The sequence below is a fragment of the Pleurodeles waltl genome, chromosome 4_2, assembly GCF_031143425.1.
Source record: "Pleurodeles waltl isolate 20211129_DDA chromosome 4_2, aPleWal1.hap1.20221129, whole genome shotgun sequence".
Taxonomy (NCBI): domain Eukaryota; kingdom Metazoa; phylum Chordata; class Amphibia; order Caudata; family Salamandridae; genus Pleurodeles; species Pleurodeles waltl.
This window is the reverse complement of record NC_090443.1, coordinates 25,840,221-26,993,653: the sequence shown is the minus strand read 5'-3', so window position 1 is coordinate 26,993,653 and position 1,153,433 is coordinate 25,840,221. Positions and strand designations below refer to the sequence as shown.

Genomic DNA, 1,153,433 nt, shown 5'->3' with positions numbered 1-1,153,433 from the left:
GATTACGCTCCAGTACATCATCAGTTCACCTCCAGGAAGGATTCTAGATCATTTCTGCTATGGGATCTCTGAGCGCACGGCCGTGCTTTATCTTTGCCAAGCCCAAGAGTTAGGGTGGCTTGTCCTTTCCAGAAGCTGAGCTTCAACTGCGGCACCTGCTACGATTATAATTGCAAGTGCTTCCTTTGAGGTTTAGTTTCTGTAAAATGAGCAACGTGGCCTACCCAACCGGAGTATTTTCTACGAGTATGTTAGTAAGCGTAACCTAGCATGTTTTATACGCCCCGTTTATATTGTACACTAAGGGTACGTGATGGGCCACGGGGAAAAACGTCTCCAGCAACCTTGTGTTCCTTTGGCAATGTGATTGTTACTAGTGCGTCTTTGTGGAGATGTCCTCGTGCTTCTGAGCATTAACAACGCACCACCGGAATCGGCGGTAAACGCATTGGGGTCGTTTTGGAAAGCTGTCCATCATCCTGGTAAAAGGCGGGAATTCCTTTACCTACTTCGAGGGTGGACGGGCGTGGCTCAGCGGGCGGAGCTTACAGGTGCTTTATAAAGGGAGAACCTTCTACTCTGTGTCTCCAGGAGAGGGAGATAGAAACCGCGCGTCACAGTCAGATACAGGTTACGCTCCAGTACATCATCAGTTCATCTCCAGGAAGGATTCTAGATCTTTTCTACTATGGGATCTCTGAGCGCACAGCCTTGCTTTAGTTTCCAAAGAAACTATAAATAAATAGAAATATACATATAATCTGAAAAAAAAAAAAAAAAAATTATCCACATAGGCATATGCAGATTCATAGTTGTTTGAAAAAGGTGGTTATGAAGGAAAGAGCCAACTCTTGAGTAGTTTCCTGAAAACAAGAAAGTTATCTGTGGCTCTTATAGTTGGGGGTAATGAATTCCATAGTTTGGCTGCTTGGACGGAGAAGGATGTACCACCTACAGTCTTTTTCTTGTATGGTGGTGTTCTAAGGCGGGGTGCCAGTCTTGAGCGGAGGGTTCTTTGTTGGATGTATTTGGTAATTTTCTTTCTGATGAAAAGCGGTCCTGTTCCATGTATAGCTTTGTGGGTGATACAAAGCAGCTTGAAAGTGCATCTTCTGGCAACGGCTATGGTCGACATCTGCACACATAGATGACACAGGGGCATGTATACCTGTACTTGGCACTCTACAGAGGTGGGGTGGGGTGCCACATGGCCTGCATTACCGAGGGGCCTAGCCTACGGAACTCGCCCTGGCCTAGGGAAACCCCCAGCCCTCCTCCCCCACCCAGACACCTTTACTGCGCGCAAAGTCCGCTGAATGATGTTGTACTCACCCCCTTGTGTCTGCTGTGATGCCCTCAAGCGCCCATCCAACTCAGGGTAGGCCACCGCCAGGATCCGGAACATCAGGGGGGTCATGGTTCGACGGGCACCCCTCCCACGTTGGGAGGCCATCCCCAGCTGAGCCTCCGCCGTCTTCTTGCTCCAGCGGCGAATGTCCCCCCATCTTTTACGGCAGTGGGTGCTCTGTCAGTGGTGGACCCCCAGGGTCCGGACGTCCTTGGCGATGGCACGCCAAATATCCTTCTTCTGGTGGGCGCTGACCTACATGACATGTACAGGGGAAGAAGAGAAGTCATTACCAACTGCACCGTCGAAGTGAGTGGCCCACATCCCTACCCTTGCCATGTGGCACATGCATTCACAGCCCTTCATGCACGCAGAACTGTGCCCCCTTCATTCTTACAACCAGCCCTCTCCACACAGGCATAGCCCATACAACGTGCTCCCTGTATACTTACCTGTTGGTCTGGGGGACCGTAGAGTAGCGTGTACTGGGGGAGGACCCCGTTCACGAGCTTCTCCAACTCCTCTGCAGTGAAGGCAGGGGCCCTTTCCCCAGACGCACGAGCCATTGTCTCTTCCAGACCGAGGTCACAGCAGCACTTGCAGTGTAGGTCCTCAACTGTCGAAGATCAGGTATCGAGTGATTCAACAGATAGAAAATGGCAGTCACGTCCGCCGGCATACCATCACCGCCGGCGTACATCGTCATTGGCTCCTGGGACCCATAGGGTCCAATGTTAACCAATGCAGCATTGTGCCGCGGTCTTCGACCGCCTACCGCGACGGTGTACAACGCCAGCGCAGTTACCTCACATCCCATTGTCCCACTTTAGAGGTCAGGCAGCTGCCATTTCAGGGGCCCACATGGCCTAATTACCAACTGCGTCACACAGACCTAGGCCTTGTCGTGCAACACAAATACAGGCCAGATTTTGTGTATGAATGGTGTTCTGTGTAGACTTTGGGTACATATCTCTGAGTTGTTTGACTCTGTGGTCGCTGTTGTCATTCCTAGGCACCGTCCGCTGGGACATGTGAGGAGATGGCGGAATCCTCCGGTGTACCGACCGCTGGTGGACCTGTCGACAATGGTGGAAAGACATTTGATCATCAACTACAGGTTTGACCGTGCCACAATCCAGGAAGTGTGTGCCCAGTTGGAGCCAGACCTGATGTCAGCAATCCGCCATCCCACAGGGCTCCCCCCTCAAGTGCAGGTGCTCCATTTCCTTGTAAGTGGCTCATTTCAAACAACAGTGGCCATAGCATCAGGGATGTCCCAGCCTATGTTTTCCAACGTGTTGTCCAGAGTGTTGTCTGCCCTGCTGAAACACATGCAGAGCTACATCGTTTTCCCTCAGGTGGAGGATTTGCCTACAGTTAAAGGTGACTTCTATGCCCTTGGACATATCCCCAACATCATAGGTGCCATTGATGGGACCCATGTTGCTCTGCCCCCTCCCCCCCCCCACAGGAGTGAACAGGTGTACAGGAACCGGAAGAGTTATCATTCGATGAATGTACAGATGGTATGTTTGGCAGACCAGTACATCTCCCAGGTAAATGCTATGTTCCCTGGCTCTGTGCATGACGCCTACATCCTGCGGAATAGCAGCATCCCTTATGTGATAGGTCAACTCCAGAGGCACCGGGTGTGGCTATTAGGGGACTCTGGTTACCCCCAACCTGTCATGGCTACTGACCCCAGTGAGGAATCCCAGGACCAGGGCAGAGGAACCATACAATGAGGCTCATGGGCGGACTAGGAGGGTGATCGAACGCACCTTCGGCCTCCTGAAGGCTAGGTTCAGGTGCCTCCATATGACAGGTGGTTCCCTATTCTACTCACCAAGGAAGGTGTGCCAGATCATCGTGGCCTGCTGTATGCTTCACAACTTGGCTTTGCGACGACAGGTGCCTTTTCTGCAGAAGGATGGTCCACATGACGGTGTTGTAGCAGCTGTGGAGCCTGTGGACAGTGATGAGGAGGAAGCAGAGGAAGAAGACATTGACAACAGGGACTCAGTTATCCAGCAATATTTCCAGTGACACAGAGGTGAGAACACATTCCTGCCTACTACAAGTACTTTCACACTTCTACCTCTATCCTGTCTGTCGATTTCACCCAGTATATGGTAACTGAGTTGTACATTTCCCTTACGGTTTCACAGGTGTGGTTTACAACGTGTATCATCTGCTTAGATTCCTCATGGACTTGAGATGTGTGACATAGGTATGTTGACATTACATTTGAAAACGCATTTTGTCACTGTCATTGCTAATACACATTTTCGAAATCACAGACTGACTCCAGATTGTTTTGTGGTTCAAGGGTGTTTATTGAAGTGCTCAATATTGGAGGGGGGTTGTAAAATGGTGAGGGGTGATGGTGGAGGAATGTCCATGGCAGAGTCCAGTCTATTAGTCTCACAGGTGCATTGCCCATATGGGCATAGGAAGTGGAGCTGGGGCAGTTCCAAGATGGACAGGGTTACAAAGTGGGACAGTAGGATGACAATCAGGGTGGTCTAATTTCTTGGCAGGGGTCTTGGCATTGTGCTCTGTCTTGTTCCTGGATCTCAGGGACCGTTTGTGGGGTGGTTCTCCGTCTGCAGGGGGTGGGGTGCTGGTGTGGTGGTCCTGTGGCGGGGCGTCCTGTCCACTAGCGCCGGTGGAGCTGGTGGGCAGTTCATCGTCCATGCTAGTGTCAGGAGCCCCTTGCAGTGCCACAGTGTCCCTCCTGGTGTTAAGTATCTCCTTCAGCACCCCTACGATGGTGCCCAGGGCAGAGCTGATGGTTCTGAGTTCCTCCCTGAAGCCCAAATACTGTTCCTCCTGCAGCCGCTGGGTCTCCTGAAACTTGGACAGGACCTTTGCCATCGTCTCCTGGGAGTGGTGGTATGCTCCCATGATGGAGGAGAGGGCCTCGTGGAGAGTGGGTTCCCTAGGCTTGCCCGCCCCATGTCGCACAGCAGCCCTCCCAGTTCCCCTGTGTCCCTGTGCCTCCGTCCCATGGACCGTGTGCCTACTACCACTGCCCCCAGGTCCCTTTTGTTGTTGGGGTGATGGGTTATCCTGGGTTCCCTGTTGTGGTGGACACACAGCTGATTGACGTGTCCTGGGGACGGAGGTATGGGCCCGCTGGGTGGGTGCTGTGCTGGTGTTACCAGAGGGTGGAAGGTCTGTGGTGGCCTGTGACTGGGTGTGGGGAACCGACTGTCCCAAGGCCCACGATGGTCCGGGCTGGTCATCTGGATCCAGTTGGACAGAGCTGCTGTCATCACTGTGGGCCTCTTCTGTGGGTGGGGTGGAGATGTCTGGACCCTCCTGTCTGGTGACGTTGGGTAGTGGTCCTGCAGGGGTATAAAAGCATGATTATTGCATCTGTGTGTGTCATGGTGGGCAACGGGTGGGTGAGCGTGTACCCCAGTGCTAGCATTCCAGTGTGTGGGCTTGTGTGATGATGGTTGAGGGGGCTGTTATGGGTATGTGCAGTGGACATGCTTTAGTGGTGGGTGTCCATGCATAGTTGTGTCATGCAGGGCTTGGTGTTGGGATGGGTGGTTTGTGTTATTAGTACATTTGTGAGGAGTTGGAGTAATAGGGGAGGGGGCGAGGGTGGGGGTCTGTGATAGCATGCAGGTAGGGTGGGGGATATGATAGTTAAGATTTGGCTTACCAGAGTTCATTCCTCCACCGACTCCTGCGAGGCCCTCAGGATGCAGAATAGTCAAGGCCTGCTCCTCCCATGTTGTTAGTTGTGGGGGAGGTGGTGGGGGTCCGCCGCCAGTCCACTGTACTGCGATGTTGTGTCTTGAGACCATGGAACGCACCTTCCCCCGTAGGTCATTCCACCTCTTCCTGATGTCGTCCCGATTTCTTGGGTGCTGTCCAACTGCGTTGACCCTGTCGACTATTCTTCGCCATAGCTCCATCTTCCTACCTATGGAGGTGTGCTGCACCTGTGCTCCAAATAGCTGTGGTTCTACCCGTACGATTTCCTCCACCATGACCCTGAGCTCCTCCTCAGAGAACCTGGGGTGTCTTTGCCGTGCCATGGGGTGGTGTAGGTGATGTGTGGGGTAGTGTATGTGGTGATAAGTATGGTGATATGTAGTGGTGTTTTGTGCGTGGAAGTAGTGTGGTTGATGGTGTTGTGTGCCTGTGGATGCTAGTGTTCTTGCTGGTGCTGTCTCTCTCTGGCTTTCGTTCGTGATTTGTTGTCGTAAGGGTTTGTGGGTGATGTGGGTGTGTGTTTTATATTGTATTGGGAGTGTGGGAGTGGTGTGTGTATGTGTATCAGGTGTGTGTATTTCGAATTGTCCAATGTGGCGGTGTTTTGTAGAAGTGTGTGTATTTTGAGCGCGGCGGTGTGTACCGCCAATGGAATACCGCAGTTGAAGAACCGTCGCTTGGATTCGTGTGTCGTGATAGCATGGGCGTATTTCTGTTGGCGTGACGGTGGAGGTTTTGTTATCGCCAGTTTATCACTGACCTTTGGTGTGGCGGACTTGTGTGGGTGTCTGAATTTTGTCGGATTTCGAGATGTGGGTCGTAATAGCTGTGGTGGAATTCCGCGGCCGCGGCTGTGTGTTGGCGGTCTTCTGCACGGTGGTAAGCAGCTTTTACCGCCAATATTGTAATGACCCCCAATATTTTTTCACCAGAGAGAAGCACTCCACAACCCTCAGTCCCTGCCTGGAAAAAAGGACATACAACTACTGTGCAAAAATGAATCAATTTTATTTCAGATTGTATAACACTTCATTTAAGGCTCAGAATGGTATTGTAGAAAATTGTAAGGATGGAAAAAAGTGTAACCGTGAATCAAGTTACAGATGTGAGACCCTTTGTGTACACCTAGCAGTAAAGCTCTTAGGTGAATCTTGATCACTGTGTGCTCGAATAACAGCATGGGATTCAGGAGACTTATCCTTGCTGCACACAACTCTACCCTTCTAAGCTTAAGTGAAGGTATAATAGGAAGGGGCAGATTTATTAAACTGTCAGACATCACAGCGCAGCAGCCAAAAATACTGCTCTAACTGTACCCTTACAGTGCAAAATACTGTACCTAGACCACTTCTAAAACTTTTCCTACTTTGTATGTGTGCTGCACAGTGTGGATATAACAAGAAATTGTCTCACAAACCCAATATTATTATTCTTTATAGTAAGGCAATCTGCACTTCCGTGAATTAATGATACATCTAATGTCCTTTTAACTTTTAAGAGCGAGGTTATCTCCATTATAAGATGGCAGCCATAATCGAATTGCATTGAGATATCGTATATTTCCGGCTCATGTGGCACATCTAACCGGAAGGGGCGGGTATTACACTATCGCTCTAGTTTAAACGCGACCCTTGCCGCAAAGAGAGGATGCCAAAAGTCAGATGGAATTACTTTGCGGGAGAGCATTAACAGGTAAGCAACCTGATCAGGATGGATTATTGCCTGTAAAGTGTAGACTTCCTATAATGTGGATAGTATGAGGGAAATGGTCTATCCCCATTGGGATTAGCCCGGTATGTTGTTTTAACATATGCTCATGAACCTCGTGTGAGAGGGAGTCCCGGGTTGATGTGTAAGAATAAATCTTTCACTCATTTAATCTTTTTCTCTCTTTTTTTCCTTCTACATTCCGCAGAATTTTGGTACTAGTTGTGGCGTATCATATCATATTTTGAGGGGCCGTGTGCATGTATATGAGGACCTAGATCAGGATTCTCACATACTGGAGGTAGCTATATTTAATGTGTAGTGAACTGCATGTGAGGCAGTAAGTATAGCTAACTGCACTATATTTACAATGTATTATCATTTTGTCGATCTTCTATTGTATCATAGCTTCCGGATAATCTGGTCTACCTTTCTGATCCCAGAGAAAGCTTAGAGGCTCTGATCTAAGTTCCATACATGAGCTTGGAAACTTGCATGAATAAGAGAGTGTCTAAGAAATTGACCTATACAGTAAACCTATTAAATTAGCAATCATTAGGTATCTTGGTGGATGGATTGAACTGCCCACAAATTGCTTGGGTAGTTAGGTTGGCACCCACTAAAGGTTTGGCGCAATTTGGCATATCACCATCTTCAATTTAATCCACATGGTGATGGATTCAATCTAGACACTTGCCCCACTTCCGGGTGGTTTTAATTAGTCTTTTAATTTATTTTTGTTTATTTTGGTTGAATAATTGTCTTGCAAATCCTAAAGACATTGGTATTTTTTTATTTTTTTTAAATAATTACAGATGGTGCCTTGTTCATATAGAATGGTGGTTTTAAGAAACTGACCAACAGGAGGTGACTTTATCTATACAGAATTGCGTTTTGTACATTGTACTCTCACATAATCAACTGTGAAATTGGAACCGCCCTGATGAAGGTGGCTTCCTAATGAGAGTAACACCGAAACACGTGTAGCCACTGTGTTCCATTAATTGGTCTGATTGGCACTGTGTTTTGACAATTGGTCTGATTTTTCTTGTTATGTTTCTCATATAAAAAATGTGTTTTTCCATACTAATATTGAATAAGAAGAATTTATCAATTATTGTCTGGTACATTTGACTTCGTACACCTCATGTATAAGACTTATATGGTATTTTTGGAGTACACTGGAATAGATTGTTTAGTACTTGCATTGTAGAGTAGTTTGGTTGCATCTGGGTATGAGAGGGTGTGAATGAGATATTAATGAGATCAGCAACAGTAATTTTATTATTTATGTCATATGTGGGGGTGGGAACATTGTCCATTCCTATATTGAGGTCATGTCAAGTAGTGTAATTGCAGTTGCATGTAACGCCCCCTTGACGCTAAGTAACGCAAAGCAGTGCGCTGCTTTGCGTTACTTTTGGTTAATTTTCAGTGTGAAACAAGTATTACACTGCAAAGTAAATGATAATAAAAATCATTTCGTTCTGTTTTGATTCACTTTTATGAGCAAAGTCAGTGCAAACTTTTAGTAAATCGCCCACTTAATGTACAAAGGAAGGGATTTCATAAATCCGTGCAAAAGTAAGGATTTCATAAATCCATTCTGTATTCAGGGACCTCTGGACATTAGGGCTCCTGCCTGCCAAGAAACCAGAGCCACAACTGCTTACTTCCCAAGAAAACCAATAGGCCAGTTGCCCAAATGAAACTTTCCAAGTCTTGAATATACGTCAATGTGAGGTGACTGATGCCTCCTTTACTGGTGGAGATTCCAGGCAGACAGGTTTAAGGTTTTTCTGTTCACAAGTGCTCAACTGTTTTGACAGATTGCAGTGTTTTTTTTGTAATGCTTTTCATTGGTTTTCATATTTAGAACAATGGGCACACCCCCTCCGCGTTACCTCCTGTACAAATTAATGTTGCATTTGGTATACTGCACCAAGAAGTCAGACAGTTTTGAGTGTCATGGTTAGCGTCTTCTGGCCAGCCCTCCTTCTCTTTGTCTCACACCACCCAAGGAGCCACAGGCCTACTTCACTTCCATGCTCACAATTGATTACAGTGGGTTTTTTTCAAGCGTTTTAAGAGATTTTCCAAACAGTATTTATCTGCGACTGTAAAACATTCTACCACAAATATATACACAATAATGTGTGTTTAGAGTGTTTACGACATGCTATTTATGTACTACATACATATGTCATTTAATGCATGAATGTTGCAGATTATGGATAGATAGTTACATGTTGTGCAGTGTCCTGCCATCTATTGTTGGGTTTGGAATATCAAAAGTTGTCTACATCATGAACTGAATTATCATTTTCGAGAAGGACTCGCATTCGCGAAGCTAAAACCTGGAATGCATCAGCATGCAAACTTCACCTTAGATCATTGCACTTTTCTCCCATCAGAATAGATGTCTGCTTGCGTGTGCTAAGTAAATATGAAAGCTTGGTGAAACCTCTGCCAGCCCTCCCCACTTTCTATCTGCAAGGGAAGTGGGTGGTCCATGTGAATTTACAATTTGACAAGCACAAATCACTTGGTTACAAGTAACATTATCCGTGTGCAGCACCTATTACTGCAGATCACAAGCTGTGCACCGACTTAAAAGCACTGCTTCCCTTCCCCTAAGGCAGAGGTTGACAGGACATAGAAGTATGTCTAATAAATATGTTTTTAAAACTTTTTTCCCCCTCTGGCTTAATGTTTTGCAAGACTGTCAATACAGTAATGTTTTGTGACTGTTTGATCAAATGACCAGGTTGCTGCCTTACATGTATTCGTAACAGGAATGCTGCCAAGAAAACCCACGGTTGCCCGTTTTTGTTTGGTAAATGTGTGTGGTGATTTCCTGTGAGCTATCCCCAAATACATAAACTTGAGTGCATTGCATAATCCATCTGGCTGGCACCTTTTTTAACAAATAGGTTTCCCAAGCTATGTGCCCAAAGGAAACACATAACTGTTTTGTCTTGCAGAAAAGAGTGGGGCGGTTCAAGTAATACAGCAATACTTCTTTGCAATGAATAAAGAGAGCTCTCTTTCTGCCCTGGTTTAGGATTTAGAAAGAATGCTGGAAGTTCAATGGCTTGACTTGTGAAAAAAGTATACAACCTTTGGAAGGAATCGCAGATGTGTTTTTAAGACTACTTTGTCTTGAGGATCACAGTTAAAAGTTTCTTCACTGATATCACTTGGGAATTCAGTTAGTGTGCTAGTAAGTGGAGGCTGCTACCACAAGCTCAGCTTTCCATGCCAGTCCTAAAGCGAGTGCAGGTGTGATGGCTCCACAGGCGGGCCTGTCAGTCTTTTGAACATTGCATAGGTTGGGGGCAGACAGGGAGCATCTGATCTGGGGTTCTCAGAAACCAGCACAAGTCGCAGATGAGCAATAGTTAGTGCTACAGTCAATCCCCACCGCATGAGCAGGAGGCAATTCTACAGTTATTTCAAAGGCACAGATGTGCAAGCAGATAGTGGGGTACAGACAATACGATGGTACAGGTAAGCAGCAGGCAGTGCTACAGTCATCTCAAAGGCACAGGTGAGTAACTGGTAGTGCTGCAATCAGCTCCAAAGCCCCAGTGAGCAGCAGGCAGTGGTACAGTCAGTGCAGACGTACAGGTGAGAAGCAGCCTCCGCTGAATTCAGATCCAGGCCCTTGTAAGGGCTGGAGGGGAGGACCCCCAGAGCTACGGCAGAGTGAGCTACTAATATAGCTCAGGAGCGCTCAGTGCTACAGTCAGCACACCAGAGGTCTGAGGGAACAGAAGCTTGTGCTGCATTCAATCCAAGGATTCAGGCGAGCAGCAATCAGTGCTACAGTCAATTCTATATACAGGTCAGCAGGAGGCAGTGGTACAGTCATCCAAAGTTACAGGTGAGCAGCAGACACAGGTGTAGTCGGCTATAAAACACCAGGGAGCAACACGCAGTGCCTGAGTCAGCTCCAGGAACCAGTGAGCTGCAGCAGCTCAACAGTCAGAGTGAAGGCACTTGCAATCAGCAGCCTGTGCTACATTTAGCCCCACATGCAGATGAAGAATTGTGGGAGCAGCACTTAGTGCTACAGTCCATTCCAGGCACACGTCGGCAGCAGGCAGTGATTCAGTCAGCTCAAAGGTACAGATAAGCAGTAATCAGAGCTACGGTCAAACCAGACACATGTCATCAACAGACAGTGATACAGTTAGCTCAAAAGTACAGATCAGTAGCAGCCTGTGCTATATTCAGCTCCAGGCACTGGTTAGTGGGACGAAGTACCACAAGCAGATCCAAGACACATGTCCAATTTGTTCTCTTTCCACCTACTTCAACAAAGTCAAATGTAAACCCTCCGGGCCAGATACAAGGCAGACCTTGGAGTAAAGCACTCATGGAACAATTAATACAGAAGGTAGCTAGCTTGTAAGACCCCAAACTGAGGCTCCAGAGTTAGCTTTTTATAAATTTTAACACGATCTTAGAGAAAACCGTTGAGGTCATGGCACCATTAAAAGCAGTCTCTCTTACACTGAAGAGTCAATCCTCGCCTTGATCCATAAACGACCCTGATCTTCAGAAAAAATACTCTTAGGACGGCAGAATGCATCTGGAGGCTTATTTATGTGCCTTTTAAAGGTTGAACGGAATAAATTATATCTCCACTATAATTTATCCATTAAGGAAGCTATGTCCAAGTATCACAATAAAAAACTTCCTTTCAGGGTCCAACATTTCAAAGGTCCTGTATACGACAATTGAAGAGTTGAGGGGTTCTCCCTTGCCCCCACGGAATTCCCTCCGGCCATTAAGTGTAATGAGATATTCTGATTATGTTGTGTCTTAGTAATCAATATTGCCAAATCTTTTGAGTTGCACCAGCCCTTCTTACCATCCTGAATGCTTCTCGTTCCACAGGTTTCATCACCCAGGCAGTTGTCAGGCCAATCTCTAAGAAGTTATGAATGCTGACCAATGGTTACTTTCCACCGGGATTTTATTGGATCTGTCTGCATGATTCCACACAATTAGCCACAAGATACTACAAATTAGGCTACAGGAAATCGGTGTTGCAGGCACCGCCTTGACATGGCTTCTATTTTATGAGAGGTTGGTCCTTCCAAGTAGCCGTGAATGACTATTATTCATCAACAAGAAGAAGAAGATTGGCTTATGGAGTTTCCCAGGGCTCTATTCTCTCTCCCTTTTTTAATACTTATATGTTCCTGCTGCCCCATCTTATTCAGTCATGTGGTGGCAAAGCTATATTTTAGTCAGATGACTGCCAATTCATTATCGAATTTAAAGGTGATGTGAATCAAGTGGAGGACTGCATCCATCATATATTTTATGGACAGCTACATAGATGGAACAAGAGCTAAAACTAAATGGAGAGACAACAGAAACCCCTCTCTTTTCCGGGAGCTCCCCCCCTTTTTTTTTTTTGTTAGGACCCAATCCCAAGATTGCTTACTGCATAAAAAAATTTAGGATTCAAAATTGATCCTGATCTTTCCATAAAAAACAGGTAAATGCAAAAGTACAAAGCTGTTGTTAACAATTACATTCAATAAGAAGAATCATTAAGCCGTTTCATTTTCGAAGCGAATGTGAAACCTCAGTTGTTATGCTTCCTCACATCAATCTAAAGATACCAGTGTATCTTATCAACAAGCTGCAAAAGTTTCAAAACACAGCAGATAGGAAGATATGCAAGTTAAACAGTGGGATCCTACTCCCAGGCCCTGAGATCCTTACACTAACATTCAGTTAGGCAGTACATCACTTTTAAAGTTGTGTGCATACTCCACAAAGCACTTTACTCCCCTCTCACTTCCTGACTGGCGATACATATCCTGTCACACACCTTGCGATCAGCCAATAAACAGCTTCTAGCAGTTTCAAGAAGTCACCTGGCTGCATTGGATGACCACACCTTTATAAGAGCAGCTGCCAAAAGATGGAAAGCCCTGCCCTTCCATCTAAGACATAAAGCTGACCTTGGCAGCGTTAGGAAACAGTTCAAACATGTCTCTTCTCTCTCATTTAATAAAAATACATGCCTTTGAATGCTCCAGTATCTCCCACGTTTTAGCACCAAGGCGCCAGTTAGTTTAGGTCACATATGAACATCAGGTAAGTATTGCAGACACCTCCAAATAGCGCTACATTCAGCTTACAGCACAGAAGACTAGCAGGAAGAAATAAAACTATAGGCAAAGTGGTGCAAATTTAAGCCAGAATTCAAACATAGTGAATGTCACTGGATTGGCTGAGCTGGCAGCCTTTAATGTATGCATGTATGTATGTATCTATATGGTAATGCAATAGAGCGAACCTAGCCAAAAGGCAGAGGAGTGCTTTACAAGTCACAGACAGCGATCAGAGGCACAGATCTGTGGTTTCTCCTGAATGACTAGATCAATACACCGCTCAATACACATCCAAAAGCCACCAGGCTCCCTAGGTGTTTTATCTAATTGGCTGAAAAGATGGCACTGAACATTTCCTAGAGAAACAGGATTGCATTCTGTTTTTCTCTTTGGTTAAGTGGATAACTCTAAGAATCTCCTGAAGGCACACGATTCGGTTTTCTTTTCACAAATGGTTGAGAAGGTGGTTCCCTTCACAGCCCAGAGTCACAGGCTTCCCTATAGGTTTCTCCCAGCTGGCTGAATAGGTACCTGGTTGCAACCACATAAGACACAGAGTTCTTTCAAAATTCTTCGACTGCATGAAAAGATGGCACAGTGCACCACTCAGACGCTATGTTGCCAGCACACTTTTAGCATTTGCAGAGTCTTTTGTCGGTTTCAGAATCTGGACACCCTCTCCACATGGTTGTTTGACTTCTCATGGCTCTGCGAACCACACAGAGATAGGTTTTTCTCCCACTGAGTTGATGGCTCTTCGAGTGCTCCAAAGTCACGGGATTCTGTTTCCTCCACAGGGCAGGTCAGTAGTTATTTTTTACTCTTAGATTACTCCTGTGAACTGTTCTAAGTCCTCGGCTGTCGGCATGAAGTGCTTCTCGTAGCCCGACATGATGGGCTGGCGCCACTCCGCCTGTGCCATTCCAGCTGCATCAGTCCTCATGCTGTCCGGCTGTCTAGCACTATCGCTAGAGGAACCCAACAATTGACCCTCATTCTCCTCTCCTGAATGCTCACCTTCCACAGCTATGAGCCTCGGGGGTGGCTCCTCCAACTCTTCCACCTCAGTGATGTGTGGCTCCTCTGGTCCCCGATGTAGGTCTGGGCTCTGGCTTTGCAAATTCATCCAGTCACCCATGTCCTGTGGAGAAATGAGTCAGAACAGGAATCATTTCTAAGCATATATTTTCTCTCAACTCATCCAGAGTTCCCACACTGGCACACCACTAAACTTTAGAGGCCAGATCTTCCCTAAAGAAGCTAACCCCCATCAAACTCTTGCATAAATGAACAAGTTACTCACCTTTAGTAACACTCTTCATATCTAACTGCAAGTTCCCAACTTTTAGATTACCTCCATCCACTAGTTCCAAAAGATTTACACAGCTTTGCTCTCAGATGTCAGTGGGTGGCACTGCGCAGATTCATGTTGAGTTTGTTCAGCACAAGAAGTGACACTGGAACTTCATACAGGTGCTACCCCGGGCATCGATGTCAGTCCTCGTCTTGACTGTCTGCTCCTTGGACACAGAGCCAACAATAATCAGAGGCACAAGCATGCAGATCGCTAGTTTGGAACCTTTTTAAAGTGTAAAACAGGTCTTTCCCCAGAATGGGGAGATGGGAGGGAAGTGAGGAATCTGTTGTTAGAGTATCCATCAGAAAGAGTGTTACCAAAGGTAAATAACTTGTTCTTCTGATGGATACTTCTAACCGCAGATTCCTCACCTGTAGGACAGATACCAAAGCAATACCTTGCCAGGTGGTGGGTCTGTGGAATGGCTCAGACCAAAAAGTCCTGCAAGAATGAACAGCTAAAAAGCCTTTCATGTTGTACCTGGCTTTCAAGGCAGTAGTGCTTCATTAAAGTGTGAACTGATGCCCATGCTGCAGCCTGACAGACATCAAGAACAGGCACACCGCAAGCCAGCACAGTGGCAGCAGCATTGGACATGGTGGAATGGGCCTCCAGTCGCTCCAGAGACTGCTTCTTGGCCAGTGCATAGCACATCTTAATGCAGAGGACTATCCATCATGACAGGATTCTTTTCTGCACTGCCATACCTTTCTGTGCCCCCTGAGAGCCCCCACCCTATGGTCTTGGTACGACTGATGTAGAAACTCAAGGCACTTCTGGGATCCAATCGATGGAGTCTCTCTTTCTTCTTCGAGGGGTGAGGTGGCGCAAAGAACATTGGGAGTGATGAAGAGCAGTCATGACCTTTAGTAAAAATGCCACCCTGGTCTTCATCACCACTTTATCTGGTAAAAAGGTGGTACAAGGCAACTGCACTGACAGTGCATGGAGTTCCCTCTCATGATAAGTCGATGTTACCACGACCAAGAACAAAGTCTTCAGAGTCAGAAGACTCAGTAAACAGCTGTGCATTGGTTCGAAGGGAGAGCACATGAGGGAAGTGAGGACCAAATTAAGGTCACACTATGTCATCACAAAATGTTTGGGGGAAAACGTGTCAAACCTTTAAGAAACCTCACCACAACATGTGACTTGAACAAGGACATCCAACAGTTTTGACTGTAAATGGTCTGTATTGCAGGCACCACACCAGACCACAAACTTGTAGAGGAATACCTAGCAGCAAGGATGACATTCCCAACTTTGGGAGGACTGGCAATCAATCTCCATGCATGGAGGCACAAGTTTGGAGGCAGTATCCTGCTTTGCTGCTGCCAAAGGAGGTCCTCCAGAAGCTGCAGCCTGAGTGGAGAACAGATGCTCATTCCCAGAAGATGCAGGCACCACACTCTCCTTTCCCAATCTGGAGTCACTAGGATAACTTGGTTCAGGTCATTTCTGATCTTCTTCAGACCTCTTGGCAGGAAAGGCAGTGGCAGAAAAGCATACAGGAATTCCATTCTCCACTCTATCTAGAATGAGTCTTCGAGAGACAGACTTCTTGGAAACTCCAGTTAGCATATATTTTAACATTGCAGGTTCTCGACGGTGGCATAAAGATTTAGACTGGGTTCTCCCCATTACTGGAAGATTCCCTGTGCCACCTTGGAATGTAATTGCTGCTCATGATCCTCAAAGCGCTTGTAGCTGAGCTCATCCACCCTGGTGTTTTAAAGATCCTACCAGGTGATTTACAACCAGGGAAATGTCCTGTCACTCCAGCGAACTCCAGAGGTTAAGAGCCTCCTTGTACAGGACCCAGGACCCTACCACAACCTGCTTGTCGCAGTACTACTTAGCATTGGTGTTGTCTGAAAATGTGAACCACACCCACCTTGATGGATGGCAGGAAGGCTTCCAGTGCAGGAGAATGGTCTATAACTTCAAAAGGTTAACATGGAGTCAGGTCTCTGGTAGACCATTGGTGAGGCCAAAGAGGCACAGCAACATGAAAATGCTTCTTACCCACCTTAGACCACATGTAACATCTATGGAATTGAAGAATGGGCATGAAAGTAAGTGCCCTACAGGTCCAAAGCTACCATACAGCCATCTGTCCCCAGTGAACACAGAACATGGGTCAGCATGAGCATCTTGAATTTGTCCCTCCGTAAAAAGACATTCAGAGGGTGGAGATCAAAAATTGCATGAAGACCTCTGTCCTTCTTCACCACAAGGAAATCACAGAAGTAGCAACCATTTCCTATTTCTGAGGCTGGGACCCTCTCTATGACACCTTTGGCCAAAACAGTCTACATTTCTTGGAGCAAGATGGACAGGTGCACATCTAAAACACGCTCGGATGTAGATGGAAGAGCTAGCAGGTCAAAAAGGATTGGCATGGGACAGTCTTGTTGAATAATTTGAAGGACCCACCCGTTGGAAGTTACATTTTGCCACCTTTGGAGAAAACACCGAGTACGGCTGCCCACCTGGCAGTCGTGTGCCACTAAGGCCAAACTAAAGAAGCTTGGAGGCTGATGCCAAAGGTACTGGGGTCTGGGAAGTTTGCTGTCCCTGGTGGCCTGAACATTGTTGGTTTGATCCTGGACCCTGAAAATAGAGAAATGCCTTCGGTGGAGAGATGGGCCTTTGCGGTGCCAGTACATCAAACATTTGGAGTAGCTCTGAAATGGGCAAAATTATTGGGGGTACTGTCTCGCAGAGGTCAAAAGGCTAAAAAAACTTGCCACTATTCAGCCTTCTTTGAAGTCTTCCAACACTGAATCTGTTTTCTCACCAAACGGGTGAGATCCATCAAATGGCATATCTCTCAAAGAGGCCTGCACCTCCACACAGAAGCCTGAGGACCTCCTCCAAGCATGACGTTGAAGCACCATGCTGCTACCAATTGTCCTGCCTAAGCAATCAGTGTTGTCCAGTCCTGAACAAGGGATGTACTTTGCAACATCCTGGCCATCCTGAATGGTCTGGGCTAGGCTGGCCTGAAATCTTTGGGCACTGCCTGCAAGATCGCCCCAATTATATCTCATAAAGTATGGGAATCATTTTCCAGCAAGCAGCTGGCATTGATTGACAGAGGGGCTAGAATGGTTGCGAAAAACATCAATTAACCAAATGTTTTAGTCCCTTTTGACTCTCTCTTGGAGAGTAATGGGAAATTAATTCTGGGAAAAGCCTGAACTATTAAACTTTCTAGTGTAGGGTGCTAAGTTAAGAAGTCAAGGTCGCCTGGTGATGGACTGTTGCAGCTAGCAATCTGCCTTTCATCGGTGGGCCACGTACCCATTAATGTGTCCCTTAGGGCTTCAATGAATGGAAACATACCCTGGTTGCAAAACCTCTATCAAGACATTAGTTTTGACTTCCACAGTTGGCAGGTATGTGTCCAATACCTCAGCTGCCCTTCTCATCACCACAGCAAAGGAGGCACTCTCTTCCATTGATGGCCCAGGAGAAGAACACAACCCAGTGTCTCTGGAAGTGTGCAATCTACTGGCCTTCTGCAACTCCACATATAGGTTGTTATCATCACAGTGCTGGATGAAGTCATTCCCATAATTTCCATTGTAACCTCCTAAAGCTGAATGACTCCGATGAAAGTCAGAACTGAAAAGTTTATTGGGCACTGTAGTGCAACTCCATGGCAAAGGCATGGTTCTGTCTGAGTCAGATTGAAATAGAGGAGGTGTGTCAATAAGGCTTTGAGACCTAACCTCAGTCTGGCTGAGATTGATTTGGCTCGGCGTCAGATAGGAAAATGGGAACGCAGCCATCCTTCGGCCCCGGAGGAGTCAATATCACACAGAGCTATGTCAATTTTGGTGCTGGATGGGAAGATGACTCTGGTGTTGGAGCAGACCTCTAGGTGGGTTCAGGAGGCACAGATGGTGCCGAAGGTGGACCTGTTGCCAGCAACCCAACTGGAGGCCTGTGCCAATCCATGGGGCCCAAAGGCACACCAGAGGGAGCGGAAAGGATGTCGAAGATTTGCAACCTGGCCTCTCTACAGGCCTCAATATGTTGCAATATTGCTGATGGACCCGAAAACTTGGGGTGCTTCAGGATCATTTGCAGTATAGTCACCTTGATGAGGGACCAAGTGCGAGACCACAAGGCACCTCAACGTCCTCAATGAAAATGGTGGAACTGGGGTGAATCCTATTTGGCTTTCTTGTGCTTCAACTTTGAATTACCAGAATATCTTTGCCATTGCCTTGAGCAGGAGCAGGACTCCAAGACTTCTTTCGCTATTCATCGACATACAGCTCCGCTTTCTGTTCCCGGATCACCTTGGATTCATAAGGGCGCACTTCTCACAAGACTTGGAATCATACCCCAACCCAGTCACAAGAGGTGCACCCTATGGTGATCTGTCTCAGGCATTCATTTGTGACAGTCCCTACAAATCTTACATCTTAAGGTTTAGAAAGAAATGTTCCCCTTGCATAATGGAAAAATCTATATTTTATAAGATGAAACCCATCAACTGACAAGAATGAACCTGGGAGTGAGGTGCGATCAACGCACAAAGGCAAAGAAATGAACTGATATTGAAGCGAAGGGGTGATGCTTACATGCAACTCCATTGCCACTTTCAGGGTGGAACGAAGTCACCATGAAGTCACATGACATTACCAACCAGCATGTTATAGCAATGCTGTTTAAAGCTTCCAGATTCATTCTGGCATCTGGAGATATTGTAGAGGAATCTGTGGTTAGAAGTATCTATCAGAAATGCCACACTGTAAGTAAGGCTGTAGAGCCCTGCAGTATCCCTGCAGTATCATGAGCGATCAGTTGTAAACTGCTCTAAAACCTAGACACCAGCACTTCACAAGAAGTCTTTATCAAGGTCGCAGAACTTTCAGTACAGTACAAAAACAGAGATCAAGCATAGTTAGAGAGTGATTATATATATATATATATATATATGTGTGTTTGTGTGAGTGTGTGTATATATATATATATATATATATATATATATATATAGGAGTCCCTCGATCTTGTGACTCAAAAAGACTTCTTCGAAGAAAAACAACTTGTAACACTCCGAGCCCAACACTAGATGGCGGGATGTGCACAGCATGTGTATCTGCAGCTACACATGCCATCGAACATATATATATATATATTGTTTTTTTAAATTACAAATACTAGTCAACAATTAATGTGATTTCTAGAAATAAGTTCAACATTTACATTCAATAATGTACACAGTGAACGCTGAAGACCAAAGTGTGTTACCTGTAATCTCAAAGACATGCCCCAGCCGCACAATGCAAAACAAGGTTTGAGACCTGCTAACACAAGTTTCCAAGCTCAATTATCCTGCAGCCCCTTCTTCCTGTGTTTGAACTCTTCTTTCAACTGGAAAACCTTTTTCTGGGCATCAACCCCACCACAACTGCCTTTATAGCTAAACCTTGAGGTCAACTGAGAGGAGGTGGACCAAAGGACAGATTGTCACCATGTGAAATCACTTTGCCAGATCCTCATCCAGGTTACCGACACCCCTTTTCCTAACTTCTATGCATGAGCTGTATAGTGGTGTACGACCAAGGGGCATATCCAATGACACCATCTTCTGCCTGTACAGATTCCATGAATCCCAGAAGACAGCACTGGTGATCCAAGATGGAAATTGCTTCCCAACACAAAAGGAGGCTATTAGATGGAACCAGAGGGGACAGGTGCTGAGGTTACAATGAGGCAAAGACGGGCTACTGACTAAGCCATAAACTTCCTGCATTGAGAGGTGGGTATTGTGCGCAAGTTCTCCCTTAAGGCACACAACTGGAATGGTGTAAATACTGTCTCCCCAGTGGTATACCCACATTTCAGAGCCCTAACAAGCGACCTCATGCAATCACAAGTAACACAGAGTTCAAGCCAACCTCCATTGAGGAGATACCTCAAAGTCACTTAACGCACACTTTGGGGGTCATTTTGACCTTGGCGGACGGCGGAGGCCGTCCGCCAAGGTACCGCCGCTGAATGACCGCACCGCGGTCAAAAGACCGCGGCGGCCATTCAGACATTTCCTCTGGGCCGGCGGGCGCTCTCCAAAAGAGCGCCCGCCGGCCCAGAGGAAATGCCCCTGCAACAAGGACGCCGGCTCAGAATTGAGCCGGCGTAGTTGCAGGGGTGCGACGGGTGCAGTTGCACCCGTCGCGTATTTCAGTGTCTGCTTAGCAGACACTGAAATACTTTGCGGGCCCTCTTACGGGGGCCCCTGCAGTGCCCATGCCATGGGCATGGGCACTGCAGGGGCCCCCAGGGGCCCCGCGGCACCCCCTACTGCCATCCTGTTCCTGGCGGGAGACCCGCCAGGAACAGGATGGCGGTAGGGGGTGTCAGAATCCCCATGGCTGCGGAGACCGCCGGTTTACCCTTTCTGGCCGCGGCTGAACCGCCGCGGTCAGAATGCCCTCGGGAGCACCGCCAGCCTGTTGGCGGTGCTCCCATGGTCGGTGACCCTGGCGGTCACCGGCCGCCAGGGTCAGAATGACCCCCTTTGTCATTAAAACCTAGGTCATCTAACCACAGCAGATTTGAATTCCAGTACCAGGAATGCCTTTGCAAGTATATTGGCAGTCACGGAAAAAGGGCAGGCAACTTTCAGCCTGAACTGAAAGAGGCCCATTCAGAGATTAGTTCAGATGTATGCACACATGGATCTGGACTCCCAGTGCTTAGAATTAGGGATATACGTATTTTTTATTATGCAAGAACGATAGCATGTAGACCTTGCCTGTTGGTTATCCTTTGTATGTGTGTTTTCCTGATTTCCCCCTTCTTGTTTTGGAGAAGAAATGTCTCACAAGAACTCTCAATATGTGTCCACTTCTTTTTCTCTCACTGAAAATCTGTTTAGGTAATTCACTAGTGAGTATATAACTTGCATACAATTTTTCTTGCAACTGGCAGTGGTGACCTTGTGTATCAAGTGTAATTATCTAAAGAAACACTTAGGATTTCTACTTAGGTAGACTGCTGTGAACTGGGACGAGCCAACCTTTTCTATCTGACTGGCATGGGCTAATAGGCGATGCCCTAACCAATAGGGTAAAGGTTCCCAGTTCTAACCCTACCCACTTTTCATTTTTCGGCCACACTTAACTTGGGCTCTTAGGGCTTGGGGAATGCTTGGGGAGTGTACCATAGCAATCCTAGTGTCCTCCCTCATGAAACACCAAAATCCAGTTTTAAACAGTCCCTGCAACAGCAACAATCTCATAGACAGAAGGCTGGCAGGACAAAGCTAATTTTTAAGTAATCAGATAGTTGATATGCATTAATTGTTTTGGCATTCCATTGCCCTCCTTTGAAGTGTGCCCCAAATGTTATATGTAAACCTAGCAGACCTGTCAATCAGGCTTTGACACTGTACTGTCAAAAAGAAGCCTGCTGTGAGTCAGGCCTGTGTGGCTTGAGGGTGGGAGGGCAAAAGAAGGCCCCTACCCAAGTGTCAGCTAACATTTGCCTGTGACAGGGGAAGGCTCTTTAAAGTGCTCCCCAAGTGTCATTTGAAAAACTCCAGCTGACCTTCAAAGCAGGTCTTGACACTCCAACAGGATCTGACACTGTGATGTCAACAAGAGGCCAAGTGTGTTGGAGACTGGTCTGGCTCTGGGAACAAAAAAAGGGTGCAGTCCTGAGTGTTATCTGTTTGTGACAAGAGAGGCCTCTTTGAAGTGAATCAAGTCCTAGGGCCCCGTCCACAGACCATTCTGTCAAGCACACAACATCTCCCCACACCTAAGGTCTTTTGTCCGTTATGGGAGCAAGTTCACATCTCATGCAGTAAAATGCTAATTACTGGCTAACCGAAGTGAAAGAGCAAAATGCAAATCTAGCTTCAGGCAGGGAAAAAAAGTCTTACTACAAGTCCCCGTTCCAAAATATGTATCACAAATCCATCTTCACCAGTGAGTTGGGAGCGCAATAAATATTTGAAAACATCTAGCCGTGTACTAGTTGGGGATAGGATTTATACTGTACTCCAACGCTTCCCTATGGAACCGCCAACCCTGCTACAGTGAAAATAGCATTTAGGGCATTTGCAACATAAGGACATGTTTAACATTAAACGTTTACATGTTGTACTTTTAAATACCATGCACCCTGCTTTATGGGAAATAAGGCCTACGTAGGGATGACTTATAAATACTTAAGGGTTTAGGCTGTCAAAAGGAGTTATTTTGACAGGTTTAATTGGCAGTTAAAATCTGCACAGCTAGGCTACAGGTGGCAAGCCTGTAGCCATGTTTACATTGTCACTGTAGTGGATGGCACAATGGGTGCTGCAGTGCACTTTTGACATTTAACTTACAGCCCCCCAGGTACACCTTGGTACCATATACTAGGGACTTACATGAAAGTAAGTTAAATCAATCAGGTGTACATCAATTTTAACATGTTGAAAGGAGAAGCACAATCACTTTACGACTGTTTAGCAGAGATAAAGTGCAGAGATCCTTAAGCCGGAAAAAACAGAGATCAGCAAAAAGGCAAAAACAATTTAGGGTGACCTTGCAGAACGGGCAACTTTCCAGCAAAGGTGCTCGTGTGGAATGTTCCCATAAGGAACCAACTGATGAATGGCCCTGATGCTATAAAATGGCCAGTGGACTTGGGAAATCTACTTCTAAAAGACTAAGGGCCAGATGTAGGAACCGTTTTGCATGGCGCAAACTGCGAAAATCACAGTTTGCGCCATGCAAAACGGCCATTGCGATGGACAGTCACATTTTGCGAGTCGGTACCGACTCCCAAAATGTGAATGCGACTCGCAAACAGGAAAGGGTGTTCCCTTCCTATTTGCGACTCGCACCGCGATGCAGAATTGCTTTGTGACCGCGAAAGCGGTCGCAAAGCAATTCGCAGTTAACACCCACTTGAAGTGGGTGGTAACTCATTCGCAAAAGGGAAGGGGTCCCCATGGGACCCCTTCCCCTTTGTGAATGTCGCTAAAAATATTTTTTCAGAGCAGGCAGTGGTCCAATGGACCACTGCCTACTCTGAAAAAATGAAACCAAATGGTTTCATTATTTTTTTGTATTGCAACTCGTTTTCCTTTAAGGAAAACGGGCTGCAATACAACAAAAAAAACTGCTTTATTAAAAAAGCAGTCACAGACATGGAGGTCTGCTGTCTCCAGCAGGCCACCATCCCTGTGAGTGCAGGGACTCGCTATGGGGTCGCAAAATGCGACCCACCTTATGAATATTGATGAGGTAGGTCTTTGCGACCCCATAGCGAGTCTCAGACGGTGTCTGAGACACCGTTCTGCATCCGAGATTGCGACTCGGAAATTGCGAGTCGCACCGACTCGCAATTTCCGAGTCGCAATCTCGGACCTTGCTACATCTGGCCCTAAATCATCAGCATGCAAAAATGTGAATCCTCAAACTGCTGAGACCTCTCTTTTTTATTTAGCTGCTAACCACCTATTTGTTCTGATGTCTACAATCTGAAAACAAATGAATTACAAATGAAAGCTCAGGGGCACAGTAAAACTCACAAATATCCAACAAATGCCATTAACTGTCTTTTGCTAAAACTGGTACAAGAAAGGGAAATTCATTTTGGCACGCTCATTGTGTCAAGAGGTGGAAGGGCTAAGTGAAGAAAATGTGAGAACGATGCTGATGTATGGTCAACCTTTGTAGAAGCTTGTCTGCTAGTGCATCAAAATTGGAGTCCTTTGCTGAACATAAATTCCCACAAAGACAGCTTTGGGTTCTCCTATAAAAAGAAAGCTTGCTACTTCACTGAAATAAACGGTACAATTGTTTTTCTATTTGTTCTGATTTTATACACTATAGGGTGTGTTTTGTTAAAATTATTATGTGATCCATTGTCAGTGTGATTTTGGTATGGTGCTAATATTTAGTAGTGGGGTTTTCTCTTGTTACCTGTAGGAAAGCCTCTGTGCTAAAATGCTTCAAACAAGCATTGGCAATTCCATTGGGCATGACGTTAAAACCCTGAATTCTTAGACACAAGTCTATACTCCAACAAAGAGTGCTCCTATGCACTCACAGGCACACCACTCAAGCTGCACATTCAATACCCTGTGAAACCATTTGCTCAGTCTGAATGCTCTCCAAACACTTACATACATACTCCTCACTGTGTACTCACACAGGCTCACCTCTCACTGGCACTCGCGCAGGCACAAAAAACTCTTTAGTCTATGATCATACAGACTCCTCCCCCTGCACTCAGACACTCCACTCACCCTGCCCTAAAAACAATGATATCCTACATTCACACATACATCACACCCTGCACTCTCACTGACACTCGAGTCACACAGGCATTCCCACTTATCCTGCACTCAGAAACACTGTGCTTATCGTGCACCCATATAGACAATTAGGAACTCTGAGACAGAGTGATGCCCACTCCCCCCAGAGAAAGAGGTCCTCTAGGGGGTGTAGTGATCCCAAGGGTAAGGAGCCCATTGCCTACTACCCTTCACTTCCCTAATGCCCTTAAATTGAGTATTTGGGAGTCCCCCTGACACCACGAAAGCAAGACTCAACTACTGGGAACCGAGGAAGAAGACCGAAGAGAGAAAGGGCTGAAGACCTGCACCCAAGATTGGTGCAAAACCCTGCAAGGTTGCTTGTGCTTCAACAATCGCTGGACCAACTTCACAAAGAGCTAGACACCCTTGCTAGAACCTTTGGAGAACTGCTCAGCACCTCAACAACTCGAAAAGATCTCCTGTGGAGGAGAGGAGCTGCTTCCCTGCATATTCAGGCACTGCTGCAAAAACCAGTATTCTGTCATGTTGGCCATTTGGCCCACCAAGGAAACAAGGAGCCAGGAGAAGACTGTTTGGAGTTCAGGAGCCCAGCCCTGCTACTTCATCAAAGTCCCAAGACGCTGACCCCTCCCAGAGTCTCCCTACACCTATACCTGTGGTACTGGACCCCTGCAGCAACCAAGGCTTGTTGGTGGTCCCATCTGAATTCCAACAGCACTAAAGCAGAACTACTGTCAAGGGTCATCAAGGTCCACAAGGCCAGTCAGGAGAGTGTCCCCACTGCCCTGTTTCCCCTTCATCAGGTCACTAAGACCCTGAGTCAGTCTCTGACCACTGCGACCCGATGGCTCAAAGCACCCCTGCACCCTAGCACCACAGCTCAAGTCCGAGGGAGATGGCGGTCCCGAGACCCTCAGAAGCTGAGCCCACCCTTGGGTTTGGCAAGACGGATTCCCCAGTCGCCTCTTGGAGCCTCTTTCTGCAGGAACCAAGAACTGCAAGAGTCTTCAGCAGCAACACTCCATGCCTCACTGCACACAAACCCCACAGCCCGAGTTTGAGTTGGCCAACGGTGTCTCTGCGTGCCCAAGACCCTCAAGACGTGAGCCCCTCTTTATGTTCAGCCGGACTGGTCACCTGGTACCAACTTGTAGCCTCTTTTCACAAGGACAGTTTCCCATTAAAGTGAATGAGACACCAATTGCTGTAACTCACCTCTGTATATAGACGCCCCAGTGCCCCAGAAGTGAACTCTTGGTGCTGCCTCTTACCGCACCCCATACTCACCTTAACTCCCAAAGACTGGTCCTGTAAGTAATTGTTGCATGCCCGAATGCAATATATGTTTATTCTCAATAGGATAACATTAGCGATTGAAGCCACAGTTTGTGTATTTTACTGTGACTTAAAAATGTCTAACTCAAAATGTACTTACCTGATTACAATGATCCTGGTGCCTAAATTAATATAAACATCTGTGTTATTTTTATATACTGGTGTCAGATCTCTTTAATGAGTGTGTCTCGCTTACTGGCTGTGAGCGCAATAAGTGCTTAACACTATCCTCCGATAAGCCTAACTGCTCGCCCACACTACCACAAATGAGAGCTTTTAGGGTTAATATTTTAACCACCATCAGCCAGTAAGGGTCGCCCTGGACTATCTGCATAGTGTCTCCATACACTGGTACACTACATAAAACGCCAGCTTCCTACAGATCCCACTCACCTGGCATTCAGACACCTCCCACAAGCTACAATCCTAAAGACACTCTTCTCACTCTGCACCCATGCAGCCACTACCCCTCACATTGCAATCCATCAGGCACCGCACTCACAATTCAATTATAGCTACTCCACTCTGCTTGCACTCACACAGGCAGGAAAAGTCCCAACAAAGTTCAAAATCAATGGATTGATAAAGGTTTATCCCCAATGAAAAATGAAAACAGCCACAAGACCCCCTTAATATCCATCAAGAATGAATCATGTCTCCAAAATAGTCAAGTTGCCTACTTATTGTGCCAGAACAAGGAGGAACTCCAGCCTACTCTGATCTGCCTCACCTGCAATTTGCTTAGTTCCCATAGAATGCTGGCAGTGCAAGCCATAGGAAGTACCTTCCTGCATCCTTGTCCTTCGATGTACTCTCCTCATCTCCACAGGAAAAGTCTGGACCACAAGAGAGCATCAGTCATCAGTGAGGAAACCAGTCAGTAGTAGCCCAACCGTGTTGCTATCGATGGTGGAGCAGGTGCAGTGGCATCAGGGCCAGTGGTCTGAGGGACCCACTGCACCATGATTATTGATGTATTTTAACACTCAACCTGTGTTCAAGGGGGCCATTTTGCTTGCTTGCCACTTCAAATGGCTGACTGATGCACATGTTACACAGGCATCTGGACAACCCCTCGGGCCACCTACAAATGCCCACCCTCAGTGATGCACCTCGCTCCATCCTCACCACTTTCAAAGGTTTTTGCAAGCCACTTCTCAAAGCACTCTTTAGTCAGCCCTATTATGATTCTTCCCTGTGCACATCTGATGCATGAATGCCATGCACCCAGGCACTGGGACGTACTGGGACACGCAGCCTGAAATCGTGCAGGACAAAGGACATGTGATTGTGGAGGCACTCGCAAAGCTGGTGTGATATTGTGAGCCTCTGCCAGTAGTTGAGGGAGGCAGCACAGGCCTTTGTCATCTGTGGAGAATGACGAAAGGCTCATACAGCATGTGTGGTGCAGAATAGTGTTCCGATAGAGGAACACAGGACAGCGGGAGGAGAAAGGATAGATAGTGCAGTACAACAAGAATCTGTGAAGAGCTCCAAGGTGGAGAAGGATGACCCTGGGGAGGAGCAGGGGACAGTGGGAGAGCAAGCAACAATGTGGTGAGCATGCAGGAGTGTCCTTTGGTTCCTCAGATGTTGGATGGGTGGTCCATCAACAACAGCGGGACTGCATTAGATGATGAAACTAAAGGGGGTTCCCAGAGGGAAGGAGCAAATGGCAAGCCTTGTTCCCTTCAACCCGCAGAAACACCTTCTACCATCCTATCCTGGAAGGTAAATGGGCCATGAACAAAAATAAAAACAAAAAAAAGAGGCTACGTTAATTTTAACAGGTGTTGCAAAGACATACATGACAGAAGACCGCCAGTCCTTCTGATGCACTGCCAATTTATTGAAAGTTTCCCCTTGTGAGCACTGTCACTTCATTACATTTGAACATGGTGGCCATTCTAAGGAACGGAGAAACCCTTCCAGAGCCAAAAAAGCAAGCACTCCTTTTCCGTGGCAGTACACATCTATTTCCCTATCAAATGCATACTCAAGGTAATCAACACGAGGGCGGAGTTAAACCCCCTTTCTCAGTAGTACTTTTCTATTTATCACATAAGGTCAGGCAACAGCTGCATAGACAAACCAGATTTAAAACTTTTTATATAATTTTCTGTGTGAGTACCATCAGTATACATGGTCATCTTTCATCTTTTTGTTGCAAACAACACAACAGTACCCTGCTCAACCAGTCAAATTAATTAAAAAAAAATTAACCACCACTGCAGACCTTTCATTTCCTTTCTTGACCGTAGCCCAGTCTGTGTTGCTACAACACCCTTGCGCCACACCACCACATGTCCAGAGCTTCCCCTTCCACTCAAAGAAGTCTTGGAAACTACCAGCTGGTGTTTCCAATGTACGCATGCTAAGTTCTGGACTGGTTCTGGAGAGGCTGTGTTGCCATGAGTACTGTAACTCACATGTGGTGGACATTCCCAAACATTCAAAGACACTGGGCAATGATTTGACAAATTATAAAACACATAATTGGAATTTCTCTAGAACTTGGTTCCTTGGTGGTCTTGTGTGGACAAACCCAGGAAGATACTTCTTATCCACTGATGTCCACAATGACCAAGCACATTTTGTGCCTGTTCAAATTCAGAAACAAGTAGCTCCTCCCTCATTGAATCTTTGGTGGGCTAACACATGAACAGTATATCCCATGGAAAGGCTTGCAGTTATAATTCACGATAGAACATATTTATGTGATTAAGTATGGACTCTATTGCAATAATCAAAGTTGTGCAATACTTCACCAACAAAAGGTGAATAAACAGATTTGTTGTTTTTGAAGTATCCTTCCTGTTATACTGTCAACTGTAAAATGTATACATTATTTTTATGTTTGGGCTAATGCTAATGATCGATAATTTACAGATCTTAGAATCCTAAATATCCCCTTGAACAATTTTATTTGTTCGCCTATACCATTTGTGTTGCATTTTTAGTCCTGAGATTTGAAATCCTGTGCCAAACTAATATCAATAAAGTTGTCAAAAAACATAAGTTGGAGGACCCTATAAGCGTTAAATTTTATCTGACACGTGAACTGTAAGACTTACAATATCCCTCAGTTGTACAGATATACCTTTATTTAAGATAATCCTGACCTCCCAGGATTTTTAGTCCGGCAAGGATGAAGTTACATCACCATTAACAACAGTCAGTGCTTTTTGGGTCCCGACTCCTCTATGCTGGATCCCTTAAATTGTAGACACCTTACAGGTGCTGATCTCCTTTTACACATAAAGTCAGCTTTCCTTTTTGTTGATAAATTGTTATGGCAGATAGATTACAAAGACCTACTCACTTTCTTTAACTCAGTATTTTTTCAAAAGAGTTAAACAACCACTATGAACCACAAATGCAAAGATTATGGCCTCTGCAGAGATTTTTGGGCAAAAACCTATGGTATATGGGTGGTCTAGTGGGGGAGTCCTAGTGGAATGTGTTTTGGAGCAATGAATAGAAATATTAAAAGGAGGAGCTTTAAGGCAACAAAGTTCAGGCATCAATATTTAAATAAACTCTGAATAAATGAAAACGTTCACTGGGGTGGAATCGGGAGGCAGGATGCTGATCACTATCATGTGTTTTAACATTGTCTTCTATTGTTGCTGTTGTTCCAAACAATATTTTACATACTATGCATGGCCTGTGGCTCTGAAATTCGGGGTGCTCTGGGTTTGATCCAAGATGTACATGTTTTTAGAACCACTCTGACAGGACTCCGTAATGCTTATGACTGTGGCACTAAATATTGCACAACTGAATGTCACATGGCGGCTGTGGGATCTGTCCACTCTTAAATGCGTTAATTAGTTGATATTGTGGTTCATTAGTTCATTCATTGAGTTAACTGGGATGGAGCTTGATTTTAATAAGGGTGAGACATGTGGCTTGAGGTGAAAGTGGATGTATATCCCTTTATCTTTCCTCTACTGACTTTCCATAAGTGGGGCCTCCTTTTCCCTAATTTGCTATGGGGGGACTGGTTCAGGTGTGAGAGCTGAGACAAACCACCTAGGGTAAATACCTAGGGCTATAGGTTTCTGCTTCTGGCTTCACAAGAGACATGGAAAGACACCTACAAATGAGAAATATTGATAATGGTTATGTTTTTTTCTTTTTGGATTAACCCAGCAGGGTTACTAGGCTAAGGAGGTGGCATTTGTTTTCTTTGGACACTATCCTGAACATGGCTGTAGTCGAACTGTTTCAGTTTATTGTTTCAGCTACAAGCCTTCCAATGAATAAAAAGCAGTATAGATACAACAATAAAATAAAAAGATAATTAGGGAATGTACAAAAACAGGTAATCATTAGGATAAAAAGAGCGACAAACAGCAGTACAACTCCACACAAGGCAATTCACTAATTCATAATGCCACACCTTGCACATGCATATACAAATACAGTACTATTATCTAGACACAACGTCAGGACATTAAATGCAGCTACTGAGGCTGATCCCCCCGTTTGTGCAAAAGGTACTTTGGAAAGGGGAGACGGGGAGAAAGTGTTTGTGGATATAACAGTTAGCTACAGCAAGACATTAAATGCAGCTACTGAGGCCAACCTCCATTTATGCAAAAGGAAGTGACCAGTTCCATTGCACACAGACAAAAGCTGGTGACTTAAAATGATCTTAGAATTCAATTAACCCATGCATAAATGGTAGCTCCCTCAAACAAGGCCATGTAGCCCACATATATGAAGCTACCGAATTATGTGTACTAATGTTGCCCGGCCGAACACAAAGTGCTAGTGCAGCCTTGGCACAATTTGTCCCACTTGACTTAAAAAGGGGATGAAGCCACCATCGCCAAGCCACGTCACATTTTTTGCTGGAAAGGGTGAAGTGGGCTACATTGTCTACCTGTCCAAGGCTACAACGCCAGTACTCTAGCCCAGCAACTAGCCTACGGGTATGAACTAAATATTCTCTTAATGGCAGTATACCCATCCTATATTTTATATACAAAGAGAGATTCAGTTCAGGGTGTAGCAGATCCAGGTAATCTGTAGAAGCGGGACCGTAGGTATTATTAAAATAATAACTTGTAATTAATTCAGGCCTAAGCTCCTGGTATACCTTCATGTTATTTAGTACCAGTCCTTGACCTGACCTGCAGTTTTCTGCCTGACTCTACTGGGTTCCACCCACAAAGCCTCTAGTTGGAGGTCTCCTAAAACCTTTTCTGCATTGGCCCATCATGAATGCCCCCTGAGTCTGCCACTGGAAGTGGCCTTTTTTAGGGTTTTCAAATAAACTACTGCTTTAGGGTTGCGTACTAACCTTTCCCAGTAAAGTACTGGCCTTAGGGCTGCTAATTCTAATGCTGGCACCAGTCTGAGCTCTGAGAAGAGAGCCTTCACGAGGGTTCCCATTCCCAACCTCAATAAAGATCTTAAAAAGTTATTCTCAGCTACTTGCAGCACACTCGTGTTCGCATAACCCTAACACTCTGCCCCGTAGAGCGCTGCAGCCACCACCTTTTGGGCGTATATTTGCAAGATGGTACTAATGCTTCTGGTGCCAGCCTTGTGCCTAAGCTTCAGTATGGCCCCAGATGCTATACTATAACCACCTTCCGTACATGGTTATTCCAATTTAAATTACCCAAAAACTGTACACCCAGGTAGTCAAAGTGCTTGGTAGTATCAATAGGTTTGCCATAAATCACTCATTTTCACCTGAGGCTAGGAGATGGTCGCAGAGCTATACTCATTGTCGTGCTACAGTTAATATTCACCGATTTTTCCTCGCAATACTTTGCAAAACAACCAAGTAGCCTATGGATTGCATTTTCTGTATGCGCCATAAGCACCGCATCATCTGCAAATAATAATATTGGGACCCTCCTACCGGCTATAGAAGTAACATCTAGCTGCTCTTCTAGGAAGTAGTAAACCACACCATTCAGGAAAAGACTAAAAAGTAGTGACGCCAGCACCCAATCTTGCCAGACAGCCTTCTGAACCTGGAAGGGGTCTGTGCAATCTCCACCTGACCCATATCTCACTCTGGCCATACTGCCCTAGTGCAATGCCGCTACAGCTTTGACTAGAGCAGCGTCAACCCCTGAGCCCAGCAGTGACCTCCAATATTTGCCCCTCTCAAGTAAATGAAAGGCTGCTTTCGGTCTATAAAGGTCAATAAAGACCAAGCACAGCAAGGATTTCCTAATTATTGTCAATTTGTGTGAGATCATATAAAGTCTAATAACCTGGTCAATAGTTCCTACTGGAAGCCAGCTTGCACTGCAAGCGGTTAAGCAAGACTTTCCCTAGGAACTTCCTAGCTCCATCAAGAAGGAAGATCGGCCAATAGTTGACAGGACAGCCTCAATCACCTTTCTTATAAATTAGGACAATAATGCCAGAATGCCAGGACCAAGACACAGCATTCCCCCCAAAGGGCTGCGTTAAACACTTTAATGGGAAGAATAGCCCAATAATAGGGCATCTCGCAATAAAGGTCCACCTGCACAAAGTCAGAGCCAGGTGCCTTATGCTTCTTCATAGCACCCAATGCTCTGACCACTTCCGGAATTAGTATTTTGATTACATCAGGGGGGCAGAGCGTCTCCCATCAACATGGGATCCAAAGGCCCAGCCGAAGCAGTACTATATAAGGTACTAAAATGGTAAACCCAAGCAGGCTGACCTATACAAGTTTCTACAACATTTACTGTCCCATTCACCGTCCCAGCTACCAATTCCCAGAATTTCTTGGAATTATTCTCAGCTGCGGCCTTCCTCCATTCTGCCCATAAAGCCTTCAGGTACAATAATTTCTTGAAAGCTAGGAAACGCTTATAGTCTCTTATGCACTCTCTGAATTTCTCTTCGCTAGCTCGGCTACCAGGACGTCGCACTAAGGCATAGGAAACAACTTTTTTCATCTTCGCACACTCATCATACCAGCCTTTCCATCCCAGCCACTTCCCTTTGTTAATACCAACTACTTTAGACACTGTGGGCTTTGACCACAAGGAGATTAGCTCACTTACCATCTTGTCATACGTGGCTAGGATCAAGGGACTATCACTGGTCTAAATGTCTATAATGGGTGCTCCATAATTGGTTACTATATATTCAAGCTGCGGAAATTCTTGTGAATACTTCTCACTATCTCATCTTATTCTCCTTCTACAATTAGACAGGACAATCTCACACCCATAATCCCCCCCAGCCCGCTTTGTCATGCATTCTTCCCTCATGACACACATCCTCATACTAAGGGCAAGAGGATTATGGTCACTCTCCACTCTATTGATCACCACCATGTCAAGGAAAGACTCCCAGGTTTCTACTTTAACAATTGCATAATCAATAGCTTAAGAACTTCTGCTGTTATTAAACGCTGCCTTAGTAGCACCATCAGACTTGTTGCGACCATTAACAAAGTGGAGTAGTCCAACTGTTGCAGTGACTATTTATATGACAACGAACAAAGAGGAAACTCTATAAATGTAAACACTCGCAGCCTCTCTGGTAACAGGCTATTTGTCCCCATATTACCATTTTCACACTTATGTGGGTTTGGCTCACATTTTAAATTTAAATAATATGTAGCTGGTCCCTGCTTTCACAATGCAATGTGACAAATGGCTCGCCTAATGTATTAACATAAAAAAAACAAGAAAGTACCATCTAACATTTTAGGTTCAGATATGTTTTCACTAAAATTTTCTGTGTCTGCCTTGCCATCAATCTTTGGGGTCTTTCTCACTGGACCACCATGCTATACATCATGACTTAAGCGGCATAACAGAAAAAAAATAACAAAAACCTTCCCCCCCTACTCATGGCACCCCCAGAACATCCCCTGTCTCACCACCATCTCCCAGCATCCATTGTTTGCAGGCCTCTTGTACACAACGGGAAGTCGCTCCCCCCCAACCACGTCCAGAAGTATGAGGTCAAGCCTTCGACATCGAGCTGTGGGTTGAGTGTATCGCAGTGTAAAGGGTGTCCAATTTGGAGTCATCCAGAATGTTCAGAACTCTAAGCTCCTTGGGACATGAGAGTCCCTTGTAGTCTGTGCTAAATTAAGTAAGCAATGGTTCCATTGTTTAACAAACGTCAGTTTCCTACCATGTGCTTGATCTGCTAATTTCTCAATGACAAATAACCACCACAGCTTCCTTAGCCTTTTCTGTTCAGAGGTCAGGCTGTCTTGCCCCCACAAGCCTAAAATAATCTGTTTCGCTGCCAGTAGCAAAATAGGAGATTAGGCGTCCCCTCGGGCCATATAATGGAAAGATATTTGAGTCTTGGCGGTCTAATAATATTACCTCCAGACACGGGGCCAAAGCAGAACCTGCAATGGTTTCCACCTCTGTCAAAACCATCGTTCAAAAGGACCTCAATTTGGGGCACTGCCACAGAGTGTGTGTCAATGTTCCCTCATCATCACATTCCCCACAACACAGTGGTTTTCTTAACCCTCCCACTTTTGTCAGATGTTGTGGAGTATAATGCCATCAATACAAAATGTCCAAGATGGCCCCTGCATGAGCAGAAAAGTTATTTGCTTGTTCCAAGGCTTCTCTCCACAATTCTTAATCAAGAGCTCTGCCCAGCTCCTTCTCGCAGGCTCAATGGACAGGTAGCTTCTGGTCCCTCTCACCCCCTCCTGTTCAGTATCTTGTAGATGAGAGATATGGCATGGTATGATATGTAACAAGCATTTTTAAATGTAAAAATGTAAATTTTAAATGTAGGAGTCTAATAGTTCCTTGTTTCATTTTTTGGGGTCAACAGCCAATGCCAGACCTGTAGGTAGTGGAAATGCTCAGAATCAAGGAGTGCAAATTCAGTTTGCACTGGGGCGAAGGTAGATGGAGGGAGGATGAAAGACACTCGGAGAACATATCTCTGAGTGCCTTGCCTCCTCCCTTCACCCACGTCTAGAAGGAGATTCTGTCTACGCAGGATGAAAACTCAGATTTGCCCCACAAGGGGATGAACAGGGACGGGAAAGATGTGAGTCCTCTCTTCGTTGTCACCTTGTCCCATACCTCTACTGTTGTTCTTGTGACCGGGGGTCGGTAAAGCATGGGGAACTCCCATAGCGGCCCCACTGCCTTTGTGTGTGCTCAATCATGCACCAACCCTTGCTCAATTCCATGTGTGTCCATTGGATTAGGTAATGTAGGGATGCTGCATAGTAAGTGGCAAGGTCTAGGAACCCCAACCTCCCCCACCCTGGTTGTGAGTGCAAGGAGCAGTGTTTTCTGGCCAAGTGCTCTTTCTTTCGCTCCCATGCAAACATATTACATATCGGCTGCATTTCAGTAAGATAATGTTTGCGTATGTGCAGAGGCAGAGCCTGAAAGATGTAACAAATCTTGAGCAAAGTCGGCAATTTGTATGCCACTATATGACTCCGTAGAGATGAGGTATTGTACTTCCAGCTCTTTAGCTCATTCTTTACACCCCACCACAACCACTGTAAATTAATGTCTTATGTTTTGGAGAGTGTGGAGACAACTGGAGGCCAATGCCAATCCAGTTAGCTTATGTGGTCAAACGCCCACAGGAAGAGAGTTAGGTTGGTTCGAGGGGTGGAGATGTTCAGTACCCCAGATTTGGACATTTTAATCTTAAACCCTGAGACCTTCTGGTTGGCATTCAGTTCATCCAACACAGCTAGGAGGGAAAAATGGGGACACATATTGGAGAGCAGGATGTTGTCTGCAAGCATTGCCCCAAGTGCCAAACCATATGCCCAAGATGTGAGAGCTAGTCCTATATGTAGTGCCAGAGGTTCCAATGTATAGGGCGACGAGGAGTGATTGTTTGGTCCCTGTGGCTCTAACATCCAAGTGATAATGTACTTTGTTAGTATTGTCCCCTGCTTGCCTCTCTGAAATGAACCCTGATTGGTATGGGCAGACCAACTCCTCCATAACAGCTGCAGCTGTAGTGCCATGATCTTAGTGAATATTTTTGCATCAATGTGAAGTAAAGCCATAGGCCGTAGGAGTTACACTCCAAGGGGTCTTCGGCCGGTTTGGGAAAAGGGAGATAGTGGATTCAGTCATGATGGGCGTCATCCAACCCTTATCTATCATACCCTGGAAGACTTTGTGCAACAGCGGAAGGAGGGAGGGTGTGAAGCAGCAGTAGAACGCAGCAATGAACCCGTCCGGGCCCGGGGCTCAGGAGAGATGTAGTTTAAATATGGCTTGGAGTGTCTCTTCCTTAGCTGTAGTCTTTTCTAGTTGTTCCCTACCAGATCGTGACAGATGAGGTAGCCCAGTCGTGGCTAGCTATTCAGTTCATGAATGGGCATCAACTGGTTCCCAAGTATACAGGTGTGTCTAATATGTGTGGAAGTATTGAGCCTTCTCCACCTCCCAGGCATGTACCTGTCTGTCCAGGGAGCAGATTCTCCCTATGAGAGTGTTAGATCTACATGCACGCAAAAGATAGGCTAGGAGCTTGCTCGGTTTACTACCCTGTGCGTAATATTTATTGTCTAGCTGGGCAAGCAAGTATGTTTCTCTATTGTATTCTAGGATCCTAATCTGACCCGGTACCATTAGGATTTTTCTTCAGAGTTTTATGGAGCTAGTACATTTGTGGTCTTGTTCTAGTGTATGGAGTTCAGCTGTTAGCTTCAACTTCAAGGCAGTTCTCATCATTTGACATTTTAAAACCTGTGCATTGCAAACGCCAAGTTGCGACCCATAAGGGGTATTTGCATTTTATGCTACACAGTTTGTGCACACTTTCAGAGGATGTAGACAAAACAAAAATACTGAAAATGGTGAGGAAGGTTAAAAGGTAAAGAAGAACGTGCAGCAGGAGCCGTTCAGCTGTATCTCACTACCATAGATCCAAAATGGCATCAATTGAGTCTATAAACATAAGCAAACAGGAACAGGCGAAACAGTGAACTTTGTAGAGTGACTCTGTACATCCTAGAGTTACTATTTTTAACAACAGTGCTTCTACAAGGAGCGAGGAAGCATCTCTTCATATATACCTTGCCCCTAATTTTCGGTCAGCACTCAAAGTCCATTTTTTTATTGCTCTGCAAGCAAACACCTCTATTTTAAAATATGCACTAAAAACGAGTTTTGAAGCTTAATAATCCTAAAAACCTACAAGAAGCAAGCAGGCAATACATTATAATGTTTGGACAAAAAATCGTCAAATGTATAATTATTACACTTGGCAACACATTGCACTACCTGGGTCACTACTTTGAATACAGCAGTCGGATGCAGAAGCATATACGTCACATTGAATCTGAAGAGACAAATCTGTGTTCAATTTATCCAAAGCAGTCATATAACTAATCACCACCAGCATATATATAAAAGCACATATTCCCTCACTTTGAAGACTATCAATTGGTTTTAGACAGGAGCACAGAACTCCTTCCTATCAAAGATTACGAAATGGGGCTGCATAGGAAGATAACCTGCCCTCATGTTGCAAAAAGATCCCATTGGAGAGGATTTGTGATCAACTTTCCCAGTCCTTCATACCACGTGTTACCTTGTAATTTGCCACCTTTAGAATCATTCTGCTGTGCACCGGATCCGGAATCTTCTGCCAGCAGAATTTGGGCAGCAGCTCACGACCCAGGTCACGAATTCTGCAACACAAAAAGAAACACATAAGAACAACCTCTAAATTCTGTTGAAAAAGAGCTATGTGAATGGCTCTCAATGTTCTGCAGAGCACACAACATATATGGAGAACCTACATTGGTCAGAAGAAAAAGACATATGTAAAGAATCTTCTTTACACTACCACTATGCATGGTTAGAAATTAAAGACTGGACTTAATGTGGCAGAGAATAAGACATTGTCAATGGGAAATGCTACTTACACTGTAAGCGTCTGTTGATAGAGTGTGTTGCTGTAAATTTATATGTTTAGCATACTCATGTCATCTAGTGTTGTGGTTGGACATCTGCAAGTTGCTTTTCCTCAAATACGTCTGTCGGGTCTTGTGATATGGTGTTGACTACTCATGGTGTATATTGCCCACAGACACACACTCCATGTTAGATTGTTTTCACACCGCAGGTGAGAATGTGTATAGAGAGTGAACTTTAGTACGGTGCAACAAGTGCAATGTGCAGTGAAATACAGTAAACAAGAGATCTGCAAAAGGCACAAGATTCTGGGCAGGAGGGCAAGTTCATGGGAATCTACAGCACTACTCGCTACAAACACATGCTTACAGGTAAGTAGATATGCATGCTTAGCATAAACTGTAAAGTAGTGCCCCTTGGAAGCAGAGGCAAGTATGTGGATGGTGCATATGTCTGAAATAAGGTTCTTAAAACCATCAGGCCATCCATGGTGTTGGTATATTAAGATGTCCATGTAGTAGAGCCTGGGTATGGTGTTGACCAAGAGGCTGCCTTACAAATATCCACTAGTGGGATGTTTCCTATTAGGTTTACAATCAACTGTTCTTGCAGGTTGAATACATCCTTAATGGAGTAGGTAGAACCCTATTTGCTCTATGACAGCAGTTTTTAAAACTTCCAACTATTCACATTGCTATGAATACCTTGGAGATGGGATGCCCACTCTGAGGAGACAAAGATCTGATCCGATTTATGGAATGACATGTGTGTGGTGCCCTTTCTGCAACAGGATCTGGCCATAGGAAAAAAACTGGGTTTGGTTCAGGTAGCAGGGTAATACCAACCTATGGATAAATAGGATTGATTCTAAGACAAACCTTGAGCTAGTTGACCTGGATAAAGGCCTCCTGCAGAGTGAGTTCGCTAAAGTGTCTAAGAGAGGTAATAACCACCAGAAAGGCCGCCTTTCGAGCACAGGAACTGCAAGGGACATGTTTGTAAAGATTCAAATGGTGAATCTGGTGTTGGGATTTCAGGCAGGAGCAGAGGCTATCTCGGTGGTATCACTCTCTTGAGACCCTTTATGAAGGCCCTACTCACCGGAATTCTAAAGAGGCATGAGTGCTCCCTATTTGGCATGTAGGTTGCAACAGCAGCTAAGGGTAAACAGATGGAGGTGTGGGAAAGGCCTGCTTTTTGCAAACTGAAAATGTATGCAATAACATCCTGGACAGTATGCTTTAAAAGGTCCAGGTTCTTGGAAAAGCAGTGGTGAACAACCCTTTTCTACTTTGCCGCATTAAAAGTCCTTGCTGTGTGTCAATTGGCTTCTTTACAGATGGACATACATTCATGGGGAAGGCTGAAGTACTAGAATACTAGGACTTCAGGTGTCAAACTGTACAGATGAGTGGTCTCATATCCAGATGCCTCACTTGAACTTGCCTCTTTGACAACTCAGACAGTGAACTGACAACTGAAAAAGAGGAAGAAGCTGCTGAAAGGGTTTATCTCCCCTGGCTGGAGTGAGTGCATCCAATACTGCAAGGGTTGGAGCTGTAGAAGTTGTAGGTAGGACTTGGTGTTATATATGGTGAATCCCACGTTGTGAAGCAGGGACACTGCTGGTTGTGGGTACTAGACACTGAAGCTTACTGCTGCTATTGAGAAGACAATCCTCAAGGTAATGAAGGACATCCATACCTCCCCCCTTCACAAATGCGCAGTCATCGCTGCTAGACACTTCGTAAACACTCTGGGAGCTGGGATGATCCCAAAGGGAAACACTTCAAATTGGTAGTGTTGTCCACTTACCAAAAAGTGAAGGTAACATCAAAGAGCAAGGCAAACAGGCAGGAAGAAACAGGCGTCCCCCGAGATCAAATGCCATCACAAAATCCTTTTGTTAATGGAGGGGGATGACATCCTGAAGAGTTGTCACTGATAGAATGTAGCAGTTGCATGGTCTTAGGTCGAGAATTGTCATGAAAGAGCCATCCCTCTTGAAGATGAGAAAATAGAGAAAGTAGATGCCGCATCACAGTGTTGCCGGGCGGGGCACCATCTCTATGAAGCCCATCTCTAGGAGGGATGTACCGCTTCCTAAAGGAGGGAGAAGTGTACTTTGCTGAGTGTGTGTGTGTGTGTGTGTGTGTGTGTACGGGGTGTGATGTTGGGAGGGGTTGTCTGTAGTTCGAGACAACAGCCATCCTGGATCACCATTAGGACCCACTTGTCAGATGTGATTTCTTCCCAGCTACACAGGAAATCATACATCGTCCACCCAGCAGGTGACGTGATCTGGGGACAGAGCAGAGGAATTCACTGTTTTGAGGTGGCAGCTCCTTTGCTGGAGCTACCTTTGCCCTACCCCTTGCTGTTTCTTCACTCTGAGCCTCTACTGTACCCTCTCCCAGGTTGATGGTGGAAAGATGGCTGCTGCCTCTGGTAGGAGTGCAGTTTCTCAGGCAAGGTTGACGATCCTACCCCTCTAGTCTTCTGTTTTCAAAAGAAGTCCCTGCACAGAGTGCTCTGGAGTGGCCCCATGGACTTTGCTGTATCCGTACCTTTCTTGATTTGTTCCAGCATCTCGTCAACCTGAGGCTCAAAAAGGTGCTCCCCGTCAAACAGGAGGTTGCAAAGATGCTTTTGGACTTCAGGAGAAGTGTGGCTCAATGGTTAGAGCGGCAGACCCTGAGGCAGAGATCTGGCTCAAGACCAGGGTTCAAGTCCCGCTTCGGCAGGTCTTGGGCTCAATTCCCCTTGACCAGATAATTCTTGCCTCGGTGCCTAATCTAATTCATGGGTCCCACTCTGCAACTCTGGGCAATAGCTTGCTTAATCTCCACAACGGCCCCAACAGCGCTTGGATGCCTGGCTTCACCCTGCTCAGGAGTGGGCGCCTCACAGGGAAAAGCCAGGAGGGGTTCCATAGCGGTATGAGTACAGCGCCTTGAGACCCTAACGGGTGAGTAGTGCGCTATACAAGTGCTAATTTACATTTTACATTAACCCAGAGATACAGATGAAGGCGCAGCATCCAAAGATAAACTGGCCCCAGAGGCTGTGCCTGAGGCATCTAAAGCACAGAGAATGCTAGGATTAGAGATGATTTTGCTCTCTGACACACAGTCTGTCATCCTCACATTTACTGTTCTGGGAGATGCTTGAGAGGTTCCTGCATCTCCTCCCAATGTGCCCTGCCATATCATGACAGGAGTGCCATGAACTGGCTATGCCTTAATAGGTTGCTGCTCTGACTGCCACCCTCTTGCCCGCTGCATCAATCTTTGCTGTGCTTGCCTGAAAAAGCAGAATCGCTGATGACCTGGGAAGAGGCACACTTGTAGGTGGTGTGGAAAACTGCAGCAGAGGCGGTTTCACAGTGATTTGATCTGTAAAGAGGTGAAAAACAGGTGCTTCTTTAAGGAGATAGTTCTTGCTTTAGTCTCTCAAGAATCAGAGTCTGGACTTCATCAATGATGTTTTGACAAAATCTGCAATGAGGAAGGTTTCAGAGTCGATTGGGTCTTGTGTACCAATGAATGTAGCCTTCAGAGCTTGCTTCGGGTGGGACAGATGGTGCTTGAAGCCCATGGAGCAACTTGGACTCGACAGCAAATGGGGTAAACACTCTTGGCTGGAGGCTTGTGTGGCTCTGAAACTTTTTGGAGATCAGAGGTGGAGTGGGCCCTTGGGTTGCTCTTTCTCCATCATCATACCGACTCGCTACAGAGTGTTGTTCTACCTTGTCAGAGACTTATTTTGGGGGCATGGATTAGTGATATAGTCCTCAGGGGCCAAAGACATACTCATGACCCTGGGCGTGGTCTTGGTACGAGAGACAGTCTTCTGTGCTGGGTTGACATTGCAGCCGAGAGACCATACTGTCAGTGTCTTCCTATTGTTCAGCGCAGAGTAAACCTTCTTCTATGAAAATGTTCAGGGTTGACGGGGTGTTCAAGGGACAGAAGGCGTCGTCATGGTAGACGGACAGGCACAAGTTACACACTTCATGGTGGTCTGACCACCGACATTTCTTTTTTCTGAACATCTGCCCTATCTGCTTCCAAGCCACTTTTTCAAGGGACAAGTACTTCTTTCCAGCCTATACAAAGCATATGAGCTACAGATACACATGCTACAAACAGAAAAAATGTACTTACCTTGTAACTGTCTGTTTGTAGCTTGCAGTACTGTACAGCCACATGCACCATCCTACCTTCCTAGATATGCTTCAGATGCTTTATGTTACAAACATCATGCCTTCTTTTACAAGACACCTGTACATATTTACTGTCATGCTTTGTTTCACTCCATTTACATTCAATCACCCGTTGGGGGAAAACAAAATATAAAGGTGAAGTCTTTGTCCTGGTTCATTGTGGGTTTCAAGGAGGGATCACGAGTCACCTTGAAACAAAAATTTACACTTCAAAGAAAAATAACTTACAACATCTGCACCCAACACAAGATGGCAGGACTGAGCAGAGCATGTGTTCTATAGCTATATAACGTGCTTGCGGAGTGGTTATGCTGCTTTCATCTGCAGTGCACCGAAAAAAGTGGGAAGTTTAACTTGAAAATCACAGCATGGTCACATGGTTTCAGTCATTTACACACAGCAAGATGCATCTGATTTGCATGCTGCCCGGAAACACACGTCTAACTTAGTTGTGGGGCACCTGGCGTGGTTAGGGGGTGCCAGCTCACTTCATGCAAATATGGAAATAATACTTTAAGTCCTGGACCTTTCCATTACAAATCATTGTTATTGCATGTGCAAGTCAATTTAGCTGAATGAAAGCAACTCCAGGGTGCAACTTCCAGAAAGCAACAAACTGCCAAATCAAAGGCCAGGCCTAAAACAAATTGTGCTCTGGTGACATGGAACAGGTGGTACCTTAAATGTGCTTCTAAATGCACTATGTTTGTCAGTGAGGATGCCAGGGGTAAATGATTGTGAATGGTTGTACACGTGTGCATGTACTTACCTCCCACGGAACACGATTCCCAGGACACACGCAGCAAGCAGGAGCACAGTCACCAATATGGCTGCATACACAGCTCCTACAGAGGCTCCTACAGTAACAGAGAGTGACAGGTGAAAGAAGAGTGAGAAGAAACCCGCCATCAAGAAGAAAGAACCAGACAAAAACCCAGTTGGACCTAACTTGGATAAAGCTAAAATTGAACCAATACCTAGACTCAGGAACACAGAACGTTTTACCACAGTGGAACATTTGTCCAGACGTAGCAAAGCAACAACTCACAACAAATTGGAAAACATCAAGAAGATATAGAGTAAAATGCGAACATGTTTTAGAAATATACAAGTCAATAACCAGCCAAAGCCACGCAATCAAACTGAAACAATATGAAGTAGACACATGAAAGAGAACTCTTCCATAAAAGAATGCACAAAAGAAGACCTCTGAACTGATTGCGCCTCAACACCAAGACTCAGACCCTCCCCTAGTGGAAAGCACAAAACAAGACCTAGCTCAAATCTAACTAAACCCATTGTGAGGGAGGCCAAGAACCTACACCTGGAGGTAAATTCCACCAGCAACTTGAGGGACCAGAGCTCCCAGTAGCCAAGACCATCCAGACAGATTCTTGGAGAAGATGGAGTTAAAGAGGTCACTTAAAGTACCCTGAGACAGCCCCTAAGCAAGCCCCTATGAGCAGTGACTGCTTTGTGCCCAGATGCCCAGAGACATGCACTATGGGCCTGGCTGCCCCTGCCTTTTAGACTCAGCGACAGAAAACAAACATGAAACATGAAACATGACTACAGCTGCCTGCCCCCTTCTGCATCCCTTGTGCCCCACAAGTATGAAGCATTACCTGAAGTCACAAAAGGATAGACAAATTTACTGCTTTCCCCGGCAGAGGTGGAGGCAGAGACGTGCAGCAGGTACTCTGTCGATGGCTCGAGATTTGAGATGGTGATGTTCTGAGCTGTAGAAACTGGAAGAGAGGAACACTTAATAAGAGAGGTAAATATCTGTGCCGAGGAGCATTATCACCTCCCTAAGACACTTAGGTTAACAATACCCAACACAACAGCCCCAGAGCTACCCTCTACATATCAAAAAATGTCTCATATACCTTCACCTCCTATGCCACCCGGGTCCCCTCCACCAACTATACCACCTCCTACAGTTACCTCTTCCAAAGAGCCCTATGCCATCTATAATTCTGCATCACCTATGTCTAATCAGTTATTGTAGCTTCACCAAATACACCCTCAACACCTTCACCACCTCCTAAAGCAAATAGTAGCTCCTCCTACACCTTACTGCATCGTGTACCCTCACCTCTACTTCAGTGCCGCATAATCCCCCTGGTAAGACTCACCCTCTTTCTTTTTGGATTTGTTGGGGTAGCCATACTCATCCTTAATTTGTAATTGTTCTTTGGTAGGTTTCAATTTTCCTTCTACGTATGCGCACAGTATTCATAGTAACAAGCAAAGCAAATGTATTCTTTATGTGGCCATTCTGCTAACTTGCTTGTCTAACTGCATTGTGGCATGGGTTTTAGAATTATATGAGGCAAAGGTCCACGCATCAGTGGGAAGCATAATGTGGTTAATGGAGATGGTGAATGCTTGCTGGGTGTAATTATTTCCTCCACAGGTCATTGCATTTTCGCTATCATAATGGGTGTGCAGGGTGGACATTCCCAGGATGGGCCTATGTCTAACCCTTCACAAGTTTTTATAAAGAGCTGGAAAGGTAAAATTACTTGAGAATGTGCTGCCAGTGGATGCCATTTTGCTAGAAAAATAGCTTTAGAATTTGTCACTTTCCTACGCAGCAGACTCAACTTACTGAAGAAATTGGGTTTCATTGGTGTTGTTACCAGATGCACAGGAAAGGCAGGACTAGACACACCTTGTGCAGCATTCCTTAGGTTAGTCCTAAGTATTTCAAGTGTTTTTCAGTTTGTTTAATGTTTAACTGTGGAATGCATTACGTTGTCATAGTGTTTTTATTATAAAACATTGTTATATTGATAGGGTACTAACACTGAAAAGGTGCTGTTTCAAAAATAAAGAGGCTGTTTCAGAAGATCATTATTGCCTCTTTACTAAATGTCTCCCCCTTGGTGTGAACGTTTTACTAAATGTGAACATTTGATAATGTTATCAAATCAAAGCCAACACAGAACATATTGGATCATCATTATGAGAATGCACTTGTACCCAGTTATCTACGGTGAAGTCCTGGCTTTGTTTGTACGGACGTAGGAAATACCTTTAACACAAAACATTTCTATCCCCGTATTTATCAAAGAGAGAATGATTGATAAAAAAAGAAAAACAATCTATTTTTGAGAAGGGTAGAACGATGAGAAGGGTTAACTGCCAGCCTGTCATCAATACATGTATTAATAGTCTCAAACTATTTACCAGCAGAGGCACTTAATTTTAAGCAGGCTATAAATAAGCGCTCAGGGCTTATAAAATTTGTCTGGCATCATATGACAGCGTTTCCACCCTACGGCTTACAACCACCCTGGGGGTAAGCATTATTGCATAGCGGTGCAGAGAATTAAAGGGCTATGATCAGTTTCTGGAGAATTTGAAAACCATAAACTAGACCATAAATATTATTATTATATTATATATATATATATATATATATATATATTGTGTCTGGACAAAGCTATACCCCTCTGAAGAGCTCTAATGAGAGCGAAACACGTGTCAGGGGTTGCTTTACTCATTCCAGGTTGGCTTGGACGGTATTTGACCAGTCCAAAGCTGTAATACTGTGCCTGGAGTGGTAAATGGCTTTTGTCATTTTACAGCTCGGCAAGGATGACACTATGTCAATCCTATGCTTAAAGATTTTGCTGTACAAATGGCAAAAGACTTTTCACTATCTAGCTCGGCGAGGATAGCACTGTGCTAATCCTATGCTTAAAGACTTTGCTAGATAAGCAGACATTTGAGGTGAGCAAATCTAGAGTGTCGCTGGTGTTGCAGGGTGCTCCTTACTAGAGCAGCTCTCCACCTAAAATTGGGAACTTCCCAGAGTTCTCCTTTGTTTTTTGCATTATATATATATATATATATATATATATATATATATATATATATATATATATATATATATATATATATATACACATACACACACACATTTACCTATAAATGTGAAGTGAGCTGACCTCTCAAACTCAAATTATTACAAGCTGTGAATTTGTGAATCTATTAAAATTAAATTCTACTGGATTATGCTTTGCTAGTTTCTTAGAGTAGTTATCGTGATCAGCGATAACTTGGGCTAAACTTGCACTGCAGAATAGCAACAGACATGAATTTTTGTTTGCCAGCGAATGCGTGTCCTTGAACTGAACTCATGAAAGTTAGTGGTGTCAAGGTTGCGGTTCCCACAATATTTGTGTGTTTGTATGAGGTCTTTTGTGTTTTAAATGCTATTTTGTATGCTGTATTTCATGTGTTTTATGTCCTAAGGTCAAAATTAAGTAATTGAATGGTAGGCTGTATATGCATTTTAAACTATTTGACTCCACAAGTGAATAGAAGACTGCTGCGATTTAAAGTCACTGTTTTATCGTAGGTCAAATCTTGATACTTAGATGTGAGTAAAAATTGAAAAGCTACGTGGAAGTAAAATATGTCTAACAATACACTTTAAAAAAACGCATGACCAAAGTATGTTTTTATCTATCTAGCTCACGCAGTCTGGTCTACAGAAATGCCACTGCTCTTATTTGAGCAGCTTGGAATCCTTGGTTACCTCCTTTATGTGTTATCATCAAAACATAAGGTTGGCACTCAAGTTCTTTATCAGGGTTCTGGCTCCTTCCCTTTGTGGTCAGATGCCTCTGGGCTAAATAAGCTGTCTCTGTGTAGTAACTAACTACATCGCAACTCCTTCTGCTTGCTACTCCAAACTGTTGGGTTCTTCATTCCTGGTGGTACTGCTTTCCAGGGGAAGGTTAGCACATAGCAAAGATAAAATAAGCATGAAACATATAAGCCCAAACTCAAAGGAGACCTGGAGCTATTCTTCGATCTAGCAATACAGAATTACCAAGTATTCATGAATCCAGCAATCAAGGGTCTGCAGAATTTCTTGTACCTAGCCACAAAGAATGCTTATAGCTAGGAAGTCTGAGCGTCAGAGATCCTTTAAGCTAGCTCCCTAGGGTACAAAACGTTTCCATATAGTTAGCAAAGTTTCTTCGTAGACAGCAAGCCATTCATCATGTGCAGTTCAAAATTTCACAGTCCACCTCTAAAACCTATGCTTTCCCTAAAATGTGCCCAGATTTGTCCTACAATTTGCTCACTTCCAAAAACACCCAGTATAAGGTTACCACATGCTGCAGCCTCAGAAACAACCTCTCCCATTTCTGTCTTCTGATTGTGCCACTGATGTTTGGCAGTTACCGTTTATTCCCTGCAGCACTTTACCGGACGCCACCTGGACGACAAAGATGGAGTAATGAGTGATGATGCCTCTGCGCTCATGCAGAGGGAGCTCGCCCAAGGTGACAAGTGCGCTGGATGATGAAAGTGCATGGACAGCCACTGGTGGTCCTCTGGAGGGAACTAAGAGGACAAATGGGGACAAGCATTCAAACTATGTAACTGTACATGCAGAAACCAACCACCACTACCACACCAGGGTGAGTCAATCTCTGAACACTACCATCTGTGAGCCACCCACCATATGGTCCACCACCCTCAAAACAGGAAGTGTATTGAATTGCCTGCACAGCACCACTGAGAGGGCAACAACTTGTTATCCACAAAGGGTAGAGCAAGCCACTGCCTTTCCAAATGCAATGCCGGTACATTAACACAACAACCCATGCACACAGAAAATTCACCCACTGACTGCATGTAGAAAGTTAATGTATAATCACCCAAAGACTGCAACCACTCATCACACAATGCACGACCAAAGCCCATGTAGTATACAACCACTGCTCACAAAGAGCCCACACAAACACTCAGGGGTCCTAACCACTGCCCAGAAACACCCACTTGCTCAACCATTACCCACAATCCAGATAATGCAAGCCATTGCTCTTGTGACTCAGACACTGAAAACCACTACTCTTCCGGTGACAGTGTACACAGCGAGGAAAGTTTTCGTCTCACACAAGACACAAAAAACTCCTGCCTGCAGAGCCAAACTCGAAGCACCCAGAGCTCATCCACCTCTCATACACTAGGCAGTGTCATCCAATATGTGTGTGCAGCCCACACAAAACCACATAGACAAACAACACCCTGCCCACCACAGACAAATTAAGAAACTATTTTCACAAATTCCATCAAATGCTTAGTCTAACCATTCACCTCCTAGAGTTCAAGGAGAACCTCTACCAGAATTCACTGAACTACTGTTCGAACAGAAACTGCCCAACCACTTGCCACACATTACTGACAACGTCCATCTTTCTACCCACACATTAGACAGCGTCCACCTCCTAGCCTTACAACAGCAGCTGTTCACGTAGTGCACAATCACTGCTAAGGCAGCATAAGAAACTGTCCAACTACCAGACACCATTCAATCACTGCATACATAGTTCAAGTGACTCCACAGACCCAACTACTTACAGATACTTTAATCAGCCATCATACCCACGTCTCACCTCCTTCCTGGATGTAGCAAATGCTGGAGTTGAGTTCACCATAGCCATGCAGGTAAAGACCATAAAGTGAAATTTTATATGGCCTACTTGGCTGGAAAAAGTTATCTGCAGAGAGGAGAGGAAAATGAGTACCTAGGCATTGCCAGAAGGGGAAATATAAGTGCCAATCTCCGTAGAGTCAGCACCAAGCATGGAAATCACACTTACAAAAGAGATACTATGTGCATGGTAAAAGTATCAGCTGGAAGCACCCAGAGGGGAAATGCCAGATGGGAAAGGAAAAGCGAGATCTGAGCAGAAGGTTGCTTTTAGGGAAGTGCCAAAAGCATAGTGCTGAAAAAGCAGAGGGCGCAACAGGTCCAGAATGAGGTGCACTGAATGAGCTTTGTGAGCTGAATCTATGTTGGAACCTCAAGCTCAAAATCAAATGTCATTTAATCACTGGCATGCAATACTGTGTCGTTTATCAAGATTTTGTTTAATTAGGAGGCCATTTTTCTTGAGTCTCTTTTTAGTGTGAACGTCCTTGCCCTTTTTTCACGCTTTTCTGTTGCCCTTGAATGAGAAGAATCCACCTCAACAACCCATGTGTGCCCGTTTCCTTATCCACCCGTCCGTACACCCTCCCAGTCTTCTCCCAGTTTTAAATCTCATTTTTATCCCTCTTGTCTTCATTCGCCACTACTCGCTCCTGTTTCCCTTTCTAAAGCATGGTTCTTCACCCACTCCAACCCCTAGAACTACCTCCCAAATACACCCTCTATTTTCCGGCTTCCTGTGTCTATCGTATTTCTTAATATGTCAGTGACATCTCACCCCTTTAATACCAGTGGGTTGTTTCCCACATCAACCCACCAGCAAGGACATAACGGATGGCTCGATAATCATTATTATGGTACATGATTCTTCTAACTCTATGTGCAGTTTCTCATTATGGTACATCAAGAGCTTTTCTTCTAAGTCTTCCATTTAGTGTTATTTCTGTTTTCCTCCACTGCTGTATCAATAAAAGAACTTGTAACTTAAATGATTTAGCCTGGTTGTCTTTCTGTTACCCCTCAGGGATTTTAATTTACTCCTTATTTATATCAGTAAGTGTAAAAACAATTTCTTCTGACACATAAAAAAGTGAGGTTTAACCTGTGGAAAATGTACTCCAGATTGTCATTTCCTCAAGCTTATAAACTAGTTCTTGGAACTCAAAATGAATGTATTCAATGTTGGAACCGGTTGCCGTATAGTCCGCAGGATGGAGTAGCAGAGGGTCCTGTAGTATATAAGACAACTAAGGGACAACTCCCCTTGTTACCCTTTTTCCCCATATAAGTAACATACTTACTAACATGCCTTATTTTGGTAGGAAACTTCTGTGTTTTCCTTATTTAGTCGAATGTTAGTTTTAACATTATTCCACTTCATCTGATCTAATGCAACAAAACCCGAAAATAATTTTTCTTCATTTCAGTCTCCAATTCTTCTACCCCAGTGTTTCAAATGTTAACTTGTATGATTTAGGTGGAGAGTGAGATGCACAGCAGAGTCATGTACAAGTACAATCAGTACTGGAACAGGAGGACATGTACAGGCCATGATTAAGGGGTATTGGCAGGAATGAGCGTGTGTGGAAGCACGCTTCACATATCAGGGCCTGTCTAGATTCCAGGCTTTCACCTGTCCCTCCTTAGATATGCCTCACCTGACAGGAGAACACTGTGGAGCCCAGTTGATGCTGTAAACCTTCTCCACTGAATCCCACTGGAATCACCCTGCACCGCCGACCTCCACTCCAAGAGATATTCCTGCAACTTTTTCTGCTGCTTATCATTCGGTATCCATGAGATATTGAAGGCTGGGCCACTGGTCCTTTGAATCCAGAACTGAGTCGTCGCTGCGAGACCTACAGGGAGCCCAGAAGACATGGTGATGAGGATGTGGTGCAGAGCACAATACAACAAATGTCTGTGGGGGGGTTATCAAAGTGCGTTCATTTTAAGGGTTCGTTATGAGAGGAGGCATAAGTGGGATCCAACATAAGGGGGTATGCTGTAAGAAATCAAATGTACTTAAAGCACCGATTACTTCCTCTGCTTACACTGTAGTACTTATGTGAAAATATAATGTTTGAGTGAAGACTGAAAGATTTTTTTTTTTCTAGAAGGCTTTGGGTAGAGGAATGAGGGTATGTGGTGAAGGTATCACTGAGAAGTCCCTGGCGATCCAGATTTGAAGAAGCATCTAAACACTGCCAAAGTACTGACATCTCAGGTAAGACACAATTTTGGAAAAGAGGTCGGAGACGACGAGTTCCTTAAATCCAGCTTCTCCTGCAAACTGGGAAGCCAGCACTCCATCCGTAATGCAACTTGACCAAGGGAGAACTCATACTTTCTTCCATGACATACCTTAGACAATCAATCATCTGGTAGCTTGTAATATGACCCTCACACACTTATGTAACACAACTCTGCTTCCACATCTGGACTGGCAGTGAGGCAACACGTGCTGGGGCTATACAAAACCTCTAAATATTTTTTTAAAGATTAATAGGGTTTGTTCTGGGTAGCTAGGTAGGCCACCTGGGATTAATTTCCAAATTACTTGATGATGATGTGGTGGAGATGGTCGTTGGGGTGGTGGCGACTAGAGTGGAGGTGTGGTACCAATTGAGGCTCTTTTCAAATTTAAATACAACCTACCAGAACCTAGTTTCCCAGTATTGGCATGAGTACTTATCCTCTACTATACTCGAGGGGGGCAATGTCCCATTAGTCATCCAATGAAAGTCCATGCTCTGCCACTAAAATGGGTCTGTTAGGCTGCAGCTCGTGTTGTAAGAGCCAAAGGAAAATCTAATTACGTCCACTCCATGCTCATTTACCTCCCATGCTCCAGTTCGAAGTGAACATCACCTAGAACGTTGGCTGCATCACCTACTACATCTGAAGTCTTAAAATGGTACCTAGCTGAGAAACTCATCTTGAGGGTGTGGGGAGCATATAACTCGTAGACAAATTCATGAAAGAAAAACCCACAAAACAACTGTCTCCACCACAGCTCCAAGTCTTTGTAACTCACTTCTAACATCCCCTTTCCACTTTGCCTTTCTCCCTGACCTTGCCTCTATCCCTACAAGCCTCAGTAAGGAATTTAATGTTTCAGATTTAAAACAGCATCTCCACATTTGATCCAAATAAGTGGGGGTACTGTGCCCTCCATTTACTGTAATCAGAAGTCAGTGTCCATTTCCAAATGAGATCACCAACTGTTATGATAGTGGACTCATTGAAGGGGATGTGTTTTTCAAAAATAAAACCGATTGCTCCACATTATTAATGTGTTCATTTTTGCTGCTTTTCTCTAATCAAAAACTCTTTTAATCTTCCTTACTTTTAATGTTTTCTAAGCACTTGTCTTACTTGGTATGTTGCATATTTTGTCACCTGACTCTTAAGCAGGAAGTGCCCCATAATAAGTCAGGAAACATAGTCAGAGGCTGACCACAGCAGACAAAGTGCAAAGGAACCAACCACAACATTTTCTGATTTAAATAAAGTAAAAGACAGTGTGCTGGGACTAGAATGTCCCCTGTATTTCTATACAGTTGTGTATCCTTGCCCCGAATGCACAACTGCTTGTGAAACTGGTATGCTGACTTATTTTGGCCCTCTGGTGTAATGTTCCGCTGCTGTGTAAAAACAAGTACCCTCGCGCAGACATTTTGTGTGCAAGTTGAGTACTTGTGTCTACACTGAGCCTGTGACAAAGTTGGTAGAAGGACTGTGTGTGTGCATTAGTCATTGTGGACCCCCAAGGTAGCAGCACGACAAGATGGAGGCTAATCCAGAAAGTGCGTGTGTATTGTCTACATTGAGTGAAAGTGCATCACCAACACTGCTGTGAGGAGGATGAAGAAATTGACTGCTGATTAGTTCTTCCTGAGCCCTATCATTTGGTAGTAACAGAGGCAGAGGACTGATGTTTCAGTTGTTCAAAGTGAGTCTGTTTCTAGGAGAGGTGTGTTCTTTTGTCTGTCTCTGATTACTGCTTCAGGGAAGCTGAAAACAACCACGTGCAGGAAATTCTCATTGTATCCATGTTGTGGGTGCTCCTTTTTGGAGCCAGCCCCAGTGCTCCCCACATTACAGGTCAAGTTATAAAAAGTAAAAATGTGTCTGGAGATCTCTCTCAGTGGCCCTGCATACCTCAACTTCCCCGGACACTCCCTAAATTGAAAGAAATGTTTAAATTATAACATGATTCAGAAAGTGCACAATTAGGGGAGAGCAATAAGACAATCAATCTTTGTAAACACACACTTTTTACATTATTACACAGGCAAATACACCTAGAACAGAGCGACAGTAGTATCACATTTCAATCATGTGTATCTGAAAAGGATGTTCACAAGTGTATTGAAATACAGGGGGTGGAGTCCCAAGTTTCCAAATTCTATTAATCCGGGACTTATATTGTTCCTTTCACGTGTGCTGATAATTTCCTTCCTGGTTAACCAAAGTTTATTTTTTTTAAATCAACACAAAAGTATTGTGAACTCCATAAAAGCTGTCCATTAGAAAACAGTCCTGGATCTGAATCCGTCAGATTAAGTTGTACATCTCTCTTGTTTTTACAAGTTCAGCCAGCCAAAATGTGTTCAACTGGGCTGAAACACTGTTCCTCTTCCACATTGGTAAAATGAGTCATACAGTCCCAATTTTTATACAGATATAATCTCAATAATTAGAGTACTCCCATTTAATGTGGAGAAACAGAAGATCAACTGCAAAAGTTCCAGCAAGCAACACTGATCAAATCATTCATACACTATGGTAAGTGACTTGTAAGTATGATCTCTGGTGCAAAGCAAGACTTCTTGCAGAAGCCTCAGTGCTAATAGTTGTGAGGAGTATCACGTTCCACAAAGGTGGTGTCTGGAGAGCAGCTTGAAAAGAACACCTGAAAGACAACTAACCATAGCCGTTTCTGAAGGTTAAGACAGTGAACCCACATCCCGTCAGGAAACTGTATAAACGTGAGGTCCAAACCACCTCATTTCTTTCCAGTCTTAGTTCATCTTGATCTAGAAGAGCGGGCACAGCAGAATATTTGAAGAGCTGATGTGTCACCGTGGCTGGTGTCTGCCTGACAGCCAGCCTTCCAGAGGTGAGGGAAGATCACATGAAGTCAATACTTTCTGTTGGAGGAACTGAGGTTCTGCCTGAAGAGCCAGATGCAAGCCTACCTGGCTACTGAGAGGGAAGGACTGAGCCTGACCCAGCAGGAGAACAGATTGTCCAAGATGAGAGGCCTGCGTGTGTTCCAGTGAGGGTAACCCTAGTGAGAGCGGATGACCACAGAGAGTGTGCCCAGATAGATCCCATGCTGTGAAAGTATCATCCAGCCTCTCTGTGCAGTTCCTGGGGTAAGCCATGTCAGGTTTATTCCAGGACTGTATCACCTGGCAGCAGGTTTGATCATCTGGTGTTGCCGTTGCGGATAAAGAATACGGAACTGAGTCACCGCTGAGAGGAGAGCATGATCTGCTCCAGAGCTGTCCAGATCCAAGAGAACAACGTCAGGAAATTCGACACGGATGCCTCAAATATATCCACCAAGCACCTACCTATAGCCAACTTCGACAGCTGCTGCTGATAAGCTAAGTACTGCCATAGAAGATTCGCTTCCCCAGGTCCACCTTAGGACACTGTTCAGAACAGCTGTCACACCAGACCTGCATCTAAGAGTCAAAGCCGTATAATAGGGTTGCTGCAGCTGCATCTGTCACTTACCCAGACTGTCAAGAGCATTCTAGCAGGTGAACTGCAGGGTCTAGCCTGCTAGGGTTCATGAGAACAAAGGCACAAATGCCAATTCACCTCACCAACCAGACACTTTTAATCTGGCAATGAACATATGATAAACTTTTGAACTGAGCTGTCTATTGAAACCAGTGAGGGCATTTAAGCTAATTGCACATGCGCCTAACCCTGCCTAGCCTGACAGAACACTGTAGAAGTTGATATCTGGAACCTGGCCCTAACAGGGAAAGGGAATGATTACCAGGAAGGGGGTGAAGCACCCCACGACAGAATGCAGCATTTTGCACCTGTTTGTTGTATTAATTGAGATGTACAGTACTGAATTATGCTGTAAGAATAAAAGTACTTTATTTTCCCACAGCCAAGCACTAAGCTGGAAATACCTTATTATGCCTGTTGGGTGACTGCAGAACTCTGAACACTTGCCTCTAATATTACCTCCCTGAGAAGCATGTGAATACTCACCCTCATTACCCTGAGAGTCAACTGCAGAAAGGCTTGTACTTGGCCCAGTATGCAAAGTCATAATAGGACGGGTCCCAGGACACCAGTGGCAAACAATCTCAACCATCATGGTTGGCGCCCAGTAGTCCCCTTTGGCCCTGTGGTCCCACAAACCCGGGTCTTATGCAGTGCACCTTTGCTGCTCTAAAGAATTACAGCTTGCACTTCCGATGCTCTTCGCTGATGTTGGCTTTATTTTCACAGTTTTAAAGCAATTAATAAAATGGAAGACGGCTGCAGTAAAAAGGACTTTGTACCAAATTATCAAAAAAAGATGATTTTCATCTGGTAAATCTGGTTTAATTAAAAATGTTAAATGATAATTCTCAAGACAGTATTTATTTTCAAAAAGGTGGCTCTCCTGTAATGGTTCCAATCCTCTTCATATAACATTTAGCAATGCTACACACCAAGCAAAGTCCATGCTCCAAAAATACAAAAACTTAAATGAAACCAAATAAAGATCGGAAGGTCTGCCTTAGTCCCGGGTACCCAGGTCAATTTGAGTGCTGTCAAATAAAATGCTTTGGGCCATCGGGAGCCTTTGGTGGGATACTGTGTGGCTAAAGGCATCTACAGAAAATGGATACCAGAGCCAATAAAAGTATTATTTTTCATGCAGAGTAATGCCCTCAAGGTGTCCAACTATGGGGACAGACACCAAAGTCATCTGCCTTTCTTCTCCTCGACTGCTGCATTACAAGATGCAATAGTTTAAGGGTGTTGAGGCCAGATATGTAAATGTTACATGTTGGCCTAGACGGGCACAATGTTTCAATTATACTACCTATGGCTTACCAGTATTGTTTTAACTTCTTTCTGTCAAAAAGGATGTCTTTCTATAGTATTTTCATGTAGTTTAAAAAAAATGTATACAGTCAGCAACTATTAACACATTCTTACTGAAAATGAAGGGCACATTTCCCTACTGCAAGCACTTTAGTGCAACAGTAAAAGGGGCCATGTCTGTGTAGCATTCTAACAGCATGAGCAGCAGTTTAGTATTTACATTAAGGTGAGATGCAATTTTGTATATCCTCGTTTTTCTGGAAATCTGGTAGAGTGGCAGGATTACAATTCTGTATTAATTAATGTTTACTTGTATGCAAGCTGCATTTATATACATTTATAAACACATTCAGTATATTGATTTTTTACCTCCATGACTTGAATTCCTAAGTTTTATTTCATAGTCTTAATGAATATTCAAAAGATTCTCATTAACCATCTACTACCTTCAAATATTCATACACCATCCCCATAATGCAAAATACAATTGAAGCAAAATATAACAAATACACATCAGTGTTTGTTTGTTTTCTATCTTAAACCTGCATTTACCTTTCATGTACTGAAAACTGCTGTCAAGCAAGGATCTCCCAAGAATGGTTCAGAAAATGCCCAACAAAAGGCCTCTGTAGTCAGCAAACTAGCAACCAAAAACATATTTCAGCCTGATAAGTGCACCGTTGCAGCAACATCACATGATGTTGATGCAACATCTTTAAACAGTTGTCTTTTATAGGTTCTTCTCTATTTTGTGAACTGCTTTCAACCCATGAAACAGGAAGTAAGATCAGAAGAAGGAAGTGTTGTTGTTTAAAGATCAAAATGTCAAGCAAATGGTAGCATTATATTTCACTCTTGTTTCCTATAAGGACATACAAGGTTTTACTTGAAGCCTTTTGTCCTTTAATAGATTAATAGACTTCACTTCCTGTCCCCCTTTGATGTTGCTTCCTGTTTCAGGGGGTGACCTCAGTTCACAAGATGAGGGACATTCAAGTAATACAAAAGCTTGCACAAAAGTCAAAAGCAGAGAATATTTCACTATGTTAGACACCTTATTGTTGAAGTAGTAATATATAGTTTGCGCCTATTGGCTCAGATAAGGGAATACTGCTCTCTGCTCTCCCCAAGTACAATATTACCTGCCCTGATCCCCTGCGCCTTTAAATCCACACTTCATAAGCCTTGACCAACAAGAGGTATTGTTTTTTTCACCTTACAATATGCTAGAGGTAACTCTATAATATGCTTTAAAAAACAGTCAAGGCGAATAGAAAGAAGGTGGGGGCTGAATAGAATATCTAGCATGAGGTTTGACCTAGAAAAATTCAGCTTCAAAGGAAAATCTCTTCTCAGTGCAGTCAATGCCTTCTCCCAAGGAGTATCAGCTCAGCAATGTTTTTCCAGATCACATCATATGCTGATGTATAAACACTCTTCTACATTACCAGACTGAAACCTCCATCTCCATCCTTACCTTTCCCAGCATTTAATCTAATGTACCTTTTGTCAGCACCACAATTCCCTCCCAGGTGATAGTGTGCTCTACAAATCTGCATAACATAACATATAGTCATGAGGAAAGGGGCTGTACTCACTTTCTCCCTGGACACAGTCCAATACCTTCAGTATGTGAAGATCTCAGGCACGGTGCATGAGGTGTGGCCGTCCTTTCCTGCGGAGCCAGGCAAGTCCTGTACATTGCCTACGCTCCTCGAAACGGCTCAGGGACATAGACCGATCTACCATCTATATCAGGCCCTGCACGATGATCTCCCGTGTGGGTGCTTCCTGTACAGGTCAAGTGGGAGACCATATTTGAGGAACCCTTACCGCCTAAAGACTGGGTTTAAGTTCAAGAGGAAGTACGCACGGTTAGCTCCAATGGTTGCTCTAAACTATTGCAATATAATTTTATCCAGCCGACCTACCTCACCCTACACACACTACATGCTATATAGGATGCTAGACCAGCGGGCTGACTGCACTGTGGGTCTCAAATGGAGGACTTTCTGCATATGGTGTGGACATGTTCCTCCTAATCCTCCTACCTGCTGGACATATTGACCAGCCTAAATAGGGCATCAGGATGGGATGTGCAGATGGAGGTCCGACAGGTGCTATTGAGACTACATCCTTCTCCTGAGAGGAAAAGATTAAGCAGGAAGCTGGTACTCCATGGGTTGTACTAGTGAAAAGACGCAGAGTCATCACATGGCTCAGTTCAATAACCCCTACATATCTGGCGCAGGCCTCGAAAAATCATATAAATGTTTCTAGACCTGCAGGTCGACTAGCTTGAATAATCTACTTGACCTAACTGTAAAGTACTTGGCCCTTGACGGAAATGGGTCTAAAATTGTGTGATCCAAGGCAAATATTGTATTTTACAGTTGCCTTTTTCTTCATTCTCACATATGAGTGCACCTTCAAATATGTGAGTTCGGCATTTCTGCTGTAAAAAAAAAATCCTCTTTTGTTTGATTAAATATGCTAAGCGTTTGCTCCATGTATAAAGAATCTAGCCCACGTATAGGGTAAAAATAATCCATGCATGACTTGCCTCTTAGATTACTAATAGCTTTGCTATCAGGGCAGGAGAGTTTCTCAGTTTAAATTTAAACACTCACTTTTAATAAATATATTACTATAGCATGATGAGGTAGCCCACTGTCATTTACAGACAGTAAATTTGCAAGAAATGTCCAAAAAACTTCCCACTAACTGGCAGCTTACTGATAAAACTATATAATGTATTAACAATAATCTGTGAAAATTGAGTTTCAGAAAACATTTATCATTTCCACATCACCAAGTAAAGTGTTCTGACTTTTTTTTCATTACAAGTAAAGTGTTCTGACTTTTTTTTCATTCTATTAAAATATTTATTATGGCTATTGTGAATGTAAAGGTATTCAAGATACTTGGACACAGGCATACGGAAAGTGTGAATTGCAAAATTACATGATGATTGATGTAGAATTCTGAGTAATGTACTGTCTGTGATATCCACATAAACGAATAAACTTTTATTTAAAAAACCATAACATATAGTCATGTGTAAAGCACTATGTAGCTCATGTGACTAAGTTAGCGTTAAAGAAATACCACACATATAGAAGTGAATAAACCCACCGCCCACCTTTTCATCCTCTGTGAGGTAGTCCTAAACCCTCCACTCCCAGGAAGTCGGTTTCCTCTGGGATGTGTCCCCCGCCCCAGTCCTCCCTGACCCACCCGGGCGTCTATAAGTACATGGAATATTCTGTACCTGCAGGTTCCAGATATAGATCGGTCGGCTCAGTCTGGCCAAGAGAACTGTTTGCGGCGATACTGGCATTATACATGGTGCCGGGTAGGGTGATGTTACAGCATGGCACTGATCTTACTACATGCCTAGCTTGACTGCTTTCCCAATAGGACAGAATGTAGGAGATGCTGTGGCTCCTTGCAGCACTGGGGTCCAGGGCCTGCAGAAAAGACACAGAATTTAACCACAGTACCCAGAGGTCCAACGACCAGTGTCTCCGGCTTATTCACAAAGGGCACCCCAAATCACTACAGAGTGGGGCAGTTGGCGAAGCTTTGCTACCCTACACCGCAGGGTCTGTTGGGCGAGTTCCCAACTCACAGAAAAGGTACAGCACATAAACAGCAGTGCAGTCTTACCCATCACATGCAACAGCTAGAGTAAACAAGGCAGCACGTGCTTCCCTGTCACACAGAACAAGTAGAGAACCGTCAGTACAGGTTTTTCACACAGACACAAATAGGTGTTGTACCTGGATTACAGTGAAAACCTCACTTACAAACCGCACGGGCATAGAAAGTGCAAGTTTCCACTACATATGGAACAATTAAAGTGCATTCAATTGCTTTGTACACCCATCACAAAGACATCCTTTTAATTATTATTTTAGTATTTGATATTAGATACAAGTATCACTTTACAAACAACATTTTTATTGGAGCCGCAGCGGCTACCATTAAGAGCTGCAGAAGCCATCAGGTGTTATTGAGACCGGATTACAGAGACCTGAATATCGGGAGGCGGGAGTAAGAACAGGTAAATCCGATAGGACACAGTTGGAATTTACTTACTGTCATTATACATTTATTAACAATTTATTTAATTTCACATTTTCATATAGCGCAACTCTACCTAAGTCAGGTGTCAATGTGCATTAAAGACAGAATAACAAGTACAGATGCGGATCACATTACATGAAAAGCAGAGATTTGGACTTTCTTACATTATTGTGAATTATGAACTACACTAGGGGGGAATAGGGAGAGTTTGCAGAATCCAGGAGCGCAACCTGGAGTGTATGTAGGGAAAAAAGATGCAGGATAAGCCAATTTAATTGTCAATCCCATTTCTCTTGCAAAGGAAAGACTTGTATAGTCTGCATCAATTTCATAGACTATTCAGACCTTCCAGACACTATCCCTCAGTTTTCTCTAGAGGTATTGCATCATTCTTTATTTCTTTTTGATTCCTCTTTTATTTGTTATTCCTTTTGATCCAACTAGGACACTTGGCCTTCGTTTCTTAACTTAGGTGCACTAAGGAAAATTGCATTGCCTGATTTATAGCCCCTGCTAACAAGGATGTTGTGTGCAGTGTAGATTACAAACATACACACAGAACATTTTTTGAACAGAAGAGCAGCACATTATTTAGAACATACCAAGATGATTCTGAATTTGATAGACTTCATACTGAATAATAATTATTTTTTATTCAAGAAAGAATGGTTTAAACAAAAACGGGGCGTAGCAATGGGATCAAAATTTTCCCCCTCGTATGCTAACCTATTTATGGGGTGGTTAGAAGAAACATGGTTATGGGGCCCGGGTGCAGCAAGCTGGCATACACATATATTGTACTGGGGACGGTACATTGATGATTGTTTTATGTTATGGACAGGAGATGAATCATCATTACAAGAGTTCTGCAATTATTTGAACACAAATGAGGCGAACATCGAGTTTACATGTAAATACAGTGCGACCCATTTGGAATTTCTCGATGTCGAATTATTTATAGAGGGAGATAAAATTGAAAGTAGATTATATCGTAAACCAACTGCTTGCAATACCTTGCTGCACGCCACTAGTGCCCACCCTCGACATCAGATCGAAGCAATACCATTGGGAGAGATGATAAGAGCGAGGAGGAATTGTAGCAAGACTGAAGAGTTTGGTGAACAAATTAGGGATATGGGACAAAGATTTATAGCTAGAGGCTATTCTGAGACACTCATACATAAATCTTTACAGAAGGTGTGGAAAATACCCCGTAGGCAGACACTGGATCTAGGTAGAAGTCGAAAGAAAGATAATGTAAGGGATCACAAAATTAGAATCATCTTGGACTATATGGAAAATTCTCAAAGATTAGTACAAATCATGAATAAGCATTGGTTCTTATTGAGTCGGGATGAAACATTAAAGAAATTCATAGGCAAAAGACCAGAGGTGATTTATAGAAGAGGAAACACCCTCAATAATATTCTCTGTCCGAGTTATCTGACAGAGGAAACTACAAAGGATTGGCTTACGAAGCGAAATTTGGGCTTCTTTAAGTGTGGATCATGCGCAGTATGTAAATGGGCATGGCAACCAAAAAAGGATTTGGAGGGCATTAGAGGAGAAAAAATACCCATAAGATCACATATTGATTGCAATACAAAATTTGTTATATATATACTCATATGTGCTTGCGACAAAATATATATAGGCAGTACGATACGGCCTTTGAAAGTTAGAATATCGGAACACTGTAGGGCAATTAAACAAGGGGATGAACGGTATCCCATAGCATCTCATATGAAAACATGTACAGCACAGGATGTTCATAAAATGTTTAAATTCATAGGTTTTGATTATTGTGAAATAAACCCACGGGGGTAATAGGGAGTTAGAATTACGGAGAAGAGAATCGAAATGGATCATGAGACTGGGAGCAGTAGAATGTGGTTTGAACACAGATTATGAGTTGGAATATTTTTTAGGTGATAGATAGTTTAATTGAGAGCAGGGTCTAGGTTTCATTTCAAAAAATTGTGTAGATATATATGAGATTTGTCCTCTAGAATATAATACATTAATTTAATTATACTACATTTGCTCTATAATAATCTAGTCCGTTTTAAAAGAGTAGTATATATTTATCTAGACATAATGTATTTATAGTATAAGAGTGGAACATAGTGAAATACATGAGACACAAGGTATATATTAGCTCTTATTATATGGAGTAAGATACATGCAATTAAATTTATAGGGAAGTTTGATAATATACTATTTCTGCATTTTACTTATTAGTTTTTTCAAAAAAATGGTGAAAGCGGCATATATATTACTGCTGGAGTAGATTGGAACATTATAGCTGCAGTTGACAACATCGGGGAAATGTTATTGTGATAACAGAAATATTGAAAAGAAGTCCGTCATTAGTTTCTACCATCCCGGAAACGGTGATGGGAATGTTTGAAGTCCGTCCTCCATTTCCATCTTAAGGAAAGACGTATAAATGGCTGGAGGTTACGGAGCCTCGGTTTCTAACACTGGAGCCGAACAGGACGGCAAAACAATAGCGTACTCGCTTACGTTAATATATTTATCAGGTAAGAATAGAATACTAGGACTATGAATATAACTTTTAGGTTATATTATGGGTGATTTTGGATTTAAGGACAAGGATTTATCAAATATTGCATTCTTCATATAATTTTATAGGGATACAAAGAAGATTATAATTAACGACTGGAGCTACTAAAAAGAAAATAAAGAAAATGTAGGCATACTGGGTGAGTGGTATATATATATACATTGCAGTAATGTATATTTTTTAGATTATACTTAAAAAGAAATGTTTGCTGAAGAGTTATAATATTTTACATGTGTTTAAAATAGGATATAAGAAACAAACAAATAAGCTATAAAGGATACTATGGTGTATAGATAACAATCAAGGTTACTCTGAAGGTATGATTACTTTAAATATAGCTTGAGAAACTTGGCTAAGTTTGGGGAGCATCCTCTATGAACACACTACAAAATAGGGTGACCTGTGCATGAGATGTACACTTCTGTCTGTCTTGTGATGTAAAGGATATGCATGCACACTTTGGATAACTAGTCACAGTTTTTCACACATGGTAGTTGGATTTGTAAATGTGGAGTAGTAATGCTAAACCTGTTACAATCAAGTAATAGATATATACATATATTTCCACTGCCAAGCATGTAATTTTGCCACAATGCAACTAATCGAATAGTTTATGGAATATACAATATATGTAATGTATAACATTATGTGCACAATGTTATTATAGGAGGTCCTGACGAAATCCAGGGGTACTCCCCGGATGAAACACGTGTTGACAAAGGGACAAAGGAGGAAGTTGCTGGACTGAATGGTAACTTTGGAACAAATTACATAAGACAACACAATTTGACTAAGGGATAAAGGAGGAAGTTGCTGGACTAAATTGATAACTCCGAAATTAATCATATAGGAAACTCAATTTGGACTTGTAGATACTATTTTTGGACTGTGGAGATAATACAAATATTTTGGACTGATTTGTGTGGAACCTATATTGGAAGAAGATTTGATTGGAGATTGGACTGCAAAACAATTTGATTTTTGTTTCTGTATATATTAGATGTGCAATATGATCTGAATACATCATTGAAACTTGAATGGTTTTTGTGTTACTGTTACGTGTGCAAATATATCTATTTTCATTGTTGACAACATGATGTTGTCTTTTTGGGGGATGTAGAGGGTTTGACCCCAATCATTTGCACCGTATGATATTGTGAATTATAAATATCACAGAGTTGGAGTGGGACGCGCTTATCACTCACTACTTACCCTCTCTTTTGATGTATACCTGTGGAGTGGGCTGCTCCTTACTCTAGAAATAGAATAAATAATTTTTGGGTATCTCTAATTTCAAAATGGAGGAGAGATTAAAAGAAGCAGAAGAATTATTTAAGAATTTAGATAAAGGGGCCACGGTACGACAAGCTGTGGGCAGTGGGAATCAGAGGATGAAAGAAGGACTTAGAGACAAATTTATTAGGTTGGAAAAACTAAAAAGAAATGAAATGTCTAGATGGTGGGATGCAATAACATTGAAGCAATATAGAAAGTTGGACAGAATACCAAGGGGTTTACGCTCACATTTATTTCCTACATATGACGATCTAGAGATTGATTTACTGAAAAGATGGGAAGAAGAATTAAAGATGAATTCAATGAAGTTGATGGACATTCTGATAGAGAATGCAGAAAGAAAGGTTGGGAAACTACAATTAGAGATAGATGTACTAGAAAAGGACATAAGAGAAATGGGGCTGAAAGAAGCTACGGATAAGAATTATACTATCTTGAATGATGTGATTATGAAATTTCAAGACGAGATTAAACAGAGGAAAGCTAGGAAACTGAGGAGAGATGAATTGGATTATGTAAACGGGAGAGTTTTTACGTTCTCGCGGAAATATGATCATTTGATCAAAAGTGGGACAGCCATAGGGGAATCCAATATTTCTACGGAATCTCCATCTACATCTAGGAGTAGCTCAGCTACAAATATTAGTGATACAGGATCAAGTGACCCACAGGTGGAAATAAGTTCACAAGGAGTAGGTTTTTTACAAGAATTAAAGAGAATAAAACAGGGGAATTGGGAATTAAATCAAAGAAGGAATCGAGCAGGAAGACCAGAAGAGGCAAAAGAGGAGGAAAAAAGCGAAATATACTCATGAATGAAAACAAGGTCACGGGACAAAAAGATCTTGAATCATGTACAATGGTTGAGAATAATGTAGTGAATTTGTCAAATAAAGAGTTATCTTCAGATATGATATCGTTGCTAAATAAGGGTCTTGGTTTCTGTCCATCATCTAAGGGTGATATTTGCAATTCTAAAATAGACCTGTATAAATTTATAAGGAAACTAAAACTTAAGAAATATTTTCATTTAAGAAGGAGAGATGAGGATGCAACCCAACAAGTTGAATCGGTATTGGGTGGTTTATCCATCCAGGACATTTATGATACGGTGACATTAATGTCAATTACAGATTATGAGGAATATCCAATTACTGTTGCTAGTGTTTTACAAGATTTAGACCTAGCATCAAATAGACATATCACAAGTGGTCTTAAACAAAGATCCACTTGGGTACCTAGATCCCTGATAGATGGGAATTTAGAAACCTTTTTCAAAATGGTATGGACTGATCTCAATAAAGAGGCGAGGAGGAAAACGATCTTGAGAAAACCAAACCTTACCAGTCGAGAATATATTGCATTAAAAGCTCTTAGAACAGATAAAGATATAGTTATAAAAAGAGGGGATAAAGGTGGAAATATAGTGGTGATGAACCGCAAGGAATATGAGCAAGAAATGTATACGCAACTAAATGATACAAATTGTTATGAGAAGGTGGTACAAAATCCTACTATGACTTTAACTAGGGAAATCAATGACATGTTAAAAAATTATAGGGATAAAGAGCTATTGGATGAAGATGAGTTTCTATATCTAAGGGTACATCGTCCAAAGTATCCATGTCTATATACCCTACCGAAGATACATAAACAGTCACTCTTCCCGCCTGGAAGACCGATTGTTTCTGGTATGGGGGGTCCTACGGAGAGACTCTCAGAGTTCGTGGACATATTTTTACAACCATATGTTTGTAATTTACCATCTTTTATTAAAGATACCAGACACATACTCAGTATATTATCGGACATACAGTGGGAACCGGGTATGTTTATGGTCACTCTTGATGTAGTAGCACTATACACCTCCATACAGCATGATTTTGGAGTGAAGGCAGTAGAACATTTTTTGAACAGAAGAGCAGCACATTATTTAGAACATACCAAGATGATTCTGAATTTGATAGACTTCATACTGAATAATAATTATTTTTTATTCAAGAAAGAATGGTTTAAACAAAAACGGGGCGTAGCAATGAGATCTAAATTTTCCCCCTCGTATGCTAACCTATTTATGGGGTGGTTAGAAGAAACATGGTTATGGGGCCCGGGTGCAGCAAGCTGGCATACACATATATTGTACTGGGGACGGTACATTGATGATTGTTTTATGTTATGGACAGGAGATGAATCATCATTACAAGAGTTCTGCAATTATTTGAACACAAATGAGGCGAACATCGAGTTTACATGTAAATACAGTGCGACCCATTTGGAATTTCTCGATGTCGAATTATTTATAGAGGGAGATAAAATTGAAAGTAGATTATATCGTAAACCAACTGCTTGCAATACCTTGCTGCACGCCACTAGTGCCCACCCTCGACATCAGATCGAAGCAATACCATTGGGAGAGATGATAAGAGCGAGGAGGAATTGTAGCAAGACTGAAGAGTTTGGTGAACAAATTAGGGATATGGGACAAAGATTTATAGCTAGAGGCTATTCTGAGACACTCATACATAAATCTTTACAGAAGGTGTGGAAAATACCCCTTAGGCAGACACTGGATCTAGGTAGAAGTCGAAAGAAAGATAATGTAAGGGATCACAAAATTAGAATCATCTTGGACTATACGGAAAATTCTCAAAGATTAGTACAAATCATGAATAAGCATTGGTTCTTATTGAGTCGGGATGAAACATTAAAGAAATTCATAGGCAAAAGACCAGAGGTGATTTATAGAAGAGGAAACACCCTCAATAATATTCTCTGTCCGAGTTATCTGACAGAGGAAACTACAAAGGATTGGCTTACGAAGCGAAATTTGGGCTTCTTTAAGTGTGGATCATGCGCAGTATGTAAATGGGCATGGCAACCAAAAAAGGATTTGGAGGGCATTAGAGGAGAAAAAATACCCATAAGATCACATATTGATTGCAATACAAAATTTGTTATATATATGCTCATATGTGCTTGCGACAAAATATATATAGGCAGTACGATACGGCCTTTGAAAGTTAGAATATCGGAACACTGTAGGGCAATTAAACAAGGGGATTAACGGTATCCCATAGCATCTCATATGAAAACATGTACAGCACAGGATGTTCATAAAATGTTTAACTTCATAGGTTTTGATTATTGTGAAATAAACCCACGGGGGTAATAGGGAGTTAGAATTACGGAGAAGAGAATCGAAATGGATCATGAGACTGGGAGCAGTAGAATGTGGTTTGAACACAGATTATGAGTTGGAATATTTTTTAGGTGATAGATAGTTTAATTGAGAGCAGGGTCTAGGTTTCATTTAAAAAAATTGTGTAGATATATATGAGATTTGTCCTCTAGAATATAATACATTAATTTAATTATACTACATTTGCTCTATAATAATCTAGTCCGTTTTAAAAGAGTAGTATATATTTATCTAGACATAATGTATTTATAGTATAAGAGTGGAACATAGTGAAATACATGAGACACAAGGTATATATTAGCTCTTATTATATGGAGTAAGATACATGCAATTAAATTTATAGGGAAGTTTGATAATATACTATTTCTGCATTTTACTTATTAGTTTTTTCAAAAAAATGGTGAAAGCGGCATATATATTACTGCTGGAGTAGATTGGAACATTATAGCTGCAGTTGACAACATCGGGGAAATGTTATTGTGATAACAGAAATATTGAAAAGAAGTCCGTCATTAGTTTCTACCATCCCGGAAACGGTGATGGGAATGTTTGAAGTCCGTCCTCCATTTCCATCTTAAGGAAAGACGTATAAATGGCTGGAGGTTACGGAGCCTCGGTTTCTAACACTGGAGCCGAACAGGACGGCAAAACAATAGCGTACTCGCTTACGTTAATATATTTATCAGGTAAGAATAGAATACTAGGACTATGAATATAACTTTTAGGTTATATTATGGGTGATTTTGGATTCAAGGACAAGGATTTATCAAATATTGCATTCTTCATATAATTTTATAGGGATACAAAGAAGATTATAATTAACGATTGGAGCTACTAAAAAGAAAATAAAGAAAATGTAGGCATACTGGGTGAGTGGTATATATATATACATTGCAGTAATGTATATTTTTTAGATTATACTTAAAAAGAAATGTTTGCTGAAGAGTTATAATATTTTACATGTGTTTAAAATAGGATATAAGAAACAAACAAATAAGCTATAAAGGATACTATGGTGTATAGATAACAATCAAGGTTACTCTGAAGGTATGATTACTTTAAATATAGCTTGAGAAACTTGGCTAAGTTTGGGGAGCATCCTCTATGAACACACTACAAAATAGGGTGACCTGTGCATGAGATGTACACTTCTGTCTGTCTTGTGATGTAAAGGATATGCATGCACACTTTGGATAACTAGTCACAGTTTTTCACACATGGTAGTTGGATTTGTAAATGTGGAGTAGTAATGCTAAACCTGTTACAATCAAGTAATAGATATATACATATATTTCCACTGCCAAGCATGTAATTTTGCCACAATGCAACTAATCGAATAGTTTATGGAATATACAATATATGTAATGTATAACATTATGTGCACAATGTTATTATAGGAGGTCCTGACGAAATCCAGGGGTACTCCCCGGATGAAACACGTGTTGACAAAGGGACAAAGGAGGAAGTTGCTGGACTGAATGGTAACTTTGGAACAAATTACATAAGACAACACAATTTGACTAAGGGATAAAGGAGGAAGTTGCTGGACTAAATTGATAACTCCGAAATTAATCATATAGGAAACTCAATTTGGACTTGTAGATACTATTTTTGGACTGTGGAGATAATACAAATATTTTGGACTGATTTGTGTGGAACCTATATTGGAAGAAGATTTGATTGGAGATTGGACTGCAAAACAATTTGATTTTTGTTTCTGTATATATTAGATGTGCAATATGATCTGAATACATCATTGAAACTTGAATGGTTTTTGTGTTACTGTTACGTGTGCAAATATATCTATTTTCATTGTTGACAACATGATGTTGTCTTTTTGGGGGATGTAGAGGGTTTGACCCCAATCATTTGCACCGTATGATATTGTGAATTATAAATATCACAGAGTTGGAGTGGGACGCGCTTATCACTCACTACTTACCCTCTCTTTTGATGTATACAAACATACACACGAGCTTGCTACTGAAAGGCTGGCCAAGGATCCTAGAGCCGGACAATATAGTCACTGTTTCTGCCCTCCTGAGGCATAAAGCATTCATGTTAATCTCGGTCCCCTACTGCTGAATTCCTTCAGGTCACTTCTGTTTCCTACCCTAAAATTCAAACTGCAGTGAAAAAAAAGTGATTTGAATCGTTTTCTTTCAGGTGATTAGAACCCCAGTATCCAGGTTCAAGTGTCAGCAACCTAGCCATTAAAGCACTGATCCTTACTTCCGACCTGGACCTCAACACTCACCTTCCATGTCACCAGGAGGCCGCCATTCTCCAAAGACCTCCATGCATCTACCTTCCCCAGAGGAGCTGCAGTGAACACATAAAAAAATTAAAATTAGGGTGTGATTTTAGTCCAATACGTCTCTTTTCCATACTACACCAACATTATACAATGCATGCTGGAGAGAACGAGAAAAGCAGGTGTATATAACCTTCACCAGCACGTGCAAATCAATGCACTGTGCCATTCATTATTAACTAGAGCCAGGATGTCCAAAACTGGCCCACGAAGGCTGGAACCGAGACAGATTTTCAGGATCTTCTCATGGCATAAGTACTGTACATGCAGCTAATATAAATCATATACACAGTCATGGTCATCCTGGAAAAATAAGGTATCAATCTGGTGCTCGCAGATGAACATAGGACATTTATGAGTTCATCCCCAGTGATGTGCAGCCTGCTCCTGAACTCCATCAGTTTACCAATTTTCAGGACCTCCTTAGGACCCTGCTGCCCCGGTACCACCAAAGCAAATTATGAAATTATCATAATGCAACTTCTTAAGAAATAAGGCATCTGATCATTCCAAGGGAAAATGAATAAGGGATATCAAGCTTTTCTAAAAAAAAAAAAAAAAAAAAATACAATAGCACAAAGACATTTTCATGTGGCTTTACTGTGGCAAAGGGGGTGAAAAGTGGATTATTTTACTAAGCTGTCCGCTTGCACCAAATTTTCCAGAGGAATTTAAAATTACACTTAAAACAGGTCGTGTGATCGATGAGTAACTTTTAAAAGTTTGAAATGGCTTTCATTTAAAAAAGGACAGAAAAATAAACATGGGTGATCGTTTTTCTTCCCACTGGGACCCTAGGTAGGCAATAGAAAGATGACAGCAACGTTCATTCCATAATTACAACCACTGACTACGGGAAATAATGGTAATTGATCCAAACGTGCCCACAAAGTAAATTAGGATTTGAAATTGCCACAAAATAGACAAACAATCTCAATTCGAAATCCAATGTTGGTAATATCAGCCAGAATTTTCCTTCAATGAATCCCAATTAGGAATTATTGTCTTATGCACTTTCTTTTAATGAACATTGGAATTCATGTTTAACGCTGGGTTTAGTGTTAACAAGTCTTGCACGCAAACGTGATAAAAGGAATGATTCCAACCCAAAAATTCAAGATACAGCAGTCAGGGGGAATCAGGCTCTAAAATAATAGTCAGCTACTCCTGGACTTCTTGGTGTACCTAGATACTATGGATCACCTAGCATGGAATGCAACAGGTGCTGCTGCTTGGGACACATATGGAAAGCTCGGACATCTAGTCTCAAGATACCAGACGAGGGCCCGGGACCAGTCTACACTACATGAAAACGTACCAGGCCCAAAGATCTCCTCTAACATGCGGCGCTGCAATTAAATGTGCGATCACAGAATAGCAAGGCAGCGAAATCCTGAAGCCATTTCAGGCCTCTTCAATCCATTTAAATCCACTCCCTGCCCCTTCAGCTCACTCTTGCAGCTTTCTTCTTTCTCCGATTGTGACGCTTTTTCATTTTTCTCTTCCTCCGTCTTTCCCAGATGTGTATTTTGCTGGTAGTAAATGCTTGAGGCAGAAAAATAAGTGCTGGTGCCCCCCACCGGAAATAACAAGCACAAATTAAGCACTGGGTCTGGGGAGATGAGTATAATTAATGTAATTATGGAATGATTATTTGGAATCCGTTGTTGTCCTATTTTCATTTGAAAGGGAAATATAGGCAGAGTGTGAACAACACAGAAACGAAGACGGAGAATTTACGGTGGCTGTATTTCGAACACAGGGATCTGCACATCTTAAAAATGAAGTTAATTGTTTATTTCTTATATTTCAGCACTCGATCTGTAACTTACATTTTCACAAAATATAAGTAAAAAATGGCAAACTGGATGCCGACTTTGAAGGAAACAGTGAACTTCCTCAGGAAGCTGTGGACTGCTTTTGTACCAGGAGTGCAGTTAAAAAAAACACAGTCACATAGTGATGGAAACGAGTGGAAAGTAGCAACCCTCCGCACCCCCTGGGTGTACTGTGTTTCAACAGAGCTAGCCTGTGTTGTCAAATATTTTTCGTTGAAACCTTGAGCACGTTCAATGAAATGCAGAGTGTCTCTCTGCCAAAACCCACCTGTGGTACACCCAACCAAAACAAAATGCATTGCTATTGGTAACAAAAGTCACATCCAAGCATAGCTTTCATATATGACTGGAAACTATTCCAGGGTAGTACCTGGTCAAATCTTTGTATTCTACAATGATGGAAGTCTGTCTTTGGAAAACCTGAATTCAATGAGAACCCTCGAGCATCGCCTGTCCCTGCGATACAAAGTAGAATCTCCCTAATGCATTTCTGGACCAGCATGTAGGCCAGTACTTCTCTGGGGGGGGGGGGCCAAGGAGCCAAAGAAGACGGACGAGGAGCAAACGGACTCCGGAGCCCACCCTGCTCAATCGCCAGTAATCCTGCCACTATGAGCATCTGAGAGGCTCCCCTGCGCCCTCCCCGCAGCGGGTGCCCGAGAACAGACCGTCACCCTACTCGAGCGACTTGTCCACAGAGAGCGGAGCCCATCGATAGTCGGCGCTGCCGAAGCCGGGCCTCCCGTGGGATCATCTGAGCCGCTCCTCTCATCGTGGCGTGGGTGCCCTGCTAAAGCGACTAGACCGAGGGGACTACCCAGGTGGCCAGACAGGGAAAACGGAACCGGGCGCGGAGGTCAACAACCATCCGGAGCCTCTTTGCCGCACCGGGAGAAAGAAGAAACACAGCGGCAGCCTGTGCGGCCCTCCAGCCTCGCCCACTGGGGCAGGCCTGCAGAGCTCCGGGCAGCGGTCTCAGGTTTCCTGGGCCGGGAAGTATGGCCTGCCTCGGCCATGAACCAACACGCAGCCCCACAAGAGATGCCCTCCCCGCTTCCTTGTCTTCCTATGGTACCGGTGCAATGGGAGGGCTCCGGGTCGGAGGGAGAGGCCTGACCTGCATCGGCCTGCAGGCTGCCCATTTGGGTGAGTTCACGCCACTATGACGGCCCTGCTGACCACTGAGGCCCACAGCACCACTTGGGCGCTTCTGCGCATCACCAGTAGAGCGACCACTATCTAGAGCTTCCTAGCCGCACCAGAAGAACAAGCATTTACAATGCAACGGGTCACGCGATTGCTCGTGTTAGAGCTGAATGTAAACTCCTAACCCGACTTTTCACCTATCGGGCAAAAGTGCATTTGTGTACACAACCCGAAAAAGTGAAATTAACTATGTAAAACACTCGACTTCCGCCAAGCGAGATCGCGCTCGTAAATAAGAGAAAAAGAAGTCCACGAGCCCGATGGAAAACAGCGAGCCTCGCATGTTTTCTGTACTTGGTCGCTGCGCTCGAGGAGGGCTAGCCACCGGAAAAGGCATGACCTATGCTTGCCTTCGACTAATGAAAGCAAGCAGATTTTATTAGGCAAGCCCAGGAACCAATAAAAAACACTGACGTGAAGTTGACAGGGCTCCGAGCCCTTTTCTAAATACAAAAGCGTCTCGCTGCGATACGCATGCGCGAGCGCATGCATCGCAGGCTCGACCCTAAAAAGGGAACCTAGGGGTGAACCCCCCCCCACCCCTGAGGCCTCCTCCATGTGGAGCGGCGGGGTGGGGCGGACATGCTACATCGCGGGCTACTTTGTCAGAGCCCCCGGGCAGGCCGGCGCGACCTGCCTCGGCCTCAACACAACACACAGCCCTGCAATAGTCACCATAATGGGGAGCCCTCCTCCCTTGCATTTTCCCCGAGGTACTGATGAGACGGAAGAACTCCGGATCGGGATGAGAGGCTTGACTTTCATTGGCCTACGGGCCACTGTTCGGGCGTTTCGACGCTGCGCTGGGGCCCTGTTGACTACCACAGCACACAGCACCTGAGAGGGACCACAACAACTGTACCCACAACATCTCTCCACCAGGGCCCTGACGCGGCAGAGAACAGTCAGATCTCATAGCAGGGCCCAGATTGCTCCCGTACTGTAAGATGAGGAATCACAGCACTTTGGTGGGGCGCAGGGGCACGGATGAAGGGAGGTTGGTAAACTACTCCCCCCGCATTCACACACAGCACCCATTACCAGTGACATAACAAGCGGCCCCTGGCACACCCCTGTGATGACAATGGAGAATACACCCTGCTCTACAGGACTGAGCAGCTGACCTTACCTGAGAGTGCTGGCAGTTATCCTTAGCAAGGGGGAGTCTCCTGGGTGGGCTGCGGTGACGGGGAGCAACTGCTGCAAAAGTACTTTTAAAAAGTCAGGCTGCCTTTTGACAGTTTGTGCCACTCTAAACTCTTTTGCTTACTGGCAGTGTTTGACTGGCAAGACCTAATCACGCTGCACGTACTCAACTACCCCGGCGGCACCACCTGCAACTGCCAACTGGTAAGCGCCACTCCCCAAGGGCTTTGTGAAGTAAAGTGAAGCACATCACCCAGGAAAGGAGACTTTGCCCACAGGGCACGTAATTAGCCTCCACGAGTTTCCCCCATCTATGCTGCCACCGAAGGGGATCCTTCCGCACACCGCGGTGTGACAGCGTACAAGCCAACCACACCAGGACTACGCCATGGGCAGACAAAAGTCAGCAAGTGCACAGTCCCGCCCTCCCTCATCCGTGCCCCATCAAGGGGAAGACATTTACCACAGGGCAGGTGCTACCAGGCCCTTGCAGGTCACAGCCAACAAGTTGGACGCCATATTCCTAGCCATCAAATCCTCCTGATCTTCAGTGGAGGCACGCATAGACAAGATATGTGTGGAGTTCGGCCTCCTTCATGAAGACCAATGCAAACTGGCCGCCTGCGTCACTGACACCGAATGCGATCTCTCGGAATTGACCCCACAACTCAAAACTCAAGAGTAGACCACCCAGGGTCTCCTTGACAGAGTGCAACACCTGGAATTGCAAGCTGAAGACGCAGATGGCATGGTCCGGTGTAACACAATCCGCATTGTAGGCCTTCATGCAGGAGCATAAGGTACCCATCCAATGACAGATTTCTTGGAGAACTGGGTGAAGTAATTCACTCCAGCTGATGCCCTGATCCCTCACTTCACCATGGAGAGGACACACCAGGTGCCAACCCACAGGCCCCTGCGAGGATCGTCCTTGCGCCCTGTGATAGCCCGACTGCTCCATTATAAAGACAGAGATGTCCTCCTTCAGGTTGCCAGGCTTGCAACTCCCCTTTTTTTATGAAAACAGTCGGATATCCATTTTCCCAGACTATACAGCCCAAACACAATGCAACTGCGCATCATTCATAGGGGTGAAACGCAGACTTCGAGAACTGTCAGTCTAATATTCGCTGTTTTTCTTGGCAAAGCTAAAAATCCTACATGACAATCGCACACACTTCTTCGAAGACCCACCTCAGCCTGGGACTGGGTAGAAACTCAGTTTGAAGGGACGCAGAGATCCACACCTTCTCAGTCGACTGGACCCCGACTCTGAACCCGTGGGAGACGCGGAGGGCAGTCGCGTCGGCATTCATGGGCTGCGCCAAGAGCCCCATCCCCCAATTCTTCTTGTCACAGTCAACAATCAGCACTAGATGCAGCTTTTGCAATTCACCAGACCTCTCACCCCCCCAAGGAGGAAGGGCCATCAAGCGAAAACATGCTGCTGGAACTCTTGATGGGCCTGGTGGTGACCCCACAGTCAGCAGCCGATCTAGGGAACCCAACGCTATAGACAATTGGACCACGCCACCATCCCTGTGTCTCGTTGTGAATAGCAATATCCTGGACACCTGTTCCCCCCTCCCCCCCCCCCCCCCCAACACGGATCCTCAAAGGAGCCGCACCACCACTACTTATCGATTGCCAGCTGACAAGGCTGCAAACTTTTCCTCATTAGCAACATACCAGAACTATCCTGTCACACCTACATTCTGTGTGGCACTTTTACAGTTTGGGAGTGAGACCCGTGGTGTCAGGCTCCAGTTATTATTGCTCAGTACTTTTTATTTCTATGCTTTGTTCCGTTTTTTTTTTTTCAGGGCAACAACTCCAATACCACCAGCGCTCTGCGCCTACCATCAAGGTTTCTTGACACTAAACAACCCCCACCCGTCCATCCTCCCTACATTTAAATGTACCCCAAAGTACCAACAGCACAAGGTACGCTTCCTAACACAAAATGTGAGGGGGATGCATTCAGCCAGACAGCGCTACTCCACATATGCCCATCTTAGGCACCAAGATGCACATATATATTTTCTGCAGGAGACCCACCTCATTGAGGGGAACTCCAGCGCCTTCAACGCCGCTGAAGGGGCACTGTGATTGGCACCTCTTACTCTGCATTCGCAAGAGGGGCTTTCATCTGGCTCCGCCCGGGCACAGCATTCCACCTACCCACCACTGTCATTGATCAAGAGGCTAGATACATGCTTGCCAAGGGCCACCTCGACTGAGAACATGAGCTCCTAGGCAGCATTTATGCACCCAATACAGACCAAGCATCAATTGCGGCTTCCCTCTTCGGAGATGCTGGGGCACAGTGGGTGGGAATCCCATGGCTACTGGGTGGAGACTAAAACAATGTTTTAGACATCACATTTGACCGCTCCCACACCCCCACCATCCGCCACAACTCATCAACACTCCCAACTATTTTCCACCTGGTTCGCCCAGTGGGGACTGCATGATGCGTGGAGGGGTCATAATCCACAAACTCACCTCTATTCCCACTATTCCTCCCCCCCTCCCCCCCACCCATAACCCTTATGTTCATCTGGACTGTTTTCTTTGCTCCCCAGACCTACTTCCTCAAATGGCGGCCACCTTGCTTGGGTCTGGTCCTCTCCGATCATGCTGCACATTTCATTGACATAGACTGGGGTGCTCCTCAACCCCAGGTCCAACTCTGAAAAGTACTCAAAGAAGTCTTAGATGACCCAGCTTTCACTGACTCCCGCCCCACCCCACATCACAGGATACTTTACAGACAACCACGAAACTGCCCGACTAGGTGGATGGAGTGGGACGCTTTCAAAGTGATTGCACGCGGGCATTGCATCCAAGACATAGTGGGGGTCCAACATGAGCTGCTGGGAACTCCCAAGGAGGCTGACAGAGGTCACAGAACGAGATAACCCCCCGCCCCGTAACGCGACAGCCCAAGACACCCTGCTAGATGCCAAAAGGCATCAGGCAGCTCTGGTGGAGCGCCGCTGCTGTCATACCCTCAAGAAATACTCGAACCACGTCCATTCACAAGGAGACAAACCCAGTTAATTGCTGCTGTGGCTGGCTCGGCAAGAATGGCAAGCTCCATCAATAACGGCAATTACCTCACCCACGAGACAGATGTAGGCATTCACATCCTACAAGCCCTCAGCACAGACTACTCTAATCTCTATAAACAGCCACCCACCCCCACATCAGCCGCAATTAGGCACTTCCTCAATCCCCTTTCCCTCCCAACCATAAATGTGATTCAACAGGACAAATTTGATGGCTTGAGTACCATCGAGGAGGTGAAACAGGCGATTCATGACCTCACCCGTAGGTCTTGATTGGCTCCCAATTGAATAGTTTGCACACTACGCCACCATTCTGGCCCCTGTCTTGTGGCGGTTTAGAATGAGGCCCTTAGAACTGGCTCTATCTCCAACTCCCTGCAGGAATCTCTGCTAGTTTCCCTTTTGAAACCGGACAGAGACCCCAACAACTTCTCTTTCTACTGCCCAATAGCCCCAAAAGGGAGAGATTACAAGATCCTGGGCAGGGTTTTATAAGGCCGGTACTTAAAGGTGCTCCCTGAACTGATCCACCTCGATCGTAAGCTTTGGGTCAGGCCGCAACACCTCCTACAATATCTGTCATCTATTCTACGTGCTGGATCAGGCATCCCTACAGAATCCCAGAGGAGCGTGTCTGATATTAGAGACTGAGAAAGGCTTCAACTCCCTCTCATGGGAGTATCTGTTTGCGACCCTCCGAGTGATGGGACTGGGCCCCCGTCTCCTGGCTTACACAAAGCTACTATACACAAATCCCTCTTCCTGGGCTTGCATTGGCTGCCTAATATTCTCCCCCTTCCCAGTCAGTCATGGGCTGTCCTCTATCCCCAATATTGTGTTCTATAGCCATGAAACCCATGGCACACCATCTTAGAATGGAGAGTCCTGCCTAGGAGATACAGGTGCACGGCGATATGCACACTGTATTCTTATATGCAGATGATGTTGTACTTTACGTTTGGCACAAGCTGACAGACACTTCTTCCCTGGCGGCCTCCTTTCAGGACTTTGAAGCAGCAGCCGGACTCCGAGTCAACTGGGGGAAGTCATATACTTTTCCGTTCCCCACCACACCCAGTCGCCATTGGCCCCACACCTCTAACCTGGCCAGGGCTCCTCTATACCTAGGAGTTAGACTATACCATTCCCAGAAAGATCTGTTTGAAAGCAATCTGAAAACCTAACCTGCGCGCCCAAGTGCGCTTTTGGCAACATCTCTCATTAGCACTTACTGGCAAGATTGCATAATCAAAAATGATCATTCTTCTTCGGTTGCCGTACTACTTGTTAATGTCTCCGTCTTTTCTCCATGTCACTTTTTTTGTGACCTTGACCATTTGATGGGAGATTTAATCTGGAACAAGTGCAGTCGACGGGTTGCTCTACACAAATTACAGCTACCAGTGATTCAGGGAGGCCTAGTAGCCTCCAATGGGTGGCTTGCTGCCTGGCACGTAGGAACACATTTGAAACTACCACTGAGGCCAGCCTGCTCCCCACATGCATACTGCGGCAGCTCCTCCATCCCACCATCAAGCTACATCGTACCTGGTTGTTGCTTGGCATGGAGGTGTTTCAGTAGAATCATTCCTCTAACGAACAAGATTGTATGCTATGCCCGCAACATTCCGCTACCTGAACTCCCCAGCATGAAAGACCGTTTTACCACAGATCGCCTAAACATGTGGTGTAGGAAAGTGCCATCTTTCTAGCATAGTTACCCCCACTTTTTGCTGGATGTCAAATCAGGATCCCAGTGTCTGTGCTCTCTCCTTTAAACTTGGTTGCTGGTAACCTTTTTACACCCACAATAATGGGCATACTGGTGCACCTATGTAAGTCCCTAGTATATGGTACTTAGGTACCCAGGGCATTGGTACACCAGGCCCCCCCCCCCCCCCAAGGACTGCAGCATGTATTGTGCCACGCATGGGAGCCCATGAAAACTGTGTCCGCAGGCCAGCCACTGCAGCCTGCGTGAAATGGTGCAGGCACCATTTCACCACAGTTATGACTTGCCTTATATCATGGTCACTGCACTTAGACACTGCAAGTCACCCCTCTGGCAGGCCCTTCAGCCCAAGGGCAGGGTGCATGTCCCTAAGTGTGAGAGTACCCTTGCATGAGCAGGGCACCCCTACCAACCCCAGACTCCAACCCTTGGGATTTGTACGTGTGGGGAAGTCATCTTAAGGTGTGTAGGGGACACTGGTCAACGTGAGTGATCCAACTACATAATGGCTTCACCAAACCTAGGCATTTTTGGTATCAAACAAATTGGAATCATGCAACTACATCGATTCCAGTGCTAGCTGTATGATACCATGTACTCTGGGGGTTCCTTAGAGGATCCCCAGTTCTGCTTGTGCAGCCTTGCGGGGTCTAGCTGCCAGCCCACGCTGCTGCTGACCCCAGAGCTATTCTGCCCTCCTGCTGGCAAGCCTGGCTCAGACCGGAGAGGCAGAACAAAGGGTTTCCTGCAAGGGAGAGGTGTGACCACCTCCCCCTTTGTATTAGGTGTCTAAGGGCTAGGGTGGGTGGCCTCTGAGCACCACCAGACTGCTTTGAAGGGCACATTTGGTGCCCCTCCTTGCATAATCATGTTTGCACCAGTTCAAGCACCTCTGGTTCTCGCTCTGGTGTGAAACTGCACAAAGGTCAGGGAAGTGACCATTCCCCCCCCCCCCCAGTCCACCTCCTCCCTTAGGGAGGTGCACATAGTTCTGCCAAGGTGCCACTTGATTCTGCCATCTTGAAAACCAAATGAGCACAGGCCCCTGGGAGCATCTGTCTGGTTAGGCCAGGTAGATGACGTCCATGACCCCCAGTGATAGGTGGGTCACTTTAGAAAGTGACCAACCCCCTTTTGGGGTTACTAAAGGGCTCCCCCATGGGTGAGTCCTTAGATTTGCCAATCAAGACTCTACAAGGAACTCTATGAAAGACATCTTGTGCTCCTGGCCTTTGGAACCGCTGGTGGTCTGCTTTGTAACCGAAACAAGTCTGCTTTGGGTGGGAAGGCTTCCACTTCAACATTGTTACTCCAGATCCTGCAAGAATTCTGCAACATCCAGGGCTGTGCATCCTCCAAGCTCCCAAGGGCTCTGCTTGTACATGTAAGCACAAAGGAATCTCCCTTGGTGTGAAGGAGTCACTCCCCTGCATCTGCAGGCACCCCAAGACAATGTCGACCTGCTGTACCATGGACATCGAAAGGCTATGCATCAGAGGTGGTGGGTCTGTGGCTTACTCTAGGTCCTGCTTGTTTTCTGACCAACTTGGGAGACTGTGGGCCCCTGCTTCTGCTTCTGCCACTGGACTGCAACTTATGTGAATAGAGACTGTTGCTCTTGCCAAGGCTTGTTGACTCTTCCTTCAGAAGATCTTCAGGCGGAAAGAAGCCCCAGCTTCCAGCACTTTGCAACGCAAAGATCAGCCCCTGTCATGCAACTCCTGCGACATGAGACGTCTGTTTTGTTGTGCTGCTGAGACCTCCTTGTGACTCCCTGTGTCAATCCAAATGCATGTGGGTCCCTTGTGGGGGCTCAAATGACTTCTGTTGGCCTTCTTGCATGCTGAGGGCCAGCCCTGACAAGTGTAGAGTGTCCTGGACCTTGATGATCCCCAGAACTCTGCAAATACATCTTCAGATCCTGCTTGCATTTGCCAGTGCTTGTTAGTGACCTGGCCGGTCACTGACCCTCCTGCAATCTGGTGATCATTGAGGGACAGCTCATAGGCGACTCCTAGGATCTTCTGCAGCTGGACTTCTTCCTCCGCCGAATTGCAGGAATGAACAAGTCACCTTCGGTAATACTTTTTCTGGTGGATACAGTAGCTACCTGTGGATTCCCCACCTTATGAATTCTCCCAGTGCGCCAGCATTCAACGGAAACTTTCTTCCCAGCTCTTAACGTCAACGAGGACGTCACAATTGCACGGCTCCGCACGCGACTCTGTCTGATGTCATCGTGGCAATAAGAGGTCCTCGCCAGCCTGCTGACGTCAGTTTTACCATTTTTTATGTGCCTTTGAGGCGAACAGGTGAAAACCGACCTCACAAAAACATATATATACCAATCCAAATACAATATAAACACAATATTTATTTATTCATATAAAAATACCCAAAAACGTATATACAAACTAATAAAAGAAGTCTTGGTATGACCAGACAGGCAACGGGGAGGCGGTGGGACTGTGAGGAATCTACAAGTAGCTACTGTATCCACCAGAAAAAGCGTTACCAAAGGTAAGTAACTTGTTCTTCTGATGGATACAAATACCTGTGGATTCCTCACCTTATGAATAGAGTCCCAAAGCAGTACCGCACTCGGAGGTGTGTGCCTGGCCTGTCACACCAAGAAATCCTGCAACATAGAACATGCAAAATGGCTGTCCCTCCTAACTTCCGAATCTAAGCAATAATGCTTTGCGAAAGTGTGGCGGGAAGCCCAAGTTGCTGCCTTGCAAATGTCCACCACTGGTACACCTCTAGCCAAGGATGAAGTGGCAGACTTAGCCCTGGTGGAATGGGCTCTAATACCCTCAGGAGGAACCTTCTTTGCCAGAGAATAACAGATCTTTATGCAAAGAATGACCCAACTGGATATGGTTCTCTTATGGACAGCTTTGCCTTTCATCTTGCCCACATATCCAACGAAGATTAGGTCATCCACACAAAGGTCTTTTGTTCTTTCGATATAAAAACTTAGAGTTCTTCTCGGGTCTAGGCGATGAAGTCTTTCTTCCTCCTTTGAAGGGTGAGGTGGAGGGTAGAAGGATTAAAGAGTAATAGCCTGCCCCATATGGGTGTCAGCATAAAAGATGTAAAGGGAGGTTGGACACTATGAGCCTGGAGCTCACTCACATGCCTAGCAGAGGTGACAGCTATAAGGAAGACTGTTTTTAAGACTAACAGTCTCAATGAACAAGAATGCATAGGCTCAAACGATGAACCCATTAAAAAAGTTAAAACCAAATTCAAATCCCACTGAGGCATGAGAAACGGAGTGGGAGGAAACTTATTAGTCAGACCTCTCAAGAACCTAACAACTATAGAAGATTTAAACAAGGAAGGTTGATCAGGAAGTCACAGAAAGGCCGACAGCGCTGGTAAATAGCCTTTCACAGTCGTAACTGCACAACCCTTCTGTGCTAAAGAAAGGGCAAACAGAAGAACATCAGATGAATGGGCCTTTAAGGGATCAATTTGCCTCTCTCCACACCAAGTAACAAATTTTGCCCATCTGTTGGCATAGACAGTCTTTGTGGAGTGACGCCTGGCCGATAAAATAACATCCACCACTTCTGGAGGGAGAGAAAAAGAACTCAGATTGCTCCGTTCAATCTGAAGGCTAGTAGGTGCAGGCTCTGGAGGTGGGGGTGTAGAACCTTCCCCTGCGACTGCGAGAGAAGGTCTACCCTGTGAGGGAGACGGAGCAGAGGGCACAATGAGAGACGGAGAACGTCTGAGTACCACACCCTTCTTGGCCAATCCGGAGCTATTAAAATGACTTTGGCCCAGTCTTGGTGAATCTTCCTCAGAACCCGAGGAATCAAGGGTATGGGGGGAAATGCGTAAAGTAACTGGCCGCACCAGGACATCTGAAACGCGTCCCCCAGTGCTCCTTGCACCAGATACTGGAGGCTGCAGAATGACGGGCAGTGCGCGTTCTCTCGAGTGGCAAACAGGACTATCTGTGGAAAACCCCACATCCGGAAGATGTGAAGAACCAGGTCTAGATGGAGACGCCACTTGTGATCGGCCGAGAAATGCCGACTGAGACTGTCCGCATGTATGCTGAGAACTCCAGCCAGATGTATGTATGTGTGTATATGGGCATTTATATAGTGCGTTCCGGCCTTAGCATCGAAGCGCTCAAGGACATAAATAATGAGAGGACGACCGAAGCCCGTAGCCCTACCGTGGAAACAACCAAGTTTTCATCCTCTTCCTAAATATCGAGAAGTTATGTTCTTTCCTGATGTATAGCGGTAGACCATTCCAATATCTGGCAGCCGCCACTGTGAACGCTTTGTCTCCCCACCTGACTCTACGCGTTCTATAGACCTGGATCAGGTAAGACTGGACGATGCCACCTGAGTCTATCAACCAGGTATTCAGCACCGTCCCCAAATAGTGCTTTAAAGGTCAGGCAGAGAGATTTAAAAATAATCCTCTTGCCCACTGGGAGCCAGTGAAGACACTTTAGGCTATGGGAAGCCAACGCTAAATGTGGAAGTGCCAAAATCATACGAGCTGCATTATTCTGAATTAGTTGCAATTTCCTCAAAGTGCTCTCATCAATATCCAACAACAGCGAGTTGCAGTAATCCAATCTGGACATGATCAATGCTAACATAACCATGACTCTTTCCTCCTGCTTCAGGAACGGTAAGATTTTTCTCAGGATTTTCAGGGTCCAATAGCTAGACTTGACTAAGGCACTAACCTGAGGTTCAAAACTTAATAAGTCATCAAAGATCACTCCTAAATTTCTAGTAGCCCCGCATGGGACCGGTAGTTGCCCACATTCACCCGGCCACCATCGCGGACTCCACAGTCCTTACTGCAACCATATAAGACAATCTCCGTTTTGTTAGTATTAAGCTTAAGCCAATTCTGTCTCATCCACCGATTAATATCCTGCATGCAACTATTAAACTGCTCTGCTACTTCCTCCCAGTTGCTCCTAGCCACTGGAATGATAAGCTGAGTGTCATCTGCATAAGAGGATGGGATAAAACCATATGATCGGATAAGTCCTACCAGGGGGGCCACATAGACATTAAAAAGCGTTGGACTCAACGCCGAGCCCTGGGGTACACCACATGGCAGATGAAAAGCCGGTGCTTTAAAGCCCTCCTAGCTTACGATAATAGATCTATCACTTAAGAAGGACACCAGGATTTTAAGAGCTGAATGTCTTATTCCAGCATGATGAAGGCGAGAGACCAAGATCGCAGGCGAAATGGTATCAAATGCCGCAGACAGATCTAATAGTACAAGAACAGCGCCTTGCCCCTCGTCCAGTAGTTTCCGGATGGAGTCCGATGTCGTAAGTAGTGCTGACACCGTGCTATGAGCCCTTCTAAACCCATGGGGAGACTGATTAAAGCCTCCAGCCTTGTTAAGAAACAAGGACAGTTCATAATTAATGTGTTTTTCAAATATCTTAGCCAATGTCGGTAGCAAGGAAATAGGTCGCAGGTTGCTTAAATCAAAGGCAGTTTGATTGGATTTCTTTTTAAGGGGATAACAGTGGCCTGCTTCCATGTAGAAGGGTAGACCCCTGAGGATAGAACATCCTGAAAAATGGTAGCTAATTTCGGAGCAACAGAGTCTGAAATCATCTGCAAAATGCCGGGTGGACAGGGATCCATAGGTGAACTCGATTTAATCCCCATAAGGAATTCTTTAATCCTTTCCGGCAACAATGGAGGGAAGCATGTAAGCAGGGGGGTATCCTGATTAGGAGAGTCCAGAGGGGTTATCCAAGGATCCGTCGAGGGGAAATCTGCATGTATTTGCCGAATTTTGGTTTAAAAAAACTCTGCAATTTGATTACAAGTTGCCTGAGAATTCAGTGAGGTGGTAGGTGGAACAGGAGGCGTGATTAGCGAGCAAACTACCTTAAATAGTTATTTAGGCGCATTAGATGCATTCTTAATTTTAGTAGAAAAAAAGGCTGATTTCGCCTCAAAACAAACTGCCTTGTACTTTTTTTAAACGACTCTTAATTTCTCCTTCTCTGTCTCATTAGGATATAACTTCCATCGTCTTTCTTGTTGATGGTACTTCCTCTGAAGCCTTCAAATCACTTTTAAACCAGGGCCAACTAGTTTTCTTAGGCCTGCCCTCCTGCTTTAATATCTCCGGGGCCAATTTATCCATGGCAAGGGCCAAACCTAAATTAAAAACCTCCAGAGCAGGCAATTGAGGATTCCCCGCTGCCTCCCAGCCTTCCTTTACTGCCGGGCCCAGCTGAATCTTGGTAATTTTATTCCATAACCGCAATGATTTGTTGCCTGATTTTATCTGTTGGTTAGGGAACCCCTTAGTACTTTTAAACAGGAGAAGGTGGTGATCCGTCCAGGCCAAGGGAGTTTTGTACAGTCACCAAATCCTCTGGGAGGGCAAAAATCCCATCTAGAATATGCCCTGCCTGATATGTTACCAAGGTGACTGAAAGAATCCAGTCAAACGAGGCCATAAGATTCACTAACTCTCTGACATAGGGAAGCTGAACATTATCAAAGTGTAAATTAAAATCCCCTAGAATTATACAATTGGATGCCGCAATCACTGGTTCAATAAGAGAGGGCCAATCTACCATGAACAAAGCAGCTGAGCCTGGAGGTCTATAAATCAATAGGCCCTCAAGCCGAATGCAATTATTCTGACGAATTTTAAAATACAAACCCTCACAAGACTTGTGTGGAGAGCTGGCTGGTTCCCACTGTCAGGACAGAGTAGACCTACAAATAATGGCAAGCCACCCTCCCATGCCTGCTAGCCTATCCAGTCTGAAAAAGGAATTACAACTAGGAGAGGCTTCGATAAAATCCGGGTTGGAGTCTGCCCTGGCCCATGATTCAGTTATAAAAAGACAGTCCACTTTATGTGAGATAATCATTAATGGTTTGCTACTATGCAAATCCGATGGTCCTGTGCTCAGGACCAGAGCCACAGAGCCTCTCTGCAGAGAAGGTACGACCCTACTCTTCCCTGCTTGTTGATGTACCACATCGCGGTAGTGTTGTCCGTCAAAACCTGAACTGACTGACCACGAAGGGATGGGAGGAAGGCCTTGAGAGACAGACGTAACGCTCGCAATTGTAACAGATTGATGTGAAACATCTGTTCCACAGGAGACCAGTGACCCTTGATCTCCAGGTCCCCCAGATGAGCTCCCCACCCTAGAGTGGAAGCATCCGTTATGACCGTGGCAGCTAGAGGTGGTAAACAAAATGGCCTTCCTTGGGAAAGGTTGCCGTCCACAGCCCACATCGTAGATCCGTTGCAGCATCTCTGGTGATCGTTATCGACTCCTTGAGATCCCCTTTGTGTTGAAACCACTGCTTGCGGAGGCACCATTGGAAAGCCCTCATGTGCCAACGTGCATGAGGGACCAACAGAATGCAAGAAGCAAACAGACCGAGCAGACGTAGGACCTTCAGGACTGGAACAACCGCTCCATTTTGAAACATTGGAATCAATGCCTGAATGTCCTGAATCCGCTGAGGCAGAGGATAGGCCCGATTCAATGTACTGCCCCTATGAACAGGAGGCCCCGAGAGGGCTCCAGGTGAGACTTGGGCACGTTCACCGTAAAGCCCAGATTGAACAACAACTGTATTGTCATTTGCAGGTGATGCAGCACAAGCTCTGGGGACTTGGCTTTTATCAGGCGATCCTCCAGGTAAGGTAATACAGATACTCCCTTCCTTCTGAGGTCTGCTGCAACCACTGCCATCACCTTCATGAACACTCGAGGTGCGGAAGTAAGACCAAAAGGAAGAAATGCAAACTGGTAGTGTTGCAACCCCACCACAAACCAGAGATACTTCCTGTGTGATTTGAGACTGGGGATATGAAAATAAGCATACTGCAAGTCGACAGACACCATCCAATCCTCCTTATTCAACGCCAGCAGCACGTGTGCTAGAGTCAGCATTTAGAATTTCTCCTGTTTGGGGAACCAATTCAAAATTCTCAGATCCAGGATAGGCCTCAATCGACCATCCTTCTTGGAAATCAGAAAATATTTTGAACAGCAACCCTGACCCCTTTCCTGCGCTCTGGAACCAACTGCACTGCACCTTTAGATAAAGGACTTGAACCTCCTGCTGCAGCAACAGGAGATGATCTTCTGAACAAAATGAAGGATGGGGAGGGAAGGGATGGGAGGGGGAAACTCCCAAAAAGGAAGGGCATAACCTTTCCCCACAAGATTTAGTATCCAAGAGTCCGATGTGACTAACTCCCACTCGTGGAGAAAATGAAATATCCTGCCCCCTACGGGAGAAGCATGACTTAAGATGGATGGAAAACTAGGGCTGCTTTCCCTGTTGTGCTCCCCCAGAAGAAGAGGATGAGGCAGGGTGCTTTTGGGTGGCTCCCCATGTCCTAACCCTCCCCCGCTCTCTAAAAGATCTATAGGGAGAGTTGGCAGGCTGTTGAGTGCTGGGCTGAGGCCTCCCACGATAAGTGGATCCATGACCAAATCCCCTAAATCTGCTAAAGGACTTGAAGAGAGTAGATGCAGAAGCCTGTAGCCCCAGAGATCTTGCTGTGGCCCTGCTGTTCTTGAAACATTCTAAAGCAGAGTCCGCCTTGGCCCCGAACACCTTTTCGCCATCGAACAGGAGGTCCAATAAAGTTGCCTGGACATCAGTCGAAAATCCAGAAGACCCTAGCCACGCATGTCTCCTGATGGCAACCAAAGTACCCATTACATGGCCACAAGTCTGCTGTATCCAGACCAGACTGGATGATCTGTTTGGCCGCCGCTTGGGTGCCCAAAAGGAGCTCGTCAAACTGGCCCCGCATATCCTGGGGCAAGTTAGGTACCACAGCTCTAGCCGTGTCCATCAGGGCATGAACATATCTACACAGCACACAGGTAGCATTGTCTGATTTTAGGGCCATACTTAAAGAAGAAAAAGTATTTTTAGCTGCTTGCTCCATCCTCTTGGATCCCCTGTCTGATGGAGTAGCAGGGAAGGAACCAGGTGCAGAACAAGAAGCCTGGACCACCAAGCTCTCAGGTGTTGGATGTTGGGATAAAAATCCTGTATCCCCAGGAGCAACCCTGTACCTCCTTGCTACAGTTCTGGACACAGCTGGCAACATAACAGGCTTTCTCCAAACTTCCAAAACAGGCTCAGTAAGAGCATCATTGAAAGGGAGCAGGGGGGGCCACCGAAGTAAAGGAAGGATGTAATACCTCAGTTAAAATGTTTGTTTTAACTTCCTAAGGTGGCAAAAATCTGCAGCCTTCCTTTTGACAGAGTGATAGGAAGCTGCCTCCTCCATAAATTCACCCAGGGATGAAAGATCCCACTCAGGGGAGGTAACCAGTCCACTAGCTTAGTCTAGACCCTGAAACTCTCCCAAGGGCTCAGAAATCTCTCCTTCCTCCAATAATTGTCACTGGTATTCTTGTTCTTTCAAGAGCCTTAATGTTCTCCTCCTCGACCTCAGCCTAGCCTCCAACCTCAGCATTGACAGAGAATTAGTCCACGATGTCGGCTTCAAGACAGATGTACGTGATAAAGGAGAAGAAGGAGATGCACTCCGTCCCGACTGGGACCCATCCGGCGCCAGAGTTAACTCCATCAGCATTTTATGAGGCGACGTCATCGGCGCCGAACCAGCACCCTCATCCTGATAGAAGGCACAAACGGAGCCGACTTGTATGAAGCCGGCGAGCCCAAGGAGAACGCTAATGGACCTGTGGGACCAGCTGGTGCACCAGTTGGGCCATAGCTTTATTAAAAAATGCTAAACAGAGCATTCAGAAAAGCCGCCAGATCCACTCCCGGAGTTGGAAAGGCAGGAAACCTCTGTTCTTCATGCAGCGCTTGGGTCGGATCCGAAACCTGTGCACCCGACTCCTGAACCAACACAGGTGAAAAATGAGTGGGAGGACTCGCCGGGGACTCGACCAACTCGATGAGTGATGGCACCGGAGAAGCCTGAGGACTCTGAGGTTGGGGAGTAACAGAAGAACTGACCTCCCACCCCGTACAACGTCGTCTAGAGGAGACCGATCCCTAGAAGAACGGCATCAAGAATCGTGCCGGCGCCGCTTCTTTTGTGACCTTAACGACTTATGGAATGAAGAGTCCCTTGTCTTGGACCTCCGGTGACTCCTGTGTCCTTTCTTCGCTTTTGAGAAGAAGAACTTAGCTTCTCTTTCTTTTAACGCCTTTGGATTCATCCTCTGGCAAGAAACGCACCCTTCCACGTCGTGGTCCGAACTAAGATCCCATTAACAGTCTTTATGAGGGTCTGTGACTGACTTACGACCCCCGCACTCACGACAAGGCTTAAAACCTGACTTCTTAGGCAGAGACATTGTAACAGGTACAATAAAACACATTTGAAACATTAGCTGTTCGAGAGCTAGGACAAAAACGTTAGCGTCAAAGGCACGGAAAAAAAGGAACTGACGTCGGCGAGGACTTCTTATTGCCACAATGACGTCAGAGGGAGTCGCGTGTGGAGCCGTGCAATTGTGACGTCCTCGTCGACGTGAAGAGTTGGAAAGAAAGTTTCTGTTGAAGGCTGGCGCATTGGGAGAATTCATAAGGTGAGGAATCCACAGGTAGTTGTATCCATCAGAATTCACCTCTAGAAGTGTGGACATTGCCACTTGCACCTCTGGACACCTCCAAGCGTGCTGGACTCTGTCCCCTTTCTTTTCAGGTCCTCCACATCCGGAATCCATCCCTGGGTTCCACCGGCTGGTCCACAGGTCGTGACAACAGTTGGACAATCCGAGGCTTCCACTGACTTCAAAGAGAGTCCCTTCTACCCTCTGCATCCGTTGTAAGTACTCCTGTCTTCTGGGTATCCTTGGGTAAGGGCACTCTCCAACGTTCCTCTTGTCTGTTTCTGGGAAGGGCCTTGAAATACACAAACTCCAACCACTACATCCCTGTGTTAGTCTGTGGGACAACTGGATCGGTAACCACCTTTCACCTGGTCGCTGGGGACACTTACTGTACTTGCGCCTCTGGTGTTTTCATCTACCCCTAGCTAACTACCACATTTACCTTGATTGGGTTCACTACTTCACATTCCACTTACTTAGTACATGGTTTGGCCCTCCCATAGGGCCCAGTGTATTTTTATGCTATTTCTGCTGGCTGTTTTGTGTATATATTGTGGGTAGATATCTTCAAAGGGAGATATACCAATGCTAGTCTAGTAGTTACTGCAGTAATAAAGAATCCTTTATTTTTTAAACACTTGTGTGGTTCTTTCTTATGAGTGAGTTACTGTCTGACTACTGTGATAATGCAAGTGCTTTACATTCCTCCTGGATAAGCTTTAGCTGTTTGCCTTAGCTACTCCTAGAGAGCTTTTACTATCTAGACACCTATTCACTATTAAATCTTCCCAACCACCTGCTCTCTGACCTCAATTAACATCTCTTTTACTCTAGGGGCCACAACTCCAGTTCATGCAGCACAGGCACTGAAAAACGAGAAGGGCTGCCTTCTGCAGCACAGTGGATCATGTGTAGACTCCTGCTGTGGCTTTGCTGTTACTGTACAATTACACCTCTTTGCTGGCTCGTGAATTTTTGGAGTTCAATTCTAATTTTAGTCGCGTAGCCATACAGATTACCAGAGCACTGGTATCAAAGCTACACTTTGAGATAGAAATATGCCTATCCTCATGTATCTACCACTGAGCTGCTTACCTGAAACTCCCATATCACTGTTCTCCAGACTGTAGACATTGAAGTACTTGCATCTTTTTTCAGAAAACATTTTATGTGCACTTAGCACCAGCTTGGGACCCTCCTATAGATTGCGATCTTTAGAACTATAAAATAACTCAGGTTTGTGACATCCAGTGGTCCATAGAACTGAACACAATACTGCTGTCACAGCACCTTTACTGACGTAAAGACCCAAAGGTCCAACTCCATTTTAGTTAATGGAGACTGCCATCTTCCTTAACTTAGACAATGGAAGTTACTATATTCCCTGGTTTATGCAGGATTTTTGTCATGTCTGCCTTTCAACGCAGATATCGCCAGACCTTATCTTTCCTGTGACAGTGGCAAGTTCTTTGATTAACGACAGATACAACATCATATGCGAAATTCGTCTGGTTCAAATGTCTACTCCGCACCATGTCAAGGTCAAATAAGAACACATATAGATATAACCAAGATAATGTTGTCTAAATTGAGATTCTTTTGCCTTATTTGTTCATAATGAAACATCTGGGACGCATAATGTGATGCACATATTCTGTGTCAGACATTCCTAAAGTTCTGTCAGAAATTCCAATTTCTGATAAGATTTAGTATCTACGGACTGTCACTTGACAGGAGAGGTTCTTTGCCCAAATCAGCAGCTGAGATTCTGACAGAGATGGTCTCAACCGTTGCCAGCACATTTCACAGATGAATCATCTCACCTGAAGACTGAGGCTGATAAAATCAAGTCCTGGAAGAAGATCGACTGACTGCCACCACAGTGGGTGTTATTCCTTCACAAGGAACATTGACTTCAAGCCTTTGCTGATAAAGACAGCCTATACTGTCAACAAGGTTGACAGTGCATCTCTTCTCCCTAAGAAACTCTAGACTGCAAGTTGTTCTGCCTTTCATGATCTCATAGTATAGCAAATACAAGGGTGAGTTAGGTTCTAGATGACATTTTAAAATGACATATTAGCAATACTGGAAATGCTATTTCTGTTCTTGTTATTTATATTATGTCTTGTTGCTGTTTTTATAATGTTCTGTGTAGTTTCAGATGTACTGAGAAGCAGATTGTTCCTGTAGTAATAAATACTTTAACTAAAAAGTGTTTATTCTTCTTTTTACAGTGTGTGTGATACTGTGAAAAATGAAAGCAAGGTTTGTTACTGTTTTTACTGTGCCCCTGATGCCTTTCTGGGATTGCTAATAGCCCAAAAGCAATACTTCTGTGTCAATTACTCATTGAATAGTGTTTTGCTGAGCTACAATAAGTTGTCATTCACATTCATTCTGGTGCACTGAACCAAGGTCGTCTGTGAGGGGGAGAGCACAACTTATAGAGTTAGCCCAAGTTATAATTGTCGTGACATTACGTTAACACAATCCTTCAGATGTAACCTCTATAATAAGGCACAATACTTCAGATACACCCCGAGAAGAAGACACAGTATTCCCCAGAAAAGAAAATAACCAACATTGCCTACAGAACTAGACACCATACAGGGGCTGTGGTCTTCAGATTAGGACCCCCAAAACACCCTGAGGAGCTAGACACAATGCTTCTGATTTGAGCTCTAGAATTACACACAACGCTTCAGATGATATTTCTACAACTAGGCACAATACCCCAGATGCAGCCCACTGAACCAGACACAATACTCTGTATACAGACCCTAGAACTGGAAAATACCCAAACATTGCATTAAGAATTAGACACAGTACTTCTGAAATGCTTTCACAACTGTATCCGATACTGCAGATTTACCCCACGCAAGTAGACACAATATCTCATTAACAGCCACCAAAAGTGAAAAATACTAACAATACTGCATACAGAACCAGACACAATAAACCTGAAATGGACTTCAGAATGGGATGCAATACTGCAGATGATGCCTTCAGAATTGGACAACAACCCAGGTGAAACCTCTTCTATTATTTTTCAAAGTAGTTCCAAAACTTCAGTTTTGTGCAGAATATACCTCCCTGAATACCATAGCACTCAACTTGATCTCCCAACAGCCACCTCACACAGCTTGGACACTTTGAGATTATGCGATAGGAGAACCTGGAGTTCTCCTTCCTCTGTTACCCCGCCTCCCCAACTACTCCCACCACTCGGGTTACCAATTTTCAGAGTTTCTCTGCTCCAGTGGTGAGATGTCATACGTGGATGTGACTGTATATCAATCATCACATCTCTCTTCACTCCCTCATTTTCCCTTCTCCATTTAGGATATTAACTCTATGTCAACTCTTGGCTCCCTATTAAAGAGGCTTGTCTCACTATCCAGTCCTTCTGGAATTTTGCCAAGAAAGGCAGTGAAGGGGGGAGGGGGGCTGATTTGCAGACATGTCTTGACAAAAGTTAGGTGCACATACCCGCCTCCGGGCTCCTGAAGGTAATAGGTTCACTCCAGACGCTCCTGATGATGTTCCCTGAGGTACGGATGTATCGCGCCTGCACCTCGTACAGCGTGAAAGCTTTCAGGTTCAGCAATTCCTGATGAGAGGGGTAGTCACATTCTGAGATCACCTGTCAAGAAACCAGATTTGAAGCACTATTGATCTTTCTTTCAAAGAGAGAAAGCAGAAAACGGCTGAGGTAGAATGATAGAGTTTGACATGGGTCCCAGAAATGGATAAACATAGATCTTTTGAAAGAATTAAGATGCATCAGTTAAATTATGTGCTGGTGCCAGGACTAGAATGTGCACATTTCTCACCTTGCTCCAATTGTGGTTCCCTTGTTCTCGGTACTGGAGCTCACATTTCAGGCTACCACTGTAATAATCAAAAGAAGAGAGCTCCAAGTTCACCAGCATATTTTCTGAGCTCATGCCAGATATTTCCTCCACTGACAGCAACGGTGGGCTCAGGACCACTGGAACAGAAGGTAATAGCAGTGTAACACTTGATATTTGAAATGATATTAACATGCAGTTCAAACAGGAGGTGTGGCATGGCTTGAAAAGCTATACTGCCCTGTCTCAAGTGGAGTCCGCATTTTCAAAGTTCTCTAGAGGAGATACATGATTTTGCTAATTTTCCACAGTAGATCCGAGGGTTTCTGGGGAAGAGGAGGTGCCCAAAGAATTCACCAGCCAAAAGTTAAGTCTATTTACTGCTCCCGCTCATCAGCGCATGGGGTGACTGGCAATTTCCAACATACTTTGGGGTACAGCCATTTTACCTGCACACCTATTACAGAGGAATTTTGCTGGCTCTCCCCTAGAGACATGCAACCAATCTGCTCAATAAACGAGGTTCTCAGTTTCCTCAGTATGTGCATGTGTGGTGTATAGTGTGCTGTCCCACGTGTCTGACGTATGTTGGACCAGAGAACAACATGCAAATCAAAGAGTGTCAAAAGAAGACATTGTGTCCAAGCCAGCATAACATATTGGTTTCCCTGCAGACTGCCCTCATATCCTCTGTGGATGTGACAGCCTACCTGTCATTTGTTCCCACTAATGCATGCCTTAAAACTTAAGGTGTCTGATGATTTTGGGGTGAATCTATTCCTTGGTCGAACAAGTTTCACTCCACTGTACCTGAAATACACTTTACCTTTCTTGTGGTGTGCTGGGCAAATCATATCAACCGGAGAGGTTTGAGAGAGTCTGTTTGAAGATAATCCACACATCACCTTGACCAATTCGAGCTAGCCCTACTTCTGCATGAAGCCTAGAAAGGACTAGAAAAAGTCTGGGAAAGACATTCTCATATCCACTGCAGTTCAGCTTAACCCAAGGTCACCCACAGCAAAAAAAGCTTGCCAAGATAAACACTGCTACGCGCATCCCTGGGAGCACACCTGTGTGTACAAACACCAAATGTCAGCGTATGTGCATAAAAGCACACCTATGTACATGCACACCTTTTGACATATATTACCAGAGCAGCACATAATGGAGAACGAACATCCACAGTAGCACAACTGTGCTCTTACTTAATCTTGGTAGCCCTTCAGCATAGACATTACATGTAGCCCACATCTAAACACCTTTGCAGAGGTATACACACTGCAGCTCTCTTTCAAGCAGAAAGCATGCATACCCGCCTACACATGCACAGAAAACCACAGACATCAGTTTCATGTGAGCAGTAACAAGGTGGGTCTAGACCGGAGGTTAGGAAAATATGCTCACCAATTGCTTGCAGGTCGAACGTCCGGTGTTGTGAAGTTACTCTCCCACTGACGCCAACACCTTCAATCCACACCTCACACGTGTCATGGGATGTCATGTCTTCTCGTGCAACCATAACCCAGCTCTGCCCTCGCGGAACTGAGAAGATGGCTGGAGTGAACTGATCTGTGTGACTTAGACACAAAATGGAAGAACATATTACACTGCCCAGCACTCTGCAGAAACCAAGATGAGTCACACAGCAGGTCTCGCCACATGGCTATATAGCGAACTATCAACAAATATGTTCCTTCCTAAAGATATCACAGTGAGAAGCAGAGAGAAGTACAGGAGAGAAATGGGGCAGGAAGGAGATAGGGTAGGTGGAAAACCATTAATGGTGGAGGGATTCCAGGGAAGAGAACCAGGAAAGCCATATGCAGTTCACTGAGAAAGGTGGAGGAATCCCTACGGAGATGAGATGGAAAACTTGGAAATGCAGCAGTGGTAAAGGAGAAGAAAGAGTATCACAATGACTGGGTGTACAGGAAGTGGCAGGGTGACAACAGGAGTGATAAGCACACACACAGGATCACCAAAGGGTCAGGTGAGCAGGGTACATGAGGGATAAGACAAAGTTGCGGCAGAGCAATGGCAGAGTCTACAAGCCTTATACATACAACTTTAGGCTGCGATAGTATAGTGTGAGGACTGTGTCTTCGCCATGCTCTCCCTCGTAGGCCCAGGTGCAGTTCATGTCACTGTTCAGACCCAGTCGGAAGCACTGCAGACCACGGAGATCATTACAGCATCCTGTGCCACGAGATTAGGTAATATTACACACTGACATGCAGATTACATGCAACATTGGCATGTGCATTCACACTTGACAATTGAGCAGTGAGACTCTAAGCAATGACCAGCACCATGATACATGTGACAATCACTACAGTCACTACAACAAAATTAACAAAACATAATCCTAAGACCTACCTTGAGTTAAGGAACACTGAAAAAATGAAGTGCTAAGGGAGAGACCAACACTTTAGGATCTTGCATTGCACATCTATGGAGAGTAAACACAGACTATTGCTCGTATTTGTGACTAAGATCCCCCAAGCTCACCTAAGGAAAACTGTAAATTCCCCATATATTTGCAGTACATGGTTTCTGCACTGTATCCATACTGAGACCTTTAGGCCCTTTCAGGCCAACCAGTTAAATCGTCAACCCTAAACTGTTATTGTCAACACAATAATTCTTTAATACAGGCGCCTCACATACAGATATCATCCACGCACATTAAGATACACAGTAACATATGCCAATTTGCACAATGATTTCTGGACCAGACATTCAGCTACCACATATCCCTAGTTTCAAGTTAAAAAACATTTGTCCAAGTATAAAATGTTATGTAAATATAAAAACACCAAACAATACTTGAATCCCCAGAAGAACTTACATCATGCTCACAGTTTTATATGTGCACCCAGAGAGGCTGATACCTGAACTGCTTTAAGCGAATGCTGGGGCTCAGAACAGGAAGGTCACCTTCACACAAGGGACTTCCTGTCACTCAGAGGTGAGCGCAAGAGTGCAATAGTGGGCAAGGAGAGAAACAGAAAAGGGACAAGAAAGAGATAATGCATATATTAGAGAGAGAGAAATACACAGAAAGAGAGAAGCAAAGATAAATGAGCAGAAAAAGGGAGGCAGGGAGAGGAATGACAGAAAGTTATTTGGAGAAGGAATGGGGGGCCCTAGGCAGAGAGAGTAAATAAAAACGAGAGAGAAAAGGGTGAGGCCCTCATTAAGTTAGACTAAGGTAAAAAAGGGAGAAGGGAAGAAGGAAAGAAGGTTGAAAGGAAGAAGGTTAAGAGAGAAGCAAGCATAAGGAAAAGAGATGAAGAAGGAAAAGGGGAGCGAAAGGTAAAAGCAGAGGGGAAGAGTGGGAAAGCAGAGTGGGAGAGTGGGAAAGCAGAGGGGGAAAAGAGGAGGAAAGCAAAGAAGCAAGAGGAGAGACACAGGGAAGGTTAGAGACAAAAACAGAACAAGACTATTTAGAGGAGGGGAGAAGGAGCCTGCCTGTGAGTGAGAGAGAAAGGAGGGGACATTTTATTTAAACATTTTACAAACAGTTAAAATAAATACACAGAAAACAATCTCACAAATACAGAGAATGCCTAATGTGAGAAAGTTGGGGATAACCTACAGCTTATTGCACTTTTGTTTTGTGTACTTACCTCTCGGAGAGGATAGTGATAGGAAGAGCAACAGGAAGCAGTGAAGACCATCCAGCCCCACATCAGTGACATCCATCCCACTACGAAGCCTCTTCACAACAGCCTGTAAGAGAAAAAGACTGACCATGAGTAAGGGCCACATTTGCAGGACCACATCAGAAATAAGGCAACACCATGCCCGTAACTGTACTCCATTCCCAGTTGAGTTCAGTAAATCAACCCTTTCAGAACTCAGAGCCACAGCAAAAACTCTCAGCACGAACCCCAACAGCAACAATCGAGCCTCCAATATCTAAACAGCAAACAGTTCCTTCCCTCTGAAAACCTCCCAGAACAGAACCAGATACCACCAACCCATTCACAATGCATCACTTTCTGCACCGAACCTAAAACCTCACTTCCTCAAAGAATCTGAGGAAACTATTCCAAAACTCGCAACACCAAACCTAAAATCACTAGCACGTCAAGACCCAGGCTTCTCAAACACACTCTGGGCTAAATGAAAAAGGTGAAGTACCCTGAGACCAACTGCTAAGTTCACGGCCTCTCAAAACCATGCACAAAAGAAACACCTCTCTAGCAGCGAAACCCAATCATCAACGCTGACAGAAGAAGTCTAACCTTCTCAAAGCCAAATTCAATAATTCAAACTGTATCTAAACGCATAATAAAACCTTCAACCTTAAAAGACAGGAAAACAACAATTTGAACCGAATCCAAACGTTCATTGTTCTCTGTAGCAAACAAAACTACTCAAACTCAGCAATGTCAACAATGCAGAACCGAAACAGTGCTAACCTTATGTGAAGCAACCAGAACAACTTCAAACTCCCTCTGAGTCCAACCTTAAGCCTGGAAGAACTAAACTCAACAGCACCAACTCTGCAAGAAACTAACCGAGCCACTCCAGTGTGCTCAGAACCACACCTAGTAGTGGCCGTCCTATCAGAATGGAGTCCTGCACTACTCCAACCCTATTAGAAATGGGCGAGGGAGAGGAAGTCAGAGCTTCGACCCTCCATTGTACTTCATGCTTCAACTCGAAAAGCATTGCCATTTAGATTTTTTTTAAAGTACAACGCAGTATCTCAGACGACAGCTTATCTGACTCATTATTTCCTGCTTCTAAGGCACTAGCACACTGGTTCCAGAGGTGTTGCTACGGTACTCAGGGTCAATGTACACTGTAAGCTGCGGTAATAGTTGTTTTGCTAGCTGTGGGTTGGACACAGAACATCTCCAGTGTGCTGGACGGAAACTGTGACCCGACCGCAACCAGCACTCTGTTAATCTGCCACCACACCAAGCCCACAGGATGCAGCCACAAGTGTAAGCAAGAAATCATTCAACACACATGAGCAAGACACTGCAGGCATAAGCTAGACCATGACTCCTTAACACCCCTATTTTAGTGACTTTTATTTCCAAGATCAAATACGATATAAAATATCACTCTATTTAATCAAAGAAATCTGACACAGACACTGCACAAGAATATCAAAGTAAATTTCGAAATCATTTTACTGCACCACATACAAAGCAATTTGACCAAAATTAAGTAAAATCTTCTTCTTCTTAAGTAAAAAAGAATGGGGCAGAAAGGCTGTGAGTGGGATTTACACATCTCACAACACTCCAGTCTACTGAAAAAGTCATGATTGAGTGTCGAAGGTTGGGTAGGTAATTTGTTTATGAGGCTAGAGTGGGTGTTTCGGTCCTACAGAATGTACTCCTGTCCAATTGTCTGTGTACCTAAAACATATGGACTTGGCAGTTACTGTTGTGTTCTTATTCTTGCAGCTCCTGTTCATTTACAGTGACTGTCCAGCGCTACGTGCTATTTTGTGGCATATACCAGTGGATGTCCCTTTAGAAAGGCCAGTCTGTGGTCTCATACAATGTTGGTGCCATTGTTCTTGACATCCTGCAGCCAGCTAGTTTTTTAATTTCTTCTAGTTTCCACATTATTTCAGAGGCAGACAGAGCAGGATCAAGTGGAGATGAGCAGAAGATGCACAACCTCATGGCACAGATAATGGTGCATTCTGTCGTTTGGAGACAGGGAGGATATGTAGGCCATGCAAGGACAAACAAGCCTCCAGGTTGTACCATAACTGCCTGGCTGTCAGATGCTTTTTGTCTGGCTGCTGCAGCCAGGTTACTTCACTGAAGTAAAAGATGGAAAACGATGGGGGTAATTGCACGGAGCTTGGGATTGTCCAACCAAAGATCTTGATTGAATACTTGTCTGCAAGAAGAGGCAAGTTCAGCTCTATCATGAATTAGAGAAACTTTGATTGACAGCCAACAAGTTGGACCATGTTGAACCAGAGCTGCCCCCATTGTACATTCTGTATTTAGCCCTCTTCCTCTCACCCCCTACCACACTCCACCTCTTTCAACCCATGCTCAGTCAGTGGATTCAAGAGGTACATTTTGATCTCAGATTGCTACCAGTGACAACACTCGAAGATATCTATGGCCTTTTTTAGGAGAAGACTTTATGCATGGCAGGGAGGACTTTAAATGTAATTATTTCTAATTATTTCTCAACACAGCTAGATTGTTATACGGCTTTCTAAGCACAATTATACCCTTGGTGTTCAGTATGATTCCTAACACCACCTATTATTATGCTGTGCGGTTGAGGGAGATTAAATAACTTTTTGAGTGACACATTCATCAGTCACTCAGTGACTTTTCTTCTTTCTCTCACCCCACTGCTTGTATAGTGAGGGAGGGGGAGGTGATGTGTGTTAGGGGCCTGTTTTACTTCTTCATTTGTCCACATCCAAATTAGGCAGTCAAAAGGATGGTATCTGTCTATTAATCCAATTGGTATAATGAGTCTCTTTATTCCACTTGATAATTCATATGATTCCACATTCAGCCTGGCCAACACGTGTTTTGTCCGGGACAATACCCCACTAACTTTTTTAAGGCTTGTTACGGCTGAAAAATGATCATAAATATCAATAATCTCATGATATCATTATTTATAATGTAAAAAAAGTCACATCATCGCAATTTAGTGCTCTTCAATTCAAATGTGGAAACCTCTGATAATATGTTCCCATTATATATCCATGTTGATCAGTCAAACATATTATATCAGCAAACTTCGTGAACAAGTCACCATAATCGTGAGCCATGAATATATAATAATATTGTGAATACACCCAATTATTATTTTTAATTTCTAATAGAACGTATATATAGCGTGAGTATGATAACATGCATGCACACACATGTGAAAGATTTAATGTTTACCTTATAACCCTATAGCCAATTTAAGAAAATATTGTCCTGTACCTTGTGTGTAAACCTCCTTTATTTCAGAGGTATTCACCTCTCATAAATTGTAATTTTGCCTACTAATGAGGCTTCTATAGTCAAAAAAGGAAAAATGTGAGTTTTCAAATATAAAGAAAGTTGTCCCAGAAAACCCGTGCGGTAAACAGAATTGTAACCACTTACCTAATTGTATTTCCCTTTGTCAGGATAATCCAAATAAGAGTGGCCTATACGTTAGTCTAGTAATCGTCCTGAAAGCACGAATACAATGCAAATTATAGGTTTAAACTTTTCTTTAAACACAAGAGTGAACTATCGATTCAGGACATACACGATACAGTTACCCTTTTGTCAATAACTAATTATGAGGATTCACCAGTTACAGTGTCCAATGTACGATTATGGTGACTTGTTCACGAAGTATGCTGATACATGTTTGACTGATCAACATGGATATATAATGGGAATATATTATCAGAGGTTTCCACATTTGAATTGAAGAGCCCTAAATTGAGATGGTGTGACTTTTTTGACTTTATAAATAATGTTATCATGAGATTATTGATATTTATGATAATGTTTCAGCCGTAACAAGCCTTTAAAAAGTTGTTGGGTGATTGTCCCGGACGAAACACATATTAGCCAGGCTGAATGTGGAATCATATGAATTACCAAGTGCAATAAAGAGACTCATTATACCAACTGGATAAATAGGCAGACCTGTGCCTGATTTTTCTACAAAATTGTAACAACCTTAGGCTGTTATTACAGGGTTTTGGGTGGTTCCCTTTCAGGGCACCGTCTAACACTTGGAAGTTAAGTTTGATATATGTGAACATCCATTACTACTGGTACAAGATTGTGAGCGCCATTACCCCACTTAACCACCTTTTCTTTATGCCGCTGCATATGTAGTTCAGTAGCCTTAAATAGGCACAAGTGATGGATGGGAACATGATGAAGGTGGGATGTCGTCGTTAGTGATAACATCATACTGACAGCTGTTCTCTGAATTGTCTACTGTCTTAGAGGGAGGTGGCGACTTCTGTTGCCAGTATATCAACTATATGTTTTTTCTGCCTGGTGTTCAGGGGTAAATAGGGGGAAACATCCTTTATCATGACGTTTTTTGTACGAAAGTCGTGGTTAACGAAAGCGCAACAACGCTTTTTTTAACCACTACTCCGTTATTTTGTGCCTTAACTACGTATGTTCTGAACAACGAACATGCGTGGTTAAGGTACAAAGAAGGGAGTTGGCGAAGGAGGACGACGCAGGTGACAAGGGGTCAACTAAGATAAGTGGGGGGTTTTAGGTTTTGGGGAGGGGGTTTTGGGGTGGGGCTGGGGGGTGGGGCGTTTTTGGTTTTGGGGAGAGGGAGGGGGGTCAGGGGGTTTTAGGTTTTGGGGTGGGGTTGGGGGGTGGGCGTTTTTGGTTTTGGGGAGGGGGTGGGGGTTAGGGGGTTTTAGGTTTTGGGGCGGGGTAGGGCGTTTTTGGTTTTGGGTAGGGGGTCAGGGGGTTTAAGGTTTTGGTGTGGGGTTGGGGGGGTCGGGTGTTTTTTGTTTTTGGGAGGGGGTGGGGGGGGTCAGGGGTTTTTAGGGCGGGATTGGGGGGTGGGGCGGTTTTGGGGAGGGGGTGGGAGGTCAGGGGGTTTTAAGTTTTGGGGCGGGGTTGGGGGGCTGGGGCGTTTTTGGTTCCGGGGAGGGGGCGGGGGGTCAGGGGGTTTTAGGTTGTGGGGTTGGGGTTGGGGGGGTGAGGCGTTTTTGGTTTTGGGGAGGGGGTGGGGGGTTAGGCGGTTTTAGGTTTTGGGGCGGGGTTGGGCGGTGGGGCGTTTTTGGTTTTGGGGAGGTGGTGGGGAGGTCAGGGGGTTTTAGGTTTTGGGTTGGGGGATGGGGCGTTTTGGGGAGGGGGTGGGGGTCAGGGGGTTTTAGGTTTTGGGGTGGGGCATTTTTGGTTTTGGGGAGGGGGTGGGGGCTCAGGGGGTTTTAGGATTTGGGGCGGGGTTGGGGGGTTGGGGCGTTTATGGTTTTGGGGAGGGGGAGGGGGGGTCAGGGGGTTTTAGGGCGGGGTTGGGGGGCTGGGGCATTTATGGTTTTGGGGGGTGGGGGTCAGGGGGTTTTAGGTTTTGGGGCGGGGTTGGGGGGCTGGGGCGTTTTTGGTTTTGGGGAGGGGTGGGGGTGGGGTTGGGGTGTTTTTGGTTTTGGGGAGGGGGTAGGGGGTTAGGGGGTTTTAGGTTTTGGGGCGGGGTTGGGGGGGTGGGATGTTTTTGGTTTTGGGGTGGGGTTGGGGGGTGGGGCGTTTTTGGGGATGGGGTGGGAGGTTCGAGGTTTTAGGTTGGGGTTGGGGGGGTGGGGCGTTTTTGGTTTTGGCGAGGGGGTGGGGGGTCAGGGGGTTTTAGGTTTTAGGGTGGGGTGGTGGGGGTGGGGCGTTTTTGGTTTTGGGGAGGGGGTCAGGGGGTTTTGGGGTGGGGTTGGGGGGTGGGGTAAGGGATGTAGGGTGAATGGTGCCTATTAGTAATGCTTTTATCAGGAATGCCTTTACAACGAAATATCGTTGTTAAGGCATTCGTGGTAAAATCATTAGTAGTAAGAACGAGGTCGGTGTTCCGACCTCGTTGTTAAGGCACTAGTTGTTTTGAAAGTCAGTGTTCCGTCGTACAACCGTAAATAGGTGCCTTGTCACTGGTGTCCAGATGAAGAAATGCAGTCATTGTCTCTAAATTCCTAATGTCCAGGAACTACTGGGCTATGAATGGTAACAGTGACTGGCTAGGATACAAGTTCCCTCTGTGTCCTTAAATGGTGAGTGGTGGTGAGGGGCCTGTCTCAAAACCCACTAGTCCTGGTAGAGATTTTCAGATGGTGGGTGGCTTTCATGGGTATGGGTGCATCTATAAATTAACCACAAAGTCTAGTCACCAGGGGCCTACAAGACTGAATAAAGGGCCTTCACCAAGGCTCTGAAGTGTGATTTCAGTTAGGCAGAATCCAACAGTTACAGAACTAAAGTGAAATCACCAAACCAAGAGCATGGAACCCCCAAGCCAGGGATCGAAATCAAGATTCCTCAAGTCTCCTAAGGGATCCATGGAAGTTCAAATCAAACTGTTGGTACTCTATTAACGTAAAGCTGTGAGCAACTCACAGTCATGGAGTCCCGCAAATACATGCAGCAATCAGAAGATTTCATTGTTTTTATTCTGTTTCCTTCAGTTAGTTCAGGTGCTTTGTTGCTCCAACTCTGTATTATTTATATAGTTTATTTTGGATAAATCGATTCCATAAAACATGATTGTGCATAAAATATACAAATATTTCATTTTTGATCAATTATAAATCTCTATTTACAATACTCCATTAAAACACCTACAATCACAGTATAAAAAAGTCTGAAAACAATTGTACATTTAACTGGCGACTAGAAGCAAAAGTAATTCTCTTTTCTATCTGCTCTATTGCCTACTAACACACTATAAAATAAATCAAGGATTTGTAAAGAGTGGCAAATCACCCTTGAGGGTCTGAATGCACTAATTTGTAGGCAACGGGGAGATTAAGTGATGTGCCCAGAGTCACACGATGTTCGTACGACACCGAGACTTGAACTCGATTCCCTCAGCTCCAAAGTTTGCTGCTCAGACTGTTAGGCCATATTCTCTCTATACAATAATAATACCTATAACATAGGATTCCACACTTGCGTTCTTCATGAATAACCTACGAAGAGAAGATCTTAGACAGTTATGTTCTTAAAGTGAAAGGTGTCTCTGGTATGAGCACGATGTTCTAGCCTAAAATCTTAAACCCGTTCCTTTCCTGATTAGCCACACTGCAGAGAGATTGTTACTTATAGTAAAAACCGTATGAGTAGCTGTGTCAACCTTCATTACCTTAAGGCCTCCAAGTGCCTCTGAATACCAAAGGATTTACACATTAGGCGCATCCATTTCTGTCTGGACTTTTTATAATCTGGGCAGAAGAAGAGCACGAGAAGCAGGCTTTCAAAAGCTAGCAGGGAGCATAAGGTACAGGTAAGCGAGGGAGCATCATTCCCCCTAGCTTTCCAAGATGTTAGAAATGCCCCAATTTCAAGTGTGTCATAACAGAATTGTAGATGTAGAGGTTTTGCTAACTGCTGTAAGGGAATGTCTAAAAATGATTCATAAAAAGGGGCTATTCTTGATCAGCAGAAATTGATTTTTAAGTCTGCCAAGGGAAGGGTCCTAATGAAGGCTGGACTGGGTATACTCCCAGTAACCCATTTTTAGCTGAGTTTTTGAGGACACAATCAACTCTTCGGGATCCGTCCAAAAGAAACCAAGGCTCAGCTTGTCAAACCAACACTAGACATATTTGAACCATGGGAAGGTACAGTAACTATCAAGGGTTAAGAGTTCCTTTAGTGCACTCCGATATGGCCTGAACCCTTCTGTGGTCCAGATCCACATTAAGTATAATAGGGACCTCTACCAAGTTCCCCCACTCTTGTTAGGGCAATACAAGGAACATAGGTATTAATGGAGTGCTCTTAGGGAGGTGGAGAAGTGAACAAAAAAACTATTTTGCTTAGAATGAGTGGCTCTAAATTGAAATAGCCCCACATTTCAGCACTGTATGGGGAGCAGACTGGACCTTTAGTTTGTATATTTTAAGAGCTGGAAGATGTGCTCTGAAGGATGTGCCCTTAAATTTCTTATAAATCGCTGAGGCTTGATACTGGGCCACAACCCTTCTCTTCTGTATATGGGGGAGATCATGATAGCCTGCTGTCAACCATTATACCCAGATACCCGAGCTTATATATGCGCTCAAAACTATCATTTCTCGGGTACAAAGTTTGCTTAAATGATTTATAAGGTCTAACTGCCATAGACTTTGTTTTCGAAATTTTAATCTCAAGGCCCTTGGTAGCACAAAAGGTACTAAAATTAACAGAAGTTGCTGCGATCCCGTGGGGATCTGTGAGATCAGGAGGGTGTCAATAGCAAATAATAGAGCGGGCACTCTATGCCCATTCAATTTTAGTACATCTGTATTTCCCTGCAAAACAGTCTCCACTATATCATTAACATATAGGGTGAATCGGGTAGGGGTTAATACACACACCTGCCGTACCCCTCTACATATTGGAATTTTATCAGTTAGTTGCCCCTGGGGACCCCATCGAACTTGGGCATAGTTGTTAAGGTGGAGTGTCATGGGCTGTGAGAATCCGGGTCGACATGGAGGTACCCCATGGGTACCTCTCAACAGGCCGGCACAGAGGTTAAACCTCTATGTCTAGCCGACTACAGAAAGGAGGGGGCAGGGTCCCAACAGGAATAAAAACGCCGGCAGGAAGACGAAAAAGGAGAGCCTGAAGACGACAGAGGTGTGCAGCGGGAGGAGCAGACGAAAAACAGAATTGAGCAGTGGGACGAGCCAGGAGTCAAGGGACTGGAGGAACGCGGAGACACACAGCAGGAGGGACGCAGCAAAGCACAGAGGAAGGAAAGCCGTGATGTGGACGAGGAGGTCGGACACACAGAGGAAACTGGAGTCGGGCAGCCAGGAACAGCGAATTGGAGCCCACACCCAGGAGGCTGAGGGAGAGAAGAAGAGGAGGAGCCGGCCACGTTCCAGGAGGAACGTGGCCACACCAGGTACGGGGCATACGCTGGGAAAAGGGAGGGTAGATCATAAAAAGGTGCACCAATGAGGGGAGCACTTTGTTTTCTTTCTAGTTTTCACGTGAAAGCATATAAGGAAAATTTTAAAAAGCATGATAACAGACTAGAACCAAACGCATAACAGAAAGAAGGGCACTGGGTGACAGGTCACGGTACTAATTAACGGAAAAAAGAGGAAATTAACAGAACGTAATTTTAGAAGACAGTAAGTTAGAACGAAAGAGCATCAGATAAAAGAAATAGCGGAAACCCATTAGTAGAGACTTTCATGAACACGGAGAAAAGGGACAAGAGAAACGAAAGAAGACAGAAAGAGAGGAAAAATAAAAGCCAGATAGGAAGAGAGAAAATAACTACTATATAGGCCAACATACCATCTAAAACAGGGCTTCTTGCTTTTCTCTCCCCCTTCTGGTGGATGATCCGGGGGACTCCTGAGATGCCAACCTGCAATAAGAAAAGAAAGGAAAATAAAGAAACCTGAAAGAACGGAACGAAGAATCCTCAACAGAATTAATAATCAGTAGAGAGAAAACTAAATAGAGTAAATTTCATTCACCCTACCTGTGTATTCACGTATTCATTTGTACTTACCGGTCACATGAAGGCTTATGAGTTGAGCAATAACCCCCGCACTTGGCCCACTCCAATTACTATAATTCCCCGTAAACATTTATGAAAAAATTCACAACAGCTGAGTGTGTTTATATTCTTTTGTGGGAATACTGGGCTACAGTTTTATTAAATGCATAGACTCTTGCGACACAACCTTTGACCTCATCACTCTCTTGTTCAGTCATAAATCAAAATGACAAGGCCATAAATTATTACAATGTCATAAATCATTTTGAGTGCCACACATTGCTTTCGTTATGATTGTAAATCCTAATTTGGAGACAGGTCATAAATCACAGTTGATAGGTCAGAAATAAATCATTTCACCAGGATCATAACTTTTGCTGCATGACATCATCTCTGCTATAAATCAATCAAGTCCTTGTCATTTGCTTGTCATAATTCTGACACCTTATTGTTGTTGAGGCCATCCTCCATGCTGTTTTGGGGTCATCCATTTTTGTTGGTTCTTTACTCTGGTTGTGAGGGGGGTAGCCTCTTGGTGCTGTTAGGCTCAACTCACTACCTTGTCTGTCCATTTTGTGCCCTGCCAACCGGCAGGTCTGGGCCGCGAGTGCCGTGCTCCGCTTACTCCCCCATCGGCCTCCTTACCCTGCCGTAAGGCATCCCCAGGTAAGTAGCCTTTCTCTGGCACACCGCCCACCGGTGTGCCTCCTTTACCAACCAACGTGCCCCTTTTACCGCCACGCCGCCTGAGGGGCTTACGTCACCAGGCGGCTCCCCTCTTCCGTTCTATGGGGTTTGTTCATTTTCATCTTTTTCCCCTTTCGTTCTATGGGGTTTGTTCATTTTCATCTTTTCAGTGCCGCCCTTGCTTCTCTTTCCGATCTTCACCAGGGCACCTCATTGTCCCAGCAGTCAGGCCTCCCCAAGCTCCTCTTCGACCCTTTAGTATGTCATCTCCCCTTGAAGGAACAACAAAGAGGGGGGACACAGATACTCATTATTTAACATGTACGACTCAGTGCATGCCAGGTTCTGTTACTTACATCTTATAATAAACTTGCATTGCTATTTTCATTCATTGTGTGTGATAGTTATTAAATGTCGTGCAAGGTCAAATAGTAAACCTGCTGCCTGTTTTGCTTGCTATTTGTGATTGATATTCTGCTCTTTTTTTTAAATTTTTTTATTTTAACTTCCCACCTAATGTTACCGACTCATTGACTGGACGTGCACCTGCACCTGGAATGCTACTGCAAAGTACTGTGACGCCGCTTTTGTAGAGGTGTCATGAGCCCTAATGCGTATTGTAGTAGTGGGGGCTGCCGCATTACTAATGTTATACATAACAATGTTATAATTGGATATTGAACATATTGCCCCATTGGGTTTCCTTGCACAATAAGCATTGTGCGTTAACTTCCCCTTGGCCTGTTAAGGTTGCTGTTTCAATTATTTTATTATACTTATTGCAGTTTACCGCATAGCCCCAACACGTCCTGCAGGTGATGGAGCAGTTACTTGAGGACCTTTGTTAAATTCTACAAGGACCCATTCCTTCTCCCTAGGTCTGGGGAGACAAATTGCCCGTCACCAGATCACGGGGTGTTGCGCCAGGGCCGAGGCTTGGACCTGGTTACCCCACACCAAAGGCGGTGTCACTGGCTGATACGCCTTGTATATGCTACGTGTTTTTCGATGTGTGAGTTTTATCTGCCTTTCGTGACCCATGACGTTACCCCTTTTTTAGTTATTCTTTTTGCAGGTCAATGTGACATTTGAATAACCCCATCTTTGAGTGCTACAGAAGCTGCAGAGGCATGAACCGACAGCGGATAGCTCTCCTCTGTGCTAACAGCGTCCAGGGCACTTCGTGACCACCCCAGGAACTGAGAAGAGCCCCCTGACCTGCCGTCAGCGACTGGACTGAGAGACGAGAAGGCAGTAGTCGCTGCAAGGAGGCCCACAGCGCTCTGGGAGCTTAGTGGAGGGAAGGACAGATATCCTCTGTGTGCGCAGAGCCTGAGACATGGTGACGAGCACCTGCGACGACGAAGAGGTGAGGAGACGGGTGGATTGCGGCAGAATCTGCAAGACAGAGGGGAGGAAGATCCAGCGAGGCCTAAACGGCCTGAGATTTGCCCCAGACCGGCGGCTCCCCCACAGCTGCGCATGCTGCAGTCCCTGCATTGCGGCTGCACGCGTCATCAAAATAGAGCAGACCCATCCCATGGGAGCTATAGCATAGAAAGTACAGCCAGCAACATACGGGGTGGCGAAGCTGTGGGGAGAGCCGCAGGAGCGGAGCTGCCAGACCAGCAGGCTGCATGAAATAACAGAGGCGCAGCCACAGAAGATGCGGAGGCATGAGATGGGCAGCGGATAGCTCTTCTCTTCACCGGCAGGATCCAAGACCCTCAGTGGCCCATCTGGGGCTGAGAAGAACCCCCCTCAACCCACCTCCAGTAACAGGAGAGAAGCAGGCAGTAGACACCGTAAGGAGGCCCGTGGCACCCCAGGAACTTGATGGAGGAGAGGACGGAACACCTCTGTGTATGCAGAGCCTGATGCACAGTGACAAGCACCTGTGACAACGTTGAGTTGAGGAGAGAGGCGGATTGCGGCGCAGCCTTCAAGGTGGTCGGGGGTAAACGGCCTGACATTCGCCTAGTTCCAGAGGCTTCCCCCCACCCATGCGCACTGCAGCCCCAGCATTGAGGTTGAATACCCCGTCACAATAGAGTTGACACATCACATGGGGACTACAGCATAGAAAGCGCAGCCAGTGGCCCGCAAGATATGGGGTGGCAAGGCAGCGGGGAGAGAAGTGGAGGTAAGAGCGGTTTGGGATGAGGCCCCCTTATGACCTCCCCATTAACTCCCCAACATGAAGCAGGGCGGAGAGGTACATTGGCCAGCCTACTACACTTGAGGACCCGGAACTCCCTCCCAGGATAGCACCAAGGCCAAACAGAACCACAAAGGGGATCTCTACTGGCAAACAGAAAGCAGGCCACCGAGGGACGCTCCAGATGGCCCTTACTGCAGGGCCTGTGCTATAGCGAGGTTCTGCAGGCGTTCTCTACACCATCAATGGAGGAACCAGGAGGAGAATCCCGCAGCAACAAATGGTTTGACACTGAGGACCTTGCTGCCCCCTGACATCTTCCATTCAGACCTCACTACCACTCCCAGCCAACAGAACTTACCTGTGCGCTGGTCAGCGAGAAGCCCCACAACAACCCATTTGCGAATTAATAGCTGTTCCACACTGGCAATGGGGAAAGTGGCAAGAAAACAAGACCTGGTTCAGACACCCCGGTACAGGGGAGAACCACTTTGGAAACATGCATGATGCCACCGAGCTAGACTGCCGGGACCCACTCTTCAAGAAATCCTCCAAGCCATAACGGCCATCAGAGAAGCTCTTTAAACCAAGATAAATACGCTGGGGGTGGACCTCTGCATCTTAAAAGATTAGCACAGGTGACTTGCTGAGAGTCCCACCACAGTGGAGCGCACCCTGACAGAGCTCCACCCAGATGTCACTGCAGCTCGAGAATGACTAACATTAATGGAGGCCAAAGTGTGGAACCTGGAGCTCCGGGCGAAGGAAAGTGAAAACAGACCACGGAGGAACAATATCTGTATAGTGGGCCTCCTAGAGCATGCAGAGAGGAGGGGTGCATTGGCGTTTCTGGAGAGATGGCTTCGAGAGGAGATAGCTCCAGAGGGCCTTACCCCCTTTTATGCACTGGAACAAGCTCACAGAGTCCCTGCCCGCGCACCACCGCCAGGATCCCCACCACACCCTGTACTAGGACAAAAGGAGACATTCACCAGGACAACCATAAAATAATGATTTAAGAAACAGCTCCGTCAGTTGGGACTGCAATATGCCGTGTTATTCCCTGCTAGACTGCAAGTGATGACTACAGAAGGTGCGCTATTCTGCCAGTTGCCCTAAGACCTATGGGATTGGTTGGACATGCAGAGCCGAGCTGGCACCAAGCTGGGAAACCTCCAGGGAGAGTCGGCCGTAAGAGCAAAAAAAGAAGCGATGGAGACGAACTCTTAGGGGCCGCACACCTTCAGATGCAGAAGCCCACAGAGATCAGCGATTGGCAGTGGTGACAGTCACAGCCCTGAGCGGTGGAGGAGAGGACACACCTATATCAATGGAGGCAGAGGAGGGCCAGGACTATGTCTGCTCCTGCACTACCTGTGATTACATCGCATACAGCAGACAAAGTGTTTTTAAGAACAAACACTGAGCTATGTTATTGGACCAGCTGTCCTGCACCTATAAGAGTAACCATAACTCTCTCTGACCTTACCTGCTGTACTTCCTAGCAGTGAAGCACCTGTTGCCAGCCTGGAACCTATTTTTTTTTCTGCTGTACAGTTTCACTTTCAATATTGCCAGACCCCTTCATTTGAACACTTAGTGGGTACACCAGCTATCTTCTGTTTGAGTTGCGTAAGTTTGGATGAGGAGGGCAGTCCTACTTGTCCTGGGGTAGAGGAGTGGGATGCATTTAAGATAGTACTGAGAGGAAAGTGCATCTCAGAGGCCATGGGGATCCGGGGAACATTGATACAGGAGACCCTGGACGATATGCTAAGGTGGCGCTGAGGGCATGCGAGAAGTTCCGTCCAGATAAGCCAGAGCTGCAGCCTGAGTTGCCCGAAGGAGAAAGTAGCTGAAAAGGTCGAAAGACTACAATGCTTTGACTGCCGAAACTATCTGGTGCGGGCCCACGCAGAGAGGGATCGCACTCGCCCCCTGCTTGTATGGCTAGCAAATCCAGCAAAGTGAGGGTCAATGGTTGTGGAGCTTATGGCAGATCACGGCTCCAGAAAATTTAGCCAACAAAATATTAATGGCAAATGCTATACCTACTATGCCTAGCTGTATAGTAGCACCGCCAAACTCCCAGTGAGCGCATAGACACCTTCCTGGCCTCCTTGCAAGTTCCAGAGGTTTCCTGAAAAACCGCAGAGGCCTTCAGTGGGGAAACTACCATCCAAGAGGCCCAAACAGCCATTAAGACCATAGCTCAAAATAAGACACCTGGAATTGACGGGCTTCCCATAGAGTTTTATGCAATATACGCCGATGCCTTAAGTCCTAAATTAGTTGATGTGTTCAACATTGCCAAGGCCACGGGGCTTCTACCGCAGTCTATCTGCAAAGCATTAATAGTCCTCCTGCTAAAACCTGGGAAAGAGTCAAGTGATTAACAGGCACATAGACCATTATCTATGTTAAACAATGATTATAAAATTTTGAGTAGGATTCTGGCTACACGCCTTCTACCCTATATGCTCACCCTTATACATAAAGACCAAGCAGGCTTCATACCAGGGCACAATACAGCTCATAACATTCATTGCCTGTGCATGATACTTGGTGACGACACGTATGACAAAACTAGGGCAGTTATATTGTCGGTGGACATAGAAAAAGCATTTGATAGCCTAGAATGTCCCTCCCTCTATAGGGTCATAGCATGGCTGGGGTTAGGTTGGGAATTAATCGCAAGGACTCGATTGCTTTACACAAACTCGTCAGCTAGGGTCCGCACCGTCGGATGATATCAGAAACCTATAACGTGGAGAGAGGCACCAGGCAGGGATGTCCCCTCTCTCCCCTGCGATTTACCCTCGCCATGGAGCCTCTGGCATGTTGCACCTGTATGGGAACAGTATACCAGGGCCTTAAGACGAGAGACCACATACATTACATGGCACTGCATGCAGATGTCCTACTCCTTTTTCTTTGCGATGACCAAGACAGCCTGAGAGATGCCCGTGCACTGTTAGAACACTTCGACTCTCTCCGGCCTCTGCGTCAACTGGCACAAGTCCTGTTTGTTCCTTAGTAGATGCCCAGACACCGCCCAAGGGAGTTTGGGGCCCTGCAGTGGATGCCTAGATCCCTTCATTACCTGGGGGTCCATATATTTTGTGACTCAGCTGAGCGGTTCGAAGGAAATGTGGGAAAAATAATCAGGACCCTTCGAGCCAGTGCTGGCTTTTGTGGGACACTGTCACGCTCTGCAGCAGGCAGGCTGGCATTGCTGAAGATGGTGGAACTTCCCCAGCTATTATATTTCCCGGTCGTACTTTCGAGATCTTGATCAGCTTGTCACAGGTTTCCTTTGGGGCCCGGGTCACAGGAGAGTGGCTTTAACCACCCATCACCGACTGACGACTGGGGGGTGGGGGTGGGGTTGGCAGTCCCCGATTTTGAGACCTATTACTTGGCAGCTCCATTGCAATGGCTCACTCAATGGGAGGCCAGCAGACTACAGCCAGGCAGAGAGATACGCCTAACAACCCTTGAGCCTGCTGTACTGGCTGGGGTTCTCCTTAGACTCCAGGGAGCCAGAGTCAAAGACACTGCTGAATTCCGATTTATGCAGCGCTGCTGGACGAGAAGTCTCTGAAAGGTGCAAATTTGCTAGAGGAGTTACGCCACGGAGGGGATTGGAGTAGGCTAGAGACTTACTGAGAGGCAGGAGCAACAACACTGGGGACACTCTTTGAGGAGGGGGTTCTGCTATCTTGCGAATAATTCAGCCTTCGCTATGGTCTCACCAGGGGCCACTTCCTTCTCCATTTGGCCCTTACAGAAGCTATCTGTAAAACGCTGGAACTCCGGGCTAGCAGAACCATGACAGACAGCATGCTTTCAACACGGGTTAACTGCCTAAGGGACATATAAAGCAGTTGATTGCTTCTGCAAGAGACTGAAGGAAGACATCACTGTCCCACTAACAGCACTGAAGGCTAAATGGGAGGTGGATTTGGGGGTCAACTGATGGCCACCAGGATGGCCCATGAGTTCAGCCCATCATCTTAATGGCTATACTTATGAGGGAACACCCTATACACAACACTGCTTATTCTATAGGGATGAAACATTGAATTTCTACACATGGGAGATCACACTTCATCACACACTGCTGCATGATCTCCCTTTCGGACCCACAATTACAGCAGTAAACATACCGATTAAAGGATAAGAGCAAGCTTACACTAGGACACACCCAACGGGGCAGTTTCCAGAGACTGTTAACTTACACCACTTTTAATGCGTTGAACTGATCCTTTTGCATGTTGTGCTACCATATTCTACCCTATGTTAATACTGCTATCGAAGTCCATACTCTGATGTTTTACGTGCAATCAACGTCAATATACAAATTAGACGGAGACCTCTTCGGGCATGTACCTTGTATGTGAAATTGAAAAGCAATAACATCTGTTTATAAAAAATAAATTTCAAGGATTCTACCAGCTCAGTATGTTTATCTATTATAGAGACCGCAATATTAGCTGGAGTAGGTACTTCTTCTAGAACCTTCACAAAAGCATTATATATATCAGTTACAATCTCAAGGTTCCCCAAGACTAAGGGCCATTTAATGGACCTGAGATTCTTTTCTATTACTGGAATGACAGTTGAAGGCAATGGGAGATAGGAGACAGTGGTCCAGCTCTTCGCAACTTTGGCATGGAGAAGAGAGTGATTGCTCTCCTTCTTATGATCAATCTTAAAGCCTACTGGCATATCCCACCTTGAGGCTTTAATCAAAATATAGCACGATTTGGATGCTGGCAGGCCTTTTCTGAAAGTAGGTACTCCATGCCTGTCAGATACAGATCTACCATTCCAAGCTCTCAGCCCAGTGGATGGCGTAAGGTGGAGAACCTGCATGGCCGCTACTGAGCTCGGGACAAAACGTTTGAAAATGAGAGGGTATGCCCGAGCATTAATCCTCCTCCTAGAGAATCATATCATAGCCACATTTGGGTTCAAAATTTATTTTATTTTCAAATATTTAGGACTAATTGTACTTAAAGAGCGTAGCAAGACTTAGGGTATTTGATTTTGTACTACTACTTCTGGGTCTACAGTAGATATTATACAAATACGTACAAGACCTTCCTGGAAAGCAAATGTTGAGGCCCAGGATATCTAATGAATCAAAATCTAGAGTCACAATGGCAAATTAAAATCTATTCTTGCCCAAATCAAAACGCCCCCGATGGTCTACTACGAATGGATGGTTGAGCATGGATATAGTATGTAGCATAACCCAATATGTACAAAGGTTCTGTGGCCCATGTTGCTTGGAACAAACAAAGATCAAATTGATCAATATACTCCATCCAGTCCATTGCTTGCAGGTTAGGCTTGAGACCTGAGATGTTCCAAGTAAGGATGTTGTTTGCTGCAGTGGCAACAACTTTTTGCCGCTATGGGAATAGTCTACTATCAAGGCCTCCTGGGTTTGGGGTATAGTTGGTAATGAAGACACAACAGGTAAAAGGGCGCGTGACCCTTCTATTTTAGCTGAAGACGATGGGGTTGTTACAAAGGGGCCCAAACCACCTGATCATTCGTCTGGCCTTGAAAATAGACCAATACCTCTTGATAATGTATTTACCAAGGAGGGGTTGGGTGGGAAATAGCCACCGTCTCCCTCCCTTAACACTGACTGAGTTTGCATTCGGTGTGGAAGACGGGATTGCCACCTCCTTAGGACACCGCTTTTGATGTGAACAACCTCAGCAGATGCATTATGCAGCCACCATCAGTCTTGGGCGTCCAAGCATGTTAGTGGCCTAAAATGATTAGTAGTTGGCACGTCAAAAATTGGTTGACCAGTGATATCCATGATTGTGCCTTGGGAATTTACTAATCCACTAAGTGGTGTGAGGGAAGACAAATGTCTATTAAAATAGCCCAAAGAGATGGCCTTTATTTTCCCTGCTGTCATGGGCAGGTTCTTCAAACATCTTAGAAGCTAGCCTACTAGCATGGGTGTTTTAAAATTCACCAGTACGCTGTCTCCTTCACAATCTTTGGGATGGATGCCAAGCCATGGGGTTCTTCTTATTGAGATGACATATTCGGCTATATCATGAGGCCATCTCAAATTCTTTCTTATCCAGATCACAGACTTATTTTTCATGGACAAATGGCTTTTAATTGCACCAGGAAGAATTTCTGGGACGTCCTTGAGGACAATTAAATAAGGAGTGCACTCCAAGGGAAGATGATTTTCACCTTTTGTTAATTTCTGTGAGTAAGTAATTGCTGAGACAGATGCGGATTTTAATCTTCCCCGAGTTTGGTGCACAGGGGAAGAAGACGGAGCAGGAGATGATGGATAACTATTGTTCCTCGCTAGAGATGGCAGATGCATCAGGGCATTCATTTTTAAATACAAATCATTAAGTCGGGCCATTAGCGGTGCCAGTTCCATTCTTAAGGCATCTTTAAATTAGGTTACACATGCCTCTATGATCTTACCCGTTAAGCAAGTAGTCAGCCCCATAGAAGTCTCGCTCAGCAAGTGGGCGGAATCACTGCACCATGAGGCTTTGTCTCTGAAGAGAGCTGGTGAGGTTTAGGGGGATAAGTTCTCTTGGTTCTCTTTCTTGGTTGTTTCCTATAAAATACGTTTCTAGGTGAGCAAGGGATAGTGGATTAATGACATCTAAAGAAGACTTCTTTAAACATAAGCAAGAAGGTGGTTTTAAAGGGGAACTACATTTGTGAGAAAGATCTTGAGGGGGCATCAGTTCTGAGTCTAGAGGGGCTTCAACTAGAGAAGAGGGGGCTGGTGCAGGTGAGACTGGATTTAAGGATAGTTTCCTTTCAGACAGCACAATATTAGTAGCTACTACTCTGATTGCCCCCTCTAGCATGCAGTCAATGGAAGTGAATTTCTTTGTCGGCGTGATAGCTGGAGCCCCTCCTTTTAAGACTTTTTCCCCATTCTTTAAAGGGAGGCCTCAAGGTAAACCAAACTAGCATTCTCCCTTATGGCACATATATAAGTGAGCAAGGAACTTAAGAAGGACGTACAACTCGAAGTAAAATGGAATCAAGAGGAATAGCCCAGCCTGTCTCTTTCAGGCTATGACAGCCTAAGATGGGCCCGTCTAGGCCCGGTCTTCACCTGGGCGAGTTCCGCGCTGCGGCCAAGTGATGCTCTGTAAGAGCATTTGCAAGAGTCCCATTGTACCCCCTGGTCTAGGTGTTTACTGGGGGACGTAGTGTCACACCCGCTGTCAGGAGGAAGATGCAGCAAGTTGCGAGCAAAAGGGACCACCTCTGAGTGTCCTGCACTGCAGGCAGGTTAAGCTCATTAAGAGCACTTGCAAGAGTCCCAAGGTCCGCCCTGGTCCAGGTGTTAGCTGGGGGACGTAATCCCACTGCAGCTGTCAGGAGCAAGCTGCAGCAACTGGCAGGCAAAAAGAAACCACCTCCTACTGTCCTGCGCAGCGGGCAGGTGAAGCTCTTCAAGAGCACTTGCAAGAATCCCAGGGTCTGCCCTGGTCCAGGTGTTAGCTGGGGGACACTGTCCCACCCCACCTGTCATAAGCAAGCTACAGCAAGTTGCGGGCAAAGGGAAGCCGCCTCTGAGTGTCCTGCGCGGCAGGCAGGTGAAGTACTTTAAGAGCACTTGCAAGATTCCCAGGGTCCGCCCTCGTCCACGTGTTAGCTGGGGGGCGTAGTCCCACCCTGCTGTCAGGAGCGAGCTGTGCCAAGTCGCAGGCAAAAGTAAACCGCTTCTGAGTTTCCCCATCTCTGTAAGTACATAAACAAGGCAATTCTTAATAGTGCAAACAAATGCAGCAAATATCTCGTAATACAAGATATTGGTTGGGGCCCTTTTTCCCTATTGCCCAGTACCTGCAGATACAGCACAATTCCAAGAGAAGCCTGGCAGCGACCACAGCAGAAGGAGAGGGTTCCCACAGGAGGGCCCATCACTGTAGCACACAGGCCTATAAACAAACTTCTCAGCTCAAGCATGCAAACACCAGAAGGTGCAAGACCAGGTTCTCCAAAAGAAATCACTTTCTCTCATGCACCAAAATATTCATGCCCCGAGTCAGGTTCTCATCCACAAAGAGCAGCACAGTTCCACCTGTGACCACACCAAAACACTAGAATTTACAAAGAAACATCTATGTAACAGAAGGCATGTACCACTGCAGGAAAGGGTGAGATGGGGAAATACTATAGCACTTTTGATAGTCAAGAAGGGGTCCTTTTATCGACCCTAAGTGGTTATTGTGTGGCTAACACAGGAATTTTTCGACTCTGTTCTCACACAAATTAACTAAACAGCTGTCGTCACTCAAGACAGAAACAATGGAGATCTGTGGCAACTCGTGCCCCCGCTAGTAGGTTCACACAAATGCCCTGGAAAAATTAGAACAATGCTCATTATGACGTCAGGTGGCATATTGTGGGTGGCACTCAGAGCAGCTGCACCTGGCAGCAGGAGAAGATGCTGAAAGGATCTTTTGCCTCGTTATGGTAACATACTCTGTGGCTGTTATTCACCATTTGTGTATCCCACATCATTTCAAGAATCATTTGGGAAGGATGGCTACCAAGCAGGCCTTTGTGTCTCACTCGAGAACTGTGGCCTACTGTCCCCACTTAAAACAGACATTAAACTTTTCTAACCTAGGATGACAGGTAGGGAGAGTCACTTAAATTAAAGTAGTTTGTCAAGTTACAGCTAGATGTGGGAGGATGGGGTGGGGGAAATAAAATATTCCCTTACAATGACAGCGACGGCTCTACTTTGACTGCAGTTTTATTAAGTCTAGCACCTCCAACAACAGGTGCCGGAATACTTCAAAACCCCACGACAGGGAGCGGATGAAGTAGAAGGGGGGTGAAAGGGGCAACAGCGCAAGGACTGAGCCACTCGTGCCCCGCAGCTCAGATGGCAGTAGGCGCACAGCACCTCAATGACTAACAGGTAATGGCAACAACTGCAGCAGCTGCCATATGAGTACCAGAAATAGGGTCTACTTATATTCAGAAAGGATCATAACTGTGGTAATCTGAAGATTTACTAAAGAAATTTATCTGCATAACAGTGCCAGCCATGCCTGTGACATGTCCCCGCCCATTATCTAAGGAACCCTTGGTATGTCCCCATCACGTCTGACATGCGGGTAACAACACACGTCTGCCACGTGCCATATGCACAATAACACAGCATCATTAAAATATAACTGCTATAAAACATGCGACTGCAACGTCACCCATATATAACACACCTCCCTCCTTTACAAAAAAGCAATGGAGAACAATAAAACTAACCAACAGACATAAAACATAATAGTGGCTAAACATTGCATAAACTCAAAATAGCACAGTCATTTGAAGAATTAGGTTTCTTAGTAACTCTAGAAGATTTCCTTAGTGGAGATGACATCTCACAAATAGCAACCTGTTCCATAAAGCTACCAATCTCCATAAACACAGAGGATACAACTTCAGCTGCACGAGAGCCATGTGATATATGAGGCAATAAACAGTGCTCACCCTTACTAATAATTACTGTACTGCCATTAGGACCCATGCCACACGTTCTGTTGAATACCAATTCCTGAGTTGGGAATTTCCACAGGAAATGAAAAGTAGGAAACAATGTGATGGTATCTATCACCCACTCCATTTTCACAATCGTCTGCCTTTTCCACGTTTGTGTTCCACTAACAACCATCAAGCACTTTTATTGAACAGTTGCTCACATTCAACACACATGTAGGAGAATTAAACTTAGATTTGCTCTTAAGAACAACACAAGGATGTGGAATTCTTACCCAATCCCCAAAACCAACTCAGTTTGCTTTAACATATCTTTCATTATTATACATTTTTCTTCTGCACATGTTCTATGCTTCCTCACAGCAAACAAATCTGTTACCTCATCCTTATTGTGATAAAGTGTGAAACTAAACTTGTGACTGGATCCTAAAGCCTCAAAAGTTTGAATGGGTTGATTCTTGTGGTGGAATCAGATGTGAAGTTATAGCTCTATGTCCTATGTCAGACTGTCTTATGCAAATTTAATTTAGAAGAGAGTGCCAATTGGTTCAACATCCTGTTCCCTCTTTCAATCAATCCATTACTGTGGGGGACTATACAGGGACACAGTGAAGCTGATCTGATAACATTTTGATTCCCTTCAGTTGTGGCAATGGATGCATCTTTAGAATCAGACAGCAGGCACTGTTTTGAACATCATGCATGGAACAAAATCAAGCCATGGGAGTTTGCAGAAGCGATTGCTGCCTCTCTGCCTCAACTGATAGGGAATATGGACTAAGATCTGGAAGCCGCAGAGTCTTGCATTAATGTGGCCACTAACTGTTTGACACCCATCAAAGTTCTCTCAGCTAAAAAAAGAGTCACAGGGGTGTAGAATAGTGGAAGAGGAAAAAACGATGGACTCTTCACACGCAGAAAGTAGGTGAAACAGGTAAGAGGTTTATTGTAAGTCCACGGCAGGCATACACATCTGATCTGGGTGGAAGTCAGTCTCGCACTGCCCGTCAGGAATCCAGAACCCAATCACAAAGATTCTGTTTCCCCAACGACATGGAATTACAGACTTGAATATAAACAATGAGTAAGGGAAAGGAAATATGAAACAACAAGCACAGGTACATACAATCATGAGAACAAGGTACTATATAAACATACTACATCATCTTCCCCCTCCACAAAGCAAAAATAAAAACAACCATGAATATATATGCTTTTACTTTAAAAGATAATCATTGTATTTCGAAGGAAGTTTAACCAGTCTATGGCTGCGTGTACGCAGTATTTCAGAAGCTGGGCACAACAAAGAAGAAGAAGAAACAGCAGGATCATCCTCTCTCTGCAGACTATGACAGGAAGTACGTGCTTGGCAGTTAGAATCATTCAGTGCATGGTTGGACATCTTGTCGTTAGTAGAACTGTCAATGAACGCAGCACTAGAACTGGCATCCTCTTCATCTTCACGTCCAGCATATACTTGTTTGAAAATATCAGCTTGCGAAGAGGAAATAGGAATAATGGAATTTTTGTTCCACCACCCCTTTCCTTCCAGCTACACAGCGGATTTAGTAACTCTTACAACTTTAACAGGTAACGAATATCTAGACGCTCCCTTGGATACTCTACACGGTTTCTTGATTAATACCCAATCATTCACATTAACCATTACCTCACTCACATTCTTCCGAGAATCATAGTTACGCTTCTGAATAAATTGTTTTTCAGAAACTTTCTGTTTCAGTACTTCAACATCCACATTCATACCCTTATGAAAAGAGGTCATCCATGAAGGTGTTAATTTGGATCTAGATTCCCTCCCTCTGAGCAAAACAAAAGGCGAAACACCTGTGGTGGAATGCGGAGTATTCAAGTATGCCCATAATTTCTCATTTAAGAATTCTTTCACGTTGCAATTGGTAGCAATCGCTGTTTAAAGGCCCTCTTTAAGAATCCGATTAGCCCTTTCCACGAGTCCGTTAGAAATCGGACTGTATAAAGCCACACATGAATGTTTTATGTTAAATTTGAGCAAAAAGTTTTCTATTTTACTGGAAATGAATTGAACTCCATTATCCGTGACAATGTTAGACGGTGGGCCTTCTAAATAGAACAGAGAAGATAAAAATGAAATAACAGATTCTGTGTCAGCATGTTCCACAAACGTGTAGTATAGCCATTTAGAAAAATAATCAATAGCAACAATCATATGTCTCATATCTCTAGGCAAGAGGTTGAAGGGACCTGAAAAATCTATGGCAATGCTTTCCCAGGCACCATTAGGAAAAGGAATATTGTGCAAAGGTTCATTGTGGCATTTCCAATGCTTACCAGACACCACACAAAAAGTGCACTGGTCCACAAAATTCGATACTTGTTTGTCTAAGCATGGCCACCAATACCTTTCTTTTAACCTTTTACAAGTAGCTGAAATACCTAGATGCCCCTCATGAGCTGCTTTTATAAGCGAAAGCCTCAAACCGTAAGGGGGAATGCAAACAGGGCCTCTCATACACACACCATTCTCACACGATAATTCAGCAGCAAGTTGGTGATAAGTGTTAAGATCCCCACTTAACTTCTGATTTTTGGGCCAACCATGAGAAATATAAAACAACACCTCTGACAAGACAGAGGGGGTTATTCCAACTTTGGAGGAGGTGTTAATCTGTCCCAAAAGTGACGGTAAAGTGACGGATATACCACCAGCCGTATTACGAGTCCATTATATCCTATGGAACTCGTAATACGGCTGGTGGTATATCCGTCACTTTACCGTCACTTTTGGGACGGATTAACACCTCCTCCAAAGTTGTAATAACCCCCAGAGTCTCTTGACATGTCAGAATTCCAATCCTGCTCAGAAAATAGACCTCCGGAAGCCGAAACTATGTCTACAGTACCAATTACACACTCCGTGTCTTCATGTTCCGTAACATTCAGAGGTAAAGGCAAAGGCAACCTGGAGAGACAATCCGCCCTAATATTTTTCCCTCCAGGAAGGTATTTTACCTCTAAGTTGAATTCTTGCAACTTAGATAACAGTCTTACTAACCTTGAGGAAGCTTTACCTAAGCCATTCCCATCCATTAGAAATACAAGTGGCTTGTGATCAGTGAATAGAGTACAGGCCATACCCCAAATATAGGTTTTAAACTTGTATACTGCCCAGACGCAGGCAAGAGCTTCTCTCTCAATAGTGCTGTAATTGATCTCAGCTTCTGAAAGAGATCTAGACTCGAAAGCGATAGTGCCTTCTTGCCCTCCCACCCATTGACCAAAGACCGCCCCTAAGCCTTTCATACTAGCATCCACCGCTAGAAAAGATTTGGCTGAGGGTATAAACGGCTTCAAAGCAGGAGCGGATAATATTAGTTTTTTAATGGCATTAAACGCTGCCATAACTTGCTCATCCCATTGAAACTTACTGCCTTTCTTCAATAGATTTCTAAGGGGTTGAACTAACATTGCGTACCCATCAACAAACCTTGAATAGTATTCACAAAGGCCTAAAAATGAACGTAACTCATCTTTATTCGATGGGCAAGGTGCATATGAGATAGCTTCCACATTTCCCTGTTTGGGCTTGATGCCATCAGAAGAAATAGAGTGTCCTAAATATTCTACATTCTGGACCAAGAATTTACATTTCTCACTCTTGATCGTGATACCACAATCTTTGAGTATAGAGAATACTTTGTTCAAGACAACAACATGTTCTTCCATGTCTTTAGTGTGAATCAAAATGTCATCCTGAAAAGCACATACGTTCTCAAAATCGCCAAACAAAGAATCCATTAACTTCTGAAAAACGGTCGCTGCAGAAGCTAGTCCAAAAGGGAGTCTAAGATATTCATATCCCCCAAAAGGAGTCACAAAAGTAGTGAGTTCCTGAGAATCAAGACTAAGAGCAATCTGATGATACGCAGAGTGTAGATCAATAGTTGAGAAAATTTTAGAGGTGCCCAAGCTGGCAATCATCTCTTGTATACGAGGAAGGGGATGACAGTCAATAATAATGTTTTTATTCAAAGATCTTAGCTCCACACACAACCTCAAATCCCCATTTTTCTTTTTAGTAAGAACAATGGGCGAAACCCACTCAGAGGAGTCTGTGGGAGTTATGATGCCATCTTTGACCAGCTTCTCTAAAAGATCTTTGAGCTGCCCTTTCACAGAGATGGGAATAGGTCTTACCTTATGTGAAACAGGAACAGCTCCATCTTTAAGCCTGATACAATGTTCAAAACCTTTAACAACTCCGATAACATCAGCAAATACCTCAGGATATTTCTTGGTAAAAGACTCTGATATGTTGGTAACCGGTACACTGATTTCCGACACTACTATAGGCATTTCTCCTAAACGAATGGGATTATCAAAACCGGGACGTAATACTATGCCCAACTTCGCAAGGTCTTTTCATCCTATGATGTCCCTGCCATCCACTGCTACATAAATTTTGGTCATGACGCTTCTACCTAAAATAGATAAAGAGGACAAAAAATACCCTAAGAGCTCAATGTCATGATCTCCAAATGCCTTGGGGCTAATGTCGGCATTGTTCAATATTTTCGTAGTTGGCCAATATCTCCGGTAAGTAACATCTGCAATAATGGTGACCGGTGAGCCAGAATCGGCCATAACGGAAAGTTCAATTGAATCAATAACTGCTTGGCAGATGGGTCCCTTGATATTTCTAACGGCGGTAATGTCCACTGTTAGGACAACATTGGATAGACTATTAGCACAGTCATCTACATCATCTGACTGTACCCCTTTGGAATACACATTGTTAACTTTTACTTTCATGCTACTGCCACTAGGTTTGTAAGAACAGTAAGACTGCTTGCAAACAATTTGGAAATGGCCAATTTTGTGACATTTAAAAAAAAAAAATCCTAAAGCTGGACACAACTGGTTGTTGCTTAGATGATTGCGTTACCCACAACGGAAACAAAGTAGTGTGCTCTTATTGAATTTTGTCGTTCTTTCCTTAATATAGTTAACTTCAGAGTTTTCTATTACTTGACCAACTGCTACATTCTCTAAGTGTCCAGATACTACTTTAGAGGTAACAATAGATCTTTCAACAGCTTTAGCTATATCTAATGTTTCCTCCAAGATAGGATTTCGGCACGCTAATAACCGTTCTTGAATTTTTTAGAATAACAGTGGAACACAAACTGGTCTCTAATATGCATGTCTACATGAGCACCAAAATCACATCTTGCAGCCAACACACGCAAATTAGCCACAAATTCATCCACTGACTCATCCATAGATTGTTTGCAAATTGCAAAGTTAAACCTTTCTAGTAAAACATTGTACTCATCTGAAAATTGCTTTCCAATTCTTTCTTTCGCTTCATTATAAACATTCCAGATTGCAGTGTCACCACTACTTTCACTTGGTGGGGAAATAATCGGTAAATTGTCAAAAACACGTTGCCCGGCCACCCCAAGATGATTAAATAAAAGAGCCAACTTCCTGGTGGGAGTAAAATCATTAGCATCAATAGCAACCAAGCCACAAATTCATCCACTGACTCATCCATAGATTGTTTGCAAATTGCAAAGTTAAACCTTTCTAGTAAAACATTGTACTCATCTGAAAATTGCTTTCCAATTCTTTCTTTCGCTTCATTATAAACATTCCAGATTGCAGTGTCACCACTACTTTCACTTGGTGGGGAAATAATCGGTAAATTGTCAAAAACACGTTGCCCGGCCACCCCAAGATGATTAAATAAAAGAGCCAACTTCCTGGTGGGAGTAAAATCATTAGCATCAATAGCAACCAAGTAGTTCTCAAAAATTCTTATCCATTCTCTCCACTTAATGTCCGGTTTTCCACTTTTAGATAAGAAGGGTGGAGGTTGAACAACTAAATTGCTGGTCGCCATAAATTATGATGAAAATAACATCAAAAATGAAACTTGAGATGTTTTGTAAACAATTTTAGTTTCTAAATACTTAAGGCCAAGACACTTTCCCCAGAAAATTTGTTGTACTTATTCGTGGAAATCATTCACCTTAAGATAAAATTTGTCCAGTTTAATTATATTATTTACTTCTTTAGAATGTCTGGATTCTCAATAATCAAATCTCTGCATAATATAGTAAAATGAGTGTGTTAAACAGGCATTTTATCGCCGGGAAACTGTTACTAAGATCCTTCGCGCGTTGCCATCTGCGCGTCTCGTCTCCTTGGTGACGAGTTTCCAGAATTCGGAAGCGTGGCGTAGAACGTAAGCGTCTTCGTTTCCAAGGTAACTTGACACGGAAACTTGGCGCGTAGACACGTTGGTGCTGAAGTACGCGCGACGTGTGACGACAGACAGAAGAACAAGACACTGTTGAAACAACAAATGGCTCACACGCAGGTAGCTCACGCGCGGAGAGTTGAAACCAAACAATCCTTGCGCCTTCAGCAGGTAAGATTCAACGCCAAATTTAAAAGCAGGATATGTTGAAATTAAACGCTGCACAAATCTTACGTACTGACGATCACGACAAGGCAAAATACTCTACCATAACGTATATGCTGGTCGGTGGACTTGTTCTCCGAGTAAACTCCAAACAGCTCCAAAGTATTTTCCCAACGAAAACTTCACCCCACTCCTGGTACCAAAAATGTAGAATAGTGGAAGAGGAAAAAATGATGGACTCTCCACAGGCAGAAAGTAGGTGAAACAGGTAAGAGGCTTATTGTAAGTCCACGGCAGGCATACACATCTGATCTGGGTGGAAGTCAGTCTCGCACTGCCCGTCAGGAATCCAGAACCCAATCACAAAGATTCTGTTTCCCCAATGACATGGAATTACAGACTTGAATATAAACAATGAGTAAGGGAAAGGAAATATGAAACAACAAGCACAGGTACATACAATCATGAGAACAAGGTACTATATAAACATACTACAAGGGGGCATAGCCAACATGGCAGCTGTGTAGGAGTGTGTAGTACCCTCATAAGCAAAGTAGCATCCTCATGAGCAATCTACTGGTTCCTCATAAGCAAACCCTTAGCTTCTATGAATGCCTGTGCAGTATCCCCTGGCAAAAGAATGTGATAACATCATAGTGCTAATGAAACGTGCTCTTGGTTTCCATGGAGTGAAAGTGTGATTTGAAGAGAAAATGGGTTAGCAAGCAGAAGCAATTGTGGAGGCTTAGGTATTAGACTTTTACTTAAATAAACATTAGATTTAACCATTTCTGGGCCTTTCATCATTATTACATTGGCGACGACTTGGAGAGGTCATCCATCATCACCTAAACTCACACTTTGGGTACAGAAAGAATACCGTTTAATTTCATGCCTCATTTTCAGGTTTGCCTTGTGAAGAAACTAGGTGAGTAGCAACCTGTGGTACAGCCTACTGTGATTTCTTTTGCTAAGCATAGACGCTTTCCTAATTGAGCTACTTCTTAAAGTAATGGTGATTGAGAGTCTCAAAGAACTGCTAATGTGCTATGACTTTGCTAATTCGCCTGAAAGTCATCATGATTTTAGGTCTTGAAGCTTCTGGGGTAAACATGGCAGTTGCCCTTACAGTTAATTTATTAGCTCAACAGTACTTACGTGAGCCAGGGTCACGTGGACAGTGTCTGTCTGCTTGAGCATTTCTTTGCGAAAGTGCACAGTCCTAAGTTTCGGTGTGTTACCATGGAGCGTTCAAAAGAAGCTCCATTTCCTGGCAAAATCATACAATCCACGCGTCCACGAAAAAAGCTTCACATCCTATAGAAATCTACGTGCTTATGTTACGGGCACCATTTTGGTCAGTTGGGCTGCTGCCTATTCAAGTCCATTAACATTGCGGAGGATGGATCGGTGACGCTGCTGTCGATTCAAGTTCAATTACATTGCTGAGAACAGAGTGCTAGGTGACGTGCACACCTCTCATCTCCACAGCAAGTCATTTCAAAGCAACCAGTTTCGAGTGCTTGGTGATGGGCACACCTTTGCCCCCCACCAAACTGTACATAATTGGAGAGTGCCTCACCAGAAACATACTCTTCCTTCATTACGTGTGTGTTCAGTGACGAGGACACTCATCAATTAACACAACAGGAGCTTGGTGATGGGCACACCATCAAGAGGACAAATGTTGTAGGTATTTTCTAGAGTTTGCTACAGTTAACATAATTTTGAAGAACTGTTTGGCAATGGACACACCCATAAACACAAAGTACTGAAGTATTACATACTAAACAGAACATCTAAGGAAGTCGGAATTGCATTTCTGTACATTGAAACTCTGTCCTTTCACTCTTCATGCAGAATGTAACATGTCCTCCATTTTTCTCTGATGAGTCCTGGTGAACCACTGATTCCTTGGAAAAAATGGAAATCTGTGTTCACCCATTATGCAAGGGTGTGTGGTACTTCCTTGAGCACAGAGCATAAAATATCCCTATTGATGCATTTTTGGGGTTCTAAGGGCCAGGAGGTATTTGAAAATGTACCAGAACTCTCACCCGATTACGCTAATGATTTAAATGACTACGAAATATACATAAAGAAATTAGATTTACACTATCTACCCAAAGTATCTACAGTCTTAGAGAGCTATCAATTCAGCAAAAGGTTACAAAAATCTGGAGAGTCAGAAAAAAAAAATACATGAGGGTGTTGCGAAAGTTAGCTTCAACATACAGATTTGGGGGAAATAAGGAAGAAAGACTGAGAGATCACTTCCTGCTAGGGTGTAATGTAGAGAAAGCAAAAGAATCATTTTGGCAAAAAGATAATCCCTTACTCAGTGAGGTTGTTACTATTGCAAAAACCTGTGAACATAGCTTGGCATGTGTTGACACGACAAAAAGGGAAGAACGAGCAACAAATAGAGTACTATACAATCTGTTAATCAATGCAAAAAACAAATGAACAGGTTACAAGCCAGAAATTCAAAAAAGATGGGAAAGAACTGAAGAAAAATCAGGGACGTTGCTTCAGATGAGGATAATTTGGTCATTTTGCAAATGACAAAGATTGTGTGGGATGGAAGCCACTTGTTTGAATTGTGGCAGAAAGGGACATGTGACCAGGTGTTGCAGGCGTTCCAGCCTAAAGAAAAAGAAAATTCATGAATCATGTGACAGGAAGATGATTCTTTGTGCAAAGAAATAATTTTACATGTCAAGGACGGCAACAATGGTCCTGTAGAAACTGTTTAATATGAAGGTGAGTCTGCCTCTATGTTGTTTGATTCTGGAGCAAAGATAACACTGATTCCCAGAGAGATGTTTGAGAAAAATCTTAAGGGCAAAGTCAAATTATTCAAGCCAAACATATGTCCAAAGGGTTATGGTAGGGGATGTGTTAGGTTATTTCAATGGATTAATACAGTTCAAGGACAGATTAATGGTAGGGAAAATGTGTATTTTCATGGTGACTCTTTCATTAGTTGGTTCCACCAGAGGGATTTGATGGCATTTCTTGACCCCAATGAGAATCCTTCAGTTAAACTCAAACACATAGAACAAGTGGAGACAGTAAACAATGGTAGGCCACAGTACGAACAGGAATTTCCTAAAGTGTTTCGAGGAAAACTAGGCTGTATGAAGGATTACATACACAAAAATCAAAGTAAAGAAGGCAGCAACATCAGTGGTGAACAAAGTGAGGAGTGTACCTATGATTGTTAAAGGTCAAATGAAAGCTGAGTTGGAGAAATTGATAGAGAATGGTATAATTGCGGAGGTGGAGGCCACGGAATGGGTTAATCCGGTAGTTATGGCAAAAGAACCAATGGCGAGGTCCAGCTCTGTGTGGACTTGGCAGAGCTGAATAAATGTGATAGTTGACCATCATTCTTTGCCGAATATAAAAGAGATGCTGACTATGCTGAAGGGGGCAAGTTGTTTCTCATCTATTGACTTAACATCGGCGTACCATCAAGTGAGGTTACACAAAGATTTACAAGAGTTGACAGGGTTTGTCACCCCTTTTGGTACCTATAAGTTTATTTGTATGCCATTTGCCTAATTTCAGCTGCAGCTGTGTTTCAACATGCAATAGAAAGTACTGAAAGGAGTACATGGTATCAAGGTGTATGGAGTAAACGAAGATGAGTATAATGAACGGGTGCGTGAAGTACTTCAGGGACGCGCTAACCATTCCTAGAGGGGCTATATATCCCGGACTTCTTTGTGGCCCCAGGAGGCTGCCATTTTCTTCAGCACCTACTCCCATTTGACCAGACAAGCCAGTGTTATAAAGCGTGAAGGGGCACTCTGCAGCGCAGGACGCAGTAACCAATTCTAGAGGGACTACATATCCCAGACTGCTTTGTGGCCCCAGGAGGCGCCCATTTTCTTCAGCCACTGCTCCCACTTGACCAGACCAATAAGCGCAATAAAGCGCAAGGTGGCTGCCTGCAGCATGGGACGCAAGTGGGGCGCGTCCGGGCCAAGGGTGGGCCCGTCCACACCCGTCGGAGCCCGAAGGAGGCTGGGCCACCCCCCTAACATCTACTATTTATCAGACTTTGCCAGAGTGACTGTCTTGTCACAGTCTTTGGGGAAGGCTCTATTGACTTACTTTATCTTTAAGGTTTCACCTTCTGGTGAAAGCAGTTGTGATGGGTAAAAGGAAAGTGATCGAGGGCGGGCTGGGGTGGCACACAGCAAAAAACACAAACAGCAAAAGCATGCAGCAAGTAACTGTGTAATGGATAGGATAGACAATCTTCTAGTTGATTGTGAGGACACCTTGACTTCTACTCTTGATAGAGCTTCTAAAGGCATTTGGAGTAAGTGTTCCCCAGTAAGGACAAGGGACGGCCACAGGAAAATCCCAGATATGTTAAAAAGTTGTGGGTCACGGGTTCTAGCACCCACAGGGCAGGAAGTAGTCAGAAAAGCTAATATTCACATTCCATCAGCACCAGCGAATGAGCGATTACCTGCTGGTAGCGATCACCTTCATTGCACCAATCGCTTCTGCCCCCTAAACGATATATCACATGATGATCCTGACCTAAGTGTATTGATGGGTGGGACAGCAAACACAGGAGCAATAAACATAAGCCCAGACCTGCCTAATGTTCAGTAGATCTCTTGCATAAATGTTTTAAAGAACGAGGTGCCTGAGCTCAAATCCATGGTTAATTCTTTAATTACAATGGTCAAACAGTTAACATCTGTAGATGTGTCAGCAGGGACCGCAATGGTAGTTCCACACCTAATCCCCCAGGTCTCTCAACACTGCCGACCAAATTGCCCTTGAACATCAGTAACAAGACCTGCAACTGTGCTTCTTCCCCTGCTGCTGCCAGTCTGGTGCCCTGTGCTGGCTATCCATCAGCAAGCGGTGGGATTGAGAACTTCTGTCAGGCTCCCACACGCAGCAGCCTAAACACGGGCAACAAACCAAGACTTTACCACCAATTTGCCAGACCAATGAAAGATAATGTTCCAAATCGCGCTGGTCAGTCTGATGCTAATCAATCCAATTCCAACAACACTGCCCTAATGGCCAACGTCCCTAAATTACACCTGCCAACCAAAAGGGAAGGGTGGGAATCTGTTAGAAACAAGGCGATCCATTGGATCCACCACATTAGGGGCTGCTATTCCATAATACGTGAGAACTTAATCGACGCAGTTAGAAGGCCAGATCTGACACGATTGAGCTGAAACATAGGGACAGGAGCTTGGTTGATAATTTGGCCGCCTTAGAAGCAAGGACAAGCGCACCAGAGTACTCCTGCATTCAGTTTAAGTATCCCAGGTTCCCCCAGTGCCAGGGGCCCAGGTTCACCAATCATCCAGCATGCAACTCTTCTACCCTAGATGAGAACGACTGACTCTGAGTACCATCTGCAATCCTTGCTGATTTACCATCTCTTTCAAACGTTATAACTATCCCTGGCTTGACTGCTTCTTCTACCACTGACCTTAAAAACACCCTCCCTCTCCTTATGGACAGGCCCCACCTACCTACTCAGGACCATTTGGTCAATTGTGAAAACTCTGTTCCTGAGGGGAAGACAAGGGGTAGCATTCTGGAACGTGGCAGGCTTACTGTCCAAGGTGGTAATAGTAGATTGGTGTGATTTTGTTAATAGATTAACTGTAGTCTGTGTACAAGAAACATGGGCAGTAAACTCAATCCATTTAAATGGTTTTAGACCCTATCATACCCCGGAGGAACCATTCAACTCAGGGAGAGCAAAGGGGGGAATCTGTACCTTGAGGGCATCTAGTATATCTTTGCTGCCACCGCAACCCTACCACCAGATCGGTGTTGTCGAAACTTCAGCTACATTCGCGCTGGCATTAATCAACTTTTATAATAACATCCCGGAACCTGAGGTAAAAACAGCCTTGACTCTACTAAAAAGGGATGTCGAAGCCCTCAGGAATAGGAAATTCCAGGATTTGGTATTCCTATTGTGGGGGAAGACTTTAATACTGAAGTTTGTACTAGGGGCTCGGAGAAGATTTGTGGTCTAAGTGAAAGGGTACTCATGCTTTACACACTCCATGCTGGGAGGGCAACTGAATGAACTTATATTTAGTACTAACCTTACATTATGTAACGAGATCTGGTGCCCTCCAATTCCATTTAAAATACATTAAATGGCCGAGGAAAAAACTCAGTGATAGATATTGGTCACAAATAGACACTGTTTTGCTTTTAACTAATTACCAAGCTGAACTACTCATACACTGAAAAAAAAATCTCTGGAATGCACTTCTTAGTCCAAAGAAGGACATTAGCATGTTGAAGGCACACGTTTAAAAATAGTCACAAAAATGAGATGAAAACATACCAAAATTATTCTCGCCTGCAATGCAGGGCCTGTCAGGTGCTTCATCTTTCTCATGCCAGCAAGTCGATGACCCCGTTCGACTAAGAGAAAGAGATCTCCGCCCTCACGGGAAATCTATTTCAGGCATCCGACGTCTGAATCCTGACTGAGGCCACGTCATCTCTCACTGTCACACGGGGTCTTTTTATATCTTAAAAAAACAAAAGAGCTTTCTGGAAAACCCCCTCCTTTTGCGATTCAATCATGCTGGCTAGTTTAGGTATGCTTTGAAAATAACACGTTGGGGTTTGCCCACAATCCCAAGATGTCAGGTCAAAACAAGGCTGTTCCCTTCCGTCTGAGAACATCCTTATCAACCAAAGCCCTTGGTGAGAAAAAGCACAAAAACAAGACGGGCAGCCTTTAACATGGCATGTCTAATGCTACGATAAAGTCAATAGGCAGAATTCATCTAAGGCTAAACTGAATAGCCTGTACCTGGTGAACACTGATATGACGGTGGGCAGCTAAGCCAAGTGCAAAGTGGTGCAACACGATGTCAGTGGTCATAACACATTTCACTACAGACACACCGCAAGGGTTGGAAATTTGATCACCCACACAATTGAATGCAGCGATCACTATCCTCTGAGTAAAGATCTGGATGTGGCATCAATGGATGTTTTTATCCCAAGCACCACTCCCCAACTATTGCACGGTGGGTGTTCTGGACATTAACAGGCTTAATGGGTATACCCTGCGCTGGTCATAGATTGAGCCCCAAAAATGTTTTAAAAAGTTGATTTGTGGATGTACGCAGGCTTTTGAAAGTTGTCTAGATCTGGGTTTTGACCCCGAGGATATCACTGAAAATTTTCAAAAGATTACCGGGGATATCAAGGAGGGAGGGACATGTGATTACAGGTAGGGACAGTAGCAACAACAGGATGAGAGGGTGGTTTGATGAACCTTGTACCAAAGCCCAAGGTATGCTGAAACTAGCCCTGCACAAACGACCACGCTGTCTAAATGAAGTCAATGCTACCAGAAAAAACTATAAGTACATTTTAATGCAGAGGAAAACAGTATCAAAGAAGGAATTATGGGGTAAATTGCATGAAGCGAGAGTTAGTAAGGACCCTGCAGCTTTTTGGTGGGTAATTAATTCGCCCTATTTTCAGTCTGACACCAGACCACGCCTTGAAATGGCTTTTAGCGAGGGAGACTGGATTACCCACTTCTCAACCATTTATTCTAATCCTACTGACAGGTTAAGGCTGACAGTAGACAACGACTCTTTTTCTCCCGTCATTTTCCCAATCAAACTTGCATTTACCTTGGATGAGATCATTACTGCCCTAAACGTAAGTAAATCCAGCAAAGTGCAAGGTCCAAATTTCATCCCTGTAGAAAAAGGGAGGCAGACACAGCTCCACCTGTTATCATCCTATCTCTCTCCTAGATTTGGTGCTGAAAGTGGCAGGTCGTGTTATTTTGAACAGACTACAAGAATGGGCCCAAGAGAAGAACGTCTTATCGGACTTACAGTATGGGTTCTGGGAGGGTGTAGGAACCGTGGAACAGGGTCTGAACCTAAGCATGCTGATCGAGAAATACTCCACTATCAAACAAGAGCGATTGTACTTGGTCTAAGTTGATTTAACTGCTGCTTTCGACTGCGTAATCCTTAGTAAATTGTGGGCAATCATGGGGAACATGGGGGTGGACCAACCAATCACACAATTTCACAGGGAAACATATCATGGGTGCAGCGCCAGAGTACGATATGGTCTAATGGGCAATGTACCCAGCCTTTTAGCATAGAGATGGGTGTAAGGCAGGGTTGTGTTTTGGCACCCTTCCTCTTCTCCTTATACATTAATAGTCTGGGTAAGGTATTAGCTGCTAAATGTGACAACCTGCCCCAGATAGGGTCCCGGACTGTTTCCATCCGATTTTATGCTGATGATGCTGCTCTTATGGTGCGAACTCCCCTTGCACTGCAACAGTTACTAACATGCTTTGTATCCTATATGGAGGAACTGGGGCTATTAGTTAATAAAAGCAATACATTTGCTATGATGTGTGGGAAAGTGGTACCGAAAACCCCCAGCCTTATGATAAACAACACCAGAATAGATTACTTTACATCCTTTTCCTATCTGGGGATCATGTTTGAGGTAAAAGGGACATGGCGGATGACAAGTAGAACCAGAGGGCTACACTTTCAGGAATCTGTTGCAGCCTTGCGCAACTTTGCGTGCAAGGTTGTAAAGAACCCACCAGGGAGATATTAACAGTGTACAAGGCCAATTGTATGTCAACACCTATGTATGGGGCAGGCCTTCGGGGGCACGTAAATCATGATTCACTGTAGCTGATAGAGAATGCCTTCCTGAAGTACCTTCTCTTTCTCCCACAGAGTAGTCCATAATATGTATGCCACTCTGAACTAGGGGTCCTGCTCATTTCAAACCTAGTTAAAATTCAACCGAATCTGCTTTGGCATAAGCTATGGACTTCTGAGTATACCAAGCTGAACCAGGAGATTATAAGGAATTGTCTTAGGTCCTCTTATGTTTGGGATACGTAAAAAACTTTGTGTGATTTGGCACACCCAGATTATTGTTATAAACCAGAAATACTACAAGCTGTTACAAGAAAAAACCTGTAAAAAGACTGTATGTCACATTTAGAAGAAATAAGGGGGTTATTACAACTTTGGAGGAGCTGTTAATCCGTCCCAAAAGTGACGGTAAAGTGACGGATATACCACCAGCTGTATTACGAGCCCATTATATCCTATGGAACTCGTAATACGGCTGGTGGTATATCCGTCACTTTACCGTCACTTTTGGGACGGATTAACACCTCCTCCAAAGTTGTAATAACCCCCTAAGTCTATCTGCTGAACTGCTTAAACCAAATGTCCTTAAAAACCAGTTGATCTTAACCTTGCTTGGCAGGAGGTGAGCAATGAACAGCACAGATTTAGGCTAGATTTTTTTTCACCACTTGGTGAGTTTTCAAACCACAAATGACTGGTCGAGGCCTAAGGCTAAATGCCCGTGCGACATGGCCACTGAGCAAAGTACTTTCCATACAATTTTATTTTGTACATTGTACTATTCGCCAAGAAAGACATTTCTGCTGCCATTACTGAGATCCATGGACTTGACACAATGTCGAACAGCTTATGTGTTTTTACAGTCTTTGCCAACCATATACATTTGCAACATCATGTTTAAATTTTTATGGGCCATTTTTAGATACAGGAAATGAATGCATTTTATCAATGACTGAGAGGCTGATTCTATATCTATAGCAGTATGAGACCTGTTGGGTGATCCTAAATAAGTTATTTTTGTGCTTTTATAATTTTATTTTGAACAGAACATATCCTCACAGCTTTCACTCCTCTTTTCTTTCATCTTTCTGACATTTAACTACATAATATTGTATTTTCCTGTCTCGTATGGTCCTATCATCATGTATTCCACCAGAGTCTTAAATTCTTTTTTATTTCTTTTAATGTTTAATTTATGTTTAATGTATTGCTTTTGTTTTATATATGTATGCTTTTATGACATCTGTCGAATAAAGCTTATTTGAACTGAATTGACTGAAAGAGAGTAGCCTGATGTTAAAAGCAGAAATATGTCAGTTCAATTTAAACAACATTGATTACTTAGGGCATAAAATAACGTCATAAGGTATTGAACCTAAAAAAGAGTTGGCAGATACCATTGACAATTTATTTAGTCCAACATCCAAGGAGGAGGTTGTAACCGGACGTCTCCCGACGCCGGTTCGCAGGAAGATACGGCAACTGCGGAGGGATACCCCCGGGGCACCCGAGAAGCTCTGGGAGTCACGACGTCGGACGCCGTTTGCGTCGGAAAGAAAATTGAAAAGAAAGACGGACCCAGGGACGAAGAGACGGAGAGAGAGAGAGACGCTCGGGGAGTGCGAAGTAAAGAGGACGAACGGCGAACCCTACGGACCGGTAACAAGGGTTCCCCAGCCGAGGAGGAGCGACTCCAGAAAGGAGAAAAACTCAGGGAACCTCCCGCCCCTGCCCCATAGAAGTCGGGAGATCGTCAGAAAGCCGTCCGCGTCCCTGGAGGGGCGTGGCCACCACAGGTACGATCGTACCGTAAATGGGAGTTTGACTCAGGGTGGTTACTTAGATTAAGGGGGATTAAAGGGAAAGGGGGGAGGTCCTGTAAGGAAGGGGAGACGGTATAAAGGAAAACGTTAGAACCCTCTAACCTCACGAAAACCCAACAAGTAGAAATAACTACTCCAAAAGGAAGGGAGATTTCGACGAAAACACAGGGTAGAAACACAAACCAAAAGTAATCCCTCACCTACCTGCACTCCTACCTATCCTCCCACCGCCCTACTAACCCAAATAATTATAGATATTTACATATTCCCCACTTACCTGTTTCTTTTCCTTCTTTATTTTGGGAGAACCTGGGCCGCTGATATAGGGGAAGACCAAACTCTTCTCAAAGTTGGACCAGACCACACCCGGAGCATCACCCGAGCCCTTAAAGAAAAGAGAAAAGGGATTTTATTATTATTTCTTTGATGGACTAAAACAACCCTGACCTTGTGAGAAGATGATAACTCCATCTTAAAAACGAACAGAAATAAATTAGTTAACCCCTTAAGTCCGCGTCTGTCGCCTTCTTCCAATATCTCGTCAACCAGGGATAAAGAACCCGTCACAGTGGTGTCAGAAGTGGGATATTGGACCAGGCGACAGGTAATCCAAGACCATGGAGGATAAACCCACGATATCCGATATGATGCAGCAGTTAGCCGTGGGACAAAGGCACCTGCAAATAGTGTGGGAAGAGCAACAGAAGGAGGCTAAAGTGGAAAGGGAGGCCCTAGAAAGCGCTCTTAAAAGTCAGGCCACTATCATGGCCAACAATCAATTGGTTCATGAGACTGCCATCAAAAATCTCACGGATACAATTGCAGCCACCCGGGTGATTCCGAATCTGCCCAGTTCGGTCCTACAGCGGTATCAGGAAGGCGAAGATCCAGATGCCTTTTTCACCAATTTTGAGCGAGTTGCCACTTCCGCTACCTGGCCCCCAGAGCGATGGGGCTAATATATCGCTCCATTATTAACAGGAACCCTCCAAGCGGCTTATCAAGCGGTAAACCCAGGCGGAACAACTCCCTATCAGGACATTAAAAAGAGCATCCTGGAACGGGTGGGTTTTGATTCAGAACATTACCGAGTCCGGTTTAGAAAAGCCAAGTGGGGACCCTCTGAGAATCCCCGGGCCCTATACTTCCGGATTAAAGATTTGGGTCTCAAATGGTTAGGCCCCATTGGGACTAATAGGGAAGATATCATTGAGATCGTCCTCCTAGAACAATATCTAGACGCCCTACCTCCCAACACGCGTAACTGGATCAAACAACACCCAAACCCAGATACTAACACCACCATCGAGTTAGCCTGTGCTTTTCACCGCTCCCTCGAGTTCAAGGTCCCCCCCCTTCGGTCAACACCTAGCCCCATTCGACAAAGCCCCGGATCATCTTCATCAGTGGGGCGAAGAAACACCGAGGACACGGGAAAAACGCGAGGACTTGAAAGACCGTATATACAACAGCCACAGTGTTTTAGCTGTGGAGAATGGGGACATATCGCCCGGGTTTGCCCCCTAAAAACAGAAAAACCAGAACCAATGGAAATAGGAGTTACTAGGGGGAGAGTCTTTTATACCGGGGGAAAAGAAACCCCATATAAGAAGAGACTTGTTATCAATGGGAGAACCACAGTGGCCCTCATCGACTCAGGGTGCAGTCAGTCCGTAATCCGGGCTGATTTACTCGATAACCCTACCTTTACTTCAGGACTTACTGTATACATCTGTTGTATTCATGGGGAAACAAGAGAGTATTCCCTGATCTGGACAACCTTATCATGGGAAGGAAAAGAAACCCCCATAAGGATGGGGGTAGTGGAACGACTAGTTGAAGAAGCTATTATAGGAACGGACTTTACCGAATTCTCGGAGCTCCTGGATAGTACGAGACATTCTGAAGATATGAATACCTGGTGGAAAAATGCTCCCTTCTCTAACACACCTATACCTCCTCCGACAGTCCGATATAAACCCTCCCGAAATGAAAAAAGAGAAACCAGAAAAGCTTACGCACAAGAAAACTTGAGTCCCGAGAGGGTAATTACACAGGTCCTTACCCTTACTACCCTTCCCCCCTTCCGGAGCTGTCAAAGAGAAGATCCAAGTTTGGTTCATGCCTGGAAAAGTGCACGACCCCGGACCCTCCAAGATAAGGGTCCATCGTTCACCATAGTTAAAAATTTGTTATATCGAGTCACTAGCAATGATAGAGAAGAAAAGAAGCAGTTGATAGTCCCCGAACCTTATAGACAACAAGTCCTACACGTAGCCCACAGCCAGCCAGGGGGTGGCCACTATGGAAGGGAAAAAACGGAAGAGTATCTGTTGAGGAAGTTCTATTGGCCGGGTGTCTTTTCACAGATTAGGAAATTCTGTCAGCAGTGTCCTAAATGCCAAATGATTGATCCTGGTTCAAGGAGAAGAGCCCCTTTACAACCTCTTCCCATCATAGATATTCCTTTTTCAAGAATAGGAATGGACATGGTTGGTCCTCTCCTACCCTCTTCCAGAGGCTACCGGTATATATTAGTGTTAGTGGATTACGCCACAAGATACCCCGAGGCCATCCCACTCACTAGTATTAACACCAAGAGTGTTGCCCATGCCATGATAGGGTTCTTCTCCCGAATCGGCTTTCCCCAAGAAATCTTAACAGACCAAGGTACCCAATTCATGTCCAACTTGATGACACAAATATGTCAACTTCTGGGGATCAAACAATTGCGGAAGTCAGTTTATCATCCACAGACAGATGGCTTGGTGGAACGATATAACCGTACTCTGAAAAATCTTCTAAAGAAATCTATTTCCGAGACAGGTAAAGACTGGGATAGGAAACTCCCCTTAGTATTATACGCTATCAGGACCCATGAACAAGTTTCTACGGGCCATAGTCCGTTTGAATTGTTGTTCGGACGACAGCCCAGGACCTTATTAGACATGGCAGCGGAGTTATGGGAGGAGGAGGATGGGGAAAAGACCATTCTGAAATATACCCAGGAATTAAAAACCCACCTACACACAGTGTGGGAAAATGTAAGGGAACACATGGAGAAGGCTCAAGATAAACAGAAAAGGAATTATGATAGGAATACCCAATTAAGGTCCTTTTCAGTAGGAGATAAGGTGTTAGTGCTTCTCCCCAGTTCAGACAACAAACTGTTAGCAAAGTGGCAGGGACCATATAATGTGACAGGAATAGTAACACCAGTGACCTATAAGATTCAGCTCACCGATAGTCCCAATAGGTCACAGATCTTTCACGTTAATTTGCTAAAAAAATGGGAAGAACCTCTGACCGGCCAGAACCGAGGATGTCTAGTTAACACCGTTAAGGAATTGGAGATAGGGTGGTGCCCCACTGATTGCCCTAGCGGAAGCGAGGTACCTATCATAAATACAAACATCTCGATTAAACAGAGTAAGCAGTTAAACAACCTCTTCAATGATCATATCCAGGTGTTCTCCTTGATGCCCGGTAGAACCAAGTTGGTCCATCATCAAATCATAACCCCACCTGGCAAGATAGTACGGTTACGGCCTTATCGTATCCCTGAAGCTAGGAAGGTTCTGGTAGAAAGTGAAATAGAGAAAATGTTAGACCTAGACATTATAGAACCTTCCCAAAGACCCTGGTGCTCGCCTGTGGTATTGGTGCCCAAACCAGATGGGTCTATACGTTTTTGTATTGACTTTAGACGAGTCAATTCTATATCTCAGTTTGACACGTATCCCCTTCCAAGGGTAGACAAACTCTTAGAAAAATTGGGAAAAGCTAAGTACATGTCTACCCTCGACTTGACCAAAGGGTACTGGCAGATCCCGTTGGCCCCAGAAGATAAAGAAAAAACGGCTTTCTCCACTCCCTCAGGACTATATCATTTTAATGTTCTCCCTTTCGGGTTGCATGGGGCACCCGCCACCTTCCACCGTCTCATTGACACCATTCTACAACCTCATACCAGATACGCTGCCGCGTATCTGGACGATATCGTTATTTTTAGTGAGACTTGGGAAGACCATTTAACGCATATAGACAAAATCTTTACTGCATTACGAAGGGCGGGACTGACAGCCAACCCCTCCAAGAGCCGACTGGCCTTTAATGATATCTCTTACCTGGGCTATCACATCGGAAAAGGTATACTTAGACCCCAAATGAATAAAATTGAAGCCATCCTACGCATCAATGCTCCCACAACGAAAAAGGAGGTCCGTTCCTTTTTAGGCCTAGTGGGGTACTATCGAAGGTTTATACCACATTATTCCACCTTGGCCGCCCCCCTGACCGACCTTCTGAGGAAAGGACAACCCAAAAATATTACGAAACTAAACCCGGCTCAACACCATAGTTACCGTACCTTACAAAGATGCCTCACTACTCAACCGATTTTAAAATGCCCTGAGTTTGATACCCCCTTCCATCTTCAAACTGATGCCTCTGACGTAGGATTGGGAGCCGTGCTTTTCCAGAAAGATGAAAACGAAATAAGCCATCCCGTGGTCTTTATTAGTCGTAAACTGTTTCCCAGGGAACAGAAATATCCCATTATAGAGCGGGAATGTCTTGCCATTAAGTGGGCAATCGAAAGCCTCCAATATTACCTTTTGGGAAGATCTTTCCTATTATATACAGATCACGCTCCCCTTACCTGGCTCTCGAGATATAAAGATACCAACAATCGTATTCTGAGGTGGTTTATAGAGCTTCAACCTTTTTCCTTCAAGGTTTGCCACCTCCCTGGTGACCTTATGGGTCAGGCTGACTATTTATCCCGGTTTCCGGGTCCTGTGGGGCTCGACCAGCCCCATTCGAGTGAGGGGACGTGTAACCGGACGTCTCCCGATGCCGGTTCGCAGGAAGATACGGCAACTGCGGAGGGATACCCCCGGGGCACCCGAGAAGCTCTGGGCGTCACGACGTCGGACGCCGTTTGCGTCAGAAAGAAAATTTAAAAGAAAGACGGACCCAGGGACGAAGAGACGGAGAGAGAGAGAGAGACGCTCGGGGAGCGCGAAGTAAAGAGGACGAACGGCCAACCCTACGGACCGGTAACGAGGGTTCCCCAGCCGAGGAGGAGCGACTCCAGAGAGGAGAAAAACTCAGGGAACCTCCTGCCCCTGCCCCACAGAAGTCGGGAGATCGTCAGAAAGCCGGCCGCGTCCCTGGAGGGGCGTGGCCACCACAGGTACGATCGTACCGTAAATGGGAGTTTGACTCAGGGTGGTTACTTAGATTAAGGGGGATTAAAGGGAAAGGGGGGAGGTCCTGTAAGGAAGGGGAGACGGTATAAAGGAAAACGTTAGAACCCTCTAACCTCACGAAAACCCAACAAGTAGAAATAACTACTCCAAAAGGAAGGGAGATTTCGACGAAAACACAGGGTAGAAACACAAACCAAAAGTAATCCCTCACCTACCTGCACTCCTACCTATCCTCCCACCACCCTACTAACCCAAATAATTATCGATATTTACATATTCCCCACTTACCTGTTTCTTTTCCTTCTTTATTTTGGGAGAACCTGGGCCGCTGATATAGGGGAAGACCAAACTCTTCTCAAAGTTGGACCAGACCACACCCGGAGCATCACCCGAGCCCTGAAAGAAAAGAGAAAAGGGATTTTATTATTATTTCTTTGATGGACTAAAACAACCCTGACCTTGTGAGAAGATGATAACTCCATATTAAAAACGAACAGAAATAAATTAGTTAACCCCTTAAGTCCGCGTCTGTCACCTTCTTCCAATATCTCGTCAACCAGGGATAAAGAACCCGTCACAGAGGTGATTAAGTTTCTTAGTATGATGGAGTATTACAATACATTTGTGAGTAATTGTGCAGAAAAGACTAAGAACATAAGATTGTTAGTAAAAAAAAAAAAGGGTATCACTTTCAGGTGAAGTATGTGAGACAGAACTCAAAGAATTGAAACAGAACCTAAAGAAAGCTTCTAGTTTACAAAGTTTTGATCCTGGTCAGGAAACTGTCATAATGTCAACTGCCAGCACGAAAGGACAACAGGACAAATCTTATTTCAAAAGGTCCGAAAGGAGTGGCGTTAAATTACTCTATTACAGAGAAAGAGGTGTTAGCGGTGTTTTGGGCAGTATAGAAGATATGGAAGTTTGTCTGGAGCAGCAAGTTTCAGATAAAAACTAATCACAAGAGTTTAAAAGAGATTTTTGAAAAAAAAGGGATTGGATGGTGTGTCTGGGAGGATTAGAAAGTGGGTTATTGCCTTACAAGAACTCCAATTTGATGTGTGGTATGTACCTGGAGTGAACAATAGTGTTGCTGATTGCTTATTGAGGTTGGTGGATAAGATTGGTGATGCTTTGCAAGAAAACATTGAGTTGGAGGAAGAGGACTTTGAAGTGTGTGATCAGAGAAGGTATTATCAAATAAGAAGAATTGGTGGAACAACTAAGAAAAGATGAAGCGATGCAGCAAGTGATAAAATAAAAAGGGAGTGGAATGGGCAAGAGAAGAATCATGCTCTATTGTGTGGATATTGGAGGTTTAAAGATGAGCTATCTTTACAGGGAAAACTGGTTCTGAGAGGGACTAAGTTAGTTCCCCTGATACTTTTAATGGAAGAACCAGTATCTTTAGCACATATGAGTCACCCAGTAATTTCTAAAACAAAAGAGAGGCTCAGACTAATGTATTGGCGGCCACGAATGGACGTTCAAATGGAAAGACATATAAGAGAATGCATGGAGTGTGCCAATGCTGATAGGAAGCTCAAATATAGAGTTCAGCCCATTAAAGTGAGAGAAATTCCAAAGGAACCTTGGCTGGAAGTAGCTATGGATATTTTGGACCCAATAAAGCAATATGATACAGACAAATACATGATAGTTTCAATTGATATGTAACCAACGTAGCCTGAGGTGGGAATTACTAACTCCGTGTTAACACGAAATGTGATAAATTTCCAGGAACAAGTGTTTGAAAGAGAGGAGTTTCCCACTTCCATTCTAAAAAAACAATAGGGTACAATTTGTGTCTCATGAGTTGAAAACGTTTCTTGGTGATAGAGGTATCAAGCACAAAAAGTCAGTGCTGTATTATCCTGAAACGAATGGCACGATAAAGAGGCTGACAGGGTTTTGAAGGAAACCATTCCATTGGCTATAGCAAGTAATAGGTGTTTGAAGAGAGAAATGTCATGTAAGATAAAGAATTATAGGTTAACGCTTCACACCACTACATGTATCGCACCATTTGAATTGTCTAAGAGAAGAAAACTGAACATAGTGATTTGTCCTGTTTGGGTAAATGAAAAGGTGGGTGGGAATTGAATGTAAATCACAATGAGAAAATGAAAAATGAGAGGGAACATAGGAGAATATCTGAAAGACATATTAAGTATGATATTCACAAAGCAGTGAAGAAAACTGTGATTAAGGTTCAGGATTAGGAATCCCTGGTTGGGACTCTCAAAATCTCAGTCTAAGTATTCTGCCCCTCTCAAAGTGATAAAGGTGTTTGGTAATGCTGTGAAAACTGAGGAACACAAAATGTGAAATGTGGGGAGAGTGGTGAATGTCAAGAGTGAGTTGGACGTTGACAAGGATAATAAAACAGTCGGAAACAATGAAAAGTAAAAAACAAAAATGGTAATGGAAATAAGCAAAAGTTAAGGAGAAGCTCAAAGGCTACTAAGAGGCCAACATTTCTTGAAGGATTTGTATGAAACATACTTGCCTTGGTGGTCAAAAGTATGTCCTCCTTATTGGTAGAGTTCATTATTCAGTCTTGTGTTTCATTATATATATATATATATATATATATATATATATATATATATATATATATATATACACACACACACACACAAGTTATTACTTTCTTCTGTTTTATTGTGTTAAGGAGAGGGAGGTGTATAGAATCCTCATAAGCAATGTAGTTTCCTCATAAACAATCTATTGGTTCCTGATAAGCAATCCCTTAGCTTCTGTGAATGCCTGTGTAGTATCCCCTGGCAATAGAATGTGATAACATCATAGTGCTAATGAAACATACTCTTGGTTTCCATGGAGTGAAAGCTCGATTTGAAGAGAAAAACAGTTGGCAAGCAGAAGCTAGTGTGGAAGCTGAGGTGTTAGACTTATATTAAATAAACAAAGTTAGATTTAATCATTTATGGATCTTTCATCCTTATTACAGAGTGTCACACAGCTCCACCGCTCGTTCCAGAGTAATTCTAGCCAGCCAGCACCCCTGGGCCTACATCAGCAACTTTTGTGCCTAATGGCCAAAGCTGGAGATGGAAGCCATGAACATAGAGCCCTGGCATATGCCGCCTGTGCCAGCAGTTGCTGCAGGCAAGACCAGAGCCAGCTCCAGGACATGCAGCAATTCCTCAAAGTGGTGACCGCTGCGGAGGCTACATTATGAATCAGCCGTGCTCCACCCTCATCAGAGGAGCAGGCCGAGGGCCCATCAATGAGCCATAGCTGACGGCGGCTGCTTGCAACTCGCTCCTGGGCCCCCTTTCACTGGGGGGGGGGGCCCATAACACAGACCTGGAAGCCGAAGAGCCTGAGACACTGGGACCAGTGGTGAGTCCTAAGCACCCCTCCCCTTGAGCGTTCTCCCACACTGTTGTTGGCCACCAGCACTCACCTTATCTGTCTTGATCTGGTGACAGCAGGGGCTGAAGGGGTGTGAGACCGTGGGGGAGGCGCACAACAAAATCTTAGGCACCCTGAGAGTAGAACATTCAACTGCAGCCCAGAGAGACCCAACCTGTCTTCTGCCCAGGTTGTGGCCCCCAACACAGCCCAGGGACACAACAGCTTGAACCTGGCTTGCTCTGAAGGGTCAGCCCTAGAGCCATGATGAATAGATGCCCTAGCTCCATAAACTTGCTGGGGCTACCTCACCACACAGAATTCTGGTCTAGATGACAGAGAAGGATAGGCACTACCTATTAGGAGACATCGGGCCTGCCACCATTTCAAACTGCCCGCCAGGGAACCTCCTCTGCCAGGGGGAGTAGGGGGTACCAAGGATTCTCACCTATCTGATAACCTCTGTATGGTGTAATCCTGAGGCAACAATGACGACACAAAGAACCAGAAAATTCTGCCCTTGAAGACAAGTTCACCAAGGCCTCCTCCAAAAAAAATAAAACAGATCCAGTTGGTGACAGCATGCCCCGATACACAGCTCCGGGGGTCAGATCACACAGCCACAAAAGCACCCATCACCTGTGCATTTATGGAGATGCTGTTTGGCATACTCTGGGATGACAATGATCTCTGTGGCGATGACATCTCAGAAGGCTGCAAACATGTTCAAAAGGCATAATGGAGATTAGGTAACGGATGGCATCCTTGGAAAATTCCAATGACACCAAGGAGTAAGAGTTTGACTACCACAGGCACAAATTATTAGAGCTCTGAGACCACAACATGGAATTACAAATCCGCCTAGAAGATTTTGAAAACCAATCATGCCACTCTAATATTAGACGCAAAGATGCCCCTCTTCTGGCGGACTCGGGCAACTTAGAGGGCTATGTAATCCACGTCTTATGACACATACTCCCAGACCTGGAGGGGAAAGATACTGTCCTCAACCGCACACGTAGTGAGGGGCAGACGTCCAGTGCTTCTGGCTCCACACCAGATATCCTCACACAAGTCCATCACTACCAGCAGAAGGAAACCAATATGGCAGCAGTATGTAATCAAGGCCCCATTCTATTGAATAGAGTAAAATATGGCTCTACCAAGATCTGCCCCCAAACAAGCTTGACCAAGGTTCCTTACTTAAACTTGCCACTAAATTCCTCCATTAGCAAGGTGTAAAATATAAATGGGGAGACACATTTCACCAGATCTCCATGTGGAAGAGCAAAATCCATTTTTGGACGAAGCCTGAGCCATCCGTAGGCCTAGAAGAACCCCAAAGCCAAGATCTCTCAACAGTAACGACCTTGAGAGTTGGGATGATGACACCCAGGAGTTAAACGGGAGTGGCACTTACCTCAGAATCCTCGCCACAAAATACAAAGAGCCAGGGACAAGGGTAAACTTCCACTTGTCATATCAATCAGTTGGCAGAACTACCCACATGAACCTCAGTCCCAGGCACCTATTATGCCCTTTGAGCTGGATACCACACTGCTACTGAGTATGGCTCCCATGGTGGGAGCGACTGGGTTCTATGTTCCTATCCCAGTTGGCTCCTACTCTCCAACTGCAAGCACATTCCTTGATGCATATCACGCTGCCCAAACCAACAGAGTGACAGCACGTGGCAGACCTCTGGCCTTTTTCCCTCTGCTTCTTAGAGCACCCTCCCCTTGTTGCCCACACACTTTTAAAATACTAAGGCTCAATGTGCATGGCCTGAAAGCTCTAGTGAAACGTCTGAGCACTCTTAACACTGCTCAGGGACTTTGATTCTTGCAGGAGACACACACATAGTAAAGAAGGACTGGGGCGGATGAAATCCTACAGGGCTTGATAGACAATATTTCTCCTCAGGGCTACGCAAAAGACGAAGTAGCAGTTTTGCTGGCTACTAAATTCAAGGGGCGAATTTCACAGACTCAAGCAAAGGTACCTGGGAGATGCTTACTGCTACATATCTCCCTACACACCTACACTTTCAGGCTTGCCACACTATACGCACCCAATGACTGGCAAGAACAATTCATATTGAAAGCCCGTGGCCTTGTCACCTCATCGACTGATGCCAATCTAATAGTGGGTGTGGATTTCAACCTAGTATCTCATAAAGAACTGGCCAGATCAACCCACTGAACAGGGCAAACTAGGGCCTTGACAATGGAGAGGCAGCACTGGCTGACAGAGGCGGGACTGGCTGACGCCTGGAGATTCCAACACCCCAATGACAGAGACTTCGTCACCTTCTCCTCCTCCCACCAAACATATGACCAGTTCAATTACTTCCTGACCTCACACTGCATTTTAACAGCCAAAATCCATACTGAGGAGGGTGTGGTGGCACTTACAGATCACACCCACCATCACAATTTCCTTCTAGATCCCAGGACCGTCCACTCCACATTTGGCATGGTGCCTTGACAATAACCTCCTATTTTAGGACTATATCATGAAGGAAATTAAGGAGATGATCCAGAACTTTCTTCAAACGAACGACACCCCTGATTCCCACATCTGTCTATTGTGGGACTCCCTGAATGACTCGATAGTAGCACTCAAATAGCCACCTCAGCTCGCCTCAATAAATTAAAGAGGGATAAACACGCCACCCTAGAGGAACTATGAAGGACCTCGAGAAGGGCCATAAGCAGTGCAGGGTGAGGAGACAATTGACCTTAGCTAGAAAGCAGTTTAGGGCGCTAGACTTAGATAGGGCCAAATACGCCCTCCTAAGTACAAAACAGAAATACTATGCAGGAGGCAACAAGGCGGAGTGAATCTTGGCACACAGACTGGAGGCCCAGAATGACAAGATATGGATTACAGAGATCCAAATGCAGGAAGGGCACAGTAATCACTCCGATAAAGGAAATTGAGCACCACTTTGAGCATTTCTACACCTACCTGTATAAGGCGAAAGACACAGCACCCCTAGAAAATGCTACTTAGCTTTCTGACTGCCGCACCACTCCACTGCCACCACAAGAAGCTCTACCTTTAAAAGCAGGCATTAGCTTATTTGAAGTCCTGTCTACTATAGCTTGAACCTATAACTGAGACAAGATGCACTGTTCCAAAAGAACGGACTCCATTCCCCCAATTAGGGTATGTTTTTTTTTTCAGTCACCACATGCATTAGTCTTACAGGAACAGTAGCCCTCACTCACCATTGGGTGACATGCTTAATCATCAGATCATGTTCCCCGTCAGGCCGGCACTGCAATGCCTGACGGGTTCTATTAGAGGGCTCTTTGCCAGAGATCTTTTTAAGAAAGAATGCCAGTAGTGAGTGGATTTAAGAGGGGCTAGGAAAACTGCTAAAATTGGCTAAAGATGCCCACAAAAATGTCATTAATACAACCTGGCACCCCTGCTAAGGTTAAAAACAATAAAGGGGGAAGTACAGAAAACAATGATCTGATTCTCTAGCAACAACTAAATGTATGTCTACCACTCTAATTAGAGATTTTGATATTATGGAACTGTGTGTGGGTAGTCCCTACACTACAGAACTGCTAGCCATGGTCAATATGCTTCTCACCTAATACAGTCACACGGATCAGGTGGCGATTCTTCAGGACCTGTTGTTGTGCCTAACCCTCACTAAGAGAGTAACACAAACTCTACTCTTATTGCCTGTGTATGAAATCACTGAAATCTTATGTTGGAATCATAACTTCTGAATGTGGAAACCTAATCAAACCACATAAGACGAGATAAGTTAAAAACAACACTCAATGAGCACATAGTAGTGACCACATTTTCCACCCTCAAAAAACACGTGTTTCAGGTGTATAAGAAAATGACAAGCCACACTCATACATGACTTTTCGTATATGACTTGTCTGCTGGGGTTTTTCATATTGTATGTATCCACTGTCAAGTTGCTTAAAGCTCAGCTTTGTCCAATCAGACTACTGTCTCTGAGTTTGGGGCTTACAGGAACTACCTAAAACTGGATTTTAGTGTTAGATGTCAGAAGACTCTACTATTATCATAGTACACTCCCTGCAGGGCCGCACACACACAGCCCACGTTTAGTGTGGCAGAAGACTTAGGCCATTTTGAAATTGCCCAAAGTGAGTAGGCACAGGCCTGAGAACCTTTACACCATTGGTAATGGTGTACCCAGAGATCAGTCTCACACACTAGCTCATACCATGGATAACCATAGCATTTCCAGGCACCCACTTCCGAACACTCCTGAACCTGAGGAAGGTCGGAAGAGGACTGAACATGCTATCTGCAACCTGAGAAGAGCCTTGGAGGGCTGGACCTACTTTCTTGGTTGCACACAGGGCAAAGAAGTGGCCCCCAAGGGCCATAAGGCTGACCTGTTAAAGCTACAGAGACCAAATGATCTACACGAGGCCTTCTCCTGCAACTGCCCAGCTGAGAAGTCAGTAGGAATTGGACCTGCACTGGACCCTCTTGTTACCTTCTCCTTGCCACCCTGTGAGTGTCTAAATGCCTAGCCTGGTGTCATGTGAGGCTTTAGAATTGTACTCCTGTGGTGGATTCAGACTTAAAGGACTAAGGTGAGAAAATCTTTAATTAGGACGAACACGGTTAGTGTATCCAACCCACGCTCCATCACTGTCAGTGTTATATTGTACTTAGGTCCTGTGCAACCATGATCATTGATTATCACAGGCATGTTGTGCTTGATGCAATTTCTATCTAAAAGTTTAAATGTTTTGGATTTTTGTCATTTCTGTGTCCTTTGATTTATTAAATGTTACTCTATTTCTTATTTTATTGTTTTTGGACTTTACTACAGTTTTTTTACTACATTTATGATTTACACATTACCTCTAAATTAAACCTGTCTGCTCTGTGCCATAGCTACCAGGATGTTGAGATCAGGGTTATTTGGGGACTCTAGTGCTTCACCCTAACAAGGGTTATAATTATTACATGAGGTGAATACTTAGTCCGCTCAACTAATAGCCTTTTTTAAGGGATTGTGGGGGTTGATGTAAAGGAAGGGTTTGTTAGTGTTCGTTATTTTCAGCAGGAGAGTCATCTTCTCTGCATCAATCCTGCTTAACAATGAAAGCCCCGCCCCAACACCAGATTTGTTAGACTAAGTGGACTGTATCAAGAGGGGTCAGCGTAATTACGCTCCTCTGAAACTGGTGTTCCATGTGGAGTCTTTTATTTGGGGGGGGCTTGTGATTTCTGGATATTTACTTTGAAGCCTGACATTGCGCCAGAAGCCTTGAGCTCATCCAGCAGGGTCAGCAGGTGGAGAGGGGTTTTGTGTGTGCCACCATAACGTCATCTGTGTCTAAGGGTATTTTGTGCTATTGACGGCTGATAGTTATGCCTTCAATATGTCCGTTTGCTCGGATTCGTTCAGCTAGCGGTTCCATATAGAGGGCAAACAGGAATGGGGAGCGGGCAGCCATGTTATGTACTCCTGGCTATAGTGAAGGCCTAGAAGGTTATGCCATGGACTCCCACACTGGCTTTAGGGCTAATGTAGCTGCACCTCACCCCTTTTGTAAATCATGCCCCAGTCCCACCCCATCAAGTATGTTCCAGAGAAAAGGCCAATGCACTCAAACAGCTTTTCAGAGTCAATAGATATGAGAAGTGCAGGGGTGGCGGGATCTGGCTGCTTTATCTATTATAAGTTTAGTGTTATTGTGTCAGCCTCTCTGTGGTATAAAACAGGTTTGATCCGGGTCTATGAGGCTTTGCAAGTAAGGGTTGAGGCGGGAGCCTAATATGCCACTGAAGAGTTTAGCATCAGTACACAATGAGATGGGGCAATATGAGGAGCTCTTTGTGGATTCTTTTCCGGGTTTAGGTATTACTGTAATCACTGCCTCCTGCATGGATACTGTGAGGGTCCCTGTGTCTCAAAAGGAGTTGTCGAGGTGGGTGAGGATGGGGGCCAGTTGGGCACTAATAGTTTTATAGAAACTGGGCATGAACTCGTCTAGTCCAGGGCCTTGCAAGGTTGTATTCAAGCTATACTTGCATATGGTATCAAAAAAACAGTTTGAGAAGGAACAGAGGTGGGTCATTAGGTTAGGGACCTGTATCCATGGGTTAAATGATGAGATACCGTGATCAGAATTCTAGAACAGGGAGTAGGTACGATGACCTCCTTCCCTGAAGTTTAGCACAGTATAGAGGACAAACTGAATTACCTTAAGTAGGTACTATGACGATAATTGCATCCTACAAATTGATCAGAAAGCATGTGATTGAATTCACTGTACCCCGGTTATAATTAGTTATAATTTTAGTTTTGTTTTCCTGGTCTGTGTTAAGGCACGATTTACAACATTGTATCACAAAATTTGTAGATGTATTCCCTTATCCTAGATACAGATTTTGCCATACCAATAGGCTGAGGGCAGATATATTCTGAGATATATTCTAAGATGGCTGACACTTTTCTCTTGAAAATATACCTATTCCGAGTCCTTTTTCAGTCTCCCACCTCCATGGGAACACACTCTAAGACGGCTGCTACCTTTTAGTTCACCTTTCTTTTTGGTTCTTTTTTTGTGTCTATCAATTTCTTATTCCCCACCTACATGGGGGATAAATGCCAGCACTTTACAGCTCAAAATCATTCCGGGAGCTTAGACGATGGAGTAGGTGAGACTGACCATGGCATTCTGCAGCTAAAGGAGTACCATAGTTTGGTTTTCTTGCAAAAGGTCAGTTTCTGGATGATGGGAGTATAGCGCTTCCCAGGGTAACAACCAACCAATATGATTTACACTTAGGTACTCTGTTATGAATTTTCACTTTAGAATTTCATGCAATGTATCCATCTTTAGATGTTATAAATTCAGTACAACTTAGGCATACCTTTCCGAGGGCACCTGAATAATTATTTCTCATGTATTTCACAACCATGTTTATCAGATTGTCTTGATAGAAGAGCAGCCAGCATCCATGCGATCCCGAAGGGGCCCATATACCTGATCTAGGAGGGTATGAATAATTTGTGGAGTGTTTACTCATGTTTACTTGACACTTAAATAGGATCCGACACTGTGATAGCAGCAATAGACTCACTGTGATGGAGGTTGGTTTGGCTGGAAGGACAAAAGAAGGGTGCAGACATGGGTGTTAGTTTCATCTGACAGGATAGGTCTCTTTGAAGTTAATCAGGTACTTGGGACCAGCCCAAAGACCATCCTGTCAAGAGCACAACACCACCTTCTCACACCCAAGGCCTTTTGTCCGTGTTCTATGAGCGAAATCACATATCATTCATGCCCAATGAAATGCTAATTAATGGCTGGTAGAAAGGAAGACCAAAAATGCAAATGTAGCCTCCACGGACCCCAGGCAGGGCAAAGCTGACTATTTCAATGTCATATTTCCAAAATATGCTTTACCAACCTGACTTCACCAATTAATTGGTCTTGCAATGAATATTTTAAAAGTCCAAAAATTAAATTTGTAGTGGTTTTCCTAGGTAAAGAGAGTGTTTAGTAAGCCTATTATTGTATTCCAATGCTTTCCAGAGGAACAGCCAAACCTGCTACAATGACACCAGCTTTGAGGTGCTAGTCGCTGTAAGGACATGTTTAACAATAACCTTTACATGTTCTACGTTTAAAGATCATGCACCTTGCTTTAATAGTTAGTGAGGCTTACTTCAGGGTGATTTATAACTATTTAAAAAAAGAGTGTTTTAAGTATGTCAAAAAGGGTTATTTGACAGGTCTAATTTGTTGTGTTATCTTAAGGTAATTTGTAAAGTGCACAATTACCCCAAGGGCATCCTGGTGCTGAGCAGCTGAGTGTGCCTACCCATGCAAATGATAGGTTGGTAAATTGAAAAGCCAACCAAACTTCTACAGAATCCAATAAGAGAGGATGAGAAGTCTTTGGTATGTGGATTACATTTTTTGTTAAGTTATATTTAGAGTGTTATCAATGTTTGACGAGATTTAATTTTGATCGGTGGTCTTATTGATTATAGATTATGTATTTATTATATGCTTTTATGATTTTAACAAATCAAATAAAGTATTATTGACTGACTGAGTGGAAAGTCATTCCATGCTTTAGGAGCGCTGTAAGAGAATGCCCGTTCTCCTGATCTGATTCTGTCAATGCATGGGATGTGTGCAAGTAGGAGTCCTATGGAGTGGAGATATTTGGGTGTTTGTTGAAAGAGAGGCAACTGTTCAGGTAGGTGTGGCCTGAGTCACTTGGTCACTGTTTAAACCTGCACAGTCAGGCTACTTGCGGCAGGCCTGTAGTCAATTTTGCATTGTCACTGTCTTTGCAGTGGGTGGCAAATAAGTGCTGCCCACTGGTGATATTTACCTTACCGACCCTGCATACTCTGTGGGTACCATATACTAGGGACCAAAAGAGAAGGTAAATATGCCAACTGGGATAATTCCAATTTTGTTGAAAGGAGGAACACAAGTATTTTACCACTAGTTAGCAGGGGTAAAGTGCACAGAGTTCTATAGCAAGCAAAAATTTACAATTTTCCAACACAATTAACTGCCCAAAGGCAAACAATTTAACAGGCTGAAAAAATCTATTACCATTGGGTAACTGAACAGAAGCCAATCATTGCATGTGAGCATGCAAACCTGTGTATGCATTAGCATATGAAACAGATGTTCTCATGTAACATTCAAAAATCACAAAGATCTACAACAACTTCAAACCCCAGAGCAACCCAGAAGACATCCTCAACCAACTACCCATCATCCCAAGTGATGACAATAATTAACACACTTGAAACGACTCATCAACGAAGATACTACCAGAATCATCAAATTCATCCTCTCAGGAGCCCCCACAGACCCATGCCCCACCACATTTACAACTTAAGAGGATCTACGATCAGCTCCTTGCTCACATATATCAACAAATCCTTCAAATGAGCAACCTTCCCAGTCAATTGCAAGTACGCAGATATCAATGCCCTCCTGAAGAAACCATTGGCCAACCAGAGCAAACTTAGCAATCCATCTCACTACTACCTTTTCCAGCCAAAGTCATGGAGAAGGTAAACAACTTACCAGTCACCTAGACATCACCAAGTAGTGGACAGTATGCACTCAGGTTACCACAGAAACCATAGCACAGAAACCATAGCACAGACACCACCCTCACTGCGGCCACCAATGACATTCAGACAATCCTCAACCACAGAGACACCGCAGCTTTCATTTTGCTCGATTCCTCCACAGCTTTCAACACCATCTCTCACAGCACCCTGGTCGCAAGGCTACACTGGAATACGAGGACCAGCTCTAAAGTGGACAGTCTCCTTCCTTAAAGGCAGAATACACAGTGTCAGGCTCCCAAAATACACCAGTGAACCTAAGAAACTAATCTGTGGAGTTCCACAAGGATCATCTCTCAGCCAAACATCAGAGCCCAGGGATTCAACACCATAACCTATGCCAACGACACACAGCTCATCCTATCCCTGAAAGACAACGTGAACACCATCAGAAACAACTTCATATACTGCTTGACCCATATGGCAGACAGAAATAAATAGAACTACCTAAAACTCAACACAATGCGGAGGTCATCTTGCACTTTCGCATGCAATTGTAACTCACCCAGGAGGCAACACACTTTGGGCCATCCTCTTACAACATGTTTCTTCACCTCTTTATGCTTGCTATCGGCACATAAAGCAGACAACAACTCAACTTAGATGACAGCATATGTAGTGTCAGGTCTGTCACACAATAACCCAGTTATGCTCTCAGTTTCATCAATCGTTGTAACATCATCAATACACGTCCACAAGAAATCTAGGCAGGAAATCTGCCCAAGCTGTATTTTTTTCCTGGAACAAAATGAATCTCAAAGTTAAATTCATACATACAAGACAACAGCCTAATCAGTCTTGGGAATACCTTTTTCATACTATTTACACCCAGCAGACAAACTAGAGGTTTATGGTCAGTACACAGAATTAATTTTTGTCCCCAGGCATAAATGCAGAAATGTTCAGAGGTCAAAATACATTCTGAGGCGTCCTTCTAAATCATACTGTTATGTTATTCCGGATTCTCTAGTGACCAAGAGGAAAATACCATTGTGTACTCTTTGCCTTCTACTATCAGTGTGAGCACAGCACCAAAACCTATAGAGCTAGCATCAATAGTTATGATACACATAGTCCCCTCTGCAAATGGCTGTACTAAAGGTCAATCAACTATCGTTTTTTTTTTTTCTTTCCTCAAATGTGTGTTTTCTACATCTGTTCAAACAAATTATTTCCCCTTGCAGAGTAATTTCTTTAATGGCTCTGATGACTGCGAACCCCTTTCAATAACGTAAATAATATTTGCAGAGACCTAAGAAAGACATTTTCTTGGTCAACACCTTCAGGCTGAGCAGGATCCATGATGGCCTTGATCAAATATTACTTAGGCCTGATACCCTGAGCAGATAATAGGTGACTCACATATTTTACACTGTTAAACGTATCCACTTTGCCACCTTTATTGCCATGCCCTTATTTTCTAGGATGCATAAAACATGATCAAGAGTACAACTGTGCTCTTCAACAGAGCTAGCAAAAATCAGGATATCATGTAGAAATGCAGGTACTCCACTCACACTTCTAAACAAATTGTACATCAACGTCTGCAAATCTGAAGCTGCTGTGGCTAACCCAAAAGGCATCGGCAAATAAAGGAGTGCCTCGAATGGAGTAATGAATGTGACATGTGATTTTGACTCCTCTGATAAAGTCTGCATGGCACCAAGTTTCGTTAAGTTGTTGGTCGAAAAATACTGTGCACCACCAATTTGTGCCAAATTCTCAAGAATCCATTGCAGGCCACTAAACTAGTTTTGTTTGACCTTATGGCCAATGAGAACAGCTGAGATCCCTTAACACAGCCTAGAGCATATTTGAAAACCTCCCGTTGGCTGTCCAAACTCTCATTTAGATTTCTTTCTTCTAAAGCTACTAGTATAATAGGCAGTACCTGTTCGGTGCCCCCTTGGACCCCTGCCGACACTTCATCTTCAACAAAGCCGACGACATCATCGCCCCGCATCTCCAGACCATCATCAACAGCTCGTTTGCTTCTGCCACCTTCCCCGAGAGCTGGAAACACGCAGAAGTCAATGCCCTACTGAAGAAACCTACAGCGGACCCCAGCGACCTGAAGAACTTCCGCCCCATCTCGCTCCTCCCCTTCCCTGCTAAAGTCATAGAGAAGACTGTCAACAAGCAACTTACCAACTTCCTTGAAGACAACAACCTACTCGACCCCTCTCAGTCCGGATACCAAGCCAATCACAGCACAGAAACCGCCCTCATCTCAGTCACAGACGGCATCAGAACTCTGATGGACAACAGAGAAACAGTCGCCCTCATCCTCCTCGACCTTTCGGCTGCCTTCGACACCGTCTGCCACCGAACCCTAATATCCCGCCTCAGCTCCACCGGTATCCAAGGACAGGCCCTGGACTGGATCACCTCCTTCCTCTCCAACCGCTCCCAAAGAGTGTACCTCCCACCGTTCCGCTCAGACCCCACCGAGATCATCTGCGGCGTCCCACAAGGCTCCTCGCTCAGCCCGACTCTCTTCAATGTCTACATGAGCCCCCTCGCCGACATCGTACGCAAACACAACAGCAACATCACCTCCTACGCCGATGACACTCAGCTGATACTTTCCCTCACCAAGGACCCCACCAGCGCCAAGACCAACCTGCAAGATGGAATGAAAGACGTCGCAGAATGGATGAAACTCAGCCGTCTGAAACTGAACTCAGACAAAACGGAAGTCCTCATCCTCGGAAACACAGCCCTTGGCACTGCACCAACCCCCTCAGACCACGCATGCAACCTCGGATTCATCCTGGACCCACTTCTCACCATGACCAAACAAGTCAACGCTGTATCATCTTCCTGCTTCCTCACCCTCCGCATGCTCCGAAAGATCTTCCGCTGGATCCCCGCCAACTCCAGAAAGACTGTGACCCACGCCCTCGTCACGAGCTGCCTGGACTACGGTAACACCCTATACGCAGGAACCACCGCTAAACTCCAGAAGCGCCTGCAGCGAATACAAAACGCCTCCTCCCGCCTCGTCCTCAACATACCCTGCAACAGCCACATCTCCGCCCACCTGAGTCACCTGCACTGGCTTCCCGTCAACAAAAGGATCACCTTCCGGCTCCTCACCCACGCACACAAAGCCCTCCACAACAAGGGACCCAAATACCTCAACCGTCGCCTGTTTCTACACGCCCACCCGTCAACTTCGCTCCGCCAACCTCGCACTCGCCTCCGTCCCTCGCATCCGCCACACCACGGTAGGTGGGAAATCCTTCTCCTACCTGGCGGCCAAGACATGGAATTTCCTTCCCACCAACCTCAGGACCACCCAGGACCACCTCGCATTCTGGAGGCAACTCAAGACCTGGCTCTTCGAGCAGCAGTAACCCCCTCCCCCCCTTGAGACCCTCACGGGTGAGTAGCGCGCTTTATAAATGTTTTTGATTGATTGGTTGCAAAATACATCCTGATCACTCCAACTTAAGACACTGTAACCCTTCTTAGCTACATATATCTTCGTGTATGTTTGCCTGTCCTTATATTTAAAGGTTTCCCAGAAATACCTCAACATATCGATCTTGTTACCTCAGAATGCATCTGTATTAATATCGGAAGAATGCAGCACGCATGGAAAGAGGAAAAAACAAAGAGAAATAAGGAGATTTCTCCTTGATACGCCTCCTCTGGGAAGGTGTATCTTTTTAGCACTTTCACAGGTTCTTGTAAACCTGGGAATGCGTCAAAATCCATGGATGTTGTGTTGCTTCATAAATCTCCCGTAAGGTCTGTGTCGCTCTTGCACTATGTTGTGTGGTGCAACAAGAAGGCAAACCATGTCATAAATATGGCCCTCAGTACCATTAGCTATCTGCACTGTTTCGGATAAAGTGAATTTTTTGTAACATAGCAAGAGCTCTTGAGTTTTCTTATCAAAGCACTTTACTACTATTTCGTCTCTCAAAAAGTACTCCAAAGTGCCATCAATATCACACATTGATACCAGTTTTCTTAATTCAACTAAATGGTCGTCAATGAAGTCCTCTATTTGCTTTCTTCTATTGAATCTGTGTCTTTTAGTAATTATGCTTGAATCATCACTAAAATGCAGATTAAACCTTTCAGCAGCTTCAGTATGATCATCCCACTTCTCCATATTGCGAGTTTTCCAGCATAACCTCAAGCAGGTGATCAAACATCTTTTCACTCTGAGCCAAGACAAATAAAGAATATTATCACCTTTACGACAGCATCTAATTTCTTAGCGTCCATTGCAACCAAATAGCGTTCAAACAGTCTATGCCCTCGTTTCCATTCCGTTGTCAGGAAACGCAGCTGGCATAATGGCACTTTGCAGGATTAAAACTAAGCTGGAATTAAATAACTGTATTGTACTTGACTTATTCCTGACTTTTGTTTCAAAACTTCCGCCTCGAAATCAGCACCCATTTACACTGCTATCATTTATTGCAATATATTTAAATGTGAATGCAGAAAATAACTGCACGTCGTCCTTTGTTACCTCAAGTGCTCTGCTCCTGGTCCGTTACTGAGACAACAAAAGCAAATCAAAATGTTCGACACATGATGACGCAAACATAGTCTTATTTTTTGTGAGACATGGGCTTGTATTTCGAGGTCATCTTAAAAATGATAATGCAGAAAAAGGAAGGAAAGTGAGACTAAACAATTTCCTAGGATCACACAATTTGGAAAAGTGAGTAAGCCGGGATTAGTTCCAGGTTTTCTGTTTTCCCATTGTTTATTTCAGCCACTAGATGTATATAATTTGCTTCTCCTACACCTACCTTGCCACCAATCCCCGCAGCCACCCTACCGACCGCTACTGCCCTGGCATCAGTGCAGCCCCCAGGCACGTCACAGACCAAACTTTTTGGCCCCAGAGATAATGTTTGCGAGTACCCATGGTCTATTTTAACCCTATAAATAGCATATTTGCCAGAATTTGCTGGATGGTGGGATCGTCAATTCTTTCTGCAACAGTAGTATAGCACCAAGATAGTAAGTGCATGTCACAGTCGTTATTGATAGCATTTTTGTTGTTAAGATTTACCCCAGTGATAGTTTGGGCTTTAAATTTGACTGAATTTTCATGTCAGATACTAAGTTGTAACTTGCACTACTATTATTACTAGCCATTTTTCTATTCAAACTGCTGACATACAGTTCACTGACAGCAGCTGCTGTCAATAGGTTTTACCATTCTAAAAGGCATATTTATTTATTGTAAGTTCCGGTATGAAACATTCATTGACAAATACAAATTCAAGACAAAGTATACAGTCTAAAAACTATTAAAATTACAAATTAAAATCAAGACATAAAACATTAAAATTATTACAAAATTATCTATCAAATATATAGATCAGACGAACTAGTTTGTAACCCTAGTTTTAGTGTTTTAATCCAGAAATACTATGCTGATTATATAACAATAGAAACTCAAACACAATTCAGGTAATGGTATCAGATTTCAATATTTTATTTGCAAACTCACACTGCCTGATTAATTCCCAGTAGCAGGCACAGTGGTTTCACACATGTTGTCCTCAGATTCTTATAGGCTGAACAAAAACAAAAAAAGAGTAAACGTTCCTCCGTTTCATCAATCTACTTGCAAACTGGACATAGCTTACATGCAGGCTGAGGTCTCGACCATGTCCTTGTAAAGGTTGCAAATGGTATAAGTGCCCATCATGAACTTAATATACAGAGGTCTGGCTGTGGCAGTACTATATAGTCCTTAAGTTTTTCAAACATACATTTCCCATTCGAACGATAAAAACCTACTGTAACTCGACCCACTGGTGATAAGCACAGATTCTTCTCTAGAGCACAGTGTCAGAATCTTTCTTATGGGATGAGTACTTAATGTAATAAGTGAAGTATTGTGCTAATACTCTCGTAGTCGTAGACCTGGTAATGTCTATTTTATACGTCGAAACAAGGGGTATCTCAGATGCCTGGGGACTTCCAAAAAAAGCATTCGCTTGGCCAATATATGCAACAAGAAACACCAATAAATCACCAGAGTCAGTGGCTCCATGTACACTGGATATAGCTTGTTACATACATACGGCAAAGAGCCGACAGTAATTATTGGGGGAGATTTTAACACCTCTTTCGAACTCTCTGGACTTTAGAAAGAGATAGCAAGGATGAGGATGCCTATTTGGAACGTCCTGGAATTAATGGCGTCCCAACTGACGACACACTTTTCTAAACCTAGATTTTAAAACAAGGAAATCAGAACTCTAATGGCTATCAAATCGGGTTATAAGGACCAGACAAATTGTCAATGGCTATCTATAAGAAGACAATAAAATGAGCCAGTTTGGAGTGGGAACAGGGCATGTGGGAAGTACTACATGCTGCTGAAAAATAAGGTACAAAGGTTTCGTATGTGGTTAACACGGAGGTCGAAGCAGGTCGATGGACCCGAGACTCGTGTACAGGTCGTGCATTTGCAGACTCTGTATGCCGCTCAGCCTGCAATAGTTGTTCTAACTACCATTAAGAGACATGTTTGGATTCCGTTGATGGAAAGATCACAGTCAATTAAAAAGGTATTTATGAGGATGTACCTTGACTGCCTCGAGCAGCCCCGCCTTTAAGCGCTAAAGATGAACGCCTCACTCCTGTAACCTGCTTTTGCAAAGTATTGTGTACGCTTGATAGCAAGAGGCAGTTTTCCTTCGTTTTTGTTACTCATAAAACGATACAAACAAAATCATAAGAGTAAACGTGGAATGTCCTTTGCACCATCTTTATGCCTGGCCGGTAATCTGCAAGGATCCTACCGGTGTGTTGCAACCACATGGTTCTATGTTTCAGGGCACATCTTTTCCATCCATGCACTTTCCTTTTATCATTCATTATTTTCATGTGTTTTAGCACAGTTGGCTCAGCTGAACTAGACCAAGACTGCATCTCCTATAATACACTGCTTTATTAAACAAATGCTGAGAGCCAGAAACCATGTGTTCCAGTAGCACAAGCTCATATGGTAGCCATAATTGAAAAATCTGTGTTTTTCCCTATATTTCGGAACACTATTTTAAGCCAACGTGAACGAGAAGAGGAATCAGCTGATCCCCGAGTAAAAGGTACATGGGAGCCAGGCAGGGTGAGAGTTTAAGGCCAGGTGTGTATAAATGGCAACTGCTGAAACAAAACATTTTTGAGAACCTACATGATAAATATTTTACTATCAAAATAATTTACTGAAAAGTTTCCGAAAAATTCACAGCCAAAAGGCTACAATTCCTTTCACTCTCTTTCAACCGAATACGCTATTTTTTGTATTAATTTTTAGGTCTTACTGAAATGTTGTGTATAAAATATACTTACTTACAGCAGTCTTGGGCCAACGCTTTTCATTCACAGATCTGTAGTTCTGTCACTGATCTGTTGTGTCACTGACATTTTCCGAACACTACTACAGCAACATTATGGAGCAATGGGCTAGCCCACTTCAGCTGTTGGCTCCTTTCACTGCGAGTAGTGGCATTCTTCCCTTTCACAAGGAGCACGGGTGCACCTCACCTAATCCCTTCAGTGCCAGGTGCTCCTATGGCAATTTGTGATTTTCGAGACTAAAGAAACATTTTTGCCTGCCGATGCTTTTATTGTATATTGGCGAGGGCCCGGCAGCTCCCTAACAAAGGGTTACAAAAACCACCACAAAACACAATTTAGCACTAATAAAGACAAAAAGCTCACACCCTATGGCAGACATAGGTTTTGCCAAGGCTTGATACATTTTGGCATACTCGGCACTTCAGTGTCACTAAGGTAAAGCATAATGATAACATTATCAGGGAGAATAATATGTCTTAAAGTAAACCTCCTACCGCCATAATTTAAAACATCTGCATTCAGTTTCAAGAACAATGGGCGAGCTCTGAACTTGCAGTAAGTATTTATTCTTGACTACACATTTTTCAGTAAAAAAGCATAAGACGCAGTGCATTACATACTGATAAAATATAAATGGCAAAAGGTCCTAACAGAGGAGAGGTTGATACAACAATCAAAGTGCCACACTCCTCCGCTTTACTCAATAAGCAACACATATAAACACGCTAGTGAGAGCCATGGACTGAGTAGAAAGCATGGGTTTATCTTCCTTATTTTTATTGGGTCTTTCTTCTATGAATCCCTACTAAAAGAATAGGGGCCTCTGTTTTGTAAGCTCAGTTAATGGTGGTAGGGCAGGGGGGTGCAAAGGAGACTAAAGCAGTGGCGGCTGGTGTTCAAGGGCTAAGGGGCTGCGCCCCTAGCCTTTTCTGGCCTCTCTAGTGAAGCATACATTTAATTACATGATGAAAATAAAACATTTTCTGCACAACATTTTCGGAGTGAAAGTTGTGCACTTTGAAAAGCCCCACTCCGCCTGCGTCAGTATGTGGCTGAAAGCTGCACAGTAGGGCTGACAGGGCTTGCCCAAGTAAAGCCCTTACGTTTCGCAGTGACGTCCCTCGCTTATCTCCTCCTCCACCAGAAGCCCTGATTGTAAACAGCCTGGAGCTTTTTTTGTTCAGCCCGGGTTTCTGAAAACTTCATGTCACTCCAATATTATTCTCAACCCTTTCCTATTTACTCAAATGGTGGGGTGTGATCAGAAGGGTCTACGTACCAGAGGTCACATTTTATTAAAAGAATGTGGCATTGCGCAAAGAAAATCCTCAGTCTGTGGCAGAGAAATGGAATAAAAACAATAAATAACTCCATCCAGGGCTCTCTGGGAGACAGGAGTGTGACCTGAAGACCTCACGTCATAAATATGCCAAAGACAACCCTGCACACAAGTAAGTTGGAGCTCTATCTTTTTTACAGACAATAAAAAAAGAATCTGTTCTCTCAGCTCTCCTCTCCTTTCACTGCCTATGTAGGTGATTTCATCTCTCAAAGTCAGTAATGGTGCCAGTCATTTATCATGGCTAGTTATTGTTTTATTTCTTCTGCAGACTAATGACATGATATATCATATTAAACATGTAATCTGCAGCTCAAATAAACGTGTACCTTTTATCACTGAAACTGCTGGATACTGGATGGGTGAGGCAATGTGTGTTTGTTTGAATGTGTTTGCAGGGCTTGACTGAGTGGCTGAGAAAATGTGGGTGTCTGTGTATAAGAGCTGTTTGAATGGCAGTGGATGACAATGTGGATGAGTAAATGGGTAGGTGACAAAAGGCAGTGGGTGAGTAGGTGAATGGAAATACGTGGGTAGTGAGGCTCTCTCACAAGGTGCAATTTCGTCTTGTATTTGTGCCCCACCACTGCTTTCAGTCACCAGCCACCACTGGACTTAAGAACGTCCAAGTAGGGGGATTTATAAACGTTAAATATGGGCTTCGGATGTCACCTTCTCTGTCACTTACCCACCCACTCAATCTCATCCATCCATCCATCCATTTATAAATTACACACTACCCATCAACAAACACAAATGTCATAACAATAAACATGCTGGCAAAACACTTGAACTATCCAATACAATCCCTGGCCTAGCCAACTCTTGTTGCACCTAGTCATCCACTAACTGACTCACCCATCCACCAATTTACCCATGCAATGTCCTCCATTCGCTCACCAACCTACACACTGATGTCCCCATCTGCATAACTATACACAGAAACTGACACACCAATAAATAAGCAAACATGTTTTCACAACATTTCTACTCTCACGTTCAGAACTGGATAAATGAGCAAGAAGTGTCCTCCAGAACTGGACACCATGTTTGTGGGGTGAGCCAAGAGCTGATTATCTAGCTGTGGCCGCTAAAAGGAGGAACTGGGTGTGACATGTATACCTGTACATAGTACTCCAAAAGAGAGGAGGGAGAGACTTTCCTTGCTGCCGCCCTTGAGTGCTGTGTGTTACAGAAGCTTTGCAAAATTTACTAATGGGTTTGTCAACGCGTATTTTCAATTATGAAAAACATCATCTTCCACTAAACGTTTTTTAGGGTTGAGCCTGCGTCGCATGCGCTTGCGCATGTGTTTCGCTTGCTAGACGCTTTAGGAGTTAGAAAAGGGCTCGGAGCTCCGTCCATGTCACGTCAGTGTCTTTCATTGGTTTGTGGGCTTACCTGTTAAAATCTGCTTGCTTTCATTAGTGGAAGGCACGCATCCATCATGCCTTTTCCGGTGGTTAGCCCTCCTCAAGCGCAGCGACCAAGTACTGAAGACATGCAAGGCTTGCTGTTTCCCATCAGGTTTGTGGACTACTTTTTATCTTTTGTTCGCAGCGCGATCTCGCTTAGCAGAAGTCGAGTGCATTTTTGGCGGTTAAGTAGATAATTGCACTTTTGCCGATAGGGTTCACTACGAGTGAACTGTAGCAGTGCGATCACGCTCTTTTTTTTCCTTTCAATGTGGTAAGAAAAATCCATTTGGGAGTTTACAACTGCTAATAGCTGTAACTCGGAGAAATTCGAGACTATATTGCATTGCAAATGCTTGTCTAACTTGCTTTCACAACGTGTAGACATGGCATACAGCAAAAAATGGTGCCCATCATCAACACTGCACCTGTGGTGGGTTGGCGTGAGAGGAACAGTGCCACACACCGAAAACCGACTGCATCTCCTCTAGTGTTAGCCTAACATGAATTCTGATGGCCCGCAGCCAGGCAAAATGTTAAAGGTCAAAGATACTAAAAAACACAAGAAAATGTGTACTAAAAGCAGAAAGGTTACTCCTAACTCCCTTGTGCAGGAATACATCCTGGCTTATGAAAGAGGATCATGCCCATCATTGCATGGTATAACGAAACCAAAATTAGAGAGAATGGCACGAGCCTCCATATCTTGCAAGAGAGCAAAGTACAACTTTCTTAAGCAAACACTTTCTCCTGACCCCTGTGACTGCCCCCTCCCCCGTCCTACTCGCTTTTCTATCTTTGCTTTCTACCTTGTTTTTATTTAACCTCAATTTTTCTTTTCACCGACATTTACATCCATTTAAAAGTAGTGTGAATTATTTTCAGGAGTAACTTTTTATATCCTGCAACTTCCGTTTAAAAGAAAAGGCCACTTCTACATTGTTTCTGTAAATGAACCACTAGCGGTCACATGGGCACCTGCTCTTCTGATAACTGCTCCAATTTATGCTTCACCTCTTATATGAGCATTCTCTAAGAGCTGCTGATTCTGTTTATATGTTGCATAAAATATTTCTAATTGCGATGATTAAACTGTAATTACAAACAATGTTTGTTCAAGCAAAAGCTTTCGAATAACAGATCCAGTACATGTTAGAAAGAGCCACCCCTCCGCCGATTCCCCATTTTCTCAATGTCTGCCAAAGTTTCCAACGCCTCCTTGCTCCTACTACTCCATGCCTCACCAGCTTCCGTCCTTGTGAACAGTTTAGGCACCTCCTGGTGACCCTGCTTCTTCATGTCTCTGCTTGAATGCCAACATCATCTTGGTCATGCTCCTTCTACATTTCTCAAAAACTCACCTCTTGTACCCTGACTCCTGTCGCATGACCCTTTTCTGTGACTTCTCTGGTTGTTTCAGATCCACAAATCCAGCAAATTAGAGGAATCCAGCAGAATCACAGCTCCATCAGCTACTACTGAGTGGGAACCAGGCCAGCCACGGTGATGCATGGTGACTTTGTCAAGATGTAAATCCCCCAAACCTGGACTCATTCAGCGGTACCCACACTTTCTCTGCTTTGCGTTCACCAATAATGTGTAGCAGGTGAGATTTCTTATTTTCGCTTCCAGCAGAGTCCAACACAAATACCCCACTTAGAAGGACCTCAGCACCCCTTTTGTGTCTCATCCTGGTTGGGTGCTAACTGGAGCCTAATAACTTCATGTCTCTGCCACAGACAGATTCAGACACTCAGTTTGTCGTTACTTCACAAGTGCCTTAGACACAAACTTTGATTTGGACACTGTTTTTAGGGTCGAGCGCACAAGCACTTTCACCTGTTGTAAGTATTTTGGGCTTTTAACTACGCCCATCTCACACCCATCACTTTCATTCGTTTCTGGGCTTGACTTTCAAAAATCACTTGATGCCATTGGTAAATGCTTTACGTTTGTCCCGCCTTGAGGCTGTTATTGTCATGCCTTGTAAACTGCCCCTGTTACTAGGATTATTGCACAATTGCCGATGTACTTCAGCGTGAGCAAACTATTTTTTTTCTTTTGTCTCTCCTCTTCGTGCTGCATGGTAGCCATGATGCTGACAGCGCAAACAGGCACAACAGCATGAACTCGATCAACGGTATTGGAGCACTGGTCATATTGTTCACAGTTACCTAATCAGATTCATTTCTTGTGGCTCTCCCTTTAAAACACTTGAAATTGGTAAATGCTTTACGTAAAAGAAAAATCCTCAAAGCAAACATGGCTATCCCTGCACAGCGGGAGAGCTGATACTACAATATTCATGGGAAAACTAAACCCATAATGCCATGCAAGAATTCTTTTTCACAACACTGTTACCCATAACTCAGGCCGTGATGGTTCTAGGACAGTAGGAGGACCACCAAAATGTTCAGCATGACACACTGTTTCTGTTTAGGTCATCTTTCGGCCCCCACACTACGTTAGCAAGGACCCCAAAATAATAACCCCTCCCACTATTCAGTCCCCATTTCAGCTCTCTTACATTTGGAACTTTTGTTTTACAGCTGGGAGCAGTTTGTTTCATAAGGGACTTATTGTTGTAGTAGGCCTTCTAGTCCTGAATATTTGTAATCCATCATGCCTTCCAGGGGCTAAATATATTGTTGATTGCATTCATTTTTGCCATTCTGTTTTCATGTGGTTATGCTCTCTAGGTGCTAACTATATGGTTACATGACCTTATTTCTTACAATTTTTTTTTTTATTGTGGTGTCCTCCAGGGGCTGTTCTAAGCATTACAGTCAACATACTATAATATTCGCCCCATAATGCTTTGCAGGGCATTCTTTTAAAAAACATTTTTGTCTATGATGGTCCTAGGACAACGGACCACCTTGTCTAGATCATCGCTGGGTCCCTACACTAGGTTAGTGGATCCCAAAATAATAACCCCTACCACAAGTGTCTTTTTAACCTCTATCATGGCTGTAACATTTGTTTTAGCAGAGAGTAATTTTTGTTTTAAGAGTCTTGTTTGTAATATCATTGCAGTAGGTCTGCTAGTCTTGAAAATGTGTAATGCATTATGCCCCTAGGAGCAAAATATATGGCTACACTGCATTAATTTTGGTCATTTTCTTTTCATGTGGGTATGTTCCCTAGGGGCTAACTATAAGGTTGCCTGACCATGTTTCTTACAAGTGCTATTTTCATTGTGGTGTACTCTAGGGGCTGTTCTGAGCATTACAGTCTAATGCTAAAAGTTTACATCTGATAAAAGGCTTTTATTGGGTTTATATGATAATTGTATGTGTTTTATTAATTTCTCCTTATTGCAATTATGACCCTGATTGAGGCCAACTTACCATCCGTAATACACTATAACTTTTTGAACACACTTGATATATTTGGGTGATCCTTCTTGTTTATTTCTTGTATTGCTCCGTGGTTGTCTTATGTCTTTTTGGGGGGGTATTGTGCTAGCCAGCCAGCAACTGTGATGGTGGGGTGGTGAAAGTGGTATTCTATTGGAATTATCATGGCAGATTTAAATTAGGATGATAAATGGGAATATATTCATTTTTGGCTGCAAATAAAGGGAGAAGGTAAATGGAAGTGCTTTAGTTATATGCAGGGCCACTGGAATTATGTGGCAGAAAAAGACCAAATTATGAGGCAGGGTTGACCAATTTATGTGACAAGAAAAGTCCAGTTATGAATTTACAGTGCCAATAGCTCTAATGAGACCCACTGCATTGTACATGCTTGTTTAACTTACGTCTGTCAGATATATTTCCCTATATTATCAATTACACTAGTAACTATTTACATAGACCTTACTATTTTTATTATTCTTTATTTAATTGCTTTTGTAGTGCTACTTATCCTGTACAGAAGCCACTTATCTTGTAAAGAGTGTTCAAGCCCTTTGCATCATACACTTATTTTACAGAGGTAATGAATCAAACAAGAATGTATGTCAATATACAGGAAATGGAATGAGGGTCACAGGGTATAGGAGGCCCATATCGTCCTTAATGGTAAGCATTACATGTTATGAGTGCCTGGTCAGGAGAAACAGTCAGGATTTAAAACGTGTGGCATCTACATCCTTTGAACACAGTGGTTGGGTTTGCCTGTACTATTAATTCTTTACTACTACCCAAAAGATTTTTTTAAGAAAAAACAATAACGGTATAATCTTAAGCTTTGCAGTTTACTTGCAGCTGTCTGGTGCCGGCTTACATGACTCACTCTGCTACATTACATGAATGTGGCTTATGGCCTGCAGGGTTTTTGTGACAAAGGCAGTAACTCACAGAGGTACCTACATTAAGTACAAATCTGTCACCTGAATGTTAAATGTTGTGCTTGTCAGCAGGCATATTAACCCTCTGCACTATTTTCTGAGTCTAAACTGTGATTAGACTCTACAAAGCTTTCTCCAGCAATTGCAAGAATTCCATCAGGGTTATTTTACAAATATTAAACCCTAGAAATTGCGGAGTACACAGACGTCCTCCGCAGCATATGTATTACCCCTTAAGAAATTTTGAAATGCAGCCTATTTGTGAACAATTAGGTGAGCCAGAATATAGTCACATGCTCATTTGTTCTTGATGCCAACGTCTGGGCACATGGATTTTTAAAAGTAAATGTACAAGCTGGCTTTCAGATTTAATTCCTAGGGACTCTGTCACCCTTCCTGCTATTCTTATTGGTCAGCTGCTATAGGTTTCCTTCCTCTTTGTGTGTTTGTCCCTCCCCTGGAGCATGGACGCATTACTTTGTGCTTAAGCAGTCTACACGATTGTGTCTTTTTTAGCTCTCTACCTCACACAATCCTTCTGTTTTGTGTCATTGTTTATCCCTAGCCACACTCCCTCCTTCCTTTGTCTAGATGGTTAATTGCCCCCACCAGCTCTCCTTCCTTCTATGTTCTGTTATTGCTTGCACCACCTGCATTCCCGCCTTGCTGTGTCTGTGTAGCTGCTTGCCACTGTACACTCCATAACAAAAAAAAAACGATTTGATGCAAACACCGTTGGCATCATAGCACTTTTTCCTCACACCCTCTGTTGTCTGTGTTTAACCAGGTTGCCTGTCACCATCTCTGTTACCCCGCACCCGCCCTCAAGACAGCAATAAAAAAAGTGCTATGACCCAGCCAGCGCTACATCACAGCATGTTTTTCTTTTTTAACTTTCAGTCATGCTGCACAGCAGCTGCCCTACTCTACAACATGGCTAAAACAATCATAAAGCCAATATTCTCCCCACCCTCCATACTGCTTGACCTCTGTGTTAATTATCCCCCCTGCAAGTCCTCCTTGTTGCTTCACCCCTCCCTCTGTTCATGTTTGTGATGTTGTTTACCGCTACCCCCTCCCTCCAACTCTCCGTTGTCCATGGGCTTGCTCCCAACCCCTATCTCCCACCCTTCCTTGTCCGTGTTGCCTCCCTCCATGTTGCCTCTCACCTCCCACCCCACAATGGACAAAAAAAGGGCTAGGGCATGTTTTTTTCACATCCCCTCCCTTATCCGTGTTGCACTCCCACAAGCCATCCCATAACTCCTTCGCCCTCCCTACTGCACCTCCAGCAATTAAAAAAAAGCGAAAAGCGCTATAACGGTGCAAAGACTGGCTGTGTCATAGTCGGAAAGCTATTGGCTTTGACAATGATTCTTAGCTCTCACACCCAGCTGCTCATTTGCTCCCCCTGCCCCCTCCAATTCATCCAGGGGATTCCATAAAGAGGTTCTGTTTGCAACTTCTTGTCATGGAACTTTTTTGTGGCATTTGCTCTTTACAGCAGCGGCTGGTAAAGTTTGAAAGTGGTGTAGCGTAAAAGGGTATGACTTTTATGCAGCGAGTGAAGCGAGTAAGCTTAATGGATAACGCGGGGTCCGAGGTTGGTCTTCCTCCCACAAAAAAATATTGACAAATGGTGCATTTGAAGGCAAATTAATTTAGTGCGAAAGCAAGGTTTATAAAGCAGTGAGAACGTATAGTCTTGAAATATTAAAAAGTGCCCTGTATCTTCCTGCATTAATATGTTCAACAGTTACTTTAATGTGCAAATTGTACAGCGCAACAGGTTCAGGCCCTTTAAAGTGTGTGCTTGCCCTAAGTCTTGCACTGCATGCGGCATCAACTTTGGAAGAAAATGCTCTCACCAGGCATCAGGAAGCACCCACAGCTGCTGGCTGCAACCAATCATACAGAAATATGTGCAGACAGGTCTTTAGGTGGGATGAGAAAAGTGGGGGTTCTCTAAAAGGGAACATGTAAAATAAATTTCAGTGATTCCTATAGTGCGATCCCCGGCTTGTATTTTAGTTTCTCTCTGAGATGTTACTGCATCCAGAAATATAACACAACAGCTGACGTAAACCTAAAACCGGTCAGTACTATTGGCTATGTTTAACTGTTTATGAATAATGAGTAACAACAATGATTAGTTATAAATAATTAAAAAAACTTTTCAATTCTGAAATTGTGAGCCTGTGAATTAAATACTATTGTGGCCTATGGAAGGAGAATGGCCTTCAGTTAGTTGTGCTTTACATTAGATATGTATGCTCTTTTTCTCTTCACGTCTCATCCATTTACACATTTTCAACCTCTTCTCTTTCCTCTTCAGCACCCTCTTTTCACTCTCTCCTAATGTACTCCCTTGCATCTCCCTCAAATTTACCACCCCAAATACATACAGCACTCATTCACATGTAAGCACTTCATTTCATTTTGCTTTCTAAATATTTTGACCCCTGCGCACCTCTTCACACACATTTACACTGAATTTCATTTGCAACTGGAACACATGATCATTGTTCTTTCTGCTCTGTAGAAAGACCGACCCACTGATAGGCACTATGCTTTGCCTTCAACCTCAGCACTAGCACTCTCAATCAAAGCATCACAGTGTAGAAAGTTGATTTACTGCCTGGCTTCCGTCTTGTGTTTCAAAGTGTGTGGGCCAGGCAGCCTGGGGCAGACAGCTCACAATCTCAGTTTACCGCCTACTTCAAGTAGGTGGTAAGTCAGTCGCAAACGGGAAGGGGTCACTAGGGGACCCCTTACCTTTTGTGAATGGTAGAGAAAATGTTTTTATGAGCAGGTAGTGTTTAAAAAAAGGAAACGGAAACTTTTAATTTTTCTTTTGAAAAACATCCAGTTTTCCTTGAAGGAAAACGGCCTGCATTAAAAAAAAAAAAAGTTGCTTTATTTAAAGGCAAACACAGACATGGTGGTCTGCTGTCTCTAGCAGCCCACCATCCCTGTGCTATTGCCCATTCCCAATGAGTCACAAATTGCGACCTACCTCAGAATATTGGTGAAGCAGGTCAATTGCAACCCCATTGGGATTCGCTAAATGTGTCTGTGGCACATTAGTACATTTCCTTTTGCGACTCACAAATTACAAGTCGGAAAAGGAAATGGTCATACATGTGGCCCTTTATGTTTCAGAGCCTAATGTAAACATTACGTCAAAGCTGAGCATATGTGAGTGTGTCACAGAATTACTTCAGCACTAAGTCAAATCAGTTTGTCATCATAACTAAATGTTAAAAAGCTAAATGTCAGGCCCTTTGCATTCCACTGGCAGATTCATTGCAGGGCTGACAATCGTCGCATGCACCAAGTAAACATGTGTAAACGTTTGCAAATATTTCAACATCAGGTGAGAATATTACCTCAAAGCGCCCATGAGCATGTGGACGGTGAAGCGAAAACCTAAAATCACTGCAAGTGTTTAGGCCCACGGTCACAGCATTAGTGAAGAGTTGAGGCAGATCATGAAATCCTTTAGAAATCTTTACCTGTATTGTATTGTAATTGTATTTATATAGCGCTCACTACCCCTGACAAGGTGAAGTGCTTCTTGGCAAGTAGCACACTAACCTGGAACCAAAAATGAGTAGGGATGGATTGGTATAACGAAATATGAGTACAGTATTAGTATAAGTTGATTTGAGCAGAGGATATGTGACTTTTTAGTAGGTTTGAATCGAATAATGGTGAGATAGAGGCGGGAAGAATCCAGAAGTGTTAATTGGGAGTTTATAGTAATAGGATGAGGCTTGAGATGAGTAAAGGAGAGATGGAGGAGGAAGGAGACTGGAGAAAAGGGTTAGGGGGATCATAGCAGTAGAAGGGGTTCTGGATGAATCAAAGGTGAGATAAGTGAGGGAGAATTTAGTAGGGTTGTTTGGGCGATCATAGTAGTAAACTGAAGTTTGGGGTGAGCCAGGAGCGGTAGAGGAGGGAAAAGGTTAGGAAGGGTGATTTTGGAGATCATAGTAGTAGGGGGGGTTTGGGATGAGTCAGAGAGTGGGGATGAAGGATAGATTGATAGAGGTATAGGGTGATGGGGAGACAGAGTAAAGCTTATGAGGGAGAATTGTTTTCTTCGTGTACAGTAGGACTAATGCAATAAATAAACAGATACATAAATACATAGTAAGAGAACATATATATATATATATATATATATATATATATATATATATATATATATATATAATGGATATAATATTTTGAGAATTAAAGTTGTGTTGTATAAACCCAGACTTTAAAGATTAGCAATATTTGAGGTTAATTTATTTGTGTACTTTTCTAACAATATTTTTATCTTTCCTCAATTTTCAGTAGCAAAAGGCTTGCTTATAAAATAGTTAAATAACATTTGCTCATTGTGATAGCTAAAATGAAAGCAGGGACTCATAGGTATCTAATCTAACAACTTATCTAGGAACTATGCAATGGCCTATGAACATGTTAAGCATAGGATAGCATACACATATGTGTACATACACATACATTATATACACTCCTGCCTATACATATATGTACACACACACACCCATATATACATTTAACCATGAGTAAATATACATTTGATAAAGAGGCTTAAAGAGTATGTACATATTTTATTATTATAAAATAGTAATTACACATATTTCTTGATATGGGTCCCTCCATTGAATCCAATACAAAACCTGACGCCTGCTTTACACACTGCACCCGGCCGCCCCTGTGCCGCTGAGGGTGTGTTTTGTGTGCCTACTTGTACCCCCCCCCAGTGCTCTACAAAACCCCCCTGGTCTGCCCCCGAGGACGTGGGTACTTACCTGCTGGCAGACTGGAACCAGAGCACCCCTGTTCTCCATAGGCGCCTATGTGTTTTGGCTGCTGGTGTGGTAACTTTGGGGTTGCCTTGAACCCCCAATGGTGGGCTGCATATGCCGAGGAACTGAGACTTGTGTCTTACTTACCTCACAACCTAACCAATACTTACCTCCCCCAGGAACTGTGATTTTTGCACTGTGTCTACTTTTAAAATAGCTTATTGCCATTTAAAAAAAACTGTATATGTTATTGCTCTAATTCAAAGTTTCCAACTTACCTGTGTGGAGTACCTTGCAACTTATGTATTTACTTCAAATCTTAAACTTGTGGTTCTAAAAATAAACTAAGAAAATATAATTTTCCATATAAAAACTATTGGCCTGGAGTAAAGTTTTTGAGTGTGCGTTCCTCATGTATTGCCTGTGTGTGTACAACAAATGCTTAACACTACCCTCTGATAGGCCTACTGCTCGACCACACTACCACAAAATAGAGCATTAGAATTATCTAATTTTGCCACTATCTTACCTCTAAAGGGAACCCTTGGACTCTGTACATACTATATCTTACTTTGAGACAGTATATACAGAGCCAACTTCCTACAGAGGGTTTAAGGTAGTTGCTCAAAAATGGAAAACTGGGCAGCGTTTCTGGCCTTAGGCCTGACCCGGGCTGAACAGGCCCAAACAGGCAACTGCCCTTGTCCTCTACACCCTTAGCCTTGACGCCTGAGCTGAGACACCCTGAGCCCTAGGCTTATATAGCCCTATTGGCCAATGGAACCCTAGCCAATCGGAATCCTAACTCTAAACCCAAGAGCCAATAGGAGACCTGACCCTATTAGCCAATCACATCCCTAGCCCTGACAGCCAATCACAACAGGAACCCTGAAAACCTTTAAACCAAAAAGAGCCCTGGCCCTAAAAGCTTCATACCAATAGGAGCCCTAGCCCTAGTACCAAGCACAGCCCTAGTCCAGACAGCCAATCACAAAAAGAACCCTAAATCATTTGTTAAATAGGAACCATAGCCCTAGTACCAAGCACAGTCCTACCCCAGACAGCCATACCCCAGACAGCCATACCCCAGACAGCCAATCACAACAGGAACCCTAAAAAACGTTAAACCAATAGAAACCCTAGCCATAGTACCAAGAACAGCCCTAACCCCAACAGCTAATCAAAACAGGAACCCTACAAACCTTCATACCAATAGAAACCCTAGCACCAAGCACGGCCCTACCCCTGTCAGGCAATCACAACAGGAACCCTAAAACCTTTGTCCAATAGGAACTCTAGCCCTAGTGCCAAGTGCAATCCTAGCCCAGACAACCAATCACAACAAGAACTATAAAAACCTTTAAACCAATAGGAACCATACCTTAGCACCAATCAGAACACAAATTGTATCCCAACAGAACCAATAGAACTATAAACCCCAGCAACCAATCACAATAACATATGAAACAATCGATAGAAACTTATATAAGACCAAATTACCTTAAGACCAAGCCCCTGTGGAAGAGTGGAGGGAGGTGCTCCTCTATTCAGAATGCCCTTGGATACAGATAGGCAGAATCCACACTTCCAAGCTAGCAGAGTCTACTTTCCAGGTAAGAAACAGATCAGAAAGCACTGAAATACTGCTTGTCACGCACTCAAATATATGGCTTTGTCAAGACAAAAACAAGTGGGGCACACACTTTCCAAACACAGTTTAAATCACAGAGCAGATTAAGCAAGCTCCTAAACACACTATTTAGCCACTGAAGTGTATGTAGCTTTGTGAGAAACAAATGGGGGGTGCTTGAGCCAGTCTTTGTAAAAAACTAAGAGAGAAATTTCAAACAGTCATGGGTAAAAACAAAACAAAAAAGGAACAGTTTAAAACCACCAAGTTTGCTGAAACACAGGGAGCCTAACACAAACGCGCCACGGGTAGGAGAAATACAATTCTTAACAAATAACAAGAATACACAGATTAAGCAAACTCTTACCGGTCTCCTATGACTCTCGCTTACTAGGCTGTATTACGGCGCAGATAAAGCTGGGCTCACAATATGGAGGTGGTTGTCTTGGGGTTCCCTCCACAAACGTAAAGGCCCACTGCAGGTGTGAGGGGAGGGTCCAAGTTGTCTGGGAGCTAGGGAGCCAATCACCAGGCCCAGGTCCCTGTGGAAGGGAGGAGGGAGATGCTTCTCTATTCAGAATCTCCTTGGATACAGACAGGCAGAATCCACACTTTCAAACAGCAGAGTCTACTATCCAGGTAAAGGACAGATCAGAAGGAACTGAAATACTGATTGTCACGCACTCAAATATATGGCTTTGTCAAGGCAAAAACAAGTAGTGTGGTATTGGCATATGTTAAACATAGATTTGGAAAACACTAATGAGTTGTGTGCTCCCTAATTCCTCATGCTACTGGATCAGATAGGCTATATTTAACAAACGAAGTACTTCCAAGTACAGCTGTATGTTTATGACATCTTTACTTATGTAGAATTAAGGTCCAAATGTAGTTGACACGTGTTAAAAGTAGCACGTTTTTTAGTTAACACCACAAAATACTCACTGAAAAACAGGACATCAAAGAAGAGATATCACGTATGAAGAAGTCAAGTCATCCTACCACTATAGATTGGATCAAGATGGTCCCAGATCTAAGTTGTCTAGGAATAACACGCCTGCCCACCGAGTGTAACAGCTATTTAGTGAATTCTTTACCCCCAGATTGTGTTCGTAGGCCAAAATTTAGAGTCTTCGGATCAGCCTTTGCCCATGATCAATGGCATTCTGATGTCAAATTTTCCTATAGGGTTATATTTTTATGGAAAGGTATTGATGGTAGTCAGGATGCAATAGGGAAGTGTACACATATCTGGTATGAAAACATTTCATGTTACCCTTAGATAGATAGCACAGTAAGTCCTCAGAATGTCTTGAGACTAACTTCTGTTTCTTTGTTTCAGAGGAAATGGCACTGTTGATGTGGGCAAAAATATTGGTTGTAAGACTACAACAGATAACGTTGACATGCAGGGGGGCACTTCCAGCCTCATGGACTGTTCTAGGCAGAGTGGAGAACTACTTGATGCCCAGTTGCCACCAAACTGAGGTGGAATCTGCTCCTTTATGATTTTGCACACTCCAGTTTTGATAATTCCTGGAATTAATCTGACAGCTTTACATGAACACCCTATGACCTGTCCAACGACATTGCTGCATCATACTCAAAGAAAGAGAACTGCAGAATATTATGGTACAAGTACTTGGGGTGACATTCCTCAGGAGTATTGTTTGTTCAATGATGCACGTCTATTTTTTGGGAGTATTCTGCCATTTGTTCAAGCCACAGCAACAGCTCGGTGGTTGCCAATAACCCAATGGGAACTTCTTAAGACTATCAACACTACCAACAATGGGTTCAACGTGGTTAACGAAGAGCTGCGTGCAATAAGGATAGTAATGCAGCAAAGATATGTACTGGACCTTCTGAGGGCTATGCAAGAAGGGGTGTGAAGAGGACTGGAACAGTGTGCTGTAATTTCATCCCAGCGAATGATGTGGTTAATGGAACTTTATCAGAGGCCAGACAGACACTGCATAATCTACAAAAGAAAATGGTATATGAAGGAGGTGCCACAGATAATTGGTTTAGTGGGTGGTTGACATTACTGCCATACTGGACATCAGGATTGTTGGGAGATTTAATTCCATCTATTGTAGCCTTATTATTATTATCTCATTTCATACAGTTGATTCTAGCATGTTGTAGAAGAGTAGGTGCTAAGGCAGGAGGATGTTTCCAGTTGGGATGCTAACATATGTAGTAAATTATCAGGGTAATGTGTATCATTTAGTGCTAAATGTAGATTAGGGTTCACGTCCAATAGTTGAAATATCAACCAGTGGGGAGGATGTTAAGGAAAATGTAGAATATGAATATATAATGCAACAACAGACAATGACAGAAAGCACCACGCATCTGTACATAGTAAAAGAACATTGCAGGCCCAAAACTATGACTGACTGGAATAAAGTGAAGAGTTAACTTGAGGACTTAGACATAATGAAATAAGTAACTTGAAAGGGTTGTAGTTAAAAGCCAACTTGTGTTTAGCAAGCACGTAGGTATTTATGATTCTTAGCACACAGGCTCACTGGCAAGTACTTAGTGTTTCCAAATAGATTGTGACCCGATTAAACAACGAGTGCAGGAAATCTAATCTGTCAAGACTACATGGAGGTCTTACTTAGGGTTACAATGATAAATCACACATTGTATTAAAGTTGTATTTACCACAAATATGTATGTGTTCAAGAACAAAGAATCGTTAGTTTGCCAAGCATTGAGAAAGTCACACATGAAGAATATGTGGAAGATAGTTTAGAGTTTCAGGCAGTGGTTCCCAACATTTTGGTTTCTGTGGACCCCCACTTTATCATTACTGGAAACCAGAGACCCAATGAATCATTATTGGAATCCAGGGGTCCTCTCTCCACTCAGTCATTATGGGAAGCCAGGACCCAGGTCTAAACATCGTCAATGATTTAAACGTCAAAACAATACACAAAAAATACAGGAATAAGCATTCCATCAAACATACAAATGATAACACATTTTTTAAAATTTGCAAAGAAACCCCCCCAAAAAAATGTAAATGTTAATAATAAGGTTGGAACCTTTCTAAATTAGACTGAAGCTGCACATCTTCCATACTATATTCTGTTTAATGCACCTGGACTGCTCTCATATAGCAATCTGAGGGTACTAATTTATTTTTAGCCTCCAATTTCAAATTCCTGAACAGTTACAGTGCAATTTAAAACTTTCAATTGTACACTTCATTTATATGCACTTTATTATTTTTTTTTTAATGTTAGTTAATTTCTAACCAGTCACGGACCTCCTGAGGAGGCTTTTCCGACCCTCAAAGGGCCTCGGACCACAGGTTCAAAACTACTGGTTTGAGGGTTACGGGTTCACAGGTGTTCAAATGTTTTTCCTGTTTCAATTTATAACTGGCCAGTCAATTATTATTTACTGTTTTGTCATAAAGCATTGTGTGATTCTGTATATAAGAAGCTGTCTATACTACAGCAAATTGAGACCTGCTGCCTGCCTGTGTGAAGATGATCGATCTCCTGTCGCAACAGTAAAGGGCTGTCTCTACACTGCCAAAAAGGAGTTTGTCGTACTTTCCATTTTTTAAGTTTTGAATTACCCCGCAACAGTTTCTGTTTGAAATCAGAGCAAATAGAGCTCTTCTCTGTAGAGGTAGAATGATTCCAAATGACTTCAACTTCCGAGGAACTTCTATCCATTAAACATTTAATTTGGCTATTTCACCTGGGGCGGAAGCTCACTTCATGTCATAATCTTCCCACTTATCTACCATTGGATTCTCAACTCTGACCAAACCTTGCCCTGCAGGGTTTTCTCCACCCAGATCCCCTTTATCATCATCTGTATGCTAATTTCTAGAACGTCCCAAGAACATCTTCCTCTACCACATGATATCTCGGAAGTGCAGAAGGTGGTGTACCCGAACAACCCTTTGGAAAAAAGTGTGCCTGTAGCATAGTGTGTTGGTACAGATTTGCAGGACATCGCTTTGCACAATGTACAGAGAATCAATATTAATAATCATCAAGCAAGCCTTTTTTTGAAGTCAATAAATCAGTTTTTTATGCTACTTTGGGAGTGACTTGGTATGGCATTCCTGGGGTCTGGTCTAGCTGGATGTTCTAGTCTAGTAGGCATAAAGTGGTGAAGATGACACAGAAGAGGGGTTAATACCCTGCCTGTAACGCCGCGCTCAGACGCGGCGTCTCTTTCTGTCCTCGCGGGTGGAACACGCTACCGATATTCGGAGCGCCGTGCCCTGAGTTTTTTTACTATGCTTTCTGGGAAGCATATATTTCGCTCCCGGTCGCGCTACACTTACTTGTAGCCTTTTTACTTCTTTTGTTGTTGGTGGTGGGTTTTTTGTTGGTCCTTTTGCCTGTCTCTAGCCATGTTGTGTCCATCTTGTCTTTTTCGTGTTTTTGCCCCAGCATGCTCTGTTTTTCTTATATACTACTTCCTTTTTCCTATACTAGTCTATGGGCTTCTCCCAATCCAAGATGGTGTTACTTCCCTTTCCTGTGATGTCACTTCCCTTTTCTCAGTATATAAGTCAGTCAGTCTTGTTCCTCCTTGCGTTGCAAACACTTCCTTCTGGTTGTGCTGTTCGCTCCTGTTCTTTGTTCCTGCTTTTTTGCCTTGGGAGATTTTTGCCTGTTCTTGGTTCCTGCTTTTGCCTTGGGAGATTTTTGCCTGTTCTTTGTTCCTGCTTTTGCCTTGGGAGATTTTTGTCTGTTCCTTTTTTCCTGCCTTGTACCCTGGATATTGCCTATTTTTGTTTCCTGTTGTCAAGTCCTGTTTTTTCTTGTTTTCCTTCAGGAGTTCCTGTTAGAGGTTTTTTCCCCAGTGTTGGGGTTTTTTCCCTCTGGGACTCCTTCTGGAGGGTACGGTCTGCTTTGGCGTAGCCTGGCAAGCGGCACCGTGGCTACTAGAAGGGGTCGCCCTTATCTGGGAGTATCCAGGACCTGTAGAAGACTTGGTGTATTCGACAATCCGAAATCCAGAGGTGAGAAGTCCAGCGAAGTACGTGACACTGCCTTGGAGCGTTCCATTCCATCTTCTATATATCAGAAGTGTGCTTGTTTAAGAAAATAGCAAGAAGACTGTCTACCTTTCCTTCAGTGGTTCTTCTACCTCTTCTCAGTATTTCCATTCTACTCCATTTTCTGTCCAATCTACACCTTCTTTGTGTGTTTGTTTTTTTCCACATCTCTACTCAAAGATGTAGCGCATGCCAGGCTTTCTTTCATACAATGTTTCTTCCATCTATATTTATCCTCGTTGTTCCTTCTCCTGCATCTCATCTCCTATCTACAATTCTTATATGTTCCCTTCTCCATCACATCTCTTTTCAAGTTTGCAGGGCATGACATGCTGTGTTTCATACAATACTTCTCATCTCCTTCAACAGACTTCTCATTGATGAGGAAGGTGGGAAGAACTTGCAGAGTTTCAAGCTGTGGAATTCCATGGAGTTACATAAAAACTCCATGAAATTCCGCAAGAGGGCACAAATTGGCAAGTCACAATGGCTGCGATGAGTTTCAGCACAGGGAGCTTGTTCCGTGCTGAGAAAACAGCACGAATGGCACCAACTGGCACACCAGGGAGCACTGCTGCTCAGGGTGGTTTTGCCACCTCACAAGTAGGGTTTCTACTCGAGCATCAGCTTTCCCAACGCGAATGGTCGCGACCTCCCCCACTGGTAATATCTCGCTGGGTGCCCTCCTAGCGCCCTTACATCGAGTTAGGGGATGCCAATTCTCGTTCACCAACTTACCATTGCGAGCCGCATGCAAAAAAAAAAACCTTCACCATTTGCGGTCAAAAGAATTTGGCTGAAACTCCACATTATATTCTTAATGCGGAGTGGCCCAAACTCTGCGAACTCTGCCAGCAGAGCGGAATCTATTGCCAACCCCTAGTCATCAGTAAGACTAATGATTAAATGCCATGTACTCATTCTGTGCATGAACAGGATAAAAATAAGGAAGTGGCCCTTGCTGACAACAGGACAATGAATGCTGACAATGAAAGTCACAGTCAGAATGATGATCAAGAGCTTCCACAGTGAGTGTGCTGTTGAGTACGTCATCACCACAATACGTGGTGAAGTGGACGCCTTCATCATGATGAGGGAAATGTTCTGTTTTTTTTGCAGCAACCATCCTTTAAATGCTCTAACCTCCACGGAAACGAACATTGGGATGAAATAATAATTCCTCAGAGCAGGCAACGGTCAGCTCATTTGCTTCATAATTTTTTTTAGCTCTGTGAGCAGAAGCCAAAAGTTTTTCTCTATTGTCATTTTTTTAAAGCAACAGAGAGTGGCTTTGATTTATTTTTCACCTGAGAAACTGACTATTTCAATTTAGAAAAAACGGTTCTAGTGTTTACTTGCGGACTATTAATTACTTTGGAATTCATATTTTGTTGATCTACTTTCTCTCTTTAAGCATGAACCTCGGATTATTAATATTGTTTCAATTAAATGTTAATTTAGGTTTAGCATGTGGATGGCAGCGTTGCATCATTAACAAGCATTTCAATGCTCAATTTACATACTGCCTATGGTCCCGCTAAACAGAACAAGAAACTTCTAACAAGGTACACAAATATACAAACCAATGTCAAAAGTATATACAACACAGTCCTACATGTACATTTGCAATTTGCACTTACTAACATTTTAAAACTTTAATTATATTAAAATTAACAAATATGACTCCTCACTTGTCTTTTTACACAACTTATGTATCAAGGTTTAACATTAGTTTTAACTGAATTTCTAAATATATATTTTACAAAAATACAATGCTCTATTTACCAATGCTACATAGCACTAGTAAATAGATCCAAAATACGAGACCTATTGGATTTGCCAATGCTTGTTTTATATTGTTACCACTGAGGCCCTGATTTATACTTTTTTTGCGCCGCATCTGCTCATTTTTTGACGCAAATGCGGCGCAAACTTACAAAATACAATAGTATTTTGTAAGTTTTCGCCGATTTTGCGTATAAAAAGTATATATCCGGGCCAGAGGTTCATATTTCAAAATTAAATCTCATACATAAGCTGTCCGCTACTTACACGGGACGTCCGTGACTCCACCCTATGTCAGAGCTGATCCCTGCTCTTCTTAATCACAAGGACGTCAATTTTGACTGCAATTTCAGCCCGTCCGAGTCGCATACCAGCCTCACCCACTGATAAATATAGTCTGGAGTTCGTCTGGGTGAAGTGATTGTTAACGTTCTAAGGTGACTTAGGATTGGTGCATTGGTGGAACATGGACCAATCCGAGTGCGCCGAGCTCAATTCCGGAGTGCTGATTGGCTGCGGGGTTCGCACATGCCTCTGGGCCAGCTATCCTCCTACACTACAGGAAGGGGCTCTAGGCTGGGCTGGTTCGGTTTTGCAGTGGCTAGCATTTTTGGAGCGAGCCACGTGCGCCCATCTCGGATCTGATTTAGCGCAGTTCTGCATTAGAAAAGGGAGGAAGTAGGAGTAGGGCTGGTCACGGCTGTGCTTGTACCGAGTCATCGGAACCGATCTCACCCTGTTGGGTGACGGTCTGATCTTTTCGCGGCTGGCGGTCGGCCAAGTAAACCCTGTGTGGTGGTGCCCAGTGGTTGAGGTCGGTGCGCAGACACTCAGAACACCGGCACTGTAGGAGCCCGAGCATTTGCTGTCTGGTGGCTTATTGGAGGCAGCCACACCGCAGGCTTCCCGGAGGAGGGGCCCTGGGAGGTTTTCCTGTAACAGACTGCTGTGAGCGAGAAGCGGCCCTCTAGTAGCTTCTCCGGGCCAAAGAAGGCTGTGGGGATCTGGATTATTGCACAAGGGACCCAGCGAAGTCTCCCTGCTCGACCAGACAGTGTGTGTGTGTGTGTGCCCTCTGCGATTTGTGGCATACTTTTCGGAGGCAATCGTAACTCGGCTATAACAGGACGGGAAGGGCACCCTCGACGGAGGCCCCGTTCCTGTTGGGCCATCTTAGTACTGCATTTCTGATAATAGGAGCACACGAGCTCCTGTGTTAGTCGTAGGGTATTTCCACACACTGGATGACTCATCCAAAGATGTGCAGATGCGCCACAACCGTCAAGTAGAGGGTTGGTATGGGTGATGCTTGGCGAGGCTGGATTTCCCTACAGCGCTCTTGCCCTCATTATGTTGCTGCATTTCTTTCTAAGAGCTTATTTATACTAAATGTTGTGCTTGCCATGTTGGGTGGGGACATGCCTGTCCCCAGGGCCTAGTTGGTATGCAGTGGGAGGGTAGGGTTGGTGAATGATGCATACAATATGGGAATGTCCTTCTGACTTTTGCATACATAATAATGATGATCTGACAACTGCTTGCTTAGCAGAGTTTTACTGATTCATGTCATTTTTGGTCTAATGATGTTTCATGCAATACAGTTTATTTTTATATAACTTGTAGATTCTCTTTTGTAGTGTATTTATTTTGTCACTGGTGTGAATGTGTTGTGCAGATGTTTTACACATTGTCTCTAGGGATAAACCTGACTGCTCTGCGTCAAGCTAACAGGGGTGAGCACAGGTTATCTTTGGTGTGTAATTTACTCGCCCTGAGTGCCTACCTTAGCCAACCCAAAAATCCATTTATAACAACCACTAACTTCTTTGCAAATGAATGCCCAGTTACTAGTATGAGTACTGGTCTTCCTTAAACAGTCACCCATGAGTGAACACTTATGTGCACAGAAATATTGCCAAGCAAACAAAACACATATAGTTTCCAATCCTTCAAAAATGGCCGATCCCTTATGTTAGACCTCATTTGCATAAATGGGAAGTCTGCTTGCTTAACTTCCTGTAGTTGTAAAGCTAAACCAAATTTGAAGCTGAAACTTTACAGGAAGGGAGGGATGGGAAACTATGACTGTGAAAAGGAAGACCTGGCCTTGGAGTAATAAAGATTGCCTGTAAGTTCCTGGGGCATTATCTCCGTGCCCATCTTCCTTGTCTCAATCATTACCCGTGAACTGATACCCAAGCAGTCATTGGCTTCATAAACAAACATTGCCAACATCATATTGCTACATGCTAAGCATTAATGATATAAGCAACTTCAAAAATGGAAACATATTATTATTGATAAAGATCCAGTTATTCACAACTGAGCTGAAACAAGATTCTCCAAACGCAGAAGACATGTTTCCCCAACTGCAGTCTATGATGCTTCATAAACATGTGGGGAGCAGACCAACCAGGTGCTTCACAAACGTCTGACATAGATGCACCCTTGATTGATGCCTAGGAGGCAACATCCATCTTAGGACCTCCCTTCTGCCTGGACTGACAAGGCCCACTAGAGCAGAGGAGGGCCAGACCTTTGGAGCCAACGCAGTAAGATCTTGCCTTTGACGTTTTGGTGAGAATGGATCAGGTAGTGATGTTAGTTAGGGGCAGAGCTGAGGTCCTCAGAGGACCACTTTCCAAAGAAACCTTGACGTCTCCACTTTGGATTGTCCCAGAATGTTGTGCAGCAGGTAACTGGGAGGAGGGTTGACATGGCACCAAAGGATTGTCCAGGAGTTCCTGGCTCCTAAAACATTCCACCCCACTTACAACCCCTGAGAGACAGTTGAGAAGACCCTGGACCTGGGAGTTGACAACAGCTGAGAGGATGCGCAGCTGGAAGGAGAAGCTGCCTGAAGCCTGCAAAGTATGGACTAACGACTTTGACTCCAGCTGACCCCGGGACTAGTTTTTGTCTCACCAGGCCCAGTGGCACTGGCCCCTTATGCCCCCTCAGGACCAGTTGGGGGAAAGGTCCAGGTAGACACTGCTGCTCCCCGGGTGCTCTTCAAGAGTCCATGGGGCATGGTGAATGCAGGCAGGAGGACGTTTTCCAGGCTGGGTTTAGATGAGCTGCACAGGATGTTCGTATCAGAAGGAGTGGAGCACCAGGAGCCAGGCAGAGGAGAAGACTGGTGCAGGGAGCTAGAAACTCCAGCTCCCTGCAAAATGCTCCCTTTAGACACCAGAAGGCCTGGTGAGAATACTCCTGTTGACTAGCCTGGCCACCGGGTGCAAAATGAACTCAAGATTAAGAATATTGGCAAAAAGGGGCCCAATGTATGCTTCTTCAAAGATTTGCCTTTTTATAAAAAGAAATACCCCATAAGAAAAGGAGCATATGTGAGTCTCCTGCAGCTTCTACAAATCCCCAGAGTGGGTCTGGGCCCAAACTCGGTTCATTGTTTTTATTGCATCCTTGGGGAGGGGCCAGGCATGGGGCCCCACCCCCTTATCATCTGCTCCCCAGGGAGCCCCTATCACCTTGAGGGCCGGCTCATTGGGGTTTGTAACCTGATCCCTGACATGGGAGGGGAAGCACTGCTATGCCCCCTAGTGGCAGTGTGCGGCCCCTACCCCCATGTTGCAGCGAGGCAGTGCGCACACTGTAGTGTCCACACCCTGTCTGCATGAATGGGGCAGAGAATGAAGGTCCCAGCTCCAGTGCCAGCAGTCAGCAGTGACAGCTGAATGGAGAGCTGGCTTTGGCAACTGGGAGTGGGCTCGCAGATCTGCCTCCAGTGCACCGCCAAGTCTGCGGGTGACCCAGGTGGGCCTGGGGAACCCAAATAAGAAAAACAAAAACGAAAAGCCAAAAACACATAACAGTATGCACCATGAGGCAGTGAAAGTATAAAGAGCACAGTAGCAAGGTTGCTCATCTATTCATAAATCCAGGGTGGTGCCCTCAATAATGCCCTATGAGGGCTTATTTGTATATGTTGTTTTGCTTATGTGGTGCATTGACGCCACCAATGTGCGGTACAAATATTTTGAGGGCTTCAGGAGGTGCAGCAGCTCAGAAGTCAGAAGTAAACCTACCTCTCCAAGGTGAGAGGTTTTTCATTGGTTTAAACACCCCTAGAGTTAGAGCACTGGGTGCGGGGACTTCTATTGATTGGGCCTATAGGTACCTTATGTAGCCTGTAACTAATGGAAAAAGACTCAGACACACATTTAGTTTTAAATGCCAATACTTTATTGATGATTTGAATATTGAACAATGCTCCTGTACTATTATTATAAATAATGGTTATGACTGGTAGTACTATTTTCTTTGATTCTAATGGGGATATCACAGAGAATCATAACGTGGATGTTGTATTAATTTGGTGACACCTTGACAAAGCCAGTAGAGCACCCTTATATAAACTCACACCCCTTATGATGGGTAAATTTACAAAGTAAATCCTGTGCTTATTTATATCAATGCAGTGACACTTTGATAAATATGTGCGTTACTTACACCCCCTTGCATTGTGATGTTGCATCTGGTGTAGGTTGGTGATATTGTCATTATGGGGTTCAAGAGCCACTAGGGTTGAAATGTGATATGAGGGTGTCACCAAAGGTATTTCCATGTACCTGGCTATATATATTTGTAATATAATGCATAATATTTAGTAATGTGGATGTAACAAAAGTATTTGTCATTTTTAAAAGAAAAAGCACTGACTGGACAATAGTTTGAGTGTTGTTGTTGTTGCATGCCAGTGAATTTTGGATTGGTAGCCCACACCACCTCCCCTGATTAGGCCTTGGACTGTTCTGCTTTGCTACTCTGAGAGAGGCTAGCGCTACAGTGGAGTACCTGGTTCCCAGTAAAAATTGAATTGTGGTCCTTTTACTTGTAAAGGACTCACATCCTTCACAACTAATAACCCACTTTCTTACAGAGCTGAGATCCCTTCAGGGGGTAAGGCTGAATTGATATCAACCGGTGAGGCTGGATTGATAATTGCAATGCCAGAGGATACTATGCCATCCGTGTTCAACCTGGTACTACCAGAAGAACCAAGGTTTTGTCTTCCCTGATCTTCTGCAATACTCTGAATCATAGGAATCAATGCATAAACCAGAACTTTGGGACATTGAATGACAATGTGCTTATCTTCCAAGCATCTGAATAGAACTTAATTGTTCAGAAATAATGGAGCTGAGAGTTTTTCTCAGAAGTAAAGGGGTCTATCTTCGACATGCCAAACTCTTCACTAACTGCTGGTCTACACAGCATCGATGATGATCTCATTGAGGAAAAAACTGCTAAAATAATCTGCTGCCCATTTCTCTTTGTCCTGGAAGATAAATAATCTTAAAAGACCTCACATTGACTTCTGGCCGTAGACAGAGCCCCTGTGCCAAAATATTAAGAGTTTGCACCTGGCAACCAACCTGTTGATTTACATAATGCATTACAACTATATTGTGTGATTTGAACATGTAGATCGATTATCTGAGGAGACAAATTTAATAGAACTAGGTGAACTGCCTTGAGCTCCCTCCAGTTTGATGACATGTCTGTCTGCCAACTCACCCATGCCCCCTGCATTGCAGAATTTTCAAGAGTAGCAGCCTACCCCAACTACAGGCTACTGTTGTCACTATCCTGGTTGAACCACCCGTAACAGTAATCCCAATTCCTTTGAAAAGTTCTCAGCCACCATTGTAATGCTTCATGGGCCTGGTGGTCATTTGAATCTTCTGTTTGAACTGCTGCGAACTCAGATCACAGTGGCTCAGTAAATGATTTGCAGGGCATACAAGTGAAGTGTAGACCAGCGTAATATCATCAGAGTAGATGCCATAGGTCCCTGAATTTTTAACAACTCCCTTATTGGTGGAGCTGCGCATGCTAGTAGGGATAGGAGTACTCTAGTCAATATCTGCCTCCTTCCCTGAAGTAGAAATACTTGTCCCAAGTCTGTTGAACGGAACTCCCATAAACATAGGATTTTGGGTTGGAAAGAGATGAGTTATGCCGCGATTTAACAAAATGCCATGCAGTTGGACAAGCTTGCACACCTCTTCTACAGCCTTTTGTGCCTTAGGTAAAGAAGAAGAACAAATATGCCGGTCATTCAGGTAAGGAAAGTATCTACAATGGAAAATTCTGTAGCTGGACACAAAACAAAGATACTTTTGTGAAGCTGGATGCACTTGAGCATGAGCAGATGCATTGAGTAAGGAATATATGAGTTCACTATTGAAAGAGATTGGGTTTTAGTTGAGTTAGGTAAGTGCTCACCTCAAATAATGGTCACACACCTTGTCAGCGTGAACACTCAGTTCACTACAAGTCTGAGCTCAATCCCCTGGTAGCTGTGGCACAGACCAGACATGCTTAACATGGAGGCAAAGTGTAAAGTATTTATGCAGTACTAATACAGTAATAAAGTCAAAATGTAGAACAATAAAAACCCCAAATCGAATTAGAAAACTAAAGTAAAATTTAATAAACAAAACAACACAAAAAATAGAAAAGTACACAAAGGCAAACCAAAAATATGAATTTTCAAAGTTACTTTTCCTTAATATTTATTAAAAGTCCGACTTCACCATTGAATCAGATGTTTAATAACTATTAAAAATAGTTGTTAATTCTTTTTCTAGGTGGTCCGACTCCCAGATACAGAACTAGTATTTTAATCTGTACTCTATTTTTCTATATAGGTCAGCCAGGTCTGCCACAGTGAAAACTGTTTTTTGGGCCTGGTCACTGTAGAGACATGATAATATTAATTTTCTACATGTCCCACTTTTATATTCCATGCACCCTACCTTGTGGGCTACAAGGCTAGTATAGAGGTGACTTTTGAATATTTAAAAGGGAGGTTTTTACTGCTCAAAAAGGGTTATTTAACAGCTTACACTGCAGGTTTTACACTGCAATAGTCCAGCTACATGGGGTACGCCTCTAGCCATGTTTACGCTGCCACTGTAGTAGATGGCACAGTAAGTGCTGCAGTCCACAAGTAGCATTTAAGTTCCAGGCATGTGTGCACTTTTTATGCCATCTGCTAGGGATTTACCAGCAAATTAAATGTGCCTATCAGGAATAGGCCAATTTAAACATGGTTAGAAGAGGAGCACATGCACGTTATAACTGGTTAGCAGGGGTAAAGGCACAGAGATCTAAAGCCAGCAAAAATATAGGGTCCAGCAAAATGTGAAATATCCCGGGTGAGAACACAAAAAAGGCAGCCTTCCTAAAATATCTCTTTGACAAAAATTGAGGGAAAGAATGTCTGTATCCTTCCATTCTGTGTCCATGGCCACCTTAATGGCACTATGAAAGGTAAGCATTTCTGATTCCTTCTTCTGATATTAACAGAAAAGGTCCTCACTTTTTTCCACAATGGAAAACTCAGGAAATGCCATATTCTCTCTTATGTGTTGGAGAATGTCCTTTAACTTAGATCCCTGAATAAACCTCTCCTTTATATTATCTTCCTTATTGTCTTGCCCATCTGCATCCATTAGATCTGGGTGCATTTTCTTTGGCGAGGGAGTATTGTCACTGGATTTGAATGCTGCTGCCACAGCCATCTCAATTATGCGCTGAATATTAGCCATTGATGAAACCCCTTCTAAACTTTCCTCTGCATTTAGGGTAAAATTATTGTCCTCTGCATTGTGCCTTTTCTCACCACATTTCTGGAACGGCTCTACACTGGTACCAAAAAGCAGTATTACAAATGAGGACACGCTTGCCGACATTGGAAGTGGGGGGGTTACGTGTCCCAGTGATCCTTGGGTTCCTAGAGGTGGCCCTTTGCTATTTAGCGTGGCTGGACTTCCTGTAGCACGGGACTCGCTTACTGACACTAGACGGGGGACTACATATCCCAGTGATCTTTGGGCTCCTGGAGGCAGCTCTTTGCTCTGCAGCACCTGGTGCTATTTAGCACAGTTGGACTTCCTGCAGTGCAGGCCGCGCACGGACCGCACCCGGGTCACGTGTAGGCCTGTCCTGCACCTGTCAGCATCCGGAGGAGGCTGGGCTGAGCCACCCTTCTAACATCCTTCGTGAAAGTGCAGTGAAGACTGAAGTCAGGGTGTCCCTTCCCTATTCTGTGCTCCTGCTATGAGTAATTTTAGCTCCCAATTACTTGGTAGAGGAGACTGTGCCATGGCATTTTACTATACAAAAGTATACAATTCTGCACTGGCTCAATTATCTAAATTTGTTTGGACATCTGTTGATGTACTGTGTACTGCAATGGGGAAACATAGGCCAGCTACCAGTGTGCAGCAGCACCCACTAATCCCTCTCTCGACGGCTTTCTACATTGTGCCATGGGGGTGGTTAGCAAAGAAATTGAGTTAGCTGAACTACGATTATCTCTATCTTCACCACCCAGTGAGTCATGCCTCCTCTCACCGAGGGGGAATCATGAAGTGGGTTATGTGTCAAGCAGTACACTCATGGATTCTAACCCCATTGTGACCTCTCCAGCTATTTCTACTCTGGCACCTACTGCACCTTTGGAGCCTTGTGTTGTTATTGTTCCTCCAGATTGCAATGGCTCTAAAGGGAAAAGGAAAATAACAAAAGAGTGCAACAAACCCAAACGTCTGCGGACAGCACCCAAAAATTCAGAGGGGGACATAGAGGATTGAATTAAGGATATGATTGAGGCTATGGTGGGGATCATCTGAGTGCAGTTTGTAAGTGAACTGGAGGCAAATTTGGAGGCAAAGTTGACTTCCATTAACCAGTGACTAATAGCTATTGAAGTTGCTCTTGAAAAACTAAAGTCACAAGTGATGCCCTCTACCATGCATATGCTTACTAATATACCTGCTGTGCCTGTTACAGTGTGTAATCCCCCTGTGTCCACCCTGCCAACAAGTAGGCTTGGTGATTGTATGGAGAACTGTTCTTCACATAGGAGTAGTGCTCTCCCTTTACCCACCAGAGGTGGGGAGCGGGAGGATTCCCAGCAGTGTCGGGAGGAGAGTGGGAACAGAGTAGGGCAAGGGGGCAAAGAACCTAGAGAGGATGGAAAATCTGTCCCAAACCAATCATCAAACCCTGCAGTACTCAATCTTTCTCCTGAGGCACGCCCATATGCGGTAGTGCTACCTACCGTGCCCCCTCTTCCAGGAATAGCCATTGAGTTGGTCCCTCAATTAATGAACAAAGTACTTTATTGGTTGCACAAACATGCTAAGTTTCCATTCCTAATGACCCCAAGTATAATAATTGTTCGAAGGATAGGGTGGGTTTGTCCACTGCCAAAGTGTTGCACTGGCGATTGTGTGATTGTTAACTTTAACTCCCCTGCCAGTTTCCGCAATGTTTTTTCTAATTCCTTTACAGGTGATAGCATTCAGGAGGGCATGTCACTCCACCCACTGGACTTCTTTTATTCATCCCAGTGTCATGCAACTGACCCAGCACGCCACCAAAAACAGAGGTGGGCCAATATTGGCGGATCTTAGGCAACCCTGCAGGCAACAACAGCTAGCAATTATTGCATGTCAAAATCTGATATATCTGGCATTGGTCGAGGTTTGGGACCGATCAAGCTCCATACATCTGCCGGTATAGACCTGGCCTTGTGGCAGTGCCTGCTGGATTGTTGGAAATTTCTGGTACTGAGAGCTCGGATAGATCTTTATCGATTTCACTGTATGGGGGGCTGTTTTCCCCCCAATGTTACAACTGGGGGTTCCCTTGTAGTACTCATATTAACTGGGGATGAGGATCAAGCGAATGTGCCATAACCTGGAATATCGCAGGGATTAGGTCCAAAATGGAAAATCCATCATGTGGGCAATTTATTCCAGGAATCCTGGGCCGTAGATGCAATGTGCAAGTGTGGCTACAAGAGCTTCTGGATTCCAGCGAGCGGATTGGCACCAGGATGACCATCTGGAGGGATGCTCGCGTGGGTGAGTGCATCTCTATGTTGTTCTGTAGCTGAACTTAAAGTGGATTCAAAGGATATCCCAGGATTGATTTTCACTCCACCTAAAGGTGCACCTATTGCACCAATAAGCATTTATAACAGAAGCATAGGGAAAATAGTGTGTCTCCTACATTGCATGTTTTGGATAAGATCTTCGTGGGCCTCTCTGGTACCTTTTATGTAATTGTTTTGGCCTAACCTATTAACAAAATTACTCGCCCTTGCTTGCTGGGCAAAAACATTCCAGACCTCTTACACGCAGACAACACTCTCCTTTTAGCTAAAACTAGGACAAGCATTCATAATTTGGTTGGTAGTTGTTACACATTTTGTAAAAGTTATGGTTTAGAGGGGAATGTTGACAAAACGAAGTTGATGAGCTACACTAAGAGGAAGCAGGTACACGGCACTGTGGTACTGTAAAATTAGGCAGTGAGGTATTGGAGAAGATATTGGAATTTGATTATTTAGGGGTCAGAGTGGCTGACTCTGGATCCTGGACTCCGCAAATTGTGAAAAGTTCTCAAGTTATAAGCCATAGAGTGGGAGCCATCATCAGGATGGCAAGGGGGGCTCAATGGTTTCCCATTGGCCCTGCAATAGAAATCTATAAAATACAGGTATGGGGGGCAGCACTTTATGGGGCAGAATTTTGAGGGTGCAGCGATTTCTCCTCCCTGATTATTAAAGAAAACAACTTTTTAAGACCCATTACTGGGTTGGGAAAGGGAACTCCCCTGATGCCCCTAACACTTGATGTAGGGATAAATTATTTTGCACAGTTGGTGGTCCTAAGGATGCTCTTATGCTACGTCCGCATTTGGACCACCAGCGGTCTACAGGATTATAGATCTGGCCTTAGTGATATTCTTAGCCTTGAATCACAGACTTCAAAGATCAAGTGGTTAGGATGGGGCTCAGGGAGTTCTAGGAGGATCCTTTGTCCATCCAGGTCAATGCAACTAATAGGGTTAAAACATACTGGGAGAGGATAGCTGCCCAAAATGAGCAAGCATGCCACAGAGCTAGCCTCACAATGCACACATCTGTGCTAAAAGCTGAGGAATTCCTTAACTACATACGCCCAGCATGAGCCCCCACCTTGTTTTTGATGTTCCAATATGGAAGCTTGCACTTAGCTGCTTTTACCATGCAATGGTATTCTTCCAGCGAAGATTTGAGTAGCTAAACTTTTTTCCTGCTACTGAGGAAACTGAGGAACATTTGCTCTTTTATGCCCCAAATACGCATTATTATTTCAAGACAGGAGGCTAGCATTAAGCATAAATCCTGTATTCACTCCTGTGCAGCCATTAAAAGCTTCCAAAATAGAACATTGAAAAACATCACTATAACTTAGAATAGAATGTGCAGTCCATAAAAGCAGCTTATCCTCCGTTTCTCCCTCTTGCTGCTTCTGAGCAGATAAGTACACATATATTTTGGTTGTAATGGATTGTTTAATTTGAATGTTGGTTTTATAGCTTCTTTATGTAGATATTGTATATCTATAGTATAATACCTAAACCTAATATATGGGTTGCAATATAATGATATCTAGTGGTATTTATTAGCGTGTAGATATATTTTGTAAGGTTTGTTTTGTCAATTTTGTGCAGGATTATGTATTTTATTTACCCTTTATCTGAACGATCCTATTTTTTTTAATTTTCAAACCTAGAATAGTATTGTGGTGTATTTGCTCTTCAGACACTTTCTGATGTTTTTATCATTTACGTTGAACCGTACCACTTGCATTACAGGCTCTGTTAATGCAGTGCCGAAGCTGAAGTTCGATTTGTCTTTCTTTGAGTGCGGCACCGCATCCACTCGGTCAAGCACGTTGGTGCTGGAGTCAACGGTGGTTTCATGGCGTTGACATTTTTCGGCTCAGACGAGCTTGCGTGGAGAATTTTTAGGCAGTGTTTTTGTTTAGCAATGAGGTTTGTTCATTTTCCCATTGCTTGCAGGGAATTGGGCTGGTTTTAATGCACCAGTTGTTGTTTCTAGGGGGAAATAGATCTGCGAGTCCTGTTGCTTAGCAACGCATTATCGAGCCAGCATTTCTCATCAGAAAGGATTGTGTGGCGTTTAACGATCACTCTACATTTTGCAATAGTTACAGTAGAATTTTGTGCATAATTACTATTTTAACATTGATATTGATTTTTATGCTTGTGAGTAATATTTTAAAGAAGCCTGTGTGGTAGCATGGAAGGTGAGAGTTTTAAGGTAAGATCTCAGGAATCCTCAATAAGGAAAATGATTTGTGAGGCTTTAAGTGTAGTAGTACAAAATTCCGTGAAGAAAATTTGGGATAAAAAGGAAAAGAGACCTCTAAATGAGGAAGAATACTTTTCCTTATCAGAGACTGAAGAAGGGCTTAGGGGCCCAGAAGGAAAATGTGTGAAAAAGAAGAAAGCACATTGAGGTGACTTCTAAAAAGAAAGATGTTCTAAGCAGCTTAAAAAGGAATGGTGTACAAAGCGACATGGAGGAAAGGCATCTACACGCTTCAGTTGATTTATCAGCAAATGAGATGGAGATAAAAGAACAGACATCCAATTTGGATGAATATATTCTGGAATTATCTTATAATGATAATGTTGATGAGTAATTTAGAAACCTCAAGGAGGAAAGTTCTGAGGAATTAAAAAAGATTAGAGATCCGATTGGAGAATTTTTTTTGATCCACATGATATAAGGCATCCTAGAGGTAAGGATTGGTGACCATTGGACCATGTTGCAGAAAATATTAGTCACTGGATGAGAAGGCTTTTGGAGAAGGCTGAATCCAATATTATGAGAGCAGAATGCGCAAGGCCAAATATAGACATAGAAGTCACTATGACTCCCAATCTGGATCCAGAATGAATTACTTACATTTTTTAAATAGGAAGAGATCCCAGGAAAGGTTTAGAAAGATCTCTCAAGCAATGCCAAGATAGGCTATTGGATATTTTGGGACTGCTAGCAAGGATGTTTGATCTCATTGAAGAGGCTTACATGAAAGACACTGATATGAATATACATTTACTTAGAGGTTAGTGCCAAAGCTCAATTTGTTTTTTAGGTAATGCCAATAGGGGATTATTGGCAGAAAGGAGAAAATCACTTTTAATGCGTATTAACCCAAAGTTGGGTGTTTTGGCTAAAAAAGAACAGAGTGAGAATCCAAAGTGCCTTTTGTTTGGTGAAGGCATGATGAAGTCTTTGGGTAAATTTGTGCAGACTTTCACAAGCCTAGCTAAAGCCCAATTTAATATGGGCAGAGTTTTTAACAGGAATCATAATTTTTCTAGACAGGCTGGAAGGAGAGGACAACCTTCCAGCTGGGCAAATTATAAGTCCCAGTATTAGGGAAATAATTCATGTGGATACCAAGAGAGTAACAGAGAAAGCCTAGGAGATTTCTATCCCCAAAGGGGAAGATCAGGGAGATATCGGTCCAACAAAGGATGTGGACAGACTGTCAGTGTTTCACAAGGTGAGTATGAGGACAATTTTTGGTTTTACCCCAAAATGAGTGGGAGGAAGATTAAGATAATTTTAGAATTGTTGGTGAGACATCATGAGGGTTGCATGGGTGTTAGAGGCAGTTTGAGGTTATCAAACATAGTTTATAAAAATACCTCATCAGGAAAAGGAACTAAAGCAATTGGTGTTCCACTCGGAATTAGAGGGCATTGTCATGGAGGAGATAAAACAAATGTTAGAGAAGGGTGTGATATTAAAAGTGGCATTTTCAGAAGAAAAAGGCTTTGTACATACTATTTACTTAGTAGAAAAGAAGGACAAAGGGTGGAGACCGGTAATAAATTTGCGAGATTTAAATCAATTCATAATTTACAGACATTTCAAAATGATTCCCATGGGGGAAGAGAGTCAAATATTTCAAAGGTTCAGATAGAAAGAAATCATCTATCAGTTTTTGCGTCTTCCATTTGGCTTATCTGCGGCCCCTTGGTGTTTTATAAAAGTTTTGAAACCAGTCGTAGAATATCTGAGAGAGAAGGACATTTGATTGTTGATCTATTTGGATGACATTCTGTTAATGGGGCAGAGTGTGAATGATTCAAAACAACAGATGATGATTTGTGCAGAAATTGTTGGAATATCCAGGTTTCATAGTAAATCTAGAAAAGTCAGTTTTGATACAAACCAAGCGACTGGAGTTTTGGGGTTTATATGGTGGACACACAGATGTGTCAATTAGTTACCAGAGAAGAAAATAAAAAAGATAAAACAAGAGGTATCTTCAGTATTGAGGAGGAACAATGTTCAGTTGAGAGAACTAGCTTGAGTCATTAGTTTGTAATCTTCTTTGATACAGGCGATTTTGTCAGGTCTGTTACATTATCGAGCACTTCAAAGGTTAAAGACAAAAAGTTGATCCAGAGTTCTTTGGTAAGGAGACAAAATAGAATTGGATCAGGAAGTGAGACAAGAATTAGAGTGGTGTGAGCAACTTAGGGTGGGGAGCCTGTTGCTTAGGACAAGAAACAGGAAGTTTATGGAAAGCAGAGCAAAGGGAGAGTTACATAAATTGTTCAGAGTTGAGAGTAGGTTTGATTGTCATTCAGAGTTTCAAGAATCATTTGGAAGGTCAAGTTGTACTTTTGAAAATGGACAATATTTTGGCGGTAACTTCTATCAACAAGTTAGAAGGATTGAGGTCGAAGAAACTGTCAGACTTGGTACAAGAATTGTGGGAATATTGTTTGGAGCACAATATAAGAGTATTTTTCAGAAATTTCTAATGTGATGGCAGGTTGGAATTCCAGTAATCTGAGAGATTACAGCGATTGGAAGTTAAGGGTGGATTTCTTTCAGAAGATTCAAATAGCATGGGGTTCTTTTTACATCAAGACTAACTTATTAGTTAGACAGTTACTTGAGTTGGAGACGAAATCCAGGTGCAGTAGTGATAGATGCATTTACTCAGGATTGGAGAGGCCTAATGGGTTATGCTTTTCCACCTTTTTTAATGATTCAGAGAGTGTTGATTGAAGTGAGAAGACAGGAATGTCAGATTGATCTAGTGACTGCATTTTGGAAAACACAACCTTGGTTTCCCCAGCTGTTGGAAATGTCAATTGAGATTCCGTATTTAAATAATGTAATGCAAAGGACTTTTGATGGGATTAGACCAAGAGGAACATCCGTTGATTCAAGAGGGTTTACTCAACCTTCCAGAATGGAAAATATCAGGTGTTCAGGGAGATTGTAAGGCCTTTCCAGGACAGCTTCTGATTTACCCAATAAATCATGGGCAGCAGGTACCAGAAAAAGATATAGAGGAGCATGGTCAGTGTGGGTATGTTGGTGCTTGGAAAGGGAATTGGATCAGATACAGGCTGATGAAGTAGAGGTGGCTAAATTTTTAGCCAATCTCTTCCAAATGTTTTTGTCATATAGAACAGTTAATTTTTATAGATCAGCAATAGCGACAGGACATTGTTTAATTCAAGTAATATCCATTGGTAGGAGTCCTTTGATTTCTAGAGTAATGAAAGGAATTAGTCTTAAAAGACCTCCTAAATCAAGATATCCTACTTTGTCAGATGTGAATGTAGTTTTGAAATTGTTTCAGAGATTAGCCAAGCAATAAGTATTTAGGAATACAGGAACTGTCCTGGAAATGAGCAACGTTGTTATGTCTAATTTCGATTAGACAGGTATCTGGTGTAGGGGCGTTAGAAGTTTAAAAGAGATTTTATCAACCATATAGTGTACTTTTTGAAATTGGAAAGAGAACAAAAACTACGGCCCTCATTACAACCCTGGCGGTAAATCCCACTTTCCGCCGTGCTGAAAACTGCCAACATACCGTTGCGATGGCAGAATTCCGCTACAGGTATTACGACCCACATCTTGGAATCTGCCACAATACAGACACCCACACAAGTCTGCCACACCAAAGATCAGTGATAAACTGGCGATGCCAAAACCTACACCGTCACACCAACAATAATACACCCACACTATCACGACCCCCGAATCAATGCAGCGGTCTTACAACCGCGGTAATCCATTGGCGGTACACACCGCTGCGCTCAAAATACACACACACTTACAAAACACAACAACATTGGACAAATCAAAATACACACACCTGATACACATATACACACCACACCCACAACACTATAAAACACACACCCACCTTACCCACAAACCCTTACAACAAAAATTTTGGAAGAAGACCAGAGAGACAGATTAGCAAACACAACACAGGCATCCACAGACACACAACACCATCACCTATACAACATCCACACGCCTCTAACAACACACACCAACACATCCCCCCACACATCAGAACAGACAGCACCTCACACATCACCCACACCACATTATGGCACCTCAAAGACACCCCAGGGTTTCTGAGGAGGAGCTAAGGGTCATGGTGGAGGAAATCATCCGGGTAGAGCCCCAGCTTTTCGGATCACAGGTGCAGCACACCTCCATTGCGAGGAAGATGGAGCTATGGCAGAGAATCTTCGACAGGGTCAACGCAGTTGGACAGCATCCAAGAACACGGGATGACATCAGGAAGAGATGGAACGACCTACGGGGGAAGGTGTGTTCCGTGGTTTCAAGACATCAGATTGCTGTACAGAGGACTGGTGGTGGAGCCCCACAACTAACAACATGGGAGGAGCAAGTCTTGGCAATACTGCATCCTGAGGGCCTCTCAGGAGTAGCAGGAGGATTGGACTCCGGTAAGTCATATCTTTACTACCATATCTCCCACACCCTACTTGCATGCCATCACATACCACCACCCTTACCCTCACTCCCATCACTCCACCATTTCACTGTGTACATCTATTGTATGTATTTTTTGCGTATTTTTTGCAGATTAAGAACACATACAATTATTATACCGAAAAAATTGGTTTGGCTTGTATTGCTGTGCTCTATTTGAATGGTATGTCTTTAAAGTCGTTCCTTTAGTTTAGTTTTAGTTTAGTTTTAAATTTTCAGTCTGCACATTAAATTTTCAGTCTGCACATTTAGTTCACCTTTCCGCATTAGGCAGGCACAATCTTTTGCTTCTTAATCATAATAGTACCTAATTGGAGTCCACTGTCAATACGCCTTTAAATACCTGTTATTTTACATTTTTGAATATCCTTACCTCCTCATGTACTTACTGATGGTGTTCACGATAATAGGGGGTTTCTCTTTCCATGTTCTCTTTTTGAATTTATCAGCTCACTATGACTTACATATTTACACTATTAGTTAGCTAATTATTAACAAGCAATTTGTGCTTTGGATTCTTTTTTCTGGTTTCATCCTCTTGGTCTTTTTCTTTCTTTTGGCAATAATGACGCTTAGTACTCTCTCTTTTCTGGGATCACTTGCGCTTGAGAATACTAATCATTAGCATGCACACTGGAACTCTTCACCTCTCGGTGTTGTTTTAGTTTGAGACCTTCTTTATCACTATTGAATTATTCTTAGCTGGATTCTGTTTCGCTTTTCTTTTAGCCTTGAGAAAGCCCTGGCTTACGTGCCTATTTGGGACGAAACACGTGTTGGCTGATCCTTCTGTGCCGTTGCTACGGACTTATCTGATGTTACCTATTTTGGAACTAATTTGCTCGCAATAAACAAGGAATCTAGTGGATCAACTATGACATAATCTTGTTCACCTTATTTCTCATCTAACTATTAATATTTGGATTTTTACGGCAAAGATATTGTTCCAGAGGGACTTTTCCACAATTCTAGTCTATATACTTGTACCCCAGGAGGACCTGGGTCCATGTCCTCCGGTAAAGTCCCCATATGCCACTTAACTATACCAATTAGGCAATCTATACAGGAAGCTAGTGCCTTGGACCCTCTCCTTCCATTGGAGTTTCGCCTTGTCTCACTGGAAGTATTGCATGATGATGTTGTTTCGGTTGTCTACATCTTCTTCTGCCTCCTCTTCTTCACTGTCCAAAGGCTCCACAGCTGCTACAAGACCAGCATCAGGCCCATCCTCCTGCAGAAATGGCACCTGGCGTCCCAAAGCCAGGTTGTGCAACATACAGCAGGCCACAATGATCTGGCACACCTTCTTCGGTGAGTAGTATAGGGATCCACCTGTCAGATGGAGGCACCGGAATCTGGCCTTCAGGAGGCCGAAGGTGCACTCTATTATCCTCCTAGTTCGCCCATGTGCCTCATTGTAGCGTTCCTCTGCCCTTGTCCTGGGATTCCTCACTGGGGTCAGTAGCCATGACAGGTTGGGGTGACCAGAGTCACCTGCAAATATCGAGGGACAACTGTTAGACATCCCCCAAACATTAGGGAATCTCCCATACCCAGACAGCAAATGAAACTGTGTGGGGACTTTAGGCTCACCTATTAGCCACACACGGTGCCTCTGGAGTTGCCCCATCACATAAGGGATGCTGCTATTCCTCAAAATGTAAGCATCATGCACTGAGCCAGGATACTTGGCATTCACATGCGAGATGTACTGGTCTGCCAAACACACCTTTTGCACATTCATAGAATGGTAGCCATCAATGGCACCAATGATGTTGGGGATATGTCCCAGGGCATAAAAGTCACCTTTCACTGTGGGCAAATCCTCCACCTGAGGGAAAACGATGTAGCTGCGCATGTGTTTCAGCAGGGCAGATAACACTCTGGACAAATGTTACAGAACATTGGCTGGGACATCCCTGATGCCATGGCTACTGTTGTTTGAAAAGACCCACTGGCCAGGAAATGGAGTACAGACAGGACCTGCACTAGAGGGGGTATTCCTGTGGGATGGCGGATTGCTGTCATCAGGTCAGGCTCCATCTGGGCACACAGTTCCTGGATTGTTGCACGATCAAGTCTGTAAGTGATAATTATGTGTCTGTCTTCCATTGTCGACAGGTCCACCAGGGGTCTGTACACCGGAGGATTCCACCATCTCATCACCTGCACAGCAGACGTGCCCTATGGAGGAGAACGGCGAGCAGAGGGTCATACAACACTTAGGTTTCACAAGGCTGGTTAGCACAAACGTTAAATTTTCTCTATGTGCCTTTCTCTGTCCGTATTCCTGGTCTAAATAGGTGTGATGCAGTTATTTGGCCTGCCATGTGGCCCCCTGAAATGGCGGCTGCCTGACCTGTAAGGTGGGACAAGGGGAAATGAGGTAACTGCGCTGGCGTTGTACACCGTTGCAGTAGGCGGTCGGGAACCGCAGCGCAATTTCACTTTTGTTATCATTGGGCCCTATGGGTTCCAGGAGCCAATGACGATGTACGTCGGCGGTGATGGTATGCACCACCGCGTATGTGACCACCATTTTCTATCAGTTCCCTCACTTGATACCTGACCTTCTACAGGAGAGGACCTACACTGCAAGTGCTGCTGTGCCCTGTGTCTGGAAGCTACAATGGCTAGAGTGTCTGGGGAAAGGGCCCCCTCCTTCACTGCGGAGGAGTTGGAGAAACTGGTGGATGGGGTCCTCCTTCAGTACACGCACCTGTACAGTCCTCCAGACAAACAGGTGAGTCAACTGTGTGCATGGTGGATGGCACATGATTGTATTGAGTGTCGTGGATGGAAGGGGGGGGACAGGCCAGCATGTGAGGATGGTGTGTGTATGTATGTCTGGGCCAGGATGGGAGGTTTGTGGGCAATGTGTGAGAAGAACTGTACGGGAGAGTAACATCTATTATAACTTCACTTTTCCTCTAGGTCAGCGCCCACCAGAAGAAGGGTATTTGGCGTGTGCCATCGCCAAGGGAGTGCGGACCCTGGGGGTCTACCATAGACGGAGCACCCACTGCCGGAAAAGATGGGACGACCTGCGCCACTGGAGCAAGAAGACGGCAGAGGTCCAGCTGGGGATGGCATCCCAACGTGGAAGGGGTGCCCGTCGCACCATGACCCCCCTGATGTACCCGATCCTGGCGGTGGCATATCCTGAGTTGGATGGGCGCTTGAGGGCATCACAGAAGCCACAAGGGGGTGAGTACACTCTCATTCAGCTGACTCTGCGTGCTTCACGAGGTGTCTGGGTGGGGGAGGTGGGCTTTGGGTTCCCCTAGGCCAGGGCAGACGCGAAAAGGTAGATCCATTGATATGCAGCCTCATTCCCACTCCAACCCCAAAGGTGGTATTTGCCCTCTACACCCAGTCAGGCTCCCATGGGTTCCAGCTGTGCATGAAATGGGTCTAGACAGAGTCCCCCTTGGGCATGTGCTTTTCCCCTGTACCGTTAGTGCATGGCTTAGTGCATAGGCTGCTCCCTGTTTGTAGTGTCCGCCAACGGTAGTGGTGTTGCAGGCATTGACCATGTGTCTCCTCTGTCTCCCCCCCCCCTTTTGTTTTGTCACCCTGTCTTTGAGTGCATTAACATCATCTGGCGGAGGAGCAGTGGCACTGGAGCAGGAGGGAGCTGCATCCCACATGGCCCTGGAGGGTGCAGTAACAGAGTCAGAAGGCACCAGTGGGACGGAGGGCGAGGGGAGCTCCACGACAGGGACAGGAGCAGACACCAGCGACAGCGGCGACTCCTCTGATGGGAGCTCCATTGCGGTGGCGGGCACCTCTGTGCCCACCGCATCAATAGGTACAGCCGCCACCCCCCTTCCAGCACCGCCCTCCCAGCAGCCCCTCAGCGTGTTTCCCGTGCCCGCTCACCCAGGAGGGTGGGCATCTCCTTAGCCCCTGGCACCTCAGCCCCTGCCCCAGTCAGCCCTGCTGCCCTCAGTGAGGAGGCTATTGACCTCCTGAGATCCCTCACTGTTGGGCAAGCTACCATTTTGAATGCCATCCAGAGTGTTGCGAGACAGTTGTAGCAAACAAATGCATACCTGGAGTGCATTCATTCTGGCCAGGCGGCCCAACAGAGAGCATTTCAGGCTCTGGCCTCAGCACTGATGGCAGCCATTGTCCCTGTGTCCAGCCTCACCCCTCCAACTTCCTCCACCCAGACCCAATCCCCTGTACCTCAGCCTATCCCAAGTACATCATCTGACCAGCATGCACACTCATTAACACACAAGAGTGGACATGGCAAACATAAGCACCACACATCCCACCGGCACTCACACAAGCACCATCCCCATGCAGATGCACCAACATCCACTGCCTCCACTGTGTCCCCTCCTCCACGTCCTCCCCCCGTCTCATCTCCACTCACACCTGCATGCACTACATCCTCAGCCACTACCTCCATCACCAGCATGCCCATCACCACACACTGTTCACGTTCACTCACCACCCCCACTACCATTCATACATCCCCTGTGTCCTCTCCCAGTGTGTCTGTGAGCCCTCCTCCCAAAGTACACAAACGCAGGCACACACCCACTCAACAGCCATCCACCTCACAACAGCCTCCTGCCCATGCACCTTTACCCAAATTCAGCAAGCGTACACCTCCTACAACCACTACCTCTTCCTCCACTCCCAAACCCCCTCCATCTTCCCGTCCCAGTGGAGACGTCCTGGACCCTGCCCAGCGTACTTAAAGCATGACTCCCAGCACTGTTTGTACCAGCAGGTGGCAGGCGAAGTCGCAGCAGGGTGGAATGTGTCTCTGCCTCCATGAAGTATTATGCTACCTGTTCCCAGGCAATCTCGTGGCACACACACCCAGGTGAGGGAATGGGACCTGCCACACTGCATGTGAAGCACTCTGGGCACCAAGCCCCCTCCAGAACCAGTGGAGATTCACATCCACTACCTCAGTCCTTGGCAGGATGAAACACTCTGGGCACAAAGCCCCCTCCAGAACCAGCAGAAGAAGGCATCCACTCACCCCCCCCCTTGCCAGGATGAAGCACACTGGGCACAAAGCCCCCTCCAGAACCAGAGGAAGAAGGCATCCACTCACCCCCTCCTTGCCAGGATGAAGCACACCGGGCACAAAGCCCCCTCCAGAACCAGCGGAAGAAGGCATCCACTCACCCCCCCTTGCCAGGATGAAGCACACTGGGCACAAAGCCCCCTCCAGAACCAGCGGAAGAAGGCATCCACTCACCCCCTCCTTGCCAGGATGAAGCACACTGAGCACAAACCCCCCCTCCAGAACCATTGGAGATTCACATCCACTACCTCAGTCCTTGGCAGGATGAAGCACTCTGGGCACATAGCCCCCTCCAGAACCAGTGGAGATTCACATCCACTACCTCAGTCCTTGGCAGGATGAAGCAACCTGGGCACAATGCCTCCTCCAGAACCAGTGGAGACTGTTATCCACTTGAGAGACTGTGGCTTTGCACTCCCCAGGATAAAGCAGTGGGCAAACCACCCACTTGTGTTACTTGAGAGACTGTGGCTTTGCACTCCCCAGGACCAATCAGTGGGCATGGAGCCCTCTCGTGGAGCAGTGGCGTCATCCGTTCATCCGGCTGAGGTGCCCCCTCTCCCCCTCCCCCTGAGGTGGCTGTTTATTTTCCATCTGATGCCCCTGCAGTGTTTTCTCCATTTCGAGTCAGGTATCTTGTGTGGGCTTCGCCCATGCATTTTGAGACACTGATCCACGGACTTGTGTAGTTGGTGTACATATTTGTATATACTGATTTTTTAATTTGGCCTATCTGATATTTAATTGATTACACTCGTTACAATCATTTCCTTTTGTCCTTGCATTCTTCCAGGGGGTGACGGGGTGTATATGTAATGTTGCTGCATATATTTGTGTGTATGGTGTTGTGGGTGAGGGTGGGGGGTGGAGGTGTTGCGTGTGTGTCTCAATCTCTTTTCCCTCCCCCCCCCCCCCCCTGTGTGCTAGGTGCAATACTCACTGTGGTCGTCGCCAGCGTCTTTGCTGCTCCTGATACAAGAGGAGGTAGAGCAGCATGGGCAGGACCTGTAGTTTGGGCTCCATGGCGTCCTGGTTCCTCATTGGGTGTCGAGAGGTGAGTGGTTTCCGTTCCAAGTCCTGTTTCCGCCATGCTTTTGATGTCGTTGGTACCACCCCTGAAAAGGTGGCGGATAGGCGTGTTGTAATACAGTGGGCAGAACCTTGTGTTCCGCCTGTCTGTTGGCGGTTAACGCCGCAGTGTTTTTTTCTACCGCCATGGTGGTCAGGGTGTTAAAGTGGCTGTCTATGTTTGCCATTCATTATATATCAACACGTATTGACAAAGCCAATTGGATTCGCCTATGCAAGACCTATTGGTGGTGTTTCTTGTGTTTTTTAAAGATGTTGCACTGTAGTGCAGACTGCTGTGCACCATGGCTTACGTAATGGCCAGCAGTGACCAAGTCATAGCGCTTTTTGGTTTACTGTAAGCCATGTTGTTCATTTTTAAAAAGACTGACACCACCAATAGTTATCACAAAGGCAAAACCTATACCCTCTTTTGACCCTTCCCCGAATGTACCTCCTTGAATCTCCCTCACTTCATCACTTCCAAACATACACTGCACTCACTCACATTTAAGCAATTTATTTCCTTTTGCTTTTGCCTTGTAAATATTTTGACATCTGTGTACCCCCTTCACACACATTTGCACAGAATTTCAACTGGAACTGGAATACAAGACAATAGTTCTGTGTGCTCTGCAGACAGGTCAATCCACTGGCAGACACTTTGCTTTGGCTTCAGCCACAGCGTCAGAGCTCTCAATCAAAACCCCTGATATACACATGCCATGGATCAAAGTATGCAGTATGCAACAGTAATAAAGTGCACAGAAAAAAATACAGAACCACAACATGATAAAAGAGCGAAAGCTCTTGGGGAAAGCAATCCATGTTTTTAGCATTAATGTTAACGGCATGAAGATAGGGCCAGGCAGTTTTATCGCCATACATGAGATAACTGTCTTTATATAAGCACATATTTCTCCCTTTGCACTTGACTTTAGTATTTGGATCAACTTTGCAAGGTAACAAAACACTACTCGTTTTTTGGTTCAATTCCATGGCAGAACAAATACAGCAGTTCAACTTCTAATGGGGCCAACAACATTCAGCCAGGGCTTGGGGTTTCACAGTGGGGGAGGTGAGTGTGACCTGGGGTCTCAGCACAATATATATAATACAAGATGAGCATTATAACACTTACTATTACCAAGGTCAAGGCACCAAGTTACACATGCTTGCATCCACTCCTACGTGTGACGAATGGGAAAAGGTGGGATCTATGCCTATGAATGATGGAGGACTGCCCTCACGCAGGGATGGAGACTTCGACGCCTGAAACCGTGACGCTCAAAGTGTCACTGGCCTATAGTGCATACCACCCTAGATTACAATGGCAATGAAGGGCTTTAGAACCCTAAGCACTACGTTGTGCTTCACATTGCAGAAAGTTGATTTACTGCCTGGCTTCTGTCTCCTGCGTTAGCGCGAGGTGGGGCAGGCAGGCAGCCTAGGAAAGACAGCCCAGACCTAAATACATCGATTCGTTTAGAGATATGATGTTATCTCTAAATAAATTGATCTAATTATTATTTGTGCAGGAATATGTAGGAATTTCAGCGGGGTGCAGCCCCTGAGCCCTAATGGAGAAACCGCCCTGGAAGGGAGGCAGTGAATTAAACAGAAACAGGTGAAGCACATAGCACATTCAAGATACTTAGTTCATCTTCAGTGAAATGTGTGTACCTGACCAGTGGCTGTTAGTCAATAAAAAAAAAATAACTGTTGAGGTTTCTGAGTCATCCGTTAAAGTGCAGGGTAAACAAGCCATGTAAAATAAAAGAGGTTGAACAATAAATGTGTTAAAAGTTTGTTTTTCCAGAAAAGAACCACATTAAAGTAGCGCACATTGGGTGCCTTGTTGCAGGGTTACAGAGCTTAAAAACGTACACATTGCCACCAAGAGATGGGAATCTGTGCCACGCCACAGCTGACATGTAACATAACATGTAATTGTAAAGCAAACATTTGCCTCAAAATGTTTCTTCACGTTCTAAAAAGAAATGTTTCTTTGAACTGACTAAATTGCCATCAGGAGGAAGAAAGGCGAGGTACTCAAATCTGGGATTAGAGTGTGAAACATAGATGCCTTCTGCCAAAGCACTGGTTCATTGAGCCATTAGGCAAGGGTTCTGTCTACTGTCTGATAATGCACTGGTCGAGCAAAGAACAAGTTACTTACCTTTGGTAACAAATTATCTGGTAGAGACATATTATAGTTGCAGATTCCTTACCTTAGAATTTCCCCTAGGTGGCAGTCTGGATCTGGAGCTTTTTCTCCAGCAGTACCCCTGCGTGCCTTCAGGTGGTGTCGATTGACTTTGCGTCTATCCTTGCGTCAGGTTCGCCAAATATGATGTTGCAGTGCCTATATAGGCGCCACCTCAGCGCGCTGATGTCAGGTTTTTTTCACAACTTTCCACACCAGAAGTGCGGAGCCATGAAGAACACTGACCCTTGTGGGTCAGAACTAGGACCCTGAAAAGGAGTCCCTGTCCCTTGAAATCTGTTCGTAGAATGGGGAGTATAGGTGAGTCGGTAAGGAATCTGCAACTAGAATATGTCTATACCAGATAATTTGTTACCGTGTTGCGTAGGCTCTCATTAACCTAATGAGACTACTGGATTTTGAGCAGTGAGATCATCCACAGTTTGGGGGACTGAGTCTGACCCACGGTGGATGATGCTTGTCACGCCAAATCTGGGTTTTGCTCCGCTAACTACCAGTGCCTCATCCCTCCCGAATGGTAGAGACAATTGGGCAGCCGAGCGCATGACATATCAGTACTTCTCAGGGAAGTTGTGTTCACTCAGGTCACAACCGGTTCTCTCATTCACAGTGCGGTCTCATATATAAATGACAATAGAAGCAGTATAAGTTTTAAAGATTGGTTTAATAAAACAACTGCATTTTGGATAGCAAAGCGTGAGCTGCAATAACCAGAACTACACAACACAGTAATATTAAAATAATGACGATGAGAGTGAAACACAAGAATAAGGCTATCATGGTGCCACTATAGTCGATGGATTATTCCCTCTCTAAATTATATTTTGAGCACAGCATGTTAAGCTCTAAGCCTGCCTTTCATGTTCATCCAGGAGGACATCAACCCTCATACCTGAGCAAAGGCCTGTAATCTGCGTCAGCATCTGCAACGGGGCATTCAGCATACAGTTGTGGTTCCCTGGCTGGAATCTCCCTCTTGACGTGTACTAGGACTAAGAAGTGTTTTTATAACTAACACAGCAAATGTTCTAAGAAAATGTCCCTTCTTAAGGATGTGTATTTTCTACGAATGTTGGAGACTAAACTTCTACCACGTGTACCGGCAATGTACCAGACTGTAGCCTTGACTGAAGCACAGGGCGATCAAGAATGCATTGTTTGAGAACACAGTGCTGAACTAAGCTAAACAGTTTGAAAGAAGAAATTAAAACAAGACCGTAAAACTGGTTATTTTAAAATAACAGTGCGAAGCTGAATAAAATATATCTAGGTCAAAGTGCACAGCGGCCTAGTATATTAAACTAACATGCATCGAGCTATTCTTAAAATGGCTACACAACACCCTCCCCTTGTCGGTAGAAAGTGGTTCAAGCCAAAGCTAAAATATCTTAACCTAAAATATACTTAAAACCCTACTTAATTTTGACAAGTTAAGGGGACACATAAGCATACTACTTGACAATTAAAAAAAACTAAACAAAAAAAATGAGCATGCGACTTAACGTCAAATTCAGTGAAAAAAGTCAATATAGAGTATGTCCGAATTAGGCTTGAGTCAGGAAATGCAAGAGATCTTCCACTTCAGCAGATGACAAAACTGGAAATTCCACGCCAATAACGACCACGGAGCAGGTGTGTTCCATAGCCCCAGTATCAACCAAGGCGGCATCCCGTGCAGTGCCCATTGACGAGTCAATGGCAACTTCCTCCAGGAAGGGTAACTCGTAATCAGCTTCACGTAGCAAACGAAACCGTAGTGCGCATGTCTGGTAATAAACCCTCAACGAGAACATCAACAGATCAGCATCAATCACTGAGGGGCGTTGCTATGAAAGACAAACTTCAAGTGCATGTTTAAAACAGCACCAACGGCACCGAAACAGGGGCTGCACACAATCCAAAACCGGTCTGAATGACAAAGACCAGTCACACCCCAAATGCTCCAAATTGCTGCATCATACGTTCACGACACAGCTGCGCTGATGGGAGCGCCTTCATTTGTTCTTGTTGCGGCGGGACAGCCTTTGCGGAAAAACAACAGCAACAGCAAAAGGCCGGCTAATAAAGCCAAAGTTATCGGAAATCCCCCAAAAATACTTCTGAAAATTGAGTGGATAGCTGAAGGTATCAAAATGAATATAGAGGAGAAGGTGTGAACAAAACCAATACCAACAGCTTTAAAAAAATGTGCTAATCTAGCCGTGCTGGACGCATTAAATATACGTCCCACGAGTTCACCAAAGTGTCTCGGAAAGTTTGTATTTAACAGGGACTGCATTTCTGCCAACGACCTTGCCACTTGAAGTGCGTAGGTCTTGCGTGCAGATGTAAGGGCCACATGCTTCTGAAACAAAAAAGCCTTGAGTCTACTCAACTTGTCAAAATTCACCTTTGAAGTCGCAATATGAGGCCAGATATCAGCTACCTCCCTTAATTTAGTGGTGGGAAACAGCACGTTCCCGCAGCAAGTAACGACCTTAGAGACCGAGACAACGTAAACTATTCTGGCCCGCATGCCACAACAGTCTTCACTATTGAGAAGGACGTAGCTGCCGTTTGAAAGCACCTGGAACGTGCGTTTAATCAAGGGGACTGGAACTCCCTTCAAATAGCAAGCCAAGTTTGCAGCTGAGGCGTTACACGCCCCATGCAAGGACAGCTGCTTACAAATCATCGAATGGTTGACTGAAGTCTCGCAATCACTACCGCTAAGAAAGACTTTTTTCATGCCATTGAAGCATTTGTATGAGAAGGGAAGCTCCCACACCTCATGGATGTAACTATCTCCCAGCTTTTCATATCTGCCTACCGGAACATGTTTCAAACAAGAATTGAATTGTAATGTTGAAATAGGCAGATTAATAACCCCGTGTATTAACCACTCTGCCGAAGGGATCTCGGCCACGGTAAAAGGCAGTCTTTCTATTTTTCAATGTTAAGCATGACATAAGTCGCTTCTTTTTTAGCCATTAGTTGTTGTTGCCGTGTTAAATGAAAGGAAAAAAAGATTTCCCTGGCACTGATGTGCTGCCACGGAACGCAATCCGCCTTCAATATTTGAAGTGTCCAACCCAACTGCATAATGGACCTGGTCTGACTCTGTCCATGGTATAAAGAAGACATATCAGATCATATCATGTCTATAGCAGAAGAGACAATGTTGTTAATTGTATATATCTGGTCGGACAAGGTGTGAATTCCATTATCCACAACAGCTAATGCCTTTTTCAAATTTTCCTGGTCTATTTGCCTTAACCTGGCTGCAGCCTCTTGTTGGGAAAGTTTCCATATTTCATTGTATACTTCATACAAGAAACGCTTCCTACGTGGTATCTTGGGGCCTGACAAGAAATCTTGTAAGTCAGTGTTGTTAGACAAGAGATTGAGGAGTGCTTCAACTGCATCTAGTAAGGATGATTTTAGCCACTGTTGGCACAATTTCCCTACAATATATGTTGTAATTATGTCAGCATGTTCTGGTGATATATAGCGAGGGTCTGGCCTACTCGGCCTGAAACCCCCAGAGGAGGTGACAAAACGTTGATGACACCCATTGGTATCAATGGGCCACAATAACCACCCACCTGGATGTGTCAGTGGAGCATTAAACATGCCATTCTGGACCCACTCATTAAGCTCATCTATCGTTGCATTTGTGTACTTTTGCCAGTTGTCAAATTTTGCAGGGGGAGGTATACTGGGCTTGTTTAATTCTCTGATTGTTGCTAAGCCTAAACAACTTGTTTGTTGCACTGTTTCATTTAAAAAGATCATTTGAACAGGGATGAGACATGCTCTAAACAATGTTTCTGTTCCCTTGGTCTGCCAATTTTTTGTTCCCCAAACGCTTTTCAAATCAATATATTTGGACCAATATTCATAACCTTCTATTGATAACCGGGAAACAAAGGATTCCAAATATATAAATTTCGTGTTGGTCAATAGCATATGTATATCCTTAGTAGGAGTTACTTTAAAATAATATGACTCAGCATTTTTTTGACGATGCCCAGAAAAATACGCAAACTTTTCAGTATAAGTTTTTGAACTCCCTTGCGGTGGAGTTGGACAATATTCCCATTGCGTGTAATTAAATATAATTTTGGGACTACTCACTCTATGTATGAAGTTGTGACCATAATAATTATAGCAAAACATATCACCATAATTTTCTTTAAATTGGTAAACATCTTTGTTTTCAAAGACAGTATAATATTGCAATTCTGTCATCATAGAATCAACTGTTTTCACATCCCAATCATCAGACACAATGCCTGGTATAACTATATCATTCATAGATAATTTTAACACATACAGTATTTGAATAATTTCCATGGGACCATATATATCAAACATTACTTTGTCCCAAACAATCCCATCAGGAATTGGTACTGCAGAGAAATTCACAAATGATAAGTCTCTTCGGACCTTATGTGATGAAAAATGTGGTTTCAAAACCTCCTCCACCTGTTCAACCGCTGATCTGTCGGGGAGAAAATGACCATGTATTAACAAGAAAAAGGTAATAACAAAACCAATCCAAAGCAGAAAGGCTAGGATAGTCAAGGAAAACCATGCATAGTTCCATGAAAAAATTAAATATGTTTCTTTAAGCCAATGTATTAGCTTACGTGCACCTGACAGGTCAGCTGTCGAAGAGGCTAACGAGTCCGATAGACCGTCATTAAAGTCGGCAAAGTAACCAGAGGCAGTTCTTGCAGATGGCGTAGCCGTGGTCAATGGTGGAGTTGGTGTTTCCTGTGGTGGCACACTGTAGACAGCACCATCCGTCTGACTAGTAGTCGAGTTGACTTGATCAAATGTTTCTAAATTGCTTGTTGTTAGTGGAACTAATGCAAGATCATCATCATCCACTCTCCCCAAGCTCGGAGAGGTATCCGTGTTAGTATAAACAACTTGTAGCGGAACTTCTTCTCCAGTAGTGAGAGGGATTTGGGAACTACAGGATGTTCCTCTTGGTCGGCTGTGCAGAATCGGCCACATGCTGTAGTTTGAGATTGTCAATTGAAAGAAAATGATTTTCTTTGGCACCTGGCAACGGTGGTAAAATAACAGTTCTGGTACCGTGTATCCCCAGTACAGGGACTGGTGCCCGATAAGAAGGGCCTAATTCTTTTTTCACTGCAACCTTTTCACGTACAAGATCCCCAATCCTGGGAATCCAGCCGGTAGATGTTACAGGCACATCCTTAATTCCTGTGGAGGCAGCACTTTTAGAAGAATCTTCACAGAACTGTTGTAATTCCTGTAAAACAGTGACACAGTCATTTATGTCAAAAGGTGTTTCTGCTGCCTCCACGCCAGGACCATCAAGATCCAGAACAAACATTTGAGTTCCGAACAGGCACTCATATGAAGTACGACCCCCCCAGGGACCTTCTAGTCAGGTTATGTAGTGCTCTCTGAACTCCATACAGGTGGGTAAGCCAACTACGACCCGTACCTAAGACTCTGGCTGTTAAGGATTGCTTTAAATCGTGGTTTAATCGCTCCACAACACTATTTCCCTCGGGATGAAATTAAGACGAGTACTGTAGTTGGACCCCCAATGAAGCCATGGTGTCCCTGAATGCCCTTGAGGTGAAAGCAGGGCCCTTGTCCGAATGGAACGCTGCAACTGCATATGTACCGACAAAGACTTGCAAATCTTTAATAACAGTCCGAGCGTCAGCCAAGCGTTGTGGCCACACCCATACAAATCTGGAGCATGAATCAACAGCGACTAATATGTATTTGTATGCACTATCAGGTGTTAGTGGACCGCAGTGGTCCAAGTACACACACTGTAACGGTCTGTTAGAAATTAAGAGGGGTGTCTGCGGCAGGCGCTTGGCCGTGGAAACTTTAATTCGTTGACAGATGTCACAACAAAGGACAACCTGCTTAGTCTCTTTGTAGAGACCGGGCCACCAATAACGGGCCTGTAAGAGTGAAATTGTAGCCGGCACACCAGCCTGTGCAGATGCCACCCCCTCATGCGCTGCTTTGATCAATTGTGGTCTTATATCTTTGTTGGGGATGTCACGTATACCTACGCCCGGGATTTTAACTTCAGCGTTCAGCATACTTCCCATATAGTATTGATATTTGTTAGGGAATCCTTTAGGATGGGGCATACCATCAACCGTAGCTTTTATGGCAGCCAAAGTGTCTGGTTTGGAACTCGAACAAGTCACTGCAGCTACAGTGGCTACTGCCACTGCTGACTTTGCAGCTTCATCAGCCGAAGTGTTTCCAGCAATGTGTATTCCAACGCGCTGGTGTCCAAGTGTGTGCACAACATGGACTTTCGGTAGCGTCTCTTTCAGGTCTGCTACCTTCCCCCACAGTAGTCTGTGTTTTATGGTGTTGCCTTTGGAATCTCTGAACCTTTTCTGGCGCCAATAATGCAGATATTCATCAAAGGACTGGACACAGTAATATTAATCACAAACAATCAGCGTAGGCTGCGCCGGATCTGTATGTTCTAGTGCCATCAGCAGAGCTTTTAGCTCAGCCAACTGTGTCGTACAATCCCCTACAGTCTGTGTATAGGTATGTAGGGGACAGAATTTCTCCCCCTCCATATAGCCACTTATGACTGCGCAAGCAGCAGAGTATTGATGTTTAGTTCCAATCGCTGGTTGCGCAGAGCCATCAGTGTACATGACTCTATGATATTGGTCAATAGGCAAAGTATTTGCTGGAACCGGATATTTTACTTCATATTGTAGAAATTCTCGAGTTTGTAGTTTTGGATCAAAAATGTAGTCTACATCAGTGGCTGTTAAAGACGTAGCCCATTGTATCCAACGTGGATGTAGTGCTTTTGCGTTCGGAACGCTAGCTTTTGTAACAGCCTCTAGGGCTGGAATTGGAGAAACAACAATAATGCGTTTCCCCTGGGCAAGTGGTCTTTCTTTAATAACAGCCATCTGTACAGCAGTGAGAATTTTCTCTGTGGGTGCAAAGCATTGTTCAGCTACTGAATACAAATGTGATTTGTATGCAATCAGGACTGTCTCACCTTCATTAAATGTCACATGGGTGAAACCGATGGCCCCAGTTATTACCCTGATGACCAAATGTGTTTTGTTGTCCCTTGTGTGTAAATGTTTTGCTGCTAGCATGTCTGTCTGCAATTCTCGAAGAGTGCGTGTATGTTCAACTGTCCAGAATTTACTTGAAAAATTGGGACGTATTAAGTCATATAAAGGTTTTATGCGCGTTGCATAATCAGGAATGTAGGTTCTGCCAAAGTTTAGAAAACCCAACTATGATTGGAGTTTTTTAATCGTATTCGGTGGTTGTAATTGTGCAAATTTTTCTAAAAATTGTGGCGCTAGGCTCTTCCCTTCACTCAACAGCTCATATCCCAGGAACAGGACGCTGAGGAAGGCAGTTTTTGTTTTTTTAAAGTTAAATTTGTAGCCAAGTTCGGCAAACCCTACAACAATGCGGGCTACCCGTCTTAAATGTTGTAGTAACTCATCATCCGTGAGATATATATCATCTACGTATGACAATGCTTCAGGGTCAATCTGGTGTAAAATGGGGGTCACACGAGCCGCAAACAGTCCTGGGCTGTTCTTATACCCCTGAGGCAAACAACTGAATTTTTCTGAGAGCCTAATGCGCTAAAGCTTGATAAGTCCCTGCTTTCAGGTGCTATATTCTGGCAGAAGAACCCATTCGAAATGTCTAAAGTTGTTTTGTATTTTTTCTGCACTATGTTGCTCATTAGTGCAGTGGTATGTGAATTTTGTATAGCATATGTACGTGTATGTCCGGTTAAATGCCTGTAGTCTAAGACTATTCTGTATGAATGGTCTGGCTTAGCTTCAGGAAATAAAGGGTTATTCATTGGTGAAACACAGGGTTCAACCACACCTTGGTATTCTAATTGCGTGAGTATCTCTCTCACCGGTGCCTTTGCTTCATGTTTTATGGGATACTGCGGTTGTGGCTGAGGTTCACTTTTAATGGGAATGACATGGTAGGGAGAGTCCCTATCCCACCCCACATGATTTCTGTATAACGCGGGTGCCTGTGCTAGAGCCCATTCTATAGAATAGGACTCAGCGGGTTCCTCCAGAACAAGGGGCGAGAAAGAAGGTTTAATGACATCTTCTCCATATGGGCAGGTGCGGACAAAGTCAGGCGGCCAATCTTGTTCGGCCAACAAGATGTCATACACTTTGACTATGCGATCCCAAAAGATTGTGTGTATCGTGCGTTCAATGTCTCCTTCTAATTGTAGTGTTACTTTGTATACCCTATCAGGTTCAGAGACACGCATGTCCGCTGTTTCTACTTGTATAAAGTCATCAGTTGCTTTCACCTCCAAATGCTCTAGAAGATTCCGGCGAACTATTGTGACCTCTGCCGCGCTGTCTAGCAATGCTAAAGCCCAGTTCTTGTTCTTCAAGAGGACCCTCTTCCTGTGTGGCATGTCGAACTGAGACTGCTGCCACCTTTTTCTTTTTAAATTGTTGTTTTTGTTGTACAGGTTTCTCTTCCTTTTTAACAGAAACCTCCGAAGAGCGTTGTGATTCCTGTCTCGGTTTCACATACTCTGTTCTTCGCTCTGATCGCCCACTTCTCTCATTTCTTTTTCCCGATGAGTCCTGAAAGGAACAAGATTGGTGTATATCAGTATATTGATATCTATCAGGCGCTTTTATATTATCTCTATTCCTGAGATTATACCTATACAGTGGGGTCTCCGTAAGTGGAGATTCTCCCATTTCTCTTTTAGGCGTTTGTTGCTTTTTATCCCAGCATTTCTTCTTACCCTCAGGTTGTTGTTTAGCATTATTATTAATTTTACCCTGAAATTGAGTTTTTTGTGGTCTAGCCCCTAGGCTATCTCGACCGATACTCAAATATGTTTCCGCTATTATTTTAGGCAGCTCTCGTTCCTGATCTTGTTGCGGAACGTCAAGGAGCCACATTCACACTGCGAGTGCAACTGCTTCCCCTTTAAGATTACTTAAGATAATTGAAGAAACTGTGGCAAAATTGCCCATCAGTTGCTTTCTCAAATCTAGGGCCGGGGCAGCCCCGTATTCACCTTGAATTTGTTTAGGCACTTCCGGTAGGTTGGCAAGTGTCGGTGTACCGTGTGCACGTGTATAGAGCGCGGCAAATACCGTGCCCCATTTATTACAGTTTTCAACTGTAGGGACCATCCCAAAGGGCAAGCACATAGTTAATATTCTATGTTTATCCTGAGGTCCCGTATGGGGAAATACTGCCTCCAGCATATACATTTTTTGTGCTAGCCAAAACGGAGTCTCCTCTTGTTTTGCCGGTACCTTACCCATAATTGAATGTACAGTCACCGGATTTATACCTGGTGTTATTGCATGTTGTTGTGCTGGAGCAGCACGCGCAGGGTTTGTATTTAAAGTTTGCATCACAAATTGCACTAATCGTCTGTATATTGCTATTAATTCAATGTCGAAACTCAGCTACTGGTATATTCGCAACCACAGGATGTGGTGTATATGTGGCCAATAAAGGCGAGGTAGGACCATCATTACTTAGTGGACCTAATCTAACTGGTATTATTGTATGGGGTAGGGTGCCATCAAGCCAATTATTATGTTCTTGATAAGATAGAGGAATCCCTAAATATACGTATGCCCTGTATTGTCCAGGCACGTTCGCAGTTGTATATGTGTGAAATGTATTTGTGTTCCCATCAACTGCTGGAAATGTGACCCAAGAGTAAAAAAGCTCTGTTCTATAAGCTGCGTGGGCGTCCACCACAAACGTGACTGGACCTCCCTGGGCAGTGAGGCCATTTGCTAGTAAGTGTGCTGTGAGAGGTTGTCTTATGTTAACAGCTATTTGTACAACCTGGAGATTAGCCATCATAGAAGCACTAAGAGTTCATAGAAGGCACACCAAGATGGGGTTTTTCCTTTTAAAGTTTAAGCTTGAACAACCGCCAGCTGAAATAGGATTTCCTATACGGCTGTGGTAGAAATCCTTAGTACCACGGACGTCTCCGTATATGGAACTCAGGTGTCATTATATAAAATGAGACTGAGATATTCCGGTGGACCCGAAAATTAGAGTCTGACCAAAAGTTGGCGGCGCCATGTCGCGTAGGCTCTCATTACCCTAATGAGACTACTGGATTTTGAGCAGCGAGATCGTCCACAGTGTGGGGGACTGAGTCTGACCCACTGTGGATGACGCTTATTGCTCCAAATCCGGGTTTTGCTCCGGCTAACTAGCAGTGCCTCATCTCTCCCGAATCGTAGAGACAATTGGGCAGCCGAGCCCATGACATATCAATACTTCTCAGGGAAGTCGTGGTCACTCAGGTCACAACCGGTTCTCTCATTCACAGTGCGGTCTCATATATAAATGACAATAGAAGCAGTATAAGTTTTAAAGATTGGTTTAATAAAACTACTGCATTTTGCAAAGCGTGAGCTGCAATAACCAGAACTACACAACACAGTAACATTAAAATAGTGACAATGAGAGTGGAACACAAGAATAAGGCTATCATGGTGCCACTATAGTTGATGGATTATTCCCTCTCTAAATTATATTTTGAGCACAGCATGTTAAGCTCTAAGCCTGCCTTTCAGGTCCCCCCGGGAGGACGTCAACCCTCATACCTGAGCAAAGGCCTGTAATCTGCGTCAGCATCTGCAACGGGGCATTCAGCATACAGTTGTGGCTCCCTGACTGGAATCTCCCTCTTGACGTGTACTAGGACTAAGAAGTGTTTTTATAACTAACACAGCAAATGTTCTAAGAGAATGTCCCTACGTATGGATGTGTATTTTCTATGAATGTTGGAGACTAAACTTCTACCACGTTTACTGGCAATGTACCAGACTGTAGCCTTGACTGAAGCACAGGGCGATCAAGAATGCATTGTTTGAGCAGACAGTGCTGAACTAAGCTAAACAATTTGATAGAAGAAATGAAAACAAGACCGTAAAACTGGTTATTGTAAAATAACAGTGCGAAGCTGAATAAAATATAACTAGGTCAAAGTGCACAGTGGCCTAGTATATTAAACTAACGTGCATGGAGCTATTCTTAAAATGGCTACACAACAACCAAAGGTAAGTAACTTGTTCATCTGATAGAGATTTCTAGTTTCAGATTCCTTACCTTAGAATAGATACCCAAGCAATACCATTCCTGGAGATGGGTCTGCAAACCAAGATTATATTAGAAAGTCCTGGAGGGCGAACAGGCAAAGTACTCATCCCTCCAGACCTGACTATCCAGGCAGTAGTGTTTGGTGAACATGTGCAAAGATGCACACGTTGCTGTCTGGCAGATATCCAGGACTGGAACACCATGTGCTAACACAGTGGTTGCAGCTGTTGCTCTGCAAGATCAACCCATTTGGAGATGGTTCCATTCTGCACTGCCCGACCTTACTTCGCACCCACATAACCCACAAAGAGTTGATCATCCACCCAGAACTCTTTGGTATGATCAAGGTAGAATGCCAACGCTCTTTTTGGGTCCAGGCGGTGGAGTCTCTCCTCTTCCTTAGAAGGGTGTAGGGGTGCGTAAAAAGTAGGCTTCCCCAGCAGAACATCAGTAAGGGGCTCATTAAAGGGCAAAACAGGTTCTGAAGAGGAAGTCCCAGGCTGATGCACCTCAGTCAGGAGGTTAGTCCTGACAGCCACTGAAGGCAGCTCGAGGCCCAGGACCTCGGCCACCCTGCTCACCACCATTAAATAAGAAGTTCCCTCCTCCATAGCCACAGTAGGGGGAGAAAGCATGCTAGCATCAGGAGAGGTGTCCGGACCACTGGCTTCACCTTGATCCTGAGCCTAATCCATGGGGTCATCAAGCTGGTATTCTAAAGGGTTCAGCGACCCCCTTCATACTCTTACCCATACCCATAAGAATAAGGGTCAGGATCCAACCTAGGGAGCAAGGTCCCTGTGGAAGGCGGAATCGGCATCCAGTGACATTGGTCCAGCTCCTTGTCGGAGTCATCAATGAGTATGGGATCACCACTGATCGCGGGCCTGGGCATCGTCGGGAGCATCAACGTTGGAACCGACATCAGGAAGGTCGGGGTGATATGACCGATTGCCATTTCGGATCCGGAAACGGATCCCTGGGTACCCTCTGGAACCAAGGCTAAAGCCGCTGGTGTGCAACACCAGGGGGAGCCTGCTGACCCCACAGGGCCCAAAGGAGCTCGGGCAGGGATGGACTACCCAAAGATGAGGCGCGTGGCCTCGTAAAATTCACTCAATTGGGCAGGGGTGGCTCCCGGAAACTTGAAGTTAAAGAATGCTTGTCCTTCTTCGACTTCTTCTTGTGCTTACCTAAACGTCCTGAGGATTTAGAGTGGGATGATGAAGAGTGTGGGCTCTGCAAGGGGCCTTGGGACCTTCCTCTCCACCAGGAGCGTCACGGAGCCGAGCACCGGACCTTGATTGGATTTAGGGACTGCTCCCTTAAAGCCTTCGGGTTCATGGCCCAGCCCTCAGAGCACGACTTCAGGATATGGCCATGCTCCAAACACCAGAGACACACGAGATGCAGATCCATTACAGACCTTATCCATTGGCAAGGCTTGAATCCGGTTTTCCGTGATGACATCTCAGCGCACCAGAATGTCAAAAAAGCTTTGACAAAAGTAAAAAAGTCCAGTCAAAAAGTGGCTGTAGGGGTAGCTCTTCTTCGGATCTGCGCGTAGACTGGCACAGAAAGAAAAAAACTGACTTCAGTGCGCTGGGGTGGCACCTATATAGGACCTGCAACATCATATCTGGTGAACTCGACGACAAACATAGAGTCAACCACCTGACAGCAGGCAAGGTTACTGCTCGAGAAAAATCTCTGGATCCAGACTGACGCCTGGGGGAAATTCTAAGGTAAGGCATCTGCAACTAGAATTCTCTATCAGATTGAAAGTTTACTACAAAATGGAACAGTTAACTAACTGTAAAGGTGAACTAAAAAGGACAAAACACAGGACAATACCACAAACATGCTTCCCTATTATCACTACGACGACTCCAACTGAATTCTCACTGAAGTGACTCTTCCTCACACAGTCATTCATACATAGGTGAGAGAGGGAGAGGATGTGACGTAAGGTCAGAGCTGCCAAATATGGACCTGGGGAACCAGGTTCATGGTCTTGGCATCGATTCAACATCCTGTAATTCTGGGCCAATCATTCAATCTCCCCCTGCCTACAAAAAATGAATGTTCTTATGTAATGTAACTGGTGCTCATGTAAAACTCTCTAATACTTTTGGGCCACGTTTGCGCTATATGCATTGAAAGAAATATATTACATAGCCAACAGCAAAGAGGGATGGGTAGAGAGGGCATGCAAACACATGCTCTCTTAAGGAGTGCTAGATTAAAAATAAAAACAAGCACTGGCAAAGCAAATAGGCCTCACCTACACAAGAGCTATTGGCTTGGCAATGTGTTTTTGCCATGTTGTACACCAGTGTGACTGCTGTTCAGCATAGCTAGAAGTTAGTGCTGTGGAGTGTCATAGAGTGAAGCTGGTGAGTAGTGGATTTGTTGGAGTAGAGTAGAGTGGAGCAAGGGGAGTAGAGTGTCGCAGAGTTGACTAAAGGAGAGTAGAGTTCAGTGGTTCAGTGGCAGACAGTGTCGTAGTGTGGAGTGAGGTGAAATAGGTGGAGCGGGTTGGAGTGGATTGAAGTAGTCTGGTGGATTGGACTGGATTGGAGTAGAGTGGGATGGATTAGAATGAGGTAAATTGAGATAGATCAGGTGGAGTGGGGTGAATTGGAGTGGATAGATTAGATCGGATTGGGATGGGTGGATTGAATTGGAGTGAAAGGACTGGGGTTTGGTGAATTGGAATGCAGTGGTTTGGAGTGGGGTGGATTGGAGTGGTGTGGCTGGATGGATTAGATTGGAGAGTGGTGGAGGGGATTGGAATTGGTTAGAGTGGGGTGGATTAGAGTAGACTGGATTGGGGTGGGGTGGGGTGGATTGGATTGTGGTGGACGGGAGTGGAGTGGATTGAAATGAATTGAGTGGGGTGGATTAGATGAAGTGGGGTGGATTGGAGTGGGGTGGAGTGGATTGAATTGCAGTGGAGTGGATTGGAGTGAGGTGGCTTGGAATGAAGTGGATTGGATGGTTTGGGGTGCACTGGATTGAGGAGGTATTTTGTAGTGGGGTGGATTGGGGCGGATTGGAGTGGGTGGATATTTGGAGTGAGGTGGACAAAAGTGGGGTGGATTAGAGTGGGTTGAAGTGGATTTAGGTGGAGTTGACTAAATGTGAGTGCGGTGGATTGGATTGGAGTAGGGTGGATTGGACTGAAGTGGGGTGGATTGAAGTGGGGTGGACATTTTGGAGTGGGGTGGATATTTGGAGTAGGATGGATTGGAGGGGTGGGTAGTGATTGGGGTGGTTTGAAATAGATTAAGTGGGGTGGATTAGTGAATGGAATGGGGTGGACTGGGGTGAGGTGGGCTGGAGTAGACTGGAGTGGGGTGAGGTGGCTTGGAGTAGACTGGAGTGGGGTGAGGTGGGCTGGAGTAGAGAGGAGTGGGGTGGAGTGGATTGCATTGCAGTGGGTGGATTGGATTGGAGTGAGGTGGATTGGATTGGAGTGAAGGGGACTGGATGGATTGGGGTTGACTGGATTGAGGTGTACTGGATTGAGGTGGATTGGAGTGGGATGGATTGGGGTGGGTTGGAGGGGATGGATTTTTGGAATGAGGTGAATTAGAGTGGGGGATTGGATTGGAGTGGGGTGGAATGAATTTGAGTGGGTGGATTAGGTTGGACTGGATTTGAGCGGGTTGGATTGGTGTAAGGTGGTTTGGACTCGAGTGGGGTGGATTGGACTGGAGTTGGGTGAATTGGAGTGGGTGGATTTGTGGTGGAATAGAGTGGATTGGGGTTGGGTGGATTTGATTGATGTGAGGTGGATTTGATTAGAGTGGGGTAGATTGGATTGGGCCTTATTGGATTGGTGTGGGGTGGACTGTGGTGGATTGGAGTGGGGTGAAATGGGTTGGAGTGGGGTGGATTGGTTTGAAGTGGGACGGACTGGAGTGGGGCAGATTGTTTTGGATTGGAGTGGGGCAGATTGTTTTGAGTTAGAGTAGGTCAGATTGTAATAGGATAGATTGTTTTGGATGGCAGTGGGCCAGATTGTTTTGAATTGGAGCGGGGTGATTGAAGTGAGGCAGATTGTTTTGGATTGCAGTGGGGAAGATTGTTTTGAATTGGAGTATGGCTGATTGTTTTGGATTGGAGTGGGGTGGTTTGGATTGAGGTGAGGTGGAATTAATTGGATTGGTGTAGGTTAGAGTGGATTACAGTGGGGCAGACTATTTTGGACTGGAATTACGGAGACTGAAGTGAATTTGAGTGGGACAGATTGCAGTGGTGCATATTGGAGTTGGGCAGATTGTTTTGGATTAAAGTGGGGTGGATTGGAATGGGGCAGGTTCATTTGGATTGGAGTGGGGGACATTGGAGTCTGGCAGATTGGGATGGTGTGGATTGAAGTGGGGCAGATTGTTTCGAATTGGAGTAGGGCAGATTGGAGTGCGACAGATTGTTTTGTATTGGAGTGGGATAAATTGGAGTGGGGCAGATTATTTTGGATTGGGGTGGATTGGGGTGGAGTGTGCCGAATTGGAGTGGGGCAGATCATTTTGAATTGGAGTGAGGCAGATTGTTTTGGATTGGAGTGGGGGAGATTGGAGTCTGGCAGATTGGAGTGGTGCGGATTAGAGTGGGGCAGATTATTTAGGATTGGAGTGGGCCAGATTGGAGTGAGGCAGATTGGACTGGTTCAAATTGTTTTGGTTTGGATTGGGGCAGATTGTTTTGGATTGGAGTATGGCAGATTGGATTGGGTGGGGCAGATTGTTTTGGACTGGAGTGGGGCAAATTGGAGTGCAGCAGATTGTTTTGGATTGGAGTGGGGTACATTGGAGTGGGGCTTGTTGATTCACATTAAGTGGGGTGGAGTGTGGTGAAATGGACTGGGGCAGATAATTTTGAATTGGAGTGAGGCAGATAATTTTGAATTGGAGTGGGGCAGATTGTTTTAGATTAGAGTGGGGAAGATTGTTTTTGATAGTAGTGGGGCAGATTGTTTGGGATTGGAGTGGGATGGATTGGGGTGAGGCAGATCATTTTGAATTGGAGTGCAGAAGATTCTTTTAGATTGTAGTGGGGCACATTCTTTGGGTTTGGAGTGGGGCAGATTGTTTGGGATTGGAGTGGGGCAGATTGTTCGGGATTATAGTGTGGCAGATTTGTCGGGATTATAGTGGGGCAGATTGGAGTGGGGAACACTGTTTTGGCGAGGAGTGGGACAGACTGGTGTGGGGTAGATTGGAGTGGGGGACATTGGAGTCTGGCAGATTGGGATGGTGTGGATTGAAGTGGGGCAGATTGTTTCGAAATTGGAGTAGGGCAGATTGGATTGGGACAGATTGTTTTGTATTGGAGTGGGACAAATTGGAGTGTGGTAGATTGTTTCGGATTGGAGTGGGGCAGATTGTTTTGGATTGGGGTGGATTGGGGTGGAGTGTGCCGAATTGGAGTGGGGCAAATCATTTTGAATTGGAGTGAGGCAGATTGTTTTGGATTGGAGTCTGGCAGATTGGAGTGGTGCGGATTGGTGTGGGGCAGATTATTTAGGATTGGAGTGAGGCAGATTGGACTGGTTCAAATTGTTTTGGTTTGGATTGGGGCAGATTGTTTTGGATTGGAGTATGGCAGATTGGATTGGGTGGGGCAGATTGTTTTGGACTGGAGTGGGGCAAATTGGAGTGCAGCAGATTGTTTTGGATTGGAGTGGGGTACATTGGAGTGGGGCTTGTTGATTCAGATTAAGTGGGGTAGAGTGTGGTGAAATGGAGTGGGGCAGATAATTTTGAATTGGAGTGAGGCAGATAATTTTGAATTGGAGTGGGGCAGATTGTTTTAGAGTAGAGTGGGACAGATTGTTTTTGATAGTAGTGGGGCAGATTGTTTGGGATTGGATTGAGGTAGATTTGAGTGGGGCAGATTGTTTTGGATTAAGTGGGATGGATTGGGGTGGAGTGTGGTGAATTGGAGTGAGGCAGATCATTTTGAATTGGAGTGCGGAAGATTCTTTTAGATTGTAGTGGGGCACATTTTTTGGGTTTGGAGTGGGGCAGATTGTTTGGGATTGGAGTGGGGCAGATTGTTTGGGATTATAGTGTGGCAGATTGGTCGGGATTATAGTGGGGCAGATTGGAGTGGGGAACACTGTTTTGGAGTGGAGTGGGACAGACTGGAGTGGGGCAGTTTGTTTTGGATTGGAGTGTGCTGATTGGAATGGGGCAGATTGCTTTGGATTGGAGTGGGGCACATTACAGTGGGGCAGATTGTTTTGGATTATAGTGGGGCAGATTGGAGCGGGGCACACTGTTTTGGAGTGGAGTGGGACAGACTGGAGTGTGGCAGATTGTTTTGGATTGGAGTGTGCTGATTGGAATGCGACAGATTGTTTTGGATTGGAGCAGGGTAGAACGTTTTGGATTGGAGCGGGCGGATCGTTTTAGATTGGAGTGGGGCGGATTATTTTACAGTGTTTTCATTGCCTTTTAAAAGGAACAGGTGTTTAACAATTAATGTGTGACCCCAGACATTTGTTCTGAATAATTAGAGTTGAAAATGTTTCCATTTCTGTAAATATGAAACTGAATTAAGCATTACTAAAGTCTGAGGAATTGTTTTTCTCAGTTTCTCAGTCAGAACTTCCTTTCTTCTGCAGCCTCTCTCTCTGTTAGCCACCTGCCTATCTTACACGTTTCCATATTTACAATTGACACATATGCGAACATTGTGTGCTATGCAGGTAGGCGAAGGATTCAATTTGCATGTAATCTGCACTGCTTTATGACTCGTTGACAGGCATGGGGAAAAGCTCCCACTGCCTTTTGCCTCAACATCAATGCTTTCAATTGTTCTCCTCTATAAACACCCACCCGCCATCTCAACTCACCCAGACACCTGAAGAGGACTCGGTTCAAAGTATGCCATATAAAAGAGTCATATGTCGCATGAAAGAGACTCAAAGAAACACAATAGCTAGGAAAAAAACAAATATTATTAGGAACAAGTATCGTTAGGAAATGCAAGATTAAGTAAATTATGAAATGTAAACCAGGATTACATCGTTCATATGGAACACCATTAGGGTTTTTACAGTCACTGTCAAAAAATCAGTCAGTGTTTGTGAGATAAGTAAGGACACGAGTAGGGAGTATGATAGAGCCCCGCCCAATTTAAAGCGCTGCATATGTCTAGCATTAACTGACACTGGATATTCCATCTGTCACATGGCACTGATTCGATTTGCACACAGCTGCTATATTGATTGCCCCGTGGAATATTAGTCAGTGTGTCAATCTTCTGGGCCAGGAGTGATTGGGTAGGACAAATTCTTTATGGCGCCTATAAGCAGGTTGCATAATGCACGACACCCATGCATGGGTCCCATGCTCCATGGCATCTATATACAGGTCTACGCAGGTCACGTTCGGCAGAGCACATATATCCACACTGTATTCTACATAGCACTAGTACAGAAATCACGTTGGCCATGGTACCTGCATATAGGTCGTGTCCTGTATGGCATCCACGTACAACTTGTGGCCTGAGCAGCACCCATTCACTGGTCACGTTTTGTAGGACATCCATACATAGGTCTACAGAGGTTGTGTTCTGCACAGCACCTATTCACAGGTAGTGGCCTGCAAGGCATCCATACACAGATCGAGTCCTGCATGGCAGCCATACATACATGGGCTACATTCTGCATGACACCCTTACCCCTGAGGAGGCTTCAGTGGTCAACATTCAGACACAGGAGTAGGCCTGCACTGATCAATAGTGAAAACTGTATCTGTTTCCTTTGCAATCATTTTAATAGTTAATTCTTATTTGAGTGAAATAGAATAATTACAGAGCCTGTTCCAGGCTGTTTATTTCGTTGTCAGTCATTATTTACATGTAGAATAGTAAATTAGGTATGAATCGCAGTTGAATGATATTTTGATATCCGAAAAAAAAGTATTTGTTCTTAAAATTTTGACTAGCGCACATCATTAAGTAGATTTAGGAGTTCTACTCAAAACATATGACAGACCTGTGTGCATTTAAGTAGACGGTGTCAGAATTCCAGGGCTTCGCGGATGTTCAACTAGCCTTGACATAATATATTATATATTTGTCATTATGCGTTGGGTATAACATCCGCTACAAATTTATATGGTTCAGCCTTCATGGAGCACATGTATAACTGTCTTTGATTTCACCTAGTAATAACTCGACTATTCACTCGTGTTGTAGACAACGTTCCTATTGTTGCTGAATATAGGCAGCTAATGCTCTATTCTATTCAATAGAAGACATTACTGCTCTAAAGATATTTTGTTTTTGTGACCTAGAATATCGCCTACAAAGGCACAGGTTTTCCAGAGACCTTCAAAATCTGCAGGATATTCATGCGTGATTAGGTTAAATGGTTTGATGCCATCTGTGCCATAATCACAAGGGGATTTCAATTAGGTTAATTTAGTGACTTTGAGGGTTTGCACTGACAAGGTTTGTGATTATTCCTTCAGGTGGATAGTCACCCACCTCAAATAATCATCCAATTTCTTACATTGCTGTTCAGTGGTCGAGCCATGAACTTGTGTTTTGCAGTGGCAGGCAGCCATTTCAGTTGAAAATAAAAAATCCTTTGTAAATTGGCAGCAAAAAATTGACTTTTGGATTTTTAATTGGCTTTCGATTTGCAAATGGTCATTTTTGATTTTTCCTAAGTATATTCCTGTACTTAATGTTTGCACTTGTGATTTCTTTAAAGCATGGAGGTAAATCAGAGCAACATGGAGAGCCTCAGCATGGCAGAGCAGAGGAAGATGTGCAAGGACAGTGGGCGAAGGCTGGGCAGGGAGTCCAAGAAGGAATTCTACCATATTGCCCTCAGAGCGCGAGTGGAAGTCACATGCTACAATACACCTCCCAGGATGATGAGGAGGAGATGCAGGAGGAAAATGAAGATGACGGGAGACCATTAACAAGGACGCATGGAGTTTGAATACCGAGCTCCGGCATGTGAATCCCATGGAGACAGATATCCTCTCCCAGGGCCCACAGTCAATTGCCCCAGTGCCCGCAGGCCTCGGGGAAAAAAGTAGCACTGTGGCACTCCAAAAGCGGGAGAAGCCACTGTGCACCAAGGAGAAGCCAAGCCAGGAAAACAAGATGGCGGCCCCAGTGAAGAAAGCAGCCTAAGCGGCCCAACCCAGGTCGCAGGGACAAGCTGCCAGACCAGAGAGTGGTCAGGGAGGTGTCAGCCCCTAGACAAGGGGCAGTGGAGGCTGCACAGCGGAGGAGACGCTACATAAGGTGAGCCGCCATGCCAGTGGCGCCAGAAGAAGCAGTCTTGGCAGTATTGAGGGGACCTAGCAGGGAGACCGCATAAGCCCACAACAGCCATCTGGGTAATAGCGGCCCATCCCAGACCACAGTGACAAGCTGCTGGGCCGAGTTGTGATTGGGGAGGTGAGGTCCCAGACTGTAGGCAATGTAGGTTGGTCAGTGGAGAAGCCATGAACACTGGCGATGCAAACATATGGTGAGCTGCTACACCTCTGGCGACACAGAGAGCAGTATTGACGTATCAAGGAGACCTAGTCAGGAAACGAAGCAAGCTCACAATAGCCATCAGAGGAGCTACAAAGTGGACCAAGCGCTCCAGGTAACGAAAGGAGATGGCGAAGAGCACCAGGAGCCTGAAACCTCCCCACAGCTCCTCCCATACTCAACAGTCTGCCACTGGCCCAATGATTACTCAAGCACTGAGCTGGACCACTTGAGGCGACAAGCATACATCGTTTCAGGCATTACTAGTGAGAGCTGGACCCGAGTCCCATGAGACCACTTGTTCTGGCTGCTGAGGTGCTCATGCCGGAGGTGTGTTTCTGGCTTAACCCCAGAGATAAATGCCCTAGCCTGATTAAGACCCTCACCCACAGGACGATGGGGCAGTTTGTGAGTGAGCAGTCGGGCCAGAGATTGGATGATCCTCGGTGTGCCAGCGGCGCTGGTCGGTGGCAGCCTCAAAGAGACACATGTCTGTGTGCAGACTGGAGAAGTCTCTGATCGAAGGCCCATCTTCTGAGATCAGTAAACCTTGGAGGTATTCAAGGCACAAGAGGCCTCCTGCCCGGGGACCTAGGAATAGTATGCCCAAAATCCATCAGGAGACACTCGCTGGAACTCGCAGCCCAGAAAGGGGGTCCAGGACCACAGTCTCATTCCTGTCAAGTGCTACCATCTTGTGTTAGAATAACTAATTTTGGGTCTTTTTCCTGCATTACCGCAGTGACTGAGATTGTCACACAAAGGGTTTACGTTTGGCAAAGTTTGCACAGCTGATCAGATTAAGCTGTGCGTTGAAAGTGTTCTGAAGTGCAATAAAACCATGTAAGATGCATAAAACCTGAGCTCTAAGTACTGTTTATCAAAGGCCACAAGATGGCACTGGTATAGAATGGGAGGTATAGAATTCTCTATATATTACTATGTGGAAATTTTCCACTATCACAGAAACTTATATCCAAGCCAAGCGAAATACAGAGATTTCAATACCAAAACACAGAACTACATATCTGCCTAATTAATGTACGAAAGCACCCCATGTTCAAAACATGGTATCAAACAGATGTGGATGTCCAACCACAAAACGAAGCTCCTAAATGTATGCCAAAAACTGTGTCAGTCTAAACTGCAGTAAAAGAGTGGCCTATTTGAAGAAATGTACAGGGAGAAGTAAGAGGCGGCATGAGATGTGACCTAGCGAACTGTCCACTTTAGAACCGTTGTGGAGGACTCAAATCCCAGTCTCAGCTTGACATTCTGTGATTCTGAGGAAACCATCTAACTTACTTGCGCTAAATAAAGACGTATCTGATTCTCATTGTAAAAAGCACCTGGGTCTATTCACGCATTGAGGACTATCACATATTAGAAAAGGGTGTCATTCTAAAAATTATCTCTTGACGTGGATGCAGCTTTCTTATTTCACTCACAGTAAAGTGTCACTCAAAGTGACACATGTAAGGCTTGAATTGTCACACATAAACACTGCACACATGGGAATGTCACACATAAGCAACCTGAAAATTTGGCAGCTATGATATCTTTGGTGGCTGATAAAGGCCTAGAGACCCACAGGGGGGCAATACTGGCAGCTATTAGGGACACTAAAATGCCCTGGAACTGAAGGTTGTTGCAGAGACCCAAGACTCAAACCTCCTTAAGGCAGACCACAGTAAGCTGGCAGACAGGGTGACGGAATCGTAATCCACCCTTGCCCAGATAGAACTGATGACATTAGAATACACTGCCAGGATGCAGAACCTGGAAGGGGTGGTGACTTCTTTGGTGGAGAGAATGAACTAAGCAGAAGGAAGATAGCATCGCAACAATATACAACTGGTGGGCATCCTGGAGAAGGCCGAAGGGCCCATCATGGAGCTGTTCCTAGAGGAATGGCTGTCCTCGGTTGTGGTGGGAGGCAAAACCTCATAGTGGTTCACTGATTAATGTACTGGAGTCCCCAGAAAGCTACCCCCACCAAGGGCCGCTATTAGGGCAGTGGTGGCCAGACTGCTTAACTTCGGAGACATAGATGCCATCCTGCAAGAAGCCAGGATTCATGGCCCTAGAAGCTGCGAGGGGGGTAAGGTAAACATCTATCTCGACTATACAGCAGCAGTGTAGCATCAGCTGGAGACCTTTCTTGGGTTAAAACAACACCTAAGGCAACTAAACCTCCACTATGCCATGTTTTTCCTGGCAAAGCTCTGGATAATAGACCAAGGAAAATCAAATTTTTTGCCTCAGCTGGGGATGTATGTGAATGGCTGGAGGCACAAGGGCACTTGAGGCTTGAGGACCGTGACAAAACATGGGCATCAGGAGGATGGGAATGTAGACCGGAGAGAAATAACTGCAAGCGACTCCCACCAGAGACCAAGCCGAATCAGAGGCCAAAAGTGGTGGTAGATATCTACCAAAGACAGTTGATTGCTGAAACCAATATAAAAGAGAGACTCTGAATGGGACTCTGAACGGGAGGAGGACCCAGGGGAACCCTCCCACTGAAGATCAGTTTGAATGGACGCCCCACCCAGGAGGGGCACACAAGAAGACATGACCAACGGGGCAGCTTTGTTGTCCCTGAGTGGAGCGATCAATCCCAGCTTCAAGAATTTCTCTGTGGGACACAACCCACCACAGCCACTGATCGCAGTTCTCAGTGTTCACATTATGATGTGAAGGGGCTACAGATACCTCTGGCATTGGGGAGGAAGGGAGTTTTAAACCTGTAGAGCAAGGATGTGGAGAGAGGGGAGCTGGGGGGAAATGGAGGCAGTTGATGTCTGCAAGCCAAGACATATTCAAACACTTGTGCCATTTAAGAAACACACGACCACACAGAGAAAAGAGTCAATGACACTCAACCTAACAGTGGGGCTAGCTCTTAAGTTGCTTTCCTGGAACGTTAACGACCTGGGCAAAAAGTTAAAGAGAGGAATAGTGGCAAAATACTCGAATAGACATGACCCTGACTACGTTCTGTTGCAGGAGACGGACCAGGTGAGGAACAAGTGTGGGTTTCTGGGACGGTGGCTCTACCACCTGCTGGCTTACAGGCTTCATGGCAGGGTCTTGGGGGAATGGAAATTTAGCCTGTAGATCTCTGCCGCAACAGATCATGAAAGCTGGGTCGAAACCCTGGGATGTTATGCTGCAGTTATCGGATGGTAGCCTCCTGATAGTTCCCCCTGGTCTTGCAGACAACTGTTCTACACAGACTGGGGATGTGGATCACAGAGGTACACAAAATAGTCGCGGTGGTGGGTGGAGACTTAAACCTCACCCTACATGGGGACTTAGAGAGAATTATCATGTCTGGCAAGCCGCCGACGGAGAATCACTCCAATAAGTGTCAATGCTCCTATGCTTCTAACTCTATGCACTCCCTGTCCCGACTGGACTGTCTGATGGTACCCAAGCAAAGACAGAGGAGTTTGGGGACATGCAACACCTGCTGGGGGGGATATCTGACCACTCTCCCATCAGGGCCGCCTTACACTCGCTACTCACCCAAACATGAGGTGGGGAGACTCGACCCTTGAGAGCTGACTGACTGGAATACCCAGAAATCCATAATCAAAGAAATGAAACACTACTTTCAGGAAAACACTGGGTCAGTGGGCTCCAGCATAACACTAGAGGGAGCATCCAAAGCAGTAATGTGAGGACACTTGATAGCCCATGAGGCCGGGAAAAGAAAGGAGACTAAGGAATTACACAGGGAACTAGGAGAACAACTAGTACAGTAGGAGGCCGCTTATATAGCTCTCCCCACTGAAGACCGGGTGCAGCAGTTGAAACCGCTACGGGAGAAGTATAGCTCACTCAAGAAGCAAGATCGCTCTTTTGAAGTAAGCAGGCCTGACTCTATGAAGGATCAACAAAACAGGGAAAGTCCTAGCCTGGCTTGGTCGCAGAGAGGAAGGGCAGCGATAGATACACAGAGTGAACAGTGGCGATGTGGCCAGTTTCTGTGGTGAACTCCTGGTTCTGCAGTTGAGACCAGAAGCAAGAAATACCCTGGAGGCAGAGACAATGGAGATCGACATCTCCAAAGTTGTGACCTAGTTAAAAAGTAGGAAAGCCTGTGGCCCGAACAAGCTCCCTGTCTAATACTACAAGTGCCTGAAGTCTAAAATAATGGGGCCAAAGTTAAGGCTACACTAGATGCAGCAAAAGATGAAGAGTCACTGCCCAGGGACATGCCAGAAACTACTATGTGCTCCTCCACAAAAAGGGTAAAACGCCAGGCGAGTACACCTCCTACAGGCCAATCTCCTTACACAATGTTGAAACTAAGGTCCTGGCTAAGATACTGGGGAACCGCCTGATACAGGTAGTGAATGCATATATTATGCCAGACTGATCTGGCTTTGTGCTATACAGGGCAACGAGGCACAGCTTAACGAGGGTCTTCAGATGTCTGGCACACAGGGACTACATACAGGAGCCGACTGTACTCCTGGCCCTAGATGCCGAAAAGGCCTTCAGTTCTATGGAATGGTCATACCAGCTGGTCGTCCTGCGCAAAATAGGTTTTGGCCCATCACTCATGGCATGGATAGAGCTACTATATAGTTACTCACTGGCAAGAATCCGGGTCAGTGGGGCTGTCTTGAGCAAATTCAAAGAGAGCAGATGCTTCTGATAGGGTTGACCACTATACCTTTCCTCTCTGCAGTGGCAGTTGAACCACTGGTCATGTCGATACGGAGACATACGCTGCTGGGGGGGGGACTGAGGTGGGACCCAAACGCAGACAGCATAATCCTATACCTGGTAGGCCCGAGAGCTCATCCCAAAGGTCCTCAAAAACATGTAGATGTTTGGGACAAGTGCTGGAATCTGCATTAACTGGAATAAATCAGTGGCATATTCCGTGACGTACTGGGTACCAAGAAGGGCTAGGCAAAACCGCTTTCCCAGAGATAATCTGGGAGTTGGGTGGTGGGGGGGAGTAATAGAGAACAACATCAATAATGTAAGGCACTGGCGAGGATTGCTACTGTTGTTTTAGGGCCCAGCAGCCCTATATTAGATTATCTACCCAAACTCCTGTACATCCTACAGAATATTCCATTTGAAATTCCACCCAGATTTTTCTGGGATGTGGACACAGTGACATCAGAGCTGCTAGGGGACAGGAGACCCGCAGGGTAGCCATTTCAGCCCTGACTAGGAAGCCCCACGAAGGTGAAGTTATTCTTCCAAATCAAAGCCTATATCACTGGGCATCCCAGATACTGGTAGTCAAGGAGTGGATGTATGTGACACAGCAGGACGTCTCCCTACTGAGACACAGACGGGCTATGGGCTCCAGTGGCTATCTTAGTAGCCTATATGGTGGGGATTGGCCAGTCTCATTCCAGATGGCGACGGTAGTGTGGATATGAAGAATGGCAACATCAGGTACCACCTGAGAAGGAAGCTACGCTGGAGACACTACTCTGAGAAACTGAGACACTGAAATACTTACGAAAGATACATTACAGGAAGTGGGACCTTTAAGCCATAATCAAAAATGAGGATGTCTGGAGAGGCGAGGGAAATAACATTCCCAGAACTACATAAATTTCGCAGCCTGGCAGGAGGACAACTTGTCGGCTTCATGCAGTTGAAACACATTATGGGGAGCCAAGTAGATAGACTGTGCGACACTGTGAAGGAAACACACTGGGAGATAAGAGTCTTCAGTACTCTCTTCACAAACACGCGGTGTTTCCAGATCTATGCCACATTATTTTATAATAACCTCCCTCCACTTACCGCACTCAGGGACAAATGGGAAAGGGACCTGGGGAGACTTGAGGATGATGCCTGGGATAAGCATGTAACTGCCCTCAGGGGGTGACCCTGAGGGAAGTTACAGGCATTAAAAGTGCTGGAAAATAATTATGCAAAGAAATCTGATAGATCTCTTTGTGTCATTTTTTTGGACCTCCTAACGGGCGATGCCCCCTTTGCATACATTATGGTTGGCGCAGGAATAATGTAGCACAAAGGGTTACAAAGTGGCACAATGCATGCATTGCGCCTCTTTGTAAATATGGCACAGCATTTTTGGCCTTCTAACACCACATTAGTGTAAAAAAATGAAACTAATGTGGTGTTAGAATGGCACACGGGGCTCTTAAATATGCCCCTATGGCAGTGCTAAATTTGTGCTTGTTGTTTCCGGTGCGGAGCACCAGCAGTTATTTTTGAGGGCCGGAGCTTATTTTTCTGCCTCAAGCATTTACTGCAGGAAAAATACACATCTTTCCCAGATGGAGGAAGAGAAAAGCGAAAAAGCGTCACAATGGGAAAAAGCAGAAATCTGCAAGAGTGAGCTGAAGGGCCAGGAAGAGCCTGTAAATGGATTGAAGAGGCCCGAGATGGCTTCAGGATTACGCTGCCTCTGTATTCCGTGTTCACACATTTAATTGCAGCAGCCGCATGTTTAAGAGGAGGGCTGTGGGCACCAGCACTTTTTTATTTACAAATTAAGCACTGCCCTGTGGGGCATATTCGAAAAAAAGTGGCACTGCACACAGTGCTGCACCACTTTTCTTGTGCCCCTTAGTGCTCCCCTAGTGCCACCATGTGTGCGCTGTATTTAAAATACGGTGCAACATGGCGGTAGCTTTGGGACTAGTGTCAGAATTTTTGATGCTAGTCCGGTGCTTTGCAGGATTAAAGTAAAATATTTTGATGCTAATCCTGAAAAGCACCCAGAGGCCCATTGGAACCAACAGAAGCCCCCTTTTAACACCTGCCCTGAGCAGGCGTCTAAAGTGCCGAAACAAATGACGCAAAGAAATCTGTCAGATTTCTTGCGCCATTTTTTTGGGCCCCCCCAACAGGGTAATGCCACATTTGCATACATTATGCCTGGCGCAGGCATAATGTAGCACAAAGGGATACAAAGTGGCGCAATGTATGCATTGCGCCACTTTGTATATGTGGCACAGCGTTTTTGGGCTTCTAACGCCACATTAGCATAAACAAAATGATGCTAATGTGGCGTTAGATTGGGACTAGGGGCTCTTAAATATGCCCCTATATTTTATGTGGCTAGCTGAGTGGATTAGTAAAGCCAGCCTTTACAAGTGCTGTAAAACACATGAATGTATGTGAAAGGGGAGCGATGGAGAGATGAGAGGCACATTTGCCGTGCCGGGTTGCAGTGAGTGAAACAGAGGAGGTCATGGGATCTGGGCACCACAATAAATTGTGCACAGGGCGCCACCAGTCCTAAAACCAGCCGTGCCTACATGACAGAGAGTTTGTAACCCTTGAAGGAAACTGTGGGCCTGAATACAATCTTGGCTGAGGAGATTACTGCGTCCCAAAAGTGCCGGATATCCTGTCCACTGTTTTACAAGTTCCATGGAATATAATGGAACTTCCAATATGGTGGGCGGGACATCTGTCACGTTTGGGACGGAGTAATCCTCTTCACCAAGGTCATAATGAGGCCCTGTGTGTCTGCCAAGAAAGTCTTGGACTGCCAAGCACCTGTTCAATCTCAGGGTACAAACTCACCCTAGCTGAAAGCCCATCTGCAGGGTGTCATCCCTGAGATGGCAGAAGAAAGAATGGAAAGAGAGTGCAGAGCACCTTAGTGGCCCCCCTCAGAAACTTAAGAGGCTTGAGAGATCTCAGGAGCGAGTGAGGGATGTAAGGCCTGCTCAGGGTCCCAGTTTGAAGCCCCCAACTTAAAATGGATGGCCCGAGGCCTGGTACATAACACTAACAGATTTCAGTGGCCTCTGGTGGCTGTTTGCATTATGGGCAGAGCTGTTCCTCGCCTGGAGACAAAGGTCTCACAGAGGAGGAAGGCTGGGCCACATCACCTTGTAGGCCATGGTGGTACTATTCATGTGCTGGGACACATCAGTGGGAAAGCCAGGGCTAGTCCTATTCCAGGTGGGGTCTGCAGGTGAGCAGAAGGGTTGCCAATTGTAAATATGGCACAGCATTTTTGGCCTTCTAACGCCACATTAGTGTAAAAAAATGAAACTAATGTGGTGTTAGAATGGCACTCGGGGCTCTTAAATATGCCCCTATGGCAGTGCTAAATTTGTGCTTGTTGTTTCCGGTGCGGAGCACCAGCAGTTATTTTTGAGGGCCGGAGCTTATTTTTCTGCCTCAAGCATTTACTGCAGGAAAAATACACATATGGGAAAGATGGAGGAAGAGAAAAGCGAAAAAGCGTCACAATGGGAAAAAGCTGAAATCTGCAAGAGAGAGCTGAAGGGCCAGGGAGTGCCTGTAAATGGATTGAAGAGGCCCGAGATGGCTTCAGGATTACGCCGCCTCTGTATTCCGTGTTCACACATTTAATTGCAGCAGCCGCATGTTTAAGAGGAGGGCTGTGGGCACCAGCACTTTTTTATTTACAAATTAAGCACTGCCCTGTGTGGCATATTTGAAAGAAAGTGGTACTGCACACAGTGCTGCACCACTTTTCTTGCGCCCCTTAGTTCTCCCCTAGAGCCACCATGTGTGCGCTGTATTTAAAATACGGTGCAACATGGCAGTAGCTTTGGGACTAGTGTCAGAATTTTTGACGCTAGTCCGGCGCTTTGCAGGATTAACGGAAAATATTTTGATGCTAATCCTGAAAAGCACCCAGAGGCCCATTGGAACCAACAGAAGCCCCCTTTTAACACCTGCCCTGAGCAGGCGTCTAAAGTGCCAAAACAAATGACGCAAAGAAATCTGTCAGATTTCTTGCACCATTTTTTTTGGCCCCCCCAACAGGGTAATGCCACATTTGCATACATTATGCCTGGCGCAGGCATAATGTACCACAAAGGGATACAAAGTGGCGCAATGTATGCATTGCGCCACTTTGTATATGTGGCACAGCGTTTTTGGGCTTCTAACGCCACATTAGCATAAACAAAATGATGCTAATGTGGCGTTAGATTGGGACTAGGGGCTCTTAAATATGCCCCTATATTTTATGTGGCTAGCTGAGTGGATTAGTAAAGCCAGCCTTTACAAGTGCTGTAAAACACATGAATGTATGTGAAAGGGGAGCGATGGAGAGATGAGAGGCACATTTGCCGTGCCGGGTTGCAGTGAGTGAAACAGAGGAGGTCATGGGATCTGGGCACCACAATAAATTGTGCACAGGGCGCCACCAGTCCTAAAACCAGCCGTGCCTACATGACACAGAGTTTGTAACCCTTGAAGGAAACTGTGGGCCTGAATACGATCTTGGCTGAGGAGATTACTCCGTCCCAAAAGTGCCGGATATCCTGTCCACTGTTTTACAAGTTCCATGGAATATAATGGAACTTCCAATATGGTGGGCGGGACATCTGTCACGTTTGGGACGGAGTAATCCTCTCCACCAAGGTCATAATGAGGCCCTGTGTGTCTGCCAAGAAAGTCTTGGACTGCCAAGCACCTGTTCAATCTCAGGGTACAAACTCACCCTAGCTGAAAGCCCATCTGCAGGGTGTCATCCCTGAGATGGCAGAAGAAAGAATGGAAAGAGAGTGCAGAGCACCTTAGTGGCCCCCCTCAGAAACTTAAGAGGCTTGAGAGATCTCAGGAGCGAGTGAGGGATGTAAGGCCTGCTCAGGGTCCCAGTTTGAAGCCCCCAACTTAAAATGGATGGCCCGAGGCCTGGTGCATAACACTGACAAATTTCAGTGGCCTCTGGTGGCTGTTTGCATTATGGGCAGAGCTGTTCCTCGCCTGGAGACAAAGGTCTCACAGAGGAGGAAGGCTGGGCCACATCACCTTGTAGGCCATGGTGGTACTATTCATGTGCTGGGACACATCAGTGGGAAAGCCAGGGCTAGTCCTATTCCAGGTGGGGTCTGCAGGTGAGCAGAAGGGTTGCCAATTGTAAATATGGCACAGCATTGTTGGCCTTCTAACGCCACATTAGTGTAAAAAAATGAAACTAATGTGGTGTTAGAATGGCACTCGGGGCTCTTAAATATGCCCCTATGGCAGTGCTAAATTTGTGCTTGTTGTTTCCGGTGCGGAGCACCAGCAGTTATTTTTGAGGGCCGGAGCTTATTTTTCTGCCTCAAGCATTTACTGCAGGAAAAATACACATATGGGAAAGATGGAGGAAGAGAAAAGCGAAAAAGCGTCACAATGGGAAAAAGCTGAAATCTGCAAGAGAGAGCTGAAGGGCCAGGGAGTGCCTGTAAATGGATTGAAGAGGCCCGAGATGGCTTCAGGATTACGCCGCCTCTGTATTCCGTGTTCACACATTTAATTGCAGCAGCCGCATGTTTAAGAGGAGGGCTGTGGGCACCAGCACTTTTTTATTTACAAATTAAGCACTGCCCTGTGTGGCATATTTGAAAGAAAGTGGCACTGCACACAGTGCTGCACCACTTTTCTTGCGCCCCTTAGTTCTCCCCTAGAGCCACCATGTGTGCGCTGTATTTAAAATACGGTGCAACATGGCAGTAGCTTTAGGACTAGTGTCAGAATTTTTGACGCTAGTCCGGCGCTTTGCAGGATTAACGGAAAATATTTTGATGCTAATCCTGAAAAGCACCCAGAGGCCCATTGGAACCAACAGAAGCCCCCTTTTAACACCTGCCCTGAGCAGGCGTCTAAAGTGCCAAAACAAATGACGCAGATTTCTTGCACCATTTTTTTTGGCCCCCCCAACAGGGTAATGCCACATTTGCATACATTATGCCTGGCGCAGGCATAATGTACCACAAAGGGATACAAAGTGGCGCAATGTATGCATTGCGCCACTTTGTAAATGTGGCACAGAGTTTTTGGGCTTCTAACGCCACATCAGCATAAACAAAATTATGCTAATGTGGCGTTAGATTGGGACTAGGGGCTCTTAAATATGCCCCTATATTTTATGTGGCTAGCTGAGTGGATTAGTAAAGCCAGCCTTTACAAGTGCTGTAAAACACATAAATGTATGTGAAAGGGGAGTGATGGAGAGATGAGAGGCACATTTGCCGTGCCGGGTTGCAGTGAGTGAAACAGAGGAGGTCATGGGATCTGGGCACCACAATAAATTGTGCACAGGGCGCCACCAGTCCTAAAACCAGCCGTGCCTACATGACACAGAGTTTGTCACCCTTGAAGGAAACTGTGGGCCTGAATACGATCTTGGCTGAGGAGATTACTCCGTCCCAAAAGTGCCGGATATCCTGTCCACTATTTTACAAGTTCCATGGAATATAATGGAACTTCCAATATGGTGGGCGGGACATCTGTCACGTTTGGGACGGAGTAATCCTCTCCACCAAGGTCATAATGAGGCCCTGTGTGTCTGCCAAGAAAGTCTTGGACTGCCAAGCACCTGTTCAATCTCAGGGTACAAACTCACCCTAGCTGAAAGCCCATCTGCAGGGTGTCATCCCTGAGATGGCAGAAGAAAGAATGGAAAGAGAGTGCAGAGCACCTTAGTGGCCCCCCTCAGAAACTTAAGAGGCTTGAGAGATCTCAGGAGCGAGTGAGGGATGTAAGGCCTGCTCAGGGTCCCAGTTTGAAGCCCCCAACTTAAAATGGATGGCCCGAGGCCTGGTGCATAACACTGACAGATTTCAGTGGCCTCTGGTGGCTGTTTGCATTATGGGCAGAGCTGTTCCTCGCCTGGAGACAAAGGTCTCACAGAGGAGGAAGGCTGGGCCACATCACCTTGTAGGCCATGGTGGTACTATTCATGTGCTGGGACACATCAGTGGGAAAGCCAGGGCTAGTCCTATTCCAGGTGGGGTCTGCAGGTGAGCAGAAGGGTTGCCAATTGTAAATATGGCACAGCATTTTTGGCCTTCTAACGCCACATTAGTGTAAAAAAATGAAACTAATGTGGTGTTAGAATGGCACTCGGGGCTCTTAAATATGCCCCTATGGCAGTGCTAAATTTGTGCTTGTTGTTTCCGGTGCGGAGCACCAGCAGTTATTTTTGAGGGCCGGAGCTTATTTTTCTGCCTCAAGCATTTACTGCAGGAAAAATACACATATGGGAAAGATGGAGGAAGAGAAAAGCGAAAAAGCGTCACAATGGGAAAAAGCTGAAATCTGCAAGAGAGAGCTGAAGGGCCAGGGAGTGCCTGTAAATGGATTGAAGAGGCCCGAGATGGCTTCAGGATTACGCCGCCTCTGTATTCCGTGTTCACACATTTAATTGCAGCAGCCGCATGTTTAAGAGGAGGGCTGTGGGCACCAGCACTTTTTTATTTACAAATTAAGCACTGCCCTGTGTGGCATATTTGAAAGAAAGTGGCACTGCACACAGTGCTGCACCACTTTTCTTGCGCCCCTTAGTTCTCCCCTAGAGCCACCATGTGTGCGCTGTATTTAAAATACGGTGCAACATGGCGGTAGCTTTGGGACTAGTGTCAGAATTTTTGACGCTAGTCCGGTGCTTTGCAGGATTAACGGAAAATATTTTGATGCTAATCCTGAAAAGCACCCAGAGGCCCATTGGAACCAACAGAAGCCCCCTTTTAACACCTGCCCTGAGCAGGCGTCTAAAGTGCCAAAACAAATGACGCAAAGAAATCTGTCAGATTTCTTGCACCATTTTTTTTGGCCCCCCCAACAGGGTAATGCCACATTTGCATACATTATGCCTGGCGCAGGCATAATGTAGCACAAAGGGATACAAAGTGGCGCAATGTATGCATTGTGCCACTTTGTAAATGTGGCACAGAGTTTTTGGGCTTCTAACGCCACATCAGCATAAACAAAATGATGCTAATGTGGCGTTAGATTGGGACTAGGGGCTCTTAAATATGCCCCTATATTTTATGTGGCTAGCTGAGTGGATTAGTAAATCCAGCCTTTACAAGTGCTGTAAAACACATGAATGTATGTGAAAGGGGAGTGATGGAGAGATGAGAGGCACATTTGCCGTGCCGGGTTGCAGTGAGTGAAACAGAGGAGGTCATGGGATCTGGGCACCACAATAAATTGTGCACAGGGCGCCACCAGTCCTAAAACCAGCCGTGCCTACATGACACAGAGTTTGTCACCCTTGAAGGAAACTGTGGGCCTGAATACGATCTTGGCTGAGGAGATTACTCCGTCCCAAAAGTGCCGGATATCCTGTCCACTGTTTTACAAGTTCCATAGAATATAATGGAACTTTCAATATGGTGGGCGGGACATCTGTCACGTTTGGGACGGAGTAATCCTCTCCGCCAAGGTCATAATAAGGCCCTGTGTGTCTGCCAAGAAAGTCTTGGACTGCCAAGCACCTGTTCAATCTCAGGGTACAAACCCACCAAGCTGAAAGCCCATCTGCAGGGTGTCATCCCTGAGATGGCAGAAGAAAGAATGGAAAGAGAGTGCAGAGCACCTTAGTGGCCCCCCTCAGAAACTTAAGAGGCTTGAGAGATCTCAGGAGCGAGTGAGGGATGTAAGGCCTGCTCAGGGTCCAAGTTTGAAGCCCCCAACTTAAAATGGATGGCCCGAGGCCTGGTGCATAACACTGACAGCTTTCAGTGGCCTCTGGTGGCTGTTTGCATTATGGGCAGAGCTGTTCCTCGGCTGGAGACAAAGGTCTCACAGAGGAGGAAGGCTGGGCCACATCACCTTGTAGGCCATGGTGGTACTATTCATGTGCTGGGACACATCAGTGGGAAAGCCAGGGCTAGTCCTATTCCAGGTGGGGTCTGCAGGTGAGCAGAAGGGTTGCCGATTGACAGGATTAGTGGCTAGGTAGGATGCTGACAAGGTGGTGCAGGTAGGCTCAGAGAGACTTAGATCAGACAAGGGCCACTTCAGAAATGGTGAACTGTCCATGTTCTATTGACAGAGCTTGGACCCCTTGCAAGGGATTAATTAGTCTACCTTAGCTCTTAGCTGGGGCAGCTTGTAAAGGAAATCCACCTTTTCTGCAGGATCACCATGGATTTTTCACTTTTTGCTGGCCCCTATCTTTTTGCTAACTTTAGAACTCTGTGAATGTTACCCCTGCTAACCAGTAGTAAAGTTCCTGTGCTTCCCCTTTTGTTATGGTTTAAATCGGCATACTCCTAATTGGTATTTTTAACTCGCCTATCAGTCTCTGGAAGGGAGCCACCAGATCTCAAAAAGTGTAGTTCAAAGCAGCCCTGGCAAATTTTGTCAGAACAGCCCCCATAAGGTTCATAGCAAGCGAGCCTGACCACTACAGTGGGCCATGAGGGTCCCCCCACTCCAAAAAGAAAATTTGGGGAAAATGGCACAAATGGGGCATTCTACAACACATTTTTCATCATATCTTCTATTGCATTTGTTTGTAAAAAAAAAAAATAGTATATGCTGAACTTACAGTGCACCAGGTTACGGCAATCTTTATTGGGGTTCTTCAATGAATCCATTACTAGCATCCTCTAACAGTGCCTCTCATCTCACAATAACCCCTCTCTCACATGTATTTCATTTATTTTATAGAGCCGGTTACCAGCGTCGGGTGATGGAGCACTTTACATCACACACATACACAGTCAATGAATCTTATGTGTTTATATCAATGTACAGAAAATGTTGACAAAGAGGACTACAAGGTGTAGGATTCACATGCCATCCATACTGGTAAGCATTTTTTTTAAGTATTTGGTCCGGGGAAGGATAAACTCAGGATTCAGAACGTAATACAGTTGTTAGGGTTGACTTTACTAATAATAATTTATTTCTACCCAAATAAACCCTTTTAGCACTCTAAGGGAAATCAAAGATTGGGAAAAAACATAACTTTCTGATCTGTATGATGCAGTTTGCATGCAGCTCTTTGATGCCAGTTCATAGCTCACTGTGCTAGATTATGTTTGTAACTTAGGAGCTGCAAAGTAACAAAAGGATCTCTGTGACAAAAGCAATATCTCACTGAGCTATGCACATAAAATACTATTCTGTGATATGCATAATACACATTCTTTGCAGCAGGCATATTAACCCTCTGTGCTACCTTAAATGAGTCAAAACTGCTACTAAACAAAATACCGATCTGATCCAGCAGGTACATAAATCACCAGAGTTATCATGGCACTTTTATTGTTACCTGAAAACTTTTGGATATACAAGGAATATCTGCAGTGCTTTTAAAACTGTTGCACTGCTACAAACCTGACCCCCCTCCCCAGTAACAAACGTGACCCCCCCCCCCACTCTTCCAGTCTCCCTGGGAAACGCCGGATGCTCGGTCCGGCATTGTCGGGGATTACAAGGGACAAGCCATGAGTCGCAGCTGGGACCCCTGGCGAAGGTCAATTTGTCACACATTAGGAAGGGCAGAAGCATGCTGTCTGATTAACAGAGATGAGGGAGGTGTCCTAACATTACCCATTCTCTTTTCAGCTGTTAAACTTGTATACGATGGGATCGAGCCCTGTGGGATGTAACAAAGCTTCAGTTTTTATTCTATTTGATTTGATGAATACAATTTCAAGCTTACATCCAAGATACACACTCTCAGTAAGAGCGCTGGACGACCCCACATGGCACCAGCTGGTGCTGGTGACAGAGCGCCCTTATCATAAAGCATACCACATACTGTGGGTGAGGGGTTTCACACAGTGCTTAATTTGTAAATAAAAAGGTGCTGGTGCTATGAGCTCTCCTCCTAAACACGCGTCTGCTGCAATTAAAAGTGCGAGTACATAATACTGAGGCAGAGTAATCCTGAAGCCACCTCGGGACTATTCAATCCATTAACAGACACCCCCCGCCCCTTCAGCTCACTCTTGCAGCTTCCTGCTTTTACCCTTTCTGACTCTTCTTTTTTCTCTTCCTCGTCTTTCCCACGTGTATTTTGCTCGGAGTAAATGCTTGAGACACACAACTAAGCGCCGGCCCTCGAAAATAAGTGCCGGTGCTCCCCACCGGAAACAACAAGCACAAATTAAGCACTGGCTTCACCCTTTTTACAGAATGTATTAGTCAAAGGATTATTATAAACAACTTTAAGAGTATTTGTTTACAAAAATAGCTTCCCTAGGCTTCACAACGAGTCCCTTTCCCCAAGGGAAGAATGATTCAAGTCTGGACGACAGGACACTCGCTCACATTATGGGCAGCCAAACTGGCATAAACAAGGCCATTCAGAAAACAACTCGGCCTGAAGGGAAGGTGGATATCTGTGCATTGGTTGAGTGACTGGGGTGCGAGGTTGGGACAGGCGTTGCTAAGGGTAACGAAAATATTCAGTGGGCACGGTTGCCCAGATTCAATGGTAGCTCATCTATTGGAAAATGACCTGCCACAACCCATGGGCATCATGTTGCTCAAAGCTATGAAAAGGGACCTAGGAGATTAAGAGGTACTTATGGACGAACATGCATACAACTTGGACAGAGTTAGTGCACAAGAGGATTCAGAGGGGGTTTACCAAGCCAGAGCCAATTGAGAAATCTCTCACTATATTTAGCAGAGAAATGAGAGGTGTTTGTGCGGATGCGGGTATACCACAAGAGGCAACACACACATTACAGCGTGTGATTACAGCCTGTTTCGAGACAGCATACATTTGTTCTTCCTAGAAAATAAGCATTACTCAGTGGAAATGAGTGATGTGATGTCACCAGCTTTAGGGGACAGTATCAGGGGTAACTAATATAGGTTTAGGTAATAGACTAAAGACGCTATGGGACGGGGGTCAGGAAAGCAGCACGGAGGGAAAAAGGGACATGGTTAAAGGGGGGTAAGAAAACATAAATACAGGTGAAATTTAGGATGAGAGTTGCATATAGGGGGACGTGGCAGGCTGAGAGGGATTAGGTTATGGCAGGATTAATGGCAGGAGGTGCAAGGTGGGATGGTGATATGCGTGCCCTTTGTATTAGTAGTGTATTATATGCTGTATTCCATGTATTGCTGTTTAGCAAATAACTGACAATAAAACAGCATTTCACACTCATCCAAGCAACCGTGCTGATTGATACACGCCATCTTATCTAAAACCTCATAAGAAAACAGTGGCGAACACGGGCAAGCTTTTGAAACATTTAAAGACCGGGATGATGTAAAAAAAAAAACTGGCAAGGCCGACAAATCTGATCTGACCGACAGCTTCGGTTATAAGCTAGATTGAATGGCTTTGCCAATGCTTGTTTTTCTCGACTGCTAATAAAGACAGACATTGACGCAAGCTGTTTTGTAGCTGTGTTTATCTACTGAAAGGTAAAGTGGTAAACAATGGCTCCTTTAAGGAGGGAGAGACAGAGACACGCACACTTCGTTTATTGAAGTAGCCTTTTAATTCAGCGTTGTAAAGTGTTCAGCATCAGACAGCTTCAGTTTCACAGACTGAGATATGAGTCCACGGGATCTACAGGCGGAAACCTGCATTTGCTTCCAGTGTAGGCAGGGGTCCGCTCCAGGTCCAAACTCCACGGTATCAACAGAGGGAGCTGATATCACTCTTGCTGCAACCCCACTTGCAGCAGGTGTTGGACAAGCCCACAACAACATCACGTCCCCGACGCTCGGAGGGTCGCAGAGACCCCAGCCCCTCGCCTGATACCCCGCCAGGCCCTTGACTCTGTCGCACCGAGCCAGTCAGCAGCCTTCCATAGTCACTCAGCTCTTTGTTAGAGAAGCCGGCCATGTTCCAGTCCATCGACAGGCCTTCCTCGGACTCTGCGGTATCGTGGCCAGTGAGTCCATCCAGCAGATCTGCTAAAAAGCGAAAGAGAGAAAGAAAAGCACATTTTGGGGTTCAGTACCACGTTGTCTTCCACATTTAGCCCTAACAGGTAATACGTATAGTTTATTAGTGATCAATATCATTCTGTGTCTTATACTGAGCGACCTCTAGTACTCAAATATTTGAGACCAAAACGTGTTCCTCTCCAATACTGATATCCAACAAGAGATAAATAGCGTTTGATGGGTAATTCCGCTCCTATCGTCATCCCATCCATGAAGTAAATATTTGATTTCAAAGACTAGAACATGGTGTATCCTTTACAGAAGCACTAAGAGATTGAAAGTGAGAAAGGGAGAGAGAGAGAAAAAGAGGTAGATCCTAAACATACCCTCTCCTGTCAAGGGAACTGAATGAGAGAAGAGAGCATTGGAAAAAAGAGGTGTAGAGCGAACAAAAACCGAGTATCAGTTATGGAGAATAAATAACATGCCATTACTTACTCTCAGAGCGCTGGGGAATAAATATGAGTCATTGGGGATCAATAACGTGCAGTCTCCCCAAACTGAGAGCCGCCAGAGAATAATTATCAGTTATTGGGTACCAAAAACAGATCTTCCCCTACACTGAGCTGCTAAAGAACAAAATTATAAAACATTGTGGACCAAAAACATTTTGTATACGTATCTCCCCTAGAACACAGATGTCTCTGATCAAGAAGCTATCGTGTCCTGTCCTGAAGCGATGGCACTATGTGAGACAGACAGACTGACAAATGGGTTCAAAAACATTTCCTCCCTATCGTATATTGAGAGCTACCAGAAGATATGAGGAAGAGAGACAATGTTACATATTGGGGATCAATAGAGTGACAGCTTCAATACTTAAGGCCACTGCAGGCCACAAGAAACATATTAAGAGGCTTGAACACCAGAGAGGAGAGAACTAAGAGAAAGGAGAAAAGAGAAAGAGTGACCAGTGACGGCTTCTACAGAAGCTCAGCATATAATACATATATCCTGTTAAGGATCAACAAGATGCCGACTCCAAGAGAGACAGAGAGACAGGGAGGTGAGGACCAAAAGAGAAAGGGAACATTGGAAAGGGAGAGAGAACAGGAGAAAGGAAGACTGTGTGAGGGGGAGAGAAAAGGGCAAATATCAGATATTCGTGATCAGTAGCTTGTCATTCACCGTTTTCTACTAATTCAAGCCTGCATTATTCAAAAAAATATTCAATTATACATTCATCTTTCAAAAATGGGGTCACGCAAAAACAAATGAAACGAAAATCCTTCACAAGACACTGAATAAAAGAAGAAAAGGTCATCAGAAGAGGTGGGGATAGAGAGGAAAAGGAGATGAGATACAGAAATAGACATAATTGAGATATATATCAAAAGAAAATATTCACTTCTCAGGGGCCATTTTGGAAGAGGCGCCCTGGACAGCTGTGCACTTTACTCATGCCTTAAAATATCTCTGTTCAAAGAGGCACCAAAGAATAACATTCTGTCTCCTATGCTGAGGGTCGCTTTGAGGAGAGGGCCGGGGTGGGGAGGGGGGCTACGAAAAACAGAAATATGGAAAAAAGAAAGGGGCGAAGAGGAAATGGAATATCAGATATTGGGGAAGAGTAACATTCGACTTCTTTCATTAGGAACAAACAGGACACAAATATCAGCTATTGGGATACGTATTGTGCCAGCTCCTATGATGAGAACACAAAGCATCTTTATCAAAACAGTGCAACCATTTCAAAATGAGCAGCCTAACATAGCACTTTCAAATAGAAAACACAAATGCAAACACTTTTGAATCAATCGCTGCAGTTCCAGCCATTTCAAATCTCCCTCAATTCTGGAGCGGTACCACGCAAAAAAACACACTATCTCAGAGACAAACCTATGTCCATGCTCAGCATAAATCACCATTTTTCAAATGTGGTATCTGACAAAGGTGCAAATAAATAATAGTACGTTCAGTGCCAATGGCAATTCCAATAAAGGTTATTGGAATTGTTTTTAAATATATATTTTAAATTTAACAATAGACAAATCCTATTTATTACATATATTGTATGAGCACGTATGGTCAGTAAATGCAACACAGTGATTGATGCCAGCGTGGCTGTGAAAGGCAAAATGATGAACCTGGCTCTTGAAAGGAAACAATAGGGCATATTCACAAGCCCCTTGCGCCGCCATAGCTTTTTTTTTACACTAAAGCGCCACTAAGGTGGCTTTTCCACCACACCGTATTTACAAAGAAGTGTAATGCTTGCATTGTGCCACTTTGCAACCCTTTGTGCCACATTATGCCTGTGTCAGGTATAATGTATGCAAAGGGGGGGAGGGTCCGAAGCGGGGGGGGGGCGGAAAAATGGTGCAGTGAAATTTTCAACATTTCACTGCACCATTTTTTTCGTCATTTTTAATGCCTGGTCAGAGCAGGCGTTAAAATGACGCACAAATTTGAATCAATGGGCCTTCCTGTGCTTTGCTGCTCTAGTGTCAAAATTGTTGCTGCTAGTGCATCAAAGCGTCACAATGGCATCAAAAATGTTGACACTATTGTCCTAAGGACTGCCGTGGTACGCTGTATTGTAAATTCGGCACAACCATGGTGTTGTTAGGTGGGGCAGGGGTAATGGAAGAAAAGTGGCACATCAGGACCGATGCGCCACTTCCTTGTAAATATGCCCCTAAGTTCCTTAAAATCCCCAAGAGAGGGCCCCAAATCTCACTAAAATTAACCACAGATTTCTGTAACATGGACTGAAAAGTTGAGAATGGAAGACGGTACCCTCAGTTTTCTATTTGACCCACAACCCTCCACGCACAAATTAACTTTGTGAAGTTTCATTTACATATACGAAGTGACAGAGACGGCTACTCGGATAAATGTGAATGCACATGCACTGGAGGGAGGGCGTTGAACTTTTGAGGGAGATGTGGGAGTTGACCAGGTTGATATCAGTGCCTTAAATGGACAGGTGCTGTCCGGTACTGAGTACCTGCACTTGTTTAAATTTAAGGGGAGAGTACCTGCACTTCTCAGCATTATTCCGAATGCATTACTATGGATGAGTACCAGCACTTGTCAGGAGCAAGCAGGTACTCTAAACAGAGAGTACCTGCACTTCCATATTTCAATTTAAAGCACTGGTTGATTTGAAACTTGCATTCACAAGAGGCAGTGGTTGTGAGGAAAACGTAGAATGAAAGAAACAAGAAGGTACTTACTGTAAGTGCAAATAAAAAAATAAAATATTAAAAGCATTACATAAATCCACAGAGCATTCAGCATTCTCTCGTCTCAACACACAGATACACAATTCCTCACACACATGCCTACATATGCTACGCAGGCACACACTGCCATACAGAAACACTCAAATAACTTTAGTGCACTACACAAAAAGAGACCAGCCACACACAAACACAATTGACAGATGCAGAGAAATATACACTGGCACTATATACAGACACACTTCCACACAACCTCTCACACACCCACCATGCAGAGAATTCTATAAATATATGCACTGAACTGCACACAAACTGAGACAAACATAACCCAGGAAAACATCACATACACACATCACCAATCAACTTTAAATAACACATAATTATAACAGACTGACGTAGTTACATGCACCTTACATTTTACTCCCGCTTCTGCGTACCATAAGGTCCCTGGTAGCAGCCTCTTCTGTCGCTTGCCTGCCTCACTCTCTACTGTATTTCTTCTAACTGTCCACAACTCTCAACACAAATCACAAACGTTCCTTATGTGTAACCATTCCTTGCAATCAAACAATATCTAACGCCCTCCAGTCTGCCTACTCCTCAACAGTGCTTAATTTGAGCCAGTGGTTGGCGATGGGGCCCACAAGCACTCCCTTGTGGGGACTGCCACATATTCGTCCTCATCAGATATTGACTGTGATCAAGAGAGGGAAAAATACACAAAGTGAAAAAACAGAGGAAGAGAAAGACAGAAGAACGATACAAAGGGAGAAAGCAGGGACCGGTAAGAGTAAGATAATGGGTAGCAGTGTCTGGTGGTCGATTGAAGAGACCGGAGCTGAGTTCAAGACTAAAAAGCATTGGTAATTGGTGCACCAAATTTTAATAGCACCACCAGAGCAGAACTTTGGGCATCAGCGCTCATTCTTTTATAAATTAAGCTCTGCTCATCACACCTTCTGTTCGCATGAACGTACACTAATGATCACCTCTACCTCCAGAAAGTAAATTGAGAAAAAAGCATGGAGCAGTTTGCGAGAGCACAAGACTAATTCCAATAACAAACAATAAGCACAAAAAAACAAATAACTACAAACCTTGATTTCTGGAGTAGCGTGCTACCTGCCAATGGCTTGGCAGGGGTAGTAAGCATATATAACTGCAATTAAAATACATTACCTGTCATCATGCCCCCAGATCTCCTCCATCGGGACCCTCCACAGGTGAAGATGACAGCACGGATAAATTCCCGCCCACAAAGCTTCACACCATAAGGGGGGTTCCGGACTTCGGCTTCTACACCCCGCTCTCCAGCCAGCAACCAGAGGGCTGCCACCAGCAGGAGCTTGTGCATGGTGTATGTCTGAGGTTGGTTTGTGCAGCTGTTCGCGTGTCTATGTGCCTTCTGCACTGAACTTTAGTTCTGCGCTTAGTGGTACCTAACTGCGTCTCCATTTACTAGAGCTTTTATAGAGCCTGCAACTTTTCAAAGGTGCACTCTCTTCCCTAGGTCTACATCTCCTGGGGGGCATTCGTCACTTGTGCGTCAAAGGAACAGTAGATGACAGGCGACACACGACCTTTCAGGTACCACCACGTAACCTTTTAGGATCTTCTGACCTTTTAGGCCTAGCGGTGATAATTGCTGCTATCAAGAAACGATACATTGTCTGTTTCACCGTTCCCTCTAAAGAGAACATTTCACAAAATTGGACTCTCCCCCCCCCCCACCAGCCCAGTGCTCATGCAGGTGACTAGCCTCCACTCCTTATCCTGGCCCTGCACATCCACGGCAAGGAAGATAAAGGGCGGACATGACCTTTAATATTTAAGATTGCTAATTTATTCCTGTTGAGAATTGAGACAATATCCGATGCCACGTCCTTAAAACTCGCGCTTCCCACAAAAGTTCGTCTCCCTCAAAAGTGACTTTCCCCTCGATGGCACCCGTAGCCTGACGCATTAAAGGAACTGGAGATAACGTGATCTTTCGGGCCTAGACCTGCTAATTTATTCCTGTGGATAACGAAACAATGGCCGCGTGCCTTTCAATCGCGCCGTCGTGACATGTTGATATTTCTGACCGCCGGCGTGGCTGCTCTGGTCGGCCATAGGCGAGGCTGGCAATTATCGGAGACTGGAGATAACCTTTCCGTGCGCTACACAGGCGCTGACCTTCCTCCGCTGTAAGCACCGCAGAGTCTCAAAGGGACTTTACCGGGTAGTCCAGGAAATGACGTCTAGCATGGTTTGAGAAAGAGGCACAGTGTAGACGTGCCAAGGGCTGAGGTAGAGACGTGGGTGGGTGTGCACACCTCAGTTTCCCAGAGAAGGACTCGCACATAGGCCCTAAGAGGAAGCGGGCCCATCAGACACGTACATCCACCCACTGGACAACAGCATCCACTGCAGTACAAAACAACTGTAACGGTATGTCTTTGCCGGTCACTATCCAATATGACTCCAAATAGTGTGTAACCCAACAAAATGCAGTCAGCTAACATAACATTTTCTCTGTTGTACAACTACCACAGAATAGCAAGGGCTGCAGAGATTCAGCAGGACACCAGTGGGGCTTAAGAGGCAGTTGAAAGAAAAAGGAGTGCGGATTGCTAGGAGTACATTAAACAATACTTTTCAAACTAACTCAAGTTTAAGGCAGAGGCGAGAGTGTGTGTGTGTGCATATGTGTGTGTTTTCGTCTATGTGCAGGTAAAATTCCAGGGTGAAATCCAACAGACATCTCACCATACCCGAATGAAAGCACCTGTACCCAACTATTAACTTCAGAATCCATTTTTTAGGGCGGTGTCACACCCAAAACACCTCCCTGAAACTACACCCCTGAGTAATGCCAATCCAAGACTCTTTCAGCGAAACTGGATTCAGATATGAACTCCCTTGTGTACCCTTCCCTTGGGACTAGGCCAGATCAAACCGATTGATCATATGTGCCATATACAAAGTAGTAGGAGATGCCCACATTTGGATGTAGATAGTGAGCTCGAAGGACAAAGCCATTTTCGCACCAGAGCTCAACTCAGTTGCATAAATATGAAGCATTTATATTTGTTATAAGTTTCTAATTTAAAAAAAAAAAACTTGGTTGCACAAATGACATGATTTGCAAGTATACAATTTACCGTGAGGATTCAAAAAGTCAGAATTCATGCTTGTATAAGTTGATGTAGACATGCACACAATTACAGTATTATAATAAAATATTATGATGTAATATTACACAAGTACATCTGCTCCGTGGGCAGGCAGTAGGTGTTCTAGGCAGAGATTGCTGTGGAAAGCTGGTGTACGCCTACATACCTATCAATATTAAAAATGAGGCCCCCTCACACCAAGGGGACAGGGTTCCACAGACCAGAAAATATTTAATCCCTCTTTGCCTCAATAAAAAAAAAAAAAAAAAAATATATATATATATATATATATAAATATATATATGTATATATATATATATATATATATATATATATATATAAATATTCACTTAAAAAAACAAAGGTTACAGAGACGTTATAGCTAGGCTCACATTTTAAACGTACAAAACCATAGAAACCATAGAAATTCACCTGTTATATGGGTTCACCTGTTATGTGAGTTCTGTCAGCAATGGATGATCTAGCCTGGTAAGATCTAAGAAAGGGGGAAAGGGAAAAAGCTTGGTCCCATGGTTCTTGGAGGATCTAAAAAAGCTACAAAGACAGTGCCAGACGCACAAACGAAGGTGGAGAATGGCGTAAAATTTAAAAGAAAAAAACAAGCATAAAGAGTTAATTAGAAACTACAAAAGCGCCATTAACAAGGCTGACATCTTTTTTCTCTCAGAAGATTAGATGTGCCATTAATAACCCCAAAGAATTATTAAAGATGGTAAACCATCTTACATCTCCTCCAACACAATAGGCACTGGAAAATTCTCAGAAATTCTGTGACAAAGTGGCCCTGTAATTTAGGGACAAAGGGGGTCATTATGATCCCCGGCGGTTCAGCCCGCCATGTCCGCAGCGGGTAAAAAGACCGCAAATGTCATGGCGGGCTGAACCGCCATATAATGTACACATGGAGGGCCGCCATAGGCGGCCCTCATCCACCTCCAGGCTGCCTCCGACAGGCAGCCTGGCGGTGGAAGAAATCATCGTCCGACAGGGCAGCACTGCTGCCCCTCGGATAATGATCGAAGGGGTGCTCCGGGGCCCCCCTGGGGGCCCCATCGCAAAGGTCGGGCAGTGATCTGCGCGACGGGTGCAGCTGCACCCGCTGCACAGAGGCATTGACGGCAGCTCCATGTGGAGCCGCCAGCAATGTCCCGGCCAGGCATTCTGCTGGGCCGGCGGGAGGAAACAATGTTTCCACCCACCGGCCCAGCAAAATGTTCATTATGCAGCCAGCAGGGTCCCAGGGGGGCTGGTGGTCAGTTAAATGACCGCCAGCCTGAACACGGCGGTTAACACCGCCGTGTTCATAATGAGGGCCTAAATCTTAAATATCTTCTTAGAATTTCCAGATCTTGGGGACGAGTTAACTGCCTGGTCTGGGGAAGGGAGCGCTTATAAGCAGTGGCTATTTAGCTAAGTTTGGATATGCCAGATTTTTCTTGGAAATACTTGAATCTATTTGGTCTATAATGTTGGCCTTGTTTGTTTTTTCCCTTCATCGTTATTAGGAAACATGCCCATTTGGGCTGGACTTGGAGTGGAAGACACCATATGAGTGCAGGAGGAAGGTGCATGTTACACCGTGAAGCCACAATCATTTTTCACCCACTTGGGCTGTATTCTTCATGATGTTCCCTTATTTGGGCATATTGACATGCTAGTGGCATTTAGGCAGTGAAGAACTCAGAGACTCCAACTTCATTACATGTCACAGACATGTTGTGGGATATATTATAGACATTGAGTTACAGTAAATGCTAAATTGTCAATTGGGAGTCAGACCAGGTGTTGTTTAATCACATTTATTATGTTTTTGATTACTTTTATAAGTATTTCACACTAGTCCATCATGGCGGCCGTTGTACAACATATTGAAAGTGATCAAATCATTACAGTCGGTCATTTGTGTTTATGACACCTTCACTTAAGAATGATTGTTGTTGGCGTCTACTGAAACTTGACCCGTGAGCAAGGGGAGCAGTCCCCGAAACGCGTTGGATGTTATGCAATTGCCACAATAAACTTCACGATGCAATCAGCGCTGGATGGCTTGCACTTGGTGTAGCTTGTTTGGACACCGCTTGTTTTCTCTATATTATATATATATATATATATATATTTTTTGTGTGTTTGTTTTATGGTTAGAGTTATGTTAAGTAACTATAAATCGTGCCCTAAGGTAAGTATAATTCACGCCCTCGCCATGCACATTTTTCTCATCAATAATTTTCCTGCAAATGTTACAGTGATGTTATCAATGATGTCATAGAAGATGTCATCAATGATGTAATATCTGGGGTAATTACCAGTGCATTGTGAGTTATAGTTGCCTTAGGGCACGAGTTATGGTTACTTGAAATAACTCTAACTATAGAAGCTGTATTGCTATGGTTTTGTGCGTGTAAAATCTGAACGTAACTATAATGTTCCTATAACCTTTGTGTTTTTTTCAGTGATTTTCTATGGTTTTTTTAATTGTAAGTAATACGCCCATCATAATGCACAGTGGGTGGAGAGGGATTTGGATACAGGGCCTGACCTGGCATTGTCTAGCGCCCCCACCCCAGCTTGCTGCTCCTGCCTCCCCTTTTCTTGCCATTCATTTTCCAAGTCCATGCCCCTGCTCCCTCATTACAGACCGGTATGGCAGTTGTTCTGCCAGTGCCCTTCCCGCCTGCCCTGAACAGTTAGCTTGCTGCCCCATCCACCTCCTCCCTACCCTTGGTTGTTTGAGTCCATGTACCAGCACCTTCACTCCTGCGCTGCATGGTCCGATGTGCTGTCAATGGCCTCCATTTAGCTTAATGTCCCTGCCAACTCCCCCTGCCCTCCATTGCCTAATTCAATATCCCATCATTGCCCTCAACCTTAGCCTCTGTGCTTGCTGTCCCTACCCCACTTCCTCCTGCCCTCCAATGTCTATGTCCATGCCCCTGCTCTTTCCTTTTTGCCCGCTATGTTCTATCGACCTGCTGCTGCCCATCCTATTTACTCCAGTGTTCTGTTAAACTGCCACTACCCCTGCCTGCCTAGCATGGTCATATGGCTGTCACCTGTCCCTGCCACCTCCACCCTGCCTGTCTGAGTTCCATGTCCTTATCCCTTCCCTCCTGTCCTCCATAGTACATTTTGCTGCCACCCCCTTCTGCCCTCCATGCTCTGTTTGTGCTGCAACTGCTCCTCCTGTCTGCCCTGCGTGGTCTGTTGTGAAGCCCCTTCCCCTGCCTTCCCTTGTTTATGTCCAGCCCCTACCCCTCCCTTCTGTCCTCCATGGCCCTCTGTGCATGCCCCTGCCCCCTCCCTCTTGCACACCATGGCCGTTGTGCTGCCACTAACCCTCCCACTTGCCATGCATGGTTTTGTGTGCTGCCACAGCCCCTCCCACCTGCCAAGTGTGGTCAGCTTGCTGGTCCTGACCCCCTCCACCTTCCCTCTGTTGTTTTTGTGTATGCCATTATAGTCTCACTGTTGCTCTCCATGGTGTGTTGTGCTTCCTGTGCCCATTCCACCTGCCCTCAATGGTCAGCTTGCTGCTCCTGCCCTGCTATCTTGCTCCCTGCCCTCCATTTTCCATGTGCAGGATCCTAGCTCCTCCATCCTGCCTTTTCTAGTCTGCTGTTGTGCCCCTGCCCCCTCCTTCCTGCCCTTCATGGTCCGTTATGTTGCAACTGCCCCTCCTGTCTGTCCAGTATGGTCAGCCTGCTGCCCTTGCCTATTTCCATTCAGTTCCCTGTTGTTCATGTGCATGGCCCTGTCCCTTCCCTATCACTTTCCAAGGTCCGTTGTGCTGTACTGCCATCCTGCTAGCCCTCTGTGGTGTTTTGGGCTGCAGTAACCCCTCACGCCTCCCTGTAAGGGCAGTTTGGTGCACCTGCCCTCTGTTATCTGAGTCCATGCCCCTACCCCATTCCTCCTGCCCTCCATGATTTAATGTACCATACTTGCCAACATTTTGTACTTAGGAAGAAGGAGATTTTGAAAACAAAAACCCCGGCAATTGATTTTCCCCATTGACATACATTGAAAAAGAGGAGATTTTAGGCAGGAGACAGATAAAATAAAGCTCTTTTAGGCTTAAAATCATCTGTAGTCCCCTGCCTGAATCGGATCTGTTAGCATGTGTGGTTGTACTGCCACTGCCTCTTCCTTCTGCCCTTAATGGTCTGTTATATTGCCACAGATTCTCCTGCCTGTCCTGCTTGGTTGGTTTGTTGCCCCCGCCCCCTTTGCCCTGCCCTCTATGGTCTGCTGCCACTGCCCCTCCCGTCTGGCGAGCATGGTCAACTTCTCTCCTCTGCACCCTTCTTCCTGCCCTCAGTTATCAGAGTCTGTGCTCCTGACATCAGCCTCCCCATACTATTCTAATGAACAACCAGATTGCTACCATTCTATATTAATTACAAAAGTGTGGCACACCTGATGTAATCTTGATTTTTTCAAAACTAACACCTAAAGCATTTCCTTTTGAAATTATAAAAATGAGAGGCTCTTGTTCCCAGAGACATTGTGGTTAAAAGACTAAAATGAGGACATCTTTTTTGAGTTCTCATATAGCAAGAAAGCACTTTTAAATTATTTGGTATTTTTATGTTTTTTTTTATCCAGTTAATCACTTGATCCTATGTTACACTTAGGGGAGAGGAAGTGGTGTTACGGTCAGAGCTGCAGACTTTGCAACTGGGAAACCAGGTTTGAGTTTCGGCACCAGCTCGACATCTTGTGATTCTGGGCAAATCACTTAATCTCTCCATGCCTAAAACCAAAATGAATGTGTCCCTGTTTAGTTTAACTGATGCTCATGTAAAGGACTCCAATACTTTTGAGTCAAGTCTGTGTTATATAAAACTGCAAAAAACAAAAACAAAAAAACAATTAAGTGTTTTGCACACTTGTGTAATTTGGGCTATACCTAGGCTACATTTGGGTGATATTTGCGATCGTTTTTCACTGATGGCCATCTTGGGATACTTATTTGTCATGATGCTCCCTAATTTCCTCATTTACTGCAGTATCTTCAGTACAAAATGCTTTCAATTTTCTACTTAGATTCCATCAAGATGGCCTTTGGATGTGCCACACTTTTGACATAAATTCAGAATGTTAGCACTCTAGTTACTCATTAGAACATTATAGTAAAGCTGCCGATTACCAGGGAGATAGCTGTCAGTCTTCTGTTGGTGTTGAAAGTGCATGTTTCAACACCAAGTCAGAATATTTTAATGAAATATAAAAGAAAATATCTGAGAACTCACTTAAAATGTGTGAGGACCTCATTTTTCTTTCTACAGCATTAACCCTACTTCCTATGAGAAAATGAAACCCCTCATTTTGTTCCTTGCTAAATTAAATGTTTTAAGTTTGATTTAATCAAGATTGTTTCAGGTGTACCACACTTTTGTCATAAGTAAGACTGTTATCACTTTAGTTGTTCTTTAGAACACTCTGGGAGGCTGCAGTAGAACAAAAGGGAATCAACTGACAGGCTGCTCCTGTTGGACTTCATTCTCATATGGCTGAGAAAGATAGTGTGAATTTACAGAAAATATGCTCTCATTTTAGCTTCTGGAGCACCTTCTATAACCTCTATTGGAAAATCATGAGAAAACAGTTTGCTCTCAAACATGATTCATGAAATTCCAGCAGAAGACTTTTCACACCACAATTCCATTCCTGAAATTAGTACTGTACCATAAAAAAATATTTTATATTGTAACTAAAATCTGTTATCACCCTTTATATGTCCTCCTTTTTCTGACCCTCAAAACCTACCATTCACTACAATGCATTTCAATGGGGACCAGGCCTCAGTCCTGTAAGTGCTGCCACAGCATGTGGTCCATGTTGTGGCCAGACATTAAAGGGGGGATCCATTTGAGACCCCCATATATGCCCTTTGAGGTCTGCGTGTGCTCACCCTGCCCACTTTTAATTAATCATCTAAATCAGACCTCTAGTTTCCATAGGAAAAACGTTTTTTGTTTTGCCAATAACTTTGGCTCAGTTCCACGCATCTTCATGAAATGTTCAAAACCAGTTTGCCACTCACTTCAGCTGCTGTCTGAAAAGTTTTGGGATGTTCTGTCAAGCGGGGTCCAAGAAAAAGGAAGGGGTGGGTCCCAAAACGTGTTTTCCCCATTCATTTTTCCATAGGGATTTTTAACATCGATAGTGCCAAAACTACTGGATGGAATTACACCAAGTTTGGCAGAAAGGTAGCTGTTGGTCCAGAAAGAGTCCTTTTTGTTATTAGGTGTAAATTGGCTCAGTAGTTTTTGAGAAACTAAAGAAAATCTAATTTTGTATACATAGGGACGCAAAGGATTCGCGCCCCCTCCTGATCTCGTGCTGCAATCTGATTGGCTGACAACCACAAGAAAGTGTTGGCAGCCATGTTGAGGCTTGGCTTGAGCCGAGTCCCAGACAAACATGTGAAACAAAAGAAAAGGGGCCAGGATACAGACACCCTGACCCCTTAGCTCTGGTGGTGGGACCCCAGGTGAGTCAAGTCCCGGGGGCATTGTTTATTTGTAAATGGAGGGCTGCTTGGTTCCCCGTTGCCCCAGGACTGCCACCTCCCCAAGGCGATGCAGAAAATATGTGTGGGTGACCGCGTGACCCCGGGGACTACTACCTTCCTGGGGCTATATGTTTTATTTGTGTGGGGGAAGCCCGTCGGCCTCCCCCACAGCCCCGGGGACCGCCACCTCCATGGGGCTTTAAGCAACATTAATGTGGGGGGCCGCACAGGCCCCTGTAGCACTGGGGACCAGCACCTCCAGAGGGCTATATTTAAATTGTGTGGGGGATTCTTGTCAGCCTCCCCTACAGCCCCAGGGACTGCCGCCTCCCCAAGGCTTTAAGCAACATTATTGTGGGGCAGGGGTCGTGCGGCCACCCCGCAGCACCGGGGACCACCACCTCCCAAAGGCTTTAAACAATTAAAATGTGGGGGGCACCTGCCCCCCCGCAGCCCCGGAGGCGACCCCTCGGGGAGCCACTGATAGCCCTGTGGACCGCCACCCCCAGGGCCGACTCCTTCTATGTCCTGGGGTGCCCAAACCTGGGACTTACCTGTTAGCTGCAGCCAAGTCACAGCAAACATAACTCCGTTTTCTGACAGCAGGACCTGTCAAACAGGTCCAGCTGTCAGAAAGCAGAGTTTTCATCTGTCTGTGTGCATATCTGTGTGCAGGGAAGACAGATGAAAACATTGCTCCAGGAAGCATGGAGTTGCTATTAAAAGCAGCTCCTTGCTTGCTGGAGCAATGCCGGCTCACGCAGGAGGAGGGGGCTGGCTGGGACCATGGGGGAGGTATTGAGGCTCCCCACACGGTCCTAAATAGCCCATAAAGGGCAAAAATAAATAAAATAAAAAACAATCATCAGGGACTGCGGAGGAGGCCTTGAGGCTACCCTCACGGTCCCGGATAGTCCGTAAGGGGCACCAAATGAAAAAAAATAGTTCAATAAAACATTGGCCTAATGGTTAAAGCCTCAGACCCTCATGTGGAGAGTTGAAGGTTCTAGTCCAGGTGTGTCTGTGGTTATTTCCCTAATTTGTTTTTACTTTAAATGTTTAAGATTTATAATGAAAGGTGCTCTCACTCTTCTTAATTGACAAAAACGTTGTTCATTTCAGTTTGTCAGAAATATCTAATTCTAAGTGTATCAGTCATCAAAACCTAAAAGAGTTCTCCCAATCACACACCCACTTAGGCACATACTCACCCACTCACATATGCACTCAGACTCTCACACACCCACTCACAAATCCACTGAAACCCTCATGCACCCACTCACAAACCTGCACAGACACTGACGCACCCACAAATAAACTGATGCACGCACTCTCACACCCAGACATCGACTCTCACAGCCACTCTCACCCCCACATACACCCTATTGCACCTATTCTCACACCCAGAGAGAGAGGCTTCAACCAACTCCCAACGCGGATGGCCAAAGGGCCATGTGCAGAGTAGGATTGGGTGGGTAGGAGAGTTGGCAGCAGGGACTGGCTGCTGGCCAGGCCTTGCAGGCAACACCTGCTGTGCATGGGTGAAGGCCATGCATGGTGCAAGGTTGGGTGCTTATAGGGCGTTACCTCCGGCCAAGCTCTGCGGCCAACCAGGTGGTGGTTGGATTAACGTATAGTAATGAAAATGAGTATGCATTTAAAAAAACATAGAAGTTTACTGAAAAAAGACAAAATGCACTGCTAATCACCTCTTAAATTACAGCACTCATTACATCTTTGATAATATCTATGTAATACTTGCAGTAAAAAAAATTGACAAAAAAGCTGTGCAGGACAGGGGCGCGAGTTATAGTTACCTTAGGGCACGAGTTATAGTTACTTGAGATAACTCTAACTATAACAGGTGAATTTCTTTGGATTTGTAGGTTTCCAATGTGAGCCTAACTATAACGTACCAGTAACCTTTGTTTTTTTTAGTGAATTTCTATGGTTTTTTAACTTCTATTTCCTAACTATAACGTCCCTGTAACCTTTGTTTTTTTCAGTGAATATATATATATATATAAATATATATATATATTCATATATAAATATATATATATATATATATATATATATATATATATATATATATATATATATATATATATATTTACTTTTTTTCTTTTAAACACAATAAAACATTTAAATCGTTTAATATATATCAGACAGGGGAAATCATCTCAGGCAATACAATTAGTCTTACAGGTAGAAACATCAACTTATTGTGTCATCAAGTTTCCATGAATTCATTAAAAAAAGACGGACACGTTGCAGATCATGTCTTCAAGGCAAGGAACAAACCCATATATACAACAGTATGGAGAGCAACACCCCCAGAGTATAATGAGAAGAGTTCTTCTCAGGACAATATATTTTCCTTGTGGAGACAATAAATTTGGAAATCCACTTTTGCTAGGCGTTTATCCATGTGTAAAGTGTCCACCATGCATTTTTTTACTGATGTGTGTGAGCGATTGAGAGTACTCTTGGAAAGATGTGTCCCAGGGATGCTCCTGAAAAAATTTACATTTCCAAATCAGAATAAATGTATTTCTTGTAAACTACACACAGTATTCTCTTCACAGCTTCGTGAAACACTAGCTATATACCACGGAGCAGTAGCACTTGAGCTTATAAAACAAAATGGGGTCGGTCGGAGAGAGCGTTGCGTTTCCAATATGCCACCCATTAGAAGTTTCTTCCATTGCACAACATGACGAGTCAAAGAGAACAAGTTTGGCACAGAGTGAACTAAGAACATTCAAAAAAGGAACACCGTAATATAGAGAATATCTGTCAAGCTTCTAAACCGAATGCTTAATAAAGACAATTACAAAATGGAGCAGATTCATTGTGATATTACAATATTGGTCAGGGGCACCGTGATCCCTCCTCCCCCTTTAGCAGCTGCAACGGGGGTTCTTTATGAGTCTCTTTTGTTTGCAACTGGGCGTCAAACTCTCATAATGATATAAAGGAACACAGAGTCAAAACAGAGCAGGCAAGAGCAAGGAAAAACGATAGATGGCAAATAAAAAAGGGAAAGACCAAAGCAATACTGAATAGAAGGAAGGATTGATAATGAGTAGATAAATTAATAGATAGCTGGAGGAGTGGGTGAAAGGATGAGTCAACGGATAGGTGGATAGACGTTTGGAAGGATGGTTGGATGGATGGGTGGATGGATACGTGAATGAGTGATTGGATAGGTGGAAATGAAAGGATGTCAAAGTAAATGGATGGATATGTGGATGGACAGGTGAAAGAATGGCAGAGTAAAGGGATGGATTGATGAGTGGGTGAAAAGATGAGTGAATGGATGGCAGAAAGGATGGATGACTGAATGGATGTCATAGTGGATGGATGGACTGGTGGATGGCAAAGTGAATGATGGATGGATAGCAGAGGAGATGGATGAATGGATGAATAGATGTCAGAACGGATGGAAGGATGATGTTTGGATGAATGAAAGAGTAGATGGATGGAAGGATGGATAGAAGAGTGGTTAGATGACTGGATGAATGGCAGGGTGGAAGGATGGATAGATGGGGATGGCAGAATGGATTGATGGCAGAAGGGATGGATGGATGGCAGAGTTGATGGATGGAATGAGGAAAGATTGAATGATGAATTAAAGAATGAATGGATAACAGAATGTAAAGGTGAAATTGTGGATATCAGCACATGGATGGAAGGGTGAAAAGATGAATGGATAGATTCTTGGATGGAAGAGACAAAGGAGCTTCTCTGCTGAGGGCTGGACTCACATTCTTCACTTGCTTGGCACTATCATGGATTTTGTTCAAAGAGGGGGGAACTTTAATATTCTGGCTACTTCCTTGATACTGGCAGTTCAGGTGTCATACTTATAAATCTGGGAAGGTGTAACAAGGGTGCTGTGTAAGGCGTGTAACTATGTAAGGTGATTGATATTAGGGGTGCTTCGTTTTTTGCATGTAAGGACCAATCTTCTTCCATAAGGGTTTGAGGGTATGCATGGACTGTAGGATACATATAAGAATATTGTCTAAGAATTGGAGTGAACAAAAAGGACATTTTTAGACTATAATTAGCCCTCAATGTGGTATCAAGCAGCCTTACCTCATGGATGATAAAATGAAAAGACAAAAAAGGTTTGAGGTCATATAATTCATGTTCACACGATTAGTTGATGAGAAAAAAAGAAATCAATTTTTTTGGCAGTATTGCAATAATATATTTTTCAACAACTAAAAAGTTTTCTCATTAGCGTATCAAGTGAAATTGATTGATATAACCTAAAACCTTTTTTGTATTTTCAGGTATTTTGTCTGCACTGAGCAAAAAGTTGAGACATGCCCACCAGGTATTTACAGCTCTAGTGGACTTCCATAAATATTGCTGCTGTCATTAAAGTAAGACCAGGCAGTAAGAGATATGGCATCAGCAATTTTAGGGTACCGTTGGCTACTAGGTTTGTGATGACAGAATCTGTGTTAAACTGTGTATTAAATGTTTCCTCTATCTATGAACCAATCTCTTTCCACGTTGTAAAACAAATTTACAGTATGATGAATGTGTATTTGTTAGTTGTAATTGACTTATAAACCTTAGATGCAAAGTGACCAGAAAGCCACAGCCTTTTCAACTTTATTTGCACGTTTGGGGCGCATTATTGCCTAATGTGGATATGAGTGGCTGAAGTTTGTATAGAAGTCTGTTAGGAGCGCAAAATAGTTAATTACGTCAGGGATAGTCAAAGGAAGGTTCTCAGTTTCCAGATCACAGATCACAGATATATACGGTTTGTTATCCAGTCATCCCAAAAAGAGGGTATTTCCTTCATTTTTCATTCTTTTATTGTGCTAGAGCAACATCTAACACACAAGCATACACCGTGTCTTGTAGGATATTTATTGGATATTCAACGTTAGTAGGGCGACTCAAAAGGGCATAGAGCATGTAATGTAGGAGCACTGACTTTTTTTTTACAATAGTTAACCACATTTTATTGCACACCAAAATTGTTCTTTTTGACTGATCACGATGTGCAATACATGCAACTCTTGTCAACCAATCTCTGTTGAAAATAGTCTTCATATCATGACAGTTGTGTTTTATACACAAGAGTTACAATTGTCAGTGAAAAAACATCTGCAATGTATTTTATCACTGTTGTGCACTTTCTTTAAATTTAATAAATGTAATAAAATATTTCAAATGAAAAAAATAAGTCTCAATGTCTGTTGCCTTGAGACTGAGAAGATGCTAACAACAAGTCTATGAGCTAGACCAGGTGTGTCCACCCAGGTCCAGAACTTCTACATAACTTTTAAACACTTGATAGAGTCACCTGGTGTCAGGCTTTCTGTAGCTTTACCTCTGCGCTCCTTATATTTATACTGTCACCTCAAGGAACTGATGCTGTCACCTTCTGCCAGATATACTACAGCTTTGTCTATGGCCAATGGATGTCAGTTAGTGTCACCTGCTGAAATTCTTTCGGCAGCTTGAACTTTTGGTGTCTTACACGGCCTTTTTTTGCCAGATACCCCTACTCTTTTGAGTATCGTACCCAGAAGAGCTCTAGACCCACCGTCATCCTTGGTTCAACATGGAGAAACCTTGGACAAGAGTGGTGTGCCACAAACATAAGTTTGTATCATGGTGTAACCTACTACTAGATATTCTGCAGTTCGAGTTTCTCCTGTGTCTTCCTGTAGGACATCTGTCATTTAATCCATGGAGGGATGAACCATCCATCTGGACAGAAATCCACAGCAATTTCCAGACCATGGAGACTGCTGAACTATTATAATTATATTTACCCAGAGTATTAGTTGGTGGGTCTCCCACTCAAAGATTGTTTTTGCTCATTTATACTTTTTTGCTTGGGTCTTGCCTGCCACAGGGGCCAAGCTTGTCATCGTTTCCCTCCAACTTGTGATTGTGAACTAGCTTCAATCTTGTTCCATCTCCAGCTCTCTAGGCTATCATCTCTCACCGTCCAGAAAGCCCAAGTAGCAACACTATGCCCAGCAGCCACCGTGCAGCCGTTTCTTACATGTTTGCCAAAGCAGGGATCTCAATTTCCATAATGTTGAAAAGCCTCCAAGGGTACAACCCTCCTCCAAGGCCTCCCTGTGTGCCAAAAGATCTAGACTACTGAGCTGAAGTGCACTTCCAGGTAGGACCATGGTTATTAGGCCCACTACAAGTAAAGCGCTGTAGCAATAATAATGGACAGGGACAAGAAACGTTTGTTAGAGTGTTTAAGGGCATGCAAATAACTTGTCATTATAAAAAATGGAATAGTGAGAATTAAAAAAGTGTGTGCAAAATATTAGGGCAAAAACATTATTGAATAATTCCAAAGTGCATGCAATAATTAAAATGGGTACAAATAAATAGACGAGATTCCGGTAGAAATAAAAGGACAAGCATAATAAAAAGGGACAAACAGAAATAAAAAATGACATCTGCAAAAAAGCTCATGGCTAATTAAAAAAAAAGAGGACCAAAGAAGAATGATACTAAGGGCCTCATTACGTCATTGTCGGTCAACTGCTCTGCGACTCCACCACCCTATTACAATGTTCCCACCAGGCTGACCGGTGGGAACATTGCAATAGAATGTTCCCGTCATTCAGTCTGGCTGGAACAGTGCTACAGTATAGGACTCAGCTCCCTTAAGGGAGCCAAGTCCTATACCGTATCACAGAGCGGGTCGACCAGCACATTCGGAATGCGCACTGTCTGCAAGGCAGACAGTGTGCATTCATATGGTGAGGCAGGTAGGACCCCCGGCACAAGCTTTCTGCCAGCCTTTTCATGGTGAGGTCCCTGCCATGAAAAGGCTGGCGGAAAGTGGGGTTGTAATCAGCTAGCTGGCGCTGAGTTCAGTGCCGTCATGGCTGGTTACAAGCCCAGCCGTCGTCATCCTGTTGGGATCTGTGATTCTGGCAGGGAAGGCGGTCTTTATTCGGGTCTGCCCACCTAAGTCGAAATTTGGGTGGTCGGACTGCCCAGAGTGCAGCAGTCCGACCATCAATGCAAGTATGGCGGTCCTTGGACCGCCAAACTAATAATAAGGCCCTAAGTAATGAAACAAGCATTGGCAAAGCCAATAGGTCTTCCCTATTCAAGAGCTATTGGCTTTGGCAATGTGTTTTGCCATGTTGTACACCATTGTGGCTGCTGTCCAGCATGACTAAACGTTAGTGGTGTGGTGTGTCAGAGTGGAGTGGAGGAGTAGAGTGTTCAGTGGCAGAGGGCTTTGTAGAGTGGCGTCAGGTGGAATAGGGTGGAGTGGGTTGGAGTAGATTGAGGTAGTGGGGTGGACTGGACTGGAGTATAGTGGGCTGGATTAGATTGGGGTAAACTAAGGTAAATTGAGTGAAGTGGGGTGGATTGGATTGGAGTGGGGTGGATTGAAATGGGGAGGGGTGGATTAGATTGGGATGGATTTGAGTGGGGTGGATTAGGTTTGATTGGGTGGATGGTTTGGATTGGAGTGATAGGGCTGGGTTGCGGTTGGTGGATTGGAATGGAGTGGAGTGGGGTGGATTGGATTGAAGTGGGGGATTAGAGTGGACTGTAGTTGGGTGTAATTGATTAGAGTGGGGTGGATTGGATTCACTGGATTGGAGTGGGGTGGATTAGAATGGGTTGGAGTGGGGTTGTTTGGAGTGGATTGGAGTGGGGTTGATTGTATTGGAGTAGAGTGGTCTGGATTGGAGTGGGGTGGGCTGTATAGACTGGACTGGAGTGGGATGCTGGGATGGGGTGGATTGATTAGGATACAGTGGGGTGGATTGGAGTAGAGTGTGGTGGACTGGAGTGAGTGGGGTGGATTGAAGTGTGGTTGAGTGGGGCGGATTGGATTGGGGTGGGGTGGGTTGAAGTGGGATAGATTGGATTGGAGTGGGGTGTGCTGGATTGGAAGCTGGATTGGGTGTATTGGAGCAGGGTAGATTTAAGTGGGGTAGATTTGAGTGGGGTGGATTGCTCTGAGGTGGGGTGGATTGGAGTGGGGTACGTGGTGGATTGGGGTGGGGTGAATTTGAGTGGAGTGGACTGGGGTGAACTGGAGTGGGGTGGACTCGATTGGAGTGGTTTGGATTGGATTAGAGTGGGGTCTATTGGATTGGCATGGGGTGAATTAATTGGAGAGGGGTGGACTGCAGTGGGGTTTATTAAGGTGGTTTGGAGCGGGTGGATTTATGCAGACTGGATTGAACTGGAGTGGGGTGGATTAAAGCTGATTGTATTGGAGTGGGATGGATTGGGGTGGTGTGCATGGACTGGACTGGGTAGCAGTGAGGTGGATTGGGTAGCAGTGGACTTGATTTCTGAGTGGGCGGGTTGGTTGTATTGAAGTGGTGTTGGTTGTAATGGAGTACAGTTGTTGTATTGGAGTGGGATGAGATGGACTGCAGTGGAGTGGAGTGGGTTGGATTGGAGTGGGGTGGTTTGAACGAGACGGGTGGATTGGACTGGAGTGGATTGGGGTGAGGTGGGTTGGAATGGGGTGTGGTGTATTGTACTGGAGTGGGGTAGATTGGACTGCGCTGGATTGTGGTGGATTGTATTGGTGTGGGGTGGACTATATTGCAGTGGGGGTAGATTGTAGTGAATTGGAGTGGGGTGAATTGGGATGGTCTGGACTGGATCAGATTTGACTGTTTTGGATTAAAGTGGGGCAGATTGCAGTGGTGCAGGCTGAAATGATTTGGAGTGGGGCAGTTTGGAATAAGTAGGACAGATTGTTTTGGATTGGAATGGGGCAAGCTAGAGTGGGGCAGATTGTATTGGAGTGGGTAAGATTGGAGTAGGGTAGATTGGAGTGGGGCAGATTGTATTAGTGTGGATTGGAATGGGGTGGATTGGGTTGGTGTGGAATGGATGGGGTGGGAGTGGGGTGGATTGGCAAAGGGGGTGAGGTGGATTGGATTGGAGTGGGGGGTATTGTTTTGGATTGGAGTGGAGCAGATTGAAGCGGGGTGAATCGGAGTGGGACAAACTCTTTTGGATTGGAGTGGGGCTGTTGGGCCTGCAAACCTGAATATGGTCCAGAACCCATATCTGGCGTTTAGTAAAGAGTGCCCCTAAGCAAATCACCTGCCCTTTGCATGGGCCAATGATTGTTGTTGCCTTTGAGAAATGTTTACTTGAGCCAATGCTTGTTTTAGAACTTGTGTAGGAATCTGTGGCACATGTCAACTTGTTGCCTGAGCTTGTGGTATCCTCATGACTCCAACTAGGTGTGGCCAGGTGCAGCAGGTATTTAAAGCCATACCAGTCTTGAGGGGATTGCTTGCTGTCAAAGGTCTTCCGATGCAGAGTGGGATTCCCTGCTTCTGCGCGCTTGTTCCTGGATCATCTGTTCCACAGACCAGCGTCGCAGATGCTGATCCTAGAAAAGAAGAGCTCAAGAAGATTAGCATCATAAAAGGTGGTAACGCGCTGCACGCACTTGAAAGACTTCTTACCGCTTACCTTTGATAGTTGATTGCCAGATGTTCAGACGGGCAGCGCGCAGTAGAAGGGCATGTTATTAATGTCCTTGGTTACATGAATACTTGCTGTCTGCCGAATAATAACGCTCAATGTTGTTAGCTTGCAATACAGCACAGATCTGAGCACGTTTTGGACAATTGTTATTTAAACGATGTATTATGAACATGTTTGTTATAGTTTCGTTTTATGTAGCATTTTTGTGATACCAATCATTGCCTATGATAACAAACACGCAGTGCTTGGCACACGCTAGTTTCAAAACATGAATCAAAGGTCTGTTATTTCCATGTTCAATTGACACTGTGATGTAACAGTGATGACACCAATTACATACAAAAGTGACTATGCTGTCAGTGTGGTTAAAACACTGAACTGTGTTCTTTCCAATACTAACATGCTGTGCTGATTAATCCCTGGATATTTGAGAAATATCAATACTTAAGAATTGATTTTCATTCTTTATCGCCTGTTATATGTCTATCATTGTGAATGTGACTGTGTTTTAGAAGGTCTCATCAAGACCCAACGAGCAAGACGTACACTGAATTTCTGGAACACTTTAGGTAGGTCTTCCAGTGGGGCCACATTGACTTGGGAACAAGGTGGGAATACATGTAGATAGTATAGATGGCTAAACATTGTATCTGGATGCAGGTTCCATACTGTTTCTTGGAGGTCTCTAGAGAGAGGGCAGAGCCAGCGAAAGTGGGAAAGGGGACTGTGACAGGTACACATAGTTTGTGGGCATTGGCAAAGAGCAGTTTTACTATATCAGTTTCATGAAAAGTGTTATTTGACTAAATGCTATAATTCATCATACGCAATATCTGCTCTTCGTAGACCACCGCTAGCCATCCTGATCCTGTCAGGCAATGGCAGTGTTTCTCTCTCTCTCTCATCCATCCATCCCCTTCCCCCAGAATTTTCCTGTGACGATCAAGTACAAGTAAATGGGAGGTACGCAACTTCTAGGTGGAGTTGGGAACAAGCAACTTGGGTCAGCATTATGTCTCCATGAGAGAAACAGGTTAGTGCTTGACAGGGGCGGATCGGAGTGGAGCAGATTGTTTTGGATTTGAGTGGGGCAGATTGGAGTTGGGGGGATTCGAGTAGGACAGGTTGTTTTGGATTGGAGTGGGGCGGATTGGAGTGGGACAGATTGTTTTGGAAAAAAGTGGGGGCAGACTTGAGTGAGGCAGATTGGAGTAGGACAGATGGTTTTGAACTGGAGTGGGGCAGACTGTTTTGGATTGGAGTGGGGCATATTGTTTTGGATTAGAGTGGGGCAGACTGGAGTGGGGCAGATTGGAGTGGGTTAGATGGGAGTGGAGCACATTGTTTTGGATTGGAGTGGGGCATATCGTTTGGAGTGTAGTGGGGCAGACTGTTTTGGATTGGAGTGAGGCAGATTGTTTTGGAGTGGTGTAGTTTGTTTTGGATTGGAGTGGGGCGAGCTGGAGTGGGGCAGATTAGATTGGGGCGGGTTGGGAAGATTGGAGTAGGGTGGGCTGGAGTGGATTGGATTGGGGCGCTGTGGGGTGGATTGGTGTGGGGTGAGGTGGGGTGGATTGGCGTGGACTGTAGTGGGGCAGATTGGAGTGGGGTGGATTGGGGTGTGCTGCATGATTATGTGTTACAGCATCATTTGAGAAATTACACATAATAAAAAAGCAATGTCGCTTTGCAATATTTAGAACAAGATATTTGTCATCTTTTGAGAACAGTGCTCATGAGCAAAAGAAAACATGAGTGCAAAATAAAAGAAAGTAATCCATAAAAAAATAACATTTTGCAATTTTGTTTGTCCTCCTGGGCATTTTTGACAGTCACATTCCTTCTATTTGCAGAGCAATAGAAGTTAAAAGGAACAAAATAGTACCTCAATCACATAGAGAGCAGCAGATGGCCACTGATTAATCAGTGCTTGGTCCCTGCACCAGACACAGGAAAGTAAATGATACTGCACCTGCAGTGACAAAGTAAGAGGCTGTAAAAGCAGAGTGTCACGCAAGCCAACAAATGGTAAGCGACAGGCAGGCTCCAAGCCCTTTACTGTACACCACAGTGTATTGCGAGTGAGACACATGCGCTAGCGCATACACTCGCAGGATGACCCTAATGAAAAGGATGCAAGTTGATAAAAGAGTTCACAAGGTAATAAGACAAGGCAGCACAATAAAAGGAAAAGCTGTAATAAAAAGAGTTGTGTTGGGGAGAGAATGGTATAAAGTAATAACAAAGAGTTAGGACAATAAAAAGGAGGGTAGAATAAGAGATAAATTAAAGGGAAGAGGGTGTCACAAAGGCAGGGAGACAAATACATGAGAATCCTGGAGAAAGATAAACGGATGAGGAGAAACAGACACATATGTTGGCCCCTGTGAAAGAAACTGCGGAATAGGGCAAAACTGAACAAGGAGACACAATGCACACACGCATGCAGTCTCTCTCTCTCTCTTTCTCTCTGCTCTTACACATATAAACACATATGAATGTTGTGGTGTTGGTAGTAGTTATATTGTGGAACTGTAGGTAGGTTTAACAGAAGTAGTAGTGGCATTTGTGTTGATTGTGCTGGTAAAAGTGGCAATGGTAAAAGTGATGAGCATGAAGGTAGTATGGATGGTGGTGCGAGTGGTATCGATAGTCACGCTCGTGGTGGTGGTAATAGCAGTGTCATGGTGATGAGGTAGTGGTGACAGTGGTGATTGTGATGTTGATGGTGGTAATGGTAGCTTGACATTAGTAATGGCTATTACAGCGGAGGTAATGGTAGCGGTGGTAGTGATTCTGGAAATGGTTGTGGTAGTGGAGTTGGTGAGGGTGTTGTGATCATTGTAGTAATGTGTTGGTAGCAATGTATTGTATTATACCTGCATTAGTATATCGCTTACTACTTCTGAAGAGGCATTGGGATTTAAAGATACACTTTGTGTCATGGTCCTGACAACAGTGTTAAAGTGGTTGGTTGAAGTGAAAGTGGTGGTGATGATGGTGGTGATAATCTCAGTGATGTTAGTGGTTTTGATAGTGGTGAAGTGGGAGTGGTGGTGGTAATCGTTAATGGAACCAGATCCTTATAGCACGTTATAAAAATAGTAAAAGACTTCCTTGGTTGCATTTTTCACCTGTGGTAGATACAGAAAAATTTACTATTTCAAAACTTTTTTCTGCTAGCTGCTTCAGGGCAGGGTGACTGGGTGTGCTTTCAGACCTCAGTTACTGCAGCTCTGCCCGCTCTGTGTAGTTTGTCGGGCGTGAGATATGCGGTATGAAGAAAGTAGGTTTGTATTAATCGGAGGCGAGTGGCCATTGTAAGAGAGCGTGGGGCCATCAGTGCTTCTGTCCAGTCCATTTCCTCCATGGGACCCACCCAGTCTTCCCACCTTTGGCGAAGTCCTCCCTGGGGGCCCGCCGCGACAGTAGTTAGGGTGCGATATATCCGGGAAACTCCTCCTCTACCCAGGTTTCCCATCAGAGCCTTGGCTTCCATGGGGCTATGCTCGGGTATGGTGTCCCCTGCCTGTATGTGGACTAGGAGGGCATGACGCAACTGAAGATACTGGTGGAACTGTGTCGTGTTCAAAGCGTATTGTTTCTGGAGGTCCTGAAAGGACCGCGTATGTGACCCTCCCCAGATATCACCCAGAGTAGAGATACCTATGTTGTCCCAGTTCTGAAAGCCCTCCAGGCCTGCCACATGTACCAGCTGCCTCCCGTGCCATAGCGGGGTCTGTTGGGTAAGACGTCTCCACCACCCCGTCACTTTCTGAGCCGTCCGCCATCCCTGTAGTACCACTTTGGTCACGTCTGGGACATCTCTGGGGATCGGATTCCCGAATAGGGCGCTTAAGATCCGTGGGTAGCCCATTGTCTGTAGTTCTAGTTGATATGCGGGGTCTGTCCACCCACCTCCCACCCAGTCATTAATTATGAGTGTATGCATCGCTAGGTATTGGATATTGGACATGCCCAAGCCCCCGTCGTATATGTCCCTCTGACATGTTTTAAGCGACAATTGTGCGCGAGTGCCTCCCCCTTATGAATTGGCGCACTAAGGAGTCCATCTCCCTGAACCATCTCGTGGGGACGGGTAGTGGAAAGTTCTGCAGGAGGTATAGGAGCCTGGGGAGGATCATCATCTTGTACAGCGCTATTCTGCCAAGTAGATTCAGGAGGTGGGTCTCCTGCAGGAGGACCACGGAGGGGGAGTATCTGCAGAAAGTGTGGAATACTGCTGACCTCTTGATCTTGTCTAATAGGCCATTTACATTCCAGGAAAGGACTTGGGTCATTGAGGGCCAAGCGTGAGATGTGTAGGTGCTATACAAGGTTTAGTGTGCGGGTGCGAACCTAGGGACGACCATTTCAAACAATTCGGTGGAATCTTAAAATTACAAACCGGGCTAACTAACTCGTAGCCCTTTAAACCTAAATCAAACTCCCCCCCCCCCAAACCCCCCCCCCTCCCCATACTCCCACCCCGGAAGCATCTGTCGCCCAAATACCCAACCAGAACCAGACAGCCAGTAGAGCTGTCATTGGGGTGGAGTGGTGGACCCCTCCTTTCCTTCGGATCAGCTGCAATTAACGGTCACAAATCGAGCATCCGACACCATACATTAGGAATTCTCCGGTGTCGTCAATGGCAGTCCCACCGGGGCCCGCTCGAGCACACCAAGCGCGGCCAGTCTCCCCCCACGTCCAGCGAAGGGGTCGCACATATCCTTTCAGCCGAGCATCGGAGATTGACTTAGGCGACCGTCTTCCGCCGCCTGGGCTGGTGTCTGAGGCCCCGGGAGAGCGTCAGAGGTATTCTCAGTCTGTGGGTCCGAGTCTTGGGCCGCCTCATTGTCTGCAGGAGTGTTCAGGTCTTTCCGCCTACCTCTCCGGGATCTGGTGCGCCGCCAGCTCCTCCGGGGCCCCTCTGAAGAGGAGGGTTCGATACATGGGGTTTTCCTAGTAGTTCTTGGGGGACCTTTTCGGGCTCCAATGCCCTCCTCCGTCAGCCAGTCCCATGCCTCCTCTGGTGATTCGAAGAAGTATGTTTTCCCAGCCATGAGAACTTTGAGGCGTGCGGGGAAGAGGAGCATGTACGAGAGTTGCATTGCCCTGAGTTTTTGTTTAACAAGCTCATATGACCTGCGGCGGGTTTGGACCTCTCTTGTGTAGTCCGGAAAAATTAGGATTTTGTGATTTTCCCATTGAAGATCTTCCAACCTTCTCGCTTCTTTAAGGATATTGTCTCTGTCTTTAAAGTTAAGAAATTGTGCGATCATTGGGCGCTTCGGGCCGCCCGGAGGGGGGCGAGGTGCGAGCGCCCTGTGAGCTCGTTCAACTGCGAAAGGGATTGGTCTGGCATCCACGATTTGATCCATCTCTCTAGGAACTCGGAGGCCTTGTCATCCTCTATGCCCTCGGGGAAACCGATGAAGTGTAAGTTGTTGCGTCTTGCCCGGTTTTCAGCATCCTCTGCACGGCGGTGAAGCTCGTTGGTTCGGGTCTGCAGCTGGGCCACTTTGGTTTTGAGGTCAGACAAATCCCTTTCATTCTGAGAAACTCGGGATTCCACCTCAGTGATTCGGTTTACTGCATTTCTAAGGTCTTGTCTGATGAGGCCCATGTCTACGCGTACTTCTCCGATTTTGGTTTCCACAGCCGTCTGCGATGATTGGATAGCTAGGAGAATGGCGCTCACTCCGTCCGGGGCCGGGCCCCCGCTGTCTGTGTCTCCCCCTCCCCGTTGGCCCGTCGTTGTCGTGAACTGATCGATTTTTTGCTGGGAGGGTGGAGGTTGTTTGTTCGCCTTGTCCTTTCCCATCGTGGCGCCTGGGGTGAGGGTCAAGTGTGTCGCACTCTCCGTATTATTTTTGTAAGCCCAAGATTTCAGTTTGTTTTCAAGTGTCTTGGACCAGGGAAGGTTTCGCCGCGTTGCTCCGCGCGGGGACGGTGGGATGTCACTGTCTCAAGGGCGTCCTCCAGTCTCTTTTACTCTCTCTTGGGCCCTGTGGAGGCATCTCTTGCCGGCGCCGTTGGAGGGCCGGGTTGTTGGTTCCCATCCGGTAGCTCCCCTCCTCGCTCCCCCTGCTTAGTTGGGAGGGACTCGCTATAGATCAGGGCCCAAGTCCCCCCATACCCGGGATCTGGTATTTCAGTGGAAGGTCTTGTCTCAACACACGTTGGCCTCTGATTTCCAGATCTGTTTCGACAAGGATCAATTATCTATGATTTGAGGCCTTAAATTTCAGACTGTTCTGGGATGTGTTCCTCCACATCTCGGATCCTGGTCTGCTCCTAACTCTTGTTATGGGCCTTGGCGAACCCCCTCTGGGTGAAGGCCTGAGGGGGAGCAGGAGGTGGGCCACCGCGTGTCCCCTTCGTTGTGACAGAGACAGGAGAGGGGGGTATCACAAATCGCCGACCCCCTCTCTTTCCTCCTCCTCTCCTGGGCCTTTGAGTTGTGCCTTCGTCCTCTCGGGGGCTCCCGCCCGACCCCCGGCAGGGTCTTGATCCCCGCGCAGCCCCAGCCCTTATTTCGTGTCAGAAGGGGGCTGTGGGGAGAAGGGCGTCAGCTGCGGCGGCGGTCCTCTTGTCCTCGCCTGGCCGCTTCACTTCCGTCTCGCGGGCATGGCAGGACAAATGGGGGGTCTCGGCTTCCCGGCCTGCACCCGCGGGGCAGTGCACAGGGGCAGGGCCGCTCACCTGGTGCTTTCTTTCTCGGCCGGGGTTTTAGCGGCCTCCCGGCCACAGGGATCCGCCGTCGGGGGCCGGTCCAGGCTCCGCAGGGGCTCTCGCCGCTCCTTCAATTCGCCGCATACGCCATCAGCGAGGCCATGGGCCCGACCTCAGCCCAGCCGGGTGCATCGCTTAGCTGCCGCCATCTTCTTTTCCCTTCCCGGGATCGGCTGGATCTCCGCGCGAGCGTGGGATGTAGGATCCTCGTTCGTTTGCCGTATACGACCCCCTATGAGACCCAGGGTCACAGGGGTGCCCGAAACGGCGTCTTTCTGCTCCTTCGGACCGCGTTAACTATGGGCGGATGACGGAGGGGTCCAGAGCACTCTCAGAGTGCGACCGCCATCTTGACGCCCGAAGCCACGCCCCCTCAACACAATTTTTGCATTTTACTGGGACATACCCCATCCTGGGTCCCAGGCAGCTAAAAATTTCTGAAAAGTAGACAACATTCTGAATTCAGCAAGGTCATTTGTGTAGATCCTAAAAGGTTTTCCTAAAGAAAATAACAACTGAAATAAAAAAAATATTGAAATTGAGGTGAAATGAACAGCCATTTTTCTCCATGTTTTACTCTGTAACTTTTTCCCGCAATGTCATATTTTCAAAAATAATATACTGTTGCGTCTGCTGGACTCTTCTGGTTGCGGGGATATATAGGGCTTGTAGGTTCCTCAAGAACCCTAGGTACCGATAGCCAATAAAGGAGCTGCACCTTGCAATGGGTTTTCATTGTATACCGGGTGTACAGTAATTCATTTGGTGAAATATAAAGAGGGAAAAATAGGTATCAAGGAAACCTTTGTATTTCCAAAATAGGCACAAGATAAGGTGTTGAGAAACAGTGGTTATTTGCACATCTCTGAATTCCGGGGCGCATGTGAATTACAGGGCATTTTTCAAATAGACGTCTTTTTTATACACTGTCTTACATTTGGAAGGAAACAATTTAGAGAAAGACAAGGGGCAATAACACTTGTTCTGCTATTCTGTGTTTCCCCAAGTCTCCCGATAAAAATGGTACCTCACTTGCGTGGGTAGGCCTAATGCACACCACCCGAAACGCAACATGGACACATCACATTTTTACATTGAAATCTTACGTGTTTTTTGGAAAGTGCCTAGCTGTGAATTTTGGCGTCTAGCTCAGCTGGCACCTAGGCAAACCTACCAAACTTGTGCATGTTTGAAAACTAGACACCTATGGGAATCCAGAATGGGGTGACTTATGGGGCTCTCACCAGGTTCTGTTACACAGAATCATTTGCAAACCTCAACATTTGGCAAAAAAACATTTTTCCCTCGGATTTCGGTGCTGCAAAGTTCTGGAATCTGAGAGAAGGCACAAACTTCCTTCCACCCAGCATTCCCCCAAGTCTCCCGATAAAAATGGTACCTCACTTGTGTGGGTAAGCCTAGTGCCCGCAGCAGGAAATGCCCCAAAACACGACATGGACACATCACATTTTCCCAATGAAAACTGATGTGGTTTTTGCAAAGTGCCTAGATGTGGATTTTGGCTTCTAGCTCAGCCGGTGCCTAGGGACACCTAGCAAACCTATATATTTTTGGAAACTAGACACCTATGGGAATTCAGAATGGTGTGACTTGTGGGGCTCTCACCAGGTTCTGTTACCCAGAATTCTTTGCAGACCTTAAAAAAACACTTTTCCCTCAGATTTCGTTGCTGCAAAGTTCTGAAATCTGAGAGGATCCACAAATTTCCTTCCACCCAGCATTCTCCCAAGTCTCCCGATAAAAATGGTACCTCACTTGTGTTGGTAGGCCTAATGCCCGCGACAGGAAATGCCCCAAAATACAACATGGACACAACACATTTTCCCAAGGAAAACTAACCTGTTTTTTTAAAAGTGCCTAGCTGTGGTCTTTGGCCTCTAGCTCAGCTGGCACCTAGTGAAACCTAGCAAACCTATACATTTTTGAAAACTAGACATCTGTGGAAATTAAGAATGGGGTGACTTGTGGGGCTCTCACCGGGTTCTGTTACCCAGAATCCTTTGCACGCCTCGGAATTTGGCAAAAAAACACTTTTATCCTCACATTTCGGTGATGGAAAGTTCTGGAATCTGAGAGGAGCCAAAAATTTCCTTCCACCCAGCATTTCCCCAAGTCTCCTGATAAAACGATACCTCACTTGTGTGAGTAGGCCTAGTGCCCGCTACAGGAAACGCCCCAAAACGTAATATGGACACATCAAATTTTTATATTGAAAACTGACGTGTTTTTGGTAAAGTGCCTAGCTGTGAATTTTGGCGTCTAGCTCAGCTGGCACCTAGGCAAACCTACCAAACTTGTGCATGTTTGAAAACTAGACACCTAGGGGAACCCAGGATGGGATAACTTGTGGTGCTCTCACCAGGTTCCGTTACCCAGAATCCTTAGCAAACGTCAATATTTGGCAAAATAAACACTTTTTCCTCACATTTCAGTGACAGAAAGTTCTGGAATCTGAGAGGAGCCACAAATTTCCTTCCAGCATTCCCCCAAGTCTCCTGATAAAAATGGTACCTCACTTGTGTGGGTAGGCCCGCAACAGCAATAGATCACACAACGGTCAATGTTGGTCCTTTCATGAGGGCAACAGTTGACCCTGGGATGATCCATTCCTGATGCAGGGACTAGGTACAGGCACTGAAGTGGGGTAGCGTTTTTATCAGGACAGGTGGTGAAACACTAGGTGGTAGGAATTTTGTGGATCCCAGCATATTCCTGTAGTTTATGTGACAGAAATGCAAGAAAAAATTGAGTTTTTATTCAACATTTCACTTTTGCAGGGTATTCTGGGTAAGAACACTCCTCTGTGGACTCCCCCGGATGTTTAGTTTCCAGGAATGTCTGGGTTTGGTAGGTTTCCCTATATGGCCGCCAAGGCCAGGACCAAAAACGCAGGTGTCTGCCTTACAAAACCAGGTTGCTTTGCAATAGATAATTTTGATGTCTCCACAATCCGATTTGGGTGGTGGAATTTGGGGCTCAACTAAATTGGGGAGCTCCCAAGAGAGCACTCTCTCTGTGCTTGCCGCCACATGCACCTGCTCTCTGGGTTGGGCTAACCCACTATTGTCCCACTGCACAGACTGTGCTTGCGAGGGGACAGCAGGACTGTCCTCATCACCTCCCTCATAATCAATGGAAGAGGAGTTATTGAATGGGACTCCAACGACTGAAAAATCACTCCCAGAGTCTGCGCCATTGTCCTATCCCTCAGATGCTGTCTCAATATCTGCTGTCTCAGTCTCTAATCCAACATCAGAGCTGTCCTCTATAACCCGAGTGAGGGCTTGAGCAGCTGTCATCCAACGAGATGCCATCTCTGCTACTGGCTAAACTGTCGCTCTAAAACACTAGCCTACGTAGACAGTCACAAAATTGCTGGTGGGTGTGTGATACGTGCAACAGTAGAGCTCACCTTACTTTCGCTTCTTCCCTCAATCAGCACGTTCTTTCAAGACACACCCAAAAAAGACACACCATTATTTCACATACCAAACGTCACAGTCTTTGGCACCTCTAGCGCCCAGTCCACCAATCATTATTGGTGCTCCCACTCCCATGACCTCCTCCTCACATTCCCTGACTACCACCCAGCAAAAGTCCCCTTCATCTCTCCATAGCCCCCCCAGCACATACATTTCATTTGTATTATAGCGCAGGTACTGGCTGACTTTACTAATCTACTCAACTATTTACATAAAATACAGATTTGATCTTTGCTTTAGGCATATAAACCTTTTGCGCTACTTTATGGCATCAAAACTGCCACTAGACAAAAGTCAGATCGTTGTGTAGCAGAAACATAATCACAAGACTTACTTGACTTTTTTATTGCTGCCTAAAATCTACAGTTGAAATGTGTCAGTTGAAGTATGTGAATTGCTTTGAAGACACAAGCTGCAACTGCAAGAGAACTGGTGGCGAAAATATATATATATATATATATATATTGAGAGAGAGATCACTGTGATCGGGCAGCCACGATCACGGCGCATGAAGAAACAACCTGCGACGTGTCGGGGAACCCCGACACGTCAGATCCGCGTTTAGCCGTTCCCAGAGGAACAGCCGCGGCGTCCTGGGGGCGTTTCCCTGTTGCTGGGGAAATGCACAACGCCTTCCAGGCCGTCAAGGGTGAAAAGGAGGACATGACCATTGAGCGAGACGAGCGGGAAGAAAAAAGGACGGAGACGAGTGGAAGCAGAAAGGAGGAGATCGCGACGAGACCAAGGACCGGTTACCCCGACGACGAAGTGGAGAAGGAGAGTATCTCTCACGAGGCACCGGAGACGGGGAGCCCCAGAGCCAGCCACGACCCCGGAGGGTCGTGGCTTACAAAGGTACGATTCCTATTTGGTAGAACCGACGGGAAAAGGGAAACCACACAGGGGAAGGGAGCTGGGAGGAGCGAGAGGGAGGAGGAGGGAGGAGGAAAGAAGGGAAGGCTCCCTACCTAACGAAAGAGCCTGACTATCCCCTCAAGCCTGGGAGCACAGTGTGTTTAAACCCTAGACACATCGCCACAGTTGTTTCCATAGTGCACGGGTGTCTCTGCACTCCTTCTCTATACCCCACTTGCCCTCCCTTCTTCCTACTTGAAAGATAAACCCCAGAAAATAACCAATTACTTACCCTGGGTTTTTCCATGTGTTTTTTTTGCCGGTCTTCTCCCGGGAGCAGCTCGCCTTTCCAGAGGACAGTAACCTGAAGAAAGAAAGGAAGAAAACGACAAGACTAAGGAAGAGAAGCACTAAATAATAGACTATACCAATACTTACCAAGTGGGACTTTAAAAAGAAAGGAAATAAGAGATAAGAAAAGACACTAATACAATAAAATTCTATTTACTCACCTCCTTATGCCGTTTCCAGTCTGGTTTATACCGCATAGCCTGTCACAGTGGTGTCAGAAGTGGGATAATTATTCCCCTAAAAACAGGCTAAGAAACGGTATAGACGATGAGTGAAGCTCCTACTTTAGAGGACATGATCAAACAACTGGCCGAAGGCCAACGCCATTTACAGTTGGTGTGGGAAGCGCACCAACGTGAAGCCAAAGAGGATAGGGAAGCCCTGCAGTCTGCCTTGAAAAGTCAAACCACTATCCTGGCGAACAATCAACTTGTACATGAAACCGCGATGAAAAAGTTAACAGAGACAATAGCCTCTAGTAAAGTACACCCGAATGTCCCCAGTTCGGTCCTACAAAAATATCAGGAGGGGGAAGACCCGGACTCATTCTTCACTAATTTTGAACGGGTAGCATCTTCTGCTCAATGGCCGGAAGAAAGATGGGGACAATATATTGCTCCTCTACTCACGGGATTTATGCAAACAGCTTAACAGGCGGCCAATCCCGGTGGTACCACCTCCTACCAGGACATCAAAAGGAGCATTTTGGAACGGGTGGGCCACGATACAGAGTACTACAGAGTAAAATTCCGGAAAGTAAAATGGGGACACAATGAGGACCCCCGCACCTTCTACTTCAGGGTCCAGGATTTGGCACTGAAGTGGCTGGGGCCGATAGGAACTAGTAGAGAAGATATAATAAAAACGATCATCCTCGAACAATACTTGGAGTCCCTCCCTTCCAGTACTAAAAACTGGATAAGGCAGCATCCTAAGGTAGATACAGACCTAGCCATAGACTTGGCGCATGCCTATCACAGGTCCACCGATGTGAGAACACTACCATCACGACCCAACGTAAAGACACTCCCTACTCCATCAAAACCCATTCCACGATTTCCTTTAGAGGAGTCCTTCCAACGTAGACATGGGGAAGTCCCTCCCATTCAAGGACCTCAATGTTTTAACTGTGGGGAGTGGGGTCATATAGCCCGGGCCTGCCCCAGGAAAACCTAGGGAGTTGAGCCTATGGAGATAGGGGTAACCCGACGCCGAGTCTTGTGTACAGGAGGGGGAGATACCAAATTTAAGCAGATCGTAAAAATCAATGGCCGCCCTCTCTCTGCCCTTATAGATTCAGGCTGTAGTCAATCAGTCATACGACAAGATTTGGTAGAGCCGGTTGACAAGAACGCCAACAGATGGGTAACTATCTTCTGTATACACGGCGACAAGGAACACTACCCTCTTAGCACTGTAGAGATAGAACGGGATAAGCACCGAGACTTGCTTCCCATGGGTATCATGGACCAACTGATCGAAGATTGTATTATAGGTACTGACTACATATATTTTCAACAACTCTTAAATGAGGTCCAGACCCAGAGGGAAAAACATCAGTGGCTGAACGAGACTCCCTTCTGTGATAGTATCACTGAGTGTCCCCCATACCGCAGGAAACTTTCTCGACGAGAAAAAAGAGACGAGAGATTTAAGTTTAGGTCAGGTAAAGACAATAATCTACCCATAAGAGTTATAGCAGAAACTTGTAGCGCTCCTATCAGTTTCCGTCAACATCAGAGAGAAGACCCTTGTAAGGAAATGCCTCCTTGGCATGGTTGCCCCCTGACTTTTTGCCTTTGATGATGCTATGTTTACAATTGAAAGTGTGCTGAGGCCTGCTAACCAGGCCCCAGCACCAGTGTTCTTTCCCTAACCTGTACTTTTGTATCCACAATTGGCAGACCATGGCATCCAGATAAGTCCCTTGTAGCTGGTACTTCTGGTACCAAGGGCCCTGATGCCAAGGAAGGTCTCTAAGGGCTGCAGCATGTCTTATGCCACCCTAGAGACCTCTCACTCAGCACAGACACACTGCTTGCCAGCTTGTGTGTGCTAGTGAGAACAAAACGAGTAAGTCGACATGGCACTCCCCTCAGGGTGCCATGCCAGCCTCTCACTGCCTATGCAGTATAGGTAAGACACCCCTCTAGCAGGCCTTACAGCCCTAAGGCAGGGTGCACTATACCATAGGTGAGGGTACCAGTGCATGAGCATGGTACCCCTACAGTGTCTAAACAAAACCTTAGACATTGTAAGTGCAGGGTAGCCATAAGAGTATATGGTCTGGGAGTCTGTCAAACACGAACTCCACAGCACCATAATGGCTACACTGAAAACTGGGAAGTTTGGTATCAAACTTCTCAGCACAATAAATGCACACTGATGCCACTGTACATTTTATTGCAAAATACACCCCAGAGGGCACCTTAGAGGTGCCCCCTGAAACTTAACCGACTGTCTGTGTAGGCTGACTAGTTCCAGCAGCCTGCCACACCAGAGACATGTTGCTGGCCCCATGGGGAGAGTGCCTTTGTCACTCTGAGGCCAGTAACAAAGCCTGCACTGGGTGGAGATGCTAACACCTCCCCCAGGCAGGAGCTGTGACACCTGGCGGTGAGCCTCAAAGGCTCACCCCTTTGTCACAGCCCAGCAGGGCACTCCAGCTTAGTGGAGTTGCGCGCCCCCTCCGGCCACGGCCCCCACTTTTGGCGGCGAGGCTGGAGGGAACAAAGAAAGCAACAAGGAGGAGTCACTGACCAGTCAGGACAGCCCCTAAGGTGTCCTGAACTGAGGTGACTCTAACTTTTAGAAATCCTCCATCTTGCAGATGGAGGATTCCCCCAATAGGGTTAGGATTGTGACCCCCTCCCCTTGGGAGGAGGCACAAAGAGGGTGTACCCACCCTCAGGGCTAGTAGCCATTGGCTACTAACCCCCCAGACCTAAACACGCCCTTAAATTTAGTATTTAAGGGCTACCCTGAACCCTAGAAAATTAGATTCCTGCAACTACAAGAAGAAGGATTGCCTAGCTGAAAACCCCTGCAGAGGAAGACCAGAAGACGACAACTGCCTTGGCTCCAGAAACTCACCGGCCTGTCTCCTGCCTTCCAAAGATCCTGCTCCAGCGACGCCTTCCAAAGGGACCAGCGACCTCGACATCCTCTGAGGACTGCCCCTGCTTCGAAAAGACAAGAAACTCCCGAGGACAGCGGACCTGCTCCAAGAAAGGTTGCAACTTTGTTTCCAGCAGCCTTGAAAGAACCCTGCAAGCTCCCCGCAAGAAGCGTGAGACTTGCAACACTGCACCCGGCGACCCCGACTCGGCTGGTGGAGATCCAACACCTCAGGAGGGACCCCAGGACTACTCTGATACTGTGAGTACAAAAACCTGTCCCCCCTGAGCACCCACAGCGCCGCCTGCAGAGGGAATCCCGAGGCTTCCCCTGACCGCGACTCCTTGAATCCAAAACCCGACGCCTGGGAGAGACCCTGCACCCGCAGCCCCCAGGACCTGAAGGACCGGACTTTCACTGGAGAAGTGACCCCCAGGAGTCCCTCTCCCTTGCCCAAGTGGAGGTTTCCCCGAGGAACCCCCCCTTGCCTGCCTGCAGCGCTGAAGAGATCCCTAGATCTCCCATAGACTAACACTACAAACCCGACGCTTGTTCTAACACTGCACCCGGCTGCCCCCGCGCCGCTGAGGGTGAAATTCCTGTGTGGGCTTGTGTCCCCCCCGGTGCCCTACAAAACCCCCCTGGTCTGCCCTCCGAAGACGCGGGTACTTACCTGCTGGCAGACTGGAACCGGGGCACCCCCTTCTCCATTGAAGCCTATGTGTTTTGGGCACCACTTTGAACTCTGCACCTGACTGGCCCTGAGCTGCTGGTGTGGTAACTTTGGGGTTGCTCTGAACCCCCAACGGTGGGCTACTTTGGACCAAGAACTAAGCCCTGTAAGTGTCCTACTTACCTGGTTAACCTAACAAATACTTACCTCCCCTAGGAACTGTGAAAATTGCACTAAGTGTCCACTTTTAAAACAGCTATTTGTCAATAACTTGAAAAGTATACATGCAATTTTTATGATTTAAAGTTCCTAAAGTACTTACCTGCAATACCTTTCGAATGAGATATTACATGTAGAATTTGAACCTGTGGTTCTTAAAATAAACTAAGAAAAGATATTTTTCTATACAAAAACCTATTGGCTGGATTTGTCTCTGAGTGTGTGTACCTCATTTATTGTCTATGTGTATGTACAACAAATGCTTAACACTACTCCTTGGATAAGCCTACTGCTCGACCACACTACCACAAAATAGAGCATTAGTATTATCTCTTTTTACCACTATTTTACCTCTAAGGGGAACCCTTGGACTCTGTGCATGCTATTCCTTACTTTGAAATAGCACATACAGAGACAACTTCCTACATTGGTGGATCAGCGGTGGGGTACAAGACTTTGCATTTGCTGGACTACTCAGCCAATACCTGATCACACGACAAATTCCAAAATTGTCATTAGAAATTGATTTTTGCAATTTGAAAAGTTTTCTAAATTCTTAAAAGACCTGCTAGGGCCTTGTGTTAGATCCTGTTTAGCATTTCTTTTAGAGTTTAAAAGTTTGTAAAAGTTTGAATTAGATTCTAGAACCAGTTGTAGATTCTTAAAAAGTATTCCAACTTTTAGAAGCAAAATGTCTAGCACAGATGTGACTGTGGTGGAACTCGACACCACACCTTACCTCCATCTTAAGATGAGGGAGCTAAGGTCACTCTGTAAAATAAAGAAAATAACAATGGGCCCCAAACCTACCAAAATACAGCTCCAGGAGCTTTTGGCAGAGTTTGAAAAGGCCAACCCCTCTGAGGGTGGCAACTCAGAGGAAGAGGATAGTGACTTGGAGGAAAATTCCCCCCTACCAGTCCTATCTAGGGAGAACAGGGTCCCTCAAACCCTGACTCCAAAAATAATAGTCAGAGATGCTGGTTCCCTCACAGGAGAGACCAACACCTCTGAAATCACTGAGGATAACTCCAGTGAAGAGGACATCCAGTTAGCCAGGATGGCCAAAAGATTGGCTTTGGAAAGACAGATCCTAGCCATAGAGAGGGAAAGACAAGAGATGGGCCTAGGACCCATCAATGGTGGCAGCAACATAAATAGGGTCAGAGATTCTCCTGACATGTTGAAAATCCCTAAAGGGATTGTAACTAAATATGAAGATGGTGATGACATCACCAAATGGTTCACAGCTTTTGAGAGGGCTTGTGTAACCAGAAAAGTGAACAGATCTCACTGGGGTGCTCTCCTTTGGGAAATGTTCACAGGAAAGTGTAGGGATAGACTCCTCACACTCTCTGGAAAAGATGCAGAATCTTATGACCTCATGAAGGGTACCCTGATTGAGGGCTTTGGATTCTCCACTGAGGAGTATAGGATTAGATTCAGGGGGGCTCAAAAATCCTCGAGCCAGACCTGGGTTGACTTTGTAGACTACTCAGTAAAAACACTAGATGGTTGGATTCAAGGCAGTGGTGTAAGTGATTATGATGGGCTGTACAATTTATTTGTAAAAGAACACCTGTTAAGTAATTGTTTCAATGATAAACTGCATCAGCATCTGGTAGACCTAGGACCAATTTCTCCCCAAGAATTGGGAAAGAAGGCGGACCATTGGGTCAAGACTAGGGTGTCCAAAACTTCCACAGGGGGTGACCAAAAGAAAGGGGTCACAAAACCTCCCCAGGGGAAAGGTGGTGAGACAGCCAAAAATAAAAATAGTCAAGAGTCTTCTAAAGGCCCCCAAAAACCTGCACAGGAGGGTGGGCCCAGAGCCTCTTCACAAAACAATCCTGGGTACAAGGGTAAAAACTTTGATCCCAAAAAGGCCTGGTGTCGAAACTGTAGTCAGTCTGGACACCAAACTGGAGACAAGGCCTGTCCCAAGAAAAGTTCCACTCCAAACTCCAATCCAGGTAACACTGGAATGGCTAGTCTCCAAGTGGGATCAACAGTGTGCCCAGAGCAAATCAGGGTCCACACTGAAGCTACTCTAGTCTCTGAGGGTGGGGTGGATTTAGCCACACTAGCTGCCTGGCCCCCTAACATGCAAAAATACAGGCAGCAGCTCTTTATTAATGGGACAAGTGTAGAGGGCCTGAGGGATACAGGTGCCAGTGTCACCATGGTGACAGAGAAACTGGTTTCCCCTGGCCAATACCTGACTGGAAAAACTTATACAGTCACCAATGCTGACAATCAAACTAAAGCACATCCCATGGCAATGGTAACTTTAGAATGGGGAGGGGTCAATGGCCTGAAACTGGTGGTGGTCTCCTCAAACATCCCAGTAGACTGTCTGCTTGGAAATGACCTGGAGTCCTCAGCATGGGCTGAGGTAGAGCTAAAAACCCATGCAGCCATGCTGGGTATCCCTGAACTGGTGTGTGTAAAAACAAGAGCACAATGCAAGGCACAGGGTGAAAAAGTAGAGCTGGAGTCTGGAAAAATGGCCCAGCCTACCAAGAGAAAAGGAAAGTCAGTTGGGAAACCAACTGCAACACAGTCAGAAAAAGGGAACCTCTCTTCTCAGGAAGAAGTTCTGCCCTCTGAGGGAACTGAGCCTTTGGAACTTGAACCTTATCAGGTTGAGCTCTTAGGCCCAGGGGGACCCTCAAGGGAGGAGCTGTGTAAGGGACAAGAAACCTGTCCCTCTCTTGAAGGCCTTAGGCAGCAAGCTGCTGAAGAGTCCAAGGGCAAGAAAAATGGAACACATAGGGTCTATTGGGAAGATGGACTCCTGTACACTGAGGCCAGAGACCCCAAACCTGGTGCCACTAGGAGAGTGGTAGTGCCTCAGTCGTTCAGAGAGTTTATTCTGACCTTAGCCCATGATATTCCCCTTGCTGGGCATTTGGGACAAACCAAGACGTGGGAGAGGTTAGTCAACCACTTCTACTGGCCCAATATGTCCCAGAAGGTTAAGGAGTTTTGCCTCTCCTGCCCCACCTGTCAATCCAGTGGTAAGACAGGTGGGCACCCAAAGGCCCCCCTCATTCCACTTCCAGTGGTGGGGGTCCCCTTTGAAAGAGTGGGTGTGGACATAGTTGGTCCACTGGAACCTCCCACAGCCTCAGGAAATATGTATATCCTAGTAGTAGTGGATCATGCTACTAGGTATCCTGAAGCTATTCCCCTTAGGTCGACTACTGCCCCTGCCGTAGCCAAGGCCCTCATTGGTATCTTTACCAGAGTGGGTTTCCCTAAGGAAGTGGTGTCTGACAGAGGTACCAACTTCATGTCAGCATACCTAAAACACATGTGGAATGAGTGTGGAGTGACTTACAAATTCACTACACCATACCATCCACAAACTAATGGCTTAGTTGAGAGATTCAACAAGACATTAAAAGGCATGATCATGGGGCTCCCAGAAAAACTCAAAAGGAGATGGGATGTCCTCTTGCCATGTCTGCTTTTCGCTTACAGAGAGGTGCCACAGAAGGGAGTAGGATTCTCACCCTTTGAACTTCTGTTTGGCCACCCTGTAAGGGGACCACTTGCTCTTGTTAAAGAAGGCTGGGAGAGACCTCTTCATGAGCCTAAACAAGACATAGTGGACTATGTACTTGGCCTTCGCTCTAGAATGGCAGAGTACATGGAAAAGGCAACCAAAAACCTTGAGGCCAGCCAACAGCTCCAGAAGTTTTGGTATGACCAAAAGGCTGCACTGGTTGAGTTCCAACCAGGGCAGAAAGTCTGGGTTCTGGAGCCTGTGGCTCCCAGGGCACTCCAGGACAAATGGAGTGGCCCTTACCCAGTGCTAGAAAGGAAGAGTCAGGTCACCTACCTGGTGGACCTGGGCACAAGCAGGAGCCCCAAGAGGGTGATCCATGTGAACCGCCTTAAGCTCTTCCATGACAGGGCTGATGTGAATCTGTTGATGGTAACAGATGAGGATCAGGAGGCAGAGAGTGAACCTCTCCCTGATCTTCTATCATCAGACCCAAAAGATGGCTCAGTAGATGGAGTGATCTACTCAGACACCCTCTCTGGCCGACAGCAAGCTGATTGTAGGAGAGTCCTACAACAGTTTCCTGAACTCTTCTCCTTAACCCCTGGTCAAACACACCTGTGTACCCATGATGTGGACACAGGAGACACCATGCCTGTCAAAAACAAAATCTTTAGACAGTCTGACCATGTTAAGGAAAGCATCAAGGTGGAAGTCCACAAGATGCTGGAATTGGGAGTAATTGAGCGCTCTGACAGCCCCTGGGCTAGCCCAGTGGTCTTAGTCCCCAAACCTCACACCAAAGATGGAAAGAAAGAGATGAGGTTTTGTGTGGACTACAGAGGGCTCAATTCTGTCACCAAGACAGATGCTCATCCAATTCCTAGAGCTGATGAGCTCATAGATAAATTAGGTGCTGCCAAATTCTTAAGTACCTTTGACTTGACAGCAGGGTACTGGCAAATAAAAATGGCACCTGGAGCAAAAGAGAAAACAGCATTCTCCACACCTGATGGGCATTATCAGTTTACTGTTATGCCCTTTGGTTTAAAGAATGCCCCTGCCACCTTCCAAAGGTTGGTGAATCAAGTCCTTGCTGGCTTGGAGTCCTTTAGCACAGCTTATCTTGATGATATTGCTGTCTTTAGCTCCACCTGGCAGGATCACCTGGTCCACCTGAAGAAGGTTTTGAAGGCTCTGCAATCTGCAGGCCTCTCTATCAAGGCATCCAAATGCCAGATAGGGCAGGGAACTGTGGTTTACTTGGGCCACCTTGTAGGTGGAGGCCAAGTTCAGCCACTCCAACCCAAGATCCAGACTATTCTGGACTGGGTAGCTCCAAAAACCCAGACTCAAGTCAGGGCATTCCTTGGCTTGACTGGGTATTACAGGAGGTTTGTGAAGGGATATGGATCCATTGTGACAGCCCTCACTGAACTCACCTCCAAGAAAATGCCCAAGAAAGTGAACTGGACTGTGGAATGCCAACAGGCCTTTGACACCCTGAAACAGGCAATGTGCTCAGCACCAGTTCTAAAAGCTCCAGATTATTCTAAGCAGTTCATTGTGCAGACAGATGCCTCTGAACATGGGATAGGGGCAGTTTTGTCCCAAACAAATGATGATGGCCTTGACCAGCCTGTTGCTTTCATTAGCAGGAGGTTACTCCCCAGGGAGCAGCGTTGGAGTGCCATTGAGAGGGAGGCCTTTGCTGTGGTTTGGTCCCTGAAGAAGCTGAGACCATACCTCTTTGGGACTCACTTCCTAGTTCAAACTGACCACAGACCTCTCAAATGGCTGATGCAAATGAAAGGTGAAAATCCTAAACTGTTGAGGTGGTCCATCTCCCTACAGGGAATGGACTTTATAGTGGAACACAGACCTGGGACTGCCCATGCCAATGCAGATGGCCTTTCCAGGTTCTTCCACTTAGAAAATGAAGACTCTCTTGGGAAAGGTTAGTCTCATCCTCTTTCGTTTGGGGGGGGGGTGTGTAAGGAAATGCCTCCTTGGCATGGTTGCCCCCTGACTTTTTGCCTTTGCTGATGCTATGTTTACAATTGAAAGTGTGCTGAGGCCTGCTAACCAGGCCCCAGCACCAGTGTTCTTTCCCTAACCTGTACTTTTGTATCCACAATTGGCAGACCCTGGCATCCAGATAAGTCCCTTGTAGCTGGTACTTCTGGTACCAAGGGCCCTGATGCCAAGGAAGGTCTCTAAGGGCTGCAGCATGTCTTATGCCACCCTAGAGACCTCTCACTCAGCACAGACACACTGCTTGCCAGCTTGTGTGTGCTAGTGAGAACAAAACGAGTAAGTCGACATGGCACTCCCCTCAGGGTGCCATGCCAGCCTCTCACTGCCTATGCAGTATAGGTAAGACACCCCTCTAGCAGGCCTTACAGCCCTAAGGCAGGGTGCACTATACCATAGGTGAGGGTACCAGTGCATGAGCATGGTACCCCTACAGTGTCTAAACAAAACCTTAGACATTGTAAGTGCAGGGTAGCCATAAGAGTATATGGTCTGGGAGTCTGTCAAACACGAACTCCACAGCACCATAATGGCTACACTGAAAACTGGGAAGTTTGGTATCAAACTTCTCAGCACAATAAATGCACACTGATGCCAGTGTACATTTTATTGCAAAATACACCACAGAGGGCACCTTAGAGGTGCCCCCTGAAACTTAACCGACTGTCTGTGTAGGCTGACTAGTTCCAGCAGCCTGCCACACCAGAGACATGTTGCTGGCCCCATGGGGAGAGTGCCTTTGTCACTCTGAGGGCAGTAACAAAGCCTGCACTGGGTGGAGATGCTAACACCTCCCCCAGGCAGGAGCTGTGACACCTGGCGGTGAGCCTCAAAGGCTCACCCCTTTGTCACAGCCCAGCAGGGCACTCCAGCTTAGTGGAGTTGCCCGCCCCCTCCGGCCACGGCCCCCACTTTTGGCGGCGAGGCTGGAGGGAACAAAGAAAGCAACAAGGAGGAGTCACTGACCAGTCAGGACAGCCCCTAAGGTGTCCTGAACTGAGGTGACTCTAACTTTTAGAAATCCTCCATCTTGCAGATGGAGGATTCCCCCAATAGGGTTAGGATTGTGACCCCCTCCCCTTGGGAGGAGGCACAAAGAGGGTGTACCCACCCTCAGGGCTAGTAGCCATTGGCTACTAACCCCCCAGACCTAAACACGCCCTTAAATTTAGTATTTAAGGGCTACCCTGAACCCTAGAAAATTAGATTCCTGCAACTACAAGAAGAAGGATTGCCTAGCTGAAAACCCCTGCAGAGGAAGACCAGAAGACGACAACTGCCTTGGCTCCAGAAACTCACCGGCCTGTCTCCTGCCTTCCAAAGATCCTGCTCCAGCGACGCCTTCCAAAGGGACCAGCGACCTCGACATCCTCTGAGGACTGCCCCTGCTTCGAAAAGACAAGAAACTCCCGAGGACAGCGGACCTGCTCCAAGAAAGGCTGCAACTTTGTTTCCAGCAGCCTTGAAAGAACCCTGCAAGCTCCCCGCAAGAAGCGTGAGACTTGCAACACTGCACCCGGCGACCCCGACTCGGCTGGTGGAGATCCAACACCTCAGGAGGGACCCCAGGACTACTCTGATACTGTGAGTACAAAAACCTGTCCCCCCTGAGCACCCACAGCGCCGCCTGCAGAGGGAATCCCGAGGCTTCCCCTGACTGCGACTCCTTGAATCCAAAACCCGACGCCTGGGAGAGACCCTGCACCCGCAGCCCCCAGGACCTGAAGGACCGGACTTTCACTGGAGAAGTGACCCCCAGGAGTCCCTCTCCCTTGCCCAAGTGGAGGTTTCCCCGAGGAACCCCCCCCTTGCCTGCCTGCAGCGCTGAAGAGATCCCTAGATCTCCCATAGACTAACACTACAAACCCGACGCTTGTTCTAACACTGCACCCGGCTGCCCCCGCGCCGCTGAGGGTGAAATTCCTGTGTGGGCTTGTGTCCCCCCCGGTGCCCTACAAAACCCCCCTGGTCTGCCCTCCGAAGACGCGGGTACTTACCTGCTGGCAGACTGGAACCGGGGCACCCCCTTCTCCATTGAAGCCTATGTGTTTTGGGCACCCACTTTGAACTCTGCACCTGACCGGCCCTGAGCTGCTGGTGTGGTAACTTTGGGGTTGCTCTGAACCCCCAACGGTGGGCTACTTTGGACCAAGAACTAAGCCCTGTAAGTGTCCTACTTACCTGGTTAACCTAACAAATACTTACCTCCCCTAGGAACTGTGAAAATTGCACTAAGTGTCCACTTTTAAAACAGCTATTTGTCAATAACTTGAAAAGTATACATGCAATTTTTATGATTTAAAGTTCCTAAAGTACTTACCTGCAATACCTTTCGAATGAGATATTACATGTAGAATTTGAACCTGTGGTTCTTAAAATAAACTAAGAAAAGATATTTTTCTATACAAAAACCTATTGGCTGGATTTGTCTCTGAGTGTGTGTACCTCATTTATTGTCTATGTGTATGTACAACAAATGCTTAACACTACTCCTTGGATAAGCCTACTGCTCGACCACACTACCACAAAATAGAGCATTAGTATTATCTCTTTTTACCACTATTTTACCTCTAAGGGGAACCCTTGGACTCTGTGCATGCTATTCCTTACTTTGAAATAGCACATACAGAGACAACTTCCTACAACCCTACTCTCACTCATGCCTGGAGAGATGCAAAAACTGAGGAAACCAATGAGGTGGGTCCCTATTTTCTGGTACAAAGAAACCTTCTTTATAGAATAAGCACTACACAGGCAGGAGAACGCAAGCGCCAACTAGTAGTCCCAGAATCCTATAGAGACCAAGTACTCTTCCTGGCACATAATCAGCCAGGTGGGGGTCATTTCAGCAGAGAGAAAACAGAGGAATATCTCCTCAGGAAATTCTACTGGCCCGGTGTTTTTGCCCACATTAGAAAATATTGCTTGCAATGTCCCCGATGTCAACTCACCGACCCAAATCGACCCCGGAAAGCACCTCTCCTACCCCTGCCCATCATTGATATTCCGTTTAGCAGGGTGGGGATGGATTTGATCGGGCCCCTACTTCCCTCCTCTAAAGGCCATACCTATATCTTGGTTATCGTAGACTATGCTACCCGTTACCCCGAGGCCCTTCCTCTGTCAAGCATAACCACTAAAACAGTAGCACAGGCCATGATAACGGTATTCACTCGGACCGGGTTTCCCCGTGAGATACTTACTGACCAGGGTACGCCATTCATGTCCAACCTCATGAAACAAATATGTAAGGTATTAGGAATTGTACAAATCAAGACTGCAGTTTATCATCCACAGACAGACGGACTAGTAGAGCGCTATAACAGAACCATTAAATCACTGTTAAAAAAAATTGTAGACGAAACAGGGAGGGACTGGGAACTGAAATTGCCCTTAGCCCTTTATGCCATTAGAACCCACGAACAGGCTTCAACGGGCCACAGTCCATTCGAACTGGTGTTTGGCAGACAACCCCGTTCTCTGTTGGATATGGCCGTTGAGACCTGGGAAGAAGATGAGGAAGAAGAGGGACGACCACTGTTAGAATATGTCCAAAAACTGAAAGCACACTTACAGAATCTGTGGGAAGATGTACGACAACATCTTGAAAAGGCACAAGAGACTCAAAAGCATTATTATGATAAAGGAAGTAAGTTGCGTACATTCCTCCCGAACGATCAAGTTCTGATCATGCGGCCCACGTCTGAACAAAAATTATTGGCTAGATGGCAAGGGCCATATAAAGTGATTAGAGCCGTCTCCCCTGTCACTTATCTCATAGAACTCAGTGTCAACCCGAGGAAGACCCAAATCTATCACGTAAATCTCCTAAAAAAATGGGAACCCGTAGATGAGGGTCCAGACCCCGTTGAGATGGGTCGTTTTGTATCCCCCTACAAAGAATTAGACATCAAATTATTTCCCGTTAAAACACCACAACAAGAGACAAGACCCTGTATCAACGCTTCCCTAACAGCGTCAGAGAAGCAGCAATTGTATGCCCTGTTACGCCAATATCCACAGGTCTTCTCCGACATACCGGGAAGAACATCCTTGATTTATCACCAAATAAGAACGCCTCCAGGACAAACTGTCCGACTACGACCTTATCGTGTCCCTGAGGCACGAAAACACCTCATAGAGGAGGAAATAAGCAAAATGTTAAACTTAGGGGTAATTGAACCCTCCGTTAGTCCCTGGTGTTCTCCCGTGGTCCTGGTTCCAAAACCCGACGGATCAGTCCGGTTTTGTATAGACTTCCGAAAACTCAACTCGATATCCTTGTTTGACACTTACCCTATTCCCCGGGTGGATGATGTCCTGGAGAAGATAGGTAAAGCTAACTATATGTCTACACTGGACCTCACAAAAGGGTATTGGCAGATTCCCCTCCTCCCCGAAGACAAAGAGAAAACAGCCTTTTCTACTCAACCTGGCCTTTATCAATTCACGGTGCTACCCTTTGGGCTCCACAGAGCCCCGGCCACATTTCAGAGATTAATGGATCGACTATTGAAACCCTTCCATACCTTCTCCGCTGCTTATCTAGACGATGTCGTTATTTTTAGCGACACCTGGGTAGAGCATCTAGACCACCTACGTCAAATCTTGGCCACTCTGGCAGAGGCAAGATTGACCGTTAATCCAAAGAAGTGTATATTAGGAAAAACTGACATATCATATTTAGGCTATACAATAGGCAACGGCAGGCTACAACCCCAAATTACAAAGGTCGAAGCCATTAGTAACGCCCCCACCCCAAAAACAAAAAAAGATCTACGTTCCTTCCTGGGTTTAGTGGGCTACTACCGTAGATTCATACCTGCCTACTCCACTACCGCAGCCCCTCTTACAGATCTGTTAGCTAAGCGTCATCCTAACAAGTTGGCACCTTTTACCGGGATTCAGAGGGCTAGTTTTGACCATCTGCGATCCATTCATACAACGGAACCTGTTTTACAATGCCCTGATTTCTCTAAGCCCTTCCATCTGTATACTGATGCTTCCAATGTGGGCCTGGGGGGAGTACTTGCCCAACCTGATTTGGAGGGTAGGGATCACCCGATTGTTTTTATTAGTAGGAAACTGCTTCCCCGGGAGTGTCATTACCCCATCATTGAAAAAGAGTGTTTGGCCATTAAATGGGCGATTGAAAATCTGCAGTATTACCTTTTAGGCAGACCTTTCGTTCTATATACAGATCACGCTCCTCTTACTTGGCTAGCCTCTCACAAGGACTCCAATTCTATGATCTTACGCTGGTTCCTTGAACTACAGCCTTTTTCCTTCCAGGTCTGCCACATTCCAGGGTCTTGCCAAGGCCCTGCGGATTACTTATCGCGCTTTCCCACCTCGTCCTCGATCCTCGAGCAGGATCGCTCTTGGGATGTGGTGTGTGATCGGGCAGCCACGATCACGGCGCATGAAGAAACAACCTACGACGTGTCGGGGAACCCCGACACGTCAGATCCGCGTTTAGCCGTTCCCATAGGAACAGCCGCGGCGTCCTGGGGGCGTTTCCCTGTTGCTGGGGAAACGCACAACGCCTTCCGGGCCGTCGAGGGTGAAAAGGAGGACATGACCATTGAGCGAGACGAGCGGGAAGAAAAAAGGACGGAGACGAGTGGAAGCAGAGAGGAGGAGATCGCGACGAGACCAAGGACCGGTTACCCCGACGACGAAGTGGAGAAGGAGAGTATCTCTCACGCGGCACCGGAGACGGGGAGCCCCAGAGCCAGCCACGACCCCGGAGGGTCGTAGCTTACAAAGGTACGATTCCTATTTGGTAGAACCGACGGGAAAAGGGAAACCACACAGGGGAAGGGAGCTGGGAGGAGCGAGAGGGAGGAGGAGGGAGGAGGAAAGAAGGGAAGGCTCCCTACCTAACGAAAGAGCCTGACTATCCCCTCAAGCCTGGGAGCACAGTGTGTTTAAACCCTAGACACATCGCCACGGTTGTTTCCATAGTGCACGGGTGTCTCTGCACTCCTTCTCTATACCCCACTTGCCCTCCCTTCTTCCTACTTGAAAGATAAACCCCAGGAAATAACCAATTACTTACCCTGGGTTTTTCCATGTGTTTTTTTTGCCGGTCTTCTCCTGGGAGCCGCTCGCCTTTCCAGAGGACAGTAACCTGAAGAAAGAAAGGAAGAAAACGACAAGACTAAGGAAGAGAAGCACTAAATAATAGACTATACCAATACTTCCCAAGTGGGACTTTAAATAGAAAGGAAATAAGAGATAAGAAAATACACTAATACAATAAAATTCTATTTACTCACCTCCTTACGCCGTTTCCAGTCTGGTTTATACCGCATAGCCTGTCACAATCACTTTTATATGTGGGTGTGATTTTCCAGGGGGCCGATCGCAGCCTCTAGAGAAACCACACATACATTGACAAAAGTGATCGCAATGTGTATATATAAATATATAGATCTATATATAGACATCTCTCTCTCTCTCTCTATGTATATATATATCTATATATATACACATATCTATATATAGATATATATTTACATAGATATGTCTATATATAGCTCTATTTATATGTATAGATCTATATTTTTTTAATAGCTGTATGGTTTCCTTGGGGGCCATAGTGGCCTCCAGGGAAACCATACCAGTATTAAAAAAAAAAAATTGCCCCCACAAGGGGTCACCCTGCTCATGGACGACCCCCTGTCGATGTCATTTAAAAAAAAATGTATTTATTTATTTTTTAATTTTTAAATTGCATTCCCCCTCCCCGGGTAAAGCTAACTTAAAAAAAAAATATATATATGACGAGGGTGTAGCCCGTTTTCAGAGGGGGCCTATCTCCCCCAAGGGAAATCCCTGGTGTCTAGCGGGGTTTTCTGGCCCTTGATCGCACCTTTCAAACGAGGCCTTCCCGAATGTCAGGGAAGCCCGTTTGGGGCTGTTTTCCCCAGTGGAGCAGGAAGTGGCCACAAGGCCGCTTCCTGCTCTGGTGGAGAAAACAAACAGTAACGTCTGCGCGCCACGCGGTGCGTTGACGTCACAAAGGGGTGGGTGGGGGGCAGCTGAAGACACAGAAGATCTTCCGTGTTTCCCGGGGTTTTGTAACCCCTTCCCTGGTGTCGGCCACTGGTTGTGACCCGCACCACCTGGCCAGTGGCCGATGTCCGCACTGAAGCAGTTGAACCACAATTACAGGGTGGATCCAATAAAGACTCTGCCAAGCAAGCGCCTGGGGGTTCTAAAAAGCGCTGGGATAAAAAACAACAAATACCTAAAAAAGAAAGGGGAGAATCTCCGTATTCGAAGATCCCTCGAAACAGCTATAATCTTAGAAATAGAGATAACATAAAACGCCTGACAGATATCAATATACTGATACACGCCAATCTCGTTCCTTTCAGGACTCACAGTAAGAATGCAGTGAGAGAGGTGGGTGGTCAGAGCAGTGAACAAAATATGTGGAAATGAGAAAGGACTTATAGCGCTCGTCTGAAGTTTCTGTTAAGAAAGAAGAGAAACTTCACCAACAAAAACCCCAGTTTAAAAAGAAATAAGTGGCAGCAGTTGCAATACGACATGCCACTCAGGAAGAGGGCTTTACCGAAGAACAGGAAGTGGGCACTAGCACTGCTAGACAGTGCAGCAGGGGTCACAATAGTTCACCGGGATCTTCAAGAGCATCTGGAGGTGAAAGCAACTGATGACTTCTTACAAGTTGAGACTGCGGACATGTGTGTCTCCACGCCCGACACGGTGTATAAAGGAACTATACAGTTAGAGGGAGACATTGAACGCACAATCAACGCTATCTTCTGGGACCGCGTCGTCACAATTTATGATATGTTACCATCACCATTTATGATATTTTACTGTCCGAAAAGTATTGGCCACCAGAATTCATCCGTGATCTCCCCTACGGAGAAGAGATTATTGAAAAATCTTTCTTGCCCCTTGTCCCCAGAAAGCTCGTAGAAATTCATTCCATTGATTGGGCAGTGGTGCAGGCACCTGCATTATATCGCATCCACAGAGGGTGGGATATAGGTTCCCCCTATCATGTAATACCAATTAAATCCCAACCTCAACCACAATATCCAACAAAGCATGAATCTAAAGCACCTGTGAGGGAAATCCTCACACAGTTAGAATGCCAGGGGCGTAATTGAACCCTGTGCCTCACCAATGAACAATCCATTGTTCCCCGTAGCTAAACCCGACCATTCCTACAGAATAGTGGTAGACTACAGACATTTGAACAGTCACACGCACATTTGCTATACAAAATGCACCCATCACAGCACTAGAGCGTAAAAAAAACAAGACGACCTTGGATATATCCAACTGGGTTTTCTGCCAAAATATAGCGCCTGAAAGTAGAGACTTATCAAGTTTCAGCACTTTAGGCTTTCATGAAAAATTCTGCAGACTTCCACAAGGGTACAAGAACAGTCCAGGACGTATCACATCTATTTTACACGACATTGACCCTGAGGCTTTGTCCTATGTGGATGATATCTACCTTAAGGATGACGACCTCATGCAACATATGACTGGTAGCCCGCATTGTTGTGGGATTTGCCGTATTCGGCTACAAATTCAATTAAAAAAAAAAAGAAAATAGCTTCCCTTAGTGTCATGTTCTTGGGATACGAATTATCAGATGAAGGCAAGAGCCTTGGGGCCCAATTTGTAGAAAAATATGCACCATTACAACCTCCAAACACCATAAAAAATCACCAGTCTTTGTTGGGCTCTTTAAACTTTTAAACTGGCAGAACATACATTCCAGATTCTGCTCAACGCATTCAACCTTTATATGACTTGATTCGTCCTGGCATTTTCCAGTAAATACTGGACAATCAAACACACACGCATTATCAGAGCATTATTAGAGTAATTTCCGGTGCACTTGGTGTCACCTACATAATGTTTAATGAGGGTGAGACCATCTTGATAGCATACAAAACACATTTTGTACTCTACAGCATAACAAAGCTTTGCTCCCACTGAAAAAATTCTCACTGCTGTTCAGATGGCCATCATCAAAGAGAGACCTCTGGCCCAGGGGAAACGTACCAATGTCGTATCACACATCCCGGCCCTTGAGGCTGTTACCAAAGCTAGCGTTCCTAACGCTAAAGCATTACATCCACGTTGGATCTGAGGGGCAACGTCTCTGACGGCCACTGATGTTGACTATATTTTTTACTCAAAATTACAAACTCAAGAATTTTTGCAATACGAACTTGAATACCCAGTTCCAGCAAACACTTTGCCTATTGAAAAATATGAAACAATTATGTACTCTGATGGTCCAGCCCAAACCAGCAATAGGCACAAAACATCAAAAATCTGGCGCTTGCGCAGTCGTGAGTGGCCACATGAAGGATGGTGAGTTTCATCCACACCATACTTACACGCAGACCTAAGGGGACTGCACTGCACAATTAGCAGAGCTCAAGGCTCTGGTGATGGCACTGGAACACGTGGATCCTGAACAGCTGATGCTGATTGTCTGTGATTCATATGATTGTGTCCAGTCCTTCAATGAATATCTGCATTGCTGGCACCAGAATGGGTTTAGAGATTTAAAAGGAAACACCATTAAACACAGACTTTTGTGGGGGAAAGTATCGGATCTGAAGGAAATGCTACCTAATGTCCATGTTGTACATACTCTGGGACACCATTGTGTTGGAATACACATTGCTGGCAATACCTTGGCTGATGAAGCAGCCAAATCAGCAGTGGCTACGGCTTCTGTTGCTGCAGTAACTCATTCTAGAACTAAATTGGATGAGGAAACACTGGCAGCTGTGAAAGTCTCGGCTGACAGCAAGCCATTACCAAAAGCATATCCTGCTAAATATTCCTACCGCATATCATGCCTCAATACAGCCCTAGCAGTTAAACCAGGGGTAAGTAATCATGTGATTCCCAACAAAGATCAAAGACCAGAATTGATCAAAGCAGCGCATGAGGGAGTTGCTTCTGCCCATGCTGGTGTGGCGGCTACAATATCACTGCTACAAGCATGTTGCTGGTGGTCAAGTCTCTATAAACAGACCAAGCAGTATGTCCTTTGTTGTGACAACTGCCAGCAACCAAAAGGATCCACCGTCAAACGCCCACCGCAGACACTCCTCCTAATTTCCCACAAAACATTACAATGTGTGTTCTTAGACCATTGGGGTCCCCGGAAACATTATAGTGCATACAAATACATTTTAGTCGCTGTTGACTCATGCTCCAGATTTCCATGGGTTTGGCCACAATGCTCGGCTGACGCTCAGACTGTTACTAAAGATTTGCAAGTCTTTATCGGCACATATGCTGTTGCGGCTTTCCACTCGGACTAGGGCCCTGCTTTTACCTCAAGGGCTTTCAGTGATGCCATGGCTTCGTTAGGGGACCAACTGCATTATTTGTCTCCATTTCATCCCAAGGAAAATAGTGTTGTGGAGTGAATAAACCGGGATTTAAAGCAATCCTTAAAAGCCAGAGTATTAGGCATGGATCATAGTTGGTTACATACCTGTATGGAGCCCAGAGAACACTTAATAATGTGCCCAGAGGTCCCTGGGGGGGGTATACCTCATACAAATGCCTGTTCAGAACACAGATGTAAGTTCCAGATCTTGATGGCTCTGGCACGGAGGCGGCAGACACACCTTTTGACATAAACAAACGTCACTGTCTTGCAGGACTTACAACAGTTCCGTGATGACAACACATCTGCGAGTGCTGCCTCCTTGGGAATAAGGGATGTACCAATGACATCCACTGGCTGGATTTCTAAAGTTGGAGATCTAGTGCATGAAAAGTTTGTTGTGATTAAGGAGGTTGGTCCTTCTTATCGTGCACCGGTTCCAGTCCTGGGAATATACTGTAGCAGAACTGTCATTCTACCACCGCTGCCTGGTTCTAAAGAAAATATATTTGTCAATTGAGACAATGTCAAGCTACACCATATGGCCAATACTGCACAGCAGACCTAGGGGATTGCTGGGTAGTACCCGAATCCCTCTCACTACAGACCAGGATATTCTTCTACAGGGTTTAAGCAGCAATGCTGACACCTCTACGAGTTTGGGAAGGGTGGTAAGTGATCTTTCATTGGTTCCACTAACTTCTACTGCTACAAGTAACACCAACAATATTGAGTGATTCTATTCAAACTCTACGCAAATGGATGGCATAATCTAATATGAACCACTGAGGGAGACTTCTGCTGATTCTCCTCTTCCAAACATAGCTCCAGTTTTTGCACAAACTGCTTCTGGATATTTTGCCGACATCAAAGACACCTTCACCGATTCATCTGCCTCTCCTGTAACAGAACTGTCAAGAGCACGTAAGCTGATAACTTTGCTTAAAATTAACTATTTCATTCTTCCATAGAACTATCTATGGCTTTTATTAACTGTACTTGCCTTTCTCCTTTGGCTTGGGTTTGTCATCGTTTTCTTCATACTGATACATGGTTATTACCTTCCTGAACACCCTACAGTTGAAGTCGGCAGGGACTTGTCCCTAGTGAACCTTTTCGCTATACCAATTCCTGATGGGACAGTTTCGGATAAAGTATTATTTGATATATACGGCCCGACAGAAGTCATTCAAATTTCGTATGTATTCAAACTTTCCATGAAAAATGTAATTACACCCGGAGTAGTTTCTGATGATTGGGATGTGAAATCAGTTGATTCTATGATATCTGAGCTGCAGTATTTCACTGTGTTTGAATGTGAGGATGTTTATCAATCCAAAGAAAATTATGGAGATATGTTCTGTTATAGTTATTGCATACATCAATTCATTCACAGAGCAAATACCCCAAAGACTACTTTAAATTTTACCCAGTGGGAACACTGTCCAACTCCACCAGTAGGGAGTTCCAAAACATACACTCAAACGTTTGCATGTTTCACTGGCCACAATGTTAAAAATGCTAAGTCGTATTATTTTAGGTTGCCAGTAATGGAAAGTCAACACATTTTATTAACTGGTACAAAATTAATTTATTTTGATTCCTTTGTTCCTCGATGAGCTATAGAAGGCTATGAATATTGGTTGAAGTTGAAGTTGACAGACTTGAAAAGTGTGTGGGGAACTAAAAATTGTCAAATAAGGGAAAAGGAAGCCTCATTTAGAGCATGCCTGAAACCTGTTCAAATGATATTCTTAAACAAAACTGTACAACAAACCAGTTGTTTAGGCTTGGCTAAAATCAAGGAATTTAATGCGCCCAGTATTTCTGCCCCTGCAAACTTTTATAAATGACAAAAGTATATAAGTGCATCTGAAAATCAGATCGATGAATGGGTCCAGAATGGAACATTACACATCACTTTCACACTCTGGTAGGTGGTTATTGTGGTTAGCGGACACCACTGGGTGCCACACACGTTTTGTAAACTCCACAGGGGTTTTAGAACAAGTAGGCCATACCCTCGCTATGTATCATCGGAACACTCGGGTATAGTGACAACATATAGTGTAGGGAGATTATGCCAGTAAATGTTGCAACGTTCCTCACTATGGTGCCAGATGTAGCAAAGGTTTGCGAGTCGCAAATGGGCCGATTCGCTATTTGCGACAGTGCAAAATCGGAAATGGGATGCAAAAAGCCCATTTCCGACTTGCAAAAAGCGATGGGACCCGTTTGCGAGTCGCATCAGTTGCGACCCCATTTTGCGACCCGCAAATAGCAAGTCGCAATTTGCGAGTCGCAAACCTTATGCAATTGCAACTCGCAAATTGCGACTAGTCGCAAAAAGCCCAGTTTGCATGTCCCATTTACCACTAACTCAGAGCAGGTGGTAACCATTACCAAAGTATAAAAGGAGCCCCAGAAGGCATCTGGGTTCACCAAGATGGCGGAGATATACCTGATAGCAGTGAGAAGGAGAGTCCACGCAGCCCAGCAGAGGAGGAGGAGGGGCCACAGACAGAAGATATATAGAACAAGGCAGACTCTTTTTCAGCAAACTGAGGATGAGATATACGATAAATACCGCCTTAGCAGCGCAGCCATCCTAGAATTAATTGATTTACTCAAACCACAGCTAGAACACCAGACCCTGCGTGGCTGCGCCATCCCTACGCATGTGCAAGTGCTATGCTCACTGCACCTCTTGGCCTCAGGGAGCTATCAGGGGGTCATTGCTGTGGCAGGTGGGGTATCCCAAAGTGCAGTGTCAAGGTTCCTCAGGGCCTTCCTAGATGCCTTGCTCACACACGTCTCACTTCATATACCTACCAAGGAATGAGGCAGAAATGAACAGCACCAAGCTGGACTTTTACCGCATTGCCCACTTTCCCCATGTCCTAGGGTGTGTAGATGGGGGACACATTCAAATATGCCCCCCTGCAAATCTGGAACACCTTTTCCGCAACAGAAAGTGTACCCACTCACTCAATATTCAGGTTGTTTGTGACGCCCATTATGTCATCACGGACATTGTAGCTAAGTTTCCAGGCAGTACCCATGACTCATATATGTTTAGGCATAGTGGGATACATCAACGCCTGGAACGTGGGGAATTCGGAGACGGTTACCTCCTAGGTAGAGCTACAGACACTTGCAGACATACACACAGGTCACTGTGCACGACAATCAGGACTTCCTAACAGTGTTCTTTTTGTGCCCAACAGGTGACAGTGCATATGCTCTTAGGCCTTGGATCATGACTCAGTTTTTATCACCCAGCAATGATTCAGAGAGGCAATACAACAATGCACATAAGAGGACCAGGAACCTCATAGAGCGCACCTTCGGACTCCTGAAAGCAAGATTCAGGTGCCTCCACCGCAGTGGAGGTGCCCTCCAATATACCCCCATTACCGCATTCAAAATTGTGGTCGCAAGCGCCATCCTCCACAACATAGCCACCCGACGTGGGCTACCTCTCACCCCCGCAGACCCAGATCCTGATGATGAAGAGCAAGAACAACCACATCGCCATCATGGGGATAGGAGTATAGCTAATCAAGGCAGACTGAGACGGGAACACATCGCAACACAATATTTTGGAAGGTACGTGCCAACTCCAACCATACTCACCTATTGACCAAAAACTCCATTTGTTAAGTGGAACAAAAATAACTGTTTTATTAGTGCATTAATGAAACTATTTACAAGTACTGAATGTCCATGGGCATGAAAATGCAAACCAGGCATGTGGCACATTGACGTCATGTGCCACTTCTTATGGTCCAGGGTGATCTCTAAGACCTTCTGCCCCTCCTGCCAGCCTGGCTGCTCCCTGGTGCTTCCGTGGTGCTCTGCCTGCTACTCCTGAGCACCCTGCTGTCAGTGACAGAGACACTGCTCACTGTCGAGCCCTCCTCACTGTCCTGGGGTGTTTCCCCTGTGCCCCTCGACATATTCCGTGTCTCCATCATGTCTATGATGTGGGTCAGACGTCCCAGGCCCCTTGCCACATCCCCAGCAAAATGGCCCATTTCCACCTGCAGCCCAACTGTCCTCCTCGACAGGCCTGTGGTGTTCATGGCGAGCCTGCCGATGGATGTGGCCATCCTGTCCAGTCTGTGCAGGAGCTGACGGTCCCTGCGCCGCCCACCCTCGGCCTGGGCCAGTAGTCCTCCCGCCAGTTCCCTCATGGCAAGGGCAAGGTCCCCAGTGTTATTGCAGATCATGTCCATCCTTGAGTTCAGGTGCTGCATGCTGGCATGGTTATTGCGCACGAAGCGGTGCAGCACACCACTAATCCTCCCTAAAATTCGATTTTGTAGGCGCTGACCATGCAGCAGATGTGCCTCACTGGTGCTGGGAGGAAGTAGCCCGGATACAGACTGCAGCCCTGATGTAATGGACCTGCGAAGCCTGCGCAGCGGTGGCTGCCCTGTGCTTTCACCTGTCTCATCCCTGCCTGTTGCTGGGGCAGCCTCTTGTGATATTGTTGCAGCAGGTGTGGCTACTGCAGGGATGCTGTTGACCGTGCAGGCGGGGGTGCTGGCGGGTCCTGAGGTGTCCTCATGGGGCTGGCTGCTTGGAGTAGTGGTGGTGTCTTTTTGGAGACCTGTGGGACATGGGGAACAGACTGTCAGTGTCTACTATCTATTGCACACTTCATAATAAACATTTGCCTATGAACTGCCTACTTGACTACATTTCCCATAATGCATCATTCTGGCATTTGCTACCCTGAAATGGAGCTATCTTGGTTGTGCATGCCCCTGTGTACATGGTGGGTGGGGGTATGGCATTGATAGGGGTACAGGCATATCACATGGTTGTGCTGGGCTCTGAGGTGTCCAGGTCCCCAAATCCAGACACTGCCTCCTGCTCCAAGGTTTCCTCCACCCTTTCTTCCAGGGGTGTGGGTGGTGGCACAGACGATGGTCCCCCTCCTGTGCCTCTCATCTCCCGGAGCCTTTCAGCCACCCTCTCCTTGGTCCGGGAGCGGAGGTCATACCACCTTTTCTTTATGTCGTCTATGGTCCTATGGCTCACCCCCAGGGAATTTATCTTGTCCTGTATGTCCTGCCACAGCTGTTTCTTGGTGGCTTCAGGAACATTGAGGGCTGATTTACCAAACAAGTCATCATAGTGCTGACAGCATTCGTCTGTCAGCACCTCCAGCTCCCTCTCAGAGAATTTCATCTTCCTCTTCCTTGGTGTTCCCTCCATGGCAGCTGCTGTTTGACCTGTGTGTAGTTCGGCAGTTATAAAAGGGTGTGGTCCTCCCTCCTCCCAGGTGTATTAGTAAACTTCCTGGCTGTGATGTCATCATCATGTGCCAGGAAGTGTTTCCAGAGTGTTCTGGAGTGGTTTCTGGAGTGTTCTGCTGCACCTGTAATCTATTTACAAGTTAATCGCAATTTGCGACATCTACTCGCTAGTTGCGAGTTTGTTTTTTGCACACTCGCAAAAAGCGACCTCGCAATCGGCGGACTCGCACACTGCGTTGCGAGTCCGGGTGCGAGTCGCTATTTCGGCACGTTTTTTTTGCCTGCATTCCAATTTGCGACTCGCATTTTGCGAGTCGCATCAACTCGCAAAATGCGAGTCGCAAATTTTTTGTTTGCTACATCTGGCCCAATATGCTTTTAAAGAACACCTCAGTCGCATGTCTAATGATACAGGTTTACAGGACTTCCTGTTAGGCCCTAGAAGACAACGCAGAAAGTGCTTCATATACGCAATATATAATGAGATTTGGAAACATTCTCAACAAGAAAAAGCTGCCCGGTTAAGGCAAATAGATCAGGAAAATTTACAGAAAGCATTAGCCATTGTAGATAATGGGATTAACACCTTGTCAAACCAAATATATACTTTAAGCAACATTGTGTCTTCTGCAATAGACATAGTGCAGACTGACATGTCATCTTTTCACCATGGACAGAGTCAGCTAAGGTCCATTATGCGGTTAGGTTGGACACTACAAACACTAAAAGCAGGTCGCGTTCCCTGGTAACATGTCAGCACAAGGGACATATTTTCAATATTTAATTTAATGCGACAACAACAAATGATGGCTAACAAAGAAGCGACCTATATCATGCTAAACAGCGAGAAATGAGAAAAGTTGCCTTTTTCTGTGGCTGAAATGCCATCTGCAGGATGGTTGATACACAGGTTTATTAATCTGCCTATTTCAACACTTTCATTCACATCGTGCTTGAAACACATTCCAGTAGGCAAATATGAAAGGCTGGGAGATATTTACATACAGGAGGTGTGGGAGCTTCCCTTTTTGTACAACTGTTTCAATGGGATGAAAGAGGTCTTTCTTAGCGGTAGTGACTGCAAGACTTCTGTGAGCCATTTAGTGGTTTGTAAGCAGCTGTCCTTGCGCGGGGCATGTAATACCTCAGCAGCGAACTTGGCTTGCTATCTGAAGGGAGTTCCAGTCCCTTTGATTAGACCTGCGTTCCAGGTGCTCTCAAATGGTAGCTATGTGCTCTTTAACCGTGAGAGTTGTTGTGGAATGCGAGCCTGAATAGCTATGTCGTTTCAGTCTCCCAAATTGTCACCTGTTGCGGGAATGTCATTTTTCCCCCCAACACAAAAAAGGGAAGTAGCAGAGATTTGGCCTCATATTGCTACTTCAGATGTGAATTTTGATAAGTTGATCAGACTCAAAGCTTTATTGTTTCAAAAATATGTGGCACATCTGCGCGCAAGACCTATGCAGTTCATGTTGTGAGGTCATCTGTAGATTTTCAGTCCCTTTTAATTATAAACATTCCAAGACACTTTGGTGAACTCGTGGGACAAATATTTAACGCATCCAGTACTACTGGAATTGCGCATTTCTGAAAGGGTGTTGGTTCTGGTTTCGTTCACACCTTTTTCTCAATATTTTTGGAGTATTTTCGGGGGATTTCAGATTACTTTGACTATAATAGGTGGCATCTTGCTGTTGCTACTTTTTCTGCGCAATGGGTGTCCCTTCACAACAAGGAGGAAGAAAGCGATTCCACCAGCACAACTGTGTCGTTAACGCATGATGCAGTATTTCGGAGTACTTCTCCTGAAAGAACTTCAGTGCGACTGGTCTCTTTCATTTCGACCGGTTTTGGATTGTGTGCAGCCCGTGTTTCGATGACTTTGGTGCCTTTTATAATGTGCACTGAAAGTCTGTTTTTCTACGCGGCGCTTACTTGGATTATATGCTGATCTGTTGATGTTCTCGCTGAGGGCTCATTACCAGACGTGCGCATTGAGGGTGCGTTTGCTACGGTAAGCTGTCTATGAGCTGTGCTTTGTGGATAATGCAACTCTTAACTCAACATTGGGCATGACATGGAATGCTACTGCCTCAGCTGGCGCTCAGGCTTTGGAACACCAGTGCGCTATGGTTTTCCTTGGCAACGATTTGGATATTTTACCACCTGCTGAAGTGGAACATTTCCTGGCTTAATCTGTCCCGCATATAATTGGCAACTTTAAAAATAAAATACACTTTTGAATTTGGTTTTATTAGCACCACTAGTGAAGTTTTTAATTCTCCTTTTTACTGCATGCTCAAGTGTCTTTGAACTTGTCACTATTGACATTCATGTTTATATGCATTTATAAATGGATTTTATTAGCTTTAATTCATTTTAGGCTGTTGAACCACCTTTGAACTAGCAAGGAGAGGGTGTTGCTATTTTAGCCATATTTTAGGCACGTTGTTTTAGCAAACTAGGCCTGCCGTTGTGCACTTTAGCCCAGTTACACTTTATTCAGCATTGCTTTATTTTTCTAGCATTAGCCACATTTACGGTGTTGTTTTATTTTTTTTCTATCTAGTTGTTCTTTCACCTAGGAAAGCATCAAGTTCTTAGCACTGCATTCATTTCATTTTGTGCTTTCCTCAAGGCTGCAACGCTGTGTCTCCACCATTCACAGAAACATACACATCCTTACGTGGGGACATTTTTCCTAGAACATCCATTGTTTTATTATAAAACACTTCTCTGTCCCACACATGTTAGAGGGAGATTCCAGCCAGATAACCAGGACTGCATGCTGACTGCTGATCGTCTTTGCTACAGGTGCATGCTTAGACTACCGAATTCCTGGCCTACATGGGGATGGTGGCTCTTTAGACAACAGGCTTCCTTGTTCAGGTATGAGGATGATGTCTTCCCAGGGGGGAAACCTGAAGGGGGCTATTAGGGCTTATCACACTGTGCTCTAACACAGCTTAGGTAGGAAAGATATATATCACTCCTAGTGACAGTATGGTGGGACTATTTTTGTGTTTCATACTCCTTGTCGCACTTTTGCTTTTAGTGTGTTTTATCAACCTAGTTATTGCAATACATGCCATTTTATCTAACATGCAGTTACTTCAATAAACCCTTATTGAACTATATTCTGCCTCTGTTTGTAAGACTAATGTAAACAAGAGAAAGTGGTGAGATCGGATCGACCACGATTCCCCTGAGGAGTCTTTCTTGTTATGTGCCCGGTTGCCACAATCATCCCTGCTCTTGGGCAGAGATGAGGTGCTGCTAGTTATCCAGAAAAAACAGATTATGCCGACATGCATCACATGATGTGGAGTTGTACTCAGTGCCCCACAATTTAGGTGATTCTACCACCCAAATCTAGTAGACTCATTAGGATAATGAGAACCTGTGCAACAGTGGAATGTGCACTGAAGCCCTGTCACCTGACTACCTACTGTGGCCTGCTGGGCCACCACAAGCCCCATCACAGCAGAACCTAGTGGTGCTTGGGCTATTCTGGATTGTCATAGCGTTGCCTTGGTGGGTACACCAATATCCCCCACCCCTGCCTGCCTAGGAGTGCAGCTCTCTGCTCCTGCCTTCGTTGGGTGTCTTTACTCCGTCTCGCGGCGCATAGCCTGTTAACCTCCTTCCAACACCTGTGCTGGGAGTACTGCACCGGTTAACATGGGGAAAACAGATCATGGCAAACCTCACCTCACGTTTGAGGCAAAATGCTCTACAAAACCTGCAAGTGATGATCCTGCAGACCAGGAACAGGAGATTGCATTACCAAATGAGACTACTTGCAACTAGGCTGGAGGCAATGTTGCAGAGACTAGCTTTAATTGATGGAAAAATAGACACTGTTAATCTGCGCATTGAGCATATAGCAGCAAAACTGGATAAGCAAACTGCCCGAATCACATCAGTGTAGCAACTTATATCTGAAGAAGGTGATTTGCAAACAGTGTCAAGCAAATGCTTGAATAGGGAAAAAGTGCTGGTAGTGTTCGAAGGGAAAATTAAGACCTGGAAGCACTGTCCCATCGTAATAACTTGCCAATCGTGGGATCTCTGAACCTACTAATACTGGCAGGATAGAACAATATGTGAAGCCTATGCTAACATCTCTATTCGGTACAGACAACCTCTCTAACCTGCCGGTGGTGGAGGGGGCTCCCTGCTCTCTCATGGCACTTCTGCCTCCAGGAACTCCTCCACGCCCCAATATAGGAAAGATTCTAAATTATAGAGATCAGGATACAGTTCTCAGACTAGCCTGAGAAAAGAAAGACCTCACCTACCAAGTAACAATGTTGCTTTGTTCCTGGATTTTACAGTAGCAGTGCAGGCAGCTCACAGAGAAACGTTAACCACAACATGCAAGAATAGTTATGCCATCCTCTATCCGGCATACCTTCGCACTGGACACTGCAGACACCAGAAAATATTCATGACCCCAAAAGCGGCATTTGAGTACCTGAGAACACTCTCTAAACGACAAGGGGATACACCAGACTCTATACAGTCAATAGGAGCGACAGGGAGTCAATGAAGGTCTGGCACCTATGCTCCCAAATAGCCTCAGTAAACAACTGAAGGTGCTGTTCCTCTAGAAAAGAAAGAAAAGGAAAGAAACAAGGTTGGGTTGCCTTGTGAGGGAGTCCTTATACTCAAGAAACTGTGCCCTCACACACCCAAATGAGTGCCATACTACATCATAGGGCAAGCTCCTTGTCCGGCTGACACTGCAATGCCCGACGGGCCCCACAAGAGGGCACTTTAGAGGAAACCTTTTTAATAATGCCTCTATGATGGTCTGATTTAGCGTGTGAAGCTGTATTCTGTGTAGGTTGGTGAGAAAGTGAGAGACACAAAGGCATGTTAAAACTGTCTGTGGGGGTATCAAAATTACCTTGAATGTTGTGGTCCCCCTGGCAATGTTAAAAACAGGATACTACCCGGGGGCTCAAGGTGCCCAGGTAGCGTTTAGAGTAATTTAAGTAGAATCGACATGTTTTGTGCCCATGATCCAGCCGGATCCTTGGTGCTTCTTCAGGACAAAATTACCCTACCCTGCACCAAAAAGGATATGTAGTGATTAGTGTTCCCTAACAGATAAAATACCTATATTTGTTATGGTCCAACCAAGAAAGAGAAAATAAAAAGCAGAGAACAAGAATTGTGACCTCAAAAGTATGTAGGCTCAGTAAATCAGGCGAAATTCACACTACATGCAAAAAGGTGGCGAAGGTCACAAAATTGTGAATGGTACTATTAAACACAGCAGGCCAGTAAAACCTGTGGAATCACAGTACAAACTGACAGTCAACATAAAACATATAAGGGACTTGAGGCTCATTATATTCCTTTTTGCACAGGTGGGGGGGGGGTCTTACCGTGTGGAATACATCTGTTGGGCCCCTTAGGTCATGAGCAGAGAAATGCACACAGCTGCAAAAGAACTGTAAATGTGGAAAATTGAAATGCATGAGAATAAATAACACAGGACCCATGGTATCGGGGGAACTGTTTTAGTCAAAAATCAATGAAGTACTCACATGGTCCTGCCCACTGCGTGCCAACGACCTACTCCGTCTCTGCTAAGCTTTTAAATAACAGGCAGACTTGGGGTCTTGTATAAATATGACCTGAAATCATTACAATGACATGCAGGTGCAGGCGTGAATGTTCATCAGATACGGGCTGCCATTTTGTGATCAGCTGAGTAGTCAGGTGACCATGAATCTGGGGTGATGTCAAGACTGCAGCCAAGTGATTGCTCTGTAAGACCGCCCACAAGTGTCTCCATGGATGCCCTTTCCCAGCCAAAGGTTGGTTGAGGCTGTGCACCTGCAGGCGCTCATGTAGCGGTGTGGACAATGTAAACAAAGGACGAAAAATGAGGCGTGGTGGGGAAATCCCAGTCACCATCTTAAAGCATGTAGAGGGTTTGTTTTGGTCTAAAAGGGGTTTCTAATGCTGCAAGTAATAGCCACATATCTCTCATGTCTACAATGCTGGGGATGAAATATAAGTCAGATAATTAACAAAATGAGAGTCCATCACTTCAAACACTCTGATGGGTGAAATTACTATCAAGAACCAATTATCTGGGGGATACAACTTGCGAGTGGCATTCTTAGAATGTGTACTCCCTCACTTCAAACCCTCTGTAGGGTAAAGCTCCCATCAAAAAAAGGTCATATTGGGGGTAAGATGTGCGAGTGGCCATCTTCAAACGTGTAATGGATACTGTACTATTAGACGTTTCTGATTCAGCAAGTGAAATATTCACATAATGGAAATGTTCATAATGTGGGAGATAGAATATTCATATGATAGTCATGTGAAATGCCAGATTTCTGATGCGAGTTAGATATAAACATGATGGTCATGCTTATGATGCAGAAGATAGAATATTCAAATGATGGTCATGTAACATGTGAGATAACTGCCCTTGGCTTCAGACCTCTAATGGTTAAAGTTTCCACTGAAAAATGGATCATGGCGCACCAGAGCAAAATACGGTGTAAACGCATCACTACCAAGATGTACACACACTTCTCCACTTCAAACCATACATGCCATGACCTCAGATGGACTGACTTGGAAGCTAATGAACTTTGGGGGAAACAGGCACTTTATCGCAAAGAACAACAATGGGTGTTCTGCCTGGTGACTCACCATTGGCCTCAATGATGACATCCCATTGTTTGAGATATGACCATACCTCATATTCTTGCCACGCGAAGAGCACACTCACACCAAGATGCAATCATCATTGTCTGGTTACCTGTGCTTTATCCAGCCAATATGGGGGTTCCATACTTAGTGAATATGATATGGGGTGTGGCCAAGACAGCCAAGATGGCGGATACGTCTTTCTAACGCTCAGTCTCCTTGCCCAACAACTGTCAACCATCAGGGCCTCAAGCCACCGAAGGCATACAAACACCTTCACCCCCTCGCTCATGCACCCCTGACATATGTGAGGCGTCTTCTAGCACCGGGGGCCCAATCGGACGCACCACTGGCACCTGGGCCTCCAGGCCCCACATCGACACTTGCAGAGGGGATGGCCCACGCTTGTACTCTTTCTTGCTGGGTACCAGACGCTGTGGTTTGAAGCGCCTGGACAACCTTGCTTGTCCTCGTGGCCACCGGGGGTGGCAGATGTTTCCCTGAACCACCCGGCAGCTGGCTGACATCTGCTGTCCTGGCAGCGTCCCCTGCCTCGGTGCCCAGGTTGGGCTGCGTGGGGGATGGCGATCATCGAGTGCGCACTTGGTGTGTGGTGGGGTCCCGCACAGCAACTGCCCCCAGCGGAGTGCCTGAGACCTTGACCACACAAATTTGAAGGCCTCTGTTGGATCCCACTCACCCCGGATGGCCTGAGCTACATGCAGTTGGGCCGGAGCGCGATCCTGTTGGCCAAGGCGGGAACTGTGAGGGTCCCCTACGAAGCAAGCAACAGGGAGCCTCCCGTCTGCTTCCTCAGTCCAGGGGCAGCAGCGGGGACTCCCCGGGTGCCACAGTGCACCTATGCCCTGAGGCCTTCCTCTCTCTGACCTCCTCCCAGATATCTTCCCAGAGAGAGACACCCATGTGCGCCCCACATCGGCGCTTAGAGCACACACTGAGGAGGGAGGGACCTGATGGGGCATCGCAGGACATCATCAGCAACAGCAGGTGAAGCGTCTGGGACCCAATGGAACACTGGTGCTTCAGTTCTCCCCTGAGAGCAGCAGGTGAGAGCCATTAACTTCAACAGGCGCCCCCTTATAGGGCCCTTCCTCTCCCTCTATCCTTCTCTGTTGGACCCTTTGCCCTGGCCAAACCCCAGAGCGTGCTGAGTGAGGTGCTCGGGTGTGTGGATGCGGAACCCCGCCCGACCTGCGCTGCCGGGTGGGGCTGCATCATCACCACAAGCGAGGCGCACAGTAGCGGTCAGCACAGCTGCACCCTGTGAATCGCGACTGGATCATCAGACAATGCTGCTCCTTCTACTACCCTGTCAGGCTAAGCCAACTAGTCCAGTCGTTCCAGCTGGACTGTGTCAGATTGAAGAGAACGCACAAACAACTGCTCTGACCTAAAACACTTGGGCGCCTCTTCCAGCAAAGCCCAATCATTGCCCAACAGTTGCAAAACACCTGAGGGCCTCCCCCGACACTCTGCTTAACTTCTCTTCAACAACTACTCCTCACCCGATCAGATGACATGCAGTCAACAATGGAAAGGTTATGCTCTGATACGACTTCCCAGGCCCCACCAATGACAGGACAGGTGCTTAAGGCCCCAAATAATCTCCCCCTTTAGATAGCACCTCCCCCCTGTCCACCTCTGATAAACTAGATATGGTGCTATTGGCCAATGAACAGTCCCGAGCCTCTACGGAGGCCAGTTTTGGCTCATTGATGACGGAGCTAGGTTTCCTGTGGGATGACCACTACAAACTAGCGGACAATGTAATGGACAGCGAAAATACCCTTGCCTCTTTACAGCCCCTGACAGCAGACCACCCGTTGGCAATGTGTGATCTAAAAGACTAAGAGTCAAGTACCTGGAAGACAGGGCAGATGATCTGGAAGGTCGGTCCCGTAGGAGCAACATACGCGTCCTGGAGCTCACGTAGGGGACAGGGGGAGCAGACCTGCTTGTATCCTTGGAAGCCTGGTTCAAATCTTTTACCCCAACCATGGACCTGTTCCCCTTTTACTCTCTGGAACGGGTGTACAAAATGCTGACTTGCCCCCCATCCCAGAATGCCACCGGAATGTAATGCCGCACAAGCCTTCCCAGCCCCCCTCTGCCCCATTCATCGGCGATGCCGGGGAAAAGCCAAGCCAAAGCCTTCATCCCGCTCCTCATTGGCCTCGTCACCCAATCTCAATTATTGCTGACTGCAGAAGAGCCCTAGAGGCAACGGTGGAGCTGGGGCCCACACCGGACGCTACAGACAAGGAAAGAGGGTCACACATTTTCTCTTTGGATGAACGCACCGTTCAGTCTCAGGAGTCCCTCGGCGCCTCGTACTCCCCTCCCCTGGTGACACCGCAACATGAGATACCATAGTCTTGCTCTGTCAACTTAACAGCCATACATACCTGTTTGAAGAGTTACATATTGCAAGGCAGTCATTCCCTCAATTCAGGGCACACCAGCCATGCATCACACACATTAACCACACCATATGGCACAGCTCATTGCATGCATCGCTAGGGGCCTTTTCCTCCTCACTCTCTTCTTCCCTTTCCTCTTTCCCCCCACCCTTTGGGTGTTGTTCCCCCCCATCCTTCTGCAGAATCCAGGGGAAGGACACTAGGGACCCCACCACCTCCTCTCCAGAGGCTTCACCCAACCAACAATATAGGAGACATGGGCAACACAACAAAAGCCAGAGCCCGTTCTTGGACACCCCCCACAGAACACTAAGGTAAACACACATTTTCAGTTTCGACGTGCCACACGTTGTGGCAGTCCCCCAAGTTGACTTAATTACACCCCACCGTCCGATTGTTACTCCTCACTCCTTTCACAAATGCAGTCACTACTTCAACCTAACACTTCCGCAGAGCAGCTTAGTCAGCAGCAACCTGGTGAACCCCAATTGTCGCACTTAGATTATACCAGTCAGCAGCCACCACCTTACTTCCATGCTGTAGCGTGCCCTCTCGTGCGTGTGCCACATCTATCAGACACCTGATTCCTCATGTTAAACATCCAAGAGATGCACACCGCCTGGAAACTAAATTCAGTCTATTTCTATATCAAACGACAGCAGGCTTAAATAGTTCTACTGCAGGAAACACACATAACACCCTTACAGCTGGGGCACCTGCGAAAGCGAAAGCGATGGCGGAGGCAAATCTTAGCCACGACTCACTCTGCATATGCCAGGGGCGCCATGATATGAGTCTGTCTTGTTTCAAGAATGAAGCTCTACCATTGATAAAGAAGGCAGCTACGTCCTGTTGGAGGGCTGCCTAGACGGCCAACCCCTGCTGATTGGCAGCATGTACGCTTTCGATACCGACTAGGGCGCTTTCTGGGACTTACTCTCTACTGAACTTGCCCACAAAACCCATCTGCTGTGGGTGCTGGGTGGTGACTAAAATTGCGTGCTTGACCTCACCTTAGACAGATCATACCCCCCACTACCTCGATCCCCCTGCTGGCACAGACACACCACTTCAGTGCATGGACATAGCACTGTACCCTGAAAGATGCATGGTTCATGCTGAACCCGTAGTTCGCCTTTATTCTTTCCACTCAGCGATGCACAATCTCTATGTGTGACTGGACCAATTTCTCTGCTCCCCAGCACTCTTGCCCTACCTCCAACGCTCTGATATCATTGAAATTCGCTGGATTGCTCTGCCCCCACTGGTCCCCACAATGAAACTCCCCAAAGACTGGCTAGAAGACCCGGTCTTTCAGCAAGAGTGCATTCAACATTACTTTACAGAAAACACTGGCACTGCCTGTTCCAGGGTGTTCGAATGGGACGCCTTCAAAGCAGTAACCAGAGGGGTCTGTGTCCAGAAGATAGCGGGAGTCCAGTGCATTTTGGAGAAAGACATATAAAAAGCAGAGTGAAAACTGGTTGACCTTAGAAAAGAGGCAGGTGCACATTCAGAGCTTGTCCCCAATTCACACAGGCAAAGACTGCCTATGCAGCGCTCATGAAAGGTCTACGCCGCTATAACTTCTAGAGTGTACAGGGAAGGTGACAAAGCTGGCAGACTGCTAGCTTGGCTTGTTCGGCAGGAGTCAGTAGCCCTCGATCACTGAGATAGTGAACCCTAGTGGAGTTATGGTACCCACCCAAACAGACATCCAACAGGCTTTCACAGACTATTACACTACACTATATAAACCATCACCCACTGCCCAAGTTATAACAACGGAGGCCTTTCTCACACATGTCAATATCTCAACTATTCAGGCCTCCACCAGATACACCCTCGATGGGACTATTGCAGCTACAGATGTCACACAGGCAATTCCGGACCTTCCCCATAATAAGACACCGGGTTGGGATGGAATACCAATAGAATACTAAAGAGCCTTCTCGTCTATACTTGCGCCTCGCCTTGTGAACCTACACGAGGAGACACAAAGTAGGGAGCTCCCCCACTCACAGCGGGAATCTCTGTTGGTTTCCATCCAGAAACCAGGTAGAAGTCTCACCAGTTTGGCCTCATACAGGCCTATAGCTATTGTGGGCGCAGATTATAAAATGCTAGGCAAACTCCTAGTGGATAGGTACTCATGAATCCTCCCAGGTCTTGTCCATGCAGACCAAAATGGATTTGTACTGGGGCGTAATACATCACACAACATTTGCCACCTATTCCATAAACAGGACCAGGTCCGGGACCGCTACCCTAACTCTGCCTGCTTTTTACTAGACCTGGAAAAGGATTTTGACACCCTGACCTGGCCATACCTATTCGAGGTGTTACACCATCTAGGAGTCGGACACAAACTCTTAGCATACACAAGACTCCTATATGTCAATCCAACTGCCCGAGTTTCCTAGGCCGTCTCATCTTAGCACCATTCCCTATTGGCTGGGGCACAGGACAAGGGTGCCCACTCTCCCCTGTAATTCATGCTCCCTCTGGAACCTCCAGCTCTACGGCTCCATACAGGAAGAGAGCAGTAGGGCATACCACTGGCAGACAGAGTCCACGTGGTGTCCCTCTATGCAGATGATCTGCTCTTATATATCTGAGACATCACAACGGACCTCACCCTGATCAGACGCATCCTGGAGGACTTTAGCCCCACCGCTGGACTTTGAGTCAACTGGGCGAAGTCAGTGGTCTATCCATTGTGCCCAGGGCAGTCGCCACGTGATCTAGCTCTCAGTGACACCCACCTTCACTGGTGCCCGCAGGTAGTGCAATACCTTGGGATCCACCTGTATCACTCTCCCGCTAACCTCTTTGATTGTAACTACTGCCAAGTTTTGAAGCTTACTTTGTAGCAGCACAACTCCAATGGCTCTCTCTTTGGACAGTGGGCTGCAATCTGGGGGAAACCAGTGGCACTTAGGGACCTATCCCGATACCAGTGTTGAGGGGACTCCTGAAAAAGCTGCAGCCTCCGCATACCTGGCCATTGCAGACGGTGCTGGCTCAGTGGTGCATAGCTCGGGTACACCAGCTGTCCTGCATCACCCCATTATTCCCCCTTGTCGGGTTGCCCCACCAACATGGATATACTGCCAGGGAATTAGAAGCATGGTCAGACAACTTAGTTCACACAGTAGATAATCTCTTCTAAGGAGGTAATCTCCTCCCCCTTTGCACAGTTGGCAGAGGGAAGTGGCCTTCCAGCTGAGCAATTCCTTCTCCATGATCGACTAGTCTGAACGTGTCGATAGCACTGGGACATAACAGAGGGGGAGCCTCCTATACAACCGGTGTTGCACTTATCTTGTTGATGGGACCTGGCCTTCACCTGATCACATGGCTATGTAGAGCAATACACAAACTCATGCACATCCCACTGACCGCACTCTATCAACAATGGGAGTATGATTTTGGAAAGGCTCTTCGGGACAAAGAATGGGACTTAGCGCTGGGGTTCCCCAAGCTTGAATCGTGCAACTCACAATTTAAATTATACAGCTCTTTATCCTACACAGGGCACATCTCACCCCAGCACCCCTACACCATCTATTTCCGGATGCACCATCAGGCAGCCCCGTCACCTGACTCAAAAGACAGATTTCATCCACATGTCCTGCCCATCCCTCTGCAGCTACTGGCACTGTTCACTCCACAGTTCGAACAGTCATACAGCCTACACACCTCGACTCATGGGAGTCCAGCTCCCTAGGCATGCACTCCTTCTCGCAAAGCGTACCCTGACAATGCACTGGCACTCCTCTGCAGCCTCTCTGATGTCCACTGGGCACGGCGCTGTGCACAAGTGGGGGGGAATAGAGAAAGACACCCCCCAATATGAGGAGGCACGTTGTCTGTGTAAACGCCCAATCTCCCCCCACTGGGCCACAATGCTTGCGCATTTCCATCAAGTGAAAACACATGCTGCTTCTCCCTCTCACGCTCAGGAACAAATTCACCAACCCAGCTTGCCCCGCTCACAGCACTGCTAAGATGCTTGCCCTGCGATTCTTCACCATGGGCTTACACAACCTCCTCATTCTTTGGTCACCGAACAAGTTGCTCCTTCCAGCTGCCCCACTATACGTGGCTGCTCCCCCCTTACCACCCAGAGTTTAACCTCAACTCTTCCTATTTTGTTTGTTGTTGATCTCACTGAGGAACACAGTACCACTATTCAATGTCAGACACTACAAGGAACTTGTTCAACCATTCCATGAACTATTGTAATCCTTATCCGCTGTACTCAGAACTCTCTTCAGACCCCATTCTGGCCCTCAAGCAGCATCAAACACTATTTCTGTGTCCTCACTTGTCTTGTTTGTATTTATGAATTGAAAATTCAATAAAAGTTTGGTCACTAAATAGTGGATATGATACCACATGCCTGCTCTCAGCTTACTATGTTGATCATTATTCACATTGGGAGGCTGACATTGGTCTATGACCACAGTTGAGGAGTTCACATGAGAGAACTCAGAAGGGCTTCCCCCATCCCCTTAAGGTCCTTTTTTCAGTGGAAACATTAGAGGGTTTGAAGCAAAGGGCATCTATCTCACATGTGACATTGACCAATATTTGAATATTCTATCTTTTGCATCTTTAGGGTGACCATCATGTTTATATCTAACTCTTGCAACAAAATCTCCTATGTCACATGACTATTATATGAATATTCTACCTCCCACATTATGAACATTTCCATTATGTGAATATTTCACTCGATGCATCAGAAACTTCTAATAGTACAGCATCTAATCTACATTTCAAGATGGCCACTCTCACATGGTACCCCCAACATGACCATTTTTTTCTTGATGGGAGCTTTACCTAACAGAGGGTTTGAAGGGAGGTCTTACACATTCCAAAATGGCCACTTGCAAGTGGTATCCCCCTAATGATTAGTTCTTGATTGTAATTTCAGCCATCAGAGTGTCCGGAGTGAGGGACTCTTATTTTGTTAATTATATGATCTATATTTTATTCCCCACTCTGTAGACATGAGCGATATGTGGTTGTTACTTGCAGCATTAGAAACCGCTATCAGCCCAAAACTAAGCCTCTACACACTTCAAGATGGCGACCAGGATTTCCCTGCGGCCACCTCTTTTTCCGTTATCTGTTTACATTGCTTGCACTGCTACACGAGCCGCTTCATGTGCGGGGCCTCAACCAACCGTTGGCTGGGAAGGCCCCCTGGGGATATGCTCATGAGCGGTTTCAAAAAACACTCACTTGGCTGCGGTAATGACATCACACCAGATGCCTGGTCACCTGACTACTCAGCTGATCAGAAAATTGCAGCCCACGTCTGATGAATGTTCACGCCCACACCTGCATGTCATTGTAATGGTTTCAGGCCATATTTATAAGAGACCCCGAGTCTGCCTTTCATTTTCAGGCTTAGCAGAGACGGGTTAGGGCGCTGGCATGCAATGCGCAGGACCACTTGAGTACTTTATGCATTTTTGACTAAAGTGGTACCCCTGAAACCATGGGTCCCATGTTATTTATTCTCATGCAGTTCTATTCTCCACATTTACAGTTCTTTTCCAGCTGTGTGCATTTCTCTGCTCATGACCTAAGTGGCCCACCATATCTATTCCACATGGTAAGACCTTCTACCCTTGCAAGAAGGAACAGGATGACCCTTGCGTCCCTTATATGTTTTATGTTGTTTGTTAGTATGTACTGTGATTCCACAGGTTTTACACGTGTTGTCACTTGCCTGGCCTGTTGTGTTTAATAGCACCATTGAGAATCTGGTGACCTTTGATGCCTTGCATGTAGTGTGAATTTCACCTGCATTTACTGAACCTACATACCTTTGAGGTGACGATTCTTGATTTCTGCTTTTTATTTTCCATTTCTAGGTTGGACCACACCGAAAACAGGTATTTTTATATGTTAGGGAACACTAACCACTACATATCCTTTTTGGTGTAGGGTAGGGTAATCTTGTCCTGGAGAAGTACCAAGGATCCAACTGGACCACAGGGCACGAAACATGTTGACCCTACTTAAATTGTTCTAAAGGATACCTTGGCACCTCGAGCCCCCTGGATAACATCCTGTTTTTAACCCTACCAGGGGGACCACAACATTAAAGGTAATTTGGGTACCGACAACAGTTTTAACATACCTTTGTGTCTCTCACTTTCTCACCACCCAACACAGAGCACACCTCACACACTAAACCATTATTATGGCATTATTACAAAGATCCCTGCTAAAGTGCCCTCTTGCGGGTCCCGTCGAGCACTGCAGCGACGGCCAGATGAGGAGCTTCTCCTATGATGAAGCATGACACCCATTTGGGTGTGTGAGGGCACTCTTTCTTGAGTATAAGGACTCCCTCACAGGGCAACCCAACCTCGTTTCTTTCTTTTTCTTTCTCTTCTAGAGGAACACAATCATTAGTAGTTTACTGAAACAACAGACTCTTCCATGTATGATGAAGAACACTAACCAAAATGTCCCATGAAACGTCCCCTGTGTGTGAATGAGCAGCTGGATGGAACACAAAGTGAAGAATAAGAAATTTAGGAACAACCCCACTATTCCTGGTTTGTTTATTGCACCCCAGGTCACGGTTTACTCTCAGGCACCATGGCCGGATTTCTGCCCTCCTACCCTGGCCACATCCGGAACTTAGAAGGTTGAAACTGGGTCTCTGGTGGCCTCCCATGGGGGCACCCCGAGAGTTGGTGATGGTTAGATTTTTCAAAGCTGTTTCGAAGCATGACTCACTGTATCCTTCTTGTGTGCTGTGTTTGGGATCAGGAATTGTCGTTGGCATGATTGGGATGCCAGTGTGGGTGGTGGAAGGTAAAGGGACAAGTTGTTTGTTATTCCACAGTAATACTGTAGGCCCTTATGTCACACTCGTAGACAGACCACCACAAATGTCCTGGCTATTCCAGTGGAGTAATGATAACACAAGATAACAGCACCACCCCAGGGTAAAATATCACTCTTGACTTGGAATGTACGGGTCTAAACAACCCACACAAAACACAGCAGCTGGTGGCCGATCTAAATCACCATAACATCCATATTGCAGTACTTCAGGAAACTCATTTGACACGACATGCTGAAAATAAGATGGGCACAAGTTGGGCCGTGCAGAGAACAGCTTCCTCTTATTCCTTCTATTCGAGGGGCATAGTGACCCTTATGAAGGAGGGGTCTCCTTCCACCATACACACAGTCAAACAGGTGAACAGGGGAGCTGTGTGATAGTGCAGGGTGTACTATGTGGCACCCTTGTCACTTTGGTTAACACATATGGGCCAAACACGGACAACCGTGATTTTTACCATGCGCTTTGGAACCACTTTCTCAAACGGACGACGACTACCACAATATGGGGCATAGACCTTAATACCTATTTACCTACCATACTAGATAGATAGGCCACAACAGACTGGCACTGCAAGCAATCTACAGAAATCTGAAGATTGGGACGGAGGAACATGGCATGGTGGATCTTTGGAGACTCAGCCACCCAACCCAGCAAGAGGGCATGTTCACCTCTTCTGTACATGAGTCTTCTTCCCACCTGGATTACTGCTGGCAACCCCATTTGCCTAACACTATGTCAGATCATGCACCAGTGTGCCTCATGCTGAGTATCCCCACTTATACCCCTATACAATTTATGTGGCGATTTTAGGGCAACAGCTCTCTTAGATCCAGTATTCCGAGAGGAACTACAATCTGCTAGTAATACGTATTTCACAGATCATGTAGGCCCCACTGATAGCGTAAGCACACTCTGGGAAGCCTTTAACGTTACTATTAGGGGGGTCTGTATCAGTACAGAAGCTGGTATACATAAGACACTGAGAGTGCAACTATGGACTATAGAGCAAATGTTGCATACACTGGAACATAACTATGAATACAATGTTGTCAGGTCACTAATTTTAATGACACAGCTAACCAAGATATATGTCACATTTCCAGACGATATGTGGCAAGAGCATATGAGGGAGGACGCCCAGGGTGCAATTTGGCTGGTAAACTGAGGGAACACAGTGCCCATGCTCAAATTGTTAAAAGAACATCTCCTGATGGTACTGATCACTATTACATATCCTCTATCTTTTCATTTTTTTTACATGTTTTTATTGTATTTTGCAGTGAAATAACAGTGAAGTAACAACCTGCATCATCAACCAAACCAATCCTGTGCATCCTCTTAAGTGTGCGGTATAGCCTGTGCAGGTATTAGAAATGAATTATGCACAAGCTATAATTTGGGGAAAGGACTCTGAATTGAGTGCAGCAGTACTGCTGAGTGACGTCCATGGCCCATGCTTGTCGGGCGTTAGGCACCAGTTGCCTGCATGCCTGCATACAGCCTTGTAACCATCCTGAGCATGGATGGGCTTGTAAGAATCGCCTCCAGCACTTGGAAACGTTGGAGGGGCCTGGTGAAAGGTCTCATGGACTGCCCAGATGGCAGCACGCAACGGATAATAGGTGCTTGTCTCTGATATTGAAACTGCATGTCCCTGGAAAACCTGTTACCGGGTGGCAAAGATACCATCTGGGTAAACTACCCCATAGGACGCCAGCTGTAGCCGATGTTGCTGACGCCCAGTGCCAGCATCCAGAGTTATGGGAGATGAAGGGTAACCAATAACCAACACAGACTGAGCAAATAAGTGGTCCAGGCGTGCCCCCTCCTTAATTAATTCCATGCCAACACTGGGAGGCAGGAATAAAGCCACCTGCAATAGACCTGGAGCCACGTGGTCATGTTCAGATCCAGTGTGCGGTTGGAATTGTGTAAGGAGGACCCAATAATGAGCTAATTGCGCTTGTAAACTAAAATAATGCAAATCCATATCTGGTGTTCCCAGCTGACCCTGCTCGAAGGGAAGTGTCATTATTTCTATCACTAATCGGGCTGGTGACACACCCACACCATTGTCACGAGGTGAGACCTGAGCTGCTTGCAAAAGTGCACCGGCAGGAGAAGTGGCAGAAAACTGAACAGGTAAATAAATTAGGCAGGACTACCATTTTAGCAATGGCCAGTCTCCCTGATAACATTAGTGGGAGCTTCATCCATCCCTCTATCCACTCCGCCAGCCAGGATATAGGTCTGCCATAATTAGCCCATCAGAGATCATCTGGGTCCAGACTAAACCAGATCCCCAAATATCAGACTGGATGCCGCGCCCACAGCAAGGGGAACTCAGTGTAAAATTCCCTGGTTGTGGCAGTCAGGGAGAATATGATAGATTTTGCCCTGTTAAAAACACCTGTGTTGCCACCAAATCTGGTGACACGGACGTACATGGATACTAGGACTCTACAGAGGGTAAACACCAGCCTGTGGTGGGAGTGGTGCTTCTGCAGTTGAGGTGCCAATGGTTCCATTGCAATCTCGAATAATATGGGTGATAGAGGACATTCCTGCCGGGTGCCCCCTAGATATCTTAAACAGGCGCGTTATCGTCCCATTAACCCACAGTCTAGCATGGGCATATAAAAGACCAATGAGACGGATAAACTTGTGTCCCATCCAAGGTGCAACAGTAGTTTGAAAAGATAGGGCCATTTGTGTGGATCAAACGCCTTTGTGTCCATCTGCGGTGCTGAGGGCGGTGTCGATGATATGCAAGAGGGCAAAAAAGGGGGTGCAAGTTGTGGGCAGTTAAACTGCCAGGTACAAACCCAGACTGGTCAGGGTGTGTTATGCTCAGTAGGAGCAGGAGGAGCTGTGAGGCTATCAGCTTTGAAATTTGTTTATTATTCATGTTTATCATGTTTATCATGTTTATCATGGCTAGGGGGCTATATGATTTGCAGCGCCGGGGGTCTGAATCTGGTTTGAATATGGTAACAATAAATGCCTCCCAGAGGGAAGGGTGAATATTTCTTTCGACAGTGGCTCTTCACACATCGTGAGGAGGTGTGAATAAAGATTGGGATCCATAGTTACCCCCCACCCCCAAAGAACTGACTTTGAACCCCCAAAGAAGATGCCCAAAAAGGTAAACTGGACTCTTGACTTTCAAAAAATCTTTCACACTCTGAAGGAGGCAATGTGCTCAGCACCAGTTCTCAAAGCTCCAGACTACTCTTAGCAGTTCGTTGTGCAGACAGATCCCTCTAAACATGGGATAGGAGCAGTCCTGTCTAAGACCAATGATGATGGCTGTGACCATCCTGTTGCTTTCATTAGCAGGGGGTTATTCCCCAGGGAGCAGTGTTGGAGTGCCATTGAGAGGGAGGCCTTTGCTGTGGTATGGTCCCTGAAAAAGTTGCGACCATACTTATTTGGTTCTCACGTTATTGTTAAAACTGACGACAGACCTCTCAGATGGCCAAAGCAAATGAAAGGTGAGAATTCTTAACTTTTAAGGTGGTCCATCTTCCTACAGGGAATGGACTTTGCAATGGAACACAGACTAAGATTGCCCATGCCAATGCAGATGGCCTTCCAACGTTTTTCACTTAGACAATGAAGACTCTCTTGGGAAAGGTTAGTCTCATCCTCTTTAGTTTGGGAGGGGGTTGTGTAGGAAGGTGGCCCTTTTTGGCATAGTTACCCCCCCCACCACACACACACACGGTTTTTGCCTGATATTGATGCTGACTTGACTGAGAGTGTGCTGTGATCCTGCTAACCAGCCCTTAGCACCAGTTTTCTTTCCCTAAACCTGTACCATTGTAGCCACAATTGGCACACCCCTGGCACACAAATAAGAAACGTGGAAAAAGTACCAGTGGTACCAAGAGCCCTGTGACCAGGGAGGATCCCTACGTGCTGCAGCATGTTTTGTGCCAACCTAAGGGACCCCTCACCAAAGACATGCAACCTGCCATCATAGCTTGTGTGTGCTGGTGGGGAGAAACATGTAAAGTCGACATGGCATCCCTCCCAGGGTGCCATGCCCACCAATGACTGCCTGTGGCACAGGTAAGTCACCCCACTAGCAGGCCTTGCAGCCCTAAGGCAGGGTGCACTATACCACAGGTGAGAGCATATCTGGGTGAGCAATATGCCCCTACAATGTCTAAGTCCATTTTTAGACATTGTAAGTGCAGTGTGGCCATATTAAGTACATGGGCTGGACATTTGTCACCACAAACTTCACAGCTCCATGATGGCTTCACCAAATGCTAGGAAGTTTGGTATCAAACTTCTCAGCACAATAAACCCATGCTGATGCCAGTGGTGGATTTATTATACAATGCAGGCAGAGGGCACCTTAGAGATGCCCTCTGTAATTTAACCAACCCTTTAGTGTAAGGCTGACCAGTCTGTGCCAGCCTGCCACTAAAAGACAGATTTTTTACTTCATGGGGTGAGAGCCTACGTGCTCTCTGAGGCCAGAAACAAAGTCTGCTCTGGGTGGAGGTGCTTCATACCTCTCCCCTGCAGGAACTGTAACACTTGGAGGGGAGCCTCAAAGGCTCAGGCCTCCTGTTACAGTGCCCCAGGGCACTCTGACTAGAGGAGATGCCCGCCCCCCCCCCGGCAAAGCCCCACTTTTGCCTGCAAGTCCGGTAGGAAAATTAGGTAAAACAGTGACCACTTCAGCTAGGACCACCCCTAAGGTGTCCAGAGCTGAAGTGATCCCCTCCCTGCAGAATCCTCCATTTGGTTTGGGGTGATCCCCTCTCTGCAGAATCCTCCATCTTGGTTTGGGGAGAGGGACCAATAGGGTTAGGAGTGTGCCCCTCTCCCCAAAGGGAGTGGGCACAGGAAGGGTGTAGCCACTCTCAGGAACAGTAGCCATTGGCTACTGCCCTCTGACCTCTGTAACGCCCCTACATCTAGGATTTAAGGGCTCTCCTGAAACTAGCTCACCAGATTCCTGGTGACATCAACAAGAAGAAAGACTGCTAAGCCGACCCCAGCATTGAAGACTCCAGATGACAACTGACTTGGCCTCAGCCCCGTTGGCCTGTCTGCAGCTTCAAATACCCATGCTCCAAGAAGGCCACACATCCTGTAGGACCAGTGACCTCTCCAAACCCCCAGAGGCATGTCCACGAGAGAACCAAGAACTCTCGAGGACAGCAGTCCTGTCCACAAGAAACTCCAAGAAGGACTCCAGAATCGCCCAGGATCTGCGAGTCCTGCCCACTCTGCACCCGACGTTCACAGCCAGAGTCCAGGTGGCCCATCGGTCCAAGGAAGGTCCTCAGGCAATTCTGACTTTGTGTCCACCCTGGGTTGACCCCTCCTGGCCAACACGTTGATGCCTGCAGCCTAAATCCAGAGGACCCTCCTAACTGTGAGGGAACCCGACACACATATCCGACGCCTCAAGGTACCCCTGCACCCGCAGCCCCCTGGCCTTAGGGAATTCTGCCACCAGTCTAGCAACGTTCAGGAGGTGGGCCTCCTCCTTGTCCAGCCTGTGGTTTTCCGGAACCGACCCCCTGGACCCAGCCTGCAACATCTTTGTGACCCTCAGGGCCAACCTAATGAAATGCATTGGGAGCCTGACGCTGTGTTTGCACCCTGCACCCGTCTGCCCCAAGTGCCGCTGAGGGTATGTGTTCGGTGATAACCTGTGGCCCCCTAGTGCTCACCTAAACCCCCCAGTACTGCTTTCCAAATTCTTGGGTACTTACCTGCCAGCAAATCTGTTTCCGAGTACCCCCAGTCTCCAGTGGATCCATTCTAAATTCAGCACCTCTGCACCAGACCGGCCCGGTATAGCTAGTGGTGTATGTTTGCAGTCATCTTGAACCCCAACCAAAGGTCACCCTAACCCCTGGAGACTGGAACTGTAAGTCCAGTACTTTCCACAAAACTGCACTAATACTTCCACCCCACTATGACTGTTCTGAAAATTGCACTGTCAACTTTTAAAAGTGAAAAGTGTTACTTGCCTGTAAACTGTATTATTTGCGAAATCTAAACAAAGTGCCTTTGATACGTATGCTTGACACTTACTTGCAAATGTACTTACCTGCAACAAGATCCTTTTGGTTCTAGAAATAAAGGAACAAATTATATTTTTCCTATATAAATGTATTGGCCTGGAGCTAGTCATTGATTGTGTGCCTTTTTTCTTGACTGCGTGTGTAAAACAAATGCTTTGCACTACCCTCTGATAAGCCTAACTGTTCATCCACACTATCACAAAAGAGAGGATTAGTATTATCTACTTTAGCCTCTGTTAAGACTTTAGGGAACCTCTGGACTCTGTGCACACTATGGACCTCATTACAACCCTGGCGGTCGGTGTTAAAGCGGCGGTAAGACCGCCAACAGGTTGGCGGTAAAAAAAATGGAATCACGACCATGGCGGAAACCGCCAACATAGACAGTCACTTTAACACTCCGACTGCCACAGCGGTACAAACAAACAGCCCGGCGGACACTGCCAACAGACAGGCGGAAGACAATGTACCGCCCACACTATTATGACAGGCCAATCTGCCACTTTTCCAGGGCGGATTCAACGCAAACAAAAACACAGCGGAAACAGGACTTGAAAGGGAAAGAACTCACCTCTACACAACCCACGAGGAACCAGGACGCCATGGAGCCAGAACTCCAAATACTCCCTGCGATAGTATTCCTGCTCCTCTACCAGGAGCACGAAAGACGGCGGCGACGACCACAGTGAGTGCTGCACCTACAACACAGGGGAGGGAAAATAGAGTGACACACACACGCAACACCCCCACCCTCACCCTCACCAACATACACACAAATACATGCTGCAACATTACATTTACACCCCCCAACCCCCCATCGAAGAACGCAATGACAAAAGGAAATGATTGTAATCAATAAAAATCCATTAGTCAAAACTTTAAATAAAGTATAAACAAATATGTACACCAACTATTCAAGTCCAGGTAGTGCACCATTCATAGTCCATGGACCACTGGGCCCAAAATGCATGGGCGAGGCCCACACTCGATACCAGACTCAAAACGGAGAGGACACTGCTGGGGCATCAGATCGAAATGAAACACGCACCTCAGGGGGAAGGGAAGGGGGGCACCTCAGCCGGATGAGTGCACGACGCCAGCTCCACGAGGGGGCTCCACATTGATGTATCCTGGGGAGTGCAAAGCCACAGTCTCTCAAGTCTCTCCAGTGGGTGGTTTGCCCACTGCTGCATCCTGGGGAGTGCAAAGCCACAGTCTCTCAAGTCTCTCCAGTGGGTGGTTTGCCCACTGCTTTATCCTGGGGAGTGCAAAGCCACAGTCTCTCAAGTCTCTCCAGTGGGTGGTTTGCCCACTGCTGCATCCTGGGGAGTGCAAACCACAGTCTCTCAAGTCTCTCCAGTGGGTGGTTTGCCCACTGCTTTATCCTGGGGAGTGCAAAGCCACAGTCTCTCAAGTCTCTCCAGTGGGTGGGTTGCCCACTGCTTTATCCTGGGGAGTGCAAAGCTACAGTCTCCAAAGTGGATAACAGTCTCCACTGGTTCTGGAGGGGGCTTTGTGCCCAGAGTGCTTCATCCTGCCAAGGACTGAGGTAGTGGATGTGATACTCCACTGGTTCTGGAGGGGACTTTGTGCCCAGAGTGCTTCATCCTGCCAAGGAACGAGGTAGTGGATGTGACACTCCACTAACGGTGGTGCAACATGCAAGCTGCCCAGGCTCCTGGAACTGACCACCAGCCTTGTACGACTGAACACTGGGGATGGCAGCCATGTCTGCGGTGGTGCCACTGGCTCAGGATGTTGCGGGGCCGGCAGCGGTGTCAGTAGCGGCGGTGCTGGTGGCGGGCTCACTGACTGCGGTGCTGGTGAAGGGCACAGTGTCTGCGGTGCTGGTGAAGAGCTCAGTGTCTGGGGTGCTGGCGGCGGTGTCTGTGGCGGCGGTGCAGGTGGCGGTGCCTGAGGCGGTCTTGTCCGCCGTGCAGGTTGGCGTGGACGTGGACCTGCCTTTGATTTTCAGGCCCTTCCCCACCTTGGATGGTGGCACAGCTGTCTTGCCACTTTCAACTTTTGTCTTGCCTGAGCCCTTGGTGGCAGGTGTTTTCGCCTTCTCCCTCTGGGATGTGGCAACTTTTTCTGTTTTGGAGGTGGGGGAATGTCCTTGCCCTCGCTCCTTGGGACACTGGCAGCCCTGTTGCTTGGCGCACTCCAGAATCCCGCTATTGCTGGCACCACTGTGCCCGGTGATATGGTGGCTGAGGTGCTGGGTTGGGACCTGGAAAGCCGGGAGCCGGGACCTAGGCCACGGACGGGGGGGGGAGGTGTAGGGAAGAGGTCAACATTTGATAGGAAAAGCTTTTTAGACACACTGGGACAGGTAGATGGAGGGGGTTTGGGAGTGGAGGAAGAGGTAGTGTATGTAGGAGGTGTACGTTTGCTTGGGTGAAGGTGCATGGGCTGGAGGCTGTTGTGAGGTGGATGGCTGTTGGGTGGGTGTGTGACTGCGTTTGTGTACTTTGGGAGAAGGGCTCACAGACACACTGGGAGAGGACACAGGGGATGTGTGAATGGTAGTGGGGTGATGAGTGCATGTGAGCGGTGTGTGGTGATGGGCGTGTTGGTGATGGAGGTAGTGGCTGAGGATGTAGTGCATGCAGGTGTGTGTGGAGACGAGAATGGGAGGGAGGAGGGAGACGTAGAGGAGGGGGACACAGTGGAGGCAGTGATTGTTGGTATGTGTGCATGGGTATGATGCTTGTGTGAGTGCATGTGGGATGCGTGGTGCTTATGTTTGCCTGAGCCACCCTTGTGTGTTGATGTGTGTGCATGCTGGTCTGATGGTGTGCTTGGGATAGGCTGAGGTACAGGGGATTGGGTCTGGGAGGAGGAAGATAGTTGGAGGGGGGAGGCTGGATACAGGGACAATGCTGATGCCAGAGCCTGAAATGCTCTCTGTTGGGCTGCCTGGCCAGAATGAATGCCCTCCAGGTATGCATTTGTTTGTTGCAACTGCCTCTCTACACCCTGGATGGCATTCAGAATGGTAGACTGCCCAACAGTGAGGGATCTCAGGAGGTCAATGGGCTCCTCACTGAGGGCAGCAGGGCTGACTGGGGCAGGGCCTGAAGTGCCTGGGGCGAAGGCGATGCCCACCCTCCTGGGTGAGCGGCCACGGGACACATGATGAGGGGCTGCTGGGAGGGCGATGCTGGTGGGGGGGTGGCGGCTGTACCTGTAGATGCGGTGGGCACAGAGTGGCCCGCCACCACAAGGGAGCTCCCATCAGAGGAGTCGGTATCGCTGCTCTCTGCTCCTATCCCCGCTGTGGAACTCCCCTCGCCCTCCGTCCCACTGGTGACTTCAGACTCCGTTGTCTCGCCCTCCAGGGCCATGTGGGATGCAGCTCCCTCCTGCTCCGGTGGCACTGCTCCTCCGCCTGATGATGCTAATGCACACAAGAACAGGGAGACCACAAAAAGGGGGGGGGGAGAAGAAAGACATGTTCAGTGCAGGCAATACCGCTACCGTTGGCGGACACTAGACACAGCAGCCCTCTGCACTACGCCATGCACTTAGAGTTCCCTAATTAATCACAGGGACATGGGGTACAAGGCCTATGCCCGATTGCTGCACACATGGAAGTCACAGGAGCCTGACTAGGTGTAGATGGCTCTTACTGCTGGTGTGGTGCCACATAGCCTGCCTCACAAAAGGTCCTTGCCTACAAAACTCGCCCTGGCCTAGGGTAACCCACTGCCCACCTCCCACAACCAGACACCTCCTAATGCGCGCAGAGTCAGATGGATGTGACGGTACTCACCCCCTTGTGGCTGCTGCGATGCCCTCAAGCGCCCATCCAACTCCGGATACGCCACCGCCAGGATCCGGAACATCAGGGGGGTCATGGTGCGACGGGCACCCCTCCTACGTTGGGAGGCCATCCCCAGCTGGGCCGCCGCCTTCTTCTTGCTCCAGCGGTGAATGTCCTCCCATCTTTTCCGGCAGTGGGGGCTCCATCTATGGTGGACCCCCAGGGTCCGGACGACCTTGGCGATGGCATGCCAAATATCCTTCTTCTGGTGGGCGCTGACCTAGAGGAATAGTACAGGGGAAAATGAAAAAAACTTTAACCTTCCGGACCGTCACAGTCATTGTCCCGCATTCCCACCCTTGCCCTGACGCACATACACTCATCGCCCGCCCTTCAGGCCTCAGCCCCCCCCGTATCTTCCATCCACACCACTCCAAACAGGCATTGCCCATTCAGCATGCTCACAGTGCACTCACCTGTTTGTCTGGAGGACCGTAGAGTAGCGTGTACTGGGGAAGGACCCCATCCACTAACTTCTCCAACTCCTCCGATGTGAAGGTAGGAGTCCTTTCCCCATACACATGAGCCATCGTCGCTTCCAGACACAGGTCACAGCAGCACTTGCAGTTTAGGTCCTCTCCTGTCGAAGGTCAGGTATCAAGTGAGTGAACAGACAGAAAATGGCGGTCACATCTGCGGCGGTGTGTACCGTCACCGCCGGCGTACATCGTCATTGGCTCCTGGGACCCATAGGGCCCAATGTTAACCAATGCAGGATTGCGCCACGGTCTTCGACCGCCTACTGCGACGGTGTACAACGCTAGCGAAGTTACCTCATATTCTCTTGTCCCACATTACAGGTCAGGCAGCCGCCATTTCAGGGGGCCACATGGCATTATTTTTTAAATGTGTCACACATATCTAGGCCTTGCATACACACAGAGACAGGCACATTGTGTATTTACAAATGTTTGCTAATGACATGTAGTAATACCTCAGTGTTGGCTGACTCTGGGCTCGTTGTTCTCGTCCATAGGGCACGTCCGCTGGGGCAGGTGAGGAGATGGCGGCATCCTCCGGTGTACAGACCGCTGGTGGACCTGTTGACAATGGAAGAGAGACATGTAATAGTCACCTACAGACTTGATCGTGCCACAATCCAGGAACTGTGTGCCTAGTTGGAGCCAGACCTGATGTCAGCTATCCGCCATCCCACAGGAATCCCCCCCTCTAGTGCATGTCCTGCCAGTACTCCATTTCCTGGCAAGTGGGTCTTTTCAAACAACAGTGGGCATTGCATCAGGGATGTCCCAGCCTATGTTCTCAAACGTGTTGTCCAGAGTGTTGTCTGCCCTGCTGAAACACATGTGCAGCTACATCGTTTTCCCTCAGGTGGAGGATTTGCCCACAGTGAAAGGTGACTTTTATGCCCTGGGACATATCCCCAACATCATAGGTGCCACTGATAGGACAAATGTGGCCTTGGTACCCCTCGGCAGGAGTGAACAGGTGTACAGAAACAGGAAGAGCTACCATTCAATGAATGTGCAGATGGTGTGTTTGGCCGACCAGTATATCTCCCATGTGAATGCCAAATTTCCTGGCTCAGTGCATGACGCTTACATTCTGAGGAATAGCAGCATCCCTTATGTGATGGGGCAACTCCAGAGGCACCGTCTGTGACTAATAGGTGAGGACAAGGACCCTATACAGTGTGAATAGTTGTCTGGGGTTGTCCCTACGGGTTAGTGTGTGTCTAACAGTTGTCCCTCGACATTTGCAGGTGACTCTGGGTACCCCAACCTGTCATAGCTACTGACCCCAGTGATAAATCCCAGGACAAGGGCAGAGGAACGCTACAATGAGGCACATGGGCGAACTAGGAGGATTATAGAAAGAACCTTCGGCCTCCTGAAGGCCAGGTTCCGGTGCCTCCATATGACAGGTGGTTCTCTGTACTACTCACCAAAGAAGGTGTGCCAGATCATCGTGGCCTGCTGTATGCTGCACAACTTGGCTTTGCGACGACAGGTGCCTTTTCTGCAGGAGGATGGTCCAGAAGGAGGTCTTGTGGCAGCTGTGGAGCCTGTGGGCAGTGAAGAAGAGGAGGCAGAAGAAGAGGATATAGACAACAGAAACAACGTGATCCAGCAATATTTCCAGTGAGACACAGGTAAGAAGACATCACTGCCTCCTACATCTCATACAACTGTTAGACCTATCATATGTCTGTCACTTTCACCCAGTGTATGGACCCTGACCTGTCACTTTGCCTTCCCATTTCACAGATGTGGGTCCCACTGTGTGACCTCTGCTATGTTACCTCATGGACTAGAGCTGTGTGACATAGGTATGTTGACAATACAATGGACATTGCTATTTTCCTCAGTTATTGCAAACACACATTTGTGAAAGCACAGACTGACTCCAGATGGTTTTGTGATTCAAGGGTGTTTATTTAAGTGCAAATTAGTGGAGGGGGCTGTAAAATGGTCAGGGGTGATGGTGGAGGAATGTCCATGGCAGAGTCCAGTTATTTGTCTCACAGGTGCATTGTCCAAAGGGGCATAGGAAGTGGAGCTAGGTCACTTTAAGGATGGACAGGGTGACGAAGTGGGACAGAAGGATGACATTCAGGGTGGTCTCATTTTTGGCGGGGGTCTTGGCATTGTTCTCTGTCTTTGTCCTGGATCTCAGGGACCGTTTGCGGGGTGGTTCTCCATCTGCAGGGGTTGGGGTGCTGGTGTTGTGGTCCTGTGGCGGTGCCTCCTGTCCACTAGCGACGGTGGAGGTGGTGGGCAGTTCATCATCGAGGCTACTGTCAGGGGCCCCTTGTTGTGCCACAGTGTCCCTCCTGGTGTTCACAAGGTCCTTCGGCACCCCTACAATGGTGCTAATGGACTTCAAGTCCTCCCTGATCCCCAAATACTGTTCCTCCTGCAGGCGCTGGGTCTCCTGAAACTTGGCCAGTACTGTTGCCATCGTCTCCTGGGAATGATGGTATGCTCCCATGATGTTGGAGAGGGCCTCGTGGAGAGTGGGTTCCCTGGGCCTGTACTCCCCCTGTCTCACAGCAGTCCTCTCAGTTCCCCTGTTTTTCTGTTCCTCTGTCCCCTGAACCGTGTGCCCACTGCCATTGCCCCCAGGTCCCTGATGTTCTTGGGTTGGTGGGTTTGCCTGGGTTCCCTGTAGTGGTGGACACCCTACTGCTTGACGTGTCTTGGGGACAGAGCTATGGGCCCGCTGGGTGGATGCTGTGCTGGTGTTTCCTGAGGGGGGAGGCTCTGTGGTGGCATGTGCCTGTGTGTGGGGAACCGACTGTCCCGAGGTCCCAGATGGGCCGGGCTGGTCATCTAGATCTAGTTGGACGGAGCTGCTGTCATCACTGTGGGCCTCTTCTGTGGGGGGGGGTGGAGATGTCTGGAACCTCCTGTCTGGTGACGTTGGGTAGGGGTCCTGCAGGGGTGTAAAGGAATGATTATTGCATCTGTGTGTGCCATTGTGTGCAATGGGTGGGTGACCCTGTACCCCAGTGCTTACATTCTTGTCTAGGACCTTGTGTGATATTTGGTTTGGGGATCTGTGTGGTTATGTGTAGTGGACATGCTTTGGTGATGGGTGCCCATGCTTTGGTGTTGCATGCAGGGCTTGGTGTTGGGATGGGTGGTTTGTGATAGTGGGGCATATGTAAGGTGTTGGAGTGATGGGGGTGAGGGTGGGGGTATGTGATAGCATGCAGGTAGGGTGGGGAATGTAATAGTTAAGATTTGACTTACCAGAGTCCATTCCTCCAGCTACTCCTGCAAGGCTCTCAGGATGCAGTATAGCCAAGACCTGCTCCTCCCACGTTGTTAGTTGTGGGGGAGGAGGTGGGGGTCCACCACAAGCCCTCTGAACTGCAATCTGGTGTCTTGAGACCACGGAATGCACCTTCCCCCGTAGGTCGTTCCACCTCTTCCTGATGTCATCCCGTGTTCTTGGATGCTGTCCCACTGCGTTGACCCTATCGACGATTCTGCGCCATAGCTCCATCTTCCTTGCAAAGGAGGTGTGCTGCACCTGTGATCCGAATAGCTGTGGCTCTACCCGAATGATTTCCTCCACCATGACCCTGAACTCCTCCTCAGAGAACCTGGGGTGTCTTTGCGGTGCATGGGGTGATGTGTGAGGTAGTGTGTTATTGTGATGTGTGAGGGGATGTGTTTGTGTGTGTTGTGTGAGGTGCGTGGATGTTGTGTGAGTGATGGTGTTGTGTGCCTGTGGATGCTAATTTATTGATGGTGGTGTCTCTCACCGTGCTTTGTTCTAAATTTTTGTCTTAGGGGTTTGTGGGTGATGTGGGTGTGTGTTTTATATTGTATTGGGTGTGTGGGAGTGGTGTGTGTATGTGTATCAGGTGTGTGTATTTTGAATTGTCCAATGTGGTTGTGTTTTGTAAATGTGTGTGTATTATTAGCGCGGCGGTGTGTACCGTCAATGGAATACCGCGGTTGAAAGACCGCCGCGTGGATTCGTGGGTCGTGATAGTGTGGGCGTATTCCTGTTGGTGTGTCGGTGGAGGTTTTGTTATCGCCAGTTTATCACTGACCTTTGGTGTGGCGGACTTGTGTGGGTGTCTAGATTTTGTCGGATTCCGAGCTGTGTGTCGTAATACCTGTAGCGGAAGTCCACCGCCGCAGCAGTGTGTTGGCGGTCTTCTGCACAGCGGTAAGCGGGATTTACCGCCAATGTTGTAATGAGGGCCTTCATTTTGATATAGTATATACAGAGCCAGCTACCTACATGGGGCAGCTGTAGATTTGTTTTGTTTTCTTTCAGAAAAGAGGTATGGTTTTAGTATTTATATAGCGCTTCAGCTACCTATCCCTGACATGTAACGCCAGACTACTTTTGGCGGGCGTATAGCACGCCACTCCATTGGCGCCAGTGGTTGGAATGCAAAAAGAAAAGTACATGAATTGTGTTCCTGAGTACAGTAGGGGCAGGTTCAGCCGGTGTGGGCTGTGATCAGAGACATGTCTGAAAACAAAATATTCCTTCTTTTTTGTTGACATTTCACCTACAGTTAACTACATATTGAATATAATCTCCACAACTAAAATGAAAATTAAATGCAACTTAAATGTATCTGTGGGAAATGCCTTTTTCTGGCAGGACAACTCAGTTGATTAATGCAATCACTTTGGTTGTCCGTGGGTGTAACTAAACAGTCACTGATTTAAAGTGCTGATCAGTGCACTGGGGAAAGAGACGTGCATTTATAATGCTGCAAGGTTCAATCCTACAAAAATGTCAATATGTTAGAGGAGGAAAGTGGGAGATTTAAAAAAAAATAATCAGGAGAATGTATTTCTCCCATTGGCTTCTAATGAAGGAAAGGCAATTTCAGACGCAAGACTGCCAAAATAAAGCCATTTTCAGGTTAAAATAATTGAGTCTCACGCCTGAATCGGGTCTACTGGCATGTATGAGCCTGTGATAAAAAAAAAAAACTGCGATTATGTTCCAGGTTAAAAAATATATTTCATTATAATGTTGCACACAGTATAAATAAGCTGTCGCAAAATGTGCTAAAAGAATTGTGAGCGCGTCTGGCCTTATTTGGTCTTTGATAATTTATTTATAACGGGACGCGTTAGAGGTTCGATGGACCTTTTGACTCCGTTAAGAGTGTTCCACCATGGACACAAATTTTACTCATGACCAAATGTTTTGCTTTCACTGATGACCAAGCTGACAAAAATCTCTGGAATGCACTTCTCAGTTTAAAGAAGACATTTATTATTATATCACCACGAGGTTCCTAAAATGGAGATTAGCATGTTGAAAGCACACGTTTAAAAATAGTCACAACAATGAAAGGAAAATATACCAAAATGATTCTCCACTGCAATGTACACAGCAAATATATGTATTTTTATTATACTATAATGCAAAGCAAAAAATGAAGTAAAAATTAATCACCGTAGGGCCTGCCAAGCTCTTCATCTTTCTCATGCCAGCAAGATGATGACCCAGTTCGACTGCGAGAAAGATCTCCACCCTCACGGGACAGATATCTGGCATCCGACATCAAGAATCCTGATTGAGGCCACTGAAAAATAGAAGGAGCCTTCTTGAAAAAAAAAACTAATTTCGTAGTTCAAACATGCTGGATAGTTTAGGTCTGCTTTGTAAATAACATGTAGGGATTTGGCCACAATCCCAAGGTGTCAAATCAAAACAAGGCCAATCCCCGCCGTCTGAGTACATCCTTATCAACCAAAGCCCTTGGTAAGAAAAAGCACGAAAACAAGCACAGTTTACAATGTGGAAAAATACGAGCAGATTTAACATGACAGTGTCTAAGGCTACGATAAAGTCAATAGGCCAAAGTCAGTGGTCAAAAACACATATTTCACTACATTCCAAACTCTGATCAATGACTTTCTCTTAAAAAAAACATTACAAGCCATTGTACACAGCAACATAATGAAATGATAAAAGCAATCACTATAAAGCAATGGAAGTGGATTAACGTATTGATCTTATAAACAGTTAAACCAGACACACCTACAATGAGAAAACGGAAGCTTATATATTCTGATTGGGATAATAACTGATTGAATAGTGTCTTTAGGATAACAAGTTGGTATAGAATTAGATGGAAACATCATGAGTTCTAATCATGTAAAGGCACACGGTCCACCTGTAAGGTGTGCTGGAATATAAGTGTTCCCATACGAGAATAGTTAGTCAAATGGCAACTTAAACATACTTAATGAGACTGACAGCGGTCATCAGATGATAACAAGCCATGTGTTAGTTCCAGTGGAAATGTAATCAAACAGGTTGACAGAATATCCATGGTACTCTGCATTGTTTCCATGCAGAACTTTGATCTTTGAAGCACAATTAGCGCTAAATGGATCCATAGGTTTTGTACTTTAAAAGCAGCAGGAGTGTTGCACAATGGTGATCACTTAGGTTCAAGTTGGGCGTGTGGTCCCTCCCCCGAACCCACATGCAAATACCCGAAGGAAGACCACACAACACACTCATGGTCAATGGCAAGTCGTAATAAGATTTATAAAAGAAACAAGTATGATTTTTCTTGCAAATAACATTTGTCATCTGAAATGTGCTCCCCTTTTTCTTTTCCTTGTTGTATAATCAGCAGAACATTATTAGGGCTCTTTGCTATAATTTCTGCAGGTTCTGGGGGGCCATTTGGGGATTTGACCCACACCTTAGCACTGACATTTTTATCTGCTGAACTTCCCTTTCCTTGCACTGTCAGAAGGGCTGGGGCAGTCCCCTTCCTCACCAATCCTCCATACACTGCACTTATGACAAGTTGGGCAATTCTGTCTCCAATCTGTATGAATAAATCAGCTTTTCCACTATTTAACAGAATAGCTTTGATTTCTATCTGTACTGGAAACTTTGCTCTCCCCAATTGACCTTTGACTGTGGGACAGATCTCTGTTGTGTGTGCTGACAAATAGGACATTGCAAAATCACAGTTTTTATCAAATGTAGGGGAATGTGCATCCCTCTAATCTCTGCCCACCTGTAAGTGGCTTTTTCTCCCAGGTGTCCACATTTCTGGTGTGCCCACTTAGACATACCCACCAAGTCAGAATTCTGGGTTGACACTTCTGCCTCTGAAATTTTGGCTTTGTCATCTGCAAGGGAATTGAACCGGTATTCTAGTGAGTCAATGGGACAATGAGCATCTATGACTTTACTCTGTTCTAATATTTCCCAAATCTCCTGCCACAACTCTTTGCTCCACACCTCCTTTGAGTGAATGAACCAGTTATGTGCATGCCATGTGGGAAGCCAAATGGCTAATCCATTGGCAGTGGACCAAAAATCAGTATAAAAATGACAAGTCCCAAGCAGCTCTTGCTTTACAGTTTGATACCCAGCGTTCAACTCTGCATATTGGCTACTTTTTCCTTCTCCTGTGGTGGTCAACAACTTTTCAGTAACTGGAATGTATGACACTGCTTTCCAATGTCTTTTGGTATCCACAAATTTGAATGAATCATTAGTGAACCACACATGCTTCCTAACCTCAAGGGACAAGAAATCAAATGGCACACTCCATTTCACTGCTAACTCTTTTACCTGCTGTACCTCCTGCACCCTCTCCTCATCCTGTACAGGGGCTTGTGACATCTGTTCATGTAGGGCTGCAGTGCCTGCTGGTCCTGCTTGAGCCCTGTCTTGTATGTACCGTTTCCAGCATATGATGCTAGCCTCTTGTGCACGTCCTATACGATGAGATTTAGGTGAACTCATCACCTACTGCATGATTGGTATTTCAGGTCTCAGAATTACATCATGACCTAGTGTTATTTGCTCAGTATCCACTAGAGCCCAATAACAGGCCAAAAGCTGTTTTTCAAAAGGATGATAGCGCTCCCCAAAGTCAGATAGTTTTCTAGTCCAAAACCCCAGGGCACCCTTGTCCTTCCCTGTTTTTGCCACATACTCCAGTTTGCATATTGTCCCTTAATGGTTACATGCAACTCAATGTCTCCCTCTTGCACTGGCCACAAGTCTAAAGCCTGTTGAATTATTTCATTTATCAAATCAAAAGCACACTGCTGTTCCTTACCCCATTAAAACTCATGTTTTTTCCTGGTTACTTTGTACCAAAGGGTTAAGATTTTACTCAGAAGGGGGTTATATTGTTTCCAAAAATCAAACAATGTCATGCAACTCTGTGTCTTCTGCTTAGTGCCAAGAGTAGAAAACTTCGAAATCTTTTGTTTCACCCGTAACAACATGTCTCTATGTTCTGAATTCCACTGAATTCCTATAAACTGCACATTTTGCAACAGTCCCTGTGTCTTGTCTGAATTAATTGTACACATCGTACCCTGAAAAAGTTGTCTGAATGTACCAGTAACATCAACTTCTTGCTGAGTGTAATCTTTTAAAGAATGCATTTTAACTCCTTCCAAAAACTGTGGGCTACTCTGTATTTTTCGTCCAACACGAACTACGTTCGGCTCATGCATCTCACACTGGCCCCCACCTTTTTTAACCTCCACATTACTGGTATGTGAAAATTCAGATTCTCCTGTAACAACTTTGTAGATTTCAGCTTTATCTTGTATTAACTTGTTCTGGCTAACTTGCTCTATTGATTTCTTATTTTCATATTCTAACTGTTTACATCTCTCATGCATTTTTCTACAAGCAGACAAAAGTATCCAAACCCTCCAGTGAAGAACAAAAGGGATATCATTCCGTTCAAAAAGCACCTTTTCTAAACATGAAAAAACATTCAGTACTTTTGTTTTATCCAAGCACCCATCCCAAAATTTAGAAAGTCCTGATAAACAAGAAAACACATTTGCCAAAACATCATAAGGCATTTTAATTTCACATGCATTTTTGAACATGGTTTGCGGTGCTTCCTTTAACTCTCTGAATAAAAACATATTTACACTTTTAAATCATGCACTCTCAACCTCCAACCTCTCTTTTTTATACTGTCCGATCTACCCCAAAATGTTTTGCTTTCACTAATGACTGAGCTGACAAAAATCTCTGGAATGCACTTCTCAGTTTAAAGAAGACATTTATTATTATTTCACCACAAGGTTCTTAAAAAGGAGCTTAGTATTTTGAAAGCACACGGTTACAAATAGTCGCAGCAATGAAAGGAAAATATCCCAAAATGATTCTCCACTGCAATATACACAGCAAATATACGTATTTATATTATACTATAATGCAAAGCAAATAATGAAGTAAAAAATCATCACCGTAGGGCCTGCCAAGCTCTTCATCTTTCTCATGCCAGCAAGACGATGACCCCGTTCAACTGCGAGAAAGAGATCTCCAACATCACGGGACAGATATCAGACATCAGACATCAAGAATCCTGATTGAGGCCACTAACTCTCTCACTGTCTCATTGGGTCTTTTTATATCTTAAAAAACCAGAAGGAGCTTTCTCGAAAACCCCCCTCATTTCATAGTTCAAACATGCTGGATAGTTTAGGTCTGCTTTGAAAATAACACGTTGGGGTTTGGCCACTATCCCAAGGTGTCAAATCAAAACAAGGCCGTTCCATGCCTTCTGAGTACATCCTTATCAACCAAAGCCCTTGGTAAGAAAAAGCACGAAAACAAGCACAGTTTACAATGTGGAAAAATACGAGCAGATTTAACATGGCAGTGTCTAATGCTACGATAAAGTCAATAGGCCGCTAAACTGAATACAAAATGTAGTCTGCAACTGGTGAACACTAGACAACTAATCCAGATGCAAAGTGGTGCAACGCAAAGTCAGTGGTCAAAAACACATATTTCACTACACCCAACGAGCAACAATACAACGTGGTTTAACAAATCAATTATCAGAAATTTTGAGTCAGTAATCTTTACACACAATGCCCTAAGTGACCATGAATAACGACACCCTTTGGTAACGTTAAAAAGTTTATTTCCCTAGATTAACAATGTTAATATCATGTAAAGTAATCTTAAAATCAAATAATATATGAACAGCACATGCTGACCAAAAGCAGTGGAAAAAATGTAATCTAAATAAAGCATTTATCATTAAACATTCAAGAGTTACAGTATAAATTAATAACAACAATAACTGAACAATAGAAACAGCATACATCTAAATTTGACAGTTGAATAAAATCAACCATTTGTTATTAACATTTGCTTGAACATGGACACACTAACTAACCCTCTAATTTGAACGGCATGTTTGGCTTTCATGCAATAGAAAATAAGGCAAAGATTAATTTCGAAAACATCTAGCTATGGCTCTAAAAATAGCAGTTGGTACCTAAAAGAAAAAAAAATGTATAACAGAGATAAATTCATGTTGTTATACCTCTTCTGAATGGATCAGCAAGCTTAGATTTCTTTGTCAGCTGGGCATCCGTCTGGCCAGTGTCAGCAGGGGAAAGTGAAGGGGATTAGCTCAGCCACAACTGGGTTCTCAAGTTAACTGAACCAACTTCGAAAGGGCATCAAACTAGATCAATAGCATCAATAGCATTGCCAATCAATATTAGCAATAACTATGCAAAGAGGCTAAAGGCTACGAAAAAAGGGTGTCTGGAACTGTGCTGTTCCTAGTAAGAGAAGTTGGGATAAGTCAAATCCACAAAGTAATTTCTGACGCCGTTATTGGTCAGAACATCAGGTGTTCACAGTAGAACCAATAAACATTCATCTTAAATCTGCAATATAGTTAGACAGTCTTTCACACGTCGATGATTGGTTCCTCTTCGTCTGTTCACATCACCAGTTTTGTCAGGTAACCTTTTAGTTGCGATCATAACTCCAGTCAGTGAAACCATTATCATGCCTGGGAACTTCAGCTTCTCAAGCACCAAAGATACAAATGCATCGGAGGCTAGTACATTGCATTACAGCAGACAGTTCTCACAAGAAAGTTTAAGACATCAACTAGTTTAACATTGCAACATTGCAAATCTATTTGGTCAGCTCTGTGTGAACAAAGAACAAGTGCAAATACTGCTTGAGACAGAAAACATTTACAGACATGTATTTATGCCATGAAGCTTAACATGAGGCCTTGTCGACTAGGCCCACAATTTCTTAATTACTCTATGCCTAGTAAATTAAGCAAATACATTTCATTTACACTGTAGTATGGTCCACTAATACATTTAGGGGTATATTTATACTTATTTTGCGCCAAATTTGTCTTTTATTTTTTACGCAAATTAGGTGCACAACTAACTCCATATTTATACTTTGGTGCTAGACCCATCTAGCGCCAAAGTTATGGAGTTAAAGTCATTTTTTGGATGTCGAAACCTACCTTGCGTTAATGAGATGCAAGGTAGGCGTTCCCGTGCAAAAAAATGACTATGGCCTTAGCGCCATATTTATCTCCCCTTGTTAAAATCACGCAAAGGGGAGGAAAGGTCAGATAATGGTGCAAATTTAACACCTGGGTCAGGGCAGGCGTTAGGGGACCTGTAGGCCTATTTCCATGGTGGAACACCATGGAATAAGCCCACAGATGGCCTCCCCAGGGACACCCCCAGCCACACCAGAGGGTCAGCGGAGGATGGGGTACCTCAACCCAGGTAAGTACAGGTACTTCTTTTTTGTTTGTTTAAAGTGCCATTGGGGGCCCTGAAATGCCCCCCCCCCCTACATGGCACTGGGTGCAATGGCCATCCCCAGTTGGCCCTGGTCCCCTGCGCTGGTTATTGGGGTGGTGGGGATGACTCCTGTCTTTTCTAAGACAGGAGTCATGTGGTATGGATGGTTCGGCATCAGAAAATGACGCTAGGCTAGTTAGAGTCATTTTTTTTTACTCTAACCTGCCTAAGGTCATTTTTTGGTGCAAAACCCCCTTCTCCCATACCGCCACCCCTACCTGGCTAACTTAATTTTTTTTATGCTAGCCTACCCTTCGCGCCGGCTTCCAACATTCCATAAATATGGTGCCCGGCTGGCGCTCAAGAATGGTGCAAGCCGGTGCAATACTTTTTGATGCAAAACTGCGTTAGTGCAGTTTTGCACCAAAAAGTATAAATATGCCACTTAATTCTATATGTTCATATTACTTCTAAACAATTAATATTACTTCTTTATTAACATCATACACAGTATGATTGCCACCTAGGTGGGCACATTTTCCAAAACACTTGATTTCTTCATATTAGTATAATTCATGTCAATTCTTAGTTACTAATTAATGCAGATTTATTATTAATTCGGCTTTTACAGAATGTAACTGTTTGTAGCATTTATAAAATGTATGTTTTTAATAAAACGCTAACTGTACCTAGTGTAGACCTTTTTCATACTTTTCCATTAAAACGGCAAATTCACGATTGTACACCTTTTTTATAGATTACTAATAAAATGGCAAATTCCACATTCAGTCAAATTAAAGCCTGTACTGGCTCCTGAGCAGCCGTTAGACTTTCTGATTAACCAGTTGCACACATTTGCAGGCACTCTAAAGAAGGCTAGCTTTTCTTTGGCTGTCTCTGACTTCACAGTAGACAGACACACTTCTTCTCTCCCTTCAACTCGCAACAACTCACCCGTTCAGGAATGGTTTTATTTTTCAATCAAAAGTATGAGAACGGTTTTGATCAAATTAATAAAGCTGGGGAACGTAGTTCCCCATTACCCACCCCACCCCACTTAAACTACTGGTTGGAGCCCAGTGTCAGATTAGTCGTATATGAGGGTTACATTTTGTCATACTATACTAAGGATCTTGTGATATTGTACGCACCAAAATATACCGTGATGGTGAATATACATTCTATAACATTTAACAAACTCATCATGCAATCCATGTAAAGAATCAATTTGCCAAGAGATGCCCCAATTTTCCGTCAGTTTACAGACAACTTCCTAGGAAACAGGTTCGGGAGGCGCGGAGTAGACTGTTTTCTAATGCCCTCCAAGTGGCTGAAGAAGATTGAGCGCAGTCTGTTTTTTATGTCTTTTCAACCACTCCTCCCTTAACGGCACTTGTTGTCTTCTCAGTCACTATAGCCCGTGTAACTACATACCCCAAAATGCCCGATATCCAACTGCGTCACGAAGCAGCAGGCGGTACCTGTCAGAGAGTTTCCATGGTCCCCAGGCCTGCCTCTGTAGCTAATGACAGCCGACAAGTTAAATCAGAGTGGCGGGTAAAGGAATGGCACATTGAACAGCCAATCTAAATGTGCAGAAAAGGAAACAACATCCCGGTATCTGCCATGGGCTAACGTAGCATGAGCGACGTTAAAGCAAACGAATGAGAATTGGAGGGTATTGACTGACAGATATATGAACCAATAATTGTTAAGGAAAAAACGGGTACATGCGTAACAACGGCCAATCGACACCGGCGCGGCTCCTGTGACGCGAAAGGCGGGTAGCAACAGTTGCCGGGGTGAGGACGGAGCGCCATAGCCACGGTAGCCCTGGCGACCAGAGCCCGGCAACGGGAGACAACAACAACAAGCCGGGGAGCGGCGACCCGGCCCTAGCCGAGCCCACCCCCATCGAAGAGGCGGAGCTTGGCTCTATCCAGACCCGCCCTTGTGAGACCCACCCTCCGAAACTCTGTCTGGGGGGTCGCCTAGAGAGTCCGTTCGGGGAGAGGTGAGATGGAGCAGGAAGTGAAGGGACTATGAGTCGAGCCCCCGGGGGGGGGGGGGAGGGGGGGCCGAGGTGGTGGTAGGCGCTGTTGTTATGGCGATACAAAATGGCGGCGAAGTACAAAATGTCGGCCAGGGGACGGTAACCATGGAAGCCAGAGGGCTAGTCACCATGGAGATGGTTGAAGGGGGCATTATAAACACCTAGGGGAAGGTTTACTATAAAACATAGGAAGGTGAACTCTATGAAAGTGGTCCATATAGAAATGAGGTACAGTGATTATTCTGAAAAGCTGTTTTGTTGCCCTATTTGTCAAGTGTAATCAGCCAGACATAGTTTTATCTCCTAGTTTTTTGTCATGAAACACTTGACATCCCGCCTAAGTCCTGTGCTTCAGTTTCTCAACACGATGCATTCTGATATTTGTCGTCTTTATGCATGTCAAGGACGCAAATTATACATAATTATTACACTAACATGGTATGAAACATCAATGCTTCGTACTGCAGCATTGCTACCTTGCAGGGGCTTCTGTGCAATACATGAAAAAGGTAAGAATTACCCGATGCAGATGACCATAGAGAGCAAGTTTAGTGACCGAGAGGTCACTGTAAGAGTTTACGGACACCAGCGAGCAATGCTCACTGCACCCCACCCACCTGTGCTGTAGCCGGGCTGCAGCTTCATTGGGTGCTTGCCTCCGGCAAATCCTGGGCAGAGCATCCCAGGGAAGCGGGCGTTGGAGAAAACATTTTCTTTTCTAAAAGAGACATGCTCACCTTCTCATGCTGTTGGAAAGTCTCTTTTAGGGAGGGGTCGAGATCACCAGTAATTTATAATATGCTAGTTCAGGGACCACATGCGGGGACTCTGGCTGTGAAGGGCCCCTTACTTCAGTATACCTGATTCTTTTAAAGGAGAGACAATGATGGCTCATTAACATTGCTATAACCGATGCATCTTCTGCATTTGAAGCAATCTCTGCCCGGCTCCCAGCCTTGCTGGTAACCTCAGAACTACCTATCAAAGAAAGCAGAAATGACAGATTATATTCAGGGCCTCTGGAATTATGTGTCAGGAGAGATGCAAACTATGCAGCAGGACTGACCAAATTATGTGGCAAGAAAATGTAACTAGGCCGCACATTTTCTGATACTATTTTTTTTATTTTTACAGACTGGGCACAGGTACCAGTTTAACATTCAAACAAAGCCATAAGCAACAGAAACGTGACCAGTCAACTTTTACAAAGGGCCTTCCATTGCACAGTCACAAGTTTTGCTGTTTATTTAGTAACTTTTGATTCGTTAGAGCTGGAAACATTTTTTGGGTAAAATTTGCAGATTATGCAGCAGATGAATTATGTGACAAGTGCAGGAGATCCATAATTATGCAAAAATGCTGCATCACATAATTCCAAGGGCCCTGATTATATTGTATTACATTGCATTTCTGTAGCGTTTGTTACTCATGACTAACTATATAAATCAAAAAAATTGTAGAACTTTTTTATTTTTTTTAGGTGTTTCAATAATACCGTGTCCATTAGTCACTCCAGCATTTTTCATCAACATCATCTTGCATTCTATAGGCCAGCACTTATAGTTTTGCGTCTAAAAATTCCAAATACTGGCTAAAAATAAAGAAGGTGCACAGTGATATTGAAAAACAGGGGCTCTCAACAGTTAGTTTGTTTCAGTGGTTGATGGTGGGTGACACCACCAGTTAATAGTTTAGGTGGGAAGTTTTCAATGGTCCAGCAGGTAGCCTCAGAGGAAGTTTTCCTCTCTACCTGTTATGCCACACAGTTACTCTAACAGTCTGTAAACAGGCACCAGAGGAGAGCAGCCAACCACTGTGCTCCTCTACCACTTGTTTGCTATGTAGCTTAGTTTGGGTAGGGTGGGACTCATGCACCACAGTAGGGATGTACATGGCATGCAGTATTTCACAGCACCTTGTCTAGGGCTGCTGGGTGCTGACCTCTCACAGAACATTGTGTGTGCCTTTTGCCCTGGGTGAACATTTAGTGGATTGGCAAAGTGGACAACATGGCAATGTGCATAAACAGCAGCCGGCAATGTGCACACCTAAGCTTTGTGCTGCATCAGCATGGTGTACCCCAGACTACTCTGCCCTTGTGTGGCTTAACATTTGTACCTTCTTACCATCTCTGCGAGTGGCAGTTGGAAAACGTGGAGAGAAAGGGTAACCAGTTCCACCTTAAAGACAGACACATTTTAAAGGTACGTTTGAAATGCATCTTGGCTGCGCAACCTTTGGACCTTTTTGGCCCTCAACCTGATCCACTGTGTCAATCAGCAGATGCCCACCCTGTCTTCTACTCCCCTATGCCAACTTCAAACGGCAATTGCAGTCCTATGCGTTAATGGACCTTATGTTAAGACACAGCCCACATTCCTCTTTTAAATGGCTACCTTAAGAGTGCATTTTAAAGCTCAAGCTTGATGCCAGAGACAATAGTTCACATTTTACATAGGTGAAGGACCCACCGAGGTTGAGTGGTGATGACATCTGTGTAAATACAGTCCCATTCCACACCCGGCCATCAAAGCAGTGAAGTAGCTTAAGCCTACCAAACTTGTTTTTGAGAATTAAACATTCTCAGGCTGTATTTATTTTCCAAATGACACAGAAGTATAATTTCTTGATTTTGACACGCCTCAAAATATTTATATCATGTACATTTAAGATCCATATCAATACAATGCTAGATAAAAAAAATTCTGTCTGAAACATCTCAGAATCATGGTTGCCCACCAGGCTGGCCCATCAAGCACCATCCCAATGAAAATGTGATTGGGTCTCAACAGATTTCTACTAGGGACCCTACTTAGTACTTAGCAAGGTGAACGCAGCTACTCCCTCATACCAAGGAATCCCACTTTGGCCAACCTGTGACGTAGGCCCTAAACAATACCAAGACAACCCAAAATTGGGCACTCCTGGCTCTCTTTGGAAGATGGGCCTGTGTTAGACAGCCATATCCTGGTCCTCTGGCGCTAGCAGCATCTCCTGAATAACTCTCCCAAACCCCCGGGCATGTTAAAGAAGCACCTGTGGATAGCCAAAATATATTTGCTGTAGCAACCAAACCCATGCCTCCTGCAGACAGCTGCTTCACTACCCCTGCATCAGTGCATTAGTCCTAAAAAAAAGAAGTTGGGAGATTGACCAAGTTAGGCAAGGTAAAAGTGCCATCACAGCACATGACATCACAACCCAGGACCTCACAGGAATTGACATCAAATCTTAACACTTCACGCATATGTTTAGCAGGTCTATCATGAGTACATTTGAGCCCATTAGAAAATTTAACAAATTAGATTTTGCGTTGGGGTTGTGCAAAAAAAGTGATGCAACCCTAACGCAAAATCTGGACCTCAACCTATTCATTTAAAAAAAAAAAAACTATGCCACAAAGAAATTGGTGACAAAGAGAAATATGGCAGTAAATCTGTTCTGCTTAATTGGTTGCAAAGTTTGCATTTTGAAATATCCTATGTGATTAAGGCACCTGCTGCAGAGATCTTTGTGTTAGAGGTAAGCGAGCCACTGAAAGCTCAAGCCTGAAGCTTGGCTTTGGCTCAGCTCAAAGCCCTGTTGGAACTTCGAGTTCAAAAGAGCCAAACTTCCATGTGGCTTCTGCTTGCCACCCTCCCTTAAACCAGGATGTGGCATTGCGGCAAGAGCTGCTGACTTTGGAGCTGAGAAACCAGGTTTGAGTCTTTGTGTTGCTTTACATCCTTTGAGTCTAGGCAAATCAGTTAATCTCCCCCTGCTTATAAATATTGAATATGACCTTGTGTTATGTAATTGGTCATCGCAAAAAGTGCTTCAATACCACGGGGTTGAGTTTGCACAATATAGAAAAACTACAGAAAAATGCACAAAGAGGTAAAAACTAACCATGAACATAAGGAAAATTAAAAATATACCCATCTACTGGCTGATTTGTACAGAGTCAAACCAGAAAACCTGAATAAATCGCATCATATTCGCTTAAATTGTGTGATCTTAGGCAATTGTTTTATTTCACCAAAATGCCTTTTTCTTCATTATCTGGTAACTAGTCCTTTCAAATAAGCGACTTCGGATTACTAGTTGTACAAAAACCTGTTGTGTTTGATTGAATAGACTATAATGTTGATGTATAATAATTGGGGCCACGTATGGGTTTTGCATTAACTTTTAGGAAGTACTACTAGTGCAGTACCAAAATGTGCCGCAATAATGTCAAGTCTACCACATGTTAAAGAATTTTATTTTTTTTAAAATTTTGATCAGACAGTATCATATTTTAAGTTGTTTGTTGTGTGATTTACATAGTATAAATTTTCAGGGCTCGGCTAATGCGCGGGTTCTACTAGCTGAACCAGAGTCTTGGCTCAGCTCTGCTCTTCCTGTTAATTTGTGAGCTCACCCACCTCTACTTTATGTACTCCGTAAATCTCAGGGAATAATAACAGTAAAATAACTCTCGAGGTTAATGCATTTCCTTGAGAAATATGTGTTTTGTCCAGTTCCAGTTTTAAATTAAAGTAGCATAGAAGGTTAATGTGTCTCCTGTAAAGCAGGTCATGTAATATGCAGATGGCAGATTTTTATTTTACATAGATAGGTAAGTGGGATTCTTCTTTTAACACAGAGATCTTTTGTTACTTGCAGTTCATGAATTGTAATCCTTTTAATATAGCACAGTGAGCTATGAAGGACATGTGTTTCCTACACATTGTAACCATCACTGTTTTATGTAGCATATCCTGTACATTGATTTACACACTTGCATGATTTATTGTCAATGTATGCAGGTGCCGCTGAATGTGCCCCAGTGTCTGAAAATTACACCGGGACCAGTTCAGCATATTTAATCAGGGCCCATCTTCTTGGCAGGGTGGACGGTGTCCACCCTGTGAAAATAGTGGATGGACTCCATCTACATGTGTGTACCCCTGACTTGTGCCCTGCCCTCAGAGGCATAATAATGAAAGTCAAATCTAGAATTCTCCTGACTTTGTAGGGGTCCTGTTTTTTCAGGCTTCAGCGCCTGTTCTTGGGCTCATGTCAAAAGTTTGATTTTTTTTTTGCACATAATGACAAGAACTCCCATTGGGCACCACCACCCCTCCTCTCTGGTCCCTTCCTAAATGCCAGTGGCGCCTACATGGAGACCCCTTTATTAATATTAGTTATTTGTCTTTTGCTTTTCTGCTCATTGGTAAATTGGTGAAAGTGGGAGTGCTGCCGCCACTCTTATTTCAGTGGCGCATTCTGATAGTATGTGTACAGTCACACTTGCTTACTGAAGATGCTGTTTGAGATGCCTATGACATAACCTGAAACCTCTGAAACTGCCAGCCTTACTGTTACCACAACTCCTACATTTGTCATATCTTTGGCCTTGCTGCTGTTAGACTTGCTTTCAGTGCCTGCAGGTTTTAATGCTGTCATACCCTGCAACCCATGCTCTTGTGACTGCAAGTGAGTGCTTCTGCTATCATATACTGTCCGTTCCTGCTGCTGTCACCTTGAGTACTGCTGTCAATACAGTGCCCTGCTTCTTTGGGCCATCCTGCACAATGCTGTCATACACTGGTGATCTTGCTGTCAGTTCTTCTGCTATCACCTCTACAGGCTTGGTTGCAGCAGACAAACTCCAAATTGGGTGAATGGATGTATGAAGCACAGATTCTGTGACAGCAGGTCAACTTCAATGGTACATATGGAGGTATTCCTTTATCAGCCACAAACTCGTCATAGTTCCATCAGCAGACAAAAGGTCAAAGGTGTAAACACTCCCCTAGACTGCTAGCTATTACTTCCATCTTCCTGCAAGAAATCATCAGGCATCTGTTCAGCTGGAGGACATGAGCTCCGCACTCGCTGGTGGTGCAGACGTTGTCCACTAGCTGAAGCTACAGCATCCCACTGTGAAGGGGTAGCAGGTCCATGGACATGTTTACACCTTCCCACATAGGTAGGTCTGTGCCCAGGTCTCCTTCTATCCTCATATCTCCCATGATATGTGTTGATGCTCACTGTAATAAGATGTATTCTAATTTTTTCACAGCTTCAGTTTCTTCATAAATATGGTTGACAACATTATATACTGTAATGAATTTTTGTTGCAGCATGTGCACGTTTGAATTTTGGTATCTTTAGCTAACCCATTTTCGTTCAGAGAAAAATAAAATTTGACTGAGTGCAAGTTTGGCATAGGCATGTGTTTGCATTTTTGAAAGGTATTTAACCTGTAGTTCAAAACAGTAACTGGCTTTACAGTTGTAATTTGCAATCTTGGTGCTTATGTATCATAGCAGCACATAGCCATTTCAAGAAAGGAATGCAGGACCAAAAGCTGAAAAAATATTCATCAAGCCCATTTGTTGGACCTGGCCCTTTTTACAAGGTCACCACCAAACTTTTTGCTTTCCTCCTCCTATTTTTCACACCCCTTTTTGTTGACGTTAGGACTCTGAGCACGTTACCACTAATGATCAGTGCTAAAGTGCTCGTGCTCTCCCTTCTAAATTTGGTATGATTGGCTTACACCTAAATGACACATTTAATTTACCTGTAAGTGCCTTGTACAGTGGTATCCCTGTACCCAGGACATGTAAATTAAATGCTACTAGTAGGCCTGCATCGCAGCTTGGGCCAACCACAGAAGTAGCCTTTCAAACCTGGCTCAGGCCTTCCACTGCAGTGCCTGCATGTGCAGTTTACGGCTGCAGGGAGCTGGCATCTAAATTTACTTACTAAGCCTGGAACTCCCCTATTACTACATATGTCACCCCTAAAGTAGGCCCTAGCTAGCCCTATGGGCAGGGTGCTGTTTATGTAAAAGGTAAGACATAGGTCTTTATGCACTATGGGGGTTATTCCAACTTTGGAGGATGTGGTAATCCGTCCCAAATGTGACGGATTTACCACCAGACGTATTACGAGTTCCATAGGATATAATGGACTCGTAATACGGCTGGTGGTATATCCGTCACTTTACTGTCACTTTTGGGACGGATTACCACTTCCTCCAAAGTTGGAATAACCCCCTATGTGTCCTAATAGCGACAAACAGCCTATTTAGGTTCTCACTACTGTGAGTGCTGCCCCATCATAGGATTGTATTGGAAAGGCCCTAACATAAGTCTAAGTGATGTTGTCTGATCTATGAGGGGTAGTGTAGGCATGTTTGGTATGGTTGGAATGGTAGTGAGAAATGCTGCTTACTGGAGCAGGTGGATTTTTTATTTCCATTGTAGGAATGTCACTTTTAGAAAGTGAGCATTTCTCTGTGTTTTTGACTCTGGTGTTTTGTAGATTGACTACAATCCATGTTTGGGGAGGGGAATGGCAGCTGGGATTGGTGCAAACTTTTCAAACAACTTTCCCATTTAAAGTAATAGTAACCCCCCCTTCCCCCCGTTTGTATGTAATGTAATGTATGTAAGTCATGCATTTGGCAAGCCTAACAAGCCCTAATGTAGGGTGCTGTATGTTAAAAAGTTGACCTGTACTTTTACATGTCCCAGAGGTAAAATCCCTAAATTGTCGTTTTTACTGTGCAAAGGCTAATAGCCCCTTTGGCAAGCACAGAGTTACATGGCCGACACTCCAGTCCTGCTAACTTCTGAATGGGACTGTTTGGTATCAAAAGAATCCATGCATTAAATCGGATTTAATGGTTTAATCCAATTTAGTGCCACTGGTAGGCAAAGTGCAACTCTAGAAGTTGCCACTTTAGTTGCCCAGGGTTTCCAGTGCCGGTTAACTGATATGCACGGGGCTTGTCCTGCAGACAGCTTTTTGCCCTCCTAGGGAGACGTGCTCACAACTCCCAGGAAAATACACAATAGGGACCTGCATGAAAGAGGAGTGCTACCTCCCCCTGCAGGAAGCCATAAGGGGGTTGACCCAAAAGGCGAGCTTTAATGTAGAATGCACCTTTGAAGAGCAAATGGGTAACACTTAGGAGAGGGGCCTGTATTGTTTAGGCAAGACAAGCTGTCACTGGGGACAGGAGAGGAAAAAACAGTTGTCAAACCGTTTTTCCAGGGGACATGTAGCTACTTGGTAGCTACAATTCTGCGGGTGGGCTAAGGAGCTCTGAGTGTTGAGAGAGGAGTCTCGCTGTGTTGGGATTCGGCAGAATGGGTATCCTGAGATAGCCAAATGCCACACTTCCCAGGAAGTAGTCATCAAGAGGGAGGGAACCTGGAAGCCCATTGGCTACCAACCACACCCTACCATGAGGCCATCTTCTGTAGATAAACAGGGCTCCTCTGGCACCCAGAATTCAGCCGACATGGAAAAAGGACCAAAAGGAGGTCTCTCATGCTGCACCTGGTGGCTAGCGAAGAGAGGGACTGTGCCTTCTGTGTCCTGCTCCAGGACAAGCTGTCTCCAGAGGCCAGTCTCGCCGAAAGAAACATTTGATTTTTGTCATGGATGCGTAAATGCAATATAAAGAACCACATTTCATTCACAATTACTAGGCTTTTGCTGTTATAGATTCTGACATTCAGGGCATGGTGTTGCATGCTGTCAAAAATATTTTACAGGTAGCAGTCTATATTAATTTATAAGGGATAAACTGTATGAAAACATTTGATACTGTATGAAAGAGATTCTATTTAAAAGAGACGTAGAGGAAATGGGATGAATTAAGATACTTACCAGAAAAATATAAGAAAAAAACATAAATGTTAACTGGCATAATGTTAAGAGCTTAACTACAAAGTTATACATTTGGTAAGCTCTAGGTTGGTACTCCCTTAATTCCTTCTCAACAGTTAGCTTGTCTAAAAATAATGTATTGTATTGATATGTTAGTTTTGCATTGTATTTGCATTTGTAGTTCAGGTTCTAAAATATGAAGGGAGATAGATCCTATTATTATCAATGTTTATATAATAGTTTCGGTATGTGGGTCAGCAAAGGCACTGGGCAAGACAGGTGACAATATAGAGTGTGGTGTTCTAGCAGTCAGTAATTGGGTTTCTTGAGGACTTTGGTTTTTGGTCCCAAGGTCACCTTCTGAATTTTTATCAGATGACACATGAGGGCAGGCACAGTGGGGACTATTGTGGGAGACATAAGATATTGTCTACACTTAGGAGGTGCTTGAGAGACCATGCCTGCTTCTTGACATAAGGTGGACGTTAGAATTAAATTAATTATCTGCCTCAGAATTAAGTCATGTAAATAACTGCTCTACAGATGATGGAAGAGCAGTTAAAATGCATCTGCTACTGGCCAATGCTAACATTTCTTTTAAATAGGTAAGAAAGTATATGGCAATAACGCAGACCTATTGCAAAGTTAATTGCTACTTTTTCTGTCACACTTGACAGTTCATTTGTGATAACACATGTAAGCAACTGAAAAAGAGGTTTAAAAATACTACTGAGAGATGGGCTTTGGCTCTTTCCAAATGTTGGATCCCTCGGGTACAGCATTTGATTGGGCAGGAGTTGTGTGGGTCCGCTGAAAAAGAATGATGTTTCTCACTTTTTGTTTTGTGAGAAAGTTTTTGGTCAGTTTAGCAGTATTGAGTTGACTATGGCTGACATGCCAATAATAAAGGCAGTAGGCTTTACTAATTCATTAAGGAAAGATACTGTAGGTCTGAACTCTTGATTCTGAAAAGATGCAACAAAAGCAGCTGGCACAAAAATCTTCGTTCCATTATACTATTCATGACTTGATGTGTTCTGAGTTGCACAATGACATAGGAAATCTCTCTATTTAATAAATTAAAAGCTGTGGTAGTGGCACCTTTCATACTTAATCTAAGTTACATACCTTTTAATTAGTTTACGTTACAAATGAACAGCTGGTTAAAATATTTTGTAAAAGCAGAGTTTACTATATGATTATAATTGTAGCAAGATTGCCCTAATCCTATTTGTAATGCTGGTATCTGCAGTTAAATGCAGTTTTCCCTTACTGCTAATTTAAAACTAGAAGTTAAGTTTAAAAAAAAAAATTGTAGTCTGGGAGTATCCAAAATGTAAGTAGATGATGGTCTAGAACAACAGTTCTTAACTTTTTTACTTCTGTGGACCCCCCACTGAATCATTGCTGGAATCCAGGACCACCACGGAGTCATAATTGGAAGAAGGGAACCCCCGGCCCAATCAATTTTTACAATTTGAACCTCAAAACAATACATAAAAAATAAAAAAAATAGTAAACACCATACAAATGCTCAAATATTGAAATATATAGAAAGTTTTCCCAATTCCAATTGTGGTTCTTTATTTGTACATTCTTTATTAATTTTGATATTATTATGTTTCATAAAACAGTCGCGGACCACCTAAGTAGGCCTCGCGGAACCGCAGAGGTCCTCGGACCCCAGGTTTAGAACTACTGGTCTAGAATATCAGAAATACCAGGCTGTAAGTTCTTTGAATATCTGTTAATGGGCTTGAATCACAGCTTTTTTTCTGCCAAGACTTGAAGTCCTAAAACTTTGATTTTGAATTCTGATGTTTAACAAGTTTAAGAAACACACGTTTAGAGCTTCTGTCCTCTTTGTATGACGCAAAGTCTGAGAACATTTGTTATAGATAGTATAATTTGTTAAAACATTTAGACCATGCTGATGTACTTTTATTGGATAGTATTGTAAGTATCCATGCACTACTCTGTGTTAAAGCTCATAGACAAGTATTTTGTTATATGTAATGTTAGAGGTTGCTGTACTAGGAAAAAGGGGTTTAGTGTTGGTTACCCCTCTAACAAACCCTGGTATAGAAGAATTGCACAGTGAGAACTCTTGACCTGTGTATTATGAACAGTTACAATCTAGCTAAGTAGGCATGATGTATATATTAGGAAATCAGATTATTAAAAACAATGTATATTTAAGGGTGTCTTGTTATTAGACATTGTTAAGGCCTTTTGAGGAGTATGTTTTTACATTATCTTTTAGATTACCACAGTAGGCAGGGGTTTGGGGCTGTTACTCCCTCTGGCAAACCCTTGGGGTAGATGGTTTGCACTCTGATCATCATTATCTGACCTTTTAAGGTGGGGTTGTATATTGTTTTTCCAACTGCAATGTTATCTATATTTTAAATTCTATGACTACACATCTGATGGTTGCCTTGTGAGAAAACTACTGCTCAACAGAGTAGGCCTTAGTTACTTATGGTGACAAGCCAAGGATAAAGAATGTAGGGTTGATTGATTCATTGAGAAGAATTGTGTCAGATGCCATAGGCCTGTTCTATTTACTATGGAAAGTTACAACACAGGTAGAAGACATTTATGTATGTTGAACCCAATTGGCCTTTAAGGGTGGATTATTATTAAACAGTGTTAGAGATCATAGGCAGATATTTTGTTACAAGGAATCTCACAGGTTACCACAGTAGGCAAGGGTTGTAGTTGTGGCTAACCTCTCTGACAAACCCTGGGGGTAAAAGATTTGCACTGTGAAAATCCCTGCTTGGCCCTCTAAATAGGATTTATGCTTTATTTTGCCAACTGTAATTTTGTTCAGACTTACCATTTTATAACTGTATGCCTTATGATTGCATTTTTGGAAAACCTATGTTCAGTATAACTAGGCTTTGGTTGGTTATGGTGACAAGCTGGTGATAATGGCTGTAGGTCCGATTGGACTTTGGGCCTCATTACGACCTTGGCGGAGGGGATTACTCTGTCTCAAACGTGACGGATATCCCGCCCATCCTATTATAAGTTCCATTATAGCCTATTGAACTTGTAAAACAGCAGACGGGATATCCATCTTTTTTGGGTCGGAGTAATCCCCTCCGCCAAGGTTGTATTCAGGCCTTTATGTTTAAAGCCATAGGTCTAATCTGTTTATTGTGAAAAGTGATAAAATCAATATAGCTGATTTATTTATTATAAATGTATTATTATAAAACATCCATTAAAGCCAATAGCCAGCTAAGGATGGATTGTTATTGTTCTGTATTAAATCCTGTAAGCATATATTTTGTTTCATGGAGTCCCACAGATTATTTTATGAGGCATGGGTTTTAATGGTGTTTACTAAACTCTAGGGCTAGAAGGTTTGCACTGTGATAGTCCTTGCTAGACACTTTTGGGAGGGCTTGAGAGGTTTGTGTTCGCCTGGCTAGTAACAGAAATAACTTAGAGCTATACATATAGCTGGGGGCGGAGGGAGCTCTGATCAGACCTTTTCTGCCACTAGTCTGTTTAGGTGTCCTCCAAATTCTGCTTGGGCTATTAGTCAGCCCACTTCATCCATGGTACTACTGCCCTGTGAATGACAGCATTTTGCCTGGTCCCATGTGCTTATCCCCATGAAAATGAATGTGGTTGAGTGCCATGGCTGGGAGGCCAGTTCTTTTAGTTTTCTTGCAGTTTTTCATTTTTTCTTTTTTTATAGGTCCAATTTAATGTATTTTCTTCCCTCTTTTTTTTTTTTAGGTCTCACCTGAAGCAGGGCATGCACTGCCTTTTGTGAGGCATTTTGTTTACCTACTGCAGCACATACTTGCAGCACTTCATAAGAATATATGTCTTTTTATGTTGTCTTGCTCCTGACTTTGCTTTACGCTGTTGCTTTCACTACTCGTTTCCCCTGTTCGTTCCCTTATACTTTTCCCCTTCTACTCTTTGATGCAGCATCACACTACCAGTAGGCCACAGGTTGTTAGGGTCGCTTTTAACAATGATTTTGAAATACATTAACAGCTTTGCGCTATTTCTGTTAAGTAATCATTTGTTTAGTTTGTATCAGAGTGCTTTTTTTTGGTACACATTTAATGATTTATATGATGTTTTGAGCATGATTAAAATGTTTATGCAAAAAATAGGGTGTTTTGAATGGGTTTATGTTTGCAAGGTTAGAACATTCAGCATTGACATGTAAAATGCTTTTTTTCCTTGTTTGGCTGCTCCTACTGTATTTCCTCCTGTAGCCTAATGTGTAACAGAGATTACTAAACCATACCATACTTTACAATGGCAGGCCATACCATACATACCATACCATGCAATAACATACCGTATTACATCATACAATCATAAGCCATACTATGCCATGAGAGGCCATACCATGATTATCAATGGGAAAGGGGAGGGGAATCTCTAGCTCAGACATTTAAATACAACATTACTGTTTCAGTGTTCCCGCCATCAGATTGATGGGAAAATGAAACCATACTTAAATTGTATTTATCTTTGGGTGGTGATGGTGTGTGCATGCTTAGGTTCTCATTGCGAGCAGTGGTATTGTAACACATGCGAATAATGTTTCCTTCTACAGTTCTGCATGCTCTCTCATAAACCTACATGAAAACTGCTTGTCGACTCACCTTTCTTTCAAACAGATCTCTCATTTCTTTCCACCCTCTGCATACCTTCTGCCTCTGAGTTTGCCTACTCTAAGCTATGGGTATGTTTTGCCTTAATCCCTATTATTGGATCTGTGCAGATTACACACACCTGATTTTAAAGATCAAAAACCCCTGCTTTAAAAGTGGCACCCCTGCATTCTAACAATATCTCATTTTCTGTAACTCATCTATTAAACCTGCTAACAAATGCTTGAATTCACATAACCCTCCCTCTCACTAAAGAACATACCTAGCCTCTAATAATTTAATATACTACATGGATACTGGAGTAAAAGCATGGCATGCTTTCTTTAAGAGTGCAAGGCTAATCCCTCTAACTCAAATTAACCAAAGAATTTACTAACTCTGGGATCTAGAGCAGTATGCTGTCCAACATAAAGCTACAACACCTCGTATGGGGTTGTAAGCACTTTATAAATGCAGTTACAATAAAATATAATATACAACTCATACTAATAGAAATTTCTTAACATTCAGCAGTTGGTCAGTATATTGTATTTTACTACAGGCTGCATAGTAATTTCCTTTTACTGCTTGACACTCTTACATTCACAGAAGACCAAACTGCTAAGGGGCGTGTTCATCACCCAATACTGTACCCATCCACAGACAATAAACCATCCATCTCCAACTCAACAGGCATTGAATAACTGAAGAGAACTGCCACATGCCGCTGGCCAACAGAGGACTTTAATTTAGTCCACTTTTGCAGGACCCAACTAGCTACATACTACAACAGCTTCTTGACATCTCACAATGATAATCAAATATGGGATTATATTAAATAAGTCAATTCCAACAGATCCCTCCACCATCTCTGCCTTTAACACATGCCTGCTCAGGACCATAAACTTTAAACATAATATCTCAGAATGGACAACCCAGTGCATTACCCAGTTAAGTGAACAGTTAACATAGGAAATACCATAAAGGGAATTCAAGAGCTGCTAAAAGCTGCCAGCTTGCTGAAAACCACAAACTGCACACCTATCTCTCACACTTCTTCATCCATCATTCTGCTAAGAGTTGTGCTTCATTTCACAAAAACTGCACCCCAGTAGTGATCACACATAACATGAAAAAACTTTACTCACAGGATCAGAATTGAACTGTCAAACTTTACTGTGCAAAGATTGTGAAATTAAAGGTTTTAAGGTGTCATATTTTTCCTAACACACAACATTGAAATAGCTAAAAAGTCAACTCTACAAATATTTCAAAATATATTTCAGTAGTTGTTAAAGCCCATTTTTTGTACTTCTGTGTGATGAAAAAAAAATTTGAGCATGAAAACAAATCAGAACACTTTACTTATTGATGTGCAAATTATAAATATGTTTTCTGAAACCCATGTTTCATAAATAATTGTTAAAACATTATATAGTTTTATCAGTAAAGCCACAGGATTTTGGGAAATGTATTGTCTGTAAATGACAGTGCACTACCACATCATGCTTTAGTAATATATTTATTATAAGTGGTGTTTAAACATGAACTGAGAAACACTTTCGCCCCTGATGGCAATGCTATTAGCAAACTAGGAGACAAGTCAGGGATCATGTATACCTTATATGTGTGCTAGATTCTTATTATACATGGAACAAATGTCAATTCTATTTTAACAAACAAAAGAGTTTTTTTGTACATCAGAAATGCTGTATTTACATATTAGAAGGTGCACTTATATGTGAGAATGAAGAAAACTGTGGCTCTGTTTAAATAAAATATTTGCCTAGGATCACACAATTTGAGACCAATTTACAGGTCAAGTACATTTCAGTTAGGTCGAGTAGATTATTCAAGTTACTTGACCTGCAGGTCTGGTAACATTTTTATGATTTTTGAGAGGCCTGATACAATGACAAGACATACTATACAATATTGTGACAGCCATACTATACATGTTTGACATGTTAACACTGTCTAGACAAAGGGTTCACTTTATTAGTACTAGTTTAATGCCCAAATACAGCAATATGCAACTGAAAGGTGAAGAGTCAAGCTTATTAGTACTAGATTAACGCCCAAATACAGCACTATGCAACTGAAAGGTGAACAGTCAACCTTTGCGAAGTGCTTCTACTGGACAGGAGCATATGTTGTTGAATTTTTAATGACGTGTGTTCTGTTTAAGCTAGCAACACATTTTTGGGGGATTAAAATCTGGAAATTCTGCAGTAGATGATGGATTACGTGGCAAATCCATAATTATGTGCAAAATGCAGTGACCGCAGAGTCGCATAATTTCAATGGCCCTGACCATACCATGCCATACTGTACAATTACAGACCATACCATACTATAAAATGAAAGGCCATACCAAATACACAATGACAGGCCATACCAGGCAACGACGAGCCATACCATACAATACAATGACAGGCCACACCATACCATACAGCGACAGGCTACACAATACGATATAGTTACAGGCCATACCACAGTGATGTATACATTGACAGGCCACCACAGTATTAAAGGGTACAGTGGTTCATTCTGGGGGGTACCCTTACCTATAGTTAAAGGGTAGTTGTCCTGTCATGGGATTGTTTCATGCACTGCAGTGAATACTATCAGCATATAGTACAATAGACACTTAAGTTGAGACACCACTATATGTTTAAGTACAGATATATTGTTATTTCAAGGATACAATACACATTTATCACGCTTAAATATTGCTCCTTATAATAATGTTTTATGAAAATCATTACAAAACAAAGAAGCATTGATTGGCAGCCATTATCAGACCTATTGGCTTTGCCACAGCTTCTTTATTTATTTTGTAGAGCATCCTGCTGTTCTTCAGGCAGTCCCGGGTCACTTGTTTGCCCCCGCTTTATCTGCAGTACTCTGCATCTTGCACAGCCGCTGCTTCTAAAGTGGGCAGATATTATGGAATAGTATACCTTTTTTTTCCCATTACAAAATGCAGTGTGTATAAAACCGTTGACAAACACGATTTCAATGCTATGTTGAATTTGATTTTTTTATTTGTAAGGGAGTGTCTGCCACATTTAGGGGGTGGTATGTTTTGTTTATATGCTTGTATTCGATCAGTTTACCTCACATATACTTGTTGAGCATGCATGTTATTTTGAATGGTAATTGGTTTCATGCAAGAATGAGTCAGTGGATAAATGATTAGATTAATAGGTGTGCGAATGCAAGAATGAGTGACCAAGTGCATGAATGATAACATATTGAGTGCCTATAATTCACCAGTGGTTGAAGATGCCCTTTCAGTTATAAGCCGGACATGTTGTCATTGTTAGTCATTGTTATAATATGACAATGCCCTCTAACACCAGACCAGCCGATTCTTGCCACTAAAGACAGCTTTTCTTTCAGAAGAGCAAAAAATAAATATGAACTTTTGAAGAGACATGCCCTTTAATAGACTAACTCGTATTTAAGTATCGGGTGCATGTTGTGGGGCCAGTTTTGCAGGATGCTATTAAAAAGTTTACTTGTAAGTTGTTTTCTGTGTCAGCATATCTGTCCAATATTATGCCACTTCTTGTTCTGTGGTTGCCATCACCTGCTCCAAGTTTATTTTCTCAGTTGGCATGCCTGGAACTGAGAAAGACTCCTGATTGAACAACTCATCGGTGAGCAGATGACTGCAGTAGGGTGCAGGAGCAATACTCGTGATGGCAGGCCTGGTTATGGAGGTTATTTTTGACCCAGAACTTAGGTCTTTGGCTGTATGCAGGGTCCTGATTTAGGAAGTATAGGCCGGGCTATTGCATATATTGGGAGTAGCAAAGTGCATGTATGGTGCACATAGTTCCTGATCAGAGAGGCTGATTATTATCATTCTGCTGCAGAACAGATATAGGGGCTGATTCTGACTGTGGCGGGCGGCGGAGGCCGCCCGCCACAGTCCCGCCGACAAATGACCGCACCGCGGTCAAAAGACCGCGGCGGCCATTCTCACATTTCCGCTGGGCCGGCGGGCGCTCTCCAAAAGAGCGCCTGCCGGCCCAGCGGAAATGCCCCTGCAACGAGGATGCCGGCTCCGAATGGAGCCGGCGGAGTTGCAGGGGTGCGACGGGTGCAGCTGCACCCGTCGCGTATTTTAGTGTCTGCTTTGCAGACACTGAAATACTATGCGGGGCCCTCTTACGGGGGCCCCTGCAGTGCCCATGCCATTGGCATGGGCACTGCAGGGGCCCCCAGGGGCCCCGCGGCACCCCCTACCGCCATCCTGTTCCTGGCGGGAGACCCGCCAGGAACAGGATGGCGGTAGGGGGTGTCAGAATCCCCATCCGCCGCCATGGAGGATTCCCCCGAGCAGCGGAAAGTCGGCGGGAGACCGCCGACTTTCCGCTTCTGACCGCGGCTGAACCGCCGCGGTCAGAATGCTCGAGGGAGCACCGCCAGCCTGTTGGCGGTGCTCCTGTGGTCGGTGACCCTGGCGGTCACCGGCCGCCAGGGTCAGAATGACCCCCATAATCTTGATGAGCTTCTAGGGAGCCTTTAACAGAATTATTTCGAAAAAGGTTTTCAGTGTGGGAAAACAAACAGCAGTTGACTCCTGGCTTCTCGAATTAGTCCCTACTACAGCCAGTGTGGGCATCTGCCCAGAACAATCAGTGTTCATCTTGCACCATAAAAGTTGCGCTGCCAACATGTCTTCTTTATTCCCCTTCATCCCCACCCCCCAGAACTACGGGGGGATAAAGTATTGATTTCTTCACTGTATCACCCCATCGAAGCACCTCTCCTCTTCATCAAACTCTATTCTTCAGCAGACATCATAAATCTGTGGACCTGACTTGAAACCCCTCGTCAAACAGGAGAGGAGCTGATGTTGAAGTTTCCTACTGTGATGAGATGTTCACACATAAAATAACTTTTCAAGATGTTCTCAACTGATATATCTTCAACCTTTCTGCTTGCAAAGTGCAATTAATTATAAAATATGTTATCTACACACAACATTAGGACTTCATTTCCGCTCTGCAAACCTGTTTTGTGTAAAGCAGGCAGAAAACTGTTTGAAATCGTTAGTGGCTATTATATTTGTCTGGGGAAAAGGTGACAGTGAGAAAGATCATTACTAGTTTAAAGTGTGTGTATATATATGTGTGTGCATACACACATATATATGTATATATATGGGAGCATCTTTACTGCATCCAAAACATAACGCGTTTCGTCTGACGTACAGGCTTGATTACATAATTTCCACCATGTTTCAATCCCTTTTAAAAACGTGAAAAAAACATGTAAACATCAAACATAGACAAAAGACTCTCCCCCACAACCACACAGTGGCGGCCATCTTAGAATGTACAAGTTTCCATATCCTTGAACAGTAAAGACAAATTTTCACATTTGTCTGTAATGTATTGTATTGCATTGTAATCGTATTTATATAGCGCTTACTACCCCTGACGAGGCGTCAAAGCGCTTTGCGGGGAGTAGCACGCTACTCTGGAACCCAACAAGAATTAGTGATGGATTAGTATTGGGAAATAATGAGTACAGTTTTAGTATTATTATGAGTTGATTTGAGCCGTGGATATGAGAGTTTGTTAGTTAGATGGACTGGAGTAATGGTGGGGTGGAGGAGGAAAGAAATCCAGAAGTGTTAATTGGGAGTATATCCTTAATTTACTCCACCCAAAGGCTTGGGATGAGTAAAGGGGGATGGAGGAGGGAAGAGTATGTGGAAGGGTTAGGGAGAGCATAGTAGCAGGGTGAGATAAATGCGGGAGAATTTAGTAGGGTTGTGTGGGAGGTCACAGTAGTAGAGTGAGGTTTGGGGAGTTAGATGAGGAAGCGGAGGGAAGAGCTTAGGCAGAGTTATTTAGGAGATGAAAGTAGTACAAAGGATTTGGGATGAGTCAGAGTGAGAATGGAGGATAGTTTGATAGAGACATGACATATGATGTTGGGTAGATAAGTGTGATAAGATGAGAGCAGGAATTCATAGATATCTAGTATAACAACCCGCCCAAGAGCCTTGCAATGACCCCCGAACATGCCAAGCACAGAAACAACATATACATATATCATCATCAACACATAGCTTTATTCGGTTACTTTCAACCATAAAAGCAAAAACAACCAACAATTGAATGAAAAGAAAATAGGATTTAAGTTAAAAAGGGATAAGAAAAGTAAAGAAACATATGTTTCAGCCTTAAAACACATAAAATTACTTTCCTTAAAAATGCACCTAACCCCCTAATACCTATCATTTAAATTAAACATGGGGTTTTATTTCAGTCTAGGTGTATAGTTAAAATTTAGCAGCTAAAACATTTCTTTTAAAAAAAAATTTGTTCCTCATCAACATTTTTCCCCAGAAATTTAATACGTATATGCCAAGCAGCTACAATATACTTGCTAACCGCACAGGATAGGGGGAGAGAAGTTTCCCTCATCATGATCCTTAAGGCAACAATAGTGTCTTGCCCCCATATTCCTGCACACAGGTCGTAACCACTTCCGTCGCGCAGTCAAATAAGCAGGGCATATAAACATAAAATGTACAATAGATTCTGAAATGTGATTACAACTCGGACAAAGATCAGGTCTTGGAGTCGCACTCCGCGTACTGCCATAGGATTTAAGAGGCAGACAACCATATCTGAACTGAATATATAGACTCTTACTTAATGGGTCAAGAATTGTATCCATAAATGGTTCCAGATACGGGTACCATTTAAAATCAAAAAATTGTGAAGTCAATCTGCCGTGTGTTGAGCACAGCAGGTAGTTTTCGAAGACATATATCCTGTAAACAGTTTTCAAATGATTCTTCTGATCCTTCCTTATACTTTCTGGATGACTCCAAAACTCACTAAGACCCAATCTATGAAACCATTTTGAGATGTGGTTAAACCAGGAAATGGTAAGTACATTTGGTCTATCTAGAATGTCTTGAATAGACTCCTTGTATGTGGATAGCTCAGGGGTGGTCCATACACGGACCCAGAAAAGCAATGGTCGTAGGGCAATTACATCTGAGATGCGTGAAAGGCCAAGGTCCCAGAACATTGGCAGCAGTGGGGTACTGCGAGGACAGGCCAAAGTTGAACTTACAAAGTTGTTTTCCCCCACTGCAAGCTTGCCAGTGTTCGAGGGCCCCCAAATTTCTGCCCCATAGACGCAGCGCTCTGTGCCTTTGCTCGGTAAATTTTAATAGTTGGAGTAATCACTCTCTCAGAGGTAGACTTGTGGAAGCGTAAAATGGCCCCAGATCTCTGTGCCAGAAGAGCTAAGCTTTTATCGATTTGGGCCCCCCCAATGCAGATTGTTGCTAATTCTCACCCCCAAATAATCTATGGAGCTTACCATACCTAGGGGGGTTCCATTATAGAAAATTGAGTATCTCTTAGTGGGGCCACAGCCCAGGGTCATAAGTTTAGTTTTGCTATGGTTGAGTTCAAGTCCATAGTCACCACAAAACGAACTAAACTTATCCACAAGTACCTGGAGACCCATAGGAGTTCTGGAGATCAGGAGGGAATCATCAGCAAATAGCAAAATTTGAATTTTATGGTTATTCAAGGATGGAGCATCATTTTGGCAGTTGGTAACAACTTGCACCACCTCATTGATAAACAATGTAAATAGCGTTGGGGCAAGAACACAGCCCTGGCGCACTCCTCTCCTAATATCTATTTTGTCGGTGAGTTCCCCCTGATTACCCCATCTGACTTGTGCAAATGTTTTTTCATGTAATCTTTGAATTAAATGCACTAAGTTTCCTGGGATACCGATTTTGTTTAATACTCCCCATAGTTTCTCTCTTGGGACAAAATCGAATGCAGATCTTAGATCTACAAAAGCAACATAAAGTTTTTGCTTGGATAGGGTGACATACTTCCAAAATAGTAATGACAGCCTGAAGACTTGGTCCATGGTGTTAGTTTTAGGCCGAAAACCGGCCTGTAAGGGGGATAAAATTTGGTTGTCTTGGATCCAATCGGTAAGCCTATCCAAGATTTGCTTAGCAAACGTCTTCTGAAGGATATCGATAAGGCTGATTGGTCGATAATTTACAGGTGAACCTGCATCACCCTTTTTGTGAATCAGTATTATTTCTGCGCCACGCCAAGAATCTGGAATAGGGCTACCAGCTGCTATGGCATTAGACAATAAATTGATGTACCATGCCCATATCTTTGGTTCTGATTTAAACAGGTCCCCTGGGATCTTATCTGGACCAGGGGCTTTGGCTGGCCTCAGAGAATTGATTGCAGCTGTTGTTTCGGCTAAGGTAAAAACAATGCTCTCAGTTGAAGTCTTGTTAACAGCCCCACACTCATCATAACCTGGGTCCTATATATATATATTCACACACACACACACTCATGAATACACACACATATGCACATACAATACATAATTAGAACCTTGGGTAAAATATACTTAGTCAAACAGGTTTAAAGAGTGTGTGTGTATTTTATTGTTATGACATAGTAGCGATACATATTTTCTAAAGAAACTATACATAATTAGAAATATACACATAATCTGAAAAAAATATTTATCAGCATAGGCATATGCAGTTCATAGTTGTTTGAATATGGTGGTTATGAAGGAAAGAGCCAACTCTTGAGTAGTTTTCTGAAGACAAGAAAGTTATCTGTGTCTCTTATAGTTAGGGGTAATGAATTCCATAGTTTGGCTGCTTGAACGGAGAAGGATGTACCACCTATAGTCTTTTTCTTGTATGGTGGTGTTCTAAGGCGGGGTGCCAATCTTGAGCGGAGGTTTCTTTGTTGGATCTATTTGGTTATTTTGTTTCTGATAAAAAGCGGTCCTGTTCCATGTATAGCTTTGTGGGTGATACAAAGCAGCTTGAAAGTGCATCTTCTGGCAACGGGTAACCAGTGTAGTGCTCTCAAGGCAGGGGAAATGTGGGCTTGCGGCTTTACATGTAATAGTAGCCTGGCTGCGGAATTCTGGATACATTGTTTTTTCATAACCGATAAAGATGATCCATGGTAGAGGCCATTGGCATAATCCAGTTTGGATAGTACAAGCGAGATAGTAGCTTGCACCTTGTGTGGAAATCCGAGGTGGGGGAAGATGCGTCGTAAAGTCTTAAAGGTGATGAAGCTTGTTCGTGCTAATTTGTCCACTTGGGCATTCATAGGTAACTTGGAATCCATGGTGATTCCTAGGTTTTTAACTTCCTTGGATAATTGAGGAGGTGGTCCGAGATCGTCAGGCCAGACGCACAGAGGGTCATAACTTTTCCAGTCACCACATATGAGTATTTCTGTTTTGGAGGTTTTTAGTTTGAGATGGCTCCAGGTCATCCACTGATCAACGGCACTGAGGCAACTGAAAATTTGTGAGTTTTCAATGTTTTTGGGGCGTTCTAATTTAAGTTGTATTTGTGTGTCATCTGCATAGTTGTAGCATGTGAGATGGAAATCATTGATCAGTTCTGGTAAAGATATCATGTAGATGTTGAAAAGCAAAGGTGAGATGATTGACCCTTGGGGGACCCCTGCTTTTGTGAGGTAGGGTTCGGACGAGAAGGGGGGCGAGTGGATTATATTAGATCTTTTTTGAAGATAGGAAGTAATCCAGTTGAGAGCAATCCCTTGTATGCCAACTTCGTAGAGTCTTTGAATTAGGGTGTCATGGTCAACCGTATCTAAGGCAGCTGAGAGGTCCAAGAGAAGTAGTGCACCAACTCCATTTCGGTCGACTGTGTTTTTAAGATCATCCCAGATTGCTATGAGTGCCGATTCAGTGCTTCTTCCTGGGTGGAAACCAGTTTGGAAAGCTGAAAGTATAGAATTGTCTTCAATGAATTGTGACATCTGGGCGAATGCTGCTCTTTCTATCAATTTGCCCAGGAAAGGTCCATTTGTGATTGGTCTGTAGTTGTTGGGGTCTTGCGGGTCTAGGTTTGTTTTCTTTAATAAAGGTCGTATGTATGCCTTTTCAGGTCTACAGGAAAAGTTCCTGTATTTAAAGAGTTGTTGATGATTCTTCTTATAGGTGTTGCAGCAGAAGTAGATAGAAGAATATTCTTGAAGATTTGTGGTGGGCAAGGGTCAGAAGGGCAACCAGAAGGTCTGCTTGCTTTGACCAAATCCATAAATTCATCCTGAGATATTTTTTAGAAGGACTGTAGAGGTTGGGTTGGTTTATTCTTAGAGGGTATTTTAGGAAAGGGGTTGGTGCTGATGTTTTTCTTCTGTTTTAAATAGGAGTCCAATGTGTCTGCCTTGGTTGTGTAGTGAGTTGCCAATTTGTTTGTGAAATCTTGAGTAGTGGGATGACTTCCTTCCATGCATGTAGGTTTTCGAAATTCATTGAGAATTTTATAAAATTCCTTGGTTGTAGATTGAGCATTTTGAATTCTGTCTGAGTAGTACCTTTTTTTAGCTTTTTTGATTGATGATTTGTATATCCTGTTAAGTTTGTGTAGCTGCAGTTTGTCTTGACTGTTTGTTTTGAGCCAGATCCGCTGCAACTTTCTGATTTGTTGCTTTATCTTTTTAAGTTCTGTGTTTCTCCAAGGTGTTGGTTTTCTTTTGTTGTGTTTAGTTTTTCTGAGTGGTATTAGGATATCAAAAGCTTCCTGTAGCCACTCAAAGTTTTGGCACAGAATTAATTGTAGCTAGATCTGTGTTGGCTGTTAGTTGTGTTTCTAAGTCATCCAAATTGAGTTTGCTCCATGGTTGATAGGTGTATGTATGTAAGTAGTTGTGGGGGGTGTTGATTTGTGGAGTTGTATGTCGGAAAGTTATCAAATGGTGGTCTGACCAAGTGATTGGCGTGATGCTATGAACAGTAACTAGTTCAGGAATAGCAAAAATGACATCTAGGATGTGACCAGCGATGTGTGTGGGATTGTGTACAATCTGATGTAGGTTCAATGCGACTAGGCCAGTGGTGATAGCTTCTGGATGGGGCAAATTGGGTTTGTCAAACCAAATGTTTAGATCCCCAAGAATGCATAGGTTGGAGTATAGTGTAATAAGGTTTGAGTCTGTGTCTAGAAAAGCATCTGGGAATGTGGAGTTGTTAGGTGGAGGTCTATAAAGGAGGAGAAAGTTACAGGAGGAAGTTGGAGTCGGGTGGCATCTGGTAAGGAGAGCTTCACAACCTTGTATGGAAATGTTGTCTGTTTTATTGAGGTTCAATACCTGTTTGAATATAATAGCTAGTCCACCTCCTCTCTTGCCTATACGGTTTTGTGTGATGGTTTGATAGCCTGGAGGAACGGCTTCGTGCAACACTGGGGCCATGTCATCTCCCAACCAGGATTCAGTTATGAATAGTAAGTCAGGTTGTGTGACTGTGAGCAGGTCGTAGATGTGGTGCTTGTTTTTTTGAGAGTGATCGAGCATTTATGAGCTGGCAGTTTAGAAAAGGTGTGTTAGTGGTAGTGTTGTTTTGTTTAGGAGAAGGGTAAGTAGTATAATGTGAGCTTGAAGCAGGAGTGTTGCTAGTTGTGATAACTGTTTGAGGCTCACAATAGTCTTGCTTTTCAATATAGTGTTCCTCTTCCAGCAGGTTAAGGAGGCATTTTGTTGGGTCTGTGTGTGTGGGTGGTGGACTTGGTGGCTAAGAGAGCCATGAGGAGTGTACTATTTTTTGTAGGGTAGTTTTATTAAGTAATAGACAAGGGGATGCGAGGTTGCTATGAGTGGCATGTTTGTTATTTTGTTTGCGTTTGTTTAGTGTGGATGGAGTATGGGTTAGGGGTGGTGGAGGAGCATGTGGATCATGATGTAAGGCTCTAAATTGTGCAATGGAGGAGAGGCGAGTGAATGAAAGTTGCTGGGTTGGGGTGCTTGTGGTAGGTGTTTGTGAAGAGTGAGAAAGTAGGGGTGGAGATAGGATGGAATTTGTATTCTTTGTGTAGTCCTGAGGATGGGAGTGGGTATGACGATAAGTGTAATGTAAGTTTGTGTTGCTTTGATGTGCTGATGTTTGTGGTCGGTATTGTTTTTGTGGAATAGTGAGAGGGGATATTGGTGTAGTTTTCGGTCAGGTATTTGTATCTGAGTTAGTGCTGGTGAGTGGATATTGAGTGTTAGATGGTGTGTTGATGTGTTTTGGAGATGAATGTACGAGGTGTGTAAGAGGCAATGGATGTGTGTCAGGGGAGTTAGTGTTAGTTGCGATGACTGGAAGAGGTAATAAGTGAGGTGGAGTGAAATGTGGGGATTGTATGGTTGTGTATAATTGGTGAAGAGAGGGGAAGAGTGTTTGTAGATGGTGTGTTTGAAGGCAGGGTTTGGGCATTGTTATGATGACAGGTGGTCTGTGTGGAGCAAACAGTGGATAGTGTTGGTTAGTATGAGCAGAGAATGTGTATCTGGAAGGCTGAGACTGAGAGAAATGTATACTGTAGTTTTGTGTTGTGTGGGTGATGGCAGGTTGTGTTAGTGGGAGTGGACAGGGAAGTGTTTGCTGTGAGAAGGCAGGTGTTTGACTGTAGTAGTTGTGGGGGATATGTGTATATGTATTGTATAAAGGGTATTGTGTTGGGTGATGGGGCAATGCAATCTGTCTGTGGTCAGTTTGTGATGCATGAGTTGGATGCCTTTGTAGAATATGTGTTAGCATGTTGAGGGATGTGTAGGGGCTGGAACCATTCCTGGTCCACTGAGAATTGGGCAGCATTTCTGGCCCTAGGCCCTAGTCCCTGCCTGTCCTGAACAGGCCCAAACAGGCAGCTGCCCTTATCCTCGACGCCTGGGCTGAGACGCCCTGAGTCCTAGCCTTTTATAGCCCTACTGGCCAATAAGAAGCAGGTCCTAACCCTAGCCAATTCAATTTCTAGCCCTGATTCAAACAACTAATGGGAGACCCAGCCCTAATCACCAATCATAGCCCTATTCCTGACCACCAATCACATCCCCAGCCCTAAAAACCAGCAACCAATCAGAATCCCAGCCCTATCCACCAATCACAGCCCTAGAACCAACAGCCAATCAGAATCTCAGCCCTATCTACCAATCACAGCCCTAGAACCAACAGCCATATCCACCAATCACGGTCCTAGAACCAACAGCCAATCAGAATCTCAGCCCTATCCACCAATCACAGCCCTAGAACCAACACCCAATCAGATTCTCAGCCCTATCCACCAATCACATCCCGAGAACCAACAGCCAATCAGATTCTCAGCCCTAGAACCTACAGCCAATCAGATTCCCAGCCCTATCCACCAATCATAACTGCAGCCCTGGAGCCAGCAACCAATGAAAGACCATCTCCCAACAACCTATCACAACAACATATGCAACTACCAATAGGAACTTATATAAGGAGCAAGTTAACTGAAGTCCAGTCTCCGTGGTCAGGGGGAAAGGCAACTGCTGCTCTATTCAGAATCTCCTTGGATACAGACAGGCTGAATCCACACTTCCAAGCTAGCAGAGTCTACTTTCCAGGTAAGGGAGAGATTGTTTAAGAAACAAACACTGGAATACTGCTGGGCGCGCACTCTGATATCAGACTTTTTTAAAGGCAAAAAGACGGGGGGCAGACAGTATTTAAGCACAATTTAAATCACAGAAACAGATTAAAACAGTCTCCTAAAAACACACTCTGCAAGATTTATGTATCCTTTTTACTTAGAAGAGAAAAAGGGGGAGGGGGATGCCACAAACTAGAAAGGCAATTCACACAGTCACAGCAAAAACAAATAAAAAAAACACCACTTTAAAAGAGGCCAGGCTGCCTGAAACACAGAGAGTCCACAGTAAAACAGACACAGGTAGCTGAAATAAACACTTTTGAACAAATAATACTATTTACCCAGACAGATCTCGGGGCTTCTTACCTAGGTCTTTTTGCAATTCTTGAACACTGGGCTGTATCAGGACACAGGGGAGATGCTCAGAGGCTCACAAAATGGAGGTGGCTGTCTTGGGCTTCCCTCCACAAACTTAAGGGGCCAGAGCAGGTGTCGGGCGGGTCTCAAGTGCAGCAGGGACTCAGGGAGCCAATCAGCTAAGTCCAGTCCCTGTGGTCAGGGGAAAAGGCAACTGCTGCTCTATTCAGAATCTCCTTGGATACAGACAGGCTGAATCCACACTTCCAAGCTAGCACAGTCTACTTTGCAGGTAACGGAGAGATTGTTTAAGAAACAAACACTGGAATACTGCTGGGCGCGCACTCTGATATTGGACTTTTTTAAAGGCAAAAAGACAGGGGGGCAGACAGTTTTTAAGCACAATTTAAATCACAGAAACAGATTAAAACAGTATCTTAAAAACACACTCTGCAAGATGTATGTAGCCTTTTTACTTAGAAGAGAAAAGGGGGGGGGGGGATGCCACAAACTAGCAAGGCAATTCACACAGTCACGGCAAAAACAAATAAAAAAAAAACACCACTTTAAAAGAGGCCAGGCTGCCTGAAACACAGAGAGTCCACTGTAAAACAGACACAGGTAGCTGAAATAAACACTTTTGAACAAATAATACTATTTACCCAGACAAATCTCAGGGCTCCTTACCTAGGTCTTTTTGCAATCCTTGAACACTGGGCTGTATCAGGACACAGGGGAGATGCTCAGAGGCTCACAAAATGGAGGTCATGATTGTCCCAATACAATGTTAATCCTGTATCTGCACAGAGACAAAGACAACAGTATGTAGATATAGTATTCATAACTGCTGCTCGCCAAATCCCCAATACGTCATGTTGGGAAAGAGATGTTAGAAAATATATTTGTGACCCATTCTGGGTATATATAAAAGGTGCAAAATGGGCAAGTGATGCAGGTCTCAACTTGAATTCCACTGAAGAGGTATGTCCTCTTAATTGATGTATATACAACTAAACAGGGCACCTGGATAAACGCCATATCACAAGTCTGTAGGTTCCTATACATCCCACTCCAGCATACAGATGTAAGAGTGCCTGCATAGTGCAAGAATACTCCGGGGAGGGGGGGGGTGACCACAAATGAGGAAAAATGGAGGAAAAATAAAAGCTTATCTAACACTGCATAACAAAGTGCTATTAGAAGTGGAGTATGGGCAAGATAAGGTTAACCCTGCATGTGAATTCCATGCATTCTTGCTGGCCCTTCCTTATACCTGGGAAATACAACATTTGAAAACCATTTATCAGTGAATCCTAGATACCGGTACATAAAAATAAAAGTACTTCTATACATATAAAAACAAACATCATCCTGTTGCATCATGGTTACCTAAAGAATATTTTTAGTGTTCTCGAACAAAGAAAGCAACTTCGTACAAGGGTATTCCCAGTTCCTCACCAGAATTCAGACCTGTCAGGGTCTTAGTCTCAAATTCCAAAATGTACTTTGATTCCTGTTTCCTCAACCGTAAAGTTCTATTACCTCCTCTTGGACTCTGTGATATATACTCAATAGCGTAAAAAGACACAAAGGAACTATTCTCACCATGTCTCTCATTAAAATGTCTGGTTACTGGATAGTGGGGAGCTACACGAGTGATAACCTTCTTGTGTTCCTTTACCCTCTTTTTGGCCATCTGTGTAGTGTTCCCTATGCCTCTCAGTTGGCTTGGGCATTGAATTACATATGCAGTACTACAAGTAAGGAATTGTGTGTTAACCCATTCCCTACTCCAATAGGTCTTCTTTTTTTGTACCATCTTGCTGTTCCTACATACCCTACAATGTCCACAGGGAAAGAAACCCTGTAAAGTATCATCTTACATTCTTTTTATTATGGTGGAGTCACTGTGCATAACCATATCCTTAAAGTTGTGGCCTTTCTTATAAGTTATTTTAGGGCATTCCTCTACTTTTCTGCCAATGCGAGGGTCCTTTTTGACTATATCCCAGTGTTTGCAGAAAATGCCCTGAATCTCTTTGGCCCCATTACTAAAGGTCATTATGGCTTGTGTATTGTCCTGTTTCTCATCTATAGTGGTGTTCTCCTTATCTGCTAGGGTCTCATTTCTTTCAATTTTCCGCACTTTCTTGCAGGCTTTGTCTAAAACCCACATTGGATATTTTCAGTTTGAATCTATTGATCATGATACCTTCCTCCCACTTCACTGCTAAAACTTCTTTTCACTCTCAGTAGTTCCCCGAAGGGAATACTCCACGTCAAATTTGTAGGATCACCCCTGAGAGCAAGTAGGAGACTGTTGCCAGCTGTAGATTTTCTGTGTAGCCTAGTCTCAAATATGTTGTTCACTACTTCTACCTCAACATCCAGGTACATCACACTTTTCTTACTGATACTTTGGGTAAATATCAGATTTTGAGGATTGTTGTTCAATTTCTTCACAAACATTTCAGCCTCTTCTTCAGCCCCTTTCCATACTACAAACAGATTGTCAATGTAGTGTAGCCATAGTACCACCTGTTGGAGTGCAGGAAGATTCTCCATATCCTGGAACAGTGACTCCTCCCACCACCCCAGGAACAAGTTTGCTAGACTGGGGACAAAGCAAGTGCCCGTCGCTACTCTAATTTTCTGCTGTAAAGTCTGCCATTAACATGAAGATGTTGGTTTTTTTAAGCAGTATTCCATCATTTCCGATAACATATCGGTATGGGCCAGACATCTTATTGGTCCGGCTTTAAGAAAATGTTTGCACGCCTGTAAGCCTGTCTGATGTTCAATGATGGGATCTAGAGAACCCACATCCAGGGTCATACGGAGATAGTCTTCATGCAAATGCAGATGATTTATCTTCCCTAGGACATTTTCAGCATCTCTCACATATGAAGGAAGATTCACCACATATTGTCTTAGGAAAACATTTTTAAGGGCACTGCCCCTTAATGACACAATGGGTCTTCCAGGGGGATTTATGATGTCCTTATGTAGTTTTGGTAACATGTACAACACTGGTAGCTTCAGATACTCTCTTTTCAGAAAACAATATTCCTCCCACTCCAGTATGCCTTTGTCCCTACATTCTGTCAATTTGTCCCATATGTCAGTGACACTCTTGGTGTAAACCTCCCTGTTTATAACCTCATAGTGTCTGGTATTATTGAGTTGTCGCATAGCTTCATTCACATATAGATCTCTCGACATGAGTTCAATGTGTCCCCCTTGTCTGAGGGTCTAATGATCACCTCAGTACCTTGTGCAATCCGTTCAATGGCTTGTTTCTGATCTATACTTATGTTGAACTGTCTATTGTGTTTTTTGTATCTGTTATGTCTCAGTGCCTTTAGGTCCTTAATTACAATGTCATGATATGTATCAATGTTATTGTGTGGCATTGCATGACAAAAAAATAGATTTGGGTTTAAAACCACTGCTGCTGGCCTGATCATTATAATTAAAATAAAATTAAAATCTGTGTTTTGCCAATTGTACATATCTTACAATATAATCTTACACCAATTGGAATAAAAAATCTGTGCAAGGTACTACGGACATCTTTAGCTTAAAACCAATGAATTCCACACTATGCTAAAAATACCTGGCTAGTTGATGACGAATGAGTGAGATAATTGTTTGAATCATTTTATATCAGAGATCTGATATAGGATGGCAGACATTTCCTTGCATGTTCCGAGTTCTGTGCAAGATAATACTAAAGTGCTTCAGTTTTAACTAATTCATTTGACACAGTCTGTGTAAAACTACAATTTTGTTCTTGAATCATTACAGTCAATGTAATAAGACAAATGCTAAAAATGATCATTTAAACCACTACACATATATTTTGCCAGTGGTAATCATGTGCAAGGTAGTGCTAAAATGCTTAATTTTCAACCAGTACATTCAGAGAAGGACATTTGAAGAATGAGAACAAATAAAAAGAAGTCACATTAAAATTACTAGTCATTTAGGATAAGGATGTAAGCATTCTTTCTGCCTTGGTCAGAAACTTAATAAACTGGCAAATCAAGGGGATTGACGTGTTCGATAAACGTAGCATAAAGGCTTGGCGACATGTTCTCATTCCTGCTTTTAAAAACAGTGGTTATAAAAGTTTGACACACATAAAGCAGGTTGAGACAGACATATACTGTGTGCAATAAAGTTTCTTGGGTTTACCCGCACAGTCTACAGCAGCTGGTTGCCCATTGTTGCAGCCATTTTGGAGTGCCATCCTTAGATGTATATCTGCTAAATCTTAACTGCAGAAATGCATTCTTCATACGTGACAGGAAGTATGTAGACATATAAGGCTGTATTTCCAATTTCTCATAGAAGTTTATAAGTATCCAAGAATGCGTCTTGCTGCTAATGCATCCTTATCAGCAATAAACAAGATTTTTTATCTTTCGATTCAAAGATGTTTGAAGAAACTCATCATTTCTCGAGGCCCAGATATCTGTAAATGAGAACTGTGATAGCACACTGATAAGTAGGATCTCCAAGCACCAGCATACATGGAGATGTTAATTTTTTGCCAGCACGTTTGCTAGAGAACCAGGCTCAGTGAAATACAAGGAGTGTAAGCACTTTAGGAAAACTGCCTATCTCACCAGAGGTGGACTTTAGAGACCAAACTCCAATCGTATTTCCTCATGACCAGTGTTCTTTGGGATCTGACATACAGATTTAAAAGCCTTGATTTTCAACAAGTCCAGTAATTTGGTACCTTTCCCCTTTGAAAATGACTGAGCTAGCGCTGGGGTAGATTTAACATCCATGATTTTCACCAAATGTTTATAAGATTGGCACCTTATTTGTCTCGTAGCAATTGAAAAGCAAATATATGTTGTCAAATCAATTTGGTTACTTGAATTCTTGAGAAGTTGTACATTTCCATCAACCTCATTTTCCCTTTGTTCCCTACAGAATTCTGGGGTAAAGTACTAGCTTACAGCAAAAGTTAAGTTACTTGAGAGCAGCTTTATCCAAAACACTAAATACATGACTGTACTTCCCTTTTTTTTTTTTATCTTTGAAGGCCATAGAGCCTTCTCCTAAAGACCTAAGAACACCTTATACAAACTGCAATGTCCGTACACCTAGGCTCACTAATTTTCACATGGTTGAGATCTGTAACACTCCTCTGTGGAAGACGGTAAATACTCTTACAACACACCACCATGAAGCTCGATACATGTACATAACCTCTACAAAGCATTTTCTGTCAGTGTCTGAAGTTTCCCACAGGACAGGCTGTCATAACCTCAGTACTAAGCTTACATATTGTTACTCTGTTTAATCCATACGCGAAGAAATGATTGTCGCCTCTTACAGTGTACCCACATTTTTTGATTTGGTCACACCACCACTCTATATGTTTGCTTTTCCTTAGCCATTTTCAGTTGTCTTTCTTCTCCAAGAATGTGTTATTCTAATTTGATGAGAGCTGCGTGACTAACTGGAAGCAGTTACAGTGACTTAAGTTTTGAATAAGGAAAGGAACAAAGTGGGGCTGGATAGCGATTGTGCTTCTAATGCTTTATACAGTTTGACTGGTCTGAACGTTAGTCACTTACCTTATATAATGTTAGTTCACCTGTAGACATTTGAAGTCCATGTTACAGAGGGGTAACGTCCTCCTTACTGCAGACTGAACTAAGCATAAACCGTATTAGTGTGATGTTACTTCAGTCAAGGGACACTGTTCTTGTTAGCTACAAAGTTTGGTACTTCTGTTGCCTATAAAATAAGCCGATTTTGGTGCTAATTGCATGTCCTGCTTTTGGAGTGTAAAAAGTTGGCTAAAGTAGGTATGGACAAAGTGGGCTGTTTAGTGCCTGCAAAGGTCTTTACCCTCGAGCACCAGCATGTGCACTGACATGCAAGGTATGTTGATCTGGTGATTCTCTCTGGACACCATCGTAATGCACACAGTATGAATTGTAACTACTGTAAACACAAAAGGAATGGTAGCTGCAATGTTTTCTAAAACTCAGATCACTAGAAAAACTCTGAAATATTTACTGTTTGATTTTATAGCAAACCTACCATCATTCCTACACCTCTATTAACTAAACTCATTTTAACATAGAAGAGAAAAGACATTCTAATTTGGCTTTCGGGGATGTTCATACCTGCACATCTGTTTGAAAAGTAGGGGTTATGTTTAATATAATCGCAAACCCTGCTGTTATCATTGTGCGAAGCCAACTGGGCTGATACCTCAGCAAGCGAAGGCTGAATGCTTTACCTGGTAGCCTTCACTTAAAGTGGGTGTTTTAGTTTTGCATGGCCTATCTTGTCGCCTGGCGAGAAGGTTCCTATCGCCCCCTTAGCACTATGTGCTTAGCTTTTATAACATTGTCATTGTTGAATGTTCTAGAATAAACGGTTAATAGAAAATGGCTTGATGCCCTTTTACTTATTCTTACTCTCTGTTTTTCAAATAATGACAACAAACCAGACCCAAGGTTATCAGCTTTCCATGAAAAAAAGTGAACAGCACAGTCAGCACAGATTAAATGCTATGCATATAAACGAGCAATCTGGATTATCATTTTGCAAGGAACAGATTTCATAAGCTAAATGTACATTGTAGATTAACCTGAAACATTCACTTCTGTTTGATTATCACACTTAACTCAGATAGGGGAATACCTAAAAGACAAAAGTCATAATAATCATGACAGTACATCTAGTAGACAGGTGACACCATCAAAAAGTGTGGGACCTGGCATTGAGCCACCACTCACCTGTGTCATCAAGAGTACCCTACACTCAGCATGCCACCTAAACTTCTACAACGCAAACATATTTTCTGAGTTAATGGAACACCCTGCGCCATAGCTTATACGATAAGGTAAATATGTTTTGCAAGAACAGTATTTGCAGTTTTGAAAAGGCAACACAGTGCAATTTCTGAAAAAATGCAATGTTAGCCTACTGAGAGAAAAAAACAAGTACCTCATTCAGGTATAATACATCGACTTATGGGACCAATCTCCTGGACTTCAGCTAATTATTGGGCAAGGGTCCGGTCTACACCAACTGGTCACATGGGCGGCAATGGGGTGGCCGGGTGCAGAGATGTAGTACGGTGTTGGGTGCCCAATGTTAGTCAACGGGGTTCGGTCCAGTTGAAAAGAGGTTGCAGATCTGGTCAGAGAGTTCATTTGGTAAGAACCAACAGGTGTGTTCAAGTCTTGAGATGTGTGGGGATGAGGGACACCTTTGGTCGTCTTCTCCATTGGCGACGGGTGCAGAGGTGTCTTGAGGTGTCAGGTTTCTCTACCAGGAGCACTCTCGTTGAGGGTGCTTGAAGACAGAGGCCGCAGGTGGCCTCAGTGAGTCCACAGTGGGCAAGTCCAATGTGGGCTTTGTCTCTGGAGGGCTGGGTGACTGTATTGGCACACTTCAACTTGGTCTGGGCGGCACAGGTGCAGGGGTGCTTTCTAGTGTCCGTTTTTCTGTGGTCCGGAGTCCTTGCAGTTGTCTTGGGGTGCCTGTAAGATGCAGGGAATTCCTGGGACTTTGCTGAAGGCAGGCACGCCTCCCAGACTTTTGGAGGCACAGCAGCTTGCAGGACGAGTCGACTTTGGTGCAAATCAGCTGGAACAGCAAACAGGCCCGCAGGGCTGGGGTCAAGTTGGGTGCTTCTTTCTCGGGCTTTGCTTTTGCGGCTCTTGGGTGTTCTCCTTCGTAGGTCAGCAGGAATCTCATTTCCTGATGCCAGGGGCTCCCCTAAATCCTACATTTAGGGGTGTTTCAGAGAGTATTGGGTCATAGCCAATGGACTACGTACCCCGGGGGTCACCACCCCCCCATATGACCACTTCCTGTGGGAAGTGGGCATAACCCTGTCTCAGAGTTCTTAAATCTGCCAGCACCAATTAGGCATATTTCTAAATGTGGTGTCCACATCAGGCAGCTCACCTTAGGGGTGGTACTGACCTAAGGGGTGGGCGCACCTCTCTCAATACTACATTTCCCACCTATTGGGGTGCCAATTGGGCCGTGGGGCAGGGGAGGCAGCATCTCTCCTTTGATTGAAGCCAGATCTGCATACCAAAGGTGGTTGGCTTCTTTGAAGCCCCCTGCCTTGGAAAGCAGATTTGCAGGTCATCCTGTGTGGTGGAGTGTGGAAACACCTTGCCTAGAACAGGCTTTGTCTCTGACTGCCCGAGAGCAAAGGCTGTCACCCTATGGGGGCAGAATCTTGTCTGGTAGTGGCAGGCTGGCTTAAACGAGTCAATCCACACATGGGTAGTTGGTAGGTCTTCAGAGGGCACCTCTAACGTGCACTTTGGGCGCATGCATTAATAAATCCATCAATGGCATTAGTGAGGGTTTATTAATTCAAGATCTTTGATACCAAACATCCCTATTTTCAGTGAAACCATCATGTAGCAGGAGAACTCATACTGACCAGTGTCCAACGCTTGTACTTAAAATGGTTGCACTGTTCACTCACTCTGTCAAACAGTCGACAAAGACATAGCAGGGGCATATCTGTCCTTGCAGATATGCCCTCACATGTAATATAATGTGCCCTGCCCTAGTGCTGTAAGACCTGCTTTAGGGGTGACTTACATATATTCCACACATATTGGGAGACAGGGCACACAGGCTGCGTGCCATGTTGTGTTTTCACTTTTAGCTGCACCAAGACAAGCGGCCCATTCTGCATGTGCCAGGTGAGGGGTCCCTGTGGGTGGCACAATACATGCTGCAGCCCTTGGGGACCCTATTTCGTACGCATGTCCTAGGTATCAGGGTTGCTATTCACTAGGGACTGACAGGAGGGGCAAAGGTATTGGCAAATGGAGAACAACGGCACAGTTTTAGGGAAATAGATCAGGTGCTGGGGACCTGGTTAGCAGGAACCCAGTGCACTTTTAGTCAAAATTGCATTGAATACCAGGCAGAAAGTGGAGGTGGCCATGTCAAAAGGGGCGCTTTCCTACACATGGAAAATTCCACCCACGTACACCAGGTACAGTTTTGGCACTAACACGTATTGGTTGTGTCTCATTTAACTCAGATATGAGTGGAAGATTGCCAAATGAACACATGCGTTGTGTATACCTGAAAACTTCTTTTCACTTCTCACTGACATGTTACCTGCTTTCCCTCTTCTTTGATCCTACAAGTCTAGTTCGTGAGACACTGAAGTATGCCAGTCAGAGAGAATGTTAGCCCAGCAGGGGGGACAAGTGGGACTGCTGAAAACACCTGCAACTGAAGGGGAATCTTCACTCTCTGAAACAAGTCTTTCCTATAAACCGACAACATCAACACCCTTATCTCCTGCATCAGTTTTGTCAACTAAACCCTCTCTGCCACAGAATCATCTGTGTGACCTGGACAATACCAGCAACCAATATTCAGTAGTCATGCAAGGAACCATATCAACGCATGGTAGGCTCCAGGGTGTGGAAGTTGTTTGAACTAGCAAATTGCATCAAGTGATAAGCCTCGTGTGGGCAGAGTAAGAAGAAGGCCTAAAGCAATGTTGACAAGCGGTATTATATGTTTTTGTTTCATGGTCACAGGATATCTCTTATGTTTGTAATTATTCGCAGGCACAATGCACATTGAGTAGCGTTTGTGCATACCCTCTAGTATTCGGCTGCAAAATATCTTGTTGCTGTCAACCGACAACTGTAGAGTATATCGATACAATATTACATGGATCGCTTGTCATGCTTTACGACATTCTCAACGTGTACAAATCAGCTCAAATTTTCAAAATAGCTTCGGGTTTTACTGCATCTGTTTGAGGTTCCAAAACCCAGCAATTCAATTCCCAAAGGAACATATTGCGGTACTTGTATTATGATGATGCTTCATTTTTCTTTTAGTTACAGTTCAGAATGTAAAAGCTTACGCAAATCAGTAAGGCAATATCATTTTGCTCCGTACATTTGAACTTCATCAAGACTAAGGTGCATTGTCTGACGTTAGGTTCAGTAATGTCCTCCGTTTGTCAGCAGACTGTGGCAATTGTTCAAATCACCTGTTTTGATTCTCCTTCACACACAGTGGTTGTCTCAAAAATGTTGTAAGCCCTTTCTTCTCATTGAGTTTACATGTACGTGGTATAAGACAAACAGAGTGTATGCCATCTTCAACAATGTGTGAAGGAAAAAAATAAAAAAATGTGATTTTGATGGAATTTGGAAATAATTTGCTTCTTACCTATCGGAGTTCTCTTTCTCAGTTGCCTTTAGTGGTAGCGTTTAGTAGGGTCGTTTTGGGTGGTGTCTTCTCACCTGTGAACCACACCACCTTTGCCCACGCAGCTCTTTTTTTTTTTTTTTACTGTTCATGAAATCGTTTGTGTTTTCATGGACACGGCAAGTGTGCGTTCTTCCTCCTTCAGCCTTTTGATGACCGAGGGGAGGACGAAGGGGTGGAAGGACATAAGACACGATGCATTTGCACAGTGTTGTTAAAGAACACAACACTCAGGAAATAGATCCTGGGATCGCCGATCTGTGAAGACACACCAGATATATCCCCTCACACAGCCATTCCCTTTCATTTAGTAGACACACTGTGAATGCCTCTGGCAGAATGGTGTAACTGCTTAATTATGAGGCTCATCAGCGCATCCCTGTACCCACTGAGAATCCACACTGAGCAAAAAGTGTTGTCTCAAGCCTTTTCCCAGCTTCTCAGACGTCTATTACAGTCCTGTCAGCTTCTAGTTAGCATCCTGAGAATCATGCCTTGCAGGTTCCTATAGCCAGCGCCGGATTCATGTCCTGCTACTTCACTGGAGAAATCGCCAGCAAAGAAATCAGTGTGAGTAAAACATTCCATTGTTGTTGCTCTGTGGGTGTCTGAGAGTGAATGTGTTTCTGAGTGAGTTTGTTTGAGAGTACGTTTGCTTTTTTACGCGAGTGTGTTTTAGTTAGGGTGTTTTTGGGTGTGATAGTGTGTGAGTGAGAGTAAATGTGTGTGTGTGTCTTGTAGCTAGTGAAAGTGAACATGAGTGAAAAAGAAGGGAGTGAGTGACATAGAGGGAATTATTACTGAGGCAGTGTAATTTATAATGAGTGAGGAATTGTGAAAGAGTGAGAGGAAATATTGGCTGATGAAGTCAAATTTTCATTAGCTCCAGCTATATGCTTAGTTTAACCTTTATTTTTTAGGTAGAGTTTTTTTTTTTTTTTTTAAACTGCTTTGGTGATTCATGTTGTGCATGGAAAGTTTTGGCGTGATCCTTCAAGTGGTGGCAGAGAAAAAGAGGGGGGGGGTCAAAAAAGTTGAGTTTTCCATGTTAATTCCCATAGGACCTTTAGACACAACTACAGCCCGAACCACAGGACAGAATTACACTAAATTTGGCAGAAAGTCAGGTTTCGGTACGCAGATTGTGCTTTTGCATGTTTGGTGTAAATCCGTTTAGTACTTTTTGAGAAATTAAAGTGAAAATAAATGTAGATATCTCGAGCTGCAGCACCTTTGCGATTATTTTGTGAAAATTTGCACATTTTCACGAATGTGCATGCACAAAGAAGTTCTGTAATTGGCTAACCGCAGCCTGACTAGAAAGTTGTGGCTGCCATTCTATTTCACGGGACACGGTCCCCAGGGTTGAAAATCCTAATTGAAAGTGGCATAAGGGGTCTGGGTGAAGGTACCCTGACCCCAGGGGTGTGATCTAGGTGTGCTTTAGGAGAAAAGTATGGGCTTAAAGTAATTTTGCGTTACCAGGCACAATATTCACGAATTTTCACAAGTTATTTGCAAAATAATCGTGGATGTGAAAAAGTCTGGAAAAAAAAACTCAGACTCTGGAAAAAAAACAAAGGTTACAGGGACTTTATAGTTAGCTTCTGAATTTACTTGTACAAAACCATAGAAATTCAGCAGTTATAGTTAGAGTTCCTTTAAGTAACTATAACTTGTGCACTAAGGTAAATATAACTCACGCCCTTGCCGTGCACAGTTTTCTTATCAATAATTTTATTGCAAATGTTGTAGTGATAATATCAAAGAATGCCATACACGATCACATCAAAGGGGCGTTGAGGGAGAGTTTCCAGGATTCAGCAATAAAACCTTTGTTGTAAATTGAAACTGAAACATCGTCTACTTTATTTAGTGGGGCTAATAATACAAAGGGGCAAATAGTCCAGTCAATTCTACCATCCAAGGAAATAGTTATTTTTGCGTAAGACTTTACTCTCCCGGATATTGAAATAGCCTCAGGTCCCAATTTGCACAGATTACTTAATGCCTCTTCAGCTTCCTATTCATCGCAGGTTGCTGTGGAAAATAAGAAGGGTTCCCCTCCCAAGATGCAGCTATTTGCAGCACCTCCAGTGGAAGCTACTCAGCCAACTTGGGCATGTCTGATACTCCGGAACGAGGTCTGTCCCTGAATACCTCCCGCAATCCTTTGGAGGATAGGGACCTGTTGTCAGATCCACATAAGTGCCCAGAGAGAATTTTGTCCTTGATTTTGGCTTTGATAGAGAAATCCGTAAATAATTCAGATTACATTTTGGATGCGATTCGGGCTTTAACAAAAAACTTGGTCTTGGACAAAAGGACCGTTTCTGAAAAGGCTACATCTCAATTGGTTAAAGGATGTGACTTTATTATTGTTGAAGGTCCGCTTGAGCGGTCACAGCCTATTTGCGCTCCTAATACGACTCATGGAGGAATGGAGGTCTACCAGTCTTCTTGTAAGGACTCCGGCACCCAAGTTGGCCCGAATCAATGCAGGCCACAGGAGAAATGGCGTCAATTTGTTTTTGAGCTTGTTCCATCTTACTCCCTGAAGACGTTTTTTTATGATCGGTGAGGAAACGTTACAATCTACAATTATGATCCACGCAAATAAGGCAAAGCCGAAAAAGCTTTTTCCTATTTTCCGAAGTACGGAGACCCCCACTAATCGGGAAAAGAGGGATAAAGAACAAGTGCGAGAATGTGCAAAAGTCTTCAAAGAGGAGGAAACTCTCCTTCTAATGCTGGACTGACTCAAAATATCGAAGATGCAGAAGGAGTCTTGAAAGTAGAAAGGATAAGCCCCCATCCATCGGTATTGCCTCCCGGGGCTTCGTAGGTGTTATAGCCAAATGCGAAAGGGGGAGATAGTTGGCTTACAATAGCCACTGGTCAGACAGTAGTGTCCTCCTCTCACATTTTGAATCCTCAAGCTGACTTGTTTGTTTATAAAGTAAGAGACCATGTCATTTGTGGTGCAAACGAGAAAGGGAATGTAAGGGATATCTCCTCTAATAATCATTTATCAATTCTCAGGTCTCTAGAATATTTTTAAACATTTTTGATCAGGAAATTCTGAATAGGTCCTTTTTATTAGGTTTTTCTGAAATCTCTGGCTTCAGAATGATAAAGAGTAGTGACCTCTCCCTGGTGCAAATTATTAATCATAGCCAGTAAGGAGGGGCAACAGTTATTTTCAATTCAAAATCAACATCTAATTTAGTGCTTCTGAATGGTGACAGGTTACCGTGCCGTGGTATTGATGTTCTCCCTTACCAGGAGGAAAAGACATTTGACATTTTCTCATATGACCCTCACAGACAGGTTACTAAGCCTGTTGTCTGTCACTTTCCGGTTTGTTCCCCAGTTAGTTTGCTACCTGAAAGGAGAGCAAATTGTAGATCTCCTTAGGTAAAGAAGGCAGGAAAGTCTCCTTGCTCTCTGGGAGATGGATGGAGAAAGATTTGTTCTCGCATTGGGAGGAAGACTTTGAGAGTTGGTAAGGGGTGGCAGATGTGCTTAATTCGAGGCATCCGATAGGGATAAAGGGGAATAGTTATTCCTAGTAATGGCCTCAAATTGATTTCTTGGAACGCAGCTGGTTTACTGTCTGATAATAAGAAACTGCCATTTCTGAAAGGCTTCAATGCTGATATCTTATGATGTATTATGTTTATAAGAAACATGGTGTGTAAATAATTGGCCAACAAAAGGTTATTGTGTGTTAAGCTCTCCAGCATGTCAAGTTAGGAGGGGTCATGCAAAGGGGGGTATAACATTGTTGCTCAGTACGAATATCAGCTGGGATTATAAATATTTCTCGCATACCTCTAATCTAATTCAAGCAGTGAAAATAGGTTTAGTTTGGGGCCCGAAAGGTTTGGACTCCCTCTTGGTTGTAAATGCGTACAATCCTGCTGATTCTCATTATAATACCTCTCCCCCTCCCCAATTGAAGGATATGCTTGACTTTATTTCTTCAATTATGGTCGGGGAAGATTGTGCTAATATTGTGTTGGTAGGCGATCTGAATGGCAAAGTCTCCAATCATACTTTGCGGACTTATGCAAATGAGCCCAAAGAAGAGGCTTTTCAAATTCTCCCTGCTGTGTTTCCTGTTAGCGGTAGAGTAGGTAAAAGAGGTTTAACTTTGCTAGAAGGCGTAAGGTCAGACAAATTCCTGGTTGTAAATGGGAGAAATGAAAATGACACTCCTGCAAAGTTCACACAAGTCTTGATCTGGGGATTCTATTATTGTTTATGTAATTACCTCATTTTCTATCTTTTAATAGGCTGTCTAATATGGAAGTGCTAGAAAATATTTTCAGTGATCATATGTCAATCTCTTGTAAGATAGAAGTGGGCTTATTGGAGGTAGGTTCCTGGAATTAAAAAAATTAATCAGTTGAATTTAATAAATCTAATTGCAGAATGTATTGGAATGCCGCAGCATGCATAAAATTAAAGAAACACTGACAGCATAATCAGCAGCTACCATCTGATTCTCTGATAAGGAATTTGTGTAAAAACTGTGATTTCAGCTTGTAAAACAAAAAATAATAATTTACCCTCCTGGCGTGGGCCATGTTTATACCTGGTGAGAAGTTTAAATAGAGACATAAATTAGTAAGGGCACAATTTTTACACGAATCTTTAGAACAAAGAAAAGTAATTTCCCGCCTTAAGTGGAGATGATACAAGGTTAAATGTGCCTTAAGAAAAGAGAAGGAAGATTATAAATGGGTCCAGTTAAAGGAGGCAGTCTCCAATAGAGATGCAAACAAATTGTAGGAAAATAATGCAGTTAGTTTTGGCACCAGAACTAGGTCTTTGCCAGTCCCAATAAAGGAAAAGGTTTGGAGAGCATATCTTGAAGATTTGTTTTCTGCACCAACACCAGTTTGTTTTGGGTACTGCCCCTGTTATTGGCTGTTACCGATCCTCCCACTTCTAGTTATGTCCCTTCTAAGAGTGAGATCGTAGGGTTCATTAAGAGAATGAGATCCTCAGGGGTTATGGGCCCAGATTAAATCCCGATGACTCCTTAAAAAGGAGCCTTTGTATTGGGCCACCTATCTGTCACCTCTTTTTTCTTATTGTTACCAGCATAGGGTTACTCCCCCTTCCTAGACTGGCTGTATATTAATCCTGCTTCATAACAAGCATTTGAGATGCAATGGGTTTCACATTTGCTTGAGTTAGAGCTATTAGCTTTGTAAATTCCTAACTGGACTTTTCTTGCCACTTAAATTGAAAATGAAAATAAAACAGTTGCCTTAAGTGAGCCAGTTCAAAGCGCCACAGCTGTCATGAGCATGAGCGCGAAGGAGAGACACAAAAGAAAAATTGCTTGCTTGCAGTCAAACGTATTGGCAAAAGTGCAATCATCCATGTAACTGGGTCAATGGCCAAGGCGGTAGCAAAACTGCCCCAAGGAGGGACAAACGTAAAGCATTTACCAATGATAACAAAGGTTTTTTGAAAGTCAAGTCCATGAACAAGTGATAGTGATGGGCGTGCGGTGAGCATGGTTAAAAGTCCACAGATAAATTACAACAGGCTAGAGCGCTTGCATGCTCAACCTAAAATGGGTCCCAGACATCTTCCTGGTAACTACTGAGAAATTACTTTAGTAGATGCGATGTGGAAAGTTTTTGCCAGTAGCTTATTGGAGCAGCTTCAGAGTGGGTGGCGGAAGGAAAAATCCTCCCTATGCAAGCCAGCTTTAGGGAAAAACACTGCACCTTGGATAATATCTGAATGTTGAAACTTATTGCTGGAAAATATACGGTGATTAGCGTGGCCAATATCTGCAGCATTCTTTGATTTCTCTACCACCTTTGATAGGGTCAACCGGCCAGTGCTTTGGAAATTTTTTAAAAGCTGGGTATTCCTGACACCCTTCTTTCATTAGAAATTGCATTGTATTCTGCTACCTGGTGCCAGGTGCTGTTAGAAGTTGACCGTGGTTTATGTGAGGTGGTTCCAACGCAAAACATGCTGAAACAAGGCTGCCTGTTGGCCCCATTACTTTTTTCCTTATATGTTTCAGATCTTCCCAGTTGTCTGTCAGCCAGCAGTGGAGATGCTCCAAATATTGGAGGTCGTCCTTTTCCTTGTCTGATGTATGCTGATGATTTTGTAATTCTGGATTTAACACCTAGGAGGTTGAAGAACAGATTGTTGTTCCTCCAACAGTATACAACATCACATTTTCTAGAAATTAATGTTTCTAAAAGTAAGATCTTAATAATTAAAAGAAGAACGTTTGTGAAGCTCTACAATCTCGTCGGGAGCATGGGCAAGAAAAAACTGGAAATTGTCAAATCATATCCCTATTTTAGGGCAAGTGGTTTGAGGTAGCATATTGGATAAGGCCCATATTGATAATTGCTCACACAAGGCTTTCTCACATGCAAATGGTCTATGTGCTTTTTTATAAAGCAATGGGCCAAAGGCATTTCATGCACCTGGTCTCTGTCTTCTTGGTGAAAGTCCCTCAGATGCTATTCTATGCTATGCTATAGAATCTGTTAATGTGGCTAAATGGGGCCTTTTAGAGCAAATGGAGGGGCAAATACTATGCAAGGTTTGTAGTTTTAATTCAGTTGCTCCGGTGCCAGTAATTAGGCTTGAATTTGGATTTATGGGCTCCTATCTACAAGGCCTGGCCAGGGTGATTTTGTGGGGCTACCAACTGAAGAACAGTGAAAAGGAGTCTATGAGAAGCCTCATTAACTGAGAGATTTTTGGTACTGAGATAAGAAAATATTTGTTTTGTTGAGATTTTGCCTTGGCCTTGAGTTATTTAGGCCTGCAAGAAGAGGCTATGGCCTCCCTTTCTTCTCTAATATTGAAGTCTTTATTAAAACAAATTAAAAGTTCATGCCAGTCAGCAGAGAGATCTTACTTGCTTTATGAGTAAGAAAAGGTTACCTGTGATAACCAAGGTTAGTGGGCCAATGATGGTCCAGAAGTATCTGTTTTGGAACTTGCATCATGACCTCCGGAGCTTTATGGTCTTATTCCGACTGAATTTGCTTCCATTAAATGATTTAATTACAAACTGGTCCTCGTCTGGAGAAATGGAGAAAGAAAGTAATTTTAGTGATTTAGGATGTCAAGATCTTAATTATGTCCTCTTTGTCTGCCCTACACTGTTCCCACTACGTCGTTACTTACATCCAGTATTCTTACAGAATAGGGTAACACCTGTTGAACTGGCACAAGAGTTTCTCTTTTCTCCCAAGAATGCTGTATTTGTATGAAAACTTTTACATTTTTTTTTTAAGGATTTATGAATTTATATTACTGGATTTCTGATTGCTGCTGGGGAGCGGGGTTTCCATGTTTACATCCTAGGTTTGTTGACATGTCAAGGGGGAGAATATTCCTGGAAAGAGTAGTGGAGAGTACATAGTATATATATATATATATATGTTATCCTTTAGATTGCACTTTGATTGTTTTAAGCTCTATGTACCTATTTTATCTAGGATTTGGATTGGTCCTATTTTTTTGTTAGGAATTTTAAATGGCCGTTATTTATGGGATTTTTGGTAGTTGATGAGTGAGTGTTCTTTATTAATTATTTATTATGATGTTTGTTTTATAGTTGGCATTGGTGAATTTTACTGTTGCATATTTCTCTTTTTATGATGTATGATTATGATATTGAGAATTGTATGGTTTTGATCATGTGGACCTCTTTGAGTTCCAAATCATGAATAAAGATCGAATTGAAATCATGACAGTGAATGTATGCGTCTTTGTGAGTCAGAGCGAGTGTGTCAGTATGTTTGTGTCTACGAGTGAGTATGAATGTGAGTGAGTTACACAGAATGCTTTTGAGTCTGCACTTTGCTATGGCATACTATAAGCAATCTTAGGTCTAAGAACGTACCAAGGGAAACCTGCCAGCTTTGGCCCATTAGAGGGGCATTTTAACAAAATCTAGGCCTAGGGTAGTAAGGGTAATTCTTTTAATATAGGGTCACTCATGACAAAATACTGCTGCTGGCATATGGAATGTAATTGTTGTTCTAAGGGAGAGCAACTGTGTCATATGGGGGAGGGGAGGCAACCAAGAGAAAATCAGACCATAACATTCTGAAGGCGTTTTTGGCATATGGAGCAGCCATGGCATGTTGGTAGCATCAATTATTAAAATACTGGTACTCCATCTAGGCAAGTGTACATTTCTCCAGCCTTGAGCAGAACACATTCAGTATCTATTTAACAAAGGGCTGTGTTTAAATCTCTGTTTCTGATGGATACACCTACCTGTGGATTCCTCACCAAAAGAATTCTCCCCTCGCGCCAGCCTCTACGGAAATTTCTTCTAGCTCTGCACGTCGACGATGACGTCACAATCGCCCGACTCCACGTGACGCCGTATGACGTTATCCAGGCAATAAGAAGCCCTCTCCGACGTGCAGACGTCAGTTCCCTTTTTTCCGTGCCCGAATAACGGTTAATTCTTCGAGGCTCACAGGGAGCTACTGTTTCCAACGGACGGTTACGATGTCGCAGCCTAGAAAATCCGGCTTTAATCCTTGTAGCCAGTGCAGGGGTCGAATGTCTGTTACCGACCCCCACGAAAACTGCCTCTGGTGCCTTAGTTCTGACCATGAGGTCGAGGCATGCGGTTCGTGTCAACGCATGAACCCTAAGGCATTAAAAGAAAGGGAGGCAAAATTGTTCTTGGCCCGGTCCAAGAAGAAGAAGGAGAGGCGTTATAGGAGGGAGTCTTCGTCGAGATCCTCCAGGTCTCGCCACCATCATAGTGGCTCTCGGCGCCGTCATGGATCTCAGCGCCGATCGAGCAAGGGACGGTCCAGATCTAGATCGGCTTCTCAGTCGGCTCGGCGTCGTCCGACGTGGGAGATAAGCCTGACCGTCACCCCTCCGCCTCTGACGACCCCGACGTCACCCAGGTCGGTCTTTGAGGTCGAGCCTTCCCAGAGGCCTGAAGGTTCTCCTGGCCAAGAGTTACCTGGACCCTCTTCGGCAGATTTGCCGGTGCCGGTGCAGCAGCAACAGTACCCGGCTTTCCCGACTCCGGGGTCGGATCCTGCAGCGTTTTTGAACGCTATGTATAACATGTTTGCTTCCATGATGCCGGGTGGAAGTCATGCAGGTCCGTCTGGCCCTTTGGCCTATGATTTGGGTGTTCTGGCGTCTTACAGGTCGGCGCCGTTCACCCCGTTTATGTCTGCTGCATCTGAAGCGGCGCCGATGCCTACGATGTCGCTCAGGATGGCTACACCTGTTACGGCGCCGTCGGATTCGCCTCAGATTTGATCGACGTCCAAAAACACTTTGGAGCCGGAGCCTCCGGCTTCGGACGAATCCGAGGTTTGGCACTGACGAAGATCTTCGGCGTCGGCCGACGTCTTGAAGACTCCAGGCTTGGAGTCAAGACTTAGGTCAAGACGTCTGGCCCTTCGTCTCTTGGAGGAGGAGGAGTACGCGAGGCAACACCTGGAGGAAGGAGAAGTTGTAGAGCCCTCAGGTGACTTCCAGGGACTGGACTCAGCTAGTGGCCTTGACACTACCCCGGAATGGGATCTGGCTTCCCCTGGAGAGGTCACGGAGGAAGCAGCTTCTTTCCATAAAGTCATCCGTAAGGCTGCAGACTTTTTGGATATTCCCCTTCCTACCGCGGAGGTCAAGAGAAATTTATTGACAGAAGTCCTCCATCCGACGTCTGCTTCTGCTGAACCTCTTCTACCATTCAATGAGGCTCTGCTGGACCCTATTAAGGACATCTGGCTGAAACCTGTATCCACTGCTGCAGTCAACAGAGCGGTGGCTCGGCGGTACAGGACGGCGCCTGGGGATCCGGCGTTTCTTTCCAGGCAACCAACTCCGGAGAGCCTAGTGGTCCAAGCTTCATGTTCCTCCAGATCCTCTCCTGGCTCGTTTCCTGGGGCCCCTGCGGACAGAGAGTCAAAAAAGATGGACCATACTGCTAAAAAGACATTTTCATCTTGCAGTATGGCCCTAAAATCATCCAATGCCACATGCATACTGGGGCGTTACATCCATGCCCTTATGGAAGAGGCGAAGGGCCATCCTAATTTGTCCCAGGAGATGCTGCAACTATTAGCGGATGCTCAGGCGGCTGCGACGCAATTGATCCAGTCTGGATTGGACACTTTGGACTCGGTGGCTAGGGCTATGGGCACAACCATAGTCTCTAGGAGGCAGTCTTGGCATCGATCATCAGGCTTCTCGACGGACGTGCAGGCCACACTCCTTGATCTTCCGTTTGATGGGGAAAAGCTCTTCGGCTCTAAGGCTGACTCAGCCTTGGAACGTTTTAAAGAGAGCAGAGCTACAGCTAGGTCTTTGGGACTCCAGTTGTCGGCCTCATCCACCTTTAGAGGCTTTCTGAGATTTAAGGGATTTGGACGTGGTTCCTTTCGAGGAAGATTGCAAGGACCACAACAATCTGCTTCTACCCTGCCTTACAGATCCTTCAGGGGCAGGGGCAGAGTCCGTACGAGAGGAGCCATCTTGCAGCACTCTGCCTCTTCCTTGGGAGGGGTGCAGCAAGGAAAGCAGCCGTAGTCCTCCACCACTCCCTGTCCATTCGTCTCCGGTAGGGGGGAGACTTGCCTTTTTTCTTCCAATGTGAGAGGTCATAACATCGGACTCCTGGGTCATCGACATTGTGAAGAGGGGGTACGCTCTTCCCTTTCGGGAATTCCCTCCGACCTTCACTCCCCGCCCTTCCTTCTGTTCGGAAGACCATCTTCTCCTGTTACAGCAGGAGGTATTATCCCTATTACAAAAAGGTGCAATAGAGTTGGTTCCCGAGCAAGAGAGGGGTCACGGGTGCTATTCAAGATACTTTCTGATTCCCAAAAAGGATGGTCAGCTGAGACCGATTTTGGACTTGAGGATTTTGAATTGGTTCCTCAAACAGGAAAAGTTCAAAATGCTGACCCTCTCACAGGTTCTTTTGGCGTTGAACGAAGGAGACTGGATGGTGTCGGTCGATTTGCAGGACGCGTATTTTCATATTCCGATCCTCAAATCGCACAGGAAATATCTCCGGTTTGTAGTGGGATCGCAGCATTATCAGTTTGTGGTCCTTCCCTTTGGTCTTACTTCAGCACCTCGAGCCTTCACAAAGGTGATGGCGGTGGTAGCAGCAGAGCTCAGAAGGAGGGGGATAGCTGTGTTTCCCTATCTGGACGATTGGTTAATCAAGGCCAAAACTCCAGAGCTCGTGCGGTGCCATCTCCAGTTGACGACTCAATTGTTGTACGACCTGGGTTTTTCAGTCAATGTACCCAAATCTCACCTGGAGCCCTCTCAACGCCTCCTGTTCATAGGGGCAGTATTGGACACAACATTGAATCGGGCCTTTCCTCCGCCCCAGCGGGTTCAGGACATACAGGCTTTGATTCCAATGTTTCGAAATGGAGCGGTAGTTCCAATCCTCAAGGTCCTTCGTCTGCTCGGTCTGTTTGCTTCTTGCATACTGTTGGTCACTCATGCACGCTGGCACATGAGGGCTCTCCAGTGGTGCGTCCGAAGGCAGTGGTTTCAACACAAAGGGGATCTCGAAGATTCGATAAAGATCTCCAGAGACACTGCAGAGGATCTTTGATGGTGGGCAGCGGTCGACAACCTGTCTCAAGGAAGGCCGTTCTCGCTGCCTCCTCCAGTGGCCACGGTGGTAATGGATGCTTCCACTCTAGGGTGGGGAGCTCATCTGGGGGACCTGGAGATCAAAGGCCTTTGGTCTCCAGGGGAACAGAAGTTGCATATCAATCTGTTAGAGTTGCGGGCAGTACGTCTGGCACTCAAGGCCTTCCTCTCTTCCATTTGCGGTCAATCAGTCCAAGTTCTAACGGACAACACGACCGCGATGTGGTATATAAACAAACAGGGAGGAGTGGGGTCGTATCTTCTCTGCAGAGAAGCCCTTCGTCTCTGGTCTTGGCTTCAAGACCACAAGATCTGCTTGATTGCACATCACTTGGCCGGAGTCCTGAATGTGCGTGCAGACATTCTCAGTCGACGCAGCTCGGTCGATCACGAGTGGCGTCTTCATCCAGATCTAGTTCTGGGTATCTTCAGGATGTGGGGATATCCGCAAATAGATCTGTTTGCCACTCAAGAGAATGCGCAGTGCCCGCTATTTTGCAGCCTCTAGTATCCGGTGCAAGGAGCTTTGGGGGATGCGTTTCAGATGACCTGGAAGGGTCAGTTGCTTTACGCTTTTCCCCCCATACCCTTGATTCCTCGAGTTCTCAGGAAGATCCGCCAAGACTGAGCCCAAGTCATCCTAATAGCTCCGGATTGGCCAAGAAGGGTGTGGTATTCGGACCTACTCCAACTCTCTCAGTGCCCTCCGCTCCGTCTCCCTTGCAGGGTGGACCTCCTCTCGCAGTCGCAGGGGCAGATTCTACACCCCCACCTCCAGAGCCTGCATCTCCATGCCTGGAGATTGAACGGGGCAATCTGAGTTCCTTTTCTCTCCCACCAGATGTGGTGGAAGTTATTTTATCGGCCAGGCGACACTCCACCAAGTCAATCTATGCTAATCGTTGGGCGAAATTTACAAACTGGTGTGGAGAGAATAGTTTAGATCCTTTAAAAGCTGGTTTATCTGACATTTTGTCATTTGCGCTCTATCTAGCACAGAAAGGTTTTTCAATTGCCACTGTTAAGGGTTATCTGTCTGCATCAACCATCCTTCTTTAAATCACCAATTGTTTTAAAGTTTCTAAAAGGACTCACTAATAATTATCCGCCCACGCCATTCGTTATGCCTCAGTGGGACCTTAACTTAGTCTTAACTTTTCTTATGGGGGCCCCGTTTGAACCTATGCACTCTTGTTCTTTACGGTTCCTAGTATTTAAAACTGTTTTCCTGGTGGCCATAACATCTGCCAGAAGGGTTAGCGAGCTTCAGGCTCTTACTGTGGAAACCCCATACCTTTCTTTCTTTAAGGACAAAGTGGCGTTGTGGACCAAGGAGGCTTTCCTACCGAAGGTTGTTACACCCTTTCACCTGGGGCAGTCGATTACTCTCTCTTCCTTTTACCCTCCACCTCACCCATTCAAGGAGGAAGAGAGGCTCCACCGGCTGGATCCGCGAAGAGCACAGAGCTTCTACGTCGCCAGGACGAAGGAGTTCAGACGGGATGAACAGCTCTTCGTTGGATACGTGGGGAAGAGGAAAGGTAGAGCGTTCCACAAGAGAACGCTATCCAGGTGGGTCATTCTATGTATTAAGATCTGCTATTCTTTGGCGAAGAGAGATCCACCTGTGGGGCTTCGTGCCCATTCCACCAGGGCCAAAGCAGCTTCATCGGCTTTGGCTAGAGGTGTTCCTGTGGCTGACATCTGCAGGGCAGCGACCTGGGCATCCCTCCATACTTTTGCCAAACATTACTGTTTGGACTGTGAGGTCAGGAGGGATGGCCATTTTGCTCGCTCGGTGCTGCAAGATTTCTTGGCTTGACCATTTGGGCACCCGCCACCGGAGGTTATACGGCTTGGGGACTCTATTCTTTTGGTGAGGAATCCACAGGTAGGTGTATCCATCAGAAGAATAAGTTACTTACCTTCGGTAACGCTTTTTCTGGTGGATACAGTAACTACCTGTGGATTCCTCACGGTCCCACCCACCTCCCCGTTGCCTGACTGGTCAAACCAGGATTTCTTTGGGTGCGCATCCTTGGACTTGTGTATAAATGTATATAGCTGTTTCATGCATATAGTTGTGTTCATGGTTTATCCTTTTCCTTTACAAATTAAGGTAGTGAAAAGGATATTTCGAACTGGAATTGTACATATATATATATATATATATATATTCATTTATTTTTGTATCAAATTGAAAGTTCGTAATTGTGATTTATATTGAGTTTTATATTAAATGTTTTGTTTTCACCTATTCTGGATGAGTGTGTACACTTTAGGTTTAACCTGTTCGCCTCTATGGCACGTAAAAAATGGTGATAACTGACGTCTGCACGTCGGCGAGGGCTTCTTATTGCCTGGATGACGTCATACGGCGTCGCGTGGAGTCGGCCGATTGTGACCTCATCGTCGACGTGCAGAGCTAGAAGAAATTTCCGTTGAGGCTGGCGCGAGGGGAGAATTCTTTTGGTGAGGAATCCACAGGTAGTTACTGTATCAACCAGAAAAAGCGTTACCGAAGGTAAGTAACTTAGGGCCTGATTACAACTTTGGAGGACGGTGTTAAACCGTCCCAAAAGTGGCGGATATACCACCTACCGTATTACGAGTCCATTATATCCTATGGAACTCGTAATACAGTAGGTGGTATATCCGTCACTTTTGGGACGGTTTAACACCGTCCTCCAAAGTTGTAATCAGGCCCTTATTCTTTATTGACAAAACTATGTATATCAACCGCATAAGTCCTCCCTCTTCCTGCTTTTGCTGGCATCAGCTTATTCAAGCCTTGGGAACCACTGATCATTGCCTGTTAATAGATTGCTAAATTCAACAAACTTTATCGTTGTGGCTTTGGCGTCCTACTGGAATCAAATGTCTGCATCTATTAGATTAGGAAGCACATTGCTAAATTTCCATAAAGTCTCTGAAACATGGCTTTTCGTGATGCAAGAATTCACCAAATTCACCTTTTTTGCATGCAGTCACCTTGGAGTTCTTTCTCTTCATCCTGCTCATGAAATTGGAATCTTAAATCCCCAGAAAAGCAACTACAGAGTGACACCATATACTGAACATGTCTCCGATTTACCCTCACATTGCTTTCTACTCCACAGAATCACTTGTGTAACTAGTACTAACCAAGCTTGACTTTGACAATATTTTACTATTGGGCCTAGCCTAATACTTCACCATTTGACAAGCTCGTAAAGCCTGGCACCAGACCTCTGTTCAGTCATTTTAGGCCTACTCACATTATACTGTCACCAGGCTGTCTGGCTCTGTGCCCAACACTGTCCCTGTGTTTTTGAGCTGCTATACTTGTACGCCAGACAATAACTTCCATGGCTTGTGTAGGAAGCTGGCATGACGTATGGTGGGTACTTGAGGTACTTAAACCTTATTCCAGGTATCCCTTATTAGTGTAGTGTAGGCAGTGTCTAGAAGCCAGGCTCTCTAGAGGTAGCTGTGGATGAGCAGCCAAGGCTTATCTAGGAGACATGCAAAGTTCAAGCATACCACTGTAGTCACACAGCACTTAACACATGAAAGAAAACACTAACTGTTCCAAAAATAAAGGTACTTTATTTTAGTGACACAATGCCAAAAAGTACTAGAGAGGCAAACCTCCAATAGGAGGTAAGTAACCCACTAAATACGTCCAGTAGTAATCGGCAATAGGCAGAGAAAGTGATAGAAAACAGTGCAAATGCAAATAGACAATAGTGACCCTAGGGGGAGCCCAAGCCATATACTAAAATAATGGAATGCGAGCACAAGACCCCCACCTAGGTTAGTGGAATGTGTAGAGGGGAGCTGGGGGTACTAGGAAACCCCAAAGGTCAGTACCATAGTTCCTCCTAGCGACCAAGAAAAAAGGAGTAAGTTACTGGATTTTCCCCAAACCACCCAAAAGCAAGGAAAAAAGGAAAATGTAACACCCAGACAAGACCACAAAAAACCAGCGGTGGATTCCTGAAGAGGAAGACCTGTGGAAGAAGGAGACCAAGTCCAGAAGTCACAGAAGAGTCCAGAAGGAGTAGGAGCTACTACCAAACCAGCTGTGAATGCAGTAGTGGGCAGACAGTAGGACGAAGATGGTCAGAAATGCAGCCCTGGAGCAGGTGAAGAGTTCCTGGAAGATGCAGTCGATGTCCCACGCCGGATGGATGATTGTAGTCAGTTAGTGGTGTGGAAAAGCCACCAACAAGCCCTGGCAAAGGCAGAAGTTGCGGTGAAGCAAAAAAGGAGCTGCCGGGGACTAGCAAGATCCAGGAGGACTCAACCCACATGAGGAGTCCTAGAGGGACCCTCAGCAAGGCAGAGAATCCACAGAAGAAGAAGCACCCCCCCACTGGAGATCCATTGGACGAGCAACCAGGAGTCACAGAGGAGCCCACGCATCCCAACTGGAGAGGGGTTCCGTGCCGCAGGAGAAGAACGCAGGCGGCTGTGCGTCACAGGAAGGAGCCCTGGGGGCTGAGGCTACACGGAGCCTGAAGATCCCTTAGAGGAGATGTAAACAGGCATTGGTAGCTGCAAGAGACGCAGTGCACAGGGGTACTGTCCTGCGTGGGAAGGCAAGAGCTTACCTCCACTAAAGCTGGATAGTTGGCAGAGAGGGCCAAGAGGACTACATCGTACCACCACAGGTGACGCAGGATCCATGCAGCTCAGGATGAGAGGAAATCCATGCAGCTGGTTGTCGTTGCAGTTGGTGCCTGCGGATGCAGGGGAGTGACTCTTTCACTCCAAGCAAGATTCCTTTTTCCTTCTCATGCAGACTGAAGACTTGCCACCCTCAGAGCATGCCCAGCCGGGGAAATGTTGCAGAAGCTGGAAGGAACCATGGACACAATGTTGCAAGCAGAGTCTTTGTTGTGGATGCAGATTGTCGGTTCCTGGAGGGTCCAGTCACGGTTCCAGTGGCAAGAAGGCGAAGTAGAGGTTGCAGAGGAGTCCTGCTGGAATCTTGCAAGCCAAATCTGAGGACCCACCCAAGAGAGAGACCCTAAATAGCCCTGAAAGGTAGATAGCTCACCTAGCCAGGTGAGCACCTATCAGGAAGGGGCTCTGACGTCACCTGCCTGACTTAGCCACTCAGATGCTCCCAGAGGCCTCTGCCCACCTTGGATTCAAAATGACAGAACCCAGGGACCCTCTGGAGGAGCTCTGGGCACCACCCCTTGGGTGGTGATGGACAGGGGAGTGGTCACTCCCCTTTCTATTGTCCACTTTTGCGCCTAGGCAGGGACTGGAGGTCTCTGAACAGGTGTAGACTGGTTTATGCACAGAGGGCACCAAATATGCCCTTTAAAGCATACCAGTGGCTTGGGGAGGCTACCCCTCTCAAGTCATGTAACACCTATTTCCAAAGGGAGAGGGTGTTATCCCCCTCTCCCAAAGGAAATCCTTTGTTCTGCCTTCCTGGACTTTAGCTGTTCAAGCAGCAGGAGGGCAGAAACCTGTTGAGGGGTGGCAGCAGCTTGGGCTGCCTGGAAAACCCAAGAAGGCTAATAGGAGCAATGCTGGTGGTCCTCTATGGAGCCCCCAGAGTGCACGGAATCCTACTTCCAATACTGCCAACAGTATTGGGGTATGATTCCGACATGTTTGATACCAAACATGCCTAGGTTCGGAGATACCTTTATGTGGCTGGACATAGGTAGTGACCTATGTCCAGTACATGCATAAAAATGGCATCCCGCACTCACGAAGTCCAGGAAAATGGAACTGGAGTTTGTGGGGGCACCTGTGCTAGTGCAGGGGTTCCCTAACACACAGGTACTTTCACCCTGCCCTCTGGGCTAGGAGAGCCTGCCATAGGGGTGACTTACAGTGACCTGGAGCTGTGACCTGTTGTGAAAGGGGTGCATGCACCCTTTCACACAGGCTGCAATGGCAGGCCTGCAGATACATTTTGCAGGGGCTCCCCTTGGGGGGCATTATACATGCTGCAGCCCATGGGGATCCCCTGGTACCGCAATGCCCTGGGTACCATATACTAGCGACTTACATGGGGGCACTAGTACGCCAAATGTGGGGTGAAATGGTACAAGTAACCAAGTTGGAAGAGAAGGGTCCTGGTTAGCAAGATCCCTCTGAACACAGTCAAACACAGGCAGAAAATGGGGTTACCATGCCAAGAAAGAGGGTACTTTCCTACAGCTTGTACCTACTTCTCCTGCTTTATCTTTAACTGTATACCTATTTGGGACCTATAGATCAACTCGCCAAATTCTTCTAGTCACTCTAAAAAAAAGTATTCTGCAGTGCCTCCAAGTCCTTCAACTTCCTACTCCCGTTCCACTAGAACTCTGTACCACCAAGCATGTATGCAATCTTCTTTGCACGAAAGTTCAAAATTGCATCAAAAGGGTCATTTTTGTGGTTTGTCTGTATGCTTAAGTTATTGTAGAAATGTAGTGATCTGAGCTGTCTTCTCCAGCACTCTATACAGTCGCACATTTTATCCATACACAGCTGCTGCCCATAATATTTTATTTTAACCTCTTAACCCTCACAGTTCTGTGTATCGTCGTTTAACTTGTGTGGAATTCTTATAGTCGAAATGTTATTGATATTGAGTAACTGAAGAACACACTTGCATGCACTGCCGATTGTTATTTGGTGCTTGCATACAGCACTGGTCTCTGGTGTGTGCAATTTATGCTGTGCTAATGGATTTCTAAAGTCCTCTGTTCTCTGACTGTATGGTTTACTGTAGTCTTGAGTCTGTTAGGTAAGCTACTGTACGTGCTTGCGGTTTGCTGACTTCGGGTCCAGCTCCTTGATACTTCCGTAGCGTACTGCTCTTGATGTCTGCAAAATCTGCAGTTCTCCGAACAGCCCCTAAATGTGTATTACATTGAATAGAACTTCCTTGACAAACATGTTATCTCTTTTCTTCCTCTCTTTTGGCAGGAAGTTTAGAACTGCATATGACACCTTGTTCCTTCTGCTGGCATGGCAACCCCATCCTATGTGACAGAACTGCAAGCAGAACAGCAGCCGCAAGCAACTTCACAGGTACCACAGCAGCCACAGCAGCAGTATGTTGCCGAGCTGCAGACAATACAATCGCAGGCACAGAAGCAGTTTGTGACCGAGATCCAGTCTCCACAGCCCCAGTCTGGGCCACAGACACCGTCGCCAGTGCCCCAGCAGTACATCGTGGTGACTGTATCTGGTAAGGATGGAATTCTGGCCTCCTTAATCCTTCTTTCAGTTCAGGTTGGATCTCAGTTGAAAGGAAACCGCACTCTGAAAGCAACTAGAGTTAGACTACAGCAACGTGAGACAATGGGTTAAATTACAGTAACAGGAAAACCACAGTGATGGAGTTCACAATGATAGAAACTTTGGAAGAACGGTTTATAATGACAGGAAAATAAGGATTACACAGACAGGAAAGAGTAGCAGTTGCTTTTCAGTGACCAGGAACTGCAAGGATTTGGTTGTTGTGACAAAAAACTCTTATGTTGGATCACAGTGATAGAAAACAACAATAATTGAATTTCAGAAACAATAGGAACTGAGTTACTGTTACAGGAAATGGAAGCCTTTTGTTACACATGAAGGACTTACAGGGATTGGTTGTACAGTGAAAGGAAACTGCAAGAATTAGGTTATTTCATCAGGATACCTTTTAGATTGGATTACTCAATAAGAGGGAATTGGAGGGCTTGGGTGACAGTGAAAGGAAATAGTCTAGATTTCCTGACAGTGGCAGGAAGAGACCGGAAGTGAATTAGAGTGTTAGGAAACTTTCTGGTTGGAGTTATTCTGGGAAAAGAAACAGCCAGGATTGGCAGCATAGAGAGGAACAGACTTGGGGATTAAGAGAAAGGAGACAAGGTGAACTCTTAGGGTGTCGCCAGCAAGAACAGTACGACTTGGGGAGTGAAGTGTGGAGATCAGCATTTTCCAGGGTGATAACAGAGAGGAGCAGCACCCGGGTGTGGGAGCAAGGAAAGGAATGGGGCTAGGGCATAAGAGAAGTATGGCCAAGGAATTGCAGCACATATTGGTACCGTGCAGCAAGTATTGAACAATTCCTGTTTATGGTCTAACTGCTGTGTCATTTGTGACTTGTGCTAGCTTCAGTGCTCAATTCACATTATACCATGTCCTCAAGAATGGCAGTGCTGACAGTAAACTGGTGTCTGATACAATTTCTGCTAAGTAGCTCTCAGACATGCACAGTTTTTAGCTTCTCTCCACGACATACCTCCAGAGGTAATCCTCGCTCTAAGGTGTAAGCCTCCATCATACATGTACAAGATCCTTGGACACGGACTGTGTAAGTCTGTGTCATAAAACCTAAGCCCCATGGGATGCCTCCTCTGAACCGAGATATGCTGATGCATCCAGGTAGTGGTTACATGTTGAAAGGTGGGTCCTGTTTAAAGGATTACCTCAGCCAACGTCCAAGGTTATAAAAGCTTCTTGTTTTCAGCTCATGTGTCAGGAGCAGGAGACGTTTCTTGTGTGTAATGTTATACAGCTGCTTCTATAAGGCATTTCATTATTGTAAGTACCTAGACAAATGTACTTATCAAATAGATTGAAACCCTTGGTTTGTGTATAGTATATTCACTATGGGGCTGTGTGCTCAGATGATATTGATAGTGTTTAAATATTGGTCATCGTCGGTTAAGAAACTCTCTCTCACATGCTTTATGCGTCTGCAATGTCTGTTCAAAATCAGACACAAACAGGTTTTTTACGTCCTCTAGGGAGAAATATTATAGTATTATTATAGATTACATTATTTGGGAGGTTGAATTATGGCATAATTTTGTTGATTTTGAGGTTATACCTAGAACTGACAACTATCATAATGCGCTTCACCTAACAAGTGGAAAAATGCTTTCCAACTCCTCATTTGTCCCCAAATTATATAATTCTTGTTTAGCACTCCGGAATAAACTCCAGAATAACAGTCAGTCAAATGACACAGACTAACATTTAACACTAACACTCTTACTCAAATTACCAATTTGTTTTATACTTGTGTATCCCCTTACACAGATTATCATATGTACAGTAACCCTGTCATTGCGTTCCATTATTCTATGTTGAAAGGATTGAAAATCGTCTGTACGATGGTAGTAAAACACTTAGGGGGTTATTCTAACTTTGGAGGAGGTGTTAATCCGTCCCAAAAGTGACGGAAAAGTGACGGATTTACCACCAGACTTATTACGACTCCATTATATCCTATGGAACTCGTAATACGGCTGGTGGTATATCCGTCACTTTTGGGACGGATTAACACTCCTCCAAAGTTAGAATAACCCCCTTAGTTCACTAATAGGTAAATCTACTCCATGGTACAGGTGTGAGTGCTGGAAGGGAAACTCCTCTCTCATTACAACCAGTAAAACAAGCAATGCGCAAAAAATCGGAGAAGCAACATCTAATTACAAACTTATCATGGATACATGCAGGGAGAATTCAAAGGATGCCAATTGGATGGACTTGCTAGACGCATCTAAAAGAAGGGACAATATATTGCTTGGGCAAACTATAGCACATGTCAGTCTTACAAGTAATACCACAATTAAGCATTTCATCCAACCCCATATTTGGGTTAAACATTCTGGGAATTTATATTCCAATGATAACCTGGTTACCAATACACCAATACACCAACTGAACCTCAGCTCTAATCATCTATTAGACCTGCTGCCCTGATGTCTCCTTGTTTTCCATAATAGACACAACTAAAGCAATCGAGCCCCTGCAACCTGGGAATGCGTCAGGACCCGTTAAAATTCCAGGGGACTTATATACCTCTGAAGTTAATGTAAGGAGTCACTGTATAAAACTTGTTTCTAGTCAGGTTATGTCAGGTAATAGATAGCATGCCAATTTGCGACATGGGGCAGAAATAATTCTTCTTTAAGAAGAGAGACAGGAGTCTTCCAGGGAACTACAGGATAATCAGTCTGATAACTTGCAAAAGGTGTTTTGCAGACACATCTTAGACAGACAGTTGGGATGTATGGATCAGACTCTGGTACTCTCTCCTTTGCAAGCAGGTGTCAGAGCAAAAACCAGTACAGTAGAGCAAATATTTAGGTTTGCTCTAATAATGTGGCAATACCTAAAGTTGAAGAAGGAGCATCTGTCTGTAGCATTCGTTGGCTCGAAGGCTGCCTTGGCTTTTGTCTCTAGACATGGTCTGTGGGATACCCTCAGGTCAATTGATGTACTGCCTTTTATATTGAACATCCTGATAAGGCTACATCAGCATCACTATGTCCAAGTGCTCTGGGGCAAAGTGTGAGAGCACACAGATTGAATACCAATAGATAGAGGGGGTCAAACAATAGAGAGAAGAATCAGTCACGTTATTCTACCTGTATCAATCAATAGAGAGAAGAATCAGACACGTTGTTCTACCTGTATATTAATAATGATGTAATCAATTTCCTAGGTGAGTGTTCATGACTCCTCTAAATTAGAGGAAATGCCTCCCCAGCTGTCTTTTTTTTTGCTGAAGATACTCTCCTCATCTCACAAAACCCAGTGGTTTTAGAAAATGTAATTGAATAATTTAGATGAATTTTGTGATTACCAAAGTTTGAAGGTCAATACTACAAAAACTAAATCCATAAGTCTGTTAGAGGAGTCTTTACGAATAGGGCAATAAAGCTGATACATTCAATGTTTTTGGAAATCTCCTATTCAGAAAAGTGGTGAAAGGGCTTTTTACTCTGAACTAATGTAATAGAGTTATCTGCATAATTTATTTTCTTGACTGATTTTGCATATAATTGCTCAGAGCATATTGTATAAATTTTCATAATTTTTATTTGCCTCCTGATTGATTTCATTTACAGCCTGGAAGGACGCAGTAGGGTTCTTTTATTATGAATGTATGGCATACCTTTCTTGCCCTAATCTGTATATATTTGTACATTAATTATTGTACGTTACTTATTGTGTTGTACGTGTGTGTTGTATGAATGCCCCTGTTAGAAAAGGGGTCTGTAGTTGGCACTGGTTTGCACCCTGTCCAAGTAGGGACCCTCACTCAATTCAGGGTAAGGGAGACACACAGCTAAGATAACCGTTGGTAGCTTGGCTCAAGCAGTTAGGCCTATCTCAGAGGCAATGTGTAAAGTTTTTTTACACACACACACACACACACACACACAGAAAAAGTGAAAACATCACAAATGACTCCCCACCTGTTTAGAAAAACAACCAATATTAATCTGTACACAATAGCTCTAACTGGGGCTATCACGTCATTTTGATGGAGTCATCTCCAACAGTCCGATGCTACTCGTGGGGGAGTGCGGGACAGTCATGGAGTCGCACGGACACCAGTTACAGTACCTTGGAAAACGATGAGGAAACAAAGGCATTGCACGGAGTTGGGGAGGTGAGGCATCGCTGGAGCAGGTGCAATATCTGTTCCTTACTGCCACTGGGGAGGTGAAGTGTCGGTTCCGTACTGGTAGGCAAGGGAGGTGGGGCGTCAGTTTCTTACTTTTGCAGGGAAGGTGATGTGCATTGGCGGCAAGGCGGCGGTTCGTCACAACAAGGCAGAGTCGATGAATCCAGCAGGTCAGGTTGCGGGTGTTGCGATCACACCAAAGGTGCTGCGGCACAGTCGGAGTCACGTGCCCCGGACGTTGGTGACGCAGCGCTCTGAACTCATGCTGTGGAAGCACTTCAGAGGCACTGCGGCGGTGTCGGCCCTTCGCCGTCAGTCGGGGTCATTGTACTCAGAGGGGACCAGGGCTCCGGTGCAGGCAGAGACGCTGAGTCAGACAATGGGACCAGTTCAGAAGTTGCTCTGGAGTTGATGTGCTTGGTTTCTTCTTGGTTGCACCAGAACTCACTCCCAAGGGCCCAGGAACTGGATTTGCCACTGTTTGGCAAGTCTAGACTCTCAGAAAGAGAGCCCAGGGGACGGTAGATGAAATCTTTGATGTCCCTGAGACTTCTTAACAGGAGGCAAGCTCAGTCCAAGCCCTTGGAGAACCTTTGGAAACATGATGTAGAAAGCAAACCCCAATCCTTTCACTCCCATGCCAGAAGCAGCCAACCAACAGCAGGCCGGCACAACAAAGCAACAGGCAGAGTGGCAATATCTCCTACAACATACAGATCTTCTTCCTGGCAGAATGTCCTCTGTCCACAAGGATTCTAACATTGTGGTGTCGGAAGTCTAGTACTTATACCCATTTCTGTCTTTGAAGGAGTCAAACTTCCAAGAGAAATCTTTGTAGTGTACAGGAATCTGCCCTTTTCTGCCCTAACCCTAGACACACTCCAGGGGGTTGGAGACTGCTTTGTGTGAGGACAAGCACAGCCCTATTCAGGAGTAAGTGTCAGCTCCTCCCACCACTCTAGCTCAGTAAAACCCAGCAGCCTGGTGATGGATCATGAGGATATGCAGGGCACACCTCAGCTCTTTGTATGACTGTCTAGAGTGAATGCACACACAGCCCAGTTGTCATCCTGAACCAGACCTGTATTCAGCAGACATGCAGGGGCACAGAATGGTTAAGCAAGGAAATGCCCACTTTCTAAAAGTGGCATTTTCAAACTCACAATTTAAAAACCAACTTCACTAAAAGATTAATTTTTAAATTGTGAGTTCAGAGACCTCAAACTCCATATCGCGATCTTCCCCAATGGGAAATTACACTTCAAAGATATTTCAAGACAATTCCCTTGTTACCCTAGGGGAGAGATGGGCCTTGCATAGTGAAAACCAAATTTAGCAGTTGGTGCACCAGGCCCTTTTTGCAGGGTCATCCCCAATCTTTTTGCCTCTTTCCTCCTAATTTTTCTGACCAGTTTTTGTTGGCTTTAGGGCTCTGGGCACGTAGCTATAGTGCATATGCTCTCTGTGTAAATTGTATTATTCATTGCTTTATTCCTTATTGGCATATTTGATTTACTAGTAAGTCCCTAGTAAAGTGCACTAGAGGTGCCTAGGGCCTATAAATCAAATGCTACTAGTGGGCCTGCAGCACTGGTTGTGCCACACACATTAGTAGCCCTGTAAACATGGCTCAGATCTGCCACTGCAGTGTCTGTGTGTGCAGTTTTAAACTGCCAGTTTGACCTGGCAAGTGTACCCACTTGCCAGGCCCAAACCTTCCCTTTTGGTACATATAAGGCACCCCTAGGGTAGGCCCTAGGTAGCCCCACGGGCAGGGTGCAGTGTATTTAAAAGGTAGAACATGTACTGGTGTGTTTTACATGCCCTAACTGTGAAATAGTGCAGTATTTAGCTTTCACTGTTGCAAGGCCTAGCCCCCTCATAAGTTAACATGGAGGATACCTTTAAATATCCTTAAAGTGCAGATTCCCTTTGAGGGCAGATAGGTATTTGGAGTTTGAGGTCCCGGATCTCACAGTTTAAAAATTCCCCTTTTAGTGACGTTGGTTTTTAGATTGTGAGTTTGAAAATGCCACTTTTAGAAAGTAGGCATTTCCTTGCTTAAACCATTCTGTGACTCTGCCTGTTTGTGGATTCCCCATCTGGGTCAGTTTGACAGTTGGGCTGTTTACACCTCTTCTCTAGACAGTGACACAAAGGGAGCTGGGGTGTAGCTTGCATATCCTGATGAGCCATCTGAGCTAGAATGGAGGGAGGAGTGGTCACTTACACCTGAAATGACTGTGCCTGCCCTCACAGAATGCAGTTTCCAACCCCTGGTGTGTGTCTGGGGCCTGGCCTGGACAAGGAAGGATCTTGCAAACACATGAGACTTTGCTTTGAAGTTTGCCAACTTCAAGGGCAGAAAGGGGTATGAGTAGTAGACCCAAAACCCCAGACTTTTAGAATCTTTCAGGAATCAAGAGGAACCTCTGCCAAGGAGAAGAGCTGAAGAGCTGGAGGAGGAGTACTGTCCCTTTGCTGTGTTGCTTTGCTGGCCTGGCCTGCAGTTGTTGCTTGTGACTGAAAAGAATGCAAAGGGTGATTTTTGCTGTGTGTCCTGCTTGAGAGAGTTCTCCAAGGGCTTGGAGTAGAGCTTGCCTCCCTTTGGAAGTCTCAGGCAAATCAAAGACGTCAGTTTCCTCTTCCTACAGCACTGAGAACTGCATGTTTTGTGCTGTTTAAGGATAAAAACCACTGCAATGCTGTCAATGACGCAGCTGGCCTGCACCGTGACCTGCTGACGCCGCACAGAGCCGCACTGCCCCGCTTTGCACCACAACCCTGGTCTCACTGACACTGTCATCGTACAACTTCACCGAGCCGCTGCACGCACCGCGACCTGTGGGCCCTGTACTCTGGCATTGGTTGCTCACACTGCAGCCTGGGCTTCCTCAACGCCGCCGCTCTTGCTGACACTGGCACTGCTGCCTGCACCGTGGCCTGTGGACACCGCTCGTGGGGTACACAAAGCACCGTCCCATCCCACACCGCAGCCCCAGTCCACCAACGCCAGTACCGTCGACTCCAGTATTGTCACCAGGCATCCCTGCCTGCACCATGGCCTGTGGGCACCGCTCATGAGTTTCACGTAGCACCGTTCCGACCCGCACCGCCGGCTTGGGCCTACTGACGACAGTGCTTTAGCAACAACTACGCACTGCCTGCACCGTGACCTGGTGACACTGCACATCACACCGCCCGCTTCACACCTCAGCCCTGTTCTCACCGACGCTTCTGGATGCCGTCACCGAGCCGCTGCTTGCACCGTGACCTATTTGCACCGCACGTCTCATCAGCCCGCTTCGCACCGCAGTTCCAACGCCATCCATGCTAGTGCTCCTGACTTCATCAGCCTGGAGTTCGCTCTGCAATGTGTGTGACTTCAAGGACTTAGTGACCCCTGCACTGGCTCCATGAACGACAACGCAACGCCAGCGACGCCACTCTCCGTAGCTCACTGCGAGGATTACGGCACCTTGCAATTCCAAAGGTACTGTTTGCGGGTCTCCCTGACAATGTAGCTGGCCTGCGACGCGGCGGCCAGCCTGAACTGTTGGTTTTGTTGATCACAACGCTGTGATAGCCCCAGTTGGAGCTATTGATTTTAAGGAACTTTATTTTTGAGTAAATCTTGCAAAATTCATATCTTTAACACTGTATGTTGGATTTATATTGTTTTGGTCTTGTTTTACACAGATAAATATTGGCTATTTTTCTAAAACTGGTGTGGTGTCCTTTTCTAGTGTTTTCACTTATTACTGTGTGTTGTGTGCAGATGCTTTACACATTGCTTCTGAGATAAGCCTGACTGCTCATGCCAAGCTACCGAGGGGCTGAGCAGGGGTTATCTGAGCAGGTATCTCCTTTATCCTGACTAGAGTGAGGGTCCCTACTTGGACAGGGTGCAACTAGAGACCCCATTTCTAACAGCACTATTTCACTATCAGGACATGTAAAACACATCAGTACGTGTACTACCTTTTAAACACACTGCACCCTGCACATGGGGCTGCATTGGGCCTAATGTAGGGGTGACTTACATGTAGTAAAAGGAACGGTTTAGGCCTGGAAAGTGGGTGTACTTGCCAGGTCGAAATTGCAGTTTAAAACTATCCACACAGACACTGCAGTGGCAGGTCTGAGACATGTTTACAGTGCTACTCCTTTGGGTGGCACAATCCGTGCTACAGGCCCACTAGTAGCATTTGGTTTACAGGCCCTGGGCACCCATGGTGCACTATTCTAGGGACTTACAAGTAAAGCAAATATGCCAGTCATGGATAAACCAATCACCAATACAGTTTAGACAGGGAGTACTTGCACTTTAGCACTGGTCAGCAGTGGTGAAGTGCCTAGAGCCCTGAAACCAGCAACAATGAAATGAAATACATAGTCAAAAACAGGAGGTCATAGGCGAAACGTTTGGGGATAACCCTGCAAAAAGGGCCATTTCCGACCCCCCCCAAAAAGAATCAATAAGGAAAAAAAGATATTGATAGAGTGGGCACTTTAGTTGGTGCAGTAGGTCTGAACACCGGGTATCAGAACTAAGCACATAGGTGCTCTTTGTTGATGCTGTGGTAAGGATTGTCATTATCGGTGCATGTTGTTGGTACTCAACGTGGGCATTAGGTGTGGGCGGTTAACAGTACTGGAGTGAGTTCTTTGTTATGTTGGAGACTTTGGTGTGATAGGTGTGAGTGTGATAGTACGAGTCCTAGGTCTTGATGGTCTGGTTGGTGTGAGCACTGAGCATGGTAGTGTGGTATGCATGATAACTGAGTTATTGGTTTGAGCACCAGATGTTCATGTATGTGTGTGTACTAATCTTTCTATGGTCTGGACATTTTGAAAGTTTGATGGACACAGGGATCGAAGGTTGTACTTGGTGAGGGCCCTGTGGGCCGTGTGTTATTTATTAGCTGTAACTCCTTTTGAAAATGTTAACTCCTAAGATGGATGCCATGCTTTAAACTAGGTAGCTGTTTTTGTTGATAATGGCCACCTGGTATAGACATTGGATGTACTTGGTGAATGTGGGGCATGTGCACTGTGGGCAGTGGTAGCATGGTAGATAGTGTGACTGTGGCTTTGTTATAGTTAGGCAGTATGAAGAAAGTGAGTACTGTTTTGTGTGTGTAAAAACTGGGTGTGGGTTGTGAGGGTCGGAAGATAAACAGTACCAGCCCATGCAGCCTTGTGTGATTTCAGTGCATATACTTGGAGGTGAATTCTACCCCATACTTCTATCTACGAAACCAAAAAAGCATGACACCAAAAACAATCATAGAGAAGGCCTGAATCGAAGTAATAGTTACCTCTAAAGGTATAGAATCAGAAAATGCTTTGGCCTGACTGAAGGAACAACACAGAAATTAGAACGCCACAAATCTGAATACTTATACCTTAGAAATCTCTAGAATCCTTCTACATATCAGATCCTCACCAATCAGAAACTGATGTGTTGTGGCATCTGCCCTTTCTGTTTTGCTGATTTATGTCAGTATTGTGTATGGGCAAAGCCTCATTTCAAAGATGAGCATTCAGAAACTGGGCAACGTGTCTCAGTTATACTTGAGAACATGTAGTCCTCGTCAACCCCCTTTCCCACCGTCCTGACTACTCTACACTTTAGTGCCAACACTAAATGCTGCTGTCCCAAATGTGTCCTGAAGGGACACTGAAATGCAGATATAAACAACTATTATTTGGCGGGTGCATTGCCAATGGCAATAACCCACCACTATAAGGCGTTGACCCTATATCTGTAATATCTGGCTACAGCTGCTTTCCACTACTCTTCTATATTGATTGATTAATCTGTCCATTGTTACAACATCCAGAAAAATCATTAGATTAAAACACTTTTTTCAAGTGTCAGACATCATTTTTTTAAAGGCACTGGAAATATTTCTATCCGTAAGGACCTCAACTTTGTTGTTTGATATTATTGCAGCTTAACCTAAGAAAGCACATTTTGAGCGTGTGCACTAGTGCGTACTTTGGTATTTTCCATAGGAAGTAACTTCTTAATTGCGATAACATCATCTAAGAGAAGTAGTGAAATTCGGGCCACTCAGTAAATTAAAAATTTTCATAGCTGTTCATTATGAAAAGGTGGTACTGAGCAAGTACTCTTCCACCATGAATATTGTTGGATTTTAATGACAATAAGTACATTAATATGCCTGTTTTCTTCCAAAATCCTTGTGAAGTTGTCACACACATGTGAAAATGACTCTTTTTCTATGTTCTTGAAAGGACATTAGAACCTTGAGTCAACCGCTATTCTGCTGCAGTAGTGTCCGTTAAGAAATACTTTTTTTCAAATTGACTGTGCCCATCTGGGTTGTTTAGTGTATGAAATCACACTTTCAAAAGCAAATGGAGCACTTTGAGAAAGTCGAAGAGAACATTCAACCAGAGATAAAATTACAAGTTGCAGCTGTGATGCAATATATTTGTTGACTAATAACTGTAGAGAGCAAATTGTTTGTGTAGTAATACCTTCTTTAGCTATTATTTGTTGGATTTTCACCCTAAATCTGTCACTAAAGTATTTCAGGTGTCACTTAAGAATGTACTACGAGGGAAACCTTCAATTCTGTGGTTGAATTTTTCAGCACCTGATTTTATAGGAAAAAGAATTGCATACTATTTTGTTAGACAAGAATAGTTTCTCAGGGAAGCGTGGCCAAGATGGCTTCAGCATAGGAATATTTTTGAGAGGCTCCTTTGCCCAACCTGCCATTCTGCCATCTTGACCCCTAGACTGCCTCCCTGCCTAACTGATTGAGGTGGGGGCCTGTGGTGTGGTGGATCCTCACAGCAGTTGTGGAGGCTATGAGGGAGGTTGGTTAGTGTTCTACACAGCGGCCAAACCGGGCCTGAAGCTGCGCCATACCTCCCAAGATAGCGTCTGGGCCCGCCATCCTCTAAGGGGCCCGCACAGTGCACGCCCCGCCAACTCCCCCCAGCAGCAGCTGGGTGTCGCCCTTGTAGACCATCTCACTCTGGGTCCTGGAACTGCTGGAGTGGATAACAGACCCCCTGGATCTTCAATGCATCATAGCTGGAGCCGAGGTGCCCTTTCTCCGATGATGAATGGACCTGCATCTCAGCCCTGAATTTCCTCCTGTGGGAACCCACAGGGTCAAGGACTCTACCAGCTTTTCCCTCAGAGTGGGGCACGGGGAGGCAGATCTGTGGCGGGCACAATGGCCACCCTGTGCTGTCAAAATGAACTCTTGGGTCCCAGGCCCTATATAGATTTTGCACCACTGTCCTTTGCTGGGTTCTGGTGCTTCTGCCGGCGGAGTGGGAACCTGCCCAGCCATCTTCATCAAACTCCTGTGGATCCATTCACAGCTCCTGAGTGGCCTAGGGCTGTGGAGGGGCGGTGGGAGCAGATTCCCCCAGCCCCTTCTCCTGAGTGGCAGATGCTATCTGAGGGCTTCCCTCTTGTGACTTCATGCTCTCTCCCTGTGCTACGTGCTTAACCCAGACTCAGTGAGGGGGGCGGCTCCCCTGGGGCCTTGCAGATCTGTCACACAGATCCTGTTGGCCTGTGCCCTAGACCTGGACTTGTTGTGACACCTTCCCTCTTTGACTCTGAACTATCAGACAGAGGTGTGCATGTTGGACACTCCCTCACTACATCCAGGTGAAAACTTTACCTTAAAATTTGGTGATCAGGCAATCGTTATTCAAGCAAAATCGTTGTTTAGACAGTAGTTGTTCAGTACTTCGTTGTAGAGACTTTTTTGTTGTTTAGCAGTAGTGGTTTAGGCAAGTAGTTGTTTAGGACCTAGTTGTTCTATCACATATTCCCTCACAGCCCACTGGGGTATGGACTAAGTACCACAACACACTGACTGGGTTTACAAGCAGTGGGACACTCTGTGTATGAAACTGATCTCCTCCACCAACAACCACCAGCAGCGACAATTTGAGAAGCAGTGGGGACCCTGCATTAACTTTCTTGCCAATTAATTCTGAGAACTCTCTTGCCTGTAATTTCTACGAGTACTGCACCTCACAGACCTGGATTAGCACACAGTGGTGTGCACGAACACGCTCCTATGGGACCATATGTGACTTTCTTGGCTTCTGGTTCTTTACCATGCGTATGAGCAAACAGGATGTTTTTTCTTGTTAACTTTTCCTAATTTCATCTCCCCACACACAATTCCATCACTCCCCCACCTGCTTCCCACGTCTACCTTAGCCAGCTTTGATAGCTCCACCGGCCAGCAAATGTAGGTGGGAGTATGTGTTACCCTTGTGTAAATACTCATTGAGACAGATTTGAACTACAATAATAGTCTGTCTCACACACTATTCCAGTCATATCAGAGATCACCAATATGAAATGACATGAATAAAACAGGATTTGGCTAAGTATCTATAGTGACTTCCCATGGTGCTGACACAGAGTGGCGTTTTCCTGCATACATACACGGGCATTTTTCGGACCTTAAAAGCATGCAATCAATCAATATATAGTCTATCAATAACAAAAATAGATATTTCTGTTATTATTTTCTGTTTCTGCATTATGTATCCTGACTTTTATCTGAATTGTTAAAAAGTCCTTTCAACTGTTAACGTCAGCTCCCTTTCTAATTTTTGGTTTCATATGATGTGCCAACAATTTCTATTTTAATTTGCATTGTCATCATAAAGTGTTCCTCTGTGTCATTTTGGTTTTATTTCCATATGAAATGTTCTGATTTCACGGTGCATTTCCATACTGTAAACCTATGTTAATCTATTTAAACTGGATCAAGAATCCATGTAGGTTCTCCAATCCTTAATGTGTGTAATAGGATTCCCGTGTTTTGTTAGTTCCTCTCTCTTTTTCTCACTATTTTTATTTATAAAAAGCTGTCTGTTTTTTTTTCCCTTAAACTATTTTGCATATATCCCTGACGTGGTCACCAGTGTCGTAAAATCAGTTTTTATTGCTCCCATTATGGTCCACAAATGTCCGAGGCCCACTTCTCAAGTTAGGTTTCCACAGAACTACTTATGGTTTAACTTTAATTTCCAGGCCAGCACTTTTTTGTGCCTGAGAGAATATGATCCCAATAGTTATCATCTTAAAATAACGCTTAATGTCTTGCCACATGGTCAAAACACAGAAAAATCTTTACGAAATGTTTCAATCACGAGAACATTTCCCCTTCAACGTAAAATATGCGAAACACAGTTTAAAAGCAGAGCATGCGGCAAAAATGTTGCTTGGCTCTTGAAATTTCTTTTAACAGTCCTCTGGAGTTATACTGACTCAGGTTGCCCTCAAAAGAATCGTATGTCAGTTCCTTATTGTTTGATTTATCAAATTAACCAGCAAATCTCTAGTGAGAAAACAAGGCTTGATTATGAGTCTGGAAAACCCCGTTGGAGAGTTTCTATTAAAAAGAAATCACCTTTCCGTCCTTTTCCACCTGTTAAGATTTCCTATTTATTTAAGTATCTGATTATGTTTGTCTAGTACTTATGCCCTAATAAATCATTTCAAAGCATTGAATTTCTGAGCACATGCAAAAGTATGTTTCAAATCGTGTGTTTGAAGTTATTATTATACTGCCCACCTCTCGTTGAATTCCTTGCGATAAGAATGTAAGGGTGGTGTGTGTGTGACTGAAAGTGGAAAGGTAACCCACAAATGTTACTGGTATTTGTTGGGAGTAACAGTAGCGTTGTGTATTGTGCAGTGGGGTTGGGGTGCCACATCTATGCCGTTCCACCTTAAAGCCTCCTTTTTCTCTTGTGTTTTTTTTCATTACATGCAGATGGCGCCTTGAGGCCCAGTGATGTCGTGTCAGAACCCAGCCCTGGGACACCTCCTGCCCAGGCAGGAGTGCCAACACAGGTGGTACAGCATGTCCAAGCAGCTCAGCAGGTATAGAAAGAGGATGGCACTTTTGACAGAATCACAAAGTTCGCTGCATTGGATAATGTTGGTGCCCAATGTTGCCTAAGTATCAGATGTCCCTTGTTAAATTGCCTACTCTTTCTTTTGGGGAGGGGGCACTGTTATTTCAACAGGTTAGTCTAATTGATTGTTGTTTTTAACATTTACCATGTTTTCAGTGTGCCATCCATTTTAAGGTAATTAAGAGTCAATTTATTTTTACAGAATTGCTCTGGGTGTGCACGCATTGATTTGTTTGATATTTTACTGCTGTTATCTATACCTCCCTCCAACTCACAACCTTGAATAGCTTTGGCCTTGTGGTTCAGCTTCACCACTGAAGATGCACGGAGGTTGCTGAAGAGTCCTAAATTGCCTTGACCGACATAGTAACTGGACTGCTTGGTCCCAGGAAAGCGTGAGTAGATCCACACTTGGGACCAGCTACGTTTGGCTTGACCAATGAAAGGCTGACAGCCAGTACCAGCCTCTGTATATTTAGCTACCTCACTGAAGACAGTTCAGTGAAAACATATGTGTATAATGTTGTAGCTGGCTTCCTTAGCTTCATCCTATTATTTCCCTGATTATCTAACTGCCGGTTTTAATGTTTTGGTGCACAGAGACTGCTTGTCCAAGCTGGAGTCCAGCCAAAGGCCACTGCCCTCCCCTCTCTGCAGCTGGCTGGAGTGCAGGTATCCCTTCAAGTCTGTGTCCCCTTTGGGTCGTGAAGCAGAGGGGGGGGTCTCATCACATCAGCCTTTCTGTACAGTGAAACTGCTCTGTGCTTTCACCTTTTGTTCTCCATGTTGACGGCAGACAGTGTCACTTTACAACTCTCTGATCTGTAGTCTCATTGTGTTATTGGTGTGGTATCTGCATGTATGCTTCTTCATGCATGATTTCTGTCTAGTATTATACACCACCATATGCACAACTTGTCATGGACTGCTAGTAAAATCATGATCTCAGACATGTTCATGCTGGACCTGCTCAAAGCTATGAAACTAGAAGCAGCTAAGATCCTTGAGCTGTCATCTTCTAAATGTTTAATAGACCACAAGGATGGAAGGGCTCTTGAATATTACATAGATTTTAGTGAGCGCAAGGAACCATCATTGTCACAACTTTGGTGGAAAGTGGAGGGATTCCTGAATGTTAAATACCCATCGGAAGAGAAGGAAGTGCCTGTGAAAATGTTATGTCCTGTGCTTGGCAGCAGGCTTCTTCACTTTGCATATTCTATAGAAATGAATGTTAGAAATATTCTGGAGGCTGTGTTTAACGCCTTATCTGGAGCAGAGTTTTACTTAGGTCAAGGAGTACAAGGAGCACAACCCTTTGGGCTGGCAGTCTTTTATTGGCCAATAGCAAATGTGACATATTTTCTTGTGTTTACAGAAATGGCTGTGTGCAGGAGTGACGGTAATAGTGAGCATCTAGCGGAGTCGCAGTTTTCTTTCTCCATTTCTAGATCTCAATTAGTCTTGGAATATTGCTAAATCTAGGTAATTCAGTCTTAGAAATGGTTGGGTGTGAGTTCAGTCATATTCCCTTTGTTATGTGTGTGGGCGAGCAAGTCTTCTTACAGATTTGGTTACTTTTAGGAAAGCTATTGCCCAAGGCTAAGATGTTGCTGGGTTTAGGGCTGGGTGGCTTACTTATTCACTCAAGGATGCGGTTGGATGTTGAAGCATCAGACAGGTTCCTTTAGTCACAGCTGTAGGAGAGACAGTTTTATTCTTGCAGATGTTGTTGCGTGTAATAGTTGTTGTCCAGTTCCCTTAGCAACACAATGATTAGGTATGAGAGTTGACTGCCATCTCCCCTCCTTGATATGTATAGATGGTGTAGTCGTGGATGCCTTTTTTCCCAGCCACAAGTATAGTTGTGTAAAAGACCAACAAATATAATAGCTCAATCAAAGCCTTCCTGTATCTTCTCATTTTCAGCGACTCGTGGTACAGAGCACCTCGCAGGCCGGAAAGGGGCCACAGGTCGCACTGGCTGTGCACACCATCCAGCAGCAGGTCCATTCACCTCCTGAGGTGGGTCAGAACAGTTTCTGTGGTTCTTCTGTGATCATCTATTTGATCTTCCTATTTCTGAACTCTACCAGTTAAGGTGGGCTGCCTTATACGGCTACTACTCCAGGTCATGAGAAGGCATTATAGAAGATTTCCAGTGGTTTACATGCACTAGTCATTTCATTGCAGTCAAAAAATGCAGTTCAAAAACACAGATTGGAGACTGGGCTACAACTCTACTTTACATGTTTTCAGTCCTTCTTCCTGTCTGCCACTTGCACTCTGCCCACTCCTCACTGTTTCAACTACCCTGCTCTCTGTATTACATGTCATTATAGAGGAACAATACCATGTTTCCCCTGGCTGTCCGTCATGCTTATCTTCTCTGCAACTCTTCTCTTGTTCTTGCAAAAAAACCACAGTTGACTTTCACTACTTCCCACCTCCACAAAATACCTCAATGGCAAATCTTCTACCACCACCTATCTCATCTTCGATGCATGTGATGACGCTTCTGGCATCTGCTCCCAATCAGAGTGGTACTTTGGTGGCGAAAAGAACCTTCGGTCAGCAGGTCCAACAATAAAATAAAACATAGAGAAATGAGGCAGGGTAAGTGTGGCATGGGAATAGGAGAATGGATAAAGCATGGATCTTTAGGGGCATTTCTCTTCCATCTGAATAAAGAGCGCATAATACCACAAAACTGCTGACAAATGCGTGCTCCGGGCAGATGTTAAATCCACCACGAATCTGTATATAAATTGAATTGTATATATAAATCTACCACTTATTGACGTCGATACTTTGCAGCCCTGACGACTTTTGGGATATTACCTTTTGTAAGCTGTAACTCTTATGGTGGGATGCCATATTTTAAGCTACCCAGCTCATGGCAAGATGTTAGAATAGAACAGTTCGAGGGCGCTGAGGCCTGGATCAGAGTAATCTATGAAAGGTCACTTTGTGCCCTTACAGCTTTCCAGGGCCATGTTAGGTCTTCTTCCTGGTATCCCAGTTTCCAGTTCTCTGCCATTTGGAAAGAAGGGGCTTGTTTTAAAGTAAATCTACTTCAAAATGCAAGAAGAAAGTTGCAACCTAAAACTACATATGTAAGGAAATGCCTCTTTTTCTATGGTCACCCCAAGTTTCTTGTCTGATGCTGCTGTTTTTTTGACCATGAGAGTGCACTGAGACCTGCTAGCTAGACCTCAGTGCCCTGACCCTAAAGTTTAAGTCGAATTGGCTATACCCAATTGGAGATGGCTAACTTATCTGTAAGTCCCTAGTAAATGGTACCGCGGTACCCAGAGCATGTAAGTTAAAAGGGTACCCCGGGGCTTGCAGCACTGATTGTGCCACTCTGGAGGTCCCTCAAGTAAATGAAGTCCCCCAGCCCGCCACTGCAGACTGGTAGAGTTGTGGTGCACCGCTAGCCCAACTTTGCCATTTAAAACAATGGCAAAGCCACCACTACCCCTGGACATGTAGGTAAGTCACCCCTCTGGCTGCCCTACCGTGCCTTAAAGGTAGGGTTCAACATGTGACGCAGGCAGGCCATGTACTTTACAAGTCCTGACATTAAACCACTTGAAACAACTGTTTTTACTTTACTGTGGAAAGATTTGATCGCCTGATTGGCAAGTATAGGGTTACACGCTGACTCCTCAGCTTTGCTAACTTCCGGAAGCGAGCAAAATTGTCACTCCTAGGTATCAAACAACTGGTTACATTGAGCCCAACTTGTATCTCAAGTCAAAATTGTTTTTAACTTGTTGCAGCGGACAGCTTTAGCAAACCTGCCACTTGGTTGCCTTTAAAAATCCTCTGCCTTCACAGGTACATATGGAGCCTACTCCATGAGACAGCTTTCTGCCCTCCTGGAGAGACATGCTAACGACTCCCATGAAGGGGAACAATGAAGAATTGTAGGCCAGGGAGGTGTTGCCTCTCTCCTGCAGGAACCCCATTAAATGTTAACCCCAAAAAGCAGTCTTCAAAGCTGGAGCTGCCTTTGAAGAACAGATGTGGGACACTGGGGTGGGGGTTGGTGGGGGCGTGGTGTAGCTGCCCCGTTACTGAGGTAGACAGGCAGGGTATCAGAGTGTTGAAACCAGTTGCCAAACCGGTTTCCCCAGGGGTTGTGTAGCCCTGAGGTAGCCACACCCCGGGGTGGGTAAGGGAGGTCTGTACACCAGAAAAGTGGTCTCACCATCTTGGGAGAAGGCAGGATGGTGCATCCAGGGATAGCTAGATGCCACATTCCACAGGAAGTGGTCACTGGGTGAGAGGGAACCTGAGAGCCTATTGGCTACCAACCGCATCCTGCCCTGAGGGCACTTTCCGAGCATAAAGGGGGCACCCCTGGCACCCAGACCTCATATTTTGACCTACTCGGAGAAAGGACTGAAGAAGGACTGCTCTACTGCACAGGGGGACTACGGAAGACAGGCTGCACCTTTGACGATTGCACCTGGTGACCGATGGAGGACGGGACTGTGCATGATGTATCCTGCTCACGGATAAGCTGTCTCCAGAGTCCAGTTAAACCAAGAGAACTCCAAGGGCAAGCTGATTGGTCTCCTGTTGCAGCCTGGGGACACAACAGCTGAAGAAGCCTGCTGGGGCAACTTGGTAGTTTAAAGTCTTCAAACTACTGCCATTGCTGCCATGATGCACCGAGGACCAAGACCCGAAGCACAGAGTTGCACCCGACTTTTCTGAGCTCGGAAGTGATGTTGAAGAATTGCTGGGATCCTCAGAAAGAAAGTTATCGACCCAAAAAGGATTAGCCTGTCACTGTGTGTAGAAAAGTACCATCTTTTTAGCATGGTTACCCCCACTTTTTGCCTGCTGTCAGTGTGTTTTGACTGTGTTCATTGGGATCCTGCTAACCCCAACCCCAGTGAATGTGCTCTCTCCCTCTAAATTTGGTTGATTAGGATTTAGCACTCCCCACAATTGGCATACTGGTGCCTCCATATAATTCCCTAGTATATGGTACGTAGGTACCCAGGGCATTGGGGCAGAAGGGACTCCCCATGGGCTGCAGCATGTATTGTGCCACCCATGGGACCCATGCAAAATGTGTCTGCAGGCCTAGCATTGCAGCCAGTGTGAAAAGGTGCATGCACCCTTTCACTACAGGTGACTGCACCAGGTCACTGTAAGTCTCCCCTATGGCAGGCCCACCTAGCCCAGAGGACAGGTTGAGGGCACCCCTGCATGATAAAAGGTTCCCCTATGAACTCCAGCTCCATTACTGTGGACTTCGAAAGTGCGAGGAAGGCATTTTACCTGTGTACTTGACACTGTGTCCAGCTACATAATAGTAAATCTGAACCTGGCCATGTTTGGCATCAAACATGTCGGAATCATAACCCAATACTGTTGCCAGTATTGGTTGTATCATTCCGTGTACACTAGGAGCTCCTTGGAGGACCCCCAGCATTGCTCCTACTAGTCTTCTGGAGATTTCTGTGCAGCCTGCGCTGTTGCCACCCCTCAGGCAGGTGTCTGCCCTCCTGCTGCTTGACCAGCTCAAGCAGAAGGCAGAACAAAGGATTGCCTTTGGGAGAGGGAGGCAACACTCTTTCCCTTTGGAAATAGGTGTTACAAGGCTTGGGAGGGGTAGCTTCCCAAGCCACCGGTATTCTTGCCCTCAGTGCATAAACCGGTTTGCACCAGTCTAGAGACCCCTGGTCCCTGCTCTGGCGCGAAACTGGACAATGGAAAGGGGAGTGACCACTCCCCTGTCCATCACCACCCAAGGGGTGATGCCCAGACTCCTCCAGGTGGCCACTTGATTCTGCCATCTTGAATCCAAGGTAAGCAGAGGCCCCTAGGAGCATGTGAGTGGCTAGGTCAGCCAGGTGACATCACAGCCCCCTCCTGACTGTGGGCACCCTGCTATGTGACCATTTCCCCTTACTGGGCTATTTAGAGTCTCCCTCCCAGGTCCTCTGCATCGTGTACTTCATCTTCAGGCCACCGGGACTGCAACTGGACCCTCCAGGAACCGACAATCTACAACTTCAGCAACGACTCTGCTCTGCAACATTGTTTCTCCGGCTTCTTCCAGCAACTGCAACATATCCCTGGCTGTGCATCCTCTGAGGACACCGAGGCTTCAGCCTGCACAAGAAGCAAGAAGAAATCTCCCTTGGAGTGAAGGAATCACTCCCCTGCATTCTCAGGCACCAACTGCAATGATGACTGGCTGCGTAGATCTTCTCTTCTCCAGAGCTGCGTGGATCCTGCGTCACAGTGGTGGTCTGTAGTGGCCCCCTTGATCCTCTCTACCAGCTGTTCAACTTGGGAGACGGTAAGCCCTTGCCTTTCCTTGCAGGACAGTACCCCTGTGCACCGGGACTCTTGCAGCTACCAAGGCTTATTTGTTCCTCTTCCAAGGGATCTTCTGGCTTCGTGTTTCCCCGGCCTCCAGCACTCTTCCTTGCAAAGCACAGCCTTCTGCCTGCAGCTCCACCGACGTGGGACTCCTCCCGCGTATAGGTATAAGTCCCTTGTATATGGTACTTAGGTACCCGGGGCATTGGGCTTCCAGGGGTCCCCCATGGTCTGCAGCTTGTATTATGCCACCCTTGGGGATCCCATGCAAAGTGTATCTGCAGGCCTGCCATTGCAACCTGCGTGAAAGGGTACATGCACCCTTTTCATTGCAGGTCACTGCACCACGTCCCTGTAAGTCACCCCTATGGTAGGTCCTCCTAGCCCAGAGGGCAGGGTGCCAGTACCTGTGTGTGAGGGCACCCCTGCATGAGCAGAGGTGCCCCCACGAATTCCTGCTCCATTTTCATGGACTTTGTGAGTGCAGGGATGTCATTACCTATGTCCAGCTACATAATGGTAACTCCGAAACTAGGCATGCTTGGTATCAAAAATGTTGGAATCATACCCCAATACTGTTGCCAGTATTGGAAGTATGATTCCATGCACTCTGGGGGCTTCTTAAAGGAGCCCCAGCATTGCTCCTACCAACTTTCTGGAGTTTTCCGGGCAGTCCGAGCTGCTGCCACCCCTCAGGCATGGTTCTGCACTCCTGCTGGTTGATCAGCTCAAGCTCAGGAAGGCAGAACAAAGGATTTCCTCTGGGAGAGGGAGGTAAAACCCTCTCCCTTTGGAAGTATGTATTACATGGCTTGGGAGGGGGTAGTCTCCCCAAGCAACTGGTATGATTTGAAGGGGACATTTGGTGCCCTCCTTGCATAACCCAGTCTGCACCGGTTCAGGAACCCCCAGTCCCTGCTCTGGCACGAAACTGGGCAATGAAAAGGGAGTGACCACTAGCTTGTCCATTACCACCCCAGGGGTGGTGCCCAGAGCTCCTCCAGAGGGTCCCTTGATTCTGCCATCTTGAATCCAAGGTGGGCAGAGGCCTCTGGGAGCATCTGAGTGACCAGGTCAGGCAGGTGACATCAGAGCCCCCTCCTGATAGGTGGTCACCTGGCTAGGTGACCAATCGGCCTACCAAGGCTATTTAGGGTTTCCTCTTGGGTGAGTCCTCAGATTTGACTTACAAGATTCCAGCAGGACTCCTCTGCAATCTCTTCTTCGAATTCTGGCCACTGGAACTGCGACTCAACCCTTGAGGAATCGACAGTCTGCATTCATGACGAAGACTCTGCTTCCAACAATGTTTCCACTGCTCCTTCCAGCTTCTGCAACATTTCCCTAGCTGTGCATCCTCTGAGGGCGGCAAGTCTTCAGTCAGCACAAGAAGCAATCTCCCTTGGAGTGAAGGAGTCACTCCCCTGCATCCGCAGGCACCAACCACAACGACGACAGGCTGCGTGGATCTCCTCTCCTTCTGAGCTGCGCAGATCCTCCATCATGGGTGGTGGTCTGGAGTGGTCTCATTGGTCCTCTCTGCCAGCTTTCTAACTTTGGTGGAGGTAAGCCTTTGCCTTCCCGCGCAGGACAGTACCCCTGTGCACTGCATCTCTTGCAGCTACCAAGGCTTCTTGGCATCTCCTCCAAGGGATCTTCAGGCTCAATGTAGCTCTAGCCCATAGCACTCTTCCCTGCGACCACAGCCCTCTGCGTACTTCTCCTGTGGCGTGGGACCATTCTTCAGTTATGCTGAGTGTGCTCCTCTGTGACTTCTGGCTCCTCTTCCAGTGGTTCTCCTGTGAGGCTTGCCTTTTCTTCTGTAGACTCTCTGCATCGCTGAGGGTCCTCTGAGACTCCCCTCGTGGGTTGAGTCCTCCAGGATCATGTTGATCCCCGGCAGCTCCACTTTTCTTGTACCGTGACTCTTGCCTTTGTCAAGTCTTGTTGGTGGGTTTTCCACGCCACAGACAGACTGCAATCGTTCATCCGGCATGGGACATCGACTGCATTCTCCAGGAACTCTTCACTGACTCCAGGGCTGCATTGCTGACCGTCTTCGTCCTACCATCAACCAACTCCTGCAACCACAGACAGGTGGGTAGTGGCTCCTGTCACCACCAGACACTCCTGTGATTTCTGGACTTGTTCCCCTTCTTTTTCAGGTTTTCCTCCTCAGGAATCCACAGCTGGTTTCTTGTAGTCTTGTTTGGGTGTTGCATTATCTTCTTTTTAGTCCTTTTGGATGGTTTGGGAAAAATCCATTAACTTCCTCCTTTCTTCCTGGTCACTGGGGGACACTGTGGTACTTACCTTCCAGGGTTTCCTAGTTTCCCCAGCTCCCCTCTACACATTCCACTTACATAGGTGGGGGTCCTGCATTTGCTTTCCATTTTTTTTAGTATGTGGTTTGGGCTCTCCCTAGGTTCACTATTACTTATTGCTATTTGCACTGTTTTCTACTGCTTTTGATGCCTATTTCTGTTTACTAGTGTGCATATCTAGTGTGTTACCTCCTATTGGAGGGTTGCCTTTCTAGTACTTTTTTGGTAATTTGGTCACTAAAATGAATTATCTTTATTTTTGTAATACTGAGTGTTTTCTTCTGTGTGTGTAAGTGCTGTGTGACTACAGTGATATTGCATGAGCTTTGCATTCCTCTTAGATAAGCCTTGGCTGCTTATCCACAGCTACCTCTAGAGAGCCTAGCATCTAGACACTGCCTACGCTACACTAATAGGGGATACCTGGTCCTGGTATAACGTGAAAGGACCTTAGGTACCCACAACACACCAGGCCAGCTTCCTACATCTACAATTCTAAAACAAAAATTAATGTCCCATTTGTGTTATCAGTAAGGTAAGACGTAATGAAAGGTGATCTAAAATAAATTCACAACACTGAATGTTTCTTACTCTCTTTGATGGAGGTATTCTCTTAACAGGAATTGTCACAAATACCCACATCACCAGACTAATCCAGATGAATGTCTATGGAAAATAAAAACTGAAGCAAGTACAGGCCAAAGAGTTGTCGTGGAAACAAGGATTTTTTTAAGGCTTTAGTTATTGCCTTAGGACTCATTTACCATACTGGAAGAGGCAAGAGAGCTACCTAAACCATCATAAAAGCAAAATCTACTTTAAAGAAGATGGAGGTCAACCTGTAGCCCTCAGCAGCTTTGGAGAAGCTCCCCTTTAGGCCACCAATGTCTTCCGTTTGCCCTTTGAATCTGATGGGTGGGCAGAAGTTTAACATCACATCTTGTGGCATTGGAAAATATAACGAAAGATATATGAGTGCTAGATGTTCTACAGAATGGATCCAAGTTTAGATTCCGATTCCAGAGTTACTGGCAGACATTCTACGTAATGTGCCAAGAATTATTCCAGATCTTCTGCTTCAGGACATAGTTATTTCTTCAAAAGAATGCAATAGAAAATGTTACAGTGACCTAGACAAATATATTCTTACGACTTCCTTTGTGCTGTAAAAATGATCAAGGAATAAATACCATCCCATTCTAAGCTTAATAGGGTTGGATGGTCCTCTGCCTACACGATTCATAATTTCATGTTCCAGTAGTAAGGAAGCAGAAAGCATCTCTGTTCAGAATAGGAAACAGATGCTATCAATACAAGGAGCTGCCTTCTGCCTGAAATTCGCTGTGTAGGCCTTTCCAAGTTGGTGGCAATAGTGAAGGAATGTCTAAGCATTTGATTTTATACAAAACTAGAACAAGGCTTCATCTCATCGAAAGTACTGTAATATGTCCTCTAGGAGGCAGTGGTTCAGTACACACTTGTGCTGCCGATGAATTACAACACTAACTTCAATACTTTCAATCCTATACCTGGGAGCTCTTCTGGAAGCAAAATCAAGAAACATGTTAATTCCAAGGGATGTCTGTTAGCCATAATCCTCACATGTAGACTACTTTAGATTACGCCTGCTGGTGCAGGCAAGTCTGCTAATGTCCATTGAGATTGAGTCTTCAGTATGCCATGCTTTAGAGTTCATGTGAAAAAGTTGGAGAAGTGGTTGGAGGACCAGTGATGTGTAAGACTGGAGACTAGACAACAGACTGACTCATTCCCAAACAGCAGTCCAACCTTTTAACTAGTGGTGCCACGGAAAGATGTTGGAAGGAGTGCCATTTTAAGACTCACCCCCCAACATCCCCCCCAAATCCGTCCCCTCCAGTACAGCAAACTGAAAGGGGCAGTGGGTTAACTCGCTTTAGCCATTTGCCAGCTTCAGTGTGAATGAAGGCATTACGCTCTTTCTCAAGGAGCTTATACACACTTGTAGTTCCCTTCAGTGCCAGGTAGTACTAGATTACATTTTTTTGCTTTTACACAAGACTTTTTTTATATTGACGAGGGGTTGGTGGCTCCAAAACAATAATGTTTTACAAAAACCATGACAAAACAAGCATTGAGAAATCCAAAAGGCTAGCAACCAACGCCAGACTTTTTGGCTTTTCCAGTGATGTAGTTTATCCAAGTTTTGAATATGACTTTGCATTTTTAGATTACTCCAAAACCTCTTTCTGAACACCTTTGTTTGAGAGAAGGATAAACCTTACTATATTTCTGAAAGATTATGGGCCTGATTACAACTTTGGCGGAGGGGGTTAATCCGTCCCAAATGTGACAGATATCCCGCCCGCCATATTACGAGTTCATTATATCCTATGGAACTCGTAATACGGTGGGTGGGATATCCGTCACATTTGAGATGGATTAACCGCCTCTGCCAAAGTTTTAATCAGGCCCTTTGTATTTTTAAGAGCGTGTGTAAGCAAGCTCTAGATGCCACACATTATCAGTGTTCGTCCCAGATTACAATTTGATGGAGAATTTCCCAAGTCAACTTTGCTCTATTAATGTCAAAGTAATAGAATATCACCCTGGCTTCTACTGAGTTTTAAATGATGACTTCATTAAATTAAAGCTTCATTACTAATGGAGGTTATAAGTTCTGAGATAAAAAATATTCCCTAACTTGTTTGCATGCATTCTGTCTCTAAGAGCCTCTTTTGTTTACCATAGTGTACTAAGGCACGCATCTCATTACTGAGTCAATGTTTGCATTAAGCACTTTTAAAACCAGGAAGGTTGTAGTTGTCTACAGAACACATGAAACATCCTTATTCCATCCGCAGCATGTGTGCATTTTAGCTTGACTGCTTTATTTTGAGACCTTTAAATTGGCTGTGCCAAAGTTAGTACAACAGCGGGTACTATATTATCTTCTTTGTTTGGTTAAATCCTTCTCTAATGGTCCATTAGGTGGGGATCATTCCTTATTGTGAAAGTCCTTCCTATTGATCCTTCTGTGGCTTCATTGGTCAGTAAATTTCCAGAGGATTTAAGAAACCTTTACAGTCAGTTTGTTCCACCCTTTCTTTGAAATTGGATAACAGTCTGGTCAGAACCAATGGGGTTACTACTGGAGCCCAGGATGTAGACTGATGCAAGGGGCCTTCCCAGTGACCATAACGTCAGGTGGGCTTCCTGCTTCCATTAGCCAAGCACTGTTCTAAAGTTAAATGTTTTCAGTTAGAACCTATCTATCATAACTTCAGATTTCTAAATGATTCAGTCTTATTGCATTCATTCTTTCCAAATCCTACCACATCACCTGATAAGTCCCTCTATATTGTGGATCTTAGAAGAGTCCTGTACTGTTGGTATTAGATAAAGAGAAGCAGACATCTATGCAACTTTTATTTTTTATTTTATTTTGCAAAACTATTTTATATTTTATAAGCTGACAATGCTTGTATTTCTTTGTTTACCCATGAACAGTACCCAGAACAATATCAATCAGTCAAAAACAGAAATAAAAAAAGAAACCCCTTCTGGCAACACAATATTTAAGCATATCATAGCCACTGAAGGTATAATCAAGTGTCTGTTTTGGTCATATATTGTGTTGATTCCCCACACCCTCTCAGTCTTTCCAAATCCATTGGTGATGTCTCCTTCCCTTGTATTGTCTCCATGTAGGACAGCACTGGTTGTCATTTTTGCAGAAAGCTATCATTGTCCTTGGCGACATAGTTTATAAGTAGCTCTGCTGCCATCATTTCCCAGATTATTCAGCACCGTATGTGTCGTGTCAGGCCAGCTTTTTGTTTTTAAATCGGGCAGTTGTCATTCCTGCTTTAAGTAGTACTAGTAGTAGTAGTTGATTTGTTGTCAACACCCAGGCTTTGAGATCTCGTCAGGGATTTTCATGAGCAGTTATAAGCACCGAATAGTCCTGCCCATGTGGGGGGACCCTTGAGCACTTCTTCAAAATATCTTCTTAAATGAAAGTTTTCACCTTTCTTTGAAAAGGCCTGTAAAGTCACTTAAGAAGCAGACATATAATGCAGGCTATGTAGATAGGCTATGCTGGCTGAACTCTCAATTTTAAAATAAAGACAAAAGCCAGCACATTGTATGGTGAGGATAGTTCGTTAACAGAATGAATCTCACTCACAAACCCCTTTTGAATGATAGAGACAAAGGAGAGGACAGAGTAGCCCCTTAGGCTGTCATTATATGGCTAAAAAGGAGACTGTGCCTTTAAGAACTCAACAGACCACCAGTATCCCATCATGCAAAGCTGGTGGCAGTTGCTCCAGTTCTTTTTTCCGGCTCCTGCTGACAGGATCCTTGAGCATTGAGCTCGACCGATATTTCTTTTTTTCCGTAGAAATATTAATCTGAATTTTAGTGACAACTTTTTCACTTGACAGTTTGGAGTTCCCCAACTTTTTCTGCCATTTCTGACAGAAAGATGATAAAAAATGCTATCTCTTTTTGAAAAGTGTCCAGACTGTGGGAGGAAAAAAAGCCAAAATTGATCCTCACAGAATATGTATCCTTTGTCTTCCAGATACTCACATTTCTGACATCTGCAAGATTTGTAAAAACCTTTTCCTGGTGCATCCTACGTGACAGGGAGAAGATTCGCTTTCAAGGCATGGAGGAGAGGAGAAAACAGAAGGCCCAATCTACATGTGGACCTCATGGTGAGGAGAGGCACAGTCCTCTACCAGGGCTCTGTCATCGGCTTCTGGAGGGTGCTCCAGTCAAAAAACACCTAAAAAAGTCATAGAACGCGTCAAGAATGTCAACATGGAAAAGAGGTGTAGCACCAACCTGAGACGGCACATATAGACATCAGATCGAAGAAGGACATTGGTGACAGTGACACACAGAAAACCATTGACATCAAGGAGCCCTTTAATGTCGACACCCACCAGTTGCCGTCAAAATCCTTATTGATGTCGACTCATCGCGGTTTGTCGCTGTCAAAATCAAGGTTGACGTCAGCAAGACACACCAACGGCGAGACAGTGACATCTTAGGACATTGAGAAGTAGGTCGAGGAGAAGAGGAAGATCAAAGTCCATCACAATCTCAGACTCCTCACCTCAAGGAGGGCGCAGAAGGCAGAGGCAAATCTATTGCTCTCCAGACTCCGATTACTCCTGCATCTATTCTCCATCAAGAGAGGCGCAAGGGGTTACTGTGCCAATACTCGCTACACCTCCTTCTCCACAGCCAACACCTCCTCCATCACCAACAATGGAACTACCACCTGCAACCTCTCCTGTGAGAATCCGATCCCATTCTCCATCAAGACATCATTCCAGACATCAATCTAGACATCGTCAAAGGGCTTGTCACACACCAAGTCGCTCACATCATCAACGCCGTTATACCAGATCTCAGTCTAGACAGACTTCCTCATCTGGTACAGAGAGATATTCTCCAACTTTCTCAGGTTTTCCTGCACCACGTATCCCTCGAGTAGATGATGTGTCAATTTTTTTTTAGGAAGTACTAGTTAGAGGAGCAAACAATTTAAATATTTCTCTATCTGCACCGACACTGACGACATCTATAATATTTGAAACTTTGCAACAAAGGTCGACCTCAAGTCCGCTATTACCTCTTGTTCCAGGTTGATTTGAACCTTTAATGGACCTGCTCTTGAAACCGTCATCTATCAAAGCTGCGCCTTTCAGGCCTCAAATAAAATACAGACCTCCCGAACAAGATCCGGCTTTCCTGCGATCTGACCCAACACCAGATTCAGTGGTGGTACTAGCTGCTAGAAAACAGCATGCCACAGCTCCCACTTCTACAGTGCCACCTGATAAAGAGAGCTTTAAGCTGTACTCTGTAGGAAGAAAAGTTTGTAACTCAGTGACAACATCAATGAAGGCAGCAAGTGCCACAGCCTTGTTGGGCCGTTATGATAGGGCCCTATGGGAGTCTCTACAACAATTTATCGAACATCTCCCCAGAGAGAAAAGAGAGTACTTTAAAGAAATCCTAAATGAAGGCCTAATGGTTTCAAATCAAATCATTAGTGCAGCAGACTCCTCTCTATCAGCAGCACATGAGTACTCCCACAGAGTTCCCCTTTGAAAACATTCATGGCTTTACCTTACTTCTTTGAAACCGGAATCTCAACAGAGGATTCTCAGTTTACCTTTTTCTGGCAATACCCTTTTCGGATCTCATACAGATGACAAAATGGCAAAATTGAAAGCAGAATTAGAGACATTAAAAGCTGTTGGTTTAGAAAAACCTAAAGATTCAAAGAGACCTTTTAGGCCTTTCCAGTGCTGCATCTCGGCACAGAAGGTTCAAGCCCCTCGCTGGTACCAAAGTCGCCAGCAGATTGGTGCTCCGTCCTAACAATATCAGAGGTCCTACCAGCCTTACGAAAGGAAGAAGGCTTGAGGAAGGTCGAGTCATCGCCCTCTTCAGGGAGGCAAACAGCCATCTGGAGCAAAACACTAAATCATCTCTTTCCCCCTCTTCCCTTACCCACTCCAGTAGGGGGAAACATTTGTCACTACTTTGTAGAGTGGCAAAACATCTTGCAGGACGTATGGGTTCTGAATATTGTTTGCAGTGGTTACTGTCTCAGATTTTCCGCTCCCCACCATCCATTCCACCGAAACCTTCCAACTTCCACATTCTTCAATTACAAGCAGAAGTGGATGTTTTATTACAGAAGCAGGCAGTGGAGCCCATCCCTCATCATCAACAAGGAACCAGGATTTATACCAGATATTTTCTAATCAAGAAGAAAGACAAGAACGAATTCAGGCTCATTCTCAACCTCAAATTGACCAACAAGTGGGTCAGTCGAGAAAAATTCCAGATGCTGCCTTTACACCAGATCTACTCTCAACTATGCAAAGGAGACTGGCTTTGCTCCATCGACTTTCAAGATGCACGTTTTCATATTCCAGTGGTCAGGAAACATAGAAAATTCTTGTGGTTTGTAGTGGGGCACAATCACTATCAGTACCAAGTGCCTCAGTTTGGTCTAAAGTCATCACATAGAACTTTTTCCAAATGTATGGCTGTACTGGCAGCCCACCTACAAAACCACAAAGTATTTGTCTAGCCCTACTTAGATGATTGGCTAATCAAGGTGTCCAAGAAGCACAACTCCATTACAATTGGACTCGCGATCTACTACATTGATTTGGATTTCAAATAAACCATGCTAAACCAATCTCTGTCCCAGTGCAGACAATTCACTATCTGGGAACATTAATCGATACCCTCAGAGCAAATGTATATCCTTCTGAGGAGAGACGCTTATCAATCCTTCGGAAGTCTCAAGCTCTCATGAAAATATCTTATCCAACTGTGAGAAAGGTATCCTCTCTCCTTGGCGCCCTGCACATTCCTCACACCAAATGCCCGTCTTCATATGAGACTCTTACAGGAGTGCCTCGATGACCAATGTAACCAATTGATAGGCAACTGGGATGACAGGATTTAACTGTCCCAATATATGAAACGGTGACTGAAATGGTGGTGGTCTCCAGCCAACATTCTCTTGGGAGCACCATTTCATCAGGAGATTCTGCGCGAACAATTGTCACAGATGCCTCCCTTCTGGAATGGGGAGTCCACATGGACCGTCTACAAATTCAGGGTGAGTGGTCCCACAGAGAGTCTACATAGCATATAAACCTCCTGGCACTGCGTGCAGTTCATCTAACGCTGAAGGCATTCCATCCATCTTTCAGCTCCATCTCTCTGCTTGTACAGACGGACAATACAACAACCATGTACTATCTCAACAAGCAGAGAGAAACGAGGTTGAAACCCTTGTCCCACAAAGCCCAGACAATCTGGAGATGGCTTCTGGCCAGGAACTTGTAAATAACTGCCACTCACCTTCCAGGAGTACAAAACACCCAAGCCGATTATCTCAGCAGACTCCTTCAGGAAAACCACAAATGGGTCCTAAATGAAGAGGTCATTCCAAATGTATTCCAGTGGTGGGGAACTCCAGACATCGACTTATTCGCAAACAAAGAAAACGCCAAAACTTTGCATCTAGGTACTTCCAACGACGGACTCTGAGAATGCCCTAGGATCAACTGGTCCAGCAGATTTCTCTACGTTTTCCCTCCAATTCCCCTTATTCCAGCAGTCCGCAACAATCTTTTCCAAGGTAAGTGTTGGAGAGATGCCTTATGTATGGGTTAAAAAGGATCTTGCATAAGTTGTGAGAGGACTACATTTAACTCCCAGGGAGGAGAAGGACAATTAATGGGAGGAAAGACCTTTTTTAAACCCTTTAAGAAATCCTTGATGACCGAGATTTTGAAAAAAGAGGTTTGTGAAGGACATTTTCTGTATACAGCAAGAGCAGCCAGGTGGACTTTTATAGAAGAGAACTGCAAGCTTGATTGTGCCAAATGGAGTAGATATGATAAAATTACATCTTGGCAGGTGGTAGGATCTTTGTTTTTAGATGCACACCATATGAAGATTCTCTTCCATTTGAAGGCATATGCAGCTCTTGTAGAAGGACGCTTTGCCCTTTTAAGAATGTCCATGCAGTCTTGTGAAATATTTAGGTGTCCATACTACACTAGCTCAGGAGGCATGCTGCCAAATTTAAAGAAGGGAGATTGGGATGCACCATCTAGCCTCCGAATTTCGTAAATAGATCTGGTCTGCATGGTAGTTTGAGATTAAGTTGGATGGACTGATAAAGGAGGTCCATGAACCACCACTGATGTGGCCACTCCGGAGCTATGAGTATCGTCTTGGATCTCAATTGGGATAGTGTGGTGCCAATAACATCTGCCCGCAGAGGTAGTGAAATCCATGCACTCTGTTCACACGAACCACACACCATGTTTCATTCAAACAAAGCAGTCATGAGAACTCATCCGAAATTCCTCCCAAAGGTGATTTTGGACTTTCATGTCAACCAAACTATTTCCTTGCCTACATTTTTTCAGAATCCTTTCACTCCAGCGTAAAGATCTCTCCATTCCCTGGGTGTGAAACGAGTTCTGAAATTCTTTCTTGACAAAACATTTGCAAATCAGACCAGTTGTTTATCAACTATGTTCCTCTTCGCACTGGGTTAGCCACCTCTAAGCAGTCCATTTTGCGATCAGTAGTATTGTGCATTTTATTATGCTACCAAAAAACTACCTAATAGACCAAAAGCACACTCTACTAGAGGGAAAACAGCTTCTGCTGCTTTGCAATATTTCTATACCAGAGATTTGCAAAGCGGCAACATGGAAGTCAGTTCACACATTTACTAAACACTACTGCATAGATTCTGATGCTAGAGCAGATGCTCAAGTAGGGCAGGTGTCCCTCAGAAATATATTTGCATGAAATTTTCCAGTTCATCCTCTGTCTCTTCCCCCACTCTCCATAGCTTGCTATACTATTCAGTGCTTTTGACTTTACAGGGAAATCTCCTATGAGAGAAGGAACGGTTTCATACCTGCAACTCTAGTTCTTTCATAGGGGAATTTCCATGATAAGTCATAAGCAACCCTCCCTCCTCCCGGGAGGAAAAGACAGATGTTTTGAAACACACTTTACAAGCCTAGCGTCGCCTTCAAAAGAACTGAAGCAACTGCCACCAGCTGTGCATGATGGGATACTGGTGGTCTTTGAGTTCTTAAAGCTACAGTCTCCTTTTTAGTCATATAATGGCAACCTTTGGGGCTTCTCTGTCCTACTCTCCTTTGTCGTTATCATGCAAAAGGGGTTTGTGAGGGAGATTCATTCTGTTAACAAATTATTCTTAAATTACAATGTGCTGAATTCTGTCTTTATTTTAAAATGCAGAGTTCAGCCAGTGTGGCCTATGTACATAGGCTGCATTATCTGTCTGCTTCTTAAGTGACTTTACAGGCCTTCCAGAAGAAAGGCGAAACCTTCTACTTAAGATATTTTGAAGAAGTGCTCCAGCGTCCCGGCATGGGGGTGGGCTATTCAGTGCTTATGACTTATGGAACTTCCCCTGCGAGAGAACTGGTGTCACAGGTATGAAACCGTTCCTTACCATTTGTATGAATGTGCTTCCCACCCCAAATCAGCTCATCACTTGAACCGCAATTCGACCTTGCCTGATACCTTTTCACCGTCAAGTCCCAAAAGAGCATCTTTCAATTGTTTACAAGGTGGACTATATGTAGTATGTTATCAGAGGTCTGTCTGCTAGTCACAAATGTGGCTTTGTCTTCACAAATCAATCAAGCAAGCAGGAATATGGGCCATCTCATCGGCGATATTTTCATTTCATTTCCATATCCAGATTCAGGATTTGTGATTAGTCTGTTGGCTGAGCACTATGAATGATCTTTCCCCGGTTTGGGAATCACCACAATTGTGGTATCCTCCATTGATGGTGTGGCTCTACCGGTATCCTTGAAAGATCGGTGCAAGTTTAGCCGCACATAATTTGTAAAATTCCCCATTGAAACCATCTGAGCCAGGGGCTTTATTCATTTTATTTTTTTATCTTTATGACTGCTCTAGGCTGAGGCTCTTCAGCAAGTGCCTTTAGCTCTTGTAGCTGCTCCTGTGGAACTTTAGGGAATGAGAGGTCATAGAGTAGTACATTTATTGCTCTTGATTGATTTTGCGTGTATAGCTTGGTGAAATAAATTCCAAAAGTATCTTCCTTTTTCCTGTATGTCTTATGTAAGTAGACCATGAGGGTTTGTCTATCCAATCATACTATCTCTTAGTCCTAGCTTTAAATCTGTTGGCTAACATGCAATGGGGCTTGTCACCAGTCTCCTACACTTTAATTTTTCAAGGGCAAGAGGGTTCTCTCTGTTCTGCCTGGCTACCAGCTTGCATGTTACGGTAATGAGGGATTTTAAATCCGGTTTAGAAGCTGTTCTCTTCTGCTTCTTTTAGTTTGTTTTCAAGTCTGGCCTGCGCTAGTGTTAGGTCTCTGTTAAAGTTAGCAATTTACCCCTAAGTAGCACATTTATGGTGTGACAATACATACTTCAAGAGGTATCTGTTATTTTGTTTGTGGTAGTATATTCTTCTCTAGAGGATGAAATCGCTGCTCTGCTTACTACATTTTGCAGCACGTTCTTCTCTGGTTTCATATCATGTCCCTATGTTTTTGTGCCCAAGAGCCTAATGTTAACCGTATATGTTTTGCTAAGAGATCGCGATAAGGCTTATCCCAATTTCAGAATGTATTGTTCTTCTGGTGATGGGGATCATGTTGATTCTGGAATAGGACTAGTGGACAAGCAAGTAGAATGTGTAGTCTGTGTCTAGTGGGTGCATTTCCTTCCAGACATTAATAAGCCCCCTATAACAGATTTGTTCCTGTACATCCCCGGATATCTCCCTGTTCATGGACCAAGTAAATGTGGATCTATCTAGTGTGGTTTGTGAAGCTGTGTTGAAATCTTCAGTAAATATCAGTCCCTCCCTGAAGCCAGAGAGTTTTCCCCGTATTCTTTCCAGGAATCTGACTTCTCGTAGTCTGGTGCATATAGGGTCGCTTTTTAGTTATTTCCACTCCGTATGTGGCTTTTAAAATCACCTTTACTCATCTGTGAGGGCCTCCAGCACTATCATGTCAAAGTTCTTTGCTAGGAGAATGCAGATCCTTCCCGTTTTGGTGGGTGCATTAGAGAGGTATTAGCATGTGCAAGGTTTAGAGTGAAAACAAGCAGAATCACCCTTTTTTAGATGTGTATCCTTCAGTGTCACGGTTCATGCCCTGTCATTGTTTGGCAATTGTGGATTCTGTTCCTCTTGGAAGGGGAGTTAATTCCCTTTACATTTGGTGATAAGACTCTAAGGGCTCTGTGTGCCTCAAAACATTTCTGCCTGTGTGCCCTCTTGTTTTTTTTCACACAGCCACCTCTAGCCCCCCCACCCGTGTGCCCTGAAAAGCTTTACAAAATATTTTAAACTTGGTTCACCCAATCCACAAGAAAAAGGAAAAAACAACAACCTTTGTTGAGTACCTTTGCCACTCGTAACTGTAGTGTTCTTATGAGCCTCTCAAACGGGGTTACAATCAAAGGGGGTCATTATGACCCTGGCGGTCGGTGATAATGTGGAGATAGTACCACCAACAGGCTGGCGGTACATACCGCCACATTATGACATTGGCGGATTGGCTGAAGCCAACCCGCCAATGTACCACTCCGACTGCCATGGCAGTAGCAGCCGCCGGGCTGGAGATAAGAATCTCCAGCCCGCCGGCTGCTATTGTACTGCCTCAGGCATTTTGACCCTGCCTACTGCCATCGTTTTCGTGGCGTTCGTAACGCCACAAAAACCATGGCGGAGGCCCTATCAGTGACAGGGAATTAATTCCCTGTCACTGATAAGAGGCCCCCTACCCCCCAACAACTCCTCAGACGTCCCCCACCAACCCCTCCATCCACGCCCCCCTTCTAACCCCAGCCCCTACACACACACACACACAGACACGCACCACACATACACACACCAAGTCACACAGGCATACGCGCATTCATACACACATGCATCCATTCATTCATGCACACATCCGCACCACATTCACACTGACATGCAGACACACATTCACATATCCATAATTACGTGCATTCTCCCACATTCATACATGCACGCAAACAGCACTACACATACATTCGCATTCATGCACACACTCACGCATATTCCCCCCCCCCCCCCACACACACACAACACTTCCTACTCCTCCCTCCTGTTGGAAACCCAATTTACCTGAATCCAGGGGGTCTTCCAGCAGGGAAAGGAACGCTGCTACCGCCAGCAGCACCGGCCAGCAGAACACCGCCAGGCCATATTATATTTCATAATACGGCTGGTGGCGGTTTACTGGTGTGGCGCTGCTGGTGGTAGCAGTGCCACCTTAACGCCATCTGCCTTTTTGGCCACAGCCGGATTTCCGCCCTTCTTGTCGCGGAAATCTGGCTGTGGTCATAATTTGGTGGACGGCTGTTAGCCACGGTGACGGTCTTTTGGCAGCAGTCACCGGAGCAGTAGGCGGTTCTTACCGCCAATGTCATAATGTCCTAAGGAATAAGGAAGTTGTCCTATGTTGAGTACTCGGAGCTCCCACTACCAATTCAGCAGCGTTAGCACCCTGTTAAAATGCAATACAGGATTTTTCTCTGAGTGATCACTTGTGGGAAGTCAGTCTCTGTAGCAGTCTCATTTCTTCCTCCCGGCCCGTCGTGGATGGTCCTTTGTGGATCCTCACATTAGAGGGTTGACTTCCCCCTAATTCTTTCTTAGTTCCCCCTTCTCGTCAGTGATAGCTTGTTGTAATGTTTTTCTGGTGGGGTTTAAGACCCTGCTCTGTCGTTCGGATATGGTGAGTCTCTCCATCGGCCTGAAAGACTGTTCAACACAGACATGTCATCGGTATCTGATTTTCTGTATATTCAGCACGCCTATGAGGGCTTATAGTGTTTCTCAAGGGTAAGGTGAGAGAAGTCCTATAGAAGTAGAAACCTTTCCCCACAAATGTCAAGGGGCAAGGATTTACACACCTATAAGAGCTGTCTCTTTTAGTTGGAATGAGGAGAGCTCTACCAGTGTATCCCTTAGTCTGGTATTGGTATTACTATAGATAATACATGTGTACCTTTCTCTTCTTCAGTTACATTTCTGACCCTGATGTTATCTCTTTGTGCCCTGTTTTCCAAGTCCTCACATTTCAGTTGCAGGACAGCCACCTGCATCTCTAATTATTGAATTCTGTGGGGGGTGTTCTATTTATTTTCACTTGTGAGAACTCCTGCACGCCATCTCTCTGATCCTCCACTCTTGGGCTAGTTTGGTCAATATCTTTAGTAAGTGACAAAATTATTTTAATGCATTTTGTGGTGGTATTTACCTCTTGTTTCAGATCCGCTTTCCATTCCCCTCATCTCTTGGAGGCAGGTCCTCAGGTCAAATAAAATACAAGAGAGTAGCACTCCAAAAAAATGTGCTTAGTACAATCTACAGCCCCACTGTAATTTCAATTGCTTCAGGCTTCTAGAGTCCAATTGCAGCTCCTTCCCCATTCAGTCTATTATATTCAGTATATTTGAGGAGACAAGTTCACTGCTTGTTCCATGTTATTCTTCAAAATAATTGAAGAATAAAATGCCTTGCACATTGTTGTTTCCAGGTCCTCAGTTCATGCTTCATGAGGGAAGATTCATTTTTCTTCAAAGCCATTTTTAATGTTCCCTGCAGACTTCCCCACAGGGTGTTCTCCACTTCTTTCTGTGTGGTACCCCAAAAGGACTCTTGCTTTGCTTGTTGCAGTTGAAGGCTTCTGAGAAGTTGAGGTTGTCTGTGCAATCTCTTAACAAGGAGAGTTTGCTGTAAAGCAAGGCAGTCTGTGATGTCCCACTCTATTTGCAAGTTGTGTCCTATATGATTTGTCTTATGTAAACTACTCACTCTATGGAATATTGTCCAGTCTTGAAATAATTTTATTTGTGTGTGAAACATTGATGGCCTATGGGGTGGATTTGTGTAGGTCTTTGAGGGTCCGTCCCTCATATCTCATCGGAAAGTCTTTTCATGAATGTATAGATGGGTGGAGGGAAGGAGTTCCCTGTAAGGAGATGCCTCCGTGGCATGGTTACCCCCTGACTTTTTGCCTTTTTCTGATGCCAGTTATGATTGAAAGTGTGCTGGGACCCTGCTAACCAGGCCATAGCACCAGTGTTCTTGCCCTAAACTGTACCTTTGCTTCCACAATTGACACAGCCCTGGCACCCAGAAAAGTCCCTTGTAAATGGTAACCCTGGTACCAAGGGTCCTGATGCCAGGGAAGGTCTCTAAGGGCTGCAGCATGTCTTACGCCACCCTGGGGACCCCTCACTCAGCACATGCACACTGCCTCACAGCTTGTGTGTTCTGGTGGGGAATAAATGACTAAGCCAACATGGCACTTCCCTCATAGTTCCATAATGGCTACACTGAAATCTGGGAAATTTGGTATCAAACTTCTCAGCACAATAAATGCACACTGATGCCAGTGTGGAATTTATTGTAAAATACACCCAGAGGGCATCTTAGAGATGCCCCCTGAATACCAGTCCGGCTCCTAGTGCTAGGCTGACCAGTTTCTGCCAGCCTGCCACAACCAGACGAGTTGCTGACCACCAGGGAGAGTGCCTATGTCACTCTGTGGCCAGGAACAAAGCCTGTACTGGTTGGAGGTGCTTCTCACCTTCCCCTGCAGGAACTGTAACACCTGGCGGTGAGCCTCAAAGGCCGCTGGTACTTAACTACTGGCAGACTAGAACCGGAGCACCCCTGTTCTTCATAGGCGCCTATGTGTTTTGGGCACCTCTTTGACCTCTGCACCCGACCGGCCCTGTGCTGCTGGTGTGGTAACTTTAGGGTTGCCTTGAACCCCCAACGGTGGCCTGCATATGCCCAGGAACTTAGACTTGTAAGTGTCTTACTTACCTGACAAACTAACCATTACTTTCCTCCCCCAGGAACTGTTGATTTTGGCACTGTGTCCACTTTTAAAATAGCTTATTGCCATTTTAACCAAATCTGTATGCTATTGCTCTAATTCAAAGTTCCTAACTTACCTGTGTGGAGTACCTTGCATTTTACGTATTTACTTCAAATCTTGAACTTGTGGTTCTAAAAATAAATTAAGAAAATACATTTTTCTATACAAAAACTATTGGCCTGGAGTTAAGTCTTTGAGTGTGTGTTCCTCATTTATTGCCTGTGTGTGTACAACAAATGCTTAACACTACCCTCTGATAAGCCTACTGCTCGACCACACTAACACAAAATAGAGCATTAGAATTATCAAATTTTGCCACTATCTTACCTCTAAGGGTAACCCTTGGACTCTGTGCACACTATCTCTTACTTTGAGATAGTATATACAGGGCCAACTTCCTACATTCCCCCTCCAGGTTATTGACGTTGGGAAATATGTTGCAGCATTGACCCTGAGGGGAGTGCTCACTCTAGCTTAATCATGTCTGGTCCTGGAAGGTTGCCCTGGGACATCCAGGCTTTGAAGCCAGGCCTGCAGACCACCTGTCTCCCCTTCCTCCTGCCTTGGTGACATCTCTCCTCCTTCAGTAGACCTCCAGCGACCCAGGGGGCATGATTTCACCCAAGCAGCTCCAGGCCTCTGATCTGGGGCGTCTGTGGATAAGTCCCCATGCTACTGTGTGGGCACCACCCTCTTGGATCTGCTTGGCAGCTCTTTGTCTTGCGATCCGTTTCTCTGGTGGTTGCCATCACTGTCCATCTCCTGCTGGTTGTCAGTTACACTTGTACTAGGGAAGCATAGCCACCCTCTGATGCCTCATTGTTATGATCAAGCACCTTTGTTCATCTTTATCCTGATGAGTGGTGATGGACCCTAGAAGTTTGCTTCCACCATGTGGGCTTGCATGCTGTGCCCCCACATTTTTTTTTTAAGTTTGGTTCCTTTCTTTCCACTGTGGCATCCATTGAACGATCTATTGCAAGCTGGGTTGCAGCCTACATTACTATATGCACATGAAAGACTAAAAAGCCTCTTGCAGAAAGGCCTGGAACTAACTCCAGTAGAGGGGACAGGCAGCTAGAGCTGCTCCCATAAAGAATGTCAGCAACTCAGAGAGCTGTATGTATCCAGCTTTGCTATAAGAGCACACCTTTTGCTGCTCATTAGTTTTTTATTCAGACAACAGAGCAGTTGTCATAGCAGCTGTTTATACACAATCTTTTTGCACAAGTTCTCATGTATGTCTTTTTTTCTTCAAGATTAACTTGCTACTTCATTCTACTGTTCATGAATATTAAAGATAATCCCATGATAGGAAGGAAACGTTACCTATTAATTATTCTGGTTCTCCATTATAGGTATCTAATTTAAATACATCACCATTCTTCTTCCCTTCCCAAAAAACTAATGACTAGGTAAAAGGAGTGTTCCTTGTCCAGTCTTTCACCTAACAATGATCTGGCAGTGGGGCAGCTAAACATGTTTATCTCCCTGCAAAATGTAATCCCTATTCCTACTTGTTATATTTTTTTAAAGAGCTGACCTTATATCAGCCAAATGTATTTAATAGTAATAATTGACAACTTACAGTGGGTTAAAAAAGCGACATGTTTCCTTTAAAAAAAAACTTGATTTCTTCACAAAAATGTCTTTGAAAATGTTACAATTAAAAAATGTGTCCTGGGATACTGTACATCGACCTAGACATTTTTCTGTTTAAAAATTCAAAGAAAATTCCCAGATGGAGAGAGAAATGCATTGGAAAACAGATTTTTGAACTCATGAGACTTACATGGCTGGTCACCAATGGCAGAATTTATTTTCAGATTAATGGCCACTTGAATAGCATATGCTTGCTTTTCTGAACACGTGTAGTGAGCATTGTTGGATATGTGATTAGATTTCATCATACAATTTATTGATGATCTTGAATTACATGATGCCTGCTGGACTAACTGGCTGTACAACCTCTGTGTGGCCAGGCACCCCTAATATCATCCTACTATCTGTGCTACAAAATGGGCAGCAGACTACAGCATATTCGCTAGGCTTTTCTTTAATGGTTCTACAAACACTTTACACTGTGAATTGTCTCCCTGTGAATTAGGTTGCCTACCTTGAGTCAGTTAGGTCACAATCTATAAACACGTAGGACATTTAGTAGAGGAGAGGCTGGTGTGTTAAAGGGTGCACTTATATGGAATGCTTTCAATGAGGGAATATTGGTTGACACTTGTAGCACCATTGTTTGATGTCTGGCTGATGAACCAGGCATTGGTGCTGCAAAGCAGACTTTGTGGAATATGTAAGAAATTAGATAGTAGGCACTTGATGCCTAGCCACATTGTTGCTATTAGAAGATGATCGGGAGAGAATTTGATGTTCTACAACTCTGACAATCTTTCTTGTGATTTAGAGATCCACGGTGCAAAGCCACATAGCCGCCCCCAAACCAGGACCTCTGGAGCAGATGCAGGTGCATGGAGTCCAGCCAGTACTTGTCGCTCAGGAGGTATGGAGACTTTGTGGACCTGGTTGTGTGTTACCTGATTATCCCAAGCTATGTGCTGTTACAGAACCTTCTTTGAGGATCCTCTCCAATCAGAATTCGAACACTATGAAGACAGTACTGTGCCCAGCCCCCACCTCACAAATCAGAACATGCGTTCTGAGCAGAAAATTCTTCTCTCCTAGGCAACCCTTCAATCATGGCACCAGCAACTCTTAGAAGATGACACTATTGTACGAGATTACATTTATGCATTGTATTTCCATCTGTATAACCAGCTCATTTATTTAGAGTGCAGACTTTCCCTGTGAGTTTTACTCTACGCTGACCCATCCAGTCAGCACATAGTCATTTTCTATAACCTTCCATTTTCTGGATAACTCTTTCAATTTCTGCTCTTCCAACTACATTGCAGGTATCCCCCTACTTCACACCCCTCTCTGTCACCGCACAGACATATTCCACAGACTAACTCAAACAGAGCAGATGCTCCAGTCAGAGTGCCAGCATCCTGTAGAGACCACCATCTCTGAGGAACTTCTCAATACCATGTAAATATTTCCTGAAGATTCTTCCCTTCTGAGGATCTCCATCAGATTGCATGCTATGTCTTATGACATTCTGTCTTCCTGAGGAGGCCTTCAATAAAGGCCACTCGGGTACTCCCAGAAGATCTTCCCTCTCTGAACAGGTTCTCCAACCAGAATGTAGGCCATTGTAGTCTTCACTTCCTCCCTACCACACCTGTACACTGGGTAGCTGTGCTGCATTAGCCCTAAGGCAAGCAAGGTAAGTGGACCTCACTGTGCCTTGTTAGGTAGTGCAAGCCATATAATTAAAGCTGGACCTCACTCCGATCTTAAAAGGCAGAAACTGGGCACTGCCTGCTTCTACTTCTATTCTGGGAGAAAGTTGCTTTTTGCGGCAAACCTAGACTGATTGCATGTGGTTGGTTCTTGTTAGGAGCTGTACCTTAAGGGAAAACAATGGGTTGGAATGTGGCTGAGAGTGGTTACCAGTGGTTGAAAGGGTGTCTCTAGTCACTACGCACCAACTTTGTCCACAGCACTTCCAGTTAGGGCTCACCCACCTTCCACTCTCCTTTGACTTCATTTGGGGGGATCTGTGTTCAATATATTCCATTTCTATTTGTCTTCATTGAACTGTTTTATGCATGTGATGTCTTTGTTCTCATGAGTCCTGTTGTCTTGTTTGCTTCCTCAGAGGTCGGTTGTGCAGTCCACAACTCAGGTTCCTAAATCCAGCCCGGTACAACAGCTGGCAGTACAAGGCCTGCAGCCGGTGCATACTACACAGGAGGTAGGGCACCTTTCATGGGGATATGGTGCCTCAATGAAGGTAGTGTGCCTCACAGGATGTCAGCCTTCTCTTTGGAGGGGGCTGTAGGTATGTCTCAAGCAGTGGGCTTCATTGCAAGGGGAAGGCTTCCTACTAGGTGACGGAGTGCATTACAGATGGCAGGTTGCTTTGTAAAGCGCAGGGAATCCCCCAAGCGGCAAACTGTTTTGAAAGAGGTGGCTAACACCACTATATATATTTTTTTACTTTTTTTTTTTTTTGAAACACATAAACAAACTTAGGTGCACAAGTTAGTCAGTGTACAGATATATACATGGTTTCCTGTCATGCAAATCCCTATATGACGCCACTAAAGTTACTCCAGTATTGGAACTTTCATAGATTCACATGCTTGAATCATTCCCCGTCGTCGAGATGGGAGTCCCGGTATAAATTTTCATAAGTAATGTTAAAACATATTGAAGAGAAAAAGGCCCAAGGCCTCTTCAATTTGATAGTCTATCAGAGTCATTTTGTGAAAAGGACCAAACTTGATCCTCCACCAATCAGGCGACAGCACCCTTCAAAACCTCCTGAGAGAAGCTCTAGCACCTCAGATTTTCTACCGCACGTCATGCTAGGGAGTCTCCTCAGAGCTCTGCTCTGTTTTCACACCTTTATTCAGCTCTTTTTCTCTCAGAGAAACTCAATTATTTTGATTTGTCAGCTATTTTTCAACTATGTCTGACAAGGAAAAGAAAAGTCTCTTTAGAGACTGCAAGACTTGTGGGAAGAAAAGACTTAATTCTGAAGATCCTCATCAAGACTGCATTTACTGCCGCTATCCAGATCATTCAGCCAAGGACTGTAAGATTTTCCGTACTTTTTCTTCTAAAACCTTAAAGGATAGAGAAGGCAGATTACTAATATAGCTGCAGAAACTGAAGCATAGGAAGGATCCAGTTTCTGATTCTGAGAGTGAGGAATCATCCACTTCCAAGAGATCAACTAAAAGAGCAAGATCACGCTCTAGATCTCCCTCACAAACTTCAAGGAAAGCCCTCAAAAAGACTGCTTCAGGGTCTTATAAGGGTCGCAGCCCATCTTCTTCCCCAACTAGACTCTCAAGTAAAGAGGGGAAAAAACATTCTTCCAGTTCTGAGAGGCACAGGAAATCCTCATCTGTTCCACCATCTGTGCCTTTCAAAAAGCCATCTTCTGTGACTGGAAAAAAGGCCTCGTCGACGGATTCCCCGTCAACGGCACCGTCGGTGGGCGCATTGCCGACGACTCCAACTACTTTAGGTGTTCCGTCGTCCATGGCTCCGTCGGCGACATCGTCGATGAGTACACCACCGTCGACGAGAACTACAACGACGACTTCAGCGTCGACGACCGTCTACACCTCGTCATCGTCGACGGCGCTGATGTCAGTATCAGCTTTACCGTCGACGAGGACTTCGTCGACGGTAGACTCGTCGGCGAAGCTTGCGGCTATTAAAATAACAGTGCGTCCAGCATCGACGGCACCGTCTACGACAAAGTCAGTTTACACGTCGTCGACGAGATCGTCGACAACACCGTCGACGAGGGAAAAATACCAAAAAAGAACAGAAACATTAACTCCAACCCACACTTCACCTAGTAAGGTATCCTCCCTGGTACCAGTACATCTTTTGGAGGGAGATGATGATTCAGACGAAGATGGGCCTTTTGGTAAGGCCCACAGCCCCTCTGAATTGAATGTAAAATATCAGGAAGAGGAGGAATATGAGGAAGCTTATGATCCCCAGGCTTCCTTGGAGCATCAGCAGTATCAACAGGGAACGTATATCCCTTCCGACCTGCTTACTGGCCTTAGAGCCATGTTGGTGGATTATAACAGAAGGTTTCCTCCACAAGGAGAACAGCCTCATCCATCGCCCATTTCTGGTCCTTCTACTCCACATCAAAGACCGACGACTTTACATCTCACAGATGTGGCTACCCCAGACATGACAATTCCCCAGGACACTGACATTTCAGATGGAGATCAAGAAGAAGGAGAGCTCATAGATGCTCACTCAGAGTGGGACGAGTATATTATTCCTGCTCCATCTTCTCCTTCTCATTCGAAGGTGGAGTCCCCACCTGAAGACATTGGAAGTTTTCACAATCTCTTAGAGAGGGCAGCCAAGCGCTTTGCATTACCGCTACCTACGAAGCAAACAGATTGTTTCCTTTATGATTTTAAAGAGCCCTTCCAGAAGTCTGTGCGTTCCATCCCGATGGTGAACTACTTGTGGGAAGAAGGCCTTAAAGTCATGACTAATCCAGCAACAGTCACAGCAGTTTTACCACGTCTGGATAAGAAATACAAAGCTCCTGATGATGCCCCAACATGCTTGACAGGCCATCTTCCTCCAGATTCGGTAGTAGCTCAAGCGGCTCAAAGAAGATCAAAGAATCCTTCTGCTCCAATTTCTGCGCCCCCAGATAAGGAGGGTAGAAGGCTAGACAACATAGGAAAAAGATTTTCTTCTATGGCCAGCTTAGTGCTTAGAGCTGCCAACTCCTTAGCTATTTTGTCTCGATACGACAGACAGCTTTGGGCAGATAGTGCACCTTTCATTAGTCAACTGCCAGAAGACGTAAAATAGGAGGCAAATAAGACTGTGCAAGAGGGTCAACGCGCGTCTGCAGAGCTTATAGACTGCGCAATGGACATAGCGACCACTGCTTTCAGACAGCTTGCAGGCGCTGCTGTATTAAGAAGACAGGGCTGGCTCAAAGCCACCTCATTTCGTCCAGAAGTCCAGAATAAGATCCTAGACTTACCCTTTGATGGCCAAGCGTTATTTGGGAAACATGTGGACGAAGCCCTACAGTCAATTAAAACGGACACGGACACTGCAAGGTCACTAGGGACCCTGCAATATCGGAAATTGTCCTTTCGCCCTAGGGGGCGCGGCCAGCCCTCTTACAGAGGAGGGTATCAACAACAGAGATACTCTTCCTATCCGTCATCTTCACAACAATTTTGGCCATACTATTCCCAAAGACAACCGACTCAACCAGCCTATAATAGACCGGCAAGCCGTGGACGCTCAACCCGCCCTGCTAAGGATGCAGCTCGTAGAACCTGATGTCTTCGAAACGCCGGCTACGCCCAGTCTTCCTCCTATCACCCTGGGCGGAAGAATTTCCTTATTTCTCAGTCAATGGCAAACCATTACGTCAGACAAGTGGGTCCTACAATTAGTGGAACGGGGCCATACTTTAGAATTTGTCCAGAAACCTCCCCCCAACCCTCCCCGGTGGACTCCTTCAAGATACCCTCAACAACTCAAAGAAGAGGTCTACAAGCTCCTTCTCAAGGGAGCTATAGAGAAGGTGCCGCGGGTTCAAAGAGGAACAGGATTTTATTCCAGGTTCTTCATAATTCGAAAAAAGTGGAAGGATTGGAGACCGATCCTCGATTTAAGGCAACTAAATGTATACCTAAAGAAGCAATCGTTTCGAATGATCAGCCTGCAAGACGTCCTTCTGCGTCTCAATCAAAGAGATTTTATGTCATCGCTAGACCTCAAGGACGCATACTTCCACATACCAATTCACCCTGCCCACAGAAAGTATCTGAGATTTATCGTAGTCGGGAGTCATTTTCAATATCGCGTCCTTCCCTTCGGGCTCAAATCAGCCCCAAGAATATTTACCAAATGCCTAGCACCAGTGGCAGCCTTTCTCAGGAGAAGAAAGCACCAGGTCTTTCCATACTTAGACGACTGGTTAATAAAGGCAAAGACTTACACAGGAGCACACAAGTCAACAAGAAAGTGCGTTTCCTTGCTGACCAATCTCGGATTCACGATCAACTGGGAGAAGTCCAACCCTCTACCAGGCCGCAGTATTACTTTTCTGGGAGCAAAACTGAACACGGAATCCGGCATCGCATGTCCCACGTTAGAGAGACAACAAAGGTTACTAACCCTAGGGAGTTTCATACAAAGAAGACGAAAGGTTACAGTCCGTCTCTTCAAATCACTATTGGGCATGATGTCTTCATGCATACCTCTGATCCCTCTGTGTCGGCTAAAGATGCGCCCCTTACAGGAGCAGCTAAACCGTCAATGGCTTCAAGTATCAGGAACTTTCGAAGACCAGATACAAATTACTCCGATAATGATCAAAACTCTCAAGTGGTGGTCTCAAAAGCATCATCTCTCAATCGGTCTCTCGTTTCTTCAACAGCCAGCCCCGTGGACCATAACAACAGATGCCTCACTGGAAGGCTGGGGCGCAGTATTACAGGACCTGAAAATAAGTGGCAGATGGTCAACTCATCTGGCATCAAGGCATATCAATTGGCTAGAACTCAGGGCAGTGCACCTTGCTTTACAAGCGTTTCTCCCAAGAATCCATGGATCGCGAGTGGTGATAAGAACGGACAACACCACTACGATGCACTATCTCAACAAACAAGGAGGTACAAGATCTCTCACCCTCTCCAGGGAAGCCCAAGCGATCTGGAACTGGGCCTCGCAGCAAGGCGTCACACTGTCGGCAGTGCACTTGCCGGGAATAAACAACAAAGCAGCAGATGCACTCAGCAGACAGAAATCGGAATGCCACGAGTGTGAATTAGACCAGACGGTACTCACCCAGATTTTTTCCCAGTGGGGAACACCAACAGTGGATCTGTTTGCGAAGAAGGACAGCGCCAAATGCCAGTTCTTCGCAAGTTGGCATCACCAAAAGGGATCTTGAGGGAATGCGTTTTCGATAGTCTGGTCAGACATCTTTGCTTACGCCTTTCCTCCCATTCCGTTGATCCCAAGGGTCCTCACGAAGATGAAAACAGAACCATGCACTCTCATACTGATAGCCCCGTATTGGCCGCGCCAACATTGGTTCACAGAGCTCCTCATTCTCTCAGTCAAACCTCATATTCCGCTGGAGCCGTTACCTCATTTACTAACAATGAACAACGGCCAAGTTCGACACCCCGATCCACACTCAATGCGGTTAGCGGCATGGCTCCTCACCACAGAGAATTTGCGCATTTAAATATCCAGCAGGACTGCAGAGATATTTTGTCACAGGCCAGAGCGGATAGCACTAACAAGGCGTATCAGTGTAAATGGAGGAGATTCTGTGCCTGGTGTCATCAACGTCAAATTGACCCTTTTCTTTCACTGCCAGAAGAGATTTTGCCGTATCTCTTAGAGTTAGCTCGATTTGGCCTAGCACACTCGTCCATTAAAGTTCATGTAGCAGCCATAGCTGCATACAGACGTTCAGAGGACACACCCTTGCTCTTCTCTTCTCGGCTGATTAAGAGATTTCTAAAGGGGGTGTTCAGGGTTTACCCTCCTTTCAGACCTCCACCTCCTTCGTGGAACCTGAACATTGTTTTGGCACAACTGATGAAGCATCCTTTTGAACCGATCCACCGTGCTTCCCTCAAACATTTATCGTGGAAGGTTGCCTTATTGATAGCTCTTACATCAGCTAGGCGGGTCAGTGAGGTACAAGCGCTCTCCATCCAAGAGCCATTCCTACAGTTTAAACAAGATAGACTACTAATGCGCACTAACCCGCATTTTATTCCAAAGGTTCCGTCAGACTTTCACATTAACGAACCTTTGGTCTTCAAGTCTTTTTCCCCTCATCCATCTACTCCAGCAGAGAGTGCATTACACTCTCTAGACGTGAAAAGATGCGTTCAATTTTATTTGGACAGGACAAAAGCTTTTCGACGCTCTAATCAGCTATTTGTGGCGTACAGTGCCCCTAGGAAGGGGTACCCGCTATCCAAGCAGAGTATTTCAAGATGGATCGCCTCTGCTATTCGCTTCTGCCATCAGGCAGCGGGCAAACCTTTGCAGTCATCTGTGCATGCTCACTCGACGAGAAAAGTCTCATCGTCAGCGGCACTGTTTGCCGGAGTGCCACTACAAGACATATGTAGGGCAGCAACATGGAAGAGCTGTCATACCTTTACTAAGCACTATTGCTTGGAGTCCCTCTCGCACGGAGAGGTAGCAGTGGGCCAAGCAGTTCTCAGGAATCTCTTCAGGTGAAGGTGAGCCATTTCTCCTACATCCCTCCATCCTAGAAAAGGTATGCACATCAAAAAAAAAAAAAAAAAAAGAAATGTATCTAAAGATAATAGAACACTATCATAATCCCATAGTAAGCGGGTTATCAGATATTGATCAGCTTACATTACTGTCTTATGTTTTAATACTGGTTTGTTATTTAAATTTCAGCATGTATCTTCACAGGAATATACCTATTTATATTAGAGATAAAAACATACTGTTATTTATGTATATATACGTGTGTATAGATAGATGTGTATATATGTATATCTATATATAGATATATATGTAGGGACATATGTCAGTACACTCATATACTTCATCACTTTATACATGATGATGATAAGGTTTTGTGGTCTAAGATAACCTGTTTATTAAAAGGGTTGTCATTTTACAATGTGCATACTTATTGCTTTCTACTCTGATTCAAGCATGTGAATCTATGAAAGTTCCAATACTGGAGTAAGAAAATAAGTTACTTACCTGTAACTGTAGTTCTCCAGTATTGGAATCTTTCATAGATTCACATGCGACCCACCCACCTCCCCGGAGAAGCTCACTTCACCTCTTTCTTTCTAGTAGTACATATACTCATTGTAATATACGCACTTGTGCGTGGAAAATCGGAGGTGCTAGAGCTTCTCTCAGGAGGTTCTGAAAGGTGCTGTCGCCTGATTGGTGGAGGATCAAGTTTGGTCCTTTTCACAAAATGACTCTGATAGACTATCAAATTGAAGAGGCCTAGGGCCTTTTTCTCTTCAATATGTTTTAACATTACTTATGAAAATTTATACCGGGACTCCCATCTCGACGACGGGGAATGATTCAAGCATGTGAATCTATGAAAGATTCCAATACTGGAGAACTACAGTTACAGGTAAGTAACTTATTTTCTTCATGTGTATTGCAAGATACGCCTGGTATGTGAGGAATAATGGAAGTGCAACAAAAGACATTTGTGTATAGAATAAAAGTAAGGAAAGACAGTGAAAAGCATATCCCAAAAATTGAAAAAGAGGGCTTCTACAGCACACCAAAGTCTTTAGACTCAAATTCACTCCCTGGGAAAGGATTTTAAGGAAATGCCACTTGGGACCTTCCATTGTTATTTTAGCATGTAAGAAATTATAATTTTTTCTTAAGTGTTCCAGGGATCCTGCGCATAGGCAGAACTATTCATTGTTCGTAAAGTCAGGGAAGATTTGCTGGATTGGAAAACTCAATTTACAAGTAAATATCCTCCTAGTTGCTGTGCTGCTGTTGGATATTCATCATAAAGGCTTTAGCTGGAACAATTAATTTAGTCCAGGTTCATAATTATACATAAGGGTTATCGAATATATCATTAAAACTTCTCAGTATGTACTTTATTTGCTATGAAAGTTGAAAATGCTAGATCAACTTAAACAACATCAGTAAAAAAAGTTTATTCGATATGTTTAGCAGAGATGCAGTAGTTAGATAAGTGAAGTGTATTTCACTCTTGAACCCAAATCTTCCTGTTTCCCTTCTGTCTTGCTATGATAGAACAAAATACAGCAAGTGTACAATGCAAGGAGTGTAATTTTAATTGTATTATTATTACTGAATGTCAGATTGTTCTATTCACAACTTTCCATACAGCAGTAAACTTCAGTCCCTTCAGTCTGCCATGCATGGATTGCATATAACACACATTACATCCTAGTCATCCTACTTTGAATATCTAAATTTACCAGGAATCTAAATATGGAATTCTTTTGTTTGCTGATGCACCCTGGCAATTTATAATGCAGGCTAAAAGGAGAGTTACATTAGAGACCGAAAGACTCATTCCTTCAATTGCAAAATGTGAGAATCGTTTGACGTGGCAGAGTTGACTCTTCTTTGATAGTGAAATTAGACTTTTTTCTTCAGTTGTTTGAAAAATGAAAATGAAGGAAAAGATTTGCTATGGTTTCTAATTTCATTCATAGCGATTGCATGGGCCAGCATGCTGAATATTAGTAAACCAAGGTTTTATATACTTGTCCTTTGGATATTCTCTAATGGTTTAGAGAGTGGCTGGATAGAACTAGAACTGTACAGGTGATCTCAGTTATCCAGTATTGGATCTTTCATAAATTCACATGCTTGAATCATCCCCGTCGTCGAAGTGGGAGTCCCACGGTACATAAAATAGCAATAAATAATAAAAAAAATGTTTTTGCCATAGGCTATAATGGAGCCAGAGCTTGCTCATATAGCCTATCCATGTCCTTTTGTGAAAGGACCCAAACCTGCCTGCTGTCCAATCAGGCACCAGCACCCTCTAGAACCTTCTCCAGAGAAGCTCCCTTCCTCAGATTTTCTACCGCACGTCGTATGAAGGGAGTCTCCCTGAGCTCTGCTCAGTTTTTTCTTCTACTTCAGAGATTTTCTCTCAAGAAAGCTTCAAATATGTCAGATTCTTCTAGAAAAGGCCTTTTCCGCCCTTGCAAGAGCTGTGGGAAGAAAAGGCTCCATGTGGATGACCCACATAAAGACTGTTTGTACTGTCTCTACCCACAACATCAGGTTAAGGACTGCAAAATATGTCGCACCTTCTCCACAAAGAGCCTCAGAGACCGGGAGGGCAGTCTCCTGACATGGTTACAGGCCAAATCCTGTACTTCAGGTGAGGAGAGTGGGTCAGAGAGGCCACATAAAAGGTCCAGATCTGAGGACCTAGGCCACATAGAGAAATCCAGGAAGAGGCAGAAATCTCATCATGGGAAGGGCTTACAGACTTCAGTCTCCTCTGAGCCTTCCTCTCCTCTTCAAAAGAAGGAGTCCTACCATCTATCTCCTTCTTCAGAGCCTTCCACTTCTGGAAAAATGACTCTAAAAATTAGATCAACGACGACAACACCGTCGGCGACCGTGACGACGACGACGGTACCTACATCTACCGTCTCCACTTCATCGTCGACGGGACCGTCGTCAGCGTCGACGACCTTAACATCGACGGTAAGGGATCCGATCCCCTCTCTCCAGACTCCATCGGCACCGTCGACGACTGCCCCGTCGACTATAACTTCAGCGACGCCATTCTCATCGGCGCTATCGCCATCGGCGGGGTCAAAGAAACTACAGTCGACGACACTACCGTCGACGATACTACCATCGACGAAACCATCGTCGACGAAACCATCGTCGGCGAAACCATCGTCGGCGACGCCACCGTCGACGAAGCCACCGTCGACGAGACCACCGTCGACGGAAAAATCTGTACCATCCACGGCTGCATCAACTTTCACGCCATCGACAGCAGTGATGCCTAGTAGACAGGTTGAGGCCACTCCTACCTCTTCCAGGTCTCCAGATCTCCGATCCATGGTCAGCATCAGAAATCTACCTGCACAGGACATTTATCCAACCAACACATCTCCAAACAAGGTGTCGGCTTTACTACCTAGTCATCTTCTTGACTGGGAGGAATCGAACGAAGGTCCTTTCGGAGATGCACATAGCCCTTCGCAGCTCCATGTCAAATACCAAGATGACGATGAAGAGGATGAGTATGAACAGTATCAACCATACTACTCTCATCAGGACCAATACTATGAAACATGAGAGCCTCAACACAGAGACACCGTACAAATGCCTTCCTCCTTAATCCAGGATTTACAATCCATGCTTCAGGATTATAGGAGAAGGTTTCCAGCGGAAGGTCAACCACCGGCACCGGTCTCTACGGTGACGCCAGTTAATGCTCCTCCTCCTCCAGCTACTCCAAGATCAACATCACATTCGGTGTTAGCTGCACCCCCCAGAGATGAAGGTTCCACTTCAGGGGAAGAAGAACAAGAAGAAGGAGAAATTTCCACTCCACAACATCCTACCGAGGAATGGGATGATTACTTGGCCCCCACTCCTTCTCCACCACCTCCTCGCCCCTCTGATTCTCCGCCCGAGGACATAGGTGGTTTCCATAATCTTATGGACAGAGCCGCAGTACGTTTTCACCTACCAACATCTGTCTCCCAATCGGAATGTTTCCTGCATGATTTCAAAGAACAATCACGGAAGTCGGTACGGTCCATTCCGATTATTGATTACATATGGAGCGAGGGCACAAAAATTATGCGGAATCCGGCTACGGTTCCTCCAGTTCCACAAAAACTGGATAAAAAATATAAGGCAACCCAAGATTCTCCGGCATGCCTTACTGGCCATCCAAAGCCTGATTCGGTCATCTCACAGGCTGCTCAAAGACGCTCCAAAAATTCATCAACGCCTATCTCCACTCCTCCAGACAAGGAAGGTCGCAGACTGGATAATATAGGCAAGAGATTCTCCTCCATGTCTGCGATCACTGTCAGAGCAGCAAATTCATTAGCAATTTTAGGCCGATATGATCGTCAAATGTGGTCCGACATGCAACCTTTCCTGGACCTCATCCCAGAAAATAAGCAAGAAGAGGCACGAAAGATCCTACAGGAAGGTGAGCGTGCGTCTGAAGAGATTATTGACTGCGCTCTGGACATAGCCTCTACTGGTTTCCGCCAACTAGCGGGTGCCGCTGTCTTACGACGACAAGGTTGGCTCAAGGCCACATCTTTCAGACCAGAAGTGCAGTCCCGAATTCTAGACATGCCTTACGATGGGGAATCTTTGTTTGGCAAACATGTGGATGACGCACTTCAAACCATTAAGACGGACACAGACACGGCCAAGTCCCTGGGTACCCTGCAGTACAGGAAGCAGCCCTTTCGAGGGGCGAGAGGGAGAGGTTTCACCTCATTTCGAGGTTCCTTTCATAGACAATACCAGCAATCCCAGTACAGGCCTTCATACCACCAGCAGTACAGGCAATCATCGACTGCCTCCTATACCAGACAAGGAGGGAAACAAAGGCAGGGTTCACAATCCAGAGATCAACCCAGAAAGCAATGATCTTCCACAGGCACCGGCTATGCTCCCTCAATGCCCGCAACATCAACAAATAGGAGCAAACATTTCCAACTTCATCCAAGAGTGGAAGAAGATAACATCAGACAAGTGGGTGCTGGATATTGTGACAAGAGGTCATACCCTGGAGTTCACACAAAAGCCACCGCTTCACCCACCAACATCAGGCAGCTCTCTCCACCTTCGTCTGCTTAAAGCGGAAGTCTTCAGCCTTCTGGCCAAAGGGGCTATAGAGACAGTTCCTCTGCAGCAACGGGGTCTCGGATTCTACTCCAGTTTTTTCCTCATAAGGAAGAAGTCAGGAGAGTGGCGTCCTATATTAGACCTCAGGAAACTCAACAAGTTCCTTCGGAAACAATCCTTCAGGATGATCACACTGTCAGATATCTTGCACCTCTTGAATCCTGGAGATTTTATGACAACTTTAGATCTCCAGGACGCCTACTTCCACGTTCCAATACACCAAAAACATCGCAAATATCTCCGTTTTACAGTAGCCGGTGCCCGTTATCAATTCAGAGTCCTGCCATTTGGCCTCAGATCAGCTCCGAGAATCTTCACGAAATGCCTTGCCCCAGTCGCAGCCTCCCTCCGAAGCAAGGGTTTCCAGGTGTTCCCTTACCTGGACGACTGGCTCATAAAAGCTCTGTCATCTCTACTAGCCTCAAAAGCCACAGATGCCTGCCTAAGACTATTCAACAGTTTGGGTCTAACAGTGAACCTACAAAAGTCAGTCGTGTTTCCCCGCACGCAGGAGAGTTTTCCTGGGAGCAGAATTGGACACTATCCAAAACAAGGCATATCTTACCCTAGCAAGGCAGCAGAAGCTGACCCAATTGGCTTTCACAATCTCCGCAAGAAAGTTCGTTTCAGTACGACTATTCAAATCGCTTCTGGGCATGATTTCCTCAGCCATAGTCCTAGTACCGCTGGCAAGACTCAAAATGAGAGCTCTACAAGAAGAACTACAACTTCAATGGATCCAATCACAAGGATCCTTCGACAACTTAATAACCATCACACCAAGGATTCGGCAAACGTTAGAATAGTGGTCTCACATCGACCACCTCTCCCACGGTCTAACCTTTCTGGCACTAATAGCAGATTTCGTTATCACCACAGACGCCTCCTTGGAAGGATGGGGAGGCCACTTACAGGACATGCGCATTCAAGGCAGATGGTCCAAGCTCCAAAAAGAGATGCACATAAATCTGTTAGAACTGAAGGCGATTCATCTTACGCTCAAAGCTTTTCTGCCATGCATCGCAGGATTATCAGTGTTAGTCAGAACAGACAACACAACAAGCATGTTCTACATCAACAAGCAGGGAGGAACAAGATCCCTCTCCCTCTCAAGGGAAGCTCAGTCTCTCTGGAACTGGCTCACACAGAACAACGTCCGCCTCAGGGCAGAGCACCTGGCGGGGGTCAACAATGCTCTAGCGGACTCTCTCAGCAGGACAGATGACAACTGTCACGAGTGTGAACTCAACCAGACCATACTCGAGAGCATTTTCCAACGATGGGGTCGGACAATCCTACACCTGTTCGCCACCAATCTGAACGCCAAATGCCAGTTTTACGCCAGTCGATACCCACTCCCGGGGTCGTGGGGAAATGCTCTTTTGATAAGATGGTCCGGGATCTTTGCATATGCTTTTCCCCCCATTCCACTGATTCCCAGACTCCTCAGGAAAATGAAGACCGAATGCTGCAAGATCATTCTCATAGCCCCCAAGTGGCCGAGGCAGTACTGGTACACGGAGCTCCTCCTCCGGTCAATAGCCAATCCAGTCCGTCTCCCTTGCAACCACAATCTTCTATCGAAGAATCAGGGTCTCATCTTACATCCCGACCCAACTTCACTGCACTTGCATGCTTGGCTCCTGAGTTCAGAGAGTTCCAAGATATGAACATCGACCAAGAATGTAGGCTCATTTTATCTAAAGCACGAGCAGAGAGCACGAACAAGACATATATACTAAAATGGAAGAGGTTCTGTGTTTGGTGTTCTCAGAACAATTTTCACCCATCTCAAATCAATCCTGAGCAAATTCTTCCTTACCTGCTCTCCCTTTCCAAAGCTGGTCTTTCCTATGCATCAGTCAAGATTCACCTAGCAGCTATAGCCTCTTACAGACGATCGGCTAACATGCCGTCTATTGGTTCAACCAGAGTCATCAAACAGTTTATGAAAGGGTTGTTCCGCACCTTTCCTCCGGTACGCTTACCTCCGCCAGAGTGGCACCTTAATATTGTTCTCTCCCAACTCATGAAAGCCCCTTTTGAACCCATCCATAGAGCTGAACTCAAGTACATCACCTGGAAAGTGTCAACCTTGCTCGCTCTCACCTCTACCAGAAGAGTCAGTGATATACAGGCGTTCACTACTAAAGAACCCTTTTTAGTTTTTTCTGAGGATTTTGTTATGCTCCGAATCTATCCCAAATATATTCCCAAAGTTCCATCTTCGTTCCACCTCAATGAACCCGTTATTCTACGAACTTTTTTTCCAAACCCTACTACGATAGCAGAGAGAACTCTCCATTCTTTGGACATTAAACGATGCCTAAAATTTTACCTGCAAAGTACCAAGCACATCAGGAAATCAGACCAACTCCTAGTATCTTATTCTCTGGGACGTCAGGGAACAGGAGTAACCAAGGCCACTATAGCCCGATGGATTTCTTCAACAATCCAATTTTGTCACACCAAGGCAGGAAAACCCTTGACTAGGCGCCCGAGAGCCCACTCCACAAGAGCAGTCTCCACATTGGCTGCTTTGTTTCAAGGTATTGCCCTTGAAAAAATTTGCCAGGCTGCGACATGGAAAACTACGCACTCCTTTACGCAGCACTATTGTTTGGAGTCATCACAAAGAACAGACTCTCTAGTAGGACAAGCTGTGCTACGCCATCTCTTTCATTAAGGTGAGACTTTTCCTTAGTCATAGTCATATATGGTTTGAGATACAAATAACCATTTTTCTATTATGCTTCCATGTGAATATGTAAAGTGTATGTATGTACTTATGAATGTGTATGCATATACATGAATTATATATATATATATATATATATATATATATATATACACACGTACTTAAAGTATCTGTATTCCTTCGTAACTCACGGTCAAAAATGTATGAGTTTTCTATGATTGTTATTATTATTATGATTATTATTATTTATATTTGAGATGGAGGGTCTTCATGCTCGCACCCTCCACCCACGCTGGATACAATGTTTATCAACCATACTGCTGTCTATTCAGATTCAAGCATGTGAATTTATGAAAGATCCAATACTGGATAAGAAAACAAGTTACTTACCTGTAACTACAGTTATCCATTATTGGTATCTTTCATAAATTTACATGCGACCCACCCGCCTCCCCTTTGATGCTCGCATTTCCTCTCAGGTTTTAGTTTTTCACTCTTGTGCTGGAAAATCTGAGGAAGGGAGCTTCTCTGGAGAAGGTTCTAGAGGGTGCTGGTGCCTGACAGCAGGCAGGTTTGGGTCCTTTCACAAAAGGACATGGATAGGCTATATGAGCAAGCTATGGCTCCATTATAGCCTATGGCAATTTTTATTTATTTATTATTTATTGCTATTTTATGTACCGTGGGACTCCCACTTCGACGACGGGGATGATTCAAGCATGTGAATTTATGAAAGATACCAATACTGGATAACTGTAGTTACAGGTAAGTAACTTGTTTTCTTATCGCTACTTCTAAATATTCACTATTTTGTTCTCCAGTGTAAATCTTGGAATCTATAAACTATCCTGTGCGGGTAAACCTACATTTTTTGCTGCTCTCCTCCAACTGAATGTTCACTCGTTTGTTCGCCAATAAGTGTGTACATTTAGAGACAATTCTGTGAAGATCATTTCTTATTCCTCTCTGCCTTCATCCTGTGTGATTTTCACATATATGTTTTCTAGAATGTGTTTGAATTGATGTGCGATTTTGTGCTCTGAAAATGAAAGCTGTTTATCTGTAATTAGTAAGATCATAAACCTCTGTGTCCTGGGTATCACTCATATCCTAAATTCCCCAAACTACACACAGCTTGCTTCTAAAAAAAAGCAACTTCTGCAGTCATTGTGAACATGATCAAATTAAACTATTTGCACAACAGCTTAAAAGGTCAAAACATTGCATGTGGTACATGATGCATAATAAACCCCGGTTCCCAACATGTTTCCCACAAACACGACAACCAGGATTTAGGTTCACGATTTCCATTGAAGCTTTCTTTGTTCGTTTTAAAACAACTAGGATGGAAACAGTAGTGCAGAACTGATATTCACGATGAAATAGAGTGCAGCCCTACAGTAACCATAAGGATTTTAATGCCTGTATTTAAAATGCAGGTGCCGGCAACCCATTTAGGGATGGCAGATGCTTTCCTCTTCATAGAGATGTGTAAAGCAGGACAGAATGTTCATTAGCTAACAATGTCTTCCTCGAGTTAAGAGTGCTTCTTACTGTCCCCTGCCTCTAACCCCAGATGATATTTTCTTGGACTTTGTGGACTTCATCTTTCTCTCTTTTTATCATGCAGAACTCAGTCAGTCAGGTGTGCTTTATGGGTGTGAAAAGGAAGGAAGAGCAGAAGCCAGAGAACAAGGAGGAGGAACTGCTGCAGCCACCAGCCTCAGAGCAGTCAAGCAAGTTAGAGAGCAGTGTAGCAACACAACAGCTAGCCTGCCGCAATCTGAGAGGCACTGAGCACCGTTCGCACTACCTACAGTCACTCCAGACTGGCTCAGAGCAGTGGGTGGAGCTGGTCAGAGTTCTACCCCAGCAGAAAGTAGTGATGGAACAGATGCTGGTACCCAATCCTGAAAGGCCAGATCAAAGAGTTGAGGTGCAGAGGGTGCCTCAGGTGCTAGTGTTCGGGACAGCAGCTACTGCTCTTAAAGTAGGTCAAAGCCCGGTCAACCAGTAGTTAAAAGCATGCTACATCTTGGGGTGAAGGGAACTTCAATCCATGCCAGGACGAAGTCACATGTGGATTACTTCTCTTCCACTACAACAATCAACAAACATTCAAATAAATTGCTCAGTATTTTTGATGTCTAGACATGAGAGGGATAAAGTGTAGAGTCCACATAATGTGGAAACATATACATCATCATTATTAACCATATTAACAAATATGAAATAAGCCAATATTAAAATGAAGATGTGTTTTTTGAGGGGTAGTGATAAGATGAAGAACATTAAAGTGATGCACTTTCTTGATTTTAAAAAATGTGTAAGGTTTATATATAAAGATACATGATTTATCCTGACAGGTGAACCATTAGATTTAGTGCAGGGGCAGGTGCAAGGGCAGAGGTAAGTGTGGGGTTACATCTAAAAGTGAGTAGAGCTAGATTTAATGTACAGTAATTGTATCTAGTTGTGAGGTAGGGATATTGATGACTGCATTTTGTTGTCATTATGGGGTTCTTTATTATGGGATCTTCATTACTGTCAATTTAATATAAAATGAAAAATTCAGCAACCTGAATTCTTCATTTTGTATTCCCTGTTACTGTAATCCTTCATTCTGATGGATACATCTACCTGTGAATTCCTCACCTTTTGAATACCCCAGTGCAACATCATTAGACGGATTTGTTTTCTCTCTAGCTCTCCACTTTGACGAGGGAATCGAGGTTTTGTTGGCTCAATAGGCGACAAGGTGTCCACCCAAGAAGTCAGGGTTGAAACCTTGTCGGTAATGCGGAGGGCGGATGTCAATTACGGATCCGCATGAAGATTGTCTCTGATCATGATGTTGGGGCTGTGCTTTGTGTCAGAGTATGAATCCTAAGGCTCTGAAGGAGAGAGAAGTGAAATTATTCTTGGCCAGGGTGAAGAAGGACAAGAGAGGCTGTCGCAGATCCCTACCTTGGGTGGAGCCGCCTGTAGGAAACTGGTCTGTTATGTGGTGGACAACTATAGTGTTTGCACCTTTATACCAGGTCGAAGCATCCCCTATTAATTAGTGGGACAGACTATAGGAAGCTAGGACTCTCTAGTGGTAGCTGTGGTGAGGAGCCAAGACTCATCTAGGAGGAGTGTAAAGCACTTGCAGTTACTCCGGAATTGGAACTTTAATAGATTCACATGCTTGAATACTTCCGCGTTGTCGAGATGGGAGTCCCCGGTGGAATATACAACCTAGGCCTGTAAAAGTACATATAAAATACATGGCTCAGGCCTTAACTGAATAACCTATCACAGTAATTTTGTCAAATAGATCCAAACTCAAATTTGAACCAATCAGATTGACTCACCCCATAGAACCTCCTGTGAGAAGCTGCCTTCCCTCAGATTTTCCACTGCACGTCGTGCTGAGGAGTCTCCTTTGTGCTCTTCTCAAAACTTTTCTCTCAGAAGACTACTACCTGAATTTTGGACATTTCTTTTCTTCTCTGGTGCTTCAAACTGGCTACCATGTCAAAGACACCAAGAAAAGGCCATTTTAGATCCTGTGCCTCTTGTTTGAAGAAAAGATTATTGGCCTGATTACAACTTCGGAGGAGGTGTTAATCCGTCCCAAAAGTGACGGATATACCACCAGCTGTATTACGAGTCCATTATATCCTATGGAACTTGTAATACGGCTGGTGGTATATCCGTAACTTTACCGTCACTTTTGGGACGGATTAACACCTCCTCCAAAGTTGTAATCAAGCCCTCTATGTGGATGATCCACATGAGGAATGCATTTACTGCTTATATCCAAGCCATAAAACAAAGGACTGCAAGATACGTAGAAAATTCTCTACAAAGACTTTGAAGGACAGAGAGGGTCGTCTGCTTTTGTGGCTTCAAAAAGGTAAGGCTGGCCAGCCTCTGATGAGAATAGTGCCTCTTCCTCTATCACTGCTCCTAAAACACCTGTTAAAAGAAAGCAGGAAGGCTCAGATGTTCAAGAGCCACCCAAGAAAATGGCACAGAAATCAGCTGGGACCTCTTCAAAAAGTCACAGCTATCCGCAGAAAAAGAGAACAGGCGCTCATAAGAGGTCAGAATACCTTGGAAAATCCTCCAGAAAAGACTGTTTCTTAACCGGCTACTCCACCATTAAAGGTTCTACCCAAGTTCAAGAAACCAAGTTCTGCACCGTCGACAGCGTCATCTTCGACGGTACTCTCGTTGACGACTGTTTCGTCAGTGACGCCTGTGATAGTCACTCTATCAATGTCAACGGGAGCAGCCACAGAATCCTCGTCGACGACACGATCATCCTCGTCGACGGGACGCCCCATCTCGTCAACGCTATACTTGTCAACGACCCTCCCGTTGACGATTGATCTCATGTCGACGCGCCCGTCGGCGGTGCCTCCGTCGACGATGCCCTCATCGACGACGCCTCTGTGGACGAAACTCGCGTCAACGGTACTCTTGTCGTCGATCACACTGTCGACGACGTTTCCAGTGACTACGATATCGTCGACGACACCAGGTTTTTTCTCGACAGTCAAAATGATTCAGGCAAAATGGCAAAGACCATCGTCGTTACCTCTGTACCACTCTGCAGAGCATACTCCTCTCAAGAGACTTTCAAAGACTCATTTGACACCGTCTGTCACATCACCAAGTAAGGTGTCAAGACTTTTGCCATTTCGCTTTTTGGATGGCGATGATGATAACGAATCAGAAGAAGACGGAGTATTTGGAGTAGCCAGGAGTCTGTCTCAGTTACATGTAAAATGTCAGTAGTACTCTCATGACGACTCCTATTATGATCAGCAGTATTATGATCCAGTCCCGCAGCAGCAACAACGAGGGATGGTGTGCTTACCTTCTGGTCTGGTTTCTGACCTACAGTCCATGCTGGTGGATTATAAGGAGCGCTTCCATCCACAGTCTGCAACAGATCCTATTCCAGTGGTTACGGCACCATGTACTCCGGTACCTCTACCAGTTCTCCCTGCTACTCCACAGATTCCTCCTCAAGTTCCACAGGGTCCACAAGCCCAGGTTTCGTCAGATGAAGCGGCTGAAGAAGGCGAAGTGCTTTTGGAGGAGGATGAGTGGGATGACTATGTACTCCCAGCACCCCCTTCACTGGAGACAACTTCTGTTAAGTCCCCTCCGGAGGATCTTGGATCTTTTCATAATTTATTAGAGAAAGTGGCTGCACAATTTGAGTTTCAATTGCCATCCACACAGCAGGATTGCTTCTTATACGACTTTAAAGAGCCGCTTAGGTAGGTGGTCAGAGCAATCCCTATTATAGACCACGTGCGGAATCGGGGATTAAAAATTATGCTTAACCCTGCTACGGTGCGAGTGCTATTGCCAAAGTTAGATAAGAAATATAAAGCGACAGATGACACGCCTGCTTGCCTGGTGGGACATCCGAAACCAGACTCAGTGGTTTCTCAGGCTGCCAAGCGGCGTTCTAGAAACCCTTCGGCACCTCTATCTGCAACCCAGACAAGGATGGTAAGCACATTGACAACATTGGAAAAAGATATTCTTCCATGTCTGCCATTGTGGTCCACGCTGCAAACTGCCTGGCACTCCTGGTAAGAAATGATAGGCAGCTATGGTCAGACATTTCTCACTCTGTAGATGATTTTCCTGATTCTAGCAAGACCGAGGTGAGGAAGATTCTCATTGAAGGTCAGCGCACAGCTGCAGAGGTTATTGATTGTGCATTAGACATTGCCGCTACAGGGTTTCGGCTCCTGGCTGGATGAGCTGTCTTAAGGCGCAGAGGGTGGCTTAAAGCCACAAATTTTCGACGGATGTCCAAACCAAGATTCTTAACCCTCCCTATGATGGACAAGACCTTTTTGGCAAGCATGTGAATGACGCTCTCCCAGCAATCAAAGCAGACACTGATACTGCCAGGTCTTTAGGATCACTGCAGTATAAACACACGCCCTTTCGAGGAGCCAGGGGTAGAGGAGAGTCTTCCTTTCGGGGTGGTTACCAATCATTCAGGTACCCAGCTTATTCCTCACATTTCCAATTTTCCAGACCCCAATATCATCAGAGACAGCCTCCAGTGGTGGCATACAGCAGACGTCCTCCCAGAGGAAAGTCAGGGAGACAACCTAAAGGCATCGCCCGCAGACGTTGACAACCTCCAAGGGCCGGCTGCCTCTCCTTCCTTGAGACATCAAGTACAACGTTGCCGTCAGATTACAAACGACAAGTGGGTTCTGGACATAAGGTATGATCATCTGCTAGAGTTCACTTGCATGCCCCTGAGACTATGCCTTCCCGGGTACGTCAACAGCATCTACATCTTCTCCTCTTGGAAATAGATGTTATGTTGTCCAAAGGAGCAATAGAAGCTGTACCTTATTCTCAAAAAGGGAGAAGCTTCTATTCCTGCTTCTTCCTAATCAGGAAGAAATCTAGTCTGTGGAGACCCATCCTGGATCTGAGGGAGCTCAACAAATATCTGAAGTAGCAGTCCTTCCACATGGTAACATTGAAGGATGTTTTGCAACTTCTCAACCGAGGAGATTTTATATCAGGATGCCTACTTCCACATACCCATCCACCCAAAGCAAAGAAAATTCTTAAGATTTATGGTAGCCGGCCGGCCGGCACTTTCAATTCAAAGTGCTACCTTTCAGACTCAAATCCGCTCCCCGGATTTTTACAAAGTGCCTAGCCCCAGTTGCAGCATATCTCCTCGAGCTCAGAGCTGTGTACCTGGCACTGCAGGCTTTCATGCCAAGAATCCAAGGATCATTGGTGCTGGTCTGAACAGACTATACGACCACCATGCACTACATCAACAAGCAAGGAAGGACTCGGTCTCATCTGCTGTGCAGGGAAGCGCAGGCCATTTAGACCTGGTGCATTCAACCCTCAGTGCACATAAGAGCAGAACACCTTACAGGAGTGAGCAACACCACAGCATACTCGCTAAGCAGGCTCAGCACATCTTCCCACAAATGGGAGCTGAATCAGCGGACACTGGACGCAATATTCCTCAGATGGGAAAAACAAATCTGGACCTGTTTGTGATGTCCCAGAACGTGAAATGCCAGTTTTATGCAAGCTGGCATCACCAACCAGGGTTGTGGGGAAATGCCCTTTCAATAGCATGGTCAGGGATTTATGCTTACGCTTTTCCTCTGATACCTATACTTCCACGGGTCATCAGCAAGGTCAAATCGGAGCCATGTAAGATACTCCTAATTGCTCCAGCCTGGCCACGTCAGCCGTGGTACACAGAACTTCTGTTGCTGTCCTTGTGTCCTCCCATCGGGTTAACACCGGTTCTGGAGCTATTAACCATCAATCAGGGCCAAGTGAGGAATCCAGATCCCAAGTCTCTCAGATTATGTGCATGGCTCCTGAATTAAATAAATTTGGCCATTTAAATATTCCTAGCGACTGCAAGACCGTTCTAGCTAAAGCATGTGCTGATAGCTCTAGTAAAACATACAAATTAAAATGGAAACAATTCTGTTTATGGTTTATTTCTAATGGCATTCACCTGCTTACATCTGCTCCAGAGCAGGTTTTACCTTATCTTCTTCATCTGGTGCATCGCCTCCAGCTTGGCAGCTAAATACAGTCTTGGGTCAGCTAATGAAGCAACCATTTGAACCCATTCATAAGTCAGACATCAAATACCTCACCTGGAAGGTAGTGCTTCTCTTGGCCTTAACATCTGCTCGTCGAGTCAGCGTAATTCAAGCATTTACTCTCCAAGAACCCTTTCTGAAATTTGCTGGCGATTAAGTCATCCTGTGAACCAATCCTAACTTTATCCCCAAGGTTCCATCAGACTTTCATAGTAATGAGTCAATAGTGCTGAAGGCTTTCTTTCCACAGCCTCAGATTGGAGCAGGAAGATCGCCTTATTCTCTCAATGTCAAAAGATGCCTTAAGTTTTATCTACCGTGAAAGTCTTCGATCCGGAAATCAAATCCACTCTTTGTTGCATTTAGTGCGCCCAGAAGAGGGCATCCTGTCACTATAGGCTATTTCTATATGGATTTTAAGCGCAATAGCCTTTTGCCATCAAAGGGCTGGTGGACCCCTGGACGCAAGGGTATGTGCGCCTTCTACTAGGGCAGTCTCTACATCCTGTGCGCTCTTCTCTGGGGTGTCCCTGGCAGATATCTGCCGAGCAGCGGCGTGGAGAACGACACACGCCTTCACGAAGCATTACTGTTTGGATGCTGAGATGCTCCGAGATGCAGTGGTGGATCAAGCAGTCCTTAGGCATTTGTTCCAATAAGGTGAGCTGTTTGTTTCCCAGGATCCGCTCCTGCTATAATATCACATTTTCTGTTCAATGCTAATGTACATCTTATGCATATAGATTTATGTTTGGGTTTGTTAGCTCTTTTTGCTTTGCATTTACTTGTTCTAATGTAGATGAAATTTTATTATATGGTAAACATTGTTTTATGAATACAGAAAATGGGCTGGTTACTGCTTGCTAGTCTTATTCAAGCATGTGAATCTATGAAAGGTCCAGTACTGGAGTAAGAAATAAGGGCCAGATGTAGCAAACACTTTGAGACTCGCAAACGGCGAGTCGCAAATGCGTGTTTGCTATGTAGAAATGCAAAATGCATTTCTGAGTCGCAGATAGGAAGGGGTGTTCTCTCGTAGGGGATTTCCATGTATAGTCATAAGCACTGAATAGTTCCGCGTGCCTGCGGGGACCCCGGAGCACTGGTGTGAAGTATATTCTTAAGTGCAAATACCAACCCTTTGAAAAAAGGTTTGTCAAAAAACACTTAAGAATAACACTGTGCAGCCTATGTGAACAGCTACACAGGCCAAATTGTTAAAAGAAAAAACAGTTATAGTGTAAATTCACGTTTAAACATCTATTTATTTTATAAATATATTAACAAATACATTCTCATATTTTATTTACACCTCTCATGAGAATAAAACAATGCAGGGCAGTGTAGCCCATAGGCTGCCATTATACAGAATGAAAATAGAGCTGTGCCTTTAAGAAAGTAAAGTCTTCCTGTTTCCCATCATGCACAGCAAAAGGCAGTTGCCTCAGTTCTTTTTTCTGGCTCCTTCTGACAGGACCCTGAAACATTGAGCTCTACCTCACAAAGTTTTTTGTGACAGAAATTCATTTAAAATCTTTTTGAATTTCAATTTCACTCGACGTTTTTAACATTGAGGACGATCAACGTCGAGAGAGAGTACTCGCCGTCAGAGACGTTCGCCGTCACCACAACGACGTCGAGGGTCGTCGTCGAGGGGTTCTCCACAGCGAGAGGAATCGACGTCCAGAGGTCGCCGTCACCGCTCTTCAACGTCGAGGAGTGTGTCGATGTCGAGACGACAATCAAAGAGGCCTAGAAGGGTTTATACAACATCGGAATCCTCGGCCTCACTTATCCTGCTTCCAGCGTCTCCATAGCTCTCGCCTCGGCAGTCGCCGTTGCCGCAGACACCGGTAACACCTACGGCTCCTCTTCCGGCTCCTCCTTCAGAGTCTGTTCCGAGGACTCCAACGCGATCTGTAAGGCGTTCTGGACATTCTTCTAGACGTTTTTCTTCCTCTCGGCACCATCGTCATGAATCACGACAGAGATCTCAGCATTCACATCATAGACATTCTTCTTTGTCTACACGGGACTACTCTCCGACCCTATCGGACTCACCGTCCCCGAGAGTGTCCCCCATAGATGATGTGAATACATTCCAGGAGGTCTTGGTGCGAGGGGCAACCAAACTGAATATCCCGCTGGCGGTGCCGGCTCCATCAACGTCAGTAATCTTCGAGACCTTGCATCACAGGACATCTTCAAGACCTTTACTTCCACTGGTTCCGGGTCTTATTGAACCGGCAATGGACATTTTTCTTACACCGGCTGCAACAAAGTCTGCTCCTTCCAGACTTATTAAAAAATACCGTCCACCAGAACAAGATCCTCTATTCTTGAGGTCGGACCCAGTACCGGACTCGGTGGTTATAGTGGTAGCAAAGAAATTGCATTCTACGTCACCGTCTTCCTCTTCACCTCCAGATAGAGAGCAGAAAGATCGATGCTGCAGGAAGAAAAGTATGCTCTACTGCATCCATCACCATGAAAGCAGCCAGTGCCACTGCTCTATTAGGGAGATATGATCGATCCCTCTGGGACTCTGTACTGCAGTTTGCGGAGCATCTTCCTAAGGACAAAAGGGAAGATTTCCTGGAGGTCGTGGGCCAGGGAGCTATGGTTTCTAACCAAGTTATAAGTGCTGCGGCGGATTCTTCGATACTATCTGCACATAACTATGCTCACGGAATAGCGCTCAAGAGACATGAATGGCTGCGACTTACATCGCTTAAACCTGAAGCACAGCAGAGAATACAAAATTTACCTTTCTCAGGCTCCACTTTGTTCGGCTCTCATGCCGATGACGAGATGGCCAGAATGAAGTCTGAGCTGGATACCCTGAAAGCAGTAGACATGGAACGACCGAAAGAACAGCGAAAGGTATTCCGCCCATATCAACGAAGACTGTTCACCCACAGGTATCAGACTCCACATTGGATGTCTTCACGTCCCCAGCAACAGCAACAGCAGCAGCATCATAGGGGTTTCTCCACACAACGAAGGTCGACAAGGGGTCGTTCAACACCTCAAACTCAGGCAACTCGACAGGCTCCCGTGTCGAAGCCCTGAATCTTCGCTTCCCCCTCCTCCGTTATCCACTCCGGTAGGGGGAAGTATCTCAAATCATCTGGACGAGTGGCTACGCATCACAACAGACGCCTGGGTATTGAATATTGTGAGACATGGTTACGTTCTCAGATTCACCAGTCCTCCACCATCTGTTCCACCCAAAACAACCAGCCGACACCTCGAAGCTCTTCAGTTAGAAGTCACCATTCTATTACAAAAAAGAGCCATAGAACCCGTCCCGATCAGCCAACAAGGGAAGGGGATTTATTCGAGGTATTTCCTTGTTCCCAAAAAAGACAAGCAAGAGTTTCGTCCCATTTTAGATCTAAGGACAGCAAACAAGTGGATTCGCAAAGAGAAATTCACGATGCTATCCTTGCACCAAATTTACCCACATCTTCGTCAGGGCGACTGGCTCTGTGCAATAGACCTTTGCGATGCTTACTTTCATATTCCGGTGACCAAGAAACATCGAAAATTCCTAAGGTTCACCGTCGGAAAACGTCATTACCAATTTGCGGTTCTGCCCTTCGGCCTCAAATCAGTGCCGAGGACTTTTTCCAAATGCATGGCGGTGGTAGCCGCCCACTTGAGGAAACATCGAATATTTGTCTACCCCTATCTAGACGATTGGCTCATAAAGTCCTCCAGTTATCTAGAGGCACAACAACATTTCAAATGGACTCTACAGCTGTTGCAGAAGCTAGGTCTTCAAGTAAATCTGAAATCCACAGCAACACCTGTTCAGAGGTTGCATTACTTAGGGACCATTATAGATACCAATCTAGGAAAGGTGTTTCCTTCGGAGGAACGACGATTATCGATTCTCCAAAAGTGCAAACAACTGCAAGAGACTCCACAGACCACTGCAAGAGTAATAGCTTCTCTACTGGGCTCGATGGCGTCTTGTATCCATCTCGTTCCCAATGCTCGCCTCCATATGAGACCATTACAGGAAAACCTGGAGGATCAATGGAGTCAACTAATGAACGAATGGGAGAGCAAAGTCCTCCTTTCTCCCCACGCCCTACAGTCCCTCAAGTGGTGGTGTCTACCCGACAATCTTTTGGTGGGGATTCCGTTCCAACATCGGCCTCCAGCTCAAACCATCGTAACAGATGCGTCACTGCTCGGATGGGGAGCGCACATGGAACATCTTCGAGTCCAAGGCAAGTGGTCACAGAAAGAGAGTCTCTATCATATCAACCTGCTGGAGCTTCGCGCAGTCCACCTTGCGCTCAAAGCTTTCCTTCCCTCTCTGAGAGCGGAAACTCTCCTTCTCCAGACGGACAACGTGGCCACTATGTACTACGTAAACAAACAAGGAGGCACCAGGTCCAGGATTTTATCCAGAGAGGCTCAGACAATCTGGCATTGGCTTCTAGCCAGGAACATGTCGCTAGTAGCAACTCACCTGCCGGGCATCCAGAATGTTCAAGCGGATGCTCTCAGCCGCGTAATGGACGAGAACCACGAGTGGGTTCTACACGACAACGTCGTTCATTCCATTTTCGCACTATGGGGTACCCCCTCTATAGATCTATTCCCAACCCCAGAAAACAAAAAATGCCAAAACTTCGCCTCCAGATATTACCATCCAGGGACACTGGGGAATGCCCTGTGGATAAGCTGGTCAGGAGCATTTCTTTACGCCTTTCCGCCGCTTCCCCTGATTCCGGTGGTCCTCCAGAAGTTATCCAATGCTCAGTCCAAAATGATCCTGATTGCTCCGGAATGGCCACGCCAATGGTGGTTCCCAGACCTTCTTCACCGGTCACTCAAACCACACATCAGGCTCCCTTATCGTCCGGACCTGCTCACGAAGTTCAGAGGGCAGATGTCCCATCCCAACCTCTCATCGTTGAGTTTGGCAGCATGGCTCCTAAGCTAGTGCAATATGGACACTTGAACTTACCTCAGGATTGTATGGAAATCCTGAAAGAAGCAAAGCGCCCTTCCACACGATCCACTTATGCAAGCAAGTGGAAGAGATTCTGCGTGTGGTGCTTAGGCAACAACATTGGCCCGATATCCTGCGGAGAGGAGTCTATTCTGCCATACTTGTTAAGTTTGGCAAAATCGGGCTTACAATTGTCATCAATAAAGGTACATTTGGCGGTTCTAACAGCATACAGAAAGAGCCCCTCACAAACTTCCTTTTTTCGAATCCCAGTTATTAAGGACTTCCTGGAGGGTTTAAAAAAGGTTTTTCCTCCCATTAGAAGACCATCTCCTCCATGGGAACTGAATGTTGTGCTATCGCGTCTGATGCTACCTCCATTCGAGCCAATACATAAGGCATCACTTCAGCATCTCACATGGAAAACTGCTTTTCTAGTGGCAATCACTTCAGCGCGTAGGGTCAGCGAAATCCAGGCCCTTTGCGCTCAAGAACCCTACACGGTTTTTCATTCTGCGAAAGTGGTAATGAGAACTCATCCAAAATTTTTACCTAAGGTAGACTCCGACTTCCATGTGAACCAAACAATTTAATTACCGACTTTCTTTCAAAATCCAACTACTCCTGCTGAGAGAACTCTGCACTCTCTGGATGTAAAGAGAGTCTTGAAATTTTACTTGGACAGGACAAAAAGCTTACGGAAATCACAACAGCTTTTTATTAACTATGGCCCAGTTAGAACAGGGTTGGGCACGTCTAAACAATCTTTATCCAGGTGGATTGTTTCATGTATAATGTTATGTTATCGGTTAGCAAACAAATCCCTTGGTGGTAGGCCAAAAGCCCACTCTACTAGAGGGAAGGCAGCTACTGCAGCCTTGATGAGAAATGTCCCTTTGGCAGAAATATGCAAGGCTGCCACTTGGAAGTCGGTCCATACCTTTACTAAGCATTACTGCCTTGACACAGACGCTAGGGCAGATGCGCAGGTTGGACAGGCCTTGCTCAAGAATTTATTTGCATGATTCATGTTTTCTCAGTATTCTTCTGTCTACTCCACCGCGGTTATGGGGATGCGCTTGCTACTCTATTCAGTGCTTATGACTATACATGGAAATCCCCTACGAGAGAAGGAATGGTTTCTTACCTGTAACTCCAGTTCTCTCGTAGGGGTATTTCCATGATAGTCATAAGCAACCCTCCCTCCTCCCCGGTGGAGTTGACATAGAACATGAATATTATCGAGGTTGGTACTCCAACAAATGTTTTGTTTCTTCATGTCAGGTTACAAGCCTCCAAAAAAGAACTGAGGCAACTGCCTTTTGCTGTGCATGATGGGAAACAGGAAGACTTTACTTTCTTAAAGGCACAGCTCTATTTTCATTCTGTATAATGGCAGCCTATGGGCTACACTGCCCTGCATTGTTTTATTCTCATGAGAGGTGTAAATAAAATATGAGAATGTATTTGTTAATATATTTATAAAATAAATAGATGTTTAAACGTGAATTTACACTATAACTGTTTTTTCTTTTAACAATTTGGCCTGTGTAGCTGTTCACATAGGCTGCACAGTGTTATTCTTAAGTGTTTTTTGACAAACCTTTTTTCAAAGGGTTGGTATTTGCACTTAAGAATATACTTCACACCAGTGCTCCGGGGTCCCCGCAGGCGCGCGGAACTATTCAGTGCTTATGACTATCATGGAAATACCCCTACGAGAGAACTGGAGTTACAGGTAAGAAACCATTCCTTCCCTTCCGATTTACGAGTCACAGTGGTATGCAATTCCATTTGCGACCGCGTACGCGGTTGCAAATGGATTCGCAGTTACCATCCACTTGAGGTGGATGGTAACCCACTCGCAAACGGGAAGGGGTCCCCATGGGACCCCTTCCCCTTTGTGACTGGACCCAAAATTATGTTTTTCAGAGCAGGCAGTGGTCGAAGGGACCACTACCTGCCCTGAAAAAATCAGAAACAAAAGGTTTCGTTTTTTTTTTCTAATTGCAGCTCGTTTTCCTTTAAGGAAAACGGGCTACACTTGAAAAAAAAAAAACAGCAGTTTTCCCAGCAGGCCTCCATCCCCGTGAGTGCCCTGAATCGCCATGGGATCGCAAATTGCGACCCACCTCATTAATATTAATGAGGTGGGTCTTTGTGACCCCATAGCGACTCGCATAAGGTGTCTGAGACACCTTTCTGCATAGCAAATTGCGACTTGCAATTTGCGAGTCGCACGGACTCGCAAATTGCAAGTCGCAATTTGCTTCTTTCCTACATCTGGCCCTAAGTTACTTACCTGTAACTGTAGTTCTCCAGTATTGGAAGCTTTCATAGATTCACATGCGACCCACCCACCTCCCCAGGGAGCTCACCTTTTCTCTTTTCTCAGTGTTCTTCATTATTACAGCACTTATGTTCGGAAAATCTGAGGGAAGGCAGCTCCTCACAGGAGGTTCTATGGATGAGGCAATCTGATTGGTTCAAATTTGAATTTGGGTCTATTTTACAAAATTACTGTTATAGGTTATTCAATTGAGGCCTAGGCCATGCATTGTATATGTACATTTTCAGGCCTAGGTTGTATATTCCATCGGGACTCCCATCTCGACGACGGGGAAGTATTCAAGCATGTGAATCTATGAAAGCTTCCAATACTGGAGAACTACAGTTACAGGTAAGTAACTTATTTCTTCCACAGCAGTCACACAGTAACTTATCCCACATGAAAGGAACCACAAAGTGTTGCAAAAATAAAGGTACTTGATTATAGTAACACTGAACTAGATTGCTCATAGGCAGCTCTCCTGCTGGAGGTAAGTATTAGGAATTGGCATAGAAAAACAACAAGCATTGGCAAGAAATAGCAGACAATAGCTAGGGCCCTATTTGGGGGAGTGGCATATACTAAAACAGTGGAATGCGAAGTTGGGTCCCCCACCCAAGCATGTGAAATAGTTAGAAGGGAGCTGGGAGAACTCGAGACCCCAAGAGGTGAGTACCTAGGTGACCCCCAGCGACCAGGAGAGTAGAGATAAGCTACCTGGTCTTCCCAAAGACTAACAAGGGTACTTGGAAAAGGAAGCTTCCAAGACCAGGACCAGTCAAGTGGAACCCTATGGTGGATTTCAGAAGAACAGGACCTGCAAGAGAAAGGGACAGAGTCCAGTCCAAGCAGGAGTGACCAGGTGGGGCAGGAGCCACTACCCACCCTTCTGTGGATGAAGATCTGGGTCGTCAATGGAAGATGAAGATCAGCCGTGGATCCCAGGAGCTGCAGGGAGGTCCTTGGAGTTGTGCAGATGATGTCCCATGCCGCTTGCCGGGTCGCTGATGGTCAGTGGTCAGGAGGACCATCAACAAGCCTTGGCAAATGCAAATCTGGGCAGAAGAGGATTTGCAGTGAAGAAGAGGACCTGCAGGCGACTCAACTCTTGGAGGGGAGTCCGGGCTGACCCTCAGCAGTTGGAAGAGCCAGCGGAAGCAGTTGTAACTCCCAAAGGCAACCCACTGGCAGCAGGCACAGAAAGTTGCAGTGAGACCCAGTCAGTACACCTGGAGAGGAGTCCCAGATCTATGGAGCAGCAGAGGAGAGACTGTCCTTGCAAGGATGAAGTGCTGGAGGCTGGGGTTACTTGGAGCCTTGGAGCAGGAGTCAACAAGCCTTGGTTGCTGCAAGAGTCGTAGTGCACAGGGGTACTGTCCAGAAAGGAGAGGCAAGGGCTCATCGTCTCCCAAGTTGGACAGAGGGCAGAGAAAACCAAGAGGACCACTCATGACCACCACCTGTGTTGGAGGATCCACGCAGTTCCCGTGGAGAGCAGATTGCAGCAGCTGGACCTCGTTGCCTTGGGTGCCTGCAGATGCAGGGGAGTGACTCCTTCACTCCAAAGGGGATTTCTTCCTGCTTCTTTGGTGCAGCTAAAGTCTTGCTGACTCCAGAGGATGCACAACCATGGAAATGTTGCAATTACTGAAAGGAGCTCAGGAAACAATGTTACTAGGCGAGGTTGCCTCAGGAGTTGCAGACTTGTTTGGTTCTTGTGAAGTCCAGCAGTGGTTCCGGTGGCAGGGGCAGAAAAGGTCGATGGAGAGGAGTCCTGTTGGAGTCTTGATGCCAAATCTGGGGACCCATCTGCAAGGGAGCCCCCTAAATAGCCCTATCAGGTGGCATGGTCACTCTGCAGGGTGAGCAACTATCGGAGGGAGTCCCTGACGCCAGTAACCTGTCCTGACCAACCAGATGCTCCCAGGGGCCCCCGCACATCTTGTTTCCAAGATGACCGAATCAAGTGGCCACCTGGAGGAGCTCTGGGCACTACCCCTGTTGATTGACAGGGGAATGGCCACTCCCCTTTCCATTGTGTGGTTTCGCACCAGAGTAGGGAAGTGGGTCCCTGGACTGGTGCAAACTGGATTATGCAAGGAGGGCACCAAATGTGTCCCAATCAAGTCAGTGGCGTGGGGAGGATATCCCTCCCCAGCCATGTAACACCTATTTCAGGTGGAGAGGGTATTGCCCCCCTCTCCCACAGGAAATCCTTTGTTCTGCCTTCCCCTGTTTGAGCTGATCAAATGGCAGGAGGGCAGAAACCTGTCTGAGAGACTGCAGCAGCGTGGGCTGTGCGCAAACGCTGGAAGACTGGCAGGAGCAATACTGAGGGTCCTCTAAGCAGCCCTCAGAGTGCATGGAATCATGCATTATGCCACCAATACTGATATTAGTATTGGGGTATAATTCCGACATGTGTGATATCAAACATGCCTAGGTTCGGAGTTACTATTATGTAGCTGGATCACAGGTAGTCCTGTGGCCAGCACATGGGTAAAATGTTTTCCCCGCACTTACGAAGTCCAGTGCATTGGAACTGAAGTTTGTAGGGGAACCCATGCTCATTCAGGAGTGCCCTCACACACAGGGACCTGCACCCTGCCCTCTGGGCTAAGAGGGCCTATCATAAGGGTGACTTACAGTGACCTGGTGCAGTGACCAGCAGTGAAAGTGTGCATGCACCTTTTCACGCGGGCTGCAATGGCAGGCCTGCAGACACATTTTGCATGGGCTACCATTTGTGGTATAATGCAAGCTGCAGCCCACGGGGGACCCCTGGTGTACCAATGCTCGGGATACCTAACTACCATATACTAGGGACTTACAGAGGTACACCAGTATGCCAATTGTGGGGTGTAAAAGGTACCGAAGCAACCAAATTTAGAGGAGAGAGTCCAATCACTGGGGTCTTGATTTGCAGGATCCCAGTGAAAACAGTCTAAACACACTGATAAATAGGCAAAAAGTGGGGTTAACCATGCCAAAAAGAGTGACTTTCTTACATCGCCGTCTCATCAGTCTTTGAGGTCGCATAAGAAGAGACGCTGTCATGGTTCCTGGCTTTGGTCTTCTCGAGAATTGAGTCCACGGCCTCTATCTCCTACTTCGAAGTCCCAGTGCCAGACATCTAGGGAAGTGGGTCTACGGTCTCTAAGTCCTCCTCCAAAGTCACCTGAAGGTTCCCTGGCACCTTCCTTAGTGGAGATCCCAGCATCACCTGTAACTTCGGTGGCACAGTTTTCTCCGGTGACTCTGCCGGGTCAGGAGACTGACGTGGTCACACCGACATCAGGAACTACTTGACCTCCTCAACTGGGCTTGGCCTGCTTCTCCGAGGGAAAGTTGCTTTTTGTGGCAAACCAAGACTGATTGCATGTAGTTGGTTCTTGTCTGTAGCAGTACAGTAAGGGAAAACAATGGATCGGATTGAGTCTGAGAGTGATTACCAGTGGTTGAAATTAATTCAAGGATTCCACCAATAACTTCTGTGATTTTCTTGGGTAGTAAATGACTTCACTAATTAGGGTGCAGTGGGTCCCCGTAAGCTGCTTGGTCCCTATGCCGCTGCTGCTTTATTGATAGCTGTGCCTCAGACTTTTTGCATAGCTTCATCATTCAGAGTGCAGGTATTCCCAGGAGAACCCTTCTGTCTGAAAAGTATCTCCAGCCACTACGCACCAACTTTGTCCCCAGCACTTCCAGTTGAGGCTCACCCACCTTCCACTCTCCTTTGACTTCAACTTTCCCAGCTCCTGGGACAGACCTGATGAATTTCCTTAATGCTATGTATCACATTTTCAACAGGGCAATGACTCCCTCTGGTGCGCCAGCTGGCCCAAATAGTCCATTGCCCTTCTCCTTTGGAGGTTTCTAGGCGCCTTCTATGCAGGCTTCGTTCCTACCCTTTATGCCAATGCCCCAATACCCTTGGCCTTCAGTGGCACTGAAGAAGGTGACTCCTTCACCTACTGACTCTGGGCAGGTACCAGCAGCGCTGGTACCAAGGTCGGAGAGGTCACACCCAATGTTGCGTCACTCAACTCCACCTCAAATGGGTTCTACGTCTAGGTTACTGGTTCAGACACCAGCTTCACCGGCGCTGCAACCAGCTTCACAAATACCTGTATATTCTCTTCCGATTCCACTGCTGGAGTCGAGGTTGAGGTCTCGTAGGGAGTCTGAGGCTTTTAGAAGAGCAACAATATTTGGATGCACATCAGGATCCTGAACTGGAAGAAGGTGAAATTCCTATCCCATCCCAGGAATCTGAAGGTATAGACGTGGCACTTCCCCAGAGTGGGAGTTATTATCTCAAGGTGGCATACTTCTGCCTGAAGTTACATTTACCATGGGGCAATAAGAAAGGCGGCTGAAATGTTGGGCTTGCCTCTTCCGACAACAGAGTTGAACTAAAATTCCACTTCAGAGCTTTTATTACAAATCACTGAGGCCCTGACTCAGCCAGTGTTGGAGTTGTGGCAGAAGCCTGTGTCGGCTCCAGTGGTTTCGAGATCTAGTGCCTGGATATATAAAACAGCTCGAGGCGATCCTGGGTTTTTAACTCAACATCCAACACCGGAGAGCTTGGTGGTCCAGGCTTCTTGTTCTTGTAGATCAGCCCCTGGTTGCTTTCTAAAGACTCTTGGGATAGAGAATCAAAAAGAATGAAACAATCTTCAAAGCAAATGTTTTCTTCTTGTAGCCTGGTCTTGAAATCAGTGAATGCCACATGTCGTTTAGGCAGATACGTCCATGCTGTGTTGGATTCAGCCAGGGACGTGATTCCGAAGTTACAGCAGGATGTTCAAGGCCATTTTGTCGAACTTTTAAACGAAAGTCATGCTTCAGCAAAGCAGGTGATACAATCAGGCCTTGATAGGCGGATTTGGTGGCCAGGGCTATGGGAACTTCAATTTCCACTAGGCGACACGCCTGGTTGAGGGGCTCAAGTCTTCCCTGGATATACAGTCCACCCTTATGGATTTGCCCATTGATGGGTCCAAACTGTTTGGAGCCAAAGCAGATTCAGCCTTAGAAAGATGTAAAGAAAGTAAGGCAACAGCAAAATTGTTGGGTCTTCAGTCCCTCTCCACGAGCTGCAGACCTCTGCGTAGATTCAGGGCGTTTGGCCAGAGCTCCTCCTTTTGAGGAAGGCAGCATTTACAGCAACAGCAATCAGCCAATCCCCTCTTCAGATCCTATAAAGGACGTGGCTGAGCTAAACAACAAGGGGCATCCATCAGCCTTCTTTTTCTACCTCCTCTGCTAGTCTTTCAGGGAAGAAGCCATAGTTCTGCCTTCTTAAGCAAGCATGTTTTACCTGTGGGAGGGGGGTTGATTAATTTTTTTACAAGAATGGAAGAATGGAAGTCCATAACAACAGACAGTTGGGTATTGAGCGTGCCGTTCCCTTCCAAGAGTTTCCCCTTCCTTTTCCTCCCCCAATAAAAGTTTTGTTCTTCTGCTGCTACTTTTAAAGGGTGCAGTAGGGTTGGTTCTGGAGCAGGAAAAGGGTCAAGGTGTTATTCAAGATATTTCCTTCTCACCAAGAAAGACAGTTGTTTACAGTCGATCTAAACCTGAGCGTTTTAAATTTCTTCCTCAAACAGGACACATTCAAAATGCTGACCTTAGCACAGGTGCTTCTTGCGCCAGACAAAGAAGACTGGATGGTTTCCATAGACCCTACAGGATGAGTATTTTTCCATTCCCATTCTGCAGTTGCACATGAAGGATTTCTGGTTCACGATAGGGTCGCAACACTACCAGTTTGTGGTACATCCGTTTGGTCTTACTTCCACACCTCAAGTCTTCACGCAGGTGATGTCAGTGGTTGCGACACATTTCAGACAGGGGAATACCAGTGTTCCCTTACCTGGACGATTGGTTGCTCAAAGCCAAGTCTCCGGAGTTGGTGCTGCATCACTTGCATTTGACAACTGAACTGTTGTTCGTTCTGGGTTTTTCCATCAATGTACCAAAATCTCACCTAGAGCCTTCTCAGTGCACCCTGTCCACAAGGCCAATATTGGATACCACAGTGAATCCTGCCTGCCCTCCTCAGAGTGTTCAAGACATTCAGGCTTTTTTCCAATGTTTCAGAATGGAGTGCTTGTTCCAGCCCTGAAGGTCCTACGCCTGCTTGGTCTGTTCGCTTCCTGCATTCTGTTGCCCACTCATGCATGTTGGCACATGAGGGACCTACAGTGGTGCCTTCACAGCAGTGGTTTCAACACAACGGGGATCTTAGAGAGTCAGTCAAGATCTCCAGAGACACTGTAGCGGATCTCCAATGGTGGGGTGTAGATGGCAATCTATCACAAGGGAATCTGTTTTGTCCTCCACCTCCGGTGGCCACAGTGGTCACTTATGCCTTCACTCTAGGATGGAGAGGACACCTTGGGGATCTGGATATCAAAGGACTTTGGTCTCCAGAAAAACAGTTGTTTCACATTAATCTGTTGGAGTTACGGTTGATACATCGGGCTCTCAAGGCCTTCCTCCCTTCCACTTGTGGTCAGTCATGCAGTTCTTGACGCACTATGCTACCGCAATGTGATAGATCAACAAACAGGGAGGAGTACGGTTGTATCTTCTTTGCAAAGAAGCTCTGCGACTCTGGTCCTGGGCTCAGGACCATTGAATTTACATAATGGCAAACCACTTGGCCGGAGTTCTGAGCGTACGTGCAGACCGTCTCAGCCCGCACTTCTCAGCTGACCATGAGTGGTGTCTCCATCCGGAGGTGGTACTAAATATCTTTGGGTTATGGGGACACCTCAGATAGACCTGTTTGCCACTCACAAGAATGTGCATTGCCTGTTGTTCTGCAGCCTCCGGTTCCGATGCAGAGAGCATTGGGGGACGTGTTTCAGTTGAGCTGGAGCGCCAAGCTCCTTTACACATTTCCCAGCATAACATTGATTCCTCGATTTCTAAGGCTGATTCGCCAAGACCGGTCCCAAGTCCTATTAATAGCCCGGATTTGGCTGCGAAGGGTGTGGTACACAGACCTTCTTCAACTTTCACAGTGTCCTCTGCTCCATCTCCCTCATAAGGAAGACATCCTCTCAGTCGTGATCTAAGGATCAATGATCAGCTGTTAATTGGCTATGTGGGCGCAATGAAGGGCAAGGCTGTCCACAAGAGGACATTATCCAAATGGATCATCCTCTGCATAAAGATATGCTATGCCATGGTGAAGAAAGAGCCAACTGAAGGTTTTTTAGCTCATTCTACCAGAGCTAAGTCTTCTACTTCCGCCTTGGCTAGAGGTGTTCCTGTTGTTGATATATGTAAAGTGGCAACGTGGGCTTCCCTCCACAGTTTCACAAAGCACTATTGCTTGTATTCCGAAGTGAGGAGAGACCGTTATTTTGCCCATTCTGTTTTGCAGGATTTCTTGGTATAGGCAGACAGGCAACCACGTCCAAGTGCGGAACTGCCTGGGGCGTCTATTCAAAAGGTGAGGAATCCATAGGTAGATGTATCCATCAGAGGAACAAGTTACATACATTCAGTAATGCTTTTTCTGGTGGATACAGCATCTACTTGTGGATTCTTCACTGACCCACCCGCCTCCCCGTTGCCAGTCTGAATATACTAAGAAGTAGAAGAAATCTGTTTGTAGATAATGTTTGTATTTGATATGTCATATACATGAAGTGTACATATATAAATCTTTGATTGGAGAATGTACATGTTGTTGTATTTGTGATGTTGGTTTCACCGGTTAACCGAAAAGGCTCAGAAAAAGTGGGTAAAATTGATGTTAGCACACCGGTGAGGACTTCTTATGGCTCCAGTGACGTCAGACAGAGTCACATGCAGAGCCGTGCTATCGTGACGTCCTTGTCAGCGTGGAGAGCTAGAGAGAAAAAATGTCCGTAGAATGCTGGTACATTGGGGCATTTAAAAGGTGAGGAGTCCACAGTTATTGTATCCACCAGAAAAAGCTTTACCGAAGGTAAGTAACTTGTTCTTTTAGCATTCTTATTCACATACATCCAGTAAATAATTAATAAGAGATTGTGTGGCTGATTGTGCAAATGAACATGGTGGAAGTACACTATGATGAAGAAGGGAATGTATGATCAGCGCAGGAGTGCAAGAAGGAATTGGTGTAATGTAAGTGAGCATGTTCAGGGGAGTGAGCAAGTGGGCCCCTAAATTTACCTGTTAGAAGCTGCCAATTCTGCATTGGATGCACCAATGTTGTGGCATCTATTTATCAGCTTTTCAAGTGCTGTTTTACCTACTTATCATTTTCTAACCCCAAGCATTGTATTTCTCTATCACGAGGCATTCTTTGATATGCATAAACATTAGAATATTTTTGCCTTTGTGGGGATTAAGACATTCAATATTACAAGTTAACACTTTAAAACATATTTGTTTGAATGACATACTCACTTCAGTTCTTTCCCCAAAAAAGAAAAGAAAACAGTGAATGGTCCATGGAGACATCTCCTTTTATAAATACAAATGTTACTATTGCTCCTTTAAAGAATCCAGTAGTTCTTTTTTCCAAGAGTTGATAGCAATGTGAGACAATTAATTATTCTGGGTCTGTGATGCAAGGGTTATCCAACAGAGCTAGGCCTGGTTTGACCTTTTGTTCAGTTAAAGTGCCCTAGAAAGTAATTTATTTACCCTCACTCAACATCTTTTGATGTCAGCTACCCAGGTTCCTCCTTCTTACAGAAGTAGGGAATTTATTTTCCCCTTTAACCAAGGAAACTGCCTCCTTATCCTTTCAGTCACTGTATGGACACTTTTGGTAAGTGTCATTTCGTTGGTGGTAGGGAATCTTGAAAGGGCAAATACACAGTTTGGGTGACCTGTCTTTCAGAGTTTACTAACATTTAAGAGTCTGACAGATGTCCGAAGGTGCAATTAAGGAGGCTAAAGGGCAGACATGTAGCTCATCTGTGGGCTAGGTTTGAGCTTCTGGGAAGACAAAACATAATGTCTGGCCCAGGTTTCCTTCTCAGCTCAACGGCCGGAGGGGGAATTCCTTCACATTGTAACTTGGCAGCATCCTCTCTGAAGCTGTTGTACCTCATGTTTTACTTTAAGGCATTGTATGTCAAGGCATGGGAGCTCCACAACACAGACCCAGGTTTCTCTCATAGGGCGTTTCCATTGATAGCCATAAGCACTGAATAGTCCCGCCCACGTGCGGGGACCCAGGAGCACTTCTTCATGATATATCTTCTTAAGTGTAGATGTTCGCCTTTCTTCAGGAAGGCCTCCACAGCCACTTAAGAGAGAAACGTATTATGTTTTATGTAGCGTAATGGAGTAAGCTAGAATGACCCAATTCTTCATCTTGTACTTAAAAAAAAGAAAAAGGGTGGCCCAGGAGAATCATATATACATATAATGTCATGATGTTTTGGTAAAACAATAGAAATGCTTTTCACAAACCCTTTTTCTAAAGAGTATAGAGATGAAGTAAAGCAGGACATTGTAGCCCCATAGGCTATCATTAGATGAGTTAAAAATAGATTAACTGACCCCAAGGACCACCAATATATCATGATGCTTAACAGGTGGCAGTTGCTTCAGTTCTTTTTTCCGTCTCCTGTTGACAGGATCCTGGAGCACTGAGTTCGGCCTTTTAGTCTTTTTCTCATCAAAATTTACCAGTTGAATTTGGTGACAACACTGTTATTCAAAAGTTTACATCTTTCCCTGACTTTTTCTATGTTATTTCTGACAGAAAAGTAAGGTGTTTTGTCAAATAAAATGCCTTCTTCGTTTGACAAGTGCCCAGCCTGTGGGAGGAAGAAGGCCAAAACGGACCCTCATGAAGTCTGCATCATCTACCTTCCAGCCTCCCATGTTTCTGACTCATGTCAACACTGCAGGAACTTTTCACGATGCACCTTACAAGAAAGGAAGATGATTTGCCTTCATGGGACTGAGGAGAGATGGAGACAACAAGCACAGGCTGGAGGTGGGACCTCAGAGTGAAGGGAAAGGTCAGACTTCCACCAGGGCTCTCCCATCAACCTCGGAAGGACTTCGGAGGTCCTAAAAGAGGGTTCTAGCTCAAAAACTACATCTGTCACGGTCGATGTCGAAGCAGGGTATACGACTCCTACCTGTTCGCCATCAAGAGCTAAGATGACGTTGAGAAAATGACCTCTGTGAGGCAACACTAGTCGATGTTGAAGGCCCATACACTATCGACACACAGTCTGCGGTTTACGTTGAGGAGTGTTTCATCGTCGGGAAGGAGTGGATCGATGTCGAGGAGCAGATGAGTGTCGTTTTAGAACGCCAACTTCGAGGATTTTTCGACGTTGTGAAGACATCAGAAGTCAAGGAAGAAGAGGAGAAGAATCTATTCATCTCTAGATTCTCAATATTCAAGAACGTATTTGCCTTCTCCCATTGTGGTACTATCTTCATCTCCATCTCCTCCATCTCTGCACCTCCTCTTCCATCACCGCTACCACCACTGACGTCCCCTCTTGCACCATAACTGTCCTCACCCGTCCACCTTCACCGCCAGCGCCCCTTCCAGTGGTGCCAATAACACCTATGGAGACCCCAAGGCATAGGTCACGCTCCCGAATAAGCCACCGCTCTCGCCATCACTGATGCCACATTTCCAGATGCCATATTTCCAGACGCTCATCAACATCTTACCCATCATAGATATAGAGATACTTCTTTCATGTCTACATTGTCTGAGTTTGCACTGCCTTGTGGTTGTGCCTCATCAGTGGATGAAATCACAACCTTTCAAGAGGTTCTGGTATGAGGGGCAGCCAAACCTAACATATAGATGTCAATACCATCAACCTCCACATCTGGAATATTTGAAACCCTACACCAGTGGACAGTCGCAAGACCACTCCAACCCCTGGCTTCCTAGAGCCAGCCGTGGAGCTGTTTTGGCACCGGCCACAGTTAAGGCTGCTCTGTCAAGGCTCCAAAAGAAATCCTGGCCTCCGCACATGAATACTGTCACGGAGTGGCCTTAAGGAGGCATACTTGTCTCTCCTTAAGCCGGAGTCTCAACAACAGATACAGAACTTGCCATTTTCAGGTTCCACACTCTTCTGAAGTCACACTGATGTTGAGATGGCGCAAATGAAAAGTGAAATGGAAATCCTTAAAGTGGTGGATCTAGAGAGACCAAAAGGACCGAGAAAACCTTTCAGACCCTAACAATGCTGTTTTTGCCCTCAGAGGGCTCAAGCCCCTCACTGGTACCCAGGTTGATCTCAGCAAAATCACCAAAGATCGTACCAAAACCAGAGAAAGCAGACAAGAGGATGCTCTACACAACAGCCTACTCAAGGGGGGTAAACAAGCAACAGCATCCAAGCCACAAGTCCTTCCTTCCCCCTCTTCCGTTACCACTCCAGTAGGGGGGAAGCATTTCTCATTATCTGGCAGAGTGGCAAAACATCACACAAGACTCTTGGGTTTTGAATATTGTGCAAAATGGATATTGTCTTAGGTTCACCAGCCCACCACCTTCCACATCTCCAAAACTGTCCAATTTTCATCTCACGTTGCTATGGTCGGAAGTCGACATTCTCTTCAAAAGAAGGTGGTGGAAGCAGTTCCTCACAGACAACGTGGGGGCAGGCAACTACTCCAGGTACTTCCTGGTGAAAAAGAAAGACAAGAATTAATTCAAACCCATTCTCGAACTCAAGGTAGCCAACAAGTGGATTCGACGAGAAAAGTTCCAGATGCTGACATTACATCAAATCCATACCCAATCACACCAGGAATATTCGATTTGCTCCATCCATCTTCAAGATGCATACTTTCATATTCCATTCGCCAGAAAGCATCGAAAGTTCTTAAGGTTCATTTTGGGGCTGGACCATTACCAGTACACAGTACTTCTATTTGGCCTAAAGTCAGCACCCAGAACAGTCTCAAAGTGCATAGCAGTAGTGGCGGGCCATCTCAGGAAGCACAGAATCTTCGTCTACCCATACCTAGACGATTGGCTTATAAAGGTGTCAACTTCTCAGGAGGCCTAACTTTCTTTCAACTTGACCTGCGATCTCCTTCAACAATTGGGGCTTCATGTCAACCACAACAAGCCCACACCTACTCCGGTTCAGACTTTGCATTACTTGGGAACCTCCATCGACACCATTCAGGCAAAAGTTTGTCCTTCCGAAGAGAGACGCATACCGATCATTCAGAAGTGTCACACTCTCAGGAAGGTATCTCATACAACAGTGAGGGCAGTATTGTCTTTTCTCGGCTCAATGGTCTCCTGCATCTTCCTTACTCCAAATGCTCATCTTCCCACGTAGTATCTCAAAGAATGTCTTGAGGACCAGTGTGACCAACTAACTGGCAACTGGGAGGACAAGTTCAAGCTGTTCCTTCATGCAAAACAGTCCCTGAAGTGGTGGTTGTAGAAGGCTGGTAGTTCACTTCTTGTGCTGTTTGAAAATTCTACAGTCTTTTCAAAGTCTGTTGCTAGTGATTTTCAGCCTGTTAGCCAGACTATAGGAGTCTGGCTCCGTTTATAGTGTACACCTATGGTGTGACACCCTTTACTGAGTCCAGGCAACCCTTAGTTATAGTGTTTAGGTGTCCAGATAGGAAAATCTCTCTAGGGTAGCTGTGGTGAGCAGCTAAAGCTTCTCTAGGAGGAGTGTAAAGCACTTGCAATAGCACAATAGACAGTAACCAATCACAGGAAAGAGCCACACTAGGTGTTGCAAAAATAAAGGTTTCTTTATTACAACACTAAAGTTACTCTAACATTGGTATATCTCCACTTGGAGATATCAACACACAAAAATAGGCACTCCGCAATAAACAGGAAAATCATAAAAATACTTGGGGCCCTATGGGGGTGGCAAACCATAAACTAAGAAAGTGGTATCAGAATAGAGTTGCCCAACCAAGGTAAGTATGTTAGGATCCCAGGAGGTGGGGGAGTGGGAAATTACCAGAAGTGAGTACTAGAAATCCCACAGGCGCCTGGGAGTTATCAAGCCAGGTGTCCCATAGGCTAACACAGGACCGTCCTGGTTGGATTTTTATGGATTCAGGACCCTTCCCAGTGGACCCAGGGAAAACCAGTTGGCACAAGGAAGGTTGGAGAGTGCCCCCACCCATGGATACCCAAAAGACCGGAGTACCTACACCAGGGACCCCAAGTGCATAGGGGTGCATTGGCGTCAGGAACCCTCATTGGAGTCAATGGAAACCTCAGTTGTCCAGCTGCTGTTGTGACCCATCGGTCAGGTCGGTGGACCCCAAAGGTGGATTCTGGATGAGAGGAACCTAAAAAAGAAGGGGAGGGTGTCCAGACCACTAAGAGATTTCCAGACAGTGCAGGTAGGCAATACCCAACCTCTTGGGGGTGAGGTTCCTGCATAGTGGTGGAAGAAGGCCAGCTGCAGAGTCCACTGGGATGCAGGAGATCCTTGGAGTCACCCATGAGCTGTCCCTTGTCGGTTGCTGGGTTGCAGGAGGGTCATTGTCCAGAAGGACCTCCAACAAGACTTGGCAAATACAAATCGCGGTTGTAAATAATTTTGTGGATTTTGGAGGACCAGCAAGGTCCTAGTGACTTGACCCTTGGTGGGGAGTCGGGGCAGGCCTTCAGCAGGAAGGAATGCCAACCAAAGTTGGAGGAGCCCCCATGAGTGAACCACTGGCAGCATGCATAGGGAACCATAAGGAGGCCTCAGCAGCACAAAAAAAGGAGTCCTATGTCGCAGGAGCTGCAGAGGGGGAGCGGAATATGGAGTTGCAGAGAGCTGGAGGCCGGGGCTTCTTGGAGCTTGAAGAGCTTCTTGGAGGAAGAGCCACCAAGCCTTGGCAAGAGCAACGGTCGCGGTGCACAGGGTTTCCGTTCCAGTTGCTGCAGCAAGGGTCCACCATCTCCCAAGATGGTCAGAAGACAGGTTGGACCTGGCGAGAACCACAGAACCACCACCTGTAAGCAGAGCCTTTACGTTGTCCGTGGGACAGGATCCACCAGCTGGTCATTGTTGCCTTGAGGTGTCTGCAGATGCAAGCTCAGTCCTAGTGACCCTGGAGGATGCACAGCCATGGATGTTGCAGGAGCTGGAGAAACAGTGTTGCAGTGGGAACCCTCCCAAGTGAATAGATCCTTGTTTCAGTTCCAGAAGCAGACCAGCAGTAGTTCCGGAGGCCAGGAGCAGAAGATGTCTTGCAGAGAGTTCCTTGAAGAGTCTTGCTTGACGAATCTGAGGACCCACCCACGGGGGAGCCCTTAAGTAACCCTAAAAGGCTGTTGGCCACTCTCTGAAGTGATACCCTGAATCTGGTCACAGGATGCTTGTTTCTGGTCCAGGGAAGACCTGGCCTGGCAGTCCGGGCTGGACTGTTCCCATGGGAAACAGGGTCAAGACTGATTTGCATATGGCTGGGTCTGAGCTGGAATGGCTTGGCAAGCAAAAAAACTGATGGATTAAACCTAGATCTGTGACTAGGGGTGAATGTTTGATTTGTTCTGCATTCCGCCCATCTTCTGTAGTTTTTGCACTCTCTGAAGTGATCCATCTATCAGAGGGGGCCGGGGATGTCATCTACCTGGCCTAACCGGTCAGAGGCTTCCAGGGCTCTCAGCACATCTTATTTTCAAAATGGAAGAAGCAAGTGGCCACCTGGCAGAGCTCTGTGCACTCCTTAGGAGTGGAGCTGGAAAGGGGAGTGGTCACTCCCCTGTCCTTTGTGTGCTTTTGCATCCAAGCAGCACCAGGGGTTCTTGAATTGGTGAAAACTGGATTATGCAAGGAGGGCACCAAATGTGCCCTTCAAAGCAGCCTGGTGGCGCTCAGAGGCTACCCCAGCCACCCCAGCCCAGATACACCTATTTCAAAGGGAGAGGTGGTCACACCTCTCCCTTGCAGGGAATCCTTTGTTCTGCCTTCCTCTGCTTGATCTAAGTTCATCAGCAGGAGGGCAACACAGTATGAGGGGTCGGCAACAATGAGGGCTGGCAGCCAGACCCCTTAAGCTGCACAGGCAGAACTGCAGGATCCTTTAAGGTATCCTGAGAGTACAGTGGTTCATGCAGCTAGCACAGGAGTCAGTGTTGTTGCATGATTCCAACAGTTTTGACACCAAACATGCCTAGGTTTGGAGAAGCCATTATGTAGTATGACCACTCGTTTTGGCAAGTATCCACTACATACCTTAAGATGGCTTTCCTGCACTTACAAAGCCCAAAGAATGGATTTGGGGTTTATAAGGGTACGCTGCTCATGCAGGAGTACCCTCACACTTAGGGACATGCACCCTTCCCTTGGGCTGAGGGGCCTACCAGAGGGGTGATTTACCGTACTTAAGTGCAGTGACGGCAATAAAAGGTAGGCCTTATATCAGTGGTGAAAGGGTGCATGCACCATTTCACGCAGGCTGCAATGGCAGGCCTGCAAACACAGTTTGCATGGACTCCCATGAATGGCACAATACATGCTGCAGCTCATGGGAGATCCCTGGTATACCAATGCCCTGGCTACCTAATTGCCATATACTAGAGACTTACATGGGTACACCAGTATGCCAATGGGTACCCCTGATGTTCCAATGCCCTGGGTACCTATGTACCATATACTAGGGGCTTCCATGAGTGCACCAGTATGCCAATTGTGGGGTGTAAAAGTACAATTTCACCAAATTTAGGGGAGAGAGCACTGGCACTAGGGTCCTGGTTATCATGATCCCAGTGCACTACTGTCCAAAACATACTGACACCAGGCAGAAAAGTGGGGGGTACTACAACCAGAACCACGCTTACTACAGTGGTGCTTTCCAGCCAATCTTCTGCTAAGGATACAGTTTCAACAAAAGGTCCTCTCAGACCATACTGAAGGATGCTTCACTATTAGGATGGGGAGCCCACATGGATCACCTCCAAATTCAGGGCACATGGTCTGAGAGAAATGTCCTATAATTGCAATCTCCTCGAGCTCTGCACATTTCACCTAGGGCTCAAAGCCTTTCGCCCATCATTCACGACCAACACTCTGTTCAGACAGACAATACAACCACCATGTACTACCTCAACAAGCAGGGGAGAACGAGGTACAGGGTCTTGTCACTCGAGGTCCAGGTGATTTGGAAGTGACTTTTGGCGAAGATGTCCAAAATGCTGAGGCAGTTGCTCTCAGCAGAGTTCTGGACAAAAAACACAAATGGGTCTTGCACAATGAAATCATACAAAGTATCTTCCAAATGTGTGCCACTCAACCATCGGCAAACAAAAAATGCAGCGCTTTTGACTCAAGGTACTTCCATCCAGGAACACTGGAGAATGTCTAGTGGATCTGGCAAATTTCTTTACAGTTGACTGCCTATTCCTCTGATCCTGGCACTCTTTATCAAGCTGTCCCACTCGACAGTGAAGGTGATACTCATAGTTCTGGAGTGGCAATGTCAATGGTGGTTCATGGACCTTCTTCACCAGTCACGGCGACCACATCTCAAGCTCACATGCAGACCAGACCTGCTAGCGAAATTAAGAGGCCAGATGGTTCACCCCAATCTCTCTTAGTTGAATTTGGCTGCATGACTCCTGAGCTTCCACAAGACTGCATGGAGATCCTCAAGGAGGCTAAGCAGCTTTCCACCAATTCGCATATGCCTTCAAGTAGAAGAGATTTTGCATTTGGTGTTCCTCCAAGAATGTGGACCCTACTACTTGCCAAGAAGATGTTGTTCTTCCATACCTGCTAAACTTGGCAAAATCTGAATTGCAGTTCTCTTCTATAAAGGTTCTTTAAAGGTTCACCTGGCAGCTCTTCCTGCCTACAGAAAATATCCTTCACAAACACCTTTTTTTCAAAATCCCTGTAATGAAGGATTTTTTAGAAGGGTTGAAAAAGGCTTTTCCTCCCATTAGACGTACTTCACCTCTCTGGGAACTTAACATAGTCCTTTCATGCCTTATGGAGGAACGTTTTGAGACAATTCACAAGGCTTCCCTGCAGATCTTTCTGGGAAACAGCGTTCCTTGTAGCTGTAACATCAGCCCAGCAGGGTTAGTCAGATTCCAAGCGCAGTACTCTCACAAACCATACACAGTTTTCCACTCTAATAAAGTGGTCATGAGGACTCACCCAAAATTTCTTCCTAAAGTTATTTTCAATTTCCATGTCAACCAAACCATCTCATTACCAATATTCTTTCAGAATGCCTCTACTCCTGCTGAGAGAACACTTCATTCCCTAGATGTGAGTAGAGTTTTGAAATTTTATCTCAATAAGACTAGTGACATCTGCAGTTCGAACCAATTGTTTATCAACTATGGTCCAGTCCGTACAGGGTTAGGTACATCTAAACAGTTCATCTCTCAATGGATAGTTTCCTGTATCTTGTTGTGCTATTAGAAAGTTAACAAAACACTAAGAGGTAAACCGAAAAGCTCACTCCATTAGGGGTAAAGCAGCTACTGCAGCTTTAATGAGGAATATCCCTATAGCAGATATTTGCAAGGCAGCCAGGGGGAGATCTAGTCACACATTCACCAAGCCCTGCTGCCTAGACTCAGATGCTAGAGCAAATGCTCAAGTAGGATATCTCAGAAATATGTGTGCTTAATTTGCCTTTCTTACTCATTCCTCTGTCTTGTCCACCGCTCTTAGTAGGGATGGGCTTGCTACTCTATTCAGGGCTTATGACTATCAGTGGAGATCCCCTACGACAGAAGGAACAGTTTTTATCTGTAACTCCAGTTCTCTCGTAGGCGAATCTCCTTTGAAGTCATAAGCAACCCTCCCTGGTGAACTGGGCTCAGGTAAATATGAGCAATACATACAATCTGATAGAGACATCTAGTTGCAGATTCCTTACCTTAGAATTTCTCCCAGGTGTCAGTCTGGATCTAGAGATTTTTCTCAAGCAGTACCCCTGTGCACCATTAGGTGGTGTCGATCAGCTCCACTTCCATTGTCTGTGCCGGTTATGATGTTGCGGGTCCTATATAGGCACCACCCTGGCTCGCTGACGTCAGTTATTTTCTTTCTGTGCCAGCTTGTGCTGATCTGAAGAAAGAGCAACCCCTCAGCCACTTTTAACTGGTCTTTTTTTTTTTTTTTTACTTTTGTTCAAGTTTTTTTGAGTGTTTACACTCCTGGTGCATCGAGGGTGTCTTCATATAAGACTGGGTTCAACCCCTGCAGATCCTGCCATCAGGCGATGTCCATAATGGAGCTGCACCTCATGTGCCTTTGGTGTCTGGAGCACGACCATGACCCAAAGCCATGCTCCGAGTGGGAGGCCATAAATCCAAAGGCTTTGAGGGAGCAGTCCCTAAAGCTGATGGCAGCCAGGCACTCGGCTCCCCATAAGTCCCAATCTTGGTCGAGAGGAATGTCTCGGAATTGGTGGCGGAGGCCCCCATAGTCTTCCTCCCACTCCAAGTCTTCAGGACGTTTGGGTAAGTCAAGGCATAAGAAGAAGTTGAAGAAAGCTAAACATTCTGTGAGTTCATCCGTCGGCAGACAAGATGAGGGAGCATCGTTTATCAAGGCCTTAATCTGTGGTACCTCTGACTGAGCCGGTTAATTGTTTCCTTTAGTTTCTGGGAGGCGGAGCAAACCCTGCCCAGCTGAAAGAGTTTTATGAGCCCATGCACCTCATCTTTGGGCAGTCCAGCTCTGCTGGTGCATCTTCCAGCCTGGGGGAGTCAGAAGGGTCTCCATTGGGTTCCACGCCAGCAGCTTCAGCTCTGAGGGGCACACAGGGATCCATTCACAGATCTGAATCTGTGCCGGTCGTACAACTTCGACCTTCCCCAGCACCACTTCTGACATCGATGCTCCAGGCGCTGCCCTATCCTCATTGCCGACTCTGACACAGAGCCAGATGGGCGTCGTACAATGCCAACTCCAATGTCAGCAGATCTCTCGCCCGCTATGTCATATCCTAAGCCTTATTATTATGGGCCAAGTTATGGTGAGGCAGGGGAGGGAGTCACTGGACCCTTTAGGATACCAGAACCAAGACCCCATGGACTGCCGTATGGACCTAGATGTAGCCAGTGGACTGGACACCTCCCCAGATACTGGTATGCTCTCTCTCCCTACCATGGCTATGGAGGAAGGAGCTTCATATTCAGTGGTGGTGCGGAGAGCAGACAAGATCCTGGACTTTGAGCTGCCTTCAGTGGCATTCAGGACTAACCTACTGACAGAGGTGCTTCAGCCTGGGGCTTCATCCTGGTTACCTTTAATGAAGCCTTACGGAAGCACTTCTGGGTACCTGGTCCAAACCAGCACAGGGGCTCCTGCCAACAGGACTATTGCCCGCCGCCATCGCCCTGCACCGGGTGACCAAGGTTTCCTGATCCAATACCCCACCCCTGAGAGCTTGGTTATCTAAGCCTCCACTTCAAAGGGTGCGTTTCACTTCCGCACCCCTAGATGGGGAATCCAAAAGGTTGGACACACTTGAGAAGAAGATGTTTTCTTCCCCCAGTCTGGCATTGTGCTCCTTGAACACCTCATGCCTTTTGGGCCATTATTCCCACACGCTATGGGATACAGTTGCGCAAGTTCTGCCACAGGTATCAGAGGAAGCCTTGGCTGTACTTTCCCAAGCAGTTGCTGATGGGAGAGATGCAGCAAAGTTCATGATCCGATGTAGACTGGACACGACTGACTCACTGAGCAAAGCGGTTGCTTCGACCTTGAGGTGCCAGACCTTGTTGAGGATGTTTGGCTTTTCATGGGATGTCCAAGCCACCTTATGGACATGCCCTTTGATGGCACCCATCTCTTCGGAGAAAAAGCAGACTTTGCACTTGAGTGCTTTAAGGATTCTTGTGCTACGGCCAGGTCCTTAGGCCTCGCGGCAGCCCCTCATTCCCCTCAGTCTACTTTTTGCGCCTTTCGTGGTAACAGAAGAGCACCCAGCCCAGCCTCTTTGTGGCCGAGGACATGGGATACTCCATCATGGATGAAGGCGCCAGCGGTCTGGCCAGTCTGCTCCCTGCCCCCACATCTGTAGCTGCTTCGAAACCTTCCTAGTCTGACACTTCCCCACCAGAGACCAGCTGGAGGCAGGATCCACCATCACCTGCTCCACTGGCAGTCTATCAAGTCAGACAGGTGGGTTTTGCAGATAGTGCGAAGAAGCTACTCCCTCCCCTTCAAGACTACCCCTGCATCCATGCCACTGTCGTGCGATTGAATGACGGAGGATCATTTGGCACTTCTCTAATAGGAAGTTACAGCTCTCTTGGCCAAGGGAGCCATAAATGGGCCCCTGTGCCAGAACTAGGTTATGGTTGCTATTCCTGCTACTTTCTTGTGCCCAAAAATAGCAAGGGCCTCTGCCCTATCCTAGACCTTTGGTCCTTCAATCTCTTTCTCAAGTAGGTCAAAAGGATTACCCTGGCTTAGGTTTTATCTGAACTGTACCCAAGACATTGGATAGTAGTATTGGACTTGCAGGATGCTTATTTACATATTTGCGTCCTCCTGCCCACAAACGTTAATTGCAGTTCACGGTGGGCCACAAGAACATTCAGTTCACTGTGTTCTCCTTCGGCCTTACCACCACCCCTCGGTTGTTCATCAAGGTGATAGTGGTGGTCCCAGCTCATCTGCTCAGGTCAGGGGTCTTCCCCTACCTCAATGACTGACTGTTGAAGGCGGGCTCACCCAAGCTGTCAACTCCCACCTCCAGACTATAGTGGACCTCCTGCATTCACTGGGGTTCACTATAAACATGCCAAAGTCACACCTGACTCTCTCTCAGATGCTCCCTTTCGTTGGAGCTGTTCTGGACACAGTGCAGTTTTAGGCTTATCTTCCCGAATGGCGAGTCCAGGATATTCAGGCTATGATACCGTTCTTTCAGCCTCTATCCTGGATTTCGGTGAGAATGACTCTGAGGCTGCTGGGCCTCATGGCCTCCTGCATCCTGTTGGTGACATATGCCAGATGGCATATGCAGGCCCTGCAGTGGAACCTGAGGTTCCAGTGGGCGCAGGATCAGGGGAATCTCTCCGATATGGTCCAGATCTCGGAGAGAACTGCGAAGCTTCTGCAGTGGTGGTTACCGAGCCATGATTGGGTCAGAGGGTCCCTTCCACAACAAGATGTGACAGAAGTGACAGATGTGTCACTCCTGGGATGGGGCAGCCATCTGGGAGAGATGGCGATCAGTGGACTCCGGTCTCCAGCGTAATCCAGAATCCACATCAACCTACTTGAGCTCCGTGCTGGCATTGGAAGCCTTTCTACCCTCCATCAAGAAAAGGCTCACACTGGTGTTTGCGGACAACACCACCGCCATGTGGTACTGCCAAAAACATGGCAGGGTGGGATCATGGACCCTTTGTCAGGAGGCTCTGTGTCTCTGGACATGGCTGGAGCAGCAGGCCATATCCTTCATGGTTCAGCACCTGGTGGGCTCACTCAATGCCAGAGCAGACAAACTCAGAAGATGCCTAGCAGATTACGAATGGCATCTCCACCTGTAGGTGGCGCAAGGTCTCTTTCAGCAGTGAGGAGAGCCTTGGTTAGATCTGTTCGCCTCCATCGAGTACAGGCAATGCAGCAGTTTGGTGCGCTGGAGTTTCGAAGGGGACTCTCACTCAGAGATGCTTTTTGTCTCAAGTGGAACTCAGGCCTCCTGTACTCCTTTCCGCTCATACCACTCCTGCCCAGAGTTCTCAAGAAGATCTGGAATGACCAAGCCCATCTCATCCTTGTGACTCCTGACTAGACACGGAGAGCCTAGTATCCCAAGCTGCTGAGCATGGCCATCGATTTTCCGATCAGGCTCCCCCTTCGCGAAGAACTTCTGTCGCAGCAGCAGGAAATGGTTCTTCACCCAGCACTGTCCACTCTCCACCTTCTTCGTGGAGATTGAGCTGCCGCGGGTGACAGCTTTTGACCTTCCTCCCGATGTTTGTAACGTCATCTAGGCAGCCAGGTGTACCTCCACAAAAACAGTATACGCCTGAGATTGCACAGAAAAGTCTGTTGATCCCCTTTCTGCCCTTCTATCTCAGGTCCAATTGTTTATCCTTTCTCTAGTTCAGCAGGGCTCCTCTTTGGGCACTCTCAAAGGGTATTTATCTGTTATCCCTGCCTTTTTGATTTTGCCTTTTTTTAAGTCTCCTATTGTTTCTAGGTTGCTAAAAGGCCTTGCTGATATGTTTCCTCCATCCCCATTCATTATGCCCCAATGGCATTTGAATTTGGTTCTGCCATTCCTGATATGTGCTCTTTCAAGCCTCTTCACAATTGTCCTCTCAGGCTTCTGACATTAAAAACAGCCATCCTTGTAACCATTACCTCTGCCCGCAGGGTGAGTGAACTGCAGGCTTTGTCATTTAGACCACCCTACCTCCTTTCAAGTCTCTTCACAACTGTCCTCTCATGCTTCTGACATTAAAAAAAGCCTTCCTTGTAGCCGTAACCACTTCCCGCAGGGTGAGTGAGCAGCAGGGATTGTCAGCTAAGCTGCCCTATCTTTCCATCTATCCTGACAAAGAGAAAGAGGAGAGACTCCACTGCCTGGACCCAAAAAGAGTGTTTGTGTTCTACTTTGATCAGACAAAAGAGTTCTGGGTGGATGATCAACTATTTGTCATTGATGTGGATGCGAAGAAAGGTTGGGCAGTGCAGAAGCAGACCATCTTACAATGGGTCATACTGTGCATTAAAATGTGCTACACATTGGCTACAAAGCAACCGCCTGAGGGTTTTCGTGCTCATTCTACCAGAGCTAAAGCTGTGACCAGTGCATTAGCAAGTTCCAGTCCTCTACATCTGTCAGGCTGCAATGTGGGCATCTCTGTAAACGTTTACCTAACACCACTGCCTGGACAGTCGGGTCCGTAGGGAAAGGCATTATGCCCATTCAGTCCTGCAGGACTTTATAGTATGATCTTGGTTTGCAGGCCCGTCTCTGGGGATGGTATTACTTGGGTATCTATTTTACAGTAAGGAACCTACAACTAGATGTCTCTATCAGATGGAGAAGTTACTTACCTTTGGGAACGCCTTATCTGGTAGAAAAAATATTTAGTTCCAGATTCCTTACCGACCCACCCATCCTCCGCGCTCTGCAAACTGATTTCTAGGGACAGGGACTCCCTTTCAGGGCCCCAGTTTTGAATCACCAGTGGTTAGTGTTTTTCATGGCTCTCCGCTTCTAGCATTGAAAGTCGTGAAAAGAAACTGACGTCAATTTGCCAGATGCCTATATAGGACCCATGATGTCATGTCCAGCGCCGACGACGGACGTGGAGCCGATCAACACCACCTAACGGCGTGCAGGGGGACATCTAGAAAAAGATCTTCAGATCTAGACTGACCCCTGGAGGAAATTCTAAGGTAAGGAATCTGCAACTAGAAATTATCTCTACCGGATAAGGCGTTACTGAAGGCTAGGAACGTGTCCTACAAGCATCGCTTCAAAAAACTGATGCCACGCATCATGGGATTCTGGTGGTCTCTGGGTTCTTAAAGGCTCAGTTTCTATTTTTAACTCATGTAATGACAGCCTATGGTGCTACACTGTCCTGTTTTACTTCATCTCTTTACTCTTTATATGAAAGACATTTATGCCGTTTTACCAAAACATCATGAAATATATATATATATAATTCTCCTGGCCCCTTTTTTAGGTATAAGATTGAGAATTTGGCCATTGTAGCCTAATCCTTTAGAGACGGAGTGCGGAGTCCGCCTGGCCCGCATGTCCTGGTGATGGCGGGCACCGCATGATCTGTTCTGGGCCCCAGAAGACGCCAGGCCCGGGTGCACGAGGGGGAGCCCGAGAGGAGAGGAGGGCTGGAGAAGGCCTGAGCAGCGGTAGTGATGTAGAGGTGAGGTGGAGGGTGGCTAACGGCGAAGCGCAGGAGGGGCCACCATGACTACAATGGAGGTAGAGAAGACGGTGGACAGAGCCTGATACTTTGTGGGAGTCCCCCACCATCCCCCTGGAGCAGTGCAGGAACGCACAGGGGGAGACCTCGAGGACTCTGTGGACTGAGGGCTTCGGCTGTGGGACGACCGGACCTGGCAGATGGAGTTGGAGGCAGTGAAGTGCTTGGGGATAGGTGAGGGGGAAACAGGGGAAGGGCTGCAGGATCAAGCCCAGTGTGAGGAGCGACCCCGTCTTCTGCCTCCCTCCTCCCCGGTTCGTGGCCCGTGGGCCTGGACCCCCGGGTGCCCCTTCTGCAAACGAAGTGACGCGGGCCACATAGACCTGCTATAGACCTACGGAGGCAACAAAGTGGAGTGAGAGATTGACAGCGCCCCATGGGGTTGAGGCCTCTGCCAGCAGACAGCGGGGGTCGCCGCTGTGCCCACGGCTCTCCATACCAGTGGCCCCATGGGGGCTCAGACGGAAGGGCCATGGGCCGGCACAGGTCGGCGCCGCCCACCCAGGCCCAGACTACGATGGATCAGTACACAGTCCCCACTCCTACGTAGGATAGTGCGAATGAAGCGGCTGGTCCTTCCATGGAGCCCACAGCATTGCAACCAGACCTTGACGCCTTCCTTAAGGCAATCCAGGACTCCCGAGAAGCTGCAGAGAACAAGGTCGACAAACTCCATGTGGACCTGTCCCTCATCCAGCAAGACCTGCAGGGGGTCACGGAGAGAGTCTCCAAAGCGGACAAACGTATTTCCACAACGGAAGATGAGGTGGCCATCCTCCAACACCAGGTTTCGAAACTTACATCCTCAGTGGCGGTGCTGCATGAGCGGTTAGAGGACGCCGAAAACCGGGCCCGGAGCAATAACCTGCACTTAGTGGGCCTGGCGGAGGCTTTGGACGTTCCAGATCTGGCTGCGGCGTTTGAGGCCTAGTTTCGTACCTGGATGAGCGCCGCCCCAACCGATAATTCTGAGGATCCTGAACTTCAGAGACTGCAACGCAATTCTGCACGAAGCCAGGAGTCAGTCAGATCTCCATTATCAGAACACAAAAATCCTAGTTTTCCCGGACTACTCCAGGGCGGTCCCATAGAAGCGCAGGACCTTTGAAGCAGTCAAACAGTAACAGTGTGTGCTGAACTTGCCTTATAAGCTGCTTTTTCTCACCCTCCTGAAAGTAATTTTTCATTCCAACACCTTCTTTGACTCACTGGGACAGGCCTGGGAGTTGGCTGCCAAGAGACATGTCCTGAGGCCCCTGGCGCAAACCAGGGGAAGGAAATGGAACCCTGGTGGAGCCCCCCTCACGACCCACATTCAGAGAAAACGCTCCTGCTCCTGGAGGTCACGAGTGGTGGTGGGGGAGCGGAAGAGCGGACTGGGCGCCTCGCCATTGCCCGACCAGCTGGCGGACTGGCTACTAGACGCTGCCCTCACTCCCTGTTTGCGACGGCGAAGGATGTGCTAACTCCCTCGTGGTGATCGGGGCTGGAGGGGAAGAGGCCTGGAATCTGAGACTCAGCTTGGAACGCTTGGCGGCAGCTGGCCCCCGGGCCAGGGATTGGCAATAGCCTGAGAGACTGGAAAGGTCTTATTTTGTCTTCACAGTGATGGTCAGGTTGCACATCCATGATCATGGCACTTTTACATCTTGAGGACCCACCCTCCCCCCCCCCCCCCCAAAAATGTCTTTGTTGTAATTTGCTAGGTTGCAAAAGTGTTGAGTAGGGGCGATAGATGCTTCTGGGGTAGAAGTATGAGGTTGGGGGGGGCTTATGGGGAATGTAGTGTGTTGTTGCTGTTGTACTAACTCCGTTCTTTTCAAGTTAGACCCTTGCACAGTGAGTCCCATGAAGACTGACCCATTATCCCGGATTGTCCACAGTAGCCCTGGATCTTGGCAGCTCGGGCCCGATGGAGGACAGGAGTTGCCTTCAATGCCATTACCCCTACCTGTACTATTTCCACGGTACTCTCCTGGATCGTGAACGGTCTGTTAGACCGTATTAAGAGAGCCACGATCCTAGGTTACGTTAGGAGATAACGCATGGGGTGGTCCTGTTACAGGAGATCTTTGGGCTCCAGGGGAGTGGTCCTCATGCTTCATAAGACATTACCCATGCAAGTGGACAAGGTCCACACCAAACCCCAGGAGAGATATGTTGGAGTGGTGGGCCACCTAGCTGGCCGACAGGTCAATTTCATCTCATGCTATCTTCCTCTACAGCTTCTTCGGCCCAACCTGGTGGGACTGCGTGCTTTGCTCCTTTCCCTACTGCAGGGAACCACTATTCTGGGAGGGGACTTTAATGTGGTTTTAGACCCGATCCGAGACACTTCCCCTGCCCCAAGTATGGGGCGACGTATGGACCGTACGTGCCTATTGAGCTGAGTGGACTCCTTTGGCTTCTCTGGTGCATGGCGGGCTTGGCACCCGCAGACTATGGCGTTCACCCATTGTCTCTCCCGGATCCTAGCCCGCTTGAGGTGAAACTGCTCTTGGGGCGCTTGGGGTGGGGGGGCATTACCCAGATCTTTCGATCCTTGCTTACTAACATGCCTGACGGCCTCACCCGGTTGCAGTATAGGTGGGCGTCGTCGGTGGGAGAGCTGGGCGAGGATGATTGAAGGGAGGCCTACCTAGCACCAAGGGAATTGGCCATTTTTACCAGGTTCAGAATGATCCAGATAAACTACTTTCATATGTCATACTTGTCCCCACAGACTCCGACTTATTCACCCGGGGACTACCCCTGCTTGTATGAGATGTGGTCAACCAGGGGTGCACCTGTTGCATGTGGCATGGGAGTGTCCGGGGATACAACCTTTTTGGGGAGGGGAGGGTGGAGCGGGACATCTTGGCAGGCCTTGGTTGTCCAATTGAATTGAACGCAAGGGTGGCGTTGCTGGGCCTTTTGGAGGAGCTGGGAGGGCTGAGGGCTGATTGAATTTTCCTAGGGTTTGCCTGTCTGGTGGCTAAGAGAGACATTGCACAGCTCTGGAGAGGCCCGACGGTACCGTCACTCTCGAAGTGGCGATCCTGAGTGGACTGGTGCTCTCAATTGGAAAAGCCAATCAATGAGGCATGGGGTTGTCTCCACAAATATGAGAAAATCTGGGGAAAGTGGCGGGCTTACAGGGGATTGCCTGTGTGAACTAAGGTGATCATGTTCTGTTGGAGAGGGGGGGAGGGTTGTCATCTGCGGAAGATATTGCCTTGATTTATTTAGCAGGACTGTCATGTACTCACTGATATGTAAGTGTTTTCTTTTGTTTCTCTGTTGTGTCTACACACATTTAAAAAATAACATTGTTTTTTATAAAAAACATACAGAACTTGCTTAACTTCTATAGACAGGTTTTTAATATGAGATAAGTTGCAAGAACTATAATTTGATCTATTGGAATATGTTGCAGTATCCTGCACATTGGCTTAGATATTTTAATCATCAAAGAAAATACCCACAATATGGAACTATGAATACAAATAACATTGCCATTCATTACCTGTTAGTCAAGTACTCAACATATGTTGATTGTATTTTGTTTGGTAGTGTGAGTATCTTATATTTCCATTTGACTGACCTATTGACTATCCCTTACCATCTGCCTTTCCCCTTTTTAAAACTAAATTACTACTCTTTAACAACTGTGATTCGTTTCAAAGATTTACACATGGCTAAAATGGTGAATCGGATGCAAATAATTGGCCTGTGTGATTATTTTAATCTATGTGACATGTTTGTTAAATTGTTTGTGTCTTTATGTAAATGAACTTGAATATTTATTTTGCTGAAATCAGCAGATTGTGTGACAGAAGATGATGTCTTTGGAGCATTTATTTATGTGGTATGCTGTGCAAGTTGAATTGCATAATTTCAGAATCTGAAACAATAATTGTACACATAAGCTTAGAAGCTTGTAATATTGGCACACACAGCAGAGGCACAGGATCTGATGAGCACTCTTTAGTTAGTGGAGTGTGTGATTGAGGCTTTCATAGCAGGATAATTTTGATGTGATTAGTACCAGTGCAGGGGAGTTTAGCATGTGCAGGATGGCATTGGGACACACAGCACATGCTCTGTGAGTGTACTTAGTCGGCTTCTATTGTAACGAGAAGGGTTGCATTATGTCTTCACAAGGGAAGGGTAGTGGCATAAAGAAAACTCAGAAGAATTGTCTTCAATGGAGAGGTTCAAGCTCTGATTTTCCAGCACTGAAGTGCAGTCTTTATTGTCCTTTCAGGTTCAACAGCTCCAGCAGGTGCCTGTGCAGCATGTGTATCATAACCAAGTGCAGTATGTGGAAGGAGGTGATGCCAGTTACACTACAAGTACCATGTGAGTATTGTGCACCAAAATATGTGGTACTCAGTGTATGCCACACAGCGAGGAGGTGTGACCCCATGATATTCACTATGATTACAAGACACTAGCAGTGATAAGGTTATTGCTGTAGTGTAAAGGTGTGTATGTCTGTAGGACCACATGTGAATAGACTGTGAATTCTTCAGCATTGGCTTTCTCAGCTTAGTCTGTTAGATTTGTTGAGCCTGACCGCTCCACGGTCTTGAAGGAGACTTCACACTTTGTTCAGACCCATTGCTACAGCTACCAGCTGTGAATCCAGTAAGCGTCTTTAATAGTTCCCATTGGATGTGTATCCCAAGTGAAAATGAACTGCAAGACCCCTGATAGCCCTGTTAAACTGGACACCAAGCGAAGACCTCAGACAAACTAAATTCACCATTTTGTATTCTGTCAAACTCTTCTTTTATTTGTGTTGGGAGATTTTGATTAAAAGGATTTGTGGACAAATGTAAGCTGTTAACCGAGTCACCCAATGTCAAACCCACTGAGGTGTTCAGGCACAGTGAAACAAAATGCACCGTGTGAGATACACAATCTATATATTGCATTCCTTTGTCCAGCACTTCTGTCCCATTGACTGGAACTATTTTCAGATACTGTAGTAAAACCCAAGTCCCGAAGATTATGAAGAGTCCTTGAACACTCCTTATTTGAATAATATTTATTTAGAATTATTTTTAATTTATTACACTATATATTTAGAAAAAACAGCCCATCAACCCAACAAATATGTTTGAAGTTGAACCCCTGACATGGATGGTCTTTATCTTAATTTTAACTGCCCTTTTTCACATGCTCATTCATATGCATGAATGTTCCCCGTCATTTAAGTGGGAGCCCCACGGTATTACTATAAGAGCAGTGCAATATACACTAATGTGGTACAATGCAGTGGCTAGCCACTGCAATAGCCTATCCATATCCTTTTGTAAAAAGGAACCAAACCTAGGTAACAACCAATCAGACGACAGCACCCTGTAGAACCTTCCCAAGACAGGCTGAGTTCCTCAGATTTTCGAGCACAGATAAAGGTGTAAACGATTAAATAAGGTAAACCTCTGTGGGGAGGAGGGTGGATCGCATGTGAATCTATGAAAGATGCCAATACTGGAAAACTATAGTTACAGATAAGCAACTTATTTTCTTCTCCAGTATTGGATCTTTCATTTATTCACATGCTTGAATCAGAATAGTGAGCAACAATAACAGTTCACTTTTGTGAAAAACACAAATACCCTTAGTGGATGGCGGGTAACAATATGATAGAACTCTGTACTGTTCACCATTTAAGAAATTGTAGTATATAAAATTAAGCATGAGTAATATAATTACACTATGAGAGATAAAATGAGAAATAAAGATAAATTCACCTCCGTGAGAAGAGGCTTACTTTATTGCAAAAAAATGACCTAAGACCGCTTGTCCTACAGCTGCAGATCCACATACGAAATGTTTATACTGTTTGCACCCTTAACATAAACCAGCAGATTGACATATTTGCGAAATGTTTTCCACTTAGACTTTAAAGGATCAAGAGAAGCATTTGGTCTTGACCACTACGAAGAAAGAAATGGAAAAAGGAAAAACATCTGGTAAGCAGGAAACAGGACCCTCCGACTCTGCTGTTAAGACTCAGACAGCTGGTCAAAAACATTCTGATAAAGGACAAAAGAAACATAAGGTAAAGAGTGGTCATCCTGCAGTAGAGATACCTTGTTAAAAAGCTAAATTGGCCTCAAACGCATCATTTAGGAAAGTTGATGAGAAAAAGTCGACAAAGCAAAAAAGCATCAATGATGATCAAAGATCACAGGTCGTAGATGAGAACATCGATGACGGCTGCTATCAGTGCTAATGCGAAATAATGTTGGAAGGGACCAGGTTAGGATCCCCACCCATGAGAGAAACGTCAACGGGGGTATTACTGTCGACAAGCAAATGTCTTTGATGAGAGAGACTTTGTCAACGGTTGAGAGGCCACAATGAAGGATGTACTGTTGATGGGGGAGCTGACATCAATGACAGAGGTACCATCACAGAAGGAAGTACTGTCAACGAGGTGCTGGCAGAAGACTGGAGGGATGCTGTTGCCGATGGGAGTTCCGTCAACGAAGCGATTGCTGTCAACAGTGAATTTGTCGTTGATGATGAAATTACCGTTGATGAGCAAGAAAAAGACATTGGTGACACCCACGGCTTTTAAGAGTCTAATGAAAGGGAGAGTTGAGAAAGTACAACTAATATTGGAGATAATGCTGGTATCACCAGCACCTCTACAACCACTAAATCGTTTACTACAAGACGCTTCCCCTGAAGGTCAAGGTCCATCACTATTGTATCACGAATGCTCAGAACTGGATCTAGATCAGATGGAAGCATTTGTTAGTGAAGTTAGCTCAGCTCTGAAGATGAGGTTAGAGTTAATTATCCAAGAGCCGTAAAATATTGATGATGAGGAGGATGAAATGGATCATTTAGAAACAGACGGGAAATTATAGGGGAAACTTGCATCAGAAAAGTTGATACAGGCACCAATATGCATGATAACATTTCAAGACATGTTTTCAGATTTACAGAAGACTACCACCTCAGACAGCACAGAAAAAACAGGAATCTGAACAAACAAAAAACCCTCAACTGCCAATTCTGCAAACAACAGATACACAAGAAGTCCATGAGAAACAAACAATATCAGACAATGTATTTAATATGCAAGTGGCTTCAGATGAAGGAAAGTATAATGGTGGAGTGGAATCACCATTTAGTGACAAAGATGACAATAGTGATGACGCAGACAGTGACAGAGAATATACAGTCAACCTGATTTAGAATAGAAGCACTTTATAATGCAAAAGGATGCTAGTCCAGAACCAGCACAGAGTTGGGCCTCCAGATGACATTGGGAGATTTCATTCTCTAATACAGCATCAGAACACATCAGAAAAAGCTTGTTTTCTGTATAATTTTAAGGAGAAAACACACAAGGACACACAATCAATTCCCGTATTGCAACATTTATGGGGGAAGGTTTGGTGTTGATGCAAAATCCAGCAAGTGCATCAGTAAATCTAACCAGAATTGAAAAGCAATACAAGGCAATGGATGATGCAGCAGGACGAACTTTGAATCGTGTATACAGATTTTGTAATAGCAGCTGAACAACGGAGATCAAGAAATCCACCATCTCCCTGCACAGCACCTACAGATAGGGAAGGCAAGAAATGAAATTCAGTGGGGATGATAATTAATGTGTTAACTGCTGATGCAATAACAATTGCTATTTCATCTGCAGACCTAGCTTCATATGACAGGAAATCATGGAGGAACATAACTTCATTCCTAGAGAAGTTGCAGGAGAAAGATAAAGAGAAAGCTAAGCTAATATTAAGAGATGACAAACAAGCATCAGTTTCATTGACAGATGGACCCATGGATGCTTCAACTTGTGCATTTAGGCAGGTTGGGAATCCAACACTCTGGCGTAGATATGGCTTATTAAAGAGCACATTTTTTAGATTTACTTGATTTAATGTGTTTGGAAGGAAAGTTAAAGAGGCCCTTCAAGCGATTAAAGTGGACACAGGAGACATGGTCACTCGGTATGCTGCAGAGCAGGCAGTAATACAGAGGATTTAAAATACAGTACTTTCAGCAAGTCCAAGGACTGCAAGACATGTCCTATGGCCAGTAAGGATCGTGGATGGCAGGCAAGGCAAAGGGAGAGAGAAAATAGCTTCTGACAGAGTCTAGGAAGAGTCAGAAAAGGAATTCAGTTGAGGCCAGAGGAGAAAGGTCCTTACTTCCCGGAGAAGAGTGCCTCCAATATTCAGCTTCCAGTCGGTGGAAGGATACAGTTTTAGTTTAAAGGTTAGCAGCACATAACAGACAAATGGATATTGAATATAGCAGAGCGTGGCCATGTTCTGAAGTTTTTGAAGGAACCACCACCAGTCCCACCAATGAAAGAAAAGCACAGACCTTTTAGAGAGTTGAGAACAGAAATACCAAATTGTTGAAAAAGAAAGCTATCAAAAGGGTGCCAATAAAGGAAGTATAAAGAAGAGTTCATGATTCTTTCTCATTTAAAAAAAAAATCTGAAGAATGGCACCCAATACTAGATTTAAGAGAATTGAACAAGTTTACAAAAAGACAAAGTTTCTGCATGGTCACATTACAGGAAATTCTTTTGTTTATGAAAATAGGAAGATTTCCTAAGTTCAACAGATTTGGAGGAAGCATATTTCAATAAACCTATTCACAACACAAGAAACACAGGAAATATCTACGTTTTATGGTTGCAGGTCAAAACCATCAGTTCAAATCACTGCCTGAGGCCTGCACCTCAAGTTTTCACCAAATGTATGACTCCAATAGCAGCGTTTGTGAGGAGAAATAGGATATGGTGTATCCATAATCTGGACGAATGGTTGTTGAACACAAGCACATTGCAAAGAAGCAGAGAGATAACAAAGCTGACAAAGAAGGTGCTTTTGCATTTAGTACTTGCAATAAATACAGAAGTCAAATATGGTCACGAAACAAACTTTGGTGTTACTAGGAGCAAGGTTACAAACAATACAAGGGATGGTATTCTCTTTAAAAGAAAGAGACGAGAGTCTGGTAAAACAGGTCACAGTTGTGACTGGGAAAGAGAGAATTACTGTAAGGATGATCAAGGCAGTGCTAGGGACTATGCCCTTATGCATTCTTCTGATTCCTCGTTGCTAACTTTAGCTGAGCAGACAATGGCATCAGAAAAATGGAAATTGGGACGACTTAATGATTGTAACTCAAAGAATTAGGGAAGCCTTCCACAGTGGATGCAGATAGAGAATATTTTCAAGGATCAAAACGTCCGCGAGCCAGCACCTCAGAAGTATCTGAATAAGGATGCCTCCATGGCTGAATGAAGAGCACGTCTGGGAAACATGAATGTACATGCAGTATGGTCAGAGGAGGAAAGGAAATTACATATAAATGTTTTGGAACTAAGAGCTGTGGGACTGGCGTTAAAGGCCTTTCAACAACTAGTAAAGAACTATCAAGTAATGATAAGGACAAATAATTTAACCACAGTGTATTACATACGAAAGCAAGGAAGAACAAGGTTGTTGATTCTTCAGAGGTAGGCTCAGAAAATGTGGCGATGGGTCATTGTCAACGTAGTAACAATGACAGAGCACATTCCAGGAGAGGATAACAGAAAGGCAGATTATTTGAGCAGGCGATTTGTTGATAGCCACGAGTGGGAAATAGATTCAAGGCAATTAGACAAGATATTCGAGAAGTGGGGAAAGCTCAAATGGAATATGTTTCCTAAAGATCAGAACTGCAAAGCAGATGGTTTCACTGGGTGATGCTTTTGCAACAGACTGGAAAGTAAAGTTTCTATAGGCATTCCCTTTGATTCCGTTTATTGCATTAGTAATTTGCAAGACGAGGAAGGATATTTTGCAGGGCAATTTTAGTAGTACCAGGATGGCCACATCTACGTTGGTATGCAGAACCTGATAGAGATTTGTGTGGCGAGGCCAGTGTCATTCAGGCCAGATGTACATTTACTTTCAAGTGACAAGTGTTTGACCACTTACTGCAGTTGTTTCACCTGATGGCATGGCTCATCAGGACCAAGAGTTTGGCCATTTGAACATAATGGAGGATTTTAGAGGAGTTTTATAGAAAGCGATGGCCCAATCAACAGTCATAATGTATGGTATGAACTGGTGGTGGTTTCTGCAATGAACACATCAGAAAAGATTGGATCCAGTGTGTATGGAGTTACATGAATTCTTACCATATCTGTTGCATTTAGCAAAGTCTGGTTTGTCTTTTGGTTCAGTAAAAGTACATCTCGCAGCAATTTCATGGTCTCTTAGAAGGCCTAACAGGATGCTGTTATACTCGCAAAGAGTAATTAAAGAATTTATGAAAGGATTATTTAGAACATTTCCACCAGTATAGAAGGTGGCGCCTAAATGGGGATTAAATACTGTATTGGCAGTCTTGATGAGGAGGCCGTTTGCGCCAATTCATAATGCAACGTTACAGCATTTGACGTGGAAGACAGCTTTTTCTTGTTGGTCATTACATCAGCAAGAAGAGTTGGAGAGCTATAAGTGTTAAATTGCAATGAAGTATACCTAGTTTTTGCAAAGGGAAAGGTGACTATGATGACAAATCTAGAATCCATATCGAAAGTACCAACTACTTTCACTTAAAGAAAATAGTGTTGCTAACGTTTTGTACAATGCCAGAAACAGCAGCAGAAAGGGCTCTGCGTTTGTTAGACATTAAGGGCCTGTTTTAGATCTTGGTGGTATTACCGCCAATCCACTGCTGACGCAGTCCCAAAAACACCTTCAAGTTAGCATTGTTTTGCCCGTCGTATTGAGATGTGTTGCGGCTGAGCCACAGACCGTCACAACGGAGTGCTTTTCCTAGCCGTCAGTCTGGTGGGCTCCTGCTGACCCTATTTAGATGTTAAAGTCCTGCAGGCGGTGTACTGGTGGCTGACTGCTAATGGAGGGAGGCCGTCGCTGAACCATTGGACATCGTACATATACTGTCCCTTAGCCACACGTGTCCCCCTGCACAATACACTACACACCATATACACGCTATAATCTATTGCTGTTCCTTCACAACACAAGTTCATGTCGAAAACACACATTGCTATTGTAAGAAAGTGCCCTCTTTCTTGGCATGGTTAACCCCATTTTCTGCCTTTTGTCAGTGTGTTTGACTGTGTTCACTGGGATCCTACTAACCAGGACCCCAGTGATTATGCTCTCTCCTCTAAATATGGTTGCTACTATCCTTTTCTTTCCACAGTTGACATACTTGTCCCCCCATGTAAGTCCCTAATATATGGTACCTAGGTACCCAGGGTATTGGGGTTCCAGGGGATCCCTATGGGCTGCAGCAGTTATTCTGCCACCCATAGGGAGCCCATGCAAAGGGCTCTACAGGTCTGCCATTGCAGACTGCGTGAAATGGGTTCATGCACCCGTTTTGACTACAGATCACTACACCAGGTCACTATGTCACCCCTATGGTAGACCCTCTCAGCCTGGAGGGCAGGGTGCAGGTACCTGTGTGTAAGGGCACCCCTGCATTAGCAGAGGTGCCCCCACAAACTCCATATCCATTTTCCTGGACCTTGTGAGTGTGGGAACGCCATCTTATGTGTGTACTGGTCATAGGTCACTACCTATGTCCAGCTATATAATGGTAATGCCGAACCTGGGCATGTTAGTATCAAACATGTCGGAATCATACCCCAATACTGTTGAAAGCATTAGAAGTATGATTCTCTCGTAGGGGATTTCCATGATAGTCATAAGCACTGAATAGTTCCGCGCGCCTGCGGGGACCCCAGAGCACTTATGTGAAGTATATTCTTAAGTGCAAATACCAACCCTTTGAAAAAAGGTTTGTCAAAAAACACTTAAGAATAACACTGTGCAGCCTATGTGAACAGCTACACAGGCCAAATTGTTAAAAGAAAAAACAGTTATAGTGTAAATTCACGTTTAAACATCTATTTATTTTATAAATATATTAACAAATACATTCACATATTTTATTTACACCTCTCATGAGAATAAAACAATGCAGGGCAGTGTAGCCCATAGGCTGCCATTATACAGAATGAAAATAGAGCTGTGCCTTTAAGAAAGTAAAGTCTTCCTGTTTCCCATCATGCACAGCAAAAGGCAGTTGCCTCAGTTCTTTTTTCCCGCTCCTTCTGACAGGACCCTGAAGCATTGAGCTCTACCCCACAAAGTTTTTTGTGACAGAAATTCATTTAAAATCTTTTTGAATTTCAATTTCACTCGACGTTTTTAACATTGAGTGATCATTTCCTACTAGTTTCTGTTAAATTCTGACAGAATTTTGAGGTTTTTCTAGTTTAGAAATGCCTTCACGTTTTGACAAATGTCCTTCTTGTGGCAGAAAAAAGGCTAAAACAGATTCACATAGGGTCTGCATAATTTGTCTTCCATCCAGCCACAAACCAGAGTCGTGTGACATCTGTAAAACCTTCTCCAGAAGAACTCTTCGTGATAGGGAGAAAATCCGACTTCAGGCGAGAGAGGACAGAAGAAAAAGTGGCCATTCCACCACAGAGCGATTAGAAGGTCAGGCTTCTACCAGGGCTCAACCTGTTTCCTCTCTAACTCCTACCAGACCTGCTGAAAAACGGGGCACAGGTCTCCGACGACGTCGAGGGCGTCGGCGTCGAAACAGGTAACGGCGCCAACATGTTCGCCGTCGAGGAGTGGTTCGCCGGCGAGGAAAAGACATCGTTCGCCGTCGACAACCATTTCGCCGTCGAGACGACGTGGACACACGACGTCGAAAGGATCTGGGTCGCCGTCGACACGGCGAGGACGTTCCACGTCGAGGAGATCCGAGTCAGGCTCGCCGTCGACACGGCGAGGACGATCGACGTCGAGAGAGAGTACTCGCCGTCGGAGACGTTCGCCGTCACCACAACGACGTCAAGGGTCGTCGTCGAGGGGTTCTCCACGGCGAGAGGAATCGACGTCCAGAGGTCGCCGTCACCGCTCTTCGACGTCGAGGAGTGTGTCGACGTCGAGACGACAATCAAAGAGGCCTAGAAGGGTTTATACAACATCGGAATCCTCGGCCTCACTTATCCTGCTTCCAGCGTCTCCACAGCTCTCGCCTCGGCAGTCGCCGTTGCCGCAGACACCGGTAACACCTACGGCTCCTCTTCCGGCTCCTCTTCAGAGTCTGTTCCGAGGACTCCAACGCGTTCTGTAAGGCGTTCTGGACGTTCTTCTTCCTCTCGGCACCATCGTCATGAACCACGACAGAGATCTCAGCATTCACATCATAGACATTCTTCTTCGTCTACACGGGACTACTCTCCAACCCTATCGGACTCACCGTCCCCGAGAGTGTCCCCCATAGATGATATGAATACATTCCAGGAGGTCTTGGTGCGAGGGGCAACCAAACTGAATATCCCGCTGGCGGTGCCGGCTCCATCGACGTCAGTAATCTTCGAGACCTTGCATCACAGGACATCTTCAAGACCTTTGCTTCCACTGGTTCCGGGTCTTATTGAACCGTCAATGGACATTTTTCTTACACCGGCTGCAACAAAGTCTGCTCCTTCCAGACTTATTAAAAAATACCGTCCACCAGAACAAGATCCTCTATTCTTGAGGTCGGACCCAGTACCGGACTCGGTGGTTATAGTGGCAGCAAAGAAATTGCATTCTACGTCACCGTCTTCCTCTTCACCTCCAGATAAAGAGAGCAGAAAGATCGATGCTGCAGGAAGAAAAGTATGCTCTACTGCATCCATCACCATGAAAGCAGCCAGTGCCACTGCTCTATTAGGGAGATATGATCGAGCCCTCTGGGACTCTGTACTGCAGTTTGCGGAGCATCTTCCTAAGGACAAAAGGGAAGATTTCCTGGAGGTCGTGGGCCAGGAAGCTATGGTTTCTAACCAAGTTATAAGTGCTGCGGCGGATTCTTCGATATTATCCGCACATAACTATGCTCACGGAATAGCGCTCAGGAGACATGCATGGCTGCGACTTACATCGCTTAAACCTGAAGCACAGCAGAGAATACAAAATTTACCTTTCTCAGGCTCCACTTTGTTCGGCTCTCATGCCGATGACGAGATGGCCAGAATGAAGTCTGAGCTGGATACCCTGAAAGCAGTAGGCATGGAACGACCGAAAGAACAGCGAAAGGTATTCCGCCCATATCAACGAAGACTGTTCACCCACAGGTATCAGACTCCACATTGGATGTCTTCATGTCCCCAGCAACAGCAACAGCAGCAGCATCATAGGGGTTTCTCCACACAACGAAGGTCGACAAGGGGTCGTTCAACACCTCAAACTCAGGCAACTCGACAGGCTCCCGTGTCGAAGCCCTGAATCTTCGCTTCCCCCTCCTCCGTTATCCACTCCGGTAGGGGGAAGTATCTCAAATCATCTGGACGAGTGGCTACGCATCACAACAGACGCCTGGGTATTGAATATTGTGAGACATGGTTACGTTCTCAGATTCACCAGTCCTCCACCATCTGTTCCACCCAAAACAACCAGCCGACACCTCGAAGCTCTTCAGTTAGAAGTCACCATTCTATTACAAAAAAGAGCCATAGAACCCGTCCCGATCAGCCAACAAGGGAAGGGGACTTATTCGAGGTATTTCCTTGTGCCCAAAAAAGACAAGCAAGAGTTTCGTCCCATTTTAGATCTAAGGACAGCAAACAAGTGGATTCGCAAAGAAAAATTCAGGATGCTATCCTTGCACCAAATGTACCCACATCTTCGTCAGGGCGACTGGCTCTGTGCAATAGACCTTTGCGACGCTTACTTTCATATTCCGGTGACCAAGAAACATCGAAAATTCCTAAGGTTCACCGTCGGAAAACGTCATTACCAATTTGTGGTTCTGCCCTTCGGCCTCAAATCAGCGCCGAGGACTTTTTCTAAATGCATGGCGGTGGTAGCCGCCCACTTGAGGAAACATCGAATATTTGTCTACCCCTATCTAGACGATTGGCCCATAAAGGCCTCCAGTTATCTAGAGGCACAACAACATTTCAAATGGACTCTACAGCTGTTGCAGAAGCTAGGTCTTCAAGTAAATCTCCTGAAATCCACAGCAACACCTGTTCAGAGGTTGCATTACTTAGGGGCCATTATAGATACCAATCTAGGAAAGGTGTTTCCTTCGGAGGAACGACGATTATCGATTCTCCAAAAGTGCCAACAACTGCAAGAGACTCCACAGACCACTGCAAGAGTAATAGCTTCTCTACTGGGCTCGATGGCGTCTTGTATCCATCTCGTTCCCAATGCTCGCCTCCATATGAGACCATTACAGGAAAACCTGGAGGATCAATGGAGTCAACTAATGAACGAATGGGAGAGCAAAGTCCTCCTTTCTCCCCACGCCCTACAGTCCCTCAAGTGGTGGTGTCTACCTGACAATCTCTTGGTGGGGATTCCGTTCCAACATCGGCCTCCAGCTCAAACCATCGCAACAGATGCGTCACTGCTCGGATGGGGAGCGCACATGGAACATCTTCGAGTCCAAGGCAAGTGGTCACAGAAAGAGAGTCTCTATCATATCAACCTGCTGGAGCTTCGCGCAGTCCACCTTGCGCTCAAAGCTTTCCTTCCCTCTCTGAGAGCGGAAACTCTCCTTCTCCAGACGGACAACGTGGCCACTATGTACTACGTAAACAAACAAGGAGGCACCAGGTCCAGGATTTTATCCAGAGAGGCTCAGACAATCTGGCATTGGCTTCTAGCCAGGAACATGTCGCTAGTAGCAACTCACCTGCTGGGCATCCAGAATGTTCAAGCGGATGCTCTCAGCCGCGTAATGGACGAGAACCACGAGTGGGTTCTACACGACGTTCATTCCATTTTCGCACTATGGGGTACCCCCTCTATAGATCTATTCGCAACCCCAGAAAACAAAAAATGCCAAAACTTCACCTCCAGATATTACCATCCAGGGACACTGGGGAATGCCGTGTGGATAAGCTGGTCAGGAGCATTTCTTTACGCCTTTCCGCCGCTTCCCCTGATTTCGGCGGTCCTCCAGAAGTTATCCAATGCTCAGTCCAAAATGATCCTGATTGCTCTGGAATGGCCACGCCAATGGTGGTTCCCAGACCTTCTTCACCGGTCACTCAAACCACACATCAGGCTCCCTTATCGTCCGGACCTGCTCACGAAGTTCAGAGGGCAGATGTCCCATCCCAACCTCTCATCGTTGAGTTTGGCAGCATGGCTCCTGAGCTAGTGCAATATGGACACTTGAACTTACCTCAGGATTGTATGGAAATCCTGAAAGAAGCAAAGCGCCCTTCCACACGATCCACTTATGCAAGCAAGTGGAAGAGATTCTGCGTGTGGTGCTTAGGCAACAACATTGACCCGATATCCTGCGGAGAGGAGTCTATTCTGCCATACTTGTTAAGTTTGGCAAAATCGGGCTTACAATTGTCATCAATAAAGGTACATTTGGCGGCTCTAACAGCATACAGAAAGAGCCCCTCACAAACTTCCTTTTTTCAAATCCCAGTTATTAAGGACTTCCTGGAGGGTTTAAAATTTTTTTTTCCTCCCATTAGAAGACCATCTCCTCCATGGGAACTGAATGTTGTCCTATCGCGTCTGATGCTACCTCCATTCGAGCCAATACATAAGGCATCACTTCAGCATCTCACATGGAAAACTGCTTTTCTAGTGGCAATCACTTCAGCGCGTAGGGTCAGCGAAATCCAGGCCCTTTGCGCTCAAGAACCCTACACGGTTTTTCATTCTGCGAAAGTGGTAATGAGAACTCATCCAAAATTTTTACCTAAGGTAGTCTCCGACTTCCATGTGAACCAAACAATTTCATTACCGACTTTTTTTCAAAATCCAACTACTCCTACTGAGAGAACTCTGCACTCTCTGGATGTAAAGAGAGTCTTGAAATTTTACTTGGACAGGACAAAAAGCTTACGGAAATCACAACAGCTTTTTATTAACTATGGCCCAGTTAGAACAGGGTTGGGCACGTCTAAACAATCTTTATCCAGGTGGATTGTTTCATGTATAATGTTATGTTATCAGTTAGAAAATAAATCCCTTGGTGGTAGGCCAAAAGCCCACTCTACTAGAGGGAAGGCAGCTACTGCAGCCTTGATGAGAAATGTCCCTTTGGCAGAAATATGCAAGGCTGCCACTTGGAAGTCGGTCCATACCTTTACTAAGCATTACTGCCTTGACACAGACGCTAGGGCAGATGCGCAGGTTGGACAGGCCTTGCTCAAGAATTTATTTGCATGATTCATGTATTCTCAGTATTCTTCTGTCTACTCCACCGCGGTTATGGGGATGGGCTTGCTACTCTATTCAGTGCTTATGACTATACATGGAAATGCCCTACGAGAGAAGGAATGGTTTCTTACCTGTAACTCCAGTTCTCTCGTAGGGGTATTTCCATGATAGTCATAAGCAACCCTCCCTCCTCCCCGGTGGAGTTGACATAGAACATGAATATTATCGAGGTTGGTACTCCAACAAATGTTTTGTTTCTTCAGGTCAGGTTACAAGCCTCCAAAAAAGAACTGAGGCAACTGCCTTTTGCTGTGCATGATGGGAAACAGGAAGACTTTACTTTCTTAAAGGCACAGCTCTATTTTCATTCTGTATAATGGCAGCCTATGGGCTACACTGCCCTGCATTGTTTTATTCTCATGAGAGGTGTAAATAAAATATGAGAATGTATTTGTTAATATATTTAGAAAATAAATAAATGTTTAAACGTGAATTTACACTATAACTGTTTTTTCTTTTAACAATTTGGCCTGTGTAGCTGTTCACATAGGCTGCACAGTGTTATTCTTAAGTGTTTTTTGACAAACCTTTTTTCAAAGGGTTGGTATTTGCACTTAAGAATATACTTCACACCAGTGCTCCGGGGTCCCCGCAGGTGCGCAGAACTATTCAGTGCTTATGACTATCATGGAAATACCCCTACGAGAGAACTGGAGTTACAGGTAAGAAACCATTCCTTCCATGCACTCTGGGGGCTCCTTAGAGGACCCCCAGCATTGCTACCACCAGTCTTACAGGGTTTTCCAGGCAGCCCAACTGCTGCCACCCCTCAGACAGGTTTCTGCCCTCCTGCTGCTTGATCTGATCAAGCCCGAGAAGGCAGAACAAAGGATTTCCTTTTGGAGAGGGAGGTAACAACCTCTCCCTTTGGAAATAGATGTGACTGGCGTGTAGAGGGGTAGCCTCCCCAAGCCACTGGTTTGCTTTGAAGGGCACATTTGGTGCCCTCCGTGCATAAACAAGTCCACTCCAGTTCTGGGACCCCCAGTCCCTGCTCTGGCATGAAACTGGACAATGGAAAGGGGAGTGACCACTCCCCTGTCCATATCCACCCAGGGGTGGTATTCAGAGCTCCTCCAGAGGGTCCCTGGGTTCTGCTATGTTGTTTCCGAGGTTGTCAGGGAACTCTGGGAGCATCGGAGTGGCCAGGCCAAGCCATGCCAGGCAGGTGACATCAGAGTCCCCTCCTGATAGGTGCTTACCTGGTTATGTGACCACTCCCCCTTTCAGGGATATTTAGGGTCTCTGTCTTGGGTGGGTCCTCCGATTCAGCTTGCAAGATTCCAGCAGGACTCCTCTGCAACTTCACTTCGACTTCTGGCCTACAGAAATGCAACTGGATTCTCCAGGACCCAACAAGCTACTTCCAAGAAGAAAGGACTCTTCAGCAACATTGTTTCCAGGGCTTCTGCCAGCTTTGCAACAATTTCTTCACCGTGCATCCTCAGAAGACTGCAACTCTTCAGCCTGCACAAAAAGAAGGAGGAATTTCCCTTGGAGTGAAGGAGTCACTCCCCTGCAACCGCAGGCACCTACGACAAGCAACGACTGGCTGCGTGGATCCCCTCTCCTGCTGAGCTGCGTGGATCCTGCATTACGGGTGGTGGTCCGGAATAGTCCTCTTGGTCCTCTCTGTCAGCTGTCCAACTTTAGTGGAGGTGAGCCTGTGCCTTCTCATGCAGGACTGTACCCCCATGCACCGCGTCTCTTACAGCTGCCAAGGCTTGTTTGCATCTCCTCCAAGCAATCTTTAGGCAACGTGTATCTTCAACCCCGAACACGCCATCCTGCAAAGCACAGCCTCCTGCGTGGTTCTCCTGCGGCATTGGATACTCTTTTGTAGTGCTGCATGGGCTTCTTCTGCGACTCCTGTGTCCTGTGGGACTCCTGTGGGTGCTGCCTCTGCTCCTGTGAAATCTCTTCAACCCTGAGTGTCCCCTGTGACTCCCCCTCCTGGGTTGAGTCCTCCTGGGCCGTGCTGGTCCCCAGCAGCAACTCTTTTCCACTAACTGTGAGTTTGCCTTTACCAAGGCTTGTTGGTGAAATTCTTACACCGACACCCATCTGCAATCTCCCTTTCAGCGTGGGCCTTCATCTGCATCTATCAGGAACTCGTCTCCGGCTCCAGGGCTACAGTGCTGACCTGTTCTTCAGTACCGTCGACCAACTCCTGCATCCACAGCTGGGTGGGTAGTAACTACTACTCCTCCTGGACTCCACTGTGACCCTTGGGCTTGGTCCCCTCTCTCCACAGGTCTTCTTTCTTCAGGAATCCACCGCTGGTTTTCTTGCAGTTTTCTCTGGGTGTCTTCTTTTTCTTCTTTTCCTCCTTCTGGGTGGTCTGAGGAAAATCCAGTGTTTTACTCCTGCATTCCTGATCGCTGGGGGTGGGGGGGGCACTGTGTTACTTACCTCTGTGGTTTTGTAGTACTCCCAGCTCCCCTCTTCACATTTTACTTACCTAGGTGGGGGTACCTTGTTCACATTCTGTTTTTTAGTATGTTTTTTGCTTCCCCTAGGGTCACTATTGGTTATAACCATTTGCACTGTTTTCTAACCTTTTCTATGCCTGTTTCTGATTACTAGTGCATACATTTAGTGCATTACCTACCTCCTAAGGGTGGGTTACCTGCCTAGTATTTTGTGGAGATTTGTTCCAAAAATTAAGTACCTTTATTTTTGTACAACTGAGTGTTTTCTTTCATGTGTGTAAGTGCTATGTGACTACAGTGGTATTGCATGAACTTTGCATGTCTCCTAGCTAAGCCTTAGCTGCTCATCCACAGCTACCTCTTGAGATCCCAGCGTCTGCGCACTGCCTAAACTTCACTAAGAGGGGATACTTGGACCTGGTGTAAGGTGTGAGTACCATAGGTACCCAGCACACACCAGGCCAGCTTCCAACAGCTATGCATCCATGACAGCACACACACGTTATTGACACTGCACCCACCCATGACACAACCACAGCAACCGACACAACTACACACTCAGCTACACAAGCACAGCTACACACATCACAACCAAACAACACTCACCCAAATGTTGCACACAGCAACACAACCAGGCATTCACAACATCGAACCCACATGCAAGTGGCACACATAAAAACACAACCACATCACTCACTCCAGCTCCCTCTGCCTGAACCAGCCCAATCGAAGTTCACATGCACACATTGATGTACTGTAGTGCTTTCCTCTTATTTAGTCTCTAAGCACTAACATAACACAACAGAAATGCACTTCTGAGGTCAAAGAAGACTTTTATTGTTATTTTATTCTTCCCCAACCACAATGTTTATGAATGAATGACGAATTAGTAGCTTTCAAGTCCGCGTTAATCAAACAAAATATATCAGTTTGCAATATACACAGCAGGTTATATTTATAAGATATTGAATGCAAAGCAAAACAAATACTTCACCGTGTAGGAACTATTTACAGCTACATCTTTCTAAGGTCTGCAAGCTGATGACCCCTGTCAGCCGCGAGAAAGAGTGTCATCTACCCACACGGGATGCTGGCAGCTGGCGCCAAGCTCCAGCACGAGGTCCGGCAGATTCGAATCTCACTCTCTGCAGCCTGTTACATTCGTTACAAAGGTGTGCCCCCTCCTCTCAGACCTGGGAAACTGAGCAAGCCTTTTGGAGACTGGCCAGGTCTCCAAGACTACTCCTGTTCCCAAGCTCAAGGGAAGAGAAACAACGCCCATGTACTCTCTCTTATCAGGTCTAGTCTACTGTGAGAGCAAAACATCTTGGTTCTCTGGTGCAAAAACACAGCTTGGAAAAATACAGCTTAGATTCTCAACTGCCATGTCTAACTCCACGTTAAAGGCAATGGGCAGCTAACCTAAATATCAAATGCAATGTCATGTTAAAGGCAATAGGCAGCTAACCTAAATATCAAATGCAATGTCTAGTGTCATGTCAAAGCCAATAGGCATCTAAGCTGAATACAAAATGCAATGTCTTATATCATGTCAAAGCCCATAGGCAGCTGAGCTGAATACAAAATGCAATGTATAATATCATGTCAAAGCCAATAGGCAGCTGAGCTGAATACAAAATGCAATGTATAATATCATGTCAAAGCCAATAGGCAGTTAAGCTGAATATCATGTCAAAGCCAATAGGCAGAATATCTAATAGCATGTCAAAGTCAATAGGCAGCTAAATTGAATACATCATGTCAAAGTCAATAGGCATGCAATGTCAAAGCCAATAGGCGGCTAGACTGGATACAGCATGTCAAAGCCAATAGGCAGAATACAGAATGTAATGGCTAATGCAATGTCAAAGCCCATAGACGGCTAAACTGAATAAAACCTACCATGTGCTACTGGTGAACATTGAGCAACTAATATGCGCAGTGGTGAAACACAAAGTCATTGGTCAAAACAAACTTTATCAAATGGCAGGACATTCCGCCCTTTGACCAATGAATTTTTGTTTCACATATCTCATATTTCAAAAAAAAAACAAAACATCAGCACACAAAAAAACATTATGATCAAAGCAATCCCTGTAAAGCAATAGAAGTGAATTAACACATTGATTTCATAACCTTTCACATCAGATACATCTACATAGAAAAGACTGGGCAATTTTTTTTTTTTTTTCTCTGAATGAGTCTCTAATTCAACAGTGTTAGCAATTTGATGTGGCATGAGTTCTGCTCATGTAAAGAGGCACGGTCCACCTGAAAGGTTTTCTGGAAGGTAAGCAAAAGTCAGAGTTCCATACGAGAGGGGAAAAAAAAAAAAACCACAGCAAACAAGTTGAACTTGAACTGAAGGCGCAGTTTGCGCAAAATGGATCCATGGTGCTGGCACTTTACTCAGCCAGGTTCAGGTTGGGGATTCGGTCCCTTCCCCGACCCCACACGCACACACCGGAAGGGGGACCACGCAGCACACTCAGGGACAGTGGCGAAACGTGGTAGGATCTGCAAAAGAAACAAGTATGACTTTTCTTGCAAATAACATTTTTCATTTAAACTGCACCCTTCCTCTTTCTTTCCCTGTTTTATAATCAGAAGGACGTTTTTGAGGCCCTTTGTTATATTTTCTGCAGGTTCTGGAGGGTCACTTGGGGCTTCAGCCCACACATCAGCACTGAGGTTTTTATCTGCTGCGCCACAGCTTCCTTTTTCTTGCACTGTCAGAAGGGCTGGGGCAGACTCCTTCTTTACCAAACCTCCATTCACTGCATTTTTGCCAAATTGGGCCATTCTGTCTCCAATTTGTATGAATGAATCAGATTCTTTTCTAGGTATCAGCATAATTTCGATTTTTCCTTGGTAATTTGCAGCAATCACTCTCCCTAAAACCTGATCAATTTGCCATTTCTGTTCTGGCAACTTTCCTCTCCCCAACTGCTCTGTGACTGCTTGCATGACAGATTGCTTTTGTGCGTGCTGCACAGTTTTTATCAAATCTAGGGGAATGTGCATCTCTCTCATCTCTGCCCACCTGTAAGTGGCCTTTTCACATTTCTGGGGCACCCACATAGCCATCCCCACTAAGGCAGAATTCTGGGTGAACACTTCTCTCTCTGCATTTTTCTCATTAACATCTGCAAGGTAATTGAACCAGTTAGGTACAAGCCATGTGGCTAAAACATTATCAAAGAACCAAAAATCAGCATAAAAATGACACATCTCATGTAGCTCTTGCTTTAAAATCTGACACACATTATACAACGCTGTTCCTTCTACTGTGCCAGAAAACAACATTTCAGTCAATGAATCATTAGTAAAACAAACACACAATTTCATTGATAATTCTTTTATCTGTGGTACTCTAGCCCTGTCTTGCAAGTACCAGATCCATTGTATGATTCTAGCTAGGGGCACTATTTTCTTTCCTTGTTCTTGATTTACATGTACATCAGTATTTCCTTCTTGCACTGCGCAGAAACCTAAAGTCTGCATTATTTCAATTGCCAAATCACAAGCGCGCAGCTGCATATTATTTTTCACAGTGACCATATACAAAAGTGTTAGGATTTCTCTCAAATGAGGGCTATTCTTTTTCCAAAAATCAAACAAGCTAATGAAACTCGGGGTGTCTTGCTCTAAAATCCTTCGTTTTACTTGTGCATTTTGCAACGGTAACTCGTAAATCACATTCTGAGCTCTCTCGTCCGTGTTATCAGTTAAGGAATGCATTTTGGCTGCCAAAAACCCTGGCTCACACGGAAACTCAGTGCAGCTCGGAGCTGTCTTAACCCCCTCATTACTGGAATGGGACAAGAAAGATTCTTCATTTTTATAACTTTCAGCATTATTTTGAATTATTGTATCCTGGCTAATTTGCTCACGTAAATTCCTATTTTCATGTTCCAACTTCCTACATTTCTCCTGCATTTCTCTGTAAGCAGATAAAGGTATCCAGACCTTTCTGTCATCATTACTTCCAAAACACACGTTTTCTACATATATACAACGGGAATTATTTCTCAAAACATTATCAGGCCTTTTAGCTACACATGCATTTTCTTCTGTAATTCCCCAAACAGAAAACAATTCACAGTTTTTCTTAGCACCATCAGGCAGTTCATCAACACATGTATTCTCAGACATGGTCTGCCGTGCTACTGTGATTCTCCAAACAGAAAACAATTTCTGTAATTCTCCAAACAACAAAAAACAATTACACTTTTAAAGTGTGCACTTAGAAATCTACTAACTCGTCAAACCCCTTTAATCACCTCTTAATGACCGACCCCACTTCTGGTACCAATTGTAGTGCTTTCCTCTTATTTAGTCTCTAAGCACTAACATAACACAACAGAAATGCACTTCTGAGGTCAAAGAAGACTTTTATTGTTATTTTATTCTTCCCCAACCACAATGTTTATGAATGAATGACGAATTAGTAGCTTTCAAGTCCGCGTTAATCAAACAAAATATATCAGTTTGCAATATACACAGCAGGTTATATTTATAAGATATTGAATGCAAAGCAAAACAAATACTTCACCGTGTAGGAACTATTTACAGCTACATCTTTCTAAGGTCTGCAAGCTGATGACCCCTGTCAGCCGCGAGAAAGAGTGTCATCTACCCACACGGGATGCTGGCAGCTGGCGCCAAGCTCCAGCACGAGGTCCGGCAGATTCGAATCTCACTCTCTGCAGCCTGTTACATTCGTTACAAAGGTGTGCCCCCTCCTCTCAGACCTGGGAAACTGAGCAAGCCTTTTGGAGACTGGCCAGGTCTCCAAGACTACTCCTGTTCCCAAGCTCAAGGGAAGAGAAACAACGCCCATGTACTCTCTCTTATCAGGTCTAGTCTACTGTGAGAGCAAAACATCTTGGTTCTCTGGTGCAAAAACACAGCTTGGAAAAATACAGCTTAGATTCTCAACTGCCATGTCTAACTCCACGTTAAAGGCAATGGGCAGCTAACCTAAATATCAAATGCAATGTCATGTTAAAGGCAATAGGCAGCTAACCTAAATATCAAATGCAATGTCTAGTGTCATGTCAAAGCCAATAGGCATCTAAGCTGAATACAAAATGCAATGTCTTATATCATGTCAAAGCCCATAGGCAGCTGAGCTGAATACAAAATGCAATGTATAATATCATGTCAAAGCCAATAGGCAGCTGAGCTGAATACAAAATGCAATGTATAATATCATGTCAAAGCCAATAGGCAGTTAAGCTGAATATCATGTCAAAGCCAATAGGCAGAATATCTAATAGCATGTCAAAGTCAATAGGCAGCTAAATTGAATACATCATGTCAAAGTCAATAGGCATGCAATGTCAAAGCCAATAGGCGGCTAGACTGGATACAGCATGTCAAAGCCAATAGGCAGAATACAGAATGTAATGGCTAATGCAATGTCAAAGCCCATAGACGGCTAAACTGAATAAAACATACCATGTGCTACTGGTGAACATTGAGCAACTAATATGCGCAGTGGTGAAACACAAAGTCATTGGTCAAAACAAACTTTATCAAATGGCAGGACATGTACTGACTCACATACACAACTGGAAGCACAACCTCAGAGGTACAGGTCTCCTTGCAATGTGCACGCATGGACATAGTCAACAGGTGTGAATGTAACATCACTGTGGTGTCAGCATTCATTTTGCAATGAATACTGACACCAAAATGACAGTTGTTTACATGTGCAATATGTGTCATATACCAGTTTGTCTCAATCCATGCCCCACACAAATGTGTTCCCGACATATGCATGGCACAGTAATTCAAAAAATGACTGTGACATGTGTATGACTGAAGTGGTCCCGAACTTGTATGCAGTGACCACACAACATACACGGCCAATGCGGGTTCCTTACCTTTAGGTCCAGCGATTGGGGGAATTAGGTTTCCAATGTGGTCCAGTGGCAGCAGTAACAGAATGTGTTCTTCAGTCGTGTCCAGTTGAAAACGGAAGTAGAACGGGGGAAGAAAGTAGGTTTGTACTCCCTTTCCCCTTCAATCCACCAACTCAGTTGTGGAGGTCTAACCGCCACAGTTAACTTGGCAGTAAGGCACATCCAAATCTGCTCGGTGGTAAAGGTGGCTAGAGTCCCGCCATCAGTCCCTATTCCCAGTGCTGTCGTTGAGGTGGCCGGTGATTCTTGGCGGATTCGGCGGGACTCAAGCAGTCTTTCGTCTATAGTCCCATTTGGGCGGGGAGACTGCCAAGGTGGCGGCAGGGTTTTCTGATGGAGAATGAGCAGCATGACCGTTACCTCCAAAATGTAAATGAGACTCTACGTTTTATTTGCAAGTGACTAGGGAGATTCACTGAACTGATCAATTATTTGTTGGCTATGGCTTGGGAAGTAGAGGAAATTCAGTATCTAAACAGACAATTGCACAGTGAAATGGGGCATGCATTGTTAAAGCACGTACTGTGATGCGAAGGCCGCTAACACAGTCAGGGTGCATTCCACAAGGCCAGTGAGAACCACAGCAGCTTATTTTGCAGGAGTATCGTTGGTGGATATTTGCAAAGCAGCAACATGGAAAATGATACATAGTTTTGTAAAGCGTTACTGTGTGGACTTCCAAGTGAGCTCGGAAGCTGCAATGGGTTAAGCGATTCTTAGGAAATTTTGCGTAAAATAAGCCTCATTTCTACATTCCACAATTTAATGTTTAAAATTATACTGCTATGTTAGTCTGGATTCAAGCATGTGAATCTATGAAAGATCCAATGCTGGAGAGCGAAATAAGTTACTTACCTGTAACTCCGGTTCTCCAGCATTGGCATCTTTTATAGATTCATATGCAGCCCACCCACCTTCCCTTTTATGAGGGTTCTAAATAATAATAAAAAGAAGGAACTTAGGGTTCCGAAAATCCGATAGTTGTTAGCATCAGTAAGGGAACAGCTGGGTGAGGTAGATTCTGATTGGCTGGAGTTTGGATCATTATAATGATGTGGATAGGTTGAATTACAATTACGTTGAGTTTCACAGTAGGGTAATAATTATATGTGTACTGCTATTTATGATGTTACCGGGGGTCCCAGTTTGACGACAGGAAAGGATTCAAGCATTTCCTTCTAACCCCTGCAACCTCCTAAAGTCTTTACTGTTCACGTCCATTAAACTCTGACACCACGCTTGGGCTGTAATGGATGCATTAACATTTATTTTCCGATTAAACAGATTGTTCCCCCATCCTCCTCTGGATTTCCATATAGTCCATCTGCCTCTGCCTAAAATAGTGATTTCCTTTTAAACACTTCTGTGCTGCTGTATTGTGCTTACTTTTGTTTGTAGCGTTTGCAATTTGTATAGTGCAAGGACCACCACGCTTTCTGTATAATACAAATACATCATGAACAGCATAAGCAATGTACCTGCTCCAACTGTGCATTTCAGTTGTCTTTATCCGCAGTGGCTATGTGTGATTGTGGCTGTGTGTTACTCAGGTAGAGGGTTCCCTCCATGATCCTGAGACCCTGTAGACACATGAAAAAAAATGTTTCTCATTGTCATTGGACGATCTCCAAAAGTTGGACCTAATGCCTGCTCCAAATTTTAATCAAAAACATACTGCATTTTAATAATGCTGGTATTTTTCCGCATATGTGTGCTTATTTAATTATATCTAAGTATTCTAACCCTTGCTGCCTTCTTCAGTGAGGCTTACACACACACATATGGATCCATGCAGTACACCAGTGCTGGAGAAATTAAGCAAAAAATATATAAACATCGCAGGAGGCTGTCACTGACAGTGCACATTCTGTTTATGAGCAAAGATTGGAGGTTCAGGTGAGGAAGAGAGGAAGCTGTTTTTCCTGCAGAAAGGAGTAGTTTGTATTGCTTCCAACTTTCAGACATTTTCTAATCTCTCCTTTACAGCAGATCAAGCGCCTATCCTTACACCGAGACTCAGCTTTACAGCCAGAACCCGCCAGCCACCTACTATGAGTCCCAGGATGCCCCTGCACAGGACAGCACCCCAACCACTTCGCAAGCAGTGACCAGCAGTGGATCAGTTCCCATGTATGTCAGTGGAGGGCAAATTGTGTCTAACCAGAGTGGAGGCAGCGGAAGCGGAGCAGCAGCGGGCACTTATGTAATTCCAGGAGGATACCTACTGGGGACTTCCAGCCAGACCTACTCGCATACCACACGTGCCTCCCCGGCCACTGTAAGTCTCTACAGTCATTGTTCATGTAACATGCGCTTTGACTGACCACTGTATACTGGTCCAGACAGTCATGCGTGCATCTTATACAACTCTACCGATAAAATCTGTTAACCAGACCTCTGCAAGCACATTAACTTCATTCAGTGCTATGCAACCACTTCTGTTCAAGGACGTGCTCCTCCTTAATCACTGTGAGTCACGTTGCCATTTTATTTCAGAATATTGGAATTTTCATCAGTGAGTAGATGTCATGCTTAATGCTCTTACCCAGCAAACATTTTTTCGTTCAGAAAAAACAACCTCTCAAAGGAGTAGTTTTGTCTTCTCTGAACAAACAATTAACATTTTCCAGCGTGTGGGGGCCATTTGATATTTTTCCTACCCATCTCAGACGGTCACTGTGAGAGGGATGGCAGGCACTGTCACCCAGCAGTCCGGCAAGATCCGCTGATGATAGCCCATTGGTTTTCCTGACTTTAAAGTGGTGGAACTGGGGGTTTGGTGTGCTGGGGTAACTACCAGGTTATGACCTTCCTCCTGCTCCACCAAACCGATAATAATTCCGTGAATATCTTTAGCTATGTATGCGGCTTCGGGCACGTTCCAAAATCTATTCATTTTTAAAGATGTAGTCTTTCCTCCTAAAGATAAATAGACTCTAAAAATGATGTTTGTCCCTCATTAAATGTTCACTGCTCTTCATGAATGCTGTGCAGCTGCAAAATCTATATGTGCAAGTGACCATTTTACACCCAGGAGGAAGATATTCAGCATAGCTAAAGTCACGTTTTATTTCTTTATTGTTTAAAATGGTAGTCAATTCAATGTGTAAAATTAGGAAGCAACAACGACTAAACACTCTTCATGCTGCTTTTAAATATGAAAACATGAAAGGAAAGTGGTCAACTGAGCAGCACAATTTTAAAACAAAAAATATACCGTCTCCAATTCCTTGACCATCCTCGCAGTACTTTGGCTTTATTCTGGCATTTTTGTGATAGTTCACTTCGTCTGCTCTTTGAAGGTAGGATCCCTGAAGATAGGACTGTGCCCTTTTTTGCATACAATTGGCTGTTTGTGTTCAGATAATTCATAAAACTTGACACTATTTGAGACTTTTGGTGTTATATTTCAATCAGAGGCATTTTTACAAGATACTTTTATTTCTGTCTTTTTTCCACAGAAATCAATATGCATTTATTATTTGTGAAGGGAAATCCCGGTGGCAAGAAAAATGTGGAAGAGTATCAGTTACCTTTTGTATTCTGTACCTTCCTGACAGTCATACTGTTCAGGAATTCCCATACAATACAAAACGTTTAGAAGGGCACTTACATAGAGGTGGTGAAAATTCTGAAGTCTAGTCACAGTGTGTTGCTAGTGATTTTCAGCCTGTTAGCCATACTGTAGGAGGCTGGCTGAGTTTATAGTGTACACCTATGGTGTGGCAACCTATATTAAGTCCAGTCAACCCTTAGTGATAGTGTTTAGGTGTCCAGATAGCAAAATCTTTCTAGGGGTAGCTGTAGTGAGCAGCTAAAGCTTATCCAGGAGGAGTGTAAAGCACTTGCAATACCACAATAGTCAGTGATTGTCACACAAGAAAGAACCCCACCAGGTGTTGCAAAAATAAAGTGTTCTTTACTACAAAACTACTACTATACTAACGTCGGTATATATCCACTTTAAGATACCTACACACAAAATATACACTTAGCAACAAGCAGGAAAACCAAATAAATGCATGGGACCCTATTGTGGGGGCAAACCATGTACTAAGAAAGTGGTGTAAGAGCAGAGGTACCCAACCAGGGGCTGGGGGAGTAAGGAATTACCAGAGGTAAGTATCAAAAATCCCACGGGCACCCAAGTGCAGAGTTGTTATCAAGTTGGGTTTCCCTTAAGCTAACATAGGACCGTCGCAGTTAGAATTTCTAGAATTCAGGACCCTTCCCAGAGGACCCTGAGGAAACCATTTGCCACAAAGAAGGTTAAATAGTATTGTTACTCCTGGATACCCAGAATATTGGAGTACCTATACCAGGGAGCCCAGGTGCATAGGAGTAAAGTGACGTCGGAAACCCTTGTTGGAGTCAATGGGAGCCTCAGTTGTACAGCTGCTGTCTCGACCCGTGGAACCCAATGGTGGATTTTGGATGTGAAGAACCTGAAAAGGAAGAGGACAGTGTCCAGACCATTTAGAAATGTCAAGGCAATGCAGGTAGGCAATGCCCACCCTCCTAGAGGTGAAGTTCCTGCAGGTCGACAAAGGATGAAGTCCAGCTGCGGAGTCCAGGGGATGCAGGAAGATCCTTGGAGTCATTCACGAGCTGTCCCACGTTGGTAGCCGGATTGCAGGAGGGTCAATGGTCATCGGGAGCACCAACAAGCATTGGAAAGTGCAAAAGTCATCACAGAGAAGATTGAAGATTTTGGGGGACCAGCGAAGTCCACACGACTCAACCCTTTGAGGGGAGTCAGGGCTGGCCCTCAGCAGGAAGGAAAATCAGCAGGAATCCTTGAAGCCCCCAGACTGACCCACTGACAGCAGACACAGAGTCGCAGAGAGGCCTCAGCAGCACAACAGAACAGGAGTTCGATGCCTCAGGCGCTGCAGAGTGGAAACTGAACTTGGAGTTGCAGAGTGCTGGAGGCTGAGGCTTCATGGAACTCGAAGGTCTTCTCAGAGGAAGAGCCAACAAGTCTTGGTAAAAGCAACAGTTGCGGTGCACAGTGATTCTGTTCCAGTGACTGCAGCAAGGACCGTCAGTCTCCCAAGTAGGTCAGAAGACAAGTTGGGCCAGGAGAGGACCACAGAACCACCCCCTGTGTTGCAGAGCCTTTCAGTGTCAGTGGGACAGCAGGATCCACCAGCCGGTCGTTGTCATCTTAAGGTGTCTGCAGTTGCAGGGAAATGACTCCTTCACTCCAAGGGAGATTCCTTCTTGCTTCTTGGATGCAGGCACGGATGTTGCAGAAATCTTGCAGGACCTGCTGAAACAATGTTGTAGTGGAAGCCCTCTCAACTGGATACAGTCTTGTTTCAGTTCCAAAAGCAGACCAGCAGCGGTTCCAGAGGCCAGGAGCAGAAGATGTCTTGCAGAGAGTTCCTTGTAGCGTCTTGCTCGACGAATTTGAGGACCTACCATCGGGAGAGACCTCAAGTAACCTTAAAAGGTGGTCAGTTACTATCTGCAATAACCCACCTATCAGAGAGGATCAGGGACGTCATCTTCCTGGCCTAATCAGTCAGATGCTCCTAGGTGCCTCTGCACATCTTATTTCTAAGATGGCAGAATCAACTGGCTACCTGGCAGAGCTCTGTGCACCTCCCTATGCAGGGGGGGGGGTATGGTCATTCCTCTGTCCCTTGTGTGGTTTCGCCCCAGAGCAGGAACTGGGGGTTCCTGGACGGGTGCAAACTGGTCTGTGGAAGGAGGGCACCAAATGTACCCTTCAAATCAGTCTGTTGGTGGTGGGAAGCCACCCCACCCCATCCCCGAGACACCTAGTTCTAAAGGAGAGGTCACATCACCTTCCTACAGGAAACCTTTTGTTCTGCCTTCCCCTGCTCGAGTTAGGCTCAGCAGCAGGAAAGCAGAACAGTGTCCGGGGGGGGGGTGGGTCTGCAGATGCGCGGAATGGCAGGCAGACCCTGCAAATCTGCCAGTCTGCAGATCCTCGAAGGAACCCCCAGAGTACATGGTAGCGTGTAACTAACACTGGAATTGGTGTAGTTGCTCAATTCCAACATATTTGATACCTAACATGCCTAGGTTCAGAGAAGCCATTATGTAGTTGGACTACTCGTGTTGACCAGTGTCCACTACATACCTTAAAATGGCTTCCTCGCACATACAAAGCCCAGTAAATGGAGTCTGGCGTTTGAAGAGACACCTCCGCTCTTGCAAAGGTGCCCTCACACACAGGACCATGCACCCCACCCCTTGGATCAAGGGTCTACCATAAGGGTGACGTACAGTCTCCAAGTGAGGTGACCACAATATAAGGCAAGCCTTATATCTAGAGTGAAAGATGCATGCACCATTTCACACAGGCTGCAATGTCAGGCCTGCAGACACCATTTGCATGGGCTTCCATGAGTGAAATATTAGATGCTGCCACCCATGGGAGACCCGCTGTGTGTCAATCCCCTGGGTACCTGAGTACCATAGACTTGGAACTTAAATGGGTGCACCAGTATGCCAATTATGGGGTGTAAAAGCTACCAAACACACATTTAGAGGAGAGAGTACAGACATTGGGTCCTAGTGAGCAGGATCCCAGTGTACTACAGTCTAAACATACTGACACCCGGCAGAAAGTGGGGGTAACTATGTCAGAAAGATGCTACGTTTCTACACAGACCCTCCAGGATATTGCAGCATAGACAAGGACATTTTGTGGCACAATATGTGAAATGTTGTAGCACACTAATGTGCCTTTAGCTGCATTTTTGCTGTACCTTATTTTGTTGTGTCCTGTGGGTTCAGATTACCTGTATCCTGGCCTCTTATATGTTTTACACTGCCCCAGTCTCCATGCAAATACACATGCTATGCATAGCTCTTATGACATCGAGTTTTGGGCTTGGAGTGTTACAAGTTGTTTTTCTTCGAAGAAGTCTTTTTGGAGTCACGGGATCGAGTGACTCCTCCTCTCGGTTACAGTGCGCATGGGCATCTACTCCATTGTCAGTTTGTTTTCTTTCCGCTGTCTGGTTTGGACGAGTTTCCTCTCGCCCCGAGATTTTGAATCGAAAAACCTTAGAAAACGTATTTAATCGTCAATATTGTTTCAATTGCATTTTCCATCTAGCCTCGAACCAATAGTACTGTCAGAATCTAGATTTTGCCCTTCTGGACGCGTGCGCCAGACTCAGGCCTGTTCGGGCTTACCGCGTGGCAGCCTGATGGATCGGACTCGATGTTGATTCTGCCCTCGGTGCCACGTGAAGTTTCCCTATACAGACCAACATCTGGTTTGTAATTTGTGCCTTTCTCCGGGCCACCGAGAAGAGTACTGCGAGGTCTGTTGATCGTTTTGGTCAAAGAAGACCCTGAGAGATCTGAGAGATCGAAGATTAGAAATGGCGTCAAAAAGTACAGAGCATCTCGACGTCATGGAAGAACAGGCGCAGACAGCAGTCTCCATCCAAGATACCGACTCCGAGCAGGAATCGGAAGAAGATAGGTCTATCATTGCTGGCCAGCACGTGAGTACGTCTGCCCCTACATATAAAAAGTACTGAAGACCTTGGGTACACCACTGCCGTAAGGCCATGGTTCGGCCCGAAAAAAGACTGTCGTCGATCGACCTTTGGGTTCGGTGCCGAAAAAGGCCACTCCTGCATCCACTTCGGAGTCGAGTAAGTCAGTTAAAAGTTCTGCCTCGGACTCCTGTGAGAGTCCTCACTCTTCGGAGTCGAAGATTCGACGCCCTTCTTCGGAGCCGAAACAGCCGACTACATTTTTGGGCCCAAAAAAGATTCGGACTTTGGAACCGAAAAAAGCCTCTCACAAGGACTTTCGAGCTGACTTAAACAACCCTCGAAGCTAATGCAAGAATCTTACAGGCCTTCTGATGAGGACAATGAGATTCAGCCTATATTGGACGTTATGGATGAAAGACAATCCAGGATCCATGTACAAAAAGAGACTGGCAGATTTATTACTGCACCTCCTTCGAAAACTAAAAGAAAGCTTGCTTTTCAAGAGGAATTAGACTCTGTTCAACCACCAGTAAAAGTCCAAAAGCAAAAGGAGAAACCAGCACCTGTCCCTACTTCTCCTTCTCATTCTCCACAGCTTTCTTTTTCACCTTCACACAATAGTCCACCACCATTGCCTTCTCCAACACACTCACAATACTCTCATGGAGATACAGTGGATCCTTGGGATCTATATGACCCAGATCCTATTCCAGATAATGATCATGATCTATACCCCTCCAAACCTTCTCCACCAGAGGACACTACTGCCTATACTCAGGTCGTTTCTGGGGAAGCTGCTTATCATGGGGTGCTTATGCATACTGAGCCCCTAGAGGAGGATTTTTTGTTCAACACTCTGTCTTCCACTCACTCTAGATACCAGTGCCTTCCCATGTTGCCTGGAATGGTCAAACATGTGGATCAAATTTTTAGTGAGCCAATCAAAGCTAGAGTAATTACTCCCGGAATTGACAAAAAATAGAAACCTTCCCCTGCCAGACCCAGACTACATCACACACCAAGTTCCTCCAGACTCAGTAGTGGTGAGTGCGGCTAGGAAAAGAGCAAACAGAAAATCCTCAGGGGATGCTCCTCCACCTGATAAGGAGAGTAATAAGTTTGATGCTGTTGGCAAGAGAGTAACCACACAAGCCGCCAACCAATGGCGAATTTGCAGGCACTCCTTGCCAGATATGATAGAGCACACTGGGATGAGATGCAAGACATCATATAGCACCTACCAACAGAGTATCAAGAAGAGGGACAGGCCATAAGTAACAACCAGATAAGGTCTGCCCTCAATGCTGCCGATACAGCCGCAAGGAGTGTAAATACTGCCATTACAATAAGAAGGCATGCATGGTTACGCTCTTCTGGGGTTTTAAACCAGAAATTCAACAGGCAGTACTTAACATGCCTTTTGATAAAAAACACTTATTTGGGCCTGAGGCCGAGACGACCATAGAAAAGCTGAGGAAAGACTCAGATACTGCCGAAGCAATGAGAGCATTATACAAGACACCGTATAGAGGCTCCTTTCGCAGGTCACAGTTTAGGGGAGGCTTCAAACCACAATCCTCTGAAGCTTCTGCCTCCCAGGCAAAGCAGGGACAACAGCAGCAACAATATCATAGAGGTGTGTTTAGAGGGTCCTATAGAGAACAATATTTTAGAAACAGAGGCAAGTTCCAAGCACTGCACCATTCAAACAGTAACTTCTCTCCTACCCCTCCACCACACACATCTCATGTTGGGGGAAGACTACAGCATTTCCATTCTCATTGGTAAATATCACCACAAACAATTGGGTGTTATCAATTATCCGCAATGGCTGTTGCCTAGAATTAATCTCCACCCCTCCAAACATTCCACCATGTTACCACAAATTGTCCCCAGAACACAGCGTTCTGTTGCAACAGAAGGTACAATCTCTACTACTAAAACAAGCAATAGAATTGGTCCAACATTCTCAGCAAGGAACAGGAGTATACGCACTATACTTCCTCATTCCCCAAAAAGATGGCACTCTAAGGCCTATCCTAGACCTCAGGCCTCTCAATCTATACATCCTGTCTGAGCATTTTCACATGGTAACTCTGCAGGATGTCATTCCACTACTACAGAAACAAGATTATATGACTGCTTTAGACCTCAAAGATGCATATTTCCATAGACCCATCCATCCAGCTCACAGAAAATACCTCAGGTTCGGCATAGCAGGAAAACATTACCAGTTCAAAGTTTTGCCATTCGGCATAACAACAGCTCCAAAAGTGTTCACAAAATGTCTAGCAGTAGTAGCAGCCTAGTTAAGAAAGCAACACATTCATGTCTTTCCATATCTAGACGATTGGCTAATAAAATCAAGCAATTTTACCCAATGCCAACAACACACTCAGTATGTAATAGAAACCCTCCATACACTAGGGTTCACTCTAAATTACCAGAAATCTCACCTTCAACCAGCACAGGTACAACCTTACCTAGGTGCTATTGTAAATACTCAAAAAGCCCTAGCATATCCAAACACAAAGGATACAGGCTGTCCAAAATCTCATACCACACCTACAGCCAAATCAACAATACACTGTAAGATTTATCATGAAAAATTCTAGGGATGATGGCATCTTGCATAGCCATAGTTCCACATTCAAGATTAAACATGAGGCCTTTACAACAATGCCTCTGACAACAATGGTCTCAGGCACACAGTCAGCTTCAAGATCTAGTGTTGATGGCCCACCAAACGCACACGTCCCTTCAATGGTGGAATCTCAGCAATCTAATGAAGCGGGGGTCCTTTCAAGACCCTGTGCCTCAGACCATAATAACAGACGCTTCAATGATAGGTTGGGGAGCTCATCTCAACAATCATACCATTCAAGGGGAATGGGATCTCAAACAGAAACAATTTCACATATACCACCTAGAATTATTGGCTGTATTTCTTGCCCTAAAAGCGTTTCAACCCCTTCTCAATCACAAGACTGCTATGATAAAAACAGACAACATGACAACCATGTATTACCTGAAGAAACAAGGCAGGACACATTCATCTCAACTGTCCCTGCTAGCCCAGACAATATGGAAATGGGCAATTCGCAATCACATTAATCTGTTAGCAGAATACATTCCAGGAATACACAGTCAGCTGGCGGATCTCCTAAGCACCAACAAACTCACGAATGGGAGATTCACTCCCAAGTACTTCATAAGTACTTTCAAAAGTGGGGAACACCAGAAATAGACCTATTCGCAACAAGCAAAAACTCAAAATGCCAAAACTTGGCATCCAGACACCCACATCCCCTATCCAAGGGCAATGCTCTATTGATCAATTGGTCAGGGATAATTGCTTATGCTTTTCCCCCTCTCCCACTCTTTCCCTTTCTGGTCAGCAAACTACATCAGACATCTCTGACCATGATACTCATAGCCCCAACATGGGCACGTCAACATTGGTACACAACACTCCTAGACCTGTCTGTAGTACCTCATTCCAAAATCCCAAGCAGACCAGATTTTTTAATACAGAACAAAGGTCAAATCAGGCACCCAAACCCCAGTACTCTCAATTTAGCGATTTGGCTCCTGAAGTCATAGAATTTGGTTACCTAAAACCTTCATCGGAATGTATGGAAGTGCTTAAGCAGGCACGTAAACCTACTACAAGACAATGTTATGCTAACAAATGGAAAAGATTTGTTTACTACTGTCAATCTAAAAACACTGATCCACTTACAGCACCTATACAAGATATTGTATACTACCTACTTCATTTGCGAAAATCAAATTTAGCTTTCTCATCCATCAAAATCCACCTTACTGCAATATCTGCATACTTACAAACTATTCAACACGCTTCTCTATTCAGAGTTCCTGTTATGAGACCTTTCATGGAAGGATTAAGACGCATTATTCCACATAGAACACCACCTGTTCCTTCTTGGAATCTAAATATAGTACTTACCAGACTCGTGGGCCCACCTTTAGAACCCATGCACTCTTGTCAAATTGAATTTTTAACATGGAAGGTTGCCTTCCTTGTAGCTATTACTTCGTTATGAAGAGTTAGTGAAATACAAGCGTTTTACTCTTGAGGAAATGTTTTTCCAAGTACACAAACAAAAAGTTGTACTTAGGACAAATCTAAAATTTCTACCAAAAGTAGTATCTCCTTTTCACATCAACCAAACAGTGGAATTGCCAGTCTTCTTTCCACAGCCAAACTCAGTTACAGAAATAGCTCTTCATACTCTAGATCTCAAAAGAGCTCTTATGTACTATATAGATAGAACTAAAGATTTTAGGAAAACAAAACAACTTTTTGTTGCTTTTCAACAACCACATAAAGGCAATCCTATATCTAAACAAGGCTTAGCAAGATGGATTGTTAGATGCATACAAACATGCTACATCAAAGCAAAAAGAAATTTTTTGATCACTCCTAGAGCACATTCTACAAGGAAGAAAGGTGTGTTAATGGCATTTTTAGGAAACACGCCAATTGCTGATATACGTAAAGCTGCCACATGGTCTACTCCTCATACATTTACAAAACACTATTGTGTTGATGTTTTCTCACAGCAACAGGCCACTGTAGGCCAGGCTGTCTTAAGAACACTATTTCAAACAACTTCAACTCCTACAGGCTAGCCACCGCTATTTTTTGGGAGGACTAACAGCTTTGTAGTCTATGCATAGCATGTGTATCTTTAGCTACACATGCTGTCGAACAGAAAATGCCACTTACCCAGTGTACATCTGTTCGTGGCATGTAGTGCTGCAGATTCACATGCACCCGCCCTCCTCCCCGGAAGCACGTAGTTGCTTAAGTTTATAATTTGTACATATGTAGATACATTTACATTTGCATGGACTTCTCTTTATATTCTTATACTCTATCACTCCTTCCTTCACCCTTTGTGGTAAAACAATCTAACAATGGAGTTGATGCCCATGTGCACTTTAACCAAGTGGAGGAGTCACTCGATCCCGTGACTCCAAAAGACTTCTTTGAAGAAAAACAGCTTGTAACACTCCGAGCCCAACACTAGATGTCGTTAGAGCTATGCCTAATGTGAATCTGCAGCACTACATGCTACGAACAGATGTACACTGGGTAAGTGACATTTTATATATATATATATATATATATATATATATATATATATATATATATATACATGTGTGTGTAGCCACTCTGTCGTTATATTGTAGTTAGAGTGACAAGAGATCAGGATTTTTCTGCCTTTTTGTCCCTTCAAAACTTTGCACCTGTTTGACAAATGCCTCTGTTTAATTTTGGGAGAACTGAAAGTTTGGCAGCGTTTGGTCAATGGGGGCAAAGAAAAAAAGGAGGTTCCCAAAATGGTCTTCAAATCCAAAGCACTTTCCATAGACTTTTGTATTTTGCATAGCGCAAAAACCATCAGTTGGATATTTATGAACTTTGTCAATGTTACATATTAGGGGACACAGATGATTCTGTGGGAGTACTGCAGGTAAATAGAGTAAGGAAATGTTAATTTATAAAGTTTTTAACGTAGTGATATCTTGTAGCACAATACTAGTAAAAGTAGCAAGCAGACCAAAAGTAAACTAGACTGCATATGTAAAGTTTCAGATTTACTACATGAACAGCTGAAAGATCCATTTATGGTCACATGCTATTGGAAACCTATTAACAAATACATGACAAATAGAATACATCTTAAGCTACATAAGTTTTCTTTGCATGTTCTCTGGCTCACAAAATAAAACTGTGACCAACAAGCCAAACAAAATCCATCTTCCTTATGTACTCCTGTGCAACAAAATGGAAAAGTGACCTAGCCATGAGCTACACAAATTAATACATGGAGGACATGATAACTGGCCATTATGTAAAAACCAAAAAATCTTTATTTTTATAATAACGATTGGCTTTCATTCACCTTAGGCTTCCTATGTAGCACAATTCCTACTAAACGTAACAAGGAAACTGAAAAAATAAACTAGACTGCATATATAAAGTTTCTTAATTACTAGATGAACAACTGAAAGACACATTTAGGGTTACATGATTACGTAAACCAATAAATAAATACATAACAAAAGCAATAGATAAAGAGAAAAAAATCACAATTAATCGGACTGCCACTTTGTAGTCTTAGTTAGTATTCCCAAAGATAGGGGTTCCTCAGATATTACTTCCCTAGTAACGTTCCACCCATTGGACAAATCACCGCAAAACTTTCCAGACCTATAGCGTTTTCTTCATTTTGAGATGATGTAAATTGTTGTGTTAAATCGTTAAGGGGGTGGAAAGATGAAGAGGGGTCCCAAAACGCATTTTCCCACCAATGCATTTTCCATAGACTATTTTATTTGACATAGCTTGAAAAAGGCTGAATGAATTTTCATGAAATTTTGCAGAATTATACATTATGGTGCAGAGATTGTTTTTTGGGTACTGCAGTTAAATACGGTAAGTATTTTTAAAGTGAAAAGGCATTTATACTTAGTTATATCTGTCACTGCTGCACTTTTGCGGAATTTCACAAAAAAATTGTGAAACTACCACGGTACTGAACTGTAAACCTATTTAAAGATATATTTAAAAAATATAAATACATTTCCTGACGTATCACCATTTTAATGAAGTAGAAATAGATAGGGGCCTACTACTTACTTATGTCCAAGGCCCTAACACTGCACACAACCGAAGTGTAGTACAAAAATAAGGATGCCTTTTTATTCTTAAAAAAACAGCCACTACCCAGTTAAATACTGGCTTGTCGTTGCCAGTATACTGCAAAGGTATTAAGGTATACCATAGCCTAAAATATAACTAATGCCTGGCTAAATTATTGGATTGCTGTACCCTTGCATCACTCATGGTGTTGCATGGGCAATGCAGTACTTAATTCATATTTACAAATGAACGCAAGGCCACCTTGCATGGCCCTGTGTTGATTGGTAAATCTGAAGAAATGCAAGGCAGCACAATTTGTTGTTTTACGTTACTCTGTACACCATAATCCACTTTGTTTCTATATTTCACATACATCCATATGCCAGCCACTCTACTATGTGCTAGTCCACTCTTCCACTCCACACCTCTCCACTGTACGAGACTCCACTCTGCGCTAGTACACTGTATGCAGCACCACTGTTCGCCACTCCAACCCTCGTCACTCCAATGTATGCCACTCCACTGGACGCTACTCCACTATACGCTATTCCACATTACACCATTCTACTGTACGCCACCCCACTCTACTTTATACCACTGTATGCCACTCCACTATACAACACTCCACTATATTCCACTGTATGCTACTTCACTGTACACTACTCCACTTTACACCACTCCAGTGTATGGCACTCCACTACGCTATTCAGTTGCACCTCACTCCAATGTACAGCACTCCACTGTCTGCCACTCCATTCTACACCACTCCATTGTACGCCACTCCACTGTACACTACTCCACTATTACGCTCCTTGCCACTCCACTGTACAACACTCCGCTCTACGCCACTCCACTGTACACTAATACACTGTTCACAACTTCACTCTATGCCATTCCACTCTATGCTATTACACTGTATGCAACTCCACTCTACGACTCTTCAGTGTGCGCTTCTTCACTGTATGCCACTCTGCTATATGCTATTCCAAAGTATGCCACTCTTCTGTATGCTATGCCATTTTACGCCACTCCAGTGTATGCCACGCCTCTCTACCCCACTTCTTTCTACACTAATCCATTGGGCACAACTCCACTGTACTCCACTCAACTGTACGCTATTACACTCTACCCCATTCCAGTGTATGCCACTGTAGTATACAGTGCTTCATTGTACTTTACTGCACAGTATGCTACTGCGCTATATTCTCTTCCAGTCTACGCCACTCTACTGTACACCACTCACCTGTAAGCTATTTCACAATATGCCACTCCACTTTAGGCTACTCCACTCCAGTGACCACCAGTCAACTCTACGCCATTCCATTCTACACTAGTCCATTAAACGCCACACCACTCTACACTGTTTCACTAAATGCTAACTCACTCTACCCCACTCCACTGGACACTACTCCAATCTACACCACTCCACTCTACACTACTCGGCTCTACACTATTCCACTCTATGGTGTTCTATTGTACTCCACTCCATTCTATGTTATTACAATGTGCACAAAGTCAATCTTTGACCCTCTGCTTTAAGGTATTCCACTCTAATCACTCCACTGTACGGCACTCCACCCCACAATACACCATTCCAGTCTAAGTCAATTCACTGTACGCTATTATACTTTACACCACTCCACGCTACTCGTCTACTCTACTCTATGCATTTCCACTTTATGCTACTCCACTGCACGCTGCTACACTCTGCACCATTCCTGTGTACTCTCCCCATTCTATGTAACTCCACTCTACAAAACTCCACTACACTCTATGCCCCTCTACTAGATTCCACTCCACTTTCCATATTTGTACTCAACTGTATGCCCATACACTCTTGTCCAACACTCTAATAAATTGTATGATAGTCTCCAACACTGTACGACATAGCACTCCTCTACTGTACGAGATGCCACTCCAATTTATAAGTTTCCTGGACTCTACGCTATGCCACTTCAATGTATGCCACCCATTGTACCCTAATCCACTCTACCGTACTCTACTCCTCGCCACTCCACTCTGCATTATTACACTTTATGACACTCCACTGTACAGTATTCCACTGTATGCTATTCCACTGTATGCTACTCAACTCTATATCAATCCACTCTACGCCACTAAAGTGTATGTTACTCCACTCAACACGGCTCGATAGTATGAAACTCCTCGAACTTTATATAACTCCAGTCTATAAAAGTCTACCACACTTCATGGCACTCTACAACATTCTAATCCACTCTATCCCCATGTACTCCACTGTTCAACTCCATACTCAAATTTATGCCCATACACTTGAATGTACAACACTGTATTCTATTCTACAACCCCTTATTATATGACACAGCACTCCACTCTACTGTACGAGACCCCACTCCAATTTATAGGAGTTTATTTCCTATGCTACACCAGCACACTCCATGCCATTATACTCTACAACACACAAGTACACTCTATTCTACTTTATTCCACACTACATTACATCAATCCAGTCCACACCAGTGTGAGACTTTACCTCACCCTACACTACTATACAACAATCCACTCTATGCAGCTCCACTGTTTCACACATTACTGTACTCTATGCAACTTCACTTTACAACACTCTACTACGCTGTATGCCACTCTGACACTTTACTCTTGTTTATACCCCTTCACTCCACAACACTGTACAGTGTATGCCACTGTACAATACTGAACGACACTCTAGTCCACAATACAACACTGTATGCAACGCTTTGTATGCCACTGTACCCCACATTTTACTCCACTCTTCTTCACAGTAAGCCAATTGTACTCTTTAACATTGTATGCCAACCCACCGTACCACATTCTATAATACTGTACTGTACACCACTCCACTATGCAAAAATCAACTAGACTATGCGCCACTCTACTCTACTGTAGTCTTCATCACTTTCCACAACTGTACAAAAACCCACTGCACTCTACTGTACAACACAGTACTCCAATTTATGACGCTTTACTCAACTGTATGCTATGCCACTCTAATCTGCTGCACTCCACTCCACAATGGTCTAAGACACGCCACTTCGCTCTATTATACTTTACTCCACGCTGCACAACCTCACTCTAGTGTACTCCACTCCACTTTATCCCATTCTATGGCACTCTACTGTACTCCGCTCTACACCGCTCCACTGTCCGACACTCTACTGTATGCATTTCCACTCTACAATACTGTACTACACTCTATAACATTCTACTCCACTCTTTGCCCATCCACTCAACACCACTGTACTTCATTGTATGACACTCAATGACACGCCACTCAGCTTCTCTCTATGAAATGCCACTCGACTATGACACAGCACTCCTCTCTATGACTCTCCTCCACTGTAATCTACGACACTTCAATTGACGATACTCCACTGTGACAGTCTACTTCACGCTACTCCACTCTAAAACACCCTACTCCACTCTAGAAGATGGTACTTCACTGTTTGACAGTCTAAAAAACTTTGACACTACTTTCCACTGTACAACTCGCTGCTCCAATCAACAATACTTGACCCCCCTACATGAGACACCATGCCACTATATTATAAACACTTTACTACATTGTATGATATGCTAATATAATCTACTGTACTCAAACTTGATTCCAACATGCAAAACTCCAGTCTATGACAATAAAATTTACAACCCTGTTTTCCACTGTAGTGTACAACGCTCCACGTAACTCAGACACGGTTTTTTGGGCATTTAGGAAATTCTGAACTGGGAGTTTGTAGTATGAATGAAGTGTAGTCTGAATGGGATGATAGGTGTGAGTGTAAAATGGATTGACAAGTGGGGTGTTAGGTTTCAACTGACTTCTTATATATTTTGTTTGTAAACAACAGTGCTTTCAAGAAGACGTATGAACAAGTAGCTCTAGAAATTAAGGCAATTATTGTCAATAAATTGTATATGGATTAATGTGTGAGATCAAATGGACAAAAGTAAAACAGTATAAAAATATAAGAAAATCTGGTGAAATATTGAATTAGAAATAACATAATTTTTCTTTATGTCTCTTGGTAAAGTGTTGCAGTTTTGGAGATGGGTCTGTCCATTGTAATCATTTCCTTGAAAGGAAGAGACAGGTTAAGCAGGATCTTTGATATTTTGATTTTGTAGTGTAGGGGTATAGATTGGAAGAAAGTGTTGGAGAGTGGAATACAGTGTAATGGAGTGTTGTTGAGTGGAGATGCATAGAGTACAGTAGTGTGTCACACAGTGGAGCTGCATAGAGTGGATTGTTCCACAGTAGCGCAGAGTGAAGTAAAGTCTCGTATAGTGGGGTAGAGTTGAGTGGAGTAGTGTAACACAGTGTGGTGTAAAGTACAATAGAGGGTATTGGCATGTGATAGAGTAGAGTGGCATGGAGTGTATTGTAGTGGTGTAGCATAGGTAGTAAACTGTTATAAATTGCAATGGGTTCTTGTACAGTACAGTATAGTACAATACTGTGTTGTAAAGTACAGAAAAGTGTCATATCGTGGAATAAAGTGTTGTACAATGGAATGTGCTAGCATAGAGTGAAGTATAGATTTGGACAGTGGCATGTATCGGGAAAGAGTTGTGCTACTCTCTTGGGTATGGATTAGGGTGTTGTCGAGTGCAATTAAGTGCAGTAGACTTTTATAGAGTGGAATTATATAGAGTGGAGGGGAATCATACAGTGGTGTGATGTATGGTGGAGTGGCCTACACTGTAGTGGTGTAGAATGGATTACAGTACAGTGGAGTAGCATACAGTGAAATACCATACAGTGGAGTTTAGAAGAGTAGGCTGGCATACAGTAGAATAACGTGGAGTGGCATGGTTTACAATAGAGTGGGGGTAGAATATAGTGGATTAGCGTAGAGTGGCATACATTGAAGTAGGGTAGAGTGGAGGAAACTGCTATAAATTGGAGTGGTGTCTGTAGTGCTTTCCTCTTATCTAGTTTCTAAGCACTAACATAACACAACAGAAATGCACTTCTGAGGTCAAAGAAGACTTTTATTGTTGTTAATTCTTCCCCAACCACAATATTTATGAATGACGAATTAGTAGCTTTCAAGTCTGCGTTAATCAAACAAAATATATCAGTTTGCAATATACACAGCAGGTTATATTTATAAGATATTGAATGCAAAGCAAAACAAATACTTCACCGTGTGGGAACTATCTACAGCTTCATCTTTCTAAGGTCTGCAAGCTGATGACCCCTGTCAGCCGCGAGAAAGAGAGATTCATCTACCCACACGGGATTGCTGGCAGCCTGCGCCAAGCTCCAGCACGAGGTCCGGCAGATTCAAATCTGACTCTCTGCAGCCTGTTACATTCGTTACAAAGGTGTGCCCCCTCCTCTCAGACCTGGGAAACTGAGCAAGCCTTTTGGAGACTGGCCAGGTCTCCAAGACTACTCCTGTTCCCAAGCTCAAGCGAAGAAAAAACAACACCCATGTACTCTCTCTTATCATGTCTAGTCTACTGTGAGAAAAACATCTTGGTTCTCTGGTGCAAAAACACAGCTTGGAAAAATACAGCTTGGATTCTCAACTGCAATGTCTAACTCCACGTTAAAGGCAATGGGCAGCTAACCTAGATATCAAATGCAATGTCATGTTAAAGGCAATAGGCAGCTAACCTAAATATCAAATGCAATGTCTAGTGTCATGTCAAAGCCAATAGGCAGCTGAGCTGAATACAAAATGCAATGTATAATATCATGTCAAAGCCCATAGGCAGCTGAGCTGAATACAAAATGCAATGTATAATATCATGTCAAAGCCAATAGGCAGCTGAGCTGAATATAAAATGCAATGTATAATATCATGTCAAAGCCAATAGGCAGCGGAGCTGAATACAAAGTGTAATGTATAATATCATGTCAAAGCCAATAGGCAGTTAAGCTGAATACAAAATGCAATGTCTAATATCATGTCAAAGCCAATAGGCAGCGGAGCTGAATACAAAATGTAATATATGATATCATGTCAAAGCCAATAGGCAGAATATCTAATAGCATGTCAAAGTCAATAGGCAGCTAAACTGAATACATCATGTCAAAGTCAATAGGCATGCAATGTCAAAGCCAATAGGCGGCTAGACTGGATACAGCATGTCAAAGCCAATAGGCAGAATACAGAATGTAATGGCTAATGCGATGTCAAAGCCCATAGGCGGCTCAACTGAATACAGAAAGTAATGGCTAATGCCATGTCAAAGCCAATAGGCAGAATACAGAATGTAATGACTAATGCAATGTCAAAGCCCATAGGCGGCTCAACTGAATACAGAAAGTAATGGCTAATGCCATGTCAAAGCCCATAGGCGGCTAAACTGAACAAAACATACCATGTGCTACTGGTGAACATTGAGCAACTAATATGCGCAGTGGTGAAACACAAAGTCATTGGTCAAAACAAAATTTAACAAATGGCAGTACATTCCGCCCTTTGACCAATGAATTTCTGTTTCACATATCTCTTGTTTCAAACAAAAAAAAATTGAATGATCAAAGCAATCCCTGTAAAGCAATAGAATTGAATTAACACATTGATTTCATAACCTTTCACATCAGATACATCTACATAGAGAAGACTGGGCAATTTTTATACTCTGAATGAGTCTCTAATTCAACAGTGTTAGCAATTTGATGTGGCATGAGTTCTACTCATGTAAAGATGCACGGTCCACCTGAAAGGTTTGCTGGAAGGTAAGCAAAAGTCAGAGTTCCATACGAGAAGGGAAAAAAAAAAAAATCACAGCTTAGTTCCAGTGGAAGAATGCAATCAAACAAGTTGAACTTGAACTGAAGGCGCAGTTTGCGCAAAATGGATCCATGGTGCTGGAACTTTACTCAGCCAGGTTCAGGTTGGGGATTCGGTCCCTTCCCCGACCCCACACGCACACACCGGAAGGGGGACCACACAGCACACTCAGGGACAGTGGCGAAACGTGGTAGGATCTGCAAAAGAAACAAGTATGACTTTTCTTGCAAATAACATTTTTCATTTAAACTGCACCCTTCCTCTTTCTTTCCCTGTTTTATAATCAGCAGGACGTTTTTGGGGCCCTTTGTTATATTCACTGCAGGTTCTGGAGGGTCACTTAGGGCTTCAACCCACACATCAGCACTGAGGTTTTTATCTGCTGCGCCACAGCTTCCCTTTTCTTGCACTGTCAGAAGGGCTGGGGCAGACTCCTTCTTTAACAAACCTCCATTCACTGCACTTTTGCCAATTTGGGCCATTCTGTCTCCAATTTGTATGAATGAATCAGATTCTTTTCTAGGTATCAGCATAATTTAGATTTTTCCTTGGTAATTTGCAGCAATCACTCTCCCTAAAACCTGATCACTTTCCCATTCCTGTCCTGGTAACTTTCCTCTCCCCAACTGCTCTGTGACTGCTTGCATGACAGATTGCTTTTGTGCGTGCTGCACAGTTTTGATCAAATCTAGGGGAATGTGCATCTCTCTCATCTCTGCCCACCTGTAAGTGGCTTTTTCTCTCAGCTGTTCACATTTCTGGGGCACCCACTTAGCCATCCCCACTAAGGCAGAATTCTGGGTGAACACTTCTCTCTCTGAATTTTTCTCATTAACATCTGTAAGGTAATTGAACCAGTTAGGTGCTAAAACATTAGCAATGAACCAAAAATCAGCGTAAAAATGACACATCTCACGTAGCTCTTGCTTTAAAATCTGACACACATTATACAACGCTGTTCCTTCTACGGTGCCAGAAAGCAACATTTCAGTCAATGAATCATTAGTAAAACAAACATGCTTTTTATCTTCAGTAGACACGAATTCAAATGGTGCACACAATTTCACCGGTAATTCTTTTATCTGTGGTACTCTAGCCCTGTCTTGCAAGTACCAGATCCATTGTATGATTCTAGCTAGGGGCACTATTTTCTTTCCTTGTTCATGATTTAAATGTACATCAGTTTTTTCTTCTTGCACTGCGCAGAAACCTAAAGTCTGCATTATTTCATTTGCCAAATCACAAGCGCGCAGCTGCATATTATTTTTCACAGTGACCATATACAAAAGTGTTAGGATTTCTCTCAAATGAGGGCTATTCTTTTTCCAAAAATCAAACAAGCTAATGAAAGTCGGCTCTTGCTCTAAAATCTTTCGTTTTACTTGTGCATTTTGCAACGGTAACTCGTAAATCACATTCTGGTCTCTCTCGTCCGTGTTATCAGTTAAGGAATGCATTTTGTCTGCCAAAAACCCTGGCTCACACGAAAACTCAGTGCAGCTCGGAGCTGTCTTAACCCCCTCATTACTGGAATGGGACAAGAAAGATTCTTCAAAAACAGCCTTTTTATAACTTTCAGTCGGGCTAATTTGCTCACGTAAATTCCTATTTTCATGTTCCAACTGCCTACATTTCTCCTGCATTTCTCTGTAAGCAGATAAAGGTATCCAAACCTTTCTGTCATCATTACTTCCAAAAGACACGTTTTCTACATATGTACAACAGGAATTATTTCTCAAAACACCATCAGCAATTTTAGCTACACATGCATTTTCGTCTGTAATTCCCCAAACAGAAAACAATTCACAGTTTTTCGTAGCACCATCAGGCAGTTTATCAACACATGTATTCTCAGACATGGTCTGCCGTGCTACTGTGATTCTCCAAAAAAAAACAATTTCTGTAATTCTCCAAACAACAAAAACAATTACACTTTTAAAGTGTGCACTTAGAAATCTACCAACTCGTCAACACCCTCTTAATCACCTCTTAATGACCGACCCCACGACTCCTGGTACCAATTGTAGTGCTTTCCTCTTATCTAGTTTCTAAGCACTAACATAACACAACAGAAATGCACTTCTGAGGTCAAAGAAGACTTTTATTGTTGTTAATTCTTCCCCAACCACAATATTTATGAATGACGAATTAGTAGCTTTCAAGTCCGCTTTAATCAAACAAAATATATCAGTTTGCAATATACACAGCAGGTTATATTTATAAGATATTGAATGCAAAGCAAAACAAATACTTCACCGTGTGGGAACTATCTACAGCTTCATCTTTCTAAGGTCTGCAAGCTGATGACCCCTGTCAGCCGCGAGAAAGAGAGATTCATCTACCCACACGGGATTGCTGGCAGCCTGCGCCAAGCTCCAGCACGAGGTCCGGCAGATTCAAATCTGACTCTCTGCAGCCTGTTACATTCGTTACAAAGGTGTGCCCCCTCCTCTCAGACCTGGGAAACTGAGCAAGCCTTTTGGAGACTGGCCAGGTCTCCAAGACTACTCCTGTTCCCAAGCTCAAGCGAAGAAAAAACAACACCCATGTACTCTCTCTTATCATGTCTAGTCTACTGTGAGAAAAACATCTTGGTTCTCTGGTGCAAAAACACAGCTTGGAAAAATACAGCTTGGATTCTCAACTGCAATGTCTAACTCCACGTTAAAGGCAATGGGCAGCTAACCTAGATATCAAATGCAATGTCATGTTAAAGGCAATAGGCAGCTAACCTAAATATCAAATGCAATGTCTAGTGTCATGTCAAAGCCAATAGGCAGCTGAGCTGAATACAAAATGCAATGTATAATATCATGTCAAAGCCCATAGGCAGCTGAGCTGAATACAAAATGCAATGTATAATATCATGTCAAAGCCAATAGGCAGCTGAGCTGAATATAAAATGCAATGTATAATATCATGTCAAAGCCAATAGGCAGCGGAGCTGAATACAAAGTGTAATGTATAATATCATGTCAAAGCCAATAGGCAGTTAAGCTGAATACAAAATGCAATGTCTAATATCATGTCAAAGCCAATAGGCAGCGGAGCTGAATACAAAATGTAATATATGATATCATGTCAAAGCCAATAGGCAGAACATCTAATAGCATGTCAAAGTCAATAGGCAGCTAAACTGAATACATCATGTCAAAGTCAATAGGCATGCAATGTCAAAGCCAATAGGCGGCTAGACTGGATACAGCATGTCAAAGCCAATAGGCAGAATACAGAATGTAATGGCTAATGCGATGTCAAAGCCCATAGGCGGCTCAACTGAATACAGAAAGTAATGGCTAATGCCATGTCAAAGCCAATAGGCAGAATACAGAATGTAATGACTAATGCAATGTCAAAGCCCATAGGCGGCTCAACTGAATACAGAAAGTAATGGCTAATGCCATGTCAAAGCCCATAGGCGGCTAAACTGAACAAAACATACCATGTGCTACTGGTGAACATTGAGCAACTAATATGCGCAGTGGTGAAACACAAAGCCATTGGTCAAAACAAAATTTAACAAATGGCAGTACAGTGTCCCATGCAGTAAAGTGGGGTGCTGTGCCAGACAGTGAAACTGTTGTAGAGTGTTGTACAATATAGTGCACGGGCATAGGCTCGAGTAGAAATTTGGATAGTGGAGTGTACTGGGATAGAGTGGAGTACAGTTTGAGCCGTATTGAATATAGTAGAGTTTTGTAGAGTGGAGGAGAGTACACTGGAATGTCGTGGAGTAGCATACAGTAGAATAGCATACACCGTAGTTTCGTGGAGTGGCATAGAGTGATGTCCAAAGGAATAGCCTAGAATGGAGCACCATACAGTGGATGTGGAATAGAAGTGAATACAGTACAGTAGAGTGCCGAAGATTGAAGTTGCGTACAGTGTAATCTCGTAGAGTGGAGTGGCGTACAGTAGAATAGCGTAAAGTAAAGTACAATGGGCTGGTGTAGAGTGGAATACAGTACAGTGGAGTGGCGTAGACTGGAGTGGCATAAAGTGGAATAGCCTAGAGTGGAGCAGTGTGCAGTGGAGTGGCATGGAATGGTATAGACTAGAATGGCATACACTGGAGTGGGGTAGAGTGTAATAGCATACAGTGGAGTAGCGTCCAATGGAATAGCATAGTGCAGTAGAGCAGTGTACAGTGTAGTGGCATACAGTGAAAACACTGAGTGGAGTGTTGTACAGTGGAGTGGCATAGCATAGAGTGGAGTGACGTACAGTGGAATGGCGTAAAGTGGATTGGCGTTGAGTGGATTTGCTTACAGTGTTTTAGCGTATAGTTGAGTAGCGTAGAGTGTAGTAGCATAGAGTGGAGTGGCGTAGTGTCATTGTGTATAGTGGAGTAGCATAGAATGAAGTGGGGGTACATAAAGTGGAGTAGTGTACACTGGAGTGTCACACAGTGGAATGGCATTGACTGGAGTGGCGTAGAGAGGAGGTGCGTACAGTGAAGAGGCGTAGAGTGGAGTGGCATAGAGTGGATAGAGCATATAGTGGAGTGGTGTTGAGTTGAGTGGCCTTATGTAAAAATAAGGTAAAGTTTTTGTCAAGATTCAAAAAGTTTATTTCTTTTAACACATGGAAACCTTTCACCTTAGCACATCAGATCATAAAATGCTGTAGGAAGCTGTCTCTGTATATACTATACCAAAGTAAGGTGTAGTGTGCACAGAGTCCAGTGGATCTCCAGAGGCTTTACAGAAGCTAAAGCAGCTAATATTAATGCTCTTTTGTGGTAGTGTGGTTGAGCAGTTAGGCTTATCAGAGGGTAGTGCTAACTATTTGTTGTACACCCGCAGTCAAGAAATGAGGCACACTTTCAATGACTAACTCCAGGCCAATGTTTTATGTATCAAGATTATAATTTGCTACTTTATTTCTAGAACCAAAGGGATCTTTGTTGCAGATAAGTACAGTTTCAAGAGTGTATCACTTTCAAGTATCAAATACACTTTGTTTAGAATTCACAGTTAAAACAGCTTACAGTTAAGTAATACTTTTCAATTTCAAAAGTAGACAGTGCAGTTTCTTATAGAAAGCAATCTAGTCCTAGGGGAGGAAAAGAAACAACAAAATGTACAGGTAAATACTCCACTCACAATCCCAGTCTTTGGGGGTTAAGGTGTCCACAGGGCAAAGTTAAGGAAGACACCAAGGGTGCAGCACCAGCAACATGCGGCCGGGTTCAGAGGTCAAATTTGGTGTCTGGCGCTCAATGGAATCCTATGGAGACAGGGGATACTTAGAAAGAAACAGTTTGCAGGTAAGTACTCATGACTTCAGGGCACAGAGCTGGTATTCAGATCGGTACCAGGACGGCACAGGGGCGACAAGGAGCGGGGTACAAACACCGCATCGGGTCGCCCTATGCTTTTCAATTGGGGAGCCCTGGGGTCACAAAGATGCTGCAGGGTTAGTCCAGGGATTCGACTGAAGAAAACCAACTGCTGGACAGGTAAGTAGAGAGCCTGCTGGATCTTGCTGGACCGACGGTTGAATTTCCCAAGGCCAGGGGGCTGCAGGTGTAGGGCTACTTTTAGACATTGAGAAATCTTCAACGGATCTGGTCGCAGTCAGGGGGTCCTCTAGATTTAGGCTGCAGGCGTCATTGTATTGGTCAGGGGAGGGTCATCCCAGGGTGGACTCAAGGTTAGAATTACCTGGGGACCTTCTCTGGACCGGTGGGCCACCTGGACACAAGCCTTGGGCTTCTGGTGCAGAGTGGACAGGACTCGCTGATCTGGGTCGGTTCTGGAGTCCTTCTTGGAGGTTTCTTTGTGTTCAGGGCCGCTGTCCTCTGGAGATCTTCATCCTTGGGTAGGAAGGCAGTTCTCTGGGGGTTTGTAGAGGTTGCTGATCCTGCAGGACGAATCGTCTTCTTGTAGCAGGAGTCTTGAAGCTGCAGATAGGTCGGTAGGGCTGGGGCAAAGTCAGTTGTCATCTGGACTTTTCTCTGCTGGTGCGGCTCTTCAGTCCTTTTTTTTCAGGTTTCCAGTAATCTGAAGAGCAAGGTTCAGGGGTGCTTCTAAAGTCTAGATTTAGGAGTGTTACAGGGGTCAGAGGGCAGTAGCCAATGGCTACTGTCCCTGAGGGTGGATGCACTGTTCCTGTGCCCACTCCCTTTGGTGGGGCACATTCCTAACCCTATGGCTAACACCTTCCAAAGCAAGATGGAGGATTCTGCCAGGAGGGGTTCATCTCAGCTCTGGGCAGCCTAAGGGTGAACACTCCTCTTGATGTTTACTAATTATCCCGCCTGGCCTGCCACCAAAAGTGGGGCCTGGTCGAGAGGTGGACATCTCCACTAGCTGGAGTGCCCCAGGCAGTGTAACAGGTGGCAGGAGTCTTTGTGGCTCACCATCAAGTGTTCCAGTTCCTGCAGGGGGAGGTGTGAAGCACCTCCACCCAGAACAGGCTTTGTTCCTGACCCCAGAGAGCACCTAGCTCTCACCCCATGGGGTTAGAAACTTGTTTGTTAGTGTCAGGCTAGCACAGACCGGTCAGCCTTACACTAGAGGATTTGGTGAAATACAGGGGGCATCTCTAAGGAGCCCTCTGTGTGCATTTCTCACTAAATCCAACACTGGCATCAGTGTGGGTTTATTGAGCTGAGACGTTTGATACCAAACTTCCCAGTCCTAAGTGAAGCCATCATGGAGCTGTGGAGTTTGTAATGAAAAACTCCCAGCCCATGTACTCCATATGGCCACACTGCACTTACAATGTCTAAGATTGGACTTAGACACTGTAGGCGCACATTGCTCATGAAGCTGTGCTCTCACCTGTGGTATAGTGCACCCTGCCATAGGGCTGCTAGAGGGGTGACTTACCTGTGTCACAGGCATTGGTTTGTGAGCTCGGCACCCAAAGAGGGATGCCATGCTGACTTTACCTTTTTCTCCCCACCAGCACACACAAGCTGCAATGGTAGTGTACATGTGTTTGGTGAGGGGTGCCTTAGGGTGGTACATTACATGCTGCAGCCCTTAGGGGCCGTTAGAGACCCTCCCTGGCCACAGGGCCCTTTGTACCACTGGTACCTTTTTACAAGGGACTTAGCTGTGTGCCAGGGGTATGCAAATTGTGGAAGCAATGGTACAGTTTAGAGAAAGAACACAGATGCTGGGCCGTGGTTAGCAGGATCCCAGCACACAGTAAGTAAAGTTAGCATCAGATAGCAGGCAAAAAGTGGGGGGTAACAATGCCTAAAGGGTCACTTTCCTACAACTTCATTAAGAGTTTTTATAAAGGGGTCATTTTTAAACATGAACGTGAAAACATTCCTGCCCTCACTCTCCCACTGTGACAACAGTGTCTTTGTGATCTAAAAGGGGAGTTACTTGGGACTGGCGTAGAGTGGAGTTTTGTACACGGGAATACTGTGGAGTGGAGTAGTGTATAGTGTAGTGACGTACAGTTGCTTGGCATACGGATGTTTTAGAAATTTAGCAGCAGTGTAGATTATGGTGTGCAAAGTAACGCAAAACAGCAAATTGCTATACCTTGCTTTTCTCCAGATTTACTAATCAATGAAGGCCACACATGGTGGCTGTGCTTTTCTTTGTAAATCTGACCTAAGTATTGGGTTGCCCATGCAACACCATGTGTGACGCAAGGGTACAACACTACAGTAATACAGCTAGGCCTTAGTTATATTTTGGACCAAGGTATATTGCAGTAAGTTTGCGGTATACCATGGTACATGGCAATGACAACCCAATACATAATTGGGTAAAGGCTGTTTTTAGAAAATGAAAAGGCAGCCATATTGCTTTTGCTACACTTTGGATGTATTCTGTGTCTTAGATGTGGGCAAGTAGGCAGTTTTATTGTAGTTCCCTAAGCAGAAAAATGTATGTTTGATGGCATGTGAGGCTGTAGATACACATGCTTTGCATAAGTCTGCTATCTAGTGTTGGGCGCAGAGTGTTGCAAGTTGTTTTTGTTCAAAGAATCTTCGAGTCACAAGATCGCATGACTCCTCCTATCTGTGATATTGCGCATGGGCATTGAGTCCTTTGTTAGATTGTTTTCTTTCTGCTGTTGGGTACGGACGTGTTCCCTCTCGCTCAGGTAGATCTTGGTTTGGTACTATCTGAACTTCTCTATCTTTTCTCTAAACGTCGGTATCATTTTTCGAACGCGTTTTTCTGATTATACTCAATCCAGTTGTATCGTCGGATTGATTAAACGCCCTTTTGGGCGACCACACCCTTCTCGGGTCTACTTCGACACAGGCTGACGGATCAGATTCTGTTTTGCTTTTGCCCTCAGTGCCATGCCAAGTTCCCCTACACCGACCAACACTTGATGTGCAACCTCTACCTCTTTCCCGATCACAAGGAGGAAACTTGTGAGGCATATCGATCCTTCCAATTCCAAGAAAACTCTGCGGGATTGAAGAGCGAGGCGGTTAGAGATGGCATCCAAGTCGATGGAACAAGCACCCAACATTTTCAGTGAGGAACAAGCTCAGACTGCAGTTTCCATCGCAGATTCTGATTCCGACCGTGCCTTCGATGGGGGCAGCCAAGTGATTCCAGCGGCGCAGTACGTGAGTACACCAGCCCTTCCCATCACTAAAAACCATCCAAAAAGTCATCACAACTGGTCTTGGGTCCACCATTGCTCGGACCTGAAAGGTACAGCTTAATGACCAACCCTCGGGTTCGGCATTAAAAAAAAAGACTGAATGCATTCGACGTCGACCGAACAGCGTTCCACACCTGTTTCGGGATTGTCTCGAAGAGTGGAGGCTTCCACCTTGGAGCCGACGCCGAAACACCCAACATCCATTTCGGAGCCGAAAAAGCTTCCATCCGTTTTGGAGTCGACATTCTCGGCCCGATTAAAACATTCGGTCTCCAAGCTTTCGGTGCTCAAACCTGTGGGGAAGAAATATGCTCCAACTGCAGAAGACTCGTCAGATATTAGGTCCATACTTGAAGTGATGGATGATAAACAGCGCAAAATCAAAATCCATAAGGATACTGGAAGGGTTATTGTTTCTCCTCCTTCTACAATTACACATGAAACTATCTTTCCAAGAGACTTTTGAAAGCTGGTCCTTCGTCTGCCAAGATTTTCAAACAGAAGGAGAAACCAAAGGCAGTACATCAGCCTTCACCACATTCACCTCTGCTTCTGACTTTTTCACCACCTGATACTCCACCACCTTCACCTACACAGTTTTCTCCGCAATCCCTTGTTTCCTCACATGGGATTGACTTGGGTGACATTCCTTATAATGTAGACCCATGGGACTTTTATGGCCCAGACTCTATTCCATCTAATGATCCTGATGTATACCCCACTAGGCCATCTCCACCACGGCCTATAACCATGTCATTGCAAGGGCAGCTACATATCACAGTGTGCAGTTGCACTCAGATCCCATTGAGGATGATTTTTTATTTAACACACTATCCTCTACACAAGGAGTACCAATGCCTACAAATGCTTCCAGGCATGCTTAAACATGCAGATGACTTTCTTAAAGAGCCAGTAAAGGCTAGGGTACTTACACGAAGGGTGGACTAGAAATACAAAGCTGTACCATCAGATACACTCTTTATCACACAACAATTGCCACCTGATTCTATTGTTGTTAGTGCAGCAAGAAAGAGGGCAAATAGTCAGTCCACAGGGAATGCTTCTCCCCCGATAAGAAAAGCCATAAATTTGATGGAGCAGGGAAGAGAGTGTCAACTCAAGCTGCAAATCATTGGGGAATCGGCAACTACTAGGCTCTTTTAGCCAGATACGATAGGGCCCATGGAATGAGATAGAGGAGTTCCTACAATATCTCCTACCGGAACAACAAAAAAGGGCACAGCAGGTAGTTGCAGAGGGACAGGCTATCTCCAACAACCAAATTAGATCTGCCCTAGATGCAGCAGACACCGCAGCTAGGGATATTAATACTAGTGTAATCATTAGGAGTCATGCTTGGCTGCGATCTTCAGGGTTCAAACCTAAGATGCAACAAACAGTACTTAATATGCCTTTTAACAAACAGCAGTTATTTGGACCAGAAGTGGATACCTCCATAGAAAAATTAAAAAAGGACCCTAACACAACTAAGGCCATGGGTGCCCTTTATACAACACTTGTTCGGGTTACTTTAAGGCCCCACTTCAGAGGTGGTTTTAAACCATCAAAACCAGCTCCCTCTACATCCCAACAAAATCAGGGACAATAGTATTACTCCAGAGGGTCTTTCAGAGGATCCTACAGGGGAAAAAACTGTAGAAGTAAAGGGAAATCCACTGCCACAAGAGGTGCCTCCGCCTCATCAAAACAGTGACTTTTTCCACATCCTCAAACAGTATAGATCTCCTGTGGGAGGAAGACTGGAACATTTCTACCATCAATGGCACAACATTACATCAGATCAATGGGTGCTGTCAATTATCCACAATGGTTATTGCCTAGAACTTGTCTCTACGCCACCAAAAATCCCCCCTCACTCGCTCAGGCTTTCTCTAGAAGACCTCATTTTGTTAAAACAAGAAGTACATTCACTTCTACTCAAAGGTGCAATAGAGACCGTACCTGTACCTCAACAAGAGACGGGAGTATATTCTCTATATTTCCTCATACCAAAAAAGGATGGTACTCTCAGACCAATCCTGGATCTTAGACCCCTCAATCAGTACAATCTCACAAAGCATTTCCACATAGTCACTTTTCAGGATGTAATTCCCTTACTACAAAAACAGGACTACATGACAGCATTAGATCTAAAAGAAGCTTACTTCCATATTCCTATTCATCCAGCACATCGCAAATACTTAAGATTTGGGATAGCAGGCAAACACTACCAATTCAAAGTGCTACCCTTTGGGGTAACAACAGCACCAAGGGTATTCACCAACTGCTTAGCAGTGGTTGCAGCATACCTCAGAAGGCAACATATACATGTCTTTTCATATCTTGACTACTGGCTCATAAAAGCCATCACCATTCAAACCTGTCAATAGCACACACAATACACAATTGATACCCTACACAGTCTAGGATTCACAATCAATTACCAAAAATCTAATCTGCAACCAGCGCAAATACAACCATATCTGGGAGCAAATCTGAACACTCAGCCAGCATTAGCTTACCCACACCCACAGAGAATTCCAGCTTTTCACAATCTCATATGTGAGCTACAATTAAATCAAACTTACACAGTAATGTTTATTATGAAACTGGTGGGGATGATGGCATTGTGCACAGCAGTGGTACCCAATGCACGTCTAAACCTGAGACCCCTACAACAGTGTCTCTCACAACAATGGTTTCAGGCACAGGATCAACTTCACGAGCTAGTGTTGTTGGACTGCAAAACTTACAACTCTCTGCAATGGTGGAATCACAAAAACTTATCAAGAGGGTGGCCATGTCAGGACCCTAATCACCACCGATGCATCAATGACAGGTTGGGGAGCCCATCTCAACAATCTTGCTATACAGGGAGAATGGGACTCAATCCAACAAACTTACCACATAAACCATTTGGAATTGCTAGCAGTGCTCTGAGCACTCAAAACATTCCAGCCACAAATCACACACAAAACAGTGTTAATAAGGGCAGACAAAATGACAACAATGTATTATCTACAAAAACGGGGGGGGAGGGGTGTGCGGGGCGCACAATTGCATCTCGATTGTCCCTTTTAGCACAGACTATTTGGAAATGTACAATTCTCAATTGCATTCAACTACTAGCAGAGTATATCCCAGGGATACACAACCAACTAGCTGACCTCTTAAGCAGGACACAGCATCAAATACACAAATGGGAAATTCACCCACAAGTGATTCCACAGTACTGTTGCATGTGGGGAACACCACATATAGACCTTTTTGAAACAAGCGAAAACGCAAAATGTCCAAACTTCGCATGCAGGTACCCACACCCTCAATCTAAGGGCAATGCTGTATGGATCATTTGGTCAGGGATATTTGCTTACGCTTTTCCCCCCTCCCACTAATTCAATTTCTGGTCAACAAAATCCGTCACACCTCCCCCACTATGATACTCATAGCTCCCACGTGGGCACGTCAACATTGGTACACAACACTGTTGGATCTATTTGTAGTACCACATCACAAGCTCCCAAACAGACCAGACCTATTGACTCAAAACAAAGGTCAGATCAGGCATCCCAATTCCAGTATGTTAAACCTAGCGATTTGGCTCCTGAGGTCATACAGTTTGGATATCTACAGCTTCCATCAGAATGTATGGACTAAAAGAAGTGCGTAAACCTACAACTAGACAGTGCTATGCAGCTAAATGGAAACATTTTGTATATTACTGTCAACCCAAACACATTGATCCACTTAAAACATCAGTACAGGATATTGACTGTTATTTGCTTTACTTAAAAAAAGCAAATCTTGCATACTCTTCTATTAAGATTCATTTAACAGCAATATCAGCCTACCTCCAAAAGAGACAGCATACTTCTCTATTTAGAATTCCTGTGATAAAAGCTTTTATGGAAGGCCTTAAGAGTTATTCCACCTAGAGCTCCACCAGCTCCTGCCTAGAATCTTAACATTGCTCTCACAAGGCTTATTGGTTCACCATTTGAACCCATGCATTGTTGCACTCTTCAATTTCTCTAATGGAAAGTTGCTTTCCTAGTAGCAATTACTTCCTGAAGGAGAGTTAGTGAAATTCAAGCATCCACTTTTGAATAACCTTTCTTCCAAATTCACAAACACAAAATAGTACTTAGGACAAATCCAAAATTCCTACCTAAAGTGGTTTTACCATTTCACATCAGTCGGTCAGTGGAATTGCCAGTCTTCTTTTCCACAGCCAGATTCGGTTGCTGAAAGAGCTCTTCACGCTCTTGATGTGAAAAGAGCTCTCATGTATTAAATAGACAGAACAAACAATTTCAGAAAAACTAAACCCATTTTTGTGGCTTTTCAGGAGCCTCATAAAGGTGATCTTGCTTCAAAACAGGGCTTAGCCAGATGGATAGTAAAGTGTATTCAAACTTGCTATCTTAAAGCTAAAAGGCAACTATTAGTAACTCCTAAAGCACATTCTACTAGAAAGAAAGCAGCTTTAATGGTATTCTTAGGACATATATCAATGGCAGACATATACAAAGCAGCCAAATGGTCCACACCACACACATTTACTAAACACTACTGTGTAGATGTGCTATCTTGCCAACAAGCAAATGTTGGTCAAGTATTGCTTAAGACACTTTTCTAAACTACTCCAACTCCTACAGGCTAGCCACCACTTATTTTAGGAGGGGACTGCTTTTCAGTCTGTGCAAAACATGTGTATCTGCAGCTACACATGCCATCCGACGGAAAATGTCACTTACCCAGTGTACATCTGTTTGTGCCATTTAGTGCTGCAGATTCACATGCAACCTCCCTCCTCCACGAAAGCCTATAGTACCTTCTTTATGTAAATAAGTATATACATTGCATGAACATCTTCTTTTCTTACTATATATATGTACATATACTTTTCTTCACTCCTTCCTTCACCCTCCTGCAGTAAAACAATCTAACAAAGGACTCGATGCCCATACGCACTATCACTGTCAGGATGAGTCACTCAATCTTGTAACTCGAAAAAGCTTCTCCGATGAAAAACAGCTTGTAACACTCCGAGCCTAACACTAGATGGCGGACTTATGAAAAGCATGTGAATCTTCAGCACTACATGCCACGAACAGATGTCTACTGGGTAAGTGACATTATATATATATATATATATATATATATATATATATATATATATATATATATATATATATATATATATATATATAAATATATATATATATATATATATATATATATATATATATATATATATATATATATATATATAAATTATATATGTCAGATGGCATGTGTAGCTGCAGATACACATGCTATGCATGATTCCGCCATCTAGTGTTGGGCTTGGAGTGTTACGAGTTGTTTTTCTTCGAAGAAGTCTTTTCAGAGTCACAGGATCGAGTGACTCCTCCTACTGAGCATGGGCATCGACTCCATTGTTAGATTGTTTTCTTTCCGCTGTCGGGTTCGGACGTGTTTCCTCTCGCTCTGAGATTTTGAATCAGAAACTTTAGAAAACTCCTTTAACCATCGGTATTGATTCAATCGCGTTTCCATCTAGCCTTGAACTGATAGTACAGTCAAACAAAAGTTTGCCCTTATGGGTGCATGCGCCCGACTCGGGCCTGTTCAGGCCTACCGCATCAAAGCCTGATGGATCGTACTCCATTTTGATTTTGTCCCCGATGCCACGCAAAATTTCCATACACAGACCAACACCTTGTATGTAATCTGTGTCTTTCTTCCGATCACAAAGAAGAGGATTGCGAGGCCTGTCGATTGTTTTGATCCAAGAAGACCCTGTGTGATCGGAGGGCTAGAAGATTGGAAATGGTGTCGAAGAGTACGGAACATCTCAACACCATGGGGGAAGAACAGGCGCAGACGGCGTTTCCATCAGAGACACAGACTCCGAAGAAGATAGGCCTATCACTGCTGGTCAGCATGTGAGTACATCTGCCCCTATGCCCACTTATAAAGAGTTCTCGAAGGGCTTGGGTACACCACTGCCAGAGAGCCATGGTTCTGCCCGAAAAAAGACTCTTGTCGACCGACCTTCGGGTTCGACATCGAAAAAGGCCATTCCTCTGTCGGTATCGGAGCGAGTAAGTCCATCAAAAGTTCAACTTACAACTCGAGCAAGCATCCTCCATTCTCGTAGTCGAAGCCTCGACGCCCTGCTTCAGAGCCGAAACAAGGGGTGTATTTTCGGGCCCGAAAAAACTACCATCTTCGGAGCCAAAAAAGTCTTCTTATTTAGAAGAGCAAGGACATTCGAGCCATCTTAAACAGAGCTCAAAATCACTGGATGAACAGTCTTCTAGACCTTCTGATCATGTTTCTGAGGACACTAAGATCCAACCTATCCTTGAGATCCTGGATGAAAGACAATCAAGAATTCACATCAATAAAGAGACTGGCAGAATAATTACTGCACCTCCTCTACAGACTGAGAGAAAGTTGGCCTTTCAGGAACATTTAGACATTGCTTCACCACCAGCAAAGATTTATAAACAGAAGGAGAAGCCATCACCTATGCATACTTCTCCCCCTCATTCACCACATCTTTCTTTTTTGCCACCACCCACTAGCCCGCCACCTTTGCCTTCACCAACTCATTCACAATTTTCCCATGGAGATACGGTTGATCCTTGTGATCGCTACGATCCAGATCCCATTCCTGACAATGACCCAGACTTATACCCTTCTAAGCCTTCTCCACCAGAAGACACTACTGCATACACGCAGGTTATTTTGAGGGCAGCAGCGAACTATAGGGGTGCTTATGCACACTGAACCCGTAGAAGAGGATTTTCTCTTTAACACATTATCCTCCACGCACTCAGAATATCAGTGCCTTCCAATGCTACCTGGCATGATTAAACATGCAGATCAAATATTTAGTAAGCCAGTCAAAGCTAGGGTTATTACACCATGCATTGATGAAAAATATAAACCTGCTCCTACACACCCTGATTGTATTACCCACCAAGTTCCCTCTGACTCAGTGGTAGTGAGTGCTGCTAGAAAGAGGGCTGATAGCCAGTCGCCAGGGGATGCTTCTCCCCCTGACATGGAGAGTAGAAAATACGATGCTGCTGGCAAGAGGGTAGTAACACAGGCTGCCAACCAATGGCGAATTGCAAACTCGCAAGCCTTGCTAGCAAGGTATGATAGAGGCCACTGGGACGAGATGCAGGAACTCCTACAACACCTCCCAAAGGAACACCAAAAAAGGGCACAACAGCTTGTGGAAGAGGGTCAGGCCATAAGCAACAATCAAATACGGTCTGGCCTTGATGCTGCAGCGTGAATACTGCCATCACTATACGCAGACACGCATGGCTACGTTCCTCTGGTTTCAAACCAGAAATACAGCAGGCAGTGCTGAATATGCCTTTTAACAAAAATCACCTGTTTGGCCCTGAAGTTGACACGGCCATAGAAAAACGGAGAAAAGACTCAAACCTTGCCAAAGAAATGGGAGCCTTGTACACAACACCCTATAGAGGCTCCTTTCGCAGACAACAATTCAGAGGATTCAAGCCACAGTCCACAGAGGCTTCTACCTCCCAAGCAAAACAAGGGCAACAGCAACAGCAGTACCAAAGAGAGGGATTTAGAGGGTCTTATAGAGGCCAATACTTTAGAAATAGAGGCAAGTTCCAGGCTTCAAAACAAGCCTCTACCCCATCTAAACAGTGACTTATTTACCATCCCTCAACCCCACACATCTCCTGTGGGGGAGCAGACTGCAGCAATTCCACTCCCATTGGCAAAATATCACCACAGACCGTTGGGTATTGTCAATTATCCGCAATGGCTATTGCCTAGAATTGATTTCTACCCCTCCAAACATTCCTCCACGTTACCACAAGCTGTCCCCAGAACACAATGTTCTATTACAGCAAGAAGTACAATCGCTACTACTAAAACAGGCAATAGTATTGGTCCCACATTCTCAACAAGGAACAGGAGTAAACTCACTATACTTCCTCATTCCCAAAAAGGATGGCACTCTCAGGCCCATCCTAGACCTCAGATCCCTAAATTTATACAGGGAGTGCAGAATTATTAGGCAAATGAGTATTTTGACCACATCATCCTCTTTATGCATGTTGTCTTACTCCAAGCTGTATAGGCTCGAAAGCCTACTACCAATTAAGCATATTAGGTGATGTGCATCTCTGTAATGAGAAGGGGTGTGGTCTAATGACATCAACACCCTATATCAGGTGTGCATAATTATTAGGCAACTTCCTTTCCTTTGGCAAAATGGGTCAAAAGAAGGACTTGACAGGCTCAGAAAAGTCAAAAATAGTGAGATATCTTGCAGAGGGATGCAGCACTCTTAAAATTGCAAAGCTTCTGAAGCGTGATCATCGAACAATCAAGCGTTTCATTCAAAATAGTCAACAGGGTCGCAAGAAGCGTGTGGAAAAACCAAGGCGCAAAATAACTGCCCATGAACTGAGAAAAGTCAAGCGTGCAGCTGCCACGATGCCACTTGCCACCAGTTTGGCCATATTTCAGAGCTGCAACATCACTGGAGTGCCCAAAAGCACAAGGTGTGCAATACTCAGAGACATGGCCAAGGTAAGAAAGGCTGAAAGACGACCACCACTGAACAAGACACACAAGCTGAAACGTCAAGACTGGGCCAAGAAATATCTCAAGACTGATTTTTCTAAGGTTTTATGGACTGATGAAATGAGAGTGAGTCTTGATGGGCCAGATGGATGGGCCCGTGGCTGGATTGGTAAAGGGCAGAGAGCTCCAGTCCGACTCAGACGCCAGCAAGGTGGAGGTGGAGTACTGGTTTGGGCTGGTATCATCAAAGATGAGCTTGTGGGGCCTTTTCGGGTTGAGGATGGAGTCAAGCTCAACTCCCAGTCCTACTGCCAGTTCCTGGAAGACACCTTCTTCAAGCAGTGGTACAGGAAGAAGTCTGCATCCTTCAAGAAAAACATGATTTTCATGCAGGACAATGCTCCATCACACGCGTCCAAGTACTCCACAGCGTGGCTGGCAAGAAAGGGTATAAAAGAAGGAAATCTAATGACATGGCCTCCTTGTTCACCTGATCTGAACCCCATTGAGAACCTGTGGTCCATCATCAAATGTGAGATTTACAAGGAGGGAAAACAGTACACCTCTCTGAACAGTGTCTGGGAGGCTGTGGTTGCTGCTGCACGCAATGTTGATGGTGAACAGATCAAAACACTGACAGAATCCATGGATGGCAGGCTTTTGAGTGTCCTTGCAAAGAAAGGTGGCTATATTGGTCACAGATTTTTTCTTGTTTTGTTTTTGAATGTCAGAAATGTATATTTGTGAATGTTGAGATGTTATATTGGTTTCACTGGTAATAATAAATAATTGAAATGGGTATATATATTTTTTTGTTAAGTTGCCTAATAATTATGCACAGTAATAGTCACCTGCACACACAGATATCCCCCTAACATAGCTAAAACTAAAAACAAACTAAAAACGACTTCCAAAAATATTCAGCTTTGATATTAATGAGTTTTTTGGGTTCATTGAGAACATGGTTGTTATTCAATAATAAAATTAATCCTCAAAAATACAACTTGCCTAATAATTCTGCACTCCCTGTATATCCTGTCTGAACACTTTCACATGGTAACTCTGCAGGACGTCATCCCACTACTATAAAAACAAGATTACATGACTGCATTAGACCTCAAAGATGCATATTTCCATAAACCCATCCATCCAGCTCGCAGAAAATACCTAAGGTTTGTGATAGCAGGAAAACATTATCAATTCAAAGTTCTACCATTCGAAATAACAACTGCTCCAAGGGTGTTCACATAATGTCTAGCAGTTGTAGCAGCCTACCTAAGAAGGCAACACATACATGTCTTTCCATGTCTAGACGATTGGCTAATAAAATCAAGCAATTTTATACAATGCCAAAAACACACTCAATACGTAATAGAGACCCTACATACACTAGGGTTCACTCTCAACTACCAAAAACCCATCTTCAGCCGGCACAGGTGCAACTTTACCTAGGTACTATTTTAAATACGCAAACAGCCTTAGCCTATCCACATACACAAAGGATACAAGCTTTACAAAATCTCATACCACAAATGCAACCAAATCAGCCATACACTGTAAGATTTATCATGAAAGTATTAGGAATGATGGCATCCTACATAGCAATAGTACCGCATGCAAGACTAAACATAAGGGCACTACAGCAGTGCCTCTCACAGCAATGGTCTCAAGCACAGGGCCAATTGCAAGATCTAGTGCTGTTGGACCGCCAAACGCACAAGTCCCTTCAGTGGTGGAATCTCAGCAAATTAATGAAGGGGCGGTCATTTCAAGACCCTGTGCCTCAGACCATAATAACAATAGATGCATCAATGATAGGTTCGGGAGCTTATCTCAACAACCTTACCATTCAAGTTGAATGGGATTCAAATCAGCAAAATTTTCACATAAACCATTTAGATTATTAGCTGTGTTCTTTGCCCTAAAAGCTTTTCAACCCCTTCTCAAACACAAGATTGTTCTGATAAAAACAGACAATATGACGACCATGTACTACCTGAAGAAACAAGGCTGGACACATTCATCTCAACTGTCCTTTCTAGCCCAAACAATATGGAAATGGGCAATTCACAATCACATTAGTCTATTAGCTGAATACATTCCAGGAATACAAAATTAGCTAGTGGATCTCTTAAGCAGGACACACCAACAGACACATGAATGGGTGATTCACTTTCAGGTACTTGAACTTTACTTTCTGAAGTGAGGAACACCAGAAATAGACCTATTCACAACAAGTGAAAATGCAAAATGCCAAAACTTTACATCCAGACACTCACATCCTCTATCCAAGGGCAATGCTCCATGGATCAACTGGTCAGGGATATTTGCTTACACTTTTCCCCCTCTCCCACTACTTCCCTTTCTGGTCAACAAACTACATCAGACCTCTCTCATCATGATACTCATAGCCCCAACGTGGGCACGACAACATTGGTACACAACACTCCTATACCTGTTAGTAGTACCTCACTTCATACTTCGAAACAGACCGGATTTGTTAACACAAAACAAAGGACAAATCAGACATCCAAATCCCAGTGCTCTCAACTTAGCGATTTGGCTCCAGAAGTCATAGCATTTGGATACTTAAACCTTCCATTAGAATGCATGGAAGTTCTCAAACAAGCATGTAAGCCTACAACTAGGCAATGCTATGCTAACAAATTGAAAAGATCTATTTACTACTGTCAATCTAAAAATACTGATCCACTTACAGCAACAATACAAAATATTATATGCTATCTACTTCATTTGCAGAAGTCAAATCTAGCTTTCTCATCCATTAAAATCCATCTTACTGCAATATCAGCATACTTGCAAACTATTCAACATACCTCACTCTTTGAAGTCCCAGTTATAAAAGCCTTCATGAAAGGACTAAAATGTTTTATTTCCCCTCGAACACCATCTGTTCGTACTTGGAACCTAAATATTGTACTCACAGACTGATGGGCCCACCTTTTGAAACCATGCATTCTTGTGAGATTCATTTCTTAACATGGAAAGTTGCATTCCTAGTGGCCATTACTTCATTGCGAAGAGTTAATGAGATACAAGCATTCACTCTTGAAGTACCTTTTTTCCAGGTACACAAACATAAAGTTGTACTTCGAACAAATCCCAACTTTCTGCCAAACGTGGTGTCACCTTTTCACATAACCAGTGGAATTGCCAGTCTTCTTTCCACAGCCAGATTCATTTGCAGAAAGAGCCCTTCATACTCTTGACCTTTAAAGAGCTCTAATGTACTATGTAGATAGAACCAAAGAATTCAGAAAAACAAAACAGCTTTTCGTTGCCTTTCAACAACCACATAAAGGGAATCCTATCTCTGAGCAAGGGTTGTCAAGATGGATTGTTAAATGCACACAAACATGTTACATTAAGGCAAAAAGACAACTTTTAATAACACCTAAAGCACATTCCACTAGGAAGAAAGGTGCATCTATGGCACTCTCAGGAAACATACCAATGGCAGATATATGTAAAGCTGCCACATGGTCTACTCCACATACATTTACAAAACATTATTGTGTAGATGTATTTTCAAAGCAACAGGCCAATGTTGGTCAAGCTGTCTTAAGAACATTATTTCAAACAACTCCAAATCCTACAGGCTAGCCACCGCAATTTTTTTGGGAGAATAACTGATTTGTAGTCTATGCATAGCATGTGTATCTGCAGCTACACATGCCATTGAACTGAAAATGTCAGTTACCTAGTGTACATCTGTTCTTGGCATGTAGTGCTGCAGATTCACATGCACCGTCCCTCCTCTCCGGAAGCCTGTAGTCGTTGCAGTTTTTTCTCTTTTGTACATATGTAGATACATTTACATTTGCGTGGACATCTATTCTTACTTGCTATTTCTATACAACATTTATATTATTACACTCTATCACTCCTTCCTACACCCTTTTGCGGGAAAACAATCTAACAGCAAAGTCGATGCCCATGCGCAGTATGATCGAGAGGAGGAGCCACTCGATCCTGTGACTCCAAAAAGACTTCTTCGAAGAAAAACAACTTGTAACACTCCAAGCTCAACCCTAGATGGCGAAATAATGCATAGCATGTGAATCTGCAGCACTACATGCCACAAACAGATGTACACTGGGTAAGTGACATTTTCCATATTCACTTCACCTGTCTGCGGGATAACAATCTAACAAAGGATTCGATGCTCATGCACAATATCACCGAGAGGAGGAGTCACTCGATCTTGTAATTCGAAAAGATTCTTCGAACAAAAACAACTTGCGACACTCTGAGCCCAACACTAGATGGCAGACTTATGACAAGCATGTGAATCTACAGTGCTACATGCCAACAACAGATGTCTATTTGGTAAGTAACATTATCTTTATATTTTGTTACATATTCAAAAATAAGTAAATGGCGTACTGTACTAGTACCTAGTAAATACAGTCTTTTTTAGGATTTTTTTTTTTTTTTTTTTTTTTACATTTTGTTGTACGTTGCACAGTATTTTTAGGTATCTCTACTGTTCGCTTTTTATTGTATTACCGAATTTAGGACCAGATGTAGGTAGATATGATTTTGCGACTCGCAATTTGCGAGTCGCAAAATCTTATGCAGAATGGTGTCCATGAGACCATCTGCGAATCGCAAGGGGGCCGCAAAGACCCACCTCATTAATATTAATGAGGTGGGTCGCAATTTGTGACCCCCTTGCGATTCCCTGCACTCACAGGAATGGTGGCCTGCTGGAGACCTCCATGTCTGTGACTGCTTTTTTAATAAAGCAGTTTTTTTTTTTTTGTATTGCAGCCCGTTTTCCTTAAAGGAAAACGAGTTGCAATACAAAAGAAAAAATGAAACCATTTGGTTTCATTTTTTCAGAGTAGGCAGTGGTCCATTGGACCACTGCCTGCTCTGAAAAAATATTTTAGGCGACATTCACAAAGGGGAAGGGGTCCCATGCGAATGAGTTAGCACCCACTTCACATGAGGGCTAACTGAGAATTGCCTTGCGACCGCGTTCACAAAGCAATTCTGCATCGTGGTGCGAATCGCAAATAGGAAGGGAACACCCCTTCCTATTTGCGAGTCGCATTCAATGTGCATCGCGATGCCAGTTTTGCATGGTGTAAACTGCGAATTTCGCAGTTTGCGCCATGTAAAACGGTTGCTACATCTGGCCCTAAGTATGTTAAAAATTGTAAACACACTGTGCTACACTATATTTGTGAAATATAATGTATTACAGTATTTTTTCAATTTTTAAAGATATTTTTGTAAGTACCTCAGCACTTCCTAGTAGTACTGCGGTACTCGGTAACATTTAAAAAAAATATATAGAAACTTATAATTATTTTTTCCTACCTATGACCACTTTACTAAAGTGGTAGTAGGTAGGGAAAAATATAAAACCTAACACTTACCTATGTCTAAGGCCCTAAGCCAGAACTCTGGCAAAGAGGCCTTAAAACAACATGACTGCCTTAAACGTTTCTAAAGACAGTCATTATCCAGTCAGATAATGACTTGTCATTGCCATGTACTACAATAGTTTCACAAAATTATTAAAAATTCTGTGAAATGATGTCTCTCATTGATTTTGCTAAATTTAAATTCCTTACAACTTAAAAAATACTCACCTTACGTAACCTGCAGTACCCAAAAAGGAGCATATGCCCACCATAATGTATAATCTTGCCAAATTTCATGTAAACCCTCTCAGCTATTTTCACTTTGTCGAATACTATCGCCTATGGAAAATGTTTTGGTTAAAAAAAAAAAAAAAACATTTTTGGACCCCCCTCCCCTTTTTATCTTTGCACTTCCTTATTGATCACCACACATATATACATCACCAGAAAAAGTAGAAAATGCTATAGGCCTGGAAAGTTTTGTAGTGATTCATCAAACAGTGGAAAATTATTAGGGAGCAAACATCTGGGGAATTCCTATCTCTGGAATCCTATCTATAGTTCCGGAGTGGCAATCAGATTTAGGGGGTCATTATGATCCCCGACGGTTCAGCCTGCCATCCCGGTGGCGGGTAAAAAGACCGGCATGGCGGGCTGAACCGCCATACAATGTACACATCCACCCACAGGCTGCCTCCGACAGGCAGGTGGAAGGAATCATCATCCGACAGGGCAGCGCTGCTGCCCCTCAGATAATGATCCCTATAGCCACCAGCCTTTCCCTGGGTGGTTCCCCCGCAAGGGAAAGGTTGGCGGAAGGGATGCTCTGGGGACCCCTGCACTGCCCATGCACTTGGCATGGGCAGTGCAGGGGCCCCATCGCGCAGGTCACTGCCCGATTTACGGACAGTGATCTGCACGACGGGTGCAGCTGCACCCGCCGCACAGAGGCATTGACGGCGGCTCCATGCCGAGCTGCCCGCAATTTCCCGGCCAGGCATTCTGCTGGGCCGGCGGGTGGAAACAATGTTTCCTCCCGCCGGCCCAGCAAAATGTTCATTATGCGGCCGGCAGGGTCCCAGGGGGGGCTGGCAGTCAGTTAAATGACCGCCAGCCTGAACACAGCGGTTACCACCGCCGTGTTCATAATGAGGGCCTTAGTGTGTCTTATCTTTTTATAAATTTTATTTGTTCTGTATTTGTCTATTGGTTTACATAATCGTGTGACCACAGATTTGTCTTTTAGTTGTTCATGTAGTAATTACAAAACTTTACATATGCAGTCCAATGTATGTTTTGGGCATCCTTTCTTCTTTTAGTGGTAGTATGCTGCATATGAAGCCTAACTTGAATGGAAGCCAATTACTGTTGTTGAAATTAATTTAGAGATTTGTTTTTTCCTACTGACCAATTATCATTTTCTCTTTTTGAGTAGCTCACTGCTGGGTCACCTTTCCATTTTTGTTGCACAGGAGGGCATAAGAAAGATAGTTTTTGCTTGGCTTGTTGGACACCGTTTTATTTTGTGAGCCTGACAGCATGCAAAGAAAACATATGTATACTAAGGTGTTATGTATTTGGTTTGTATTTGTTTATTGGTTTCCATTAGCATGTGACCATAAATGGGTTTATTTATGGGCTTCCTTGCTACTTTTAGTAGTATTGTGTATATAGATAGCACAAGGGTTTTGGCCCTTATAACGTTATACCTAATTCATAATATCACTTGCAATAGCAAAAACAATCATATACATAGTCTAATGTACATTGCTGTGAAAGTTCATTGTAATCTGTTCAGCAGTTTTGTGCTACGTCCAGTACAAGAAGTCTATGTAAAATTAATTGGGGTTCAAACCCTGTTTTGGCACTTCTCCTTTTTCTTTGCACCCTCTTGGCTAATTATTCATTGAGCCTATAAAATCAAACTCAAATTGATTTTACAGCGCTCATACCGCATTTAAAGGCGCTGTCACATGCAATAATGGAAAAAAGGTGACTTGCTGAAATAAAGCACACACCTATTATTGCATAATTTTGTTAGGTGGGGAAGCCAGGCTTAATCCCAGGTTTTCTGGTTTATTTGCAGTATTCAGCCACTAGATGCATGTCCATTTCCTAATCTGCAAGTTAATGTTTTGCCCATCTAAACATCAAGTATGAGATGTGTGGAGTCCCATGGTGTCTCTAAGACTCACACTGTAGTTCGTACTCTCGCTCCCATTTACTGCAGCAGTGAAAAGGAGTAGGGGGAAATCTGTTTCTCTGTGTTTTGTCTGCCACTCAACCTTGTAGCGAAAAGACGCCGATTTAACCTTTTTATACCATTGCAGTGTAAATCTAACAGGAGTGTTCAGTGTGATGTTCTATGGGAGGATATTGATTCTGAAGGCATCCATGTAAACAGCCTTTGGTGTCACAATCCCAGCGGCTGACATTTCTGGAAGCAAAGCTCTGTGCCGTTATCAGTGAGGGAAGATAGAACCATGAAAGTGCTCCTTGCCCTAGACAGAGACACTACTCCGAGTTCACCTGAGAACCTGGTGGCCACTGTGCACCAACATGCACAAAACAGTAAGCTGAAACGAGAGGATGTAATCAATCCTCCCAAAAAGGGAGTGGAAGTAGGTCTAGGAGTGTTGAGACCTTTCAGGTGTCCACAAGAGGATATTAAGTAGCGTAGCATGGCCCAAGCAGGTCATAGTGGAGGGCATCCATCGTCAGTGAAGAAGGCACAGTCGATGGTGACATCTGCAATAAATTCCCCTAAGAAGGTGCCGTTGATAAAGACACAGATGTCGATGACCCCATTGTCAAAGACACCAATTTCCATGACATCATCGCCAAGAACCCCAACTTTGACAAAAACACAGTGAGAATACTGTTTGTAGGAAAGTCACTCTTGTTGGCATGATTACTCTCACTTTGTTCCTGTTATCAGAGTGCTTAGACTGTTTTCACTGGGATCCTGCAAACCAGGACCCCAGTGATTGCGCTCTCACTTTTAAATGTGGTTGCCAAGGTACCCCTTAAACCCCACAATTGGCATACTGGTGTAACCCTGTAAGTCCCTAGTATATGGTACTTAGGTACCCAGGCCATTGGTACACCAGGAGTCCCCCATGGGCTGCAGCAAGTATTATGCCACCCATGGGAGCCCATGCAAACTGTATCTGCAGACCTGCATTCACCCTTTCGCTGCAGGTCACTGCACCAGGTCACTGTAAAACACGCCTATGATAAGCCCTTCCAGCCCTAAGGGCAGGGTGCAGGTCCTTATGTGTGACGGCACCCCTGAATGAGCAGAGGTGCCTCTATGAACTCCAGTTCCAATGCAATGGACTTCATAAACGCAGGGAAGCCATTTTACCCGTGCACTGGCCACAAGGTCACTTACCTGTGGTCCAGCTACATAATGGGAACTCCAAACCTAGGTATGTTTGGTATCAAAAATTTCGAAATCATACCCCAATACTAATGCCAGTATTGGTGGCCTAATTCCATGCACTGTGGGGCCTCCTTAGAGGACCCCCAAGTATTGCTCCTAACAGTCTTCCTGGGTTTGCGAGCAGCCCACGGTACTGCAGTCCGTCAGACAGGTTTCTGCTCTCCTGCTGCTTGACCAACTGAAGCACGGGAAGGCAGAACAAAGAATTTCCCGGGGGAGAGGGGCTGCAACACCATCTCCCTTGGAAATGGGTGTTATTGGGCTGGGGAGGGGTAGCCTTCTCGCGCCACCGGATTGCTTTGAAGGGCACATTTCGTCCCCTCCTTGCATAATCCAGTTTGCACCAGTGCAGAGACCCCTGGTCCCTGCTCTGATGCAAAACTGCACAAAGGAGAGGAGAGTGACCACTCCCCTCTCCATCACCACCCCAGGGGTGGTGCCCAGAGCTCCTCCAGGTGGCCACTCGACTGCCATCTTAGAAACAAGTTGTGCAGAGGCCCCTGGGAGCATCTGGTTGGTCAGGACATGTATCTGACATCAGTGACCTCCTCTGATAGGTGGTTGTCCTGCAGAGTGACCAAGCCCCCTGTTAGGCCTATGTAGGGACTCTCTTGTGCGGGTCCTCAGATTTGGTGTGCAAGACTCCATCAGGACTCCTCTGCAACAACCTCTTCTGCTCCTGGCCATCAGAACTGCTGCTGTACTTCACAGGAACCAAACAAGCCTGCAACTCCAGAGGCGGCCTTCCCTTGCTACATTGTTTCTCCAGCTCCTTCCAGCAATTGCAAGATTTCCTCGGCTGTGCATCCTTTGCGGTCAGCAAGACTTCAGCTGAACCAAAGAAGCAAGAAGGAATCTGCCTTGGAGTGAAGGAGTCACTCCCCTGCATTCGCAGGCATCTAAGGCAACAATGTCAGGCTGCTGAGATCTGCTCTCTGCTGGAACTGCACAGATTCCCCACACAGGGGGTGGTTCTGAGTGTTCCTCTTGGTCCTCTCTGCCTTCTTTTCAGCTTGGGAGACGGTGAGCCCTTGCTTGTCCCTGCAGGACAGAATCCTTGTGTACCACAACTCTTGTAGCAACCAAGGCTTGTTGACTCCTTCCCCAAGGGATCTTCAGGCTTCAAGTAGCCCCGGCCTCCAGCACTTCATTCTTGCAAGGACAGTCTACTCTGCTGTTCCAAAGACGTGGGACTCCTCTCCAGATGTGTTGATTGGGCCTCACTGCAGCTCACTGTGCCTGCTGCCAGTGGGTTGACTGTGGAGGTTATAATTGCTTCTGCTGGCTCTCCTGACTGCTGAGGGTCTGCCCGGACTTCCCTCCAAGGGTCGAACCCCCGGACCTTGCTGGTCCTCTTCAGTTCTCCAAATCCTCTTCTGTCCAGATTTGCACTTACCAAGGCTTGTTGGTGGTCCTCCTGACCACTGACCCGTCTGAGACCTGGCAACCAGCGTGGGACAGCTTCTGCACGACTTCCGGGACTCCTCTGCAGCTCCTGGGCTCCGAAGCTGGCCTTTATCTTACACCGCTGACCCTGATCTTCTTCCACTGAATGTAGGGTAGTGGCTCCTACCCTACCTGAACACTCCTGCATGGAATGGACTCTGTGCCCTTTCTTTTGCGGGTCCTCTTCATCCAGAATCCACTGTTGGGTTCCACTAGACTGGTCCGGTTCTTGCAAACTTCGGTTTCGAAGTCCCCTTGTTAGTCTATGGAAGACCAGGTAACTTACCTCTGCTCTCCTGGTCGCTGGAGATCATCTAGGTGCTCACCTCCGGGGGTTCCAAGTTCTCCCAGCTCCCTTCTAACTACTCCACATCCTGGGGTGGGGGACCGGACTTCGCATTTCACTATTTTAGTATATGGTTTGGCCTCCCAATAGAACCCTAGCTATTTCCTGCTATTACTTCCTGCTATTTTCTTATTGTTTTTCTATGCTAATTCCTACTACTTACCGTGTATGTATAGTGTATACTTACCTCCAGTTGGGGATCTGCCTATAGGTAATCTAGTTCAGTTACTGTAATAGACACTGTTTACTAACTAATAGGGGTTGCCTGGACCTGGTATAAGGTGGAAACACCATAGGTGTCCAACACACACCAGGCCAACTTCCTACATAGGTGGTGCAGCGGTGGGATAAGACATTTGCAATTGCCTTACCACTTTTGTCACTAATCACTTTCCACATGAAAGACCATTACTAGTTGTTAGGTACACACTCCACCTAGTGATCAGGATCTCTAGTCTCCTAGTTTGGGTAAGTTGGGGGTCTAGCATAGCCCTTCCTTCAATCTTTTCTAGGGAGCCTAGTTGTTGGAGTAGTCAGGTGCACCCACACCGCTCTAGCAAGATGTCTTCCGTGGATCACACAGCTAAGGTCTACTGGAACTGCACTTTCCGTGAGTTGAGGGACATGTGTGCTTCCAGAAAGCTGAAGACAAGGAGAAATCCCAACAGAAGTCTACTTCTGGGGTTACTACTCCAGGTTGACCAGGAAGACTCAGGCAGCCAGAGGGAGGATGAAGTAGAGACTGACCCTTCAGTCTTAGATAGGGTAGATTAAGCCTACACTGAGTAAGGTTAGGAGGTACCTGGGGAACACCACAGTGCTGTTAGGAGCACTGAAGGTAGGGAAAAGAAGGGTCACTCCAGCAGGCCCACTTTAGAACGTTGGTTCAGAGAGTCCCAAAGAGGAGTGGTAGGTCCTCCTCTGTCGACGCCCTTGTCTCCTCAGTACCTGAGGGGGGCCACTGCTCCAACTCAGGGGATGATTCCTTAGATATGGAACTTAGGAAGCTGAGATTGGAAGAGGCCGATCTGAGGTTGCAGCAGCTAGCTGTAGATAGGGAGGCCTTAGCAGTGAAGAGAGAGAGACAGGATTTGGGGTTAGCTCCCAATGGTAGCAGCAATCTTAGCTCTAGGGACACCAGGGTCAGGGAGGAACCTGAGCAAGATAGTTCCACCTTACAAGGTGGGAGATGATAATCATATATGGTTCATTGCTTTGGCGAGGTCCTGTAAAGTACAGAGGGTCCCCCAAAGACAGTGGGCAGCAATCTTGTGTCTCTCCTTCTCTGACCAAGGTAGAGATAAACTCCTCACTTTGAAGAAGAAGATGCAGATGATTATACAGCACTCAAAAATGCACTATTAGATGGATTTGGGCTAACCACTCAACAATATAGGTTTAAGTTCATGGAGACCAAAAAGGAGTCCTCCCAGGAATGGATAGATTTTATGGACTGCTCAGTTAAAGCTCTGGAAGGCTGTTTGCCTGGGAGCAAAGTAAGTGACTACCAGGGCTTGTATAATCTGATTCTGGGAGAGCACATTTGAATAACTGCATTTCTGATCAGCTGCATTAATACCTGGTAGACTCTGATCTGACCTCTCCCCAAGAATTGGGAAAGAAGGCAGACAATTGGGTCCACGCCAGGGTGAGTAGAAAATCACACACTGGGTGTGACCACAAGAAAAAGGAAGCAGGTAAGCATCAGGACAAGGGTGGGGACAAACCAAATGAAAGAGTCTTGATCAGGCCCACAAAACTCTTCTGGTGGTAGGTCGAAGTCCTCTTCCTTTAAGAAACCTTGGTGCTACATCTGTAGAAAACAAGGTCATAGGGCAGGTAACAGTACCTGTCCTAAAAAGAGCACCATACCCCCTGCCACTACTACTACCACTCCTACCCCTGGTTCCCCTAGTAATAACAACAGTAGTGGTAGTAATAGTAGTCAGTCCAAAAGTGTAGCTGGTATCACCTTGGGGACTATAGTGGGCTCTGGGCTAGTAATGGAGACCACCAAGACTGTGTTGGTCTCTGATGGTGGCATTGACCTTGCCACCCTAGCTGCCTGTCCCCTTAAGATGGGTAAGTACAGACAGCATCCCTTAATAAATGGTGTTGAGGCTGAGGCTTACAGGGATGCAGGTCCAGTGACACTATGGTGACTGAGAAACTGGTGTCACCTGAACAACACCTTCTTGGTCCCACATACCAAGTGACTGATGCTCACAATAACACTTTGTGCCACCCCATGGCAGTTATTGACTTTAGCTGGGGGTGTTTACTGGCCCTAAAAAGGTTGTAGTGTTCTCTGATATACCTGTAGAGTGTCTGCTAGGTAATGACATGGAGACTTGAGCTTGGCCTGAAGTGGAGTTGGAGGCCCATGCAGCAACGATGGGCATCCCTGGGCATATTTCTGCACTGATCAGAGCACAGGCTAAAAACAAAAGGAACAGGAAGCCCTAGAGCCTGGAACAATGGCCCAAGAAGCCCCTAATAAGAAAAGCAGGCAGGGTAAAAAGTTACACCCTGCTCAAGCCTCTAGTGAAGAGTCCTCTCCTGAAGGAGAGGAATCACCTCCTTGGGTGGAACCTACACCTGAGTAGCTCAAAGCTGACACAGCTGAGCTCTTGGGTGTAGGGGGCCACCATGGAGGAACTCATTCTGAAACAGCAAACCTGTCCCGCACTGGAGCTCCTAAGGCAGCAAGCTGCAGCACAAGAGGCAGGGGATGTCAGTGGTATCCATAGGGTATACTGGGACAACAGCCTCCTTTATGCACAACAAGGGGACCCTAAAGACTGGTCATCCATTTGAAGTTTAGGGAGTTCCTGTTAACTCTAGCACATGACATTTCTCTTGCAGGCCACCTGGGGTAAAAGCAAGACTTGGGACATGCTTGTCCCTCACTTTCACTGGCCCCATATGTCTAAAGACACCAAGGAGTTTTGTCACTCCTGTGTCACATGTAAGCCAATGGTAAAACAGGTGGCACACCAAAGGCCCTCTTAATTCCACTACTAGTGCTTAGGATACCCTTTGAGAGGGTTGAGGTAGATATGGTAGCCCCCCTGGATGCTCTAATAGCCTCTGGAAACAGATTCATACTGGTAGTGGTGGACCATCCCACCAGGTATCCAGAGGCCATTCCTCTTAGGACCACTACAGCCCTGCAGTGGCCAAGGCCCTCCTGGGAATTGTCTTAAACAAATGGGTTAGTTGAAAGGTTCAACAAAACTCTCAAAGGCATGATAACGGGACTCTCATAAAAACTCAAAAGGAGACGGGACGTCCTGTTACCTTGCCTCCTCTTAGCCTACTGGGAGGTTCCTCAAAGGCAACAGGTTACAGCAAGCATTGGCAAAAGTATTAGAAAATAGTGTAGACTCTAGGGGATGGCAAAACCATATACTAAATGATTAGAAAAATAGTGTAGGCTTTAGGGGAGGGCCAAACCATATACTAAATAAGTGAAATGCGAAATACAGTTCCTCACTGAAGCATGTGGAATCATTAGGGGGGAGCTGGAGGAACAAGGGACCCCAAGAGGTGAGTACCAGAGTGACCCCCAGCGACCAGGAGAGCAGGAGAGCAGAGACAAGTACCTGGTTTTCCCCAAAACCAACAGGAGGACTTAGGAAAAGGATTGTGCAAGACTCAAGCAAGACTGGAAGAACCCAAAGGTGGATTCTGGCAGAAGAGGACCTGCAAAGGAATGGGACCAAGTCCAGTTTGTGATGAAGCCACTACCCACCCTTCTGTGGATGCAGGACCAGGTCAACTGGGGACGAAGAAGACAGCTGTGCAGTGCTGAAGATGAAGAGGAGTTCCTGAAGCGGTGCAGTTAATGTCCCATGTCGGCTTTAGGGTTGCAGTGGGTCAGTGGTGTTGAAGAACCACCAACAAGCCTTGGCCCAGGGGACTGAACCCAAGGAAGGTAGTCCGGGGTGACCCTTCGCAGTCAGGAGAGTCACCAGAAGAGAAGGCAGCCGCCACAGACAACCCACTGACAGCAAGTTGCAGTGAGGCCCACTCAGCACAGCTGAAGAGGAGTCCCATGTCGCTGGAGCAGCAGAGAGGAGACTGTGCTTGGCAGGAAGAAGTGCTAGGGACCGGCGCTACATGAGCCTGAAGATCCCTTGGAGCAGGAGCAAACAAGCCTTAGTAGCTGCAAGAGTATCTGTGCACAGGGTTACTGCAAGAAGAGGCAAGGACTTACTGTCTCCCACTACAGACCATCACCTGTGATGCAAGATCCATGTGGTTTGGGAGGAGAATAGGTCCACTCAGCCGGTCGTCGTTGCAGTTGGTGCCTGAAGATGCAGGGGAGTGACTCCTTCACTCCAAGGGAGATTCCTTCTTACTTCTTGGTGCAGGCTGGAGACTTGTCGACCTCCGAGGATGCGTAGCCAGGGAAATGTTGCAATTGCCGGATAAACAAAGTTGCAAAGCGGAGTCATCGCTGAAGTTGCAAATTGTCGGTTCCTGAAGAGTCCAGTTGCCATTCCAGTGGCCAGAAGATGAAATAAAGGATGCAGAGGAGTCCTGCCGGAATCTTGCACATCGAATCTCAGGACCAACTCAAGAGGGAGACCCTAAATATCCCTGGAAGGGGGATTGGTCACCTAGCAAGGTGACCACCTATCGGGAGAGGGCTGTGATGTCACCTGTCTGACCTTACGAACCAGATGCTCCCAGGGGCCTCCGCCGATCTTGTTTTCAAGATGGCAGAAAAAATCGGCCACTTGGAGGAGCTCTGAGCACCACCCCCTGGGGTGGTGATCGACAGGGGAGTGGTTGCTCCACTTTTCCTTGTGTGCTTTCGCACCACAGCAGGGACCGGGGGTCCCTGGACTGGTGCAAACTGGTTTATGCAAGGAGGGCACCAAATGTGCCCTTCAAAACAAGCCGGTGGCGTGAGGATGCTACCCTTCCCCAGCCTTGCAACACCTATTTCCAAGGGAGAGGGTGGTGCATCCCCTCTCCCACAGGAAATCCTTTTTTCTGCCTTCCCTTGCTTGAGCTGGTCAAGCAGCAGAAGGGCATAAACCTCTCTAAGGGTCTGCAGCAGCATGGGCTGCCCACAAAACCGTGGAAGTCTGGTAGGAGCAATACTGGTAGGTCTTCTAAAGAGCCCCCAGAGTGCATGGAATCATGCCACCAATACTGGCATTAGTATTGGGGTATTATTCCGACATGTTTGATACCAAACAGGTCTAGGTTCGGAGTTACCATTATAGAGCTGGACCACAGGTAGTGAGTGACCTTGTGGCCAGTACACGGGTAAAATGGCAACTGGTGTTTGTAGGGGCACCTCTGCTCATGCAGCGTTGCCTTTGCACACAGCAACCTGCACCCTGCCTTTTGGGCTGAAAGCACCTTTCATAGGGGTGACTTACAGTGACCTGGTGTAGTGACCAGCAGGGAACGGGTGCCTGCACCTTTTTATGCAGGCTGCAATGGGAGGCCTGCAGACACAGTTTGCATGGGCTCCCATGGGTGACATAATACATGCTGCAGCACAAGGGGGGCCCTTGGTGTACCAATGCCCTGGGTACATAAGTACCATATACTAGGTATTTACAGGGGTACAACATTATGCCAGTTGTGGGGTGCAAAGGGTACCAAAGCAACCAAAGTTAGAGCGGAGAGCAATAACACTGGGGTCCTGGTTAGCAGGATCCTAGTGAAAAAAGTCTAAGCACAATGATACACAGGCAAAAAGTGGGGGTAACCATGCCAAAAAGAGTGACTTTCCTACACAGAATGCTCGTACAGGCTCTCTCAGCTGGGTTCTGCAAGAAAAGCAGAAGTGGATTTTGTACAACTATGTCATTCATGACTTATTTCATCTGTGGGGCACACCTTCCTTCAACCTGTTCGCCACTGCAGAAAGCAAAAAATGCCAAATCTCTGCCTCGAGGTATTACCAACCAGGGACACTGGGGAAAAGCCCATGAATCAACTAGTCCAGCAAATTTCTTTACCCTTTTCCATCGATTTCCCCTAATACCAGCAGTTCTCATCAAGCTGTCTTACTCGAGAGCCAAGATGATTCTAATAGCTCCAGAGTGGCCACGTCAATGGTGGTTCACGGACTTCCTTCACCGGTCCATCTGTCCACATCTTAGGCTGCTATGCAGGACAGACATCCTGGCGAAGTTCCAAGGACATATACTACACCCCAGTCTCTCCTCCTTGAATTTGATGGTCTGGCTCCTGAGATAATACAGTATGGACACTTGAATTCGCCGAAGGAATGCATGGACATCCTCAAAGAGGCTAAGCGACCTTCCACCCGTTCCACATATGCCTTCAAGTGGAAAAGAGTCTGCCTTTGGTGTTAGTCCAAGAACGTGGACACCACATCTTGCCAGGAGGATGTCATACTGCCATACTTGCTCCATCTGGCAAAATCTGTCTTCCAGTATTCCTCTATAAAGGTTCACCTGGCAGCCCTTACTCTCTACAGAAAATGACCTTCACAAATCGGTTTGTTTCAAAATCCCAGTTATCAAGGATTTTCTAGAAGGTTTGAAAAAAGTTTTTCCACCTATTAGGCGTGCCTCACCTCCCTGGGAGCTTAATATTGTACTTTCTTGTGTCATGTATGATCCTTTTGAACCTTTTCACAAAGCATCCCTGCAACACCTCTCCTGGAAAACAGCTTTCCTTGTAGCAATAGCATCAGCTAGCAGGGTCAGCAAAGTCCATGCGCTCTGTTCTCACGAACCATATACAAACTTCCACTCCAACAAAGTGGTTATGAGAACTCATCCGAAATTTCTTCCCAAGATTATTTCCGATGTTCATGTTAATCAGACGAAATCTCTTCATTCCCTGGATGTACCTAAACAAGGCACGAGATTCATAGATCAAACCAGCTGTTTATCAAATATGGTCCGGTCCGTACAGGTCTGGCCTCTTCTAAATAGTCCATCTCCTATTGGATTCTTCCTTTCATCCTCTTATATTATCAAAAGGCTAATAAAACACTATCAGCTAAGCCTAAAGCACACTCCACCAGGGGTAAAACAGCTACAGCTGCTTTATTAAAAAATATCCCTATCCCAGAGATTTGCAAAGCAGCCATCTGGAGATCTGTCCACACATTCACCAAGCACTACTGCTTGGACTCAGATGCCATAGCAGATGCGCAAGTAGGACAGGCCTCCCTTAGGAATCTCTTTGCTTGAAAGGGCATTGTTTCATGTCCTCTCGACCGCCTCAGGCAAGGATGGGCTTGCTACTCTATTCAGTGCTTATGACTATAAATGGAAATCCCCTACGAGAGTAGGAATGCTTTCTTACCAGTAACTCCAGTTGTTTTGTAGGGAAATTTCCATTATAGTAATAAGCAACCCTCCTTCCTCCCAGGTGGACCAGACAAAGTTCATCAATACTCTAAAAGTGTCATCACACACATATCACCTTAAAAAAGAACTGAAGCAACTGTCACCTGCTCAGCATGATGGGATACTGGTGGTCTCTGGGTTCTTAAAGACACAAGGCTCTATTTTCACCCACATAATGGCAGCCTTTGTCCTAGGTTGCTTCATCTCTGTTACTCCAAAAAAGGTTTGTGAAAGCCAATTATGCTGTTTTTACTAAAACAACATCAAATTCTATATAGATGTAATCTCTTGGCTCATTTCTGAACTAATGATGAAGACATGAGGCCATTGTAGCCTATCCCTATAGGCTGCTGTAGGAAATTGGCTCTGTATATACTATCTCAAAGTGAGAGATAGTGTGCACAGAGTCCAAGGGTTCCTCTTAGAGGTTGATAGTGGCAACATTAGATAATACTAATGCTCTATTTTGTGGTAGTGTGGTCGAGCAGTAGGCTTATCAGAGAGTAGTGTTAAGCATTTGTTGTACATACACAGGCAATAAATGAGAACACACACTCAGAGATTTAACTCCAGGCCAATAGGTTTTTATCTAGAACAATATTCTTTTCTTAATTTATTTTAGAACCACAAAATTCACATTTTAGGTAAGTACATAAATTATAAGGTACTTCACACAGGTAAGTATAGAACTTTGATTTAAAACAGTAATATACAGTTTTGGCAAAAATGGCAGTAAGCTATTTTCAAAGTGGACAATGCAAAAATCAACAGTTCCTGGGGGAGGTAAGTATTGGTTAGTTTCTCAGGTAAGTAAAGCACTTACAAGTTCAGTCTCCTGGGCATAGGACGCCCACCATTGGGGGTTCAAGGCAACCCCAAAGCCACTGCACCAGCAACACAGGGCCGGTTAGGTGCAGAGGTCAAAGGAGGGCCCAAATAACATAGGTGCCTATGGAGAACAGGGGTGCTCCGGTTCCAGTCTGCAAGCAGGTAAGTAGACTGCGTCCTCTGGGAGGTGTCTGGACTGGTGGGTGATTCCTCCTTGTTTTTCTCATTATCTCCTCTGGACTTGCCTCCAAACGTGGGGGCTGTGTCCGGAGGGGCGGGCATCTCCACTAGCTGGGATGCCCTGGGGAGCTGTAAGAACGGGCACAAGCCTTTGTGGCTCACCGCCAGGTGTTACAGTTCCTGCAGGGGGACGTGAGAAGCACCTCCACCCAGTGCAGGCTTTGTAACTGGCCACAGAGTGACCCCCATGTGGCCAGAAACCCATCTGGTTGTGGCAGGCTGGCAGGAACTGATCAGCCTAACACTGGTGTTTGGACTAGTATACATGGGGCATCTCTAAGATGCCCTCTGTGTGCATTTTTCAGTAAATCCCACACTGGCATCAGTGTGAATTTATTGTGCTGAGAAGTTTGATACCAGACTTTCCAGATTTCAGTGTAGCCATTATGGAACTGTGGAGTTCGTGTTTGACAAACTCCCAGACCATATATTCTTTATGGATACCCTGCACTTACAATGTCTAAGATTTGGCTTAGACACTTTAGGGGCATAGTGCTCATGCAACTATGCCCTCATCTGTAGTATAGTGCACCCTGCCTTAGGGCTGTAAGGCCTGCTAGAGGGGTGATTTACGTATGCCACAGGCAGTGGGTTGAGGGCATGACAATCTGAGGGGAGTGCCATGTCGACTTAGTCATTTTCTCCCTACCAGCACACACAAGCTGTGAAGCAGTGTGCATGTGCTGAGTGAGGGTTCCACAGGGTGGCATAATACATGCTGCAGCCCTTAGAGACCTTTCCTGGATACAGGTCCCTTGGTACCAGGGGTACCAGTTACAAGGGACTTACCTCTGTGCCAATTGTGGGAACCAAGGTACAGTTTAGGGAAAGAACACTGGTGCTGGGGCCTGGTTAGCAGGATCCCAGCACACTTTCAATCAAAACTAGCATCAACAAAAAGGCAAAATGTTAGGGGGTAACCATGCCATGAGAGGCATTTTCCTACAGCTGCATAATAATATTCTCTCTTAAGTGAATCTGCAGGCCTTCCTGAAGAAAGGCAAACATCTCCACTTAGGAGGATATATTATGAATAAGTGCTCTGGGTTCCCCGCATGGGAGGCACTATTAAGTGCTTATGACTGTCATGGAAATTCCCCTACGAGAGAACTGGAGTTACATGTAAGAAACTATTCCTTCTATTGGGATAAGAACTTAAGAGGCAGCCTTTAAATCTGTTCTACAGTTCATGAAGGTATTTCCCTTGGAACACATTCACCCTTGTGGCCATAAACTTATAAACTGCATTCTAGAAATTGGCAAAACCTTGCTATGCTGGCAGGTAGCCAAACATAAGCGAAGGACAAAGGCTGCAGCAACAGCTTCTTACAAAAAAGGTTCCACTCATCCATTGTGTAGTGATACGTGCTGCACCTATCATCTTCTGTAAGGGCATTGAGGTGCATGGAAGCTTCATAGCAGTGTTCCAGTTCATCCAAGCTGTGCTCAAAATGAGTTTTGGTTTGCCATCATATGGACTTTGTGCTTTTGTATTGGATAACCATAATTAGTGCTTTGTTTTTTTCTCACAGTAGGGAACGGAGGGGTTTATGGATCATAAGACCCACATACTAAACTCAATTCAGATGTGCCCACAATACACTTTTACTTGTAGCAAGGGAAAAGGAAGACTGTGAAGCCAGCATCTCGATAGAATGATGAGTTTGGTTGAATCCTGCCACTCACTGCCTTCTAGAAATTAGCTTCTTGCATTATAAGGTGACTGACACATGTTACTGTGCTGAGTGATGCAGACAGCACTACATAAAATCTACTGACCAAACTGAGGAACTATACGAGTTTGTAGAAAGTAACTTTTGTTCAATCTTCTATGACAATTTTTTTCACAGTTCACCACTACCACCTTATAACAAATTACCAGTGCTTTTGCAGTGAGACCTTTCCCCAGTGGGAATTCTCTCTTCTATCCTTAATATTTGCCCTGTCTTGTTAGCCTTTTGTAGGCAGCTGGCTCTCTATCTGGTATACCAAAATGAGGTATACTCTGCAGAGAGTCCAGGTATTTCTAATCAGTGAACAGGAGCTTGCTTTAACAATCCCAAGGGGCTCTTTTTGTGGTAATGTGGTCAAGCAGCCTTAGGCTTATCAATGGGGAGTATTAGGCACTTGATGCACACACAGAGTCATTAAGTGAGACAACACCCAATAAAGACATCCAAGACCAATTTAGAAAAATAATACAATAGTTTATATATATTTTAGACAGCAGATCCTCAGGATCAAGTAAGTACTTTAGACGCTTTTAGATTTGTACAGTTACAGATTTGAGGCATGAACCTCGAACACAGTAATGTTATCCTATGGGACAACCATTCATTGCATAGGGATACTTGCAAACGGTTGTAGTAGGTCTCCTTTGGGGTTTAAGGTGCTTAGGTTCAAGGTTCCAAGAAACCACCAGCAGTTCAGGGCACCTGCTCCTTGGGAGCCCAGGTGCAGAGGTGCTGTTCGCATAGGTAGCTTCAAGCGTTATACGGTTGATCTGTCAAAAGTTTAAAGGGACCTGTCAAGCAACAGGTTCTATAAGGGTGGGGACTTGAAGACAAGTTCGAGGGAACCCAATGTAGGGCTCAACTCGTGGTGAGCCCTAAACCAAGGAGACACCGGCAGAATACATGTACCTGGGCTGTGGGGCTTGGGTGTAGAGATGCTGACTGGTGGCTGCCTGGTGATGGAGGCTCTCACGGTTCTCGGTGGTACCGGAAGAAGAGGGGGGAAAAAACCGCAAGATGACTTCTGGCATAGAGCTGGCCTCTGTTGAAGTCCCTCGATGTGCAGATAAATGTTGGCAACAGTGATGTTCAGACTGAACACAAACAAGCCATGGTGCTTGCAACTGGCGGTGGTACCCCAGGTATTGGTGCAGGGAGGCTTTGGGTAGCACCTTTAAGACTGGATGGGTCGATAGAGCTGCACTCCTGGACACTTGGGATCCTCTTCCTAGCGAGTTGCTTCCTCAGTGTGCCCAATGGTCTGCAAAACAGGGTACCGGACAGTCTATGTTGGTGCCTGTAGGCTGCTGTGGGAAGTGGCTTCTCCACCCCAAAGGAGATGCTGACCTTGGCGAAGTGCTGGTGGCCCTCCGAGGCTTTTGGAGGATGCATTGCTGCAGGACGAATTGGGTCTTTGCGATTGTCAGGACAGAAGTAGGTAGGCAAGGTTTGGCGCCAAAGTCCACAGCCAGTCCACAGATCTCGCTTTGGTTGGCTCCTCTTTGTCCTTCTTCCTCTTTGGTCAGTCGAATCTGAGTTCCTGGTGTCAGGGGGCACCCTAAGTACTGAATTTAGGGGCATTAAGGGAAGTGTAGGGTAGTGGCTAATGGGCTACTTACCCCTAGGGTGACTACTCCCCCATATGACCACTTCCTGTGTGGAGTGAGCATAACCCTGTCCCAGGGTTTCCAATTCCACCAAAAACAAGATGGTGGAACCCTTCTTTCATGGAGCACATCAGGTAGCTCACCTTAAGGGTGTGACTAGCCTGGTAGTACAACATGCCTACTTGCATAGCTACTTTCCCACCTGACCTGGTGCCAAATAGACCTCAAGGCAGGGGTGCATTTCCAAGTTCTGGAGGAAAGAGGGGTCGCTTATCAAAGGTGGCACGGGCTTTGAAACTCCTGATATTGGTATGCAGATTCACTAGTCATCCGGCTGGAGGAGGTGATAACTCCTTCCTCCGAAGCAGGCATTGTTTCTGCCCTCGGAAAGCATGGCTTTCACCTCCAAGGGGTCAGAAACTCATCTGCGGTGGCAGGCTGGTTGACAAAAGTCAGCTAGCACACTAGAGGACTAGTAGGTTTTCGGGGGGGGTACCTCTAAGATGCCCTCTGGGTGTATCACATTAAATCTGATACTGCATCCGTGTAGACTTTCTGAGATGAAGCGTTGATTATGAGATACCCAGCTTGTCACGACTTACGCGCTGCTTGAACCTGGAGTTCGCTGAACGAGGGGCGAGGTTCTTGTTTCTAAATGTTCGGCCTTGGCCCAGGTAGGGGCGACTCTTTCTTGTAGCCACGGTGCTGCAGGCGATAGGAACGCCAAGGGCAGGCCATGTCCTTCCGAAGTAGTGCCCGAGGGAAAAAAACACTAAAAAGGGGAAAAAACCTCCAAAAGGAAATGTCCTGAAACAGGAGCAAAAATCAAATAGTAAATATGAGGTCAAAAAAGAACAGGAAAAACACTGGAACAGACTTGAACCAGAATCTGACACAAGGAAGAAGGAGCGAAGACACCATCCAAACAGTAAGTGTTGCAGCGCAAGGAGGGAAAGAATCACAGCCCTTAAATACCCAAAAACAGGAAGTGCAAGGACACCCTATTAGATAGGGAAAAACACATAGAAAGTAATGGACAAGGAGCCATAGAGAGTAGGGAACCAGGGCATGCTGGGAAGGGAGGGGAATAATGGGAAAGAAGGAAAAACATAAAGGGAGGCACAAATGAGGGCGATAGTAAAGAAGGAACAACAATAGCAGGTGAGTGGGGAGGTTAGACACGCCCGAATGCGTGCCGTGCTATAAAGAAACTAGGCCCCATGCCCAATTTGGGGCCTCGTATGCTGCACAATAGACTCTGGGCGCGGCGTGTCTCCGTGCCGCGGCCCGAGCCGAATGGTCGGCTCGCGCCGCGACGCAACACAGCTACATAATAGCTTCACTGAAATCTATGGTATTTGGTATCAGCCAGTGCCCGGTACATACTTTAAAATGTCTTCCCTGTTCACTTGTAATATCTAGTAATGGAACTACAAATCACAGGGGCATATCTGCTCCTACAGATGTCTCCTCACATAAAAAATGTTGCACCCTGCCTTAGGGCTTCCAGGTTTGCTGTAGGGGTGACTCATATATTCTATGTAGTAATTTGGCATGGCACTCAGTGAGTGTGCCATATCATGCTTTCACTCCTGGTTTGCACCATGGCACGCAGTCTGCAATGGCAGGTTGCATGCAGTTTGTATGGGGGTCTCTTAGGGTGGTAAAATACATGCTGCAGCCCTCATGGATCTTCTTTGATACCCATGTCCTAGGTTCCAGGGGTACCACCTACTAGGAACTTACAGGGGTGCCAAAGTGCATGCCAAGTGTGTGACAATTAGACCATTTTACTGTGTTTTTAGGGAAAGAGCACTATGGCCAGGTTAGCAGGGTCCCAGTGCACATCAGATGAAAAACATCAGTACTAGTGGCAACAAGTCGGTGTGGCCATGATCAAAAAGGGGCACTCTCCTACACCTCTACAGTATTGATGTTTCTTTCTTAGCTCATCTACTCCAGCATAGGAAATGTGTGTACATTTGTGTAAATGCACCTGGATAGGACAGCCCTACTCATGATTTAATGTTCTGTGTGTTGCATTAGAGGTACTTGTTTTACAATGGTTAGTGGTTAAAGGCTGCCCAGAACTACTGTCTGCTTGATGACCCATCTTCTTCTTTCTTAGGTGCAGTGGCTGCTGGATAACTACGAGACGGCTGAGGGTGTGAGCTTGCCCCGGAGTACCCTGTACTGCCATTACCTGTTACATTGCCAAGAGCAGAAGATAGAGCCCGTCAATGCTGCATCTTTTGGCAAGCTGATCCGCTCTGTCTTTATGGGCTTGCGCACTCGCCGATTGGGCACCAGGTAAGGCTTCTTCAGAATTCTTGTAAGAATGGGGGTGGGATATTGAATTCAAAGTTGCAGAAAGGAGACTGAATACCCTTCTATATGTTGAATAATGAAATTCATTAATTCCTTCTGTCTCTGTGTAACGTCTATAACACTCACATATTTCATTCCATCACAACAGTCATGCACCCTTTCCTCATATTCTGAAACTGACTGTGCTCACAAATGATACCCATAGGGCTTCAACCAGCATGTCGAAAACTTATGAATATGTTGCCACTTCCAGAGCCCTGTACTAATTATTCATTCATAATGATCCTTATTTAAATGCTTCCTTTGTGTCACCTAAAGAATATTCCCCAAATGTCACACAGGCTGGGAGAATCTTTTCCTCATAATCAGCTTTTCAGTTCTGTGAAATGGCATGTGGCTTCAGCCATGACACAAACCACCTTGTATTATGTCACTGGCTTACAGGTGGAGCCAGTCTGCTGCTATTGTTAGTTTTTGTTTTTGCGCACCCCACTGGCACAGCTGAGAGCACTCTTGGTGCTTCACCAATGAAACTTTCCCGAGCTTCCATAGTTACTAGGTAAAATGTCTACTCAGAAAGATTGTGGGTTCAAACGCTTTCCTGTGTGCTGCAAGCAGATGTCTTTGTGATGTGTTGGGTCTACCTGATGCCATGAGCTGCAATTTATGTCCCTTGATGTATCCAAATGCCATCAGGGAGCGGGAGGTCAGAATATTTTTGACAAAGGCCCACAGGAAGATGCCAAACCATACTCCTTCTCCTACAGCTCTCCTGAGAGGGAACTATCCACATAAGAAACATAAGTTCAATAGGATGCTGCAATCCTTTTCTTGCTCAAGGAAGTGATCCCACTCAATGAATTCTCAGAGTCACAACACCACTCCACAACACCCGTTTCGTCTTCATCCTCAGAGCTGATCTCTAAGCTGCATCCACAATTTCCTCCTCCATCTGCTGACCTCAAGTAAAAGTCTCAAGTCATGCCATGTTGGGTACCTTTAGGGCACCTCTGGTAACCTCTGTGTCATATACCAAGGGTGGACGAGCTTCTTCAACTTAGACAACTCATGCAGCTCTGACCCCAAGTCCTCCTTGCTCTCTTCCTTCACAGGCTTCAGCCCTCATTCCTGGAAATAAGTCAACAATGACTCCATCCCCAGTCTGTCATCTATCTAGAGTCCTTACTGGTGCTGCCCGCAAAGACGGCTGAACTTATTTGGGTGGCACAAGATGAGGTCAGAACTTGCCTTGAGGAACAATCTCTTACAAAGTCCAGAGCAATTCCCAAGATGGAAGAGTTTTAACTCGGACACCATGTCCATGATTGGTAAGGGTTATGGGCACATGGATTGTGATGATACAGGGACTGATAATCTGCTCCCTGCTGCTTATACTGATACTGTCCTTTTTCTTGACTTAAAATTCCAGTGAAGAAGGGGGACATGCCTTAACAGTTTTGGGTCCTGACAGAGGAAACATCATCATCATCATATCACAGTAATAAAAAATGCAGAAACTCTGGAACAGATCTTTCCCTAAGAGGAACCAAATTCCAACACTTAGCTGGAAATTTTGCAAACTACTTGATTGGTCATGGAGTCCTTGCTACAATGTAATGAGGCACTACTGGAACCAGTCTTGGCCACCTGGGAAAAGCCCTCTTTGGATGCACCTGTTCAAAGACAAATTGCCATGCACCTAGTTCAGCTACCGGTGACTCAAAATGTTTAGCCTCAAATCCATCAGCAGAGAGATTGGTAAGTTCAGGCTTCCTCTTCCAAACTGAATCCCAGTCCCTTTCAGATAACTGCGCTGGACAATGAATGTAAGGAATTCAAAGCAGAGGGCCGGAAGGTTTGTGCATCTGGCAGTCTTAACTTTGTTCAGTGAATGCCACGTTTTCAAGGCTGGTAAGTGTACGTCTTTTTGGAAATTGGACAAACTGGTGATAGCTTGCTGTGCCACACGAAAAAAACATTTTCTAATTTGGGTAGTGATGATTTGGATGCTTCAAAGAACATTCTGAAGTGCAGCTTTGATTCGGTGGATACTGTAGCCTGGCCCATTGGCACTGCCATCACACAATGTTGTGATGCCAGGACGTAGTCAACTGGCTTTTCATTAGAGGTCCAGGTCACTCTGATGACATGTCCTTTGATGGTGAGTGACCTTTCAGCTAGAAAGTGTAGAAAGCTGGCTGCCTATGTAGCGCACCAATGTAGGAGTACACCAGGCAGATAGGCCAGTCAACCCTTAATGGTTTACAGGGTTTAAATTGATAATCCCAAATGCCCTCTTTGTGGTAGTGTGGGCGAGCAGTTCAGGCTTATCAGAGGGTAGTGTTAAGCATTTGTTGAACACAGAGACAATAAATGAGACACACACTCAAGAAGAAACTCGGGACCAGTCAGTCAGTCAAAGTTCTTTATTTGGCAATATGCCATAAAAGTACAGATACATTTATATCTGAAAAATTTAAATAATTAAAATGCAATACAAATAGATTAAAACAATAATGACGAAACATTTTCACTAAACAAGATTACAGAACTGTTTACAGTACCTTTATCAATATTTCCATCAGCCCAAATATGTGAAATGCAGTAATTTACATATAATAAATATCTCAGCATCATAATAAAATCATATACTTCAAGTTTGTATTAACATACAGCTACTTCCACCAGTTCGTATCGATTCTTAATGGCAATAGCAGATCTACTAAAATTTAGAACAGAATGACACATTTGTATTGATGAAAGTCTTTGGACGCTTATCAGTGCTTCCTCCGGACCAACTTAAGTAACAGATTTTTATATTAGTTTAGACACCAATATCAGCGAGATTAGGTAACTACTTTTCAAGATAGCTATTTTCAGAAACACAGAAAATACAGCTGTTAGATCTGAGGCATGAGCCTTGAACGTGGTATTGGTATCCTATGGTAGAAACATACACTGCACAGGGGCACCTGCAAGCAACTTACAGGGCTATTCTTCTGGACTTCAGTTAAGTAGGCGTCAAGGTCCTAAGAAGCACCAGCAATTTTTGTTTACCTGCCCTGGTGTGTCCTGGTGCAGAGGTGCTGGTCTCAAGGGTAGCCTGGAATGCTACCGCTGAAGGCTATAGAGAAACCTGTAAACAGAAAAATGCTGCAAGTGGGGACTTTAAGACAAGTCTGTTGGAACCCAAAGGGGGGCTTAGTTCTTGAGGGTCTCTGGAGCAAGGGTACACCAACTGTGGGCTCAGACGTGGACTGTGGAGCTCGGGTGCAGAGGTGTTTTGTCTGGAGGGTCGATAGCGTTGGAGGCTCTCACTTTTTGGGGTAGACCTGGAGATGGGAGCAAAACAGGACAGCAGGGTCACTCTAGATGATGGCCTCTTTGGTGCTGACGTACCATGTCAGTCAGTCGGTCTTGATGGTGTTAGTGTCTGGGCTGAACAAGCCTTGGTTGCTGCAAGGGGTCTGGTGCCCCGACTATTGGTGCAAGGCAGTTCCTGGGGTTCCTGGCATCTTCAAACCTGTTGGGGAGATGGATCTGACCACCTGGAGCACAGTGACCTCCTCCTGGGCGGCTGCTGCATCGGTGGACTCGGTGGTCAGAAGTTAGGTGGACTGGATGTTGCAGTTGGTGCCTGCAGATTGCAGGAAAGTGGCTCCTCCACTTCAAGGGAGATGCTGACTGGTTGGTGAAGTAGTGGCAGCCCTCTGAGGCGTTTGGAGGATGCACAGCTGCAGGATGAGCCAGGTCTTCGCAATTATCAGAACAGGTGCAGATAGTCAGGGTTTGGCGTCAAAATCCACAGTTAGTCCACAGTTTCTTCTGGTTGACTCTTCTTTGTCCTTCTTTTTTTGTAGTCAGACAAATCTAAGTTCCTGGTGTCAGGGGGCCACCTAAATACTGAGTTTAGGGGCATTAATGGGAGTGTAGGGGAGTAGCTAATGGGCTAATTACTCCTGGGGTGACTTCACCCTAGATTACCACTTCCTTTGGGGAGTGGGAATAACCCTGTCCCAGAGTTCCTTATTCCACCAAAAACAAGATGGTTTAACCCTTCTTTCGTTTAGCACATCAGATAGCCCACCTTAGGTGTGTGGCTATTCTGAAGGTGCAACACGCCTACTGTATAGGTACTTTCCTGCCTGCCCTGGTGCCAAATGGGCCTTAGGGCAGGAGGTAATATTCCCCAGGTCTGGGGGAAGCCAGGGTCTCATATCAAAGGGCGGCAGAGGCTTTAAAGCCTCCAGCCCAGGTATGTTGATTTACTAGTCATCCTGCTGGAGGAGGTGATAACACCTTCGCCTAGAGCAGGCATTGTTTCTGGCCTCAGAGAGCGGGCTTTCACCTCCAGGGGGTCAGAAACTTGACTGTGGTGGAAGGCTGGTCGATACTAGTCAGCCAGCACACTAGAAGACGAGTAGGCTTAAGGTGCCCGCAGGGTGAATGTCATAATAAATCAAATATTGGCATCAGTATGGGTTTATTAAGACAAAGGCCCTCATTCCAACCCTGGCGGTCTCTGACCACCAGGGCGGAGGGCAGCGGAAGCACCGCCAACAGGCTGGCGGTGCTTCCAGGGCTATTCAGAAAAGGGGAACCAGCGGTTTCCCGCCGGTTTTCCCCTGGCCCAGGGAATCCTCCATGGCGGCGCTGCTTGCAGCGCCGCCATGGGGATTCAGACCCCCTTCCCGCCAGCCTGTTTCTGGCGGTTTTCACCGCCAGAACCAGGATGGTGGGAATGGGTGTCGTGGGGCCCCTGGGGGCCCCTGCACTGCCCATGCCACTGGCATGGGCAGTGCAGGGGCCCCCTAACAGGGCCCCATACAGATTTTCACTGTCTGCTTTGCAGACAGTGAAAATCGCGACGGGTGCCACTGCACCCGTCGCACCTCTGCAACTCCGCCGGCTCCATTCGGAGCCGGCTTCCTCATTGCAGGGGCTTTCCCGCTGGGCCGGCGAGCGGCCTTTTGGCGGACCCTCGCCGGCCCAGCGGGAAAGCCAGAATGGCCGCCACGGTCTCCTGACCGCGGAGCGGGCATTCGGCGGTAACCGCATGGCGGGCGGCGGTCGGTCAAAATGACCGCCAAAGTGTTTGATACCAAACACCATAGGTTTCAGTGAAGTCTTTATGTAGCTGGGTAACTCGCAATGACCAGTGCCCAGTACATACCTTAAGATGGCTTCCCTGTTCACCTGTTAAATCTATTAATGAAACTAGACATCACAGACATCTCAGCTCATGAAGATATGTCCTCACATAAAATATAACCCACAATGCCCTAGGGCTGTTAAGGCCTTCTGTAGGGGTGACTTACATATACTATATGCAGTGGTATGGGCATTGCACACAGAGTGTGTGCAATGTTGTGTTTTCAAAATGGTTTGCACCTTCTCACGTATTCTGAAGTGGCAGTTTGCATGTAAATTGTAAGGGGGTCCCTTCCGGTGGCATAATACATGCTGCAACCCTTAAGGATCCTCTATAGTACTCATGCCCTAGGTATGAGTACTAGGTACCATGGACCTACAGGGGTGCTTAAGTCCCGGCCAATTGCGTTACCCTTGTCATTTACCTTTTTAGGTAAAAGAACACTGGCACTGGGGCCTGGTTAGCAGGGACATAGTGCACTGGCAGAGTCGAAAACCAGCATCTAGTAGCCCAAATGCGGGCAAAAAGTGGAGGAACATCTGCAAAGAGAAGTCCAGTTTCTCTCCTATGGGATTTCTATGTATAGCCATAAGCACTGAATAGTCCCGCCCACGTGCGGAGACTCTAAAGTAGTTCTTTAATATATCTTCTTAAGTGGAGATTTTTCGCCTTTCTTCAGGAAGGCCTGTAAAGACATTTAAGAAAGTCAAAAAAAAAGGCCAATACATAAAATGTATATAATTTAAAATGTTTTGCAAACAGTATAAATCTCCTTCACAGACCCCTTTTTTATGACAGAGATGAGGGAGAACTGGGCAAAGGGGCTTTATAGGCTGTCATTATATGGCTAAAATAGAAGCTGTGCCTTTAAGAACCTAGAGGCCACTAGTATCCCATCATTGCTAGCTGGTGGCAGTTGCTTCTGTTCTTTTTGCCAGCTCCTGCTGACAGGACCCTGAAGCATTGAGCTCGACCTTTTATAGTTTTTTTTTTTTTACAAAAAGTTTGTCAGAAATTGGTGACAACACATTTACTCAACATCTTTTACTTTTCCTGCCTTTTTATGTTACTTTTTTTTTTTTTTTTTTTTTTTACAGAAAACTGAGGCATTTTCTCAAAATGCCTTCATTATTTGATGTTTCCTCTTTGTGGCAGGAAAAAGGCCAAAACAGATCCTCATGAGGTCTGTATCACCTGTCTGCCTCCTCATCTTCCTGACACCTGTGACATCTGCAGGAAGTTTTCCAGGCGCACTCTGCGTGACAGAGAGAAGATTCTCCTCCAAGGAAGAGAAGAGAGACATCACCAACAAACAGCTTACGAGTGAGGCTTCAGAGCGAGGGGAAGGTCAATCTTCCACCAGGGTTCTTTCTGCAGCTTCCAGTGAAGGTGGAAGATCTGAGAAGTGTGTTGCAAGCCAGAGAAGACATCTGTTCCAGGTGACGTCCAGAGGATCGGCGTTGAGGCAAGATACGGCACCGACTTGTTCTCTGTCAAGGGATGGTTCGACCTAATGGAAGCAACAGCGCTTGCCGTCGAGACAACTTCAGTCGAGGGAATATATGCTGTCGGTCCATTGCCGCCGTACAACGTCAAGAAGTGCCTCATCGTTGAGGAATGCCGGTTCGCTGTTGAGACGGCGTCAACAGTCGAGGGCTAACTGTTGACGCCAGAGATCAACGTGGAGGAGTCTGTCTAGGTCAAGGAGGGAGAGGAGGAATAGGAAAATAATTTATTTTTCATCTGAGTCATCACCTTCTTTGGTTGTGTTACCTTCTCCATCTCCTCCTCCATCTTCACCTCCTCCACGTGCTTTACCTCCTCTGACACCCCCAGCTTCTACCACAGGTGCTTCCTCTTCCATCAGCACCTCCTACTGTACCCCCTCTAGGACCTAGAAGCACTCCAGCTTCCAGGCCTCAACGCACTCCTGATCGTGCCACCACTCTCCTCATGGACATCACACACCGGGACGCTCTTCTACTTTGTCAAGGCATACCCATCGCCATCATGGATCTTACCATAGGTCAAGGTCACACTCCCATCTATGGCATACCGATCATTCTTCTCCTTCTACAAGAGACTATTCACTAACTTTATCAGACTCTCCACTGCCTCGTACCTCTCTGGTAGATGACATTACTACCTTTCAAGAGGTGTTAGTCTGAGGGGCTGCAAAACTCAATATACCAATATCGGTAACCACACTGCCCACATCAGTAATCTTCGAAACGCTACATCAGTGTACAGTTTCAAGGCCGTTGCTTCCACTGGTCCCAGGTTTCCTCAAACCGGCCATGGATTTGTTCCTAACTCCAGCCATGGCTATGCCTGCTCCATCTAGGCTTCAAAAGAAATACCGGCCACCGGATCAAGAACCATTATTTATTCGTACTGATCCTCCACCCGACTTTGTCGTTATTTTGGCTGGCAATAAAAGTCCATTTCACCTCTCTATCACCCTATTTACCTCCAAATAAGGAGAGTAAAAAATTGGACTCAGCAGTCCGCAAAGTCTGCAGTACAGCAGCCACGTCAATGAAGGCAGCCAGTGCTTCGGCCCTCTTGGGCAGGTATGACTGAGCCCTTTGGGATTCAGTCCAATATTTCACTGACCACCTGTCAAAGGACGAAAGGGAAGACTTCCTGGAGATCGGCACAAGAGAGCAATGGTCTCCAATCAAATTATAGTGCAGCTGCGGATTCTTCCCTCTTTGCCACACATGCTACTGTCATGGTGTAACCTTGCGAAGGCATGCTTGGCTCCGACTGACATCTCTAATACCAGAAGCGCAACACAGCATTCAAAATTTGCCATTCTCAGGTTTCATACTATGTGGCAGCCATGCTGATACCTGGATGGCAAGAATGAAAACTGAAATGGACACATTAAAAGCTGTGGGTGTGGAGACACCAATGGAACAGCACAAATCCCAACCAGCATCGGTTTTACTCAGAGAGTTCAAACCCCTCATTGGCTTCTGAGTAGATCTCAACAACATCAGGAATCTTACCAACCACAGCGCATGCAGACAAGATGACACTCTGCCCAACAGCCTACCCAAGGTGGTAAACAAAAATCAACCACAAAACCATGAGTCCTCCCTCGTCCCTCTTCTGTTATCCACGCCAGTAGTGGGAAGAATTCGACATTACCTGGAAGAGTTGCAATGCATCACAACAGATGCCTGGGTTTATTGTAAAGAATGGGTACTCTCTCAGGTTTACCACCCCACCACTGTCTATTCCACCAACACTGTCCACTTCTGATCTCAACTTACTCATCACAGAAGTCAGCATCCTGTTGCAAAAGAAGGCAGTGGAAGCCACCCCCCACAGTCAACGGGGGGCAGGTATTTACTCCAGGTATTTCCTTGTACCAAAGAAAGACAAACACAAATTCAGACCCATTCTCGATCTCAAAGTCGTCAACAAGTGGATTCGGAAAGAGAAGTTCTGGATGCTAGCTTTACATTAAATATATCCCCAACTTCACAGGGAGATTGGCTTTGCTCCATCAACCTTCCCAATGCATACTTCCACTTTTCCATTGCCAGGAAGCATCAGAAATTTCTCAGGTTCCTTATGGGGCACAACCATTACAGTACACAGTACTACCATTTGGCCATCCACGTCAGCACCCAGAACATTTTCTAAGTGCATGGTTGTGGTTGCGGTCCATCTAAGTAAGCACTGAATCTTCGTCTACCCCTATTCTAGACAACTAGCTCATAAAAGCATCCACTTCTCACGAAGCCCAACTGCATTTTAATTCAATATCAAAACTTGCAAGCTTCTTCATCGGTTGGGACTTTACATCTACAGGTCCACGTAAACACCAATCCAGACGTTGTATTACTTAGTGGCCTCCATCGACACGATTTATGCAGAGGTGTGTCCTTCGGAGGAGCAACGCTTATCGATTCTTCAGACTCTTAAGGGGGTGTCTCATCCAACTTTAAGAGCAGTCTCTTCTTAGCTCGATGGCCTCCTGTATCTTTCTCACTCCCAACGCTTGCCTGCCCATGCGGCCTCACCAGGAGTGTCTAGAGGACCAGTGGGACCAGTTGACGTGCAACTGGGAGGACAGGATAACACTCTCCTTCCATGCAATGCGACCCTCAAGTGGTGGTGTTCTCCAAGCAATCTTCTCACCAACAGGTCCCTTTGAAACCATTGTGCCAGATGCATCATTGCTTGGATGGGGAGTCCATATGGATCATCTCCAGATTCAAGACTCAAGGTCTCAGAGAGAGATGACATATCACATCAGTCTCCTTCAACTCCATGCAGTTCATCTGGCGCTCAAGGCCTTTCACCCATCATTCACCACCAACACCCTACTTGTTCAGACAGACAATACAACCGCCATGTACTACCTGAACAAGGAAGGGGGTACCACATCCCGTGCCATGTCTCTACAGGCCAGACCATTTGGAAATGGCTTTTGAAAAGAAGAACCTAAGGGTAACGGCAGGTCATCTCCAGCGCATCAAGATTGTTCAAGCAGATGTTCTCAGCCGAGCTCTCAATGAAAATCATGAGTGAATCTTGCACAAAGAAACCGTTCTAAGTATCTTGTGTGGGGCAACGCATCTATCGACCTCCTCGCCACAGCGGAAAACAGAAAATGCCCTAACTTCGTCTCCAGGTATTACCATCACAGGCAAATTTCTTTACGTCTTTCCACCAATTCACCTAATCCTAGCAGTCCTGATCAAGTTTTTCCACTAGAAAGCCAAGATGATCCTAATTGCTCTAGAGTGGGCACAGCAATGGTGGTTCCCAGACCTTCTCCACCAGTCACAGCGTCCACATCTCAAATTGCCATGCAGGCCAGACCTACTAACACAATTCGGAGGACAGATGGTACACCCCAATCTCTCCTTGAATTTGGCAGCATGGCTCCTCAGCTAGTGCAGTATGGACACTTGAACTTGCCACAAGACTGCATGGAGATCGTCTAGGAGGCTAAGCGACCTTCTACTCTGATCCGCCTAAAGCCTTCAATTGGAAGAGATTTTGCATCTGGTGTTCCCCTTAGAACGTGGACCCGACTACTTGCCAAGAAGATGTGATTTACTATACCTTCTACACTTGGCTAAATCTGGCTTGCAATTCTCTTCCGTAAAGTTTCATCTAGCAGCTCTTACTGCCTAGAGGAAATGTCTGTCAGAAACCTTTTTTTTTCCATATTCCTGTCATAAAGGATTTCGTAGAGGGGTTGAAGAAGGTTTTCCCTCTCAATAGGCGCCCCTTGCCTCCCTGGGACCTCAATATAGTGCTTACTCGCCTTATGTGGGATCCCGCTGAACCTATCCACAAAGCTTCCCTACAACACCTCAGGTGGAAAACAACTTTCCTGGTAGCAATAACATCAGGTCTGCAGGTTAGCAAGATACAAGCACTATGTTCTCATGAACCATACACTGGGGGTCATTCTGACCCTGGCGGTAAATACCGCCATGGCGGAGGTTGGCGGTAGCACCGCCAACAGGCTGGCGGTGCTCCGCCGGGCATTCTGACTGCGGCGGTACAGCCGCGGCCAGAAGCGGAAAGCCGCTGGTGTACCGCCGACTTTCCGCTGCCCATGGGAATCCGCCATGGCGGCGCAGCTTGCTGCGCCGCCATGGGGATTCTGACACCCCATACCGCCATCCTGTTCCTGGCGGTTCGCCCGCCAGGAACAGGATGGCGGTATGGGGTGTCGTGGGGCCCCTGGGGGCCCCACAAAGAATTTCAGTGTCTGCTTTGCAGACACTGAAATTCGCGACGGGTGCAACTGCACCCGTCGCACCTTCCCACTCCGCCGGCTCAATTCTGAGCCGGCTTCCTCGTGGGAAGGGTGTTTCCCGCTGGGCTGGCGGGCGGACTTTCGGCGGTCGCCCGCCAGCCCAGTGGGAAACCCAGAATGACAGCTGCGGTCTTTTGACCGCGGTACGGTCTTCTGGCGGTTCCCGCTTGCGGGCGGCTACCGCCGCCCGCCAAGCTTAGAATCAGGGCCACTGTCTTTCATTCTAGCACAGTGGGTATGAGAACTCCTAAAATTCCTTCCTAAGGTTGTGTTGACCTCCATGTAAACCAGACTATCTCTTTGCCCACATTCTTTCAGAATCCCTCCACTCCAGCAGAAAGATCTCTCCATTTACTGGATTTTAGGATGCTTCTGAAGTTTTATCTCAAGAAGGCAGGAGATATCCACCGAACGGACCAGTTGTTTATTAGCTATGGTTTGCTACGCACTAGGTTAGCCACCTCCAAACAATCCATCTCCAGATGGATAGTTTCATGTATTTTGCTGTGCTACTAAAAAGCTAAAAAATCACTAGCAGCTAAACTTAAGGCACTCTACTAGGGAGAAACCTACTGCTGCTTTACTACGCATTATCCAGATTACAGAAATTTGCAAAGCAGCTACCAGGAAATTAGTACATACTTTCACTCAACACTACTGCATAAACTCCGATGCTAGAGCAGATGCTTAAGTAGGGCAGGCTTCCCTCAGAAATCTGTTTGCTTAAACTTATAAGTGACCCTCTGTCTTATCAACTGCAATATGTGGGGATGGGCTTGCTACTCTATTCATTGCTTATGACTATACATGGAAATCCACAATGAGAGAACGAATAGCTTCTTACCTGTAACTCCTGTTCTCCCGTAGGGGAATTTCCATGGTAAGTCATAAGCAACCCTCCCTGATGGAGTGGACAAAGGTATCCTTGCAACCTTTATATCGCACATCACCTTCAAAAAGAACTGAAGCAACTGCCACCGGCTGGACGTGATGGGATACTGGTGGTCTTTAGGTTCTTAAAGCCAGAGCCTGTGTTTTAGCCATATAATGTCAGCTTATGAGGCTATTCTGACCTGTTCTCCCTCTTCTCTTTTATAAAAAGGGGTTTGTAAAGGAGATTTATACTGTTTGCAAAATATTGTAAATTATACTCATTTTATTTACTGGCCCTTTTTTGACTTCATGATGAAGAATTTGGCCATTGTAGCCAGGTTATATAGGCTGCATTATCTGTCTCTTTCTTAAGTGTCTGTACAGACCTTCCTGAAGAAAGGCAAAAAATCTCCACTTAAGAAGATATATTAAAGAAATGCCTGGGGGTCCCCACACCTGGGCGGCACTATTCAGTGCTTATGACTTATCATGGAAATTCCCCTATGAGAGACTAGGAGTCACCTGTAAAAAACTATTGCTGCTTGACCCCCCTCCCCCCACCTACAGCCAATATGCTCAGGAGACTCAACCCAAACCTGGGAGAGTTTTCCTTGTGTGTCAGGCAACGAAGAAGTAAGGAAACTGGCTATACTGTTGCAGATCCTACTCTGCCTCACATCCTCCTCTTGAGGTCACTTCCTCTGGGAAGCTGACCCATCTCAGCGATAAGACCCATTCTCATTTGAACATTCACTAGAGCTGTATCTTTTTCTTCCTCCCCTTTTACCTTTGGTTATGAGGTCCCAATCTATTCTGTCCCTAACTCTGCTGGGGCAACACCTAGCTTGCCCAAAGAGGTTAACCTACACTTGAGTACCCCACCATGACCAGCAGGGTCAGGGGGCCTAACATGCTTTTGGCTGTGTGGTCTGCCACCCATGCCAAGTACAGTGCAGCCATGAAGACCAGTACCCAGTAGAGGCGACTGACAACTCTCAGAATCCAAAACCAAACTCTAAGCTCCCCACTGAGAGGTGGACAAGCTTTTTTAGGGGCAACTTTGAGTTCTTGGAGCTTCTCTGGCTGTTTGCCATAGGATGTAGTAGCCCTCCACTTTAGACACCCTTCTTCCACTCTCCCTTCTGTCAGTGCCGGGACAATACCATTTTTCTGCCCAACTGCCTGACTGCACTGGATGTTTTTGCCAACAGGAGAAGCCTTCCCAGTGCCAACTCTGGGCTTCACTCTTACTGGGTTAGTAGGCCCTTGGCTCACTGGATCTCTTTTTAAGAGTGGCTTCCCTTTCCCCCTTCTTTTCCCCCTTGTTTTTCAACCCTAGTCTTCTAACTATAGGGACTGGGCAGGGGTCTGCGTTTAGGGGAGTGCCCTAGGCAAACACTCCTTCTGGGATCAGACAAATCTCTGGGAGGTCACTGCCAAGGATACAATCTTGGGGGAGGCCAGAACTGATCATCACCTTATGCCAGCTAAGGGTACCATCCTATTCTAGGGGCACTAAAGCTACAGGCCTAACTGTGATCTCCTCAGGGCCTACCATTATCTTTCTTGTCTCACCTAGCACATATTGATCTGGGGCCACTAACCTGCTCACCACTATCCTGTGACTAGGGCATGTCTCCTTCAGGCCAGTGGCAGGGACCCCATTCACCTGAATGGAGTGGAAGTGCCTAATTCCACTTTCAGGAATCACCAGTGTACCATCTGGTCCTCCTTCCCAGTAAAATGCAATGAGAACCTTGTAGAGGGTTGGATCAGCTGACAGTGTACACCTGTTGTGTGGCACTTTATACTGAGTCCAGGCAACCCTTAGTGATAGTGAGTAGGTGTCCAGATAGCAAAAGCTCTCTAGGGGTAGCTGTGGTGAGCAGCTAAAGCTTATTTAGGAGGAGTGTAAAGCACTGGCAGCACGACAATAGGCAGTCAGTAACTCTCACACAAGAAAGAACCACACCAGGTTTTGCAAACATAAAGTATTATTTATTACAGCACTACTGCTATACTGTCATTGGTATATGTCAACTTGTAGATATCTACACAAAATATACATTTTGAAATAAACAGAAATAGCATAGAAATACATGGGGCCCTATGGGGTGGACCAAACCATATACTATAAAAGTCATATAAGAATGGACGTGCCAAACCCAGGTACGTGTGTTAGAATTTATGGGGCAGCTGGACCAGAGGTAAGTACCAGAAATCTCACAGGTGCCCTGGTGCAGAACTGGTATCAAGCTGGGTGTCCCATAGGCTAACACAGGACTATCGCGGTTAGATTTTTATGGATTCAGGACCCTTCCCAGTGGACCTCGAGGAAACCAGCTGACGCAAAGAAGGTTGGATAGTGCCTCCACCCGTGGATACCCAGAAGACCTGGGTGAAGTGGCTTCGGAAATCCTCGTTGGAGTCCATGTAAGCCTCATTTACTCCAGTATTGGAACTTGCATAGATTCACATGCTTGAATCATTTCCCGTCGTCGAGATGGGAGTCCCTGGTACATTACAATAGCTATGCAATGATCACTATAGTGAAAGAAGGCCTAAAACCTCCCACTTTAGTAATGTATCCTTTTCAATTTGAGAAAAGAGACCAAACTTAGGTTTCAACCAATCAGGCTGCCTCTTCCTCTAGAACACTCCTGTGAGAAGCTCCAGTGCCTCAGATTTTCTACTGCACATTGTGCTGTTGCGTAGGCTCTCATTATTCTAATAAGACCACTGGATTTTGAGCGTCAGAATCGCCTGCAGTGTGGGAGACTAAGTCTTACCCACTGCAGGTGATGCCTGTCGCCCTTATCCGGGTTTAGCTCTGGCTAACTAGCATCTCTACCCAAGGGCAGGGATGATTGGGCAGCCGAGGGCATGACATAGTTGATTTCTCAGGGAAATCGTGGTCACTAGATCTCATCCGTTTCTCTCAGTTACATTAGTCTCACATACACAATGACAAACAGAGGCAGTATATGTTTCAATAAGGTTTTAATTAAGCAACTGCACCTTATATAGCAAAGCATGTACTGCAATAACCAGGACGATACAGCATGACAAGATTAGAATTGTGACAAGGAGAGTGAAGCATAGAAATAATGCTACCATATTGTCACTAGAGTCAATAGACTAATTCCTACCTACACTATATTAGAGCACAGCATTTTAAGCTCTAGTTCTGCCCTTCAGGTTCCCCTGGGAAGACATCATCCCACATACCTGACCAAAGGCCTGAAGTCTGCATAAGCAGCTGTAGCGAAGCATTCAGCAATCAGCATACAGTTGCGGTTCTCTGGCTGGAATCTCCCTTTAACCTGTAAGGGACAAGGAAGTGTTTTTATAATGGGACAAGGAAGTGTTTTTATAATAAAACAGCTGACGTTATAAGAAAATGGCCCTACACAAGGATGTGTGTTTTTCTGTGAATGTCCGAGACAAAACTTTTACCACGTTCACCGGCAACCTATCTTACTGCAGCCTTGAAAGAAGTACAGAGTGAACAAGAATGTCTTGTTTAAGATCATAGTGCTGGCCTAAGCAAAAACAGCTGGGTAGAAATAAATAAAACAAGACCGCAAAAGTGGCTATTGTAAGAATAATAAACAAAGCTGAATAAAATATATCTAGGTTAAAGTGCACAGCGGCAGGCCTAGAATGCTAAAATAACATGCATGGAGCTATAACTAAAACGGCTACACAACACCCTCCCCTTGTCGGTTGAAGGTGGTTCAAAGCCTAAATATATATAAAAGCTACTAAGACTTAACCTAAGATATATATTTAAAAAATGTCAATAATGACAAGCTAAAAGGACGCATGAGCATATATAAAAGGACAATTTAAAATGGTGACATGTGACGTAAAAAGAGGCCTAATCAAGAGTCAAAGTCATTTTGAAAATTGCCAATTAGATCCGGGAAAATGGACGACAGGAAATCTTCCACTTAGGCGGGTGCTAAGGTTGGAAAGGCATCGCCGAGAAGGAGCAAGGAGAAGTCGTGTTCCATAGCTAGAGCCTCAGCCAAGGCAACAACTTTCCGTGGTGTGCCCAGTAATGAGTTCAGAGCCACATCCTCCAGGAAGAGCAACTCATAAGCAGCTTTGCATAGCAAGCGCACCCTCAACGTGCATGTCTGATAATAAACCCTCAGCGAGAACATCAACAGATCAGCGTCCAATGAAAGCAAGTGCTGCGTAGAAAGGCAAACTTTCAGTGCATGTTTGAACGAGCACCAAAGGCACCGAAACAGGAGTGTTGCTCCAAAGTACTTCATCATGCGTTTATGACACAGCTGCGCTGGTGGGAGCACTTTTATTCCTCCTTGTTGCGGCGGGACAGCCATTGCGCAGAAAAAGTAGCAACAGCAAAATCGAACTATTATAGCCAAAGTTATTGGAAATTTCCAGAAAATACTGGAAAATATTGAGCGAATGGCTGATGGTATTAAACCGAAAATGGAGGAGAAGGTGTGAATGAAACCAGAACCAAGAGCTTTAAAGAAATTTGCGATTCCAGTAGTACTGGACGCATTCAATATTCATCCCACAAGTTCACTAAAGTGTCTCGGAAAATAGGTACTTAAAAGGGACTGTATCTCTGCTGATGACCTTACCACCTGAAGTGCGTAGGTCTTGCGTGCAGATGTTAGGGCCACATGTTTTTGGAACAGTAAAGCTTTGAGTCTTCTCAACTTATCAAAATTCTTTCAAATTAGAAGTAGCAATATGGGGCCAGATGTCAGCTACCTCTCTTAATCTAATGGGAGGAAAAAGTAGGTTCCTGCAGCATGTAATCTTAGAGACCGAAACAACAAACTTTTCTGGGTCACATCCCACAACAGTCTTCACCATTGAGGAGAACATAGCTGCCATTTGAAAGCACCTGGAACATAGGTCTAATCAAGGGGACTGGAACTCCCTTCAGATAACAAGCCAAGTTCACTGCTGACGCGTTACACGCCCCATGCAAGGACAGCTGTTTACAAACTATCAAATGGCTGACAGAAGTCTCGCATTCACTGCCGCCAAGAAAGACTTCTTTCATGCCACTGAGACATTTGTACGAGAAGGGTAGCTCCCACACGTCATGGATGTAACTATCTCCCAGCCTTTCATATCTGCCTACCAGAATGTGCTTTAAGCAGGACGTGAATTGAAGTGTGGAAACAGGCAGATTAATGACCCCGTGTATTAACCACTCAGCAGATGGTATTTCAGCCACAGTAAAAGGCAACTTTTCTAACTTTTCGATGTTTAGCATGACATAAGTCGCTTCTTTCTTAGCCATTAGTAGTTGATATCACATTAAATGTCGAAAATATGTCCCTTGTGCTAACGTGTTGCCAGGGAACGCGACCTGCCTTCATTGTTTGAAGTGTCCAACCCATCTGCATTAAGGACCTTAGTTGATTGACTCTGTCCATGGTGTAAGGAAGACATATCTGTTTGTATAATGTCCATAGCAGAAGAGACAATGTTATTTAAGGTGTATACCCAGGCAGACAGGGTATTAATCCCATTATCTACACCAGCTAATGCCTTCTGTACATTTTCTTGGTCTATTTGCCTTAACCAGGCAGCGGTTTCTTGTTGGGAAAGCTTCCAAATTTCATTATATACTTCATATAAGAAACAGTTTCTGCTTTGTTTTATGGGCCTAATAGAAAGTCCTGTAAATCAGTGTTACTAGACAGGAGACAGGTGTTCTCTAACCGCATCTAGTGAAGAACTCTTTAACCATTGCTGGCATAGTTTCCCTACACTGTATGTTGTTACTAAACCCGCATTTTCGGATGATATATAGCAAGGGTCTGGCCTACTAGTTCTAAAGCCCCCGTGGAATTATAAAACATTTATGACGCCAATTGGTATTTATTGGCCACAATAACCACCTGCCATGACGTGACAGTGAAGCATTAAACATGCCTCTCTGGACCCATTCATATATATTTATGAAATTTTGCAGGGGCGGGAATACTGTGCGAATTCAATTCATTAATCTTTGCTAAGTCTAAACAACTTGTTTGTTGTACAGTTTCCTTTAAAGCTATCATTTGAACAGGTATCAGGCATGCTCTCAACAAATCTTCCTTCCCCTGTATTTGCCAATGTCTAGTCCCCCCACACACTTTTTATGTCAATCGGCTTCAGCCAATATTAATAACCTTCTATAGTCAACCTGGAAACAAAGGAATCCAAATAAAAAAAAATTGTATTTGATAATAATATCCGTACATTTTCTATCAGTGGCAATTTAACCCGTTCTGTGCTTTGGACGAGGTGACCTCGTCCAAGGCTACAGTTCCCCTGTGCCTTGGACGAGGTCACCTCGTCCAAGGCACACGGGAACTTGGGGGAGCGCTAGTGCCCCCCCCGCTGTGCATCCCCCTCCCCCCCAAGGCGGGGATGGAAGGGGAAGACCTTCCCCTTCCACCCCCCCACACCCCCCGTGACGTCAGCGCGCGAGCACGTGCTGATTTGTCACAGGGGCCTCCCCCATCGCGCTGGAAGCTCTGCTTCCAGCACGATTGAAAGAGAAATGCAAAGCATTTCTCTTTCAATCACGTGGGGGAGGCCCGGAGGGGCTTCAAAGGGAAGGAAATGTATTTCCTTCCCTTTGAAGTCTATCCCAGGGTTTCAAAAGCCGGATTGCTTGCAATCCGGCTTTTGAAACCCCACTAGACACCAGGGATTTTTTTTTTCTTCCAGATATTGACATAAGGGAGCGACCCCTTGGGCAAGGGTCGCTCCCAGGGGGGGGGGGGGCATTTTTCGGGAAGGCCTTTTCTGCCCCCAGGGGGGGCAGAAACCTCTAGGCACCAGGGATCATTTTTATTTTTATTTTTTTAGGTGGGCAGCGTCCCCTTAGGCAAGGTTCGCTCCCCTAGGGGGCAAATTATATTTAGGCCATTTCTGCCCCCAAGGGGGGCAGATTGGCCTACTTTGATGAGGCCAATCTGCCCCCAAGGGGGGCAGAAACCACTAGACATCAGGGAGTTTTTTCTTTGCGTGAATTTCACGCAAGGGGAGCGACCCCTTAGTCAAGTGTCGCTCCCTGGGGGGGGGGGGAGGGAGGGGAGAATTATTTTAGGCCATTTATGCCCCCCCCGGGGGCAGATACCTCAGGCGGCAGGGCAATTTTTTTTGTGTGTTTTTTTTTTTTGTTTGTTTTTTTAGAGGTGGGGAGCGACCCATTAGGCAAGGGTCGCTCCCCTGGGGGGCAAATTGTATTTAGACCATTTCTGCCGCCCTTGGGGGCAGATTGGCCGATTTTAGGTAAATCTGCCCCCAAGGGGGCAGAAACCACTAGGCACCGGGGAGTTGTTTTTTGGCGCCAATGTCACGCAGGGGGAGCGACCCCGTAGGCAAGGGTCGCTCCCGGGGGGGAGGGTGGGGGTTGGAGGGGGCAAATTTATTTTAGGCCATTTCTGCCCTCCCCGGGGGCAGATCGGCCTATTATTAGGCTGATCTGCCCCCGGGGTGGCAGAAACCTCTAGGCGCCAGGGCAAATTTTTTTTTTGTGTGTTTTTTTTTTTGTTTGTTTGTTTTTTTGGAGATGGGGAGTGACCCATCAGGCAAGGGTCGCTGCCCTGGGGGGCAAATTGTATTTAGACCATTTCTGCCCCCCTTGGGGGCAGATTGGCCGATTTTAGGTCAATCTGCCCCCAAGGGGGCAGAAACCACTAGGCACCAGGGATTTGTTTTTTGGCGCCAATGTCACGCAGGGGGAGCGACCCCGTAGGCAAGGGTCGCTCCGGGGGGGGGGGTCAAATTTATTTTAGGGCATTTCTGTCCCCCCCTGGGGCCGGCTGAGCTAGAGGCCAAAATCCACAGGTAGACACTTTAAAAAAACACCTCTGTTTTCTGTGAAAAAACTATGTTGTGTCCACGTTGTGTTTTGGGCCATTTCCTTTCGTGGGCGCTAGGCCTACCCACAGAAGTGAGGTACCATTTTTATCGAGAGACTTAGGGGAACGCTGGGTGGAAGGAAATTTGTGGCTCCTCTCAAATTCCAGAACTTTCTGTCACCAAAATGTGAGGAAAAGGTGTTTTTTGTGCAAAATTTTGAGGTTTTCAAATGATTCTGGGTAACAAAACCTGGTCAGAGCCCCACAAGTCACCCCATCTTGGATTCCCCTGGGTTTCTAGTTTTAAAAAATGCGCTGGTTTGCTAGGTTTCCCCAGGTGCCGGCTGAGCTACAGGCCAAAATCCACAGGTAGGCACTGTTTTCTATGAAAAAATGTGATGTGTCCACGTTGTGTTTTGGGCCATTTCCTATCGTGGGCGCTAGGCCTACCCATACAAGTGAGATATCATTTTTATCGGGAGACTTGGGGGAACGCTGGGTGGAAGGAAATTTGTGCCTCCTCTCAGATTCCAGAACTTTCTGCCACAGAAATGTGAGGAACATGTGTTTTTTTAGCCATATTTTGAGGTTTGCAAAGGATTCTGGGTAACAGAACCTGGTCAGAGCCCCACAAGTCACCCCATCTTGGATTCCCCTAGGTCTCTAGTTTTCAGAAATGCACAGGTTTGGTAGGTTTCCCTAGGTGCCGGCTGAGCTAGAGGCCAAAATCTACAGGTAGGCACTTTGCAAAAAACACCTCTGTTTTCTTTAAAAAAATTGGATGTGTCCACTTTGCGCTTTGGGGCATTTCCTGTCGCGGGTGCTAGGCCTACCCACACAAGTGAGGTATCATTTTTATCGGGAGACTTGGGGGAACGCTGGGTGGAAGGACATTTGTGGCTCCTCTCAGATTCCAGAACTTTCTCCAATATAAATGTGAGGAACGTGTTTTTTTAGCCAAATTTTGAGGTTTGCAAAGGATTCTGGGTAACAGAACCTGGTCAGAGCCCCACAAGTCACCCCATCTTGGATTCCCCTAGGTCTCTAGTTTTTAAAAATGCACAGGTTTGGTAGGTTTCCCTAGGTGCCGGCTGAGCTAGAGGCCAAAATCTACAGGTAGGCACTTTGCAAAAAACACCTCTGTTTTCTTTCAAAAAAATGGGATGTGTCCACGTTGCGTTTTGGGGCGTTTCCTGTCACGGGCGCTAGGCCTACCCACACAAGTGAGGTATCATTTTTATTGGGAGACTTGGGGTAACATAGATTAGCAAAACAAGTGTTATTGCCCCTTGTCTTTCTCTACATTTGTTCCTTCCAAATATAGGAGAGTGTGTAAAAAAGACATCTATTTGAGAAATGCCCTGAAATTAACATGCTAGTATGGTCACCCCGGAATTCAGAGATGTGCAAATAACCACTGCTCCTCAACACCTTATCTTGTGCCCTTTTTGGAAATACAAAGTTTTTCTTGATAGCTATTTTTTACTCTTTATATTTCAGCAAATGAATTGCTGCGTACCCGGTATAGAATGAAAACGCACTGCAGGGTGCAGCTCATTTATTGGCTCTGGGTACCTAGGGTTCTTGATGAACCTACAAGCCCTATATATCCCCGCAACCAGAGGAGTCCAGCAGACGTAACGGTATATTGCTTTCGATAATCTGACATTGCAGGGAAAAGTTACAGAGTAAAACGTAGAGAGAAATTGATGTTTTTTTCACCTCAATTTCAATATTTTTCTTTTTCAGTTGTTATTTTCTGTAGGAAACCCTTGTAGGATCTACACAAATGACCCCTTGCTGAATTCCGAATTTTGTCTACTTTTCAGGTTTAGGTTTCTGGGATCCAGCATTGTTTTCATGCCCATTTCTGTCACTGACTGGAAGGAGGCTGAAAGCACAAAAAATTGCAAAAATGGGGTATGTCCCAGTAAAATGCCAAAATTGTGTTGAAAAATTGGGTTTTCTGATTCAAGTCTGCCTGTTCCTGAAAGCTGGGAAGCTGCTGAGTTTAGCACCGCAAACCCTTTGTTGATGCCATTTTCAGGGGAAAAACCACAAGCCTTCTTCTGCAGCCACTTTTTCCCATTTGTTTAAAAAAAACGAAATTTTCACTGTATTTTGGCTAATTTCTTGGCCTCCTTCAGGGGAACCCACAAAGTCTGGGTACCTCTAGAATACCTAGGATGTTGGAAAAAAAGGACGCAAATTTGGCTTGGTTAGCTTATGTGGACAAAAAGTTATGAGGGCCTAAGCGCGAACTGCCCCAAATATGCTAAAAAAGGCCTGGCACAGTAAGGGGAAAAGGCCTGGCAGCGAAGGGGTTAAAATCATATGACTCAGCGTTTTTAATATCATGCCCAGAAAAATATGTAAACTTTTCAGAGTATGTTATAGAGCTCCCTTGTGGTGGAGTTGGACAATGTTCCCATTGTGTGTAATTAAAAACAGTCTTTGGGTACTTGCAATGTGGATGACATGGTGCCCATAATAATTATACCAAAACAGATCACCATAATTCTCTTTAGATTGGTAAACATCTTTGTTTTCAAATACAGTGTAATACTGCAATTCGTTCATCATAGAATCAACTGTTTTCACATCCCAACCATCAGAAACAACTCTGGGTATTATTATATAGTTCATTGAAAGTTAAAACACATATGGTATTTGAATGACGTCTGTCGGGCCGTATATATCAAATGTTACTTTATCCCGAACAGTCCCATCAGGAATTGGTATAGCGGAAATGTTCACAAAAGACAAGTCTCTACGGACCTTGTGAGAAGAAAAATTTGGTTTTAGGACCTCATCCACCAGTTCAACGGTCGATTTGTAAGGATGAAAATGACCATGTATTAGTAAAAAGAATGTTATAACAAACCCAGTCCAAAGCAGGAAAGCCAGTACAGCCAAAGAAAGCCACAGATAGTTCCATGGAAGAATAAAGTAAGTTGCTTTAAGCCAAGTTATCAGCTTATGTGTTTTTGACAGTTCAGGTGTCGAAGAGGTGAATGAGTCCAAAACGTTGTCTTTGATGTCGGCAAAGAATCCTGAAGCAGTTCGTGCAAAAGCTGGAGCCGTGTTTGTAGGTGGAGAACCAGTGGGTGTTTCCCGTGGTGGTTCAGAATAAATGACGCCATCCGTCTGTGTTGAAGTTGTGTCAAATCGATCAGTTATTTCTGTATTGTTTGTCAGTGGAACCAATGCAAGATCATTTTCCACTCTCCCCAAGCTTGGAGAGGTGTCCGTGTTGCTGCTTACAACTTGTAGAGAAACTTCCTGACCAGTAGTGAGAGGGATTCGGGAACTACTGGCTGTCCCTTTTGGTCGGCTGTGCAGGATTGGCCACATGGTGTAACTTGACATTGTCGATAGATACAAAGTGGTTTTCTTTAGCACCAGATAATGGTGGTAGAATGACAGTTCTGGGACCAGTGCCTGATAGGAAGGACCAAACTCCTTTTTCACAGCAATCTTTTCATATACTAGATCCCCAAATTTAGGAATCCAACCTGTAGGCGTTACAGGTACATCCTTAATTCCTGTGGCGGCAGCACTGGCAGAAGCGTTGTCATGACGGAACTGTTGCAATTCATGTAAGACAGTGAGACGTTCATTTATGGCAAAGGGTGTTTTTGCCGCCTCCATGCCAGGACCATCAAGGTCTCTAACATACATGTGAGTTCCGAACAGGCACTCACATGAAGTATGACCCCCCACCCCCCCTTGGACCTTCTAGGCAGATTGCTTAGTGCCCTCTGGACTCCATGCAGGTGATTAAGCCAACTATGACCCATATGTAAGACTCTGGCTGTTAAGGGCTGCTTTAAATCATGGTTTAGTCGCTCCACAACACTATTTCCCTTGGGATGAAATGAAGACGAGTACTGGAGTTGGACCCCCAACGAATCTATGACGTTCCTAAATGCCATTGAGGGGAAAGCAGGGCCACGGTCCAAGTGGAAAGCCGCAACTGCATATGTACCGATAAAGACTCGCAAAACTTTAATAACAGTCCGGGCGTCAGCCGAGCGTTGTGACCACACCCATAGAAATCTGGAGCAGGAGTCAACAGCGACTAAGATGTATTTGCATGCACTGTCCGTTGTTAGGGGACCACAATGGTCCAAGTGCACACATTGTAAGGGTTTGTTTGAAATAAGGAGGGGTGTCTGCGGTGGGCGTTTAGCAATGGAAACTTTAATTTGTTGGCAGATGTCACAACAAAGGACATACTGCTTGGCCTCTTTATACAGACCTGGCCACCAAAAACGAGCTAGTAACAATGATATTGTAGCTGTCACACCAGCATGGGCAGATGCTGCCCCCTCATGTGCTGCTTTAATCATCTCTGGTCTTATGTCTTCGTTGGGAATTTCTTGTACCCCTACGTCTGGTATCTTAACCTCAGCATTTAGGCAGCCTCCCATTCGGTAGGAATATTTGGCAGGAAATACTTTTGGGTAAGACGTACCTTCAGCCGTAGCTTTCACTGCAGCCCAAATGTCATCGTCCGGTTTCGCACCTAAGAGGGTTACTGCAGCAATAATGGCTGTAGCCACTGCTGACTTTGCGGCTTCATCAGTCAATGTGTTTCCAGCAACCTGTATTCCAACGCACTTTGCATAAATGTATGCTGGGGACAAAATGTATTATCCTCCATGTAGCCACTTACGACTGCACAAGCAGCGAGTATTGATGCTTTGTGCCAATTGCAGGTTCTGCTGAGCCATCAGTGTATGACTCTTTGATACTGATCAATAGGCAGTGTATTTGCAGGAACTGTGTATTCTAGTTCATATTGCAAAAATTCTTGAGTTTGTAGTTTTGGGTCAAAAATGTAGTCTACATCAGTAGCTGTCAAAGACGTGGCCCATTTTATCCAACGTGGATGTAATGCTTTAGGGTATGGAACGCTGGCTTTGGTGGCAGCCTCAAGGGCTGCAATTGGAGAGACGACAATAATGCGTATGCCCTGGGCTAGAGGTCTTTCTTTAATGACAGCCATCTGTACAGCAATGAGAATTTTCTCAGTGGGAGCAAAGCGTTGTTCTGCTGCTGAGTACAAATGTGATTTGTATGCAGTCGGGACAGTCTTATCCTCATTGAAAGTTACACAGGTGAAACCAATGGCACCAGCAATTACTCTGATGACCAAGTATGTTTTGTTGTCCTTTGTGTGTAAATGTTGTGCTGCGAGCAAGTCTGCATGTAGGTCTCTGAGAATGCATGTGTGTTCGACTGCCCAGAATTTACTTGAAAAGTCCTGACGTATTAAGTCATATAAAGGTTTTATGCTTGATGCATTATCAGGAATGTAAGTTCTGCCAAAATTTAGAAAACCCAATAAAGATTGGAGTTTTTCAATGGTATTTTGAGGTTGTAACTATGCAAATTTTTCCAAGAATTGTGCGCTAGGCTCTTTCCTTCACTCAATAGCTCATATACCAGAATCAGGAAGATAAGGAAGGCTGTAGGAAAATGTCTCTCATGGCATGGTTACCCCCTAACATTTTGCCTTTAGTTGATGCTAGTTATGATTGAAAGTGTGCATGGGACCCTGCTAACCAGACCCCAGCACCAGTGTTCTTTCCCTAAACTGTACCTTTGTCTCCACAATTGGCACAACCCTGGCACACAGATAAGTCCCTTGTAAGTGGTACCCCTGGTACCAAGGGCCCCGTGGCCAGGGAAGGTCTCTAAGGGCTGCAGCATGTATTATACCACCATGGGGGCCTCTCACTCAGCACAAGCACACTGCCTCACAGCTTGTGTGTGCTGGTGGGGAGAAAATGACTAAGTCGACATGGCACTCCCCTCAGAGTGCCATGCCCTCAAACCACTGCCTGTGGCATAGGTAAGTCACCCCTCTAGCAGGCCTTACAGCCCTAAGGCAGAGTGCACTGTACCACAGGTGAGGGCATAGTGCATGAACACTATGCCCCTATAGTGTCTAAGCCAAATCTTAGACATTGTATGTGCAGGGTAGCCATAAAGAGTACATGGTCTGGGAGTTTGTCAGACACAAACTCCACAGTACCATAATGGCTACACTGAATACTGGGAAGTTTGGTATCAAACCTGTCAGCACAATAAATCTACACTGATGCCTGTGTGGGATTTATTGAAAAATACACACAGAGGGCATCTTAGAGATGCCCCCTGTATACCAGTCCAAATGCTAGTGTTAGGCTGACCGGTTCCTGCCAGCCTGCCACATCCAGGTGGGATTCTGGCCACATGGGGTGAGTGCCTTTGTCACTTTGTGGCCAGGAACAAAGCCTGCACTGGGGGAAGGTGCTTCTCATCTCACCCTGCTGGAACTGTAACACCTTGCCTTGATCCTCAGGAGGCTCAACACTGGTGTTACAGCGCCCCAGGGCACTCCAGCTAGTGGAGATGCCCGCCCATACGGACACAACCCCCACTTTTGGTGGCAAGTCCGGAGGAGATAATGGGAAAAACAAGGAGGAGTCACCCACCAGTCAGGACAGCCCCTAAGGTGTCCTGAGCTGAGGAGACCCCTGCCTTAAGAAATCCTCCATCTTGTTTTGGAGGATTCACCCAGTAGGATTATGGATGTGCCCACCCCTCCCCCCCCCCTTCAGGGAGGAGGCACAAAGAGGGTATAGCCACCCTCTAGGACAGTAGCCATTGGCTACTACCCCCAGACCTAAACACCCCCCTAAATTGAGTATTTAGGGGCAACCCTGAGCCCTGGAAATGGGATTCCTGCAACCTGAAGAAAGAAGAAGGACTGCTGACCTGAAAGCCCTGCAGAGGCGACGGAGACAACAACTGACTTGGCCCTAGCCCTACTGGCCTGTCTCGAGACTCAACCTGCACAGCGACACATCCAGCTTGACCAGGGACCTCTGAGGACAGCCCTGCACCTAAAGGACCAAGAACCTCCTGAGAACAGTGGCTCTGTTCAAAAACAGCAACAAGAAACCAACTTTAAAGAGACTCTCGCCTCACTCCGGAAGCGTGAGTCTTCACACTCTGCACCCGACGCCCCCAGCTCGAGTTCAGGAGAACCAACACCGCAGAGAGGACTCCCAGGCGACACCAACGAGGTGGGCACCTTGTGTCGACCTCCCTGCACCCCTACAGCGGCACCTGCAGAGAGGATCCAGAGGCACCCCCTGACCGCAACTGCCTGGTAACAAAGGAACCAGACGCCTGGACCAAGCACTGCACCCGCAGGACTGAGAGAATCCACCTACCAGTGCAGGAGTGACCAGCAGGCGGCACTCATCCTAGCCCAGTCAGTGGCTGGCCCGAGAAGCCCCCCTGTGCCCTGCCTGCATCGCCAGAGTGACCCCGGGTCCCTCCATTGTTTTCAACACAAAACCCGACACCTATTTTGCACACTGCACCCAGCAGCCCCTGTGCCACTGAGGGTGTATTTTATGTGCCTATGTGTGTCCCCCACAGTCCTCTACAAAAGTCCCCTGGTCTGCTCGCCGAGGATGCATGTACTTACCTGCTAGCAGACTGGAACCGGAGCACCCCTGTTCTCCATAGGCGCCTATGTTATTTGGGCCCTCCTTTGACCTCTGCACCTGACCTGCCCTTTGTTGCTGGTGCTGAGCATTTGGGGTTGCCTTGAACCCCCTACAGTGGGCTGCCTTTGCCCAGGAGACTGAACTTGTAAGTGCATTACTTACCTGAGAAACTAACTATTACTTACCACCCCCAGGAACTGTTGATTTTTGCACTGTGTCCACGTTGAAAATAGCTTATTGCCATTTTTGCCAAAACTGTGTATACTACTGTTTTAATTCAAAGTTCCATACTTCCCTGTGTGAAGTACCTTACAATTTATGTACTTACCTAAATTCTGAATCTTGTGGTTCTAAAATAAATTAAGAAGAAATATTTTTCTATATAAAAAGCCATTGGCCTGGAGTTAAGTCTTTTAGTTTGTGTTCTCATTTATTGCCTGTGTTTGTACAACAAATGCTTAACAATACCCTCTGATAAGCCTACTGCTCGACCACACTACCACAAAATAGAGCATTGGTATTATCTCATTTTGCCACTATCAACCTCTAAGGGCAATCCTTGGACTCTGTGCACACTATCTCTCACTTTGAAATAGTATGTACAGAGCCAACTTCCTACAAAGGCTATTTTATTGAATTTGTAGCCAAACTCGGCAAATCCTACAACAATGCGGGCTACCCGTCTTAAAGGTTGTAGTAATTCATCATCCATGAAATAGATATCATCTACATAGGACAATGCTTCAGGGTCAGTGTTGTGCAAGATTGAAGTCACACGAGCCGCGAACAATTCTTGTACCCCTGGGGTAAACTACAGAGTTTTTCTGGGAGCCTAGTGCACTGAAACTAGTTAAGTCTCTACTCTTAGGCGCTATATTTTGGCAGAAGAAACCATTGGGAATGTTCTGTGTAGTTTTATATTTTTTGCGCACTATGTTGTTCATAAGTGCTGTGCTATGTGAGTTTTGTATAGCATATGTCCGTGTATAACTGTTTAAATGTCTGTAGTCTAAGACTATTCTGTATGAATGGTCCGGTTTAGCTACTGGGAATAAGGGATTGTTCATTGGCGAGACACAGGGTTCGATTAGGCCCTGGTACTCAAGTTGTGTGAGAATTTCTCTCACGGGTGCTTTAGCATCATGTTACATGGTGGGGGGAATCCTTGTCCCATCCTACGTGGTTGCGATGTAACGTGGGTGCCCGCGCCACTGCCCAATCGATGTTGTAGCACTCTGTGAGCTCTTCGGGAACAAGAGGCGAGAAAGAAGGTTTTATTAACATCTTCCCCATAAGGGCATGTATGGACAAATTCAGGTGGCCAATCTTGTTTGTCAACAAAATATCATATATGTTTACTACACGATCCCAAAAGATTGCGTCTATTGTGCGTTCAATGTCTTCTAACTGTAACGTTACTTTGTACACCCTGTCAGGCGTGGAGACATGCATGTCCGCAGTTTCTACTTGTAGGAAGTCATCAGTTGCTTTCACCTCCAGATGCTCTAGAAGACTCCGGCCAACTATTGTGATCTCTGCCGCACTCTCCACCAGCGCTAGTGCCCACTTCCTGCTCTTCAAAGGAACCCTCTTTTTGAGTGGCATGTCGAACCGCAACTGCTGCCACTTTTTTCTTTTAAAATTGGGGTTTTTGTTGGGTAAGTTTCTCTTCTTTTTTAACAGAAACTTCTGTTGAGCGTTGTGATTCCTGTCTTGGTTTCACGTATTCTGTTCTTCGCTCTGCCCGCCCACCTCTCTCACTGACGTTTTCCGATGAGTCCTGAAAGGAACAAGATTGGCGAGTATCAGTATATTGATATCTGTCAGGCGTTTTTATATTACCTCTATTTCTGAGATTATATCTATTCTGCGGGGTCTCCTTTCTTTTTTAGGAGTTGTTTGTTTTTTATCCCAGCGTTTGTTATTACCCTCAGAAGCTTGCTTGGTAAAGTCTTTATTAGATTTACCCTGAAATTGTGGTTTTGTTGGTCTGACCCTCAGACTATCTCTACCAATACTAGAGTAGGTCTCCGTGATAATCTTTGGCAGCCCGCATTCTTGATCCTGTTGAGGAACATCCCGGAGCCGCATGTGCGCCGCTAATGCAACCACTTCCCCTTTAAGGTTACCTAAAATAATTGAGGACACTGTGGCAAAGTTGCCATTTAATTGCATCCCCAAATCCAGGGCTGGGCCAGCCCCGTATTCATCTTGAATTATTTTAACACTTCTGGTAAATTGGCAAGTGTCGGTGTACCATGTGTGGTAGTATAGAGCGTGGCAAATACCGTGCCCCAAGTATTACAGTTGTCTATTGTTGGAACCATCCCAAATGGCAAGCACATTGTTAATATTCTGTGTTTATCCTGAGGTCCCATATGGGGAAATACTGCTTCCAGTGCATTTATTTTTTGAGCTAACCAAAACTGAATTTCTTCTTGTTTGGCGGGTGCCTTACCCATGATCGAATGTACAGTTGCAGGGTTAATGCCTGGCGTCACTGCATGTAGTTGCGCTGGAGCAGCACATGCTTGGTTTGTATTTATTGTTTGCATTACCTATCATCTATATATTGGCGTCAGCTCAGTATATAAGCGACAGACTTCGGCTACCGCTAGATTCGCTGCAGTTGGGTGAAGTTTATAAATGGCCAATAAAGGCCAGGTAGGACCATCATTACTCAGAGGACCTAACCTAACAGGTAAAATTGTGTGGGGTAGGGCACCATCAAGCCAATTATTATGTTCTAGATAAGATAGCGGTATTTCAAAATATGCATATGCTCTGTATTGGCCAGGTGCGTTTGAAAGTGTGTAGTGATGAAATGTGTTTGTGTTCCCATCAACTGCTGGAAATGTGACCCAAGAATAGAAGAATTCTGTTCTATAAGCTGCATGTGCGTCCACCACAATTATGACTGGACCCCCCTGGGCCGTTAGGCCATATGCCAATAAATGTACAGTAAGGGGTTGTCTCATATTGACTGCAATTTCTACCTGTTGTGGATTCGCCATATTAAATGGGAAATTTGTTCAGAGATAAGCACACCAAATGGGGATTATCCTTTTAGAGTTCACACTTGAACAACCTCCAACGTCAGAGAGGTGTTCCCTACTTAGCTGAGGAGGAAATCCTCAATACCACGGAAGTCTCCGTATATAGTACTGAGGTGTATTTGTATGTAGTGAGACAGAGATACTCAGGAGGACCCGAAAAGTAGAGTCTGACCAAACATTGGCGGTGCCATGTCGCGTAGGCTCTCATTATTCTAATGAGACTACTGGATTTTGAGCGGCCGAATCACCTGCAGTGTGGGAGACTAAGGCCCTCATTAAGACATTAGTGGTAATGACCGCCGCGGCGACGGCCGCCAAAACACCTTTGCCGCGGCTACCTACTGTCCGCCATATTATGACCGTAGCTGGAATTCTGTCAGAAGGCTGGCGGAATTCCGGGTACGGTTATGGCGGCGGACGGAAGTAAGGTGGCGCTGCGCCACACCAGTAGTCCGCCGCAGACCGTATCATGATGCATGATACGGCTTGCCGGTGTTCTGCTGGCTGACACTGCTTTTGGCAGCAGCGCTGTGTCCCGTCTTCTGCCGGAGTACCCCCTGGAAGCAGGTAAGTCAGGTGCTCCGACAGGGGGGTGGGATGGGGGGTGTTGTGTGGGTGTGTATGTATGTGATTGTGTGCATGCAGGTGTTTGGCGTGTGGAATGCGTGTGTGCATGAATGGGTGTGAGTGTGTGTGTATGTTGTGCTGTGAATGCGTGTGTGCTAAAATATATGTCAGTGTATGTTGATGTGTGTGTGAATGAATGTATGCATGTGTGGGTGAATGTGGGTATGAGTGTGTGTATGCGTATGTATGTTGGTGCGTGAATGTCCATGTATGTTGGGTGGGGTTTGGGATTGGGAGGGTGGGGGAGGACTTTGAGGAGGGGAAGGGTGCGGGGGAGACCCTTATCAGTGTCAGGGAAGGAATTCCCTGGTACTGATAGTGCCTTCCGCCATGGTTTTCGTGGCAGTAAGATTGCCATGAAAACCATGGCGGTAGGTGGGGTCATTATCCCGTGGGTGGGACAGTGACGGCCACCTGGCTGGAGACTGAAGTCTCCAGCTCGGCAGCTGTTACCGCCCTGGCGGACGGAGAGGTACATTGGCGGTTTGGCGTGAGCCAAACCGCCAATGTAATATTTTGGGGAAAGGTACCGCCAGCCTGTTGGCAGTACCTTTCTCCAAAATACCGCCGTCTGCCAGAGACATAATGAGGGCCTAAGTCTTACCCATTGCAGGTTACGCCTGTTGCCCTAATCCGGGTTCGGCTCCGGCTAACTAGCAGTGCCTCATCTCTACCAAAGGGCAGGGATGATTGGGCAGCTAAGCGCATGACATAGTTGATTTCTCAGGGAAATCGTGGTCACTCAGGTCTCATCCGTTTCTCTCAGTTACATTAGTCTCACATACAGAGTGACAAACAGAGGCAGTATATGTTTCAATAAGGTTTTAGTGAAGCAACTGCATCTCCAGCCCCTGCTCTAGCGCACAACTGGACAATGGAAAGGGGAGTTACCACTCCCCTGTTCATCACCACCCCAGGGGTGGTGCTCAGTGCTGCTCTAGGTGGCCACTTTATCCTGCCATCTAGAATCCGAGGTGGGCAGAGGCCTCTGGGAGCATCTTGAGTGGCCAGGTCAGGCAAGTGACCTCCCAGCCCCTTACTGATAAGTGGTTACCTTGCTAGGTTACCAATCCTCTTTCCAGGGCTATTTAGGATCTCCCTCTTTGGTGGGTCCTCAGATTCGATGTGCAAGACTGTAGTAGGACTCCTCTGCAATGTTTTCTTCGACTTCTGGCCACTGGAACCGCAACTGGAGTTCACAGGAACCTACAGTCTGCAGCTCCAGCGACGACTTCGCTCTACAACATTGTTTCTCTGGCTCCTTCCAGCAACTGCAACATTTCCCTGGCTGTGCATCCTCTGAGGGCAGCAAGTCTTCAGTCTGCACCAAGAAGTAAGAAGGAATCTCCCTCGGAGTGAAGGAGTCATTCCCCTGCATCCACAGGCACCAACTGCAACGACGATCAGCGGCGTGGGTTCCCTCTCCTGCAGTTTTACGTGGATCCTACAACAAAGGTGGTGACCTTGAGTGGTCCCCTTGGTCCCCTCTACCAGCTGTGCAACTTTGGCGGTGGTGAGTCTTTGCCTCTCCTTGCAGGACATAACCCCTGTGCACTGCGACTCTTGCAGCTACCAAGTACCCCTGTGCACCGCGACTCTTGCAGCTACCAAGGCTTGTTGGCTGTTCTTCCAGGGGATCTTCAGGCTCTGTGTAGCCCCTGCCTCCAGCACTCTTCCTCAGCAATGTATGGTCTCCTGCCTACTGCTCCAGTTATGTGAGATTCCTTTCCAGCTGTGCTGAATGGTCCTCACTGCGACTCCTGTGCCTGCTGCCTGTGAGTTGCCTGTGGGGGCTGCATCCACAACTTCGTGTTCTCCTGACTGCTGGGGGACGCCTGGGACTCCTTGGGTTGAGTCCTCTCGAAACCTTCCTGGTTCCCAGCAGCTCTGTAACTTTTCTTCTGCAACTCTTGCCTTGTGCCAAGGCTTGTTGGTGGTTTTTCCACACCACTGACAGACAGACTGCAACTCTTCTTCCGATGTGGGACATTGACTGCATCGCTTCTGGACCTCTTCTTCTGCTCTTGTGGTGAACAACCTACTCCTGGTCTTCACCGTTGACCTGGTCCTGCATCTCCAGAAGGGAGGGTAGTGGCTCCTGCCCCAACCAGACACTCGAACTGGAACTGGACTTGGTCCCCTCCATTTCCAGGTCCTCTTCTGTCTGGATCCATCTTCTGTTTCAGTCTTGCTTGGGTCTTGCACAGTCCTTTCACAAAGTTTGTCTGTGGGTTTGGAACTTACCTCTTCTCTCCTGGTCGCTGGGCGTCACTCTGGTACTTGCCTTTTGGGGATCTTAGTTCCTCCAGCTCCCATCTACAGATTCCACTTACCTCGGTGGGGGTCTGTCATTCACATTCGTATTTTCTTTTTTTTTGTATGTGATTTGGGCTCCACCTAGGGTCATTATTGTATATTGTTATTGCACTGTTTTCTATTAGTTTCTATGCTCATTCCTGACAGCTAAAGTGTATATAATAGTGTTCTTACTCACCTGCTAGTAGAGTATTGCCTCTATAGTATTTTAATATTTGTGTCACTAAAATAAAGCACCTTTATTTTTTTAACACTGTGTGGTTCTTTCATGTGTATAAGTGCTATGTGACTGTGAGTGGTATTGCATGAGCTTTGCATGTCTCCAGATAAGCCTTGGTTGCTCATCCACAGCTACCTCTAGAGAGCCTGGCTTCCTGGACACTGACTACACCTCACTAATAAGGAATACCTGGACCTGGTATAGGGTAATAACACTATAGGTGCTCACCACACATCATGCCAGCCTCCTACACCACCATCTTGAGAAGGGCAATGTACCCCGCTACTGACAGAGACACCTTGCACCAGAAGGTCATTTGTGACCCAATAGATGTAGTGACCAGAATAAGGTTGCCTCCGAAAAGGTCCAGGGGTGAATGGTATTTCTGGATCCCTAAATATTTGGACATGGTAGGTGGCAAGTGGGATCCAATGCCATAGGGCCTGATTTAAGTTTGGCAGACGGGTTACTCCGCCACAACAGAGACTGATATCCCATCCGCCGAAATCTAAATCCCATGGGCTATAATGGGATTTATATTTCCACGCAGGGGTTACTCCGTCACTGTTGTGATGCTGTAACATCAAACTCTATATCAGGCCCATAGTGTGGAAGCATTGTGAACAGGAAGGGCCACTCTAAAGAGCTGAAGGCCTTTTCTAGGTCTAATATCAAGCATGCCACGTTAGGTCAGTGGCATGGGCATACTTCATGATGCAAAAAAATTGTCTAAGATTGAGTGAGGTGTTGTGGGCTGGAGTTAACCCGTTCTGGTCTGAGTGGATAAAGGAGGAAATTAAGGGTGCGAGGCAATCGACCAGGATCTTGGCCAGTATTTTATAGTTGGTGTTCAGCAGTGCCAAAGGTCTGCATGATCCCAATTCCATCAGGTCATCTGCCCGGCTTTGGAAGAGAGATAAGTAGTGCTTCACAAAGGGAGACAACAACGAAGCTGCTTGTAGAGCCTCATCCTATAATAGCTGAGGTGCCAGAATGGGAGCATATGTTTTATAAAATTCAGCGGGTAAACCGTCTGGGCCAGGTGTTTTTTGGGGTGCTAGGGCCCTGATGACTTCTTGTATTTCAAATAGAGTTATGGGGTCTTCAAGTTCTGTGTGTTGATCAGGTGTGACATGGGGCAGTTCTATGTCTGAGAGAGAGAAGGTGATTTCTTCTGAAGTGGCGTGAGTAGTAGACTGATATAGTGCTTCATAGTGTTTTCAGTTCATCATGTATCTCATGTTGAGTGTATAGTGTCCCATCAACAGCGGACCGCAATTTTATGATAGGTTGTCTTGTGTGGCCTTGGCATATCAGCCATGCCAGAAGAGAACCTGAGCGGTCTGCAGAACTGTGAGTTGTAGTGGAGTGTGCAGCTTAATTAAGGAAGCATAGCCGTTATAGCAAGGATGCATGTTCGTGACGAGCTTCCGAGAGGAGACGGGCATGGGACGAATTATGTGTCGCCCGGGTCTCATGCTCCAAGACATTACATTTAAAATGCAATATGCCCTTGTCAAGTTACTTATGCATGCACTAGTAGACCCCTAGACTGTGTCTTCTAATGTCACTTTAAAGGCAACCCACTCCATCATTTTGGTGATGGCTGTGTCAGTGTAGTACTTGAAATAGTCTCCCATGGCATTACTGAGGGCCAGGCAAAATGGAGGATCTTCTAATGCCGCTATTTGTAAGTGCCTAGTAGGTATTGAGGGGTTGACCCGCCTCCCATTTAATCTGCAATTATTGAGGATTGTGGTCTGAGCGGGAGTGGCCTATGTAATCTATAAGAGTAATTGAAGGTCAGAGGTCAGATGTGGCAACTAAGTGGTCAATTTGTACATGGGGATGGTGTGGTGGAGAGAAAAAGGAGTACACCTTGGTGCTTACATTACGTTGCCGCCATATGTCAATTAAGTGCTAATGTGCAGCCAGTCGTGTAGCGTATGGGCATTTGTGGTAGCAACTGTGCAGGGCAGTGGGGGGGAAGAATGATCTAGGGTTCTGTCCAGTACACAAAATCATCCCCTATAAGCCATGGTAGGCCATTTCAGTGGGACAGAATCCCAGATAGTATATGGCTGAACGTGACCTGCTCTGAATTAGGAGCATACATTTTTCCTAATCTAATGGCCATCCAGGTGGCCCCTCAGGAACACATATCTTCCATCAGGATCCACCACCATTACTTCTTCTTCTGCTGCAAAGGGAACCGCAGGTCTTATGCACATTAGTGTGCTCCTGGCATAAACCTGATCGGCCAGCAACATTGCAGTTTGGTCGCTTCTATGAGGTGGGGAAGGTCTGTGGTAATCTGGACGTGTTTTACCCCATGCTGTGTAAACGTGTATGAGCACCGGCTCTAAATGGACGACCAAGGTATTCGTGAAAAGAGGTTAACCCTGGTGGGGGGGGGGGGGGGGGCACATCAAACAAGGTGCTTAGATAACAGGTTGCAGAGTACACATATCAAAGTACTTTGCATTAAGGCAGAGCATTATTCAAACAGACTGCCTGTTGTAGAAACTGTGTCCACAACAAAAAATTTACAATGTGAGAATAGTAAAGAGGTGATGATGAGATAGCCGCAGACAACAAGTCACATGCTGTCTGCCGTTTGAGGCGTGACATCAGGAGGTGTGATTGTGTCACCCTCTGGGGGAGCACATAGCATTAGATCCATCATCACTAAAAGATTTGGTAGAGTTGTCGTCCAGGTCAGAACTGTGAGGGGACATCTGTATGGCAGCCGCCTTCTGCAAGGCAAGGTGTCTTTCTAATATTATTTGTTCCAGGTCAGGAGTGCACTGGTTTTGGGTATGTGTTTCTGCTGGAGTTGACATTTCCATCAGCGATGACCAGTGGTCTTTTGTGATTGTGTTGTTCCTACCAGAGGCTGACCCGTGGACACCAATCCAGCTGATTCCAGCCAGTCCTAAGTATCCTCCGGAGACTCGAAAAAATAGGCCAAATCATTCACCACTACTCTGAGTGAGGCCGGAAATAGAAGTGAATATCGAAGATCTAGGTCACAAAGGCGTTGCTTAACAACTAGAAATTAGTTTCTCTGATGCCTTCAGTATCTTCTGCACGAGCCTCCAAAGTGGATACTCTCTCCGCAAGTGTCTTCAGAGAGGTCCATCGCCACATGATCAATCTTGTATTCTAGCGAGCTGCGGAGTTTCTCTATTGCCTCCAACATTATTATTATGTCCTCAACAGTGGGTGGACGACTGGCTGGCTCAGTGGGGATGAAGAGCTTGGTGGCACCGTCGGCGGGGGACGAGGAGTGCGGGGGAGCATCTTGGGCGCCTGACCGTAGGTGCCCTATGGTCCTGCAGGTGGAAGAAAGGTGCATAAAAAGGGAGGGTGACCCCTGTAGTGCTAATGGGCCCGCTTACTGACGCCAACAGGTCTGCAAAGGCGCTGCGGCACGAGCAGCCCTGTGGCGTGATAGACAGTGGATGTTGCCCTAGTAGCTTGCAAACGACAAGTTTTGTCCCCTAAAGCACTGCAGCATGAGCAGCAAATGATGGCATGTGTGCATTATGTCACAACTGTGACAGAAGGTTGGTATATAGCACCTAGACAAAGAGGTTCCTCAGGTAAAGGGCCAGTATGGGTCCTATTGCTCTGGGATGACCATGAGCGAATCAGGGCACACAGAAGGGAGAGCGTCCTTGAGACTGTAGGCAAGTTGGGCCCAGTGGCTTTTTATGATAGTAGCAGACAAACAGTGAGCAGGCCCATGGGGGTGGCCACCCCGATGAGGAGAAGCACAGGGGTTTAATGATGGCCCTGCCCTGCAGCATGTTGCACCCGTTGCTAAAGGTTTTCAGTGCTACTTCAAGTCCCTGCAGCCTCACCCAACAGAGTATAGCACAGGAAAGGAGCACAATAAACAGACATGAAGCGCTCAGGCTGCGCAGTGAGACTTACAGCTCACAGGAGGATCGCAACTGTCGTTTACTGCAGGCAAAGACACAATTTGGGGCAGGTAGCGCCATGCATTTTCTGAGCTTTCAGTATGAAGGGGGCTCCAGACAGGTCATCCCTGGTGACAAGTTGAGCCCACAAGCCCAATAGTGGTGGCCGCAGCCCTACACGTGTGCCCTCACAGCAATAGGCCTCACCGCTAGCCCGATTCATGGTCTCTGTACCCTGCACCCAGCAGTAGTCGGGCCCACGTTGTCCTCGAGTGGGCCTCGAGCCAGTCAACTGTGGCAGGAGTCTGTTCAGGAGAGGGGGCCTCTGGCAATCTGCGCTCACACCGCATGTCAGCGGTCTAGTGCTCTGGAGCACTCTGATCGTTCGGCGAGGCGACTCCCTTCAGTCCTCCAATGCAAGCGGTCATGAGGTCAGGCCGACGGAGTTCCAGTCCGCTAGTGATTCCCGTTAGGTAGCAGCAACAATCTGCGCAGCCTCACACCAGGCGGAGGGAAAGGGAGAAGTGAGGGAAAGTGTAGCAGTCGGCAATTGCCAGCGCAGGGCGGAGAAGTGGACGGATTACTGGGATATGGTATCGGAGCTCTACTAAGTTGCAACCGCCATGTTGGTTGCCTAAGCCACACCCCGCAGTTAGCGCCTGGTATACGCTGGTGCTGTAATTCCACCATCTAGCCACCTTCACCGGGGCAGGGAAGACTTCAACCATGCAGATTGATATATCCCATTTGAAAATTAGGAGAAAATTCAATAATGTTTATTATTTAAAAACATAAACAATTATAAATAGTTTAATATATATAATATAAATGTAAATAAAATTCATATATTTAGAATTGATCTAGAATTGATAAAATTAACTTTTACAGCACATTAACTCCTCATTACCACCTTAAATTCAATGTGTATTAAATACTAAAATAAATTTAAACTAATTACTTTTAGAAATATTACTTTTCAAACTATAAGTTAAACATAAAATCCTCACCCTTACTATCATTTTCCAAAATATTTGTTAAAAGTTATGTAGTTGAATAATTTACTTTTTTTAAGTATTTTTTATTATAATTTATAATAATTGCTATATATATAGAATATGTAATCACTTAAAGTATATATATAGGGGGTCATTATGTCACTACCGCCGTGGTGACGGCCGCCAAAACACCGTCGCCATGCCTAACTACTGTCCATCATATTATGACCGTAGCCAGAATTCTGTCAGAAGGCTGGCGGAATTCCAGCTACAGTCATGGCAGCGAACGGCGGTAAGGTGGCGCTGCTGCCAGCAACAGCGCCACACCAGTAGAACGTCGCAGACCGTATCATGATCCATGATACGGCGTGGCGTTGGTCTGCTGGCGGACGCTGCTACTGGCTACTGGCAGCAGCGCCACGTCCTGTCTCCTGCTGGAGGACCCCCTGCAAACAGGTAAGTCGGGTAGGGGAGGAGGGGTTGGGGGTGTTGTGTGTGTGGGGGTGCGAGTGTATGTTTGTGTGTGCGTGCATGCCGGTGTGTGGCGTGTGGAATACGTGTGTGCATGAATGGATGTGAGTGTGTGTGTATGTTGTGTTGTATGAATGCGTGTGTGCTTGTACGTATGTCAGTGTGTGTGAATGTATGTATGCATGCATGGGTGAATGTGGGATGAGTGTGTGTATGCGTGTGTATGTTGGTGCGGAAATGTGCGTGTATGTCGTGGGGGGGCTTGAGCCAAACCGCCAATGTCATATTTTGGGGAGAGGTACCGCCAGCCATTTGGCAGTACCTTTTTCCAAATTACCGCCGTCAACTAGGGTTGTAATGAGGGCCATAGTGTTAAACTAATTTAATTAATTTAACAGTAGTTGCCATGGATTGTTATTTTTAATCCCCTGCCTCTGTTTATTTCTATCGGAGTGTGTTGCAGCACCAGTGGTGCAAGGCCAAGCTCGAGTACATTTACACATGTTTCGACCCTCTTTAGGGGTCGAAAGTACTTTTGTGGTGTATTCTGTGACCTGCAACTGTCTTGCTCTCTTGTGGATATGTGTTTTGTATGAGTATGTCCCTCGCAAACCCCTCTTTAAACTTCTCGAAACCCTTCCCTTTAACTAGTTATTATGCCACATTTTTCATGCACTCCCCATTGTCCCACCCACATTTAATAATAAAATGTGTACCTACGCACATTTCTGGGAATAAACCTTCGCCCAGAAAAGATAAGAGGCAGAGGTGTCTAGCTTTAGTTTTATGAAATGCATTTTGTAATGTGGGTGTAGTACTTTATGTGCTACAAGATGCAGTTGGTAATCGGGCCAAGGTGTTTAGAGGGGACTTGGTTTTGTGTAAATCTTTTCATCAGACTGCTGTGGTCTAAACCAGTCGTTCTTAACCTTTTGACTTGTGTATTCCAATGAATCATTATTGGAATCCGTTGACTCCGGCCTAAACTATTTTGATTATTTGAGCTGTAAAACAAAACACAAACATATGGAAACAAGCATTCTTCAACCAAATACACAAATGAGGAAATATTTCATTTCATTCACAAACAAATATGAAAAAAATAAGTTAAATAAAATGTTATTTCAATAGGAAGGTGGGAGGCCACCCATCATTCATACTACATTATTAGTCAGTTAATATTGTTTAATTTTCTAATCAGATGCGTACCCTTTGACTAGACATTGCAAACCCCAGGGGTCCCCAGACCACAGACTAAGAACCAGGGGTCTAAGCAACCCCTAACCCACTAGTCGTTTTCTTCTCGCTAATTGTTCAACACAGTGGGAATGGAGGGAGCCAGTTTAAGACTACAGAAACGTTCCCCATTTATAGTAACGCCTGGGCTTGATTCTACGATTTGAGTGACACATTTTCCTGTCATGCAGCTACTGCTCAGTGACTCACATTAGAGGACGAAAATTGTACAGGAACAGTGGGTGAGGCTCATAGAGGAGAGCCACGGGGCAGGGTTCTTTGTACTACATGCCCTTCTGGAACATTCTGTTGTGCTTTTCCCCTACATTAATAAAGGAAATAGTTTAGTTTGACAAATTCATGACCAACTAACCAGTATGCAAGGTAGGGGTAATCACAGTAGGGAATGCACCGATTGCGGTTTTAATGCAATGTAACAAATCTAATTTTTAGGGGGAATTCCAAGTACCATTACTACGGGCTACGCATCAAAGCCAACTCTGCCCTTCTCCGCCTAATGGAAGACCAACAACACCTGGCCATGAGACAGCAGCCTTTCTCACAGAAACAGAGGTAGGTGGCACTATGGATTTTTTGTGCAATGGTCCAGTAGCTGGTATCAAAGTACTTGTACAATAGTAACTGGTCTCAGCATGGTGTCTGTGCAATGGTGCCTGACCTGGCTTGGAATCCATGCAATATCACATTGTCATAACATAAAATCAGTGCAGTTTCTAAAGGACTCATCACAGTGCTCCTGTAGCATCACATGGTTCTGCCCCATGACTCTTGAGACCAGGTGGTATTCGCATTCACCGCCCAACCCTTCTGTTGGTGTTTTTTGCAGGTTACACTCCTTTTAGAGGGCTGACCATTGTCACTTCTTCGCCCCGTGACCCTCCCTCCTGAATTAATGCCTGCTGAACCTATTAAGCCTCTGTCCCATCAAATCCACAATGGGAATTCAGGTAAAGGGCAGAAGAGTGAGGGTGTTCTTTGTGAAGTGTTTCCCTGTTTGGGCTTGAAATAGCCTGGAAAGAGAATAGAGCCAGAACTCTCTTCTAAGGAAGCTCAAGATCAGTAAAAGGGCAAGGAAAAACCCGCACTACCACCACCTAGAAAGAGTACAGGGTACAAATGCTTGACAGTGAATCAAAAGAAAAGACACTGATTGTCCAAATTCAACCAAAAGGCAACTCAAAACCAAAACTGAGGTTTTATTGCAAAAGAAAAAATTATCAGACATTCAATTCCTTTAAGATTAGAACAAAAACAAAGCACAGTAGACCTAGAGAGGAGAGGAAAGGGAAGATCTTCCATCCCTCCAACATAAATAGCAAGGTCAGGAAGAAAAAGGAAGATTCTACATATGTCAGTGAATGGAAGGACATTACACATATCAACATGAGGACATAGTAGAAAAAATAGAAGCAGACCCTACGGAAGAAGAGGTAGATATATTGCTATCATAGCCATCACCTCTGGATGACTTGTCTATGTAAATCTCTAATTAAAAATGCAGGAGACACATGCGGTGTACAGTTAGAGGAGGAGCAGTAATAATTAGATTCCCTATTAGAAACACTTGCTCTCTACAAAGTGCCTCCAGTGCTACCAAGCACCTTGCAGTAAGGCAGAGAACCCTATAAAGAACCAGCTTCACTAAAGACAGTAACATCTAGGGTTGGGAAAAAATGCAAAGCCTTTACTCGGGATCCAATATATAGATTGTAATGTTCTAGAAGATTTTCTGCTAGTGAGTGTAGGTCTCAACATAGCTAATGCACCAGAACGTATGGGTCTAATGCAGGATAAGGACAGTAAAAGATAGGCTACAGTAGGAAAAACATGAATAAAGACTACAGCCATGCAAGGATGAATAGCAAATAACTAATTATTATGATGATATGGCCATCAGCTGTGAGAGGAGCTTGAGGAACTAATACAACACAGTTTTTGAGCTAGATGATGGTGTGACCATGTATTATAAGCAATATTATACTCTTGGCGTACCTTAAAAGGATTTTATCAGTCACCTCCATGTTCCGTGACCATGAGTGACAATACTCCTTGATGACTTGCAAGAGGAGAGAGCCCACGCTATTAGAGGCCAGAAACACTGCCTAGCCCGGAGAAAGGTGTTATCACCTCTTCCGGCAGGATGGCTAGGAAATCTGCATATCTGGGCTGGAGGCTTCAAAGCCTATGCTGCCCTTTGATATGCGACCCTAGCTTTCCTCAGAACTGGGGAATTTCACCCCCTGCCCTGAGGCCCATTTGGCACCAGAATAGTGGGGAAATTAGCTACTTAGTAGGCGTGTGGCACCTCCAGGCAAGTCACACCTCTAAGGTGGGCTGCCTGATTTGCTCCAAGAAGGAAGGGTTCCATCATTTTATGTAGCTGTGCATCTACCCAGTGCCTTGATGGACTGCTAGCACTTTGCTCGCCGTCAGCATCTCCCTGGGAGTGGAGGAGCCACTTCCCTGCACTAGCAGGCACCAACCACGACTGTTCAGTTCTCTGTTTTGCTGATCATCATGTCCCCTGATGGAGCAGCTTGCCAGGAAGAGGATCCTGATTGTCCAGGAGTGCAGCCCTGTCAACCTAGCTTGTCAACGAGACGCTGAGCCTGCCCAGAGCCTCCCTGCACCAATACCCCAGCCAGTTGCAAGTGCCAAGTCTTGTTTAGTGTCCAGTCGTGAACACTTCCACCACCAAGACTGACCTACCAAAGAGCGATGCCAGCATCATTAAGGCCAGTACTGAGAGTGGCCCTGCTGTCTTGTTTTCCATTCATCTTCAGGTTGACCACAAGAAGTGAGAGCCTCTAATGCCCGTGACCTGCCGGGAAAAAAAAAACCTTTGTACCTGTGCTTCCCAGCCTGGGCTCAAGAGAATCAACAGTGTCTCTGTGGTTCTGAGACCCCCATGAGTCGAGCCCCCCACTGAGTTCTGCCAGATTGGTCCCCACTTGCAGCATCTTTCCAACAGATATTCTTCCCCATTGACTTCTGCGGTGGTATTCAACGCTACCATTGCAACCAGCACCTCTTCACCCAGACACACGAGGGCAGGTAATCTGAAACTGCTGGTGATTCTAAAGACCTTGGCCCCCTACTTACCTTAAGTCCAGAAGATCACACCAGTACAACAGTACTCATGTGAAAATCTTTCTTTCCAATACCTCAGGAGCAGAGGAAAACAATATGACCCTGAGTTAGACCAGACCCCTCCAGTCCTTCAGAAGTACTAGGAGATTCAAACCTAGAGTTGGAGAGACTAACTAAAAGATTAATTCCTGAGGCCAGACTACTGGCCATAGAATGAGAAAGGACTGAGGTGGGTCTTGCACCCATGAATGGTGGCAACAACAAAGTAAATAGGGAGCATCAGGAATCATTTGACCTTACAATCCCTAAAGAAATTGTCCCCAAACATGTTGAGGGTGATGACATTACATAATAGTTTACATTTGAATGCATATCTACCTTGCATCCCCTTTTTCCAATCAAACATGATGAAGAATTTTGACCTCTGTAGCCTCTCCTTTAGGCTGCATAATTACATTCTTAAGTGACTTTGCAGGCCTTCCTGAAGAAAGGCGAACATCAACACTTAAGAAGGCATTTTGCGAAAAATGTTCTGGGGTCCCCGCAAGCGGGCGGAACTATTCAGCGCTTATGACTATCATAAAAATACCTCTATGAGAGAACTGGAATTACAGGTAAGCAACTATTCCTTTGTTTGTTTTACCCCTATGTCTGTATATATATTAGGGATATCTTACACATATTTTTAGCATCTCTAATTACTTTCCTGGGAAAAAGTCTATTGCTTTGCCAAATGTTTGCTATTGTTGTCTTCGACTTCTTTATAAAGAGTGAAATATTATGTTTTCTTCACAAACATTCTGTGATTCTTTACATAGCTCTTTTAGTAAAGAGTATGTGATTACTCATAGGTATTCTTATGAATGCATGGTCTGTTACTCTAGAACGTTTTCCCCATGGTTTGAGACTCTCAATATTCTTCGGTCGCTTCTGACACACACCTGTCATACTAACATGGCTGAGCTCATTCCCATGTTTTTTAACGTCTTTTTGTTTTATTTACCTTTGGTTCCTTTCACAGGTTTTTATTTGAAGCATATTTATTTACTCTAAATTATTATGATTGTCCATTCTTTTTCTCTTGATCTAGACTGGTTTTGTTACACTTAGAGACCTTTTTTTTTAAAGGTCTCAGTTTGCAGCCTCAATATGACTCAGTATTACTTTGGTATCTGATTCTAAGGTAAGGAGTTTGCGGTTAAATGTCTCTTCTAGATGAACAAGTTACTTCCCTTTGGTAATGCATTATCTGGTAGAGATAGAACCTAGCCACAGATTCCTTAACAATCTCCCCCATTCTGCGATCTGAGTCCTTCTTTGTCTCAAAGTTTTTGTTATGGAAATTGAATTGATAATTCAGTATCTATTTGACACAAGGGTGTCTCTTATTTTATCACACTATTTCCATAGGCACTGTCTATATGTTGTACCACGTTTTGAGTGCAGAAAATAGTCAATAAAGAAAATTATATCAGTGAGAGGTTTATATAGACTCCGTTGACATCACATCGGGTGGACAACGTTGATACGGAGTTGTGTGACTCTCTCTTCCAGCACACAGGTGTGCTATGGGTAAAACATTTTTGGATCCAATCTCGTGCCTGGGGAAGATTCTAAAGTAAGGAATCTGCGGCTAGATCCTGTCGCTACCAGATATTGCGTTACTGAAGGTGGGTAACTTTGCTATCAAACATCTTGCATTAATAAACTCTCAGTGATGCAAGTGATGGATTTATTAATACATTGGCTACTACACTCTCCCAAACACCCCTAAATTCTGTATTTGGAGAGCCCCGGCACCTGGAAAGCAGATTCTAGCTGATCCACTGTAGGAAGCTGCCCTGTTGTGTGGTGGATACCTATGGCGTTGGCACCCTGTATCAGGTCAGGCAACCCTTATTAGTAAGTGTTACAGTGTTTAGGAAGCCAGGGCTCTCTAGTGGTAGCTGTGGTGAGCAGCCAAGACTTATCTAGGAGGAGTGTAAAGCACTTGCAATACCACAGTAGTCACACAGTAACTTATCACACATGAAAGGAACCTCACAGTGTTGCAAAAATAAAGGTGCTTTATTATAATAACACTAGACTAGAATACTATAGGCAGTCCCCCCTCTCTGGAAGTAAGTACACAAAACGTATACACAGGTAAGTACTAGGAATTGGAACAAAATATTAGAAAATAGCAAGGGCCCTATAGGGAGGCCAAACCATATACTAAAATAGTCGAATGCGAGAATGGGTCTCCCACCAGAGGATATGGAGTAGTTAGCCAAGGGCTGGGAGAGTATGAAACCCCAAGAGGGGAGTATCTTGAAGACCCCCCAGCGACCAGGGGAGCAGAGGTAAGTTACCTGGTTGTTCCATAGGCTAACAACGGGACTTCGAATTGAAACAGTGCAAGAACAGGACCAGACCGGTGAGCCCAATGGTGGATTCCCGGAGAAGAGGACCTGTGGAAGAAGGGAACAGAGTCCAGTCCACGCATGAGCTGCAGATGATTCCCGGAAGTCATCTAGGAGCTGTCCCTCGACAGTCGCCAGATTGCAGACGGGTCAGGAGGACCACCGACAAGCACAGTCTGAGCTGAAGATTTGCGGGGCTGGAGAGGACCAGCAAGGTCCTGGGGACTCGACCCTGTGAGGGTAATCCGGGTTGACCCTAGTAAGACAGGAGAGCCATCAGAAGCAGTCAGAGCCCCCACGAGGAACCCACTGGCAGGCACAGTAAGTCGCAGGGAGGTCCAGGTAGCACGCCTGAAGAGGAGTCCCATATTGCTGGAGCAACAGAGATGGGGACTGTCCTTGCAGAGGTAGAGTGCTGGTAGCCGGGGCAACTTGGAGCCTGAAGATACCTCGGAACAGAAGTTGCGTTGCACAAAATTCTGTCCTGGAGGAAGAGGCTAGAACTCACTGTCTCCCAAGTTAGACAGAACGCAAAGAGGACCCAGGGGACCCCTCAGAGCCACAACCTGTGTTGGAGAATCTTTGCAGGTCCAGAAGACAGAAGATCTCAGCAGCCGGACGTCACTGTTTAAGGTGTCTGCGGATGCAGGGGAATGACTTCTTCACTCCAAAAGAGTTTCTTTGGTACATCTGAAGTCTTGCCGACCCCAGAGGATGCACAGCCATAGAAATGTTGCAAAGCTGACTTGAGCAGAGAAACAATGTTGCAGGGCGAGAGGTCATCCCGATGTTGCAGTCTTGCTCAGTTCTTTTGGAGTCCAGCAGCAGTTCCGGTGGCCAGGAGCAGAAGAGGTTGTTGCAGAGGAGTTCTGGTGGAGACTTGCTTGCCAGATTTGGGGACCCACCCGTAAGCGAGTCCCTAAATAGCCCAAAAAGGGTCCTGGTCACTTTGCAAGGTGACCACCTATCAGAGGTGGTCACTGACATCTTCTGACTAAACTGACCTCTTAGATGCTCCCAGGGCCCTCTGCCCATCTTGGTTTCAAGATGGAAGAATAAAGTGGCCACCTGGAGGAGCCCTGGGCACCATCCCTGGGGTGGTGATGGACAGGGGAGTAGTCACTCCCATTTCTTTTGTGTAGTTTCGCATCAGTGCATACACCCGGGCATTCCTGGACTCGTGCAAACTGGATTATGCAGGGAGGGCACTAAATGTGCCCTTCAAATCAACACAGTGGCATTAGTAGGCTACCCCTCCCCAGCCTTGTAACACCTATTTCCAAGGGAGAAGAGGTTGCACCCCTCTCCCACAAGAAATCCTTTGTTCTGCCTTCCCCTGCTTGAGCTGGTGAAGTAGCAGGAGGGCAGAACCCTGTCTGGGAGGCTGCAGCAGCATGGGCTGTTCGCAGACTCTGGATGAATGGTAGGAGCACTCTGGGTACTTAAGTAACATATACTAGGGACTTACAAGGGTACACCATTATGCCAATTGTGAGGTGTAAAGGGTACCAAGGCAACTAAATTTAGAGGAGAGAGCACAATTACTGGGGTCCTGGTTAGCAGGATCCCAGTGAAAATAGTTTAAGCACACTGAGAGCAGGCACAAAGTGGGGGTAACCATGCCAAAAAGAGGGTACTTTTCTACACCCCATACTTACCCTAAGTCCAGAAGATTGTTCCTGTAAGTTGCTGTACTATACCTGCTTGCAGTACTTGTTTTTCCTCTGTACAGTAACATTGGCGCTTCTGAAAAAATGCACTGTCGACTTTTGAGACTTGAAAGTATTTCTCTTCCCTAACGTACTTACCTGATCGTATTAATTCTGGTGCCTAAATATATCTAAGGCTACTTGTAATTTTTGCAAATTAGTGTGGATCTCCTTATTGAGTTGTGTGCATCAACTATTGACTGTGTGTATTTGCAAATGTGTAACACTCTTCTCTGATAAGCCTAAGGATGCTCAACCACTCTAACCCCTAAGAGAGCACCATGGGATTGCTAGATCAAGCCCCTATCCACCAGTAAGGGAACCCCTTGGCTCATTTTGGTATAGTATATAAAGAGCCAGCTTCCTACCATCGGCTACATCAAGACTCCTAAAGAAATGGAAACCACTACAACAAGACCCGGATTTCCTAAAACCTGATCTGAAACTGGATTTAATCATTGCAACATCACTGATGTGAAGGCATGCTTCAGTTCCTAAGTCCACGGCCCCTCTGGATCGGGAGAGCAAATGGGTAAATGCCATTGGCAAAAAAAAGTGTGTGACACAGCATCCACTCATTTGAGAAATGCTAATGCAGCTGATTTGTTGGGTAGATACCACCGAGAAATATGGGCGGGAATGAAATCCTTCATGTCTGATTTACCATCCAACTGACCGCAAGATTACCTTGAAATGGTATATTAGGGGTCCTTGATATCTAATCAATCTATTAGTGCTGCAGTAGACTCAGTCAAACTTTCTGCAACTTCCTTTTCTTATGGCATCTCACTGAGGTGAAAATCTTGGCTATAATTAACTGCGTTGAAACTGGATGCCCAGTTAAAGATTGCAAATTCAGCATTTTCTGGTGTCTCCCTATTTGGTTAGCACACCAAAGGGGAAATGCTTAGAATTAAAAATGAGGTGGAAACCCTAAAGTTTGTTAGCATTGAGGAACAAAAGAACATTCAAATAGCACTTCAAGCCTAGAGAAAGACAGTTCTTTCACCGTACGGTTCAAACCACTAGGTGGCCGTACCATTACTCGCAGCAGCACCCGCAAAGACAGTATCAAGGCTATCAGAAAAGGAGATCCCCTGCATCCAAGCACTCTCAATCTAAGGCAAGAGCTCCTGACATGGCAAGCAATAAGGATCAAAGACCCCCCCTCACAGTTTCCCACTCCGGTGGGGGGAGGGGTGTGATCCTTTTTTTTCTGAAAGAGTAGAAAACAATAACTTCAGGCAGATGGGTATTGGATATCATTTAGAACACTTATGCACTTTGTTTAAAAAACGATACACTGCCAGTCCCTCCACTCCAGGTCACGACGCCTCATCTAAGCACCCTAGTCTAAGAGACATCTGTTCTTCTACAGAAAAGAGCAATAAAAGGAGTACCCTTGTATCATGCCAACAAGTGTGTGTACTCAAGATATTTTCTGGTACAAAAGAAAAGTAAATCCCCAAACAATTTCGACCTATCTGGACCTCCGACTCCTCAACAAATACATCAAAAAAGGAAAAATCTGGATGATCTCTCCATCTAATATTCCCACACAGAAGGAAAAAACGATCGGCGTTGTGCAGTCGACTAACAAGGCACATATTTCCATATCCGGATAACTCATCATCACAGACGTTTTCTAAAATTTATAGTGGGTGCAGATCATTTTCAGTACACTACTTCCTTTTGCCTTAAATCAGCCCCCCCGAACCTTCTCCAAATGCATGGCAGTGGTAGCGGCTCACATAAGAAAGAAATAAATAAATCTTTCTTTATCCATACTTAGACAACTGGCTGATGAGGGGAAGTTATTCCAGATTTGGAACTTTCATAGATTCACATGCTTGAATCATTCCCCATTGTCGAGATGGGAGACCCGGGTACATTATAATAGCAATGTAATGATAACTACACGGTATGAAGCCTAAGGCCTCCCACTTTATTAATTTATCCTTGTCGATTTGAGAAAAGAGACCAAACTTAGGTTTCAGCCAATCAGGCTGCCCTTCCCTCTAGAACACTCCTGTGAGAAGCTCCAGTGCCTCAGATTTTCTACCCCACGTCGTGCTAGGGAGTCTCCACTGAGCTCTAATCGGTCACACCTTTCAAAAAGTAATTTCGAGTACCTTTTTCCTCATAATATTGTTTCTACCGGTTAAAAGCTTTGAAACCTCTTTTCTAGTTTAGAGGAAATCTATTTTCTCAGTCAATCACCATGTCTGACAAGGAGAAGAAAAGTCTCTTCAGAGCCTGCAAGACCTATGGTAAGAAGAGGCTTGATTTCGAGGATCCACACAAGGTGTTCATATATTGCCTTTACCCAGACCATTCTGCAAAGGATTGTAAGGTATGCAGGACATTTTCTAACAAAACCCTTAAGAAAGGGAGGGCAGACTGCTTATTAGGCTCCAGAAGTTAAAATCCAGGACAAACCCCGTTTCTGGTCCTGAAAGTAAGCAGTCGTCTACATCCTCAAGGAAAACTCATGAAAGGGACAGATCACCTTAAGCTCAATGTTCTGAGGATCAGCCTAAGAAAGCTTTAAAAAAGACTAAACAAGGGTCCTATAAAGCTCACAGCCATTCTAGTTCTCTTCACAGGAGGTCTGCATCCTCCCATAGAGAGAGAAAAGAGTGATCTGCCTCGTCAGAACGTCGTAAAAAAAGCTTCTTCTGAGCCTCCTACACCACCTCCTACAGTTCGGCATTCATTCAAGAAGCTATCTGGTAAAATAACAGCGATGACATAGTTGACGACAGTGTCAAGAAAAATGTGTACAGCATCGTCGACCACCTCTACAACAACGACAATTTACACGGCAAGCAGTACTTTCAATGTGCTCACGATGATGACACCATTGTCGACGGCTCTTTCTGTCACATCAGTGCTTAAAATATCCATCGTCGAATGCGACGACGAAACCATCGTCGACGGCTACATCTCTACCGCCGACGGCCTCATCGATGAGGGTCACACCGTCGTTACAGCTGACACCACCGACGACATCATCGTTGGTGGAAAAGATCAAAAGACATACAAAATCTAAATTACTGTCACCATTACACACGTCTCCAAGTAAGGTATCTCCACTAATCCCTACGCACCTTTTGGAAGAGGATGACTCGGAATAGGAGTTTGGAGTCGCTCACAGCCCTTCAGAGTTGCCTGTAAAGTGCCAGGACTTGGACAATGATAATCAGTATGATCCTCAATCCTACTATTCACCTAGGGAACAGTATTCCTACCATGAGCAAATATTACCTATGCCTGGATCTATTATTTCAGACGCAATTAATGCTAGAGGACTACAGAAAGAGATTTCCACCAGTCAGCACTGGGGCACAGCATGCAACTCTACCTTCATCAGCACCACCTCCTTCCACACCTGTGAGGTCGCGGGTATTGCCGTTAGACCTACCTCCGTATACACCTATATCAGTTCCAGCACAAGATCTGTCAACATCTGATGACAACAGAGAAGAGGGGGGGTTGCCAGACGCAGTGACTGAGTGGGATGATTATCAAATACCTACTCCATCATGGCCTTCCCCTGTCCCAGTAGACTCCCCTCCAGGTGACATCAGGCGATTTCAGTTTATTAGAACAGGCGACAAAGAGGTTTGCACTATCTATGCCAACAAAGCAGATAGACTGCTTTCTTTATGATTTTAAGGAACCCTACCAAAAAAGTGTGAAATCAATGCCTGTAGTGGACTACATATGGGATGAGGAGCTCAAAGTAATGAAAAATCCTGCTACTGTTACTGCGGTCTTGCCTCGCTCAGATAAGAAGTATAAGGCTCCCAGCGATTCCCCAGCCTGCCTAACTGGGCACCCCAAACCCAGACTCGGGTATTACTTAGACAGTGCAGCACAGATCTAGGAATCCTTTGGCACCAATTTCTGCTCCGCCTGACAAAGAGCGGAGAAGACCTGATAACATAGTAAAACTCTTCTCCTTGATTTCTTCTCTTATGGCAAGAGCATCTAATTAATTGGCGAAAATAGGCAGGTACGACAGGCAGCTATGGGCAGACATTGCTCCCTACCTGGACCAACTGCCGGAAGAGTCAAAGACCGAAGCAAGTAAAATTTAGCAAGAAGGGGAAAGTTCTTCTGCTGAAGTTATCGACTGTGCAATCGACAACGCTACCACGGCGTTTCAGCAGCTGGCAGGTGCTGCTGTTTTAAGAAGGCAGGGTTGGCTCCGTGGGACTTCTTTTAGACTTGAAGTGCAAAAGTAAATTCTCAACTTACCTGTTGATGGAGAAACCCCTTTCAGAAAAAATATTGACGAGGCCCTGCAGGCCATAAAAACAGATACGAACACAGCCAAGTCCCTTGGAACCCTACAAGTTAAAAAACACCCATTTTGGGGTGCCAGAGGGTGGAGATATCCATCCTACAGAGGGAGATTCCAGCACTATAAATATCCTTCTTTCTCCTCGGCTGACCAGTCTTTCATCATCAATACCAAACAGAGGCAACCTCCACAGGCTGCATATACTAGGACCGCGCAAGGGGCAAGAGGTGGAAGGCAAACAAAAGGAACAGGACACAGGCAATGACTTCCCACTAGCTCTGGCTACATATCTTTCCTCAGATTTAAAAATAGGAGGAAAGATTTCCCAATATTTTCAAAGTTGGCAATCAATTACTTCAGACAATGAGTGCTAACCCTTCTCCAATTTGGCCATACTCTGGAATTCCAGCAAATTCCATCAGCAAGACCTCCTCCTCCGCGCAATTTAAAACACCTAAATGTTCTCAAAAATGAAGTAAAGACGATGCTCCAGAAGGGAGCTAGAGAAAGTGTTCCAGATCAGGACATAAGGAAGGGCCTTATTTCACGTTTGTTCCCGGTCCAGAAGAAATGGAAAGAATGGCATCCAATCTTGTATCTTAGAGACCTGAATGCTTATCCAAAACAAACAGTCATTCTGTATGATTACTTTAAACTACACTCTTTCCCTTCTCAATCCTGGAGATTATGGGGGTTATTATGACCCCGGCAGACAACATTAATATGGAGGAAAGTATTGCCAACAGGCTGGCGGTACTTTTCTCCATATTAAGACATTGGCGGTTTGACTAAAGCCAAACCGCCAATGTACCACACCGACCTCCACGACGGTAATAACCGCCGGGCTGGAGACTTCACTCTCCAGCCCGTGGCTGTCACTTGCCCGCCTGCGGGATTATGACCCTGCCTACCGCCATGGTTTTCGTGGCAACCATACCACCACTAAAACCATTGCGGTAGGCAATATCAGTGAAAGGGAATCCCTTCCCTCTCACTGATAGGGGTCTTCCCCGCCCCCTCCCCTGCCCCTCCCCAGTTTCCCCCCACCAACCTCCTTCCCCTCCAGACCCTCCCTTCATACACACACCTTCATTCACACACGAACCCACGCATACACACACTCATTCCTACATTCATCCACACATGCATGCATCCATTCACACACACATACATACAAGCACACACGCATTCACACAACACAACATACACACACTCACACATCCATACATGCACACACACACACATAACACGCAACACACACCCTCATACACGCACGCACATACACACACACACCCTCATATACACACACAAAACGTCACCACCCCCCCTCCCCTGTTGGAGCACCCGACTTACCTGTTGTCAGGGGGTCCTCTGCCAGGGGACGGGACGGGGCACTGCTGCCAGCAGCAGCGACCGCCAGCAGAACACCGCCAGGCCGTATCATGTGTCATGATACGGTCTGTGGTGTTCTACTGCCGTGGGGCTGCTGCTGGCAGTGGCGCTACCTTACCGCCATCCGCTGGCACGGCCGCAGCTGGATTTCCGCCATCCTTGTGGCGGAAATCCAGCTGTGGTCATAATCTGGCTGACGGTTGGTAACCATGTGTAGGAGGCTGGACTGGCTTGTAGTGAGTACCAAGGGGTACTTGCACCTTGCACCAGGCCCAGTTATCCCTTATTAGTGTATAGGGTGTCTAGCAGCTTAGGCTGATAGATAATGGTAGCTTAGCAGAGCAGCTTAGGCTGAACTAGGAGACGTGTGAAGCTACTACAGTACCACTTAGTGTCATATGCACAATATCATAAGAAAACACAATACACAGTTATACTAAAAATAAAGGTACTTTATTTTTATGACAATATGCCAAAGTATCTTAGAGTGTACCCTCAGTGAGAGGATAGGAAATATACACAAGATATATATATACACAATAGCAAAAATATGCAGTATAGTCTTAGAAAACAGTGCAAACAATGTATAGTTACAATAGGATGCAATGGGGAAACATAGGGATAGGGGCAACACAAACCATATACTCCAAAAGTGGAATGCGAACCACGAATGGACCCCAAACCTATGTGACCTTGTAGAGGGTCGCTGGGACTATTAGAAAATAGTGAGAGTTAGAAAAATAACCCTCCCCAAGACCCTGAAAAGTGAGTGCAAAGTGCACTAAAGTTCCCCTAAGGACAAAGTAGTCGTGTTAGAGGAATAATGCAGGAAAGACACAAACCAGCGATGCAACAACTGTGGATTTCCAATCTAGGGTACCTGTGGAACAAGGGGACCAAGTCCAAAAGTCACAAGCAAGTCGGAGATGGGCAGATGCCCAGGAAATGCCAGCTGCGGGTGCAAAGAAGCTTCGACTGGACAGAAGAAGCTGAGGTTTCTGCAGGAACTAAAAGGGCTAGAGACTTCCCCTTTGGTGGACGGATCCCTCTCGCCGTGGAGAGTCGTGCAGAAGTGTTTTCCCGCCGAAAGAACGCCAACAAGCCTTGCTAGCTGCAAATCGTGCGTTTGGCGTTTTTGGACGCTGCTGGGGCCCAGGAGGGACCAGGAGGTCGCAAATTGGACCTGAAGAGAGAGGGGACGTCGAGCAAGACAACGAGCCCTCACTGAAGCAGGTAGCACCCGGAGAAGTGCCAGAAACAGGCACTACGAGGATGCGTGAAACGGTGCTCGCCGAAGTTGCACAAAGGAGTCCCACGTCGCCGGAGACCAACTTAGAAAGTCGTGCAATGCAGGTTAGAGTGCCGTGGACCCAGGCTTGGCTGTGCACAAAGGATTTCCGCCGGAAGTGCACAGGGGCCGGAGTAGCTGCAAAGTCGCGGTTCCCAGCAATGCAGCCCAGCGAGGTGAGGCAAGGACTTACCTCCTCCAAACTTGGGCTGAAGAGTCACTGGACTGTGGGGGTCACTTGGACAGCGTCGCTGGATTCGAGGGACCTCGCTCGTCGTGCTGAGAGGAGACCCAAGGGACCGGTAATGCAGCTTTTTGGTGCCTGCGGTTGCAGGGGGAAGATTCCGTCGACCCACGGGAGATTTCTTCGGAGCTTCTGGTGCAGAGAGGAGGCAGGCTACCCCCACAGAATGCACAAGCAGGAAAACAGTCGAGAAGGCGGCAGGATCAGCGTTACAGAGTTGCAGTAGTCGTCTTTGCTACTATGTTGCAGGTTTGCAGGCTTCCAGCGCGGTCAGCGGTCGATTCCTTATCAGAAGGTGAAGAGAGAGATGCAGAGGAACTCGGCTGAGCTCATGCATTCGTTATCTAAAGTTTCCCCAGAGACAGAGACCCTAAATAGCCAGAAAAGAGGGTTTGGCTACCTAGGAGAGAGGATAGGCTACTAACACCTGAAGGAGCCTATCAGCAGGAGTCTCTGACGTCACCTGGTGGCACTGGCCACTCAGAGCAGTCTAGTGTGCCAGCAGCACCTCTGTTTCCAAGATGGCAGAGGTCTGGAGCACACTGGAGGAGCTCTGGACACCTCCCAGGGGAGGTGCAGGTCAGGGGAGTGGTCACTCCCCTTTCCTTTGTCCAGTTTCGCGCCAGAGCAGGGGCTAAGGGGTCCCTGAACTGGTGTAGGCTGGCTTATGCAGAATTGGGCACATCTGTGCCCAACAAAGCATTTCCAGAGGCTGGGGGAGGCTACTCCTCCCCTGCCTTCACACCATTTTCCAAAGGGAGAGGGTGTCACACCCTCTCTCAGAGGAAGTTCTTTGTTCTGCCATCCTGGGCCAGGCCTGGCTGGACCCCAGGAGGGCAGCTGCCTGTCTGAGGGGTTGGCAGCAGCAGCAGCTGCAGTGAAACCCCAGGAAGGGCAGTTTGGCAGTACCAGGGTCTGTGCTACAGACCACTGGGATCATGGGATTGTGCCAACTATGCCAGGATGACATAGAGGGGGCAATTCCATGATCATAGACATGTTACATGGCCATATTCGGAGTTACCATTGTGAAGCTACATATAGGTAGTGACCTATATGTAGTGCACGCGTGTAATGGTGTCCCTGCACTCACAAAGTTCAGGGAATTGGCTCTGAACAATGTGGGGGCACCTTGGCTAGTGCCAGGGTGCCCACACACTAAGTAACTTTGCACCTAACCTTTACCAGGTAAAGGTTAGACATATAGGTGACTTATAAGTTACTTAAGTGCAGTGTAAAATGGCTGTGAAATAACGTGGACGTTATTTCACTCAGGCTGCAGTGGCAGGCCTGTGTAAGAATTGTCAGAGCTCCCTATGGGTGGCAAAAGAAATGCTGCAGCCCATAGGGATCTCCTGGAACTCCAATACCCTGGGTACCTCAGTACCATATACTAGGGAATTATAAGGGTGTTCCAGTAAGCCAATGTAAATTGGTAAAAATGGTCACTAGCCTGTTAGTGACAATTTGGAAAGAAATGAGAGAGCATAACCACTGAGGTTCTGATTAGCAGAGCCTCAGTGAGACAGTTAGTCACTACACAGGTAACACATTCAGGCACACTTATGAGCACTGGGGCCCTGGGTTACCAGGGTCCCAGTGACACATACAACTAAAACAACATATATACAGTGAAAAATGGGGGTAACATGCCAGGCAAGATGGTACTTTCCTACACCATGGCGACGGTCTTTTGGCAGCAGTCGCCGCAGCAGTAGGTGGTTTTGACTTCTGGGGTAAATATGACCCCCTATATGTCCTGTCTCAGTCTCCAGGACACATACTTCCACATTCCTGTACATCCATTCCACAGGAAATATCTCAGTTTCACTGTAACTGGAGAGCATTTCTATTTCAGAGTTCTTTCTTTTGGCCTGAAATCGCCCCCAGAATTTATACCAAATGCCTAGCACCAGTTGCAGCTTTCCTCAAGAGACACAAACATCAAGTGTTTCCGTATCTGGATGACTGACTCATCAAAGCCAAGTCCAGGTCGCAGGCGCAAAGAGCGACAGAGGCCTGTGTGGAGCTGTTTTGAAAATTTGGCCTAACTATCAACCGCCCCTGAAAAGAATAACATTTCTGGGTACAATACTGGACACATCCAACAACAAGGCAGCTCCTAAAATGGAGAAACAGAAACAACTAATTACCTTGGCAAGACTGGTTAAAAAAAAGAAAGTCTGTCTCAGTTTGTCTCTTTAAGTCCCTATTAGGAATGATGTCCTCCTGCATCCCACTGGTGCTATGCGATCCCTTCAAGAGCAACTGGACAATCAGTGGACGCAGTCCAATGGGTCTTTCGACAATATAATCAAAGTAACAAAATCCATGATAACATCTCTGTCTTGGTGGACCCAGGAATCTCACCTGTCAGTGGGTCTCTTTTCTTCTTCAACCAGCCATGTGGGTGATCACTATTGACGTGTCTCTGGAAGGTTGGGGAGCCTTCCTCCAAGGCTTACGAGTCAGAGGCAGGTGGAAGCTATATCAGAGGTTTTTCCATATCAATCATCTCGAATTGAAAGCAGTTCGCCTAGCGCGTCAAGCGTTCCTTCCAAAGATAAGAGACTCATCAGTGCTCATTCATACAGACAACACTACAACAAGGCACTATATCAACAAGCGGGGGGGACCAGATCTCTGCTCTTAACACGAGAATTTCAACATATTTGGAACTGGTCCATCCTACAAGGAGTGCATCTTTGGGCAGAGCACGTACTGAGCACTCAGAATGTCATAGCAGACTCTCTCAGCAGGTTGACAACATCCAACCACAAATGGGAACTGGATCAGAGGGTGTTAGATCGCATTTTCTCTCAATGAGGCAAGCTAAGCCTTGACCTTTTTGCCACTCTGCAAAATGCCAATTCTTTGCAAGTCGAGATCCCCATCCGGGCTCTTGGGTGAATGCGTTTTCAGAGGCATGGTCAGGAATTTATGCTTACACCTTTCCTCCCATTCCCCTCATACTGAGAAATCTAGCGAAGATCAAGAACGAACACTGCAAAATTCTTCTGATTGTCCCGGCATGGCCTCTGCAGCATTGGTATGCAGAGCTGCTTCTCCTTTCAGAGAGCCACAGCATCCCTCTACCAGTAACGCCATGCATGCTAACAATGAGCAAAGGTCATATTCTACACCCGAATCCAGCGTCACTTCATTTGACGGCCTCGTGCCTGAACACCATGAATTCGCACACCTAAACATTCCCTCAAACTGTAGAGTCATTCTTTCCAGAGCTGCAGCAGACAGTACCAACAGATCTTATTGCCTTAAATAGAAAAGATTTGGCCCATGGTGCAAACAACCTGTTCTCTTTGTTGCCAGAGCATATATTACCTTATCTTCTCCACTTAGCTTGGCGAATCATTCGATTAGAGTCCACTTGGCTGCAATTTGCTGTTATAGATGGAAGGTGAACTCACCATCTTTGTGGTCAACAAGGGGTATCAAACAGTTTCTTAAAGGGCTTTTTCGTTCTTTCCTGCCAGACCACCGTCGTCTTGGCAGCTTAACGTAGTTTTGTCCCAGGTAATGAAAGATCCATTTGAGCCTATAGACAGAGCGGACTTAAAATTCCTGTCATGGAAAGTCGCTCTTCTTGTTGCCCTGACCTCAGCTCGAAGGGTTAGCGAAATCCAAGCCTTCACTATTCAAGACCCTTTCTTGCAGTTTAAAGAGGACAAGGGAGTCCTGTGAACAAATCCAAAGTTCATACCCAAAGTTCCTTTGGATTTTCACATTAATCAACCGGTAGTGTTAAAGTCGTATTTCCCAAACCCTTCAACATCAGTGGAACAGGCTCTTCATTCTCTGGATGTTAAAAGGTGTCTCAAATTTTATCTGGACAGGACGAAAATCAAATCAACTGTTTGTAGCATTCAGCTCTACTACGAAAGGCCATTCGCTTTCCAAACACGAGTTTGCAAGATGGATATCCTGTATTATTGATTATTGATAATTAATTATTGTCATAAGGCTGCAGGAAAACCCCTGCGCAGACCAACACATGCACATTTTACAAGAGCGGTTGCAGCATCCATGGCGCTCTTCGCTGGGGTGCTTATCCAGGACATTTGCAGAGCAGCCAGCTGGAGGTGCACACATACTTTTGCAAGGCACTATTTCTTGGAGAAAACGTCACAAGGTGATGTAGCAGTGGGACAAGCGGTGCTGCAACATTTGTTCCAATAACGGTGAGCTGTTGTACTCTCCTTTTTAGGGTTGAGCACAAAGTGCTCTGTCCCTGATGTAATCTTTCTGTGGGCTTGAAACCACGCACATGTCAAGCCCATCAGTTTGGTTGGTTCGTGGCCTTGCCTTTTAAAATTCGCTTGATTTAATTAGTGAAAGGCATGCTCATGTTGTGCCTTTTCCGGTGTTTAGCCTGCCTCGAGCGCACCGGCCAACTACTGAAAACAAACGAGGCTCCATGTTTTCCGTAGGGTTTCTGCACTATTTCTTCTCTTTATTTCGTAGGCAGCGCAATCTCGCTGGGCAGTAGTAGAGCACTTTGCATCACTTCGACCCTGTTACATGGATATTTGCACTTTTGCCGGTTACATGGATAATTGCACTTTTGCCAATATGTTTCACTGCAAGGGAACTTCTGTATCCTTTTGTGTGTTTGCTTTCCTCTTATGGCGGCCTTAGGCTCGCTTATGTGAATCTGTTTTACTTTTCAGTTTATGTGGCAAAAAAAGTCCGGTTAGGAGTTTACAAAGCTAATAGCTTTAACTTGAGTAAACGCGAGACCAATTGTATTACAAATGCTTGTTTTTTTCCATCCAACCCAGTATACCTTCCGCACATTGTATAATAATGTTTTCTTCCCTTGACAATGCACTGTTTGTTGTTTACCACTGTGTAGTAATCTTTTGTTTGCATAACAATTGATCATTTAAAGTTTTCTTCTTCCATTTGTACTATTGCTTCTATCAGTTAATATGGTAATGTTTATCATACAATGTGCTTCACTACTGCTTGCTATTCTGATTCAAGCATGTGAATCTATGAATATTCCAGTACTGGAGTAAGAAAATTAGTTACTTAACTGTAACTGTAGTTCCCCAGTATTGTAATCTTTCATAGATTCACATGCAACTCTTCCTCCTCCCCAGGAAAGCTCACTGTTTCAGGTTGTCTCAATCAGGTACTTCAGCTCTGGAGCTTCTCACAGGAGTGTTCTAGAGGGAAGGGTAGCCTGATTGTCTGAAACCTAAGTTTGGTCTCTTTTTTCAAATCAACAAGGATAGATTACTAAAGTGGGAGCCCTTAGGCCTTCCTACACTATAGTTATCATTACATTGCTATTAAAATGCAGCGGGGACTCCCATCTTGATGATGGGGAATGATTCAAGTATGTGAATTTATGAAAGAGTCCAATACTGGAGAACTACAGTTACATTTAAGTAACTAATTTTCTTCTCTAGACAAAGCAAAGAAAGGCTTTGCAACCACAACATCTCTTATAAAAACTGGGCTCAAATCAAAGTACATAATTTAATTTCCATCCCAGTGTCTCATGTTTCTATGGGTAACAATAGATATACAACAAGAAAAGTATTTCCTTCGGAGGAGAGTATCATCAATCCAGAAGAAATGTGCTCAGCTTCTGCAGCGACCTTGACCAACTGTTAGATAGTGTCTCTCCTGGGTTCAATGGCATCCTGCGTCTTCATAGTCCCGAATGCAAGCCTATACATGAGACCTCTGCAAATCTGTCTGGAAGACCAATGGTCACAAAAAGTGGGGCGCTGTGAAGATCACTGTAGGAAGCTGGCCTAGTATGTGGTGAGCACACATGGTGTTATCACATTATACCAGGTCCAGGTATCCCCTATTAGTGAAGTGTAGGCAGTGTCTAGGAAGGCAGGGCTCTCTAGAGGTAGCTCTGGATGAGCAGCCAAGACTTATCTAGGAGACATGCAAAGCTTATGCAATACCACTGTAGTCACGCAGCACTAACACACATGAAAGAACCACAGTGTTGCAAAAATAAAGGTTGTTAACATAAATACTAAAATACTGTATAGGCAACACCTCAACTGGAGGTAAGAAAGCACACTGTTATATACACATTAGCAATCAGAAAATAACATAGCAAGTAGTCGACATTGGTAAAAGCGATAGGAAATAGTGAGGGCCCTATGGGAGGGCCAAACCATATACTAAAAAAATGGAATGTGAAAGGCAGTCCCCCATCCAAGGAAGTGGAATCAGTAGAGGAGAGCTGGAGGAACTAGGAACCCCAAGAGGTAGGTACCAGGGTACCCCCAGGGACCAAGAGAGAAGAGGTAAGTACCTTGTTTTCCCCAAAACCAACAGGAGGACTTTGGAAAAGTACTGTGCAAGACCTAGACAAGACTGGAAGTAACCAAAGGTGGATCCTCACAGAAGGGGGCCTTCAAAAGAAGGGGACCAAATCCAGTTTGAGTTGGAGTGTCCAGCTGTGGCAGGAGCCATAACCCACCCTCTGTGGATGCAGGACCAGGTCTACAGTGGATGAAGAAAGTCACCAGTGCAGCACAGGAGCAGAAGAGGAGTCCCAGAGGTGATGCAAGTGATGTCCGATGTTGGCGGTCGTGATGCAGTCAGTCAGTGGTGCTGGAAAACAACCAACAAGCCTTGGCAAATGCAAGAGTCAGAGAAGAATGTTTTGCAAGGCTGAAGAGGACTAGCAAGGTCCAGGGGACTCGACCCAAGAAGGGGAGTCTGAGGTGATCCTGAGCAGCTCTGAGAGTCACAAAAAGCGGAGGCAGCCCCCACAGGCAACCCACAGTCAGCAGGCACAGGAGTCAGTGAGGCCCACACAGCTCACCTGAAGAGGAGACCCACGTTGCTGGAACAGCAGGCAGGAGACTGCTTTGCAAGATGGAGTACTGGGGGCTGGGGCTAGACAGAGCATGAAGATCCCTTGGAGGAGGAACAAACAAGCCTTGGTAGCTGCAAGAGTTGTGGTGCCCAGTGGTACTGTCCTGCAAGGAGAGGCAAGGGCTTACCGTCTCAAGTTGGAAGTCTGGTAGAGAGGACTAAGGGGACCCCTCCAGACCACCACCTGTGATTCAGGATCCACGCAGTTCTGGAGGAGAGAGGATCCATGCAGCCAGTCGATGTTGCAGTTAGTGCCTTTGGATCTAGTGGAGTGACTCCTTCACTGCAAGGGAGATTCCTTCTTACATCTTGTGCAGGCTGAAGACTAGTCACCCTCAGAGGAGGCACAGCTAGGGAAATATTGCAGTTGCTGGAAGAAGCCAGAGAAACAATCTTGCAGAGCGGAGCTGTCACTGGAGTTGCAGATTGTCGGCTCCTAGAGGGTCCAGTTGCAGTCTCGGTGGCCAGAAGATGAAGTAAATGATGCAGAGGAGTCCTGCTGGAATCTTGCACGTCAAATTTGGGGGCCCACCCAAGAGGGAGACCCTAAATAGCCCAGGAAGGGGGATTGGTCACCTAGGAGGGTGACCACCTATCAGGAGGGGGCTGTGAAGTCACCTGCCTAACCTGGCCACTCAGATGCTCCCAGGGGCATCTGCCCACCTTGGATTCAAGATGTCAGAATCAATTGGTCACCTGGAGGAGCTCTGGGCACCACCCCTGAGGTGGTACTGGACAAGGGAGTGGTTATTCCCCTTTCTATTGTCCAGTTTCGCACCAGATCAGGGACCAGGGGTCCATGGACTGGTGCAAACAGGTTTATGCAAGGAGGGCATCAAATGTGCCCTTCAAAGCATACCGGTGGCTTGGGAAGGCTACCCCTCCCAAGCCATGTAATACCTATTTCCTAGGGGGAGGGTGTTACCTTTCTCTTGCACAGGAACTCCTTTGTTCTACCTTCCACTGCATGAGCTGGTCAAACAGTAGGAGGGCAGATACCTGTCTGAGGGGTGGCAGCAGCACGGGCTGCCCTAAAAACCCCAGAAGACTAGTAGGAGCAATGCTGAGGGTCCTCTAAGGAGCCCTCACAGTGCATGGAATCATACAACCAATACTGGCAATAGTATTGGGGTATGATTACGACATGTTTGATACCAAATATGCTCAGGTTCGGAGTGACCATTATGTACCTGGACACAGGTACATAATGTCTAGTACACTGGAAAAAGGGCTTCTCTTCCAGGGGATCCTCATCAATAGTCATAAACATTGAATATTCCCGCCCCTGTGCGGGGACCCCGGAGCATATATAAAATACACACATATTAAACATTGTGTAAAACAGCAATGCAGGCTATAATCATAAACAGGCTAAAATGCTTTATTTCTATGAAGTTTTTTTTTTTTTTTCATTATAAAATTACAATAGAGAATAAATATCTACCCAAGCCCCCAAAACTGGGCTTAGGGAAGTAAGCAGTAGTAATCACTAGGGAAAAAAGAGAAAAAACTACATTGAAAAACAATGGAGCATTCTTAGCCAATAGGCTGCATGCAGGTTAACACAGGAGAACCATAAAAACTTTGGCACCATGCCTTTAAGACCCTGAGCACCTCCAGTATCCCACCATGCCTCAGGGGTGAAGGAAAGGTGACAGTTGGTTCACAGTTAGGTCAGTTCTTTTTTCCGGCTTCTTCTGAGAGGATCCTGGAGCATTGAGCTCTCAGTTTTTCTGAGTTTTCCTCAGAAAAATCCTTTAAAAAGCATTTTTTCTTGTTTTCATTCGACAGATAACATCTTTGTCTGAGTTTGGCAGTTTTTTCCTGACAGAAAAATGCCTTCACTTTTTGTCAAATGCCCTTCTTGTGGGAAGAAGAAGGCCCAGTCAGACCCACACTCTCTTTGTATTGTGTGCCTGCCTCAGAGTCACTGCCCTGACACTTGTAAGCACTGCAAGAATATGTCAAAGAGGACTCTGAAGGACAGAGAAAAGATCAGGCTACATGGGCTTCATGAGAGGCAGAAAACATCGTCCTCTTCACTTCCCAGGCAACCAGCAGGCCATTCTCAGGAGAGAATGGCTAGGTCGACGTCAGCAGGTAGGAAAATACCTGTTTGTTCCCCGTCGACGTCGTCGCTGCCACCGTCTCACCGGCATAGATCGCCGTCGACGGCGAGACACCCGACTTCGAAGGATACGGCGTCGAGGGAACACCATCGCAGGGACATATCTCCGTCGACGGCAGCCCGCCGATCGACGTCGAGCCATCGCCGGCGTGCCCGGTCGCCGCCAAAGGCCGTACGTCCCCCGACGTCAAGAGACACGGCGTCAAATCGCCACGACGGCATGAGCGACATCCGCCGTCGGCCTCCCACCGCTCCACATCGAGGCACACGACGGCGAGTAGGTCGAGGTCCAAAGATCGCCGTTCGACGTCGAGACACTCAACGTCCAGACACACAACGTCGAGGCAAGAGCAACCGATGGGGCGCCCTTCGACGTCGACACAGCTGTCGACGTCGGCACAGGTTTTAACTGTCCCGCAGGGAGTTGAACATCGCCCTCCTCCAACAGACAAGGCCGCACCATCTCCAGTGGTCTCCATACCGAGCGACTCATCTCGTTCAAGACCGGCATCATCTGGGCATGTTTCGCCCATCGACTTATCTCCAAGATGGCTAGAGAGCCTTAATAGACCAGCGGGCTCCCCGGATTCACAGTATTCGCGAATGTACTCGCCTACTGCCTCTCTTCCAAGAATGCCATCACCGACAGCGAGGGCAGGACGGGCTCGTTCAGTTCCTCGTCAACCGACTGCGAGGCCTGGGCGCTCTGCTACAGCGTCTCGCAGCAGGTCTCGTTCCCAACGGCGATCCAGGTCACGCTCACGAAGAAGATCACCCTCTTGGTCGTCGTCAGGATCATCTGTCGGGCGTTACTCCCCCACCCTAACAGATTCACCACCTGCTAGGGTCTCACCGGTGGATGACATTACCACTTTTAACGAGGTGCTGTTAAGGGGAGCGCAGAAATTAAACATAGAGGTTCCAGAGCCATCTACCTCCTCGTCAGTCATCTTTGAGACTCTGCAGCATAGATCAGCGTCAAAAAAGCTACTACCTCTAGTGCCTGGTTTGTTGCAATCAACCATGGACACTTTTCTGGCCCCAGCCACACTCAAATCTGCCCCGGGCAGGATTTTGAAAAAATATAAGGCTTCCGAACAGGACCCTTTATTCCTAAGAAAGGATCCGCCAACGGACTCTGTAATATTGGCCGCAGCCCGAAAAACCCACTCGGTGGCATCATCCTCCACGGTCCCCCCGGATAAAGAGAGCAGGCATCTAGACTCTCTGGGGAGAAAGATGTGCGGTACGGCGGCTTCGGCAATGAAACTCTCCAGTGCTTCTGCACTCCTGGGCAGGTATGACCGTTCTCTGTGGGACTCCCTCAATAGATTCACAGAAAAACTGCCCAGAGAAGACAGACAAGATTTTCAAGAGATCCTGCAAGAGGGATGCCTGGTATCCAACCAGGTTATCAGCGCGGCAGCAGATGGGGCGGATTTAGCTGCACATGGGTACGCACATGGAATCTGTGCAAGGAGGTCTTCCTGGCTGAGACTAACTGGTTTAAAGCAGGAAGCACAACAGCGCATCCTGAATCTCCCATTCGCCTGGAACTCGCTGTTCGGTACCCATGCAGACGAAGAAATGGCCCGCATGAAGACCGAGGTGGACACCATGAGTGCGGTAGGCCTGGAAAGGAAGAAAGATTTCAGGCGGAGGTATAGGCCTTATGACAGGCGCCCTTTCCAGCAGAGGGTTCAAACCCCTCACTGGTCCCAAAGGCCACAACAACGGCAGGGACGCCCTCTTTTTCAGCGAAGGAACACGAGAGCGAGGGTCAAGAAGACCTCAGCAGTCCACACCGAAAGCGCCGGCCAAGCAATGAGATCTCGCTTCCCTCGACACTGTACACCACTCCGGTGGGGGGAAGTATTACAGGCTATCTTCACGAGTGGCACTCTATCACAAGAGACAAATGGGTGCTCAATATTGTCGAAAATGGCTACTCTCTTCTTTTCAAACAGCCTCCACCACACTTGCCACCAGCCAAATGCAATCCATCTCATCTCAGCCTGCTGCGCAGAGAGGCTCTCGCCCTCTTACAAAAGAATGCAATAGAAAAGGTTCCACCTGCGCAAAGAGGAAAGGGGGTTTACTCCCGTTATTTTCTGGTGGCGAAAAAGGGCCGAGAGGGCGTTTTCAGACCAATTCTGGACTTACAGCTGCTGAACAAATACATAAGAAAACAGAAGTTCAGGATGCTAGCGCTTCATCAGATTTTCCCTCAGCTACATCAGGGAGACTGGATGTGCTCCATCGACCTGCAGGATGCATATTTTCACATCCCAATAGCTCCCAAGCATCGGAAATTCTTGCGCTTCCAAGTAGCGTCACAGCACTATCAGTTCAGAGTTCTACCATTTGGCCTGAAATCTGCCCCACGCGTCTTGTCGAAATGTGTGGCGGTGGTAGCGGCACATCTTCGAAAACAAAAGATATTCATCTACCCATACCTAGACGACTGGTTACTGAAGGCTTCTTCTCCGGAGCAGGCGAGAAGCCATCGGGACATTGTGCTCACGGTTTGCGAGTCTCTAGGTCTTCAGGTCAATTACCAAAAGTCAACCTTGATTCCAACACAGAACCTTCACTACCTGGGAGCTATAATAAACACAGAGCGCCAAAGAGTGTATCCTTCGGAGGAACGACTATCCTCAGTAGACAGGAAGTGTCAGGACCTGTTGAAAGCCTACGCACCTAAGGCATGTCAGGTGACATCACTGCTGGGCTCCATGGCATCATGCATTTTCATTGTCCCAAATGCCAGACTGCACATGAGGCCCCTCCAAGAGGCATTGGAGAGCAACTGGAGCCAAAGGACAGGTCGCTGGGAGGACAGAGTGCGACTACCGGCAGCGGCACTTCAGTCATTGAAATGGTGGATGCACAGACCTCACCTGTCAGTAGGTGCTCCATTTCACCAGGTAGTGCCATCCGACACTCTGGTAACGGATGCGTCTCTTCAGGGATGGGGGGCTCATCTGGGTCTCCTTCAAGCTCAGGGCCTGTGGTCAGACAAGGAAAAGCAGTACCACATCAATCTGCTGGAACTCAGAGCGGTCCATCTGGCTCTCAAGTCTTTCGCTCCATTAATTCAGGGAAATCTCTCCTAATACAAACGGACATTACAACCACAATGTATTATTTGAACAAACAAGGGGGAACGAGATCCCTACCCCTATCTCGAGAGTCCCAAACGATATGGCATTGGCTCCTGGCCAGAGGAATGTCACTTACAGCGGTTCACCTGCCAGGTCAACAAAACGTGGAGGCAGATTTCCTGAGCAGACCTAGAGGACGCACACGATTGGGTCCTACACGGCGAAGTCGTCGAATACATCTTCGCTCAATGGGGTCGACCTCAATTGGATCTCTTCGCAGACGAAGTAAACAAGAAATGCCCAGACTTCGCATCCAGGTTCTACCGTCCGGGATCTCGAGGGAATGCCCTGTTGATCGACTGGTCAGGGATATTTCTCTACGCCTTTCCACCGATTCCCCTCATACCGGCAGTGATCAACAAACTTTACAGATCCAGAACCAGAATGATTCTCATAGCGCCACAATGGCCCTGTCAATTCTGGTACACAGATCTCCTCAACCTATCGGAACAACCTCACAGGAGGCTGCCGTGCAGACTGGATCTTCTGAGCAGGATGGAGGGCAGGATTCTACATCCCAACCTACCCTCTCTGAGCTTAACAGCATGGCTCCTGAATTCCTGCAGTATGGGCACCTAGGGCTCTCACAGGAGTGCATGAACATCTTGAAAGAGTCCAAACGACCTTCCACGAGGCGTTCTTACGCTTTTAAATGGAAGAGATTCTACATATGGTGCTGTCAACAAGGTCAGAATCCCATACGGGCTCAGGAGGATGTCATACTGTCCTATTTACTTCATCTGGCAAAGTCCGGTCTGCAGGTATCATCTATTAAGGTACATTTGTCTGCCATTACAGCCTATCGTAAGTCACCTTCTCAGGAATCCTTCTTTACGAAACCTGTAGTCAAGGATTTCTTAGAAGGTTTGAAAAAAGTTTTTCCGCCCATTCGGAGACCATCTCCTCCATGGGAGCTGAACATAGTATTGTCAAAACTTATGGGCCCTCCTTTTGAACCTATACACAAGGCCTCTTTACAGCACCTTACGTGGAAGACGGCTTTTTTGGTGGCCATTACTTCAGCGAGGAGGGTCAGCGAAATTCAGGCTTTGTCTTCCAAAGAACCGTACACGGTTTTTCACGACAAAAGAGTGGTTCTGCGAACTCACCCATCTTTCCTTCCGAAGGTGGTGTCAGAATTCCACATCAATCAGACTATGGGGGTCATTCCGACCCTGGCGGTCCATGACCGCCAGGGCCGGGGACCGCGGAAGCACCGCCAACAGGCTGGCGGTGCTTCCTGGGCCATTCTGACCACGGCGGTAAAGCCGCGGTCAGAAAAGGGGAACCGGCGTTTTCCCGCCGGTTTTCCCCTGGCCCGCCATGGGGATTCCGACCCCCTTCCCGCCATCCCGTTCCTGGCGGTTTTTACCGCCAGGAACAGGATGGCGGGAACGGGTGTCGTGGGGCCCCTGGGGTTGGAATGACCGCCTATATCTTTACCGACTTTCTTTCCCAATCTGGAGACTCCGGCGGAGAAAGCATTGCACTCCTTAGACTTGAAAAGAGTGCTGAAATTTTATTTGGATAAAACAAAATCCATTAGACATTCCAACCGCTTGTTTGTAAATTATGGTCATTTGAGGACAGGAGAGGCAGCATCTAAACGAACGATATCAAGATGGATAGTTTCTTGTATTGTGAATACTTACCAGCTGGCTAATAAACAATTACTAGCTAGGCCTAAAGCGCATTCCACAAGGGGAAAAGCGGCTACTGCTGCCCTCCTTAACAATGTTCCAATATCTGAGATTTGTAAGGCTGCTACATGGAAGTCTGTACATACATTTACTAGACATTACTGTTTAGACTCAGATGCAAGAGCGGATGCCCAAGTGGGGCAGGCCTCTCTGAGAAATCTATTTGCATAATACGTATCTATTCCTGCACTTCTATTAGACAGTCCGCAGAGTTTAGGGATGGGCTTGCTAATCTATTCAATGTTTATGACTATTGATGAGGATCCCCTGGAAGAGAAGGATAAGTTACTTACCTGTAAATCCTAGTTCTCTTCCAGGGGTATCCTCATCAAAGTCATAAACAACCCACCCTCCTCCCCCGACGCACGTCTCCTAGAAGTGCAGGACAGACTGTCTTTGGAATCAGTTACACAGATTGTCACCGTAAAAAAGTACTGACCTAACTGTGAACCAACTGTCACCTTTCCTTCACCCCTGAGGCATGGTGGGATACTGGAGGTGCTCAGGGTCTTAAAGGCACAGTGCCAAAGTTTTTATGGTTCTCCTGTGTTAACCTGCATGCAGTCTATTGGCTAAGAATGCTCCATTGTTTTTCAATGTAGTTTTTTCTCTTTTTTCCCTAGTGATTACTACTGCTTACTACCCTAAGCCCAGTTTTGGGGGCTTGGGTAGATATTTATTCTCTATTGTAATTTTATAATAAAAAAAAAAAAAAAAACTTCATAGAAATAAAGCATTTTAGCCTGTTTATGATTATAGCCTGCATTGCTGTTTTACACATGTTTAATATGTGTGTATTTTATATATGCTCCGGGGTCCCCGCACAGGGGCAGGAATATTCAATGTTTATGACTTTGATGAGGATACCCTTGGAAGAGAACTAGGATTTACAGGTAAGTAACTTATCCTTTCCTGCACTTACGAAATCCAGTATAATGGAGCTGGAGTTTGTAGGGGCACCTCTGCTCATCCAGGGGTGCCCTCATGCACAGGGTCCTGCACCCTGCCCTCTGGGCTAGGAGGGCCTGCCATAGGGATGGCTTACAGTGACCTGGTGCAGTGACGAGTAGTGAAAGGGTGTTTGCGCCTTTTCACACAGGCAGCAATGGTAGGCCTGCAGACACATTTTGCATGGGCTCCCAAGGGTGGCACAATACATGCTGAAGCCCATGGGGAGCCCCTGGTGCCCCAATGCCCTAATGCCCTTTGTACCTAACTACCAAATAATAGGGACTTGTGTGGGGCACCAGTATGCCAACTGTGGGGTGTGCTACGTCCTAAGCAACCAAATTTAGAGGGAGAGAGCACAGTCACTGGGGTCCTGGTTAGCAGGATCCCAGTGAATACAGTCAAAACACGCTGACAGCAACCAAAAAGAGGGTACTTTCCTACAATTGCATCTGTCTAACAGAGAATGCACACCAATCCATCAACTGGTGGACCAAGTCTCAGAATCTCATGGCAGGAGTGCCCTATCAGAAGGAAATGCCCTCACAAAGGGCCAGATGTAGGAAGCATTTTGCATGGTGCAAACTGCGAAAATCGCAGTTTGCGCCATGCAAAATGCGCATCGCGATTCTCATTCCCATTTTGCGAGTCGGTACCGACTCGCAAAATGGGAATGCGACTCGCAAATAGGAAGGGGTGTCCCCTTAATAGGAAGGGGTGTCCCCTTCCTATTTGCGACTCGCACCGCAATGCTAAATTGCTTTGTGACTGCGAACGCGGTCACAAAGCAATTTGCAGTTACCACCAGTGTCACACTGGTGGTAACCCATTCGCAAAAGGGAAGGGGTCCCCATGGGACCCCTTGCCCTTTGTGAATGTTGCCAGAAATGTTTTTTCAGAGCAGGCAGTGGTCCAATGGACCGCTGCCTACGCTGAAAAAACAAAACCAAATGGTTTCCTTATTTTTTTTGTATTGCAACTCGTTTTCCTTTAAAGAAAACGGGCTGCAATACAAAAAAAAACTGCTTTATTTAAAAAGCAGTCACAGACATGGAGGTATGCTGTCTCCAGCAGGCCACCATCCCTGTGAGTGCAGGGAATCACTATGGGGTCGCAAAATGCGACCCACCTCATTAATATTAATGAGGTGGGTCTTTGCGATCCCATAGAGATTCACAGACGGTGTCTGAGACACCGTTCTGCATCCGAATTTGCGATTCGGAAATTCGGAAATTGCTACATCTGGCCCAAACTATCATCACAGATGCCTCACTAACAGGATGAGGTACTCATATGGACCACCTCTCAATTCAAGGTCTTTGGATCTCAAAAAGTGAAATCTTATCATATAAATTTATTAGAGCTGAAAGCTGCACATCTAGCTCTCAAAGCTTTTTTCACCATCTCTCACTTCCAAGGACCTGATTATCAAAATGGACAATACCACCACAATGTACTATATAAACAAACAAGGTGGGACAAGATCAAGACATTTATCTCTCTAAGCTCAGACAATGTGGCACTAGGCATTAGCAAAAGGGTTATCAATTACAGCTTTGCACATCCCAGAACTCCAAAATGTAGAAGCAGACTTTCTCAGTTGTTTCTATAAAGAAAATCACAAGTGGCTTCCCAACGGCGAAGTGGTAAACACCATCCTTAGAGATTGAGGTACACCATCATTAGATTTATTCGCCACAGCTCACAAAAAGAATGCAGAGACTACACGTCCAGGGCACCAGAACCACAATCTCTTGACAATGCAGTTTTGATCAACTCCATTTGTCTATGCCTTTCCAGTGACACCACTCTTTCCACATGTGATTTAAAAGTTACAGAGAACAAACATCAAAATGATTTTGATTGCACCAGATTGGGCAAGACAGTGGTGGTAAACAAATCTCCTCCAGTTATCCATAGTCCATTACAGATGTTTTACTATCATGCCGGATCTCCTATCCAGGATGCAGGGCAAAGTTTTACATCCAACGATCCAATCCTTGAATTCGGCTGTATGGCTCCAGAAATCATCAGTATATACATCTGAACCTCCCCGAAGATTGTATGAACATTTTAAAGGAATCAAAGTAACCATCCACATGATCATATTATGCCCTTAAGTGGAAACGTTTTTGTACATGGTGTAACAATGGCCATTATCCTATTAGGGTACAGGAGAATCTCATCCTCCCGTACTTGCTTCACTTAGCCTAGTCATGCCTTCATTTCCCTTCCATTAAAGTGCACCTAATAACCATTACCGTATAAAGAAAGTCCTCAACTCAACAATCTTCCTTTAAAGATCCAGTAGCCAAACACTTTTTAGAAGGTCTTAAGAAGGTTTTTCCTCCAATCAGGAAACCTTTTTCCCCTTGGGAATTGAATTTGTTCCTTTCAAAATTGATGGGTCCCTCCATTCAAACCCATCCAAAGGATCACATTACAACATTTGTCATGGAAAACAGCATTTTAGTAACCATTAACTCTGCACATAGAGTTAGTGAGTTACAGGCTTTATCATCTATAGAACCATTTATAGTTTTCCATCATAATAGGGTGGTTCTGCGTACACACCCTTCTTTTGGACCTAAAGTGGTATCATATGTTTATATTAACCAATCTATCACACTCCCTACATTTTTTCCTAACCTTACAAATTCAGTGGCAAGAGCATTACATTCTCTTGATGTTAAAAGAGTTCTATGTTTCTATCTAGAAAAGTCAAAAGGTATAAGAAAATCAAACCACCTTTTCATAAACTATATTCTTTTAAGGCATGGATTAATTACCTCAAAACAATTCATAGTGAGATGGATAGTCTTATGTATCTCTCTGTTATCAAATTGCAAACAAACCTTTGCCAGGCGAACTTAAAGAACATTCTACAAGGGGAAAAGCAGCAACCACAGCTGGGGTCAGACAGGTTCCAATCTTAGATATTTACACTTGTCTAGACACTAATACCCAGATGAGGCAAACGTTAGGCAGGAAATGTTGAGAAACCTGTTCCAATAGTTAAATTTTTTGTGATTTTACTTATCCGCTGAAGTGTGATTTTTCACCTGCTACTGCACATTCTTATACAGGGATTACATACCTGACAGTTGCTATGGGAGACTTTTACTATCAGCTTGCTATTTTATTTAAGGTTTATGACTATCAATGAAGACCCTACAATGCAGAAGGAAAAATTACATACCTGTAGTCCTAGTTATGCATTGTAGGAATCTTCATTGAGTCATAAATGACCCTCCCTTCTCCCTGGCTGTCAGAGTATAGTCATTTGGGTGGTTTGGGTAAAAAGGAAGTGACACTCTCAGGCAAACTGCCACTTTTGTGCATTGCGGGATAGTGCTTCTGATGTTCTTAAATGTGCAGGGATAGCCTGCCAGGCTGTTATTTCTTTCTTTCTGCTGTGTCTCTATACAGACAGCCTTTTTTCATGACAAAAGGTTGATCATTCAGAGACTATTCTAAAAATTGTCCAACAATTCTCCTTGAGCATTCAGCAGGAAAATACACTACTGACAGTCTACCCTGAGACTATATGGAAAATGACTTTCAGTGATCAACATTCTTCAGTGCCCTTTTGTACTGTTTATATATATATTGAAGACAGTGTCCCAGGGATCCCGCAAGCAACGGGAATTATTCAAAGTTTAGGACTACAGTGAAGATTCCTATGATCCAGAACTAGGACTGCAGGTACATAACTTTTCTATATCTCAGTCCAACATAGTTCACTATTTTATGCGCTTACTGGTTTATAAATCCTCCAACATTGGATCTTTCATAGATTAAGATGTTTCTATACTTCTCTTCCAGGGGATCCTCATCAATAGTCATAAGCACTGAATATTCCCACCCATTGGCGGGGACCCCGGAGTATAATATACATATATACATGTATGTAAAACATACCTATACATTTATGCAGCCTATAGTAAAGGCCAACATTATACATTATATTGTTCCTTATAAAAACTCTTCTCAGATTCACGTATTTCTGTAAAACAGAAGAGAGCATAGGGAGCAAAACTACAGCTTTTATTAAACTGAAATTTGATGAAACATCCAAAAGAATTATTAGCCAATAGGCTACCTTAAAAGCATAACAAGAAATACTGAATACTGGCACTGTGCGTTTAAGACCTCAAGGACCTCCTGTATCTCATCATGCCCCAGAGGTGACTGTTGGTGAAAGTTAGGTCAGTTCTTTTATCTGCCTCCTTCAGTAAGGAGTCCTGAGCATTTGCTTGTCATTTTCTTGACTTTTAGTCATTAAACATCCATCAATCTTTAAAGATTTGACATTCATTCGATGGCTTTAAGCACAGAGGGTGCTTTTAACCTTTTTTTTTTTATTGAAAAAGTGTTTTCTAGTTAGTCTAAAAATGACATCTTTATTCAATATGTGCCCTTCCTGTGGCAGAAAAATTGCACTGCCTGACCCACACCTGCTACCGCTGTAATGGTTTTCAAAGAGGACCCTAAAGGACAGGAAAAAGAGCAGAGTGCATGCCATGCAGGAGAGAGGAAAGGTAGGACCTTCAAGTGGTCTTGCTGGGGTCTAAAACTACCTTGAAAGAAACCTCCTCGAAAGAACCCTTCTCTCATCAACACACAGGGAGAACAGAGAAATCACATGAAAAGCGTCATTCTCCACCGCCGCTGACGAGTAGAAGGCCAGTGTTGAGGGAAAAACTGGTATGTTTCCCATTAGCATCACCGTCGTTGTCGAGGGCTCCGGTGCCCCCTCCATCGGCAACAGAGACTCACAGTGGAACGATCGCCGTCGAGACACTCGTCCAAGACACAGTCCACTAAATAGCCCTTGACATTGAGATACTGCTCCTCTCAGCCAAGACATTTCGCTATCGAAGCACACGGCATCGAATGGAAGCTCACTGAAATACTACCCAAGGAGGACAGGCAAGATTTTCAAGAGATTATTAAAGAGGGCGATCTGGTTGCAAACCAGGTCATTACTGCGGCTGCTGATACTTCAGACCTCGCAGCGCATGGATATGCTCACAGAATTTGCATAAGCTGCTCTTCTTGCCTCCGACTCACAGGTCTCACACCAGAGGCACAGCAGGGAATATTAAATCTTCCTTTTACTGGCACATCTCTCTTTGGAACACATGCTGATGATGAGATGGCAAAAATGAAGACGGAACTAGATAGGTTAAAAGCGGAGGTGATGAGCTGAACTCGAGCAAGGGAAAGCAGAACAAAGGATTGTATTCAGACTTCCACCTTAATGAACGTGTTATCTTGAAAAGTTTTTCCCAAGCCCTTCAAGACTGGCTGAGAGGGCCCTTCATTCTTTGGACATCAAGCGATGCATCAAATTCTACATAGAACAAAATCCTTCCACAAGTCTAACCAGCTGTTAATAGCTTATGGTGCACCACAGAAAGGTCAACCTCTTTGCAAACAAAGCATAGCCAGATGGATAGCTGCGGCCATAAAATATTGCCATCAAGCAGCAGGAAAGCCACTACAGACTTTGGCAGATGCCCACTCCACAAGATCGGTATCAACGTCCACAGCTCTGTTTGCGGGAGTAGCCCTTCAAGACATTTGTAGAACAGCCACCTTAAAGAGTGCCCACACCTTTGCACAGCATTACTGTCTGGACTCCACTCCAAAGGGTGACATTGCAGTGGGCCAAGCAGTTCTGAGACATCTTTTTCAGTAAAGGTGAGCCACCCTTTCTCCTTCCATCCATTCTTCCACACATTGTTTACAGTTTACTGTGTTTCTCTTATATGTACTACTTTCACATAATGATGAGTTTGTCTGTAACCATATTTTGTATCCCAGATACTCACGTGGGTAGTGAAATATATATATTACAATGTGCTCGTATTACTGCTTTCCTCTCTGATTCAAGCATGAAAGTTCCAATACTGGAGTAAGAAAATAGGTTACCTGTAACTGTAGTTCTCCAGTACTGGACTCGTTCATAGTCATGTATGACCCACCCACCTCCCCGGGAAAGTTCAGCTTTACCTCTCTCAGTTCTGTATCACTGGTAAGCACTAGTGCTTTGAAAATCTGAGGGACAGGAGCTTCTTTTTGGAGGCTTCTAAAAGGTTGTGTTGCCTGATTAGTGGACTCTTAAGTTCAGTCCTTTTTAGGTCGAGCGCTCAGGCGCTGTGGCCTGTTGTAATCTATCTGTGGGCTTTTAACCACACCCACCACACGCCCATCAATATCACTTGTTCATGGGCTTGCCTTCCAAAACGTTCTTTGTTATCATTGGTAAATGTTTTATGTTTGTCCCTCCTTGGGGCAGTTTTGTTACCGCCTTGGCCATCTACCCTGTTACATGGATAATTGCACTTTTGCCGATGCATTTGACTGTGAGCGAACATCTTTTTCCTTTTGTGTCTCCTTCGTGCTCATGCTCATGGCGGCTGTGGCGTTTTGAATCGCTCGCTTATGGCAACTGTTTTACTTTTCATTTTCAATTTATGTGGCACGTAAAGTTCAGTTAGGAATTCACAACACTAATAGCTCTAACTCATTCCTCTTTGCCAATACATGTTTTGTTACAGCAGCTGATGCAGCCTTATAGGCTTCAAGTACAAAACACACTGGCTCATTCATTGTCTCGGAAAGAATAGCAATGAGCCAGCGAGCACGCTTTGACATAGGCATGTATAAATCCTCTTCTTCGGTGCACCTGGTCCTCACAAAAGCCCGTGTGAGGCACCATTCAAAATGTGCAGAGTTAAAGGAGCCAACATTACGACTTGAGCACGGAAACTATTGTGGTGCAGCCTTTCCTGTCATGTGACCTACAACAAAATTTACAAATCAATAATTCTTTGTCACTTCTGGGCCTTCCTGTTGTTTCTTTTTGTAGCTACAATTGTTTTATCAGTGTATCGGATTACAACAATTATTATAAATTTGTTGTATTTTATTGGGTTTTCTAAGATTAAATCACCCTGACAGTCTGAGTAACGCTGTTTCCTGACGCCACAGATGTCGGCCATGAAACTTATACTCTGGTATTTCTTCAAACTGAATAAATCTTTTGCATTTTACTTAAGATTTACATGGAGAGGATTACCCTTATTTAGTAAAGGATAGTATGTTGATTATTTGCTGGTTTTCAAAGTGCAACACATTTTTTTTGATATCCGTCGCGCTTTTCAGGAATGATTCTTACTGTGACGTGGTTAATCTATAGCCTTGTTACATGCTATATAAGAAGGAAGCATGCTGCACAAAAAACTCCATATCATCCAAAAGGATCCACTATCATGTGGGAAGCAGCGATATATAACAACAGGTAAGGACGGATCAATTGGTGAATTAAACACGTAACTGTATCCAATCTGGGTTTTATTTCTGGATCGACTCTTGCTTCTCCCTTCTCATTGATTATTGAGATTTTATTAAAATCCCCCCTGTTATTTAATTGTAAACATGTGTTAAAGTATACATTTACAAATTTATATGTAAAATGTACGTATATTTATTTAATGCCACAGTCTTAACAGCTGACTTTGAAACTGGTGACTAAAGTTCAAATCCAGCACAATTAACCTCCTGTGATCCTGGGAAAATTTGGCCGCCAAAGACATAATGGTTACGTCTGGTGGCGTGGTGCTCTGGTGCCACGGACGTAACCATTACGTCCTTGTATCGGCCTTTGGGAGAATTGCTAGCGCCCCCGAGGGCCTAGGGCAGGGATAGAAGAGGAATTGCTTCCTCTTCTACCCCCGCCCGCCTCCCCCCAGCCCCCTCAGTGACGTCTAATGACATCAGCGCACCATCGTTCGCTGACCTCCTCAGAGGTCGCCACCATTATGCTGGAAGCGCAATCGGAAGAGAAATGAAAGCATTTTTCTTCCGATCGAGGGGTGTGGCCAGGCAGAGAGGCATTAAAGGAAAGCAAAGGCCTTTCCTTTCCTTTGATGTCTTTGAGCATTTCTGCAGCCCGATCGTGAAGCTAGCTAGACACCAAGGAATTTTTGTTTTTTTGTTTGTATATAAGGGGAGAGGCCCCTTGGACAAGGGCCCCTCCCCAAGGGGGGCATTTTTTAAATTAGGCCTTTTCTGCTCTCCACACCCCTCACCCCCCCACCCCCCCGCCCGGGGCCCGATCGGCCTAATTTAATTAGGCTGATCTGCCCCCAGGGGGGCAGAAGCCATAAGACACCAGGGGAGCAACCCCCTAAGCAAGGGCCGCTTCCCTGGGGGGAAAATAGTTTTAGGCCATTTGTGCTTCCCTTGGGGGCAAATCTGTCTATTTTTAAAAGGACAATCTGCCCCTAAGGGGGGCAAAAACCACTAGACACCAGGGATTTTTTTTCCATGTCAATTTCATGCAAGGGGAGTGACCCCTTAGGCAAGGATCACTCCCCTGGGGGGGGGGGGGGGCAAATTTATTTTAGGCCTTTTCTGCCCCCCATGGGGGCAGATCGGCCTATTTTAATTAGGCCGATCTGCCACCAAGGGGGGCAGAAACCACGAGGCAACAGGGATTTTTATTTTTTTATTTTTTTACAGATGGGAAGCGACCCCTTAGGCAAGGGGGGGCTCCCCTGGGGGCAATTTTATTTAATTAGGCTGATCTGCCCCCAGGGGGGCAGAAGCCATAAGACACCAGGGGAGCAACCCCCTAAGCAAGGGCTGCTTCCCTGGGGGGAAAATAGTTTTAGGCCATTTGTGCTTCCCTTGGGGGCAAATCTGTCTATTTTTAAAAGGACAATCTGCCCCTAAGGGGGGCAAAAACCACTAGACACCAGGGATTTTTTTTCCAGGTCAATTTCATGCAAGGGGAGTGACCCCTTAGGCAAGGATCACTCCCCTGGGGGGGGGGGCAAATTTATTTTAGGCCTTTTCTGCCCCCCATGGGGGCAGATCGGCCTATTTTAATTAGGCCGATCTGCCACCAAGGGGGGCAGAAACCACGAGGCAACAGGGATTTTTATTTTTTTATTTTTTTACAGATGGGAAGCGACCCCTTAGGCAAGGGGGGGCTCCCCTGGGGGCAATTTTATTTAAGGCCATTTCTGCTCACCTTGGGAGCAGATCGGCCTATTTTTCTTAGGCCAATACCACTAGACACCGGGGATTTTTTTTGCACCAATTTCACGCAAGGGGACCGACCCCTTTGGCAAGGGTCGCTCCCCTGGGGGGATCATTTATTTTAGTCTATTTCTGCCCCGCTTGGGGGCAGGTCGGCCTATTTTAATTCGGCCGATCTTCCTCCAATGGGGGGTGGGGGGGTTGGAAACCACTAGACACCAGGGATTTTTTTTTTTTTTTTTGCGCCAGTTTCACGCAAGGGGAGTGATCCTGAGGCAAGGTCGCTCCCCTGGGGGGCAAATTTATTTTAGGCCATTTCTGCCCACCTTGGGGGCAGATTAATTAGGTCGATCTGCCCCCCCAGGGGTGCAGAAACCACTAGACACCAGGGATTTTTTTATTTTTTTATAATGGGGAGTGACCCCTTAGGCAAAGGTTGTACCCCTCGGGGGCACATTTATTTTAGGCAATTTCTGCCCCCCTTGGGGGCAGATCAGCCTATTTCTACACTAAAGCATCTTATCCCACGGCAAGCAAGAGGAATTTGATTATTTTAGGTTTTGATTTTACATTTGGGCCATAAGACTTGTCTAACTCTCAAAAACGTCCCGCTCGGAATGGTGAGGGCTGCACATTTTGGACTTAGGGACGTTGCCAGGTAGAAAAATCTCAAGACCAAGACACATCTGAAAACTAAACATCTGGGTGAGTCGAGGGTGGTGTGCTTCACATGTACCATTTCCCTACCCACAATGCCCTCAAAACCTCCAACTTTGCTTGAAATCACACATTTTTCCCACACTTTTGTGATGTAACTTTCCGGAATCTGTAGGAATGCACAACATTCCTACCACCCAGCATTGTCACATCTATACCGATAAAAATTCTGCCCCTCTTGTCAACCTAAAATAGTTTTTTTCCAAACTGCCCTTTTGGACCTGCTTTGTTTCCCTCTCAATCCCCCCCACCCCCCAAGGGAAAACAGGAAGTTTTGTAATTGATAATTTTGATTTGTCTACTTAGTGCTTTGGGGCATTTCCTTTCACAGGCGCTAGGCCTACCCACACAAGTGAGGTACCATTTTTATCAGGAGACTTGAGGGAACGCTGGGTAGAAGGAAGTTTGTGGCTCACCATGGATTCCAGACTTTCCATCACCGAAAATTGAGGAAAAAGTGTTTTTTTTTGCCACATTTTGAGGTTTGCAAAGGATTCTGGGTAATAGAACTTGGTGAGAGCCCCACAAGTCACCCCATCCTGGATTCCCCTAGGTGTCTAGTCTTCAAAAATGTACAGGTTTCGGAGGTTTCCCTAGGTGCTGGCTGAGCTAGAGGCTAAATTCCACAGCTAGGCACTTTGCAAAAAACAGGTCAGTTTTCTTTGTGAAAATGTGATGTGTCCATGTTGTGTTTTGGGGCATTTCCTGTTGCCGGGCACTAGGCCTACCCGCGCAAGTGAGGTACCATTTTTACCTAGAGACTTTCGGGGAATGCTAGGTGGAAGGAAATTTGTGGCTCCTCTCAGATTCCTGAACTTTCTATCACTAAAATATGAGGAAAAGTGTTGTTTTGCCAGATTTTGAGGTTTGCAAAGGATTCTGGGAACAGAACCTTGTGAGAATCCCACAAGTTACCCCATCCTGGATTCCCCTAGGTGTCTAGTTTTAAAAAAAATGCACAGGTTTGGTAAGTTTCCCCTAGGGGCCAGTTGAGCTAGAGGGCAAAATCCACAGCTAGGCACTTTCCAAAAAACACGTCCGATTTCAATGTAAAAATGTGATGTGTCCATGTTGCATTTCCTGTCGCGGGCATTAGGCCTACCCACACAAGTGAGGTACCATTTTTATCAGGAGACTTGGAGGAACACAGAATAGAAGAACAAGTGTTATTGCCCCGTGTCTTTCTCTACATTGTTGCTGGTGGCGTTTGAAGATGTCCAGTGAGCATGCCTCCCATATGTGTATGTCCAAGAGCTCTATGACGTGTTGTAGTGTTTCATGGACCGCCTGCCAGTAAGTGTGGAGATCTGGGTAGAACCAGAGCATATGTTGAAAATCTGTGCTGCGAAGTTAGCAGCGTGGACACTGTACTCCAGCGAGAGGAAAAATGTGATTGGTTCAGGCTGGGGTGAGGTACGCTCGGTCTACCATGTAGAATGGAAGGTAAATGTGAGTTGCGTGACACCTGTTGCGGAAATTCTAGGGCAATGGCCCACTCTTTATCGTGTAACAGACACCAAAAGTCTTCCTCCGAAGCATGGCAAAGTGGATCCAAGGATGGTGCTGCTAGTGTGGGAATGTCTTTATAAAACCGGGTGATAAGGTGGTGGCAGGAGTCCAGCGAATTGTCTGTAGCACAGGATGAGGCGTACACTCCATTGTTGTCACTTTCCAAAGAGTTTGGAATGTTTGAGTGAGTTGGGTGAGGAATTGTCCGGGAGGGATGCTGTATTCCAATGTTAGCTGGGTAAAGGAGAGGAGTTGACTATTTTGAAAAAAGGCTCTGGTGTTCAGATGGGCTGCTCAAGGGGCCAATTTGCAGTGGGCATAGTAGCCAGGAAACCTAGGTAGACCTTTGAGTGGGAGTGCTGGTGTGTACTTAAGTCCGCCTGGAGCAATACGGTGGATTTCTGATATGCAGGTGCACGCCACAGTCACCTGTATGGGCGGTGAGGGGGGGACTGGGTTTTCAGGAGTAGTAAATGTAGATCATGGAGGAGGACATTATGCCATTGGTGCTGCAGGTCTCCCGAACATGCCTGCTGTCTATCAATCGAGATAGCCATTGCAGTTGTGCTGCTAAGTAATAAGCTTCAAAGGACGGGCTCCCAGTCCCCCTTGTTCTGGTGGGAGTTGGAGTTTATGAAGGGCCACACAGTGTGTCTCGGCGCCCAAATCAAGTTGCCCAGCAGTGAATCAAGTTCTTTGAAGAAAAAGTGGGGAGGGCATATGGGGAGGGTGGTGGAGTAATAAAGCAGAAGAGGCAGTATAATCATTTTCGCAAATGCTATCTTGTCTATTGGGACCAGGAGGAGCGAACGCCAGAAGTGCATTTGAGCTTTGATGCCGGCTAGGGCGATCCGCAAGTTACCTTCTAATAAGTCTGCTGGTTTATGAAATAGCCGGATATCCAGGTAGCAGGTGGACGGTCCCTGCCATTGAAGGGGAATGGCACCTAGGTGCACTGTGAGGGGCAGTTAATTAGAATGTAGTGAATAGATTGTGGATTTATCCCAATTCACCCGAAGCCCAGTGGCCCTGATAAATTCATCCCTGGTGTTGCGGATCGGAGTGGGATCCAGGGTTATGTTTCACATGTAGATGAGAAGATCATCTGCGTATAACAACACAGCATGGGTCCACTAAGGGTATCCCCCAGCCCTCGCACTGAAGACTGGTCACAGAGGGCTCCATTGCGATCACAAAGAGTAGGGGGAGAGGAGGCACCCCTACTCACTGGAAATAAGGCTGAGATACAATTTCCCAAGCAAACTCGGGATGTGGGATTAGTATAAAGCAGTTGTGTATATGCGGGAAAATGTGGCCCTGTTCCAAACCTAGAGAAGACCTGAAAGAGGTAGTGCCATGATAAGGAATTAAAAACCTTCTCCAGGTCTAGAACTAGGCAGGCTGTGTATGGGAAACGCCCCTGGGCTTGTTCTTGGATATGAAATGACCATTGGATGTTTTGAGATGTACTACGGCCAGGCACAAAGCCATTTTGGTCAATATGGATGCAATCTGGGAGTATTCTTGAGTAGCAGTCTGCTAGTATCTTGCCTAGGATTATATAGTCTGATCCTATACATGTGTGTCTGGTTTTTGCCAGGTTTTAGAACTGATACTAGAAGTGACTCCTGGAGCGATGTGTGTAGTTCACCGAGATAAAAGTCTGCTTCGTATATGGTGCACAGTCTAGGTGCTGCGAAAAGTATTGTAGAATTCAAGCATGAGCCTATCAAGGCCAGCGGTCTTTTTAAGAGCCAAGTCTTTGATTGCTTGTACAACACCTTCTGTGGTTATCTGAGCATCAAGGGCTTATTATGTAGCTGTAGGAATATGGGGGATTGTGAGTTTCGTGAGGAACGCCTGGGAGTAGTCTTCTGTGGGTTCAGGCAATGCTTTATATAGAATTGAGTAGTAGGTGTAAAAGAGGTGTAGGATGTCCTCCTAAGTGTAGACTTTGGCGGCGGACGAAATGAGTAGCTCAGTGATCGGGCTTGGGCTAGAGTCGGGTTTAGTTAGCCATGCTAGTAGTCGGCCTGCCGTATCTCCCTCCTTGTGTACCTTTGTGGCGTACGCAGTGAAGTTGAAGCAGCGGAGACGATCCATTAGTTGTGCATATGTAGTTTTGTAGTTTCCAGCTGGGGAATTTCTTGTGGCTTTTGGTCTGCTGCTTTGCTTAGGTGAGCAATAAGTTTTTCTGTTGTCATTAGTTCCCTATCTAATGTTCTGCGCACCCCCACCACCTGTTGTATGCAATAAACCCGAATAGTGGCCTTAAAAGCATCCCATTCCACCAATCTCGTTGAGTCAGTGTCATGGTTTTCTGCAGAGTACCGTCATATGTGACTGCCCTGCTCTTCGCAGAGAGCTGGGTTGTCTAGGTAGTCTGGTTGTAGTCACCAGGTGGGTACTTGTGGTCTAGTGGATGTCGGCTCTATGTCTATGTAGTGGGCGTCATTTTCATAAACCACTCAGCCCAGGTAATCAGCATGTCAGAGGAGGGAAGCCAGTGAAGCCGTGCATAAGAATCGATCAATATGCACATGCAACCGATGTGGTATAGAGTAAAAGGAGTAAAGCTTGTCATCCGGATTATGTACACACCAAACGTCCACTAGGGCCCAGTGTCTTGTCCAGCTAGCAAAGCGTGCATCTTGAGCATGCGGAAGGGAATGTGGGATGGGTGGGTGAGACCTCTCTAAACAGAGCTCCAGTGTACAGTAGTAATCTCCTCCTAGTATCCAGGGGAGAGCGGTTTTGTGGGCAGGTACAGAGCAGAGGGTGTCTCACAAGTCCCCTTGATTAGTGTTGGGACTGTATATGCTGCCAAGCAGTAGGGGGAGACAATCAAGGCGGCCCTCTAGAAGCACATATCGGCCTTCAGTGTCCATGTGGGTATTTAAAACCTGATAGGGGACACCTCGGTGAACCCATCTCTGGGCTCCCTGGGCATAGGCAGAGTAGGTAGTTGCATATATTTGTCCCCGCCAGCATCTGCAAAGTCGGCTTATCTCAGAGGTTGTGATATGCGTCTCCTGCAGGAGAACAATGTGTGCATTTTTGCCATTTCACATAGGAGTATACGGCGTATCGTTTGTGCGCTGTGTGCATACCTTGAACGTTTAAGGTGAAGAGACATAGGGGGTTATTACAACTTTGGAGGAGGTGTTAATCCGTCCCAAAAGTGACGGTAAAGTGACGGATATACCACCAGCCGTATTATGAGTCCATTATATCCTATGGAACTCGTAATACGGCTGGTGGTATATCTGTCACTTTACCGTCACTTTTGGGACGGATTAACACCTCCTCCAAAGTTGTAATAACCCCCATAATGCATTATGGGATGTCTGCATGTGGAGCATTTGGTATTAAGGGATATGGAGATGGGCGTGGCCCAAGTTTACTCGGCAGTGGCTCGACCTGGCCCAGTGTGTAGGAAGCTGGCCTGGTGTGTGGTAAGCAACTATGGTGTTATCACCTTATACCAGGTCCAGGTATCCCCTATTAGTGAGGCGTAGGCAGTGTCTAAGAAGCCAGGACTCTCTAGCAGTAGCTGTGGATGAGCAGCCAAGACTTATCTAGGAGACATGCAAAGCTTATGCAATACCACTGCAGTCACAAAGCAGTTACACAAATGAAAGAATCACACAGTGTTACAAAATTATGGTAACACAATTACTAAAATACTGTATAGGCCATTCTCCACTAGAAGGTGAGTAACCACACCATTAGATATGCATTAGAAGTCAGGGATTGGCATAGAAAGCAATAGAAAACAGTGAAATAACAGAAAATAATGGAGACCTCTGTGGGAGACCAAACCATATACTAAGTAAGTGAAATGCGAAAGTCAGTCCCCCACAAAAAGAAGTGGAATCTGTAGAGGGGAGCTGGAGGAACTAGGAACCCCAAAAGGTAAGTACCAGGGTGCCTCCCAGCGACCAGGAGAGAAGAGGTAAGTACCTGTTTTTTCCCCAAACCCACAGGTAAGCTTGGGAAAAGGACTGTGCAAGACCCAAGCAAGACTGGAAGAAACAAACAGGAGGATCCTGACAGGAGAGGACATGCAAATAAAGGGGACCAAGTCCAGTTCCAGTTGGAGTGTCCGGTTGGGGTAAGAGCCACTACCCACCCTTCTGGAGCTGCAGGACCATGTCAACGGCGAAGACAAGGAGTCAGCTGTGCAGCACTTGAGCAGAAGAGCAGGTCCAGAAGTGATGCAGCCGATGTCCCATGTCAGGGGAAGAGTTGCAGTCAGTCAGTGGTGTGGAAAAACCACCAACAAGTGGGCGACCAGGAAGGTCCAGGGGGACTCAACCCAAGGAGGGGAGTCCCAGAGGACCCTCAGCAGCGAGGAGAGTCGAAAGACCAGGATGCAGCCCCCACCGACAACTCACAGGAAGCAGGCGCAGGAGTCGCAGTGAGGCCTCCACTCAGAACGCCTGAAGAGGAGTCCCACTTTGCTGGAGCAACAGGTAGGGGACTGTGATTTGCAGGGAAGAGTGCTGGAGGCCGGGGTTACACGGAGCCTGAAGATCTCTTGGAAAAACAGCCAACAAGCCTTGGTAGCTGCAAGAGTCGCTGTGCACAGGGGTACTGTCCTGCAAGGAGAGGCAAAGAATTCACGTCTCCCAAGTTGGACAGCTGGTAGAGAAGACTGAGGGGACTACTCTAGACTACCACCTATGTTGCAGGATCCATGCAGCTTTGCAGGAGAGAAGATCCACACAGCCGGACATCGTTGCAGTTGGTGCCTGCCGATGGAGGGGAGTGACTCCTTCACTCCAAGGGAGTTTCCTTCTTGCCTCTTGTGCAGGCTGAAGACTTATCACCCTCAGAGCATGCACAGCCAGGGAAATGTTACAGTTGCTGTTGCAGAGCGGAGTTGCAGATTGTTAGTTCCTGGAGGGTCCAGTTGCCGTCCCGGAGGTCGGAAGATGAAGTAAATGATGCAGAGGAATCCTGCTTTAATCTTGCATGCCAATCTGAATACCCACCCCAGAGGGGGACCCTAAGTAGCCCAGGAAAGGGGATTGGTCATCTAACAGGGTGACCACCTATCATAAGGGGGCTGTGACGTCACCTGCCTGACCTGTCCACTCAGATGCTCCCAGAGGCCTCTGCCCACCTTGGATTCAAGATGGCAGAATCAAGTGGGCACCTCAAGAAGCTCTGGCACCACCCCTGGGGTGGTGATGGACAGGGGAATCGTCACTCCCCTTTACATTGTCCAGTTTCGCTCCAGAGCGGGGACCGGGAGTCCCTGGACTGGTGCCAACTGGTTTATGCAAGGAGGGCACCAAATGTGCCCTTCAAAGCATACCAGTGGTTTGAGGAAGCTACCCCTCCCAAGCCATGTAACACCTTTTTCCAAAGGGAGAGGGTGATGCCGCCCCCCTCCCAAAGGAAATCTTTTGTTCTGCCTTCCTCTGCTTGAGCAGGCTAAGCAGCAGGAGGGCAGAAACCTGTCTGTCGGTTGGGAGCAGCGCAGACTGCCCGGACAACTGCAGAAAACTGGTAGGAGCAATGCTGAGGGTCCGCTAAGGAGCACACAGAGTGCATGGAATCATACAACCAATACTAGAAACAGTATTGGGGTATGATTCCAACATGTTTGATACCAAAATGCCCAGGTTCAGAGTTACCATTATGTAGCTGGACACGGGTAAAATAGCTTCCCTGTACTCACAAAGTCCAGGAAAATGCAGCTGGAGCTCATACAGGGGTGTCCTCACAACACAGGTACTTGCACCCTACCCTCTGGGCTAGGAGGGCCTGCCATAGGGGTGACTTGCAGTGACCTGGTGGTGCAGTGACCTCTAGTGGAAGGGTACATGCACCTTTTCACGCAAGCTGCAATGGAATGCCTGCAGAGGGCACCCATGGGTGGCATAATACATGCTGCAGCCCATGGGTAACCCCTGGTGCCCCATGTCCTGGCACCTAGGTACCATATACTAGGGACTTACGTAGGGGCAACAGCATGCCAATTGTGGGGTGTGCTAAGTCTTAAGCAACCCAATTTAGAGGGAGAGAGCACAGTCATTGGGGTCCTGGTTAGCAGGATCCCAGTGAACACAGTCAAGACACACTGACAGCAGGCAAAAAGGGGGGTAACCATGCCAAAAAGAGGGTACTTTCCTACACAGCGCAAGTGTGTATGGTCGTTTTCATAGGTTTGTTGCAAAGTCGGAGGGGTATTGTGGGGGAAAATTGGGTGGGTAAAATAGAGGGCCTACTGCAACAGCAGTATACCTAAACAGATCCAATCTGCACAGAATTTTAAAGAACTTTGTGGGTGGGCACTAGGTCTGTAGTGATGCTTGAAAAAACCTTAAGTATGCCCTACTGATAATAGTGTAAAGGTATGCGGGGTCCATGGATGGTACTCGGAGGCGAAAAAGAAAGAACATTAGTGCTGTTGTGATGGGCTCGCTGGGGAGCCCCAACAGGTAACAAAGTATCTGACAGTGATACATTACGGTCATATCAGAGTGTCAGGGCAGGATTGGGACTCTCTGGAGCTCTCCAACATAATTGCATCTTCGTTTGAGGTGAAAAGATGAGGATGCTTGTCGTGATCAGTGTTGTTATTGTGGGGAGTGAGGTACGTCTCCGTTTGCAGGGCGCGTCACCTGTCCACCCAATTGTGGCTGTCCTCTGTCTTCCTCCTGGCCGGGAGCGGCTCCATCTCTTGTTTTGGGGTTTTAGCTTGGGCTGACAAGGCATGTCACTATCTGGTGGCGGTTCCCCATAGCGTTGCTCTGTCCAGTCCCAGGCCTCGTCAGGATCATTGTAAAACAGGGTGGTATTATTGGCATTTATCTTGAGGCGGCCAGGAATAAAAGCGAATATTGGATTCCGTGCTGGTGTAGTCGATGCTTAACCTCCAGAAAAGACGATCTTTGTTACTGAACTGTTTCAGTGTAGTCAGGGAAGAGTATGACAGTTTTGTCTTCCACTCTGGGGGGCCTGACTGGTGAGCAGTCCAAAGGATGGTGTCTCGATCCTTAAAGTAAAGAAGTTTTGCCAGCATGGGTCGTGGAGGGGCCCTGGGCAAGGGTCGACAGGCTGGTACACAGTGTGCCCTCTCAAGAGTGAAGAAAGATGTGAGTTGAGAAGACTGGGTGGAGGATTTAAACTAGTTCTTAAGATACAGGAGGGGATCTCGGCCTTAGCCCTCCTCCATTAGGGAAATTATGTGGATGTCGCTGCTGCAGGAGCGGCTCTCGATGTCGTAAGCTCTGTCTTCTAGGACACGGACCCAATCCTGGAGCACCTTTATAGTGCACTGATTGTCTTTTACTGTGAGCTGGAGGGCGGTCATCTGTTGTTCGCCTTCAATCACTTTATCAGTGAGTTTACGATGGTCATCTCTGAGAAAACTTATATTTGGAGCCATTGCGCTCAAGCACGTCCCCATTGAGACGCTGGAGTGCTTTATGGCTGCGAGCACTAGGTCCAATTTATCCAACAGTGACGCTGATTGGGCGACCCCTTCCAGTCGGGTGTCAGGTATCACATCAGGTGAGAGCACAGGTGACTGGGCCATGGATGCCGATAATGTGGTGACGGATCGGAATCTAACCATGCTGTGCGTCTGGTGGGGTTGCACAGGGCAGAGAAGGCCGAAGCCTAGCTCTGCCAAGTGAGGGTCTGATGGAGGTTCTGTTGGCTCCCCTCCGCTAGCTATGGAGGAGGCCGTGGCCACTGGAGCAAGTCACTGGACGGCTGGGCAGGTCCAGGTCTGAGGGTTCTGGGGCACTTCATAATGGCCCATCTGGCATGCCCTGGGTGTTCAGACAGCAACAGGAGCAGTATCCCAAGTGCCACGTGGCCTCCTCTGCCCCCAGGTGGCGGCCGCTGGTTCCAGCGCTGCAACTCCTTTGGGGGGGGCGGGCGGGCACCTCACACATGTACCCTACACACAGGTCTGGGGTGCCTCCCAACGCAATGCAAGCCCCCCCATGCCCCTCTGTAATGAAGTAGGCAGGTGCGTAGTGCAGGCCGCTGATGGTGATTGCACCTCTCTCCCGCGCTGCACTGTGTTCACTTGGCTGGTCCCTAGAGGGCTACCCCCCCGGCAAGCCCCATCACATGCCTTGAGTATGGCACCAATGCATGGAGGTAAATAGGGGGAGTACCCGATTCCGTCCGTTCTGTCACCAACAGCCCACAGAGGCAAATCCCATACCACGCAGGTAATCACCGCAGTGGGGGCCCACCACAGCTAGTCCACTTCATGCTCCAATGTGATCCATTTGGGGCTGGAGGTGTAGAAGTAGTAGGCGTGCCTCCCCCCACCTTCGGGCTGCCTTCCGGGGTCCCTGTGAGAAGGGGCCACCCATGGCCCTAAGATCAAAAACAGGGCAGGAGTGGGTCTGCAACCACAGTAGCCAGCTGCCGGGAGACAGGGCTGCCCAGGCTCAGGAAGCAGCGGGCATGTTTCAGCTGCCGATCCGATGCAGCCCGGGTGCCCTGAGACATCTAGTGTAGCGCACACAGCATGGTGAGGCCTGCGCCCTCCGATGGCTATGGTGCAGGGAAGGCCCGTGCAGGGAAGCTGCAGCCCACCCACGGCCCGACTCAGAGGCAGGCCCGGCTTTCAGCCGAGTCAGCCACGCTGCGTACAGGAGGTCGATGGGGTTCAGTGCAGCACGGTCGGCGTCTTGGGAGCCGGAGGTCCAGGTTCTGCTCCCCTTCGCACCACTCCGATGGAACCTCACAGCAGGCTGATGACCGAGTTGCAAGAAGGGAGGAAAGAGCTTCACGGACTCGCGTCCACCATCTTGGCTGGCCTGGCCAGGCCTCTACAGTAGGCTGCATACATTTATAGGTATGTTTTACATACATGTACATATGTATATTATATATTTGATATATGCTCCAGGGTCCCCACGCATGGGTGGGAATTTTCAGTGCTAATGACTTTGATGAGGATTCCCCTGGAAGAGAACTAGGATTACAGGTAAATAACTATCCTTCTCCAGTTTTGGATCTTTTATAGATTCACATGCTTGAATCATCCCCGTCATCGAGGTGGGAGCCTCACGGTAACCTGAAATACATATAGCAGTACATTTTACACACTAGGCCTCAAGGGCCTCCAATGGTTCTTTTATAGTCTATCCATGTCGTTTTGCAAAAAAGACCCAAAGTTGAAATTCAGCCAATCAGGCGTCGACACCCTCTAGAACACGCCCAACAGAGGGTCTTTCCCTCAGATTTTCTACCGCACGTCGTGCTCAGTATACTTTTCTGACAGGATTTTTTCTCTCAGAAAGTTTCACTTTTGCAATTCTAGCATGTCTCAGCAGGCTAAGAAAGGTCTGTTTAGAGATTGTGGCAGTTGTGGGAAGAAGAGACTTCACGTTGATGACCCCCACAAAAAGTGTATCTACTGCCTCCATCCTGACCACAAGGTGAGAGACTGTAAAATCTGTCGCACCTTTAGTCAGAAAACCCTCAAGGACCTTGAGGGTAGGCTTCTGTTGTGGCTCCAGAAGCAGAAAGCTATGGAACATCCATCCTCAGATGAAAGTGAAGCATCATCTCGTTCCTTCAAGCGTCATGGAGGAAAAGAACTGTCTGAGGAACCACCAAGGAAGATGGTAAAAAAGACGAAGCATAAGTCTATAGAAAAACAGGGGCACCAGGAGCCTACCACTGCCAGTTCAGAACACCGGGCGAAATTCTTGAAAAAGGTTTGTTCAGAGCATACAACACCTGTGGCAAAAAAAGGCACCTGAAAAAGTGCCTCTGTCACTGTCGCCGACGAGTGATACGGTAAGGCCTACCTCTGATATCACCAAAAAGTGTCCGTCGAGGACGATGACATCCACGTTTACGACTGCAGTATCACCAATGATTATAACATCGTCACCACTGTCGTCGACGACGATCATAACGGGCAAGATATTCAAAAAGGCATCGGTGACGAAGACATCGTCGACGGCGGGAGCAGAACTAACTTATCCGTCGACTGCAGCATTACTGTCGACGAAGCATCTGTCGTCGAGAAAGACAAACGTCGACGAGCACATCTGCGCCGTCGACGAGACAACCGTCGAGGGACCCATCGACGACACCACCATTGTCAACGACAGATCAGTAGATGGCGCAGCCGTCGAAGAGAATCCTGTCGACAGCAACACCGTCGACGAGGGAACCGTCGACGAGTGGACTGTCGACGAAGCATACTGAAATGTCAGCAGCAGGGATGGAGGTTCTGTCCACTCAGCCACTGACTATCATGCCCTCTTCTGGAGACTTGGAAGCACAGCGGGAGTCCTCAAGATTCCTCCCTCTTTCTTTTATCTCCATGGGAGAAAGGACATCTTCAATCCTTCCAAGCCATGCATCTCCAAGTAAAGTCCTGCCAAATCCACCGCAGCATTTATTAGATGATGATGACGACAACTATTCCCAGGATGAAGGAATGTTCTTGGATGAGGAGGAGGAAGAACAGCAGCAGCTCTACTATTCTTCGACGGTGTATCGAGAGGGCTCTTCATACCCGACGGGTGAGCCGGAACCGTAGTTTCCCATGCCCAGGTCTCTAGTGTCAAATCTGCAGAGTATGCTTAAAGACTACTATAGACGATCTCCACCATCAACGCCGGCAACCCCATCTAGACCGTACGGTCCACGGACACCTATACAAGCCCCGTTTCCTAGCCTTCCAGGAACACTGCAAAGAAGTGTCCCATTTGTGCCACCGCCACAAGAGGAACACATCTCATCAGATGAAGAGAGAGAGGAAGGAGAAATTTCTGAAGCAGCCCCTAGTGAGTGGGATGAATACCTCATTCCTACGCCGTCTCCTCCTCCAGCAGCACCAGTTGACTCTCCCCTGGATGACATTGGAGGTTTCCACAATTTAATGGAGAGAGCTGCCAAGAGGTTCGAATTGCCTATTGTTTCCCAAGAAACAGATTGTTTCTTATACGATTTCAAAGAGCCATCAAGGAAATCTATAAGGGCAATACCAATAGTGGGCTTCCTATGGCAAGAGGGATTGAAGGCGATGAAGAACCCATCCGCAGTGCCTTCACAGATGCCGAAGCTGGAGAAGAAATACAAGGCACCGGACAACACTCCAGCCTGTTTAATATCGCAGCCAAAGCCGGACTCAGTAATATCCCCAGCTGCACAGCGCAGTTCAAAGAACCCTTTGGCACCTATCGCAGCGCCTCCAGACAAGGATGGAAGGAGGTTGGATAATATTGCGAAAAAGTTCTCCTCGGTGGCGGCGATCACAGTAAAGGCGGCCAACTACTTAGCCATTCTAGGGAGGTACGACAGACAGATGTGGGCTGACATGTCAGCTTACGTCAATTTATTACCTGGGGATGTCAAGGTGGAAGCAAGAAAAGTACTGGAAGAGGGGGAGCGGATCGCAGCGGAAATCATAGACTGCACCATTGACATTTCCTTAATAGGATTCCGCCAACTTGCAGGAGCAGCGGTCTTGCGTAGACAAGGATGGCTCAAGTCTACCTCGTTCCGCCCAGAAGTCTAAAGCCGCATTCTAGATATGCCATTTGATGGAGAGAGTCTATTTGGGAAGCATGTGGACGACATGCTGCAATCCATAAAGACGGATACTGATACAGCGAGATCGCTTGGTACCTTGCAGTACCGCAGGCAGCCCTTTCGTGGGGCAAGAGGCAGGAAAAATGACTCCTTTCGAGGGGGTTTTCAACAACATAGAGCCCAGTATCAGTCCTCTTCATCAGGACCCAGACAGCAATACGGCCAACATCAACAACATTACCGGTTACCGCCTACCGCAGCATATCGGCACTCGGCGAAAGGAAGATTAGCAGCAAGGGGAAGAGACACCACCAGGAACAAATGACCAGCTAGCCATACCAGCTTCCTACACTACCAGGGGATTCAAGGTCGGGGGTCGCATCACTTCTCATTTCCTTCGTTGGATGGTCGTAAAAATCAGACAAATGGGTGTTGTACGTAGTAGCCAGAGGACATACTCTGCAATTCATTCAGAAACCACTGAACGTCCTGCCGTCGGGCCCTCCACCTCCGCGAGTATCCCAACTCCTCAAGGAAGTACAGTGATGCTACGCAAGGGAGCAATAGAGCTGGTCCCTGCCCCTCACAGGAACAAGGGGTTCTACTCACGCTTCTTTCTAGTGAAGAAGCCCTCCAGAGACTGGCGCCCCATTCTGGACTTAAGGTTGCTAAACCAGTTTCTGAGAAAACAGTTGTTCAGGATGACATTGCAGGACATCTTGCGCCTCCTGAATACCGGAGATCATATGGCATCCCTAGACCTCCAGGATGCATATTTTCATGTTCCGATACACCGCAACCACCGGAAATTCCTCAGGTTCAAGGTAGCTGGTATGCACCTACAGTTTCGGGTCCTTCCTTTCGGTTTAAAATCAGCCCCCAGAATTTTTACAAAGATGCTGGCTCCAGTGGCGGCTAATCTGCGCCATTCAGGCGTACAGGTGTTTCCCTATCTCGACGACTGGCTGATAAAAGCACCGTCAAAACACCAGGTGGTGCGTCACATATCTCTCTGCCTCCATTTGTTCGATGATCTGGGACTTACCGTCAACTCCCAGAAATCACATCTTCATCCAACACAGACATTGAGCTTTTTAGGAGCAATGCTGGACACTGTCCAAAACAAAGCATATCTGTCGCAGGAAAGGCAATTAAAGCTCAGCAGGTTAGCCCGCAACCTCTCGGCAAAAAGTGCGTTTCAGTTCGCACTTACAAACCATTGCTGGGAATGATTTCATAATGGATTCCACTGGTTCCAGACTGCAGGCTACAAATGCGGCCCCTGTAAGAGCAACTGGATTTGCAATGGCATCAGGTTCAGGGGTCTTTCGAAGACAAGATTCTTATCACATCGGACATGAGAGTAGCCCTGGATTGGTGGGCAACACCAACAAATTTGTCCAGAGGTCTCACGTTTCTTCATCAGGTGCCTCGCTATGTCGTGACAACGGATGCTTCCCTCGGAGGATGGGGTGTCCACCTTCAGGATCTTCGCATCAGTGGGTCTTGGACTCCGAAGGACAGGCAGCTCCACATAAATCACCTCGAGCTCAAAGCTATAGATTTCGCCCTAAAAGCTTTCCTACCAAGGCTTCAGGGCTCAGATGTTTTGATCAGAACAGACAATACCACGTGCATGTTTTACCTAAACAAACAAGGTGGCACGAAGTCTCTGCAGCTCTCCCAGCAGGCTCAAAACATATGGAAATGGGCCATAGAGCACAACATTTCTCTGAAAGCAGAGCATGTCCCAGGACACAACAACGTACTGGCGGACACCCTGAGCAGGACAATAATTCCCTACCACGAGTGGGAACTGGATCAGGAGATTCTGGATCAGTTATTCCAGTTATGGGGCAAACCAAACATCGATCTGTTTGCCACATTCGAGAACAGAAAATGCCCCTACTACGCAAGCTGGCTTCCCCAAAGAGGATCGTGGGGGAATGCGTTTTCGATAAGATGGTCCAGCATTTATGCCTACGCTTTTTCTCCAATCCCACTCATACTGAGGGTCCTCAGCAAGATGAAAGCGGAGGGTTGTCGCATCCTATTAATAGCACCGAGATGGCCCAGACAGATGTGGTTCACGGAGCTCCTCATGCTCTCGGAACGACCACATGTGCTACTCAAACTGAAACCAGCCCTATTAACTATGCACCAGGGCAAGTCAGACATCTGGATCCGTCATCTCTCCACTTCTCGGCCTGGCCCCTGAGTTCCATGAGTACTACAACGTAAACATCTCTTCTGAATGCAGAAAGATTCTAGCCAGAGCTAGAGCGGATACTACCAACAAGACCTACAGGCTAAAATGGAAACGTTTTTGTCTGTGGTGCGCGGCTGAAGGGATGCACCCGATCTCTTCGCCTCCAGAACAGGTATTACCGTACTTGTTGCACCTGGCAAAGTCTGTACTCTCATACGCTTCTATCCACGTGCACGTGGCGGCAATTTCGAGATACCGCAGATCTCAGGAGGCGGTTTCATTGTGTTCCACCAGAATTGTGAAACAGTTCCTTAAGGGGCTGTTTCGTACTTTTCCACCAGTGCAGAAACCTCCACCCTTGTGGTCCTTGAACGTGGTCCTGGGGCAGCTCATGAAGCCTCCTTTTGAGCCCATTCATAGAGCGGAGTTAAAGTTCATTGCATGGAAGATGGCGCTGTTGCTGGCTCTTACCTCCGCTAAGAGAGTGAGTGACATACAGGCATTCACAATTAAAGAGCCTTTTCTTCAGTTCACCACTACTAGCGTGATTTTAAGAACAAATCCCAAGTACATTCCGAAGGTGCCCTCAACTTTCCATCTAAATGAACCAGTTGTTTTTAAGACTTTCTTTCCTAATCCGCAGACAGTGGCGGAAAAAGCACTGCATTCCCTGGACGTTAAAAGATGTCTGAAATTTTACCTGCAAAAGACTCAGAGCATACGCAGGTCAGACCAGTTATTCGTAGCCTTTGGAAACACAAGGAAGGGATTTGCAGTATCCAAACAAACTATAGCTAGGTGGATTGGCCTGGCCATACAGTTCTGTCATACCCAAGCTGGTAAGCCTCTCCACAGCAAGGTACGAGCCCACACGACTAGGGTGGTAGCTGCATCGGCTGCCCTCTTCGCTGGAATACCCCTACGGCAAATCTGCAGAGCAGCTACATGGTCCAGCCAGCACACCTTCACGAGACACTACTGTCTTGAGGAAGCGAATATCATGGACACAGCAGTGGGCCAAGCAGTCTTGAGGTACTTGTTTCGCTAAGGTGAGCCTCTTGGATCATCCCACCTCCACAACCAGGGTAAGGTGAACAACGTTTTTTTTCTTATATTAATCAAGATTAGTCTGTTTCATTTCTTATGTCTTTTGCTAGAGCTTGATTATCGTAGCAGGATATATATATATATATATATATATATATATATATTTGTTATACAACAGTGATCTGGGCTTATTATGATTGATAGTTACTTGCGGAGTAACAACATTATGCTCCATTGACCACTAACTAGAACTACGGTTGCTATCCGAATGTTGGTTCGGTTGGTATAAATATGGCTATATATCTGCTTATTCAATCTCACTGCTCGCTACTCTAATTCAAGCATGTGAATCTATGAAAGATCCAATACTGGAGAAGAAAATTAGTTACTTACCTGTAACTGTGGTTCTCCAGTATTGGTATCTTTCATAGACTCACATGCAACCCACCCTCCTCCCCTCAGAGGCTCCCCTTATACGTAAACTCTTATCTTCACACTTGTACTAGAAAATCTGAGGGAAAGAGCCTCTGTTGGGAGTGTTCTAGAGGGTGTCGACGCCTGATTGGCTGAATTTCAACTGTGGGTCTTTTTTGCTAAACAACATGGATAGACTATAAAAGAACCATAGGAGGCCCTTGAGGCCTAGTGTGTAAAATGTACTGCTATATATATATTTCAGGTTACCGTGAGGCTCCCACCTCGATGACGGGGATGATTCAAGCATGTGAATCTATGAAAGATACCAATACTGGAGAACCACAGTTACAGGTAAGTAACTAATTTTCTTCTCCGCCATCAGACTGGGAATCCTCAGTACCATAAGATTAAAAATCAGTCTTCGTACTGCCTCCATTTACATTGAACAGACAATTAGAACCGAGCCACTGCATTATGTGCCCCAATCTCTGGGCAGAGAATGAAGAGACAGTGCCCATTCCCGTTTCCTGAGGCTCTAAGTGCCAGATTTTCTGCGGCTCAGTCCCTTTACCTGTGTGGAAGTTAAACGGGGTCATATCACAACTAATGAAGTCACCATTTGAACTAATACATACAGCCACAATAACGCATGGAACATTAAAACCAAAATGTTAATTACTCGCAAAAAATGTATGCTAATCATTCTAACTTTATTATGTGACTTAAAATGCATAGCAATGTATTAATAATATTGTCTAAGAAAGATATTGTAGAGCTTTGAGGACATTTACAAACCACACAGTGTCAGGTGACTAGCTGGGTGAGATTGCGACAAGAAAGGATGACAAGGGTGGGTCAGAGATCCTGCTTAGCTAGGAACAGGGCAAGTAATAGTGGTGCTTGTTCTCTCCAGGGACAAGTGATTTCCAAAGACGGGGTTTAATATAAACAGAAGAGATCCGAAGGCTAAGAAGGAAAGCAGGGCGGAAGCTAAGGACTGAAGCAGATTGTAGTAGTCAGTATTTATGGAACTGGGAAGCCACCAAAGGAAACTATGGAAGTTTCAAAAGTATAAAGAAAGCGAAGGCACAAGATGGGAAACAATAGACAAACTACCTGATATGATAGTTTGTCTGCTCTTCAAGAGTCATCTCTTTGTGAGGTGAAAGATCTTACAAAAAGGTAAGTAGCCGATTCATCTCAAAGTTCGGGGAGACACCCAGCAACTCCTTTAGAAAAAGAATGAGTGGATCGCTCTGTCAGAGGCACATGGCTTCAGAAAACATACTGTCACCCTTGTTAACAATATTATTCAAGATTATAATACATTCACCAAATAGGACAGCAGGGAATAGAGCAAGCAACACAAAACCAGAAACTGGGCTCAGGTAGCGCAAGACTGGAATCAATGTCAGAAGCAGAAATGGATTACACAGAATACTGATAACCAGACTACACCCTACCAAGACAAGACAGAATTATGTAGAAAAACAGGAACACAGAGCACAGGGCAAGGATTCAGCAAATAACTAGACAGGTGCAGACAGGAACAGGAGAATAATGGCTCTAATAGGAACACAGAGGCAGGAAAAGACAAAAACTGAATCAAAATGCAAGCCTGAAATCATCATTAGGGGTTTGACAGAGCACGAGGAGACTCATCCAGCAGGTCAGCTGCGCGCCTCTGCACTATAGGCTTGCAGCGCTAAAATAGCTGGAGGTTCATCGTAAGAGCACAGGTACATGGAGAGAGGGAGGTGCAAGGAATAAACCAGGTCCAAAGAATCGCAGAAGCATGAATAAAGGAAAGGCTGAACTGAGTCACTTTGATTCATTGCTATGTCATATGTGATGTCATTAAAAATGCCGGTTGTCATAGGCCCTCCTTCACCCCATTATTGAATGTGATTAAAGCTACATTTTTGCCCTCATTAATTTATGCGAATAGCTTTCCCACATAAACTGGCAAAGTGGCTCAATTTAGAACAATGTGACCTCCTCAGAACTAAATTCTTTGTTCCAAATGCTAAACATCAACATAAATAAGGCTGGGACTCTGTCTATAGTATGGCAGTCTCTGGTGTTATATGCTAACTTTCTTCGAATTGGCATTGAATTAGCAGTTTAGGACAGGTTTCCTTAATGGCATTGCTCTGGTGGGAATATCAAATGTCACCAGTACCCAGTAAATTGATTTGGAATTTATGTTTGAAATACGCGCTGGGAGAACTGGATCTTCAGAAAGCGTGGAAAATGGGCTTCAATCATACTGCTTTTAAAATAATGTATAAGTGATCAGCATGCTGTTTCATGAGTTGGGTTTATTTAGTATTGGTCATTCGTAGAAAGCACGCACAACTCATTCACTTCTCATTTACAGAAAATGGATCACAAAAACACTTCCCTGACACTTTGTCATGTTCATGTTAAGGTTGCCTACCTGAGACTGAGATTCCCGTCTGCTGGGAGGCTGCAGATTTTCTAATTATAGGAAGACCATCACTTATGTTCCCTGTTGTTTCCCAACTTTTTTAGGGGAACGTGGATTATATCTTAGACCATCTTTCATTAAGTAGAGGATTCAGATTTGCCTGCGTGTTATTTTTTTATTGTAAAGTTACTCAGTTGGTGAATTGGTGAAATTCACATCAAAAGTGAATAAGCCTTTAATCTTGACTGATAACTCGTCATGATAGGCAGCAACATGGCAACTCAGTCTGAGTATCTCCCTCGAAGCCCCCCCTTTGCGGTATATTTTTTTCTGTATGGGATTTCGTGATTTTATTTTTACTTGTATTACTGTTGCCTTTAAAAAATTACATTTTTAGTTTCTGTACTGAGGACGTTTTATTGTATAGGTTATTATCTGCCATTTATCTCTATGATTGCTCTGGATTTATATTGAGATGATTTTTCATTTTTAATATGTTTTTTGTGCTGAAAAATGATTTTAATCCAACCCACTGCAGAGAAATTAAATAAGAGTGAATATATTCATTTTTGGAGGTTTTTTTTATAACTTTTTATTCATTTCCCATATAGAAGGAGATACAGATGCATATGATGGAGTAATTGTACATATAGTCTACAGCAGAAATCCAATCAGAGGTGTTGACAAAGGAGTATGGTGTAGTACATACGAACCATCTGGATAAAAGCAAGAGTAACAACAATATAATCAAAGATCCAAAATAAAATATAAAATCTCATCTAGGTGGTGAATAAAATGTTTGCAGTACTATAACATCCGTAGCATTTGTGGACGTAATAAGAGAGCTGTTATTTCTCTCCCATAAGTGTGAACCAGAGCCGGGAGTAATTCAAAGATGGGGTTCGAAAGAAAGGGCCCAACATCGTATTCCTAGTATGGGACCTAATCTAAGGGTGATTTGATAATGTAATAGTCCGTCTAGGCAGGTGAGTGGAATACATGAGAGAAGCAGAAAGTCTCACCATGCTGGGACCGGGCTCTTGGGACAGAGCGATGAATGTCAGTAAAAAGGAGTGAAGTGGGTGCCAAATATCTTTTGACCTAGAGGTCGGGGGTTGCAGGGATGCATATAATTTGCAAGTGGTGTCACAGTATGTCATGCTGAAGAGCCATTTGGCTGCAGAAGGGGGGAACATCCTCCCCAATGGATTGCAACTTCTTGTTTGGCCAAAAGGAGGGCAATGGCAGCGAATTGCCTGGTGCTTTGGGGAAGATCCCTTGTATAACCCATGAGGGCAACTAGTGGGTCAGGATCGAGGTCAAGTTCAAGTATCTCAAAGATAGTTTTAGGAAAATATTGGTCCAGTATGAATAAATATGCTGACAGTTCCAGGCCCTGTGGATGAAGTCGGTGCCAGAAGTATGACATTTGGGACAGCTTGAGGTGTGTTGGTATGCTGGGGATATGCAGGCCTGCCGCAGGAATTTAAAGTGAAGAAGTTTATGTTGATACTTTGGCAAAACCAGTCTGGTCTGTGTACAGCATGCGCATATTTTATCAATGATTGGTTGTCCTAGGCCACGCTCCCAGTATTATCTGAGTCTGTGATCATGTTTTGGAAGCATCGCAATACTGGTGTTAGAGAGGTGGGAGATCAGTTGTATACCGTCTGTGATAGTGAGCGTTAATGGTGGAAAATCATCTAGAGCTATTGGGTAGATAGGCATGACGGCTTTTAATATGTTGTGAATACGATAAAGAATGAAATGGTCCATTTGTGTTGCATCACTGAGACGAGCATCAGTTGAGTGGGAGAGGACATGGCCCTCTGGGAATAGCTTATCAAACGTAAAGAGGCCATGCCGTGAGAGGGTGCGTTTACCAAAGTCTTGCGGGTCATGGGGAGCCATGAGGTATCCACAAGTGTCAATGCAGAGGAGTGAAGGGGAGATCTGCCCAGGAGACACAGGAGTCTTCTCCACCCCAATAGGTGGCGGATAGAGTTTGGATGTCCCTAGGGTCCAGAGGGGACCCAAGAGAAAGAATAGAAGCATGGGACGATGGCACAGCAAGGTCTGCCTCTGGCTAGGCGTATATTATCCGAGAGTTTGCGTGATATGAATAATGTGCATATTGGCATTGGGCCGCTAGATAGTATAGTTGAAAGTGTAGTACTCCGAATCCACCCCTTTCATAGGGGAGTACATAAGTGTTCCATTTAATGCATGGTATCCTACCGTGCCAGATAAGTTTCGTTATTAGACCATTAAGAGTAAGAAAAAATTTGTTAATGAGAGGAATTGGAATATTGAGAAATAAGTAAAGAAAACTGGGGAGATCCACCATCTTAATAATTGCAATCCTGCCAGCCATTGAGAGAGGTAGTTTGATCCATCTTTCAATTTGTGTAGCTAACATGTTGACCACTGGGACATAGTTTAGTTGCAGGACCTTGCCTTTGTCTTTATATATTACAATACCTAAATATTTCATGGAGCCAGCGCACCAGGTCAGTGGGTAGTCACATTCAGCTCTTTGTGTAGCAGGGGTAATAGGGAATAAACCTGACTTGGATCAATTGATCTGGATGTCAAATAAGGTCCCAAACCTCGTCACCTCATGCAGTAAAGGAGAAAGGTTTTCTTCTGGTTTGCAAATAAAAAGATGTCATCTGCACACAGGCAAATAAGTAATGGGCCAGGCTTAAATTGCAGACTATGATGTGGGGTGGCTAAAAGTAATGTGTCAAATATATGGGTCTGCCGCTATGACAAAAAGCAGCGGCAAGAGGGGGAACCCTGACGGGTACCTCTCAAGATAGGAAAGGGGCCTGTGACAGAGCCGTTGACTGTGATATGTGTTGTTGATTCTGCATACAAAAGGGCTATCAAGGAGGAAAATCTGTGGGGTATGCCCAGTTTGCGAATCACGGCGTACAGAAAAAGCAATTCCAAGGAGTCGAATGCCTTTACGTAATCTAGTAGGAGATTCTATTCAACACCGGGAAACATCTTGCAGATTGTGATGTTGAATGGTTGGAGATAAAACCAGATTGTGCTGGGGAAATAATTTGATCCATTAATAAGGAGAGCCGAGTTGATAGGATTTTCACCAGGATTTTATTATCCAAATTTAATAGCGATAATGGTCTGTAAGATCCGCAATATAAGGGATCTTTGCTAGGTTTATGAAGGCGTGTTATTACTACCTCACACATGGATGGGGTAAGGACTCCTGTTTTTAGCGATTCCTCTAATACTGTGAGTAACCAGGGCACTAAAAGGTGCTTGAAGCGTTTGTAAAACTCTCCGGTGGAGCTTTGGACCCATTCAGAGAGTCTATAACGTGAATGATCTCTTTGAAGGGAAAGGGTTCATTAAGGAATTTCTGCTGTGGGATTGAGAGCCAAACCATCGCTATCTCATGCAGGCGCTCCACCCGGGCGCAGTGTTGCCCACCAATTGAGAAGTGTATAATTAGGTGTAGTAGGGAAGTGTAGTGTCAAGTGTATCTTTATTTGAAGTGACATGTTTGTTTCCATCGGTTTACAGTTCTATAATGTAGGAGTTGCCCCTTGGGGGTCGCAATAAAGGAGGTGGGGTCTGCCCAGGTTGCACCACCTCTCCGTATCTACAGGTCCTGGCATGTTAGCCAGGAAGAGTATTTCCCTCTCAGCTGTCATGATATTCAGTGAGAAGAATCTCACGTTCCTGGGTGACAGGTTGGCCAGTGCCCACTGACGCATTAGTGTCAAGTGCTGCCAGCCGTTCCTTTAGACAGAGACTCCTACGTATGTCTCTGAGGACCTGGAGTGTTTAGCGATGCAGATACCCTTATGTAAGCTTCAAATGCCTTTCAAAGGGTGGCGTGTGATTCTACTGTACCGTCATTAAGCTGAAAATATTCCAAAATGGCTGAGAGTGTAGCTCAGAGCGGAACAACACACCCTGCATAGCAAGTGTAGGAAATCACCATTGCTTCTATTGGTTCCCCCAGAAGGGAATGTCAAGTGTGATTAATAGAGGAGAATGGTCAGACAATGTTTTAGAAAGATGGTGTGTGTAGGTCAACCACGGGCAGAGTGTGGCAGAGAGAAGAAAATAGTCAATTCGGGTACCACGTATTGTAGGGGCCACGTAGTCAGTGTAGGGTAAAGTTGAATTATGTTTCAAATGCCAAGCATTATGTAGTAAGAAAGTACTACAAATATCTTTGGGAATAGGGAGCAATTTAGGTTTGGTAGTTGGGTTTAGTGCAGTGTTGGTGTTCATGAGTAAATTGTAATCCCCAGCTACTATAATATAATCGAAGTCTAGGTGCACAATTTGGGTAGAAAGTGATAAAAAAGAATTCTGGGGAATCTATGTTGGGGGCATACCGACTCTCCACATCGATTGCAGTGCCACTATGTTTAAATAGAATGGTTTTATGGGTGAGTGCACACACCCCTCTGGTCTAGGAACTGTAGTTAGCAAAGAATTTATGTGCTCCCCATATAAAGGCAAAAGTAAGCGTTCTCCCTGGGGGTAGGTGAGTTTCCTGGAGAAATGCTATTTCTGCTTCGTGTTGAGCAATATATTGTAGAACCTGTTTACCTTTGCGGTAGTCATTAAGACCGCTGATGTTCCATGATATAAGCATAAGGGAGACTTCCTATGTCTGATTAGCATGCGCACGGACCATCTAATGTAATAACAAGGATAAGAAGTGACCATAAATCTGACATTGGTATTGACGAAAACAGCAGCCAATAGTACAAATGCTGGCTGTAACAATTCACCCCCCCTCCCCTACCCCCAGACCAGGCTAAAAGGACTCCAGTGCCGTCCCATACTATAAACCCTGTCAAAGAAGAAGAACAGCATAGTTAACATGTATGTGTATACCACTTGGGGGTGGCAGCGCCACAACAGACATCCGTTAATACAAGGAACAAGTGTCAGCATTGCTGTCTGCGTCAAAAGTCATCTTAGTAGAGTGAGGAACAATAGCGGGCAAAAGAGAGCAGAATTTCAAAAAGGTACCATGTCTGCAATCAACCTAGGGTATACGCGTGAAGGAACTCACATTCATCATCCAGTAGGAAAAAGATAATTACTTGCTCTGGAATGGATATCTGGCGGTGATGTGTCTTCTGTGGCATGGCAGGAGGCACAGCGGTCCTTCTGGTGACGTTTACAGAATTCTTGTGCCTCCGATGGAGTGTCAAAGATTCGTGATTTACCATTAACTTCAATACGGAGGCATGCTGGGTATAGCATTCCATATTGAAACCCCAGGTTTTGGAATATATTTTTGACATCAGTGAATTTGCAACATGCCTCTTGAACCATGGCCGTAAAATCTGTGAACAAGAAGACGGAAAAGCCCTGCCAGTTAAGTGGGCCGTACTCCCTTGCTAGCCGCAGGGTTGTATCCAGTCCCTAAAGTTTATTAGGCAAGCAATGATGGGTCGAGGAGGACAGCCCCGATATGAGCATGGGCAGAGAGAGCAGTGTACTCGCTCGACCACAAACCTTGGGGTGAAATTCTGCACATCAAAGAGATCTGTCAACAATAAAAAAAAAAATTAAAAAAAAAAAAGCTCAAGATGGCTGGTGTTGGTGGACTCGGGTATTCCCAATATGCGTAGGTTAATGCGCCAGCCTCTAGCACCCAAGTCCTAGTTTTTCAGAGCCATTGGTTTTAGCAGTTTCTCCATGCTTTCAAGCCGTTTCATGGATTGTGCAGCGCCGTCCTCCAGGTTGGACACCGTCCCCTCTGCAGTGGTTATTTGTGTCTCATGGCAATCTAGTCAAAGCAGCCATCCATGGCCCCATATCCTGCCCTGAGTTCCTCCATGATTGTATCTGTACCAGTTGGGGAAGTCTAGTAAGCGCTGCTTACACTTTGGCCTTCTGCCATCTGTAGGGACTTCACGGGGCCCAGGGATTTCTGTTTTTTTAAAGGTAAGGCGCCTTTGATTGGGTTCTCCGTGCACCATAACTCTCCAGAGCGCAATGGCAGGTGGTGGCCGAGAGTCCCCAATATCCGTTAGTAGTATGTTGAGCGATGTGTCTCCTTGAACTATCATTCCCCCTGGTGACCAGAAGGACCTTACAGATTACCTCCCAGTTGCCCAGACAGGTTGGCTACAGTAGCCCCAAAAGGGGGAGGGCCAGATCAGTAGGGCACTGGCATCAGAGCACTGAGTTATCTTGAAGCACAGTAACTCAAGCCGGTATTAATAGAGCTTTGCAAGGTATAGATGCTGATGCCATGCAGCATTAGCGAGCATTGCAATGGAGGAGTTAAGGTCCCAGAGGGCACAGGGTGAACCAGATGATGCCCAGGTGCCACCAATTATTGGGGTAATATTCCAAAAATGTTGCCATGCCAGGGGGGCATATGCACAAGAGTCAGTTCAGTTTTGTAGGTGTGCTAGTGTTGGTGAAAATAAGAGGCTGGGGCTGAGGTGCACAGAAGCCAGCTTTCTGGGGATAGGCACCGCGGCCTGTGGACCGAAGCCCACGCAGGTGGAATGGGGAGCCCAGTCGCGGCAGGTATCTGAGAGTAAGTGCAGGCAGTATTAGTCAGCAGAGCGGCAGTAGGCAGATGGCCCGCCCGCTGATTCCCAATGCCCGACTGCAGTGCCTATACCGCGGGGCTTCCAGGGAGTTTAGAAGTTTGTCCTACCTCAGCAGCACAACTCCATTCAGGGTAGCATCTCCAGTCCTCTGGATGTTTAGCTTCGCCCGAGTCCCCGGCCCAGGGCGACTCAGGTGCACAGACGCCAGGCCCCTCCGTCCAGTGAGCCCACACCAGCAGAAACACCTCTGCTCACGGTCAGTTAGGCTGGTGGAGGTGGCAGAGTTCTCCCCCAGCCGTGCACCAGTCCCGGTGCCTCAGATGAGCCAGGGCACCACTGCTCGAACCACGCAGTGGCTCCGTTGCAGACAACAACTACTCAGGTAGACCTGGTCTGCCTCTTCAGTGAGGATCATCCCGCCCAGGACTGTCTCGCTACTCTTCAGCGACCTCGGAGTCATCCAATGTGTTCTAGGGGTCCGCAGGAAGGAAATGTTGATTGTAGTTAACATTGATCCCGCAATGTTTTTTTTTTAACTGTATAAATTAAACACAGAGCACTAACATCACATACAATTGGTATGTAAAAGCATATAGAGTTGCAGTAACGACAGAGCAATACATGATGGTTTAGGCATATTCAGGTACAATAGTGTCTTCATAGGCAGTGGAGGTAATGAACATCCTGCACTATATAGGAACATCAGGAGTTGCAGGGGCCAAAGTGTACAAGTGTGGTAATACTCAATAGATCATTGTGGATGGGGTTTGGCATTGGCAACAGGCGGTATTCAGCATAATCTGGTTGCATTATTCAGTGTCCGAAGCTTCCTGCTGTAACGGGTAGTTCCTGAGTGGTTGCCACGAGGTGAAAAAGGACAGGTTGAAGGGATACGTAGACCTCACTGGTAGTGCCACAGTATATCATACTACGCATCCATTCTGAGGTGGATGGGTTACGTCTACTACCCAAGTGTAGGGTACTATTGCAGTAAATCTATGCACTTGTGAGGGCATTTCAGCTACATATCCTAGCAGGGCCAGGTGCAACAGTTATCTCAATCATCTTGGAAAATTGCATGACTATAGCCTGCCAGTAGGCACCAACGGGACTGCAGTTCCAGGTCATGCATGAGAAGTCCACATCTTGGGCCTTGCATTTCGGGCAATGGGAGGACCAGGAATGGTCAAATCTGGACAGCGCGCTAGGAAACAAGTAGGCTTGACAGAAATTTGTAATGTATTAATTTATGTCTCTGATTAGGGGATACCAATTTAATCTATGTACAACATGAAAAATACATTTTATCCAATAGCGGTTGCCCAACTCGTATTCCCATGTCTTCCTGGGACGGTCACAATGAAATGGAGATGTGGTATAGTTTAGACAGTAAACGGCTACCCTCAAGGTCTGTGATCAACAGTGTAACAGGGGTGAAGTCGTCGTATGCCAGAGGATAGCAGGGGACCTTGATCACGCAGGGTACTGTGTATACGCCTTAGGGTAAAGTTATCAAATAGACAGGCACTTGCAAACCGGTCATCATCTCCGTGGGATAAAGTGTGACCATCAGGAAAGAGGTTGCGAAATGACTGAAGCTCATGGCGTGAGGGTGTCAGTCTGTCCTTCGTGAGGGTGTCAGTCTGTCCTCCAACCAGGAGGGGGATCTTCCGCTATGCCAAGCTGGTGGTGGAGAGTGGTTGTATGTCAGTGGGATCCATCAAAAGGCCCACTGGGAGAATAGAGGCCAATGGCGTTTGATCTGTCTGGTCGTGCTCTGGAATGGTGTAGGGAAGGCAGGCATCAGGGTGGAACCAGTGATCGGAATACTGGGAATGGGTGACCAGATAATAGAGCTGAAAATGGGGAACCCCCAAACCTGCCTCTATCATAGGGCAGCATCAAGTGTCCCATCCCACTGTGGGCCTACAACCCGCCCAGATCAAGCAAAGAAGCAGGGTTTTACGGTGAGCTAAAAAGGCGTTGTTGAGGTCGGAATATTGCAAAAGAAGTATAGGAACGGGGAATGGGCCACCATTTTAATGATGGCTATCTGACCAGCCATAAATAATGGGAGGCGGCACCATCTCTCAATCTGCGCAGCGAGAAGGTCCGTCGCAGGGCCGTAATTCAAGCGCATAATCTGCTCTTTATCTCTATGTAGCCAGGGGCCTAAACCGCGGATGGGGCCTGTATTCCACTTTAAAGGGTAGGAGAATGTGAATGGCGCTGTGGAATTGCAAGAGGAAAGAGTTCAGTTTTATCCCAATTAATACAAAGTCCAGAGAGACCGCTGAATCAGGTGATCTCCTGTCATAAGAGGGCTCATGTTTTCTGCTGGGTAGCAAACAAAGAGAAGAACGTCATCTGATTATAAGGAAAGGAACAGAGGGCGTGTACAAAACTGCAATCCGTGATGGAGGTGCTTTTCCTGGAGGTGACGGACCAGGGGATCCGTGGCTAGGACAAGGAGAAGGGGCGGGAGGGGACAGCCCTGTCTGGTCCTTCTTGTGATGTCAAAGGGGTCAGTGAGGGAGCCATTGGTGCGAATACACACTAGTGGTTGCGTGTAAGGTAGTTGAATCAAGGATATGAACCCGTGAGGGAGGCCTAATTTACGAAGTGTTGCGTGTAGAAAAGGCCATTGGAGGGAGTCGAACACCTTCTCAGCGTCAAGAAGGGTGACCTCTGCAGGCACCTAAGGGGAAATCCTATGGAGCACCACAAATATGGTACACAGACTGTGAAAAGTCACTTTTTTTTGTGTCAAAGTTTATTAGAGATAATGGTCAGTAAGACGTACATTGTAGGAGGTCCTTGCCAGGCTTGAGGAGTAGCATAATGACGACCTTGCACAGGGAAGGAGGGAGGATACCCGACTCAAGGGACTCTGCATATACCTCGAGGAGCTGTGGGGTGAGTATCTGTTTATACATTTTATAGAAGGAACTCATGAGACGGGGCCCTCTGGCATCAATTGCTTGTACAATCTCGTTGCATGTAATGGGCTCACTAAGAAATTGCTGTTGGGGGCGAGAGAGCCAGACCATAGCAATCTCAGAAAGGTAGTCAGATAAGACATCATTGCCACGGGATCCCCACGTGGTATAAAGAGCAGTATAATAATGGAGCAGTTCCATCAAGATCTTATTGTCTGTGACCCTGGTACTGTCACTTCCAAGGAGCTCCGGAATATATGAACTGCCCCAAGGAGGACGCAGAAGCCAGGCCATATTGATGAGCTTTGGTGTATTTGCGAAGGAACAAGGCCACCCGCTCAGCGGTTTCCTTGAACTCATCTAGTAGCGAAAGTTGACGTAGCAGTTGTGGACTATGAATAGCGCGGGAGCCTGGATCATCAATAGTTGGAGAGTATCCTTGATGTGGGTGAGTGAGTTCCTGATATCACAGAGGACGCCAGAATGTTTGGAAATGGTCATGCCTCTGATGTACACTTTAAAAGCCTCCCAAAGAATGGCTTACATTGACACCATACCCCTGTACAATTAAAAGTAGTCAGTAATGGAACTACTAAGCTCAGTGCAGGACACTTCATCCAGCAAGGCCGAGCACGGAAAATGCCAATAGTGCTCCATCATCCCGCAATATCGAATCCAAAGCACAAAGAAGACAGGGAAGTGGTCTGAAAGCGTGCGCAGAAGGTTGTTTATTTCCCCCAATCATGGGGTGCCAGTTCGAAAGTAGCCAATAATCAATACGAGACCCAGTATTGTGTGATGCTGAGTAGAATGTATATCCCGGGGCGGTGTCATGCAAGAGGCGCCAAGAGTCCCTCAGGGCATATGTGTCGCTAAGAGAGTGAAAAACGTGTAGAGAATGTAGTTTGGTGCTAGGGGACCGGGATGTGGAGTCTAGTAGTAAATCAGGAAGTAGATTAAAATCACCTCCTATGGTAATGTGTGTGGCATCCACACAGCTCAAGAGGATCCCTGAAGTGTGATAGAAATCGGGATCATCTACGTTTGTAGGTTGTAAGTCTGAAGAAAGCATGCCTTTACAACGCATGCCTTACTCTTTACCACGCACTCCTTTACCATGCATATCATTACAGCGACATCCCTTAGGGAAAGCGCTGGACTTTGGAGCAGAATAATTTACTATTCAACTCCAGTCTACACAACAGTAGGGAAAGTGTTGGACTTAAAAGTCCAGTGCTACTTTCCCTAAGGCATGTTGTTGTTACGACATGCGGGGTAAAGGAATGTGTGATAAAGACGCATCCAATATAATGACCGTGTTGTAAGTGCAGCGCGTGATTCGACCCTCGTGGTAAAGGCTGTTTCCCATGTTTGGAGTGTACACATTTAGGAGGAGGAATGTCTGACCAGCCAGCACTCCCAACACCGCCACATATCGACAATTGGTGTCCGCGAAGTATGCTATGGGGTGGAACGGTAGGGATTTGTAAATCAGTATACATACACCCCGGGAATATGTGTTGTAGCTCGAGAAGTATCTATGTGTGTCCCAATGGGTGACGTAATGAAGGGGGGGCCGCTAGGGGGAAAGGTAGGTTTCCTGAAGGAAAGCAATGTTAACACCCTGACGGACAAGGTATTGTTGGACCAATTTGCCCTTGCAGGGGTCGTTGATGCCTCTGATGTTCCATTACAAGAACTTAAGTTCAATCATGGGATTATGATATCTATGTGCCTGCATGTAAGACTAGTGTACCTGGTGTGTACCATGCCCAGCCATGCTCATGAAACTGGAATTGTGGCTGATATATAGAAATAAAACAACTTAAGATTTCAGCACCCCTCCCCATCCCACACTGGACCACTTAATGTCCAGTGAATCCCAAAATGTGATAATAACATCAATAGATTGATGAGAGACATAAAAACAGAACAAACCCTAGACACATGGAGGTGATGCACACCAGGGAGTGAACAACGCTGTGGTGTCCAAGCCCTATTGAAGTATCAAATGTGACATATTATTAATGCTGAAGCAGGAAGGCAAAAAGTATATGGGGCCAGCAGACAAAAGGAAAGGTGCACAGCTACATACTTAAGAGGATAGTGCGGCACAACAACGCTGGAATGGTAAATAAGTTGTCAGTCGGACAAAGTTACTTCAGACTCCTGAGATATCTGCAGTGCCATGTTGGGGGATGCTGGGGTCTCCCTACTGCGCAGAGACATATCCTTCTTGTAATGTTTACTAAAGGACAGGACGTCTTCAGGAGTGTTAAAAAAAAGCAGGCTTTGCCGTCCACTTGAAACCGCAGCCTAGCTGGGTACAGCATAGTATACGATAGTCCCAACTTGCGAAGTGCGTTCTTGGCTTTGCTGAATTTGCGACGGGCACCCTGAACAGCTATTGTAAAGTCCAGGTAGAAGTGGAGTGCATGCCCTGGTAGTTAACCCGACCTGCCTCATGTGCCAAGTTTAGGGCCTCAGCGCGGTAGTTTAGCACCCCGGGAGTGAAAGGCTGCAGGGGCGGTGCCAGGGATCAGTGAGCACGCTCTACTGCGAAGGTAGGACAAAAGTTATCACGCTCAAATCTGTTACAAGACGCTCAATTAAGAGGTCCATGAGGCCAGTGTCTGTGGTTTCTGTGAGACCAAGAATGCATAGATTGTTGCGGCATAATGGGGCCTCCAGATCTTCATTGTTGATAGTTACTGTTTTCAGGATCTTCTCAACCTTTTCCAGCCGCTTCTGCATGGTGCTGGAATCATCTTCAAGGCTCCATCAGGCACAGATATTGGCGGTCTATCCTTCCACCCATGTGATCAAGGCGTGAAGTAAGGATGTCGAAGCATGCATCAACGGCTCGGAACCCAGCTTGAGGTTCGGCGATAACAGTGGTCATGTCTGGAGGAGAGTCTCCGCCTGAAGCAGCCATCAGTCCCCCTCCACAGCTTCCACGGGGTCTCCGCTGTCTGAGTCTCTGTCGTATTCAAATGGCAGTTTGTGCTGTTTAGGGTCTCCGTGGCCCATGATTGTGTAATGGGGCCGATGGGTGGAGATATGCATGCAGGGCTGAGATTAGACATAGTAGTGGGGTACTGTGCTGTTCAGGGACCCACCAGGCAGTAGCCCCGAACAAGGCCCAGCAAAAAGTAATGGTGGAACAGAGCAGTCCGCTGTGTACAAAAAACTCACAGAGGTTGTGCCAGCTAAGTCCAGAGAGAAAATATAACAAGGAGGTGTAGCACCCAGTGTGGAGAAAGTAGGCAAGGAGGTAGCCAAAGCGTGCCGAGCTCGTCCCCGGGGGGAGAAGATGATGTTGCTGGGGTCCCATGCAGAGTAATCCAGAAGTGGTGAAGCACACTGGTGCAAACATGGAGTAACCTCCTGGGGCCATTAGTCGTAGCATGGTAAAACAATGATGGTCCCCTATTGAACAGCCGTAAGTATTTATGGGCCAAGGTAGCTGGCACACATTCTGGGGCTCATACACCCTTCCCCCACCTGCAGGGCAGATGCGCCTCATAAAGCATATTTGCAAGAGGGGGGGTCACCCTGTGCGTTGATCACCACCAGGCGCCCAGGTTCAGCAAAATTATAAGTGCATGGCCCTCTCCGTGTAGGCCACGCATTCCTTGTAGTATGTCACTCTGCCATCTACACCTTCAGGCTCCAGCTCAAGCATCACTCAGCTGGGTGTGGAGAGATGTTGGCAGCCCAGCTGGAAGCTCTGTAGCCCCTCGGCCTAAGGCTCACCCACGGCCACTGTCACTGCGGGGCCTCTGAGGAGGGCCGTTCCGAATGGTGTCTGAGCAAGGCATTAGGATGGTCGGGACATGTGGTGAAAATAAAGGCAGCTCAATGTCAGCAGCTTGGCAACCTCTGTATTTCCCACCCTAGCAGGAGAAGCAGCACCTCAAAAAGACTTGCTGTAGCAGTGGATTAGGGCGCTGGGCGATGGCGCTTCACAGCTGTGCAGCCATTTTGGTCACTGGTGTGGCCATGCCCCCGTCCCACAATATATATATTTCTTTTGGGGGGGGGAAGCAGCCGGAGCTTCAACACCACGCAGCCATGACTGTCAGTGGCTTGGCTACAACTTTCTTATAGGTTATATGGATTAGGGCGCTGGGCGATGGCGCTTCACAGCTGTGCAGCCATTTTGGTCACTGGTGTGGCCTTGCCCCCGTCCCACAATATATATATTTCTTTTGGGGGGGGGAAGCAGCCGGAGCTTCAACACCACGCAGCCATGACTGTCAGTGGCTTGGCTACAACTTTCTTATAGGTTACTTTGAATTTGTTTTGAGATGTAAACTGTGATGTCTTATGAGGTTATATATAGACTGTACATTGTGGGAGATGTGCAAGTAACACCATCTGGCACATTCATTTTTTTGTAGGTTTTATATTGTAGCACTAATAGTCCTTCAATTACATGTATATTTCCAGAGCCCTCTAGAATTCAGTATGCAATTATAGAAATGAGACACAAATCCCATTCCTCCATACCTAGACATTTTGAGATTTGTTATAATATGCTATATCCACCATCCACAATGCATTACCTGCGACCTTTGGAAATAACTGTGCCCAATATGCAATGTGATGTGACAAAAGTCATTTGAAGGGCTTGGTTAAATTAAGTTACTCGGTTCATATGTGTGAGCTCTACAGCTATGTAGGTACACTGGAGGTGCTTTTACAGACCATAAACATCAAAGCTGGGCTTGAAATGTCAAGAAGGCATATTAAGTGGAGTGCCCTCCTCATTTGTGAGGATAAGACTGGAACCACAAGGATTTGCAGGTCTTTCAGAAAAAATGAACTGCCTCCAATAACATTTCCAAAAATGATGGACGCAGAGATTAGCGAAGGCAAGTGGTGCACATTATTTTAAGATCTCCTTTTTTGACCAACAAGACTCTTTACCGATGAAGTAGGAGATGCCCATAATTCTCAAGAGCTTGAAATTTTAAGTTAATAATGTATTAGCCTTTCTCTCAAGCACTCAGTCCCAATGCCTTATTCACAGCTTTCTTAAAAAATATTGCATACCTTTTTATGAAAAGTCAGTTTTCTGTGCTCATTAAAGTAATAAGGGTGACTAGATCATCTCCAGCCTTGTGGATGGTTCTTTAGTTCTCATTAAAAAAAAAAATCTAGGAACAGAGGCTCAAAACTACTGCCTCACAGAACCCCTCATTATTGAATGCAATTTTTTAAAATACATTTGTATTGAGCTAATTATAGGACTGGCTCTATGGGCATAATAATAAAGTATGTGGCCAGATTAGTTTCAGGCCTAAACATTGTACCTGTGATTGCCTGATGGCAGTACAAATCAAATAGACAGTAACATTAGATTGAAGAAAGGAACAGTTTACTGCTGCTATGTTCATTTCTTTTGCACATTTGAGTAAAGACAGATATGTTGTGGTCAACTCAAGTCTCTTCAGTTGGACTCGAGAGTAGTGCATTTTGCTCTGATACTCTGATCTCCAGGACTGGATCTTGTAAAGATTAACATGCTTGAATTATTTGCTGTGGTCAGACAGGGATCTCTCAGTAAACAGTGTTAACAAAGTATTGTGCCTTACACTCAATGATATTGAACTTCACCTATACATTAACATCCTAGTTGCATCATTGCAAATGACCCAAACTCCAGCCAATCAGGGACCAACACCTTCAGCCTCTTCAGCTGACAGATGCTTCCAACTGTCAGATTTTCTACTACATGTTCAATGTGAGGACCCCTCAGGAGAGCTGTCTCCATTTGGAAAGTTCTATCATCTTTGAAGAGAATTTTGAAAAGACATAGAGCTACAGTCATGGCTGAAGTTGGAGAAAGAAACTCACTCTTCAAGGCTTGTAAAACACTGGGTAAAAGAAAAATATACATGGACCACCCATGTGCTAACTGTAGTGCTTTCATCCTAACCACAAGCCAGCGTTATATCTTTGAGATTTTCTAAACAAAGAGACCCTCAATGTCGGGGGGTGACTGCTGGCTTTGGCCATTTTAAAAGAGAAAGCAGAAGTTTCGACCTCAGAATTGTAAGTAAGGCCTCCAACACATCTTCAGTAAGAGGTATGCCATTTGTTGGTGCGTATTGTTATTTTCGGGCACCTAATTGTGGTAGTGGCTTATCTTATGAATATCAAAAACCTATATCCATGCCTCAACAACTGTCTCCTAAAAAGGCGACTCACACCAGTGGGTTCTCCACAAGGTCTACTCAATTATAGTAGATGGGGCTCCATTAAAATCAACATCACTACCAACACACAATGTGTTGCAAGACCTGTGGGAAGAAAAGGCTCCATGTGGATGACCCACATAAAGACTGTTTGTACTGTCTCTACCCACAACATCAGGTTAAGGACTGCAAAATATGTCGCACCTTCTCCACAAAGACCCTCAGAGACCGGGAGGGCAGGCTCCTGACATGGTTACAGGCCAAATCCTGTACTTCAGGTGAGGAGAGTGGGTCAGAGAGGCCACATTAAAGGTCCAGATCTGAGGACCTAGGCCACACAGAGAAATCCAGGAAGAGGCAGAAATCTCATCATGGGAAGGGCTTACAGACTTCAGTCTCCTCTGAGCCTTCCTCTCCTCTTCAAAAGAAGGAGTCCTACCATCTATCTCCTTCTTCAGAGCCTTCCACTTCTGGAAAAATGACTCTGAAAATCAGATCAACGACGACAACACCGTCGACGACCGTGACGACGACGACGGTACCTACATCTACCGTCTCCACTTCATCGTCGACGAGACCGTCGTCAGCGTCGACGACCTTAACATCATCGGTAAGGGGTCCGATCCCCTCTCTCCAGACTCCATCGGCACCGTCGACGACTGCCCCGTCGACTATAACTTCAGCGACGCCATTCTCATCGGTGATATCGCCATCGATGGGGTCAACGAAACTACCGTCGACGACACTACTGTCGACGACACTACCGTCGACTAAACCATCGTCGGCGAAACCATCGTCGCCGAAACCATCGTCGTCGACGAGACCATCGTCGATGGAAAAATCTCTACCATCCACGGCTGCATCAACTTTCACGCCATCGACAGCAGTGATACCTAGTAGACAGGTTGAGGCCACTCCTACCTCTTCCAGGTCTCCAGAGTTCCAAGCCATGGTCAGCATCAGAAATTTACCTACACAGGACATTTATCCAACCGACACATCTCCAAACAAGGTGTCGGCTTTACTACCCAGTCATCTTCTTGACTGGGAGGAATCGGACGAAGGTCCTTTCGGAGATGCACATAGCCCTTCGCAGCTCCGTGTCAAATACCAAGATGACGATGAAGAGGATGAGTATGAACAGTATCAACCATACTACTCGCATCAGGACCAATACTATGAAACAGAGCCTCAACTCAGAGACACCGTACAAATGCCTTCCTCCTTAATCCAGGATTTACAATCCATGCTTCAGGATTATAGGAGAAGGTTTCCAGCGGAAGGTCAACCATCGGCGCCGGTCTCTACGGTGACGCCAGTTAATGCTCCTCCTCCGCCAGCTACTCCAAGATCAACATCACATTCGGTGTTAGCTGCACCCGCCAGAGATGAAGGTTCCACTTCAGGGGAAGAAGAACAAGAAGAAGGAGAAATTTCCACCCCACAATATCCTACCGAGGAATGGGATGATTACTTGGCCCCCACTCCTTCTCCACCACCTCCTCGTCCCTCTGATTCTCCGCCCGAGGACATAGGTGGTTTCCATAATCTTATGGACAGAGCCGCAGTGCGTTTCCACCTACCAACATCTGTCTCCCAATCGGAATGTTTCCTGCATGATTTCAAAGAACAATCACGGAAGTCGGTACGGTCCATTCCAATTATTGATTACATATGGAGCGAGGGCACAAAAATTATGCGGAATCCGGCTACGGTTCCTCCAGTTCCACAAAAACTGGATAAAACATATAAGGCAACCCAAGATTCTCCTGCATGCCTTACTGGACATCCAAAGCCTGATTCGGTCATCTCACAGGCTGCTCAAAGACGCTCCAAAAATCCATCAACGCCTATCTCTACTCCTCCAGACAGGGAAGGTCGCAGACTGGATAATACAGGTAAGAGATTCTCCTCCATGTCTGCAATCACTGTCAGGGCAGCAAATTCATTAGCAATTTTAGGCCGATATGATCGTCAAATTTGGTCCGACATGCAACCTTTCCTGGACCTCATTTCAGAAAATAAGCAAGAAGAGGCACGAAAGATCCTACAGGAAGGTGAGCGTGCGTCGGAAGAGATTATTGACTGCGCTCTGGACATAGCCTCTACTGGTTTCTGCCAACTAGCGGGTGCCGCTGACTTACGACGACAAGGTTGGCTCAAGGCCACATCTTTTAGACCAGAAGTGCAGTCCCGAATTCTAGACATGCCTTACGATGGGGAATCTTTGTTTGGCAAACATGTGGATGACGCACTTCAACCATCAAGACGGACACAGACACGGCCAAGTCCCTGGGTACCCTGCAGTACAGGAAGCAGCCCTTTCGAGGGGCTAGAGGGAGAGGTTTCACCTCATTTCGAGGTTCCTTTCATAGACAATACCAGCAATCCCAGTACAGGCCTTCATACCACCAGCAGTACAGGCAATCATCGACTGCCTCCTATACCAGACAAGGAGGGAAACGAAGGCAGGGTTCACAATCCAGAGATCAACCCAGAAAGCAATGATCTTCCACAGGCACCGGCTCTGCTCCCTCAATGCCCGCAACATCAGCAAATAGGAGCAAACATTTCCAACTTCATCCAACAGTGGAAGAAGATAACATCAGACAAGTGGGTGCTGGATATAGTGACAAGAGGTCATACCCTGGAGTTCATACAAAAGCCACCGCTTCACCCACCAACATCAGGCAGCTCTCTCCACCTTCGTCTGCTTCAAGCGGAAGTCTTCAGCCTTCTGGCCAAAGGGGCTATAGAGACAGTTCCTCTGCAACAACGGGGTCTCGGATTCTACTCCTGTTTTTTCCTCATAAGGAAGAAGTCAGGAGAGTGGCGTCCTATATTAGACCTCAGGAAACTCAACAAGTTCCTTCGGAAGCAATCCTTCAGGATGATCACACTGTCAGATATCTTGCACCTCTTGAATCCTGGAGATTTTATGACAACCTTAGATCTCCAGGACGCCTACTTCTACTTTCCAATACACCAAAAACATCGCAAATATCTCCGTTTTACAGTAGCCGGTGCCCATTATCAATTCAGAGTCCTGCCATTTGGCCTCAGATCAGCTCCGAGAATCTTCACGAAATGCCTTGCCCCAGTCGCAGCATCCCTCAGAAGAAGGGTTTCCAGGTGTTCCCTTACCTGGACGACTGGCTCATAAAAGCTCCGTCATCTCTACTAGCCTCAAAAGCCACAGATGCCTGCCTAAGACTATTCAACCGTTTGGGTCTAACAATGAACCTACAAAAGTCAGTCGTATTTCCCGCGCGCAGGAGAGTTTTCCTGGGAGCAGAATTGGACACTATCCAAAACAAGGCATATCTTACCCTAGCAAGGCAGCAGAAGCTGACCCAATTGGCTTTCACAATCTCCGCAAGAAAGTTCGTTTCAGTACAACTATTCAAATCGCTTCTGGGCATGATTTCCTCAGCCATAGTCCTAGTACCGCTGGCAAGACTCAAAATGAGAGCTCTACAAGAAGAACTACAACTTCAATGGATCCAATCACAAGGATCCTTCGACAACTTAATAACCATCACACCAAGGATTCGGCAAACGTTAGAATGGTGGTCTCACATCGACCACCTCTCCCACGGTCTAACCTTTCTGGCACCAATAGCAGATTTCGTTATCACCACGGACGCCTCCTTGGAAGGATGGGGAGGCCACTTACAGGACATGCGCATTCAAGGCAGATGGTCCAAGCTCCAAAAAGAGATGCACATAAATCTGTTAGAACTGAAGGCGATTCATCTTACGCTCAAAGCTTTTCTGCCACGCATCGCAGGATCATCCGTGTTAGTCAGAACAGACAACACAACAAGCATGTTCTACATCAACAAACAGGGAGGAACAAGATCCCTCTCCCTCTCAAGGGAAGCTCAGTCTCTCTGGAACTGGCTCACACGGAACAACGTCCGCCTCAGGGCAGAGCACCTAGCGGGTGTTAACAATGCTCTAGCGGACTCTCTCAGCAGGACAGACGACAACTGTCACGAGTGGGAACTCAACCAGACCATACTCGACAGCATTTTTCAACTATGGGGTCTGCCGATCCTAGACCTGTTTGCCACCAATCTGAACGCCAAATGCCAGTTTTACGCCAGTCGATACCCGCTCCCGGGGTCGTGGGGAAATGCTCTTTTGATAAGATGGTCCGGGATCTTTGCATACGCTTTTCCCCCCATTCCACTGATTCCCAGACTCCTCAGGAAAATGAAGACCGAATGCTGCAAGATCATTCTCATAGCCCCCAAGTGGCCGAGGCAGTACTGGTACACGGATCTCCTCCTCCGGTCAATAGCCAATCCAGTCCGTCTCCCTTGCAACCACAATCTTCTGTCGAAGAATCAGGGTCTCATCTTACATCCCGACCCAACTTCACTGCACTTGCATGCTTGGCTCCTGAGTTCAGAGAGTTCCAAGATATGAACATCGACCAAGAATGTAGGCTCATATTATCTAAAGCACGAGCAGAGAGCACAAACAAGACATACAAATTAAAATGGAAGAGGTTCTGTGTTTGGTGTTCTCAGAACAATTTTCACCCATTTCAAATCAATCGTGAGCAAATTCTTCCTTACCTGCTCTCCCTTTCCAAAGCTGGTCTTTCCTATGCATCAGTCAAGATTCACCTAGCAGCTATAGCCTCTTACAGACGATCGGCTAACATGCTGTCTATTGGTTCAACCAGGGTAATCAAACAGTTTGTGAAAGGGCTGTTCCGCACCTTTCCTCCGGTACGCTTACCTCCGCCAGAGTGGCACCTTAATATTGTTCTCTCCCAACTCATGAAAGCCCCTTTTGAACCCATCCATAGAGCTGAACTCAAGTACATCACCTGGAAAGTATCAACCTTGCTCGCTCTCACCTCTACCAGAAGAGTCAGTGATATACAGGCGTTCACTACCAAAGAACCTTTTTTAGTTTTTTCTGAGGATTTCGTTATGCTCCGAACCAATCCCAAATATATTCCCAAGGTTCCATCTTCGTTCCACCTCAATGAGCCCGTTATTCTACGAACCTTTTTTCCAAACCCTACTACGATAGCAGAGAGAACTGTCCATTCTTTGGACATTAAACGATGCCTACAATTTTACCTGCAAAGTACCAAGCACATCAGGAAATCAGACCAACTCCTAGTATCTTATTCTCTGGGACGTCAGGGAACAGGAGTAACCAAGGCCACTATAGCCCGATGGATTTCTTCAACAATCCAATTTTGTCACACCAAGGCAGGAAAACCCTTGACTAGGCGCCCGAGAGCCCACTCCACAAGAGCAGTCTCCACATCGGCTGCTTTGTTTCAAGGTATTGCCCTTGAAAAAATTTGCCAGGCTGCGACATGGAAAACTACGCATTCTTTTACGCAGCACTATTGTTTGGAGTCATTACAAAGAGCAGACTCTCTAGTAGGACAAGCTGTGCTACGCCATCTCTTTCATTAAGGTGAGACCTTTCCTTAGTTATAGTCATATGGTTTGAGATGCATATAACCATGTTTCTATTATGCTTCCATGTGAATATGTAAAGTGTATGTATGTACTTATGAATGTGTATACACGTACTTAAAGTATCTGTATTCCTTCGTAACTCACGGTCAGAAATGTATGAGTTTTCTATGACTGCTATTATTATTATTATGATTATTATTATTTATATTTGAGATAGAGGGTCTTCATGCTCGCACCCTCCACCCACGCTGGATACAATGCTTATCAATCATACTGCTGTCTATTCAGATTCAAGCATGTGAATTTATGAAAGATCCAATACTGGATAAGAAAACAAGTTACTTACCTGTAACTACAGTTATCCAGTATTGGTATCTTTCATAAATTCACATGCGACCCACCCGCCTCCCCTTTGATGCTCGCATTTCTTCTCAGGTTTTAATTTTTCACTCTCGTGCTGGAAAATCTGAGGAAGAGAGCTTCTCTGGAGAAGGTTCTAGAGGGTGCTGGTGCCTGATTGGACAGCAGGCAGGTTTGGGTCCTTTCACAAAAGGACATGGATGGGCTATATGAGCAAGCTCTGGCTCCATTATAGCCTATGGCAATTTTTTTTTATTTTTTATTATTTATTGCTATTTTATGTACCGTGGGACTCCCACTTCGACGACGGGGATGATTCAAGCATGTGAATTTATGAAAGATACCAATACTGGATAACTGTAGTTACAGGTAAGTAACTTGTTTTCTTCCTTTCTGTTTACACCAGTTGCTCTGCTGTCAGTCAGTCTCTGTTTCAAATAGTGCAGTTTGAAGATGTTCCTCACTGTTTCCTAATTTCCTCATGTGGAAAGAACCACCCACAGCAGTCCTGTGCATTATATGAATTTCAATCTGACTAAGTTATGTGAACATTCTGAAAGATGTCAGGCATCCTTCCACAAGGTCAACTGATGCCTCCAAGTGTGAGAGGTTCTGAATGTGGTAGGTAGACAAAATTATCACGTTCTGTGTCAACAGATTGAAAGTTGCACCTTCTTACCCTAAGACTGGACCACATGAGCTGTATACCTTTATCTCCAACCAAGAGAATGGCTCAGTAGAAGTATCTGAGATCTATGACTTGACATCCCTGCTGTGATCATGGATACCACTTTTTTAACAAGAATGTTCCTGTTGTATTAGGTGATTGTGTGCCGTGAAGAGCTATATCAATTTCATTCTGAATTGATTGCACAACTGTCAGCAGTTCTGATGTTGGTAGAGATGGTGTTCCAAGTCCTGAATGTGTAGATTGAGACAGTCTGCTTCAATATGACTAATATAGAAATGTCAATTATTATATCTATTGAAACATCTTAGGAACGGACAGACATTTGAGCAGAGTCAGAACCATACCAGTGGGGATTGAACTCTTTACTTTCACAGTCAGTCAGCCAGTCATTAGCCTACAAGTGACTCTCAAGGGCAGACCAGCCTGACTGGGGATTTTCGACCTGAAGTCCAAAGCCCAGAAGAAGGGCCTCAGCCTCTCATTTGCTGGGAAGAACTTGTTTAACCCTGCACCTATAAATGCCCAGTTGCCTAATACCAGCCAAGTTGTACTGACCACACAACAGCCTTCTTTGCAGCATTCAAAGGTCTTTCAAAGACATAGCCTCTCTTCTCCTCAAGCAGCCACTGCCTCCTGTTCCTCAGGGTCAGCCCCCAAACCCAAAAGTAGACACGTCAGGAAAAAGACCAAAACTGTCTCCCCAGATCAAACAACTGTTGAGAAACCTCAATTTGCACAATACTCATTTATTCCCTCTACAGCGGCTCATTCCATGTAGTGGTGTTGTGGACAGGACTTTCCTGCCACTATCAAGTCTGGCCCCAGCTCGCCAGCAATGCATGATTCTCTTTTAGTTAGCTGAATGAATACTATGGTTACTGCTCCCCCAGGCACCACATCCAGGCCACTTCTACCCCAGTTGGTGCCTCAGAATCTTTTGAAGGAATTTGATGGTCTTTTTTTTTTAGTAGCAGTTTTTTCGGACCAGTTGGGCTAATCAAACCTTCAGAAGGTGACAAGGAAAATTTCCCTCACTATTTTATTTTTATAGAAGTAAATTATCTCTAGTACCTTTGCTTTAAGGTAGGGGCAAAATATTGTTAGTGCACAGTTTACCTTCCATCATAAAATCTGCACTTAGAGCGTTCAATGTCCTTTTGTGGTGGCATCTCACTGTTGTTAAGAAAAGGAGTTCATGTTTACTCTTATCTAAATGATTGGCTGGCAAAGGGGAAGGCAGCTCAACAATGCTTGTCCTGTACACAAACAATAGTAACTCAGCTTCAACAGTTAAGGTTCACCACCATTGTAAAAATAACTCATCTGGGAACACAACTGAATACCCAACAGTGCAGACAGAGTAGGCATTTCAGAGACTGGTTTCAAGTTTCCACCTATCACAATCTGTGACACTGAGAATGGTGATGAAGTTGCTACGCATTATCACTTCCTGTATAGGGTCAGTTTCCAATGCACATCAGCGGATGCTTTAATAGCAGGAATGTGCAGTGTCACAGTGCCTGCAGGCATTGGGAGATTGTGAAGATGTTGTGTTGCTACCTCAAATCAAACACAAAGTGCTGTGGTGGGACACGCACAATCTTACCATAGGGTGACACTTTTTAGGTCGAGCGTGCAAGCGCTTTGGTCTATTGTTGTAGGTATTGTGGGCTTTCAACCATGCCCACTACACACCCATCACTTTCACTTGTTTGTGGGCTTGCTTTAAAAAAATCCTTTGTTATCATTGTTAAATGGTTTATGTTTGTCCCTCCTTGGGGAGGTTTTGTTAGCGCCTTCCAGACTGACCCTTTTACATGGATAATTGCACAATTGTCAATATGTTTGACTGTGAGCAAACTTCTTTTTCCTTTTGTGTCTCTTCTTCCTGCTCATGGCGGTAATGGCGCTTTGAATTCGCTCGCTTATGTCAACTAATGTTTTACTTTTCATTTTCAATTTATGTGGCAGGAAAAGTCCAGTTAGAAATTTACAACACCAATAGCTCTAACTGGAGCAAATGCGAGACCCATTACATTCCAATTGCTTGTTAGATCTCCAACCCCACATATCACCTCAGTAGGACACTCGTCTTTAGTGATGAGGAACACTTATATCCCACTTCATAGTTCCGAATAGTGGAGCAGTGTCAGACAACCACTTCACATCAGTGTGTTGGAAGTGAGGGCATTGTTTCTAATACTAAAGGTATTCCAGACATTATTGCTGGGCAAAAACATACTGAGACACATAGACAACATGATAGCCTTGTATTATGTTCGGAAACCGGAGGGAGCACACTCTATACTTCTCTCTCAACTTGCACAACAAGTGTGGCATTGGACTCTCAAATACTACATTTGTTTCTTGCAGAATACCTCTCAGAAACAGACAACTTTTCAGACCTACTGTGCAGGCCCAGTCAAAACATACAAAGTGGAAAATCAGACCAAAGATACTCAACTCCTACTTTCCAAGGCAGGGCCATATTTAACATCTACATCCATAGTTACTCTAGTCATTTGGCTCTTGGAATCCAAAAATTTGGTTGCCTTAATTTACCATCAGAGTGTTTGAGTATTCTTAACGAAGCACGCTGACCTACTTCTTGGGTATTCCATGTAGCACAGTGGAAATGATCTGTACATTATCATAAACAAGCATCTCTGTATTCACTCACTGCAAACCCATCACACATACTACATTAACTTTATTATGTTGAGGATGCAGGGCTAGCCTACACTTCTGTCTTGAGTTGATTTGTCTACTGTATCTGAATGCTTTGGAAATAGAGAATCCATCTCTGTCTGGAAGATACCTGTCTTTAAAACCTCCAAGGAAGGATGAAAAACGACATTCCACTAAGAGTGCCTCAAGTGCCTACTTGGGACCTCAATTTTGTCTTGACAAGGAACATGGACCCCTCTTTTGAGATACTGCGCAGTGTTCACTAGAGTTATTTTTTTATTGACCAAGCTATTGGCATTTTAATGACATAATAGAGCCTGAGAAATCAAAACCTTCCATTCTATCACAAATCTCACTACAACAACTATCTTATATCTATAAACAACACGGATATCTGGTTGAAAGTAGGACAACGTACATATCTCATTGTATGCAGCATATGTGTGTTCTCCTGCGCCTATATTACAATATAACTTGGCCCATCGAAGTCTTGAGTACTGCTGGTGGTTCTCCTTGGTTCTAGTGTTCCAATTTTCCCAGATTTTTATATGTTTTTTTTGTATTCATGAGCCTTGTAGACTGGTATCTCAAGCGCCAGGTGTAGGAAGCTGGCCTGGTGTGTCTTGAGCACCTAAGGTGTTATCACCTTATACCAGGACCAGGTATCCCCTTTTAGTGAGGTGCAGTCAGAGTCGAGGAAGACAGGGCTCTCGCCATAGGTAGCTGTGGTTGAGCAGCCAAGACTGATTTAGGAGACATGCAAAGCTTATGCAATACCACTATAGTCACACAGCACTTACACTCATGAAAGAACCACACAGTGTTACAAAAACAAAGATACTTTATTATAGTAACAAAAATACTAAAATACTGAATAGGCAATACTCCACTTGGAGGAGAGTAACCACACTGTTATCAACACATTAGAAGTCAGTGACTACCATAGAAAGCAATAGGAAATAGCAAAACCAATAGAAAATAGTGAAGGCCCTGGGGGAGACCAAACCATATACTAAGTAAGTGGGATGTGAAAGGCACTCCCCCATCCAATGAAGTGGAATCAGTAGAGGGGAGATGAAGGAACCCCAAAAGAGGGAAGAGGTAAGTACCTGTTTTTTCCCCAAACACACAGGAGACCTCTGTAAGAGGACTGTGCAAGACCCAGACAACACTGGAAGAAACCAAAGGTGGATCCTAACAGAAGAGGACCTACAGAAGAAGCGGACCAAATCCAGTTCAAATAGGAGTGTCCGGCTGTGGCAGGAGCCACTACCTACCCGTCTGTGGATGCAGGTCCAGGTCAACGATGGATGAAGAAAGTCATCAGTGCAGCACAGGAGCAGATGAGGAGTTCCAAAAGTGATGCAAATGATGTCCCACGTCGGCGGTCGTGATGCAGTCAGTCAGTGGTGTTGGAAAACCACCAACAAACTTCGGCAAATGCAAGAGTCGGAGAAGAGGATTTTGCAACATTGAAGAGGACCAGCAAGGCCCAGGGGACTTGACCGAAGGAGGTGACCCTCAGCAGCTGGGATAGTCACAAGAAGAGGAGGCAGTAGGCATAGGAGTTGTGGTGAGGCCCACTCAGCACACCTGGAGGGGAGTCCCGCGTTGCTGGAGCAGCAGGCAAGAGACTGTGCTTAGCAGGGAAGAGTGCTGGAGGGCCGGGCTACATGGAGCCTTAAGATCCCGTGGAGGAGGCACAAACAAGCCTTGGTAGCTGCAAGTCACGGTGTACATGGGTACTGTCCTGCAAGAAGAGGCGAGGGCCTACCGTCACCAAAGTTGGACAGCTGGTAGAGAGGAGCAAGGGGACCACTCCAGACTACCACCTGTGATGCAGGGTCCATGCAGCTCCAGGAGGAGAGAAGATCCATGCAGCCGGTTGTCATTGCAGTTGGTGCCTGCGGATGCAGGGGAGTGACTCCTTCAGTCCAAGGGAGATTGCTTCTTCCTTCTTGTGCAAGCTGAAGACCCGCCATCCTTAGAGGTTGCACAGCCAGGGAAATGTTGCAGTTGCTGGAAGGAACCGGAGAAACAAAGTTGCAGAGCGGAGTTTTTGCTGTAGTTGCATATTGTCGGTTCCTGGAGGGTCCAGCTGCAGTTCCAGTGGCCAGAAGATGAAGTAAATGATGCAGTGGAGTCCTGCTGGAATATTGCAATTTAAATCTGAGCACCCACCCAAGAGAGAGACCCTAAATAGCCCAGAAAGGGGTTTTGGTCACCTAGCAGGATGACCACCTATCAGGATGAGGCTGTGACGTCACCTACCTGTCCTGGCCACTGAGATGCTCCCAGGGGCTTCTGCCCTCCTTGGATTCAAGATGGAAGAATCACGTGACCACCTAGAGGAGCTCTGGGCAGTCACCCCTGGTGTGTTGATGGACAGGGGAGTGGTCACTCCCCTTTTCTTTTCCAGTTTCGCGTCAGATCAAGGAATGGGGGTCCCTGTACTGGTGCAAATTAGTTTATGCAAGGAGTGCCCCAAATGTGCTCTTCGAAGTATACCAATGGCTTGGGGATGCTATCCCTCTCAAGCCATGTAACGCCTATTTCCAAGGGAGAGAGTGTTACCTTCCTCTCCCAAAGGAAATCCTTTGTTTTGCCTTCCTCTGCCTGAGCTGGTCAAGCACCAGGAGGGCAGAAACCTGTTTGAGGGGTGGCAGCAGTGCGGGACTGCCCGGAAATCCCCAGAAGACTGGTAGGAGCAATTGTGGGGGTCCTCTAAGGAACTCCCAGAGTGCATGGAATCATACAACCATCACTGGCAACAGTATTGGGGCAGGATTCTGACACGTTTGGTACCAAACATGCCCACGTTTGGAGTTACCATTATGTAGCTGAACACAGGTAAAATGGCTTCCCTGCACTTACAAAGTCCAATATAATGGAGCCAGAGTTCGTAAGGACATCTCTGCTCATGCAGGGGTGCGCTCACACAGGTACCTGCACTCTGTCCTCTGGGCTAGAAGGGCCTACCATAAGGGTGATTTTTATTGACCTGATGCAGTGACCTGTAGTGAAAGGGTGGATGCACCTTTTCACACAGGCTGCAATAGCAGGCCTGCAGACACATTTTGTATGGTCTGCCATGGGTGGGACAATACATGCTTCAGCGCATGGGGAAACCCTGGTGCCACAATGCCCTGGGTATCTAAGTACCATATCCTAGAGATTTATATGGGGGCGCCAGTATGCCAATTGTGGGGTCTGCAAAGCCCTAAGCATCTAAATGTAGTGGGAGAGAGCACAATCCCTGATGTCTTGGTTAGCAGGATCCCAGCAAAAAACAGTCAGACGCACTGACAGCAGCCAAATGGGGGTATTCATGCCAAAAAGAGTGTACTTTCCTACACCAGGCAATTATCCAACCTCTTGGTCCAGTTACTGAACATTGGGGTCAGTGGGCGAACAGGGGTGGGGGGGTCACTTTGCTACTTCTTGGTGATATCCTGTTTGGTAACCAATAAGCTTGTAGTAAGAAGCTTGTTCTTTATATAGTGGACTAAAAAATGATACACTGTGAAATACTCTCTTTTGTGGTAGTGTGGGCGAGCAGTGAGGCATATCAGAGGATAGTGGTAAGCATGTATTCCACGCACGTACGCAGTAAGTGAAACACACACTCAATAAAGAAGTCTGACACCAATTTATCGATATATTAGTACTTTTAAATTAATTTAGATACCAGATCATCGTAATCAGGTAAGTACTTTGAGTTATGAATTTTAACAGTTTTCAGAAGCTGACTTTGCAACTTTTGGAGTGGTAATGTTATCTTATGGTTGAGAAACATATACTGCATATCGGCACTTAGCAGTGACTTACAGGACCAATCTTCTGTAGTTTAGGCAAGTATGGGGCAAGGTCCAAGGCAGCGCCAGGAGGTCACTTCAGGGGGCTCTGGGGTGTCAGGTTGCAGAGGTGGTTTTCAGCTTGGGACGACTCCTGGTGGCCCACATCCCTCAGCACCCCCCTGTACCGACTGAGTGCACCCGCAACCTAGGAATCATCCTCAACTCCTCCGTATTCATGACCCGTCAGGTAAACTCTATCGCCTCCTGCTGCTGGCACACAGTCTGCAAACTTCAGAAGATCTTCAGATGGATCCCAGCAGACTGTTGCAGGACAGTCACCCACGTCTTAGTCACTAGCAATCTCGACTACAGCAACGCCCTCTACACCAGCACCTCAACTAGGAACATCAAAAAACTACAACTCATCCAGTACACTGCCGCCAGACTCTTTCTGGATCTCCCTCACTGAGAACACATCTCCCAACACCTGAGGACTCTCCACTGGCTACCGGTTGAGAAGCGAATCACCTTCAAGCTTCTCACCCACATGTACAAGGACATACACAACGCAGGACCAGCCTACATAAACCACCATGTCTCCTTCCACACCCCTGCCAGATCCTTCTGCTCCGACCAGATGGCCCTGGCCACCATCCCTCGCATCTGCAAAACCACTGCCGGAGAATGATCCTTCACCTACACTGCAGCAAAGAGCTGGAACAACCTCCCCCTGCACCTCAGATAAAGCCTGTCGCTCACCATCTTCAGGAAGAACCTCAAGGCGTGGCTCTTTGGATGAGGCCCTCCCCTCCCCTCTAGCACCTTGAGATCCTCATGGGTGAGTAGCCACGCTTTACAAATAAGGATTGATTGACTGCTTGATTGAGCATTGGATGCCCTAATGTTATCCTATGGGGAAGAACAAAGACTGCATACGGGTACTTAGCAACAACTTACAGGGCTGTGCTTCTGGACTTGAGGTGATGAGATGACAATGAGGTAATATCCACGGCCACACCAACAGTTCAACTTGGGGGGCTCAGGGGTGTCCGGGTGCAGAGGTGGTATGGCTTTGTGTGTCCCCTTCACTTCGATGGAGATCAGTCTGGACAGAAAGAGGCTGTAAGCAGGGACTGGGGGGGCCAGTCCAGGGTAACTCACAGGGGTGTCGATTTTGAGTTCTTCGGGCAAGTAGGGACACCATTGGCCTACTTCTCCTTGGGCTGTGGGGCTCTGATGCAGTGGTGTATTTTGGTGTCTGGTTCGGGTGCTGGGGATACTGGCAGTTGGAGGGGGCCTGCAGAAAGAGGCTGCAGACAGTGTTGGGAAGTACACTGTTGGCAAACCCAAGGTGGGCTTTGGCTCTGGAGGGACTGGGGACCACGCTGGCACAGTTGTCCCACTTCAGCTCGGGCTAGGGGGCACGGGTGCAGTGGTGCTGTCCAGTGTCCGGTTTTGGCAGTCCAGATTCTTTGTGAGTCTTCTTTGGTGCCTGCAGGGTGCAGGGAAGCAGCTCCGCTACTCTACGGGAGAGCATGGTTACTTCTTGAAGTGCTGGGATGTCCTCCTAGGCTTTTGGAGGCAGAAAAGCTGCAAAACTAGTCCTCTTTCGTGCAATTGTCGAGGACAGCAGGAAGGCTGGGTTCATGGGCCAAGTCAGTTACTGATCCTTATGTCTTGCTTTTTGTGGCTCTTTGGGTCCTTCTTCTGTAGTCCATCAAATCTGAAGTCATAGTATCAGGAGGTCCCTTAAATACTCAATTAGGGGCATCAAGGGGTGTGAGGGGCAGTAGGTAATGGGTTACTTACCTCTTGGGTCACTACGGCCCCTAGATGACCACTTCCTTTGGGGACTGGGCATCACCCTGTCTCAGAACAGAATTCCTAATTCCGCCACTCAGAAGATGGTGGCATTTCTAAGGTTGTGTTCACTTCAGGCTGGTCACTCTAGAGGTATGTCCAGCCTGCAACTGCAACACACTTCCTGCATAGCTAATTTTCCTGCCTGTCTAGGTGCCAAATGGGCCCTAGCCGGGGCAAGGGGGGAGGGGCATTGGGGTCGGCATCTCCTCTCTTCTGAGGGAAATCAGATCCGCAGACCAAAGGTGATGGGCTCTTTGAATCTCCCTGCCTTGGAATGCAGATCTTCAGGTCATCCTGTTGGGAGGGGCAACACCCCTGCCAGAGCAGGCTTTGTTCCTGACTGCTCAAGAGCAGAGGCTCTTACCCTTGGGGGGGTCACAAACTCATCTGTCAATGGCAGACTGGTGGGAACCAGTGAGTCAACACACCAGCAGTTATTAGGTTTTCAGGTAGCACCTCTAAGGTGCCCTCTGGTTGCATGTATTAATAAATCCATCACTGGAATCCGTGAGGGTTTATTAATGAGATATTTTTTACCAAACCTCCCTTGTTTCAGTGAAGCCATCATGTAGCTGGGGAACTTGTATTGACCAGTATCCAGCATATCTGTTAAAATGGTTTTCCAGATCACTTACTATGTCTGAGAATCGACAAGGCCATACCAGGGTCATATCAACTCATGCAGATATGTCCTCACCTGTAATATAACGCACCCTGCCTTAGGGCTGTAAGGCCTTTTGTAGGGGTGCCTTACAAATATAACAGGCAGTGTTAGGCTACATGGCACACAAAAGTGTATCATGTAATGCTTTCACTTTTTAGTGCTCTGTGTCACACAGCATGCAGTAGCAGTCTGTATGAGTTTGGTGCTGGGTCCCTTAGAGTGGCACAAGTTATGCTGCAACCCTTAGGGGGGACCTCTATAGTACATATGGCCTAAGTACCAGAGGTACCACTTACTAGAGACTTACAGAGGTGCTAAAGGCCTGGCCACTTGGGGATCAAGTGACCAGTTGTCTCCTTTTCAGAGAAGGAACACTGGCACTGGAGATCTGGTTAGCAGGAACCCAGTGCACTTTAGTCAAAGTTCCATCAAATACCAGGCAAAAAAGTGGGGGACTACTGCAACCAAAACCCAGCTTCCTACACGTGTGTAGGAGTACAGCTTTTCAATATGTTAGCGTCAATGTCAGACGTTATATAAAGAAGGGTGAGTTTAGAATGCAGGTCTAATGTCCAGCCCAATACTTTTCCAAGAGAGTCAACACACCCCTACACTACAGTTATTAACATGGATAGTTGTGTTTATGATAGTAATTATTACTCTGGCCAGAATTTGCAAACTCCAGGAGCTGACATTGGAAGAGTGTAGGAAGCTGACTCTCTATACAATATACCAAAATGAGACGTAATTTGCAGAGTACAGGTATCCCTTATTATTGATCAGGGTCTTTCTTTAACAATCACAAGGTGCTCTTTTTGTGGCCGTGTGGTCAAGCACCTTATGCTTATCAGCGAGGAGTGGTAGGCACCTGCTGCACATGCAGTCAGTAAATGAGACACACAATAGGGAAATCCTAGACCAATTTAGAAAAATAACACAGTATTTTATATATGTTTTAGACACCAGATCCTCAGGATCAAGTAAGTACTCTAGAGATGTTTTCATTTGTACAAGTAAACAGTAGGAAATCACAGTAGTCAGATTTGAGGCATGAGCCTCGAACGTGGTAATGTTATCTTATCGGAGAAACATTCACTACTTGCAAACTGTTATAGAATATCTCCTTTGGGGGTTAAGGTGCTTAGTTCTAAGGGCCCAAGAAATCACCAGCAGTTCGGGTCATCCGGTTCTGGAGAGTCCAGGTGTAGAGATGCTGGTCGCGTTGGTAGCCTTGAGTGCTACACAGTTGAGCTGTCAAAAGTTTAAAAGGTCCTGTCAAACAGGGTCATCAAGGGGGGACTTCGGGACAAGTCTGGAGGAATCCAACTCTGGGCTCACCCGTGGGGACCCCTGGGCCAAGGGTACACTGGCCTGAGACATGCACCCAGCCTGTGGGGCTCAGGTGCATAGGTGCTGGCTGGTTGTCTGCTTGGTGATAGAAGCTGTCATTTGTTCTGGACGGTACCGGCAGAAGAAGGGAAAGGAACACAGCTAGATGACTTCTGGTGAGGGTTTGGCCTTTGTTGAAGTCCCTCGACATAAAGTTAAGTTTTGGGGGCAGTGGTGTTTGGACTGAACACAAATAAGCCGGGGTGCTTGCAACTGGCGGTGGTACCCCGGGTGTTAGTGCAGAGTGGCTTCAGGCAGCCTCAGCGTCTCAAAGACAGGTTGAATCGACAAGGCTGCACTCCTGGACCCTCGGGATCCCTTTCCTGGAGGGTTGCTCCCTCTGTTGTCCCGATGGTCAGCAAAACAGGGAATCAGACAAATGCTGTTGGTGCCTGCAGGTTGCAGGGAAGTGGCTCCTCCACTCCAAAGGAGATGCTCTCCGGTTGGCAAAGTGCTGGTGGCCGTCTGAGGCTTTTGGAGGATGCACAGCTGTAGGACGAGTCAGGTTTTTGCGACTGTTGGGATAGGAGTGTGCAGGGAGGGTGTGACACCAAAGTCCGTTTACAGCTAGTCCACAGTTTGTGGCTGATTGACTCTTCTTTTTCCTTCTTCTTGAGTCAGTTGATGTCAGGGGGTCACCTAAATACTGAATTTAGAGGCATTAAGGGGTGTGTAGGGTAGTAGCCAATGGACTATTTACCCTTGGGGTGACTACACCCCCTATATGACCACTTTCTGTGGGGAGTGAGCATAACCCTGGTCCAGAGGACCTAGTTCCACAAAAATAAGACAGTGGAACTCTTCTTTTATAGACCGCATTAGACAGCCAACGTTAGGCGTGTGGCTAGCCTGGTAGTGCAACATGCCTACTTGCATAGATAATTTTCCACCTGCGGTGGTGCCAAATGGACCTCAGGGTCTGGCATCTCTAGGGTCTGGGAGAAGCTGAGGTTACATATCAAAGGCGGCAGGGGCTTTGAGGCCACTGGCCTTGGTATGCAGATTCACTAAGGGATCCTGCTGGAGGAGGTGTGAACAACTTCCTTTGGAGCAAGCATTGTTTCTTGCCTCTGTGAGCATGGGCTCTCACCTCCAGGGAGTCAGAAACTTGTCTGTGGTGGCAGGCTAGTCGATACCAGTCAGCCAGCACACTAGAGGACTAGTAGGTTTTCAGGGGGCACATGTAAGGTGCCCTCTGGGTTCATGTCACAATAAATTCGATACTGGCATCAGTATGGATTTATTGAGACAAGGTGTTTGATATCAAACACCATAGGTTTCAATGAAGCCATTATGTAGCTGGGGAACTCGTAATGACCAATGCCCAGAACATACCTTAAGATGGCTTCCCTGTTCACTTGTAATATCTAGTAATGGAACTAAACATCAAAGGGGGATATCTGCTCCTGCAGATATGTCCTCACATAAAATACAATGCACCCTGCTTTAGGGCTTAAAGGCCTGCTGTAGGGGTGTCTTACATATATTATATGTAGTAGTTTTGGCATGGCATATAGTGAGTGTGCCATGTTGTATTTTAACTCATGATCTTTCTTTGCATACACACACCTTGGACAGACCATTTTCAAATGAGATTTAGCTTGCTGATTAGTGCTGTGAATTGACTTCTTATACATGCACACTAAGGCAACTCACACACATTCCTCAAGCTCGCTCAGATTGCAAAAAATATGCTAACACCGCAACAACCCTATCAAGAATATTTGGAAGGCAGCAACTTGGGCATCCACCCATGCATTCACAAACAGGACTGCTGCTATTGAGACGACAAAAAAGAAGTCCTAAGTGAGCCAAACAGTTTTAAAAGGTTTATGTCTGCATCATGTGAAACTAAAGATCAAAAGTTGTGCACACCCTTTTTATTTTGTTTTGAAGTGACTCATTGTACCTCTCTTGAAAACCACAATGCACTAGGATACAGATTCCATTTCAGATTGTTTTTTCCACAATAAGAGCTAGGATGTGTTTGAAATTTTCCATCACTTTTGTAACTGAAAACATGAACAAAATTCGGTCTGGGCAACCAGAGAATATCACAATACCAAAGAACACGTGATGCTAACTGAGCTGATATCTGTTTGGGGAGAGAATGTGGTGAATACTTAATTTAAGTTTTGCCGCTGTTGTTATAGTAAGTTCACCGGTCAACCCTAACATAGGATCTATAATCTCAGTTTACAGAGGGACGATGAAACAACACACTCGGCACATAACACTTCAGTCAAAAAAGACAATCTATCACAAATGGACATAAAGTGGGCGCATCATTCAGGAATGAAGCACCAGGACGGCACCGACTAGCCATCTGGAGCTCTACCTAAAGATGTCATGGACTTAAAGCGATGATTATGTGTGGAGGACCATCAGGTACACCAGACGAACAATCACCTAAAGACCACAGCTTTGGAGAAGGTCAGTCACCATGACCCCATGAAAACTTGCACCTAGGTAAAAGACTACACCTCGTTTCTTGTGTGTTGACCCGATGTCCATGCCCAATACCCCCACCTCGAAAAGATACCCAACCACATACCAAGGTACTTCCCCTGGGGATCAGCCTCAAAAGGAATCTCGATTCCATGCAAAGGAATGTCTCCAGAGCGCCATGTTGTGTCTAAAGAACTATCACCAAAAAGACACAGCAGTTTATACCACACACTCAAGGAGAAGACTTTCAAGGCCAGGAGGAAATTAATTGGTCCTCGATGCCAAAATCAACTTGAAAGCCAAGCAGGGCTTCAGTGCTGACCACACAGACATTGCAAGAAGGTACTAAAACGCCAGATGTTAAGCAAAAAGCCATGCACGTTGAGCTGAATACAGAACTTACTGCTGCGGAGTCACAACAAGAGGAACCTGCCCTTCCAAAAAAAAATGCAGTGTGACTTTTAAAGTAGGGGCGGAAGTGGAATCAAGGGCATACAGCTTGGGGAAGAAAAGAATAGCTTGGAGGTGCTGTACACGGACGCCTTGGAACCAGAGCGCAGGGATGAAAATCTCCCAGTACGTCAGAGCACAGACCCAGAACAAAGACAACAGACAGGACTCCCGTTGCATCTTCTGTGCTTGCAAGTCAGCCTCATCCGGTTCGAGCTTCCAAGTGCTCGGAGGTCAAGGCTGAGCACCTCTCTGGAGTGAGTCAAACATTGAGTCCCAAGTCTAGCCTGAAAAGGCACCAACCTTCTGGTTTGGCTAATGCAGCGAACACCTTTCTTTCCCAAGAAACCCCATCTGCTCCCAACAAATCCCAACCAGAAGCATGGAACAGCACCATCCGTCAATGCCACCAAGTCCTCAAAAAGCCTTTCTCTGTACTGAAATTGACTTTGAAGTAGACACTTGATCCACCCAAGGTCAGTGTAGAGAGAATCCTCAACTCGCATGTCTGACATAAGCAAGGTCCTGGTCGTACTGCAGCTTCAAGAAGTGTCTGATGTCAGGCAGAAGATCTTTATTTGTTTCTCCATGGGGAAGATCCCAACACGACCCCAGAACAACCACTCATTGCCCAGATCCCAAAGAAGAGGAGACTCACTCCTAAGGAGGTTATGGGTAGGACCACTATTACTCTACCACAGCCCACTGCCTATGCCTCCTATGGCATAACCCCACCTCCTCAATCAGCACTCATCCTCTCATTCAAGTAATTCAAACAAGGAGCAGGACTGCCTATGTACCCCTGGAACCATACTACATGCCTCTCTGTGGAGGTAGATGATCCTTGGAAAGAATATTGAGTTGAATAATGACCCAGGCCTAACCTCATATCCAAACAAGGGATCCCCTTCTAATGATATATCTGCATACCACACAGTTATGCAATGGTAGTTCAGCACTTGAAACTTCACTTGGTATAGTATGATCAAGACTTCTTGGTCGAGACTTGTTCTAGGACTGAATGGTCAGTCCAGTACCTTCCCATGCACAGCACCATGTTTAAGACCTTGACAGAAAACTTCAAAGACCTAGTCAAGGCTAGAGTTGTCACTGCTGGGTCGATGAGAATACAAAGGAGCCCCAGACGTCCCAGTTACCATCAGAGGCCAGGTCCATCCTCCTCACAAGTGGCTCACACAGCTTGCGAAAGAGCCTCAGCACAGGCAACAGGAAATGGGCCTCTCCCAGATAAGGAGAGTAGACTGAGGCCTTCCTACGGAGGTTACACAACTGCTTGAACAGCCTAATTGTTTTTAAGATAATTTTAATTTTGAATAGGTTATCAGTTTATCTAGCATTGAGGAAATGTTGCTCCAGATGGATATAAGGACTGTTTGAGAAAGAGAAATTTCTTCCTAGAAAATATCTTCAAGGATCCACACTTAGGTGGCAAATCTAATCATTATATATTTAGCATTCCACTAGTGGCAGAATATCAGAAGGGTTCCCTTTAAGTGGGCCCAAGCACTACAGTTTGCTCCCACTGTGTGTGTGTGTGTGCACGAGCATGGGAGCAAGTTCTGAGTGTGCACATCTTTTGCAAAATGCTCTGTGTGTGCATATGTGTTTCAAAGCTGTGTGCGTTAGTGTGTGCTACAAAGTTGTGTATGTGCTTACAGGGCTTTGTGTCTGTGGCTGTATGTGCTACTAAACTATATGTGTGTGTGATGAATGCTTTTTGGTGAGTTGTATTTTTAAGACTATATACAGTATATGCTACAGTACTGTGCTCAAGGTACTCTGTGTGCTGAAAGACCCTTTGTTGGTGTGTTTCTGTCTGCACATTCTGGGGTTGTATACTTACCCATGGGTGTCTCATATATGTTTTAGTGGGTGTTGCAAATCACTTTGTGTGCTGTAAAACATTGTACTCTGTGCTACACTCAATATGCTTGTTTGTAAGAAGTGTCTGTGTTTGAGGCAGGCTAATGTTTCAATTTGTCACTCAGCACTGAGTCTGCTTCCTTTCCAGACTCAAGCCTGTACAAAAGATGGACAGTATGACGAATGGTGTTGGGGTTGGGCAGCAGCAGTCTTCGGGACTGACAGAAATCAGTGCCCAGGTGCAGCAGTACCAGCCATTCTTGGGTAAGCAACACCACTATCTTTCTGCGTTCTCCTAACCTACAGGAGACTCATCAGTGCTAGATTTTGTTTCTAAAAGCCTTATGTCAGCAGTGTTTATTTGTGTTCAGTGTATCATTAGACAACCTTTGTCAAGTGCACTGTGCACTTACTAAGTTACTTATTGTTCTTCTTCCTGCCATCGGCTGTGTTCTCCTACTCAGTCAGCCATTCTGCATTTCCCAGCTAATGTGTGATGTGTAACCTGCTATTACGTAGTCCTATGTGTTCACTGCTGCTCTTACTTTGTTTTTCTGCATAGCTACTGTGAGAAAATATCCCTTTTTGCTTGGCACTTCGAGGATCCACAGAAAGATTGCATTTATTTTCTTTATCCAGTCCATTCAGCTAAAGAGTGCAAGGTCTGTTGGACCATTCCTAATACAACTTTAAAGGACAAAGAGGGGAGGCTGCTGATTTGGCTCCAGAGATTGAAATCAAGAAAGGAGGCTGTGTCTGGCTCTGAAAGCGACGACTCATCTATGTCCTCTAGAAGATCTCAAAAGAGAGACAGGTCCCCTCACTCCTGTTCCTCCAGTAAGCAGCCCAAGAAGACCTCTAAAAAGACCACTCAGGGGTCTTACAAAAGTCGTAGTCCTTCTGAATCTCCTCACACTCATTCTTCTTCTTTAAAACATAAGAGGAAACAAGCATTTGCAATGCAGTGGGTCTCACATTTGCTTGAGTTAGAGCTATTAGCATTGTAAACTCCTAACCTGACTTTTCGTGCCACATAAACTAAAAGTGAAACGTGAAACAGTTTCACATAAGCGAGCCGACTGCCACCATGAGCGGAAGGAAGACACACAAAAGGAATCAGAAGTTCGCTCACAGTCAAACCTATCAGCAAAAGTGCAGTTATCTATGTAACCGTCAAAAGTGCAGTTATTAATGTAACAGGGTCGGTGTCATGCAAAAGCGCTTGACTACTGTTCAGCGGGATCGCTCTGCATAGGAAATAAAAATAAAAAGTAGTCCAGAAGCCATACGGAATACATGGAGCCTCATATGTTTTTAGTAGTTTACTGTTGCTCTCGAGAAGGGCTTAACACAGGAAAAGGCATGACATATGCATGCCTTTCACTAGTGAAATCAAGCGAATTTTAAAAGGCAAGCCCACAAACCAACCAAACTGTTGGGCGTGACATGGGTGTGGTAAAAAGCCCACAGATAGATTACAACAGAGGCCAGAGCACTTGTGGGCTCGACCCTAATAAGACATTCTACCTTTTTGGAAAGGTTAACAAAGGCTTCTTCAGAACCCCCTGAAACACCCCCAAGGGGTCATCACTCTTTTAAAAAGCCTTTCTCTGTGCCACCTTCTGACAAAACATCGACAAAAATCACACTGTTCCATAATTTATTGGAGAGATTTGCACTTCCTATTCCAATGAAGCAGATGGATTGCTTCCTTTACGACTTCAAAGAGCCCTTCCAAAGAAGCGTAAGGTCCATGCCCACAGTCGACTATATCTGGGAGGAAGGCCTTAAGGTTATGAAAAACCCAGCCACAGTGATCACTGTCCTCCAGCGTTTACACAAGACAAACCTAAGCTCGAGAGGAGGCTCCAGTCTGTCTAGCTGTTCACCTCAGACCCGACTCAGTAAACACTCAGACAGCCTAGCGAAGATCGAAAAATCCATTGGCTCCGATATGTGCGGTCCCTGACAAAGAGGGTAGGCGACTAGACAACATTGGTAAGTGTTTTTCTTCAATATCGTCTCTAACGGGCAGGGCGTTGAATTCCTTGGCGGTCATAGGCAGCTATTGCAGACAACTATAGGTGGACATCGCCCCATACTTGAACCAGCTGCCAGAAGAAGCCAAAGCAGAGGCAAAGAAAATCCTGCAGGAGAGGGAACGTGCTTCAGCAGAGGTCATTGACCGTGTGATGGATATCGCTACTACAGCCTTTTGTCAACTTGCAGGAGCTGCTGTTCTTCGGAGATAGGGTTGGCTTCGAGCAACTTCTTTGAGGCTGGAGGTCCCAAGCAAGATCCTGAATCAGCCATTCGATGGGGAGGCCCTGTTTGGCAGACATTTAGATGATGCTGTGCAAGCAATAAAAACTGATACTGATACGGATTAATCCCTTGGAACGCTTCAGTTCAGGAAGCAGTGCTTTCTAGGAGCCAGAGGGCGAAGTTTTCCATCCTACAAGGGAGGTTTTCAGCAGTACAGATACCCTGCTTACTCCTCTTCTTACCAAACATTTCGAACACAGTATCTTCCAAAGCAACCTCCACAGGCTGCCTATAGCAGAACCATACCTAAGGGTATAGAAGGTGCCAAAAACAGAACACTAGTCTTATGCAATGACTTTAACAAAGCTCTGGTTACCAATGTTTCCTCCACTTCCAAACTAGGAGGAAGAATTTTCCATTGCATTCATCGTTGGCAACAGACCACTTCGGACCAATGGGTCCTAATTCTTGTCCAATGCGGTCACACCTTGAAGTTCGTACAGATGCAACCAGCAAGACCTCCTCAATCCCACAATCAAAAGCATGTCTGTCTGCTCAAACAGGAAGTATTGACCACGCTCCAGAAAGAAGCAATCGAAAGAGTTCCTGTTTCAGACCAAGGGAAAGAGTTTTATTACTGCTTCTTCCTAGTCCACAAGAAGTGGAAGGAATGGCATCCGATTCTAGACCTCAGAGACTTACATAATATCTCAAGAAGCAGTCATCCCGTATAACACTGCAAAATATCTGGACTCTTCGCTCAACAAAGCATTTCCTACAAGGTAAAGACATCTAAAGCTAAAAACCTTAGCAAAGTCAATTCAAAGAAACAATACTCTCTCAGTACACCTCCTAAAGTCTTCCTTGAGAATGATGTCATCTTGCATTCCTCTAAATCCATTCTGTCCACTGTGAATGTGACCACTCCAGGATGAAATGGACAGCTAGTGGCCGCAGGCCCCAGGTTTCTTTGACAATACCATCACAGTTACAGAGACAATGGTCACGGCTCTATCTTGGTGGAATCAGAGCCTACATCTATCTGTCGGTCTGTCATTTCTAACTCCCCCCTCTCCATGGGTAATGGTTAATCACTACCAACGTCTCCCTGGAAGGTTGGGGAGTCCACCTTCAAGACCTGCAGGTCGGCTGCAAATGGAAAAGACAGCACAAGAGTTATCACATCAATATGATGGAGCTCAAGGCAGTACGCCTCGCCTTTCAGGCTTTCCTTCCAAAGATAAAGAATTCCCCGGTCCTGATACGGACAGACAACACAACAGCGATGCACTATATCAACAAGAAGGGCGGGACCATCTGTCTTCTATCTCGAGAATCACAACATATTTGGTATTGGTCCACCCTTCACAGAGTGCATTTACAAGCGGAGCACGTTCCAGGAAAACAAAATGTATTAGCAGACAAACTCAGAATATTAAAAACATCCAACCATGAGTGGGAGTCAGTGGGGTAACAAAGGCCCCCCTTCATCCCCCGCTGTGCAGGAGGGCCTCGAGCTCCAGGGGGCCCCCTCAGCACAGTACATTGTGCAGGGGTGGCAGGCCCGTGTCTGGATCCAGGGGGAAGGGGACCCCTCCATGTATTTTGCGGGGGGGCTCAAATTTGGTGGGGAAAGCCAAACCTTGATCTATTTGCAACTCCCCAGATTATCAAATGCTGTTTCTTTGCAAGTCGGTATCACCATCTGGGATCATGGGGTAATGCATCTTTGACGGAATGGTCAGGAATATATGCTTAGGTGTTTTCGCCCATTCCCCTCATTCTGAGAGTTCTATCAAAGATCAAGACTGAGTGGTGCAGGATACTCCTGATAGCCCCAACGGGGCTGCGCCAGGTTTGGTTTATGGAGCTGCTTCTCTCCTCGAAGAGCCCCCACATTCTGTTATAGACCACATCTTTCCTCTTGACAGCGAACAAGGGTCAAGTGCTACATCCGGATCTGAATCCGTTCACTTGTCAGCTTTGCTCCTGAACACAATTAATTTGACCACTTAGATATCTTTCCTGACTGCAAAGCTATACTTGCCAAGGCCAGAGCGGAGAGCACAAACAAAACCTACTGTCTTAAGTGGAAGAGATTTTGTGTATTGTGCCAACAAGCTAAAGTTCACCTGCTCTTGTCATTGCCTGAACAAATCCTCCCGTATCTGCTGCACTTGGCTAGATCCAGATTGGCTCATGCTTCTATCAAGGTACACTTAGCTGCAATATCATGATACAGACGGTCAGACAAGTCACCGTCTTTATGATCTGCTAGAATTATCAAACATTTTCTCAAAGGTCTTTTTCGAGTTTTCCCACCGGTCAGCCCACCTCCTCCATTGTGACAGCTGAACACTGTAATATTACACTTGATGAAGCATCAATTCAAACCTATTCACACGGGGGATTTAAGGTTCCTTTTGTGGAAGGTCGCTCTTCTTGTGGTGTTTACCTCAGCTAGAAGAGTAAGTGAGATCCATGCCTTTAACATACAAGACCTATTTCTACAGTTTAAAGGGGATAGAGTAATCCTTCGGACAAATCCAAAGTTTATTCCAAAAGTCCCTTTGGACTTTCACATCAATCAACCAGTTATTTTAAAATAGTTTTTTCTGAACCTAACCTCACCTGCTGAACAAGGTCTTCACTCTCTAGACATCAAAAGATGCCTCAGATTTTATCTGGACAAGACCAAGGGTTTTAAAAAATCTAACCAGTTTTTCGTGGCATTTAGCGCTCCAAGAAATGGTCAGCCTGTCTCCAAACAAGGTATTGCTAGGTGGATATCTAGCACAATTCATTTTTGCCACCGCACAGCAGGTAAACCTTTACGGACGCTAACACGTGCTCATTCAGCTAGAGCTGTAGCGACCTCAACAGCATTGTTTACTGGTGCCTCTTCAGGACATTTGCAGAGCAGCCACCTGGAAGAACGCAAACACCTTTACGAAGCAGTACTGCGTAGATGCAGTGCCTCAAGGTGATGTGGCAGTGGGACAAGCGATACTGAGACATCTGTTCCAGTAACAGTGAGCTTTTTTCTCTTTTCTTCACATGATCCCAGTATTAGTACCACACACACGTTATTTAGTGCTTATTTAATATTGCTTTGTCATAACAGTCGATTATATGCGTAATTTGCAGTATGAGACTCAAATTTTTTTCACTAAAGTATCTACCTATGGTAATGATTGTTAAATGTATACTTAACATTACAATGTGCTTCACTACTGCTAGCTACTCTGATTCAAGCGTTTGAATCTATGGACGTTCCAATACTGGAGTACGAAAATAAGTTACTTACCTTTAAGTGTAGTTCTCCAGTACTGGAATCTTTCATATATTCACATGCGACCCTCCCACCTCCCCTGAGAGGCTCACCAATATTTTCTTGTAAAAAGATTTTATTGACATTTGCAGTATTTAAACATAGAGATAGGATGTGCTTTGAGTCAACTTGCTTTTACCCCCCTCCCCTCCTCTCCCTAACCCCTTGCCGCCACCCCTTGCCTGAAGTGTATCTTTGTTGAGTGCTATCAGGGTGTGTGTGTGTGTGCATGTGTGTGTATCTATCGTTGGTTGTCATAGGAGAGAGCAATGTCGGCAGGTCTACTGATCTAGCTTTTCTAAAGTGCAATTTGTCTCTTGGGTCGTTTGGGGCGGATCACTGTTGGCTGGCGGCTACCGGCTAGGCCCTTGTGGAGCCATCCAGGGTCGGCCGATCCTTATCTTTCAGGTCATCCACCAAGCGCTCCCAAGTTTGTGCTAGGTCTGGGACTTTCTGCCGTGCCTGACTTCTTGTTTTAATACCATACTCTCATATTCCACCCAGCACTCTAATTCCCTCTTCCAACTAACCAGTCTGGGGCCATCTGGGCACTTCCAGTTCCTCGTTATCTCCCTCTTTACTAGTATGTACCCATGATCCTGTAGCCCACTGGAGGCCCTATTTGTGGGAGTGTGAGGGAAACAATGAAGAAGGCAATGCCCATGCGTGCAAGGGATATGCTGATCCAAGAACTCGGCCATGTGGGCCGTTACTTCCCTGCAATAGGCGGTTAGGTTTGGACAAGACCACATCATGTGTAGGAACTCTGCTGCTGCCTCCCCGCAACGTGGGCACTTGGTGTCTACTACTTGAAAGTGTTCACGGAGCAGCCTAGGGGTAAGATAGGCCCTATCTGGCATGTAGAAGTTTGTTACTTTAAATTGGGTGTTTCTAGATACCTTTGGTGTTCTCTCTAATATCTGACCCCAGGTTTTCTCTGGTATCGGGATCCCCAGCTCTGTCTTCCACTTCATTCGCAGAGCCTCCAGGGGGCACAGTGCTCGTGCTCGGGTTGCCTCGTATAGACAGATTACTGCCCTGAAAGTACCCTCCGACATTACTATCTAGTTGCTGACGATATATGGCTGTGGTTCCGTTCGCCCAGTGTGCCAGTGCTTTTGACTGGTGAGGCTAATAGCATGATGCAGGAGGAAATGGCCGTGTGGAATGTTGTACTCCTGCTGGAACATCTCGAAGGGAAGGAGCTCCCTATCTCTGTACAATTCTCCCAGTCGTGTAGCCCTGTGTCTACCCAGGATGTGACGCCCCCCAGTCTCCCGGTTGGGGCATCCATAGCAGCCAAGCCAATGGTATGTCAGGAACGTAAGGGATGCCTGTATCAGTTTTTTGGAGACATCTGTTCCAGCATTTACGTATGACTTGGACCTCTGAAATGTCTATGTGGGAGGGTCTGGTGAATTTCAATAGCGTCCCCACCAATTGAGGAAGGTGTGGGACCATTGAATTCAAATTGCCGTTCAGTAGTCTGCGCCCCGCTAGCCATTGGGTCAGCCATTGCAGATGAGCCGCCAGATTGTATGACTCATAGACTGGGACCGCCAGTCCCTCCTCCGTCCTCAGTCTTTTCATGATGGCCAGGGCCACTTGGCGTCTCCCGGGTCCCCATATGAATGCAGTGATCAGGGAATCTAGCTTCCTGAAGATCGCAGCAAGTATCCAAAGCGGTAGGACCGCAAAGTAGTATAGTAGCCTAGGCAGTTTCACCATCTTGAGCAATGCTATTCTCCCTGCCCCTGACAGGGGAAGTGTCTTCTAGAAGTCCAGACTAGTTTTCAGCGCTCTAGTGGCTTTGCCTATATTGCCCTCTAGTAGGTCAGCTCTGTTGTGGTAGTCCTCATCACCGATCTCAACATAGAATCCGACACCAGGATTATCAGTGGTCTAAAAACTACCTCTAAGTTTACACCCGTAATACCCAGGGACTATGCAATAGACTCGTTTGGTAACAAGGTCACTAATGACCTTTACCACATGGAGGAGCAGTATGTCCTAGGACACAGGTCCATCCCTGCATACAATATCACTTCAGCCGAGAAACAAACACTAGTGTCACTTGGGTCACATAAAGACATAGTCATCAAGGAGGCTGACAAGGGTGGAAACATCGTGATCATGGACAGAACGGATTATGTTTCTGAACTAGATCGTCAACTGTCAGATTGTACTGCGTACCTTAAACTTACACACAACCCCATGCTGGGGGTCAATAGGTCCATTCTGCTGAAACTACAAGGATTCCTGAACCTTGACTTAATATCCGATATGGAGTTCAAATATCTATATAACAACACGCCTACCTCACCTTGTATCTACATTCTGCCAAAGATACATAAAACAGGCACGTTTCTCCCAGGCAGACCCATCATCTCGGGCATTGGTTCCCCTACGGAGAAACTATCAGAATATATAGATATTTTTCTACAGCCTTTTGTCCAAAACCTACCCTCGTACATCAGGGACACTAAGGACCTACTGTGCAAAATGGCAGATTACGAATGGACCGAGGGCCATTATTTAGTTACTTTTGATGTGACCTCACTTTACACAAGCATCCCCAGAATAGAGGGTCTTACTGCTATCCAACACTATCTAGATACTAGAGATGACTCGCTACTAGATCATACAAACATGCTTATGGACCTGATTAGTCTGGTCCTAGATAACAACATTTTTCTGCACAATGGGGAATGGTATCGTCAGATACGAGGAGTGGCTATGGGGGCCAAATTCTCCCCATCATATGCCAATCTTTATATGGGATACATGGAAAAGACGCATGTATGGCGTTCCTGCCCCCCACCCCTGATACAGCACATTCTCTATTTGGGCAGGTATATCGATGACATTCTAGTCTTCTGGTCAGACGATGCACCGTCTCTCTTAGCCTTCACAAAGCACTTGAATAATAACACTTTCAACATCAGATTTACCCATGAGGCCAGCCAAACGTCCATCAATTTTTTAGACCTCACTATCTACATCGAACATGGCAGAATCTGTACTAAACTTTTTAGAAAACCTACGGCATGTAATGCTCTTCTGCATGCCACTAGTTCGCATCCAAAACCCCAAGTCAATGCAATTCCCTATGGGGAAAGTACAAGGATTCGCCGTAATTGTAGTGAGGAACAGGTCTTCTTAGAAGAATTGCACAACATGGAAGTACGGTTTAGACAAAGGGGCTACGATCCACAGATCCTTAATAAGGCCTGTAACAAGACCATGAAAACTAAACGCCCGACCTTACTCACTAACATTAAAAAGAAAAACAGTTCACGAGAACGTATCTCCCTCATTGTACAACACAGTGCACTAAGTTCTCAAATCTATAAAACCATTCATAAACATTGGCCTGTGTTACTAACAGATGAGACACTCAAAAATGGTCTTACTGGCAAACCTAGTATTGTCTATAAGAGGGGCACCACCCTACGCGATCGATTATGTCACAGCTTCCTGTCACCTGAGAGCCGAGATACCTGGATACCAAAACCACCACCAGGCACATACAGATGTGGGCATTGTAATATTTGTGAATACATCAAAGACAAAACAGTGAAATTCCAGTATAACACCCAAATCACACATGAACTAAAACATTTTATCAATTGCAACACAAGTCATGTTGTATATTGCATTGTGTGTATATGTGGACTAATATATGTTGGTAGCACCATCCGACCATTGAAAGAGCGCATTCAAGAACATCTCAGAGCCATTCGATTGTCCAACATCAACTATCCCTTTGCGGTCCATTTCAACGAGACCCATGGACAAAGGGATGTCCTGGACATCCATGTACATGGGATTGACTCCCTCAAAAAAACACCTCGAGGGGGTAACCGTACCCTGGCCCTAAGACGCCTGGAGAGCAGGTGGATAATCAAGCTACGAGCCGTAGAACAGGGTCTGAATATCCACAAGGACCTCCATGTGTTTCTCTAAAATACTTAAGTATCTACACCTCTTGCACCCCTTCCATGTCAGTAGGGGAAGTACTGTCCACAGCATAATATGGGATTCAGTCATCTCTCACTGTCGTCAATGAATACAATATATATAGTAAATGAATGCATTGAAGATACTTTATTATGTTCTACATCTCATATTTTACAATCAATTTTATTTTGGCTTCTCTGTACAAACCTATGTTGGAATTCACGAGGACACAGACGCCATTTTTGATTTATCTTTTCAATGTATTATTGTACCATAAGCAATATGTTTCTGGTGTCCTGTGTATATATATATTTTTTTGTTAAATTCTTCACTCACATTTGAATCCATAGCACGCTTTGTCCTATTCACCAACTATGCATGTTCTCTGCTCTATAACATTGTCTTTCTTCTACACCATTTTTACTACAGGTATGTTTTCTTGCTACACTATGGGGCTCTTCAGTTCACTTCCATCGGTCCTCTTCTCTCTCTTCTCTTTTCCTTTGAAGTTCTATGCAACCGTTTCCTTTCGGTTGCCGTCTACATATTCCAATATGGCGCATACTTTTACTTAAATTAGTGAACAGGAACTCCTGTTCCCGTCGGCAAGAATTTTCTGTAGTCCGTTGTTTATTTTTGAGTGCGCGTTCATTAGACGCGGGCACTCGAACGCCTCACTCCTTCTGTCTACACGGCAGCGTTATCAGGCGCTGCGGGACTGCCACTACGCGATTTTTACTTATTCAGCCACATCTTACGGGCGGCAAAGGTAGGGGACGTATGTCCTAACTTTTCATTTATTGCGGTTATTCACAAATATAGGGGCTAAAACTACTGGTGATTTTGTAAGCGAGTAAACGACAACGGGACTCAACATTTTTTACGCTGGTATTACTGGCTCTCCCGGTATTTACGGGGAGGTACAGATGGGGGTTTAAGACTATAATCTCTCTCCTCTAAAGGTTTTAATACTAGTATAGGCATTAAGCAATGAATAATTTCAACAGTTAGTTAATAGGTACGGGGTTTGATTTCCCTGACCAAATTTTAGCCTTTGGGGCTTTCTCTATGCATAATTTTCCTCTCATAACAAGCACTACAGTATAAATGGAAATAAGACCTGCTCCTTTTCCTATGCAACTGCTCATTTTTGTTATATCCACGTATATTATTATGTGTTTTTCTCTTCACACGTTACCATTAGTGCCGTTTGTGGCAGGGGGATTTTATCTTATTTCCCCACACGTCTGCTACTACGCTTTGTCCTTGTAACATGGCAACGTGTCTAATAGGATAGGATAGTTGCTTTTTTACATCTGGCCCTCTATTCTAAACATGCAGTTATTATTTATAGTACACTCTTTTTCATCGCGCATTTTACTTATGTCACAATAGCGGTTGATATTGTTTTCCTTCTTCCGTTCTATCCCCACAGGTAGGGTCTACTCAGACCTTGAAAGTATTTTTGTCTTGAAATGTGGACATACTACTGGTTCCAGGATTGTTTCACATGAAAAATACCTGTTCCCTCTACAGATGGGACACATATATAATTTTTTTGTTACCACGTATTCTCTGGTAGGTTTGCCTTTTGACCTCCTCTGTCTCGTTGTTATTTCTTTCACAACTCCTCTGACTTCTTACCTTTAATAGCAATTTTTAAACTCTATAAGCAACGCTGTATCTGCTTTTGGTTTTTGCCTCTCCCCCACAGACTCAGTCCAACCGACTTGGAGTGCAAACAGAATAAGTTTTAGCTTCGATCTCAGTTTTCTCGAGGTAAATCAATATACCCACGAGCACTGTCTGTCTTGTATACTTATGCACTCTGTACTCAATAACGTTTTCTGTTTGTTATTTTGACTGTTGGGTCTCCCACTCCAATAAGGCCTCTCTAATTACTCCTTTAGTATAAATCTTTCTCTTGTGCACTCACGGTGACCTCCTATCATCTCCTTTTTGTTTTCTCCTCCTTTTTACAATTTTTGCAACTTTTTGGATTAAAGGGTGTTCTTTATTGGGAATCCTCTCACGCTGAGGTTAATTAACTCTTTGCGTGATCACTTTGGATATCTGTATACCTACTGGTTGGTAGTGCCATTAATTGTAATTAGCTGTCATTTGTTTCTGTTCGCAGCCTTGAAAAAGTCCATGAGGACGAAACACGTGTTGGCTGTTTTTTGTTACTCGTATATACTTGTGAATACTGAGGATTCAGACACTTGTTAAACTTGTATATATATTTTCGTCTGTGGATTTGAATATCTTAAAACTGTGATTCAACGACCGATCACAACGGATTAAAGTGTTTTACACAAAGCTACTCAATTATGGACCCTATATTCTTTGGAGTGCCCTGATCATTTTTTCTCTGATTTTGTACTCTACAGCGCATGACATAGGTGTTGTTTACCTCCACCTCTGTTCGTGTGCACTTTGAAACCCTTGGTGGTTGGGTTTTTTGCATCAGGTTGGCACCCGCCACAGGACTAATTAATGATATGTTATATTTGTGTTGTTACTGGTTACAGGTGTGCGTCGTTTAGCATCAACCACCTTTCTTTAATTTCTTTGATGTTCTACAAATGGATGCTGACTGCACTCTGTCACTTTTCTAACTCGAAACATAACAATTTTGAACATCTTTTGTTTCAACTGCTCTGTATTTGTGTATATATTATTCTGTATTCACTTCTTGTAATCTTTCTATAACAGTGAATAATGGCAAATTTTGATGATAATAGGGACACCCTGCTTCAAGAACTATTCCAGACCAGTGCCCAAACGAATGCATCTAGCACGTCCAATCCCACACATGAGGGCCTTAGGACCAAATTCATCAAACTCGAGCGTCTAAAAAAACAAGAACTCTCACGTTGGTGGGATTACACGATCCCACAAAAATATTTAGAAAATCATCAAATCCCTAGGGGGCTGAGGGTCATTCTATTTCCATCCTTTGATGACCTCAGCCCTGATTTACTTAAGGAGTGGGAACAACTTTTAATCACCTCATCATACGGTATGATGGATATACTTATCCGGGATGCCAAGGCCAAGCGAGATAAACTCTTGCAAGATATTATGCTGCTAGAAAAAGAGATCAATGACATTGACTCAACTGACAACAAAATAAAGAACTTCAACATACTAAAAGATGTCCTACACAAACATCAATTATACATAAAGGACAAAAAACTACGTAAACTAAAAAGAGATGACAATGACTATAAGAACGGAAGGGTTTTCACATTTGCCCGCAAATACGATAACTCTAAAGTAGATAGTATCAGGGCATCCCCCACTACCAAGGAAAGTCTCCCTTCTTCTAATCTTACCACCAGTGATACGGATATTTCCAGCATCTCTAGTGGAGCAAGTGAAGATGCAAGGGACCTAACTCTTCTATCCACCTCTGTACATAGGTCACCTTTTTTACTAGAGCTAGAGAGATTTCGGAGGGGCCAAAAACAACCCCAGAGGAGAGGAGAACACACCACAAGACCATCAGACGGGGAAAACATAGGAACAAACATAAACAAACGATTGGAAGGTGTGGCCACACGTTCAATAACTCGCAACGCTCAACAATGACAGATACACGAGTCTCTATGGGTGACACTTCAGACACCATCTCAATTGTCAATTTATCCTCCATAACCTTGAGTCCTGACCAAATTAACATCCTTAAGAAAGGCCTGGGATTTGTACCTACCACCCTTCCAGATTTCACACAACTACATGTTAGTTTGTTTAAATTTATTCGCAGATGTAAACTCTTCAAATACTTTTATGACGTCAACACTTCTGCTCGATCTACTAATGCCTTGCTTCACACTCACAATACAATGACCATCAAAGATGTAAAGGACATCCAAACCTTGCTATCAATTGAACACAAAGAGGGCCCCATACCATCACTTACAGAGATCATCACCGATCTCAACATAGAATCCGACACCAGGATTATCAGTGGTCTAAAAACTACCTCTAAGTTTACACCCGTAATACCCAGGGACTATGCAATAGACTCGTTTGGTAACAAGGTCACTAATGACCTTTACCACATGGAGGAGCAGTATGTCCTAGGACACAGGTCCATCCCTGCATACAATATCACTTCAGCCGAGAAACAAACACTAGTGTCACTTGGGTCACATAAAGACATAGTCATCAAGGAGGCTGACAAGGGTGGAAACATCGTGATCATGGACAGAACGGATTATGTTTCTGAACTAGATCGTCAACTGTCAGATTGTACCGCGTACCTTAAACTTACACACAACCCCATGCTGGGGGTCAATAGGTCCATTCTGCTGAAACTACAAGGATTCCTGAACCTTGACTTAATATCCGATATGGAGTTCAAATATCTATATAACAACACGCCTACCTCACCTTGTATCTACATTCTGCCAAAGATACATAAAACAGGCACGTTTCCCCCAGGCAGACCCATCATCTCGGGCATTGGTTCCCCTACGGAGAAACTATCAGAATATATAGATATTTTTCTACAGCCTTTTGTCCAAAACCTACCCTCGTACATCAGGGACACTAAGGACCTACTGTGCAAAACGGCGGATTACGAATGGACCGAGGGCCATTATTTAGTTACTTTTGATGTGACCTCACTTTACACAAGCATCCCCAGAATAGAGGGTCTTACTGCTATCCAACACTATCTAGATACTAGAGATGCCTCGCTACTAGATCATACAAACATGCTTATGGACCTGATTAGTCTGGTCCTAGATAACAACATTTTTCTGCACAATGGGGAATGGTATCGTCAGATACGAGGAGTGGCTATGGGGGCCAAATTCTCCCCATCATATGCCAATCTTTATATGGGATACATGGAAAAGACGCATGTATGGCGTTCCTGCCCCCCACCCCTGATACAGCACATTCTCTATTGGGGCAGGTATATCGATGACATTCTAGTCTTCTGGTCAGGCGATGCACCGTCTCTCTTAGCCTTCACAAAGCACTTGAATAATAACACTTTCAACATCAGATTTACCCATGAGGCCAGCCAAACGTCCATCAATTTTTTAGACCTCACTATCTACATCGAACATGGCAGAATCTGTACTAAACTTTTTAGAAAACCTACGGCATGTAATGCTCTTCTGCATGCCACTAGTTCGCATCCAAAACCCCAAGTCAATGCAATTCCCTATGGGGAAAGTACAAGGATTCGCCGTAATTGTAGTGAGGAACAGGTCTTCTTAGAAGAATTGCACAACATGGAAGTACGGTTTAGACAAAGGGGCTACCATCCACAGACCCTTAATAAGGCCTGTAACAAGATCATGAAAACTAAACGCCCGACCTTACTCACTAACATTAAAAAGAAAAACAGTTCACGAGAACGTATCTCCCTCATTGTACAACACAGTGCACTAAGTTCTCAAATCTATAAAACCATTCATAAACATTGGCCTGTGTTACTAACAGATGAGACACTCAAAAATGGTCTTACTGGCAAACCTAGTATTGTCTATAAGAGGGGCACCACCCTACGCGATCGATTATGTCACAGCTTCCTGTCACCTGAGAGCCGAGATACCTGGATACCAAAACCACCACCAGGCACATACAGATGTGGGCATTGTAATATTTGTGAATACATCAAAGACAAGACAGTGAAATTCCAGTATAACACCCAAATCACACATGAACTAAAACATTTTATCAATTGCAACACAAGTCATGTTGTATATTGCATTGTGTGTATATGTGGACTAATATATGTTGGTAGCACCATCCGACCATTGAAAGAGCGCATTCAAGAACATCTCAGAGCCATTCGATTGTCCAACATCAACTATCCCTTTGCGGTCCATTTCAACGAGACCCATGGACAAAGGGAAGTCCTGGACATCCATGTACATGGGATTGACTCCCTCAAAAAAACACCTTGAGGGGGTAACCGTACCCTGGCCCTAAGACGCCTGGAGAGCAGGTGGATAATCAAGCTACGAGCCGTAGAACAGGGTCTGAATATCCACAAGGACCTCCATGTGTTTCTCTAAAATACTTAAGTATCTACACCTCTTGCACCCCTTCCATGTCAGTAGGGGAAGTACTGTCCACAGCATAATATGGGATTCAGTCATCTCTCACTGTCGTCAATGAATACAATATATATAGTAAATGAATGCATTGAAGATACTTTATTATGTTCTACATCTCATATTTTACAATCAATTTTATTTTGGCTTCTCTGTACTAACCTATGTTGGAATTCACGAGGACACAGACGCCATTTTTGATTTATCTTTTCAATGTATTATTGTACCATAAGCAATATGTTTCTGGTGTCCTGTGTATATATATATTTTTTCGTTAAATTCTTCACTCACATTTGAATCAATAGCACGCTTTGTCCTATTCACCAACTATGCATGTTCTCTGCTCTATAACATTGTCTTTCTTCTACACCATTTTTACTACAGGTATGTTTTCTTGCTACACTATGGGGCTCTTCAGTTCACTTCCATCGGTCCTCTTCTCTCTCTTCTCTTTTCCTTTGAAGTTCTATGCAACCGTTTCCTTTCGGTTGCCGTCTACATATTCCAATATGGCGCATACTTTTACTTAAATTAGTGAACAGGAACTCCTGTTCCCGTCGGCAAGAATTTTCTGTAGTCCGTTGTTTATTTTTGAGTGCGCGTTCATTAGACGCGGGCACTCGAACGCCTCACTCCTTCTGTCTACACGGCAGCGTTATCAGGCGCTGCGGGACTGCCACTACGCGATTTTTACTTATTCAGCCACATCTTACGGGCGGCAAAGGTAGGGGACGTATGTCCTAACTTTTCATTTATTGCGGTTATTCACGAGTATAGGGGCTAAAACTACTGGTGATTTTGTAAGCGAGTAAACGACAACGGGACTCAACATTTTTTACGCTGGTATTACTGGCTCTCCCGGTATTTACGGGGAGGTACAGATGGGGGTTTAAGACTATAATCTCTCTCCTCTAAAGGTTTTAATACTAGTATAGGCATTAAGCAATGAATAATTTCAACAGTTAGTTAATAGGTACGGGGTTTGATTTCCCTGACCAAATTTTAGCCTTTGGGGCTTTCTCTATGCATAATTTTCCTCTCATAACAAGCACTACAGTATAAATGGAAATAAGACCTGCTCCTTTTCCTATGCAACTGCTCATTTTTGTTATATCCACGTATATTATTATGTGTTTTTCTCTTCACACGTTACCATTAGTGCCGTTTGTGGCAGGGGGATTTTATCTTATTTCCCCACACGTCTGCTACTACGCTTTGTCCTTGTAACATGGCAACGTGTCTAATAGGATAGGATAGTTGCTTTTTTACATCTGGCCCTCTATTCTAAACATCCAGTTATTATTTATAGTACACTCTTTTTCATTGCGCATTTTACTTATGTCACAATAGCGGTTGATATTGTTTTCCTTCTTCCGTTCTATCCCCACAGGTAGGGTCTACTCAGACCTTGAAAGTATTTTTGTCTCGAAATGTGGACATACTACTGGTTCCAGGATTGTTTCACATGAAAAATACCTGTTCCCTCTACAGATGGGACACATATATAATTTTTTTGTTACCACGTATTCTCTGGTAGGTTTGCCTTTTGACCTCCTCTGTCTCGTTGTTATTTCTTTCACAACTCCTCTGACTTCTTACCTTTAATAGCAATTTTTAAACTCTATAAGCAACGCTGTATCTGCTTTTGGTTTTTGCCTCTCCCCCACAGACTCAGTCCAACCGACTTGGAGTGCAAACAGAATAAGTTTTAGCTTCGATCTAAGTTTTCTCGAGGTAAATCAATATACCCACGAGCACTGTCTGTCTTGTATACTTATACACTCTGTACTCAATAACGTTTTCTGTTTGTTATTTTGACTGTTGGGTCTCCCACTCCAATAAGGCCTCTCTAATTACTCCTTTAGTATAAATCTTTCTCTTGTGCACTCACGGTGACCTCCTATCATCTCCTTTTTGTTTTCTCCTCCTTTTTACAATTTTTGCAACTTTTTGGATTAAAGGGTGTTCTCTATTGGGAATCCTCTCACGCTGAGGTTAATTAACTCTTTGCGTGATCACTTTGGATATCTGTATACCTACCGGTTGGTAGTGCCATTAATTGTAATTAGCTGTCATTTGTTTCTGTTCGCAGCCTTGAAAAAGTCCATGAGGACGAAACACTTGTTGGCTGTTTTTTGTTACTCGTATATACTTGTGAATACTGAGGATTCAGACACTTGTTAAACTTGTATATATATTTTTGTCTGTGGATTTGAATATCTTAAAACTGCGATTCAACGACCGATCACAACGGATTAAAGTGTTTTACACAAAGCTACTCAATTATGGACCCTATATTCTTTGGAGTGCCCTGATCATTTTTTCTCTGATTTTGTACTCTACAGCGCATGACATAGGTGTTGTTTACCTCCACCTCTGTTCGTGTGCACTTTGAAACCCTTGGTGGTTGGGTTTTTTGCATCAGGTTGGCACCCGCCACAGGACTAATTAATGATATGTTATATTTGTGTTGTTACTGGTTACAGGTGTGTGTCGTTTAGCATCAACCACCTTTCTTTACTTTCTTTGATGTTCTACAAAAGGACATGCACCTTAGTTCCCAGGGAACATGTCCTAAGTCCTTATGTTGGTCTCGGTATGCTGTCAGTGGATAGAGTTGTGATTATCCAGTATTGGATCTTTCATAAATTCACATGCTTGAATCATCCCCGTCGTCGAAGTGGGAGTCCCACGGTACATAAAATAGCAATAATTAACAAATACAAGTTTTTTGCCATAGGCTATAATGGAGACAGTAATTGCTCATATAGCCTATCCATGTCCTTTTGTGAAAGGACCCAAACCTGCCTGCTGACCAATCAGGCACCAGCGCCCTCTAGAACATTCTCCAGAGAAGCTCCTTCCCTCAGATTTTCTACCACACGTCGTGTGAAGGGAGTCTCCCTGAGCTCTGCTCAGTTTTCTACTACTTCAGAACCTTTTTCTCTCAAAAGAATTGAAAATATGTCAGATTCTTCTAGAAAAGGCCTTTTTCGCCCTTGCAAGACCTTTGGAAAGAAAAGGCTCCATGTGGATGATCCACATAAAGACTGCTTGTATTGTCTCTACCCACAACACCAGGTTAAAGACTGCAAAATATGTCGCACTTTCTCCACAAAAATCCTCAGGGACCGTGAGGGTAGACTCCTGACATGGTTACAGGCTAAATCCCGTACTTCAGGTGAGGAGAGTGGGTCAGAGAGGCCACATAAAAGGTCCAAATCTGAGGACCTGGACCACACATAAAAATCTAGAAAGAAGCAGAAATTACATCATGGGAAGGGCTTACAGACTTCACTCTCCTCTGAGCCTTCCTCTCCGCTTCAAAAGAAGGAGTCCTACCGTCTTTCTCCTTCTTCAGAGCCTTCTACTTCTGGAAAAGTGACTCTTAAAATCAGATCGACGACACCACCGTTGATGACCGTGACGACGACGACGGTACTAACAACTACCGTCTCCACTACATCGTCGACGAGACTGTCGTCAGCGTCGACTACTCTGACATCAACGGTAAGGGCTCCTATCCCCTCACTCAAACCTCCGTCGACGAGAACTCCAGAACGGAGTGAGTCGTTGACGTCATCGACGACAACATCGTCGCTTATAACACCGTTGACGACAGCCCCGTCGACTTTCATATCAACGACAATAATGTGATCGGCTGTTTCACCGTCGACGAGGACACCGTCAAAGAAACCGTCGTCGACGAAACCACCGTCGGCGAAACCTCCGTTGACGACACTACCGTTGATGAGACCACCGTCGACGAGACCATTGTCCATGGAAAAATCAGTACCGTCCACGGCATCGTCAACTTTCACACCATCGACGACTGCACTGGTGCCTGTCAGGCAGATAGAGGCACCTCCTGCCTCTTCCAGGTCTCCGGATCTCTGAGCCATGGTCAGGATCACATCTCTGCCCACACCAGACATTTATCCAATAGACACGTCTCCAAGCAAAGTGTCAACTTTAGTACCCAGTCATCTTCTTGACTGGGAGGAATCTGATGAAGGTCCATTCGGAGATGCACACAGCCCATCACAGCTCCACGTCAAGTATCAAGAAGAAGATGACGATGATGAGTATGACCAGTACCAACCATACTACTCTCATCAGGAACACTATTACCAACCAAGAGAGCCTCAGCATAGAGATTCTATACAGATGCCTTCCTCCTTAATCCAGGATTTACAATCTATGCTACAGGATTATAGGAGAAGGTTCCCAGTGGCAGCAGAAGATCAGCCACCACCGCCAGTCTCTCCGGTTACACCAATCAATGTCCCTCCTCCTCCAGCTACTCCAAGAATTACACCCCACTCGGTGTTAGCTGCACCCCCTAGAGATGAAGGTTCCACTTCAGGGGAAGAAGAAGAAGAAGAGGAAGGAGAAATTTCTTCCCCGCAACATCCTACTGAGGAATGGGATGACTACTTGGCCTCCACTCCTTTTCCACCTCCTCCTCGCCCCTCTGATTCTCCACCGAGGACATAGGTGGTTTCCATAATCTTACGGACAGAGCTGCTGTACGCTTCCACCTTCCAACATCTGTCTCCCAGTCGGAATGTTTCCTACATGATTTTAAGGAGCAGTCAAGGAAGTCTGTATGGTCCATTCCTATTATCGATTTTATATGGAGCGAGGGTACAAAGATTATGCGCAACCCGGCAACAGTCCCACCAGTCCCACAAAAACTGGACAAGAAATACAAGGCAACCCAAGACTCTCCGCCATGTCTTACTGGCCACCCAAAGCCTGACTCAGTTATTTCACAAGCTGCTCAAAGGCGTTCTAAAAACCCATCGACGCCTATCTCTACTCCTCCAGACAAAGAAGGACGGAGATTAGATAATATAGGCAAAAGATTCTCATCTATGTCGGCAATCACTGTCAGAGCAGCAAATTCTTTGGCAATCCTGGGTCGTTACGACCGGCAAATGTGGTCGGACATGCAACCTTTCTTGGACCTCATCCCTGAAAGCAAGCAAGCAGAGGCACGGAAGATCCTCCAAGAGGGTGAGCGTACGTCGGAAGAAATAATCGACTGCGCTCTTGATATAGCCTCTACTGGTTTTCGTCAACTAGCAGGTGCCGCTGTCTTACGTCGCCATGGTTGGCTCAAAGCCACATCTTTCAGGCCGGAAGTGCAGTCCCGTATCCTCGACATGCCTTACGATGGCGAATCTCTCTTTATCAAGCACGTAGATGACGCTTTTCAAGCCATCAAGACCGACAAGGACACTGCCAAGTCCCTAGGTACCCTGCAGTACCGGAAACAGCCCTTTCGGGGTGCTAGAGGAAGAGGTTTCACCTCATTTCGAGGTTCCTTCCACAGGCAGTACCAGCAATCCCAGTATAGGCCTTCCTACCACCAACAGTACAGGCAATCATCTACGGCTTCCTACGCCAGACAGGGAGGAAAAAGAAGACAGGGTTCACAAACCAGAGATCAACCCAGAAAACAATGATCTTCTCCAGGCACCGGCTATGCTTCCCCAATGGTCACACCATCAGCAAATAGGAGCAAATATTTCCAACTACATCCAGGAGTGGAAGAAAATAACATCAGACAAATGTGTGCTGGATATAGTCACAAGAGGTCATACCCTGGAATTCATACAAAAGCCACCGCATCATCCACGAAGATCAGGCAGACCTCTCCATCTTCGTCTGCTTCAACAGGAGGTATTCATCCTGCTTGCCAAAGGAGCTATAGAGGCAGTTCCAGTTCAACAACGAGGTCTCGGATTCTACTCCCGTTTCTTCCTCATAAGGAAGAAGTCAGGGGAATGGCGTCCTATACTAGATCTCAGGAAACTCAACAAGTTCCTTCGGAAGCAATCTTTCCGGATGATCACACTGTCAGATATCCTGCACCTCCTCAATCCTGGAGATTTTATGACAACTCTAGATCTCCAGGACGCCTACTTCCACATACCAATACACCAAAAACATCGCAAATATCTCCGCTTTACCATAGCCGGTGCCCATTATCAGTTCAAAGTCCTACCATTTGGTCTGAGATCAGCTCCAAGAATCTTCACAAAATGCCTTGCCCCAGTCGCAGGTTTCCTCTGAAGCAAGGGTTTCCAGGTGTTTCCATACCTGGACGACTGGCTCATAAAAGCTTTGTCAACGCTACTAGCTTCCAAAGCGACAAACGCCTGCTTAAAATTATTCCACAGTTTGGATCTAACAGTGAATCTACAGAAGTCAGTCGTACTTCCCTCATGCAGAAGAGTTTTCCTAGGAGCAGAATTAGACACTATCCAAAACAAGGCATATCTCACTCCAGCAAGGCAGCAGAAGCTAACCCACTTGGCTGTCAGAATCTCTACAAAAGAGTTTGTTTCAGTACGACTGTTCAAGTCGCTTCTGGGCATGATTTCCTCGGCCATAGTCCTAGTACGACTAGCAAGACTCAGAATGAGGCCGCTGCAAGAAGAACTGCAACTCCAATGGACCCAGTCGCAACGGTCCTTCGACGACTTAATAACTATCACACCGAAAATTCGGCAGGCGTTGAAGTGTTGGTCTCACACCAACCACCTCTCCCAAGGTCTTACTTTTCTAGCACCAATAACAGACTTTGTCATCACCACAGACACCTCCTTGGAAGGCTGGGGAGGCCATTTGCAGGACATGCGCATTCAAGGCAGATGGTCCAATCTCCAGAAAGAAATGCACATAAACCTGCTAGAACTGAAGGCGATCCATCTCACGCTCAAAGCTTTTCTTCTACGCATCGCAGGGTCCTCAGTGTTAGTCAGAACGGACAACACAACAAGTATGTTTTACATCAACAAGCAGGGAGGAACAAGATCCCTCTCCCTCTCAAGGGAAGCTCAGTCTCTTTGGGACTGGCTCACACTGAACAACGCCCGCCTCAGGGTGGAGCACCTGCCTGGGGTCAACAACGCCCTAGCGGACTCTCTCAGCAGGACGGACGACAACTGCCACGAGTGGGAACTCAACCTGAACATACTTGACGGCATCTTCCAATGATGGGGTCGGCCGATCCTAGACTTGTTTGCCACCAACCTGAACGCCAAATGCCAGTTCTACGCCAGTCGATACCCACTCCCGGGGTCGTAGGGAAATGCTCTTTTGATGAGATGGTCCGGGATCTTTGCCTACGCTTTTCCCCCCATCCCTCTGATTCCCAGGCTCCTCAGGAAAATGAAGTCTGAATGCTGCAGGATCATTCTTATAGCCCCCAGATGGCCCAGACAGTACTGGTACACGGAGCTCCTACTCCGGTCCGTGGCCAACCCAGTCCACCTTCCTTGCAACCACAATCTTCTAATGAAGATTCAGGGTCTCATCCTTCATCCCGACCCAGCCTCACTACAATTGCATGCTTGCCTCCTGAGTACAGAGAGTTTCACGATATGAACATCGATCAGGAATGTAGACTAATATTATCTAGGGCACGAGCAGAGAGCACAAATAAGACATACAAATTAAAATGGAAGAGGTTCTGTGTTTGGTGTTCTCAGAACAATTTTCACCCATTTCAAATCAATCCTGAGCAAATTCTTCCTTACCTGCTCTCCCTTTCCAAAGCTGGTCTTTCCTATGCATCAGTCAAGATTCACCTAGCAGCTATAGCCTCTTACAGACGATCGGCTAACATGCTGTCTATTGGTTCAACCAGGGTAATCAAACAGTTTGTGAAAGGGCTGTTCCGCACCTTTCCTCCGGTACGCTTACCTCCGCCAGAGTGGCACCTTAATATTGTTCTCTCCCTACTCATGAAAGCCCCTTTTGAACCCATCCATAGAGCTGAACTCAAGTACATCACCTGGAAAGTATCAACCTTGCTCGCTCTCACCTCTACCAGAAGAGTCAGTGATATACAGGCGTTCACTACCAAAGAACCTTTTTTAGTTTTTTCTGAGGATTTCGTTATGCTCCGAACCAATCCCAAATATATTCCCAAGGTTCCATCTTCGTTCCACCTCAATGAGCCCGTTATTCTACGAACCTTTTTTCCAAACCCTACTACGATAGCAGAGAGAACTCTCAAGTGGAAGAGATTTTGGGTTTGGTGGTCTCAGAATGATTTTAACCCGTTTCAAATTAACCCTGAGCAAATTCTTTCTTACCTGCTCTCTCTCTCCAAGGCTGGTCTTTGCCATGCATCAGTCAAGATTCACCTAGCAGCTATAGCCTCATATAGGCGATCGGCTGAGATGCCATCTATCGGCTCATCCAGAATCATTATGCAGTTTATGAAAGGGCTTTTCCGCACTTTTCCCCCGGTGCGGTTACCTCCGCCAGAGTGGCACCTTAATATTGTCCTGTCTCAGCTCATGAAAGCTCCTTTCGAGCCCATTCACAGGGCGGAACTCAAGTACATCACTTGGAAAGTGGCAACCTTGCTCGCTCTCACTTCTACCAGGAGAGTCAGTGATATACAGGCGTTCACTACTAAAGAACCCTTTTTAGTTTTTTTCTGAGGACTTCGTTATGCTCAGAACCAACCCCAAATATATTCCCAAGGTGCCATCTTCATTCCATCTCAATGAACCCGTGATACTACGAACCTTTTTTTCCAAATCCCACTACGATCGCAGAGAAAACTCTACACTCTTTGGACATCAAACGATGCCTCAAATTTTATCTTCAAAGTACCAAACAAATCAGAAAATCAGACCAACTCCTGGTATCTTATTCTCTTGGACGACAGGGAACAGGAGTAACCAAGGCCACTATAGCCCAGTGGATTTCCTCGACAATCCAATTCTGTCACACCAAGGGAGGAAGACCGCTGACTAGGCGCCCGAGAGCCCACTCCACGAGAGCAGTCTCCACATCGGCTGCTTTGTTTCACGGTATTGCCCTTGATAAGATACGTCAAGCTGCGACATGGAAAACTACGCACTCCTTTACGCAGCACTATTGTTTGGAGTCATCACAGAGAACCGACTCTCTAGTAGGACAAGCTGTTCTACGCCATCTCTTTCATTAAGGTGAGACCTTTCCTTAGTTATATAGAAATGGTTTGAGATACAAATAACCTTGATTTCCATTATATATATAATATATATTTTAATATGCTACTTTATAAGTATATGCATGTATGTATATCTTATATATATATATATATATATATATATATATATATATATATATATCTGCATTTATAACACGAATGTTCAGTATATGTGTACATGTACTTAGAAGTATCTATATTCCTCTGAAGCTCATGATGCAAAATGTATGAGTTAACTATTTTATATTGGGAATAAAGGATCTTCCTGCTCGCACCCTCCATCCACGGTGGGTATAATGTTTATCAACAGTACTGCTGACTATTCAGATTCAAGCATGTGAATTTATGAAAGATCCAATACTGGATAAGAAAACAAGTTACTTACCTGTAACTACAGTTATCCAGTATTGGTATCTTTCATAAATTTACATGCGACCCACCCGCCTCCCCTTTGATGCTCGCATTTCCTCTCAGGTTATAATCTTTCACTCTCGTGCTGGAAAATCTGAGGGAAGGAGCTTCTCTGGAGAGTGTTCTAGAGGGTGCTGGTGCCTGATTGGTCAGCAGGCAGGTTTGGGTCCTTTTCACAAAAGGACATGGATAGGCTATATGAGCAATTACTGTTTCCATTATAGCCTATGCAAAAAACTTTTATTTGTTAATTATTGCTATTTTATGTACCGTGGGACTCCCACTTCGATGACGGGGATGATTCAAGCATGTGAATTTATGAAAGATACCAATACTGGATAACTGTAGTTACAGGTAAGTAACTTGTTTTCTTTTTGCCAATTCAGCCGTAGCCCCGAAAGCAAGCCAAAGTTTTCTAGGAGTGTCCAGGCCCACCTTAGTTCAGATGCTGGGTTTTGCAGGAACATGAGCAGATCATCTGCTTATAGCGGTGTGCGATGGGAGGTGTCACCGTACAGTAGCCCCTGATACCAATGAGCTGTCCGCACTTGGGTGGCCAATGGCTGCATTGCCAGCGCAAGCAAGGGCGCGTGCCCCTCTCCAATCTATATAATTCCGATATCGTGGTCCCAGTTCGCACTCAGGCTTTAGGGTCTGTGTAAAGTAGCTACATCCATCTAATAAATCCCTCCCCAAGTCCCATATGCTTTAGTACTTCATACAGATATTTCCATTCCAAGCTGTCGAATGCCGTCTCAATATCGACAGCAAAGACAGCAGCGGTCATTTTTTCTGGGGTGTCCTCATCAAGGGGGTTGATAAATCGGAGGACATTCTGGGCTGTTACGTGTGGGGATAAACCCTGCCTGGTCCATGTGGACTAGGCGAGTCATGAAAGGTATCAGTCTCGTCACAAGGACCTGCGAGAGGCTCACCGTTCTTTATCTATCTTTGGTTCTCCAGCATTCATCCTTTGGAAAATCTGAGGGACTAGAGCTTCTCAGATCAATGTGCCAGAGGGTAAAGCAGCCTGATTGGCTGAAACCAATGTTTGGTCTCTTTTTTCAAACATACTAAGATATGCTACTAAAGTGAGGGGGCTAAGGCCTTCATGCACTATACTGAGCATTACATTGCTGTTATAAGGGACCGGGGGACTCCCATCTTGACGGTGGGGAATTATTCAAGCATGTAAATCTATGAAAGTTCCAATACTGGAGAGCTACAGTTACAGGTAAGTAACTTATTCACTTACTCGCTTGCATATTTAACTGCCCCGTAAAGCTAAACTATATAGGTAGATATTACTTCATGGCTACATAGCTGCCAAGGTTTAATATTGCTATGTGTGACATTTTCAAAATGTCAGTGTAATTATGAGTGACATTTCAATGACTATGATTGAAACTTTCTTGCAAGCAAAATCAAGCGATGCAGACGAGGAAACCATATAAATATCGTGATATATTGAGTATCCTATACCTCCCGTTGTACACTAGCGCCACCTTGTGGCCTTTATAAACATTACTCGGAGCTTACCTAGCAAAGTGAGAAACTGGAATGAGGTCTAACCGCACTTCAGGACTTGCGTGACAATCTCAGGCGTTGCGGTAATACAGGAAAATGACTGGAAATGCGTTATTCTAACAGGAGATACATGACACTTGGCAGGGCTGGGCTTACTAATGTGGCCTGGCTGCTGCTGTTTAAACCTGTAGCCCACCCTGTCAAAGTAAGCATTATAGCAGGGGTACAAACTCTTTTAAATATAATAAGAATATGTAACTCATATGTAGACCTTGTAGACCACAAGGTAGGGTGCATATAATTTAAGTGGGACATGTAATTATACCATGGCCCTGCAGCTACAAGCCCCCCATAGCTATTTTCACAGTAGAATGCTGCTATCTAGGTTTTGTACCAGCTTGAACAATAAATGATTCAACCAGTATTTTTAATGTTTCTTGAAACTCCAGTTTAATGTTGAAGAACTAGGTTCTGGTTGCAGAAGCCCTCCCACTATTTGCCTAGTTTTTGATGCAACGTTGACTGAAGTGCACTGGGTTCCTGCTAACCTGGTCCCCAGTGCCAGAGCTCCTTCCCCAAAAACAAGACCACTGTTAACTTGATCCCGAAGTGGCCAGGCCCTTTAGCACCTCTGTAAATCCCTAGTAAATTGTGCCTCTGGTACCTAGGGCATGGGGACTAAAGAGGATCCCCCAAGAGCTGCATCACAGCTTGTGCCTCCGTAATGGACACAACACCAAACATATAGAGACTGCAGACTGTTTGACAACGTGCTCCAAAAAGTGAAAACACAACATGGCACACAACACAGCCTGTTTGCACGTCCCCTAACAATGCATGCAATATTTGTAAGTCACCCCTACGGAAGGCCTTTCAGCCCTTGGTGCATTATGTAGGAGGCTGGCACAGTTTATGGTGTACACCTGTAGTGTGGCACCCTATAATAAGTCCAGCAACCCTTAGTGATAGTGTTTAGGTGTCCAGATAGCAAAAGCTCTCTAGGGGTACCTGTGGTGAGCAGCTAAAGCTTATCTAGGAGAACTGTAAAGCACTTGCAATACCACAATAGTCAGCCAGTAACCAATCACAAGAAGAAACCATACCAGGCGTTGCAAAATAAAGGTTTCTTTTATTACAACGCTGTAGCTAAACTAACATTGGTATATCTCCAGCTGGAGATATCAACACAATTAAGTATACACTCAGTAACAGCAATAGCGTAAAAATACATGGAGCCCTCTGGAAGGGGGGGGAGAAGTCCAGCTGCGGAGTCCAGGAGGATGTAGGAGATCCTTGGACTCGCCCACGAGTTGTCCCACGTCGTTCGCCGGACTGCAGAAGGGTCAGTGGCCCGCAGGACCACCAACAGTCTTGGCAAATGCAAATCACAGTTGCAAGGAAGTTTGTATATTTTGGAGGACCAGCAAGGTCCTAGTGACTCGACCCTTGGTGGGGAGTCTGGGCAGGCCTTCAGCAGGAAGGAAAGCCAGCCGGAGTTGGAGGAGCCCTGTGAGTAACCCACTGGCAGCAAGCACACGGAGTCTCAATGAGGCCTCAGCAGCGCAACAAAACAGGAATCCCACGTCGTAGGAGCTGCAGAATGGAAGCTGAATCTGGAGTTGCGGACTGCTGGAGGCTGGAGCTTCTAGAAGCACAAAGATCTTCTTGGAGGAAAAGCCAACAAGCCTTGGCAAAAGCAACAGTTGCAGTGCTCAGGGGTTCTGTTCCAGTGGCTGCAGCAAGGGTCCGCCGTCTCCCAAGTTGGTCAAAAGACAAGTTGAACCTTGACAGGACTACAGGACCATCACCTGTGAGCAGACCCTGTACATTGTCTGTGGGACAGCAGGATCCATCAGCCGGTGGTCGTTGTTTTGAGGTGCCTGCAGATGCAGGGGAGTTACTCCAAGGGAAATTCCTTCTTGCTTCTTGGATGCAGGCAGAGCCCTTGTGACCCTGAAGGATGCTCAGCCACGGATGCTGCAAAAATCTTGCAAGAGCTGGAGAAACAATGTTGCAGTGGAAGCCCTCCCAACTGGATCCAGTCTTTTTCAGTTCCAAAAGCAGACCAGCAGCGGTTCCTGAGGCCAGGAGCAGAAGATGTCTTGCAGAGGGTTCATTGAAGAGTCTTGCTCGACGAATCTGAGGACCCATCCTTGGGGGAGTTAAGTAGCCCTAAAAGGGAGTTGGTCACTCTCTGAAGTGACCCACCTATCAGAGGTACAGTGGTGTCACGGGTGTCATCTGCCTGGCATAACCAGTCAGTTGTTCCCAGGGGCCTCTGCACATCTTATTTTCAAGATGGCAGAATCAAATGGCCACCTGGGAGAGCTCTGTGCTCTTCCCTTGGGGAGGAGCTGGACAGGGGGTAGGGTTACTCCCCTGTCCTATGTGTAGTTTTTCACCAGAGTGTGAACCAGGGGAAAAGGGAGAGGTGGTTGCACCTCCCCCTTGCAGGAAATCCTTTGTTCTGCCTTCCTCTGCTTGAGTTAAGTTCATCAGCAGGAGGGCAGAACAGTGTCTGGGATCGGCAGCAGCATGGGCTGCCAGCTAGACCCTGTAAAGCTGCACAGGCAGAACTGGGGATCCTCTAAGGAATCCCCAGAGTACATGGGATCATGCAGCTCGCACTGGAATTGGTGTTGTTGCATGATTCCAAAATATTTGTTACCAGACATGCCTAGGTTCGGAGAAGGCATTATAGAGGTGGGTCACTCGTGTTGACCAGTGTCCCCTACATACCTTAAGATGGCTTCTCCGCACTCACAAAGCCCAGGGAATGGAGTCTGGAGTTGGTAGGGGTACCCTCACACTTAGGGACTTGCTCCCTGCCCTTGGGCTATAAGGCCTACCAGATGAGTGACTTTCAGTGTCTTAGTTCAGTGACCATGATATAAGGCAGGCCTTATATTTGAAATGAAAGGTGCGTGCACAATTTCACACAGGCTGTAATGGCAGTTCTGCAGACGCAGTTTGCATGGGCACCCATGCTGCAGCCCATGGGGGGGTCCCCTGGGTACCAAAGTAACACATACTAGGGACTTACATGGGTGCACCAATGTGGCAATTGTGGGTGTAAGAGGTTTACCAGCAACCAATTTAGAGGAGAGAGCACATACACTGGGGTCCTCATTAGCAGGATCTCAGTACACTACAGTCTAAATACACTGACGCCAGGCGAAAAATGGGAGTAACTATGTCAAGAAATTATATTTTCTTACATAACCTCTCCCCCCACCAAACGAAAGAGGATAAGCCTATCCTTACCCAAAAGAGTCTTCATTTTCTAAGTGGAAATATCTGGAAAGTCCATCTGCATTGGCATGGTTTCTCCGAGGTCTATGTTCCACTGAAAAGTCCATCCCTTGTAGGGAAATGGGCCACTTCAACAGTTATGGGTTATCACCTTTGATCTGTTTGAATGATGAAGTGAGTGCCAAACAGGTATGCCCTGAACTTCTTCAAGGCCCAGACCACAGCAAAGGCCTCCCTCTCAATAGCTGACCAACGCTTTTCTATGGGGATCAACCTTCTGTTGATAAAAGCTTCTGGTTGATCCTGGCCCTCTTCATTAAGTTGTGAGAGTACTGCTTCTAATCCTATGTCTGATGCATCAGTCTGGACAATTAATTGTTTTGTATAGTCTGGACTTTTAAGAATTGGAGCTGAGCACACAGCCTTTTTCAGAGCATCCAAGGCCTCTTGATAGCTAACTGTCCACTGTACCTTTCTTGGCATCTTTTTGCAAGTGAGATCATTCAAGGGGGTCACAATGGAGCTATGTCCTTTTGCAAATCTCCTGTGATACCCAGTCAGGCCTATAAAAGTTCTGACCTGAGTCTGGGTAGTGGGAGCAACCCAATTCATAATGGTTCAGATTTTACTCTGTAGGGGCTGAACTTGTCCTCCACCTACCAGGTGGTCCAAGTAAATGTCCTATCTGGCATTTTGTAGCCTTGATAAGAAGGCCTGCCTTTTGCAAGGCCTCAAGTACACTCCTTAGGTGGACCAGGTGATCCTGCCAGGTAGAGCTAGAGACAACAATATTGTCAAGATATGCTGCACTAAAGCCTGCCAGAAATTGATTCACCAACCTCTGGAATGTGACATGTGCATTTTTCAAACCGATGGGCATCACTGTGGAGTGATAATGCCCACCAAGGGTGGAAATGCTGTTTTAGGCTTAGCAGCATCAGTTAATCTGATCTGCCAGTAGCCTGCAGTTAAATCAAAAGTGCTGAAGTACTTGGCTGCAGCCAGAGTATCAATCAGCTCATGTGCCCTGAGGATAGGATGGGCATCAGTCTTAGTGACTGCATTAAGGCCTCTGTAGTCTACACAAAACCTCATCTCTCTCTCTCCACCCTGGGAATGAGGTTTTGGCACCTTTGTCCAAATCATATGTATACCAGGTTGTCTGACTGGGTGGTAGGGAAAAGAGTTCTGGTAACCTGTCTGCAGTCAGCTTGTTTCTGTTCAGTGGCCATGAGAAAGCTCATGTCAGCCCTCTCATAGTAAGGTTTAAGTCGGTTCACATGAAGCACCCTGTGGGGGCTTCTTGTAGTGCCCAGGTCAACCAGATAGGTGATCTCACCCTTATTCTCCACAGTTGTGTGGGGGCCAGTCCACTTGTCCTGGAGTGCTTATGGGGCCACAGGCTCTAAGGCCCACACTTTCTGTCCTGGTGGGTAAACTGTCAGCATAGTCTTTTGGTCATGCCATTGATTTTAAAGCTCCTGGCTTGCTTCAAGGTTTTTAGAAACCTTCTTCATTTACTCTGCCATGCAAGAGTGCAGGCCTAGTACATAGTCAACTATGTCCTGTTCGGGAGGTTTGAGAGGTTACTGCCATCCGTCCTTCACAAGACCAAGAGGACACAAAAAATCCAATGGGCTGTAGCTCACTCCCTTTTGTGGAACCTCCCTGTAGGCATAAAGAAGGCAGGGAGAAAGGACATCCCATCACCTGGGTTTTTCTGAGAGTCCCATAATCATACCTTTGTGGGTTATGTTGAACCTTTCCACCCACCCATTTCCTTATAAATAGTAAGGAGTGATGAATTTGTAGGTTACATCACATTCCTTACACATTGCTTTGAGGTATGCAGACATAAAGTTTGCACCTCTGTCGGATACAATCTCCTTAGAGAAGCCCATCGTGGAAAAGATTCCAGGAGGGCCTTGGATACTGCAGAAGCTGTAGTGGTCGTAAGGGGAATGGCTTCTGGGTACCTGGTGGCGAGGTACATCACTGCCAGAATAAATCTGTTCGCAGAAGCTTTAGGAGGGTCAAAGAGACCAATAATGTCAATCCCTACCCTCTCAAAGGGAACCCCAACCACAGGTAGTGGAATTAAGGGGGCCTTTGTAGCGCCACCTGACTTGATACTGGCTTGGCAGGTGACACATGAGCGACAAAACTCCTTGGTGTCCTCAGACATGTGGGGCCAGTGAAAGTGTGGAACAAGTCTGTCCCAAGTCTTACTTTGCCCAAGATGTCCTGCAAGGGGAATGCCATGAGCTAGGGTCAGTAAGAACTCCCTAAACTTCAGTCTCCTGGTAGCACCAGGTTTGGGGTCCCTAGACTCAGAATAAAGGAACCCATTTTCCCAGTAGATCCTGTGGGACCCACTGACATCCCCTGCCTCCTCTGCAGCAGCTTGCTGCCTGAAACCTTCAAGAGAGGGGCAGGATTTCTGCTCCAAACTCAATTCCTCCCTGGAGGGTCCCCTTGCAACCAAGAGCTCTGCCTTGTCAGGCCCAAGCTCCTCTGGTGTAGGTTCCTCACAAGGGGCAAGCTTATCTCCCTGAGGAGACTGATCGTCACATGAATTTTGGACAGAGGGAAAGTTATTACCCATCCTACCTCTCTTCTTGGGAGCTGGGTAGTCCATAATTTCGGACTCCAGTGCTCTTGATTCTCCCTGTTTCCTGGTCTGTGCTCTAGGTGTCACAAAGACATTTGCAGGAATGTCTAGCATTGCTGCATGGGCCTGTAACTCCACTTCAGCCCAGACTGAGGTCTCCAAAGTATTGCCCAATAGTCATTCTACAGGTATAGAAGAGGAAACTACAACTTTTTTTAGGGCCAGTCCCTTAACTGCACAGTCAACAAACTCTATCCAATCTTGAGAGTACTCTGTAGGGAAGTACCCTCTTTTTGGCATGGTTATCACCACTTTATGCCTGCTGTCAGTATGCTTAGACTGTTTTCATTGGGATCCTGCTAACCAGGACCCCAGTGATTGTGCTCTCTCCCTCTAAAGTTGGTTGCAAGGTCTTTGCACACCCCATAATTGGCTTACTGGTGCCCCCTTATAAGTCCCTAGTATATGGTACTTAGGTATCCAGGGCATTGGAATCGCCCATGGGCTGCAGCATGTATTACGCCACCGATGGGAGCCCAAGCAAAATGTGTCTGCAGGCCTGCCATTGCAACTGGCATTAAAAGGTGCATGCACCCTTTCACCACAGGTCACTGCACAAGGTGACTGTAAGTCATCCCTATTGTAGACCCTCCTAGCCCGGAGGGCATTGTGCAGGTCCCTGTGTGTGAGGGCATCTCTGCATGATCAGAGGTGCCCCTATGAACTCCAGTACCATTACACTGGACATCGTAAGTGTGGGAAAGCAATTTTACCTGTGTACTGGACATAAAGGTCACTCTGTCCAGCTACATAATGGAACCTGGGTTTAGGAAGCTGGCTCTGTGTATACTGTATCAAAATAAATTATAGTGTGCACAGGGTCCAGGGGTTTCCCAAGAGGCTTGACAGAGGCAGTAATTGATAATACTAATGCTCTATTTGTGGTAGTGTGGTCGTGCAGTTAGACTTATCAGAGGGTAGTGTTAAGCATTTGTTGAACACACACAAGCAATAAGTGAGAGCACACACTCAATTACTTAACTCCAGGCCAATAGGTGTTTATATGGAAAAATATTATTTTGTTAATTTATTTTTAGAACCACAAGATTCATTCAGCAAGTAACTACATTAAATGAAAGGTACTTTGCACAGTAATAGTTGAGACTTTGAATAGATTCAATATTGTACACAGTTGTCATTAAAATGGCAAAAAGCTATTTTAAAAGTGGGCACTGTGCAATTTACAACAGTTCCTGGGGGAGGTGAGTACAGTTTAGGTATTACGGTAAGTAAAGCACTTACAGGTTCACTCTCTGGGACATAGGTAGCCCACCGTTGGGGGTTCTAGTCAAACCCAAACACCCTGCACCAGCATCACAGGGCCGGTCAGGTGCAGAGGTCAAACAGGAGCCAAAATACCATGGGTGCCTATGGAGAAAGGGGGTACTCTGGTTCCAGTCTGCTTGCAGGTAAGTACCCGCGTTGTCGGAGGGCAGACTAGGATTGTTTGGAGGAGTACTGGAGGGGCCCCAATTAGGCACAAAATCCACACCCTCAGCAGCATGGGGGCAGCTGGCTGCAGTGTGGAAACAGGGCATGGGGTTCTCAATAGAAATCTATGGAGGGAGTCACTTAGGTGCTGCAGGCAGGGCACGGGGGGCCTCTCAGGCAAGCCACCAACTGGGCAAGGTTGAGGGCCACCTGCTGCTCGTTGCTGCACCAGTAGTCGGTTTCTCACGGGCCTGGGGGCCGCGGGTGCAGTGCTTCTCCAGGTGTCAGATATCTTTGTAACGGGCAGTCGCGGTCAGGGGGGTCCTCAGGATTCCCTCTGCAGGTGTCATCGTGGGGGTGCAGAGAGGTCAGCCCAGGGTGGACACGTCGTCGGAGTCGCCTGGGGGTCCTCTCTGGATAGTTGGTTTCTCTGGACACGGGCCGGGGCGTCGGGTGCATAGTAGTTGGACTCAGGCCTCTGGAGTGAGGTGGGAGTCCTTCAGAAGAGGTTTCTTGACCCCAGGGGGTCAGAAACTCGTCTCTCAGTGGCAGGCTGGCACAGACCAGTCTGTCCTGCACTGAAGGATTGGATAAAATGCAGAGGGCATCTCTAAGATGCCCTCTGTGTGCATTTTCTAATAAATTCGATACTAGCATCAGTGTGGGTTTATTATTCTGAGAAGTTTGATACTGTACTTCCCAGTGTTCAGTGTAGCCATTATGGAACTGTGGAGTTCGTTTTGACAAACTCCCAGACCATATGCTTAATATGGCCACACTGTACTTACAGTGTCTAAGAAAGGACTTAGACACTGTAGGGGCATATTGCTCATGCAGCTGTGCCCTGACCTGTGGTATAGTGCATCCTGCCTTACGGCTTTAAGGCCTGCTAGAGGGGGGACTTACCTATGCCACAGGCAGTGTTTTGTGTGCATGGCATCCTGAGGGGGATGCCATGTCGACTTTGCATTTTTCTCCCCACCAACACACAATCTGCAATGGCAGTGTGCATGTGTTAGGTGAGGGGTCCCTTGGAGCGGCACAACATATGCTGCAGCCCTTAGAGACTTTCCCTGGTCACAGTGCCCTTGGAACCACTGGTACCTTTTACAAGGGACCTATCTGTGTGCCACGGATGTGCCAATTGTGGAAACAATGGCACGTTTTTAGTAAAAGAACACTGGTGCTGGGGCCTGTTTAGCAGGGTCCCAGCACACTCTCAGTCAAGTCAGCATCAATGTCAGGCAAAAAGTGGGGGATAACTGCAACAAGGAGACATTTTCCTGCAGAAGTCCCCCCAGCCCACAGGCCAAGAGACTCAGCCAAAGCTGGGAGAGTCTTCCTAGGCTTTGCAGGCAAGGAAGAGTAGGGAAAAACAGGCTGTTTTTTTGCAGGGCCTACTCTGCCTTACATCCTCCTGTTCAGGTCATTCCCGCTGGGGAACTGACCTACTTCCACAGTGATAGGACCCAGTCTGCATTGCCTCTTGTCGGTGTTTTTAATGTCTATACCCATTTTTTTCTATTTTGGGGTTAGAGGTATCCACCTCTGCTAATCTTATCATAGCCAGGGTCACCTCAAGCTTACCCAAAGAGGTTACCCATGGCTGGAGTAGCTCCACCATGACCAACAGGGTCAGGGGCCCTAACTTGCTATTTGACATGGGGTCAGACCACCATGCCAAGGACGGTGCAGCCATAAAGGCTAACACCCAGCGGAGGCAATTGACAGCTTTCAGTTCCCAGAACTATACCTTCAGCTCTTCACCAACAAGGGAAGGGGCCACATTACAGGCTTCTTTGGGTTCAGGGTGCCTGTCTGCTGTGGTAGAGTGGGGGGTTGCTACTGCTTGTAGTGAACACCCTTCTTCCACTCTTTCCTCTGGTGGCTGAAGGGCAACCCACTGATGCTTAACAGTTGCCTGACTAGTTAGGACTACTTGTGGGTCAGGTTGGACTTTACTAGTGCCACCTTGGGAGTTCTCCCCTACTGGAGCAGAAATTCCTTGGCCTACTGGAACCTTGGCTAAAGGTTGTCCACCTTTCCTGTACTGTTTTCTCCTCTTTTTCTTCTGGGGCCTGCTTGCAATTACTTCAGGGGCAGCACCTACACAATCATTGGGAGGGGACTGGCACTGGACAAGTTCCTCTCTTGGGCTCTGAACAACCTCTGGGTGGTCATTTCCAAGGAGACAATCAAGCTGGAGGTCTGCCCTGACTACTACCCTTCTCCAGCTAAAAGTCCCACCCACCTCTGGGGGCACTAAAGCCACAGGCCTATTAGTGACCTTGTTGGGCTAATCCTTACTCTGGCAGTCTCACCTGGGATGTACTGGTTTGAGAGCACCAGCCTGTCATGCACAATAGTGTGACTGGCACAAGTTTCTCTCAGGGCAGTAGCTGGGATTCCATTCACCAGTAGATGGTGGAAGTGTCTTACTTCCCTCTGGAATCTCCAACTCACTTGTTGGGCCCTTTCTCCAGTTGAAGGCTATGAGGACCTCCTTATCTGAGGCTTCATCCCCAATGGCTACACTGGTCACCCCTGGGGTTTTGCTTGGGGGTTTGTTTTTGGGACAAGAAGTGTCCTTGGTGTGGTGCCCTGTCTGTCTACAGTTGTGGCACCATGCCTTAGTGGCATCCCAGTTCTTACCCTAGTACCCACTTTTGTTTTGGGATGTGTCTTGGGGCTCAACACCTGGACAGGTTTTTGGGGGCCTACAGAGGACTCTTTTTCTTTACTTCAAGGAGTGTCACCCACTTTCTCCTGGGGAGGCTTTATAACCACTTTCTTTTGGTCACCCCCAGTAGAAGTTTTGGTTACCCTAGTCTTGACCCAGTGGTCTGCCTTCTTTCCCAATTCTTGGGAAGAAATTGGACCTAGGTCTACCAGATACTGATGCAACTTTTCATTGAATCAGTTACTTAAAACTGAAAAGCCCATCATAGTCATGCACTCCATTTTCAGTTACCCAACCATCCAGTGTTTTCACTGAGAAGTCTACAAAATCAACCCAGGACTGGCTCGAGGTTTTGTGAGGCACCCTGAACCTAATTCTATACTCAGAGGTGAATCCAAAGCCCTCAATCAGGGTAGCCTTCATGAGGTCATAGGATTCAGCATCTGCACCAGTGAGTGTGAGGAGCCTATCCCTACACTTAACAGTAAACAGTTCCCAAAGGAGAGCTCCCAAATTAGACTTTTTTTAATCTTATGGTTCCACAGGCCCTCTCAAAGGCTATGAACCACTTGGTGATGTCATCGCCATCCTCATATTTGGGGACAATCCCTTTAGGGATTTCAGGGGTGTCAGTATACTCTCTGTCCCTAGTTGTTTTGTTGCTGCCACCATTTATGGGTTGTAAACCCAATTATTTTCTCTCCCTTTCTGTAGCTAGGAGCTGTTTCTCCAAAGCTAATCTTTTGGCCATCCTTGCTAAAAAGATGTCCTCCTCATTGAGGCTGCCCTCAATGTTTACAGAGAACATGGACTCCCCTGTGGAAGAACCAGAATCTCAGAGTCTGATTTGTGGAGACAGGGGTCTTGGGACCCTGATCTCCCTAGTTACTCCAGTATTGGAACTTTCATAGATTCACATGTTTGAATCATTCCCCGTCGTCGAGATGGGAGCCCCTGGTATATTTAACTAAGTAGTGTTGAAATAGATGTAATACATGCCCCCTAGGCCTCTTTAATTTAACAGTCTATCAGAGTCATTTTAAGAAAAAAGACCAAACTTGAGCATCCACCAATCAGATGACACCACCCTCTAGAATCCTCCTGAGAGAAGCTCCAGTAACTCAGATTTTCTACCGTACGTCGTGCTAGGGAGTCTCCTCAGAGCTCTGCTTTTTCTTCACACCTTTGGATTAGCTTTAAGCAATTTTTTCTCTGCTAAAATCTGTTTTGACTGATTGTGGGTAAGACCTACAACATGCCTGACAAGGAGAAGAAGGGTTTATTCAGAAATTGCAAGACCTGTGGTAAAAAGAGACTACATTCTGAAGACCCTCATCAGGATTGCATATACTGCCTTTATCCCGACCACTAAGCCAAGGACTGTAATGTTTGTCGTACCTTTTCCTCCAAAACTCCACAAAGGATAGAGAAGGCAGATTATTGATTTGGCTACAGCAACTTAAGTACAGAGATAATCCAGTCTCAGATTCTGATAGTGATGACTCAACAATGTCTAAAAAGTCATCAAAAAGGGTGAGATCAGATACAAGATCTCCTTCAAAGCAGTCAAGAAAAGCCCACAAAAAGACCGCCTCAGGGTCATACAAGGGCCGCAGCCACTCTGCTTCACCTCATAGATCCTCCAAGAAAGGGGAGAGTGGTCATGCCAGCAGCTCTGAAAGGCACAAGAAGTCATCCTCTGTACCACCATCTGTGCCTTTCACAAGGCCCTCATCTGCTACTGGGGCAAAGACTGTACCATCGACGACAGATTAATCGTCGACGAGAGCGTCGGTAAGTGCTTTTTCACCGTCGACGACTTCCACTGTTTCAGCATCAATGGCAGTTTTGACGACGACATCGTCGACGACGAGTGTCCCACCGTCAACGAGAACAGCGTCGACTACGTCATCTTCGACGAGGATCTACACCTCATCATCGTCAACGACAGTGACAATGGTGTCCGCATTGCCATCGTTGATGGCCTCGTCGACGGTAGACTGTTCAGTAAGGCTGTTGACGATTAAGATCTCTATGCGTTTGTCATTGACAAAAGCTATATCTGCGCCGTCAACGACACCGTCGACAAGGGGAAAACAGCAGAAAAGACAAGAAAAATTACCTAACCCAAAGCATACCTCACCTAGTAAGGTGACCCCTCTCATACCAGTACACCTGCTGGAGGGGAATGGAGAGTCAGACGACGAGGGTCCATTTGGAACAGCACATAGCCCCTCACAATTAAATGTCAAATATCAAGATGACGATGAATATGGTGAAACCTATGACCCACAGTACTATGGAGGAGATGAACCATACCAGGAGGGGTCATATATACCAACCTCTTTGCTCTCTGATCTCAGAGCAATGCTGGCTGACTACAGTAAGCATTTTCCTCCTCAAGGACAGCAACCTCCTCTGTCGCCCGTTTCAGGTGCTAGCACTCCACTTCAGAGGCCAACCTCTTTATTGCTAGAGAATGTGGCCACGCCGGATATTAACATACCGCACGACACTGATGTTTCGGAAGGTGACCAAGAAGAAGGGGAGCTCCTTGACATTCCTCCTCCTCCTTCTCCGTCTCAGCCGAAGGTGGATTCCTCGCCAGATGACATCGGAGGGTTCCATGATCTCCTGGAGAGAGCGGTAAACGATTTGATCTGCCAATGCCGTCCAAGCAAACATATTGCTTCTTATATGGTTTTAAAGAGCCGTTCCAGAAATCTGTGCGCTCTATACCATTGGTCGACTTCTTATGGGAAGAGGGGTTGAAGGTTATGTACAACCTCGCTATGGTCAAGGTGGTGCTTCCCCAGCTAGACAAGAAATACAAAGCACTGGAGGATGCCCCAGCATGCCTAACTGGTCACCCTCATCCAGACTCAGTGGTTGCTCAGGCGCCATGTGCCTAGCGCCAATTGCAGCCTCCTCAGGAGGAGAAGGCACCAGATATTCCCATATCTCGACGATTGGCTGCTAAAGGCAAACACCTACGCAGGAGCACGCAGATTAACAAGAAAGTGCATTTCCTTACTCGACAGCTTAGGCCTCACCATCAACGGGGAGAAGTCCAAACCCCTACCATCACACAGAAACACCTTTTTAGGAGCAAATCTGGATACTCAATCCACCATGGCGTGTCCCACTGTAGAGAGAGAACAAAAGTTACTAACTCTAGCAAAGTCGATACAGAGAAGAAACTGCCCTTCAGTTCGCCTTTTCAAATCTTTGTTGGCCATGTTGCCATCATGCATACCTCTAGTTGCTCTCTGCAGACTCAAGATGCGGCCACTACAGGAGCAGCTCAATCTACAGTGGCTCCAGATTTCGTGAAGCTTTGAAGATCGGATAAGCATAACCCCAGCAATAGTCGAATCTCTGATATGGTGGTCTCAGAAGCATCATCTGTCTGTCGGCCTTTCGTTTCTCCATCGTCCAGCACTGTGGACTATCACCACAGACGCCTCTCTGGAAGGCTGGGGGGCCGTTTTGCAAGACCTTTGAGTAAGTGGCAAGTGGCCACTAGAGTTGAGGACAATGCACATCAAACTGCTGGAGCTCAGAGCACCTGGAAAGCTGCCTTACTGGTGGCCCTCACATCAGCCATACGAGTCAGTGAGATACAGGCTCTTTCCATACAAGAGCCGTTTTTACAGATCAAACAAGATAGACTACTCCTACTCACTAACCCGCATTTTATTCCAAAGGTCCCTTTGAATTTTCCTCTGAACGAGCCCTTAGTTTTCAAAACCTTTTTTCCACATCCATCAACTCCTGCAGAGAGAGCTTTGCACTCTTTAGACATTAAAAGATGTGTTAAATTCTATCTGGACAGAACTAAGGCGGTCATTCCAACCCTGGTGGTCCGAGACCGCCAGGGTTGGGGACCGCGGGAGCACCGCCAACAGGCTGGCGGTGCTCCCATGGGCATTCTGACCGCGGCGGTACAGCCGCGGTCAGAAACGGAAAACCGGCGGTGTACCGCCGGTTTTCCGCTGCCCTGGGGAATCCTCCATGGCGGCGCAGCTTGCTGCGCCGCCATGGGGATTCTGACCCCCATACCGCCATCCTGTTCCTGGCGGTTTCGGCCACCAGGAACAGGATGGCGGTATGGGGTGTCGTGGGGCCCCTGGGGGCCCCTGCAGTGCCCATGCCAATGGCATGGGCACTGCAGGGGCCCCCTAACAGGGCCCCACAAAGATTTTCAGTGTCTGCCATGCAGACACTGAAAATCGCGACGGGTGCAACTGCACCCGTCGCACCCCTTCCACTCCGCCGGCTCCATTCGGAGCCGGCATCCTCATGGAAGGGTGTTTCCCGCTGGGCTGGCAGGCGGCCTTCTGGCGGTCGCCCGCCAGCCCAGCGGGAAACCCAGAATAACCGCAGCGGTCTTCTGACCGCGCAGCGGTATTCTGGCGGCTCCCGCCGGCCCTGCGGTTACCGCGGCCGGCGGGAGTCAGAATGACCCCCTAAGTCTTTTCGAAGGTCCAATCAGCTGTTTGTAGCTTATAGTGCACCCAGGCAAGGTCAATCGCTCTCCAAACAGAGTATAGCCAGGTGGATCTCCTCAGTTATTCGATTCTGCCATCAGGCAGCAAGCAAACCACTGCATTCCTTGGTCCGTGCACACTCCACGCGGGCAGTTTCTTCCTCAGCAGCGCTGTTTGCGGGGTTACTGCTGAAAGACATTTGTAGAGCAGCGAAGTGGAAAAGCTGCCATACGTTTACAAGACATTACTGCTTGGAAGCACTATCTCAAGGAGAGGTAGCAGTGGGTCAGGCAGTCCTCAGGAACATCTTCCGGTGAAGGTGAGCCATCTCTTTCATCCCTCCATCCTAAGATCAGGTATGCATATTGTTTATGACTGTTACTTTCGGATTCAGATCCAATGCTTATGATGTTTAAAAACAAAAAGGGGGGAAGATGGGGGAACAGAGAGTATTTCATTTGAAATGTTGCTATATATATATATATATATATATATATATATATATATATATATATATATATATATATATTAACATGTGTTCTGTGACATACATGGCTACAATATTCCAATGTGCATAGGTACTGCTCGCTACTTTGATTCAAGCATGTGAATCTATGAAAGTTTCAATACCGGAGTAAGAAAATTAGTTAATTACCTGTAACTGTAGTTCTCCAGTATTGGAATCTTTCATAGATTCACATGTGACCCACCCCCCTCCCCGGAGAAGCTTACTATCACCTCTCTCTCTCTCTTTTGTTATGTTACACGCACTTGTGCTTGGAAAATCTGAGGTACTGGAGCTTCTCTCAGGAGGGTTCTAGAGGGTGGTGTTGTCTGATCTGTGGATGCTCAAGTTTGGTCCTTGTTCTTAAAATGACTCTGATAGACTGTTAAATTAAAGAGGCTTAGGGCCCTTGTATTATAGCTATTTCAACACTACTTAGTTAAATATACCGGGGGCTCCTATCTCAACGACGGGGAATGATTCAAGCATGTGAATCTATGAAAGATTCCAATACTGGAGAACTACAGTTACAGGTAAGGAACTAATTTTCTTAGGGTAGGAGGGGGTCGTTCTACCTCCTCATCCCCAGCTTCTTCCCCATCTGAGGGGAGGTCTTTCCCTTCAGTAGCGTGTTCCCTGGTATACTCTGCCAAGAGCTCCTGGAGCTTGACCTTATTAGGGTGGGAACCTGTTTTGATTTTCTTGAGGTTGCAGGGATTCCTTAACGCTCTCATCCCAAGATGGAGGTAAGGGGTGAGGTTGAGTTCCATCACCATGTCCTTTAAGCTACTCATTTTGTTTGCTCAAGTTAGGCTTACTTTTTAATAAACTAAAAACTACTTCTAGTACTTAAATCCTAACTTTTACAAAACTTTTAAACTTAAAAAAGAGATAATAACAGGGACTTACACAAGGCCCCAGCAGGACTTTTAAACATTTGGAAAAATAGTCAAATTTCAAAAATCAATCTTCTAATGACAATTTTGGAATTTAGTTGTGTGATCAGGTATTGGCTGAGTAGTCCAGCAAATGCAAAGTCTTAGGCCCCACTGCTGATCCACATATGTAGGAGGCTGTCTCTGTATATACTTAATCAAAATAAGATGTAGGCCCTCATTAGGACCTTGGCAGTATATACCGCCTACCACTGTGGCGACGCCCGCCAAAAGACCGTCGCCGCAGCTTCCAGCCATCTGCCGTATCATGACCACAGCCGGATTTCCGCCATCCTTCTGGCGGAAATCTGGCTGTGGCCATGCCGGCGGATAGCAGTAAGGTGGCAGCAACGCCACGCCAGTAGACCGCCGCAGACCGTATTATGAGAATGAATACGGCCTGGCGGTGTTCTGCTGGCAGACGCTGCTGCTGGCTGCAGCGCCTCGTCCCGTCTCCTGCCGGAGGGGGGAGGAAGAACCCCTGTCAGTGACAGGGAAGGGATTCCTTGTCACTGATAGTGCCTACCGCCATGGTTTTCGTGGCGGTAAGGATACCACAAAAACTATGGCGGTAGGTGGGGGTCATAATCCCACAGGCAGGCAAGTGATGCTGCCGGGCTGGAGATTGAAGTCACCAGCCCGGCAGTCGTTACCGCTGTGGCAGTGATGGTACATTGGCGGTTTGGCTTCAGCCAAACTGCCAATGTCATAATATGGAGGAAAGTACCCCCAGCCTGTTGGCAGTACTTTCCTCCATATTAACGCCAACCGCCGGGGTCATAATGACCCCCATAGTGTGCACAGGGTCCAGAGGTTCCCCAAGAGGCTTGACAGAGGCAATAATGGATAATACTAATGCTCTATTTGTGGCAGTGTGGTCGAGCAGTTAGACTTAATAGAGGGTAGTGTTAAGCATTTGTTGTACACACACAAGCAATAAGTGAGAACACACTCAATGACTTAACTAAAGGCCAATAGGTTTTTGTATAGAAAAATATTCTTTTGTTAATTTATTTTTAGAACCACAAGATTCATTTAGCAAGTAAGTACATTAAATGAAAGGTACTTTGCATAGTAATAGTTGAGACTTTGAATAGCTTCGATATTGTACACAGATTTAATTAAAATGGCAAAAGGCTATTTTAAAAGTGGATACTGCAATTTTCAACAGTTCCTTGGGGAGGTAGGTACAGTTTAGATATTACGGTAAGTAAAGCACTTACAAGTTCAAGTCCAAGTCAACCCCAGACACCCTGCACCAGCAACACAGGGCCGGTCAGATGCAGAGGTCAAACAGGAGCCAAAATAACATGGGCGCCTATAGAGACAGGGGGTACTCCGGTTCCAGTCTGCTTGCAGTAAGTACCCGCGTTGTCGGAGGGCAGACGAGGGCGGTCACTTAGGCGTTGCAGGCAGGGCACAGGGGGCCCTCTTGGGCAAGTCACCGACTGAGCAAGGGAGAGGGCCGCCTGCTGGTCGTTGCTGCACCAGTGGTTGGTTTGTTCATGGGCCTGGGGGCTGCACGTGCAACGCTTCTCCAGGCGTCGGATATCTTTGTCCTGGGCAGTCACGGTCAGGGGGGTCCTCGGGATTCCCTCTGCAGGGGCGTCGTGGGGTTGCAGAGAGGTCAGCCCAGGGTGGACACATCGTCAGAGATGCGTGGGGGGTCCTCTCTGGATAGTCAATTTCTCTGGACACCGGCTGGGGGCGTCGGTTGCAAAGTAGTTGGACTCATGCTTCTGGAGTGAGATGGGAGTCCTTCAGAAGAGGTTTCTTCTTCTGTTCTTCTGTGGACAGGGCCACTGTCCATGGGAGTTCTTGATCCTCTGTGATGCAGGCAGTCCTCTGGAGGTTTTTCAGAGGTCGCTGGATGTGCAAGACGCGGCGCATTCTTGTGCAGGTTCTGTGAAGCAGAAGACAGGCAGGTAGGGCTGGGGCCAAGTCAGTTGTTCTCTCCTTTCCTTCTCTGCTGGGGTTTCCGCTAAGCAGTCCTTCTCTTCTTTTGAAGTTGTCAGGAATCTGAAGTCCTGGGTTCAGGGTCGCCCCTAAATACTGAATTTAGGGATGTGTTAGGGTCACAGGGTAGTAGCCAATGGCTACTGTCCTTGAGGGTGGCTACACCCTCCTCGTACTCCCTCCCTTTGGGGAGGGGAACACATCCCTATCCCTATTGGGGTAAATCCTCCCAACCAAGATGGAGGATTTTCCAAGGTGGGGGTCACTTCAGCTCTGGTCACCTTAGGGGTGGAACTGGCTCAGGGAGTGACTCCTCCTTGTTTTTCTTATTATCTCCCCGGACTTGCCACCAAAAGTGGGGGCTGTGTCCAGGGGTGGGGGGATCTCCAGTAGCTGAAGTGCTCTGGAGGATTGTAACACCAGGCTTGAGGCTTTGATTCTCACCATCAGGTGTTACAGTTCCTGCATGGGGGAGGTGTGAAGCACCTCCACCAGGGCAGGCTTTGTTTCTGGCCCCAGAGAACACAAAGGCTCTCACCCTAAGGTTTCAGAAACTCGTCTCTCAGTGGCAGGCTGGCACAGACCAGTCAGTCCTGCTCTGAAGGATTGGGTAAAATACAGTGGGCATCTCTAAGATGCCCTCTGTGTAAAAATTTTAATAAATTCAACACTGGCATTGGTGTTGGCTTATTATTCTGAGAAGTTTGATACCAAACTTTCCAGTGTTCAATGTAGTCATTATGGAACTGTGGAGTTCGTTTTGACAGACTCCGGGACCATATACTTAATATGACCACACTGTACTTACAATGTCTAAGAATGGACTTAGACACTGTAGTGGCATATTGCTCATGCAGCTATGCCCTCACCTGTGGTATAGTGGTATAGTGCACCCTGCCTTAGGGCTTTAAGGCCTGCTAGAGGGGTGACTTACCTATGCCACAGGCAGTATTTTGTGTGCATGGCATCCTGAGGGGAAAGCCATGTCTACTTTGCCTTTTTCTCCCCACCAACACACACAATCTGCAATGGCAGTGTGCATGTGTTAGGTGAGGGGTCCCTTGGAGTGGCACAACACATGCTGCAGCCCTTAGGGACCTTCCCTGGTCACAGGGCCCTTGGTACCACTGGTACTTTTTAACAGGGAACCTTGCGTGTGCCAGGGGTGTGCCAATTGTGGAAACAATGGTACATATTTAGGAAAGAACACTGGTGCTGGGTCCTGGTTAGGAGGGTCCCAGCACACTCTCAGTCAAATCAGCATCAATGTCAGGCAAAAAGTGGTGGCGGGTAACTGGAACAAGGAGCAATTTTCCTACACTGGGCATTTTTGGTATCAAACTTGTCAGAATCATAGCCCAATACTGTTGCCAGTTTTGGTTGTATAATTTGATGCACTTTGGGGGCTCCTTGGAGGAGCCCAGTATTGCTCCTACCAGTCTTCTGGGGTTTTCCTTGCAGCCCACACTGCTGCTACCTCTCAGACAGGTTTCTGCTCTCCTGCTGGGCGACCAGCTCAGGCATAGGAAGGCAGAATAAAGTATTTCCTGTGGGATAGGGAGGTAACACCCTCTCCCTTAGAAATAGGTGTTAACAGTCTTTGGAGGGGTAGCCTCCGAAAGCCACCAGTTTGCTTTGAAGGGTACACTAGGTGCTCTCCATGCATAAACCGGTTTGCACCTGTCCAGGGACCGCCAGTCCCTGCTCTGGCACGAAACTGGACAAAGGAAGGTGGAGTGACCACTCCCCTGCCCATCGCCACCCCAGGGGTGGTGCTCAGAGATCCTCCAGGTGACCACTTGGTTCTACCATCTTGAGTCCAAGATGTGCAGAGGCCCCTGGGAGCATCTGAATGGCCAGGTCAGGCAAGTGACGTCACAGCCCCCTCCTGATAGGTGGTCACCTTCTTAGGTGACCAAACCCTCTTCCAGAGCTATTTAGAGTCTCCCTCTTGGGTGAGTCCTCAGATTCGATGTGCAAGATTCCACCAGGACTCCTCTGCATCACTTACCTAATCTTCTGGCCACTGAAACCGCAACTGAACTATTCAGGAACCAAAAATCTGCGACTTCAGCAAGGACTCCGCTTTGCAACATTGTTTCTCCGGCTCCTTCCAGGAACTGCAACATTTCCCTGCCTGTGCATCCTCTAAGGTTGGGGAGATGTCAGTCTGCACCAAGAAGAAAGAAGGAATCTCCCTTGGAGTGAAGGAGTCACTCCCCTGCATCTGCAGGAATAACTGCAAGGACAGCCGGCTGCGTGGATTTTCTCTCTGCCTGAACTGCGTGGATCCTGCATCACGGATGGTGGTCTGGAGTGGTCTCCTTGGTCCTCTCTGCCAGCTGTCCAACTTGGGAGACGGTAAGCCCTTAACTCTCTTTGAAAGTCAGTACCCCTGTGCACTGCAAGTCTTCCAGCTACCAAGGCTTGTTTCTTCCTGCTCCAAGGGATCTTCAGGCTCCGCGTAGAACCGGTCCCCAGCACTTCTTTCTGCCAAGCACAGTCTCCTCTCTTCTGCTCCAGCGATGTGTGACTCCTCTTCAGGTGTGCTCACTGGGCCTCACTGCGACTAGCTGTGCCTACTACCAGTGCGTTGCCTGTGGGTGTGGGTGGGTTGAAGTGACTGCTTCAGGTGACTCTCCCAACTGCCGAGGGTCACCACAGACTCCCCTCCTAGGGTTGAGTCCCATGGACCTTGCTGGTCCTCTTCAGCCTTGCAGCTCTCTTTTTTCTTCTTTTGCTTTTGCCAAGGCTTCTTGGTGGTTCTGCGGCACCACTGATCCTCTGCAACCCGACAGGTGATGTGGGATACTATCTGCATCGCTTCACAGACTCCTCTTCATCTCCTTCGCTGCACAGTTGGTCTTCTTCTTCCCCCATCGACCTGGTCCTACATCCACAGAAGAGTGGGTAGTGGCACCTGCCACAGCTGGACACTCCATCGCAAACTGGACTTGGTTCCTTCCAGTGCAGGTCCTCTTCTGCCAGAATCCACCTTTGGGTTCTTCTAGACTGGTGTGGGTCTTGCACAGTCCTTTTCCTAAGTCCTGGAGAAAACCAGGTACTTACCTCTGCTCTCTTGGACGCTGGGGTCGCTCTGGTACTCACGTCTTGGGGTTCCTAGTTCCTCCTGCTCCCCACTAACGATTCCACACCCTTGGTTGGGGGATTGTATCTCACATTCCACTTTCTTAGTATATGGTTCGGGCCTCCCCTGGGGCCCTCACTATTTTCTAATACTTTTGCCAATGCTTGTTGTTTTTATTCTCCTTACTGATTGCTATTGTGTATATAATTACTGTACTTAACTTCTGTTTGGGGGTCTGCCTATAAGTATTCTAGTGTTGTGTTACCATAATAAAGTACCTTTATTTTTGTAACACTGTGTTTCTTACATGTGTGATAGTGCTGCGTGAGTATAGTGGTATTACATAAGCTTTGCATGTCTCCTAGATAGGGCTTGGCTGCTCATCCATAGCTACCTCTAGAGAGCCGTGGCTTTCTAGACATTGCCTACACTTCACTAATAGGAGATACATGGACCTGGTATAGGGTGACAACACCATAGGTGTCTACCACACGCCAGGCCAGCTTCCTCCAGACTCCTTCTAAGTTTCCCTGGACTTAATGCTATACTTCTCAGTTGTGAGCCCAAACCCATCAATCAGAGCCTCTTTCAAGACTTGGTAGTTGTCTGCATCCTCTTCTCTAACTGCCAAAAGCTTGTCTCTGCCTTTGTGTGCAAAGGTGAGCCATATGATACCTGCCTACTAGCTCTGAGGGACCTTCTGGACTGTACAGGCCCTCTAAAGCAGTAATCTACTTATGGAAGTCAACCCCAGACTTGTAAGGAGGGACTATCCTGCTGAGATTCCTGGAATGAAATGTCTCTTCCCTGTTTCTGGACTCTTTGATGTTGCCACCATGGGTTTGTAACCCCAAATTCTTCCTTTCCCTGTCCATCCCTAAGGCCTCTCTCTCAAGTGCTAGCTGCTGCTTTTTCAACTTGCGTTTGGTTTCCTCAAGTTTCAGCAAGCTGAAGCCCCTATCTAAGGATTCCTCTTCTGAGCTTGAGTGGATGGACCCAGCAAAAGATGCTGAGGGAGGAGAAGATGAGGAGGATCTACTACTCCTGGATTCCCTTTTGACCACCCAAGGATGAGAAAAGCGGGCTTACTACTACAACCCCCTCTTGTGCTACCAGCACTGCTCCCCGCAGGTTCAAAGTTCTCTTCAGAATCCTCATGGCTGTGTCCAGTGTGGCCATAGGAAGTATCTGGCAACTAGTTTTCAGCACTGGTGGTTCACCCTCTTCATCTAACTTCCTCTCCTTATCAGGGTTCTGTATGTCATCCTGAATAAGCAATTCTAAGAGAGTAGATTTGGTAGGTTACTACATATCTTAAGTTCCCTAGCTGTGTATTTGGTCCTAGGTTCATGGAACTTAAGAGCCACATATCTAGACTCCTGAGTCAGGCCAGCTCCCTCAAGTACAGACATGTTAGACTAGTGCATGTAGTGTACCTACATACTCTAAAGTTCGAAACTTTAGAAAGTTTGGAAAAAGGGCTATGCTAAGCCCTTGACTACCCAAGCTAAAAGTTTAGAAGTCCCTGAAGCCACTAGTATAGTGTTCCCAACAGTTAGAAGTTATCTTTCTGTGGAAAGTCACTGATGATCAATTAATAAAGCATTGCAAGTGTCTTATCCAACAGCTGCACCTCCAATGTAGGAGGCTAGTTCCGTTTATGGCGTACACTGTAGAAAGCTGGCCTGGTGTGTGGTGGACACCTATGGTGTTTGCACCTTATAATAGGTCCAGGCAGCCCATATTAGTTAGTGAGAAAGTGTGTAGGAAGCCAGTGCTCTTTAGTGGTAGCTGTGAACAGACAAGACTTATCTAGGAGTGTAAAGCACTTGCAATACCACAGTAGTCACGCAGTAACTTATCTCACCTGAAAGGAGATACACAGTATTGCAAAAATAAAGGTACTTTATTACAGTAACACCTGAACTAGATTACATATAGGTTGCCCCACAACTGGAGGTAAGTACATACTATATATACACAGTAAATATTAGGAATTAGCATGGAGAAACAACAAGCATTGGCAAGAAATAGCATAAAATAGCCAGGGCCCTATATTGGGGCCAAACCATATACTAAAATAGTGAAATGTGAAGTGAAGACCCCCACCCAAGGATGTGGAATAGTTAGAAGGGAGCTGGTAGAACTTGAGACCCCCGAAGGTGCGTACCTACATGACCCCCAGCGATCAGGATTGCAGAGGTAAGTTACCAGGCCTTCCCAAAGACTAACAAGAGGACTTGGAAAAGGTAGATTGCAAGAACAGGACCAGCCCAGTGGAACCCAATGGTGGATTCTGGATGAAGAGGACCTGCAAGAGAAGGGGACAGAGTCCAGTCCACGCAGGAGTGTCCAGGTGGGACAGGAGCCACTTCCCACCCTTCTGTGGGTGAAAATCTGGGTCGACGGTTGAAGATGAAGATCAGCTGTGGAGCCCAGCAGCTGCAGAGAAGTCCCTGAAGTCATGCAGAAGATGTCCGATGCCGGTCGCCAGGTCGCAGATGGTTTGGTAGTCCGGACGACCACCAACAGGCCTTGGCAAGCGCAAATCTGGACCAACGAGGATTTGCAGAAGAAGAGGACCCGCACGGTCCAGGGGAGTCTGGGCTGACCCTCATTAGTGGGGAGAGCCAGCAGGAGCAGTCGAACCCCCCCCAGAGGCAACTCACTGGCATGAGGCACAGTTAGTTGTAGTGAAGCCCAGTCAGCACACCTGGACAGGAGTCCCACGTCACTGGTGAAGCAGATGGGAGACTGTTCTTGCAAGGATGAAGTGCTGGAGGCCGGGGCTACTTGGTGCCTGAAGATTCCTTGGAGCAGAAGTCAACAAGCCTTGGTTGCTGCAAGAATCGCAGTGCACAGGGATGCTGTCCTGCAAGGAAAGGTAAGGGCTCACAGTCTCCCAAGTTGCACCCAGGGGCCTCTGCACATCTCGTTTCCAAGATGGCAGTATCAAGTGGCCACCTGGAGGAGCTTGATCCATCAGGTTCCATGCTGGTGGCTTCAATGGGGCCTCGTGGAGCTGATTCCGGATCAGAACAGTGCCAACCTCACACAGTTGGCCTTCTCCGGCGCCGCTCCCAACGCCACCGGTGGCGCCAGCCCCATTCTAATCACAGACAATCCGTAGATGGAACGCCGTCGCAAAACGCCAGTTTCGGTGCTGACGTCACCCACAGGTGCCAGATCCATGTCTGAGCATTTTCTCAAACAGCCGAGCCCTGGTGAAGAATGGGATGGTGTAGGATGCTGGCTTGGTGTGATGTGAGCACCTATGGTGCTATCACCTTATACCAGGTATCCCCTATTAGTGAGGGGTAGGCAGTGTCTAGGAAGCCAGGGCTCTCTAGAGGCAGCTGTGCATGAGCAGCCAAGACGTATCTAGGAGACATGCAAAACTTATGCAAGTCACACAGCACTTACACACATGAAAGAACCATACAGTGTTACAAAAATAAAGGTACTTTGTTATGGTAGCACAAATACTAAAATATTGTATAGGAAATACTCCACTAGAAGGTGAGCAAAACACACTATTATCTACACATTAGAAGTCAAGGATTGGCATAGAAGGCAATAGAAAGCAGTGAAATAACAGAAAATAAGGGAAACCCTAGGTGTGGACCAAACCAAATACTAAGGGGTCGCAAGACCGCTGAGGGTATTTTGAGATTTGCCCTGGGCTGGCGGGCGGCCGCCAAAAGGCCGCCCGCCAGCCCAGGGCAAATCTACCTTCCCACGAGGACGCCGGCTCCGAATGGAGCCGGCGTAGTGGGAAGGTGCGACGGGTGCAGTTGCACCCGTCGTGTATTTCAGTGTCTGCTTTGCAGACACTGAAATACTTTGTGGGGCCCTCTTATGGGGGCCCCGCGGCACCCCCTACCGCCATCCTGTTCCTGGCGGGAGACCCGCCAGGAACAGGATGGCGGTAGGGGGTGTCAGAATCCCCATGGCGGCGGAGCGCACTCCGCCGCCATAGAGGATTCTCCCGAGCAGCGGAAAGTCGGCAGGAGACCGCCAACTTTCCGTTTCTGACCGCGGCTGAACCGCCGCGGTCAGAATGCTCGACGGAGCACCGCCAGCTTGTTGGCGGTGCTCCCGTGGTCGGTGACCCTGGCGGTCACCGACCGCCAGGGTCAGAATGACCCCCTAAGTATGTAGAATGCGAAAGTCAGTCCCCCACTCAAGGAAGTGGAATCCATAAAGGGGAGCTAGAGGAACTAGGAACCTTAAAAGGTAGGTACTGTGGGGCCCCCAGCGACCAGGAGAGAAGCGATAAGTACCTGGTTATTCCCCAAACCCTCAGGTAAACTTTGGAAAAGGACTGTGCAAGACCCAAGCAAAACTGGAAGAAACCAAAGATGGATCCTGACAGAAGAGGACCTGCAAATGAAGGGGACCAAGCGAGTTTGAGTTGGAGTGTCCGGTTGGGGCAGGAGCCACTACCCACCCTTCTGGAGATGTAGGACCAGGTCAATAGTGAAGCCAAGGAGTCAGCTGTGCAGCACAGGAATAGGCGAAGAGTTCCAGAAGTGACGTAGATGATGTCCCACATCGGTAGAAGAATTGCAGTCAGTCAATGGAGTGGAAGAACCACCATCAAGCTTTGTCAAAGGCAAAGGTCGCAGATGAAGAGTTCCAGAGCTGCCGGGGACCAGCAAGGTCCAGGAAGCTCAACCCAAGGAGTGAGGAGAGTCAGAAGACGAGGATGTAGCCCCCACAGGCAACTCACAGGCAGGAGGCACAGGAGTCGCAATGAGGGGCCCACTCAGCATGCCTGAAGAAGAGTCCCACGTCGCTGGAGCAGCAGGCAGGAGACTGTGCTTTGCAAGGAAGAGTGGTAGAGGCCGGGGCTACACGGAGCCTGAAGATCCCTTGGAAGAGGAGCCAACAAGCCTTGGTAGCTGCAAAAGTGGCGGTGCACAGGGGTACTGTCCTGCAAGAAGAGGCAAGGGCTTTCCGTCTCTCAAGTTGGACAGCTGGTAGAGTGGACCAAGGGGACCCCCTTCAGATCACCACCTGTGATGCAGGATCAATGCAGTTCCGGAGGAGAGAGGACTCACGGAGCCAGTCGTCGTTGCAGTAGGTGCCTGCGGATGCAGGGGAGCGACTCCTTCATTCCAAGGGAGATTCCTTCTTCTTTCTTGTGCAGGCTGAAGTCTTGTCGGCCTCAGAGGATGCACAGTGAGGGAAAGTCGGAGTAGAGGTTGCAGAAGAGTCCTGCTGGAATCTTGCAAGCCAAATCTGAGTACCTACCCAAGAGGTAGACACTATATAGCCCTGGAAGGGGGATTAGTCCCCAACCAGATTTTACAGTAGTGACAGATGTGCCACTTCTGAGATGTGGCAGCTATCTGGGAGAGGCAGAGATCAGAGCCCTTTGCTCCTCAGCGGAATCTGGACTCCATATCAGCTTATTGGAACTCCGGACAATACCGCTGGCACTGAAGGCATTTCTTCCAGTTGTCAAGGGGAAGATAGTGCAGGTGTTGCAATGTGGTACTGCAACAAGCAGGGTGGTGTGGGGCTGTGGACCTTTTGTTAAGAGGCCTTGCATCTCTGGACATGGCTGGAGCAGCAGGGCACAACCCTGGTGGTTTAGCACCTGGCAAGTTCTCTAAACACCAGGGCAGAGAAACTCAGCCGTTGATGCCTATCAGATCACGAACGGTGTCTCCATCGGGAAGTGGCACAAGGATTCTTTCAGCAGTGGGGAGAGCCTTGGTTAGATCTGTTCACCTCGGTAGAGAAACGCAATGTCAGCTGTATTGCGCATTGGCGTTTCAAAGGTGGCATTCGCTTGGCGATGCCTTTTGTCACAAGTGGAGCTCTGGCGTCCGGTACGCCTTTCCGCCCATACCACTTTTACCCAGAGTTCTCAAGAAGATCAGGAACAACTGGGCCCAAGTAATCCTGGTGGCTCCAGACTAGGCACGGAGAGTCTGGTATCCAGAGCTTCTGAAAATATGCATTGATCCTCCAGTCAGGCCGCCCTTTGGGAAAATCTTCTATCGCAGCAGTAGGGGAAAGTTCTCCATCTGAACCTGTTGACTCTGCGCTTTCATGCTTGGAGATTGAGCAGCAGCAGTTGGCAGCCTTCGACCTTCGAGCTTCCTCCTGAAATCTGTAAAGTTTTTCTGGCAGCCAGGTGTCCCTCAACCAAGATGGTATATTCCTGCTGTTGGAAACGCTTTGTAAGTTGTTGTACTGAAAGAGCTATTGATCCTCCTTCTGCTTCTCTCTCTGACATTCTTCTCTTTATGTTGTCCCTTGCCCAGCAGGGCTCTGCATTGGGCACTCTCAGGGTTCATCTTTCTGCCTTACTGGCTTTTCTTCGGCTGCCTGATCAGCCTTCATTATTTAAATCTCCAATTGTAAATAGATTCCTTTAAGGGCTTGTACATATGTTTCCTCCTATGCCCTTTATCATGCCTCAGTTGGACTTAAATCTGGTTCTCACCTGTCAAATGTGCGCTCCCTTTGAGCCTTTACAGAATTGTCTCCTCTGGTGGCTCACTATCAAGACCGCCTTCTTATTGGCAGTAACATCTGCCAGGAGGGTGAGTGAGATGCAGGCTCTCTCAAAACCTCTGTATCTCACTATGTTCTAGGACAGGGTAGTGCTTCGCACTCGTGCCTCTTTCCCCCTTAAGGTGGTGACCCCATTCCACCTGTGTCAGATCATCACACTGCCCACCTTCTTTGCTCCACTGTATTCCTCTAAGGAAGAGCGACTCCATCGACTGGACCCAAAAAGTGCATTGTTGTTCTACCTTGACCGCACAATAGAGTTACAGGTGGATTACCAACTCTTTGTGAGATACGAAGGCGCAAAGAAAGGTCGGGCAGTGCAGAAGCAAATCATTTTGCACTAGGCCGTTCTCTGCATAAAACTATGCTCAGCTCTGGCCAAGAAGCAGCCTCCTGAGGACTTGAGGGCCCACCCGACCGGGGGTAAAGCTGCTACCACTGCGTTAGCAAGAGGTGTACCAGTCCTGGACATCTGTCAGGCTGCAACGTGGGCACCTCTGCACACATTTGCCAAGCACTACTGCCTGGATAATCAGGTCCACAGAGATGGGCATTTTGCCCCTTCAGTCCTACAGGAATTTGGAGTTTGAGGACAGTTTGTCCGCTGCCCACCCCGAGAGGTCATGGCTTGGGTATCTATTCTAAGTAAGGAATCTCCAGCTAGAAGCCTCTGTCAGATGAATAAGTACTTACCTTCGGTAATGCATTATCTGGTAGAAACTCTATCTAGCTGCAGATTCCTTACACCATCCCTTGCCTCCCCCGTCTGCAGACTCATTTCATAGGGTTAAGGGTTGTCCTTTTCAGGGCTCTAGGTTTTTTGCACAGAGAAAACGTGGTTCATGCCATGGCTCTGCGCTTGGAAGTTTATAGAAAAGTACTGATGTACTTGTGCCTGGGTGGTGCCTTTATAGGCGACTGTGACGTCACAGACAGCTCCAAAAATAATGACGATGCCACACAGATCCGAACAACGCCACCCAATGGTGCACGCAAGGGTATTGCTCAGCAAAAGTTTCAGATTCCAAGCTGATGCCTGGAAATTCTAAAGGTAAGGAATCTGCAGCTAAATAGAATCTCTACCAGATAATGCGTTATTGAAGGTAAGTAACTTGTTTGTTTTTTACCTATGTGTTTTGCTTTGGAGTGTAGTGGATGTATGCCAGGTGCCACTGCAGCCCTCCCACTCCTGTCGCTGCAGGAGAGACACAACAAGGCCGCCATGTTGGGAGTGTTTTTGCCTCATTCCTACTGACTGGCTGGGATACCCTAGAGATGCAATCCTTTTTTGTGTGTTTATCGAAACTTTTATAGCACCAAGCAAGCCACAAAGAGGCAATTTTGTGTCATTTAACCCAGAGAATGAGGGGGTCAAAAGAGTTAGGAGCAAAGAAAAAGGAGCAGCCATATATTTCTGTTTTAAGCTTTTAAAGGAATTATTCATCTACATTGGCAATACCAGCCTAACTTTAAAAAAATATCTTTTTATTAAACGATGCATGGCATACAGTGGATCATTCATTTGAAATACAGCAGTCATCTTGTATGCATGTAGTCTAAAGGACAGAATTTTTTCACAAGTGACAAGTAATAAAGAGTTGCAGAGATATTCCTGGACCATCCTTCCTGCAACCGTCAGGCTTAGTGCCAATCCATCCTAGGGCAGGGTTTTCCAATCAAGACCACCTCCCATCCTTCCTTAAATCTCATGTGTGGCATTCCAAGGGCCCGCACCTTCTCTCATTTTTTGGGGCAGCCTCTACTCTGATAAACTACTCGTTCCTCCCGTTGGTACCAGTCCATGTCTGAGTTCCACTGCGTCACACTCTGAGGTGTGGGGGGCACCCCACGCAGTGGCCACATTCCTTTTGGCAACCCCTGCTGCAAGCAGCAACCATGTGGATTGGTATTGTGTCCATGAGGATTTCCCTGTTTTTGACAGGAGAAACCATCTGGGGTCGCAAGGAACTGATAGCTCCTGCACCTGGGACATTTTATGCACCACTGCTCCCCAGAAGAGTTCTATCTGGGGACTCTCCCAGATAATATGATAGCATGTACCCACCATCCCACACCTTCTTACGCACCACTCTGTGTCTACCTGACCCATCCTCCGGAGTTGGATACAGGAATGTTAGGATCTATGCAGTATCCTAAGCTGTACTAATCGGAAGCAGGCCGCTATAGCTATTTCACGAGTGCTCATCATGGCGTCTGCCCAGTCCTCATCACCGAGGGGTCCCACATCCTCCACCCATGCCTCCCTCAGTTTCCCCAAGGGGTCTGGTGAGTTATTGATCAGTTTTCTGTAGAGTCGAGATTGCATGTTCGGCTAGGGATTCCGCAAGCATCCTGTCCTTCAGAGGCGATGCCTCTGGGAGTTGTTTCCCCTCCAGTATGTGTCAGCACTTGACCCAACTTTAAATATATATATTGTTCAGTCCCTGTCACTTTGTATTCCTGCTGCAATGTCTCAGAGGATATAATGGTGTTATTTCTCCAAATACCTCCCAAGAGTTCTATACCAATTAGCACCCTTTTGGAGAAGCTGCTCAGACTACCCACCTCATGTAGGAGGTCGCTTTCCCAGAGTGGGGTCCGTGCAGTGAGCGTCCCCCTCCAGCCATGGTGACGATTTCAATCTCTCCAGGCTTGTAACACTGTCTGATAGTGTATTGGTAGAACCAGGTCTCGTCTGCTGCTGTATAGGGCACGCTCCTATCCTCTAGAGCCCATGGTTGCTCTATCGATTTGGTAGGCTGGTTCAGCTTGATCCGCAAATGCCCAGTCGTTTATCACCACTAGCTGCGTTGCCCAATAGTACAAGTGTACATCTGGGCCTGCTAGACCCCTGGCGTAGACTCCCGACTGGAGCTTCCGCAATGCGATTCGTTAGACACCTCCGACCCATACCAGTGAAGGTACAGACGGATTGATTTTCAAAAATGTCTCGGTTGGCTGCAGGAAAGGTGTGTTCTGAAAGATGTACAATAGGCAAGGCAGAGTCATCATTTTATATAACGCCACTCTGCCCATGAGCGTAAGAGGAAGGTTTCTCCAATGGGCCACATCTCGCTGTAGTCTCGCCAACTGCGGGGCCAAGTTCTGGCAGATGAGTTCACTTGGGGCCCGTGTGACATATCCCAAGATATTTAAAGCCCTCTGTTTCAACTAGGATCGTGCATCAGGGAATGAGCCTGGGGACAGCTCCCGCCAGTATATAAAGGAGGGACTTGTCCCAGTTAATGCAGTATCCCGAATGTTCCCCAAAGATTTGGAACATTTGCAGAAGTCTGTCAATAGAGAGGAACGGATCCGTAACATATAGTATCACATCATCTGCATACAGCGAGATACGCTCCTCCCATCCCTCTATGCCCGGAATCCCCAAGATGAGGGTATCTTGAAAGACCCAAGCTGCCAACGGCTCCAGGTACAGCATGAACAACATTGGGCATAAGGGACACCCCTGCTGCGTTCCCTTCTGAAGGGCAAACACACGAGAAACTGTGCCATTGACTCTCAGCCTTGCTAGGTGTTCCTGATACAGGAGTTTCGCCCACCCACAGAATTCTGGCATCTAACAATAGGAGGACCACAGGGGTGTACCGGGGGGGCTGCGTCATATGAAGCACCCTGTACAGGCACCACAAGTTTAGTCCTGTGCTCCTGCAGGGCATGAAGCTCGATTGATCAGTGTGGACAATTGAGGAGATGACCCTCTTTAGCCTGTTGGCCAGGACTTTGGCCTGCACGTTTAGGAGGGATATCAGTCAGTATGACCCACATTCCACCGGTGGCTTCCCTTTCTTGTGGATGACTACAATTTTGGCTGTACGTTGGTCCACCGGGAGTCTATGAACTTTCAGAGCTTCATGGTACATGTCCATCAGCTGGTAAACTACTGTGCCCACCATCCCCTTATACAATTCGACTGGGAGTCCGTTAAGCCCCTGGGGCCTTGCCAGACTGTAGTGCCCTGATTGCTTGTCCCACCTCCTCTGTTGTCAGGTCCTCTTTCAAGGCCGCCCTTTTGTCAGAGGGTCGCTAAGTCAATGTCTCTCAGGAAGTCATCACATTCCGAGTCCGTCATGGTTTCCCTGGAAGTGTACAGGCTCTCATAGTAGGAGGCAAATGTTTCTGCTATGTCCACACTGGTCTGCCGTATCTCTCCCTCCTCATTTATTACCTCTCGCACCCACCTCTGGTCATGATCCCTCCTGTCCAACCATGCTAACAACTTATTCGCTTTATTACCTACATCGCATAGCCGTCTGTGTGTGGCCTGGGCATATTTTCGGGCCCTATCTACTCCCTCCGCTCCACCTGTTTCGCCTGTAGGCTGTGCCGTAGTTCTGGGCAAGTGTCTTTTGGGAGACAATCCATAAGAACTCGTATATCCCTTTCTAGGACTTCAAATTGTAATTTCTTTTCTTTCTTCTTGCACCCAATCAGTGCTCGAGTCTGCCCTCGGATCACTGTCCTAAAGGCCTCACACAGGACACAACAAGAGGCCACAGTGCCTGTATTTTCCTGGAAGTAAAGATCTGCCCCCTCGCTAAGCCTCTTTTTGACTTCTGCATCCTTCAGTTACCATGTGTCTAATCTGGGTGCTAATACCTGACCTCTCGTGGGCCCCCCTCAGAGTCACTTACACTGGTGAGGGGTCCTGGATCCCCTGCGTCCCATGACTCGACTTAAAGAACAGGTCCTCATGAAGCTGGTGTGTGTCAATATGATCGATGCAGGAGAAACTTCCATGTGGAGCAGAGTAGTTTGTGTATTCCTGAAGGTTTCGGTGTTGTGTGCACCACACGTCCAGCAGGCCCATAGCATCTATAAAGGACTGTAACTGACCCACCTCTGTCGGGGACGATTGCTTCTCAAGCCGTCTTTCTTGGGATCGCTTGCTGCATTAAAATCACTCCCCAGGATTAAGATCCCAGGCAACAACGTCTGAAAATGTTGTTCCGTGCAGGTGTGGTGGAATATAGAGTGAACATAGATTGAGAGTCATACCCTTCCAGCTCCCCGTGACCGCCATTTAGTGGCTGAGTGGGTCCACCGACGTGTGGGTGAACGTGTAAGACCAAGATTTTTTGAGTAGGATCCCTACTTGTCTGGTGTCCATCGAGTATCCCACGTGTGCCACCAGGGTATACCCAGACCTATTCAGGGCCCTATAGTAGTTGCCTAGCAGGTGTGTTTTCTGCAGCAGAACACATCCAGGGAGTGGCGTCAGAGATACTGCCATACTACTGTACCTTTAATCTTGCTCCCCAGCCCATGTACATTCCAGAACAAGACATGCACCAACTTCTGTGTAACTGTCTCCATATCTTGCACATAAGATAGAGTGCATACCCTTTTCTTCCTGAGATCCTATTCCCTGAGGGTCCATTCATCCCTTGCCCAGATGTTCAGTTGAGTCGTACTTCACCCTCTGCATGCATGCCTCTGCAAGTCAACTGTCACAATCTGTGCAAACTCTCCAAACAACTTTTACCCCTTCCCAGCTACCCTGCTGGTCCCCAAATACCCACTTCTTAAACTAGGCAGAGCCCCTGTTGCCCCTTAATGTGAACACTCAACTGTGGGTGGGCTAATATCACCAAGGTAACATAGAAAATATTATTGTACTTGAAGTTATACTTCCCTTGTTATCAGTTTGTCGATAAGCATCGTAGTACATCTTTGTATCTCATTTAAAGCGCTGCACTCTTCTCCTTGTTTTACCTAGGTCTCTCCCAGTTCTGCACTCTGGTCCCCTCTGGATCTGCCAGGATCCGGTCGCATCTCCGAGTCCGATGAGTGCCAGGCCAGCAATTGTTCCCCTGGAGGGTGAGGGCCGCTCTGCTGCACCATTCTTGGAAGATCTTCATTTCTCTTGAGTGCCAGGGCCTCCTCTCCCCACCTTTCACCAGTCCTGAAGCCGGTCCCATTCCTCCTCCAGGAAGGGTAAAAGCCAGGTCTTACATTTGTTACCACCCACAACTTGGCTGGAAAGAGCATCATGTATTTAATATCCTTGGCCCACATCGCTTTTTACAGCTCCTCAAAGTTGCAGGGCTGTCTTTGGACCTGCAATGTAAAGTCAGGAAAGAAACGGATAATCGCATTTTTGTATTGACTGTCCCCTTTTGTGCGGGCGGCCTACAGAATTGCATCCCGGTCCCTGTAGTTGAAAACTCTGGCAATAAGCATACGTGGCACGCCTCAGGCAGCGTCGGCCAGGCTGGCAATCTGTGAGCCCTTTCTGTGGAGAAGTAATTGGGCAATCTCTCCAGACACAGTGTGTGTAGGATGAGGCCTTCAATGAAAAGTTCCGCCCTGGGCCTTTCTGCCCCTTCTGGTAGTCCTGTGACTCACATATTGTTGTGGGCGCCTGGCCTTCTTGGTACTCCAATTTTGCTGCGACAGCAGATTGTTGTTTTGTGATCACCTTCGCCTGATCTTCTAGCCTTTTGGTTGCCACCTGTAGCCCATGGGTTTGAGTCTCAGCCGTTGTAACTGTATCTGTAACTTTCTGAAGATCTGCTCTAAGGAGATTGATGTCCACCGTGACTGCGTCAAGTTTCAGTTCCAAGCTGCCTCTGAGCGATTGTATGTCACTCATGATCTTGCAGAGCAATGGATCCCGTTTCATTTGGCCCACTTACTCTCTGCACCCTGTGCGGGCGGGTCTTTCTCAGCTGTACGCAACGGGATGATGTACTTGTCCAAGTTGTTGACCTGCGCGCCTCGCAGCCCCTATTGCATCCCATTGCTCCTAGCCCTCTCCTTGTGGCATGCAGGCATCCCCCCCAAATAAGCGCATGATGCTGTTCCTGTAATGGAAGTATGTCTGCCTGGGACAGCTGCCTGTCGCCATCTGACTCTCACTGGTGCCACGCCGGAGGCACCAGGGATCCTGCTAGACAGTACCATGGGGGCAGGTCTGATGGGGTCGGGGGTAGGCAGCACTTCTCCCAGGCCTTGGATGGTCTTTTTAGGCCTGCTTCGTCATCTCTTTGCTTATGCAGCCCCCGTACCTGCTCTGAAATTTCAGCTGGATCACTCTTAAGCCTTGCTCACCTGCAGCCTACTTGATCCACCACTGGCCGGTGGCAGGAGTTCTGGATCCCAACTGGTCTTATCTCCCTCTCGTCTCTTCTGGGCGCTGCCACCAGGCCTTCCATAGATAGATTTCATAATGGCTCCTCAGGGATCTTTCGTCACTGCAGGGGGCCCGGACAGCCCTGCGGGCCTCCCTGGTCCCCCTGCTTCAACCCGGCCGCAAAGCCCCCGGGGCTCACCTTGCAGCACTGATCCCTGATCTCCCAGGTGGGCTGAGTCCTGGGTTTCGAGTCCTTCACTCCTTGGGGGGCCAGCAGGCTCTCAGTGCTTGCACTCAACCCGGCCTTCCCGCTGCTCTTCATGGGGAATCAGGCACAGTCTTTGGGACACTCTGGTCTCTCAGCAGGCTGCTCCGCTTTCTCCCACCATCTTTTCTTCCCACACCACATATAATTTTGTCTCTGTGACGGAGGCCCGGGCTACAGCAGCGCCCTGGTTCTTCACCAGTTGGGTCTCAGAGAGTGCAGATCTTATTTCTGCCAATTGCCACTGACTATGGCAGGATGTGTGCACGGATTGCAAGGGCAATATCCCCGGCAACGAGAGAGCCGCTTAATAATGCAGCCATCTTGCCCGGTGGCTAGCCACGCCCCCCTACTAACCTAACTTTTAAAAACATTGACTGTATAAAAAGAGAATAACAGAATAGGAATTCAGAATAGGCAGCTTAACTGCAGATAAATTATAGCAATTTTGTTAAGAATGACACCTGCTTTGCAGCACTCTGAAATGGTTATATTTAAAAAAAAAAAAAAAGTTATTCCCAGACTGCCCAAACACGTGCCATATATAGCTCGGTTTGAGTCTCAACGCCGGCTCAACATCCAGTGATTCTGGGCAAATTATTTAGGCCCTCATTATGACTTCGGCGGTCTATTCTGTAGACCCCCCGAAGTCACCGCTGCCATATGCCCACAACTGTTGGCAGTCTGATGACCGCCAAAAAAAAGGTTGCTGGCTGCTCTCCTCCTCTATTTGGCGCGGAAGCTACCAGCAGCCATACTGAGGGTCAGCGGTCTATTGGAGCTTGCTCCGCCGCCACAACACCGCCAGCCATATTACAAAAATGTAAACTGTGTGGTTTTGTTGTGTTGGCGGGGCGCTGGCGGCGGAGAAAGCGACATGGACCGCGTTCCTTAACAGATGACCTCCGCGACCACCAGGTAAGGTGATCGTCTGACGGGGGGTAGGTGTTGAGTGTTGTGTGCGTGAATGGGCATATGTGTGTGTATGTGTGAATGGAGTTCGCTCTAACAGAACTCTATTTGAAGAGGCCCAATTTACATCCAAAGGCTAGATGTTTTTTGCTATCAAGCTTGAGGCCTTGAAGTGCTTGGGTCTGGAGTCACAACCTCTCTTCCACCATTTTGGGGGCTACTCCTTTCTCCATCTTTTTGCCTAGAACTAACCTATGTGCTTGGTTGGTCACCCTCCGGAGGTTATCAAGAGCACGTGCTATCGCCTAGCGTTAGGGTCCACTCAAATCAGTTGGTTAATGGACCTTGACATCATGACAATTTCACAGATTATAATCCTGACATAGCTTTTTCATAGCTCTTCATCTCTGCAAGGTCGATGCAAATGAATTATAGAGATGTTGTTAAGAATGGCACCTGCTATGCAGCGCTATGGAATGGCAGAAACCTTGCTACCAAGTGCTATATAAAAAAAAACGAGCTATTCCCAGACTGCGCCAGCAAGCACCAGACATTGAATCCTAGGGGAGAGGGTGTGACATAAGGGCCAGAGCTGCCACTTTGGAGCTGGGGAACACGGTTCGAGTCTTGGCGCCAGCTCACCATCCTGTGATTCTGGGCAAATAACTTAGGCCCTCATTATGAACACGGCGGGATTTCCCACCGTGTTCAGGCTGGCGATCTAAACACAGACCGTGAGCCCGTTGAGGACCCTGCCGGCCGAACAAACAACATTCCACTGGGCCGGCCGGTGGAAACTGTTTCCGCCAGCTGGCCCAGCGGAATTCTGGGCCAGGACATTGCCGATGGCTCCACATTGAGCCGTCCTCAATTTAGCAGTGCAGCAGGTGCAGCAGCACCCGTTGCGCATGTCACTGCCGACATGCGCGACAAGGCTGCGCACGGGGGCCCCTGCGTTGCCCATGCCAAGTGCATGGGCAGTGCAGGGGACCCCTTTCCTCCCGCCTTTTCCTGGGGGGGAACTGCCAGGAAAAGGCTGATGGACACAGGTTCTTTATCCGGCGAGCAGCGCTGTCCTGTTGGATAAGGAACACCGCCATCGTCAGGCTGTCTGGCAGCGGTAGCCTGGCGGTGGCGGAGTGCCGCCTGTGGCTGCCCCACCATGAACATAATATTGCGGTCCGGACCGCAATACCGCCACCGCCGGCATGGCGCTCCGGACCACCTATGTTCATAATGAACGCCTTAATCTCCCCTTGCTACTAAAAATGAATGTGTTCTTGCTTAATCTAACCGATGCTTCTGTAAAGCGCTGTATTTTCTTTGTATCAAGTTTGTGTAATATAAAACTACAAAAAAGTTCACCAATACCTTTGTTTCGAGTTCGCGCTACATAAAACTGTAAAAAAAAAAAAAAAAGCCCCATCTGACATCGCAAAGAAACAGCTTGATGCCTGAAACCAAGGAAGACGAAGAAACAACATACCACCATGAGGGAAGCAGCGAGACAGAAGAAAAAATAGTGCACCATACTAAGGTACCTTCCTGATCGTGGGCAATAATTCATGTAACAGGGTCAGTCTCCAAGCAGTAACAAAACAGCCTCAAGGCGGGTCAACCCTAAAGCATTTACTAGTGACATCAAGGTATTTTTGAAAGGAAGGCCTAGGAATGAAGGAAAGTGATGGGCATGAGATGGGTGTGGTTAAAGCTCTTAAAATAGATTACAGGATGTCGAGAAGGGCAGCGCTTGCATGCTGCTGTGCTCAGCCTACAAATACATGGAGCCCTATGGGGGGGCTAAACCATATACTAAGAAAGTGGTATGAGAATGGAGGTGCCCAACCAAGGTAAGTGTGTTAGGATCCCAAGGGCTGGGGGAGTGGGGAATCACCAGAGGTAAGCACCAAAAGTCCCACAGGCACCCTGTGCAGAGCTGTTATCAAGCTGGGTATTCCATAGGCTAACACAGGACCACCAAGTTTGGATTTTTATAGTTTCAGGACCCTTCCAAGTAGACCCCGGGGAAACCAGTTGGCACAAAGAAGGTTGGAGTGTGCCACCACCCGTGGATGCCCACACGACTGGCGTACCTACACCAGGGAGAGCAGCTGCATAGGGTTAAATTGGTGTCATAAACCCTCATTGGAGTCACTGGAAGCCTCGGTTGTTAAGCTGCTGTCATGGCCCATGGACCAAGCCGGTGGAACCAAAAGGTGGCGTCTGGATGAAAACAGCCTGAAAAAGATGGGGACAGCAGTCCAGACCACTTGCAGATGTTCAGGCGGTGCAGTTAGGCGATGACCACCCTCTTGGAAATGACTTTCTTGCAGGAAAGTGAAAGAAGATCAGCTGCGGAGTTCGGGGGTGGGGGCAGGAGACCCTTGGAGTCACCCACGAGCTGACCAACGTCATTCACCTGGTTGCAGGAGGGTCAGTGGCCAGTAGGTCCACCAACAAGCCTTGGCAAATGTAAATCATGGTTGCAAGGGAGTTCTGTTCCAGTGGCTGCAGCAAGGGTCCACCGTCTCCGAAGTTGGTCAGAAGACAAGTTGGTCCCGGAGAGGACCACAGAACCACCACCTGTGAGTAAAGCCTTTACATTGTCCATGGGACAGCAGGATCCACCAACCGGTGTCGTTGTCTTGAGGTGCCTGCAGATGCAGAGGAGTGACTCCTTTACTCCAAGGGAGATGCCTTCTTGATTCCTGGATGCAGGCAGAGTCCTTGTGACCCTGGAGGATGCACAGCCACAGATGTTGTAGAAATCGTGCAGGAGCTGGAGAAACAATGTTGCAGTGGGAGCCCTCCCAACTGGATACAGTCTTGTTTCCATTCCAAAAGCAGACCAGCAGCGGTTCCAGGGTTCAGGAGCAGAAGATGTCTTGCAGGGAGTTCCTTGAAGAGTCTTGCTCGACAAATCTGAGGACGCACCCTCAGGGCAATCCTTAAGTAACCCTAAAAGGGGGGTCAGGGACGTCATCTAGCTGGCCTAACCAGTCAGATGCTCCCAGGGACCTCTGCACATCTTATTTTGAAACCGACAGAACCAAGGAGCCGCCATGGCAGAGCTCTGTGCACCTCCCTAGGGGAGAAGCCGGCCAGGGGGGATACTCACTCCCCTGTCCTTTGTTTGGTTTATGCAAGAGTGGGAACTGGGGGTTCCTAAACTAGTGCAAACCTGATTGTGCAAGGAGGGCACCAAATGTGCCCTACTAAGCATTATGGTGGTGCTCAGAGCCCAGAGACACATTTTTCAAAGGGAGAGGTGGTCATACCTTTCCCTTGCAGGAAATCCTTTGTTCTGCCTTCCCCGCTTGAGTTAGGCTTACCAGCAGGAGGGCAAAACAGTGTCTGGGGTCAGCAGCAGTGTGGACTGGCAGCCAGACCCCGTAAGACTGCACAGGCAGAACTAGGGATCCTCTAAGGAACTCCCAAAGTACATGGGATCAAGCACTGAAATCAGCGTAGTGCATTATTTCAACATGTTTGATACCAAAAGATGCCTAGGTTCGGAGGTGCCATTGTGTAGTTAGACCACTCGTGTTGACCAGTGCCCACTACAAACCTTAAGATAGCTTCCCCGCATGTAGAAAGCTCAGGGAATGGAGTCTAGGGTTTGTAGGGGTACCCTGCTCATGCAGGAGGACCATCAAACTTAGGGACATTCACCCTGCCCATGGGCCAAAGGGCCTACCAGATAGGTGACTTCCAGTGTGTAAGTGCAGTGACTATGATATAAGGCAAGCCCTATATCTGAAGTGAAATGTACATGCACCATTGAACGTAGGCTGCAATGACAGGCCTACATACACAGTTTGCATGGCCCCTCATGGGTGGCACAATACATGATGCAACCCATGGGGGTCCCCTGGTGTACCGATGCCCTGGGTACTTAAGTACCATATACTAGGGACTTACATGGGAGCACCAGTATGCCAATTGTGGGTGTAAAACGTTTACCAGCAACCAAATTTAGAGGAGAGAGCACAGACATGGGGGTCCTAATTAGCAGGATCTCAGTGCACTATAGTCTAAACCCACTGAAGCCAGGCAAAAGGTGGGGGTAATTATGTCAGAAAGATGCTACTTTCCTACACATTATATTACAGGTGAGGGCATACATGCATGGGCAAATATGCCCCTACTACGCCTTATTTGATTTTTAGACATAAGCGAACAGTGAAGCCTTTTTAATTACATGTGCTGGACATTGGTCAATACAAGTTCCCGACTATGGGATGTCTTCACCAAACCTAGGGATGTTTGGCATCAAAAATCTCATATTACTAAACCCTCACTGATTTCAATGATGTACTTATTAATACATGCACCCAGAGGGCACCTTAGACGTGCCCCCTGAAAACCTACCAACTGCTGATGGGTTAACTGACTAGTTCTAGTCAGCTTGCCACAACAGGTGAGGTTCTGACCCCAAAGGGTAAGAGCCTTTGATCTCTGGAGGTCAGAAACAAAGCCTGCTGTGGCAGAGGTGTTACACACCCCTCCCAACAGGTTGACCTGCAAATCTGTATTCTAAGGTAGAAGTCTTCAAAGGTGTCCATCACCTTTGGTATGCAGATCTCCTTTTCCTCAGAAGAGAAATGCCAACATGCTGCCTAATGCCGAATTGGCACCTGGAAAGGCAGAAAAATTAGCCATGTAGGATGCGTGCTGCATTTGCATACTGGACGCAACCCTAGGGTGACTAGCCTGAAATGAACACTGCCTTAGGAATTCCATCATCTTGTGTGTGGTGAAATTAGGAATTCTGGGACAGGATGATGCCCACACCATAAAGAAAGTTTTGATCTAGGGGGCATAGTGACCCCAAAGGTAAGTAGTCGATTGGCTACTACTCTTCACTCTCCGGAACGTCCTGAAATTGAGTATTTATGGGACCCCCTGATAACAGGACTTCAGATCTTTGCTGGACACAAACGAAGGATGGGAGAAAGACGACTGCTGACCTGAGACCCAAGGAGCACGACTGATTTGGCGGCAACCCTGTCAGCCTGCCTGCTGCACCTGACCCTTGTGGACTCCAACAAACCCTGAGAGCTGCCAGTGCACATAGATCACCAGAAGAATCTTCCTTGGAGCAGAGGAGCTGCTTCCCTGCATTTGCAGGCAACCAAAGAAGAACTGAAAGAACCCAGGACTGCCAAAACCCGACGCCAGACCGCACTACTGCACCAGTGTATCCTAGCCTGAGCTGAAGTGGGCCAACAGGCCCTCCAAAGCCCACCTTGGGTTTTCCCACAGTGGACTTTCTGACACTGCCTGCAGCCTCTTTCTGCAGGCCCCTTCCAGTATCCCCTGCACCGGAACTCAATGCCAAAAGACATCACTGCACCTGAGCCTCAGAGCCTGATGAGAAGTGGGCCAATAGTGTCCCAAAGTGCCCGAGGATCTAAAGGGTTGAGCCCCCCTGTGGGTTCCCCTGGATTGCCCCGCTCCAGTCCCTGTTTAAAGCCTCCTTCTGACCAGACCGATCTCCATTGAAGTGAATAGGACACCTGCTGCAGTAACACACCTCGGCACTCAGATGCCCCAGAGCCCTCCAAGGTGAACTGTTGGTGTGACCTTGGACCTTGCCCCATGTATTGTGCCACCCATGAGAGCCCATGCAAAATGTGTCTGCACATAAGATTTCACTTTTTGAGACCAAAGACCTTGAATTGAGAGGTGGTCCATATGAGTACCTCATCCTGTTAGTGAGGGATCTGTGATGATAGTTTGTGAGGACATTTCCTTTTGAAAGGGCACTCCTGTCATGAGATTCTGAGACTTGGTCCACCAGTTGATGGATTGGTGTGCATTCTCTGTTAGACAGATGCAATTGTAGGAAAGTACCCTCTTTTTGGCATGGTTACCCCCACTTTTTGGTTGCTGTCAGTGTGTTTTGACTGTGTTCACTGGGATTCCGCTAACCAGGTCCCCAGTGACTGTGCTCTCTTCCTCTAAATTTGGTTGCTTAGGACGTAGCACACCCCACAGTTGGCATACTGGTGCCCCACACAGGTCCCTATTATTTGGTACCTAGGTACCCAGAGCATTGGGGCACCAGGGGTTCCTCATGGGCTACAGCATGTATTGTGCCACCCTTGGAGGCCCATGCAAAATGTGTCTGCAGGCCTGAAATTGCAGCCTGTTTGAAAAGGTGTATGCGCCCTTTTCACTGCAGGTCTCTGCACCAGGTCACTATAAGTCACCCCTATGGTAGGCCTTCCTAGCCCAGAGGGCATGGTGCATGTACCTGTGTGTGAGGACACCCTGGCATGAGCAGAGGTGCCCCCATCAAAACAACTCAATTTTCCTGGACTTTGAGTGTGGGGACGCCATTTTACGTGTCTACTGGACGTAGGTCACTACCTATGTCCAGCTACATAATGGTAACTCCAAACCTGGGCATGTTTGGTATCAAACATGTCGGAATCATACTCCAATACTGTTGTCAGTATTGGTTGTATGATTACATGCACTCTGGGGGCTTCTTATAGGACCACCAACTTTACTTGTATCAGCTTTCCTGGGTTTTCCAGGCAGCCCACGCTTCTGCCACCCCTCAGATGGGTGTCTGCCTTCCTGCTGCTTGAAAAGCCCAAGCCCAGAAAGGCTGAACAAAGGATTTCCTCTGGGAGAAGGAGGCAACACCCTCTCCCTTTGGAAATAGGTGTTACATGGCTTGGGAGGGGTAGCCTCACCAAACCACTGGTATGCTTTGAAGGGCACATTTGGTGCCCTCCTTGCATAAACCAGTCTGCACTGGTGCTGAACTGGACAATGGAAAGGGGAGTAATCACTCCCCTGTCCATCACCACCCCAGGGGTGGTGCCCAGAGCTCCTACTGGTGGCCACTTGATTCTGCCATCTTGAATCCAAGGTGGGCAGAGACCCTGGGAGCATCTTAGTGGCCAGATTAGGCAGTGATGTCACAGCCCCCTCCTGATAGGTGATCACCCTGGTAGGTAACAAATCCCCCTTTTAAGGCTATTTAGGGTCTCCCTCTTTGGAGGGTCCTCAGATTCAACGTGCAAGATTCCAGAAGGACTCCTCTGCATCGTTTACTTCATCTTCTGGCCACTGGGACTGCAAGTGGACCATCCAGGAACCAACAATCTGCAAACTAACAATGACTTCGCTCTGCAACATTGTTTCTCTGACTCCCTCTATCAACTGCAACATTTCCCCGGCTGTGCATCCTGTGAGGGCATCAAGTCTTCAGTCTCCACCAAGAAGCAAGAAGGAATCCCCCTTGGAGTTACTCCCCTTCATCAGCAATCACCAACTGCATTGACGACTAGCCACGTGGATCCCCTCTCCTGCAACTCTGTTTGAATCCAGCAATACAGGTGGTGGTCTGGAGTGGTCCCCTCTACCTGTTGTCCAACTTACTCCAGTATTGGAACTTTCATAGATTCACATGCTTGAATCATTCCCCGTCGTCGAGATGGGAGCCCCCGGTATAAATGACACAAGTAGTGTTAAAATATATTAACAAAAAGGCCATAGGCCTCTTCACTTTAACAGTCTATCAGAGTCATTTTAGGAAAAGGACCAAACTTGAGTATCCACCAATCAGGCGACACCACCCTCTAGAATCCTCCTGAGAGAAGCTCCAGCACCTCAGATTTTCTACTGCACATCGTGCTAGGGAGTCTCCTCAGAGCTCTGCCCTTTCTTCACACCTTTTCAACACATTTTCTCTCAGAAAAACTTATCTGACCTGATTGGAAACCCATCTTCAACATGTCTGATAAGGAGAAGAAGGGTCTTTTCAGGAATTGCAAAACTTATGGAAAGAAAAGACTTCATTCTGAAGACCCTCACCAGGATTGCATTTACTGCCTCTATCCAGACCATTCAGCCAAGGACTGTAAGGTTTGTCGTACCTTTTCCTCTAAGACTCTAAAGGATAGGGAAGGCAGATTATTGATATGGCTGCAGAAACTAAAATACAGGGAAAATCCAGTTTCTGACTCTTCAACATCTAAAAGGTCATCAAAGAGGGCGAGATCAGACACAAGATCTCCCTCCCAACACTCAAGGAAAGCCCACAAAAAGACTGCTTCAGGGTCTTACAAGGGCTGTAATCCATCTTCTTCACCTCAGAAATCTTCCAGCAAAGGGGAGAGAGGTCATGCTAGCAGTTCAGAGAGGCATAAAAAATCCTCCTCTGTCCCTCCATCTGTGCCTTTCAAGAAACCATCCTCTGTTTCTGCGAAAAAAAGCACCATCGACGACAAGTACCCCACCGTCGACGAGAACTGCATCAATGACGTCATCGTCGACGAAAGTTTACACATCATCATCGTCGACGGCGCTTATGACAGTATCAGCTCTACCGTCGTCGACGACCTCGTCGTTGGTGAGGCTCTCTTCCATCAAGATCTCCATGCGTTCAGCTTCTACGACACCGCCGCCGACGAAGGCCATGTATGCGCCGTCGACGAGAGAATAACATCACAAAACTCAGGAAAAACTGACCCCACAACATACCTCACCTAGTAAGGTGACCTCCCTTATTCCAGTACACCTGTTAGAGGGAGATGAAGTCTTGGACGATGAGGGGCCATTCGGAGCAGCCCATAGTCCATCCCAATTGAATGTGAAGTATTAAGAAGAGGATGAGTATGATGAATCCTATGACCCTCAATTTTATGGAGAAGAACAACAGTACCAACAAGGGGCATATATTCCTTCCGCCTTATTGTCTGACCTCAGAGCAATGTTAGCTGATTACAGCAGACGTTTTCCTCCTCAAGGGGAGCAACCTCCTCCATCGCCCGTCTCTGGGGTTACCACTCCACGTCAGAGACCAGCTTCCTTACCTCTTACGAACATGGCTACTCCGGATATGACGCTGCCTCAGGATACGGACATGTCAGAGGGGGATCATGAAGAAGGGGAGCTCCTGGACACTCATTCCGAGTGGGATGAATACATCAAACCTGCTCCTCCTTCTCTCTCTCAATCAAAGGTGGAGTCCCCACCAGACGACATCGGAGGATTTCACAATCTCCTAGAAAGAGCTGCCAAGCGTTTCGCTTTGCCAGTGCCATCTAAACAAACAAACTGTTTTCTCTACAACTTTAAAGAGCCTTTCCAAAAATCTGTGCGCTCTATTCCGCTGGTTAACTATCTGTGGGAAGAAGGTCTAAAGGTCAAGCACAATCCTGCTACAGTCACAGCAGTACTGCCTCGTTTAGACAAAAAGTACAAGGCACCGGACGATGCACCAGCATGTCTAACTGGACATCCTCATCCGGACTCAGTGGTGGCTCAAGCGGCACAGAGGAAGTCCAAAAATCCTTCTGCCCCGATTTTCGCACCCCCAGACAAAGAGGGTAGGCGATTAGATAACATCGGAAAAAGGTTTTCCTCTATGGCTAGCCTAGTGGTAAGAGCTGCCAACTCATTAGCTGTATTGGCTAGGTTTGACAGGCAGCTATGGGCAGACATTGCCCCACATAATAGCCAGTTGCCAGAGGACGCAAAATCAGACGCAAACAAGACTTTGCAAGAGGGTCAACGCACGTCAGCAGAACTTATTGACTGTGCAATGGACATAGCAACGACTGCATTTCGACAGCTCGCAGGGGCAGCTGTTCTTAGAAGACAAGGTTGGCTAAAGGCTACCTCATTCCGGCCTGAGGTGCAGAATAAGATTTTAGACTTACCTTTTGATGGCCAGGCGTTATTTGGAAAACACATCGATGAGGCCTTACAATCCATTAAGTCGGACACAGACACGGCAAGGTCATTAGGGACCCTACAATATTGAAAGCCCTCATTTCGAGCTAGAGGGCGTGGCCATCCTTCATATAGAGGAGGATATCAACAGTACAGATATTCCACCTATCCTTCCTCTTCTCAACAATACCGTCAGTACTACCCCCAGAGGCAGCCGCCGCAACCAGCTTATGGTAGATCTGGTGGCAGAGGACGCTCAACTCGCTCGGCTAAAGACTCGGCTCGGAGAGCCTGATGCATCCGAGGCACCGGCTACATCCAACTCTCCTCCTTTGGTTCTAGGCGGAAGGATATCCCTATTCCTCAAACAATGGCAAGTCATCACATCAGACAAGTGGGTCCTCCAATTAGTGAAATGGGGCCACACTCTAGAATTCACCCAACTGCCTCCCTCCAATCCTCCTCGCAGGACTCCTTCAAGATACCCACAACAACTCAAGAAGGAGATCAACAAAATGCTTCTCAAAGGAGCTATAGAGAAGGTACCTCGAGCACAGCAGGGAAGAGGATTTTATTCCAGGTTCATCCTCATTTGAAAAAAGTGGAAAGATTGGAGGCCGATCCTTGACTTACGGGAACTGAATACCTACTTAAAAAAGCAATCATTCCGTATGATCAGCCTACAAGATGTCCTCCTGCGCCTCAACCAGGGAGATTTCATGTCTACACTAGACTTGAAAGATGCATACTTCCCCATTCCCATCCACCCTGCCCACAGAAAATACCTGAGATTCACCGTAGCCGTCAGCCATTTTCAATTTCGTGTCCTTCTCTTCAGTCTAAAATCAGCTCCCAGGATATTTACTAAATGTCTAGCACCAATCGCAGCCTTCCTCAGAAGGAGGAAACACCTAATTTTTCCATATTTAGACGATTGGCTGATAAAAGCAAATACCTACGCAGGAGCGCGCAGATCAACAAGAAAGTGCATTTCCTTACTAACCAATCTGGGACTGACCATCAACTGGGAGAAGTCCAAACCTCTACCAGCACGCAGTATCACCTTTTTAGGCGCAAACCTGGACACGCAATCCACCATGGCGTGTCCCACATTAGACAGGCAACAAAGGTTACTGACACTAACAAGATCTATATAAAAAAAGAAGCTGTGTTTCTGTCCGCCTGTTCAAGTCTCTGTTGGGCACAATGTCATCATGCATACCTCTAGTGCCTCTATGCCGACTAAAGATGCGCCCATTACAGGAGCAACTAAATCGTCAATGGCTCCATGTTTCAGGAAGCTTCGAAGATCGGTTACACATAACCCCAGCAATACTCAGGGCATTGACATGGTGGTCACAAAGGCATCATCTATCAATAGGCCTTTCGTTCCTACATCATCTGACTCCGTGGACCATCACTATGGACATATCTCTGGAAGGCTAGGGAGCCGTGCTACAGGAACTTCAAGTAAGTGCCAAGTGGCCACCGCAATTAACAGCGATGCATATCAATTGGCTAGAGCTCAGAGCAGTGTACCTCGCTTTACAGGCTTTTCTCCTGAAAAGCTCTGGATCGCACGTAGTAATAAGAACAGACAACACCACTACAATGTATTACCTCAACAAACAAGGAGGTACAAGATCTCTCACTCTCTCCAGAGAAGCCCAGAGAATTTGGAATTGGGCCTCGCAGCAAGGCATCACACTCTCGGCTGTGCATTTGCCGGGAATAGAGAACAAGACAGCGGATGCACTCAGCAGGCAAGAATCAAGCTGCCATGAGTGGGAGCTGGACCAGTTGATAGTGGACTACATCTTTTCCCAGTGGGGAACACCAACAATAGACCTGTTTGCCAACAAAGACAACGCCAAATGCCAGTTCTTCACAAGTTGGCATCACCAAAAGGGATATTGGGGGAATGCGTTTTCGATAGTCTGGTCAGACATCTTTGCTTTCGCCTTTCCTCCAATTCCATTGATCCCAAGAGTCCTCACAAAGATGAAGGCAGAGCCGTGCACTCTGATATTAATAGCTCCGTATTGGCCGCATCAACACTGGTTTGCGGAACTTCTTCTTCTGTCAATCAAGCCTCATGTTCTGCTGAAGCCGTTTCCACAATTGTTAACGATGAGCAAAGGGCAAGTATGGCACCCGGATCCGCAGTCGATGCGTTTGTCAGCATGGCTCCTTGGCACAGGGAGTTCGTACATCTGAATATTCTACAGGAGTGTAGGGATATCTTGTCCAAAGCTAGAGCGGATAGCACTAAAACGGCTTATTCTTGCAAATGGAAACGATTTTGTGTCTAGTATCATCAGCGGCAGGTTGACCCACTATCTTCACCGCCAGAGCAAATATTGCCGTACTTATTGCAGTTAGCGCAAGCAGACCTGGCACATTCTTCCATTAAAGTACATCTAGCGGCAATAGCTGCATACAGACGTTCGGATGCTTCACCCTCGCTCTATTCCTCTCGTCTGATCAAGAGGTTTTTGAAAGGGCTTTTCAGGGTTTTCCCTCCATTCAGACCACCACCTCCTTTGTGGAACCTAAATATTGTCTTAGCGCAACTGATGAAGCATCCGTTTGAGCCAACCCATCGTGCCTCTCTCAAATTCCTTTCGTGGAAGGTTGCTTTATTGGTGGCTCTCACATCAGCCAGACGTGTCAACGAAGTGCAGGCCCTCTCTATTCAAGAGCCGTTCTTAAAGTTTAAACGAGACAGACTGCTGCTGCGTACTAATCCGCATTTCATCCCGAAGGTTCCTTCAGACTTTCACATCAATGAGCCTTTAGTCTTCAAGTCCTTTTTTCCTCATCCTTCTACTCCGGCGGAGAGAGCATTACACTCCTTAGACGTTAAAAGATGTGTTCAATTCTATTTCGACAGAACCAAATCTTTTCTACACTCTAATCAGCTATTCGTAGCATACAGTGCACCTGCAAAAGGCCAACCACTCTCCAAGCAGAGTATTTCCAGATGGATCGCCTCAGCCATTCGTTTCTGCCATCAAGCAGCGGGTAAACCTCTGCACTCATCTGTACATGCTCATTCTACGACGGCAGTCTCTTCGTCAGCAGTGCTGTTCGCGGGAGTTTCCCTACAAGACATTTGTAGGGCAGCAACATGGAAGAGCTGTCATACTTGCACAAAGCACGACTGCTTGGAATCTCTATCTCAGGGAGAGGTAGCAGTGGGTCAAGCAGTTCTCAGGAATCTCTTCAGGTGAAGGTGAGCCATCTCTTTTCCATCCCTCCATCCTAGAACCGGTATGCACATTGTTTATATCCCTTATGTTCGGTTACAGAGTTATGTTTAAAAAAAAAAAAAAAGAAAGAAAGAAAACAAAAGTAAGAGAACAGTGTAACATAGAGAGAAGTGGACATAATTAATGATAGCATTCATATACCATATGTTCTTTGAAGTATTCCTTGTTATATATATATATATATATATAGTTATATAGATTTATATAGATGTATATACTTATGTTTTATATATGCGCGTGTTTTGTATCATATATGGTTACAATGGTACAATGTGCATAAGTACTGCTCCCTACTCTAATTCAAACATGTGAATCTATGAAAGTTCCAATACTGGAGTAATAAAATACCAGGGGTTCTCATCTCGACGACGGGGAATGATTCAAGCAAGTGAATCTATGAAAGATTCCAATACTGGAGAACTACAGTAACAGGTAAGTAACTTATTTTCTTGGGAGGTGGTGAGTCTTTGCCTCTCCTTGCAGGACAGTACCACTGTGCACCGCAAGCTACCAAGGCTTGTTGGCTCTTCTTCCAAGGGATCTTCAGGCTCTTTGAAGCCCGGCCTCCAGCACTCTTTCCTGCAAAGCACAGTCTCCTACCTACTGCTTCAGCGACATATGACTCCTTTCCAGGTGTGCTGAGTGGGCCTCACTGTGCCTCACTGTGCCTGCTGCCTGTGAGTTGCCTGTGGGGGCAGCATCCTCGACTTCTGTCCCTCCTCACGCCTGAGGGTCGCCTGGGACTCCCCCTCCTTGGGTTGAGTCCCTTCGGACCTTCCTGGTCCCTAGCAGCTTTGCAACTCTTCTTCTGCAACTCTTGCGTTTACCAAGGCTTGTTGGTAGTTTTTCCACCCTACTGATGGACTGCAACTCTTCTCCCGACGTGTGACATCGACTGCATCAATCCTGGAACTCTTCTCCTGCTCCATAGCCGACGCCTGGTCTTCACTGTCGACCTGGTCCTGCATCTCCAGAAGGGTGGATAGTGGCTCCTGCCTGAACCGGACACTCCAACAGGAACTGGACTTGGTCCCCTTCATTTGCAGGTCCTCTTCTGTCAGGATCCATCCTCTGTTTCTTCCAGTCTTGCTTTGGTCTTGCACAGACCTTTTACAAAGTTTACCTGTGGGTTTGGGAAAAAACATGTACTTACCTCTTCTCTCCTGGTCGCTGGGGGTCACTCTGGTAGTTACCATTTGGGGATCCTAGTTCCTCCAGCTCTCCTCTAAAGATTCCACTTACCTGGGTGGGGGGGTCTGCTTTTCGCATTCCTTTTACTTAGTATATGATTTGGTCTCCCCCTAGAGTCTCTATTGTTTACTGTTATTTCACTGTTTTCTATTGCATTCTATGTCTATTCCTGATTACTAAGGTGTATGTAATAGTGTGTTTACTCACCTGCTAGTAGAGTATTGCCTATACAGTATCTTAGTATTTGTGTTACCATAATAAAGTACCTTTATGTTTGTAACACTATGTGGTTCTTTCATGTGTGTAAATGCTGTGTGACTGTAGTGGTATTGCATAAGCTTTGCTTGTCTCCTAGATACATCTTGGCTGCTCATCCCCAGCTACCGCTAGAGAGCCCTGACTTGTCTAGTTCAGAGGGCAGGGTGCAGGTACCTTTGTGTGAGGGCACCCCTGCATGAGCAGAGGTGCCCCTACAAACTCCAGCTCTATTACACTGGACTTCGTAAGTGCGGGAAGCCATTTTACTTGTGTACTGGACATGGCTGTGTCCAGCTACATAATGGTAACTCCGAACCTGGGCATGTTTGGTACCAACATGTCGGAATCATTACCCAATACTGTTGCCAGTAGTGGTTATATGATTCCATGCAATCTGGGGGCTCCTTAGAGGACCCCCAGCATTGCTCCTAGCAGTGTTCTGGGGTTTTCCGGGCAGCCTGTGCTGCTTCCACCCCTCAGACAGGGCTTCTGCCCTCCTGCTGCTTGACCAGCTTAGGCAGGGGAAGGCAGAACAAAGGATTTTCTGTGGGAAAGGGCGATAATGCCATCTTCCTTGGAAATAGGTGTTACATGGCTTGGAAGGGGTAGAATTCCCCAAGCCACTGGTGTGCTTTGAAGGGCACATTTAGTGCCCTCCTTGCACAAACCAGTTTGCACCAATCCAGGGACCCCCGGTTCCTGCTCTGGAGTGAAACTGGACAATGGGAAGCAGCGTGACCACTCCCCTGTCCATCACCACCCCAGGGGTCTTGCCCAAAGCTCCTCCAGGTGGCCACTTGATTCTACCATCTTGAACTCAACGTGGGCAGAGGCCCCTGGGAGCATCTGAGTGGCCAGATCAGGCAGGTAACGCCAAAGCCCCCTCCTGATAGGTGGTTACCTCGCTAGGTGACCAATCCCCCTTTTAAGGCTATTTAGGGTCTCCTTGTTGGGTGGGTCCTCAGATTTGATGTGAGTTCTCTGCATCATTTATTTCATCTTCTTGTCACTGGGACTGCAACTGGACCCTCCAGGAACCGACAATCTGCAACTCCAACAACGACTCTGCTGTTCATCATTGTTTCTCTGGATCCTTCCAGCAACTGCAACATTTCCCAGGCAGTGCATCCTCTGAGGGTGACAAGTCTTCAGCCTGCATAAGAAATGAGAAAGAATCTCCCTTGGAGTGAAGGAGTCACCCCCTGCACCCGCAGGCACCTACTGCAATGACGACTGGCTGCATGGATCCGCTCTCCTCTGGCACTGGGTGGATCCTGCATCACGGGTTGTGGTCTGGAATGTTCCCCTTGGTCCTCTCTACCAGCTATTCAGCTTGAAAGACTGTAAGTCCTTGCCCCTCCTTGGAGGACAGTACCCATGTTCACCCTGACTCTTGCAGCTACCCAGGCTTGTTTGTTTCTCCTCCAAAGGATCTTTAGGCTCCATGTAGCCCCAGCACTCCATCCTGCAAAGCACAGTCTCCTGCCTGCAGCTCCAGCGATGTGGGACACCTCTTCAAGTGTGCTGTGTGAGCCTCACTGCGACTCCTGTGCCTGCTGCCTTTGGGGGCTGCCTCTGCTTCTTGTGACTCTCCCAACTGCTGAGGGTCACGTCGGACTCCTGTCCTTGGGTCGAGTCCCCTGGACCTTGTAAAACCTTCTTCTCCGACTCTTGCATTTGCCAAGGCTTGTTGGTGTATTTCCAGCACCACTGGCTGACTGCATCTCAACCGCCGACGTGGGACATCTCTTGCATCACCCCGGGGACTCCTCTTCTGCTCCTGTGCTGCACTGCTGACTTTCTTCATCCAATGTCAATCTGGTCCTGCATCCACAGAACGGTGGGTAGTGGCTCCTGCCACAGCTGGACATTCCAACTCAAACTGGTCTTGGTCCCCTTCTTTTGCAGGCCCTCTTCTGTCAGGCTCCACCTTTGGTTACTTCCAGTCTTGTCTGAGTCCTGCACAGTCCTTTTACAAAGTCCTCCTGTTTATTTTGGGGGAAATGAGGTACATACCTCTTCTCTCCTGGTCACTCGGGGGCACCCTGGTACTTACCTCTTGGGGTTCCTAGTTCCTCCAGCTCCCCTCTACTAATTACACTTCCTTGGGTGGGGGACTACCTTTCCCATTCCACTTTTTTTTGTGTATGGCTTGGCCCTATACCTTGAGTCCTCACTTTTTGCTGTTGCTTTTAACAGTGCCTATTGCTTTCTATGCTATTTCCTGATTACTGATGTGTATATAATAGTGTTTTTACTTACCTCCAGTTGGGGTATTGCTTATACAGTATTTTAGTATTTGTGTTACCATAATAAAGTACCTTCATTTTTGTAACACTGTGTGGTTCTTTCATGTGTGTAAGTGCTGTATAACTATAGTAGTATTGCATAAGCTTTGCATGTCTTCTAGATAAGTCTTGGCTGCTCATCAACAGCTACCTCTACAGATCCCTGGTTTCCTAGACACTGCCTACATTTCACTAATAGGGCGATACCTGGTATAAGGTGATAACACCATAGGTGTTAGACACTAGGCCTGATTCCTACAAGCACATATTCAAAAGGATGGTCCATTCATTTAGAAGGGACCATAGTTAACTTTCAAGATGGAGATGGTGTTCTTACATGGCAGGGTTAGACTTGTTCTTAAGTTCCTTTAAAATCCTTCAGAATATGTATTGTCAAAAATGAGAATCAAGGACCATTTCTGTAGGCTATATTGAAACTAAGGGCCAGATGTACAATGCGTTTTGCATGGCGCAAACTGCGAACTTCGCAGTTTGCGCCATGAAAAACGTGCATCGCGATGCACATCCCATTTTGCGAGTCGGTACCGACTCGCAAAATGGGAATGCGACTTGCAAATAGGAAGGGGTGCTCCCCTTCCTATTTGCGATTCGCACAGCGATGCAGAATTGCTTTGATACCGCGAACGCGGTCGCAAAGCAATTCGCAGTTAGCACCGATGTGAAGTGGGTGCTAACTCATTCGCAAAAGGGAAGGGGTCCCCATGGGACCCCTACCCCTTTGTGAATGACGCCAAAAATATTTTTTCAGAGCAGGCAGTGGTCCAATGGACCACTGCCTACTCTGAAAAAATGAAACCAAATGGTTTAATTTTCCCTAGTGTATTGCAACTTGTTTTCCTTTAAGGAAAACGGGCTGCAATACCCCAAAAAAAACTGCTTTATTGAAAAAGCAGTCACATACATGGTGGTCTGCTGTCTCCAGCAGGCCACCATCCCTTTGAGTGCATGGAATCGCAAGGGGGTCGCAAATTGCGACCCACCTCATTAATATTAATGAGGTGGGTGTTTGCGACCCCCTTGCGATTCGCAGATGGTGTCAGGGATACCATTCTGCATATGGCATTGCGACTCGCAAATTGCGAGTCGCAATCCCTATTCTACCTACATCTGGCCCTAAATGTAAGAAAGTTGTTAACTAAATTTACCAAATAAGAGGCAAAGAATTACTCTTTCTTCCTGGCATGGTTGATAACTATATTTTCTGGACACCTGATGCAGAACTTCTTTCACTTGAAGGAATATAGGAACCACCTAGCAACACTCCTGGTTTCTTTGAGAAGATTAATTAAGACTGAAGTCAGTTTTAAGCCTCTGCGCTGCGTGTACTCATGAGATAGCAGTTAATCTGAATAACTTAAAGCTGTATTGTTCTGCAATAAATTGAAATAGGAAAATATATTTTAAGGAGATACGCTTTCATACTTTAAAAAAAGAAAGTCCTGGAATAACACAAACCGATTTATGCTTTTAGTGATGATATCACTGATGGATAACTAGATTATGAATGGCATGTTTTCCTTATCCATCCCTTATATGTTCCATGCCTACTAACCAACAGTCTTTGTGAAAGTTGTTTCCTCTGCAAAATGGGATCTCCTCAACCCTACTGTTCCTACTCTCTCCATCCTACTTTGGTGTAATGTAAACAGTGACTGTAGATAGTGGTAATGCTATACTAGGTGCATATGTGCTCCTGAAGCTGAAACCTAGCTGGTGAGCATGAGGTGGGTCGAGGAAACAAGGGGCGAATGTACAACTAAATGTTTTGCATCGCAGGATCTTCATTGATAGTCATAAACTTAGAATAATTCCATGCTGACTGTGCAGACCTTGGAACACCTTCTTTAGTATGTTCTTATGTCTCACAAATGTCTTCATCATATTGATCACTTGAATCATCATCATCATCAAAAACAAGCTTTATTCGGTCAATTAACCATCAAAGCATCACAATACAATAAAAAAAAAAAAAAACAGAATTAAAAAGATTTTTTATAGCCTATACAATTATAAGATAAAACTGATAAATATATCAAATCTGAAACTGCTCATGTCCGAATAATCCCACCTAGTCCTTCATCATAAAATCTTATTTAGAAAATGGTTGCGTGTATGCCATGCTGCCACTAAAAACTTGCTAACTGCAAGAATTAATTCATTGGAACTATGACTTTTTAAAACCCTTATCGCTGTACAACATTTTTTCAAGCCCATTTCTCGACAATTTTTCCGGATCCATTTTGACTGAGGAGAGAAGTAAGCAGGGCAGAAAAATATAAAATGTTCAATGGTTTCCGGGCGACCGCGACATACTGGACATAAATCAGAAATAGCAGTTGATCCCCAACTGCTTATTAAGGACATCAGCAGTAAACTCCCAAAATGAAATTGGGCGTATAGACCTTTGCCCAGTAAGTCTGGTATTATATCTAAGTATGGTTCATTCTGCGGGTACCACTTAAAATCAATAAAAAGGTTAGTTAATCGACTGTGAGATTTACAACAAATATAATCGTTGCTTACATGGGACCAGTATGCAGATTTCAAAACATTTTATGGGATTTCTCCAACTTATAAGGATTCTCCCAAAGTATGGAACCAATTAGACACATGTCTAACCCAAGGGATGGTAGCAGCATTCGGTCTCTTTAATAAATCAAGAAGTAAGGCCTTATATATATCCAATTCGGGAACAGTCCAGATCCTTATCCAATAGAACAAGGGTCTTAAGGCTATCAGATCAGCTACTCGATTTAGCCCTAAGTCAAGAAACATTGGGATCAAAGGTGTACTGCGATGGCACATGATCAGGGCCCTGGCAAAATTATTTTCAACCACAGTTAGTCTATTACTGCTGGAAAATGTCCATATCTCCGCACCATAGGCAGCCACTCCCTGCGCCTTTGCCAGATAAATCTTAATAGCTGGAGGTACAGCTTTTGTCACTGAACTTTTATAAAAGCGCAGGATAGGTGCTGCTCTATGCTGTAGAAGCCCTGCGCTTTTCCTGATCTGATTCTCCCAATGTAATTTACTTGTTAACCGCACACTTGTTAGCCGCACACCCAGGTAATCTATTGATTACAGCCACATCTCCGCACACCTGAGACACCTGCATTGGCTCCCAGTCAGCAAAAGGATCACCTTCCGACTTCTCACCCACGCACACAAAGCCCTCCACAACAAGGGACCGGAATACCTCAACCGTCGCCTCAGCTTCTACGCCCCCACCCGTCTCCTCTGTTCCTCTGGCCTCGCGCTCGCTGCCGTCCCTCGCATCCGCCGCTCCACGGCGGGTGGGAGGTCCTTCTCCTTCCTGGCAGCCAAGACCTGGAACTCCCTCCCCACCAGCCTCAGGACCACCCAGGACCACTCCGCATTCCGGAGACTCCTAAAAACCTGGCTTTTCGAGCAGCAGTAAACCCCCCCCCCCTTTCTCCTAGCACCTTGAGACCCGCACGGGTGAGTAGCGCGCTTTATAAATGTTAATGATTTGATTTAACCTTGCTTAGAGAGACTCCATCCAGTTTTATGGTGCATCTCCTGCAAGGTCCAGAATTAAACGCCATCAATTTAGTTTTGCTAATATTCAACTCCAACCCATAGTCTATACAACAATGATTTAAATCTGTCAGCAAGGGTTTGAAGATCCATGGTTGTCTTAGAAATATGAAGGGAATCATCAACAAAAAGAAGGATGGGGATTTTCTGTGAATTCAGTGAAGGAGCATCGTTCTGACAAGAAGTCAGGGCCTGCACCATCTCATTGATAAATAAAGTAAATAAAATCGGAGCCAACACACAGCCCTGACAAACTCCCCTCCGAATAGGATTTTTTTCAGTCAGCTCACCTTGATTACCCCATCGCACATATGTGTTTTCATGCAACCACTGTAACATTTGAATTATATTGGCTGGGGTTCCCAATCTATGTAGCACTTCCCACAATTGTTCTCTTGGGACCAGATCCAAGGCGGATCGTAGATCCACAAAAACAACAAATAAATGTTGCTTGTTAAAGGCTACATATTTCCAGTATAAGATGGCCAACCTAAAAACCTGATCTACTGTGCTGGTTTTTGGGCGAAAACCCGCCTGTGGTGGAGAAAGGACCTGATGATCTTGAGCCCAACTTGTTTGCCTCCTTAATAGTTGTTTGGCAAACATTTCTTGTAAATTATCAATGAGACTAATAGGTCTATAATTAATTGGGGAATTTGCATTACACTTTTTTATAAATAGGGATAATTTGGGCCCCTTTCCACGTACTCAGGACTGCACTGCCTGCAGCGATTTTGTTTGAGATCAAATTTATATACCAGGGCCATATGATTGGCTCTGATTTATAAAGATCTCCCAGAAGCTTATCCGGACCAGGAGCTTTGCCTGATTTTAGTGAATTGATTGCATCAAGAGTTTCCTCTATAGAAAAAAATATATACTCCTCGGGAGCGTGAGCACCCACCCTTGATAAATCAAGGCTAATATTCACACTTGGCATCAGTGAGGGGACAGAATCACAATTTTGAGAATTGCAAGGCAAAACGTTATCAGGTATAGCATAGAGGCGGGTGAAATGGTCCACCCAGCTTTCTGGTTGTATGTGATTCCTAAAATTGCTCCTGCCCCCTCTTTGCCTTTTAGACAATAATTCCCAAAGCAACGTATTATTGTTAGATTTTGAGGCATCCGATAGTTCCCGCCAGATGGAATCTTCCCATAGACTTTTTGCTTGCAGTATAGACTCCTTGTAAATACGTCTGGCTTGTTGGATCTCCCCTAAGGAGCTAGTCATGATGGCAATTTTTAATGCAGACTTCGCCCTGGAGCAGGCCTCATTAAACCATCCATTGCTAACCATGTTATCATCATGGGGCCTAGAGCCAGCCTTTTTATAAAAAAAACTCTGTAGTTTCTTAAACATATTATCATGTATGCTAAGTATAGGGCTATCATTAACATCCTGTTCCTCATAAGCTACCAAATCGTGTACAAACAATTGATACATCCCACCTATCAGATAGGGATTATACATCACCCTTGGCTAGCCAACCCATGTATGACTGTTATTCAAACATGGGGATGGAACCATTGTATGTTGATTATTAAGTGTTCTCCTAAATGCATCCCCAGAAAGAGTTAGAAGCAATGGATAATGGTCACTCTCACATCGGGGATCCACCCTCATGTCCCTCAACAAAGGCCACAACCTGACGTCCACCAGAAAATAATAACACTTGTGGACATACCTCTTTAAATGTGGCCGCAATGTTTAGGTCAGAAGGCGTGCAACCATTACAAGCCCTGAGACCATACTTTAAACATAAAGAAGCCAACTGAGAGGCCACACAAGAAGAGTGCAATACCGAGAATTAGTTATCTGTGGGATTCCCCAGAATTCATCCTCTTCAACCGTTAATCCACTGATCAAAGTGGAAGGTTCGAAAGTACAATTCAGGTCACCTGCTATAATTAAAAGGGTCGAGGAATGCAAAGTAGCTAAAAATTCAGACAATAGGACTATGGTCTGAGACTCAGAACCTCGTGGAACAGACCGGGCATAAACATTAATAAAAATAATCTTAAGATTCTGCTGAAAAGAGATTTGCATAGCCATTAAATCAACAGAGTCAATGTTTAGTATCATATGGTCACATTGCAGTTTCTTATTTATAAGAACTAACAGGCCTCCTTTAACGCGGCCTAGACCCTTCTCTGGAGGTTGGGCAGAGATACTAAATGAAAGGAATCCATCTATGTTAGTTTTATCCTCGCCCCAAGTTTCCTGAAAAAGACAGATGTCCTGATTATTGATATAAGTAATCCACTCTGGGCCGGCCAGCTTCCTATCAAGGCCAGCTAAGTTCTAAGTCATTATAGTTAACTCATGGTTGTCTAACTCAATTCCATGAGTGGGGCGCCCAGCCTCCTTCTGTGCATAACCTCATTATGAGTCCCAAATGGCACCGCCCAGTTGTTCTTGTTCGTATGCAAATCCTCGAGGTAAGTCCCAGTGGATGTTTCCTGAATAGTATTTAGCCATTCATGGGCTGGCAGCAAAAAAAGGGATTTTTTTCTGCCATAAGTGATTCGCTTCCCTGGAAATGACTTCATCTTAATGATCACTTGAGTCATTTTCTTCATAATTGCAGTATAGACTATTGGTGATGTATTTTACCTTCAAATGCTGAAGCAGTGTAGTATGAACAGAATTGAGAGGAAAAGGGCATCTTTAAAATCTGCAACACTTTGTCATAGAAAAAAAGGCTGGCCCTAACATAGGTAGCATGAAAGGAAAAAACAGCCTGATAGGCTTACTCTGAAAACTTGAAAATAGAGTCTGTACCTTTAGGAGCCCTTGAGAGACCCCTCCCCAGAATACACTGCAGTGGCAGTTTGCCTGAGAGAGTCAGTTCTTTTTTCTGGCTCCTTCAGATAGGATCTCTGAACACCTCAGGTGATTTTTTTTTTCACCAAATTTCTGTGAGAAAGTATTTTCTCTGCGTTTTCAAACCTTTTTCATTTGACATTTCCTCTTTGGTTCTGTCAAGTAAGACTTTTTTTAAAAATATTTTTCATTCTTTGTGGAAGAATTTTTCTGGTCGGAATGCCAGCTCTCTTCACAAAGTGCCCTTGGTGTGGCAGAAAACAATCATCTTCAGATGCCCATAATGTATGTGTGGTATGTCTGTCTCCTCAGCACACCACTAAGGGGTGTTACATTTGTAAGAAGGTGTCAAAAAGGACTCTCAAAGATAAAGAAGGCTTAGGCTTACCTGGCTGGGTGGAAGACATAGGAGAAGAGCAAGACAGGAAGAAAAAGAGGAGACTGGAAAGATCATCTTCAAATATCTCCTCTCAAAAGAAGGAAAAATCAGGTACAGACTCTCACAACAGGAGATCTGCTTCCAAGAGCTCTTCATCTGGACACAGTCTCATCAACATCCTAGATCGAGCCCAAGGCACTCGCCGTCGCAAAGGTATTAACGTCGACAGGACACCAACATCATCATCGATCGACATCAAGGCCCACGGCAAAACTCCCCATGACGCCAGGAAGCTTAACACCGACTCCAACACGCACGCTACTGACGTCGAAATCCATTGATTGCTGCCTGTAACATTGATATCTATGTCGCAATCATACCATTTGACGTCGCACTCACAGCACTCGATGTCTGTGCCTGAAGCTCACTCGACATCGAAAAGGCACATATCACCACCTACAGAAACATCTTCTAAAAAACGTTTTATGATGTTGATGACACCCCAATCGATGTCGAGATGATTTCACAAGATTTCTTTGTCCACATCTCACTGGCCAGATTCTTTGCAAAGTTCAGAAACACCTTCACCTGAACAGGACTTAAACCTACTGCTGATAGGTCCAGTAATACCATCTGAGGACCCCCTTCAAGTTCACTTATTACCATTAGATCTCTCACCAGTAAGAAAATGCAATAGGGTGACATCTATGTCTCCGATTAGCAAATGGAAGACTCCATCACCAGCCAAAACAACATCTACAATACTTTTTTCTCCCAGAACATATTCTCCATCTTCATGGTCCAGATCACCAGACACAACGACCTCTTTTTATAATCTGACTTTTCCAGCAGTCTCTGAATAGAGTATCGCCAGTAGATTATATCATAACTTTTCAAGACTCTCTGATAAGGGGAACCTCTAAATTAAACATTTAACTGGATATTCTTCAACCATCAGCATCAGTAATTTTGGAGACTCTGCAACCCAGGTCCTCCGCTAGACCCCTTCCTGATGCTCCTAGGTCTCATGGAGACAGCTCAAGAAACATTTTCTAACCCATCTACAGTAAAAGCAGTAGCTTCAAGGCTACTTAAAAAATACAGACCACCGCAATAGGATCCGGACTTTTTCAAGTTGGATCCAAAACTGGATTCAGTAATTGTAACGACTGTACGAAGGAGACATGCATCTGCCCCAGAGACAACAGTCCCACCAGATTGTGAGAGCCAGAAAATGGATGCAATAGGAAAGAAAATGTGCTGCACAGCTGCCACCCAACTACACAATGCCAATTTCGCAGCTCTACTAGGGAGGTATAGCCCGGAAATTTGGGAAGGTATGAAGTTCTGCATGGACTGTCTCCCCAGCCACCATCAACAAGACTTCCTACAGATGGTTAGTGGCTCCAATCCATCAGTACAGTGGTGGATTCGATGGAGCTATCCGCCACAGCTTTTGTACATGGCATGTCTCTTTGACGCATGTCCTGGCTAAGACTCTCATAGTTAAAACCTGATACACAATAAAAATTGCCAGTCTATCATTCTCTGGATCCTCCTTATTTGGACAACATCCAGAGGAAGAAATGTTAAGAATTTAAAATGAAGCAGAAACCCTCAAGGCTGTAGGCTTGAAAGAACAGAAAAAAATCGTCAAGCAATTTTAGCCCAGGGACAAACGAAATTACTATCATAGGGTTCAAACCCCTAGAAACCAACCACAAAGGCAACCAAAAAGGTCATATCAGAGAAGATATCAAAGGAAACGATCTCCTACTCATGTCTTCTCAAGCCAAAGGCAAAAATTCTCAATCTAAGCAATAAGAAGTGTCCACACCCTCCACTGTTAGCCACTCCCGTGGGGGGAGCGATGCAACGTTTCCTAAAAGAGTGGAGAAAGATCCTACCAGACAAATGGGTCCTAAACTTAATTTGACAAGGGTATGCCCTTCGTTTCTCAAGCACTCCAACACCAGTCCCTCCAAAACAAGTTTCTACATCCCATTTGCACATACTCAAAAAAGAAGCATCTCTTTTTTACTGCAGAACAAAAAGCAGTGGAGAAAGTTGCTCATCATCAAAAGAACTTAGTAGTATACTCAATATGTTTCCTAGTTCAAAAGAAACATCATCCTAACCAATTTCAACCTATACTAGATCTCAGGCTGCTCAATAAGTTTATAAAGAAGGAACAATTCAGTATGCTGTCCTTTCACCAAATGTTTCTTCAAATACAGAAACATGACTGGCTTTATGCAGTAGATATCCAAGATGTGTATTTTCACATCCCATAATTCCATGTCACAGACAATTTCTACAGTTTTTTTGTAGGCAATCAGTATGCAGTACTCCCTTTTGGCCTAAAGTCAGCTCCTCAAACCTTTTCCAAATGCTTGGCAGCAATTGCAGCACAACTAGGGAAGAAAGGTGTCTTTGTATATCCATACAAGGATGACTGGCTAACAAAGGCACACTCTCTGCACAAAGCCAAACAAACCTACACCATGATAACATCTCTTCTAACGTCACTAGGTTTACAAGTCAATACTTATCAACGGCAGCGCAACACCTCAATTTCCTACGATCAACCCTAGACACTCAACAAGAAAAAGATTTTCCTTCGGAAGAGAGAGTGTTATCTATGCAAAAGAAGTGCACACATCTTCTACTTCAGTCTAAGTCAACGGTAAGACAAGTAGCGTCCTTACTGGCGTCAATGGCATCATGCATTTACATAGTTTTGAACGCTCGCCGGTACATGAGACCACTTCAAATGTGCTTTTAAGATCAGTGGTTGCAAATCACAGGCCTATAGGAATACCGAATTGTGCTCCAGACCAACGCTTACCAGTCACTTAAATGGTGGAACAATGTGTTTAATCTTCTAGTAGGAGTCCCATTCCAGAAACCAATTCCTACTTAAACAATTGTCACAGATGCTTCATTGACAGGCTGGGGCCCTCATATGAAACACCTGACAATCCAAGGTCTCTGGTCCCAAAAAGAAAAACAAAATTGTGTACATTTATTAGAACTGAAAGCTGTTCATCTGACTCTCAAAGCTTTTCTTCCAGGTTTCAAATCAAAAGACCTGCTGATCCAGACAGACAACACCACATCAGTGTTTTATATCAACAAACAAGGCAGAACAAGGTCAAGGCAGCTTTCTCTTCAAGCTCAAATAATGTGGCACTGGGTCCTGGAAAAGGTGCTCTCCATCACAGCCTTGAACATACCAGGGGTACAACATTTAGTAAGCAGATTTCCTCAGCCATCATCACGACGACAATCACAAATGGGTACTCAAATACGAGGTACTTCAAGGTATCTTCAAAGACTGGGGCATGCCAACATTAGATTTGTTCGCCACCACTCAAAACAAAAAATGCCAAAATTACGCATCCAGAGCTATGGAACCAAAGTTTCTGGGCAATGCCCTTTTGAAAAACTGCTCAATTTCATTTCTGTATGCCATTCCACCAGTTCCACCGATCCCAAAAGTAATCCAGAAACTAATTGCATCTCAGGTCACAATGATTCTGTTAGCTCCGGATTGGCCAAGACAGTGGTGGCACACAGATCTTCTTCAACAATAGCCCATCCCAGACTTCTGCCATGCAGACAAGATCTGCCATCCGAGCGCCGGGGCAATATTCTACATGCAGCGATCCAATCTTTGAATTTGGCAGAATGGCTCCTGAGATCACCCAGTACAGACACCTAAATCTCCCTGCCGAACGTATGAACATTTTGAAAGAAGCTAAACTTCCATACACTAGGACATGTTATTTGTTTAAATGGAAACATTTTGCTTAAGGTGTTGCGACACAAACTACGATCCCATTGCTGTACAAGGGAATGTAATTTTACTGTCTCTATTATATTTAGCCAAATCATGACAATGATTAAAGTTCGCCTAGCAGCCATGACGGCTTACAGAAAAAACTCAGCACGCAATCTTTTTTTCAAGATTCTAGTAGTCACAGATTTCCTAGAAGAACTCAGAAAGGTATTTCCCTCAATTGAGAGACCATCACATTCTTGGGAACTAAACTTAGTATTATCAAAACTAATGGGCCCCCCTTTTGGGCCTATCTATAAGGGCATCACTACAACACTTGTCATGAAAAACGGCCTTTCTAGTTGCAATCACCTCAGGTTGAAGAGTTAGTGAATTGCAGACTCTCTCTCCAGTAGATCCATCCACGGTATTTCACCATAACAGAGTGCGGTTTTATTTGGACAAAACAAAATTTGTTAGGAACTCCAATCACCTTTTCATAAATTATGGCCCTATTGGGAAAGGTCTAGCAACTTCTAAACAAACTATTGCAAGGTGGATTGTGTCTTGCATATTCTTATGTTATGAAGTAGCAAATAAGCCTCTTCCATATAAGCCAAGAGCCCATTCAACTAGAGGAAAAGCTGCCACCAGTGGCTGAGACACGTCCCTATACAGGACATTTGCAAGGCAGCAACTTGGAGGTCCATAAATACATTCACAAAACACTACTGCTTACACACTGACACTCTAGCCGATTCTCAAGTTGGTCAGGAAACACTGAGAAAACTTTTCAAATAGATTATCTTGTTCCCCTAGGTACAAGTTACTTTTTTTAAATCTATCAGATAACATATAATTTGCTTGCGGTCTCATAGTGTATAATTATTGATAGCCACTTCAGGAAGATATTAGTTAGCTTCCTACTACTCTATTCTAAGTTTATGATTATCAGTGGAGATCCTACGATGCAGAAGGAAAAGTTGCATACCTGTAGCCATAGTTCTGCATCATAGGAATCCTCATTGAAGTCATAAACACCCTCCCTCCTCCCCGGCTGTTAGTTCAATCAACGTTCTATGATCACTGTGATAAATAACTGTCTCTCGAGGGCAAGCTGCCACTGCAGTACATTCTTGGAATGGGTCTCTCAAGGCCCCTTAAAGTTACAGACTCTTATTATCAAGTTTTCAGAGTTAGCCCATAAGGCTGTTTTTTCCTTTCATGCTACCTATGCCACGGCCAACCTTTTTTCTATGACAAAGTTGCAGATTTTAAAAATAACTTTTTTCCCTCTCACTTCTGTTCATACTACACTCCTTCAGCATTTCAAGGAAAATACATCACATCTAGTCTACATTGCAACTATGAAGAAAATGACTCCAGTGATAAATATGATTAAGACTTTTATGAGACATAAAAACATATTGAAGAAGGTGTTCCAAGGTCCATGCAGGGAACACGGAATTATTCTAAGTTTATGACTTCAATGAAGATTCCTATGATGCAGAACTATGGCTACAGGTATGTAATTTTTCCATATTGTGAGATTGTATCCTTAGTTCAGTCTGTTTTGTGATATTTCAGATTTTTTTTCATTCACACTCTAGATGCCTCGCGGAGCCTCCCTGAGTTTGTGGAGATCGACCTGCAGGGGAAAGCTCTCCCTGTGGGGCTGGGAGCGGAAGATGTGAAGGAGTTCCAACTTCTATACCGTGAGCACTGCGAGGTATGTGACAGTTGAGCTGGTTTCAGTTGCATAAATGAAAACATCTATATTGCAGTGATTTGATTCGCATGGATTGAAGGATCAGAAGTGACAGACATGCCCTACACTAGATCTCTGTATCTGAGCTAATGTTGTCTGAACTTCGGAACTTGTTTGTAAACTTGTACTAAAAAATATGATGATAGTCCCTCGCTATCAGATTGTCAGAGGATAATATTGTCTGCCTGCAAGAAGCACTTTGAGACAAAGGATGCCAGGGTCTTGATTAGTGAGAGCTGAAGCATCAGAATCTTTAAGTCACTATGATAAATCCCTAACTCTCAAAAATCGGACCCTGGAGCAATTTGGAGACTCTTTTTTGTGAATTCCAAACTATTCAGGCCTGCTTGTAACCGCTTGACCTGTACTGTCAAGGTTCTGTATGTACATTAACTGTAGATCAAACAGATTCCTGCTTTGATGACAAAATTACCATAACCTAAAATCGTTACTGCCTATTTTGTTGACATTGGTAAATGCCTACATGAGGATTGTCTTACTTGGGGTTATTGACATTTGTGGGCAAAGTGTAATCTAAGTATTCTGTGTGCATGTCACCCCCTCCAATGTCATCCTTGAAAAAAACCTCCCCAAACAAAACAAAAAAGTACTGTGAATCATTGTTTGTCATGAAACATAGTTCACATGTTTTCTACAAAGAAAATAAATTTTCTGTCATGACATTCTCTGACATACATGAACAGTAGAATATCTCCATGCACATGTGTGATTCCCATAACACCATCTGTAGGACACCTTTTGACAATGAAAACATGCCTATGAAGGGAAATACTTTCTGCTTATTCTTTTTTTTTTTTTTTTAGTTTTAATAAGCAAACTCAATTTGCCAAATCAACATATAACACATTCCAATGGATACTCACCTTTAGAATATCCTTGGTGCCAGTCTCGATCCGGGAAGACTTTTCCAGCATAGCCGCTGTGCCCCGGTAGGTTGCATCACACTGATCCACAATGGCCTTGTTCTGTCCCGGAAGTGACAGTCAGACACACACCCACACACAACCGCACACACACATATATTTTTATATATAGAACCAAAGGTTACAGGGACGTTATAGTTAGGTTCCGAATTTCCGCGCACAAAACCATAGAAATTCATCAGTTATAGGTAGAGTTATTTCAAGTAACTATAACTCGTGCTGCAAGGTAACTATAGCTTGGGCCTTCATGTTTTGTTTTTTCTTCAATAATTTGGCTGCTGATGTTTCATTTATATATTTAATAATGACGTTATAGAAGTTGTCATGAGTGCTGTAATATCTGGGGTAATTAGCAGTACACGGCGAGGGCGTGAGTTACAGTTACCTTATTACTTGAAATAATTCTAACTATAACTGCTGATTCTCCAGTATTGGGTCTTCATAGATTCACATGCTTAAAATCATTCCCCATTGTCAAAGCGGGAGTCCCACAGTACTATAATAAAGCAATGTGCATTACTTTAATAGATAGATAGGCTATAAAACCTATGGTTCAATGCCAGTCTATGTATGTCCTTAAAAAAAAAAAAAAGGACCAAACCACAAACCTTAGCCAATTAGGCCATAGCACCCTTTAGAATATTCCCAAAAGAGGCTGATTCCCTCAGATTTTCGAGCACAAGTGTGAATTAATAATTCTTATATCTGAGGGGAGTCTTTGCAGGGGAGGCGGGTGGGTCACGTGAATCTATGAAAGATACCAATACTGGAGAACTACAGTTACAGGTACATAACTAATTTTCTTCTCCAGAATTGGTTCTTTCATAGATTCATATGCTTGAATTACAATAACAAGCAATAAAGTAAAAGAACACTCATATCATTGTAACATACATTTAGCAGATGGTAGGAAAAGTAAGAGGCTTACCTTATTTAACCAGATGTCGTAACACTGACTCTCCAACAGCTGCATCAGTCTTATGAGTCTCTTCTGTGCAATAATGCTTCGTAAATGTGTGTCTGTTGGGCCACGTTCCTGCTTGGCAGATAAACGGAGTACTCCAGCACTCCAGTTATCCAGCAAAAAGAGCTGTAGATGTGGAAACAGCTCTGGTTAAATAGGCTTTGACCTTCTCCTGCAATTGCTTTCCGGCTTGTGAGTGACAAAGTTGTATAGTTGATGCAATCCATCTGCTGTAAACAGTTGGTCCGCTTTCCGGATCTGATGGGTCCTGTGTAAGTAAAACTTGAGGCATTGTTTGACGTCTAGAGAATGCAGAGTTTTCTGAAACTGTGTGAGGATTTTGGAAATTTTTTCGGAGAACCACTGGTTTGTTCAGGTGGGAGTCTGACGGCACATTCGGAATAAACTTAGAGTTGGTTTGAAGTATAACACTGTCTGATGTAGTCTGAAAAAATGGTTCCTCGATGCTAAAAGCTTGAATTTCACATACTCTTTTGGCAGTGAAAGCCACTAGAAATGCCGTTTTGCAAGTAAGGTACTTCAATTCTGCCTTATGAATTGGCTCAAATGGTGGTTTCATGAGCTGTCCCAGTACTACATTCAGGTACCACAATGGTGGAGGCTTTCTTACAGGAGGAAAATCCCTGAAGAGGCCTTTGAGGAATTGCTGCACAATGATACTAGACCATAGAGATGGTGCATTACTGGAGTGTCCAAACCTTGGAAATTGCCCTTAGGTGCACTTTTATTGATGGATTAGGTAATCCAGCTCTTACCAGCTGTAGTAGATGGGGTAGGATTCACTCTGGCAGTGATGTGATAGGGTGGATCCTGGAATCTATGCAACAAAGGTAGAAGCGTTTCCACTTGTGTCCGCTCTTGTCTTGGCAAGTATTTCCCTGCAGTCTGATGGAATGTCTATTGTGGAGAACTCATTGAATTCAGGATCCAGGCTGATAAATGTAATGATGTTGGGTCTGGGTGCTGGATCTGGCCCTGGTTCATGGTCAACAAGTCTGGTGTTGGCTTGAACGCAACATGGATTGTTCCGAGAGGGGAAGGAGTTCAGTGAACCAGAATTGCCTGGGCCACTTGGGGGCTATGAGGAGAAGTCGGCAAGGTTCTCTGTTCAATTTGTTGAGCACCTTTGGGATCAGTGGGGTCAGAGGAAAAGCATAGGCATACATTCCTGTCCATCTCATCGAAAACGTATTCCCCTATGATCCCTTTTGGGGATACCAACTTGTAAAGAATGGGCATTTCTTGTTCTCCTTTGTAGCGATACATCTAGGTTCGGTTTGCCCAACCTGTGGAAGAGTTTGTCCAGAACTTGTTGATTCAGTTCCCATTCGTGGCACAGAATGCTGGTCCTGCTTAGTAAGTTTGCGAGGAAGTTGGACACTGCTGGTACATGTTCTGCTTTGAGAGACATTTGATGTTGAGGTGTCCAGTTCCATCTATCCTGTGCTTGAGAGAATAGCGCTGGTGAGCTTCTTCCTTCTTGGTATTGTCTGTGCGCATGAGGAACAATGATTGTGTATCTTGGGGAGAAACAACTTTAGTGCTAATGTGATAGCCCTGAGCTCCAGTTGATTGATGTGAAGTTTTGTTTCATCTGGGCTCCAATTGCCACTGATTTGTAAGTCCTGGAGTTGGCCACCCCAACCTTCTAGTGAAGCATCTGTTATGATAAAGTTGGGAATTTGCTGTAGATACGAAAACCCTCTGGACAGATTGTGTCCACCGAAACATGACTGTTCTTATTGTTGGCATTATCTGAATGAGGTCCTCAAAGGAACCTTGTGCCTGGAGCCATTGTTTTCCAGTTCTTCCTGAAGTGGACTCATATGTGATCAACAGTTTGGAAAAAGAGGGATGTAAGAAGAGATCATTCTCCTGAATGATTTGTATATCCGAACAGAAATTGACTTTCTTGTCTCTGCCTTTCTTGGTAGGGAAATGCTTTATTTTTCATTGTGTCTAGAACAGCCCCCAAGCTTGTTGTGGGTCGTAAGTGAATATCTGGTGGTTGACAGTGAGGCCAAGTTTGGTTAAAAACGAGAGGCAAATGGAAATGGCTATTGTTGTTTGATGGTGCGTAGAAACTTTTATGAGCCAGTCGTCCAAGTCTAGAAAAATTTGGATTCCTTGTTGTCTGAGATGAGCTGTTACCGGGGCTAGGATCTTGGTACAAATTATGGAGACTGATTTTAGTCTGAATGGGAGGACCTTGAATTGTATATGAGTACCAGCCACCTGGAAGTGGAGGAACTTTCAGTGTTTTGGATGTATTGGAACATGGAAGTATCCATCTTGGAGTCCCAGTGACGTCATATGATCTTCCTTGTTTAGCAGGTGTAATATATCTTGAAGCGAAAAGGTTGCTTCTTTAGAAATCTGTTCAACCTTCGGAGGTCGAGAATGGGACACAAATCCCCTGAGAGTTTCTTGATTAGAAAGAAACAGGAGTAGAACCCCAGTCCCTTCTGAATTTTTTAAATTAGTACAATCACACTTTTTTTTAACATGCCGTATATCTCTTTGAGACGTTGTTTAAATGAGGGGGAGGTGGTCCTGATGGTGGGGTGTTTGGAGGTTTTTGGAGGTACTCCATGGTGTGTCCTCTGGAGATCACATCTAGAACCCACTTGTCTGATGTTATTGTGGTCCATTGATAGAAATGGTGTGTAATGCAACGTCCAATCCGGAATGTCGTATAGTCGCCACCAAAATGTGGTCATTGTTTTCTGCTTATATCTCTGCCGCAGGCAATTTTCCTCTGGTGGAGTGCTTATGTGCAGCCGCTAGTGGTTGCATATATTGCTGCTGTTGAGCATATTGGGGTGGTAGCGTGTCTGGCCTGGGCGATACTGTCTGTAGGGTTGGTAAGAAATAAGCTTCTCTTCCTGTAGCTCCTTGATAGGGCTGCTTTCTATACTAGAGTGTCCCCAGGGATTTTACTGTAACTGTGTCAGCCTTGATAGATGGTAGGGCATCATCCACGTGTTTGCCAAACAACGATTCACCATCAAATGGGATGTCCAGTATTTTACTCTGGATTTGTGGGTGAAAGGAGTGGATTTTAACCATCTTTGTCTGTGGAGAACCGCCACACCCACAAGTTGCATGAACCCAATGGTCGACACATCAGTGGTGCAGTCAGTCATTTCTGCTGATATCCTTTTCCCCCTCCTGGAGAATCTTTCAGCTTGGTGTCCTCTGGTAGCAAGTCTATGTATGTTGACATATCTGACCACATCAGGCAGTCATAACGGCCCAAATATAGCTAGTGAGTTTGCTGCTCTTACTGTCGTGGCTGCCACGGTGGAGGAGCTCCCACCAAGTCAAAGCAAACAGCTTCGCCCCGGAGGTCGGCGCCCCAGGGCATAGCATGAGGCGGCCCTTGAGGGTGGTGGTCTCCAGGGCCATCTACGCCTCCACGAGGGATGCGGTGTGGCCCCCCTCTAATGTTGTATTTGCCCCAGGGAGGTAGTGGTTCCCAAGCCCGGGGATCCGCAACAGACCCCCTTCATTCATTCTTTTATTTCAGCAACAGGAACCCCCCCCGCTCCTCCTTCTTACACACTTTGCCCCGGGGAGGATGTGGTGGTCCCCGAGGTGTGGGGTAGCTGCGTGGCCCCCGCATACTATTGAAATGAAGCCCCAGGAAGGTGGTGGTCGCAGGGGCATAAATAAGCCAAGGAGGGAGGCCCCATGCACCCACCTCCTGAGAGTCTGGTAGTTCAGGCATATTTTAACAGGATTAATTCCCAAATATTCCCTTTGGCCCGCAGACAGAGTTGTAAGAGGATTAAGGCATTTGGTAAATGGATGTTCTCCTTGGCTCAGTTAACACCAGCTGTTTGCTGAATAGGTACTATCATGCTTTATTGGACATGGTCACCAGACGTCCCAGTGGAATTCTGCCCCAATCTAGCACAAATTATTCAGGATGGCCAGGACATGGCCAAATATGTTACAAGATGAGGGCTGGACACTAATGATTGCTTAGGCAGAGCAGTTGGACTATTTGCAAACATTACAAAACAAAACAATAATGTACCCCTTTCCATCCCCAGGCACGGCACAATGCTACATGATCAGTAGAATTAGCTTTACATTGGAACCCACCCTTCCCAACAGTGGCACATAGCAATAGGAATTGTGACCAGGCCTTAGTTGAGGTTTACACCAGTGTATCCTTTCTACTATAACTAATGTCATTTTTCTCCACAGGGTGTAGCCTGCAAGACCTCCCATCCTTCCCCAGTCATCAAATACAGTCCTACTGCTCTTCTCACTCTACAGTCTTCCATATGGGCCATCCCGGAATGCACTATTCTTTTCTCCATTCACATCCTCCGGTTATGAGAGCATGTCTCCTCATCACATTAAATCCTCTACCACTTTGGCATCAGTGCACACCTTCCTGATGTGCCTTTCCTCCGCTAAGGCCCACTCCCTCATGTCCCTCAACTAAGCAGTATAAGTGGAGGCTCTAACTGACAGTCACTGTATCACCACTCTGCATTTACCCAGCAGCTCTTGGGTGATAAGGCTTCAAACATGGATAAGTCTTTTGATGGATCTCACCTACTTGGCGAGAATGGCAGTTCCGCACTAGAGCAATTAAAAGGCAGCAGAGCAACAGCACACTCCCTGGGTCTCTCCATGCCCGCAAGGCAGTATCCTGAAGATTTTCACCCCTCTTGAGGCCTTTCCAGGGGTTCCTCTCCCCTCCGACAGTAGCATCCAAGCAAATTTATAACCCATAGGTGCAGAGAAGCACCCTGTGGGAGGCACAGTCAGTCATTTCCTCTACGGTGGCCATCTCTCCTGGCCTTCCCTCCAGGACATTCGAGCTGTGTTCCTGATGTAACCTCTGTCCTTAGTGAGAGTGGCTCTAAGGCTTCTTGGCCTCTTCACTTCCTCCATCCTGCTTGTCGACCATGTCAGATTTTACAGGTTCACCAGTAGTATCCAAAGTCAACACCCAGCCCCAAGGGAACCTGTTAGATTCCATCCAGGAGACTGTCAGTAGTGGCTGCTCAAACGCAACTGGACCAGCGGTAGATCCCTTTCTCTACCCCAACCAAAGCTGATGGTGGTGACAGACTCATCACTGCTGGTTTGGGGAAGTCAACTAGGAGAGGTGGAGACCCATCTCCACATTAACATGTTGGAGTTGTAGGCCATTTACATGGTGTTGAAAGCCTTCCAGCATTCTATCAAAGGGAGGCTGGTTCAGGTCTTCACAAACAATACCTCTGCTAAGTAGTATTACAATAAGTAGGGCATGTTAGGGTCCTAGGCCCTGGGCTCTGTGCCATGAGGCCTTGAACCTTTAAAACTTGTTGAATCCTCAGGGCATTTTTCTGGTTGCGCACCGCTTGGCTGGATCTTTAGACACCGAGGCGGACAATTGCAGTCAGCATCACCAAGCAGACCACCAATGGCAGTAGCACCCAGTAGTGGCACATAGAATCTTCCAGAAATGGGGAGAACCCTTGTTCGATCATTTTGCCATCGTCAAGAACACACAATGTCAGCATTTTTACATGCTGGAGGTTCCAAGAAGGCTCCCCCTCTGAGACCCATCCACCTAGAGTTGAGCACAGGACTCTCTATTGCTCTGAGTTCTGAAGAAGATCAGGAATGACCTGGCCCAAGTCATCCAAGTGGCTTCAGATTGGGTCCGGAGAATGGGGTAACTAGAACTTCTGGGCTTGAGCATCTAGCCTTCGGTCAGGCAGCTGTTTCATGAGGATCTTCTGTTGCAGCAGCAGGGCAGGGTCTTGCACCCGGGCCTTCTCAATCTGTACCTCCATGCTTGGAGATTGAGCAGCAAAAGTTTACTGTATTCAAAAAACCTTCCAACGTAGTGGATATTATTCTTGCTGCCAGGCGTACTCCTACACACTCTGTTTATGCCACACGCTGGTATAAGTTTGTCTCTTTGTGTGGCAACCATAATTTAGACTAGTTGGAGACCATACTTTCAGATGTATTGTTGTTTTGTCTTTGGCCCAACAAGAAGCTGCAGTGGGCACTTTTACATATTATTTGTTGGCCTTTTCTGCCTTTTTTGCATTTGCCGAATCAGCAGTCTTTGTTTAAATCAGCTGTTGTGATGCCATTTTGCTTCAAAGTGCAACTAATATAAACCATTTGTGATGCCACGGTGGGATCTTAATTTGGCTTGACCTTTCTTAAGTGCACCCCTTTGGAACTGATGCACATCTGCCAACTACGTCTCCTGATTCTGAAGTTGGTCTCTCTTGTTGTGATGTCAGCTCGTCATGTGAATGACTTTCAGGCTCTTTACCTCCATCTGCCCTACACCACCCCTTCATTCAGGACAAACTGGTGCTCAGGGCTAAAGTGGCCTTTCTACCAAAGTTTGTTACTCTTTCTCATGTGAGACAGTCTATCACACTTCTGACGCTCTTTGGCCCACCTCAACCCTTGAACCCCAGAAGAGTATTGAGTTTTTACATTGATCACTCCAAATACCATCTAGTAGACTATCAGTGATTTGTTTGGTTCTCTGGAGCAAATAAATGCAAGGCAGTGAAGAAAATGACTTTGTCCAGGTGGATAATCCTCTACATTAAGATCTGCTACATGCTGGCCAAGAATCAACCTCTGGAAAGATTGAGGGCCTATTCCATTAGGACCAAAGCTGCTACCACTGAGTTGACACACGAAGTGTGTATCCTGGATTTTTGTCAGGCCGAAACATGGGTAACTGTGCATAAGTTCACAGACCACTGCTACCGTGATATCCATCGGAAGAACCTTCATTAGCACCCTTCCTTGTTGATACTTTAACCCCAGATTCCTCACTACCTTCCTATCTCCTCATTTTGTTTAATTGCCTCTTTTTAATCTAATAAGGATCCAAAATTAGAGCTGTACACACTGGCACTGATAATTGGTTTGTGAGTTCTGCGTCTGAGGCGCAGACAGTGCAAAGAAAGAAACTGACATCAGCACACTAGTGTGGTGCTTATATGCCACCCCTTCACTTCTGGGGTGGAACAAGGTTGATGTGGAGCCCCATGATGCAATTACAGGTGTGCATGCTGATAAAAATCTTCCAGATCCAGTTAGATGCATGAGGATATCCTACAGGTAAGGAATCTGTGGTTGGATGGAGTAAGCACCAGAAAGAACGTTACCGAAGATAAGTAACTTGTTCTTTGAATGCAAACAACACTGAACTGCCTTCTTTTTGAAACACTGTAATTTAGGGAAAAGTCAATCTCTCCTGGGCTGGGCACACACTGACAGTTAGACATGGCATATTTAAGAAACTCAAGAGTCAGCCAGCCTTCCCATCATGCACTGCAGGGTCAGTGAAGCAGCTGTTTGTCTTCTCCCATCATACCAGAGAACTCTGTAGCCTTTCTAGGGCTGTTTTTGACTGAAACCCCGAGACTTACATCTGCTTTCTTGACTTCTTTTGGAGTCTGCTTTGTTTTCCTGCACTTTTTTGCAATAAGTGCCCATCTAACCTGATTCTGCCTATGAGGTGTTTCTTTTCTCACCTCTTTTTTTAGCACTACACCATCTGTTTGACAGGTGTCCCTTGTGTGGTGGACAGAAATCCTGGAAGGTCGAACACAGTGTATCTTCTGCTTCCCGGATTCTTATTCCATCATGTGGTTTAAAATAGGTCTAGAAAATGCCTTTAAGGCACCTTAGGGTCTCATTGCAAAGCGGATAGAAGTTGGGCGCTCTACCTCACTGTTCACCGGTTTTTGAGGGGTAAGTGAGTTTTCTGTCTCTTCAGCCTCTGGTGTGACCAGGTCTGATTCCCCATCAGGACCCATAGGCCATTCCTCAAGTCACCGGCCTTCCACTCTGAGTTGATGTTGAGGGCATACAAAGTTGTAGCACTCATTATTAACAGTCAGCATCAAGTTTGTCAACACCCAGGCAACTGATGTTGAGGATTTCAGAAGTCCCTCCCCCCCCCTCTGTTAGTTTGATTCACTTTTAGTCAGATTTTTCTCAGTGTCATGGCCTATGAAGCATTCTTCTTTCACTCCTATGGTGTTGAGTGGCTAGACACCTGCGTCTAGCAAGAAGGCGAGATATTGGAGGTTTATCTTGAATGTCCCATCATCTCTGGAGCCGCAACCGTTTACAGATGAACTCTTCCCAGTTACATTGGTATAGGATGACTCTAAGACATCTAGAGGCCCAGTGGATCTATCTGCATCTTCACCACTGCCTCATGTGGGTGACAGACCTTTGGGCTTCCTAATTCAGCTTTGCAAAAAAAGGAAGAGACATAGCCATCACAGTACAGCACAGAATGAACAAGCAAAGCAAAATAGTATGATCATAATTCTATGTGCTTTAGAGAGAGAAGGTCCAACAGGCATAGCAGATCTCACAACCCTCTGAGAAATATCTGATCTTCAGGATCTAACATGAATGGTGTCTCTTGTCAGATCTCCAGACTCATCACCTCCTATCTTATCACCAGTAGATAGTGTTGTGTCATTGATCAGCATGACTGCTGGGAAACTGAATATTGAAGCATCGCCTCCTGTTTATGAAATGTTTGTTATCTTTGAGACTCTACTCCCAAAACCTCAAGCGTGGTTTATGGGTTCATGGGGTTCCAGCTCTTGTAGAACCCACTCTCCATACATTTCTGACATCTGCATCTATAAAAACCATTCACCACCGTCAAGCACAAAATCAAGAATGTGATCCTCTCTCCACTTTGATTCATTGGTAGTGTCTGCTGCCAGGCAATGCTTCAATGCTTCCTGATAAACATAATCATCTACACCTGGAAAAATAATTAAATAGACTTGCTTGAAAAGAAAGTAGGTGTGACTTCCACCACAGCCCTTAGAGTTGCAAATTCCACTGCACAACTGTACCATAATAACAGAGAAATATGAAACTCAAAAGTCTGTTTTCTTGACCATGTTTTTGAAGAGATTTGGTAGGTCATGAAAATAATCCTTCAAGAGGATTTGATCACATCAGACTAGACCGTCCGTATAGCTAAGAATTTCTCAGATTTGGGAGCATGTGCTATCTGTCATGATACCTGTTTGAGACACATTCTGGCTAAGACTCCTTAGACGCAACAAAAATCGTATGCATACCATTTTCTGGATCTACTCTTTGGGATTCTTGTGTCAGTGATAAACTCCAGTGCATGGGAACAGAATTGGAAACATTAAAATGTGTTAGTTTAGGAAAAAAGAAAGAGGTTTCCAAAAGTTTAGTAAAAGGGTTATTGGAAAGGCAAAAAGATGCTCATATTTCCTTTTAGAAAAAGTCAGCAACAGTTACAAAACAAGAGCAATAGTTGCAAAAACGTTTTTTTTCAGCGAAACAAAATCTCAGAAAAGCAGGGCTTTTCTTGTGGCAGAAGATAAGAAAACACAGACGAAAAAGATGCTAAATATTATGAAATCTGGTTACAAAATTATATTCCTTTCTGTAACTCCTTTCATTCCACTGAATATGTCAAAGCCTGTACACATGTGCCTTCTGACACAAAAGAAAGATGATACCGTCTTGAAGCCAAAGTGGAAATAAAGAAAATCAATTTCGATGTTTCTTGGTACAGAACAATAATCAGAACTTATAATTTCATCACATCGTGGATCTCATAAATATCAATAACTGGGGTGAAAGGGAAACATTTTGAATGGTGGCTCTCCATCAAATGTGTCCTCATTTCGAAAGAGGAGACTGGTTGGCATCAGTAGGCCTAAGGATGCTTAATTGCACATCCCTATCTGCAAGACCTACCTAATTTGTGTCTGCTTCAGAGTGAGACACTTTACTAATTTTGTGTCTACACATTTGGTCTGAAGTGAGCCCCAAGGTTCTTTTCTAAATGTATGGCAGTGTTAGCAAAAGGAGCATCACCAAAGTTGAGTCATTTTGTTCTTCACGGTCCTTCTGCAAATGTCTCTGCCCCATACAAGAGGCCGTGCAAAATCGAACCCGTTGAAAAAACAAGAGGGCCAAATATGTCATCCAAGTCTGACAAAATTGAATTTAGCTGCATGGCTCCTGCACTCAGGCAATATGAACGTTTGAATCTGCCACAAGATTGAATGGATTTCGTAAGGGAAGTCTTACTCTTTTAAACAGAAGAGAATTTGTATAAGGTGTCTAAGACAAGGGGTATAGCTTTTCCTCTATCCCGAAGGACGTGCAGCTTAATCTTCTCCCTGTTCTTCACAATTCTTTTAGAACACTTCCGACAGTGGTAACATGTTTCTGTACGATGAGAAGAAGGAAGACAAACAATGCACACTGAGCACGGATCAGATTGAGCCGTGGTTTTGCCACATGAAGGGCACTTGATGAAAAAAGAGATGGCATAATGTGACTGATAAAAAAAAATACTTTTCAGTCAGACAAATAGTGTTAAGTACACACTTAAAAATGTCGAATAAAGTGATAATGTTATAGTTCTGAAGATCATTTTTGACAAAATTGTCAAAAACTGTAGAGCTCAGCACTCCAGGACCCCCACAGAAGGAGGCGGAAAAAAGAACTAACCTGTCACCTAACTGTCCCCTTTGGGGCATGATAGGATACTGGAGGTCATGGAGTTCTTAAAGGCATGGTGCTAGTATTCTCTTGATATGCCTTTAATGCAGCCTATTGGCTAACAATGCCTGTGCAGTTCCTTGCCGTTTTCTCTTCAACAAAGGGAATGTTTGCATTTGTTCAGAATGGTTACTCACTCTAATTCAATTCCTCTCCTCCTGCCGTACCACAGAAGAAGACATTGTGTCATCAACAAGCCTTATTGCAAAACAAAATAAACATTCTGCTCCAAACGCTCATTATTTCCTGGTAAGGAAAAAAGGTCCAAGATGTTAGCACTTCATCAGATCAACCCCCAACTCCATCAGGGGGACTGGATGTGTGGCATCGATCTCCAAGATGCTTACTTCCGCATTCCGCTAATCAGGAAACATTAGAAATTTCTAGGCTTCAAAGTAGCATCCAAGCACTTTCAGTACAAGGTACTCCCCTCCTGGCATAAGACAGCACCTTGCACATTCTCTAAATGAATGGCAGTAGTTGCAGCATTCCTGCGAAGGAAGCAAATATTATTCTACCCATACTTAGACGACTGGTTGATCAAAAGCTCCTCTATAGGGCTTGCACAAGAGCATTATCACATCTGCTGCAAGAGCTTGCAAAACGTGGGCTTACAAGTAATCTTCAAAGAGTCCACACAAATACTGACGCAAACACTGCACTACCTGGGAGCGACTCTGGACATAAAACATGCAAGAGCTTATCCTTGGGAGAGGTTATCCTCAATCAACACAAAATGTCATACTCTTCTCCACACTCCATGTCCATCGGCCAGGCAAGTGGCGTCAATGCTGGAGTTGATGGCCGCTTGCATCTTTGTTGTTCCTACTGCCAGATTACACATGAGGCCTCTAAAAGAAGCTCTGGAACATCAGTGGTCTCAGTCTTCAAACCTCTGGGAGGACAAAGTGGTCCTGTCACAAGATGTCAGAGTCGCTCAAATGGTGGATGCAGAGTCAACACCTTATGGGAGGAGTCCCCTTTCACCATGAACTCCTATATGTACTCTTATCATGGATGCTTCCCTCCAGGGTTGGGGAGCTCACATCGGCTCGCTACAAATTCAAGACTGTTGGTCAGACACGGAGCAGCTGTGTCACATAAACATGCTGGAACTCAGAGCAGTCCATCTAGCCCTGAAGTCCTTTAATCTATCCATAAAGACAAATTATGTCCTCATACAAACAGACAACACGACCACAATGCATTATCTAATTAAACAAGGAGGAACTCACTCCTGTCGTCTATCGCTGGAAGCACTGCCATCTGAAAGTGGCTACTGGCCAGTGGCTTAACAATCTCTGCCATTCACCTTCCCGGGGCACAAAACACTCAAGCAGACTCTCTAAGTTGTAACTTCGCAAAACCTCATGCCTGGATTCTAAACAAGGACGTTGCTTAAGACATCTTTCAGGAATGGGAGTAACCACAAATCGACCTGTTTGCGGATAAAAGCTACAAAAGATGCCTAGACTTCGCCTCCATGTCCTACCGACCAGGAACAATGGTGAATGCCCTTTTGATAGACTGGTCCAGGACATTTCTTTACGCCTCTCCACCCATTCCATTGATCCCAGCAGTCATCAACAAAATGTACAGAGCAAGGACTAGAATGATCCTGATAGACCCAGAATGGTCCCGCCAGAGGTGGTACCCAGATCTCCACCACCTGTCAAACACCACACAAGAGGTTGCCATGCAGACTGGATCTCCTCCACAAGTTCAGAGGGAAGACTTTCCATCCCATTCTTCCCTCGCTGAGCTTGATAGTATGGCTTCTGAATCCCTCCAGTATGGACATTTTAGATCTCTTGCAGGAGTGCATGAACATTCTTAGAGAGTCCAGAATACCATCAAACAGGCGTTCTTACCTTTTTAAATGGAAAAGATTTTACGTGTGTGTGGGTTTCCATCCCATCCTAGGTCAGGAAGAAGTAATGTTACCTTATCTCCTCCATTTAGCAAAATATGGGCTACAATTTACCTCTATTAAGGTACACCTAGCAGTGATTACTGCTTACAGAAAAGAAAGTCTCCTACACAAAGATCATTCTTCCAGATATCTGTAGTAAAGGATTTTTAGAGGGTCTGAAAAATGTGTTTTCACCCATTCGCAACCCTTCTCCTCCTTGGGAATTGAATGTGGTGCCTTTAAAGCTCATGGGCCCACCTTTCAAACCAATATACAAAACATCCTTGCAACACTTTACCGGGAAAACAGCTTTCCTGGTAGCCATCAGTTCGGCACACAGAGTGATCGAGATTCAAACTCTTTGTTTTAAAGAGCCTTATGTTGTGTTCCATGCCAATAGGGTGGTGATGAGAACTCATCTGAGTTTTCTCCCAAACGTGGTGTCTGATTTCCTCAATAATCAGACAATTTCACTTCCTACATTTTTCCCTAATCCCTCCATACCAGCAAAAAGGGTGTTACACTCTTTAGAGGGTACCGAAATTCTATCTGGACAAGACCAAAGATATCAGACAATATGACCACCTGTTGGTTAACTATGGCCCTGTGGGGACAGGCATTGCTGCATCTAAGCAGACCATTTCTAGATGGATAATTTCTTGTTTTCTATTCACCTACCAGTTAGCCAACCAGCACTTACTTGTCAGGCCCAAAGCTGATTCTGCATGGGGCAAAGCAGCAACAGCAGCCCTACTAAACAGTGTTCCCGTCTCAAAAATCTGAAAAGCTGCTACTTGGAGATTTGTACATACTTTTACAAGACATTACTGTCTAGATTCAGACCTAAGACATACACTCAAGTAGGGCAGGCCTCCTTAAGAAACCTATCTTGATGATAATGATTGTTGTTTGTGCTTGCTTTTGATGTGTCAGCAGGGGTGTGGGATTGGCTTGCTACTTTATTTAGTGCTTATGACTATTGATGAGGATCCCCTGGAAGAGCAGGATAAATTACTTACTGGTAATCCTAGTTCTGTTCCAGGGGATCCTCATAAAAATCTTGCATGCAGCAATTCATACATGGCTGTGTTCTTTTCTTCATATCACGATAAAAAGTACTGACCTAACTGTCACCTTTGGGGCATGATGGGATACTAGAGATCATGGAGTTCCTAAAAGCATGGTGCCAGTATTGACTTGCTATGCTTTTAATGCAGCCTTTTAGCTAACAATGCCTGTGCATTTCCTTGTAGCTTTCTCTTCAATAAAGGCCGAGTTTGCATTTTGTGCTTTCTCTTTTCTGCTTTACAGAAATGCTTGGGTCTGGTGAGATGTTTTCAAAGAAAAACTCAATGCACATTGGGTGTTTTTAGCTTTTAATATAGGCTGCATAGATGTATGTAAATATATGTGTGAGTGTGTGTATGTGTGTATGTATATATATATATATATATATATGTTTCTGAAATTTTTAGGTCCAATTTTTATGCTATACATATATATAATAATATATATTTGATATGTACTCTGGGGTCGCTGCACATAGGTGGGAATATTCAGTGCTTATGACTTTGAGGAGGATTCCCCTGGAAGGTAACTAGAATTACAGGTCAGTGAATTATCCTTCCTTGACACCTTAGTGGGATACACTAACACTTTGCCCCATTTTTTGTCATTGAGGGCCCTCCCAAAATCAGCCTACCATTTATCTCACAGGCCAGTCACAGGTCCCCAGGTATGATGGTTCCTTTGGACATGTTAAATTTGTATACTGTCTTTAGAAATAATTTATGAAAGATGTTTAATGGTCCCCACACAGTGTCAAATTATTCTAATGTTTAGGATTTCAGAGTAGTTCGTTATGATGCAGTACTAGGATTACAAGTAAGTAACCATTTTTTCTGTAGAATCCCATTGCTTGGGTTCCGTAAAAATCACTCAAATATACCCTTTCCCCTTTTCAACTGTTTGTATTCCATAAAAGAGCCTTCCCATTGGTACATTACATTAGTGACCCTAGGTGGAGGCTGTGTTCAAGTTGATGATAGAGCCTTGTCCCCTTATACATGACCAGTGACATCCTCCTTTTGTGATAGCTGAGCACATAACCCACCATCTCATCCAGTCTGATTTTATGAAAGAACTTGCCTCGCGGTACTTGAATTCTGGGGCTTCTGGCCAGAACTGAAACCTGTGTTCTAGAGACTGAAAGAGGCCATTCCATGGTATGACTTTTTAGAAACCTGCGCTTTCTTCTCCCTTTTGCTGTATCTTAGTATTACCCTTTTTTACAACTTACCATCTTCAGGGTATTGGAGCCTGCACTCTGGAACAGTAGTGCTGGTCCATCAGCCTTTCTCCCAGTTGAAGCTAACGCTTATGCTAAGGAGATTGAAAGAACAGTCTGTTTGCTTCAACCTCCTGAAACTTGACCTCAATGTCTCTTCCAGGCTATCGTTGATGTGATGATAAACCTTCAGTTTACACTGGTGGAGACTCTGTGGAAGACATTCTGGAGATACAACGCTAACCAGCCCAATGAGAACACTGCTTCCACGATGTGAGTACCAACAGTCACTGGAGATCACCTGTGTGGTGTGAATACTAATCGTTTACAATCTGAATATCTGTTCTAGACCCTTCTACACACAATGAATATCAATCTTAGACCCATGCTCCTACATAGTATCTGATAATGTTATTTTACAAAGATTTGTGTAGGGCTGTGTTTCAATTGGTATGGTCTTGAGCTCTGAGTTTGAGTACCTACTTGCACTGGTCTTGAGAATACAGTTGCAGACCCAAGTCTGTCTTCTGATTTGTGACTCTTTGCGATTCTGTGATCACTAATTTTAGCCACCCCCAAACACATGGCATGAGTACCAATCGTGGATCGTACTTACACAGTTTGAGTACAACTGGAAGCTCCCCACTATATAGTAAAATTAATGAATTCTACGTCACTCCTGTAAGAAATTTGAATATCAGTAATCATAGATACACCTCCACTACTCGGTATAAGTACCAATTCACCAAAATGGGTACTTCATCAACTGCTCATTCTTGTCTCCTGTAAAGAAAAGAAATTAGCACATGAGATGGTGAGTGAAATAATGTTTTAGTCATGGGAGTCTCTCCCATGTCCATGCATAACAGAGTATGTCTGTATATGTGCCAATGCAGGTTCCATGGCATTTTAAAAATATTTTGACAATGAAAACATACTTGTAGGAGGCAACATTTTCTAATATACATTCAGGCTGCGCCTCGTGTCAACAGCATTCGCCTTCTAAGTCAAGGTCAAGGCACTGTTATTTAATGTGAATACTGTCAACATCAATGCATTGAATGCTATGAGTGGTAGTAACCTCTTTATAGCTTATAGTACTCTATTCCCATTAGGTCTGTGTCGATATCGAGTGCATCAGAGTCAACCAGAGGTCAACCTGTAAGCTCTGTGATGCTGAGAGGTTGAATGCTGACCTCTAGTGAGAAGTTCAGATCCTGAAGGCATATCTTACATGTCTCGCCTTCTCCAGAGCCTCAACACTTCACTAAAGAGATGGCTTTTCCAATAACCAATGATTTCCCAGTCCAATACAGCAGAAGAGAATGACTTGCTACCGCCCAGATGTTAAAGGGGGTCATCTGGTTCCACAACATTGTCTCTCACTTAAGTGGTGTGTTTTGTGGTTCCATCACTTGTATTGTCTATTACTTATCCAACAGCGCCTACTACTTCAGCAAAGAGACCTGATCAGGATAAACAAAAAAGAAAATCCATCTGCATCATCATTCCTCAGAAGAAGAACTGGTGAGGAAAAGGAGTCACAACGCTCATCACTCAAGGGAAATAGTTTTATAGGAAAGGACATCTTGATTGTGTATTCCTCCTAACAATTAATACCTCTTCCTCGTCAGATGAGTGCTTTTTACAAGAATCTCCACCTCATAGACGTTCGCCAGTGGGCACTGTAGTCTCATTCTACAAGGTGAATCACTGTGTGGCAGGGAGGCTTAACATCAGGGCTTCAGCTCCTTTTTTATGAACGTTCAGTTATATTTGACACTTCCAAAACCACAATGAGGTTTTATGGTACCTCTGGTTCTCTCTCAAGGGATCGCCATTGATAGTCATAAGCACTGAATAGTCTCTCCACGTGCGGGGATCCAGGAGTTCTTTTCTATAGTACATTTTCTTAAGTCTAGACATTCGTTTTTCTTCAGGAAGGCCTCTAGAAAATATTAAGGTAAGAACCTTATACAGCCTATAAGGAAGGCTACAATGACCAAGTTCTTCAGGTTATAATAAAAAATGGTAAAGAAACCCATATTCCTGAAAATTAAAGACCAATACTTTTGTAGACACCTTATCTCTTTTACACACCCTTTTTTTAAAGTAGAAAGATGAAGGATAGAAGGGCAGTGTATTCCTATAGGCTGCCATTAAGTGAGTGTAAAAACAGTGTCTGTGCCTTTAAGGACCCAAAGACCACCAGTATCCCATCATGCACAGCAGGTGGCAGTTGCTTCAGTTCTTTTTTCTGGCTCCTGGTGACAGGATCTTAGCACTGAGCTCAGCCTTCTTGGCTTTTTTCTCTTCAAAAATCTCAAGTAGATGTTTCTGACAACTACTTTGACGATTTCCAACTGTCCCTTGCATTTTCTGTGTTTTTCGGACAGGAATTTGTGGTATTTAGTAAAATAAAATGCCATCTTTATTTGAAAAGTGTCCTGCTTTTGGGAGAAAGAAGTCCAAGTCAGACCCTCACGACGTCTGCATTATCTGACTTCCTGAGAGCCATGTTCCTGACAACTGGCAGCACTGCAGAAAGTTTTCAATGCACACCCTGAGAGAAACTGAGAAAATTTGCCTTCATGGCACGGAAGAATGACGCAGGCAACAGGTGCAGTCTGAAGGTGGGATGTCAAGAGAGCGAGGAGAGGGTCAGTCCTCTACCAGGGCTCTTCCACCTTCCTCTGAGGACCCCAGGCATGAAAAGTCCAAAAAGAGTTCTGCCCAGAAACAACAGTGTTCCAGGTCGATATTGAGAAGATCCATGTTGAGACAAGGTACAGCATCAGCTTGTTCTCTTTCGAGGGCAGGGTCGAAATCGAAGAGGAGGCGAAGATCGATGTTGAGACAGGGTAGGTTGACGTCAGCTTCAACGTCAAGGCACAAAAGGACTTGGACGTCAAGGAGTGTGTTGACTTCAAGGCATAGGAAAAGGTTGATGTTGAGGAATAGGTAGACGTCGAAAACATCAAGACATGCAGAAGGAAGAAAACGGGGACACATCTCCTCACTCAGAGTACTCCAGATTTTATTCTCCTTCATCTCCAATACAACTATCAGACTCTCCTACTCCTCCACCTTCATCTCCTGCACCACCACCACCTCCTCTGCTGGCACTGCTTCCACCAATGCCAACATCACTTCCTCCATATGGGGACGCCCCTCTTCCGAGGCCTAGAGTTTCTCCACAACTATTGTGTTTGAGAACTCGCTACCATTCCAGACATCTCCAAATGTCCCAGTGCCCTTCATCTAGGCCATCTTCCTGGCTCTCTCACCATCATCCTGAATCTAGGTTTTGGATCAACATCACAGACAAGGTCTAGACATCAATCCTACCACTCTACCTTCCCTTCTAGCACAGGAAGATATCCACCAACATTGTCGAATTTTTCACAACCATGGGTTTCTCCAGTGGATAGTGTCACTACATTCCAGGAGGCCCTGGTGAGAGGAGCTGTGAAACTGAATATCCCGATGTTCTCGATCATTTTTGAGACACTTCGTCACCAATCAGCATCAAGGCCTCAACCTTCCTTTGGTTCCGGGTCTGTTGCAACGAGTGATGGATCTGTTCCTCGCTCCAGCCTCAGCTAAAGCAGCTCCATCAATGCTACAGGAGAAATACAGGCCTCCAGGTTAGGATCCACTGTTACTCTGATCCGACCCACCTGCGGATTTTGTAGTCATCTTAGCGGCTAATAAACATCACTCTACAACTCCGTCTACTGTACCACTGGACAAGGAGAATAAGAAGCTGGATTAAGTGGACCGCAAGGCATGTGGTATAGATACTACCACTATGAAGGCAGCTAGTGCATCAGCTCTTCTGGGCAGGTGTGACAGGGCCTTATGGGACTCCTGACAGAAATTTGAAGATGAACCAGAGACAAAAGGGAGGACTTTGTTGAGGTTGTAAATGAGGAGATGATTGATGGTCTCCAATCAGGTCATCAGTGCTGCGTCCAGTTCATCACTGCTAGCGGCACACGAGTACCGTCACATGGTGGCATTGTGGTGACATTCATGGCTCTGTTTCATGGTCTTCAAGCATGAATCACAACAACTGATCCTTAATGTGCCATTCTTGGGATCCACATTCTCTTTGGCTGTCACACAGACAACAAGATGGCCTGCATGAAATCAGAAATGGAGACTTAAGGCAGTTGACCTTGAAAAAACAAAAGGAACAACAAAGGCCTACAAGCCCTGCCAGTGGTGGTTTCCCCCTCAGAGGGTTCAGACCCTTCACTGGTACCAAGGTCGACAGCAGTCTCAACAGCAGAGACCTTACCAACAACAACAGCAGCAGCAACCTAGAGTGGAGGGAGAGCCACTCAACAGCCCGCTCGGGAGGAGGCGTGCGAAGCCTACAACAGGCACCAAGTCATGAATCTTTCTTTCCCCCTCTTCCGCTACCCACTCTGATAGGGGTTAGTATTTCTCATTTTCTGACAGAGTGGCAATCCATCACAAATAACAGCTGGGTAACAAATATTGTTCGGAATGGATTTTGTCTCAAGTTCACCAGTCCTCTTCCAAATATACCACCAAAACCATCCAATCAACATCTGCAGATGCTTCACTCAGAGGTCAACATCCTTCTCTAGAAGCCGAAAATTGGCCAACAAGTGGACTCAACAAGAACAATTTCAAATTCTGGCACTGCATCAGATGCATCCCCGGTTACACCAGGGAGACTGGCTCTGCACAATAGACCTCCAAGATGCTTACTGTTACATACCAGTAGCCAAAAAGCATAGCAAATTCTTGAGGTTTGTCGTGAGTCAAGGTCATTACCAGTACAAAGTGCTTTTGTTTGTCCTCAAATCAGCCTTCAGAACTTTCTTGAAGTGCATGCCAGTGGTAGCTGCCCACCTCAGGAAGCATGGAGTTTTTGTCTGCCCCTACTTAGATGTTTGTCTCGTCAAGGCATCTACTCCTCAGGAAGCCTGTCTGCTTTAACAACGGACAAGTAATCTCCTCCAATGATTAGGGCTGCATATCAATCACAGCAAATAAACGCCTACTCCAGTTCAGACACTGCATTATTTTTGGCCTTCATCTACATCAGTCAAGCAAGAGTGTGCCTTTCCGAGAAGAGACTGTTATCAATCTGTCTGAAGTGTCACTCTCTCTCATGAAAGCCTCTCACCACACAATGAGGACAGCGTCAGGTCCTTTCACCTCCATGGCTTCAGATACCTTTCTAGCTCTGAATGCCCATCTGCACATGCGTACTCTTCAGGAATGTCTCAGTTATCAGTGGCACCAATTCACGGGCAGTTAGGAGGGCAGGATCACACTTTCCACCCAGGCAATACAGTCTCCCAAATGGTGGTGCTTTCCATCGTATCTGCTTCAAGGGATGCCATTTCATCAGGATGTCCCTTCCCAGACCATAATAACAGATGCCTCGTCCTGCAAAACATCTTCAGGCTGTGGGGCCCTGCACAAATTGACTTGTTCGCCGCCACATAAAACATAAAATGCCCAGGCTTCACCTTGAGGGTCATCCAGCCAGGGACACTGGGGAATGCTGTATGGATCGACTAGTCCTGCAAATTTATCTACGCCTTTCCTACGATTCCCCTGATCCTGTCAGTTCTCATCAAACTGTCATAGTCCAGAGCTGTAATGATCTTGATTGCTAAGTGGACACATAAATGGTGGTTCGTGGACCTTCTTCACCGGTCAGAGCATCTGTAGGACGCAGCACTTTCAAACACGGAAAGAACTACACAGTGTTACAAAAATAAAGGTACTTTATTATGGTAACAAAAATACTAAAATACTGTATAGGCAACACCCCAACTGGAGGTAATTAAATACACTAGTACATACACATTAATAATCAGGAAATAGCATAGAAAGTAATAGGCATTGGTAAAAGCAGTAGCAAATAGTGATGGCCCTGGGGGATGGCCAAACCATATACAAAAAATGTGGTATGTGAAAGGCATTCCCCACCCAAGGAAGTGGAATCAGTAGAGGGGAGTTGGAGGAACAAGGAACCCCAAGAGGTAAGTACCAGGGTGCCCCCCAGCAACCAGGAAAGAAGAGGTAAGTACCTGGTTTTCTCCAAAACCAGCAGGAGGACTTTGGAAAAGGACTGTGCAAGACCCAGACAAGACTGGAAGAATCCAAAGGTGGATGCTAGCAGAAGAGGACCTGCAAAAGAAGGCGACCAAGATCAGTCCGAGTTGGAGTGTCTGGCTGTGGGAGGAGCCACTGCCCATCCTTCTGTGGATGCAGGACCAGGTCGACAGTGGATGAAGAAAGTCAGCAGTGCAGCACAGGAGCAGGAGAGGAGCTCCAGAAGTGATTGATGAAAGTGATGTCCCACGTCTGCGGTCGCGATGCAGTCAGTCAGTGGTGCTAGAAAACCACCAGTACATCTTGGCAAATGCAAGAGTCGGTGAAGGTGGTTTTGCAAGGCTGAAGAGGACCAGGAGGGGAGTCCGAGGTGACCCTCAGCAGCTGGGAGAGTCACAAGAAGAGGAGGCAGCCCCCACAGGTGACCCACTGGCAGCAGTCACAGGAGTCACAGTGAGGCCCATTCAGCACACCTGAAGAGGAGTCCCACATCGCTGGAGCAGCCGGCAGGGGTCTGTGCTTTACAAGAAGTAGTGCTGGGAGCCGTGACTACACAGAGCCTGAAGGTCCCTTGGAGGAGGAACAAACAAGCCTTGGTAGCTGCAAGAGTCATGGAGCACGGGGGTACTGCCCTGCGTGGGAAGGCAAGGGCTTACCTTCACCAAAATTGGACAGCTGGCAGAGAAGACCCAGAGGACTACTCCAGACCACCACCTGTGATGCAGGATCCACGCAGCTCTGGAGGGGAGAAGATCCACGCAGCTGGTCGTTGTTGCAGTTGGTGTCTGCGGATGCAGGGGAGTGACTCCTTCACTCCAGGAAGATTCCTTCTTACTTCTTGTGCAGGCTGAAGACCCGTCGCCCTCAGAGGATGCACAGCTGGGGAAATGTTGTATTTGCTGGAAGAAGCTGGAGAAACAATGTTGCAGAGCTGAGTCGTCGATGAACTTGCAGATTGTTGGTTCCTGAAGGGTCCACTTGCAGTCCCAGTGGCCAGAAGATGAAGTAAACGATGCAGAGGAGTCCTGCTGGAACCTTGCACAATGAATCTGAGGACCGACTCATCAGGGAGCCCCTAAATAGCCCAGGCAGGGGGGAATGGTCACCTAGCATGGTGGCCACCTATCAGGAGGGGGCTGTGACGTCACCTGCCTTACCTGGCCACTCAAATGCTCACAGGGGCCTCTGCCCACCTTGGATTCAAGATGGCAGAATCAAGTGGCCACCTGAAGGAGCTCTGGGCACCACTCCTAGGGTGGTGATGGACAGGACAGTGGTTCCATTGGCCAGTTTCGCGCCAGAGTAGCGACCACGGCTCCCTGGACTGATGCAAACCAGTTTATGCAAGTAGGACACCATATATGCCCTTCACAGCATACCAGTGACTTTGGGAGGCTACCCCTCCCAAGCCATATAACACCTATTTCCAAGGGAGAGGGTGTTACCTCCCTCTCCCAAAGGAAATTCTTTGTTCTGCCTTCCTCTGCTTAAGCTGGTCAAGCAGCAGGAGGGCAGAAACCTGTCGAAGGCGTGACAGCAGGGTAGGGTGCCCGGAAAACCCCAGAAGACTAGTAGGAGCAGTGCTGGGGGTCCTCTAAGGAACCCCCAGAGCACATGGAATCAGACAACCAATACTGGCAACAGTATTGTGGTATGATTCCCACATGTTTGATGCCAAACATGCCCAGGTTCCGGGTGACCATTATGTAGCTGGACATAGGTAGTGACCTGTGTCCAATACATGGTGGCTTCCCCGCACTTACGAAGTCCAGAGTAATGGAGTTGGAGTTAGTAGGGGCTGCCCAGAAAACCCCAGAAGGTTGGTAGGAGCAATGCTGGGGGGCCTCTAAGGAGCTCCCAGTATTGGGGTATGATTCCGACATGTTTGATACCAAACATGCCCAGGTTCGGAGTTACCATTATGTAGCTGGACATAGGTAGTGACCTATGTCCAGAACACACATAAAAAGGCGTCCTCACACTCACGAAGTCCTGAAAGTGTAGCTGGAGTTCGTGGGGACACCTCTGCTCATGGAGGTATGCCCTCACACACAGGTACCTGCACCCTGCCCTCTGGGATAGAAGGGCCTGCCATAGGGGTGACTTACAGTGACCTGGTTCAGTGACCTGTGGTGAAAGGGTGCATGCACCTTTTCACGCAGGCTGCAAGGGTAGGCCTGCAGACACATTTTGCATGGGCTCCCATGTGTGGCACTTACATGCTGCAGCCCATGGGGAACCCCTGCTGCCCTAATGCCCTGGGTACCTAAGTACCATATATTAGGGACTCGTGTGGGAGCACCATTATACCAATTGTGGGGTGTGCTAAGTGCTAAGCAACTAAATCTAGAGGAAGAGAGCACAGTGGCTGAGGTACTGGTTAGTAGGATCCCAGTGAACATAGTCAAAACACACTGACAGCAGGCAAAAAGTGGGGTAACAATGCCAAAAAGTGAGTCCGGATCTCCACACGTAACTCGGAGGGCAGATAGTTCGCCTCAATCTCTATTCTACGAATTTGACAGCATGGCTCCTTAGCTAATTCAGGATGGGCACCTGAACCTTCTGCAAGAATGCACGAACGTTCTCAAGAAGGTTAAACAACAGTCAACTCATTCAGCTTATTTATTCAGGTGGAGGAGATTTTGCATCTGGTGTTCTAATAAGAATTTGGACCCAACCACCTGCCAAGAAGATGTCATTCTTCTATACTTACTTCATTTGGCTAAATCTAGCCTACATTTCTCTTTCAGAAAAGTTCATTTGGAAACTCTTACTGCCTACAGAAAATGTCTTTCACAAACCTCTTTTTTCAAAACTCCTATTATCAAGGATTTCTTACAAGGGTTGAAAACGTTTTGTTTATTCCATTAGGCGTCCTCCTCCTCCCTGGGAGCTCGATATAGTTCCCTCATGCCTCCTGCAGGACCCTTTTGAACCCATTCACAAATTTTCAATGCATCATCTCATGAAAAACTGTTTTGCTTGTAGTGATCACATCAACACATAGGGATAGCAAAATCCAGGCATTGTGTTCTCGCGAACCATAAACCATTTTTCACTCCAACAAGTAGTGATGAGGAATCACCTGAAATTTCTTCCTAAAGTCATTTTGGATTTTCACGTCAATCAGACTATTTCCTTATCAACTTTCTTTCAGCATCCTTCCACACCTACTGAAAGAGCTCTCCATTTCCTAGACGTTTGGATAAAACAAGAGACATACGTAAATCAGACCGATTGTTTGTAAACTGTGGCCCAGTCCACACTTCGCACAAGCCTTGCTACTACCAAACAATCCATCTCCCGATGGCTACTATCTTGCATCCTACTATGCTACCAAAAAGCTAATAAGACTTATGAGCTGATTTAGATCTTGGCGGACGGATTACTCTGTCACAAATGTTATGGTTATTCCATCTGCTGTATTACAATTTCCATAGGATATAATGGAATTGTAATATGCCGGACGGGATAGTCTTCATGATTATGACAGAGTAACCCTGTCTTCCAAGATCTAAATCAGATCCTTTGTCCGCTAGACCTAAAACTCAGTGTACTGTGGGTAAAAGCGGCTTCTGCCGCTTTGATAAGAAATGTTCCTATGGCCGAAATTTGCAAAGTGGCTACGTGGAGTTCCATTCACAGGTTTACTAAACATTATTGTTTGGGCTCAGATGCTAGAGCAGATGCTCAAGTAGGACAGGCCTCCCAAAGAAATGTGTAGGCTTAATGTGGCCGTCTGATCGTACCTCTGTGCTTTCCACCACTCTTGGTAGGGATGGCCTTGCTACTCTATTCAGTGCTTATGACTATCAGTGGAGATCCCCTGAAAGAGAAGTAATGTTCTGATGGATACAACTACCTGTGGATTCCTCACCTTATGAATTTGATCCTTGCGCCAGCATACGACGGAAAGTCTTCTTCCTAGCTGTCTACGTCGACGAGGACGTCATAATGGCACGGCTCCACGTGACTCTGTCTGACGTCAACGTGCCAATAAGAGGTCCTCGTCGGCGTACTGACGTCAGTTTTTCCTTTTTCCTTGCCTTTGACGCCAACGGTTTTTCTTCCTGGCTCGTTGATAACTGTAACGATTTTTGAAGGTTACAAGGTCGCCTCCGAAGAAGTCCGGCTTCAAGCCGTGTAGAGAATGCGGGGGTCAGATGTCAGTGACCGACCCCCACTCGGACTGTATTTGGTGCCTTAGTTCCGAACATGATGTAGAAGGTTGCTCTTCGTGTCACAGCATGAATCCAAAAGCTGTGAAGGAGCGCGAGGCGAAGCTCTTCTTAGCTAAAGCAAAGAAGAAGGGACATAAAAAGGATTCCTCCCACGCTTCTCCCAAAAAGCATAAGAAGCAGCGTCATCATGACTCTCGGCGCCGTCATGACTCTCGGCGCTGTTCAGAGCGGAGCCGATCGAGGTCGAGGTCTCGTTCTTCACGACGCCAGAAGACATGGGAGATGAGTCCTACTGTCACGCCTCAGCAGGAGAGACCGGAGTTGTCACCGGCGCCTTCAGTTTTTGAGGTCACTCGATGTAGCCCTCACTTTTCGCCGGCGCCGAGGGATCCTGATGTTCAGCAGACTTCTGCACAACAGTACCCGGCTTTCCCGACACCAGGGACGGATCCGGCTGCATTTTTGAATGCGATTTATACTGTCTTTCAGTCCTTGGCCCCTGCTGGTGCACCGGCTGGTCCCACGGGGCCATTGGCATTCAATTTGGGCTCACCGGCGTCGTACAGGGCTGCTCCATTCATGCCCTTCTTCCCTACAGAGACTGGTGGTTCGGCGCCTAGGGTCTCCCCTGGCAGGAGTCCTCCACTTGTGACTGTGGATCCGCCTGCATGTCAACCGACTCCTTCTCCGCACCATCCGGCGTCGTTGTTGTCTCCATCCAGACCAGCTCCATCACCTTCTGGCCATTCGACTTCGAGAAGGTCATCAGCCGACTTCGTGTCGGTGCCGGCACCGGTGCCGGTGGAACCTAGGAGCCTTCCTGGCCCTGTTCGGGAGGCGAGATCATCGGTATCGATGGATTCTATGTCGACTCCGGCCTTGGAAACACATCTTAGATCTCGGAGGAAGGCATTGAGACTTCTGGAGGAGGAGGAATACAGACAGCTTGAGGAAGGCGAGATCGAGCCTTCTGATGACTTCCAGGGTCTTGCCACTGCAAGTGGTTTGGATACTTCCCCGGAGTGGGACATTGCGTCTCCGGGGGAGTTTACTGAAGAGGCCGCTTCCTTCCATGCAGGGGTGAGAAAGGCAGCTGAGTATCTGGATTTGCCTTTGTCCGTGGCAGAAGTAAAAAATAACCTGCTCACAGAGGTACTTCATCCCTCTTCGTCCAGTGCTGACCCTTTGCTGCCTTTCAATGAGGCTTTGACTGAGCCTATTTTGGACTTGTGGAAAAGGCCAGTGTCATCTCCTGCTGTAAATAGAGCAGTGGCGAGGAGACATAGAAGTGCCCCAGGAGATCCGGTTTTTCTATCTTGTCACCCGACTCCGGAGAGCTTGGTAGTTCAGGCGTCATGTTCTGCAAAGACTGCCCCTGGAACATTCCCTGGAGTTCCGACTGATAGGGAATCCAAGAGAATGGAACAATCTTCAAAGAAGATTTTTTCTTCCTGCAGCATGGCCCTTAAAGCGACTAATTCCACCTGTGTGCTAGGCAGATACATCCATGCCCTAATGGACTTTGCTAAGGAAATGGCAAGGGATCTGCCTCAGGAGATGCAGATATCGTTTGGGTCCCTTTTCTTGGATGCTCAAGCTGCTGCACAGCAGATTATACAATCTGGTCTGGATACCTCCGATTCCATTGCCATGGCCATGGGAACATCGGTGGCTACAAGGAGGCATGCCTGGTTAAGGTCCTCTGGTTTCTCATCAGATGTACAATCCACCTTGATGGACCCACCTTTTGACGGGGAAAATCTGTTTGGGGATAAGGCAGACTCTGCCCTTGAACGGTTTAAGGACTGTCGGGCTACAGCTAAGTCCCTGGGGTTCCAGTCCTCTACTACAACGCCTTATAGACCTTTTCGTAGGTTTCGAGGGTTCATTCGAGGTTCTGCCTTTCGAAGGTCAGCCTTATGCCCAGCAACCTGCCAATCCGCCCTATCGTGCCATTAGAGGGCGGGGTAGGGGTAGGGCTAGAGGTCCAGCCCAGCAGCTCTCTTCTTCTTCATCCTCCTCTGGTGGACAACAGCAGAAGCAGCCCTAGTTTTCCCCACTTTATCATCCATACTTCTCCTGTAGGGGGAAGATTGAGTCTTTTTCTGCAGAAATTGAGGTCAATTACAACGGACTCGTGGGTGCTAGGAATTGTAGAAAAGGGCTATGCTCTCCCCTTTCAGGAGTTCCCTCCTCCCTTTCCCCCGTCCCTCCTTTTGTTCAGAAGACCACCTTCTGTTGTTGCAACAGGAGGTTGTCACCATGTTGGCAAAGGGCGCTATAGAGTTGGTGCTGTTGCAGGAAAGGGGTCAGGGGTGTTATTCAAGATATTTCCTATTCCCAAAGTAGACGGACGGTTGCGGCCGATCCTAGACTTGAGGATTTTGAATTTGTTCCTCAAGCAGGGAAAATTCAAAATGCTGACCCTAGCGCAGGTGCTATTGGCGTTGAATGAAGGAGACTGGATGGTGTCTGTCGACTTGCAGGACCCGTACTTTCATGTTCCCATAATCAAGTCGCACAGGAAGTATCTCAGTTTTGTGGTCGAATCGCAACACTACCAGTTTGCTGTCCTTCCTTTTGGACTTACTTCAGCACCTCGGGTTTTCACGAAGGTGATGTCAGTTGTTGCAGTACATCTCAGAAGGAGGGAGGTAGCAGTTTTTCCCTACCTGGACGATTGGTTGATCAAAGCCAAGTCTCCAGAGCTTGTGTTGTCTCATCTGCGAATGACAACCCAGTTGTTGTTCGATCTGGGTTTTTCTGTAAATGTGCCCAAATCTCACCTAGAGCCCTCTCAACGCCTCCTGTTCGTAGGGCCAGTACTGGACACAACAAAGTTTGGGGCCTACCCCCCGCCTCAGCGGGTTCGGAACATTCAGGCACTGATTCCGTTGTTTCAAATTGGAGCGGCAGTTCCAGTCCTCAAGGTCTTACGCCTGCTAGGTCTGTTTGCTTCTTGCATTCTGTTGGTCACTCATGCTCGCTGGCGTATGAGGGCTCTTCAGTGGTGCCTCCGCAGACAGTGGTTCCAGCACAAGGGGGATCTCAGGGATTCAATAAAGATCTCCAAGGACGCTGTAGCGGATCTTCTTTGGTGGGCAGAGGACGGCAGCCTTTCTCAAGGGAAACCGTTTTCACTGCCTCCTCCAGTGACCACAGTGATTTCGTATGCTTCCACTCTAGGGTGGGGAGCTCATCTGGGGGACCTGGAGATCAAGAGTCATTGGTCTCCAGCGGAACAGATGTTGCATATCAATCTGTTGGAGTTGTGGGCGGTACGTTTGGCGCTGAAGGCCTTCCTCCCTTCCCTTCGCGGTCGGTCAGTTCAGATCTTAACAGACAACTCTACCGCGATGTGGTATATAAACAAGCAGGGAGGAGTAGGGTCGTACCTTCTCTGCAGAGAAGCCCTGCGATTCTGGTCCTGGGCTCAGGACCATCAGATTTGCTTGATAGCAAATCATTTGGCCGGGGTGCTGAATGTACGAGCGGACGGTCTCAGTCATCACTTCTCAGTAGATCACGAGTGGCATCTCCATCCGAATCTAGTCCTCCACATCTTCGGGATGTGGGGTACTCCTCAGGTGGATTTATTCACCACTCGAGAGAACGCGCATTGCCCGTTATTTTGCAGCCTCCAGTATCCGATGCAAGGGGCGTTGGGGGACGCGTTTCAGATGTCCTGGAGCGGCCAGTTGCTTTACGCGTTTCCCCCCATACCCTTGATTCCTCGGATTTTGAGGAAGGTTTGTCAAGACCGGGCCCAAGTCATCTTGGTGGCACCGGACTGGCCAAGAAGGGTATGGTATACAGACCTGCTTCAACTCTCTCAGTGCCCTCCGCTCCGTCTCCTGCTCAGGGCAGACCTCCTCTCGCAGCCGCAGGGGCAGGTTCTAAACCCCCACCTCCAGAGCCTGCACCTTCATGCCTGGAGATTGAACGGGGCAACCTGAGTTCCTTTTCTCTCCCACCGGATGTAGTGGATGTTATACTATCGTCCAGGCGACACTCCACTAAATTGATTTATGCCGGTAGATGGGAAAAATGTGTGCTTTGGTGTGGAGAGAACCAAAAAGATCCCTTAAAAGCCCACCTTTCAGATGTACTTTTGTTTGCTCTTAGTCTGGCTAAGAAAGGCTGTGCGATAGCTACAGTTAAGGGTTATTTGGCGGCTCTGTCGGCGTTTCTTTGCCTTCCGGACCAGCCATCTTTATTTAAGTCTCCAGTTGTAAACAGGTTCCTTAAGGGTTTGGTGAATAGATTTCCTCCTACTCCCTTTCACATGCCTCAGTGGGACTTAAATCTTGTTTTGACATTCTTAATGGGTTCGCCTTTCGAGCCCATGCATTCGTGTCCATTGAGGTTTTTAGTCTTTAAGACCGTTTTCTTAATAGCAATCAATTCTGCCAGGAGGATTGGAGAGCTTCAGGCACTTTCCGATAAGCCTCCTTTTACCACGTTTTTCCCTGATAAAGTGGTTCCAAAAACCAGGGCTGCTTTTCTGCCGAAAGTTGTCACCCCTTTTCATATAGGGCAAATTATCACTCTACCTGCGTTTTACCCTCCTCCCCACCCGTCTAAAGAGGAAGAGAGGCTCCATAGGTTGGACCCTAAGAGGGCCCTGAGTTTTTACCTAGAGAGGACTAAGGACTTTCGCTTAGATGATCAACTGTTTGTTGGGTATGCTGGACAGCGAAAGGGCAGAGCGGTCCAGAAAAGAACACTCTCCAGGTGGGTCATCTTGTGTATTAAGATTTGTTACTCTCTGGCGAAAAAAGTCCCTCCTGAAGGTATCAGGGCCCACTCTACTAGGGCTAAGTCTGCATCCTTGGCCCTAGCGAGAGGAGTTCCGTTATTAGACATATGTAAAGCAGCAACTTGGGCGTCCCTCCATACTTTCGTGAAACATTATTGTTTAGACTCTGAGATGAGGAGGGACGGTCATTTTGCTCGCTCAGTATTGCAAGATTTCTTAGTGTAATCAGGCGAGCACCCACCACCGAGTGCGGTACTGCTTGGGACTCTATTCATAAGGTGAGGAATCCACAGGTAGTTGTATCCATCAGAAGAACAAGTTACTTACCTCCGGTAACGCTTTTTCTGGTGGATACACTAACTACCTGTGGATTCCTCACGGTCCCTCCCTCCTCCCCGTTGCCTGCCTGGTTACACTCTTATCTTGCAGTTTTTGGATTAATATTTCTTCTTATATTTATATATTTGTGTATATATATATATATATATATATCTATATATTCTTGTATATTCATGTATTTAAGGTGATAATGTAAATATATGGTTTCAATGGACAAGATTTTTGTGTTCGTATATATTTATATATAATATCAATTTTCATGGTCGGTTTACACCTGTTAGCCGTAAAGGCACGAAAAAAAAAAAGAGCTGAAACTGACGTCAGTACGCCGACGAGGACCTCTTATTGGCACGTTGACGTCAGACGGAGTCACGTGGAGCCGTGCCACTATGACGTCCTCGTCTACGTAGACAGCTAGGAAGAAGGCTTTCCGTCGGATGCTGGCGCAAGGATCGAATTCATAAGGTGAGGAATCCACAGGTAGTTAGTGTATCCACCAGAAAAAGCGTTACCGAAGGTAAGTAACTTGTTCTTTACTTCTCTTCCAGGGGATCCTCATCAATAGTCATAAACATTGAATATTCCCGCCCTTGCGTGGACCCCGGAGCATACATAAAATACACACATATAAAAGTATGAAATATGCACGAAAAATATATATATAGCATTTTTAGTAGAAATTTGTTCATACTAAACTCATATATACATGTGTATAACAGCAATGCAGACTATATTCATAAACAGGCTAAAATGCTTTATTTCTATGAAGTTCTTTTTTTTTGTTTTTTGTTTTTTTTAAACAGGCCTTTTCAAAATTACAATATGAGAAAAAACTTTCCAAAGCCCCCTAGCTGGGCCCAGGGAAAGAAGCAGTAGCAACATCAGTGAAAAAAAGAGAAAAAACTACATTGAAAAGAAAGGAGCATTATTAGCCAATAGGCTGCATGCAGGTTAACACAGGAGAACCATAAAATTCTGGCACCGTGCCTTTAAGACCCTGAACACCTCCAGTATCCCACCATGCCTCAGGGGTGAAGGAGAGGTGACAGTTGGTTCACAGTTAGGTCAGTTCTTTTTTCTGGCTTCTTCTGGGAGGATCCTGAGGCACAGGTTTTGCCTGTCTTACAAGGAGAAGAACGTCGGCTACCGCCGGCAGACAAGACCACTGCAACAACTCCGGTGGTCTCCATAAGGAGTGGTTCATCTGGGCGGTCGAGAGCCGCATCGTCTGGGCATGTCTCGCCCATCAACTTGTCGCCAAGGTGTTTGGAGAGCCTTAATAGAACTACTGCCTCTCCAGACTCGCAATACTCGAGGATGTACTCCCCTTCGGCTTCTCTCCCGAGAACACCATCGCCAACAGCGCGGGCAGGACGGGCCCGTTCTGCGTCTCGCCAGTCGGCCACTAGGCATCGACGCTCCGCTACAACATCTTGGAGCAGGTCACGCTCCCAGAGAAGATCTAGATCACGGTCATGCCGTCGCAGAAGGTCTCCTTCTTGGTCATCATCGGGGTCTTCAGTAAGAGAGTACTCCCCGACTCTAACAGATTCTGCACCAGCTCGAGTTTCCCCGGTGGACGATATCACAACCTTTAACGAGGTGCTTCTCAGGGGAGCACAAAAGCTAAATATTGAGGTCCCTGAACCTTCAACCTCCTCATCCGTGATCTTTGAGACCCTGCAACACAGAGCGGTTTCAAAGAAATTGTTACCGTGGTGCCTGGTCTTTTACAACCAACCATGGACACCTTTTTAGCCCCAGCCACCCTCAGATCAGCTCCTGTTAGGATCTTAAAGAAATATAAGGCACCTGAGCAAGATCCTTTGTATCTCAGGACTGATCCACCGCCTGACTCAGTCATATTGGCCGCAGCCCGGAAGACGCACTCAGTGGCATCATCCTCCACAGTTCCACCAGACAGGGAGAGTAGGCACCTGGACTCTCTGGGGAGGAAGATGTGTGGCACGGCGGCTTCCATGATGAAGGTCTCCAGTGCCTCCGCACTCCTAGGCAGGTACGACCGATCACTGTGGGACTCGCTGAGCAGGTTCACAGAAAAGCTGCCTAGAGGGGACAGGCAGGATTTTCAGGAGATCCTTCAGGAGGGGAGCCTGGTCTCCAATCAGGTCATCAGTGCAGCAGCAGATGGGGCAGACTTAGCTGCACATGGTTACGCGCATGGGGTTTGTGCGAGAAGGTCTTCCTGGCTGAGACTCACAGGATTGAAGCAGGAAGCGCAGCAGCGTAACCTAAACCTTCTGTTCAATGGAAACTCGCTTTTCGGAACCCACACAGATGAGGAGATGGCGCATATGAAGGCGGAAGTGGACACCATGATGGCAGTGGGCCTGGAGAAAAGGAAAGACTTCAGGCGAAGGTATATACCTTACGACAGGCGCCCGTTCCAGCAGAGGGTTCAAGCACCTCATTGGTCCCAGAGGCCACAACAGAGACAAGGGCGTCCACTCTTCCAATCTCGTAAGGCCACGAGAGACCGAGGGTCAAGCAGACCTCAGCAGTCCACACCCAAAGCTCCTGCTAAACAATGAGGACTTGCTTCCCTTAACACCGTGCACCACTCCGGTGGGGGGAAGTATCACAGCGTTCATTCACGAGTGGCGTGGCATAACAAAAGACAAATGGGTGCTGAACATTGTAGAGAATGGGTACTCTCTTCTTTTCCGACAACCTCCTCCTCACTTGCCACCAACCAAATGCAATCCGGCTCACATGAGCCTATTACGCAAAGAGGCTCACGCTCTTTTATGGAAAAAGGCAATTGAAAAAGTCCCAGTCGCGCACAGAGGGAAAGGAGTGTACTCCCGCTACTTTCTGGTATCAAAATAAGGTCGAGAAGGAGTTTTCAGACCGATTCTGGACTTACGACTACTGAACAAGTACATAAAAAAGCAAAAGTTTAGGATGCTGGCTCTCCACCAGATTTTCCCTCAGCTGCATCGAGGAGACTGGATGTGCTCCATAGACCTGCAAGATGCGTACTTTCATATCCAGATCATTCCCAAGCATCGGAAATTCGCACGCTTCCTGATAGCCTCCCAGCACTATCAGCTCAAGGTGCTTCCTTTCGGCCTAAAATTTGCCCCTCCCGTTTTTCAAAATGCGTAGCAACGGTAGCGCGCATCTAAGGAAGCAGAAAATCTTCATTTACCCATACCTAGACGACTGGCTACTGAAAGCCTCCTCTCCGGAGCAGGCGAAAAGCCATCTGGACATTGTGCTCAGTGTTTTCAGATCTCTAGGTCTACAAGTCAACTACCAAAAGTCCACCCTGATCCCAACGCAAAACCTCCACTATCTGGGAGCAATACTGAATACAGAGCTCGAAAGAGTGTATCCTTCGGAGGAACGACTGTTATCATTAAAGAGGAAGTGTCAAGACCTTCTGAGGTCCGACGCACCTACGGCCCGTCAGGTGACATCTCTATTGGGCTCAATGGCCTCGTGCATTTTCATTGTCCCGAATGCCAGGCTACATATGAGGCCTCTTCAAGAGGCGCTGGAAAACAACTGGAACCAGAGCACAGGCCGCTGGGAGGACAGAATGCGTCTTCCGATAGGAGCACGACAATCGCTACGATGGTGGATGCACAGACATCACCTGTCAGTAGGAGTTCCGTTTCACCAGCTAATCCCGTCCGACACTCTGGTAACGGATGCGTCGCTTCAGGGATGGGGAGCTCATCTGGGTTCCCTTCAAGCTCAGGGCCTGTGGTCCGACAACGAAAGAGAGTACCACATCAACCTGCTGGAGCTCAGAGCAGTTCATCTGCTCTCAAGTCTTTTGCTCCATCGATTCAGGGGAAATCTCTTCTAGTGCAAACGGACAATACGACGACAATGTATTATCTGAACAAACAAGGAGGAATGAGATCCCTTCCCCTATCTCGGGAGTCTCAGGCCATCTGGCATTGGATCTTAGCGAGGGGAATGTCTCTTACAGCAGTTCACCTACCAGGGCAACAGAACGTGGATGCGGACTTCCTAAGCAGAACTCTCGAGGACGCCCACGATTGGGTTCTTCACGACGAGGTCGTCGAAGACATCTTCGGTCAATGGGGTCGGCCTCAATTATATCTCTTCGCAGACGAGGAAAACAAGAAATGCCCAGACTTCGCGTCTAGGTTTTACCGTCTGGGGTCTCGAGGGAATGCCCTGTTGATCGACTGGTCAGGGATATTTCTCTACACTTTTCCACCGATTCCCCTCATACCTGCGGTGATAAACAAACTCTACAGATCCAGCACCAGAATGATTCTCATAACTCTGCAATGGCCTCGCCAGTTCTGGTACACAGATCTTTTCAACCTATCAGAACAGCCTCACAGGAGGCTGCCGTGCAGACCGGATCTCCTTTGCAGGCTGGGAGGCAGGATACTTCACCCCAACCTTCCCTCTCTGAGCTTGACGGCATGGCTCCTGAATTCCTGCAGTATGGGCACCTAGGGCTCTCGCAGGAGTCCATAAACATCCTAAAGGAGTCCAGACGACCTTCCACGCGGCATTCTTACGCGTTCAAGTGGAAGAGGTTCTACATATGGTGTCGTCAGCAAGGTCAGAATCCTATACTGGCTCAGGAGGTCATACTGTCTTACCTGCTCCATTTGGCAAAATCGGGTCTGCAAGTGTCATCAATTAAGGTACATTTATCTGCCATTACAGCCTATCGTAAGTCACCTTCTCAGGAATCCTTTTTTACAAGGCCAGTAGTCAAGGATTTCTTAGAAGGTTTGAAAAAAGTCTTTCCACCCATTCGAAAACCCTCTCCTCCATGGGAGCTAAACATAGTACTATCGAGACTCATGGGCCCTCCTTTCGAACCTATCCACAAAGCCTCTTTGCAACACCTTACATGAAAGACGGCTTTTCTGGTAGCCATTACTTCCGCGACGAGGGTCAGTGAAATTCAGGCTTTGTCCTCCAAAGAACCATACCTGGTTTTCCATGAGAATAGAGTGGTTCTACGAACTCATCCATCATTCTTACCGAAGGTGGTGTCAGATTTTCACATCAATCAGACTATTTCACTACCAACTTTTTTCCCCAATCCGGATACTCCGGCGGAGAAAGCTTTGCACTCCCTGGATTTGAAAAGAGTGCTACAATTTTACTTGGATAAGACCAAACTAATTAGACGATCTCACAACTTATTTGTAAATTACGGTCATTTGAGAACAGGCGAGGCAGCCTCAAAACGAACCATATCTAGATGGATAGTTTCATGTATTGTTACTGCATATCAATTGGCTAACAAACAGCTATTGGCTAGGCCTAAGGCTCATTCGACAAGAGGAAAGGCGGCTACTGCTGCCCTCCTTAATAATGTTCCAATCTCTGAAATTTGTAAGGCTGCTACATGGAAGTCTGTACATGCATTTACTAGGCATTACTGTTTGGACTCAGATGCCAGAGCAGACGTCCAAGTTGGGCAAGCATCTCTGAGAAATTTGTTTGCATAATGCATATCTCTTCCTGCACTTCTATTAGACAATCCGCAGAGTTAAGGGATGGTCTTGCTAATCTATTCAATGTTAACAGCCTTTCACAGCTGCAGGAACGGACTGACAGGAAGACGTTGGCTCTCAATCTCTTTCAACACTGTACAACACCTTAGTCGAGAGTAAATATTTCCAACCATTTTCCCTCCTTGGAGAGCATCACAAAAGGAGTTTGTATGCTGAATAGTATCAGTTTCTGTTCTTCTTTTTGATTCTTTTGAAGGGTTCAAGAGGACGCCACTTGGAACAGCTAACTTTAGAGGTCAAAACTCTTCTTCACAAGAAAGCTATTGAAAAGGTTCCCAAATTACAGAAGAACACTGGAATATGCTACTTTATCCAGTATTGGATCTTTCATAGATTCACAGGCTTGAATCACCCCCGTCGTCAAAGTAGGAGTCCCATGGGACTCCCACTTCGACGACGGGGATGATTCAAGCCTGTGAATCTTTGAAAGATAACAATACTGGATAACTGTAGTTACAAGTAAGTAACTTGTTTTCATTCTTTGGAAGTTTGTCCCAATCAAGTTCAGAAATATAGCAACAAATGGCTTAAAAGGGATACATTCTGCATGCTGTCCCTTCATCCTCACAAGAAATATTGGATGGCATACCTCGTTATACTCATCTGCAAGACACACTAGAAACTTCTAGGTTTTCAAAAGAGAGGATGTCAATACCAACACTGTTTCCCATTCAGCCTGAAGGTGGCACTAAGACTGTTTTCCAAATGTTTTACTGTAGTAGAGACAGCGCTATGGAAGGGAATATTGCCAAAATGTACCTGGATAGCCAGTTGGTGCAAACTCCCAACACGACCAGTAGACTACCCATATCGATTTGAAGGCCAGCAGAATAATGCAGCAAAGTCAATTCTGCATCCATTGTAACCAAAGAATACCATAATTGAAATCCCAACAATAACAGTGCAAGCAAAAGTGTCTCCTTTGGTGGAAGGATGATTATCTACACACCTGAAGCCTCTTTCTGGCTAAAGCAGCCCCATGAGTCTGACAAGTCTTTTCTTTCCTGTGAAGCTTGGCACTGCGCATCTTTCCAGTTCCCAATGCCAGATCACCAATACGTCCACTGCAGGAATGTCTGGACGACCAGTGCCTGGATACTCATCGGGTTATTAGCAGTGATATACTAATCCTGATTGATTGATTGTGTCAAAAGACAGGAGCCTGGGAAGAGAAGATAAGACTGACCAACTCTACCCCTCAGTCTGTTGGACGGTGGTACAAGTAATTAAACATGTTGCAGTGAGGTTTGTTCCAGAAACCTCCCACTCAGTCATCACAGATGCCTCAATTGAAGGTTGGGAATCTACAAAAAGGGATCTGTCTGCTCAAGCAGATGGTCACCAAAGGAGAACCTCTACCATATCCACATTATAGAAATGAGTGCTGTTTACCTGGCCCTGGAATCTTACTATCCACTTGTTCCAGCAGCAACGGTAATACTTCTAACAGGATAACTTTGGACCACATCAAAAAAATGGGTAGCAAGATGAAGAGCTCTGTCAAGAGAAGTCAAATTGATCAAGGATTGGGACCTAGCAAGAAATATATTTCTGATGGAAGCCTGTCTTCCACATTTACTGAACTTGAAAGTGGATTTTTATCAGGCACCTTCCTGAACCAAGAATGGGGCTCCATGACTGTTTTCTAAAAACATCTTTTGCGGGGGGGCTTTACACAAAACAATTTATTCACAGATGCCATGCCTTTGTATCTAGTTTACCAGAACTGAGGGCATTTGCTTTTCCCCTGATGTCCATGCTCCTCAAAATCATTATCTGAATGATGCAGGACAAGATGACAATTATCTTCTTTGCGCCAATTAGGCAGATTTTGGTGTCTGGAAGTACAGCACCTGTGACTTCTAATTCAACCAAATCTTCCTCACAAGCTGGAATTGCTTTCCAGAATATCCATTGGAATTCTTGCTTCCCAGCCTACACTCACTAAACCTGAGTGCCTTGTGCCTGTGTACCTTCAATATAACCTTTTGAGACTACCAGATGAATATATGATTATACAGAAAGAAGCAAAAAGACCCTCCACTCACTTTTAAGTGGCTGTGGTTTGAATAATCAATACCCTAAGGCAAACCCTCACCATCACAAAATTAACCTGAGCTTAACCTCCTGGTAGCTATGGATCAGAGCAGACAAGCATAACCTGGGGAAGGTCTAAAGTATGCATGCAATAACAAAACCGTAATAAAGTCAAAATGCCAAAAAATAAAACAAATCCCAAACTGAATTAAAAAAATGTAGGAAATGTTGATAAACAAAATGACAAAAATCCAATAAAGAGAACTGGAAATGTGATGTTTTAAAGCTATAAAGGAAAACAAAGCCAAAAATCACAATGTGTTATTGATAGACTGTGGTCATGGTAGACCAGGACTTAGGAGTAAATTCAGACTGATTATGATGGCGCTTGGGTCAGATACACCAAATAGAAGATGTCACCTTCTGATGTAAGGCCTGATTTAGATGCTGGGAGAAAGGATACCCTGTCACAATGGCAACAGAGTAACCTTCCTGCAAACCTAAAGGTCTTTCCACCTCATTTAGAGTCGGGTGGCCCTTCAGTGTATAGGTGACAGAGACTACTCGGTCTCTGCTGCCGATACACACCTCCGACGGCCCAACGGAGATCAGCCATGTGTCTGCCTGTGATATTGATATTGGACAGACACATGGACAGTTTTCATGTGTCTGTCTGCCACATTTATATTTGATGGACACATGGACAGTTTTCACTGCCTGTCTCCACCATGAAAAATGTGGCTGTAAGGGGCAGTGAAAACGTCTAAATGATTGCACGCCATGGGAGTAGGCTTCCACTGCATGGAGGGGTCATTGCTTTTTTATTTTTGAAGAAGAAAATACTCCTTTGGGATTTACTTTCTGAAAATAAAAGGTTTTAAGTTTGAGGTACAGCTCTGCCATCTTGACGGAGCCATCCTCAAACTTACAATGCATTTCCAGGAACTGCCATGATAGCAGGTCCTAAAAATGATAGATATGTCAGCAGGAGTAGCAGACATTTCTAAATATGGCGGGCGGAGTACCCTCGCCAAGATACGACTAAAGTACTTCACCATAGTGACAGTTATTCCCTGCCTGTCAACTTCTAAATTAGCCCCTTAGTGTCTTAAGTCCCAATCAACCACAAGAGTACACTTTGAAAGTCCTGAAGAGCTTAGGGAGTCACTTAGACCCACCTACTTTGGCAGTAGTTCTTGTTTGCCTTATTGAATTCAGGCTCAAAATGCAATGTGTCAGGGCAAATTCAAAGTGGTGAAAGGCTTTGGCCACATTAAACTTCGGCTCTGAGGTTGTGTAGTGTGGGGGGTCTATTAGGGTAATCCTAGTAATGCCTTCCCACCTCCAACTCTGAAATCCAATTTGAGGCTGGCACCTCCACCAACCAGACAGTGGATACACAAGCATTGTCTTGGCATCCTGTTTTCGCTCTTTCAAGTGTGCCCAAGTATCACATGGGGCTCATTAGAACTGGAAAGCAGTATTTGACACTAGTGTCAAAAAGTATGGCTTCTCATCTTGCATATTATGTGAAGTTCAGAGGAATCATCTCTGCCTCTTCACGTCTGACTATTACCTGCTCCTGGGAAGCATTTTGCACCTTTTTGAAGCGAAGCACAGGCTGAAAGCTGGCAAAGACTTATGCTAATTAATTTTCTGACTGTTCAGGTAGGTAAAGCGTAGCTTTCTCAAAGTTACCTTTCCTCGATATTTATTAAAAATATGACTTCACCATTGAATTCGATTTTTAATAATTATTTAAAAAAGTTGTTTGAATATTTTTCAAGCTGGTCTCATTCCTAAGATATGATATAATAATATATCTTATAGAGACTTCTAGCTGCAGATTCCTTACACTGGAATGTTCTGGCATCAACTTGGAATCTGGAATATTTTGCTGAGCAGTACCCTGTGCGTGCCGTCGGGTGGCATCATTCGGATCCGCGTGTGTCATTCGGCTCCGCCCGGCATCGTCAACGTCGTTGAAGCCATCTGTGAAGTCATGGCCGCCTATAAAGGCACCACACCGGCGTGCGTACGTCAGTTCTTTTCCTTCTGCGTCAGTTAAGTGCAGGTCCGGATTTGAGCTGCCTTTTTCGGTAGGCCTTTTTCGGCCTTTTTGTCAACTCTTTTTGAAGTCTGTGCAGGATGACATTGAGGAAGACAGGATTCAAGCCGTGTGGCGCTTGCCATTGCGCCATGTTGGTGACAGACCCCCATCAGGTATTTCTTTGGTGCCTTGACAGACCACAACTCGAAGTCGTGTTCCGACTGCTGGGCCATGGCCTGAAAGCTTTGAGAGAGCGGTCTCTGAAGCTCATGGTGCCCCGGCAGTCGACTTCGGTTGGCGCGACTTTTAGAAGGTCACAGTCCCAATTAAGGAGGATGTTGGGGGACCGCTCCAGGAGCCCTAAGTCCTCTTCTTCGCACCCGAGGTCCTCTAGGCACTCTGGGAAGAAGCACAAAAAGAAGAAGAAGAAGTCTGGCAGGCTTCAGCTTCATGACACCTGTCGGCTGACGAGGCGTCTCGGAAACGTCGACGTTTCAGACACGGGTCCGCGGAACCGATGCCACAGCCGACTATGAGCGCCCCTCCTTTCTGGAAGCCAGAGCAACCCTTGCCCAGCTCAAAGAGTTTAATAATGCCATGGGCCTCGTATTTGAGGGGCCCCATTGGATTCGACGGCAGCGGTTTCAGCCTCTGCGCTATTGTGGACTCCAGGATCCGATACCGGATCAAGGGCGACACCGAGCACACACAGTTGGCCTCCTCTACCATCGCTCTTGATCTCAACGTTCCCCACCTGCCGGCGCCCACCGGTGGAGCGAGCCCCATCCTTATTCCAGATGATCCGGAGCTGGAATGACGTCGTATGATGCAGATTCCAAATTCAGCAGCACCATCAGGGGCCAGATCAGTGCCTGAGGCTTATTCTGAACAGCCAGGTACAGGGGAGGAATTGGAGGGGTCCTGTGACCCTTTAGAGTATGGATTGGAGCATATGGACTGGTATGAGGAACTAGGGGAAGCAAGTGGACTGGCATGCTCTCCAGATACTGCCATGCTCTCACCTCCTACTGTGGCTACAGAGGAAGTAACTTCATATGCTATGGTGGCTCCTAGGGCAGCTTAGGTCTTGGACCTAGATTTGCCTACGGTGCAAGTCAGGACTAACCTCCTGACTGAGGTGCTTCAGCTGGGGGTTTCCACATCTTAGCCGATGTTACCCTTTAATGAAGCCCTCACTGATGTCCTGCTGGGGATGTGGTCCAAACCCAGCACAGGGGTTCCTGTTAATAGGACATTCGGTGGCTGCCATAGACCAGCTGCAAATGATTCTGGTTTCCTCACCCAACACCCCACCCCAGAGAGCTTGGTGGTCCAGGCCTTCACTTCCCATGGTGCCTTCCCTTCCGCTCCACCGGATAGGGAATCCAAGAGGCTGGATGAGCTTGGAAAAAAATATTTTCTTCCTCTAGCCTAATATTGAGGTACGTCAACACCTCATGCCTATTGGCCATTTTTCCTATACTTTATGGGATACGGTGGCACAGGTGCTGCCCCAGGTTCCGGAGGGTGTGCGGGGGATACTCACACACGCTCTAAAAGATGGGAGAACTGCATCCAAGTTAACGATACAGTGTGGTTTGGACACAACCCATTAGCTGGGTAGGGCGATTTTTATGGACGGTGGCCCTTCAGTGCCTGGCTCTGTATGTCTGGCTTTTCAGGGTGTCCAGGCACACCTTATGTACATGTCCTTCAATGGCTTGCGCCTCTTTGGAGAAAAGGCAGACTCAGCGCTTGAGCAGTTCAAAGACTCTCGGGCTACGGCCAGATCCTTGGGCCACTGGTCACCTGCTTCGGCTGTCGTCTGCCTCTCACCCCTTTCAAGGCTTCGGAAAGGGTGTAGTACCACACCACCCATAAGTCAGCCACCGTCCTCCCTCAACTCATCATCCAGTGAGAGGACGAGGTTGTGGTACCTTCAGACCCAGAGAGTCTAGCCAGAGGTCGGCCACCACCCAGCCTCGCTCTTCCACAGTGCCCAAATACTCCTAGTATGATTCTGCAAGACCATACTCGTCCAGTTGGAGGGAGGATTCAATTTTATCTCCCTCACTGGCAGTCCATAACATCAGAGAAATGGGTCTTGCAGATCATACAGAAGGGTTATTCCCTCCCCTTCCAGTCTTTCCCTCCCCCTCTGCCTCCATTAAAAGAACGGCTCATGGAGGATCACTTAATCTTGCTCTGTGAGGAAGTTACAGCTTTCTTGTCCAAGGGAGCCCTAGAAAGGGTCCCGATGTCAGAAGTAGGCAGTAGTTGTTATTCCCGCTACTTTCTGATTCCAAAAAAGAACAAGGGTCTTCGCCCTTTCTTGGATTTAAGGGACGTCAATTGCTTCCTCAAAAAGGAGAAATTCAAGATGCTCACTCTTGCTCTAGTCTTGTCTGCACTAGACCAAGGAGACTAGATGGTAGTGTTGGACTTGCAGGATACGTATTTTCACATTCCCATCCTGCCTGCCCACAGGCGCTACTTGCGGTTCAAGGTGGGCCACGAGCACTTTCAGTTTACCATGCTCCCATTTGGTCTCACCAGTGCCCCTCGCGTTTTCACCAAGGTGATGGCAGTGTTAGCAGCTCATCTGCGCAGAATTGTGATTTCAGTCTTACTTTACCTCGACTAGCGGTTGAAGGCTCCTACGTCCCAGGCTCTCGTCAACCACCTTCAGATGACGGCGAACCTCCTGCATTCACTGGGCTTCACTATAAACGAGCTGAAATCACACCTGACTCCCTCTCAAAAGCTCCCTTCCATTGGAGCCATTCTGGACACAGTGCAGTTTTAGGCTTATCCTCCCGAGCAGCGAGTCCAGGATTAGATTTTGGTGAGACTGACTCTGAGGCTGTTGGGACTCATGGCCTCCTGCACCCTGTTAATCAAGCATGCCAGATGGCATATGAGGGCTCTACAGTGGGACATGAAGTTCCAGTGGGCGCAGTATCAGGGGAATCTTAGCAACACGGTTCAGATCTCAGAGGGAACTGCAAAAGACCTGCAGTGGTGATTAGTGAACTGCGATTGGGTCAGAGGCAGACTCCTCTCCCTTTCCCTGCCAGATCTCACAATAGTGACAGATGCGTCACTTTTGGGATCGGGCCATCTGGGAGGCCTTTGGTCTCCAGCGGAATCCAGACTCCCTATCAACTTACTGGAGCTCCGGGCAATCTGATTGGCACTGAAAGAATTTCCTCCTATTGTAAAAGGGAAGATAGTGCAGGTGTATACGGACAACACCATTGCAATGTGGTACTGCAACAAGCAGGGCGATGTGAGGCCGTGGACCATTTGTCAAGAGGCCTTGTGTAGGAAAATGCCACTGATGGCTTGGTCACCCCCTACTTTTTTCCTAGTGTTGATGCCAGCTTTGATTGGAAGTGTGCTGGGACCCTGCTAACCAGGCCCCAGCACCAGTGTTCTTTATCTAAAACTGTACCTTTGTTTCCATAATTGGCACAGACCTGGCACACAGTTAAGTCCCTTGTGAAAGGTACCCTTGGTACCAAGGGCCTTGTGACCAGGGAAGGTCCCTAAGGGCTGCAGCATGTATTATGTCACCCTCAGGGACCCCTAACTCAGTAGATGCGCACTGCTTTGCAGCTTGTGTGTGCTTGTGGGAAGAAAAGACAAAGTCGACATGGCACCCCATCAGAGTGCCATGCCTACAAACCACTGCCTGTGGCATAGGTAAGTCAGCCCTCTAGCAGGCCTTACAGCCCTAAGGCAGGGTGCACTATACCACAGGTGAGGGCATAGCTGCAAGAGCTCTATGTTCCTACAGTGTCCAAGTCAATTCTTAGACATTGTAAGTGCAGGGTAACCATACTGAGTATATGGTCTGGGAGTTTGTCATTACAAACGCCACAGCACCATAATGGCTACACTGAATACTGTGAAGTTTGGTATCAAACTTCTCAGCACAATAAACCCACACTGATGCAAGTGTGGGATTTATTGAGAAATGCACACAAAGGGCATCATAGAGATGTCCCCTGTATGTTAGCCCAACTGCTAGTGCAAGGCTGACCGATCTGTGCCAGCCTGCCACTGAGAAACGAGTTTCTGACCACATGGGGTGAGTGCCTTTGTGCACTCTATGTTTGAAACAAAGCCTGTCCTGGGTGGAGGTGCTTCACACCTCCCCCTGCAGGAGCTGTAACACCTGGCGGTGAGCCTCAAAGGCTCAAGCCTGGTGTTACAGTGCCCTACGGCACTCCAGCTAGTGGAGATGCCCGCCCCCCCAGATCAGCCCCCACTTTTGGCGGAAAGTCCAGAGCGGTAATGAGAAAAACAAGGAGGAGTCACCTCCACTGCCAGGACCACCCCTAAGGTGTCCAGAGCTGAAGTGACCCCCTCCTTGAGAAATCATCCATCTTGCTTAGGAGGATTAGGACCAATAAGGATAGGGATGTGCCCTCCTCCCCAGAGGGAGTTGGCACAAGGAGGGTGTAGCCACTCTCAGGGACAGTAGCCATTGGCTACTGCCCCCGACCCTAACACACCCCTAAATTTAGTATTGAGGGGTGACCCTGAATCCAGATCAGCCGATTCCTGACGACCCCAAGAAAGAAGAATGACTGCTGAGCTGAAAAGCCTGCAGAGAGTAGGAGGAGACAACAACTAACTTGGCCCTAACCCTACAGGCCCGTCTCCTCCTTTGAAAAGCTGCAAGACAAGAAGCAATGCATTCTGCAGGACCAGCGACCCCTGAAAAGCCTCCAGGCGACTGCCTGCATCACCAAGGACCAAGAAACTCCAGTGGACAGCGGACATGTACATAAAGAAGACCAAGAAATCCACTTTAAAGGGACTCTCACCTCACTCCAGAAGCGTGAGTCCAACTACTCTGCACCCGACGCCCCCGGCCCGGGTCCAGAGAAACCAACTATCCTGAGAGGACCCCCAGGCGATTCCGACGACGTGTCCACCCTGGGATGATCTCTCTGCACCCCCATGACGCCGCCTGCCAAGGGAATCCCAAGGACCCCCCTGACTGCGACTGCCAAGGACAAAGATATCCGACGCCTGGAGAAGCACTGCACCTGCAGCCGCCAGGCCCGAGAAAAACCGACCACCAGTGCAGCAACGACCAGCAGGCGGCCCTCACCCTTGTCCAGTCGGTGGCTTGCCAGAGAGGCCCCCCGGTGCTATGCCTGCAGCGCCTGAGTGACCCCCAGGTCCCACCATAGAGTTCTATTGAGAACCCGATTCCCTGTTTGCACACTGCACCCGGTCGCCCCGTGCCACTGAGGGTGTGGTTTTTTGTGCCTACATGGGGCCCCTCCAGTACTCCTCCTAACCCCCCCCGGTCTGCCCGCCGACAACACGAGTACTTACCTGCAAGCATACTGTTTTGCTTCCACTAATGACCGAGCTGACAAAAATCTCTGGAATGCACTTCTTAGTTTAAAGAAGACATTTATTATTACTTCACCATGAGGTTCCTGAGAGAGGAGATTAGTAGGTTGGAGGCACACGTTCAAAAATAGTCACAGCAATGAAAGGAAAATATATCAAAGTGATTCTCAACTGCAATGTACACAGCAAATATATGTGATTATATAATAGCATAACTGCCAAGCAAAGAATAAAGTCAAAATTCATCACCGTAGGGCCTATCACTGCTCTTCATTTTCTCATGCAAGCAGGTTGATGACCCCTGTTTAATTGCGAGAAAGAGATTTTCCACCCTCACGGGACAGGTCAGGCAGTTGACGTCCACTCCTGATTGAAGTCTCAGAAAATTCCCCTCGCTGCTGCCCAAGGACACCTTTTATAGATTAAATAATTGAATATTCAAAACATGCTGGCTACTGTAGGTCAGAGTTGGAAGAAACAACGTTGAAAGTTGGCCAAGTTTTCAAAGCTGTCTCTCCCAAGTCCGAGTCCTTTCCTGCACTAGAGAAAAACACAAATATGCGCTTCCTTATCATGCTATTGTGTTCGGTAAGAGAAAATACAAAAAACACAAGCTTAGTTTACCACGTGGAAAAACACAGCTCATCTGCAGTGTCTCACCTGCAATGTCTAACTCCACGATAAAGCCAATAGGCAGCTAAACTGAATACAAAATGTAATGTGCTACTATGAACATTACTAATATGCACAGTGGTGAAACACAAAAGTCAGTGGTCAAACATACGTAATTTCATTACACATACTGGAACCGAAGTACCCCCTGTCTCCATAAGGGCCCACATTATTTTGGCTCCTGTTTGACCTCTGCACCTGACTGGCCCTGTTTTGCTGGTGCTGGGTGTTTGAGGTTAACTTGAACCCCCAACGGTGGGATACCTATGCCCCGGAGATTGAACCCGTAAGTTTGTTATTTACCTCAAAAACTGTACTTTACTTACCTCCCCCAGGAACTGTTGGAAATTACAGTGTCCACTTTTAATATAGCCTTTTGCCATTTTAAAGAAAACTGTGTGCATTATTGAATCCATTCAAAGTTCTAAGTATTACTTTGTAAAGTACCTTTCATTTAAGATACTTACCTGCTAAATTAATCTTGTCGTTCTAGAAATAAATTAACAAAAGAATATTTTTCTATATAAAAACCTATTGGCCTGAAGTTGTGTCATTGAGTGTGTGTTTTCACTTATTGCTTGTGTGTGTACAACAAATGCTTAACACTACCCTCTGATAAGCCTAGCTGCTCGACCACATTACCACAAATAGAGCATTAGTATTGTCTATCATTGCCTCTGTCAAGCACCTTGGGGACCCCTGGACTCTATGCATACTATATCTCATTTTGCTATAGTATATACAGAGCCAGCTTCCTACACCTTGCATCTCTGGACATGGCTGGAACAGCAGGGCATAACCCTGGAGGTTCAGCACTTGGCAAGTTCTGATAACACCAGGGCAAACAAACTCAGCCGTCGATGCCTATCAGATTATGAATGGCATCGCCAGTGGGAGGTGGCACAAGGATTCTTTCAGCAGTGGAGAGGGCCTTGGTTAGATCTGTTTGCGTCCGCAGAGAACGAGCAATGTCAGCAGTATTGTGTGTTGGGATTTCCAAGGTGGCAGTCGCGTGGCGACGCCTTTCGTTGTGAGGGGAATTCAGGCCCCCTGTACGCCTTTCTGCCCATACCACTTCTGCCCAGAGTTCTAAGAAGATCAAGAACGACCAGGCCCAAATAATCCTAGTGGCTCCAGATTAGGCAAGGAGAGTCTGGTAGCCCGAGCTTCTGAAAATGAACATCAATCCTCCAATCAGGTTCCCCTTCGGGAGGATCTTCTGTCGCAGCAGCAGGGAAAGGTTCTCCACCTGAACCTGTCAACTCTGTGTCTACATGCGTCGAGGTTGAGCGGCGACAGTTGATGGCTTTTGACCTTCCTTCCAAAGTCTGTAAAGTTATTTTGGTAGCCAGGCATTCCTCCACTAAGACTGTATACGACTGCCGTTTAAAACGCTTTGTATATTATTTTACAGAAAGGTTTATTGATCCTCTTTCTGCTTCTTTCTGATATCCTTCTCTTTATACTATCTCTTGTCCAGCAGGGTTCAGCCTTGGGTATTCACAAGGGCTATCTTTCTGCCTTATCAGTATTTATTCGGCTACCTGATCAGCCTTCACTTTTCAAATCTCCCACTGTACATAGATTCCTCAAAGGGCTTGTAAATCAATCAATCAGTAAATTTCTAAAGCGCGCTACATACCCGTTAGGGTTTCAAAGCGCTGGGGGGGGGGTGCTGCTGTTGGTCGAAGAGCCAGGTCTTGAGGAGTCTCCTGAAGGTGAGGAGGTCCTGGGTCTGGCGCAGGGGGGTCGGGAGGGAGTTCCAGGTCTTGGCGGCGAGGTAGGAGAAAGATCTGCCGCCGGAGGTCTTGCGTTGGAATCGGGGAACGATTGCGAGGGAGAGGTTGGCAGAGCGGAGTTGGCGGGAGGGGACGTAGAAGTTGAGTCTGTGGTTCAGGTAGGTGGGTCCGGCGTTGTGAAGTGCTTTGTGCGCGTGGGTGAGGAGTTTAAAGGTGATCCTTTTGTCCACGGGGAGCCAGTGGAAGTCTTTCAGGTGGTGGGAGATGTGGCATCGGCGGGGTACGTCGAGGATCAGGCGGCGGAGGCGTTCTGGATGCGTTGGAGTCGTTGGATGTCTTTTGCTGGAATGCCTGTGTAGAGTGCGTTGCCGTAGTCAAGTCTTCTACTGACGAGGGCCTGGGTTACCGTTTTTCTGGTTTCCGTCGGGATCCACTTGTAGATTCTACAGAGCATGCAGAGGGTGTTGAAGCAGGAGGAGGAGACTGCGTTGACCTGTTTGGACATGGTGAGAGCGGAGTCGAGGATGAAGCCGAGGTTGCGTGCGTGGGTGGCTGGTGTAGGGGGGGCTCTCAGTGCGGTGGGCCACCAGGAGTCGTCCCAGGACGAGGGGGTGCGTCCGAGGATGAGGACCTCCGTCTTGTCTGAGTTTAGTTTCAGGCGGCTGTTTCTCATCCACTCGGCGATGGATTTCAATCCCTCATGTAGGTTGGCTTTGGCGGTGTGTGGATCTTTGGTGAGGGAGAGGATGAGCTGGGTGTCGTCAGCGTAGGAGAGAATGCTGAGGTTGTGTTGACGGGCCAGTGGTGCGAGGGGTGCCATGTAGACGTTGAACAGTGTCGGGCTTAGTGAGGAGCATTGGGGGACGCCGCAGGTGAGGTTAGTGGCTGCGGAGCGGAAGGGTGAGAGTCGGACTTTCTGGGTTCTGCCGGAGAGGAAGGAGGAGATCCAGTTGAGGGCTTTGTCTTGTAATCCGGCTTCGTGGAGGCGTGTTAGTAGGGTGCGGTGGCAGACCGTATCGAAGGCAGCGGAGAGGTCCAGGAGGATGAGGGCCGAAGTTTTGCCGTTGTCCATTTGCTGTCTGATGTCATCTGTGGCGGCGAGGAGCGCAGTCTCGGTGCTGTGATTGCATCTGAAGCTGGATTGGGAGGGGTCCAGGATGGAGTTGTCCTCGAGGTAGTGGGTGAGCTGGGCGTTGACGATCTTCTCGATGACCTTCGCTGGGAAGGGGAGGAGGGAGATCGGGCGGAAGTTTTTGAGGTCGTTGGGTCAGCCTTGGGTTTCTTGAGGAGGGCTTGGATATCGGCGTGCTTCCAGCTGTCCGGGAAAGTCGCGGTATCGAAGGATAGGTTGATGATTTTTCGAAGCTGGGGGGCGATTGTACATATGTTTCCCCCTATGCCCTTTGTTATGCCCCAATGGGACTTAAATCTGGTCCTCACATTTCTAATGTGTGCTCCTTTTGAGCCCTTAAATAACTGTCCCCTCTGGCTGCTCACCATCAAAACAGCCTTCTTAGTGGCAACAACATCCGTCAGGAGGGTGCGTGAGATGCATGCTCTTTCATCCAAGCCTCCTTATCTCACTATGTTCCCAGACAAGGTGGTTCTCAGAACTCGTTCCTCTTTCCTCCCTAGGGTGGTGACCCCATTCATCTAGATCACAATATCACCCTGCCCACTTTCTTTGCTCCCCCACATCCCTCTAAAGAAGAGGAGTGACTCCACCGGCTGGACCCAAAAAGAGCATTGTCGTTCTACCTTGACCGCATGTAGGAAAGTACCCTCTTTCTTGCCATGGTTACCCCCATTTTCTGCCTGTTGTCAGTATGTTTGACTGTGTCTCCTGGGATCCTGCTAACCAGGACCCCAGGAGTTTTGCTCTCGCCTGTAAATTGTACATTTTTCTTCCCACAATTGGCATACTGGTCCCCCCCATGTAAGGCCCTAGTATATGGTACCTAGGTACCCAGGGCATTGGATGGAGTTCCAGGGGATCCTTATGGACTGCAGCAGTTATTCTGCCACTCATAGGGAACCCGTGCAAGGGGTTCTGCAGGCTTGCCATTGCAGCATGCATGCAGTGGGTGCATGCACCAGTTTTCACTACAGGATGCTTCACCAGGTCACTGTAAGTCACCCCTTTGGTAGGCCCTCTCAGCCCAGAGGGCCGGGTGCAGGTACCTGTGTGTGAGGGCACCCCTGTACTAGTAGCGGTGTCCCCACAAACTCCCGATCCCTTTTCCTGCACTTTGTGAGTACGGGGACACCATTTTACGCATGTACTGGATATAGGTTACTACCTGTGCCCAGCTACATAATGGTAACTCCGAACCTCAGCATGTTTGGTATCAACCTTGTCGAAATAATACCCCAATACTATTGCAAGTAGTGGAAGTATGATTCCATACACCCAGGGGCTCCTTAGAGGACCCCCAGCATTGCTACCACCAGCCTTACAGGGTTTTCCGGGCAGCCCAGCTAATGTCACCCCTCAGACACGTTTCTGCCCTCCTGCTGCTTTATCTGATCAAGTCTATGAAGGTACAACAAAGGTTTTCCTTTGGGACAGGGAGGTAACACCCTCTCCCTTTTTAAATAGGTGTGACTGGCTTGGGAGGGGTAGCCGCCCCAAGCCACTAGTTTGCTTTGAAGGGCACATTTGGTGCCCTCTATGCATAAACCAGTCCACACCGGTTCAGGGACCCCCCAGTCTCTGTTCTGGCGTGAACCTGGACAATGGAAAGGGGAGTGACCACCCACCTGTCCATCACCACCCCAGTGGTGGTGCTCAGTGCTCCTCCAGAGGGTCCCTGGGTTCTGCCTTCTTGTTTCCAAGGTTAGCAGGGACTCTGTGAGCAGCTGAGTGGCCAGGCCAGACAGATGACGCCACGGCCCCCTCCTGATAGGTGCTTACCTGGTTAGGTGACCAATCCCCCTTTAAGGGCTATTTAGGGTCTCTCTCACGGGTGGGTCCTCAGATTCGGCTCGCAAGACTCCAGCAGGATTCCTCTGCAACCTCCACTTCGACTTCTGGCCATTGGAACTGCGACTGGACCTTCCAGGAACCGACAACCCTGCAATCAACGAAGAAGACTATTCTGCAACTTTGTTTCCACGACTCCTGCCAGCTTTGCAACATTTCCCTGGCAGTGCATCCTCAGAATACAGCAACTCTTCAGCCTGCATAAAAAGAAGAAGGAATCTCCCTTGGAGTATAGGAGTCACTCCCCTACATCCGCAGGCACCTGCTGCAACGACGACCGGCTGTGTGGATCTCCTTTCATCCTGAGCTGCATCCTGCATCATGGGTGGTGGTCCGGAGTAGTCCTCTTGGTCCTCTCTGCCAGCTGTCCAAGTTTGGTAGAGGTAAGCCCTTGCCTTCCCACACAGGACAGCACCCCAGTGCACCGCATATCTTGCAGCTGCCAATGCTTGTTTTCAGCTCCTCCAAGGGATCTTCAAGTGACGTGTAGCTCCAGTGCCCAGCACTCTGTGTGTGGTTCTCTTGTGGCGTTGTGTCCCTTCCTGTAGTGCTGGGTGGGCTCCTTCTACGACTCCTGTGTCTCCGTTCTGTGGGATGGACAGGGGGACACGGAAGTCGCGGAAGGAGCCCCCGTAGCACTACAGAAAGGGATCCCATGCCACAGGAGAACCACGCAGAGGGCTCTGTGTAGCAGGAAGAAGTGCTGGGGTCCGGAGATAGACGTCACCTGAAGATCTCTTGGAAGAGATGGAAACATGCCTCTATTGTCTAACTGGTGATAAGTGGAGAGTAGCTCTGCAGTAGAGTGGTTACTCCCATTATCATCCACAATGTGGTCTCTTCCCTGTGGGGGGGGTGTGGACCACCCTGTTTGGTTAGTTTTCCCTGAAGTATATTTAAACTGTCAGCCCTGTGATTATGGGGGTCATTGGCCTGGCTGGAACCGCCAGAATACCGTTGCGCGGTCAAAAGACCGCCGCGGGTATTCTGGGTTTCCCGCTGGGCTGGCGGGCGACCGCCAGAAGGCCGCCCGCCAGCCCAGCGGGAAACACCCTTCCATGAGGATGCTGGCTTCCAATGGAGCCGGCGGAGTGGAAGGGGTGCGACGGGTGCAGTTGCACCCGTCGCGATTTTCAGTGTCTGCATGGCAGACACTGAAAATCTTGGTGGGGCCCCCAGGGGCCCCACAACACCCCATACCGCCATCCTGTGCTGGCGGCCAAAACCGCCGGTTTTCCGTTTCTGACCACGGCTGTACCGCCGCGGTCAGAATGCCCAAGGGAGCACCGCCAGCCTGTTGGCGGTGCTCCCGCGGTCGTTGGCCCTGGCGGATTTTACCGCCAGGGTCAGAATGACCCCCTATGTATGTTTAATTTGTGGAAAAAGTGATAGAGCAGTGGGAGGGTGGGAAGGGGATAATTTGGTATCCTGCATGCCTGTGTTTTTAGGAGTGTCCTGGGCCATTATTCCAGGCTCCAGGGCTCCTGCCCTACTTCGCTCTTTAGTCTGCTTAGAGAGTAAAGGGAGCACATTTTTGAGGATGCCAAGCATGGCTGCATGGGCAAGGAACTCTACCTCAGCCCAATCTGAGGTTTCCAGGTCATTTCCCTAGAGGCACTCAACAGGTAGGTTAGGAGAGACTACCACCTGTTTAGGGCCAGTAACTCCACCCCAGCTAAAGTGTACTAAAGCTAAGGGGAGGGACCGAGTGGAGTTATTCCTATCAGTGACTTGGTACTTGTGACCAACTAGGTGTTGTGCAGGTGACACTAACTTTTCAGAAACTATGGTGACACTGGCACCTGTGTCCCTGTAGTCCTCAGCCTCACCAACATTTACCTGGATGTGATGCTTGTACATACCCATGTTAAGGGGACAAGCAGCTAGGGTGGCAAGGCCACTGCCAGTCTGAGAGACATAAGCTGTCTTAGGGGTGTCTACATCTACCCCAGATTCCACTACTATCCCAAATGTGAACCCAGCTTCACTTTTGGGATGACTACTGCCAATAGTCCCACCACTACTACTACTACTACTAGGGTTACTAGGAGTATAAGTGGATTTAGTAGTGGTGGAAGGCTCAGGGCCTTTACCAGGACAGGAGCTGTCCCCTGGCCTATGGCCTTTATTTCTGCACACAGAGCACCAGGATGTTTTAACTTGTGCAGAGGAGGAACAGGTTTTAGTCCCACCCTTAGAGGTGTTTTGTGGGCCTGATAGGGAGTCCTTACTTTTATCTTTGTCCCCACCCTTGTCCTGAGACTTACTGGTTTCTTGTATCTTATCTTTGTCACCCCGTATGAGCTTTTCTGCTCACTCTTGTTCTGACCCATTTGTCTGCCTTCTTTCCCAATTCTTGGGAGAGGTCAGATCTGAGTCAACCAAGTATTGGTGCAACAAATCAGACACACAGTTGTTAAGTATGTGCTCTCTCAGAATAAGATTGTGTAAGCCTTCATAATCATTGACTTTGCTACCATGTAACCAGCCTTCCAAAGCCTTCACAGAGCAATCCACAAAATCAACCCAATCCTGGGAGGACTCTTTCCTGGTCTCCTTGAACATTATCCTGTATTGTTCAGTGGTAAGACCAAAACCATCCAAAAGAGCAGATTTCAAAACTGTAAGTTCGGTGGCATGTGTAGCTGCAGATACACATGCTGTGCATAGTCCGCCGTCTGGTGTTGGGTCGGAGTGTTACAAGTTGTTTTTCTTCGAAGAAGTCTTTTCGAGTCACGAGACCGAGGGACTCCTCCTACTTTGGTTCCATTGCGCATGGGCGTCGACTCCATGTTAGATTGTTTTTTTTCCGCCATTGGGTTCGGACGTGTTTCTTTTCGCTCCGTGTTTCGGGTCGGAAAGTTAGTCGGAATCAACGGAAAATTAGTCGGTATTGTTTCGTTCGGTATCGGGTTAGATTGGAATCGACACCGAATCTTGAAGAGCTCCGGTAGCCCTTCGGGGTAATTTCGATCCCCCGTCGGGGCCTGGTCGGCCCGACCGCGTGCAACATCGAGACTGATGGAACGGACCCCGTTCCGATTCTGTCCTAAATGCCACAGTAAATATCCCTATACAGACCAACATTTGGTCTGTAACTTGTGCCTGTCACCCGAGCACAAAGAAGAAACGTGTGAGGCCTGTCGAGCGTTTCGGTCGAGAAAAACGCTCTGAGACCGAAGAGCCAGAAGGTTGCAGATGGCGTCCACGCCGACAGGACAACAACGGTTCGAGGAAGAGGGAGAAGAAGAAACATTCTCCATCCACGAATCCGATTCTGAAGAATTCGACGTCGAAGAAACCGTGAGTAAGACGTCGAAACAAGCATCACACAGAAAAACAGACAAAGCCCAGGGGACGCCACTGCTGACAGGCCATGGCTCAACCCATAAAGTAGGTGACCGCCCATCGGCACCGAAAAAGGGCGAGCTGGTGCCGAGATCGTCCGACTCAGGTCGAGACACAGGCACGCAGCAATCTCGGGACCGAGATACTGCCGCACAAAAGGGTCGACACCGAGACAGCGGCACCGAAGCTGCTCGGCACAGGGATAGCAGCACCGAAGATGGTCGACGCCAAGAAGGTACGACACCGAAAAAGAGGAAAATCTCTTCGGAGCCGAAAACAACAAAAGACACGGTTTCGGTGCCAAAACGCCCAGCAACCGAACCGAAAGCCAGTTCCTACTCAGAGGAACAATCACTGTCCTCCCAACTTCAAAAACACAGGTTTGAGGAGGAATTACAAACAACAGCTGTAGATCACACGCAAAAGCGGATCTTTATACAAAGTGGTACAGGGAAGATCAGCACCCTTCCCCCAATCAGAAGAAAAAGGAAACTAGATTTCCAACAACAAGAAACAACACCACAAGCAAAAGTGGTGAAGAAGGTAACTCCACCACCCTCTCCACCACCGGCAACTCCTATATCACCGGCACAGACTCCGTCACAATCACCAGCTCATACCACCATGAGCCAAGATGATCAGGACGCATGGGATCTCTATGACGCCCCAGTATCGGACATTAGCCCTGAGTCGTACCCCACTAAGCCCTCACCACCTGAGGACAGTACAGCGTATGCTCAGGTGGTAGCTAGGGCAGCAGAGTTTCATAACGTATCGCTACATTCAGAGCCTATCGAGGATGACTTCCTTTTTAACACCCTGTCCTCCACCCATAGCAATTATCAAAGCCTTCCTATGCTCCCTGGAATGCTAAGGCACGCTAAACAAATCTTTAAGGAGCCAGTTAAAAGCAGAGCAATAACCCCAAGGGTGGAGAAGAAATACAAGGCACCACCCACAGACCCTGCTTTTATTACATCACAACTGACACCAGATTCAGTTGTTGTAGGAGCAGCTCGTAAAAGAGCCAACTCGCACACATCAGGCGACGCACCACCTCCAGACAAGGAGAGCCGAAAGTTTGATGTAGCCGGGAAAAGGGTTGCAGTACAAGCTGCAAATCAGTGGCGCATCGCCAACTCGCAGGCACTCCTAGCGCGATATGACAGAGCCCATTGGGACAAGATGCAGCATCTCATCGAGCACCTCCCCAAAGAATTCCAAAAACGGGCAAAACAAGTGGTCGAAGAGGGACAAAACATATCCAACAACCAAATCCGTTCTTCTATGGATGCAGCAGATACAGCTGCAAGAACTATAACTACTGCTGTAACGATAAGGAGGCACGCATGGCTGCGCACATCCGGCTTCAAACCTGAGATACAACAGGCAGTGCTCAATATGCCGTTCAATGAACAACAATTGTTTGGAGCAGAAGTGGACACTGCAATTGAAAAATTAAAGAAAGACACTGACACAGCTAAAGCCATGGGCGCGCTCTATTCCCCGCAGGGCAGAGGCACATTTGGCACATTTCGCAAAACTACTTTCAGAGGAGGGTTTCGAGGTCAAGCCACACAAGCCAGCACCTCACAAACAACACCGTCTACCTACCAGGGACAGTATCAAAGGGGAGGCTTTCGGGGCCAATACAGAGGGGGCCAATTCCCAAGAAACCGGGGAAAATTTCAAGGGCCCAAAACCCCACAAAACAAGCAGTGACTCACAAGTCACTCAACCCCTTCACACAACACCAGTGGGGGGAAGACTAAGCCAGTTCTACAAATCTTGGGAGGAGATAACAACAGACACTTGGGTCTTAGCAATTATCCAACATGGTTATTGCATAGAATTTCTCCAACTCCCTCCAAACGTCCCACCGAAAAAACACAAGATGTCCAAACAGCATATAGACCTTCTAGGACTAGAAGTTCAAGCATTACTGCAAAAAGACGCAATAGAATTAGTACCAAAAACACAAAAGAACACAGGAGTTTACTCACTGTACTTTCTAATACCGAAAAAGGACAAAAGTCTGAGACCAATATTGGATCTCAGAACACTAAACACCTACAACAAATCAGACCACTTTCACATGGTCACGTTACAAGATGTAATACCACTACTGAAACAGCAAGACTACATGACAACGTTAGATCTAAAAGACGTGTATTTCCATATACCGATACATCCCTCGCACAGGAAATACCTAAGGTTCGTATTCGAAGGAATACATTACCAATTCAAAGTGTTGCCATTCGGAATAACGACAGCACCAAGAGTCTTTACAAAATGTCTAGCAATAGTAGCTGCACATATCAGGAGGCAGCAAATACACGTGTTCCCTTACCTAGACGATTGGTTAATCAAAACCAACTCGCTAACAAAGTGTTTACACCACACAGATTATGTTATACAAACCCTTTTCAAACTGGGTTTCTCCATCAACTATGCAAAGTCACACCTTTTGCTGTGTCAAACACAGCAATACTTAGGAGCGACAATCAACACAACAAAAGGGGTAGCCACTCCAAGTCCACAAAGGGTTCAAAATTTTCACAAGGTGATACAAGCTGTGTATCCAACACAAAAGATACACGCAAAGATGGTCTTAAAACTCCTAGCATGATGTCCTCATGCATAGCCATTGTCCCAAACGCAAGATTGCACATGGGGCCCTTACAACAGTGCCTAGCATCACAATGGTCACATGCACAGGGTCACCTTCTAGATCTGGTGTTGATAGACCGCCAAACATACATCTCGCTTCTATGGTGGAACAGTACAAATTTAAACAAAGGGCAGCCTTTCCAAGACCCAGTGCCACAATACGTGATAACAACAGATGCTTCCATGACAGGGTGGGGAGCACACCTCAATCAACACAGCATCCAAGGACAATGGGACGTACATCAAAGAAAGTTTCATATAAATCACCTAGAATTGTTAGCAGTATTTCTAGCGTTGAAAGCATTCCAACCAATGATAACCCACAAATACATTCTTGTCAAAACAGACAACATGACGACAATGTATTATTTAAACAAACAGGGGGGAACACACTCGACACAGTTGTGTCTCCTCACACAAAAAATATGGCATTGGGCAATTCACAACCACATTCGCCTAATAGCACAGTTTATTCCAGGGATCCAGAATCAGCTAGCAGACAATCTCTCTCGGGATCACCAACAGGTCCACGAATGGGAAATTCACCCCCAAATCCTGAACACTTACTTCCAAATTTGGGGAACACCTCAAATAGATCTATTTGCAACAAAAGAAAACGCAAAATGCCAAAACTTCGCATCCAGGTACCCACACCGGCAATCTCACGGCAATGCTCTATGGATGAATTGGTCAGGGATATTTGCGTACGCTTTTCCCCCTCTCCCTCTCCTTCCATATCTAGTAAACAGATTGAATCAAAACAAACTCAAACTCATACTAATAGCACCAACATGGGCAAGACAACCTTGGTATACCACACTACTAGACCTGTCAGTAGTACCTCATGTCAAACTACCCAACAGGCCAGATCTGTTAACACAACACAAACAACAGATCAGGCATCCAAACCCAGCATCGCTGAATCTAGCAATTTGGCTCCTGAAATCCTAGAATTTGAACCTCACACAAGAATGTATGGAGGTCATAAAACAAGCTAGAAGGCCATCCACTAGACACTGCTATGCAAGTAAATGGAAAAGATTTGTTTGTTACTGCCATAATAATCAAGTCCAACCATTGCATGCATCTCCAAAAGATGTAGTAGGATATTTACTACATCTACAAAAAGCAAATCTAGCTTTTAATTCCATAAAAATACATCTCGCAGCAATATCTGTTTACCTGCAGATTACTCATTCAACTTCCCTATTTAGAATACCGGTCATTAAAGCGTTTATGGAGGGCCTAAAGAGAATAATACCACCAAGGACACCACCTGTTCCTTCATGGAACCTCAACATTGTCTTGACAAGGCTCATGGGTCCACCTTTCGAACCCATGCATTCTTATGAAATGCAATACTTAACGTGGAAAGTTGCATTTCTCATTGCCATTACATCTCTAAGAAGAGTAAGTGAAATTCAGGCATTTACTATACAAGAACCATTTATTCAAATACACAAAAATAAGGTAGTTCTAAGAACCAACCCAAAATTCTTACCAAAGGTCATCTCACCGTTCCACTTAAATCAAACAGTAGAATTGCCAGTGTTCTTTCCACAGCCAGACTCAATAGCTGAAAGAGCACTACATACATTAGACATCAAAAGAGCACTAATGTACTACATTGACAGAACAAAACTAATTAGGAAAACAAAACAACTATTTATTGCATTTCAAAAACCTCATACAGGAAATCCAATATCAAAACAAGGTATAGCTAGATGGATAGTTAGGTGCATCCAAACCTGCTATCTTAAAGCAAAGAGACAGCTGCCTATTACACCAAAGGCACACTCAACCAGAAAGAAAGGTGCTACCATGGCCTTTCTAGGAAATATTCCAATGAACGAAATATGTAAGGCAGCAACATGGTCTACGCCTCACACATTTACTAAGCACTACTGTGTAGACGTGTTATCTGCACAACAAGCCACAGTAGGTCAAGCTGTACTAAGAACTTTATTTCAAACTACTTCCACTCCTACAGGCTGAACCTCCGTTTTTGGGGAGATAACTGCTTACTAGTCTATGCACAGCATGTGTATGTGCAGCTACACATGCCACCGAACGGAAAATGTCACTTACCCAGTGTACATCTGTTTGTGGCATTAGTCGCTGCAGATTCACATGCGCCCACCCGCCTCCCCGGGAGCCTGTAGCCGTTTGGAAGTAATCTTCAACATTTGTACATTTGTAAATATATTACTTTAACCTTCATTTTGTACATACTTAGTCATTCCATTGCATGGGCACTATTACTAACATACACAACTCCTACCTCACCCTCTGCTGTGAAAACAATCTAACATGGAGTCGACGCCCATGCGCAATGGAACCAAAGTAGGAGGAGTCCCTCGGTCTCGTGACTCGAAAAGACTTCTTCGAAGAAAAACAACTTGTAACACTCCGACCCAACACCAGACAGCGGACTATGCACAGCATGTGAATCTGCAGCGACTAATGCCACGAACAGATGTACACTGGGTAAGTGACATTTTCCTTATCAGCTCAGCATCTTCCTCTCTGACAGTAAGGAGTTATCCGTTCCCTTGTCACAGAGGGAGAGCAAAAGGATATCAGCCCACTGTCTCTGGGGGACCCTCTGTACTTTAAAGGCCCTCTCCAGAGCAGAGAACCACTTGTGGATGTCATCTCCCACCTTATAGAGGGGAACAACTTTACTTAGGTTCCTGGAATCAAAAGAGTCCTCCGTGACTCTAGGCTCCCTCAAACCAAAGTTGCTGCTTCCACCATGGGGTGCTAACCTCAACCCATGCCTCTCTCCCCACTGCCAAGGCCTCACTGTCTAGGGCTAGCTGTTGCTGCTGCAGCCTGACCCTGACCTTCCCGAGTTTGCTCTCTAGAGAATCTTCCCCTGGAGTTGTGCAGTGTGTTGTGTGTCCCCTCGTATACTGAGGTGACATGAGAGTGAGCAGAAGAGGATCTGTCCCTATTCTTAGTAACCCTTTCCACTAACCCTCTGGGCACAAAAGGGGCCCTACTAATATGGCCTCCCTTCCCACCTCCTGAGGTGCTCCCAGCAAGGCTAGAGGGTTTACTAGGGACTCTGTGATCCTCTGAGGGACCCTGCTGACCCTCCTCATTGTTTGGATCCTGTCTCTCTAACACTTGGGAGCTAGTGTCTGTATCCTCCTCACCCTCCTCCTGGCTACCAGCATGGTCCTGGTCATTCTGGAGGAGCAGGCACAGGAGCAGACTCTTTTAGGATTCCTCCCTGCCTTCAGGTTCCTTTCTGAGCACATCTCCCTCAGCCCTTGGAAGGTGAGGCCCATATAAGGTGAGTCCATAGCCTGAGATGTGCCCTGTTATGAAGATATGTGAGTTAGCCAGAGTGGTGTAGGATCCCAAACTACTCTAAGTCCCCAAAAGAAGTTTGGAGTAAGGGCTATGCCTAAACTCTTCTCTTACCCAAACCCAAAAGACTGTTTCCAGAAACTAGGTATAGTGTAGACCCCTAGCAAGTAAGGGGTCTTTATTGTGGAAAGGACCAAGTGACAAAGTGGTAAGGCAATTGCAAGTGCTTATCCCACCGCTGCACCACCAATGTATGAAGCTGGTCTGGTGTGTGTTGGGTACCCAAGGTACTTACACCTTATACCATGTCCAGGTATCCACGCTTAGTGAAGTGTAGGCAGTGTCTAGAAGCCAGGGTCCCTAGAGGTAGCTGTGGATGATCACCTAAGGCTTATCTAGGAGACTTGCAAAACTCATGTAACACCATTGTAGTCACACAGCACTTACACACATGAAAGAAAACAAGGTACTTTATTTTTGGAACACAATACCACAAAATACTAGAAGGGCAACCCTCCAAAAGGAGGTAATACACTAAATATATACACTAGTAAATAATAATAGGCATAGAAAAGGTTAGAAAACAGTGCAAATGTAGATAACCAAGAGTGACCCTAGAGGGAGCCCAAACCATATATTAAAAAAATGGAATGCGAACACAGGAGCCCCACCTACGTAAGTGGAATGTGTAGAGGGGAGCTGGGAGTACTAGAAAACCACAGAGGTAATTAACACAGTACCCTGCCAGCGATCAGGAAAGCAGGAACAAATCATTGGAACTTCCCCAAACCACCCAAAAGGAGGAAAAGAAAGAAACAAATACACTCAGACAAGACTGCAAGTAACCAGTGTTGGATTCCTGGAGAGGAAGACCTGTGGAGAGTGGGGGACCAAGTCCAAGAATCTCAGTGGAGTCCAGGAGGAGTAGGAGCCACTACTCACCCAGCTGTACTTGCAGGAGTTGGTCGACGGTGATGAAGATCAGGTCAGCACTGCAGCCCTGGAGCCGGAGAAGAATTCTTGATGGATTCAGAAGATGTCCCACGCTGGAGGGAAGATTGCATATGGGTGTCGGTGCAGGAATTCCACCAACAAGCCTTGGCAAAGGCAAATAAGCGATTAGTGGAAAAGTGGTGCTGCTAGGGGCCAGCAAGGCCCAGGAAGACTCATCCCAGGATGGGGGGATCAGAGGGGACCCTCAGTGACAGAGACAGCCCACAGGAGCAGAGACTGCACCCACAGGACGGGGACACAGAAGTTCCAGAAGGAGCCCCCCAGCACTACAAAAAGGAATCCTACACTACAGGAGAACCGTGCATAGGGTTGTGCATCGCAGGAAGGAGTGCTGGGGACTGGAGCTAAATGTTGCCTGAAGATCCCTTGGAGGAGATGCAAACAAGCCTTGGCACCTGCAAGAGACACGGTGCACGGAGGTACTGTCCTGCGTGGGAAGGCAAAGGCTTACCTCCACCAAAGTTGGACAGCTGGCAGAGAGAACCCAGAGGACTACTCCAGACTACCACCTGTGAAGGAGGATCCTCGCAGCTCAGGATTAGAGGAGATCCATGCAGCCGGTCGTCGTTGCAGCAGATTCCTGCAGATACAGGGGAGTCACTCCTTCACTCCAGGGGAGATTCCTTCTTGTTCAGACTGAAGAGTTGCTGTCTTCTGTGAATGCACAGGCAATGTTGCAAAGCTGGCAGGAGCCGCTGACACAAAGTTGCAGAAGAGTCTTCTTTGTGGATTACAGCGTTGTAGGTTCCTGGAGGGTCCAGTCGCAGTTCCAATGGCCAGAAGTGGAGGTTGCAGAGGAATCCTGCTAGAATCTTGTAAGCCGAATCTGAGGACCCACCCAAGAGAGAGACCCTAAATAGCCCTGAAAGGGGGATTGATCACCTAACCAGGTACGCACCTATCAGCAGGGGGCTCTGACATCACCTGCCTTGCCTGGCCACTCAGATGCTCCCAGAGTTCCCTGCCAACCTTAGAAACAAGATGGCAGAACCCAGGGACCCTCTGGAGGAGCTCTGGGCACCACCCCTGGGGTGGTGATGGACAGGTGAGTGGTCATTCCGCTTTCCATTGTCCAGTTTCACGCCAGAGCAGGGACTGGGGGTCCCTGAACTTATGTGGACTGGTTTATGCACAGAAGGCACCAAATGTGCCCTTCAAAGCAAACCAATGGCTTGAGGAGGCTACCCCTCCCAAACCAGTCACACCTATTTCCAAAGGGAGAGTTACCTCCCTCTCCCAAAGGAAATCCTTTATTCTGCCTTCCTGGGCTTGATCACATCAAGCAGCTGGAGGGCAGAAACCTGTCTGAGGGGTGGCAGCAGCTTGGCTGCCCGAGAAACTCTGTAAGACCGGTTGTAGCAATGCTGGGTGTCCTCTAAGGAGGCCCCGGAGTGCATGGAACCATACTTCCAATACTTGCAATAGTAGTGGGGTATGATTTCGACATGTTTGATACCAAACATGCCCAGGTTCGGAGCTACCATTATGTAGCTGGACGTAGGTAGTGACCTATGTCCAGTACATAAAATGGCATCTCCGTACTCACGAAGTCCAGTAAAATGGTGCTGGAGTTCATGTGGGCACCTCTGCTAGTGCAGGTGTGCCCTCACACACAGGTACCTGCACCCTGGCCTCAGGGCTGAGAGGGCCTACTATAGGGGTAACTCACTGTGACCTGGTGGAGTGACCTGTAGTGAAACTGAATGCGTGCACCCAGTTCACGTAGACTGCAATGGCAGGCATGCTGAACCCTTTGCATGGTCTCCCTATGGGTGGCAGAATAACTGCTGCAGCCCATAGTGATCCCCTGGAACCCAATGCCCTGGGTACCTAGGTACCATATACTAGGGACTTACATATGGGCACCAGTATGACAATTGTGGGGAGAAAAAGTTAGTAGCAGCCAAATTTAGAGGAGAGAGAGAGCATAATCACTGGGGTCCTGGTTAGCAGGATCCCAGTGAACACAGTCAAACACACTGACAACAGGCAGAAAATGGGGGTAACCATGCCAAGAAAGAGGGTACTTTTCTACACTGTCCCTTTACTGCAGTGTGGAAAATCATACAAAACGCCCATGATTTTTCACACGCTTGAGGGCACTTTCTTACAGATACTAAGACAGATACCCAAGTAGGACAGGCCTCCTTAAAAATGTATTTAAATAAAGGGGTCAGCTGCTTTGCTTAGTCTTGCTTCGTCTGCAGGGGTGTGGGGTGGGATTACTACTTTATTCAGTGCTTATGACTATTGATGAGGATCCCCTGGAAGAGAAGGATAAGTAACTTACCTGTAATCCTAGTTCTATTCCAGGGGAATGCTCATTAAAGTCATAAGCAAGCCGCCAACCGCCCCGGACGAATCTCGTTTATAGCAGTTAATACATGGTAGAATTCTGTTCTTCACATCTCTGTAAAAAAGTACTGACATAACTGTCACCTCACTCTCACCTCTGGGGCATGGTGGTATACTGGAGATCCTGGAGGTCTTAAAGGCACAGTGCTTGTTTTTGCTTTGCTTTAAATGCAGCCTATTGGCTAACAATGCCTTTGCATTTCATTACAGTTTCTATTCAGTGAAGGACATTTTTGCACTGTCTGCCTCTCTTTTTCTGACTTACAGAAATACTTGGGACTGGTTTGATAATTGGGTATTTTTTTAGCTTTTAATATAGCCTGCATAAATATGCAGACAAATGTATATGTATAGATGTGTTAAAATTCTAGGTACAATTTTATATCTACATATACATTTTATATATTTTTGTATGTGCTCTGAGATCCCCGGAGCATGGATGGGAATTTTCAGTGCTTATGATTTTGATGAGGATTCAGCATTCTTCAGACAACACGCAAAACGTGATCCTTCAAATGAAAAGAAAGAGGCAGATGCACTGAAGACATTTGAGTTTGAGGAGCAAAAGTAGTACTTCCAACAACAGTACATCCCTAAGGAAGGGCAGTAGCCGAGGTAGTTATATCAAAGCCAACAACAACAGAGACAAGGTCAAAAACAATAGCACATAAGAGGAATCAAAACCAAAGGCCATCCCACCGAAAACATCACATTCCAGAAGTAGAAATTCCTCTGGAAACCCACAATGATGGCCCAACACCCCCACTTCAGTTACTCACTCCTGTGGATAGGAGCGATGACATCTTACCTGGAAGAGTGGAAAATAATTACTACCAACAGGTGGGTTTTGAATATCATACAGTGAGGATACTCAATCGGTTTTAGGCCAATTCCACCAAAAATTAACATCCAGTCACTACTGATATTGAAAGGGGCCTCTCTCCTATCAGAAAAGCAGGCAATGTAAATAGTTTCATAAGAGTAATAAAATAAGGGAGTATATTCCAAGTACTTCACATTCCCAGTCAAACCATCAAAGACCATTCCTACGATTTCTAGTCAGAAACGCATTTTCAATACATCATACTACCTTTTGGTCTAAAATCTGCTCCTTAAATCTTCTCCAGTTGTACTTCAGTAGTTGCGGCTCACCTTAAGAGGAAGGGGATTTTTGTATATGCCTACCCTGACAACTGTCTCATAAATGCGCACTAATGTCTAGAAGGAGCACCGGACCTCAGGACTACAACCAAGCTGCTTGGAGACTTGGACTACAAATCAGCATGGATAAATCTGTGCCAAAACCAGTTCAGTGTCTTATGCACAAAGATAGACACAAAAATGAAAAGTGTATATCTTTCGGAGAAAAGAGTATTGAATAAAAAGAAATGTCTGGAACGCAAAACTACAATCAACTCAATGGCTTAGGAAGTCTCCCCGTTCCTAGGGTCCATGGCATCAACCAACGGCGAGAATGGCACTCCGGAACCAGTATTCCACCAATATCTTGCGGAAAACGATTGTTTATTAGGTGCAAATATGCAAAAAACAAATCCAAGACGTGTAATCGCCTTGATCACTGGTGAGTTAGCCACATCCCCGGCATCATTTAAAAAAAATACAATTGTGAACATAGACAAAAGGTTTGGAACCTCCCTCCTTAAACAAAAACGAGTTGGCCATCTTTGAATGTCTTTAAGTGCCCTAATGTCAACAATAGGCACAATAATGTTCGGATTTGGTGCCAAGAAAAAGTACAATAATACCTAATATTCAAATAATATGAACCATAAAATAAGCAGCAAATAGTACAGGCTAGAGAAGTCATAATTATAGACAGTATAAGTGTCTGGATGATGCACCATGTTCATAAACATACGGGTTAGACCTCCCCAAAGCAAGTCAGTTTGGCCATCTTGAAACATTATATAGGCCCTAATAACAGTACTGAAAAGGCATTAATAACAAATTAGCATCAAAAGAATGATATTACATATTTGTATCAAATAATGATACCTGCAACGCAACCATGAAAATAATAACACTTGTTGGAATAATCAACAGTATAATCAGTTTACACGGCTAAAGGGAGGACCATGTGCTATGAAACCAGGAAGGCATATGATTGAAATAAGCTGTAAAGTGTGCTATATGACTAATAAACGATACATGTAATACAATACAAATAAATAAATATGACATGCAGTATACATGGCTGAATTGTTAAAATAAGAACCAATATCCATACATCAATCGTGTACCCCGGTCTGCTAATCTAAAATGGCAGAAAACCATATCTGAATAGTTAAGCATATGTTGCCTATTTAAATTGTAACATACCGCCAAAGTGTGCTTAACAATAATCAATGAACAATACAAAAGACCAAAACCCATATTTTATATGAGATACTCTCTCCTGCAAGTTATTGAGTACAAACATCTCACCCGAGCAGGCTGGACACCCAACATCCAATATTGTTAATGGAGATTCTTAAATCGTGTGGCACAGCTAGTACGCTCACCTGCATATTATTTACCACTTTTAAAAGCTCAGAATGTCAGTAAAGAAAAGTTACTCAGTCCCACCCCTCCTTATGGTACTGGGACTCCAAAAGTGGCAAGATTTATTACCACCTTTAGTAATAAAGCCAGGGAAGTGGGAAATACTCTTAACAAACATTGGGCGTTCCTAAGTATAGAAGATACCTTATCTGAGATATTGGAAAGTCACCCCAACATTACTTTCAGGAAAGGCATATCTCTGAGAGACTATGTAGAAATAAAGTCATAGCTGGTGGATCTGATCCAACTAATCTAGCCATCGCAAGAGGCATTCTTCTTGCCATTGATTGGCAGCTAGTGGCTTTTGTAATGATGATTGATGCATTCTTTACTCGTTTGGCATAATTTACAATAAGAAACCACTCCAGTTACTAACAGGCGACAGATTCATTCAGTCCTCACTGGACAGATCTCACACTGCTTCAAGATTTGTGATTGTGTATCCACGCCGAGAATACATGATTAGTGGCCAGCTTTCTAATGAAGATACCACAAGCTTGCTAAAACTTTATAAGTGCCAGATACTCATGGCATTCTTGTGACACCTTGCCTGATCACCTTCTAAGAGACCTAACACAACCACTCGAATCTTCCGACAACGCTTGTTTCTTTCCCTAACTGCTTGCTAAATCCCATGCGAGCCAGGACAATTTCTCCATGAAAGAATACTACACATATCCCTGAATGTGGGGTTTAGTGTCTTCTCAGTTTATTTTCCATCCTGATGATGACCCTTCTCTAAACAATTGCTAAATAATTGTGTATTTAGGTCAAAACATCGGCAGCTACGACAATAGACTGTCTTTAAATTGATTTTGGATTTCAGTACTCCCAATGGGAGTGTTGGTTTAACATCCCTATATTCTTATCAGTCACATGTGTATACTTGCATTTGTGTATAGCACTTGTGCACTATTCATTCACAGTCAAATTCACTGCGCATTTACACCAGTAAGAGCACCTTGTTCGAGATTGTTTTCTCTGAAATTAAGAAACTGAGTACTTGTTTTTATGCAAAGCTTTTCTATTGTCAATAACTGAATAAATTTGTTAATCAAAACATAAATCTTACTGGTGGAGGTTTTCTGTAACTATTGCTGTGGAAGTCAAGGGCTAAACTTCCCCTTTAGGGACCACTTGTGTCTTTATTACCCATCCCTCAGGACTGTTTTTTTTTTTAATTAAACGGGAGGGAGGCCACGTGGCTCCACCCCCCAAGCCTTATAAGGCCCTGGGGACCCCATCCTCCTGGGTGTTTTTTTTTTTAATTAAAAGGGAAAGGGGAGCCAGGTGCCCCCCTTCCGTGAGTCTTATTAGCCCATGGGGACCCCATCCCCCAGGACAGTATATATTGTTTTTAATTATAGGGGATGGTGTCACATGGGAGTGCCAACGAGGGTACCCTCCAAACACACATTTGGGAGCCTCAGGGCCCCTGCAGTCCCAGTCTGCTCCCCACATGGTGTGGGGGGTCCCAAGTCCTAAAATTGCTGCTGCTACTTCCTGGTTGATATGATGGCAGCAAATCTGATCTCAGCAGGAGCTCTGTGGGATCCGAGGAGCCTCTGAGTCCCTAGATGTACAACGTTTTTGAGCAGTTATTGCTGAAAAACTACACAACAAATCTGCACCACATCACAAAAAGCATTCTTTCTGGACCAAGATCTAGCCTTCTGCCAAATTTGGTGTAAATCTGTTCAGGGTTTTGGGCTGTAGCTATGTCTAAAGTTCCTATGAAAAAATGATTTGGGACCCCCCCTTTTCCTTGGCCTCTTCCTTTACCTTGGCCCCAAAACTTTCCATGCACAGACTAGTATAAAATGAGCACTATTTTGGAACATTTTTGTGGATATTCATGAAAGGCGCCAAAGTTATTAGCAACACAAAAAGGCATTTCCTATGGAAACACAATCCTAACTGTAACTACCTAGTGGCACCTGCCACTAGGTAGTAAAGAGATAGATATAGATATATAAATATAGATATTTCCAAATGCAACATTATTTATGAGGCCAGTGCGAGTGTGGGTGTGGGTGTGTGTGTGTATATATATATATATATATATATGTTCGATGGCATGTGTAGCTGCAGATACACATGCTGTGCACATCCCGCCATCTGGTGTTGGGCTCGGAGTGTTACAAGTTGTTTTTCTTCGAAGAAGTCTTTTTTCGAGTCACGAGACCGAGGGACTCATCCCATTTCGACTCCATTGCGCATGGGCGTCGACTCCATCTTAGATTGTTTTTTTTCCGCCATCGGGTTCGGACGTGTTCCTTTTCGCTCCGTGTTTCGGGTCGGAAAGTTAGTTAGAATCTCGGACAAATTGTCGGTATTGTTTGTGTTCGGTATCGGGTTAGTTACAACAGATCGACACTGAATTAAGAAGAGCTCCGGTGGCCCTTCGGGGTTTTCTTCCATCCCTGTCGGGGCCTGGTCGGCCCGGCCACGTGTCTCTTCAAGGCTGATGGAACGGACCCCATTCCGCTTCTGTCAAAAATGCCATAACAAGTATCCATATACAGATCAACATCTGGTCTGTAACTTGTGTTTGTCACCAGAACACAAGGAGGATACTTGTGAGGCCTGTCGAGCGTTTCGGTCCATGAAGACACTCAGGGACCGAAGAGCAAGAAGACTGCAAATGGCGTCGGCGCCGACAGGACAAGAGCGTTTCGAGGAGGAGGAAGAAACATTCTCCACCCAGGAGTCGGACTCTGAGGAGATCGATCCCGAGGAAACGCCGAAAACCGTGAGTAAGACGTCGAAACCAAGAACTCACGAGAAAAGCGCTAAAGCCCATGGGACGCCACCGCCAACAGGCCATGGCTTAACCCGAAAAGTAGGTGACCGTTCATCGGCACCGAAAAAGGGCGAGCTGGTGTCGAAGTCATCCGACTCCGGTCGAAATACCGGCACACAGCAATCTCGGGCCCGAGATAGTGGCTCAGAGAAGATTCGGCACCGAGACACCGGCACCGAAACGGGTCGGCACCGAGAGAGCACGACGCCGAAAGTAAAAAAAAAAAAGGTTTCGTCGGAGCCGAAAAAAGCAGCCGAAAAGGTTTCGGTACCGAAATATCCGGCCTCGGAACCGAAAACAAGTTCCTTCACTGAGGAACAAGGACTGTCCACACAAATGAAGACACATAGATTTGGACAGGAATTACAGGCAATAGAGCCAGATCACACACAAAGACGGCTCTTTATTCAAAAAGATACAGGGAAGATCAGCACTCTTCCTCCAGTCAAAATGAAACGCAAGCTTGCCTTCCAAGACAAAGACAAACAGCCACACGCAAAGGTGGCTAAACAAGTAACACCGCCACCATCCCCACATCACTCTCCGCAACCATCACCGGTAGCCACTCCACCAATGATGCAATCCCCAACTCATACAGGAATAAGTCAAGATGACCCTGACGCATGGGACCTTTATGACGCACCAGTGTCAGATAATAGTCCAGAATGCTATCCAGCTAAACCATCGCCACCAGAGGATAGTACAGGCTACGCACAGGTGGTGTCAAGAACAGCTGCATTTCATAATGTCAGCCTTCATTCAGAGCCCATTGAAGACGACTTTCTTTTTAATACACTGTCGTCCACACACAGCCAATATCAGAGTCTTCCTATGCTACCCGGAATGCTAAAACACTCCAAACAAGTGTTTGAGGAGCCTGTTAAAGGGAGAGCCATTACTCCAAGAGTAGATAAAAAATATAAACCGCCACCAACAGACCCAGTGTACATTACACAACAGCTAACACCAGACTCTGTTGTAGTGGGACCAGCCCGCAAAAGAGCCAACTCTCATACTTCAGGAGATGCACCACCTCCAGATAAAGAAAGTCGAAAATTCGATGCTGCAGGCAAAAGGGTGGCGGCACAGGCAGCAAACCAGTGGCGTATTGCAAATTCGCAAGCTTTGCTAGCCAGATATGATAGGGCCCATTGGGATGAGATGCAACACCTTATTGAACATTTACCCAAGCAGTTCCAAAAAAGAGCGCAGCAAGTAGTAGAAGAAGGACAGGGTATCTCCAATAATCAGATACGGTCAGCAATGGATGCTGCAGACACAGCTGCTAGAACTGTCAACACAGCTGTAACAATTAGGAGACATGCATGGCTGCGTACATCAGGATTTAAACCAGAGATACAGCAAGCTGTGCTGAATATGCCATTCAACGGACAGCAGTTGTTTGGGCCGGAGGTGGACACTGCGATCGAAAAACTTAAGAAAGACACTGACACGGCCAAAGCCATGGGCGCAGTCTACTCCCCACAGAGCAGAGGCACATTTGGAAAGACACAATTTCGAGGGGGGTTTCGAGGGCAAACCACAGAAGCCACAACCTCACAAACAAAGCCCACTTACCAGAGCCAGTATCAGCGGGGAGGTTTTCGGGGACAATATAGAGGGGGACAATTTCAAAGGAATAGAGGAAAGTTCCAAAGTCCCAAAACTCCTCCAAACAAGCAGTGACTTCAAGGTCACAAATCCCCAACACATAACACCTGTGGGGGGGAGACTAACCAAGTTTTACATACATTGGAAGGAAATAACAACAGACACTTGGGTCTTAGCAATTATCCAGCATGGTTATTGCATAGAATTTCTCAAATTCCCTCCAAACATTCCACCGAAAACACACAATATGTCAAAACAACATATAGATCTTCTAGGACTAGAAGTTCAGGCATTGCTACAAAAAGAAGCAATAGAGTTAGTACCAAAACAACAAATAAACACAGGAGTTTACTCCCTGTACTTTCTGATACCCAAAAAAGACAAGAGTCTGAGACCTATACTAGATCTCAGAACATTAAATACCTACATCAAATCAGATCACTTTCACATGGTTACATTACAAGACGTAATCCCACTGCTCAAACAACAAGACTACATGACAACACTAGACCTAAAGGATGCATATTTCCATATACCAATACATCCTTCACACAGAAAGTACCTAAGGTTTGTATTCCAAGGGATACATTACCAATTCAAAGTGTTGCCATTCGGAATAACAACTGCACCAAGAGTTTTTACAAAATGCCTAGCAGTAGTAGCTGCACATATCAGAAGGCAGCAAATACATGTGTTCCCGTACCTAGACGATTGGTTAATCAAAACCAACACGCTAAGACGGTGTTCACAACACACAAAATATGTCATAGAAATCCTCCACAAACTAGGTTTCTCAATCAATTACACAAAGTCACACCTTCTGCCGTGTCAAACACAGCAAAACTTAGGAGCAACAATCAACACAGCAAAAGGGATTGCCACTCCAAGTCCGCAAAGAGTTCACACATTTCACAATGTGATACAGACCATGTATCCAAATCAAAAGATACAAGTCAAACTGGTGATGAAACTACTAGGCATGATGTCTTCATGCATAGCCATTGTCCCAAACGCAAGGTTGCACATGCGGCCCTTACAACAGTGCCTAGCATCACAATGGTCACAAGCACAGGGTCAGCTTCTAGATCTGGTGTTGATAGACCGCCAAACATACATCTCGCTTCAATGGTGGAACAGTATAAATTTAAACCAACGGCGGCCTTTCCAAGACCCAGTGCCACAATACGTAATAACAACAGATGCTTCCATGAAAGGGTGGGGAGCACACCTCAATCAACACAGCATCCAAGGACAATGGGACATACAGCAAAAACAGTTTCACATAAATCACTTAGAACTGTTAGCGGTATTTCTAGCGCTCAAAGCATTTCAACCCATAATAAGACACAAACACATTCTTGTCAAAACAGACAACATGACAACAAAGTATTACCTAAACAAACAGGGAGGCACACACTCGACACAGTTGTGTTTCCTAACACAGAAAATATGGCATTGGGCGATTCACAACCACATTCGCCTAATAGTACAATTTATTCCAGGAATTCAGAACCAGTTAGCAGACAATCTCTCTCAGGATCACCAACAGATCCACGAATGGGAGATTCACCCCCAAATACTAAACACTTACTTCCAAATGTGGGGAACACCACAAATAGATCTATTTGCAACAAAAGAAAACTCAAAATGCCAAAACTTCGCATCCAGGTACCCACAAGATCAGTCTCAGGGCAATGCGTTATGGATGAGCTGGTCAGAGATATTTGCTTACGCTTTTCCCCTTCTCCCACTCCTTCCATATCTAGCAAACAAATTGAGTCAAAACAAACTCAAACTCATACTAATAGCACCGACATGGGCAAGACAACCTTGGTACACAACACTACTAGACCTCTCAGTAGTACCTCATGTCAAACTACCAAACAGACCAGATCTGTTAACACAACACAAACAACAGATCAGACATCCAAATCCAACATCGCTGAATCTAGCAATTTGGCTCCTGAAATCCTAGAATTCGGACACTTAGACCTCACACAAGAATGTATGGAGGTCATAAGACAAGCTAGGAAACCTACCACTAGACACTGCTATGCAAATAAGTGGAAAAGATTTGTTTATTACTGCCATAATAATCAAATTCAACCCTTACACGCATCTGCCAAAGATATAGAAGGATACTTACTACAATTGCAAAAGTCAAAGCTAGCTTTCTCTTCAATAAAGATACATCTGACCGCAATTTCAGCCTACCTGCAAATTACGCACTCAACTTCATTATTTAGGATACCAGTCATAAAAGCATTTATGGAAGGTCTAAAGAGAATTATACCACCACGAACACCACCAGTTCCTTCATGGAACCTCAACATTGTCTTAACACGACTCATGGGTCCACCTTTTGAGCCCATGCACTCTTGTGAAATGCAATATTTAACATAGAAAGTTGCATTTTTGATTGCCATCACATCTCTAAGAAGAGTGAGTGAAATTCAAGCATTTACCATACAAGAACCATTTATTCAAATACACAAGCATAAAGTAGTTCTACGGACAAATCCAAAATTTTTACCAAAAGTGATCTCACCGTTCCACTTGAATCAAACGGTAGAATTACCAGTGTTCTTCCCACAGCCAGATTCTGTAGCTGAAAGAGGACTGCATACATTAGACATCAAAAGAGCACTAATGTACTACATTGACAGAACAAAACTAATTCGAAAAACAAAACAACTATTTATTGCTTTCCAAAAACCTCATACAGGGAATCGAATTTCTAAACAAGGCATTGCTAGATGGATAGTTAAGTGTATTCAAACCTGCTATCTTAAAGCAAAGAGAGAGCTGCCTATTACACCAAAGGCACACTCAACCAGAAAAAAAGGTGCTACCATGGCCTTTCTAGGAAATATTCCAATGAACGAAATATGTAAGGCAGCAACATGGTCTACGACTCATACATTTACCAAACACTACTGTGTAGATGTGTTAACGGCACAACAAGCCACAGTAGGTCAAGCTGTACTACAAACATTATTTCAAACAACTTCAACTCCTACAGGCTGAACCACTGCTTTTGGGGAGATAACTGCTTACTAGTCTATGCACAGCATGTGTATCTGCAGCTACACATGCCATCGAACGGAAAATGTCACTTACCCAGTGTACATCTGTTCGTGGCATTAGTCGCTGCAGATTCACATGCGCCCACCCGCCTCCCCGGGAGCCTGTAGCCGTTTAGAAGTTGATCTTGAACATTTGTAAATTTGTAAATATATTACTTTAAACTTCATTATGTACATACGTATTCACTCCATTGCATGGGCACTATTACTAGCATACACAACTCCTACCTCACCCTCTGCGGGGAAAACAATCTAAGATGGAGTCGACGCCCATGCGCAATGGAGTCGAAATGGGAGGAGTCCCTCGGTCTCGTGACTCGAAAAAAGTCTTCTTCGAAGAAAAACAACTTGTAACACTCCGAGCCCAACACCAGATGGTGGGATGTGCACAGCATGTGAATCTGCAGCGACTAATGCCACGAACAGATGTACACTGGGTAAGTGACATTTTCCATATATATATATATATAGATGTTAGATGGCAGTGTAGCTGTAGATACACATGCTGTGCATACCTCTGCCATCTAGTATTGGAGTGTTACAAGTTGTTTTTCTTCGAAGAATATTTAAAGTCACGAGATCTAGTGACTCCTCCTCTCGGTAATACTGCACATGGGCATCAAGTCCTTTGTTAGGTTGTTTTCTTTCCGCTGTCGGGTTCGGACATGTTTCCTCTCGCTCCGTGACTTTTCTGTTCGGTATACTCTGAACTTTTCTAAACTTTCTATAAAACGTCTGTATAGTTTTGATGGCTTTTTCTTACTGTCGATAGCTGATCCGATTGTGATCGTTGAGTTCGAGTCGACGCCCTTAGGGGTGACCGCACCTTTTGTGGCCTTCTTTGATACATTATTTGATTGAATAATGTAAGCTCATGGACCCTACTCCGTTTCGTTTCTGTCCTCTGTGTCACGCAAAACTCCCTTACACCGATCAAAATTTGGTGTGCAACCTCTGTTTGTCTACAGAACACAGAGAGGAGATCTGTGACACTTGCAGACCGTTTTGATCCAAAAAGACTCTTTGGGACCGTCAAGCTCGTCGGATGGAGATGGCATCCAAATCGGCAGAACACACACCCAACATTTTCGGATTTGTATCCAGCAAGATCATCTCCCCCTGAGGACACAACTACCTATAATCAGGTTATAGCCAGGGCAGCAGCATGTCATAATGTTCAGTTACATACTGATCTTATCGAGGATGATTTCTTGTTCAGCACATTAACATCTACTCATAAAGAGTATCAGTGTCTCCCTATACTTTCGGTCATGCTTAGACATGCTGAAGATATAGTTGGTGAACCAGTAAAAGCAAGAATTATTACACCAAAGGTAGACAAAAAATATAAACCAGAACCATCTGACCCAGTTTTTATTAGAGCACAATTACCACCTGACTCTATGTGAGTGCAGTGAGGAAAAGGGCTAATAGTCAATCTACAGGAGATGCCTGTCCTCCAGATGAAGAGAGTCGAAAGTTTTTTGCAGCGGGTAAAAGGGTGGCTACTCAGGCTGCTAATTATTGGAGTATTGCAAACTCTCAGGCATTCCTTGCAAAGTACGACAGGGCTCATTGGGATCAAATGGAAGATGTATTCCAATATCTTCCACCAGAGCACCAAAAAAGAGGGCAACAAATAGTGCCAGAAGGGCAGGCTATTTCTAATAATGCTATTAGATGTGTAACTGATGCAGCTGATACAGCTGCAAGGGGCATTAACACCAACATAGTCATTAGAAGACATGCATGGCTAAGGACATCAGGATTAAACCAGAAATTCAACAAGCAGTTCTTAACATGCCCTTTGACAAACAACATCTATATGGCCCGGAAGTAGATACCACAATAGATAAACTTAGAAAGGTTCAGAAACTGCTAACGCCATGGGTGCTTTATACACCACACCTACTAGAGGTAATTTTTGCAGGCCACAGTTTAGGGGTGGGTTCAAACCATCAACCACAAAACCATCTACCTCACAACATAAACAAGCAACAGGCTTCTATAATAGGGGCTCATTCAGAGGATAATATAGATGATCTCAGTATAAAGGAAGGACTAAATCAACCACTTCCAGAGGTTCCTCTACATCAACAAAACAGTGACTTATTAAATATCCCCACAGACCATACATCTCCTGTGGATGGAAGACTGGTGAATTTCTACTCCCAATGGCAAAACATCACCTCAGATCAATGGGTTCTATCAATTATCCAACCTGGTTATTGCCTAGAACTCATCTCTACACCACCAAACATTCCCCCTTGTTCACACAGGATGACTCAGGAACATCTTCCTCTCTTAAAACAACAAGTACAATCACTACTCATCAAAGGAGCCATAAATATAGTGCCTGTATCCCAACAGGGATCATTTCATTATAACAAATAAAGACAGTACTCTCAGACCAATCTTAGATCTCAGGCCTCTCATTCTATACATTATATCGGACACTTTCATATGGTCACTCTACAAGATATAATTCCCTTATTACAAAAACAGGACTAAATAACAGCATTAAATCTCAAAGATGCTTACTTTCACATTCCAATACATCCAGCACATCGAAAATACTTAAGGTTTGTAATAGCAGGAAAGCATTACCAATTCAAAGTGCTACCGTTTGGGGGTAACAACAGCACCAAGGGTGTTCACAAAATGCTTAGAAATGTTTGCAGCATTTCTCAGAAGGCAACACATACTTGTATTCCCATACTTAGCCGATTGGCTCATAAAAGCCACAACAAAACAGAATTGTCATCAGCATACTCAACACACAATAAACATCCTACACAAGTTAGGGTTTACAGTCAATTACCAAAAATCTCATCTTCAGCCATCCCAAATACAACCGTATCTGGGAGCAATTCTAAACACTCAATCAGGGTTGGCATATCCAAACCCACTAAGGATCCCAGCTTTCCACAATCTCATACCTCAACTGCAATACAACCTCAGTTATACAGTAAAATTAGTGATGAAACTTTTAGGGATGATGGCCTCATGTATAGCCATAGTTCCCAAAGCAAGATTGCACATGCAGCCACTACAGCAGGTCCTTTCTCGACAATGGTCTTAAGCACAGAGTCAAATTCAGGATCTAGTGTTATTGGACCGCCAAAGTTGCACTTCTCTGCAAAGGTGAAATTAGACAAACCTCATAAAAGGGTGGCTCTTTCAAGACCCTGTGCCTCAGACCATAATGAGTACAGATGCATCCCTGATAGGTTGGGGAGTACATCTCAACAACCTCACCATACAAGGCAAGTGGGATTCACACCAACAGACGTTTCATATAAATTACTTGGAACTCCTAGCAATTTTCCTTGCGTTAAAAGCTTTTCTGTCACAAATCACACACAAAATAGTGTTGATACGGATAGACAATATGACCACATTATATTATCTGCAAAAACAGGGGGTGGGCACTTGTCTCAATTATCTCTCTTAGCACAGACAATATGGAACTGGGCAATTCACAATGAGATCCAGTTATTAGCGGAATATCCTCCAGGCAAACACAATCAACTAGCGGACCTGTTAAGCAGGACACATCAAAAAGTCCAGGAATGGGAAGCTCATCCACAGGTGATTCAGCAATATCTTCAAATGTGCGGAACTCCAGACATAGATCTGTCCGTTACAAAAGAAAGTGCAAATGCCTAAGCTTCGCCTCCAGCTAGCGACATACTCAATCCAAGGGCAATGCTCTATGGATAAATTAGTCAGGAATATTTGCTTACACTTTTCCACCTCTCCCACTAATTACATCTCTGATAAAAATAAAAAAAATGAAACAAACCTCACTCACAATGATACTCATAGCTCCAACCTGGGCACCTCAACATTGGTACACAACACTATTAGATCTGTCTGTAGTACCACATCACAAGCTGCCAAACAAACCAGACTTGTTCACTCAAAGGGTCAAATCAGACATCCAAACCCCAGCATACTCAACCTGGCGATTTGGCTCCTGAGGTCATAGAGTTTGGCTAGTTTCAACTTCCATCTGAGAGCATGGATATTATAAAAGAAGCCCGTAAACCCACAACTAGACGATGTTATACAGCTAAAAGGAAACCCTTTGTATACTATTGTCAACCAAAACATATTGATCCACTTAAAGCATCAGTACAAGATATTGTTTGTCACTGGCATAGTCATATATTAGAATTCATCTAACAGCTATAGCTGCTTATCTTCAAAACAGACAGCAAACCTCATTTTTCAGGGATCGTGTTATTAAAGCCTTTAAGGAAGGCCTTAAAAGGGTTATTCCACCTACAATGCCTCCACCACCAGTGTGTGGAACCATAATATTGTACTTACAAGACTTATGGGACCACCATTTGAACCCATGCATTCTTGTAGTCTACAGTTTCTATCATGGAAGGTAGCTTTCTTAGTAGTTATTACTTCATTAAGAAGGGTTAGTGAAATTCTAGCATTCACTTTAGAAGAACCTTTCTTTCCAGTTTATAAACATAAATTAGTTTTAAGAACAAATCCTACATTCCTACCAAAGGTGGTTTCACATTTTCATATAAATCAATTTGTGGAATTGCCAGCCTTCTTTCCACAGCCAAATTCAGTTGCTGAAAGGGTTCTTCATGCTCTTGATGTTGAAAGAGCTCTTATTTACTGTATAGACAGAACAAAGGTGTTTAGGAAAACAAAACAACTATTTGCAGCTTTTTCACAACCTCACAGAGGTAATTCTATTTCTGAAAATTAGCCAGATGGATAGTTAAGTGCATTCAAACTTGCTACCTTAAAGCTAAAATACAGATGCCAGTAGCTCCTAGAGCTCATTCCACTAGGAAAAAAGGAGCTTCAATGGCTTTTTGGCTTTTTTAGGCAATATACCAATAGCAGAATATGTAATGCTGCCACCTGGGCTACACCACACACATTTACCAAACATTAGTGTGTGGATATCTTATCTCGCCCACAAGCAAATGTTGGACAGGCAGTACTCAAAACACTATTCCAAACTACTACAACTCCTACAGACTAGCCACCGCTGATTTAAGGGATGACTGCTTTACAGTCTATGCATAGCATGCGTATCTACGGCTACACATGCCATTGAACTGAAAATGTTACTTACCCAGTAGATATCTGTTCGTGGCATTTAGTGCTGTAGATTCACATGCGCCCATCCTCCTCCCTGGCAGTCTGTAGCCATTGTAGTATAATATATTGTAAATTTGAATATACATTGCATGGACAGCTTCTTTTGTTTACTATATATACACAGTTATATACTCTTTACTTCACCCTCCTGCGGGAAAACAATCTAACAAAGGACTCGAGGCCCATGCACAGTATTACCGAGAGGAGTAGTCACTTGATCTTGTGACTCAAAAACATTCTTCAAAGAAAAACAACTTGTAACACTCCGAGCCCAACACTAGATGGCAGACTTATGCACAGCATGTGACTCTACAGCACTACATGCCACGAACAGATGTCTACTGGGTAAGTACATATATATATATATATATATATATATATATATATATATAGAGAGAGAGAGAGAGAGAGAGAGAGAGAGAGATAGATATAGAGCTATAAATATACAGATAATTATAAATATAGATATTTCCAAATGTTACATTATTCATGAGGCTAGTACAAGAGTGTCTCAAGAATCACTGGTCACAGAAAAAGAGAACAAATATCAACTGTGAAGACACCCTTCTCTTCACAACATTGGCATCTTATTCACTGGCATGTTTCTGCAACAGCCATAATCTGTTAGAAGGCGTGCAATTCAAGAAGGAGACTCTGATGCAATCATAGTCATGGATGCATTGATATCAGGGTTGGGAACCCATGTAGGAAGCTGGCCTGGTGTGTGGTGAGCATCTGTGGTGTTATCACTTTGTACCAGGTCCAGGAATCCCCTAATAGCGAGGTGTAGACAGTGTCTAGGAAGCCAGGGCTCTCTGGAGGTAGCTGTGGATGAGCAGCCAAGACTTATCTAGGAGACATGCAAAGCTTGTGCAATACCCCTACAGTCGCACAGCACTTACACACATGAAAGAACCACACAGTGTTACAAGAATAGTTACTTTATTATAGTAACACAAATACTAAAATACTGTATAGGCACTACTCCACTAGGAGGTGAGTAAACCCACTATTATGTACACATAAGAAGTCAGTGATTAGCATAGAAAGCAATAGCAAATAGTAAAAACAATAGTAAATAATGAAGGCGCTAGAGGGAGACCAAACCATATACTAAGTGAGTGGAATATGAGGCAGTCCCCCACCCAAGGAAGTGGAATCAGTAGAGGGGAGCTGGAGGAACAAGGAACCCCATAAGGTAACTACCAGGGTGCCCCCCAGCGACCAGAAGAGAAGAGGTAAGTACCTGTTTTTTCCCAAAACCCACAGGAAACTTTGGAAAAGAACTGTGCAAGACCCATACAAGACTGGAAAAAAACAAAGGTGGATCCTGACAGAAGATGATCTGCAAAAGAAGGGGACCAAGTCCAGTTCGAGCTGGAGTGTCCAGCCTGTGGATGCAGGACCAGGTCGACAGTGGATGAAGAAAGTCTGCAGTGCAGCACAGGAGCAGAAGAGGAGTTCCAGAAGTGATGCAAATGATGTCCTCGATGGCGGTTGTGATGCAGTCAATCAGTGGTGCTGGGAAACCACCAACAAGCCTTGGCAAATGGAAGAGTCTGAGAAGAAGGTTTTGCAAGGGTGAAGAGGACTAACAAGGCCCAGGGGACCCGATCCAAGGATGGTAGTCCGAGGTGACCCTCAGCAGCTGGGAGGGTCACAAAAAGAGGAGGCAGCCCGCACAGACGACCCACAGGCAGTAGGCACAGGAGTCTTAGTGAGGCCCACTCAGCACACCTGAAGAGGAGTCCCACGTCGGTGGAGCAGCAGGCAGGAGACTTTCCTTTGCAGGGAAGAGTGCTGGAGGCCGGGGCTACACTGAGCCTGAAGATCCCTTAAAGGAGGAACAAACAAGCCTTGTTAGCTGCAAGAGTTGCAGTGCACAGGGGACTGTCCTGCAAGGAGAGACAAGGGCTTACCGTCTCCCAAGTTGGACAGCTCATAGAGAAAACCAAGGGGACCACTCCAGACCACCAACTGTGATGCAGGATCCACGCAGTAGCGGATGAGAAAGGATACATGCAGCCGGTCGTCGTTGCAATTGGTGCGTGCGGATGCAGGGGAGTGACTCCTTCACTCCAAGGAAGAGTCCTTCTTACTTGTTGTGCATGCTGAAGATTTGATGCCCTCAAGGGATGCACAGCCAGGGAAATGCTGCAGTTGCAGGAAGGAGGTGGAAAAACAATGCTGCAAAGTGGAGTCGTCGATGGAGTTGCAGATTGTCAGTTTCTGGAGGGTCCATTTGCAGTCTCAGTTGCCAGAAGATTAAGTAAACGATGTGGAGGAGTCCCGCTGGAATTTTGCATGTCGAGGAAGGGGATTGGTTACCTAGCAGGATGGGTTTGTGACATCACCTGCCTGACCTGGCCGCTCAGATGCTCCCAGGGGCCTCTGTCCACTTTGAATTCAAGATGGCAGAATCAGGTGGCCACCTGGAGGAGCTCTGGGTACCACCCCTGGGGTTTTGATGAACAGGGGAGTGGTCAGTTCCCTTTCCATTGTTCAGTTTCGCTCCAGTGCAGAGACCGGGGGTCCCTGAACTGGTGAAAGGGCAGCAAATGTGCCCTTCAAAGCATACCCGTGGCTTGTGGAGGCTACCCCTCCCAAGCCATGTAACACCTATTTCCAAAGGGAGAGTGTGTTGCCTTCCTCTCCCAAAGGACATCCTTTGTTCTGTCTTTTTCTGCTTGTGCTGGTCAAGCAGCAGGAGGGCAGAAACCTTTCTGAGGGATGGCAGCAGCGCAGGCTGCCTGGAAAACTCCAGAAGACTGGGAGTAGCAATGCTGGGGTTCCTCTATGGAGCTCCCAGAGTGCATGGAATCATACAACCAATACTGGCAACAGTATAGGGGTGTGATTCCCACATGTTTGATTCCAAACATGCCCATGTTCGGAGTTACTGTTATGTAGCTGGACACCTGTGTCCAGTGCACGGGTAAAATGGCTTCCCCGCACTTACGAAGTCCAATGCAATGGAGCTGAGGTTCGTAGGTGCACGTCTGCTCATGCAGGGGTGCGCCCACACACTGGTATCTGCACCCTGCTCTCTGGGCTAGGAGGTCCTACCAAAGGAATGACTTACAGTGGCCTGGTGCAGATACATGTAGTGAAAGGGTGCATGCACCTTTCCACCCAGGGTGCAATGGCAGGCCTGCAGACACATTTTGCATGGGCTCCCATGGGTGGCACAATACATGCTGCAGCCCATGGGGAACCCCTGGTGCCCCAATGCCCTGTGTACCTAAGTACCATATACTAGGGACTAATTTTTGGGCACCAGTATGCCCGTTGTGCGGTGTGCAAAGTCCTAAGCAACCAAATTTAGAGGGAGAGAGCATAGTCTAGTCACTGGGCCCATGGTTAGCAAGATCCCAGTGAACGCAGTCAAAAACACACTAACAGCAAGCAAAAGGTGAGGGCAACAATGCCAAAAAAGGGTACTTCCACTCATATGAATCGTCTAACGTTCCAGGACAGGATGAAAAAATACATATCAATCTTCTGGAACTGAAAAGAGTTCCTTTGCCACTGAAAGCATTCCTCCTGTCCTTGAAATCAAGGACCACCGTGAGTCAGATAAACACCACCTTCATGCATAATTCCAACAAACAAGGAGGGACACAGTCAAGACCATTGTTTCTACAGGCACAAGCTTTATGGCATTTGGCTGCAGCAATACACATTGCAGGAGCTCAGCAATATCTTCAGAAGATGGGGATCACCACGTTCACCATGGCACAAAACAAAAAATACTGGGACTTTGCATCTAGGGCACCAAAACAGAACTCAGTGACTGATGCCCTTTTGATCATATGGTCAACTCCATTTGTCTACACCTTCCCTCCAATCTCACTCCTACCTCCATTAATTTTGTAACTACATGAATCAAAGACCTTCAACAACTGATGCTGTCAATGCAGGAGGTTGCCTTGCAGACCACAGCTTCTGCCAGAAACAGCTCCCCAATCTCCCATCTATATATTTGGCTGAATGGCTGAGGTGGTCAGACAGTACGTTGTCTGAACCTTTCTCCTGAATGCATGAAAATGCACAGAGATACAAATTGGCCCTCCTCAATATCATGGTATTCACTGAAATGAAAAAAACTTGCATATGGTGCCAAAGTGTAAGACAAAGGGGGCCATTATGATCCCGGAGGTCGGTGCAATCGTGGATGTATTACCGCCAACAGGCTGGCGGTACATACCGCCACTATTATGACATTGGCGGTTTGGCCAAAGCCAAACCAATAAGTTAATACACCGACCGCCACCGCGGTAACGACCGCCGGGCTGGAGACTACAGTCTCCAGCCCGGTGGCCGTCACTAGGCCGCCCATGGCATTTTGACCCTGCCCACCGCCATGGTTTCCGTGGTTTCTGTACCACCACAGAAACCATGGCGGTAGGCACTATCAGTGCCAGGGAATTCCTTCCTTGGCACTGATAGGGGTCTCCCTCGCCCCCTTCCCCAGAGTCCTTCTCTACCCTCCCCCCTCCTCACTCCCCCACATATACACACATATACGCACATACATACACACCCATACACACACGCATACACACACAGCAACACTCACAAACATACATCCAGGCACACACGCAATCGCACAACACAACATGCACGTACACACACACACACACACACCCACTCATGCACACACGCATTACTCATGCATGCATGCATTCAAACACAGTCACACATACCCCTACACATGCACACAATACCCCCACCCCCTCTCATGTTGGAGAACCCGATTTACCTGCTTACAGAGTGTCCTCCGGCAGGGAGAACCCGACTTACCTGCTTGCAGGGGGTCCTCCAGCAGAAGACGGGACGCGGCGCTGCTGCCAGCAAAACACAGCCAGGCCGTATCACTGGACATGATACGATAGGCGGTGTATTGCTGGCATGGTACTGCTGCTGGCAGCAGCGCCACCTTACCGCTGTTCAACGCCATGACTGTAGCAGGAATTCCGCCAGCCTTCTGGCGGAATTACGGCTATGGTCATAATTCGATGGAAGGTCGGTAGCCACGGCGACAGTATGTTGGTGCCCGTCGCCATGGCGGTAGGCGACATTTGCCACAAATGTCATAATGTGGCCCATATGCCCATTTTGTGTCAGGGGTAAAATATACTTCCTAACTTACCATATTTAGCTAAATAAAAACTATAGATCTCCTCCATAAAAGTCCATCTAGATGCTAAAACAGCTAACAGTAAAACTCCACAACAGTTGTCTTTCTTTAAAATTCCAGTGATTAAAGATTTTCTGGAAGGACTCTGGAACATCTTCCCAGTGAAGAAGCCATCTCCTTCATAGGCGCTCGATTTATTGTTGTCTAACCTAATGGCATACTTTTTGAGCCAATACATAGGGCCACATTACAGCATCTTTTATGGAAAACCACTTTTTTAACTGATATTACATCTACAAGAAGAGTTGGCGAGTTCCAACCCTTGTCTGCAATAGAACTTTTTACTATTTTTCACTCCAATAGAATTGAACTGAAGACCCATCCTTCTTACCAAACAAGGTATTAGATTACTCATAGCAACCAGACTATACCACTATCTAGTTTCTTTCCTAATCCTCCTGCACCAGCAACGGGGACTCTCCATTTATTAATCGTAAAGAGTGTTACATTTTCATTTAGACAATACCAAAGGCATTACATTAAAAAGCAAAAGTTGTTCAGTAACTATGGTCACATTAGACAAGATCTAGCCACTTCCAAACAATCCACTGCAAGATGGATAGCAGCTAGCACTATTTCATGCTATCAGTTATCAAACTAAACCCAAAGCTTACTCCATAAGAGGAATAAATGCTACGACAGCCTAGATCAGAAATGGACGAATTGTAAAGCTCTGACATGGAGTTTCATCCGTACCTTAAAAATTCTGTATAGTCTGAGACTGAAGCAGAAGCTACAGTAGGATAAGAAATGCTCAGGAATCTTTTTAAGTAAAGGTCCTCGCAATGCAGCAGTCTTTCATTACAGAAATATTTTCTGTCTATTTGTTGCACTGCATATTATAGAAAAGCTTGCTCCTGTAGTCAAGCATTTATGACCATCATTTGATGCAGGAAAATGTTAAGTACCAGCATTCCTGGTTCTCTCGGAATCCCATGTATAGTCATAAGCACTGAATATTCCTGCGCATGTGTGGGGACCTCGGGGCAATTCTTTAATATATCTTTTTGAGTGTAGATTTTCGCTTTTCTTCAGGAAGCCCTGTAAAAACACTTAAGAAAGAGACAGATAATGCAGCCATATAACTAGGCTACACTGGCCCAGTTCTTCATCATGAAGTCAAAAAAGGGCCAGTACATTACAAATGCATATAATTTAAGGTGTTTTGCAAACAGTAAAAATCTTCTTCACAAACCCCTTTTTTATGACGGAGATGAGGGAAAGCAGGGAAGAGTAGCCTCATAGGCTGCCATAATATGGCTAAAATAGAAGCTGTGCCTTAAAGAACCCAGAGACCATAAGTATCCCATCATAGTCAGCTGGTGGCAGTTACTTCAGTTCTTTTTTCGTGTTCCTTCTGACAGGATCCTGAAGCATTGAGCTGGACTTTTTACAGGTTTTTTCACAGAAAATATTTTGTCAGAAACACCTTAATTCAACGTCTACTAGCTGTTTCAGCTTGTTCCTGTCATTGTTTGACAGAAAACGGTGGCATTTTGCCTAATAAAATGCCTTCTCTGTTCGACAAGTGCCCTCTGGGCAGAAAAAGTCCAAAACAGACCCTGTGAGGTCTGTATTATCTGCCTCCCTTCCTCTCAACTTCCTCATGCCTGTGACATATGCAAAAAACTCTCCAGGCACTCACTGCATGACAGAGAGAAGATTTATCTACAAGCAAGAGAAGAGAGGAAAAAACATAATAACCAGCCTGCCAGTGGGACCTCAGAGCGAGGGGAAGGTCAGTCTTCCACCAGGGCTCTCCCTACATCTTCCAGTGGACATAGAGGAACAGAAAAACTTGTTTCTAGCCATTAACGGCATAGGTCCCAGTCGACATTGAGGACATAGACATCGAGGCAAGTCAGGGTACCAACCTGTTCGTCTGCAGGGGCTGGATCGACGTAGGAAAAATGGCAACGTTTGCTATCGACAGAACATCAATCGCCGTTGAGGGATTTCACACAGTCATCTCTTCTCAGACGCATGACTTTCAAGGAGGGCCTCCTCGTTCGAAATCTGCGGCTCGCCGTCGACAAGGCTTAAAGGATCGGCATAGAGAGCCAAACATCGATGTGGAGGATCGACGTCGAGGAGTTTGTCGAGGATAATAAAAGAAAGATGAGAATAATTTATTATCCAAATGAATCTTCCCCGTCTCTTGTGGTGTTTCCATCTCCACTGCTTTCACCTCCTTTACAAGATTAAACTCTTCCACCAGTGTTTCCATCACCAATAGCGCATCCTCTTCTACTACCTTCTACGAGAACACCAGCACCTGAGTTCCAGATCACGCCATCAGTCTTGTGGTCACACACCACTGCATTCCTCTACTACTTCAAGGCATCACCACGGTCATGGATCTCACCATAGATGAAGGTCACACTCGCATTGATGGTTTTCTGATTATTCAGCATCTTCCACCAGAAACTATTCACCAACCTTGTCAGACTCACTACTGACTCGGGTCTCTCCGATTGATGATATTAATACCTTTCGAGGTACTAGCCTGTGGGGCTGCAAAACTCAATATACCAATGTTGGTGCCCACACAGTCCTCATCGGTAATAATTGAATCCATACATCAGCTTACTGTTACAAGATTACTACTTCTATTAGTACCAGTTTTCCTCGAACCAGCTATGGATTTGTTCCTCCCTCCAGCCATGTACAAGCCAGCTCCACCCAGGCTTAAAAAAAAAGAATCACCCTCCTAAACAGGACCCTTTATTCCTCTGTGCAGATCCACAGTCTGATTCGGTCATTATTTTGGCTACTGAAAAAGTCCACTCCACCTCTCCATCATCATCTTCTCCAGATACGGAGAGAAAAATATTGGATTCAGCAGGCCAGGTCTGCAGTACAGCGGCCACATCCATGAAGGCAGCCAGTGCAACAGCTCTCTTGGGCAGATGTGACCGAGCACTTTGGTACTCAATTCACCAATTTGCTTAACACCTGCCAAAAGACAGAAGGGAAGTATTCATGTAAATAATAAACAAGGGGGCAATGGTTTTGAACCAAATTTTAAGCGCAGCTGTGGATTCCTCCATATCTTCCACACATAGCTGTTGTCACAGAGTCACTTTATAAAGACACTCTTGGCTCCGACTAGCATCTTTAAAACCAGAAGCAACACCGCATTCAAAACTTGCCATTCACAGGCTCCACTCTATTTGGTATCCATGCTGACAATAAGATGGCTAGAATGAAAACTGAATTAGACACATTAAAGGCTGTGGATCTAGAGAAACCCAGGGACCTACCTAACGTAAATCATTCCGACCCTACCAGCGGAGGTTTTAATCTCGGGGGTTCTAGCCCCTCATTAGATGCCACCCAGATCTCAACAACAGCAACATCAGAGATCTTATCAACCACAGCACAGGAAGACGAGAACTTTCTGATCAACAGACCACCTAAAGTGGAGAACAAACATCAGCTTTAAAACCTTTAGTCCTGCCTTCCCCCTCTTATCCACTCCAGTAGGGGGAAGCAGAACACATTTCCTGAAAGAGTGGCAAAAAATAACAGAACGTCTGGGTTTTGAACATTGAGCAGAATGGATACTGTCTCAGGTTTACCACCCTACCACTATCCATGCCACCAAAGCCGTCCACTTCTCATCTCGGCTTACTCAGGATGGAGGTCAACATCTTGTTACAAAAGAAGACGGTGGATTCCATTCCCAACAGTCAACGCGGGGAGGGCATTTACTCCAGGTATTTTTTTGTACCAAAGAAAGACAAGCACAAATTCAGACCCATCTTCGATCTAGGACTCACCAACCTATGGGTTCGGAAGAAGATGTTCAGGAGGTTGGCCTTACATCAGATATATTCCCAGCTACATCAGGGAGATTGGCTTTGCTCCATTGACCATCATGGTGCATACTTCCTCATTCTCATCGCCAGGAGGCATCAGAAATTTCTCCGATTTCTTGTGGGACACGACCATTCTAGGTATGCAGTACCTCCATGTGGCCCCAAGTCAGCACCCAGAACTTTCTCCAAGTGCAAGCCCATCTAAGGAAACACCAAATCTATGTCTACGCCTTTCTAGATGACAGGATCATAAAGGCAAAGTGTCCACTTCTCACGAAGCCCAACTACATTTCAATTGGACTTGCAAGCTCCTTCATTGGTTAGGTCCTCACGTCAGCTTCAACAAGTCCTCGTCAAAACCAGTCCAGACGTAGCATTAGTTAGGGGCCTCCATCAACACTATTCCCGCAAAGGTGTGACCATTCGGAGGAGCAGCGCTTATCGATCCTTCAGAAATGTCAGACTCTCAAGAGGGTGCCTCATCCAACAGCAAGAGCAGTTTCATCTCTTCTCGGCACGATGGCCTCCTATATCTTTCTCACTTCCAGTGCTCGCCTCTACATGCCAGGAGCATCTGGAGGACCAATGGGGCCAACTAACGGGCAACTGGGAAGAAAAAATCACACTATTCCAACACACAGTGTGATCCCTCAAATGGTGGTGTTCTCCAAGCAATCTGCTCCAAGGGATGCCGTTTCACCAACAGGTCCCTTCTCAAACTATCATGACAGATGCATCATTGTTCAGATGGGGAGCCCACATGGATCACCTCAAGATTCAAGGCTCATGATCTCAGAAACAGAGGACTTGTATCAATCTCCTCGAGCTCCTTACAGTTCATCTGGTGCTTAAGGCCGTTCACCCGTTCTTCACCACGACAACCTGCTTGTTCAGATGAACAATACAACCACCATGTACTACCTGAACGAGCAGGGAGGCACCAGGTCCAGAACCTTGTCAGTAGAGGTCCAGACAATTTGTAAATGGCTTTTGGCCAGGAACCTGAGAATAACGGCACCTCACCTCCCAGGTGTCCAGAATGTCCAATCAGAGGCTCTCAGCAGAACTCTTGACGTAAGTCACGAGTGGTTCTTGCACGAAGAAGTCGGTCAAAGTATCTTTCGCTTGTGGGGCAAACCTTGTATCGACCTCTTTGCCACAGTGGAAAACAAAAAATGCAGCAACTTTGCCTCCATATATTGCCATCCAGAGACACTGGGGAATGCCCTGTAGATCAACTGGTTAGGCAAATCTCTTTATGCCTTTCCACCGATTTCCCCTGATCCCGTCAGTCCTGATCAAATTGTTCCACTCCAAAGCCAAGATGATGCTAATTGCTCCAGAGTGGCCTCGGCAGTGGTGGTTCGTGGACCTTCTTCACTGGTCACAGCGTCCACATCTCAAGCTGCCATGCAGGCCAGACCTACTAACAAAATTCAGAGGGCAGATTGTGCACCCAAATCTCTCCTTCTTGCATTTGGTGCATGGCTCCTGAGCTAGTGCAGTATGGACATTTGAACTTACCACAAGACTGCATGGAGAGCCTCAAGGAGGCTAAGCTACCTTCCACCCGTTCAGCTTACACCTTCAAATGGAAGCAATTTTGTATCTGGTGTCCCTCTAAGAATGTGGACCCGACTACTTGCCAAGAGGATGTTATTTTACCATACCTTCTACACTTGGCTAAATCTGCCTACAATTCTCTTCCATAAAGGTTCATGTGGCAGCTCTTACTGCCTACAGGAAATGTCAGTCACAAACCTCTTTTTTCCAACTCCCAGTTATAAAAGATTTCTTGGAAGGGTTGAAGAAAGTTTTCCCTCCCATTAGATGCCCTTTGCCTTTGTGGGAACTCAATATAGTGCTTTCTCGCCTCATGTGGGATCCTTTTGAACCCATCCACAAAGGTTCCCTCCAACATCTTACTTAGAAAGCAGCTTTCCTGGTAGCTGTAACATCAGCTTGCCGGGTTAGTGAGATAAAAGGACTGTGCTCTCATGAACCATATACTGTCTTTCCTTTTAGCAAAGTGGTTACTCACCCAAAGTTTCTTCATAAGGTAGTGCCGGACTTCCATGTAAGCTAGACTGGTTCATTGCCTACATTCTTTCAGAATCCCTCTACTCCAGCAGAAATATCTCTCCATCCTTTGGATGTTAGGAGGGTTCTGAAGTTTTACCTTGACAAAACAAAAGATATCCGCCAAATGAACCAGTTGTTTATTAACTATTGTCCAATAAGCACTGGTCTGACGTCTTCCACAATATCCATCTCTAGATGGAGAGTGTCTTGACTTTTATTGTGCTATCAAAAAGCTAATAAGTTAATAATAACTCATTATAAGGCGTATTCTACTAGAGGTAAAGCAGCTACTGCTGCTTTGCTGCATAACGTCGCAATTCCAGAAATATGCAATGCATCTACCTGGAAATCGGTACATACATTCACGAAGCACTAGTGCCTAGATTCTCATGATAGAGCACATGCTTGAGTAGGGCAGGCTTCCCTCAGAAATCTATTTTCTTAAAATATTTAGGTGACCCTCTGCCTTCTCCACCACAATACATGGAGTGCAGAATTATTAGGCAAGTTGTATTTTTGAGGATTAATTTTATTATTGAACAACAACCATGTTCTCAATGAACCCAAAAAACTCATTAATATCAAAGCTGAATATTTTTGGAAGTAGTTTTTAGTTTGTTTTTAGTTTTAGCTATGTTAGGGGGATATCTGTGTGTGCAGGTGACTATTACTGTGCATAATTATTAGGCAACTTAACAAAAAACAAATATATACCCATTTCAATTATTTATTATTACCAGTGAAACCAATATAACATCTCAACATTCACAAATATACATTTCTGACATTCAAAAACAAAACAAAAACAAATCAGTGACCAATATAGCCACCTTTCTTTGCAAGGACACTCAAAAGCCTGCCATCCATGGATTCTGTCAGTGTTTTGATCTGTTCACCATCAACATTGCGTGCAGCAGCAACCACAGCCTCCCAGACACTGTTCAGAGAGGTGTACTGTTTTCCCTCCTTGTAAATCTCACATTTGATGATGGACCACAGGTTCTCAATGGGGTTCAGATCAGGTGAACAAGGAGGCCATGTCATTAGATTTCCTTCTTTTATACCCTTTCTTGCCAGCCACGCTGTGGAGTACTTGGACGCGTGTGATGGAGCATTGCCCTGCATGAAAATCATGTTTTTCTTGAAGGATGCAGGCTTCTTCCTGTACCACTGCTTGAAGAAGGTGTCTTCCAGGAACTGGCAGTAGGACTGGGAGTTGAGCTTGACTCCATCCTCAACCCGAAAAGGCCCCACAAGCTCATCTTTGATGATACCAGCCCAAACCAGTACTCCACCTCCACCTTGCTGGCGTCTGAGTCGGACTGGAGCTCTCTGCCCTTTACCAATCCAGCCACGGGCCCATCCATCTGGCCCATCAAGACTCACTCTCATTTCATCAGTCCATAAAACCTTAGAAAAATCAGTCTTGAGATATTTCTTGGCCCAGTCTTGACGTTTCAGCTTGTGTGTCTTGTTCAGTGGTGGTCGTCTTTCAACCTTTCTTACCTTGGCCATGTCTCTGAGTATTGCACACCTTGTGCTTTTGGGCACTCCAGTGATGTTGCAGCTCTGAAATATGGCCAAACTGGTGGCAAGTGGCATCGTGGCAGCTGCACGCTTGACTTTTCTCAGTTCATGGGCAGTTATTTTGCACCTTGGTTTTTCCACACGCTTCTTGCGACCCTGTTGACTATTTTGAATGAAACGCTTGATTGTTCGATGATCACGCTTCAGAAGCTTTGCAATTTTAAGAGTGCTGCATCTCTCTGCAAGATATCTCACTATTTTTTACTTTTCTGAGCCTGTCAAGTCCTTCTTTTGACCCATTTTGCCAAAGGAAAGGAAGTTGCCTAATAATTATGCACACCTGATATAGGGTGTTGATGCCATTAGACCACACCCCTTCTCATTACAGAGATGCACATCACCTAATATGCTTAATTGGTAGTAGGCTTTCGAGCCTATACAGCTTGGAGTAAGACAACATGCATAAAGAGGATGATGTGGTCAAAATACTTATTTGCCTAATAATTCTGCACTCCCTGTATGTGTGGATAACCTTGCTACTCTATTAAGTGCTTATGACTATACACGGAAATCCCCTACAAGAGAAAGAATAGTTTCTTTACCTATAACTCTTGTTCTCTCGTAGGGGAATTTCCATGATAAGTCATAAGCAACGCTCCCTCCTCCCCGTGGAATGGACAGAGGTATCCTGGATTCTTTATATGTTCCATATTGCCTTCAAAAAGAACTGAAGCAACTGTCAGCAGGTGAGCATGATGGAATACTGGTGGTCTTTGGGTTCTTAAGGGCACAGCTTGTTTTTTAGCCATATAAAGGCAGCCTATGAGGCTACTCTGCCATGCTCTCCCTCCTCTCTATCATTAAAAGGAGTTTGTGAAGGAGATTTATACTGGTTGCAAAACATCTTAAATTATATACATTTTTAATGTACTGGCCTTCTTTTAACTTTATGATGAAGAATTGGGCACCTGAAGACCTTTTGCTTTCTAACGGTGGGCTTAGATGCTGCCCATAGCTTACCATTGGTTGGCTTCACTGTCACTCTCTTTTTACTGTATCTTATCGGTCACCTGCCGTAGGCTTCCTTCGTCTTCGTTTGTTGTCCTTCCCCTGGAGCATGGACGCATTATTGTGTCCTTCCTCTGCTCATTTTTGTTTAGGCACTATATATTTTTTTGTGTTTAACCCCTTCAATAGAGTGTGTCTTTTTGAGCTAGCCCCCTTGTGGAACTCTTCTTCCTCTCTGATCCTCCCTTCCTCCCTCGTCCGTGTTGCTTTCCCTCACCCGCCCTCCTTCATCCATGTTACTTGCCGCCACCAGCCCTTATTTGTCCATGTTGCATGTCACCACCCGCTCTCCCTCGTCTGTGTTGCTTGCTGCCAACCACCTTCCCTCGTCCGTGTTGCTTGCCACCACCCAACCTCCCTTGTCTGTGTGGCTTGCCGTCACCCACCCTCCCTCGTTGTCCATGTTGTTTTTTGCTCCTTCTGCCCTTCACCCCTCCCAGCTTCTTCTATTGTCCATATTGTTGCTTGCTCCCAGCTCCTCACACCCTCTGTTTTCTGACAGCTTGACCCCTCCCACCACCGTTGTCTCTGTGCTTGCCCCCAGGCACTCCCTTTCATCCCTCCTCCCTTTTTTTTGTATTGCCCCCGCCTCTCCCTCTATATTGCCTTACACCACTCCTCCCTCTGTGTTGCCTACTGCCTCCCACTCCGGAATTAAAAAAATATATATATATTCCCCCCCACACCTTCTGTTGCCAATGTTGCCTCCCCCACGTGTTGCCTCCTGTTCTACCAACAACATAAAAAGCGCCATGACACAGCAAGCACTGACAGCAAAAAACCGCTTTTTTTCAGCTATGCTGCACAACAATCGCACTTCTGTACTACATGGCTAAAAGACATCGACAAAGCAAATAGCTCTCTTGTAGGCGAGGCCCATTGACTTTACCTCTGCTCGTTTCTTTTGACTTTCACTGTAAACCTGTCAGGGCATATTTTTTATTTACCTTCATGTAGGTAAAATGTGGATGGTTTTCGGTTTAGTGGGTCCTAAAATGCAGTTCTGTGTATACAATTAGGTACTTTACTACTAACATTCAGAAGAAAACTATGCCTCCAATAGACTTCCATTATATGTAGGTATACGTGATCTCATGGATCGAGATATTCGGTGATGTTATTTTTATGGTAGAAAAACTATAGAGAAAGATGTTGCAAGGTTTATGTATGCAGTGAGTAATTATTCAAGCGTTTATGACATCAATTAAAATTACTAGAACACTGAACCAGGACTACAGGTGCATAACCTTTTCTGGCTATTCTGTTTTACTCTCTAAGGCTGTCAGGCACAATTTGATGTTTGGGGGAGAGAAATTACTTATCTGTAATCGTAGTTCTCTATCTTGAATATTTTCTCGGAATACATAATCAACCATCTCACCTCCACATTAACCAAATGTGTTGTTCAAAAAGACTCTCAAAGCAGAGACCCTTCCAGTGTAAAACGTATCTTTTAGTGTACGGTTAAGTGAGAAGAAAGGCTTGCATCCACTGGAACGCTTAAAAGTGCAATGTCAATTAGCGCCGTATGTGCTCTGCCTATTATTTACTTGGTTTTAGAAAATGTCTAGTACTGTTGTGCTTTCAGACAAATGTATTGTACGGTAGTTTTAAGTAGTCTAATTGGATTCACTTTTTAAAATCAGAAGATGAAAAAAATACCAGAAAAATTACCTCTGTATGGATGTTTTCATTGTAAAAACGTTGCCACTGAGGTCTGGCACGTGTGTGGAGGTGTTTCTGTTTATGGTTTCAGAGAGACTACTTAAAGCTGAGGATTATGACTATAGGTAAGTAACTGTTCCTTCTCTGGGTTAGCTGTCAGAATTAACTACAGAGTACAGTTTAACTGGGGCATCAGGAGCAGACTCCTGCCTGACAGTAAGTGTCTCTCTTAACCAAGTTCCTAGATGTATTTTAAAAAAACAAAAACAAAAAAACGGAGTTAATTTAGCTGCTTGTATGATCTAAGAAATTGAACTTGAGAGAGAAGTCACTTTCTTTGAAAAGAAGTGTTGCAGGGTCCTTTACAAACGAACGTGTTAAGATAGGTTTGAGCTACCCAGCATGGAGAACTGTAATCAGTAATAAGTTGCTGCCTCTTCTGGTTGACTTCTAAACATTGTGAATATAGATAACGGACTACTGGCTGTGGGCAAAATACTATCTTGAGGAAGCCAGATCATCTTGTCTTCATCTAAGAAGTTTTTACTCCAGGCATGAAACTGATGTAGGCTACTAATGCCAGTTTGATTATTGTTAGACATTTTAAAGCGTACATCACGACACTACATAAGCTTTCAAAGAGAGGTCAGGTATCATCAGCAATTATTCCAACGTGTATTCCTTGGAAACATGTGTCAGGCAACCTAACAGCAAGAGTTCTGTAAGCATTACTCTTGAGATGCATCTTTCCATTAAGATATAGCCTGTTGCCACGATGTTCGGTGCAACCTGCTTTCAGGGTCTAACCTTAGCTGTCTCTCTCCCATAAGCATAGTTGTGTCTTTAGAGTCATGCTCCCATCCAGATCGTAAAGAGCAAGATGCACAGTTACCCACAAAATTCAGGGAATTGCTCTCATTGTGATTTATGGAGTCATTTTATTTGATCTCCCTCCTTTACTATCTCCACCCAGCCCTTCCTCTATGTAGCGCATAGTATGTTCCAACCATAAATGAGAAAAAAATTGCATAGGAAACTCTCAAAATTGTGGAGAGTGGAGCATGTGCATGATGAGCAGATACTCAAGCAACAGTCTTCCACAAAAATCTGAAGTGACAGAAATGTTTAGAAGCTGGCGCTGACCTATTTCAACCAGTTGTGAGGAAGGATCACCATGAAGACAATTTTTCTTTAAATATGCATGTCCTCTGCATTGTTCTTCACATTTTGTTCTTCTCCTATGTCCAGACATGATGAAGCTGAGAAGCGACTGCCCCGAGACTACCTGATCATCCTCTCCAAGTATGAGCCCGTGCTGAAATGGACTAAGGACTGTGACAACCTGCTTTACCAGGGCCTTGTGGAAATCCTTATTCCCGAAGTGCTGAGGCCCATCCCTAGTAAGTGATTCTGGGGCGAGGCAAATATAGGATGGGGCTTTTGCTGTGTTTGTGTGTGTGTTTGGGGAGGTGATAGACAGGATATTTGCAGGAGATAGCGTGATAGTGCAACTGAGGGCAGCACTTATTTATCGGAGGGCTGAAGTAGCAGACCTGTCTTGTGCCATAGACAGGGGCTGGTGTGATGTATATGTTAAAGCTTGAGCAGGAAGCATAGAGCAGAGGAAGAGACAGTACAGAGTATGACTGGGCTGGAGAAGAGTGGTATTGAGGTAAGCAATGCAGTTGGCACGGATGAGTGGGAGGGGTAATGTGGAGGCTAAGACTTGAACAAAAATAAATTAACAAATGCACTCACTTATGATCCAATAAATAGACCATAGTTAGTCAGTTTTGTTGTGTGCGGAAGGGTATCACATGCTGATTCTAGGTGTGGGTGAATAAAGACCTGTTTGCTTTGTCCAATATCGGGTACAGCGTCCCCTTAGCTCATCATCGTTGTTGTTCCAAAAAGAATTGAAGCTTAAATTAAAGTTCTTGCATCTTGTTAATCAATTCAGTGACTCCAATGGAAGTTTGAACAATATATATAAATGAACCTTGTCCTCTGAGTTGAACTCATTCTTCTTTTATTTTAATGATTATTTCATAATTCATTATTTCATTCTCACATTGTGGTTAAACCATCCATGGTGAAATAAATCATAAATTTAAATCAAAATGCAAGATCAGTACCTGAATTAATGTACAAACAATATTCTTATGTACAAAATACAAACTCATTGAATTGCATATTTCACTTCTTTGCATAATGGTATTCTTTGATTAAAACTGATTAAAATGGCTTTCATACCCCTGTTCTGTGCATTTACAAATGGGCATTGTAATAAACCACTGCGTTATTCATTTGTCCACTGCCTATTCGGACTGTACTAGATTGATTTATTGTCTGAGCCAAGTCAGCATTACAGTGGTGTGCTTAGTCCTCTTTCTATAGCCACTAGCTGGGGGGGGGGGGGGGGGGGCGGTTATAAAAGGAAATAATATGGCACTGAATATAAACCCTCCTGGAGCAACACCACGTGCTGACATTTGGACTTTCCCGGTGAGTGTAAGGGAGGGTGTTTTTATCTCATTCGTAGCGGCAAGATGTTAGAAAGCAAGGCCGGTCCTGGGCTGAATAAGAACATGTGCGGCCCCTGCAAGATGTGACATCACACAAAGTGACAATTATCAGAAGAGACATTAATTGAACATTAATGTTCAGGAATTGTTGAAGCAGCTTTGCAAGAAACTACCTACCTAGTGTGAATATCACTAAAACGGCTAAAATTATAAATAATCCTAATATGAAATGTATATATTTTCAAAGCTGTGTCATGTGGAAATACCTAACGTTAATCAAAGTGGCTGAAAAAGCTAGACCTAGGTGTAGGAAAAGGCCACTGTTGGCATGGTTACCCCCTAACTTTTTGCCTTTTGTTAATGCCGCTTTGATTGAAAGTGTGCTGGGGACCCTGCTAACCAGGCCCCAGCACCAGTGTTCATTCCCTAAAACTGTACCTTTGTCTCCACAGTTGGCACAGCCCTGGCACACAGATAAGTCCCTTGTAAATGGTACCCCTGGTACCAAGGGCCCTGTGGCCAGGGAAGGTCTCTAAGGGATTCAGCCTGTATTATGCTATCCTGGGGACCCCTCACCTCACTCAGCACATCCACACTGCCTCATAGCTTGTGTGGGCTGGTGGGGAGAAAATGACTAAGTCGAAATGGCACTTCCGTCAGAGTGTGATGCCCGCAACCCACTGCCTGTGGCATAGGTAAGTCACCCCTCTAGCAGGCCTTACAGCCCTAAGGCAGGGTGCACTTTACCACAGGTGAGGGCATAGCTGCATGAGCACTATGCCCCTACAGTGTCTAAGCCAATTCTTAGACATTGTAAGTGCAGGGTAGCCATAAAGAGTATATGGTCTTGGAGTTTGTCAAACACAAACTCCGCAGATCCATATTGGCTACACTCAATACTGAGAAGTCTTCTCAGCACAATAAATCCACACTGATGCCAGTGTGAGATTTATTAAGAAATGCACTCAGAAGGCATCTTAGAGATGCCCCCTGCATGCCAGCCCAACTGCTAGTGGCTAGGCTGACCGGTCTCTGCCAGCCTGCCACTACCAGACTAGTTTCTGGCCACATGGGGTGAGCGCTTTTGTGCACTCTGTGTCCAGGAACAAAGCCTGTCCTGGGTGGAGGTGCCTCACACCTCCCCCTGCAGGAACTTTAACACCTGGCGGTGAGCCTCAAAGGCTCAAGCCTGGTGTTACAAGGCCCCAGGGCACTCCAGCTAGAGGAGATTCCCACCTCCCGGACACAGCCCGCACTTTTGGCGGCAAGTCCGGAGGAGATAATGAGAAAAACAAGGAGTCACCCTCCAGGCAGGACAGCCCCTAAGGAGTCCAGAGCTGAGGTGACCCCTTCCTTTGGAAATGCTTCATCTTGGCATGGAGGATTTAGCCTCATAGGATTAGGGATCTGTCCCTCCCCCCCAAAGGGAGGAGGCACAAGGAGGGTGTAGCCACCCTCAGGGAGAGTAACCATTGGCTACTGCCCTCCAGCCCTAAACACACCCCTAAATCTAGTGTTTAGGGGCGACCCTGAACCCAGGAAATTAGATTCCTGACAACCAAACAAGAAGGACTACTGACCTGAAAGCGCAGCAGAGAAGGAGGCAACAACTGCTTTGGTCCCAGCCCTACCGGCCTGTCTCCAGATTCAAAGAACCTGCAACAGTGATACATCCAGCGGGCCGAGTGACCTCTGCCGACTCAGAGGACTGCCCTGCAAACCCAAAGGGCCAAGAAACTCCTGTGGACAGCAGCTCTGTCTAAAGCAACAAAGAAAAAAACATCTTTAAAGGGACTCCCACCTCACTCCTGAAGCGTGAGTCCCCACCACTCTGAACCAGACGCCCCCGGCCCGTGTCCAGAGAAACCAACACTGCAAAGAGGACCCCCAGGCGACTCCAACCTGAGACAACCTCCCTGCACCCCCACGACGACGCCTGCAGAGAGAATCCAGAGGACCCCCCTGACCGCGACTGCCCAGTAACAAAGACCCCTACGCCTGGAAGAAGCACTGTACCCGCGTCCCCAGGCCCGAGAGGAGCCACCTACTGGTGCAGGAGTGACAAGCAGGCGACCCTCATCTTTGCCCAGTCGGTGGCTGGCCCGAGAAGCTCCCCTGTGCCCTGCCTGCATCGGCAGAGTGACCCCCAGATCCCTCCATTGATTCCAATACAAAACCCGACGCCTTGTTAGCACACTGCACCCGCCCGCCCCTGTGCCGCTGAGGGTGTATTTTGTGTGCCTGTTTGAGAACCCCCCTCCCCTCCCCCTCCCCCCCCCCCTTCAGTGCTCTAGAAAAAACTCCTGGTCTGCTCCCCGAGGACGCAGGTACTTACCTGCTAGCAGACTGGAACCGGAGCACCCCTAGTTTCCATAGGCGCCTATGTTATTTGGGCCCCTCTTTTACCACTACACCTGACTGGCCCTGTGTTGCTGGTACTGGGTGTTTGGGGTTAACTTGAACCCACAATGGTGGGCTGCCTATGCCCTGGAGACTAAACTTGTAGGTGCTTTACTTACCTGACAAACTAACCTTTACTTACCTCCCCAAGAAATGTTGAATTTTGCAGTGTCTACTTTTAAAATAACTTATTGCCATTTTATGCTAAACTGTGTACATTACTGTTTTGATTCAAAGTTCTATATTTACCTATGCCAAGTACCTTACAATTTATGTACTTACTTGATATCTGAATCTTGTGGTTCTAAAATAAATGAAGAAAATAATACTTTTCTATATAAAAACCGTTTGGTCTGGAGTTAAGTCTTTGAGTGTGTGTAAGCAGATTGCTTACATGAACCTCCCATCCAGGTGCAGTCTGGATGCCGGCAACTTTAAGTTGCCATAGCTTCGCACTGCTTCTGTCATTAATCAACTTCATCATCAGGGCTGCCAGGACTCCACCTATGACGTCACAGCACTTTATATGAAGTGTACTGGAACCAACAATTTTTACGCTGATTTTTTCTATAGTATATGGGACATTTCTTTTAAAAGGGTTGTAGAGTCATATCACCACAGAAGTTGTTTGGCTTCCAGCCATGTGCTTCATGTAGATATCAAATATCAGTGATGTACCCACATCCTTAATTTTTGTTGTGTAGAAGGAGGTTGCATTATGCAACTTATTTGCCTTCATGCAACCCAAGGCAGTCTAAAGAGAGTCTAAAGTGAATCTCTTATTAGCTGAGTATAAATCTAACTTCAGCTCTCCCTCCTGATCTCAAGAATGGGATTGCACCCTCTTTCATTAACGGGGCATGTCTCCAAGGCATTTCAAAGAAAGAAAGAAGGGCCAATTTTCTTCCAAACTCGTGAAGCACAAGAGGTTCAAGGAGACTGCTTCCTCCTCTTCTTCTTATGGTTTAGGCCATCCACCAGTCTGTTGCTAATTCAGCAGGTAAGTTTCTAAAATATATTTAATCCTAACGTAATTTACTGGAATCCCTCCCAAATGTCAGAATGGATCCAGAAAATTTATCCACAGCACTCGTCGTCGGTAGCGTTGCTGGATTCAGCACAATGTCTTTGGCATCTCCTGACGCCATCGGAAATTACATGCTGAATGCTATATTAGATACAGCTTTCACCTATGACTATAGTTGTCTTTTGTCTTGCCTCTGAGGTATACCAATCCAGAGCCATTGATTGTTATAAACATTCTACATATTTACAGTCACCAGGTAAATAGGTAGGACCAGGTTTAAAAAGGATTTTTTTTTTGGGTTGGTTTGCTAATAACGTATGCACCATTTGAAAAATCTTCATGAAACTTTCCAAAAAAAAGGTCATCCACCTCAGCTTCTTCCCGGAAAGTCTCAGGGACACAGAATAAGGAGGGGGGTGGCATTTTACCAAAATATGTTTTCCCTCAACGCTCTTTATTACGAAATTTAAACACAGCATCAACCAAAACAGCTGAACGGCATTACCTCAGATTTGGCAGAAAGCTAGATCTTTACTGAGAAAGCATGCTTTTTGTGATTTGGTGTAAATCTGTAAATAGTTTTTGAGAAATAAAGGTTAAAATGCATTGATATCTAGAGACATGGAGTACCGTGAGACTGGCAGATTAAAAAGATAAGATCTCATTGGCTGCTTCACATCAGCAAAGATGTTTGACAGTCGTTTTAGGATTCGCCGACACAGTCCCAGTGCCCTGAAATAAGAAATATATAAAAGGGGAGGTGTAGGGATACTTTGACCCTCTTCGCCTTGTGGGAGTGTCCCAGAGGCAAGAGTAGAAATAAAAACTGCTCCCACTAGGCTGGAGAAAACAAGTAATGTGGACTTCTGATTGGGGAGCTTGTGGGATTGTGGGAAATAGGCCTCCACCTGTGGCCTCAACAAAAACAAGAGCTGTGGGTTTGCCGGGTGTGACCGGAGTACCCACCATTAAAAAAAAAAACAAGCATTTGCAATTCAATAGGTCTCACATTTACTTAAGTTGGAGTTATTGACATTGTAAGTGCATAACTGGACTTTTTTGCCACATTAATTGGTCACCCCTGCCACATATTTATGTCCTTTCTCCCACATCATTCCAATGGCCCTACATATAATTAAAGGGCTAGTAGACCTACTGGAATATATTTTCAAACAAGGCCCTTACAACACGAACTACTCCAAGGTGAAAAACATATTTACTTGGCAGTTGGTACTGGCGACATTGCCAGCGGGACAATGAATACATAATTATACTCCAAGAATGCACGCTTACTCGATTACTGTCTGTAGGAAGCTGGCCTGGTGTGTGGTGGGTACCTGAGATACTTACAATTTATACCAGGTCCAGGTATCCCCTATTAGTGTAGTGTAGGCAGTGTCTAGAAGGCTCTCTAGAGGTATGAGCAGCCAAGGCTTATCTAGGAGACATGCAAAGCTTCTGCAATACCACTGTAGTCACACAGCATTTACAAACATGAAAGAAAACACTCAGTGTTACGAAAATAAAGGGTCTTTGTTACAGTAACACAGTACCAAAGCACTAGGTAGGTGCTGTGCACAGGGGTACTGTCCTGTGTTGGGAAGCAAGGGCTTACCTCCACCAAAGTTGGACATCTAGCAGAGAGGAGCAAGAGTACTACTCTGGACCACCACCCGTGATGCAGGATCCACACAGCTCAGAATGAGAGGAGATCCATGCAGCCGGTCGTCTTTGCAGTTGGTGCCTGCGGATACAGGGGAGTGACTCCTTCACTCCAAGGAAGACTCCTTCTCCCTTCTCATGCAGACTGAAGACTTGCCACCCTCAGAAGATGCACAGCCAGGGAAATGTTGCAGAAGCTGGAAGGAGCCGCAGAAACAATGTTGCAAGCTGTCTTTGTCATGGATGCAGATTGTCGATTACTGGAGGGTCTAGTTGTGGTTCCAGTGGCTAGAAGTCAAAGTAGAGGTTGCAGAGGAGTCCTCCTGGAATCTTGCAAGCTGAATCGGAGGACCCACCCAAGAGAGAGAGACCCTAAATAGCCCTGAAAGGGGAGTTGGTCATCTAGCCAGGTGAGCACCTATAGGGGGCTCTGATGTTACCTGCCTGACCTGGCCACTCAGATGCTCCCAGAGGTCCCTGCCAACCTTGGATTTAAGATGGCAGAACCTAAGGACTCTCTGGAGGAGCTCTGGGCACCACCCCTGGGGTGGTGATGGACGAGGTAGTGGCCACTCCCCTTTCCATTGTCCAGTTTAGCGCCAGAGCAGGGACTGGGGAGTCCGTGAACTGGTGTAGACTAGGTTATGCACAGAGGGCACCAAATGTGCCCTTCAAAGCATACCACTGGCTTGGGGAGGCCACCCCTCCCAAGCCATGTAACACCTATTTCCAAAGATAGAGGATATTATGCCCTCCCTCAAAGGAAATTCTTTGATCTGCTTTCCTGGGCTTGAGGTGTTGAAGCAGCAAGAGGGCAGAAACCTGTCTGAGGGGTGGCAGCAGCTTGGGCTTCCCTGAAAACCCCAGGCGGCTGATAGGAGGAATGCTGGGGGTCCACTAAGGAGTCCCCAGAGTGCATGGAATTATACTTTCAATACTGGCAACAGTATTGGGGTATGATTCCGACATATTTGATACCAAACATGCATAGATTCAGAGTTACCATTATGTAGCTGGACATAGCTAGTGACCTATGTCCAGTACACGCATAAAATGGATTCCCCGCACTCATGAAGTCCATAAAACTAGAACTGGAATTCGTGAGGGCACCTCTGCTAGTGCAGAGGTGCCCTCACAGACAGGTACTTGCACCCTGCCCTCTGGGCTAGGAGGTCCTCCCATAGGGGTCACTTACAGTGACCTGGTGCAGTGACCTGTAATGAAAAAGGGGTGCACGCTCCCTTTCACGCAGGCTGCAATGGCAGCCTGCAGAACACTTTGCATGGGCTCCCCTTGGGTGGCATAATACATGCTGCAGCCCATGGGATTCCCCTGGTACTCCAATGCCCTGGGTACCATATACTAGGGCCTTATATACGGGCACCAGTATGCCAAATGTGGGGTGAAAGTAACTAAGTTACCAAGTTAGAAGGGAAAGAGCATAATCACTGGGGTCCTGGTCAGCAGTAACTCAGTAAACACAGTCAAACACACTGACAACAGGCAGAAAATAGGGGAACCATGCCAAGAAAGAGGGTACTTTCCCACACTGTCCCTTTACTGCAGTCTTGGGAGTCGAACAAAACGCCCAAGATTTTTCACACGCTTGAGGAAAGCCATTTCACATGATATTAATGATCCTCAGTTAATCTTGAACTGAAATATTAGTTATAAAATGTTGACCATTGTACAGCATAATCAACTGTAAGCTCTCCTCAAGGTTAGTTTTATAAATACACACACACACAGCTCAAGTTTCACAGACTCAAACATGTGTAGTTCATCTAGTCAGGTTTTTAATTTGTATTTGCAACTTGTATCACATAATAAAAATAAAACTACAAGTCCCAGAATGCAAAGCAGAAGCATAAACTAAAAGAACGAATCATGCATCGGACTAGAGGGCTGGACAACTCTACGAATACTACTCCAAGGGCTGGTTTCATGCTATAGAAATAAAACTAGAAGTCCCAGAATGCAGAGCAGAAACATAAACTGAATGAGCGAATCCCGTTTTAAACTAGGGAGCTGGGCAACTCTATGAATACTACTCCAAGGGCTGGCTTCCAACTTTACAATATTACAATTGGAATGCCCTCTTGAATAGTAGTATATCATAGTAAAAACACAGAAAAGCCAGGCTTTCAGCAACTTACCTAACTATTTTCATCATGGACTGCAGCTGCAGCTCGTGAGCTGGGGTTGGCTGCCTGCACAGGGTTTGGAAGCAGCCACAGTGCACACATTTAAAAGGGTTATATTAAGGAGTTCAGTAAAGTTGTAATATTGTGATCAAACCAATAACCCATCATTCCTGAAGGCCCAAAAAACATAAACATCTTCAAAGCAGAAAATAGTTTTAAAGTGCTGTGCAGTAGCACAGCTGCTGCATATAAATGTTAAAGTACTAAGGGCCTGATTACGACTTCAACTATCCTATGGACCTTGTAATACGGTGGGCGGGATATCTGTCACATTTGGGACAGAGTAATCCCCTCCGCTGAAGTCGTAATCAGGCCCTAAATACTGAAGCAACGTAGTTTTAAAGGTATATTGGACCATATATTCAATGGCCAGCCACTTATGGCCCCTTCAGCTCCCTGTGCCTTCTGCTTTTTTCCATTTGTTGTGTTTTTCTTTTTCGAGTGCATCTAATGCAAAAATGTCAAAATAACTCTGGTGATAAATGTTCTTTTAGGAGAGAACATACTTTTGTCTACTGGAAGCTTAGAGTCATCATAAGGTAGTGTTGAGGGTTTATGTGCCTGCTGCAAAGAACTTGTTCTAGGCAAATCACAAAGTCCATATAATGTAAAAATGTCAAAATAACCCTGGTGATTTATGTCCTTTCTGGAGAGAGAACGTACTTTCGTGTAGTGGAAGCTTGGACTCATGATAAGTAGTGCACAGAGTTAATGTGCCTGCTGCACATAGCGTGTAGGCAAATCACAAAGTGCATGTAATGTAAAAATGTCTAAATAACTTTGGCGATTAATGACCTTTCTGGATAGAGAACGGCTTTGTATTTCTACCTCCAGGTCAAATCTTGACTATGAAGTCACTCGAGGTCTCTTCTATATGTCCTGGTGACCCTTTGTTTTTTTTTCTGCACTCCTTACCCCCTGCTTCTGACTCCACAAAGACCTACTTTCCCACACTGGACACAGTGACACCCGCCTGCAACTTATCCAAGCATGACAGGCTGTGGTACTTTCAATACACCTCATGACCTGGAAAGAAAAGGCTGTTCAATGGCATGTGTAGCTGTAGATGCACATGCTTTGCATAAGTCCGTCATCTAGTGTTGGACTTGGAGTGTTACAAGTTGTTTTTCTTGGAAGAATATTTTCGAGTCACAAGGTCGAGTGACTCCTCCTCTCGGTAATACTGCGTATGGACATCAAGTCCTTTGTTAGATTGTTTTCTTTCTGCCATTGGGTTTGGACATGTTTCCTCTTGCTTCAGTTAATTTCGGTTTGGTATCTTCTGAACTTTATTCCACCTTCCTGTTTATGTCGGTATAGTCTTTGATCAATTTTTTTATACTTTTATAGTCGAGGATTACGATTGTTGGGGTAGATTTAATGCCCTTAGGGGCATTTACGCCCTTCTTGGGCCTACTTCGACAATCTGTAGCCGACAAATGATAGGCTGATGGAACAAACTCAGTTTCAGTTCTGTCCTCGGTGTCACTCCAAGTTTCCCTACAGGGATCAACACTTGGTGTGTAATTTGTGTCTGTCTCCGGAACACAGAGAAGAAACCTGCGACATCTGTAGATCTTTTTGGTAAAAAAAGACTCTCCAGGACCGAAGAGCGTGTCGACTAGAGCTGACGTCAAAGGAACAGAAGACACACCCGGCAACTTCGGGGAAGAGCACACACATGAAGAAGTAGGACACCGTAGAGCCTTTTTCATTAGAGACTCTGATTCAGACTGAGATTCAGATGTTGAGAGCCAGTCCATCCCAACGGCACAGTACATGAGTACATCAGCACCATCGCAACAAACAAAGACTATTAAAAAGACTTCTGCATTCATCGCCAGTCCCCCACTGCCCTCGGGCCATGGTAGGAGCCGAAAAACACATTCGGATGACCTGCTTTTGGGTTCAACATTGAAAATACATAAGACCAAATTTCATTCAGCACCGACCAAATAGACATTGCAATCTGTTTGGGTATTGAACTGAAAACATCACTTTCAGACCCGAAAACATCACTTTCTGAGCCAACATTTTCGGTTTGAGTTAAACATTTGGTGTTGAAACCTTTGGAACCGAAAACTGCCATTACTAAACATCCTGCAGTTACAGAAGAGTCATCTTCCATAGAATCAATACTTTAAGTAATGGTTGCTAAGCGCAAGCTTAAAATACAAAAAGGAACACAAAGGATTATAGCCTCTCCTCCTGTTCCAATTAAAAGGAGACTCTCATTTCAAGGGACTTTGGACGCTGGGCCTCCCCCTGAGAAAGCCTCCAATGAAAAGGACAAGGCTGCAGAACAACCTCCGCCTTCACCACCTCATTTTTTACTTTCTTCTACTCCACTACCACCACCGTCATCTCCATATTCCACACAGTTCTATCCACAAACATCATCAGCATCACCTCATAGGGATGATGTTCAACAGAATGCTGACCCTTGGGATCTATATGATCCTGATCCCATTTTATCTTATAAACCTGACTTATATCCAGCAAGGCCATCTCCCCCTAAAGTTACTACTGCTTACAATCAAGTAATAGCTAGAGCAGCTGTGTATCACAACGTCCAGTTACACACAGACCCAAATGAAGAGGACTTTTTATTTAATACTTTAACAACTATACAGAATGTCTCCCTATGCTTCCAGGCATGCTCAGACATGCTACTGCCATATTTAAATAACCTGTCAAAGCAAGGGTCATCATACCTAGGGTTGAATAAAATAAATTTAAAAAAAGCTGCACCCTATGATCCAGCTGTTATAAGAACACAATTACCACCTGACTCCATAGTGGTAAGCGCGGTGCAAAATTGTGCCAACAGTCAATATACAGGAGATGCTTCTCCTCCAGAAAAGGAAAGTAAAAAATCGACGCAACGGGCAAAAGAGTGGCTGCTCAAACTGCTAATCACTGGAGAATTGGAAATTCTCAAACACTCCTGACAAGGTACAATGGATTACAGTGGGATAAACTGGAAGAACTGTTCCAATATCTTCCACAGGAACATCAAAAAAGAGGACAGGAAATAATAGCAGAGGGACAGGCCATTTCAAACAATGCAATCAGATGTGCTACTGATGCTGCTGACGCAGCAGCAAAGGGGGTCAACACTAGTATAGTGAAAAGAAGACATACATGGTTGAGGTGCTCAGGTTTTGAACCTGAAATACAACAAGCTGTATTAAGAGTGATAAAGAGCATTTATTTGGGCCAGAAGTGGATACCACCATAGAAAAACTTAAAAAAGATTCTGAAACAGCTTAAGCCATGGGTGTGTTATATACCACATATACTATGGGCATTTTTCGTAGGCCATAATTTAGAGGTGGTTTCAAAACATCAACCACAGAGTCACCCACCTCACAACAGAAACAAGGAACACATTTTTATAACAGAGGTTCCTTTAGAGGATCATACAGAGGCTCAAACAATAGAGGAAGAGGAAAAACATCTGCCTCTAGAGGTTCCTCTTCCACAACAAAACAGTGTCTTTTTACGAATCCCCACAGCGCATACATCTTCTGTGGGATGAAGACTGGTACATTTTTATCCACAATGGTACAACATCACCACAGATCAGTGGGTTTTATCAATTATCCTACATGGCTGTTGTCTGGAACTCACTTCCACTCCACCAAATATCCCACCTCTTTTCCACAAACTCTCTCATGACCATCTTGCTCTACTAAAGGAGGAGGTACAGTCCCTTCTTCTCAAAAGTGCTATAGAACCAGTCCCTACATCCCAACAAGTGTTAGAAGTATACTCACTATACTTCCTGATACCCAAAACGGATGGGTCATTAAGGCCAATTTTATATCTCAGACCCCTCAATCTATGCATACTTTTATTGTATTTCCACATAGTCACTCTGCAAGATGTTATTCCTCTATTGCAGCAAGACGTTTACATGACAGCATTAGATCTTAATGATGCTCATTTTAATATTCCCATAAATCTAGCACACCACAAATATCTAAGATTTGTAATTGCAGGAAAACATTACCAATTCAAGGTACTACCATTCGGGATAACAACAGCCCTAAGAGTATTCACAAAATGCTTGGCAGTAGTAGCAGCATTTCTCAGAAGAAAACACAGCCGTGTTTTCCCATATCTGTATTGGTTCATAAAAGCCAATACCATTCAAACATGCCAGCAACACACTCAGTACACAGTAACTCTTCTACACGATTTGGGGTTCACAATAAATAACCTCAAATCAAATTTCCAACCCAAACAAATACAGCCTTATCTGGAAGCAATTCCGAACACTCAGTCAGCATTAGCGTATCAAAACGTAATAAGGATTCAAGCTTTCCAAACTCTCATCTCTCAATTACAAGAGAATCATACTTACACAGTGGAACTAGTGATGCAACTGTTGGGAATGATAGCTTCCTGCATAGCCATAGTTCCCCATGCAAGATTACACATGTGTCCACTGCAATAATGCCTTTCTCAACAGTGGTCTCAGTCACATGGTCAGCTTCGGGATCTGTTGTTGTTGGACAAATATGTAAATATTTACCATGCATTATCCAAGAAGATAATCCAGTAACCTATAGGTCACGCAAATAAAACCCAAAAGCAAAAATGAAATGACTTATTAGGTAACAGTGTAAACAATGGGAGCAGTGCTCCAATATCGCCAATCTAGTTTGTGTTGTGAGCGGTGTGAGTGCCATGGTAGCCACAGAGCACAGACAAGAGAAGAAAATAGTTGACCCTTGCTGAAGTATATCAGCAATCCTGCAATAATTCATTTAACATGATCAGTCCTGAAGGGGGTAACAAAACCGCCCTAAGGCTGGACAAACGTAAAGCATTTACCAGTGACATCAAGTGATTTTTGAAAGGCAAGCCCACAAACAAATGAAAGTGATGGGTGTGAGGTGGGCGTGGCTAAAAGCCCACAATACTTACAACAGGTCAAAGCGCTTGCGCGCTCGACATCAAAATGTAAAAAGTGTAGCCGGCATGGACATCATTTAGGCATCCCTTTGGGTCACAGCTGCAATCCCTTGGCTTTCCCCTTGCAGCCCCTGGCACTGCCTTTGTGACCCCTGGCCTCAGAGGTGGCAAAATCAATGCCGAGAACACAGGGGGGTAGCTCATCCTCATGGATGATGTTTGGGTCTCCACTGTCCTGGTTTTCTGTCAGTTTCTTTTATTACACAACTAGTGAATAATAATATTCACTATTTGTGTAGTTAAAAACTGAGTATATTTGTTGGAATATGACCCTGTCAGACAGCTAAGTTAAGTAAAAAATGCTTTCAAATGTATGTGGCATGTATGCTTGCGGATGAGGTTGTGTTATGTGAGAGAGAATGTGTTAATGTGTGCATATGTGTAAGCATGTTTGTGCGAGTCACAGTACGGGTCAAATGGCATATGTCACTTCCGATACTCTTGGCATTTTGGTGAATTGACGCAAATAGTAGCTGGCTCCCGCGAAACACAGCAACATGAGTGCTAGCTGGGGACCCCTTGTGTTTGTTTCATGGCTGCATTATGTGGCCTAAAGAGTGTTAAAGAAAAACTCAAACACATGTTTACAGCCGTGTTCACTAAAAATAATGTATTTAAGACATTTCTTATTATAACTATTATTTTTAGTGTTGTCATATGTCTTATTATGAAATATATTGGATTATGGATATTGGTAAATTGTTGTGGTGACATTTTGACAAAACCAATAGGTCTGCTTTGATGTTGATGTGCTGCCCCCCTGACAAACCCTATAGGCCCGTCTTTTGTATATTTATGTGTTGAACCTTTGATAAAGCTAACAGGTCTGCTTTATTCAAAATAAGCCCCCTTATATTAGTTTACAATGTAAAAAACCCTAGAAATTCACTGAAAAAAACTAAGGTTAAAGTGACAGTTATAGTTAAGTATGGTAATAATAGCTTACATTACATTAAAAAGAACCTCAAATTAACATAAAAAACAAAGGTTAAAGTGATGCTATAGTTGCAGTTAACTCAAGTAACTGTAAGTAGCGTCCTTGCCATGCACTGCTGACAGCCTTGCATATTAAATCACTCATGACATGTTCTGTGACATCATTGATAACATCTGAAATTACATTGTTGATGACAGAACTGGGCATGGAGGATCCTATGCAGACACCACTTACCAATACAGTTTCTGATTCTGCTGCTACTTCCTCCGATGGTTTCTAGGTAAACATCCATGTCACCTATAAGAAAGCCTAAAACTAAATTGAAGCGGAGAAGAGTGACAATGGTTTACTTGTGTTGCTGTCTGTTTGAAAAGGACAGGTGGTCTTCTAGTATACTTTAGAACCCTTGTGAAGTGCTGCACTTGATAAGGATTTCTCTATCTTAATTCTTCTACTGCCTAAAATAGGGACGATTAGGCAATTTGGTCCACGCCTTTTTGCTTCATCCCAGCTGAGAGGGGCTTGATTATACAACTAGGCACTTTCGCCGTGCCCTTTCAACCAGAATACATACTGAGTTATCAGGTTGTGCCAAAGTCCCTGTGGCTCCAGGCTGTATGTGGTTTTAGTCCTGAGGAAGACTTTTTTGATGTTGTAGAGAAAGCACAGTAATAACGGGTCAAAACATCTACAATACATTTATTATGCCCCACATTTACTGTAAACACGGCGAAAAGCATTCATGATTGATATAACGGCTGGTCTTAAACAGAAGTTCAAAAAGCTAAAAGGGAATCATATGGATTCATTTGTTTTATGGTGTTTTTGTTGTGTTGTTTAAAGTCACTTGATCATTTTGCATGGTCACTTCACTTTTTTATGTCACTTATTTTATACAGTTGCGCTGAAATTATTTTTCTTTAACCTTTGGTATATGAATGACAATTTAGAAAGGTAATTTGACTCTTGTGTGACAGGTCTGAGTTATATAGACATAGTGCATGATATTTCTTTTCCTGGATGGAATCCATTGTAGTTTCATAGTATCTAGTGCCCAGGTCTTGAGGGACTCAGGGTTACATCATTGTACTTAATGACCCATAAGAAAACAACCATTGACGCCTAGGATATCTCCTCCTCTCCTAGATTCCTCCTGGTCCATCAAAGCATTTGGATACAATGCACACACCAATGGTGTGAATGTACCAGATCTCCCTTTTGTTTACCAACATCTTCTTTTACCTATGATGGAGACTTGGGGCCTGATTACAACTTTGGAGGAGGTGTTAATCCGTCCCAAAAGTGACGGTAAAGTGACGGATATACCACCAGCCGTATTACGAGTCCATTATATCCTATGGAACTCGTAATACGGCTGGTGGTATATCCGTCACAATTGGGGCGGATTAACACCTCCTCCAAAGTTGTAATCAGGCCCTTGGTGTCTACCTACACACCAGTTTCTTTGACTGGTTCGCCTTTGAGGATCTCCCAGGTGGATGACCTCACCACCTTTCATGATGTCTTGCTTTATAGTTGAACGTTTTTCTGGAAATGCCAGAGGCATTGGTGTTGCTCATAATGGACACCTAGCAACCCGAAGCCCCACACGGATGTCTTATGCCATTGGTAGCAGACTTTATGTAGTTTTTAGAGGACCATTTCCCCACTCTTACAATAGTGAGAGCTGCTATAGCCCACCTTATATACAGATGTCAACCACCACAACAGGACCCCAATTTGGATTCTGAAGTCAAGAAGAAGATATGCTTCAGCCTAGGGTTTTCAGTGACCCCTGTTAGGAAGGGTAAAAGAATGGACACAGCGGGCAAGAAGATGTGCAGGGCTGCAAGTGCAGCCCTGAAAACTGGTAATGATGCTGGCCTGATTAGAAATGGCCTTAAGACTTTTAAACATCTGGCAAAACATTGCAGTCAATACTGAGAAAATTGTTTGTGTAGGTCTCCTGGTATCTAATCAGGATATCAATGCCTCAGTCAACTCTGAAGAACCAGCAGCTGCAGGTTATTTCATGGGATACACTTTCGCCATTCTTAATGATTACTTCTATGAAGCTAGACGCACAATTAACATCCGCAATCTTCCTTCTTCTGGCACAACTTTGTTTGATCATCACATGGAGGAAGAAATAGTGTGGATTAAGAATGAGGCTTTCTTTAGGTTCAATTACAGGCATAGGAAACGCCACAAATTTCTTGATAGTGGATTAGATACCCTTCATAACAATAGCAGCAATAACAAGGCCAAAGATAATCTTGCAAGCAAAATAGAGGCTCAAGAAATAAATTGTAACAATATCAGAATATCAACTCTGCAGGGACAGCTTCCCTCCAGTAGTCACCAAAGATGCTGTCTTCCTTCCCCTTCCATTAACGACTCCGATAGGGAGCAGGGAGGGGGCAGAAAGGTTGGGTGCTATAATGCAACTTCTAAAAGAGTGGGAAAAAATTAGATGACTGATGGATGCTGACTGTTACAAAGAGGTTCTCCAGAATTCCATCAAAACGATCTGCTCAAAGACACTGCATTGTTAATACCGGAATGAACAATAGAGCCAGCCACAATCCCCACAAGGCAAAAGATGTCTATTCAAGATAATTCACTGTTAAGAAACAAGTCTTGAATATGGAATTCACACTCATACTAGACAAGTGCCCTGAAAGCAAGTGGCTCAAAAAAATTAATTATTTATGATAAAGGTCCATCAAATTTATCCTCATCACAAACGGGGAGAATGAGTGTGTGCTGTAGACACGGAGGGTGCCTACTTTCTATTTCCTGTTGCTAAAAGACACAAGCTCTATGCTTTGTAGTGTCATTCCCACTTCCAGCACACAGTGCTAGCTTGTGGTTTGATGTCCACCCGCTAACTTTCTATATGTGCATGGTAGAAGTGACATTCCATCTCTGTTGACATCCACAAGGATGTCTTATTCCTTCAGGTAAACAAGATTTTGTTTGTAGTGCCTACAGCTTAGTAACAATCCCCTTTCTTATCAAGAACCAGTTTTGCCCTACTTACTACATTCGACTCAAGCCTGCTTACAATTCTCCTCAATCAAAGACCGTCTTGCAGCTGTTACAATCTACAAAAAAGACCCCCATCAGACAGCCTCTTTCAGGATTCTTGTGATTAAAGACTTCATAGAAGGGCTAAACAAGTGTTTTTCTCCTAAAAGAGTGCCTTCATCTCCTTTGACTCCATTTGGTTCTGTTGAAACTTATGGATTCTTAATTTGAGCCTATTCACAAGACTTCATTGCAGCAACTGTTATGCAGTGCAGCTTGTTTTAGAAGGAATCTTTTCAGCTTATAGCATTTCTCCAGTGTTGGATCTTTCATCAATTGACATGCTTGAATCATTCTTCGTCATCCAAGTGGGAGTCCCACAGTACAATCAAATAGCAGTAAAGAAAAGTTTACAAAGGTCACTATTAAAGTACATACACTTTCATAGCTTATTCACATCATTAGAAAAGACCCAAAGTTCGAGCAGCCAGGCGACAACACTCTTTAGAACCCTAATCACAGAAGTTCCAGTCTCTCAGATTTCCTACTGCATGTTGTGTGAAGGAAGTCTCCCTGAGCTCTGCTCAATTTCTTCAATCCAGATTCAGAAAATGATTAATCCTAATTCTACTGTGTCTGAAACATCGAAAAAAGACCTCTTCAGACCCTGCAAAACATGTAGGAAGAAAAGGCTTCATGTGGATGACCTCCCTAAGGACTGTCACTACTCTCTCTAACCTCAGCACAAGATAAAGGATTGTAAAGTTTGCTGCATTTTTTCATCTAAAACCTTGAAAGACAGGGAGGGGAAGCTTCACTACGACACAAAAATATCCATCTTCAGAGGAGGACCGTGATACCCATGCTAGGTCTCACAAAACAGAAAGATTCCATGACCAGGGGACCTCTGAGGAAAGCAAAAAGGCCCTTAAAACTTCCCATCACGGGTCAGCCAAAGAAGCCTTTAAAAAAGGAGAAAAGTGACAAATCTCCTCAGAGACTGCCTCATCCAAGCCTAGCACGTTATCTACCAGGGCTGGAGATCACCTACACACATCGTTCTCAGAACCATTGATGACGAGGCATAAGACTCAGTCTAAAGCTCTGTCAACTACATCTACACTGTCAATAGCATTGTCAACGACGATAGCTATGACCGTGTTGTTGAGAATACCATTAACAATAACACAATCCATCTCCGAAGCACCGATTCCATATACAAAGATTTCATAATTGATGAAGACTCCGTGGACAACACCACCATCGAGGACAACCCCGCTGGGGCGGCCATCTACAGGACCTACAGATTCAAGGGAAATGGTCTATCCTTCAAAACACAATGCATAAATATTGCCTGGAACTCAAGGCTATCTATCTCACCCTTCAAGCTTCCCCGCCACGGATATCAGGATCTTTGGTGCTGGTGTGCACAGACAATACGACCAGCATGCACTATGTCAACGAACAGGGGGGTATCAGATCGCTGATGCTCTCCTAGGAAACCCAGAAACTCTGGGGTTGGGTAGAAACCCACAAGATCATTCTGAGGGCCGAGCATGTATCCAGAACAAACAACATCTTGGCAGACAATCTTACCTTTACGTAGTAGCTCCCTGCATGTGGAAGCAATGTTTTCATCTGCCTTCCCTGCACGCATATTTGTGTGCAGTGAAGACGATGAAAACTCCGCTTTCTGCAAGGGAGAGCTGTTTGACCACTCTCCCTTGCAGAAAGCAGACTTTGTTTGCTTTTGCTTGGTATGAGCTGTTAAAACTCCAACCAAGCAAATGCAAACAGCTATGTCCCGAGGTGGGCACACCGGGACAAAGCAGAAGCAGGCTCTGTGGGGTGGCGGTCCCCAGGGCCATCAGTGGTTCCGTGAGGCCCCCCTAAAACATAGGCCTGTGGAGTTGACAGTCCCCGGTTCAGCGGGAGTCCGAAACGGATCCCCTGTCACTGTTTTTATTATAGCCCCGGGGAAGTGGTGGTCCCTGAGGATCTGGGGGTGGAGGGGCAGTGGGGGGGGGGGGTGGGGGGGCTCGGGCCCGCATCCATTTTGATTATCGGGGTGGCGGTCCATGGGGCTGGGTTGTTTTTTTACACTGTTTTTGAGGGACTCTGCTGAAGCGGAGTACAACGATGGCTGCTGACACTTTCTTGTTGAAGTGTTTGCAGCCAATCCGACCTGTGTATTTGCCGTGAATGAGCTCTTGTACTCAGAGAAATAGTCGCGGAGGTTCCACATCCCTAGATATACCAATTTATATCTCCAAAACTACGGAACAGGTTTACACCAAGTGTGCCAAAGTGTAATCTGCGTACAGAAGGTTAGATTACTGCTAAATTTGGTGTAATTCCATCCAGTGGATGGGCTGTAGTCACGTCTAAAGGTCCTGTGGGAATACACATGGGAAACCCAACTTTTTTCACACACCCTTTTTCTTGGTTCTTGCTTGACGGATCACCCTGAAACTTACCGTGCGCAAAAAGAATTACCGGCACCCTTTTGTTGGCAGATTTGTCAAACGGTGCCAAAGAAATAGGCAAGTCAAATAACGCTTTTTCTATGGAAACATGGTCCTAACTATAACTACCTAGTGGCGACTGCCACAAGGTAATATATATATATATATGTTCGATGGCATGTGTAGCTGCAGATACACATGCTGTGCATACGTCTGCCATCTAGTGTTGGGCTCGGAGTGTTACAAGTTGTTTTTTCTTTGAAGAAGTGTTTTCGAGTCACGTGATTGAGTGACTCATCCTCTTCAGCTCCATTGCGCATGGGCATCGACTCCATGTTAGATTGTTTTCTTTCCGCCATCGGGTACAGACGTGTTTCCTTTCACTCCGATAGTTCGGGTCGGAAAAGTTTAAAAACTCCCTAATTCTCATCGGTATTGTTTCGATCGCGTTCCATCTTCTATGGACACTTGGGTACTGTCGGATCAAACATCTTTACTCACACTTTGGGGCACATGCGCCCAACTCTGGCCTAGTCGGGCCGACCGCGTGGAAGCCTCATGGACCGGACCCCATTCCGCTTTTGTCCTCGGTGCCACGCTAAATTCCCCTACACAGACCGATATCTCGTCTGTAATCTCTGCCTTTCCCCAGACCATCGGGAAGAAAACTGCGAGGCCTGCAGATCCTTCCGTTCTAAGAAAATGCTTTGAGACAGAAGAGCACGGAGACTCGAGATGGTATCCAAAAGCACTGAACGTCTCGATGTCAAAGAGGAGGAGATCATGCAGACTGCTGTCTCCGTTCCAGGATCTGACTCCGAGCAGGATTCTGAGGAGGACAGACCGGTCACGGCAGGACAGCACATGAGTACCCCTGCCCCTGTCCCAGCTGAGCCCAAACATAAGGCTTTGGGGACGCCACAGCCGGAAGGCCATGGCTCGACCCGAAAAAAGACCTTCGGTGACCAACCCACAACTTCGGCACCAGAAAAGGCCACTCCTCCCAAGCCATCGAACTCGAGCCGAGGCTCTGTCTCCGTGCCCAGCAAACATCGATCCTTTGAGTCGAAATCTCAAAAATTGTTTTCGGAGCCGAGACCATCCTCAACCCCGACTTTTTCGATACAGAAAAAACCAGCATCGGAGCCGAAAAAGCCTATTTACACAGAGGAGCATGGACTTTCACAAGCACTCAAAGAAAGCCATAAAGCTACTGAGGAACATTCACAAATGGAGGCAATGGATGAAAGGCAAGCCAGGATTCACATCCATAAAGAGACTGGCAGAATTTTAACAGCACCTCCTCCAAAACCAAGAAGGAAATTAGCCTTTCAAGAGGAATTAGACACTGCTCAGGCTCCAGCTAAAGTGCCAAGAACAAAGGAGAAACCTCCACCTCCTCAGTTTTCTCCTCCTCAGTCTCCTCCTCACTCTCCACATTAACTTATCTCTCCCCCTACTAGTTCTATACCTATGCAGTCACCAGCACACTCATTCATTTCGCAGCAGGACAATGTGGATCCGTGGGATCTTTATGATCCAGACCCCATTCCGGACAACAACCCAGATTGCTATCCCTCTAAGCCTTCACCACCAGAGGATAGTACAGGCTACACCCAGGTCGTAGCTAGGGTGGCATCCTATCACAATGTCGCCTTGCACACTGAACCATTAGAGGATGACTTCCTTTTTAATACACTCTCCTCTATGCATGCAACTTATCAGTCGCTTACCATGCTCCCCGGCATGTTAAAACATGCTGACCAAATCTTCAAGGAGCCAGTAAAAACAAGAATAATTACTCCTAGGGTGGAGAAAAAATAGAAGCCACCTCCTTCTGATCCTGTCTTTATCACCCAACAGTTACCTCCAGACTCCGTAGTCGTAAGCGCAGCCAGAAAAAGAGCAAACTCAGTCATCAGATGATGCACCCCCACCAGACAAGGAGAGCAGGAAGTTTGATGCAGCGGGGAAAAGGGTGGCCTCTCAGGCAGCCAACCAGTGGAGGATAGCCAACTCTCAGGCATTGTTGGCTATATACGACAGGGCCCACTGGGATGAGATGAGACATCATCCAACATCTCCCCAAGGAACAGCAAAAGAGGGCACAACAAATAGTAGAGGAAGGGCAAGCCATCACCAATAATCAGATCAGGTCAGCCCTAGACTCTGCAGATACAGCAGCCAGAACCACCAACACTGCTGTAACCATAAAAAGACACGCATGGCTTAGGTCTTCAGGGTTTAAGCCTGAAATACAACAGGAAGTCCTTAATATGCAGTTCAACCAAAAACAACTTTTTGGCCCAGAGGTGGACACGGCAATTGCAAAAATGAAAAAAGATTCTGACACCGCAAAGGCCATGGGTGCTCTGTATACCACGCAATACAGGGAATCCTCTCGTAAGCCCCAATATAGAGGTGGATTACAGCCCAAACAGCTGAGGCATCTACCTCACAGTCAAAGTCAGCCCACCAACTTCAATATCAACGAGGTGGTTTCAAAGGTACTTATAGAGACCAGTACCCCAGAGGCAGGGGAAAATATCAAACAGCAAAACAAGCCTCACAACAAACTAAGCAGTGACTTCCCTTCCCAATTCACACCTCACCTGTGGGGGGAAGACTGCAAAGGTTCCACAACAATTGGCTACCCATTACCACAGACAGCTGGGTATTATCAATTATCCACAATGGCTATTGCATAGAATTGACACAAACTCCACCAAATATTCCACCAAAACCACACAACCTCTCCACAGACCATATCGTTCTGTTGCAAGAGTAAGTAAAATCTCTATTACTCAAACAAGCAATAGAAGCAGTGCCACAAAATCAAATAGGGACAGGAGTTTACTCACTGTATTTCCTCTAGATCTCAGAACCCTCAATCTTTACATACTGTCTGAACACTTTCACATGGTAACACTACAGGATGTTATCCCACTACTTCAACAACACAATTTCTTTGCAACATTAGACCTCAAAGATGCGTATTTTCAGATACCCATCCATCCAGCCAACAGAAAATATCTCAGGTTTGTCATTCAAGGAAAGCATTATCAGTTCAAAGTGTTACCCTTCGGAATACCAACAGCTCCCAGGGTATTCACAAAATGCCTGGCGGTAGTTGCAGCCTACCTAAGAAGGCAACATATTCATGTCTTTCCATATCTGGACGATTGGCTAATAAAATCAAACACAGTGTCATACACAGTGTCAAAACCATGCACATTATGTAATACAAACCCTGCACACCCTAGGGTTCTCCATAAACTACCAAAAGTCACAACTACAACCTGTGCAAATTCAACAGTATTTAGGGGCAACACTAAATACTTAAAGAGCGCTAGCAAGCCCAAATCCACGAAGAATACAAGCATTTCACAATGTATTAGCACAAATACAGACAGGCCAACAGTACACTGTCAAATTCTTCATGAAACTATTGGGCATGATGGCATCCTGTATTGCGATTGTCCCACATGCAAGACTAAACATGCGGCCCTTACAGCAGTGCCTTGCACAGCAATGGTCACAGGCACAGGGTCAATTTCAAGAGCTTGTGTTGATAGACCGTCAAACATACATGTCCCTTCAGTGGTGGAATTCCACAACCCTAAACAAAGGGCGGCCTTTTCACGATCCCGTGCCTCAGACCATACTTACAACAGATGCATCAATGATTGGCTGGGGAGCTCACCTCAACAATCACAACATTCAGGGACAGTGGGAGACCAAACGCAAACAGTTACACAAAAATCACTTAGAGCTGTTAGCTGTATTCCTAGCACTCAAAGCTTTTCAGCCTCTTCTCACTCACAAGAATATCCTTATCACAACAGGCAACATGACAACAATGTATTACCTAAACAAACAAGGAGGGACGCATTTGTCCCAACGCTCCCTCCTAGCCCAAAAAATTTGGCAATGGGCAATCCACAACAAGATTCACCTGGTAGCACAATACATTCCGGGGATACACAACCAATTAGCAGATGTTCTCAGCAGAAATCATCAACAAACACACGAGTGGGAGATTCACCCTCAAATACTGCAACAATACTTTCAACAATGGGGAACACCAGACATAGATCTGTGTGCCACCAACGAAAACGCAAAATGCCAAAACTTCGCATCCAGGTACCCACATCCCCTATCCAAGGGCAATGCTCTATGGATCAATTGGTCAGGAATATTTGCTTACCCTTTTCCCCCTCTCCCACTCATTCCATTTCTAGTCAACAAACTGCGTCAAAACACGGTCAAGCTGATACTCAAAGCGCCAACGTGGGCACGTCAACTGTGGTACACAACACTATTAGACCTGTCTGTAGTACCACATATCAAACTACCAAACAGACCAGTTCTGTTGACACAAAACAAACGACAGATCAGGCATCCGAATCCCAACATACTTAATCTAGCCATTTGGCTCCTGAGGTCATAGAATTTGGGTATCTACAACTACCAACTGAATGTATGGAAGTAATTAAGCAAGCAAGAAAACCCACTACCAGGCAGTGCTATGCCAACAAATGGAAAAGATGTGTGTATTACTGTCTATCTAAACAAATTACCCCTCTTTCAGCATCAATACAAGGCATTGTATGCTATTTGCTCCATTTGCAAAAATCAAATTTAGCTTTTTCATCCATAAAAATGTATCTCACTGCAATCTCCACGTACTTGCAAAATATACAGCACAACTCCTTATTAGAGTTCCTGTTATCAAAGCCTACATGGAAGGGTTAAAACGCATCATCCCACCTAGAACGCCTCCAGTGCATTCGTGGAATCTAAACATAGTGCTCACGCGACTTATGGGCCCACCATTTGAACCTATGCACTCATGTCAAATTCAATTCTTAACATGGAAAGTAGCCTTCCTAGTCGCAATTACTTCATTGCGAAGAGTTAGTGAAATTCAAGCTTTCACAATTCAAGAACCGTTCATACAAGTACATAAGCATAAAGTCATACTACAAACTAACCCTAAATGTCTTCCAAAAGTAGTATCACCTTTTCATATCAATCAAACAGTGGAACTACCAGGCTTCTTCCCACAGCCAGATTTTGTGGCAGAAAGAGCCCTGCATACATTCGATGTTAAAAGAGCCCTAATGTATTACATAGATAGAACAAAATCATTCAGAAAAACTAAATAGTTATTTGTGGCTTTTCAGAAACCACATACTGGTAACCCCATTTCAAAACAAGATTTAGCAAGATGGATAGTCAAATGCATCCAAACATGTTACCTGAAAGCTAAAAGACAACTCTTAGTTGCACCTAAAGCACATTCCACAAGGAGAAAAGGGGCTACAATGGCTTTCCTAGGAAATATACCAATGGCTGAAAAATGTAAAGCAGCAACTTGGTCAACACCACATACACTTACTAAACATTATTGTGTAGATGTGTTAGCAGCGCAGCAAGCCACAGTAGGCCAAGCTGTACTAAGAACATTATTTCAAACAACTTCAACTCCTACAGGCTAACCACCGCTTTTATGGGAGGAACAACTGCTTTTTAGTCTATCCACAGCATGTGTATCTGCAGCTACACATGCCATCGAACGGGAAATGTCACTTACCCAGTGTACATCTGTTCGTGGCATGTTCCGCTGCAGAATCACATGCACCCCCCCACCTCCCCTGGAGCTGTAGCCGTTTAAGTTAAACAATCACTTGTACCTATGTATTTATATGTATTCCATTAGCATGGACATCTCTTTTCTTTATACTCTATCACTCCTACCTTACCCTCTGCGGGAAAACTATCTTACATGGAGTCGATGCCCATGCGCAATGGAGCCGAAGAGGAGTCACTCGATCCTGTGACTCGAAAACACTTCTTCGAAGAAAAACAACTTGTAACACTCCAAGCCCAACACTAGATGGCAGACGTATGCACAGCATTTAAATCTGCAGCTGAAGATGCCACAAACAGATTTACACTGGGTAAGTGACATTTTCCATATATATCTATATCTATCTATATATATATATATATATATATATATATATATATATATATGTTCGATGGCATGTGTAACTGCCGATACACATGCTATGTATATTCTGCCATCTAGTGTTGGGCTCGGAGTGTTACAAGTTGTTTTTCTTCTAAGAAGTGTTTTCGAGTCACGGTTTACAGTTCGTGTGAGGCACAATGGTGAAATGTGCCCATCGATATTTACACTGCAGTATGAGGCCGAAAAACGAGGAGTAGCAATAGTGTGTTCAGGAAATGTATTTTCAAAGTTAAACATGAAGGAGTCTATTGTTGGAAACGAGACTATGCAAATTAACTTTTGGCAACAGCATCCCAGAACCATAATGCACATTGAATAACAAGGAAAATTATCACTATACTAAGGAAAGTAATCAAGTGCACTCATGCAGTAAAGAGACTCTGTGACTTTAAGGCCACAGTATAAGAAGATGCTTAACTTCAGCATGTGGTTATTTTCAAACCTGGACAACGATACACCTATGATTAAGGCTGTGCTGTCAGCCGAAACGCGGCTGGGAAGAACTTTCGTTTGTTTGAAGATTTGCAAGTGTAATAAAGTGCCTCATAGTGCTGTTTTCTGGCTTGGCACATTTCTTCTGGTGGAGAAGTTTTGACGGATATATATATATGTGTGTGTGTTCGATGGCTATGCATATTCTGCCATCTAGTGTTGGGCTCGGAGTGTTACAAGTTGTTTTTCGAGTCACGGGATCGAGTGACTCCTCTTCGGCTCCATTGCGCATGGGCATCGACTCCATGTTAGATTGTTTTCTTTCCGCCATCGGGTTCGGACGTGTTTCTTTTCACTCCGATAGTTCGAGTCGGAAAAGTTCTAAAACTCGCTAATTCTCGTCTGTATTGTTTCGATCACGTACCATCTTTCATCGACACTTCGGTACCGTCGGGTCAAAGATCTTTACTCATCCTTCAGGGCGCCCGTGCCTAACTCGAGCCTAGTCTGGCCGACCACGTGGAAGCCTCATGGACTGGACCCCATTCTGCTTTTGTCCTCGGTGCCATGCAAAATTTCCCTACACAGACCAAAATCTCGTCTGTAATCTCTGTCTCTCCCCAGACCATCGGGAAGAAAATTGTGAGGCCTGCAGATCCTTCCGTTCAAAGAAAACTTTCAGAGACAGAAGAGCACGAAGACTCGAGATGGCGTCCAAGAGCACCAAACGTCTTGACGTTGAGGAAGATGAGATTATGCACACAGCAACCTACGTCCGAGGGTCTGACTCCGAACAGGAGTCCGAGGAGGACAGACCGGTCACGGCAGGACAGCACGTGAGTACGCCTGCCCCTGTCCCAGCCAAGCCCAAACATAAGGCCTTCGGAACGCCACTGCCGGAAGGCCATGGCTCGATCCGTAAAAAGACCTTCGGTGACCAACCAACAACTTCGGCACCGAAAAGGCCACGCCACCGAAGCCTTCGGACTCGAGGCGAGGCTCTGTCTCCAAAACTATCAGACATCGATCCTCCGAGTCGAAACCTCGAAAATCGCTTTCGGAGCCGAGGCCAACATCCACTCCCAGCCTTTCGATACCGAAAAAAACGGCTTCGGAGCCGAAAAGGCAAGTTTACACGGAGGAACATGGACTTTCTCAAGTACTTAAAGAAAGCCATAGAATCACGGAGGAACATTCAGAAATGGAGGATATAGATGAAAGGCAAGCCAGAATTCATATTCACAAGGACACTGGCAAAATTATAACTGCACCTCCTCTGAAGCCTAAGAGGAAATTGGCCTTTCAGGAACAATTGGACACTGCTCAGCCACCGGCTAAAGTGCCAAAGACTAAACAAAAATCTCCACCTCCTCAATCTTCTCCTCCTGACTCTCCTCCTCACTTGCTTGTATCTCCCACTACTACTCCCACACCTGTACAATCTCCTGTACATTCATTTGATTCACAACAAGACAATGTGGATCCATGGGATCTGTATGATTCAGATCCCATTCCCGATAACAACCGAGACTGCTATCCTTCCAAGCCATCACCACCAGAGAATAGTACCGGATATACTCAGGTTTTAGCTAGGTCGGCATCCTACCACAATGTCGCCATGCACACTGAGCCCTTGGAGGATCATGACTTCCTTTTTAACACACTATCCTCTACACACACCACCTATCAGTCCCTTCCCATGCTTCCAGGCATGTTAAATCATGCACACCAAATATTCCAAGAGCCAGGAAAGGCTAGGATAATTACTCCTAGAGTGGAGAAAAAGTAAAAGTCACCTCCCTCTGATCCTGCCTTTATTACACAACAATTGCCTCCTGACTCTGTAATCGTAAGGACAGCCAGGAAGAGAGCCAACTCCAAGTCATCCGGGGATACACCCCCACCAGACAAGGAGAGCAGAAAATGTGATGCTGCGGGCCAAAGGGTGGCATCGCGGGCAGCCAACCAATGGAGGATAGCCAACTCCCAAGCACTGTTGGCTAGATACGATAGGGCCCACTGTGGTGAGATGAAGGATATAATACAACATCTCCCCAAAGACCAACAAAAAAGGGTGCAACAAATAGTCAAAGAAGGGCAGGCTATTACAAACAACCAAATCAGGTCAGCCCTAGGTTCTGCAGACACAGCAGCTAGAACAATCAACACTGCTGTCACTATACAAAGACACACATGGCTTAAGTCTTCAGGGTTTAAGCCTGAAATTCAACAGGCAGTCCTTAATATGCTGTTTAACCAAAAACAGCTTTTTTGGCCCCGAGGTATTGAGAAACTGAAAAAAGATTCAGACACCGCTAAAGCCATGGGTGCTTTGTATACGACACAATACAGGGGGTCCTTTCAGAAACCCCAATACAGAGGTGGATTTAGAACCAAACACCTGAGGCATCCACCTCACAAACAAAATCAACCTCCCAACCTCAATATCAAAGAGGTGGGTTTAAAGGCAATTACAGAGGCCAGTACCCCAGAGGCAGGGGAAAATATCAATCAACCAAGCAAGCCTCACAGCAGCCAAAGCAGTGACTTACTCCATCTCTTCCCAACTCACACCTCACCTGTGGGGGGAAGACAGCAAAGGTTCCACACCAATTGGCTACCCATTACAACAGACATCTGGGTATTAATTATTATCCGCAATGGTTATTGCATAGAATTGGCACAAATGCCCCCAAATATTCCACCACAACCACACAAACTCTCCACCCAACATATCACCATGTTGCAAGAAGAAGTAAAATCTCTTTTACTCAAACAAGCGATGGAGCTTGTGCCACAAGATCAAATAGGAACAGGAGTTTACTCACTGTCTTTCCTCATCCCCAAAAAAGACGGAACCTTGAGACTAATATTAGATCTCAGAACCCTCAATCTGCATGTCTAAAATTCTATTTACGTTGCTTGAAACAAGTCAGGAAGGCAGACCAACTGTTGGTCTCATATGGAAACACTCATAAGGGTGCTCCAGTCACAAAAGCATCCATCACTCAGTGGATCTCAGCCGCATTCCAGTTGTGCCACTCAAAGGCTGGCAAACCACTGACAGCTAAGACCAAGGCGCACTTAACTAGGGCAGTTTTCACATCAGCTGCTTTGTTTGCGGGAGTGCCTCTGGTGAAAATATGTTGTGCTGCGACTTGGAAGAATGTGCATACATTCACGCAGCATTATTGCACAGAGTTGGCGCAGCACAGTGATGCAGCTGTTGGACAGGGTGTGCTGTGACACTTATTTCAGCATTGTGAGCCTCTTTTGGTTATATGTTTAATTATGTATGTATTCAAATTATAGGTATGTAAAATCTATTTAATAGCATAAAGATATTTGATATTTTCTGTGTATATTGTGTTACCCACCATCTGCTATTTGTGCTTATGCTAAAAAAATATATACAAATACAGTAACTTCTTGCCATTCTAATTCAAGCATGTGAATCTATGAAGTATCCAATACTGGAGAAGAAAATTAGTTACTTACCTGTAACTGTAGTTGTCCAGTATTGGTATATTTCAGAGATTTACTTGCGAAATATTCTCCTCCCCATAGAAGTCCCCCCTTATAGCTCGCGATTTTTATTTCCTCTTGTGCTTACAAAATTTAAAGGACTCCGCTTCTTGTGGGAGTATTCTACAGGGTGCTATCACCTGATTAGCTGAAGTTTAGTTTCTTTTTTAAAAGGACATATATAGGCCATTTGAGTGATTCTTCATTGCCATAATGGTCTATGATAATGACACGTACTGCTTTTTTATAGTACCGTGGGACTCCCACCTGACGATGAGGAATGAATGCGACTGGGATGATTAAAGTATGGTAATCTATGAAAAATACCAATACTGGAGAACTACAGTTACAAGTAATTATATATATAATATTTTTTCAACACTTTGGAGGCCAAAGAAAAGACGGGTAATCTGGGACAGCGCTGTGATGAAGTTCATTTATTGATTTATTGCAGCAAAACGGTCACCAACGAGTTTCGGCTTTATCGAGTCTCTCTCAAGGTCCTTGACGTGTTGGTTGCTGTTTGGCTGCAATAAATGAATTTCATCTCAGCGCTGTCCCGTAGTGCCCATCTTTTGTTTGGTCTCCAAAGTGTGGAATATTGAGCGGGGATCCACACCCACAATGGAGCACAACACATGCTTGGTGGACGGGACCCTGAGTCGGTGGTTGTTGGCAAGGATATAGATATATATATATATATATATATATATATATATATATATATACACACACACACACTAAATGTGGCATACTCTCCTGCTCCAGATCGCGGGGGTTCCAGATGTAATGCGTGCCACCGCTTCTAATGTTGCCACTTTCCTCTAGAGTTCCCACAAAGTATACGGCACTCTGCAGTTACTTTAAATCGGTTTATTGACTCGCAACGGAACGTGTTTCGGCATCTACCGCCTTTGTCAACCTTGCGGTCGCCATTTTGAAAACACTTTATATACCCCGTACTCATTAGGGCCTGGCAATCTAATAGACCTCATCCCAGAAGACAAGAAATCAGAGGCGAGCAAGATATTACAGGAAGGTGAGCTCACCTCCTCTGAGGTAATAGATTGCACTCCAGCTATTGCTTCAACAGGTTTTCATTAGCTGGCTGGGGCAGCAGTATTTAAACACCAAGGGTGGCTGAAATAAATACCTTTCAGACTGGAGGTACAGTCCAAAGTCCTTGAGATGGCTTACGACAGAGAGACATTATTCGGCAAGCACATTAAAGATGCACTCTTAGCAATTAAGACAGACATGGCAAGATCCCTGGGCACCCTCAAGTACAAAAAAGCTCCCTTTCGGGAGTCAGCAGAAGGGGATTTCCATCTTACAGAAGTGCCTACCAATCACAACAGTATCAGCCCTTTTAGACGCAGTATAGGCTACCTTATCAACAGCAGTACCGACAGCCTCCTGCAGAAGCCTCCATCAAACATGGCCTCGCCGAAAACAACCCACCCAGATGAGAGAAACAGATCGCAATCAGGTACCAGGCACAGTAACATCTCTTCATCCGGTTGGTGCGAAGATTTCCAGATATTTACAACAATTGAAACAATTAACAGCAGACAAATGGATGTTAGACCTGATTGAGTATGGTCATACTCTGGAATTTACACAAACGCCACCAAACTACCCCCCCAAGGGGAGCACCACCCGCTTCATCTTCACTTATTGAAAAAGGAAACCCTCATCATGCTTGCAAAAGGACAAAATGAGAGAGTTCTGTTTTCTCAAAGGGGCATAGGCTTCTATTCCAGATTCTTCCCGGTAAGAAAACGAGGGGAATGGAGACCTATCCTGGATTTAAGAAAACTTTACAAATTCCTACGTAAACAATCATTTCGGATGGTCACCCTCCCCGACATCCTGAACCTCTTCAACAGCGGAGATTTTATGACAACTCTTGATTTCCAGGGCGCATATTTCCACATCCCCATTCATCCCAAACACAGAAAATATATTTGCTTCACTGTGGCCGGTACCCATTACCAGTTCAAAGTTCTCCCATTTGGACTAAAATCAACACCTTGCATATTTACAAAGTGCTTGGCACCGTAGCAGTCACTCTCAATAACCAAGGTGATCAAGTGTTTCTTTACTTGGACGATTGGCTCCTCAAGGGCCCAACAGCAAAACAAGAAACAAAGTCCACTCTGGCCTGTCTCGATCTATTTCTCAAACTAGGTCTTGTGATCAATTTCCAAAACTCATATATCATCTCAAAACAGAAAATTCTGTTTCTGGGAGCTCTTCTAGTTACTACACTAGGTGTATTTAGTCCAGGACAGACAACACAAATTAGAACATATGGCAATCAAGCTTTCAATAAAAAGGTCTGTTTCAGTACATCTGTACAAGTCCTTGCTAGGCATGATGTTTCTGCAATCAATCTACTGCCTCTTGCGTGACTGAAAATTAGACCACTTCAGGAAAAGTTGCAGAAGCAATGGATACAGAAGTAGGGATTGTTTGACGCTATTGTAACTATTACTCCAAACATGAAGAACCCACTTGTGTGGTGGTCCCAGGCTTCTCTTTTATCTCAAGGCTTCATGTTTCTTCCTCATATTTCCGACTTCGTGATAACCACAGACACCTCCCTGCAGGGCTGGGGCGACCATCTGCAGGACTTACAAATTCAGAGAAAGTGGTTGAAGCAACAGAAGCCTTGCATATCCACAGTCTGGAGTTGAAGGCCATCTTTTTCACTTTTCAGGATCTTCTTCCAAGGATAGCAGGCTCATCGGTGCTGGTCCGTACAGACAACATGACCAGCATGCATTATTATTATATAAACAAACGAGGTGGTACATGATCACTAACACTCTCCCTAAAGGTGCAGGATCTGTGGAATGGGCTCACTGTTCACAACATATCGCTAAAGTAGAGCATGTGTCGGGAATTAGCAACACTCTAGCGAACACATTTGGCAGGACAACATGCAGCTGTTATGATTGGGAGCAGGACCAAATGCAGACAAACAAAATATCCTCACTCTGGGGTATGCTGGCTTTAGACCTCTTTGCGATGGACAGAAACGCCCAATGTCAGTTCTATGCTAGTCGGTACCCTCTCCCACAGTCATGGGCGAATGCCCTTTTGATAAGATGGTCAGTGATTTATGCTTACGCTTTTCCCCTGTTCCCTCTCATATCGAGGGTTCTCAGGAAAATGAAAAGAGAGCATTGTCTCCTGATCCTCATTGGTCCCAGCTGGCCCAGACAACACTGGTTTACGGAACTTCTCTTGATGTCGGAATGCAAACCCATTCACCTTCCACCACTTCCAACATTCTTGACCAGGGACAAGTTCTCTATCCAGACACAACATAACTCCAATTGTGTGCATGGCTCCTGAGTTCAATGAATTCAAAGATTTAAGCATTCCTCAGGACTGCCAAGATATCCTGACTAAAGCAAAAGCTGATTCCACCCACAAAATATATAGATTCAAATGGAAAAGATTCTGCATGTGGTGTCAACAATCTAACTTACATCCTTTAAAAGTATCACCTGAACAGATACTGCTGTATCTCCCATCTCTGGCTAAATCTGGATTGGTGTGTGCTTCGGTCAAGGTCCACCTTGCAGCAATATCAAGATGTTGAAGGTCATCTCATTCTCCCTCCCTTTGCTCGGAGAGAATAATCAAGCAGTTCATCGAAGGATTATTCAGAGTTTTCCCTTCGGTCAGAGCTCCACCTCCGTAATGGCATCTCAATATAGTACTTTCACAGTTAATGAAACCACCATTTGAACCCATCCACAAGGCGGTCTTAAAGTTTCTCACTTGGAAAAGATCATTATTATTAGCTCTTACCTCTGCGAGATGAGTTAGTGAGATACAAGCTTTCACTACACAAGAACCATTCTTACATTTCCCTGGTGTCTATGTCCTTTTAAGAACAAATCCTCGATTTATTCTAAAAGCACCAACTCATTTCCATCTGAATGAACCAATTGTTCTCCGCACTTTCTTCCTCAATCCAGCCACCCCAGCTGAGCAATCGCTTCATACTCTCGATGTCAAGAGATGCCTTCAATTATTTTTGCCTTGTATAAAAAACAAACGCAAATCTGATCAACTTTTCATATCATGTGGTCAGGCACATCAAGTGTCTGCAGTTATTAAAGCCACAATTGCAAGATGTATTTCCACTGCAATCCAATTTTGTCATTCAAAGGTGGGTAAACAGCTAACAGCTAAAGCCAGAGAACACTCAACAAGTGCAGTATCCACCTCGCCTGCTCTTTTTGGAGAATATTTGGCGTGCTGTAACATGGAAGAATGCCCACACATTTACACAGCATTACTGCCTACATTTGTCACTCCGAAAAGATGCAGGTGTAGGTCAAGCAGTGTTACAGCATGTATTCCAGTAAGAGCCAATATTTGGAGGGACATTTGTTTAAAAAAAAAAAAAAAAAAAACTATGTCTGGTTATTACATGGTATTATTAGTACGACTGTCTTTTTTTTTTAATATATTTTTATTAACATTTTGTTATTATACATTTACATGTTCATTCTTATTGCATTTCCACTTTTGGTACACATTTCGTTTTTATACTATACTTTGCTCTTTACTTATTGTTTGTTACTTTTATTGCTGTTAATCATTTTGTTCTTTATTTTATAAATTGTGTTCATTTACCTACTAATGTGTATTTCCTTCTTGCATTTCGCTGTTTTGTATAATTAACAATCAAACAATAACTTAAACCCCTTCTCTCTTGTAACTTGGGAGGGAGTTAGGATTGTTACAGGTGGGTGGACAAGGGTAATGTGGGATTGGCGAGGGAAGAGGAAAGGAGGGGAAAACATGAAGTGGAGGGTACACAACTCCAAGTGACACTAATGTTGATCTAATTGGAGGTAGGGAAAGGAGAAAGGGGGAAAAGACCCTAAGCGGTCAACTTTACGGCTTTGTGTGACTAGTTTTTATAGTTGGTAATATTTAAGGAACGATAGTGTATCAATTTTTGGGCGGGAGAAAGGGTCAACCCAGGGCGCACCGGCACACAGTGGGTCGGCAGGTCCTTCATGCTTCTTGCTACCACTGTTGGCAGAGTGGGGGTCGGGGGGCTAATTGTCTTCACATCCATACTCTCGGTGCGGTCTATTTGTGATTTTGGGACATTTTGGGGTGTCTGTTTATGTATGTCCCCCGTTTGGCGCTATCTTCAGTGTGGGTTGGATTTCACTTGTTTCTCCGACTGGGCTTGCCAGCCTCTTATTTATACTATCCCAGTTTGTCATTAAATCTTCCCACCCCGGGGCAGTAGGAACCTGGTGGATATTCCTGGCTTCTTCTGCTTTTAGGACCTGTAGTTAAGCTCTAGACCATGCTGAGATATCCCTTTTCCAGTCAGTCAGTACAGGGTGACCAGTAGCCTTCCAGCCCCTCGAGATTAGTCTCTTATACAGGGCCAGGGAAAGGTCCAGGAAGCGTCCCCTCACTCTTCCACCAAGAGCAGCTGGTCTGAGGCCCAGCAGGCACAGTTCAGGGGAAGGCTTCAACTCAAACTCAAACAGTTCAGTTAGTATGGGCAATATTCCCCTCCAACCAGCCTGTATCACTGGACATGTCCAGACCATGTGGTCAAAATCCGCCCCTCCTCCTCCGCATCTCGGGCAAGTCCCAGGGGCCCCTCCGTATATGCGGAACAGTCTGTGGGGCGTGAGATACGTCCTGTGCAAGTAGTTATATTGGATGTATCTTAACCGTGTGTTACGTGATATCATCCGGGGGTATGCCAGTACTCTATTCCAGATAATTCCCTTCCAATCGTGTTCTCCCACCGCCCTCTCAGCAACCGTAAAGGGTCCAAGGCTGCCTCAACTTGGGCCCGATATATTTTGCCGATCAGATGTGATTCCTCCCCTAATGTCAAAAGTAAGTGCAGGACCTCGTGAGTGGCGGGTTCCGCATTCACTGTGCTCCAGTGAGCTTTAAGAGTGTGTACTAGCTTCCCGTAAAGTAGAAACTGCCCCCTGGGAACACCCTTTTCCGTTAATTCAGCAAAACTCCTCATCACACCCTCCTTGAAGAGCCCGCCCACTGCTTCTATTCCAGCTGCCAACCAAGGGCCAAGTCCTATGTTTCCCGGTCCCCTTCCCCCAGGTTCCAGGGCAAGCACCGACAGTGGTAGAGCTGGGGAATATGGGGGACCCACTCCCACCTTTTTCGCACATCTTTTCCAGCATGCCATCGCAACTTTTATCATTATATTATTCCCCGGGGGGGTTATCTTCCTGTTTGCCATACATGCCGCGATCCATGCTGTGTCCGTTACTCCTTGGGCAATACATAAATCCAGCTCGCCCGGCCCGCCAGCCAGCCGGATTCCCACAGTAGTTGGGACGCCAGGTAGTATGCCTCAAAGTCGGGTGCTCCCAATCCTCCCATGTGGGTTGGTCTACAGATAGTCGTGAGTGTAGTTCGTCTACGCCCCTCGTCCCATATTAGTTCCCTGAGCATGCATTTAGGTTGCGGAACCATGCCTGGGGGATCAATAGCGGCAAATTGGCGAAATAGTAGAGAAGTCGGGGAGCATGATCATCTTGGACAGCGCCACTCTGGCCATCACTGGCAGTTTCAGAGAGCGCCAAAATCCTACTGAAGATCTTAGGGATCGGAGCGCTTTACCAAGGTTTCCCTCCCTTAACTCTCCCAGGTCATGGTAAATCTGAATCCCCAGGTACCTGAAGGTCCGCGGGGCCCATTGGAAGTCCATTGGGCACACTGCGGGATATCTGTAACCAGGCATCAGGGGAAACACATATGTTTTGTTACGATTAAGTCGTAATCCTGATACCTCTCCGAACTCCTCTAGGGCCTCCAGAGCCCAGGGGAGACCGCTCACCCCATCTCTGAGATAGATTTAAATATCATCTGCATATAGCGAGATAATGTGGTCCGTTGGTCCCCACCGAATCCCTCTGCCCGCTCCTTCGCCACGTATCCAAGCCGCCAGGGGCTCCATCGCCAGGGCGAACAACAATGGGGATAGAGGGCACCCCTGCCTGGTTCCCCGGTGTACTGGATAAGCACCGGAGACTGTCCCACCCGTCCTGACTCTTGCTAGTTGGGGATGAGTATAATAGGTCCACCCATCTGGCCCATCCCTCGCCCATTTTTAACATTGCCGCCCTCAAGTAGTCCCATCTGATCGAGTCGAAAGCCTTTTCAAAGTCCACCGCTAGCATGGTCCCGGTTGGTGGCTTCGATTCACTGGGCATATGTAAAATAGAGAAAATTCGTCTGAGATTCAGAGAGGTGCTGTGACCTGGTATGAAACCATTCTGGTCAGGGTGTATCAGGGTGGGCATGTGGGGCAATATCCGGTTGGCCAAGACCTTACTGAGGATCTTAAAGTCGCTATTTAGCATTGATAGTGGGCGGTAGTCAGCTACTGATGCCTCCCTGCTATTTGTTTTGGGGAGTGGTACTACCAATGCCTCACATAATGTGCATGGGAGTGCTCCACTCTGTACCGATTCCATATACATTTCCATCAATCTAGGAACCAGCAAGGGTTTATACTTTTTATAAAAGTCCATAGGAAGACCGTCTGTGCCAGGGGTTTTCCCAGGGGCCAGTTGCGCAATTGCTTCGGTTATCTCATCTGTGGTCACTGGCCCTCCTAGGCTGACCCTGTCTTCTAGGTTCAGTGTCGGCAGGGGAATCCTAGTCAGGAAGTTGTCAAGAATCCCCGTCCCCAAGTCAGTGGGCTTCCTGTACAGGTGCGTGTAATAATCTCTGAATGCATCATTAATGGATTCTGGGCTGAGTCTGCGTGCTCCCCCTCTGTCCAATACGCATGTGATGGGGTCACTATCTCCATTCGGGCGCACCAGCCATGCCAGTAGTTTACCAGATCTCCCCTCCTCTGAATGCAAGGATGTCAGGCATCTCTGCATGCTATGGCATCTAAGTCGCTCTTCGACTTGTGAATGCTCTCTGCGCGCACGATCGTACTCTACATCTACTTGTACTGCAGAGCCCCGCCTCAGTTCCCCTTCGTGAATGACCTTCTCCAGTGCGTTTAGTTCTCTCTCTAACGTGCGTCTTACCCCCACGGACTGTCCAAGACAATAACCCCTCGTCGCTACTTTGAGTGTCTCCCATTCTATGGCTTTGGTGGAAGTGGAACTCTTGTTAGCTTCTATGTGTTGTGTTAGGTAACATCGCAATTCCTCTCTATATGCCTGGTCTTCTAGCGCTGCAGGGAACATTCTCCATGATGGTATAGGGGGTCTGTCCTGTGAAACCCTCAGTGTAAGCAATAGAGGATTGTGATCCGATATTGTACGAGCAAGGTACTCAGAGTGGGTCACACTTCGCGCCAGTCCTGCCGTGCAGACCATCCTATCAATTCTAATGTGTACCTGGTGGAGGCCCAAATAAAACGAATAGTCCCTGATAGTCGGGTGTTGCAATCGCCAGGCATCCACCAGTCCCCAGGTGTTTAGCCACTCAACTAGTTTTTGTGCTGTTTTGGTAGATGTTGCCCCCTGTAGTGGGGGGGTGGATCTGTCCAAACCTATGTCTAGGACTGCGTTAAAGTCTCCTCCTATTAATACTTCCCCCATGTGTTGACGAGTGAGGTGTCTGGACAGACCTGTCATGAATGAGGTTTGGTCCTGATTGGGGGCGTATATACAACTCAGGATTAATGGGAGCCCCTGTAATTTCATTTCTAGTATGACAAACCTTCCCTCTCTATCTATGTTGGAGGAATCAATCGTTAGGGGGACTCCCGCCCTAATCCAAATCAGAACGCCTCTTGCATAAGCTGAATATTCTGTGGCAAACACCTGTCCCTTCCATCTTCGTCTTAGATTTTCTCCCTCTCCAGGCGCCAGGTGGGTCTCTTGTAGCATAGCTATCTGTACCCCTCTTCTTTTTAGGAAGGAGAGAATTCTATGTCTCTTGGCTGGAGTACCCATCCCCCTGACATTCCAGGTTATGATATTGTGGCATGCCATCCTATCATTGAAGCCTGTTGTGTGTAGGCTCGGCGCGCCCCGGGCCCTGACCGCCTCCCCCGCAAGCTTGTACCTTCAATGTAGTCGATCCATTTCACACATTTAGCCGATGAAACTTGTACCTGCAAACCCCAACTCCCTATCCCCAGGGCACCTCCAGAACTGTAGGCTGCCCAACAAGTTATGCAACACTGCAAATTATTCAAACACATCTATGCATTACTCGCCGGCCGAATCTGACAGGCGAGAGACAAGTCAGGGGGTGGCCATGTCCGGAGGGGCCCTTTTTCTGCTCAGCTTGTCTCGCCCTTCTGCGCCAGTACGGGTTCAACCTATGCAAGTTCGTCGGCGGTTTGTGAAGTCACCCTCGGCGCGTAAGTCGAGCCCCCGGAGCCACCGGGCGAGGACACCACCGTGTCATCCGATTCTTCTTCAAAGCCCTCCTGGGGCGATGTCTCTCCACCCACCTTGGCCGCCGCCTCCAGAGCCTCTCTCTTGCCTTTTTCCCTCTGTATCTGCGTTGGTGCCAGTCGTGGGCGTTCTCTGGGTCTTTTCCCCCTCGGGGCCCGGCGGGTGCCGCTCGCCCCATTATTCTCGAGCGTAGGCCGCGCCGGTTGTGCCCCATGCCTTTCGAGCCATTCCCACGCCTCCTCTGGGTTTTGGAAGAACGTGGTCTCTCCCTCCGCAATCACTCGTAGTCTTGCTGGATAGAGCAATGAGTACTGTATCCCCTCTTCTCGCAAGGCTCTTTTAACCGCCAGGAAGGAGGCACGCTTGTTTTGGACTTCCAAAGTGAAGTCAGGGAACAGTGTCGCTTCGCCATTGGCTACCTTAAACGGACCCGTTTCCCTGGCTTTCTGCAAGAGGATGTCTCTGTCTCTGTAGTGCAGGAGTTTAGCAATTACAGCCCGCGGTGGCCTGCCAGGCGCCAGTGGTCTAGATGGCACACGGTGTGCTCGCTCCAGTGAGTAGAAGGGGGTCAAACTTCCTGGTGCGACGACCGTGCTTAGCCATTTCTCCAGAAATTCCACCATATTCGTCCCCTCGGCCCCCTCAGGGAGGCCCACCACGCGCACATTATTCCTCCTGTTTCTACCCTCTGTGTCCTCAGCTCGCTGTTCAAGCTTTGCCACTCTGCCGGCCAAGGAGATCATCTCTGCTGACACATCTTTTTGTTTTGGGACGACTTCCGCTAGTGTTGCTTCCGTTTCCTTTACTCTGTCGGCCATTTTATGATGATCAGCTCTCAGGAGGCCCACCTCTATCGCCACCTGATTGATGTCGCGCTGTAATGTGGATTTAGTGTCTTCAATGGCCCCCAATATCTTGTCTAGGGTGTCTTGCACTTTGATTTGTGACTGGTTCTGTGTGGTCGACTCACTGTCCCCCGGCGGTGTCGGTGGGTCCATGGCTCTGCTCTTATGTCTGCCCTTGGGGGGCATTGGTTAGGCAGGGAGAGGCGTCCAAGTGGGCCCGGCACGTAATCTAGGCGCTTATGCTCTTCGCTGTTGATTTGTCCACTGATCTAGGCCTTGGTTATCTCTATCACCAGACCCAGGCGCCTTAGGACGAGCCATGTGTCCTATGGCCCCCGGGCAACATCCACAGTCACTCCAGCCATGTGTTCCTGGGGGGGGTGGGCACCCAGCTGCCCCCCCGCCGGACAGTCCGGGGGGCCCCTTGCGCCCACGCGGCCGCAGCACAGGCGGCCCCGCAGTTAATGGGCACCAGGCCCCGTCCCCAGAGAGAGAGGCCGGCCCGCCACCGGGGGATCCCCCGCCTGCCGTGAGTGTTTGCCGCTAGTCCCCGCGGCTTTATTCCCGCAGTCCTACCAGGGGCCACGGGCCCCGTCCGTCAGAAAGTTTGCTGGTCCACCCGGCGTGGGGCAGCCCGAGTCCGCAGAGTCCGTTCGTCTGCGCCAGCCACCGCCCCCGACTCGGAGCGGGAGACCTTCCGGCGCGCCCGGCCTCCAATCACCAGCAGGGCCGCGGGCTCCCACCAGCACCAGGCAGCCCGAGTCCCCTGGAGGTCCGCGCCGGGACCGCGATCGTTCTTCCTCGGCTCCGCCCGCTCACGCCGGTCGCCGCGACCGTCCCCAAGTACAGGACCGCCCGGCCCGGCGCTTCCAGGCAGCAGATTGGTGTCGGCCCCTCCGGAGCTGCACAGCTAGGTGTGCGCCGTGCTCAGCCCCGAGGCCACGCCATTAGTACGACTGTCATTCTGTTTAAAGTATGTTATGATTAGACAATGTAATTGTATTGCATTGTTTTATCTGATAGTCCTCTAGTTGCAGATTCCTTACCTTAGAATTTTCTTCCAGGTATCAGACTGGATCCGGAGATATTTTCTTCGACCAATACCCTTGCGTGTCAGTAGGTGGCATCGATCGACTCTGCGGGTGTTGTTGGCGTTGTAGTCGCTGTGATGACTTCGGGAGTAGTACATAGGTGCCACCTTAGCGCAGTGAAATCAGTTCTTTTTTTCTGCGCCATACGCTGATCCGGAGAGAGCTACCCTTGGTCAATTTTTGACCAACTTCGACTCTTTAGTCGAGTTTTTGTGATTTTTGGTGCGTCAGGGGATGTCCCCGAAGACTGGCTTCAAATTGTGCGAGGACTGTCACCGCATGATGTCGGTGACGGATTCGCATTGGGTCTGTTTGTGGTGCCTGGAGCCTGACCATGACCTGAAGTCGTGCTCCGAGTGCCAGGCCATGCACCCAAAGACCTTGAGGGTGCGGTGCGGTCCTTCAAGCTTATGGCGGCCTGGTGCTCGACTCCACATAGGTCCCGGTCTCACTCAAGGGGAGGGTCTTGAGACCAGTCGCAGAATCACCACCACTCATCATCTTTGAAGTCTTTGGGTCAAGGTAAGCAAAGGTTGGAGAAATCCCGTCATCCTTCGGAGCCTGCTTTTGGGTCCTCTCTGAGTCTCCCTGAGTTTCCGGGAGCTGGGGCGGCCCCTGCCCAATTGAAAGAATTTTACGAGGCCATGCGCCTCATTTTTGGGCAGCCCGACCCCGCTATGGTGCCTTCGGGCCTTTGGGATTCAGTTTAGGGGCCTTCGGGTTACCTGCCGGCTGCTCTGGCTCGGGCCACCAAAGTCTCCTCCGGATCTGCTCTCGGATCCGCACCAACCCAGGTCATACCATTGAGACTTTCCCCTGCGCTGGTTCGACTGTCGATGCTCCTGACGTCTTCACCGATGTCCTTCTGGGTAATTGGTCCAGACCCAACAGGAACAATCGCATGCCGCCGTCGGCCGCTGCGAACGACCCTAAATTCCTGTCCCAACACCCCACGCCTGAGAGCCTTGTTATTCAGGCATCCTCATCCTCGGGCGCATTCCCTTCTGCACCTCCGGATAGAGAATTAAAAAGGCTGGAACAATTTGGGAAGAATATGTTTTCTTTCTCCAGGCTCGCGCTGCAGTTAGTGAACACCGCATGCCTTTTGGGCCATTATACTCTCTCTCTGTGGGATACGGTCACACAAGTTCTGCCGATAGGTGGGTTTTGCAGATTGTTTGAAGCGGCTACTCCCTCCCCTCTGAATCTGCCCCACCAGCCATGCCTCCATCATCAAGCCATATACCGGAGGATCATTTGGCACTTCTCTGCCAGGAAGTCGTGTCTCTCTTAGCCAAGGGTGCCAGAGGGAGGGTCCCTGCGCCAGAAGTAGGTCGTGGTTGTTATTCCCGCTACTTTCTGGTGCCCAAAAAAGACAAGGGCATCCGTCCTGACCTAGACCTCAATCTCTTCCTCAAGAAAGAGGAATTCAAAATGTTCACCCTGGCTCAGGTCCTGTCTGCCTTGGACCCAGAAGGCTGGATGGTAGCGTTGGACTTGCAGGTCACTTATTTCCATATTCCAATCCTCCCCGCCCACAGACGTTACCTACGATTCGTGGTAGGTCACAAGCAATTTCAATTTACTGTGCTCCCTTTCGGCCTTACCAATGCCCCTCGGGTGTTCAGGAAAGTGGTTGCAGCTCATCTGCACAGGTTGGGGGTTTCAGTTTTCCCCTTCCTTGACGACTGGCTGTTGAAGATGGACTCGCCACAGAAAGTCGTCTCCCACCTTCATACTACGGCGAACCTCCTGCACATGCTGGGGTTCACTATAAACTCCCTCTCAGATGCTCCCTTTCATCAGAGCTGTTCTGGACACAGTCTAGTTTCGGGACTGTCCTCCTGAAAAGCGAGTCCAGGATACTTAGGCAATTATTCCGATCTTTCAGCCTCTATCTTGGGTTTCGGTGAGACTGACTCTGAGGCTGCTGGGCCTCATGGGCGCCTGCATCCTGCTAGTGACACATGCCAGGTGGCATATGCGGGCTCTGCAGTGGGACTTGAGGTTCCAGTGGGCACAGAATCAGGGAATCTCTCTGGCATGGTCCAGATCTTGGAGGGGACTGTGAAAGACCTGCAGTGGTGGCTTTCGAATCAGCATTGGGTCAATAGCAGATCCGTCTCCCTTCCCCAGCCGGATCTATCCATAGTGACGGGCGCGTCACTTCTGGGATGGAAAGGCCACATAGGAGAGGGGGAGATCAGAGACCTCTGGTCTCTGGCAGAGTCTGGGCTCCATATCAATCTTCTGGAGCTCCGGGTGATCAGGCTTGCATTGAAAGCATTTCTTCCCTCTCTCAAAGGGAAAGTAACGCAAGTGTTCATGGAAAACACTACTGCATGTGGTACGGCAACAAACAGGGTAGAGTAGGGTCCTGGACCCTTTGTCAGTAGGTGCTACGCCTCTGGACATAGCTGACACATCAGGACATCACCCTAGTGGTTCAACATCTGGCAGGCTCTCTGAATGCCAGAGCAGACTAACTCAGCCGTCGGTGCATAGCCGATCTCCATCGGTAGGTGGCGCAGTCTCTTTGTAGCAAGCTGGCCTGGTGTGTGGTGGGCACCTAAGTTACTTAAACCTTATACCAGGTCCAGGTATTCCCTATTAGTGAAATGTAGGCAGTGTCTAGAAGCCAGGCTCTCTAGAGATAGCTGTGGATGAGCAGCCAATGCGTATCTAGGAGACATGCAAAGCTCATGCAATACCACTGTAGTCACACAGCACTTACACACATGAAAGAAAACACTCAGTTGTACAAAAATAAAGGTACTTTATTTTTGGAACAAATTACCACAGAATACTAGACAGGAAACCCACCCTTTGGAGGTAAGTAATACACTAAATATATACACTAGTAATCCGAAACAGGCATAGAAAAGGTTAGGAGTCAGTGCAAATAGCAGTAACCAATAGTGACCCTAGGGGGAGCACATAACATATACTAAAAAAAATGGAATGCGAATAAGGTACCCCCACCTAGGGAAGTAAAATGTGTCGAGGGGAGCTGGGAGTGCCAGAAAACCACAGAGGTAAGTAATACAGTTCCCACCAGCGACCAGGAATGAAGGAGTAAAACACTGGATTTTCCCCAAACCACCCAAAAGGAGAAAAATAAGCAATAGAAGACACCCAGACAAGACTTCAAGAAAACCAGTGGTGGATTCCTGAAGAAAGAAGACCTGTGGAGTGAGGGGTGAAGTCCAAGAGTCACAGTGGAGTCCAGGAGGAGTAGAAGCTACTACACACCCAGCTGTGGATCCAGGAGTTGGTAGACGGTGATAAAGAACCGGTCAGCACTGCAGCCCTGGAGCAGGAGAAGAGTTCCTGATGGATGCAGATGAAGTCCCACGCTGGAAGGAAGATTGCAGACGAGTGTTGGTGCAGGAATTACAACAACAACCCTCGGCAAAGGCAAACTTGCATCTAGTGGACAAGAGGTGCTGCCAGGGACCAGCAAGGCCCAGTAGGACTCAACCCAGGAGGGGAAGTCACAGGGGACCCTCAGAGTTGCATAGAGTCCACAGGAGCAGAGGCAGCACTGACAGGAGTCCCACAGGACGGGGACACAGAAGCTGCAGATGAAGCCCACGCAGCACTACAACAGAGGATCCCATGCCAAAGAAAAATCACGCAGGTGGCTGTGCTTTTCAGGATGGAGTGCTGGGGGCTGGAGCTACACGTCATCTGAAGATTCCTTGGAGGAGACGCAATCCTTGGTAGCTGCAAGAGATGCGGCACACAGGAATAATGTCCTGCGTGGGAAGGCAAAGGTTAACCTCCACCAAAGTTGGACAGCTGACAGAGAGGACCAAGTGGACTACTCTGGAACACCACCTGTGATGCAGGATCCACGCACCTCAAGATAGGGGAGATCCACACTGCTCGTCAATGCTTGTTGTAGGTGCCTGCGGTTGCAGGGAAGTGACTCCTTCACTCAAAGGGATTCAAGCTAGCCTGGTTGATGAAGGGTGATACTCTGAAACTGGTCCTAGGATGCTTGTTTCCAGTCCAGGGAGGACCCGGCTTGGCAGTTTGGGCTGGACTGTTCCTGTGGGGAACAGGGTCAAGACTGATTTGCATATGGCTGGGTCCAAACTGGAATGGCATGGGTAGCAAAAAAGAGACAGATTTAGGCCCAGATCTCTGTACTCGGTATGAATATTTGACATTGTTCAACATTCTGTCCATCACTTGTTCTTTTTGCATTTTGTCGTCCCAAGTGGGAAGAGTATGCCCAGACGTCTGTCCCTTGCTCCCCATGCCACTGGAGTCAAGCTAGCCTGGCTGATGAAGAGTGACACCCTGAAACCGGTCCTAGGATGCTTGTTTCCAGTCCAGGGAGGACCTGGCTTGGCAGTTCGGGCTGGACTGCTCCCATAGGGAAGAGGGTCAAGACTGATTTGCATATGGCTGGGTCCAAACTGGAATGGCATGGGTGGCAAAAAAACAATGGATTTAGGCCCAGATCTCTGTACTGGGGTAAATGTTTGACATTGTTCAGCATTCTGTCCATCACTTGTTCTTTTTTAATAGATTCACATGCAACCCACCCTCCTCCCCTAAGAGACTCCCCTAATAACTCATGTACAAATATTACACTTGTGCTCAAAAATCTGAGGGAAAACGCCTCTCTGGGGAGTGTTCTAGTGTGTGCTGTTGCCTGATTGGTCATAGTTCAAGTTTGGTTATTTTTTAAAAAGGGCATCAATATGTTGTTAAAGAGATTGCTCATTGCCTTTAAGGCTTATGGTAATGATACATGCTGCTATGTTGTGGTACCGTGGGACTCCCATATCGATGACAGGGAGTGATTCAAGCAGGTGAATCTATGAAAGATACCAATACTGGATAACTGCAGTTACAGGTAAGTAACTTATTTTCTTACAATTGAAATCATTTAGTGACGGTACCTTACTAATTTTAGGAATTGGAGTGTGTGCTACAGTGATTTTACCCTGTGAAAAAGCCTTCTGCTGGGATTTCATGAATCATGTTTGAGAGAAAACTGTTTTCTCGTGATTTTCTCATAGAGCTTATGGAAGGTACTCTAATAGCTAAAAATAAGAGCATATTTTCTGTAAATTCACACTTTATTTCTCTACCATATGAGAATGAAGTCTGACATTCTCATTAAAACATGTACTTCCAACAGGAGCAGCCTATCAGTTGATTCCTTCGTGTTCTTATGCAGCCTCCCAGAGTGTTCTATAGAACAACTGGAGCGCTAACAGTTTTACGTATGACAAATGTGTGGCACACCTGAAGCCGTCTTGATTGAATAAAAATGGTAAAACTTAAAAAATTTAATTTAAAAAGGAACAAAATGAGAGGGTTCATTTTGTCATAGAAATTATGGTTTGTGCTGTAGAAAGAAAAATTAAGACACGTTTTAAGTGAGCTCTAAAATATCTTCCTCTTCTATTTTATTAAAACATTTTGACATGCAGACTGAAACATTCACTTTCAACACCAGCAGCAGACTGCCAGTCAACTCCCTGGTGACCAGCAATCTAAGTGGAAAACTGACAGCATTTTTTTCTACTGACGATACTGCAGGAAATGAGATGAGGGAGCTTCATAACAAATAAGTCTCCCAAGTGGTCACTAGAGAAACAAGAGCCCAAATGTAGCACAAATATCATCCAAATGTAGCCCATGAACATCCCAATGACAAAAGTGTGCAAAACACTTATGTTTGTTGTTGTTGTTTTTTTGCAGTTTAATATTGCACAGATTTGACGCCAAGGTATTGTATACTTTACATGAACATCAGTTACATTACACAAAGACACATTCATTTTGGTTTTAAGCATGGTGAGATTGTGATTTTCCCAGAATCACAGGATGTTGAGCTGACGTCTAAACTTGAACCTGGTTCCCCAGTTGCACAGTCTGCAGCTCTGGCCAAAACACCACATTCTCTCCCCTAAGTGTTACATATAATCAAGTGATCAACTCGATAAGAGAGTAAATAATTTAAAAATGCTTTGTCGCTATTTGAGAACACAGAAAATATGTCCTTGTTTTAGTTTCTTAGCGCACTAACCATAATTTCTATGGGAAGAAGACCATTTTATTTTTATAATTTCTAAAGGAAATGCTTTAGGTATTACAGTTTTATTACATCAAGATGACATGGGCATGCCACACTTTTGTATTATAACATTTTAGCAATCATGTTGTTTATTAGAATACTATGGGTCATAGATTCAGATAACTGAGAGCAGGGAGGAGTGTGCAGAGGCAACAAGTTGACCATACTGGGTTGGCAGGAGTGCCAGTGGCAGCACATCGGACCATGGGCAGCAGGTGAAAGGGGGTCAAGAGCAACAGACCAACCATGCAGGACAGGCAAGAGAGGCTTTGACAGTATAATAGACCACTGAGGGCAGAAGGAAGAGGCCAAGGCCGGCTTTAGCACTGGTGGCCCCCTGTAGTCTTTTTTTGTCGCCCCCTCCACCCCATGACTACTTCCTCGGATTCCCTCATTACCACCCTGCAAATGTGCCCCTCATCTCTCCATAGCCCCCATTTCACATACATTTGTTTTAAATTGCTTGTAAAAGCTAGCATTACTATTCCACCCAGGTAGTCCCATAAAATATAGGTCTGTTCTTTTCAGCAGGCATATTAACCCTCTACGCTACTTTATGGCCAGTCAAAGCTGCCCCTAGACAAAACTCCCATCTCTCTTCCTAGCAGGACCATTAATCACAAGAGATATCTTCACATTTTAATTGCTTCCTGAAGACTGGACGGACAAGGAATTTTTCGGCAGGTGCTTTTAAATCCCAAGTTTCTAAGTTATTGCCAAATACAGTGCCCCCCTGAGGTCAGCGCCCCCCAATTCAGGTCAGCACGCCGTTCGACCACACCGCTGGCTCTGCCCTAAAGCCAGCCCTTCAAGTGGCAGTGGCAGTACAACCATTTATGCCAACAGACCCAATTCAGGCAGGAGATTCCTGATGTTATTATATGTCTCCTGTCAGGCAAGGAAGGAGAGAGGGGCTAGGGGCTTGCACATGGAAAATGGAGGGCAAGGGGTTGGGGCTGGAGCAGCAAGCTGACCATGGAGGGCAAGTGGGATGGGCACTGGAAGCACAACACACCATGGAGGGTAACAGTGAGACTATAATGGCATATACCCAGACAAAGGAGGGAAGGTGGGGGTCAGGGACAGCAAGCTGACCACACAGGGCAGGCGGGAGGTGGTGTAGCACCACAGAAGACCATATATGGCAAGCAGGAGTGTTACTGGCAGCACATCAACCATGGTGGGCAAGAAGAAAGGAGCAGTGGCATCCACAAAGGACCATGGAGGACATAAGGGAGGGGTAGGGGCTGAACGCAGACGAGAGGGCATGGGAAGGGGCTTCACAACAGACCACGCAGGATAGGCAGAACATGGAGGGCAGAAGGGAGTGGCAGCAAAATGGTCCATGGAGGACAGGAGGGAGGGAATAGGGGCATGGAACTCGGACAGGCAGGGTGGAGGTGGCAGGGACAGGCGGCAGGCATCTGATCATGCTAGGCAGATGGGAGGGCCAGTGGCAGCTCAATAAAACACTCAGAGTAGATAGGACAGGCAGGGCAGGTCCATGGAACCTGTTGGGCAAAAAAAGAGGCAACAAGGGCATGCACACAGACATCAGAGGGCGGGGGGAGGAGGGTAGGGGCAGCAAACTAAGCACAGAGGCTAAGCAGCAGGGCAATGATGGGGCATAGATTTGGGCAACAGAGGGCAGGAGGAGTGGACAGGGACAGCAAGCTAAATGGAGGGCAGTGGCAGCACATTGGAGCATGCAGGGCAGGAGGGAAGGGGACTGGTGTAGGAGAAGGTGGATGGGGCAGCAAGCTAACTGTTTAGGGCAGGTGGAAAGGGTAGTGGAAGAACAACAGCCACACAGAGCTGTAATGAGGGAGAAGGGGCATGGACTTGAACAATGATGGGTAGGAGGGGGGGCAGGCGCAGCAAGCTTGGGTTGGGGCAGCACAATCCCAGGCCAGACCCTGGGTCCAACACCCCCCCTGCATTTCAATGGTCATCTTGCTTAACGTTAAAGAAAAAGCTCTAGAAATTCACTGAAGAAAACAAAGGTTACCGGGGCATTCTAGTTAGAAATTAGAATTAAAAAAACAACTTATAAATTCACTATTCACAATTGTGTTAGCAGGTGCAGTGGTGGATATGCAACCAGGAGTCACATTCAGGAGGCACAGATAGCAAACCTCTCTGTAGTTCAAGACTCCTAAGATCCTCAGCCAGTGTAAGAAACTCACAGTGACAGCTAAGCCAGTCTATGGTATGATGACTAAACTCAAACTGAACTCCTCACCCAAGGCCGGCTTTAGGGTGGTGCGAGCGGTGCGGCCGCACCGGGTGCTGGCCTGGATTGGGGGGCGCTAACCTCAGGGGGGCGCTGTGTTTAGCAAGAACTTACGAAACTTGCCATTTAAAAGCACCTGCTGAAAAGTTCCTTGTGCGTCCAGCCTTTAGGAAACAATTAAAATGTCAAGATACCTCTTGTGATTAATGTTCCTGCTAGGGAGAGAGACGGGAGTTTTGTCTAGCGGCAGCTTTGACTCCCCATAAAGTAGCGTAGAGAGTTAATATGCCTGTTGCAAAGAGCAGGTCTGTATTCTATGTGGACAGCTGGGTTGATTAATAAAGGCAGCCTTTACAAACGCGTAAAAACAAATTAATGTATGTGAGAGGGGCTATAGAGAGATAAGGGCACATTTGCCGGGTGCCAGTGAGTGATTCCGAGGAGGTGGTGATGGGGTGCGCCCAAAAAAAATGTCACACAGGGCGCCACCGGTACTAAAGCCGGCCTGTACCGCACCACTTCTTGTGTCCTCATTCAAATCGGAGAGAGGGAGGACGTTCCTGTTGATTTTGGGGCTTTTCAAAAATAAATGTGTTACCCAATTGGTCATTTAGAGATCTAAGACTGAAGGACTACAAACTAGTTTCTTTTATTCTAGCTCTACGTAGAACTTAAAGAAGAAGCTCTGGTTATAACTTTCTATCTTGCCGTGAGAAAGTTTTAGCACAGAATGTGTGGACATTGTTATTCAAGCTATATAGTTATGAATGCAGTGCAGGAAGGAAAAGAATCCTTTTTATACAGCAACATCCCAAGTGTTGCCCTTTTGAATTTGTTTTTATAGCTAAATATGTTACGTTTGGCTATTTTATTCCACTGAATACAGTGATTTAAAAACTAATTGGACCATATGTTGTATATCATATTCCTTGCTCTATCCTGCCATCTAGTATTGTGGTTAGAATCATGTAACCTGTTTTCTTCAAAGATTAAAATGTTTGGTTTGCAGAATGAACTGAGATATTGTAATTGAAACCCACAGTGCATCAGCACGCAGAACTCCTACTTGAATAGTTTATTCTCACAATCGTGAGCTAATTGTTGGTGCTCTGCCTTAAATTGTATTGTGACCGTAAAATAAACATTTTATGCACAGCAAACAAGAATACACCCTACCAAAAACATTGATGCCATTTTCAACAAGTCCGCCATGAAAAAAGGACTCAGTTCGTTGATGACCACTGAATCTTGCGTAGTAACTTTCCATTTTAAGAGGATTACTTTTTGGGGCAGGAAGATGGATAATATGGCATTTCTAATCTATACTTTAAGTCATACAAAGTTAGCACAATCCAGTCGGTAACCGGTTTGCAATCTATGCCTTTCTAGAGATCTAATTGAAATAAGCTTTTTGACATGCTAGCATTTCAAATGTAAATAGGCTATTCAAACTGCTTTGACTTTAGGGGCACCTTCTACTTCGCTCGCTATAGCGCCAAAACATCGTCAAATTAGCTTTGGACCATAAAGGGACATGGATGCCAATAAAGACTTTTGTATCATTTCCGGTATCCAGAACCAAGAGAAAGAAGCTAACTTTGATGGGTTTGAACATGATTTTGTTAGAAGACTGAAACAAGACCGCAAAGGTACTGCGACTTCATCTCAGGTTAAAGAAGTGCTGCCTCTAACCAAAAGCCACTCTTAGTAAATTTAACAGTCTATACTGTTCATGCAAACTTATTCTAAACCTCGACCAGCTAAACAGATCTGAAACCCTGCTGTGAAGCATGAGGCGGTATATGCCCCAAAAATACTTTTGACAGCAAAAGATGACTTGTTTTGAATAACTATTTGCGAAGGCGCACTCTCTTTGGATGAATATAAGGCTTGATACTGAAAACATTGTTTACCCCGAAAAAAGGAATCTAAGCAACACATCCACGACACACGTAGATAGGATGCAAGTCAGGACTTCACAGGCTGTATTGACCCCCAATGCAGCTTCACCGCTCGGGGTTAGTTGCATCCATGCAGGTCTCCTTCCTACACTCGCGCACTGGTCGTCTGAGGTCTTTTCTGTCTTGTTATGGATCACTGGCCACTCGACCCCCGTGGACCCCATTGGTTGACCTCCTGGGATACGTCAAGGATGTTCCTTCTGAGGACCGTCAACTCAAGGCCATGCTTCTAATGTTTACCTTATAAAATCTTTATTCAGAACAGAACACAATGCTAAACGCTGCTGAGAATTTTCTGAACCATGTTAAAACACGACGCATAACACGTACAGTAGTACACAAGTACACAGCAGACCATGCATTAATTCTGGGGCATATTCAAAGACCTGCTAACAATACAGCCACAGAAGGCTTTCTTATGAAGAAAGTAAACACCTCAACGCAGCTGAAAAATGGGTGACAAGGAGTGTGCCTACTTTATGGCATATTGGGAACATGAAGACATTGCTTAGCCAATAAAATTGCTTCCTTTGGGAGTAAATGAAATAACTTTTCCAACATCTTCAATAAATATTGAAAAAAAAGGAGCAAACATTTCGCAGAAGGAAATATCCTTTGGAATGTTTGCTTATGCTGCATGTTAGATGTCACCAAAAAGATATGCTGTCACATTGCTGTTTGCGTCATATTACACCGCAATTGCTTAGTTATGTATTTCTGGATTTGGCCCAGGTGGACATCTATTAGATTTGCCATTTGCTGGTGCTCACATCTTTGGGCAACATGCGGATGATGCTCTAGAGAATATGCCATTGAGTTCACACACTCATCCCCCAAAATATCTCTACACAAGCACACGTTCAACGAAGACAGTATGCCTCTTCTGCTATAAGAAAATGGCTCACTATTAAGCAAGGGAGCAAAGGAGGAAGTAGTATTGCACCAACAAAGATAGGGTGTGTACTCCATGTACTTTCTTGTCCCAAAGAAGGAGGGCACATTGCTTCCAGTTCTAGGTCTGGAGGTATTAAGCACCTTCTCGTATACCACCTACTTCAAGATGACAGCAATATATGAGGTGATTAGACTCTTACATGAAGAGGACTTCTAGTAGTGTTAAAACTGTAGGGTTCCTATTTTCGTATCCAGGTGCTATCAAGAAATTGCAATTACATTCGATTTATGGTTGATGCGAACCATTGTCAATTCAAAGGTTTATCCTTTCAGAATATAATGTGAACTAAGAATATTTGCCAAGTGTCTGAAACATGAAACCAACCAAGAAATGTATGTTTACCCTTATGTAGATGATTGGCTAGAAGCAGAGGAAACTCCTCAGCAGTGCTTGACTCACACAAAGAAAACAGTGTCCTAATGTCAAATGTTAGGGTTCACCATCAGCACCAAAAAATCTGATCTGCACCCTGTCCAAACCCAAAAATATCTGGGTACAATGCTAAACATTCAGTTAGCCCAGGCCTTTGCAACAGTGGAGATGGTACAGTCATTTCAGAGACGGATTCCAATGTTTCAGACATCACAATCTGATACTGAGAAGTGCGATAAAACTATTTAACATGATGGCTTTATGCACAGCTCTAGTTCCTCAATGCACTTCTACGCCTTTACAGGCATGTCTGTCATCCAGTGGGTGCAAGCAACTGGGCTAGAGGAAGATTTAGTGTTATTGACACCTCAAATAAAGCACCAACTATGTTGGTGGAATACAGACAATCTCACCATATAGCGACTCAGACACTTCCCTTCAGGAATGGGAAGCCATTTTGCTCATTTCACTGTTCAGGGAAATGGACCAATATAGAACAATGTGTTAAAATTGAAAGTAGTATCCCTTGCACTAAAAGCTTTTCAACAACACAAAACTGTCATGATTTGCACCAGCAGCATGACAACCATGTACTGTATTTGACAACAGAGAGACTAAGGCCCACCTATGCTGCCCGCCAAAGACATCCGGCCATCAGGCCACAGGGGGGCCTGAACCCCGCTGGCCCTAATTTGAGTTCCCTGCTGGGCCGGCAGGCGGAACCAGTGTTTCCGCCCGCTGGCCCAGCGGGGAACAGGGCCTTAACATTGCAGCCGGTTCCTAATGAAGCCAGTGGCAATGTGGCTGTGCAGCAGCACCCGTCACACATCCCACTGCCCGTAATCTGGGCAGTGGAATGTGCGACAGGGCTCTGCATGGGGACCCCTGCACTGCCCATGTGCAGTGCAGGGGCCGTCAGGGGTCCCCGAGTCTCCCATTCCGCCAGCCTTTCCATGGCGGTGTAAACTGCCATGGACAGGCTGGCAGATGGGGACTTGTAATCCCCATGGCAGCGCTGCTTGCAGCACTGCCCTGGCAGATTACAACCTCTGGGAGCCAGGCTGCAGGCCGGCAGTAGCCTGGCGGTGTCGTTGGTCAGACCATGGCGGCTCCGCCACGGTCATAATGTGGTGATCAGACCGCCACGACCGCAGCAGTCCAACCGCCACAGGGTCATAATGACCCCAATAATGTTCCATCTCCGATCTCTCAACAATTAAAGCATTGTGTGCTCATCTGCAAAATTCCCCTCCTTCTAGAACACCTACCAAGTTTAGCCATCGTTTACAGAACCCCTCTGCCAACATACTTTCAAAAGTGGGGCACACCAAACAGTTCTTTTTACTACACTGGAAAACAAAAAATGCCTACAAGTTTCAATCCGAAGGGAACGCTCTGTTGGTAAACTGCTCAGGGACATTTCCTTGTGCTTTTCCACCTTTTCCAATAATCCCAGCAATGGTGTGCAAAATGCATCAGGATTCAGTATGTTACTCTTAATTCTTTGGAATGTCGACAAAGCCATATTACAAGCTCACTGTATAAATATACTTGAGTACCTATGCACAAAGGCAAAATGTACCTTCCCAATCCATATTCACTCAATCCATCCATTTTGATCCCGAGGTCATAGAACTGTGTTTACCTTAACTTGGTACCTGAGTGTATGACTGTTCTTAAGGAGATATGTCACCCTACTACAGAAGCATGCTATGTAGCAAAGTGGAAACATTTTGTTAATTCCTGTAAATGAAACACCACACCTCCACTTAATTCAAGTCCCTCTATCATTGTCATTTTTTTTTCTCATAACAAAATACCAAGCTTATACTGCCATTTACTGGCAATAGCCGCCTATTTCCAAACATGCAATCCATTACAATTTGGAAAATTCCTATTGCCAGAGCATTCTGAAAAGAGTTGAAGAAGGAGCTCCCACAAGGAGCACCCTTTGTGCACAGCTAGGATCTTAATATTGTATTATCTGGTAGAGACTTCTAGCTGCAGATTCCTTACCTAGAATTTCCCCAGATTTTTCATGAGCAGTACCCCTGCGCGCCTGTAGGTGGTGTCTGTCAGCTTCGTCTGCATCGTTCACTCCGGAAGTGATGTCTGCAGCACATAAATAGGCTCCACCCAGGTGTTAGGAGTCAGCAGGGGCCCCTTCTGGTTCCATGCCAGCAGCCCCTGTCCCAGTGGGCTCCTAGGATCTTTTCCTGGATCCAGACTGGCACCAGTTGTACCATCTAGACCTTCCCTGACGGTGGTCCCAATGGTGGGCGATCTGCACCGCCCCATTAAGATCCTTGACTTTGCTAAGGAACCCGGAGGGCGTTGATCAACACCATTTCTGGCACCATCTGGAGCCATGATTTCCAGGTCGGAGCTGTAGCCCTATTCCTATGGGCTAGGATTTGCGGAGGAATGGGAGGGGTTACATGCCCTGAAGAATACCAGCCCTATGAAGATCCAAATATGGACTGGGTGAAGAAGCTTCTCCAGATACTGGTATGCTTTCTCCCCCTACCGTGGCTACAGAGGAGAGAGATTCACCTGCAATGGGGGTTCAGAGGCAGCTGAGGTCCTTGACATTTAGTTACCTTCAGTGCCAGTCAAGACTAACGTCCTGATCGAGGTTGCTGCAACTGTGATTTTCCCCCTCAGAACTGCTCCTTCCGTTTAAAGAAGCCCTCATTGACATCCTTCTGGGGACCTGGTCCAAACCCAGCACAGGGAACCCCGTTAATAGGACGATTGCCCGTTGCACCGGGGACCCAGACTTCTAACCCAACACCCTACCCCTGCGAGCTCGGTAGCCCAAGCCTCTACATCACATGTAAATCCTTACGTATTTCCTATCACACCCACGGACATTAAATCAAAGAGGCTGTACACCTTGGGGATATGTTTTCTTCCACCAACCTGGCATTGTGGTCGATGAACACTGCATGCCTTTTGGGCCGCTACTTCTATGCTCTGTAGGACATGGTTGCACAGGTACTGCCAACAGTTCCGGAGGAGGCCTGGGACTTACTCTCTTAGGCTGTTGAAGACAGTAGAGATGCAGCAAAGTTCACCCTCCAATGTGGACTTGACACAACCGACTCACTGGGCAGAGCGCTTTCGTCAACTGAGGCCTTGAGGCACTATACCTGTCTGAGAATGACTGGCTTTTCAGGTGATGTCCAATCATCCCTGGTGGACATGCAGTTTGATGGCTCCCATCTCTTTGTAGACAAGGCAAATTCAGTGCTGGAGCGCTTTAAGGACAGTTGGACTACGGCCAGGTCCTTGGGCCTTTCTGTGGCCTGCAGTCTCCCACAATCCAACTTTTGCTCCTTTTGTGGCGACAGAAGGGGCTTCCAGCCATGCTAATACCCTACCAGCTATCGTGCCACACACCCTTCTGAGCCTCTGCAGGGCCTAGGGCACAATACCCCCAGACCTCGTGGGTCAGGCAGCCAGCGGTCAGGTCAGTTCACCCCCCCCCCCCACCGCAACAGCCTCCAAACCCTCCTAATCTGCCCACATACCATCATGGACTTCCAGTTGGCTGCAGGATTCGTCATCACCTGCCCCACTGGCAGTCCATAACTTCAGACAACTGGGTTTTGCAGATCGTCTGAAGGGTCTTCTCCCTCCCCTTTGTGACCACCCCTTGCCCCATGCCACAATCTTACAACAGGCTGACGGAGGATCCTCTCTCCCTTCTCTGACAGGAAGTCACAGCTCTCTTGGCCAAGGGAGCCATAGAGAGGGCACCAATGACAGAAGTGGGTCAAGGTTGCTATTCCCGCTATTTTCTGGTGCCAAAAAAGGACAGAGGCCTTTGTCCTATCCAAGACATATGGCCCCTCAACTACTTCCACAAGAAGGAAAAAATAAAAATGCTCATTTAGCCCAGGTCCTGTCTGCCCTGGAAACTAGATGGTAGCATTGGACTTGCAGGATGCATATTTCAACATTCCTGTCCTGCCTGCTCACAGATGTTACCTGCAGTTCACAGTAGGACAAGGGCATTCAGTTTGACGTGCTCCCTTTGGGCCTTATCGGTGCCCCTCAGGTGTTCACCAATGTGATAGCCGTGGTTGTAGCCCATTGACAGAGATCAGGGATGTCAGACTTCTCCTATCTTGATGACAGGCTCTTCAAGGCAGACTCGCCCCAAGCTGTCCTCTCCCAACTTAAGGCTACAGCAGACCTCCTGCACTCACTGGGGTTCATGTAAATGTGCCAAAGTCACACATGACTCCCTCTCAGAAGCTTCCTTTCATCAAAGACGTTCTGGACACTGTGCACTTTTGGGCTTATCCTTCTGAATGGCGGGCCACAATATATTTGGGCTGTGTTACTGATGTTTCAGCCTCTATCCTGGATTTTGGTGAGACAGACTCTGAGTATGTTGGGACTCATGCCTTCCTGCATACTGCTGCTGACACATGCACAATGGCATATGCAGTCTCTGAAGGTGGATCTAAAGTTCCAGTGGACACAGCATCAGGGGAATATCTCCGACATGGTCTAGATCTCGGAAGGAACTGTGAAAGACCTGTATTGGTGTCTAACAAACTGTGATTGGGTCAGTGGCAGACCCCTCTCCCTTCCCCAATAGATCTCACAGTAGTGACAGATGTGTCACTCCTGGGATGGAGGGCATCTGGGAGAAATGGAGATCAGAGGACTCTAGTCTCCGGCAGAACATGGACTCCACATCAAACTGCTGGAGCTCCAAATGATACAACAAGCATTGAAAGCCGTTATACCCTCCAAAAAGGGGAAGCTAGTGCATGTGTTCACGGACAACACCACTGCCATGTGGTACTGCAACAAACAAGGCGGGGTTGGGTTGTGGACCCTTTATCAAGAGGATCTTTGTCTTTAGACATAGCTGGAACATTACGGCATTTTCTTGGTGATTCAACACCTGACAGGCTCTCTGAACGCCAGGGCGGACAATCTTTACCAAAGATGCATAGCAGATCACTAATGGTGCCACCCCTGGAGGTGGTGCAAGGTCTCTTTCTGCAGTGAGGAGAGTCTTGGTTAGCGCCTCCTCTGAGAATGCAAAATGTCAGCAGTTTTGAGCACTGGAGTTTCCAAGGTGGCTCTAGCTCAGAGACACTTTTTTTTGTCTCCAGTTGATCTCAGGCCTCCTGTATGCCTTTAGCCAATACCACTCCTGCATATAGTTCCCAAGAAGATCAAGAAAGACCAGGCCCAGGTCATACTTGTGGCAGAGGACTGGGCACAGAGAGCCTGGTGTCCCGAGTTACTTAGCATGGCATTTGATCCTCTTTGGTTCTGTTGTAGCAATAGGGGAGGGTCCTCCACCCAAACCTGTCCAATTTCCACCTTCTTGTGTGGAGATTGAGTGGCGACAGTTGACAGCTTTCAACCTTCTTACCAAAGTCAGTGTTGTCAGCTTGGTGGCCAGGCGGCCCCCTCACTAACTCCTGGTGTTGGAAAATATTTGTGGCATGGTGTGCAGAAAAACAAATTGATCCCCTTTCTGTCCCTCTTTCTTAAGTTCTCCTTTTCATTCTTTTGCTTGCCCAGCAAGACTGTGCCTTGGTCACCCTCAAGGATTACCTCTCTGCTATCTCTTCTTTTCTGTGGTTGTCGGACCAGCCATCTCTCTTCAAATCCTCTGTTGTAAACAGGTTTCCCAAAGGTATGGTTTAGGAAGCTGTCTCTGTATATATTATATCAGAGTGAGATGTAGTGTGCACAGAGTCCAGAGGTTCCCCAAAGGCTTAACAGAGGCCAGAGTAGATAATACCAATGCTCTCTTTGTGGTAGTGTGGTTGAGCAGTTAGGCTTATCAGAGGGTAGTGCAAAGCATTTGTTGTACACACACAGACAACAGAAGAAGCACACACTCAATGACTTAACTCCAGACCAATGTTTTTTATATTGAAAAAATATATTTTCTTAGTTTATTTCTAGAACTACAAGGTTCAAGTTGAAGGTAAGTACCTTAAAAGCTTCGTATTTCACACAGGTATCAACAGTACTTTGTTTGAAATAGGTAAGTAATACAGTTTTTGAAATTATTGTCAAAAAGCTTTTTTTTAAATGGACACTGCAATTTTCAAACCGTTCCTAGGAGGAAGAGCAGTTAGATCTGTTTACAGGTAAGTACAACACTTACAGTCTCAGTCCCCGGGTTTTAGGAAGTCCACCGGTTGGGGTTCAAGTTATCCCCAAACACCCACCACCGGCAACACGAGGCTGGCCGGGTGCAGAGGTCAAAGTTGAGCAAATTTAACGTGGGCTCCTTTGGAGACAGGGGATACCCGAAATCCGGTCAGCCAGCAGGTAAGTACCCACGACTCGGAGGGAAGACTAGGGGGGATTAGAAGAGCACTGGAGGGGCCACAAGTATGCACGAAACACACACCCTCAGTGGCTCTGGGGCGGCCGGGTGCAGGGTGCAAACAGGACATTGAATTCCCAATACTGGTCCATGAGGAGACCTCGGGGTTCACTCAGAAGCTGCAGGCGAGGTTTAGGGGGGTGTCTCGGGCACACCACCTGTTGGACAGGAAGGAGGGACACCTGCTGTACGTTGAGGTACTGGGGTCAGTTTATCCAAGGCCTGGGGGCTGCGGGTGCAGTGTGCCTTTAGACATCGGGTATCTTCGTCCAGAGCTTTGCGGTCAGGGGGTCCTCAGGATTCCCTCCTCAGGCAGCTCGTGGAGGGGTGGAGAGGTCAACACGGGGTGGGCACTTGCCCGCAACCCCTTGGGGACCCTCTTTTGCTGGGAGGACTGTGGGCGTTGGGTGCACAGGGGTCAAGACTCACGCATCCGAAGTGAGATGGGAGTCCATAGTTGTAGGTTTCTTCAGACAGAGCCACTGTCCTCAGAAGTTCTTGGTCCTTTTGGGTGCAGGACAGTCCTCTGGAGTTGGCAGAGGTCACTGGCCCGCTGGATGAGTTGCTGGTCTTTTTGCAGGTTCTTTGAAGTAGGAGAGAGGCCGCTAGGGCTGGGGCAAAACTAGTTGTCTTTTCCTTCTTCTCTGCTGGGGGTTTCAGCTTAGCAGTCCTTCTTCTTCTTCTTGTAGGTCACCAGGAATCTGGTGAGCTGGGTTCAGGGAAGCCCTTAAATCCTAGATTTAGGGACGTGCAAAGGGTCAGAGGGAAATAGCCAATGGCTACTGTCCCTGAGGGTGGCTACACCCTCCTTGTGCCCACTCCCTTTGGGGAGGGGAGCACATTCCTATCGCTATTGGTCCCTTTCCTCCAAACCAAGATGGAGGATTCTGCAGGGAGGGGGTCTCCTCAGCTCTGGACATCTTTGGGGTAGTCCTGGCTGGGGTGGCCACTCCTCCCGCTTTCCCTAATTTGCCCGCTGGACTTGCTGCCAAAAGTGGGGCTTTGTTTGGTGGGCGGGCATCTCCACTAGCTGGAGTGCCTTGGGGCACTGTAATCCAAGGCTTGAGCCTTTGAGGCTCACCGCCAGATGTTACAGTTCCTGCAGGGGGAGGTGTGAAGCACCTACTCCCAGGACAGGCTTTGTTTCTGACCACAGAGTGCACAGAGGCTCTCACTCCATATGGTCAGAAACTTGTCTGAAAGTGGCAGGCTGGCACAGACTGGTTAGTCCTATACTAGCAGTTGAGCTAACATACAGGGGGCATCTCTAAGATGCCCTCTGTGTGCATTTGTCAATAAATCCCACACTGGCATCAGTGTGGTTTTATTGTGCTGAAAAGTTTGATACCAAACTTCCCAGTATTCATTGAAGCCATTATGGTGCTTTGGAGTTCGTAATGACAAACTCCCAGACCATTTACTCAGTATGGCTACACTGCACTTACAATGTCTAAGAATGGACTTAGACACTGTAGGGACATATTGCACATGTAGCTATGCCCTCACCTGTGGTAAAGTGCACCCTGCCTTAGGGCTGTAAGGCCTGCTACTAGAGGCCACAGGCAGTGGTTTGTGGGCATGGCACCCTGATAGGGGCGCCATGTCGGCTTTGTCTTTTTATCCCCACCAGCACACACAAGCTGCAAGGCAGTGTGCATGTGCTGAGTGAGGGGTCCCCTAGGGTGGCATAATACATTCAGCCCTTAGAGACCTTCCCTGGCCACAGGGCCCTTGGTACCATGGGTACCTTTTACAAGGGACTTAACTGTGTGCCAGGGCTGTGGCAATTGTGGAAACAAAGGTACAGTTTTAGGGAAAGAACACTGGTGCTGGGACCTGGTTAGCAGGGTCCCCACTCGCTTTCAATCAAAGTTGGCATCAGCACTAGGCAAAAGGTGGGGGGGGGGGGGCAACCATGCCACCAGTGGCACTTTCCTACATCTAGTACATCTTTTCCTCCTTTCACCAGCTTGCAGGACAAGTGGGCTTTGGTGGAAATTGGCGGGCACAGCAGACAGGCCTACAGAGTTTGGGCCAAGTCAAGTGCTTCTTCCTCAGTCTTTGCTTTTGCTGCTCTTGAGTGTCCTTCGTCTTCGTTGGTCAGCAGGAATCTGACTTCATGGCATCAGGGGCTCCCCTAAATATTGAATTTAGAGGTGTTTGCGGAGTGTTGGGTAGTAGCCATTGGGCTACCTACCCCTGTGGTCACTACGCCCCCCTATATGACCACTTCCTGGGGTCATAACCCTGTCCCAGAGTTCCTAGTTCTTCCATCACAAAGATGGCAGACCTGTCCACATCAAGCTGCTCGTCTTAGGGATGGGTCTGACCTTAGAAGTGGGCACGCCTCTCTGACAACTAATTTTCCTGCTTGTCCAGCTGCCAAGTGGGCTCTGGGGAGGTGGGGTAGGCAATCTCTCCTTTGAGGAAAGTCAGCTCTACATATCAGGGGCAGTGGGCTTCTTTGAAGCCCCCTGCCTTGGAATGCAGATTTGCACGTCATCCTGTTGGGAGGGGCGTGCTTACACCCCTGCTAGAGCAGGCTTTGTTTCTGTCCACCCGAGGCGTCAGAAACGTGTCTGGTGGTGACAGACTAATAAGAACTAGTCAGCCAGCAGACGCGTAAATGGTAGGTTTCACAGGGGGCACCCCTAAGGTGCCTTCTGGGTGCATGTATTAATAAATCCATTACTGACATCAGTGAGAGGTTAGTAATACAAGATGTTTGATACCAAACATCCCTATTTTCAATTAAGCCATCATGTAGCTGGGGAACTCATATTGACCAGTGTCCAGCATATGTACTTGAAATAGCTTCCCTGTCCTCTCACTGTGTCTAAGAATCGACAAAGACATAGCAGGGGTATATCTTTTCATGCAGATATGCTCTCACATGTAATATAATGCACCCTGCCTTAGGACTGTAAGGCCTTGTGTAGGGGTGGCTTACATATATTGCATGCAGTGTTAGGGGACATGGCACACAGGCTGTGTGCTGTGTCGTTTGTGCACTTTTAGTTGCACCAGCCAAGACACGCAGCCTGCAGTGGCAGTCTGCATGTACTAGGTTAGGGGTCCCTAAGGGTAGCACAATACATGCTGCTGCCCTTTGGGGCCCTTTTTGGTACCCATGCCCTAGGTACCAGGGGTACCATCTACTATGGACCCATAGGGAGCCCAAAGGTATTGCCAGTTGGGGGACCTGGTTAGCAGGAACCCAATGGACTTTCAGTTGAATTTGAATCAAATACCAGGCAAAAAGTGGGTGTGACCATGTTAAAAAGAGGCACTTTCCTACACTCCCATCTGCCCCCCAAATGAAAGAGAATGAGACTCACCTTTCCTAATAGAGTCTTCATTGTCTAAGTTGAAGAGCATGAAAAGGCCTTCTGCATTGGTGTGGTCATTCCCAGGTCTGTATTCCACTGTAAACTCCATTCCCTGTAGGGAAATGGGCCACCTCAACAGTTTGGGGTTTTCACCTTTCGTTTGCATCAGCCGCCTGAGAGGCCTGTGGCCAGTTTGAACAAGGAAGTAAGAATTGTCTCAACTTCTACAGAGGCCAGACCACAGCAAAGTTTCCCCACTCATTGGCACTCCAACGCTTCTGTCTGAGGAGTAACCTCATGCTAATGAAAGCAACAGGTTGATCATCATCACCACCATCAGTGGTCTGCAGTAGGACTGTTTATGCAACATGTTGAGAGGCCTGCACTTAGCAAAGCTTCAAGAACCTTGCCAAGGTGCATCGGGTGATCCTGCTAAGTGGAGGTTAAGACATCAATATCATCAAGATATGCTGCACTAAAGGCTTCCAAACCAGCATGAATTTTATTCACCAATTTTTGGAAAGTGGCAAGGGCATTCTTTAAACCAAACAGCATAACAGTGAGCTGGTAATGTCCATATGGGGTCGGGAATGATGATCTTTCATTGAGTCTAGGGGTAAGATTAATCTGCCCATACACTGATGTCAAATCAAAAGTACTGAGAAACTTGGCTGGCTCTAACCTGTCAATAAGTTCATCTGATTTTGGGATAGGGTGTGCATCTGTCTTGGTGACAGCATTGGGACCTCTATAATCTACACAAAACCTCCACTGGACTGGCCCAGGGACTGTCCAAGGGCTCAGTCATCCCTAAATCCAGTATTTTGCTGACTTCAGCTCTGATGCTATTGTTCACCTGGTCAGACTATTAGATACAGAGAGGGGATTGAAGCACGTTCGGCATTATCAGAATTGCCGAGCTTGCATTAAATAACTTTGCCGCTATTTTTTCTTTCTATTGTTAAACTGAGTTCCGATCTTAAATCAAATAAGAAACGATAAATTATGCTTTTTAACTGTGATGTTTTTAAACTGTTTTAAGGGTGGTTTAAAATTAGCAATTTTTTCTTTTGCTATCTGCATGGATTTTAATCAGATAGCATAGCCATACCAAACGTCTTTGGTCAATTGGGGCAGAAGGCAGGCAGGAACTGTTTGCAATAGGTGATGCGAAGGACTTATTTGGGCTGATGGTGTTTCTTGAAGGGGGACTTGGTTGGGAGGACACAGAGCAAAGCCATTTTGTGGCTGGCGCGGTCTAGTTCTCCATGAATTGTCAGAAGGAGTCGCTCTCCTATATATTCATGGTTGTAGCACAGAGGCATGTAGCGGGCACACCAGTGGTGTGCCTAACGCATGCCTGTCTGCGCCCGTCCACGTCTTGACTTCGGCCAGCTCCAGCCACCATGATGGTGGTGGAGCCGAGGGATTAACAAGAAGTACCTATGCTGCAGCGCATTGAAAAGGTATGAGAGGAGGGGGGCTCTTAGAGTGACACTGCTCTTTTTTGTTAGAATGTGTGGGTTTCAATCATGTTGCAAGTGTAGGCTCTGCCTCTACCCCCTAAACCATCAGGTCAACAGTAGGGCAGGCTCTAGAAGCTGTCTGAGGGAGTTGAAGGCAGTATTGTTGAACATCCGCTCTTTGCATAAACATGCCCTGAATATTTATGATCTGCCAAAGGATGAGAGTCTGGATGTGCTCTTTAAACAGAAACCTAGATGAACGAATACTCCTGTCCTGATTTGCATCTTGCCTTCCCTGAGATGTATGTCTGTGTTCATCTAGGTTGGGGGGAAAAAGGGGGTGGGGTTGCTATAATTTATAAGAGGATTTATAAGTGTAACACTTTTAAACTGGATGGGTTGATAGAAGCAGTTGCTCAGGGCTTTAGCATTTCCATCGGCGGACCAAATTCCTTTTCGGGGGCACTGGTCTATCATCCCCAGTGTTATGTGGGTGATTTTTGTCTCTCATCCTTTGATCAAACATTGTGCCCAAAATGTATCTGTTATGCCAATTTCACCATGCTTGGTGATTTCAACATCCATTTGGACAAGACCAAGGACCCTCTTGTCACGCGTCTGGTGGAAACTCTGGCCTCTTTTAATCTGGCCTGAGTTGTTGCAGGTTCCACTCACAGAACTGGCCATGCTGTCAACAGCATATAAAAAATTGTAAAGAGTTTGGCGGTGGCACTACCTGAAACAAGATAGGGTCAGTTAAAAAATGGCCCTGACAAAATTACAAAAGGAACATTAAGAGAGCCCACTGTATCTTTTATACACAGTGTATTGAGAAGGCAGATACTGACGGGAAGGAGATTTTCAAATTTGTCACCAACTTCATAGATCCCAAAGTTAAGTCCCCTCTGCTAGAATCCAGACAGTCTCTGCTTTCGTCTTGCGATTTGTTTGAGGATAAAATCCTCAAAATTCAGGCTAATCTAGCTGGGATGAACAACTCTTCTAGCGGTCCAGGGACTGGAGCCATAGACGATCCTACAGCCCACTCCAGATTGTTGTTTTTTCATGTCTAGCCAGTGGAGGAAGTGACAGCCTCCTTTGCAAAATGTAAATTAGGATCTCCTACTGATCCCATACACCTTTTATCCTGAAGTCGATCGCGGATATCGTTTGCCCGAGATGCAAGGAGTTATTAGTTACCTGTCTACACTCTGGTGTTCTAGCGGATGATTGCAAGAGAGCCAATGTGATTCCCTTGCTTAAAAAGGCCAACACCGACTTGGAATCACTGTCCAACTTTAGACCAGTCTCTCTACTCCTAGCAGCCTCAAAAGCTTTGAAGAAACTGGTAAATCAACAACTTACCACTTCCCTCACTGAGAACAACTTGCTTCATCCTTCCAGTCGGGGTTTAGGGCTCACCACAGCATGGAACAGCACTGTTAGAGGTCTCTGAGTTTATTAGGTTCAGCTTGGACTGGGGCCTCAATGTGGCCCTGGTGCTGTTGGACCTGTCAGTAGCATTCTACACTGTCGATCATAACATCTTGTTGACAGGTTAGAACAACGCGGAGTGATGGGCACTGCGCTTGGTAGGCTGGGTTATTTTCTTGAGAGACATGAACAAGTGGTTTCGATGAAACCATACACCTCAGGGCCAAAAAGGTTGAAGTGGGGAGTGCCGCAAGACTCCTCCCTAAGTCCCAACTTAGTTGCAACAAGAGGATCAAGGAGTACCACTCTGGGATATCTTTGCCCTCTAGCAATACAATTTAATTGCAGTTTCCCACTTTAAAAAGCAACGCGGAGGCGGCTGCACCTTCACTGTCAAATTGGCTTGTCTGTGGAACTGCCTGCCTGAACAGATTAGGTCCATAAGAGAGGAAGTAAAATTCAAGAAGGAGCAGAAAACATATTTATTCAAGGTTCAGGGATGAGTGGACTTTTTGGGCTCTCTGATTCCTACTGTTCTCAGTATCTAATGCACTGGGACACTCTTTTTGAGTAGCTGTGCGCTATAGAAGACTTCTCTTTCACTGTATATTTAGCTTTTGACATATGGTCACCAGTGTCCACATCATGGACACACAAGTTAGTCTGATAAGGGGTGAGGGAAAAGAGCTCAGGATACTGCTGTAGGACTTGCCCGCATTCAGCTTGCTGCTGGGCAATGAAGATGTCTGAGAAGACCACTCCATCAATTGATCCATCTTTGGGGCTGTGGGAGAAAAGGTCAGGGAGAGGCTCTCTCTCTCTTTTTTTTAATCCTTATCAGTTTCCATCAGCATGGCCACATCAGCCTTGTCATGGAAGAGTTTTAGGCGGTTCACAAGGATGACCCTGTGAGGGTTCCTGGGAGTGCCTTAGTCAATCAGCAAGGTGACCTCACTCTTCTCAGGGATAGGTTATGGGCCAGTCCATTTGTCCTGGAGTGCCCTGGGAGCCACAGGCTCAAGTACCGGCACCTTGAGAGGGGGAAAAACCTAATCCCTTCTGTAAGCAAAAAGCGAGCATGGTAATAGGATATCCCATTTCCTTCTGAGTTTTTCAGGGAGTCCTACAACCATGCCCTCCATGGTTTTATTGAGTCTTTCAACTAAACAATTTTCTTGTGGGTGATATGGGGTAGTGAACGTATAAATCACTCCACATTGCCTTGAGGTATGCTGACATGAAGTTGCTACCTCTGTCTGATACCACCTCCTTAGGGAAGCACACTCTAGTAAAGATACTGAGCAGGGCCCTAGCAATTGAAGGAGCAGTGGTTGTCCTAAGGGGTATAGCATCAGGGTACTTGGTGAAATGATCCACTACCACCAGTATGAATCTGTTCCCTAAAGCTGTTGTAGGGTCTGCAGGGCAAACAATGTCCACACCTACCCTTTCAAAGGGAACCCCAACCACTGGAAGTGGTATAAAGAGGTCTGGCCGCCTGTCTTACCATTGGCTTGACAGGTGACACAGGAGTTACAAAACTCCTTCACCGGGAAGGACATCCCTGACCAGTAGAAGTGAGGAACTAACCTACTCTTAAGTTTTGGTTTGGCCAAGATGCCCAGCTAAGGGGATGTCATGAGCCAAAGTAAGTAGGAACTACCACTCTGCGAATGGCAGCAGGTTTGGGGTCTCTGGCCTCAGTATACAGGAGTCCCTCCTCCCAGTAGGTTCTTTAAGAGCCACTGCCATCTTTTTCCTGGTCAGCAGCTTGCTGTCTCAGGCTCTCTAGAGTGGGGAAGATCCTCTGTGCCTGGCACAGCTCTTCTCTAGAGGGCCCCCCTGGTGACACTTGCACCTGTATCCCTCAGTGCTTCAACTCTGATCCCATTAATATGAGGCTGATGTCTGTACTTTTCCAGATTACTGGGCCAGACAGCCAAGGCAGCTACAGCCACCCACCGTCAGAGGCTAAAGTTGCTTCTTTGAGCTCTCTGACATGGTCAGGGCCCACCTGAGATCCCATCTGGAGACTTACCACTGCAGCAGGAGCTTCATGTGCACTAGGGAGGTTCTTTTTGGGACAGGTGGGGTCTCCAGTTCAGTGCCCATTGGCTTTGCAATTAAAGCACCAAGCCCTCATTACAACCCTGGCGGTCGGTGTTAAAGTGGCGGTAAGCCCGCCAACAGGCTGGCGTTAAAAAAAATTGAATCACGACCATGGCGGAAACCGCCAACACAGACAGCCACTTTAACACTCCGACCGCCACGGCGGTAGAAACAAACACTGCGGCGGTAACCACCAACAGACAGGCGGAAGACAATGTACCGCCCACTGTATTACAAGGCACCAATCCGCCACCTTTTCTGGGGTGGTACCAACGCCATCAAAAGCACGGCGGAAACAGTCTTTGGAACGGAAACCACTCACCTCTCGACACCCAGCGAGGAACCGGGACGCCATGGAGCCCGAACTTCAGGTGCTAACAATGTTGGTTTACCTCCTCTTCTACCAGGAGCAGCAAAGACGGCAGCGATGACCACAGTGAGTACTGCACCTAGCACACAGGGGGGGGGGGAAGGAAGAGAGAGTGACACACACAAGCAACATGCAACACCCCCACCCTCACCCACAACAACATACACACAAATACATGCATCAACATTACATTTACACCCCGTCACCCCCTGGAAGAACGCAAGTACAAAATTAAATGATTGTAACGAGTGTTATCATCGAAAATTCAGATATGGAAACAGCTCTGTAACAGATCATAATATACAAATATGTACAGCAACTACACAAGTCCAGATAGTGTTCCAGTCATTGTCCATGGACCAGTGTTCCCAAAATGCATGGGCGATGCCCACACATGATACCTGACTCTAAACAGAGAGAACACCGCTGGGGCATCAGCTTGAAAATAATCAGGCACCTCAGGGGGAAGGGGAGAGGGTGCACCTCAGCCGGATGAAGGGACGACGGCACTGCTCCACGAGGGGACTCCATGCCCACTGATTGGTCCTGGGGAATGCAAAGCCACAGTCTCTCAAGTAGGTGGCTTGCCCACTGCTTTATCCTGGGGAGTGCAAAGCCACAGTCTCTCAAGTGGGTGGTTTGCCTACTTCTTTATCCAGGGGAATGCAAAGCCACAGTCTCACAAGTTCCTCAAGTGGGTGGTTTGCCCACTGCTTAACCCTGGGGAGTACTAAGCCACAGTCTCTCAAGTCTCTCAAGTGGGTGGTTTGCCCACTGCTTTGTCCTGGGGAGTGCAAAGCCAGTCTCTCAAGTGTGGGACATGTTCCACTGGTTCTGGAGGGGGCTTAGTGCCCAGAGTGCTTCATCCTGCCAAGGACTGGGGTAGTGAATGCTTTTCTCCAATGGTTGTGGAGGAGGCTTTGTGCCCAGAGTGCTTCATCCTGCCAAGGACTTGGGTTGTGGATGCTTTCCTCACTGGTTCTGGAGGGGGCTTAGTGCCCAGAGTGCTTCATCATGCCAAGTTTTATCCACTGGTTCTGGAGGGGGCTTAGTGCCCAGAGTGCTTCATCCTGCCAAGGACTGGGGTAGTGAATGCTTTTCTCCAATGGTTGTGGAGGAGGCTTTGTGCCCAGAGTGCTTCATCCTGCCAAGGACTTGGGTTGTGGATGCTTTCCTCCACTGGTTCTGGAGGGGGCTTAGTGCCCAGAGTGCTTCATCATGCCAAGTTTTCTCCACTGGTTCTGGAGGGGGCTTAGTGCCCAGAGTGCTTCATCCTACCAAGGACTGGGGTAGTGGATGCTTTTCTCCACTGGTTCTGGAGGGGCTTTGAGCCCAGAGTGCTTCATTCTGCCAAGGACTGGGGTAGTGGATGCTTTTCTCCACTGGTTCTGGAGGGGGCTTAGTGCCCAGAGTGCTTCATCCCGCCAAGGACTGGGGTAGTGGATGCTTTTCTCCACTGGTTCTGGAGGGGGCTTTGTGCCCAGAGTGCTTCATCCCGCCAAGGACTGGGGTAGTGGATGCTTTTCTCTACTGGTTCTGGAGGGGGCTTTGTGCCCAGAGTGCTTCATCCTGCCAAGGACTAGGGTAGTGGATGCTTTTCTCCACTGGTTCTGGAGGGGGCTTAGTTCCCAGAGTGCTTCCTCCTGCCAAGGACTGGGGTAGTGGATGCTTTTCTCCACTGGTTCTGGCAGGGGCTTTGTGCCCTGAGTGCTTCATCCTGCCAAGGACTGGGGCAGTGGATGCTTTTCTCCACTGGTTCTGGAGAGGGCTATGTGCCCAGAGTGCTGCACATGCTGTGTGGCAGGTCCCTTTCCCTCACCTGGGTTTGTATGCCACGAGATTGCCTGGGAACAGGTAGCATGATACTCCATGGAGTCAGAGATACACTCCACCCTGCTGCGACTTTGCCTGCCACCTGCTGGTACTAACAGTGCTGGTTGTGGTGTCTCATGTATGCTGTGCAGGGTCCAGGACTTCTCCTGCAGCCTCGGACAGCTGTCCACTGGGAATGTTGTCCATGTCGGCTGTGGTGGCACTGTCTGTGCATGTCGTGGGGCTGGTGGCGGTGGTTGCGGCGGTGTCTGTGGCGGAGATACTGCCAGTGGTGCATGTGTCAGAACATGTGGAGGGAGACAGCAGGACATCTCCTGCAGCCTCGGATGGCTGCCCACTGGGGATGATGCTGGGGACTGTTGCTGAGGCAGCAGACGTGCAGGTGGCAGTGCAGGTGGCGGTGTCCACCGCCGTACAGGTTGCTGTTCTGTTTGCCAGAAGGGGTGACACCAGTCACTCAGCCGGAGGCTCCGTAACCTGTGCTGACTTCCCCCTAGCCTTGTGTCCCTTCCCCACCTTGGATGTCACTGCTGGGCCCCTGGCACTGTCCCCTTTTGGCTTGGAGGAGGCCTTGCTGGGTGGTTGGTGCAGCTTTTCCCTACGGCATGTGAGCCCCTTCTTCACCTTGGCAGGTGGCGGAATGGGCTGATCCTTGGCCTCGCTAGGTGGCACACTGGAAGCCCTGATTGGTGCCGCCCGCTATGTTACAGGACTTGCAGGGACCACAGTGCTGGAGGATTTGGTGGCTGAGGTGCTGGGCTGGGATATGGGCATCTTGGCCGTAGGGGAAGGACGGGGGGAGGTGTAGGGAAGAGGTGAATGTTAGCCAGGAAAAGGTTTTTAGACACACTGGGACGGGAAGATGGAGGGGGTTTGGGAGTGGACGAAGAGGTAGTGGTTGTAGGAGGTGTACATCTGCTGAATTTGGGTGAAGGTGCATGGGCTGGAGGCTGTTGTGAGGTGGATGGCTGTTGAGTGGGTGTGTGCCTGCGTTTGTGTAATTTGGGAGGAAGGCTCACAGACACACTGGGAGAGGACACAGGGGACGTGTGCATGGTAATGGGGTAACGTGAGCGATGTGAGGTGATAGGCGTGCTGTTGATGGAGGTAGTGGCTGAGGATGTAGTGCATGCAGGTGTGAGTGGAGACGACCCTGGGAGGGAGGAGGAGGACCTGGAGGAGGGGGACACAGTGGAGGCAGTGGATGTTGGTGTGTCTGCATGGGAATGGTGCTTGTGTGAGTGCCTGTGGGATGTGTGGTGCTTATGTTTGCCATGTCCACTCTTGTGTGTTGATGTGTGTCCATGCTGGTCTGATGATGTGCTTGGGATAGGCTGAGGTACAGGGGATTGTGTCTGGGTAGTGGAAGTTGGAGGGGGGAGGCTGGACACAGGGACAATGGCTGCCATCAGTGCTGAGGCCAGAGCCTGAAATGCTCTCTTTCTGATGGATACAACTACCTGTGGATTCCTCACCTAATGAATACTCCCATGGCGCCAGCATTCAACGGAAATCTTCTTCCTAGCTTCTGCACGTCGACGAGGACGTCACATTAGCCCACGCAACGCCGTCTGACGTCATACAGGCAATAAGAGGTCCTCGCCGACGTGCCGACGTCAGTTCCCTTTTTTTCGTGCATTCGAAACGGTTATCTTCGAGGGAGCTACTGTTACTTTCATAGTTACAGTGTATTTTCTGCTGCGTGGATTTTCTCTGAGGTAATAATGTCTCAGAGGAAGTCGGGTTTCAAGCCCTGTCGAGAGTGTGGCGGCAAGATGTCCGTTACTGATCCTCACTCCGACTGTCTATGGTGTTTAAGCTCCGACCACGACGTCGCAACTTGTGATTCATGTCAGCACATGAATCCGAAGGCCCTGAAAGAACGTGAGGCTAAACTATTCATGGCGAAGTCGAAGAGAAAGGAGAAGAAACATCATAAGAAGTCTTCTTCGCCAAGGTCTCATCGGCGTCATCGAGACTCCCGGCGCCATAGGGATTCACGGCTTCATTCCAGCAAGGAGTCTCGTTCGAAGTCGCCTTCGGCTCGGCGTCGGAAGACTTGGGAGGTCAGTCCCACGGTCACGCCACATCCATCGACGCCGTTGCCCTCTCCGACGTCACCGACTTCGCCTGGACAGGCGTCTGTGGTTGAGGTGATGCAGCCTCTTGTGATGTCTCCGGCGTCGCGGACGTCGAGGCTGGCGTCGGGTTCGCCTTCGATCCAGGCACCCCAGTATCCAGCTTTTCCCGCCCCTAGAGCCGATAATACCGCATTTCTGAATGCGATGTATACCATCTTTCAACAGATGGCTCCAGGAGGTGCTCCGGCTGGTCCTTCGGGGCCCTTGGCCTTTTCATTGGGTGATCCTTCGCCTCTACGGCCGGCACCCTTTATGCCCTTTCTCCCTTTAGGGAATGTGGGCTCGGCGCCGACACGGCCGCTCCGGTGGCTCCAGAGGTTTTGGCCCCGGAGGTTTCCATCCCGTCAACGTCAGGATTTCGTCCTGTGACTCCGGCGGGTCCATCGGAGACTCCAAGATTTCTTCGTCCGGCTCCTTCCTCGGCGCCGAAGCTGCCTGTGGCGCCGGACGTGTCGTCGGATGGTTCTGGAGATCGGTGCCGATCTTCGACTTCGGCGGAGGCCATGTCGACTCCGCGTATCGAGGAAAGACTACATTCGAGGAGGCGTGCTCTCCGTCTTTTGGAAGAGCAGGAATACCAACGAGTCTTGGAGGAAAGAGAGATTGAGGACTCTGGTGATGGACTGCATGGTCTGGATACAGCTAGTGGGCTGGATACTTCCCCTGAGTGGGACCTTTCATCTCCAGGGGAATATACGGATGAGGCTGCTACCTTTCACGCTGTGGTGAGGAAGGCGGCTAACTTTCTGGACCTGCCTTTGCCGGTGGCAGAGGCGAAGCAGAATTTACTGACTGAGGTACTGCATCCGGCCTCTGCTGCAGCGGAGCCTCTCTTGCCATTTAATGAGGCTTTGCTTGATCCGGTGTTAGAGGTGTGGAAGAAGCAAGTATCTTCCTCGGCTGTTCATAGGGCTGTGGCCAGGAGATATCGAGCTGCACCATCTGACCCTGGCTTTCTGTCTAGACACCCTACGCCGGAGAGCTTGGTGGTGCAAGCCTCCTGTTCCTCTAGGTCAGCGCCTGGATCTTTCCCGACGGTATCAGGAGACAGAGACTCTAAAAAGCTGGATGCACAATCCAAGAAGATATTTTCCTCTTGTAGTTTGGCGTTGAAGGCCACCAACGCGACTTGTATTCTGGGGAGATACATCCATGCTCTCATGGACGATATTTCATCTTCATTTACAGAGCTTCCCCAGGGACTCTTGACTGTTGTCTCGGATGCCCAGGCTGCCGCAACCCAGATTATCCAGTCTGGGCTGGACACGACCGACTCGGTGGCTAGGGCAATGGGCACGGCTGTGGTGGCAAGGAGGCAGGCCTGGCTCCGTAACTCAGGGTTTTCTGCGGACGTGCAGTCGACCCTGTTGGACCTCCCGTTTGATGGGGACAAACTGTTTGGAGCCAAAGCAGATTCGGCCTTGGAGAGATTTAAAGAAAGCAGGGCCACAGCCAAATCATTAGGGCTGCAAGCCCCTTCTTCTGGCTCCTCCAGATTTTTCAGGAGGTTTTGTGGATTTGGGCGTCGCTCTTCCTCCTCTTCCTTTCGGGGGAGATTTCAGCAACCCACCTCTTCCCTCCCCTATAGATCATTTAGAGGGAGGGGTATGGCCCGCACCAGAGGAGCCTCTCAGCAGCACTCTGCCTCTTCCTCGTCCTCTGGAGGGGTGCAGCAGGGAAAGCAGCCTTAGGCTTCCACCATTTCCCACTCCCTCCTCTCCTGTAGGGGGGAGGTTACGGCATTTTCTCCACAAGTGGGAGACTATTACATCGGACACTTGGGTTATCAGTATTGTGGGAAAAGGCTACACCCTTCCCTTTCGGGAGTTTCCGCCCCCCATCCCGCCCGCCCATCTTATTGTTCAGAAGAACACCTCCTGTTGTTAGAACAGGAGGTTCAAGTCCTCCTTTCAAAGGGCGTGGTGGAGTTAGTCCCAGAGCAGGAAAGGGGTCGAGGTTGTTACTCAAGGTACTTCCTGATTCCCAAGAAGGATGGTCGGTTGAGACCAATCCTGGATCTGAGGATCTTGAATTGGTTCCTCAAACAGGAAAAGTTCAAGATGCTGACCCTAGCTCAGGTGCTTTTGGCGTTGAACAAAGAAGATTGGATGGTGTCTGTCGACTTGCAGGATGCTTATTTTCATATCCCGATACTCAAGTCGCACAGGAAGTATCTCTGGTTTGTGGTAGGGTCGCAGCACTATCAGTTTGCGGTCCTCCCGTTTGGTCTTACTTCAGCACCTCGAGTCTTCACAAAGGTGATGTCAGTGGTTGCGGCAGAGCTCAGAAGGAAGGGGATAGCAGTATTCCCTTACTTGGACGACTGGTTGATCAAAGCCAAGTCTCCGGAGCTTGTGTCGCATCATCTGCAGTCAACAACCCAGTTGTTGTTCGACCTGGGCTTTTCTGTGAATGTGCCCAAATCTCACCTGGAGCCCTCTCAGCGCCTCCTGTTCATAGGGGCAGTACTGGATACAACATTGAATCGAGCCTTTCCTCCGCCTCAGCGGATTCAAGATATTCAGGAGTTGGTTCCAATGTTTCGAAATGGAGCGGTAGTTCCAGTCCTCAAGGTCCTTCGTCTGCTCGGTCTGTTTGCCTCCTGCATACTGTTGGTCACGCATGCTCGCTGGCATATGAGGGCTCTTCAGTGGTGCCTCCGAAGGCAGTGGTCTCAACACAAAGGAGATCTAGAAGGTGCTGTCAAGATCTCCGGAGATGCTGCTGTGGACTTGAAGTGGTGGATTGCGGGCAACAATCTTTCACAAGGAAAGCTGTTCGCGCAGTCACCACCAGTGACCACGGTCATAACGGATGCTTCAACTCTAGGGTGGGGAGCTCATCTGGGGGATCTGGAGATCAAAGGGCTTTGGTCTCCAGAGGAACAGATTTTTCATATCAATCTGTTGGAGTTGCGGGCTGTACATCTGGCTCTCAAGGCCTTCCTCCCTTCCCTTCGTGGTCAGTCGGTACAGGTCCTGCGGACAATACTACCGCGATGTGGTACATAAACAAACAGGGAGGAGTAGGGTCGTACCTTCTCTGCAGAGAAGCTCTTCGACTATGGTCCTGGGCAAAGGACCATCAGATTTGCTTGGTAGCAAATCATCTGCCCGGGGTCTTGAATGTACGTGCGGACAGTCTCAGTCGCCATTTCTCGGCCGACCACGAGTGGCGTCTCCATCCAGATCAAGTCCGTTTAATCTTCCAGATGTGGGGGTTTCCTCGGATAGATTTGTTTGCCACTCTGGAGAACGCGCATTGTCCGTTATTCTGCAGCCTCCAGTATCCGATGCAGGTAGCGTTGGGGGACGCGTTTCAGATAACCTGGTGCGGCCAGTTCCTTTACGCGTTTCCCCCTATACCCTTGATTCCTCGGGTGTTGAGGAAGATTCGCCAAGACCGGGCCCAAGTCATCTTAATAGCTCCGGATTGGCCAAGGAGCGTGTGGTACTCCGACCTTCTCCAACTCTCACTGTGCCCTCCGCTCCGTCTCCCTCTCAGGGCAGACCTCCTCTCGCAGTCGCAGGGGCAGGTTTTACACCCCAACCTCCAGAGTCTGCACCTACATGCCTGGAGATTGAGCGGGGCAACCTGAGTTCCTTCTCTCTCCCGCCTGATGTAGTGGATGTTATATTAGCGGCCAGGCGACACTCCACTAAATCTATCTACGCTAATAGGTGGTCTAAATTTGTTATGTGGTGTGGAGAGAGACAGATTGATCCCTTACATGCTCATCTGTCAGATGTTTTGTCTTTTGCTCTGTTTCTAGCGCAGAAAGGTTGTGCAGTGGCTACCATTAAAGGTTATTTGTCTGCCTTGTCAGCCTTCATTTGTCTTCCAGACCAACCATCGTTATTTAAATCCCCTATTGTTCTCAGATTCTTGAAAGGTCTTCTAAATGAATATCCTCCAAAACCATTCGTTATGCCTCAATGGGATTTGTCCTTGGTCCTGACTTTCCTTATGGGGTCCCCTTTTGAACCTATGCATTCTTGCCCCTTAAGGTATTTAGTTATTAAGACAGTCTTCTTGGTGGCTATAACATCTGCAAAGAGAGTGAGTGAGTTGCAGGCCTTATCGGTAAAACCCCCTTATACAAACTTTTATGGGGATAAGGTGGTGTTGAGGACCAAGGCTGCTTTCCTCCCGAAGGTTGTTTCACCCTTCCATTTGGCCCAGACAATTTACTTTGTCCACGTTCTATCCTCCGCCTCATCCTTCAAAGGAGGAAGAGAGACTACATCGCTTGGACCCAAAGAGGGCGTTAAGCTTCTACATTGATAGAACGAAGGACTTCTGGCTGGAGGATCAGCTGTTCATCGGATACGTGGGCAAGAGGAGAGGAAAGGCAGTCCACAAGAGAACACTCTCCAGGTGGGTTGTTCTTTGCATTAAAATCTGTTACTCTTTAGCAAAGAAGGATCCTCCTGATGGCATTAGAGCTCATTCCACCAGAGCTAAGTCGGCCACTTCGGCCTTGGCCAGAGGTGTTCCTCTGGTTGACATCTGCAAGGCCGCAACTTGGTCGTCCGTTCACACTTTTGCGAAGCATTACTGTTTGGACTCTGAGGTCAGAAGGGACGGCCATTTTGCACGGTCAGTGCTGCAGGATTTCTTGGTTTGACCATTTAGGCACCCACCACCGGGCGTGGTACTGCTTTGGGACTCTATTCATTAGGTGAGGAATCCATAGGTAGTTGTATCCATCAGAAGAACGAGTTACTTACCTTCGGTAACGACTTTTCTGGTGGATACATTAGCTACCTGTGGATTCCTCACGGTACCACCCGCCTCCCCGTTGCCTTTTTGGTCTTACCAAGTAATCCTTGAGTGCGCTCCTATTGGTCTTCAAGACTGCAATAGATTTTGTATATATGGATATTTGTATATATATATATATATATATATATATATATATATATATATATATATATATATATATATATATTTATATATATATATATATATATCTTTGTGTATATACATAATTAGTATATATTTGTTTGTTTAAAAAAAAAAAGAGAGTTATATTAAATCTATAGCCATTTTATTGCAATGTTGTGTGATTTACAATGTTATGGGATGTTGCCTTGCTCTTTCATTGCATTGGGTTATTGTTCTCATGCACGTAAAAAATGTTGGTACTGACGTCGGCACGTCGGCGAGGACCTCTTATTGCCTGTATGACGTCAGACGGCGTCGCGTGGGCTAATGTGACGTCCTCGTCGACGTGCAGAAGCTAGGAAGAAGATTTCCGTCGAATGCTGGCGCCATGGGAGTATTCATTAGGTGAGGAATCCACAGGTAGCTAATGTATCCACCAGAAAAGTCGTTACCGAAGGTAAGTAACTCGTTCGTTGGGCTGCCACGCCAGAATGAATGCCCTCCAGGTATGCATTTATTTGCTGCAAATGCCTCTCCACACCCTGGATGGCATTCAAAATGGTTGATTGCCCAACAGTGAGGGATCTCAGGAGGTCAATAGCCTCCTCACTGAGGGCAGCAGGACTGACTGGGGGAGGGCCTGAGGTTTACTCACCTGTTTGTCTGGAGGACCGTAGAGTAGCGTGTACTGGGGGAGGACCCTATCCACCAGTTTCTCCAACTCCTCCGCAGTGAAGGCAGGGGCCCTTTCCCCAGACACTGTAGCCATCATCGCTTCCAGACGCAGGTCACAGCAGCACTTGCAGTGTAGGTCCTCTCCTGTTGAAGGTCAGGTATCAAGTGAGTAAACAGATAGAAAATGGCAGTCACATCCGCGGCGGTGCATACCGTCACCGCCGGCGTACATCGTCATTGGCTCCTGGAACCCATAGGGCCCAATGATACCCAATGCTGAATTGTGCAGCGGTCTTCGACTGCCTACCCCGACGCCTCAAAACGGTAGGGCAACTAACTGCATCACAGCTCTTTTGGCCAGGAATACGGACAGACAGTGCCACACACGATTAAATCACGATTGTGCTAAACAGCCTTGTGAAACCTATGTGGTGTATGACCCTCTGCTCTCCCTTCTCTTCCATAGGGCATGTCCGCTGGGGCAGGTGATGAGATGGCGTCATCCTCCGGTATACAGACCCCTGGTGGACCTGTCGACAATGGAAGACAGACACATCATTATCACCTACAGACTTGATCGTGCCACAATCTAGGAACTGTGTGCCCCGTTGGAGCCAGACCTGATGTCAGCTATCCGCCATCCCACAAGAATCCCCCCTCTAGTGGAGGTCCTGTCAGTACTCCATTTCCTGGCCAGTGGGTCCTTTCAAACAACAGTGGTCATGGCATCAAGGATGTCACAGCCAATGTTCTCTAACGTGCTGTCCAGAGTGTTGTCTGCCCTGCTGAAACACATGCGCAGCTACATTGTTTCCCCTCAGGTGGAGGATTTGCCCACAGTGAAAGGTGACTTCTATGCTGTGGGACATATCCCCAACATCATTGGTGCCATTGATGGGACACATGTGGCATTTGTCCCCACCCCCGCAGGAATGAACAGGTGTACAGAAACCGCAAAAGCTACCATTCTATGAATGTGCAGATGGTGTGTTTTGCAGACCAGTACATCTCCCATGTGAATGCCAAGTATCCTGGCTCAGTGCATGACGCTTACATTTTGAGGAATAGCAGCATCCCTTATGTGATGGGGCAACTCCAGAGGCACTGTGTGTGGCTAATAGGTGAGCCCAAGGTCCCAACACAGTTGACATAGGTATCTGGGTATGGGAGAGTCCCTAAGAGTTGGAGGATGTCTAACAGTTGTCCCTCGATATTTGCAGGTGACTCTGGTTACCCCAACCTGTCATGGCTACTGACCCCAGTGGGGAATCCCAGGACAAGGGCAGAGGAACGCTACAATGAGGCACATGGGCGAACTAGGAGGATAATAGAGCGCACATTCGGCCTCCTGAAGGCCAGATTCCGGTGCCTCCATCTGACAGGTGGCTCCCTATACTACTCACCGAAGAAGGTGTGCCAGATAATCGTGGCATGCTGTATGTTGCACAACCTGGCTTTGCGATGCTATGTGCCTTTTCTGCAGGAGGATGGGCCTTTTGTTGGTCTTGTGGCAGCTGTGGAGCCTGTGGACAGTGAAGAAGAGGCAGAAGAAGAAGATATAGACAACCGAAACAACATCATCATGCAATATTTCCAGTGAGGCACAGGTAAGAGGATGGCACTGCTTCTCACATATCATACTACTGTAGGACATTGCATAAATCTGCCTTTTTACCTCTGTGTATGGACCCTGACATGTCACTTTGCCTTTCCATTTCACAGATCTGGGTCCCACTTTGTGCCTTCTGCTATGTTTTCTGCTGCCCAACAACTGTGTAACATTGGTATGTGAACATGAACATTGACATTGCTATATTTCTGAGAGGTTGCAATTACAAATTTGTGAAAGTACGGACTGACTTCAGATTGATTTGTGATTCAAGGGTGTTTATTTCTGTGCAAATAAGTGGAGGGGGCTGTACAATGGGCTGGGGTGGTGGTGGAGGAATGTCCATGGTAGAGTCCAGTCTCTTGGTCTCACAGGTGCATTGTCCAAGGGGGCATAGGAAGTGGATTAATGGCAGTTCAAAGTTGTCAGGGTGACAAAGTGGGACAAAAGGGTGACAATCAGGAGAGTGTTATTTCCTGGCGGGGGTCTTGGCAATGTTCTCTGTCTTGTTCCTGGATCTCAGGGACCGTTTGCAGTGTGGTTCTCCTTCTGCAGGGGTGGGGTGCTGGTGGCATCTTGGTCCTGATGGGACCTCCTGTCCACTAGCGCCGGCAGAAGTGGAGGGCTGTTCATTGTTCGGGCTAGCGTCAGGGGCCCGTTTGTGTGCCACTCTGTCCTTCATGGAGTTGGCCAGGTCTGCCAGCACCCCTGCAACGGTGACCAGGGTGGTGTTGATGGACTTCAAGTCCTCCCAGATCCCCAGGGAGTGTTCCTCCTGCAGCCGCTGGGTCTCCTGAAACATGGCCAGTACCGTGCCCATGGTCTCCTAGGAATGATGGTATGCTCCCATGATGTTGGAGAGTGCCTCGTGGAGAGTGGGTTCCCTGTGCCTGTCCTCACCCTGTCACACAGCAGTCCTCCCACTTTCCCTGTTATCCTGTGCCTCTGTCCCCTGAACCGTGTGCCCACTGCCACTGACCCCAGGTCCCTGATTGTTTTGGGTTGGTGGGTTTGCCTGGGGTCCCTGTAGTGGTGGACACCCTGCTGATTGACGTGTCCTGGGGACAGAGGGATGGGCCCGCTGGGTGGGTGCTGTGCTGGTGTTTCCTGAGGGGGGAGCCTCTGCGGTGGTTTGTGACAGTGGCAGGGGAACCGACTGTCCAGAGGTCCCTGATGGGCCGGGCTGGTCATCTTGATCCAGATGTGCAGAGCTGCTGTTGTCACTGTGGGCCTCTTCTGTGGGGGGACTGGATATGTCTGGCACCTCCTGCCCGGTGACGTTGGGTATGGGTCCTGTTGGGGTGTAATATTGCATAGTTATTGTATCTGTGTGTGCCATCTTGTGCAATGGGTGAGTTACCCTCTACTCTTGTGCTTGCATTATTGTGTTTGCCCTTGTGTGATTAGTGATTTTGGGGTCTGTGTGGGTATCTGTACTGGACATGCTTTGGTGATGGGTGTCCATGCAGAGGTGTTGTATGCAGGGCTTGTTATTGGGATGGGTGGGTTGTGATGGTGGTGCATATGTGAGGTGTTGGAGTGATGGGGGTGAGGGTGAGGGTGGGGGTATGTGATGGCATGCAGGTGGGTGGGGGGATATGGTATTAAAGATATGGCTTACCAGAGTCCAGTCCTCCTGCTACTCCTGCGAGGGCCTCAGGATGCAGTATTGCCAAGACTTGCTCCTCCCATGTTGTTAGTTGTGGGGGAGGAGGTGGGGGTCCACCGCCAGCACTCTGTACTGCTTCCTGGTGTCTGGATACCACTGAACGCACCTTCCCCCGTAGGTCGTTCCACCTCTTCCTGATGTCATCCTGTGTTCTGGGGTGCTGTCCCACTGCGTTGACCCTGTCGACGATTCTCCGCATAGCTCCATCTTCCTAGCAATGGAGGTGTGCAGCACCCGTGATCCGAAAAGCTATGGCTGTACCCGGATGATTTCCTCCACCATGACCCTGGACTCCTCCTCAGAAAACCTGGGGTGTCTTTGAGGTGCCATGATGTGGTGTGGGTAATGTGTGAGGTGATGTTTGTTGTGCTGTGTGATGTGTTGTGTTGGGGTGTGTTGTTTGAGGTGCATGGATGTTGTATGAGTGATGGTATTGTGTGCTTGTGGATGCTGGTGTTGTGTTTGCTATTCTCCCTCTCTGCTTCACAAAACTTTTGTTGTAAGGGGTTGTGGGTAATGTGGGTGTGTGTTTTATAGTGGTGTGAGTGTATGGGTGTGGTGTGTGTATGTGTATCAGGTGTGTGTATTTAGAATTGTCCAATGTGGTTATGTTTTGTAAGTGTGTGTGTATTTTGAGCGCAGCGGTGTGTACGGCCAATGGATTACTGCGGTTGAAAGACCGCAGCGTTGATTCGTGTGTTGTGATACTGTGGGCGTATTCCTGTTGGTGTGACGGTGTGGGTTTTGGTATCGGCAGTTTATCACTGACCTTTGGCGTGGCGGACTTGTGTGGGTGTCTGTATTGTGGCGGATTACGAGCTGTGGGTCGTAATACCTGTAGCGGATTTCTGCCGCTGCCACTGTATTTTGGTGGCCTTCAGCACAGCGGTAAGCGGGATTTACGGCGAGGGATGTAATGAGGGCCCAAGTCTTCTTGGGATCCCAGTTCTTAGCCTGGTACCCACCCTTGCTCTGTGTCTTTTCTAGGACCCACCCTCTTGTACAGGTTTTTGGGGACCTTTAGAAGACTCTTTGTTTTTACCTTTAGATTGGTCACCATCTTTCCCTTGGGTGAGCTTAGCAACACCTTTCTTTTGGTCACCCCCCACCATGAGTTGTCTTCGATTCCCTAGTCTTGACCCAGTGGTCTGCCTTCTTTCCTAATTCTTGGGGAGAAATTGGACCTAGGTCTATCAGGTACTAATGCAATTTGTTAAGAAACACAGTTACTTAACAAATGCTCTTTCATAATAAGATTATAAAGCCCATCATAGTCTTGCACATGTTTAACCAGCCACCCAGTGTTTTAACTGAGAAGTCAATAAAATCTACCCAGGATTGATTAGACATTTTCCTAGTCTCCCTAAACATGATCCTGTATTTTTCAGTGGTGAGTCCAAAGCCCTCAATCAGGGTATCCTTCATGTGGTTATAGGACTCAGCATCTGCCTCTTTCATTGTCAGGAGCCCATCGCTACATTTTCCTGAGAACAGCTCCCAGAGTAGAGAGCCCCAATACTTTTGGCTGAGTTTCCTCATTTTAAAACCCTCTCAAAGTCTGTAAACTACTTGGTGATATCATCACCTTCCACATACTTGGGGGCAATACCTTTGGGCATCTTAGGTTCAAACGCTTCTTCTTTCTCCCTATTTAAAGTTTTGCTGCCACCAGAGATGTGTGCCATGCTGTGTTTTCACTTTTAGTTGCACCAACACATATAGCCTGCACTGGCAGCCTGCATGTGCTACATGTGCTAAGCGAGGTATCCTGTCCAGTGGCACAACACATGTTGCAGCCCTTGGGGACCCTCTGTGGTACCCATGCCCTAGGTACCAGTGTTACCATATACTGGGGTCTTATAGGTGAGCCAAAGGTATTGCCAATTTGGGACCAATTGGACAGTTTTAGGAAAAGAGATCTGGCACTGCCTGGTTAGGAGGAACCCAGTGCACTTTCAGTAAAAATTACATCAAATACCAGACACAAACTGAGTTTGACCATGTCAAAAAGGGTCACTTTCCTACAGTATGTTGGTGCGTGGATTGGTTGGGCTGTGCATAAGTGGACCATCTCCAGATGGATCGTACTGTACTCTGCATTAAGATCTGCTATGCACTGGCCAAAATGCTACCACCTGAAGGCTTGCAAACACATTCCACCCGAGCTAAAACTGTGACCAGTGCGTTAGCATGTGGAGTTCCAGTCCTGTATATTTGCCAGACAGCAACGTGGACATCTTTGCACACATTCACAAAGCACTACTGCCTGAACTGTCAGGTCGGTAGGGATAGGCACTTTGCCTATTCAGTCCTGCAGGACTTCCATGTTTGAAATTGGTCTGCAAACCCACCTGCAGGGATGGTATTCTTTGGTTGTCTATTCTAAGGTAGGGAATCTGCAGCTAGAAGTCTCTACCAAATGAACAAGTTACTTACCTTTGGTAACGCCTTATCTGGTAGAGACTATGGGCCTGATTCTAACTTTGGAGGACGGTGTTAAACCGTCCCAAAAGTGGCGGATATACCACCTACCGTATTACGAGTCCATTATATCCTATGGAACTCGTAATACGGTAGGTGGTATATCCGCCACTTTTGGGACGGTTTAACACCGTCCTCCAAAGTTAGAATCAGGCCCTATATCTAGATGCAGATTCCCTACTAACCCATCCATCCTCCTTTCTCTGGAAACTGATTTCTAGGTCCAGGCTGTTCCCATTCAGGGTCCCAGTTTTCTACACCAATGGTCAGTGTTCTTGATGGCTCAATGCTTCTAGTGTGGAAAGTCGTAAAAAGAAACTGACATCAGCACCCCTGGGTGGTGCCTACACAGGTGCTGCGGATGTCACTTCCAGTGCGGACGACTTTCACGGAGCCAATTGATTCCACCTAGTGGCTCACAGGGGTACTGATCAGGAAAAATCTTCTGGATCTGGTCTGACACCTGAGGAAATTCTAAGGTAAGAAATCTGTAGCTAGATACAGATCCTCATTACAAGTCTAGTGGTCTTCGATGGGCCTGCGGTGTGGACTGCCATATTATGAGTGTTGCGCTTTGGCCTGTGCCAAACCGACACTTTCCTGTTCCCACCGCCAGGGCGTTCAGACCGCTGGGCCAGAGATAAGCATCTCCGATGCTCTACCTAAGACCGCCGGCGGCATTACGATTCTCCTTTCCGCCAGGATTTTCATGGCAGTAGCAACGCAACGAAAACCCTGGCAAAAAGACTGCCGGTGACAGGAATTTGCATTCCTGTTGCCGGTAGATGACTCCCCCACACCTCCCCACCCCTACATCCAAGAGCCCAGCCCCCCACAACATTTTCACCCCGGCCCGAACCCCCGGCTCATGCACAGTCTGCAGACTCATTTCACTCACCAATAGGTACCATCATGGCTTTCGTAGGCAACATCCCATGAAATTATATTTGTAATGTAGTGACATTGTTATCTGCACACGTTCACCAGACATTAGTGTTTGGACATTCATGCAAGGAAAGAACCTCAAGATGCCAACACTGCTCTAAAAACATTATTCAGTACAACTACTTATACTTTGTCTGCCTCAGCCGTAAGCTAATGGGGCGCTACTTCTTAGTCATCACTAAGCATGTGATCTACAACAATACATGCTACAGATGGAAAATGTTACTTGTAAATTACTGTTTCTAGATTTTTGTGTTGTAGTTTCAGCTGCACCAACCACCACCCTGTGGTTAATAAGCATAGGAAGTGCAAGCTTGACTTTAAGTAAGCTGTTTAATTTCACTACTACACATGCACATATACCTGCTGTGATGGGGAAAACACAATCAAAGGTGCATTTTGTGTTTCTGCTATGTGATCATGTCATTTTCAAAACTGGAGCTTAGGCCCTCATTAGGAGCCTGGCAGACGGTGGTATTTTGGAGAAAAGTACTGCCAACAGGCTGGCGGTACCTTTCCCCAAAATATGTCATTGGCTCAAGCCAAACTGCCAATGTACCACTCCGTCCACCAGGGCGGTAACAGCCTCTGGGCTGGAGACTACAGTCTCCAGTCTACGGGATTATGACCCCGCCTACCGCCATGGTTTTCACAGCTTTCCTACCACCATGAAAGCCATGTAATTCCTTCCATGTCACTGATAGGGGTCTTCCCGCCCTCCCCTCCCCAGAGCCCTCCCCAGAGCCCTCCCCCTTCCGACCCCCCCGACATACACACACTTGCACGCACCATCATGTACACGCATACACACACCCATACCCACATTCGCCCACGCACGCATGCATACATCCATCCACACACACATCCACAATCACTTCCATTTATACAAACACCCACGTATTCACACAACACACCATACACGCACACTCACATCTACACATGTACACACATACCACACGCAACGCACACCCACATTCACGCATACACATACGTACACACACACACACCCACACAAACACACACACACCACCCCTCACCCTCCTCCCCTGTCGGAGCACCCAACTTACCTGATTTCAGGGGGTCCTCCGGCAGGAGACGGGACAGGGCGCTGCTGCCAGCAGCCAGCAGCAGCGTCCGCCAACAGAACACCGCCAGGCCGTATCATGGGTCATGATACGGTCTGCGGCGGTCTACTGGCGTGGCGCTGCTGTTGGCAGCAGCGCCACCTTACCGCTGTCCGCCGCTATGGCCGTTGCCGGAATTCCGCCATCCTTATGGCAGAATTCCGGCTATGGTCATAATATGGTGGTTGGCTGGTAGCCACAGCGACGTTGATTTGGCAGCCATTGTCGTGTGGTAGGCGGTTTTTACTACCACTGTCATAATGAGGGCCTTAATCTTTAAAGTAAACAAGTTGTAATCTGAACTCAGCACTATTAAAGCATAATAAATAACTAAATGTTTCCTTTGTTTTACTATATATCTGTATAGTCCACTCTTGCACTCCAGAATTTGAATAAACTCATTGAATCCTTGATGACCAAATAAATATGTACTCTAAAAATATACATGGTGGGTAATATGTTTCTATATTGCTATCTAGGGCCTCAGCTGACATTTACAATCACTTTACCTCTGTCCTCTTAATTTCGGATGTCACCAGAACCCCTGAATAGTAATATTGGACCCTATTACACGGTTGTCCTATTCTGTTTATCTTGTAATAGTGGACCACATTACATGGTTACTCTTTTCTATGTATCCTATACATTTAAGTATATTTAGAAAATATGGAAAATTAAAACTTTGTGAGGGTTTGCTGACTCAGCTGTTTCAGAAAGAAAAGGAACTGTAGGCATAAAGCTTCATGTGGAAGAAAAGCTGCATGGTTGCTTTAATCCAGCAAAGATGAGAATGCAGTACAGGGGTATTCTGTCACTCAGTTCATTTTTGACTCTGTTTGAGTAAGATCTTTTATGCACCAAGAAAGATGTGGGGCCACAAGACAGACAGGGGCCACTGGTGCCCACCGGTTGCGGTTGAGGCCATTTTCCACTGGTATACTGGGGTCTGTCTTACAATGACTATACAACCTTGGCCATATACAGCTCTTTCTGCACTTAACTCTCAGGTTAACAATGGTGAGCAGTCACAAGCATTTCAGGAGGATAGTTGGATGTTTTTTGGGAAGGGGGAGGTCAAGAACTCAGACCTAAACAGCTTGTCAACACACATAATAAGGTATTGTCCAGCCCAATATTAGCCTGTTCTTTATTCACTTAGTGTTACTACATGTTCCTGAGGTGGTTCGATTACAGGGTTCTGTGCCCCTATATCTTATAGGACCTAACATAATGCAGATATCCCTTGGATGCCTGCGTCAACACTCCAACTCTCTCATGTGACTAAGGTACAGATATGGGTACAGGCATAGACTAGACACAGGTGCAGATCACAAGTGATTACCTCAAAGACTGATCCATAGGCCATTTTGGTTGTCTTTTAGCCCATAAAGTCCAATTCAGCAAAGGTTTGTTTTAGCAGCAACAGTTTCCCTCTCCTTGTCTTCAGACACAGGCTCTCAGTTTGAGCAGACATCGACTAATGCAGCAGGTTCTCTTAGGTGGACACCTTGTGTGGTAGCAGCAGTACACGGCCCTCTGTGCTCATAGTGTGAACGCCAGGCTGCATGAGACAATTGGATGAATACATCTTTACGCAGGCCATGGTGGGAGCGGCAACTGAATACTGCAGGACCATGCAGACTTTGGGTTAGGATTGGCCTCACTCTCTCTAGGCAGTCAGCTACTTTTGGGTACCCCACACCCTGGGAACATGCTAGGCTTCTACTCCTAGAAAATCTATCCTCCTGCCAGACACTCTCCTTCCCACTTGGAGCAGGCAGTTGGGCTTCTAGGTCATTTACCAGACCCAGTTTTTCTCCAGCAAGCTGTAGACTTCAGGCGATGACCTCAGAGCCCTGTGAGACTGGTTGTCATGCTGACACCAGCCCTGGTCACAAAACAGTCATATTAGTTCTCCCTTGGTCATGAAGAGCTTGCAACTGGAACAAAGTAGGGTGGTATGTATCCCAATCTTATACACATTTTCCAAATAGGATAGTGGATCCACTGTCTCAGGCTCCGGAACCAGTTTGAGTTGATTCTCTTTTAAATATCATTGTGCAGAGTGATTCGTCTCACAGCAGATAGAATTGGGTTTAGCTCTGAAAGGAGTATCCAAAACATTAGGTTATCTGCACCTGGCTACCATTACTCTCCTGAAGCAGTAATCAGAGGAAGGCAAAAAGCAGGTCCTCTCCAGAAACTTTTTCACCTAAAACAGAAACTGCTGTCCCACTCTGCCCATCTACCATACGACAATGTTCAGGAAGAACTAATCAACAGCCTTTTGCCAACACAAAGCCAAATGTACTGACCTCAGGTCAAAAAATACTGGTTGCAATTTGCGACCTGAGTGCTAATTTGAGAACCAACCTATGTATTAATAGGTTGGTCACAAATTAGAGATTCCTAGTGGGTAGCAAATCGACCTACTTAATTAATAATAATGAGATAGATCACAATTTGCAACACACTAGAAATCACAGCTATCACAGGGATGGTGGCCTGCTAGAATCAGCAGACCAACATGTCTGTGATTGCTTTTAAATAAACCAGTATTTATTTTGTTTTTAAACACAACCTGGTTTCCTGAAAGGAAAAAAAGTTATGTTAGAAAAAAAATAAAAATTGAGCTTACATTTTTTAAAAGTTGCCTACCCTTAGAAAATTTGTCAACATCCTCAAAGGAGAAAGGGTTCCTCACCACTACATTTCTGTAGTCAGTAAAGTATTAATGTTTTGCAACTGGATTTTGGTCGCAAAACACTTAATAGCATTCAGATTCAGTATTTATACTGGACTAAACACGTCCCTTCCAAATACCGAACCTGAATTGGGTCGCAAACCTAAATTGTGATTCAGTAACAAGTTGCTGAATCGCGATTTGGTGTTTGTACATAACAAAAAGCATTTTTACCATTGTAGATTGCCAGATTCTGCAAGTCAGGCTTTTGTGACCACAAAAATGCTTTGTATTTCTAGCCTGCAATTCTCAAGGAATTTCTAAAGGTAGCCCCTTCTCCATTCGTCTCACTTCATCGTCTGGGTAAACACACACATGTCTGTTCAGACTATAAATTCACAAAACTCTGTTTGTTGCCACCACCACTGTATGTGATGTACCCAGGGCAAGGACCGTAATCCATTGATTAATATCAGAGCACACTTGGTGAGGCCCTCCAGATCACAGGACAGATCCTGGACCTTACATGGTGAGAGGCAAGTCTAGGCCTCTGCACCCATGTTAAATTAGCATGACTTCTGGTCCCTATTTAAAAAAAAAAGTCAGGATGTAACTTTGCATGCATGACACATTCCCGTCTTAACAGATCCACACAGGGTCTGGTGGAATTTCATAAATATTCCCTAATATGAAGTTTTTTTTTCATTTTAGGATTTTTTCATTAATGAAAGGGTTTTACTGATGGAATACAAAGTTAGTAACAGAGAATCATACACTGCCATTGCTAGACAGATGATGCCCAGACTCTACAAGTGTACTGGTTGACTCTGCAATTCTGGAAATAACCAGAACAGCAGAGGGGCCACATGGAGTAGATACATGGAGCAATCAAAGAAAACATATGGAGCACATCATAGTAGGCTCATGGTTTGTGTCCGCCCAGAGGAAAGGTACCAAGTGAATCAGCACACACAGAATAGAGCCAGGGTGACTCAGATTAAAGTGCCATGATAGATTTTAGATCCAACACCATTGTCACATGTGCTATCAATTGCATTTTGTTTCATTACTTGTTCTTGTACTGATATTTTATAAAGCTCAAGTGGTGTGATACTTCTCTCGCTGTTTCAGGTGCCTTGACACAAGCCATCCGCAACTTTGCCAAGAGTTTGGAGAGCTGGCTAAGCAGTGCCATGATGAATATTCCAGAAGAGATGGTGCGTGTGAAGGTAGGGCACTCCCCTTCTGTCATATGATATCGTCAGCCCCTAGACTCCAGCAGTGCTTGACCTGTGCTTTTTCCACAGGTGGCAGCAGCCAGTGCCTTTGCCCAGACACTGCGGAGGTACACGTCCCTTAATCACCTGGCCCAGGCAGCCCGTGCAGTCCTGCAGAACACAGCACAAATCAACCAGATGCTGAGTGACCTCAACCGTGTGGACTTCACTAACGTGCAGGTAAAACATGCTCTGGTGCAGCCTCTCTACTCATATTGACTGTGGTGGTTGGGTGTGAGGTTGCACTGTTATCTTTTTTCTCAAAGCCCACCCCTCCAGGGTGGTATGAAGAGCTCTGCTGTGGTACTTTATTCATGGTGAACTCTGTGGTAGCTATAATCTTTCACTATGTGGGACTTTCTTCTTTATGTTTAAGCCTCATACGCTGGGTACATCATGCTCAGGTTTGGTGCCTGCTCCATTCGCAGAGTGTGGCTGATGGTTAAGTCTGATCTGGTGTTAGCCTCTTCCCCCACATTGACTGCGTATACAAAGTATCCTGTGTGGATCTTTCTTCCCAAGTTGCCCTCAGTAGCTAAATAGAGCATTGGATCTTTCCTATATTCACATGCTTGAATAATTTGCTGTTCTCAGGCTGTGAATCCCTGTTAATCTAAAATAGCATTAAACATTGTTAAAATGGCGGTAGGCCACAACAATTGTGTTTGTTCAGTAGCACATCCACCTCATTTGAAGCAACCTGAACATCAGTCAAAGAGGTGAAATCATATTCCCCGTAAATGCCATTATAGCTCAAGTTTCTATTGCATGCCCGTGTGAGGGAGTCTCTGTGAAGAACCTTACTCTAAGCTTTCATTGACCGTAACTTGATATTTTCTGGTGTACCCTGGAGCTTTGCCACTCCTATTTGTCAACATTTAGTGAACTGTAAGTTGATTTTGAGGGACATTTTAGAGGTTTCCCATTTTTCTGGACCATGAAGACCTATACTCTGTCACCAACTGTCATCATGACTGACAGAGAGAAAACATCTCTATTCAGATCCTGCTTTACCTGTGGTCAGAAGAAAATCTACACTGATGACCCACATGGCCAATGTATTTACTGCCTTTATCCAGCACACAAACCTTCAAGCAGTGACATTTGCAGCACTTTCCCTTCAAAGACTCTGAAGTATATAGAGTGGAGGTTGGCCTTATATGTCCTAAAAAAGAAAGAATGCCCTTATTCTAAGGGGGATGCCCCTTTACCTGGAGATGACTCTGTGAAAAGTGCTATATCAAGCTGTTCCACAAAGATGGTGCAAAAATGGAAACGTGGATTTCTCAGAGATGGGCTCACATCCTACAGCACCTGCTGCCATCACTTCACAGAAAAAAACTGTTGTTTCTTCGGAAAAATGCTTCAGGCAATGTGAACACCAGCCTGCAAGAAACATAAGTGTAAAAATCCATTTCTTTGGATTGGATGTCTTCGGTGACCTTCAGCCTCCGCCGGTGACTTCAATCTCATTGTAGTTGATGGCAAAGAAGAAATTGTTAACATCGCTACTTTCATTTTCAACAACAACACCGTGACGACCAGACCTTCTTCAACAATGATGGTTGTCAATGACCACATTGAGGATGTCATAAATGAGCACCAGCCTCCACTGGTGACTTCAATGCCATCAACCACAAAGAAATCACAGTTGACGACTATACTCTTGACGCTGACATCACTGTCAACAGTGGTAACACTTTTGATGTCAAGATCACTGTTGATGACCAGACCCACTTCACAACAGCACCATCGACACCGATACCATCGTTTACGAGGACACCGATGATGTCATTGCCCCTGATGTTGACACAGAGCATGTCACTACTCCAAACACTGGCAACAACCCCATCGACCATGACCTCATTGATGTTGACAGCATTTTTCTCCATGCCTGTCACTTTTTCACCAAGTGATAGAAAGCCTTCCCAACCAGATAGTGGATTTTGAATTGGAAGGTGGTTTCAGGGATCAGGATGCCTCTGAAACCGCTAACAGACATAAGCAGTGACCACTTATGGCAGGGCGGTTTTAGGATCATGAAGAACCCCGCTACAGTACTGGCAGTCCTGCCCTGTATTGAAAAAAAATACAGGGCCCCTGATGATGGATTCCATAGTTTCTCAAGCTGCACATAGAAGATCTAAAAGTTGGGCTGCCCCCATCTCAGTACCATCAGATAGAGACGGACGATGCCTTGACACAATAGGCAAAAAATGTTCCCTCATGTCAGCCATTACAGTGAGAGCTGCTAATGCCTTGGCTATCCTGGCCCAATATGACAGGCAGATGTGGTCCGACATCAAATCTATGATAGATCTCATTCCAGAGGACTAGAGACAGGTCGCAAAAAAGATCTTACAAGAAGGAGAATGTGCCTCTTCAGAAATTATTGACACAGCCACGGATATCGCCTCAACAGGGTTCAGGCAGCTGACAGGCACAGCTGTTCTGAGGCCACAGGGTTGGCTCAAAGCCTCGTCATTTCGACCGGAGGTGCAAACAAAGAATCTGGATATAGCTTATGACAGGGATATACTTTTTGGGAAGCACATAGATGAGGCATTTCTTGCCATTAAAACAATCACTGACACCGCCAAATCTGTAGGTGCCTTGCAGTGTAGAAGATTGCCTTTCAAAGGTGCAAGGGGGCGAGGTATTTCCACCTATTGAGGTTCCTATTACTGCTTCTAACAGTTTCAGCCTTACCAACCTCAATATAGAGCACCGCAAACATATTGTCAACCAACTATGGCTGGTTTCTCTAAACAAGGAGCTCGCCGGAGATCCTCACATCAATCCAGAGACACAGGATGCAAACAATTACCCAGTCCACGTACCAGCTGCTCAACCTCTCCATCACCAGGTAGTGGCAAATATATCCAAATATCTCCGTAACTGGAAAACTATCACCTCAGATCAATGGGTATTAGACATAGCTGCTTATGGCCATACCTTGGAATTCACACTAAAACCACCAAACAACCCCCCAAAAGGGGCGCATTCCCCTCATCTTCACTTATTTAAAAAAGGAAGCAAATTAATGCTTCACAAAGGAGCAATAGAGAAAGTTCCAATGGGTCAGAGAGGAACAGTGTTCTATTCCCGTTTTTTCCTCATCTGAAAAAAAACTGAGGAATAGAGACCTATTCTAGACCTATGGCATCAAAACAAATTCCTCCGCAAGCAAGCTTTCAGAATGATCACTCTTTCAGACATATTAAATCTCCTAAACAACAGAGATTACATGACATCTCTAGACTTGGAAGATGCATACTGTCATATCCCCATTCATCCCAAACATTGCAAGTATCTTCAATTCACAGTGGCTGGTACTCATTATCAGTTTCAAGTCCTTCCCTTCGGACTCAAGTCAGCCCCATGCATTTTCACCAAGTGTTTAGCCCCACTAGCAGCCGTTCTCCGACAATAAGGTCATTAGGTTTTTCCATATCTAGACGACTGGCTACTAAAAGGGTCAACTCCACCAAAAAAACTCAAAGCGACAAAGGACTGCCTTACGCTCTTTCAAAAGTTAGGTCTCACTGTCAACGAAAGAAAATCTTTCAAAATACCCACACAGAGAATGACATTTCTTGGCGCTGTTCTGGACACACATCACAACAAGGCTTTCCCTACACAGGAACGACAAAAGCGACTGACGTCTTTAGCCACAACAATATCAAGAAGAAAGTCCGTTTCAGTGAGGTTATACAAATCGCTCTTAGGTATGACATCTTCCACAATCAACCTAGTTCTAAATGCACGTCTCAAAATTAGACAGTTGAAAGAGGAATTACAAGTTCAGTGGAACCAAGCACAAGGATTGTTCGAAGATCGCATTTTCGTTACGCCAAAGATGATAAAGGCATTGGACTGGTGGGCTCACCAGTCTCATCTTTCTCAAGGCCTCACTTATATGCCATTAGTCCCAAAGTTTACAATTGCAACGGATGCATCAATTGAAGGATGGGGAGGTCATCCCCAAGATCTGCAAATCCTGGGGAAATGGTCATTATGAACTCCACAGCTCCAGGTTGGCTTCACTGAGGACTGGAAAGTGTGATATCAAACTTCTCAGCACAATAAACCCACACTGATGCCAGTGTTGGATTTATTGTAAAAAGCACACAGAGGGCATCTTAGAGATGCCCCCTGTATTTTACCCAACCCTCTAGTGTACGGCTTACTGGTCTGTGCCATCCTGCCACTAGCAGACAAGTATCTGATCCCATGAGGTGAGAGCCTTTGTGCTTTCTGGGGACAGGGGAGTCTGAGGTGACCTCTTCAGCAGTCGGGAGAGCCAACAGAAGCAGCCCCCACAGGCAACCCACTGGCAGCAGGCACAGCAAGTCACAGGGAGGCCCCCTCAGCACACCTGAAGAGGAGTTCCACGTCGCTGGAGCAGCAGAGAGGTGACTGTGCTTTGCAGGAAGAAGTGGTGGAAGCCAGGGCTACACAGAGCCTGACGATCCCTTGGAGAAGGAGCAACCAAGCCTTGGTCGCAGAAAGAATTGGAGTGCACAGAAGTACTGTCCTGCAAGGAGAGGCAAGGGATAACCATCTCCAAGGTTTGACAGCTGGCAGAGAGGACCAAGTGGACCACTTCAGATCACCACCTGTGATGCAGGATCCATGCAGTTCTAGAGGAGCGCAGATTCATGCAGCCAGTCGATGTTGCAGTTGGTGCGTGCAGATGCAAGGGAGAGACTCCTTCACTCCAAGGCAGATTCCTTCTTTCTTCTTGGTGCAGGCTGAAGTCTCGCAGACCTCAGAGGATGCACAGCCGGGGAAATGTTGCAGTTGCTGGAAGGAGCCAGAGAAACAATGTTGCAAAGCGAAGTCATCGCTGGAGTTGCAGATTGTCGGTTCCTGAAGAGTCCATTTGTGGTTCCAGTGGCTAGAAGATGAAGTAAACGATTCAGAGGAGTCCTGGTGGAATCTTGCACGTCAATCTGGGGATCCACCCTCAAGGGAGTCCCTAAATAGCCCTGAAAGGGGGTTTGGTAACTTAGCAATGTGACCACCTATTGGGGGGGGGGGGTCTGTGATGTCACCTGCCTGACTTGGCCACTCGGATTCTCCCAGGGGCCTATGCTCATTTTAGTTTCAAGATGGCAAAATCAATTGGCCACCTGTAGGAGCTCTGGGCCCCGCCCCTGGGGTGGTGATGGACAAGGGAGTGGTCACTCCCCTTTTCTTTGTCCAGTTTTGTGCCAGAGCAGGACTGGACTGGTGAAAAACGGTTTATGCAGGGAGGGTACTGTATGAAGCTGGTATGGTGTGTGGTGGATATCTGTGCTGTTATCACCCTATACCAGGTCCAGGTATCACCCTATACCAGGTCCAGGTATCACCTATTAGTGAAGTGTAGGGAGTGTTTAGGAAGAAAGGGCTCTCTAGAGGTAGCTGTGGATGAGCAGCCGAGACTTATCTAGGAGACGTGCAAAGCTTATGCAATACCACTATAGCCACACACCACTATCACACATGAAAGAACCACACAGTGTTACTAAAATAAAAGTCCTTTATAATGGTAACACAAATTCTGGAATACTATTAGGCAGCCTCCCCCCCAATTGGAGGTAAGTAAACATACTAATTATATACGCAATAGCAATCAGCAAGGAGCATAAAAACAACAACCATTGTCAAAAGTTAAAAATAGTGTAGGCCCTAGGGGAACGGCCGCACCATGTACTAAATAAGTGGAATGCAAGATATACAGTCTCCCACCCAAGGATGTGGAATCCTTAGAGGGGAGCTGGAGGAACTAGGAACCCCAAGAGGTGAGTACCAGAGTGACCCCCAGCGACTAAGAGAGCAGTTGTAAGTACCTGGTTTCCCCCAAAACGAGCAGAACGACTTAGAAATAGGATTGTGCAAGACCCAGACCAGACTGGAAGAACCAAAAGTTGAATTCTGGCAGAAGAGGCCTTGCAAAGGAAGGGGACCAAGTCCAGTTCGTGAAGGAGTGCCCGGTCGTAGCAGGAGCCACTACCCACCCTTTTGTGGATGCAGGACCAGGTCGACAGGGGAAGAAGACCATCCATGCAGCGCAGGAGATGAAGAGGAGTCCATGAAGTGATACAGATGGTGTCCCATGTCGGCTGTCAGGTTCCAGTGGGTCAGTGGTGTGCTGAACAACCACCGAAAAGCCTTGGCAAATGCAAAAGGAGAAAAGTGCAAGTGGCAAGGCTGAAGAGCACCAGCAAGGCTGAGGGGACCCGAACCAGGAGGTGAGGCTGGGGTGACCCTCAGCATTCAGGAGAGTCACCAGAAGTAGTTGCAGCCCCCACAGGCAACCGACTGGCAACAGGCATAGCAAGTCCGAGTGAGGCCCAGTCAGCACACCTGAAGAGAAGTTCCACGTCACTGGAGCTGCAGAGAGAAGACTGTGGTTGGGAGGAAGAAGTGCTGGGGGCCAAGCTACACTGAGCCTGAAGATCTCTTGGAGCGGAGCAAACAAGCCTTGGTTGCTGTAAGAGTCACGGTGCACAGGGGCACTTTCCTGCAAGAAGAGGCAAGGGCTTACCGTCTCCCAAGTTGGGCAGCTGGCAGAGTGGACCAAGAGGACTACGCCAGACCACCACATGTGATGCAGATCCGCGCAGTTCCGGAGGAGAGCAGATCCACGCAGATGGGTCGTCATTGCAGATGGTGCCTGCAGATGCAAGGGAGTAACTCCTTCACTCCAAGGGAGATTCCTTCTTACTCCATGGTGCAGGCTGACATCTTCCCAACCTCAGAGGATGCACAGCCGGGGAAATGTTGCAGTTGCTAGACGGAGCCAGAGAAACAATATCTAAACTGAAGTCCCTCTGATTCTTCAGTTGCAGGTTGTGGACTCAAGTGCATTAGATACACGGAGAATAGTGGGTAGTGGTGGCAGAACAGGGTGCACTTCCCAAATATGTACAGTCAGTGATATATTAAAAAAAACTGTGTCGCAATGCGGTGAGATAAGCTCCACTACCCCAGAGCGTAATGTGGTGTTCAGAAGAAATACCAAGCAAGGTTTGTCCCAGATACCGCAGCACTCATAAGAGTTCGAAAAAAAACAATTTCTCCAGTTAGGTTTAGTTATAGTAGGTTCTTTTATTGGAAGACATGGACATCAAATCCATTGGATTGTCGTCATTCCATATTCATAATCATCATGGTCACAAGGTGCGTGTCGTAACATAGGCACAGCCAACACGTGTGTCGTCACAACATGTGACATTTTCAAGGCTGCAAAATATATACAACAATAATGGTAGCCAATTCTTGTTCAAGAGGTGTTTAAGGATGATAGCATAATCAATGGAAGGTATGGCTACAAATAGTTGAGCATGCTTCGAAGTCGAAGAAAAAGGGAGGTGATGATGTATCCTTGGACCAATGAGTGAAATGGAAAAATAAATAAGTGTTGAACATGAATGCACACCCGTTGCTATGTAAACATGTCAAACGTGGCCTATAACAAGCGTATCGTAGGTGCCAAACCACATCATAGTGACATGGTCAGAGATAGGGTGTGTATTTGTTGATTTAGTCCTGTCACCATCATTAGTACGTTTGTGTGTTGAACATATTAAGGATTCATGTAAGCGAGGGGATGGTGGTAGATCTCAGCGACAGAGAGATGGAGAAATCCATACTTCTAGGAGTATAAATGGTCTAAAAAATGGCAGGAAGAATCATGGTAGGCGCTGGTATGTCTGAAGAGTATGTGTGGTCACGCAATTCTAGTAGGATAACCGAGATTACGTAGAGACCATGGTAAGCCTCATATCTGAGGAAGGACAAATTGATATATGAAGAGGCGAAGCCTGAGGGTATATAGGGCAGTGTTGTGAAATTAAAAGAAATTCTAATATAATGAAGTAAAATTAAAAAGTTCAACGGAGATCAAAACATATTACTTAATGTGTAATTAATACTGTTACATTATAAAGAAAATGCGGCAAAAACCATGCATTAGGGCAGTAGCGTTTGGGGTTATTTGTAGAGCCCCAACGATCCCAAAACGAAAAAGGCCACAAATGTAGCCTGAAAAAATATAAAATAATATACGGAGAATCAGTGGAGGCAAACAAACAAACAAAGCATACTGTTTTAAGAAGGGCAGTGACTCCAGCTGCTACGTATAATGCAACTCCATGATAATAAATGTGTGCAAGCAAATTACCAAAAAGGCGCTTGAATAAAGTCATGGTAACATGAGTGCAGTAGTATATGGCAATAAGACAATGCCACAAGGACCCAATCCCATGTAAAAAAAAAAAAAGACTTAAGTAAAGCGGTCACTGAAACTGTTGTCCCTAGAGCTAAGATTGCTGCACCATGGGGAAGTAACCCCAAATCCTGTATCTCTCTCTCCACTGCTAAGGCCTCCCTATCTAGGGCTAGCAGCGGCTGCAGCAGCCTCAGCTTGGGCTCCTCCAATATCAGTTTCCTAAGTTCCCTATCTAAGGAATCTTCCCCTGAGTTGGAGCAGTGAGTCCCCTCAGATACTGAGGAGACATGGGTGTTGACAGAGAAGGACCAGTCCCTCCTCCTGGGAAACCTTTGGACCAACCCTCTGGGAGTAAAATTGGGCCTACTGAAGTGACCCCCCAATGAAAAAATCTGCAAAAAGGTCGAAAAAGGCCTTAAAAAAACACAGAGGGTAGCTCGATTCCAGATCTGCGCTTTAACCAGCGGGGAAGGAAAAGACCTGACATACGTGGGCCTTAGTGGTGCCTTTATGGGCGACCGTGACATCACAGACAGCTCCAACAACGCCGACGATGCCACACGGATCTGAACGGCGCCACCCGACGGCACGCGCAAGGGTATTGCTCAGCAAAACCTCCAGATTCCAAGCTGACGCCAGGAAATTCTAAGGTAAGGAATCTGCAGCTAGATAGAGTCTCTAACAGATAATGCATTACCAAAGGTAAGTAGCATGTTCTTCAGTACCCACAGTGCTCCTGACAGGGCTGTGGTATTCCCCAGGTTCCCCCTGACTTTCCCAGTATAGCCTAAATCTACTGTGTCAGAGACTGGAGGGTCAGTCTATACTTCCTCCTCCTCCTCCTCGCTGCCTGAGCTTTCCTGATCAGCCTGGAGCAGTAACCCCGGAAGTAGACTTTTGTTGGAATTTTTCCCTGTCTTCAGCTTTCTGGAGGCACACATCTCCCTCAACTCTTGGAAAGTGCAGTTCTCATAATGAGAATCTGAGACCTAAGCTGTGTGATCCACTGAAGACATCTTGCTAGAGTGGTTTGTGTGCACCTGACTACTCTAACAATTAGGCTCCCTAGAAAAGTTTGGAGAAAGGGCGTGCTGGACCCCCAATTTACCCAAACTAGGAGGCTAGAGATCCTGATCACTAGACGCAGTGTGTACCTAACAACTATTAATGGACTTTCCTGTGGAAAGTGACTAGTAACAAAGTGGTAAGGAAATTTCAAATGTCTTATCCCACCGCGGAACCAGCGATGTAGGAAGCTGCCCTGGTGTGTGGTGGACACCTGTGGTGTTATCACCCCATTCCAAGTACAGGTATCCCCTATTAGTGAAGTGTAAGCTGTGTTTAGGAAGCCAGGCCTCTCTAGAGGTAGCTGTGGATGAGCAGCCAAGACTTATCTAGGAGATATGCAAAGCTTATGCAATACCACTATAGTCACACAGCACTATCACACATGAAAGAACCACACAGTGTTACAATAATAAAGGTACTTTATCATGGTAACACAAATACTAGGATGGTATTAGGCAGTCCCTCCAACTGGAGGTAAGTAAACACACTAATTATAAACACAATGGCAATCAGTAAGGAGCATAAAAACAACAAGAATTGGCAAAAGTATTAGAAAATAATGTAGGCCCTAGTGGAGGGCCAAACCATATACTATATAAGTGGAATGCGAGATACAGTCCCCCACCCAAGGATGTGGAATTGTTAGAGGGGAGCTGGAGGAGCTAGGAACCCTAAGAGGTGAGTACCAGAGTGACACCCAGGACCAAGGAGAGCAGAGGTGAGTATCTGGTGTAGGAAGCTGGCTCTGTATATACTATATCAAAATTAGATATAGGGGGTCATTACGACCCTGGCGGTCGGAGACCGCCAGGGGTAATGTAGCGTCCGTACCGCCAACAGGCTGGCGGTACGGAGGCCCTTATTACGACCGCGGCGGTAGCGCCGCGGTCGCACCGCCGGGGCCGGCGGTTTCCTGCCGTTTTAGCCCCAGCGGTGATAATCCGCCAGGGCAGCGCTGCAAGCAGCGCTGCCCTGGGGATTATGACACCCCTACCGCCAGCCTGTTTCTGGCGGTTTGCACCGCCATGAAGAGGCTGGCGGTAAGGCGTGTCCTGGGGCCCCTGGGGGACCCTGCACTGCCCATGCCACTGGCATGGGCAGTGCAGGTGCCCCCTAACAGGGCCCCGGCCAGCTTTTCACTGTCTGCATAGCAGACAGTGAAAAGCGCGACGGGTGCAACTGCACCCGTCGCATGGCCGCAACACCGCCGGCTCCATTAGGAGCCGGCTCCTATGTTTGCGGCCTCATCTCCGCTGGGCTGGCGGGCGCAAACTTGGTTTGCGCCCGCCGGCCCAGCGGGAATGTCGTAATGGGGGCTGCGGGAGTGCGGCCGCATTGGCGGACGCCAATGTCGTAATGACCCCCATAGTGTGCACAGAGTCCAGGGGTTCCCCAGAGGCTTGACAGAGGCAATATTAGATAATACTAATGCTCTATTTGTGGTAGTGTGGTCGAGCAGTATGGCTTATTAGAGGGTAGTGTTAAGCATTTGTTGTGCACACACAGACAATATGAGAAACACACACACAATGACTTAACTCCAGGCCAATAGGTTTTTATATGGAAAAATATTCTTTTGTTACTTGATTACTCGAACCACAAGATTCAGCTCAGAAACAATTACTGTTGCAGGGGAGTACTCAACATAGATATCATTGCAACTTTGTTTCACTTTAGCAAATAAAACATTTTTTAAGTAAACAGAGAATATCTATTTCAAAAGTGGACACTGCATTTTTCAGAATTGTTCCTTGGGGGAAGAAAAGAAAGTACAGTTTTAAAGGTAAGTACATGACTTACAGTTCCTGTCTCTTGGGTATAGGTAGTCCACCGTTGGGAGTTCCAATTAACCCCGAACACCCACCACCAGCAACACAGTGCTGGTCGGGTGCAGAGGTCAAAGAGGAGCCAAATTAACTTGGGCCCCTTGGAGACAGGGGGTACTCAGAATTCGGTCTACCAGCAGGTAAGCACCCGCGGCTCGGAGGGCAGACCAGGGGGGATTAGAGGAGCACTGGGGGGTGGCCCAAGTAGGTACTAATCCCACACCCTCAGCGGCCCTGGGACAGCTGGGTGCAGGGTGCAAACAGGGTGTCGGGTTTCCAATGAAACTCTATGAGGGGACCCCAGGGGGTCACTCAGGCGCTGCAGGCGCGGTCCAGGGGGGTGTCTTGGGCACACCACCAGTTGGGAAGGGAAGAGGGCCGCCTGTTGAACGTTGCTGCACCGGATATCGATTTCTCTGCGGCCTGGGGGCTGCGGGTACAGTGGGTCCTTTGGTGTTGGATATCTTCCAGGGCAGTCGCGGGTCAGGGGGTTCCTCGGGATTCCCTCTGCAGGCATCGTTGTGGAGGGATGAAGAGGTCCACCCAGGGTGGACACTTGGTTGCCGTCACCTGGGGGTCTCCTCTGCTTGGTTGGGCCACCTGGACTCGGGCCGTGGGCATCGGGTGCAGAGTGGTGAGGACTCACTCGTCTGGAGTGAGGTGGGAGTCCTTTAGAAGCAGTTTCTTCTTCTTTTCTTATGGACAGGGCCGTCAACATGAGTTTCTAAATCCTCTGTGATGCAGGCAGCCCTCTGGAAGTTTTTCAGAGGTCGCTAGACCTGCAGGATGTGTTGCTTTTTTTTTTTGCAGGTTCTTTGAAGCAGGAGACAGACCGGTAGGGCTGGGGCAGAGTCATTTGTTGTCTCCTTTCCTTCTCTGCTGGGTTTTCAGCTCAGCTGTCCTTCTTCTTCTTGTGAGGTTGTCAGGAATCTGACTAGCTTGGTTCAGGGAGCGCTTATATACAAGATTTAGGGCAATTTAGGGGTCAGAGGGCAGTAGTCAATGGCTACTGTCCCTGGGGGTGGCTACACCCTCATTGTGTCCATTCCCTTTGGGAATGGGGGCACATTCCTAACCCTATTGGTCCCTGTCGTCCAAACCAAGATGGAGGATTTTGCAAGGAGGGGATCACTTCAGCCCTGGACACCTTAGGGGTGGTCCTGGCTGAGGTGGTGACTCCTCCTTGTTTTTCCTAATTATCCCTCTGGACTTGCCGCCAAAAGTGGGGGCTTGTCCACGGGGTGGGGATCTCCATTAGCTGGGGTGACCTGGGGCACAGTAAAAAGAGGCCTGAGCCTTTGAGGCTCACCGCCAGGTGTTACAGTTCCTGCAGGGGGAGGTGTGAAGCACCTCCATCCAGAGCAAGCTTTGTTTCTGGCCTCAGAGGGCACAAAGGCCCTCACCCCATGGAGTCAGAAACTCGTCTCTCAGTGGTAGGCTGGCACAGACCAGCCAGTCCTACACTAGAGGATTGGGTAAAATAGAGGGGGCATCTCTAAGATCCCTCTGTGTGCATTTTTTAATAAATCCAACACTGACATCAGTGTGGGTTTATTGTGCTGAGATGTTTGATACCAAACTTTCCAGTATTCAGTGTAGCCATCATGGAACTGTGGAGTTCGTTTTGACAAACTCCCAGACCATATACTTAATATGGCCACACTGCACTTACAATGTCTAAGAATGGACTTAGACACTGTAGGGGCATTTAGCTCATGCGGCTATGCCCTCACCTGTGGTATAGTGCACCCTGCCTTAGGGCTGTAATGCCTGCTAGAGGGTGACTTCCCTATACCATAGGCAGTATTTTTTGGGCATGGCACCCTGAGGGGGATGCCATGTTGACTTGCCTTTTTCTCACCACCAACACACACAATCTGCAAAGGCAGTGTGTATGGGCTTGGTGAGGGGTCCCTTAGGGTGGCACAACACATGCTGCAGCCCTTAGGGACCTTCCCTGATTACTGGGCCCTTGGTACCACTGGTACCTTTTACAAGGGACATATCTATTTGCCAGAGGTGTGCCAATTGTGGAAACAATGTTACATTTTTAGGGAAAGAACACTGGTGCTGGGGCCTGGTTAGCAGGGTCCCAGCACACTCTGTCAAGTTAGCTTCAATATCAGGCAAAAAGTGTGTGTGGGGGGGTAATTGCAACAAGGGCCATTTTCCTACACCTGGTTTTTCCCAAAACCAATAGGTGGACTTAGAAAAAGGACTGTGCAACACCAAGACCAGACTGGAAGAACCCCAAGGTGGATTGTGGCAGAAGGAAGGGGACCAAGGCCAGTCCGTGATGGCACATCCACCTCATCTTCACTTACTGAAACAAAAAGTTACTCTATTGCTCTCCAAGGGGGGAGTTGAGAAGGTTCCCTCTCATCCGAAAGACCTAGGTTTCTACTCCCGATTCTTCCTGGTGAGAAAAGACAGAGGAATGGAGACCAATTTGAGATCTCAGGCAGTTGAATAGGTTTCTGCACAAACAATCCTTCCAGATGATAACTCTTTCCGACATCCAACACCTGCTCTACAGCGGGGATTACATGACGTGCTGGATCTCCAGGATGCTTATTTTCACATTCTTACCAGGCATCGCAAGTACCACCACTTTACTGTAGCAGGCACCCATTATTAATTCAGAGTTGGGCACATGCGCGGATGGTGCTGTGAGTGGTGCCTGCCTTCCTGCTGCAACCAGGTGAGCTCGGGACATGTCACTGCACCTGTGACAACAGAAGCACTGACCGGTAGCCTGAGAAGCTTGCATTGGCTCTTCGGCATTAGAGATAACCTTGAAGCATAGTTTGACCCACCATGCCACGCTGCGGCCTAATATGAGTTCTAAGACGGATGATACACATCTATTTGTCTCGGGTGACAGAAGTCAGTCATTCATCCATAGGGGATCCTCCTACACACTTTTTCGATCTGCAGCCTTAGACCTGACATGACCTCACCTTCTTGACTCGTGGCACCGCTGCAGGAGACCTCTTTGGGCCACAATGCTGCCTCGGGTGGGACTACATCCCCCAGGCTGCCCTGCCTCCAGCCACTGCCTCCTGTAACTCGTGCTATTTAAAGTGCCACGGATCCCTGCAGTGCGGGACGTGCCGCTTCAGGAGACCTCTTTGGGCCACACTGCTGCCTCGTGTGGGACTATGTACCCCAGGCTGCCCTGCCTCCAGCCACTGCCTCCTGTGACTCACACTATTTAAAGCGTCACTGGTCCCCGCATGGTGGGATGTGTTGCTGCAGGAGTCCTCTTTGAGCCACGCTGCTGCCTGGGGTGGGACTACGTCCCCCAGGCTGCTCTGCCTCCAGCCACTGCCTCCTGTGACTCACACTGTTTAAAGTGCTACCGGTCCCCGCAGCACGGGACTGACCGGGCCAAGACTGGCCAGTCTTCGCCCGCCATCGCCCGGCAGAGGCTGGGCTGGGCGTCTCCATTCAGCTCCTGAGAAAGTTAGTTCATGCTCCAGAAATTGGCTTTAAAGAATTTGATCTACCCTATTCCCGACGTTAATTAGGAAATGGGAAAACGTAAAGCTGTGGATGATCCTGCACATATCAGCGGTTCAAAAAAATAAACAAAATGCCCAAATAACAAAACCAGCCCTTTGGGCAACAAGGAAAGTAACACCCTAGAGGATATTGATATTCTAATCGAAGAAGTGGTGGCCATTTTGAGAAGTAATTCAAACTTATCATGCACAAATCGTGGTAACCCTGCCCAAAGAATTCCTGATATGTTTAAGAAAAGGCCGCAGTTCCCCCAACTCTCTAGGGAGTCTGAACAAAAGGTAGTGTCTCAACCTGCAAGATTTGATTTATCTCCTGTGCCAACTATTACCCAGTGCAGTGGCTTGCACACATCGCTGCCTGTCATAGGGGGCCCTTCTGCAGGAGAAGAGGTTGTCCCCCTTCCTTTAAGTCCTGAGGTCCTGGTGATTCTGTACATGTTGTGCTCCAAATGGTAGGGGCCTCTGTCGGAGAATGAGGGGCCTTGTGACACTGCTACTCGTGCACGCACCGGAGTATGTGCTGTTGACAATGCCTTGGCCAACACATCTTTGGGCATGGGAAGGAGGTTGTCGCCGTGTAGCAATTTTGATCTGGCATCTGTTCACCAGAAACTGGATGAAGTAAATAGCCTGGCGCTGATACTGTTGAACAAATTAACAGGGGAATTTGGTCAGATGTGTGGGTGTAGGTACTCTAGGCCAAGTAAGGGTGAGACCTTGCCTGTCTCAGGCGGAACGTCCATTGACACTGCTGTGTCTGAACCTAGGTTACAAACAGGCAGTCAACACTTACGGTATGCCATTATTCCCCCTCCTACTAATTCATCTGTTCCGTATATAGAAGGAACACAGGCCCCTCTCGAGACTGGCAGGTGTAAATGCAGTCTTGATGTCAGGGGTAGACACCATGCCGGGTCTGACCGCCTCATCGAAGTCCAACTCGTCGAGCATACAAGGGGGCGGCTGGTACCCTGGTGTCAGCTGAAGAAGCCACTTCTACAATACACCAAATTAGGCCACTAGATTGTGCCTTACAATGGGTTGAAACGAGATGGCCAACATCTAAGAAACAGGCCCAAAGTATGGGGAGAATAGGAAGCACCATCTACATGGTTGAGGTACCTAAGTTGCCACCATGGTCTTTGAAAATACAGGAATCCCTGATAAACAAGGTCATCTATTGGTTGAGAGCTCAGCGTAACTGCCTTTCTGTTATTCAAGCAGATATTTTAGAGGTGGGAAGACATAGCGAGCCAGGATCAACTTTTGATTTTATTTCTATTTGTCTTGTGAATAAGTTGTTAGTGGATAATCTCATTGATTTCGAACTGCATACCTGTTACCTTAGGAGTCCTAGGGGGTTTGGTATTAGACTTTAACTCTCCCCGCCCGCCATTAGTCCTCCCACAATATGTAGGGGCCTAGCAGGTGAGAAGTGTGATCTTAGCCAAAATCATGCCCCAGCCTTGGCAGCAAACAACCCCCATACACTAACAGATGTTGATTGACTATTCACTGATTCTTATCCAACAATCCCAGTTTTGGTCTCTGTGGGCAGGCGTAGGGTGATAGATGGGTCCGCACTGAACTATCTATTGTGTCATGGAATTTGACTGGGCTAGGTAGTAAATTGCTGGACCCTGAGTGGGCCACCTACATAAACAAGCAGGATATATGCATATTCCAGGAGACTTGGGCCGAGGGTCCAGTTTTCCTGGATGGCTTCTTATCCTATTATGTGGTGGCCCAACCTGCAGATGGGGGCACTGGTTGGGCCGGGGGGGGATCTACTGATATTGTTAAACAAGAAACTGCAGTGCGATCACTCACCACTAAAAATAGATTCCCCTGATATATTAGGTGTCCAGCTTGAATTTAATCAAGGTTTTAACATAACAGTTGTCAATGTATATGCTAGGTCAGTGTCGCGGGGAATAGAGTCTCAGACTTTGGCTCAGCTAATTGAATTCACGGATACTTTGCATTTTTCTACTAACTAAGTGGTTGCAGGGGATATGAATTGTACATTTGAACCCTCTCTTATAAGCAGCGATCTAACGGTGGAAGAGGATGAACATTGGGCCATCCCACAATTGACGAGCGAACGATTGTGTATTCGCTCCTGTGCCGCTCTTCAGTTGACATCACTGTGTTTTAAGCGTGGGCTCAGGGCTTGTAACGGTCGTACGCGCTCTGATCCAGGTACCGCTCCCACCTTTAAGTGTGGTCAGTCTACTAGTGTTATCGACTATTTTCCAGTGCATTTAGGATGTGGTCGATGATGGAAGACATGAGGGTTGACTTTTGCTGTGTTCCTGATCATAACCCTTTGCTCCTTACCTTACACAGTAGTGAATTTAGGAGGTCTCAGAACATCCACTATAATATGGTCCAAGAGCCACTTGTGGCTAATAATTATAAACGTGTTAGCTGGCCAAAAGTGATTTCTAATCCGTATTTGATCAAGGAGATTTATAAATTGTTTGTTGACGCCATGGCTAACGACAAAGAGCATGAGGTCAGAAATATCCCAATTCCTAGAATCCATGAGATGCTGGTACATGAACTACAGAATATTTTCTATAGGAGGATTACCACCAAGCAAATTGCTGTCACATATAAAACAAGGGAGTGATTCAATTATGATTGCTCTAAGGCTAAATTAGCATTAAAGTCAGATATTGTGTCTCGTTCACAGGGGGCGATTGGAACAGCCAGACTAGCCTGTAACAGGGCTACAGCACAGGAGTTGGGAAGACTCAATCTGGCAGAATCTGCTTGATGCAACTAGACATAATGATAAAGTTACTTTCTAATAGACATAAAGAGGGTAGGAGCACTATTTGTACCAATATTCAACCAGAGAGTTTTCTAATCTTTATGCTCCGCTTTGCACTATTTCAATCCACGACTCCTCCCCCCAGTATCTGGCTAAAACGCATTTATTGCCAGATGACCCAGGAATGGACGCCCGTAACTACGACGACCACATTTTCTTTACTCTAGAGGAAACTATTGCTGCAATTGATTCCCTAAAACCTTCTAAAGCCCCAGGTGCAGATAAGATACCCGGGGATTTATATAAGTCTGAGCCAGTAATCTGGTCCAGTTATATCAATATGATATCCAATGCAATAGCAGCCGGGGGCTCAATGCCCAGTACCTGGAAAGGGGCCGAAATAATACCCATTTACAGGAAGGGTGTAGTGAGCTCTCCTGCTAACTATGGACCCATCAGCCTTATCGATAATCTGCCAAAGATTTTGACTAAACAGCTTTTGGATAGGTTTGTTGGATTGGGCTGATGCCCATCATGTGATTTCCCCACTTCAGGCGGGCTTCCGCTCCAAAACTAGTACGGTGGATCAAGTTTACTGGTAGGTGCATCTTTATTGGAAACATGTAACCCTTGCCAAACAAAATCTATACGTTTTTGTGGATCTTCGGTCTGCTTTTGATTTGGTCTAGAGAGAGAAATTTTGGGGTGTTTTACACAAAATAGGTACTCCAGGGAACATAATCCATCTTTTACAGCGACTGCACGAGGTCACATATGCTCAGGTGAGATGGGGTAACCAGGGAGAACTAACAGACCATATCGCCATCCAGCAGGGGGTTCGCCAAGGTTGCATCCTGGCACTAACACTTTTTACTTTATACACAAACGAGGTGGTTCAAGCAGTGTCTCTTTGCCAGAACGATGCTCCCTCCCTAAATGCTCAAACAATCCCTATACTACTCTTTGCGAATGACTCACTCCTCATCTCTAAGACTCCAATGGGGCTCCAAACCCTCGTTAGTAAGTTTACAGCATTTTGTGCTCATCGTGGTTTGGAACTGAATGTCAGCAAAACCAAATTAATGGTGTTTAGCCCAGGACCAGCCACAAGATGCACTATCACTATAGCTGGGGTTCCTTTGGATAAAGTCAGCTCAATAGACTATTTGGCCGTGAGGATGTCCAATAAATTACAATGGGAAGATCAGATCAGTAAAAGTGTGTTTCTCCTCCAACATAGCTCAGGTGCCATTTTGCGCTTACACAAAAGTACTGCCATGAAAGCCGTCTCTCCGGCTATTAAGATCTATTTGGCAAAAGCACAAAATGCTGCTACCTATGGCGCTGAGGTTTGGGGGATTTTGCAAAACCCTCAAACTGTCTGCGAGGGGAAATAACTTTGCCAGAGAACTACTTGCGTGTCGAGGCAGTACCCCTCTGATTCTCATCTTTCTGGATCTTGGATTTAATCGTATCACAGATACGTTAGCTTTCAGACCATTACTTTTTTGGGTAAGGATTTGGATCACCCCAGAGCTCATAATTTGAGCTCTGGGGTGATCACTTCTTGATCTTTTAAAAAGACCTAATGCAGCGTCTACTTATGGTTTAGGCATGTGTCAAACTGGTTTCACATTTTGGGTCTCAGAAGCTATTGGGAGAATCCACAGGATCTAGGGAATGCCCAGAAACAATCTTTGAAATTAGTCTATTGGTCTTACGTTATGAATAATTATCACCTTGACACATCCGATGGGCGGTTGACCATTCAATTTCTTGACTTCAAATGGTACCCCCAGTATGAATCTTTTTTAGATCTCATCCCCGATTCCTTAGGAAAGAGCCTGTATGCCCTTTTTCACTATGCATGTTTGCGGCTAATGTCTTTTACTAGTAGTTGGAGGGCACCCTCAGTATCCAACCTATGCCCAGGCTGTAACGATTCTCTTGAATCATTTGAACACTTTTTGCTTTTTTGCACAACTTACGCTTCTCCACGACACAAGTGGATCCGTCCAACTTGCCAGAATCTGGTCATCAGACAATATGTTATTGCCCTCAGGATTTTAAAGAGTGACACTTCCACTGTTCCGGTCCATGCAGTTAGCAAGTTCCTTGTGGCTGCATGGCATATACGCACTCGCCTTTTAAACTTCAGTAATATGTAAATATGTATGTTATAGGGCAAGGATTTGGAGACCTAATTATTTTTTTTATTGTCAGTATTGTATGATGATTTTTTTACCTGCTTCTATTTATCTTTTAGTCTAACTTTGTAATTATATGGGGTGCTGTGGTTGTTTGCTTTGATGGTTTTATGACAGAATAAAGCTTGTGTTTATGAAAAAAATTCAGTTCTACCTTTTGGGTTGAAATCACCCCTCAGAATCTTCACAAAATGCCTTGCATCAGTGGCAGCGCACAGTCGCAAGCAAGGTTTTTAAGTCTTCCCCTATCTGGACGATTCACTGCTCAAAGCGCCAACATCACAGCAGGCTTTTCAGGCCACCAACGCCTGCTTGACGTTATTCCACAATCTGGGGCTAACAGTGAATCACCAAAAATCATCTCTCATTCCACCATGAAAGATGATATTTTTGGGTGGAAAAATCGATACAGTCAAAAACAAGGTCTTTCTCTCAGAAGAATGACAGCAAAGGTTAACCACCTTGGCTCTAAATATATCTAGAAAAAAGTCAGTTTCTGTGAGGCTCTTCAAGTCGCTGCTAGGGATGATCTCTTCATCATTAAACCTAGTATCTCTAGCACAACTTAAAATTAGACCGCTGCAGGAAGAACTCCAGCCCAAGTAGATTCAGTCTCAAGGGTCCTTTGAGGACTTAATCATTGTTACACCAAGGATAATAAAGGCTTTGCAGTGGTGAACGCACAGCAATCATGTTTCCCAGGGTTCGACATTCCTTATCATAGTCCCAGACTTCATCATTACTAGGGGCGTTTCACTCGACGGTTGGGGCAGTCATCTATTGGACATGTGCATTCAGGGAAAGTGGAAGGAGAATCTAAAATCGATACACATCAACCTCATGGACTCGAAGGCCTTCTGTCTCGCACTAAAAGCCTTTCCTCCACAAATCTCAGGTTCATTAGTGCTGGTCTGCATGGACAACACAACCAGCATGTACTATATAAAGAAACCGAGAGGTACCCAACCCCTATCCCTTTCACAAGTACCTCAGATTCTCTGCGATTGTGTAACATTGAGCAAATTTTCTCTCAGGGCAGAACACGTGTCTGGCATCAACAATGCTCTTGCAGACATGCTCAGCAGGGCAGAAGACAGTTGCCACAAATGGGAGCTGGACCAACAGGAGGTAAACAGGATCTTCTCGAGCTAGGGTCGACCAGCTCTTGATCTCTTTGCTACAGGGAAGAACTCTAAATGGCAGTTTTACGCCAGTCGATACCTGCTCCAGGGACTGCGAGGAATGCCCTTTCGATGCAATTGTAGGAACCCAGAGACTTAGCAATATCGGTGTCTGTTTTTATTGCCAATAAAGCATTGTCTGTATGCTTGCCAAACAAACTCTTTCCATCATAGGCCATGTCTAAAATCCTGGACCGGACCTCTAGTCTAAAAGAGGTGGACTTCAGCCATCCCTGACAGCGTAAGACTGCTGCCCCAGCAATTTGTCGAAAACCTGTATATGCAATATCCAAGGCAAGTGTGTTCACCAGCCTGCAGTATTTTCTTGGCCTCCAGTTGTTTGTCTTCCAAAATGAGATCAAGGTAAGCACTCACTCAGACCACATTTGTTGGTCATAGCGACCTAATATTGCTAAACTATTTGCTACCCGGACAGTAACGGCAGACATAAAGGAGAATCTCTTTCCAATATTGTCCAAACGTCTCCCTTCTTAGTCTGATGGAGGTGAGATCGGGGTGGATGGATTCTTGAAGCGCCTTTGGGCAGCTTGTGAGACAACCGAGTTGGGTTTTGGATGACCTATTAAGCATGCTTAAGAGTCCTCCGTAGCCTTGTATTTTTTATCCAGACAAGGTGGTACTGGTGACACTGTGGCTGGATTTTTCATTATTTTAGTTCCCTCATTCCATATATTATCAATTATAGGGACGGCTCTTCTGGACTGCTCTTTCAAGTCATGTAAAAACCAATCTGTTTGAGAGACAGATGTTGGTAGATGGAAACACGTGGCAGCTGTATTCAGCAGATTGTGGAACCCTCCAATGTCCTCAGGTGAAGAATCTGATGGATGAGGAGGGGTGGCAATGCTGTAGGCGCCAGATAATCATCCCACTCATCTTGAACATGCTGAAGAGTAATAACCTCCCCCTCTTCTCTCTCTCTTCTTTAGAGGAGGTATCATCATCTTTGGGAGGAAAGACTTTTGCAGATCTTGGTGTTAGTCTAGGAGTTGTCAGAGGTAAAGGCAAGCTTCTTGGGGTAGCTGAAGAAGGACTGTGTGGTTGCGCAGGTTGTTATTTTTCGTCCAGAGTAGGATCTGGAAACCTTTGTTTATAATCCTGGAGCATAGTTTGAAGGTCTTGAATGAGAGGCATAGGCATCTGAAGGATATTGCATGGCTGAGTATATTGGTATGGTTCATATTGCCTGCCATGAGGAGTCTAATAAGTTTCATAATCTTACTGATCATATTCATCTTCGTCATCCTGATATTTGTACGTAATTCTGATGGACTGTGCGCATCCCAAACTGGACCCACTTCCTGAGACTCTTGCCAGTCCAAGACGTGGATGGGCAGCAAGGTGGACATCTTGCTTGGATTTGTGTCCTCATGATGCAATGTAGGCCTTGTTGCCTTAGTAATTTGGATGGTGGTAAAAAGATCAGCAGGGTTTGAAGTGGTGGGGGCAATAGTGTATTGTGGCACCGGTATTTCTTTTACTAGAGCCAGTGTTGTCGGTGACATCATCGACAGTGCTGTGGTCGATGATGGTCCCCTCAGCGTCAACGACGGCGGCACTGTCGAGGATGATGTGGCTGTTGGCGGTGATGTCATTGACGTTGTTGTCAATGTTTTCATCAATGGCTTAGTTAACAGATGGTGTTCTCGTTGACGATGGCTTCGTCAATGGCGGTGTAGTCGACGGCACCTTTGTTGATGATCGTGAACCCTGCAGTGCATTCAGTGAAGCTTTCTTCGCCGACGGTTCGGAAGTCAGCTTCATATACGGAGGGTTTTCTTCTTCATTGGTGATGATATCAATGTAGGAAGGTAACCTTTTTTTGGCATGGTTACCCCCACTTCTTGCCTGCTGTCAATAGGCTTAGACTGTTTTCATTGGGCTCCTGCTAATCAGAACCCCAGTGGTTGTGCTCTTTCCCTCTAAATGTGGTTGCCTAGCACCTTGCACACCCCACAGTTGATATACTGGTGCCCACCTATAAGTCCCTAGTATATCATACTTAGGTACCCAGGGCATTGGGGCACCAGGGTTTCCCCATGATCTGCAGCATGTATTAGGCCGCCCACGGGAACCCATGCAAAATGTGTCTGTAGGCCTGCCTTTGCAGCCTGTGTGAAAAGATGCATGCACCCTTTCACCACAGGTCAATACCCCTATGGTAGGCCCTGCTAGCCCAGAGGGCAGGGTGAAGTTACCTGTGTGTGAGGGCACGCCTGCATGAGCAGAGGTGCCCCTTCAAACTCCAATTCCATTGCACTGGACTTCGTAAGTGCGAGGAAGCCGTTTTACCCATGTACTGGACACAGGTCACTCACTACTTATGTCCAGATACATAATGGTAACTCGGAACCTGGGCATGTTTGGTATCAAACATGTCGGAATCATACCCCAATACTGATGGCAGTTTTGGTTGAATGATTCCATGCACTCTGGGGGCTCCTTAGACCCCCAGCATTGCACCTACCAGTCTTCTCGGGTTTTCTGGGCAGTCTGAGCTGCTGCCACGCCTCAGACAGGCTTCTGCCGTCCTGCTAATTGACCAGCTCAGGCAGAGAAAGGCAAAATAAATGATTTCCTGTGGGAGAGTGAGGTAACATCCTCTCCCTTGGACATAGGTGTTACATGGCTTGGGAGGGGTAGCCTCCCCAAGCCACTGGTATGCTTTGAAGGGCACGTTTGGTGACCTCCTTGCATAAACAGGTTTGCACCAGTTCAGGGACACCTGCTCCCTGCTCTGGCCCAAAACTGGACAAAGGAAAGGTGAGTGACCACTCCCCTGTCCATCACCACCCCAGGGGAGGTGCCCAGAGCTCCTCCAGGTAGCCACTTGATTCTGCCATCTTGAATCCAAGGTGGGCAGAGACCCCTGGGAGCATTTGAGTGCCCTGTCAGGTAGGTGACATCACAGCTCCCTCCTTATAGGTGGTCAGCCTGCTAGGTGACCAGTCCCCCTTCCTGGGCTATTTAGGGTCTCCCTCTTGGGTGGGTCCTCAGATTCAACGTGCAAGAATCCAGCAGGACTCCTCTGCATCGTTTACTTCATCTTCTGGCCACTGGAACGGCAACTGGACGGTACAGGAACCAACAATCTACAACTCCAGTGACGACTCCGCTTTGCAACATGGTTTCTCCGGTTCCTTCCAGCCCCTGCAACATTTCCCTGGCTGTGCATCCTCTGAGGTTGATGAGATTCCAGCCTGCACCATGAAGTTACAAGGAATCTCCCTTGGAATGAAGGAGTCACTTCCCTGCATCTGCAGGCACCAACTGCAACAACGACTGGCTGGGTGGATCTGCTCTCCTCCGGAACTGCGTGGATCCTGCATCACAGGTGGTGGTCTGGAGTAGTCCACTTGATCCTCTCTGCCAGCTATCCAACTTGGGAGACGGTAAGCCATTGCCTCTCCTTGCAGGACAGTACACCTGTGCACTGCGACTTTTGCAGCTACCAAGGCTTGTTTGCTCCTCCTCCAAGGGATCTTTAGACTTACTGTAGCCCGGTCTCCAGCAATTCTTCCTGCCAAGCACAGTCTCCTCCCTGCTGATCCAGCAACGTGGGATTCCTCTACAGGTGTGCTGGGTGGGCCTCACTGCGACTGGTGTGCCTGCTGCCAGTGGGTGCCTGTGGGTGCTGCCTGCTCTTCTTGTGACTCTCCCAACTGTTGAGGGTCACCCAGCACTACCCTCCTTGCGTCGAGTCCCCTGTACCTTGCTGGTCCTCTTCAGCCTTGCAATTCGTCTTCTTCCTCGCTTGCGTTTATCAAGGCTTGTTGGTGGTCTTCTTGCATCACTGACCCACTGCAACCCGACAGCCTACGTAGGACATTACTTGTATCTCTTCAGGGACTCCTCTTCAGCTCCTGTGTTGCACAGCTGGTCTTCTTCATCCTCCAGCGACCTGCTCTTAAATCCAGAGAAGGGTGGGTAGTGGCTCCGTGGTCCCCTTCCTTTGCAGGTCCTCCTCTGCCAGAATCCACCATTGGGTTCTTCCAGTCTTGTTTGGGTCTTGCACAATCCTTTTCCTAAGTCCTCCTGTTGGTTTTGAGGAAAACCAGGTACTTGCCTCTGCTCTCTATTGGTCGCTGGGGGTCACTCTGGTTCTTACCTTTTGGGGATTCTAGTTCCTCCAGCTCCCCTCTAACGATTCCACATTCTTGGGTGGGGGACTGTGTCTCGCATTCAAATCAAATCAAATCAAATCATTAACATTTATAAAGCGCGCTACTCACCCGTGCGGGTCTCAAGGCGCTAGGGGGGAAAGGGGGGGTTATCGCTGCTCGAACAGCCAAGTCTTTAGGAGTCTCCGGAAAGCGGAGTGGTCCTGGGTGGTCCTGAGGCTGGTGGGGAGGGAGTTCCAGGTCTTGGCCGCCAGGAAGGAGAAAGATCTCCCACCCGCCGTGGAGCGGCGGGTGCGAGGGATGGCAGCAAGTGCGAGGCCAGCGGAGCGGAGGGGGCGGGTGGGGACGTAGAAGCTGAGGCGTCTGTTGAGGTATTCCGGTCCCTTGTTGTGGAGGGCTTTGTGTGCGTGGGTGAGAAGACGGAAGGTGATCCTTTTGCTGACTGGGAGCCAATGCAGGTGTCTCAGGTGTGCGGAGATGTGGCTGTTGCGGGGTACGTCACTTATTTAGTATATGGTTTGGCCCTCCATAGGGCCTACACTGTTTTCTAATGCTTTTGCCAATTGTTATTGCTTTTTATGCTCTTTACCCATTGCTATTGTATATATACTTAGGGCCTGATTACGACCTTGGTGGAGGGGATTACCCCGTCACAAATGTGACGGATATCCCGTCTGCGGTATTACAAGTGTCATAGGATATAATGGAACTTATAATATGGCGTGTGGGATTTCCGTCACATTTGGGACGGAGTAATCCCCTCTTCCAAGGTTGTATTCAGGTCCTTAGTGTGTTTACTTACCTCCAGTTTGGAGGACTGCCTAATAGTATTCTAGTATTTGTGTTACCTAATAAAGAACCTTTATTTTTGTAACACTGTGGTTTTTTCATGTGTGATAGTGTTGTGTGACTATAGTGGTATTGCATAAGCTTTGCATGTCTCCAAGATAAGTCTTGGCTGCTCATCCACAACTACCTCTAGAGAGCCCTGGCACCCTAGACACTGCCTACACTTCACGAATAGGGGATACCTGGACCTGCTATAAGGTGACAGCACCATAGGTGCTCACCACACACCAGGCCAACTTCCTACACTTAGGTCCTTCACTCTACTACTGACATTTAACTTAAAGTCCCAGGTTACATTTGTACCTTATACTAGGGACTTATAGGTAAGTTAAATATACCAGTTATGAATATTTTAATTTGACCATGTTTAAAGGGGGAGCACAGGCACTTTACTAGTGGTTAGCAGGGGTACAGTGCACAGAGTTCTATATTAAGCAAATGTATACGATCCAACAAAATATGAAAAATCCAGGGTGACCACACAGCAAAAGCAGATTTCCAACACCCAGCCAAACTACGGGGAATGATTCAAGCATGTGAATATATGAAATATACCAATGCTGGAGACCTGGAGTTACTGGTAAGTAACTAATTGTTTACTTGGTTACAGCACCTCTCACACCACGACTTCAGAGACTTGAGTGAAAGGTCTCCAGGTGTACAAAAATATGCACACGCTATTCCTATCTTGTTCTCTTTTTCTGAGTATTTTCTTAATTTTATCACGAGTCATTCTTAATCTGGGTTTCTAACCCCTATCACTTCTGAATTAAGCCTTGATTGCTTGCCTTCACTGGAAAATCAACTGCCCAAAGACAGTAACTTGGCTATATATTTTGAGTGCAACAGCATTGGTAGACCTGTGATGCCACTGTTTTAAAAACAAAAAATACTTAACTGTAGTCATCATTACAAGTCAGACGGAGCAGAATTGCCCATTGAAATTCCACTCTGTCCAGTTGAGAGTGGCCCACTGTTTTTGCACCTCGCTTTTTGGGGTGTTGAAACACTGGATTCTATTTTACTGCCTTGAAAAAAGGCCAGTAAAATTGCTTTAGGCTTTGGCTGCAACAGCAGGCAGGTGTCATGCCATGGCTCCACCTCACAACCTTTTCTAACAAGGGGAATGATGCAGTAGTGTCCCCTACCAGGACACATGTACCCCTTCCCTTACCCCTGATGCCCCTACCGCCAAGCACAGGAGCCCCTGCTCCTCTTTACCACTTGACGGGCCATGTGGTAAATAATAGCATTAAACCACACAGAATAAGGAATTGTTAAAAACGGCCCCACAGTAGTAGTTCTCCATTCTGTGAGTTTCAACTCTTAAACACACATTACTGGTGGTGTGTTACCGAATGATACTGATTGTTGGTGTGGGTGTGGAATTTGCCTCCCAACACTTCTGTGTAGCTTCTAAAGAGTGCCTTAGGATACCGCCTATTATCAACTCTCTCTTCCAGGACCCAAGCAAGAGAATCACAGAGGCTCTCATAGGTCACTTGATAATTATATTAACCTGATGAGGGAGAGTAAAGTCATACAACCTCAGATTCATCTGTGTGCCTGCTATCCAGCCCCAGCCCCTGTGTGTGCGTATAAGTGCCTCCTTGTATGTCTCAGTGAACTCTTCATTCCCCTAGGAGCAGACCACCTACAGCTCATCTGTGTGCATGCCATCTAGAACCTGTTCTCTTTTCAACCTGCATGTCTGTGTGTCTATGGTCTTCATTTCTTCAGGAGCAGGTGAGTAGAGTAATTCTATGTGCCTGCCATCCTGTGCCTGTCTTGTTATTTCATGTGTGCATGAGCCTCTGTGCATTTCATTATGTCAGGTTTGTGAAGCCTGTTCCAGGTATTTTTCATTCATTCCCTTTGCCTGTCCTACCCTTTCGTTGAGGCCTAGGCCTCTGACTTCTCAACATGGTTCGTAGCATCAATACTGCCCTGGTCATGCCACATTCACTTCTTCTGCTTATGATTTACCTTCTTTTAGGAGCAGGCTTCTTGGGTGTGTCGTTGTGAGGATCGAGTGGTGCAGCGCCTGGAGCAAGACTTTAAGCTGACTCTCCAGCAACAAAACTCTTTGGAGCAGTGGGCAGCCTGGCTGGATGGAGTAGTGAACCAAGTGCTGAAACCATACCAGGGAAACCTTAGTTTCCCAAAGGCAGCAAAACTGTTTCTCCTTAAGTGGTCCTTCTATAGGTATGTTATTGATGTTTTGGGTCTCATCAATTACACATTCCCATTCTGCGCATAACTATGGCCCTAATATGAGTATTGTGCCAGGTGTCATCAGTTAGATTTACAGACTTAATAATCCTTGTACTGTTGGACTAATATATCCGATTTTCTCTGTTAAATTCACAGGCCATGCCCTTTCCTATTATTTGTTGAATTGGAATATTCCCCAGGCATCAGACTGGATCCGGAAACTTTTAGCGAACAGTACCCCTGCTCGCTGGTTGGTGGTGCCGTTCGTTTTTGCATAGCGTTGTCTGCTTGAAAGTGACGTGTGATGTGCCTATATAGGTGCTACTCCAGTTCTCTTCTTTCCGCACCAGTCATAGCAGATCTGGAGAGGGATGCTCCTGGTCAGTTTTTGACCGACCTTTTTTCAACCTTTTTTGGAGAGTTTTTGAGACTTTGGCTCCTGGCGTGCAAGATTTCCACCTGTAAGGCAGGTTTTAAACTATGCGGCACCTGTCACCGACAGATGGTGACTCACCTGCACTTTGTCTTAAGTGTTTTGTGCGAAACCACAATGCCAAGATATGCGAGGATTACTGCACCATGCACCTTAAGGTGCAGAGGGATTAGTTCCTCAAGCTCCTCGCTGCCCGACATTGATCGACTCTGCGACGCTCCAGATCTTGGTTGAGAGAAAGATCCCAAGATCGTTCATGAAATCGTACTTGGCTACTGTCATCCCATTCCAGGTCATCGGGTAAGTCAGCACTTGAGGCTTAGCTCTGTAGGGAAGCCTGGGCCATATCATCACCTCCCTGAAAGAGTTAGAATGACCCCTGCCCATCTTAAAGAATTTTACAAGACCATGCACCTCATCTTTGGGTGGCGTGACCTCTCCGGAGCACCCTCGGGCGGCACGAGTCCAGGAGGGGCCCCTAGTGGTCTTCTACCAGTAGGTATGCCCTCAGCGCTGTTCGGGCCAAAGGGATCCATTGATCTCGAACTTCCTTGGCAACCGCCCTAGTGCAGACACCCCCTTTGCCACTGACGACCAATGGTGGAGATGTCTCCATCATCATTCCTGGCTCTGATACAGAGCTCGACGAGTGTCGCCAGAAGCTGTCTCAGGCGCTGACTAGAGGCAGACTCCCCATATTGGAGCCAGTGTCTTTTTTATATGGCTGTCCTTGATTGGGAGGGGTCTGCCGACCCTAATGGCTATCAGACATTAGAAGGTCCTGAGGGCAACTGGCAAAAGGATCTGGCAGATGCCAGTGGACTTAACACCTCCCCAGTCATCTGCCTGGTGTCTCCCCCTGCAGTGGCTACGGAGGAGAGTACCTCATTCGCAATGGCGATGCGGAGGTTAGCTGAGATCCTGGCTCTTGCTCTATCTTCAGAGGCAATCAAAACAAACATCTTGATGGAAGTGCTTCAGCTGGGAGTTGGCCCCACCTGAACCGTTACTCCCATTTAATGAAGTCCTTACCAGCGTCCTACTTGAGGCATGGTCCAAGCCCTGCACAGTCAATAACACGACTCAATAAAGAGATCACCAATTCAAAAAAAATAACAAGTATCTTTATATATGTTTTGGCATTAAAATCAGTACATTCAGGTAAGTACATTTTGCATGGAAAAATCTTTACAGTATCCAAAAGTCAACAGTGCAGTTTTTGAAGCTGCAATATTATCATATGGAGGAAAAACAAATATGACAAACATGTATTGTACCGGGACTTACGGGACCAATCTTCTAGGCTTAAGGTAACTATTGGACAAGGGTCAAGGCCACACCAACAGGTCACACCAGACAGCACTGGGGCGGCCGGGTGCAGAGGTGTAGTATGGTGTCGGATGCCCAATATTAGTCACTGGGGATTGTCTGGTTGAAAAGCGACTGCAGGTTAGGACTGGGGATTCAGTCAGGGTGAGCCACCAAGTGAGCTCAGTTCTTGTGATGCTCGGGGACGTAGGGACACTGGTGGTCCTCTTCTCCTTGGTCCAGGGCGTCCGGGTGCACAGGGGTCTTGAACCGTTGGGTTTCTGTCACCTCTGGTGGTCGCGATGGAGAACCAGGCTGCAGACATGGGCTGGTTGACCAATCCAGCTGAACTATTAAGTGGGCTCAAGTCTCATGAGCCTGGGGGACGAAGGGACACCAGTGGTCCTCTTCTCCTCGGTCCAGGGCGTCCGGGTGCAGAGAACCTGTGGACCATCAGGTTGATATCACCGGAGGTGGTCACAATTGGGGGGGGAGTCTGCACAAAGAACCTCCAGGCGCCGGCTTCAAGGTCATAGTGGGTAAACCCACAACAGACTTGGGGGGTGATTCTAACTCTGGCGGGCGGCGGAGGCCGCCCGCCAGAGTTCCCCCCTCCAGAATACCGCACCGCGGTCGTAAGACCGCTGCGGTGATTCTGGGTTTTCCACTGGGCTGGCGGGCGCCTGCCAAAAGGCCGCCCGCCAGCCCAGTGGAAAACAACCTTCCCACGAGGACGCCGGCTCTGAATGGAGCCGGCGGAGTGGGAAGGTGCGACGGGTGCAGTTGCACCCGTCGCGAATTTCACTGTCTGCAATGCAGACAGTGAAATTCAAAGTGGGGCCCTCTTACGGGGGCCCCTGCAGTGCCCATGCCATTGGCATGGGCACTGCAGGGGCCCCCAGGGGCCCCACGACACCCCATACCGCCATCCTGTTCCTGGCGGCAGAGCCGCCAGGAACAGGATGGCGGTATGGGGTGTCAGAATCCCCATGGCGGCGCAGCGAGCTGCGCCGCCATGGAGGATTCTTTTGGGCAGCGGAAAACCGGCGGGAGACCGCCGGTTTTCCTCTTCTGACCGCGGCCAAACCGCTGCGGTCAGAATACCCTGCGGGGCACCGGCAGCCTGTTGGCGGTGCTCCCGCCAACCCTGGCCCCGGCGGTCAGAATTATCCCCTTGGTCTCTAGAGAGTCTGTGGACCGCACTGACACCATTGTCCCACTTCAGCTCGGGCTGGGGGCACGCGTGCAGTGGTACTGTCTGGCATTGAGTTTTTTCAGCGGTTCTTGGGTGCCTACAAGGATGCTGAGGAGCAGCGCCGCTATAACACAAGAATTCCTTGTGCTGGGGTGAAGGCTGGTAGTCTTCCTAGGCTTTTGGAAGTTTCAGGAGCAGGAGGGCAAGGTGACCTTTGCATGACTGTCGAAGCTGGCAGGCTGGCATGATTGGCAGTCCTTGGTCTTCAGTTCTCGATTTTCCGCCTTGGGAGTGTCCTTTTTCTTCAGGTCAGCAGGGTCTGATTTCCTGTTGCCAGTGCCTCCCGTAAAAGCTGCATTTAGGGGTGTTTCGGGGAGTGTAGGGTAGTAGCCAATGGGCTGCTTACCCTTGGGTCACTACACTCCCTAAATGACCACTTCCTGTGGGAAGTGGGCATAACCCTGTCTCCGAATTCCTAATTCTGCCAACACCAAGGTGTCAGAGTTCTAAGTGTGGTGTCCACATCAGGCAGCTCACCTTAGGGGTGGGACTGCCCTGAGGGGTGGACACACCTCTCTGAATACTACATTTCCTGCCTTTCCAGGTGCCAAATGGGCCCTTGGGCAGTGGGGTTGGCATCTCTCCTTTGAGCGAAGCCAGATCTGCATACCAAGGGTGGTAGGCTTCTTTGAAGCCCCCTGCCTTGGAATGCAGATTTGCAGGTCATCCTGTTGGGTGGGGTGTGTAAACGCATCTCCCAGAACAGACTTTGTTTCTAACCACCCAAGAGCAAAGGCTCTCACCCGTGGGGGTCAGAATCGTGTCTGGTGGTGGCAATCTGGCTAAAACTAGTCAGGCCGCACACAGGTAGTTGGTAGGTTTTCAGGGGACACCTCTAAGGTGCCCTCTGGGAGCCTGTATTAATAAATCTGTCACTGGAATCAGTAAGAGTTTATTAATACAAGATGTTTGAAATCAAGCATCCCTATTTTCAGTAAAGTCATCATTTAGTTGGGAAACTCGTTTTGACCAGTGTCCCGCACATGCTCTTAAAATGGCTTCCTTGTTCACTCACTATGACTAAGAATTAACAAAGACACAGTGGGGGCATAACTACTCTTGCAGATATGCCCTCACATGTAATATAATGCGCCCTGCCATAGTGCTGTAAGGCCAGCTGTAGGGGTGACTTACATGTATTGCATGTAGTGTTAGGGGACGTGGCACACAGGTTGCGTGCTATGTTGTGTTTTCACTTTTAGCTGCACCAGACACACAGCCTGCACTGGCAGTCTACTTGTGCTAGGTGAGGGGTCCCTGGGGGTGGCACAATACATGCTGCAGCCCCTGGGGCACCCCTTTGGTACCATGCCCTGGTACTAGAGGTCTCATTTACCAGGACTTACAGGGGGGCCAAGGGTATTGCCAATTGGGGAACAATTGCATTGTTTTAGGGAAAGAGATCTGGCACTGGGTACCTGGTTAGCAGGAACCCACTGCACTTTCATTCAAAATTGCATCATCTACCAGGCAAAAGTGGGGGTGACCGTGTCAAAAAGGCGCACTTTCCTACAAACAGAAGTGTACATCCCATCAGTCCAAACTGCAATATTAATCGATAAAGGTCCATTTAGCAGGGACTACTGCCCACGGAAAATCTCTGACCCAAATGTCCTGATATTACAAATATAGAGGGGCTCCAAAAGGTTTTCCCACCAATCAAACAACCTTCTTGCCCATTGTTGAGTCTTGCTTTATTAAAATAAATGGGCAATTCTTTTGAACCTATCCACAAGGCTACATTACAGAATTTTGATAAAAAAACAGCTTTGCTAGTAGCCATCAGCTTTCCACAGGCCTTATCTTCTACAGACTTTTTCTTGTGAATAGGGTAGTCATGAGGGCACATGCTTCATTTCGTCCTGGGGTATTATCTGAATTTCCTATTAACCAGACAATTACTTTTCCCACATTTTCCCAATCTATCCACACCAGCAGAACTTTCTCTAAATTCTTTGGACATTAGAAGGGTTCTTCATTTCTGTCTTGATAAAACTAGAGATCTGAGAAAGTCAAATCAGCTGTTTGTAATTTATGGTCATCACAGACATGGCTTGCCAACCTCTAAACCATCCTTTTCTAGATAAATAGTTGCTTGCATTGCTATTTGCTATCAGTTGCCAGCAGGAAAACACCTTACAGGGAAACAAAGAACACACTGTTCTAGGGTGATACAAGCCACCACAATAAAGCAGCAACATGGACATACATGCATGCTTTGCTTGGCACTACTGCTTAGACAAAGGGGGTCATTCTGACCCTGGCGGTCATGGACCGCCAGGGCCAACGACTGCGGAAGCACCGCCAACAGGCTGACGGTGCTTTCTGGCCAATTCTGACCGCGGCGGTAAAGCCGCGGTCAGAAAAGGGAAACCAGCGGGTTTCCCGCCGGTTTTCCCCTGGCCATAGGAATCCTCCATGGCGGCGCTGCAAGCAGCGCCGCCATGGGGATTCCGACCCCCTTCCCGCAATCCTGTTCCTGGCGGTTTTTACTGCTTAGCAGACACTGCACCCGTCGCACCCCAGCAACTCCGCCGGCTCCATTCGGAGCCAGCTTCATCATTGCTGGGTCTTTCCCGCTGGGCGGGCGGCCTTTTGGCGGTCGCCCGGCCGCCCAGCGGGAAAGTCAGAATGACCGCCGCGGTCATTTGACCGCGGTGCGGTCATCTTGCGGGGGTACCTTGGCGGGCGGCCTCCGCCGCCCGCCGAAGTTGGAATGACCCCCTAAGACACTAAAGCAGATGCTTGGGGATCTTGGGTAGTGGATGGTAGTGCTGAATCTGCAGGACTCCTATTTTCATATTCCCGTCCAGTAGTCCCTCAGGCATTATCTGCAGTTCAAGGTGGGCCAATAGCATGTTCATTCTTGACTTGGAGGATGGCCACAGCCTCAGCATGTTTGTTGGCATCCATCTCAATGATGAAGTAAAGATGCTGTTCAACACGAACAGATGGATCAAATACAACACACTCAAATTTCCATCTAGTCAGTGACACATGATTTGATATCACACTATTCAACTGCATTCCACCGGACGTCCTCTCACAGGCTCACCTATACCGATACATGGAGTCTGGATGCCTAGCTAGTGGGAGTCATGTTCTCCTGCACAAAAAAGAGTGCCCAATGCGGTCTCGATGTCCTTACAGCGGGGAACCCAGTACAAACACCATTGCAAATAAAACAGCTTCGTTTTACCTCTCCTGCAAGGTTCAAAATGGTCCCAAATCTTGTCCAGCATCCTCCACTGAGGTCCCTAGAGGATTTGAGTAAAACCTCCTTGCCAACTTTCAGCTTCTGTTCAGCCTGCAGAAGTTCCTGGACTGGTTTTTCCTCAGAAACAGAAAAAAGTTATAGGCTACAGGGTCAAAGCTGACTGAGTCTAATGCGGGTCAAAGCAACACTCAAATGTTGATCCTACTCCTCCGCCTAAATGGAGAAGGAAGAAAATAGCCACAAGGAATATCAGACATTACAACTTTGATCTTTACAAATGATTTACAAACAAAATGGCTGAGACTGCTGCTAATATTGTACATATTACTTATTAGTACAGACATATGGAAACGAAGGGTGCACAAGTATGGGGAAGCAGCCACCATAATGTCCCATAAACGATGAATGCCCGCATCAATATAAAATATAGTAACTCAGCACCCCAAAAGAAAAAATATTTTGAAATAGTACAGGTATCATAAATAAATACAGCTCAAACATGCATGCTTCCCGGTAATACAGTAAGTCAATCATGTTATTCTTCAGTCCTTAATTGACAATCTTCTTTTAAAAAACATTTTTGCTTGTAGCAATAGCCAATGTGTTGCGTACCTTTTGGGACTTTTTACATTTTTATATAGTATTTACAGTTTATACATATACACTTGCAACCCTCATATATACAAAAAATAATCTTTCAAAACCAGACCATGCTGGTCATTTTTGATGAGGTTCCAAAAATTATTCATATGCATGACATTGCATTAAAAAACATCCAAAACATGGATAAAATTGTGAGTTTGTCCTTCCTCATTATAGGTATACACAACACACTAATATCAACAGCTTCCTCATAGTCTTAGTATAGTCAGGCTTATCGGGTGGTCAAAATAAAGTTGCTTGCACTACTACCAACCCATTATCCATAAAGGTTTCCAGTATATCATACTAGGATTATAGCACTTAATTAAATTCAGTCTTAGTGAACATTTTACATCAGTTCAATTAGGTTCCAATCAGAATTCACCCTTCCACCTCATGCTCTAGATCACTTTGTTTAATACATCTTTTTCAGAACCCTTTTCATTATTGACCCTTACTTCCTTATAATAATCAGTTCATCAAAAAAATGTAGTACCTCAATCCAGTTTCATTGATGGGTATTTGTTGCAACGTGTGGTCCTCCATTAACAAGTAGGGAATAACCTTTACATTCCTAAAATAATGCAATGAAAATTAATCAGCATACCACAATTTGTGCCTGATGCCTACCATAGTATATAATTTAGTCATTTTAACACACTACATGTCCCTTTTACTCCCTATTGAACACTCATGAATAATGTTGTGGAAAAACCAGATGCCTAAATTACACCAAAGGATGCTACTATAATGAATCCAGAAATATGTTAAATATCCCAAGCAGCAACCTACTATTTGCAGCACAGTGCTCTCAAACAGTTGGATATCAGGATTGCTAAAAACAGGTGCTGCCAAAAAAAACAGGTACATTACGTGTGCACTGCAGTCTTACAAAACAACCCATCATGTTCGCCAAAAAGCCAAAGGATAAAACACAGAGGCCCTCATTACGACCCTGGCGGTTTGTAACCGCCAGGGCCGCGGGACGCGGTGGCACCGCCGACAGGCCGGCGGTGCCCCGCGGGGCATTCTGACCGCGGCGGCTTAGCCGCGGTCAGAGAAGGGAAACCGGCGGTCTCCCGCCGGTTTCCCGCTGCCCCCAAGGAATCCTCCAAGCCGGCGCAGCTTGCTGCGCCGGCTTGGGGATACCGACTCCCCCTCCCGCCATCCAGTTCCTGGCGGTTCTCCCGCCGGGAACCGGATGGCGGGAGGGGGAGTCGCGGGGCCCCTGGGGGCCCCTGCAGTGCCCATGCCAACGGCATGGGCACTGCCGGGGCCCCCGTAAGAGGGCCCCAAAATGTATTTCACTGTCTGCATAGCAGACAGTGAAATACGCGACGGGTGCAGTAGCACCCGTCGCACCTTTCCACTCCGCCGGCTCGATTACGAGCCGGCTTCATGGTGGGAAGGTCGTTTTCCCCTGGGCTGGCGGGCGGCCTTTCGGCGGCCGCCCGCCAGCCCAGGGGAAAACTTGGAATGCCGGCCGCGGTCTTCAGACCGCGGTGCGGTATTCCTGCGGCGCAACTTTGGCGGGCGGCCTCCGCCGCCCGTCAAAGTTGTAATGAGGGCCAGAGTGTACAACATTACGTGTGCACTGTGCTCTTATAAAGCTATCCACCACGTTTGCCAAAAAGTCATAGTGTCTCCACTGAGCTTATCATACAGGGTATGCATTGTACAAAAACACCCCATTGCTCAGGACACATGCCTTCACTCCATTAACACAACACTGTATATCTTCTCCAAGGAAAAGTAACTTTTGCAAACAGGGGAAAAACATCCTAACTCTCACCGTCATATAAACAATACTTATATAAAGTAACTTCGGCATAAGCCTAGTTTTGTTTGTGGGATAAATAATTCTCAGTCGTACAAATATTGCAGAGCTACGCTTACCAGTGAACAGTATTGTTCCCGTTTGGTGTTTTTGTGCAGCGTCCATATGTCGTAAAAACGTGCCATTTAAAAAAATTATTTTTATACTGTGTCAACAGGAAATCATCTGACATCTCTGGGGGAAGATCTAGTGATCGAGATAGAAGTATCTTCTCAACCATCGCTGCCATATTTGAAAGCGAAAGAGCTTTATGTAAATAAATGAAAAATAATCTTGAAAGATCAAAGTAGGACAGTCGCCTCAAACATAACTACTATATTGGAAATGAGAAAACCCTCATACAAACAAATAGAATACAGACAGATTTTAATCCGTGAGAATACGTCTATAAGTCCTTATTCCCATTAACCAATCAAATTTGGTAACCTGTTCCCTAAAAGTCTACCACGTGCCTTCCATTACGATAGTGACAAATCATAAAAGGGAGGTTAAGAAATAGCGCCAATGTTTTTTATAAATCTGTTATATTCAAAGGGAAACTCCTTCTTCAAGGCATAGGGGGTCATTCTGACCCTGGCAGTCTTGGCCCGCCAACAGGCTGGCGGTGCTTCCAAGCCCATTCTGACCGCGGCGGTAAAGCTGCGGTCGGAAAACCGGGGCCGGCGGTTTCCCGCCGTTTTTGCCCCGGCTGGGCGAATCCGCCAGGGCAGCGCTGACCCCCTTACCGCCAGCCTGTTTCTGGCGGTTTTCACCGCCAGGAAAAGGCTGGCGGTAAGGGGTGTCCTGGGGCCCCTGGGGCCCCCTGCACTCCCCATGCCACTGGCATGGGCAGTGCAGGGGTCCCCTAACAGGGCCCCGGCCAGCTTTTCACTGTCTGCCTAGAAGACAGTGAAAAGCGCGACGGGTGCAACTGCACCCGTCGCACGGCCGCAACACCGCCGGCTCCATTCGGAGCCGGCTTCTGTGTTGCAGCCTCATTCCCGCCGGCCCAGCGGGAATGTTGGAATGCCGGCAGTGGTCTTTTGGCCGATTGGCGGTTCCCGCCTGGCGGGCGGTTGGAATGACCGCCATAATGTCTTCACTGATATTACATCATTTCCTTTGTAAGAACATTGTCGCTCTCGAATCAGAAAAGCTCTTTGGGCTTGTAGCTTCTTCTAATTTGAAAATGGGACTATGTCTTATAAAAGACATTGAAGCTATCTCTTAACCTCCCTCTTTTGAAGAAATGGGCCAACAAATTTCTATGTGTTTCCTCCAGTACCACTCATTCCATCAGTGATCATCAAACTCAAACATTCGTACTCACCCATGATCCTGATAGCTCATGGATGGCCAAGACAATTATGGTATCCAGTGCTGGAAACCGAATCACAACCCAGCACCATCCACCCAAACGTCAGGGACCTCATGACAAGATGCACAAACATGGAGAGAGAGATGAAAACACTGGGTGACCTTATGGAAGATGTGGACGGCAGGTCCAGACAACACACGATGAGGATGGTGGGGGTCCCAGACAGGACATAGGGCCCCAGTGTGGAACTGTTCATGAAGCAATGGTTGGCAGAGACTGTACTACAAGGGCAACCATTACGGTTCTTTTCAGTTGAAAGAGCGCACTGAATAACAGCGAAGCCACCGGTGTCAGAAGCAGGACCATGATTAATTATAGCCCGGCTCATGAACTTCAGAGACAGAGATGTTATCTTGCAGCCATCCAGGAAGCATGGCCCGTCGACGCTAGGCAATCATGAAGTCAACCTGTAGCCTCACTAAACCACCCTGGTCCAGAGGCAGAAAGGAGAATTTGTGCCACTCAAAAAGATCCTACACCAATTGAACTTGAGTTATTCACTAATATTCCCAGTAAAACTAAGGGTTGTGCACGGGGACAAGGCCCACTTCTTTCTGATGGCGCAGGAGGCATGGACTCAGTTGGAACAACAGGGCTTGTGGTCAGGCCCACCACCAAGTACAAAGAGAGAAACTGGATGGCGATCAGCGCCTGCCATATGCCGGAAGGAGAAAAGAACCAAAGTGTCACTGACAAAGGAGATGAGTGCTGAACAGAAGAAAGTGATGCAAGAGGTCAAGAACTGCAGCTTTACCTTGATTTGATCAACAACAAGTGGAGAGACTTGGTCACTGAGAAAGAGAGCAGTGGATCCGAATGCACAGAGACTGAGCCGGACACTAAGGAAGAACATTTGGCAAAGCTTACCCTGATGACTGCAGTAGTCCTTGGATATGGGGACCAGCACTGCTGGGGGTGGCCCTGCCTGTGCACCTTTGATCTGAACAAATTGCCCATGAGTGGATTCGCAGTGGGCAGACAATCACAACCTATTGTTAGCCTTTATTTCCACCGTGGGGGCCCAGAAGGCAAGGCCTTGCGAAAGTAAGTGAGAAGCTCAAAGACTGAGAAGCTAAAGAGACAGAGACAGTATTTGTGACATATACACAGCCTACTGACCAAGGGAGTTCAGAACTTAAATGCTGTTTGTTTTTGGGGTTTATACATACCGTGACTTGGGGGGATGGTCCTTTGCAAGATCATGACACAGTAAGTTAGGGAGGGGGTTAGTTAAGAGGGAAGTACAGAATGCATTGGAGTATCGTCACAACAGGGCGATAGATGGCCAGGTACACCAGGGTGCAGGGTGAGAAGGCAGGCCTGGGACCTGAACCCACCATGATGTTGCTCACGTGGAATGTTAATGAGCTGGGCAACAAGGTGAAGAGAGGCCTGGTTACTAAGGTGCTCTATGGATATAAAGCTGACACAGTGCTTCTGCAGGAAACACACCTCCTAGATAGCCAACACAGCAGCCTAGGGAAAGGAAGTTATAAGATGTAATGCTACGCACACCACACCTCAGGCTCTAGAGGAGTGGCACTTCTTCTCAAGAGATTGATAGCGGTTACATGTATCCTGCACATGGACAAATACTGATGATTGCTATTCTGCCCTAATGGGCAGGGGAGACCATATTGATACTAAGGCCCTCATTACAATCCTGGCGGTCGGTGTTAAAGCGGCGTTAATACCGCCAACAGGCCGTCAGTAAAAAAAAACCAAGGGATTTTGGATCATGGCGGTTACCGCCATCCCAAACCGCCACTTTAACACACCGACCGCCACATTACCGGGTGGTAATGGATGCTGGGCTGGAGACTTCGGTCTCCAGCCTGGCGGCCGCCACAATCCCGCCCTCCGGATTATGACCCGGCCTACCGCCATGGTCTTCGTGCCAAACGTACCGCCACAAAAACCATGGCGGTAGGCACTGGTAGGGGTCTTCCCTGGCCTCCTCCCTCTCCCGAGAGTCCTCCCCCTACCTCCCTCCGCACATATACACACCCACACTCGCACACATGCACACACGCATACCCACCACCACCCATGCATGCACACATACATACCCACACACTGCAGCACACACCAACATACCTTGTCACACAAATGCATTCACAACACACACAATCACTCATTCACGCATGCATCCTACGCGACTCACACCCGCATGCACGCATACCAATACATACACACACACACACCCACATACACACAACACCCCCACACATACACACAACACCTCCCACCCCCTCTCCAGTCGGAGAACCAGACTTACCTGCTTGAAGGGGGTTCTCCGGCTGGAGAAGGTCCACCAGCAAAACACCGCCAGGCCGTATCCTTGCTCCTGATACAGTCAGCTGTGTTTTGCTGGCGTGGCGGTGCTGCTATCAGCAGCGCCGCCGTCCACCGCCATGACCGTCGGCGGTGTTCCGCCAGAATTCTGGCAGAATACCGTCGGCGGTCATGATACCGGTAGATGGCTGGTAGCCACAGCAGCGGTATGTTGGCAGCCGTTGCCGTGGCGGTAGGCGGTCAATACCGCCAATGTCGAAATGAGGGCCTAAATGTGTACGTCCCACCGGGAATGCAACTAGCGACACTGAATATCCTAACAAACATCCTAACAACCACACCACTGGTAATCACGATCCTCTGGGGGATTTTAATGTAGTTATGGACACTCATCTGGACAGGCTAAGCACGAGAAGCAAAGGAAAGGTGACGCAGGGGAAAGTGGAGGGGTTTGCGCAGGCACTGGGGCTGTGGGATATCTAGAGGGCCCTAAATGGACAAGAGAGGGTCTACTCTTACCATTCATATGCGCATGATATGCACATCAGAGTTGCATGATATGCATGTCAGAGTTGACTGTTTACTCATCCTGGGGAAGCCCTACACAGCTTCACTGATGCCTGACGAGGGAGAATAGTGACCACTCCTCTCTGTAGGTCACATACATCACTGATAGATTGAGGGCACCCCAGGAATGGAGAATGGAAACCTTGCACCTCACCATTAAACAGGAGGTCTGGTGATTGAACAAAGCTACAAAACTGTATTTTAAAGAGAAGAATGGGACAGTACAAAGCCTGATTACAATGTGGGAGACATACAAGACCACCATCAGGGGTGTTATTCTCTCGGGAGAAGTAGGAGTAGAAGGAAACGCCTTAGTAGATTGACCAACCTGGAAGGGGTGCTGATGCAGCTAGAGAAGGACTGTGCAGCAAAAGAGGGATATAGCCTTGATGAGGGGCGAACACCAGTTAGTGGCCTGGAACGGGGTAAAAACTGCGTACATTGCCAGGCAAAGGTGCATTTACAGTGCAGGGGATAAGGCAGGTAAAATACTGGTGTGGATAGGGAGCAAGGAATGGGAGGGACTACATGTGCGAGAGTTAACTATAGAGACGGAGGAATGTGTAGCAGCAAGTGAGCGAGTTGCATAGGCATTTGCAAGCTATATGGAGTTATTCTATAGTACTAAACTTCAGGCCTCTGCCAAGGAGGTGCTGGCTATTATTAATGATTGCCCGGTGTGACGTCTCAGACCAGATCAGTGAAGGGAACTGGAGGCTGACGTATCGGTGGAGTTGGTGGACATAGCAGTGGGCAAGTGAAGACAGGGAAGGCCACCCATAGATCTACTCCGCAGAATGACCAGAAGACTAATGAGCTCCCCTGCATGCAGCATATGCAGCAGCGTTTGAACTAGGGGAGTTCTCAGAGGATCAGAGAACAGTGACGGTCGTTTTCATGCCTAAAGCCGGAAAGTCCTAAGATAGATGTGAGACATACAGGCTGATGTCACTGCTGAACACTGATGCCTAAATTCCAGCAAATGTGCTAGCTACGTGACTGAGGGCAGTAATAACCAATCTAGTACACCCAGACCAAAACGGGTAAATGCCGGGCTGCTCAACTAAACTGAACCTAAGGCAGCTTCATAGCAACATTGCAGAGGTGGTAGACTGGAGGTGCCGGAAGCCATAGTGCCATTGGATGCCAACAACGGATTTGACTTGGTGGAATGGCCCTACCTGTTTGGAGCCTAGCAAGAATGGCGTTTGTCCCCAAGTACATCAGATGAATAAAACAGCTATATGAAAGACCCAGATGTAGAGTGAAACTTAACGCTCATGATTTCTGAGGCTTTCACGTGGAGAGGGGCACCAGACAAGGGTACCTACTGTCACTGATGCTCTTTGCGCTGGTGATTGAGGCTTTGGCAGTGTGGGTTTGCATAGACACCCTAGTATGGGGATGGCTGGGAGGTATAGGATGGGAGGAGCGTATTTTGCTATACACAGATGACATACTATTGTACCTAACAAACTCAGAGCAATCGCTCGCCAGCCTAAGCAATATCTTCCGGATTTTCAGGTAGGTACTCTGGCTTTTGCGATTAATTGGGAAAAGTCCCTTCTTTGCCCAGTTGTGGGAGGTGGTAGCAGGTGGGGGCATTGCCTCTTCCACTACAGGTGGAACCCCAATGATTCAAATACTTGAGGATTTGGATCACCAGGAATGCAGCCGCATATTATGAAGCAAATTTACTGCTCGTAGTTCAGCGCCTGGAGGGGGACGTGAGGCACTGGTATATGCTGCTGCTGTGTCTTATGGGCAGGGCGGCCATGATCAAGATGTTTGCATTGTCTGTCTTGAGCTAAGGTAGACATGCTGGTCAGAATACTGCTGTGGGCAGGGTGGCAACCCCGCATAGCAATGAAGGTCCTCCGAGGACACAAATACAATGGAGAAATAGCTTTTACGAACATCAGGAAGTACTATGAGGCAGCACAAGTTGCTCAGCTGGGACGGTCCTGGTATCCATCTAGACAGCAAGGGGATGTGAGACTAGGGCTATCTCCATGTGCTGTATGGAGTGAAGCTAGACTTACAGGCGGGATCTCCCGACAAAGATTGTGATGGACACCTGATGCAGGCTTCGTAGGAAAGTACCCTCTTTTGGCATGGTAACCCCCACTTTTTGCCTGCTATCAATGTGTATGACTGTGTTCATTGGGATCCTGCTAACCAGGACCCCAATGGCTGTGCTCTCTCCCTCTAAAGTTGGTTGTTCCTGACGTAGTACACCCCACAATTGGCATACTGGTGCCCCCATGTAAGTCTCTAGTATATGGTACCTAGGTACCTAGGGCATTGGGGCACCAGGGGTTCCCTATGGGCTGCAGCATTTATTGTGACACCCATACGAGCCAATGAAAAATGTGTCTGCAGGCCTGCCTTTGCGGCGTGGTTGAAAAGGTGCATGCATCCTTTCAGTACAGGTCACTGCACCAGGTCACTGTAAGTCACCACTATGGCAAGACCTCATAGCCCAGAGTGCAGGGTACAAGTACCTGTGTGTGTGAGTGCACCCCTGCGTGAGCAGAGGCGCCCCTACCAACTCCAGCTCCATTTTCCTGGACTTCTTAAGTGCAGGAAAGCCATTTTACCCATGTACTGGACATAGGTCTCTTGCCTGTGTCCAGGTACATAATGGTAACTCCGAACCTGGGCATGTTTGGTATCAAACGTGTCACAATCATACCCCAATACTGTTGCCAGTATTGGTTGTATGATTTCATGCACTCTGGGGGATCCTTAGAGGACCCCCAGCATTGCTCCTACCAGTCTTCTGGAGTTTTCCGGGCAACCCGCTCTGCTGCCACCCCACAGGCAGGTTTCAGCCCTCCTACTGCTTGACCAGCTCAGGCAGAGGAAGGCACAACAAAGGATTTCCTTTGGGAGACGGAGGCAACACCCTCTCCCTTTGGAAATAGATGTTACATGTCTTAGAAGTGGTAGCCTTCCCAAGCGAACGGTATGGTTTGAAGGGCACATTTGGTGCCCTCCTTGCTTAAACCGGTTTGCACCAGTCGAGGGATCTCCGGTCACTGTTCTGGCACGAAACTGGACAGTAGAAAGGGGAGTGACCACTCCCCTGTCCGTCACCACCCCAGGGGTGGTGCCCGGGGCTCCTCCAGGTGGCCACTTGATTCTGCCATCTTGAACCCAAGGTGGGTAGAGGACCCTGGGAGCCTTCGAGTGGCCAGGTCAGGCAGGTGACGTCACAGCCCCCTCCTGGTAGGTGGTCACCCTGCTAGGTGACCAATCTCCCTTCCTGGACTATTTAGGGTCTCCCTCCAATGTGGGTCTTCAGATTCGATGTGCAAGATTCCAGCAGGACTCTTCTGCATTGTTTACTTAATCTTGTAGGCACCGGGACTGCAACAGAACCAACAATATGCAACTCCAGCGATGACTCCGCTTTGCGACATTGTTTCTCCGGCTCTTTCTAGCAAATGCAACATTTCCCAGACTGCTCATCCTCTGAGGGCGACGAGTCTTCAGCCTGCACAAGAAGCAAGAAGGAATCTCCCTTGGAGTGAAGGAATCACTCCCCTGCATCCAGAAGCACCAACTGCAACGACACTCAGCTGCGTGAATCTTCTCTCCTGTAAAACTGTGTGAATCCTGCAACACAGGTGGTGGTCTGGAGTGGTCCCCTCAGTCCTCTGTGCCTGCTGTCCAACTTGGGAGACTGTAAGCCTTTGTCTCACCTTGCAGGACAGTACCCCTGTGCACCGTGACTCTTGCAGCTACCAAGGCTTGTTGGCTGTTCTTACAAGGGATCTTCAGACTCCGTGTAGCCACGGCCTCCAGCACTCCTCCCTACAAAGCACAGTCTCCTGCCTGCTGCTCCAGCAACGTGGGACTCCTCTCTAGGCGTGCTGAGTGGGCCTCACTACAACTCGTGTGCCTGTTGCCTGTGGGGGCTGCATCCTCATCTTCTTACTCTGCTCACTGCCGAGGGTCACCCGGGACTCCCCTCCTTGGGTTGATTCTCCCTGGACCTTCCTGGTCCCCGGCAGCTCTGCAACTCTACATTTGTGACTCTCCTCTTTGCCAAGGTTTGTGGGTGTTTTTTTCACACCACTGACTGACTGCACCTCTTCCTCCGACGTGGGATATCGTCTGCATCACTTCTGGAACTCTTCTCCTGTGCTGCATAGCTGACTCCTTGACTTCACTGTCAATCTGGTCCTGCATCTCCAGAAGGGTGGGTAGTGGTTCCTGTCCCAACCGGACACTCCAACTCGAACTGGACTTGGTCCCCTTCATTTGCAGGTCCTCTTCTGTGAGTATCCACTTTTCGTTTCTTCCAGTCTTGCTTGGGTCTTGCATAGTCCTTTTCCAAAGTTTACCTCTGGGTTTGGGGAAAAACTAGGTACTTACCTCTTTTCTCCTGGTCGCTGGGCCACACCCTGGGACTTAACTTTTGGGGTTCCAAGTTCCTCCAGCTCCTCTCTACAGATTCCACTTCCTTGGGTGGGGGACTGACTTTCGCATTCCACTTACTAAGTATATGATTTGGTCTCCCCCTAGGGTCTCTATTATTTTCTGTAATTTCACTGTTTTCTATTGTGTTCTATGCCAATCCCTGACTTCTAATGTCTATATAATAGTGTGTTTACTCACCTGCTATTGGGAAATTGCCTATACAGTATTTTAGTAATTGTGTACCTTTCAAGTGTGTGAGTGCTGTGTGATTTTAGTGATATTGCATAAGCTTTGCATGTCTCCTGGATAAGACTTCGATGCTCATCCACAGCTTCCTCTAGACAGCCCTGACTTCCTAGACACTGTCTACACCTCACTAGTAGGGGATACCTGGACCTGGTATAAGGTGACAATACCATAGGTGCTCACCACACACAAGGCCAACTTTCTACAGGCTTCATAGGGAAATTATGTGAGATAAAGGGCTGACCTCCAAAACACCATTGTGGGAGGGGACCCAAATGCGACCTGTGGCTGCACTATGAGGCTTTCACAGCTGGGAATCAAGTAGGCCTCTCCACACTGGTAGATGTCTGGGATGCAAATGGCATTGTCCCTTTTGATCACTTGCAGAAAGAATATAAGATGCCAGTGAAGCAGTGGCTGATACCGATAGCTGTTGCACGTGCTCCGAAAACTCTGGGGCACATGGAGTGTGGCCAGCAAGTAATGGACAGGGTGGGAGACACTCCTCAGTGGGAGCTTACGAGATTTTGAGATCATGACTAGCAGCAGGATCCATGCATGACAAGCAACAGTAAAGGAAGGAAAAGTGAGACACTGCCGCCTGATGTGCAGTAGTCACAGCCTGGCTGTGATACAGAGGATGGGAAGGTTGTGGAATGGAGTATGGCTGTGTGTGGAGATGTCACATATAAGAGACTCATACTAAACGGCTGGTTGCAGAATACAGAGGAACAACAAAAATGTTGCTCACTACCCAACATTTATGTAGATGTTGATAAGCGTAATCACTGCCCTGGTCAATTATTGTGCAAATTCAAAATTGTCACGTGTTGCTTGTTTTGATTGAAACCACATTCAAGAATCTACAATGCCGTGATTTGTGTTATGCTTATACATCCATATATACTCTGTATATAGTGTAAAGTTACAAATAATTTTTTTTTAAAAAAGCCATAGACCTCTAAGATAGAAAGTTGTTCAAATCTTAGTAGCATCAAAAGAATAGAGATATAATAAGAGACAGAGGGTTCAGTCCCCTCAATGGTTGCACCAAAAATAACAGCATTCGCAGCAAGGCATCCAATGCATTCTCAAAGGAGATCCTCTAGATGCAGGGGCTCACAACTATCTTTGTCACCTGCCAATTCTAGGCAATGTATCATCCATCCCGCCCTCTTGCATAAAGTCCTTTGGGGGGAATTATTACAAATCATGTAGACGCGTGGAGAAACATAACAAAGACACGTTGTTGCTTATATTGTGCATAATGAAATATTCTTTCCTTCAAAACACCTTTACCATTAATTCCACTGGAAAACTCTTCCAGGTTTCAATTTTATTTACTTCATAAGAAAACATAACTTCTTCAAAAAAGCTGCAGAACATGTTCTCGCTTCCCAGAGAAGGAAGGGGAATGAAGATATTTCTTGGTTCAGAAGAAAGGCCAAAATAAATAATTTAGACTCATTTTTATACCTCAAGACTGCCAACAAGTTGTTAAAGATCAAGACTTTTTGGATGTTAACCCTCAACCAAATCCGTTAATGTGTTCAGAAACACAGGAAAGCTCTAAGGTGTCCTGTAGGGAAGAATTACCAATACATTACCAATGCACTGTTCTCCCATTCATTCTTATGTCAGTTCCTCTGACTTCCTCAAACTGTCTAACTGGAGTAGCATTGAATTTATGGAAACTTGAGATTTGTATCTATCTTTACATAGATGGCTGGTTGATCATAAATGACAGTGCAGCAAGAGCTGTTAGAGTTTTTCATTTTTCCTTAACTTATCTTTATCACTTTGGACTTCCAAGTCAGTTTTTTCAAACTTGCATCAATTCCAGTACTCTGCCTATCTTATCTACGGGCACGTCTAGGCACACACTGAGAAAAAATGTTTATTTAGGAGAGAGCAACTTTGACTACTCAGAAGTGTCAACAACAAAAGGAAATCTGAAGCCACACAGCCCATCAAATCCTTTGCCTTTTGGGCTCCACAACATCATCCATATTAATTGTACCAAATTCTAGACTTTATCTGAGGCTCTTTTTTGCAATACATGGAAGACCAGTGGTTCCATCTTAACAGTTGTTGGGAAGAGAAATTGTAGGAAGCTGGCCGGGTGTGTGGTGGACAGCTATGGTGTTTGCACCTTATACCAGGTCCAGGCAACCCCTATTAGTGAGTGAGACAGTGTCTAGGCAACCAGGGCTCTATAGTGGTAGCTGTGGTGAGCAGCCAAGACTTATGTAGGAGGAGTGTAAAGCACTTACAATACCACAGCAGTCACACAGCAACTTATCACACCTGAAAGGAAACACACAGTGTTACAAAAATAATGGTACTTTGTTACAGTAGCACTGAACTAGATGACCCCCAGCGACCAGAGAGCAGAGATAAGTTACCTGGTTTACCGCAGGACTAACAAGGGGACTTGGAAAAGGAAGATTGCAAGACCAGGACCAGTCCAGTGGAACCCAATGGTGGATTCCGGAAGAAGGGGACCTGCAAGAGAAGGGGACAGAGTCCAGTCCACACAAGAGTGCTGGGTGGGGTAGGAGCCACTACCCACCCTTCTGTGGATGAAGATCTGGGTTGACGCGGCAAGATGAAGATCAGGTGTGGAGCCCCGCAGCTGCAGAAAGGTCCTTGGAGTCATGCAGATGATGTTTCACGCCATTCGCTGGGTCACACATGGTCAGTGGTCAGGAGGACCACCAAAAAGCCTTGGCAAATACAAATCTGGGCAGAAGAGAACTTGCAGAGCAGAAGAGGACCAACAAGGTCCAGGGGGCTCGACCCTTGAAGGGGAGCCCAGGCTGACCCTCAGCAGTTGGGAGAGCCAGCAGAAGCAGTCTTAGCCTCACAGGCAACCCACTGGCAGCAGGCACAGTACGTTGCAGCCCAGTCAGCACACCTGGAGAGGAGTCCCATGTCACAAGAGCAGCAGAGAGAGACTGTACTTGCAAGAATTAAGTGCTGGAGGATTGGGCTACTTGGAGCCAGAAGACCCCTTAGGGTAGGAGTCAACAAGCCTTGGTTACTGCAAGAGTCGCGGTGCACAGGGGTACTGTTCTGCAAGGAGGGGCAAGGGCTCACCATCTCCCAAGTTGGACTGCAGGTAGAGAGGACCAAGCTCAGACACACCACCTGTGTTGGAGATTCTTCCTGGAGCCGGAATGCAGAAGATTCCAGCAGCCGGTCATCGTTGCCTTAGGTACCTTGTGATGCAGGGGAGAAACTCCTTCACTCCAAGGGAGATTCCTTCTTGTTTCTTTGGTGCAGCTGAAGTCTTGCTGACCCCAGAGGATGCACAGCCATGGAAATGTTGCAATTATTGAAAGTGGTTCAGGTGGCCAGGAGCAGGAGAGATTGTTGCAGAGGAGTTCTGGTGGAGTCTTGCACACCGAATCTGGGGACCCATCTGCAAGGGAGTCCCTAAATGGCCCTAACATGGGGCTTCGTCACTCTGCAAGGTGACCCCCTATCATAGGGGGTCACTGACGTCAGTCATCTATCCTGACCAACCAGATGCTCCCTGGAGCTCTGAGTACCACCCCTAGGGTGGTGGCGGACAGGGGAGCGGTCACTCCCCTTTCCTTTGTGTGCTTTTGCTCCAGAGCGGTGGTCCCTGTACTGGTGCAAACTGGATTATGCACGGAGGGCACCAGATGTGCCCTTCAAAGCAAGCCAGTGGTGCAGGGAGGCTACCCCTCCCCAGCCTTGTAACACCTATTTCCAAGGGAAGAGGGTCTTGCCTCCCTCTCCCACAGGAAATCCTTTGTTCTGCCTTCCCTAGTTCTTGCCTAGGTTCGGAGTTTCCATTAGGTAGCTGGACCACAGGGAGTGACCTTGTGGCCAGTACACAGGTTAAATGGCTTCCCCGCACTTATGAAGTCCAGTGCATTGGAACTGGAGTTCATAGGGGCACCTCTGCTCACACAGGTACCTGCACCCTACCCTGTCGGCTAGATGAGCCTACCATAGGGGTGACTTCAGTGGTCTGGTGCAGTGACCAGTAATGAAAGAATGCATGGACCTTTTGACGCAGGCTGCAATGGCAGGCCTGCAGACATAGTTTGCATGGGCTGTCAAGGGTGGCATAATACATGCTGCAGCCCATGGGGAACTCCTGTGAAAACAGTTTATACACACTGATAAACAAGCAAAAAGTGGGGGTAACCATGGCAGAAAGAGTGCCTTTCCTAAACAATTTTCTCCAGCATTGAATCTTTCATAGATTCAAATGCTTGAATATCCCCAGTCATCAGACTGGGAACCCCCAGTACTGTTTTCCAAAGGCAGTACATACTTAAACATCATTCTATCACTAACCAACAAGTATCTTTTGAAACCCATCCTCATCTTTTTGTGATCCAAACTCCAGCCAGTCAGAATGCCCTTCACCCCTCAGTTCTCCCACTGATGCTTTCAACTATTAGATTTTCAATCACACTTTCAGGTGTAGGAACCCTACCTGACAGCTCTTTGAAGAGAAAAGACTTTAGTATGACAGCAGCATTGAAAAAATCTTTATTCCAAACACGTATATCATGTAATTTAAAAAGATTTATATTGAAGACACCCATAAAAAGTGTCTCTACTGTCTTCATCCGGAGCATACGTCAGCTGACTGTGAGATGCCAGGCATTCTTGACAAAGACTTTAAAAGACAGAGAAAGGCGACTGGCATTAGCATCATTAGATAATGAGATGACTAAAGAAAAATCTTCAGAAGAGTGAGAAAAAGGACCCTCTGCCATTAGGAGTCAGACATCAGCTCATAAGCATTCAGACCACGGATCGACAACAAGGTACAAGGTGAGCTATCTGTTGAAATACCTAAAAAGAAAACTTAAGAGGAATGTTAAAATGAATGCTAAGGCATCAGATAAAATGAGTGAGGCTTACAACCTTACAACATTAAAACTGCAGGAAAAAACTAAAGAAACAATTTCGCCATTGACGACATCGACGGCGGGAGAGCTTTTGTTGGTGAATGGGAAAACATTAACAAAAGGCTCAGCATCGACAAGCAAAGACAAAGATGGACCATTTTTGGTTCGCCGTCAAAGGGTGAGTCGTCAACAAGAGCGTCGATGTGGAAGAGAGAGCAGTCATCGAAGAGGGGAAACACCATCAGCAAGTGCAGCGTTGAGAGACACACCATCGACGAGCACTGCAGCAATATTGCCATCAGCAAAGAGGAATGCTTCTGAGGGAAAAATGACTCCAGCGACGAAGAAAGTGATGCCATCGACAAACTTAAATCAGCTGACGTCGTCTGCAGATGAAAGACAGCAGAAACATTGTCAAAAGCAAATGTATTAAACAAACAAACATTGACAACACCAATCAGGTTGCAAAAGAGTTTCAAAGAAGTGCAAGAGGAGAAAATAGAACCAATATTGGGAACAAATATTTATTAAGAAAATAAAGAACCTGCTTTCGATGAGATAGAGGCATTTTTCAGTGATGATACTGATGAGGATGAAAGGGCAGCTCATCCAGATGATTTGAACATACAATATGTAGATGATGATGATAATGAAGAATTGGAGGAATACCAGCAGAGGAGAGTTCAGAGTCATGCAGCAGACAAATTAGTTTAGGTGCCTTTACATATGTTTACAACTTTGCAAAATATGATTGAAGATATGTATGAGAGGCTATCACTGCAGACAGAACAGGGGAGGCAGGAAGACACTATGACCCCTCAGCTACCAAACCTGCAACCATAAAGATACAATGAAAAATATAAGGGAAAACAGAAACAGCAATTCCCTAAGAATGATCTGGAGGAGAGAGAATCGGAGGACAAGAATGAAGAAAATCGAGGATATCATCTGGATTCAATGTTTAGTAGCACCAGAGATGATAACTGTAAAGGAGATAAGGATGAAACAGCTCATGGCCGGCCTAGTATGCCGGATTATGATTTAGAGTGGGATCAATTTGTGCCATATAAGGATGACAGTCCAGAGCCTTTGCGACGATATTCACCCCCAGATGATTTAGGTAGCTTTATTTCCTCAATAGAGAAAGCCTCATAATGCTTTAGTCTACTGACTTCTGTTGTGGAAAAATCATGTTTTTTGTGTGATTTTAAGGAACAAACACTCAGAGGCACAAGATTGATTCTTATATTGCAGCGAGTATGGAGTGAAGGTCTAGCAATGATGCAGAATCCAGCAACTACATCTGTAAATCTCTCTAAGATAGAGAAGAAGTATAAAGCCACCGTGGATGCAGCAGGGTATATTCTGAATCAGGTGCGTACTGAGTCAGTCATTTCATTTGCTGAGCAATGGAGATCAAGAAACCCGTCATCGCCATGCACAGCACCAACAGGCAAGTAGGGCAGGAAATGGGACTTCATGGGGAAGAGAGTCAGGGTTCTGGCAGTTAATGCAATCAAAATTGTGAATTCTACAGCAGTTATGGTGCACTATGACAGGCAGTTATGGAGTGACAAAGCCCACTCCTAGAAAAGTTACGTGAGGAAGAAAAAGAGAAAGCAAAACTGATAATAAAGGATATCGAACTAGCGCTGGCATCATTGATTGATGCAGCCATTGGTGCATCAGCATGTGTATTTAGACAAGTAGGAAATGTGACAGTCATGCGAAGATATGGCTGGTCAAAAAGTACAGCATTAAGACCAGAGTTTCAGTCATGGGTGATGGATATGCCTTTTGATGGTAACAATGCAGTTATCAGTAAAGTGGATGATGCTCTTCAGACAGTAAAAGAGGATACTGAGACAGCGTGTTTGTTGGATATGGTGCAAGGTAGACAGCCCGATAGAGGTTGTAAAACACAGCTTCTTTGAGAAGGAAAGCAGGGATCTTATTTTTGACCCTACAGAGAAACCCACACAGACAGTACAGTACATATGGATAGCAAAATAGACAACAGAGACAGAGAGGACAAGCTATAGGCAAAACCAAAGTAGAGTAAGAAGAGGAAATCAGCCTTTAAGATATGAGGGCAAAAGTGGAAGATCATGACTTTCTAGAAAAAGTAGTCCCCGACATTCAGCTGCCAGTGAGAGGAAGAATGCAATTTTACTACAATAATTGGCAGCAGATAACAACAGATACATGGGTGTTGGATATTGCAAGGCAGGGACATGTTTTAGAATTTGTGAAGAAGCTACCATCAGCCAAACCAGTAAAGGAGAAATACTGGCACTTAGGGGAATTGTGAAAGGGAACATTGAAGTTATTAACGAAAAGAGCAATAGAAATGGTGCCAGTAGAGGATTTCTATGAGGGATTCTATTCAAGGTTCTTTTTCATATTGAAAAAATCAGGAGAGTGGCTTCCACTATTGGATCTAAGAGAATTAAACAAATACATAAACAAGCACATTTTTTGCCTGGTCAAATTATAGAAGATTCTACCTTTCATAAGGAAGGGAGATTTTCTAAATTCTGTAGATCTGGAAGATGCATATTTCAACATACCAATCCACAACAAACACAGAAAAAATCTCTGTTTCATGGTGGCAGAGGACGACTGTCAGTTCAAGGCCCTGCCCTTTAGTTCGAGATCAGCCCCATGAGTCTTTACAAAATGCATGGCTCCAGTAACAACGTTCATAAGAAAGAAAGGCGGTATGGTATTTCATTATCTGGACGATTGGCTAATAAATGCTACAATAGTGAGATGGAACAAGGAAATAATGGAGTTAACTCAAAAGGTGCTTCTTTACTTACGACTGGCAATAAACAAAAAAAAGTCAAAGAGGAAACCAAGTCGGAATTTGGTATTTTTAGGAGCAAGACTACAAACAGTTAAAAGGGGGTGATGTTCCCTTTATAGGAAACAGGAAAAAGCTGATAAATCAAGTGACAATCTTGACGAAAAGAGTGAAGGTAACAGTGAGACAAGTGAAGGCAGTGTTGGGAACACGGTCTTCATGTATTCTGTTGATACCCCAATGCAGGTTACGAATGGGGGTAATTCAAGAAGAAGTAGCAAAACAATTGCAACAAAACAATGGAGATTGGGACTATAGAGTCAGAATAACTAAAAGTATGAAAGAAACATTTCAGTGGTGGATGAGAAGTAAGAATGTGTTCAAAGGGCAAAGTTTACAAATGAATCAACCACAGAGATATTTGACTAGGGAGGCCTCACTAATAGGTTGGGTAGCACATGTAACAAACAGAGTAGTTCATGGTGTTTGGTCAGAGGAAGAAAATAATTTACACATAAACATATCAGAGCTGAGGGCTGTGATGTTGGCATTGATAGCCTTTCAGCGGATAGTAAAGAACAGTTATGTTATGGTGAGGGCAGACAATATGACAAAAAAATATTAGTTATAGAAACAAGGAGGAACAAGGGCAATGATCCTGTCAAACGAGGCACAAAAGATTTGGAAATGGGTCATTGCCAAAGTGTCATTAATGGCAGAGTAAGTCCCAGGAATAGACAACTAGAAGGCAGATCGATGAAGCAGAGCACATGAGTGAGAGATAAACTCACAACAACTGAACGAGATATTTCTGAAACTGGTAAAGGCAGACAGGAATATATTTGCCACAGATCAGAGCAGCAAGTGCTGAAAGTTTGCAAGCAGGTGGTATTGCCCAGGAACACAAGACAATACATTCACAATCGAATGGAGAGGAATGCTCATTTATGTATTTTCATCAATACCATTGATTGTGAGGGTATTGTGCAAGATGAAGCGAGAGAGCTGCATGGCAATTCCGAAAGCTCCAGCATGGCCATGTCAACATTGGTATACAGATCTGTTAGAGATATGTGTGTGCAGACCAGTGGAGTTCGAAACAAATTGTAGAAGCTGGGGAAGGTACTCCTTTCATGGTGGTTTTCAGTCATACAGACAAGAGTACGAAACTGCTCAAACAGGTTTGCGACACCAGTATGGACAAAAGCAGCAGCAATACAGATTACCACCTACAGCTGCCTACAGGCACCCCACGAGGGTAAGAACCGCAGCCCATGGCAGAGACACAGGCAGAAAACAATGATCATGCATTCATACCAGCTACCAGCCCTACCTGTGTTTCAAAGATTGGAGGCTGCATCACTTACCACATCCTTCAGTGGTCAAGGATAACATCAGACCAGTGGGTACCAGATATAGTATCCAAGGGACATACTCTAGAATTCATCCAGAAGCCTCCAAATACCCCTCCAGCAGGACCACCGCCTCCACAATTAAAACAGCTCCTCAAAGAAGTATATTCAATGATATGCAAAGCAGCAATAGAGGTTGTTGTGAAAAAGCCTTCAGGGGATTGGTGTCCCATACTGGATTTGAGGGCTTTAAACAAGTTCTTGAAAAAACGAACGTTTTGTATGGTAACGCTTCAGGACATTCTATGCCTCTTAAACACAGGAGATCACATGACATCTCTAGACCTCCGAGATGCGTATTTCCTTATCCCAGTACATCGAAACCATCAGAAAGTTCTCAGGTTCAAGGTATGCATCCACAGTTTCGAGTCCTGCCATTCGGATTAAAATCGGCCCCCAGAATTTTTACCAAAGTGCTGGCCGCAGTAGCGGCTCACCTACGTCAGCTAGGGATACAAATCTTTCTGCATTTGGACAACTGGCTCATAAAGGCATCCACAAGAAGTCAAGTGGTAAAGCACACAACCACTTGTCTCCAGTTGTTCAAAACTCTAGGCCTTATTATCAACTATCAGAAATCACACTTCCATCCCACAAAGCAGCTGAATTTTCTAGGAGCGATACTGGATACTATCCAAAGCAAGGCATTTCCATCAGAAGAGAGACAACGAAATATTTCCAAAATGGCTCAAAAGCTATCAACAAAAAATTGTGTTTCAGTTCAGGATTACAAAACATTAATGGGAGTGTTTTTCTCATGTATTCCACTGATCCCAAATTGCTGACTGCATATGCAACCTCTATAGGAGCAACTAGACACTCAGTGGCTCCAAGTGAATGGCTTCTTCGACGATCGAATTCAGATCACATCGGAAATAAAAACTGCCATGTCTTGGTGGAAAAAGCAGTCAAACTTATCCAAGGGTCTTTCATTTCTACAACAAGTGCCAAACTTTATAATAATGACAGGTGCGTAGCTGGAAGGTTGGGGTGCCCACCTTCAGGATCTATAGATAAGTGGCAACTGGACACAAAAGGACAAACAGCTTCACATAAACCAACTGGAGCTGAATGCAATAGATCTGGCATTGGAGGCTTTCTTACCAAAAATACAAACCTCAAAAATTCTCATCAAAACGGATGATACCACAAGTATGTTTACCTGAACAAACAGGGTGGCACAAAGTCCTTGGAGCTTTCACGTCAAGCTCAGAGCATATGGAAGTGGGCCATAGAGAATCAAATTTCTCTGAAAGCAGAACACCTGCCAGGACAAGCCAACCTCCTGACGAACTCTTTGAGCAGGACAATCATCCCATATCATGAGTGGGAACTCGACCAACAGGTTCTCAACCAGCTTTTCCAGAAGTGGGGCAAGCCAAATCTGGATCTTTTTGCCACATACGAGAACAAAAAATGCCCATATTATGCAAGCTGGCATCCCCAAAAAGGGTTGTGGGGAAATGCTTTTTTAATGTGATGGTTTGGAATCTATGTCTACGCTTTTCTCCTGATTCAGCTCATCCCCAGAGTGAACAGCAAAATGAAAGCAGAGGGATGCTGTCTTCTCCTAGTGGCACCCAGGTGGTCCAGACAGATCTGGTTCACAGAACTTCTTCTGTATCCAGAACAACCACATTCTACTCAGACAGACATCAGCCCTGCTGACAATGCACCAGGGCCAGGTCAGGCATCCGAATCTTTCATCTCTACACTTATCGGCCTGGCTCCTTAATTCTCTGACTACTCCACTTTGAACATTTCATCGGAATGTAGAGAAATATTAGCCAGAGCGGACACCACCAATAAGACCTATAAACTTAAATGGAAGTGTTTCTGTTTGTGGTGTGTTATGGAAGGAATCCATTCTATGACGTAATCTCCAGAACAAATACTTGCTTATTTATTACATTCATCAAAATCTGGACTTTCTTATTCCTCAGTAAAAGTACATCTGGCAGCAATTTCAAGATTCTACTGCTCTCAGCGGACCTCCTCGCTATAATCTTCCAGGATTGTAAAACAATTCCTCAAGGGCCTTTCTAGAGTATTTCCACTGGTTTGTAAACATCCACCGTTATGGTTATTAAACATAGTGTTAGGACAACTCATGAAGCCTCCTTTCGAACCAATCCACAGATCAGAGTTCAAATTCATCTCTTGGAAGACATCGGTTTTACTAGCTCTCACATAAGCAAAAAAAAGTGAGTGACATACAAGCCTTCACTGTCAAGGAACCTTTCCTTCAGTTCACTCCAAATGGTGTTATACTTCGAACAAACCCTAAGTATATACCAAAGTACCATCAAACTTCCATGTAAATGAGCCAGTGGTTTTAAGAAAGTTTTTCGTAACACACAAGTTGTGGAGATAGCGCTGCACTCGCTAGATGTAAGGAGATGTTTAAAGTTTTATCTTCAAAAAACACATAGCATTCAAATATCGGACCAGCTAATCGTAGCATATGGTGATACAAGAAAAGGCTTTGTGATATCTAAGCAGACCATTGCCAGGTGGATCGGATTAGCTATACAATTTTGTCATACCCAGGCAGGAAGCCGTTGCTCAGTAAGGTTAAAGCCCACTTTACCAGAGCGGTAGCTACATCAGCAGCTCTCTTCGCGGGAATACCCCTGCAACACATTTGCAGGGCAGCAACATGGTCCAGCCAGCATACATTTATAAAGCACTACTGCCTGGGTGAGACAAACAAAACGGATACAGACGTTGGGCAAGCAGTGCTGAGACATCTATTCCATTAAGGTGAACCTCTCTGTTTATCCCACCTTCCATTTGAAAGGTATGTGATCAATACTTGCCTAATGTTATCATTCTTATTATTGCTATTATTATTATTAGGATTATTATTTTTATTGTTATTATTCTTATTATCATTCTCAATACGTATGTATATTGCTTTCTAATATTAGCTGAATGTAGCATCATTCCTATTATTGTGGATGTTATGGCTAGAATAAACAATATCACTGCTTGCTACTCTAATTCAAGCATGTGAATCTATGAAAGATCCAATACTGGGGAAGAATATTGGTTACTTACCTGTAACTATAGTTCTCCAGTATTGGTATCTTTCATCGATTCACGTGAGAGCCACCCTCCTCCCCTCAGAGGCTCCCCTTAATTATAAGGCTATGTACTTCACACTTGTACTAGTAAATCTGAGGGAAACAACCTCTGTTGGGAGTGTTCTAGAGGGTGCTGTCACCTGATCGTTTGTAGTTCAGATTTGGTTCTTTTTTTTTTTTTAAATAAAAAAACATGGATAGGCTATAATAGTGTCTGTATAGGCTATTGAGGCTTAGTGTGATACGCTTACTGCTAAGTATATTTAAGGTTACCGTGGGACTCCCACCTCGACGACTGGAATAATTCAAGCATGTGAATCTATGAAAGAGACCATTACTGGAGAACTATAGTTACAGGTAAGTAACCAATTATCATATGAAATGGAAGTGGTTTGTGCTTTGGGCACAGGACCAAGAGTTAGGTCCGACACACATGGAGGCGCATGAGTTCTTGCCTTACTTGTTACATTTAGCTAAACCTGGATTGTTGTATGGTTTGGTAAAAGTTCATCTGTCAGCGATTTCTGAGGAGACCGAACACTATTTCATTATATTCACAAAGAATAGTGAAAGAATGTATGAGGGGTCTATTTCGAGAATTTCCATCAAAATAGAGAGTGGTTCCTGAATGGGAGCTAAATACAATTTTAGCAACCTTACTAAAAGCACCATTTGAACTAATATGTAAAGTATCATTAAAAAATTCTGACATGGAAGACAGCTTTTTTAGTGGTTTAGTGGTGATAACATCTGCAAAATTAGGGGAATTGCAAGCACTATCTTGCAAAGAACCGTATTTGAAATGCACAAAAGATAATGTCACACTTATGACATATCCAACATTTATACCAAAAGTACCAACTGTGTTTCACTTAGGGGAAATAATAACATTGCCAAAAGTTTTTGGAAAGACTGAAACGACTTCGAAGAAGGCACTTCATTCTTTAGACATTAAACATTTACAAGCTGCTCAGGATGTGAGACAGATGGATCTGTTGTTTGTTGCATATGGTTTGGGAGGTAAAAGAAAGGCAGTGTCCAAACAGACAATTGCACGATGGATTGAGACATGCATTGCTACAGCACACACGTTGATGAATAGGTCACTGACAAGGAGGGTCAAGGCCCGTAAAACTAGAGCAATAGCAGTGTCTACTGCTTTATTAGCAGTAATACAGTTGGAATATATTTGTAAAGCGGCAACGTGGAAGACAACACATGCCTTTATCAAGCATTATTGTTTAGATTTGAAAGTGAGCAAGGAAAAAATGGTGGGACAGGCAGTCTTGAGAAATTGGTTTGCGTAAGGTAAGCCTCATTTTTTCATCCCACCATCCAAGAAAGGCGAATAATAAGTCACTATGTTAATCATATAGTCAAACATGTGAATCTATGGAAGATGCAATGGTGAAGAACGAAATAAGTTGAATACCTGTAACTCCGGTTCTCTAGCACTGTCGTCTTTCATAGATTCACATGCAGACCACCCACCTCCCCCTTAATGACGCTTCCAATTGAAAGAATGCTAGTATGAACTGGTGGCTCAGAAAATTTGACAGTTGGAAGCATCATTGAGAGAACACCTGGGTGTAGGGCATTCTGATTGGGTGGAGTTTCGATTATAAAATAATGAGGATGGGTTGCATAAGATATTTCATGTTTAGTGATGGAGTGATGTTTAAGTGTGTAGTGTAAAACAAAAGTACCGGGGGTTCTCTTTCTGACAATGTGGGATGTTCAAGCATGTAAATCTATTAGAGATACCAAAGCTGGAGAACCGGATTTACAGGTAAGTAACATATTACAATTAGCTGTCTCAAGCAGCAAAACAGTGACTTCATGGTGGGGTTGGAAAAGAAGCATCTTACAAGGAGTTATGATTCATCAAGATCTGCTGTCCCAGGTGATAGGCCTTGTGGAAACCTCTGCTGTGTTGGGGTGCAGCCCAAGACCAAGACTTATGGTAAGATAGAGAATATCTCTGTCACTTGAACAGCCTAGAGCAGTCCATCTTGTTCTCAGCAAGTTGCTTCCATCTCTGACAACAAACAGAGTTCTCATTCAAACAGACCAAACCATCACAGTGTATTATTTTAATAAGAAGACTGGAACTAAAACAAGAATGGTTTCCATCACGGTTCAACTTATATGGTGGCTTCTAGTAACTAATCTGTCCATCATGGCAGTAGATCTTCCGGGGCTCTGAATTCATAAGTGGACAAGCAGAGCAGGCTGTAGTAAGAAAATCACAAGTAGGGTGTCAACAACCATGTTCTGCAATAAATGTTCCTAGATTGGGATTTTCCACAAATAGATGTGTTTGCCATGGTCCTAAAATCAGAATTCTTATTCTACACATCCAGATTCCAGAACACAGTCAGTAGGCACTGCCCTTTTGATAAATTGAACAAGGAAGTTGCTTTAGCTTTTCCACCTGTTCCTGAATATTTTTAATATTGATCAAACAGAAAATTTCCAGGGCTAAAATGATTTTTGTGGCTCAAAAAAGATACAGACCGTGGCGGTACATGAGTCTGTTGTAGATGTTAGGAAGACCACTTTAGAAACACCCATCCAGGTCAGGCCTGCTGTCCTGGCTGCAGGGCCAGGTGAGCCACCCTAGACTAAACTCCATCTGCTCGAAGCATGACTTCTTCATTTTTACAATGCCGGCATTTAAATTCACCCCAGTCCTGCATGGATAGTAGGAGAGAGCTACAAGGCCAGCCACAAGCACAACCTATGCATTCAAATGGAATAGATTTGGCATGTGATGTCAACATCATAACTTTAACCTACCCACCTGCCAAGAGGAGGTAGTACATTTGGGTAAGTAAAAATTACAATTCTTTTTCACAATGGTACACTTGATAGGCAAAGTCCATCCCAGAGGTCTTTTTTCCCTATTCCTATTACAAAACATTTATACCCCTTCTTGTGAGCTTAATTTGGTTTTATCTACCTTGGTGGTCCCTTCTTTCAAACCAATAGATAAAGCTTCCTTGAAGCACCTTTAATGAACCTCGATGTATGTCTGCTCTCTAACCTCATTTGGACTTTCACGCCAATACAGTTGTGATGAGGACCCAGATCTCTTTCCTACACAAAGTACTCCCAAATTTCAGAATCAGTTAAACTGTTTCTGTATCTGAACGGAACAACACTAAGAGAGAGATCCCTACATTACTCCAGTATTGGAATTTTCATAGATGCACATGCTTGAATACTTCCCCGTCATCGAGATGGGAGTCCCCAATGGAATATACAACACAGGCCTAAAATGTACATCTACATTACATGCTTTAGGCCTTAATTTAACAACCTATCACAGTCATTTTGTAAAATAGACCCAAACTTGAAATTGAACCAATCAGTTAGCCTCACCCCATAGAACCTCTTGTGAGGAGCTGCCTTCCCTCAGATTTTCCACCGCACGTCGTGATGAGGAGTCTCCTTTGAGCTCTACTCAAAACCTTTTCTCTCAAAAGCCTATTCCTGAAATTGGACATTTCTTTTCTTCTTTGGTGCTTCAAACTGGCTGCCATGTCAGAGACACCAAGAAAGGGCCTTTTTAGATCCTGTGCCTCATGTCTAAAGAAAAGATTATATGTGGATGATCCACATGAGGAATGCATTTACTGCTTATATGCCAGTCATAAGACCAAGGACTGCAAGATATGTAGAAAGTTTTCTACAAAGACTTTGAAGGACAGAGAAGGGTGCCTGCTTTTGTGGCTTCTGAAAGGTAAGGCTGGCCACTCAGCCTCTGACGAGGACAGTGCCTCTTCCTTTATCTCTGCTCCTAAAACGCCTGGCAAAAGAAAGCAGGAAGGCTCAGATGCTCAGGAGCCACCCAAGAAAATTTCACAGAAGTCACCTGGGGGCTCTTCAAAAATCCACAGCCCTGCACAGAAAAAACAAACTGGTATTCAGAAAGGGTCAGAATCCCTCTGAAAGTCCTTCAAAAAGACTATTTCTGAACCATCTACGCCGCCTCTGAAGATTAAACACAAATTAAAAAAGCCAAGTTCTGCACTGTCGATAGCACCATCGTTGACGACTGTTTCGTCAGTGACACCTGTTATAGTGACTGTTTCAATGTCAACGGCGGCGGCTGCAGGATCCTCGTCAACGACGCTTTCATCCTTGTCGACAGGGCGACCCATCTCATCACCAGGACTCTACTCGCCGACGACCCGCCCGTCGATGATTGATCTCACGTCGACGCTCCCATCGGCGGTACCTCCGTCTACGACGTCCTCGTCGAAGGTGCTTCCGATGACGCCTCCTTCGACGACACATGCGTTGACGGTAATCTCATCGTCGATGACACCGTCAACGACACTTCCAGTGACTTTCTCATCGACGCCAGGATTTCTGTCATCGACAGTCAAGATGATACCTACAAAAAGACAAAGACCATCTTAATTACCTCTGTACAAGTCTTCCGAGCATACTCCTCTTAAAAGGATATCTAAAACTCATTTGACACTGTCCGTCACATCTCCAAGTAAGGTGTCAAGACTTTTGCCATCATGCTTTTTGGATGGCGATGATGATGAGGAGTCAGATGAAGACGGAGCGTATGGTGTGACCAGTAGTCCGTCACAATTTCATGTGAAATGTCAAGAGTACTCTGATGATGACTCATATTATGACCAGCACTACTACGAATCAATTCCTCATCAACAACAGCCGGGAATGGCATGCTTGCCTTCTGGTCTGGTTTCTGACCTATAAGCCATGCTGGCAGATTATAAAGAGCGCTTCCGTCCACAGCCTGCAGCAGGTCCTATCCCAGTGGTTATGGCACCAAGTACTCTGGCACCCTTACCAGTTCTCCCTGCTGCTCCACAGGATCCTTCACAAGTTCCACAGGATCTGCAAGGCCATGCTTCGTCAGATGAAGCAGCTGAAGAAGGGGAAGTACTTTCAGAACAGGATAGGTGGGACAATTATGTATTACCAGCGCCTGCCTCCCCAGAGCAAACTTCTGTTGAGTCCCCTCCGGAAGTTATTGGTTCTTTCCACAATCTATTGGAGAAAGCTGCTGCATGGTTTGAGCAAAAAAATGCCAACCACACAGCAAGATTGCTTCTTGTATGATTTTAACGAGCCTCATAGTAAGGTGGTCAGGGCTATCCTTATTATAGATCATGTGTGGAATCAGGGATTAAAAATAATGCGTAACCCTGCTACGGTGCCAGCGGTCTTACCAAAGCTATATAAAAAATGTGAGGCAACAGATGATGCCCCTGCTTGCCTTGTGGGACATCCGAAACCGGACTCAGTGATTTCCCAAGCAGCACAACGACATTCGAGAAACCCTTCGGCACCTCTATCTGCGCATCCAGATAAGGATGATAGGCGCCTTGATAACATCCGGAGAAGATTCTCTTCCATGTCTGCCATTGTGGTGCGCTCTGCAGACTCCTTGGCGCTCCTAGGAAGGTATGATAGGCAACTGTGGTCGGACATCGCTCACTCGGTAGATGACCTACTAGACTGTAGCAAGACTGAGGCGAGGAAGATTCTTTTAGAAGGGCAGCGCACATCTGCAGAAGTTATTGATTGTGCGTTAGACATTGCCGCTACTGAGTTTCGACTTCCGGCCGGATCAGCAGTATTAAGGTGCCAGTGATGGCTTAAGGCCACCAACCTTCGACCTGAGGTCAAACTAAGATTCTGGACCTTCCTTATGTTGGACAAGATCTTTTTGGCAAGCATGTGGACGAAACTCTCCAGGCAATCAAGGCAGACACAGATACTGCCAGATTATTAGGCTTACTGCAATATAAATGCACACCCTTTCACGGTGCCAGAGGTAGAGGGCAGTCTTCCTTTCGAGGTGGTCATACAGGTACCTAACTTATTCCTTTCATTTCCAGTCCTCCAGACCCCAATATCATCAGAGACAACCGCCGGCAGCAGCGTATAGCAGGCCTCCTCCCAGAGGGAAGTCAGGAAGGCAAACCAAAGATTCCTCCCGCAGACAATGACAACCTCCAAGGGCCGGCTACCTCTCCTTCCTCTCTAAAACATCACCTGCAAAGTTGGTGTCAGATAACAAACGACAAGTGGGTCTGGACATAATGGGTGTCATTCTGACCCCCGCGGGCGGCGGGAGCCGCCCGCCTGGAGGGAGCCGCCATATGGCCGCTCCGCGGTCAAAAGACCGCGGAGGCCATTCTGGCTTTCCCGCTGGGCTGGCGGGCGACCGCCAGAAGGCCGCCCGCCAGCCCAGCGGGAAACCCCTCCCCACGAGGAAGCCGGCTACGAATGGAGCCGGCGGAGTGGGTATGTGCGACGGGTGCAGTGGCACCCGTCGCGTATTTCAGTGTCTGCAAAGCAGACACTGAAATACAAAGTGGGGCCCTCTTACGGGGGCCCCTGCAGTGCCCATGCCATTGGCATGGGCACTGCAGGGGCCCCCAGGGTCCCCACGACACCCCTCACCGCCATCCTGTTCCTGGCGGTCGGAGCCGCCAGGAACAGGATGCCGGTGAGGGGGTCGGAATCCCCCATGGCGGCGCAGCAAGCTGCGCCGCCATGGGGGATTCCCAGGGCAGCGGAAAAACGGCGGGAGACCGCCGGTTTTCCTGGTCTGACCGCGGCCAAACCGCCGCGGTCAGAATGCCCTGCGGGGCACCGCCAGCCTGTTGGCGGTGCTCCCGCATGGGGTCGGAATGACCCCCAATATATTATGGTCATCTGCTAGAGTTTATATGTATGCCCCCGGAGACACCTCCTTCTCGTGTACGTCAACAACATCTCCATCTTCTCCTCCTGGAAATAGATGTCATGTTATCCAGAGGAGCGATAGAGGTCATACCCCATTCTCAAAAAGGGAGAGGTTTCTATTCTCACTTCTTCCAAATCAGAAAACAATCTCTTCCATTTAGACCCATCCTGGATCTAAGAGAGCTCAACAAATATCTGAAGAAGCAGTCCTTCCCCATGGTGACATTGAAGGACGTCTTACAGCTTCTCAACAGAGGAGATTTCATGGCTTCCTTAGACCTGCAGGATGCCTACTTCCACATACCCATTCACCCGAAGCACAGGAAATTCTTGAGATTTATGGTAGCTGGCCGGCACTTTCAGTTCAAAGTGCTACCTTTCGGACTCAAGTCCGCTCCCCGGATTTTTACGAAGTGCCTAGCCCCTGTTGCAGCATATCTACGGCGCCAGAGACATAAAATATTTCCATACCTGGATGACTGGTTAGTGAAGGCCTCCGACATACAGTCACTACGCTATTCTCTCAAGACAACCTTGCGGCTTTTCAAACAATTAAGTCTCATTCTCAATCGAGCGAAGTCCCATCTTCAGCCTACCAGGAGGAGAATAGTTTTCCTGGACGCTATACAGGACACGACCCAAACAAGGGTGTGTCCAGCGGCGGAAAGGCAACTCAAGCTCATCAAACTAGCAGCAGAAGTTCAGAAAAGAAAGTCTCTTTCAGTTCGACGGTTCAAGTCGTTAGTGAGGATGATGTCCTTGTGTATCAATCTTATTCCCCACTGTCGCCTTCGGATGCGTCCACTCCACGAGGAGCTCGACAAGCAATGGAAGCAGACACAAGGTTCCTTTGAGGATATCATACAGACAACAAACGGATGTCAGCTTCCCTCAATTGGTGGATAACACTGGTAAAAATCTCCAGGGGCTTAGGATTCTTAGCTCAGGTCCCTCCGTTAACGATAAGACGCTTCAATCGAGGGATGGGGTGCGTGTCTACAAGACCTCCCTTCTCACGCTACTCTTCACAAGTGGCAAGTGGCCCCCTTCTCACGCTACTCTTCACATCAATCTCCTCAAGCTCAGAGCTGTGTACCTGGCGCTGCAGGCTTTCAAGAATCCAGGGCTCATCAGTGCTTGTCCGAATGGACAATATGACCACCATGCACTACATCAACAAGCAAGGCGGGACTTGCTCACATCTGCTGTCCAGGAAAGCGCAGACCATTTGGGCCTGGTGCATTCAACATTCAGTGCACATAGGTGCACAGCACCTCCCAGGAGTCTGCAACACCACTGCAGACTCGCTAAGCAGGCTAGGCACATCTTCCCATGAATGGGAACTAAATCAGCAGACGCTAGATGCAATATTCCTCAAATGGGGAAAGCCAAATTTGGACCTGCTTACGACATCTCAGAATGCAAAATGACAGTTTTATGCAAGCTGGTATCACCAACTAGGGTCGTGGGGAAATGCCTTTTCAATAGCATGGTCAGGGATTTATGCTTACGCTTTTTCCCTGATACCTCTACTACCACGAGTGATCAGCAAAGTGAAATCGGAGCAATGTCAGATACTCCTAATTGCTCCAGGCTGGCCACGTCAACCGTGGTACACGGAGCTACTGTTGCTGTTGTCGTGTCCTCCCATCAGGATAACACCGATTCCAGAGCTATGAACCATCAAACAGGGCCAAATGAGACATCCGGATCCCAAATCTCTCAAATTATGTGCATGGCTCCTGAATTCAATGAATTTGGCCATTTAAATATTCCTAACGACTGCAAGACCATTCTAGCTAAAGCGTGTGCAGATAGCACTAGTAAAACTTATCAATTAAAATGGAAACGATTCTGCTTGTAGTGTGTCTCTAACAACATTCACCCGCTTTCCTCTGCTCCAGAGCAAATCTTGCCTTATCTCCTTCATCTCGCACGCTCAGGTCTTGCCCATACATCTATCAAGGTTCACTTGTCAGCCATTTCTAGATATAGACGACCCTCTGAGGAGCCATCCCTCTGGTCTCATAGGCTCATCAAACAATTTATGAAAGGTCTTTTCCTCCAGTTAAAGCCCCGCCTCCAGCTTGGCAACTAAATACCGTCTTGGGTCAGCTGATGAAGGAACCATTTGAACCCATTCATAAAGCAGACATCAAATACCTCACCTGGAAGGTAGCGCTTCTCTTAGCTTTAACATCTGCTCGCATATTCAGCGAAACACAAGCATTTACCATCCAAGAACCTTTTCTGAAATTTGCTGGAGATAGTCATCCTGCGCACCAACCCTAAGTTTATTCCTAAGATTCCATCAGACTTTCATAATAATGAGCCAGTTGTGCTAAAGACTTTCTTTCCGCAACCTCAAACTGGAGCAGAAAGATTACTTCATTCTCTCGACGTGAAAAGATGTCTCAAGTTCTGCTTGCAAAGAACGAGTTAGATCAGGAAATCAAACCAACTCTTTGTGGCCTTCAGTTCACCCAGAAGAGGGCATCCTGTCCCTAAACAGATTATTTCTAAATGGATTTCGAGCACGATAGCTTTCTGCCATCAAAGGGCTGGTCGACCTCTGGACGCCAGAGTACGTGCACATTTGACTAGGGAGGTCTCCACGTCCTGTGCACTCTTTTCTGGTGTGTCCCTGCCTGACATCTGCCGAGCAGCGACGTGGAGGACGACACATGCTTTCACAAAGTATTACTGTTTGGATGCTGAGACGCTCCGAGATGCACCAGTGGGTCAGGCAGTCCTTAGGCATTTGTTCCGATAAGGTGAGCTGTTTCTTTTCCCACCATCCGCTTCTGCTTTTAATACCACATTTTCTGTTTAATAGTAAAGTATAGCATATGCATATGGATTTATCTTTGGGCGTGATTGACTGTTATTTCTTTTGCATTTAATTCTATTAATGCAGATGCTATCTTTTATATGGTAGAGAGTGTTTTTATGAATACAGAAAATGTGCTGGTTACTACTTGCTAGTCTTATTCAAGCATGTGAATCTATGAAAGTTCCAATACTGGAATAAGAAATAAGTTACTTACCTGTAACTGTAGTTCTCCAGTATTGGAAGCTTTCATAGATTCACATGCAACCCACCCGTCTCCTGGGATGAGCTCACCTTCTCTCTTTCCTCAGTGTTCTTCATTATTATAGCACTTATGCTCAGAAAATCTGAGGGAAGGCAGCTCCTCACAGGAGGTCCTATGGGGTGAGGCAATGTGATTTGTTCAGTTTCGAGTTTGGGTCTATTTTACAAAATGACTGTGATAGGTTGTTAAATTAAGGCCTAAACCATTTAATGTAGATATAAATTTTAGGCCTGTGTTGTATATTCCACCGGGGACTCCCATCTCGACGACGGGGAAGTATTCAAGCATGTGAATCTTTGAAAGCTTCCAATACTGGAGAACTACAGTTACAGGTACGTAACTTATTTCTTCTTTAGGTGTTAGGATAGTCTTGCCCTTTTATTTTGATAGGACAAAAGACTTACAAAATTCAACAGATATTTGCCAAATACTGCCCTATTCATACAGGTGTTCGTACATCTAAGCAATTGTGATCTAGATGGATGTCTTGCATAGTTCCCCTTTACGAACTGGCTGATGGAATATCACCAGAAAAAGCTGGCACTTATTCCCCTAGATAAAGCCATTCAAGAGGAACTACTGTCTAGGTTCAGATTCAATACACAGCATCTGTCAGGTGCCTCAGCAACAAGCATGTATCTCATTCCTACAACAGTTTCTCTCTGATGTATCTGAAGGCCATTAGGAACTGAGAAGGTAGGCTGTATGTCTCCGTTTACAAAAAAAGGGTGAATCCACTGCAAGCTGCAGGGCTGTTTAGAGTCGCCATTCCCCCTCTTTAGGGAAGCCCAAAGTGAAGTTGAGGGACAGAAGTCCACAGAAAGGAACAAATGTCAAAATAAATCTTTTCAACTTCTAGATAGTCCCGCTCTCACTGCCTTCAAGGATGCCATGCTGCTGCTTTTTCAGAGCCCTGTGCCACACCCTTTGGCCCTATGGATTTATTGGGCCATGGATCTTGATTCTGCCTGCTGGGTGTATCTGGATCTTTCTTGTTGGGGTTCAGAGGTCTTGCAAATCCCCACGGTGAAAGCTAAAGAGAACTTTCTGACCAAGATCTTGCAGCTTTGGCCTTTGACTTCACACCCCTTGTTGTCCTTTACCAAACTTAGACTGAGACCCTTATGCCGGCCTGGTCTAAGCGTGGCTCGACCATGTCATTGTCTCCCTATTATGAGGTGACACAGACCTGCATCTGGTGATCACACATTCCTGACCCAGAATCCTATTCGCTAAAGCCTCATAGTTGTAGCTTTCATGAGTAAAGTATATCCGAAGTCCTTCTGTACTTCCCTACTGGGCATGGCATTGAGAAGAAAATATGCTACCGGAAAAGATAGTCTTTTGATTGGCAAGCCAGTACTTGGATTCTTGAATGCTGTTTGTTCTCCTTCTTTGCTACACTCACAGAGGGTTTACTCTCTTTGCCTGAAGAATTCCGACACTCCTTCGCACAGACTGGGCGAGATAGAAAGGATGCTGCAAAATATATTTTGTCGTCAGTCATAGATACCACGGATTTGTTTGCCAAAACCATGAGGGCCAGTGTTATCAGATGCCATGATTGAATGCGAGAAACCTGGTTTTCTGGAGAAGTCCAAACCTAGCTCACGGACAGCCCTTTGAAGGAGCCAGGTTACTTGGCACATAGGCAGGTTCTGCACTTGAATGCATGGTTACCAGCAGGACTAGGATTTGTTCATTGGGTTAGCTTTCTCCTACTTGTGAACTCCACTACAAGTATAGAGCGGCCTTTTCCATTGCCATGGGCACTCCCGCAGCCAGTTCACCCTTTTAATGGCTTCAGGGAAGGGGGTGGTGCAAGAGGATAAAGACACAAACAGCACCTGTCCTCCTCCTCCTCCTCTGCCCAGCACCACTGCCGCCAAGCCTCTTTAGTGCCCCCTCCATCAGCCTTTTTGGGGCCTATTAGGAGGCCGAATCCAGCACTATCTACCGCTCTGGCATCCAATTACATCTGACCAATGGGTCCTTCAAGTTCTTCCCTTATGCACTTCCATTTCAGAACACCCCCTCTCACGTTCCTCCAGTTTTTGCTCAGAGGTTAGCAGGGCATGACACTTTCCATGGAATTGATGATGTTGCTCACCATGGAAGCAATCAAAGTTGTACCCAAGTTGATATAGGATTGGGTTGCTGTTACGGGTATTAGCTAGTGCACCAGAAACATGGGGACCGAAAACTGAGTTTGGACCACAGAGTATTTAACTCATTTCTAAGGAAGGAGCAATTTAAAATCATGCCTTGGATCCCAAGGACTGATCAATGTACATGGACTTGAAGTATGTGTACTTGCATGTGCTGATCCGTGACGGAGGATGACTTGGCAACTCTCCAATAGGAGGTTACAGCTCTCTTGGCCAACATAGCCATAGAGAGGGTCCCTGTGCCAGAAGTAGGTTGTGGTTGCTATTCCTGCTACTTTCTGGTGCCCAAAAAGGACCAGGGTCTTCACCGTGTCCTAGACTGTTGGACCCTCAATTTCCTCTTCAAGAAGAGAAATTTAAAATGCTCACTCTGGCTCAAGTGCTGTATGCCCTGAACCCAGGAGGCTGTATGGTAGCGTTGGGCATGCTGGATGCTTATTTCTGTATTCCCGTCCTGCCTGCCGACAGACGTTACCTGTGGTTCAGGTCACCCCAGGTTGTTGTCTCCCACCTCCACACTACGAGGACCTCTTGCACTTTCTGGCATTCACTGTAAACGTGGCAAAGTCACACCTGACTCCCTCTCTGGTGCTCCCTTTCATCAGAGCTGTTTTGGACACAGTGCAGTTTCAGTTGTATCTTCCCGAGCTGCAAGTCCAGAATATTCAGGCTATGGTACAGATGTTTCAGCCTCTATCCTGGATTTCGGTGAGAATGACTCTGAGGGTGCTGGCCCTGTTGGCCTCCTGCATCCTGCTAGTAGCACATGCCACATGGCATTTGCAGGCTCTGCAGTGGAACCTGAAAACCTGAAGGTCCAGTGGGCTCAGCATCAGGGGAATCTCTCCGACACGGTCCAGATCGCTGAGGAAACTGCGCAAGATCTGCAGTGGGGGCTGACAAACCACGATTGGGTGAGAGGCAGATCCCTCTTCCCTACCCCAATCAGATCTGACAGCAATGACAGATGTGTTGCTCCTGGGATGGGGCGGCCATCTGGGAAAGGTGGAGATCAGAGGCATCTGGTCTCCGGCAGGGTCCTGACTCCATATTAGCCTTTTGGAGCTCTGTGGGATCCAGCTAGCATTGAGGGTATTTCTTCCCTCTGTCAAGGGGAAGATGTTGCAGCTGTTCACAGACAACACCACTGCCATGTTGTACTGCAACAAGCAGGGCGCTGTGGGGTTGTTTACCCTTTGTCAAGAGGCTCTGCACCACTGGATGTGACTGGAACAGCAGCCATAGCCCTGGTGGTTCAACATCTAGCAGTCTCTCTGAACACCAGAGCATGTGAACTCAGCTGAAAATGTCTATCGGATCACAAATGGCATCTCCATCCGGAGGTGCACAAGGTCTCTTTCAGCAGTGTGGAGAGCCTTGGTTAGATCTGTTCGCCTCTGCAGAGAACGCGCAATGTCATCAGTTTTGTGCATTAGAGCTTCTAAGGTGGCAATTGCACAGAGATGCTCTTCATCTCGAGCAGAACACAGGCCTCCTGTATGCCTTTCCTCCCATACCACTTCCACCCAGAGTTCTCTAGAAGATCAAGAACGACTGGGCCCAGGTAATCCTTGTGGCTCTGGAATGGGCACTGGTATCCTTAGCTGTTGAGCATGTCCATCGATTCTCCGGTCCGACTGCCCCTTCAGGAGGCTCTTCTGTTGCAGCAGCAGGGGAGGGTTCTGCACCTGCACCTGTCTGCTCTCCGTCTTCTTGCGTGGGGAATGAGCGGCGATAGTTCTCAGCCTTTGACCTTCTTCCCAAAGTCTGTAACGTAATCTTGGCAGCCAGGCATCCCTCCACCAAAACGGTAATGGCTGTTAGAAACAATTTGTGGCATGGTGCACAGACAAGTCTGCTGACCCCCTTTTTGCCCCTGTCTCTGAGATTCTGTATTTTGTGCTTCCTTTGGCCCAGCAGGGCTCGCTATGGGTACACTTAATGGTTATTTGTCCGCAATTTCTGCTTTTTTGGGGTTGCCTGATCTACCCTCTTTGTTTAAATCCCCCATTGTAAATAAGTTTCATAAAATCCTTACACATATGTTTCTTCCTTCCCCTTTCATTATGCCCCAATGATATTTAAATTTGGTTTTGACATTTCTGATGTGTGCTCCTTTCAAGCCCCTCCATAATTGTCTTCTCCCGCTCCTTACTTTGAAAAAAGACTTCCTTGTTGCCATTATATCTGACCGCAGAGTGAGTGAGTTGCAGGCATTATCGTCTAGGCCACCCTACATTTCCCTCGACCCTGACAAAGTGGCTCTTCGCACTAGGACATCTTTTCTGGCAAAAGTGGTTACACCCTTTTATGTAGGCCAATCCTGCACCTTGCCTACTTTTTATGCACCCTAAATCCTTCTAAGGAAGAGGAGAGACTCCACCACCTGGACCCAAAAAAAAGCATTGTCATTTTACCTTGATTGTACAAAAGAGTTCTGGGTGGATGATCAACTCTTTGTTGGTTATGTAGGTGCAAAGAAAGGTCAGGCAGTGCAGAAACGGGCCATCTCCAGATGGGTCACACTCTGCATTAAAATTTGCTATGCACTGGCCAGAAAGCAACCCATGAGGGCTTGTGTGCTCATTCTGTTCAAGCTACAGCTGCGACCACTGCGTTAGCTTGCAGAGTTCCAGGCCTTGATATCCGTCAGGTGGCAACTGGATGTTCTCTGCACACATTCATCAAACACTATTGCATTGACAGTCAAGTCCGTAGGGACGGGTACTTTGCCTGTTCTGCCCTGCAGGAGTTTCTAGTATGAACTTGGTTTGCAGACCCTCCTCAGGGGATTTTATTGCTTGGGTATCTATTCAAAGGTAAGGAATCTACAGCTAGAAGCCTCTATGAGAAGAACAATTTACTTACCTTCCGTAACGCCTTATCTCGTAGAGACATTTTTTTGTTGCAGATTCCTTACCAACCCACCCATCCTCCCTGCTCTGCATACAGATTTTCTGAGGACGTGGACTCCCATTTCAGGGCCTTAGTTTTGACACACCAGTAGTCAATGTACATCATGGCTCTGCAATTCTAGTGTAAAAAGTTATGAAGCGAAACGGATGTCAGCGCGCCAGAGTGGCGCCTATATAGGACCTGCGATGTCATATGCTGCGTGGCCGATGACAGACGCTGAGCTAATTGACACCACCTAACAGCGCACAGGGCTACTGCTCAGATAATTCTCTGGATCAAGCTGACACCTGGGGAAATTCAAAGGTAAGGAATCTGCAACTAGAATATGTGTCTACCAGATAAGATTTTACCGAAGGTAAGTAACTTGTTTGATAGGACAAGGAGTGCTGACTAAATGATCAACGTTTTGTTTAATTCGCAGGTGTGAATAAAGTCCAGAAACTGATCTTATCTTGATGGATTGTTCTTTGTTTAAAACTGTATTATGCCTTGACCAAGAAGGATCCTCCCCAAGGCCTTAGGGCTCATCCCCCAGAGTGAAAGCTGCAACTACAGTCTTAGTTTGGTGTTTACCTGATTTAGCCCTCTGCCATGTGGTGACTTTGGTGTTTGTCTGTACTCTCACCAGGCATTATTACATTGAATCACAGGCATTTTACCCACTTAGTTCTGCAAGACTTCCTGGTGTGAAGCTCTCCCCTCAGATCTACCTCCTCTGAGAAGGCATTGCTTTGGTATTCATTTACATAGTTAGGAATCTTGACTAGAAGTATTGTAAGAATGAGTTACTGTTTTAGCATGGTTACCCCCACTTTTGCTGTTTTTCAGTGTGTTTGACTGTGTTCACTGGGATCCTGCTAACCAAGACCCCAGTGATTATGCTCTCTCCCTTCTGACTTGGCAACCCACATTTGGCAAACTGGTGTCTCCATGTAAGTCACAATATATGGCACCCAGATACCCAGTGCATTGTGGTACCAAGGGATCCCCATGGGCTGTAGCATATATTATGCCACCGAAGGGGAACCCATGCAAAGTGTTCTGCAGGCCTGCCATTGCCCCCTTTTACACCATAGTTCACAGCACCAGGTCACCATAAGGCATCCCTAGGCAGCCCCTCCTAGCCCAGAAGGCAGGGTGCAAGTACCTGTGTGTGAGGGCACCCCTGCACTAGCAGAGGCGACCCACGAACTCCACTGCCATTTTCATGGACTTTGTGGTTGCGGGGACTACATTTTATGCGTGTACTGGACATAGGTCTCTACCTATGTGCAGCTACACAATGGTAACTCCAGCCTAGGCATGTTTGGTATCAAACATGTCAGAATCATACCCCAATACTGTTGCCAGTATTGGAAGTATGATTCCATGCACTCTGGGGGCTCCATAGAGGACCCCCAGCATTGCTCCTATCAGTCTTCTAGGGTTTTCCAGGCATCACAAGCTGCTGCCACCCCTCAGACAGGTTTCTGCCCTCCTGCTGCATGAACAGCCTAAGCCCAGGAAAGCAGAACAAAGGATTTCCTTTGAGAGATTGGGGCAACACCCTCTCCCTTTGGAAATATGTGTTACATGGCTTGGGAGTGGTAGCCTCCCCAAGCCACTGGTATGCTTTGAAGGGCACATTTGGTGCCCTGTGTGTATAAACCAGTCTACACCGGTTCTGGGACCACCAGTCCCCTGCTCTGATGTGAAACTGGACAATGGAAAGGGGAGTGACCACTCCCCTGTCCATCACCACCACATGGATGGTGCTCAGAGCTTCTCCAAAGGGTCCCCGGGTTCTGCCATCTTTAATCCAAGGTTGGCAGGGACCACTGGGAGCATCTGAGTGGCCTGGCCAAGCAGGTGAAATCAGAGCCCCCCCTCATAGGTGCTCACCTGGCTAGGTGACCAATCCCCCTTTCGGGGCTATTTATGGTCTCTCTCTTGGGTGGGTCCTCAGATTAGGCTTGCAAGATTCCAGCAGGGCTCCTCTGCAACCTTACTTCGACTTCTAGCCACTGGAATAGCGGCTGAACCCTCCAAGAACTGACAGTCTGCATCCACGAAGAAGACTCTTCTTGCAGCATTGTTTCCACAGATCCTTCCAGCTTCTGAAACATTTCCCCAGTGTGCATCCTCTGAGGGCGGTAAGTCTTCAGTCTGCATGAGAAGGAAGAAGGAATCTCCCTTGGAGTGAAGGAGTCACTCCCCTTCATCCGCAGGCACCTACTGCAACGACAACTGGATGCGTGCATCTCCTCTTATCCTGGGCTGCGTGGATCCTGCATCACGGGTTATGGTCCGGAGTAGTCCTCTTGGTCCTCTCTTCCAGCTGTCCAACTTTGGTGGAGGTAAGCCCTTGCCTTCCCACGCAGGACAGTACCCCCGTGCACTGCGTCTCCTGCAGCTGCCCAGGCTTGTTTGCATCTCCTCCAAGGGGTCTTAAGGCTACGTGTAGTTCCAGCCCCCAGCACTCCTTCCTGCGATGCACAGCCCTCTGCTTGGTTCTCCTGCGGCATGGGACAATTCTTCAGTCGTGCTGCATGGGCTCTCCTGCGACTCCTGTGTCCAATCCTGTGGGACTCCTGTGGGTGTTGCCTCTGCTCCTTTGGACTCTCTGTGCCACCGAGTTTGGGTTGAGTCCTCCTGGGCCTTGCTGGTCCCCGGCAGCTCCACTTTCCGCCAACTTACACATTTGCCTTTGCCAAGGCATGTTGGTGGAATTCCTGCACCAGAACTCAACTGCAATTCTTCCTCCTGCGTGGGACATCATCTGCACCCTCAGGAACTCTTCAATGACTCCAGGGCTGCAGTGCTAACCTTCTTCACATCACCTTCGACCAACTCCTGCATCCACAGCTTGGTGGGTAGTAGCTCCTACTCCTCCTGGACTCCTCTGTGACTTCTGGACTTGGTCCCCTTCTTCCACAGGTCCTCCTCTTCAGGAATCCACAGCTGGTTTCTTGCAGTCTAGTCTGGGTGTTGCATTTTCTTCTTTTCCTTCCTTATGGGTGGTTTGGGGAAAATCCACTAACTTAACAACTTTTCTCCTGGTCGCTAGTGGGCATTGTGGTCCTATGTTCCATTCCATTTTTTTTATATAGTTTGGGCTCCCCCTAGGGTCACTATTGTCTAACTGCATTTGCACTGTTTTCTATCACTTTCTATGCCTATTTCTGGTAACTAGTGTGTGTGTGTGTGTGTATATATATATATATATATATATATATATATATATATATACACATATATATATAGTGTGTTACCTCCTATTGGAGGATTGCCTTTCTAGTACTTTTTGGTATTGTGTCACTAAAATAAAGTACCTTTATTTTTGTAACACTGAGGGGGTGATTCTAACCTTGGCGGACGGCGGAGGCCGTCCGCCAAGGTACCGCCGTGAAATGACCGCACCGCGGTCAAAAGACCGCGGCGGCCATTTAAACATTTCCTCTGGGCCGGCGGGCGCTCTCCGAAAGAGCGCCCGCCGGCCCAGAGGAAATGCCCCTGCAACGAGGACGCCGGCTCAGAATTGAGCCGGCGTAGTTGCAGGGGTGCGACGGGTGCAGTTGCACCCGTCGCGTATTTCAGTGTCTGCAAGGCAGACACTGAAATACTTTGCGGGGCCCTCTTATGGGGGCCCCTGCCGTGCCCTTGCCATTGGCATCGGCACGGCAGGGGCCCCCAGGGGCCCCGCGGCACCCCCTACCGCCATCCTGTTCATGGCGGGTTTCCCGCCATGAACAGGATGGCGGTAGGGGCTGTCAGAATCCTCATGGCGGCGGAGTGCGCTCCGCCGCCATGAAGGATTCCCCCGAGCAGCGGTAAGTCGGCGGGAGCCCGCCGACTTGCCGCTTCTGACCGCGGCTGAACCGCCGCGGTCAGAATGCTCGTGGGAGCACCGCCAGCCTGTTGGCGGTGCTCCCGTGGTCGGTGGCCCTGGCGGCCACCGGCCGCCAGGGTCAGAATGACCCCCTGAGTGTTTTCTTTCATGTGTGTAAGTGCTATGTGACTACAGTAGTATTGCATGAGCTTTGCATGTCTTCTATATAAGCCTTGGCTGCTCATCCACAGCTACCTCGAGAGAGCCTGGCTTCTAGACACTGCCTACACTACACTGATAGGGGATACCTGGACCTGGTATAAGGTGAAAGTACCTTAGGCACCTACCACACACCAGCCCAGCTTCCTACAGTTACTTATATTCCACAATGATCTTTTTGGTAGACATTCTGTCTAACTGCAGATTTCTCAATACCCTTCTCTCCATTCTGTGGAGTGGACTTTTGGGCGATAAGATGTTTCTGAATTAGATTCATATATGGCCAGTTCATCTCAATTTGTCAGTCACAGTCTGTGCCCTCAGACACAGAAAATATGGATAAATAACTTAAATGCAGGGATGTCATTTATTCGGAGTTCTGCCCTTAATATTTGGGTATCTTTCATGGATTCACATGCTTGAATCTTTCACCGTTGTCACAGTGGGAGTCCCACTGTATCATAGTAAGCAGTATACATGGCTGTACATGGAATACAAAGGTCAGCTTGATAGCCTACCCATGTCCTTTTTAAAAGAAGTATCAAAGTTGAACAATGACCAATCAGGAGACAGCACTATTTAGAACACTCCCAGCAAAGGCATTGTCCCTCAGATTTTCACCGCACATCATGTGTGAGGGAGTCTCCATGAGCTCTGCTCAGTATTTTCCAAATTTGTTAATCTTCAAACAGCTATCTCTCTGTTCAAGTATGTCAGAACTGGTCAAGAAAGGACTATTCAGAGCTTGTGACACCTGTGATAAGAAAAGGCTCCATCCAGAAGATCCTCACAAGGATTGTATATACTGCCTTCGTCCATCCCACAAGGTGAGAGACTGCAAAATATGCAGAACTTTTTCTACAAAAACCCTAAAAAATCGTGACGGAAGACTTTTATTATGGCTACATAAACTTAAATCTAAGCCTATTGTGCTTTCTGGGTAAGAGAGTAGTGAGTGTTCTATCTCCTCACAGCCTTCCAGAAAGAGAGAAAGGTCTCACAATGAGTCTCCTCAACAAGATAAACAAAAGCCTTAAAAAAGACCCACCCCAGATCTCTACAAGGCTTTTCCCATAAAGAAAAGTCAAAAAGGGCTTCATCAGACTCTGAATCTGAGCCATTTACTCCATCTATAGCCATTTCTTTATAACATATGTCATTATCTGAACCTTCAAAGAAGTCAAAATTGCCTATGAAGGCATCGTCGATGACGACAACCACACTTTCGACGAGTACTCTACCTACACCATTGACGGTGTCATCAAAGTCAGTACCACTGTCGTCGACGGCACTGACGATAACACCAGCAACAACAGTTTTTTTTTAAAGACCTGCTCATCGTTGACGAAATCAAAACAAAAAATGCGATCAATACTGCTATTGCCCACATCAGTGACGACCTCGTCAGCGAAAGTTTTGGCATCTCCTCACTAGATGCTTCTCTCTTTCACATCACCTTCAGATGTATCTCAGCTAATACCCAATCATTTACTGGATATTCAAGACTCATAGAATGATGATCAGGGAATGTTTAGCACAGCTCACAGCCCTTCTGAATTGCACGTGAAGTATCAGGAGGAAGACGAGGAGCAAGATTATTATGAGCCTGTTTATCAATCCCTTACCTATGCAAAACAGCATAATCCTTGTGTGTCTCCTCCACCACCAGACTTAGTTCAAGTTCCAGCCACCCTTCATGTAAAATCTGCACAGCATGCTTAAAGCCAACTATATGCACTTTCACACACAAGCTTGAGTGCATCAATTACCTTTAAGGGAGGCCACTCCTGCACCTAAATCTCAAGAACATCTGCCTCCACCTCCTACCTCAAGGATGATTCCACGATCCAGAATTGCTATACCTCCTCGAGAAGATCCTTCCTCAGATAATGACGATGTTGATGTTGGCGATGATAGAGACAGACAGGAGGGTGAGATCACAGACAATCGTACCATCACCAGCGAATGGAATGATTACCTTATCCCTCCATCTTCCCCACTGGTGGTACAACCAGTAGATTCTCCACCAGGAGATATTGGAGGTATTCATATGATGATGTAGAGAGCAGCCACGTGTTTTCAACTCCCTATTATGATTAAACAGATTGACTGTTTTTATATCATTTCAAAGATCAATTGAGGAAAACAGTCATAGCAATACCAATTGTCGACTTCATATGGGAGGAAGCAGTAAAAATATTGAAGACGCCAGCCACTGTAACTACCATCCTTCCCAGAATTGCCAAAAAATACAAACTGCCAAACGATTCGCCAGCCTCCTTAATTGGACATTGTCGGAGGTTGCCTTGGTGTGTGCTGAACACCTATGGTGTTGGAACCTTATACCAGGTCCAGGCAACGCTTGTTAGTTACAGTGTCTAAGAAGCCAGGACTCTCTAGTGGTAGCTGTGGTGAGCAGCTAAAACCTATCTAGAAGGAGCACTTGCAACACCACAGTAGTCACACAGTAACTTATCACACCTGAAAGGAACCACAGACTGTTGCAAAAATAAAGGTACTTTATTACAGGAACACTAAACTAGATTACTATAGGCAATCTCCCCCTTAATGGAGGTAAATACACACAAAATATACACAGGTAAGTACTAGTAATTAGCATAAAAATATTAGAAATAGCAAGAAATAGCAAGGGCCTAATGGTGGTGCCAAACCATATACTAAAATAGTGGAATGCAAGTATGGCTCCCCCACCAGAGGATATGGAGCCAAGGGCTGGGAGAGTATGGAACCCCATGAGGAGAGTATCTATAAGTCCCCCAGTGACCAGGAGAGCAGAGGTAAGTTATCTGGTAGCCCCATAGGCTAAACATAGAACCTGAATGAAGAGGACCTGTAAAAGAAAGGGGCAGAGTCCAGTCCATGCAGGTGTGTCCAGGTGGGTCAGGAGGCAATGCTCACCCTTCTGTGGTTTAAGAACTCGCTCAACGGTGGTTGATGAAGTCCAACTGCGGAGTCCAGGAGCTGCAGAGTAGTCACTGAAGTCACCTGGGAGCTGTCCCTCGATGGTCGCCGGATTGCAGATGTGTCAGGTGTCAGGAGGACCACCAACAAGCACAAGCAAATGCAACTGGAGCTGTTGGAGATTTGCAGAGCTGAAGAGGACCAGCAACACCCCGGGGACTCGGCCCTTGGAAGGGAGTCTAGGCTGATCCTAAGAAGACAGGAGAGCCAGCAGAAGCAGTCATAGCCCCCATGAGCAACCCACTGCCAGCAGGCACAGTAAGTTGCAGTAAGGCCCAGGCAGCACACCTTAAGAGGAGTCCCACGTCGCTGGAGCAGCAGGGATGAAGCTGTCCTTGCAGAGATACTGTGCTGGGGGCTGGGGCTACTTGGAGCCTGAGGATCCCTCGGAGCAGGAGTCAACAAGCCTTGGTTGCAGCAACAGTAGCAGTGCACAGGGATTCTGTCCTTGAGGAAGAGGCAAGGGCTCACCATCTCCCAAGTTGGACAGAAGGCAGAGAGGGAACCAGAGGACCCCTCAGAACCACCACCTGTGTTGGAGAATCTTCGCAGGTCCAGAGGACAGCAGATCTCAGCAGCCAGATGCCATTGGCTTAGGTGTCTGCAGATGGAGGGGAGTGGCTCCTTCACTCCAGGGGAGATTCCTTCTTGCTTCTTTGGTGCAGCTGAAGTCTTGCCGACCCCAGAGAATGCACAACCATGGAAATGATGCAAGTTGCTGAAACAATGTTGCAAGAAGATGTTGTCTCGGTGTTGCCGTCTTGTCAAATCTGTGGACCCACCCGCAAGGGAGTCCCTAAATAGCCCAAAAAGGGGCTTGGTCACTTTGCAAGGTGACACCCTATCAGAGGAGGCCACTGACGTCATCAGCCGAACCTGACCAGTCAGAAGCTCCCAGGGGTCTCTGCCCATCTTATTTTCAAGATGGCAAAATCAAGTGACCCCCCTGGAGGAGCTCTGGGCACCACCACCTCTGGGGTGATGATGGACAGGGGAGTAGTCACTCCCCTTTCCTTTGTGCAGTTTTGCGCCAGAGCAGGGACCGGGGTTCCCCGGACTGGTGCAAACCAGATTATGCAAGGTGGACACCAAATGTGCCCTTCAAATAAACCCGATGGCGTGGGGAGGCTGACCCTTCCCAGCCTTGTAACACCTATTTCCGTGGAAGAGGCGGTTGCACCATCTCCCACAGGAAATCCTTTGTTCTGCCTTTCCCCTGCTTGAGCTGGTCAAGCAGCAGGGGGGCAAAATCCTGTCTGAGGGGCTGCAGCAGCATGGGCTGCTTGCAGACCCTGGAAGACTGGTAGGAGCAATACCTGGGGGTCCTCTAAGGAGCTCCCAGAGTGCATGGAATCATTCCACCAATACTGGCATCAGTATTGGGGTATGATTCCAACATGTTTTTTATACCAAACATGCCTAGGTTCGGAGTTACCATTATTTAGCTGGACCTGTAGCCAGTACATAGCTAAAATGGCTTCACCACACTTACAAAGTCCAGTGAATTGGAACTGGAGTTCATAGGGGCACCTCTGCTCTAGCAGGGGTGCCGACACACACAGGGACCTGCACCCTGCCCTTAGGACTGGAAGGGCCTACCATAGGGGTGCCTTACAGTGGCCTTGTGTAGTGACCAGCAGTGAAAGGGAGCATGCACCTTTTCACACAGGCTGCAAATGGCAGGCCTGCAGATACAGTTTGCATGGGCTTCCATGGGTGACATAATACATGCTTCTGATGGATACACCTACCTGTGGATTCCTCACCTAAAGAATTTTCCCCATGCGCCAGCTTTGACGGAAATTTTTCTTCTAGCTCTGCACGTCGACGTCACAATTGCCCAACTCCACGTGACGCCGTATGACGTCATCCAGGCAATAAGAAGCCCTTGTCGACGTGCAGACGTCAGTTCCCTTTTTTCCGTGCCTTCGAGTAACGTTTTTTCTTCGAGGCTACCAGGGTGCTACAGTTTCAATTCGGTGTAACTATGTCTCAGCTGAGAAAATCTGGTTTTAAACCTTGTAACCAGTGTGGGGGTCGAATGTCGGTCACGGACCCCCATGAAAATTGTTTATGTTGCCTTAGTTCCGACCATGAGGTCGAGTCATGCGGCTCATGCCAACGCATGAATCCTAAGGCCCTTAAGGAACGAGAGGCAAAATTGTTTCTTGCCCGTTCAAAGAAGAAGAAGGAGAGGCGACATCGGAAAGAGTCGCCTTCGCGATCTTCGAAGACTCATCGACGCCATGGGGACTCTCGGCGTTGTCGCGATTCACGGCGCCGATCAAGCAGGGACCGATCCCGATCTCCGTCAGCTCGGTGCTGGCCGACGTGGGAGATTAGCCCGACTGTCACTCCTCCACCTCCGACGACTCCGGCTTCTCCGACGTCTCCTCTGTCGGTGTTTGAAGTCGAGCCTCATCAAGAGCCGGCGGCTTCTCCGGAGCAGGAGATGCCTGGTCCATCATCGGCTTCTCCTCCAGCGCTGGTTCCTCAGACATATCTGGCTTTCCCGGCGCCGGGTACGGATCCAGGTGCATTTTTAAATGCAATGTTTAACATCTTTGCCACCATGGCGCCCGGTGGAGGGCATGCAGGTCCGTCAGGTCCTTTGCCCTTTAACTTGGGTGCTCGGGCTCCTTACAAGCCGACACCCTTTATGCCCTTTCTTCCTTATGGAGCTGCTTCAGCGCCGATGCCCTTGGCGTCTCCCAGAAGGCCTGTGATGCTGACGACGTCTGCTGTTCCGGCGCTGATGGATTCGCCACGGATCCAGTCGACTGTGAAGTTGCCTGTGGCGCTGGAGGGTCCGGCGTTGGATGGATCCGAGGAGCGGCACCGTCGAAGATCTTTGGCGTCGGCCGACGCCTTATCGACGCCGGGGCTCGAATCCAGACTCCGATCCAGGAGATTAACTTTACGGCTCCTGGAGGAAGAGGAGTATAGCAGGCAGCATTTAGAGGAAGGTGAGATTATGGAGCCTTCGGGGGACCTACAAGGCTTAGATACAGCAAGTGGCCTGGACACTTCCCCTGAATGGGGTCTGGCTTCCCCAGGGGAGTATACGGAGGAGACTGCTTCATTTCATGCTGTGGTGAGGAAGGCTGCAGACTTTTTGGACCTTCCTCTTCCTGCTGCGGAGGTGAAGACAAACCTCCTGACCGAAGTGCTGCATCCAGCGGTGGCGGAGCCTCTCTTGCCTTTCAATGAGGCTCTTTTGGACCCCATTAAGGAAATCTGGAAAAAGCCAGTGACTTCGGCAGCTGTCAACAGGGCGGTAGCAAGACGCTATTGTGTGGCCCCAGGTGATCCAGACTTTCTCACCAAGCATCCAATTCCGGAGAGTTTGGTTGTTCAGGCGTCGTGCTCCTCCCGTTCAGCTCCTGGTTCATTCCTCGGGGCCCCTGTGGACAGGGAATCTAAGAAAATGGACCAGGCAGCGAAAAAGACCTTTTCTTCTTGCAGCATGGTATTAAAGTCTACCAATGCGACTTACGTTTTGGGGCGTTATATTCATGCCCTTATGGATGAAGCTAAGGGTCACCCTGGTTTGCCACAGGAGGTTTTGAACCAATTGTTGGACGCTCAGGCGGCAGCGACCCAGGTGATTCATTCAGCGCTGGACACCTCGGATTCAGTGGCAAGAGCTATGGGCACATCCATAGCGACGAGGTGGCAGGCCTGACTGCGTTCATCAGGTTTCTCCCCGGATGCACAGACTACTCTCCTGGACCTGCCATTTGACGGAGATAAACTTTTTGGGGCAAAAGCCGATTCTGCTCTTGAACGTTTTAAAGAGAGTAGAGCTACGGCGAGGTCGTTAGGACTTCAGGCAGCCACTTCCTCTACTTTTAGGTCTTTTAGGAAAGTTAGAGGTTTTGGTTCCCCATGGGCTGCAGTATGTATTCAAAGTGTGTGCAGGGCTGCCATTGCAGCCTGCATGAAAAGGTGTATGCACCCTTTTCACTACAGGTCACTGCACCAGGTCACTGTAAGCCATCCCTATGGTAGGCCCTCCTAGCCCAGAGGGCAGGGTTCAAGTACTTGTGTGTGAGGGCACCCCTGCATGAGCAGAGGTGCACCCACAAACCCCAGGTCTATTTTCCTGGACTTCATGAGTGCGTGGAAGCCACTTTACTCGTGTACTGGGCATAGGTCACTACCTATATTCAGCTATATAATGGTAACTCTGAACCTGGGCATGTTTGGTATGAAATCTGTCTGAATCGTAGCACAATACTGTTGCCAGTTTTGGTTGTATGATTCCATGCATTCGGGGGGCTCCTTGGAGGACCCCCAGCTTTGCTCCTATCAATGTGCAGAGTTTTTCTGGGCAGCCCGCGCTGCTGCCATCCTACAGACTGATTTCTGCTCTCCTGCTGCTTGAACAGCTCAAGCCAAGAAAGGCAGAATAAAGGATTTCCTTTGGGGGGGGGGCAACACCCTCTCCATTTGGAAATAGGTGTTACATAACTTGGGAGGGGTAGCCTCCCCAAGCCACTGCCAAATGTGCCCTCCTTGCATAAACCAGTCTGCACTGGTTCAGGGACCTCCAATCCCTGCTCTGGCACACAACTGGACAGTGGAAAATGGAATTACCACTCCTCTGTTCATCACCACCCCAAGGGTGGTTCCCAGAGCTCCTCCAGGTGGCCACTTGATTCTGCCATATTGAATTTAAGGTGGGCAGAGGCCTCTAGGAGCATCTGAGTGGCCAGGTCAGGCAGGTGACATCACAGCCCCCTCCTGGTAGGTGGTCACCTTGGTAGGTGACCACTCCCCTTCCTGGGCTATTTAGAGGCTCTACCTTTTGGGTGGGTCCTCGGATTCGACGTGCAAGATTCCAGCAGGACTCCTCTGCAATGTTTAGTTCAACTTCTAGCCACTGGAACTGCAACTGAACTTCACAGGAACCTACAATCTGCAGCTCCAGCTATGACTTCGCTCCGCAACCTTGTTTCTCCGGGTCCTTACAGCAACTGCAACATTTCCCTGACTGTGCATCCTCTGAGAGCGGCAAGTCTTCAGCCTGCACCAAGAAGCAGGAAGGAATCTCTCTTGGAGTGAAGGAGTCACTCCCTTGCATCCGCAGGCACCAACTGCAATGACGATTGGCTGCGTGGGTTCTCTCTCCAGCAACTCTGCATGGATCCTGCAACACAGGTGGTGGGCTGGAGTGGTCCCCTCTACCAGCTGTCCAGCTTGGGAGGTTGTAGTAAGTCTTTGCCTCTACTTGCATGACAGTACCCATGTGCACTGCGACTCTTGCAACTACCAAGGCTTGTTGGCTTTTCTTCCGAGGGCTCTTCAGGCTCCGTGTAGCCCCAGCCTCAGCACACTTCCTTGCAGCGCATGGTCTCGTGCCTGCTTCTCCAGCGATGTGGGATTTCTTTCCTGGTGTGCTGAGTGGGCCTCACTGCGACTCCTGTGACTGCTGCCTGTGAGTTACCTGTGGGGGCTGCATCCACGTCTTCTTGCTCTTCTGACTGCTGGGGGATGCCTGGGACTCCTCTTTTTGGGTTGAGTCCCCTTGGACCTTCCTGGTCCCTGGCAGCTCTGCAACTTCTCTTCTGCTACTTTTGCCTTTGCCAAGGCTGGTTGGTGGTCTTTCCACACCACTGATGGATTGCAACTCTTATTCCTTCATGGGACATCAACTGCATCACTTTTGGAACTCTTCCTCTGCTCCTGTGCTGCATAGCCGACTCCTGGTCCTCACTGTCGACCTGGTTCTGCATCTCCGGCACGGTGGGTAGTTGCTCATGCCCCAAACAGAACAGTCCAACTGGAACTGGACTTGGTCCCCTTCATTTGCAGGTCCTCTTCTGTCTGGATCCATCTTCTGTTTCTTGCAGTCTTGCTCGAGTCTCGCACATTCCTTTCACAAAGTTTCTCTGTGGGTTTGGGAATAACCAGGTGCTTACCTCTTCTCTCGTGGTTGCTGTGGGGCACTTTGGTATCTAGATTTGCGGTTCCTAGTTCCTCCATCTCCTCTCTGCAGATTTCACCTACCTGGGTCGGGGTCCATCATACACATTCCATTTTTTTTACTATATGGTTTGGTCTCCCCCTAGAGTCACAATTGTATGTTGTTATTACACTGTTTTCTATTACTTTCTATGGTCATTCCTGACTACTAAGGTGTATATAATAGTGTGTTTACTCAGCTGCTAATAGAGTATTGCCTATATAGTATTTTAATATTTATGTCACTAAAATAAAGTACCTTTATTTTTGTAACACTGTGGTTCTTTCATGTGTGTAAGTGCTGTGTGACTATATGTGGTATTGCATGAGCTTTGCATGTCTCCTACATAAGCCTTTGCTGCTCATCCACAGCTACCTCTAGAGAGCCTGGCTTCTTTAGACACTGACTTCACCTCACTAATAGTGGATACCTGGATCTGGTATCGGGTGATAACACCATAGGTGCTCACCACACACCAGGCCAGCTTCCTACAGTTTCCACTATGATCTCCAAGGGGGGGCATAGAACCTGTTCCCTTTCAGGGAATCTTCATCAGTAGTCATAAGCATTGAATTATTCCTGCCTACGAGCGAGGACCCCGGAGCACAAAACAGAGATATATATATATATATATATATATATATATATAGCCTATATTATAAAGGTAAAAAAAAATGTCTAATTCCCGCTAAGTTTTCCTTTAATAAATATCAAAAAGAACTCCAGAATTTCCGAAAATCAGAAAAAACGAAGACATAGATAACAAAACTATGTCATATTGAAGAGAAAACGGTATTGAAAAGCACAGACATTTTTAGCCAATAGGCTGTATTCAGATTACCATAAAGCAAATAAATGGCATCATGCCTTTAAGGCCTCAGAGACCTCCAGTATCCCACCATGCCTCAGAGGTCAGAAAAAGGTGACAGGTCAGTTCTTTTTTCTGGCTCCTCCAATAAAGATCCCAGAGCATTTGCTCCTCAATCTTTGTGAACAAAAACGAAAATTTCTCACATAAATTCAAAAGAATTTGACTTCATTCTAAGTTTTTAAGTACATTTTGTACTTCTAAACATTTTTCTGCCTGAAAAGTATATTTTTTATCTGTGAAAATGTCATCTCTTTTTAACAAATGTCCCTCCTGTATGAGGAGATGGCAATTTCTGACCCTTATTCGGTCTGCATTGCTTGTTTACCAGCTTCTCATAATCCTGAGACATGTTACCACTGTAAAACCCTGTCAGAAAGGACTCTCGGAGATAGGGAGAAGAGCAGACTTCATGCACTTCAAAAGGGAGGAAAGGTGAGACCTTCAAGTGGCCGTGGGGGGTCAAAAACCTCCTTTACAGAGCCCTCCTCTCTAGGACATCGAGGAAGATCAAGAGAAAAACGACGTTCCTCACCACAGTATTCAGGTAGGAGGAAAGAAGTACCTATCTGTTCCCCGTCAGTGTTGGGATCGACATCAAGAGTGCAAGTCCGACCGTCGTCGACATGACCGACGTCGGAGATGTCACCGGCGAGGCATGGTCAATCCACGTCAAGTGTGCCTCTCCGGTCGACATCGACACAAATAATGTCAGACAAGTCATTGTCTAGACATGGTCATTCGTCATCGAGGCAAGCTACATTATCGGCAGCAGGCTCACTGTCAACTAATCCGACGCCACAGAACAGGATTCAATGTTAAGGCCTATCTCACATCACGCAACATCGACACCACCTACAGCCAATATTCAAATCCCTTCCACCGGAAGTCCCACCGAAAGCAACATTCCACCATCAACAGAGCTTGTTGTGAAAGGAAGTAGACATGTTACTTCAAAAAGAGGCATCAGAGGAAGTTCCACTCTTGCAATGGGGTACAGGATTTTACTCACATTATTTCCTCGTCCAGAAATAAGTCCTGACTCAGGAATAGAGACTGATCTTGGACTTGCGGCTCCTGAACAAGTTTATCCAAAAAGACAAATTCAGAATACTTGCTCTTCATCAGATTTAACCCGAACTCCATCAGGGGGACTGGATGTGCTCCATTGACCTTCAGGATGCCTACTTACATATTCCACTCGCAAGAAAACATCGGGGGTATCTGTGCTTCAGGGTAGCATACAAGCACTACGAGTAAAAAGTCTTACTCTTCGGCCTAAAATCAGCTCATCAAGCATTCTCGAAATGCATGGCAGTAGTTGCTGCACATCTAAGAAGGAAGCATATTTTCATCCATCCATACCTACAAGACTGGCTGATCAAGAATGCGTCCCCAATACTAGCACAACAGCATTATCAGTCTTGCCTCCAAACTCTCCTAACTCTGGGCTTACAGATCAAGCATCTAAAAATCCACACAGATACCTACATAAAGCATCCATTATCTAGCAGCAACACTGGATACAAACCACGCAAGAGTGTATCCTTCGGAAGAAAGGTTATACTCAATCGACATGAAATGTCAAACTCTCCTCTGCACACCTCGCCGATCAGCCAGACAAGTGGCATCACTGCTAGGATCAGTGACCTCCTGCATCTTCATTGTTCCCATTGCCATACTACACATGAGACCTCTGCAGCAAGTTCTGGAAGAACTAATGGGAGGACAGTATACTTCTCACAAGGGAAGTCAAACAGTCACTCCAATGGTGGATGCAGAAACAGCATTTACGGATAGGAGTTCCTTTTCACTAGGAGCTTCCTACACAAACTTTGATCACAGACGTTTCCTCACAGGGTTGGGTGGCTCACATGGGTTCCTTACAAGTTCAGGGCCTGTGGTCCGACAAAGAACAACTTCATCATATAAACATGTTGGAATTCAGAGCAGTCCATTTAGCGCTGAAATTCCTCTATCCTTCCATACAGATGAACTCTGCTTGTTCAAACAGACAACACCACCACAATGCATTATCTGCACAAGCAAGGAGAGACCCTTCACGGCCCCTATAGTTGGAAGCTCAAGCAATCTGGAAGTGGTTACTAGCCAGAAACTTGACAATATCGGCGGTTCATCTACCAAGATCCTTGAACACCCAAGCAGATTTTCTGAGCCGCACGTATGCAGAAGATCACAACTGGGTTCTAAATGACAACGCCGTTCAAACTGTCTTTCAGGAATGGGGGCAACTGCAAATAGACCTATTTGCAGATGAAGCAAGCCAAAAATGCCCAAACTTTGCATCCAAGTTTTATCGACTAGGGACAAAGGGAATGCCCTTTTGATCAGCTAGTCAGAAAGTTTTCTGTATGCGTTTCCTTCCATTCCTCTGATTCCAAAGGTCAGCAACAAGCTCCACAGAGCCAGGGCAAGAATGATCCTGATAGCCTCTTCATGGCCTTGCCAGTTGTGGTACACAGACCTACTCCATGTCAGAGAAGCCACACATGAGATTACCTTGCTGACCGGATCTCCTTCACAAGCTTGAGGGGAAGATACTCCATCCCAACCTTCCTTCATTGAGCTTGACAACATGGTTTCTGAATTCTTGCAATATGGTCTTCTAGGTCTTTCGCAGAAATGCATGAACATTCTCAAGGAGTCCAAAACACCATCAACGAGACGTTCGTATGCTTTTAAAAAGAGAATATTTTATATGTGGTGCATCCAGAATCATTTTCTTTCGATTCTAGGGCAGGAGGATTTTATTTTAACTTACCACCTCCATCTAGCATAATCAAATTTGTGATTTTCATCGATAAAGGTACATCTTGCAGCTATAACTGCTTACAGAAAATCACCTTCTCAGACATTCTTTTTTCAAATGCCTGTTGTTAAAGATTTTTTTTAAGGGTTTAAGAACATTTTCCCCCCTGTTCATCCACCCTCTAATCCCTGGGAGCAAAATGTTGTACCTTTGAAACTGATGGGTCCACCCTTTGAGCCCGTACCTGAGTCCTCTCTATAACATATGACATGGAAAACAGTGTTTCTTGTAGGTATTACCTCAGCACACAGAGTAAGCGAAATTCAGGCTCTCTGTGCAAAAGAGCCTTACACAGTGTTCCATCACAATAGGGTAGTTATGAGAACCCATCCTAGTTCCCTGCCTAAGGTGGTTTCTGATTTCCATGGTAACCAGACTATTTCGCTCCCTACGTTTTTTCCCAAACCATCCACACCGGCTGAAAGAGCTCTACACTCTTTAGATTTAAAAAGAGTTCTGAAGTTCTATTTGAACAAAACAAAAGACATTAGCCACTCGGATCATTTCTTTTTGAACTATGATCCAATGAGAACAGGCATTTCTGCTTCCAAGCAAACTATCTCTAGATGGATAGTTTCCTGCATTGTGTTTACCTACCAGTTGGCTAATAAACATTTGTCTACCAGGACCAAAGCCCATTCTCCCAGGGGCAAGGCAGCTACAAAAGCTCTGCTGAAAAATATACCTATCTCCGAAATCTGCAGAGCAGTGACGTGGAGATCAGTACATACCTTCTCAAGACACTACTGTCTCGATTCAGATACTCAAGCAGACACCCAAGTGGGACATGCATCACTACAAAACCTGTTTAAATAAAGAGTCCAACTGGTGTAGCTTACTCTAACTTTGTCCTCAGGGGTATGGGATGGGATTGCTACTCTATTCAATGCTTATGACTATTGATGAGGATCCCCTGGAAGAGAAGGATAAGTTACCTGTAATCCTAGTTCTCTTCCAGGGTAATCCTCATCAAAGTCATAAGCAACCCTTTCACTTCCCCGAACGAACCTCACATACAGCAGTTCATGTTTAGTGGACTTTTTCATTCTTCACTTCACCGTAAAAAAGCACTGACTTAACTGTCACCTTTCTTTGACCTCTGAGGCATGGTGGGTTACTGGAGGTCTCTGAGGCCTTAAAGGCATGTGCCATTTATTTACTTTACCATGTTAATCTTAATGCAGCCTATTGGCTAAAGATGTCCGTACTTTTCATTACAGTTTTCTCTTCAATAAAACATAGTATTGTTATCTATGTCTCCTTTTTTTCTGAGTTTCAGAAATTTTGGAGTTCTTTTTGATATTTTTGAAAGGAAAACGTAACGAAAATTAGACATGTTTTTTACCTTTATGAGAGGGGTGTGGCGTCCAATCCACGACCTCAGGAAACTCTACAAGTACCTGAAGAAACAACCTTTCTGTATGGTTTTCCTCCAGGGAATTCTCCAACTTCTCTATCATGGAGATTTTCTTACAAGCCTCGACCTACAAGACGCATATTTTCCCATTCCCATCCACCCCAACCATCGTAATTTCCTCAGATTCGTAGTAGCTGGTACACAACACCAGTTCAAAGTCTTCCGCTTTAGTCTCCGATCCGCTCGCCGGTTATTTACAAAATGTCTTGCCAAAGTGGCGGCCAACCTGCCACAACAAAGCATCCAAGTTTTCCCTTATCTCGACGATGTTGAGAAAGGCTTCATCTTCCCAACAGGCATCAAGGGATATTACTAGATGTCTTTGCCTCTTTCAAAGCCTGGGGCTCACAGTCAGTTTCCAGAAATCCTTTATTTCCCCTACAACAAAGATAACTTTTCTGGGAGCAACTCTAGACACATTAGTCCACAAGGCATTCTTGTCCGTGTATAGGCAGCAAAAACTCTCTTCTTTAACCTGCTTCCTTTTAAGAAAAAAGTGTGCTTCAGTTTGCCTGATCAAATCTCTACTTGGCATGATGTCTTCAGCCATTTTCCTTATACTTCATGCTCGTCTCAGAATGCAGCCTTTCCAGGAACAATTGGATACACAATGGCTCCTGTTGGAAGGACACTTCAACGACATTGTACACATCACACCCGTCATGCAAGCAGTCTTACCCTGGTAGATAAAGTCCAGCAATCTCTGCAGGTCTAACATTCCTCCTCCCAAGTCAGAATACATAATTTTAACAGACGCTTGTCTAGAATGATGGGGTGCTCATCTGCAGGATCTGCAGATTCAGGGCAAGTGGACTTCAGGCCAGTCGAAGCTGCACATCAACTTCCTCGAGCTCAGAGCAATCTCTCTAGCTCTGCAAGCTTTCCTACCAAGAACTCAAGGTTCCTCTGTGTTGATAAGGACAGCCAACATGACAAGCATGCATTACTTCAACAAAACAAGGAGGTATGAGATCCCAGATTCTGTCCCAAGAAGCTCAGGCTATCTGGTGGTGAGCACGTGGGTAGAACATCTTCCAGGATACACAACTCTCTAACAGACACCTTGAGCAGAACAACCCACAGTTTTCAGGAATGGGAGTTAAACCAACTGGTCCTGAATGCCATATTTCAGAAATGGGCAAGCCCAGCCTAGATCTGTTTGCAACATGAGAGAACAAGAAATGCCAGTTTTAGCTAGCAGATTCCCTCAAAAGGAATTTTGTGGGAATGCCCTTTTGATGAAGTGGTCCGGATTTATGCCTACGCTTCTCCTCCGTTCGCTCTTATTCTCAGAAAAATCAAACAGGAACTGTAGGAAGCTGGCCTGGTGTGTGATGGGTACCTAATGTACTTACAGCTTATACCAGGTCCAGGTATCCTCTATTAGTGTAGTGTAGTCAGTGTCTACAAGCCACCCTTTCTAGAGGTAGCTGTGGATGAGCAGCCAAGGCTTATCTAGGAGACATGCAAAGCTTGTGCAATACCACTGTAGTCACACATGAAAGAAAACACTCTGGCCCTCATTACGACCCTGGCGGTTTGTAACCGCCAGGGCCGCGGGACGCGGTGGCACCGCCGACAGGCCGGCGGTGCCCCGCGGGGCATTCTGACCGCGGCGGCTTAGCCGCAGTCAGAGAAGGGAAACCGGCGGTCTCCCGCCGGTTTCCCGCTGCCCCCAAGGAATCCTCCAAGCCGGCGCAGCTTGCTGCGCCGGCTTGGGGATTCCGACTCCCCCTCCCGCCATCCAGTTCCTGGCGGTTCTCCCGCCGGGAACCGGATGGCGGGAGGGGGAGTCGCGGGGCCCCTGGGGGCCCCTGCAGTGCCCATGCCAACGGCATGGGCACTGCAGGGGCCCCCGTAAGAGGGCCCCAAAATGTATTTCACTGTCTGCATAGCAGACAGTGAAATACGCGACGGGTGCAGTAGCACCCGTCGCACCTTCCCACTCCGCCGGCTCGATTACGAGCCGGCTTCATGGTGGGAAGGTCGTTTTCCCCTGGGCTGGCGGGCGGCCTTTCGGCGGCCGCCCACCAGCCCAGGGGAAAACTTGGAATGCCGGCCGCGGTCTTCAGACCGCGGTGCGGTATTCCTGCGGCGCAACTTTGGCGGGCGGCCTCCGCCGCCCGTCAAAGTTGTAATGAGGGCCTCTGTGTTACAAAAGTAAAGGTACTTTATTTTAGTGACACAATACCAAAAAGTACTAGAAAGGCAATCCTCCAATAGGAGGTAAGTAACACAATAAATATATACACTGGTTACCAGATATAGACATAGAAAGTGATAGAAATTAGTGGAAATGCAGTTAGAAAATAGTGACCCTAGGGGGAGTCCATATACTAAACAAAATGTAATGCGAACACAGGACCCCCACTTAGGTAAGTGGAATGTGTAGAGGGAAGATGGGGGCACTAGGAAACCCCAAAGGTAAGTACTGCAGTGCCCCCTAGCAACCAGGAGAAAAAGAGTAAGTTACTGTATTTTCCCCAAACCACCCAAAAGGAAGGAAAAGTAGAAAATGCAACACCCAGACAAGACTGCAAGAAACTGGTGGTGGATTCCTGAAGAGGAAGACCTGTGGAAGAAGGGTCCAAGTCCAGAAGTCACAGGAGTGTCTAGGCGGAGTAGAAACTGTAACTCACCCACCTGTGGATGCAGCAGTTGGTTGACAGTGATGTGAAGAAGGTCAGCACTGCAGCCCTGGAGCTGGTGAAGAGATCCTGAGGGATGCAGACAACATCCCACGCTGGTGGTTGGCGGAAAGTGGAGCTGCCGGGGATCAGCAAGGCCCAGGAGAACTCAACCGAGGAGGGGGAGTCACAGGGACACTCAGCGACACAAGTATCCCACAGGACCAGAGTCAGCACCCACAGGAGTCAAACAGGATGAGGGCACAGGAGTCGCAGAAGACCCCATGCAGCACGACTGGAGATGGGTCCCACACCGCAGGAGAGCCAAGAAAAGGGCCGTGCATTGCAGGAAGGATTGCTGAGGGCTGGAGCTACACTTAGCCTGAAGATCCCTTGGAGGAGATACAAACAAGCCTTGGCAGCTGTAGCAGATGCAGTGTATGGGGGTACTGTCCTGCGTGGGAAGGCAAGGGCTTACCTCCACCAAAGTTGGACAGCTGCCAGAGAGGACCAAGAGGACTGCTCCAGACCACCACCCGTGATGCAGGATGCACGCAGCTCAGGGTGAGAGGAGATCCACGCAGCTGGTCATCATTGCAGTAGTTGCCTGCGAATGTAGAGGAATGACTCCTTCACTCCAAGGGAAATACCTTCTCTGTTCTTGTGCAGACTGAATACTTGCTGCCCTAAGAGGATGCACAGCTGGGGAAATGTTGCAGAAGCTGGAAGGAGCCATGGAAACAATGTTGCAAGAAGAGTCTTTTCGTGGATGCAGATTGATTGTCATTTCCCGGAGAGTCCAGTCACGGTTCCAGTGCCTAGAAGTCGAAGTAAGGTTGCTGAGGAGTCCTGCTGGATTCTTGCAAGCAGAATCTGAGGACTCACCCAAGAGAGAGACCCTAAATAGCCCTGAAAGTGGGATTGGTCACCTAACCAGGTGAGCACCTATCGGGAGGGGGCTCTGATGTCACCTTCTTGGCCTGGCCACTTAGATGCTCCCAGAGGTCCCTGCCAACCTTGGATTCAAGACAGCAGATCCTAGGGACCCTTTGGAGGAGCTCTGAGCACCACCCCTGGGGTGGTGATGGACAGGGAAGTGGTAACTCCCCTTTCCATTGTCCAGTTTCATGCCAGAGAAGGGACTGGAGGTCCCTGAACTGCTGTAGACTGGTTTATGCACGGAGGGCATCAAATGTGCCCTTCAAAGCATACCAGTGGCTTGTGGAGGCTATCCCTCCCAAGCCATGAAACACCTGTTTCCAAAGGGCGAGGGTGTTACCCCCATCTCCCAAGGAAATCCTTTGTTCTGCTTTCTTAGGCTTGAGCTGTTCAAGCAGCAAGAGGGCAGAAACCTGTCAGAAGGGTGGCAGCTCTTGGGCTGCCTGGAAAACCATGGAAGGCTGGTAGGAGCAATGCTGGGGGTCCTCTAAGGAGCCCCCAGAGAGGATGGAATCATACTTCCAATTCTGGCAACAGGATTGGGGTATGATTCTGACATGTTTGATACCAAACAGGCCTAGGTTCAGAGTTACCATTATGTAGCTGGACGTAGGTAGTGACCTATGTCCAGTACACACATAAAATGGCATCCCCGAACTCACGAAGTCCATGAAATTGGCACTGGAGTTTGTGTGGGCACCTCTGCTAGTGCAGGGTTGCCCTCACACACAGGTACTTGCACCCTGTCCTCTGGGCTAGGATGGCCTGCCATAGGGGTGACTCATAGTGGCGTGGTGCAGTGACCTATAGTGAAAAAGGGTGCATGCTCCCTTTCCAAGCAGGCTGCAATGGCAGGACTGTAGAACACTTTGCATGGGCTCCCCATGGGTGGCATAATACGTGCTGCAGACCATGGCGATTCCCTGGTAACCCAATGCCCTGGGTACCTGGGTGCGATTTACAAGGGGCTTACATGTGAACACCAGTATGCCAAATGTGGGGTGTAAATGATATAATTAACCAAGTTTAAAGGGAGAGAGCATAATCACTGGGGTCCTGGTTTGCAGGATCCCAGTGAACACGGTTAAACATTGACAAACAGGCAAAAAGTGGGGGTAACCATGCTAAAAAGATGCTACTTTCCTACAGGAACCATGCCTGTTTATACTCATTGCTCCACGATGGCTCAGACAACACTGGTTTATGGAGCTTCTCATGTTGTCAGTAGACAGACACATTCAACTCAATCCCCAGGTAGACTTGTTGTTGATGAACAATCAGGTTCTTCAACCAGACCCAATTTCTCTTCATTTATCAGCCTGGCTCCTGAGCACCATGAGATACCGCACCTAGATATTCCTGAGGAATGTCATAATATTCTTGTGAAGGCTAGAGCTGAGTATACCTACACAACATATTGTCTCAAATGGAAACAATGTTGTCTTTGGTGTGAGAAATCTAACATGTACCCTATTACATCTTCTCCTGAACAAGTGTTACCATATCTACTATCTCTAGCCAGATCCGGTCTAGCACATTCCTTTGTCAAAGGGAATTTGGCTGCTCGTTCAAGATACAGGCGATCTTTAGGCTGTCCTTCCTTATGGTCACACAGATTGGTTATTCAATTCCTTAAAGGACTTTTCAGATTGTATCCTCCAATAAAGTCATCACCCCCTGCATTGCAACTTAATACCATATTATCTTAATAGATGAAAAGTCAATTAAACCAATTCACAGAGCTGAGCTAAAGTTCCTTACCTGGAAGGTGGCTCTTTTGCTTACTCTCATTTCTGCTAGAAGGGTAAGCGAACTACAAGCGTTCACGACTAAGAAAACCTTTTTAAAATTCAAGGATACCATGGTGATCCTGCAAACTAATCCCAGGTTCATACCTAAGGTTCCTACTGATTTCCATCTAAATCAACCAGTTATGGCTAAGACTTTCTTTCCTAATCCTCAAACACCAGTCGGGCAGAGTCTCATACTCATGACGTCAAGAGATGTTTCAAATTTTATTTACATCAAAACAATCATATTCGTACTAACTGATCAATTTTTCGTGGCCTATGGTAACAATAATAAGGGTGGACCAGTCTCCAAGTCCAATACAGAAAAATGGATTTAATCGACCATTCAGTTCTGTCATTCTAAAGCAGGCAGACCCTTAAGACAAAAGCTTAGAGCTCACTCTACCAGAGCAGTTTTCAGTACAGTGGCCTTTTTTGCTGGGGTATCCATTGAGAATATATGCTGTGCTGCAACCTGGAGGAGCAAGCACATGCTCACCCAGCATACATATATATATATGGCACTGCTAACTATTCTGATTCAAGCATGTGAATCTATGAAAGAAGATACCCCAATACTGGGAGAAATAATGTGTTACTTACCTGTAACTCCTGTTGTTGGTATTTTTCATAGATTCACATTCGACCCACCTTTCTCCCCTAAGAGGTTCTCCTTCTTGGTAAGTGAAGTTTATCTCACTAGTGCTTTGAAAATCTGAGGGATGATGCCTCTGTTGGGTGTTTTCTAATGGTGTTGTCACCTGATTGGTCATTGTTCAACTTTGGTCCCTTTTAAAAACAAAAAACAAAAAAAAGGACAAGGATAGGCTATTAAGCTGGACTTTGTATTCCCTTTGCAGCTTATTAAACTGATATATACTGCTTACTATGATACTGTGAGACTCCTACTTCGACGACGGGGAATGATTCAAGCATATGAATCTATGAAAGATACCGGTACTGGAGAACAGGAGTTACAGGCAAGTAAAAAAGTATTTCTGTATTGTCATTTCTGGAGGACGGGTAGAGATGTAATAGTGGACATTGACACCACCTTTGGGGCACAGGAGCAACTGCAAGACTTTCCCGGTGCAGTTTGACACTGGTATGAGATTCACAAGTTGATGAATGTTCAGTTAAATAGAATATCCACAGAAAAGAGGGTTACCAAAGACATTTATTTTCTCTGTTTGAATGGTTCTTGTAGTCCTAGTTTTGCATAGTAAGTATCTACATTGAAGTCAGAAAAGGACCTCCGTGCCTCCCCTGCCTCTTCTCATGGATGGTAACATGTTTCAAATGAGGTTATAGTCAAGCACATCAAAAAATTTCTTGGTGACAGGCTTGAAGGTATTCCCCATTTGGAGCATGTTAGAGTTATTCTGGGAATGCCTGTGCTTGACATCTACGTTTTACTTGGAAGAAAAAAACACACCCAATCACTAAATGCAGGATTATGCACGGCATATTGTTATATATTAGCTATATGCATACAGAGATAGTGTTCCACTTTGAATACATTTTTTATTTTTCTAGAATTGTGATAGGCCTGGTTCCTTGTTGGGTTCTCTTGTCCATGGGAAGGTGCTGGTCCCATTACTGTTCCAGATGTTAGATTCTCTGACTCTTTGTTTTAGTTTAGCTTTCACATACCTTTTGCTGGGTTTTCTCACAATTGGGATGGTGCTAGTTCCAGTATCAGTTCTAGATGCTCTGTTCTCGGATTCTAAGGTATGGTTTTGGTTCCATGCTTATCCTTGTTTTGATTGATCATGTATTCACATGCTGGTGAAGCATCTCCCGATGTCAGGCTTTAATTAGTGGAATGTACTAATGCCGTTGAGCTACCATTGTTTTAATATGTTTGTCTTTGTTACTGATTTCAGGGCTTGTTTGCTCTTGAGTGGTACTGTTTTCCATTACAGGAGTTTCTTCGGTATTCAGAAACAGAATATTATATCTTCCAGTATTTGGGATTCAGCAGCACCTTTCAAATTATAAAACTTAGGGTTTGTCCTGATGAGGAAATAGTGTGGACTTGAGCAGCAAGTTACAGTAGAATTTGTTCCAGAAATTACAGTACTCATTGGTAGTTTTGAAGATGGAATTTGGTACCTGTAAAACCTGTCATCTGCTGCTTTTGATATTGCAGCCGTTGACCTCAACAAATGATTGGTCTTGTAACTGAGAAGAGAGAGTGAGAGAAATAGCAGCTGCCATCTTGCAGTCACTGGTAAGAAGAGTGGAATGGCACAACTAGAAAACATTGCAAGATGGTCTTAGATGCTGAAGGTGAGCCCCAGTAGAGAGGTCCTGGGTATCGCTGGATGGCTGGAAGGATGACAGCAAGGCAGTGATATAACAAGACAGAAGGGGGCCCTCCTGTTCAGTGGAAGTGCAGTGACGGCACTGAGGCCTGGGAAATGGAGCACAGCAGACCTGATGCACAGGAAGGAGTGCCTAGGTGAAATAAGCAGTGTTTATCCAACTGGGGTCAGAATAGACATTGCTTATCATCAATGCTAAGTGGTGAAAAGAGTATGTAGGTACCTTGAGATCAGCTTTATTGGGAAGGCTATTTAGAGAAATGGCAACATCAGGCGAGAGGGACCCATCAGTGAAGGAAATGCTGCTGTCCAAAGAGGTTACAATCAACAAAGGAGTTGGACAAACACACTCCTGTAAATCTTTTCTGGAGCAGGAGACCACCTCGCTAAAGAGCCTTCTTTTTCCCAATATTTTTGCAGCGTTTGCTTGAAGAACTAAAGTAAGAAATTAGTGTTATTAGAATAGACATGGCTCCTTGAAAAGAACACATCAGTTGTTTGGGACATAGAGTTGAGCAGATTGAATCAAAACTGGACAAATGTTGGAATACCACTTGGAGGTCAAGTGTAATGCAATGTATTCTGACAAGTTGTGGCTTACTTAAGTGAAGAAAGTGAAAATCTTGCTGGAGTTTCAAAAGCTTGAAAAGAAAGACTGCAGGATGTCAAATGTTTTGTAGCACACTTTAAATAATTGTGAATAAATCTTACAGATATTTCAAAATATATCAGCAGCAAGAAAAGTTCAAATGAGGCACATTGGTTTTTGTAAATACTAATGATAGAAACTAGGATTTTACCTGGATCAAATCAAATCAAGAAACTTTACTAGAGTGATGCTCATATGGTAAATATGCTCAGAAATCAGATTACCATGTTATGCTTTGTGTGATGAGTAGATTTAGCAGTAAAGCTGCATGACTGATGCAAAATTCGTGGCGATTTTAATGGAAAATGTAAAACGCGGTACTTTAGCACACTATTCTATCATATATACATATATATATATTTGGACACTGTGTTCCAGACTGCACTACTGACTACTGGGCACACTACTCACCCACTCTCTCCTGCCGAATGGGTGTGGCTCATTTGCTAAATTTCTTGTAACAATTAAATTTTTGACAACCCCTAGAACTTCCCTGCCACATACATAGATAGCATCACCCAGAACATTGTTCCAATGCCACTGGGTAGAGTGGATCACTGTGACATGGAAGGGACTCTGTGGCCTAGTACGGCAGGATGTGGTGGGCAGTGATTCAGACGAGGCCAAGGGGACAAAGAGACTGGAAGAATACACTGAGCCTTCTGAACAACACTACAATTAGTATAATCAGCCTTAACAGAAAGGGGTTCAGTGTGCCCACCAAGCGACTAGAAATGCTTCATTATTTGGGAGACGTGCAAGTAGACATATGTCCCCTCCAGCAAACATACCTACACTGGCATGTCTGGAGTAGAATAAATTCAAAATGGGGCCCAGCAACATAGCAGGTCTATTGATCCTCTGCTCACCATACTTTAAATACAAGGTTAAGAAGGTAGTAAGATGTGTGTGTAGGGTACTTCACTATGTATGGTTATGGAGATCGAGTCTCAGACACTCACAATAACGTCCATGCACGTCCCTAGTGGGAACCAAGAGACCTTGAAAGTGAACATATTCAATATACTGGAGATAGCGTAGGAGGAAATGGTGATGTGGGATGACCTAATCTCTGTGATGGAGGCCTCAGGACATAGATCAGGTAAGAGTATTGTAGGAGGTGGTACTTCTTCTCAAGCCTTCAAAGATTGGGTAGAAATTGTGTGTCGTATAGAGACATTAAGGGGGTCATTCCTACCCTGGCGGTCTATGACCGCCAGGGTAGGTGACGGAGGAAGCACCGCCAACAGGCTGGCGGTGCTTCCGGGGGCATTCTGACTGCGGCGGTAAAGCCGCGGTCAGAAAAGGGAAGCCAGTGGTTTCCCGCCAGCTTCCCGCTGCCCCAGGGAATCCTCCACGGCGACGCTGCAAGCAGCGCCGCCATGGGGATTCCGCCCCCCTTCCCGCCAGCCTGGTTCTGGCGGTTTTCACCGCCAGAACCTGACTGGCGGGAACGGGTGTCGTGGGGGCCCCTGCAGTGCCCATGCCACTGGCATGGGCACTGCAGGGGCCCCCTAACAGGGCCCCACATAGATTTTCAGTGTCTGCGTGGCAGACACTGAAAATCGCGACGGGTGCAACTGCACCCGTCGCACCCCTTCCACTCCGCCAGCTCCATTCGGAGCCGGCATCCTCGTGGAAGGGGGTTTCCCGCTGGGCGGGCGGGCGGCCTTCTGGTGGTCGCCCGCCAGCCCAGCGGGAAACTCAGAATGACCGCCGCGGTACGGTCTTCTGGCAGTTCCCGCTTGGCGGGCGGCGACCGCCGCCCACCAATCTAGGAATGAGCCCCTAAGATTCTTATGTCTAGATACCACAGGTTACATTTTTTTATTTGTGGCACCTCACCTTGCCCCACACTAGAATATCTGTTGAGAGAGACTAAAGCCTTGCCTCATGGACACAGAGATATGCCAAATAGTGATGTCTGATCATTCTCTGATTTTGTCATCCTTACAACGAGGGACTGTCCCACTGAGGTGCGGGATGTGTAGAGAATGGTTACCTACGAAACATGACTCTTATACATTACATCAGGAAAACCATTACCAATTTCATGAACGAGAATGACATAGGGAATGTCAGTGTGTGGGTGCCAAAAGCATTGATGTATCTGGGTGTATCCATAAAGCTACTGACCTTCCTGGGTATCACAATTTGCCACCCCTGGCAGAGATACATTCTAACATTTGTGCATAGGACAGGTGGTGCTTCTTGTGACTGGAATGATTGGCCATAATGGAGATGGCAATCTTCCAAAAGATACTTTACCTTATACAAACCAAGTCAAAATTTCGGTTGTTGATTATCGATTTTGTCTGGCTGGGGAATATGCCACAAATGACTATTATACTTTATACTTCCCTGTGGAAAGTAGTGGCTTGGCTCTGCTGAATTTTACATTTTACTATGAGGCGGCTCAGCTGCAGCTTCCTGGTAAAATTTAGTTAGGAAAAAAACAGAAAGTGTTGCTTTGTGAATTATGGTTGACTTGTGGAGTGTACAGTGACAATGGGAGGTTGGGATTAGGTGGCTGTTAATAAAGGCTTCACCTCATACCCATCCTCATTTATACCCATTGCGGCAACCCAGACTTCATTCTAGGTTGTGGAGAAGGAGACTACAAATAGGCATAGGATAAGTATGTCTTACATTTAACCTTTTCGAGGATCTGAAAAAGAATTTGGTTTGACAGAGCAGGAAAGATTCTGATATCACCAGAAACTTCACAGACTTTTTAAAAATGGATGCTAAAAGGAAACCATGATGGCCATTTAATTTCTTCCAATTATAAGCTGCTAATTTGGAGCCAGCAAGCTCAGAAGACATCAGGCTAAGGGTCGTGAGAGAAAGAGCTGAGTAAGGAACTCACTAATTAAAACTGGCATTGCATTTATTAAATGACACACAAAGTCATCTGCAGAGCTAAGGGTGGGAAATTTCCATGCAAAATAGTGATGTATTGTTATTTTGATATCAAACCCTGTCTAAAATGCGTGACTTGGACTGGAGCAAACCTCATAATTGCTGCAGCAGATAGTGTGTAAAGGGTTCATTAGTACACTTACTGTGGCATTTTTTTTAACTTGCTGTCTTCTGGGAGGCTGTGTTAACAGTAATAGAGGAATAGAGAAATTCCAGGTAACAATCCCGAGAGATCCATGGGTGATAATGAGGAACTGTCGTACCCTGTGGAAAGGTCACTGATGTTCCAAAGAGGGAGATAACAGTTGAAGACCCTGGGAGCTGCCCTGCAGATGATACTAGTGCTACAAGGTACAAATAAGGCTCCCACGTGGCATGACTGGATATTTAGAAAATAAGAATTTCTAGCTATGTAAAAGATAGTGCTCTCCTTGCACAACCCAGAAGGAGTCCTTGACACAGATTTGACCCTATTTCTGACCCACAGGGTGGCAGACTTTAAAGAACCAAATTTCCTAAAATATCTAAGAATACTGCATATGATTCTACCTGTGCTCTCCCAGATGTAAAGAGATACTTGATATAAGAATTGTAGAGGTAGTCTTTTCTTATGAACACATGACTGGTCAGTTCAGTGGGTTGATGTCTTTGTGCCTCCCTTACAGCAGAAGTGACCCTGGAATCCAATACAACCAATATCCATCACCCACAACCAAAACTGCGACCCCATCCAGTTTAAACAATTAGTTCAGGGTGCGAAAGGCCATTCAAACGAAATCTTGGTCTCCCTTCGCATGGGCTACTGGAGGTCATCCAGCCGGAGGGTTCTGTTGCACTGAAAACAGACACTAGGGGAGAAGCTATTTTGGGACTTCACTGCTTTCAAGTCTCTTTGAGATCAAAATCTTTATCAGGTAAGTCCTACAAGAATAAGAACAAGAAGTCAAAGCACTTTTTAACTTCCCCACACTGGTCCAAGTCAACAGATGTAATGCGGGAACGAAGCCACAAATCTGGCCCCGCTCCCACACTTATATCACAGAGGCGGAGTCTAGGTCCACTCCCCACCTCCCAGAATTTCCCAGAGCCTCAGCGATCCCACCCAATATAAGGAACTCTATGAGGCTATGCACCTTTACGTTGGGCGAGTCAACCTCTCTGCAGCCTCCTTGGACCCTATGGGTCTGGAAGGTGCCTCAACTAGATTATCGCAGACAGGTTTGCCCTCAGCGCCAGTTGGACCCTTTGGATCTGTTCCTGCAACTTGACTGGCTCCAGTTGCGAATCCATGACCTTTTCTGGAGACTGATCCAGTGGTGTCATTGCCAGCGGTGCTGACCCCATTGTAGTTCCTGCCTCCAATGTGGAGCCGGACCAGCTTTCTCACATGTCAGATCCTGCTCCAACTAAACCAAACCTTCTGGGTCGGAGACAGTGCCTCCATTTTTTAACAGGCCCTGTGAGGAGTATGCTTAGGGTGGATGAGAATCCATATGGCTACCTTACCCCTTGAAGAGCCCTTGGCTGAGGATAGCTGGTGTGAGGATCGGGCTGATGCCAGTGGTCCGAACACCTCACCAGGTGCTGGTCTGGTCTCTCCTCTTAGTGTGGCTAGGGAGGAAGGGGCTTCTTTTGCTGTGGTGGTGCGGAGGCCATCTGAGGTCCTGGACCTTACCCTGCTCTTGGTGGTGGTCAAGACCAGTGTTTTGACAGAGGTGTTTCATCCCGGGGGAACCTCTACTTCCCTTCAATGAAGCCCTCACTGATGTCAGATTTTGGTCTTGGCCAACCCCTGCACAGGCACTGTTGTGCACAAGACAATCGCTGTTTACCACCGCCTTGCTCCTGGTGATTCAGCTTTCCACCCAGTACCCCACAACTGAGAGCATGGTCATGTAGGCCTCAACATCCATAGCTATCCTTAGGGTTGTTCCTACCACGCCACCAGCCATGAAATCCAAGAGGCCGGACATCCTCTAAAAAAAGATTTTCTCTTCCACCAGCCTTGCACTACAGTTTGTGAACAGTATATGCCTCTTTGGCTGGTACACCCACACAGTGTGGGACTTGGTCATGTAAATGTTTACCCATACTCTCTGAAGAGGCCAGGGCCATCCTGACTCAGGCTTTTGCAGACAGCGGGGATGCCAGAAAGTTCACTAAATGCTGCGGACTGGACACAACTGGATCGCTGGGTAGAGCAATTGCTTCGTTCAGAGCCACGCCTGGCTGAGGTCAACTGGCTTTTCGTGGGATGTCCAGGCAACCCTTACTTAAGAGCATGCCTTTGACAGCACTCGCCTGTTTGGCGATAAGGCAGATTTAGTGCTCCAGAACTTGGTCCTTTGTCTGATACAATACACCCTATTTGTTTACACACTCAGCTTACCTCGCTTTCAAATTTGAAATAATGTAAAACTGTGTTTTCTCCTGGAAGTTTTTGTTTCATAGAAACCTCCAGTGTATTTAGGAATATACTGATAATTGCTAGCTGTATGGGACAATTTGGATGTATACTCGCTAGAAGCATTTGAATATTGGCTTAAAGTATTTGATGAAGAGAATGCAATACAGAACCATTACTGGAAGAACTCTGAACACCATTGATTGGATTGAAAATAGGGCTAGAAAGAACTTTTATAAAAAGCTCTTCAAGGACAACTGGGCCGCCACCTGGTTATTGGGACTTTCCATGACCCAACGCCAGACTCATTTTGTCTTCTGCTCCTTCCGTGGCAACTGTAGGGCTACCAGCCACATCAATTTCCACCCAGCCAACATGTCCCACAAACTCTTACCCTCAACCCCAGCCCCCTGTCCTTCCATGACCACAGACACAGCTCCCACAAGCCTAGTGGGTCATAAAGTCAGAGATCTGCCCAGTTCACCACCCCCCAAGCAGACGCAGCCTCCAAACCTCTTTAACATGCCCTCATGACGTTACGAGCAACCAGTTGGTGACAGGATCCTGCACCACCTGCCCTGCTGGCAGTCTGTAACTTTAGACAATTAGCTGCACCAAATTGTTCAGCAGTGTACTTCCTTCTATTAAAAAAGCAGCTCCCTGAGGGCTTGCAAGCTCATTACACCAGAGCCAAAGCTGAGATTACTGATTTAGCTTGATGAGTCCCAGTCCTGGACATTTGTCTGGCTGTAGGCCCTTAGTTTCTGCACACTAGTAAATCAGCCTTCTGATGTGACTCCATGCTTCTGGCATGGAAAAAGCCACATAAAGGAACTGATGTCAGCGCGCCTTATGGTGACGCACCTATGTAGACACCGCACACATCATATCACCCAGCATGGACAATGCTGATGCATAGCCAGTCAGCACCACCTACCTGCATACACAGATACTGCTCAAGATTTTCCGGATCCAGTCTGAAGTCTGAAGTCTGAGGTAAGGAATCTGCAACTAGATAGAGTCTCTGATGAGACGTTAACAAAGGTAAGTAATTTGTTCATCATGTCCACTACTTTAAACAATGACAGTCTGAAGGGAAACCATTGACCTGTGCAGTCCATATCTTTTATACCATATGGATACGAGCCAACCTGCATGTATGTGAACACACACACACACACACACACACACACACAAGTGCATGCCATACATATTAAAAGGAACCCCATTTAATGAATATAGTAGTAGCAAAAAGGGCTGTTGGTCTACTGAGAGTCTTCTCCCATGCCAGCGGAAAAGATGTTCAGTCTCAGCAGACAGGTGCAATGAAGCCAATAGCTTACAATGACAACTTCTGGCTAGAATTTTCCTCTAACGTATAGGGGGCAGAAAGGTGTTTTTATAATAAAACATCTGATGTACTGAGAATACTGCCCTAACGTAAGAATACATATGTTTCCATGAAATACCAGGGAATGTGATGTTCCCTTTTGTACCAACAACAATATCGTGTACAGCCTTGAGTAAGCACAGAGTAAAGATTGTAGGAAGCTGGCCTGGTGTGTGGTGAGCACCTATGGTGCTATCACATTACGCCAGGTCCAGGTATCCCCTATTATTGAAGTGTAGGCAGTGTCTAGGAAGCCAGGGCCCTCTAGAGGTAGCTGTGAATGAGCAGCCAAGACTTATTTAGGAGACATGCAAAGCTTAAGCAATACCACTATAGTCAAACAGCACTATCACACATGAAAGAACCACACAGTGTTAAAAAAATAAAGGTACTTTATTAGGGTAACACAAACACTAGAATACTAATAGGCAGTCCCCCAATTGGAAGTAAGTAAACACTATTATATACACATTAGCAATCAGTAAAGAGCATAATAAGCACAAAGCATTGGCAAAAGCAATAGAAAACAGTGTAGGCCCTAGGGGAGGGTAAAACCATATACTAAGAAAGTGGAATGCAGGATGCAGTCCCCACCCACGGATGTGGAATCGGTAGAGGGGAGCTGGAGGATCTAGGAACCCCAAGAGGTGAGTACCAGAGTGACCCCCAGCGACCAGGAGAGCAGAGGTAAGTACCTGGTTTTCCCCAAACCCAGCAGGAGGACTTTGGGAAAGGATTGTGCAAGACCCAAACAAGACTGGAAGAACCCAAAGGTGGATTCTGGCAGAAGAGGACCTGCAAAGAAAGGGGACCAGGTCCAGTTCATGAAGAAGTGTCTGGTTGTGGCTGGAGCCACTACCCACCCCCCAACACCAGCTATGCAGCACAAGAGATGATAAGGAGGTCCTGAAGTGATGCAGTTGGTGTCCCACGCCGGCTGTAGGGTTGCAGTGGGCCAGTGGTGCTGGAAGACCACCAACAAGCCTTGGCAAATGTAAAAGAAGAGGAATACGAGTTGCAAGGCTGAAGAGGACCAAAAAGGCCCAGGGGATTCGACTCAAGGAGGGGAGTCCGGGGTGACCCTCAGCAGTCGAGAGAATCACAAGAAGAGGAGACAGCCCCCACCGGCAACCCACTGGCAGCAGGCACAGCAATCGCAGTGAGGCCCACTCAGCACACCTGAAGAGGAGTCCCACGTCCCTGGAGCAGCAGAGAGGAGACTGTGCTTGGCACAAAGAAGTGCTGGGGCTAGGGCTACACGAAGCCTGAAGATCCCTTGGAGGAGCAAACAAGCCTTGGTAGCTGCTAGAGTGGCAGTACACAGGGTACTGTCCTGCAAGAAGAGGCAAGTGCTTACGATCTTCCAAGTTGGAAAGCTGGCAGAGAGGATCAAGCAGACCACTCCAGACTATGATCTGTGATGCATGGTCCACGCAGCTCTGGAGGACAGAAGATCCACGCAGCCGGTCGTCGTTGCAGTTGGTGCCTGCAGATGCAGGGAAGTGACTCCTTCACTCCAAGGGAGATTCCTGCTTACTTCTTGGTGCATGCTGGAGTCTCGTCGACCTCAGAAGATTCACAGCCGGGGAAATGTTGCAGTTGCTGGGAGGAGCCGGAGAAACAATGTTGCAAAGTGGAGTCGTTGCTGAAGTTGCGGATTGTTGGTTGCTGTAGAGTCCGTTTGTGGTTCCAAGGGCCAGAAGATTAAGTAAACGATGCAGAGGAGTCCTGCTGGAATCTTGCATGGCGAATCTGAGAACTGACCCAGAGGGAGGGATTTGTCACCTAGCAGGGTGACTACCTATCAGGAGGGGGCTGTGACATCAGCTACCTGACCAGGCCACTTCAATGCTACCAGGGGCCTCTGCCCCCTCTGGATTGAAGCTGGCAGAATCAAGTGGCCACCTGGAGGAGCTCTTGGCACCACCCATGGGGTGATGATGGACAGGGGAGTGGTCATTCCCCATACCTTTGTCCAGTTTTGTGTCAGAGCAGGGTCCAGGCGGCCCTGACTGTTGAAAACTGGTTTATGCAAGGAGAGAACCAAATGTGCCCTTCAAAGCATACCGATGGCTTGGGGAGGCTACCCCTTCCAAGCCATGTAACACCTGTTTCCAAAGAAGAGGGTGTTACCTCCCTCTCCCACTGTAAATCCAATGTTTTGCCTTCCTCTGGTCAAGTAGCAGGAGGGCAGAAACCTGTCTGTGGGGTGACAGCAGCTCAGGCTGCCCAGAAAACCCCAGAAGACTGGTAGGAGCAATGCTGGAGGTCCTCTAAGAAGCTCCCAGAGTACATGGAATCATACAACCAATATTGGCAACAGTATTGGGGTATGAGTCTGGCATGTTTGATGCCAAACATGCCCAGGTTCGGAGTTACCATTATGTAGCTGGACAGAGTGACCATCATGTCCAGTACACGGGTAAAATGGCTTCTCCGCACTTATGAAGTCCAATGTAATGGAGCAGGAGTTCGTAGGGGCACCTCTGCTCATTTAGGGGTGCCCTCACAGATAGGTACCTGCATCCTGCCCTCTGGACTAGGAGGACCTACCATAGGGGTGACTAACGGTGAGCTGGTGCATGGCTTGTGGTGAAAGGGTGCATGCACCTGTTTAGGCAAGCTGCAATGGCAGCCCTGCTGACACATTTTGTATGGGCTCCCATGGGTGGCACAATACATGCTGCAGAGCCCATGTGGAACCCCTGATGCCCTGGGTATCTAAGCACCATATACTAATGACTTATATGGGGGCACCAGTATGCCAATTGTGGGATGTGCAAAGTCCTAAGCAACCAAATTTAGAGGGAGAGAGCACAATCACTGGGTTGTTAGAAGGATCCCAGTGAAAACAGTCAAAGCATACTGATAGCAGGTAACAAGTGGGGATAACCATGCCAAAAAAGATTGACTTTCCTACAAAGATGTTGTGCTAAGAAATTAAAACAATTTCTAAGCAGAGCGAACAACAGATAAAAGAATAAAAACATCACCACAGAATGAGGTTTCTGCTAAAATAATAACATTAATTGTTTTCTAGGCTAAAGGGCACAAGCTGCAGGCCTAGGCCTAAAATAATGTGCCTATAAAATGATGCTAAAGTAACCTCATGGCAAACTGGTATGGTATGAAGTCGAGGACAGCAGGCTGCCACCTGTTTTGTGGGTGTAGATAGTAAAAGCCCAGTACTCCAGAAACTAGAATTAGCTGCCACCAATTGATAGTCAACTCAGTGCTTAGTATTAAGGACAGCAACAATCCTCAACTATGTGTTGTGGAGGGAGAGGGAACACTTTGGTTATGCCCTCTTTTAGCAGAGCTTTAGCTCTGGTGTTAAACAGCTCTTGTTAACAAGTGGACAACCTACATTTGACACCCATATTGGTATGTTCACTGGAGAACAACAAAAATCAGAAATGCACATACAGGGCAGCACAGCTTTTCATCTTACAGTTACAATGTTGTAGTTTCTTAGCAGTTACTTGTTCAATATGATATTATTGCATTAGAGCAGTTTCCCAGTGCTGGCTTATTGCATTTGCTTTGTCTCAGGATGTAGCCAGATGGTGACACCTATTTATTTGTTACACTAGGCCTTGCAGTGGTGCCAGTTTTTCACTGCAGTCTGTTTGGTTTGCTTGGTCTTGCGATGCTGATGTTCTTAACACTTGTTTCATGGGTTTGGTAGGTCTTTTAAATGTGCAATTCTTCAGGGTTATTTTTTGGCTTGGCTCACTTTGTAAAAGTATGAGATATTTCAAGCCTTTTTGTTTGGTTCTCTTGGTCTTGCACCTTTGACTTTTCATCTTACCCGATTTTAGGTTCACTTACTTCATCACATCTATTTCTTTGGATGGGTTGGTATTGCGGTGTTGTTGCTTTGCTGAATTTGCAATGTCTTGCACTTTTGCAGCTCACTCATGTAGGAAGCTGGCTCTGTAAATACTATACCAAAATGAGGTATAGTGTGTACAGGGTCCCGGGGTTCCCCAGAGGCTTAACAGAGGCTAAAGTAGATAATACTAATGCTCTCTTTTGTGGTAGTGTGGTCGAGCAGTTGGGCTTATCAGAGGGTAGTGTAAAGCATTAGTTGTACATACACAGTGAAGAAATGAGGCACACACTCAATGACAAACTCCAGGCCAATTGTTTTGTATAGCAAAAATATGTTTTCTTACTTTATTTCCAGAACAAGAAGGTTTTTGTTGCAGGTAAGCACAGGTGTCAATAGTTATCAAGCATATGCATCAAATGCACTTTGTGTTTTGAAGGTAAAGCAGTTTTCAAGTAAGTAATTATTTTCTATTTCAAAAGTTGCCACTTAATGCAATTTTTCATAGGTGTCATTCGAGTCCTACGGGTGAGAAATGTGTAAGCATGATTAACAGGTAAGTATACGACTTGGGATTCCAGTCTTCGGGGGTTAGGATGTCCACGGGTCAAAGTTTAGGCTGACCTCTAAAGTGGACCACCAGCAACACGTTGGGTTTACAATTGAATCCTATGGGGGTGCTCGATAGAAAGCAGATTGGAGGTAAGTACACGCGACTCCAGGACACAGGCCTGGGGGTTTCGGTCAGCACCAGGGGTGGGGGGGGGGGGGGTGCACAGGTTCACATCAAACCTACACCCTCATTGGTTCAGGGACTGCCGGGTGCAAACACAAAGCTGTGCGCCCTGTGATTTTCAATGGGGTGACCCCAGGGGTCACAAAAGATGCTGCAAGCTGGGTCCAGGGGGTTGGTTCTGCAATCCAAAGGCTGGACAGGTAGGGGAGGCGCCCACTGGACAATTCTCCAAGGCCAGGGGGTTGCAGGTGCAGGAGTCTCCTTGGTGTCAGGTACCTTCGTTGTATCGGGTCAAGGTCAGGAAGGTCGTCTGGATTCAGGCTGTAGGCATTGTTGTGTTGGTCAGGAGGGGGTCAACCCAGGGTGGACTCAAGGTTGGAATTGCCTGGGGACCTTTTCTGGAATGGTGGTCCACCTGGACTCGGGACGTGGGGTTCGGGTGCAGAGTGGGCAGGGCTCGTCGGTTCAGGGCAGTTCTGGAGTCCTTTTTGGAGGTTTATTCTGGAAAGGGCTGCTGTCCTTGAGAGTTCTTGGTCCTCTGCAGGGCAGGCAGTCCCCTGGGAGTTTGTAGAGGTTGCTGGTCCTGCAGAATGCATTATCTTCTTGGAGCAAGAGCCTTTGAAGCTGCAGACAGGCCTGTAGGGCTGGGACCAAGTCAGTTGTTGTCCGGAGTCTTCTCTGCTGGGGTCGGTCTAGCAGTCCTTTCTTCTTGAGGTTGCCAGACATCTGGTGAGTAACTTTCAGGGGAGTACCTAAATACTAGATTTAGGGGCATTGCAGGGTGCAGTAACCAATTGCTGCTGTCCCTGAGGGTAGGTACACCCTTTGTTTGCCCACTCCCTTTGGGAAGGGGGCACACTCCTAACACTATTGGTCCCTATCCTCCAAAACAAGATGGAGGATTCTGCAAGAAGGGGGGATCACTTCAGCTCCGGACCCATTAAGGGTGGTCCTAGCTGCTTTGGTCACTCCTCCCTGTTTTACCTAATTTCCCTGCTGGACCTGCTGCCAAAAGTGGGGCTTGGTCAGGGGGCAGGCTTCCCCACTAGCTGGAGTGGCCTGGGGCACTGTTACAGGAGACCTGAGCCTTTGAGGCTCACTGCCAAGTGTTGCTGTTCCTGGAGGGGGGGAGGTGTGAAGCACCTCCACTCAGAGAAGGCTCTCACCCAATGGGGTCAGAAACTTGTCTGTGAGTGGCATTAAAGGGTTGGGTAAAATACAGGTGGCATCTCTAAGATGTCCTCTGTGTGCATTTTGCAAAACATCCAACACAGTGTGGGTTTATTGTGCTGAGAAGTTTGATACCAAACGTCTCAGTCTTCAGTGAGGCCATCATAGAGAAGTGGAGTTCGTAATGACAAATTCTCAGTCCATGTACTTAATATGACCATACTGCACTTACAATGTCTAAGAATGGACTTCGACACTATAGGGGCATATTGCTCATGCAGCTATGCCCTCACCTGTGGTATAGTGCACCCTGCCTTAGGGGCTGTAAGGCATGCTAGTGTGGTGACTTACCCATTGCACAGGCAGTGGTTTGTGGGCATGTCACCCTGGAAGGGATGCCATGTCGACTTTATCTTTTTCTCCCCACCAGCACACACAGTCTGCAATGGCAGTGTGCATGTGCTTGGTGGATCCCTTAGGGTGGTGCAATACATGCTGCAGCCCTTAGGGACCCTCCCTGGTCACAAAGTGCTTGGCACCACTTGTACCTTTTACAAGGGACTTAGATGTGTTCGGGGGGGGGGGAGGCTATTGTGGAAACAATGGTCCAGTTTAAGTAAGGAACCCTGGTGCTGGGGCCTGGTTAGCAGGATCCCAGAACACACTCAAAGTTAGCATCAGTAAGAGGCAAAAAGTGTGGGAAGGGATAACCATGCCAAAAGGGGCACTTTCCTACAACTGACAGTTTGTATTTGGGACTGCCTGATCTTAAAATGGCATTGGTTTGTGCAGTGCTGTGTTGAAGTAGTTTGGTCTTGTTATGTGTTGATTGCAGACACTGGTTTATTTTGTCTGTGTGGCAGATTCAGGTCTGTGGGTTTTCAGTAACTGTTCAATTCATTAGTCTTGTTGCACAGTCTGGGATGGTTTAATTTATTTGTTATTTTCCAATGCATGTTTCGGTCACCTCTTCCTGCCCCTCTTAAGAATGGTGGCAGGGTATTCCAACACTCTGTGATAAACTTTTTGTCACTTCTTCCAGCTCCATGGTAATTCGTGATTTGACTCTACGAAGTGCAGCAAGCTTTGGATCATTCCATCTTATCCGACTTCTCTATGATGAGTACATGTACTATCTCATTGAACACCGTGTGGCCCAGGCGAAGGGGGAAACACCGATCGCTGTCATGGGAGAGGTATGTGAATACTGGTACATACGGCCTTATTGTGCTTATTTGAGGGTGAGGACCACTGAAAGGTGGGACACTGTTTAATGACATGCATTAAATGTGGTGTTGAGGATAGGAAATTGGATTATTAGTTGCAACGGATGTGAGTCCTTCACAAGTAAGTCCACAATTGTCTTTTTACTGAGACCCAAGTACCCCATTGTAGTACATTGACTTTCTCATGGTAGTGAAGCAGAGCAGTCCAAGACTTACTCAGGGTAGGTGCTGTGGGCTAGTGACTCTAGCTCACTGGTATGCAATACTCAATAGATCATTGTCTAGTCAGTGCTTTTTCTTTTAGGACCAATTCTGTTTTCTCTCAATCCCTGACGAGATTTGTTAATTGGTGTCGATCAGCATCATGTGTGTTGGGCGGACGTGTGCAGTAGCATACGATATTTGTGACATGTTGGCTTGTTAAATTTGGTGGAGAGGAGAGATATGAAGGAGGCCCAAGACTATTAATTTGTGTCCAATTTGTTCTCCATAGATGAAGTTAGCTTTTCCATGGCTAGCATGTGCCATTTTCAGTGTAGCCAACTGGTGTGGTTAGGGACTCTATCCGAGCTCCCGAGGGACAGTACTGCTTGGTGCTGCGCCCCTAGCACCATCGCCATTTGCTGATTTTTTTTAGGGACTTAATATGGTAGGTTAATGGATTGGGTAGGCTCAGCAGGACATACACTGGGAGCCACAGGACTTAAGTGTCAAATAATTTATATCCAGGACAGTGGCCCAGTATCAAGACAGTTTTGGCAGTTCCAGAGTAGTTGCAACAAAGTTCCTGTGCCTCCGGAGCCCCCCAAATGGGACAAGGCATATTTAACAACAGAAAGAAGAAACAGGCTCAAGCTTCTAGCAAAGAAATTAATGAAAAGAAAGCACTTTTCTGTTTGCCTGTTCAAGTCCCTTTTAGGGATGATGTAATCTTGCATTCCATGGGTCCTATTTTGTAGTCTTTGAATGCAGCCTCTGCAGGAAGAGCTGGACAAACAATGGCTGCAAACTCAAGGCTCATTCGAAGATATAATCCACATCACTCTGAACATGAGGACAGCTCTTCCTTGGTGCACTCAGGAGACAAATCTCTTGGCAGGATTACATTTCCTACCACAAATCACCAGTTTCATTGTCACGGCAGTTACCTCCCTGGAAAAGTGGGGAAATCACCTCTGGGATATGAAGATCAGTGGCAAGTGGGCTCTGTACCAGATAAATCTTCACATAAATCTCCTAGAACTCAAAGCTGTATCTTTGAGTCTTCAGTCTTTTCTTCCCAGAATATAGGAATCATCAGTACTGATGTGCCGGGATGATACCACCAAGGTGCACTATTTCAACAAAAAGGGTAGTACAAAATCTCAAGCATTGTCTCAAGAAGCCCAAATGATTTGGAAATGGGCACTCCAACACCAAATAAAACTCAAAGCAGAACATGTCCCAGGTACACACACCATTCTAGTGGATATGTTGACCGGAAGGAAAAACAGCTACTGCAAATGGGAGCTCAAGCAGAACACTTTAAACAATATCTTGTATCAATGGGGAAAACCCAATCCAGACCTATTTGCAACTGAGCAAAATTGAAAATGCCAATTCTACGCAAGTTGGCATCCAGGATTGTGGGAGAATGCGTTTTTGCTAGCATGGTCAAAACTCTTTGCTTATGCTTTCCCCCCTGATACCATTCAACCCAAATATTTTAAGCAAAATGAAGAGAGAACCATGCTGAATACTTCTAATCTTCCTAAAATGGCCCAGCCAACATTGTTTCACCAAACTACTCCTGTCAGAGAAGTGTCACATTCAGCTAAAACATTTACCCAAATTGCTGACAATGAACCGCAATCAAATACTTCATCTGGATCTGACTTTCCTAAAATTGTCGGTATGGCTCCTAAACACAATGAATTTGCATTCTTGAGCATCCCACAAGACTGTAAAGTAATTCTATAAAGCTGATTCTACCAGAAGTTGAAAATTCATCCTATAACAGCACCACCAGAGCAGATTCTGCTGTATCTGTTGCATTTAGCTAAGACAATCAATGAAAGTGCACTTAACTATGCCTTCTGTGTGGGCAAGTAGGATTATCAAAGAGTTTCTTAAAGGAATTTTTAGGGCTCTTTCCTCCAGTAAAACAACCTTCTTTCCACCGGCAACTTAATACAGTGCTTTCGCAATTGATGAAGGTTCTATTTGAACCCATTCACAAAGCTGAGATGAAATTTCTGTCATAGGAAATGGCACTGTTATTAGCTCTGATGTCAGAAGAGTTAGTGAAATGGAGGCTTTACAGTTAAGGAGCCATTTATGCAGCTCGAGAATAATAGAGTAATTATAAAGACTAATCCCCGATTCATTCCAACGATTCCAGCATCATTTCACTTCAATGAGCCAAGAGTCTTAAAAACTTTCTTCCCAAAACAGCAAGACATGGGAGAAAGGTCATTACCTAAAAAAGATGTCTAAAGTTCTACTTGGACAGGACATAACACCATGAGCACACTCAACAGGAGGTAGCTCTATGTCAACTGCTCTTTTTGCTGGTGTGTCTCATCGGGACATTTGTAAAACAGCCACATGGAAAAGTGCTTCTTCCCTCCACCCAGGCACTGGTCAGGGAATTGCTTCAGTCCTCGGGGATGGGGACCCTTTACTCATGTGCCAGTCCCAGGGAGATGAGGAACCCAGGGTAAAACAGTGTTCAGGGAAGAGGCCTGCACACCCCCTCTCCCACCTAAAAATGTATCAGTGTGATGCTGGCTTACCCCTAGGCTATTTTGAGGAAATAGAGCGTATCGCTATGTACTTGAGCATTCATTTTTCTCCCTTGTGAACAGATTTTCCAGGCCCATTTTCCTAGTCCTGAAGGTCCAATTTGTAGGTTGGTAAGCTCATTTGGCTCCTCGTGGTCAGCCCTATCTGCAAGGAGTCTTTTCCTCAAGTCTCCTGTCTTCTGAAGGGGCACTTCTGGCAAAAAGAAGGATTTTTACTGCTCCCCGCGAAAAGGCCTGTCATCTGCCTAGGCTCCTGGTGCTCTGTCCTGCTTGGAGGCATATTTTACAGCTTCTCCATAACCAGCCAGAACACTCTCACTGCCACTCTCCCTAGGTCCCAAAGCCTCCTGGTTTCTTGACGGGCGTCTGTATATATAGGCAAAGTCAAGGGCCAGTATACAGAAGTCCCAGGAGAACCATCCAGGGGATCCCTCAGCAGGTCCATTCCTCTGAGGGACTGTTCCTCAGTGTGCATATTGTGGTCAGTGCCACTGGCCTTGGAGAGGCCCATCCTAGTCCTAGTCGGCAGCTAGAATCAAATCCCAAAGACCATCCTTGCAGGGCACTAGGTGGCTTTTATTTCCAGGAGGCATTCTTTTGCTGTTGTCACTGTCAGGTCCAATGTCTTCTCATCTCTCTCTCTCTTGTACAGGGGTTTGTAAGTGAGGGGTGGAACTTTTAGAAGACAGGCACCCCTGGCCATTCTGATGTCCACATCATCGGTCCATCTCTGTCCCAACCCTCCTGCACAGCATTCTGGGATAATGCAATATGGCAACTTCAGGTTGTCTGTGGAAATAGTTTCCCTGAAAGACTAAGCTCTGTCTCTAGCTGACATAGCTGCCTGTTCCCATCTCACTAAAACTTCAAAGGGGAGCCCCTGGTGTGTTGGCTCCAGAGGTCTGGCTTTCCTCCTTTGTTCCTTTGTGAATGGGCTGTCCCAGCTAATTAACAGGTGCACATTTCCCCCACCCCTTCCTTTTCCAAGAACTATGTCAGGCATTGTTAATGGCTCTACTATGTGGGGAGGCCTTTGATCCTGCTGCTACAGAGCAGCGTAATAAACTTTGCCCGGGAGGGAGAAAAGGCCTGGAATCTGATTATGAGCTTAGCCAAGGAAATTCTTAAATTGCCATAAAGAGTATATGTATGATGTTAGGGACTGTAAATCTAGACTTGGACTTCATCGTCACTCCTAGATGATACCCCTGCTGGTCTCTGTAGGCCTAAGTGGAGCAAAATTGTACTTTACTCCAGTGTTGGAACTTTCATAGATTCACATGCTTGAATCATTCCCCGTCGTCGAGATGGGAGTCCCGGTACAATTTTCACAAGTAATGTTAAGACATATTAACAGAGAAAAAGGCCCTAGGCCTCTTCAATTTCATAGTCTATCAGAGTCATTTTGTGAAAAGGACCAAACCTGAGCCTCCACCAATCAGGCGACAGCACCCTTCAGAACCTCCTGAGAGAAGCCCCAGCACCTCAGATTTTCTACCGCACGTTGTGCTAGGGAGTCTCCTCAGAGCTCTGCTCTGTCTTCACACCTTTTCAACTATTTTCTCTCAGAGAAACTCATTTATTTGGATTTGTCAGCTATTTTTCAACTATGTCTGACAAGGAAAAGAAGGGTCTCTTCAGAGACTGCAAGACTTGTGGGAAGAAAAGGCTTCATTCTGAAGACCCTCACCAAGACTGCATTTACTGCCGGTACCCAGATCATTCAGCCAAAGACTGTAAGATTTGCCGTACTTTTTCTTCTAAAACCTTAAAAGACAGGGAAGGCAGATTATTAACAGTGGCGGCCCGTCCTTTAGGGCGGAGGGGCCACACCCCCCCACCCCATGAAGAGTGTCTGTCAGGCTGAACAAAGGTCAGCCTGACAGACACTCTTCATGTTCAGGTCAGGCAGCCAGGAGTGAGCCATGCGCGATTTGCGCAGACTCCTGGCTGCCTGAGCTGAACTTTGCTGGGCTGAGGAGATCACAACCCCTATGGGCGTGACCTCCTCGGCCCAGCAAAGGTGCCTCGAGGCCCTCCCATGGGTGACGAGGAAAGCGTCACCCATTGACACTCTCCCTGGGCGCTTCAGGTTTAAGCCCTGAAGTGCCCAGGGCGAGTGTCAATCAGTGACACTTCGTCACAGAGTGGGGTGGGGTCAGCAGTCTCACTGACCCCATCCCACTCTGTGACGAGGCTGGGACTGCTGCCTTCCCTAATAAGGGAAGGCAGCAGTCCCAACCCCCCCCCGGGACCTGGAGGCTAAAGGTAAGTGTGTGTGTGTGTGTGTATGTATGTGTGTTATGTTTTACATTGAATGTTTGGTGCGCGCGTGCATGTTTGAGTGTTGTTAATGGATGTGAGTGCGTGCGTGCGTGTGTGTGTGAAAGAATGAATGTGTGTGATCTTGTCAAATGAATGTTTGGTGCGTGCATGTTTGAATGGAATGAGTTGTTAATGGATGAGCGTGCGTGCGTGCATGTCTGTGTGTGAAAGAATGAGTCTGTGTGTGTGTGTGTGTTTGTATGTGTGTGTGTGCCCCGCACGCCCCCCTCCCAAAGCTGCCGGCCGCCACTGATTATTAATATGGCTGCAGAAACTAAAACATAGGAAGGATCCAGTTTCTGATTCTGAGAGTGAGGAATCATCAACATCTAAGAGATCATCTAAAAGGGCGAGATCACGCTCTAGATCTCCCTCACAAATCTCAAGAAAGGCCCTCAAAAAGACTACTTCAGGATCTTATAAGGGTCGCAGCCCATCTTCTTCCCCAACGAAAGTTTCAAGTAAAGAGGGGAAAAGACATTCTTCCAGTTCTGAGAGGCACAGAAAGTCTTCATCTGTTCCACCATCTGTGCCTTTCAAGAAGCCATCCTCTGTGACTGGAAAAAAGGCTTTGTCGACGGATTCATCGTCGGCGGTACCGTCGGTGGGTGCATTTCCGACGACAACATCTACTTCTGGATTTCCATCGTCGACGGCTCCGCCGGCGACATCGTCGACGAGAACAAGTACCCCACCGTCGACGACAACTGCAGCGGCGACATCTGCGTCGACGACCGTCTACACCTCGTCATCGTCGATGGCGCTGATGTCCGTGTAAGCCCTACCGTCGTCGACGGTAGACTCGTCGGCAAGACTTTCTGCTATTAAAATAACTGTGCGTCCAGCGTCGACGGCACCGTCCATGACGAAGTCTATTGACACGTCGTCGACGACACCGTCGACGAGGGAAAAACATCTAAAAAGAGTAGAAAAGCTAACACCAACCCACACATCACCTAGTAAGGTGTCCTCCCTTGTGCCAGTACATCTTTTGGAGGGAGACGAAGACTCAGATGAAGACGGGCCTTTTGGAACAGCCCACAGTCCTTCTGAATTGAATGTAAAGTACCAGGAAGAAGAGGAATATGAAGAAGCTTATGATCCCCAGCTTTACTCAGAGCAACAGCAATATCAACAGGGGGCGTTTATTCCTTCCTCCTTGCTTACTGACCTTAGAGCAATGTTAGTGGATTACAACAGAAGGTTTCCTCCTCAAGGAGAAAAACCTCCTCCATCGCCTATTTGTGGTGTTTCTACTCCACATCAGAGACCAACGTCCTTACATCTCACAAATGTGGCCACTCTGGACATGACAATTCCTCAGGACACCGACATCTCAGAAGGGGATCAGGAAGAAGGAGAGCTCATGGACACTCACTCAGAGTGGGACGAGTACATTATCCTTGCTCCTTCTTCTCCTTCTCAATCGAAGGTGGAATCCCCACCAGAAGACATTGGAGGATTTCACAATCTTCTAGAGAGGGGAACCAAGCATTTTGCCTTACCGTTACCTACTAAGCAAACAGACTGTTTCCTGTACGATTTTAAAGAGCCCTTTCAGAAGTCTGTGCGCTCTATCCCGATGGTGAACTACCTGTGGGAAGAGGGCCTTAAAGTCATGAATAATCCGGCAACAGTCACAGCAGTTTTGCCACGTCTGGATAAAAAAATACAAAGCTCCTGATGATGCACCAACATGCTTAACAGGACATCCTCCTCTGGATTCAGTAGTAGCTCAGGCAGCTCAAAGAAGATCGAAGAATCCTTCTGCCCCGATTTCCGCACCCACAGTCAAGGAGGGTAGGCGGATAGATAACATAGGAAAAAGGTTTTCTTCTATGGCTAGCCTAGTAGTTAGAGCTGCCAACTCCATGGCTATTCTGGCTAGATTCGACAGACAGCTTTGGGCGGACATTGCACCTTTTATTAACCAACTGCCGGAGGATGCGAGATCGGAGGCAAATAAAACGGTACAAGAAGGTCAACGCACGTCTGCAGAGCTTATAGACTGTGCAATGGATATAGCGACCACTGCTTTTAGACAACTTGCAGGTGCAGCTGTACTAAGAAGACAGGGCTGGCTTAAAGCCACCTTGTTTCGCCCAGAAGTCCAAAATAAAATCCTAGACTTACCCTTTGATGGCCAAGCGCTATTTGGAAAACATGTCGATGAAGCCCTACAATCAATCAAAACGGACATGGCAAGGTCATTAGGGACCCTGCAATATCGAAGATCGTCCTTTCGTACAAGAGGGCGTGGCCAACCCTCATACAGAGGGGGATATCAACAACACAGATATTCTTCCTATCCATCATCTTCACAGCAGTATCGTCCATACTACTCGGAAAGGCAGCCGCCACAACCAGCCTATAGTAGACCTGCAGGCCGTAGACGTTCAACCCGTCCGGCCAAAGATTCGGCTCGTAAAACCTGATGTTTTCAAGGCTCCGGCTACGCCCAGTCCTCCTCCTGTCACTCTGGGCGGGAGGATCTCTTTATTCCTCAGTCAATGGCAAACCATTACGTCAGACAAGTGGATCCTACAATTAGTGAAACGGGGCCATACTTTAGAATTTATCCAGATACCTCCCTCCAACCCTCCCTGCAGGACTCCTTCAAGATACCCTCAACAACTCAAAAAAGAGATCGACAAGATGCTTCTCAAGGGAGCTATAGAGAAGGTGCCTCGGGCCCAACGAGGAACAGGATTTTATTCCAGTTTCTTCATCATTCGGAAAAAGTGGAAGGATTGGAGGCCGATCCTCGATTTAAGGGAACTAAATGTGTACCTAAAGAAGCAATCGTTCCGAATGATCAGCCTGCAAGACTTCCTTCTGCGTCTCAATCAGGGAGATTTTATGTCATCACTAGACCTGAAAGACGCATACTTCCACATACCCATCCACCCTGCCCACAGAAAATACTTAAGATTCACCATAGCCAGGAGCCATTATCAATACTGTGTCCTTCCTTTCGGACTGAAATCAGCCCCAAGAATATTTACCAAATGTCTAGCACCAGTCTCAGCCTTTCTCAGAAGGAGAAAGCACCAGGTTTTTCCATACTTAGACGATTGGTTGATAAAGGCAAAGACTTACGCAGGAGCACACAAGTAAAAAAAAAAAGTGCGTTTCCTTACTGACCAATCTCGGATTCACAATCAACTGGGAGAAGTCCAACCCTCTACCAGTACTCAATATTACTTTTCTAGGAGCAAGACTGAACACAGAATCTGCCATGGCATGTCCCACGTTAAAGAGGCAACAAAGATTACTGACTCTAATGAGTTCCATACAGAGAAGAGGAAAGGTTACTGTCCATCTGTTCAAATCACTGTTGGGCATGATGTCTTCATGCATACCTCTGATCCCTCTGTGTCGGCTAAAGATGCGCCCCTTACAAGAGTAGCTAAATCGTCAATGGCTCCAAGTATCAGGCACTTTCGAAGGCCAAATACAAATAACTCCGATAATGATCAGAACTCTGAGATGGTGGTCTCAAAGGCATCATCTATCAATCGGCCTTTCGTTTCTACAACAGCCAGCCCCGTGGACCATAACAACGGATGCCTCACTGAAAGGCTGGGGAGCGGTGTTACAGGATCTGAAAATAAGTGGCAAATGGCCACTGCATCTGGCATCAATGCATATCAATTGGCTAGAACTCAGGGCAGTGCACCTGGCCTTACAAGCGTTTCTCCCAAGGATCTCAGGATCGCAAGTGGTGATAAGAACAGACAACACCACTACGATGCACTATCTCAACAAACAAGGTGGCACAAGATCTCTCACCCTCTCCAGGGAAGCCCAAGCGATCTGGAACTGGGCCTCGCAGCAAGGCATCACACTATCAGCGGTACACTTGCCTGGAATAAACAACAAGACAGCAGATGCACTCAGCATGCAGAAATCGGACTGCCACGACTGGGAGCTAGACCAGACAGTACTGAACCATATTTTGTCCCTGTGGGGGACACCAACGGTGGACCTGTTTGAGAACAAAGACAACACCAAATGCCGGTTCTTCGCAAGTTGGCATCACCAAAAGGGATCTTGGGGGAATGTGTTTTCGATAGTCTGGTCAAACATCTTTGCTTACGCCTTTCCTCCCATTCCGTTGATCCCAAGGGTCCTCACGAAGATGAAAACAGAACCGTGCACTCTGATACTGATAGCCCCGTACTGGCCGCGCCAACATTGGTTCGCTGAACTTCTCATTCTGTCAGTCAAACCTCATATTCCACTGGAGCCGTTACCTCAATTACTAACAATGAACAACGGCCAGGTTCGGCACCCCGATCCGCAGTCAATGTTGTTATCAGCATGGCTCCTCACCACAGAGAGTTCGCACATTTGAATATCCCGCAGGACTGCAGGGATATTTTGTCAAAAGCCAGAGCGGATAGCACAAACAAGACGTATCAGTGTAAATGGAAGAGATTCTGTGCCTGGTGTCATCAGCGTCGGATTGACCCTCTAGTCTCACCACCAGAGGAAATATTGCTGTATCTCTTACAGCTAGCTCAATCTGGCCTAGCACACTCGTCCATTAAAGTTCACTTAGCAGCTATAGCTGCATACAGACGTTCAGATGACACACCATCACTCTTCTCTTCTCGGCTGATTAAGTGATTTCTGAAGGGGCTTTTCAGGGTTTACCCTCCTTTCAGACCACCGCCTCCTTCGTGGAATCTGAATATTGTCTTGGCACAACTGATGAAGCATCCGTTTGAGCCGATCCATCGTGCTTCCCTCAAGTTCTTGTCGTGGAAGGTTGCCTTATTGGTAGCCCTTACAACAGCTAGGCGGGTCAGCGAGGTGCAATGCACTGTACATCCAAGAGCCATTCCTGCAGCTTAAACACGATAGACTGTTAATGCGCACTAACCTGCATTTTATTCCAAAGGTTCCGTCAGACTTTCACATAAACGAACCTTTAGTCTTCAAGTCTTTTTTTCCTCATCCATCTACTCCGGCGGAGAGGGCATTACACTCCTTAGACGTTAAAAGATGTGTTCAATTTTATTTGGACAGGACTAAATCTTTTCGACGCTCTAATCAGTTATTTGTGGCATACAGTGCTCCTAGGAAGGGGTACCCACTATCCAAGCAGAGTATTTCCAGATGGATCGCCTCAGCCATTCGCTTTTGCCATCAAGCAGCGGGCAAACCTTTGCAATCATCTGTGCATGCTCATTCTACGAGAAAAGTCTCATCGTCAGCGGCACTGTTTGCCGGAGTGCCACTACAAGACATTTGTAGGGCAGCAACATGGAAGAGCTGTCATACTTTCACTAAGCACTACTGCTTGGAATCTCTTTCTCAGGGAGAGGTAGCAGTGGGCCAAGCGGTTCTCAGGAATCTCTTCAGGTGAAGGTGAGCCATTTCTCCTACATCCCTCCATCCTAGAACAGGTATGCACATTGTTTACATTTAAAAAAAAAAAAAAAAAGAGAAAAACAGAAATGGATACAAAGATAAAAGAACGTTATGACAATCACATAAGTAAACGGGTTTTAAGACAATGGTCATGTTAAAGTAGTGTCTTATAATAATTTCTTTTTACTGTGTTTCTTGTTATTTCATCATGTATCTGTACATGTATATCTATGTGTATGAAGGTATGTATGTATATATATATATATATATATATATATATATATATATATATATATATATATAGACATATGGGCGTATACTTATATAGTTCATTATTATATGCAGGATGATAATAAGGTTTTGTGGGTCAAAATATTTTTTCCATTAGAGGTGTTGTCATATTACAATGTGCATAGTTATTGTTCTCTACTCTGATTCAAGCATGTGAATCTATGAAAGTTCCAATACTTGGAATTATATATCATCCTTCAATCAAACCTGCTGAAATACAATTCTTCATTTTTGTGATTCCAACTTAAGGATATATTTGGTCATCCTACCAGTGTCTGTTCATTATTTCTATAGAGGTTGAACTTTTTAGAAAAGGCCTTTATCCAGTATTGGATCTTTCATAGATTCACATGCTTGAATCTTCCCCATCGTCAAAGTGGGAGTCCCACAATATCCTATTAAGCAGGCTACAATAAAAATAGGCCTTACATTTGCTGGTCTATCCATGTCCTTTCTTAAAATGGACCAAACTTGAACCATAACCAATCAGGCGATAGCACCCTCAAGAACACTCCCAAGAGAGGTTCCCTTCCTTACCGCACGTCGAGTGGAAGTGAGTCTCCCTGAGTTCTGCTCATTTTTTTCCACAGATTACTTCCAAAAGGTATTGAATCTTAATTTATTCCAATTATGTATGATTCTGAACGCCTCTTTCATCCCTGCAAGACCTGTGGGAAAAAGAGAGTCCATGTGGATGATCCACATAACATTTTTATTTATTGCTTCATTCTACTCATAAGGCACAGGAAAGCAAAATCTGTTGTACTTTTCCACCTAAGACTTTGAGAGACCGAGAAGGCAGATTATTGCGGTGGCTACCGAAAACTAAAGCCCAAAAAACATCTTCTGATGAAGATAGTGACTCTGCACCTATGTCACATAAGAGGGCTAGATCTTCTGAGGAGAGCAGAAAATCCCGTAAAATTCACCAACAGTCAAGGGATTCTAAAGAAAAAGAAAAACACTCCTGAAGAGGTAGCTTCATCTGCTCCAGCAACTCCATGTAAGTCACAAAAGCAAAAAGGTCAAATTAAAGTCAGGCACGTCGACAACAGGAGAAAAATCTCCTTTTCTCACCCTGTCAGCAATGAAATCACTGTCGACGACAGCCGCCACCACTGTATCGTTGGATAGACCATCTACACTGACGATGATGACCCCATGTTCACTTCAGATTCCCATTCCGTCCACGAGAACCTCGAAGACGAAAAGTGCCTCACTTCCAGCAAGAATGTTTCCCCAACGACGACGGTAAACATCACGCCGTTGATGTTGTGAGTGCCTAAGACCTCGTCAATGACACCATCGATGACAACACCACTGTCGACGACCCCACCGTCGACGATCCCATTGTCGACGATACCACAGACGACGTTGATGACACTGTCGACGAGATTAAAAATAAAAACATTAATAAACCTACTCTGGCACACATGTTGAACATTTCACCCCTTCTCCCAAGTCACATTTTAGACATGGAAGAGTCAGATGAGGAAAGACCTTTTGGACCAGTTCATAGTCCTTCAGAACTTCATGTTAAGTATCAGGAGGAAAAGGAAGAGTATTATGAGGGTGTCCAGAGTCAGGACTTTGAGGGATACTATCGTAAGCCCTCTACTCATAAGTACACTGAGCACCAACAGTACTGTTTGGAACCCATCGCTTTCAGGAACATGTATTTATGCCTCGCTCTCTAGTAGAGGATCTTCAAGACATGTTATCAGGCTACAGATGGCGTGTCCCTCCACAGACAGGGGTACAACCATCAACCTCTCCATGTACACTTCCTATTCCATAATCAAATATCCCGCCTCCAGCTACGCCTAGAAAGACACCACCACCATGTGCTGTTTCCACTCCCAGCGATGATCCTTCCACATTGGAATATGAGGCCAGGGAAGAAGGCGAACTACCAGCTCAACCAGACGACTGGGATGATCACATCATTCCTACTCCATCTCCACCTCAACACCCTCTGGCTGACTCCCCTCCGGAAGACATTGGGGGGGTTTCATTGTATTATGGAAAGGGCAGCGGAAAGATTTCACCTACACTTTACAGTGAAGCATTTTGATTGCTTCCTAAATGATTTTAAGGACCAGGCACAGAAATCAGTAAGGTCCATCCCCATCATTGACCACTTATGTCAGGAGGGTATTAGGATCATAAAGAACCCCGCTATAGTACCGGCAGTCCTGCCCAGTATTGAAAAAAAATATATGGCCCCTGAAGGTTCCCCTGCATGGCTCATGGGACATCCTAGGCCGGATTCCGTAGTTTCTCAAATTGCACAGAGAAGAGCTCAAAATCCAGCAGCCCCCATCTCAGTACCAGCAGATAGAGACGGACGACACAGTGATAATATATGCAAAAGATTATCCCTCATGTCAGCCGTTGCAGTGAGAGCTGCTAATGCCTTGGCTATCCTGGCACAATGCGACAGGCAGATGTAGTCCAACATCAAATCTTTGTTAGATCTCATTCCAGAGGACCAAAGACAGGACGAAAAAAGATCTTACAGGAAGGAGGACGTGCCTCTTCTGAGATTATTGGCACAGCCATGGATATCGCCTCAACAGGGTTCAGGCAGCTGGCAGGTGCTGCTGTTCTGAGGCGTCAGGGTTGGCTCAAAGCCACTTCATTTCGACCGGAAGTGCAAACAAAGATTCTGGATATGGCTTATGACTGGGATATGCTTTTTGGCAAGCACATAGATGAGGCTCTTCTTGTCATTAAAACAGACACTGACACTGCCAAATCCCTAGGCGCCTTGCAGTATAGAAGATTGCCTTTCAGAGGTGCAAGGGGGCGAGGTCTTTCCACCTAGAGGTTCCTATTACTGCTTCCAACAGTTTCAGCCTTACCAACCTCAATATGGAGCACCGCAAACGTATCGTCAACCAACTATGACTGGTTTCTCTAAACAGGGAGCTTGCCGGAGATCCTCACATCAGTCCAGAGCCACAGGATGCAAACCATCATCCAGTCCAACTACCAGCTGCTGAACCTCTCCATCATCAAGTAGGGGTAAATATATCCAAATATCTCCACAACTGAAAAACTATCACCTCGGATCAATGGGTATTGGACATAATTGCTTATGGCCACACCTTGGAATTCATACTGAAACCACCAAACAAGCCCCCAAAAGGGGCGCATTCCGCTAAACTTATTAAAACAAGAAACCAAATTGATGCTTCACAAAGGAGAAATTGAGAAAGTTCCAATAGGTTAGATAGAAAAAAGGTTCTATTCCCGTTTTTTCTTTGTGCAAAAGAAAACAGGGGAATGCAGACCTATTCTAGACCTGCGGCATCTAAACAAATTCCTCCACAAGCAACCTTTAAGAATGATCACTCTTTCAGACATATTAAATCGCCTAAACAACGAAGACTAAATAATATCTCTAGATTTGGAAGATGCAAACGTTCATATCCCCATTGATCCCAAACATCGCAAGTATCTAAGATTCACAGTTGCTGGTAATCTTTATCAGTTTCAAGTCCTTCCCTTCGGACTCAAGTCAGTCCCATGCATTTTCACGAAGTGTTTAGCCCCAATAGCAGCCGTTCTCCGAAAACAAGGTCATCAGGTTTTTCCATATCTAGACGACTGGCTACTAAAAGGGTCAACTCCCAAAAAAACACTCAAAGAGACAAAGAACTGCCGTATGCTCTTTCAAAAGTTAGGTCTCGCTGTCAACGAAAGAAAATCTTTCAAAATACCCACTCAGAGAATGACGTTTCTCAAAGCTGTCCTGGACACACAGCACAACAAGGCCTTCCTTACACAGGAACGACAAAAGTGACGGGACGTCTTTAGCCACAACAATAGCAAGAAAAAAATCAATTTCAGTGAGGTTATACAAATCGTTCCTAGGTATGCTATCTTCCACAATCAACCTAGTTCTGGACGTCTCAAAGTAAGACAGTTGCAAGAGGAATTACAAGTTCAGTGGAACCAAGCACAAGGATCATTTGAAAATCGCATTTTCATTACGCCAAAGATTATAAAGGCATTGGACTGGCGGGCTCACCAGTCTCATCTTTCTCAAGGCCTCACTTATATGCTGTTAGTCCCACAGTTTATAATTACAACAGATGCATCAATTTAAGGATGGGGAGGTAATATCCAAGATCTGCAAATCCAGGGGAAATGTTCAACCAACAAAAGCTGATGCACATCAACAGCTTGGAACTCAAAGCCATCGTCCTCACATTGCAGGCCTTCCTCCCAAGGATACAAGGCTCTCAAATACTGGTGCGGACAGACAACACAACCAGCAAGTATTTTATCAACAAGCAGGGAGGTACGAAATCCATAACACTCTCACAAGAAGCCTAGGAGCTATGGAACTGGCTAGCAAGCCACAACATCTCCTTGAAGGTCGAACACGTCTCAGGAGTACACAACACGTTCACGGATGCACTCAGGAGGGCCAAGAGCGATTGTCACAAATGGGAACTAATCAAACCCAACTAGACAAAATACTTGGAACATGGGGAGGCCAACTCTAGATCTTTTTGCAACAAACAGGAACACCAAATGCCAATTTTACGCAAGTCGATAATTCCCATCCAGGGTCTTGGGGGAAAGCCCTTCCGATGCAATGGTCTGGGAGCTATGCATATGCTTTTCCCTCATCCCATTGATTCCCAATGTCATCGCCAAGATGAAGGCGGAAACCTGTCGCCTAATACTAATTGCTTCTAAATGGCCCAGGCACTTCTGGTACACGGAACTTCTTCTGATGTCAGAAGCCACACCAATATGCCTCCCACCAACTTCCATGCTACTATCAGTGCATCAAGGGGAGGTATTGCATCCAGATCTGACGTCACTGCACTTGCACTCATGGCTCCTGAATTCCATGAGTTCCAGCATCTGAAGATCACTCCAGAATGTAGAAACATACTTTCTAAAGTGAGAGCGGACAGTACAAACAAAACATATCGACTTAAATGGAAGCGGTTCTGTTGTTGGTGTCAAAAAATAACTTACACCCGTATGAGGTCTCTTCAGAACAAATATTACCTTATCTGTTGATGCTAGCAAAATCCAGGCTCTGCATTCCTCAGTGAAAGTGCATTTAGCAGCAATTTCAACATACAGACGTTCTTCAGACACAGCCTCCCTTTGTTCATCACGACTAATTAAGCAATTCATGAGAGGTTCATTTAGGGCTCTTCCTCCAGTAATGTTTCCCTCTCCTGAATGGCACCTTAATGTTGTTCTCTCACAATTAATGAAATCTCCGTTTGAACCTGTCTATAAGCCAGACCTCAAGTTTCTTACGTGGAAGATAGCTTTCCTACTAGCGATCAATTCCACCAGAAGAGTCAGTAAAATCCAAGCTTTCACTACTCAAAAACCTTTTCTAAGTTTTACTGAGGATTTCGTCATTCTCAAAACAAATCCAAAATTAATTCCTAAAGTTCCTTCTCCATTTCAACTTAATTAACCAGTTGTTCTCTGGACATATTTTCACCAGCAGAAAAATCCCTCCACACATTGGATGTAAAGAGATGTTTTAAGTTCTGTCTTCAACACATTAAAACTTTTCACAAGCCTTTTCAATTATTATTGTCCTACAGACCTGGGCGACAGGGCACTGCAGTAAAATAGGCAGCAATAGCAAGATGGCTATCAGCAACCATCCAGTTCTGCGATTCTGCAGCAGGAAAACCTCTAGAAAGGCGGCCTAGAGCAAATTCAACAAGGGCAGCATCTATCTCTGCTGCTCTGTTTGCTGGAGTTCCGTTAGAACAAATATGCTGTGCTTCTATTTGGAAGAGCACTCACTAGTTGACGAAGCACTACTGTCTCCAGTCCAAACATAGAACTGATGTGGCCGTGAGTCAACCAGTCCTATGCCATCTGTTCTAGTAAGGTGAGGCTCTATGGTAATGAAGGATTTTATTGCGAATACTGGTGATTATTATTATTATTATTATTATTACTATTGTTATTATTACTGTTAGAAGTCGAACATTTTTGGATACAGTTTTGTGTCATGACTACACTAAATAAGTTATGATATCTGATGTAGAAAATTATTTCATACCCACCATCCGCTACGATTTTCTTATTCTACATGGTTAATACTGCTTGTTATTCTGAATCAAGCATGTGAATCTATCAAAGATCTAATACTGGATAAGAAATTAGTTACTTACCTGTAACTGCAGTTATCCAGTATTGGTAGCTTTGATAGATTCGCATGCGACCCACCCTTCTCCCCTTAGAGGCTCCCTTTACGACCTCAGGATACATAATTCTCTGTAGTGCTGAAAATCTGAGGAACGGAGCCTCTCTTGGGAGTGTTCTAAAGGGTGCTGTTGCCTGATTGGTTATAGTTCAAGTTTGGTCCATTTTAAGAAAATACATGGCAAGACTAAAAAATGTAAGGCCCATTTTCATTGTAGTCTCTGTGGTTGTTGCATACTGCTTTATAGGATATTGTGGGACTCCCACTTCGATGACAGGGAAGATTCAAGCATGTGAAACTGTGAACGATACCAATACTGGATAACTGCAGTTACAGGTAAGTAACTAATTTCTTCACTTATTCCTGAAGTGGTGCTCGCATATTTTTCTGGGATATCATGTTTGACATAAAGTTATCATATAATGCATCTGTTTTAATTCTTATGTGTATACTTTTTCTGTGAATTCAAAGTATGTGAATCTTTGAAAGATCACAAAGCAGGAAGGTCATAATTGTCAGTCTAGGATAAACCATACAAGCTCTCTGTGCTCTGATAATCCTCTGCAAGGTAGCAGCAGGCACAAGCAATTCACTTTTTAGCTGGGGTTGGTTTAATTAAAAAAACACCTCTAGCTGAAAATACTCCAACAGTTTGGCTCAACCAAAAACGCCCTCCTTGACTTTAACACAGAAAGAATGTAACAGAAAAGGTGTTGACTTCCCAGACAAACATACAAGAGACACACACATGTGGTATTTCTCAATTTATGCCTTTCAGTCTTGAGGATTGTCCAGAGAAAGTCTAGAGGGAACTGTAAGGGTTCACCCCAGATGCAGGACGTAAAGTACCATTGTGCAGTCCCTGCAAAAGCGATAGAAATATTTTACTTGAGATTTACAACTAACCATCTCAAAAGGAGGTATAGGGTTGTGCTTAGCAGAGCACAGCAAGCTTTAGAGGCTTAGCCAGCCCCTGTGTAGAGGTACAGAGACAAGGGGCACTGCTCATGAATTAAACCACGCAAAGCTTCTCTTTTTTTCTTTTCCTACAATCATGACCCCTGCGTAACAGGATTACAGTGCAAGGGGACAAAATGAAAAAAAATCTACGGGCCACAGTTGGAAGACCCTTCCCTTAAGGAACATAATGAATGAGTGGAGAAAGGGAGTGATAAGTGTACCTGTTGTGAAATACATAGCCCAAAGACTAACCTGCCTGTTGTTTCACTCTCTAGTTTGCCAACCTTGGGAGCACCCTGAACCCACTTGACCCAGATAAAGGTGAGTCCTGCAAGGTGAACTCTGAAATGAGAGAGCATTCTGGATGTTCATACTGTTGTAAGGTAGAGGTGGGTCTGATGGGTTTCAAAATTAGATGTGTTGTGAGGTCTAGTGTAAGGCAGATGTGATGGGAGAAAGGTGTGGTGTGAAGTTGCGCTGAGACTGGCATAGGATTCAAGCAGATCTATTGTACGGAAGATGTTGTTTGTCAGGTCTGATGTAAGGCCAGTCAGGTGTAAAGGAGAGGCAGGAGTGGTGTGAAGCAGATCTTGTGTAAGGCAGAAGCAGATATGTTGTTAGGTAAATACAGATGTCTTGTAGGATAGAAGTATGTCCTCTGGGGTCTTTTTCATGGGGTTTAGAGTTTGGATTGATTGGAGGGTCTAAAGCAGTTCTGCAGTGCAGTACCTCCCCAACTCAACCTTGAGCAGGAAAGGCAGGCTTATGTGAATCTCTGCAAGATAGACACTGGAGAACAGGCATTCTGGAAATGGCCAGGTGGACCCACCAATCAATGTAGTTTAACTGGCAGAGCTAGCTGAATTGAAGGAGTTGTACTGCAGATGTCATATTTCTCTACCGAATCCTAGGGAAAGGAAAGGAGGGAGATATTGAGTGTGGATTTTTAGGTCTGATCTCACAAGCAAAGGGGATGGGTAGGTCAGCCTTGCTTAACCAAGCACAGGATCTGCACGGAATTGGAAAATAACCATCAGTGTCTTTCTCTACCTCTCAACTAGATGAGGAAGAAGAAGAAGAAGAGGAAAGTGATGATGAAATGCCTCAGGACATCTCCCTTCATACCAATGACTCTGCGACACTAGTAGCAGAATCCATGGAGCCCCCACTCAAGTTGGCACGGACAGACAGTCGAGGGGTCTTTGTCCAAGCTCCCCCTTCTACCTAACGTTGATGGAGCCTGAATCGACCAGAAGGAGCCTGCATGACCCAAACAGATCTGTGGACTCTGCTGCCTTCAAAACCACTGAAGGAATCTTCCATAGAGTGGATTTGGCCATTTTATAGAGTAAAACCATGTGAGAAGGATATCCTCCCATCTCTGGAGGGGAGATCATAAATGCAAAAAACACTTGTTATGAATACTAAAGGATTTCTCAGAATTCTCAGGGGCAAAGCCCCAGTCAATAGCAGTGCCTCTTTCTGGTAAGCCACCTCCTGGAGATGATGCCAAAGGCCTCTTCCATCCCTGCTGGGTCCTCGTGATGCTCAGAAGACTCTGGCCAGACGTGCTGCATTTGCTGGATGAGAACCTCCCACCAGAATTTTTTTGCAGAGAAACACATTCGGCACAAGTGGAGCAGAATTACCTTCGTGGCAAGCCGGTGTTCTCTGCATTAATGTGTAAAAGGTGTGCTGGTGTTTATATGGAATGAATGTGTGCAACTGTGTATGTGCTACAAATCTCTTGATGTGGAGGGGCCTGCTAGTAGCCCTTTTTGAAGGTTCCTGCTTACCACGAATTCCAGTAAGCCCAAAATGCAAAGTTTACACATTGCCTTATCCTCTAGAGCGCAGTCTTTCACCAGGCCTATTTTCTTCTGTGTCTTCGACCTTTCCTTGTTCTTTTTCTTCCCCAAGATCTTGAGCCTCTATTATGGGGTGTCCATGCCAGGAGCTAATACTATTGCCAGTGCTTAAACTCCCCTCGGGGCTCAGTCTCTACTGGGAAATGCATAGGTGTTGGAGCTTATTTATGCTAAATCTTTTCACTTCAAGTTATATTTGATTTGCCACAAGGAACACAAAGCCGCTATGTACAGTGAGTCATTGTTACCCTTTGGCATGACCCTTAAATATATGCAAGTTACTCCAAAAAAGGAACACACATGTGCACCTGACACAGTTTGACATACGTTGTTTGTGACACAGTCAGATGTTGCAGCGCCTGCAAGCTGACCATAGTCCTCTGAAGCTGCACTGCATTATACCTAACAGTTCTCTATGAGGCAGCACTATGCTACTACCTCTGTTGCGCAAGTGTAATGTGTCTTAGGGCCCCTTCTCATACAGTGCTGTGCACTCTACTTCACTTGGACAATACACCTTTGTGGTTTTCATTGCTGTTGTATACTGGGTTGCAATAGGCCCGAATGCTCTGAGAAATGGGTTTTGGAGTAGAAGCTGGCAGGTAGTGCTGTAGAGTGATAATCCAGCGGATAATAGAGCAGCAGCTGCCATTCCTGTACCGTGCTCTGTGCCCTTAGGTATTTCAGCAGCAGTCTGGCATTAAGGTGTGCTATCTCGGGCAGGTGTTAGACCATGTGCAGAAATCACTGCTTGATGCTCTGTGTTTGTCTGAGCAGCAGCTGGAAACTGTAGCAAATGCTTTGTTCTGCAGTTCGCTGCAGTTGGCACTGCAAGGGTGTGCTGTTCCTTTTGTGTATAAGAACAACATCATGTTGTTCTCTGCAACCAATTGTACTAGCTACTGCCTCCTACGGGCTGTTAATGGATTACAGCCTGTTCAGTGCCATCCTTTCCCCTCAGCCCTCAGCATAGGTAGCCTTTGTCATCTGCCCATGGAGCATTTAATTCTGAATTGCTGGACTCCTTCTGAATTTTGACTTCATGGTGATCACAACCATGCTGTAATGACCCATGACCCAGCTTTTTCCTGTTTAATATGGCTAACCTGCTGCAACATACTGGTATTGTTTTGTCTGTGAACTGCCAATATGATATTCTCTCACCCGTGGAGTACCAGCTCAGGGGCTCCCTTGTCCATGCAGTGCCGCCAACTGTTCCCCTCCTGACAGCCTTCAGGCAGGGGCGCCCTGAATGCTTTATACTAACCTGGTGTGTTCTCATCCACGCAGTGTTAGCGTGGTGTCATTCTGCCCCTAGAGTTACTACCCAGGTGAGTTTGGATCATCCAGTGCCAAGTTTAGATAGGATGATTTTTCCTCTATGGTCCATGAGCTTTAAAGTTGTGACACTGTGATTATTAAACCAAGTCTTGCCGTACCACCTGCTAGCATTGCCATCTGTGGACAAAGTCTGACTACAGTATATATATGATTGTCCATGCAGCTGGTTCCAGAAGAAAGTAGTGTACATGTTCCTTTCTTTTATATTGCCTTAACCCAGCCTTTTACTCAGCAACATCCAGGGACTTAAACAAGCCTGAGAATGTTAAAACAACCCTACTTGGAGAGAGACAAGAGAACAGACAAATGGAATTATAGTCTTTTCTGCAACCTTCGATGGCTTTTAGGCTCACCAGTGTTCTGCACTGTCACCATCAGGCATTGCTTGCCTGCCCACTGACTCACCATCCACCATGCAGTGCCCTCACTCTTATCTCTTCATTATTGTTCAGATCCCGAACCCTTAAATGCCCTGCATCATGAGCACTCAAGCCTACCTTCTCTCGACTGACCAAGTTCTGCTCACTTACTGTTGCCATTGCCTTTCCCCCAGCAGCAGTATCTGCATTCTCATCCACCCAGCAAGGCCCATTTACTGCCTTTGTACTCTATTGGGACTTTCGTCCTCTTTTGCGTCCCTGACGTCTTGCCCTCCCAGTCCATCTGCATTCTTGACATCTAACCACTCAGTACTGTTCCAAATCAGCCCTCTAATCATTTAGCATTGCTTAGGCCTGCCTGTTAACCCCATAGCATCACGTAGGTTCTCTCAGCTCAGCATCAACCTAAAGCCTGCTCTCTCAAACCCTCAACCAGCCTTCCGGTCATTCAGCTTCTCATGGTGTCTGGTCTGCGCTCTTCATCACCCACTTCCTTCCCTTACCCCATCAATCTCAAAATTCTCAAATGGGCTTTTGACATTTGTCATGCCAGGTCTCATGGCTATTGTCCATTCACTACCTTGCCCAGGGATGTTGCTCTCAAACACCCCACACCAGGCCAAGTGATTGTGGCCCTTTTACCACCCTACCCAAGTGAACAGGTAACTAATCAATCATCCCAGTAGTTCGACTAACCATGTGATTTGTGTAGATATTTTCTGGTCTGTATACTAAGTTGTGTGACTCTAGTGGGATTTGGGGAAAGATATCAAATATTTGGGGGGGTGTTCAACCATCATGGCCTTACTGATGTAATCTTTTCAGTGAATTTGATTCTGTGATATAGATGTTTTATTTCAAATCTACATATTGTATTTTATATAAATTATATAAAGTTGTTTGTGCTACAGCAGCAGTGTTTTTGCCGTGCTGTTCAATGGGAGACTGCTGTCTTTATCCTGGTCCGTGCCTCCTGGGGCAGTGCCCGTGCTGCAGACGTCCATTTACGTAGGAGTGCCAGTGATGTTTTCTACCTTTTTGTAGTATTTCTTAAAATCAATAAATTCCACTGGGCTCTTTGACTTTTGAACTTGACTTTTGTTTTTCGAAGCATGTTTGATACAGGTGTAGCCTGGCTCTGTGACTGAAAGCTGCTGCGTTTGTGTGCTACTTGATATCCAATGCTATGTGTTAGCTAGTGATCTGGTGGAAGGATGCAGCACTGCCCATGAGCGTTGTCAAGAGGAAGAAACTACCATTGTGGGCATGAGGTGTTGGGCATATATGTAGTCATGCTCCCTGTGCGCCACCAGAACCCTATGGACCCCCCTAAACGTGGTGCTATTTTCAGGTTAACCTTGATCATCATGAGTAGATTTAACACAGAGCTGCCTCAATACTTTGCAGGAAGTTTGAAATGTTGGTATCTCCATTTAGAACAGTGACCCAAAGAAGTAAGAGATCTTTGACTTCATAAGGGCTGTATGGAGAAGATGTTTCATTATCGCTTTTTCACAGAATAAGTCAGCAGGACACCAGCACAATACAGCATAGTTATCCATCTTTGCTTTTCTACATACCGGAAAATAGGCAGTATTATAGAGAGACAGGACCCCTCGTCCTATGCAGAGGCAAAACAGTAGTGTCCAATATACATTTCGTTTGATACACAGAACAAAACAGGAAGCATAAACCATAACCAAACAATTCAAACAGTTGGGTCTAGGTAAACTAGTATGTACCTGGGCACCGGATAACCAAGAGTACTTCACACCACTAAGTAGCCGAAACATGGTGCTTCTTTGGTTTCCAAAGGACAAGGGAAATTGGGGAAAACTGTAAGCTAATATACCTAACCAAGAAATCAAAAGCGCTTTCCCCTTGGGATACCACAACCTGCTTGGAAAGTTTTGTCATTAGATTTCTCTGGCAAAATGAAGAGATCCAGGAGGTGAGTCCTACCTTTGAAACAACACCAACCACAGCTGTCTTGTATCCAGTTCCCATTTGTGACAACCTAAATTGCATCTGCTGAGGGCATTGGATATGAGGTTTTGCAGCCCCGGTGCACACTCCTTTGTTAGTGTGATTCTTTGTTTAAGAAACCAGTGCCAAAGAAAATGAGATTCCTCTGACGACACTCTTGATTTTGCTCCTCCTTGTTTTCTGATGTTGTAAATAGTTGTCATATTGTTTTTCCTTATAAGCACCATTTGATCTATGATCAACGGCAAGAGGCTTTCAAGGCAGGCTTGCTTGCTCTGTGCATCAGAATGTTTAGCAGCATATTCTGTTCTTAATGGGTCCAGTGACTGTTTGTGAAAAGATTTCACATATGTGACTGCCCTAATGTTTTAGTGAAATAAGAGTCATTTTATGGAACTGTGGTTCTAGGGACATGCACCCTCACTTCTTGCCTGGTGTCAGTGTGTTCAGACTGTAGTACACTAGGATCCTGCTAACCAGGATCCTATTGTCTGTGCTCTGTCCTCTAAATTTGGTTGTTTGGTAACTTTTATGCTCCACAATTGACATACTGCTGCACCCAGGTAAGTCCCTAGTATATGGTACTCAGGTACCCAGGGAATTGGTACACCAGGGGTCTCCCATTGGCTGCAGCATGTATTATGCCACCCATGGAAGCCCATGCAAACTGTGTCTGCAGGCCTGCCATTGCAGCCTGTGTGAAATGTTGCATTGTTTTTCTCTTACACATACCTTTCCATTCCTTTAAACAATCTAATAAGGGAGCCAGTGCCCATGTGCAGTATCACTGAGAGGAGGAGTCGCTTGATCTTGTGACTCAAAAGCTTCTTTGAAAAAAAACAACTTGCACCACTCTGGACCCAGAACTAGATGGCAGAAGTATGCAGAGCATGTGAATGTACAGCACTACACGCCACAAACAGATGCTGCAGGGTAAGTAACATAATCCTTTTAGTCTGAAATCTCAGTTTTAAACAGAATTGGATTTGTCTTCATTTCACATTTGGTTGGTCTTTCAGCTTTTCCCATCATTAAGGTATATGACATTGATTGGGTGGTACCCTACGGAAGGGTGAGGGACTGCAGACAGCCTTCACTTGGAGAGGTTTCCTTTTCCTATAGCCTCTCTTTCAACCAGGGTGTTTCATTCCTTATGTGCCAGTTCTGAAAGAACCCTATGTTGCACCCTTCAGGGTTACAGCCCTGCTCTTAGACATCCCCATTGTTTTACTTGTGGTCAAGAACTTTGGAGTACTTTTCATGAACATCTAGAGAACATTCAACGTCAAAGATGTCACTGTCAGATGATGAGCCTCTTCCATTGGCATCCAGTCTAAACACCATATCACAAGATGTGTCAAAGGAATAGTTTCTCTTGAGCCCTCAGCTGAGGGGCTTATGGCAACTGCAGCATGGGAGAATAGCAGTCACTTAACTCCCCCACTGGATATCACTTCAGACAATCTAGAGGCAGCACAACTTCTAATCAATGCACCTACAATTCCTCAGCCAGGACTGCCTCTATCCCCTCATCTCTTTTTTTTTTTTTTCTTTTTTTTTTAATGAGAGACCTAGAAAACATTCCCACAAAATGTTACAGTCAGGGTACTCCCCTGAAGGAAACTTCAGGTTGAGATGTGGTAACTGTGAATCACTAAAGGTAGTAAATTGCTCCGAACTTTGGCTTACTCTATAGCCATCATGAGGAATTGATTTACAGTGATATACAGAAGAGCGATTTTGAATACATTTTTTACCCCACAGCTTGAGATCACAGTTGGATACTTGATTATGGTATTTGCAATATACATCCCTGAGAAGGTTTGAATTACAGATAATAAAGGTATGTTGTTATGTATGTGCTGTATTTCCCTTATAAATGCTGATGCTAAAATAATTGCTAAGATTCTGGCTACCGGCTTAGCTCCCTTTATGACTGCTTTAGTGTCACACTTATTCCAATGGAGGATAGAGGGGTCCAAAAAACCACAAAACTCCCTATACACAGATGCCGATTAGTACTGTAAAAGCGTAGGAACTTCACCAGAGGACATTGGACCCTAGTCCTCCATGGGAAAGCACAATTCAAAAGAGGTGGTGAGGTCCCACTGTGTAGACAGTTATTTATTCTCAGAATCAAAATGTCTAGGGACATGTAGTGTTCATCAGCAAAGCTATAGTCAAATCCAATGTTGCTCCAATTTCATTTTTTTTTTTTTGAAAGACATTCAATTCATAATAGAAACGCAGACACTCAAGGGTCCAAGAGAGTATATGAGTAAGGCCAGCACGGTTTTATCCCAGGACGACACACCACGGCTCATGTTAATACTGCAATAGTGGCTTTTGATGTAGTGGAGAAAGGTGGTCTGAATACGGTGATTATACTCCTGGATGCAGAAAAGGCTTTTGACAGGGTGGTTTGGAAAGTCTTTAGATCACTATAGGGGCTTTTGGCTTTAGTGGCCATTTCCAGAGATGGATGCTGCAGTTGGTGCACTCTGGAATTTCAAAGCAAAACACAAACGCTGTGGGATAGCGTAACTGGATGGACGGAATGCGGAACCAATCAAACATTCACCCCCAGTCACAGATCTGGGTTTAATCCATCCATTATTTTGCTCACCATGCCACCCCAGTTTGAACCCAGCCATATGCAAATCAGTCTTGACCCTGTTCCTCAATGGAACAGTGCAGCCCGAACTGCCAGGCCAGGTTCTCCCTGGACCGGAAACAAGCATCCTGGGACCGGTTTCAGAGTTTCACCCTTCATCAGCCAGGCTAGCTTGAATCCAGTGGCACAGTGAGCCCGGGACCCACGTCTGGGCATACCCGGCGCACTTAGGGCGGCAAAAGCAAAGCAAAACACAAACGCTGTGGGATAGCGTAACTGGATGGACGGAATGCGGAACCAATTAAACATTCACCCCCAGTCACAGATCTGGGTTTAATCCATCCATTATTTTGCTCACCATGCCACCCCAGTTTGAAACCAGCCATATGCAAATCAGTCTTGACCCTGTTCCTCAAGGGAACAGTCCAGCCCGAACTGCCAGGCCAGGTTCTCCCTGGACCGGAAACAAGCATCCTGGGACCGGTTTCAGGGTTTCACCCCTCATCAGCCAGGCTAGCTTGAATCCAGTGGCACAGTGAGCCCGGGACCCACGTCTGGGCATACCCGGCGCACTTAGGGCGGCAAAAGGCACTCTGGAATTTCATCTGCCTCTTTCAGAATATATTGTGACACCAGACAGGATTGTCCTTTATGTATTTACGTTATACTTGAAGCCATATTTACGGACTTTTCATCAGAATCAGAATCATAATATTCAACAGTTTGTTTTTCACAGCACCGAAGTCAAGATCATGGCCTACGCGAATGATGTTGAGGTGTATTCTGCTAACCCTCTTGTATCATTAGATTGTATTCAAGAGAAAGCCAATTGATTTGGAGCGTATTTAGGGTATAAGTTGATCCTCAATAATACTCAGTGCTTTTCAACTTTAGTCCAGAAAGTCCAATACCAAGTAATACCCACTCAGCTGTATATCTTTGGGTACATTTCACACCCCGTATAGCACAAATATTTAAACTTAATTGTGAGTCTCTTTTGGCAGAGGTCACTAAGAAGTTGTGTGGCATCGTCTCCCAAAAGGTATTAACTAACAGTGTAATATTAATAAAATTATTATTTTGTCTACGTTTTTATATTTGTTTCGCTCAATACCCCTACAAGTTCCTAATTTTTCCTTTAAATAGGGTTATTAGTGGTTTTATTTGGGGATATCGGTGGGCCATGCGTGATATTCGTCTTATAACCCTCCCATTTAGTCAAGGTGGCGTCCAGCTTCTGAATTTTAAACTGTATTATTGGGCAGTCTACTTCTGAAGGACAGTCAAAACCCAGTTGCATTCCCATATCGAGTGGCACTGGGACAAAGTGAAGAATGTTTTTGTTTAGGATCGGGGATCCTAATTATTTTAAGCAGGTGCGATTTAAGTGTGTTAGAGATATAACATATATTTGTCCTGAAATATCTGTCAAATATTTATCACTTGTTGGTCCGGATATGCCTTTCTGGAATAACCTAATGCTCCCCGCAATTTTTCAAGATAATATCTGTAAGGGTTGGGCAAGTCTTGGAGTCTCCCGTTTAGGAAATATTTATGATCTTAGCGGCTTTTGTACGTTTGAGGACTTGCACATTCGGTTACAGCTTCCTTCTCATTCCTTTTTTTAAGTACATGCAGATCAGGGACAACTTTTTGGTCAGTTTTAGACTGACAATTCTACCCATTCATTCTGTCCTACTTTTGTGTTTTTTAAATGCTCAATGGAAGTCTTTAATAAGTAGTGTAAACCATAGTTTTTGCCAGTACCAGGTAAGTGACAACTCTCTACTTGCGCATAAATGGAGTATAGTCCTAGGACAGGCCATAGTTCTCTCAGACGTTTTGACATCTTGGGGTTTTCTCAAGAGACTTGTTTTCTCGGATAACTTAAGAGTCCACCAATTTGACTATAGGTATACGCATTATGCACCCAGTAGGATTGTGCTATGGACCCAAAATAACAGTATGGAGAAGACTTTGGCCCTTATTATGAGTTTGGCGGGCATCTGCCAAACTTGTACCGCCACCTGACCGACATAGCGGGCAGAACACCGCCGACCCTATTATGAGTTCACTGCAGTGCCTGCAGGCGGAAATAGTGTTTTCACCCACCGATCCTGTGGTGAATAGGGACTTATCATTGACGCTGGCTCGTAATTGAGCCGGCGGGAATGTGGTGGTGCAGCAGCACCCGACGTGATTTCGGCTGCCTGTAATTCGGACAGTGGAAAGTGTGACTGGGCTATCCATGGGGGCCCTTGCACTGCCCATGCCAAGTGCATGGGCAATAAAGGAGCCTCAGGGGGGCCCCCGACAACCCCATTCCACCAGCCTTTCCATGGCGGTCCAACCATCATGAAAAGGCTGGCAGATTGGGAAGTTGTAATCCACAGGGATGCGCTGCATGCAGAACCATTCTGGCGGATTACAACCGCCAAGACCGCTAGGCTGTTGACTGGTGGCAACCAGGCAGTGTCCGCAGATGGACCGTGGCAGCTCCGCCACAGTTGTAATTTGGCGGTTGGACTACCATGACCGTGGCGGTCCGACCACCACAGCGAGTCTGGCAGTCTTCAGACCGCCATAATCATAATGAAAGCCTAAATGTGGATTCCTTTCCGTAGATATAGTACACATGTTCGCATCATGTCCTAAATTGTGGGGGTTTCGGGCTGGTCAGTCTTCTGACTGGACTATGCATTAGAGACGATGTGCACTTCACTAATAAGGAAAATATGCTGGGATTTAGATGGGGAACGGATGTGAGAGCCAGTAGATTGCTTACTATTGTTATTATAACAGCAAGGATTTGCATTGCTAGAGTTTGGATCTTGATATGCCACCTGTGGTTAGTGAGTAGTGGGCTACTCTTAAGCAGGTTCATGAGTTGGAATTAATTTTAGCTAAATCAAGGGTATGCGAGCAAGTAAGAAATTTGGTCGTATCTGTCTCCAGTAGGCCACCATCCCTGTGAGTGCTGCGAGTCCCAAGGGGGTTGCAAATTGCGACCCACCTCATTAATATTAATGAGGTGGGCCTTTCCGACCCCCTTGCGACTCGCAGATGGTGTCAGGGACACCATCTTGCATCCTGAATTACGACTCGCAATTTGCAAATCGCAATGCAGGATTTTCCTACATTTGGCCCAAAGACTGATGTACAGCCTTCCAGATCTGGGAGGAAGATGGTAATTTACAAATGTACAAGAATATTTACTCCGATAATGCATAATTCATAGACATATCTGCACAAGTCACCCAAATTTCTACAGTTTCGGGTGGGCACTGAATATCAAGTAAGAGTGTCCATCTTGCACTTTATAAGCAGTTTCCAAAGAAGTGCCTAGCTGTTTAACACTCTCTCTAAGCACAGACAGGCAAGGATGGGAGGCCCAATGTGCACATGCTAAAATAGATGTAGGACTTCCCTTCTTACAACCAGTGATTTCCATGAGGGACAGTGCTTTAAATGAGTAGGTACTGCCCGGTCCTGAGTACCTGCACTTCTTTAATTTGAAGGGGAGAGTACTGCACTTCTCAGCACTGTTACAACACATTACAATGGGTGAGTTCCAGCACTTCTCAGGAGCAAACAGGCAATATAGATAGAGAGTACCTTTACTGGTATTTTTCCATTTAAAGCACTGGTGAGGGTTTTGACAGATCTGTGACTTGGAATGCCACCCATGGAACTCCTCTTAGAGGGCGATGCAATACTGCGTAATGATGTCAGACCTTTCACCTCACTAGGTAAAAAAGCTGTTTTACAGCAGCGTCCTTTGAAGTGAAACTGCCATCTGATGGGTATGTTTTGGCCCAGCTGATATGTGTTTAGGTAAATTTGAAACCTCCATAAAAGGTCACCGCACCGTGTTCTAACCTTTTTAGTAAAAGGCATTGCTATTTTGTTCACATAATCTATGTCAGTAATGACTTGAAGAACCTCCTGTTAGGGAGGCAGTGGAAGCATAATTAACTTTTGCATTCAGGAACATCATCATAAGTGCAGGAGCAGCTGACCTCCCCGACTAGAAGGTATCTCCTGTAGGAGGCTGGCTCAGTTTATGTTGTACACCTATGGTGTGGCACCCTATACTGAGTCCAGGCAACCGTTAGTGATAGTGTTAGTGATCTGATAGAGACTTCTACTTGCAGATTCCTTACATTTGAATTTCCCCAGGCATCAGACTGGATCCGGAGAATTTTTCTTCGAGCAGTACCCCTGCATGCCATCGTTGGTGTCGTGGTCACCGTGATGATGTCATGTATAGGCACCACCCCGACGCAGTGAAGTCAGTTCTTATCTTTCCACACCAGCCTACGCACAGATCCGGAGAAGAGCTACCCAGTAATTTTTTGACTAACTGCGACATTTTGTCGAATTAGTTTTTGATGAGTTTTAGCGCGTCGAGGATGTCCCATAAGACCGGATTTAAGTCCTGCGACTCCTATCACCGCATGATGTCAGTCGGGTCCGTACCACGTGTGCCTCTGGTGTTTGGAGCGTGACCACAATCCGAAGTCGTGCTCTGAGTGTCGTGTCATGAACCCGAAAGCTTTGAGGGAGCAGTCCCTGAAGCTCATGGCAGCCTGACACATGACTCCGTGTCGTTCCTGGTTTCGTTTGCGAGGGAGGTCAGGAGACCGGTCACGTAGTCACCACCATTCATCTTCGTCAAAGTCATCTGTACATTCGGTTTAGAAGGAGAAGTCGAAGAAGGTGAAACTTCTTCCGTCACTCACACAATGTGGGAAGAGTGTTGACTCTCTAGGCCTCCGTCCTTGGAGCCTCAGCCTGGGTCCGCTCTGCGCCTCCCCGATTTTCCAGGAGCCCGGGCTACCCCTACCCAACTTAAGCAGTTCTATGAGGCCATGTGCCTCATTTTTGGGCAGCCCGACCCACCCTCAGAGCCTTGGGGACCAGGGGAGTCTGTGAGGGACTCCTCGGGTTCAAAGTCGGCGACTTCGGTCCCAACTCAGGAGGACACCTCAGGATCCGCTTCCGGATCCGTCCCGACTACGGTCGTGGCAACGCAACCTTCCCCGGCGTCGGGTCAGAAGTCGATGCTTCTGGTGCCGATTGTGCCCACAATCTACGTCGACCCAATACCCATTCCCGACGACCCAGAGTTGGAATGACGACGCTCGTCGCTGATTAAGTTTTCCATGAGCTCTGCTGTGCCCAGGGTTGATCCTGAACCCTAATTCTATAGTTATGGATACGGGGATAGTGTAGAGAGGTCACTGGACCCTTTAGAAGACCAGCTTGAGCCTGACCTGGACTGGGTCCAGGAATTGGGTGATGCCAGTGGGTTGGACACCCCCCCTGACACTGGCATGTTTTCTCCCCGTACCGTGGCTACGGAGGAGGGAGTGTCTTATTCTATGGTGGTGAGAAGGAAGGCTGAGGTTTTGAACCTCGGACTTCCTTCTGTGGAGGTCCGGCCTAACCTCCTGACCAAACGGCCTCAGCCTGGGGCCTTCAACTTGGAACCCCTTTTTCCCTTCAATGAGGCACTTATGGACGTCCTATTGGGGACCTAATCCAAACCCAGCACAGGAGCTCCTGTGAATAGGACCATTGCCTGCTGCCATCAGCCTGCTCCAAATGACCCAAATTTCCTTACCCAACAACCTACGCCTGAGAGCCTTGTCATCCAGCCTTCATCATCCTCTGGCGCATTCACTACTCCCCCCAGCCCTCCTCCGGACAGGGAATCAAAAAGACTGGACAATTTAGGGAAGAAGATATTTTCTTCTGCCAGTCTAGAGCTGCGGTCTGTGAACACCGCATACCTTTTGGCCCACTATTCCCATACTCTCTGGGATACGGTCACGCAAGCGCTGCCTCAAGTTCCGGAAGAGGCCCGGAACATTCTCTCCCAAGCCATGACAGATGGGAGAGACGCAGCCAAGTTCATGATCCGTTGTGGTCTGGATACGACCAACTCACTAGGCAGATCGGTTGCATTGACGGTGGCACTGAGACGCCATGCCTGGTTGAGGACATCTGGCTTTTCCGGAGATGTCCAGCAATCTTTGATGGACATGTCCTTTGATGGCACTCGTCTCTTCAGAGACAAAGCGGACTCAGCGCTCAAACGCTTTAAGGATTCCCAGGCTACGGATCGGTTCCTTGGCCTCGCAGCTGCTCCTCGCCCCCTCAGTCCACCTCTCGCTCCTTTCCTGGCTATGTAAGGGTCACCCAACCGTGTCCATTTCCACCGGGCCACCTAGCTGCGCATGCTGTACAACCCCTGTGTGGACGCAGAATCCACGAGCTCATGGATCAGGGAGTCAGTGGGCTGCCCAGTCCACCCCGACCCCCTCCTCTGCCTTAAAACCTTCCTAGTCCGTTGGGACATCCAAGACCAGTTGGCAGCAGAATTTGCCATCTTCTGCCCCACTGGGAATCCATTACCACAGACAGGTGGGTTTTACAGATCGTCCGAAGGTGCTACTTCCTCCCCTTCAAGACATCTCCTCCGGCCATGCTACCATCATTCGATCATCCGTTGCAGCATTTGGCACTTCTCCGCCAGGAAGTCAATGCTGTCTTGGCCAAGGAAGCCGTAGAGAGAGTCCCTGCCCCAGAAAGAGGTTGTGGTTGCTAATTCCGCTACTTTCTGGTGCCCAAAAAGGACAAGGTTCTTCGCCCCATCCTAGACCTCTTGTCCCTCAATCTCTTCCTCAAGAAGGAGAAGTTCAAGATGTTAACCCTGGCTCAGGTCCTTTATGCCCTGACCCTGGAGACTGGATGGTTGCATTGGACTTGCAGGACGCCTATTTCCCTACTCCTGTCCTGCCGGCCCACAGACGTTACCTACGATTCTTGGTAGGTCATGAGCACTTTCAGTTCACCGGGCTCCCCTTTGGCCTTACCAGTGCCCCTCAAGTGTTCACGAAAGTGATGGTAGTAGTTGAAGCTCATCTGCGCAGGTTAGGGGTTCCAGTCTTCCCCTACCTTGACGACTGGCTGTTGAAGGCGGACACGCCCCAGAAAGTCGTCTTCCACCTCCAGACTATGGCAAACCTGCATTCGCTGGGATTCACAATTAACGTGCCACAGTCACCCCTCACTCCCTCTCAGGCGCTCCCTTTCATCTGAGCTGTTCTGGAGTGCAGTTTTGCGCTTATCCTCCCAAAAAGCGATCCAGGAAATTCAGGCTATGATATCGATGTTTCAGCCTCTTTCCTGGATTTTAGTGAGAATGACTCTGAGGCTGCTGGGCCTCATGGCCTCCTGCATCCTGCTGGTCCAACATGCCAGATGGCATATGCGTGCTCTGCACTGGGACCTGAAGTTCCAGAGGGTGCAGCATCAGAGGAATCTCTCTGACATGGTTCAGATCTCGGAGGGAACTGCGAAAGACCTGCATTGGTGGTTGTCGAATCCAAATTGGGTCAATGGCAGATCCCTCTCCCTTCCCCAACCAGATCTCACAGTAGTGACAGATGCATTACTTCTGAGATGGAGCAGCCATATGGGAGAGGCGGAGCTCAGAGGCCTCTAGTCTCTGGCAGAGTCCAGGCTCCACATCAACTTTTTGGAGATCCAGGCGATCCGACTTGTATTGAAAGCATTCCTTCCTTCTCTCAAGGAGAAAGTAGTGCAGGTGTTCACCGACAATACCACTGCAGGGCGGAGTGGGGTCGTGGACTCTTTGTCAAGAGGCTCTTCGGTTCTGGACATGGCTGGAACGGCAGGACATTTCCCTGGTCGTTCAACATATGGCGAAATTCAGAGCAGACGAACGTAGCCTTCAATGCGTAGTCAATCACGAATGGTGTCTCCATCTGGAGGTGGCGCAAGGTCTCTTTCAGCAGTGGGGGAGCCTTGGTTAGATCTGTTTGCCTCCGCAGAGAATGCGCAATGTCAGCTGTTTTGCGCATTGGAGTTTCCAAGGCGGCACTCGCTCGGCGACGCTTTTCATCACAAGTGGAACTCAGGCCTCCTGTACGCCTTCCCGCCAATACCACTTCTGCCCAGAGTTCTGAAAAAGTTCAGGCAAGACTTGGCCCAAATAATCTTGGTGGCTCTGGACTGGGCACAAAGAGTCTGGTATCCCGAGCTCCTGAGCGTGGCCATGGATCCTCTGATCAGACTACCCTTCCGGGAGGATCTTCTGTTGCAGCAGCAGGGGATGGTTATCCACCCGAACCTGCCTAGTCTCTGCCTCCTTGCATTGAGATTGAGCAGCAACAGTTGACCGCTTTTGACCTTCCACCCGAAGTCTTTAATGTCATCTTGGCAGCCAAACGTCCCTCCACCAAAACGGTATACGCCTGTCGTTGGAAGAAATTTGTGGCATGGTGTATCAACAAATCTGTTGATCCCCTCTCTGCACCTCTCTTAGAGGTTCTCCTCTTTATTCTCTCTCTTTCCCAGCAGGGCTCTGCTTTGGGCACTCTCAAGAGATAGTTTTCTGCCATCTCTGCCTTCTTACAGCTACCAGACTAACTTTCTCTTTTCAAATCTCCCATTGTTGGGAGGTTTCTTAAAGGCCTCACTCATATGTTTCCTCCCATCCCGTTCATCATGCCCCAGTGGGATTTGAACTTGGTCCTCACATACCTCATGTGCACCCCTTTCGAGACGCTCCACAACTGTCCTTACGGCTCTTAACCCTTAAAACAGCTTTCTTGAATGCCATCACCTCTGCTCACAGAGTAAGTGAGCTTCAGGTTCTTTCTTCAAAGCCACCATTCCTAGCAGTGCATGCTGACAAAGTGGTTCTTCGTACGAGGGATTCCTTTCTTCCCAAAGTGGTAACACCTTTTCACGTAGGCCAATCTATCACCTTGCCCACTTTTATGCACCCCCACATCCCTCTCATGAGGAGGAGAGACTCCACCGTCTGGATCCAAAAAGAGCGTTTGCGTTCTATCTAGATTGTACCAAAGATTTTTTGGGTGGACGATCAACTCTTTGTGGGATATGTGGGTGCAAAGAAAGGGAAGATGGTGCAGAAGAGGACCATCTCATGATAATTAGTCCTCTGCATCAAGATGTGCTGCTCTTTGGCTAAAAAGCAACCCACTGAGGGTTTGCTCGCTCATTCAACCAGAGCAACTTCTGCTACTACAACGTTAGCACGCGGCGTTCCAGCCCTGGATATCAGCCAGGCCGCAACGTGGTTGTCCTTACATACGTTCACCAAGCACTACTGCCTGGACAGTCAGGTCCACAGGGACGGCTATTTTGGCTGTTCGGTCCTGCAGGACTTTTTGGTGTGATCTTAGTTCTCAGCCCACCACCAGGGATGGTTTTGCTTGGGTATCTATTCAAACGTAAGGAATCTGCAACTAGAAGTCTCTCTCAGATTTACAAGTTACTTACCTTCAGTAACGATATATCTGGTAGAGACATATTCTAGTTGCAGATTCCTTACCGACCCGCCCATCCTCCCCCCACTGCAAACTAATTTCTAGGGACAGGCACTTCCCTTTAAGGGCCCTGGTTTTGGCTCACCATTCTCAGTGTTCTTCATGGCTCTGCGCTACAGTTGTGGAAAGTCGTGAAAATAAACTGACGTCAGTGTGCCGGGGTGGCGCCTATATATGACCATGATGTCATCACAGCAACCACGACGCCAACGACGTCCGCGGAGTCAACCGGCGCCACCTAATGGTGTGCATTGGTACTGCTCTAAGAAATATTCTTCTCATTCAGTCTGACGCCTGGGTAAATTCAAAGGTAAGGACTCTGCAACTAGAATATGTCTCTACCAGATATATTGTTACTGAAGGTAAGTAACTTGCACTTTAGGTGTCCAGATAGCAAAAGCTCTCTAGGGGTAGCTGTGTTGAGGAGCTAAAGCTTATCCAGGAGGAGTGTTTTAGGCTTAGCAGCATCAGTTAATCTGATCTGCCAATAGCCTGCAGTTAAATCAAAAGTATCTCAGATACTTGACTAAAACCCCAGTATCAATCAACTCATCTGCCCTGGGATAGGATGGGCATTAGTCTTAGTGACTGCATTGAGGCCTCTGTAGGCTACACAAAACCTGGGACTGAGGTTTTGGGACAAGTACTAGTGGACTACCCCAAGGGCTGTCTGAAGGTGAAATTACTCACAATTCAAGCATCTTTTGGATCTCTGCCATGATGCAATCTCTGACATGGTCAGGCTGCCCGTAGCTTTTACTCTTAATAGGCAGACTGTAACCTGTGTCCACATTGTAGGAAGTTGGCTCTGTATATACTATTTCAAAGTAAGAAATAGCGTGTACAGAGTCCAAGGGTCCCTCTTAGGCCTTAGAGGTAAGATAGTGGCAAAATTAGATCATTCTAATGCTCTATTTTGTGGTAGTGTGGCCGAGCAGGAGCAGTAGGCTTATCAGAGGGTAGTGTTAAGCATTTGTTGTACACACACAGGCAATAAATGAGGAACACACACTCAAAGACTTACTCCAGGCCAATAGGTTTTTATATTGAAAAATACATTTTCTTAGTTTATTTTAAGAACCACAGGTTCAGGATTTACATCAAACACTTTAAATGTAAGGTACTTCACTTAGATACTTTAGGAACTTTGAATGAAAACAATATAATGTACAGTCTTTGTAAAAATGGCAATAAGCTATTTTCAAAGTGGACACAGTGCAAAAATCAATAGTTCCTGGGGGAGGTAAGTAAAGGTTAGATTAGAAGGTAAGTAAAACACTTACAAGTCTCAGTTCTGGGGCATAGGCAGCCCACCATTTGGGATTCAAGGCAACCCCAAAGTTACCATACCAGCAGCTCAGGGCTGGTCAGGTGCAGAGGTCAAAGAGGTGCCCAAAACACATAGGTGCCTATGGAGAACAGGGGTGCTCTGGTTCCAGTCTGCCAGCAGGTAAGTACCTGCGTCCTCGAGGGGGACACAAGTAGGCACACAAAATACACCCTCAGCGGCACAGGGGCGGCCAGGTGCAGTGTGCAAAGCAGGTGTCGGGTTTCAGGTAGGAAACAATGGAGGGACCCGGGGTCACTCTAGCGGTGCAGGCAGGCACAGGGGGGCTCCTTGGGGCAGCCACCACCTGGGCTAAGCAGAGAGTCGCCTGGGGGTCACTCCTGCATCAAAGTTCGGTTCCTTCCGGTCCTGGGGGCTGCGTGTGCAGTGTTGGTTCCAGGAGTCGGGTCCCTTGTTACAGGCAGTCGCGGTCAGGGGGAGCCTCAGGATTCTCTCTGCAGGCGTCACTGTGGGGGTTCAGGGGGGTCGTTTCTGGTTAATCACGGGCTCGCAGTTGCCGGGGAGTCCTCCCTGAGGTGTTTGTTCTCTGGATCTTGAGCCGGGGCCGTCTGGTGCAGAGTGTGAAGTCTCACACTTCCGGCAGTAAACGTGCAACCTTGGAAAGTTGCTTCTTTGTTGCAAAGAAGTAGCTTGTTTTGAACAGGGCCGCTGTTCACGGGAGTTTCTTGGTCCTTTAGTCCAGGGCAGTCCTCTGAGGCTTCAGAGGTTGCTGGTCCCTGTCAGATGCGTCGCTGGAGCAGGTTTTCGAAGTTGGAGACAGGCCGGTAGGGCTGGGGCCAAAGCAGTTGTCGTCTTCCTCCTTCTCTGCAGGCTTGTAGGTCAGCAGTCCTCCTTGTTTCTTCAGGTTGCAGGAATCTGATTTCCTGGGATCTGTGGTGCCCCTAAATACTGAATTTAGGGGTGTGTTTAGGTCTGGGAGGGCAGTAGCCAATGGCTACTGTCCTTGAGGGTGGCTACACCCTCTTTGTGCCTCCTCTCTGTGGGTAGGGGGGCACATCCCTAATCCTGTTGGGGGAATCCTCCAAACTCAAGATGGAGGATTTCTCAAGGTAGGGGGCACCTCAGCTCAGGACTCCTTAGGGGCTGTCCTGATTGGTGGGTGACTCCTCCTTGTTTCTCATTATCTCCTCCAGCCTTGTCGCCAAAAGTGGGGGCAGTGGCCAGAGGGGTGGGCATCTCCACTAGCTGGGATGCCCTGGGGCGATGTAACAAAAGGGGTGAGCCTTTGAGGCTCACCGCCAGGTGTTACAGTTCCTGCAGGGGGAGGTGAGAAGCACCTCTACCCAGTACAGGCTTTGTTCCTGGCCACAGAGTGACAAAGGCACTCTCCCCATGTGGCCAGCAACATGTCTGGTGTGTGGCAGGCTGGCAGAAACTGGTCCGCCTACACTAGAAGTCGGGTAGGTATTCAGGGGGCATAACTAAGATGCCCTCTGGGTGTATGTTACAATAAATTGCACACTGGCATCAGTGTGCATTTATTGTGCTGAGAAGTTTGATACCAAACTTCCCAGTTTTCAGTGTAGACATTATGGAACTGCGGAGTTCTTGTTTGACAAACTCCCAGACGATATACTCTTATGGCTACCCTGCACTTACAATGTCTAAGGTTTTGCTTAGACACTGTAGGGGTATAGTGCTCATGCACAAATGCCCTCACCTGTGGTATAGTGTACCCTGCCTTAGGGCTGTAAGGCCTGCTAGAGGGGTGACTTACCTATGCCACAGGCAGTGTGTCGACTCAGTCATTTTCCCCCCACCAGCACACACAAGCTGTAAGGCAGTGTGCATGTGCTGAGTGAGGGGTCCCTAGGGCGGCATAAGACATGCTGCAGCCCTTAGAGACCTTCCCTGGCATCAGGGCCCTTGGTACCAGGGGTACCAGTTACAAGGGACTTACCTGAGTGCCAGGGTTGTGCCAATTGTGGAGACAAAGGTACAGTTTAGGGAAAGAACACTGGTGCTGGGGCCTGGTTAGCAGGGTCCCAGCACACTTTCAAATCATAACTTAGCATCAGCAAAGGCAAAAGGTTAGGGGGTAACCATGCCAAGTAGGCATTTTCTTACACAATTCCCCCCTCCCCCCAAACGAAAGAGGATGAGACTAACCTTTCCCAAGAGAGTCTTCATTTTCTAAGTGGAAGAATCTGGAAAGGTCATTTGCATTGGCATGGGCAGTCCCAGGTCTGCGTTCCACTATAAAGTCCATTCCCTGTAGGGATATGGACCACCTCAACAGTTTAGGGTTTTCTCCTTTCATTTGCATTAGCCATCTGAGAGGTCTGTGGTCAGTTTGAACTATGAAGTGAGTACCAAAAAGGTATGGTCTCAACTTCTTCAGGGACCAGACCACAACAAAGGCTTCCCTCTCAATGGCACTCCAATGCTGCTCCCTGGGGAGTAACCTCCTGCTAATAAAAGCAACAGGCTGGTCAAGGCCATCACCATTTGTTTGGGGCAGGACTGCTCCTATCCCATGTTCAGAGGCATCTTTCTGCACAATGAACTGCTCAGAGTAATCTGGAGCTTTCAAAACTGGTGCTGTGCACATTGCTTGCTTCAGGGTGTCAAAGGCCTTTTGACAGTCCAAGGTCCAGTTAACTTTCTTGGGCATTTTCTTGGAGGTGAGTTCTGTGAGAGGTGTCACTATTGATCCATAATCCTTCACAAACCTCCTATAGTAACCAGTCAAGCCAAGGAATGCCCTGGCTTGAGTCTGGGTTTTTGGAGCTACCCAGTCCAGAATAGTCTGGATCTTGGGTTGGAGTGGCTGAACTTGGCCTCCACCTGCAAGGTGTCCCAAGTAAACCAAAGTACCCTGCCCTATCTGACATTCAGATGCCTTGATAGAGAGGCCTGCTGCTTGCAGGGCCTGCAAAACCTTCTTCAGGTGGACCAGGTGATCCTGCCAGCTGGAGCTAAGGACAGCAATATCATCAAGATAAGCTGCACTAAAGGACTCCAAGCCAGCAAGGACTTGATTCACCAACCTTTGGAAGGTGGCAGGGGCATTCTTTAAGCCAAATGGCATCACAGTAAACTGGTAGTGCCCATCAGGTGTAGAGAATGCTGTTTTCTCTTTTGCTCCTGGTGCCATTCTTATTTGCCAGTACCCTGCTGTAAAGTCAAAGGTACTCAGTTATTTGGCAGCACCCAATTTGTCAATCAGCTCATCTGCCCTTGGATTGGGGTGAGCATCTGTCTTGTTGACAGAATTAAACCCTTTGTAGCCCACACAGAACCTCATCTCTCTCTTGCCATCTTTGGTGTGAGGTTTGGGGACCAAGACCACTGGACTAGCCCAGGAACTGTCAGAGTGCTCAATCACTCCCAACTCCAGCATCTTGTGGACTTCCACTTTGATGCTTTCCTTAACTTGGTCAGACTGTCTGAATATTTTGTTTTTGACAGGCATGCTGTCTCCTGTGTCCACATCATGGCTACACTGGTGTGTCTGACCAAGGGTTAGGGAAAAGAGCTCAGCAAACTGCTGGAGGACTTGCCTGCAGTCAGCTTGCTGTTGGCCAGAGATGGTGTCTGAGTAGATCACTCCATCTACTGTGCCATCTTTAGGGTCAGAGGAGAGGAGATCAGGGAGAGGTTCACTCTCTGCTTTCTGGTCCTCATCTGTAACCATTAACATGTTTACATCTGCCCTGTCATGGAAGAGTTTTATGCGGTTAACATGGATCACCCTCTTGAGGGTCCTGCTAGTGCCTAGGCCCACCAGGTAGGTGACCTGACTCTTTTTCTCTAGTACTGGGTAAGAGCCACTCCATTTGTCCTGAAGTGCTCTGGGAGCCACAGGCCCCAGAACCCAGACTTTCTGCCCTGGCTGAAACTCAACCATAGCAGCCTTTTGGTCATACCACATCTTATGGAGTTGTTGGCTGGCCTCAAGGTTTTTACTTGCCTTTTCCATGTACTCTGCCATCCTTGAACGTATGCCTAGTACATAGTCCACTATATCTTGTTTAGGCTCATAGAGAGGTCTCTCCCAGCCTTCTGTCACAAGAGCCAGTGGTCCCCTAACAGGATGGCCAAACAGAAGTTCATAGGGGGAAAACCCTACTTTCTTCTGGGGCACCTCTCTGTAGGCGTGAAGCAGGCATGGCAAGAGGACATCCCATCTCCTTTTGAGTTTTTCTGGGAGCCCCATGATCATACCCTTCAATGTCTGTTAAATCTCTCAACAAGACCATTGGTTTGTGGATGGTATTGTGTGGTGAATTTGTAAGTCATCCCACACTCATTCCACATGTTTCAGGTAAGCTGACATGAAGTTGGTACCTCTGTCAGAAACCACCTCCTTAGGAAATCCCACTCTGGTAAAAATACCAATGAGTGCTTTAGCTACTGCAGGGGCAGTAGTGGACCTAAGGGAAATTGCCTCAGGGTACCTAGTAGCATGATCCACTACTACTAGGATATACTGATTCCCTGATGCTGTGGGAGGTTCAAGTGGACCCACTATATCAACTCCCACTCTTTCAAACGGGACCCCCCACCACTGGAAGTGGAATGAGGGGGGCCTTTGCATGGCCACCTGTCTTACCACTAGCTTGACAGGTGGCACAGGAGGCACAAAACTCCTTTACCTTCTGGGACATATTGGGCCAATAGAAATGGTTGGCTAACCTCTCCCATGTCTTGGTTTGTCCCAAATGCCCAACAAGGGGAATGTCATGGGCTAAGGTCGGAATGAACTCCCTAAACTCCTGAGTCACTACCACTCTCCTAGTGGCACCAGGTTTGGGATCTCTTGCCTCAGTGTAAAGGAGTCCATCTTCCCAATTGACCCTGTGTGTTCCACTGACAATTCCTGTTTCTTGTTCAGCAGCTTGCTGTCTTCAAGAGAGGGACACGTTTCTTTCCCCTTGCACAGCTGTTCCCTTGAGGGTCCCCCTGGACCCAAGAGCTCAACCTGGTAAGGTTCTAACTCCATAGGCTCAGTTCCCTCAGGGGATAGAACTTCTTCCTGAGAAGAGAGGTTCTGTTTCTTTTTCTGTGCTGAAGCAAATTCCCCAGTCTTCTTTCCTTTCCTCTTGGAAGGTTGGGCCATTATTCCAGACTCCAACACTTCCTTTTCACCCTGTGCTCTGCACTGTGCCCTAGTCTTGACACACACCAGTATAGGAATACCGAGCATGGCTACATGGGTTTTGAGTTCTACCTCTGCCCATGCTGAGGACTCCATATCATTTCCAAGCAGACATTCTACTGGTATAGCAGAAGAGACTACCACCTGTTTCAGGCCAGTGACCCCTCCTCATTCTAAAGTTACCATAGCCATGGGATGTACTTTAGTCTGATTGTCAGCACTGGTGACTGGATAAGTTTATTCAGTCAGGTATTGTCCTGGGGAAACCAGTTTGTCTGTCCCCATAGTGACACTGGCACCTGTGTCCCTCAGGGCCTCTACTCTAGTCCCATTAATAAAGAGCTGCTGCCTGTATTTTTGCATGTTAGGCGGCCAGACAGCTAGTGTGGCTAAGTCCATCCCACACTCCGAGACTAATGTAACTTCAGTGTGGACCCTGATTTGCTCTGGGCACACTGTTGATCCCACCTGGAGACTGGCTATTCCAGTGCTAACTGGAGTAGTAGTTGAAGTGGGACCTTTCTTGGGACAGGCCTTGTCTCCAGTTTGGTGTCTATGCTGGCTACAGCTGCGACACCAGGCCTTTTTGGGATCAAAGTTTTTACCCTTGTACCCAAATGAGGATTGTGAAGAGGCTTTGGACCCACCCTCCTGTGCAGGTTTTTGGGGCCCTGTAGAAGACTCTTTACTTTTTCCCTTGGATGTCTCAACACTCTTCCCCTGGGGAGGCTTTGTGACCCCTTTCTTTTGGTCACCCCCTGTGGAAGTCTTGGTCACCCTTGTCTTGACCCAGTGGTCTGCCTTCTTTCCCAATTCTTGGGGAGAAATTGGACCTAGGTCTACCAGATGCTGATGCAGTTTATTATTGAAACAATTACTTAAAATGTGTTCCTTCATAAACAAATTATACAGCCCTTCATAATCATTTACACCACTGCCATTAATCCAACCATCTAGTGTTTTGACTGAGAAGTTAACAAAATCAACCCAGGTCTGACTCAAGGATTTTTGAGCCCCCCTGAACCTAATCCTGTACTCCTCAGTTGAGAATCCAAAGCCCTCAATCAGGGTAGCCTTCATGAGGTCATAGGATTCTGCATCTTTACCAGAGAGTGTGAGGAGTCTATCCCTACACTTTCCAGTGAACATTTCCCAAAGGAGAGCACCCCAGTGAGATCTGTTTACTTTTCTGGTTGCACAAGCCCTCTCAAAAGCTGTGAACCATTTGGTGATGTCATCACCATCTTCATATTTTGTTACAATCCCTTTGGGGATTTTTAGCATGTCAGTATTTTCTCTGACCCTATTTAAGTTGCTGCCACCATTGATGGGAGCTAAACCCATCTCTTGTCTTTCCCTCTCTATGGCTAGGAGCTGTCTCTCCAAAGCCAATCTTTTGGCCATCCTGGCTAACAGGAGGTCATCTTCATTGAGGCTGCCCTCAATGCTAACAGAGTTACTGGGCTCCCCTGTGAGAGAACCAGTGTCTCTGACTATCACTTGTGGAGTCAGGGTTTGAGGCACCCTGGCCTCCCTAACTAGGACAGGAGGGAGGGAATTATCCTCCAGGTCACTAGTTTCCCCCTCTGTAAGGTTATCCTCAAAGGGGTGGTCTCCACCACCATCTCTTCTGTGCTAGACATTATTTTTCTAAAAGTTGGGATACTTTTTAAGAATCTAAAACTATTTCTAGAACTTAATCCAAACTTTTACAAAACTTTTAAACTCTAAAAGAAATGCTAACGAGGACTTACACAAGGCCCTAGCAGGACTTTGAAAAATTTAGAAAAATAGCTCAAATTGCAGAAATCAGTTTCTAATGACAATTTTTGGAATTTAGTCATGTGATCAGGTATTGGCTGAGTAGTCCAGCAAATGCAAAGTCTTAGACCCCACCGCTGATCCACCAATGTAGGAATTTGGCTCCTTATATACTATTTCAAAGTAAGAAATAGTGTGCACATAGTCCAAGGGTTCCCCTTAGAGGTACGATAGTGGCAAAATTAGATAATTCTGATGCTCTATTTTGTGGTAGTGTGGTCGAGCAGTAGGCTTATCAGAGGGTAGTGTTAAGCATTTGTTGTACACACACAGGCAATAAATGAGGAACACACACTCAAAGACTTACTCCAGGCCAATAGGTTTTTATATTGAAAAATATATTTTCTTAGTTTATTTCAAGAACCACAGGTTCAGGGTTTACATCAAACACTTTAAATGTAAGGTACTTCACTTAGATACTTTAGGAACTTTGAATGAAAACAATATAATCTACAGTCTTTGTAAAAATGGCAATAAGCTATTTTCAAAGTGGACACAGTGCAAAAATCAACATTTCCTGGAGAAGGTAAGTAAAGGTTAGATTGGAAGGTAAGTACAACACTCACAATTCTCAGTTCTGGTGCATAGGCAGCCCATCGTTGGAGGTTCAAGGCAACCACAAAGTTACCACACCAGCAGCTCAGGGCCGGTCTGGTGCAGAGGTCAAAGAGGTGCCCAAAACACATAGGCACCTATGGAGAACAGGGGTGCGTGCTCTGGTTCCAGTCTGCCAGCAGGTAAGTACCTGCGTCCTTGGGGGGCAGACTAGGGGGGTTTTGTAGAGCACTGGGGGGACACAAGTAGGCACACAAAATACACCTTCAGTGGCACAGGGACAGCCAGGTGCAGTGTGCAAATCAGGCGTCGGGTTTCAGGTAGGAAACAATGGAGGGACCCGGGGGTCACTCTAGCGGTGCAGGCAGGCACAGGGGGGCTCCTTGGGGCAGCCACCACCTGGGCTAGGCAGAGGGTCGTCTGGGGGTCACTCCTGCGCCGAAGTTCGTTTCCTTCCGGTC

The 1,153,433-nt window shown here is 45.9% G+C and overlaps 3 protein-coding genes across 8 annotated transcripts; 1 reads left to right on the top strand and 2 right to left on the bottom strand.

Moving 5' to 3' along the window:
* Positions 1-6,069: 6,069 nt before the first annotated feature.
* Positions 6,070-188,097, bottom strand: IL27RA (interleukin 27 receptor subunit alpha). Its single transcript, XM_069233137.1, has 19 exons — positions 187,725-188,097; positions 185,275-185,461; positions 180,644-180,665; positions 140,474-140,581; positions 135,250-135,357; positions 96,116-96,218; positions 94,550-94,682; positions 93,891-94,063; positions 92,466-92,623; positions 92,122-92,275; positions 68,968-69,032; positions 58,811-59,009; positions 50,124-50,324; positions 48,428-48,532; positions 47,211-47,372; positions 43,628-43,750; positions 42,772-42,859; positions 37,452-37,551; positions 6,070-14,068 (listed from the first exon to the last, which is right to left on the bottom strand). Exons 1-19 carry the CDS (start codon positions 188,095-188,097, stop codon positions 13,751-13,753), a joined length of 2,880 nt encoding a protein of 959 aa, XP_069089238.1. The 3' UTR covers positions 6,070-13,750.
* Positions 188,098-243,262: 55,165 nt separating this feature from the next.
* RLN3 (relaxin 3) lies at positions 243,263-334,688 on the bottom strand. Of its 3 annotated transcripts, none has more exons than XM_069233310.1 (4): positions 334,562-334,688; positions 293,148-293,219; positions 277,474-277,545; positions 243,263-243,682 (listed from the first exon to the last, which is right to left on the bottom strand). In XM_069233310.1, the coding sequence occupies exons 1-4, from the start codon at positions 334,668-334,670 to the stop codon at positions 243,402-243,404; spliced, it is 534 nt and encodes a 177-aa protein (XP_069089411.1). In that variant the 5' UTR covers positions 334,671-334,688; the 3' UTR covers positions 243,263-243,401. The 3 variants fall into 3 exon arrangements, with proteins under 3 accessions (XP_069089411.1, XP_069089412.1, XP_069089413.1); XM_069233311.1 differs by having other exon boundaries at positions 243,263-243,679; XM_069233312.1 differs by lacking the exons at positions 277,474-277,545; positions 293,148-293,219; positions 334,562-334,688 and adding an exon at positions 248,080-248,403.
* Positions 334,689-342,460: 7,772 nt separating this feature from the next.
* RFX1 (regulatory factor X1) lies at positions 342,461-1,131,251 on the top strand. 4 transcript variants are annotated; one of them, XM_069230451.1, is made up of 21 exons: positions 342,466-342,718; positions 398,732-398,996; positions 413,021-413,130; positions 413,766-413,837; positions 415,095-415,190; positions 439,756-439,851; positions 441,073-441,168; positions 498,145-498,239; positions 521,521-521,812; positions 582,182-582,363; positions 622,868-622,987; positions 718,154-718,269; positions 809,277-809,395; positions 826,307-826,416; positions 906,454-906,605; positions 995,659-995,756; positions 995,835-995,984; positions 1,023,598-1,023,806; positions 1,108,443-1,108,596; positions 1,126,848-1,126,893; positions 1,127,634-1,131,251. In XM_069230451.1, exons 2-21 carry the CDS (start codon positions 398,774-398,776, stop codon positions 1,127,798-1,127,800), a joined length of 2,703 nt encoding a protein of 900 aa, XP_069086552.1. In that variant the 5' UTR covers positions 342,466-342,718; positions 398,732-398,773; the 3' UTR covers positions 1,127,801-1,131,251. The 4 variants fall into 4 exon arrangements, with proteins under 4 accessions (XP_069086554.1, XP_069086552.1, XP_069086555.1 ...); XM_069230452.1 differs by having other exon boundaries at positions 342,583-342,718; positions 521,524-521,812; XM_069230453.1 differs by lacking the exon at positions 413,766-413,837 and having other exon boundaries at positions 342,461-342,718.
* The last annotated feature ends 22,182 nt before the right edge of the window (positions 1,131,252-1,153,433 follow it).

Excerpts from the sequence above, each read along its gene's own strand:
- RLN3 (XM_069233310.1), bottom strand. The coding sequence starts at position 334,670 with ATGTCGGATGCCAGATATCTGTCCCGTGAGGGTGGAGATCTTTCTCGC. Across the intron at positions 293,220-334,561 it reads AGAGCTTGGCAGGCCCTACG|GTTACTGTCCTCTGGAAAGG; the intron begins GTGATTAATTTT and ends TTCTTTCTTCAG. Across the intron at positions 243,683-277,473 it reads AACACATGGAAAAACCCAGG|CAGATCTGCTGGATGGACTC; the intron begins GTAAGTAATTGG and ends TTCGCTTTTTAG.
- RFX1 (XM_069230451.1), top strand. The coding sequence starts at position 398,774 with ATGGCAACCCCATCCTATGTGACAGAACTGCAAGCAGAACAGCAGCCG. Across the intron at positions 413,131-413,765 it reads ATGTCCAAGCAGCTCAGCAG|AGACTGCTTGTCCAAGCTGG; the intron begins GTATAGAAAGAG and ends TTTGGTGCACAG. Across the intron at positions 1,126,894-1,127,633 it reads CCCACTTGACCCAGATAAAG|ATGAGGAAGAAGAAGAAGAA; the intron begins GTGAGTCCTGCA and ends CCTCTCAACTAG.
- IL27RA (XM_069233137.1), bottom strand. The coding sequence starts at position 188,097 with ATGTCGGCAAGCGTGTCCTCATTTGTAATACTGCTTTTTGGTACCAGT. Across the intron at positions 180,666-185,274 it reads CCTGAAGGGATCTCAGCTCT|GGTGGAGTCACGGACGTCCC; the intron begins GTAAGAAAGTGG and ends GCTCTGACATAG. Across the intron at positions 14,069-37,451 it reads TAAAGGTGGCAAATTACAAG|GACATGGGTGACTGGATGAA; the intron begins GTAACACGTGGT and ends ATTTCTCCACAG.